Consider the following 939,588-nt stretch of genomic DNA (forward strand, 5'->3'; position numbering starts at 1 on the left):
CCTGCAAAGCCAAAGGACCCAGGTTTGATTCCCCAGGATCCACATTAGCCAGATGCACCAGGGGGCGCATGCGTCTGAAGTTCGTCTGCAGTGGCTGGAGGACCTGGTGCGCCCATTCTCTCTCCCCCCGCTGCCTTTCTCTGTCGAATAAATAACTAAAATATTTTTTAAATGCTACAGGTGGCTGTAGGAGGGCAGAGGGGAGGGTGCAGGTGGCTGTCTCTGGGCATCTCGTCTCCATCCCCAGGATGGAGCTGCTGCCAACAAACTGCGCCCTCAAGGACCTCACGGGAGGGCGGGGAGGGGGGTTCCCGTGACGAGGACAGCCGACCTCTTGCACGAACCCTCTGGAAGGTCTGCCTCTGCATGGCTCTCCGTCCTCTCCGTTAAGAAGGGCCCGCTCTGCCTGAGAAACTGGGCTGAGATGAAAACCCACCAGGGACACGGCTGTGTGGGCAGACCCCAGGCTGGGTCTGTTTCTTCTGCCCACCCACTTCCACCACTGCATATAATACAGAGAAGGTGACCAAGCCATAGACCACCAGCTAAGAGCCCAGGTGACCCCCCCTAAGGAAATCATGCCCAATCCTAGCCCCAATATCAGGTTCCATGTACCCCCACACACACACCAGAGTCACAGGCGCCCACATCCTCTGGAGGCCCCGGTCAACGCCTCGTGCTGGTGCTGGTGATGGGTTCATTTAGAAGGGAGCTTCTGCCCCCATTCTCAGACTTGTTAATGGATGGGCCACAGGACCACCCCAGGCACACAAGCAGACAAGACACTCTCAGGGTTTGGATTCGGCCTCTCTGTGGGTGGTGGGGGGAGACTGGCTGCATGCGCAGAGGGAAGCCTTGCACTTTCAGGGTAGGCCCACCCGCTGCCTCCACCAGGGACAGATCCAGGCGCCTGACAGCCCAAGGCTGGAGGTAAGAGGTTCTCCCTACCTCCTGCCTGTGCCCTCCTCTTCCTCCCCACCCCCCAGGCAGTGGTCTCAGTGTGCCCCGCATCCACCCCAGGTCCTTCAGATCTACAGGTCTAAGTGAAAGGCCCGTGGCCCTTCCCTGAAGCTTTGGGGAGAGTACAGCTGCTAGGGCAGCACCCCAAAGAGGCCCTGGGTCCCTGGAGGCCTGTGTCCTCGGCTGCCTAGGAGGCCCCAGAGTGTGAAATTCAACTCCTGATCCACCCAATTGCCCTGGCCCCTGGGGACACTGCTTAGACAACCCCCGCCATCCTGAAAACTGACCCGGAATGCTGAGGGCTGCTTGCAGGCTGGGCTGCTCCCCTCAACTACCTGCCCACGAGGGGCTGAGACACCCGTGTGTCCCACGGGCAGCTGCAGACTCTCTGGCGCTTCTCCCTTGTGTCTTCTTCCCACCCCTGCCATGGGTGGTACCTGAGAGATTGTCAGGGTTCAAGCAGCACTGGGGGAACCCCCCATTGTCCTTTGTAACCCGAGTTCCATGAGACTTGCTGGGCTGAGGGAGCTGGGCAGGAAGCGCGCACCTCTCCCAGACGGAGGCCCTGAGCACGTTATCAGGACGTGGAGAGAGGCCACGCTGATCTCCACCACACCCTCCCTGCCTCTGCCAGCCACAGGTTCTGCATACAGGAGACATGGAGCTGGTGTTGGATTGGTGGGGGGTTGGGGGGAGGCAGCACTTCCACGCATGCGCAGCTTGGGCTGCTTCCTGGGAGGGGGGAGGGAGGCAGGTTCTATGCTCAGGACTCCCCCCCCACACCGGGCCTGGGGCAAGGGGGCTGCATGTGGGCACAGTGGGGCTCTGTGTCCTCGAAAATATTCCTTGACATTCATTCTGACTTGTGCTGGAGAGGCCACAGGCTCCCACTGTCCCAGGCTATTCCCTGAAGGCCTTGGAGGCTGCTCCCATCTCATGCCCAGTACCCCTGGCTTCAGCCACTGTGGGGAGCCTCTGCTTCTGCCTAGCGCGGAGCTGCAAGCCTGGAGAGGGGATCATGTGGGGCAGGGAGGGGCTGGGCGCCTCCAGAGAAGGGGAGTGGGGAGGGAACTTGGTTGAGCAAGTCTGGGAAGAAAGGAGGGGGAAGAGGGCCACCAATCTACTCATATCAGGTGCACTCCAGATAAGTATTAATAACCCGTGACGCAGGGAATTGGGGAAAATCTAATTACAAGGATGCTGTCTTGCAGCTCTGCAAAGGAAACTGCACAGCTAGAAGCAGCCCTGGGAGGAGGCAGGCAGGAGGTGCCATGCTGGGGAGCCCTCCTGAGGAGCTCCCTCCTCAGGACCACGGGGCTCTGGCTCCGGCCCCCTCCGAGCCACCCACCCTCACCCACACACCATCCCAGGGTCAGCTCCAGGGATGGCACCTTGCCCTGGCTTGGCATCCCCTTGTCCTCAGCCCGCAGGGTCTCCTGAGTATGTACACAGTACTATTTATTATTCCTGTAGTCGCAGACAAGGGACGCTCAACCCTCTAAGGGTAACAGATGCCAGTAGTTCCCATAGCCTATCCCTGGGGGACAGTTGGGCACAAGGGTCTCTGGTGACACCACCAGGTGTGTCCTCTTCGCTCTGCCATGAGCCAGGCACATGCAGCACTGGACCGCTGGGCAGAGCTGGGCCTGTGCCTGACCCTGCATCCTGGACAGTCCTTTGCCCTGCAGGTCCCTTGTCACCAGGAAGCACAGGCTTCCTTGGCATTGACTTACTGTGTGGCTGTTAGGAGAGGGGGGTTCTCAGTGGTCAGGATGGCAGGACAAGATAGGGACAGGAGGATCTGGACAAGGACAGGCTAGTCTGGAACCCTGCTGGACTGCCGACTCGGTGGCCTGGCTCTGGCTCCTGACTCGGGTCCTTCAGAGACCTCCGCTTCTGAGCTCGAGTATTGCCATCACGGCCCTCCTTCCTCCATGGAGCAAGCCGATCTCTCCTCCCGCCCCCCTCGGTCATGCCACTCCCCCCATGTCCATATTCAAGACAGCACTCTTGAAGGGGAAGGCACTAAGGACAGACCACTGGGAGGCCTGAGAAAGAGTTACTGGGTATCGCATTGTGGGCAGAGTGTGGAGGTTTGAATCAGAAGTCCCCCATAAACTCATGTCCTCTGAATGCTTGGTCCCCAGCTGGTGGCAATTTGGCAGGTGGAGCCTTGCTGAAGGAGGTGTTTCTGGGGGCGGGCTTAGAGGTGTTATAGCAGCTGCCTCTTGCCAGAGCTCAGCTCATTCTCCGGCTGCTGTTTTCCACTTGCTGTGGCAGAGGTGATGTCCAGCCTCTGCTCACGCCATGCTTTCCCGGCCATCATGGAGCGTCCTCTCGAGACTGTCAGCCAACACGAACCCTTTCCTCCCATCGGCTGCTTCTGGTCAGGTGATTTGTCCCAGCAATGAGAAGGTCACTACTGCACTGGGGTGGGGGGGAGTCATTGTCAGCCTCCCAACAGCTCTCTATACCCCTGACCCCTTCTCAGAGTGAGGAGAGGGAGCTCACTGAACGTGCTGGGTGGCCTTGGCCATCACACGTGCCCTCTCTTCTGCCTTTGCGTGTGGAGACGCGGCTCCTTCTGCGACCTCTGCAGCGTCTGTGGGATGAGAAGCAAAGAACGCGCGCTGGTGCACAGGGCTCATAAGACTCGCAGGTGTTGAAGGGCTGGTAAGATTAAATCCTGGGCACAAAGGCTGCTCACAGGCTACTGAGGGACTGAGGGGACATGTGAATTTTTGCTGAATGTCAGGTCTGAGGGCCCTCTGCTTCCTGGTGACAAAGGACCTGCTGGGCAAAGGACTGTCCAGGATGCAGTGTCAGGCCACCATGACAGCCTATGTACCATATGGCCTGGGTGCCAGCCCAGGCGTCTCTCACACTGTGTGGCCTCGGGCGCATCACTTACCGTCCCTGAGCTTCATGTGGCTCATCTGCCTGTGGACTGTCACCGCACCTGCCTCTAATGCTCATCTCAGGGATGGGTGACAAGTCTGGACAAAGTCATCCCCGGGCCTGCGCTGAGCCAGCTGGTGGCAGCCATGGGACTAGGTTGTGCGCCTGTGGATGAGTAGCTGGGTGGCCCCAGCCCACTGAGATGAGGTTTCCCCTAATTTAAATGTCCCCACCTTCAGCCCTCATCACGTGCAGCCACTTCGGGGCTTCCGCGGACACAGGCGGAGTGACCCAACTGCAGGTGGGAGAGGTGGAGACCAGGACACAGGGCCAGAAGTCTCTTGTCCACTGCATGTCCAGCCAGATGGCCCCAGAAGCCTACAGTCCCTACAAGTCTCTCAGAGGAGAAAATGGAGGGGCAGAGTGGGGACACGCTAGGGTCACTCAGCTGCAGAAGGAACATCTCCAGCTTAGAGTCAAGCCACAGCAGTGATGGGGTCCTGGCTGGCAGGCCAAGGACATAGAAGGGTAGGAGGTTGAGCATCTCAGGCCAGGAAGTTCACTGGGGTCTGCCCAGCGCAAGGTCACCACCCGCGGTGACACGGGAGTACTTCGACCTTCGGCTACGGTGGTGCCATCCCGGGGCCCAGGTCTCCTGCCCTATCAGTATGGGTCTGCTGGCTGCCCTGACGTCACGTGGGGTGTGGGGTTTTCCACACAGAGACACAGAGACTGTGTCCTTAACCGATCTGATTCTCAACCAGGGCCATCAGAGCGAGTGACTGACCTTGTCGAGCTCAGGGATGGGCAGCCAGAGGAGGGCGGACCCCAGGAGGGAAGATTGCCTCATGTCCCTGGTGGAGGACGCTGGGAGAAGGCTTCCATCCTGGGGAGAGCTTTGGAGAGACCAGGAATAAGAGAGGCAGCTGACCTGGTGCCCTCATGGTGAGGGTGGGGCCTGTAGGTTGGGGCACTTCAGGGGCTTGCCCAACAATGCTCATGACCCTACACTGGCACCCTACGTGGAGTAAAGCTTAAGGCTGTGGCATCTAAGGGTAAGTGCCACCTGCCACCTGCTCTCAGCCAGTGGCTTGAGTCTGCGGGAAGAGCCAGGGAACTGGCATGAAGCTTAGCGATTTACCCATGCTGACGAGGGATAGACAGGACCCTTCAAGATGGAAAGAGCACTGGTTCAGAATAAGAGGTGACTTCAGGTTTGGAAGCACTTCACCATGGCCACAAGGGCCATTGTCATCATGGTTCCCTGTACTGGGAAACTGAGGCAGAGAGAGGTCAAGTGACCTACCCAAGGACACACAGCTGACTCAGGATGGTCACCTTGACAGGTCAAGAACCAGCATCCTTGGGAAAGAGTGGCCACACTGGGCACCCAACCCCAAGGGGAGGGCAGCTCTGAGGAGAGCTCTGTAAGAAGATGTCAGGTTGTCCCTCACCAAGACTTGGCCTGGGAAGCCCTGGTGCCAACAGAGAGAAATGCTCTGATGAACTGAGGACATCTAGGCAGGCAGCCACCGTCGTCTCTGCACGCCTGACAGCCCACGGGACAGTCCCGTGGGAGGATGGGGACAGCACGATCAGATGAGAGCCCCAAGCCACGCCACAGCTCCAAAGTCAGACCTTGCAACCTGCTCCTATCTCCATGCCTCAGGGTTCTTCCTGTACGGGGTAGTTGGGGGTGACTCCTGAGTGGCAGACACTTTAAGAAACACAGCCCCTGGACCAGTGCCAGCTCAGCATCCTGATCCCCCTTGGGGTACAGGGCCATGTGGGGGAATGCCAGACACAGGGACTTCCAGGGGCGTTTTGGATGTCTCTACTATCTCTGGCCTTGAACTCTCTGTGCTGCTTTGCAATTGGCTCAGGGGGCCAGGCGGTCTCACCGGCCTCTCTTCTTATCACCAGGAACTTCTACCAGTGACAATGGCGAATTGTGCTGTCCCCGGGCGGAGCCTGGCAGAATTCCTCACACCCCCAGCCCTCCCTTTGTCTTTGATAGCTTTAGGACTATAATGGATCTCTTTGTGATCAATCTGTTCAGGTGCCAGTGTGGTCCTTGAGTTAGAGGGCGGTGAGGGCTAAGGAGGGCTCTCTTCCACCAGCCTCTCCCCAGGAAGAAACCAGGGAGGCAAGAGAAGAAGCCTTCTACATTGTGGTTTTGCCACCTGGAAACGGCACCTCAGGGACTGGTTACATTTAAAATACACAGTGGCTTGAGGAGCCGCAGCATTTGTTTTTATTCAGTTATGATGAAGTCAGTCAGGTTGGTAACTCTCGCCCCCACTTCAGCCAGCCGAGAGGGCTCTGGCTACAGAGCTGCTTCAGTCAATGGTGGTGCCCGGGGAGAACCAGCATCCGTGAGTCGGGGACCAGGGCCTGGCCCAGACCCTGTGGCTCTGGGGGGGCTTGCTCTCAGGGACCCAGGCCTGTTAACAGGTCAGGTGGAGGCCAGCCAGCCCGGGCCAGGCGCAGTCCACATGGAGGGGTGGCTGGGACAGGATCTCTGTTTTGCTCCTCTCAACCCACCTCCAGTCACCAGCCTGGCCCCTGGACAGAGATCAGGATGCCACCTGCTATCTCATGCCCTCAGCCCTCAGGGCACTTCCGGCCTCACTCAGCTCCTGGAGAAAGCCCAGGGAGGGGTTTCTCAGAACGCTGCGCAGTTGCAGTTGGAAAGACTTGGCAGGGGCCCCAGAGGATTTGGCAGGGGCCCTAGTGGCCTGGCTGGAACAGGAAAGCCAAGTTTCAAGGACTGGAGGCCAGGTTCTCTAGCGGGGAGACCTTCTGGGCCAGCGGGACTAGTGGCTGCATTCCCACCATGAAGTCCTAGGGGCCCCTGTGTCCCTGTCCCTTCATGCCTGGTCGTGAGGGAGCCCATCCCATAGACCACTCACAGTTAACCAGGAATCGCTTCTGCAGAAATAGTTTCTGATGCGTGCGTCACCTCATGTATGGCCGGGTGCAGGCCTCAGCAATTCTCTGGCCTCCGCTCCCGCAGGACTGGCTTACGTATGTGCACGGCCATGCCCAGCTATTGACACGGGTGCTGGGGAATTGAATTTTGGCAGTTTCAGACCCTGCCAGGCCCCTCGTGCTTGCACGGCAAGTGCTCTTACCCGTGGAGCCATGTTCCATGCCCAGTTCCATGTTGGGGAGAGTTTACCATCATGCCTGAGACAAAGAAACAAACTCTAAGCAATCGGTGTGACTGTCTCCTGTGCTCTGTTACTTCTCAGCCCACTCCGTCTGCCTGGTTCCGTTCCACAGAGCAGAGCAGGAGTTAGCTCAAGGCTGCCCTACAACCTCAGTGAACTTCCCAGAGAGCTGCGGGCTGTGGTGGCCACTCCTCTGAGCCATTCTCTGCTCTGCACTCCCGTCCCACCCCAAGAGGTTCCTGAGGCCCATGGTTGGCACCAGGGGTAGGGGTGGTAGGAGGTGAAGATCCAAAAAGACACCTCCTACATCAGCCTCCTGGGGGCTGGAACTAAAGGTGTGTGCCACCATGCTTAGTTTGGTTATTTTCTTTTTATAATTTTTATTTATTTGAAAGAGAGGGAGAGGTGCATGGGCCCACCCTTGCAAATAAACCCCAGATGCGTGTGTCACTGTGTACGTCTAGCTTTACCTGGGTGCGGGGGACCAGAACTGACAGGCTTTGCAAGCAAGCGCCCTTAACCACTGAGCCATCTCCACAGCTCTTGGTCGTTTTCTTAAGTGAAGCGCATATAACAAAATGCACTATTTCCAAGAGTGCAGTTTAGAGGTGTGTATCCAAGCACAGTGCTGCATAGCCATCACCTCTGTCTACTCCCAGCACATCCTCACCTCCCCAGAGGAGCCCTGTCTCCCACCAAGCAGCCACTGCCTCGTTCCCCACTACTCTTCCAGCGCCTGCCGGCCATCTGCAGCCTGGATTCAGGGCTCGGTTTCTCTTGAATGGCTCATATCTTATGGTTTGTTTTGTTCTCGTTTTCGTTTGCAAAGCTAGAGATGGAACCTGGGCCTACACGTGCTAGACAAATGCTGTGCCACAGTCATGCCTCCAGCCCCTCTCTGGTAGATTCTAGGCAGGCACTGTACTGCTGACTCACATCCCAAGCTCCTCCCATGGCATTTCGTGTGCGTGTGTGTGTGTGTGTGTGTGTGTGTGTGTGTGTGTGCACATGCATGCACGTGGACACAGCACAGGTCAACCTTGGGCTTTGTTCCTCAGGCACCAACCCCTTTTTTTGAGACAAGACTTCTCATTGACCTGGAACTTGCCAAGTCGACTAGACTGACCAAGGAGCCCAGGAGTCTTCCTGTCCCCTCCTCCCTCCCCAATGCTGAGGTTACAAGCTTATGCCACCACATCCAGCTTTCTTCTTTGCTTTTCCTTTCTTTATTATTATTTATTTTGTAAGCACAGGTTCTAGAGCTAGAACTGAGTTGGCAAGCACTTTACCAACTGAGCTATCCAAGCCTCCTACAGCATTAGAAAGTTGATATCAGAGACAGAGGTAGAAGGGTCACTGTGACAGCCTGAGCTAAAGTGAGACCCTACCTCGAAAAACCCGTGTGTGTGTGTGTGTGTGTGTGTATCAGGGGACTGGAGATATATCTCAGTGGCTAAGGCGCTTGCCTGCAAAGCCAAAGGATCCCAATTCAATTCTCCAGGACCCACATAAGCCAGATGCACAAGGGGATGCATGTATCTGGAGTTTGTTTGCAGTGGCTTGAGGCCCTGGCATGCCCATTCTCTCTGTGTGTCTGTCTCTGCCTCTTTCTCTCTCAAATAAATAAATAAAATACATTTTAAAATCATGTAAGAGCTGGAGAGATAGCTTAGCCGTTAGGCACTTGCCTGTGAAGCCTAAGGACCCATGTTCGACTCTGCAGGTCCCATGTAAGCCAGACGCACAATGACTCAAGCATGCAATGTCGCACATGCACACAAGGGGACACATGCATCTGGAGTTCATTTGCAGCGGCTGAATGCCCTGGTGTGCCCATTCTCTCTCTCTGCCTCTTTCTCTTTCTTTCTTTCCTTCTTTCTTCCTCTCTCTCTCAAAATAATTTTTTTTTAAATTTAGATAATTATTTATTTGCACATGTGCAGTGTGCACACCAAGGCCTCCTGTGCTGCACATGAATGACTGTCTGGCCTTATATAGGTGGCTGGGTAATTGAACCCAGGCTGGCAGGCTTTGTAAGCAAGTGCCTTTAACAATTAAGCTATCTTCCCAGCACCTCCTGTAATTGTTTTATGTAGTCTTATTATTTGCAGAGAGACAGAGAGAGACTGAGCGAGAAAGTGAGTATGGGAGTACCAGGACCTCTTGCCATTATGAGGAAGCTCCAGATGCATGTGCCACTTTGTGTATCTGGCTTTCTGTGGATACTGGGAAATTTAACCCAAGCTGGCAGGCTTTGCATGCAAGTGTCTTTAGCTGCTGAACCCTCTCCCGAGTTCTCCAGTGGCATTTTTTTAAAATTTTTTATTTATTTTTTTTTTTTTTGAGAGTGACAGACACAGAAAGAAAGACAGATAGAGGGAGAGAGAGAGAATGGGCGCGCCAGAGCCTCCAGCCTCTGCAAACGAACTCCAGACGCGTGCGCCCCCTTGTGCATCTGGCTAACGTGGGACCTGGGGAACCGAGCCTTGAACCGGGGTCCTTAGGCTTCACAGGCAAGCGCTTAACCACTAAGCCATCTCTCCAGCCCTCCAATGGCATTTTTAAGGCAACAAAGAGAGCAGACAGCTGGCTCCGTTCCTGCTGCACCTCCCATAACATAGAGCGGATACTCGCAGGAGACTGTGCTTCCTGCCTCAGCTCTCTTACCTGCATAGCTGACACACAGACGCCTACGAGAGGGTCGCACAGGGGACCAAAGGGCCAGGTGTGGGGAGTGCTGAACACAGTGCGCGCCCCTGGCAGACCTGGGGCATTTTAGCTGCTGGTATTACAATGTCTAGGATCAAAGGACAGCTGGGGGCGGAGAGCTGGAGAAGAGCCTAGAACTGCAGTCCATACAGGCGACTGCACAGGACACACAACCGTTCCACGTCGCGTCTGCTCCAGCTTGCTTCTACCGGGCCTCAGTTTCTCTATCTGTGGAATGGTTACTCAGAGCCCACAGTTCAGCAGGCTGAGCCTGGCAGTGAGGTAGGCTGCTGGAAGAATGATGCCAGAGAAGGTGTATTCCGCCCCCCAGTGGCAGGGATCAGGGTGGAGGGGTGCCAGCTGGCCTATGCCCTGGGCCAGCATGAAGGCGGGGAAAGGACAGGGCTGAGCCTGAGGCAGGCAGGCAAGCAGGGCCCCTCTCCTCCCCCCATGTGCCCTTTTGTTACCACTGAGCATTAAACAAGTGGCTGGTTGCTTCCTGCCCTGCCTCCCCTTCCCAATGATCCATCAGTTCAGCTATTACTGTCCGGAGCCAGAGAGTGGCTATAAATGCTCTGGGTACACCACCCGCTCCCCCCCACCCCCCCCCCCGCCGCAAGTCGCCCAGGTTTTATGTTGTAAGAACACTATGGGGCGTCTCAAACACACCGCTAATGACAGGCATCATGAAGCAATAAAAGTGATGGGCCGGTGGGCAGGGGGAGGGGGAGGCACCGGGAGGAGGGGGCGCCGGCCAGGCTCCCCTGGCGGTGGCAGGAGCTCTCTGAGAATTGATTAGTGTTGGACGCGCTGACCTTTTTGTTCTTGAAAAATTGCTTTTGAGCAGCTGAGGCAATAAAAGTAAATTGATTCAGAGACAACGAGGATGAAATTTGCGTTAGCGAGAAGCACTGGATAAGCGTCCCCGTGATGTGATGTCAGCACAGCCACCCTCGCCCTGGGCCGCAGGAGGGCAGCGCTGGGGCAGGGGCACGGGCGGGCGGGAGCTCCGGGGAAGCAGGCTCTCTCCTGGGTTTGCATGCTTGATAGCGCGAAGGGAGAACCCGGATGGAACGAGGTGGAGTGGCGCAGAGAGAGAGAGGGAGAAGATGCCCACTGGAGCTGGAGACGGCGATAGGATTCGTCGGGGAACTACAGGAGCACGGGGCCGGGAGGGGTGGGTGTTGATCAAAGAAGCAACCCCCACCATCCCACACGATGCCCCGGGAGCTTTGTCACCCCATTTTATTTATTTATTTATTTGAGGTAGGGTTTTGCTCTAGCTCAGGCTGACCTGGAAATCACTATGTAGTCTCAGATTGGCCTCGAACTCACGGCAATCCTCCTACCCCTGCTCCCCGAGTGCTGGGATTAAAGGCGTGCACCACCATGCCCAGCCTGTCACCCCATCTTACAAAATGGGGAAAGGATGCCCAAGAGGGTTGAAGACCCAGTTCAAGGTCACCTTACCGGGACACGGAAAGGCACGTGTAGCCCTGTGAGGCTTCAGGTGGTGGCCTCCACCAGGTCACTCTTTGGAGGGACAGGATGTCCTTCCGTTGGCAGATAAGCAAGGGGCAGAGAATGGGTGCCATGGCCAAGTGGCCGGGTGTGGAGTGATGGGTCTGGGACACTCTCCTGTGAGGTGAGGCTTAGCCTGTGCCAGCCCCTCTTGGTCTTTGCACTGGGGCCTTGGGAAAGGGCCACTGCTGTGCCTGCCGGAGCTGACAGACTTGCTAAGGCTCTGAGAGCCTTGCTTAGGTGTGCTGTGTGTGGAACTGGAGCCCAGCCCAGGGCGCGTCAGCACCCCCCCAAGTCCTTCTCCTTCCAGTCTAGCGACCTCAGCTTCTCCAAGCTCATGGGCCACCTGCTGGGATTTGGTGCGCAAGGGGCTGGAGATTGGAATCCTGTATCTTTTGCTTAAAGCGACCAAATGCTGCTAATCAGGCACATACGCAAGGGGCTCTTTAAGAGGTAGGCACCCCACGGGGAGGAGGGGCCCAAAACAAACAGGAAAGCAGTAGCCTTGGGGGTCCAGAGTCCAGGGGGAGCCCAGGAGGAGTTCCTCCCCCTCCCAGGCCCGGGTGCTTGGTCACCCGGGGGCTTCCCCAGCAGCTCCAGAGAGGGGCCCCAGGCCGGCCTTGCGGCTTGCATCTGCACCCCACCACGGCTTGACACAGGAGGGGCCACACCTCCCACTCAGGCTCGCCAGGAGGTACGTCCCCTGCTAGCGGTGCAGACCCGTGTGGCAGGTTGCCGGGCGACAGCACTGTTACCAGTAGAGCTGCTGGTGCCCCAGCCCCTAGGGACGTCAGGAGCCGTGCTGCGTAAGAGCCCACTGTGAGGAGGGGTGCGCCTGGCTTGGACTTGAAGACAAAAGGTCCTGTGCTTCCCAGCTCCTGGCTCAACCGTGTAGGCTGTTGCCTTCAGGAACCCCAGATGAAAAAAAAGGGGGGGGCATCTTCCCAGGGAGGTGGGATGTTTCCTTCCAGAGAAACCGAGGCAGAGTGGTTATGTGCAGGTTCTGTCGCTAGGGGTGGGCAGGGCTGGGATGGAGCCCAGGCTACTGAGGTCCGGTCTCTGCCACTCCTCTGCAGCTCTCTTGGGAACTCGGCTCCCTAGTGGCCGGCAGGGCCTTCTCCGCCTCCGGGCAGCTGTAAAGAGGAAGCTTTGGAGCAAGGATCAGGGCCTGCCCTGGGCACAGTGCCCAGAAGTCACAGCCCCGCCCACCTCTAGGGAGAGGCGCTGGCAGCGTGTGAATAAGGCCTGGCACAGCGCCGGGCAAGAGAGCACAGAGGTCAGTGGGAGGGCGGCGGGCAGTGAGCTTAGGACAGGCTTCCAGGTGCAGCCAGACCTGTTCTGCCCCGGCCTGGGCAGTTTCACACCCCCCGGAGCAGGGACAGCCGTGGGGCAAGGTGAGCATGCAGGTTGGGCCTCGGAGCTTCCCAGTGGTGGGCTCTTGTAACAGGGCGCCCAGCAGCAGTAGGAGAGCCTTGGAAGCTGGGGTCCAGGGCAGACCCTCCCCCGCTGAGAGGCCCTCATTCTGATGGGTGGCCTCAGGTCTCAGCCTGTGGCTCCCAACAAGAGGCTGGTGTGGGTGTTGTGAAGACATCAGGAATGTCAAATGCAGGGCGAAGGGCATGTCTGGGAGTCCTCTGTCCCCGGAGCCACACTCAGCAGTCTCCAGGTGGCTCAGAACCACTGAGACACACACAAGTCCCCCCAAGGGACTGGGAATGGACTGGTAGATGAATGGGGATGCTGCCATCCTAGGCAAGTGTGCCTCTTGGTGGCTTTTTTTCCCTTTCACAGGGTTGGGGATGGAACCTAGGGCTCCATGCAAGCTAGGCATGAATTGTCAGAATGGCAGTTTCCCGTCAGGAAGGATGGCCTGATGGCATTCCAGGCATGTCACAGGCCAAGCCAAGCCTACCAGCAGGGGACACAGCCCTCATCTGTGTGCTATTGCCCAACTGCGCCTGGTGCCAGCAGTGGGGATTCCCTTGGGAGCAAAGCAGAGGAAGGCCCTGCTCCATCTCCAAGAGCAAGAGACTGTGCTCTCGCGGAAGTGAGGCAAGGGGTGGGCTGTGTACCAAGGCAGAAGGGTGCTCCGGACTCCGCCACATCCTTTATAATCCCTCTTTTGGTCTGACAGCGCCGAGCAAAGCAGTGCCCCCAAACCCAAGGGTGCAGTGGTAGAACACTGTGCAGTCCCTGATCACCCTGGAGGGTTTCACAAAATGGCACAGTCCAGGGGTCTTCATGAGACTCCTTAACAGCAGATGCCCAGAAGAGGACTAGGGCAATAACCCAGTCAGTAAAGGGCTTGCCAGAGTTCAAACTCCAGTACCCACATTAAAAAAAAAAAAAAAAAGCACTGGGCATGGTGGTGCACACCTTTAATCCCAGCACTCAGGAGGCAAAGGTAGGAGGATTGTCATGAGTTTGAGGCCACCCTGAGACTACATAGTGAATTCCAGGTCAGCCTGGGCTAGAGTGAGACCCTCCCTAACAAAAACACAAAAAGCACTGGGCTGGAGAGACGGCTTCACATTCAAGGCACTTGCCTGCAAAGCCAGAGGACCCAGGTTCAACTCCTCAGAACCCAAGTAAGCCAGATGCGCGTGGTGGGACATGCTTCTGCAGTTTGTCTGCAGTGGCTCAAGGACCTAGCATGCCCGTTCTCTCTGTCTCATAAATAAATAAAATATTTTTAAAAGCAGGCATGGCAGTTGGTGTCTGTAAACACTGGTAGTTAATTGTATAATAGGAGGGAAAAAATGAAGACATCAAAATGGAAGAGAGACTAGTTGGAAAGAAGGGATTTAGTAAAGGGGGAATTTGAGAGGGGGAAAAGCATGGTCATGGGAGGGGATGATTATAGTATATTGTCTATGTGTATGGCCACTGTCAATAAAAAGTTTAAATAAACAACCAGGCATGGTGGCGCACGCCTTTAATCCCAGCACTCGGGAGGCAGAGGTAGGAGGATCACCGTGAGTTTGAGGCCAGTCTGAGACTACATAGTGAATTCCAGGTCAGCTTGGGCTAGAGCGAGACCCTACCTCAAAAAAAATGTTAAAAAAAAAAAAACACCAAACAACGACAAATGACCCAATGGGAATATGACCAATTTTAAGTATGCTCATGTATTAAAGTTCTCAATTAAAAAATAAAGATGGGAGCCTGGCGTGGTGGCACACGCCTTTGATCCCAGCACTCGGGAGGCAGAGGTAGGAGGATCACCATGAGTTCGAGGCCACCCTGAGACTACATAGTGAATTCCAGGTCAGACTGGGCAACAGTGAGATCCTACCTCAAAACACAAAAATAAATACATAAGTAAAGATGGTAGGTAATGCCTGAGGTCTTCTGGCCTCTACTTGCTTGTATACACACACACACACACACACACACACACACACACACACTCACTCAGAAGAAAACACCCAGAATTGGTCTTAGAAGATTCATCAGTTGATAAGGTACTTGCCTTGCAAACATGAAGACCTGGGGCTGGAGAGATGGCTTAGTGGTTAAGCGCTTGCCTGTGAAGCCTACGGACCCCAGTTCGAGGCTCTGTTCCCCAGGACCCAAGTTAGCCAGATGCACAAGGGGGCGCATGCATCTGGAGTTCGTTTGCAGTGGCTGGAGGCCTCTGTCTCTCTCTCCTTTCTCTCTCTGTTGCTCTCAAGTAAATAAAAAACAAGACAAAAAAAAAAAAAAATGAAGACCTGAATTCTATCCCCAGAACCTACAACCCACAGAAAACTCCTGGGTGTGAAGGAGTGTGCCTACAAGTCCAGCACTGAGGAAGAACAGACATGAGGATCCAGATCGCTGGGGCTTCTAGCCTCACATGCACACACACACAAACACACAAACGTGTGCACACACACATGCAACCCCCCCCACACACACACAGAGAAGAGGCTAATCCGTGGGGAGAGAAAGTTATGAAGTTGTTTGCTCTCAGGGTCAGAGGAGGCGTGGGAACAAGGAGCAACTACTGAGGAGCACAGGGTTACTCTGGGGAGTGATCAGAATGTTCTGGAATTAGACTGTGGTGGTGGTACACAACTAAACCCCAGGAATTTTGCACTTTCAAGGGAAGAATTTATGGGAGATTATTATATCTCAAGAAAGCTGGGGGAAATGTTGCTGAGGTTCTAATTTGTTAAGTGAACTCAGACTCTGGCCTCATGAACACGGGCACAGGTGCGTGCAGTAAAAAGAACCACAGGAAACACACCGTGTGGGTAAGGGAGCCGGAGGATGTTTGATTCCTCGTGTGCAAACATCCAGGGGGTAGGTTTCGGCCAAAGTTCGGAGCACACATGACGTCCTGCGGGTCTGCGGCCGAGCCCCTGGGTCAGCCTCTCCCTGCCCAAGGTGGGTCGTGTGACTCACAGCAGCGCCCCAGGCAGCCAGGGGTCAGCTCCTCCCTCAGGTGGGAATGCTGCAGGGCCGGCAGGGCGGGCAGTGGGGTGGGCATGGCAGGTGTGGTAATCAGACCAGCCATGAGTCCTGCTCTAGATGGCTCCCCTAAGGCAGGTAGGCAGGAGACCAGTGGTAATTACCCCATGGGGCGGGCTTGGTACCCTCCTTCATTCCCAAGGAGGGACATGACCTGCCCGGGTGGCATCGCCTAGAAGCAGCCTTGACAGGGTCACGCACGGTCACTCAGACAGTGGGGCTGACTTGAAAAAGCGACCATCAGGGCTGGCCTAACTCGTGCTCTGGGGCCCCCCGACAAGTCCTGCCTGCAACTTCCTGTCTGTCGTGACCTGTCCCCTACACCTTCAGTTGCACCTGAACAAAAATCAAAAACCCTCCAAGAGGACAGCAGGTCCTTCTCCCTCTGCCCCACCCGCAGCTGCCTCCTTCTCCTGCGCCCGGGGCTGGCTACCCCTCTGTTGGTCCCTTAGCTCTTGCCTTCAGCACACTGCTGCCTTCCGTGCCCTTCACTGCCCCCACCCACAGGCGGGGCTCTGCCTCTCCCAGCTCCCCACCAAGGTCATCCGTCCTCACTGAGGCCTTCCGACCACCCACTTAAGCAGGCCCACGTCCTTAATAGTGCTGCTTCCCAAATGCACTATGGGCAATTAAAGGGGTGTAGGATGTGGGACCTTGGTCCTACATGTCACCTCTGGCTGCCAGGAGGCACTCGCAGCCTTGTAAGGGAAAGCATCTGGAGTCTGGGGTCATCTCTCCCAGCTCTGCCTGAGTCACTTGGTTATTCCTGGCTGTGGAGGACATACGAGGCAGAGTGGGGCTGGGAGAGGGTTAGGGTTGGGGGCGGGGAGCTTAAGAGCTGGTCAGCCACCTCGCCCCCCGGGGGCACAGTGAGGCCCAGAGGCGAGAGACTTTAGCCCTGGGGGGAGCAGGGACAAGGTCGGAGGCTGGGGCGCGGTGCTGAGAAGGCTGGCAAGCTTGGGGACAGGCTTCTGGGCACAGGGTTGGGGACGGGAGGCTGAGGCCAACCTGGTTTCTCTGGGAGCTCCATCGAGGAGATAGTTTCTAAGTCTGTGACACGCAGGGACAGAGATGCAGAGGCCCCCCTGCCCAGTGCCACTGAACGCCCGTGCAGCCTGGCAATGAGCCCTTCCTCAGGCCCCAGCCACACTGGCGGCAGGATGTGACCACGAATAAAGAGTCACAATTAGCCCTTTCCTTCCACCGTGCCACTGCTGGCCTCTCAGCCGACAGCAAGGGCGGGCGGCCTGCCGTCTGTCCCCAGAACCCAGGAGATCACAGGGGAAGGCAGTGGTGGATTGTGGGTCAGCCGAGGCCAGAATGATAGGAAGCTCTCATGTAGATGGTCCACAGGCTCTGCTCTACACAGAGAGGCCTCTGGAGATGGTGGTGACAAACCTGGGAAGCCAGGTGTAAACCCAGCCCTGCCTCTCGTTCTCTCTAGCTGCGTAGTCTCCGGGGAGTTACCTCCCTTCCCGAGCCTCTTTTGTAAGGGCTGGGGCTCTAGCTAAACTGGCGAGCTGTGGATTCAGTGAGAGACTCTTGTCTCAAAAGTAAGGTGGAGGGCTGGAGAGATGGCTTAGTGATTAAGGTGCTTGCCTGCAAAGCCAAAGGACCCAGGTTCAATTCCCCTAGTACTCATGTAAAGCTAGATGCACAAGGTGGCGCATGCATCTGGAGTTTGTGTGCAGTGGCTGGAGGCCCTGGTACACCCATTCTCTCTATTTCTCTCTGTGTATGTGCCTCTGTCTGCCTCTTTCTCTCTCCCTCAAATAATAAATAAATCATTTTTAAAAATAAAGTATGAGGAAAACATTTTTTTAATTAATTAATTTATTTATTTATTTGAGAGCGACAGACACAGAGAGAAAGACAGATAGAGGGAGAGAGAGAGAATGGGTGCGCCAGGGCTTCCAGCCTCTGCAAACGAACTCCAGACGCGTGCGCCCCCTTGTGCATGTGGCTAACGTGGGACCTGGGGAACCGAGCTTTGAACCGGGGTCCTTAGGCTTCACAGGCAAGCGCTTAACCGCTAAGCCATCTCTCCAGCCCCAAGGAAAACATTTTTAACCTATGACCTCATACACACAGGTGAACATGCATACACACACACACACATACACACTGCAAAAATAAATAAATAAAATAAAAATACTGATGCCTCAGGGCTGTGCAGAGCTTAACACAGTAAAGAACAGACAGAGCCTGTGTCTAACATGTAACAGATGTTTCTGTTGTGGACAGAATTAATAAAAATCACTGTTATTAATGACCAGCGTTAATATCTCTGATTCAAAGCAAAGCTTATTCCCAGAGTCCGGGATCAGGGTTGGGCCACCTCCTTCCATCTGGTCCCGCATGGCACATGGCAGGTTCGAGTTCTTGTAGATCCTACAGGTTTGGCCCCTTCACTGACTTTATTGCAGCTCTCAGTGCCCCCTCCTCACCTCCCCAAACTTGGCCACTTGCTCTGTGGCTGTGACCATCCCTCCTCCAGCTCTGATAGCTTACAGAACAACTGTTCTACAAAATGGGAACCTTCCAGGGCCTCTGGGCCTCTTAACCCTGATGAGGCTGGCCAGCAGGAGGGACTTGCAAGGTTAAACCATCTATGTTACACCCCTTCCCAAAGGGGCATGGATAGCCCGCCCCGCACCCGTCCACTCAGCGGGGCTGTGATCCCTTAGAGAATACAGTGTCTTTGGGAAGTCAGACTTAGGTTGAGAATGCGTGAATCCTCAGTCCCCCAGCAGATCCTGGCTCACACACTAGAGCCCTTGGCTGCTGGAATCAGACAGACCTGCTCGAAGCACGGCACAGCCACTGGGGAGATCTGCAGGCCTCCGCTTCCCTGAAATGGGGAATGGCTGTGCCTATAGCTCCGGCTTGTCTCAGAAATAGAAATAAATGAATAAATAAAGGGCAGAATGACTGTTGTGGAGAAGCTTGGAGTAGAGCCCCCGGAGGGCTCCTGGCTCAGGACCCGAGAGTAACAGCTGCAGTGAGTTTAGCATGGTTGGCAGACCCAAGCCAGGGCCTCTGGAAAGAACTGGCCGTGGGGAAGAGGCTGGCCCTGGGGACCTGACCTGGAGCCCTTGGGCTCTTCTCAGGAGGGGGACGGATGCCTGACACCCTGGGACTGCGACACGGAGCTCTGTGAAGGGCTTCTGGAAGCTCCACCACCCTCAGACCTTTTTCAACACAGCAAGGAGAGAAGTCATGGTGCAGAACCACTCTTAGCATGCTAGCGAGGGACCCCCAGAGTGGGGTACCAGGGCATCTCAACTCGCCTTCTCCTGTGCTTGTGGGGCAACGTGCGTGGTGCTGGCAGGCAGCAGGCAAGAAACGGAGACTGAAGGTAGCTGTGCCAGTTGTCACAAAGTGTTAGGGGAAATCCCCAGAGAATTATGAAGAATCTGGCTGAATTGGGCTGGAGAGATGGCGTAGTGGTTAAATGCTTGCCTGTGAAGCCTAGGGAGACTGGTTCGAGGCTTGATTCCGCAGGACCCACGTTAGCCAGATGCACAAGGGGGGAACATGCGTCTGGAGTTCGTTTACAGTGGCTGGAAGCCCTGGTGCGCCCATTCATCCTCTCTCTCTCTCTCTCTCTCTCTCTCTCTGTCTGTCACTCTCAAATAAATAAAAATAAACAAAATTTTTTAAAAAATATTTTTGTTCATTTATTATTTATTCATTTGACAGTGACAGACACAGAGAGAAAGACAGATAGAGGGAGAGGGAGAGAATGGGCAAGCCAGGGCTTCCAGCCTCTGCAAAGGAACTCCAGACACGTGTGCCCCCTTGTGCATCTGGCTAACGTGGGTCCTGGGGAATCGAGCCTTGAACCGGGGTCCTTAGGCTTCACAGGCAAGCACTTAACCGCTAAGCCATCTCTCCAGCCCAAACAAAATAAATAAATAAAAAAGAATTTGGCTGAATAGAGTGGTCATGGCTGTGGCTATGGTGGGCATGGCCATGTCTGAGGTGGGCATGGTGGGCATGACTACGAGTGGCAAGGGTGTATGTACAGATGGAGCTGGCATACCACCGGAAGGGAGATTGGGCCTACTGGCTTGCTCCAATGAGCCAAGAGCCCAAGGCCCGCCTGATGAGGCCCAGAGGGTTGCAGGATTGGGAGATCCTTGGAGGATGCCAACCCGGGGCCTAGTCCAAATCAAAATAGCCAATGATGGTGGGTGGATGCTGTGGACAGTGATGGTTACCGTGGACAGTGGTGAATGCTATCAACAATGGTAGACGCTACAGCATGCCATGGGCAGCAGGAGACAGTAGTAGACAGCATGGCATGCTGCCCCGAGTGCCACTCCAGGACCTGGCACTTGTTTCCAGCTAGAGTGGGTGCTGCCTGAGAGTCCTCCACACCCCGCTGCCCTTGACCTTACACTCCCTCCAAGCAGTCCGTCCCGAGGCACAGCCCTGTGCTGAACACAGACCTAGGCCCAATCTTTGTTCAGGCTACAGGCTAGCTTGGGTGGGCTGTGGCACTCTTTCAGCCACGTTGTCTGTACCCAGTCTCATCTTGGACCCCACAGGGGTTCCCGGGAATACACCTACTAAGCACACAATACCTGATTCTCACTGTGACCCCAGGAACCACTCTCTGAGTGGTTTGTCCACCCTGGGAGATGGATGGAGACATGGCCACCCAGACTCCGTCACAGATGGACAAAGTTGAATCTGAGCCTCGTTCCTGAATGCCTGCCGGTTCAAGGAGTAAGAAACCCAAAGAGCTCTGCAGGGACCTCATAGAGAATTTTAAAATGATCTTTCTAGGGGCTGCAGAGATGGCTTAGTGGTTAAGCGCTTGCCTGTGATGCCTAAGGACCCTGGTTCAAGGCTCAACTCCCCAGGACCCACATAAGCCAGATGCACAAGGTGGTGCATGCATTTGGAGTTTGTTTGCAGTGGCTGGAGGCTCTGGTACACCCATTCTTTCTCTCTCTCTCTCTCTCTGTCTCTCTCTGTCTGTTGCTCTCAAATAAATTATAAATAAACAAAATTTTAAAAATGATCTTTCTTCCTGGGCATGGTGGTGCATGCCTTTAATCCCAGCACTCGGGAGGCAGAGGTAAGAGGATTGCCATGAGTTCAAAGCCACCCTGAGATTCCATAGATTTCATTCCCAACCCATCAAAGATCTTGGTTACGGGCTGGAGAGATGGCTTAGCGGTTAAGCGCTTGCCTGTGAATCCTAAGGACCCTGGTTCAAGGCTTGATTCCCCAGGACTCATGTTAGCCAGATGCACAAGGGGGCACATAAGTTCATTCACAGTGGCTGGAGGCCCTGGCACACCCATTCTCTCTCTCTGCCTCTTTCTCTCTCTACCGCTCTCAAATAAATAAAAATAAACAAAAAAATTTTTTTAAAGATCTTAGTTACAATTATTCTTTATAAATCTTTGGAGAAAATACCATAAGACCAAACTCAGAAAAAATTAAAAACTGTGAAAGATTTGCGATTCATCCCAAATATAACTCCTTTGAAAACAGAGAATCAAAGTTAATTTTTATTTTTTTAATTTTTTGATTTTTTTCAATTTAAGAGTTTCCTTAAATATTTATTTTTATTGGGCTGGAGAGATGGCTTGGTGGTTAAGCGCTTGCCTGTGAAGCCAAAGGACCCCGGTTTGAGGCTTGTTTCCCCAGGACCCACATTAGCCAGGGGTGCACACGTCTGGAGTTCGTTTGCAGTGGCTAGAGGCCCTGGTGTGCCCATTCTCTCTATTTCTGTCTATCTTCCTCTTTCTCTGTCTGTTGCTGTTAAATAAATAAATAAAAATAAAAACAAAAAATATTTTTAAAATATTTATTTTTATTTATTTATTTGAGAGAGGGGAGGAGAGAATGGGCATGCCAGGGCCTTCAGCCACTGCAAACACTCCAGATGCGTGCATCTTTTTGTGCATCTGGCTTATGTAGGTCCTGGGGAACCAAACCTGGGTCCTTTGGCTTTGCAGACAAGTGCCTTCCTTTTTTTTTTTTTTTTTGGTTTTTCAAGGCAAGGTCTCACACTAGTCCAGGCTGACCTGGAACTAACTATGTAGTCTCAGGGTGGCCTTGAACTCATGGTGACCTCCTACCTCTGCCTCCCTAGTGCTGGGATTAAAGACATGCGCCACCACGCCCTGCTTAAGGTGCCTTCCTTAACAGCTAAGCCATCTCTCTAGCCCATAAGCCATTTTTTAAAAAAATCACCAGCTCCATAAAAATATGGTCAGAAGGCTGATAAAGAAGTATGCATGGGCTGGAGACATGGCTTAGCGGTTAACGTGCTTGCTGTAAGGCTAAATGACTCAGGTTGCATTCCCCAGGACCCACAAAAGCCAGATGCACAAGGTGGTGTATGTGTCAAGTTCCTTTGCAGTGGCTGGAGGCCCGAAAAGAAAGAAATACATGCAACCCTTACATATGACAGCGCGCTTGGCTCCCCTTCTCTTACTGAAGTTCAATTGGCAAAGCTAATCCTGTCAATGTGAGCTGCACAGTACTGTTTAGACCTGCCTTCCTGTGTGACAGACACCTCCACCTTATTCTCACGCCACAAGGATGCCCCATGCCAGCAGCCCCTGCCATTCCTCCCTCGAGACCCTGGCTCCGGTCTGCCTCTATGGAATCCCTTAATCAAGGCATTTTGTATAAGCAAAAAAATGTCACCTTCATACCTACCTTCTCTTTATCTTTGCATGTATATGTGTGGTATGGATGCACATTCATACATGTGGGGTTACACATGTGTGTTTGTATATGTGCAGATACATGTATGTGTCCATACATACATGTACATGGGTACATGTGTGTACACGAGTGTGTCTGTACACGTGCAGGTACATGTGTGTAGAGGTGTGTGTCTGTATACATACAGATACATGTGTGTTCAGGTGTGTGTTCTATATGTGGGGATACATGTGTGTACAGGTGTGTGGGGCCAGAAGCTGAAGTTGGCTGTCTTTCTTGATCACTCTACACTTGATGTATTGAGTCGAGGTCTCTCACTTGAACCCAGAGCTCACTGACTTTGCTGGCCAAGCTTGCCAACTTGCCTCCAGGCTCCTGTCTCTGCCTCCCAAGTGCTGGGGTTCGCCAGGTCGCCATGGCCAACCAGCATTTACGTGGGTGTTGGGGTCTGAACTCAGGTCCTCATACCTGCAGGACAAACATAAAACCATTGAACCATCTCCTCAGCTCCTCCCGGCTGGTTTGATCCATCTCTTTTCATGGCTGAGTAACCTTCCCCGGCATGGATGGGCGAGTTTGCCCGTTTGCCTGTGGATGGCGATGGGTTTTCTGTAGTGTTTGCTGGTTGTCAGTGATGTCTCTGTGAACGCCTGCGTGTATGGATCTCCTGAAGTTCATGTTGTTTGCGCTTTGTAGCACATGCCTGTTGGCGCAGCTGTGCCCAACTCTTGAGGGAGGCTGGCTGTGTCCCCCAGGGGTGGCACCACTGCCTTCTTCCACCAGCAAGCTCTGCGGCTCTGATTTCTTCATACACCCCAAGCCTAGTTGTTCCTCTGTCCCTCCTTCTCTCAAATAATGAGCATCCTTAGTGGGTGTGAGGCAGACTCTCAGTGTGACTTTGACTTGCATTTCTGTCACGTGAATGAGGTTGGACTCTTCATGTGTGTCTGTCTTCTGTTGAGAAATGTCCTTTCCAGGGCTGGAGAGATGGCTCAGCAGTTCACACACTTGACTGCAAAGCCTAACAACCAGAGTTCGATTCTCCGGTACCCACATAAAGTCAGATGCACAAAGTGGCACATGCATCTGGAGTAAATTTGCAGCTTCTAAAAGCCCTGGCGTGTCCATTCTCTCTCTCTCTCTCTCCCTCCCTCCTTTACTCCCTTCCTCCTTGGAAATAAATACAATAAAAAAGAGAAATATCCACGCAAGAGCTGGGGATGGAGCTCAGTTGGCAGTCCTTGCCCAACATGCATGAAGCCCTAAACCTGATCCTCAGCGCCGCACACACTGGGCACAGGGGCACCCCTACATCCATAGCATTCAGAAGATGGAGGCAGGAGGATCAGTTCACGGCCATCCTTGGTTGAACAGTAAGCTTGAGACTAGTCGGGAAAACATGAGACCTTGCCTTGAAAAGAAACAGGGCGTGGGGAGTTGGCTTAGCATTAAAGGCTTGCCTGCAAAGCCTACTGGCCTGGCTGCTTCTGAAACACAAGTTCAATGTAATGGAAGGAAGAAAGAGGGAAAGGCTTAGGTGGGAACCCCGTGTGGAAGGATGCACCTCACGCTGTGGACCCTAGCTGCTTACCCACGGGTCTCTCCAGGAGCCGGGGAGGTCAAGTGAAAGTCAGGACTTTGGAAAAAGACATGTTCTTCAGCGGCATGGGCACTGGTGGGCTGTCCGTGCTCTGGTAAATAAGCCTGCGCCCATGCTCACGCAAGCCACCTAATTCAGCTCTGTCACACACAACAAAAAAGACATCAGAGTAGAAGTCAACTTGCTGGAAAGGACAAGAAAAGGTAATGGGTAAGGGTGACTTGAAATACATTATATACATGTAGGAAATTGTCAACATAAAGAATGAGGGCTAGAGAGGGCTTAGTGGTTAAGGCATTTGCCTGTTAAGCCTAAGAACCCAGGTTTGAACCCCCAGGACCCACATAAGCCAGATACACAAGGTGACACATGTGTCTGAAGTTCATTTGCAGTGACTAGAGGCCCTGGCATGTCCAGTCTCTCTCTCTCTCTCTCTCTCTCTCTCTCAAATATCTAAATTAAGTAAATTTAATTTTTAAAATAATTTAAAAAGAATGATGGATGAGCTGGGAAGATGGCTCAGTAGTTAAGTCACTTGTTTGCAAAGTCTGCTGGCATGGGTTCAATTCCCTAGTACCCAGATCACAAAAAATGTAGCACATGGGTAGCATTCCTTTGCAGCAGCCAGAGCCCTGCTATGCCTGTACACACACACACACACACACACACACACGGAGCCTGACACAGAGGAGCCAGCAGGACAGGCAGATCTGGAGAGAGAGAGAGAGAAACAGGCAGGCATTGCTAGGTCGTGGGGAAGCCGGGAAATAGGGAGTGAATCTTTAATGGGCAAATGGCTTCTAGCTCAGTGACATGCAAGAATGGACTTGACAGAGGCAGTGGTCCTGCCCTGCAAAGGGTCCAAACACATGGCGTTATGTGACTTTTGCCCAAAGATCTTGTATGAGTGGTACCAGAGACTGAGATGTGGGCAAGTCCTGAGGGGCCTATGGGGTAGGGGTCCACAAGAATACTGCCCACCAGATGCCCTTCTCCCAAAGGGGGAAGTCCTGGCCAGAGCTTCCTGTCAACCAGGACTGAGCTGAAGAGCGTTACGGAGACACGAGAGGGGTCCATCAGAGACTTTGGCTCGCCGGGGATGACAGAGACCCAGAAGCCCTGCGGTAGGCTGCCTTCAGCCTCTTTAAGAACCTGGGATGCTGGAGACGTGTCTCGGTGGTCAAAGTGCTGACGACATAGGCAGGAGGGTCTGAGCTGAGACCCTCACACCCATGTGAAGAGCCAGAAGTGGCAGCACGTGCCTAGAAGCCCAGCTCTGGGGAGGCGGAGGCGGAGGCAGGAGGATCCCTGGGGCTCACTGAACAGCCAGTCTAGCTGAGTCATTGAGGTCCAGGTTCAGTGAGAGACTCTGTCTCGAAAAGTAAGGTGAAGAGCTATTGAGGAAGACACCCAAAAACTTCTGACCTCCACACACTTGAGCACACAAACATACACCGCACACATGAACACACACACACACACACACACACACCCTGAAGATTGCCATCATGACTCAGTCCAAGTCCAAAAGCCTTATACTTAGGAAAGCAGATGGTATGACTCTCAATCTAAGGCTGAAGGCCAGAGAGCCTGAGGGCCACCCAGGAGAGTCCAGCCTTGAGTTCTGAAGTTCAAGGTCAGAGGTGAGAAGGAGCGAATCCCTCCTACGAGGCTCTGTTCTATCTAGGCCTCAGCTGAGGCAGTGGTGCAGTCCACATTGAGGGTAGATCACACCCCCCCACACACACCAGTCTTCTCACAGATATCCTATCAGAAACCCCAGGTGCCACCCAGTTATCCCCAGAGACCAGAACACCCGGGGCTCCCTCTCAGCAGGACACTCTGCTCCCACTGAAGCTTCGAGAATGGCCCTGCCAGCCAGCCGAGGGTCCTCTCACCCCACCCTGAGGACACCTCCTTTGACTGTTACCTCCTCCTTGCTGGGACAAAGCACCCGACTGGAAGCAGCTTGTGGAAGAAAGGGTTTGTTCTGGCTTACAGTCTGAGCTGAGTTCCCTCACTTCGTCCCCCTGGAGGGAAAGTTTGTCATGAGCAGGGATCTGGTCACATCCTGGCATCTCAGCAGGGAAGGAGTAGAGAGCAAGTGGCACTGGCTAGTGGGCTGGACTATCAAATCCCAAAGCCTGCCCACCGAGGGGCACGCCTGCCTCCTCCAGCAAGGCTCCGTCTCCCCAAGGCTCCACCTACAGAGAGCTAAGTGTAAGTCTTACCCACAAACACTTGTGGCTATGGGGCACATCCTACATCCCAGCAAACACGGGTCTATTGTCTCCAAGATGGAAAAATCCAAAGATATGCTGGAAACTGGAGCTAAAAGAGAGGAGAGAGACAGAGACCCCGCCAGGAAAAACCCAAAGCTGTCCCCACTGTCTGTGGCCTGGCTGTGCAGGGGGCTTTTGTGCTCAGCGTCATAACACTGAAACCATTATCGATAGGCAGCTTGTCATCGCAGCCCCCAACAGAAGCCCAGGCGGCAGCTGGTCACAGCTCAGACCTCAGTCTTGCCAGGCAGGGGAGAAGGGCACTGTGGAGAGAGGAGAGGAGAGAAGCCCTGGTGAGCAGGGCAGAGAGTTGGTCGGTCGGGAGATGCTGGGACAGTCCTGCATCTGTGAGGGGCGTAATGACATGTGAGAAGCGTGGGCAGGGGTGGAGCTGGTGTCCACGTCTATTGGAAGGGGCAGGGGTGGAGCTCTCCAGCATCATAGCAGGAAGCCAACAGATAATGACCTGACACTGGTTACAAGCCCATATGAAGTGCCTTCAGCCACCCCACGGCATTAAATAATACAGTTTTTGCCCTTGACCCCTAAATTTAGGCTGCCATCCGCAGCACCCTCCAGGCTCTAATCCACCACTTCCAGCTGATGAAGTCACCACCAGGTCGTTCAGGAAGTCACTCAGACTCCACCAGGCTGTGTTGGCCTTCTCCCAGCCCCGCCCCACCCACAGGATGTCCTACGCATGTCCTTCTCCGTATTAACTGCTGGCCGGCCATCCTGCCAGTTGCTCTGGCATAGAAAACCTTTAGCAGCCTTGATTTCCTTTTTATCATCACGCACACCCACGTCACCAGCAAATCCTTCGGGTTCCACCTTCCTTATCAATCTGGAATCCCCAGAACCCACCCATAGGTGCTGTCTGCATTGTCCCTCTACACAAATCAGAAAAGGTCTGGAGAGATGGCTCAGCAACTAAGAACGCTTCCTGCCTAAACATGAGGGCCTCTTGAGCCAGAGACCGCCAAGTTTGACTCCCCAGAACCCACATAAAAAGCTGGGTGTGGCCAATCCCATGTGCAATCCCAGTGGGGGGAGGCAGAGGCTAGAGCAAAGCCATGGGTCCCTGAGGAGCTCTGGGTTGAGAGAGAAACTCAGACTCACGGAGATACAAAGATGAGCGACAAGAGGACACTCCAGGTCATCCTCTGCTCTTCACACACACGTGTACACACCACACATCATGAACATCGCACAGCACATGCACACTCCACACACACACACACACACACACACACACACACACACGCACACTAAACAAACAAACAACATATGTGTGTTGAGGTAGGGTCTCACTCTAGCCCAAGCTGACCTGGAATTCACTATGTAGTCTCAGGGTGGCCTCAAATACCTGGCTACAAGTCAATTTTAAATATTAAAAATAATTGCAACAGAGAATGGCAATATAGTAAGAGTACACTGTAAAGCAATGTCCCTACAAACACCACTGCCAACACCCCAGAGTTGATTTGCTCAAAGGAGGACACATCTTCACCACAAAGTGTTTATTTATGCCAGAGACAAAGGCAGTGGTGACATTTGTGACGTCACTAGTGTGTTTCATGATATTAACACCACAGATGAGCTCAAATCTGATGCAGGTGGAGCATGGCAACACAAGCCTGCAATTCTAGTGCTTGGGAACTTGAGGCTCAAATATCATGAGTTGGAGGCCGGCCTAGAATATATAGCAATTAAAAAAAAAAAAAAACTAAGAAAGGAAGGGAATCTCCTCCTTCTAGTAAGGGGTGTGGTGGCCTGCGCCTTTAATCCCAGGACTCGGGAGGTGGAGGTAGGAGGGTCATCCTGAGTTTGAGGCCACCCTGAGACTACATAGAGAATTCCAGGTCAACCTGGGCCAGAGTGAGACCCTACCTTGAAAAAACAAAATACAAACAAACAAAAAACCCATAGCTAATATCAAGATAAACTTGTGCAAGGCAGAGGCTTCCTCTGTCTGAGAAGGGATGCATGGAATGTTTGTGCCCCACATCAGACCTGTGCCAGAAGTTGTAACCTGTGAAGTAAGCGGGGAAAGGCATTTAGGTTGGAAAGGAAAGAATGAGATTTGGGCTGGAGAGATGGCTTAGTGCTTAAGCACTTGCCTGTGAAGCCTAAGGACCCCAGTTCGAGGCTCTATTCCCCAGGACCCACGTTAGCCAGATGCACAAGGGGGGCACATGCATCTGGAGTTCATTTGCAATGGCTGGAAGCCCTGGTGCACCCATTCATCCTCTCTCTCTCTCTATCTGCCTCTTTCTCTCTCTCTCAATCTCTGTCACTCTCAAATAAATAAATAAAAATGAACAAAAAAATCTTAAAAAAAAAAGAATGAGATTGTCTTGACTGGTAGACAGCATGGTCATCCATATAAAAAACATGATAGTGCTGGGCGTGGTGGCGCACGCCTTTAATCCCAGCACTTGGGAGGCAGAGGTAGGAGGATCACCATGAGTTCGAGGCCACCTGAGGCTACGTAGTGAATTCCAGGTCAGTCTGAGCTAGAGTGAGACCCTACCTTGAAAAAAAAAATACACATGATAGAACCTTAATAGCAAACAAACAATAGCATGGTGGCATGCACCTTTAATCCCAGCACTTGGGAGGTAGAAAATTACCATGAGTTCAAGGCCCACCAAAGATAGACTGAATTCTGGGCCAGCCTGGGCTAGAGTGAGACCTTGCCTCAAGAAAACAAGCCAGGGCTGGAGGGATGGCTTTAGCAGTTAAGGTGTTTGTCTGTAAAGCCAAAGAACCTAGGTTCAATTCCCCAGGACCCATGTAAGTCAGATGCATAAGGGGGCACATGTGTCTGGAGTTCGTTTGCAGTGGCTAGAGCCCTGGTACAGCTATTCTTTCTGTCTCTCTCTCCCTCTTTCTCTCTGTCAAATAAATAAATAAAAATTTTTTAAAAAATTTAAAAAGAAAGAAAAAAAATCAACCAACCATTTTGCTAGAGGTTGGGTATGTGGTCCTCAGAGGTAGAGGATCTGTTTAGCATGCCTGAAACCTGGGTTGGGCCCCTAGTGCATGCATACACACACACACACACACACACACACACACACACACAGAGTCCTGCTATAACTAATAAATGAGTTTACTAAGTTTTCAAGTACTACATCAATACAAAAACATCAACTTGAGGGCTGGAGAGATGGCTTAGCAGGTTAAGATGCTTGCCTGTGAAGCCTAAGGATCCAGTTTTGATTTCCCAGTACCCATGTAAGCCAGATGCACAAGGTGATGCATGCATCTGGAGTTTGTTTGCAGTTGCTAGAGGGTCTGGTACACCCATTTTCTCCCCCCCCCCCCTTATATATGTCTTTCTCTCTCTTAAATAAATAAATACTTTTTTCAAAAAGAAGTAAAAAATCAAGTTGATTCCATACTAATAAACAAAACTGAAATGTTTTAAAATGCATCACAGTAGCATCAAAACTTGAAACACTCCAACATAAATCTGACAAAAGACAGTTAAAGCTGGTGCATGAGGAACAGCCAACTGCTGCTGAGTGAGACTGAGGCAGACCTGACTGAGCCAGCAAGGAGCCTTGCGTGGGGCTCAGGAGGCTCAACAGACTTAAGATTGCAGTCCTTGGGGTGGGGAACTACTCAGTGATTAAAGGCACTTGCTTGCAGATTCTGATGGCCCAGATTCAATTCCCCAGGACCCACCTAAAGCCAGATGCACAAAGTGGAGCATGCATCTGGAGTTCATTTGCAGCAGAAAGAGGCCCTAGTATGCCCATTCTCTCTCTCTCCTCACAAATAAAATTTTAAAAAAAGAAAGTACAGTCCCCCAAACTTACCTGTGGACTCAGCCAAAATAGCTCTGAAAAAGAAGCATGCAGCTGGTGGATTAACCTTACCAGGCTTTGAGACAAAGCTAGAAGTGAAATGGTGTGAGCAAGGAAGGACAAGGAGCTCCGTGGGACAGAAAACAGTCACACCCATGAACAATCGATTTGTCTTTACAAAGGTACAAAGGCAGTTCTGTGGAGAGATTATCTTTTCACCAAATGGAACACTGAATAACTGGATGCAGGAGGAGAACTTCAATCCTTGCCATGCACCATATACAAAAACAGCCAACTGCATGTGATAGTGCACACTTATAACACCAGCACTTGGGAGGTGGACGCAGGAGGATCAGGACTTTCAGACCAGCGTTAGCTAAATAGCAAGTTTGAGGCCATCCTGGGCTACAGGAAACTTGGCCTCTAAAAACAAATAAATACTGGGCTGAAGAGATGGCTCAGGGGTTAAGATGCTTGCCTGCAAAGCCTAATGATGCCGGTTCAATTCCTCAGGACCTGTGTAAAGCCAGATGCTCAAAGTAGTGCATGCATCCAGAGTTCAATTGCAGTGGCTGAAGGCCCTGGAACATTTACTCTCTCTGTCTCCTTGCAAATAAAAATGAATAAATAAAGCAGAACAAAAATAATCAAATGAATCATTGATCGACCTAAATGCAAAATTTAAAACTTCCGGGACAAAACATGAGAAGATGGGAGCTAGGGAAACTGTTCCATGGTAAAAAACGCTTGCTATGCAGCACGAGGACCTGCGTCCTATCACTAGCACCAATATAAGAAGCTAGGCAGGGCTGGAGAGATGGCTTAGCGGTTAAGCACTTGCCTGTGAAGCCTAAGGACCCCAGTTCAAGGCTCGGTTCCCCAGGTCCCACGTTAGCCAGATGCACAAGGGGGCGCACGCGTCTGGAGTTCGTTTGCAGAGGCTGGAAGCCCTGGCGCGCCCATTCTCTCTCTCTTCCTCTATCTGTCTTTCTCTTTGTGTCTGTCGCTCTCAAATAAATAAATAAATTTTTTTTAAAAAAAAAAAAAGAAGCTAGGCATTGGGCTGAGAGATGGCTTAGCAGTTAAGGCTCTTGCTACAAAGCCAAAGGACCTAGGTTCAATTCCCTAGGACACATGTGAGTCAGATGCACAGGCGGTGCATGCATCTGGAGTTTGTTTGCAGCGGCTGAAGGCCCTGGCAACAGACACAGAGAGAAAGACAGATAGAGGGAAAGAGAGAATGGGCGCGCCAGGGCTTCCAGCCTCTGCAAACGAACTCCAGACGTGTGCGCCCCCTTGTGCATCTGGCTAACGTGGGACCTGGGGAACCGAGCCTCGAACCGGGGTCCTTAGGCTTCATAGGCAAGTGCTTAACCGCTAAGCCATCTCTCCAGCCCTGAAATAAGTGTTTTAAAAAGAAGCTAAGCATTGCTGTTTTCTGGCTAAATGCATATGTTAAGCCCACCAAACTGCCCTCTGTGTACTTTTTTATGTTTATACCCATATATTAACGCTACTCTCTCTTTCGGTTAGAGAAGCTTCCCTTTTCAGAAGGCGGTGACCACTGGGGTGACTCCAAAGTCACCATAGTGCTGAGAAGAAGTTAACAGTGGAGAGCTCAGCTCTGAGATATCTCGATCACACCTTCCAAGGCTCCTGGTCTGGTGCAGAAGAGGTGGTGGAAAGAATGTAAGAGCCAGAGGCAGGGGCGGAGTGCTTACAGCGCTGTCATCCAGACACGCAGTGACTTTGATGCCCATGACCCCCAGTGCCTGGCACTACCTACACAAGACCTGCATGAGGGAGGAGAAGACCTGCATCTGCATCGGCGTAGAGACAAACTAGTTGGAAGCAAGGGTTGCGATGGAGGGGACTGGAGAGGGGAGGAGGGCGTGAGGTGGGGTGATCGTGCTTTATTGTCTATACTTATGGAAGCTATCAACAAAATGTTTAAAAAATAAAAGCTAGGCATGGCCACACGTGGAACCTCAGTGCTGGGGGAGCTGGGATGTGCTGAGACAAGAGGATCCCTGGGCTCCCTGGTCAGCCAGTCCAAACAAAGACCGAGAACTCCAGGTCCAGTGAGAGACTCGGACAAGGAGATAAAGCAGAAGAGCAAAGGAAGAAGACATATGCACCTTCCTCTGGCCTCCATACATGTGTGCACAGGGCATGAACATCTGCACACACACATGTGCGTATCCCATACATGCACGCATGCACACACACTAACGAAATGAGGTCATTTTGACATTGAGAAGTGAAGTTATCTTAAATACAACACCAACCGTGTGATCCACTTTATAAAAAAAATTCTTGGTAAACTTTGGGACTAGGGAGATAGCTCAGTGGTTAAAGGCACTAGCTTGCAAAGCTTGCCTGCTCAGACTTGATTTCCCAGCACCCACATAAGCCAGATACAAAGTGGCACATGAATCTGGCATTAGTTTGAAGCAGCAAGATATTTTCTGGCATGCCCATTCACACACACACACACAAATGAAGATTTTTTTTTAACTGAAAATCTTGACTAGTAGTTTTCTAGGGCTAGGTAGGTCAGAGACATGGGACTTGGTTTCTACTGGCTGTAGGGTTTCTTTGGAGGAGATTAAAAACACTCTGTTAGCCCAGCATGGTGGTGTACGCCTTTAATACCAGCACTCAGAAGGCTGAAGTGAGAGGATTGCCATGAGTCTGGGGCCAACCTGGGGTATGTGTTCATGTCAGCCTGGGCTAAAATGAGACTTTGCTTTAGGAAGAAAAACACGTTGACTGTGATGATGCACTCACACGCCTGTAAGTAAACTTATGCTCTCTACCTCCTGTCTGCCTGGTTGACCAAGGCTTGCCTCTCCAGCTTTGTTTTTGTTTTGTTTTGTTTTTCGAGATAGGGGCTCACTCTAGTCCAGGCTGACCTGGAATTCACTATGTAGTCTCAGGGTGGCCTCGAACTCAAGGTGATCCACCTACCTCTGCCTCCCAAGTGCTGGGATTAAAGGCCTGTGCCACCATGCCCAGCTCCAGCTTTGCCTCTGTGACGGACTCTGCCTTCCAGAAACCTGGTAGAGCCTTTGGGAGGCGAAGCCTTGCTGGAGGGGGTGTGTCATTGAAGGCGGACCTTAAGTTTTGCTAGTCCAAGCCCCTAGGTGTTCAGAGCTCACTCACACTTGCTGCCAGCACCCAGCTGATGTGACAAGATGTAAGGCCCACACTGCTGTGCCATGCTTTGCCATGATGAAACATCCCTTCAAGATTGTAAGCTGAAATAAACCCTTTCCTCCCCATCCAAAAAAAAAAGTCTTTGACTAAGTTGCTCACGTTAAGTGGTTGGCTTATGTGGCATATAAGTCTTCTCAAAGCTAATAATTTTTAAGAAAAAAAATTAAAATTCAAAGGACATCAATTTGTGGAAAGCCACTAAATAGGAGAAATTTTGTAAATCATATATCCAATGAAGTATGAAAATTAAAAAAAAAAACACTTGGGGCTGGAGAGATCGCTCAGCAGCTAAAGGTTCTGCTTGTAAAGCCTAACAACCCAAGTTTGATTCCCTAGTAGCCATGTCCAGCCAGATGCACAAAGTGGAGCATGCATCTGGAGTTTATTTGTAGAGGCAGGAGGCCCTGTCATGCCCATTCTTTCTCCTTCCTCTCTCTTTCTCTCTCAAATAAATAAAATAAATATTTTGAAAAGCACAAAAAATTCAATTACAACACCCCTCTGAAAACTAAACAACCCTGGGCATAAGTTTTGAATATACGTCATCAAAAAACATTTATTTGAAGCCAGGTATGGTGGCACATGCCTTTAATCCCAGCACTTGGGAGACAGAGGTAGGAGGATCACCATGAGTTCGAGGCCACCCTGAGACTACATAGTGAATTCCAAGTCAGCCTGGGCTAGAATGAGACCCGACCTCAAAAACAAAGAAGAGATTTATCTGGCTGTCTCGGGCAACATTTTCCCTGGGGCAATGCCAACACACCCCAGATAGGGCACAAATGACAGACCAAAGCACAATTGCACCACCAATGACTTACTGGGGTTACTTACAGAGCAAGGTGAGGGGCTGCTTATAGGAGCGATGAATGGCTCAGAGGCTGCCAGCCGCATCACTGAAAAGCTCACACCAGCATAGGTGAGGACTGGGGAAGGGGTATCCCTGGAGCAGGGCTGCAAAACCCTCCAGCCGACTTGGCGACTTGGTAGCTGGCGGCTCAAGTGGACTCTCCCCGAGCAGTTTTTAATCCTTTGGGTAGCTTCGGGGCAAGCATGGTCTTGTCACCTTTTCCCAGACTTGACTCCTCCTTCCTAGCCCTCCCATGAAATGTTTCCATTTCTAATTAGCACTGGTCAAAGTTGGCCCTTTGTTTATCATTCCTGGGCCTTGGGGAAGCGGTCCTGAGGCCTTTGAGTCTCTGCTCTTCTGGACCTCTTGACTCCCTGCCCTCTCCAGGAAGGAGCATTGCAATTCAGAGGAGCCCTGCGCAGCGCTGCCCCGGGCACGTGGAAAGAGGCTGAGCGGCAGCAAACACCAACCATCGGGCCCCAGCGCACACCTGTGTGTGACGCCCACAGCCTGGCTGTGGCGGTTTACTGTGATCCCAGCACTCGAGGTGGAGGCCGACTCGGCCTCTGCTGGTATGGGCTCAGGAAGGCCACCGTGCCTGCGACTGCACAGTTCACACACCGTTCCTGTGAGACCAGCCTGGTGACTGCTCCCACGCTTTGGTTTTGCCACTTAATGCTTTAAACGCATTCCTTTTGTATTTGGTGTTTTCTTTCTTTTTTCTTTTTTCTGTTTTGAGGCAGTGTCTCACTTTAGCCCAGGCTGACCTGGAGTTCACAAGGATCCTCCCTTAGCCTCCCTGAAGCTATTTATTTTACATTTTTTTATTTTTTATTTTTATTTTTTGGTTTTTTGAGGTTGGGTCTCACTCTAGCCCAGGCTGACCTGGAATTCATTCTGTAGTCTCAGGGTGGCCTCGAACTCATGGTGATCCTCCTACCTCTGCCTCCCGAGAGCTGGGATTAAAGGTGCGCACCACTGCCCAGCTACATTGTTATTTTTATTTCTAAAGAAGAGGTTTTCAGAAGTCAAGTCCTAGGCTAGAGAGATGGCTTAGTGGTTAAGGTGCTTGCCTGCAAAGCCAAAGGACCCTGTTTTGATTCCCCAGGACCCACGTTAGACAGATGCACAGGGTGGTGTGCACATCTGAAGTTCATTTGCAGTGGCTACAGGTCCTGGTGTGCCCATTCTCTCTATCTCTACCTGCGTCTTTCACTCTCTTAAATAAATAAATAAATAAATAAATTTTTTATTTTAAAGAAGTCCAGTCCTGGGCTGGAGGGATAGCTTAGCGGTTAAGGCGTTTGCCTGCAAAGCCAAAGGACCCAGGTTCGGTCCCCCAGGACCCACCTTAGCCAGATGCACAAGGGGGTGCATGCATCTGGAGCTCATTTGCGGTGGCTGGAGGCCCTGGCACACTCATCTCTCTCTCTCTCTCTCTCCCCTTTCTCTGATAAATAAATTAATTAATTAATTAAAAGTCCCTAGGTCTGGCTTCTGGTATGCTTCCCCCCTTGGATAGTGCTTTACTATTTTCCCACAAAGTCGTGACAACTTGCATTCTCCCAGGCACAGGGAGGTGACGATCCGCTGTGACTTTAGCTTCCTTGGATCTTGGTGCTTGTATCACATTTCAGCAAGCTGAAGGGTAAACAGTTCTCGTCTTTATCTGCATTTTCCATCAGTGAGGCCATGCATTGTTTCTTGGTGTGCGTGTGTGTGGAGGGTGTGTACGTGTGGCGTGGTGGGGCGTGTGCAGTGCGGTGTGGTGTGGTGTGCCCCTGCCCACACATGCCTGTGGGGACGTTGCCCCCCATCGTGGCTGAAGCTGCAACTCTTCCACTCAGCCCTGTTCTGAGCCAGTCTCTACTGATGCTGGAGATCGTGGGGTCCAGTGATCCTCCCACCTCTGCTCCCCTGAAGGGCTAGGGCTGCAGGTGCATATGGCCATGCCTGGCTGTGTACAGGGGTTCTCAGGCACCCCCAAACCCTCATGTTTGCATGGGAAGCACACCTAACCACTGAGCCATCTTTCCAGTCCTTGTTTAGTTTCCCCAAGAACCAATGTAGCCACTGCATCTCTGGATCTTCACATCTCATGTTTTTGTTTTTAAATATTTTTAAATTTTATTTATTTATGTATTTGACAGAAAGAAAGAGGGAGAGAGAGGGAGAGACAGGGAGAGAGAGAATGGGCACTCCTGGGTCTCTGGCCACTGCAAATGAACTCCAGACACATGTGCCACCTTGTGCATATGGCTTACGTGGGTCCTGGGGAATCGAAACTGGGTCTTTTGACTTTGCAGGCAAATGCTTTAACCGCTAAGCCATCCCTCCAGCCCCCACATGTCATGTTTTATGTTTTCAGTGCACAAAGCTATTTGAATTTCCTCTTCTATACCAAATATCATTGCCTGGTTTTCTTGTGTGTAGATGTGTATCATGGTGTGTGTATGTGTGTGTGTGTACACATGCTATTGTGCATGTGTGAAGGTCTGAGGACAGCCTGATGTTTGTTCTTTCTCCACCTTGCTTGAGACAGGGTCTCTCCTGCAGTTTTTGCCGCTAAGTGTACACCGGTCTAGCAGTCCGGAGTTTCCAGCTTCTCCTGCTCTGCCTCCCATTGCCATAGGCACGTTGGGAATTACAGATGCAGGTACCACTTTTCATTGGGCTACATGAGGGTTCTAGGAGTCTTGCAAGCAAGGGCCTGTAACCATTGAGCCATCTCCCCATGCTTATTTGCCTATTTTTTTTAATTTTTATTTTTTATCAGAGAGAAGGAGAGTGAGAGAGGGAGGGAGGGAGGAAAGGAAGGAGAGAATTGGCATGCCAGGGCCTCCAACCATTGCAACCAAACTCCAGATGTATGCTCCACCTTGTGTCCATGTATGACCTTGTACTTACATCACCATGTGATGCTTACAAGGCTTACCTGGGACCTGGAGAGTTGAACATGGGTCCTTAGGCTTGGCAGGCAAGCGCCTTAACTGCTAAGCCATCTCTCCAGCACTTCATTTGCCTATTTTAAAAAATATTTTTGTTTATTGATTTGCCAGCAGAGAGACAAAGAGATAAATGGTACGCCAGGGTCTCCAGCCATGCAAACAAACTCCAGATGCATGTGCCACCTTGTGCATCTGGCTTTACATGGGAAATTGAACTTGGGTCATCAGGTTTTGCAGGCAAGTGCTTTAACCTGCTAAGGCATCTCTCCAGCCCTTACTTGCCTATTTTTTTTTTTTTTATTGCAGTATCTTTTTTTCTTTCCTTCTTCCTTTTTTTATTTTATTTTTTTGAGGTAGGGTTTCACTCTCGCCCAGGCTGACCTATGTAGTCTCTGGATGGCCTCAACTCACAGCAATCCTCCTACCTCTGCCTCCCCAGTGCTGGAATTCAAGAAGTGCGTCACCACGCCCAGCTCTTCTTTCTTTTTTTGAGACAGATTGGCCTCCCTTTATAGCTGAGGATAACCTCTAACGTCTGATCCTCCTGTCTCCACCTCCAGCGTGTTGGGATTATAGATTGTAGCCACCACACCCGGTTTTATGCGGTGCTGGTGATCAGACTTATGACCTCCCACGTGCCGGTCAGGCACTCTGCTGACTGAGGGGTTCTCGGTTTCTTATGAGATTTATTCCTGTGTGTGTGTGAGTGTGTGTGTGTGTGTGTGTGTGTGTGTGTGTGTGTGTGTGTGTGTATGTGACTGCATGCATGTGCTCCAGCGCCACAGCGCATGTGTGGAGGTCGGCAGACAACTTTTGGGTCAGTCCTCAGCTTTCCACCTCATGTGAGGCAGGCTTTCTTCTGGATCTCGCTCTACTGCTGTTTGTAACCAAGAGCGTCTGGAAGTTCTCCTGTGTCCGCCTCTCACGTCGTCATCAGCAAGCTGGGGCTGCAGAAGCCCACCCTGACTCCTGGCTTTCTAAGTGGGGCTTAAGGATGGAGCTCTGTATTCAGGCTTGAACGGCGAGTGCCTTATCCGCCGAGCCATCTCCCCAGCTCTGTTATGTTCTCCTCCTCCTCCTCTTCCTCTTCTCTCATTTTGATTTTTCGAGGTAGGGTCTCACTCTAGCCTACGCTGACCTGGAATTCACTATGGATTCTCAGGGTGGCCTCGAACTCACAGCAAGCCTCCTACCTCTGCCTCCCGAGTGCTGGGATTAAAGGCGTGCGCCACCACGCCCGGCTATGTTTCCTTCTTGTTTTGTGATGGTTCTAGGGAGGGGACCCAAGGCCTCACACACTTTAAGCACATGCTCTACAGCTGAACTACGTTCCCAGCAAATATGAACTTTTTGAATACTGAGGAAATGAAACATGACATACACACTTATACAGACATGGACACATATGCATGCATGCATCACACACATTAGACACCTGCTTACATACAGCCACATACACGCACACACATACATCACAGTTGCTTAGTGGAAAGTAAGTACATACATAGTCATATGAGAACCATACACACATAAATACACATACGCATGCATCATGCACTGTCTACTCACACTCACACACATATACATGTATATTATTCACACTCAGTACAGGGAGGAGAATATGTTCATGGAACATTCCAGCAGGAAGACCCAGGCTTGTGGGGTGGAGGGGGAAATGTGGAACAGAGTGGGAAGTAAGCTGGTGACCATGACAGCCCACACAAGCCTTGAGAGGGTTTTCGGCACCAGCTCTGACATGAGCTCTGCCTCCTGACACCATCTGGTGGGACCCAGGAGCCCCGCAATCCTGGTTGCCACACCCCACGCCCACCTCCCCAGCCCTGTACAGAAGGGACTGCCCGGCAGGTGGGCATGGCCCTGCTGCCCCCCCTTATGCGTTTCAGATCTCTTCCTGCCTGCTGTCTCCTCGGGGTGCTGAGGATGAGCAGTTTTGACATGTGGAGCGGGAAATTGCTGTCTTCTCTCCTGCTTCTGAGACTCGCTCTTAAGACTTTAATTGCAGAAGGCTCTGGGGCTGGTGAGCGCTTGCCTCAGCCTGGCAGGGGCGAGTGATGTGAGCTTGTGGTGCCTGCCAGGGCCGAGCCAAGGAGAGGCCTGTGCTGTAAGGCGGGGTGGGTGGGACATTCTGAACGAGGCTCCACTCTGTCATTTAACTCCTCTTGTTCTCAGTGCCCCCAGAGCCCCTCTCCTTTCAGCCCATAGTCATACAGGTTTGTGGTGGCCATTAGGCACCAACCTTCATCCCCTCCCCTGGTCATCACCATACATCGTCCCCTCTTTCCTCCTATCACGTTGAAAGAGGACCCCTCCTCTCATACCCGTGTGTTCCGTTCAATTCCGAATCCTCATCCCCGACTCCTGGGTGCACTGGGCACTGTGGGGTGCTGGTGACGGGTAGAGAGAGCACCCAGTCTAAGGACTCTTTCACCCTCAACTGCTGACAGCCTCCACCAGGTCGCTCCCTCCTGCAAACCACGGCTGTAAAACCTGGAAACAGTGGTGCAGGAATATGGGGCATCGTGCCAGGTCACAGCAACAACAATGCTACAAAGTCTCAGGGTCCTGCGCCCAGCTGAGGGGGACCCAGGCCCCACCTCCTGACCCCTAACCCAACCAGATAGTCCTGGCCTTTAGGAGTAGATGGGGTGTCATGCCTATACCCAGGGAGTTAATGGCACAGCAAGCTAGGTGCCCAGCACTCATAGGAACTGGGGGAGCTTCTCACCACCCGAGTCTGACACTCTCCTCCACCACCAAGAGACGCCAGGTCTCGGGGGCATCTCCTTTGTCTTCTGCCTCTGTAAGTCAGAGATGCAACACTGAGCCTGGCCCAGGGACACCCTTGCCGCAGGAGCTCCCAGCAGCCCTGACAGCACCAGATAAGCCAGGCAACTTCAACACACTCCAAGATGGCTCCGCAAAATAGACTGTGCTGGTGGCTCCCGGCCCACCCTGCAGCAGTCACCAAGACCTGCGTGCTGACCCTAAAAGATGCCAGCTTTCACCAAGGACCAAACGTCTCATACTGGTTGGATGTCCTGCGTACAACGAAAAAGAAATCACCCAGCACCAAGAAAGCCATACTTGAGTGAGAAGAAAAGAACCCGGTGATGCCAAAAGGAGTGAGTCACAGGTGGGAATGAGCTGCCCTGGCACCGATCCTGGGGCAGCACAAACGTGCTTCGGCAAGCAACAACAAGCTCTCTTGAAACAAACGAAACCCCGCAAAATCTCAGCAAATAGTTGTACAAAGAACTGACCAGAAGTGATAGAACCGCGGGGTTTGGCAACAGCAGCGGGCACACACCACAGAGCAGAGGTGACAGAACCCGGGACCAGTGTCTGAGGGCAGCAAGCATTTGTCCAAGTAAGGCAGGCCCCGGGGAGCAAGGGGCAGTAACAGAAGACCCAACGTACATGTGGTCAGAGGTCCAGAAGCAAAGGGTGAGGCTGGAAGAGGATTAGGGAAGCACCGACAATACCTCTTCTCAGTTGGGACACTGTGAGAACTGTGTCCTTAACCATTTGAATCCTGCCGTGGGCTTCGCTGGCACGGGCTCGCATAGCAAGCTCAAGAGGTGGCGGCTGCAGCTGGCATCTTACGGTGAATTATCCCACGTACGTAGAAGGGAGCAGTGTTGAACCGCGGCGGAAGAAAGGTGTGGTGCAGAGCGCTGGCTTCTACTCGCCACCCGGCCTTGGGTGCTGCTGGGCACTCACACATGACTGGCACCTCCAGGCTTTGCCCAGGCCAGCATCGCCACCAACAAGAGTGAGCTTCTTGCTGCCACTTGATAACAGCTGTGATGTCATGAGGCAGGAGGAGTTTTCAGCTCCATTGTAATTTTCCAGAACCACTATCATATCTCCAGCGGCTGGACACTTCCCACATTTGACAGAAGACATAAACCTACAGAGTTTTTAAAAAAATATTTTTATTTCTTTGCAAGGAAAGAGAGAGAGACAGAGAAGGAGAAAATGGCCACACACCAGGGCCTCTTGCCACTGCAAACAAACTCTAGATGCATGCGCCACTTTGTGCATCTGGCTTTACGTGGGTGCTGGTGAATTGAACTCAGACTGTAGGCTTTGCAAGCAAGTGTCTTTAACCCCTGAGCCATCGCTCCAGCCCCAGGGTGCTTTTTTTGTTTGTTTGTAGGCATGTTCATGTGGGTATGGGTGCCATTGTGTGTGCAGGTGCACGTGCATGTGTGTACACATGTGTCTAGAGGCCAAAGGCTGACACTGGGTGTCTTCCTCTATTGTTCTCCATATTTTTGGTGGTGGTGGTATTTTTCAAGTTAGGGTCTCGTTCTAGCATGGAATTCACTATGTAGTCTCAGGGTGGCCTTGAACTCACTGCGATCCTCCTACCTCTGCCTCCCAAATGCCCGGATTAAAGGCGTATACCACCACACCCAGCTCTCCATCTTTTTTTTAAAAAAAATGTTATTTAGGGCTGGAGGGATTGCTTAGCGGTTAAGGTATTTACCTACAAAGCCAAAGGACCCCAGTTCAATTCCCCAGGACCCACGTTAGCCATATGCACAAGGGGGGCGGGTGCATGCACCTGGAGTTCATATGAAGTGGCTGGATGCCTTGGCACGTCCATTCTCTCTCCCTCTCTCTGTGCCTCTTTCTCAAATAAACAAAACTTTTTAAAAATGTTATTTATTTATTTATTTATTTACTTGAGAGAGAGAAAGAGAAAGAGAGAGAATGAACATGTCAGGGCCACTGCAAATGGACTCCAGACACATGCACCACCTTGTACATTTGGCTCACATGGATACTGGGGAATCAAACCTGCATCCTCAGGCTTCATAGTCAAGCACCTTAACCGCTAAACCATCTCTCCAGCCCTCCATCTTATTTTTACTTTTATATTTTGCCTTTTTGGAGGTAGGGTCTCACTGTAGCCGAGGCTGACCTGGAACTCACCGTATAGCCCAGGCTAGACTTGAATTTCTGGTGATCCTCCTATGTCAGCCTCCCGAGTACTGGGATTAAAGGTGTGAACCACCACACTTCATGCCTTCTAGACAAGCGCTCTACAAGTGATACATCCACAGCTCCACAAGACATATAACTTGCCAGACATGGTGGCATGCATCTGTAATGCCAGCACTTAGGAAGCAAAGGCAGAAAGATTGCTACAAATTAGAGGCCACTCGGGTTTACGTAGCAAGTACCAGGTCAGGCAGGACCACGTTTCAAACCAGCGAATGACAAACAAAAGCAAACCAAAAGGTTGGCGTCATGAAAGAAAAAACAATTATAACCAAAGAGTTCCAACGAGAAAGACCAGGAACCTAAATAGCAATGTGACTCCCCACTGCAGTCCAGGTGGCAAAACGTCAGAGCAGAGGGACACTGCCACTGCTTACTGTAGTCACTGTGGCTGAGTGTGGAGCCCGGCGATGGTGAGCTTGCCTGCGTGGGAAAGGCCCTGGCCTCCATCTCCAGTACCAAGGGTAACACCCCGAGCAACTGCATGGGAAACTACGCCACTGGAATCAGAAAGTACAGCCCAGAATCAGCAATCAAGACAGGGGCTGGGCTATGGCTCAGTCTGTAAAGGTGCTTGCCCTGGACACATGAGGGTGTGAGTTTGATCCTCAGAACCCATGTACAACGTCAGGTGCTGTGCATGTGCCTATTGTCCCGGCAGGGGAGGCAGAGACAGGAGAGGATGATCTCTGATCTCTGGTGCTCACTGGCCAGCAATCTAGCTTATCTGAGAGCTCCAGACCAGCCAGTGACCCTGTCTCAAAAAAGGTGAACAGTGTCTCTTGTCTCTCTGTCTCTGTCTCTCTCTCTCTCTCTCTGTTTGCAAATAAGTAAAAAATATTTTTTTAAATGGGGTTGAGCTGAGCATGGTGATGCACGCCTTTAATCCCAGCACTTGGGAGGCTGAGGGAGGAGGATTGCCGTGAGTTTGAGACCACCCTGAAATTACATAGTGAATTCCAGGTCAGCCTGGGTTACAGTGAGACTCTACCTTGAAAAGACAAAACAACAACAACAACAAAAAAAAAAAAATGGCTGTAAAGATTGTCCAGTGGTTAAGATGCTTGCCTACAAAGTCAACAACACTGGTTCAGTTTCCCAGTACTCATGTAAAGCTGGATGCACAAAGTGGTGTGTGCATCTGTAGCTTGTTTGTAGTGGCTACAGGCCCTGGCGTGTCCATTCTCTCTCTCCACTCCCTTCTCTCTGCCTCTGTCTGCTTGCAAATAAATAAAAGAACTTTAAAAAAAAAAGGTGGACAACATTCATTAGGATAACACTTGAGGCTGTCCTCTGGATTTTACTTGTACATACATCTGCGCATGCACATGCGTACGCACACACACACGTGTGTGTACATACATGCACAAACACACAAAGAAAGAAATCAAGATGGAAGCCAGGCATAGCGGCTTAAATCTATGATCTCAACACTTGGAAGGCTGAGGCCAAAGGGTTACAATGAGTTCCAGGACAGCCTGGTCTACACAGTGAGACCTTGCTCCTCCAAACAAACCAAAGAAGAAAAGAAAGAAAGAAATGAGGGGCTGTGGTTGGCCCAGAAGTTAAAGACACTTACTTGCAAAGTCTGCTGGCCCAGATTCGATTCCCCAGTACCCACATAAAAGCCCAGAATGGATGTACCAGGGCCTCCTGCTACTGTAAACGCATTCCAGAAACATGCATCACTTTGTGTATCTGGCTTCACATGGGTCCTGGGGAATCCAACCTGGGTCATTAGACTTGCAAGGGAAGTGCCTCTAACCACTGAGCCATCTCCCTGGCCTCCTACTTATGTTTGAGACAGGATCTCTCACTGGACCTGGAGCTCACCAATTCAGCTGATCGACTAGCCAGCAAGCCCAGGAAATCCTCCTGCCTCCACCTCCCCTGCACATCATAATGCCTGGCTTTTTTTTCTACATGTGTGCTAGGGATCTGAACTCAGGTCGTCATGGTTATATGACAAGCACTTTGTCAACTGAGCCATCTCCTCAACCAATGTATAATGTTATTATAATATAATATAATATTCAGCCTGGTGTGACAGAATTACAGAAATGGAGAACAGATTGAAGGTTGGTGTGGAAGGAAGAGGCAGAGGTGGGTGTGACCAGGCAAGGCTCCTTGAATGGGGAGACCCAGTGTCTTGAATGTAGTGGAGGATACATGACGCCGCCACTCAGGTAACAGGGTCACATGAGTGAAACACGTGCACGCACACACGCACACATGCATACACACACAGAGTCCAAGCAAACTTGGGACCTGCTGATGGGCTCAGCACATTTCAGTCAGCATCAAAGCTCTGCGTGCAACACTAGGTGTGGCTTAGGAAGAAGTTAGCTTTGGGAGCAGGGTGTGGTGCTGCGCACATGTAATCCCAGCACTCAGGAGGCTGAGGCAGGACGATCACAGGACAGCTTGGGCTGTGTTCATACCAAGACTCTGCCAGGAAAAGGAAAAAAGAAGAAAAGAGAAAGAAGAAGCAAGGGGGGCGGGGAGTCAGTTCTGGGAGGCGCCATGCTGAACATACGTAGGATCATTGTGTTATTTCTTACAAAAGCATGCAAATGTGCAAGGATTCCATCAGGAAAAGATTATTTTATTTTGGTAGGGTCTTATTTTAGAACTCACTCTGTAAGCCCAGGCTGGCCTCAAACTCATAGGCATCCTTTTGCCTCAGCCTCCCAAGTGCTGGGATTAAAAGCATGCACCACCACATCCGGCTGGGCTAATTGTTTTTTGAGACGGTGTCTCATGTAGCCTGGGCTGGCCTCATGCTCACACCGCCACACGCCTGGCACTTGCACTGCCTGGCATTTGCCCCAGAGAAGTGGCAGCTTCTGCTCACATGGAAACCGTGCATGAAATAGTCAAGACCAAAAAGGGCTTTCAAGGGTCCAACATGGCCCATCCCCGCCCGAAGCAGAGGAAATCACCTTGGACTTCTGATCACCCTGCCCCCACATCCCAAGCTCTGCAATGACAGGTGGTGCCACCAGGCCGAGTGGCTTTGTGGTTGTTGGTGGTTTGGTATGGTTTTGGTTTTCAGAGACCAAGTTTCACTATGTGGCCCAAGCCCTCCTGTTTCTGCCTCCTGAATGCTGGGTGAGGGCATTTTTCTTTTTAAATAACATCAAAGGAATCTAATTAGCTCTCTTTTGTTTTGCTTTGCTTTTTGTTAGTGTGTTTATTTGTTTGTGTTTTTGATTTTCAAGGTAGGGTCTTGCTCTAGTCCAGGCTGATCTAGAATTCACTATGTAGTCTTAGGGTGGCCTCGAACACATGGTGATCCTCCTACTTCTGCCTTCCGAGTGCTGGGATTAAAGGCGCGCATCACCACACCCGGCTCTCTCGCCCCCTTTTGAATAGAGCTTCAATTCTGTCATCTGTCAGTTGAATTCTGTCGTCTGTCCCCCAGCAGCAGCAGAGGTCCCTTGGGTTGCTCTGACTCTCCTCACCCTCCCCAGCCTCGGGGCCACTAGGTTCAAGTCACCCCTTATCCGGTGTTCTCCCCAAGCAAAGTCTGCTACAAGGCAGGCTTTATCTGCAAGGGTTTGTTTGGAAAGTGGTTCCAAGGAGCAGGGTTGTGGGGAGGGGTTTGACGAAGGAGCAGGGAGAGAGGAGAGAGGAAGGAGAGAGCTGAGCAGGGATGCTTCGTGGAGCTGCCATCACTATGGCAACGGGTGCCCGGCCCTGGGGGCCTCCCGCAGCACGTGGCAGGGGATGAGGGGGAGGATTTAGTCATCATGTGTCCCCCACTGCTCTGGGTGGCTGCGTGTTAACTTCTTGATCTTCTGGGTCACACGTGCGAGCTTGTGTGTCTGCATGTGTGTGTCTCATCGACTCCCTGGGGTGCCCTGGGAGGACCTGATGGAAGCCAGGCTCTGCCTGCCAATGAAAACCCTGAGTTGGCCTCTGGCTATGCCCTATGGGCTTCAAGGCCACACTCCCGGAGCATGCTGCTCCAAGTGAGAGTAATTGTCAAGCAAGCTCTCGGCCCACCAGACCTGGGCCAAAAGGATGCAGGCTCTGGGCAGCTGAGCTCATACAGAGTTCACTCCCTGAAGTGTCCGGAGCCTGTGCCTGGCTCCTGGCTCACCTGAGTGATCAGAAAGAAACAGAACATTCCCTTCTCTTGGCCAGCTGGGTATGGGTATAGCCCAGAGAGGCACCTCAGAACCCCAGGAAGCCAGTGGAGGACTGCTAGCTAGCACAAGGAAGCCCCCAAGCAGATCTGCTACCCTTGGGAGGAGAGCCTCACAGGGCCTCTGCTGGCCCTGGTGGCTATAGCTGGGGACATCCTTGGGCCGGTAAGGAGCAGAAGAGGCATGTCCTGGGAGGTCACCAGGGTCACTGAGACTGTGTCCTGCTTCATGGCAGAACAGGAAGGTTTTTGTCCTCAAAATCACAGCCTACCTGGGTGTGGTGGCGCACACCTTTAATCCCTGCACTTGGGAAGGCAGAGGCAGGAGGATCGCCATGAGTTCCAGGCCATCCTGAGACTACATAGGCCAGCCTGGGCTAGAGCGAGACCCTACCTTGAAGAAACAAAAAACAAAAAGAATCAAAGCCTATCCTGCATAAGACCATTATAAAACCCCATGTTACATAAGAGCTGAATCACATGCCCAGCCCAGAGTGGCATTGTTTTAAGGCCCCTGAATTCCATTGCACTGCCCATGTGGAACCTCCCCCCCACTTCACGCTCCCCAAGGCCACCACCCTGGAAGCAACCACATGTGAGACTCAGGCCTCCCTTCACTCATCTGTAAAATAGGGACAATGGCAGTGAGGCATGGGCTGGAAACAACACAGCCGCCTGGCCTCCGCAGCGACCCAAGTCCAAAAGGGGGCTTGGCTGCAGTGGGACGGAAGCCCCAAGCCCTGAGCTCACTCCTGACGTCACCGTCTCTCACTGATGACCTGGGCCCAACACTTTCCCTAGATGTCCCCAAGTCCAGGGAGGTGTTTTGGGTTTTTTAAAATCTTTTTTTTTAATTTATTTTTATTTTTATTTTTTTATTAACAACTTCCATGATTATAAAAAATACCCCATGGTAGTACCATCCCTCCCCCCACTTACCCCTTTGAAACTCCATTCTCCATCATACCCCTCCCCATCTCAAGCAGTCTCTTTTACTTTTGTTGTCTTGATCTTTTCCTCCTATTATGATGGTCTTATGCAGGTAGTGTCAGGCATTGTGAGGCCATGGATATCCAGGCCATTTTGTGCCTGGAGGGAGCATGTTGTATGGAGTCCTGCCCTTCCTTTGGCTCTTACATTCTTTCCGCCACCTCTTCCTCATTAGACCCTGAGCCTTGGAAGGTGTGACAGAGATATTGCAGTACTGAGCACTGCAGTCACTTCTTTCCAGCACCATGATGCCTTCTGAGTCGTGTTTTGGTTTTTGCATGTATTTGTGTGGGTGGGTGGGTGTGCGCATGCGTGCATGTAGAGTGTGAGCACACACGTCTGTGTGTGTGGAAGCCGGGGGCTGGCGTTGGGAGTCTTCCTTAAGCACTCTACTTGATTTGTTCAAACAGGATCACTCCTAGAACCTAGAGCTCACCAATTTAGCTAGACTAGCTAGCCAGCAAGCCTCACGGATGATGTCTGCCTCCCAGCACCTGGATGGCAGGTGAACACCACCATGCCTGGCATTTTTACATGGCTTCTGGGCACTCTAACTCAGGTCTTCATGCTTGCTTGGCAAGCACTCTACCCACCGAGCAATCTTCAGAGCCCCCCCTGGGAAGTTTTTAAGGGCAGAGGTATGGAGATCACGATGAGTTTGAGACCACCCTGAGCCTGAGTTACAGTGAGACCTTACCTTGAAAACCAAAAAAAAAAAAAAAAAAAAAAAAAAAAAGTAACTCCTCAGATACCTTACCAGCCCTAATTAAATGGAAACTCTTGGGAACTAGGGCCTTGGGGCTTTAGACTTCAGTGAGGTACCAGGTATCAGGGGCGGCCAGCTGGCATCCACGTTTGGACCCCCAAACTTAAGCCTCTGAGCTTCTTGCCTTTCCTTTCTGGGTGATAACAACCACAGGGTACTCAGAGGCCAAGGGAATGGGAAGGCCTTGGAGGCTGAACAGGTCAGGCCAGGCCAGGCGAGGCCAGAAGGAGCCTGAGTCCCCTACCCCCACCTCCTAGCTCCGGATCCTCCCGCGGCCCCGCAGGCACGGCTGGTGAAGCCTTCCCTCCCGCCGGTAACGTGTTCGGCCCTGCCACCACCTACAACCTGAGTGTGAGGGGGAAACTGAGGCTCGGGACTCAGCCTCTTCCCTCTGCGAGTCAGCCCCATGCCTGGCCTCTGCTCCCGCAGGCTGTGAAGCAGCAGTGCCCCCTGGTACAACCTCGGCATGCCAGGGCAACATGGAAGGTCAGGCTCTCCTGCTGAAATATATATATGTGTGTGTGTGTGTGTGTGTGTGTGTTGCACATGTCCCACGAAATGGCTGAGGAGTTTGATGCTGACTGGATGACACTTCAACAAGGCAGACGCAGATGCCTGGGAGTCGCGCGCAGGGTGAGCACGCTCACTGCTCTGCTCTGCTTCCAGAGCCCCAAGTCTCTGAGGCAGCTTTGCGGGCAGGCAGAGGGCGAAGGGACCTTGTCATGCTATTCGCATCCTAGATGCCAAGGGCAAAGCAAGGTGTCATATGAGGATCGACTGAATGCCATACAGAGTTTGAACCAACTTTAATTTAAATTAAGGACTTATTTTAGAGAGAGAGAATGGGCATGCCAGGGCCTCCAGCCACTATAAATGAACTCCAGATGCATGTGCCACGTTGTACATCAGGCTTACATGGGTACTGGAGAATTGAATCTGGCAAGCACCTTAACCACTAAGCCATCTCCCCAGCCCTAGGCTAACTTTAATTTTTGTTATTTAATTTATTTATTTATTTGAGAGAGAGAAAAAAAAGGAGAGTGAAAGAGAGAAATGGGTGCTCCAGGGTCCTCCGGCTGCTGTAAACAAACTCCAGACACACATGCCACCTTGTGCATCTGGTTTATGTGGGTCCTGGGGAATTGAACCTGGGTCCTTTAACTCTGCAGGCAAGCACCTTAATGAATAAATCATCTTTCCAGCCCCTAGGCCAACTTTAAATGACCTGGAACATAACCTTTTAAAATATATAAATATGGTATCTATTTCAGACAGAGAAATGAGGGAGAGAGAGAGAAAGAGAGGAAGAGAATGGACACGCCAGGGCCTCTATCCACTGCGAATGAACTAGAGATACATGCACCATCTTGTGCATCTGGCTTTCATGGGTCCTGGGGAATCAAACCTGGGTCCTTAGGCTTTGCAGGAAAGTGCCTTACCCCCTAAGCCATCTCTCTGGCCCTGGAACAGCACCTTAATGAAGTTTCAGCCCCATGGGCAGGTTCCTGTGGATTTACTGGTTTTGTTATTTGGTCACGAACAGCCACCTGGAAATGGTGATAACAAATGAGCTTATTTGAAGAAATTTTCCTTCATTGAGCATCAAACTATATCATTATGACTTGGGCTTTAAAGGTTATTCGTTTATTCATGTCCAGGTGTGTGTGGTGGGGTTGCCAAGGCCTCTTGCCCCTGCAAACAAACACCATATGCTTGCACTTTCTGTGTGTCTGGCTTTGTGCGGGTGCTGGGGAACCCTGGCTGTCAGGCTTTACAAGCAATGGCCTTTAACTGCCGAGTGATCTTCCCAGCCCCCTATAACTTGGACTTCAATAAAAGGCAAATGAGTTTGAATTTAACAGCAAAATAAAAGGCAGGGTGGATGGAGGTGGGTGTGGCAGTACGTGTCTGTAATCCCAGCATATGGGAAGTTGGAGCCTGGAAACTAAAAGTTCAAAGCCATTCTAGGCTACGTAGCAAGAGCATCTCAGAAGCAAAGGGGGAAGGAAAAGGAAAAGGTGTGGAGGATTTCAGTTTAGCAATAGCCCAACAGGACAGCCAGGGGCGGGAGGGCGGTGCCTCTGAGCAGTTTGCAGACTCAAGGGCAGGACTACACAGCCTCGCTCAGCCAAGAGGGGTTAGAAGTCCCTCTTGGCCAAGAATGAGGTGTCAACAAGCCTCTTTCCTGCACCCTGAGCCCCTTCTCCCACAAAGCCTGTGTCCCGACCCCATCTGCCCAGTGAGCTCCACTTTCCGGAGCCCATACCTTCCTCCTGACTCAGCCTCAGCGGGGGCTCGAGGCGGACTCCAGCACCCTCTTGCGTGGCGTGTCACCCAGGAAGCCAGGCCTTCGCCAATCCCATCTGAATCCCCCTTTCTGCAACCTTGACCTCTGCTCGCTCTAGCCCTCCTGGAGCAGTCACGTCTAGCCCTTGCCCTCCAGGCTCCACTTCCTGCCTCCCCATCTTAGAAGGTCACACCAAGTGCTCACCCTAAAAACAGCACATACTCTCATACCTCCCAATTCCCATGAGTCAGCCCTACAGAGTGACACCCTTAGTGGCCTGACTCTGCTTTCTGGCCCTGAGAATACACAGCTGCCAGGTGGCTCAGGTCCCCTGTGCTCAGCACAGCCTGCAGGAAATAGACCCTGTCCCTGTCTAGATTAAAATCTGCTGTCCACAGATGGCCTCCGCCACCACTCTGCCCCCTCCTGCCATGTGACCCACACCAAGCCTCCTTTGGACCCAGGCCACTGCTTTGCTAGTGGCCTGTAAGAGCCCTTCTTATACCTTTTATCCTTGATGGAGACGGGTGAAGAGGGATGGGCAGTGTTGGCCAGTCCATCCACCTCTGCAGTGGCTACCACGGGAAAGAGGACGCCTGTCCCCCAGACAGTCTGGTCTGGACTCCTTTATGGGGTGCCCAGTCAACCAGCTATATACCTGAGCCTCTTTCCCTTTTTGCCAGGGGCTAGTCTATGCTGGCATCTTGGGCCAGAGCCCCGCAGTTGCTCTGAGAAGCTCGGTGGGTGGGGACCAGCAGCAAAGGCCTGGCACAGGGGTGGAGGGAGTGGAGAAGCTGGGAAACTGAGCAGCCAGCTCCGGAGCCTTTCCTAAGCCCTGCCCATCACCAAGCCAGCACTTAATCCTCCATCTCTGCTACTTAACCTCTCTCATCAGGGACAGGCACTTGAACTCCTTTTAAATAAGCCCTCGAGGGCTCAGAAGAAATTATTGCCAGCAATCCTGACGCTCTGAGGAGAGGCAGGGGCTTCTTGTCCAGATGCTGTGGATTCCAGGGTCCCTGGAGACCTCCCCTTGCTTCAAAGGTGCAAGGGATGCACCCCGGGGAGGTGGTGTTGGCACCCCACAGCCTGGCCCAGCCTCACAGTTGCCATGTGCTGGCTGCCTGGCTACTTCCTTCCAATTCTCTAGACCATGGAAGGAGGACCCAGGACCTCTAGCTTCTGCTAGCCTGAACAAAATGGTGGCACAGCTCTCCAGAGGGTTAAAGGAACAACAGAGAAAGTAACTTGGCCTGGTGCCCCACAGCAAGCAGGGCCCTTCTGTCCCCATGGAGGAATGAATTGTACACCCCAGAGCCTGCCTTCCAGGTCGGGACTGACCTGAGGCCCAGATGCTTTTCTGTCAGCATCTGAGAGTATTTTCTCTCAGCTCCCAGAAGGGTGGAGCCTATGGAATACACAACACCACAAACCACTTTAGCTCTAGTGCATCCCAAATTTGCACAGGGTAGAGCATCCTTAGTCTGCCACTCAGAGTGGATACTGTATTTTTTTATTATTATTTTTAGAGAGCAAGAGAGAGAGAGAGAGAGAGAGAATGGACACTTCAGGGCCTCGGCCACTGCAATCCAACTCCAGATGCTTGTGCCACCTTGTGGGCATGTGAGACCTTGTGCTTGCCTCACCTTTGTGCATCTGGCTTATGTGGGATCTGGAGAGTCAAACGTGGGTCCTTAGGCTTTGCAGGCAAGCACCTTAACCGCTAAGCCACCTCTCCAGCCCTGGATACTGTGTTTTTGTTTGCCAAAAGGGAGCATCTTAACTGAATGCTGTTGAGTAACTGGTTTTGGTTTTTTAGTTCTAGTTGTTCAAATCCCCTGATGGGGCTGGGAAGTTAAGGAAAAGCAGAATACAGATCCAAAATACATTGTCACCATTATTTATTTATTATGTGTTCACATAGACAGAAAGGACTGGATATAGACTCAAACCACGCTTGGGATGCAGATAAGAGAGATGGCAGAACAGAGGAAAGGCAGGAAGACCTCCAACGGTCATCTCACCTTCTCTTCCTCCCTTCTTCCTTTCCCGTCCATTCTCTCTCTGTTTTTTCATTTTCCAATAGTTTTTTCAGTAAACATATACTACTTCATAATAAAATACGTTGGGAACTGGGGAGGTGGCTCCGTGTTAAGTGCACATGCTTTTGAAGCCTGCTGGCTTGGGTTCGCTTGTTCAGTACCACATGAAGATGTGCGCAAAAGTGGTGTGGCAGACAGCTTCAGGTTCGCTGAGATGACCTTCCAGACCAGGAACGGTTATAGAGGAAGGGATATTTATTGAAGCCTACAGGTCCAGGGGAAGTTCCATAAATGGCAGAAGGAGCTGGCCTACCTTCACAGGACCAACCAGAGAGAGAGAGAAGCACAAGCCTAAAGCCAAAAGCCACAGCACACTTGAGGAACTCCTGCTGGGCACACTTTGCATATCTTTAGATTGAAATCTGAAACCCACCACCACACCTTAAGATCCACCCAATGACATTGCCTCCAGCCAGGTGGCTGCAGATGCAAACTACAAACAATAAAGAACTGAATATATTGGGGGCCATCTATTCAGACCACCACAAGTGGCATGGGCATTTGGTGCTCCATTTGCAGCAGCAAGAGACCTTGGCACACCCATACACACATTGGTGCAAATGAATGAATAATTTAACAATTGCACATAATAAATAATTGAAAACACACATATGTACACATTGCAACATTCGTCCATGTGGAGAATCCTTACAAACCGCCACTGCCTTGTCAAAAGATAACTGAAACATGACGCCTTGCTTCACTCTCCATCCCCAGAGCACCTTGCACGTCCTGTCCACACCTAGTGATCTGGGGGCTCCACCCTTCCCCTGGGCACCAGCTCCCTGGGCATTTGCAGACATCAGGACGGGGCCCAGGTGGCAGTGGCTTCAGAGATCCCTTGGCTGCTTCTGAATGCACACTAGCCCTCCTGCCAGCAGGCATGATGAGCTCTTGCTCTTGGTGTTTGCTCCCTAGCTATCCACTGCCCTTCCTCACCATTGCCCTGCCTGCCTCTCCCAGCTATTCTCTCCTGTTTTCTTTCTAATCCTCTATGATTCTGCACAAAGGAGGGGCAAGGTAAAGATCCTATGTTGGAGTCAGTCAGCTCCCAGTGGGAGGGCCCAGTGGGACTTGGCTTTGTGACACCCTTCTGGGCTTGTCAGATACAACTGCACACACGCATGCGTGCACACACACACACACACACACACACACACACACACACCCATTAGGTGAGGGCTGCAATGTTCCAGAAGTGTCTCTCACAAAAGTAAAAGAATACTAGGGTCTGGCAATCTTCCTCTCCCCACATCTCTGCGTGTATGTGCATGTGCATACATGTGTCTACATGTGTGTGTGTGTGCATGTGTGAGCATGTGTGTGTACTACTGAGGATCAAATGCAGGGCCTCCACGTATGCTAGGAAAGTGCCTCACCACGCCTGGCACTTTCTTTCTTCTTTTGAGATAAGGTTTCATGTATCCCAAGCTGGTCTGAAACTTGCTGTGTAGCCAAGGATAATGTTGCTTTGCAGCTGAGGGTAATCTCGAGCGTCTGATCCTCCTGAGTGTTGGGATTTCAGGCGTGCCCCACCATGTCCAATTTATGTGATGCTACCTATATGCTAGGCAAGCACCCAACCTACAGCCACATCCACAAGGCATCCCATCATGGCAAAGGGGCACAGGTCTGCTCTGTGCAGCCAGGACTCCAGGGCTTGAATGGAGGTCACCTGAAAGGATTGAAGACCTTCCAGAAACATCCTGGGGACATGCCAGGGGAGTGGAGCCCAGATGCGGGGACAACCCTAGGCTAGTTCTAGCCATATCACTCTAGACTCGCATCTCAAGGAGAGAACTATTTCACAAGGCTGTGAAATGAGGGTGCTGGGCCTGCCCACCTCTGTCCCTCGTGTCTCACACCTCCCTCCCCCATGGGCACTGTGCCGCCTTTCCTCCTGGGCCTAATCAGGTCCGAGGACAGGCTCAGCCCAGAGAGAAGAGCCAGGCAGGCCCCAGAGGGGTCCCATGGCCCCACATTTCAGGATTTCCACCAGGTAGGCTTCAGGTGGGTGGGCTGAAATTGGCCATGGGACAGTTACACCACAGGAACTGGATTCACAGCCGCCCTCTGGTTCACATTCCCTGGGGATCATGTGAAATCTACCAGCGTGCCACTGGGGAAGGCAATGAGCCCCAGTGAGATCCTGGCAGGGTGTGAGCTCCGTGGTTCTCCACACTGGCTGCAGAAGAGGCTCTCCCCAGAGCCCTGATAAAACCCAAGGTCCAGACCCCAGGCGGCAGCTCTGGAGGTCAGGGGCCCACCAGCATAGTGTTTGCTAACAAACAGAAGGTCCTTTGATGGGGGAGGCCCTGTCGGGGTGCACACCAAAGGAGAGGCAAAGGGCGAAGTCCTTGCTTGGGCGAGGACTAGGACGGGTGAGTTCCAGAGGCCACGTGGCCACTGCAGGGTGAGGCAGAGCCCAGGAGCAGAGGCAGGCTGGTGAGCAGGCAGGGAAGGTCTCACAATTCCCATTTGGGTTACCTACGTTTTTCATGGGGGAAGCAGTTCAACTGTGAACGGCTGGAGGCAGCGTGGGTATATTCACAGAGAATACCCACTGCCTCTCCCTCTGAGTCCACTTGTGCCAGGGCCCAGAGGCGTGTCTCGAGTGATACTTGTGGCCTGCAGCATCAGGCAAACAGCAGAGGTGCAGTAGAGAAGGAGTGTCGCTTTAGGAAAACACCAAGAGCAGCATTGTGCTCTTTTGTCTGCTTTTATTTTTTGAGGTAGGGTCTCACTCTAGCTCAGGCTGGCCTGGAATTCACTATGTGGTGTCAGGCTGGCCTCAAACTCACAGTGATCCTCCTACCTCTGCCTCCCAAGGGCTGGGATTAAAGGCATGCGCCACCACACCCAGGTGGATAACACCTTTAATCCCAGCACTCTGGGAAACTTAGGTAGGAGGACCATTGTGACATTAAGATCAGTCTTGGCTAGAGAGAGAACTTGCCTCAAAAATAAATTGTATTAAATAAATAAATAGGGCTGGAGAGATGGCTTAGCAGCTAAGGTGCTTACCTGTGAAACCTAAGGACCCAGGTTTGACCCATGTAAACCAGATGCACAAGGTGACGCATGTGTCTGAAGTTCGTTTGCAGTGGCTGGAGGCCCTGGCGTGACAATTCTCATTCTCCCTGTCTGTCTCTCTCTATTTACAAACAAACAACTAAAGATTTTTTAAAATAAATAAATGCAATTTTTTAATTATTTATTTATTTATTTGAGAGCGACAGACACAGAGAGAAAGACAGATAGAGGGAGAGAGAGAGAATGGGCGCACCAGGGCTTCCAGCCTCTGCAAACGAACTCCAGATGTGTGCGCCCCCTTGTGCATCTGGCTAACGTGGGACCTGGGGAACCAAGCCTCGAACCGAGGTCCTTAGGCTTCACAGGCAAGCGCTTAACCGCTAAGCCATCTCTCCAGCCCAATAAATGCAATTTTTAAAAAATAGGCTAGGGAGCTGGCTCAGCAGTTAAATGTTCTAGCTTGCAAAGGCTGCCAGTTCAATTTCTTAGCATGCTCATAAAGCCAGATGCAAAAAGTTGTCCATGCATCTGGCATTCATTTACAGGGGCAAGAGACTCTGGTGCATACACACACATACACACATTTTAAAAAATTTAAAACACCAAGAGCAAAGGAAAAAAAAATAGTCATCAGACCCCATCACTCACTACTGAGCAAGCCCCTGTGGGGTCCAGCTGTGTGGGCTGCTCTCTCTTGTATGCCTACCCTGGATCTGATGGCAGCCTAGGACCCCAAACAGGTGAGGAGAGGGCAAGAGCGCTGGACCACCTCCAGCTGACCAACACAGCAGCCCCTGGATTCCATCCGGTCAGGTCCCTAGGCCAAGCCTCGACCTCCTCGCTTGGTGCAGGCTGCAGGCTCTTGGGGACAGAACAGAACTTTGCAGCCAGCTCCCCTGCTGAGCAGCCCTTCTGCCCTGATCCCCTTCAGTCTTCCTTCTGCACCCCACGGACTAACCTTGCCTTTGGCTTTTCTGAGAAGACCAGAGCCAAGAGGAGCACCTTCGCCTATCACAGCCTGCTTTTCACAGCACAACCTGCACCCCATCCTCTCCTCTCCACCCGGCCCCAGACCAACCACTGCCCTTTCTGCAGCAGAGCACTGTGTGAACTCCCGCAGGCCCCTTCCTCCGCATCGCCCACTGCTCACACCCCAGCTCCCGCCTGCACAGTCACTCTTGTCACAGGCACCCCGCTGCCTGGCCCTGCTAGCGTGCAGCCCTCTCCTCTCCTGATCCCCGCCCCGTGGACGCGTGCACGTGCCCACCCGCCCCTCGGCAGCGCTTTGCTGGTTGAAACCGTTCTCTCCAAATCTCCCACTCTCCCGCCGGGGCCCCTCTTCATGTCCTCCTGGGGGTCCCTGAGTGTTCCTGCTTCCTTCAACTTGCCTTTGCTGTGGCCTTGAGGGCCATCTATGTCCACCTCCTCCATGGCTGCCATCTCCTGAGGGCTGCCACTAGCCTGCCTAGAGTGGTCTAATCCTACCATGCTGTCATGGGCATAGAGCAAACTGGAAGACAACTGGCAGCCAAAGACTCAACTTCCCCTGCCAAGCCATGAGCCTCAGCCAGGTCCCTGGATAGTGGGCTAAGTCCCAGTCACAGCTCAGCACTTGGGATCTGCTCAGCCAGCTGTCCTGCCACACGGGGTCGACCTGGGTCACTTCCCTTCTGCAGTAACCCTTCTCCCTGGTCAGCATGACATTACGCGCGGTGGGCGGCTTGTGCTCCTTTGCGATGCCTGGATCTGCCACCTCTAGCCCTGCCATCACCTTGGCTCAGCTGTGGGTGCTGGAGCTGCAGGAACCTGCTCTGTCTGCCTGTTCTTGCCAGCCCCACCCTCGCCTGCCAGGTTCATCTCCGCAAACGCGCAGGAGCGGGCTCTTCTCGCACGGCCGTCAGGTGTGCGCTTCCGGCCTGGCGTGATCCGCGTCTGCCCGGCTCAAGTAAATCCTTTGCAATTCTGAAGGCCATTATCCCCAGAAACGTGTGTGGCTCCAGAGGCTGCTGGCCGTTTTTGATTTCAAACATGGCCTGTCAGGGCTTGGAGGTGCCCTGGCCCGATGAGCGGGGGGGGGGGGGTCAGCCCGGGGTGTCTCCCCCACTTCACAGGTGCTCAGATGGCACACCAAAGTGCTACTGCACCAAGACCAGTTCAGTGAACCAATGAGTTTATGTGGGGGAGGAGGGTTACTTATAGAGCATGGAGACAGGTTATTTACAGGAACATGGAGCCCCCAAAGCAGCCACTTTGATGGGGCCTTCTGTGTCAAGATAACTCCTTGGATGTTCCTCCCTTGGCCTCAGGATAAGGGCTTCCTTGAGAGCTTGGGGACCTCAGAGCAGCTGTACCACTGAGAAGTCCCATCCTATCCTGAGTGGTGACTTTCCTGTGGCCACTTCCAGAAGCCCAGGAGTATGCGACCACAGAGCACGTCAGTGGGGCTCAGTATGTCAGGGTTACCCCCATGGATGCTCCTCCCTCAGCCTCGGGGTGAGGCCTCACAGAGCATGGGGACTCCGAAGAAACTGCCTAGATGGAGCTCATTGCTGTGATCTTTTACCCTCCACATACACTATCGCTCCTTGAGGCCACAAGAGCTCTGCAGTATTGTATACGGCTGGTGTGGTGGGGGCGGGGCACCGGAATCACAGGTGGGAGTCTGATGCCCCTCCCCGTGCCTTTGCTCATGAGTTGACCGAGCTGCTTATGATAAAGCTAGCAATGGATTTTCCCCCTTCCAACGCGGAGGGACTTTGCCATACAACAGAGGGTCTCGTGGCAGTGTGACAAATTACCATAGACACTGGAGAGATGTGTTCTCTCGCCCCTCTGGAGCCAGACGGCAGCAGGTAAGACGGCAGCAGGGCGCTGGAGAGGTGGCTCAGTGGATAAAGCATTTGCCACCCAAGTGTGAGCACCTGAGTCAAGATCCCCAGGACCCACGTAAGGCTGGACCCTGCGTCTGTTATCCTAGCACGCCTCCGGCTAGAGGGAAGGAAGAAGCAGGACAGTTCCCGGAGCTCGGGGGGGCCAGCGAACCGGGTCTCCAGAGCCACAAATAGCAGAGACTGTCTCAGACAAGGTGGACGGACGGCAAGGGCTGACCTTGTCCTTTGACCGCCACAAGCGTGCACCTTCACTCACACACACCACACAGGCGCCTGCACTCACACACACATGCACACGCACACTACACATGCTCTTTTCTCCTCCTACCACTTCTTTGTCAGAAGGTCTACACGTTGGCATCAGCGTCCACTACTGCCCTCTGCTTTGGGGGACGTGCCCACATGCACACACCTGCACACCCACACACACACATCTCTGCTGCAGGTCAGAATTCTTCCCTGACTCTTGCAGCATCTGGTGACAGCCAGTGACCCTGGCCCTTCTCGGCTTGCAGCGGCACCCCACCCCCACCTCTACCTCCATCACCACACACGGCTTCTCCTTTGGATCCACGTCCAGATTCCGTGCTTTGATAGACACCCGTCCCGCTGAACAAAGCGCCTGCCTCACCCAGGGTGACTTTGGTTCAGTTTGATCACCTCAGCAAAGGCCCACCTCCTCATGGTCACCTTCTGGGGTTTACAGCAGACATTGTGAACATGGGAGCACGGAGGAGGGTGCGGGGGGGCTAACCCAAGATTGAATAGGAAGGCTCAGATGTGGCATGCAGTGGCAGTCTAGAAATGTCCCCAAAAAGAAGAGAACAGGCCAACAGGGGACACACTATGCCAGCGATGTGCTGGAAAAGGAGGAGTGAGTTGGCCAGGCGTGGTGGCGCCCGCCTTTAAGTCCAGCACAGAGGTAGGAGGATCACCATGAGTTCAAGGCCACGCTGAGACTACATAGTGAATTACAGGTCAGCTTGGGCTAGAGTGAGACCCTACCTTGAAAAACCAGAAAAATAAAAGATAAAATAAAATAAAGGAAGGGTGGGAAGCAGAGCCAGTCAGGCTAAACATCCTCGGGGTGGTGGAGACGGAGGTCAGTTCCCTGGGACGGCCCACAGGCTGCACGTGCCCTGGCCATGGAGACCCAGCTCATCACGCCTAGCAACAGCTGACAGCGCCCGGGCGCGCCGCCACCAGCCCTGCGCGGGACCCCAGGACGAGCCCCGCAGTTAGCCCCCTCTGCCCGCAAACGCAGGGAGAAGCCCACGGGGCCGGGGCGGCCACGGTGTCCGCGAATCTGCCTGACCCTGCAGCCCCGCAGCCCAGGCAGCACCGGGACGATGCCCACAGCCCCCGCCCTCCCGCCAAGGAAACCCGAGCCAGCGGCCACCGCGCAGAGACCCCTAGAAGCCGCTGTCTCCTGGATGAGGCTTTCCTGTGATGACACCTCATTGATGTGACCTTTGCAGCCCAGGGACCCAGCTCAACAGCCTCAGGGCAGCCTGTGAAGGTCTCATTTTCGACGTCCACCTGGTGGCCTCCGGGCAAGGCAGCAGGGGTAGAACTGTCTGCCCACTCTTGCATGGGCCCAGCAGAAGCCCCACGGTGTGCGTGAAGCCTGAGGCCATGCTCGGCCATACTGAGCAATGAGTGGCTGTGTGGCCTTAGACACCTGTCCCCCCATCTCCACACACATGCATTGGGGGAGACACTAAGGCTTTGATGGACATGACATAAGGCTCCAGCAGGGTAGATTCCAGAGTCAGCTTGACTGGGTTTGAAAGCCCTCCCATCTTATCCCAGACCCACAGTGCCAAGTTCGGAGGCCACAAGCCACACGCAGCTACTGGGTGATTAGAACTTGCCACATCCGTGGGCAAGACAGACGAGCGCTGGTAACAGTAAGGAAGAGACCTTGTTAATGTCTATGCTGACCCCATTTGGATACTGAGGGATAAGTGAAATATGCTATTGACATTGATTTTGGTGGGTTTTTTTTGAAAATCACACCTGGGCATAATGGCTCATGCCTGTGACCACGACACTCAGGAGGCTGAGGATGGTCTAACCAAGTTCAAAGACAGATTCAGCTACATAGTGAGTTCCTGGCTAGTGGAGGCTAAAGAGTGAACAGTGTCTCGAAAAGAAGAGAAAAGAAAAGAAGTCATGTAGGTAAAGCCCAGGAGTTCAAAACCAGGCACTGACTCAAAATAAAATACAAATAAATCATGGAGGTAATGCAGATGGATTTTTTAAAAATCTTTGCTGTTGTTGTTTTGAGTTTTGCTATGTAGCCCAGGCCGGTCTGGAACTCACAAACCCTCCCATCCTAGCTTCCCAAGGGCTGAGAGCTCAGGTGCATACCATCATGGCCAGCTGAAACTTGCCTTGCCTTGCCTTCTCTTTGGGGTTTTGTTTTTTCAAGGGAGGGTCTCACTCTAGCCCAGGCTGACCTGGATCTCACTTTATAGTTCCAGGCTGGCCTGAAACTCACGAACTCATGGCAGTCCTCCTACCTCTACCTCCCTAGTGCTGGGATCAAAGGCATGTGCCACTGTGCCCGACTAAACTCAGTTTTAAAAATAAATGAGGCTGGGCATGGTGGTGCACACATTCAGTCCCAGCACTTGGGATGCAGAAGAGAAGACAGATTGTCCTTCCTCACTCACCATGAGTTCAAGGCCAGCCTGGAACTACAGAGTGAGCTCCAGGTCAGCTTGGGCTAGAGTGAGATCCTACTTTGGAAAAGACAAACACACACACACACGCACACACACACAAAAAAAAAAGTAAATAAAACCTTTATAGCTCAGTGGTAGTGCCTGCCTGGCATGTGTGGGGCCCTGGGTTAAATTCCCAGCATTGAAAAAAAAATTCTCTTTTTAAATAGAGGCTGTTATGGGAGAGTACACACCACTCCCTGTTCATGCCCAGAGAGAAAAGAAAGGACACCCTTGTTTCTTCTTCTTTTCCTTCCTTCCTCTTTTTTTTTTTTTTTTTTTTTTTTTTACGATGGAGTCGATGTTGGCCATGAGGCTTTTTCGAACTCCTGAGTCTAAGTACTCCTCCTGCCTCAGCCTCCTGCTTGCTGGGATTAAAGGTGTGCTTAGGGTTTCTATCAGGCAGGAATGCACTGGGCCACCCTTTAAGCAGAGAAGTCCACCCTTCTCACTCACTCGGGGAGGGATCAGACTGGCTCCTTGCTGAGTGACACCGTGCAGCAGGTCACATGTGGTGGGAGTGCTTCGTGTCCTACTTGGCTCGTTGGGAGCATTCATGAGGTGGTTGTCACCACCTCATGGCCCAGAGTACAGCTGGTGTCCTGAGGAGCAATAGGGACAATTGGCCTAAAGGCAATTCAGCTTTGTGGCAGGTACCATGGCTTGTTTACACTTTGTGCATGCACAGAGAACTTCTGCACAGGTGCCTGAGGAGAGAGGGGGGCAGGGATGGCAGCCACCTTCTAGCAGCCCAGAATTCATAGTTCCGTGAAGGAGATAAGACACGTGTGCACACAGAATAAAATGGGTCAGCCACCACCGCCCCCCCCATGATGGAATGTCAACGGGACAGCCGTAGGGGAGTGTCGAGAAGGAGGACAGGTCTCTGGCAGGTCTGGGGTGGCAAATGGTGGGCACGTTGTACCTGACACACAACAGGGGCTTTGTGGCTATGAGGGGCATGTGCCATGGAGATGACGTGGTGCTTGCAGCTGGGCCAACTTTCCCAGTTAGCATCTGAACCTCTGTTGTCTCATCTGTAAAATGCAGACCAGAGCTGAGGAGAAGACTGTGGGCAAAGACCCCGCCCCACAAGCATGAGGACCTGAGTCCAGATTCTCAGAACCCACATAAAAATGCCAAGTGTAATGGTTTGGAGAGATGGCTTAGTGGTTAAGGCACTTGTCTGCAAAGCCAAAGGACCCAGGTTCAATTTCCCAGGACCCATGTGAAGCCAGATGTACAAGGTGGTCCATGCATCTGGAATTCCTTTGCAGTGGATAGAGGCCCTGGTGTGCCCATTCTCTCCCTCCCTCCCTCTCTCTCTCTCTCTCTCTCTCTCTCTCTCTCTCTGTATCTCTAATAAATAAAAGGGTTTTTTTTGTTTGTTTCTTTTTGTTGTTGTTGTTGTTTTGAGGTAGGGTTTCGCTCTAGCTCAGGCTGACTAAATAAGTTTTTAAAAATGTGAAGTGTAGCCAGGCATGGTAGCACATGCCTTTAATCCTAGCAGTCAGGAAGCAGACATAGGCAGATCTCTGTGAGTTCAAGGCCAACCTGAGATTACATAGTGAATTCCGGGCAAGCCTGGGCTACAGCAAGACCCTACCTCAAAATAACAAAAAGTAAAAAATAAACACAAATGCCAAGTGTGGTGGAATGCTGGATGCAATAATCCCAGCACTGAAGAGGCAGAGACAGGGATTCTGAGGCTCACTGGCTCACTTGTTTATATTTTGTGTATGTAGCTTTATGTGAATACTGGGTAATTGAACCCAGGACTTCAGGCTTTGCAAGCAAGTGCCTTTAACAGCTGAGCCATCTTCCCCAGCCTTAGCTGGTCTAGCTGAGTAGGTGAGTTCTAGATTCAGAGAGAGAAACTGTCTTAAAGAATAGGATGGGAAGCAACTGGGAAAGACCCCCAATATCGACCTCTGATCTCTACATACAAATACCCACACATGCATGCACACATGTATACACAAGAACACATATCAAGCACCCAAGCACACAAAAAAATTAATTTAATTTCTTTTAAAAATAAAACAATAAAATACAATGGAGATGAGTCAATGGTTGGGACTCTTATTAGGACCAAGTGTATAAGTGAAAGGTCTCAGGTTTATCCCTCTGTCATACTCTGAAATGGGAATGGTACATCCTGAGGAGGCCACAGCACCCCTGCACCCAGGAGAGCTGTGTGGAGGCTGCCAAGCTGGGAACGGCCTCTTCAAGGGCAACAGGGGACAGAAATGGGGCTGAGGAAGTCCCAGGCAGGAGGCCAGTACCAGGGGCTTTTGTGCTCAGACAAGGGAACCAGCCCCTTGGGAGGGAATGACTAATGAGAGGGGAGTCTGGGCAGAATAGCAGGGCAAAGGCACCAAGCAGAACAGCCAGGCTATGAACTTGACTCAACCCAGGCATTCAGAGATGAGAGCCCAGTAGGCCCCAGAAGGGCCCCAAAGCAGTAGTCTTTTTCCAGACTTTTCCCACGGTTTTTAAAGGTTTTTATGCATATGTGGGTGGTATGTGCTGTGGATATGCGCGTTGATGTATGTGTGTGTGCGTGAGGAGGCTAGAAGTCAATGTCAGGATCTCCCTCCATTGCCCTCCACCCTGTTCTTTGAAACAGGGAGGGTCTGTCGCTGAACCCAGAGCTCTCTGATTCAGCCAGACTAACCGGCCAGCCTGCTTCGGGGATCCACCTGTCTCAGCCTCTTGAGCACTGGGATTATGAACAGGCCGTGATGCCTGGCATTTATGTGATCTGAGCTCAGGTCCTCACACCAGGGCTTTCCTGGATGAGCTATTGCCCTAGCTCCTCCCCTCTCCTTTTCCAAGAGAGAATGAGAGAAAGAATTGAGACACCAGGGCCTCCAGCCACTGTAATTGAACTCCAGACTTGTGCACCACCCTGTGCACCTGGCTTACTTCTGATCTGGGGAGTAGAACGTGGGTCCTTAGGCTTCGCAGGCAAGCGCCTTACCCACTAAGCCATCTCTGCAGCCTTGAGAAAGGATCTTGTTATGCAGCACTGGCTGGCCAAGCACTGGTGTTGCAGGAGTGAGTCTTCACACCAGTGTGCTGGATGTAGAATCTTTCTGGGCTCTGCCTTTTGCTCGTCAGACCTTGCACTCTGGCGGCATCTCTCCAGCAGTGGTTCATTTGCAGAGCCAGTTTGACCAGGCAAATGCTGCCCGGGGAGCTAACTAAGCAAGCAGCTTTTCTGGTGGGACTGTGAGTGTGCTTTCAAAAGAAAGAGACTAGCGCGTGATATGTGGAGTAATGACGACCTGTCTTCTCCAAGGTGGGGACATCGACAAATCCCCCAGGGCCCGAGGAGCACACAGACGGTGTGTGGCCACGCTGAACCTTCCCCCACCTCCTGCCCTTGGACCCTGGCAGCCAGGCATCTCGGGCCTCCCGACGTACCCCGGACCTCCTGCCACCACTGTGCCTCTCCAGCTTGCAGACAGCGCATGGTGCGACCTCTCAGCCTCTAAAGCCGTGTGAGGCCACCCATAATAAATGCCCTCCCAGGCAGCTGCCCCCGCGCGATGACCAGGCCCATGTTCCTAGAGAGCGATATTCCCAGGCTAACAGCCTCCTTCCAAGAAGCCCCTAGATCTCTGCGCCCCGCTCCAGTGGGGACACTGGCTCCTGTGTCTGGGTATGGAGGAGGAAGGGAGGGGAGGAAGAAGAGAAGGGGAAGGAGGGAAGGAGGAAGGAAGGGAAGAGGAAAGAAGGGAGGCGGGGAGAGAGGGAGCTGCACTTGTAGGTCTTTTTAAATTTATTTTATTTATTTATTTGAGAGTGACAGACAGAAAAAGAGGCGGAGAGAGAGAAAGAATGGGCTCACCAGGGCCTCCAGCCACTGCAAACGAACTCCAGATGCATGCGCCACCTTGTGCATCCGGCTTACTGGGGAATTGAGCCTCCAACTGGGGTCCTTTGGCTTCACAGGCAAGCGCTAAACCACTAAGCCATCTATCTCTCCAGTCCTTCCCTCCCCACCGGCCCGAGGTAGGGTCTCACTCTAGCCTATGCAGACCTAGAATTCACTATGTAGTTTCAGGGTGGCCTTGATCTCATGGTGATCCTCCTACCTCTGCCTCCCAAGTACTGGGATTAAAGGTATGCACCACCATGCCTGTTTGTTTTTTGTTTTGTTTTGTTTTTAATTTTTTAGTTTTTACTATATTTTTTTAACCTGTAGATCTTTTAAGCCATGCTCTAGTCTAGACAAGGCACCACAGGGCTGAGAAAAATGGAGGCTTATGGCAGACACTCCCTGATCAAACCCTATTTCCATTCCAAATTCAATACTAGCTAGGTCTTTTACAGTTCTGGAGGCCAGATGCACAAGCTCAGGGTGTTTGAAGGGCCACACCCCTCCCTCCGGAGGACTGCCAGACCATGCAGCTGCTGGTGGCTGCAGGTGCCACCCTCAGGTCCACGGTTGTGTCCCCCAGCCTGTCTTCCATGGCCCTTGCAGATGGGAGGTCACTTCCTGCGTCCTGTGGCCCTGCACCTGGCATTAGGGCCTGCCCACTCGTTGCTCCCTGTGAGATTCATTCCCTCTGGGAAGAGCTTCCTTTATGACAAGGACAGCCAGCGGGGCTTCCAGGAAGCAGACACCGTAGAGGGGCTAGGCGCACCACAGTGACCTCCAGTCCTCTCCCAAATCCATATCTCCCAATATCCACAAACACCCTCAGGCCTCCTGAGTGCCATTCAGCTCTCAGAGCCTTGGTGTCCCCACAGAGCTGAGAAGAATGACCTCCTACTTCTGTGAGTGTGTGGACAGGTCGCAGTGTGCTCACCCCATGCCCCCCGCCACACCTCACAACCCCTGCCACGGGAGCTGTCTTCACGTGACACTCGGCCCTCACCACCCTCTGGAGATGCAGGACGGACATTGGGGACCTGTGTCTATTGACTAGTCTTCCAAGTGCAAAACGACTGAAGGCCTCGGAGACCCAGACATGGGTCACAGGCATGATGACCAGGAGCCTTGATGCAGGGGCGGCCGTGGGAGACGCTTCCCTGTGAGGAGAGTGAAAGCGAAGAACACGCGTGTGCACTGGGCTGGGAAGCTTTGGTGTCTGGTCCTGGCTCTGCTGCCCCTTGGCACAACTAATTAGCTCAGCTTCCCTCTCCACAGGTGAAGGTAAGACACGTCACTCGAGGAAGATCGCCATGAGTTTGAGGCCACCCTGAGACTACATAGTGAATTCCAGATTAGCCTGGGCTAGAGCAAGACCCAACCTCAAAAGGCCAAAAACTATCTGCCTCTTTCTCTCTCTCTTTCTCTCTCTCAAACTATTTTTAAGGTTGGAGAGATTGCTTAGTGGTTAAAGCACTTGCCTGCAAAGTCTAAGGACCCAGGTATGATTCCCCAGTACCTATATGTAAGCCAGCTGCACAAGGTGGCACATGCATCTGGAGTTCATTGGCAGTGGCTAGAGGCCCTGATGTGCCCATTCTCACTCTCTCTATATATCTGCCTTTTTATCTCTAAAATGAATAGAAATAAAATATTTTCACAAAGCCAGTTGTGTTGGCACATGCCTTTAAAAAAAAGGACATGTCACTCAAATGAAGTGAGGGCCTCAGGAGACCCCGGAAGGCCCCATCACCCTAGCCACACAACCCGGGCCAGCTCCCAGTCCCGGTGGCTCCAGAGCTGGGTGGCGTCTCCATGTCTCATCTATTTCCCTTCACCCATGGCCTACAGCTCCCACTCCACTCTGATAGCCAAGGCCAGGGCTACGAGTCCATCCACCCTTTCCTGCCCACGTGGGCACAGACCTCATGCCCATGGATGGCACTGGGTATTCAAGCGTCCGACCTCCTTACACAGTAAGCTAAAAGATCAAGTAGATAATGATTGTAATGGGGAAGTAATATGATGGAGAATGGAATTTCAAATGGGAAAGTGTGGGGGTGGGGAGGGAGGGAATTACCATGGGATATATTTTATAATCATGGAAAATGTTAATAAAAATTTTTAATTAAAAAAAAGATCAAGTAGATGACAGAGATATCTCAAGGAGGATCCCAAGGACCTCCTGAGAGCAAACAGAACCTGCAGAGGGGCCACCCTGAACTTGGACAGATAGCCTTCCCTATACCTAGGAGTCGCCCATCAAGGCTGGCAAGGTTGGAGGGCCAGCCACGAGATGGCACCGCAGCTCTTGAGCCCAAACTCTAAGGTCCCTGCAGCTGTAAGCCCTCCCTTAGGCCCAGGCGAAGGATCTGTCCATTCTGGAGCCTTTTCCAAGACACACACTTCAACTTCCCCAGGGATGCAGCAGGGCATGCAGGGAAGGGCCTGAGCCAGTCACAAGACAGGATTTATCTCCACAGGCTCTGGGCAGGGAGGCCTCAGCCCCCAGCTCCACACCCTCCCCTTGGCCGACATGGCGGCATGAACAGCTGTCTGGGGGATCTCTGCCCTGGGCCTGGCTGGCCTAGGCGTTGCCCTGTCTCACTAAGAAAAAAATAAAGCCAGAAATCATAGGAACAGCTTATGTGAGGTTTACTCTGTGCTGCCAGGGATGGCCTGAATGCCTGGCCTGTGAATCTCCACAGATACCAGATGTTCTAAGCATGGTGAAACTGAGGCACAAGGAGCTAGGCTGGTGGCTCAAGGTCACAGGGTGAATAGGAGGCCCAGGTGGGATGTGAACCTATGAGGTCTGACTTCAGCTCAACCCTCCTCTGTCATCCATCCACCCTCTCAGAGGGGAGTCATGGGACTTCTGGGTGCTTTTAGAATGACAACCAGTTGAAAGAGAAAAGGCAACCAGGGAAGGCTGGCTGCCTTCTACCTCTGCAAACACTAACCCTAACAGCAATTCTTCATGGCTGGGAACATGCAGCCAGGAATGGCCCTCTGGCTCCAGGAGCTAGCCCCAACTCCTGTATTAAACCTCCCCAAAGGGCTGGAGAGATGGCTTAGCAGTAAAGGCATTTGCCTGAGAAGCCTAAGGACCCAGGTTCAATTCCCCAGGACCCACATAAGCCAGATGCACAGGGTGGTGCACGCATCTGGAGTTCGTTTGCAGCAGCTGGGGGCATTGGAGCGCCCACTCTCTCCTTCTCCCTCTCTCTATCTCTCTCCTTGCAAATAAATAAATAAAATATATTTTTTTTAAATCCCCAAAGCTTTGTGTGTCAGTAACATGCTGGTCCAAACTCTAGCTACAGCCACTCAGGCAATTGCCTTTTTCCTCTCCCTCAACTCACACCACCCCCTTCCCCTGCCCTGCTCTGATCTTCAAGCCTCCAGTTCATGCTGCCCTAGGGCCTTTCACTCATTGCTGCTGCTTCCAGGAACCCCTTTCCAAGCCATGGCCAGATCCTCCTCACCATACAAGTTAAAATTTATGTGTGACTTTTGCCTCCAGCTAGACTACACCCTCCTTGTGGCCAACACGGCAGTATGACCAACTGCCTGGACAGGAAATCCATACCAAGCCCACCTGACCAGAGTGCGATTGTTCCTTACCATACAACCTTAATCATAAATTATGCAAATGCACTTAAATTGAAGTCAAGTGTTGGGATGCTGGCTCAGTGGATAACGCGCTTGCCCCACAAGTGTGAGGACCAGAGAGGGGACTCCCAGAACACATGCTAGACCCAGCAGTGCTTGTGACTGCACTCCCAGTGTCCACGGGGAGAGGAGAGGACCAGAGAGCGGCTCCCGGGAAGCTCCTGAGCCAGCTAGCCTGGCAAGCACCGCGGTGGGCAGCAAGAGACCCTGCCTCGCAGTGGAGGGTGAAGGCTGATGCTTGAGGTTGTCCTCTGACCTCCGCGTGTGTGTGGCACACACACCCATGCTTGCACACACATATACACACACACATACACACACAAAAGATTCTTTTAAAAAGGCTAATTCTTGTCTGGAGAAATGGCTCAGCAGTTTCAGGTGCTTACCTGCAAAGCCTGACAGCCAGTTCAATTCCCCAGTACCCATATAAACCCAGATGCACAAAGTGGCATATGTATCTAGAGTTGATTTGCAGTGGTAAGAGTCCCTAATGTGCCCATCATCCATTTCTCTCTCTCTCTCTGCCTCTTCCTCCCTTCCCCTTTCTTTCTGCTTACAAACAAATAAAGAAATTTTTAAAAAAACTTATTCACTTGCCAAGAGCGACAGAGAGAATGGGTGCACCAGAGCCTCTAGCCACGACAAACGAACTCCAGATGCGTGCACCATTTTGTGCATCTGGCTTTATGTGGGTGCTGGGAATTGAACCTGGGCTGTTAGGCTTTTGCAAGCAAGTGCCTCTCCAGTCCTAATAAATTTTTTGTTTAATATTTTATTATTTGTTTATTTATTTGAGAGAGGGAGGGGAAGAGGCAGATGAGAGAATGGGCACTCCAGGGCCTCCAGCCACTGCAAACAAGCTCCAGATGCATGTGCCCTTTTGTGCATCTGGCTTTTGTGGGTCCTGGGGAGTTGAACTGGGGTCCTTAGGTTTCGCAGGCAAACCCCTTAACTGCTAAGCCATTTCCTCAGCCCTAATAAAAAAATTTTAATGGTAATTCTTTCTCAGGAGCAAGAGGAAGTTCAGGACAAGGTTACACCAGGCCATTCTTGGCTTTAGCAGACACTGACACCAGGAGACTAGAACATGAGGTTCCCATGAGGACAGGGAGGAGCATGGAGTAGCCTCAACATCTGTGTTAGGGTCCCAGCAGCCTCAGAAGGAGTGCAGTGTCCCCTAACAGGTATTTAAGGCTCCTCAAGGCCCCGCCCCGCTGTGCACAGGCCCTCCTGACTGCTGGGGTTCTCAGCCCAGCCTCGGCACCTTACTGTTGATACCAGCTCCTGCCTCCCCTTGTGCTTGGAAATCTCTCCTTCTGCCTCCTTGCCTTTTGGTGGGGATGGGGGCCGTGAGATCTATCTATAAGGCTGAATTAGTTCTGCCTTATTAAATGTTTGTGAACATCTATATGTTGCCTCTGGGCTGGTCTGTGTAGGAGAACTAGGAAATGTTAGACATCAGCCACTGGTTCTGAGGGGGGAGAAACATAGTCATCACACATTTCTCATTGCTACGCAAAAATACCTGACAAGAGGGCTGGAGAGATTGCTCAGTGGTTAAGGCGCATGCCTGCAAAGCCTAAGGATCCATGTTCAATTCTCCAAGTCACATGTAAGCCAGATGCACATGGTGGCACATGTTTCTGGGGTTCGTTTGCAGTGGCTGGAGGCCCTGGTGTGCCCATTCTTTCTCTCTCTATCTCTCTCTTTCTATCCACCTCTCTGTTTCAAATAAATAAATTAATTAATTAAAAATACCTGACAAGAGCAACCTAGTTGGCTGAGAGTAAGCTTAGTGGTTCAAGGCACTTGTTTGCAAAGCCTGTCAGCCCAGGTCCAGTTCCCCAGCACTTACGTAAAGCAGAGTGCCGAGTGACGCATGCATCTAGTATCCCAAAGCACCGTGGCATACATGTGCACATTTAAAAACACACACACACACTAAATAAATTGGGGGCTGGAGAGATGACTCAGCAGTTAAAAGTGCTTGCTTGCAAAGCTTGATGGCCTGGGTTCAACTTGCCAGTACCCATATAAAACCAAATTCACCAAGTGGTGTATGGTCTGGCGCTCATTTGCAGTGGCAGAAGGTCTTGGTGTGCCCATATTCTCTCTACCTTCATCTCTTTCTCTCTTTGCAAATAATTTTTTTTAAAAAAGCAGCAGTTTCAAGAGAAAATTCAATGTGTGACAAAATGAAGTTGTCAAGAAGAGTAGTTGGAGCTGAGCTTGGAGGCAGAGGGAGTTGGAGCAGTATAAATTCGAGGCCACCCTGAGACTACATAGTGAATTCCAGGTCAGCCTAGACTAGAACAAGATCCTACCTCAGGGGAAAATATAGAATAGCATTTGTATGAGAAGCCATAATGTTTAATATCATTGAAAATAAATGAATAGGGCTTGGGAGATGGCTCAACATGTAAAGGCTCTTGTTTGAAAAGCAAAGAAAGAGATAAATAAATTTCTAAAAGCAATTTAAGGGATGAGGGTTGTTTTGGCTCATGACTTGAGGGCACAGTCCATCACGGCGGGGAAGGCATGGTGGCAGGAGCAAGAGGCAGCTGGTCACATGTACCCACAGTGCACATCCAAAGTCAGGAAGCAGACAGAGATGAATGCATTCATCACTGTCTGCTAGTATTTAGCTCACTTTCTCTTTAAAAAAAAAAAAAAAAAAATGGAGCCTAGTGTTAGAAATGCTAGAAATGCACGCCTTTAATCCCAGCACTCAGGAGGCAGAGGTAGGAGGCTCACAGAGAGCTCAAGGCTACCCTGGGACCACATAGTGAATTCCAGGTCAGCCTGGGCTACAGCAAGGCCTTACCTCAAAAAGCCAGGGGAAAAAAGGGAGCTGGAGAGATGGCTCAGCAGTTAAGGTGCTCATCTGCAATGCCTAACAACCTGGGTGCAAAGCCACATGCACAAAACAGTGCGTGTATCTTAAGTTCATTTGCAGTGGCTGGAGGCCCTGGTGCACCCATATTCATTCTTTCACTCCCTCTCTCATTCTCTCTTGCAAATAAATAAATAATATTTATTTGCACATCCGGGCCTCTTGCTGCTGCAAGCAAACACCAAACACTTGCGCCTGAACCATCAGGCTTTTCAAGCAAGTGCCTTTAACTTCTGAGCCATCTTCCCAGTCCCTTACAGAATGCTTCTGATACTTTTAGCCAAAGTCTTGGGTTGGAGCAGAAGCCAAGCTATGCTTGCAAGCGATGAATGTGCATAGTTCTGGTATTTCCATTTGAGATAACCAAAAGAGTGAAATAAAATGGCAATGACTCATTTGTTTATGAAGCCATGAGTGACTTCTGTAATGGGTCAGTTACATCTTCCGTTTGGCACAGTGTATTGACTGCAGATATTTCATTAGCATCCAGGAGCATTTAAAAAATTATTTATTATTTATCTGCAAGCAGAGAGAGAGAAAAAAAATGAGAATGGACACGCCAGGACCTCTTGTCACTACAAATGAACTCTAAGTGCATGCACCACTTTGTGCATTTGGCTTTTACATGGGGACTGGGGTACTGAGCCCAGGCCATCGGGCTTTGCAAGGAAGTGCCTATAACCATTAAGCAATCTCTCCAGCTTCCCCCCCCCCCGAAACATTGTTTCAGTACTTTTTAAAGGCTTAACAACAGGACACTGAGTTGAGCTCTGGTCTGTACTATCAAAGTTCAGAAAAAAAGTTTACCACTGTGGAAGCTGGAGAAATGGCTCCACAGTTAAGGCACTTGCCTGCAAAGCCTAACCCAGGTTCAATTTTCCAATATCCACATAAAGCTGGATGCACAAAGTGGTATGTGCATCTGCAGTTTGTTTACAGAATTGGAGGCCCTCGTGCTCCAATATTCTCTCTCTCTTTCTCTTCCTCTGCATGTCTCTTAAATTAATAAAATATTTTTAAAAAAAATTCCAGGGCTGCAGAGATGGCTCAGCTATAAAGGTGGTTGGACTCAAAGCCTCAGGACCCAGGTTCAATTCCCCAGAAACCATGCCAAGCCAGGTGCACAAGGTGGCGCATGCATCTGGAGTTCTTTTTTTATTTTTTATTTTCTTTTTGCAGTGGCTGGATGCTGCCCTGGCATGCCCACTTTCTCTATCTGCCTGTCTCTATCTCCAATAAATGAATTTTCTTTGAAAAGTTACCATTGTGGTTGATTTCAGCCACTAACCGGATGCCATGGACACATTGTATGGTGTGAATATAAGATGTCCCCCATGGATGGGCACTTGGTGCCAAGATAGCAGCACTCATTTTTTAAATTTTTTGTTCATTTTTATTTGTTTATTTGAGAGTGACAGACAGAGAGAGAAAGGGACAGGTAGAGAGAAAGAGAGACATAAAATGAACATGCCAGGGCCACCAGCCACTGCAATCAAACTTCAGACATGTGTGCCCCCCTGTGCATCTGGCTAACACGGGTCCTGGGGAATCGAGCCTCAAACCAGGGTCCTTAGGCTTCACAGGCCAACGCTTAACCACTAAGCCATCTCTCCAGCCCAGTAGCACTCTTTTGAGAGGCGGCAAGCGCTTTAGGAGGACATGTCGGTGAGCAGGGGTGTGTACCGAAGAGTGTACCTGGTCCTTGGTCCCTTCTCTTTTTGCATCCTGTTCACCATGAGGAAAAGAACCTTCGTGCCACAGGCTCTCACCATGGGGAAAAGAACCAGCCTGACACACGCTCTCACAGCGAGGTAAAGAACCTGCCTGACACACGTTCTCACCACGAGGTAAAGAACCTGCCTGCTGGGCTGGAGAGATGGCTTAGCGGTTAAGCGCTTGCCTGTAAAGCCTAAGGACCCCGGTTCGAGGCTTGGTTCCCCAGGTCCCACGTTAGCCAGATGCACAAGGGGGCGCACGCATCTGGAGTTCGTTTGCAGAGGCTGGAAGCCCTGGCGCGCCCATTCTCTCTCTCTCCCTTTATCTGTCTTTCTCTCTGTGTCTGTCGCTCTCAAATAAATAAATAAATAATTTAAAAAAAAAGAACTTGCCTGCCACACGTTCTCACCATGAGGTAAAGAACCTGTCTGACACATGTTCTCACCACAAGATAAAGAACCTCCCCGACACATGTTCTCACCTGGAGGTAAAGAACCTCCCCTACACACATTCACACCACAAGGAAAAGAACCTGCCTGACACATGTTCTCAAGCACACAGGGTATGTGACCATGGAGCCCTCTATACCATCAACAAAATAAGTCTTTCTCCCTGTAGTTCTTTCCTTGAGTATTTTGGTCACAGAACAGTAACTAATACATAATAGGACTGGAACTAGGTGTATGACCACCCCATTATTTAATCTCTGACAGCATTTCAACTTTCACCTGCATAATTGGTCTCTCTCTTACTTTTGTTTTAAACAAAAGTTAGTATTTTCCTGTTTCAATTTATTTATTTACCAGAGCAGGAGAGAGAGAGCGGGAGAGTAAGAGAGAGAGAATGGGCATACCAGGGCCTCTAAACACTGTAAACACAACTCAGATGTATGTGCCACCTTACCTGGCTTATGTCAGTACTGGGGAATTGAACCTGGGTCCTTTGGCTTTACAGGCAAACACCTCATTTGCTAAGCTATATCTCCAACCCTCTCTCTCTCTCTTTCTCTTTTTCTTTGTTGTTTTTGTTTTATTTTTGCGGTAGCGTCTCACTCTAGCCCAGCCTGACCTGGAATTTGCTGTGTGTGCTCAGGCTAGCCATGAACTCATAGCAGTCCTGCCTCTGCCGCCTGAATGCTGGGATTAAAGATGTGTGCCACCACACCTGGCCTCTCTTTCACTTTGAGCACAGTATTCCACAGTCTACAGATGGCTCACGTGTCTTATCCTATGGGCTTACATTAGGCAACTGTGGCAGGCTATAGGCTGATGACATCTTCTTTTTTTTTTTTTTTTTTGGTTTTTCGAGGAGGTCTCACTCTAGCCCAGGCTGACCTGGAATTCACTATGGAGTCTCAGGGTGGCCTTGAACTCACAGCGATCCTCCTACCTCTGCCTCCCGAGTGCTGGAATTAAAGGCGTGCGCCACCACGCCCGGCTATGACGACATCTTCTGAGCACCTTGGGTTGGCTGGGCTAAGTCAAGATGCCAGGCGGAGCAGACATAGTCAATACAGTTCTGACTTAGGATATTTCCCTCTTGTGATGGGTTTATAGAGACAGAATTGCCCTTCATAGTTGAGCTGAGCTATGTCATTTTTCTTTTTTAAGATGACTTTTAAAATGTAGTGGTGTGTGGGGCTGGGAAGATGGCTCATCTGTTAAAGGCACTTGCTCGCAAAGCCTGTGGTCTGGTTTAGATTCCCAACAGCCACACAGACACAAACACCCAAAGTGGTACATGCCAAGACCATCATAAGAGGAGGAAAAGATCATGACATCAAAATTAAAAGAGAGGCTGATTGAGATGGGGAGGGGGTATGATGGAGAATGCAGTTTCAAAGGGGAAAGTGGGGAGGAGGGTATTACCACGAGGTATTTTTTATAATCACGGAAGTTGGTAATGAAAATTTGGAAAAAAACAACAAAGTGGTGTATGCATCTGGAGTTCATTTTCAGTGTCAAGAGGCCCTGAGCACACCCGAACAAACTCTCTTTTTCCTTTCTTATTCTCAAATAAATATGATAAGATAATTTATTGCTATGTGTATACATGCATGTGGTGTGTGCTCACTTGCAGAGGCCAGAGGAAGAAATCAGGTGTCCTCCTGGGTCACTCTTCCCTGAGACAGAGTCACTCACTAAACCTGGGGTTCCCCTGTTTTTCAGACTGGTGACCAGAGAGCCCCAGCCGTCATCCTGACTCTACCCCCCACCCTGACCCTGTGCTGTGGGCACAGGCGTACTTATCCATGCCTGGCTTTTTACGTGGGTGTTGGAGACCAAACTTAGCTCCTTATGCTTGCAAGCAAGGGCTCTTTCCCACTGTCATGCCCGCAGATCTTGTGTCATGTTTCTGCCATACAGATACAATGGTTGAGAATTACCTCAGGAATGTGGTAAGAGGAAAATGTCATAAACACACACACATACACACACACACACACCAGACAGTGGTTTTTGCACATTTATTGCCTTGTTCTTAAAATAACTTATTTTAATGGCAAATTTAAATCATTTAACTTCTAAGACTGGCTGAAATAGTCGCCATGTAGGAGTCCGTACCAGCCCAGCACTGCCTCATACAATCCTCGCCAAAACCCAGTTCATCCGGGTTCACTTCACCGGTATATACGGCTCGACTGTATGCTGAGCACTGTTCTAGAAGCCGGGGACACACCAAAAGTGGCAACAACCGAGCCTGCTCTTGCACTCCCCATCCTCAGCAGCGCAGGGACACGGCGGAGCACGGTCAGCATGCAGGTGGGCCTGGTGGCCCGAGAGGAGGCATTGCCTGAGCAGGACAGGGACACTGAGAGAACCGGGGTGGGGGGGGTGGGGGTTGGGTGAAGAGGTGGTAACAGGGTAGTCTAAGTGTGCTCATGGACAAGATGACATCAACTCAGAAGCTGAGGCAGGAGGATCATGAGGTGAGGACAGCCTGGGCCACACAGCAAGACCCTGTCTCAAATCAAACTTAAACAAAGATGAGCATGGTGGCCCACACCTTTAATTCCAGCTCTCTGGAGGCTGAAGTAGAAAGACTGCCATGAGTTCAAGGCCAACCTGGGACTACAGAGTGAGTTCTTAGCCAGCCTGGGTGAGAACGAGACCTTGTCTGAAAAGAAAGGAAGGGAGGGAGGGAGGGAGAGAAGGGAGGAGGGAGGAAGAGAGAGAGAAAAAAACATTGCCTTAAAGGCCTGAGTGAAGAGGAGGGAACCATGCCAGTATCCAAGGAAGAACATTCCAGACTGCAGCCACCAGCCTCGCAAAGGTCCTGAGGCAGCAGTCTGCCTGCATGTTGATAATAATGGTGAAGCCCATGTGGCTGGAGGGAAGTGCACAAGGGGATGGAGGGGGTGGCAGGAAAGGAAGCCAGAGCGCAGCAGGGATGGGGGCGCATGGGGCCTGGGGTGCTAAACCCAGAAGGTCTTATCTCCTTTGTGCAGATGAACAAAGCAAGGTCTAGTTTCGCACGGGTGGCAGGTGGAAAGCCCGGAGAAGCAGGGGCTGGCTCTGACCACTGTGCACTCCTGCCTCAGCCTCCAGGGACACCTGCCCAACCCACCCACCCCACCGCTCCGCCAGTCTCCAGGCCTTAGAGGAGCCAGACCCCTTTGAGTCTCAGCTCCGGCCCTCTTACTGGAAGTCACTCAGAGCAGCTGGGAGGAGCAAAGACACTCTGTGGGTGTCAGGCCCAGGCTAGACACAGGGTATTAGGACCATCGTTGGAGTTTCTCCAGCCAGGCTGTGGGGATCCATGGGACAGCTCCCTTTTGAAGCACCCTGCCGGAGTGAACTGGCTTTCTTGAGAGTGGAGTGCCAGAGAGAACAGAGAAACAGAGACCATACAGAAGAGGAACTGCGCCCAGGGCGAGGCCACAGGTGCCTGGAGCAGTACACTGATGCCTGGCCGAGGAACGGGCGGTTTTCATGCTTGTGGGGACCCCCCCCCCAGGACGACTATCAGAATGGCCCCACATTGGTCTCATGCTTGGATTTCTTGAAGTCATTCATACCTTTTCTCTACATTTTTATTCACCTTGTAATATGAACACACGGCCCCTCCCCCTTCCCCTCCCCCGCACTGGTCTGGGGCTGGCGAGGGGTTGAGAAAATCCAGCACGTGGGTCCTCACAGGCAGGGTTGTGTGGATGAAGGACAAACAGAGGGAGTGGGGATGTAGCTCAGGGGTGGGGTGCTTGAGCTGGAAGGGAGCAATGTCATGCATGTGACATCATGTCACAGCAGGCGTGGGTGAACCGGCAGGGAGACCTAGTTTAAGCTGGGGACTCTGTCTAAGGGAGGGGCAGGGCTCTGGTGGGCTCCTGGACCCTGGGGTATTTTCCTCCATGCTCTGGCTAGGACCCTGCGGTCCTCTGGGCCAAAGGAAGAGAACCAAAGGCTGGTCGCTGGAAGCAGACAATTATGGACGCTCGGAAGGGTCTGTTCAATACTCTATTGACGGGCTCCCCTTGGCAACCTGGAGCCGGCCTCTCAAGAGCGTTGCGACCTCATAGCAACACATTGCCTTAAAAGCACATCTTTAGATCCTCCTGGACCACACATGACCCCAAAAGGAAAATAGGGCCAAGCACCAAAAGAAGGTGGTGGGACCCTTCCCTACCTGACGTGTACTACACTTCCAATCTGGGGTGAGAGGCCCCCCACTTGTGTCCCCACCCTCCAAACAGAGGAACCTCACATTAAAGCTCCTGTTAAGGGGGCTGGGGTTGTCAGGCTGCCTCTAAGGGTGGGGGGACTCTGAGACCAGAGAGGCTGCATTTAGGGGGAAATCACTGGCATGCATTGCTACTAATCAGGTCTCTAATTGGCGACATGAAAAACGACAGTGGCCACTGAAGGCTGTTCCGAAGCAGCGGGCAGGGCTCTGCGGGCTGTGTCCATTGACACTGCCTGTCCTTTTGTGAAAGCAGGGCTGCCTCAGAAGCCAGGACATGCACAGGTGCTGTAGTAAACTGCAGTGTTTGTTCTTGAATTTTCCACTTGGGAAAACCAGAAGGCAGGTGTCAGCCTAAGCAGCAAATCAGAAGTGATCAGGGGCTTAGGTACCCTCATGCCCTTCTACAGCATTAAATAAGGGTCTGACCATCATTATCTGTTGGGGGGCGGGGGGAGGCAGAAAGCAGGCATGGCCCGAGTGGGATGGGCCTTCAGTTGGGGAGATGAGGAGTCCCGGCCGGCTGGCTGCGGGGTGTGGGAGGATCCTCAAGACATCTCAGTGTGCTTAACAGCTGTGACTGCTCTTTAGAATTTCAAGAAAGACTTCCTTCCCACAGCAGCTCCCTCCACAAGATCTCTGTGGCTCTAGACATCTCTCAGCTTCTGTAAGTAGCTGTAGCCTCTAAGCTGAAAAAAAAAAAAAATACACAATCCAGTAATCACCAGTAGGTTGAAAAAGCTGAGGGTCTTTTCTATGGCACTTGTTCTGTGAGACGCTGCTGTTCTTCAAATCAAAGACAACACCAGCTCCAAGCCAGGGGGTGGGGGTGGGGTGGGAGACCCGAGCCCATTTCTAAACCTTCCAATCCGAAAGAGTCAAAGAATACAGAATCACCCATTACCATCATTACTGTCAAATCACGGGGCAATCAGCTCGCTGACACAGGCCAGACCTACATCCGGGAGAAATTCATGCTGCTGGTTCAGCGCCCGTGGAAATGAACCCTGCAAAGAAAGGACCACGACAGGCTTGTCTTTCTTCCCTGGGCTTTCCTGCTCCCCCCACCCACAGCCTTACGTGGCCATAGTGCCCCACAAAAGCTAGCATTCTGGAGGCAGATGTGACCTGGGGGTGCCCATGTCATGGGCCACACAAGGCAGGTGTGCTCCAGGTCCCAAGAACTAATGGCTCACACACCTGGGGATCCCATTCTTCACCTAGCTCCAGAGATGTCCTTCTGCCAGAAACAGGGCTGCATTCTCACTTCTGAAGACCTTACGTGCCTCAGTCTTTGTGAGCTCTTTCCTCCAAAAAAATAACATTAGAATTACATTTCCAACTGCACTGGCATAAAGATCAGCACACTGGTGTCATAGTTCAAGCATGCCCTCTTATCTAGAGGGTTCCGCTTCTGATTTTAAGAGAAATTATATCTACATACAATGGCGTATGACTCAGCCTTCCGAAGGAAGGACACTCCAAACCCCCAGACCACATAGAAGATGTGCTCAGTGAAATGGGACACATGACAAATGTTGCAGGAGACCCCAGGAAGTCAGACTCACAGAACAAATGAATGGGGGCCACAAGGGCTGGGGGAGGCAGGAATCAACATGTTTAATAAGGACAGCGTTTCAGTATGGAAAGATGAAAAATTTCTAGAAGGGATGGCTGCCCAACAATGCAGTAGTTAAGATGGTGAACTGTGTATGTTATTCTACCACATTTTTTTTCTATGCTTGGGCTGGGCCCTACCCACTAGGATAGTCCTCTATCACTAAGCTACATCCTCAGCCATTTATTATTCACTTATTTCTTTGCATGTACGTATATGGTATGCATATTTTTTCTATGTGTGCATGGGTATGTGTGTGCATACATTAAAGGTCAGAGGTCAATGTCAGGTGTCTTCCTCAATTGCTGTCCAGCTTATTTTTTGAGACAAGGCCTCTCACTGGACCTGGAGCTCACCTTCAGAGCCAGAGTAGCTAGCCAGCAAGTCTGAGGGAGTCTCCCGTCTCTGCCTCCATAGACTTGGGATGACAGGTGTGTGTTCAGTTGTTACACAGGCGCTAGGGATCCGAACTCAGGTCCTCATGCTGTGTATCAAACTCTTTACCAACTGAGCCGTTTCCCCAGGCCCTATTTATTTATTGCTGATATGTGATCTCCATTGCCTAAGCTGGCTTCAAACTCAACTTCTTCCCGCCTCAGGCTCCTGAATAGCTGGAATTATGTACCATCATGCCTAGATTACCACAACTGTTAAATACACATTTTTTTTTTTTTTAAGTAGGACATTTCTTAAAAGGGTAGTGGGCCCTACACGGAGCTTCCTGGGCCTCATGAAGAAGTTGCGCTTCCCAGCATGACTCCAAGTGGCTCCACACATGAGTGTGACCACTCAGGGCCTTTCTCAACCACACTCTCTTACACTCAGTGTTTCTTCCAACCGATGACTGGCTGATCCCAGGAAAAAAAAAAAAAAATACAGAGTTTTATATATGGAAGCTCAGACAGTGCACACCTGTAATTCCAATGCTCAGGAGATGGAGGCAGGAGGATCAGGAGTTCCAGACCAACCTTGGCTACATAGTGAGTTCAAGGCCAGCCTGAAATACATGAGACTTTTTCTCAAAAATAAAAGCAATTTAAAAAAAAAAGCACATAGTCTAGCCCAGTTCTGAATCTTCTCAAGGTCACTGTCTTTATCTAGGTCTAGGTCTTGGGAAACCCTTCACCTTAGCAGAGATATCTCTTGGGGCTCTAGTCTCAATAGCAGCCACCAAGAAGTAGCCCCTGTGGGGAAAATACAGGCATTTTTTTTTTTGAGACCAGGTCCCATACATCGTAAGTTGGCCTCCAACTCATTTTGTAGCCACAGTTGACCATGGACTCCTGATCCTCCTGCCTCAACCTCCCTCCCAAGTGCTGAGAGTACAACCCAGGCCAGGGTACTTTAAAAACACTTACTAGCCAGGTAACAGTTTTAGAAAGGGCACGTCCTGGCCCAACTTTGGCCGGGGCCCCTGTACCCGAGTAACTTGGCCTGTGGGCCCTTTGATGGCACAGCAAACACCTCAGATTTTAAAATGCCCCTCAAGCGACTCCTCTGTGAGAAGAAGGACGGCTAAGCCCTGTGGCCCTTGAGGGAAACAATGGCCTCATGTGAGATATACTGAGTCGTGGGTGAGCGGGGGTTCTTAGGGTTCAAAGTCCCTTACTACATGGTTCTTTCATTCTGGAAAGGCAGTTGTTAGGGGGCGGGGAGGAGGCAGGAGGGAGGTGTACGGGGATTGGGGAGGAGGCAGGAGGGAGGTGTACGAGGATTCTGGGTACACACACACACACACACACACACACACACACACACACACACACACACACACACTGCCCCCATTGTAGATTCCTTTCCTGCACAGAGGCGAAGAGGGACCTTGGGGTAGGCCCTGAACCACTAGCCAGCCCGGGAGGAGCCCGCCCCCTAGGGGAGGGCTCAGAGAATGCAGGCTCCCCTGCGCCCCTGCCCCGACACCGCCTGGGCACCTGGAGCCCGCAGGTGAGGGGTCTGAGGATTGCCCCAGGAGTCCTTAGGCACCATCCTGGGGAAACATTTTTCCGGAAGAAACTGCAGAGGGGGGACTTCTTGGGAAAACCTGGGGTATCTTTCTAGAGATAGGGTCGAGGGGACACCCATACTTTTCGGTATTCAGGAGGGCGGGACCGAGAGATGGACTGAGTGACCACGTCTCACGACCTCGTCATCGCGGGTGGGGGTGGGGCCGAGGCAAGGGGGGGCCTCGACTAGGAAGGAGGGACGAAGTTGCACCACGAATAGACTCGGTTCCGGAAGCTTTCAAAGCCCAGCCCGACACAGACAATGTGGAATTTGGGGCGGGGGCGGGGGTGTATGTGCCTGAGGCGTGACCACTTGTCCCGGGTGTAGGCCGAGCTGCGGTCCAGCAGGCTGGGCCCTACTGGCCGCCATCCACGGTTACAGGCTCCCTGGAGCCCCCTCGCCGTTCGCCCCGGGGGTCCTGGAGAGACCACCCCCCCCCCGCCCCAGGTGTTCAGCGGAGCTGGCCACGCGCCCGCCCCTGGGGATCGATCGGCAGGCTGGCGACGCGCGGCGGCCGCCCCCTCCCCCGCTCGGGCTGCGCAGGACGCGGCCTCCGAGTAGCGTCCTCGCGGTTCCGGGCGGCGGCCAGACCGGGCTCCGGGCCAACCGGGGAGGCGGAGACGCGCCGGGTCCTTCCGATCGGGCCCGCCCCTCTGCCCCGGGCTGGGGGGACCGGACGAGGGCGAGCCCAACCTCCCCGGCCGCGGCGCCCCGGTGCCAAGCCCCCCCCCCGGGCGCGCGCTTGACCCTCGGCGCGCGGCGAGGCCACCGGAGGGGGGAGGCGTTGGGGGCGGGGTGGCAATGACGACCACTTCGGGGTCCGCCGAGCCATTTTCATTTCATTCCCCGGCTCGCTGCGGCAGCTAGCTCCTGTTGGAGAAAAGGAAGCCAGCGCTCGGCCCTGTGTGTGGGCCCCGCTGGGTTGGGGCACGAGCTGGGGGCACCCGAGAGCACCAGGCCTGGGCCGGGTGTGGCGGGACACACGTCCCCGGAGCCCGAGATCCGCCACGAGGCCAGGGGCAAACGAAACCCGAGTAAAAACGCCGCGGGTCTCTCGGGCCGCGGTGAGCGCGTGCTGGCGGCGGCGGCGGCGGGCGCTGGAAACGGCTCCGGGGATCACGTTTGAAATATGGTCCCGGAGGGGGGGGGGGCGCAGATCTCCGGGCCAGCGGAGCCTCGCCACTGAGCGTGGGGCGGGGACCGAGCGGTGGCTCCTCCGAGCGGCCTTGGGGCGACGGCTTGACGCTAGGCAGGGGTGGGCCAGGCGACGTCTCGGGAACCCACGCGTCCCGCCTCAGCGCCGGCCACCTCTGCGTGCCGCAATGCGGAGGCACGGCCCCGCAGGCGCCGGTGTGGCCCCGAGGGGTGTCCCAGGCCCCACCAAAGGGCCACAGCCTCGCGGCGCTCGGGCCCTGCGTCCCCTCCGGAGCTCCCTGCCCCGCCGGTCCCGCGAGGACCTTGGGCTCCAGCATCTTGTGGTCCTTGGGATGAGACACGAGGACATCGGGGGCTACGCGGTGCAAATAAAAACAAATCCTTCGAGGGCGGCGGGACGGAGGGCAGAAATGGGAGGGGACGCGGCAGCTGGAGGGTCGCCCTTAGAAACAAAACCATCCTTCCAGGAGCGTGGTGGGGAGAGTATAGGCTCGCCACAGCCCCCCCCCCCACTCCAGCACGTCTTACCAGGGCAGCTCCCCAGTACCAAAAACCCTGGCGTTCAAGTCAGACAAACCTCCTACTAAGGACAAGACAGAGGAAGGAGCCCTTGCCAAGGCCCGGAAGATTGGCAGTCATTCCTAGTGAATTCCCCCTCGGCTAGCTGAAATCCACCTGGGGGCAGCTGGCGCGGGAAGTCGCAGGCCGCCCCTTCCCAGCAGTGCCCCCAGAGCTGGGCGCAGTAGGCGGCTGTGACGATCTCCGAAAGGGAGAGAACCCATTCCTGGAGAGGAGTGCTGTAAGAAGTCGTTCATCTCCTCGGGTTGGTGCGGGTCATTCCAGTATCAAGACTAGAATCTCAGGAACCACCCTCCAGCTCCCAACCATTAAAAAGTTCCCGGCTTCTCGGAGTCCCCTACGCAGCACTGCACTTCTAGGTGCGAGTCTATGGCTGGGCGAGGAAACACAGCTCCTCTCTTGGGGCCCCTGAAGGCCCCCAGGGGCCCCAACACTCGGTGACATCAACAGAGCTTCTGCTTCCCAACAGAGACTACGCGTGGCCAGATCCTGTTTGAGAGGGGGCAAGGTCAAATGCATTCAAGCAAGGACTCTTAACGGGGTTCCCCTGGGGTTCTGGGCATCCCGAGTGCAGGACTGGGGCCCCAACAGAAGACTCTGGAGACCCTGTTTTGTGGGCCAATCCTTCCAATGGCTTCTTCCGAGGGGCCAAGACTCGGGGTTGGGAAGGTAGGGGAGGTCCCAGGGGGAAGCTTTCCAAGAAGGGCTTGGGTGCTGCTGCTGGGGATCTCCCTCCCCAAGGGCCCGACCCAGGCTTTCGCGCCACCTCCTCCCTAACACCTATTCGCACCCCTTCGGATCTGAGCTGCTCCCCACACCAGTCGTCAAGCGGTCTAGGGGCCGGCTGCCCGGTAGGACCGGAATCCCGAGTCTGCCCGTCGCTTCTTCTGCCGCCCTCCTCTACGAGAACGCGTAATCGCGCCAGGGAAGTGCATAGCTGCTTTGACAAAGGTTCTGTTTCGGCCACTTTCTGGGTGGTTCACGGACTAACCCGGAGCTGTTGGGTTTCCAAGGTGCTTCCAGGCGACCCCGCCCGCCGTGTTAGGGAGCCCAGAGTTTCTCTCGCACAAGCATAAAAGCTCCTCTGTAGAAGAGGGAGGGAGCCCTCCTTCCCCAGCTTTCAACTTGGCTCCTGTGCAAACTCGCCGTGGAGACACTGGGTTCCCGGGAGTGGCCCCCAAGGTCCCACGCGTGGGCCCCCGTTGGCCCTGGACCCAGTGAGCCTCAGCCCGGGCATCGGGCGCAGTCCAACGCCTCTGGTGGTGGTGGTGGGGTGGCGGCAGCTACTTGCCCTTCCCCTGGCGCCCTCCGATCTGAGCACTGCGGAAACACCCAGAACAAACAGATTTTCCTGGGGATTTCTGAGTAAAGGGATGGTCAGTGTCAGAAAACTCGGCCTCTTCCCAGTCCAGGGGATCGTCCTACCAAAAAAATCGCTGTAGACCTCCAGACTGATCAGTTAACCAGACAGCGTGAACAGCGTGGGTGGCTCGGGGTGGCTGGCTGGTAACGATTCAGTACCTGACCTCTAAGACCCTCTCCTTCTGGGGCCGAGTTGTCCCACACAACAGTTTTTCACCATAGGCAAATGTCAGGGGAAAAAAAAATATCCAAACACTGGGGAGAAAAAAAAACGCTTTTCTGTGCCCCTCTAGCCCCGTGGGGAGTAGAGACAGCTTTATTGAAGCACCCTTCCCCTTCCTGGGGAATCCTAGGTTCGGGTCTCGGGATGGTGGGAGATGATCATTCGCTGCTCAGAGTCCCTCTCTGCTGCCTCCAGAAGAAATCCCTGCACAATGGCTAACGCTCCTGCAGGAGTCCGCACGTCGATCTGACGCAGCAGCAGACGCGGCCACGGAGCTGCACCAGACCGCTTGCAGGCTTCTCCTGGGTTCCTGGGAGGACACCAGCCCCAGACTACTTCGGGGGTTCCCCTCCGCTTCTCGCCTTTCCCAGGTCGCTAGTAGCGCACAGCCCACCAGACATTGGGAAGCGGTCCACGCAGGAGCGGAGGCCCCGAGGGCTCTGCCCGCCCGCCTCGCTCGCTCCACTCTTAAGTCGGCTTTGGAGCTGTTTCTTTCTCCGTGGACGCTCGGCCAAGGGATTGCGCAAGCTTCCTGCTCGCCGTCCTTCGGGAGCCCAGAGCGGGGCCTGCGACACACCACGAGCCAGGCGGACCCCTACCCTTCCCACTCGGACTGCGCTGCTCCCCGCCAGGCCCACCCACCGCCACTCCACGGGGCTCGCGGGGCCACTGGTGGCGCCCTCGGGAGGCCACGCGCGGTGCAGCAGCTCCCCCAGCCGGACGCTGGAGCGGAACGCGCCGTCTCGCCCGGCTCCGGAGGTGCTAAACTTCACACTGCACGACTCCTGCCGGCGCGGGGTCGGGGGTAAGCGGCCAGGGTATAAGAACTCCTGAGGAATGCGTGGCTCCCCGGCCATACATATCATTCACCTCCCCTTCTTGTCGCCCTGCTCAGCCTCAGCCTCTTCGTGGCCCTTCGCGTTACCCCACGAGGTCCCCAGGCGGATCCGGGCATCGCCTGCATCCTCCCTCGGTCCTCCCGCCTCGATCCCTATTGGCTCCGGGGTTGCCAGACACACTCCCGCCTCGGGCCCCGACAGGGAACGCCAACAGCGTCCGTTCCAAGGCGGTCGGGCTGTGGGGTGCCAGCGGATCCGGAGCCTTTTTTCTGGGGAGGTTCTTGAGCCCTAGGGTCCCGGGGCCAGCTGCGCCTTTGTCCCTGTCCTCTCTTCGTGTTCCCTCTCTTCCAGTCCCCGGTTTTCTCCCCGCCCTTCCTCTCCCTTCCTCGCCTTCCTAAATGCCCACAGCCTGGCGGGGCGGGGCGGTGGGCACGCGGGGTGGGGGGCGCGAATTGCCCCCGCTCCCATTCCGCCCCCTGCCGGGGACTCCCTATGCCTCCAGGGCCACTCCACACGCGACGGTGAGCAACCGTGAAGTGCAGCGGATGCCTCTGTGGCCCCCGCCAGGGGTCCCTGGGCCGTGCACACCGAAACCCAAGGGCTGATGGCGGGGGCGGGGGGGAGGAATAGGGCCGAGCGTCCTGGCCGCGGGTGAGGGTCGGTCCCGTCGAGGTGCCCACCCCGGCTGCTTGGGCAGACACCCCTCTCCTTCGCGGCCCCAGCTTGCTCTCCCGGCTGGCAGCTCCCTCCCCGGCACCTCCCGGCGCCCTCCTCCTCCTCCTCCCCGGCCCCCTCCCGCGCCCCGGCCTCCTCCCCCGCCGCCCAGGCCGGGGGCCTCCGGTAGGCCGGGCTGGGCCAATCCGCGGGGCGGCCCGCCCCCTGACGCCGAGCTTGGCTCCGCGAGGCCCCGCCCGCTGACGTCCGGGATTTGCATGAGTTCTTGTGCAGCGGCGGCCCGGGCTCAGTTGTCTGAACGCAAGCGATCGAGCGAGCTAGCGAACGAGCGGGGAGCCGGCGAGCGCGGGCAGCGGCGGAGGCCGGGCCGGGCCGTGCGGAGCGAGGCGGCGGCGGTGCGAACCCCGCGGGCGGAGGGCTGCCCCGGGCCGGACGGCAGCCGGGCGCCGGCGGGAGCCAGCGGTGTCTGCAGCCGCCCGCGCCCCGGCGCGCTCGGGCTCGGCCATGGAGCTGCCAGCTGTCGGCGAGCACGTCTTCGCGGTGGAGAGCATCGAGAAGAAACGGATCCGCAAGGTAGGGCGGCGCGGGAGCGGCCGGCGGCCCGAGCGGCCGGCGAGAGGCGGGGAGAGGGGGTGGGGAGGCTGCGGGCCGGAGCCGGGGATCCCGCGGAAGCTGATGGAGTGCCTGTCTCTTCCCCCTCCCCACCGCACAGGGCAGAGTGGAGTATCTGGTGAAATGGAGAGGCTGGTCCCCCAAGTAAGTAGCGGCGGGGGCGGAGGCTCGGGGGTGCCGAGGCGCGGGGCGCCGGGGCCGCCGGACCCGCGGAGCTGGTGGGGCGGTGGGGGAGCGGACGGGAGGCGGGGTGGAGGTGGGGGTGGAGGGAGGAGGGGGTGGGGAAGTCGGTGGCAGGCACTGGGAAGCCGAGCCGCCGAGCCCGAGCCGGGCGCCCTGTGTTGTGCTCCGCTCTTCGGGAAATGCCATCACTAATTTATGCACTAAAAGAAGCCGGAGGAACGCGAGACGCGAGGCCGAGCCGGGGAGGCCGGCGGAGGGAGGGAGGGCGCAGGCACTGACTGATGTGCGGCAGAAAATGGCTCCTTTCCCCTTTCCCTCCACCGAATGGCTCCATATTGCAAAACCAAAAAAAAAAAAAAAATTAAAAAGCGACGAAAATGCAATTGAGTGTCTCCTCCCTCCTAGTGGTGCAGGGCAGGGAAGAAGAAAGGCAGAAAATGTTGGGAACTGTCACTGCGGCTCTTTTGGTGGGGAATTTTTTTTCCTTTAATTTGAAATGCGAAGGCACCGGATGGAGACAGGCGCAGGCACACGCACACACATACACTCACACACATACACAGAGGCATATTTTTGTGTAGCTCAGTATTTGGGGTTTGCCTGCCAGTGACAGCGGGCTGCTGGGCCACAAGGGGAGTGGGGGGGGGGCCTCTGGGCTGTAGGCTATTGGATTAGGGGTCAAATGCAGACCAGCTGAAGCCCTAGCGGAGACTCGGGCTGGGGAGAGGAGGAGGGGGGACTGCGACTTTGCATTTCGGCTGCTCTGCACGCAGGGTTCCTGGGGAGCAAAGTGGCCTTGGAACGTGAGGCAGTAACATGCTTAAAATTCTTGACAACTGCAAAATAAACTGCTAGTTTCATTTTCCTTAGCCCTCCCCTTTCTTCCTTCCCTTGTGTGCTTGTTTTGACTTGGGGGGGGGGGGGCCGCATATCAAGGACCGTATTAGGCCTGCGGAAATCTACCCACCACATCGAGTTTTCTGCTCAGGAAGACAGAATAGGGCCTAATGTCACCCCACCCCCACTTTGAAACCTCAAAGCTGGCTTGGTTTTATTTTTTACCTGCCGCCCCCCTTTTCGCTTACAAGATATAACACGTGGGAACCGGAGGAGAATATCCTGGATCCCCGGCTGCTGATCGCCTTCCAAAACAGGTGAGCGTCCCCGGAACAGTCAGCCCCCTCCACCCGGACGGTAGACAGGAATGGGAAAGGGGGCGGGGACAGGAGGGGGCAGGCAGGAGCACCCGCCCCTCGGCCTGGACGGGCTAGGCTGCGGCGGCCTCGGCTCCTCTAACGTCCTTGGCGGCGGCTGCAGCTTGGAATTGGGGGCTGGGCTGGGCCCGTGAAGGTGAGGCTTATGTTTGGGGGAACTTCAGGAACTGCATGTGGGTGGCCCCGCATCCGACCCGGGGAACTCATTCCCGCGGCCCACTCCGGTGGCAGTCTAGGAGCCCCACCCCCCTCCCAGAGCATAGGTGTTGCTTTCCTGCAGCCACTGGCCGCTTGGCACTGGCACCTCATGGGGTAGCTCGGAAGGAGCTGGCATTGTGAAACCGCCCAGACGTCATGGAACTGAACTTAACCTGTTGGCAGCCGGAGAAAAGTTGGCAAGGCCTTAAGCCTCTGCCTTCACCCCCAGGGAGCTGGGGTGACAGGGAGTAAATGTTGTCTGAGCCCTTCACATTTGTCACTGAGCTATGGGGTGGGACCAGGTGCCCCGTCAAGACCGCGGACCCGTGGCCCAAGGGCGGGGGTGGGTGTTGCCTGGTGGCGGGGGGAGGGCTCATTCTGTGGGGCGCGCTGCTTGTCACACTGCCGCAGCTCCCGCAGCTGGATTCACTGGTGGCTGTAGTTGTCTGTTTTGAAGAGGTTAGAGGGGGGAGGGCACAGAGGAGGGGAGGGGACCGAGCCTTGCTACCCTACAGCCTCCTACCCCACTGCTTTTATTTTGCATTATTTCCTGTGGTGTGTTTGGCGCTAAAACTGTAAACTCTAGACCCTCGGAGCCTGCGACCAGTAGGGAAATGGCTCTCCCACGACACGGGGGTGGGGGGTGGGGGCGCCGGGCGGGATCCCTCCTCAGCTCCACCTGGGAGTTCACCACCCTGTACCCATGTCAGTGGCTGATGCCACGTTGCATAATGAGTCCCTCAAGGATTAAAACGCAGGCTGTTGCAATGCCACGCAACTCTGGAGTCAGGCCCCTGCCTGGCCCCAGGGCAGGGCAGAACTTCTGGATTGACCTAGGGGCAGTGGGTGGGGGTTGACGCTGGAGACCCAGGGATGGGGCTCCAGTTTTGACAGACTCTGAAGAGATGCCCCCCTCCCTGTGTGAAGGACTAATTAAAGCCTGGGACAATTGATCGCTCTTTGGGTGGCCTGAAGGCAGAAACCTGATGTCTGGAGTGACCCAGTGCCCCACCCATGAGCTGTGTTAATAATCTGGATATCCAGGGATCCTACTCCAATGAGGAGGCTTGCTTCTGCAAGCGGCCCAGGTTCTGCCCAGTGGTTCAGCGGGGTGCTGTCTGAGCTGGTTCACCCGGTGGCTGAGAACCTGGCCAGACCCCTAGCCTCTGAGGCCGGCCCCCACCTCCAGCCCCTAATTGGCTCATTTGCTGCTGTGTAAACAAGGGCGCAGCCCCTCCTCCTGTTTAAAGCCAGGCCTTTAACGGGAGAAAAAAAAAAAAAGAGCCCTCCTCCCTTCTGCCGGTGACTCTCGTTGTCTGAATCTTAATGAGGTCTTTAACATCCCCTGCCTCGGACTGAGAGGGACTAGGCGGACCATCCTCCCGTATGCCTCGTATTCCCGAATCCCGGCACCCAGTCCATTTTCCCCAGAGCCATGGGCCTGTGACTCACCCGCAAGGTATCTTCTGAACACCAAGGCAGGGGTTGTAGTGCAAAGGGAGGACAGTTTACATGGTGAGACATGGGGAGACTTCTTGGGTTCATGAGGTCCGTGGTGCCAGAATGAAGTGGGGTGCTGCGTGGGACTTAGGGGGAGGCAGTCACCTTGGCCTCATAGGCCACTTTGTGCCTCCAGGTGAGCACTGTAAGATACTTGCAAAGTAGTGGGTGGAGCCTCACAGGAGTCAGGGAAGGCTAACCTGCGGCCCTGTTTCCTCCCCAGGGAACGGCAGGAGCAGCTAATGGGATACCGGAAGAGAGGGCCAAAGCCCAAGCCGCTGGTGGTTCAGGTGAATACCTTCATCTGGATCCCAATTACTTGCAGTCACTGGGGGGATTACTGTGGTGCACCTCAATTTCCTTTCCTTTCTCCTACACCTCTCACCCCACCCCCTTTGAAGCTGCTTCCACCTGATGCTCCCAGCGTGCCAGTGGACTGAGCTTCTCCCTCCTCTCACCCCACCTTAGGTACCCACCTTTGCCCGGCGCTCCAATGTCCTGACAGGCCTCCAAGACTCCTCTGCTGACAACCGGGCCAAGCTGGAGCTGGGCACCCAGGGCAAGGGCCAGGGGCACCAGTACGAGCTCAACAGCAAGAAGCATCACCAGTACCAGCCACACAGCAAGGAGAGGTCTGGCAAGCCGCCACCACCAGGCAAGAGCGCCAAGTACTACTATCAGCTGAACAGCAAGAAGCATCACCAGTACCAGCCCGACCCTAAGATGTACGATCTGCAGTACCAGGGTGGCCACAAGGAGGCATCCAGCCCCACCTGCCCGGACCTGGGCGCCAAGAGCCACCCCCCTGACAAGTGGGCCCATGGTGCAGCAGCCAAGGGCTACCTGGGGGCAGTGAAGCCCCTGGCTGCAGGGGCTGGAGTGCCAGGAAAGGGCTCTGAAAAGGGTCCTCCCAACGGGCTCACGCCGGCGCCCAAGGAGGCGGTGACTGGGAATGGGATTGGGGGCAAGATGAAGATCGTGAAGAACAAGAACAAGAACGGGCGCATTGTGATTGTGATGAGCAAGTACATGGAGAACGGCATGCAGGCCGTGAAGATCAAGTCCGGGGAGGCGGCGGAGGGCGAGACTCGCTCCCCGGGCCACAAGAAGCGAGCAGTGGAGGAGCGCCACGCCCCAGCCGACAGGACTTTTAAGAAAGCCGCGGTGGGGGGGAGCCGAGGAGAAGAAGGCCGAAGTGCCCTGCAAACGCAGGGAGGAGGAGGCTCTGGGCCCCGGGGACTCGCAGGCTCGCGACCCAGGCTCCCGGAAGCACTCCCCAGCCAAGGAGGCCTTTAGTGAGCAGCCACTGCAGCTCACCACCAAGCCGGACCTGCTGGCCTGGGAACCGGCCCGGAGCTCACACCCGCCCGCCCACCACCACCACCCCCACCCCCACCACCCCGCGGTCGGCCTGAACCTCACCCACGCACGAAAGCGCTGCCTCTCCGAGACCCACGGGGAGCGGGAGCCGTGCAAGAAGCGGCTGACCGCCCGCAGCATTAGCACGCCCACCTGCCTGGGGGGTAGCCCGGTGGCCGAGTGCCCCCCTGATGGGTCACCGCCGGCGACCACCACCACCGCCGCCGCCGCCACCACCACCACCACGCTCCCGCAGCCCGAGGTCATCCTGTTGGACTCAGACCTGGACGAGCCCATAGACTTACGCTGCGTCAAGACGCGTAGCGAGTCGGCTGCGGCTCCGCCCAGCTCCCTCCAGGTGAAACCCGAGGCTCCCTCCGCAGCTGCCAGCACCGTGGTGGCCCCGGTGACAGCCACCGAGAAACTGCCCACGGAGACCCCGGATGAGCCCATAGAGTCGCTGAGCGAGTTCAAGCCCTTCTTTGGGAATATAATAATCACTGATGTTACCGCGAACTGCCTCACGGTCACATTCAAGGAGTATGTGACCGTGTAGCCTGAGGGAGTCGGAAGGGGCCAGCGCCGGCCACCGGCCTGAAAGCCTGCAGCCACCGGAAAGCTCCCGGGGAGATGCTCTAGCCCGAAGAGCGGGTGGCCTTCCGGGGCACCGCGGGTGATGACTGCAGGGTGCTTTTGGACTTCCCTGTCAGTGAGGTGCCTGCATTCTTAACACCACAAGCCCCTTCTCCACAAGAGACCCTTCCCCCACCCCCTCCTCCTCCTCCTCCTCCTCCTCCTCGTGGACCGAACTGACCCGGAAGCCCCGGCAGTCTCAGAGTTATAGTATTATATTTTAACCGTGCTAACGTGTCCAGTGCTGACTCTACTCCCGTTTGTACGTGGTGTTATTAAAATGTATTGTTTGAGCTCAAAAGGCCTGATGACCCCCTTCGGGCTGATATATATATATATACATATATATATATTATATATATATTTATTTGTAGGTATTTATATATTGAAATATAAAAACCTAGATTTATGGAGTTTCCTCTAGATCATGTTATATTCTATATCAGACAAATTATTTTCTGTTCGCCTTCCCTTCATTCAGTATTTCGGTTGATTTATTTCCTCCCTCCAGGAACTGCAATACCAGTAATCTTGGTATATATTTTTTGATACTGTACACATGGATGTGTTGTTTCTATGTGCAAAAAAAAAAAAGTTTGTTAAAAGGCTAAACGAGCTCTCTAGAATCTGCTGCTACTAGAAATGTCTAAACTATAAGCTTCCAATTATTACCTGCTTGAATGTAAATATTAAATGGAGATGTTGAAGGTGCATTGTTGCTGTCTCAGATTAACGTAGGAGGGACATCAGAAGTTGGGAGAGGAGGCTCGACCCTCTGCCACTCCACTTCCACCTCAGGTCTTAAGAAGGAAGGGTGAGGGCTGGTGGCATTGGAGCAGATGCTGTGCGGGAAAGTGGGAAGGAACACCCCTGGAAAGAGGAACTCCCGCTGGGGGAGGGGGAGTGATATGCCAGAGCCACCCCAGCCCCAGGGGCTTCCTAGATGGTGATGCCCCCATCACTGGCCAAGTCCCTGGTGGCATCAGGGTGGGGAAAGGGAAAAGGGGCAATGAGGTGATCAACTCGGGAGAGCAGGGTGGGCTGGCCTCCCCCTCCTGCATTCCCCCCTTCAGGCAGCTGGTTATCTTTGTCTCCCAGGTGCCAGCAGGTAAGCCGACATTCCTCAGTACTCCCCGTGGACAGCAGCTTGGGTATGGTGGGGAGCCCCTGCCCTCAGTCCCTTGCTGGCACGGTCAGCCCCGTCCCTGCTGAGGACGCATCGGTCGGTCCGAGGTTCTTTCTGTGCCAGGCTCTCCACGGAAACCACCAGGCCAGAGGCTCTGACTGGATGCTAGAGAGAGCTAGAGAACTGCCCTAGGGTGGGGTGGGGTGGGGGGAAGAGTCTTCCTGTGGAGTGGAAGGGGAGGGGTGGTCAGGCCTGACAGACGACTTCCTTAGTGACTTAGTGAGCCAGGTGAGCTTGACACTGGCTGCCCATCCCCATGAGGATGAAGATTAAAGCTCTGTATGGGGGGAAAGGGTTAAGGGCCCCAAGGGGGCAAAGGGTGTGACTCCGGGCCAAGCAGCCATGACCTGGGAATATCAGGGCCTTGGCCTTGGCTTTCAGTTCACACAGTGATCTTCCTCATGGCACAGTGCCCCCCACAGGGCCTGGGGGTGGGTCTGGGTAGTTCATGCCTCTCCTGAGGGATGAGCCTGGCCAGGCACCAGTACAGAAAAGAGCAATATGGTTCAGAATGTGGGTGCTGGCAAGGTGACCTAAGGGGCAGAATTGGGAAGGCCGAGAGGGCGGGAGTCTGGATTCACAGAGTGGCCAGTGTTGGCTACAGGCCACCAGCGGCTGGAGGTGGGGGAGGGGAGCAGAAGGAGGGAGGGGAAGGGAGGAGAGAAGGGAAGCGAATTTTTTTTAAAAAAGGCTTTGGGAGTTTCTAGCTCTGGCTTTTGTGAATTGCCCCTCCCACTACCCCATCACCCCAGCCCCCACCAGAGTGAGTTAAAAACCCCTCCCCCTCCACCTAATGAACGCCCTTTGCCACCCTGCAAGTGGAGGAGGCTGATCTTGCTGCTGGCAACTGGCCTACTCAGCACTAGAATTGGGCCTGTCCTTCACTGGCTGGTACACAAAGGCCCATGCCAGGCAGGAACCTCAGCCCCGGCTTTTCCAGTTGAGGAGAACTGAAAACTCCCGGATGCTAGGGAGCCCCTGGTTCAGGTCTACAGAGTTGAGGACTTGGAGAGCTCTGCGGGCCTGGGGCGGAGGGAGGAAGCTGGAAGCTGGCTCTGTTAGAGGCCAGGGAGTGACCGCAGTTCCACGGCCTTGCCTGGTAAGGCCTGCACTGCAGGTGAGCTGGAGCTTCAAAAACTAGGCAGCGTGGCACAGCCTTTGGAGAGGGGGACCTGGGCACAGGACACATGAAAGCAGTAAGTGGGGCTGACATCCACAGGAACAGCCGAGGTGCCAGCCTGGTGTCCGGGACCTTTTAGTCCCCCCAGGGTCAAGTGCCTGTTGTCCACGGAGCTCCTCAGATATGCTAAGTGCCCCCTGGATATCTTGTCTAATTGAGTACCCCTAAGAACAGCTCCCTGGGGGACAGGTCTGAGGTCCTGATAGGGAGACAGCTTGTCTAGGGTACATGGTCACTTACCTGGTTCTGTGCTAATCCTACATCTAAAGCTGGTTTCGCCTGGGACTCTGTCCTCCAAGAACCTTGGCACTTGGTGGGGGGGGGGGGGAGGGAAAGCAAAGAGTAGAGGTCTTCACCCTGCATTTTGGACACCCAAACTTCTTCCTCATGATGCTGAGCCTCCATCACAGAGGCAGGAGCTGGCCAGTGTAAAGGAAGGAGGGGACCCCTGGGCCCCGACTCCTGCCCCAGCTCTCCCTGGCTGCAGCTCTGACTTGCCAAGGTCAGCCCGTCCTAGGACCCCACTGTGGGGGCGATGTTCCCATAAATCCAGCATGCACTGCGTCAAAGTCTAGGATGCCCAGCTGCATTTGAATACGCAATGTGCAAGCCTGAATACTGGATGTGCAGTGCGTCATTTTTAGTACACATATGTCCCATGAAACAGCTAAGAGATGGAAACACTTAAAAAAAGAAGAAGAAGAAAAGGATGTGTTGTTTAGGTGAAGCTGAAACTCCAATGAGTTCCCTGGATATTGTCTAGGAATTCCAGTTTGGAGCCTGGATCGTCACCATGGCCTTGTCCGTCCCTGCCCATGGGGATGCCCAAGTCCAATAGCAGAGAGAAGACACCAGCAGAAAGCCGCCTGTGCTGTCAGTGCGGGCACAGCAGCCCAACAATGAAATGGCATTGAAGGGTTGCTGCCATCGGGCCCTGGCCTCTGGTTAGGGACAAGCAGGAGTACTCTGGTATGTGACAGGTTGAGACAAAGAACTGGGGGAAAGCCAGAATTGGACCTTTGGTCTTTGGGCTCACTTTGGGTTCTTAAATTGAGGCTCCTTCCCACACCTAACAGCATACTTCTAGAACATTCAAGGAAGACAGAACAGATCTGATTGCCATGCCCACACCCTACACCAAAAACTCTACCTTTCTGTACACCTGTTTCCTGGTTACCTTGAAAGCCCAGCGGTAAGGATGAAGTGAGTCAGGAGACAGCCTTGAGCACTTCTGGAAAAACCCCTAAATAAACACAGCCACTTCTCTGCCAGGGAACATCAAACACCCCAAGTCGGATGCAAGTCTCCCAACAGCCTCTGGCCTGCAGCCTTCCCTTGACCAAAGGACAGACATGCAGCAGGTTTGCTGTCCTCCAAACCACCGTGGCTGGGCTGCTTCCTGGGTGTGGGTGGGGGTCGCAACCGTGGCTCCAGCTCTGTGGTTCAGCCCTTCTGGGTGGACTGTCCCTGAGACCTCAGCTTCTGAGAGTGACTCAAGGCTCAGGTCCAGATAGCAAGTCTGAGCTGAGACCAAACCAGAGCCTGGTGACTTTTGAGGTGAGTGGATTCCATGATCCTGTGTTGTGCTTGCTGCCCATCAGGTGAAGACTCTGAGGAGGAAATTGCCTTGAAGGCTGTTATTCTTGGACACAAGGGTCCATTTCCTGAGGCCATTAGCGCAGAAGTCTACCCCTCCCTCCCCCATTCCCAGCCTCTTCCTTGAAAGTTAACGATAACAGTCAACATTGATTTCTTACCATGTGTGGGGGGTCAGCACATTTACTTCTCTCATCCCTTGAGGTGGGTTCCATCGTTACCCCTGTTTTATGAAGGCTGGGAGGCTAACCTGCCCTCGCTGAAAAGGCTAGTCAGCAGGGTAACCTCTAGGTGTCATTGTGAATAGCACTGTCTCCAGGTTCCTACTGCTCATCTCCAGAGTTCTGTGGCAGTTTAAGAAGCTGGCTCAGCTCTTATCCCCTCCCTGAGGTTGTTCTAGATTATACCCTCTGGGCCACCAAAGTGTTCACCCTCCAATCCTGCCTGCTACACAGAGTTAGCTCCAGGGTGGTGCCGCCTATAAGCATGCCTGGGCCTCACTTCTCCTTCAGACACAGCACTGAGCTCTTGGAAGACAGGGTCTCATGTAGCCCAGGCTGCCCTCCAGCACGTTTTGTAGCTAAAGGATGACCTTAAGCATCTGGTCTTGCTACCTCTATCTTCTGAGGGCTGGGATTACAGGTGTGTGCCACTACACCTGGTTTATGCGGTGTTAGGGATCGAACCCAGAGCTCTGTACATGCTAGGCAGGCACCCTACCAACTGAGCTACACCCCAGGCCCTTGTGACCTTCTTAACTCTGCCCTCCGTTTGATACCTTGGGAGTGTGCCTCTGTGTGCCAAGTCCTGTTTGCATGTGTGTGTGTGTGTGTGTGTGTGTGTGTGTGTGTGTGATGGGCCCTTGGACAGTGTGGCTGGTTCCTGGGCCACAAACCGCTCACATTCCAAATCAGTGGGAGCCCTGGTTCAAATGGCTCAGCTCCTCATGGCCACCAGGCTCTTCCTTTCTCCCCACCCTGGGCTGAGAACGCTCACTCTGTGCTCAGCTGCTCTAGGTCTTGCTGGCCCCTCCTCCTCACCTGAGTGCTTTGTGGATTTCTGGAAACTCCAGGTAATTATGTAGTAATTGAATTTAAGGACAATCCTGGAGGAGGATGGAAGAAGATCCAGATCTTATTTCTGTGCAACAGGGCAGCCATCTCCTTATGGATGCAGTTTGAAACACGTGGCTCAGAGTCCTAGAGATGTGGGCACACACGTGACCCCCAATCACATGTGCATGTACACACACACACACACACACATACACACACACTTCTGCTCCTGGGCTTGGTCATCATATGAACTGTAAGACCTGATAGAGATGAGAGCCTATTACATGTTAGCTGCAATTGTCTGCAAGTTTTCAAGTCTAGGTTAGGGCAGAAGGCCAGTATTGATGAAGAACGCTCCTGGAGCTAGGATGATGGTTCAGTGGGTGAGAATACTTGCTGTGCAAAAATGAAGACCTGCGTTCAATCCCCAGCACCTAGGCATGCCTGTAACCCCAGCAGTCACGGGGGCAGATAGAGGAAGATTGTTGGGGCTCCTTGCTCAGCCAGTCTAACGAAACATATCTGGGGGTCCCCAGGTACAGTGAGAGACAATCTCAAGGAAACAAGGCAGAAGAGCAGTAGAAGACACCTGGCCCCCTCCTCTGGTGTCTGCAGCGGGTGTGCTGCGTACACATACTGTATACACAGACCAAAAATGAAAAGTAATTAAATAATTTAAAAATTAAGAATAAAGGATGTTCTAGGATCACACACATGGGTGTGTGCATATGTATCTGTGTGGGGGTGGGTGGGTGGGTGGGTGGGTGCATATGTATCTGTGTGGGGGTGGGTGGGTGGGTGGGTGCATGTGCACACCTGTGCGTGCAGTCAGGGACAGAGAGTGACAGTGCCACCACCTGTACTGGCAGGAGTGCCTCTGCCCTGGCTGCCCCAGTGAAGGACCCTTTCAAACACACCGTGGAGCTTACATCACCCACAGCCTGCCGGATCCTTTTAACCTGCACAGGTGTCCTGTAAACCTCCCTGGATTTCCTCCCTTTCCTGTTTCATCTGAGAAATTCTTCACTAATTCCATGGTATCTGGTTTCTCATTGTTTCCCTCTGCTTCAGACAAGCCTCTTGGGGTGGCTTTGGAAAGGTATGTTTAATGCTCTAGGCCTTCCAAAATGACAGAGACTCTACGCTCACTTGTACCACCATCCTCACAGCTTCTGAAGAGAGGCTGTGCCGGGGACCTGTGCAAATATCTATCCACAGTCAGAAGGTGTCCACTCTCTTTCCTAAAGCAGCTTCCAAACTGAAGAGCTGGGCAATTGTGTGAGGCTCCCTTGGAGCGTAACCCTGCAAGTAAGTGAAGGTCACAAAATAACGGTGTGCCATCCATTCTGCTAGGCCCTGTGCCACTGGAGTTGAGGACAAAGGAAATTGCAGGCCGTGGGCATGAGGCCTAGGCTTCCACAGCACCCACAGCGACTCTGTTCCTCTCTGAGCCTTCACAGAAGGTGGGGTGGGGGGAACAAAGTCATGAGAAAGTTGGGGGTGGGGAGGGAAGAGGTTGGTCAGCAGAACCCCTCCGGCATAAGCACATTTGAGCATCTAGCATGGATGGCCATTTCCTGCTGTGTTTACGTGACTCCATGCAGAGCGTGGGAGGCCCGGATGGGAGCGGGCAAGGTGAAGGAGGCTCCGCGCTGGCCATGTCCTCCTCAGGCTTCCAAGCGTCTTCCACAGGCTCCTCTCCTGGCATTGAAAATTATTTATGTTTGCAAATTGCTTTTGACGCACATGAGTTATTCCTCTGGCCTGCCAACAGGTCTGGGGATGGGAGTTGTTGAGCCTGCAAACTGGGAATCCAAGAGAGACAGATGAAGAGCAGCGAAGTGGAAGTCAAGAGCCTGGGGAGTCGCTTATTGCTCTGCTGCCGCTGTAGCCATTATGTCTCCATAATGCCTGGGCTTCGGGTCACTCAGTCACAAAGCAAGAAGGTACTGGGGAGCTTGTGACATCTCTGAGCTTTTGTGGCTTTTCTGTGTCCTGAGCCAGTGTCGTTGAAAGAGGTTCAAGCTGAGAGTGGCCTTGCCTCCTGGCTACGCCCTGGCAAACCTGGCTGCTGTGGAGGCCCGAGGTGGAGTCCGAGCTGCTGAACCAGCCTGCAGGCCTGGCTGGCTGACCAGGAATGCGGCCTGTCTTTGTCTTTTGCTCAAAGTGTCCTTAGCAATACCTTAGTCCATGGATGAAAACATGTCTCTGCCAAGGAACCGGATGGATGGAAAGTCCCTAGGCTGCTCCAAGAGAGAAACACATACAAACATGGGGAATAAGCATTGCTTCCCCAAGCAGGCCAGAGCAGGAATGGCTCTGTGGGGAAAGACTCCTGGTGGTGTCGAGTTGGAAGAGAGGCCTTTCAGTTTATTCAAAGCCCCTCACTCTGCAGAGAGGGGAGCTCAACTCCACCCCCCGCCGCCCTGAGACCAAAATCTATACCAAGGAAAACTACTGATTTCTTGCAAGAGATTATTCTCTGTGTGAAAGTGGGCATCTGGGTCCCAGCACAGAATACTGTTTCCTTACTATAGAAATAGCTGGATTAACAGGAGTCCGGGAGTCACACAATGTAACTCAAAGTCCAGTACCATGGTCGGAAAGTGAGTGGCCACGGGTGGCTGCTAGAGTGCCATGGTCTGGCCTCTGTTTTTTGGACAGTGGTTTGGGACTTAATCCAGAAATCAGACATGAGGGTCAGGGCTTCCTCCAATTCAGTGACCACCGAGTGGGGACAAAGGTTACTGTGGGTCCAGTTCCTTGAGGTGCTGAGAAACCTGCTTACCTCAGAGCCTTGACTTGGCAGAAAGTCAGTGTTTGCTCAGCCCTGGCCAAGTCTTGGGGAACCTGAGCCCAGGCTGACAGGGGAGTTGGGGTCTGCATATCCCACTGGTGGGAGAGGGCTGGTGGGCAAGCAGAAGACAGCTGGAAAGTGGAGAGAAGGCTTCTCCACCCAAGCTTGCCCCTTCCCCTGGGCCTGGAGATGAAGTCCCAGTGTGAGGCCCTGCCTCAGGCAGAAGCGACTCAACAAGGACAGAGGGCACATGACACATTTCCCTTTGATTCCTCACATGAAAGAGGCACAAACCAGGGGGTGCACTGAGAGAGGTGGTCAGCTCTGCCTTGACCCATAGGTTAGTTTAAGTGGCCATTGTCCTCTGGAAGATTTACCACTTTGGAGAGAGACTGGAAAGGGGCAAAAGGAGACCAAAACAGAAAGAGGGGGGAGGAGGCAACAAAGGGAAAAATGCAAACAAGTAGGGAGTAGAAAGAGAGAGAAGAGAGGAGAGGAGAGGAGAGGGAAAGAGAGAGGAGAGAAGGGAGAAGAGAGGAGAGGAGAGGAGAGGAAGAATGGGAAGAAAGGGAGGTGAGTAGGGGAGGAGAAAAGAAGGGAGGGGAGGAACAGGGACTAGAAATATCAAGTGCTCATGACAGAAATCAGAAATAATGGGGGCAGAGGGCTGGAGAGGTGGCTCAGCGGTTAAAGTGCTTGCATGCAAAGCCTAACAACCCAGGTTAGAATCCCCAGTACCCACATAAAGTCAGGTGCCCACAGTGGCACATGCCTCTGGGCTTTGTTTGCAGTGCCTGGAGGTCCTGATGTGCCCATTCTCTCTGTCTCTCTTCTCTCTTTCTCTACCCTTGAAAATAAATAAAAGCTTTTTTTTTATTTTTAAAGAGATAATTGGGAGACTGGCAAGATGGCTCAGTGGTTAAAGGCACTTGCTTGCAAAGCCTGCTGGCCTGGATTCAATTCTCTAATGCTCATGGAAAGCCAGATACACAAAGTTGCTTATGAGTCTAGAGTTCTTATGTAGCAGCAGGAGGCCCTGGCACACCCATTCTCACTCCTGCTCTCATAAATAAATCAATATTAAAAAAAAATAAAACAAAGTAAGTCAGGTGTGGTGGTACATGCCTTTAATCCCAGCACTTGGGAGGGCAGGGTAGGAGGATTGCTGTGAGTTTGAGGCCACCAAGGCTACATAGTGAATTCCAGGTCAGCCTGGGCTAGAGCAAGACTCTGCTTCAAAAAAGCAATAAATAAATAAAATAATAAAATAAATACTTGGACTGGGAAGATGGCTTAGTGGTTAAAGGCGCTTGCTTGCAAGACCTGCCAGTCGAGGTTCAATTCCCCAGTACCCACATAAAGCCAGATGTACAAAATGGTACATATGTCTGGGGTTTATTTTCAATAGCAAGAGACCCTGGCATGCCTATACACTCTCTCCTCACAAATAAGTATATTTATATTTATTTTTAAATATTTTTATTTTATTTATTTATTTGAAAGAGGGAGAGAGAATGGGTGCACCAGGGCCTCTGGCCACTGCAAATGAACTCCAGATGCATGCATCACCTTGTGTATCTGGCTTATGTGGGTCCTGGGGAATCGAACCGAGGTCTTTTGGCTTTGCAGGCAAGTGCCTTAACCATTAAGCCATCTCTCCAGCCCAAATAAGTATATTAAAAGAAGAAGAAGAAGTGGAAGTAGTAGAGAAGAAAGACTAAAAGAGATAAGGCAGGAGATCTAAAGGCCAAACCAAAGATGGAGAAACAGGGGGCTTCAAGCAAACCCAGTAGGAAGCAATGAAAAGGACCTCCTCAGTGTCACTCAAGTGGGGACCAGCTGACATCTTGAGCCTCCTGACGCCATGCCCTGAGCAGGGTTCAGCATCACTGCAGGGAGAGCCCTGGTGATACAGAATATGAGCTGGGGTGATAACACGACATCTCGGTTCTGGCAGCTGCGTGAGAATACCCTGGTCTTGAGGACAACATGCTTCTAAAGTATGAGGCACAAAAGGGCACAAAGCACCCAACCGCAGTCCTGTAATTTATATTAGCACTTGCGTGGTGGAGGCAGGAGGATTGAGAGTTCCAGGCCAGCCTCCACCACCCAAGTGCTAATGTCACAGCAATGCACCATCACACTTGCCTTAAGTTTGGTACCTTGTGTCCTTCTTACTCTCAAACAGCAGAAAAACAAAAACATGGTAATCTAAGCATGGTGGTGCATGCCTTTGATCCCTGCACTTGGGAGGTTGGTGTAGGAGGATCACAGTGCACTTACGGCCATCCTGGGCTACATAGTGAGTTCCAGGTCAGCCTTGACTAAAGTGAGAGACCCTGCCTCAATAAGAAAAAGAAAACACACACTAAGTGTAGGTCAGAGGAAGAGAAATTGCCTAGCAGGCTCAAAGTCCTGGGTTCTTTTGTCTTTTTAATTTTTGTTTATTTGGTTGAGAGAAAGTACAGGCATGCCAGGGCCTCTGGCTGCTGCAAACAAACTCAGGTGCATGTGCTACTTTGTGCATCTGGCTTTATGTGGCTACTGGGAATTGAACTTGGCTATCAGGCTTTGAAGGCAGCCACTTTTAACCACTGAGCCCCAAGCCCCTAGATCCTATCCCTAGCAGTTCAGAAACAAAATAAAACACAACACAACTTACTGAAATCCCTTTACCAATCTTGCAGCTTTTCTATAATTTGGGGAAATGCTGGATTGAGATGTTTAAAGAGATCCTTGGAGCTGCCCTTGGGGTTAGAAACAGTGGCTGAAAGACCTCCAGAGCCCCCCACACTGGCCAAGCTGGGGCTCTAGAACTTGGTAGCTATGAACAGCCATGGCTGCCTACTGCCTCCCATGGCAGGCCTGCCAGCCAAGCACACTTCCCAACCCCATCACCCCATGGCCTCAACACAAAGGAACGGGGGGGAGGGGGCAGGGGGGTCCAGCAAGGGGAGGGACATGAGGCCCCAGCCCTGCCCTATCCTGGCCCATCTTAGTCCCTCCCACCCAGCAGAATCCAACCTTCCTCTTGGCTCAGGGAAGAGGCAGGATGTGGCAGCAAAAGGATTAGTGGGGCAGGCAAACTAGCTGTGTATGCCAACTGCTCTGCCCTCAGCTGCTCTGTGCCCTGGAACTGATGGCACTGGCCCCTGGAGCTCCCTAAGACTGGCTCGTTCTTGACATTTAGTCCCTAAAGGCCACCACTTGAGAGAAGCCACTGCTGACCACTGGTCTAAAGTAGACTGCATTAGGAGCCTATTCTGTTCCTTTGGAGGCAGAGTCCTCGTGGGCATCTGTTTGTGCGCTTGCCTCCCCCGCAGAATGTGCGCACTGCCGGCTCCTGAGCAGGCCCTGGAGGCCTTGCTCAAGGGGTCTTCTCAGCAAGGACAGCTGGCAGGTACTCCAAATATATTTGTTGAGGGAAAACGGGAGGGAAGAGGGAAGAGAGGAAGGGAGAGAAAGAGAAAAGGGAAAAGGAGGAGAGAGGGAAGGAGAAGCTCTCTCCCCAGAACCCCTCAGCGTGGCCCCCTCAGGACCCCTCAGAGTAGGTACAGAGGAGCAGCCCAGCTGTTGTAACAAACTGCCAAGCCCATCTCCACCCTGACCCAGAGCTGGTCCCAGGCAGCATGTTCCCGATGGGTGCTGCCATTATTATCTGGCCCATCCAGTCATTTTTATATCACATGGGAAGGGGAGTGGATTGTTTTGTTGAAGCCAAGTGTGGGGTCAGCTCCCAAAGATGGTGTGGTTCCCGGCAAGCAATACCCCTGGTGACTGGGCTGCAGGACCGGGTGCTGCCGAGCCTGTGCTCCCTCCCAATCCTGGGCCTGCGTGAGTGACGAATGGTGTCTTTCCTTGTGATGGAGGGGCAAGAGCCACAGGGACAGTCCAGTGGATAAAGGTTGCCAGCCACTAGAGTGAGGGCTGCAAAGCCAGGGAAGGCAAGACCACCACCCTCCAGGAGCTTAGGGCACAAGGACCATGTTGGAAACACTGGACAGACCCCTCCATGTGGGCCTGGCTTCTGTCTTCCTGGGAAGCTGATACTTGGTGAGGTTGCAGCTTGCTGAATTTGTCAGAGGGGCCATTCCAAATGGAACTGGTCCCTTCTCCAACCCAACTGGTGGCCCAGGGGAAGTCTTATGAAAACCCAAGCAAGAAAGCTGATCGGAGATGGAGGAGAACATTTCAGGACTGCAGGTGTGTTGCCCCGTCAGGGTCCTCAGGCCTCCTGACAGGGTAGAAATTTCCATGTGTTTGCCATCCCTCCACAAGCAGCGCACACAGTGTACCAGCCCAGTCAGTGATCAAATCTTAGCTCTTGGCCAGTGGAAGTCATACTGACACCAAAGATATTGGAAGCACAGCCCAGATCTGCTTCTGCCAACACCCCACCCCCCACCTGGGCAGAGAAACCCCTCCAGCTCAATCTGCACAGGCAGGCCATCTCTTTCTGTGGCCCACGCTTGTGCAGTGGACATGGGGGATATTTTATCAAATGGCTTACTGACAAAAGAACAAAGCAAACTGGGCATGGTGGCGCACACTTTTTTTTTCTTTTTTTTTCTCAATTTTTATTAACATTTTCCATGATTATAAAAAGTATCCCATGGTAATACCCTCCCTCCTCCCCCTACTTCCCCCTTTGAAATTCCATTCTCCATCATATCCCTTCCCCATCTCAATCAGTCTCTCTTTTATTTCGATGTCATGATCTTTTCCTCCTCTTATGATGGTCTTGTGTAGGTAGTGTCAGGCACTATGAGGTCATGGATATCCAGGCCATTTTATGTCTGGAGGGAGCACGTTGTATGGAGTCCTACCCTTCCTTTGGCTCTTACATTCTTTCCGGGTGGCACACACTTTTAATCCCAGCACTCGGGAGGCAGAGGTAGGAGGATCGCCATGAGGTTGAGGCTACCCTGAGACTACATAGTGAATTCCAGGTCAGCCTGGGCCAGCATGAGACCCTACCTCAAAAAGAAGAACAAGAAGAGGAGAGAAAGAGGGGGAGTGTGAGGGGAGGAGGAAGGAGAAAACAACTTGTGACCTGGTGTCACAAGTTATTTTCCTCAAGATAAGACTGGGCAACTGACCTATACATACTGCTTTACCCATGGCCTTCCTGGAGAAGCTTGGTGGGGGCATTGGTACCTTGTTTCTCTGCCTCATGCATGGAGCCAGCTTAGCTCTGCCCAGGCTTCTGGAAGCTCACAGTGGAAAGCCCAGCATGAGAAAAGGAGCATCTAGCCCTCCTCAGCCACAAGGTGGGTGGGCTGGGGAGATGGCACAATGGTTAAAGGCTCTTGTTTATAAAAGCTTGCTGGCCCAGGTATGATTCCCCAGCACCCATATAAATCCACACACAAAACATGGTGCAAATATCTGGTGTTCATTTGCAGTGGCAAGAGACCCTGACATCCCCCCCCCAACATATGCAAATAAATAATTTTAAAAGAAAACACCACAGCCACAAGACTATTCTCTTCCTTCAGTGGTCCCTGCAGCCACATGGCTCCCTAGAAGTGACCAAATATCCCCCTGTTAGGGAAAGGCCTCTTCCAAGCATTGGGAATGTGTCCAGGATTCCGGCCAGGCCCCAGGAGCACACCGCGGAGCCCTCTCTGCTCCTCCATCTCAGTGCGCTTGTCTCCCTCGGAGACTGCTGGAACCAAGGTCCTTTGCTGGCCAGGGTGTGCCTAGTTGATCATCACTCCGTGGCATGGCACAGCATAGCAAAGTATGGGGGAGGCCTGGCTAGATACAGAGAGAATGTGTGTTGCGCACGGTCCCTTGTTCCTGCTGAAGGAGAAGAAGCCATCCCAGTGGACGGCGACCAGGTTTCTGGCCATACTCACAGCTCTCTCGACCTTAAAGCTCTCTCTCTGTCACCCAACTTCAGGTGACTTACTGAGCCAGGCAGCAGGTAAGACTCATTGCAGGATAACTCTCCTTCAATCCTGGCTACAACCGGAGGCTATTTGCACTACTATCTCAGTCATGAAGAAACAGTTGCTTGGTGGGCACAGGGACACCAGGAGCTCTCTCAACCATGGTGCCCCCAGGAACTCCAGATGGAGAAAGTGTGCTGGCCAGGATGCTTCCCTAATTGGAGGAAGAGCACAGCTACCACCACCCAGGTAGCTGTGGGCTAGGGTGACAGGAGTGGCCTCCTAGGACCATGGAGTCCACACAAGAAAAGAGCAAGCAAGGGCTGGGGATATAGCCATCTGAAAAGTGCTTCCCTTGCAAGCCAGAGGCCCTGGGTCCAACCCTCAGAACCTAAGTGAAACGCTGGGCATGGCAGTGGACATTCGTAGACCCAGCTCTGGGAAAGCGAAGTTGGAGGATCCCTAGAGCTCGCTGTCCAGGCAACCCAGTAGACTTGGAGAGTTGCAGGCCACTGTGAGAGACTGTCTCGAATGGTAGCTAAGCCTGAAGAGTGGTCTCCACACACACATATAGGCCACAGGCACACATTCAACATGCGCACGGGCACACACAAAATAGAGCTGGCAACAGCCTTGGGAGGCTCATTTTACAGAGGCAGGCAGCGGCCTGGACCCCACCGCTCAGGTCACAGAGAGCAGCATTTTGCCCCGAGGCCAGCAGACACGGGGTGGATCTGCTTGTGGCCTGGCTGAGACCCAAGTACCCAAGTGGCCCATGCCAGAACTGTCTGAAGCCCCTGGAGGCCTCCTAGGGTGAGCCCTGCTTTAAGGTGGCCTCCAGGAGAAGCCATGAGTCAGGGCTAAGAATTCTCACTCCTTCTTATCCCAGAGGGGTTTGGGGGAGGTGTGGTGCCTGGGAATTGAACCTGGGCCTTGGTGCATATTAAGCCAGTACCCTACCAATAAGCTACATCCCAGCCCTCACCTGAGTTTCCTTGCTGGCTGATGAGAGAGTTGTCTCCACCTCTCTATTTCCTTGGCTACTCCATGAAGGCTATGGTGGGGTCACTTCCTAGTGGGCTGAGCTGCCAGCCATCCAAATCCTGATCAGTAGCACAAATGGGTTAGACAACACCCATGTGGCCTGTTCTTCATACACATAACTTCTTTTTTTAAAGATTTTTAAAAAATTTTTTTTAATTTGTTTATTGGAGACAGAGAGAGGGGGAGAGAGAGAGAGAGAATGGGCACGCCAGGGCCTCTAGCCACTGCAAACAAACTCCAGAAGCATGTGCCACCATGTACACCTGGCTTACGTGGGTCCTGGAGAATGGAACCTGGGTCCTTAGACTTCACAGGCATGCACCTTAACCCCTAAACCATCTCCCCAGCCCCATACACATAACTTCTACGACATGCCCTCCCTCAACAGCGCCAAGAGCTTCCCCTTGGTGGCACATGTAAGTTTTAGTGACATAGGACATATGGCCTCTGGTCTCCACTCAGCCCAGACTATAAACACATGGGAACAGAAGCAAATCTGCCTTCTTCATGGACTCATCCCCAAGCTTGAGCCTGGAGCTTGCCAGTACAAAGGAGGTGCTCAGGAAGACCATGGCGGGCTGGACTGGTGGATAGCAAGGGAGGGAGAGGAGGAGAAGGGTGGGAACCATGCTACATGCTTAGAGCCACGGGTTCCCCGGGTGTGAGTGACACAGGGGCACTTGTAAGCACTGTCACTGCCGCAAAGCAGTGCTCAGAACAGTCAGAACACAGAGGGAGGCTTTCCTGCAGCCGTGAAGATGGCAGAAGGCCACAGGATAGGGACGCTGCTGTACAGATGAGGCCATTCTCCCACTGCTCTGCTATTTCAGTGGACATGGACTCCTCCTCAAGTCCTCACTGTGCAGATCCAGTTTGAGCCACACTTCCCATTGGGTTTCTTCCTGAGGAAGGTGGAGCCTTGGGCGGAGTGAGTCCCTGACCTTATTCAGGCCAGCCTCCCACAGAGGTAGCAAGTCCTCCTGGATTTCCCAATTCAACTGGATGTGGGAATCCCCAGGGTCCAGCTGGCTCCCAGTATAGGGCTGTCCCCCGCAATTGTGTATCTTTGGAAGGGCTGAGCTCTGTGGGTGGCTCTGGAAGACACAGCCTTGGCAGGTAACCCCAGCCTTCACCTTGCCATGACCTGTTTCACATGGCTCCTTCTCAAATTCAGGTAACATTTTCAGCTGGGAGACCAGCCTCTGGGCAGCGTGGGGTGAAGATAAAATTGCCTTCCCTCATTTGCTTCCCACTTCAGTTGCCTTTTAAAGGTAGTTCACTCTTGGCCCAGAAGGGATAAGCCTGCCTCTAGGCTCGCTGCCTACCTGGCGGGTAGTTCTCCACTCCTTCCGCAGATGAAGGGGAAGGGAGGCCGGGAACCCGACCTCCAAGCACACACCTCAAGTGCAGAGTGCTCTCTTGCCTAGAACATAGCCAAATGGACACTCAGGAGAAGCATACGGGCTTCTAACTAACTAACGGTTCTACGGACCCCCCAAGACTGGTCCTAGAAGGGCCCAGGACAGAGCCCTAGAAAAGGGTCCTTCTGGGCAAGCTTGCATGTCCTCTCAGGACCGGGCCTGGGATGCGGGGCGACAGGCCATTTTCCTTCTCTGCTTCGACGGCGGCGCCACCTACAGACCCGCATCTGGCGGAGGACGCAGCCGCCCCTCTTGTCCAACCTGGAGGCGGGCTGGTGGGGTGCTGGGTGACCACACAGCTTGCCCGGCCCTCTGGGGGGTTCTCTCAACAAGCGCCTCCTGCTAAACGCGTAGGCACAGCTGCTTTCTTGAGGCGACCCGTCACTCTGCTTGCAAGCCTTCCAAACACGTTTGCCAGTGGACTGCAAGGCCACGTGCCCACCCTCCCACGCGCGCGCGCGAGCACGCGCGAGCCGCTCAGGTCCAGCGCCAACGACGGGGTGTTTTCACCTCTCCAGTTCATGATCTCCTTCAAGGCCGTCTGTGTTCGGTGGTCCTTGAGACCCTGTGAGCACACACCACCTCCCTGGAGGTCCTAGCCGCCTGCTAAAGATGGGCCCCGGCTCGGGCCTCGGCTCAAGGACGCGCCCCGGGGCAGCAGACCCTCTGCTGGCGCAAAACAAACAGGACGGAGCACCAGAGACTGCTCTGTGCTGGCCCACTCGAGGCGCAAGTGAAGTGCAAAGTCGTGTTGTCGGGATGGGAGAGATCGGGACAGGAGCGGCCCTAGGTTCCCAGCACGCAGATTTGACGCCAGCCTTCTGGGCAAACCCTTTCAGAGCCACATTCACCCCACCCTGGGAGTCGCTGCCGGCTGCCCGCCGCCTCCTAGGCTTGGGAAATGGGCAAAGTGGTCAGACTGGTTTCCGGGCCGCTCGCGGGCTGGCAGGCGCTGGTTGGGAGGACTGAACCCCCGAGGGTGCCCACAGACAGGCCACCCCGAGGTCCTTTGTTTTAGACCCTCTTTGGTAGACCCCGCGGGGTGGGTGTACTCCGGGCTTTGAGTTGGGGGAAATCCAGCTTCCACAGATCCAGGGACTGGCCGCTCTCCATCCCCACCCTGCTGTGCCCAGCCCCCGCCCGCCAGCACTGCGGCATTGGCCAAAACTACTTGGAGCACTGGATGGAGCGCCATCAAGCCTGGGCGTTTTGATCTTGAGATGGGGGTTGGGTGGAAAAGGAGCTAGCTCTGATCTAACCCGTAGAATGGCCTCGCACCAGTCGCTTACATCTCCCTTCAGCCTCAGTTGTCCTTTGCAGTGGACACTCCGGGGAGCGTAGGTGGATGGGGAATGGGGACCCCAAAGGTGTCAGTGAAGGAAGGAGGAGGACGCCAGAGCTCGTGTCCGTGTGCCCCCTCCTAATCCCTACTGTCGCTCCCTCCCCACCGCCAGGCTCCGTGAACTTGGAGACAGGAAAATGGAGTCTTGGGAGCCAATTTCCTACCCCGGAGAAGCTTGGCACTTGACCCATAAGATTGATAGGCTCCAGCTTCCTGGGTGCTTATGGTCTGAGGAAGGGGGTCTCGCCCACACCCACCACCCACAGATCCTAGGCCTGGCGTTACTGTTCAGGGGCGTCGAAGGAAAGGACTGGGGCTGAGGTGTTGCCATTCCAGAAAATGGAGTACGGAATGCCCTAGGTTTGCAGAAGATGCCGAGCCAGGGGCGGGGGACGTTCCTTGAAAGCCGTACTTGCAGAGGACTTCCTAGTGCTTCCTCCGTGGAAAAAACGGGGAGGTGAGGTTGGCACTACAAGGGGCGGTAGGTACTCCAGAACTGTGACCCACCAACCCTATCAGCAAGGCAACCCGGGGCTACAAAATTGTGCAGCCCGCGTCTCTCTTGTACTGCTGAGACCCCCTTCTCCCTCTCCAGAAACCCGGGTGGGCTGGGCCTGAGGTGCGGGGTTCACCCCGACCAGCGGGAATGGAGGGGATACCCGTCGTCTTTGGGGACTGCCCGGGTGGCGATCGTCCACGGAGTCTGCCTGGGGCAGGGGCGCGCCGGCCCCCATGGAGGGTCAGGGCGAAGTGTGGGGGGGAGCACCAGAGTCCCTAAGTTGTCCAGCCCTGGCGGGTTGCGGGGTGGATGGGGGGCCGCGGCGGCTTTGTCTGCGCAGCTCGGCTTTGGGAAGGCGCCAGCCGGGGTACAAGATGGCGGGGAAAGGGTGGGATCGCAGGCGCTCGCCACGCGCAGCAGCTCGCTCCGACCGAGCCACGGCGGGGGCGGGCAGCCCAGTCCCGACCGCCTGGCGCCGCAGCCGCCCCCCTGCCGGCGACCCCGCGCCCGCCGTCCCCGCCCGCCGGACGCGGCCGCCTGCGCCTCGCTGCGCGTAGCCCGGACCGCGGCAGCTGCAGAAAATGGCTGCCAAAGCGGCGCCGGGCTCCACGCCGCCACGCGCGCACCCCGCTCTCGGTCCCCAGCCGGGGTCTCTCCACTAAGCCCGACCCTGGCAGGGCTGGGGAAACGGGGACTAGCGGGAAAGGAAGGGGCGGTCACCTGCGGGCGTGGGCTGCGGGCCAGGGGGTGTCAGGGAGACAGCACGGCAAGGGCGCGCACATTCTGTCCCCACCCCCACCCCACATGCCCAGTGCCCTGGAGAGGTCGCGCGCGGCGTCCGGGTACTGATGGGGTGTTGACCTCGGTGACCGCATGTACCCCACCCATCTAGAACTTCGCCCCCCCCCCCCGCGCGCGCCCATGCGTGCGCCCCTGGCGTTGGAGAGGGGCTGGCGGCTCAGAGGCTGCCCGGAGAAAATAAAAATAACAAATAAAAAACTGTGTGTGCGTGCCGACTACAGAACGACCCGAGCCCGGAACTCAGCCGAGAAGATCCGGGTGGATCCTCTGGCGCCATGAACCGCGGCCACAGCAGCAACTCGGCAGGTGCCGAGTGCCCACCTTCCGGGCTCCGGGCCGTCGCTCCCGACCCCCGCCTCGGCCTGGCCGAGAGCAGCAGCCAGCAGGCGCCCAGAAAGGTGCCTTCAGACACCCCGCCACTCCCCGACACCTAGGCTCCAGCACCATTCTCCAAAGGGAGCCCAAGGATCCGGGTGGGGCGCTCCGGGCACGCCGGAGACCCAGCTCCGGGTGGGGCTTCAGGGTAGGGTCGGAGGCGCGCCAGGAAGAGGGTGAAAATTGCTCAGGACCTGCTGGACTGAGGTCGCTGAGGAATAAACGAAAAGAGCAAACAGAGGATCTATGGGTGGGGTTGGGTTCCGCAATTGGGACCCCTTGGCCTAGCCCCACAGATCTGTAGACCCCTTTTCCTCTACGGGAAAGAACTCAGGCTCCGAACGGGGCGGGCTGGACCAGCTAGGGGACGGGTACGATTTGGGCTTTATTTTTCTCTATCCGCAGGTTTCTCCCATTGCTTTTCGTGCCAACGCGTTCTAGACGTGTGACGATTTCATGCGCAGGGACGGGGAAATTCAAATTCCAGGAAAAAAAAGGGCAGGGACCAGGAACCAACAGGTTGGGGACAGGGGGCTCCTGATTCGGAAGCGGCTTCAGAAGTGAGGGTTTCAGAGTACATAAGTCACTTAAGGAAGCATGTCCTTGTCCCGGGTGAAGTCGAAGGACAGCTGGGATTCCGCATTCCCCCACCCACCTGGGCAAGGTGTCCGTGTACCTAAGCACACAGAATCTGGAGGATGGGCATTTAATCTAAACGTCCTTGCTAAATGGGCTTAGAAAAGCGTCGGACGGGCTATGTGCAGGGGCTGCCAGGCAGTGCACCCAGGCATCCGTGGGTTTCCAGGGTTCTAAGACCAGGGCAAACCCCTGCCCTGAAAAGTGTCCCCAGTTGTTCCTCAGGGTAGAAACTACTTTCTGCGAGGCAAAGCCCGAGGCAACAAATCTCCGTCAAGGTCAGGGAGGGCTACGTGCTGGCACCAAAGGCTGCGGGCGGCTGCAGCGCTTCCTTCCGCAGAAACAGCGAGGCGGCGTCGGGTGAAGCTATCTCGACCCAGTAGGCAGCGCCATCCCCAATTTCCCTCCCTGGTTCCCTGACAGTGTCCACTTTCACCTCCACCTGCCTCCGGGTGCGGCCAGATTGAGGAATTTGAGCTTTGGTGGGAAGAAAGCCGAAGGAGGGGAGGATACCCGGGACCAGGAAGAGGTCACACAGGTCATTGTGCCCCCCTCCCTAGCTGGCTTCACCCGACGACCCCCCACCTGCGCCGCGTTCCGAGCGCAAGCTGCCCAGTAGGGGGCATCGCCGGGCGGCTTTTAGGAGGCAGTGGCATCCCTAGAGGCGATCTCGGTCACTGGCAAAGTCCTCAGGGCGCTAGAGCGCCCATTGTCTTAGCTATCACCTTTCTATCCCCCAGGGACAGAAAGGGGTCCCTGAAGGTTTGGCTCCAGCGCTAGGCGGTGTGAGAACATAGGCGACAGCTCCCAGCGACCGCCCAAGGAGGGGTCAGCAGGACACCTGTACGTGCGTGCGCGTGCGCGTGCCTCTGCGCGTGGGGGAGGGGGCGAGGTGCCTTTGGATCCCGACGCCTTTTCTGACAGTTTGAGGGGATTGCGAGTCACATCCCCCCCACCCCAGGAGGACCGGCTACCTAGCGACGCCTTCTCCCATTACCGACTTCCATCCCGCGCTGGGATGGGCACCTGACCCGCGTCCCTCAACCCGTGCTCCGTGGCATTCTTTCTGCAAACCCGAGAGTCCCTTTTCTACAGCGTTTATCTCCCGGTCCGTAGGGCTTTTTTTCCCTTTTCTTTCCCCCCCTCTCTCTCAACAATTGGCAGGTTTTTAAAGTAACCTTTAAATGAGACATCGATTTATCATTATCATGATTGCATTCAGAAATCCAGCCCGAAGGGACACCCTGGGAGATGCTAATTCGGTAGTACCTAGGCTGCACATCCCGAGCCCCGCAAGCGATTTTCTTCGCAGCTAATTGCTCTGATTAACTAGGGGTTGGGGCGGGGGAAGAGAAGGGCACTGGGGGGGGGGGGCGCTCGGACTGTTCCCAGAGCCCTGTACATGTGTGCGTGTGTGCGTGCGTGGACCTGATGCTGCAGCGGCTACTGCGGCATCGACACACACAACCGCACACACGCGCGCGCACACACACAGCCAGCTCCCCTCCCGCATCCGGGCCTTCCCGCTCATCCGTGTTTGCTTGGTTTGGGGAGGGGTACGTGGTGCGGGAATGTGCGCAAAAGGCTGGGGAGAAGGGGGGGAGGAGTGGTGGTGGCGAAGACGAACCGGATGGTCACGGGAGGGGAATGACAACGAGGCTGTGGGGGAGGGGACGGCCGCTGGAAGAAAAATTGGGGAGAAGGTACAGGCAAAAAATGGGGACTAGGCAAAGAAGGGGGTGCACAGGCGAGAGGCGGGGACGCCGGGGGAGAAAGAATGGGAGGGGGCGGGGAGCGGGCGGAGGCGGCTGGCTGGTTTCCACTCGTGAGAGCCCCGTTGCCCAGAGACGCGCGGGCCAATGAGCTCGCACCAGCTCAGCCCGGCGCCCGCCGCGTGTCCTTATATGGTGCGGCCGCTCGGCGGGCGCTCGTGCACATCGCCATATAAGGGCAGGAACCTAAATACAGACTATACCTTGTTCTCGGCTCCCGGCTGCAGCCGGGGCGATCGATGAGTGCGCCTCCGAGCGGCTGCTGCGCCGCAGACAGCGAGAGCTGCTGGGGAGAAGGCCGCGGCCGCCACGGGCGTGCGGCCAGATGTGGCCAGCTCGGTGGCTGCCGGGCCAGCTGTGGCGCTCGGAAGGTGCCACCCACCAGGCTCCCCCTCCTTCCCTCCTGCTTCCCTCCCCCACCACCCGGTTTCCGAGGTGCAGATGCAAATGAACCAGGATTGAAATCTAATTGCTTTTGTTTAATAAAAAAAAAAAAAAGGATGTGAGCTGATCTGTTGGGTTTGAGCAAAGGACCGGTGATTCCAGGAAACCAAGCCAAACGCCTGGGGAGGCGGAGGCCTAGTTTTTGATCTAGGGGTTCAAGGTCCCTTCAGCTGTCTTTTGGAGATCCAGCTGGTCCCCTTGTCATCCGAAACAGCACCCTATTTCCCGACCCCTTGGCGCCAGCTCTGGCAGAGGGCCCAGGCACAAGGGGCAGGGGCTACATGTTGCTGCCACCGTCAGGAGGCTAGGAGCTAAGCCACTGGACACATGGGCTCCACGCCTCAGAAGCGTGGAAGGCTCGGAGCCAGTCAGGCAGTGCAGGAGCCGGAGAGGAGTGGCTGTCACACCTCCCTTCCCAGTTGCTGAGCTGCTTGCTGACAGCCTGCCCTTGGTGACAGGCCAGGCCCAGCCGCACCTAGCTCAAAGACTGAGCCACCTGACATGACTGGAACTGCTGGGTCATCCCATGAAGACACACAGAGGATCTCTACCAGAGGAGGCAGTTTGCTCTGGGTGGGCCCTCTGGGACAACCTGTTCAGCCTCGGTGTCTGCGCGGGTCTTGGCGATGACCCCAGTGTCATGTCTCCAGTAGGATGGGAGCTCCACTTGCTTTGTCCCCACTTCTGGCTGGCCCCTTGTCCACCGGCACCCTCATCATTCTGGGCCATGGGAGGGTCTGGACAGCGACAAAGGCTCCTAGCCAGGATGTGTGGGCTGCCCTGGTCCAATCCTTCCACCCAGTGTGTGCATGTTTAAGACATGTTGTTGTCCAGCCTGAGCTCCCCCACTGAGGGTCCCCACTGAGCGCAGACTTAAGCTTCTTCCCCTCCCGCTGTTGAAAGCAGGCCAAGAGACACTCCCCAAATCTCCCAGCTCTCCAGGTCTCACTGGTGGATGGCCTGGGAGAAGCCTGTGGGCTGGTGGTAGTGGCCGAAGAGACAATGAGAACCATCTTTCCAGTGCACACAGCAGCAGCCATCAGGGGTCCCTTTCTGTGCGGTTTGGGCTGTGGCTGTGGGTGAGACCTAGCCTCAGCTCCCCAGTGCCTGGAGATGTCATGAAGAGAGCCTCACCCTCCAAGGAGGCCATTTCCAGTAGCATGATGCCACCTATAGCATGTACCTGGAATTAGTCCCAGCTGCAGCCCAGCCGCCAGCAACGTGGCGCTGCAGGGAGGAGCACACTCTAGATTCTTCTCTGCTGGGGTTGAACCAGGAGAGGTAGTTTGGCCACCTGGGAATTCCTCCTAGCCTCTCCCTCTTGCCTCCTGGAAACCTCTTGCTGGATGTTAGTAGCTCCGGGACAAGCATCATTGGAGAACTGAGGTCAGTAGCTGGTGCGTCTGGGGAAGGAATTGGCTGTCCCCGGTTGGGGTTCTCAAACTTCCCACTCAAGCGCAAACTTTGGGGCTCTGGGTGTTGTTCTAGGCATATATCTCGGTGGTCAACAGTCAACCATCAACAAGTAGTCTATAAATGTTTTGAAATCCCAATAAACTTGACTGAAGCACCCCTAAGGCAAATGGAGAGCAGACAGGCTGCCCCCACACTGGCTGCTGCAAACACTCACTTTACAGAGAAAAACCGAGGTTGGGAACAGTGACTTGCCCACGGCAGCTCAGCGGCTGAGGCGGAGCCAGGCGGAGTCTGGAAGATACTCCGTGGGTCAGTGGCAGCCCCTGCGTGGGTGTCTGTCAGCGCGGTGTGTTGGCTCACTTGAGCCCTAGACTGGGGATGCCAGACTGGCTTTTCCAGTGTTCAGAACAGACCACCACAGCTCTCAGCCACCCTCACTGCCTGGCCAGCTCTGGAAGGTGGGGGGACGAGCCAGAGTCAGGAAAATTTATGCCTGGACCACACCTAGGAGAACCTCCCTGATCTCTAAGCAGCCCTTCCCTCCCTAGGTGACAGATTGAGGTCAGTCCCTGTCCTTGGGTTTAATACGGCCATCAACAAATAATTTGACTCGGTGTCTGACTCTTCCTCTTTAATGTGGTTAACAAGCCTCCTGTAAAAGGCTGTGATGGTGAGGAATAAAGGCAGAGTTCAGGAAGCATCCAGCACAGAGCCTGGAATGGAGCAGCTCTCACTGGGCGGCGGTGGTGGTGGGGATAAGAGCAATAACCATCCACTCTGGCACACCCTCTTGTGCCAGGATGGATGCCAGATGCTGGAGGTACAAACAACCATAAAACCTCGTGTCCACTGAAGCCAGTGTAGGCACCAGTACTTCCCAGACGCTTCCCTGGTTGATGCTTTGATGGGTTTCAACTCCAGTGTCTTCCCACTCTTCCACAATTTCCTCCAGTCCCTCCTGTCTCCATCCTCTTCCTGCCCCCTCCCATTTCCTAAAGCATCCCAAGGACTGGCAGTGACCACCCCAGGGCTTCCCTCCAAGGAAAGGGACATCTAAACCCACAGAGATGGGGGAAGAAGAATCACGTTGCTCTAGGGCACCAAACCTGGGACCTCTTTGTGAGCTTGGGAAACTGCAGGCATTTATGTGGACATGGAGTCCTGTGTTCCTGGGACTCAGGGCATTCACATGCAGATTGATGGCTGATGCCTATCATAGCAACCGAATGGTAAGAAATCTTTTCATTTGGGAGGGGGAGCCTGATTTGGCGGCACGAGAACCTAAGGTGTTCCCCAGAACCTACAGAGCTCTGAACTCCACAAATGGGAGGCTAGCAGACCTCAGAGGGGCAGCTGAGAGGGTACTTGAGTTAGCCTGCAGATTAGAAGGGGTGAAGACCGCCACTGGGTCTTATTCCTGTCTTCTCCCTCCCCTATCTCCCATTCTCTTCTGTCTTTCCCCAAAGTCGCTGCCCCTCGCCTGAAGACTGGCAGGTTCTCAGTTCACCCGCTGGTTATCACTTCTTCTGAGTGCTCCTCCTTGCTAATAGGGGCATCTTTAAAGCCCCACCAGTTCCTGTCTCTGAGAATGTGTTCTCTTTTCCATGTCAATGGGACACCTAGATGCCACCTCCCATCAGGTATGTGCCAACAGTTCACTTCCAGGATTTGCTCTAAAAAGTTTTCAACCCATGGCAAGGAAGCAGGCCAACCTCACCACCCTCACTGGAAAGTTTCGGTGGGGACTGAAGACCCCAACCCCCAGCCTCCAGCAAGAAGTCCCCTTCAAGCAGGTGGCAGCCTCCCCCAGGGTAGAGGGCTGCTCTTTCTCCTCCTGGGGCTAGGTCTCAGCTGATTCCTGCTCTGGAGCAAACAAAACAGGTGCTTCAACCTTTTCTGGTTGGGTGTCACCTCCTCCCCCCAAAAAAACCCCGACAGAGCAGACCTATTTATCTTGGAGGGGTTGTGGGGAGGACAGCTCCTGAAGTCCCTGCAGCATCTGGAGCAGGCCCCAGCAAGCCAGCTGCTGGCTCTCTCCTGAACTCCCCTGAACAACTAAGGGGTTTCTGGTGCTGGAAACTGACAGTGCTTGAAGGACCCCCCCCCCCGTCCACCTTCTCTGATATTAATCTTTAGCCTTCCCACTTCCAAAAGGGAGAAACTGAGGCTGAAACCCAGAACTGAGATTGGGGGTTCCAAATGGCAACTCATCCTGAGATTTCTGGCTCGAAAATAAATGAGTTGCGGGTATTCCAGGTGCCCTTCCCTAAGGACTCCCCTTCTCAGGCAAGCTGTAGTGATTTATTCTCTCTCCCCAACACACACACACACACACACACACACACACACACACACACACACACGAAGGGAGATAATACTATACCTAATGGTTGGGCTATACCAGACAGACAGGTATAAAGAAGTCACCATAGAGATGGCCTCAAAAAATGAAGAGTAAAGAGGAAGGAGGGCTGGAGACATGGCTTAGTGGTTAAGGCTCTTGCCAGCAAAACCAAAGGACCCGGGTTCGATTCCTCAGAACCCAGGTAAGCCAGATGCACAAGGTGATGCATGTGTCTGGAGTTTGTTTGCGGAGGCTAGAAGCCCTGGCACGCCCATTCTCTTCCCTCCCCCCTCTTTTTCTCTCTCTCTCCCTCTTTCTCTCTGTTAAATAAATAAATAGGAGGAAGGAGATGGAGCGAGGTCTCCGGTACTAACAGGGCAGCCTAGCCTCTCTAGAACACCTCCTATCCTCACTCTCTATAGGATCTTTGCACACCCCACCTCCAGAGAAGGACCAGGTCTCCTCCCATTTCCCTCCAGCTCCCCACCCGCCCCCCATCTCATCCAGCAGGGTGCCTCACTCCTAGCATTTCCAATTCCTTCCAGCACCGCAGATTTTAAAAGGAACTTAAGAATTATCTCAGGCTTGCAAGTCTGACTGTGGGCACTTCATTAAACATAAAACTTACATCTTTTCAGCAGAGGTGGGTATGTGAAGAGACTCCCCTTCCAGCCTGTACTGCAAGGGGGGGGGATGGCCAATTCTGCAGCAGAAATCCCCCGAGATAAGAATCTCGCCTAAAAGTGGCCCCAGGATTGCAATTTGGGTCCAAATTCATTTGTGGGTTTTCCCCTCCTACACCTCTTTATATTAAGGAAGATCAAGAAAGATTTTAATGTATAAAAGATGTTTCCTTCCACAATGCCCCCACCACCGCCCCCACACCCTTTTATTCTGCTTTCAATCCAGCGACTTCTGTTGCCACAATGGACGAGGCAGCCATCCTAGAGCAAGGAGTACTCCACTTCAACTGTCCAGAGAGTAAGACAGAGTCCCCAGAGGGCACACACCCCAACACCAAGCGCTGGTCTCTGAACAACCCCTTGAGTCTTCCTTGGCCGACTTCAGGTCTGTCTCTCCTGGCCAGGCAGCGTTCACCCTGCACCCCAACGCTGTCTCTGGACCTCAGGGCAACTATGAATTTCCCTCTATAGATGGAGTGATAAACAAGTGTCCTAGTGGAACTCCAGCAGGGGCTCTGCCCCTTATCCGTTTACCCACAAAGCAGCTAAACTCAAAGGCTGAAACTAGAAAAATCCAAACTCTGCGTGAAAGTCACATTTACAGACTTCCTTTCTCCCTGAAACCAGCTTTTCTTGCCTTAAGCCTGTTTTCAAAATCTCAAAGATGAGCCCAAGAAAAAATTAATTTTGCCTGATTGCTGTCATTCCAGATAAGCTATTATTATGCAAATCAGGGAGTTGGGCTCACTCAACGAATGGGGACAGGACGGGTGGGCTCGCAGGACAGGTCCAGATGTTTGCATAATTACTTCTGTCCCAACTTCGGGGAGTGCAAAATGTCAAGGGAGAACTCAGTTGTGTGGGTAAATACGGTACCATGCTCCCTGAATTTGATTTCCTAGAGAAAGGCGGGGATGCCCACCAGAGGTTTCTTCGACCCAGAAAAGAGACGTCTTGGCGGCCCAAGTGGCAGTCTGGATCTATTCACAAATGCTGAACCACTTTGTGGCCAAGCGCCTGGTGGCACAGTTGTCGCCCGGGCAGCCAGGCTTGGCTTGCGGGAACGAAGCCGTCGATGGTCAAGCGCCGTCGAACGGAGCCGCAGAGCACTGACCGAGCCGCCCGAAAAGGCCGGTCCTCGGGCACTGTCCCTGACAACGGATGGGGCGGGACTCGGAAACCCCCGTCGGGGGTACCGAGCTTGAAGAGCTGAGCCGAAGACTGGACGTCAAGGTTTTCTTTCTGCAGCGAGAAGCCCGACCGGTCCCTCTGGGGCATCCTCACATTGTCCCCGTGGGTTCCGGGTCCATTGCGCCGGGGTGTGTCACCCCGGGACAGCTTGGATCACTCGCAACCGGGGTGGCGGCGCCTCAGCTTCCCGATGCTGTAGGGGAGGACCCCGGCCTCCAGGCCGGCTCCTGCACCTCAGTTTTCCCGACCTCTAAAAGGGGAGGAGGGACCCTAACCACCACTGATGCTAGTTAGTGAACCTGGCTGGAACTAACTCGAAGACTCTGACTTCTCCGCCCGAAAAAAAAAAGTCACTTCAATTCCTTCCGCTTGGGGGCGGGATAGGAAGTGAGAATGAACTTGCAGCGCCAGACGGAGACTTGCCAGGAGCGCTCCTGAGAAGCCGGAGAGCCTGTGTGGGGTCTGGGCGAGGGTCGTGGGGTGCCATCCGGGAAGTGCAGGGAGGCGGTCGACTTGACAGCGCTCAGGTACCGCCGCCTCCGTCCCTCGTTCCTCGTCCTGCCGCCACTCCTCTGTTCCCCTGTGGGATGTGGGTGCTCCCTGCCTCCCCTGTTATCCGAATTGGCACAGGCAGGATGGGGGGGGGGAGGCACTCCTCTCCATGGCTGACTTTGTGCAGGCAGAACCGGGGCCACTTGACTCACAGGCTGCTGCAAAGAGTTGAATCATCGGTCCGCAGAGTCCAAGCCAAGGGCGGAGGAAGGAGGTTTCTGATACTTCCAAGGCCCTACCTACACCGCCTGCGGGTCCCGAGTCGCCCTCCCTCACCCCTGTCACCTCGTAGTTCCCCTCCCCCCACACGAGGCTGAGCCATGCAGTATCCAGTCCCTAATCTTTTTTCTTCCTCGAGGTAGGGTCTCACTCTAGCCCACGCTGACCTGGAATTCACTATGTAGTCTCAGGCTGGCCTCGAACTCAAGGCGATCCTCCTATCTCTGCCTCCCAAATGCTGGGATTAAAGCTGTGCGCCACCACTCCCGGCTAGTCCCTCATCTTCATAATGGTGAGAACACTGAGACGGCCCCACTCGCCCGAGTGCCCTACCCAGGAGGTGGGCCATTCTATTCCCCGCCTATCCCGAGGGCGCCCGGGGTTTCTAGGACTGGCATTTGCTATCCACTCTAGGCAGCTTCCCCTGGAACTGCTGGGGAGGGGTCCGCGCCATGGCGCGCATGCGTGCCGGGTCAGTCGCTGTGCGCGTGCTCCTGCCGGGATGCACCCACCCGGAGCGGGGCTGAAGCTCCGAGGGGCAGCGCGGGGTTTTCCAGGGGACAGCCACAGTCCCTTAGCAAGTCTAAACTATGTCGGAGAAGCCCGCAACTAGCTTACTTAAAAGAGTGCATGCCCCTCATTAAAAAGTAGGGGCTGTCTAGGCTGATACTGGGTTCTCTGGGGACAAGTCGCTCAAACTCAGAACGCCTTAGCCTGAACCCATTAACCTGTCTGGGGCCAGGGACACCAATAACAGCCTTAACAGTAACAGTGATTAACACATTATGGTATATTTGTCTGCGATACAGGGCCTGAATACCTCACTTAACCGTCCTATGGACTCCATTGGGTTAGCATGCTAATATCTCTTTTTTTAAAAATAGAGCTGGGCATGGTGGTGCAAGCCTGTAATTCCTGCACCAGGGAGGCTGTGGAGGCAAGCGGATCAGGAGTTTGAGGCCAGCCTGGGACACGGGGCAGGACTCTCTCCATAAGTAACAACTAACTAGCTTAAAGTTTTGGGAGCTGAAACACAGAGAGGTTAAGTAAACTGCACACCGGTACACAGCTGGCAAGAGGAGTTGAATCCCAAGCAGGCTAGTTGCAGAGTCATGGTTGCAGAGACAAGGTATTCAACAACCATCAACTACAAGCAAATATTTCCATTAGCAGCCCGCCAGGTGACTGGCTTCTAGGAGCCCTCTGGATGTTCCTGCTGTCCCAGTCCCATTTTCTTTGCCAAGGGCTCTGCTAAGGGGCTGCTGTCGCCTCTCCAGGACCAATGCTTTCCTCAAGTCCGGAAGAAACTGGAAAGTCCGGAAGCTGCCAAGCCCTGCGCGAGTATGAGCGGCTCGTCTTTGGAGTTCCCGGCTAGAATTCCTGTTAAGGGCACTAGATAAGTTACGTCCAGCCTCACCTATCAAATGGAGACGGGAGAGTTGACCTTTCCTGGGTGCTGCTCAATCCATGGGCTTATCCTGGAATGTGTTCTTCCCAGGAGGTCAGTCAGTCAGGGTGCTGGCTGTGGGCCTGGAGTTAAGGCGGGTGCAGGGCTGTGGCCAGCGACCCCCACGGACTGCCTTCCCTGGGCCGCCCTTTGCATTCCGCACCGCTTTACCGCTCCCTAGTGAGGACCACTGTTAGGGGAGGGGAACGCGGGGCAGGAGAGACCTTCTCACTGTAGCAACAACTAGAGGCTGCTGGCTTCACCACTAACCTAGCTTCTGGTCACCAGCCAGTGTGCCCAGGCTAGATCTTCCGGCTTCTGTCCAGGGCAGATGCCCAGCCCTGGTTAGGGCATCAGTGTGGCTGAGCTGGACGCCGCCCTCCGGCTCTGGGGCCTCGGAAGGTCAGCCTCGGGCCAGGGCAGCTGCAAGAGCTGTGGCCACGGCCCACATGGCCCCGCCTCGGATCCACCCGCGTCACTTCACAGCCCTCAATCCGCCCTCGTGCGCCGCCAAGACTGGGCAGGTCCGACGCCCGCCAAGCCGCACAGTTGAAAGGATCCCAAAGAACTAGCCGAGGCCTGACCTCAGCATCCAGCTAGAGGACACGCTGGGGCTTGCAGGTCTGGCCCGCGACCCGGAGCTGAGCGCCCCATCACGCCCGTCTGCCTCTGGACCGAGCCGGCCCCGGGGCGTCCCTCCCTGAAGGCTCCGTCGGTGCAGGGCGACTCGCAGTGGGCCAGCGGCACCTTCCAAGGGCTGGGGCCAAGAGAGGTCCTTGCAGCCATCCAGCAGCGGGTTAGAGCTCTTGGTCCCCCCCCCCCAAGGGTAGTGGCCCACCCAGGGCTCGAGTCACCTGAACAGTGAAGAATAGAGCAGGGAGCCCGGGTTCTGGAAGCAGGTGCCCCCAGGGCGGCAGGCATGCCGCGTTTTAGTAAACAAAGAACCTGAACAGTTTATCTCCGTTGAGGGAGGCCGTTAAGAGAATCGCCACAATTTCCCTCATAAAAATGCGATCTAAGAGTATTTGATTTCCACTTTCACTCCCTTTTTTACTCCCCCCCCCTTACACACGCACTGTCTCCAAAGACACTCAAATTGCAGCCATATGGGCTAAAGTAATAGGGAGCAGTTACCTTATTTATTGCAGAGGCAGCGCAAGCAAACCTGGTAGTCGGTACTGCCCAGAAGTGACATTAAGAGCTGGGTTCTTTGAAACTTTATTCTGTTTACTCCTGGGAGGTGGACGTGGGCAGAGCAATTATCTAACTTAGAATGAGGAAAGTTGGTGTGTGGGGGGGCGGCAGAGGTGGGGGGAATATGGACAGGTAAGGAAAGGGATGGGCTTCTGGGATCCTCCTGCCATTGGTTCTTGGGACAGTGCCACCAGCTCACTGGTCCTTGGGTAAATCCAGACCCTGGAATGAAGACGCTCCACCACCCGTGACAGTGCCCCTTCTGGGCACACGCAGGAATGCTCCTCTGTACACCAAGCCAGACTCTCACCCTCAGGGCCAGTGGGATTTTTAAACCCATTCCTCAGACTGTAACTTTGTTTCTAAACTATCTAGAAATGCAGAGATCTACTTCACACCTCTGAAAACCGGTTCTCTCCCGGGCAGCTAGGAGCAGGGTGCATCTGCAAAGGTAAGACACCCTTCCCCAGCTAGTCATCTTCCCGTGCAGGATTGGGTATTACTGCCAGCGAAGAGAGACAGGCTGACATCTCCCTTTATTATTCTCATTGCTTCTGAGTTGAGTTCTAACTTTATAATGGGCTCTGCAGGAATTCCCGATGTTGGCAATCTCAACTCCCAAACGCTAATTTTTCACAGAGCAGGCTGTTAGGGAAGAATAGCTATCAAAGCATAAAGGCAGGGAAAATAGGTTAAGAAAATATAAATTTCTGAAGGGGCACCAGATGCCCCTTCAAAAATGGCACTTTAGGGCATGGTGGCGCATGCCTTTAATCCCAGCATTTGGAAGGCAGAGGTAGGTGGATTGCTCTGAGTTCCAGGCAAGCCTGGGACTACAAAGTGAGTTTCAGGTCAGTCTGGGCTAGAGTGAGACTCTACCTCTAAAAAAATAAAAAGTGGCAGCTTGTGCCTAGCAGAGCCAGGAGCTTCCTTTCTTTCTCCGTGACTAGCTTCGGAGGTTAAGGGTTACTTAGGCAAATAAAGAAAAGAAAAAAAAAAAAAAAGAGGGAGTGGGTCAGAGAAGGAAGGAAGGGAGGGGAGGGAAGGAAAAGAGAAGGAAAGAGAAATGGTTGGAGGAGAGCAAAGATCCCTCCCCCCCATACATACACCCGCAGCAAGAAACCATCGACCTCCTGTCTATCAAGGCACCTGGGCAGACACAATTTAGGGACAGTGTTCAGAAACTCTAGCTGGAGGGAAACCACTACTTTTCTTGAGCCAGCAAACTTCCGGGGGGGGGGAGCGACAGGCCAGGGAGGGCCTGGTCCCCCAGCGGCTCCGCTCAGCTCCCACCCGCCTTCTCCAAGGTGGCCGGCGCTAGGCTAGGGGTGGCCAGGCAGCCGTCGCCCGCGGCGGGCAGCGGATCCCAAGAGCGAACAGGCGGGGCGAACAGAGCGACCCGGGCCCAGGGCTAGGGTGGGCTTTCTCTGGGCGGGGAAACCAGACACTTACAGGCGGCTGAGGCCGACTTTATTTTTACTGCCCAAACTGTTGGAAAGTATTTAAGCTTAAACAGAAACAGCTGTATCGCTGGCACCGGCCGACGAAACTATTTGTTACCGGGAATGACTTTTTATGATTAAGGATGCAGCCGTCGGCGGCCTCTCGCAGGCGGCCGGCGCGGGTCGCCGGGGCGATCTGGGCGTCTTGGATGCGCTGTTCGTTAAGAAGCAGAGAGGTGGGACTGTTCCCCCAGCACCCACCTTGTAAACTCTGGCAACAAAGCCAAAAACTGGAACCCGCGTTTCGGCATGAGAACAGGACCGAGAAGGGCACGCCGCAGCGCACCTCGCTGTGGACGCGAGGCCAGCTTCCCTCTCCGGGCGCCCTGCCCTCCGAGCCAGACTCCTTGGCTCGGCTGCTTCCCTGTGTTGCTCGTCCTTTCTCCTGTCTTTCTCCCCCTTCCCTTCTCCCACCCCATCTCTGGCCACGGGAAACCGCTTCCCGTCAAGTTGATCATTTAACTAAACTGTGGCTTCTAAGCAGCTGGTCGCTGGGACCCCGCGCTTGGGCGGGGAAAGAGAAGGGGGTGTGTGTGTGGTTGGGCGGGCGGAGGGGGGCATCAAGGCACAGACTGCGAGCGACTGCTGTCTCCCCGAACCTCTAGCAGGTGAAAGGTCCGCAAGGGCGCACGCATAGGTGCGGGACCTCAGCATCTGCCGCGCGACCCTCGCCCCCTTCGGGGACCTGCCATCTCCGCGCACGAGAGACCCTCTCGCCAAGGTTACACTAGACACCCTCCAACTTCCGCGCCGTCGTTTCTCGCCGGGTGTCGGGGCGTCAAGAAGAGAAGCAGACAGGAAGTGTGCTAGCCCGGCACCCGGGTCTGGAGGAAGCCGGAGGCGTTCTCCCTCAGTTGTGCGCACCCCCCCAAAAAGTAGCCAGTCTCCAAAGCGCTGCCTTGATGGTGGTCCACGCCTTAAACAAGCCCACGATGGGCCGACACGGCCAGGCTTGGCTACTCGAGGGGCGGAGGAGGTCTGGCGATTGGGGGGGGGGTAGGCCGGATGGGGCCAGGTGGCTTTGGGGCGTGGGGGTTCTGAGAAGCAGGAAGAGCCCCGAGACCCCAGGCTGGCGATGGAACCAGCAGCCTGCACTGGAGGTGCCCCCGGACATGCATGGGGGGCTGCAGCCGGTCTACGGTTGGCTTCCGAGCCGGCGGAGAGCCCGGCCAGCCCAGCCCCGCTCGCAGGGCCCGCAGGGTGGGCGAGGGCAGCGCGGTGCGACTGCAGCACCCTAGCCGAGCAGGCACATTGATTTGTTAGCGGGATGGGACTGCAGACAGCGGCCGGTGGGGGGGGGCGTTGCCATGGAGACCGAGGGTGAAGGGATCCTGAAGCTGGGGGGGGTCTGCTGGAGAGTGTGGCAGGTCTCGGGGTTCGGGGCGCGGCCCGCGGCTCCCCGGCACCTGTGCATTGTGCATTGTGTAGCCCAGGGCGGCGGGGGAGGGGAGGGCGCGAGTCCTCGGCTGTGGGGGCGGGGCGGGCTGGGCCGGGGGTCTGCCGAGGGGGCGGAGCCTGGCTGACACCGCCGCGGGGGGGTCCCAGCGATTGCCGCGCTGGCCGTGGTGGCGGTGGGGGGACGCGGCTCACCGGAGGGACGACTGGGCGGCGGGGGAAGGGACCCCGGGGGGAGATCAGAGGGCGGCGCACCCCGCTCCCCACTCCTTCCCTCCCTCCCTCCCTCCCTCCGCCCTCTCCGCCGCCCGGCAGGCCTCTCAGACTGACAGCGGCCGGGCCCGCCCTGCGCGTACGTCACTTCCGCCGGCGGCCCCCGCCGACGGTCTCTGGAGTCGCTCTGGACTCCGCCCCCTGGCGATTGGAACGCGGGTCACGTAGCAACGCGGGGGAGACGGGGCGAGAGAGGGGCGTGGCTGCGGGCTCGCCCAATCAGCGCCCGGGGAACGGGCCTCGGCCGCCCGGGCTTTAGCAACGTCGTTAGCAACACGTGGGGTGGGCGGGGGAGGAGGGAGCGGAGCGCGGCGGCGCGGGCGGGGCGGGGGCCGGGGGGGAGGGGGGAGTTGGAGGAGGAGGAGGGAGGAGAACTGACGTCAGCGGCAGAGTATTATGGGCTGTCGTGCGCTGGCTGCTGCTTTTCTGCTCCTGGAAGCGGCCGAGGGGGGAAGCGGCGAGTCAACATGGAGCTTTCGGCGGTGGGGGAGCGGGTGTTCGCGGCCGAAGCCCTCCTGAAGCGGCGCATTCGGAAAGTAGGTGCTCCCGGGCCTGCGGCCTCGGCGAAGCCAGGCCCTACCCCTTCGGGCCGGGGTTCCTCCCCCCTGCTGCAGCCCTTGCTTCCCTTCCCCCAGGTCCCAGCAGCGGCCGCGGCCGTGTTGGCGGCGGCGGCTCCGAGCCCCAGCGCTCTCCTTAGACTTGCAGCGTTGCAAAGATTGCATGGATGGGGGGCGGGGTGGGGATGAATGCCGGTGCATGCACTTTGTGCAGCGTTTCGTGCAGGGGTGATGCAGCGGGCGCGTGCCTTTGGCGGTACGGTCTCAAGCATTCATTTGGTGCATGCATTTTCGTATGTATTTCTTGTGTCCTCGGCATGCATTCTTCCCCCCGCATGCACACACACACACGCACACACGTACACATTTTCCCTTTTGCATCCGCAGGGACGCATGGAATATCTCGTGAAATGGAAGGGCTGGTCGCAGAAGTAAGTAGGTTATATGCAATTCTCAACCCTATACTGTTATTCGTGGAGGTTTCTTTCTTTCTTCTTTCTCCTTTACGCTGAAATACAAGGCAGCCAGAAAAGTTACACACACACCCCTCTGCTCTCCTGGCTCCCCGGACTGATATCTCCCTCTTCCTTCTTCCCTGTAGGTACAGCACATGGGAGCCCGAAGAAAACATCTTGGATGCTCGCCTGCTTGCAGCCTTTGAGGAAAGGTGCAGACCCCCCTAAGGCCAGTCCCTCACTGGGAGGCATATCGGGAGGCTTGGTTTCTTTACTCACATACCTCTTCTTCTTCCTTCCTTGCTCTAGGGAAAGGGAGATGGAGCTCTATGGCCCCAAAAAGCGAGGACCCAAACCCAAAACCTTTCTTCTCAAGGTAGGATGACAGACCCCAAGGTGGACTGTGATTGTGCAAAGGGGACCCTGAGAACTTGTGAAGCAGTGGTGTCCACACCCAGTGTTTATTTGTAATCTAGGAGCGAGTCTCCTAATGGCAGGTCATCAAGTCAGTGGCAGCGCCCCGGGGCTCTGGGGGGCGGGGCCTAGCCACACCAGAGGCCTTTATGCCCCCCTCCATACATCCCAAATGGACCTGTAATGGCATGCGTGAGGGTATTGGTTGGAAATGGCTTGGGGTGAAACTGGGAGGTCAAGGCTGGAGGGGAGGCAGGGGGCGGTGCCCTGCTTTCCTCTTGACACCAACTTCTCTCTGCAGGCTCAGGCCAAGGCAAAGGCCAAAACCTACGAGTTCAGAAGTGACTCTACCCGGGGCATACGAATCCCCTACCCAGGCCGCTCACCCCAGGACCTGGCGTCCACTTCCCGAGCCCGGGAGGGCCTTCGGAACATGGGTCTGTCCCCACCAGGGAGCAGCAGCAGCACTAGCAGCACCTGCCGAACAGAGACCCCTCGGGACCGGGACCGGGAGAGGGAGAGAGAAGGAGGCTCCAGCCGTATGGATGACAAGCCCAGCTCTCCTGGGGACAGCTCCAGGAAGCGTGGTCCTAAGCCTCGGAAGGAGCTCCTGGACCCCTCTCCCAGGCCTTTGGGAGAGGCCAGTGATGGCCTCGGAGAGTACCTCAAAGGCAGGAAGCTGGATGACACCCCTTCCGGGACTGGAAAGTTCCCAGCCGGCCACAGTGTGATCCAGCTGGCCCGGAGGCAAGACTCCGACTTGGTGCAATGTGGTGTGACCAGCCCTAGCTCAGCTGAGGCTACTGGCAAGCTGGCTGTGGACACCTTTCCAGCCAGGGTCATAAAGCACAGGGCCGCCTTCCTGGAGGCCAAAGGCCAGGGCACCCTGGATCCTGGTGGCCACAGGGTCCGGCACAGTTCAGGCACTGCAGGCTCAATGGGGAGCCTGTATCGGGACATGGGGGCCCAAGGAGGAAGGCCCTCCCTCATCGCCAGAATTCCAGTGGCTAGAATCCTGGGGGACCCAGAGGAAGAGTCCTGGAGCCCCTCTCTGACTAACCTGGAGAAGGTGGTGGTCACCGACGTGACCTCAAACTTTTTGACTGTCACCATTAAGGAAAGTAACACGGACCAAGGCTTCTTTAAAGAGAAAAGATGAATCGCTGGGGCAGGAAGCCCAGGACAAGAGCAGGCGAGAGTGAGCGCAAACTTGGCATAGTGCTTTTTTATTTTGGGGTGGGATGTGGCCTTCTGGCTGGTCCTGTCCCTAATTTCACACCCCTTCAGCCCCTTTCATTCCTCCTTACTCAGTTCTGGTTGGAAAATTATCTCTAGAGTTCTATTTTCTATTAGATGTAAATGTGTTATTTAAGAAAAATATCTAAATATATATATTTCAACTCTTGAAGTTGTTTTATTTAAACAAGGAGAGAGACTGGTTTAATGGGCAGACAGGCTGAATTGGGACAGGAGGGGCCTCTGTCCACCAGGACACTGAAAGTTGGGGGGTCTGGGTTCTGGGTTTCTGAGGGTGCCTGGAGGGACTCAGCCTGCCTTCCTCCTCTGGATTCCCAATGCCAGACTCTTGGCACCAAGTCAGAGCCCAGATTTTTTTTCTCTCTCTCTTCTCATTGGCCAGCTTGGCCAACAAAAGGTTGGCTTCCCAATCAGAAAAAGGGGTGGGGTCAGTCTATTTTTTTCTATTTTTTTTCTAAGATTAAGAAGTCTATTAGGGGAAAGAAGTATTAAGTTGAATAACTTTTTCATGTGTGTTGTTGAAAGTGAAAAATCGCGTTTGGGTGGGGCTCAGTTCCGCCCCACCCCCAGGACCACACCACGAAATGCACTTTACGAAGGTGTGTGCTCAGTACACGCGGATCGTGTGTGTGTGTGTGTGTGTGTGTGTGTGTGTGTATGTATGTCATGTGGACGAGAATCAACCCCTTCCCTCAATTTCTTTCCTTCCTCCGCAGAGAGAAAAGAAACCCAGCGAATCTGTTTACATTCCCGAAATGCCAGGGTAAATAGGGAGGATTGGTATCAGTGCCCTGAGCGCCAGAAAGTTGTTTTAAGAGAAAAGTATTCGGGGGGACTTTTCCTTTGCGCGTCCTCTGGCTTCTGCAGGAAGACTTGGACAGGCCTCCCTCCCTGGGGGAGGGCGGGCCCGGCTGTCGGAGGGACGCTGGCTGGCCTGGCCACCCCGCGGGGGCCTGCGGCGGGTGCGCTTCGGCTGCGGCGCGCCAGGCGTGGGGCAGGACCGCGCGGGGGTGGCGGCCTGAGCCGGACGCGAGGCCCGTGGCGAGGGGAGGGAAGAACGAGGCAGAGTGCTTCTCCAAGAATGCTCGTCAGAACTTTTGCTGCCCTAACTTCTTAAAAGCAAAAGCTGTAATTTATAGTCCTTTTCGATTCGCCGAGTGCTCTCTGTGAACCCGACATTCAAATCCGGCCAAGTGGGGCGGAGAAGCGCGAAGTGTTGGGGAGGTGGCCGTGCGTCACGCGGAGCCTCAGCGGCCCCGCCACGGCCCACTCCGGCCCACGCCACGCGCCCCTATTTGACTCTAAAGCACAAATCTGTCCTTACCCTACCTTCGTCCCTACTAGCAAGGATCCTGCATCTTCTCTGCTCTCCCCGCCCTTAAAGGGCCAGTGAAGACCTAAACTTCCAGGGCTTCTCGAGGGAGGGGCGCGGGACCCTGCGCGCCCAACAAAGCACAGATTCGAGGCCTGCGTGGCCCGGGAGCTTGGCCATAGGGATGAGAGAGAGACCCCCCAGCCTAGTCCTCCTCTGCACTCCTGGCTCCCCACCTGGTTTTTCAGCCTCTCTCCCTCCTCCCCCCCCAAAAAAAAACTTTCTTAACTTTTAAAGATAGAGAAAAGAGGAAACCGATGTATGACATGATTTTGTTTGTTTTCGCGTATCAAATTGCGCCTAAAGAGAAGCCCCTGCAATGGGAATTTTTATCTGTTCACATTTGTAAAACTGGTATTTTAGACTTTGTATAAAGAAGCGCCGTTTACCGTGTGTCTGTTTAAAAGTCGACGCTGTTTTCAGAGGAACCCACATTGAAGGGCACGTCTGTTACTGAATGGACCGAAACTCTGGGACACGAGTCTCTTACCTGGCGGCCACTTTTCTATCCCTCCCTTCCCTCCCTCCCTTCTTTCCCTCCCTTCCTTCTCCCCTCCCTTCCCTCTTTCCTTCCTTCCCTCCCTCGCTGCTCCCTCCATCGCTGTCACCTTCCACCTTTCCTGCTGACTTTGTCCCTTCCCTCTGGCCTTCCTCCTTGCAGCCTGGTTCTGCCCTCACCACTCCTGTCTAGCCATCTGTCTGTGGCCTTTGTGTCTGTCTCTTTCACTGGTTCTTGGGAAGCTGACCTGTGTGTGAGGGTGTGGGGGGGGTGGGCAGGGGCTCTGCCAGTGGCTGGGAGTCTGTAATGCCTCCACCGCCCCCCCCACATGTGTTGAGTTTATCAAACGCTCAGATTTGTACAAATCCCAAATTGATCTCTGCCTCAGCTCGAGTGGAGCTTTGGTACTTATCTTCTTGGTTGTGGAATGTCTGTATCCAATATCTCTTTTTACGTGTTTAAATATATTCTTTGTAAATAGATACGTGTCTTGGTTTTATTTCCTTTTCCCGGACAGAGCAAAGAGGCTGTCTGGGTTTGGGAAGGACTCCTGCTTCCCGCTCACTACTCAGCTCACTGCCCCTACCCTCACCTTCTTCCCATTCCTCAGATGGGATGGACTGGGGCAAAAGTTCCTGATCAACTAGAGATCACCCCTGGGGGGCAGGGACGTGGGTTTGGGTGGGAATGGGTTACAACTCTCCTCTCTGTGGGGGGAGTTCAAAGCTTTGTTCAGTACCAAGTGCACTTCTTTCAAACCCAGGCAAAATTTAGCAACCCTGGGAAGTTGAACATGATCTTGGGGTTCCCCTTTCCTCTGATGGGGGGTGGCATCACCCTCCCCCAGCGGGCCACCTCCTCAGGCCACATTTCGCTGGTCTCTGACATGCAGATGCGCTCCGATCTTCCTGGCTTGATTCCCCCATGCTGTCGTGGGATCTGTGCCCCAAACCCACACAGCCTCACCAGCGCTCCCCGAAATGCAGAGCCTCCGCCTATTGATTGAAGAATTGAATTCGCGGGTATTGCTAGGCAACTGCCTGCTCGGAGCCGGCGCGGAGCGGGCTGATGTGATTAGTGAACCCGGAGCCGCGCAGCACCCCCACCTCCAGCCCCCATGGCCTCTCAGCCCCTGGTCTTCTCGAGGGGTAAATACCCACCCGAAGTCTGGGCGAAAGGCGGTCCAGGGAGAACAGAGGTTTGCGCTGGTGACGTGTGTTCTCGCCCCTTGAACTGTGGATTTCTCAGCAGTGGGGGCGGGGTCGTGAGCTTGACGAGGACAGCCACTCTCCAGATCGCCAAAAAGGCCATTGCGGGGCACCCCCGTCCACCTCCACAGTCCCTGCCAGACGTCGCAGGGTGCTAAGAAGCCGCAAAATGGGCGCACCCGTACAGCCGAAGGGAAGGGGTGTGAGCACGGGCACTTGTTTTGCTTTAGTGGCCAGACGGAGGACAGCCTTCCGTGCCTCCAACCCGTAACCTGTAAGGGAGGCCCTGGGATGCAGGGAGCTGGCCGATGCCTGAGGTCCCGGCAGAGGGTCACCCTGTGTAGTATCCTTCGGTCCCGAGCAGAGCAGCCTGTTCATGGGGAACAGGGTCTCAAGCAACAGGAGGTCCAAGATCCATTTCTCGAGGCTGACCTGCTGCATCCGGGGATGGGTGTGCTTTTGGCTGGGCAGGCAAGGGACAGTGGCGCTAAGAAAGCCGCGAAGGTGGCCAGACTGCATCCCATGGGCAGTTATTCCTGCGGCAGGTTCCCTGTCGCGCCTAACTGCAACCCCAGCCCCCAGCGTCGCATCCTGGGCATGGGTTGTATTTAGAGAGACGGGACGGGAGCAGACGCTGCCCGATTTTCCCCCTTCGCCGGCCACCACCAACCTTGTTTTGGCCCCGGGGAGCTCCTTCTATGGATTTCTATTTTCCAGGCAGATTCCCCCTGGGGAGAGGAGACCTGGAGTGGGGGCCCCTGGCCACAGTGCCGCCCGCAGCCCAGGCGGGTTCCCCTGAGTCCTCCGGGCAGGCCTGGTGGTGCAGTCGCTGCCTGAGCTGGGCCAACACAAACACCAGTGGAATGGAATATTTATGGCTCTTCGCCGGGTATCGGATGGGGACCGTTTTCTGTACTTTCGATGCTCTCTCGCAGCGCATGGGTGGCGGAGGCCTGGCGCTGGGCAAGCCTGCCCCAGCTCTCTGCGGGGAGCCTCCTCGGCGTTCCTCCTCTCGCCAAATAGCCCTCCAGGGCTCAGAGGCGGCTGGACTCGGCAGGATGAGGGCGGGGGAGAGCTCGGAGGTTGTCCGTGCCACTAGACGGCTAACCCTGGTGAGAAACGGTACGTTGGAGTCTGGACTTGGTCCTCTTTCTGTTCAAAGACCTAGACAACTGGAGGTTGTGGGAGCCGCGGGGTCACAGACAAGGCAGTAGTCTTCGCGATAGCCTGGAGCCAGGGTGGAGACTGTCCCCAGCAGCCAAAGCTCCGTGGCCCAAACTCCGTGGGACGCGCGCGCCCTCTAGAGGCGAAGGCCTCAGCCCCTGTCCCAGGTACCACCTCTCCCCACTCTGGGTCTCTCTAAGCGACCCTCCCACCCCAATCTCAAAGGCTACTCGGGGTTCCCTTTCTGTGTCCTTCTTGAGGGTGAACGAGAAGAAGGAGGGGTCCAGCTGTCTGGATTCCAGTCCTCTGAGTCCAGCTGACCAACGATGCCAGGTGCCCTAGGTTTGGCCTTGGGCTGGATTGGGTCCCTGGCAAGCCCAGTCCATTCTTCTGGGCAAATTCAGTGATCAGTTTAATAGAGATCCGTGTGGGCCAGCGCCGTCCCCCACACCGGGCCACCATGATGGCCTGAGTTCCTAAGAGTCTTGCTGTCCAGCCAGCCAGCACCTGCTCCAGACCCCTTGGCTTGTTCCTACGGGGCAGTACTAGATCTCTTCTGTTGCTTGGAAAGCCAAGGACAACCCAGCTGGGATGTCCTCTGTCCACCTCCTCCAAAACAAAAAGGCTTCAAGTGGAACAGAACCCACCAGCAGCGTGCTTTACAAGAACAGGGCTCCACACGAACAGCCCTTTGTGGAGCTGAGCAGTGGGTGGGGTTTGTTTCTGTCAGCAATGGGGACCCCTTTGGAACCTGAACAGCCAGGCCTTCTCAACCAGCCTTTTGACCAGAAGACACATAGGTCCAAGTTGTCTTCATTTCAAGGGGACCTCCATCCTCCTAGGAGGCGACAGTTTATGAATAAATTCACACTGAGGGTAATAATGGGACTCCAAAGGACCAGGGAAGGCGACAAGCACATCTTCCGTCTCCCAAGAGCCTTGGGTTAGGAGTGGCGGTAGCCACTGGCTAAAAGGCTTCATGGACTCCCTGGAACGTCATAGCTGTGTCCCAAGTCCAAGAACTTTGTTTCTCTTTGATGCACTTCTAGGAGGGAAATGTCTTGAAGCTGTCGACCGTGGGCCACAGCAGTCTACCTGCTGGAGGCCTGTAGCATCCCTCCTCACCTAGGTAAGTTTATTATCGTCATGGCTTCTCAGACTTAGCGCTACTGACATCTCAGGAAGGGCTTCTGCATGGCCAGTCGTGTTCTACAGGGTTCTGAAGCACCCTTGGGCTCTGCCTGCTAGAGGCTGTAGTACCCTCCCCACACGACAAACTCCACACACTGCCCTACGCGCCACATGAACCATTGCTGCGGGAATTTGCCCTTAAAGTGATAGATAGCCTCATCTTCCAAAAAAGCCTTTTTCTGCACCCCATGCAAGTGGCGAAACCTTTCCCAAACTTTCCCCTCATGCCACCATTATTCCTCCCATGTCCAGATGGCTGTTTTGTGGAGACAGTGAGTGGAAAGCATCTCGTTTCCATGAGTTATTTATGACGTACACCAGTTCAAAAGTTTAAAAAAATATTTATTGATACTAGGTTAACAAAAAGACAATAATCTCCCGATGCCATTTACTCATGTTTTTCCCATGAAAAATAAATTAACATCAGTCTAAAAAGCCCCATAAACTATGTTGGTATTACTTATTTTTTAAAACTAGACACCCCTGCCTAGAGCTGAGATGCATTTGGGTAACAGTGCAGCCGTCCAGGCACTGCCCTTGCCCTATGCCAAGCCCTTCCATCCCAAACCTTGCTGGGTTTCCTGGCGCAGCCATTTCCCCAGGCTGGCGGGTTCCAAATAAGTAGGGGAGGAGTTTGGTGGGCAAACTCGGCTGTTGTCTCGTTTCGACAAAGATTCCCAAAATTTTCCAGGGTAGTAACATACCCATCTTTGCTGGCTCGCTCTCTACAAAAGCAAACAGCTATACTTTAAAGCCGTCAAAGCGGCCTACTAGAACGGCTGTGCTTTTTAAAATTACAAAACTCAAATCAAGCCAGTGACTGGCACTGGTTCAGAGTCCATTTTCTCCTGATGAAACTCCAGACCCAGATCATTCCAGTCCTGTCAGCATCCCGGGTATAACCCATACAAGGAACACTCTTTTTGGTACCAAATATACATATAAAAATATGCCAAGACCTCTAGGAAAAGGACAGTCTGGCCACTTTCTACCTAATACAGAAGTATACAAAAGGACGAAGATGTGAGTGGCGTCTCAATCTATAATCCCATCATTTGGGGGGACTGAGGCAGAAGGATTGCCATGAGTTCCAGGTTCTTGACTGGAGACCCTGTCTCAAATAAAAACAGAAAGGTAGAGGCAAGATATCCACTGTGGCAGTTCACCTGGGACCTTTAGGAATAAAGGAATGAGTCTTAGATGAGTGTAATTTATGCCTAGCTCCACACACACATATAAATAGCAGCAAATAAAAATATAAAAGGACTACTTTTATTTATTGGTAAACATGAGACAACCAGCTGGGAGCACGTGGCAGAGCGCTCCAGCAAGGTTCTTGCGCCTGTGCACTCGCTGGCTCGCCCGCTCTCTGTAACATAAGCCGCGGGGTCAGAGCGCAGGAGGCAGAGGCAGACACACCGTACAAGGCAAAGCGGCCGGGAGGAAGGGATTTGTGGGTTTCAACTTTGGGATTGAAATAAGCTGGTAAGAAATAAAGGCACCAAATTTTGGTTTGGAGACCTGGCAGCTGAGAATAGGCTGGTCAAACCAAACACTTAGGGACACACTCACTTCTCCAATAGCTCATGGGACCCCAAGGGCACCCAAGGGGTTTGCAGGAGTTTCTGATAGCAGTGCTCTGCGTAAACTGCAGAACTTGGAGACGATGGAAGGCCAGGGTGAACAGAGCCAGCAGGTGATTCTTCCTCCTGGCTACTTGCTTCCCAGCCTTCCGGCCTGCACGGTGGGCACTGTTCCCTTGCATGCCAGACACAGCAGACTACACGTGGTCAGCCTCGGCAGCTGTGGACGTGGGCCTGTCCCCAAAGGCACAGTTGAGGTCAGTTTGGCTACAAAAGGCCATCTCTTCCTATTTGGTGTGTGAGGGGTGAGGGACTGGGAAGCCCACTCAGTCCAGGGTGGTTTTGGAAAGGGCAGCTTCTCCCCTGCAAGACAACTGAGGGAGCCCCACCCCCACTTGCCAGCGCACCACCCGTGAGTGGAAGCAGAAACAAAGGCTTCACAGTGCCCCCACTTTTTGGCATCACAGGCTCCTGTCACTGCCACCACCCTGCCCTAGGCCCATGTCCACAGACATCTTGACACTGGCCAGCAACCTGACAAGGCAGTTTGAAGACTTTGGCCACCTTGATGGGCACACAGGCATACAGACAGCTCAGAACTTGTCTTCCAAGGCCAGGAGGGGCCAAAGTCAGGATCAGGGTCAAGCTCTTTGGCCTTTCTTGGCCCTGACAGGTGAGCTGCTCACTCTCCCACATCCCAAGCGGTACAGAGATATTGCTTCTCAGATGGGAAGGGGAACATGGAACCCCTAAACAAAGGGGAGGATTGTCAGGGAAAATGGCACCCAAAGAATGGGCCAAGCCACCAGGAAGGACCCTGCACCAAGGGGGCTGTGGTGGGCCTGCACCCCTACACTAGGGCTGGAGCACAGCTCACGGGCCCCTGAATACGACTGGGCCACCGTTACCAGATTTTCTAGCTAGTGGAAAGGCTTGCTGGTCCAGGGCTGCAAGCTCTTCCCCAGCTGGGGCTGTCTCTGGCCTACAGTGTCCACCTTTCCCTCAGGCCCAGCAGCTTCAGCTCTCAGAACTAGGGCATACCCTAGATGGCCCTGAGCTGACCACCTGATCAGTGGTGCAGGTCTGGGTTTAAGACTCATTTCTCACTGTGACTCAAGCCTGCAGGGAAGATAAACAGAGCTATGACTCCCCTGCACCCAAACATGGTGGTGCCTCAGCATACCCCGAGTGCTGGGATGAGACCGTCATATCCTGGCTGACAGGCCGCGGCAGAACTGCTCTGCTGGAGACATCCAGCTCAGTTGCCAACGAGAGGATCCACCTTACCACGAGCCAGGCAGAGCGGCTTGCGAGGGACATCAACTGCACCAGACCCTGCCTCTGACAGCGAGAGCAGGGCTAAGGAAGGGGAGGGTCTCACTAGGCCAGGGAGGATCACCTGCTGAGGAGAAATGCTCTGTCCAAGGTGGGAGAGGGTATTGGGACATAGTGGCCACCCAGATTTCCTGAGATGACAGGAGAGCAAAGTGGGGGCCCAGAGAGGTAGGTTCACCAGGGAAGCCAGCCCCCAGGCAGGGAAGGCAGATTCTGCCTTAAGTCTCAGCACAGAGCAGAGCTGGCCTCCTGGGTCAGACGTGAACACAAAGCCAGAGACTGGAAGGCTGCTCTAAGTCAGGCAGCGTCCCTAGTAATGTCTCAGGTTGAAGAAGCCTACACTGGTGGGCGACTCCTTCACAGTGACGGTGATGAGATTGGCTGTGACGTCAGTGACAAAGACGTGCTCAATGAGGCTTCGGGTGGGTTTCCAGTCCTGGCTGGTCTGCACAGACACCGATAGGTTCTGCCCAGCACTAGGCAGTGAGGACGAGTCAGGGTCCGAATCGGAGCTGCTGCTCTCCTCCCCCGTGCTCATCTCAGACAGTGCTGGTGCCTTGCGGCCTTCTCCAGGCACCGCGTGGCCCTCCTGCCCACTGGGGACAGCAATACCTTTGACACTGTCCCTTTTGCCCAAAGGAGTGGGCAGAGCTGCCGTCTTGGAGGCCACCTTCTCACCTTTGCTGGTGTCAGTGGGTACACTGATCCCACTCACACCCGTGGAGCCACCTCCAGTGCCCTTGCCTGTGGTTGGGTGAGAGGCAGGGAGGGCCTTGGTGGCTGTGGCATGGCGGGCAAGCAGGCCCACGCCAGGCACGCCATTTTTGACGCTCTGTAAGTCCAAGACCTGCAGGCTGAGTTCCTGGGTGGGGGTCAGTTGGGAGCCTGGAACCCCGGCAGATACCTTGCTCCCACCGTGGCTGTGAGGCCCTCCCCCTGCGCTGCTCCCTTTCTGCTCAGAAGCCCCACTGCCCGGAACCTTCGGGACTTTGCTTCCTGGGGGGCTCAACTCCCCTTTCTGCGTCCTCACTTTTAGGTCAAGCCCAAGGCTGCACTTACTGGCAGCTTGTGCCTTGAGTGCCAGTCTGCTGGCAGCCTGGGCCTGACTCTGGCTCATGCGGTTCATGTAGTGTACAATGGAGCTCTGCCAGCTGATGCCACCACGGCTGGGGCTGCTGGCCATGCCCTTCATGAGGCTGGCCAGGCTCTCTGGGGTCGCCATAGTGCTGGGACCACTGCAAGCCTCTTTGGCATGGGCCTTCAGGGCTGCCAGACCTGCCACAGGGGCGCTGAGTGGAGGGGGCAGCTTGCTGGGAGCTCCTAGGTCCTTCCGGGTGGTTTTCAGCACCTTGGCCAGGCTCACAGGTCTCCGCGCGGCCTTCTGTTCCGGGGGCAGGGGCTTACGTCCTCGTTTCTTGCGGATAGGGTCCTTCAGCTCCGGCTTGGCCACTAGAATTTGGGCCTTCTTCTGAGGCACTGGGTGGGTCTCACGGCCCCGGGGACCTCTCTTGGCATCCAGGTCGCTGTCATCGTCTTCATCCGAGGAAGAGGAGGAAGATGTGGAGGAAGAGGAGGAACTGCTGGATTTGGACTTGGAGGGAGCATCTGGTTCCTAAAAAGATAATGGGCGAAGGGGGTTAACCTCTGCTGCCTGGACTAAGCCCTGTGCTCTGCCCAGGTGTGTCCACACCCCAGCGGCCCGGGGGGAAGCAGCTGCTGGCCATGCTGTCCCAGAAAGGGTGACAGAGCCCAGGCTCTGCGGAGTGTGAAACTGATGTCGAACAGGAAAAACAGAAACCAACAAAACACCCAGGCAGCTTGTCAAGCGAAGTGAGTGACGTGGGTGACAGTGGGACGTCGGGTTAGCTGCAGCCTGCCTGGCAGACAGCTGGAGAAGATGGCTGTGTCCAGATGAACATGGTCATCTGCCTTACAGGGTTAAAGGTCCAGTGATGCAAAGCAGAGCCTTGCCACTGCAGCCAAGAAGTTCTTTCGTTTCCCACCCTAAAGCCAACTCCTCAGAACCTTCCAAGCCTTAAGAGAGATGGCGCCACTGCACTCCAAACTCAGACAAGGGCTGATCCCTTCAAACCTGGAGGTTTCCAGGCCTCTTCAGCAGCAACCCAGCCTCACCAACCCACAGAACTGCCTTTCTACAGGAAACAGGACCTCTGTGACACACTATCCTGCCAGAAAGGACAATAGTGAAGCCATGGCCACAGCACACCGGGGCTGAGGAGTGCTGGGAAAACAAAGGAACACCTGAGCCTAAGACCAGAACCCCTTCCTTCCCCATTCTGCCTCTGGTCTGTCACAGGGGGCGGTGGCAAGAAGGTCCCAGCAAGCCTCTGCACCTCTCTTTACCTGGCCAGTCTATAACCAGCTACCTTCATTTATGGTGCATTCAGAGTGGGCCTGGGGTGGCCCAGTATCCTGGGCCATATCAGCTCCCCTACTGGCTCTTATCTCTGCAACAAAGCTGTAGGCTGGCTTCCCTGATGATGAGCCCCGGGGTGAGAGGGAGCCCTGCTCAGCCCCTAAGCCCGATGCTCCTGTCCAGTAGACAGGAGTGCAGAATGGACGGGAATGAAACAGGAAGCCCCTGAGAAGGCCCCAGGCCTGGGAGGAGGAGCAGGGGTTCTGTCGCTTGCTGGTGCCCTCCACTGGCAGAGGCCTGCACAGGTAGCGCCCAAGAAGGTTCATTGTGCCAGAGGACTCCTGCCGGAAGAGCCTCTGGCCCAGAGCAGTGTACAGGGCAAGCAGTCAGTAAGGACAGCTCAGAAAGCTTGTGGCCACCCACCTTGAGCTTGGAGCGGCGGCTGCAGGACGACATCACTGTGTGCTTCCTGGGCCTGCCCCTTGGCCTCTTGCCTCTCTTCCGGTTTTGCACCTCCTTCTCGTGTTCCCTGAACACAAGGTATCAGTCAGCATGCAGAAGCCTAGCATGGAGGGCCCCTGTACTGTACAAATCAGCTTTAGCAAACCCAACTCAAACTCCCACAGGGTGTCTCTGCTGTCCAACCTCAGGTAGTTTATCATCAAGCTTACAGCAAAAATGAATCCCACTGATCCAATATCCAGAGCAGAGGCTTATAGTCTGTGGTGTGTATAGTCTATGGTGTGCAGTCTGTGGTGCGTAGTCTGTAGTGTGCAGTCTGTGGTGTGTATAGTCTGGTGTGCAGTCAGTGGTGGGTAGTCTGTAGGGTGTAGGGTGAGTGTGAACTTTACAGCCATCTCATTCCACTTACATTTGGCCAAAGACAGGAGAACAAAACTGGGAAAGACACACTTCCTGCTTTCTTTCTCTCTCTCTCTCTTTTTTTTGGGTTTTTGTTGAGGTAGGGTCTCACTTTATCCCAGGCTGGCCTGGAATTCACTATGTAGTCTCAGGCTGGCCTGGAATCTCAGTAACCTTCCTACCTCAGCTGGGATGAAAGGTGTGCGTCACCTTGCCTGGCCCAGCTTCCTCATAAGCCCCCCCCCCACTTTTTTTTGCCATAAGCCCTTTCTACTACATGTTCAAGAACCAGCAGAAATCCAACAGCAGCCTTCACAGACTGCCTCCCCTCACAGGGAACAGAACCCACCGGGACCACCCTTCGGCACTGGCACGGGAAGCCCACCCGCAGTCCACAGGATTCCCAGAGCCAGCCTGGCTAACCATGTCATCCCTATCCCCGGCTTCTCATTAGTCCCTCCTGAACTGTGCTCTAAAAGCAGCAGGAGTCCCCAGGTCGCCAGAAGCCAGGATTCAGACTCTGTACTTCTGGAGTGAGGAAGCACTGTTGACCGCTCAAGGAAGCCTGGATTTCAGGCCACCCCTGGAGATTTCCACTAGTTTAAGCAGGCTAAACACCTCCTTTTGGGGGCATGTAAAGCAATCTCATAAACAACTTGATTAGCAAAGCAGCTTTGGGCCTCAACTCACAACCTCCTCGATGACATGGGGTTATCTCGTGATCTCCTCTGCTGACATGTCAACTGGTGCCATCATGCTGTGAATGTGGCATCCCTTACATGCAGAGGTCCCTCCCTGACCAATGAACCACCAGCTCCTCCAGCAGTCCAGAGGGATGTGTTTCTGGTGGATGGAAAGAGGCAGAATGTGCGTTTTTCTGCTCTTCTTCCAACCGTGACGACCCAGGCCATGCCGCAGTGGTCTGCGTTACGTATTTTGGCTCTAACCAAAGCTAGGTCAAGGACACACAGTCTCTCCACAGTCTGGAAAATGTCTTGTTTTGCAGTGCTGGGGATGGAAACCAGGGCAAGTACTCCACCCACTGAGCCCCAGTCCCAGTTCCAGGACCATCAGGCCCCATTCTGCTGCTAGGTTGTAGCTGCTCAGCTCAAGTGATCCTCTCACCTCTAGCTGGGACTAGATGTGTCAGAGCATCATGCCTAAGGATGCAACCTTGACTTTGAAAAAACAAAAACACAAAACACCAGCTTCCAAAGTGTGCTAAGTCACCTTACAGGACCAAGTTATCAACGAAACAAAAGGTAATGAGGTTGTTGTTATAAGAGTTTCCCAAAGGAACTGGAGCAAGCACAAACACTGTTTTGATTCTCACCCTGCCAAAACATCCTCCCAGGGAACTGCAAGATGTCGCGCTACAGCAAGAAACTGAATGCAGCGGGGCTACCAGAAAACAAGACTGCCGGACCGGGTCCGACTGGGACAGCGTTTGCGTACTGCACCCATCCACCTCTCTACCCACGGGGCCAGCTCCCATAGCAAGAAGGTGTGCGCTCAGCCGTGTGTCCCTCATGCTGCCTCTCTGCCTTTTCTCCCTACAACACCTCACAGCTCCCCAACTAATGAAGAAATGATACCCAGAACTACAGACAAATCCAGGCTGGGCCTGGCGCCCTCCATACTGTTCTGCAGCTCAAAGCAAGAAGCATGTTGTGACTCTGGACATTATAGGCATCACTTTATACTGTGCACAAGTTGCCCCTCAGAAAAAGCCAAGGAAAATAAGAACTTTTAGAAGGACCAAAGTCGCATACACTTAGGAGATGGATGACGGGGGACCTCACACCACAGGGCCCCGCCCCTACCAAGGGCACTGTGCCACCAGCCCATCCCTCCAACTCCTCCCACCCCGTGCGTGCTGTTAACTTTCTCACTTCTTCTGGAAGGCCAGGAGCAGCCTGGGGTCCAGGATGTTCTCTTCTGGCTCCCAGCTGTTATGTCTGGAAAAGCAAAGAACAAGGCGGGTGACACAGAAGCCAAGTGAGCCAGCCTTGCTGGCTCCCCCAGACAGACCTGTTGCGGGCAAGGGTCCCTTGGAGCAGCAGTGCTCTAAGTTCTTAACCCAGAGATCCCAGCGTCCCTTGAAACCGGCACTGTAACCTCAAACCCACAGGGACACTGCCACCTCAAGCCCCCAATTACAAGAGGCCACAAGAGGACTCTCAGTCTGCGCCCGGGAGGAAAGCAAATCCCAATACAAGGCACAGCCAGCCGCTGAGAGGGAATCCCCCGAGCCTGGCCGGGAGCCAGAGAGGGAAGGGAAGGCCGGTCCGGGATGCAGGGGAGGAGGGGCAGCCGAGGGGGAGCGCAGACGGCAGCCACCGACTCCAAACAATGTGGCGGGCACCCTGGCGAGCGCGGGCCCGGGCACCGGGGTTTGGGGGAGCTGGAGGAGGATGGGTGGGACCGAGGAAGAAAAGGGGGTGCGGAGCAACAACCGAGGAGGAGGGCCAGGCCCTCTCCTCTCCCCCTTAAAAAGAAAACCAACCTCCCTCCTTCTATCAATGGGAAGCTCAGGTTACAGCGGGGTAAATATGGGCCAGGGGAGGGGGCTCGCGTCCCGCGCCTGCCGGCCTGCCTGCCGCGGCCGGGACGGGCGGGGGGCGCCAGCAACAAATGGGCGGCCGGAGAGCGCGACGGGCCGGAGTAGACGCGGGTGGGAGAACGCCCGGCCCGCTCGCCGTGGGCTCGTAAACAAAGGGCAGCGGCGGGCAGGGCCGGGGCGCCCCGAGAGCCCGCGAACTTCCCGCCCGAGCGAGCCCGCGATGGCGCGGCCGAGGGGTCCCCGAGGCCCCGGGGCGGTCCCGCTCGCGCGCGCGGGGCGGGAAGGGGACCGGGCGGCCGGGCCGCGCGCGCGGGGCGGGGACTCACTTGGAGGACCAGCCGCGCCACTTGACCAGGTACTCCAGCTTGCCCTGCGGGAGAGAAGAGCGGGCGGTGAGGCGCGGCGCGGCGGGGCGCGCGGGGGTCCGGGCAGGCCGGGGCGCACGCACCTTGCGGAGCCGCTTGCTCAGGATGCACTCGGCGGCGAAGACCTGCTCGCCCACGCTGCTCAGCTCCTCCATGCCGCCGCCGCCGCCCTCCCGCCCGCGGCCCGCCCGCGCCCCCGCGCCCCGCCGCCGCCGCCGCACACAAAGCGCCGCCCCCGCCCCGCGCGCCCCGCCCCGCGCACGCGCGCCGCCGCCGAGGCCCGGCCAATGGGAGCGCGGGGCGCGCGGGGCGGGGCGCGCATTGTTCGGCGGCGGCGGCGGCTGCAGGGCCTGGCCGGCTCCCGGACCGCGGGGCTGGGTGGATTGGCTCGGCACGCACGCACGCACGCACGTACGCACGCACGCACGCATGCATGCATGCAGGGAGACGTACCCCTGTGCCCGCTGGAGTGGGTCCTGTCGTCCCGCCGGTCCGGCCCGGCTCGCCGGCTTTTTGCCCCCCAACGTCGTCGTGCGGGCGGAAAGCCATTGTCTGGCGCGAGGGAAGGGCGCTTCCTGCCCCGGCCGTCGAGGGGCGCTGCTCCCCGCGCGCGCCTGCCCGGGGACGGCTCTTGCAGGAAGGAACTATCCTGCGAGGCACTTGAGCTAAATGGGCCGGGGTGCGGAAGGTCCCGGAAAACCGAGCACCCCCAAAATAAGGGGAAGAAACGACAGCTGCTCCGAGTTCTTGTTAAATAGCTGCAAAAGTGGGACCTAGTTTCCCCAGCTTTTGGTGCCCACGTGGGGAGACAGTCGAGTATCTTTTCTTTTTTTCTTTCTGAGTTTCGGCTTATTTCACGGTTTTGGTTAAATAAATAGACGTGGGCGGGAGGGGACGGTTTGGAGAGCAAGGTGTGACCTAGGATTGGGTCGCAGCCATAGGGTCGTTTAGATCGATTTTCCCAGGCAGAAAGGACCCCAGACTGTAGTAGAAGTGGAGGTGGCCCGGCTCCTCCCAGGTCGTCCTGGGCAGGCTATCCTATGCTTTTATTTTCCCGCCCAGACGTGAATTCCGTTGAGTAACGCCCCTTTTAAAAGATTTACATTTTAATTCAGAATTAAGTCAAGCAATTAAGGGGGGTGAACTTGCATTTAATAAAAATTCAGTGGAATGAAAATTCATTTTCTGGATTGATTTCTTCCTTGAACCCAGCTGCAAAGTGTCCCATGTGTTGTTAAGCAGATCAGAGCCGGGCTTTGTCAGTCCGTCCTCCACGTAATCAGTCCATTTGGAACCTCGCTTTTGGAGGGACTCTGGGGGAGAAATGTTATTTTTCCGTTAGAAGGCAAAGGCCTTCTCCAGAAAACGAACGCCTGGAAACCATCTTGCGATTTGGGGTGTCTGTCTAGTTGTCACTTCGGTCACCTTTCTCTGGGTGCTGACTGCCAAGGGGCCGGGAATGAGGACGTTCTCCTGGGGGACGGGAACGACTCGTGTATGTGTCAATGGGGGGGGGGGGGCTGCGCTCCAATCCTGTTTAGGGACGAGACAGAGTGAAGAGCGGAGCTTGCCTCTGCCGGCTCTTTTTGTCCCTGTTTTGTTCATGTAGGCAGTAAATTGTAGAGCCAGTGTGAAGGTGTATTTATTGTAATCCTTCAAATAGCTGGATCCATTTCAACCACCCTTTCCTTCACGATTCTTCTTGGGTGTAAGATTTACTACCGGAAGTTTCCGGTTTCCGTTTTGAAACAGTATGCCATAATGCTTGCATAATTGTTTTTTAAGAACAAAAAGCTTTTAAAACAGGAAAATCTCCCCCTCCCCTCCCAGAAATAACCTAGAATCTGATACTAACATTGGGAGGGGAAAAAAAATCAATTTCCTGGAAAGCTTACCACATAGATCATCTGCATTGGGGACATAGATCATCTACTCAGCTTTGAATACTGGGGACACAGTATTTAGATAATTCATTTGGAGAAAAAAAATACATCAAATTTGCCAGGAATTAAACCATCCGTTATATCTCTAGTTAGCACATGACTCAAATGTATGCTGTTTTCCTTAACTGTCTTGCTGAGTAACGGACCAGTTCCAGTGTGTCAAATCATGGTTTGGGGTCAGAACAGATTCCATCTTTCATTTCTGATTCATGTCTTAAGAATTAGTAGGGCAAGCAGGGCATGGCAGCACATGCCTTTAATCCCAGTACTCAGGAGGCAGAGGTAGGAGGATTGTCATGAGTTTCAGTTCAGCCTGAGACTACATACTGAATTTCAGGTCATCCTGGGCTAGAGTGAGACACTACCTCAAAAAACAAAACAAAACAACAAAAAGTAGGTTAGTTGGGACTGATTCTTTTTTGTTTTGTTTTGTTTTGTTTTTGAGGTAGGGCTTCACTCTAACTCAGGCTGACCTGGGATTCACCATGTAGTCTCAGGGTGGCCTCGAGCTCATGGCGATCCTCCTACCTCTGCCTCCTGGGTGCTGGGATTAAAGGCGTGTGCGGTTTGGGACTGATTCTTTTTGTCATTCATTCCACAATTATTTAGACTTCACTCCCTTGTCAGTGTGGCTAGATGGGGATGAGGTGGAAGCTCCACAGCAGCTGTGCCGTCAGGCTGGTGCTAACGCCCCACACCACTGTGTACCTGCGAGGGTTCTGAGGAACTCATTTAACATTTGACTTCCTTTTATTTCCTTTGTAGCAGTTGACATTCCAATAGCCACTTGAGGCTTGTGGTCACTACAAGACACCAGGCAGGGCCACAGGACCAGGAAAGGCGATCCTATAAGGTACTTTAAGTGAAAGCAACACAGCCTTGTATGTTAGTGAAGACCACCTGACCTGCACTCACATTTATGCCTACCGATACATCAGGATGGGTAAACTGTGCGAGAAGACAGCAGAGCCAGGCGGTGGCTCAGCTTTTTTTTTTTTTTATTAGCATTTCCAATGATTATAAAAAAAAAAAATCCCATGGTAATTCCCTCCCTCCCCCCCACACTTTCCCCTTTGAAATTCCATTCTCCATCATATTACCTCCCCATCTCAATCATTGTACTTACATATATACAATATCAACCTATTAAGTACCCTCTTCCCTTCCTTTCTCTTCCCTTTATGTCTCCTTTTTAACTTACTGGCCTCTGCTACTAAGTATTTTCATTCTCACACAGAAGCCCAATCATCTGTAGCTAGGATCCACATATGAGGGAGAACATGTGGTGCTTGGCTTTCTGGGCCTGGGTTACCTCACTTAGTATAATCCTTTCCAGGTCCATTCATTTTTCTGCAAATTTCATAACTTCGTTTTTCTTTACCGCTGAGGAGAACGGTGTCTCAGCTTTTAATCCCAGCACTCAAGAGGCAGAGGGAGGAGGTTCGCTATGAGTTTGAGAGTAGCCTGGACTGGAGAGTGAATTCCAGGTCCAGCTGGGCTAGAGTGAAGACCCGTGTCTCTCTAAATATATAGATGTATTAGAAATTTAAGCAAAAGGAGTTAATTCATGGGGTAAATACCCTGTTTAATACCACTTTCTGTGCCAGCAACATGTGGACAAGTCTGAATTTTTCTTTCTTTCTTTCTCTTTCCCTTCTTCCTTCCTTCCTTCTTTCCTCCCTCCCTCCCTCCCTTCCTTTTTGTAGTGATGATATGGTTTGAACCCAGGGCTTTGAGCATGCCAGGCAGGAGCTCCACCACCGAGCTGCAGCCCAGCTCTCTCTTAAGTCAGTAGTGACTGGAACTGCTAACAAAGGAGAAATATTCTCATATGGTGTGTGTGGGTTGACGACCAATGACAGTAAGATAAAGATAGGTATGCTGGCATCATTCCATCAGTGGAAACATCAGGAATAGGGTCCAGTCCAATGACCTTGGGTTTGGCAGTTAAAGCCATAACACTTTCGTGACTTTTTTTTTTTTTTTCTTGAGGTAGGGTCTTGTTTTAGTCCCAACCGACCTGGAATTCATTATGTAGCATCAGGCTGGCCTCAAACTCACAGCAATCCTCCTACCTTTGCCTCCTGAGAGCTGGGATTAAAGGCACACGCCACCACACCTGGCCTTTGTGACATCTTTTAGTTTATCTGCAGTCCAAGATCTAGACCCTCCCCATAAGAGGTCAGCACCTGCCAAACTCAGGCGACGTGACACATCTTGTAGTATTTAATGCAATGCTACGCTCCCAGCTTCTCACATTTTCAAGATGAAGGTGTGACTTACAGGCTCACTGTGTCAAGGGATTCCGTTTCTGTATATGTAATGGATAAATATTATACATACATGCTACGCTGTTTATGTATTGGAACTCAAGTAAAAATAACCACAGTTGGTATGCTTGCCAAAGGTCACAAGCTTTCAATCCCTAGGCACACAATGCAAATATTGGCCCCCGACCCCATCCTGAGACCCTCACCTGGGACTCTTCAGGCACAGCCTGCAGCTTGAACTGTTTGGGACCCTTCTGACACCAGGTGGGCTGTGCAACTCCTCATTTTGCAGATGAGGAACGGAATCCAAACGGCTTCAAGTGCAGGGCTAGAGCATTCAGTGTGTGTGTGCGTGTGTGTGCTCTAGAAGTAGTGTGCTCTTGTGTGGGTGCACTCTAGAAGTCGTGTGTGGTTTTGCATACAGGAGCCTTCTGAGGTGGAAGGTGGCTGCAGCAGCGGCTGGTCTCCTGTTTCTACCCCCTTTGTCCTCACCCCTGCCACCAGGAAACCTAGCCCATCACAGCACCCCTAAAGACCCTCCTATACATGGGACCCTTGGGTCTCGGGGGCGGGGAGAGCTCGGTGCCCAGCGGTCAGGGGTGAGAGGTGGACGCTTGACCCTTCAGTGGCCGCTTTGCAGACAGATGACAGGCCCCTTACCCGCTGTGTCTGTTGCATGATGGATTCACTGCAGAGTGTTAATTGTTCATTCGGCTACTAGAATAGTCCCTGATTCCAGTTTCTTGCTATTAAAGTAGTGTTGGGAGGAACGTTTTTACTTTTGCATGTGCAAAGTGCTACTCATTTACAAAGGGACGCAGGGATGCTCCGTTCAAGAGTCTGTGATCTCTCTCTCTCTGTCGCTTTCTTTCTGAGTCCGAGTCCCTGAGGGTCCGCACTCATTTCTGATCATATCCCCGATGTTTTTCCTCTGCCCCCATCTCAGCCATCTCAACGTTAGGAGTCCATCCAGAGTCCTCACCAGCGGAGAGGGCTGATGCGCACTCACCCATGTGTGTGCACCCCACCCCACCCCACACTGCGTTCCCCGAGACCTCTGCCTGCGACAGGATGGCTGGAGTGTCAAATGAATTTGAGTGCACTTTCCAGTGTGAAATGCAGTATTCTCACAACTTTGATATAGTAGCTTACACTTACGAAGGCCTCACGTCTAGGGTGAAGCCCCGACTTATAACAAATGGCTAATGTGGGGATTCACGGTGGTGCCTGGGTGCACAATTGCTGGGTCTGTTAATTGACTCTGATGGATGCTAGAGGTGGTCTCTTGCATCCTTAGCTTCAGTAAAACCATGGGTTTGAGAACTGTGTTGCAGGTTCCTTCTGAAAGACGCATGTTCTGTCTTCCCCCTTCATCAGCAGGATTACTTCTTTTATTTTATTTATTTTTAACTTAAAAAAATTATTTATTTGAGGATGGGGAAGCAGAGAGAGGGAGAGAGAGAGAATGGATGTGCCAGCGCATCTAGCCACTGCAAACACACTCCAGACACGTGTCACCTTGGGCATCTGGCTTACGTGGGTTCTGGGGAATTGAACCTGTGTCCTTTGGCTTTACAGGCAAGCACCTTAACCACTAAGTCATCTCTCCAGACCTTATTTATTTATTCTTACTTATTTTTTAAAGAGAGAGACTGACAGTGAGAGAGAGAGAGAGAGAGAGAGAGAGAGAGAAAGAGAGAGAATTGGCACAACAAGGCCTCTAGCTCTGCAATCATACTCCACACATGTGTCATCCTGTGTGCATGCATGACCTTGTGCACATGTGTGACTTTGTGTAGCTGGCTTACGTGGGTCCTTGGGAGTTGAACCTGGCTTTGAAGGCAAGCACCTTAACACCTAAGCCATCTCTCCAGCCTCCCCACTTTGTTTTTTTTTTTTTAAAGTTGGACTCTTAAGAGATTTAAAATTTTTTTTTTGTTTATTTTTATTTATTTATTTGAGAGAGAGAGAGAGAGAGAATGGGCGCGCCAGGGCTTCCAGCCACTGCAAACGAACTCCAGACGCGTGCGCCCCCTTGTGCATCTGGCTAATTTGGGTCCTGGGGAATCGAGCCTCGATCTGGGGTCCACAGGCTTCACAGGCAAGCGCTTAACTGCTAAGCCATCTCTCCAGCCCCCACTTTGTTTTTTTTTTTTAATTATTTATTTATTTATTTGAGAGCGACAGATACAGAGAGAAAGACAGATAGAGGGAGAGAGAGAGAATGGGCACGCCAGGGCTTCCAGCCTCTGCAAACGAACTCCAGACGCGTGCGCCCCCTTGTGCATCTGGCTAATGTGGGACCTGGGGAACTGAGCCTCGAACCAAGGTCCTTAGGCTTCACAGGCAAGCGCTTAACCGCTAAGCCATCTCTCTAGCCCCCCACTTTGTTTTTTTAAATTAATTAATTAATTAATTAATTAATTTGAGAGTGACAGACACAGAGAGAAAGACAGAGAGAGGGAGAGAGAGAGAATGGGCGCGTCAGGGCTTCCAGCCTCTGCAAACGAACTCCAGATGTGTGCGCCCCCCTGTGCATCTGGCTAACGTGAGACCTGGGGAACCGAGCCTCGAACCGGGGTCCTTAGGCTTCACAGGCAAGCGCTTAACCGCTAAGCCATCTCTTCAGCCCCCCACTTTGTTTTTTGATGCAGGGTCTCACTTGAGCCCAGGCAGCTGACTTATAAGTCACTTGGAAGCCCAGCAGATTACTTCATACTGGAAAAAACCCCAAACACAGAAATGTCCTTCAGCTCGTACACACACAGGCAAGCCGAGCTTTCCAGTCCCGCTGCTTGTTGGGGGGAGGGTGTGAAGGTAGGCACAAATAATTCCTATGAAAAGAAAAAGACCCGTAAGAATTCTAGTAATGGTTAGAGAAATTGCATTTGGGATTAGGGGGTTTCAGACAAGAAAGGATCATGAAAAATCCCATTTTGGGGTTGAAGAGATGGCTTAGTGGTTAAGGTGCTTGCTTGCAAAGCTAAAGGACCTTGGTTTGATTCCCCAGGTCCCACGTAAGCCAGATGCACAGGTGGTGCATGTGTCTGGAGTTCGTTTGCAGTGGCTGGAAGCCCTGATACACCCATTCTCTCTCTCTCTCTTCCCCTCTCTCAAATAAATAAATAAAAATAAAGAATTTTTAAAAATCCCATTTTGTCAGTGAGGACAAGGTGGCCCTGGGGACATTCAGTAGGCCAGGCGAGTGAACTTGCTTCCCCTGTGCAGGGGAACATGTCCCCTCCAGGTGCCAGCCTGCATGGCTCTGAGCTCAGCCTGACTGGGGAGGAGCGGGTGTACCCAGGGGCCAAATTCACCAGTTTAAGCTAAATTGTCCTGGAAGCTCTTATCCAACTTCATTGCCCTCTCTGGAGGCAGCACATGCTATCACCCCCAGGGTCCCTCCTTGGGGTGTGCCTGTCATAGCAGCAGGTCCCCTACCTGCTCCTTTTATCTCACAAGCGGCGCTCACTGTGGGCCACTCTGCACCCTGGTTTCTGTCTCAGCAATACGCTCAGGGGTCATGGCCCACCCAATGGATGGGCAGACCTCAATCCTTTTGAACCCCTTGGTGGGTGGCATTTATTCGGGCTCAGATATTCCACAGCAACTTTCACGGACCCTGCCTGGTGGAGGGGGGCTTGTCTCCAGGGTCCCACTTCTGCTGCACTGAGATGACAGCGTCTGCAAGCTGCACTTGTGCAGGGGCAGGCCAGCAGCTGAAGTGTCTGGGACCCCGGTCCAAATGCCATCAACACCGTGCACCAGAGCGTGCACATGTGTGTGCACACCCCCCACACACAAACGCACATGTACACCCCCCCCCGTGGCCCTGCCACCTTGGTCCAGCATGTCTTCACTGGACTACATATGTGTTCAGAAGTAATGAGCTTTCTGAGGAAAAGTCATAAGTAATGTAAAATAAAAAAATTAAAAAGTAAAGCCAGAAAAAAAAAAAAAGGGAACATTTTTGGCTAGGAGATGGCTCAGCTGTTAAAGGTGTTTGCTTATAAAGCCTGTTGGCCTGGGTTCAATTCCCCAGTACCCATGTAAAGCCAGATGCACAAAGTGGCACATGCATCTGGAGTTAGTTTGTGGTAGCAAGAGGCCCTGGAGTACCCATATTCTCTCTCTCTCTGCTTGCAAATGAATAAATGAAAATATCTTTTAAAAGGAAAAGTAAACAGTTATGGGCTCTTGGCACTGCTAGAGGCTGTGTAAAGGATGTCCCTTTTCACAAGGAGGAAGCTTGGGTTGACGTGCTTTGCTGTCCAGGTAGGAGGTGCTGCAGACACTGGATGTCTCCCTCAGAACAGGCACCTGCAAGGTTGCATAGGTAGCTTGGCATCCACTTGGAGGCCACAGCCTGTCATTCACTGACTGGGAGGTCACAAATTTTCCCAGAAAACAGGCAGGAGAGGAGGAAGACACCAGACAAAGTATATCTGAAGCAGTGGTAGAAAATAATAGTATCAGGCTGGATAGATGCCTCAGCAGTTAAGCCTGCGAAGCCTAAAGGACACAGGCTCGATTCCCCAGTACCTATGTGAGCCAGATGCACAAAGTGGTGTATGCATCTGGAGTTTGTTTGCAGCAGTTGGAGGCCCTGGCACACCCATTCCCTCTCTCTTTATCTGCCCCCCTGTAAATAAGTAAATATTAAAAAAGAGAAAATAATAGCATCCCCAAAGGTGTTTTCTTTCTTTTTTTAAAAAAATTATTTATTTATTTGAGAGCAAAGGAGAGATAGAGAGGCAGATAGAGAATGGACACACCAGAGGCTCCAATCAACGCAAATGAACTCCAGACGCATGCGCCACCTTGTGCATCTGGCTTTCGTGGGTCCTGGGGAGTTGAACCTGGGTCCTTTGGATTTGCAGGCAAACGCCTTAACCGCTAAGCCATCCCTCCAGCTCACCAAAGGTATTTTCTAATGATCAAACGTCAAGTAGTCAGGCCAGTTCCAGGTTACTCCCGATACCTAGTCAGCGCTACACCATGCTGCCTCTGCACGCTGTCCACACAGGCAAGTTCAAGGTTTGCTTTTTTTGTCTATTGAGGCAGAGTCTTAGTGTAGCCCAGACTGGCCTGCATCTCACCATGCAGCCAAGGATGACTTTGAACTTCGGATCCTTCTGCCTCCACCTCCCAAGTGCCGAGATTACAGGCATGCGCTGCTGTGTCCACTTCGATGTAGTGTTGGAGCTAGAACCAGGCTTCATGCGCGCTACGCAAGGCAAGTGCACTACCCACTGAGCTACCTCCCCAGCCCTGCATTTTGCCCTTTTGAGCTTTCTGGAATTGAAAAGTATTTTCAACATCCGAGATAATTGACCCCAAGGATGAGTAATGGTGGATGTAGAAGTTAATTGTGTACACATACCAATGATTAAAGAGATCTTTTGCAGGGAATTGGCATAGAGGTCTGGGGAGGCAAGTCCTAACTTGCAGGGTGGTCATCAGAAGTAGTCAGAGATAGGAGACACTCACAGGTCAGGACCGCTGAATTATTAAGATCACGCACCAGAAGCTACACCTTCAAAGTTCTTTTATATTTATATTTATTTGTTTGTTTCTTGAGGCAGGGTCTCACTCCAGCCCAGGCTGACCTGGAATTCATGATGTAGTCTCAGGGTGGCCTTGAACTCATGGCAATCCTCCTACCTCTGCCTCTCAAGTACTGGGATTAAAGGCGTGCACCATCATACCTGGCTTAAATTTTTTTTTTTTTTTTTTTGAGGTAGGGTCTTACTCTGCAGTCCCAGGCTGGCCTAGAACACATGGCAGTTACTATACCTCTGACTTCTTAGTGCTGGAATTAAAGGCATGTGCCAGCCACTATGCCTGGATTTTTTTTAATCCTTAAATTTTTTCTTTCTATATTTATTTATTTATTTGAGAGAGATAGAGAGAGACAGAGAGTGAATGGGTATGCCAGGGCCTCTAGCTATTGCAAATGAAATTTAGACATGTGCACCACCTTGTGCATCTGGCTTTCATGGGTCCTGGGGAATCAAAACAGGTCCTTTGTCTTTGCAGGCAAGTGCCTTAACTGCTAAGTGATCTCTCCAGCCCTAAAAAATACTTTCATTTATTCATTTGTGAGAAGAAAGAGGTGGGGGAGAGAGAGAATTTGGGCATGCTAGGGCCTATTGCGGCTGCAAATGAAAGCCAGCTGCATATGTCACTTTGTGCATCTGGCTTTACATGTGTACTGGGGAATTGAACCTGGGCTGATGGGTTTTGCAAGCAAGTGCCTTTAACCACTGAACCATCTTCCCAGTCCCATATCTACCTTTTTTTTTTTAAAGTTATTTTATTTATTTGAGAGAGAGAGAGAGAGAGTGGGAGGGAGAGAGAGAGAGAATGGGTGTGTGCCAGGGCCTTTAGCCACTTTAGCAAACAAATTCCAAATACATGTTCCACCTTGTGCAACTGCCTTACATGGGTCCTGGGGAACTGAACCTGGTTCCTTTGGCTTTGCAGGCAAACACCTTAACTGTTAAGCCATCTCTCCAGCCCTACATTATTTTTTGATACAGGATCTCTCACTGAATCTGAAGCTCACTGATTTTGCTATACAAGCTCGTCAGCTTGTCCTGGGGGTGCCCAGTCTCCACTCTCCAGCTCTGGGGTTAAAGGCACACACCTCCAGCCCCAGGTTTCATGTGGGGCTGGGGTCCGGAATTCCAGTCATCACGCTTGCATGGCAAGCGCTGTATGGACTGAGCCACCTTCCCAGACCCTGTGTTCACAAAGTGCCTTCTCTCTCTGCTTGCAAATAATAAATAAATAAATAAATAAATAAATAAATAAATAAATAGAATGTCAGGAATGGAGAAATGGCTTAGCAGTTAGGGTGCTTGCCTCCAAAGACAAAGGACCCAAGTTCTATTTCCCAGGACCCACATAAGCCAGATGTACAAGGTGGCACATGCGCCTGGAGTTTGTTTGCAATGGCTGGAGGCCCTGGTGTGTCCATTCTCTCTCCTTCTTTCTCTATCAAATAAATAAATGGAAAAAAATTAATAAAAAAAGATAGTAAACAGACACCTCAGAGTTGTTTACTGAACTCTACTTGTGCACTGTGGCTTGTGTACCCATACACACACAGGTGCATGCATGTGTGCACACGCGCACACACACACACACCTTAAAGACATTCTGAGATTTTGCTCACTATTGCATTACTAATATTCTTAGATAATTTGGGGAAGAATTGACATTAAATGCAGGTGGTCTTCTAGCCTGTGAACTTGATCCTCCATACTTACATTTTCTTTCATTTCTCTCATCAATAAAGAAATCAGAATAGGACTGGAGGGATGGCTTAATGGTTAAGACATTTGCCTGCAAAGTCAAAGGACCCAGGTTCGATTCCCCAGGACCCACGTTAGCCAGATGCACAAGTGGGTACACACATCTGGAGTTCGTTTGCAGTGGCTGGAGATCCTGGCATGCCCATTCATTCTCTCTCCCTCCCTCCCTCTTTCTCTGTCGAATAAATAAATACATAAAATAAAATATTTTTAAAAATCAGAATAAAGTCAGACATGGTGGTGCATGCCTTTAATCCCAGAACTCAGGAGGCAGAGGTAGGAGGATCACTCCAGGCCACCTCAAGACTACAAAGCAAATTCCAGATCAGTCTGAGCTAGAGTGAGACCCTACCTCGAGCACCCCCCCCCCACAAAATAAAAATCAGAATACATGGAGGAGAACCCAGGGCCTGTGTATTTCTATTACAGAAAAATATTATGAAATTGATGGACACTGTAAACTATAAAGACCAAAATAATCTGCCAGCTGAAAAGCTGGAAACAGAGGATAAATTTATATATGCACAAGACAATGCATTTCAAATTGCTATCAAAACCATGAATTGATAAGGAAAAGTTTGTTGCCCCAAAAAGGTCCCCAGTGTTGTTGATGTGCCGGGTGTCTTAGCTACACGTGCCAATACACAGGTCCCCCCACTGTGTGCAAACACAGTCTAACTGGGAAATAAGGCCTTTGCAGATGCAGTAAGTTGAGGGTCTTGAGAAGACTGCATCTTGTACCTCAGGTGGGCCCACATCCTCCCTTCTCCTCCCTGCCTTATAGCCCCTTTCTAGCTTACTGGCTTCTGCTACTGATTTTTATTCCAACTCACATCCAGATCTAAACATCTGCAGCTAGGATCCACATGTGAGAGAGAACATGTGGCGCTTGGCTTCCTAGGCCTGGGTTACCTCACTAAGTATAATCCTTTCCAGATCCATCCATTTCTCTGCAAATTTCATAATTTCGTTTTTTTTTTAAGTTTTTATTTGTTTATTTGAGATCAACAGACAGAGAGAGAAAGAGAGAGAGAATGGGCACGCCAGGGCTTCCAGCCGCTGCAAACAAACTCCAGACGCATGCAACCCCTTGTACATCTGGCTAATGTGGGTCCTGGGGAATTGAGCCTGGAACCAGGGTCCTTAGGCTTCACAGGCAAGCGCTTAACTGCTAAGCCATCTCTCCAGCCCTCGTTTTTCTTTACAGCTGAATAGTACTCCATTAAATAAATGTACCTCATCTTCATTATCCACTCATCAGCTGAGGGACATCTAGGCTGGTTCCATTTCCTAGCTATTGTGAATAGAGAGGCAATAAATATGGTTGAGCAAGTATCTCTAAGGTAGTGAGATGAGTCCTTAGGATATATGCCTAGGAGTGCTATAGCTGGGTCATATGGTAGATCTATTTTTATCTGTCTCAGGAACCTCCACACTGATTTCCACAATGGCTGGACCAGATTGCATTCCCACCAACAGTGTAGAAGGGTTCCTCTTTCTCCGCATCCTTGCCAGTATTTATTGTCATTTGTTTTTATGATGGTAGCCATTCTGACAGGAGTGAGATGGAATCTCAAAGTAGTTTTAATTTGCATTTCCCTGATGGCTAAGGATGTAAAACATGTTTTTAGATGTTTATAGGCCATCTGTATTTCTTTTTCTTCTCCTTCTTCTTCTTCTTCTTCTTCTTCTTCTTCTTCTTCTTCTTCTTCTTCTTCTTCTTCTTCTTCTTCTTCTTCTTCTTTTTTTTTTTTTTTGGTTTTTTGAGGTAGGGTCTCAGTTTAGTCTAGGGTGACCTGGAATTCACTATGTAGTTTCAAGGTGACCTTGAACTCACTGCAATCTTCCTACCTCTGCCTCCTGAGTGCTGGGATTAAAGGCATGCGCCACCATGCCTGGTTTTGAATTTCTTCTTTTGAGAACTCTAGTTCCTTAGCCCATTTTTTAAATTGGGTTGTTTGATTTCTTATTATTTAGTGTTTTGAGTTATTTTCTATCCTAGATATAATCCTCTGTCAGATGTATAGCTGGCAAAGATTTTCTCCCATGCTGTAGGTTGCCTCTTCGCTCTATTCACAGTGTCCTTTGCTGTACTAAAGCTTTGTAATTACATGAGGTCCCATTGGCTGATTAGTGGTTTTATTTCCTCAGCAACTGAGGTTATATTCAGAAAGTCATTGCCTATGCCAATATGCTGAAGGGCTTTTTCCTCAAGCAGTTTCAGAAGTTTAGGTCATAAAAACTAAGGTCTTTGATCCATTTGGACTTGATTCTTGTGCATGAAGAGAAATAAGGATTTATTTTCATCCTTCTACATATAGATATCCAGTTTTCCCAGCACCATTTGTTAAAGATGATGTCTTTTCTCCTATGAGTATTTTTGTGTTTTGGTCAAAAATCAGATTTCTGTGGCTTCCTGGACTTACATCTGGGTTTTCTATTCTGTTCCATTTATCTACACGTTTGTCCTTGTGCCAGTACCATGCTGTCTTTGTTACTATGGCTCTGTAATATAGCTTAAAATTAGGTGTAATGATACCACCAGCTTTGTTTTTGTGGTCTGGCTATTCGTGCTTCCAAATGAAGTTTAGGATTGTTTTATTTATTTCCATGAAGAATGCCACTGGAATTTTGATGAGGATTACATTAAATATGTAGAGTGCTTTTGGGAAGATTGACATTTTCACAATATTGATTCTCCAATCCAAAAACATGGCATATCTTTCCATTTCCTAATGTCTTGTATAATTTCTCTTTTGAGTGTTTTAAAGTTTTCATTGTAGAGATCCTTCATTTCCTTGGTTACGTTTATTCCAATGTACTTTATTTATTTATTTATTTTTGAGGCAATTGTGAATGGGAGCGATTCCCTGATTTTATCCTCTGCATGTTTGTTGTTAGTATATAGAAAGCTACTGATTTCTGTGTGTTTATTTTGTATCCTGCTATATTGCTAAAAGTGTTTATCAATTCTAACAGTTTGCTGGTAGAATCTTTAGGATCCTTTATGCATAGAATCATATCATCTGCAAATAATGATAATTTGATCTCTTCCTTTCCAATTTGTATCCCTTTTATGTGTGTTTCTTGTCTTATTGTTATAGCTAAGACTTCCAAAACTATATTAAATAAAAGTGGAGACAGTGGACCTTTGTTTTTTTCCTGATTTTAGTGGAAAAGCTTCAAGTTTTTCCCCACTTAGTATTATGTTGGTTGTAGGCTTGTCATAAATAGGTTTCCTTTATTCTCAGTTTCTGTACGACTTTTATCATGAAGGGATGTTGGATTTTGTCAAATGGCTTTTCTGAATCTATTGAGCTGATCATGTGATTTTTGTCCTTCAGTCCATTTATATGGTGTATTACATTTATTGATTTGCATATGTTGAACCATCCTCACATCTCTGGGATAAAGCATACTTGGTCACAGTAAATAATCTTTTTGATATATTCTTGTATTCTGTTTGCCAATATTTTGTTGAGAATTTTTGCATCTATGTTCATGGGGGAGGTTGGTCTGTAATTTTCTTTTTTTGTTCTGTCTTTGTCTGGTTTTGGTATCAGGGTGATGCTGGCTTCATAGAAGGAGTTCAGTAGTATTCCTTTCTTTTCTATTTTATGGGAGTTTGAGAAGCAGTGATGTTAGTTCTTCCATGAAGGTTTGGTAAAATCTACCAGTGACTCCATCTGGGCCTGGACTTTTTTTTTTTTTTTTTTTTGAGGTAGGGTCTCACTCTAGTTCAGGCTGACCTGGAATTCACTATGTAGTCTCAGAGTGGCCTTGAACTTATGGCAATCCTCCTAACTCTGACTCCCAAGTGCTGGGATTAAAGGTGTGAGCTACTACACCCAGCTCTTGACTTTTTTTAATTGGGAGATTAAAAAAAAAATAACTGCTTAGATCTCTGTACTTGTTATAGTTCTATTTAAATGATTTAGCTCATCTTGATTTAATTTTGGTAGGTCGTGTAAATCTATAAAATCATACATTTCAAACTTAGTGGGGTTTATGTTCTTAAAGTATGTCCTCATGATTTTCTGAATTTCATTGGTATCTGTTGTAATGGTGCCGTTTTCATCTCTAATTTTATTGATTTGTGTCTCTTTTCTTTTAGTTAGATTTGTTAAGGGTTTATCAATCTTGTTTATTCTTTCAGAGGACAAACTCTTTGTTTCATTCTTTCTTTGTATGGTTTTTGGTTTCTAATTCATTAATTTCTGCCATAAAATTTATTAATTCTTCCCGTGTACTGATTTTTTGGTTTGCCTTATTCTTCTTTTTCCAAGGCCTTAAGGTGATATATTCAGTTGTTTACTTAGAACCTTTAGTTTCTTAATATGGGGACTTAAGTGTATAATTTTCCCTCTTAGGACTGCCTTCATTGTGTCCCAAAGGTTTTGGTATGTTGTGTTGTCATTATTATTTGAGTCTATGAATCTTGTGATTTCCTTCTTGATTTCCTCATTGACCTATTAATCATTTAGTAGTATACTGTTTAGTTTCCATGATTTTGTGTATGCTCCATAGCTTTTGTTGCAGTTGATTTATATTTTAATCCCATTGTGATCAGATAGAGTGCAAGGAATTATTTCAATTTTCCTGTATTTGATAAGGTTTGCGTTGTGTCCTAATATGTGGTCTGTTTTAGAGAATGGTCCATGTTCTTCTGAAAAGAATGTGTATTCTGCAGCAGTTGGATGAAATGTCCTGTATGTATCTGTTAGATCCATTTGTTCTATGACCTCATTTAATCCAGATGCTTCTCTGTTTACTTTTTGCCAAGATGACCTGTCAATTGATGAGAGTGGGGTATTGAAGTCACCCATTACAATTGTGTTTGGTGTTATTTGTGACCTTAATTCTAGTAGTGTTTGCTTGGTGAAATTGGGAGTCCCTATGTTAGGTGCATATATGTTTAGAATTGTAATGTCCTCTCAGTATAAAGTGACCTTCTTTATCTTTCCTAGCTAATTTTGGTTTGAAGTCTACCCTGTTAGATATTAGGATAGCAACCCCTGCTTGCTTTCTAGGCCTGTTTGCTTGAAACACTGTTTTCCATCTTTCACCCTAATAAGGTGTCAATCTTTTATGGAAATGTGAGTTTTTTGGAGGCAGCAAGTAGAAGGATCCAGCTTTTTTACCCAGTCTGCAAGCCTGTGTCTTTTTTTTTAAATTTATTTATTTATATATTTGAGAGCGACAGACACAGAGAGAAAGACAGATAGAGGGAGAGAGAGAGAATGGGCGCGCCAGGGCTTCCAGCCTCTGCAAACGAACTCCAGACACGTGTGCCCCCTTGTGCATCTGGCTAACGTGGGACCTGGGGAACCGAGCCTCGAACCAGGGTCCTTAGGCTTCACAGGCAAGCGCTTAACCGCTAAGCCATCTCTCCAGCCCGCCTGTGTCTTTTGGTTGGGGCATTGAGGCCACTGATATTAAGGGTTATTATTGAAAGGTATGCATTTATTCTTTTTTAATTTTTGTTTATTTTTATTTAGTTATTTATTTGACAGCAACAGAGAAAGAGGCAGATAGAGAGAGATTGAGAGAGAATGGGCATCCCAGGGCCTCCAGCCACTGCAAATGAACTCCAGATGCATGCGCCCCCTTGTACATCTGGCTAACGTGGGTCCTAGGCAATTGAGCCTCGAACTGGGGGTCCTTAGGCTTCACAGGCAAGTGCTTAACCACTAAGCCATCTCTCCAGCCCTGTATTTATTCTTGGCATTCTTCTTATTTTGTAGTTCTTCCTATTTTTCCATTACTCTTGTATTAACTATTATTTGAGTATGGTTTATTTTTTCTGATACCTATGTGTGTACTTTTCTTTCTCTTCAGCATGAAGGAACCTTTCAAATATTTTCTGTAGAGCTGGTTTAGTGGACATATATCCTTTAGCCTGTTTTTGTTGTGGAATGTCCTTATTTCTCCATCAATTTGAATGGGTGTCTTTTTTTTTTTTTTTGGTTTTTCGAGGTAGGGTCTCACTCTAGTCCAGGCTGACCTGAAATTCACTATGGAGTCTCAGAGTGACCTCAAACTCATGGCAATCCTCCTACCTCTGCCTCCTGAGTGCTGGGATTAAAGGTGTGCACCATCACGCCCTGCTGAATGGATGTCTTTGCAGGATAAAATAACCTTGGTTGACAGTTATTAGCTTTCAGAACTTGGAATACATCATCCTAAGCCCTTCTGAATTTTAACATTTACGTTGAATAATCTGCTGTTATCCTGATGGGCTTGCCTTTGTATGTGACTTGGTTTATTTCTCTAACTGCTTTCAATATATTTTCTTTGGTTTGTGTGTTTTGTAGTTTAATTATAATATGGTAGTGAGAGGTTCTGTCCTGATTTTGTCTGTATTGGCATCACTTCCCACATTTGGGGGAAATTTTCTTCTATGATTTAAAAATTCTTTTTTTTTTCAAGGTAGGGTCTCACTTTAGTTCAGGCTGACCTGGAATTCACTATGTAGTCTCAGGCTGGCCTCAAACTCACAACAATCCTACCTCTGCCTCCCGAGTGCTGGGATTAAAGGTGTGTGCTACCATGTCTGGCTCTTTTCTATGATTTCGTTGAAAATACCTACTATGCCTTTGGAGTAAAATTCTTCTCCTTCAACTATGCCCTGGATTCTTATGTTTGATCTCTTCATAGTGTCCTGAATGTCTTGGAATTCTCATTCATGTAGTTTGTCTTTCTTTTTGTTGGGCTGTATTAGATCTGCACCTGGTCTTCTAGTTTAGATATTCTGTTCTCTCTTTCATCCATTCTACTGGTGAGACTTTCTACAGACTTTTCTGTCTGACTTTCTCTGTTTTTCATTTCTAGTATTTCTGATTGTTATTTTTTCATTATTTCTATTTCCTTACTCACCCACATCTTGCATTGACCTCCTTATTTCGTTAAGCTGGTTTCTTGTGTTCTTTTGGGATTCCTTCAGGAGTTTGTTTTCTTTGATTCTTTTGATTCCTTTGAGGATAAATACAATCATTATTTTGAAATCTTTGTCAGGCATTTCATCTAAAAACTCTTGCCGGAAGTCATTTCTAATGAATTTATAATTTTTGGTGGAATTGCATTGCCTTGATTTTTTTGTGTTTCTTGTATTATAATGTAGAGATTTGTTTTTTTAGGAATGAGGAGAGAATTGGTGTGTTAGGGCCTCAGCCATCGCAATCACACTCCAGATGCTTGCACCACCTAGTGCACATGGGTAACCTGCCTGCTTCATCTTTTTGCTTCTGGCTTATGTGAGATCTGGAGAGAACATGGGTCCTTAGGGCTCGCAGGTAAGCGCTTTAACTGCTGGGCCATCTCTCCAGTCCTAATGCAGAGCTTTTTGCATCTTGAGTTAATTTAATGCTTGGGTTTTCTAATTATCTGTGGTATTCTTAGCTGTGTAAATCCAGCTTTACAATCTAAGGTGCTGCTGTGGCTCTTATACTCCCAGAGCCGCAGCGGCAGTGACCCTAGGTGTTGTGTTTGCCTGCTACTCAAGTACTCTCGTAGGCTGGGTGGACCAAATTACCAGCAAATTCTACAATTCAACTGAGCGATATACACATTCAATCAAAACCAGCACAGAGTATTTATGCAAGAGTGGGGGTTAAAACAAACAGGTAATCTAATAAAGTCAAAGTCTGATAGGTTGCCTCACACCCTTAATCCTTTCAACTGGGAGGCTGAAATTTCTGGTTTGGAATGGGTTCCAGGTCAGCCTGGGGCCAAGTGAGACCCTGCCCCAAAGAATGACAGAAGAAAAAGACGAAGGCCCTATAAATAAGGGAACATCAAAGGCAACAACTGTCAACACCAAAATACAGCTTATTTGAGAATGGCAAAGCTGACCAAGAATGCATCAAAGAAATCTAACACATAACCCGCCCTGACATGGAAGATGAGATTAGCACTTCCAGGGCAGGCCTATGTACCTGGCTTTGTGTAAGCAGGCCCTGTTACATGTTGGGATGGCTTTCCACGCTGAGGGCCAACCTCAGTCCCTCTCTGTTGCACTGTGGATTAGGTTAGGCTGCTTGGGTCACCTGATCTGCTGTTCTGATTGGCTGCGCTGGATGCTGTGTGGCTGGGAGGTGAGCAAGTTCTCTGTGGCGTGCGACACTGGCGGATGGGTGAAGGAGGCTGTGCAGGTGCCTGGAGTTGTGCCTGATCTGCTCAGCTGGTGCGGTTTGTGGTCTCCTTCCGCAGCTGCTCAGCTGGTCCCTGCTGTCTTCCGCCCGGGTTTCTTGACTTGGCCACGAGGCTAATGTGACTGGGAAATCCCTTCTCCTAGCTCCTCTTGCAGCCCTGCCCGGCACTGGGCCGGCCGTCTGGCAGACCCAGGCTGTGGGCGCCAAGGCGGGAGCTGCTCTTGCGCTTCTGCTTCCTAGAGGTTCTGGGTCTCTCCTGTTTCTTTGGTGTGCTTGGCAATTCCTTACACACCTTCACTTTTCGGTAGAAGAGTGTGTTTTGTTATTTTCCTGCTTATTTCTCCCCCTGGGCTGCTTTGGCATGGCTACTCCACTGCCATATTACCCGAAGTCTCTCTATCCTGACTTCTTTATTGCTAAGAGAAGTGAAAGAAAACTTCAATAAGTTCACAGGCTGTAAGGCCAACTGCATTTAATATGTCAATTCTGCCCAAGTCATCTAAGAATATTACTAATGTAATCCTGAGCAAAACCTTAGCATCTTTATTTAAAATCATTATTTGTGTATGATGTGTGTGTGCGTATGCCACAGCAAGCATGCAGAGGTCAGTACACCTCTTGGGTTGTCCATACTCCATCTTCCTGTCAGACTACAAAGGAAGATCAGAGTAGATGATCCTCTGAGAGCGTCAGTCTCCTGGCCCCACTTGCGTTGCTGTAGGCTCATTAGGATCACAGATGAGTGTACCGCTTTATCTCCAGCTTTACATGGGTGCTAGGGAATTGAATCCAGGCCTGCAGGCTTTACCAGACAATCTCTTTTAACCGCTGCCACCTTCCCAGCCCCTAGAATCCCTTTCTAAAAGAAAGTAAGAAAGGAAGGAAGGAGAAAAGTGACAAATTTAAAAAAACTTTTTTTTGAGATAGGGTCTTGTTCTGTAGCCCATACTGGCCTGGAGCTCATAGGTGATCCTCTTGCCTCGGCCTCCTGAGTGCTGAGCTGACAGGGGTGAGCCACCATGTCCGTGCTGACAAGCTCATTGTGAAATGTGTAGGGAAAAGCAAAGAACCTGGAATGATGAAAGCATTTACTCCCATGACCTGATTTCAGGACTTACTGTAAAGTTACATAATCCATGAGCTGTGGTTTGGCGTGGGGCAGACAGATACTTTATTCATGGAGCAGCAGAAAAGAGTCTATAAATAGCTGTACACACAGTGTTTGATAAAGGCATCAAAGGAGGTTATCAGGGGAGGAACAGGCACCCAACAATGGCGGTGGGCGCTGGCACCCCATGGATGAGGAGAGGTCCTCAGCCTCTCACTCACATAACAGGTGGAGACCCCCGTGGCCTGGTCTAGCCCCAATGCACAAGTGGAGATGACAAGGCTTCTCAAGACAGGCACAGGAGTGTGTCATATAAACTGATCGGACTGGAGGCCTGCTCCGTGGGAGAGGATCCTGGTAACAAAAACCTGATCAAAGGTCATAAGATCATAATCCCTAGAGAGGAAACCACTACCGTGGTCTGGCTGGCTGGATGTCTTGTGCTCACCAAACTGCTCCCCAAATACTTATGCTTATGCCCATAGATTAATGCTACTCTCGCTTTTGGTTAGAGAAGCTTCTCTTTCCAGATGGTGGTGACCACTGGGGTCATAGTGCTGAGAAGAAGTAACAGTGTTCAGCACTAAGTGAGGCATCTCTAGGAAACCCTCCAAGGCTCAGGGACCATTGTGGAAGAAATGACAGAGAAATGTCAGAGCCAAAGGAAGAGGAGGAGTGCTTACAGGGCTGCCTTCCAGACACAAAGTGGCCTTGACACCCGTGACCTCACAGTGGCTGACACTGCTTACCCAAGACCTGTATAATAGGAGGAAGAAAAAGAACAACTTCAACAGAGAAGAGAGACTAGTTGGAAAGAAGAAGGGATTTAGTGACGAGGGGATTTGGGAGAGGGAGAGTGGTGGAGGAGATTATGAGCAGGGTATATTGTTTGTATTTATGGGAGTTGTCAATAAGAAAGTTTTAAAAATAGGGCTGGAGAGATGGCTTAGCGGTTAAGCGCTTGCCTGTGAAGCCTAAGGACCCCGGTTCGAGGCTCGGTTCCCCAGGTCCTACGTTAGCCAGATGCACAAGGGGGCGCACGCATCTGGAGTTCGTTTGCAGAGGCTGGAAGCCCTGACGCGCCCATTCTCTCTCTCTCCCTCTATCTGTCTTTCTCTGTGTCTGTCGCTCTCAATTAAATAAATAAAAAAATTAAAAAAAAGAAAGTTTTAAAAATAAATAAAAAGTACTAAACACACAGGTGTATATGATTTTTGTGTGTGCATGTGGCATGTGCGTGATGTGGGCACACACGTCACAGTGCACATGTGGCAGCCGGGGACAAGCCTGGCTGCTGGTCCTCACCTTCTACCTTGCTGGAGGCGAGCTGCTTGTTTTGCCGTCCACTGCAGGGCTGTCAGGTGAGCCGCCCCGAGCACCTGGGGGCCTCCTGCCTCCACTTCCCCCGTGTCACAGGCACACTGGGATCCTATGGACACCCGCCACCGAATCCAGCTTAAGGTGGGTTCTGGAGATCCAAACTCAGGAACAAACAGTTGCACTGCAAGCACTTTATCCACTGAGCCATCTGTACAGTGCACGCACGCACGCACGCACGCACGCACGCACGGGTCTCCATAGCCTAAACTGGCCTTGAAATCATGATTATCCTGCCTCAGTGTTAGGATTACAGGCATATGCTACCATGTTCAACTTCAGTACTACTTTTTTTTTTTTAATGAACAAATTAGACTTCATCAAAAGTACAATTTGGAGTTCGAGGCCACCTTGAGACTACATAGTAAATTCCAGGTCAGCCTGAGCTAGAGTGAGACCCTACCTCGAAAAAACAAAACAAACAAACAAACAAAAGTACATTTTGGGACTGGAGAGATGGCTCAGTGATTAAAGGCACTTGCTTGCCAAGCCTGATGGCTTGGGTTCAATCCCCAGTGCCAACATAAAGCCAGATGCGTAGTGATGCATGCATCTGGAGTTGGTTTGCGGTAGCAGAAGCCCCGGCAGCCCATACGTACTCTTTTTATTTATTTATTTATTTTATTTATTTATTTATTTTTATTTTTTGGTTTTTCAAGGTAGGGTCTCACTCTGGCTCAGGCTGACCTGAAATTCACTCTGTAGTCTCAGGGTGGGCTCGAACTCTCAGTGATCCTCCTACCTCTGCCTCCCGAGTGCTGGGATTAAAGGCATGTGCCACCACGCCCGGCTCCATTACGCACTCTTATTGTCTGCTGCTTTCTCTTTCTCTCTGTCTCTTTCTCAAGTAAATCTATGTATTTAATATAAAAACACAAAAATTTGTGCGCATTAAAAGATACCATTAAGAAGATGAATCAGGAGCTAGATGCTGTGGCCTTGAAAAACCAAAAAAAAAAAAAAAGAAGAAGAAGAAGAAGAAAAGAAAAAGAAAAAGAAAGAAAGAACGAGAAGAAAAGCAAGCATATAAAAAAATGGATCAGGGCTGGAGGGATGGCTTAGCAGTTAAGGCACTTACCTGCAAAGCCTAAGGACCCAGGTTTGATTCCCCAAAGCCATGTAAACCAGATGCACATGGTGGCACATGTGTCTGGATTTCATTTGTAATGGCAAGATGTGCCCATCCTCTCTCCCTCCTCTCTCTACTTGCAAATGAATAAATAAAAAGAAAACATTTAAAAAGAAGAAAATGAGAGCTGAAAAGATGGCTCAGCAGTTAACGGTGCTTGCTTGGCAATGCCTGCCTGCCCAGGTTTGATTCCCCAGCACCCATGTAAAACCAGATGCACAAAGTGGCATATGCTTCTGGAGTTCATTCGCAGCAGCTAGAGGCCCTGCGCTTTGTTCCAGTTTGTTTATGTGGCTTTACGTGTGTTCTGGGGAATTGAACCCAGGCCATCAGGCTAAGCAAGCAAGCACCTTTAACTGCTAAGCTATCTTTCCAGCCCCTCAAAGTACGTTTTCTTTTTTTCATTTTTCGAGGTAGGGTCTTGCTCCAGCCCAGGCTGACCTGGAATTCACTACTTAGTTTAGGCTGGCTGCGAACTCACATCGATCCTCCTACCTCTGCCTCCCAAGTTTTGGGATTAAAGGCGTGCACCGTCATGCCTGGCATCATTTTTTTCTTTTAGTTGAGCAAAAGCCTTCAAAATCATTTCATGAGGGGAGTGGGAAGATGGCTCAGTGGTTGAAGATGCTTGCTTGCAAAGGCTGCTGGCCTGGTTCAATTCCCCAGCATACCTGTAAAGCTGGAAGCCCAAAGTGATGCACCTGTGTATGTTTGCACGCGCATGCACACACAAATAAATGATTAAATAATATTAAATAATACTTCACAAGCTGGGTGTGGTGGCGCACACCTTTAACCCCAGCACTTGGGAGGTAGAGGTAGGAGGATTGCCATGAGTTCAAGGCCACCCTGAGACTACACAGTGAATTCCAGGTCAGCCTGGGCTAGAGCGAGACCCTACTTCAGAAACAAAACAAAACAAAGCAAAACAAAAAAACCCCAAATTGAAAATACTCCACATGAATGGCTGATGGATACTCCAGAAAGCAGTCACATTTTAATGATGAAGGCTGTATTTGTTAATCAGGGTGTTCTGGAGGAATAGAATGGATCGAGTAAATCTGTATTACAAGGGGGATTTATTGGATCATCCTACAAGATATGGGCTGAGCTTTCCAACAACAGCTGTCTGCCGGCTGGAGGGTCTGAGAGCCGGGTAGCTGTTAGGTCCAGAGGGCTGGATGCCTCGGCAGCCCTCTGGTGCTGCAGCCCTGGAGGAGCCGCGGAGAGCCTCTGGTCTTTGGTCCATGTTGGACAGCTGGCAAAGTTGTGTTCGAACATCCATGAAGGAGGGCAGCCACAGGGTAGAAATTTTTCTGTAACAATCTGTGACTTCTGTGCACAGCATCTCCCCCCCGGCCCAACCCCAGGGTACTTCTGGAGGACAAGTGTTTTTAAAAACTCCAGAGGAGATTTGTCAGTTAAAAACAAACCTTACTGAGGAGTCCCTAGATTAAGCGACCCACATGAAATCACATGGCAAGTATCATGAGCAGAACAGTGCAATGTCCCCACTGGGGATCATTAGGTCATGCAAAGGAGGGGTCGAGTTGGAAGGTAGAGTCAACTTCGCTCACCGGCTGACCTTGAGAGGGGAGGGGAGCTGAGATTATCTGGGTGGGCACAAGATGACCCCCTCAGACTGGAGAAGGGAAGCAGGAGAATGTTGTCAAAGCAGTAGGCAGTGACAGAGGACCCCTGCCCCCCACAGCCCAGACATGCAGCGGGGAGTGTGGGCAGACCCGGTTTTCCCTGAATCCCATAGCCAACCCATGGGGAGGTGAACAGGGCCAGGCTGGGGACTCTGGTTTGGCCCCTTCCCCATGGTGTGTCCCCCTCATTGGGAGACAGTGCTAAGCGAAAACAAGACAGAGGAGAAGGGGGGGAGTAGAGGTGAGGGTGGCAGCGGCTGGGGCGGGAGATGAAGGCGGGGGCGCTGCCGTGGCCTGGAGCCTCCCCCGGCCCGCGGAGTAGAGCGGGCGCAGACTTGCTGCTGCTCCCGGGCAGTGCGCCCGTCATCCTGAGGCGGAGACGGACCGACGCCCAGTTATCCCACTGCCGAGGGGCTGAGAGAGAACCCCGGGAATAGCTGATGCAGCTCGTGCGCTGGCACTCCCTCTACAAAGTGACAGGATGGCAGGACACGTCTGCCCGGATGGGTATGCGCTGGGGAGAGCCGGTCCCAGAGTGCAGGGGGACAGTGTGTGCTTCCAGTGCAGGATGTATGCGGGGTACCGTGCGCCAGGGCCAGTGCACACCCAAGACCAGATGTTCCTGCGACACATGCACTGGACTGAGGAAAGTGCACCTCGGGCGTCGCGTACCAAGGACATCATGTGTTAGTGCAGTGTGGCCAGGGACTAGGTGGGCCCGAGACAGCGCCCACGAGATGTGTACCGGCCCTCGCTTTGCAGCCTCCCCCCAACCCCGAGACCTCTTTACTTGGTCGAAACAATCCCTAGCGTATGATTGATTTTGTTTTGTGTGTGTGTTGTGCCCACGTGAAGAGAACGTCAGATGCCCTCTGTTACGCCTCCACCTATTTCCTTTGAGACGCAATCTCCTTTCTGGACACGAAGCTGCAGTTTTATGGAGCCCTGGATATTCTCTGGTTTCAGCTCCTCAAGGCCCTGGAACACAGTCATGCGCGGCCACATTCAACTTTGTATGTATGTGGGTGCTGGGGAATTAAACTCAGATGGCCTCAGGACCTCTTGGGCCTTAATGTTTACATGGCAAGCACTCTTAACCACTGAGCCATTTCTTCAACACCAAGATCTTTTTATTGTTTTGTTTTTTTTTTTTTTTTGAGGTAAGGTTTGCTTAAAATATTTAACTAATTTATTTATTTGAAAGAGAGGAAGAGGCAGAGAGAAAGAGAGAATAGGTGCGCCAGAGCCTCCAGCTACTGCAAACGAACTCCAGACACATGTCCCCCCTTGAGCATGTGGCTTACGTGGGTCCTGGGGAATCAAATCGGGGTCCTTAGGCTTTTCAGGCAAATGCCTTAACCATTGAGCCATATCTCTGGCCCTGAGGTAAGGTTTTTGTTTTTGAAGTAGGGTCTACAGTCTAGCCCAGGTTGATGTGGAATTCACTATGTAGTCTCAGGGTGGCCTCAGACTCCCGGTGATCCTCCTACCTCTGCCTCCAGAGTGCTGGGATTAAAGGTGTGTGACACCATGCCTGGCTGGCTAGATATAAATATTTTTTATTGCTGGGGAGATCAATTGCCAGAACCCCCTTTCTGCTCCAAGAGTTATCTAAGTTGTGCCCATGTTTTGTACACACAACCCCCTCCTGGGCCCCACGTGGTCTGAGCCCTTTCTCAGCATGAAAACTCCTGTGTGTAATTTGGTGTTTTGGCTTATTTAATTTGTGCATTACCCCTTAATTCTTCCTGGTTTAAAGTCCATCCTGTCAGAGCCCTAATCTTCTGGGGCAGGGGATGTTGGTACCTCCTTAATTCCCCATGCTTGGTGCAGAGATGAAAGCCCTCGGCTAGGCCAATAAAAATGTGTGGTTTGGTTTGTAGGTCGACATGGGGTGGATTCATCCGAAGACAGAGCGTGTGTGTGTCATCCGATCTTAAGCCCTCAAGTCCTCAGTGAAATTAAAAATTAGTTTTTAAAAGGCCTGGCAAAGGTTAGCGGGTGCTCGCATTCCCTGGGTGGGGATATAAATTGCTTCAGTGTTTCTGGAAAGTAATTTGCTGGTGTGATCCCAAATCCTTAAAGCCACACTTGCCCTTTAGTGAGGTAGCTTGACACGTAGGGTGTCTCCTAAGGATAGACGAAAGCAATCAGCGATTCACAGAGGAGTCGTGTATGCCTGCATGCATTCCTTGAAGTGGGCAGACAAGAGAACCACACAGAGCCCGGCTCAACACAGGACGGAAGCTGTTGCCTTTTAATAAACGTCATACTTCTCCAGATTCCCACCCATGGACCTGTGTGCATGTGTGCGTGTGTGCGTGTGTGCATGTGTATGGTGCTGGGGAGCACACTCAGGGTTTGGTGCGTGCTAAGTACACACTGTACCACTGAGCTGCACTCCAGGCCCTGCTCCTTAATCATTCAGCATGCAAATGTGCACAGTGGGGGCTGGAGGGATGATGGCGATTAAGGTGATTGCCTGCAAAACCTAAGGACCCAGGTTCGATTCCCCAGTGCCCACCCATGTACAGCCAGATGCACAAGGTGACATATGCCTCTGGAGTTTGTTTGCAGTGGCTAGAGGCTCTGGCATGCCCATTCTCTCTCTCTCTCTGTTTCTGTCCCTTAAATAAATAAATAGAAATACAATTTAAGAAATGGGGCAGTAATGGTGGTTAGACTAGGAGAGGGCTGGCTGGGGTCCTCAGAGGTAGAGCCCTGGGTTAGTGTGTGCAAGGCCCTGGCTCCAGCTCTAGTACAAAGGGGACAAAGGAAACAGGAGAATGCAGAATTGGAGTGTGACACTCCAACACCTGTCCAGGAAGCCACAGAGCGCCACAGTCTGGAACAAGAAGCATTGCCCTTGTGTGTGGGGTGCCACTTGTTGGGGATCGAGGTACTCTTGGCCCGAGGTCTTCTGGACAGTGACACCGAGAGGGAGTTTACAGCAGAGCTTGGTGGTAGATGCTGGCCCGGCATGCTCGAGGCCCAGGGTCAGACCTTGTTACTGCCAAACAAAACAAACTAACAAAACCCCCTCTCTCTAATAAATAAATAAACCTTTTAAAAAGTCTTTATTAAGCCAGGCGTGGTGGCGCACAGCTCTAATCCCAGCACTCAGGAGGTAGAGGTAGGAGGATCATGGTGAGTTTGGGGTCACCTTCAGACTACTAGTGAATTCCAGGTCAGTGTGAGCTCGAGCGAGACCCTACCTTGAAAAACAAAACAAAACAAAACAAAAGTCTTTATTTATGAGAGAGAGAAGAGGGATAGAGTAGACAATATGGGTGTAACAGGTCTCTTGTCTCTAGCAACAAGCTCCAGACACATGTACATGCCACTTCGTGCATCTGGCTTTGCTTTACATGGGTCCTGGGGGATTTAGAACCCAGGCCTTCAGGTTTTGCAAGCTATCTCCTTTAACTTTGGAGCCATCTCCTCAGCCCCCTGCTTCTTTTTCCCTTTTGAGGCTTGGCTCTTCTTGGAGGACACATCCTCATTCGTTTTCTGTGTAGCACGCTCATTTTGAAATGCTTCTTTGATCATCTAAACCATTGAACCCCCCATCATCTGTCCTGGGCCCCCATGTTGTCCCGGACGAAAGCAACCTGGCATCTACAGACAGCTTGAGGAAGGCACTCTGGCAATGGAACAGCGGCATCACTCAATGTCCTTACTCTGCCAAACACAGAGTGATTTCTGAACCAGTTGTCACACCTCTGGCTCCTCCAGGCTAACTTGGCTTTGATTCATTCCAGGTTCCTGGAATAGCAGCAGCTGGGAGGGGCAGCGCTGTGCACCAGTGGTGCATCTTTAACAGAAGCCTTCGGGACTGCTCGTGGCATGGCCACTCCAGGCGTCGGAAGTTTGTGCTGAATGCTATTGGTCCGAATGTGTAGAACAACCTTTCTTGAAATTTTCTTTTAAAAGCCTTGATCACACCTAATTATAAGTCTGTCCTTATTGTTTGGGGATTCAACTGAAATTCACTTTTTTTTGTTTTTGAGGCAGGATCTCACTCTAGCCCAGGCTGACCTGGAACTCATTCTGTAGTCCCAGGCTGGCCTCAAATTGATGGGAATCCTTGTACATCAGCCCTGGAATTCTGGGATCACAGGCATGAGCCACCACACCTGGCTTGAAATTCTTTTTCTTTCTTATTTCGAAATATTTTTACTTAAGTATTCATGAGTGAGAGAGAGCCGGACAGAAAGAGCTCTATAGATAGAGAGAATGGGCACACTAGGGCCTCCTACTACTGCAAATGAACTCCGGATGCATGGGCTACTTTGTTTATCTGTATTTATGGGTACCGTGGGGAATTGAACCTGGGTTGCTAGGCTTTGCAGGCAAGTGTCTTAAGTGCTGAGCCATATCCCCAGCCCTAAATTCACTTTCTTTTGCAAAATTCATCAAATCTTCCACTACATGCTTATAAAGTGCTTTGTTTTACTCAGGTGTCAACACACCAATAAAGATACATTCTAGAATTTTCAGGTCCCGTAGAGACATGGATTGCATATTTATTTAAAAATATATTTACTAAAATATATTATTATTTATTAAATTTATTAAAAATATTTATTTTTGCCTGTGTATGTGTGCATGGTGTGTGTGTGTGCTCACATGTGGGTTCTTATGTCTGTGGATGCACATGTACAGAGGGCCAGAGACCAATGTTAGAAGTTTTCCTCAGTTGCTCTGTCTTACTTTGTTTTTGAGACAGGTGCTGTCATAGTCAGCTTTACGCAGCTGGGATGAACTGCCAACCAGACACAGCTTATGGGAGGAAGGGAATTTATTTGAAGCTACAGATCCAAGGGAAGTTCCATAATGGCAGAAGAAGCTGGCCTCCTTTCACAGGGCCACGCAGAGAGAAAATACCTCCACCAGCACCAAAAGCAAGCACACTCCAGGAACTCCAGGCAGAGCCCAAACACTTTGCTTATCTTGGGCTGCAATTCAGATCTGCTCCCAAACACACCTTTGGGCTGGACCCTAGGATCTGCCTACAGTGACGCCTCCTCCAGCCAGGTGGCTGGATGTCTAAAGCTTTAATAACGCTGATATGGGGGGACATCCATTTAAACTACCACAGGTGCTCTTGCAGAACCTAGAGCTCACTGACTCTGCCTGCTAGCTAGTGAGCGTGGCATTCACATGGGTACTGGGGAATCTGAACTCAGGTCCTCATGCTTCATGACATACACTTTACCCATGGAACTATCTCCTCAGTGCCATGACTTGTAGATAGTTGATAAAAGAATAACTGAAGGCTGGAGAGATGGCTTAGCAGTTAAGGCGCTTGCCTGAAAAGCCAAAGGACCCAGGTTCGATTCCCCAGGACCCATGTAAGCCAGGTGCACAAGGTGGCACATGCGTCTGGAGGTCATTTGAAGTGGCTGGAGGCCCTGGTGTACCCATTCTCTCTCTATCTGTCTGTCTTTCTCATATAAACAAACAAATAAATAGGTAGATAAAAATTTAAAAAAAGAACAGCTGAGACAATTTTGTGAGCACCACTTATTAGCCAAAGAGAAGCGTGGCTTCTGGGGTAGATTTAAAGATGAGTAGAAGTCTGTCTTTTCAGAAGGCAAATGGCAACTTGAGATGGGTTACCAGCAATGATGCTCTGTAATTTGGAGGACATGTTAGCCAGTGCCGTTGGGACTAAAGGCCACTGAGTCAGGTGATTCTTTTCATTCTCTGATGAAGGGCGCCTTTGAAGGCAAGCATGGTGCCAAATATGAGTGAAGAAGGAACAGAATTAGGACAGGCAAGGGAGGGTGTTTTTATTTTCTGCCTGGTGCAAACAGGCAGACTAGGACATAAACGTTGTTGGGCTATAGTAGACCCTGTGGAAAGAAAGGAAGATGTCAGATGTATCAAGTTAAAAAACAAAGGTTAAGAAAAAGAAGAAGGGGCTAGAGAGATTGCTTAGCGGTTAAGGCACTTGCTGGCGAAGCCTAAGGACCCAGGTTTGATTCCTCAGGTCCCACGTAAGCCAGATGCACAAGGTGGCGCACATGTCTGGATTTTGTTTGCAGTGGCTGGAGGCCCTGGTGTGCCTATGCTCTCTCTTCCTCCCTTCCTCTCTCCCTCTTTCCCTCTCTCTGTCTTAAATAAATAAATAAATAAATCTTAAAAAAAAGAAGAAAAGGGCTGGAGAGATGGCTTAGCAGTTAAGGCGCTTGCCTGTGAAGCCTAAGGGAACCACATTCAATTCTCCAGGTCCCACATAAGTCAGATGCACATGGTGGTGCATGTATCTGGAGTTCATTTTCAATGCCTAAGTGCCCTGATGTGCCTATTATCTCTCTCCGTCCCTCTCTCTCCCTCTCTCTGTCTCTAATAAATAAATAAAAGTAAATCTTTAAAAACAAACACACACAAAAAAACAAGGTGCCAAAGGAAAGTGTGGGAGAGTTCAATTTTCTCAACAATGGCACGTCTGTTCTGAGCATGGTTCAAAGTCCATTTTCATTAAAGGAAATAGCTGACTCACTCCCATGTCTGTAGGTAAAAGCTACTAAGAGCACACGCCATGCGGGTGCATTCTTGTCAAAAAGATACAACTTTGGTGGGGGTGGGATGTAGCCCACTTGATAGCGTGCCCTGGATTCAGCCCCCAGAACCATAAAAACCCCATGTGGCGACAAATACCTGTAATGCTGTTACTCCAGAGGTAGAGGCAGGAGGATCAGGAGTTCAAGATCATCCTCAGCTATGGGCTACATCAGACCCTGTCTCAAAAAGAAAAAAAAAAAGTACTAATCTGTAGGTGCCAGGTGTCATTTGTCAGAAAGAGGGTGACCACAGAAAACCTCGTGGAACACCTGGACTCAGCATGTGGGGTCACAAGACCACAGCTTGGTCTCTTTGAAAGGATAAGATCATATTAAAAAGAACAACAACAACAAAAAAAATTCAGGCATGGTGCACATGCCTCTAGTAGCAGCATTGCATCCGGATGCCTGAGGTAGGAGGATTGCTGTGAATGGGACTACAGAGTTCTAGTTCAGCCCTGGCTAGAGTGAGACTGTGTCTTGAAAAAAGACCAAAAAAGAAAAATAAATAAGTAAAAAGAAAGAAAAGACAGGACAGGCAATGACTGAATGTATTAAGAAGCAGATTCTGGGCTGGAGAGATGGTTGGTGGTTAAAGGTACTTGCTGACAAGACCTGACTGCCTGGGTTCGATTCCCCAGTACCCATGTAAAACCAGATGTGTACTACAGTGGCGAATGTGTCTGAAGTTTGTTTGCAATGGCAGAAGGTCTTGGTGTGCCCATATTCACTCTCTTTCCCTCTCAAGTAAATAAAAATACATTTGTAAAAATGAAGCAGATTCTGTGGTGACACGTGGTCATGCTGGTTTGAGAAATAAATTTTGGGGACAGCCTGGCAGTCTGAATCAGGTATTAGATAACGTCTTGATCTAAATGTTTATTTCTCCCCAGATTCATTTAGCAAAATCTTAACCTCTGAGTTAATGGTGTTGGCATGGGGTGGGGAAGAGTCCCTGGGCTTTAGTGCCCTTATGAAAGAGGCTCCGGAAAGGCCCCTGGCCCCTCTTGTCATGTGAAGACATAGCCAGATGGCAACGCCTGTGAGCTAGGAAGTGGCTGTCCCCAGAAACCAGTGTGCCAGTGGCTTGGTTTTGAACTTCCCAGTTTCCAGAGCTGTGGAATGGAAGCCTATTGGGCGTGCGCCCCCTTGCCGCAGCATTTTGTTATAGCAGCTCAGCGTCCATGGGCTGAGACAGCAGAATCTGGGGAATGATTTCTGGTTGGTAGGATGAGCTTTTCAGGTGATGGGTACTGAAGCACTCAGTGCAATGCATTGTGAGGGTTATGCCAGCAACACAAACCAAAGAAACATGATGCTGAGGCACCAATAGGTATCGAAAGCACTTTCCTTTCAGCCTCAGCACGCCTGACATTTTTCATGAGGGAAACACTGATTGGACTGGGGAGATGGCTCAATGGTTAAAGCACTTGCTTGCAAAGCCTGCAGGCCCGGGTTCTAGTTTCCATACCAACAGATCATAGCATTCCACATGCTTCTGGAGTTGGTTTACAGTGGCAAGGGTCTTGGTGCACCTATGCTCTCTGTGTCTCAAATACATAAAAATAAATATATTAAACAAAGAGAGTAGGCTGGTGTGGAAATGGCAGGAGTAGTCTATACACACGGATCAGGAGTGGTGGACACACTGATCAGAAGTTCCTTCCAGCACTTTATTCCTATAGAGGTAAGCATGAGGGGCCGGGAGAGATGGCTCAGTGATAGAGGACTTGGTGGTTAAAGTGCTTGCCCTGAAGAGCCTGCTGACCCGAGTTTGATCCCAAGAATCCAAGAAAAGCTGAATGCAAAGTGAGCATGTGTCTGTAATACCAGCGCACCTATGGAGATGGGACGAGAGGGTGGCGTCGGGTCCAGCGACACCAGTCTTCCAGCAGTGGGGAGGATGCGAAGCGCTCTCTCAGAGAAGGTTAAGAGAGAACCATTGGTCCTGGGTTGTCCTTTGACCTCCGCACACACAACGACGTGACCTGAGTGTACCCATGCACACGTAGGTAAGTGAAGGAAACAAAAACAAGAAAAATAGGTAAGTAGACACGAGGCAGCAGTTGGCTGAAAACATCTCAAGTACAGTGCGCAAGTGACGTGATGACATCTTTTGGATCGTGCATGTATGCACACATGTGTGTGGGGGGGATGTGGAGGCCAGAGGTCAACCTTGGGGTCATTCTCAGGAACGCAGTCCACCATTTTTCCTCCTGTCTCTGCCCCCCAGCACTGACGCTACAAGTGTGCAGCAAGCACTTTGCCAACTGAGGGAACTCTTGGCCCCAGCAGCAGCATCTCAGGGGGGTTTTGCAGGCAGGTACAGTATGATGGCAGCGGCTGTCGCACTTGGAGAACGGGAGCCTCCTGAACACACTGAATGGCTGAGCAACTTGGTGTTTGAAACATCAAACTGTGCTTTGGTTATGACTATTATTGGACACAGGGTTTCATCATGTAGTCCAGGCTGTCCTGGAACTCAGGGTTTTCCTGTCTCAGCCGGCTCTGCAGCCCGTGCCATTGCCCACATGTCTGCTGCTCCTCTCACTCTCTGTGGGTCCAGCTTTGTGTGTCTAGGTTGGCTCGATGTCCAGGGACTGGGAATGGGCAGAAAGGTTCCTTTGGTCTTCTGATCAGCCCCGGGGACCCTGGGCTGTATGGTTTCTCTGCGTCTCCACCTGCCTGGCTCCTGGAAGAGGAGAGGCTCCTCCTGGCTTCCAGCCAAGAGGTCAGCAACGACGAAGCACCAGCTGGTCTCGCCTTCCCTGGGCGTGTTCAAGGGTGGTTTCACTTAGGGAGGAAACCACCAACATGTGTGTGAATAGCAGCAGGACCCCAGGGTGCGGTGGGGTGGGGTTGGTGGAAAGCAGCTCAACCCGTTTCTTCTTGTTTGGTTTGCTTGTCGTGTGTGGCCCGTGCACATATGTGTGTGCTGATACCCAAGTCCCATGCTCATGTGTGAGCCGGACATGGCTGTCGGCTGTCCCCTTTCCCCTCTGTCTTAGTCCCTGAAACAGGATCTCTCGCAGACCCTGGGGCTCCGCCGTTCTCGGCTACATTGGAGCAGCAGTTCCACATCCCACCTTCCACCCGCGTGTTCTGGGGGCGCTGGGTCTTTGGCCTCTTCAGCATCTTGGAGGCACTGACCCTGCAGCTTGAAGGCCCAACTTTCAGGAAAAAGTAGGCAATTCAGCTGGGCATGGTGGCATGTGCCAGCGGTCTTAGGTACTCGGGCTGAGACAGGAGGACTGAGGGTTCACTGTCAGCCTGGGAAACTTACATTTTCTTTTCTTTTTTTTAAATATTTTTTGTTCATTTTTTATTTATTTATTTGAGAGCAACAGACATAGAGAGAAAGACAGATAGAGGGAGAGAGAGAGAATGGGCGCGCCAGGGCTTCCAGCCTCTGCAATCGAACTCCAGACACGTGCGCCCCCTTGTGCATCTGGCTAACGTGGGACCTGGGGAACCGAGCCTCGAACCGGGGTCCTTAGGCTTCACAGGCAAGTGCTTAACCGCTAAGCCATCTCTCCAGCCCCATTTTCTTTTCTTTTTAAACATATATATATTTTTATACACACAATATACCTTTTTTGGTTTATTTTTATTTATTTGAGAGCAACAGACAGAGAAAGAGGCAGAGAGAGAGAGAATGGGTGCGCCAGGGCTTCCAGCCACTTCAGATGAATTCCAGATGTGTGCGCCCCCTTGGGCATCTGGCTAACGTGGTTCCTGGGGAATTGAGCTTCACAGGCAAGCGCTTAACCACTAAGCCATTTCTCCAGCCCAAATATATTTATTTGTTTATTTATTTCAGAGTTAAAGAGAGAGAATGGGTGCTCCAGTGCCTCCAGCCATTGCAAATGAACTCCAGACGCATGCACCACCTTGTGCATCTGGCTTACATGGGTCCTGGGGAATCAAACCTGGGTCCTTTGGCTTTGCAGGCAAACACCTTAACTGCTAAACCATGTCTCCAGCTTTTCCAGTCCATTATGGAGTTTCTATATAGCTGGGGATGTAGTTCCATGGTAAAGTGCTTGCCAAGCACACATGAGGCCCTGTATTCCATCTCTAGAACCACAAAGAAGGGCGAAGTGGCCACATCTGACTTCCTGTCATCCGAGGACAAGTGGCTCCCTCCAGGACAAGGGCTGCTCTTCCGGACGTGCACACCTGCTCCAACTTGCTGCCCACACCAGGGGCCAGCAGGGTTCATTATAGCACCTACATTGGCTTTTCTTATGGTTAAGAAAAAAAAATCCAAGTATTTTTCTGAGCCCCTGACTCTATCAAAAGTGGAAAGTAATGCTGGGCATGGTTTTTCACACTTATAATCCCAGCTCATGGGAAGTAGAGGCAGGGGGATCATCAAATTTGAGGCCAGCCTGGGCTACACAGTGAGTACCAAGCCAGCCAGGGTTATACCAAGAGACTGCCTCAAAAATAAGCCGGGCGTGGTGGCGCAGGCCTTTAATCCCAGCACCTGGGAGGCAGAGGTAGGAGGATCACCATGAGCTCGAGGCCACCCTGAATTATATAGTAAATTCCAGGTCAGCCTGAGCTAGAGTGAAACCCTACCTCGACAAACAAAAACAAAACAAAACAAAAAGGCAAAAAACCAAAATTGGATCTTTGGACAGTAAAAACTAACTGCGGGTCTCCAGTGGCCAGGGAAACCATAACGAGTTGGATAAGCCCAGAGTGAGCAGCATCCATGAGCGGTCTGGAGCCCCGCGGCCGGATCCTTTCCTGGAGCCTGCACAGACTGCGGCGGCCACAAGGAGGCTAAGCGTGGGCCGTGGAAGCCTCTTGCTTGTGGCGCCTCCTTGTGGCGGTCCCAGAATGCAGGGCAGCTCTGGCAGGCTGGGGCCAAGGGAAGCATGGTCCTCACCTCTCACTTGTACAGTTGGCACCTGCCGTGGACAAGTGCTGGGCTTCCAGGCTCCCCCTGGGACTCAGTCCCGAGTGCAGCCCAGCTGAGATCCATGGTCTTAGGAAGTCGTCAGGCCACAAGTGTGCCACCCCTGGGGGTGGAGTTAGAGCCCTTAGGAAAGACCACAAGTTCTGGCCGTGGTGGCGCATACCAAGAACGGGGAGTTCAATTGTATTCTTGTCTATACAGTGAATTGAATTTGAGGTAGCCTGGGCTACATGAGCTCCTGTTTCAAAAACAGTAGCAATGGGCTGGGGAGATTGCTCAGCCATTAAAGGCACTTGCCTGGAAAGCTTGCCAGACTGTGTTTGGTTCCTCAGTATCTACGTAAAGGTAGACACACAAAATGGCACATTTGTCTGGAGTTTGTTTGCAATGGTTAGAGGTCCTGGCCCACCTGTATTTTTTACCTCTCTCCTCTCTCTGTCTTTCTCACTGTCTCTCAAATAAATAAATAAATGAACATATTAAAAATAACGACAAGGCCGGGCATGGTGCCGCATGCCTTTAATCCCAGCCCTTGGGAGAAGAAGGTAGGAGGATCGCCATGGGTTCGAGGCCACCCTGAGACTACAGAGTGAATTCCAGGTCAGCCTGGACAAGAGTGAAACCTTACTTCGAAAAAAAGAGAAAAAAGAAAACCAACAACCACTACCACAACAACAAAATCAGAGAGTATGTGGGAGTGAGTTCCGTCTTATTTTGGCCTATGAGAACTCAGTACTTGTGTGCTTGGAGGTCACAGGATGACAGAGAGACAAAGACGCCCTCTCGGAAGCTGACAACAGCCCTGACCAGACACCAAATCTGCTGGTGCCTTGATCTTGGACCTGCAGCCTCCAGGACTGGGGGAGATCCACTCCTGTCATTTGTGATGAGCCAGCCTTTGGCAGGTTGCACCGTCAGCAGGAACCGGGAAGGTAGCACAGACCCGAAGTATTTGTCCAGTCGTTACCTTTGGTTGCTGTGACATGGCCTTGCTCAGCCTGCGTAACAACAAAGGTCTTGACCTCCCCAGGGGCAAAAGTGACTCAGACTCTCTATTAGAATTTTTTTTTTTGTTTAGTTTAGAGAGAAAGAGAATATGGATGCTATTTTTTTTTAATTTTTATTTATTTGAGAGCGACAGACACAGAAAGAAAAGCAGATAGAGGGAGAGAGAATGGGTGCGCCAGGGCTTCCAGCCTCTGCAAACAAACTCCAGACACGTGCGCCCCCTTGTGCCTCTGGCTAATGTGGGACCTGGGGAACCGAGCCTCGAACCGGGGTCCTTAGGCTTCACAGGCAAGCGCTTAACCGCTAAGCCATCTCTCCAGCCCTATGGATGCTATTTTAACCAAGAGGAAAGTGGGCACAGAGAGCATGTGTTGTTTAACACTGTCCTCTGGTTGTGATGTAACGGGGGGTGGGGGGAGTTGGGGCTCTGGGGTGTTTCCAAGCCCTGAGTTCATATCTACAAACTATCCAAAGAATTGGCAACTCCAGCTTCAAGAAAATGATTTTTAAAATCTGCATTTTATTCAGATCTTGCAAAGACGGGGGGAAGGGAGAAACCTGGGGGGAAGGAGAGGAAGGTAAGGTGAGGGGCAGAGAAGCACAACGTGGAGCCCAGGGCACGTGTAAGCTAACACGGCGCTCAGAAAAAAAATCACGAGAAGGGATTGAAAATAACTTTAACCCAAAAAGATTAAAAGTGAATATAGTAATTAAAAAGTGTCTCTTCTCTTCTGGGCATGGCTGCTGGGGTAGGAGAGAAACCTCACCCTTCCAGGGACCCAAGAATGTTGTCACCAGTTCCAGAGAGAGAGGAAAAAAAAAAAAAGCCTGACTCTCTCTGCGGACCGGAGGGGGATATACTTTAGAATTTGTGTCACCACACCTGGACATGCCTATACCAGGTGTCCCAGCCATTTGGCCTGAGCTTAGAGGAGAAATCCCCCCACACCCAGGTAGGGGGCATGCTCAAGAGAGATCTAACTTGATGGGACGGGTTAGCAGGTAAGTCTGGTGACTGACCAGGATGGACGAGCTGAGAATGGCGAGGCCTGCTGGGATAGGTGTGGTGAAGGTGTGATGTAAGGTTTCTCCAAGGGCTGTCCTACTTGCCTAGCCCAAGAAAGTAATTGCTGACTGTGCAGCCCCCCACAATGACACAGCCATTATCCTGAAAGCACAGCCGCTGAGGCTCCCTGTGGTGGTTTGAATGCAAATGTGTGTCTCCAGTAGCCTGAGGTCCTTTTGACTCAGATTGACTTTGTTGTTCAAGCCTCCTGCGGGGGAGGAGGAGCTTGGGGAGGGAGCACAGCCCCACTAGGTGGGCTCTGAGTTAGTCTGGACTCCAGTTGACCGTGCTTTCGGATACAGGCTTTTGTCTCTCTGCTGTGGATGTCTGGAAGTGAGCCAGCGGAATCCTCCACCGTGATGAGGCTTCCCGTGGAATCTGTAGGCCTGAGATAAACCCTTTTCACTCATCAGCTGTTTCTGGTCCGGTGTCTGTATCAGCAACGAAAAAGTGACTGTAACATTACCCATACCTACAAAACTTAACACCATCTGGCCTGTTGAGGGTCCCTCATGGAAGGAGGGGTGGAGAGGGTCACTGGGACCCTCACCTGAGATTCCAGCCACTCCCTACTGTAGCCCCCTTCCAGCTGGATATAATTCTGCCTCAGCTGTGTGTCATCACAGGAGGTGCCAGAGTAAAGAAAGGTGGAGCGTTGTGCTGGAGAGATGGCTTAGTGGTTGTGGTGCTTGCCTGCAGAGCGCAAGGACCCATGTTCAACTCTCCAGATCCCACCTGAGCCAGGTGCACAAAGGTGCGGCAAGTGCAAGGTCGTACATGCCCACTAGGTGGCGTAGCGCCTGGAGTTTGATGACAGTGGCTAAGGCCCTGCACACCAATTCTCTCTGTCTCTAAAAAAAACAATAATAAAGAAAGAAAAGAAAGGTGGAAAGTTAATGGCAGGGAGATTCCACATATGCAGCTGTAGGGAGTCTTCTGATGCTGAGGTCAGACGCCTCAGCGACACGGCCGTTTTGGACTCACCCTTGCTCCTGTAGGTAACCCCTCACCTGAGCGCCTATAAATAAGCTCAATAGACTCATTGGTTCACGAAGCTAGACTTGGGATCGTTCTTTGGCCTGCCGTTGGTGTCATGTCTGGGGAAGATAGATGTTTGTTCATGTGTTCTCAGGAAAAGCCAGGGTGTTCCAACTAACCTAGGGCTCGTGAACAACCTACGGCAGAGCTGGAGATGGGACCCGCCAGTAAGGAGGAGTAAGAAGCGCACGATGACCATGATGATGATGATGATGGCTCCCATGCAGGGTGAGTGGTGGCAAGGCCTTAGCTCTCAGAGACCTCGAAAATCAGCGGCCAGGCCCAAGTGTCACATCCCGATTTTGTGCAGGCTTTATAGAAGACGCAAGTGCATCTGAAAATGACACACGTGGAAAGCATTAATTCTCTCATAAAGTCTGAATAGCAGCCACAATGGAGCCAGCTATAGCTCCGTGGCCGAGCACTTACCTGGCATGCGTGAGGCACTGGGTTCCATCCCCAGCAACACACACACACACACACACACACACACACACACACACACACACACAATACATTTAGCAGTTACCTTCTTTTCAAATTTTTTTGTTTATTTTAATTATTTACTTGAGACCAAAGACCCAGAGAGAAAGAGGCACACACACACACACAGAGACACACACAGAGAGAGAATGGGTGCACCAGGGCCTCCAGCCATTGCAAACGAACTCCAGACACACGTGCCCCCTTGTGCATCTGGCTTACGTGGGTCCTAGGGAATCGAACCAGGGTCCTTTGGCTTTGCAGATAAACACCTTAACTGATAAGCCATTACCTAGCCCCCCACCTTCTTTTTGTTGTGACAAAATACCCAACTAGAAACATATTATGGAAGGAGTTGGTTTATTTCAGCTTACTTTGTTTTGAGGCAAGCCTAAACAGACTGGCCTTTTCTTTTTATGCAAGAGGTGGGGGGGGGAGAACTGGCACATTAGGGACTCAAGCCACTGAAATCGAACTCTAGACACGGGCGCCACCTTGTGTACATGTGCACCCTTGCGTACTTGTGCCACTTTGTGCGTCTGGCTCATGTGGGACCTGGAGAGTTGAACATGAGCCCTTAGGTTCCACAGGCAAGTGCCTTAACTCCTAAGCCATCTCTCCAGTCCTCAGCTTACATTTTATACTGTTTTGTTTTTTTGGGTTTTTTGAGGTAGGGTCTCACTGTAGCCTGGGCTGACCTGGAATTCCCTCTGTAGTCTCAGGGTGGCCTGTAACTCACTGTGATCCTCTGATACCTCTGCCTCCTGAGTGCTAGGATTAAAGGTGTGCACCGCCATACCTGGTTTCAGTTTACATTTTTGATGGCAAAGGGAGTTTAATCATGATGGGGAGAGATGGCAGAGAAGAGGCTGGGCATCACATCTTGTCACATCAGCGGGGAGGAATCAGCAAGGTGACGTTGCTGTGAACGGCTGGCCGGGCTGGGCTGGCTCATCTGGAAAGGCTCAGCTAAGCAGAGTGGTGGCTTCTGTGCTGTGTGAAATCACGGGGCTGGGGAGTCTGCTCACTGAGACTGGGTGGATGCCCAGGCTGGGCTCAGACTGGGTACTTGCTGGAGCTGCCTGGGCAGCCTGTCTACCTTCCCTGGCCCAGGACTCAGGGCTGCAGTGGGAGCTGGGGCACCCTGGCAGGGTGACACCTAGGCTGCTCCAGGGTGCTTGCTCCTTCCTTGGCCCATCCCCACAGCAGCTCTTTATCCAGAGAGCAGCACTATGAGAAGCCGGCTGAGCAAACCCTGCCCTGCTGTCCTGAAGCCCCAGACATGGCTGTCATCCAGCTTCCCTGTCTTCGTGTTTGTTTGTTTGGTTTGGTTTTTCTAGGTAGGGTCTCATTCTAGCCAACGCTGACCTGGAATTCACTATGTCATCTCAGGGTGGCCTTGAACTCACAGCGATCCTTCTACCTCTGCCTACCGAGTGCTGGGATTAAAGGTGTATGCCACCACGCCTGGCCTTTATTTTTGCTTTTTTTTATGGAACCCCAGAAAAAGTTATATTTTAACCAACATTTATTTATTTATTTAAATATTTTATTTAATTATTTGAGGGAGAAAGATGCAGAGAAAGAGAGACAGAATGGGTGCCCCTGGTCCTCTAGTCACTGCAAACGAACTCCAGATACATGCACCACCTTGTGCATCTGGGTTTGTGTGGGTACTGGGGAATTGAACTTGGGTCCTTAGGTTTTGCAGGCCAGCACCTTAACTGCTAAGCCATCTCTTCAGCCTCCCCCATTGTTTATTTTTGGTGTGTGTTCATCTGAGTAAGTGTGGGTGTGTGTGTTATGGTCAGAGGCTAGGATGTTGATCTTTGCCTTCTCCTGCTTGGAGCCGGGGTCTCACTTTGTTCACTGTTCGGCTACCCAGGCTCTCTGGCTCAAGGCACTTCCAGCACGCTCTTCTATCTCCACCTCTCTTCTTGTGTGGAGGCGTGGCTATGATTACAGCACTTGCCATCATGTCAGGCTTTTTACCTGGGCGCTAGAGTTCCAAGTTCCTCCATGTGAGGTGCAGGGGTGGTTAGGAAGGGGAGCTGTCCTCAGGGGTCTGCTGGTGCATTTTAGGAATACATTCCTGGTGCTGTGTTGTGGAAACTCTAGGACTCAGGCCAGATGTTGCTTTTTGTGCTCATCCTGGTGATTAGGGTTCAGGGGTGCTTCCTGGTGGCAGTGGCATGGGAGGATGGGCAGGACACCAGGGTTGGCTATGCTGACCATCCTGTCACAGGATGCTGGGAAATGACTTGCCTGCAACTTCGGAGCCACCAGATGGCAGAGGTGACCGTGGGGATACAAGCATATCAGGCCAGGAGAAGGTGGCCGTGGGCAGGTCCAGGCATGACCTCTCTTGCTTGGGCTATCAGTAGACCCCAGGAGTGAGGGCTGGTGTTTCCAGCTGGCATCTAGTGTTTTGGAGCTTGTGGCATTTTGAATGTGAAATGTCCCCCATGTGTTTATGATCAAACCTTATCCTCAACCCTCAGCTGTTAGAGCCTTTGGGAGGTGGTTCCTTGCTGGAGCTGGCGAGCCACTGGGGAAAGACCTTGAAGTTTATTAGGCCAGCCATACTGGGTGTTCACAAGTGAGCTCCCTCATTCCACTCCCAGCTGATGTGACAAGATGTGATGTCCAGTGCCTGCTCTGCCATGCTTTCCTCGCCACCATGAAGCTTCACTCTCGACCATGAGCTGAAATCAACCCTTTCCTCCTGTCAGCTGCTGGTCAGAAATTTTGTGCCAGTGAGGAGAAGAAAACTTCCTGAGTGTGATGGTGTGATGTGTCTTGTGTGGTGAGTGTTAAATATGCATGTACAGCCGGGCGTGGTGGCGCACGCCTTTACTCCCAGCACTGGGGAGGCAGAGGTAGGAGGATAGCCATGAGTTCGAGGCCACCCTGAGACTACATAGTGAATTCCAGGTCAGCCTGAGCTAGAGTGAGACCCAACGTCAAAACAAGACAAAATATGCATGTACACCTGGTGTGGGTGGTGTGTGGTGTGTGCAGTGTGCAAGATGAGGATGTCAGGGGCTAGAGATCAGTGGTTAAGGGCACTTGCTTGCAAAGCCTGATGGCTCATGGTTTGATTCCCCAGTACCCATGTAAAGCCAGATGCACAAAGTAGAGCAGGCAGCTGGAGTTTGTTTGCAGTAGCAGGAGGTCCTGGCACACCCATACTCACTCTGTCTGCCTCCTCTCTCTCAGTCTAATAAATAAAGAAAAATATTTCTAAAAAGATGAGGATGCTAGGTGCAAGTGTCTGAGCACGAGCTTGTGTGCTATGGCGTGCGTGGGCCAGGATGCAGCGTGTGTCCAGCTGCGACTCATGTCATGGATGTGGTTTCCCGTGTCCTGTCCCACCTGGCTTCAGCTCAGTCCACTGCAAGTGTCATTGGTCCAGTCCTCAGAGCACAGAGCGGGAACACTGTGGCTGGTAACCATGGCAACAGATGCTGTGGAGAGCTGCTGTGGTGGGGTGTGGGGGAGGGGAGGCCATGCTATAGAAAGCCCATAGATGAGTGAGCGCGAGGTTCCCCACACATGGCCCTGCGCGTCCCTGGTGCAAGATCTCACTGCTGTCTGGCGGGCAGCTGCAGGTACAGCAGTCCTGACATTCAGGTTACTGGCCAGGAATTTGCCCAGTCTGATGAGGGGGGAACAGTAGGGCCACGTCCCAGGCACAGTGGTCTGGCTATAGGCACCTGCAGGTCCTCTTGCTAGGCGGGACTCCACTGATGAATAAATGAGTGAGTGTGGCCCTGTAGAAATGGAGCCTGCTCTGGAGACGCCTGTTTGAGACAGCTCACTGTTTGTGGAAAGGGGGGACTTATTTGCAAGGCAATAAGACCTCTGGGGTGGACTGGGCTAAGTTTCTCCGCATTGGACTAGGAGGTCCCTGTGTGTCCACCACCCAACTCTGCTGCTGTTGTCATTTGAGCCAGTTTAACATGGGAAAGTTGGGTGTCTAGTTTTCTTTTGTCATTCATCCATCACTTTTTTTATTGACAACTTCTGTAATTATAGACAATAAACCATGATAATTCCCCCACCCCCCCGCCACTTTCCCCTTCGCAACTCCGCTCTCCTTCATACCCCCTCCCCCTGTCAATCGGTCTCTCTTCTATTTTGATGTCCTGCTCTCTTCTTCCTATTATGATGGTCTTGTGTAAGTAGTGTCAGGCACTGTGAGGCCATTTTGTGTCTGGAGGGAGCACGTTGTAAGGAGTCCTACCCTTCCTTTGGCTCTTACCTTCTTTCCGCCACCTCTTCCACAATGGACCCTGAGCCTTGGAAGGAATGATAGAGATATTTCAGTGCTGAGCACTCCTCTGTCACTTCTCAGCACTATGGTGCTTCCTGAGTCATCCCAAGGTCACCACCATCTGAAAAGAAAAACTTCTCTAACCAAAAGTAAGAGCAGCATTAATATATGGGTATGAACATTAAGAGAAGTGCTTACCAGGCAGTTTGCATCCATTACCTTTAACAAGTGCAAGATTCTAGACCTTGGTGCCATGGCTGGATGGCAAGAAGCTCCTGGGGACCAGGCAGAGATGCAGATTCTCAGCCCACCCAGACTTGGATTCAAAGGGGTGTGCCTATGGGAGCGTGCATATGACCCTGTTTGCCCTGTTTGATTAGGGGCATGCTCATATCTGAGACCCAGTGATTCAGGCAGTCCAACATCCTTCCTCTTAGAGCATCCCAACAGGGATCTGGCCCTCAAAAGTCTTGGTTCTCTGAAAGAGCGGGACTCAGCCCAAAAGCTGAGCGAACTCTTGGTGGCCCTTCCCTCCTGTGCCCGGGCTGGGTCTGAGCAGCTGAGCAGTTATTATGGTGTGTGTGTGTATGGGGGGGGGGGTGGGAGCCGGAGGTGCAGGAGGTGCCTGTGGGTGTTGAACCTCTTGGGGGCGGCCTGTAGAGCCAGCTCTTCAGGGGCAGGTCCTCTTGACAAAGGGGCTTTCTGTGTCCCCATGGCACACCCTACCAGACACGGACCACCCAGGTGGTGCCCCGGATGTTTAGGCATTGCTGCCATCGCCTGGACTGGCTCTGGCTGACTGGGGGTCTGTATATGGGTGATTTGTCTGGGCCACTGTCCCACCCCCCTGGTGGGGGCGGGAGGGAAATGCAGGGCGTGGCTTTGTTTTCCTAGGACCGGTCTGTGGCATCTCCACCAGGTTGGTGGCAGATTGGACTTTTTGCGCTGCGGGTCTCACGTAGATGCTGTTTGGGAAGCTCTTCACCCCAGCCTGTGGCAGCGAGGATGGTTCAGGACACCCGGGCAACACTGCCTTGAGCAGGGCTGTGTCCCAGAGCGCCCCGGGCCCTGCACACTGGTGGCAGGAAGAGGAGAGACGGGCAGGGCCTAGGTGACTTTTGCGTTTTCTCATGCCTACCAGCTCTGTGGCAGCCAAATGGTTTTCTTTGAATCTACTTTACTCTTTATGACTTAACTTTATTTTAAAGGGAAACATTAAACAACATTCACAAGGAGAAAATCAGTAGCAGTAATCAGCAGTTGAAAATGAACCTAAAAATCCAAGGCAGATAAACCAGTTTCAGCACCATCCAGGCACCTCCCTGCCACCGCGCGGAGCTGTGTGAGCGTCCCAAGCCCAGAACTTTCCTCAAGCAGCCTTGACCTGCCAGAGGAGGGGCTTTCCTCCCATTCCACCACCCTGTCTTTGGGAACGTGCATGTCTTTCACATGTCGCACCTTGTCCCTGGAGTGGTTTGTGCATATCAATGAGCTCATTTACTCATCGTGAGCGCCCTGTGAGAGAGTCCTGCCGTCATGCGTTTGTGTTTGTGTTTGTTTGAAGCCGCGTCTTGATAGGTAGCCCAGACTGGCTTCAGAGTAGAAGTCCTGCCTCAATCCACGCTCCCCGCTACAGTATGGGATTACAGATGTGGGCCACCATGTCCAACTATGGCTCTTGATTTTGCAGCCAAAGAAGCTAAGGCACAGAGGAGTTGGCAACTTGCCCAGGAGCTAGTGAGTGTTGGCATGGAACCTGAACTCTAGTCTGGGCGGCACTTGCCTGCATAATCTTTTTTTCAGAAAAATATTATTCATTTGTAAGGAGAGATAAAAGAGAGAGAGAGAGAGAGACTCATGTGCCACTTTGTGCACCTGGCTTTATGTGGGTACTGGGGAATTGAACCCAGGCTATCAGGCTTTACAAGCAAGGGCCCTGACCACCGGGCCATCTCTCCAGTCCTTTCCTGCATACGCTCTACCTAGAGTCACAGAGGACCACAGCTGGAGAGCAGTCCTGCCTTGGCCCTCTTCCCACTGGGGAGGCTCAGCTCTGTACAATAAGATGCCCGGGGGGCCACCCACATCCGGAGTCAGGGCCGCTTAAAGGAGGCGGGCGGGTTATTTTTTGTCCATCTCTCCTTTTCCGTTTACTGACATCAAGCCCTGTGTTCCCCAGATGTGTCTTTGCCAAGCCTCTAGAAAGTAGATCGATGTGCCCGAATAAAGAAGCCTGGTAGCTGTGGGGTCCGAAGGGGCGGGATTCCTTTGTAAGCCAGGGACTGCTGTGGTAATGTTGATGCCCATGAGCAGGTCGCGCCTTGCTGGCAGATGGGGGGTCTACCCGATCTCCTCCAGCCCAGACTGGAGGTGGACCCACGTAGGCAGGGCTGACGGGTGTGTGTGTGTGTGTATGTGTGTGTGGTGTGTCTGCAGGCAGTAGAGGAGAGAGTGGACTGGTTTCCTTCAGAACCCATTGGCTGTTGGGCCAGGAGCCCATGTGATTCTCAGGCTGGGTAGGACCTCTGCTGTGACAGCTGGACAAGCAGCTGCAGAGGGCAGGTTGGACTGGATGTGGCAGGAGCAGCACGCCCAGAAGAGCATTAAGCCCGACCTGACAAACTGTCACCCAAGGCACGTGCTTGGCATGGTCCGTATAGTGTGAGTCTTTCTGGGGAGGGGGGGACTGACAAGAGCCCAGCCCCTGCGCAGCAGCAGACTGATAACCATCCTGAGTACTGTGAACTAGGTGCCCACCTGGGTACTGTGCGCCTGGTGCCACCCTCCCCGAGACAGTGCAGAGAAGCAACTCCTTAATGTCTCAAAGACAGGAAGCCAGCCCTGGGGGCGCTGACTGCATTGCCAGTGCCTCAGACTCGTGCTCCCGAGGCTGATTTGAACACACAGCACCGCAGGGCGTGTGCTCAGCACGGGCAACGCGCTGGCCTTCCGCTCGCGGCCCTGGTCACCCAGCCCCGCTCCCAGAGCCGAGCAGCACGGCCGTATTTGCGGTTTCTACCTTGTATGTTTTTGCTGTGCTCTGTGGCTCGTGGACAACACTGGCTTCCTGTCAGCCCACAAAGGGCCTCCTCATTCCTTTTTTTTTTCTTCCAAAACCCACGCCTGTGCCAGGCCTGGCTGGCCCTCCAAAGGGGCCTTACCCCTGGCAAGAATGAACCACTTCTCCTATGCTTGGCCACTGTCTTAAGGAATTAGCGGCTGATTCCACATTGGGGCATCGGGAGGATGCTAAGCACACAGGAACAAAGTTCTCCACCCTCCTTCCCCACGTTGGCTACTGTGACTTTCCCAGTGCATGGGTGACACTGACTGGGCTCATCCCTTTTTCTCAGGGGTGCTTTGCTGGGGTGTGCCCTCTTGGGGTAGAGGCTGGAATTCCAAAACCACTGCTGTAGGCTGGCGTCCAGGGCACCCTCCAGTGCCCAGTGTCTTGTCTCTGTCCACAAGGCCTCTGGGTCTCCTTTCAGCTCCTTGCCTGAGATATTAAACTCTGACATCTGTCGAACACACCTCTTGGCTTTTGGGGAGAACAAGGCTGGGGGCACGTTCTGTAGACCCCAGCGGTGTGAAGTGTCATCACCCCCTGCCTGTGCTGGAAGGCTTATTTCGGGGACCAGAGCCCTGGGAACCCTCTAGGGGCTGGGGCTGGAGACCAGGGACCAGCATTTCGACACAGCGCTGTCTCTGGTGCCCGGGACCAGTCAGCTCAGGGCTCTGACTTCAACATCTTTACCTTTTGAGGAGGCTGGGCAAAGAGAGCTGTGGGCTCCCTTGTACACTGAGCATTTGGTTGTGAAGGCCTCTGTCCCTCCCTCCTCACCTGCCGCCACCTGCCATGCGGGCTACATCTTAGTGAGGGGCTGCCCCCTTATCTTTCCTCCATCTTGTTTTGTTTTGTTAGTGGGCTCTTACCTGTTCCCATGGCCTGACATGCTGTCAGCTACACTGCGAGCTGCATGCTGGGTGTCCGGCTCCTGGGTCTAAGAGGTGACCTGCCAGGGCTCCATGTGGCTGCTTCTGAGTCATGAAGGTGGTTTGAGGCCAAAACAGAACCCGAGTCCTCTGGCTTCAGGCCCTCCCCAGCCCGCCACAGGACCCGAACCTCAAACCATCTTTCAGCTACGTCTTCATCACCTCACACACAGCATCTTTCTACAGCTTCGGACCTCTCGAAGGCACCCCTAGCTCGTCATCTTTGCAATACTGTCACCCTGGTCCCCTGGAATGGAGTGGCCTCCTAATAGGCCACGAGTGACTCCCACTGTGTGCTTCTGCCTGCACTGAGAGCACTCATTGAACCGTCCCGGACCCCGCTGCCGCCCAGAAGCCCTCTCCTCTGCAGGGTCCCCCCAGCCTGAAGAAGCCCCCTCCTGAGGGGCCGTGGCTTGCTCACGCTAGAAGCATCCTTGCACACAGCCTTCCAACTTGCTGTCTTCTTTCTGAAGCTTGCCAAGCCCCATGCGCCCTGTGGGATGTCAGGGGTGAGTGTGTGTGTTGGGGGGGCGGCAGGAGTGACTCACAGCTCTCACCCCAGGTATTCCAGGTCAGGTGATCTAAGAAGTAACCCCATGCCTACCGGCAGCCATCCTTCTTGGCTACCATCACCTATGCGGTCTCCACGGCCACCTTCTCTCGTTTCCATTCCCTTCCTTCTTGGACCGATAGGTTACAAACTCCATCTGGACCATTTGTTTTAACCTTTTTTTTTGTGGTGGTGGGGGAACCTCAGGTCCTTGTTCATGCTGGGCAAATGCTCTATCCCAGAGACACTCTTCAGCCTCAACTGTTGTTTTTTTAACATGCATCCCCGAGCCTTGGCCCACCTGGCCTGGCACCATGCTGCTAGAAGGGACGAATGTATTTCTTTTGATTTGGTCAAGGGTTGTGACCAAACAGGACAGAGAAACAAGGCGGTCTTGTCACTTGGTAGGCTGGGAAGTCCTTGGAGGGAGGTTAGCTTAGCACCAGGGGTGTTCTGGAGCCAACTGCAGCTCTCTTCCCAAAACAGGCCTGTGGAGGCAGGGTGGTGGTGGTGGGGGATGGTGTTGGGGGCCCTTCACAGGAGCAGGGCACCCTGCAGGCAGGAGGGGCAGCTCCAGGTGGTGGCTGGGGAGGGGCTTGCTCCTGGGCTTGGGTGGGCTTGCCAGGGCTGTGCTGGGCTGTCTGGTTTGCAGCAGGTAAAAGGGTCCCCAGGAGTGATTTTTCTCGGCTGGTTAGAATCCCAGATGGGTGGGTGATGGCAGGTCTCTTCTGGATGTCTGGGGTGCAGGAGGGGGGCAGGCTGGCGATCAGGGAGAAGGGTTGGATCCGCCTTTGACACTTTTCAGCCTCCTGAGCTTCTGAATTTGACCTTGAGCAGTGGGGCCTTATGCGACCTTGGTCAGAACTGTCAGGGTCCCCAACAGTGTCATCAGCAAGGAGGGCTGGCTCCTGGGCAGGAGAGGAGACACTAGGGAAAACAGAAGGTCCAGTGAGAAGGGGACAGTAGCATCTCAACGCCTGTTGTCCATGGAGGACCAGGGCTCCTCCACGGTTGCCATGAGCCCCTAGCTTCTCTCACAACAGCCCTCCTCCTGGCCATATCCACCCTTGTTACAGGAGGATGGCATTGGAAAGGGATTCCCTGTCTCACCTGAGTGGAGCATGGGTCTCAGTGTATCAGGATGCCCATCATTGGGCTCGGGCACAATGCCCAGCAGTTGGCACATCAGCTCGTACACATGGATGCTCTCAAAGGGCTCTACTTCCAGGCCTGCCTTGAAGCTGGGGCCCACGGCCCGGAAGATGGTCTTCATGTCCATGGCTTCATTGTCAAAGCCGTGTTCCCCCTTGTTAAACTGGACGTTGATTCTCTGTGGGGAGAGGGGAGGGTTCCAAGTCCATGCGGGGGACCATAGCCCCTTCAGGACCTTGCTTCTACTCCCTAGAATCTGTGGGCTGGCACTTGTGGGTGGACAACCTTAGTGAGGGGCTCCAGTGTGGAGGTGGGAAGGATTCTGATAGTGTTTCCCTAATTCTGAGACCCCAAATATGGAGCCTCAGCTAGTGAAATACGAGGAGGGTATATGAGGGGTAGAGATGTCAGTCAGCCTAAAGCCAGGGTTGGAAGGCTTGCTCACAAAGCTCCAAGTCCACCTGTGATCCTCTGTCTGGACTCTTTCCTTTTTTTTTATGTTTATTTATTTATTTGAAAGCGACAGACAGAGAGAGAAAGAGGTATCTAGAGAAAGAGAGAGAGAGAGAGAGGGAGAGAATGGGCGCGCCAGGGCCTTCAGCCACTGCAAATGAACTCCAGACGCATGTGCCCCCTTGTGCATCTAGCTAACATGGGTCCTGGGGAATCCAGCCTTGAACCTGGCTCCTTAGGCTTCACAGGCAAGCGCTTAATCGCTTAGCCATCTCTCCAGCCCTCGTTCCTATTTTTTTTAAACAAACTCCAGATGCATGTGCCACCTTGTGCATCTATCTGGCTTATGTGGGTCCTGGGGAATCAAACCTGGATCCTTAGGTTTCTCAGGCAAGTACCTTAACTGCTATGCCATCTCTCCAGTCCCCTCCACCTTTTAAAACATTTATTTATAGAGAGAGAGAGAGAGAGAGAGAGAGGAAGATAGAGAGAAAGAATGGGCATGCTAGGGCCTCCAGCCACTGAAAATGAACTCCAGGCGCATGTGCCACTAAGTGCAGCTGGCTTATATGGGTCTTGGGGAATTGAACCTGGGATCTTTGGCTTTGCAGGCAAGTGCCTTAAATGCTAAGCCATCTCTACAGCCCCTTTCCCACTCTTTATCAACCCTTGTGGTCTGGAGGCTGGACTCTCCACACTTTACCCTAAACATATGTGTGTGTGTGTGCATGTGCATACACACTTCTAACTGCATGCTGGTCTGTGTCCATTGGGCAGCTGGCACTTTTCAAACTTGGGACTAGCTGTAAATAGGGGTGCTGTTTACAGAAAGGGGAGGAGACTATGGGGGGAGCCCACCGCCCCCAAGCCGTGTACCAGGAGGCTACTGACCCCATGAATGACATAGCCAAGGTCGCTGTACATGAGCAGTGACGTGATCCTGGGGTTGCTGGCATAGTGCAAGGCCTTGGGGAATTCCTCCTTCTTGTACACGTGCAACCTGGGATGGGCGTCCTTGAGGACTCGGTACACCTCCTCTAGCTTCCCTTCCTTAGGAATCAACATCCCATTGGGCCCATAGTCCAGGAGCTCAAACTCGATGTCCCGGAAGGTAAAGTTGGGAAATCTGTGAAACTCCACCAGATCACTGGCTCTCTGGTTGACAGTTGTCATGCCATGGTCGGATGTGACGATCAGGTCCAGGCTGCTTGTGAGGTTGTGGCGCTCCATGCTGTCCCGGAGGTAGCCCACGGTCCTGTCCACCTGCTTCACCATCTCCTTCCTCTCTGGGGACTCGGGACCATACTTGTGGCCAGTGGAGTCTGGCTCCCCAAAGTATAGAGTGACCAGCGCCGCCTTCTCCTCCGTGAACCACCGCATCACCGTGTCCACGTTTTCCCGCCACTCCTTCTCATCTTTGTAGTTGTGCAGAACGCCTTCCTTTCTGCTCAGCGCCACAGCCTCTCCTTGGTAGGTGACATTTCCCCCAGGGTAGAAGAAGGAACCTGCCTTTAAGCCCTGCTGGAGCGAGGTGGTGGTAAGCCACAGGTCTCCTCTGCTTCTCCTGCCCACCCTGTGCTTGCCTCCCAGCCACTCCCTGTCTAGCCTGCAGCTTTAATTTTCTGAAATGGCTCTATTTCACAGTCAGGAACAAAGTCAAGTAATAGAGAGGACCAGAGACCAGTGCACTTGAAGATTTCTGGGCTCAGCACTGCAACTCATCTCCTATTTTTTTTTTTTTGGCCTATGCATATGTGTAGTGTGTATTTGTGTGCGTGTGTGTGTGTGCACATGTGCTTGTGGAGGCCAAAAGTCAATGTTAGGGATCTTTCTCAGTAGCTTTCCACCTTTGAAAAAATATTTTTGGGCTGGAGAGATGGCTTAGCGATTAAGCGCTTGCCTGTGAAGCCTAAGAACCCCGGTTCGAGGCTAGGTTCCCCAGGACCCACGTTAGCCAGATGCACTAGAGGGCGCACACATCTGGAGTTCGTTTGCAGTGGCTGGAGGCCCTGGAGCGCCCATTCTTTCTCTCTCTCTCTATCTGCCTCTTTCTCTCTCTGTCTGTTGCTCTCAAATAAATAAATAAAAATAAACAAAAAAATAAAAAATATATATTTTTATTTATTTTAGAGAGAAAGAGAGGGAGGGCACACATGGGTGTGCCAGGGCCTCTTGCTACTGCAAATGAACTCCAGATACATGTGCCATTTTGTGCATCTGGCTTTATATGGGCACTGGAGAATTGAATCCAGGATGGCAGGCTTTGCAAGCAAGTGCCTTTAACCACTGTGCCATCTCCCCAGATCACTATCTTATTTTTGAGATCAGGTCTTCCATTGAAGCCAGAGATCAACAATTTGACTAGACTAACTATCCAGCATGTGTCTACCCTCCCACTGCTGGGATTAGTCACATGCCACCACACCTGGCATTTTACGTGGGTGATGGTGTCCTAACCCTCACTCCTTAGAGGCAAAAACTTTAGCTACCGAGCCATCTCTCCAGCCCCATCCCACCTCCTATTGAATCTTTGTGCTTCCCAGGCCTGGGCCTGGAAAGAGATAAAGGCAGTTCCTTGCTGAGTGCTTCCTTGTTGAGTAATTATCTTCCTTGTGTGACCATGACCTTTTCCCTCTAGTGCCAAGGGTCCAAGGGCATGGTCTTCGCTTCTTTGTCACATAGAGCAATTCCTTCAGATCTCAAGGAAGACCTAGCAGGACTGTGACCCCGGCTGCTCAGTCGGCCTCAGCACCCACCCTGGCAACCTCACCCAACAGTCTTCTATGCCAGGAGGCTGGCAACCCTGGTCTACTGTCAATCTCACTGGTCTTGGCCTCAATGGGTCACCTCACCCAGAGGGCCCTGAGGGTGGGGCCAGCGTTACCTGCCTCTGTGCTGTGATCCAGATGGGCACGCTGCCATTGTCCCACCACCTCTGGATGCCTAGTGTGGCATGGTAGGGCAGCTTCACCTTGCTGGTGGTGTTGTAGAACATGTTATGGACCACCCCATGGTTCTCAATGTATTTGCCTGGGGGAAGAAGAGAGACAGGGCGCAAGGGCGAGTCTGAGAGGTCTGTGAGCTCCCAGTTGCCTATTCTGGGAATCTTGTGGACTGCCTGGGGAACAAGGCCTTCTTCAGGACCACTGACAGGAAGGATTCCTGAGGGTCCCATGCCCGAGTCCTGGATCCCAGTGAAGGCTCCCTCTTTGGAGCAAGGACCTTCACCTTTAATCTGGTCTCTTGCTGGTCACTTGCTACCAGAGGCTCTCCCCCTCCCAGGCCCCATCCTGAGGCCAGCACTCACCAGTGACCAGTGTGAAGTGGCAGGGGCTAGTCATGGTGACGAAGGCCGGGGTCATGTAGCGTGCTTTCACCCCATCGCGAGCCATGGCATCCAGGTTGGGGGTGTCCACATCCTGGTCGTAGTTCCAGCGGAAGCCATCAAAGGACACGAGGAGAAGCTTGTTCTGAGGATGACGCCTGAGGACGGGCGCCCCAGTTCCCCATGGCGAGAAGAGAGCCAGAGCCACAGCGAGGAGGACAACTGAGTATCTCATGCTGGGCTCTCGGATGAGCAGGTTCACGGGTGGCCAGGGGCAGAGCAAAGTCCCAGGGTCACCTAGGCCTCTTATCCTGTACATCCTCAGAGATGGGGCGGCGCGCAGTCCAGGTGCAGGAGCAGATAAAGAAACAGGACTCAATGAAACTGCTCCGTGCCAGGGTGCAGTATTTTTGTGTTAACATAGACTCTGTCAGTTCATATCCAAAGGCTTTGAACTTCTTAATCAGAGTTTACTTAAAAAACAAACAAACAAACAAACAAAAAACAGGGCTGGAGGGATGGCTTAGCAGTTAAGGTGTTTGCCTACAAAGACAAAGGACCCAGGTTCCATTCCCCACCACCCACGTTAGCCAGATGCACAAGGTAGCGCATGTGTCTAGAGTTCCTTTGCAGTGGCTAGAGGCCCTGGCATGCTCATTCTCTCTGTCTGCCTGCCTGTCTGTCTCTCTCTCTCTCTCAAATAAATAAATAACAAAAATAAAGTATTAAAAAAACCAAAACAGAATTTATCACCATTGCTATCATGAGGAGAAGAGATAGGCTCAGAACACTAATCAGCCTGCCACAGATTTTTCTTGATCTTCATTTTTTCAGTTTTTTGGGGCCCCCTTATCATCAGCTTCCCTTCCTTTACCACAATACAGTAACATGCTATTCCAAGCTGCTGGGCACATTCTGGGTTCTCTGAGGTTATGTGTACACACAGACAGCTGTCTTCTCTGTCCTGCGAGGGCACTTGCTACACCTGGAGTCTCTGCCTCTCCTCAGCCTGCTCCTTGCACATGAGTTGGTGTGAACCTGGTATAATTTCTGTCACCGACAGTCCTCTGGTTCTTCCCCACTTCATTCCCCAGTGTCCTTCCCCAGAAGGGTAGGAACCTCTAGCTTAGAGCACAAAAGTTATCCCATCCTTCTGTGGAATTCTGGTAGGAATTGTGTCCTAATTCCAACCCCCACCACGGCTCCCAGTCTCTTTGCCCAGACCCTGTGATCCCAGAGAACCCAGCGGGGGTAAGGTGGAACCCCTCTCCAGACGTTGATTCTTAAAGGCCTTCAGGGGTCACAGGTCTGTTGGGGTGAGGGCCTGTGGGATGGGCTTCCCAAGCCTGGCTCAGGATGAAGTCCAAGACTGACCTTGTTTACCCTAGCCTGGGCCCCTTCACCCTCCTGGCTTGTGGCTTCGGGGATGGGGTGAATCAGACGTTGTGGTGGCTGTGGGTGTGAATGGTGTAGGTGGCATGAGGAGGACCAGGAGGCTTGGCAGAAAAGACCTGACATGGGGCATGGGCTGGTGAATGCGGAAAGCGGACCACTACGGCTAAGTCACAAGTCAACCTTGAACTGTAGCCCTGCAGCGGAGATCCGCCCTCATCCTGACTCCAGCTTCACATCCAGTGATCGCCGCTGCCCTCGGGTGACAGCACAGGAACTATCGGCAGCTTTTCCGCGGTGAGTGTTCGCGGTTCTCCATCCCCAGACCGCACACTCTGGTCCCCTTGTCTCACGCCTGTGGGAACACACGCTCTGGCTCCCACCTGGATCAGCAGTCGGGGTTGGTGACGCTTGTGCAGACGCAGGCCAGGCTGACACCAAACATGAAGGGGATGACAGAGTGTGGGCCCAGGGCACCCACAGAGGCATGGGCCCTTTCCTGTGGTCTTGCCGCACAAACCCCCAATGGCCTGTGTGGAGCAGGCACAAATGCCACAGGACGGCTGCAGAGGCTTCGTGCCCACCAGCACAGAGGTGGGAGCTGGAAGGCTCCTCCACGCACGTGACATTTGTCGTGACCTACGTGACGCACTTTGTGTAGGAGCAAGGACAGGGAGGGTTCCTGGCAGAGGGCATGACTTGGAATTGAGAGTTTCTGGGGCTGGGAAGCTGGTGGGGGTCTCCCAAAGGCCTGGGGGTATGGAGGTGCTCTGTAGCAAAATCCCCCAAGTTGAAGTATTCCCTCCTTGAGGGAGGAGGGGGTCAAGAGGTCAACAAGTCTGGTAGAACGGATACTTAAAGGTCACAGGAGCACTCCTGTAGCAGGAACAGTAAGCCTACCTATGGAGGGACAGACTCAGCCGTGTTGGGCAGCCATTATTGAAACATTCCCTCTCTCAGGTTATAAAGAGGGTAAGCAACCGCTTGGTGGTGGTAATGGTGGTGGTGGTGGTGGGGGCTGGGGGGGAGACTGGAGCCATGTACAAGTCACTTAGTGTGCTGGAAACTGTCACCCGAGCTGCCTGCAGGCTGTGCTGTGAGAGATGCAGCTTACTGAGTGGTCACCGATGCTGGGGAGGGCTTTGCAGTGATGTAGCGGCCTTTGCAGTAAATACTGAAGCTGGGTATTAGACATCCTCCAGCCTGTGCTCTTTAAGGCTTTTTCCCCCTCAGTTACGTTGGGCCATTTGCATTTCCATATAAACTTTGGCGTGATGCACTAAGAGAGGCCAGCCAGGGTTACATAGTGAGTTCCAGAACTTAGTGAGACTGTCTCAAAAACAAAAACCCAAACCAAGTGCTGGGTGTGGTGGCTCACGCCTTTAATCCCAGCCCTTGGGAGGCAGAGGTAGGAGGATCGCCATGAATTCGAGGCCACCTTGAGACTACATAGTGAGTTCCAGGTCAGCTTGGGCTAGAGTGAAACCCTACCTCAAAAAAAACAACAAAAACCAAAAGACCAAAGATGGCTCAGGAGTTAAACGTATTTGCTTGCAAAATCTAACTGCCTTTTTTTTTTTTCCTGCTTGGGTTTTATTCCCCAGTACCCACATAAAGCCAGATGCACAAAGTGGGACATGCATCTGGAGTTTGTATGCAGTGGCAAGAGGCCCTTTCTCTTTCTCTGTCTCTCTGCTTGCAAATAAATAAATAGATAAATAAATAAATAAACTAAGCCAGGCATGGTGGTACACACCTTTAATCCCAGCACTTGGGAGGCAGAAGTAGGAGGATCGCCATGAGTTTGAGGCCACCCTGAGACTCCATAGTGAATTCCAGGTCAGCCTGGGCTAGAGTGAGACCCTACCTCAACAAAACAAAACAAATAAAATAAATAAATAATAAATAAACAAAAATCCATGGCCTCCCTTCTTCTCTCCTCCTTCCCCTCCCTCCCTTCTTCCCTTTCTCTCCTCTCTTTTCCATCACTTCACTTCCTGGAGTAGAGGTCCTAGAGAGAGGCTATTAGACAAGGGCACCAAAGGCTTTTTCCCCACAAGCAGGCTAATGTCCGATGACAAAGATTGTCCCCCTGAAGCCAACTCCAGTTAGTCTCCATGCTGCCTATTCTTGACTTATTTAATTTGATTTCAATCAGAATGCTGCTGGGTAGTTTGTGGAATCCCTTGATAACTGATCAGCCCCACCCCACCTCTCTCCCCAGCTCACCTCAGGACCCCTGTTGAGGTGGTCCAGCATAGCTCTCTCGGCCTCCACGGCTCCTCTAAGCAATTTTTTTTTTGTCTGTGACTCTTCACTATCACTCGACTCTGTTGGAGTCAGATTGAACCCATGTCTCTCCTCTGCCACAGAGCCCCGTTCCAGCAGCCTCCCTGTTTGAAAGGGTCAGGAATACTTTTTCTCCTTGAGCGCTGGAAGGTGCTGCTGCCCCCCCCCCAGCACTGTCCCCATCCAGGGCCTTTGCTTCCCCCTCTGGCAGGCAGCCCAGGGGCCATGTCGTCGTCATGCTCCCCTCACTGGCTTCTTCCTCACTAACGGCCCCAGAGAAGCTGCAAGGCCCCTGCCTGCTGCGCCTTACCTCGGTGTCCTTCGCCCGGCGGGTCCTGCGGCGGCCGATCTTGCGGGCTTCGTAAATTGACGGCGTCCGTTTCCACGTGCAGTCCAGAGAGGAGTGTCGGCTTTGGATGTGTCTTCCCGATAACTGCCTGTCTTGTATGCCCGCCAGTCGCCCACTGGCCATTCCTTGGTGGATGACAACTTCCAGCAGGGCAGCTGGATTCATTTTCGTGCCTCCAAGCCTGGCACACGGCTCGGCGCAGCCTGGCACTCAGCATGCTTCTGTTGAATGAGTGAATCGACTTAGAGGGAAAACTTAACAAAAATCTATTATAATTTTGATGATTAAACTTTTTTTTTTTTTTTGGATTTGTAAAATATTTATTAGCTCTTGACATACTTAGTATGTAAACAAGACATGTTGGTACCGTCCTCTCCCTCACCCCTCCCCCTTTTCCAAAGGGGCCCTCCTTGCTGGGGACACAGGTCTTCCCCACGGGGATTGTGGGTCGTGCAATGTGGGGGCAGCAGTCAGCTATGGGGGAGAGGCAATGTCTCAAGAAGATGGAACGCTTCACGAATTTGCGTGTCATCCTTACACAGGGGCCATCCTCATCTTCTCTGTATCGTTCCGACTTTAGTATACGTGCTGCCGAAGCGAGCGCTGATTACACTTTTTATAATAACCTTTTAATTTTACAGTGGTTTTTGGTTTGTAGAAAACGGCAATGACCACTTCAGAGAGACCCCATCTTCCCTAGGTCCTCTCTTCCACATCTCTCGTCACTGGCACGTTTCCATAGGTAGTGAGCCACACTGACAAGTCACTCGCCGTGTTTCCTTGATTTTTGGTCCAGTGATCTTTGTCTGCTCCAAGACCCCACATGGCATGGAGGCTCAAGCGTCCTGGCAGAGACAGCTTCCAGACGTCTCTTGTTTTGATGACCTTGGCAGTGGGGAGACTGGCCAGCGCTCATGGAGGAGGCCTCTGTGGTGAGGACCTGGGGCGGGAAGCACGCAGGGCCAGGTACATGCTCACCACAGCGTGTCAAGGCTGCACCCAACGATATGACCCTTCGTGTGCTAGTGACCTTGATCTAGCCGAGGCCGAGCCTGCCTCACTTACAACATGGCCGCTTCCTGCTCCCCCAAACCCATGCAGCTTCTGCTGTTTAAAGGAAAGTTGGGGTGCACACATCAGGAATGGGGTACTTCCTTGGAGGTACCCACGTCATTTCTGTGGAATTCTACTTGGAAGTTTTGTCCCAATAATTATTTATTTCATCATTTGTTTGTGTCAGTGTGGACCCCAGGATCTAATCCGAGACCACTTCGTCTTGTGACCCAGATTGTGTGAGCCTTTGTTGCCGGGAGCTCTTTCAGTCGTTCCCTGAGATGTTTTACACATTTCAGTGTGTGCACGTGTGAGTGACTGTGCGTACATGAATGTATATACATGTATGCACGTTTGCAAGTCTCATGTGCACACATGTATGCCTCTGTGTGGAGTTTTTATATATGCACATGCATGCACATATATGAATACACACAGCTTATGTATATCTGCCTACACATGCCAGTCTGCCCGCTGCCCCTCTCAGCTGTCAGGATGGCTTGGCACTCTCCCTTCTGTGCTGCTGCCAGGGAACCTCTGTACCACAGTGAGGGGAATGGGCCTGCCCCATCTGTTGGAGGCATACTGGTACCATCAAATCCACTCCCTATTTCACATGGTGTTAGGATGCTTCTCTGATGATTTCCAGTCCAGAGCCCCTGGGGAAATGCCAAGGCTGAGATGCTGGGTGCTTTGGGGCATGCAGAGTGGGACAATTTGGCTGGAGTGGAAAGTCCCTGTGGGGAGGGAGGGTAAAGAACTGGGTAAAGAAGGGCTGGGGAGACGGGCTTAGTGGTTAAGCGCTTGCTTGTGAAACCTAAGAACCCCGGTTCGAGGCTTGATTCCCCAAGACCCACGTTAGCCAGATGCACAAGGGGACGCACGCGTCTGGAGTTCGTTTGCAGTGGCTGGAGGCCCTGGTGCACCCATTTTCTCTCTCTCTCTAGCTACCTCTTTCTCTCTCTGTCTGTCACTTTCAAATAAATAAAAAAAGAACTGGGTAAAGAAGACCTGGACTTGGGGACACGGCCCACTCCCCATGACAGGTCCTCACGTCTTCCTGACAAGGTCTAGGACGCAGCGGTCACTCTGAGCACCCTCTTGTGAGGGTGCTTGCTGTCCAGGGCCTCATCCAGCTGCTCCTGGAACAAGTGTCTGGGAAACAGTGGAGACCACCAGAGGCTGTAGGTCCCTGCTCATCAGTATGATCTGGGGACAGTTCTGCCCCAGGAGGACCGTGATCGTAGGAAGGAACATGGCGTCGGGAGGAAAGGGGCCGTGATGGTTCTGGGGTGGTGCACCCTCCTCAAGTTTGCCGCAGTTTAGTGACGTCTGAGGACAGAGCTGAGAGAGCCAGCTTCCCTCCTCTGTCTCCTATCAGCCCCGCCCTGTGCCACTCCGCCCCTCGTAAGGCAGGCAGCCCTGTGGGCCCAGAGCCCCCTGGTGGTGCTGGTTCTCTGATCACCAAGCCCTGACCGGACCTTTCCTACCACAGGATTTCATTAGCGGCCTCTTCTCTTTATCAACTGCTTGCCCTTTATTGCTTCTCAGGGGCTTTATCTCTTGCCTCCCGGCTAAATGAGGATTAATATTTTAACAAGATTATGGGCTGTGGGCTCACCGTCTCTCCAGGGACACCAGGCGCTCCCCTCCCTCCCAGCCCTTCTCTGCCCGACGGCTTCCCTGCTGTCAGCACCTGGGAGCGGGACCTTGCCGTTCCAGACTGCGGGGTGGAGGTGGGTGGGAGAGCTGGGCTTGGACTCAGAGTGGTGGGCGCACTTTGGGCAGGACTGCCTGGCAGGGTAGGGCTCCTTTAAGGCTAGGACTATCTCCCTAGGGACTCAGAATTTGACCCCGAGGAACAGAGGTGTGTGCGCCCTTCCCTGTCTGACTTCTATCAGTCACTTTCAAGACTCCAGTGCTTGGGCTAAGATCCCTCCAGTTAGGAGGCAGAGTCTTCTTCTGTGCCTTTTTTGTTTGTTTGTTTTGTTTATTTTTTCAAGGCATGGTTTCACTCTAGCCTAGGCTGACCTGGAATTCACTATGTAGTCTCAGGGTGGCCTTGAACTCATAGTGATCTTCCTACCTCTGCCTCCCAAGTACTGGGATTAGAGGCATGTGCCATCACGCCCGGCTCAGCCTGTGACTTTTAAGGACAGCAGACATTGAGGTAAGGCTCAGTAGATAACACAGGGTTGCCTCATCTCCACGTCAACATGTACTGGAATCAGGATGTATGCGTGATCCTTGAGGGGGCCTCATTCAACCGGTCATATACTTGGAATACTTGAGAACAGCCTTTCTCCTTTCCAGAAGCTTCCTTGCTTGTGTCTAGAACTTTCAGATGTGGCTGAAAGTAAACATCTCTGGTGACCTCCTGTGTCCCGTGGTTGTGTCTGAGGCTGCCCCCTCTGGCCTGGGCATCTCCCTCTCAGCTAGAGGAGCTTGCCAACACCACCTCCATAACACATCCAAATGGACCCCAGGCTAGCTCCAGAGGGACCCTCTTCATGGTGTGGACGTACCACCTGCCCTTCCTGTCTGCCTAGTGCTCTTTGTGCCTCCACTGGCCACACAGACTAGAGCTGGGAGGGGCACTGAGTGGGGTCAGCACATGGTTTCATCCTGGATTTAACAAAATGCTCCACACATTGGGTTTGCGCCCTGCTGGGGGACGAGTGTGTGGAGCCAGGCCGGTCACTATGGAATGGAAGGACACACTCTGCTACTCCCTTCTTGCTGGATTCCTTCCCGGTCAGCATTGTTAGAATGGCCACACTGCCCAAGCCATTGGCAGAGTCAACACCATCTCTATCACAGAGCTAAAGATCCTAAAATGTGTACGAAATTACAAGAAAATAATGCCCAAACCCATCTTGAGCAAAAAGGACAAACAGGAGGCATTCTGCACTTGATTTCAAAATGGTCCACCAAGGTGTAGCCACTGCAGTATGGTGTCAGCATAAACACACACATAGGCCAGTGGATCTGAACTGAGGACCCAGCTGGGCATGGTGGCTCATGCCTGTGATCCTAGCTTTTGGGAGGCTGAGACAGGAGGATTGCTGTAAGCTTGAGGTCATTTTGAGTTATGTATTGAGACCCTGTCTCAAAACAGAACAGAATAAAGGGTCTGGGAGTGAAGACACACACTGACACCCAGCTTGGCTTCAACAGAGGTGCTGGGAGGGAGTGTTAGTCATCAGTAAATGGTGCAGAAGCTGGAGAAACTGGGCGCCCACATGCAGAAGGACGAAACTTAGCTCTTGTGGTTTTTTTTTTTTTTCGAGGTAGGGTCTCACTCTAGCCCAGGCTGACCTGGAATTCACTATGGAGTCTGAGGGTGGCCTTGAACTCATGGCGATCCTCCTACCTCTGCCTCCCGAGTGCTGGGATTAAAGGTGTGCGCCACCATATCCGGCACTTGATTTTTTTAACCAGTTCTAAAAATCAACTCAATATGGATGGAAGACTTAAGCGTAAGAACTGAAAGTATGAAGCCACTAGAAGAGAGCAGGAAAGCAGGCTGGAGAGATGGCTTAGCAGTTAAGGCATTTGCCTGCAAAGCCCAAGGACCCAGGTTTGACTCTCCAGATTCCATATAAGCCAGACTCACAATGGTGAGACAAGCACAAGGTCGCTCATGACCATTAGGTGGCGCAAGCTGCTGGAGTTCAATTGCAGTGGTCTGAGGCCCTGACATGCCAATTCTCTCTCTCTGTTTCTCACTCTAAAATAAAAAATAAAAAATTTTAAAAAAATTTTAAAAAAGAAAACATTCGGAAAGCACTTTGGGAAAGCATTGGGCTGAGTGAAAATTTCTTGCATGTGCATGCATATAGTAGGTATGTGTGAGTGTCTGCGTGTGCACATGCGTGATGTGCACGTGTGGATGTGCAGATGTGCTGCCCCGTGTGCACACAGAGGCGAATGTCACGCGTCCTCCATTGCTCATCTGCGTGTTTCCTTGAGAGCAAGTCCCTTCACTGATTTCAGAGCTTTCTGCTTTTGTAAGCCCCTGTGGGTCACTGGTCTCTGGTCCCTACAGGACCCAGGTGACAGATATGTGTGGTCATGCCAAGTTGATTACATGGGTTCTGGCCACCAAACTTAGTGGTCTCAGGCCCCTCAGGCTCTCATGCTTGCATAGCAAGTGCTCTGAACTGCTGAGCCATTTATTTAGCCCAAAGAATTTTTTTGTAAAGTTTTTGAGGTAGGGTGTCACTATTGCCAAGGCTGACCTGGAATTCATTTCATAGTCTTAGGGTAGCCTCAAATTTATGGTGGTCCTCCTACTTCTGCCTCCCAAGCACTGGGATTAAAGGTGTGAACCACCATGCCTGGCCCAAGGATTTTTTTTGGGGGGGAGGGCGGGGCAAGACCCCAGAAGCACAGAAACAAAAGCAGAAATATACAGTATGATGGTATGGAGCTAGGAATCTGTGCAGAGGGAAGAGATGGCCTGCAGGCAAGGAGAAGGCCTGGATCTGGTTGAGCTCCAGAATCTATCAGAACTTTATAAGTTCCATAGAAAACCACCCATCAGATAGCTGGTAAATGGAAACTTGAATGACTTGATTAAAAAACTAACAACAACAATGGGGCCAGGCATGGTGGCTCATGAATTAATAGCAGCACTTGGGAGGCTGAGGTAAGAGAATTGCTGTGAGTTCGAGGCCAACCTGAGACTGCATAGTGAGGTCTATGTGGGCTAGAGTGAGACTCTGCTTTGAAAAAAACTGAAATAAGAAATAACAACATTAAAGCAGTGTCAAGTGGGTACACGGAGCTGGGGAGATGGCGTAGCGGGCAAAGCGTTGGCAAACACGAAGTCCTGAGTTGGATCCTCAGTTTCCAAACGAAGAAGAGAAGTGAGCGGGCAGCATGTGCCTGTGGTTCTGGCACTGGGGAGGCAGAGACAGGAGGATCCCTAGGATTTGCTGGCTGATTACTCTAACTCATTTGGTAAGCCCCAGGTTCAGGAGGAGACGCCATGTCAAAAATTAAAGTGGTTTTCCAGCACTAACGGGCCTTCGCAGAAGAGGCAGCAGAAAGAACGTAAGAGCCAAAGGAAGGGGAGGAGTGCTTCCAGGGCTGCCTCCCAGACTCAGAGTTGTCCATGGAGTCCGTGATCTCACCGTGGCTGACACTACCTACTCAAGACCTGCAAAATAGAAGGCGGGAAACGATGGCATGAAAATAGAATAAGGACTAACTGGAAAGAAGAAGAGATTCAGTGGAGACTTGACCGGGGAGAGGGTACGGGGGAGATAGTGGAAGGGGATTGTGATCATGTTATACTGTGTGTATGTATTGAGGCTGGCAAGAAAAAGTTTAAAAAGTAGGGCTGGAGAGATGGCTTAGCCATTGAGGTGCTTGCCTGCAAAGCCTCAGGACCCATGTTTGATTTTCCAGACGCCACGTAAGCCAGATGCACGAGGTGGCGCAAGCGCACAAGGTCGCTCATGCGCACGAGGTGGCGCAAGCGCACAAGGTCGCTCATGCGCACGAGGTGGCGCAAGCGCACAAGGTCGCTCATGCGCATGAGGTGGTGCGCGTGTCTGGAGTTTGATTGCAGTGACTGGAGGCCCTGGTATGCCAGATCTCTCCCTTTCTGTCTTTGTCTTTCTCTCATTAAAAAAAAAGAAATATTACAAAAATTAAAAAGTTTAAAAAGCAAAGTGGGGAGCAACTGTGGAAGATGCCCAGTGTCTCCACACTCATATGCATGTGTGCCCCCACACATAGGAATACACGCACATACCTTCATGCTTGCACTACACGCATGCAAAATGAGTGGCGGTCCTGAACAGCCCTTCCTCAAGAGAGAACATACAGTCAGCCGGGACGTGAAGACCGCACGCCATCACCTCACTCCAGTAAGGACAGCTGTCATAACGAAAAGAGAAGGTGACAAGTGTTGGGGTAGGCGTGGAGGAGAGGACCCTTGTGCACTGTGAGTGGGGAGCTAAATTATGCATTGTGGAAAACAGTAAAGCGGTTCCTCAGAAAATTAACAATAGGGGCTGGAGAGATGGCTCAGTGGTTAAGGTGCTTGCCTGCAAAGCATAACTACCCAAGTTCGATTCCCCAGAACCCCACATAAAGTCAGATGCACATGGTGGCACATGTGTCTGGAGTTCATTTGCAGTGGCTGGAGGCCCTGGTGCACCCATTCTCTCTCTCTGCTTCAATGCTCACCATAGCAAGAGACGGAGCAGCCTGATGAGTCCATCAGCTGGTGAATGGGTGATTAAGATGTGGTGCGCACACACATGGAACTCTACCTAGACACGAAAGGATGGAACGGTGTCCCCTGTGATGATGTGGGCTGGAAATCATGTTATGTGAAATCAGTCAGGCAGAGCAGGACAAACACTGAGTCCCTCACTGAGGTGTGGATGCTAAACTTGGTCACCTAGAAAGGCAAGTACCAGAGACTAGGGGCAGAAGGGGTGAGGCGAAGCCAGTTAGTAGTCAGGCTAGTCAGCTAAATAGGAGGAGCAAGATGCTATGGTGCCTGCAGATAGCACTGTGGACTGCATTTGACAAAGCCAGACAATGGGTTTTGAACGTCTCGCCATAAAGTGTTAGTATTGGAGGAGATACACGTCTGGCTGGGTTTCAACACTCTGTCATGTGTACAGGTATTGAAACATGTCATCCCACTGAGACATACAATTTTGGGGCCGAAGCAATGGTTTAGCAGCTAAGAGTACTTGGGGCACAGGCATGAGGACCTGAGTTTGATGCCCAGCACCCATGTAGAAGCTGGGCATAGATGTGCCTGCCTGTGACCCCACTGCTGAGGATTTGGAGAGCAGAGATGTGCCTGCCTGTGATCCCACTGCTGAGGGCTTGGAGATGGAGATGTGCCTGTCTGTGACCCTACTTCTGAGGGTTTGGAGATGGAGATGTGCCTGTCTGTGACCCCACTGCTGAGGGTTTGGAGATGTGCCTGCCTGTGACCCCACTTCTGCGGGTTTGGAGAGCGGAGGATGACTGGAGCTCCCTGCTCAGCCAGCTCGACTGAAAACAAGCAAGCTGACGCCATCTCAAGGAAATGAGGCTGAAGAGTGTGGTAAGGCGGACACCTGGAGTTCTCTGGCCTCGGTATGTGTGCACATAGGGTGCATGCCTGTGCACATCCATGTGCATATAGCACAGCACACATGCACACTCCAAAGTAAAAGAAAAAGATTTCAATATTTTTTAGGCAAGCTCAACAGACTGGCCTTTTTCATATGCATAAGAGTGAGAGCAAGGGAGAGAGAGACAGAGTGAGAGAGAGAATTGGAATGCCAGGGCCTCTAGTCACTGCAATTGAACTCCAGACACATGTGCCACCTTGTGTGCATATGCAACCTTGTGTGCTGGAATCACCTTGTGCATCTGGCTTATGTGGGATCTGGAGAGTTGAACATGGGTCCTTAGACTTCACAGGCAAGCGCCTTAACTGCTAAGCCATCTCTCCAGATGAATCATTGCAATTTTTAAAAATTTATTTACTTATGAGAGAGAGAGAGAGAGAGAGAGAGAGAGAAGAGAATGGGAGTGCCAGGGCTTCCAGGGACTGCAAATGAACTCCAGACTCAGGCGCCACCATGGAACCTGAATGGAACCTGGCTTTGCAGGCATGTGCCTTAACTGCTAAGCCATCTCTCCAGCCCCAAGTTTTTTTAAAAATTTTTTTTTGTTATTTTATTTATTTTAGAGCGACAGACAGAGAGAGAGAAGCAGAGATAGAGAGAGAGAATGGGCGCGCCAGGGCCTCCAGCCACTGCAAATGAACTCCAGACGCGTGCGCCCCTTGTGCATCTGGCTAACGTGGGTCCTGGGGAGTCAAGCCTCGAACCAGAGTCCTTAGGCTTCACAGGCAAGTGCTTAACTGCTAAGCCACCTCTCCAGCCCCCAAGTTTTTTTTTTTTAATTTTTTTTGTTTATTTAGTTTAGAGTGACAGACAGAGAAGGAGGCAGAGAGAGCAGAGAGAGAGAGAGAGAGAGAGAGAGAGAGAGAGAGAGAGGGGATGGGCGCGCCAGGGCCTCCAGCCACTGCAAACGAACTTCAGATGCGTGCATCCCCTCTTGTGCATCTAAAGTGGGTCCTGGGGAATCGAGCTTCAAACCGGGGTCCTTAGGCTTCACAGGCAAGCACTTAACCGCTAAGCCATCCCTACAGCCCAAGTTTTGTTTTTAAATTAACTGAAATAAAATATATTAATTTCAGAAAAATCTTGGGAAAATGAATAAGCATAGAGAGGAAAGTGAACAAATTTTAAAGCTTACAATCGAAAGGGAGCCAGCTGGACCCCTTGACATCTGTTCACACATGACGCATGGCCCTGTGCACAAGTAAACTGTAGCTGCAGCCTTTGAGTCTCTGTTCTGCTCTGTGACAGAGATTCATAAGGTCACTCACCACGAGAGGACATTCCCAGTAAACCCAGGGCTATGAGGTGACAAGGCCTCCTGCAAGGGCTGGTAGGGTGTGGGGCACAGTCGGGGCTTCAGAGCTCTCCGGGGTTCTGTGGAGCACAGGTTGAGTGTCTTCTAGACCCCAGTTCTCAGTTTTGAAGCAATACAGTCAACAAGGCCCAGGCCCCTGGATCTGAACTAGATCGGAGATCTGGGAGGGGTCTGGTGGGTGCTCCTTCACCAGGTACCCACAGGGCCTGGCCAGCAGGAATGGAGGGGTGGTGATGGGAGCCCCAGACAGACTGTGAGGACGGTGGGTGGTGTGCAAGGCATGGTCGCTGGGTGGGTGGGAGGGCGCATCTTCATTGTTGGTTTGGCTGGCTCTGGAACCACCGAGGAGGCACCTTTGGGTGTGTCTGTGAGGATATTTCCAGAGAGCTGTAACTGAGGAGGGCAGACCCATCCTAACGTCCCATGGGCTGAAGAAAAAGGAGAAAGAGAGCTGCACACCAGCGTTCATCGGTCTGCTCCAGACTGTGGATGTGATGTGACCAAACACCTCTCCCTCCACTTTTGCTGCTATGCCTTCCCTACCGTGCTGGGCTGGGCTTCAAACTGTGAGAAAAAGTAAACCTTCAGCTTATTTATTTATTCATTTGAGAGAGGGAGGGGGGAGGGAGAGAGAGAGAGAGAGAGAGAGAGAGAGGTGCTTCATGCTGTTGTAAACCAACTCCACATGTCCCACTTTGTGTATCTGGCTTTAGTGGGTACTGTGGCATCAAACCCAGGCCATTAGACTTTGCAAGCAAGTGCCTTAACCTTTGAGCCTGAGCCATCTCTCCAGCCCCACGCCTTCAATTTTTGTCAGGCACTGGTGACAGCAGTGAGATAATTAACTGATACAATGATGCTATTTTTTCTTTGTGTTTTGGTGTTTAAGCCCCCGCTGGCTTTAAACTTGGGGTAATCCTCCTGTCTCCACTCCTGTGTTTTGGGATTATAGGTGTGTGTTATTACACCCATCTTCAGGCCTCCTTCCTGAAATCCAGATCCCCCCTCCCAGACCTTTGTGTGGAAGGATGCAGCCTCTAATCTTTGGCTTGGCTCTGTTTGCGGAAACCGTTCTGTTCCTATTCTCTGTCCTCTCTTTCTCTGGTCTCCTCTTGCCCTCTGTTAGCTATTCCAGACCTTGATCCTCACCACATATGCATCTCTCCATTATTTATTCAGGGCCACCAGCTGCCCATCTGCTTGAAGTCCCAGAGGTTGACCTTGAGGTGCCAAGGACAGCAGGGCCATTCACCTTGGGGCGGCTGCCATGACTGGGCTGGCTCAGTGGCTGGTTCTGGGATCCTCTGTTTAGTGGGGCTTTGGGGTGGGGGCAGCACTAGTGTGTGTACATGCACACGCATGTGTGTGTTTGCACCCTCCCCGAGATTCTGGATGGAGCCCATTGGGATCAAGCATCAGGAATTAGCCAAGCTGACAGGCCGTTTGCAGTGATTCTAGACGGTGACTAAGAGCCTCGGGCCGGTGGACCCAGACCGGAGGGGGCCTTCTACCTGGCAGGTAAGGGTGGGGTGGGTAAGCCTGGGGTGGGATTTGCGTTTCTTTTCTGAGGGTGAGTGCAGGGGTTACCTCAGGCTCACAGGCTCCTGTCCTCCTGTATCCCCTTCTGGAATGTGTGAAGCTCAGCAGAGCGCTGAGCCCAGGGCCACGGGAGCCGTGAGTGTGGCTGGGGGAGACGCCTCTCAGGGGGCCCAGGCTCCTGCTCAGGAAGCCGGAAGTCCTGGGGAGGAGGACGGGAGCCCCAAGAAGCCCAGGGCACCAGCCCCATGATCCTTCTACGTGCCGTGCTTAGCCTTCATTCTGGCCTGCGGGTCTAGGGACAGGATAATGGGGTGCTCAGCCTGTCTAGTACTAACTGGGGCCCCTGGCCCATTCTACTTGGGGGCAGGGTCTCTGGGGCTGACACAACTCCTTTCGACGCCAAGAACCCTGCGGCAAGAAGGAAGCTAGAATGACCCTGCTTCCGCTCCTGCTGCCCAGGTTCCCTGCCCTGGCATCCCAGGAGCACAAGACTTCTGCCTGGCTGCTGGGCCTGGGATCATCTCCCTCTTTCCCTCTTCATCGCTCTTTCTTCCTCCTCAAATCTCTTCTCTCTTCTTCCACTCCGCTCCCTTCCTTCTTCCCCACCACCTCCTCCTCCTTCTCCCTCTGCTTTCTTCCGCCTCTTTTTCTCCTTCTCCTCCTCTCTTCTTAGGTGTCTCCCCGGAGAGCTCCTGGCTCCGTCTGCCTCCTTTCTGGAGCCGTTCAGCTCCCAGGACACGCAGCAGGTCACGGAGGGAGGTGGTCGGCTACGTGTGCTGGGATGTCACACTAAGGGGACCTTGGGGACATTTCCGCTCTTGGTTCCTGATTGCCAGCAGTGGAGCCCTGCGCGAGGCTCCTGCTTCATAAGTCCCACCTCCTTCACCCCACAGCGCCTCCGAACTTGCTGAGGGACAAGGTGCTTCGCCTCCATGTTAGTAGCTTTGGGGGCTGGTCCCTTCTGCTGCCCCTTGGCTGGTCCTCCAGGCCCTGTGCTGTGCGCTCCAGGGTCCTGGGACTTTCCAGAAGGCTTTTGCTCAGTGTGTTGGTGTCAGTGGGCTTCCTCTCTTGACCCAGCAGCTGAGCTCTGACAGCTAGGGGGACTGTGGGTCTCAGTGGTCCAGACACCTGAGCCCAAGGGTAGTAACAAGTGTCGAGTTGCCTTTGGTGAGTGGGGGTGGTGGAAGGGGCGGGAGGAGTGAGAGCGACTGGTGTTGATTTGCCTGAAGGCCAGAGGTGCCTAGCACTACAAAGTGACAGCCACATGACAGACGGGCTGTTATCCTGGAATCTTCCCCAGTCCTCAGCAGGAACTGCCATCTCTAGAAGTGTCTATTTTATAGCCCTGTGGTGTCTCTTTGTGTCCTGATAATAAGGAAGGGACATACCGGGGACAGATAAGGGTCTACCTTTGGCCAGCTAGTTCCGATAAAGGATGTTGTGCCTGTCACTGCCTGTCCCACTGGGGAGTGGGATCTCCCAAGGGAAGGGGAGAAAGATGTCCTTTCGGGAAAGCCCTTGGTTAGGAAGCTTCTTCCTTCACGCTAGTCCTGTGGTTCTTCCCCTCACGTCCAACCACATGGCTGGCAGCAGCCAACCCATTAGGCAGGACCTGTGGTGAAGTTGGGGTGTCGGCGGTAGGGCTGAAGGTACATGGGGTTGAGAGTTTGTACCTCTAGCCACCCCTGAGATCAAGGAGGGCTGGGCGTGACAGGAGGTCAGAAGAGAGAGCAAGGAGGGGTTTGCCACCCTAGTCCTCCCTGTTCCCTCAGAGGCTGGAGCTGTGTGGACAGCTGCTCTTCCGTAGCTGCCACGGAGGCCAGAGTTCAGGTCCATGTTCATCCCAGGTGAACCTTTTGTCTGGCCGGACCACTCTGTGCCCCTGGCATTTATTTGGCACCTACTCTATGAAGGGTAATGGGAGACACGTGAGCAGACTTTCTGTTGACCAGAGGGTCAGGGTGTGAGGGGAGGTCTGGACCCCGGCAGCGTCCTGCACGCAAATGAGCTCAAGCCTGGGCACCCACGGGATGGGGAGAGGGGACGAGAGGGGACAGTGAGCACACCTGCCTGGGGTCACTGGGAGCCCCCGACCTGGCACTGGAACCACAGCGCCACCTCTGAGCTCCCAGCTGCATTGCAACCTTGGTGGCTGGAGAAAGTGTTTGCCGACTGCCAGTGCGGTTTTCCCGACCACGTCTTCTGTTTCTGTGAAGACAAGACTGCCGACGCATCAGATGGGCATCATGCGTGCCGGGAGCCCGCTCAGCCAGCAAGCGAGTTCCAGCTCTGGATCTGGGGCCAACAGGCCTTGCTAGAGCTGTGGTCCTACGTCCCTTTTTGGTTTTAGGCCCTCCAGTGACTAAGGCCTTAGGTGTGACTGTCCTTAGGAAACGTGTGTACAAATAGCCAGGGTTTGGAGCCCCAGGTGCTGAGGGAGCCAAGGCCTCTGGGTGGGTGGGTGGACAGAGACTCACTCGGACAGGGAGCAAGAGAGGACATGGTGGGACCTGGTTGTAGGAGACAGGGTGCTGTTTCTTTTACATCTTTTTTTTTTTTTTTTAAGTTTTCTGCACTTCAAAAGCCAGAGCAGCACAATGCACTTCCCCAGGCGTCACCCTGATTGCATGATCGCTGCTGGGCGAGGGACGTGGGCTGCTTCCCTGCACCTGCCTGTGCTGCCATTTCACGCCCCCACTTGGGGTGCAGCCCTCCAAGGAAGGAAAGTACTCCCTCTGCCCAGTGCCAAACCACGAACTTCCCTAGCCTCAGCTCCTGTCCCATCTATGAGGAAATTTCTCTGATTGTCTGAAAAAGTCTTTTGTAGTTGCTTTGTTTGGGATGGCCCCACAAAAGGCCCATGTGCAGAGGCGGCTGAGGTCCGGTCCTTACATCTCTCTAATGCAGACCAGCGCCACCTCCGCCGCTTGTGGTTTGTTTGTTGCAGAAACCCTTCTGTTCCCTGCCAAATGCCCCGCATCCTCTGATTCCGTGGCTTCCCTGTGACATCACAGCATCCTGCAAATGGTGGTTTAGTTCTGGAAGCTTGAGTGGATTCAGGCTCCCTACCCCAGGACGTCGTCAGAGTAGCTCTGTGACCCCACAGGGGCATACCTCATGAGTGGGAGCATGCGGTCATGGGAGCATGGCCACCCCACTGGGCCTGGTTGCCCTTTCATTTCGTGGGGATGTCCATCCGCCATGAAATAAGTATTTCATGAGAGGTAGCAAAAGGCTTGCCTTTTCTTTTCCTTCCCCCTTCTCTCCTCTACTCCCTCTGTCCCTCCCTTCTCTCTCCTTTCCTCCCTCCCTCCCTCTCTTCCATCATTCCTTCTTGTTTCTATTTTATTATTTATTTGAGAGATAGAGAGAATAAGGGGGGAGAGAAAGTTGGTGCACCAGGGCCTCCAGCTGCTGCAAAGGAAATACAGACACATGCCACCTTGTCCATTTGCATCTGGCTTACGTGGGTCCTGGGGAATTGAACCTGGGTCCTAGGGCTTTGCAGGCAAGTGCCTTAACTGCTAAGCCTTCCTCCAGCCCTTCCTTTCACTTTTTTTTAATAAATGGGTACTTTTTTTTAAAAATATTTTTTGTTCATTTATTTATTTATTTATTTGAGAGTGACAGACACAGGGAGAAAGACAGATAGAGGGAGAGAGAGAGAATGGGTGTGCCAGGGCTTCCAGCCTCTGCAAACGAACTCCAGACGCGTGCGCCCCCTTGTGCATCTGGCTAACGTGGGACCTGGGGAACCGAGCCTCGAACCGGGGTCCTTAGGCTTCACAGGCAAGCGCTTAACCGCTAAGCCATCTCTCCAGCCCTCCTTTCCCTTTTTTAATTAATTAATTAAAAAAACTTTTTTTGAGAGAGAGAGAATGGGCACACTAGGGCCTTCAGCCACTGCAAATGAACTCCAGACATGTGCGCCTCTTGTATGCATATGCGACATTGCACGCTTGCATCGCTGTGTGTCTGGCTCACGTGGGGCCTGGAGATCAGAGCGTGAGTTCTTAGGCTTCACAGGCAAGCACCTGAACTACTAAGCCATCTCTCCAGCCCCGCTTCCTGTTTTTTTTTTTTTTTTTTTTTTAATGGAGGGAAAGAGTTTACTTCAACTTACAGTTTCCGGGGGAAGTTCCGTCACAATGGGGGAAGCTCGGAAGGAAAGGGAACCTGACTTACAATGAGCCACCTAAACAGGGAGCAGAGTGCTGGATGTGCTCGCCGTGCTGCCCAGGCTGGCCTTGAACTCCTGGGCTGAAGAAGCCTCCTGCCCCACCTCCAGAGTAGCTGGTACCCCAGCAGGCCTCCAGCCAATAAATGCTGATTTTCTCATGTCTCCTCCTACCACCCTGCTGAGCTAGAACTCTTCCTGTGCAGACAGACAGAAAGCCATCCCTATCCACTAGTCACTGAGTCATCTTGAAACACAACTCAGAAGAGGAAGTCCTTAATCTCTTTGCTTTTAATCAACAGTTTTCCAAGCAGGGTTTCCCAAGGGATTTTTGTTTCACTTGGGTTTTCTCTCTCTCTCTCTTTTTTTCCTAATATTTTTATTTATTTATTTGCAAGCAGAGAGAAATAGAAGAGAGACAGAATGGGTGCTCCAGGGCCTCTGGCTGCTGCAAACACTCCAGATGCACATGCCACTTCCTACACCTGGCTTTACATGGATATTGGGTGTGGTGGTTTGAATAGAATAGATGGCCCCCAATATATTCAGTTGTTTATTTGTTTGTAATTTGCATCTGTAGCCACCTGGCTGGAGGCAATGTCACTGGGTGATTTTAAGGTGTGGTGGTGGGTTTCAGATTTCAATCTAAAGATATTCAAAGTGTGCCTAGCTGGAGTTCCTGAAGAGTGCTGTGGCTTTTGACCTTTAGGCTTGTGCTTCTCTCTCTCTCTGCTTGGACCTGTGAAGGCAGGCCAGTTTCTTCTGCTATTATGGAACTTCCCCTGGATCTGTAGGCTTCAATAAATATCCCTTCCTCCATAACTGTGTCTGGTCTGAAAGGTCATCTCAGTGAACCGGAAGCTGTCTGCTACACTGGGTAATTGAACTTGGGTTGTTAGACTTTGCAGGCAAGACCACTGAGCTATCTCTCCAGCACTTCTCTCTCTTTTCTTTATTTTTTTATTTAGAGAGAGAGAGAATTGTCATGCAGGGCCTCAGCCAGTGCAATTGAACTCAGGACGCTTTTGCCACCTAGTGGGCATGCATGACCTTGCGCTTGCCTTAGCTTTGTGCATCTGCCTTATGTGGGATCTGGAGAGTTGAACATGGGTCCTTAAGCTTACAGGCAAGCACCTTAACTGCTAAGTCACCTCTCCAGTCTCTCTTTTTTAAAAAACACATTTTCATATCATATTGATTCAGCATATTAGTACATTAGTTATTCCTGTTATAAGGCTTTTCTTTTCTTTTTTGGTTTTTCAAGGTAGGGTCTCACTCCAGCCCAAATTGACCTGGAATTCACTATGCAGTCTCTGGGTGGCCTCAAACTCAAGGTTATCCTCCTACCTCTGTCTCCCATGTGCTGGGATTAAAGGCGTGCACCACCATGCCTGGTCCCATTATTCCTTTTAAAATTGTAATTGTTTCTTCTTTGGCCAGAATTTTCCAATTTTTGTCCTTAGTCCTCTTTGACAGTGGCGGGTTGTCTGTTTAGACACATTTGTTTTTACACACTTCCTGCACACTCTTCGGGAGCGCTTATTTTCTTGCTTGTTTTTAAGTATCCATATTGGACTCTGAAAACCAATCACATCTAAGAATCTGGTTGGAGGGCAGACTTTGTTGTTGGTGTTTGTTTCAATGCTGAGCATTGGACACAGGGCTTTGCACACGCTAGTCAGGCCGATGCTCTTCCACGGAGTCCACTCTCAGTCCAGCAGACAGTGGTTTCTAGTGGTCACAGCTCTCCCACCCCACATAGGGAAAGGGGACAAAACTCCCCAAGAAAACCAGAACCAAAACCAAAATGGCTTTGGTCATCTCCGCCATATCCACCAGGTGGCAATGTCCAGCCACCAATCCTTTTGCTTTGCTTCAGGAAGCACCTCCTGGGTTGGCCCCTCCAGCAGTGTCTCATCATACCCCGCTAGCCCACACCCTCCAGCGTGGGGGTACAGGGCCTCTTGCCACCTGCAGGAGGGCTTAGAGGTGTTTGTCCCCAACTAGGACAGCCTTCCTGGCAAAGCAAGCTGTGAAGAAAGGTTGGTTCTGTCCTGTCTCCTCTGTGGATGCAGAACATCGGCTTCGCTTTTCTCCCTGCCTGGTGGACACTGGCTTGTGTCCCTGTGGCCACTTTCAGGCATGGGGGGACTAGTGAGGGGCTACAGTCAAGACAGGGGCCGGGGCCGTGTTGAAGGACAGGGCCCGGGGATGGCCAGCTCCAGGTCACCGGGAAGAAGGGGGCTGAGCCATTGTAGTGGACAGCGGGGAAGGCCCCCGGATCGAGGATCCTCACAGTAGAGTGTGTCTGTAGAAAGCTATCCTCCAACACACTTTGTGGGTGGAAGCCGCTTTTTCTGGGGGTCCCGTGGGAGGGTGGTGACAGGGAGTGTGGAGCTATTCCAGGTTGGAAGTGTCTTCAGTCAGAGCAGCTTTCACAGATGGGGCCTTTACCCTCCCTCGTGGGGGGGGGGGATGGCAAAGCTCACAAGATTCTCGCAAGAGGGCCCTCCCTCCCCAAGAGTCTAGAAGATGGGGCTCTGCCCTGGCATAACTGTCCCTAGCTTGCTCAGAGGACTTCTGGTGGCATAGTTCCTGTGAATCTCCCATGCTCCTGTAAGTGAGTCCAAAACCTCATTGGTTCACAAGGCTGGGCTCTGATGGAGTCCTGTCTTTGGTCTGTAGGTGCCTTTTCTATGAGATGAATAGTTCTTCCTTTCTTTTCCCTTCCCTTCCCTTCTCTTCCCTTCCCTTCTTCTCCTTCCTTTCTTCCTCCCTTCCTCCCTTCCTCGTGTCGCACATATAGTGTTTGTGTATGTGTGTGAGTGCGTGCGTGCATGTGTGTGTGTGTGTGTGTGTGTGTGTGTGTGTGTGTGTAGGCCAAAGGTTGTTTATGGGTGTCTTCCTCAATGGCTTTCGCCTCTATCAATTTTTTTTTTTTTTATTGAGACAATCTCATACTGAATTGGAGCTTACCAATTCAGCTAGACTAGGTAGCCAGCAAACCCAGCCCAAGAGATCCCCCGTCTGTGCTTTCCCAGAGCTGGGATCGCAGGCACGTGCTGCCACCCCCGGCTATAACACATGAGTGCTGGAGATCCAAACTCAGGACCTCATGCCCACCCAGCAAGCACTTTCCCCACTGAACCATCTCCATAGCCCTGAGGCGTTTCCGTACATATTCCCAGGAAAAGAGGTGGGGTGGGGGCAAGGATCTGGCTGGCCTCCTGGTCCCTGGACTTGGCTGGGCCCACTAGTGGATGATGGGGCACAGCAGTGGGACACCTCTCCTCCAGCCTCTGCTTCCCACTGAGCGCTGACCTCCAGGTTGGAGTGTCAGCGGCGGGGGACTAGGAAGTGGGGCTGCCCTGAGTAGCCTGCAGTGAGGCGCTGCCCAGGCATACCTTGGGGATGATCGGCCAAGAGCTGACCTACCCTGTTCCCCCAGTTCTGGGTTTGCATTGGCTATCTCAGGAAATAACCTTCTCTCCCCCTTCCCCACAGGCAGACCTGGCACTTGGCACCCCTTACCAAGCAACATTTGCAACCCCCCTCACATTTTAGGCCACGTAGTAAGGGGCCAGGTGGGGTCAGTGGGGTGGGGTGCCTCTCCAGCACCCTTCATGGATATGAGTTTTTTTTTCTCTTGGGCACTGGGTGGGGGGTGGGTCTCAGGGGAATGAGCGTGCCCACTGACACACCAAGCCCCAGAGAGCTACCAGCCAGGGAGGGATGGGCTAAGAGAGAAGCTTGGACAAAGGGTCAACCAGAACACCTGCTGTGGCTGGCACCCCTCGTGCCCCTGTTGTCCGGGCGCAGGAGGAGGAGGCAGGGTGGCCTTGTCTCCTGAGCTGGCTCCCTCTCCTCCTCCTCTGGCCCTGGCTTGGAGCTATGCAGTCAAGGCCTTCAGCTGCCCGGCTGGGCTCCGCCTTCCCGGTTCCCTGCAGCGTCAGATGGGTTGGTCTGAGGCTACTGGACCCGGTTCTGGCCTCGGTTCCATCCCTCGCAGGGCCCTAGGGAGCCAGGGGGAGGGCCTGGCAGGGTGGCAGATGGTGGGCTGGGAGGAGGGGCTGCCCGGCAGACGGACGACTGTCAGGACAGATGGCAGGCTGGGTAGGGGTCCGGAGCCCGCCCATCTGCTCCAGCCCCCGCAGGGGCTTTTCTTGTCACCTCCGGCTGAATTGGGACAAGGCCTGCTCAGCCTGCTGGGTCCTCTGGGCCCGGCTCAGTGCTGGTGTTCCCAGCCTGGTGTCTTCCTGGGGTCCCACAGTCCCTCCTGGTAGCTGGCTCAAGGCCTGGGCTCACAGCACGGAAGGAGACCTTGAGGGTCTTGGAAGAGCCCGGGGACAGTGTGTGGCACAGCATAGGAGCAAAGCCACGGTGGCCGATGAAGATGGGTGGGCCTCTCTCCCTGACGAGGGCTTCCCGGCCTGGCGTCGGGGACTAAGGTGCCAGGGCTCATACGCTTTGAGGACCTACGAGCCTTGCTGTCACCAACAGCTAGTCCAGGGCAGCATGAGGACAGGCAGGAGGAAGGCAACAGGATGTTCCGGCTACTTCTCAGGGGGACATTAGGCCCTGGCAGGCCCCATGAGGGGGAGGAGGGAAGGAAAGAGTGAGTCCCCAAAGGGAAGGCTCTGGGTGGAGCCAAAGCCCACCCTCAGGAGGAAGGGAGGAAGGCCTGGGGGCCTTCTGTGGGTCCTGGCCTCGGTCCTCCAGGCTGACGATCTACCTGGGTATCTATGGGCACTGGGAGAATTTTGAGTTTCAATGTTGATAAATGGTAATCCCCAAGAATATCTTAGATTTTTTTTTTTTCTCCAGGTAGGGACTCACTATAGCCCAGGCTGACCTGGAATTCACTATGTAGTCTCAGGCTGGCCTCGAATTTACCGCAATCCTCCCACCTCTGCCTCCCGAGTGCTGGGATTAAAGGTGTGCGGCACCCCACTGGGCTTTTTAATTTTTTTTCCCCAAAGAAAACCCTTCGTGTGGAATGGGATGTCTGCCTGTCATCCTTGCACTCTGGAGGCAGAGGCAGGAAGATCAGGTGTTCAAGGGCAGCCTCTGGCTACATGTTGAATTTGAGGCAGGCTGGGCTACAAGAGACCCTGCTTCAAACAAAACAAGACAGCGCAAAGGAAAGCCTGCGCCGGGATGGTTCCGCATGCTGCGTTTTTGAGGTGCAGGCTGCGGTCTTTTCCGCCTCACTCTTTGCAGAACACAGGGCCTTCTCCAGGATGGTGTGTGGCCTCCAGCCGGGTTCACACGTGGGTTATCCAGTCGGGTGTAGGGCAGGACTAGGACCAAAGTCGGGGCACCCAAGGGGATAGCCAAGGGCTCAGGGTTTGGTCACCCCTCCTGTCTACTTCCTCTGGCCCCCTTGAGCAGTGTCCTCCTGATGCCAACTCCAAGGCCAAAGACTCAGCCTTCTGCAATTGTTACCACCCCTGCTCGCTTCCCATCACCCTCTTCCTAAATCCCTTCTCAAACTCCAGAAGTCCAATTGTGAGGTGTTCATCTGCTGGGCAGCCTTGGGTGAGTGAGTCCCTGTCTCTGAGCATCGGTCCTTTCAGTTGGGAAGGACAAGGACAGTCCCCACCTCGCGGGTTGCTGTGGCACTCAGGGCGAGGGTTCAGGGGCTCCTGTGGCACACCCAGCTGGCTGCACTTTGCTTTTGCCATTGTTACTGCCATGATGGGTTACTTTCATCAATTTTACCTTGTTGAAGAGGAGGCGTTCACATCACATGCGTGAGACCAAGGTGGCAGGTCCAGAGGTGCTTGGCACATGTGCCGTGCCTTGCACCCCTATTGCCTTTACCCACCTCCATCATGCCGGAGGGACACGCCTTCATCATTCCATCCAGCCCCTGGTGTGGCTGCCATTACTTGTCTTCATTCTGTCCCTGTGGGTTTGTCTGTCTGGATGCTCCAAGGGTGAGTGTCTCCTGTGTCCACCTCTTCTGTGTCTCCCCCCCCATGATGCTGTGGCAGGTGTCAGTGTCCTGTTTTAAGGCCAAGGAGCAGGCATTGTGAGCAGATAACACATTCATCCCTGCCAGATGTTGGACAGCTGTGAGTTGTGCTGCCACGAATGTGTGTGCAGGTTTTTATTTGAACACTTGATTTCTGGGTCAGTATTCATCAGCTATACCCTTCTCATGGTCTATGGGTTCTAGAAGTCACCATGGCAGCTCTAGAGCTTGTGTCGTGAGACCCTACACATCCCGAGCACATTCAGTGCCCCTCTCCTGTAGCAGGCTCCTATAGGTAGTTCTGAGAGGTTGTGGCATTTTGAATATGAAGAAACAGAGGCTCCGAGAGTCCTGGCCTCTGCATCCTCGAGCTGCCTTGCTTTGCTTTCAGGCTGGTGCAGTTGCTGTGGGCTTGGTAGGACCATGGCCCTGTCCCTGGGGGCAGCTTTGCCCGCCCCTCCTCCACCTCCCGTGCTGCACTTGGGTCTACCTTGATGTCCTTTCTTATCTTGCTTCTGACTGGCTCCCCTGGAGCCCCAGGACATACTTGTTCCATGGGGACCACCTTGACAAGAGACCTTGTTGATTCTTGCCTCAGCTTTTGTCCTCTAGGCTGTCCCTAGCTTTGCTACTGGTGGCATTTGAAAGTCCACAAAGGTCATGTTCTCACAGAGGACTCCCAGGAGTTCTCATGCCCAGAGAGCTCTGGAGAGCCCATTGGCTCTGGGATGTTTTGGGAATAGCTGGTATGGTGCTCTGACACTGTGAGGTCACTGTGGTTGTGATCACCCTGGTGATGGTGGTTCTGTCACACGATGAAGATCCTGTGACATCACTGTGGTTGTGAGCACCCTGGTGACTGCTGGTTCTGTTACATCATGAAGACCCTGTGACATCACTGTGGTTGTGACCACCCTGGTGACTGGTGGTTCTGTCACACAATGAAGATCCTGTGACATCACTGTGGTTGTGACCGCCCTGGTGACTGGTGGTTCTGTTACATCATGAAGACCCTGTGACATCACTGTGGTTTGTGACCACCCTGGTGACTGGTGGTTCTGTTACATCATGAAGACCCTGTGACGTCACTGTGGTTGTGACCACCCTGGTGACTGGTGGTTCTGTTACATCATGAAGACCCTGTGACATCACTGTGGTTTGTGACCACCCTGGTGACTGGTGGTTCTGTTACATCATAAAGACCCTGTGACGTCACTTTGGTTGTGATCACCCTGGTGACTGGTGGTTCTGTTACAAGATGAAGACCCTGTGACATCACTGTGGTTGTGATAAACCTGGTGACTGGTGGTTCTGTCGAGGATGAAGACCCTGTGATGTCACTGTGGTTGTGACCACCCTGGTGACTGGTGGTTCTGTTACATCATGAAGACCCTGTGACATCACTGTGGTTGTGACCACCCTGGTGACTGGAGGTTCTGTTACATCATGAAGACACTGTGACGTCACTGTGGTTGTGACCACCCTGGTGACTGGTGGATCTGTTATATAATGGAGACCCAGCCTGTTCTTGGCTTCTGGAGGCCACTCTTCCTTTTTATCTGCCAGGCATTTTTGCTCTTGACAACTGTGCATGTGTGCACACACACATAAACAGAAGCATGTGCCCACACAGGCACATGCATGAGCTGGACACACACGCAGGTGCACACCGAACTATGCCTTATCACAATGCACATACATGGTATATACTCATGGTGTTGTACTTACCTTTGTGTTGTTGGCACAAAGCACTCAAACAAAGGGTTGGCATCACTTCTGCCACAGCAGGTGGACCACCATAACATGGGAGTGAGCCCCCACTAACACTGGCAAGCAAGGGGCTGATTCACCCCAAGATCCATCCCAGCAACACACCTCCTCAAGCAAGGTTCCACCTTCTAAATTGCCATCATCTGGGGACCTAACATTCAGAACACACGAATTTACAGTGGCACCTAATTCAAATCCCCACACATGGCATACACACACGCATATGTGTACACACAGAAGCACACATATACACACACACAGGCCTCTCCCAGGACTCTGACCTTCAGCTGCAGGAAGTTGAGTGAGAAGGATAGCTGGGCAATGTGACTTTTGCAGTGACCACTGTACCAGCTTAGGTAGTCACCACACTCTAGCTGGTCCTCTATTCCAGGAGCTCCACACCCTTCCTTGACACTTTCTGTGGATTGTGTCAGCCAGATCTTCAGCAGCCTCCAGAGGCTCTTGAGGACACCCTGGCCTCACCTGCTATTTCTCTGGGCTGCTGGGCAGATCTCCTGGGGTAGCTCTCACTGTGAGGCCTCACCATGCAGCCAATTCCAGTGTCCAGGAGACTCAGCATCCAGGAGACTCAAGTCTCTGGTGCCTTCTGTGTTTTTCTGGGGTGCACTGGGGTCCAGACCTCGTTGACAGCAGTGTCTCATCTGGAGGTATGCCCCAGACCTGGGCTGCCTCCTTGGTTGAGATGTCTGTTGCTGACCCCTGTTGTCCTCTGCTGAGCCCTTTGCTGTCCGTCCTGGTTAACTGGGTATCGATTGCCTATCAGGCCTTCATTTCTGCCTCATTTTCAAGGCTAATGGCTCTGGCTGCAATTGATCTGCAGGAAGGACCATCTCAACCAAGTGCCTCCTTGGTACACCTGATGGCGTCTCCTACTCGGGTCCAGTCCTGGGTCACAAGAGTCCCTCCCTTCCTCCAGCGTCTAGTTCAGTTGCAACAAAACACTTGGGACAAGTGACTTAAAAGAACAGACGTTTCCCGTTGGCAGTCCTAAATGCCGGGAAGTCCTCCATCAAAGCCTCCATAGGATGGGAGCCTGATGAAGGCTTTGCATCCAAGATGGATGCCTCTTGCTGAGTTCTCACAGGCTGCGAAAGGGCCAAACGCTGTGTGAAGCCTCTTCTATAAAGGCCTTAATCCCATTCACGGGAGGAGCCCTTGTGACCCAATTGCTTTCCAAGAGCCCTACCTCTTAATGCTACTGTGCCAGCCCTTTTTCAGCAGGGACTTTGGAGCTCCTGCTCTCCTTCCACTCTCTACTTATGTCTCTCTGTGGCCTGACTTTCTAGTGTCTTTTTCTTGCCCCTCTCCCATACCTTGTCACCTCTCTCCTTGGTGCAAAGCCTTCTACGTATCTCACAGGGACAGGACCTCTTGTACCAGTCTAGACTCTCTTCCCAGGATGCAGGGGGTATGGGAGGCCTACCTGGTGCGAGGGGCGGAGGGAGAAGGGCAGGCCACCTCAGGCCTCTCTACTATCCGTGGCCCTATACCCTACATGTGGACTTTCCGCCCTAAGCCCCTTCGCTCCTGGGAAAGATCTCCTCCATCAGTGTCCATATTGCATGGGCTCTGAGGAGAGGGGCTGGGAAGATGCCACCTGCTAAAGGTGGCCCTAGACAGGCAGAATTCCTCAGTGAGGCCATAGTCCCTGGCCCCGTGTGGTCTCTTGCAGGTTGTAGCTTGTCCTGCATGCCCCATCCTGGCATCTCCTCTTTCTTCCTGCCTAGGAAAGTCGGGGTCTCTCCCTGTGTACGGCAAGCAGAGGAGTGCCACAGGACAGTGGAGCATGAATTCTCCACCCAATTGGTGCCTCTGCTCCCCCTCACCACCCCAGCTCCAGTCCCTCCAAACATCCTCCCTATGGCACTGCTCAAGCCCCACTGTGCCCTGTATCTCAGGCTCCAGGGGGGCTTCGTGGGGGGCTCCAGGACTACAGATGTCTCACGGTTCCCAGGAGTTGCACACTGGGTCTCCTTCCCCAAATCTGTCTGCTGAATAACACAGCCAGCTGCCTCCGACTGGCCTACCGGGCACCCTGAGGAAGCAGCTGGGGTTCCCTGCAGGGGGGATGACATGGCAGTGGGAGTGGGGTGACAGAGAGAGGGTTAGTGGGCCCAGTGCAGGAGTGGGCAGGTGGTGGGCAAGAGCAGGGACGCCAACTTCCCTTTGCTTGAGCAAGTCCTGTGGGTGGCACTTGCCTCTCCCCTGGGTTGTCATGTAGTTTGTTCTTCTAAAACCCAAGGCCGAGGTGGGAGTCAGCAGACCTAACAGAGAAAGGACGCTGCTGGCGGTGACACGGGATCCAGACAGCCACCACCCAGGACGGACTTCCCAAAAGGCTTGTCCAGCAAGTCACTGGGGCCCCAAAGAGTGTGGGATCCCCTGCTTGGGGTGGGGCCTGAGAATTCTCATTTCTCACCGCTGACGGACCTGAGGACCCTGCTTTGAGAAACTCACTGAAAGAATGGCATGCTGGTAGACTTACCATTTAAAGTGTTGGCATCAGGGCTTTACCCTGGACACCACATGTATTAGTCAACTTCTTGTTGCTGGGACAAAATTCCTGACAAACATCAGTTTAAGAGAGGAAGGGATTATTTTGGCTTGCAGTTGCATTGTTGAAAGAAGCTAGAGGCTAGTTGGTCACAATCAGTCCACAGCGGCGAATGTTGGTGCCAAGCCAGCTCTTTCCCTTGTATACAGTCAAGGCCCCTAGCCCGCGGAATGGTGCTGCCCACAGTTAAGGGGTTTTTCCTACATTAATTATGCTAGTCAGGATAATACTTCACGGGCATGCCCAGAGACCCACCTAAGTAACTCCTCACAGGTGATTTTAGGTCCTGTCAGGTTGACAAGCGGTATAAACCGTTCTGGAAGCCCCTCCAGGGCAAGTGGAGGGGTGACAGGGCAGGCAAGGGCAGGGGAGCCCACTGCTCGTCTCGGGGACCCTTGCCCCTCCTTTGCTTCTTTCTCATCTGCTCCACTGCCACTCCCGCAACACATTAGCGGACATGAAATATTTACCTAACTCAGCTTTTTGCAAATACCCCTTCCGTTATCTGCCCTCAGCTGGGAACATAAATTGTGTTTCGTGCACAGGCTGAAAGGTTGGGTGTTAAATAAAACAGTGCAATCCTGTCAGGCCAGATGCTCTTAGAGTCTCTTGGCCACTTCTCCCAGGGACATCCTGGCCACCAGAGCTGGAAGAAGCTGACCTTGCTGCAGGGCTGGGAGTGAGCAAGCCCGGGTTAACGCAAAGTAGCCGGTTCAAGCAAGATGCCCAGGCCTTCCCAATTGCCCTTCAGAAGCAGTTACAAAGGCCTCTGGGAAAACAGAGAGCTACTCCAGAGTACATAATTGCTTTATATATATATATATATATATATATATATATATATATGTATATATATATATATATATATATATATTTATTTATTTATTTATTTGAGAGCGACAGACACAGAGAGAAAGACAGATAGAGGGAGAGAGAGAGAATGGGCGCGCCAGGGCTTCCAGCCTCTGCAAACGAACTCCAGATGCGTGCTCCCCCTTGTGCATCTGGCTAACATGGGACCTGGGGAACCGAGCCTCGAACCGGGGTCCTTAGGCTTCACAGGCAAGCGCTTAACCGCTAAGCCATCTCTCCAGCCCAATTTCTTTATATTTTAATACCGTTCTCAGAAAGTTTCTTCAGAGGTTCGTGCCTTCCATCTAGTACCCCGTGGATGGGCAAGGGTTGGTATGTGAAACGCTTGGGACCTGCAGAGATGGGGTGCTATCATCTCTCCAACATTCCAGAACTTCTTCTCCCCAGGAACTCGAGGATGACAGGAGGGTTGTGGAGGGCGAGAGGACACGGGAGGGAGGGAGGGACTGCTGCTGGGTCCCTCTCTGAGGCCCCCTGTCCGGGTCAGCTCTCCTTCGTACATGTTCGGTGACCTTCACCAGTGACGGAGCAGGAAGCTAGTTTGTGACTCCTCCCTCCACCCACGATCCAGGTTTTGGCAGACTCTCGGTGGTCACTCCTCCACAGAGGACAGCTGGACTCAGCTCAGGTGTCCTGGGCCTGGGGCAGTCTCTTGTACCTGGAAAGGAGGGACCCACGTGTAGTTAGTGAATATTGGGGCAGCAGAGTGTCTCCTTTTGCTTTTATACTTCTAGCCTGGGGCACACATGTTCTTGAGCTGGAGGGGCAGAATGGCTATCGGGATAGCAGAGGGGCTGGTGTGTGGACCCTGATGGCAGGGATACAGCCTTTTGGTGGCCGGACCCCTCTCCACCTGAGCGCATTCAATGGGAGAGGTCTAATTCTTGAGGGTGGCTGACTGGCCTAGGCCCCATGCGAGGCCATGTGAGGATTCTGGGGCTATCATAGAAAGGACCATGCATAGTCAGCTTGATAGAATACAGAATCACTATGGACACACACCTATGGATGTTTCTCTGAGGATGTTTCTGGAAAGGTTCAACTGAGCTGCGAACACCCACCCTGTATCAAGAGGAGAAAGAAAAGTGAGCTGAGCTCCAGCATTTGTCACTGTCCACCTCCTGACTGGACTCAAGGTGACTGGCTGCTCCATGATGGGTGCCCCCTCGAACCATGAGCGAGAGCCCACCTTTCTGTCCTCAAGATGCTTCTCTCAGGTATTTTGTCATAGCCCTGAACAAATACAGACCCTGTGCTGGGAGCAGCAGTCACAGAGAGCGGTGGCGCCCAGCCAGGAGGCTTGAGCCTGTAGTTGGGGTGTGGCGGAGGAGCTCCCCTGGAGGGCTTCTGCTAATCGGTGTGCTTGGCTCAGCTTCCTGTAGCTAGTGCCCATCTTTGGTATCCTTTGGGTCGAAGCCAGGTCACTCCAATCACTGACCATCTTCTCTGGCCGCCTTGTCTCGGTGTGTTTTCTCTTATAAGGACACTGTCATACCAGATTAAGGACCCGCCCTCCCCCCAAAGTGGCCTCATCTTTCCTGATTACATCTGGCCCAGCCTTACTTCCAAATTAGGTCACGTTCTGAGCTAGTGGGGTTAGGCATGGTGTGTTGGGGCCACTGTCATCTTTTTCTGTGGATGGAGCAGGCATGGCTGGACATTGGGAGTTCAGTCATTGGATGCGGGAGAGGGGACAGTGGGACAGGCAGGTGGCAGGAGGAAGAGCTCAGGACCTGACAAGGGAAGTGAAGTGGAGGTGAGGGAAGCCAGCTGGGTGGAGGAAAGGAGCAGGCTCCTACCTAGAATGAGGGCTTGGGGCTCTGAGAACTTCCTGCCACCCAGAGACATGGCCCTGCATGGCTTTCATTGGTTTCAGGTTCTGCATAGTCCCTGCATGCTGTACCAGCCTGGCTGCTCCCCACGGGGCCTCTTCCTTATACCTCTCTCCCTCTCCTCGGTCTCTTATGTCTTCCTTTCCAGTTCTCCACTCACCAAGGTTTAAATCTAGCATGGTAAAGGCCCGGACTTCAAGAGCAATTAGGGAGTGACTTGTGTGTGGCCTGAGGCCTCAGGCAGGCCAGATTGGGGACTGAGGCCCCAGGGAGGTGAGAGGGTTATTTCATGTGTTAACCTAACCTGGCTGCAGGTGTCCAGCCTTGTCCAGTGGGGTCTATCTCGGGGCCGTGGCCTCGGGGAAGTAGGTAGGAGGGCATGCTCCCTCCCACCCAGGTCTGCCCAGTGGAGGGAGGCTTTGGCATTTTTCCTTCCTAGTGAACTGGGATGCCCGACCTTGTCTTCTGCCCTCAAGTAGGATTTATACTATGAGCTCTGCTGGCACCAAGGCCTCTAAACCCAGACTTGATTGGAGCACGTCTCTCCTGGTCTTTGCACAGAGCCAGGCTTGGGGGCTTCTCAGCCTTCATAGTCATGCTCAGTCATCCTCACTCGACCTAGATCAGAAAGGGAACGAGGCGTCCAAGATCTCAGGGGCTGCACATCGAGTGGGTTGTGGGGCTCCTGGCTATCTGCCCCCCCATGTCCCTTTGGAGCCTCAGATGGCACAAGGGTCACTGATGGGGTCAAGCCCAGCCTCTGCTCCATGCCTTCAACTCACTCTTCTCCTCTAGTCTCATTTAAAATTTATTTATTTATTTATTTGAGAGAGCAAGAGAGAAAGAGGGGGAGAGAGAGAGAAATTGGGCGCACCAGGACATATGCCACCTTGTGCATCTGGCTTACGTGGGTCCTAGAGGATCGAACTCGGGTTGTCAGGCTTTGTGGCAAATGCCTTAACTACTGAGCCATCTCTCCAGCCCAGCAAGAGGTCTTCTTCTTAAGGTCCCTGAGTGGGAGGTAGGGAGTGGGGAGGTCTTGCATCATGAGGAAGTAGGCTTAGTTAATGTGTGGGCTGTGCTCTGAGGCCTTTGGACTTTACTTCGTGATAGGAGTCATGGAGACACTGGACAGGGGAGTGGGGCTCAGTCAATGTGTGGTCAAAGTCAAGCTGCCTTGGGCCCTGGGCAGCAGGGAGGGCCGGCTGTGTTTTGCCCTGAAGAGGCCCTCCTGTGGGCAGAGAGGTTCTCTAACACCTGTAAATGCCAGGAAATGAGTTCTGCCAACATCCAGGGAGCTGGAAGTGGGTGCTCCCCACCAATTCCCTGATGATGCCACAGCCCCAACGGGCTCCTGTGTCACCACCTGCGTGACCCTGGAGCAGAGGACAGCTGAGCCCTGCTCCAGACCCACGTAGACCACTCGCAAGATGCTCCCTGGGTATTGTTGGAGCAGAATGAAACAACATGCTTCCATAATGAAAAGGCTTCACACAGCCTTCTTCCCAGACCTCCTTTTCTTTGAATTAACAGAAAGTAAAACCAAATTCTGCCAGTGAAGGAACACGGTGGGGTGATGGGATATCTGAGATCTCCACCGGTTGATGTCTTGCTTTGTTTTCTGTGCATGGTTTGTCAATGGGGAGGCCTGGGGTCCCCATGGTTCCTCAGACTGAGGAAGGAAGTTCCTGGAAGTTATTGACCAGTCCTGTGCTGGGGAGATTGCTACAGTGCTTGTGATCTGGAAGGAAAGTGATTGCAGGGGACGGTGAGTGTGCTAGGAGTCTAGGTAGCCGCGCGGAGCCTCTGGGCCCTGACACACCTGGGGACATGGTGGGGACAGAAGCCTCATGCTGTTTCAGGGGCCATGAGAGGTGTGGGCAGTGTTTCCCCTGGAGGTCCTATGTGGGCCTCATTAGTCTAGTCACCCCGGGGCAGGGCTGGTGGCTTCTCCTCTTCCAGCACAGCAGGTGAGTCATCACCGTGCCGATGGCCAGCTGATGGCTGTCTGGCAGGTGAAGGTATAGAACTGGGCAGCTGGACTCCCCTTGATCGTTTCCCATAAAGCCAGAGTCAGACTTGGCCATGGTGAGGTCTCCTACAGATAAAGGTGAGGGTAAAGGCGAGTTTCTGAGAATTTCAAGGAAAACCCGGAAGCATGGGAGGAACCTGCAGTGACTGTCAGTCACCGCTTCTGCAGGATCCTCGGGTGGGACGGAGGCCACGTGCTCCAAGCCCCAGTGTGGACCCTACACGGAGCCTGCTGGGGCCTCTCAGAGCAGTGAGAGGCAAGGAGAGTGGAGGGTGGCCAGGACTGCTGAGGCTCAGGCGACGGCATCACAGGGGCCAGAGCTCCTGAGTGGTCTGATCAGACACAGGTAGGGCCTGCAGCTCCCAGTCCCGCGTCTTTGGAGGGTGTGTGCACGTGCGTGCTCCTGTGGGATTCTTGCTTATGTGCATACCTGGAGAAGGGCTGGGTGCTGGGGGGGGGGCGCTTAGGACAGCTGACCATGGCCCACGTGGAGAAATGGGTCTCAGGGTTTGGATGCTGCAGAGCCAGACTCAGGCTCAGGAGGCCCCAGTCATGTGGCTGACGTTGAAGTGCCCCAAGGCTGAGGTAGGGGCCTACCGAGGCCTGGGTCCAGGGCGTCCTGGGTTGGGTGCTCAGGGGCAGGGCTGGAGAGCTGGGTCCCCTCTGTGGAGCTGCAGCTCTATTTCTGGCCATCCACCTCCGGTCCTCAGTGCTGCATTAGTCCACAGCTTGAGCCCCGCAGGGGAACAGTGGGAGATGGACAGGCGTGGCCCTGAGAGTCCCTGAATGTCCACCATTCAGCCTGTTCTCTCCCCCCCAATATATGCTGGTGTCACCTGTGGGTCGCATGGGGTGTGTCTGGCCTGCAAAGCTCTTGTTGTAGCTCCTCCACCCAAGGCTTCATCTCTGGAGGCTGGTAACAGGATGTGCCCTTGCTTTGGGGTTCCTGAGAACTGCTGGGGCCCCCCTTCCCTCTCCACAGCCTACCTTTGGGAACGGCTCTTCCTGGCTTGAACGTATGTCAACACACATAAGTATATACACTCAAGCACAGGCGCGCATTTGCACATACTGACACACATACAAGCACATGTGCACACGGGCACAAAGATGTGCACACTTGGGTATACACAAACACACAGTTATACACCCAGGCATACACACATGGATATATACCCAGGAACACACGTATACATGAAGGCACACATATATAAATGCGTAGGCATACACAGACACCTGGAAGCATGTTCACATGTTCACACACAGGCACATATACAGGCCCACGTAGGTATGTAGTCAGGCACACACACAAGCACACAGTTATACACACACAGGCGCATAGATGCACAGGCACAGATGTGCACACGTGTACATATACAAGCATATGAGCACATAGGTGTACATGCACAAGCATATGTGTACGCAGGGTCACAGGCGCAGACACATAGGTGCACATATATGCACACACTGGCACACAAGTGCACATGCATACAGTCACGCAGGCGTGCACACGCACAGCGGCACACAGCATAGGCAGACAGTGGAAGACCCTGTGGTCAGGCGTGGAGGGGCTCCAGGCCTGTGGTGGGCAGACCCAGCTCTTTGGAATCGCATTTCCCCACTGGAGCAGCAGCAGCTCACATCACCCCAGACCTGTGCTGTTGTCATGGAAATCAGAGAGCCTCTCTGGCCTCTGTCCTTGTCCTCCTGTGGTCTCTCTCTGGCCTCTTATGGGGGACTGCTTGGGTGTGGCTGAGGGAAGGGATTATCCAAGCCACTTCCCACAGCTGTGACAACAGACCCTTGCAGCTGGGCACCGAGCTCCCATGTGGTCAGGCCTTCTTAGTAGGGAACGCACAGGTCCCGATATGAGGCCTCAAGGTTTGGAGATGACACAGCTTCCAGAGACCTGTAGCTTCCTGTCACACATGCTCACACAAGTATGTGCACATGGGCCTGGATCACCATTCACACAATTCATGGGGTGGTATGCCTGTGTGGGCATCCTTGCATGCCTGTGTGGGGAAGGATGCCCACACAGGCATGTCACAAAAGCATTTCTCAAAAACTAGCCCAATCAGGTCTCCTGACTGGTTGGGGAGGGGGCGGAAGACTTGGGAGGGTCAACCCCTGTCCCTGGAGGGTTGATGCCATGGCTCCTGGAGGAGCTGAGGTGGAGAAGACATGTGAGCACTTGGACACATGTCATGTATATGCTTGTGTGCACACATGACTGTGCATGTGAGCATGCATGCATGCTTGTATGTGCCAGCCAGCAGCCCGTTTTTTGGTCATGGGGTTTGTGGTGGTCTGAATGTAAAACGTCTCCCATAGTTCCATGTGTTTTGAATATTGGATCACTAGTTTGTAGAAAATTGGGAAGGTTGTTGGGCCTTTGGGAGACTTGCTGGAGGAGGTGTGTCACTGGGGGCTAGTTTTGGAGTAATATAACCCAGCTCCAAGCCCAGTGCTTAGACTACGTCCTTCCTGCTATTACTGTGAGGCCTAGCTCAGCTCACTCCTGCTGCTTCCTCCAAGCTGATGTGACAAGATGTGATGCCCTGCTGCCTGCTCTGCCATGCTTTTCCTGCCATGGTGAAGCGTGCCCTCAAGACTGTAAGCCAAAATAAACCCTTTTGTACTATAAACATCTTCTGGCTGGCCCAGGCTGACCTGGAATTCACTCCATAGTCTCAGGGTGGCCTCAAACTCACAGTGATCCTTCTACCTCAGTCCCAAAGTGCTTGAATTAAAGTAAAGGCGTGTGCCACCACACCTGGCTCTGGTTGTGTGTTTTGTTCCAATAAGGAAAAGGTAAACATAACAGGGCTGGAATTCCATAAGCTATCACATACCTCACAAGTGGTTATTGGTGTTCCCATCAGCAGGACCTCCACCTCCCTTTCCCAAACCCTGGATAGCACAACCCTGCACCCTGATGTCCTGTGAGAGTCTTAAAGCACACTGCAGTACATCCCAAGGCACCCACTTAGCACCTATCTAGTGAGGGAGCAGGTCCTGAGGTTGGAGAGGATGGAAAAAGTTGTGGGGAGCAGAGATGGAGTGAGGTCAGGGAGAAAGAGCCCATGCACATGAGAGGTCCCTCTTACATGACAGGAGGTCCATCTAACCCACAGCCCTGTGGCAGGGAAGGTGTTGGAAGTCCTACTTCAAAGTTCTCAGTCACTACCAGGCCCTTTTAAGGATATTAAGTCTCCCAGAGGATGATCTGGTCACTCCTGCTGCCCTTTGATCTTCCCAGCTTCTTGGTCACTGGCCATACAGGGAGGGACTGAAGAAGCTGGGGCTGGAGAACTTGGCTGGAAGGACCAGAGCGCCACTGTGGTGAGGAATTTAGCTGCATCCAGTGCTGGCTGGGAGCAGGGTGTCTGTGTACACATGTGTGTGCGGGCTGGAGCAGGGTGTCTGTACACACGTGTGTGTGGGTGGAGCAGGGCGTTTGTGTGTACCAATGTGTGCACAGGCTGGGAACAGGGTGTTTGTGTGTACACTCATGTGTGTGGGCTGGAGCAGGGCATGTGTGTGCGGGCTGGAGCGGGGTGTCTGTGTGTACACACGTGTGTGGGGGCTGGAGTGGGGCATTTGTGTGTACACATGTGTGTGTGGGGACAGAAGCTGCTGGAGGGGTGGGATTCAGAAGTGGGCCATGGGGCTTCTCACCAAGACTGGGCTGACACACGCAAGGCCTGGTCCTTATACACCAGGACCTGTACTCAAACAGTGGACCCGCTGGCTTCCATTGATAGCCAGTGCTCTCCCCTCCATCTGCTATGAGAGGCCTGCTGCAGGTAGGAAGTTCCTCCATGTGGCCTCGGGCTTGTTCATCCTGCATTTGCCCTGTAGGGCTCTTCACAGGGTCTGGCCCAGGAGCCGGTTGGGAAAATTGCCTGAGAACTGCCTGAGCCCAGGAGACAGTTCCCTTCAGGGGACTCTGTTTACCCTTCAGGCTCTGCAGGGAACTGAGATATCTGGTGAGTCAAGGCCAGTGGAACGAGGGGCCAGGTGACACTGAGGGACAAAGGAAGAAGGACCCTTCGAGGAGGAGTGAGAAGTCCAGAGCCTGGCCAGGAACCTGCGCTGTTACTGGGACTGAAGCAATGAGAACGTAGCCATCCGCTGAAGAGAGCCGCAAGCAGCTCAGAGACCTGCCGGCCACTGCGGAAAGAAGAGCGTGTGTGGCCTGTGGGCCTGACAAGTTACTGGTTCACATACCCCAAGGAAAAACAGAATGAAAGGGAGATGGATCCAGGGGAAGATGGGCACAGGGGCAAGTGGTCCCAGCTGGCACTTGGAGGAACCTGCGGTCTGGCTTGGGGGTCTTTCCCCACCCCCTCCATAGGACCACCAGCACCAGCGCCAAGACCATAGTTAAGCTGCTGGATGAACGCACAGGTTGCATGCTGCCCCACCCCATGCTGGCACCTGCTCTGTTTGCCTTGTCTTGCGTTAGCTTGTGATGGTTTGTGCTGCGTGCCAACTAGACAGGACCTAGAGTCACCTGTAAGGGATTGTGTAATTAGTCTGTGTGGGATTGTCCTGGTTAGATTAAGGTGGGAAGACCCACCTTGACTGTGGGCAGCACCATCCCATGGCTGGGGTCCTGGACTGTATAGAAGGGAGAGGGCTGGCTGAGCACCCTCTGTTTCCTCACTGTGGACTGAGTGTGACAGCTCTGCTTCAAGCTCCTGCCGCCAGGCCTCACCCCCACACCACCATGATGGATGGTAACCTGGAGCTGTGTAATGAAATGAACCTTTCCCCCCTTGTACTTATTTATTTTTAAATTTTAATTATTCATTTTTATTGATAACTTCCATAATTGTAAGCAATATCCCATGGTAATTCCCTTCCTTCCCCAACTTTCCCCTTTGAAACTCCACTCTCCATTATATCCCCTCCCCCTCTCAATCAGCCTCTCTTTTATTTTGGTGTCATGATCTTTTCCTCCTATTATGATGGTCTTGTGTAGGTAGTGTCAGGCACTGCGAGGTCATGGATATTTAGGCTATTTTGTATGTGGAGGAGCACATTGTAAGGAGTCCTACCCTTCCTTTGGCTCTTACATTCTTTCTGCTACCTCTTCTGAAATGGACCCTGAGCCATGGAAGGTGTGATTGAGATATTTCACTGCTGAGCACTCTTTTGTCACTTCGTCTCAGCACCATGGTGCCTTCTCAGTCATTCCAAGGTCACTGCTGTTGAAAAGAGAACCTTCTCTAACTAAAAGTGAGAGTAACATTAGTATATGGGTATGAACAGTAAGAGAAGTGCTTGTTGGGCAGTTTGGTGAGCATAGTATATACATTTAGCAACAGATGTTACACCCCTAGGGCTCATGACTACCCCTCTTGTAGGTTTTCAGTATCAGGGGTATATTTCCTTCCATGGAGTGGGCCTCCAGTCAAATTAGAGGGTGGTTAGTTTCCCCTATAACAGATGTGCCACTTTTGCACCCATTGGCTCATTTGGCCTGGCTGGCCAAATATAAGGCTTGCAGTGTCCACTGTTGGGTATCTTCACTGGTGATTTCTCTCTCTCCCATTGAACTGCAGGCAGTGTGACTTCTTCCAGCTTTCTGTCAGCTGGTCTACATGGAGGGGGTTTTCAGCTCAGCTCCAGCAGGGTTTCTCAGTAACCTTGCAGCCCAAGTATATGGAGTCTTCAGCAATAGGGTCTTACCATCTCTTCCTGGTGGGAAACTAAGGGCCTCAGCAATGGCCTATAATGTTTTAGGGGCATCAAGGACCTCCCTGGCCAACAACCTAGTAATAATCTATGGCTCCTGTGTGTTCCATTGTCCAAAAAAGTAGGTTTCTATATGATTTATTTCTATCCTCTTAGATTTCGATTAGCCCTCCCTCCACTGTTCCTTTACTCAATCTCTTCCCCTGACCTCACTTTGGGCCTTTTCACCCCCATTAATCTGTTCTTCTACTTACATATATACAGCACCAGCCTATTAAGTCCCCCCTCCCCTTTCTATTCCCTTTATGTCTCTTTTCTAGATTACTGGCCTTTGCTACTGAGTTTTCTTCCTACTCACACACAAGTCCAATCATCTGTAGCTAGGATCCACATATGAGGGAGAACATGTGGTGTTTGGCTTTGGCTTTCTGGGCCTGGGTTACCTCACTTAGTATAATCCTTTCCAGATTCATCCATTTCCCTGCAAATTTCATAACTTCATTTTTCTTTACCGCCGAGTAGAACTCCATTGTGTAAATGTGCCACATCTTCATTATCCACTCATCACTTGAGGGACATCTAGGCTGGTTCCATTTCCTAGCTATTGTGAATACAGCGGCAATACACGTGGTTGAGCAAGTACCTCTAAGGTAGTGTGACAAGTCCTTGGGACATATGCCTGGGACATGTGCTGTAGCTGGGTCACATGGGTCTTCTGTCCCAGCAACGAGAAGTTGACTAACACGTGGCTGATACATTACTTCTGTCCCCATGGCTGTTCTGGGATGGGGCTCCACCCTGGTGTCTCCACACGGTGGGGCTTACCCCATGTCTGCCTCACCTCTCAGTGAGATTGTCAGGATACTGGAATGCTGTGTCTTTGTTTCCGGCACCTTGCATGAAACCTCACACCAAAGGTCACAGCACCTATGTTGAGTGGACCTCTCTCCCCTATTTCCCCAATGCCTCCTGTGTGGTTTGGTGACAGGCCACCAATGGAGAGGCTAGGTGTTCTCCTGTGCCATTTGGCAGGACCTGTGCTCTCACCAAAGGTCTGAACATCGTCCCTTGTTTAGTCTGTGCGGCAGCTCAAGAAGGCAGGTGCTGACATCACTAGACTTGCAGCTGGGGAATCTCATGGCCCTCTGCAAACAGCTTTGGTCCCAGAGCCAGGAGGGCCTGGAGGGACTTGAAGTTGGCTGTGTACATAGCTCCTGCATGTGGGGCACTTGCGTGAGCAGAATGGGGGCATCTTATTTTCCTGGTGGGACATCTTTTCATTGCTACTGTTTTTTAATTTCCTGCTTTCTCTAAGGAAGCTCTGTGGCTGTCATCTCAGAATGTCCCCTCAGTTTGGGGACAGTGGCCTGGCCTTGCCAGCCTGCCCTTCACCCCCACGTGTGCCAACTGAGCTTCCTGGGGTTGGCAGCCAAAACCAGTGGGCTGCTGTCCAGGAGGCTGGTCACCCAGGTGGTGAGGCCCAGCTTCACAAAGAAGACCAGCCCTGTGCCCCACCCCCCACCCTGGCGCAGGCAGGTCTTGATTTCAATAGCTTGAATAGGATACACTTGAAAAAGGATTTCCAGCTGGCTAAATTTAGGGCAGGGAAGAGGTTCAAATCACAGATGCAGGCTGGCCGCTGGCTGCGTGCCCGTGTGCAAACTCTTGATGGGGTACAAGCGGTGGCGTTTTCACTTTCGCACTTGCCTCTTGGTATTCCCCCCTCCCCCCGCTTTGAGTTAGGCAAATAAATGCTGATGGCATGTTGGCCGGAGAGGCAGAGCTCGGAGGACTTAAAATAACCCGCTGCATTTGGGTAGTTGCCAGCTCAAGTCGGCCAGGCCCCAGCTGACGTCTGGGCCAGCCACAGTCCCTGAAGTTGCCCTCTTGGCACTGGCCACCCAGCACCTCATGTGGCCTGCCCCCTGGACACCTCATTCAGCCCAGTGTCTCCTCTTCACATCCACAGACAGGACACAGGCCCCGTCCTGCCCGTCTGAGAAGAGGATGGATGCTGCTTCCTCGCTCAGGCTAGGCAGCCTTGGGCATGGCACTAAGTCCCTTGTGGTCCTTTCTACTTGGCCAGGTAGTAAGAGTGTCATTGCCAATATGTGCCAGCTCTGCCAGGCTGCACGTCCAGCACAGAGCCAGACCAAGAGTGCCCTGAAACCCGTGCTGGAGGGAGGGCTTTTGGAGCAGGACCAGAAGGCCCCATGCAGCTTCTGGGGTGTGTGTGCGCCCATGCGTGTGCCCATGTGTGCATGTGTGTACCCGTGTGTGTGCTCGTGTGTGGGCCCATGTATGTGTGTGTGTGTATGTGAGTGTGCCTGTGTGTGTGTTTGGGGGACTAATGCAGGTGACAGTCTCTTAGCCCAGAGACCTCAGGAGTGAGGAAACGTTATGTGGGGGGCCATTGGGACTATGAAGTCCCCTCAGGCAAGAGAGAGAATTTGCTGATATTCTTGGGGTGTTGCCTCCTGTCTCCTCTCTTCTGCTCCCGCCTCAGGCTGGAAAGCAGTTGCTTCCTGCTGGGAGCTGGGAGGCCCTGTCAGGAAGCTAACGGGTCAAGGCCTGCTCCTCCCCTGAGCCTCTACTCCCTTCACCTCCGCCAGACTGGAAACCCAGCTCCTGGTCTGGCCCTGACCCTAGTTTTTCTTCTGCTTCCGGTCTGAGCCCTGGGCTTCAAAGGCAGCCAGGAAGCCAGAGCTTGGCTTCAAGGCCTTATCTATCTGTGACGCTTCCTGAGCCTGGGGTGTGTGGGGTGACAAACCAACTGCTGGAGAACTGGACTCAAGGCCCACGGAGCCAAAAAAGCAGAGCCTGTGGTGAGGTCATCTGTAGGGACCATCTTCAATGGCAGCAGCTGAGGTACAAGGAAGTGTCACCATAGGACTCTGTGAAGGTTTCCTGTGAGAAATGTGGTGTCCGAGCTTCACGCTTGCGCAATCTGGTAGGAGAAGGATGTTATGGGTGCTGGAATTCAAAGGTCAGGGGTCGTATCCAGGTTCTCATGATGGAGGTAAGGCTCAGGTTGGTACATTAGTATCCTCACCATGCCAAGGGTGTGGCATTTCTTCCTCTTCCTTTGCAAGGATAGCTCATGTTGGTTTGGGATTGAACCCTCTAATGGACAGCTGGTTCCTTGGGGAGGCACCAACTACTTGGGCTCTTCCGATTCCAGAGTGTGGGACTTGGCCATTGACAGTCTCTGTGGAGCCACAGTAGGGATTTGGTGGGCATAGTTTTGGCAACTGAGTAATAGGAGGAAGCTATGAGCACTCCCATCCCCATGAGCTGACCATAGAGGTTTCCTCCCAGACACCAAATGGTCTGTCTTTCCCAACAGGAGAAAGAATTGCAAGAGAGCAGGTCATGAGGGCCCAGGGCCACAAAGCAGTCCCTTGGTCAGGGGGCTGCAAATGTCTGATTGTCTACAGGGACCATCTTTAGTAGTTAAGGTATAAGGAGATTTCTGTTGCCAGGGGCCAGGGCCATCTGTTCTCCTTAGGGACCGTACAAGCCACTTCAGGTCTCCACTTTGTCCAGAGTTGGTGTCAGGCCACAGGGGAGGGCACAGTCTCATGGGACAGCCTCCCACCATCTGCTGGTGGCCAGCCTGGGCCACCTGCTTTGGGACAGCTAGTGACACATCAGAGGTCCCCAGCTGTCTTCTCGTGCTTGATCGTTTGCCAGAGTGCCTGAAGACCCCAGCAAGGTGCATTACATGTGGAGATTCTAAAAGATGTGGTAGTCAGGAAGAGGGGTCCCTGGGGTGACTTGAAGTACTGGGTGCAGGAGCTTCTGTCTCTGTGAGCTTGGGGGTGGTGGTGGATGTGTCTGCCAACCTACCAGCTCTCAAGGTCACTGTGCAGAGTCTTTGTGGTGTGTTTTGTGGATCACTGGTGTTGGCGATGGCCCCAGGCCCCAGATTCTTTTCCCTCTTAGGAGCACAGGAGAGGGTCTGAACCTCAACACTCTAGCCATAGCTGAGTCTGTTTTGTTTTTCTTTTTGTGCATGTAAGCTAAGTGGTGTGTGTGTGTGTGTGTGTGTGTGTGTTATGTATGCACATGTATGTGCACATGAGTTTCTCAGGTGCCTGGAGGCCAGAGGAAGACATAAGGTACCCTTCCTCTATTGCTTCTCCACACGTTTCTGTGAGGCAGAGTGGCTGGCTGAACACAGAGCTGTGGTCTTCAGTTTTCGCAAGCCCTGAGGGTTCCCTGATCTCTCTTCCCCACAGGGTCAGGGTCACAGGTGTGTGCAGCCACACCCAGCTGCTTATGCGGGCCTTGGGGAATAGAGCTCAGGGCAAATCAGGCTCTTTGGTCTTCATGTTCGTGGCAAGCACTCTTCCCTACTGAGCCATCTCCTCAGCCTCCAGGGGAGTCTTCTGAAGCCCATGCTCCCTCCTGACACTATGGAGGCCTGAGCCAGGAGACAATCTTCAGCCCTGTCACTCAGGCAGATCTAAGCTTTGAGCACATCTGTCCAGGGCCTGGGAACAGAGACCAAGCCTCCTCCTTGGACCCTTACAACTGGGTGACAGTCAAGGCTGTTTGACAGAACTGAGTACAGAACTGTGACTTGAATGTTTATGGTAGGAGGTCTCATGGCCTTTGGAATCAGGACACTTTACTCTTAGCAAAGAAATGCAGTGGGGGGCTGGAGAGATGGCTTAGTGCTTAATGCGCTTGCCTGAGAAGCCTAAGGACCCATGTTCGATTCTCCAGGTCCCACGTAAGCCAGATGCACAACATAGCACAGTGTACAAGGTTGCACATGCGCACAAAATGGCACACGTGTCTGGAGTTTGATTACAGTGACTGGAGGCCCTGGTGAGCCAATTCTTTTCTCTCTTGCTCTCTCTTAACCCCCCTCTTTCTGATAAAGAAGAAATGCAATGGAGACATCTAGAGAATCTATTCATCTAGACCAGGCTGACCTAGAATTCACCCTATAGCCCCAGGGTGGCCTCAAACTCATGGTGATCCTCCTACCTCCTGAGTACTGGGATTAAAGATGTGTGCCACTGTGCCCAGCTGCCATAAGAATCTTAGTGAAACATTTTATAGACCCAAAACAATTGAAAAGAGAGGCACCATTTTTACCCTCTGTAGCTTCCGGCCCCATCCACAACTGCCTTTCATCTGAGTGGTCAGCTGTTTATCTTGGACAGGACATTAAAACAACCTGACATTTTCTTTTTTTTTTTTAATTTTTATTTATTTGAGAACGACAGACACAGAGAGAAAGACAGATAGAGGGAAAGAGAGAGAATGGGCGCGCCAGGGCTTCCAGCCTCTGCAAACGAACTCCAGATGCGTGCACCCCCTTGTGCATCTGGCTAACATGGGACCTGGGGAACCGAGCCTCGAACCGGGGTCCTTAGGCTTCACAGGCAAGTGCTTAACCGCTAAGCCATCTCTCCAGCCCCTGACATTTTCTTAAAGTTGGCATCAGTATGGAAACCGAAGTCCTTAATGGTACAATCTATTGGCCAACGTTGTACTCTAGAGTTTTGGCCCACATGAGATTGGTATCATTACCTGGGGGAAAATGCATGATTCAAGGAAACATTTGCAGGCTGAGGAGATGGCACTGTGGGAACTAGAGTTCAGCTCGGCAGCACCAAGTCAGCGCTGGGCAGGCATGGCAGCTGCCTGTAACTTCAGCACTCAGGAGGAGGACACAGGCCACCCCCAGGGCAAGCCGCCTAGCTAGACTAGCTGAGTTGGTGAGTTCTGAGCTCAGGTGAGAGATCATGCCTCAGAAAAATGAAGTGAAGAATGAGCAGAAAAGATGCCAGATATCGCGTCCATATGCACACACACACACACACACGTGTGCCCAAACACACCACCATATGCATGTGCACACACACAGAATCATTTTCATTCTACCATATAGAAAACTCATATATATATATTTTGATATATGCATGTAGAGTATGTGTGGCGTGATGTGGTGCATGGCATATGTGCTTGCATGTGCGGAGGCCACGGGAGAATGTACTGTGTCCTTTTCTCGCTTTTTTTTTTTTTTTTTTCTGAGGTAGGGTCTCGCTGTAGCCTGGGCTGACCTGGAATTCACTATGCAGCCTCAGGGTGGCCACAAACTCACGGCGATCCTCCTACCTCTGCCTCCCCAGTGCTGGGATTAAAGGCGTGCGCCACCACGCCCGGCTCCCTCCTATGTTGGTACCTCTTTTTGCTTATCCACCTGTTTCCCTGAGGTGGAGTCCTTGCTCAACCTGCAGCTGCCGCATCATCTGCCCCTCCAGGCTGTCAGTGAGCCCCAATGGCTTTGTAGTCCCCACTGACCTGCAGGATGGGGTCATTCACGTGCGTGGTCATGTGCAGCTGTTTGATATGGATGCGGGGAGTGAGCCCAGGTGATCTAGGGCCCTCTTGGGCCCTCATGCTTGCACGGCAAATACTCTTACCCACTGAGCCATCTCCCCTGCTTCGAAAACTCATATTTATTAATATTACCATTGCTTTCATCTGAAAAGTCTTAGACTATTGGGGATGCCAGCAAGCTTTTTATGGTGCATACAATTTCTCCCAATTCTAGTTTTCATTAGAAATCATGTTTTTTTTTTTTTTTTTTTTTTTTAGATCATTGGTAATCCTGCCATTTTCCCCCCTTGGAGTGACAGGCTCTCTTTGTTCATTTTTAAGCGTACTTCTAGCAAATATCAAAGTTGGAATAGCCACAGTCTGATTGCCTGTTGCTTCTCCGAAAGGCATGTCCCAGGAGAAGGTGAGATAGAGGGAGAGAGGCTAGGCTTTCAATATCTTTCAAGGACATAGCCTTAGTGACCTCTCTTCCTGCCTCCAGGCCTGAGGTTTCAGCACCTCCCAGGAGACAGCACCACAGCACAAGTTTTAGGGGACGTTTTCCACCTGAGCCACGCGTGCCCTTTTCAATTGAACTGGCTTCTGAATTGCCACAGTACTTGCCAGTCACCTTGAAGGTGAGGACACCGTGGGTGCCACTCACTGAGACATCAGGAAGCTCGGAGGTGCGTGACACCCAGACTCTTGCTGTTCTCAGCTCTGGCGCCAGCGGCTCCATTCCAGGAGACTAGCTGTAGGGTCCCCTGGGCTGCTGAGCAGGGGCTCCACTGATGCATGGGCCAGCCGAAGGTGAGAGGCCTGAGTAGGAGGCCCACCCTTGGGAAACGATGGGGAAGGAGGCCTGGCAGGGAGGCGGGGAACAGCTTCTACCCTCCGCTGCCCAAGATGTGCCATCCGACCCGAGCACCTTTGATCCAAGGTGAGCCACGACCAGCATAGGGAAAAGTTTCCAAATGGAAACCGCAAGCCGCGCACGTCTGTCCCCCTCAACGTGTTAATTAGGGCTCATTGACTATGAACAAGCCCTGTGTAGCCGGAGGAGGTGGCCGCCACTGGATGACATGTTAGAACCTTCTGTCTGCCCCTGACCACGTGACTGAGCTCCCATCTGCTGGGTCTCTCTGGGCTGGCCCTCTGCGCAGCCTGCTTGGAGCCCCGCAGGCCCCTCCTCTAGGTGATGCTGCTTAGGGGTCTCCGCTGCTGTGGGTGTGAGGTCTGGTGTGAAGACAGCCATGCCCACACGAAAGTCACGGGGATGTCTGTGAGAGTGGCTGGTCAGGGTGGGACCTACAAGCCAAGACCCTTGCCGGGCTCTTGCCATCAGAAGAGGCAAGATCTATTTCTAGAGAAGACGAGGTGCAATTTCTGCTCCAGCCATTTAAATATTAGTTGGAGAATTAACTGTGCTGAAAGCAAAGCAAAGTAAGATCTCACCATAGCCTGCTCTGGCTGCCTCATCAGACGACACCCTTCAAAGGGTTGTAGACAGCTGTCCATCTGTAGGACCTCAGGAAAGGCTGTGCCAGGCAGGCTGGGTTTGCTGTTGGTCTTCAAGGGGAAGGAGAGGACTTGGCTAAATGCTCCTCAGGCTGTTGCATGGGGTGGGGGTGGGTAAAAGGAGGAAGGGATGCCTGGTCAGAGAGGCCAATCCCCGCTGCTGCCCATCTGTGGAACTCTGTCCATCCAGTGAACAGTCTGATGAATGGCAATTGCAAAGGGCTGGCCCCAGGGTGGGAGGGACCAAGGCTTTCAGGACTCATTCCCAGAGCTTTCAGTGGGGACCAGGTGAGGCTGTCTCCTGAGGAGACCTTTGTCTGGCCATTTGTGCCCACACAGGTCTCTCCCTTATTTACCTTACCTGGGGAGGAGAGCCATCAACTCAGGTCCCTTTCTAGGGACCAAGCTGTGGTTCTGTTTCTACCAAGGAATGGGCAGGGCAGATGATTTCTTAGGGGGAAAGAGTGAGAGCAACAGGGCCTATGCCTTAGGGTGTCAGACAGATGGATGGACATTAGGACAATCCTAGCACTGCCCTGCGGCTATCTGTCCCCATGGGCCACCTGTCTGCTATGCTTGCAGGGTGACAGCTCCTCTCTTCCAAGGAGCTCACAAGATGCTGGGCTTGGCTTCTCACCTGAGCGCAGTTTATTTTCACCATAATAATAATATCAATCAACATAATTTTAGTAGACACTAACACAAAGATGTATTTAGATTGGGTAATGTAGGTGGATTTATTTTTAACTTATTTTATTTATGAGAGAGAGAGAGAGAGAGAGAGAGAGAGAGAGAGAATGGGTGCCTCAGGGCCTTCAGCCACATGGGTCCTGGGGAATTGAGCCTGGGTTCTTTGGCTTTGCAGGCAAATGTCTTAACCACCAAGCCATCTCTTTAGCCCTGGATTTAAAAAAATATTTTATTTATTTATTTACTTGAGAGAAAGAGGCACAGAGAGAAAGAGGGAAGGAGAGAATAAGTGTACCAGGGCCTCTAGCCACTGCAAACGAACTCTAGACACATTTAGTACCTTGTACATCTGGCTTATGTGGGTCTTGGAAAATTGAACCAGGATCCTTTGGCTTTGTAGGAAAACATCTTAACCGCTAAGCCATCTCTCCAGCCCAGAATTTTTTTTTAATGAGTTGAAATTCACAAAATGTATGTTAACCTCATTGTGGTGTGCTTTGTGTGTGTGTGCAAGTTCATGCGTGTGGGCATGTTTGTGTGTGTGGCTGTGTGTGCATGCATGTGGAGGCCAGAGGCTGACACTGGAGATCTTCCTAAGCCACTCTGCACCTTGTTTTCTGCGACAGGGTGACTCTGAGCCGAGGGCTTATAGATGTGCCTAAACTAGCTAGCTAATGAGCCCTCCTCCCTCACATTCTCGTCTCTGTGTTTCCAGTGCTGGGATCACAGGTATGTCCTCCCACACCTGGATTTTACATGGGTGCTAGGGATCTGAACTCAGGTCTTCATCCTTGGTCAGCAAGCACTTGACCCACCAAGCCATGGCCCCAGCCGCATTAACCATATTAGAGTGAACATTTCAGAGGCATCCATAACCATGTATAACCATTGTGTCTGTGTACTCGTCACTTTTTTTTTGTCACTGTGACCAAATGTCTGGCAGATGCAAGTCAAGGGAGGGAAGATTAAAAAAAATATTTAAGAGGAAAGGAGAGGGAGAGAATGGACATGTAAGTGCCTCTTGCTGCTGCAATAAACTCCAGACACATGCACCACTTTATGCATCTGGCTTTATGTGGGTGCTGGGAATTGAACCTGGGCCATCAGGCTTTGCAAGGAAGCACCTTTAATTTATGAGCCATCTCTCCAGCCTCATGTTGCATTAAAAAATTATTTATGGGAGAGAGAGAGAGAGAGAGAGAGGGCAAGCGAGAGAACGAGCAAGAATGGGTGCACCAGAGCCTCCAGCCACGGCAAATGAACTCCAGACACATGAGCTACCTTGTGCATCTGGCTTACATGGGTCCTGGGAAATCGAACCTGGATCATTTAAGGCTTCTAGGCTTCACAGGCCTTAGCCACTAAGCAATCTCCCCAGTCCTATGTTGCAGTTTTAAAAGCAAAGATGGAGAAAAGTTTAAAGAAATGTTATTTTTTTAAAGATTTATTTTTATTTATTTGAGTCAGAGAGAGGGAGAAAGTGAGTGAGAATGGGCATGTCAGGGCCTCTATCCATTGCAAAAGAACTCCAGACGCATGCACCCCCTTGTGCATCTGGTTAACGTGGGACCTGGAGAATCGAACCTGGGTCCTTTGGCTGCACAGGCATGCATCTTAACCACTAAGCCAGCTCTCAAGCGCCCAGAATGTTATTTTTATCTATTGTGTGCAGCGTGTGCGCATGTGTGCAGATGTGCACACTCACATGGAGGCCAGAGGAGGACACCATTTCTCCTTGGTTGTCTGTGTCCACAGGCACTCGTGTGCATTTACCCATACACGTGGACATCTCTGCATCTGTGTGTGCACGTGAATGTATGTCAGTACACCTGTATGCACCTCCACACATCCATGTGTGTGCACACCTAAGTGTACAGGCACATGCACTGGTCTATACACACACATGTGGGCACCTCTGTGCATGTTCATGCACATGCATATACCTCTGTGTCTCTGTATGTATGTGTTTATAAGCAAGTGTGTGTGCCCATACCTCTACACATGTGGGTATCTACTTGTGCCTGCATGCATCTGAGTGTGTATGTATCTGGTACCTCCATATATACATATACATGTTAAACCACACGTGTGTGTGTGTGGAACATGTGAGCCTGAGCATGTGGATATGTGCATCTGTGTGTTTGTGCCATGCATATGTTTGCACATATGTGCACATATGTATCTATCTACACGACTGCATCTATGTGTGTATATATGCATGGGCACCTGTGTGGCATGTGTCTGTATGGACACCTATGTGTCTATGAATGTGTTTATATCTGCGTGAGTGTGCACGCACGTGTACATGTATAGGTTCACAGGCACCTTCTTGAGGCTCTGCTCTCACTGAACATTGGTGGATGCCCCTCATGGCTGAGGTTTCAACCCAAATGTCCTCTGCTTAGGCCCCCCACAGGCCACCTCTCACCCTGCCCCCCGGCTTGCCCTGCAGAGCGCTCACAAGCTTGTGAGGCCATTAGCTCCTCTACACTCAATGGCGCCACATCTGCACCACAAACAGCCTCTCCCTAGGGCTGCTGCTGCTCCCCGTGGGAGGCTCATGGCCAGCTGGTCTGTGCTATGGGGGTTTGAGATGGCCCATGGACCTCTTCCCTTGCTCCAGTTAAGAGTCTGGAGACCTTGTGCCTCAGGTATGCCCGGGCTGCCAGTGCTTCCAACACAGCCTTATCTGTCAGCCTCTGTGCTCATATGGACGACTCAGGCCTCTCCTCAGCTTGGAGATGCATGTGGCATGCCAGTGCCCTCTGAGGTGGTTATCTGGATGCCAGCAAGACACAAGTAATTTCCAGGCCCTGAAGGGCCCAACACAGCTGTCGTTTTTGTGTGTGCTTTATCCCCGAGGGGCTCACTTTGGGACGGTAGTTCTGAGACTGGCCGAGAGAAGAGAGCTGTGGGTATGGGCTGGGCTGCCACCTCCCCTCTACCCCATGGCGCCCCACTCCACTGCCTCCTGCTGGCTGACCATGCAGGCAAACACCACGGGGGCAGCTGGAGCCTGTGGTAGGGAAAACACTTTCCCCCCCACTCCCTCCCTACTAGGAAGATTCCTGGAGCCACCTGCTCTGCCTCCAAAACACATTAGCATGCAGGGGCTCTGCGCTGAGGCCCGGTGTGCAGGGAGGTGCCAGGGGAAGGAGCCTTTGTGAAAACCCATGAAAGCTCAGGAAAGGCTTCCCCTCTGCCTGCTGCGAGATCGGACGGAGTGTGTGCACTGTGCACACGCGTGTCCTAGAGCTTCACAGGTGGGGTCGGCCCTGCTGCTTGGTGCTTGTGTGGTCTCTGCCTCCAGCCCTGGCTCTCCAGCTCATGGCCTCTGCTTCCTTCTTCTTGATGGATTTAAGGAACTGCTCAGGAATTGGTCCACATGCAGAGATGGACGGGCACGGGGGCGATGCCCACCTCCACCTGGAAGAAGGTTACTCCCACTGGAGACGGAGTGACACTGGGAACTGCAACTTGGAAGGACTTTTCTCCCTCCAAAGCTCGAGATCCCTGAATGCATTCTGGCCAAAGGGACACTTCCTTCTTCATCCCGGGACTGCGAGCCAGTCCAGGTGGCTCTTCTGGAGTGCAGGTGGGGCGGGAATGGGGACTGCTAGGCAGGAGGCTGGAGCGGGGGCGTTGCCACCTGGTCAGGGTTGAGGTGGGAGACTAGGACAGCTGCCTCCCTGGGGACCTGACCCCATCTGACCCCATCAGCTTTCCTGAGCTGGCCTTCTGAGACATATGTGGTGGTCAATATTTCAGCAGCCCTGCACGCGGGCACACAGGCGTGGGAAAGCAGGGCGCACGGGCAGCCTTGCCAGCCCACGGGAAACGCCACCGCACACCAGAAGCAGTCCAAAGGCAGGTGTGGCCATGCAGGGATCTCAGGAAGCCAGGGACACAAAGCAGCCTCCATCTTTGCCCAAGTCATGATGGGCCCTGAGGACCACTCCTGATGGGCACTTCCATGTGGCTTTGACCTCCAGCCCCCAACCTCTCTTGGCCTCACAACTGCCCTTGCTCCATTCAGCTTATAGCCTCAAGCTCAGAGCCTAGCAGTCCAAAGCGCTTGTACTCCCCTCTCCTCCTTGCCTCTCGCCCTCTACTCCCCCATCCTCCTCTCCTCTCCCGGCCAGACAGCTTCCCGCCGTCAGGAGTGGGCGTTGTCCATCTTGCCTAGGCCGGGTACCCACGCTCCACTTTCCTGGCCCCCATCCTCGCTCCCCTCAGACCATACTTCCTGCCGTTACTAAGGTGACATATTTAGGATGAAAACGTGTTTAAAACCAACTGGCGATAGTCCTGGTGGCCTAGGGACTTGTCTGTGCTGTCCGGCACGGCCTGTGGGTCCCCGCTCTCTGCGCTGTCCTGCCCCAGCGTTTACAGCTATGCGCTGCACATTGGCCAGCGTGGCTTCCCACAGCCCCGTGACTTCGCTCAGGCTGCTGGCTCCACCTGGGGTGACCCTCCCCACTCTCCTTCCTGCTATTACGGACCAAGCTGAGAACTCAATGCCTGAGTGCACTTTCTGGGGCCCCCCTGGCCTCCCTTTATCTGGTCAGTGTCCTGAGGCCCCAGAAGCAGGTGTTCTTTTTTCTTTTTGGAGACAGGGTCTCACTATGTAGCCCAGGCTGGCCCTGAACTCACTATGTAACTGAGGACGACCTCAAACTTCTGATCCTCCTGCCTCCTTTTCCAAAGCGGTAGGAGTGTAGGCTAGGGCCCCCGTGGCTTTCGTGGGGATGGTCCTACATGGCCACCTCAGTGTGGAAGTGACAGCACATCTCTCCAGTCCCATTCATTTTGTCAAGACTAGACATTTGGTGACCCCTGCGTGCAGCCGGGCGGTACGTGCGTTGTGCAGGTCTGCTAGACCCCGACCTCAGTGCCAGGGGCCCCGTCTCTGCTGCTACTGCCAGCTTGCCACCTCTGTTCCAGGGCCTTGGGGCCAGCTTGCTGGCCTTGGAACATTATATGATTGCTCCTTGTCCTGAACCCACCAACTTACATAATCAGGATGAACCACTGTGGGAGGTCAGTGGGCTGTACTTCCCAGGCCTGTCAAGACACTCTTCAGCCCTTAGTGGCCATGCTGCGTCTGCTTTATGGAAAGACTTGGGGAAAGCAGTGGGCTCGGTGACTTTTCCTGGAGAGATATAAAGAGGTTTCTAGTCACCGCAGATAAGACCAAAGAAAGGACTCCACCCCATCCAGCTCTGTGAAGCAATGCGTTCACTGGGCTTACTCACGGGAGCACAGGGACCTACAGGCAGCGCTGCCGAGGTGCCACACCCGGTTGACTCTTCCTCTACAGTGGAGTGAGGGCTTGAGAGGACCTTCTGACATCCCTGAAGTCTGTGAGTTCTAGGGATCTCCCCACCCAGGGAGTATGAACAGGGCTGACCTCGCGAGGGTCTCTTGCGGTGAACACATCTGCCCTGTTTCAAGATGATGGTCACACCAAGCTCAGACACAACAGCCTCGCTCCAAGCAGAAGCATCGGTTCACGTCACCCCTGCACTGCCAGGCTCCCGGCCCCTTGTCCTGGACAGAGTTGCCTTCCAGCATGATTTCAAAATTTGGGGTTGAGTGTCAGGAAGGTCTGCTGCAGCTTTGCCTCGTCTTGCTTGAGGTACCCTGCAGGGTTGCAGAGGGCCTCTTCTGACAGCCGCGAGTCTGTGTGAGCTCCCTGACGGACGTGCTGGGGCCTGCTGCACTAGGGAGACACAGCACCCTCTTACTAGTGGAGCAGAGAGCTCAGGGCCTGCACTGTCTGAGGCAAAGGCGCAGTTTCCAGACCCCTCTGCTTTGCTTTGCCCATGCCAGGCTACTCCCAGTGCCCGGGCAGCCCAAGGCCGGCTATGGATGGCAACAGTTTGTGTGCCATGTATCCCTTGTGTTCACCCAGCAAAAGCTATTGGAAAATGACAAGTGAAAGAGATAGAAAAGGACATAAATGTCCCAAGGATCTCAGGCTCAGGGACAAATCTCACACTTGCAGATTTAAGAGCTCAAAGCAAGGATGGGTGGAGCTTGCCCAGGGCCCTCTAACCTCCTGTGCCAGATGGGAAAGTGGAGGGGTCTCCACCCTCCACACACTGAAAGGGGAAGCACCCCAGGGCCTGCACAGGGCTGAGATCAGCGAAACGAGGCTGTTGGCCACAGGACTGAGATTCAGGTGGAACAAGGAGGTAAATTTCTCCACTTGGCACTGTGTGAGTGAATCCTGAGGGCTCCACGCTGAGTGACAGAAACCAGTCACACATAGAAAAGGACTGTATGATGCCACCTGTAGGAGGTCCCTGGAGTTGTCACATTCTTTAAGACAGGAGGTAGAATGGGGCTTGTCAGGGACTGGGGAAGAAGGAGAGGATTTGTCTCTAGGGAACAATTTCAGTTTGGGAAGATAGAGTGGGTTCTGTGCCTATGGTGATGTTGGCGGAGTGGGTTCTGTGGGTGGTGTTGATGATGATGTTGGTGGAGTGGGTTCTGTGGGTGGTGTTGATGATGATGTTGGCGGAGTGGGTTCTGTGGGTGATGGTGGTGGTGGTGGTGGCAGATCTGTGGATGTGCTCCATGCTGTGGAAGTGCACACATCAGTGTGTTTGATGTAAGGGGCTGAGGAGATGTAAAAGTGCTTACTCTGTAAGCATGAGGTTCTGCGTTCTAGCCCCTGTACCCATGTCATAGAAATAGACTTGCCTGTAACTGTAGTACTGAGTAGGGGGAGTGCACAGAAATGGGAGAACTGCTTAGTTTCCCTGGTCAGCCAGTCTAATTGCAAAATGGTGGCTCCAGGTTCAGTGAGCGAGTGTTTCAGGGAAGTAAGGCAGAAGAGTGATAGAGGGAGCTAACTGCTGTCTTCCACTGTCCTCCACATGGGTGTGCATGGAGCACGAACATCTGCACACACACATTTATATACCACAGCCACACCAAAACAAAACAGATAATACAGACTAGGGTATAGCTCAGTGGTAGAGCACTTGCCTACCATGTGCAAGGCTCTGGATTCAAGCCTAGCACCACACACACACACACACACACACACACACACACACACACACACACGAAAGGTTGATGGGGTAAATTTTCAGTTGTTTATTTTGTTACTGCAATTATAAAAGCTTCCTTTTGTAATTGTGAGTTGGAGCCTTGATGTTTCTGGTAGTGCCAAGAACCCCAAAGACAAATGTTAGGACCTTTGAGGGGAGGAAGGGCAGATCTTGAGGCTCAGGAGCTGCTTAGGAAGCACTGTACCCTGGCCCTAGACCTTTCTGGAGCTCAGTATTCTCTTCTATTCTCTCCCCAGCTTTGACTTAGCATAAAGATGGGGCCTTAATGAGCTATTCTCTGTGATTCCAGACCTACAAAGACACGAGGGGAATAGTGAATGGAAATTGTCGTGTCATTCCTCCCCTGCCCAGGATTTGCTACGAAATTACCTTCTAGTAGGTCAGCCTCAGGTTCCAGCTGTTTCTCTGCGAGTGGCTTGGTCTTTCTTGTGGTTGGAGGGCTGGGGAGGTGGAAACATCCCTTGCTGGAGCAGTTTATCTGAGTGACATACCCGTTCAGATAAAACCAGAGCTTTGGGGATGTGGGCAGGTAGGGGAAGGGTAAGCAGAGAGTGACTTGGAGCACCAGGTGTTTGTGACTCTCCAAGGGGAAAGGCTCCACTTTTCCTTGCATCTCAGCAGTCCTCGGCAAGTTCTGGCCCCCATCAAAGGGCTTGTGGGGAACTGCCTCAGCCTGGGCGGACTTCACTGTGGGGATATGAACGACCTACTCTCTAAGTGGCCAAAGGCTCTTTAGATACAGAGAGGCTGAAATCTGATTCAAGGCAATGGATTCACTTTTCCCAGCAGCAGTCACTAGGGACTCCATCAGACACAAAACGATTAGGAAAACACACGTTGAAAGCATCACTTATTTTTTAGATTTTTTTTTTTTATGATAGAGGAAGACAGAGAGAGAGAGAGAGAGAGAGAAAGAAAATTGGTATCCAGGGCCTCCAACCATTGCAATCGAACTCCAAACACATGTGCCACCTTGTGCGCCTGCACGAGCCTGCACATGTGTCGCCCTGCGCATGTGGCTTATGTGGGATCTGGGGAGTGAAACATAGGTCTTTAGGCTTTGCAGGTAAGCTCTTTACCACTAAGCCATCTCTCCAGTCTGAAAGCATCACTTTTAATGGGCTGAAATCATAGAAAACACTTGGCCCTTAGGGAGGTAGAAATCGCATTTCCACCTAAGCCATAATCCTTCACCATCTCCTCTCCCCTCTTCCTCCTCCTTGGTGCTTGACAACTTGTCTCCTCCCTAAGACCAATCATTAGACTAATTAGTGGCTAATCAATGTTTAATTAAAACCTAGCCATTAATTACAGGAAGTGCAGGAGGGATCTGGTTTCCTTAGGTGTGGTTGGTGACCCAGAAAGAAGGCTTCCTTGTTGAATCTGTCCCTTTCTGCTTTGGAGAGGGTCTGTAAAGGGGAGGGGCGAGTGATGAGGAGCAGTCAGTGCTGCCGAAAACCTCAGCTTCTTGGCTTCTGCCCCTCAGGTCTCCCACGAACACACCCGTGGATGTTTCCTCATGGATCTGCATGGCTCTTCTCATACCCTAAGAGCACATTAGGCTCCATGCTGCAAATTATATATTTTTAAAGATATTTTATTTATTTATTTGACAGAGAAAGAGAGAGGGAGAGAGAGAAAGAAAGAATGGGTGCGCCAGGGCCTCCAGCCGCTGCAAATGAACTCCAGAACATGTGTGTCCCCTTGTGCATTTGGCAAACATGGGTCCTGGGGAATCGAACCTGGGTTCCTTGGCTTTGCAGGCAAACACCTGAACTGCTAAGCCGTCCCTCCAGTTGGCAAATTATATTTTTAAAAACATGTGAGTGTGTCACAGAACACATGTGGAAATCAGAGGACAATCTTGGTCTCAGCCCTTGCCTTTCACGTTGATTGAGGTGGCCTCTTGTTTACCACTGTGCAGGCCAGGCTGCTGGCCTGTGAACCTCCAGGGGATTCTCTTATCTACTGTGGAGGTTTGATTCAGGTGTCCCCCATAAACTCAGGTGTTCTGAATGCTAGCTCCCCAGCTGATGGAGATTTGGGAATTAATGCCTCCTGGAGGGAGTGTATTGTTGGGGGCAGACTAATGGGTTTTTTAGCCAGTTTCCCCATGCCAGTGTTTGGCACACTCTCCTGTTGCTATTGTCCACCTTATGTTGGTCAGGGGGCGATGTCCACCCTCTGCTCATGCCATTGTTTTCCCCTGCCATCGTGGAGCTTCCCTTTGAGCCTGTAAGCCAAAATAAATCTCTTTTTCCCAGAAGCTGCTCTTGGTTGGGTGATTTCTACCAGCAATGCAAACCGGACTGCAACAGTAAAGTGGTACCGAGAAGCGGGATTGCTGCTAGACACCTGACTATGTGGCTTCGGCCTTTTGGAGTTGATTTTCAAGTGTAATGTGGAAGGATTTGAAACCTTGGCCGAATAGATGCCTTGCAGGGCTGTAAGTACAGCTTGATGGACTATTCTGGTCTGAGCTACAAGACTGGAATGCAGTAAGAACTATGGACTGTGAGGTTTGTCTTATGAGGGTGAGAAAGAGCTTTTCCTGGACTGGGCTAGAAGTTTGTGTGAGAAGCTTGTTGCTATGCCCATGTCCTGAGAAGTTGTGCAGGGTTGCTTTGCATAGAAATGAACTGATATGAGCAGAGGGATATGGCACAGAAAGAAAAATCTTTGGGTGAACTATTGCCTGTTCAGCTGCAATTGAGAGATTACAACCTTTGAGACTGGGCTAGCTGACCTGTGCTGGGGCAACAGGAAGAAGGTACTCTTCTGAAGAGGCCTGAGTGCTCAAGAAGTGTCCTATTCTTCAAAGTCTGCTTTATTACCCCCTGGATTAACAAGTTGGCACCCTACCTGGTATTGTGGAGTATAAGAAATGCAGGAAAGAGAGGGTCATTAAGTTTGCAACACAGTCTTGTGTTTTAGAAATGGCTATGGGCAGTGTGAAGCAGGTTTTGCTGGATGCCTGCATGGAGACCCCATGGGGCCATGAGGATGAACCGTGGATTGCAGTGGAGACCCAGTGGAGATGCCAGGACCACAAGATGGCTGCCAAGAAGAACTGCTGGCCCTGATGAAGTTTTCCAGGACTGTGAGTAACCTAGCTGGAGGGGTGGAATTGGAATGCCAGAGACTTGTTGCTGGTTAGAATTATTGGTCTTAGATTTGTCACTGGCTAGAGTTGTTGGACTTGAAGCTACAGAGTTTGATGTTTGCCCTGGTTGTTTTAAATCTTGTATTGGTTGAATGTTTCTTTGCTATGCCCAATGCCATCTTTTGTAGTGTGAATATTTATTCTGGGCCATTATGGGTTTTTTGAGGTTACTTTTTGGTATTATGGCTCAGTTAAAAGATCTTGGACTATGGGGATATATGAACATCATTGGAGTTGATAAAAACTATGGGACTTTTAAAGTTAGATGAATGCATTGCATTTTACATCATGTATGGTTATCAGTTTATGGGGGCCAGGGGCACAATATGGTGGTTTGATTCAGGTGTCCCCCATAAACTCAGGTGTTCTGAATGCTAGGTTCCCAGCTGATGGAGATTTGGGAATTAATGCCTCCTGGAGGGAGTGTATTGTTGGGGGCAGACTAATGGGTTTTTTAGCCAGTTTCCCCATGCCAGTGTTTGGCACACCCTCCTGTTGCTATTGTCCACCTTATGTTGGTCAGGGGGCGATGTCCACCCTCTGCTCATGCCATTGTTTTCCCCTGCCATTGTGGAGCTTCCCTTTGAGCCTGTAAGCCAAAATAAATCTCTTTTTCCCAGAAGCTGCTCTTGGTTGGGTGATTTCTACCAGCGATGTGAAATGGACTGCAACATCTACCCACTCTAATCTCACTGGTAGAAGGGCTGAGGTTACAGACACTTGCTCCTGCGTTTAGCTTTATGTGAGCTCTGGGTTCTGAACTCATACACTTGCCTAGCAAGTGCTTTTATCCACTGATTCATCTCTCTGGCCCCCTATGTGAATCCTTTACTGGTCTTCTACTTACTTGCATCTAGACAAACTTGTTACCATAGCTTCAAGGTCCCAGGTCAGTGTTTTTAACCTTGACTGCATTCTAGGATCACCAGGAGAGGTTAAAGGACTGTGGTAGATGCAAGGATGCAAGAGTAGAGAGCTAGATGTAGGCTCAGCACCGTGAGGCCATGGCACACGACTGACATATGGCTGCAGATGAGGGCCATGGGTGATCTTTGAGACACAGCACTGGGCCAATTGAAAAGCCACTGAAAACAGATGAGAAGCTTGACCTCTACCTCACACCACACATAAAACTCTATCTTTCTCATTTAGAAAGCCATATACAGGGCTGGAGAAATGGCTTAGCGGTTAAGCGCTTGCCTGTGAAGCCTAAGGACCCTGGTTTGAGGCTCGGTTCCCCAGGTCCCACGTTAGCCAGATGCACAAGGGGGCGCACGCGTCTGGAGTTCGTTTGCAGAGGCTGGAAGCCCTGGCGCGCCCATTCTCTCTCTCTCCCTCTATCTGTCTTTTCTCTCTGTGTCTGTCGCTCTCAAATAAATAAATAAAAAATTTAAAAAATATATTAGAAAGCCATATACAAATATTTAGGCTGTGTTTTTTTCATGATTCAAAGAGTGCAAACCCTGGGACAAGGTAGACATATTAGATTAAATTCATTAGAAGGCACCACTAAGCGTGAACAGGCAGGGCTTAGTGGAGAAAGCATTTGCCTGTGAAGCCTATGGACTCATATTTGACTCTCCAGGTCCCATGCAAGGCAGACACACAGTGATTCAAGTGTGCAAGGTCACACATGTGCACAGGGGGCACACACATCAAGATTGTTTGCAGTGGCTGGAAGCCCTGGTGTGCCAATTCTCTCTCTCTCTCTCCCCCATAAAAGGGCAGTCTGTTGGGCTTCCCTAAAAAAGACAGAGTAAGCAGGCAAGTGCAAGGCAGGGGAGGTCTCTGCAATGTACAGGACGGGTGGGAAAAGGTCTCTAAGGAAATGGGAGAGACCTGAACAAGCATCTCTCAAATATTTCAATGGGCTACTTGGGATAAAAGTTTCAAGTATTTTTAAAAAATGCCTTGGGGTTATAGTGTTGACAAGTGTTGCCTTGACTGAATTTAGCATCACCATGCAAACCCAGTCTGGGTGTGTGTGTGAGAGGTTTACAGAGAAGGTTAACCAGGGTGGGAAGACTCACCCTGAATGTGGGTTGGCAGCATCCCTTGGGATTTGGGTCTCAGGTTGAACATAAGAAAGTGGGGCTAGGGAGACGGCTCCCCATCTGAAAAGCTAAAAGTGCTTGCTGCGCGAACCTGATGATTGTAGTTCAGATCCCCAGCACCCAGATAGCCAGATGCCGCGGCACACATGCATGTAATCCTAATGGGCCAAGGGCAACAGGTGGCAGAGTCAGGAGAACCTTGAAGCCCTTAGGCCAGCTCATCTAGCGCTCACCGTGACAAACAAGTGAGCCTGTCTCCAACACAGTGGAGGCCTGAAGTCACCCTCTGACCTCCACACACGTGCCACGATATGCACGCGCCCGTGTGCACACACACCAACCAAAGAGAGAGAGAGCTTAGTGACGGTATTCACCGCTCTGGGCTTTCTGACTGGGGACAGTGTGACCAGCTGCCTCTTTCTTCTGTTGATTTGCCTTCGCCTACATGATGGATGTAACCATGAGCCAAAATAAATCCTTCCTCCTCTTTGTCTGATATCAGTCACTGCAATAGGAAAGCTAACTAATTCAGAAAATTGGTACTGAGAAGTGCAATAAACCGACTGTATGATTCACAGACTTTTGGCACTGGTGCGTAAAAGGAATGTGGAAGAGCTTGGGACTTGGGTGAGAGAAGCCTCAGGATGCCATCAGCAGAGCCTAACGGGTCCTTCTGGTGGGAATTTGAAGACCAGAAGGCCACAAGGCATGCTCCAAATCACTCCTTCCTTCATTGAGTTGTTTTTGTCAGGCATTCTGTCACAGCACTGAGAAAAACAATAGATACTCCTACCGACATGACAGAAAATGGAAACAACCTCATAGGAAGTGAGTATAAGACCTGGATTCAGTATTTAGACAATTCTCAAAAGTCATGTGTGTACTGTAACGGACGGCTTCATGCTCTCTGAGATGAACTTCCAGACCAGGCACGATGATGGAGGAAGGGATATTTATTGGCGCTTACAGATCCAGGGGAAGTTCCATACTGGCAGAAGGAGCTGGCTGCCTTCACGGGTCCAAATAGAGAGAGAAAAGCCACAGGCCCAGAAGCCACAACCACACAGCACACTTTAGGAACTCCAGGAGGAACTAGGCACTTTGCATATCTTTAGACTGGAATCTCAAACCCACCACCACACCTTAAGATCTGCCCAGTGACACGGCCTCCAGCCAGGTGGCTGCAGATCCAGACTACAAACTAATGAAACACTGAATATATTGGGGGTCATCTATTCACACTACCACATGTATGAAGGGCCTTGTGGTGGGTCCTTAGGCTTCACAGGCAAGCGCTTAACCGCTAAGCCATCTCTCCAGCCCTGGTCTGGAAGCTTTTTAAAATTTATTTGGAAGAGAGAGAGAGAGAGAGAGAGAGAGAGAGAGAGAGAGAGAGAGAGAGAGACTTGGGGTGCCAGGGTGTCCACCACTGCAAATGAACTCCAGATGTGTGTGTGCCACCTTGTGTGCATGTCACCTTGCATGTCTGGCTTACATGGGTTCTGAGGAGTCAAACGTGGGTTCTTAGGTTTCACAGGTAACCACTGAGCCAGCTCTCCAGTCCTGAATGCTTTTTAAAAAAGCTAAATCCACAGACCGGAAGTGGGAGGAGGAGGGGATACAATGGAGAGTGGAGTTGTGAAGGAGAATGTGTAGCAGGGGAGGGAATTACCATGGTTTATTGTCCATAATTATGGAAGTTGTCAATTAAAAAAATAAAATAAAAATAAAGTTCATCTTGAGCACCTAAATTGACTTCTAGGGATCAGTCCTGGGCTATTGTTTCTGAGGGAAGAGACAGGTAAGGCTGGGGCCATGTCCTCCTCCTCCCCGTCCACTGCTGGGTCCAGGCTCTGCAGCACTGGGACGCCTCCAACTTCTGCTTGTCTGATTTTAAAGCGGGAGCTGTGTGAGATCAGTTCAGGGCCTGCCCCTTGCTCCTGGACTCTGGTGGCCTCTGGACACTGAAGCAGTATGTCTTCAGGCCACAGAAAACCATCCCAGGGACAGACTCATTGCTGAGCTCTCTCTTGGGCCTTTGGGCCCTCAGGGGCATCTGGAAATGGAGGAATGTCAGGTGAGAGGCAGAGCAGATTGGGGACATTCTATGGGGCTGCCAGGGTGGAGATCATGGCCAATGATGCCAAGACACAGAGAGAAAGAAAGAAAGAAAGAAAGAAAGAAAGAAAGAAAGAAAGAAAGAAAGAAAGAAAGAAAGAAAAAGAGAGAAAGGGGAGATGGAGGAAGGGAGGGCATGGCATACGGCTTGAACTGGGAAGCGGAGGTGGAGGGTAACATGAATCTTTATCACCTTCTAGGCCTTTCTCTTCTTTTTATGAGCACCAAGGACCCTTCCTTTTATAGTAGCGAATTCTCTTGGACTTCTAAACTCGCCCATAAAAGAAGCCTGTGCTGCCTGTGCTGGGACCCCAAAGCCCAAGGTCTTATTCATTGCGCACGGGCACAGAGCGTTCTGGCCTCTGTCTCTCTCCAAGGCAGTGAGCCGGGCTCCTGTGATCTTGGGGTCCTCTGTCTAGCATGTCTGTGCAGCCCTTCTTGGGCGTGTTCTGAGTCGCTTGCCAAGGGGAGTTTAAGACTTCTTTGAAAGGCAGAGACACCTGGGTGTGGCTCAGCAGCAGAGCGTCTGTTGGAGGGGGATGTCCTGGGTCCCCCTCCCCCCAACACGTTAAGAAAAGGGGAAAGATGGGCTTGTCAGGGGCCTGGAATGCTTGATGTAGTGCCTGAACCCCTTCCCTGTGGCTTAGGGCTGGCTTTACAGGGACACAGCTGCATGGCACACAGATTGATGGCAGGTGCTCACAGCGGCCAGCCCCCTGGTTTATGTAGCGACCTTGATGGTGTGACGAGAATCCAGGTGGGAATGTTAAGGCTTGGAGGTCAAGACCCTCTGATATCTGACTCTTGAATGACAGGTGGCCCTCAGAGTTCCTGTGTGCTATGAGGATGCTTATTCCTCCCCTTCCCCAGCCTCCTTCTCCTCTCTCCAGCTCGTCTTCCTCCTCTTCTTTCTCTGCCTCCTGGGGCAATAGGGAGCAGCTGAGGGGCTCAGAGAGAAGAGAGCCATGTTAGATCTACCATTTAAAAAAAATCCCCTCTGCCTGCTTTGGAGACCTACCATCAAAGAGGGCAGAAGGAATGGAGATTAGCAGTCAGCAAGTGAAGGCCTATGGGCCAGATCTGACCACTGCCTGTTTCCACGCATAAAGTTTTATGAGAACTGTATCTACCCATTACCAGTGGTTGCTTCTGAGACACACATCAGGGACGTGCAATGTGACAGGCACAGAAATGGGATGGCTTGAAATGACCAGCGCATTTATGTCTTATTTGACCATTGCAGGAAGTTTGCTGAGTGGTAACCTCCCCAGAACTGTTTGGGAAGCTGCATTGAGACAGGGTATTCCTTGGGAAGTTTGTGTAGGGGGACCCCAAGGAGTGGCTGTGGAGGCAGGGAGGAAGGCAGTCCACTCAGGGGTGCCTCTTGGGGCCTGTGTGGGAGGGTCATCTGAGGAGCTAGAGAAGATGCAGTCAGGTGCTGGCGTCAGACAGTCGGAGAGGGAAGAGCCGGAGTGTTTCCCGTGAGAGCCTGTGGTGGGGTGGGGCGCTTGGCACTGTCTCAGGGGGTGTTCTGGCATAGACCCTGTTTTATGGAGACTTGAGATCGGGAATGGACAGAACCCCACCTCCCCACACACGTGGCATTTGTTCCGGAACCTTTACTTCATTCGTCCTTGAGCTCACTCTGTAGGTTTCTGAGCTACCCCCTCCCCCCACATAAGTGAGAACACACCCACATAAGTGAGAACACACCTGCATGGAGCCTCCCTGTGGGTGGTCTTGTGCAGGAACCCTCGGGCACACTTGTAGTTCCTGCCACCCACTGGGACATTGCAGAAGCAGTCAAGGCTGCGGGAATGTACTCTGAGCTTCCAGAGGTGGTGCAAGGGAACAGTCCCTCTGAGGCTCTGCGGAAATCACTCCAAAACCATGAGCTCACCTTGGTAGGTACACCTGACCCTATTTGATCCCCCCATGCAAATTCCAAGGAGCTTGGCACAGGACCTGTCCTTGCCCTTCTTACTCTCTGGCCAAGTCAGGGGCCATGGATGCCGTCCCAGGGGGACATCTGAGCCGAGTTTACTCTGAGTTCCAAGGTGTGAGATTTGATTTCAGTGTTGCATACTGTGATCTATGTACCACCCCTCACTCATTCCAACACAGAAATCCTCACTCCCCAAGCAATGGTAATTGGCATGAGGCCTTAGCAGAATGCCTGGGTTGTGAGTGTGGAGCCCATAAAAATGGGATTTGTTGTCTAAGAAAAACTGCCCAAGAGTGTGGTGTTGTTCATCTGTAATCCCAGCACTGGGAGGCTGAGGCAGGAGGACCTTGAGTTCAAGGCCAGTCGGAGCTACCTAGCAAAACCCTGTTGAAAAGCAAACACATAAAAAACAAGGGTGTGTGGAGATTGTTCCGTGGTTAAAGGTGCTTGCTTGCAAAGCCTATAGACCTGGGTTCAATTCCCCAGCCACCTATAAAGCTGGACTGGCATTTGACTGCAGTGGTAACACACACACACACACACGCACAAGTGTGCAAATAAATCAATTTTTGAAAAGCTCAAGGCTCAGAAGATGCTCAGTAAGTAAAAGCACTTGTTGCAGGATTTGGGGCCCAGGAGGACCTGTGACCACTTGAATTTGAGTCCTCAGAGGCCACATAGACATCCATGTGTGACCACACACACCTGTAATCCCAGTCCTGAGGGGAGCACACACCAGAGAGCTGCTGAAGCTCGTGAAAGTTGCAGCTCCTGGTTCCGAGAGACTCCATCTCAGGAAACATGGGGGTGAATGGTAGACAAGACCCGTTGCTGTCCCCTGGCCTCTGTGCACGTGCACGGGGCACGCATGTGCACACACATGCACATATACCACATACACACGACATCACTGTTGTATGGCGAATTTCCTCTGCTCTGAAAGATGTAGACAACTATTTCCAGCTTTGTCAAAAGCAGCCGGGTCAACTCACCAGGGACAGTATGTGTGTGGGGTGGGGAAATCTGGGTATAGTGAGCCCCACCGAAGTGCTGCTTTGGGGTCTCATGCTCTGTAAGGAAGCCCTCACCCTGAGACTGAGGGAGGAGCATCTGCAGGGGGAAACCCCAGCATAGCCAGCCCCACTGACATGCTGCTCTGTGGTCTCACACTGCTGGACAGGGACAAGCCGCCACAGGAAGTTGTCATTCAGGGTGGCTGCGACTCTCCGTGGTGCGGCTGCTCTGGGGTCCCATGCTCTGTAAGTAAGCCTTCACCCTGAGGCTGAGGGAGAAGCCTCCAGGGAGTCATTTTGACACAGGAATCCTCATCAAAGTGGCTGCTTTGGGGGCCCCACGTTCCTGTAAGTAAGCTCTCTCTATGTTCCATAATTGATCCCCCAATAACCTCATTGGTTCACCAAACTGGTATTGTTGTAATTTTTGGTCTGCCACCTGAGCCTTATTTGGGGTGAAGACATGTGTCTGCATCTCCCTACAAGAAAAGTTTCCCTGGACAATCACACATATACTACACATGTAAAAAAGAAAAAAAAAAAAAAAAACAGAAAACTTCAACAAACAAAAACAAAGATTGGGGATGTAGCTCAGCAACAGAGTGCTTATCTAGCACGTGCAAGGCCTTGGGTTCAATTCCCACTAAAATATAAAGGTCTATTTTTTTATTTGCAAGCAGAGAGAGAGAGAGAGAGAGAGAGAGAGAGAGAGAGAGAGAGAGAGAGAGGGAGAGAGGGAAAGAGAGAGAGCGAGTGGGTGCTCCAGAGCATCTAGCTGCTGTAAGCTAACTCCTGATGCATGTGCCACTCTATACATCTGGCTTTAGGTAGGTACTGGGGAATTAACCCCAGGTGGGTAGGCTTACAAGTAAGTGCCTTTAACCATTGTCCATCTTCTCTTTTTAGATTAAGGCCTCATATGACGATAGTTTCAGAGTCAAATCGTGCCGCAGGTTATAGCTGACACCATCAGTCTCCTCCTCACTATTGTTTGCTACGCTCAGCTGTTTCATTTGGAATTTACTTCTGAATTTCTAAACATGACTTATACACTGAAATTTCTTTTATTTTTTTGGTTTTTATTTTTTCTCAATTTTTATTAACATTTTCCATGATTATAAAAAGTATCCCATGGTAATACCCTCCCTCCCCCCCTACTTTCCCCTTTGGAATTCCATTCTCCATCATATCCCCTCCCCATCTCAATCAGTCTCTCTTTTATTTTGATGTCATGGTCTTTTCCTCCTCTTATGATGGTCTTGTGTAGGTAGTGTCAGGCACTATGAGGTCATGGATATTCAGGCCATTTTATGTCTGGAGGGAGCACGTTGTAAGGAGTCCTACCCTTCCTTTGGCTCTTACGTTCTTTCCGCCACCTCTTCCACATTAGACCCTGAGCCTTGGAAGGTGTGATCGAGATGTTACTCGGAACTCCAGTCACTTCTTTTCAGCACTATGATACCTTCTGAGTCATCCCAAAGTCACTGCTATCTGAAAAGAGAAGATTCCCTATCCAAAGTGAGAGTAGTATTAATATAAGGGTATAAATATTAAAGACGTGCTCACTGGGCAGTTTGATAAGTATAGTATATACGTTTTTCCAGACCTCAGCAGATGTTATACCCCTAGGGCTCATGACTATCCCTGTTTTAAGTTGTCAGTATCAGGGATGTATTCCCCCCCACAGAGCGCCTCCAGTCCAATTGGAGGGCAGTTAGTTTCCACCATGACAGACGTGCCACTATTGCACCTGTTGGCTCATTTGGGCTGGCTGGCCAATTATAAGGCTTGTAATGTCCACTGTTGAGTATCTTCACTTGTGGTATCTCTTTCTCCCATTGAACTACATGTAGAATGGCTTCTTCCAGCTTCTGTCAGCTGATCTACATGGAGGAGTTTATCAGCTCAGTTCTAGCAGGATTTCTCAGTGGCCTTGCAGCCCAAGTATGTGAAGTCTTCAGCAATAGGATCTTACCCTGTATTCCTGGTGGGAAACCAAGGGCCTCGGCAATGGCCTATAATGTTTTGGGGGCATCAGGGGCCTCCCTGGCCAACAACTCACTGGAGGTATCCCATCCCTGGCACTGAAAATTTTCTAACAATGATCTATGGCTCCTGAGTGTTCCATTGTCCGAAACCGGAGGATTCCATATGATTTATTTGAATCCTCTTAGATTTTGATTAGCCCTCCCTCCACCTGTCTTTTACTCAATCTCTTCCCCTGACCTCACTTAATTTCTTAACGGTTCATAAATTTTTGATTACATTGTTGAACTTTGTTTTATAATAGATAGGTTTTTTTTTAATCACACCTAAACAATGGTATCTCAAATTTTGTTAGTTTCACTATGTAACAGAAGGTCCCTTCTCACTGCTGGGACAGAACACTGGTCCGAAAACAGCTGGAAGGGAAGGGTTTATTTCTGGCTTACATGTTTAACATGAAGTTTCAACATGGCCGAGAAAGTGTGGCAGGAGCACACAGCCTGGCATCACGTCTTGTGACATCAGCAGAGAGGAAGCAGCAGGCGTGTGCTTGCTTTCAACACCCAGTGGGGCTGGACCAATGAACCTCAAGTCTCCCAAGCCCTGCCCCCACAGTGACACCCCTCCTCCAGCCAAGGCTTGTCTCCCAAAGGCTCCACCACCTGGGGACTAAGTATGAGGCTGAATCACAAATGCATGAGGCTGTGGGGAACGCTTCACTTTCAACCTACTACACACTAAGAACAGCTACAGTGGTTTTTCTTTTTCTTTTTTTTAAATTTTTTTGGTTTATTTTTATTTATTTGAGAGCAACAGACAGAGAAAGAGACAGAGAGAGAGAAAGAGAAAGAATGGGCCTGCTGGGGCTTCCAGCCACTGCAGACGAATTCCAGATGTGTGCACCCCCTTGTGCTTCTGGCTAACGTGAGTCCTGGGGAATCGAGCCTCAAACTTAGGCTTCACAGGCAAGTGCTTAACCACTAAACCATCTCTCTAGTCCTTCTTTTTCATTACATAGCTTTTCATTCATCCTGGAGTTTATAATGGTTAAGGATTTTGCTCACTTTCTAACATGTCTCTCCACCCAGCCTTTCACATGGTCAAGCCTCACTGGCCTCTTTTCTCCCTGTAGCAGTTGCTCTGAGGTCCTTCCATGGGTCCCACCGCACACTGCCTGCTGTCCAGGCCGTCACATGGCCTGTCCAGGGCTTGTCTTTGTACCTTCCTGTGATGGAGCTCCTGCTTCCTCTTTTTTAAAAAAGACATATTTTTTGAGGCAAGCCTAACAGACTGGCCTTTTTTATGAGAGAGAGAGAGAGAGAGAGAGAGAGAGAGAGAGAGAGAGAGAGAGAGAGAGAGAATTGACAATGCCAGGGCCTTCGGCCACTGTAATTGAACTTCAGGCTCATGCACTACCTGGTGCGCATGTGCAACCTTGCAAGCTTGTGTCACATTGTGCGTCTGGCTTACATGCGATCTAAAGAGTCAAACCTGGTTCCTTAGGCTTCGCAGGCGAGGGCCTTAACCGCTAAGCCATCTCTCCCGGCCTGTTTCATCTTTCTGCATGCTGCCTCATCTCAGTGGAGGGCATTCTCCCACAACATCCTGATGTGCGTTCTCACTTCCACTTCATAACCCTAGATCGGAAGTTAATTTTACCTACAGTCTTGAAGGCATCTTCCCACAAAATTCTGATTTTATCCCACTGAGAAGCTCATAGCCATTCAGATTTTGATCCCAATAGATGAGCCAGTTTTCTCTTCTGAGGAAGCTTTTATCCTGGGAGCTCTAAAATGCCATCAGGGCAGGAGCTATGGTTGGTAGATGGTTGAAGCATGTCCCCCCAGAGTTCATGTGCTGGAAGCTTGGTCCTCAGTGTGGGAGGTGTTGGAAACTTCAACAGTGGACCATAGTGGGGCCTGACTGAGGTGCTGCAGGATGCTACCCTCAACGGGAATTAAGTATTGCTTGTGGGATACCGCTTAGTTCTCGAGTAAAGCTGCTATAAAGAACCAGACAGAGCTGGGGAGATTTCTCAGTGGTTAAAGGCACTTGCTTGTAAAGCCTGCTAGCCCTGGCTCAATTCCCCAGTATCCATACAAAGCCAGATGTACAATGTGGCACGTGTATCTGGAGTTTGTTCGCAGTGGCAAGAGGTCTGGCATGCCCATTCTCTTTCTCTCTCCTCTCTCTCTTTCTTTCTGCTTGCAAATAAAGTATATATATTTTGTTTTTTGGACAAACAAGAACAAGGCTGACTCCTCCTTGCTGTCCTCACAGGCTTCTCTCTCCTTGCTCACACTCCACCATGATGTCACCAACGTGACACGGCCAAGGGACAGAGTCCAGATTGAGGGGCCACCCAGATAAGCCCCCCAAACAATGAGCTAAACAAACCTCCTTTCTTTACCAAGTACCCGGCCTCCAATATTTTGTTAGAATAATAGGAAATGAACTAACACAGTGTGTCTTTATTTTCATTGCTGAACACTCAGTACACCCTTCAGTCTGAAGACTCACCATCCCCTTTAGTTATGGGGAAGTTTCTGGAATTATTTCTTTGATAATTTTATGCCCTTGTTTTCTCAGTACTTTTCCTGGATCTGTCAGATGCTGGACCTCCTGGCTTCATCGTCCTAACTCTTTAATTAAAGAACCCAGCTTCAATTGTACATGTCTTTGCCTTTTTGTTCTATGTTCTGGGAACTTTCTCAATTTTTTTTTCCTAGTGCTTCTATTGACTTAAATTTATTATATTTTTAGCTTCCAAGCATTCTCATTCCCTAATAATTTCTTCTGGTTTCCTGGATGCAATGTCTTTTCTATGCTGCGGTATTAATGATAGATTCTTTTGAAGTTTTCGCTTTGCAAAGGATATAGTTGTACAGCTGTCTATTATTACGTCACAAATCACCCCCAAATGCAATGATTTCAAACAACACACACTCCCGTCTCCCATTTCCGTGGCCAGGAATCTGGATGGGCTTAGCTGGTGGCTCGGTTACAGAGCCTCTCCTGAGTCTGAAGCCAATATGTCAGCCAGGTTTGAAGGGGACAAGGGATCCGCTTCCAAGCTCAGTCACTTGGTGGTTGGCAGTAGGCCTCAGCTCCTCACCACGTGAGCCCCTCTCCATATGGCGGCCTGACATGGCAGTTGGCATCCCTCAGAGTGAGTGATCCAATGGGGGGGTGGAAGGGAAGAACCAAGATGGAAGCTGTCGCGTGTCTTGCAACTTGGCTTCAGAGTGACAGATCATCCTCGCCTTGGTCACACATGGACCTGGGAGGAACTGCACAGGAGGAAGGCCACGTGGTAATCACCCTGAATTCCCTTTCTTGCTCATGCTGGAGGCTTTTCTCAAGTACCCGCTGGTCTGTCTGTCCCTGGTATTCAAAGGTGGTGCACACACTGACAAGCAGTGAGTGGGCAGGCTTGAGCTACGATCCTGGGCAGAGATCCGGCCCTGCCAGGCTGCGTAGCAATGAAGGACATCCAAGACGATAAGAGAGAGGAATGGGTCAGTTTTAGGGCATTAGTTGTTCCTGAGAGCCATTGCCACAGACATGTCAGGCGATACCCTGCCAGGGGCACTGGCCACAGTCACATAATCCACAGTGCTGATTAAAGCCCCTTCATGCTGGAGTTCCAGTTCAGCCACACAACAGGTTCTCTGGCTCTGGCAGGGCTGTCACACACAGGGTGGGGACAGTGGGGAGGCTGGTGAGGTGGAGTGGAGCCATGTGAGAGAAAAAATGGAGGGGATGGGAGCAGATGGGCACTTTGTCCTGTGGAGACCTTTTTTCTTTTGCTTCTTTTTACTGTTTGTCATTTAGTTAAATGCAATTTATAAATACAGTGGAAACAGCCATTCTCTTGTTGGAGCAGGAAGGTGGGTGAATGTTGAACTGGGACAACCAGCCCTGCTGGTAAAGAAAATGTGTTCTTTTTTAAAATGTTTATTTATTTATTTATCTCTGTGTGTGTGAGAGAGCAAAAGAGGCAGATAGAAAAAGAGAGTAGGCACGCCAGAGTCTTTAGCCACTGCAAACAAACTCCACACACATGTGTCACCTTGGGCATCTGGCTTACGGGGGTCTTGGGGAATCAAACCTGGGTCCTTTGGTTTTGTAGGCAAGTGACTTACCTGCTAAGCCATCTCTCCAGTCCAGGAAGTGTGTTCTTTATGCAGTGACTTCTAAAAAATGATTTATTTATTTATTTTTGGTTTTTTCGAGGTAGGGTCTCACTCTAGTCAGGCTGACCTGGAATTCACTACGTAGTCTCAGGCTGGCCTTGAACGCACGGCGATCCTCTTACCTCTGCTTCCCAAGTGCTGGGATTAAAGGCATGCACCACCACACCCAGCTATGATTTATTTATTTTTTATTTATCTATTAGAGACAGAGAGGAGGAGGGAAGGAAGGAGGGAGGGAGGGAGAGAGAGAGAGAGAGAGAGAGAATGGGCTCACCAGGGCCTCTAGCCACTGCAAATAAACTCCAGACGCATGTGCCACCACGAGCATCTGGCTTATGTGGGACCTGGAGAATCAAACCTGAGTCCTTAGGCTTCATAGACAAGCATCTTAACTGATAGACCTTCAGCCCTATGCAATGTTTTGAGTAGAGGAAGGAAGGGGCTTGGGAGGTAGGAATTCTACAGCCCCTCCCCCCGTAGTCCCACCTCAATGCTGTCTTCTTTCTTTTTTTATGAGAAAGAGAGAGAGAAAGAGAGAGGGGGGGAGAGAGAGAGAGTGAGTTGGTGCTCCAGGGCCTCTCGTCACTGAAATCGAACTCCAGATGCATGCACCACCTTGTGCATCTGGCTTACGTGGGGTCTGGGGAGTTGAGCCTGGGTCCTTAGACTTCACAGGCAAGTGCCTTAACCACTAAGCCATCTCTCCAGCCCTCTTTCTTTCTTCCTTTTTCCCTTCTTCCCTCACTCTCTCCCTCCCTTCCTTTCTTTGTTTTTTATTTTCATTTTTTGGGTGTGTGTGTGAGTGTGTGTGTGTGGGGGGGGTGTGTGCGCATGCCCATGGAGGTCGGAGCACAACTTCAAGTGTTTGTCTTCACTTTCCCCTTGTTGCGAGCTTCCAGGTTGTTTTCCTGACTCCACTGCTTGCTGTAGGCGTGCTGGGGTGCAGGCGCTAGCGCCGCAGCGCCCACCTTTCCTTGGGCTCCAGGGCTCCGAGGTCAGGCGTCGTGCACGCACGATAAGGGCTTTATCCGCAGAGCCACCTCCCTAGCCCCCCATGTTCCTGCAGGAAGTCACGGTGCCCCGTCCCTACCAGACTCAGCCGCTGACATGCTGAGACATGTTTCACAGGGGAGTTGGAGCCAGGTGACAGGTACCCTAGAGTTAAAGTTCTTCCTCTGCCCAGTGCCTGCTGGCGACCTCCTAGGTCCGTGGCTGGCTCTGTCTTCTGCGCAGATTCTGTCTGACTCAATTTCTGGGTCTTCTTACATTGGTCCCTGGCAAGTGCTATGGCTGCAAGCATTACCAGACTTTGCCCTCCCCCAAGGAACATAGCAGGAGCTTTTCATATTGAGCTCCCGACACACCTCCTGGGGAGACATCAATTCCTGAGCAACACTTGGGAGGTGCAGACGCGTTCAAGTTCAAGGGCATCCCGGGTCTCCGCGCACGTGACAGTGACAAAAGATGGGAGGTGAGAGTCATAAGAATGACTCAGTTGTGCATTTTTGGTACATGAAAGACAGGTGGAGGCACCTTTTCATGGGAAGCGAGTGGTAGGTGGGCGACAAGAGACTGAAGCCCTGCCCGGCAGAAGGGCAAAGGGAACAGACCAAGAAGGAGAGACATGAGTGAGAAAGAGCCAGAAGAGGAGGAGGGAGGGCACAAGCAGTCCTGGCTGACAGAGGTGGAGGTGAAGAAACGAAATGTATTTTTGCATCTGTCAAGATCAAGGACGTCAGATTATTGGGGATCCTTTTGAGATCCGAGTGCCCCTCACAACAGACTGCACTGTTTGAACTGTTCCTCTCATCTTTTCACCTGCAGGTTGGTTCTGGGTTCTAAGCCCTGGACCTGGCATCGCATGGCTCCCAAGCCTCACCCTGTCTATCCACCGGGCGTGGTCTTTGCTGCCCACTTCCTCTTCAGTCTGCAGCCCTGGCCGGGCGTGCTGCATCCATCATGCAGGGGGTCACAGGGGCCTGGGAGGCTGGTGTCTAAGCGTGTCACGTGCGCTGCGATGTTGGGTTGGAAGTAAGGGCCTGAGCGAATCAGCAACCAGAACAGATGAGGCTAGATTGCAAAGATGCTGGCTGCTACGGAGAGGAGTGTGCAGCTCATCCCTGGCTGCCTGGGTGCAGTGACTCCCAGTACCTAGTGGATGAGGTAGATGCCCCCGCTCTCTCTCTCTTTCCCTCTCTATCAGCATAGAAGCCAGGGCCTCACACATTCTAGGCCAGTGCTCTCCCGTTCAGCCACACCCCTGGCCTGTTTCTTTCTGACTTGAAATTAGGTTCTCCTGGACGATAGCTTCCTTGGCTGAGGGTCTTGAGTCCCAACATGTCCATGGCCCCCTCCCACTGCCTCATTCAGGCTGGTTGGCACTAGGATTTTGCTCTTAGCTGTTTTTTTCCCCCGGTGTGTGTGTTCTGCACACGTGTTTCATGCGTGTGCACGTGCTTACATGGAGGTCGGAGGTTGACATCAGTGTTTTTCTCAAGTGTTCTCCACCTTATTTCCTAAGGTAAGGTCTCTCGCTGAACCCAAAGCTTGCCAGTTCACCTAGCCTAATGAACCAGCTCGCCCCAGGGATCCTGTCTCTGCGTTCTGCACACTGCGATTGGTGTCTGCTGCTGGGTCTGATGTGGGTGCTGGAGATCTGAATTCAAGTCCTCATGCTTGCATGGCCAACACTACCCCCCGAGCCATCTCCCCAGGCCTCCTCAGCAGTGTGTGGACCGTGACTGCATTCAGACAGAAGACCAGGGCTGATCTCCCTGGAGCCAGGCTCTTTCTCTGCTTCCACGTATTAGCAAAGGCCGTGGGCTCCAGGGACACCGGACGTGCACTGCGTGACCCAACCCCAGTCTGCGAAGTCTTCTTAGCCTGGGGCTCTAGGAAAAGGAGTCACAGGGTGTCAGCAGACCTCTGGGCGAGGTTGTAGAATGAGGGCAGTCACATGGATGCCCCCTCAATCGCTATGATGGACCCCGATAGGTTGTCAACCATAGGCTGACAAACATCCCCGACTGGCAGCATCCCTAGTTATCCGCACTATAGATGGCAGGAAAGTGCCTGCCTGACTCCCAAGGCCCCAGGGTTCCCATCTGCATTCAGATCCCGAGACCCCCATTTCCGAAGAGGTCCTGGCCCACACTTGGGGGAGGGGTAGGCTCAGCTAGCAAAGGAGATACATGAAGGGAAGAGGGAGCCTGTTCACTCTTCAGCCCATTCCACTGAGAACTGGACCCAGGGCCCAGCGAGTGCTGGGCAAGTGATCTACCACTGAGTGCTATCACCCCGCCCATTTTTTTCCTTTTCAACTTTTTATTTATTTATTTTTAACTTTTATTAACATTTTCCATGATTATAGAATATATCCCATGGTAATTCCCTCCCTCCCCACCCCCACACTTTCCCGTTTGAAATTCCATTCTCCATCATATTACCTCCCCATCTCAATCATTGTACTTACATATATACAATATCAACCTATTAAGTACCCTCCTCCCTTCCTCTTTTCAACTTTTTAAATTAATGACTTCTATTATTATGAAAAATATCCCATGGTAATTCCCTCCCTCCCCTGACTTTCCCCTTTGAAACTCCATTCTCCATCATATCCCCTCCCCCTCTCAATAAGTCTCTCTTTTATTTTGATGTCATGATCTTATCCTCCTATTACGATGGTCTTGTGTAGGTAGTGTCAGGCATGGTGAGGTCATGGATATCCAGGCCATTTTGTGTCTGGAGGAGCACGTTGTAAGGAGTCCTACCCTTCCTTTGTCTCTTACATTCTTCCTGCCAACTCTTCCGCAATAGACCCTGAGCCTTGGAAGGTGTGTTAGAGATATTTCAGTGCTGAGCACTCCTCTGTCACTTCTTTTCAGCACCAAGGTGCCTTCTGAGTCATCCCAAGGTCACTGCCATCTGAAAAGAGAAGATTCTCTACCAAAGGTGAGAGTAGCATTAATATAAGGGTATGAAGTGACTACGGGGCAGTTTGATAAGCATAGTACACACATTTAGCCAGACAGCAGCAGATGTTACACCCCTAGGGCTCATGACTACCCGTTTTAAGTTGTCAGTATCAGGGATATATTCCCTCCCATGGAGCAGGCCTCCAGTCCAATTAGAAGGCAGTTGGTTTCCACCATGACAGATGTACCACTATTGCACCCATGGGCTCAGTTGGCCTGGCTGGCAAAATATAAGGCTTGCAGTGTCCACTGTTGAGTATCTTCACTGGTGATTTCTCTCTCTCCCATTGAACTGCATGCAGAATGAACTCATTTTTAAAAGCTGCAAGTTTTTGTTTTGCTAACAGGTGAGTTCCTTATGTAGTTTGGATAATCCCCTCTTATCAGACGTGTTGTTTCCATGTGTCCTCTTTTGTCGCACAGCTGCCTCATCACGCTGTCCTTTCTTCACTTGCTGGCAGAAGCTTCTTAGCGTCACACAGTTCCCCCTCAGCTTCTGCTTCTGTTGCTGTTGGGTGTTTGGTGCCATATCCGAAACATCAGCACATGGATGGGTGTGGAGGCTTTTTCTGGAATGGGAAGGTGGCTCCATGGGTAGTAGAGGTGCTTACCACAAAAGCACGAGGCCCTGAGTTTGGATCCCCAGTGCCCACATGAAAGCTGAAGTGGCCCAGTGAGAGACCCTCCCTCAAAGAGTAAGGTGGGGAGCAAACCAAGGAAAACCCTCAGTGCTGACCTTTGGCTTCTACCCGCACACCACGCATGCGTACATACATGCATGCATACCGTATACACATACTCATAAAAAAGAAACTTTTCTGTGTATTCATTTTGGGAGTTTTATGGTTTGGGGCATTACTTCTTTTTAGTCTGTTTTGAGTTGATTTTTGTATATGGTGTGAGTTAAGGGATCAATTTTTTCCAACTGTCTTCTTTAATTTCTTTCATCAATGTTTTATAATTTTTGGCAAATAAGCTTTTCTCTTTGATTACATTTATTTTTGTTGTCATTCTGAGTGAATAGCATTCTTAAATTTCTCGCTGGATGATTTATAATTTGTGTATAGAAATGTGAGAGGGTTGTTTTCTTCTTTTTTTTTTTTTTTTGAGATAGTGTCTAATTAAGTAACCCCAGCTTGTGCAAAACTAATTTTGTAGCTCAGGCTGGCCTTGAATTTGTGGCAATTCTGAGTGTTAGGATTATAGGAATGTACCACCATGTCTGGTCTGCAACTGAGTTTTAAAATGTTTTACTGGCAACCACTATATATATGGATAATATACCATGATGCCATCACCTCCGTCCCTCCTCTCAAATCCCCTCTCCACTGAATCCCTTTCTTCTATTTTAATGTCATCATTTTTCCCTGTATTATGCAGGTCTTGTGTAGGTAGTGTCAGCCATGGTGAGGCCATGAATATCTAGGGTACTTTGGGTCTGGAAGACAATATTGCAAAGCACTTCTCCCTCCTTTGGCTCTTACCTCTTCTGCAATGGTCCCCGAGCCTTGGGAGGTGTGATAGAGATGCCTACTTAGAGCTGAACACTCCACTGTTACTTCTTCTCAGAACTTTGGTGAGTGTTGAGTTTCCTCAGTGTTTACCACCATCTGAAAAGAAACTTCGCTAACCAAAAGTGTGAGTAGCATTGATATATGGGCAGAAACACAGGCATTTAGTGGGGCAATTTGATAGGCATAATATATCTATTTAGCCAGGTAACAGTAGAGTTTTCCCCCTAGGGCTTATGACCTCCCCATCCATAGGCTTTTGGCTGGGTTTTCAGTACAGGCAGGGATTCCCTCCTGTGGAACGGACCTTGAATCCAGTCACAGAGCAGTTGGTTTCCCCCATAACAGATATGCTACCATTAAGCTGGTTGTCCCATTTGATCTGGCTGTCCAGCTGTAAAGCTTGCAGGGTCCACTGCTGGTTAAGACTGTTGATGACTCCCCCCTCTCCCAACAGGCTGTATAGCTTTTCCTACATCCTGACAGCTGATCAGCTGGGAGGGGCTTCCAGCTCAGCCCAGCTTCATTTCTCAGTGACCTACAGCCCCCACGTAGAAGTCTTCGGCAATATAATTTTACTGTGTATTATGGTTGGTGATCAAGAGCCTTGGAGGTTTTGGGAGCATCAGTGACCTCTCTTGACCAACAACAGCTCTCTGGAAGGAATCCCACCTGGGCACTGAAATTTTCTTACAGTAATCTATGGCTCCTACGCACAGCATTATCTGCCCCCCTGCAGAGTACCTCTGCCCAAACAGTATATACTGGAGAGATTTCCCAGTGCCTACATAAAGCCAGATGCATAGAGTGGCGCATGAGTCTGGAGTTTGTTTGCAGAGGCAGGAGATCCTGATACTCTCATTTTCTCTCCCTCTTCCCCCTCTCTTTCTCTCTCTCCCTGCAAAGAAATAGTGTGTGTGTGTGTATGTGTGTGTGTGTCATTTAGCTAGCAAAGAAGTAGGTGTCCATATGGCATATTCAAACATCTTTAATTTTGATAAACCCTCCTCCCACTCCCCTCCTCTCCTCCCTCTCCTCCTCTGACCCCACTTAGCTCATTCCATCACCAGCATTCTGCCTCCCTACTTACACATCTACTGTCCTCTCCCTTTAAGCTCTCCCCTTTCCTCCCTCTCTCACAGCCCCCTTCTAGCTTGCTGCCTCCACTACTGACTTTTACCCCACCTTACATATAAATCTAAATACTTGAAGCTATGATCCACATATGAGAGAGAACACATGTAACTTGATTTTCTGGTCCTAGGTTACTTAGCACAGTCTTTCTCAGAACCATCTATTTCCAGGCAAATTTCATTGTTCTTTACAGCTGAATAAAACTCCATTGCATAAATGGACCACATCTTCATTATCCATTCATTAGCAACTGATTTTATTTCGTGAAACCTTACTGAGTTTGCTTACTTTCAGTTTTTTTTTGTCAGGATTATTTTTGGGGGTTAATAAATATGTAATCATGTCATTTGCCAACAGAAATGATGTAAGTTCTTCCTTATTCCAGGAATATAATCTCCCTCACCTTTTGTTACTATTTTTTCTTACTTGATTACTTTGGTCAGATCTCTCAGGAAAGTGTTCAGTAGAAGTGACATGAGTGGGCATTTTTGCCTCATCATGCAAGGTGAAGTTTCCTTCCACAATCGTGCAGAGGCTGTGGGCTTTGCATGGGTGTCCTTTCTTGTGCTGAGATAAGTTCTTTCTCCACCTATTTTCTCGGGCATTTTAATCATGGGTAGATGTTGAACTTTGTGCAATGTTTTTTCCTGAGTGCATGGAGATGACTGTGTGAGTCTTTCCTTTATTTCCTACTGATCAGCTCGCGGGTACAGCTGAAACATGATTGCGTCCTAGGGAGAAATCGCCTTGCTCGGGCTGGGCTCTTTGTTGGATGTGCTGGCAAGTTTAGCATGCTAGTGCGCTGATCCGTTTTCATCAGGGATGCTGTTCTGAAGTGTTCTTCTCTTGGGGTGTTTTTCTTTGGTTTTGGTATCAGGGTGATGCTAGCCTCCTAATATGATTTTGGCAGAGTTCTGCTTTCTATTTTTTTGGAAGTTTTGGAAGGATGGTATGAATTCTTCTAGGACTAGTAGAATTTTCCTGAAAAGCCATCTGGCTCTGGACTTTGCTTTGCTGGGAGGTTTTGGCGACTGATCCAGGCTCCTTCAAGGTCTGTCTGTGCAGGTTTTCTGTTTCTTCTGGACTCCACTTTGGTAGGATGGCTATCTCCAGGGATGCATCTGGTTTTCCTATATTCTCCTGTAGCTACCATGTGACTGTTCCGAACACTCTCCCATGGTCCTTTTCTATGCCCAAGTCATCTCTTCCAATACCCGCTTGTCCTTCTGATGTCATCTGAGTCTTTCTTAGCCTAGCTAAGAGGTGCTGATTTTACTTTATTAAAGATTCTTAGTCACATCGATCTTTTCTATTGGCTTTCTATTTTCTATTTAATTTATATCTGCTTGAATCTTTATTATTTCCCTCCTGTCAACTCTGGGTATAGTTTATTCTTCTTGGATTCTTTGTGGAATCAAATTAGGTTGTTTATTTGAGATGTTTAAAGATGGTCATTTATTGCTGGCAGTGTTGCTCTAAGTGCTACTTTTTCTGGGCCCCATAAGCTGTGCTGTGTTTATTTTCATCTGTCTCAAGATATATTTAAAATTCCTTTCAATATCCTCTGTGACCCAGTGGTTGTTCAAGAATGTGTTGTTTACTTTCAATGTGTTTGTGAATTCTCTTGTTTAATTACTGTCGTTGATTTCCAATTTCATTCCACGGTGGTTAGAAAGCATGGTTGGAATAAATGTGACCTTCTTAAAGCTGTGAAGGTGTGTTTTGTGACCCTCACAGGCCATCTATCATGCAGAAGGTTTCATGGGTCCTTGACAAGAGCGTGTTTTCCTCTGATGTTGAGTGAGAGCCACCCATGCCTGCTGGGTCCCTTTGTTTCTGCTGTCTCCTTATGGATTTCTGTCTGGGATGGGCATCATGGGAGTGGGATAGGATGTTTCCTGCTGTTGTTATGCTTCTGTCCATTCCTCCTTTCAGGTCCACCAGTGTTTATATATAGACTTTGATGTTGAGTGTATCTATATTTGTAATTATTATATTTTCCTGTTTAATTAACCTTTTTTGATTAATGATATTTATTCACTTTGAGAATTAAAAAATTTAAATACTGTATTTATTTATTTGAGACGGAGAGGAAGAATGGCATGCCAGGGCCTCCAGCCACTACAAATGAACTCCAGACGCATGCACAACCCTGTACATATGGCTTACATGGACACTTGCGAATTGAACCTGGGTCCTTAGGCTTCGCAGGCAAGCGTCTTAAACACTAAGCCTTCTTCTCTCTTAGGGCTTTTGCTGTTGCAAATGAACACCAGGCATATGCACCACTTTTTGCATCTGGTTGTGCATGGGTGCTGGTGAATTGAACCTTGACCAGTGGGCTTTGCAAGCAAGAGCACTTAGCTGCTGAGCCATATCCCCAGCCCTTGTGAGAGTTTTGAATCTGCAGTCTTCTGTTTAGTATTCCTGTAGCCACCTCTGTTCCCTTTTGGTTTTTATTTGCAAGGGGAATCTTTCTCTGCATCAGCATGCTCAGCCTGTGTGTCTTCTTAAAACACAGTGAACTTCTTGCAGGTAACATATTGTTGGACCTTGTTTTCTAAGTCTTTTATTTGGAGAATGTAATCTACTCATCTTTAAAATAATTTTTTAGAAATTTATTTATTTATTTAAGAGAGAGAGAGAAAGAGGCAGATAGAGATATAGGATGGGCCCTCCAGGACCTTTAGCCACTGCAAGCGACCTCCAAACACATGTGCTACCCTATGCATCTGGCTTATGTGTGTATTGGTGACTTGAATCTGGGTCCTTAGGCTTCATAGGCAATTGCCTTAACTGCTAAGCCAACTCTCCAGCCCTAATCTAATTTTTTAAATTTTTTTAAAAATTATTTATTTATTTATTTGAGAGCGACAGACACAGAGAGAAAGACAGATAGAGGGAGAGAGAGAGAATGGGCGTGACAGGCTTCCAGCCTCTGCAAACGAACTCCAGACGCGTGCGCCCCTTGTGCATCTGGCTAACGTGGGACCTGGGGAACCGAGCCTCGAACCGGGGTCCTTAGGCTTCACGGGCAAGCGCTTAACCACTAAGCCATCTCTCCAGCCCCTAATCTAATTTTTGATAATGAAGAATTCCTGCCAATTTGTTAATTTTTTCTGACTCATTTGAAGTTTCTTTGTTTTTTTTTTTAGTTCCTTTGTCACTGTGTTCCTCTGAGATCTGATGATTTTTTAAGTAATTAATTAATTAATAATTTATTTGCAAGCAGAGAGAGAAAGAGATAGAAGAGAGACAGACAGAGAGAATGGGCAGGGCAGGGCCTCTAGCCACTGTAAATGAACTCTAGATGTACGTGCCATTTTTTGTGATCTGGCTTTATGTAAGCATTAGGGAATTGAACCGGGGTCTTTTAACTGCTGAGCCATCGCTCCAGCCCTGACCATTTTTTGTGATGGTGAGTTTTTGGTTTCTTGCTCTTTATCTTTTTGTGTCTACTACAAGTTGTTTTTCTCTAATGGTTACCATGAGGCCTAAAATAATCTTATAGCAATCCATTTTCAGTTGATAATAACTTGATTCAATCCATATGAACTCTCTCTGCGTCTACTTCTGCTTTGGAAAAGATATATTTATGAGAGAGAGGATTATGGGCACATCAGGGCCTCTTGCAACACTGCAACTGGACTCCAGATACATGCGCCACTCTGTGTTTCTGGTTTTACGTGAGTACTAGGGAATCAAACGCAGGCCACAGGTTTTGCAAACAAACAAAAATTATTTTGAGAAAAAAATGTTTGCTCATGGTGAGAGCAGTCAGGACAAAATACAAAAATTTAACAATGGACGCTAAGAGCGTGTTGACTGACCCACTCCCTTGACTCCCCAGTCTCATAATCTGTCAGTAAGACTATTGGTATATTTCCACATATGTGAAATGATATACACAACTGTATGTTTGTATGCATGGATATTTCTTTCTCCCCAGCCAGATGGAATTTTATGTGTCATTGTTCTGGCTAAAATATACATTGGTCATGGTGTCCTACCAGCTCCGTCTTGGACCCAGCAAAGATCACATAACCGGTCATATCATGTTCCGTAACTTGCTACCTAGAGGATGGTCAGCCCTTCCTACAGTGTACTTACCGCTACTGTAAAATTATTTCACTCACATTTTGTACTTACACCTTGGTTTTCTTAAGAGGATAAACCATCTTAAGGTGATAAATCATACAAATAGTTAGCTCAAAGGCACATAAATTTAAAAATGACAGGAAATCACCTTTTAACAAAAAGTTTATTTTATTTGTGTGTGTGTGTGTGTGTGTGTGTGCATGTCTATATGTGCATTGTGCCTGTGTATATGTATGCATGTGTATATGTGTATATGTATGTATGTATATGTATGTGTGTATATGTATGCGTGTACGCATAGGTATAATTATGTCACTGAGCTCATGTAGAGGTCAGAGAACAACCTCAAGGGGTCCATCCTCTCTTTTCACCTTTTTTACCTAAAATTTATTTATTTATTTACTTACTTGAGAGAGAGTGAAAGAAAGTGAGAAGAGAGAGAGAGAAAAAGAGGCAGAGAGAAAGAGAGAAAATGGCGCACTAGGGCCTTTAGCCACTGCAAGCGAACTCCAGATGCAGGTGCCACCTTGTGCATTTGGCTTTATGTGGGCACTGGGGAATCGAACTTTGGTCATTAGGCTTTGCAGGAAAGCTCCTTAACCACGGAGCCATCTCTCCAGCCCTTCACCTTCTTTTTTGTTATCTGTGTGCCTGTGTGCCTGTGCCTGTGTGTGTGTGTGTGTGTGTGTGTGTGTATGTATGTGTATGGTGTGTGTGTGTATGGGTACACGTGTCTCACCAACACTTACTTGGGGGTCTGAGGACAACCTCTGGGCCTTTGTCCTCTCTTTTCACTTTTGCTTGAGACAGCATTGCCCCTGATGCTCTGGTTTTGCTGCTTTTCCTTTCGAGCTTCAGCTTCTCCTGGCTTCACCTTCCATTGACGTAGGTGTTTGGGGATCACAGATGCATGCACCACTTTGCATCTGGTGTCATGTGGTTGCTGGGGAATTGAACTTGGGCCAGCAGACTTGGCAAACAGGCACTTTGAACCACTAAACAACCACCCTTGCCCCCCTCCAAGGTTGTTTTTTTTTTTTTTTTTAACTTATATCACATCTGCTGTATTTCAGAGGCTACACTGGTTAGTGTTACGTCTTTTTCAAGTTCAGCACTTAAGCCTTGTCTAATGCTGTCCGTCAAAGCTGAGATGGTCAGGGAGCATCTTCTCCCGCGCTCCATGGTTATTTGCATTTTCTGTGAAGTGACAGTTTTACTGTTGGTTGTCTTTCACTTATTATTTACTAAAACATTTTGTTTAAGGATGAAATTAATCTTTTGCTCTGTATGATACAACTTCCTCCTCCCTTGTATATTATTAACTTTGCTTATGGTGTATTTTTCTCTATATAAAAGTGCTTATGGTCTGTCTGCCTCAGCAGTTAAAGGCACTTGCATACAAATCCTGCTGATGTGGGTTTTATTCTCCAATACCAAAAGGAAAGCCAGATTCACAAAGTGGCACATGTGTCTGGAGTTCATTTGCAGCAGCAAGAGGTCCTTGGCACACCCATACTCTCTCTTTCTCCCTCTTTTGTAAATAAATATACATATTTTTTGAAAGCGTGTTTTGGTCAAAAGTTATATTAGTTACTTCACTTGTCGTGACCACGTACCTGGATAGAACCAACTTATGGACTAAAGAAAGAGCTTCCGTTTATCGTTCAAGGTCACCTTCCATCATGGCTGGGAAGGTGTGGCGGCAGGAACAGGAGGCCGCCTGGTCATATTTCATCCAGAGTCAGGAAGCAGAAGGCAAACAGGAAGTGAAACCACCAGCCTGTAAAACCTCAAGGCTCACCCCTAGTGATCCGTTTCCTCTCCAAGGCTCCACCTCCTATTGTCCCCAGCAGTGTCATCAGCTGGGAACACATGAGCCTATGGGGGGCATTTTTACATTTCATCACAACAGAAGTCTTTTCTTGTTGGGTCTCTTAAGTTTGTTTTCAATCATTCATCAACTCAGTCTTCAAAAGCCCTCAAATTATTGGCAGGTAGAAGTGAGGCCGTGCTTTGCACTGAGGGAATGACTAGGGAGAAGCAGGGGGACTCCTGGCAGCTAGCTGGGGGAGCCCCTGGGTAGCAGGCTGCAGGCTCATAGGCTCCTCAGCTGCTCCATAGGGCCTCCAGGAGAGACAGAGTGGTTGGTTTGCAATGTGATATCTTCAAGCCATTGGCTTCTTGTGCCATAGTGCCAGGATCCTCCCTTTACTCCCTGCCTGCGGCCCTGAGTCACCAAGCCCTGGACCTGCCTCTCTCAGGGCGTGAGCTGAGAGCCGAGTTACAGCAGTGGACAGCTTCAGAGCCGGCAGGAATCTCAAGGACCATGCGTGTGAGTGCCAGTTTTATAGCCAAGGAAACGCAATAAAATCCAAGGACACAGACAGTAAATGGCAAAACTAGAGGCACAGAAGTGGCCCTTCCTGTACCCAGCCAATCCTCTCACAGCCCATCTCTCTCTCTGACTTTGCATTGTGTGGGTCAGTAGTCCTGAAGGCTCTTGGAGGATGGTCATGCCTTCTGCCCCTGTGTTAACTGTGATGATCAGATCAGACAGCTGGCCATGCAGGAAGCTTTGTGAACCCTTGTCAGTAGGTTGCTGGGATCCTGGACAACTCGGAGGCCACCATTGGCTTCCAAGGCTACATGCTGTCCATGGCCAGCAAGGTCAGAAGGACCCTTTTGGACGTGGGGTTTGAGCCTGTCTGGGAATAGCTGAGTGGAAGGCCTGTGGGTCTCCTAGGGCAGAATAGAGTGATAGTGGAGCGGGGACAAGGAGAGGTACCCAAGTCTCTTCTGCTCAGCACACACTCCCAATCAGGTGGGCGGGGCTAGCCTAGGTGAGTGTGGGCAGGGCCTGAGTTCTGAGTTTCTGCCCATCTCCTCAGCACAGGTGTGTCTCTGTACTCCAAGTTTCAGACTACTTGTTTCCCCCCCCCTCCCCCCGGCACCAACTCCAAACAAGGGGCTCAAAGCCAGATGTAAGAGGAACTCGGAGAGGAAGGGGCTGAGCCGCTGAAGTTCCTGTGAGGAGTGGATTCAGAGCCTTGGACATGAGCGACAGCAGAGGGACTGTGGCAGAGGGACTTCCCAGGGAAGACAGAGTGGCACGAATGTCCATTTGGACAGGAAGCTGAGAGACAGCAATAGCAAAATCAAAGTGCAACTTCATTTTGGAACTTGTCCTTTGGTGGGTGGCGCATCAGGAGCCCTGGCTCTGGGAATTGCCCCATGTTTAGTTTCTGGGGAGGACAAGGAGCGTGAGAGGAGGAGCCAGAGCTGAGCACCCCCAGATGCCCATGGTGCCTCGCGATGGGGCATTTGATGGGCTCTGCAGGCACCCAGCTCCTCTGCTTTTCATCATTGGTGTGAAGCATGCCTCATCTCCTAGGCTGTAGCCCACAGACTCACAGTCTGTCTGGCATCAAGTCCCCCTGGCAGCCAGCGTGAGGCTGGATTGGTCCCTGGAAGCTTGTCTGTCACACGTCTGCAGAGTTCATGAGGCCAGGCACCCCTGGGTGGTCCTGAAGCTGAGGCTTTGCACACCTCACACTTTGGCCTCTGTGGGACTTCCCCATTCTTGGCTTGTTGTGTGCTCTGTCACCCTCCCCTCCAAGGTGTGAGTATGCGGCCACCCGTAGAGTCTCCCTAAGACTGTCTGTAAGACTGTGCAAGGCTGGGCCACACCAAGTCCAGACTGAGCCTCCTCTGTGGCTTCTGTGCACACGTGTGTGTGGGGGGGGGGATGTTGTGTGTGTCAGCTTGGCTGGGATGCTGAGAGCCTGGACAGTGCCCACTCCGTGGGAAAGCATGTGCGTAACAGGAGAACCGAGCCTACACACGGGGAGAACCAGCCGGGAGAGGAGGGATGCTTCTTGCATCTTCTTGCCTCCTGCCACGTATCATGGCTGGGCTGGAGGCTCTTGTCCCTGTAGCCAGCCCAAATTGCTCTTGGCGATCCCTACCTCACTGTTTTCCCTCGAGAAGTGTCATCAGGGAGTGCATTGGATTCAACTTTCCCATCCTGCCCTTCACACCACATCGAGGTCCCTGAAGGGCCTTGCATGGCTACCCTGGGGTGTTTGAACCTGAGATCTCCAGCCCAATGGCTCCTAGACCAATCCTCCTCACGGTGGACACCCAGTCACTCTATATCTGCTTGGTGGCCTGGTGGCTAGCTCTGATGTGACCATCCTGGACCTTGTGACGGGCTCCCTGGGAAGGCTCCAGAGGCCCCTCCATCAGCACAGGAGCGGGCAGCCATGTCCCCACCATTGTTAGTTCTGTGCTCTCTGAGTTTCCTGGGTGTCTGGGGACCTAGCTCAGAACTCCGGAGCCATGCTGTGGAGACACTAGATGTCACAGACATGCTTGATAGCTCCTTCAGGTCCAGCTGGGAGGGGGGGCACTTATGGGGGATCTCCTTGGCTGCTGAGGGACCTCCAACTCGGCCACCCTGGAGACCTGCTGGGAGAAGCCTCATTGCCCCGTGGGGGTTTGAATTGTGTCCCCAGGCACCCGTGCTTTAATGCTTGGGTCCTAGCCGATGGCGATTTGGGAGTGGAGTCTTTCTGGAGGAGGTGTGTTTTTGTGGGTGGGCTTAGGGGTGTTATAGCTCAGCTCCGCCTTATGAGAACTCAGTTCACCCTCCTGTCGCTGCTGTTGTCCACCTGCTGTGGCAGAGGCGCCGTCCAGCCTCTGCTCATGCCGAGCTTTCCCTGCCATCATGGAGTGTCCCCTGGAGACTGTCAGCCAAATCAAAGCTCTCCTCCCGTCAGCTGCTTTGTCCCAGCCACGCGCAGGTAACTGCAACACCCTTCTCCATTTTCCCGGAGGTTCGGATATGTGCAGACCCAAGCTTTCCTGGAGTCAGCACCGACCCCAGCTCCTCCTACCTAGACACAGGCCTCAGCCAGCAGGGACCCTGGGTGACAGACAGCAGGGCCAAATGCAAGCAGAGATCAGGGACTCCAAATGTGAGGCCACCAAACACCATGCATGTGACTTTCCGTTTACTGTAGATACGCCAGAGGAACCCAGGACCCTTGAGCAGGGCCATCCTGAACCCCAGGCAGACTCAGCTCCTGCCCACTGCCAGCATCTCTTTCCATGTCCCGTGGTTCCAGGAACACCAGCCCCCGGTTTGCATGTGGGTCGTGGTAGATGGGAGCCTGGATGGTGGAGAACCTGCTATGACGAATCGTGGCCGTCCATGCTTTCAAATATTAAATTCTGTTCAGAATATTAAATAATTTCCTCTTCAATGATCCCAGTAAATTTAATTAGCTCTTGTCCTCCCAATAGAGCTGTCTCTTGGTTTCTGAAATGTTATGTTTATGAGGAAGGAGTCTCGCTTCCCCGCAGCGTGTGAGCCTGGACTGTCTGCTTCCACAGCCTCTGGCTGCAGGTGCCCGGCTTGCTGGCTACAGGGTGCCCGCTGTGCTTGGGGGGGGGGTAGGGACTTACAGCTGTGCCATATACAGGAGGTGGGCGGCCTTAAGGCTCTGCTGGGTGTCTTCTGTCAGGTAGCTAAGAAATGGAACTCGAAAGGGCTGACACCTACCCCCTACCAACAGAAGCAGACAGAATGGGCTCACTGGCCTGCCTTGGCCCTAGGGCCCGGAATGGATCCCAGTTTATTACACCATCTTCTTTAAATATTTTTAAATTAATTTTTATTTGACACACACACTCACACAAAGACTATGGGTGCACCAGGACCTCTAGCCATTGCAAACAAACTCCAGACACATGCATCATCTTGTGCACCTGGCTTACGAGGGACCTGGAGAATCAAACCTGGGTCCTTAGGCTTCTCAGGCAAGCACTTTAACCGCTAAGCCATCTCTTCAGCCTTATCAGTGGTGGTTACTCCTGAGATGTGTGACAGGTCACTGGTGTTAGGGGTGGGGTGGGTAGGGAGCAGGCTGTAGGCCCAGACTCCTGGCACCTGCCTCGGGGGGAAGAAGATTCCTTGGTGCTCAGGAAGCAAGAGACCAAGAGCCAAGCTCCATGGACGGGCCACGGCTCTCCTGCTCTGTGTGCTCCGCTCTGGCTCACGACCTGCCTCACCCAGGCTGCTGAGAGCAGAGGCCCAGGCCACCAAGGGCAGGTGGATGCAGCCGCACTGTGTCTGCCTGGAGCCTGACGTCACTTCTAGGCTCAAATGTCAACCCTTTCAAGCCGTGAGCGGCAGAATGAGAAGTTTTCTGCAGGATTCTCCTCACGGTCTGTGCCATGTTCACACCTGGGCACTCACAGACTTTCAGACATGAGAATCATGAATTAAAATTTTTGGGTGTGTGTGTGTGTGTGTGTGTGTGTATGTGTATACATATGGAGGTCAGAGGTGGACATTGGGTGTCTTCCTGGGTTATTCCATTTTATTTACCAAGAGAGCTCTCCTTGAACCCAGAGCTGGGCAGCTCAGCCAGTCTAGCTAGCTAGCTTCAGGGACCCCCACCTGGCACTGGCGTGGGTGTTGGGGTGCAAGCTCAGGCCCTCACACTTGCCTTGCCAACTGAGCCATTTCCCTAGACCCCTGCATTGCTTTTTGAGACAGGATTTCATGTAGCGCAATCTGACTTTACACTCCGTACAGCCGAGGAGGACCCTGAGCCTCTGGCCCGCTGCCTGCACCTCCCGAGTGCTGGAATGGCAGGGGCCCACCACGCCCAGTGTGTGCGGTGCCGAGGATTGACTCAGGCCTTCATCCATGCTAGGTAAGCACTTTGCCAACTGAGCTACATCTCTCGTCCCCAAACATGTCTTAAGGGGTGCAAGACTCACATGGTGTTCCGAAGACCTGAGAACACCCATCCCCACACCTGCTGTGGGACTCGCTGGGGGTGGTTTAACCATGTTAATGCCGAGAAGCCCACCCCAGGGGCCGGCACTCCGCATGGTCCTCAGTGGAGCCTCCACATGGACATCTCAGTTTTAAACTCTCGGGGCTCCTCTACACACAGGAGCCAGCGGGGGAGGTGCTGGGGGAAGGCCCTGCTCCCGAGCCGAGCCTGCACCGCGCTTGGCCCTGAGTCAGTTCCATTGGAGTCTTGGTGATCAAAACGCCTGACAGAAGCAGCTTCATGGAGGGAAAGTGTATTTTGGATCACAGTTTCACAGGGTCCAGTCTGTTGTGGTGGGGAGGACATGGCGGGGTGTGGCTATGTCTGAGGCAGTGTGGGCATGGGGGGTGTGGCTCCGTCTGCGGCAGTGTGGGCATGGGGGGTGTGGCTATGTCTGCGGCAGTGTGGGCATGGGGGGTGTGGCTCCGTCTGCGGCAGTGTGGGCATGGGGGGTGTGGCTATGTCTGCGGCAGTGTGGGCATGGGGGGTGTGGCTCGGTCTGCGGCAGTGTGGGCATGGGGGGTGTGGCTCCGTCTGCGGCAGTGTGGGCATGGGGGGTGTGGCTCCGTCTGCGGCAGTGTGGGCATGGGGGGTGTGGCTATGTCTGCGGCAGTGTGGGCATGGGGGGTGTGGCTATGTCTGCGGCAGTGTGGGCATGGGGGTGTGGCTCGGTCTGCGGCAGTGTGGGCATGGGGGTGTGGCTCGGTCTGCGGCAGTGTGGGCATGGGGGGTGTGGCTATGTCTGAGGCAGTGTGGGCATGGGGGGTGTGGCTCGGTCTGCGGCAGTGTGGGCATGGGGGGTGTGGCTATGTCTGCGGCAGTGTGGGCATGGGGGTGTGGCTATGTCTGCGGCACTGTGGGCATGGGGGTGTGGCTCGGTCTGCGGCAGTGTGGGCATGGGGGTGTGGCTCGGTCTGCGGCAGTGTGGGCATGGGGGGTGTGGCTATGTCTGAGGCAGTGTGGGCATGGGGGGTGTGGCTCGGTCTGCGGCAGGGTGGGCATGGGGGGTGTGGCTCCGTCTGCGGCAGTGTGGGCATGGGGGGTGTGGCTATGTCTGCGGCAGTGTGGGCATGGGGGGTGTGGCTATGTCTGCGGCAGTGTGGGCATGGGGGGTGTGGCTATGTCTGCGGCAGTGTGGGCATGGGGGGTGTGGCTCCGTCTGCGGCAGTGTGGGCATGGGGGGTGTGGCTATGTCTGAGGCAGTGTGGGCATGGGGGGTGTGGCTATGTCTGCGGCAGTGTGGGCATGGGGGGTGTGGCTATGTCTGCGGCAGTGTGGGCATGGGGGGTGTGGCTCCGTCTGCGGCAGTGTGGGCATGGGGGGTGTGGCTATGTCTGAGGCAGTGTGGGCATGGGGGGTGTGGCTATGTCTGCGGCAGTGTGGGCATGGGGGGTGTGGCTATGTCTGCGGCAGTGTGGGCATGGGGGTGTGGCTCGGTCTGCGGCAGTGTGGGCATGGGGGGTGTGGCTCCGTCTGCGGCAGTGTGGGCATGGGGGGTGTGGCTATGTCTGCGGCAGTGTGGGCATGGGGGGTGTGGCTATGTCTGCGGCAGTGTGGGCATGGGGGTGTGGCTATGTCTGCGGCAGTGTGGGCATGGGGGGTGTGGCTATGTCTGCGGCAGTGTGGGCATGGGGGGTGTGGCTCCGTCTGCGGCAGTGTGGGCATGGGGGGTGTGGCTATGTCTGCGGCAGTGTGGGCATGGGGGGTGTGGCTATGTCTGCGGCAGTGTGGGCATGGGGGGTGTGGCTATGTCTGCGGCAGTGTGGGCATGGGGGTGTGGCTCGGTCTGCGGCAGTGTGGGCATGGGGGGTGTGGCTATGTCTGAGGCAGTGTGGGCATGGGGGGTGTGGCTCGGTCTGCGGCAGTGTGGGCATGGGGGGTGTGGCTATGTCTGCGGCAGTGTGGGCATGGGGGTGTGGCTATGTCTGCGACACTGTGGGCATGGGGGGTGTGGCTATGTCTGCGGCACTGTGGGCATGGGGGTGTGGCTCGGTCTGCGGCAGTGTGGGCATGGGGGGTGTGGCTATGTCTGCGGCAGTGTGGGCATGGGGGGTGTGGCTCGGTCTGCGGCAGTGTGGGCATGGGGGGTGTGGCTATGTCTGCGGCAGTGTGGGCATGGGGGGTGTGGCTATGTCTGAGGCAGTGTGGGCATGGGGGGTGTGGCTCGGTCTGCGGCAGTGTGGGCATGGGGGGTGTGGCTCCGTCTGCGGCAGTGTGGGCATGGGGGGTGTGGCTCGGTCTGCGGCAGTGTGGGCATGGGGGGTGTGGCTATGTCTGCGGCAGTGTGGGCATGGGGGGTGTGGCTCGGTCTGCGGCAGTGTGGGCATGGGGGTGTGGCTATGTCTGAGGCAGTGTGGGCATGGGGGGTGTGGCTCGGTCTGCGGCAGTGTGGGCATGGGGGGTGTGGCTATGTCTGCGGCAGTGTGGGCATGGGGGGTGTGGCTCGGTCTGCGGCAGGGTGGGCATGGGGGGTGTGGCTCCGTCTGCGGCAGTGTGGGCATGGGGGGTGTGGCTCCGTCTGCGGCAGTGTGGGCATGGGGGGTGTGGCTCCGTCTGCGGCAGTGTGGGCATGGGGGGTGTGGCTATGTCTGCGGCAGTGTGGGCATGGGGGGTGTGGCTATGTCTGAGGCAGTGTGGGCATGGGGGTGTGGCTCGGTCTGCGGCAGTGTGGGCATGGGGGGTGTGGCTATGTCTGCGGCAGTGTGGGCATGGGGGGTGTGGCTATGTCTGCGGCAGTGTGGGCATGGGGGGTGTGGCTCCGTCTGCGGCAGTGTGGGCATGGGGGTGTGGCTATGTCTGCGGCAGTGTGGGCATGGGGGTGTGGCTCCGTCTGCGGCAGTGTGGGCATGGGGGTGTGGCTCCATCTGCGGCAGTGTGGGCATGGGGGGTGTGGCTATGTCTGCGGCAGGGTGGGCATGGGGGGTGTGGCTATGTCTGTGGCTGGGTGGGCATGGGGGGTGTGGCTATGTCTGTGGCTGGGTGGGCATGAGGCCCAGGTTGCTTGTATCATAACACACCCGGAAGCAAAGGAAAGCAGGTTGGAGTCAGGAGTACATATGACCTTCAAAGGCCTGCCTCTGCTTCTATCAGCCAGTCCCCACCGGTAAAGACTCTACAGCCCTCAAGACAGTACCAGCAGCTGGGGACCAAGCACTCCAAACAAGAGCCTGTGGGAGACATTTCTGATTCAAGCTCTAACAGCTCCCCTTGGCTCTCACTGGCTGCGTGGTTAGGAGACTTGGCCTCTTTCCTTTGTGTGGATGCTTTGGAGCTCTGTGGACGCTTTCTGCTGGGCGCTGAGCGAGCCCCGCCAGCCACGCCTGGACACCTTCTCAGAGCCCCGGGTTCTTTACCTGTCTGCGGGGGCAAGAAGGCTGACCCCAAGGCCTCAATGCTGAAGGTTAGATGAGGAAACACAGACATCAACCAGCACCATTTTCCTCTGTCTGTCCCTCTCTAGAACCATGATCTTGACCTTTAAAAGTACTTCTTTGGTCATGATGAAACTTCCAGAACGTGAGCTCAAATAATGATTTGCCTGAGTTGGGGGGTGGTCTTCTCAGAGGAGCCCCACGGAGGGTGAGACATGACCCTGCAGTCATCCCTTTGGCTCCGGTCACACGTGTGCAGAGCGCCTGGCGCCAGAGACCAGCAAAGCAATTTACGACTTAATCTGAGAAGGCCCGTCAAGAGGTGGGGCGGCCTGGAACAAAGCCCGCTCTTGGTAGTTCCTTCACAACAGGGTTCGACTCTGGCAATGGAGCAGCTAATAAGAACCACAGTAACAACAAGAGGCCTCGCTGACTGGGCAGTATTTATTTGCATAATTAGTGCTCCACCGAGCCAGGGCTGGAGGGGCTGCGGGCCTGGCAGCCTGTCTTCCCGTGCTTTCCTCGCCGTAGGCTTCTTGAGGGGAGGCATGGGAACCACCCAGTGCTGGGCCATCAGGACCCCACCAGCTGACGCACGTGCTCGTCCGTTCTCCTGTCCCTTGTAGGCCAGTACATTTGGAAATAAACCAGCTCTGTAGCATTTATAACCTAATTAAAGAAAAATCATCTTAGTTTTTTTTTTTCCCTGATTACAAATGCAACTCAGATCCAATGTGGTCAATTTCAAACATGCAATAAAACTCATAAAAAGAAAATACAAAATCATCCATTGTCCCTTTGCACAGAGGAACTCGCTGCTGACCCTAGGAGCATGTCCTTATAGCTTGGCTTAGTGGCCTGGGAATATAATTGGGATTGCAGTGCAATTCCATTTTATAAACCTTTTCATTTGATGGTTTATGAACACTTTGTGAGACCATCCAATATTCTTCCATGATAGGATTTTTTAATGAGTGCACAAATTATTTACCAAGCACCCTGGAGTCGGACATTTGGTTTGTTTTCAATCTTTTGATGTTAGAAGCAATATTGCAAATATTCTCATACATAAGTCTTTCGAGATAAACCTGCGTTTGTTCCCAAGCTTCTCCTTAGGGTGAGTTCCTACAAGTGCAGCTGCCGAGTTAAAGGTTAAACACGTCTTGAAAGCTTTTGATCGGAGCCCCGGTCTGCCCTCCAGGAAGATGAGGCTAAGTGCCAGTCCTGCCGGCAAATGCACGGGAGGTCGCGTCCCCGCGCCGCAGACGTGGGCGCACCTGCTGTAATCAGCATTTTCAAAGGCTGGCAAGTGGGAAAAGATGGAGGGATGTTTTTGTTTTGATTTGCATCGCTTTGGTGACTGGAGAGAGCCAACCTGCTCCCCACATTGGGGTCATTTTTAAGTGTGTTCCAGTGAGTCGCTTCTTTGAGTCCCCGCCTGCCGGGGTCTCCTCCACCATATGTGGCTGTCCTTGGTATTTAAAGATGGAGTTGGAGGAGAAGACGGTCATGTTGGCATGTGGGATTGTGGACAAAATATTGATAGGCGATGGCAAGGCTCCTCCGTGGGTGGTGTTCTTCTCTGCGCTTTTCTTAGAGCCTTGCCATGTGGCATGGTCACGAGGGTTTCCCATCTGCCTCCACACTCCATGGCCCGCCAAGGGCAGCGGGACCTCCTTGCTGGCCGTGGGCACCAGGGGGTGCGAGAAGGAGGAGCTGGGGTGGGGGGCTGCTCACCGAGGCGCCTGTGCGCATGTGACAGTGGTACACGGCGACATGTTGGGACCAGCCTAGCCCGTGGCCTGGCTTTGTCCCGAGGTCCAGCGCTCCACGTGGACACGGACACACCCTTGGCTCTGGATTCAAACAACACAGGTAAGATGGGGCAGACTCCAGGAATCGTGCTCTGGGTGGTGGGAAGTGAAGTTTTTTCTAACGTGACTGTCCACGGCAGTTGGCTGAGTCCCAGGAGGTCTCTCAGAGGTCTGAATTACCCACTCTGGGGGTGCCACATGCTTGGTTTCAGGCCCTTAGGACTGGGGAGAGCGCATGGGTGTCCCTCCCCTTTAGCACATACCTCGGGGGCCGCGATGTCACTTTCTTTTCTGATTTTTGGCCTCTGTGTTTGTGTGGTGTTTGGTGTGATGTGTGTGGTGTGTGCGTATGGGTGTGCAGAGCGTGTGCACACGGGCCAGGAGCAGAGGGGAATGTCACCTGTACTCCTCTTTTCACTCACCCTCCCGTTTTCTTGAAATGGTGCTCTCTCGCTCAAGGACGGCTGTTTTCACCATTCTTCTGGGGCCGTGATCCCCAGCGATTTTCTGGTGTTGGCGCTCTGTGGGATTGGGGTCACAGCTGTGTGTGGCCAGGCTCAGCTGTTTACATGGCTGCTGGAGAAGCAAACTTTGGCGGTCCCGGGCCCTCCGGCCTGAGCAGCACTTTAACTCCCCAGAGCTGTCACTTTCTTTTCCATCTTATTGGCCAGGACACAACCCTGTGACCACACCTAGCTGCCAGGAAGGCTGGGTGTGCTCTCAATGGCTCCCAGATAAGGACAGGTTCACCTCACTATCAGGGGCTCTGCTGGTGCCAACAAGGAGTGTGGACGATGGGCTAAGCACCCCTGGCAGGAAAGGAAGGTCCTTCTTGTGTGCCACTGGCTGATGCTGGCTGGCTTCTTTTTTCTTTTGTTATCTTGTTTTTAGAAAAAAAATTAATTAATTTATTTATTGTAGAGGAGCAAGAAATAGGGAGAGAAAGACACACACACACACACACACACACACACAGAGAGAGAGAGAGAGAGAGAGAGAGAGAGAGAGAGGGAGAGAGAATGGGTGCACCAGGGCCACCAGCCACTGTAAATGAACTCCGGACACCTGTGCCACCTTGTGCATCTGGGTCCTGGGGAATCAAACCTGGGTCCCTAGGCTTTGCACACAAGTGCCCTACTGCTGATCCATCCCTCCATCCTTGATGCTGATTTTCTTCTACTAGATCAGCTCTGGAGCTGCCAGGAAGCAACATAGCTCCTGACAGACGGCTAAGGACAGTCTCCAGCTTGCTCGGTGTGTTAGCCAAGGCAAGGTGATGAGTCCCAGCACCCAGCCCTGGCTGGGGAAGGAGGGCTTTTCCCTTCCCTTTGCTAGTGTGTAGTGAGTACTGGGCTGGAAGTGCCACTGTGGTTGGACTGGGAGGCAGGGAGACTGCTAGAAGTTGCTTGTGCCTGGAGGGCCAGTCCAGGGCAGCTTGTCCCTCCTGACCCCTGGCCACAGCCTCTCTGAGCCCTCTTTCTCCGCAACCTACCCCTGGCCTCCATGCCCACTCACTCTTATCTCAAGTATAGAAGACATCTGATGCCACATGGTATCTCAGACATAGATTGCTGCTACTGTCTTCATGATTTGAATTTGCTCTTGTTGGGTTCCCATTGACAAGCTATTTCCCTGTCTCCTGAAGCAGCCACAGACAGCAGAGAAGATGCCCCTCATCCCCTCCCAGCCTGTGCCCCACTATGCCCCATCGCCCCTTCTCAAGTGAAAATGAGAGCGTGAGAGAGAATGCCAGGTGTCTGGCGCTGTCCAGTTCATGTTTTTGGCATGTGTGTGTGGCCATGTGTTATGTGTGTATACATAGTCTGTGTGCAGATGCACATGTGCCCCTTGCACACACGTGTGGAGGCCAAAGGAGAGCATCACGTGTCCTCCTCTCTCACACTCTTCTGCACTGGTTTGTTGAGGTGAAGTCTTGCGCCCAGAGCTGCTGCTTTCAGTCGGGTTGACTGACCAGCGAGCCCCGAGATCCTCTCGTCTCCACCAGCCCCATCCACGGGGCTGTGGTTACAGGGTTGCTTAGGCGCTGTCCACCTTGTTTTGAGACCCGGTCTCTTATTGGCCTGGAACTTGACAAGTAGGCTAGGCTGGCTGATCACAGAGCCCCAGAGATTCACCTGCCTCCACCTTTCCTGGGATTATAGGCGGACACCACCAAGTCTGATACTTCCTACGTTTTCTGGGGATTGAACATGGGTCCTCATGATTGTGAGGCAAACACTTGACCCACTGAGCCATCTTACCCTACTAGCCTGGATTACTATGACTTTCATTCCAGGAAAGGAACCCTGGATCCTTCTGGAGATCCATAGTGAGAAAACTCCTCATTGAAGGACAGACGACTTGTCACATAGCAGACACCACCTAGAGGGTGATCAGGTGGGCCAACCTGAACAGGAGCAGGTGACCCGCCCGTGTCTATGGGAGAAGCAGTTCGCAACAAGGCAGCACATGTTTTTGCAGTGAGGGAGGTGAGAGAGGAGGCGCCTGGAAGGAGGGCCTGATCCCTGAATCCCCACAGGCTGTGCTGGGTGGAGTCATGTCCAGTCTATGGAAAGGCCTCTGGAGAATCCTGTGCACTTCCAGGAGGGTGGATAGACAGTTGTCCAGGATGCAGGGTAGTATGAACACGCATGAGTACACACCTGTGCACATGTGCACAGTATGCCTGTGCCTGGCCCAGGATGCAGGGTAGTATGAACACGCATGAGTACACACCTGTGCACATGTGCACAGTATGCCTGTGCCTGGCCCAGCTCCATGGTGCAGGAGGGAACCTTGGTCGCTGTTTTCCTCACTGCAGAAGGTTGGCCTGCCTGGCAAATGTGATGGTGCCGAAGAGAGAGATGTGGGCTCTGCTAGGAAAAGATGGAGCAGGCCCTACCTGAGGACAGGGCTGTCTCTGAAGGTGGTGGGTCCCATCAGCCAACTGTCTTGAGGAGTCAAAATGGGCACCAAGGTCCACCTGCCTGAAACCCATCTGCTGCTAATAACAAAGCAATGGCAGTGCCCACAGGGCCTGAACCCCATTGGTGCTCATCAGAGCCTTGGAACACCGCTTTACTTGGAAATGGGGTTTCCGCCAAAGCAAATGGTTAAGGGCTGAAGAGATAGGTTAGCAGTTAAGGAACTTGTCTGCAAACCCAAAGGAACCAGGTTAAATTCCCCAGGATCCATGTAAGCCAGACGCACAAGGGTGTGCACACATCTGGAGTTCATTTGCAGCAGTTGGAGGCTCTGGTGTACCCATCTTCTTCTTTCTCTTCTCCCCCCCACTTTCTTTCTCTGCCTGCCTATTTCTCTCTCTGTCTTTCAAATAAATAAATAAATAAATTTTTAAATAGAAGGCTACAACTTTTTTTTTTAAGTAATTGGGGGCTGGCAGGATGGCTTAGCGGTTAAGGCATTTGCCTACAAAGCCAAAGGACTCAGGTTTGATTCCCCAGGACCCACATTAGCCAGATGCACAAGGGGCACACACATCTGGAGTTTGTTTGCAGTAGCTGGAGACCCTGGTGCACCCATTCTCTCTCTCTCTCTCTCCCTTTCTCTGTCAAATAAAAATTAAAATAAAATTTAAAAAAGCAAAAAGATGAAGTCACAATGCCTTAAAGCAGGCCTTAGAGTTCTTTGTTTTTTTGGTGTTGTTTGTTTTGTTTTTTCAAGGTTGGGTTTCATTCTAGTCCAGGCTGACCTGGAATTCACTATGTAGTCTCAGGGTGGCGCCGAACTCACAGCTATCCTCCTACCTCTGCCTCCCAAATTCTGGGATTAAAGGCATGCACCATCACACCTGGATTGATTTTGTTTTAAAATTATCTTTTATTTATTTATTTGAGAGAGAGAGAAAGAGGGAGAGCAAGAAAGAGAGAGAATGGGTACATCAGGGTCTCTAGACACTGTAAATGAACTCCAGACACATGTGCCACATGCGCTACTTTGTGCATCTGTCTTTACATGGGTCCTGGGGAATCAAACTTGGGTCCTTTGGCTTTGCAGACAAGCACCTTAACCATTAAGCCATCTTTCCAGCCCACATTTGACTTTTGATGACCTCACAGTACCATTAAAGATCCATCTTGGGCTGGAGAGATAGCTTCAACAAGGGAAGCCCTCACCAAAAACAGGGCCTGCCACTGACCACTGTTTTCTAAAAATTTTTATTTATTACAAAGAGAGAGAAGGAGGGGGAGAGAGAGATTGAGAGGGAGAGAGAGAATGGGCACACCAGGGTCTCTAGCCACTGCAAATGAACTCCAGATGCATGTGCCACCTTGTATATCTGGCTTACGTGGGACCTGGGAAATCAAACCTGGATGCTTAGGCTTCACAGGCATGCGCCTTAACCGCAAGCCATCTCTCCAGCCCTTTGTTGGCTTATTGAGGGAGGGTCTTGCTCTCTAGCCCAGGCTGTCCTGGAGTTAACTATGTAGTCTCAGGCTGGCCTTGAGTGATCCTGCTACCTCTGCCTCAAGTGCTGGGGTTCCAGTGCTTTGTTCGTATGCAAAAAGACAAAGAAAGGCAGAGGTTGGGCCCTTGAGCTGAGGAAGACCACAGAGTGTGACGGTCATGGAGGCTGAGAGCAAGGCAAGGCTCAGCTCCTCCCAACAGTCTGTGCAGGAAGTGTGTGTGACACCTTCACCTGTGCGTGTGTGTGTGTGCACATGTGCACATGTATGGCTTGTATGTGTGGAGGCTAGAGGTTACCACAAGTGTCGTTTCTCAGGTGCCATCCACCTTTTATTGAGTCAGGGTCCCTTCAATGGCTCAGAACGCACCAGTTTGGCTAGACTGGTCAGAAATTCCCAGGGATTTGCTGTCTTGACCTCCCTAGCTCTGGGATTCTGAGGAAGTGCCATACACCTAGCTTTTTTTTTTTTTTTCCCCTTATGCGAGAGCGTGAGAGCAAGAGTGAGAGACAGAAAGAGAAAATTGGCGTTGCCAGGGCCTCCAGCCACTGCAACCAAACCCCAGACGTGTGCACCACCTTGTGCGCATGTGCGACCTCACGTGCTTGCTTGTGTGTCTGCCTTACCTCAGGTCTGAAGAGTGGAACATGAGTCCTCAGGCTTTGCAGGCAAGCATCATAACCACTAAGCCGTCTCTCCAGCCCATTTTTTTAAATGCACACATGAAAGAGAGAGAGGAATTGGAGCACCAGGGCCTCCAGCCACTGCAGTGGAACTCCAGATGCGTGTGCCCCCTAGTGCACATGCGCAACCTTGCATGCTTGTATCACTGTGGGTCTGGCTTACATGGGATCTAGAGAGTTGGACATGAGTCCTTAGGCTTCCCAGGGGAGTGCCATGATGGCTGAGCCGTCTCACCAGCCCCAACTATTTTTAAAATGTGGGTTCCAGGGATTGAACTCAGGTCTTCATTTCCTCATGCTTGCACGACAGGCTGTCTCCTAAGACCGAGCTCTCTCCCTGCACCTTTGTTATTTTGATCTAGGATCTCCCTACATAGTCTAAGCGGGCCTAGAACTCAAGATCTCCCCGCTTTAGTGTGCCGGGTTCTGGAATGAGTAGGCTTGAGCCACCACACCTGGTTTCCATTTCTGCTTGAAGACATTTTGTTACAGCAGCTGCAGAGTCCCTCACCAGCAGGCAGGCACACTCTGGGTTCTACCCACCCAATCCTGGACCGGCGTTCCAATCAAACAAAATTCCTGCTAGTTTTCATGTTGTGGTGCCCCCCCCTTTTCTCTTAAAAGTGCTTGATGCTCATAGTATTTTCCCATCCACAAATGCTTTAATGAGATTGAGGTTTGGCTGGAAGTGTGAAAATCACGCATGTGTGCTCCTTGCTTCCATCCCGCTCTTGCTCTCGGGAGTGCAGAGCCAGACGTGAGCCCTCATTAGTTCCCAGCTCTGTTCTCTGCCTGTCCCCCAGGGTCTCTTCCATTTCTCCTCCTCATTTCTCTCCAGCCTTCTAAACCTAGTTTACATCTGCTTCCTGCTGAAGGGTGCAGGAAACCGCGAAGAACCATTAACATTCAGACGTTTGCCTACACAATCCAAACACCTGGACCTCAGGAAACAGAAATCAGGCTGGTTTTCCAGCACATTTCCAGATGTTTCTTATCACGTGGGCACCCCTCTCTTCTCAGTCCTCCAGAAAATCCGAAGGACATGCCGGCACCTCCTGCTCGGATTCGGCCGAGCACCTCCGCACAAAAGGCACGAGGGCCCCGCGTCTGTGTGGCAAGCTTGCACAGCCTTCTTCCCGCAGGATTGCCCGGGGTTGCCTAGCAATCCGACACCACCCTGCTGCAGCAGACCCACGGCTCCCATGCGTTTTTCCTATTTTTAATTTGTTTTCTGGGTGGGTATTATTGTGCAATCACAGGCTGAGCTCAAAGATATGGGGCATGTCCCATTCAAAACAAGTGGGTCTAGGAGGCTTTGGAAGAGCATACTGACCCCGACCCCTTCGGGGACCCTGGTCTTTGTGCACGGGGGCTCACGGATCTGACTGTCGCCCCTGCTCGTCAAAGTGGGATGATGCCTCAGATGACCTCACTTGTTCCTGCCCTCGCATGTTTCCCAGGCTCTCTTCCCACCCCACCCCCACTCTGCGAAACAGCTGGGCGATGATGAGTCAGCACAGACAGAGTGACTGTGCGAAGGGTGTGGGTTGGGACCTTGAACTGTGAGGATCCCCCGGACACTTTCCATCCATATGAGCAGACAGACAGAGCTCCTCTGGAGAAGACGGATGTCAATACCATAAGCATCCGGGTACTAGTTCAAAGCCGCGGGCTCTTACATAAGGTTCCCGGCCTGGAGATCCATGTGTGGCACCTGATCGTGCCACGCATGCCAGTAAAGTGTCCGTTGGCAGCATGTCTGGGGCTGCTTGCCCCTGCGATGCCGGGGTCTTGGAGGGGCCGTTGCCATGACAGTGAGGGCAGGGATGGCAGCAGAGGGGAAGGGGCAGCACAGGAGAAACCCTCATTGCCTCACTGTGAAGCTGGGGTTCAGGGAGAAGTGAGGAGAGACCACAGAGCTGGGAGAGGGGTAGAGAGAGCACTGGGGAGGGCTAAAAAGAAGTTTCTGGAGAGCTGGGAGCTGGGCCCTCTGCTTTGGAGGGTCAAGTGCGCCTGGGGGAGGGCTCCGGCTGGGCCACTAGGCAGACCTGGAGGGCACTTCTGTGTGGGCTCGGTGGTGCTGCTGGTGTGGAAGAGGAGAAGACAGAAGGAGCTTGGTGGCTCAAGATGTCCTAAAGGGAGGGCCTGCCAGGCCTGCAGGCTGGATGGCCAGGGCCCAAGATCAGGGGAGATGGAAGAGAAAGAGCCACAGAGCTGCAGGGAGAGAGCCAGGGAGGCTAGCTTGGAAGGGAATGGGAAGACCAAGAATATGCTAGAGACACATGGAGAGCAGGAGGGAGAAAGAAGGACAAGATGGAGCAGTTAGGAAGAAAGGATGGAGGAAGGATGCTCTAAGCAGAGCCGAGGTCGACAGGTGAAAGGGTGTCATCACCTGCGGGAGAAGGCGGGGAGGGGTGGCTGTGGTGGGAGGCGGGGGCCAGGTGCCATGCGTTCCTCACCTTCACCACCAGCTACATGACCAGGAGTCTCTGCCTCAGTGACACCATGGTTCATGTGAGCTGGTTGGCACACAAGACCTGCACCCAGGCTATCCTGAAACTCACACTGTAGCTGAGGTTGACTTTGAATTTATGATCCTCCTACTGCAGCCTCCTAAGGGTTGGGATTACAGATGTGAGCCACCACACTTGGCACATGCTTTTGCACATATGCCTGTGTTTTTGTGTAAGAACATTAGTGATTTTTTTTTTCAATTTCTTTCTTCAGGCATGGGGAGTCTTCCCTAGATGGGAGCCATCTCCATAGCAACCTATAGCACCCACAGGGGACACTCTGCAGGTGAAACAATGGCCAGTGATCCTGGATGGTGGTAAGAAAATGCAAGTGTGTGTGTGTGTGTGTGTGTGTGTGTATGTGTGTGTCTGTGTGTGTGCGCGTGTGCGTGCGCACATGTGTGTGCATGCATGTTGCAGGAGGGATTCATTCCAACAAGGAGGTTCCAATGGTATTAGTCAATTCTATTGAATGAAAAGTCCAACTGAGGCAGCCAGGCAGCTGTTGGCAGCGTAAGCCCATGCAGCTGGGCCTGTGTGGGCCTAATTTTAAAGGCTGACAAGGGAAAAGAATCCTCCCTTCATTCTGTTTTCCCAGACATGCCATCCTTGAGCGTGTGATTTCCATAGGTGTGGACGCTCAAGGTGATGTTCGAATCCTTACAAGCCTCCTGGCCTGGGGCTCCTTGGGCTGTCACTCATGCATGGAGAAGACCAGGAGAAAGCCTTGTTCTCCATTGCCTCAGAGTGTTTGAGTCCCTTTTGTTTTATTTCTTGTGCTTATTTATTTGTGGGGGAGGGGCAGAGAGCGGGTGCTCTAGGGCCTCTTGCGATTGCAAACGCATTCCAGATGCATGTACCACTTTGTGCATCTGACTTTACATGGGGTACTGGGGAATTGAACCTGGGCCTGTAGGCTTCACAAGTCAGCACCGTTCATTGCTGAGCCATCTTTCCAGCCCTATGATTCCCTTTTAGTGAGGAAGAATGAACCGAGCATGTGGGGTCTTGGGCACAGTGGGCCCCAGCTGGGATGACTAGCCGGTTCATAGTTGATCATTTGTTATTTCTGAGTTCTCTGTGACCATCCTTCTGTTTGTAGAAATGGGTCCAGGTAGAATACTTTTGAGTTCAAGTAACTGTTGAGCCTATACTGGTGGCAATATGTGCATAGAGAATTGGAAATTCCACCCAAACCTGGCCAACCAAGTGCAGAGAAGAGCTGAGACCAGGTCTGTTTGATGTTGGCCCGTGAGCGTAGACGCCCAGTCACTGCTGCGGAGCTGTGAGCCGGACGGCTGGTTTCATGGCTCCCACCTGGACATGGAGAGGGGACTCGCCTGCCACCCAGCCTGTGACTCTCCGCTTCTCTTCCTGGATCACTCCCTCAACTCCCCTGTGTTGCCCTCTTTCAGCTTCCTTTATTTTTAAATACTTTTATTCGTTTATCCGCAAGCAGAGATGGAAGAAGAAGGAGGAGGAGGAGGATGAGGAGGAGGAGAAGAAGAAGAGAGAGAGAGAGAGAGGGAGGGAGAGAAAACAAGAGAATGGGCATGGCAAAGCCTCCTGCCACTGCAAACAAACTCCAGACATGTGCCACTTAGTGTAACTGGCTTTACATGGGTACCAGGGAATCAAGCCTTGGCCATCAGGCTTTGCAAGCAAATGCCTTTAACTGCTGAGCCATCTCTCCAGCCCCTCATGCTTTCTTTCCTCGCCTTTTAGTTTTTTACTTTATATTATAAGAGGTTATATTCTTTTATTTCGCCACTCCTGCTCCAGCTATCCTGGGAGCCCTCCTCAGTAGGTTTGTGTGGTCATGAAAGCCTCAGTCAGTCTCTGTGGAGTAATGGGGGGGGGGCGCTGTGCCTCCGAATATTCCTACTCACTCCTACAGTCTTTCTGCCCCTGCTTCTGCAATGTTTCTTGAGGCATGGCAGGTCTGTTGGCAGCCCAATTTAGTGTTGAGTTCTCTGTAGCCGCTGGATTTCTGCTTTGATAGGTTGTGATTGATCATCATGTCTGTCACTATTACCTGGGAGCTGGTTGTCAGGCTTTATGCTTTCTTTTTTTTAATTTTATTTTAATTTTTTTTTGTTTTTTCAAGGTAGGGTCTCGTTCTAGCCCAAGCTGGCCTGGCATTCACTATGTCATCTCAGGCTGGGCTTGAACTCTGCCTCCTGAGTGCTGGGATTAAAGGCATGCTCCACCAGGCCAGGCTGATGCTTTCTCTTAAAAAAACAAAACAAAACATTTCTGTTGACACTTTTCATACATATGCATAATGTACTATGGGCAGAATCCCCCCCATTACTTTCGTTTCAAAAACATTTCTTTATTTATTTGGTGGGGGAGAGAGAGAGAGAGGGAGAGAGAACGGGTGTGCCAAGGCCTCCAGTCGCTGCAAACTCCAGATGTGCGTGCCCCCTTATGCATCTGGCTAACGTGGGTCCTGGAGAATTGAACCTGGGTCCTTTGGCTTTGGAGGCAAGCGCCTTAACCACTAAGCCATTTCTCCAACCTCCCATTACTTTCTCCCCCCACCACCGCACCTTTTCCACAAACCCCTTCTTCCCAATTAGTTCCTCTTTTATTTTGATGTTTTTTTTTTTTTTTTGCCTTCCTTCATCATCCATGACAACAGGTGGCAGGTTTTGTGCAGGTGACAGCACCTGCTGTGACGTCGTGGATGTCCCGACCTCTTTGTTCCAGAGTGCTCCTCCCATCCTTTGGTTCTCTTTCCATCACCTGCTCCGTAATGCTTCCTGTGTCCTGCCTGTCTTTCATGCTTCTCTTCCTGGTTTTGTTGGAACACATCCTGTAGTAGTTGAAAAGTGGTACTCAGGAAATAATTTTTTTTGAGACATTGCCTATGTAAACATCTTTGGTTTAACTTCACATTTGATGCGCACTTTAGTCAAGCGAGGGATTCTAGCCTGGACACCACCAGCATGAGCGTCTTGCTTAGCTGGCGGGTCGCTGTCCAGGAGCCATTCTCACCCTACTCTTTCCATGACATCTGGAAGCTGCAGAATGTTCTTTTTGTCTTCAATGTTTTGTTTCTCATGATCATGTGCCTTGATGTGGGTCAGTTCCTACCCACTGTGGGGAAAATTTCCTGAATTAAGTGATTTATGACTCTCTCCCTCCTCTCTTCTCTCTCTCGTTCCTTTGTGCGGATGCTGGCGCATGTACGTATTGTCTAATTTTTCCTCCTTTCATATTTTTCTCCTCTTTGTCTTTCTGCTTGGCCTTCTGGGATATTCATTTACTTTTATCTTCCGAGCCGTCTGTTGAGGGTTTCTTTTCGTTTCTTTTTTTGTTTCAGCTTTCATGCTTTTAATTCTCTAGCCCTTTTTGCTCTCTAAATGTTCTCCTTAAAATAGCATCCTACTCCTGGTTCAGGGCTGCAGTATCTCCTCTGATCTCTTTGAGGATATTAAATATGGCTGTTTCTGATATTGTCTGCTTCCTGCCTAATGTCTGTTTCTTCTAAGCACCCCCTTGTCACCCCCAGCCCTCCAGGGTAGTGTTTTATTATTTTTTTTTTTTTGGTGGTTCTCTTTTGCAGAGTCTGTCTTCTGTCTTCAGAGCTCTGATGAACTTTGGGTTCTCTACTTCAGGTCTGCAGAGCTGACCCCAGGAGCTGGGTGGGCCTTGTGCCCTGGAGTTCCCTCCCTGGAGGCTGGCTGGGGTCTTGCTGGGAATCACAAAGGTATGTGTGTAGGTTTCTCCCCTGGGACTGGTCAGGGTCCCCACAGCAGCCCACGGCCCTGGTCTGCTCTGGAGGAGGAAGGTTAGGGTATCTGTGCTGTTGGCAGTGAGTAGGGCTCTTGGGCTTCTCACGAGGTTAGATTCAGGGTCATCCAGCACCATGGGGACATTTTGGACCCCGTCTCCCCTTCCTGCAAGGCCTCTGCTTTCTGGCCTTCCCCATAGGGGGACTCAGATCGCAGCTTGTGTTTGTCTTTTCTGCTTCATGCCAGGTCCTTGGGGGTTCACCCCTGCACCATTGTCTTGACAAGATGCCTGGCACAAGTGTGTTAAAGAGGGAAGGCTTCACTCTGACTTGCAGTTTGAGGTGTTGGCCCATGATGGCAGGAAAGGCATGGTGGCAGCTTGAGGTGCTGGTCACAGAGAGGGGTGAATGCTGGTGCTCATCTGGTTTTCTCCTCACCTTCAGTTTGGGAACCCCGGCCCATGAGACTGTGCTGTCCTCATCCAGGGTGGGTCCTCCCACGTCAATTAACCCAATCTAAAAATTTCCTCCCAGACATGCCCAGAAGTTTATCTCCTAGGCCATTCTAGAGCCTGTCAGATGGACAACCGATATTAACCATCATGATGCCCAAAAAAGGCTCTCCTTTCTCCGAGGGGGCAAGGTGAATGGCGCCTAGCTGCTCCTTGCTTCTTTCTGAGTCACTATCAAGCAGCTGTTCCTAGTTCTTCCCCAGGTCCACGTATACATGCATATATATTTAAGTAAAGCCGTCCAAACCAGAGGCCTGAAAATTTCTCTTAGATGATCCCCCAATGAGGGACCCCCTTGGTTGGTCCAGTATGTGAATGGACACACTAACCCCCACACTCATTTCCGGGCAGACCCTATTGCCAGCAGCTGGGCCTGCAGGGCAAATTCTCTGTGGCCTGTTGCCAAGGGGCACCCTGCTGGACAGGCCCTGAGGCTGACCCTGGCTGCAGATGCCAGCTTCTATTCTCCATCCGGGTGTCTGAACGCTGGCCTGGGGTCAGGCCTGATGTCAAGCGCAGACCTTTCTGGGCATGGCCACCAGGGCGAGTATAGGACCAGCGCTTCGCAGTTCTTGGCTCTTTCACTTGGTGTTCAAGGCTGTGCCAGGTGACTGTGCCCAGGCCTCCTCGGGCATACTGTGCTGTGTGGGGAAGGTTCTGGAAGGCCTGGGCCTGGGAAGAAGGGCTCTCAGAGCAGAAGAACATGGAGTGGGGATGGGCACTGCTGGCCTGGGGAGACAAGACAGGCGAGTGGTGAAGCAATGGACAGACGTAGCCACCAGTCACAGGCCAGCAAAGCCTGGGCCATCTGAGCACAGCAGAGAGAGCTGGCTGCTGTGTGCGGCAGGGCTGTGCCATTTCGAATCTGGGGCCAGGGTAAGCTCAGTGACCCCTACGCCTGCCTGGCCTTCTTAGAGACGAAGCATTTACCGGGTGTTCGGCGGCAGGCCAGGCCGCTGACTTGCAACTGTAGAGTGCGATTCCCACCGGGCAACACAAATCAATGGCCCAGACAGGCCAAAGGGCCAGAAATTAAAAGCGGCATGCTCCTGAGCAGGCAGCAGCCACTCATCCTGGACGCTGTCTGTCCCCGCTCTGCAGGGACGGCGGCCAGCTAGCGGCCCAGCGCAGGAGAGCAAGACAGAGCAGCAAGGTCACGCCCTGCCTTCTCCCAGGCCCTTCTCCCAAAGCCTTGGGTTCTGTGACTTGCTTTGTAGTCAGGTGCGAGAAGGAACCTGATTGTTTCCCAAGTCAGGGAGACCTGGGGACAAGGTTTTAAATTGTGGTTTTAGGTAGGGTATGTCCTCCCAGGGGGCAGACTCTGGTTCCTTAACCCCAGCGCTGCACAGTGGGGGTCTTTTACCTTAAATAGTAGCTGAGTTTTGCCTAAGCCTGTGGGGACCAACCAGGTCCCTTGCTGACTTGTGAGTGTCATCCTGTTAGCCCAGAGCATTCCCAGCCTCTGTTTGCCTCCCAAGACTAGAACCTCCATAGACTCCATGCCAGGCACTCTTTCCCCTGGGGTGGGAGGAGACCAGGAGTTGGGGCAGGAGCTAGCTGCTACTGATTTTAGGCTATCCTACTGACCTGAGTGGAAATGTTCCCGGCCCTGGGGTCGTCAATAGGGACAGCCCCCCCCCCCTGCTCCCAAAACCCTGGTCTGGAGTGGGCCTGGTCATTCTCTCCCTAGTGATCCCCAGAAAGGCAAGACACGGAACACCAGGCCTATTAAGGGTCTACCCCAGCGGCCAGTGAGAAGAATGGAAGAGGAGGCAGGGCGATGCAGACCAGCTGGGGAGGTATGCCTGCTGCTCTGTGCCCATTTCTAGGGATCCCACCTACCCCGACAAGAAGCCGGTTCCGGGGAGGTGAAGGAGCGAGGTCTTGTTGAGGGTCGCTAGGGCTGGCCCACGCTCGGATCGCCCAGAGAGAGGGAGGAGGGAGAAGGGAGGGGGAGGAGGAGGAGGAGGCGGGACCCTGGGGGTTGCTTGGAGGGACGCGGCAGCTCAGCCCTGGGGTGCCCTGCGCGTCGCCCACCCGTCTGCGCCGCTGATCCGCGGGGCTGGCGCTGGGGCTCCAGGGTACATCCGGCCTCAGCCCGCGGGCCCGCAGCTCTACCAGCCCCGCAGTCCTCCCCGGTCGAGCGAGCGATCGCCCGAGCCCCCTCCCTCGCCGCGCTGCGCGCTCCGCCCGAGACGCCACCGCCGCCGCCGCCGCCGCCGCCGCCGCCACCGCCGCGTGCTCCTGCTGCCTGCTCGCTTCAGCCGAGCCAGCTAGAGGAACGGAGAGAGAGAGAGAGAGGGAGAGAGAGGGAGAGAGAGGGAGAGAGAGGGGGAGAGAGCGAGAGAGCGAGAGCGGCGGTGAGGCAGGAGCGCGCGGACGCGGAGCCCAGGGTGCCCCGAAGCACCGGAACCTCCGCGGACAGGGACAGTCGCCGGGTCCCCGCAGCTCGTGTGGTCGGAGGAGACACCGCCGCCGCCTCCCCCGGGTCCGGCCTCGCGCGCCCCTCGCCGCCGGCTCCCACCCGGGCGGCCCTGGGACGCCGCTGCCCGCTCGGCGGCCAGGATGCAGCCGGGGTATGGCCGCCGGAGTCCCGTCCCCTGCCACGGGGAGCGCTGAGCCAGTGAGTAGCCAGAGCCCGGCGGCGCCGCGCCTCGCCCCGCGGTCAGCACCGCGGCGGGTGATCGGGCTGGGGGTGTGGGCCGGGCCCGGGGAGGGGCGCGCGGGACCCCGCAGTGGGAGGCGGGGCTGACGAGGGCGCCGCCGGGACCGACCCGAGGTCGCCCGAGGAGGGGTGGCGCCCTTGGGGTCACGGTCCCCGGCGGCACGCGGGATCGGTGTTCCCCGGGGTCCTCGGAGGATGGAGTTGGGGCGCGTGGCTAGATCGGGGAGGGGGCGCAGAGGAGAGATTTTTTTTGTGAATGGGAAGGATGGGGGTCAGGCTCCATGGAGACGCCGGGGAGTCCCTCGCGCTGCGTGGCCGTGGTGGCGGTGGTAGTGGTGGTGGCGGCGGCGGCGGCACAATGCCGGGCTCTGGGAACTCCCCGGCGGACGGGCGGGGTGGGGGGTACGAGGTGCGCGGAGATCCCCAACCGCGGGGCGCGACTGGGAGGCAAACCCCAGCCCGCGCGGGTGGGAGCGGGGCTGGCGACCCCGCCGCGTGCCTCGTGCCTCTCCAGCTGCTCCCAGGCCGGCGGAGCCCTGCCGGGGTCCTCCCGGAGCAGGCGTCGCGCGAGGGCCTCGTAACCCTCTGGAGTTGCGGGGAGGAGAGGGGAGCCGGGCCCGCGGCGCCCCGGTGTGCGTGGGGGCCGAGCGAGTCTCCCTGTGCGGGGCGGGCGCCGAGAACGAGCCTCGGTCCGGACAAGGGGCTGCGTTTCTGCTTGGCAGCCCAGGGCCCACTCAGCCTGGCCGGGAAAGCCGGCCCATGACGGCCGGCACACCCCGTGGCCCAAACTTTCTGCCCGGGTGGCCATGAAAGGCGGCGGGGTTCGGAGGGCGGCATCTGGGGGTGATGCTAGGCGAGCCGTCATTGGGGGCTCGGGGTCGCAGCCTCACTCCCATGTCCTGATGTGCAGCCCCGCGGTCCCCCCACCCCGGCCCCCCAACGGGTCTATGAGGAGAACAAGGTGTGCTGACCAGCGTGGAAGGGCATTGGCATGCCATCCGATAGCCGGAGCGACCCCCGTGAACCCGGGTCTCGCATGGAGACGGGAGTGGGGTGTTCTCGGAGCCCATTGACGGGGGCGAGGGCGAGGGTCAGCGAGGTGGGAGAAAGTCTTGGATGGCAGAACCGCGCCTCCGCTCTGGTCCTGCTTTGGGGAGGCGCTGTAATTATTATTTAGTGGTCACTTTTGAAAAGGACTGCGGCGCCGGTAGTCTGGATGCGCAAGGCATCCCGCGGTGGGGGCTGTGGACGGGGATGAGAGCTCCATCCTTCCCCCCGGGCGAGTCCCCCTTTCCCTGGCTGGGGGTGAAATCGCGCCTGGCGCGCGCCGCCGAGTCGGTAATTTCCCAGCGGAAAACGCGGGCCAGGCTAGGGACGCCCCGAGCGCGCACCCCGCAGCCCGGGGCGCTCTGCGCGCAGAGGTTCGGGGCTAACGGAGTGGTGTCTCCGCAATGAGGCCTTTCAGCAAAGCGGCCTTTGGTTTTACTGGTCAAAAAAAAAAAAAAGAAAGAAAGACAAAAAGTATAAACATTGCGGCAGAACGTGTTCCTTAAGTGCGTGCCGTGCTGGGGCGGATGTCTTAATCAAGCTGCTCCGGTAACCGGGCTGGTACACTAATTAAAACCAGACCCTCCAGGTGAGCGACAGTTGTGAAGGGAGAGAGGGAGAAAGTTGTCGAGGAGGCCCCGGCTGGGGGAAGCAGGGGTGCTGAGGGCCGCCGGCTGGGGGAGGCAGCTGGTCGCTGGCAGGGTGGGCATGCGGGCCAGGGGGTGTCTTCCCAGGGCCAGCCCCTTGGTCTCCCGCGGGCGGGGAGCTCCCTTCGGCGCAGAGGGAGGACGGAGCTGCCGCCCCCGTGCTGGGGGGGGGGGGTATCGAGGCCTCCCTGCGTGGGCGCCCGGCGCACCGCACGTTCAGAAAAGCAGCGCTTAACCCCTCTGTTCCCAGCAGGGAGCCTCCGGGGATGCCGGGGCGTCCCTGCGAGGGTGGTGGAGTAAGGGAAACCGGGAACCCACAGGAGGTCAGGGAGCCAAGGTAGGGCTGAAGAGAGAGTGCTCAGGCCCAGGCCTTTCCCCCCGGGAGGCAGCTGCGTGCCAGCAGAGGGATGGCCAGGTTTGCTCCCAAGCTGCAGAGGTTTTCTGGCACGGGTTCCTGTTTCCACCGGCTCTCTGTCCCTGCCCTCAGGAGAGAACCGTGGTGGTTCCTCTGAGCTGGCCCTCTCCACGCCTGAGGCCCACCAGCGTCCACCTCCGAGGAGGATGGGGTTCCCTCGGGTCGCCTCGGGTCTGCAGGAAGAGCTCAGAGTCTATGAAAGTCCCTATACACAGGGCCCCTGCTGCCTCTGCGCCTTCCGCAAAGGCTCCTAGCCCTGTGACCTCGTGCAGAGCCTCAGTGGGGCCGGGGGAACACAGTCCTCCCTCTGGGACCAGAGGCAAGGCAGGAGCAGAGGCAGTCCCAGCCTCAGGGCCGAGTAGCTATGGGTAGCACCAAGGACAGAGCCAGGGGCGCACAAATCCTCCAGCTCCTGTCTCTCCTGAACTGTTGGGGACTGTTCGGGGCTCATCCTCACCTTGCTTGGTGGGGCAGAGATGGCTGCAGGCACTCACAAGCCCCGGACCCCGTACAAGTAATTACAGCAGGGAGACCTCCTGGGCCTTACTCCCTGGTGTCTCTCTCCTGTGGCTGCCACTCTGAACAGACGGGAAAGGGAGAGAGAAAGTGGAGCTGTTTGGCTCTGTGGAAGGACTCAGCAGAGAAAATGTCATCCCAGATCTTAATCGAGCTGGTTACACCGGGTTTTGCTGTCACCCTGCAACCTTCTTTAAGCCTCTCCTGCAGCTGGCATCCACCCATTCCCTTGGAGGTATTGGTTCTCAGGCCCAGGGTCTTTGCTGCCTTACCCTCCTGTCACCTCTAGTGCTGAGTATCCTGAGGGTCACGTGAGGGGCTAGCCAGGAAGGCCTGAGGGTCATTGGTCCCTCCCAGAAGTGCCTAGAGCAGTCAGGAGAGGAGAGCATTATGGAAACGTCGTTTTTTTGGTAAGTGCAGGTGAGAGGCTCAGCCCCCACAGCCCATCCATGAGCCCTGGGTGTCTCGCTGTGTTTATTTATTTCCTCACACCGGCCTGATACTCTGTTATAAAGACAAATGGAACCTGGCATGCAGCTGACGTGCGGCGAGGATTTTTTTTCTTTTTAAACCAGGGAAGGGGCAAAACCATCTTGAAGCTCTCCCACTTCCTCAGTGCCACGCCTGCCAGAGAGCCCGCCTCGGCCCGGGGCCTCACCCACAGCAGGCCTTCGAGCCTGGCCCGCACTGCCCATGGCTGTCCTCATCTTCGTGAGGAGTTTCCTGCCTCCCCCCCCCCCCCACCCTCGCTCCTTTCGGAAGCAGCACAGTATTTTCACAGGCTCATGAAACATTCAGGCAGCCTAAACATCTTGTTTTCTGCTGCCTCTCTGAAGTTGGCTGCTGTCGGAGCCATCATGGCCTCTTTTTTATTTATTGTGTTCTGCCATCTCCCTCTCTCACCCACAACCCCCGTGCTCTCTGAGCTGCGCGGGCACTTTCAGGCTTTTCTGCTGTTGTTACCCGTAGGCCGATCGCAATTAGCGTTAGTTGGTCAGGCGGAAGCACTCCCCGGGTGTGCAGCGGGGCCTGCCCCGAGTCAGGAGCCACAGCCGGGAAAGGATGAGCAGTCTTCAGAAACACCCGGGGACCCTCCTGATGGGGTTGAGAAGTACACGTGTTTCCGTGCAAGTCACTTAGTAGATGAGTGTGTTGCCACAGCTTCCCCAACACTCACGTTGACACTGAAACATGTGTTTGAAGGTGACGAGATAATGAAGAACACCGCTGTAGAGGAGTGTTTTCTCTGGCAGCCCCGGCAGGGCAAGGCCGAGGGTACATACATACATTGCACTTGCAAAGTGATGTCCAGGCTACTTGCACTTGATGGCCCTTGCACTGGAGCTCCTGGGAGGGGCCCTCTGTGAAGGATGCTAGCACGCAGGGCCTCATGCCCTGGGAGATAACCGTGGGTTTTGCCGTAGCCTTCAGGGTCTAAGGGTGTGCTGCACTGTGGCATTGGGCCCTTGAGCCCTGCTAACCGCACAGTTTGCCTGTGCTCAGGTGCCCAAGCCTCTGCTCTCCAAACACGGGCTGGGAGCCTGGCTTCTCCATCAGGCCTGGACAATAAGTGTTGTCCGGGCCACATGTTACCAGGCTGCTTCTGCTCCCTGCAGGGGCAAGCTCTGAGCGAGGGTCTTTTCTCACCCTCCTGCTTCCCCTGTGGCCTTCTCCCCCACCCCCCCCCCCGTCTCTTGTCAACAAAGACCAGTGGGAGAGAGAGTGGCAGGAAAAAAAAGATAGATGAGGTGGGTTGCCCCATGGCGAGCTCCCCCACTGTGGAGAAGACTTGGGAGTTAAGAAGTTAAGAAAAAGAAAAGAAAGGGACCCTCTTCACTTGTAGTTAGTTTCCAGTGCTCATGGTGCAGGGCTGTGTGGTGCGGGATTACATGGTACAGGGCTTCAGGGTGCAGGGCTATGTGGTGCAGAGCTGGGTGGGGCAAGGCTGGCACCTGCCAGTCCCCCAGAGAAATGGGCTTGTCTCTTGTTACATCAAACCATGAAGGGGTCTCCAGGATCTGCGGTTGCCTCTTAGGACCCAGAGCAGAGCGATCCTTACTGCAGATTTTCTCTTAAGGTTCAATTATTTAAGGCCAGAGCATACTCCCAGTAGAAGGGGATATAAATATTTCTAGCAGAATTTCACCCACTTACTCCTTAGCAGTCGGACTGAGATATCATTCCACAGTATTTCAGAGGCCAGAGGCCGAGAGGAGGGCCGTGCCTGGACTGGGCAGCCATCCTGTCCACCTGTTCTCGGTCAGCAGTTCTGTGCAGGCAGTCCCCACAGGCTGCCGGCTCACTGCCTGAGAGGAGAGCCAGCCCTTTGGCTGGTGTAGGGTGAGAGGAAGCTGCTGTTGCCCTGTGAGAAACCAATCCAGTTCACAGATGAGGACCACGCCTGGGTCCAGACACCTACTACCGCCACACCCTGCCCTGTTTCTTAACGGCGGTGGGCTGATGTGACAACGTGCACTTTTTGTACCAAAGAGAGGAGAATCCTGAATGTCTTCCCCCCCCCCCCCGAGGCATCTTGCCTTGCTTTAAAGCTTCCACCTAAACAAACAAATAGAAAGCAACAGGGGTCACCAAATTAGATTCTTTACTGTATTGCTGCTGATGTAGTAGTAAAAACTTAGGATGTGGGGCTGGAGAGATGGCTTAGAGGTGAAGGCACTTGCCTGTGAAGCCTAAGGACCCGTGTTCAACTCCATAGATCCCAAGTAAGCCAGACACACAAGGTGACACATGCGCAAGGTGGTACATGCCCACTAGGTGGCGCACGCGTCTGGGGTTCAATTACAGTGGCTGCAGGCCCTGGTTGCCTATTCTCCTGCCCCCCTCCGCCCTCTCTGTCATAAGACAAAGCTATATGTGTTCAGATTTCTAGCTATGAACAGCTTAGACACCAAGGGCCACAGCTTTGCTTACCAGTATCTTCTTTTCAGACACCAAATGAGGCCAAGGGATAAAGACGGCAGGAATGGTTGCCCTTCAGGGTCTGAGTGCCCGCTATCCCACCTCCTTTAGAATTCACGTCTCTGGACAGCAGCATCCCAATGGTCCCTGGGCTGCGCCTCATGTGGCTGGCAGAAGTTTTCTTGTAGGCAAGGACAATGAGGACAGGCTGTGCTCAGCAGCGAGGTTCCTTTATTAAACCTCCTGTCAGAGCCCAGAGATGTGAAGTTTACATGCATTAAAGAGGCGATTCAATTTGGAGAAAGATTTAAGGAGGTGCACAACCTACGTACATTTAGAAGCAATTTCTCACTAAACGTTTGTGCTTCAAGGCCTTTCCTGAGTTCAGATGAGAGCTCTGCCTCCTGGATTAAAGTGAGGAAAGCTCTCCTGCTTTCCCCAGAACTTTTCTCAAAGAACCGGGTGTAGGGCCAATGCTCCAGGGTCTAGTTGACGCGCTGCAGGTGGCTTCTGCCTCGAGGCCTGCCCTCCCCATTTTAACGTCGTCGGCAGCTATTAGGAACGAGTGCTCACCTTCTGTTTGCAGCGCAGAGGCACCAGGATGACTTTACAGAATGTGTTTATTTTTTGCAGTACTGGGGGTGCAACCCAGGGCCTCAAGTACGATAGGCAAGCACTCTGCTGTGGTGCCAGCTCCTCAGGAGGACCCTGTTTTTGCATGTCTATGTGTGGTATGTGAGCATGTTTGCATGTGTGTGGGCGCACCTGTGCATTGTATGCATGTACACGTGTATGTGTGGAGGCCAGAGGTCAATGCTGGATGTTTCCTTCAATCACTGTCCACTTTATTTTCTGAGGCAGCGTGGCTTGCCGAATGTTGAGCTCACTGATTGAGCTAGACTAGTCGGTCAGCAAGACCTCGGCATCTTCCTGTCTCTGCCTTCCCAGGGCACACCACCAAGCCTGGCTTTTATGTAGGCGCTGGGGGTTCAATCTCAGGCCCTCATGGTTGTACAGCAAGCACCTTACCCACTGAGCCATCTCCCCAGCCCAGGGTGACCTTTTGGGGGCACAAAAATGCCTATTTATTCATATTCTTTCCCTTTTTGGACACATGAACATAAAATATCCCTGCAGACCAAGAAAACTAGAATTTAAACAAGTCCTTCCTTAATAGCAAGTGCCTTATATTGCTAGAGACATGCATGCAGTCCAAATTAATAAAATATATTTTATATTTTATCTATTTATTTGCAAGGGAGGAGAGAGAGAGAGAAAGAACAGATGTGCCAGGGCCTCTAGCCACTGCAAATGGATTCCAGATGCATGCAGCACTTTGTGTACCTGGCTTTTCATGAGTACTGGGGAATTGAACCTGGGTGTCAGGCATTGCAGGCAAGAGCCTTAACCACTGAGCTATCACTCCAGCTTGATAAAATACATTTGTAAACATTTCAAGTCTAACCGTCACACTGTTAGATGAGTAAATGCAAACATGTTCAGCCACCAGACAATAGTAAGTACTTTTGCTTTTATGAAAGCTAGGCCCAGGTCAAGGCTGGCTGGGGGGAAGGAAGAAGAATCTTTTCTTTCCTTTTTCCTTCCTTCCTTCCTTTTTCTTTCTTTCTTTCTCTCTCTCTCTCTCTCTCTCTTTCTTTCTGTTTTTGAGGCAAGCCCAACAGACTGCCTTTTAATTTTTTTAATGTGAAAGCAAGAGGGAATTTGTCACACCAGGGTCTCCAGATACTGCAATTGAATGCCAGATGCGTGCATCCCCTGGTGCACATGTGCGACCTTGTGAGCTTGCATCCCTATGTGTCTGGCTTATGTGGGACCTGGAGAGTCAAACATGAGTCCTCAGGCTTCACAGGCAAGCGCCTTAACCACTAAGCCATCTCTCCAGCCAAAGAAGCATCTTGTCTGCCACCCTCCATCTTCCCAGGCTGTGCCTGTGGGCTCCTGCTGTAGTGCTTTCCTCCTAGGCACAGCAAGTCTGCCTACCCCGCCTTCAGCACGGAGACATTTTCAGGTCTCAGGACTCAGCTTGACAAGAGCCATTCAACATAAACAGAGAGTCCACACAGCCTTTCTCTGAGTCTCAGCTCTCCCTCACCGCTGTGATGCCGTTAAGCTCTGCTCCAGAGCCTGATGCAGGGACCAGCGAGGGGGAGCCAGGCTCATAGGGGCTTTCCATCTGTGTCACTGGTGCACTGCTGGTAGACATGAGACCCATGCATTTCCTCGGACGGCCGGTAATGGGGCCAAGCGTGCTTCCCGTCAGCCTCATGGCAGTGCTATCCGAAGGTACATTAGTCAAGTGCTTGGGAATCTTAGCAGAAAAGAGAAGCATTGGGGGAACTTAAGGTGAGAATTATTGTTGTCAGTAGCATAATATTGGAATCAACACTCCTGACAGCCAACGCTGCCTCTGGTGTTACCGTGCATAAGTTTGTTTGATATGGTGACAGCTGTGTGCCTTTAGTGATAGCCAAGAGACAAAAGGAAGCCGGAGGGGTGGCTCTCTGTTCGTTGGGGAGCCCATTGCCCTTTTCCTGACTCATATGACCCTGGTGACAGGATCAGGGACAACTCTGAAGGACAATTAGAGGCAATTTGCCAGCTTGTGCTTTCTTCTTTCTAGTAACCTTTGCCTCGGGAAATGTGTCTCACTGCTTCTGCGCGTGGATGCGGCCAAGACGTGGGCCTTGGGTTTCCTGCCTTGGCCAGGCTTTAGCTACAAAAACATGCTGCAAGGATGCCAGCCCTTGGGTTGGGGTCTCACTTTGAACATGGATAGCCATGAGTTCCAGGCCAGCCTGGGACTACCGAGTGAGTTCCAGGGTTCCGGATCAGCTAGGGCTAGAGCGAGACCCTACCTCCAAAACAGGAGGGGGCAGGTGTGGTAGCACACCCCTTTGATCCCAGCTCTTGGGAGGCAGAGGTAGGAGGATCATGGCGAGTTTGAGGCCAGCCTGAGAATATGAAGTGAGTTTCAGGTCAGCTTTGGCTGGAGTGAGATCCCACGTAGAAAACAAACAAACAAACAATAAATAAATAAATAAAAGAAGGAAGGGAGGAAGAAGGAAAATGGGACTGTCTGCACAGAACAGACAGGACTAGATCTGTTTTTTCATGTTGAAGACGCAGCCCTCCCCTGTTCCTCTTCTCTGAAGTCCCCAGCAAGGCTAAGTTCAGCACCACTAAATTCTCTCCCTTCCTGTGTTTTGCCCAAATCCTGTGAAGACTACTCCCAGGGCCCACCTTGGAAACCTGCAGGCTCCGAGGAGGGTTTTTCCAGAAAGCAATGAGCACTGGAAAATGAAGCTGTGAAGACAGTCTTTAGGTAACCGTGGGAACTGCTCGCCACTGAGCAGCATTAACATGTACCCAGATTGCAGGATCCATCCGGGCTGCCGGTGGGGAAGGAGACACGCTGCTGCCCATGGATGAGCAGCATCCAGGCACACGGCTCTCCAGGTGGCATGGTATGGCCCCTGGGCTGGCCACATTCTTGCACAGAGGCATGCCCCAAAGGTCCTGGCTCCTGTCCAATGCCAAGCCACACTGGGAGGACCAGAGGGTTAGCATTACTCCTTCCTCACCAGTATTTCCCTTCCAGCCAAGGGAATACTGAGATGCCCTCAGGGTCTGGCACATCCATTTTGAGCAGCCAAGATGGCCCAGGAAAGGTGCTGCCCAGGACACTTCCCGCCACCTCCCTGGAAGCTGTGGTCACGGCTCAGATGCCCGCTGCAGCTCTGTTCTGTGGCACTTGAGGGTCAGAACAGCTACACAGTTGGGTCCCCCTTCCCTTCTATGACCCACCAGCCACTTTCTTCTCATAGCTGGTCCCCATTCTCTTCCCTTTCTTTCCAAACCAGCACAGTGTTCAGGCAGAATCCCATAAGGGGCTGGCAATTGGAGGTCAAGCAGCCCCGAGCTCCTAGCAGCCAGAAGGAAAGATTTACTGTCCCGCCCTACCCTGCTTGATGGACAATTAAAGCTATGCGGGCTTCGAGGAGAGCAGGGTCGTTAAGAGTCAGGATGTTCAGAATAAATCAGTCACCTCCACTTAGCTGAGCCAGACTGCTTCCCCGGGGCTTTAAGCAGGAACCCCCCTTGGGGATAGGTTAGAAGATTCCAGAATAGACCATGCAGGCATCTGACGCGCTTTGAACTCTACCAGAGTCAATGGTCCGGAGACCCTGTTTCTCCTTACAAATGGGGCTCATGTTTAAGGAGTTGGGGAGAATTCCTGGCAATACATTTGCGGGCATTTTGTCTCCTTTGTGTTTGGCCACGGTGAGAGCTGCAATCCAAATGTTTAGGGGTCACAATAGTGGCCTCAACCAGCATGCGGGGTGTAATGTGTGTGGCTCAGTGTGCACAGGCACACACGTACATGTGCAGTATGTGCCAGCGTGTGGAAACGTATCCTACACGTGTGTGGGCATTGCACACGAGCATGCTCACATGCAACGTCTTTCTGCGTTTGCATGCGTGCAACGCCATCACCTCTGAGTGTGTGTGGGCATGCGTGCGTGCGTGCGCACGCTGGCTTCTTGCACTCTCGTGGGCCCCGCTGCCCATCCTAACCTCGCGCCCCTCTGCCAGGCTCCGGGCCCTGAGCAGCAGTCAAGCCCTGCGGCCTCCCGTCCCCGTCTTTCCTGCGCGTTGTAGCAGAACCTTGAAGGCTCTGGCAGTCTCCTCCAGGAAACTTTGTCTTGGTAGCAGGCTGATGCCAGCACTCCCCGCCCGGGCCTCCCACTTGCTAATTGCTGACATGATCCCGCGTGGGAGACTTGTCATTCCTGGAAACGCTCTTTATTTCATGCGTTTCCCCTCCTCCTTCCCGCCCCTCCCACTCCCTGCCGTGGTCTGATTTCCTCTGGTGGCGGAGCCTCTCCCCGCGAGGCGCGGGCTGTGGCATTAGCCGCTGTTCAGCCAGCCAGCACGCCAGGCCTTTCATTAAGTCGGATACTACAATTATGTGCGCCGAAAGGCTGAAAGGGCCATTTAGGATTTTTCTCCCTTAAAAAAAAAAAATAATCTCGTTCCTGTTTGCACAGCTCTGCAGCCCCAGCTTCCACCACCGCGGCCGTGGCGTGGGCCTCACCCCCTGGCCTCCCGGGGCGCGTCTCCCCGCCCTCCCCTCCCCAGAGCAGACCTGCAGTAAACACGAGGTGACCGCTGCAGGTAGACAGGGGAGGGCCAGGCTGCCGCCGGTGCCTTGTGTCAGCCTAGGTGGCTGGATTAGATATGTCACCTGCTGCAGCAGCCTCGCCTTGGGACTGATGGTGGTGTGTGTGTTTGCACGCGCATGTGCATGTGTTAGGTGCAGCCGTCCACAGATGTGAGGATGTCCACTGATGTCCGGCGTGCTCCTGCTGTCCCCTGCACAGAGAAGGGTGGCTCTAGGACAGTAGGTTTCGTTTGCCTCCCCTGAGGCCGCCGGGGCCGTTGGCGTGGCCTGCTGGGCAGTGGTATGTTGTCTTTTTGTGGAATGCATGGGGCCCTCTGTGCATGTGTGTGACCATGGGTGGGATTGGTCACACTTGTGCAGGGGCCAGCCTAACTTGGGAGATTTGCGGGCAGGGGACTGGCATGCATGGGAATTTGGGAAATGAATGGTATCTCCAGGGACTGGATTGCAGAGTGTCTGCATCTACCAGGCTTTGACTATGGGTGGAAATGAGGTTGGGCTTAGCACTCCAACTGTTGTGAGCTCACTAGCTCAAGGTCACCCTGTGGGTGCCAACTGACCCAAGGACCGTGGCTGTGGGACTGATGTAAGTGGTTAAATGAAGGCAGTTGGGGACCTGGAAGTAGTTCCTGGAACACAGTCCTCACAGAACTCGTGAAAGCGTCATGTGGGATCTTTTATTTATTTATTATTTATTTATGAGAGAGGAGCATGGGTGCACCAGTCTCTTACCACTGCCAATGAACTCCAGATGCATGCCCCACTTAGTGTGTCTGGTTTTATGTGGGTGCTGGGAAGCTGACCCTGGACCACCAGGCTTTGCAAGCAGTCACCTGTAACCACTGAGCCGTCTTCCCAACCCAGGATCCCTTATCTTAAAGAAGGCCAGCACCCAACCCACCTGCACTCCGTGTAACCTACAACTCACAAACTGATTGTTTTAAACTTCCCTGAGTTGCCATGGAGACTTGTGAGGCATGGCGTGGTAGTACGTGGGTCCCTTGCTCTAAGGGGGTCTGCTCAGAGGAAGAAGGGAGCCCTGCACCCAGGCCTGCGAGGGGCGCTCAGCCAGCTGAAGGGCCTGCAAAGCTTCTGCACAGAGAGAAGGAGCTGGAGTCTGGGGATTTTCCAGGACTGGGGAGTGCAAGATTTGGAGATGCTGGAGATGGAATTGGTCTCCCACGCTAAAATAATTATAGCCAGGAGAACAGAGAATACATCATTCTAAGTTAAGGTCCTTAACAACAAGGCAGGGGTGTGTGTGCTTGTGGCTGCCTCTGTGGGCTCTGGCTTCATCTCCGGGTTCTCTGTTGGGCCTGGCCATCCTGTGAGGGCATGGCGCTGCAACACCCCGTGCCTGTGGGCTGCCTCCAACACGCCTGCTGGGCGCTTGCGGCGGGGTGCTGCTCTCTGCTTCCCTGCGGGGGCGGGGGGGTCCGGGGGATGGATGGGGGAGGGGTGTGTTAGGAGGAGCAGGATGCCAGATCGAGACCCTTTAGGTCTGGTTCCTCCCTTCTTCTCCATGTGAAGTCCTCAGGAGGCACTGGGGCTCTGTGGCAAGCTCATAGTACCTCCCCCAAAGAGGAGATGCCACCTGTGGGCAGTGTTTTTGCCTAATGCTTCATCATGGAGTCTGCCTAACCCTCTCCCCTGGAGGAATGGAGTGGTTGGCTATATTTGCATTTGGGGTCCTGCAGCACAAAGACGTGTGTGTGTGTGTGTGTGTGTGTGTGTGTGTGTGTGTGTGTGTGTGTGGTGATGGTGGGGGTGGTGATCTGCTCCTACAGCCCGTGTGTGTGGGGGTCTCATAGCAGGTGATAGTGAATGCAGAGGCTAGAACCAGGTGGCACATTCCAGAGGCGGGGACTTGAGTGACCTGTGCAAAGTTGTTTCTATTCCTCTTCTTTTCCCCACTCACCAGGGCATCTGTCCTCCCCGCAGGGGGGCCAGGCTCTCACTGGCTGTGGTGTGGGACCAGCGGGCCATGCAGCAGCAGTGGGGACTTCAGGAGGCTTGCTGGGCTGAGGTCTCCTCCCTTGAGAAGGGCCTGGGACAGAAGGCCTTCTGCAAGTCCACAGGAGAACTATGGCTCTCTCAGCCTCTCTCTTAGTGGCCAGACTTCGTTCACTCCAAATGCAGGCACGAGTTCCTCAGGCACAGCTAGGCTGGCAGGCTTCTGGTAGGTTCCATTCATGGACTGGCTGGCTTTCCCAGAGCAGGGACATTTCAGCAGCTGGGTGGTAAACAAACTCTCTTGTCACCTTTTGGGAAAATGCATACGCCTACGTCAGAGCAAGTGCTTTCTTAAGCAGAGCTGGGGACACGTATGTACCTAGGCGCAGGGTCTTCTCTTGGAGTCCTTTTATATGTGTGGCTGGCAAGAGAGAAGTTGAGACCAGGGTTGACTCTATGTCTCTCCTGGAGCATCCTGGCTAAACATGTGGGGAAGGAAAATGGGAAGGTTCCGGACCCCTCTGCATAGGGCAGCGGACGTGTAGAAGATTCGTGGGAAGGACTCACAGAGCCCTCTTTGAGGGTGCGCCCGCCTCTCCCCGCACTTTTCTGGGTGCTGTAATCAGAACTGATGAGGGAGAACGGAGCATGACAAATCTGGGCTGGTGTTTGTACGCCTGTCTCCGCACCAGCTCGTTAGCGTCAGCCCTTCAAGGCAGGAGCCACAGCTACTCAGAGTTCTTAGTGTCTGTGGAATTCTGAGAGCTGGTTGCCCCCGGGGTGGGGGCAAGGGACGTTGTGGCTCTTGAATTCTGTCCTGGCTGCCAGTCTGGTGAGAGGCCCTATGGGCTACAAGGCCCCCAGGGGAATTCCCACCTCTAGCAACTTGTTGGATCTGTTGGTGTGGGAGGTGGGGGGGAGGAGTCCTGCTCCTCTGCCTGGTGCTGCAGACCACCGATCAGAGGCCCTGGGCCTGGGGGAGGAGCTTTCAGAAGGACATGGCTCAGGTCAGTTTGCTGGAAAGCCACTGGGGGGTTCTGGCCCAAAGAGGAAGTGGACCTTAGGTCTGCCTGTGGGGTTGACAATGGTGAACATGTCCCCTGAGTGTTTCCCTAGCCTGGACAACCAGCAAAATGAGCTTTTCTCCCCCTCATCCTTGTGTGTGAACCTGTGAGTAATAGGCTGTCTTTGAGCCAGAGCTGGCTGCCGAACACTTCAATACCTACAAAGCGAAGGGGGTGCTCAGGTCTGTCTTTGAGCCACCCGACTTGGCTGAGTTTGGAGTAAGGAGCAGATGAAAGGGAGGGAGGGAAGCACGCTAGGTTCTGGATTGCTCTAGAAAACGCGGGACTGTTTTGGAAGCTCTCTGGAGATTTCTCTAGGTGCGTGCCTCTTCAGAGAATCAGCTTCTGATCATTGGTGCTTACGGAGAACAGGGTGGAATGGCTGATCCAAGACGGCAGGCGCATCAATACTATTTATATTTAGCCGTGCATGTGCTGCGGATGTGGGCGCTGCCAGGTTGCTCCTCACAATTGTGTTCTGCAGAATCCAAGGCCCAGCTGCCTGTGGTCCAAGGGCTGCCACCTTGCACTCCCCACAGGAGGGTTTCTGGAATGCGCAGAACCCCACGCGGCTTGGCAGCCTGTCTCTAGTGAGGTGCCAGCCCATCTCTTCTCCACTGCCCAGTTGGCACACCGTCTCCCGTGGTGACCCAGCAGCTAACGCACCCCGTGGCTGGGCAGGATTCAAATGGAAGAAAGAAGGAAGCCTCTTCTTTGTGCTGTGTGTGGGCTTCCTGCAGCTGCTGTGGATAGCGGAGAGGGGTGTCTGCCAATAGGTTGCAGCGGTAGGGAAGAGTACAGCACCATCATGGAGGTTTAACATTCAGACTGGAGATGGATGCGTATGGTCTGGTCTTCATCTTGAATGCTGGTACTTAACCCAGTGCCAGGCACACAGGAGGGGCCGTAGTTGCTAAGGAGGCTGCTGGGCTCTGGGTTGGAGGTGCTGAGAGGTTGGAGCAGGGTCCTTGGGCCTGTGGAGTGGGATCGGCTCCAGGAGGTTGTGTCTGGGTGTTGGTGTCTTTCTGGTCAAGCTGGTTTTGTTTCTCAGTGGCTCCGTTGGACCCAATTTCCTTCCCGTCTGTAGATGCTTCCCGACAGTAGGCAGGGTTTTGTTACTCCGGGGCTGGGGCACCTCCAATGCCAAGGCTCCTGGGACTTGGTCTCAGCTAATGTGTTGTGCAGCCTGGCATCTTCTTTAAGGATAGAGTGAGCACAAACCCTCTGGCCTCCTATGACGGCAACACGAACGAGCAGTGAGAAGAAATAACATTCGGATGATCTGTTGCTGGGCTCACTTCTGAGGGCCGGAGTGGTGGCACCTGGAACATTCTCCATCGGTCTTCCAGGAGGACCTGGTGCCGCCTGCCCCTCTGAGTTTCCAACAGTGGAACCCAAGGCTGGATGCAGTGCTCTTTGGCATAAAGCTTGAAATGTGACCTTTAGTGTTGAAAGGGCCTGATGTTGGACACCACATTGATTCACATTTTTATATTTAAAACACTGGCCCGGGTTAACGCTTTCCTGGAAGAGCTCCAGCACTAGAGGTTGGAGCGAGGCCCTGAAGGCGTTGGCTTCCCCAGCTTCAGGGCTGAGCAGCCTGCAAGGTCCTTGGCTGGTCCAACCTGGACACTTCTCAGGTTGACTTGTGGGAGCAGGAAGGGGGAGAGGGACTGTGTGACACTGAGCATGGGCATACCCAGTAAGCGATGGGCCTCTGGGTAGGGCAGGACATGGGCTGCTTCCCTCATGGGCTGCCTGGGGGCCTTGCTGCTTCTCAAGTTTAGGGACTGTGTCTGCAAGAAGTGGTTCATCTCTGCTATGTCCTCACAGCTTCATTTGGAACCTTCTAGAATGGAGGTCTTTCTTACTTCTAGGTCCTTGCTGTCAGGCTTTAAAGTTTCCACAGGTTTTCCAGAACTTTCTGGCATGGTCTCAGCTCTTGGCTCAGAGATCTCTTCCATTCCCAGAGACAAGCTCTTGGGGGGGGGTTGGATTTGACGTCTCATCTCTGAAAGATAGTAGGTTCTTTTTGGAGTGCATGCATACGTGCGTGCGCGCCGGCGTGTGTGTGTGTGTGTGTGTGTGTGCGTGTGTGTTTGCTTGTATGTGGGCACACATCTGTGGGTGCCTGTGAGGGCCAGGGGTTGACATTGGGTGTTTTTTTATCCATCACGCTCCACTTTATTTACTGAGCAAGGGTCTCTCTTGAACCCAGCACTTGCTGATTCCCTGTGTCTGCCTCCCGAGCACCCATCTCCCCTGGGTTACAGCAGGCCACCATGCCAGCCCCCTCAGCATTTATGTGAGCACTGAAGGTGTGAACTCAGGTCCTTATTCTCGCACAGCAAGCACTTTATCTACTGTACCATTTCCCCAACCCCACATAGTAGGTTCTTTATCTATATTGCAAGAATGCAGGAGGGGACTGCTTTTTGTTTTGAGAATGCAGAGTCAGGATTCCCTTGTCCCCAGAACCTTGAAACCACTGACTCAGGAGGAAGGGGTTGATTGATGGATTCTGGCCCCGCCCCGGGCTCCCTGCAGGGGCGGGCTTTGGTTCCGGCCTAGAGCCTGCTGCTACCGCCCTCTATCAATTTCCTCTCCTGGCCCTCAGGACCGGACCTGCAATGGGGGAACAGGCACCGGGCCAGAATAGATGACCTTCTGTCCAAGCTGGGACCTGAACTTCAGCCAGGTGTGTCTGGAGAGCTCTGAGCAGCCTCTTCCTCTCCATTTAAAAGCACAGCCCCAGAAAAGGCAGCACGTGTTTGCGGGAACCAGAATCACATTGTGGAGTTATCCACAGCAATCAGGCCTCACTTGTTCCCACAAATTAGATCATTCTAGAATTTCATCGAATTAAGGGAGGATTCCGAGCTTGGCTTTCCCAGCTCCCGCCCCTTCCCACAGTGCCTGTCTGCTCTCTGGATGGAAGATTTTCTGGCCCTGTCAGGGCAAAGTGACCTGGCCTGTAATGGAGAGGAGGCTTGTTAGAATTAAGGCCTAACAGCGTTAAAAAAGCAATCTTTGCAAGATTGAGGCCACTGGGGAATCGCAGATTCTTAGCCAAGACCTCATTTAAGGATTGGAATACAACTTGGCACGCATGTGCAAACGTGCACACGGGAAGCGATGCCCAAGAAACAACAGAGACTTAGTATAACAAAAGAGCCGCAGGGTTCGAGGGAGGAGAAGAGACCCCCCCCCACAGGGGGTGTCTGTCCCAGGCTGATGCGAGGACCTCCCAGGGGCCAGTTGCCTGTTAACAACGGGGTGCTTTTGACATGAGAGGTCTTCTCTTTGGAGGGTCCCCACTCTGCACCTGGGCCCAACCCCCTCTGCCACTCAAGAGCTAGCCATGTGTGCTCCATGTGTGGGAACTGCACGTGGGGTTGGGATGTGCCCTCTGTGCCCGTCCCCAGGAGTTCCACTTCTCAGCAGGTGGGCGCTGTTTTGGATGGCAGGGACCTGGAATGTGCCTTCTCCCCATGGGTGGGGGGGTGTGTGGGCAGAGGGAGGTGTGGGCAGGATGGAGGGAGGACAGGAGGGGGGAAGTGAGGGCAGAGAAGGTGAGAGCAATAGGGAGTGAGGGTAGGAGGAGGTGAGGGCAGAGGAGGCGAGGGCAGGAAGTGGTGAGGGTTGGAGGGGGCTGGAATGATGGCTGTGGGATTCTGTCGACGGTACTTAATTGGGACGGAGGCTTGGTGAATGTGCCAAGGCTGTGCATGCGTTGCACTGGGCTGAATTCTTGAGTTAGAGACAGCTCCCAGGAAGGAGTGGGTAGGGATGAGGCTATGGGGTGGCCACCTGCCTGCTCCCCCAGGCCCCCAGATACTTGCTTGGTTTTGTGTTTCAGCCATGCTGACACGGGGTGGGTCTCAGTAACTCTTGTGCACAGAGAGTATGGTCGCTTGTGTCTCCAGACAGCTCTTCTCTCTGGTGCAAAGGCTGGCCATGGAGTCATCCGTTCCTATCCCAAGAATGACAGGGTGGCTGGGACAAGCACACACAAGCACAGGAGGGTCCCGATCAGGCCTCTCCCTGCAGCAGAGGCTCCTCACTCTGGCCCTGGCTACGCCTTTGTCTCTGCGCATTTGCATTGCTGGACGCCCAGTCCTGGGGTCTCGGCGTCTCCCAGATCTCTAGTCGTGAGGTGGCGGGGTGGGGGGTGTCTCATCTCTCTTCCTGAACCTTCTCTTGGACACCTTACTTCTGGAATAGGGCATGAACTGGGAAGGAAGGGGCAGAGGATACCTCCATGATTCTAGGGGGGCTGCACAGTGTGGCAGACATTGGAAGGACATCATCCTGGATATCAGAAGAGGCATGTCCCCTTGTGAGGGGATAGAAGCCATAGGCAAGCTTCCTCCAACCTATTCGTGCTGACAAGAGGGTGGATGCCAGGCCATAGTTAGCCATAGTCTTAAGGCCCCCAGATGCTCCTTGAAGATTGCCTTGAGGTTTGGGGGCCCATCATGCCATCCTCAGCATTGAATGCTTTCCCAGGGATGTGCCAGTGTTCCTGCTGTCCTGTGTCCTCTCTGGACCCCAGGAACTGGGCAGGGAACACTGGAAGGCTAGGAGGACAAACCCATACCCATGCTACTCACAGTGTGGAGCCTTGGAGATGATGCTCACGAATGCCCCTGGCCTCCAGCCTTCTTTCCTTGTCAGAAGAGGGACTTGTCCCATCTTCCGCCCTAGCAGGCATGCGCTGTGAGGTGGGCTTCCCTGTATCATGCCGGCCTTCCGCTAGGAGATTGCCAGAGACGGCAATCTGCTTTTCCAGCCAAGGGTGTGGGGAGGGCTGCAACCCTCCAAAACTTGGCAACAGGCAGACTGCAATGTTTGGAAGCTTATTTGTGTGAAGAGCGAGTTCCCAGCCCAGCAGGACTTATCCGTTTGCCTCCTAGACAAAGAGTATTTCTCAAAATCCTCCTCAACTCCTGTGGCCTCCTAGGGTGGACTCTCTAGTCTCTCCCTCCGCCCTGGACAGCACACGCTCTCTCCGGATGTCCGCAGTCCATTCCCACGAGTACTTGGTACACTCTCAAGTCTTCAGCTTGCTGTCTTGTGTGGGCTCCTCCCCTGATCCTCCTGCCTCTACCTCCAGAGAGCTGGAATCACAGGTGTGTGCCACCAAGCTCGGTTTTCAGTCTAACTTACTGATGAGGTGTGCTCAGAGCTGAGCAAGAATTTACAACAATATACTGACATCAAGTCTCCAGGACTACTACTCATGCTTTGGGTATCAGTGAAGTGAAGTAAGAGTTTCTTTCTTTCTTCTTCTTTTTAATAAATTGATTTATTTATTTGAGAGTGCTAGGGATATAGGAGAAAGGCAAAAAGTGAGTAGGGCACCAGGGCCTTCTGCCCCTTCAAACGAACTCTCGCTGCATGGGCATCTGGCTTTTCCATGGGTTCTGGGGACTCAAACTCACCTCTGGGGGGCTCTCCTGATGCTATGAGCAGGATGGAGTTACAGGTCCTCAGGCCTTTGGGGAGGGCGTATCAGTTAGCTACAGCCATCTAACAAGCAGGCCCGTAACCTCAGTAGGATGGGACAATCGTTGTTCATCTTTGTTTGTGAATCCCAAAGTCAGCCTCAGGATTCTGGCCTAGGCTGTGCCCTTCTGGCCTAAGCAGGGCTTCGACATGGTGGGTTGGTGAAAGCTGGCCGGCCTAGACAGGAGGTCGTTGCTTCCCATGGTTATTTTCTCCATCAGGCTGGCTCAGGCTGTCAGCAGCTGGGTCCCTACACAGACAGTGTGAAGGGAGCCAGAAGGCTTGAAGCTCCGGCTTGGAACTGGCCCTGACTCCAGGGATGAGAAAAGAGGCCCAGCCACTTTATGGGAAGTGACAAAAAGTCACCTTCTGAGCAACGTCCCTTAGCAATCAGTGCCTATGGGAGCAGGGTGTCTATGCTGGCTGTCAATCAGTCCTGAAGACATGGCCTGGGGTGGCCGGAGCAGAAGGCTGGTGTGCTGCCAGTTCTAGGATTTGGCCTGGATCAGAGCCGCCAATATCCACAGTGAAAGGAGGGCTGGCCCAGACTCCTCCATACCTGGGCGGGTTCCCTGCTCAGCTCAGCCCAGCACCACTGCTCCCTTCCCTCCCGGCTCCTGTCCCTCAGTGTGGATTCTGCCCAGACTCCTGGCCTCAGCCCCTCTTGCCCCTTGTGGAGGCCGTTCCTGGCGCCTCTCTGCTCTCCCAGGACTCACATCCGGGCTGCCTGTGCAGAATTGCTTTTCCTCAGCCTCCTCCTCCTCATGTCCAAAACCAGTCCAGGCTGCCACCACGTCTGTTCTCTCCCAGAACGACTTCTTTCTGACCCACCTGCAGTGGGTCACGAGGCGCACACTTGTGGACATGGCCTTTAGGACCCTGCTCGCCTAGGGCCATCACGGTTGGGGTGGGGGATGCAGTTCCTCAGTCAGGGGCGGGAGGGGAATGAATAACAGGCTCACTGGCCAGAAGGGACTGGAGGGCAAAGAGCAGGGGTTGCAAAGGAGATGTGGGGGCGCCCACTGAGCGCCACTGGGGTGCTGCCCGCCACTCACCCACTGTGTTTCACAGAGACATTGCAGCCTGTGCAAGCCACCGTGTGCTTGGCCCAAGGGCCCTGAGCAGGGAGGATACAGAGTTCTAGAACGATCTGAAGGACGCCAACCCCACACCAGACAAGCCCTACCTCAGCCCCCACACCTCAGACCTGCGCTTTGAAGTGCTTCTCCACATCCTTGGGAGGATTGGAGGCGGGGATCCCTGGCTTGGCTTTGAAACATAAATAAAACACCAAAATAAAAGCTCAAAACTCCATACAGCTTCTTCCAAAAAGCGCAGGTCTGAGGTCTGGAGGATTCCCAGGGTGGCCACAAGGCCTTCCTTCACCTGTGCCACGGGGAGGGACGTGCCAAAGGGTGGTGCAGTGAGTCATGGGCACGGCCCCCCCTCAGCTGTGTCTCCTCAGAAGCCTGCACCGATCTGTCTTGCATTTCTGCTTGACTGACTGTGACTTAATTGGGGACTTGAGTGTCTTGGAGACCCCTGAGCTGGGATTATCACAAGGCCTCTAGTCTCCCTGGACTTCACAGTTGCCTCTGGCAGCACCAAAAGCCCCAGTGCCCTTCTTCTGGACAAGTTTGGGCTGCCAGTACCTCAAGCCTGGCCCAGCCCTGCCCCCTGCCCATCTGTGAGGCCGGCCAGCCTGCAGTCTAAGGAAGTGAGGACACTGGAGCCAGGTGGAGGAGCGGCAGGGGATTGAGGTGCCTATTTTTAGGAGCTTGTGGGCACTGTTACCCATGCTGGGTGGGTGGTGGCTTCTGAACCACTCTCGTGCCCTGGCGCATAGTCTGGCATTGGTCAGAGCTTTGACACAAAGCTGCTGCGGCTGAATGCTACTTGGTTCACCTCAATCCTCCCCACTGCCGGTCCCCCCCTCGCCCCACCTCGCTGCCCTCCAGGTCTCCAGAGGAGGTGGGACCTGAGCCCACTCTAGGGTCTGGAGCCAGGTTTGTGACCAGGTAGAAATGAAAAGCATGTGCCCGCAGCAGGTCCTTCAGTTGGCAAAGCGTGTCACCACCACAGGATGACTTATTCTTGTGAGGGACAGTGGTACCGTAACCACAAATGCTTCCGCCACCTCACATAATATCATTACGATGGCTTTTGAGTTCACATTTTCCAGTACGGTGGTACATTTTTATGTGTATGCGTGCATGCGTAGGTGTGTGTGTGAGAGAATGTACACACACGCAGGTGGAGACCAGAGGATAACCTCAGGTACCATCTTCAGGAATACCATCCACCTTTTTAAAAAAAAAAAATTATTGATTTATTTTCAAGCAGAAAGGTAAAGCAAAGAGAGACAAAGATAATAGGCACACCAGGGCCTCCAACCACTGCAAATGAACTCCAGAAGCATGTGCCCCTTTGTGCATCTGGCTTTATGTGGGTACTGGGGAATTGAACCCAGGTCCTTAGGCTTTGCAGGCAAGCGCCTTAACCGCTGAGCCATCTCTCCAGCCCATATTCACCTTTTTTTTTTTTCCTTTTTGAGTTAGGGTCTCATCGGCCTGGAGCTCACCAGTTAGGTGAGACTGGCTAGCAAGCTCCAGGATCCTTCTGTCTCTGTCTTCCTGGCACTGGGATGACTGGGGCATGCCACTATGCCCATCTTTTTTATGTGGATTCTGGGGCTCTAACTCAGTTCCTCATACTTGCAAAGCAAGCACTTTACTCACAGAGCCATCATGCCAGTGGTACATTTTTTTAAAAGCAAAGGGAGGTAGAAGAAGGACACAGAGAATGGGCGTACCAGGGCCTCCAGCTGCTGTAAGCAAACTCCAGATGGATGTATCACTTTGTGCATCTGGCTTTACATGGACACTGGGAAATTGAACCCAGGTTGTTAGGCTTTGCAGGCAAGCGTCCTCACTGCTGAACCATCTCCCTAGCCTCGGGGGTCCATACATGACCAAGATCAAGGCTGTTCGTGGCCGTGGTCCCCGCCTCGCTGTCGGCTGGCAGATGTGACGACCTCACCCTCTGTCTCCTTCCTCTGGGCAGTGCAGCTTCCCCAGGGAGGTGCCAGAGAAGCACCCAGTTCTGGGTGATGCCAGCCCTAGAGTTTCCACAGCTCTTCTGTATTAGCCAGTCAGGCTGAAGAGCCCAATTCTCAGAAAGTTTCTTGGGGCTGTGGGAAGACAAACGCCTCCACTTTAGTTCTGTCTGTCCTCACTACGGCCATCCTAGCAGAGACTGGGACAGTGTTTCCGTGAAGCCCGGACTCTGCGAGCTTGGGTGATGTCATTCATCCTCTCCAGGCCTCAGGGTCCGGGTTTGTGCTCTCAGGAACATCCTTTTTTTTTTTTTTTTTTTTTGAGATAAGCCCAACAGACTGTCTTTAATTTAATTTATTTATTTAGAGAGAGAATTGGCACTCCAGGGCCTCAGCCACTGAAATCTAACTCGACACTTGCACCACCTATGTGTGACCTTGCACTTTGCCTCACCTTTGTGTATCTGGCTTTCGTGGGATCTGGATAGTCAAACATGAGTCTTTAGGCTTTGCAGGCAAGCGTCTTAACCGCTAAGCCATCTCTCCAGCCCAGGAACATCTTTTTAGTAGCAGAGGAATAGACAGGTGGGAGGAGATTCCAGGACCCACAAGTTTCCATTGCAGATGGTTATGCTGAAGTTAGGGCCCAGCCCAGTGGGTGGTCACAGGCAGCAAGGGGCTTGGGGACGTCTCAGAGGGAGCACAGTCCTCTGACCAGCAGCATCATCTCCCTGATGAGTTGCATGGAGGTGGGTGGAGAGCTACCCACTCTGGCCAGGCAGCACAGGCATTTCAATGAGGACCCTGGTGTTTGGGGCACAAGATAGTCTGAGGCCCCAGCTGACCGGTCCTGGGGGTGGAGACCCTCTGCGTCACTCCCGCCTCGCTTGGCTTACCCTTTCTGATAGGGCGGCACTCCTGGGTGGCGCTGTCCCCTTCCAGTTTCCTGGCTTCCCCTCCATGCCTGGTGTCCCACCTCTAAGATTTAGTTGATCCCTGGAAGCAAGGAGGAAAAGGGACACTGTCTCTCCAGAGTGGGAGTTCCTCTGGATTCCAACCCAGCAGACTCACTGGGAAAAACTCAAGAGTTCAGAGAAGGAGGGTCAGGGGATGGAGGTGAGAGGGGAGGAAGGGCTATTCTGCAGGAAGGTGGGAGGGCAGAGCTCACCACTCGCCTAATAGGGAGGTCTTCAAACACATCGCGGCCCGAATCCCTGCTCGAGAAGTCCAGATGAGGCTCTCCGTGTGCCATTCATGTCAAGTGGCCACAGCTGTGGGATGGAGAAGCCCATTAAAGGGATGGGTGCCCAAGGCTGGAGGGCACCTTCCAGGGCCATTCTTCTTGGCAGCCCGGAGCAGGCTGGGGTGTGGACCTTCTGTGCTGCCCAACCAGGGATGTTCTCTGTTTCCAGGGTGACTAAAGAGCTGGCAGCTGTAGCCCGACTCCACAGCTCCCAGAGGTTCTTGTCCCCGGTCGCTGTCCCACTCTCTGGGAGCTCACCGGGGTTTGGGTCCCACGCCCCTATCCAGAGCCCTCCACGCTGTGATAATAACTATATCCTGTGCACTATTTCCAAACGACTAGCGGCCATCAGAAACTGAGGCTGAGGGGCTGGGGCGGTGGCTCAGTGGTTAAGGGCATCTGTCCTGGCCAGGCAACAGTCCATCGAGGTCGGGAGCTCTGGGTGCCTTGGGGGTGCTTTCTACGCAGCCTGCTCGCGGGAGGGGGGGGGTCCGAATCGCAGTGCCTCAGCCCCCACCTGGGTGACCTTGGGCAATGAAATAACCTCTTCGTGTATTAGTTTCCTTAATAATAGTAATTTGGGACTGCTGGGATGGCCGTGAGCTTTAAATGAGGCAATACTCAGCGCCTGTCCTCCAGCAGCACCCAGAGAGGGACAGTCAGTAAATCTCATTCCCAAGAGGCCTGGAGCTCAGCGACGGGGCTGCGAGCGAGCCCACCGCACCGCAAGGTGCCCGGAGGCCTGTGTGCGTCGGGATCCGCTCCTCGTGGTGGCTTCAGTGATCCCCCTTTCCGTCCTCACGCTTTCTTCTGAGCCAACGCTCAGCAAGTTCATGTGCCATCTGTTTGTGGGACACTTACCTCCCTGGCCCTGCCAATGGCCAGTCCCTCGGGCTCAATGACCAAGGAGGCTCCTGGGTCCCCTCTGCACCCTCAGTGCCTAGCTCCGGCTCGAGCCGGCCTTCGTCAAGTGTTTAGTCCTGCTGAATGGGGAGAGAGAGCAGCTATGGGCAAGGGTGCCTCACTCCTACCGCTCTGTCCTCGCATGCTCCCTGGGGAGGAGCCTGGCAGGAAAGTGGGTGCTCTACCTCTGGAATCTGCAGGCACAGTCACAGTAGACGCCAAATGTCGATTGGATGGTGGAGCTGTGGGTGCTGGGTGCTTGCGTGTGGGCTCTGAGGAGTGAATGGGGGCCTAATGGCTCTCCCTAGGGTCCCAGGCCCTCCTTTGGGAGGCGGGGCGGGGGCTTCTCACTCCTGTGGCTCCCACTTGCATGCCTCCTCCTATGGCAGCGAAGCTCGCCGTCTGAGGCCAGCAGCCGGGGCAGTGACAGAAGGAGGGACGAGGGGCCACCTTCGAAGCTTTCCCGGCTGGCCTCCGCTCTAAGGAGTGGGAGGCGAGGCAGGCCCGGCGCCGAGCAGAGCGTTCTCGCAGACTCATCCTTGGCCGCATGCGCTGAGCCCTGATGCCTGGCTCTTGCTCGACACGATCCAGAGAGATGCAGTGAGACATTTAATTAAAACTCTACATCACAAATGCAAGGCTCCGGGCTTAATGCAATCTGATAAAATTATCCGGATACACTTCAATTTCAGTCTCAGTTTCTGAGCTGAAGCGGGTGCTGGGGGGGGGAGGAGAGGGCAGCGGTGATGAACAGGTCCTCGGGGAGTGTCTGACTGGGCAGGAAGAGCCAGGCGGGAATGGTACACTTGGACGTGAACTGGTCTCCACGGCTGCATCGTTTCAACGCTTCGTCCCCAGCTGGTGGCGCTGCTTCTTTTTCGAGGGAGCATCACGGGACCTTTGGGGTGCAGGGTCCACTTTCAGTAGGGGCAGGCTTCTGATCTGCTTCCAGTATAGCTCTCTTCCCTGCCTGCCGTGGTGTGAGCCAGCAGCTACGTATACTCTCCGTGCCCACTACTACGCCTTCCCCACTGATGCCCCCAAGCCCCCCTGCAGCCATGCGCCCCTCCTCCCGTGAGTTGCTTCTGTCAGGTGTTTGACCACAGCAGTGTCAAAGTAGCTGCTACAGAGACGAAGGGAGGCCCTCAGCCTCGGGCCAGGCACATGGGGAGCTGGCTCCCAGCTCTCCTGGCTGGGCCTGCTGGGAGCAAGGTTAGGTGCACAGAAGACACCTTCGTCTGAGGCCAGGTTCTGTCTGCTCCTTCCCCTGTTGGAACCCTTATGTAGAGACCACAACGCTGGCATCTCCCATGAACCTAGAGATGTGACAGATTTGGTATTCCTTCAGAGCCCTGGCTGCCTGATGCCACCAGGTCACTTTGATGTGAGAGTGAACTCAGAGCAGTGACAAACGTAGATCCTTGTCAGTGACCTAAAGGGACTTGAAGCTGGCCCTGCCATGGTGATCCTGTAGACTGATCTCGACCCCTCACACTAAGTTTTAGACAAATCTTCCTCTCGCCCCCCCCCATGAAGTACAAGTCCCCCTCTTCCCTGAGACTCAGAATCTCGCCTAAGTACATAGCCCATAGCTCTTGCATTCAATCAAAGGATCGCATCACTATAGAAAGATGTGTGCCCTGCACCCAGCTTCCTCAGCTCCAGAGAAGGCAAGGGAAAGGCTGACCACGAGTCCATCATGGTGCACGGGGTAAGAGGCTGAGTCCTCAGAGGCAGGACCTGCAGGTGTCCTCTTGGGAACACTGGCAGGGGTTCCAAGGTGCGGGAAGGCTAGGAGACCAGTTGCAGGTTTCACTGTTGGTGGGGCGCATCAGGCCAGTGAAGAAGGCTTGCTGGCTTTGATGTAAATGTTGCAAAGACATTCAGTTGGGGGAAGAGGCAAGCGGGACGGGCAGGCTGTCTGTCCACTCTTCACCACAGTCCATTTGTGGTCTGTGTACCTCTCCATCCATCCACGCCCCTTCCTAAGTTGACCTGAGTCTCTAGAGGGTGTGTGTGTGTGTGTGTGTGTGTGTGTGTGTGTGTGTGTGTGTTGAGCTATTTGCAGCAGACCTCCCTCAGTGACATCAAGGAAGGCCAAGAAGATTAAAGGGTTCACTACAGGTGTGTAACCGCAGAACTGTGAGCAAGTGCTCAGGTGTCCTGCTGGTGAGGAGTCATTTGACCCTAGAGCTAAGTGGTGGGCATGCCCACGTGTCCACAAGAGGTGACTGGATAAGCAGTGGGAGGAAGTTCTGATACCTGCTACCTTGAGGGTGAACTTACAGACACCTCCAAGTGCGAGAGGCTAGGTGCAGAAGCCATGTGACTTTGCGTGGCATCGTCTATCAGGAGGGTCTGCAGGGCGGGTTGGCAGTGTGGCGTGGGTTAGGGCCAGGACTTGTGATCGCCTCTTTGCAAGTGGGAGGGGTGGTGGCCGGCTGTCATGAGGACGCTCAGCAAGGAAAAGAGGCCAAAACTCTGATTTGCTGAAGTCGGGGGGGGGGGGTGGGTGAAGACTGTCCTAGACACTGTCATGCGCCTGCCTACAGGTCAGCGCTGGGCTTTTGGGGAAGCGTGGCTCCTGGTGACAGCAGATGTCTGTGCGGTGTTGTGTGGCCGCTACTTGAGGATAAGTGTGTCCTGGGCATCCTGTAGCCTTCAGAGTGAAGCTTCTCTGTTATTGATCTGGTCTGCAAATCTCTGAATGGAACTTGCTAGGAAAGGGTCAGGGATGCCTTGTGTGAGTTTCAAATAAATTTTCAAATTCCGGATTGGTCAAGCCAGAGAAGATAATTTTCCTTCCCTTCCTCCCCCCTCCCTTCCTTAATTTCTCTCTCCTTTTCTTTCTTTCTTTCTTTCTTTCTTTCTTTCTTTCTTTCTTTCTTTCTTTCTTTCTTTCTTTCTTTCTTTCTTTCCTTCCTCCCTCCCTCCCTCCCTCCCTCCCTCCCTCCCTCCCTCCCTCCCTCCCTTCTTTCTTTCTTTCTTTCTTTCTTTGAGGTAGGGTCTCACTCTAGCTCAGGCTGACCTGGAATTCACTATGGAGTTTCAGTGTGGCCTCAAACTCACAGCGATCCTCCTACCTCTGCCTCCCGAGTGCTGGGATAAAAGGCGTGCGCCACCATGCCTGGCTAAAGAGAATTTTCTTGATAGGACCACTCAGCAAAGCCTGCCACAGGCTCAGGAAGACATGTGGCCACCTCACTTTGTGATGAGGGGAGAGGTGACACTGACTGAAGAAGCAATGAGGCAGATTCTGGCAAGTTTTCTGGGTGTGGACAGGATAGGGGCTGTTCCATCAGGCCCAGGGCCCAGGCGCTTATCCCACTGTCCTTCCTGATGAGCCACACGTGCACAGGGCCATCAGAGGACTACTCAGAAAGAGGAGGGTGCCCAGTGGAATAGGAGCTGTGGTGGGAGGGTGACAAAAGGGGGTAATAGGATAGAAAAATGATCTAATTATGGTATGATCATATGTTAAGATTTTCAATAAAAATATTAATATACCCCCCCTCTCCAAAACCAAACCAAAACAAAAGAAGGAGGGATATTAGCTCCTGCCTCTGGGGTTCCGGCCCACAGGCCAGTAAGCATCCTGACTGCAGCTCCTGGTTCCCGGAGTCCAGCCTGGCTTCTCCCTCCCGGCACCCCTGGCTGCTTCCATCCAGCCAGAAGAGAGGCACCAGCAGCATGGGGGAGCCACCCTGGCTGAAAGGTGAAAATTGACAGGGAAGGTCTGGGGTCTGGCTGTGAGCCTCAGCCCCCTCCCCTAGCTTACAGCGTGGGTGCCAGGCCCCTTGCTGGTCCCTCCAGCTTTCTGCGCACCCCTGAGAGTTTCGCCAGAGCTGCAAGCGCGAAGGTGGGGAAGGGGCCAGCTGAGGACGACACTTGAGCGTGGGCGTAGAGAGCTCAGTGAAAGGACCACGACAGCCTTCCAAAACGTCCCCCACTGCAAACGGGGCCGCCCTTCATCGTCCACCACAAACACGCTGGTGACTCGCGGAGGAAGGTCTCTGGAGATGGGCTGCAGGCTCTGTCTCCGCCTCTTCCTGCTCCCTGTGGTCGCTGATGACTTGGATGGGGAGACAGGTGGCAGAGTTGCTTGGTCTGAGGGGGACACGAAGCTGGGACGAATGAATGGTGAGTGTTTTGGATGTGGGGTCCGCATCTATCTCAGCCGAGAGGCAGAATGGAGTGGGATCCGGCATAGTGGGAATAAATTTAAAGTGTGTTACTTGGGTCCAAATAAACCAAGCATTCCAAACCCGTGCCAGGTGATGAGATGTACAAGACTCAGTGAACCATGGCGTGGGCCAACAGAGTGACAGAGCAGCACCAGAACTCCAGAGTGGCAGCAGTTAAGGCACTTGCCTGCAAAGCCTAAGGACCTGAGTTCGAGTCCCCAGTACCCACGTAGCACCACATGCACAAGGTGGCACATGCATCTGGAGTTCATTTGCAGTGGCTGGAGGCCCTGCTGTGCCCATTCTCTATCTGCCCCTCTCACAAATAAGTAAATAAATAAATAAAAATTTAAAACTTTTAGAAATCCAGAACAGCCTCAGGCTACACTAGTACTGTTATTGCTCCCAGAACAAAGGAGAGAGAGCTTTTTCCCAAGGAGAACTCTACCAGAGCCTTGTGCTGAATTTAAGTTTATTTTTGGTGTGTGTGTGAGTGCACCCCTCCCCCCATGGCACAGAGGCCAGGGGAGAACGTTGGACGACATCCTCTGTCATTCTTCCACCTTATTTTCTTGAGACAGAGTTTCCCACTGAACCTGGAGCCTCTGACTTGTCAGCTAGACTAGCTGAGCTGGGAACCCCGGTGATTTTCCTGTCTCCACCCACCCTCAGTACTGGGGTTACAGGCATGTGTGGTCATGCCCAGCTTTTTGTGCCCTGCTTTATAAAGGACTTTGGGGCTGCAGAGATAGCTTAGTGGTTAAGGTGCTTGCCTGCAAAGCCTAAGGACACAGGTTTGATTCCCTAGTACCCATGTCAGCCAGATACATAGGCACATGTGTGTGGAGTTCGTTCACAGTGGCTCAAAGCCCTGACTGCCCATTCTCATTTTCATTTTCTTTCTCTTTCTCATTCTCTCAAATAAACAAATAAAATATAAAAATAAATCAAAAGAACTTTGAATAGTCAAGCAAAGCTCCAAAATGAATTTTATAGCCCAAAAGTGTTAAATTTATTCTTTTCTACTTATAGATGTTTGTATGATTATAGTAAATATTTTACATAAGTAGAGAAAGCATAGAAAATGGTAAAAATAGGTACAAAAATCTCTTATACCCTTCATCTTTCCATCAGGAGATATCATTTTGGTACGTTTCTATGAGTCTTTTTTTTTTTGAGGTAGGGTCTCACTCTAGCCCAGGCAGACTTGGAATTCACTATGTAATCTCAGGGTGGCTTTGAACTCATGGTGATCCTCATACCTCTGACTCCTGAGATTAAAGGCGTGTGCCACCACGCCCAGCTATATGTCTTTTTTAAAAGTTAGATAGGGGCATATTTAGTATATAAACAAAACATGTTGGTAGCATCCTTTCCCTCCTCCCTGCCCCTTTTCTGAAGAGGCCTTCCTCCTTGGGGATGCAGGTCAACTCCATGGGTATTGTGGATCATGCATTATGGGCGGGGGAGAGGCAATGTCTCTGTGCAAAATGCCCCAACTTGTGGCTCTAACAATTTTTCTGCCCCTCTTTCTCAAAATTCCCTGAGCCATGCCGGGAGCATTTTAAGCATTTCAGTGATAGGATCTTTGGAGATTCTGGATCTCTGGTTTGGTAGGTGTTGAGTGTCCTTAGTGTATGCTCCATCACCCTTGTGCTGATATCAGGTTCACTAAGAAAGCACCACTCTTGTTCATTTCCCCAGTTCCTCTGTGGTTTCAGCTGGGGCCGGGGTGGAGTTCACCGGGTTGTTTATCTCCTCAGGTCCAGGTCATGTCTGAAAAAGAGAAGCAGGTTCTCCAATGGAGAATGAAGTTCGCCCCGGTTAAATGGGCTAACCATTATTAATTTAGAGAGAATTTAATGGGTACAGACCCTCTTATAGCCCAAGGTTAGTGGGAGCTTGACAATGGAAAGCAGAATTATTATCTGAATAAGATTCTGACTTGTTTCCCAGTTCCAGATATGGTTTCCTTTCCACTGAGAGGATGGATCTGTTAGCCAATCCAAGAGCAGGTGGTTACCCACAATGGCTGTGCCACTGTTGCCCTTGTGTGAGCATCACGTCAGTTGTTTGCTTCTGAGTCGCTTTGACTTTGAGTTGCTTGGACAGCTATTGGCTGCCTTTCCCCAGTAGTTCATGTACTGCCTTCCAGCACTAGATTGGCTAATTGTCTGGGGATTGGCTCTCCTCTGGATTCCATCTAGGTCTGTCCACGGTCTAGGCCAACAGCGTTTGGTGTCTTCAGCAGTAGGGGCTTACCATTAACTTTGGGTGGGTAATCAAGCGCTCTGACAAAAGTCTGTCTTGATTGTTTTGGAAATCTAGTAGATCTCTCATTGTGGATGTAGACCACATCTCCAGACCGCCGCGCCTGCCCACACACACTGTCTGCACAGGGAATTCAGAAGTCCGGGGAGGTGGGAGGAGCCTGGAGACAGGGGTCTGGCCTACTCACTCCAGACCATGGCGTCCTCCCGCATACCTCCTGTGAGTCTTTTTAAAAAGAATATATTCTTTAAATAAAATTAAAATGATTCTTATATATAGTCTGTCTCTCTCTACATCCATACATGCTGTCCTCACTCAATATCTCATAGGAGTGTTCCTCTACAGTTTTTAAGGACCACTCAAAACTCTGTTTCCACGGACTGATGTCTGGCCCACCCCATTGTCTTGAAGATTCGTAATTTCTGTCCTACTTGTATTGTAGGCTATCTGGGTATAAAGAACCCTGAGCTTGACTCCAGCATCTCTGATTGTTGGCCTGGGTCTGGGTTTTGCTGTCAGCTCTGTTCTTGGGACAGAAACCCCCAGCAGCAAGGCATCTTGCTGGGGTGTCCTAGGAGAGCCCGCTTCCTGGGTGTGTGTCCCCGCGTGGGCCGGCCAGCCTGACCAATGCCACCACACTATTTTCAGACACTGTCTTTGCCAGTTGAGCAGGTAAAGCTGTCATCGGGCTCCTGGCAGTCATGTTTCCTTGACAGTCGCAGAACTCCCAGTCCTTCTTGGTTCCGGCCGCTGCTTGGTTAACTCCAGGCGTCCACCTCAGCAGTCCCGAAGAGACTGTCCATGCAGCATGGTGTTCCCACTGCGGTCTGCTGAGCACAGCCTTGGGTCTCTTTCCCCCAGCCCAGGGTCTAGGGGAGGATGGCTCAGTGAACAAAATCAAGGCCAGCTGCAGACACCTCAGCAAAAGGCTGGGGCTGAGATTAGAATGACAGCCAGAAACCAGTGTGCTGAATTTGAATGCTGAGTGATCCTGGGTTGTGTGACCTTGAGGAGGCCCTGGACGCACATCTGCTGTGGGGGAGGGGAGGCTCTGTGAGCGCGTGTGCCAGCCCCGGCCGAGAGCACAGCCTCAGGCCATCCTCTGCTCAGCCCTGGCATGTGACAGTCCTGTGATGGAGAACATTCTGGACAAGCCGATGCCAAAGACACAGGTCTCTGACCAGAGCGGCAGGCCAGCGGGAGCTAGACCAGCCCACAACCTGTCAGCCTGACTCCAGAGTTCGTGTGCGGAAGGTCGCTCTCACTAGTAATCACATCTGTAGCCACTTAAAGAACACGACACCCACTTTCCCAAAATGCTAACAGATGCCCTCGGGTCCTGGCGACACAGGCATTTCTTTGCACGCTGCCGTGGACTTGGGTGTCCCCGTACATCAGTGAGGGGAGCACCACGCATGAGCTGCCTTGCTTTGCAGCCTAAGGGGGGGTGGGGCAGCGGTGGGCCGGGCAGAGTGGGCTGGGCTGGGATGCCAGAGTGCTGGGGTGCTGTGCAGAACAGTGCTGGGCTTGGGGGGGGGGGGTGATGGAGCATTAGGGTGCTGGCACACTGCCTTTTCTCTGCAGGCAGAAGCAGGCGTTACCTCTCCTGCTTGCCCGGGCTGCTGCTGTGCAGGTCAGTTTGCTTAAACCCAGTCAGCCTCTGGCCGTCCACCCTCTTCCTTCTCATTGAACATTCTGTGGAGGTTTTTGATTTTTTTTTTTTTTCTTTCTCCAGAACCCATTGACTACGTTGCCCACATTTTAAAGCATCTTTTGCCGCGGTGGTTTCTGTGAGTTATTGATCCAGCTGGCTTGCTCTCGAGCCTTGCTCCACGTCCAGTGTTCCTAAAGGGAAGCTCAGGACAAGAAGGCCTGCCCACTCAGCCAACCATTCTGTGCCGCCATGCACAGGCCAGACAGAAGCCATGGGTGGGCACTGGTTGGCATAGCCTTCCAGCTGACTTCCCAAGGCAAGTGGGAGGATGGGGGCTCAGCAAAGCCCAGGGCTAGTTAGAGCCCAACAGCAGCATGGGCCTACAAAGGCCCTGCTTAATGCTGGAGTGGCCCTCACTAGAGTCCTCATATGGTGTTTCACTGACCTCTCACCAGGGTCTTCACCTAGCCCCTCACATGATTCCTCAGCTGGCCATTCATCTGGTCCCTCACCTGACCCCTCATCTGGTCCCTCACCTCATCCCTCATCAGGTCCCTCACCTGACCCCTCATCTGGTCCCTCTCCTGTTTCCTCACCTGGTCCTTCACCTGGGTCCTTGCCTAGTCACCCTCTCCCTGTCCATCACATCATTTGGGTCCCTGTTCCTTTGGGGCTTCTAGGAGAATAGCTAGGAACCACCTGGCCCCGTCGCCCCATCCCTTCTATCCTACCTGTGGCTCCTCTGGACCGTCCTTGGAGTCTCCAGACTCCAGGGTAGCCTCCACGGCCCAATGCTGCCTCTTTTGCATGTATATTTTCAGGAGCTGCGGGGGACGTCGTGTATGTAAAATTAGTCTTGCCTTGTTGGCCCTTTTCAGGCTAATTCAGAGTGAAATGTGGTAGCGATGGTGGGCTGACTCTACAGGAGAACAAGAACTAATTAAATTCCCCCTGACCATCGAGCAGTAACTTATTTATATCCAGACAGATGCAATCTACTCCCCAGCACCCGGCTCGGCCCAGCATGCTTCCCACTTGGCTTTTCAAGGGAAGAGAAAGAAAAAAAGAGCAGAGTCAAGGACTCAGGAGGAGGACAGTGGCACCCTGGCCTCCCTGTGGACAGGGCAGGTGAGGTCACAGCCAGGCTCAGGGCTCCCATGTCTGGGTCATTAAAGTCATGGCCTCCACACTGTATTTTCGTAGGCAGAATAAAAAGTGAAAAAAAAAATCATAAATAAAAGGAGTCAATAAGCCATTGGACAAATCGGTTTAACACAACCTCAGCTGTTTGGGGAGAATTAATCTCATGAATGATTTTGCTAATACACGTCAGAGACTTATTGGCCAGCTTCACAGTGGCCCTTGGTGGCCGCTGAGTGGCTGCCAGCTTGCTTTCCAGGCTGCAGCGGTCAGCCGAACCCCATGCCATCAGCTATGCTGCTTGCCCAGCCCCGGACTCATGGCACCGCATGTGGAAGATCAGTCCCTGCCTCCAGGATCAGGGACGGACCTTCGCTGGCCTTGTCATCTGCCACTCTGGACACAGGGTTGGGCAAGAGACTGGACCTATGAGGGATCTGGGCACCCTCTCTTTCCCTTGGAGGGGCAGCGCTAAATGGATAGCTCCAGCTGAGGTATGGGTTTAGGAGACTCTGCACCGTGAGGTGTTCATCATGGGCCTTCGCAGCAGGGGTTGGTTCACTCCTGGTGACACTGATGGGCTGGCCCAGGGCCCTCCAGACTCTTGACTATCTTTCTGGGTCTCTTGAGTTTGCCAGCCCTCCCTGTCTGTCTTCCCCTAAATCCACACTGATGGTGTCTGCTCACCTCCACCCTTCTGAGGCAGAGAAGGGTCTATCTGGGTGTGAGGTAACCAAGGCAGGCCTATCTGCTTTCTTCCTCCTCATCTCAAGACAGTTCTTCCTCACCTGGTTCTGCAAACCAAAGCCCTCACACCCCTGTGATGCTCTGAAAAGTATTTTGAGTTTAGGACCCACCAAGGTATAGGGAAGAGATTTTTAAAATATACTTTTAAATTTTATTTATTAGAGAGAGAGAATGAATATGGGCACACTGGGGCCTCCAGCCACTGCAGACACATGCGCCACCTTGTGCATCTGGCTTACGTGGGTCCTGGGGAATCGAACCTTGGTCCTTAGGCTTAGCAGACAAATGCCTTAACTGCTAAGCCATCTCTCCAGCCTGAGAAGTGATTTTTTTTCTTAATGGCAAAAAGGCCCTTTTAAAAGTAGTTGCTCTAAAGAGTACTAGATATATATCTGGATCATCAAGGCATTTGGGAATATCTCTTCTGGAATTATGGTGACAGCCCAAAGAGTGCAGGTGTATTTGTTTAAGTTGCCAAGATACTCTGATTCGGGAGCTGGGAACACAGCTACACGCTGCCTGGCTCTGTCTGGTGGGGAACCCAGCCCGGAGTCAGCAGCTTGGCTCTGCCAAGTGGGGAATGTAGCCCAGTCCTGGCCGCACCTCTAAGCAAATGCGCAGCCATGACTAAGTCCCTTCGTCCTCATGACTCTCAGTTCTGCACCTATGAAACAGCTGCATGCTGTATTCTGTATTCTGCTGCCCACTTTCCGAGACAATGAGATGACTCAGTGACATTCCAGACAGTGTCCATGGCCAGGCCCAAGGCTAGCAAGTACCCACAGTCCTGTGTCCTGAGAGGGCAGAGCCATCATAGATGCACCCACAGTCCTGGGTCCTGAGCGGGCAGTGCCATCATGGCTGGTAGGATCATCTGAGTTATGCCTGCGTGGACTTTTGAGTGTCCTGGCCCTAGTGGGACTGTGTGACAGTGTTGGCATTGGGTACTGGTCTTAGATGTGGCTGGTGCTGAATTGTGAGCTGTGGTGCTTCATGGTCACTGGACACAGCAGGACCAGGTGGGCAGTGACCACTCACTAGCTACCTGATGTCTCAGGGCAACATAACAATGTCATCACCTATCCACCCAATACTCACTATCTACCATTTACCTTCCATCCATCCATCCATCCTTCCATCCATCCATCCACCCACTAAATCCCCGACCCACCCCACATTAACTACCCACCACTTCTTATCCATCCATTTACTCCCTATCCTAATCCATTCACTGTCCATCTATCTAGTCATCTACCCACCCATCTATCCACTCACCCATCCACCCCATCCAACCACTTGCCCACCCATCTATCTCCTCTTCTACTTATCCACTAAATGATCTACCCACCCTGATGCACCATCTATCCATCCACCCATCTACCCACCCATCCATTATCCATTTATAATCCATCCATATACCTATCTGTGCATTCACCCACCCACCCATATATCCATTTATTCATCTATCCACCCATCCATCCACTCACCCACCAACCCATTTACCCAGCCTTCTTCACCATCCACCTCTCCATCTATTCTGCAAATGACTGGCAAGTGCCTCCTCTGTGCTGGGCGTTACTTTAGGCATCAGAGAGATAGGAGCCCCAGGTTGTTCTTAGTAAGAACAGCTGAGTGCTGCTGCCAATTCAAAATTCTGGACTCTCAGGCCCTTGAGCAAGCCTGTAGCTTCCAGGGGTCTGAAGGTGAGGGGCTCCGTGGGCCCCGTGCTCCTCCCCCTACTCCAGCCAAGTGTACACAGGTGATGCCCAGTGAGTGGCCATTGTATGAGGTTTGCCACTGTCACAGGCTTAGCTCATTGGCTGCAGCATCGCAGTTCTGGAGGAAGCTACTTTCCCCAGCACCGCCCTCCATCTGTGGCCTGTGGTATGTCTGGCCTCAGCCCCCCACCCTGCACACTCTGCCCTCTCCCAAGCAGGTCTGCTCTGTCTGGCTGGGGATAAGAACGTGGCCAGTGGGTGCTGTCCTGGTCCCCCAGGGCTGCGGGTGGCTGCGGCTGCTCCGGTAGATTTCCGAATGTGTCCGTGTTCCTCCAGAGCTCCGTCTGCACACAGAGACCTCACTCCAGAGACCAGAGACCAGGAAATGATACTCACCTCCCACGCGTGCTCCTGGCATTTTGCCTTAGGAGGGCATTCCTGCCCTGGCCTCAGCTGCCCCTTCTTATGCCTGCCCCCTAGGTCCTCCCAACCAACCATCTTACTCTGGGTTGGTTCCTGTTTCCCTGTAATCACATGTACACGAGGGTTCTCCCATGCCCTTGACTCAATCCGTCTTCTGTAACCCCTCAATTTGCCCACATGTCCTGTGAGCATAGCTGCCCAGGTAGACATCTGTGCAGGGCCACATGGCACACGCCACCCTCAGAGGGGATGACCGTCTGTCTCCGGTCAACAGAACATGCACCACTCTCCCTGCGTGACGCCCGCTCTGGAGACACACGCTCTTTGGACACACGCTCTCTATCTCGGAAGTCCTCAGCCCCGAAAACCCGCCGCCTCGGGCTGCCTTTTCCCTCGCGCTGAGAGTTGAGCATTTGCAAATTTTCTTCAATCTGGATCTCAGCACACTTGGAGTGTCTGTCTCCCCTCCGGCCATTTCTGTCCCCCCCTTGTCCTGACAAACAGCAGCAGGGCCTGCGCGCCGGCCCGTGTCCTGTTCTCAGCGGATACTGCTCAGGACCCATTTGTCTTGTCACCTTCCAGATCATTAGTTCGAGTGTTAAACAACACTGGGGCCTTGTGGGGATGGACTAATGTCCCCGCCTCCCTGGTAGGCTGCCCTCGATCATGGCAGCCATCGCTTTAGTCTGCGGCGCCACGGTAGGGCCAATCTAGTGTGATTTCAGGGAAGAAATCTCTTCCGAGCCTTCTTGGATGCTTCACTGACTGCTAATTAGGTGGCTCAAGGAATGTGGGCTTGTGGGCTGCAGCCCTCCGTAATTTCTTCCCTGCTGCCTTGCAACCTGGGGCTTTCAGGGCTCCTCTGACATCAGCTCTTCTGGAATGCTCCACCATCCCAGGAGCTGTAGGCATAGGGTGGAGACATGCCATGGTCACACTTGCGTGTTCTCTGTGTTTGGAGATGGCTCCTTCATTGCTGGGCAGGGGGACAAGGAAGGGGCAGAGGTTAAATCTTCAGGCTGGGTCTTACCGCCTGGGTTCGAGTCCTAGCCTCCAAGTTTATTATAGTCTGGTCACTTTCCTAGGTAGCCTGTAAGAACGAGAGAAAGGCTGAGCTAAGCTGCCGGGGAGGAGGCCCTGGTCTCGCCCTTCCCTGCCATCCCCTCACTCCACAGGAAGGGACCTGGCCCTGCTGTGGGGCCTTCATTGCCTGGAGAAGTGCTATCTCCCTCCAGGCATTGATTGATGTTCTCTCTTCTTTTCATATATATATATATATATATTTTTTTTTTATTTTGCCTTTTTATCAGTAAATATTTTGCCAGTCTTTTCTTTCTAGCTCATATTTTTTCATTATGTATGAAGATGTTAAATTGGGATGAATCTTTTAAGTAGCCATTAACTTAATATCATTCTAATTTGTGTGCTTGATTTCTTTCCCCGCCCTTCAGGTCTGCTTCCCAGTACCTACGCTGTCTCTTACTCGTGTTAGCCTCGGTCCTGGTCCTCAGCCTGTGCTCCCCACCTCTCTGTCCCCGCACCCCCCCCATCCACTCTGTTCAGTGTAGACTGGCCCCTCCGGCTGCTGCCCAGTGATTTGGGCCTGTTGGTGGCTCTTTCTTGCCTGGTGGAGTTAGTGTTGGGCTGATGTTTGAGGCCCCTTCTTTGCTGAGTTCCCAAGCCAGGGCCCTGCTGAGTGACCCCAGGGAGGTGTGGACTCAGCTCAGACTGACCTGGCTTGGTCCTGGCTGGCTGCAGGTGGGGAACGTCGGGCAGCTGCTGCTCCCACGTTGATCTTGGCTTCCTGTCTGTGGGGCATGACTGGACGAGGTTTGCGAGCATCCTGCTCTCCCAGTGCTTTGCATGTTCTGTTTCGGCAGCTCCGTGGGCGTTTGTTTATCCTCCTGGTGGGGCGTCCTTCACTGCTATGTCAGACTCTTGTGACACTGTGTGGGTGGAGTTCTGGAAGAATGTCATTGCTGTGACCATCACCAACACCATCCCTTCTTAATTGCTTTATGTCCACCACCACCATTATCACCTCCCTGTTGCCACCCCCCTGTGATCACCAGCACCATCACCACCACCGTTATCACCTCCCTGTTGTTACCCCTGCTATGATCACCACCACCACCACCACCACCATCACCACCACCAATATCACTTCCCTGTTGTCACCCCCGCTGTGATCACCACCACCATCACCATCACTGTTATCACCTCCCTGTTGTTACCCCTGCTATGATCACCACCACCACCAACATCACCACCGCCGTTATCACCTCCCTGTTGTTACCCCTGCTATGATCACCACCACCACCAACATCACCACCGCCGTTATCACCTCCCTGTTGTTACCCCTGCTATGATCACCACCACCACCAACATCACCACCGCCGTTATCACCTCCCTGTTGTTACCCTTGCTATGATCACCACCACCACCACAACCACCACCAATATCACCAACACCATTGTCACCTCCCTGTTGTCACCCCCACTGTGATCACCACCATCATCACCATAACCATTACCACCAATATCAACACAACCACCACCACAACTGTGACTAATATCACCACTACCATCACCACCATTGCCACCAATATCACCCCCTCCACCATCATCGTCAATATCACCACCACGATGCCCACCACCACCACCACCATCACCACTACAATTACCACCTCCATCACCATGCTTACCACTACTGTAGCATCACCACTGCCACTGTCACCATCAATATCACCATCACCACCAGTACTACGGATCTCCCTGTGACCTAGGACGGTCCCTTGCTTCCCTGAGGCCTCTGCGAGGCTTCGTTGTGAAAAAAGAGAAAGCAAAATCCATCTCATAGGTTGTTGGAGAATTAAAACTTCTTGTGCTCATTTAGCACGTAGCGGGGCACATGGGCTTAAGCCCTCTACTCCTCCCTCATAGCTGTGTGTGTGGCACATCATTGAAATGACTGCTGAGAACCTTCTATGTGTCTACACTGTGTTAGGTTCTCAACATCCAGAGCTAAGCAATGAGTATCTGCCTCTGAGGAGACCATTCTTCTGGGGGAGACAGACTGTCAACCAACACAAGCCACCAGGTTCACAGTGGGCATGAAGCTCCAAGAGAGGATGAGTGTGGGTACCTTATATACATACCCTTGAATACCTGGCCAGCCAACAAGACAATAAAGACAAATGAATGGAGCTTAGGATTCAAAACATTAAAGGACCTAAAAATATAGACAGACAGAAAGTAGCACTGATGGAAAAATGAGAAACACAGGGCTGCTGCCTGAAAGGCTACTTTGTGAATGAGTCAACAGGCAAACACACCACATGCCAGTCCAGTCGAGGTTAGAAACTGTATTACTTTTCTTGTAGGTGTGACTGAACCCTTAACTAAAAGCCACGTAAGGGAGGAAGGGCTTATTTTGGCTTGCAGTTCGAGAGTGCAGTTTGCAGGTGTGGTGGTGGGAGCGGGAGGCAGCAGGTCACATTATATCCAGAGTCAGGAAGCAGAGAGCTATGAATGCTGGAGCTCAGCTCACTTTCTTCCTTTTCTTCAGTCCAGAGCCTCAGCCCATGGCATGGTGCACTCACATTCATGAGGTCTTCCTTCCTCAGTTAACTCTCTCTGGAAATATCCTCACAGACATGTCAAGACATGCCTCATTAATGCTCTAGGTTTTTCTTTTTTCTATTATTTTTAGGGAAAGTGAAGGGGGGAGGAAGGAGAGAGAGAGAGAGAAAGAATTGGCATGCTAGGGCCTCAGCCACTGCAGTCAAACTCCAGATGCTTGTGCCACCTACTAGGCATGTGTGACCTTGCACTTGCCTCATCTTTGTGCATCTGGCTTACGTGGGATATGGAGAGATTGAACATGGGTCCTTAGGCTTTGCAGGCAAGTATTTTAAGTGCTAAGCCATCTCTTCAGCCCTTCCTTTTTTATTATTTTAAACATTTGCATTTATTTGCACATGTGCACGTGTGCTGCAAGTGAACTCCAGATGCATGCCCTGCATTTTGCATCTGGTATACATGGATACTGGGGGATCAAACCCAGGACAGCAGGCTTTGTAAGGGAGTGTCTGACCACTAAGATATCTCCCCAGCCACCAACATCACCAATCAAGTTAATGCAGTCAAGGTGATGACCCCAATTATCCATCACAGGAGAGGAAGTATGAAGTATGTGAACTCACCAGGAAGAAATACCATTGGCCAGAACTGACCAGCTTCCATGGTGCAAGAGCTTTTTTTTTTGTTTTTCCAGGTAGGGTCTCACTCTAACTCAGGCTGACCTGGAATTCACTAGGTAGCCTCAGGCTGGCCTTGAACTCACAATGATCCTCCAACCTCTACCTCCTGAGTTCTGTGATTAAAGGTGTGCACCACCATACCCGGCTTGCAAGAACATTTTTAACCTGCTCCTACACAAAGCAGGAGAGAAGATGGCTCCACAGTAGAATTCAAACAATGCCATTCTCTCTAAACTCTACAGCAGAGTTAAGGACCGTGGCCACAGATCACCATAAAGTGCAAAGAAAAGGGGTTTTGAAATTTGATGGCAATTGCACAAAAATACGATGACAGAACAATCTCACTTATGAGTATTGATGCAGAATTTTAAACAAAATATTGTAAAGTGGGATCCGAGCATGGAATTAAAATAATAGTACCCTGTTGCAGTCAGGTTTGCATTGCTGGTAGAAATCACCCAACCAAGAGCAGCTTCTGGGAAAAAAGGGTTTAATTTGGCTTATAGGCTTGAGGGGAAGCTCCACAATGGCAGAAAAAATGATAGCATGAGCAGAGGGTGGACATCACCCTCTGGCCAACATAAGGTGGACAATAACAACAGGAGAGTGTGCCAAACACTGCCATGAGGAAACTGGCTATAACACCCATAAGCCTGCCCCCAACAATACACTCCCTGCAAGAGGTGTTAATTCCCAAATCTCTATCAACTGGGAATTTAGTGGTCAGAACACCTAAGTTTATGGGGGACACCTAGGTGAGTCAAACTACCACATTCTGCCCCTGGCCCCCATAAACTGATATCCATACATGATCTAAAACACAATGCATTTAGTTCAATTTTAAAAGTGCCCATGTTTTTATCAGTTCCAATGATGTTCATACATCTCCATAGTCCAAGGTCTTTTAACTGAGCCATAATACCAAAAAGTTCCCCCAAAAGCCAGAATGGCACAGAATAAACATTCACACTGCAGGAGATGGCATTGGGCATAGCAAAGAAACACTCAGCCAACACAAGATTTAAAACAACCAGGGCAAACATCAAACTGTAACTCCAAGTCCAACAACTATAGCCAGCAACAAATCTCCAAGTCCAATAATTCTAACCAGCAACAGGTCCCTGGCATCTAATTCCGCCCCTCCAGCTAGGCTACTCACAGTTCTGGAAAAACTTCATTGGGGCCGGCAGCTTTCCTCAGCAGCCATCTTGTGGTCTTGGTATCTCCACTGGGTTTCTACTGCAATCCATGGTTTATCCTCATGGCTCCATTGGGCCTCCATGCAGGCAACCAGCAAACCTGCTTCACATTGCCCATGGCCATTTCCAAAACACAAGACTGTGTTGCAAACTCAGCGCCCCTCTTTCCTTTATTTCTTATACTCCACAATATCAGGTAGGGTGCCAATTTGTTAATCCAGGGGGGAATAAAGCAGACTTTGAAGAACATGACACTCCTTGAGCATTCAGGCCCCTTCAAAAGAGTCTACATTCTTTTGTTACCCCAATGCAGGTCAGCTGGCCCAATCTCAAAGGCTGTAATCTCTCAATTGCAGCTGAACAGGCAGCAGTTCACCTAAAGATTTTTCTTTCTGTGCCATATCCCTCTGCTCATACCAGTTCATTTCTCTGCAAAGCAACCCTGCACAACTTCTCAGGACCCAGGCATAACAGCAAGCTTTTCACACAAACTGCTAGCCCAGTCTAAACAAAGCTCTTTCTCACCCTCATAAGCCAAACCTCACAGTCCATAGTTCTTACTGTATTCAGGTCTTTCAACTCTGACCAGAATAGTCCATCAAGCTGTACTTACAGCACTGCAAGACATCTCTTAGGCCAAGGTTTCAAATCCTTCCACATTCCTCTTAAAAATCAGCTCCAAAGGCCAAAGCCACACAGTTAGGTGTCTAGCAGAAACCCCACTCCTGGTACCACTTTACTGTTGTAGTCAGGTTCGCATTGCTGGTAGAAATCACCCAACCAAGAGCAGCTTCTGGGAAAAGAGGTTTATTTTGGCTTACAGACTTGAGGGAAAGCTCCACGATGGCAGAGAAAATGATGGCATGAGCAGAGGGTGGACATTACCCCCTGGCCAACATAAGGTGGACAATAACAACAGGAAAGTGTGCCAAAAACTGGTATGGGGAAACTGGCTGTAACACCCATAAGCCTGCCCCCAACAATACATTCCCTGCAGGAGGTGTTAATTCCCAAATCTCCATCAACTGGGAACCTAGCATTCAGAAAACCTAAGTTTATGGGGGACACCTGAGTCCAACTACCACATACCCTATGTCCACTTGGAATTTCGTCCAGGAATGAAAGAATGGTTGAATGTGAGAAGCATGCTTCTATTAACCATCATGTTAACATTGAGGAGACTTAATCACATGATTATGTTTTCATTGATACTGAAAAGTGTTCAACAGAATTCAGCACTCCTCACAGACATTCAGTGGTATGTATGTGGTGGTGAGGTCAAGCACAGGGCCCTGCTCATCCCAGGCAAGTGTTCACCCCTCAGGCTCCATCACAAGCTCAATAGATACTTGCTTTTTAAAATAATATTTTGGGCTGGTGGGATGGCTTAGCAGTTAAGGCATTTGCCTGCAAAGCTAAAAGACCCAGGTTCGATTCTCCAGGACCCATGTAAGCCAGATGCACAAGGTGGTGCATGCGTCTGGAGCTCATTTGCAGTGGCTGGAGACCCTGGCATGTCCGTTCTCTCTCCCTCTTTCTCTCATCAAATAAATAATAGAATACTAAAAGAAACCTTTATTTAACTAATTTTAGACAGAGAGAGAGGGAGAAATATATATATAGAGAGAGGGAGAATGGGAGCCCCAGGGCCTCCAGCCACTGCAAACAAACTCCAGATGCATGTGCCCCCTTGTGCATCTGCCTTATGTAGGTCCTGGGGAATCGAGCCTGGGTCCTTAGGCTTCACAGACAAATGCCTTAACTGATAAGCTATCTCCACAGCCCTAGACACCTTTTTATTTATTTATTTATTTATTTATTTATTTATTTCTTTATTTGAGAGTGACAGAGAGGAGGAGGAGGAGGGGAGAGAGAGAGAGAGAGAATGGGCGCGCTAGGGCCTCCAGCCCCTGCAAACAAACTCCAGATGCGTGCGCCCCCTTGTGCATCTGGCTAACGTGGGTCCTGGAGAATCAAGCCCCGAACCAGGGTCCCTAGGCTTCACAGGCAAGCACTTAACCACTAAGCCATCTCTCCAGCCCAGAGACACCTTCTTAATAAGACTTATAATCGTGACTCGAAGATGTGCTTTCTTTTAATGGGTGAACACTAACATTAAGTATGAAGCACGCATGCCTGCTCACTACTGCTTGGTATTGGTTCCAAAACCTGAACTGGTGCAGTGGGACAGAAGCAAGGAGAGCTACTGAGTTGCTGAGGTAACTGTGTGCTTGGAAACTTCCAGAGAATTGATGAGAAAATAAAAGGCCAGCAGGAAATCGAGTCATCTGTGGATCTGTCTGTGTTCTTATGTATGTATGTATTATGTATGTAAAGTCTATCATCTATATGTCTATCAGTCATCCATATGTCTTCTATCTATCATCTACCTTTATCTATCTATCAATCATCTTCATCTTTTATCTATTTATCATCTATCATCTATCTACCCAGGGTGGTTTGATTCAGGTGTCCCCCATAAACTTATATATTTTGAATGCTAGGTCCCCAGCTGATAGCAATTTGGGAATCAATGCCTTCTGGAGGCCGTGTATTGGGGGAGGGCTTATGGGTATTATAACCAGCTTCCCTTTGCCAGTGTTTGGCACACGCTCCTGTTGCTGTTGTCCATCTGATGTTGGCCAGGAGGTGATGTCCACTATCTGCTCATGCCATCGTTTCCCCTGCCACCATGGGGCTTCCTCTCAAGTTTGTAAGCCAAAATGAATTCTTTCCTCCTACAAGATGCTCTTGGTCGGGTGTTTTCTGCCAGCAATGTGGACCTGGCTGCAGCACTACCTATCTGTCATCTATATATCTAGCTGCCCACCTGTCAGATCTGTCATTTATCTCTCAATCTATCTATAGCTATCTATTATCTATCCATCTATTTTTATCGGTTTATCTCTATCATCTCTCTCCCTATCTCTATATCTATATCATCAATCCACCTTTCTATTTCATATCATATCTATCTACTTCACAACACCATATAGTGTTATAATATTTATAATAACAAAAACTAAGTTAAATAGCTAAGAATGAACTTAGCAGGATCGGAGTAAACACAGTGCAGACAGCCCACAGCATTCACCAAGAACACTTCCTCCACCTGCATGAACTCCTGATGGATCAAAGATTTAAAGTCATTCATGTAGGAAACTTTATTTTGAGCCTTTTCTATACACCAGCCCCTGTGCAGGCCCTGGAGACACAGCAGTGAGAGAGAAGCACGCGGGGAGAGAGCCTGCCCCCCACAGAGCTTGCAGTCTAGGTGGAGGACGCAGCACAGCACACAACTCCAACCCATACGCTCCCGCCATTCTTGTGGCAAAGTGTGGCATGGGGTTTGCAGGGTGGGGGCTGCAGGGTAAGTGCAGGCTAGGGGGGCTCCTTGTTGTATGATACGTGAGCTGTTATTTGGGCTGTTTACAGTTTAATTTTTCCCGAGGTTCCTTTGTGTCCAAAACCACCTCAGAAGCAGCTTTTTCCTCATGGCACCCAGGCCTATTGTAAATGCTCTAAACACTAGCTTGTTCCAATGACCAAATATGTGAGTATCCGAACCCAAGTGCCCAAACCCCTGCATGAACCTTGGCCTTCCTGGGTCTTTCATTTACTACCTGCGAAACCTTGTTTATCTAGAGTGGGGAGCTCATGGCCTCATGATTCAGTCTCCTCCTAGAGAGCATGGTCGGCAGCAGCAAAGGGCTTGTTTATAGAAATACAGTTGCTGGGATGGAGAGATGGCTTAGCGGTTAAGGTGCTTGCCTGCAAAGCCAAAGGACCTGGGTTCGATTTCCTAGGACCCATGTAAGCCAGAGGCATCAGGTAGCGCATGCGTCTAGTGTTTGTTTGCAGAAGCTAGAGACCCTGGCAACCCATTTTCTCTCTCTGGCTTTTTTTTTTCTCTCATAAATAAGCAAATGAACAAATAAATAAGGAAATAAAAATACAGATCCTGGCACCCCTTCCCCAGTCTGCTGAACTTTAGCATCTGCATTTCATTGTGATTTTTATTTATAGGTTTTTATTTATTTGGTTGTGAAGGGGGAGAGAGAGAGAGATAGAGACAGAGAGAGGAAGGAAGAGAAGAGAGAGAGAGAGAATGAATATGAATGGGTACACCAGGGCCTGTTTACCTCTATAAATGAACTCCAGATGCATATGCCACTCTGTGCATCTGGCTTTACCTGTGGGTACTGGGGAAAGGAATCGGGGCCAACCCAGGCTGGTAAGCTTTGCAAGCAAGTGCCTTTAACTTCTGAGCCACCTCTCCAGCCTCATGATCTGCATTTTAAATATTTGTGGGCTGGACATGGTGTCATACACCTATAATGTCAACATTCAGAGGACTGAGGCAGGAGGATTGCTGAGTTGGAGGCCAACCTGGCCACATTGTGAGACCCTGTCTCAACAAGCAAGCAAAGAAACAAGCAAAAAGTGAAGACTTGCAGGTATTTAGTTATGGGCACAAAGAAGTGCCCAGGCCTTGCCCTCTTACCTCTGGCTTTGTAAGTTCCCTTCTTACTGGGCAGAGACCTGGGCCATCATTTTCAAGGTGGCCATCTTTCCAAACTGCCCTTTAATGTCCTCAATTCCAAACGGCAGCCAGAGAATTGAGGAGCTCTTGAACTGTGATGTCCTATCTGATGGCCGCTTAGGGCATGTGTATGATTATTTAGGGCTGGAGGGCAGCTTGGGGGTCCAGTGTTTGCCTAGTCAGTACAAGGCCCTGTCTTCTGGGCCTAGCTCAGCAAAATAAAAGTAAACCCCAAACTAAAACATAAACAAAACCCCTTTGCCTTGAAAAACAATGGCACAGTCCACTATTTAGTCATAGTAATGTCATTCCAGTGCCCCACAACCACGCGTGCTGGGGATGCCGTGTGGAGGGGTTAGAGTGTTGATCCTTGCAGAGGGTTCTTTCGGGCAGCACTGACCTACAACATTCTGGTACTAGATTTTAACAACTTTTTAATCAAATCACAAAGCCTCTGTGGTCTTGGCTCTGATGTCCATTTACTTCCTTTTATGTGAGATCGTCTGTTTGCCTACCTACCACCCACCCATGCCCCCACTCACCCACCCTTTCACTCTTTCTACCACCCACCCATGCCCCTACCCCCCCACCCCCCACACGCCCATGAACTTACTCAGTCACTATTCCTACCACCTGGCCATGCACTCACTCACGCACCCACTTTTCCATCTGTCCACCCAGAACTCATTCATGTACCCACCCACCCACTTAGTCATCCACCTATTCACCCATTCCCTCATCCACCCTCCATCCACTTATCCTCCACCCCCACGTTCATCTACCTATCCATCTAGTAACATTCTCTACCCATCCACTCGTGCATCCACCCATGCACTCCTCACCCATCCACATAGCTGCCCATCTATTAACACACTTACCTTCCATCTATCTACTCGCCCATCTGTTCATCTGTCCATCCGTCCACTCCAGCTACTCCTCTTCCATTCACCTGCCCGCCCACCCACCCAGCCATCTGCTCAGTCATCGTGTGGCTCTATACACGGTGAAGGCAGGTAGCCATACTTCCATAAGCATTTACTGAATCGCTCGTGAAATGGAGGCTCTACTGCCTCCAGCCCTGGACGAGCCTTAGTACACGTCCTTGCCTTGTGTGAACCCCATCCCGTCATGCCTCCCACCATACTGACCCCACAGAGCTGGCCTTGTGCAAGCACTCACCCTGCACAAGCTCTGGAGATGCTCTTGGGACCATGTTCTGCTTGCCCTGTCCCGTGTGTGACTATGTCCAGTTCATAGATGTGTTCAGGGCCCCTGGAACGAGCAGCCTGCCCCTGGCCTGGTTCCTTGCATAGCATTCTCCAGGCATCAGCTCTAAAGACAGAGTCCTGAGCAGAGAGCTGGCCAACAGTGCATGCGGGAGGCTGGTGCCTGAGCGCTCTCAGGGGTGCCCAGCAGGAATGGCCAGCCAGTCCATGCTCTGCCCTGGAAGCTGAGTTTCCCTCTTTGTGTGTGTGTGTGTGTGTGTGTGTGTGTGTGTGTGTGTGTGTTCCTCCTAGAGTGCTGGGCTTTTCAGGTGAACTGCTTCTTGAGCTCTGACTTGTCTCAGTATCTCTTATTTTCAAGCTGGCTCTGCCCAAGCCCAGGGGATGCTGGGCTTTCCCTGCAACATGTGGTCACGTGATAAAGGACGGTTGCCGTGCCCTCTCTGCTCTTCCACCCCTCCTCTTGCTCTCCTCGTGAGGGGATGGGGTGTTGGGCTGCCAGTGGCTTCAGGCTCCTGCTATCCCTCTCTTTCTGCCTCTCCACCTTCTGGGCCCCTTGGCTGGCAGAGCAGTTATTTGTCCTTGCCTGACCAGCACAGCTTAGGGAAGGAGAGGTTCTGCCTGTCATGGTGGAGACATCATGGCAGGAGCAGACAGCCCGTGTCACACCTCACACCAGCAGGGAGGAAGTAGGAAGCTCAAGAGTAGGGCAGGACTGAGATACCTTAGCTCCCCCCCGCCCCCGCCCCGTCCAGTGGTCCACTTCTTCCAGCAAGACTCCACCTCTTAAAGGTTCCGCAAACTTCCCAAACAGTGCCACCATCTGGGGATGAAACGTTCACATACACGAGAGTCTGTGGGGGACTTGCCACATCCAAACCACCACAGTCAGCTCCCACAGGGAAGCCTCAGACCTTCTGCCAAGTAACCCTGGTGTCAAGGAGCTGCTCCAGAACCTTCCTTGTGTCAGGGGCTGGACTTTCCCCTTTTTCAATGCAGGCATGACTAGTCATGTTCCTGGCATGTGTGTCTGGGTCTTACCCTATGTCTGCAGAAACTTAAGTCTAGAGTCCAGCCCCATATGTTCCCCAGCTCTAGAGGAAAAGCAAAGGCCACCTACTTGTTTTCAGTGACAGGTGGCAGTGGGGCGGGGGGTGGGGGGTGGGGGAGGATGCACCGAGCTCCACCAGCCTGAGGACTGAGCTTTCTCATTGTTGGCCCTACCTGCAGAGGGCGCCCCGCTTACCCTCCGTCACCCTGGACTTTGGCAGTAAGGCAAACTTATCACGGGCAGAACTGGAGGTTCTAGTGCAGATCCCAGGACTTGGGATCTGTGTCTTGCTTCGAGTCTCTCTGTGGAAGGGCAGTCGAGGGTGGCCTAGCTGTGACTGGTGTGTGCCTGGAGACAGGAGACCCCCCCGAGCACACCTCATATTCTGGGCCTCACTTTCTCCATCTGCACAGTGGAGATAGTGGTCATGTCACCTCCAGCCGGTCCTCTGGATCTGTCCATGTGAGTCCACGTGGGTGGAACAGCCCATGCTCGGGGCCTCTTGGGGAGAGGCTGTGGCGAGTCTTGTCTGCCGTGTCCTCTTCTTGCAGCTCCTGTCTCGTTGTTCTCTGGCCGTCTTCTGTTGGCCACAGTGGGCTGGGACAAAGGGCTACTGAGCTAAGTAGGCAGCTGTCATGTCCTGTTTCCCACTGAGTGGTGTTCTCTGAAACCAGCACGTGTTCCTGTCTGCGCTGGGGCGCCTGCTTGGCCTGGTGAGAAGACCAGCCTTGATTTCAAGGAGAAAGGTGACACAAACAGGACACTTCGTTAGCTCTTGGGGTGGGGCGGGATGGAGTCGGGGTCCCGGCCTCTCCTTGGTCCCTCCCAGGGGCAGCAGATTTATAATGAAAAATCCAGAATTGGGGTGGAGGTGGGGGGTGTTGACTTGAAAATCCTCCAACTCTGAGCTTGGGGCAGGTTGGGTGTGCTCTGTGGTTCTTTGTGGTCCCTGTCATTGTTGCTTTTCCTGGTGGCCTGTACTTAACCTTCCATTCTACCAAATCATGATGGCTGCCAGCTTCTGTGGTGGCCTGTGTCCTGTGGGCCTCAGAGAGAGGAAGGGATGACCAGTAAGGGAGAGGCACAGTGACTCCTATCTTTTGTGAACCTGGGCACAGTGGAAGTGGGCACAGAGGAGATGATGGACACACCACCATTCACTCTTTGAGGGCTGAGTGTCCAGGGCCTGGAGCCTAGGAGACTTGATGTCCAACCCTGTGTGTGCCAGCTGCGATGGGGCCTGGGCGAGGGTGTGTCATCTGATGTAGCCTTGGTTCCACTACTTGCAGGGATGGGGGTGGACTTTGGTTTGGCTGGAAAGGGAAATCATAACCATGTGGCCCGGGGCCCAGGGACATGAACTTCCTAACTGGTGAGGGCCAGGGTCCTTCGACGTTGGAAGGTGAGCAGCTTGGGGTTCAGCTCTTCTCTGATATTCTGCATGGGTCTACCTAGTTTTCATGGACATTGGTGGCAGGGAGATCCAGTGTGAGCACACATACACACACACACACACACACGCACGCACGCACGCACGCACGCAGTCCCAGCAGCCTCCTGGCTGTGGCTCACCCACAGGCACCCAGCTGTTTAACTCCACCAGAGCTTGCAGAGTGTGCGGATGTGAACCACACATGTCCAGAGGGATGCGCTGTGGACTGGTGGATTGTGCTGGCACCCCTGAAGGACAGAGCAGGGTCAGGACTTAGGGCAACTCTAGCAGACACCTGGAACAGGGAACTGCTAGCGCCACTTAGAGGCTAGGTTGGATAACAGAGGCAGGTCAGGTGTGTGTGTGTGTGTGTGTGTGTGTGTGTGTGTGTGTGTGTGTGTGTGCCTGAGACAGAGAGAGACAGAGAGAGAGAGAGAGAGAGAGAGAGAAAGGGGGAGGGGAGAAAGGGTTTTCCTCTGGTGTCCCAAGGTGTTCTGAAGGAAAAGCAGGCATGGGGCTGGCTGGGAAGGAGGGTAGATGGTACATATCACCGGGCTAGCCTGCCCCAACAGCTCCCCTGGGCTCTCAGGGGCTGAGCGCTGCTGAGGGGCAGGAGTGGGGCGAGGGTATATAGGATTGTCCCGCAGCTTCAGCTATGGCTTCCTGCTGTGTTGTCTTGTCCTCCTGCCCTGTTGGGAGACTTCCCAAACAGGAGGCTGATCAACCCCAGCAGGATCCCTCCTTCTCTTCTGAGCTGGTTCTTGGAGGGAGAGAGAGAAGGAGGGAAAAAAGGAGGGAGGGAAAAGGCAGGAGCAGTTCTCACAGTGCCCCCTGGAGTCCAGTTCTGATTCCCATCTTCTTGGGAACACAGGCTGGGGTGGACTGCTCTCTCTGTTTTCAAACGAAGACATATCAAAGATGCTTCCAGCCCAGAGATGAGAAGCCAGGGTACCATTGGGCCGCTGCTTCCCTGAGCTCCTGCCCCCTAGGATTTGGTATTGTCTTTCTAGAACAAGAAGAAAAGAAAGCGTTTCACTTGTAGGAGGTTTCTCCCCACTAATGAGGTGGTGGGTGGTGGTGTAGCATGTTTTTATTTTATGTTATTTTTTTTTTTTTACCCCTCATTGTTTTGGGGGAGGCGACAGTGTTTGAGTTTGGGGTGCGGGTGTGTGGGGGAAGGTGCTCTCTTGAAGGAACAGCGTGAGCAGATGTTACACCCCCATGTCTAGAAGGTGGGGGTGAGGACAGGCCCGGTTATGTAAGGGGGGGGGGAGGAGACACAGATGGAACCTGAGGGTAAAGTCTGTGGCCACAGGCCCAGCCCAGGAGGAAGGTGGCCAGGTGCAGCCTGCTGGGGGCTGGTGGCCCTGGCAAAGCAGGCACGGTGGCACAGGTGGACATGAGATGTTGGGATTGGCCAAACAGGAGGAGGATGGAGGTACCCATGGGAGGAGCAAGCTGCATCTAGCTTTATGAGAGGACTCAGGATTCTCTGCTCTCTCCTCTCCTTCCCTCCCGCTTGTCTATTGATTCTCCAAATCAATTCCCCAGCAACCAGGGAGGCATTTCCTCGATGTCTCCCTCGGTGGTGATCACATGACCGAAAGGGTGATCACAGCACCTGGTGAGGGGCCGAGGCGCTGGATGTCCAAGCCTCGAGGCACACAAGGGGTTGGCTGCCTCTGGTACTTTTCCATTGCCCAGGCCCGGGGTTTGGTCCACGTGGTCTGTGAGAAAGAAGCCTGGCAGGTGAGCAGCAGTGGGATCGGGTACCACCGCTGTGCCTGGCTTCCTCCCCTGCACAGTCAAGCCACCGTGGCCACTCACAGGCCACCAGGAAGGTGGAGCAGGAGCCCCACAGGGCGAGGGGGGGGGGTGGCACGTCCGGGTGCCGAGTGGCGCGCTGAAGCCCTCTGCCTATCAGTGTCCTCATGGCACATGCTTATCGTTTGGCCTGTGGGGTTCTTTCTCGGTCTGCCTGGGATGAACCCCATCCGGGCTGGCTACCCCCCACATCCTTCCTTGCCCTGTTCTGCCCACCTTGGCCATGCCTTTCCAGGTCGACCCCTGGCTCTGAACGTTTGCTGGGCCATAGCCAAGAGCTGTCCTGTGGGGAGCCTCCATCTCCATCTGTGCTAATGAGCTCGCGGCTTTGGACCCGAGACTGGGGTGTTGGCCCACACCCACCTCCTCCCGGCGCCATTTCTCTTCCTGAGCTAGATTTATTTATTTGCTCGCTTGTGTTCCTTCTCCTTCCCTCCCTCCCCCCAAGGCCTTGGCAAAGGGGAGGGGCGAGGTTGAAGCTGGCCGGAGGGCCTCTGCTCTGCGTTGGGTTGAGTAGCCAGGGGTTGTACAAGTTGATCTGTGGGGGCACATGGTGGTGCCTGCTTGTGGCATGCTGGGGGTTCCCTGTGGTCCCTCGGGTCTTGCTGGTCGTGGGCCTGCCTTGGGATTGTAGGCCTCCCTGTTTGAGCCTCTGTCAGTCACAGTGATGGTGAAACTGCCCCTCGGGGCTGCTGTGAGGGTGCAGCGCGGCACTTGTGCCATTCTTAGGTCCCAGGGGAGAGAGTGTTAGGTAAGGGCACGGAGGAGGGGGTTCAGGATTTTTTATTTTTATTTTTTTAATTTTTGTTTATTTTTATTTATTTATTTCAGAGCGACAGACAGAGAGAAAGAGTCAGAGAAAGAGAGAGAATGGGCGCGCCAGGGCCTCCAGCCACTGCAAAGGAACTCCAGACGCGTGTGCCCCCTTGTGCATCTGGCTAACGTGGGTCCTGGGGAATCAAGCCTCGAACTGGGGTCCTTAGGCTTCACAGGCAAGCGCTTAACAGCTAAGCCATCTCTCCAGCCTGGGGTTCAGGATTTTTAAAAAGAAATATTTATCTCTTGATACTAATTTGCTGCACATGTGGCTGTCAGAGGACAACTGATGGGTGTGAGGCAGGATCTTTTGTTGCTCTTAATCACTCGGCAAGCTTCTGGGGGGCTCCCCTGTCTGCACCTTACTTCCTGCCACGGGCATGCTGCCACATTCAAATAGCCTTTACACAGAGCCTGGGGATCTGAACTCAGGTACTCAGAGTTGCAAGCCGTTTCCACTGCCCTGGCTCAGGATCTCTGCACAGTGGTTTTGGGAAGGTGGAAGTCATGCCTTCTACGCGGTCGCCATGGTTCCTTCCCAGCCAGCTGCCACATGCTGGGTCCCTACGGCAGGTCCTTGTCTTTTAGGCTTGTGGCTGTTTTTGTGTTTGAAACCAGGGGACATGAAGGATTCTGTACATGCCTGGGCCAGGAGGGCAGCCACCAGCCCCGTGGGAGAGCCTGCCTTGTCTGAGCAGTAAGTGGGAAACCCGGGTGCCCGTGGGTTTTGCACTCAGCACACAGACATCTCAGGAACATGGCCTTACATGGGCTACACATGGCTGTGCTATAGTTTGAGGCTTCTGGGATCAGCGGAATGCATTGTTAAAATCAAATTCACCTTTTTGCTTATATCTAACTTTTTTAAATGGTTTAAAAATTCTTAAATTCATTTTTTGAGAATTTTTATAGGTTAATATGACATAGTTGATAGTAATCCCCTTCTATTACTCCTCATTGTTCCCTCCACGCCCTCTTACTGAGCCCCTTCCTTTTACCAAGTAGTCCATTCTCTCCTCTGATATCTCATGCTTATTTAAATTTTAAATTTTTATTTATTTATTTATTTATTTGAGAGCGACAGACTCAGAGAGAAAGACAGATAGAGGGAGAGAGAGAATGGGCGTGCCAGGGCTTCCAGCCACTGCAAACGAACTCCAGACGCGTGCGCCCCCTTGTGCATCTGGCTAACGTGGGACCTGGGGAACCGAGCCTCGAACCGGGGTCCTTAGGCTTCACAGGCCAGCGCTTAACCGCTAAGCCATCTCTCCAGCCCGCTTATTTAAATTTTAAAACATGCTTGTTTCTAAAGAAAGTGGGTACTCAGTGCTGGGTGCCCTGTAATCTCAGCATTTCAAAAGTGGAGGCAGGAGGGTCAAAAGGTCAAGGCCAGCCTTGGCTACGCAATGAATTGGAGGCTGACCTGAGCTATGTGAGACCATGTCTCGAACAACCAAAAATAGAATAAAAGTACATTTAGAATTTCCAATGTGGCTGGCACAATACTTTCCCTGGGCAGACTGATCTGAGCCCAGCTCCCCACCGTGGAGCTGGGCCCTGGGCTAGTCTCCTTGATCCCCAGTTTTCTCACACAGGAAGTGGGGAATACCCCTGCAGAGCCCCGTGACTCACACTCCATGACGTGGAAACCTGTTCTATAGCTTCTCCTTATAGCATCAGAATGCCCCTTGGTATATCTGCTAAGGGTGACCCAGAAGTGAGACACTGGCCTCTGGAGGGGTCTTTGAACTGCCCCATTCTGAGTGTAACCCACTGCAGCACCCCCAGAGGTGTTGGAAAAGACCTTCTGGCTACGCAAGTATCCATTAGAAAACTAAAAATAACCCATTATTGTGTCACCCTTCGAACGCCTCTCACAGAGAGGTTTTGGAGAATAACATAAGAAACAACACGTGGGCTGGAGAGATGGCTTAGCGGTTAAGCGCTCGCCTATGAAGCCTAAGGACCCCGGTTCGAGGCTCGATTCCCCAGGTCCCACATTAGCCAGATGCACAAGGGGGCGCACGCGTCTGGAGTTCCTTTGCAGTGGCTGGAGGCCCTGGCGCGCCCATTCTCTCTCTCTCTATCTGCCTCTTTCTCTGTGTGTCACTTTCAAATAAAAAAAAAAAAAAGAAACAACACGTTAAAAACAAAGTCCATGCAAGAGAGTTTGAAGGCAGCAGGGGACATGGTTTTGTTTCTACAGAAAGAAACACTGGGAGTTGGGGGAACAGTTCAGTCAGTAAAGTGCTTTCCTCGAAAGCACAGGACCCAAGTTCGATCTCTATAACCTTTATAAAATGCCAAGCATGGTGCTACACATCTGTAATCCCGGACCTGGAGAGTCTAAGACAGGAAGATCCTTGGGGTCCACTGGCCAGCCAATATTAGTCTGATTGTCCCCGCCTCACAAAGGTGGACAGGGCAGAGGATTGCTCAGTAGTTAGAGGCACTTGCTTGCAAAGCTTGATGGCCTGGGGTTTGATTCCCCAGTACCCACAGAAAGCCAGATGCACAAAGTGGTGTATGCATCTGGAGTTTGTTTGTAATGGCAGGAGGCCCTGGCACACCCAGACTAAGTCTTGTCTATCTCTCTTAAATTAAAAAATAAAAAAAAAGTGGACAGCCTTTCTGAAGTAACCCTGAGGTTATAACCTCCAAATGTGTGTGCACACATGTGCACATCCCCACACATGCACTTTTTCATGAACGTGCACACACACACAAACATAGAAACAAGGGCCGTGTGTGTGTGTTTGTGCATGCGTGCACAGAGGTGGGGTGGCGGAGGGGCTCTGGAGGAAACACTGTGTACCCTGGCCTGCCTGGTCACCTCAGGGTGGAAGAGTTCCTTCAACCCCTGAAACTGTATCCATCCAACATCTGGTAGCAAAACAGAACAGAGAGGAGCTTCTAGAAGGTTCCAGTTGAGGAGTGTTTACCTACACAAGAGGTCCGGTTTTAGACCCACCCAAGGGGCTATAGAAAGCACCTCAGAGGCTTAGCCAACAGCAGGGTTCATGTCCGAGGGTCCCTGTCTGTGTTCCCCTGCAGTTCTTGGCTTTAGGACCCCACTGGAGTGTGGAAGACAGAGTGGCTGCCTCAGGGGACAGGCCTCCTCACTGCCACAGGCAGCTGGCTCCAATTGCCACAGGCGGTGTTCGGGCGGCACAGGATGGTGTATCTCGGGCTCTTATTTTTATTTTTCCATTTTTGACATTGTCCTTTGGTTCCTCTTCCACGCTCCCCGTTAAGCTGTTAAATCACTCCATTTATTTAGTGCGAGTGTTTCTGAGAGCTCATTTTTATCTTGGTGAAAACCAGGCTTGCTCATGGGCACATAATGAAATTGCATAAATATACCCTTAGCCGGGAATCTAATTTATTTTTCCTGTTCATTATGGGGTAGAAGGCCATTATGAAATGTATAACTTTTTTTCCAGGGCTAGAATTGAAAGGCTGGGGCTTGGGTTCTTTTTATTCTAATGATTCTGTCCTGATTCAATTTAAAGCTGGTTAGGGCTCAAATACTGGAGCGTAATTGACAAAGACCGGTGTGGGCTGTGGTGGTAATGTTGTGTCTGCGCTTTCCACCACGAGGCTTGCGTATAGGCTGCGCAGTGATTCCAGGGGAGGTGCCTGGGCCCACAGAGTCCCTGGGCTCTCAGGAGAAGGACCTAAGGAGTGCTCCTTAGCAGCCACATGTCCCGCCAAAGTCAAGGGTGGACTTTCTGAACTGAAGTTCAGTATCCCACTCTGGAGGGAGAAGGCTGTTGGCACCCTGTACAGAAACGCTTGGGGATTCCTTTGAGGACACATTATCTGACTTCACTGAGGCTCGGGAGTCTGTGTGGCCTGTAATCTGGCCAAGGTCTCCAGCTCCCACTAGGGTCCACCTTCCTCTGTCTGAGCTGGTACAAGCACGTCGTGGCTGTAAAGGGAACACAGAGGAACGTGTGCCTATGCAGACGGCCTCCTGGAGCAGCCGCTAACCATGGCGGAGAAGTGGGGGACACTGCCAAGCCCACTGAGGGAGCCAGCTTATGCCCCACGCCTTAACAGGGTGATGCCAGTTTGCCTGCCTCTGGGCTTCCCTCAGACCATCCCCATGTGCTTGCTGCCTGCCTTGTGCCAGGCACGGTTGCGCTCCCGCAGCGTAAGGAAGCTTCACCTCTTATGTCAGTACCATGGTGGATGTGAATGTTCCGGAACGCTCTCTGCTCAGGTCCACAACTGTCCCCTTAGGGGTGGTGGAGGAGACAGATGAGTGCGCATGTGAGTGCCAAGACAATGGCAAGACGTGATGGGCACGCGGGTGCAGGAGGAGAGGAGGCAGCCGGGAACCAGAATTGTGGAGACTGAAGCCATCTCCTCCCTGTCCCTGGAGTTGCCGGATAAAACCCAGGAGGCCCAGGTACATTTGCACTTCAGATGAATAAAACAAACGTTTTGTTTCTTCTTTAATTAATTAATTTATTTATTCGAGGAAGACAGAGAAGGAGGGTGAGAGAAAGGGAGAGAGAATGGGTATGCCAAGGCCTTCAGGCTCTGAAACTGAACTCCTGACGTGTGCGCCCCCTTGTGCACATGTGCAACCTTGCTTGAGTGCTTGCGTCACTGTGTGTCTGGCTTACATGGGGCCTGGAGATTTGAACATGAGTTATTAGGCTGCACAGGCAAGCGCCTTAACTGCTAAGCCATCTCTCCAGCCCACAGTCTTCTTTGAAATCCAAGTACACACTGAAGATTGCGTGGGACGAACAACAGAAGAAGCTGTGCTGTTTTTCTAGGGTGCCGTTGGAGCCAGGGGTTCACTCAGTGTCTGACCCTGGTAACCCTACCTGCCTGTGATGGTGGTGGGAGAGAAGCTACTTCCTTAGTTATCGAAAAAAAATCCTAGGCTGGAGAGATTGCTCAGTGGTTAAGGTGTTTGCTTGCAAAGCCTTACAACCCTGGTTTGATTCCCCAATACCCATGTGAAGTCAGATGTACGAAAGTGGTGCATATACCTAGAACTTGTTCACAGTGGCTGGAGGCCCTGGCACACTTATTCTTTCTGCCTGTCTCTCTCTCTGCTTGCAAATTAATATATTTTTTTTAAAAGTGCAGCTGCGAGCTGGGTGTGGTGGTGCACGCCTTTAATCCCAGCACTCGGGAGGCAGAGGTAGGAGGATCGCCGTGAGTTCGAGGCCACCCTGAGACTACATAGTGAATTCCAGGTAAGCCTGGTCTACAGTGAAACCCTACCTCGAAAAACAAAAACAAAAACAAAAAAAAAGGGGCTGGAGAGATGGCTTAGCGGTTAAGCGCTTGCCTGTGAAGCCTAAGGACCCCAGTTCGAGGCTCGGTTCCCCAGGTCCCACGTTAGCCAGATGCACAAGGGGGCACACGCGTCTGGAGTTCGTTTGTAGAGGCTGGAAGCCCTGGTGCACCCATTCTCTCTCTCACCCTCTATCTGTCTCTCTGTGTCTGTCACTCTCAAATAAATAAATTAAAAAAATTAAAAAAAATGCAGCTGCATGAATATAAGACTAATCCTTTTAGCTTTTGTGTTTTTTTTTTTTTTTTTTTTTGAGGCAAGGTCTCATGTATCTGAGGCTGCCCTTGAATGCCCTATGTACCCAAGGATGACCTTGAACTTCTAGTCCTCCTGCCTCCACTTTCCAGGTGCTGGGATTACAGGTGTGTTCCACGCTGTGCCCAGCTTGTGCAAAGCTGGAGATAGAACTCAGGGCCTTGAGAATGCCAGGCAGGCAAGCATGCTATCAGCTGGGTCACACCCTAGCCCCTCACTCTGTTAATGCTGACAACAAAAGGTTGTCAGGTGTTAAACCAAGAGTTCCTCTGTATCTTCCCAAACCCAGCTTCCCACCGGTGTGCCTCTGACTGATAATGACGAAAGTTTCCAGTCTGTAGCCACTGTATATCCATTGTCACCCATTACAGGTTTGTCTGGTACTTAAAGCTTCCTTGGAGAAAACCCCAAAAGTAAAATTACTGAGGCAAAAGGTCTATACATCTTAAGATTTTTTTGTAATTTTTTTATGAGAGAGTGGACACACTTGGCCTCCTGTCACTGCAATTAACGTTCAGACATGTGTGCCATCTTGTGTGCATGTGTGCCCTTGCACTTGCTCCTTGTGCATCTGACTTACGTCGCCTTGTGCGCCTAGCTTATGTGGGACCTGGACAGTTGAACATATATCCTTAGGCTTCGCAGGCAAGCGCCTTAACTGCTAAGCCATCTCTCTAGCCCATGCCTCAAGTTTTAATTTAAAATGACATAGAGCTTATTTTACAAAAAGGAGAATGTATTTATAGATCTAGCCAGACTGTGGGATTCAGCTGATGGGCCCCCAGATCAGGCCATCCTGGACTGCTGGCACGCAGCGCAGCTTGCTTGCGGCATCAACGGCAGACTCCGGCTTCCACTGGCTACAGTTAAAGCATGCCAGCAGATTCCAGGGTGGGGGGTGGAAGGGGGAGCACTCGGGGATCATGATGCCTGAATGGCAGTCCTCTAAAGCCGGGACTCCAGAAGTCTTGTACCCTGAGGCCCTGGTGCTGTTCTCACCAGCTCCAGCCTCCTGGGCACCTATCAACTGACTTCTGTATGGGCAGAAATCCCCACTGCCTATCTTCTGTTCAGGTCAGGTTGTCATTTCCCTAAGAGCCCTTCCTGGAGGCACAGAGAGAAATAAAGTCGAATGAACCAGAAAGGCACAGATGCCTGGCAGCAGAGACATGGCACCAACACGCACTTCTCTCAGGGACATCGCTGTCCGCTCTCACGGGGCCAGGGATCTGGTGCCCGCTCTGGGTTCCCCTTCCTGGATTTCCAAGCAGCCTCCAGGGCTCTTACCCTTGGTGTTTCTTTTTTTTTTTTTTTTTTTTTGGTTTTTGAAGGTAGGGTCTCACTCTGGTCCAGGCTGACCTGGAATTAACTCTGTAGTCTCAGGGTGGCCTTGAACTCATGGCGATCCTCCTACCTCTGCTTCCCGAGTGCTGCCGTGGTGGTTCTTAACCCCTGCAGGCCACGTGGCGCGTGCTGCATACCCCCACCCCCAGAGCGCCCATCCCATATTTGGGCAGGCGGCGTGCCTTGCTCTTTCTTGGCAGAGTTGATATGAGCCAGTGAGACCCCCATGTGCCTGCCACTCACGTGGACCCTCCAGCCTGCTGCCAGACCACGGCAGGCTGGAAGTCTCAGAAACACCATGAACAACTTTGTCCTTTCTGGGAGGTCAGCTGCTTGGGACCTCAAGCCATTTAGTCAGAGGACATTTTTGGTTTTGTGAGATTGTAGAGTTCGGGCTAAAGCGAGAGAGAGAGAGAGAGAGAGAGAGAGGGAGAGAGAGAGAGAGAGAGAGAGAGATTCCAAAGGGCATTTTCATATTTAATGCTTAATTACGATTTTTTTGCATTATAAAATTGTCCCCAACCATCTTTTATTACCCCTTCACTAATCCGGCCACTGCAAAGTGACGCTGTGGAGGAACACTTAATGACCTGGCGCGGCATGTAAATGGAGACGAGTTACCAAATGGGATGTACAGTATGCACCCACTTGGGACCAAAAATACATACTCTATGCCGAGGAAAGTCTGGGAGTGTATGTATGCCTAAAATGTTAACACCAGTTATTTTGGGTTAGTGGGAGGATGGGTTATTTTTATTTTCTTTTTGCATATGCGTAGTTACTAAATTTTCTGCAGTGAATATGTATAACTATTATAATAAGGAAAAATTTGGAACCAGGTCTTGCCAAAGGCTGCATGGACTTCCTGACCAGAGGTGGCCTGGGGCCTCTTCCTGGGCTGCATGGCTCCTGCTTGGTCCCTGGAGTCCCCTGGGTAGGTGGAGGGTGTGTGTGTGTGGGGGGGGGGACATTAATAATGTTTCTCCTTATCACTGGACATCCATCCCCTTGGGCCTGGACACCCTGGGCCAAGCGACCAATGCTGGTTTAGTGTGTGCGATGTTTTTGTAGATATTTTCAACCCAGTAAAAGAGGCCTGCCCTGGAGGTGAGAATCGGGTGGGGTGCTTGGGTGTGTCTCTCTCCACCCTGGACCCCAGTACTTCTACTCTGTCCAACCATCAGCCGGTGGGTGACCAGGGCTGGCTGGGGCTGGGAGTGTGTGGGCATGGACAGGTGTGGCCTTGGGAGGGGTCCTAAGGGCTGAGCCAGGTTCCCCAAGGAAGAGGGCATCGTGTTGCGTCTGTATTGGCTGGGAAGGACGGGCAGCGCAGCTTACTGGGCCGCAAGCTTGTCCTGTGAGGGAAACGCTGAGAGGGCCCTGTGTGTCCGAAATGAAATAGCACAGTGGGGTTCAAATCCCACCAGAGCATGCTTAGCAACTACTCTGAATCCCGCCGCCCCTCCTCCCTTTCCTAGAACAAGTGACCATGCCTACTTCCCCTTGGGGGTATTTTTGCCTCTGGGTAGAAAGAGGGCAGACGCTCTGGTACCTTCCTCTGATTCCTTCCCTGTTAAGGATGGGCAATCCAGCTGGACCCCCCTCCCCTGCCCCCAGCATCCCCAACTGCTGCCCCAACCCCTCAGGCCCCGGGGGAGAGGGGGAGCTTCCAGGTAGCAGCTGCCATTCACCACTAGGTTGCCTGAGGCCATTTCAGCAGGAGCCGCCCCTTCCCAGCCCGCCCACAGCACGCATAGGCTTTTAATAGTCGCAGCCTGTGTGCCAGGATTCTGTGCCCGTGACTGTGCCCCACGCCTGTTCCCACCACTGTCAAGAGGGGCCCAGATGCTGAGGCTCCAGCAGGCCTTTCTTGGAAAGCAGGCTCTGTGTGGCATCGGCACCTCCTGCCCAAGGGCCTGGCCCCTCATCAGTGACCTGTATAACCTCCCTCCCTCTGCCTCCCATCTGTGCCCCGCCGTGCCCTCCTCCCCACCCGTGTCCTCTTCACCAGCTGTCAGCTGGGTCTTTCGGCTATAAACTTCTTCCTCGCTTTTCGTCAGCGTGGAAACCATCTTCCCGTATTGCCCGCCTTGCTCGGGTCTCATGCAGTCCACTCTCTGGCCCACAAGGCCTTGTCTGGAGCCCCTGCCTCTAGCATGGCTCCTTTGTGGGCGAACCCCCCACCCCCACCGCCTTTGGGACACAGGCTTCGCTTGTCCCTCTGTACCCTCTTTTGTGATTGCAGGCTCAGATCCATTCCATGGGGTCTCTTCCGCCCTGAGGACCCTGTGCCTACTGGGGAGGTCAGGTGAAAGGTAAAGGGCAATTAAACCTAGGGATCAAAGAAGCCAGCCCCAGACCCCCGCAGGGCCCGTTTGTATTCAGTCCTGGGCACCCTGGGGTCCTGAGCCCAGCACAGTGGCACCTGAGCTGAGTGCAGATCACCTAGGACCCTGGGCTGCAGGACAATGCTGCCTCGTTCATGCAGGAGGGGTTGGCTCTGGCCTCCCCTGAAGTCTGTGCGGGCAGGTCACACTGACTTAGAGATGAGCGCTGAGGACAGGGTTGGAGTCACACAAACTGTTGGGACATAGATTTCTCAGGAAGCCATCTGGGCTGGGTTGAGGTATGGCAGTTTCCTTTTCTAGGTTCCTAAGAAGCTTATGCTCTGGGGAGACTGGGCGGATGTGTGCCAGGAGGGGCTTTATTTTTAGGCAAATGTGAGAAGGGGAGGGGTTCTCTTGGGAAGCCTGCTGGGCTGGTGCTTGTCCCCAGGGTCAGAGGCCTCCATGCCTGGTAACTCTGGCTCCCTGCCTCCAGAGAGCACCGCCTGGGCTGCGGGGTGCTGGTGCGAAGGCCCGCAGACCCGTTTGTCTAGTGCACTCAGATGCATGCGGGCAGCAGCCACCGCGTGCTCTGAATTTACAGGGTGCATGGCCTAAGCTGACAGCTTAAGCGTGAAGCTGCCGTAGATGCCGAGGAGGGCGGCCGCTGCTTCCCGGACTGTGCCTACTTCCCAAGCTGCCTGTCTCCATGTCCATGGGTAGCCTCCGTGAGGTCTGGGTGTGTGTGGGGGTCAACCAGCACAGGATGGCAGGGAAGGGGCACCTGCTCTGCAGATCTTTCTGGGCCTTCTTCATCCTGTGGGCAAGCCCAGTGTGCACGGGGCCTGGGTTTGGAAATGCCAGGCAGCCCTGTGCAGTTCCTTCTTGGGTGGCCACGTGCAGGCGTCAATAGCTCTGATGGCAAGCCCAAGGGAGAAGGCCGGCACCGAGAAGGGCCTTAGGTCGGGAGGTACCAGACACCCTCTACTCCACACGACAAAGGCCATACCACCAAGCATTATGCTGCTTAGGACCCATCTGTCACCGAACCACCGGCCTCATGGAAGCTACTGCCATGGAGGCTCCAGCCCCAGCCCCAGGGCTCTCCCATAAGTCACCAGGACTTACCAGGTGGCATCATGGTGCCCCCAGCTCTAGGACACTGTCTCATTTGTCTCTGTGGCCCCAGAGCTCAGACTCACCAGGACAGTTTGTCTCCCAACTCTGCTCCTTGTCATAGGGCTGAGTGGCCCCTTGCTGCAGAATTTCACAGATAGATTCCATCCCAACTCAGAATTCTGTCCACTAGTACCAGGGCAGCTGTGTCCCAGGTCTAGCTTGGAGGAGGCACAGTTCTGGCCCATGCATATGTCTGACTTCCCACCTTGTGTGGACACATCCGCTGTGGCCAAAGGAAGAGCACCTGGGTGTGTTTATTCATAGAGCCCAGAACAACGAGAGAAGCTAAGGGACATGGTGTCAGGAAGTGACCATTTGATATATCACCGCCCTTCCCCCAACCACACACAGAGCAGTGACTGGTCTCAGCTCTCCTTAGGCAGGTAATCTGCCTTCCAGACCTGAAGACTGGAGGCCAGGGACACTCTGGCTCTGTGACATTTTGCTGAGGCAGGTGGCAAAATACACAGGCATCCAGGCCATGCCCTCTGAGCTGTGCAAACCTTTCTTCCAAATCCCACATCTCCAGGCGTGCCATCCAGGCGCCTGGCATGAGCGTGGCATAGCGGAGTAGCTCTGACACAGACAGCTGGGTCCACGATGCCTAAAAGATTTATGGTCCGGCCCTTTACAGGAAAGCCTGTGGCCGGATATTCTCCGAGGCACCAGCATTGCCTGCAGATTAATCTGGCCTCATAATCCAGAGCAAGATGGCTGTGAGATACAGCACACTGTTGTCTGTGACTGGGCTCTGCCCTGGCTGTGGCCACCCGCCTCTGGCTAGAGCCTGAGATGGGCATGGTGCAGGGCAGCTCTCCGCAGAGGGGACAGGCCAGGAGGGGGAGTGTCAGCAGGGCCATGTTCCCTTTGAAATCCTAGGGAACAGCTCACCTCTCCTCCTTCCTTAGCTGCTGCTTCCGGCATCATTTAGCCTTCAATCCTGAGGGGGACTCTGTGTCCTCTCCTCGTAAAGACACAGGTCATATTGTTTAAGGACCCCTCCCCCCCCCCCCACTCCAACACAACCTCATTTTAATGCAATCGACAAAGACCCCATTTCCAAATACGTCACGGTCAAAGCAACTAGAGGTTAGGATTTCAGTGTAGCCTTCTAGGGGACACAGTTCCACCCACAGCAATCACTGCCTAGACAGAGAGATAGAGGGGCCAGGGAGAGGAGAGGACCAGCCCCGGTGTGCCTCTCTGCAGGGACCCCAGCTGCCCTCCCTCCGCAGTGTGGACCCCTCCCCCTGCTCAGCCACTTTAACGAGGCACCTGAGGCGGTAACAGGCATACTCTTCTATTATTGTGGCTGCCAGCACTCCAGGACCAACTGGGTTTACAAAAATAAAGTCCCATCATCTGCTGCATTTATGGCATCCCCTAAAACAGGTTATTAAGGGGAAGTGGGGACTATGGGAAGCAGATGGAGGAGCCCTTGATCTGCATAAGGTGCCATTTCCAAGGCTCAGAAGCCTCCATGGAGGGAATGGGGTATAGAAATACACATACGCAAGCCGCGCTTGGGAAACATAGGCGCACCATAAGCTGCTAAAATAGAACTGTGCGAAGGCTGGGTAGGGCGGCGGTGGGCACAAGGCACGGCCCTCCGCCCACGGAAGTGCCCGCTACAGCGAACTGTCCTGTGCAGCTGCAAAAGCCGGACACTTCCCCTGTTCGCTTCTGTGTGGTGTTTTCAGCACAGGCGGGCATTTCCCGAAGGCCTGGTGTTTCTTTTCTGGCAACAGGGACCTCGGAACAGGGCAAGGAGGTGCAGCGGGCTGTCAGCGGGCGCTGGTGCGGACTGGGACCCTGGAGGAGGCGCTGAGCCCCCGCGCTGAGTGACGGGGGCCTTGGGAAAGTACGAGGTCCCGCGGGAGGAGAGACGATGTGCTCAGCAATCCAGGGATGGCCGGTGACAGCCAGGGGCACCTCCTGTGTCTCCTGCCTCCATGTCTCCAGCTGGCTGGCGACAGTGCTAAGAGCAGGAAGGGGCTGGGCTGGTGTCACATGGAATTTTTTTTTTATTATTTTTATTTTTTAATTTTTATTAACATTTTCCATGATTATAAAATATATCCCATGGTAATTCCCTCCCTCCCCACCCCCACACTTTCCCATCTGAAATTCCATTCTCCATCATATTACCTCCCCATTACAATCATTGTAATTACATATATACAATATCAACCTATTAAGTATCCTCCTCCCTTCCTTTCTCCACCCTTTATGTCTCCTTTTCAACTTACTGGCCTCTGCTACTAAGTATTTTCATTCTCACGCAGAAGCCCAGTCATGTGTAGCTAGGATCCACATATGAGAGAGAACATGTGGCGCTTGGCTTTCTGGGCCTGGGTTACCTAATACTTTCCAGGTCCATCCATTTCTCTGCAAATTTCATAACTTCATTTTTCTTTACCGCTGAGTAGAACTCCATTGTATAAATGTGCCACATCTTCATTATCCACTCATCAGTTGAGGGACATCTAGGCTGGTTCCATTTCCCAGCTATTATAAATTGAGCAGCAATAAACATGGTTGAGCACGTGCTTCTAAGGAATTGAGACGAGTCCTTTGGATATATGCCTAGGAGTGCTGTAGCTTGGTCATATCACATGGAATTTTGTCCCCAGTCTGTCCCTCAGCCTGGTGCTCTTCCTGCGCGGGTGTCACGTGGGAGGTAAATCCCAGTCACAAGCCATGCTTGGACTGTCTGTGCCATGGCTCCTCGTGTGGCATGCCAGGCAGAAGGCTTGAGTGTGGCGTTTAGTCCACGTCTCTGTGTCTTCTCTCTACATTTGTTGAGTCAGGGTCCCTTCATGTCAGGGGCTTCCTGCTTTATGGCTTGGCTGTGGAGGTGGGGTGGTGTCCCCCTGGGTATCTGGGTCACTGTCTTGCCACCACTCTTTGTTAGTTACTATCAACAGGACATATAGAGCCTTGTGGCAACTCTCTAGGGTTCAATGCTACATGAAAGGGGAGAAAATGTGTAGATGACAGTCCTGTGACCTCCTCTCTTGGGAAGGAAGTTGCAATCTCACGGCCACAGCCCGATTTTGCAGACAGAGCCGGCTTCCTCACGAGCTGTGTGGGCGCCGCCCATTGCCTGGGCACTCTGGGAGTTCTGCTCTGGGGTGTCTTGCTGGCTGGATGCCCACCCGAGTCGTAATCCCCTCATGGGACCTTCTTGCTGCCAGGAAGGGCTGCTTGGATAGGCTCTGCTCTTCAGCCCACTGACTGTAAGCGGGGTTCCGGAACTAGTTGTCTCTGGGATGGACTGGGAGCGAGAGCGATGGCTGGCACCTCTGTCCCGTTGGGCTGTGGTTGAAGGAAACCAGGACCCCTGGAAACCTCAGGATGGTGGCACATACTTGGAAGTGGCCTGGGACCCTGAATCCCTGCACGAAGGTGATTGCTGATCCCAGGCAGTGGTGAGGAGTGTCCCAGCTAAGAGGTGCATGCCTGTGACTCCCAGCGCTTCCCCTGGACTGTCCCTTAGGCTGTAGGTCAGTGTGTTCCCTCTTGGGTGGGATCCCAGAGCTCAGGAGGTAGAGGCAGGAGGATAAGGAAGTTCAAGGTCATCGTTGACTACACAGCAAATTTGAGGCTAAATTGGGCTACATGAGGCCCTGTCTTAACAACAAACATTCTGGTTATTTAATGATAAACACTTGGTGCTGACCTTAAGCACTAGGCTTGGGCCCATTCAGGATGCTGCAGGGCCACAGTGGCTTGTCTTCTTGGGCACTGGGTCACTTGGGATTCCTTCCTTCTATGCTGGCTTTTGTGTTCTTGGTTTTTCGAGGTCGGGTCTCACTCTAGCCCAGGCTGACCTGGAATTCACTCTGTAGTCTCAGGGTGGCCTCGAACTCACAGCAATCCTCCTACCTCTGTCTCTCAAGTGCTAGGATGAAAGGCGTGCACCACCATGCCTGGCTTGCTATTATTATTATTTTGAAAGATTGAGAAAGAGGGAAAGAGACAGAGAGAGAGAAAGAATGAGTCTGCCAGGGTCTTCAGGCACTACAAATGAGCTCCAGACACATGCGCCCCCTTGTGTGCACGTGTGACACTGCGCACCTGCGTCACTGTGCATCTATCTGGCTTATGTGGGACCTGGAGATTCGAACATGAGTTCTTAGGCTAGGCAAGTGTCTTGACTGCTAAGCCATCTCTCCAGCCCTGTGTTTTCTTTTAAGTGGGCATGTTTGCTCTGGGTACAGTGCCCCATGCAGTGTCCTGTGCTTGTTCCAGACTCAGGGCTGCTGAGAGGTGTGAGCCTCCCTTCATGCTCTGCGCTGTGGGGGAGGGGCAGCTTCCAAGCTTGTGGTTGGCACCCCAGGGAGCAGCTGCTCTTGTCCATCTCAGGGAGTCATCTGGTAATGAGATCCCAGGGCTGGGAGAATGCTGAACCCAGAGCCCAGTTGTGACTTCATTTCCCCCCTCAAAAGCATGATAGGCTGCTGGGCGATTGGCCTTTACTGGTTCCATTAAGAGGCCTCCATCAACGGCCCTTGAAGCCATTTGCCTGTATTAAGGCACAGGTGGAGTGTAGAAAAAGGGCCGGGAGGGCTGTCACCTATCTCTCAGATGCTGACTCCTGGGACCCAGCCATTAGACATATTTGTTTCTTACCCACACCGGAAACAAGCTGTTTCATCAGCTCAGAAATGTCTGGAATCCTGAGTTCTTCTTCCTGGAGAAAGCCTGGAAAGTACTAGATCACAGAATGGGGACCTCAGCTTTATCTCAAGGATCACTTAACCCCAACTCCGGTGTGTTTTTGTATACGTGTGTGTGGATGTGTGTGGTGTGTGGGGGCCCGCCTGCAGAGGCCTGAGGACAACCTCTGGTGTTCATCCACTCCCTTTGCTTGAGACAGGGTCACCCTTGTTTCATTTCTGCTACGTCCTTTGTGCCAGTCCAGCTGGGCTTCGCACTTCTGGGTTCCCTGGCTCCAGTTCCCATTACTATAGGTATGTAATTGGAATCACAAATGCATGTACTGTTTTGTGTCTGGCTTTCTGTGGGTGCTGGGGGATTGAACTCGAGCTGGCAGGCTTTCAAGCAAGCACTGTTAACCACTGAGCTAGCTCCCTGGCCCCAGCTTCTGCTTTTAACAAGGGAGAAACTGAGGCCCAGCAGGAAAACACAGTGTGGTCGTGTGGTCATGGGAGTGGGCCTTGAATACAAGCCTTGGAGGCAGACGCCTTCTCTGAGTGAGGACTAGAGACCTCTCGGCCCTGCGGAGTGGGCCAGGCAGTACTGAGGCCACAAGGGTTGGTGGAGGAAATGCCATGGAGGTCATTGAAGACCTGGGCTTTATGGACACGTTCTCAAGGAAGGACTCCTCAGGACACGTGAGCTGGCTGGCTCGGGAGGTTTGACAGTCGCTACCCCTTGGTCTTGTCAGCCGTGTTTCTTGTTTGCTTGGCTCCGCCAGCCCTTTCTCCCTCATGGTGTGACTGACTCACGAGGGCTGGTGGCACCCTTGACCTTACTGCACACCTGGCATTTGGGCATTCACCGTTCCACATGGGCTTAGAGACTCAGCCTTAAACCAAAGGCATCTTCAGTCACACCTCTACGGCTGCCTTACATACAAGCTCTCGCTGCAGAGATCTAGGGATTTTGACCCTCGGGAGCAGGAGAGCCTTTCCCCTCCAGGACTCCTTGGTGGGGGCTTTGGGCCTGTCTCCATGGGCACAAGGTGACCGTCTTCCCTCCAAGCCACCTCCTGTTACTGGATCACACAGGGCTTGCTGTACCATGCAGACACGCTCATGTCCATACCCAGAAACACTTGGCTATTCCTTAGGTTGGGATGGAACAAGAGTCCTTCAGGGGCCGGGCCTTCTTCCTGGCACAGTCCTCAGACACACCTTCAGTGTGGCTGGACTCTGTCTCCATGCCTGCTATCTGGACAAACAGACAGACCGTGTTCTCCCTGCTCCCCCGGTGATGCACCATGGAAAAGTTGTCACTCGTAGGGATCTCTTTTCACTGAACTCAGAGTGCAGCCATCGCCACTGCCCAACTCTGGAATTTTCTCACCTTCCAAGCTGGGGCCCTGTCCCTGTCAGCACTAACTCCCTTCCCCTAGAGGCCCCCACTGTACTTTCTGTCCCCATGAATTTGCCTTTCTCAGGACCTCATATCAATGGACGCTTACAGCATTGACCTTTTGTTAGCGTGGAGTCCTCAGGGTCCACCTAGACTGAATGGGGCGTCTGAATTTTTTCTTTCTGTCTGGGAAGGTAGGTGCACACATGTGTACATATGTGTGCGAATGTGAGGGACAAAGGACAACCTTGGGAGGCGTCCCTTCAGATGCTGCCCTTTTTTTTTTTTTTTACACTAGGGTTCTCATTAACCTAAAGCTTCCCATAGGCTAAAATCGCTGGCCAGCAAACCCCAGGAATCCTCCTGTCTCCACCTCCCCAGCACTGGATTTACAAGCATGCACCACCATGTCTGACTTTATAAATAGGGATTTGCAGGTGGAGAGATGGCTTAGTGGTTAAGGTGCATGCTTATGAAACCTAAGGACCCAGGTTCAATTCTCCAGGTCCCACATAAGCTAGATGCACATGGTGGCACGTGCATCTGGAGTTCATTTGCAGTGGCTAGAGGCCCTAGCATACCCATTCTCTCTCTCTCCCTCTTGATGTCTCTAATAAGTAAATAAAAACAAAATCTTTAAAACATGTATTTGCAAGGAGAAAGAGAGAGAGAGAGAGAGAGAGAGAGAGAATGGGTGTGTCAGGGCCTTTTGGCCTTGCAAATGAGTCCCAGATGTATGAGTCACTTTGTGCCTGTGGCTTTTTACATGGGCACTGGAGAATCAAACCCAGCCTGTCAGGCTTTGCAAACAAGAACCTTGAACTGCTGAGCCATCTCTCCAGCCCCTGACTTTATTTTTTTATGTAGGTTCTGGGGAATAGACTCAGGTCCTCATGCTTCCAAGGCCTGCTCTTGGTCTTCAGAACTACCTCCCCAGCCCCGAGCCTCCTTCCTTTTTTCAAGGCTGAATGATAGCTCACTGCTTGGACAGACCCTGTTCTCCCCTCACCCCTGTTGATGGACGTGCACGTTGCTAATTATCTGCTGGTGTGCTGTGAACACGGGTGTGGCGATCTCTGTAAGAGCCGACCACCTTGTTCTCCACTCTTGTAAGTGTACAAGTAGAATGGCATTGCTAGAGAAAGTGCTTCATTTTCTTGGGTGCTGGGGATGGAAGTCAGGGAGTCATGTTGCAAAGCTTAGGCGCCGCTCCTGCAGCCGGGTCCCGCACTTGTTTCATTGCCTGAGGCCATGTGCAGCCGTTGCTTCTTACGTCATGGGCGAGGCACAGACTGGACGTGGGTCCCGCCGGCTCTTGCAGCCCTGGCTCAGTGCAGTGCCCGCTTCATCATGAGGGTCCTTCTGGGGTCTGTGTTTCTTCCTGACAGAGTTCTCAGGCTCACTTCCTGTGTGCCTGGGCTCTGTCCCCACCACTCCCGAGGCACCTCTAGGAGCATGCTTGGCTGTGACATCCCCGCGGCAGGATGCAGGCTCAGAGAGCAGGGAGGGCAGCCTCCGGTCCTCTATCTCTTGTTACCTGCCCGGGTCAAATAGGAACCGTCCCTAAGTTCCTCTTCTAGTGCGACCGTGGCGTGCAGAGGAGTGACCCTGGCTGGCCTCAAGCAACGCCGAGTTTAATTGTGCCAAGGGTCCCACAGGAGCCACTGCCGAGTGTAGAAGTGAAGCCTGGGGAGACTTTGAGTGGGGAGTCTGTAGAAACTATGAGCTTGGTGGGGACCCTCTGGGCAAGACCCCACTGTGAGCCTGAGGTTGGAGCAATGCCCAGCAAAGCAGGCAGAGGGAGCATACTTCTTCCTGTGGGTGCAGACGCAAAGCAGGACACCCGGGGCATGGGACGTCGGCACGTCTTTCCACATTGCAGAAGTGAGCCTGGTCGCCTGCTTGCCGGCCCAGGTCTTTCTTCTTCCATAGTGACCTGTGATGACCCCCAACCTCCCCAGCATGGCCAAGGTCGGCTCTCTGGGTCAGGGCAGCCCCTGGACCCATGAAACCCATCCTTCCTAGCATGATTGGGTTGGTTGCCCATGACAGGCAGGACCGGGCCGCTTCCTTCTCTCTCTCTCCCTCTTTCCCTGAGTGCTCAGCGAGTCATTTCACTGTGAAGGGAATGTTCGGTTCACACAGTAGAAGGTCTCAGTATGTAAAGTGCTTTCTTTCACGTATGCTTCGTTTAGAATGTATGGTGTATGTGCATGTGTGTACAAACGTTGCGCCCGGGCTGCACCCTTACATAGGCCAGAGGAGAACGTCTGTTGCCCCTCTACTGCTCATCCGGGCCCTTTCCTTGATCCAGAGTCTCTCGATGAACTCGGAGCTGCTGTTTGTAAACCCCGCCCTTCTCAGGTTGGACTGGCTGACCAGGAAGCCTCGGTGACCCTCCTGTCCCCACTCCCCACAGGACCGGGGTCACAGGCATGCATGGCCATACCCAGCTGTTTATGTGGGCTCTTGGGAATTGAACTTGGGGATAACCAGGTCTCCGTGCTTGTCTTGCAAGTGCTCTTCTCTACCGAGCCATCTCCGCAGCACTGTAGATAGAATTTTCAATAGCCTAAATTAATTTATGACCTGAATAAATTTTGCTAATTGGTATCGGCAAATTAGTACACCGCAGTAAGAACTGAGCAGTAGAAAGTGTGGCGCTGCTCCTGGTGCCCGGCACCCAGCAGTGAGCGGGTCTGCAGGGCGCAGTGGGTTACAGAGCAAACCGTGCCCCCTAATCCCACAGTCCCACTTGGAGACATGCAGGGCCATGGTGCTCGCTGGAGATGGCCACTGCTTGGGTACTGATGCTTACGCAGGAAGGACTGCACAGCAGGTGACAAAGACCACCAGGTGGCGGGTGGGGACGTAGCAGAAACTGTGGTCTGCACACTGACTGGTCTCTACAGACGACAAGTGTCTTATGTGTTGACAGACACTAGACTCTTGAAATCTCAAATGAAAAACCACATACTGTGAAACAGGCCACCAAGAGGGCATGTGTGGAGGTCAGAGAGTAATCTTGGGATTTGGTTGTTGCCTTCCACCTTGTTTAAAACAGGGTCTCTCTTTCTTTCTTTCTTTTTTTTTTTTTTGCTGCCAAGAACACCAAACTAGCTGGCCCCTAAGCTTTGGGATGCTCTTGATTCTGCCTCCTATTGCTATAGGCACATTAGCATTGCAGATGTGTGCCTTGTTTATGGCTGGCTTTGTGTGTCTTCTGGGTATCTGAACTCCCTTTGTAAGGTTTGCTCAACAAGTGCTTTTAGCCACTGAGCCATCTTCCCAGCCCCAATTTTGGTTGTAGACTTAATGAGGTGTAATTTACATGCACTCATACAATTCACCCATGTAAAAGTACATGATGGATGGGTTTACATATATTCACATCGCTCAAGGCCAGTTTTAGAACATTTCATTACTTAAAAGCGACCCTGTGCCCGAAGCTGTCATTGACAGACACATTTTTTTCAAATTTTTATTAACAACTTCCACGATTATAAAATATCCCATGGTAATTCCCTTCCTCCCCCCACTTTCCCCTTTGAAACTCCACTCTCCATCATATCCCCTCCCTGTCTCAATCAGTCTCTCTTTTATTTTGATGTCATGATCTTTTCCTCCTCTTATGATGGTCTTGTGTAGGTAGTGTCAGGCATTGTGAGGTCATGGATATCCAGGCCATTTCGTGGACAGACTCCTTTTGTCCTCAGCCCCTGACAACCAGGAGTCTGCTTCTGACCCCATTATTGATCTGTTCTGGCCCATTCATGTCCGTTGGATCATGATCTGGGGTTTTGCTACTGGCTTCTGACTCCAAAGCATATGACATTTTCAGTTTGCTTGTGGTTTACCTGCCACTAACATCCAACCTGTCACCAAATATTTTTTTAGGAGAAAATTTCTGAGCCCACACCAGTCCAGAAGAGCAGATCGGCTTCCTTAGGAAAAGGGAAGGAGGGCTGGAGAGGTGACTCAGCAGTTAAAGCGCTTGCCTTCAAATCCTAATAACCTGGGTTCAATTCCCTGCATCAGTCAGATGCACAAAGGGGCGCATGCATCTGGAGTTGGTTTGCAACGGCTGCAGGCCCCGGTGGCCTCTCTCTGGCCCCTCTGAGGTGAGGTTTCCTCCCGTGGTCTCTGAAGCTCGGTGAGTCAGGGAGGAAAGGAGCTGGGAACTTTCTACCACATTCTAGAGCCATGCCCTCCCACCCCCACTGAGCCAGTGATGTGGGCAAAGCAAGAGTGGCAGGAAGGGCTGGGAACCGTGGTTCTGGAGGGTCATAAGCAAGCCAGCCGAGCGACTGTCCCCTCTCTTCCTAGAGCCCCGCTTCCCTGGTCCCTGAGCCAGAAAGTCTGCATCTTCCTAAGGAGACCAGACTCAGCTGCTCCCCTCCAAGCTGGCGAGGGCGATGGGCCCCCAAGGGCCCTGGGCATCTTTGGGGGTGCAGTCTGATGGCTGTGCTTCTTGACTTCCTCCTGGTGCTTTCATCCCCCAGCTCCTTGCCAGAGCAGGAAGTGCTGTCGGGGACCCGTTCTCCTGTCAGGTCTGCTCCTGACCGTGAGAGAAGTTTGAGTGTTGATCAGTTTCTGAGCCAAGGCTCTGGTGTAATCTTCCAGGGGCCTCACAGATGCTCAGCAACAGACCGGGGTTCGAAAGCCATCTCCCGAAGCGGTGAGTCCCTGTTAACTGTCCTGTTCGCTGGACCCTGGGCCTGAGCAAGCTCTTGTGGACCCAATTCCTTTTGGGTTATTTGTATGGAAAAAAAAATAAAGCTCTTATTTTATATCACTTTCCCAGTTATAGAAAAATTAATACTGGAGCCGGGGATATGGGTCAGCGAGTGCAAGCGTTTGTTCTGAGTTGGGAATGCCTTCACTCACACACGGGGCTGGGTGTGGTGACATGTGCCTGTGACCCCAGTGCCAGAGAGGTGGATGTAGGGAGTCCCCAGGGCTCACTGGCTAGCTAGGCTAGTAGCAGTGGTGACCTCTAAGACTAGAGAGAGACTACGTCTCAAAAAATAATAGGTGGGCACTGGAGAGAGATGGCTTAGTAGTTCAGGCATTTGCCTGCGAAGCCTAAGGTCCCATGTTCAACTCTCCAGATCCCACGTAAGCCAGATGCACAAAGGTGAGGCAAGCGCAAGGTCGCACATGCCCACTAGGATGTGCAAGCATCTGGAGTTTGATTGCAGTGGCTGAGGCCCTGGCGTGCCAATTCTCTGTCTCTCTCTCTCTCTCTAAATAAAAATAAATTAAAAAAAAATAATAGGGTGGAGGAAGGTTCTGATATTGACCAAACTACTGCAAAAAGAAAGCATCTATCCATGGTCCTACTAGCCTGGAACCCGGGAATGTCATTCCACAAGCTCACAGTGCGCCCTACTGTGTACAGGCTGCTCCTCCAGGAAAGGGGTGTTGTGGAGAGTGAACTGGTAATGTCTCTGTCCTGGGCTTGCTGGCTCTGCCAGGACCCCAGCAGCCTCTCTCACCCCTCCACTGGGTACTCCTGAACCTTTGGCTGTGGTTGAGTCCGCTCCTATTAGTCAATGGGGAGCCCTTGTTCAGACATAACACGCCAAGTCCCAACCTCCTGGCTTGAGTGAGGGGCTTCCCTGCGGGTCTCCGGAGGTACCAATGTGTTCCCCTGCTCTCAGACTCTCCCCAAGCTTGCCTGTGCATTGGGACAGTCCTCATCTCATCCTGGACGTGAGGGGTCATGGGCACATTAGTCATTCTTTTTTTTTTTAAATATTTTTTTAAAATTATTTATTTATTTATTTGAGAGCGACAGACACAGAGAGACAGACAGATAGAGGGAGAGAGAGAGAATGGGCGCGCCAGGGCTTCCAGCCTCTGCAAACGAACTCCAGACGCGTGCGCCCCCTTGTGCATCTGGCTAACGTGGGACCTGGGGAACCGAGCCTCGAACCGGGGTCCTTAGGCTTCACAGGCAAGCGCTTAACCGCTAAGCCATCTCTCCAGCCCCACATTAGTCATTCTTAACTAGGTGTCCCTGCAGGCATGCTCATACTTTAGTGATTCCCCACGCAGAGCTTCCCATCATAGTCAGAATGGCTGGAGGGCAGTGGTCTCTGCTGCAGGTGCCAGGATGCGCTCTATTGGTATGGGCTGTTGATTGAGGCCGGGCACCGTCCTGCTCACCCACCCCTTGCACCCACTACATGCCCTCTTGGAGACCTTTTGGAGGAGAAGGCGCCCCTGAGGCAGGACAGCACCCTCTTGTGCCAAGGCAAGGCCTGCAGAGGGGGGACTATACCTCAGGCTTGCCCTCCTCAGGAGATGAGGAGGCTGTGTGGCCTCTCTTGCCCTTCAAGGTTTTTCTGGTGCAGGGCCAGCCTCCTGGCCTCGTCCAACCTCCGGGTCCCCTAGCTTCCTTCCACCTCCTTCAGCCTCTTGGCGTCCTCCCTCTTAGAACCTCCTGGCCTCTTCCTGCCCTTCCCGCCTGCCTTGGCGTAGGTTTTCTCCCCCACCTGAGCAGAGAGGCAGTCGGGCCAGCTGCTCTCCCGGCGCCTTCTAGCTCTAGAACTTGTGTTGACTTCTTTTGGGGAGTTGTTCAGGACAAGTATTCCTGGAGGTCACCTGGGCTGTCATTTTAGCTGCCTCTGACCAGAGCTGATGTTCTCCCAGGAGTGTCAAGTGGGGAGACTTTTGGGATCAAAGCTTTGTGTGTGTGACACACACAATTGTATCTGCTTACGTGGGCGCATGTGTGGGAAGCGTCTGTGTCCATGCACACAACTGCATTGTGATATGGGTACACGGTGGGCGGCTGTAATCCATGCGGGAGTGGGCACATCTGTGCTCTTTATGCCCCTGCCCTTCACCTCACATCTGGAGCTTTCCCCAGAGCCCTTGGGGAGCTCTCAGGGCCAGCACAATTCTGTTGTGATGCTGCACAGGGAGCCGAGCTCAGAAGGGCACCTGCATGGCCAGCATCAGCTGTGAGACTTGAATGAGGGCCTCCCCTTCCCGCTGCGTCCTGAGCACGTCCTGGCAGACCCCTGGCCACACAGGGCGAGGCCCTGCCCAGGGAGGCTGCACAGGGTGCCTGGCCAGCCTGGAGGGCCTGCCTGCCCCTCCTCTCAGCCCAGGAAGGCAACCTGGCATTAAGCCCACCCTCCCTCTTGGCCAACCCACTTGGGAGGTGCTTCCTCTTTGAGGCCTGGCACCGGCTGCCCAGCCTGAAGTGCCCTGCTCCAGTGCAGAGAACACGAATCACCCCGGTGTCCCTGAGCCTTGGGCAGGGCAGAAGGTAGCTGGTGGGTGGGATAGGGGCCAGTGCACGAGGTTCCACTGGAACATGTAGCTGGGCATGGGAGCCAGCGTCCAGGCTTAGTTAACATGCTGTGTCCCTGACACTTGCTCTGGGACCCCAGGATGAACGCTGATTGGCTGTGCCTCCAGGCTGCTCCCTCCTTGGTCCAGTGCACCCCTTCCCACTCATTCCCGGAAACAGGCACCTGGCAGTTGCTCTGCATCTCTAGCCATACTGACGGGCACAGCCCCCGTCCCACCCCTGCCCCCGCCTGCTCAGTCTGCCACCCTGTCAGCTGCGCCAACCACCCTGCCAGCCAAATGCTCTCCAGTGAACCCCCTTCCACAGAGGAGGTTGGGAAGGCCCAAGGCTCTCCCCGAGAAGGGGCCGGCCACGCTTCTCCTTCCAACGATGCCGTATGACATCAGGAACTCCACGTGACTGCCTCGCTTGCCTTGAGTGCCCTTGGAGTCGTTGATGTCTAAGACCTTTCATGGACTATTGAGGTCTAGGGGTCCACCGGGGTTACCCCAAGATCCCGTTGACCTGCTTGAAGGACTCAGCAAGTCACATCTGCTTCTCGGTGTGGTTCGTCACAGGACAAGGACACGAAGACTCAAATCTTCACACATGAACTCGGTCGAGGGAGGAAGCACTAGGTGGGGGGTGGGGGCAGAGGACCAGCATGGAGTCTGGGGACAGCACTCTGCCAGCGGCTGTGTGACCCCGACCCCACCCGAGTCCTGGTGTCCAGTGTTTCTGCTGGGAGTCAGTGACATGGACCTGGCTGAACTCCGTCTTGAACCCCTCCAAGGGCTGAGCTGATAGCAGGACCCATGCTGAAGCCCAGGCTCTCTTGGGTGGCCTGAGTACCCGGTAAGCAGACGCTGACCAGCCAGAACATTCCAGATGCCCCAAGGTGGCCTCCCAGGCCCCAAGACACAGCCACGGTCACCCTTACCACACAGGGTCACAGGGATACTGACAGCGGGGGGCAGGGGAGGAAAAGGGGGCACGACGGGGTGAGGGGCTACCTTTTCTAGGAGGGCTGGCTCGCTGGGAACCTCTCTGGCTTTGTATGTGTCCAGAGCAGCAGAGGAACTTGGGCCAGCTTCCAGACTGTGGGGTTGGGGTTGGGGTCTCTCTAGGGTGAGAGGGCCTTAGGACCTTGCTGGCTCGGTGCTTCTCTACCCCGTTTGTCCCCAGGTACGTGCTCTGCGAGGTGGCAGCAGGTCTGTGCACAGTGTGTAGGCCCTGGGGGAGCAGCGTGCTGAGGGGAACCCTGGCAGCCCCGTCTGCTGTGACGCCCACGTGCCCTTCAGCAGCGACTACAGGGGAAGCCGGCCCTTGTTCCTTCTTATTCCCATAGCGAGTTCAGGGCTCAGCTTCCTGCTCCTCAGCTCCTCGGTTCACCCACAAAGCATCTGTTTTGGGAGTCCAGTGTGCCCCAGGCCTTTGGGTGACCCGCCAGCCCTGGGCTTTTCCTGGCCCTTCCCCAGCACAGAGTCCTGAAATCGCTTCATGTGCTGTGAAAGTAGAAATCGCCCCCTACTCCAGGAAACTCCTATCACAGCCCACCACGGCGTGCTTGGTGGCCCTTGTCCTCGTCCTTGGTTGGGAGGAAATGTCTCATTCCTGCCATGTCCGCCCTCGAACTGGAAACAACCTTTCAGATAGTTTCTTTGGGAGACAGGAAAGTAGGACCAAGCCTTGCTGGGCCCCATGCCAGCCTGCTCCTTGGCTTGGTGCTTTTATTTCCCAAACACCTTCCTTCCTCCTCATGTGCTCGTCTAGTCCCCCCACCCATATTCAGGAAGGCAAGGCAGGGGCTCCATCCCAATTACAACAGGGGAAACTGAGGCATGCCTTAATCCTCTAGGTCATTCTCTCAGGCACTTTTCCTCCCAGCCTGCCATTCCATGGTGGCGGTGGCAGGGAGGATGCGTGAACAATTTACCCAGGAGGCCCCAGGGCCTTTGGGATGCCTTCCCACATCAACCCCCCTGGAAGAACAGGACTCGGACCAAAAAGGTCTCAGCCAGGCCCCCTCTTTTCCTGGCCTCTGGCTTCTCCCACACAGCGTGTCACCTCTAAATTGTCTAGCTCCCGTAATCGATGGTATATAGTCGCCGTGGACCTTAATGCATGATAGATCACTTTCATTGCTTTGCCTCATGATTAATTTCCCATAATAGTCCTCTCTAACACCAGGGTGAAAAGAGGAGAGAGAGAGAGAGAGAGAAAAAAAACCCTACATTATCCACTTTGTGCTCAGAGTATAAATGAATTAGATTTAATTTCTGTTTAATTGTTTCCATAGCTCAACCTCTGCAGACTTCCCAGGATAATTTATTTTGCAGTCCTGGGGACAGGAGGCCGGCGGGCGGGGGAAACCGAGGCTGCAGCCAGTGGTCTGCCCGGTGCTGTTTAATTACACCTGATAGTCTTATCTCGTGTAATTATGGAGACTCGCGGGCTCTCCACTGCCTTGCCCGCACTTGGTGGATCAATGTGGGGTCAGAGCTCAGATCGGAGGCTTTCAGGAAGGTGTGTGAGCTGCCGGAGCCATGTGTAGTTGGGAACGGGAGGGTGTTCTTACGGGAAGGTGGAGGGGAAAAGGATGGAGGGGATGGCTCTTGAGAAGGGGGGCTCCCTGCAGTCCCATTGCCTCTGCCCAAAGGGGAAACTCTCTTTACCTGCCTCACCATCTCCTAGCCCAAGGCAGCTCTTCCGGCCCCCCTTCCTGCTCTGAGGAGCGGGAGAGGCCACGGTGGGTTAGATGGGTTTCTTTACTGCCGGATCTGTCTTTAGAATTGTGTGTTCACAGACTCCCTGCTGAGTAATGGCCAGGGTGAGGGGCTCGGCCAGCGGGAACAGGCCTCTGCCCGTCTCTGCCTGCCTGCTCACCTTCCTCTCTCTCTCTCCTCCTTTCTCCTTCCTCTGATATGTGTGTGTGTGCATGTGACAGCCAGAGAACAACGTTGGGTGTTGTTCAAGCAGGCCATCTACCTCCTTTGAGGCAGAGACTCTTCTTGGCCCAGATGGAAGCTACGAAGTAGGCTAGACTGGCTGGCCAGAGCGCCCCAGTCCTGAACCCACGTCCTCACTGCTGGGATTACAAGCATGGGTCACTGTGTCTGTGCTTAAACAAAACAAAACAAAACAAAACATGGATTCTGGGGATCTGAACTCAGGTCTTCATGCTTTTAAGGCAAACACTTCACCCACTACCAGGTACCACTCTCCAAGGCCCTGAACTGTTTTTCCGCTGTGGTAAAACGCACAGAAATTTGCCATTGTGGTCATTTTCCAGCGTGGTCAATGGCATCTCGTGCATCGCCACTGCTGAGCAACCATCACCCCCTCAGCCTCCTTGTCCCCATGTGGTAGACCTTCTCCCTTCCTCCCTCCATGGCCCCTGGCAACCACCCTTCTTTCTGCCTCTCTGCACCTGCCTATATCTGACCTGTGTTACTGGAATCCCATAGCTATGGCCCGTGGTGCCCGGTGTCTTCTCCTGAGCAGGTGCTGGTTAGGAAGCTCTGCACCGTGCTGGCTCAGAACTCTGCTCTTCCTAGGGCTCGGTGGTGTTCTGTTCAGTGGCTGGACACCAGGTGGGTTCACTCCCTACCTGCGGCGGCCCTGTGGGCCCTTCCAGTGTGTTTCTAAGACTATATCTGGGAAGCCCCAGGTCCCGACTAGCTCATAGCTTTTCATTCATGTTTCCCAGCCCTCGAGAGTGCTGTGGTATGGAAGGAGGGTCCCAGCTGGCCCTGTGCATGACCTCTGGTTTCATCAACTCTGGCAGAGATCTGGCTCTTGCCCATGCTTTTAGGCAAGCCACTCTGACCTGGGCATGATTTTTCTTCTTCCTTCCTTCCTTCCTCTCATTTATTTATTTATTTTGGTTTTTCGAGGTAGGGTCTTTCTCTAGCCCAGGCTGACCTGAAATTCACTATGTAGTCTCAGGCTGGCGTGGAACTCATGGCGATCTTCCTATCTCTGCCTCCCGAGTGCTGGGATTAAAGGTGTGCGCCACCATGCCCAGCTGGACCTGGGTATGCACAACCACCAGGCATTGATTTCCAGCTAGCTCTTGTAACCCTCACACAGGGAAAGGCGTGTACCTTTGTGTCCAGGGCAGAGCTTACAGGGCGCAGAGGCTGCTGGGCAAGGCAGCAAGGGTGTGGGGTGACTGGGAGAGCGCAGGTCTGTCAGCTCCTCCCCTGCAGTGAGCGGCCCCTCCCAGTCTTCATCTGAAACCCTGTGGGGATGGGAGTATTTTAGGCAATGGAAACAGTCCATTTTTCTTCATTTGTGCTGTTGAGCGTTTGTCATGCCCAGAGAACACAGGCTGATGGAGCAGCAGCTGGTGCTCCCGACCAGCCAGCCCCCTCCCTACCTCCTTATCTGCCGTCCTGGGGCTGGTTTTGGCTCTGGGCACACAGAACTGTCAGGCTGCAGGCTGGTTGGCTAGAGGAGACCTTGACTTGGGTCCTGGAGGTGAGAGTCTTAATTAAAAAGGTTTCTGGAAGGATGGAGATAAAGTGTGCATCTTGTCCAGGTGGGGCTGAGCTGAGCCACCCTGCAGTGACTAAAGCCCTCGGTGTCCCAGGCAGCGTGCTGGGCTCAGAGCACAGGGACAGGGCGGCCTCTTTTGTGTTGGCCAAAGGCTGGACCAGGAGCCTCTGAATCTACCCACAGCGCCCTGATAGAAGACCTTAGGAGGCCACACATTCCCACGAGAGAGCAGTGTGGGAGTGGCACTAAGTTCAAATTGAAGAATGAATAGGATTTCCAGTCGAGAAGGGCAGAGAGAATATTACAGCATGAAGGGCGGGCAGCACAGACACCCTGAGAAACGTGACCGAGAATGGCAAGGCTGGAGCCAATGGTGGGCATGGGTCACACGGTCTCTGTTCTGGGAGCTCTGTAGGGCTTTGTAAGCCTGGTGAGGCCCCCTGTGAGGCCCAGGGAGGTGGACAGACTGACACAGGACACAGTTGACCCTCAGCGATGAGCAGTTGACGCTGGGCAGGCTGCGTGGGGTCCTAAGGGACGTACGGAGGATGCTAGGCCGTGGGCCGGGCCCCGCGCCCTGCGCCCTGCGCTTCAGGCTGCGCAACGCACATGCCCAGGGCCCCACTATAAAACGGCCGGGGCAGCCACAGCAGGGGCGCTTTTCCAGGGAGGGATCACTGCTGGAAAAGATGGAAAGCATGGCTACCTTCAGCGTGGTCTCCTGTTCCTATTGCTGAGTTCTACCTCTGCCGGAGGTAGGGGCCTGCAACACCGTGCGCCGAGGCCGAGGGATGCAGCAGAGGCCCGGCTGGGGGCACGCAGCAGAGCACAGAGACCAGGGAGAGGCTAGGCAAGGGGCTGGCATTATCTGGTTTCCTTGCAAAGCCCCACCTTCCTCTCCTTTCCATCACGTCCCAGCAGAACCGTGTTAAACGAGCTCCCATGCTGACGTCAAGTCCCACCTGGAAGCTTCCAGCGTCGGGGACATTACTACGTTGGGTATCAGTAGCACTGTGGCATGCAGTTCCCCTGCCCAGGCCCTGCAGTGCACGTGGCTGTGCAAGGTGGCTGCCTCTTCCTTGGAATGGATGGTTCTAGAGCCCGCGGTGGGCTGTGGGAGGACTGAGGGAGGTGACAGCAGTGCTCACGCGCGCTCTGCGTGAATGCTGAGTATGTACGTGTTGCGTATGTGGCCAGGAGTCCAGAACTCCCCATGGCAAGCTTTGGGCCCAGCCCATCCCCGAGAGTTCATGGGCCCGGAAGACTGGAGTCCCCTAGGTGTGAGGACTCAGCGAGCTGACCAGGCTGCCAGGGTAGGGGCTGTATTCTCACCCATGCCTGGGCGATTCCTCTAGCATCAGGGTCAGGCTGTAGATAAGACAGTGTGCCCAGGCACGTCAACCCATATGCAGCTCTCTCCTGGCACATCTAGAGCAGTGGAGGGCATTGCCCGGGTCCCTCCAGTAGGTGAAAATACCTGGGACGGACGCTGATTGGTTGGCCGAGGTCACGTGCCAGCCCACGAACCAATCTCAGTGGGCCGTGAGACTGGTCAGATGCTCACAGTGAGTGAGGTGTTTTGACGGACAGTCCTAAAATCCCAAGGTTCGTTACCTAAGGCGGGTCACTGGGTAACACATGGGGGGCAGCTGTGGGTACCCGTGAGGGTGCCGCACTCCTGACCTGCTCACTGACTAAGCACGGGGTTCTGCTAAGCAAAAACCCCCATCTCTGCTCTGAGCGGTAGGGGCACTGAGGCTCAGGGACGATTGCAGCCACACCGCAGGGAAGGGGCAAGCTGCGACGAAACCCAAGCAGTCGGGTACCACAGCGCCCCCCCATCACTCCCGGTGCCATGCCACGCTGTCAGACCCCCATTGTGTAGGCGGGGGTCCATGAGAAGAATGGTCACCATGAGTGACCATGCCAGGCAGTGACCTGCGTCCAGGTGAACGCTAGGTGGCCACAACCATCTGATAAGGACACACATGCTACCTGGCGGATAAGTCCTCTCTAGTGTTCACCCACGGTCACCTCGTCCGCTGCACACACGCTCCCCGTTCTTTTCCCATCTCACGAGGGCTGAACTGCTACTGCTCCACGCCTCCCCTGGTCCTTACTCATCGAGCCATGGGCCTTTCTGATTGGCCCATGCCAATCTTCTGCAAGACCAGGAGGCTCATGGGTAGTACAATTGTCCCTAAATTGTTTCTGTGTCCCTATTCCACAGACACCACCCACTCACATGTACACCCACCCACCCACACGAGCATTAGGGATTTGCGTGTCTGCCAACGCCTCATTTGGTCCTGGGTCCTTTCTCCTCCCTCCATCCTCAGGAGGGTGCCCTCCTGCCCAGCCTCCTGCACTCCCTCAGCCAGGAGGGTAGGTGCTCTTCTTGACCTTGGCACCCCAGCTTGGATGATGGTAGCCCTGGCAGGAGACTCTGCCCGTTGGCCCAGCCATCCCTGTGGTTTGGAGTGCGGGGAGGACAGAGGAGCCACGGATTGCATATCATTTGGGCAACCGGTGTGGCAGTTGTGTGCGGGTCCCTGGGGTGTCCTTGGCCACAAGGGCTCTGCCTTTCTACAGCTCTCACACTGGACATCTGCCACCTGAGAGTGCATACTGTCCTGGGGAAGGCAGCCGGGGGCCACCTGGGGCTTCTAGGTACATGTCTCCAGGCCTGGCTGCCCTCCCAGCCCCTTCCCCGTGCCTGGCCAGCAAGGTGAGCAGCCCGGAGGAAAAGTGCACTGACGGGGTGCCAGGGAACCGCCCTCCTCCCGCATCCCCTCCATCAATCACCGTGGGTGGGGGCGCCGGGCCCTGCTTAAGATGCATCAGTGGTTCTGAGGTGAGTGCAGGCGTCCCCGAGCTCGGCTGTTAATCTGCTCCCTCTGAGACAGACTACCTCGGGCCTGTTAATCACTTGCTGTAATTACAGCTCCAACTTTACGCGGGGAATGTTAATGGATGCCTCTGACGCAGGGGCTATGAGCATGGTGCCCATCTCACCTCAGCCCCCAACACGAAGGTTGTGGGATTTCATGAGGCAGATGGTAACTGGAAATAAGCATGTCACCTGAGAGTATGACGTTCCTACAGAAGATGGAGAGAAAGGCAGGGCCAGTCCCCGAGATTCCCCGCTCTCCCATGGGCAGTAAACTCTGTCTGGGAACTCACTGGTGTACAGGAAGGAGGGTGTCAGGCGTGGGGCCCAGAGTCATAGAGAAACATGCTCTGAATCCAGGGAGAGTCTGGCTCTCTCTGAGCTGTGTTCTCAGGTCAGCAGGAGGCCTCGAAAGGGTCTTGGGGCCTCCTCTTCCTGTCCTGATGAGGGTTACCCACGCTGAAACGCAGCCATGCAGTTCTAGCCTCTCCGTCCCATAGTGGCGACCCCTGGGCTGTCCCTTGCCATGGCCTGCCTCTGTGGGACTCTTGCCCAGACCCTGAGGTAGGCCATGGATGTGCTTGTAGATCCAGACTGTGGAAGGAGGCTCTAGGCCTGGGCAGTTCTCTGTCCTGGACTCAGACCTGGGTGGGGGTGAGGGTGGGGGCTGGCCCGGGAGATTAAAGCACTCCCCATATTTGTGTGCCCTGTGGCAAGGCTGAGGTGATAATTTGAACTGAGAAGATGTGTCCGCTGCTGGGAAAGGCCATGTCATAGCAACCCGGGCTGTGTTGGCGGGACATGTAGCTCCACTGGCAGATGGGCGGGGTGGATAGGGTGGTGGTGGAGCTTCAGGGTTGGCATAGATACCTATCCCAGTGGCCTGGGCAGCCTGGGGTTCTCTGTGTTGGGCCAGGGAATGACGGGTGTTGTGTGATGTCTCCTGGGGAGACATGAGTAAACATCTCTTCACCTCAGACAAGGCATCAACAAGCAACTAAAGAAGTGATTCTGCCCAAGCTCAGCTGCTGGTGAACCTGGGAGTGATTGGGCCTAATTACAGGAGCATGGGTGACACCTCCCCCCAGACCACCACGTCACCAAAAAGCCCACCCAGCATGGATGGCGACCTCCCCAAAGCTGCATGGGTAGTCAGCCTTCCACCTCCTGCATAGCGTAGCATGCGGGGTCAGATTTTATATAGCTGGGGGATGGGCAGGAGCAAGCAGCTGGAACCTCGTGTGAAGGTCTGCCTGGCCCCTCACTCCTTCCACAAGGGAGCATCGGCAAGCCGGGCCGTGAGCATGGGCAGCTAGTGGCTCTAAGAAGACAGTGAACATGCTGTGCCTGAGGGATGGTGTCCCCTAACAACTCACTGAGGTGGCTGGGCAGGGCAGCTTCCCCATCCCCAGGCAGAATCACTCAATCACCAGTCAGAGCCTAAGCTGAACTGCCGAGCCCCATGGAGTGGGAGCAGAGAGAGGGTCAAGGGAGATAGAGATAGATAGATAGAGAGAGAGAGAGAGAGAGAGAGAGAGAGAGAGAGAGAGAGAAAGAGGGGTGCTGAGGGGAATAGCAGCAACAAGAGAGGGAGAAGGGCAATGGAAGACAGTCACCTCCCAGTCCGTGGGATAGAGGAGGCCAAGTGTTGCAGGCCTGAGTGAGGAAGCTCTCCAATGGGGCAGTCAGTGACAAGCAGGTGGCACTGTCACACATGTGTGACCCTCATCTGCCTCAGCTTGGTGATCTCTCAGCTTTACCCTGAGTAAATCAGCCCCTGGGGCTCTTTGTCTCACCCTCTTCAAAGCCCAGGGTCGGGTAGGAAAGGAAGGGGCTTCATGTTGACAAATGGGACAGACCAATAATGCAAAATGTACCCCAACATCCAAAGGCTCCCAGGTCCTGGAGTAGCCCCCCACCTTGGGGAACAAGGCTGGCCTTGTGGTGGCTGCTCCTGGTGGGCCCTACTTGGCTGGTCCTTCCAGTCCCCACGGGGAGCTCTGAGGCTACCCAAGTTTTCTCCATCTGCCACCTTCAGATGCTCTGCTGTGCCCTCTAAGGTCCACTGGCACTTCTCAAACTACCAGGTAATTTACTAATGCCTTGTAGAACTCCTGCTGCTGGAATTCTGGATCCACAGGCCCATAAGCCCCACTTATCCTGGGGCACCCGCCCCGCATCCAGTTGGCCAGTTCTGGGTGATTGATGTGAGGGTAGCAGAGGAGACCTTTGGCGGAGGGATCTGGGGCTAATCAAAGTCAGAGGTTTTGTGCAGTCACCTTTCATTCTGTTGCTATCTCTGGTTTCCCATCTGCTAAAGGAAGGGGAGAGTCCTTCTGTTTGATGAGTATACGGAACATTCTGGAAAGATCCCATTTCCATTGACAATATCCCATAGACATGTTATTCCGGGGCTATCGGCTATAGCTGCCTTTCCTCAGTGGCCTAAAGCTGGGCTTCAGGCTCCTTGTCTGTGTGGTCACTGTCCTTTGAGGTTGAGAGTGGAGTGGGGGGCTGACCCTGCGGAGCCTCAAAGGTGTCACACCACCGCCCAAGAAGCCTCCGTTTAGAGCACACTGTGATTTCATGTCGCGTATGCGGGTGGCAGAGCCAGCAGAGGCATGGGTGTGGGGAACTCCTCTTGGCTCAGAGTGGGGAGGTCTTCTGTTTTTTCCCAAGTTCCTCTTGATTTCTGGGATGGACTGGACTGCGGGGAGGTGGCCAGTAGGACTATGCCTCAACCTCCTCTGCCCATCCCGAGGGCTGAGAACTTAGGACCCTATTATGCCGGACTGAAGTCACAGTGGTGTGTGTGATGGCCCAAAGGGACTGCAAGCAGGAGGCTGCCTTGCTGCAGAAGAGGGGTCTCTTCCCCCACCTCAGGACCGTGCTGCCGGGAGCCCACGTCTGTGAGGCTGAATGACAGGTAGCCAGGATGCAGTGGACCTGAGAAGGGCAGAGTTGGTGTCCCCAGCCACATCCTTGCAGGGCTATCTAGAGGTAGGGGAGCCATGTGGGCAGACCCAGGACCATCATTTCCAACAAGACCTGGGATGCTAGTTACATTGGTGTCTAACCCCAGCATGAAGAAAGATGCCAGCAGGGTGAGGTGGGCACCTAGGTGCTAGGAATGCTTGCTCACTCGCACCCCTCCTCCTGGTCTGCAAGGGAGATGGCCACCTTTGGCAGTGGACAACAGAGCATCATGGTGTCAACCTCCCCCTGGCCTCCCACTACATCAGAGCTGCAGTCAGGCTCCTCTGCTCCATCCACAGTGCGCCTGATGAGCAGCCAGCAGCAGCTCCTCCCGTGGACCACTTCCTAGGCGGATCTTTTAATTCCTCAGGGCACCAGCTGTAGGTTACCCGGGGTTGCAGACCCATGTTCAGACCTCTGCGTCCTCCACACCAGGAGCAAGGAGCAGGGTCGCAGCCTCTTACTGGCAGCGCCCAGAGTCCACCTCCCATGAGGAGCAGGCGGCTCCCCACTTCTCCTTCAGTGAACCGGAGCTTTGCTCTGCTTCTCTCTGGGCTGTGGTTCCTGAACCCCCACCCCATCTGGCACCCCAACTTGATGGAGCTGAAGGGTGGGGCCAACTCAGTTCAGTCTGCATTGGCTTCCCCAGAGCCTCTGTCCCCGTCTCTGCTTCTCTTCTAATCTGGGGCATGGTCTCGGGGTGCTGAGTCGGGCAGCTCCACAGCCTGCCCTTGGAGGGACAGTAGGTAATGAGTGGCATCTGTGGACGGGCCAGGAGAGAGAGGTCACGTGGCCCAGCTCCCTGTCTAGCAACACCTGCTTTCCCAGCACCCTGCGCAGATGGCCACTTGGCAGCTCCTTGGGCATTCCCCTGATTGGTGATTTAGAGATTGCTGGAGCCAAGTGACTGCTCCCGAGTCCTTGTTCCTTTTCTGCTTCCCGTGAAGATCCTAGAATCCAGCCAGGTGGGAATCTGGCCCCAGCCTCACAGCCACCCCTTCCGGAACCCCTTCCTGTGTTTCCCCCTCCCTCTCTACTCAGATGGACAGTGCAGACTCCGACGGTCTCTGCCAGCAGTGTCTGTAGGGACTCAAGTATCATCCACTTTGATCAAGTAGGTTTCATCCCAGGGTGCAGGGGTGGTTCAACATACAGATGTCGATCAACTACTTTATCATGTAAATAGATTTAAGGGCAGAAGTCACATGATCATTTCAATAGATGAAGGAAAGGCCTTCAACACAACAAAAAGCCCTGAAGAGACCAGGGATGGAGGGATAACATCTCAACATAATAAAGGATGTAAAGCAGAGCAAAAGCCTGTGTCATACTAAGTAGGAAAAAATTTGAAAGATTCCAACTAAGGTCTGGAACAAATAAGGGTGTCCACTCTACCCACTGCTATTTAACAAAACACTTGAAGTCTTAGCTCGAGCAATAAAACAAGAGAAAGAAGTAAAAGGGATTCACATTGGAGAGGAAGAAGTCAAAATAGCCTTATTTGCAGATATTTGCATGATATGATTCTATACTTAAGTGACCCGAGAGATTCCACCAGGATATAAAATCAATACATAAAAATAAAGCCCTTAGGGCTGGAGAGATGATGACTTGGTGGTTAAGGCAAGGTGGTTGCCTGAGAAGCCCAAGGACCCAGGTTCAATTCTCCAGTACCTACTTAAGCCAAATGCAGACGGTGGTGCATGCATCTGGAGTTTGTTTACAGTGGCTGGAGGCCCTGGCATGCCCACTATTTCTATCTGCTCTGTCTCTCTCTTATGAATAAAATAAATAAATAAATAAATAAGTAAATAAATAAAGCCTTTGTATGTACCAAGGTTTGCTTACTGAGAAAGAAACCAGGGAAACAGTCCCATTTACAATAACCACCAAAATTAAATATGTTGGAATATCCCTCACCAAAGAAGTAAGAGACTTCAGCACAATCTCTCACTTCTTCATTCCTCTCTCTTCTGAGTCCTTTCTCCTGCAAGTACCTGTTTTCCCTTGGCTATGCTGCATGCATAGCTGAGGACATTAGAGTTTCCCATGGTGCTGATGAGTTTAGTAGGAATGGGAGTGAGGGGTCAGGACACACCCTTGGCTTGAATCCAGCCTCCGCCGTGTCCCAGTATGCAACCTGGGCAAGTTACCCTCTCAGCCACCCTATGTACAAAGGGTAGCAGGGACAGACATGCCTCGCATAGACTCTCTGCAGGCAAAGCATTTAGCGTTCAAAGTACCGCTTAATAAACAGCAGCAACATCCAGTCGTCGAGCCTTGGCTGTAGTTGCAGCTCCCACACTCAGCCAGCCTCAAAATATTAAGTAGAAAATTCCAGAGAACACAAATTTGTATTTTAAAGTCACATGCCACTCTGAATAGAGTGAAGTCTTGCTCTGTCCTGCTCCCTCCTACCTGAGGCCTGGATAAACCCCTTCGTCTGGTGTATCCGCCCCGTGTGTTCACTTAGTAGGCATCACGGCCAGCAGGTGGCTGTCACAGTATTGCATGTTTGTGTTCCAGTACCTGGAATCTACTTAATAACGGTCACAGAGCGCAAGAGGAGAGATGCCAGTGATTTTATTATGCTTTTATAATTGTTTGGTTTCGTTGTTAGCTGTGGTGGTTGGTTTCTCGCTGTGCTTAATTTCGGAGTTAAATCTTCTCGATCTGCACGCACAGGAGAAAACACGTATATATGGTTTGGTGCTGCTTACGCTCAGACGTGCCCTGGTGATCTTGGAACACAGCCCCTGACGTGACGTTCAATGTCACACGGAACCCTGTATGCTCCTGGAAGGACGCACATTGTGGCCATCACCAGAGCCATGCAGTGCCATCCACTGGTCACCTCCTTGCTTCCACCACAATCTTGGCCACCTCCAGGCTCAGACCTTGGCTTCTGTTCCAGTTCTGACCCGGGTAGTGCCTCTTCCTGGCACTCCAGCAGTGACCATGCCTTAGTTAGGGTTATGCCCGAAGCAGACCTCGTGATTCCTGGGTGGGCAGTTTTGATGACTGGAGGAAGCAGAAGGGGCATGGGGAGGGGGAACGGGGCAGGGGAAGTGCAGCCCAGTGACCAACACGTGGAGCTGGGTCTGGAACCATCCACTGGATCCCCAAGAGGAAGTGCAGATCAGGGGGCTCAGGCTTACTAGCCAGGGGAGGCCGAGCTGGGCACTTACACACTAGCTTTGTGTCTGCTGGTTGAGGCTTCTCAGGAAAACTAATGCCCAAGTGGTTCTGGCCTGCCAGCCTAGGGAGGCTGAGAGCCCTAGTTCGTGCTGGCTTGGCACAAGGGGAAGATGTCGTGGTGAGGGTTGGGCCTGGACTACCCCTTCCCCAGATCCTCAACAGAGGCCATATGACACTGACAAGGAGGGTGTGGACCTGCCCTCTGTGCCACCTACTCGGGCAACTTGGGGGTGGCATCTTCCCAAGAGCCTCTCTGTCTTCTTTGAACCTCAGGGACTTGAGCCAGGGGTGCCTTATCTTGGGGAAGGTTGGCCTTCACCTGTCCCAAAGGTCAGGTCATCACAAGAATCTCCTTATGGCACATGGCCAGGTTTGTCCTCAAGAATTTATCGAATATGATCTGATCCCACACAAACGAATGAACACACACACGTGTCTTTTTAATTTATTTCAGAAAGAGAGAAGACAGGCAGAGACTGGCAGACAGACAGACAGACATGCATGTGCGTGTACACACACACACAGAGAATGGACATGCCAGGGCTTCCCACCAAATTCTAGATGCACTTGCCCATGGGCACCAGGGTATTAAACCCAGGAAGCGCTCACTTTGGCAGCACATATACTAAACCTAAGCTGTCAGGCTCTGCAAGCAGTGCCGCTAACCACTGATTCATCTCCCCAGCCTCCACGTGTGTTTTGGCTGCACATGTATAACTGGCTGGTGGGATGACAGCCCCAGAAGACAGCACACTCTAACCCGTGGTGTGCATGGATGTTACCGTGTGGGGTCAGAACACTTTGCGCAAGGGAGTGGGGATCTTGGATGGATTGTCCCCGGCTCTCCAGGTGAGCTGAGTGAGCTCAGTGTGTGTCCTCTAGAGGAAGGCAGAGGGAGACTTGATGGAAATAAGACAAACCTTGTGACCTGGGAAGCAGAGGTTGAAACAATGCAGCCACAGGCCGAGGGGTGCCTGGTGCCCCTAGAAATTTGAGGAGGCAGAAAGTACCCTCCCTCCCTCCAGCCCGTGGATGAAGCGGCTCTTGCTGTGGGTGCAGAGAAACTGACCTTGGTCGTATGGCCTTTTGCTTCAAGAGGGTACATTTTTGGGGCTTTTGCTGTTGTTGTTTGTTTTTTGTTGCAGCCATAGTAGTGACTCGTTTCCGTCATAGAAAATGTCCCTTGTGTGTGACCTCAGGAGACACAAGGGAGCCCTCGTAAGTGGCTGTCTGCCAAGGGAGAAAAGACGACTTTTAAGAATGTGCTTCAGGGCCTGGAAGGTGGCTCAGTGGGTAAAGTGTTTGTCAGGGAAGCATGAGGACCTGAGTTTGGATCCCCAGAGCCCCTGGAACTTTCCAGGAGTGGCGGAACAGGCTGGCACTCCCGGCACTGGGGAGACAGAGGCAGGGAACCCCAGGGACTCTCTGGCTAGCAGGTGTAGCTGAATCTGTAAACCCTGGGTTCAGTGAGAGATCCTGGCTTCAAGAATAGGGTGGCTCACTGCAGCGTCACTGCATTTGTATATGTGTAAAATGTTAGCAAGTTTACTGTGAAAAACAATAGAGAGAGACATGGAATTTACCATCCTGATCATTAGAAGTGCACAGTGACACTCAGGGCAGCCATGACCACCATCTGCCTCCAGAGCTACCTCATTTTATCCCCAACCGAAGCTCTGAGGCCCTCCCCCATTCCACTGTCACTTTCTATTGCTTAGGCTATTCATGGCATCTCGTAACAATGGAACCGTGGGGCGCATTGTGACTGGCCAGAGTTCATTCACTCAAGGCTCACCCACGATGTCGTGTGTTGGAGCACAGTGTGAGGCTTCCTAGAGCAGTTTATGCCGCTAGACTTGTTCCACACTCCCAAGCCCGTCCTCAGATCCACACTCCCCAGGCCCGTCCTCAGAGCCTCAGGGACCTGTTTTGCAGTCACCTGCCCTGTGATCTGGGCCATAAACCCAGGCTCGTCCCATTTTCCTTGGCTGGATTCTGTATGGGCATTTCTACAGCCAGCAAGCTTTACCCACTATTGTATTTTTTAAATATTCTTATTTATTCATTTTCAAGGGGAGAGAGAAAAAAAATTGGCATCAGGACCTTTTACCACTGCAGATGAACTCCAGATGCATGTGCCACTTTGTCCATCTGGCTTTACACGGGTCCCAGGGAACTGAATCCCGGCTGGCAGGCTCTGCAAACCAGTGCCGTTAGCTGCTGCTGCATGATCTCCCAGCCCCTCAGCTGTTGTTTTAATGAATGACTGTCAGATAATTGACAATGGGAATGAGCCCTGGGAGACAGCCTCCCTCTTCAGCATTCTCCTGTTCTTTCTCTGGAGACAGAACAGGGAAGTTTCTAGGAGCCTCCCCACCCACAGGCTTCAGATGGGACCTAGCACCCCAGCTGGCAGCATGTCCTGTGGGTGGGGAGACTGAGAAGGTGGGCTCTGGCTGGGGCTTGTGCACGCAGCATACCGGCCAGCGATGTGGCAGGAGAAGGGCGCGTTTCATAAATCCAGGGCTTTGGCCCTGTGTCTGCAGCAGTTAGGGGCGAGCACTTCTCGGCAGGCAGGCTGGCTATAGGCCACACCTAGTCCCTTGGCCCTTCCAGGCTCTGACTTGAATCTGTCCGTGACGACAAGGAGAGGCTGGCTGGAAAAAGACCCCGGAATAAGACTAACCCCCCCCCCCCCCCGCCTGTGGTGACTGTGTGTGGGAGGCCAGGAGACATCTGTGTTCTTTGTAGCAGGGAGGATTCCATAGGCAAGAAGAAGGGCAGAGGCTTCAGATGCCCCATCTCCGTGTCCAGAGGGACTTTGGGGGGCAGCAAGATGAACAGCGTGAACCCCTCTTCTGGACAAGTGGAGGTGTGGCAGGGTGGCCCGTGTCACCCAGTTACCTGGCCGATCTGTCTGCAGAGAGCTTGCTGGGCACCAGGGTGGATTGCTTAACCAATCTCATCACTCCTGTGTATTTAGCAGCTTGGAGGAAGATAAAACCTTTCAGGTTTGACCCAATTTTCGTTCCTGTTGTCATAACCATGGAAAATCGACCTTTGTGCCCCTCCGTAGCAGGCCTGAATGGGAAGTGATTTAAGGCAAGCACCCTGTGCGGAATCCCTAGAGCTTCCACAGGGCGGGGCGGGGTGCCAGTGGTACCCTCCTCAGAAGCCTAATCTCCCCTAGCAGCTCCCCTTCCCCGCTCCATCCCATCCCGCCCCTGGGGCTGATAACAGCTGGGGTCCCTTGAATTAGAAGCTAATGAGTAGGTGGGCAGGCTGTCCAGCCCAGGCGCCTGCATTTCCAGGCCTTGTCAGTCCTCCCTCTAGGGCCTGTCCTCTTTCCAGGCTCTGATGCCACTTCCTGTTTCCGTGAGCAGCCAGGGTGGCAGGGTGGCAGGCTTCCATGATCGGCTGGCAGAAGGCTTTCTAGGAGAGGCAGAACCCAGTTACACAATGGATGCCTCTGAGGGGGAGGGAAGGGAGCTACAGAGAGCAGGGCGACAGGTACTGCTGCTCAGCGGGCGGCTGGAGTTTATCCAATCCAGTATGTCAAAATATTATTACAACACTCAATCCATTAAGATATTAATGGGGCATTTGACACCTTTAAGAAAAACTTTATTAGTGTAGGAAGGAACGGTCTTCATTCTGATGCCTTCACACATGTTTATTGCATCCTTTGATCATGCCCACCCCCATTACCCTCTCGTGCACCCCTTTCCCCTCCTGTGGGTTCCCTCCCCGCGGTAGTCCTCCTACTTTCATGGTATATGTGTCTCTATATTTTTAAGTCTTTAACTCATACTCCACATATGAGGGAAAACATAGTATTTGTCTTTCTGAATCTGTCTTATTTTGTTTAAATATGATCTCCAGTTCCACACATTCTCCTGAAAGTGGGGTATTTTTGTTCTCTACAGATGAATAAAGCTACCACCTTCTCCTTATCCATTCACCTGTTAATGGACACCCACGGTGACTCCTGACCCTGGCACCTCTGTCGTATGCTGACCTGGAGTCTCTTGGTATATGCCCAGGGGTGGCATCACTCCAGCATGTGGTAGTCTTATTTTTAGCTTTTTGAGGAAATTCCGTGCTGATTTCCACGGTGGCTTTACCACTTTGCACCCCATCAGCAGTGAATCGGGGTTCTTCCCCCACACCCTCACCAGCACCGCCTTGCTTGGCTTCTGCAGGATAGTCACTCTGGCTGCGGTGGGGTGCAATTGTAGAATGGGGTTGATTCATGTTTCCGTATGTGTGGGCCATGTGCACTGCTTTGGAGACCCGTTTGTTCAATGAATTTGCTCATTTATTGGTGAAATAATTGTTTTAGGTGTTTCACTTTTTATTGACGTCTTCCATAAGTACAGACAATATAGCATGATCATCCCCTCTCACCACTCGCATTTCCCTCTCCCACCTCCTCCACTGACTCCCTTCTTCTTTCCAAGTAGTCTCTGTTCTGCTTTGACGTCATCATTTTTTTCTCTGCTATTATATAGGACTTGAGTAGTCCTCAACCACTGTGAGGTCACTGTGAGCATATCCAGGCCAGTGTGAGTCTGGATGACAGCGCTGTAAGCACTCCCCCCCTTCCTCTGGCTTGTACATTCTTCCTGCCACTTCCGCAGAGGTCTCTGAGCCTTGCAGGGTGTGACCGAGATGTCTCATGCTGAGTACTCCACTTACTTCTTCTCAACACTTTGGCCAGTTTTTTTATCTTAATTTTTTATTTTTTAGAGAAAGCAAGAGAAAGAGAGAGAGAGAGAGAGAGAGAGAAAGAGAGAGAGAGAGAATTAGTGCTCCGGGGCCTCAGCTACTGCAATTGAACTCTAAATGCTTCTGCCACCTGGTGGACATGTGCAACCTTGCTCTTGCCTCACCTTTGTGCATCTGGCTAACATGGGATCTGGAGGGAGGTCAAACATGGGTCCTTAGGCTTCGCAGGCAAGTGCCTTAACTGCTAAGTCATCTCTCCAGCCCTAAAAATATTTTTATTTATTTATTTATGAGAGAAACACACTCACAAACACAGAGGTCACACCAGAGCCAGGACATGATCTGAAATCATAGAGAGGACCTTCCCACCAGTGGAGGACATAACAGGCTGATGTGATCTGAGATCATAGAGAGTACCTTCACCACCAGTGGAAACATTGCAGGGTGACATGACCAGAGATCATAGAGAGGACCTTCCCACCAGTGGATGACAGCACAGGCTGACATGACCTGAGGTCATAGAGAGGACCTTCCCCACCAGTAGATGACAGCAAGGCTGACATGAGCAGAGATCATAGAGAGGACCTTGCCCACAGTGGAGGATAGTGCAGGCTGACATGATCTGAGATCATAGAGAGGACTTTCCCCACCAGTGGAGGACACCATGGGCTGATGTGATCTGAGATCATAGAGAGGACATTCCCCATCATAGAGAGGACCTTGCCCACAGTGGAGTACAGTGCAGGCTGACATGAGCAGAGATCATAGAGGGGACCTTGCCCACAGTGGAGGACAGCGCAGGCTGACGTGAGCAGAGATCATAGAGAGGACCTTGCCCACAGCGGAGGACAGCGCAGGCTGACGTGAGCAGAGATCATACAGAGGACCTTGCCCACAGTGGAGCACAGTGCAGGCTGATGTGACCTGGCTCACCCAGTAAGGTCATTCCCCACCAGATCTTGTTCTGTGCTTCACACTCATAGCATGAGGTGGACAGCTAGCACCCCAGCCCCTAGGGGCAAATCCCTATCGGCTCCTCTCCTGTCTGCTCCCACAGACTCCTCAGCCTTCCTTAGCTGATCCAGTCGTAGCTCTTCTGAAGCTTCCTGCACATCTGCCAAAACCCCGCTGGTTCCGTGAGCACCAGGCCAAGACCAGGGACTCCTCTCTGCCAGAGAGGCCTCTGGAGGCCTGTATTCACCTTCCTGGCCCTGGGGAGGTGTTGGGCAGAGGCCAGGTGTTTCTTGGCTGCTGTTGGGGCTGTGGAGCTCCTGAGACTCCGGGAGGGAGCAGTCAGCGCCTGCTGTGCGTATCGGAGGTGCTTCTTGTGGACCCCAGCCCTGGGCGTGCTCTGCTCTACTTGGCGCCCACTGTGCTGATGCCAGCCAGAAGAGACCGGAGACAGACCCGTGGACAAGGCAGTCCACGGGAGGGCATTGTCCTACTGCCCGTGTTTCCTCTGACGCCTCACTACAGAAGCAAGGTCAAGCCTCCAGGCAGCCTACCGTTGGGTGGCTGTGTTCTTCCCACCAAAGTCAGTGGAAACCCACTGGGGTGTGCTCTCAGCCCAAATGTGGGACTCTATAGTCTAGACTCTGATGACACCTGCTCAGATGAAGCGATTAGTCCTTGGGTGTCATTCCCCAGCCCTTCGTCTGCTTCATGGGCTCAAGCAAGTGATTGTGGCCTCAAATCTATTCTTAGTCCAGGAGGCGAATTCTTTTTAAAAATATATTTATATTTATTATTTATTTATTTGTGTAAGAGGAGAAAGAGAGAAAGAGAGAGAATGAGCGCTGCAGGTCCTCCAACTGTTGCAAATGAATTCCAGATGCGCGTGCCAGCCACCTTGCGTATCGGGCTTATGTGGGTCCTGGAGAATTGAACCTGGGTCTTTTGGTTTTGCAGGCAAGTGCCTTCACTGCTAAGCCATCTCTCCACCCCCAAATTCTTAAAATTTTTAAAAAGTGGTAATTTTCACATGGTGAACTTGCAGTCCAGTGTGTTTTAATGAGCATGCGCACCTCTGTCGTTACCGCCTAGGTGGAGAGAAACATACAGAGCTTCCGTGTCTCCCCGGAGCGTTTCTCGAGTGGGATGCTGGGAGAGGGGATGCAGAGGGAACTAGTGGGTGGCTGCAGGGCATGAGTGTGTGCCAAAGTCGAGCTTCACCTGAGCACAAAAGGGCAGCATGCCAGGAGAGGAGTCTGAGGCAAGAAAAGTTCAAGTTCATCACATTGTCTCCTGCCTCCTTCAAGTCATCCAGGAGGGTGTCTTTGCCCTTCTGCATGGTGGACACTAAGTGCTCCCAGGGGAGACAAGCAGGCAGGCGTCCAGTCTCCACATGACAGCCATGGTCACTTGGGTAGCTGGGCGTGGGGACCGCTGAGTTCAGCCATCAAGAACAGGACCGCTCCCTGGGAGGGATTTAACGACAGGTGCGGCGGAGAGAGTCTTCTGCATGCTGCTTGCCGTTTTTGCCTCAAATCCTACTTGCTGCAGCTGTCCTGTTTGCCTCTCACTCCCAAGGGAGCTGGGGGACTGTGAGGACCCTGTGCCTACACCCAAACCTGAGCAGCTTCCTCCTGGTGGCTGAAGTTCTTCCAGAGCAGGGCCCTCTGGGAATTCTCTTGGAACATTTATGTGATGCAAATATTGTTACAGTAGCCTGCAATCATTTTTTTGGGAAAAATATTTGATTTATTTATGTGAGAAAGAGAAAAAGAAGGAGGAAGGGCGAGAGAGGGAGAGAGAGAGAGAGAGAGAGAGAGAGAGAGAAGGAGAGAATGGGCGCACCGGGGCCTCCAGCCTCTGCAGACAAACTCTAGACATATGTGCCACCTTGTGCATCTGGCTTATATGGGTATTGGGGAATCGAACCTGGGTCGTTAGGCTTCACAGGCAAGAGTCTTGACCGCTAATCCACCTCTCCATCCCCTACAATCATTTTTTAAAGAATGCAACTATCTGAGTTATTTCCCTAACATGCAAGCTGGAAGAGTAAGCTGCACCCAGAGAGGGCCCTAGGGCTCTACATCAGGAGTGGTGGAGAAATGATACACTCAGGCTGTGGGCAGAGATGGGGGACCCCAAGCCTAGAAGAGGAATTTAGGGGAGAGGTAGTCATTCCATGTGCCCTACCAAAGGAAGTCAGGAATGAATGAGTCTGTGTCCAGGTCACTGGCTTTTATGACCCCGCTTTGAATTCTCTGAGGCCTCTCTTGTCAGTTGGCCACCAGCCATAATGATGTCCTTGGGCTTGTTGTCTCCATTTCTATCCATTTCCCAGACATTCAGAATCCTAGGAAGGTCATGGTCTCCTCTATTTGTGACATCTCATAGAATGTAGGCTGTCCAATATCAAAACCCTATTCCTAAATGCCAGGTTTCTGCTGCAGACAGCTACAGTCAGTGGTAAGTAGAGACAAGCTTCCCCCTTGATACACGGGAAGTGGGGTGTCATCTGTCTCTCCCTGGGGGCCCTACCCTGCCTGACACCTGTAACCTGGCACCCATGCCCTGCCTGTGTGGCTCTCTCCTCAGCCCCTGTGCCAGTCTCCAGGTTTTCCCACTGCCTGCTCCCCCATATCTCATGTCCCCCCCATGCACACCCTGAACTTCTCTACCTTCTTATATTTCTCTGTTTTACTTCTCCTTTAGCCCCCCAGGTTTCCTTCCCTACTTCCTTGTGCCCAATATCTTCCCACACACAGCCTTGGCAAGGACCCCTCCCTCATCTCCCTGGAGCCCCTTGCCCTCTAGCTCAGCCTCCCGTTGCTGCACCCCTGATTCTTTCCTGGCCTGCGTCTGCTGCCGTGCCATGATCCCCGCAAGAAGAGTGATTAGGGACTCCTTCACTTCGAGCCCTCCCTGGGCGAGGGAGACTCACCAGCAGAGTCTCTGTGGAGTTGGGGAGAGCCCGAACGGACAGCCAGGCTGCTGTTGCAGCCCTCGACTCGGCATAGAGCAGGCATGGTGCCAGGGAACCAAGCGTGGGCATCAATGGAGTCCCCTGCTCTCACTTGAAGCAGTGGCCGCACTGAGAGGGGGCAGACCTAAACCGGTTCCAGCCTCTCCTCCGGGTCTTCTCTTCTTCTGGTTCTGATGAGAGTCGCTAACCTCCCGCTTGGCCGAGTCCCCGTGTGTGTCTGTCTGGCTTTCTGCAGTGCTGCCCAGGTACCTATAGCTAGTCTGTAATGTTGCTTCTGGCAAAGATGGCTCCCCTGCAGGCTTGTTCCTGCGGGCCTGTGCGGCAGTCAAGCTGTGGCTCTTCTGGTGACATAGTCATCTGGCTGGGGCGGGGCCTTGTTGTCTTGTGACAGGTGGCTCACCTGCTTGAACTCCCTACCAACTCTGCTGCTCCTTCAAGTCCCCACTGCTACCTCCTTTAGCCAGCAGGCCACTCCTTCTCTTCCCGAGCCCACCCCGCCTGGTGCCTTCTCTGTAGCAGGCATCACCGTCTATCGTACTTTCCTGCTTTGAGCTCAGTGATTGGCACCTATGCCCCAGTCTGGCCTAAGTGCTTTGCGTGGTTAAGATTGTAGCTTGCCCAGACTGTGTAATAGCAAACCTCTATTCCTAGGTATGCACCATGCCCAGGGCTCTATAAGATGGGTTTTCCATAGCTCCTGTTGGCCACCTGCATTCCCACTAGCCTCCGAACTGTTGGCTACGCCTGGCACAGTCTGGCCCAGGCTGTTTACATTTGTCGAATTTCTAAGGGAAGTACGGCGTTGCTAACCTTCTCAAATACTCTTGCCCATTTATAGAAGAGCGGGAAAGCCTTCCAGGGCCATCCTCAGGGTCGTCTCCCCTTCCCCTGCTATCCCAGCTGTGTTTCCCTCCACAGCCTAGAATTGGGGTGTGTGTGTGTGTGTGTGTGTGTGTGTGTGTGTGTGTGTGTGGTGAGTGGTGTTCCAGGAGGGAAATGTTTTATCACAAGTTCTCCTTGGCTACTAGATGAAACCTGGTTTTGGTCTTTCTAACCATCTATCTATCCATTCCTCAATTGATCCATCCATCTCTCAGTTGATTTATCCATCCACGTATCTGTTGATCCATTTAGCTATCCATCTATTGATGGATTCATCAATCCACCTGTCTATCCATTCACCCATCAATATACCTATTGATCCATTTAGCCATCCATGCATTGATTGATCCATCATTCTACCCGTATATTCATCCATCCATCCACCACCCACCCACCCACCCTCCCATCCATAATCTATCCATTGATGCATCCATCATCAGTCCATCAACGAATTAGTTCATTGATCAATCCATTCATCCATCCATCTGTTCATCCATCATTCAGTCCACCAGTGAATTCATCCATCCATCCATACATACATCATTCAATCTATCAGTAAATTGATCCATTCATCCATGTATCATTCAATTTATCATTGAATTAATCCATTCATCCAGCCACCCATATATCCCTGCATTAATCTATCCATTGCTCCACCCATCAATCTGCCTATCCATCCATCTGTTGAACCATCCAATAGTCCATACATCCATTGATCCAGTAACCAGCCATTCATTACTCATCTATCCACCCACCCACTACAGAGACATTGAGAACCTAGGGTACCTCAGACACTGGCTGTACAGTAGTGAGCACACACGTTTCCTTTCCCTTCGTGGCCTTTACAAACTGCCCTTGAATAGCGCAGCATATGGACATACAGCGACAGTAATCAGAGAACTCAAACAGGGGCTGCTTTAGCTCCTTAAGGGAGGCCTCTTTCAAAGAGGTGGTTTCCGCTTCAGGTCCGAGAGATCAGAAGGAGATGACAGCCAAACAAGGAGGGGCAGGGGTGAGTGGGTGCTGGGGTGAGTGGGTGCTGTTGTGCCTTATTGCAGTTGGGTCCTTCACCGCAATGCTCTGGTCCTGGGATTCGGAGGTGTTCCCTAGCCTCGGTTTCCTTCCTGTGGACTCTGTGTGCCTCTGTGCGGGTCTTTCCCTCCTGCGCACCAGTTTCTGGAGTGTCCTAGGTGTGACCTTGCATCACCTCTGCCATGTGTGCTCCTCCTCCTTCTCGCTTGCTGCTCTCCGTGGTGTTAGCTGGCATTAGCGTGTCAGTCTGCAAGATGATCCCAAAATGTAATGGCGTCAAACAACAGCCACGTACTGGCTCTCAGTTGCTGGGGTTCGGGACCCTGGGAGCAGCTTAGCAGGCACTTTTGGCTCAGAGTCTGTGAGGAAGCTCAGTCTGCGGACCTAGCCTGAGCTGCAGGCACCAGTGGCTCAGGAGCTGCATCCAAGATGGCTTCTACTGGTGGCTTCTTGCCAGGGCTGTTGGGAAGCCCTGTGACATTGTGAGAGAAAGATGGGCATCATGATATCTTTTTTTTAAATTTTTTATCTTTTAATTTTTTGGTTTTTCAAGGTAGGGTCTCACTCTAGTCCAGGCTGACCTGGGATTCACCATGGAGTCTCAGGGTGGCCTCGAACTCACACGATTCTCCTACCTCTGCCTCCCAAGTGCTGGGATTAAAGGTGTGCGCCACCATGCCCAGCTCTTATTTTTAACTTTTAAATATTTATTTATTTGAGAGAAAGAGAGTGTGAAAGTGAGAATGGGTGCGCCAGGGCCTCTAGCTGCTGCAAACTTATTCCAGACACATGTGCCACCTTGTGCATCTGGCTTACATGGGTGCTGGGGAATTGAACTTGGGTCTTTTGGCTTTCTAGGCAAGAGCCTTAATCACTAAGCCATCCCTTCAGCCCATGATGTCTTTTATAACCTAATTTTGGAATGTATGCTCTTCCCTTGCTGTATCCAATGTTCACATAGAACTGACCCATTGAGTCATCCATCCACCCTCCTGGTGCGTGCGTGCGTGTGTGTGTGTGTTGGGGTGCAGGACACAAGGAGGCAGGAGATGGGACCACAGGGTCCATCTTGAAGGCTGGCAGCCATAGTCCCCAAGGGAGACACAAGATTCTTTCCTAAATCTTATAACCCAGCATGCAACTGCCTACCAGCTACGTCAGGGTCACCCCAGGGCTTTTCCAACTCCTCATATTAGGTCTGAACACAGCCTCACAAGCTTTCAAATATAATTAAATGAAATGTAAATATTTGAATATATTTTAAATATGTACTAAATATATTTCAAACATGTCTTTGAAAAAAAAAATTTAGCCAGGCATGGTGCTGCATGCCTTTAATCTCAACACTAGAGAAGTTGAGGAAGGGGTTACTGGTGAGTTCAAGGGCAGCCTGGGGCTATAAAATGAATTCCATGTCAGTGTGGGCTAGAGTGACACCCTGCCTCACAAAAACACAACAACTTATTTATTTGCATTGTGTGTGTATGGGCATCTCGGGGTCTCTTGCTGCTGCAAAAGAATGCCTGTCCACCTTTATGTGGGCAGCTGCGAAGTTGAACCCAGGCCAGCAGGCTTTGTTAGCAAGCACCTCTAACCACTGAGCCATTTCCCCAGCCCCGTACGTTCCTTCGTCAAGGCGGAGGCTTGAACTCAGGGCCTTGTCCGTGCCAGGCAGGCACTCTAGCGCTGCCCACACCCCCAGCTTGCCTTTGCATTTTGACAGGCTCTCTGTGCCATACAGGTTGGCTGGGGGCTCACCATCCTGTGGCTTTGGCCCTCTGCGTGTTGCTTGTTAGGTCATTTTTAATGTAGGGCAAGGTGTCAGAGTGGCGATGGTCCACAAATAACAATTACACTACCAGCCCCCTCACACCCTTCCCACAGCAATCTCCTCCGATGTCCTGAGCCCTTCACGGTCTTCTTTGTTGCAAACCTGCACCTTTTCCTACTGGGAACCTGGGGAGCGGCATCAGCCCCCAGCTCTGCTGGCTCTAGTTGCTGCCGCTACCTCGCCCTTCCGCAAGCCTTCACGTCTCATCTGATCACCTGAAGCGGTCGATTGAGATTCCTACTCTGTTTTACCTTGTCCCTCTGGTCCCCACAGGCAGCAGAGCATGCTTGCTGAGGCGCAAACCTACACAGTCTCCTGCTTGAAATTCTCCAGTGGCTTTGTAAAGTCCTTGGTGTGGCGTTCAAGGTGCTTAATGATCAGGCTCCTGACGTATGGCCAGCCACATCTCTGATGTGCCCACCCCTGCACCAGCCTTTGTGCCCCCAGAAAGACATCTCCCTCATGCCTCCTTGACTCAACCCTATGCTGTCTTCATTCCCTCAGAACGACACTGCCCTCATACCTCCTTGACTCGGCACCCACTGCCTGCTTTCCCTCTCTTCCTCTGTGTCCTCCTCTGTCTCACACGCTCCAGGCTCTGCCGCCTGCTCCATCTAGGAAGCCATGGCACCCTATCCCATGAATATGGTGGCTCCCCTGCCTCTCTCGGCATTTCATTCATTCAGCTCATCAAACATCGTAAGCACTTGCCGTGTGCTGTGGCAGAACAAGGGGCTTGTCATCTGCGGGAGCCCTCGTCCCACCTCCACTGCCTTCGTATCTCCACTGCAAGTTCCTTGAGGTCATGTCTCTGTGGTGATCCTCTCTCTGTCCCCAGATCTGCCCAAGTGGGTGGGGAACTCATAGACCCAGTATTGTGTTGATTTATTTTTTTTCTAGAAGGGTTGGAACATGGGCACTACATGATTAGTGTTCCCTGACTGTTCCCAAGGCGGACCTGGCCAGTACGCCATGCCAGGCTAGCTGTGATGGCAGAAGTGGGGACCTGGCTGGTGTGGTGGCAGGAGATAGGGAAGTGAAGAGGAAAGCCCCACAGTGCCCCTCGTCTGTAAAGCTGCTGAGCCCCAGGAAGCCTGATGAGCCAGCCTGGCTGAGATGCAGCGCTGGGCGTCAGGAGCCGGTCCTGACCTGGGGTCTGGAGTTGCTCTGGTGCTGGTCTCGGCTTCAGGGCTGCGGCACTTTGAGCCCCAGGCTGAGCTTGGGCCAGACAAGCACCATCAGCCTTTCCTCCCAAAACTGTTTCCCTGACCTTGGGGAGCGTCACTTCCCAAATTACAGCCCTCCACTTTGGGAGCCTTAAGCACAGCGCGGAGGATGCGTAGATTACATAAGGCCCTTCCCCTTGCCGCTGGATGCCTTGAGTAATGTCACGTTTCAACAGAACCAAAAGGTACACTGTGTTATTAAAACAGGAGTGTGGCTGCAGCCACACTGTCACAGACGCCCACCAGACGCCAGAATAATAAAACCCAGATTATTTTTGCAGGAGACAGGATTCAAAAGGCACAAGAAGAGCAAAGGGTGAAGCTGGTTTAGAAAGGGGGGCTCATTTACCTAGAATTCTGTACTCCCCTGTCATCTTTACTACAGAACCGTGGCGTGCTCTGTCTTGTTTTCCTCTGGCTTCAAGGCATAGTCTCTTGGGCTTTTTGGGTTTGACTGTCATTTTAAACTCTCCCGTTGGCTCTTAACCAACATCTTGTGTGTGTATGAGTGTGTGTGTGTGTGTGTGTGTGTGTGTGTGTGTGTGTGTGTGTTTAGACAGGGTCTCATGCAGCTCAAGCTGGCCTCAAACTCACTATGTAGTTGAAGATGACCTTGAACTCCTGATCCTCCTGTCTCCCCCTCTGGAATGGAATTACTGTGGGGTAGTGCATTACCACGGCTAGCCTTGATCTATGTTTAGAGGAGAATTGGGGTGATGGTAAAACTAGCATCCCTGAAAAGTGTCACAGAAGGACTGATGAGGGGCGATGGGGGAGGAGGAGACGGTGACATGTCAGAAGAAGCAGTTAGCATAGGATAGCACAGTGTCCCCACACACTGCGATCTGGGCACGGGAGCCAGGGTTCTGCATCCCGAGGAGCTGGTGTGGCTGGGGCTGTGAACAGCTCTGTGCACCGAGGGAGCTGGGTAGCTTTTTAAAAATGAATTCCAAAGCCTCGCCCTGACTCTGATTTTCGTTTTCTCCTTCACCTCTGTGCAGGTAAATCAGGCAGGAGCAGGAGGCTAAAGCGTCTGTCTGTAGTGGCACGCGCCGGGAAAGGCGAGGTTGGGTGGGCACGCTTGGAGATGCCCCCTGTGAGCTCCCTGGGAGTTAGGGGCTTCACTGCCTTAAACCCTTTGGGAGGCCACATGAGAAGATGAGCCCATTTCTGGTGATATTCCTACCTTCGTCAGAAATCAATGAACAGAATGCAATGACAGCTTCAGGTTTACTGAGACGCCTTTGCGACAAGCAGGCGAGGCCCCAGGCCCTTCCCGCCTGCTCGGCTCTGGCTTCCGGCGGCAGGGAGGTGGGGCTTCGGTTCAGCGCTGCTCCGATTTGGTGCGAAGCTTGCTTTCTCCGCACCTCGGCTCTGTCTCTCTTGCAGGAGAAGGTGAGGCAACCTCCGTCACTGTGGACCAGGCCTGGGTAGCTAATGGGTGTGCCCAGGTGCATCGCAGGCACCTTGTGAATTGATGGGGAAGAGGTCAGGAGATGGTCAGCTTGCCGAGCTCACAGACCCTGTAAGTGGTGTCTGGGAGGACAACCCGACCTGTGGGCCCCCTTCAAACTCTTCCTACTCCGCTGCCCCAAGTTGACCAAGGACTATCACCCAGGCCTGATGGAAAACGCTTGAATCCAGTGGTGGGTGACCCCCGACTTCATCATGCACATACTCCTGGCATCCAGGAAGAGAGGGTGCTGTGGAGGGGTGGGCACCAGGATAGGATCTGACCCTAGCGGTTCTCTGAACCTGTAACAGCTAGGGACGCTGGGGTACGTAGGGTGGGCTGTGGCAGGGGCCACGGGCCATCAGCCAGAGTTCTGTGCTGTTCTGTGTGGCGGGTGACAAGCAGTGCTGCCTCCCGCCAAGCATGCGTTGGAGGCCAGGCCGCTAACCTGTCTCCCTCTCAGCTCCAGCTGCGGAAAACAGGACCAGGCTGGGCCCTGTAGAGGGGAGGGGCTCAGTGACTCACCAGCCATAGCCCGAGTGGCACCAGGTGGTGGTGGCGGTGGCATTGGGGTGCCCACTCTGGACTCAGCCGCTGGGTCACAGGTATCTCCGCCCTCTGAACTATTGGCAGCAGTCAGGGCAGAGCATCACTCACTGAAGTGAGGTGCAGTGTGGAGAAGCGTGGGGTGCCAGAGAGGCTGTCCTCGAGCTCAGCAGGGGGCGGGCTTGGGTAGGGAGTCAAGGAGGCTTTTCCGGAGAACGTTGCTGAGACTGTAGGAGGCCGAGGCTGTCCTGGGCTGGGACAGGTTTCTTCACAGTTCCGCCTGTGCCTGCTCAGCTTCGTTTCCTTCAAAGTGTCAGTACCGGTACCGGGGTCCACGACAGGAGGCCTGGCTGGGGACCACCTACACGACCACGTCACTCGTCCCCAGCTATGCAATTCTGGGTTCCTGGAAAATCCTTCTGTTTCTGTTTCCTTGTGGAATGGCTCAGCTGTTCTGGGTACCTTGCCATAGGGGGACGGGGCTGCCCTGCTGTCCTGGGAGCCAGATCTTTGTGCCTTGGAGGCCAGGGAGTGAACCCACGGATCCGGATCCGGGAATGGGATGGCCAGCTACCAGCCAGCCTCAGTTCCACTCCGCTCATGCCCAGCGCCCCTCTGCACTGGAAGTGGGGGGTAGGAGCAGAGAGGAAGAGCACGGTGGGCCTCTCCAGGGGCCACGTCCTCCATCTAGCCTCCGGGAGCCTCGTCTGCAGAGACCTTGGCACTGAGTAGGGGCCATGCTGAGACCCCATGAGAGCTTTACAAGGCAGCCGGCATCTGAAGCGGCTGTGAGTGCAGCTGTGGCTCCTCTACTTACTGGGCTCCTGGAGCCTGGGGTCCCCAGGCTCAGATGCCTGATCTTCAACTCCAAAGGTGTTGGTGTTGTAAAGTGATGTCCAGCTGAGGTTCTGAGCAGCTCGCTTACCTGCTCTTCCTGCCTGGCATCCTGGGCCTCATTGCCCTCAACCTGGTCCCTCCCTCTCCACTGAAGCCCCACTCTCAGATCCTCTGCCAGGCTCTTCCCTGGGTCTTCTCCCTCACTGCATTTAGCCACGGAGGTCAGTGAGGGAACTCAGCCTCGGGGTCCCAGGTGTTTCAGTTCCACTTATGCCCGGCAGGCGGCACCGTGTCTGGCTCTGCTGACTGGAACCAGGGGGCATGGCTAAGCCTTACTTTGGGCTGGGGCCTCTCTGTGAGCTTGTGCCTTCTAGTTTGTGTGTGATAGTTCCCTAAGTAACTGGACTTTAGGAGAGAAATCGACATTTTTATTATGCATAAATCTTTGTGTGGTGTGTGTGTGTGTGTGTGTGTGAGTGTGGGGGTGTGCCTGGGTGTATAGAAGGCAGAGGCCAAAATTGGGGGTTCCTCTCTACTGCTTTCTATCTTACCTCTTGAGACAGGGCCTTTCACCGAACCCACAGCTCATCCACTTGGCCAGCCGAGCTGACCAGCTTGTACCAGAGACTCCACTGTCTCCACCTCCCAAGTGCTGGAATTACAAATGTCACCAAGACCAGCATTTTATGTGGGTTCTGGGGATCCAAACCCAGGTCTTCACAATTGAATAGCAAGTGCTTTACCCACTGAGCCACTTCCCCAGGCCATGGGTAGCTTTTTTTTTTTTTTGTCCAGAGGCCTGTCGTGACATCTTTAGGGATGAGCCCGGAACAACTTCCTGTGTGTGGAGGGGCGGGGTGGGGACCCCCAGAGCTAGTCACATCTGCCTGCCATGGCAGACATAGTGGGTTGGAATGTCTTGAACAAGCCAATGTGTTCCATGGCCCAGGTGCCCAAACCATCAGCCCATTTGCTTCCTGGGAATCCCGAGTCGAGAGAATGGGGCACTGTTGTCATCAGTCTCAGGGGGTTGGTGGGGGAGTGAAATTAAGAGTCCGTTCGTGCATCCTTGCACTCTGTAACAAGCGCGCCTCTACCCCCGTGCTAGACCTGGCCTAGGCTCTGTGGACTCGGCACTGAAAGCTTTGCAGGGAGAACAACGGGAGATAAGAACATGCTGATAATATCAGATGTGATAAACCCCAGGGGTGGGGTGCGATGGAGGTGATTTTTGAGTGTCCCTGGATGACCTCAGTGGAAAAGTACTATATACACAGGCTCTCTAGGGAGTGGTGGGGAGAGAAGGCATTGTAATTATGTGGGGAGGAGCGTTCAGCGTAACAGCAAGCTCAGGGCACTGGCGTTGGGTTGGGGCGACGTGCCCGTGCACGGGGGGGACAAATATGAGGGGCTGTTGCTGTGGGGTTGAGGGGGGTCTGGAAGGAGAAGAGTGCAGACTGCAAGGGTCCTGCAGACACAGAGAAAACTGCCATGATGCTGTCTGTGAACATATGGTGCCCATGTGAGAGCCTCACTGTGGCTGTGCAGTCACCATGGGCTCTTAAACGCTGACACCTCAGCCAGGTTCACCATGGCCACTGAGGCAGCTTCGGAAGCCCCTGTCCAGCTGCAGCCGGGTACAACTGGAGGTTGCGGTCAGAGCGCTGACAGCTGGGGATGAATCTCGTCAAAGGACAGGGGTGGGGTGGCGGCCGGGGGGATGCCAGTGATGTGTTGGGATCTAAGATGGAGGAGACTGGGAGTGAGACCAGGAGGGGGAAACGGGGGCAGCCCAGTGGGATCCGAGAATCACTGGAACTGGGGTTACCAGAGGAAGTGGGTAGCCAGAGCGTCAAGAGAGCACACGGCCCAGGCAGACAAACAACAGAATGGTGGGGGGAAGCTGCCAGCCCCTCTGCTGCTGAGCATATGTGTTCCCGGACCGTCAGCTCCGCCCCTGGGGCACCAAAGCCCAGGCGCTCTGTGAGGAAGGAAGGGCCGCTGATCCCCGCTGGCCGACTCTTGGCCACTGTCCCCTCTTCTCTGGTTCGTTAATACCCGTGTTTGTTTTAGATCTAGGGGAGGGCCGTGACTTCCAAGGCAGGGTTTTATTTCTAGTGTTAGTTTTTTACGCTATTTTCCTTTCCTCCAGGTTGAAAGTCTACCCATAAGAACCTAGCGCTCCTCTGTGACACCTGCTCTCCCTGGGCCACTCACGAGGCGACAGTCTACCCTGGGGAAGCTCCAGGCAGATCGTCCTTGGATCCCCAGCAACAGGAAGGCAGCCAGCTCCTCCCACGGCAGGTAAGGCTTGCCCCGCTTGCTTGCCTGCCTGCTGCGCCAGCTGTGGAGTTCGCATTTGCAACGGGAAAACACTGTAGTGCGGCCGTTTCATTTTCAGGAATCCTGAGGCAGAGTTTCAAAAGAAGGCTTACAGTTTGCAGATCATGCTGTCCTTGGGCCTTCTGCAAGTAGCTTAGGTAGGGGAGAGTCAGCAGGGCCCCAGGAATGTATGGGGCTGAACTTTGTGAGGTGCAGCCGCTCTCTGGTCCGTCACTGTGTGAGAGGGAAGGCGGGTTGACTGTGGGTCCCACCACCAAGTGGCGGCATGAGATGCCACAGAGGCCAAGGCTGAGGTCTGACCCTCGTCCATATATGCTCCACACTCTCCTCACTGCCCAGGTTGCCTTATAGCCCAGTGAGGAGCCATGAGTGTCCATCTGCTCAGAGACGGGACAGAATGATGCTCTGTAGACCACAGTCCAATTCTGACACTTGCCACCAGGGTCGGTGTCACACTCTCCTGGTTCCAGGCACAGTCCATACAACTGTTCTCATGTCCCATGACAGCCACAGGGCTTGGCACCACCTGCACTTTGACAGACCATTCACCCTGCCAGGGGGCCCCATGTCTTGTCAGTTTTGATAATTTTCTAGGCTGGCTTGTGGAAAACTCAGGAAGTGCTACATGTCCAGTTTCAGCTTCATGGTAAAAGAGCTGGAAGGACGCTGCTGGGAGCTGCCGTGCCCTCTCCCCAGTGCATTCGGAACCCCCAGGCCCATCTGGGGGTGCTCAGCATCCAAGCTCTGAATGAGAAGAATGGGGAGTGATGTTCAACCCTAAGGCTGGGTGCATGGCCAGGCTCATCCCAAACCACCGAAAGGCTTCCCTTGTGTCATGGGGTCAGTATAGGGTCAATATAGGTGCAGCAGTGGGGCTCCCCACAAATACTGGGAGGCATTCCTCCCTCCAATCTCTTGAAATGCCAAGTGCTTTGGAGCTCGCCTCCCAGGAGACCAGGGTGGGAAACCAGACACCATGCCAGTGAGATGCTGGTGGGTTGACGATCTAGGGTGGGAAAGCGTTGGCCATGGGAAGGTCACCATGGGCTCCCGTGATGGCTCTGGGCTGAGGATGCTGTGCCGATGGCCACCAAGGTGCCAGCTGGCTCTTTGGGGCCCTTTTCCGAGTTTGTGGGTAAAAAATCTGCGTAGCGGGGTGGGGAGGCTTCCAGGTGCATGGTGCTGGCTGTCATCCGGCAAGGGTCACGGCTCCCTCCCCACACCGGGATCGCGGCTTGTACCCAGCTCATTGGTCCACACACTGATGCTCATTCCTTCACATAGTGATGCAGACAGTCCGTGACATATGCTGCTACCATTCTGTCATGTATGAAGGAGACGTAGAAACTGCTTTGTATCTTGAATTCAGATCATTTCCTAGGTATGCCTATGCCAGGCGGTGGCAGCTCCCATCTGGGAATGAATTAAGACATTTTACAGGGCTGGAGAGATGGCTTAGTGGTTAAGGCATTTGCCTGCGAAGCACAAGAACTCATGTTCAAATCTCCAGGTCCCATGTAGCCAGACACACAGTGCCACAAGTGTGCAATGTTGTGCATGTGTCTGGAGTTCATTCGCAGCAGGCAGAAATTTCTGGCGTGCCCATTCTTTCTGCCTCTCCCTCTCTCAGGTTTTATATATATGCATCTCTTTACAGCATGCTGTGTGGCTGAGCTAGGATGTCCACAAGGTCAGGTGTGATAAATACCTCTTCACTTACATTTTTTAACTGGCAATGGATTTATTGGGACAGAGCCCACCTGAAGGGCTTCATCCTGACCTGAATTGGATGAAGATGATGCCACCTTCTGTGGGCAGAGTCAGGGGCAGGGAGGTCAGAACTGAGGCTGGGCTTCAGTGAGGGTCCGCTGCCTTGTCTCAGGAAGTTGAGGGTGATGGGCTGAGACCTGTTTGGGGCTGTGCAGCCGCAGTGGAGGAAAGTGGAGGAAAGTCCCCAAGTTCTGACCCTTCCAGAGTTCGTGCTGTAGCGAGCATGGAAAACAGAATACTGGAGGTAAAGACAGATGTTGGGAGCCACGGAGGGAAAATGAAGAGGGCCGAGGGGAATCGTGGAGAAGGGAGAAGGCTGCTGATGACACAGGGCAGGCCTTGAATGTCATTGTCCACTAAGAGTAAAGAAAGGGATGGAGAGGTCTAAGGAGGCCTGGGGGAAAGCCAGGCAGCGGGCAAGGTGTTGAGGCAAAGGCCCCGAGACACCCATGCGACATGTTGAGGGCTTGTGTGTCCCGCCGAGTGGCCGAGTGGCACCTGGACGGAGTGAAGGAGGTGAACTTGAGTGCATCCTGGGCCAACACCAGGGGCCTGTGGACTGGGGTTCAGGTTGGCCTCTAAAGGACGGTGGAGCCCCTGAAGGGCTCTGAGGGCAGCCTCATCCTGACTGGAGTCCCATGAGGACGACGTCACCTTCTGTCGGGAGAGCTGGGACAAAGACATCCGCACCAAAGCCTGGGTCGGCTGCCAGGTCTCAGGGAGGTGGTAGGGCTGGGGACTGGCACGGAAGTGGTGTTGAATCTGGGCTCCACACTGACATGGCCCTGCACAGCTCTGCGCAGCTCCGGCATGAAGCAATGCTGAGCGGTCCCCTGTGTCCTGATAGCATGCCTTCGGCTCCCCGGGGCCTTAGAGGAGTCTCAGTGCAGGGCAAGCAAATCCCAGAATCCTGCTGTCCCTGGAGGCTGGGGCTCCTGACTCCATCCCAGGTGTGGGCGTGTTGGTGGGGGGAGAAACCCTCCCCCTCCCTGTGCATGTCTTCTGCCTTAGAAAGGGTCCTGTCAGTGAGACCCCACTTTAAAACTCATCTCTTTAAGTATGGAGTCCATTTGGACCTCACTGTACAGCAAATGCTAAATCCTATGGAGAGAGGGTTGAGGAGACGGCTCTGCCAGTGAGGTGCCTGCCCACCAGCACGAGGACGCTAGTTCTCTCCATAGAACCCATGTAAAATGCCAGGGGTGGCGGTGTGAGCTTGGCATCGCAGAGACAACAGGATCTCTGGGGCTCACTTGCCCCAGCCAGCCAAGCCTTGGGGAGTTACAGGCCAACAGAGACCCCGTCTCAACAAAGGTGGAGCGTGCCTGAGGAATGACATCAGAGCTTGTCCTCTGGCCTCCACATGCCGGTTTATGCCCATGCGCATGTGCGTGCACGTGCACATGCACACGCATGCACAACATGGATGGACATTACTGTGCTGCAGGTGAGACTTGCCTGTCATGTGCAGTGGCCATAGGCCACAGGCCAGGACAAGTGTCCCTTCAGAGGCCCAGGGGAGAGAGACCCAACCCAGTGACACTGGAGACATTCACAGTGGTGTCATCTGCTCTTCTGTACCCGGCCTGCCCCGTGTGGACTCTTATTGGATAGGCAGGGCTTCCCAACCACACGGCTGTGCATTGTTGGGGGTCACTCAGAGGAGTCAGAGGGAGCAGCCAACGGTTCCTTCTTCAGATGTTTTTTGTTTGTGTCTTTCTGGTTTTTCTGAGGTAGGGTCTTGCTGTAGCCCAGGCTGATCTGGAATTCACTATGTAGTCTCAGGGTGGCCTCGAACTCACGGCGATCCTCCTACCTCTGCCTCCCGAGTGCTGGGATTAAAGGCGTGCGCCACCACGCCCGGCTTGCTCTGGATATTCTTGAAGAGCAGGAGCTGCTCTGTTCAGAAGCCAAGACGTTAGCCAGGTCTTCAGCCTGACCTCCATGCATACCTCATGAGGCAACAGGTGGCCTGGTCTAGGGTCCTGCGTGCTGGGCTGCGTGTGAGCGTTCACTGTGCGCCACTGAATCCCGCAAGCACTGCACTTGGAAGTCATCCATCTCTCGGGGCCCCCACCGCATCCCAGGAGCCAACGTGTGACTTCCCATAAATCATCTCCGAGCGAGCGAGCTTCCTGCTCCCATCCGTCACGCCTGGCCCTTGTCTGCTTGTTTTTAAACCTGTTAAGCCAGAATCCATCACAGGGGATCCTGGCACCTCAGGCTGAGCCGTGCAGAGACCGCCTCGCCTCAGTGGTAGGTGAGACCCCCACTTTCTGAAACATCAACAAGGTAGTCTCCCAGCATGGGGAGGGGGAGTGGGTGTGGATCACCTAGAAGGCATTTAGTTAGACGTGCCCGCCTGGAGCCTGCCCATCTGCACTGCTGCTGGGAGGAAGAGGCAGTATCCATGTGACCCATGCCAGGCCTCCTGGCACCTGATGGTTACCTTAGAGGACGTTGGCTGGAGCCAACCTAAAGACACCCATGGTTCCTCTCCTGTTGAGAAATGTGCTTGGAAAAGGATTGAGGGTAAGGGGCTCAGCGCCTAATCCCACCTCCTGAACACTTCATCACCTGAACAAGCTCTGGGGCACCGTGGCACCAACAGGGAACCAAAGATCCGGACACCCTTGGTTTCTGGTTGTTTCTCTATTCCCACCTGCCTCCCCTTCCTCCTCTGCCTTCCCTCCTCTTCTTCCTCCTCCACCTTTTCTTCCTGGTCCTCCTCCACCATCTTTCCTACTGTTTGTCCTCCATTTTCACCTCCTCCCTTCCCTGTTCTGTTCCTCCTCCTTCTCTCCTTCCTTCCCTCCCTCCCTCCCTTCCTCCCTCCTTCCTTCCCTCCCTCCATCATTCTTTCCCCTTGAGGAAGCTTTAAGCTTCCTTCTCTCCATCTTCTCCCCACAGGCCCCCAATCCTACCAGCTTACCTCCTTGCTGGGCCTCTCCACCTTCTGCCCTTTCTCTGTGTTTCTGGAAAGTCCGCAGTCACACAGTGCCTACAGGGGAGCAGGAGGGTGCAAAGATACCAGACATTCCTTTTCCCCTTTTCTTTGTCCTCCAGGGAAACCTGGGGCTGGAATCTTCCAGGCTTTCTGGAATGCTCTGTAAATGACTAGTGCAGTTTGCTGTAGGAGCCTCCTGCTTGCTCTAGACAGATGTCACGGGCCTCGGTGGCATTTGTGATATTTTACCCCATCTGCTTTTGGCTCTCCTTCCTCCTTTACTTCACCCTGTATCTGTTGGTTGGAGGATAAAATGTTCATTGACACTCTTGCAACGTTATTTTAAAAGTGAGTAAACAAGCCAATATTTTTTCTTTGGTGACCGTTGTGACCTGGGATGGAGCAGCGAGGAAGCTCTGAGGGTCCCAGAGGGCACCAGTGAGTCCCCCCCCCCCAGGCCCTGGCTCCCTGATGAAGCTGTCCAATTAGAGCCCATTAGTCACCAGTGTGTTAAAGCATTTAGAACAATTAAGGGTGAGGCGTCCCCAGGTGTAGCTCCTGTGCAGAGCAGAGTGGGAAAGGCAGTTTTCTGGGAGCTTCCCGGCAGCCCTCTGAGGACAGAGGTTGAAATTGCAGCCTGCTCCTCCTGGGGCTTGGTCCCTAAGCCCCAGGGCATCAGGAATGGGAACCTAGAAACTGGCGCTCAAAATTCATACTGTGTTTTAGTGTTCTGTAGCTACCATAACAGGGACTCACAGACTGGGGCTTAAAGCAATGGCAAGTTATTCTCCCACCATTCTGGAGTCAGAAGGGACAGCTGCCTCGGGCCACCTTCCAGCTCCCATGGCCGTGGCAGTCGGTGGTGCTCATGGCTTGCAGATGTATCTGGCCAGTCTCTGCCTGTGTCATGGCATGGCCGTGTCCCCTCTGTGTGTGTCTCTGCAATTTCACATGGTGTGTGTGTGTATATATGTGTGTGCCCCCTGATTTCCCTCATTTTATAAGGACCTGACCTGAGTGGCTAGATCAGGCTGCTCTTTCAGGGTCTTCTAACTGGAAAACACCTTCCAATGTCTTGTTTCCGTCCATGGTCACAGTCACAGGGACTGGGGTTCAGGGTCTGACCATGCCTTTGGGGAGCTCAGTTCTGCCTCCTCGTAGGGGAAAACAAGCCTTGGTACCATGACCTTGATTCGGGCCTCAGGACTCAGACTCATGTCCAGGTGTTGCTCCCCCCCCCCCCACGCAGCTGATCTCTGCAGACACGGGATGCCCTGGACCAGCACTGGACATGGAGGACAATGGTGAGAAGGAGGGGCCGGCCAAGCAGGAAGAACACAAAGGTCCACTGACACAGGCTGTGGGAAACGATGTCTTAATCTGTTTCCTGTTACTATGGTGGAATGCCCAAGATTTGGTAATTATAAGAAGAAACATGGTTCTTTTAGCTATGCAGGTGGGAAAGTCAAAACATGACCCTGGCGGCTGGTGAGGCCTGCTTGCAGCCACACAGCCAACATGTGCACCAGGGTCTCTTCTTGCAGAGTCACTAATGCCATTACCGAACCACCCTCATGGTTTTAACCAACCCTAATTCCTTTCCAGAGGCCCCAGACACCATTAACATAGATTTCTGGAGTACATTTCCAACCAAGGAATTTGGGAGCTACATTCAAAACACGGGAGTGAGGTCACGTGAAACCCAAGCTTCAGGGCCAGAAGGTCCTCTACAGACCTCGAGGAGGCAACGGCGGGCAGTTGATACTGGCTGGTCTACAGCCCCGGGGCCTCGCCAGACCCCGTTCAAAACTCAACAGTTCTCCCTTCATACTGCTGGTTCGGAGCACAGATTTCACCACAAGGAGAGAGAAAACAGGGTCCTGCCCTGCGTGCAGAGGAGCCTTGCAGAGGGGCTGCAGTGGCCGTGACGAGGGTCTGTGAGGATCTAACAGAGAACTGGAGGGAATGAGTTCGAGGAAGTTGGGGTCAGGATGGGCCTGACCAGGTGAAGGAGGAAGGATCTTGAAGAAGGGAGAGCACTAGGGTCTGTGAGTGGACGAAGATGAGCTCTGGAGTTAGGGGTGCAACGGGCGTCGCAGGAATGATGGCCACAGTGTGTTTGGGAGGAAGAACAGAGGGAGGTTCCTGGAGCTAAGAACTGGGAGTGTGGGAGGCCAGTGAGAACACAGGGGGGGAGGATGGGGAGAACAAGTGTCATGGGGGAGGGGCATGAGCAATGACAGAGCTGCACTCAGGTTCACTGCCAACATCTCACGGGGGTCAGGTAGCCTCCGTGGACACAGTTGTCCTCAGTTCAATCAGTGTTGACATGGTCCACGATCCCTTGACATGATCAGGTACCTGGTGACAAGGGCTGCCCACGTCTTCAAGGAAAGCAAACAAATCACTGTCACCCATCTACAGAGGGGCAGGAGGGACAACCTTCTTATCTTAGGGTGGCGTTAACACATGCAGGAACACAGCGTCTGAGCAGCAACGTCCACCGGCAGGTACCGGGCAGAAATTGGAACTTGATAGACATTCTGGACGGAGCGCCCTGAGCTGGTGCTGCGTGGATCTGTTCACATCGCTAACCCTAGGAGCAGCGGGCTTATCCTCAGGGGCTGTGAGGATCCTTCCCCAGGGCCGTGCAGGGTCAAGCACGGGCTGGCTGGCCTCGCTGTCAGATGGGAACCTGGGGAGTCTTCTGGATCCAATTGCCTACACTCTCCGTTTTCTTTGTCCACATGGACACCATGTGCACCATCAGAACGGTGCTTGTGAGCGCCTCTCAGAGGGAGGAAGGAGTGGCGAGCCCACGTGGACTGGGGTAACATGGTTGCTATGCTCTGCAAGGGTGGGCCACGTGTTGCGGGCCAGGTGTTTCCCAAGGTAGACACCTATGATTAGCAGAACAAAGAACAGAAATGGAGGCCAGCAGGTGCCTGAGAAAGATAAGTGGGTTCAGAAGTGGAGTGCACACAAGTCTGCCTTAGGTGCGTGCGTGTGTGTCTGTATATATATATGTCTTATGCTATATGTGTGCATGCATCTGTGATGCATGCATGTGTGTCATATGTTGTATGTAAGTGTGTTTGCTGTGTGCACAGATGTTTGCATATGCATGTGTGTTTCTATGTTGTATTAATGTGTACAGGTGTGTTATGTTTATATCTATATTCTGTGTGCATGTGTTGGTGAATATGTGTGTTTGTTGGCACATGTGTGTATACGTGTTTGCATGTGTGCTTGTATGTTGCATGTGTGTTGATATGTGTCGGTACATGTGTTTATGTGTGTGCTGTGTCTGTGTGCATTATATATATTGTCTGTGTCAGTGTTTGATTCCTGTGTGTGTGTTAGAATAGAAGGCAGATGGAGGTGGAACAGAACAGAGCCGTCCCCCATTCCTCAGCCTGGACAGATGGTGCCTTTGTGACCTTGCTCCACTGAACACTGCTGGGGAGGGGCTGGAAGCGCAGGAAGCTGGCAGTGTGGCCACCTGCAGCTCCCCTGGCTGAGGGTGGGGGTTGATCGGGATGCCTTCACTATGGTGCCACCTGAAAGCAATTAAAGACGAACCCAAGATCAACAAGGCACGTTGGAGATTTCAGCATCAAACTGCTGAAGGCTCAGGAATGTCTGAAGGTGGCCTGCTGGTGACACGCAACTGTAGATCATCCATCCCTGGGTGGTTATCACCCCAAGGCTTATGGGAAACATCCTCGCATTAGCTGTCACAACAACTCAGAAAACAGGGCCACAGGGTCGTTCACAATCTAAACCCACAGCGGCTCTCTGCAATGACCCTCTCTCAGACCTTGCAAGTTGAGTGATCCAAATCAGTGCTGCTCAAGATGCGGCCCATGGACCCGTGCCTATCTGTGAGCTGTAATACAAGCTCTGTGATTGAAGATAGCACTTGAGAATAGGGGATTTGTCCATTTTCTCTTTCTAAAACTTAAACCTGACCTGAGGCTGGGTCACCTTACAAAGAAAGCTGGTGGATTTAGCTCACAGTTCTGGAGGTGCAAGGACGGGCCACTGGCATAGGATTGGCTCTGGGGAGGGCCTCATGACGGAGGGCACCACGATGGTGGGAACATGTGAGTGAGGAAGAGGTCATATTTGCAGACAGGAACTCAGAGATGGGAAGGGTTCACTCTGATGAGAAAAAAATAGTAGGTTCTATGAGAAGTGCCTTAATCTTTTCTGAGGCCACATCCCCCAGCAACCTAAGCACCTCCCTCTCGGCTCCATTTTGCTTATCAAATGACCTGCCGCCTCTCAACACCACCACACAAGGGACCAAGGGCACCACATGTGGACCGTGATGGGACACACTCTGGCCATATCCAAACCATAGCAATAAATACCTAGGGTCATCTGCCAAGATTGTAAAGGGTAATTTTAACTCTGTTGAGTCTTCTGAGAAGTGGGCATTGCATCTTGGAACAGAAACAGGGATGCAGAGAGTTTGGGGACTACTCACTGCAGATCACAAAGCTAGTGACAGCCGCATCAGCTCTGTGCCCAGGCAGTGACCTAGTTGGGAACCTAGGGGATGACGTTACATGATGGGAAGGTGTTGAGTTTGCTGTGGCAGTCAATGCAACACACTCGGTGCTGGAGACCCTGGAACAGCACAAGGAGGCCAGGAGCATGGAGTAGGGTTGATTTCTTCTAGAACTTCTTTCTCTGATTATAAAAACCATCTTCTCCCTGTGTCTTCATGGTGTCATTCTTAACATGACTGTCCTGGTCTCTTCCCTTCCCTTCCCTTCCCTTCCCTTCCCTTCCCTTCCCTTCCCTTCCCTTCCCTCCCCTCCCCTCCCCTCCCCTCCCCTCCTTTCCTCCTCCTCCTCCTCCTCCTTCTTCCCTCTCTCTCTCTCTCTCTCTGTACCGGGTAATGAACCCAGGGCCTTGTGCATGATAGGCAATTGTTCTACCACTGAACTATATCCCTAGCTCCTGATATCATCTATAAAGACACCAGCCCGATGGGATCAGGACCCAGCTTACTGACCTCAGTCCCCTACCTCACCTCTCTGGGAGTGCCTCTCCAAATACCTTTGCGTTTTAGAGTAGTGAGGGTTACAGCCTTACAGGACAAGACAGCACATGGGAATGCACTGTACTATGTTTATAACTTCTTATGAATCTTACTGCTTCTTTAAAAAGTTATTTTTGAGACAGGATCTCTGTAGACCAGGCCAGCTTATAACTCACAGCAATCCTCTTACCTTTGGTTCCCAAGCACTGGGGTTATAGGCATGTGCATTCATGCCTGGCTTCAAAATAAAATTCTTATTTGTTTTTACTTGCAAGGACAGAGAGAATGGCACATTAGGACTTCTTGCTACTACAAACGAACTCCAGATACATGTGTCACTTTACATCTGGCTTTATGTAGGTACTGGGGAATTGAACCTGGGCTGGCAGGTTTTGTCATTGGGTCATCTCCCTAGGCCCCAAATAAAATTCTCAAAGGAGTTCCTTCCCTGGCATGGCCACTGTGGCTCATGTAGGTGAGTTCCAGCAGGTAATCCTGTGCTCCAGCTGGGGTAGAGCCATCTGCGATGGATGACAAGTTGGGCAGACCCTCTTTCCTCAGCTCTCTATCCTCTGCCCCACCCCCCATCGCCTGTTATGGATGCAGAAAGGTATACGGTTGATGCTGGATCCATCTTGGGTGTGATCCTCCTGGGAGCTGCCTCTGGTCCTGCCTCTCCTTGTCCATTTTTTCAGGGTTTCTAAAAGGGCATTTCTGCTGCTGCTTCTGTAGCTGTGAGGTAGGTCTGTAGATGTGAGGTAGGTCTCCACGAAAGGCTTTCTGCAGTGCATCTTTTGTAAGATATCCTGGTGCTTTCATTGCCTCTCTGGAGCATCTTTGACGTTGACAAGCAGATGGCCATGGTCATGTGATTCACCACAGTTGGCGCGGAAGGCTCATCGGCAGGGCCGGGTTCTAACTGGAAGTCAGAACCTCTTCACAGAGCCCTTTCTTTTTAGACCATCGTACCCAGAGCTTCCTCGTAACCATCGTCCTTTAGGCATGGGGGGCAGCCACTGTCGCAGGTTTGTGTCCATGTTCCTGTCACTTGACGCTGAGGAAGCTAAGCAGGTGACCTGCTTCCTCAACACTAGGCGGCCAGCTTCGGCCTTGGCCGTGAAAGAGGGGCACTGGAATGTGGTCTCTTGTTCATGAGCAGGATGCCATCGTGGTCATTATCATCAAATATTCTGTTGCTCAGAAAATTTCCAGTTGCCAGGCATGATGGCACACATCCGTAATCGTCGCACTTGAGAGGCTCAAGCAGGAGGATTACGAGTTCAAGGCCAGCCTTGGTTGCAAAGTGAAATCCTACCTAAAAGAAAAAAAGCTTGTGGAGCTGAGGAGATGGCTCAGAGTGTAAGGCGTTTGCCATTCAAGCATGAGGACCCGAGCTCAGATTCCTAGCATCTGCATAGTAAGCCAGGCGTTGCAGTGCAGGTCTGTGGTCCTAAGCACTGGGGCGCTGGGTCGAGGGACACCTGGGACTGGCTAGCCAGGCCCAGTGAGACACCCTGTCTCAAAAAACTTAAAAAAAAAAGTAAGGTGGAGAGGGATTGAGAAAGTCACTGACCATAGCCTCTGGTATCCCTCCACATCCTTCCACTCACATGCATGTACATCCACACACGTCTATACATGTATGCACAAGACACAGTAGCCTAAGCCTGGATCATAATGATTTTTGTACCTAAGTGCGTACATGTAAACATAAGTGTTTATTTTACAGTGCTAGGGGTTGGACGCAGGGCTCTTGACATGTTAGGCAGGTTCCATAATTCAGTCTAAGCAGAAGGTCACAAAGGAGTTCTCTGAGCTACATCCTCAGCCCCGATTTCTGAATTATTTAGAATTCCAGCCAGCCTTGTACGTTCTGGAAAATGCATTGTGCTCACTTCGTGGTGAGCATATCGAGCGTGGGATCGGATCAGCACCGGCAATGTTCCCCACTCTTCTATATTTTATTTCTTTTTTATTTTTAGTTTTTAAACATTTTATTTATTTATTTGAGTAAAAGAGAACGAGGTGTACAGAGGGAGAAAGAGTATGGGCACTCCAGAGCCTCCAGCCACTACAAAACAACTCCAGATGCATGCGCCACTTTGTGCATCTGACTCTACGTGGGTACTTGGGTATCAAACTCAGGTCCTTAGGCTTTGCAGGCAAGTGCCTTAACCACTAAGTCATCTCTCCAGTGCCCTGTTTTTATTTTATTTTATTTTATTTTATTTTATTTTATTTTATTTTATTTTATTTTATTTTATTTTATTTTATTTTATTTTATTTTGAGAAAGGGTCTCATTCACTCTGTGTCCCAGGATGGCCTTGAACTCATGGCGCACCTCCTGACTTGGCTCCCTGAACACTGGGGTGACAGGTGTACGTCATTCCAAGCCCAGCTTTCTCCCTCGTGTTTCTTGGGCTGAGAAGCTTAGAGGCGCATTGAGGGGAGTGCTTCCTCCTTCCTGGCCCGCAGCACAGGGAACACTGGGTCCCACGGCTCCCTCCACTTTGTGATAAGGACTCTTTTGCTGACATAGGAGAGATCTTCTGTGTGTCTGCAAAGAAGTTAGTTCTGTGGGCTCTTCCTCCTTGGCTGAGGTGCAGGAAGCTTGGCTCGGCTGTTCCGTTTGAACACGCTGGTGCGGCACGGAGCTGGGACACACTTGCAGGCGGCAGCTGTGTGCCAGCCACAGGAGATTCAATGGCTTGTTGTGGACGACAGAAAGGCACATAGCACGGTGCTGGAAGTGGGTATTTTCCTACAAGGGCTCCTGAAGAGAGGGAATATTAAAACCGTACCCCTGCGGAACTGGGCATCTGATGCCAGAAAAATCATGACATTTTTTTTTTTTGAAGTTTTATTTGTTATCTTAAAAACTCATGTGCATCTTACATCGAATCCATAAATATGCTTTTGCTGCCTGCAATGTAACAGTGATATCTCCCTGAAATACACTGAGAACAGATGTGAAATTTTAGCCTATGGGGTCAACTGCCTCCTCTTTCCTCTCTGTGACCTTAGAGCCAGGCAAGGGTGGGCATTGTTCCCCAAACCGAGAAGTGTTTGGTAGGGCCATAGGAAAGAGTTGCTAACTTGAGATAGGCACTGAAGGGTGGTCTGACTAGATTAATTTTAATGCTCTTTCTGATGACATTTTACAATGCCATTCTGACATGTCACAGAAGTCCTGTGGCCTAGAGAGCTAGTGAGTACACACTAGCCTGTCTTAAGCTCTGCCCGGCCCCCCAGTTTGTGGCATCTGCCAGAAGAGTCACTGATCACCCTGTCTGTCCAGCAGCGTGAGGACGTTCATTGTGGGGTGTCCTGGCGGTGCAGCAGTGCCTCAGACGGGCATAGGGCTGACTGCTCGGGGTGCGTGGGGAGACACGGGACTGCACTGCGGCCAGGGCCTGGCTGGCATTGGAAGGAGGAAAGAGCCTGGCACCTTCGTCCCCCACCCCTCCTCGATGCTCATGAGCGATCACATGCTCATCGCAGTACAGTTCCAAGAACCAGCCCCCAAATGGCCATTTGGGGTGGGGGGTACGCTGGGGAACACTTGACACAGAAACACATCTAAATGAAACTGAACCTAACTCTAAACCTATTCCGAACCCTAACCCAGCCTAAACATAACCTGATTCTAAAACTCGAATCCTAACCCAAGCCTAACCCAACGCTAACTCTACCCAAAGCCCTAACCCCGACCTAATTGCATCTACCCCTAATCTTAATGCTAACCCTAAGCCTAACCCACCACTACCCCTTCCCCACCAGGAAGGTGTGCAAGCTAGTGGCCAGGTCCCTATAGCAGATGCTGGGACAGGACAGGCCTGGGGACAGGACACAGTGGTCTAGGCTAGGACTTCAGGTGATGAGGTGACCTGACATCACAAAGGAGAACCGTTCCTATCATCCCATTTCAATTCAGAGACTGTCCCTGGGTCTGGAGGGGCTTTCCCAGGTCATCGTTAACCTTTCTTGGTTGCAGTGGGGCGCAGGGTCAGGGTGGGGAAGGGCGAAGGGTCAAGGTCATGTTTCTGTGTTCCTGAGTCTCTCAACTGACCTGGGGCTTCTCTCAGCTCTCAAGACTCAGCCAAGAAGACGCGAGGGGAGCAGGCTGAGAGGGAACTAGGAGCCAGGGAGGCGGCACGTCGCTGTGCTTCAGGGTTGGAGTCACATCTGGGTCCCCTTGCTGGGCACCTGGGTAGGGGGATGGGCATGCTGGGAATTATGACACTGAAGCTGAAAGCACAAGGGGAGGAGGGTGGGAGCGCAGAGGAGGAGGAAGAAGAGAAGGAGGAGGAAGTGCGGGAGGAAGAGGAGAAGAAGGAGGAAGAGAGGGAGTAAACACAGGAGCCCTGTACTGTGTTCAGACAACACAGCCACCAGTAAAAATACTCGTGTGTCCACATCACTGGGGTGGCTCACACCTGCTGTGATTTTGCCCGCCAGGTCTGAGCCCAGGAGACCCTCCTTCCCACCTGGTGGTGTCCATCGCTCCAGGTGAGGCGCGTGGCTTCTTCCCCATGGAAACCTCTCTTCCAGCCCTGGGCTCTTAACACTGCGACCAGTCACTAGGCCCCATAGCAACCAAGGCTGGCAACAAACCCTGGTGCCGGGAGAAAAATTAGCAAAATCGCTTTCTTTTGGAGGTGTGTGTGTGTGTGTGTGTGTGTGTGTCGGCGGGGCCGGGGGAGAGTCATGGTTTCTCCTTATATAACACAACTCTTTGGAAGCACAAAGGCTTTTAGATTGCACATGGGGGCTGAAGGTGGCCAGAAAAAGCCTCAGTGACCCTCCAGGCCCAGCGGAACAGGGTCTGAGCACAAGGCTCTGTGGGAAGCACCAAGGGAGAGGTTCTGTTCCACACGCCCCCAGGAGCCCGTGTGGGCAGTCTCTGCCGCCTTCTGCCCTCTCCCACCGCCTATGGGGGACACGTGCTGTCATTCCGCAGCACTGTGCCCAGCCCTACATCCCACAACTGGCCCAGGGCACCAGGGGCAGGGAAGCTACTGTCAACCAAACAGTAGCCCAGGGAAGAATGAGGGGGACTAGTCGAGCCCTGGCTGGAGACCAGAGGACAGAGGATGACCACTGGGACGCCTGCCCCAGAGATCTTGTTCCCAGCCTCTGAATAGGAAACACAGGCCAGGAAAGGTCACCGTGGGTCTGTGACACGGAGCTGCTGAGAGTCACAAATAAACACAGGAGCAGAGGGGACTTCTGGACCCTTCTGACGGAGGTCCGGAGCCGTAGCATCTGGCCACGTTGGTCTGGGAGGCGTGTTGCTGGGAGAGACTCATCTGGGCCAGGGAGGTGCTCATGTAGGTGGCTTCGTCCTGGAGCCAGAGACCTAGCGTCCACCCTGGGCAAGGCAAGATGAGCGGTGTCCCGGGGCTCTGGATAGAGCCTGCCAGGGTTGGGGGCTGGCTGCGGCCTTCAGATCAGTAGCCGCTGGCTGTTTCTCGCGGGCTAAGCTGTGTTCCAGCTAGTTAACATGCAGGCAGCGCTGTGCCGGGAGAAATTTAGATGTATTTTTTTTTTTTGCATGTGTGCTTGCATGTAAATGTGGGTAGGTGCTGTCCTGATTGATGGCAATTAGCATTTTCTAACGGGAACAGATGTTCGGATTGCCAGGAGGCTGGTACCTAACGCCCACGCTGCCATCTGCTCAGCTGGGCAGGGCTGAGGGAAGCGGCCTCGGCCCGTGGCCCTCCAGTCCTTGGTGGTATGTGCTTAACAGGATTGTGTGAGATTGTTTCTGGAGGGAAGAAAAATAATAATAAAGATGTTTTCAGGGTTATAAATAGTTCATGCTTTTATTATGGGATGGAGCTCCTCTCTGACTGGCAGTCCTGTTTTCTGTGTGCCGCGAACCAAAAGAGAGCCGTTCAGAATGCCCCATGCCAGCTCTGCACAGGGCAAGGGAAGCTGCCTGCAAAGCCAAGGTCACGGGCGGTGCACGGGCCCATGGGTCTGAGATGGAGCAGGACCCAGGAAGGTGGAGAGGGATGTTGCGGGAGGATAAAGCCAGGACTTGCGGTCCTTGACTTACAAATGACCTTGAGGGAAACTTGGACTCCTGGCCCCCAGAACCCCAGATCCCCAGCAGGCGGGCAGAGGCATGGAGCTGGCACCGCACCCTGGGTGGCACTCACACATGGCCTGAGTTTCTCGCTCTACACCTGTAAAATGGAGCCGGTGGTCACTCAACTTTGTGGAGCTCCTGCAGACTGAGGGTTACTGGTGCGCAGGGCAGAGCCGTCCCTGGTGCCTGAGAGTGGCCGGCCTGGTTTGCAACTGTCTGCAGGCTGTGTGTGTGTGGGGGTCTCTGCACCCCGACACTGTGCTTCTTGTTCCCTGCACGGCCAGGGTTGCTGTCGTTACTTCCCCGTAGCCAGCACAGGCAGAGCCTCCTGTGTGTTCATTTTCCATTTTGGGCTTCTTAAAGCAATGCAGTTTGTTTGTTTGCTTGCTCGCTCGCTTGCTATAAAAAGAGGCTGCCTTCCTCCCCCCCCCCCCCCCCCCCCCGTTTCCCATCAGCGGCCAGCAACCAGCCTGCTGTGCCTTCCCTGCCCCCCATGCTGCAGCCCCTTCCTCCACGGGCAGAGGGCAGATGTCTGTCAGGGGAGCCTGTCGCCTGCCCCTCTAGGCACCTTGACATACGTCACTTCTTTTCTTTTAAAAAAAATTGCTTCCTTACTTACTTATTTGAGAGAGAGTGATAGAAAGAAGCAGAGAGAGAGAGAGAGAGAGAATGAACATGCCAGGGCCTCCAGTCACTGCAAATGAACTCCAGACGCATGTGCCACCTTGGGCATCTGGCTTTATGTGGGTCTTGGGGAATCGAACCTGGATCCTTTGGCTTTGTAGGCAAGTGCCTTAACTGATGAGCCATCTCTCCAGCCCCAGACGTCACTTCTTTATGCTGGGGACATCCTTCTTCTGTGGACCAGGGTGCACCGCTATGCCAGGCTCATATATGTGTGTCCATGATTAGTCTTTGTTGCTTGTGGTGTGTGTGTGTGTATGTGTGTTGGTGTGTGTGCACGTGTGTGAGTGTACGTGTGTGTGCACGTGTGTGTGTCCTATTCACACATGTGTACACGTGCACATGGCTCATGCACACACAGGGTGAGACAGGAGAAGAATATTGGGTGTTTCTTCCCTATCATCCGAGAATTTCTTCCCGTGAGTCAGGGGCTCTTCCTCACTCTGGAGCTGCTGTCTGTCCGTGAGCCCCAGCGATTCTCCAGTCTCCACACTCCCCACCCTGCGGACTCGGGTTACGGACATGCATGGCTACGCCTCGCTTTTTGCATGGGTTTTGGGGAGTTAAATTTGGCAATCTCCAGCCTAAGAGGCGCGCATGCTTAAGCAGCAAGCTCTCTTAACCGCTGAGCCACCTCTCGAGCTCTGCTATTGTTGCCTTTGAGATAGGGTCTTGCTGCATAGCTCATCTGGCCTCAAAGTCGCAATCCTCCTGCCTCAGCCTCCTGAATGCTTGGAGCGCAGGGGGCGCCTCTATGCTAGATTTATACACTTGGGCTTCAAGCATGTTCCCTAGACTTGTGGTTTTCCTGGCATAACATATGGGGCCCATCCTCACAACCCTCTCTTACATTGCCTCCAGATGTCCTCCTGGCAAATTGTCCACCATGCTGGAAGTAGCTTGGAGGAAAGGACATAGCTGGGTCCCGTTGGTGGGGAAGGGGAGTGAAGGTTGTATGATATGTCCCTTCTCAAAATGGGGGTTGGGACGGGGCTTGTGCCCTTAGCCTGCCTACCTGGATTTCTTGGTCTGGGTCCAGCCGAGCCACAGTCAAGCTCCCCATTATGTCAGTTGCCAGGGGCTGAGGACTTTGCCAGGGAGCACTTGTTTGGCAGAGCAGGTTCAGAACTGTTGCTGTGACTATTGTCGCTGGTGGGGCCACAGGTGATGGCATCAGTGGTGAGATCAGTGACAGCCCAGTAAGAGGGGCTCATTCCAGTCATCCTCCCCTCTCTACCTGCCGGAGGGCATGGCCTGAGAAGTCCCTGGAAAATCTGGGCTGAGAAAGTCTTTTGCGTGTGCATGCATGTTTTTGGGGGGGGGGCATGTGTGTGGAGGTGCATGTGCACATGTATACACAATTCAGCCAGACCAGCTAGCCAGCAAGCCCCAGGGATCCTCCTGACTCTGGTCTAGGCCTCCCAGCATTGGGAGGAGAGGCGCACCCAGGTGTTACATGGGGGGCTGGGGGCCTATATGCTTGCGGGGCAAGAATTTTAAGCACCAAGCCAGCTCCCCGGCTCTGCAGAAATTCCTTGAGCACTGTTTGCATGGCCTCAGGGCCTGGCTTCGACCTTGCCCTTGGAGACTTGGGAACAAGACACAGACTATGGCTGCAGCTTCCCTCCATGTGCGTAGCCTACTTCTTTCTCTGCAGAAAACCCTTTTCGCCCTGCAATAGCACGTGGACCTCAGCAGCGTCGCCATCAAGAGCTGGAGGCTTCAGCATTTTAGGAACTCATCGGGGCTCTGGAGGTCACTGCCCTAGTTCTGCCTCTGAGAGGCCAGTAGCCACCTCCCTCCCCACGAGCTGTGATTCCCAGCCATGTCTCCAGACCTGGTGGTGAACGGGGTCAGCTTATTCTCGCTGTGATTGTGTGAGACTCCACGGGGTTTAAATCCTGGAAACAGCTTCATGCAGCAAGGCCTGGGGCTGTGATTGTCTCCACCCCCAGAAAGAGAACCTGAGGTCCCCGGAGGACTTGCCTGAGGCCACACCCCAATGTGCCCCCGGCCCTGAAGCTAGAATCTACCCTCAGCAGCCTGTGTGTTTTGTCTGCTGCTCAAGTGGTCTCCTGACAATTTGTGACTGGCCTCCTGTGTGGTGTCCTGGAGCTGGGAACTCATTGGTGGCCTTTGTCTTCTGGAGACCAGGCAGATGGGGTGAAGAAGAGAAAACCCTATGACATGCAAGTGGATCAAGCCTTGGGGACTGGCATACGTGGCAAGAACGAACACCTGAGTTCTATCTCCAGAACCCATGTTTAAAAAAGGCGGAGGGGTGGAGAGATTGCTCAGTGGTTAAGGCGCTTGTCTGTAAAACCAACTGACCCAAGTTTGATTCTCCTGTGCCCACACAAAGCCAGATGCACAAAGGAACTCATGTGGCTAGAGGCCCTGGCATGCCCATTCTCCTTATCTTTCTCTCTGATTTCTCTCTCTCTCTGATTGCAAATAAATGATTTTTTAAAAGTTATTTAAAAAGGCAGGTGTGATGGCGTATTCTGAGGCATAGATGGAAGGGTCCATGGAGCTTGCTGACTGAGCAGCCTAGACTACGTGGTAAGTTCCTGGCCAGTTAGATTCCCCGTCTCAAAAATGAAAGGTCCCCAGGTTGTCCTCTATCCTTCACAATCCCACACACGCAAGTACTCACTGTCACAAATCAATTAAGTAACTTCTTGCTGTGTAACCCAGGCCGCCCTGGGCAAAAGCAGAGGCAGAACGCTGGGCTGGTACTTCCCAGAGTGTGCGGATATAGACTGTCGAGCGTGCCACTCTCATGGCATGGTGCCACCCAGACATGCTGTCATACTCAAAGAAGGGACAGTTGGAGAGACCTCTTTCCTTCCTCTCTTTACTGGCTCCCCAGCCTCTGGTTCAGGAAGAGTAGGAGGCCTGGGAGGTGGACCCTTGAAGCGCCCAGAGAGTCTGAACAAGGAGTTATTTCCCTGTGGCAGTGGGAAGGCCTCCTGGTCCTGGCCTCATCACTAGCCCTCGTTCCCTCATGGAACCTTGACCTCCAGCCTCGTTTGTTTGGTGGGGTGCTCAGATCTGGGGAGCTAACCACAGGGCAGTGGAGAGGACCTCAGACCACAGCCTTTCAATGAAACTGCTGCAGGGTTGGAGTGGACAGAACCAAGTGAGAGAGGCGGGGGGTGGGGGGGGCAACTTTTAAAGCATTGGGGCGAATTTAGCATGACTTAGAATTATCCATCAGTCTTAGAAGTGCGTGGCTCAGCACAATGGCCGTCACCACACTGCTCAGTCATCAGCCCAAGTCCCATTTGTTGGGAGAGGAAATAAAACTGTAACCTCAGCCTCAAGGAACCTCACTTGCCCACCTCAGCACCCTTGACTTCAATGTCCCTCTGTAACAAATAGGAACCCAGGGCGAATGCGATGGCCTGGGGGGTTGAAAGTCCTTGTTTGAGCAGCTTGCCACCCTGGTTCAGTTCCCCAGCACCCACATAAAGCCAGATGCAAAGCGGCACACGCACCTTTTCTTGCAGTAGCAAGAAACCCTGGAGTACCTATGTGTGTGTGTGCACACATACACATGCAAATAAATAAATAAAAATATCTAAAAGGGGGGTGCCTGGAGAGATGGCTTAGCACTTAAGGCACTTGCCTGGACCCAGGTTTGATCCCCCAATACTTCATATAAGCCAGATGCATGAGGTGGCACCTGTGTCTGAAATTTGTTTGCAGTAGCTAGAGGCCCTGGTGTGTCCATTCTCTCTCTCTATCTGCCTCTCTCTCTCTTTCAAAATTAGTAAATAAATAAATATAAAATAAATACTAAAAACACCTTTCTTTAAAACAAAAAGGTGTCCCAATTAGCAGTGTGTGAAGGCGTGTGTGTGTTTGTCCTGTGTCAAGGGCAGCCTGGAAGTCTCTGGAAGGTACCGGGGACAGTGGGCATGACCTCCATGGGGACACGGGTCTGCTCTGTGGTTGATTGTCCTCCCCCAGTGCTCTCCACCAGGAGTGCCATCTGCTCTCTGGCGTCCCTTTCCTCTTCAGTGCCCCATGCCATCTGGCCACACCGGGATCCCCAGGACAACCGCTTGCTGGAGAAAAGTCTGGCATCGGAGGGGGGCAGAGGGACGAGTCCAAAGTGCTTCGCGTGGCCGCCCTGGCCCCCCAGCGCTCTCCCCTTGCCAAACACAGTCGCTGGAGGAACTTCTTTATCTCCACAAGGAAAGGTGTTTGTTTGTTTGTTTGTTTGTTTGTTTAGAAAGGCAGAGTTCTGACATATTCAGGCTCTCTGAGCCAGGCAGGGGACCCCAGCAGTGAGGGTGGTGGTGGGAATATGCCCCAATTGTCCTGGAGAGGCAGCTCCTCTTCTTCCCCCTCTCCACCCATCCTCCTTCTCGGGTATACCAGGGTTCATACCATGACGGGTTCTTTATACCCTGGAACCGTTGCCCTGCGGAAACCACTTGACTTGGTCCCTCAAATGTGGGGCATAGATACTCGGGCTGCGCTGGGCCAGGCAGCTCACACTGTGGCCCACACACCCCGCACTGGGTGGGATACCCCACCATGGGGCTCTCTAGCAGTTGAGGTACCTGGAGGGGTCCTGTGGTCATCAGCCCTTCTGTCTCCCAGAGGGTCCGTCTCTTTTCTTCAGGTGGCCCTGGCTGTCAGACTCGCGCTCCAACCACTTATGCTCCAACTTTCACCATGCTCTGAATGCCAGTCTTGGCTGGCAGGGGCCTTGGCATTCCTGGGCACCAGCAGCCCGGTGCCTGCAGGCTGCAGGTTCACAAACCTCCTTCTTTGGGAGCTGCCTGTGCCCGGTGTCACTGCTGTCCTGAGGACACGTGGAGGGGCCACCTGTAGTCTCGGCTGGGCCGGTGGGAGGAGCCATGGGAAGGCTGGGGAGGAAGAAGCAGTTTAGCAGGAGGTAGCAGTCGCATGTCTTGCTTGAGTGACTTCACAGCTCTCTGGAAGCCGATGACATTTGCAGAGATAGAGAGGCCACCTTCCTGTCATGAGCTGATTCATCCACCCCTGCCTACACTGGCCCCAGCAAGGAGGCGCCATGCACACGAGCGAGCGGCAGTGCCTGTTCATAGGTGATGTGTCCCTGCTGGGGGTCCGGGCCCACCCTCCCCCCATTGAGCAAGCACAGTGAGGGTCTGGCCCCTGCCAGTCGCGGAGCGTGGGCTTCAGGGAGCAGGAAGTGAGTCACCACGGGAGGAGTCAAGTGGGGTCCACGGGTGCCCGTGTCTACCTTTACTGTCGGCCTTCGGCACGCACGGAGTTGTATCTGTGGATTCAATCAGCTGCAAGTTGAAAAGATTGGGGAAGACTCTGCATCTGTACTGAACTCTGAAGATTTTTTTCTTTTCTTTTATCCTCCTTTTCCCCATCTTTCTTTGTTGGGTGTGTGTGTGGTGTGTGTGTATGTGTGTGTGGTGTGTATGTGTGTGTGCATGTGTGTGAGTGTGTGTGTGGTATGTACATGCATTCATGTTCATGTGTGTGCACATACGTGTAGAGGCCAGGCGACAACCTTGGGCATCATTCTCAGGCATGCTGTTTACCTCTTTTTAAGACAGGGTCCGTCTCTGGCCTGGCACTCAGCAATTAGGCTAGACGATCTTGGCCAGCAAGCCCCAGGAATCTTTCTATCTCAATCCCCTTGCACTGGGATCAGAGGTGTGAGCCACCACTTTACAGGGGCACTGGGGATCGAACTCAGGTCCCCGTGCTTGTGCACTAAGCACTTTACCCGCTGACCCAGCTCAGACTCCTAAACAATACAATGTAGCAACTACTGATGCAGCGTCTACACTGTGCTGGGAATTTCCAGAAATGCTGAGGGGTGTTAAGGGATGACAGAAGATGTGTGAAGGGCATTTTATATGCTACTCAAGTATCTGAGACCCTGGGGGTTCTTGGGGGCTCTGGAAACAATCCTCGTGAATATGAGAGTGGACTGAATACCTGTGCCTGCATCATCTGTGGATGCACATTGAGACCTAAACCCAAAACCCACATGGTGATGGAGTGGTTAGGAAGGCTCTGAGGAAAGCAGGAGGGGCCGCGGGACCCACGAGCACAGACTCGGAGAGTGAAGATCTCGTGTGCCTCACGTGAGGGACGGAAAGGGCTGTGTGGGTGACGCAGGCCAGCCAGGTACAGGAAGAGCCAGGCGGTGACAAGCAGAGGAGCGTGCAGCAGTTACGACGCAGTGGTCACCTGCCAGCTGTTCTCTGAGGAAGGACAGACTCAGAGACGGGGAAGGGCTCCTTGTGTGACTGTGTACTCAGTTTCAATGCTGCAGTGAGGCTGTGGTGTCTTTGGTTTTGTTTTTATTTTTATTTATTTTGGTTTTTTAAGGTAGGGTCCCACTCTAGTTTGAATTCTAGTTTGAATTGAATTGTAGTCTTAGGATGGCCTTGAACTCACGGTGATCCTCCTACCTCTGCCTCCCGAGTGCTGGGATTAAAGGTGTGTGCCACCATGCCTGGCCTTTTATTTTTTTTTATTTTTATTTATTTATGTGACAGGGAGATATAGAAATAGGCAGGTAGAGATAGAGAAAGAGAGAGAGAGAGAATAGGCATGCCAGAGCCTCCGGCCACTGCAAACGAACTCCAGATGCATGCATCCCCTTGTGCATTGGGCTAACGTGGGTCCTGGGGAGTCAAACCTGAGTCCTTTGGCTTTGCAAGCAAGCGCCTTAACCACTAAGCCATCTCCCCAGCCCCAATTGTGGCATCTTTACAACACTGTGGCATTTCTACAGTCTACCAACTGATGTTTTAAAAGAATGTTCTGGTAAATGACCAGCAGTGCCGGGGCTCAACTGAGCGCTGGTGCTCGTCCCCAGGGTCAGATGGGGTGGGGCACATCCCCAGCCTCCCGTGGTGATGTGTTCGGTTGTCACACAGAGGCTTGGGGGCTTGCCCTGCCACACAGTGGATATCCCCTCCACAGAGGATGGTCCAGCCTCCAGAGCCACAGTACCCAGGCTGAGGATGTGGGAGAAGAAGCAATGGGGTCTGAGTTTGGAGAAAAGGAATCCAGATTGGTGCAGGTGTGTGTGGGGAGGGGGTCACTGGAAGAGGAGAACAGGAAAGGGAGTGCCAGGTTTCCAGCCCCAAACAAGTGGCTGGGAAGAAAGACCTGGTGGGGAGGAGAAGGGCGAGAGAAAATGATGACTCTGTGTTGGACTGTGGTGGGTATGGAATGCCAACGGGGACCGGTGCCCAGACGGCAAAGGATGTCACTCGTGAGACAGCTGCCCCTGTGATGGCTTGGAAGTGACCAGGCAGCCACAGATAGGAAGCTACCACCCGTAGTTGTACATCCTCTGCAGGTGGCAGGTGACTGTGACATGGCAAGGAGGCTGTAGTGTTTCCCCGTGTGGACTTCTGGATCTGAAGGCGGGGATCCCTCCCTGCCAGGGTGCTCTCGATTGTGACACACACAGTTACACACGGCAGCCCATCCTCCGCCCCACCCTACCTACCCCTTGCACGAATCCTGCACCTCGAACCCCGCTGCGGTTTCTCTTTCTCTAGAGCCTTCTTCCTTCTGTGAGCCTGACCACTCCCCATCGTCCTGGGTGCCCTGACTTACTTTGTCCTCCTGCCCTGAGCAGATCTCGGGGCTCCACTCTTTGTCTTTTATTTTTTTAATGGCCTCACATGCATGTGTGGTGCATTCCTGGGTAACCTCCCCTGGGCCACATGCTGAGGGGACCAGGAGATGTCTCCCAGAAGAAAACAACACCCACAGCCTCTACCTGGGCAATGACAAACCCACAGTCACTTCTGAGTGGCCGTCTGTCCTGCCGCAACTGAGGGGCCAATGGCTGTTGGAGCTCTTTAAGGTGCTTTGTATGTAATGAAACCCAGCTGAGCCCTGTGCCCTCCATGGCTGTAGGCTTCCATTAAAGGGTGCTGACAGCCTGGTCCTGCCCCACAGGTCCCTTTGAGCTCCCGCTGGCACTTATTAAGGATTGAGCCCCCTATGAGGAGCACCTGCTTGTGCTGACACCCTCCTCTACGGCTCCCATTGGGCACTTCTTGTGTCAACCAGATTTCAATTCCAGCTTCAAGGCTAGCCATGTCTTCTTCTAGGAGCTGCCCTCAGGATATGCACAGGGCTTAGCGTACAACACCCTTGACTCTATGGTTTCATGATCATTGGAGCCTGGGCTTTGTGATTTGTCAAGAGGGTATTGTGATACTAGAAGCCAGCATACTCTGGCTTTGGAGAAGGGAGTCCCTTGAAATGCCATGTGATACATAAGTTACCTTTCATCTCTGATGTCCTTGGTACCATTATCAGCAGTGCTTTTTTTCTTTATCTTTTTTTCATTGCATGCATTCGTGTGTGTCGTATGCATAGGTGTGTTCGTGTGGGAGTACATGTTGTGTGTGCTGGTGAGCATGCAACTGTTTGCGCCTGTTTATGGATGCCAAAGGTCTCCATTGGGCGCCTTCCGTAGTCGCTCTCCTGTTTATTTTCTGAGACAGGGTCTCGAAGCTGTGAGCTTACCACACTGGTCTTACGGCTGACCTGCTGGCCAGCGAGCCCCAGGGGTTCCCCGTTTCTGCCTCCCCAGTGATAAGATTACAGTCCACGCCTGACTTTTATGTGGGTGTTGGGGATCCAAACTCAGGTCCTCACGCTTGCGCAGTGAGCGCTTCACTCACGGTGGGGGGGGGGGGCGTCTCCCAGCCAGTCACCATTCTTTAAAAGATGAGCGGTGGAAGGCCGGGGGATCAGTCAGCTTGCCAGCTCTCACTGCTCCTGAGGGACAGAGCCGAGACTCCCTCTGAGGAGACCGCCCTGCCGGTGCCCTGCAGGCACTCTGCGCTGCCCCCATTGCTGTGACTTAAGGTGACAGCTCCCAGGTCCTCCCTCCCCCGCCCCCAGCTGACGGCCATGGTTCTCCCTCTCGCCAGCTCCGATTCAGGGCCTGCCACACCCCCATGATTCAGGCTGGGGGCCTGAACAGCCGTCGAGGTGAAAAGATTCGTCTCTGGGGAGGATTTGAACAGACTCCTTCGGCCCCCTCTCTGTCCCTAAAATGACGCCTCTGTGACACTGACGTGCTTGTCTCCCAGACTCAGAGCCCTGCGAGGGTGACAACTTCTTCTCGGCGCGTCGTTGTCTGATTGTTACCCATGCCGACAGTCCCTGGGGTTCAGGGTCGACTACACATGGCTGAGCGGCATAAATTAGCATGAAACATGTAAAACCAAATCTCCTAATGTATTTTCTTTCTCATTCGCTACCCAGGTGTTTCAATTTAATTTCTTCCAAATTATATCCCTAAACATCATTACATCCTAATAACTGTGCATTGTGGTGGCGCATAGAACTAATGAAGTGAGGCAGGTGGCCCCAGTGGTCTCAGCCTCCCAGGGCTAAAGCGTGACTTTGAGTGAGCCACGGGGCCTTCGAGGCGGCGGTGACAGGGAGTTGCCACTCTTCGGAGATGTCACTGTCCCACCAGCTTCTAATGCAAGGCTGCCAGCCGGATTTAGCAAAGCCTGTTCTGTACTTTGCTAAAAGTAGGTTTTTTTCTTCCCAAATCTGTTTCTTTAGCGAAGGTTTTGCATCTCCTCTCTCTTTATAGAGTCTGTCTTTGCGGACATGGGCACTTGTAGCTAGTCATAAAAAAGAAAAAGAAAAAACCCACTGTGTACCAGCTATTTCCCATGGGGGGCTTATTGGAAGAAGGGCTCTGTTCCTTCAGGATGAGGTCCTGAGAGTTATGTTTCTGTCTTGATTGTCCCCAAGACCACAGCTATGAATGAATGGGTCATTCCCTCTGGAATTCTGGGAGTGAGTGCTACCTAGGAGCCACCAACCCAGCCTCTCTCCCGTGGTGACATCTAGGCCACACCTTGGTGCTGGTTCTCTTCAGATTTGTAGGGCTGTTCCTGGGGCATCCCTGGGGACCCCCTTTCTCTTTTAATCTTCCTATATCCTGTTCCAAGTCCAGACTTCAATTCTCACCCCAAGAGGGAATGGACTGATTAAAATTGGACCTGCCTCTTTCTCTCCTGGACTGATTTTTCATCTCAGCTAGAAGAGAATGGAAGGGTGAGTCACAGTGCTTGGGCACCCATGGGTGGCTTTAGAACCACTGCAGTCCAAACAGATATGTTTAATTGGTTGCCTTGTGAAGAGAGAGCATGCATGTAAGTATGTGCCCAGTATCAGAAACATCCAGTATTTTGCCTTTATCCTTTCTATTTCAGTGTAGACACATAGCTGCTTTTTGGGTTCTGTGTTCCACTGAGTTAACATCTTACCCCCTAGTGGGAAATGAGATAGCTGTGATTAGTCTAATGAGTGATTAATTAACAAGCAGGTCTGCAAGATAATGGGAATGTGCTGACCCAGCTGAACGGGAGCCAGGAGGGACCCAGCCACCGGAGCACAGTGGGGCGGTCAACGTGACGCTGGCCCTCACATCCACGCCCACCTGCCGCGCTCACCGCGCTCTGTGTGCGCGTGCTAGGCTGAGCTGCTGCACGCGGGCATGCTGGTGCGCAGCGACCTGGAGCTGGACCGCCTGCCCACCCGGGATCTGGCAGGCGACGGCCACTGCTGTAGCGTCTTTGGTGATCAGGCTTTACAAGTGTGTGTTAGTGTGTGCGTGTTTCAGGTAAACACAGAGGGATATTCATTCATAAGTAAATGATGGAAACTGATTTTAACTGGCAATTAAGCCGAATTTTAAAATATTTTCAAATTGTGGTCAAGATGTCAGAGGCCCCTGAGCTCCCGAATAGGATGGAGGGTCTGAGCGGGGTGGGGAGGGAGGGCTTGAAACATTCTTGCTGTCTTAACTTGAGATGGTTGAAAGAAGTTTATGGCCCAGCAGGGGAGAAGGCTTGGGGAGGTGGAGCAAAGGACTGTGGGGTGGGAAGGAGTTGGAGGTGAGCCCATTGTGTACAGCGCCTACTGTAATTAAATGTTAATTTTTGTCATAGAAGCCAAAAGAACACATGTCAGCAGCCAATGGGGACCATGTGGGGTTTTGTTTTGCTCCCCTCTTCTGTGTGAAGGGGCACCAGGGACAAGGGGTTTGGAGGCCTGGGCTTCTGAGCCTTACCTCAGCCCCCCAGTATGGCCAAGCAGGCCCAACCCAGAGGCTGAGACAGGGGGATCTCTGGTGACCAGGGCAGGAGCTGGTGGCTAAGGCACCCAGCTAGGGTGCTGACCTGAGCCAGGGTACTTGGAACCAGCCTCCTTTTTCTGTGGGAGTATTCTGGGACTGTCCCTCTCAGCCAGGGACCTCCTCGGGCTGCAGGGATAAAACACCACAAACAATGTCTTAAAACTCACAGAATTGGGCTGGAGAGATGGCTTAGTGGTGAAGCACTTGCCTGTGAAGCCTAATGACTCTGGTTCGAGGCACGGTTCCCCAGGACCCACGTTAGCCTGATGTACAAGGGGGCACATGCGTCTGGAGTTCGTTTGCAGTGGCTGGAAGCCCTGGCGTGCCCATTCTCTCTCTCTCTCTCTCTCTCTCTCTCTCTCTCTCTCTCTCTCTCTCTCTGTTACTCTCAAATAAATAAATAAGAATGAACCAAAAGAAATTTTTAAAAATCACAGAATCTGACCATCTCATAATTCCAGAGGCCAAAGGCCAGAGGTCAGACGTCAGGGTATCACGGCATTGGCCTCCTGCACAGGGGAGGGTGGCGCTTCATCAGGAGCAGCAGCGCCGGTGAGGGAATGGGGCCTCGGAGGAGCACTGCGCAGCTCCACACCACTGTTGCAGGACTGATTTCCCCGTGGTCCATGTCCTGAGATTTTCTCACAGCCTGAAACCTCCATCTGCTAGCAGAGGCTCTGGTTGGATTGAGAAATGGAGTCAGAGTTGACAGTGGGTTACAAAAACTTCGATCTGTTTGAACTGTCTATTGCCAACAAACTCACATTCGTGGGGCAAACATTTGAGGCCATGTTGAGAGACAGCGGGGGGAGGTGACAGGCGATGGGGCTTGGCTGGGCCCCTCCCTCACCCGAAGTAGGGTGGCTGTCTGCTGTGAAGGTGGAGAGTCTTTGTGGGGACCGTTGGCATGACCCTATTGCCATGCTTCTCCCAACCCCACAGCCACCCTGCCAGGGCATGCCAGGAACCTAGGAGTCAGCCCTGGCTTTAACTTAGGGAGAGGAGCCCCTGGAACTTTCTGGAAATGGCTATGATTGTGAAAGAGAAGCCCTGGGGCAGCATTGTCTGAGCCCATGGAGTGGTGAGCAGAGGTGTTCTGGGATCCACTGGCTGTGGGTGTCCAGGACGTGGGACACCTCAGGGGAGCTGCTGACCCCAAACCCTCCCTCTGTGGCAGGGACGCTGTGGACACCTGGGGAAGACTGTGCTTATGGCAGTTTGCCCAGTGTAGCACCGCATCCCAGTCACCATTGTGACAACCAAAAATGCAGGCACCGGGCTGGAGAGATGGCTTAGCAGTTAAGGCACTTGCCTGTGAAGTCCAAGGACCCAGGTTCAATTCCCCACGACCCATGTAAGCCAGATGTACAATGTGGAACATGTGTCTGGAGTTCGTTTTCCGTGGCTTGAGGCCCTGGTGTGCCCATTCTTTCTCTGTCTGTCTCTCAAATAAATAATAAAATATTGAAAAATGCATGCATCACTCACGAGATGGTCTTGGGGGACAAACCAGCCTGGAGGGGGTATTGTCAGGAACTTCTGCCAGACGCAGACCTCCTGGTCTTTGCCACCCATGCTTCCAAGGTCAAGTGGCTTGGAGATGGTCACACAGGCCCAGCAGAGTTGGAAGGTCCCAGTAATAAGATAAGACGATACCCAGCCAAGCTACGTCCTGACATTGCACTCATGGGGCTGAAGCTCCCGTGTGGGCCCCTGGCCCTGAGATCTTCATGCGCCACCCTCACTTTACCGGGGTTCAGACTACTCTCCGCCAACACAAGCCAAATGGGGAGGCTCTTGGTGGGCGCTAAGTGGGCACAGTCAGAGCAGGCACTGAAAGGGAATGGGATGAGGGAGGAGCTGGTCCTGCCATGTCTGGAGGCTTTGAGAATCACTGGGATTATGTCAGCAGTCCTGTATTGCAGCTGAGGTGCCAGTAAAGAAATGGGACTCCTTTTCCAGGGACCTGGAACTCTGCCAACCAGCCCCCTGAGCATCAGAGGCTGCTGTCATTTAGAAATTCATTTTGCACCCACTGAGCAATGAGGCCTCCTGACAGGAAAATGTTCTCCCGGCTATGCCAAGACGAGCTCGGATGGCATCAGCCCTTATCAGAGCAACCCAAGTAGGAATAGCCTTACCTTGGAGCAGCCCACGTGCCCACCAGCTGACAAGGGATAAATGCACCGATGTCCATCACACGGAGGAGTCGTGTGTGGCTGGTCACAGATAGGAGTGAAGTTCGGGCGAGCGCTGCTTCAGGGGTGAGCCTTGAAGACAGTGTCACTGGAAGAAGCCAGGCTCATGGGCCACACTTAGGACTTTTCTTTTTTTTATATTGAAATGTCCCAAACAAGTGAATGTGAGATTGCCTGGGGAGGGAGGGCATGGTCAGAGACTGCCAGTGGGCTGGGGCCTTCTGGGGTGGTGACCCATTCCCCACCTAGATGGAGTTGAAGGGGCCTTTTGTGGAGTCTAGAGTCTGCCCCTACTGTGTATGGCCGGGGAGAGCTCACTGCTCTGTCGAGTGCTGACAAGGCAAGCGCCTGTTCTCCCTGTGTCTGCCACGCCCTGGGAGCCGTTCAGAGGAGATCCGCGGCCCCAGTGAGGGGCGCCAAGAGCAGGGCCTGTGGAGGGCTGGGCCTGGCCAGTGTTCTGAGAAGAGCAAAGACAAACGTCACATGGGAGGATGCCAAGGCATCCAGCGCAGCCTTGGAGGCCATGGGGGTGGTGGTGACATGGTGTTCAGGTGTAGAGCGCTGTGTCCGTGTGGCTCAGAGTTGACAGCTCTGGAGTCCCAGGCTGACTTCAGACCTCATGGGTGTGGTTTGCTTTGTGATTAGCTGAGATTTCTTGTCACAATTGAAGTGAGTTCATGGGCTGGGCTTTTGGTGGCAGGTGCCCAGCTACTTCCAGCCTGGCTGGGCTCTAAATATGAGAGTGTACCTGAGCCCAGTAGGAATGCTCAGGGTGAATTTTAGTTGACATTGTAATCACCCCACAACCTGAGAGGCCAAGATGGAGGTGGTGCGCCTGAGACCACTGGCCTCAGCCTGAGGAGCACACTGGGCAGACTTCCAGCCTGGCACCGCTCCCCACACCCTGCCCCAGCCTCGATTCATCTTGGGGCCCCTCTACGTCCCCCTTCTGGTGGCCTGTCCCCATGATTTCTCTTCCCACATGCTCCTCACCTCTGTCTCCCCTTCCTCATCCAGTCAGCACTCCCACACCTGGGTTCTTGCCACAAGATGGTGGGCATCTTCAATCTCAGCTGTCCCTTCAGGGCCTGGGCCTGGTGAGAGCTCTTACAGTCCTCCTTAGGGACAAGGACACCAGGAAACTTGTGCCCACTTGGCTGTGAAGAGAGACAAAGTTGGGATGTTGATGATGGAGGCGTGTGTGGCCTGTTTGGGTCACACGGCTTTTACTGGCAGGCTTGAGGGTGGGTGGCAGTGTGTGCGGGGATGGGCGCCACGGTGAAGAGGCCACAGTGGCAGCCAGGTGAAGTAATCAGAGGACCAGGTCAGATGACGACCCAGAGTCACCCGGGTCCTGTCACCTCAACCGTCAGGCTAAGGGTGGAGGTGTGGTACAGGGATCCAGATGTGACTTAGCTGCAAGGTTCCTTGGTTAAGTGGATATCTGATGGAAAAAGCCAGCAATGACCACAGGGAGGGAGCTGATTGGGCGGGGGTGGTGGAGGGGGCCAGGCTGGCTCCCCTGACCTGGTGGGGATGGAGAAGTCAGGGGGAGAGGTCCAGATGTGGTAGATGGAGTTCAGCAAGCTGGAAGCTTCCCAGTCACTGACCATGGGCAGGACGTGATGGAAGGAGATTCCATTTTCAGAGCATGTCTGGAAGTGTCACAGAGAGGCCCAGAGCATCCACAGGGAGCGGCTGACCAGTTCCTCACCTCAGACGGAGGCTGCTCGCTCATGATAAGCGGCGGGCAGCAGGCTGCAGCTGCCACACGTTAGCAGGACATCATCTGTGTCCCGTGGTTCCAGAGGAACTGGTGGGCACCTGCCCGGGAGGGCCTGGCTTTTTGCCGGGGGTCAGTGTCCCTGGTGCTGCTCTGTCCTTGCCTCCTGAGGGGCCTGTGCCTTGGGTGTGTAGACTGCAATGGGGACGGCCCCGCCCTTTCCCTTGCACGCTCCCGATGCCGCGCCCATTTACTGGTCCTCATATACGTGCTGCCTGTCGCTGCTTCTGGAATGTTCTGGCTGATTCACATCAGAATCAAGATCGTCAGAGAGGATAGCTGAGAGGGCAATGGAGCTCAGGCCTGGCTTGTGCCTCCTCCCTGGCTAGGCTGGTGTGTAAGGGATGCGTGCACGTATGTACATGTGTGTGACTCACAGGTACGTCCTCACTAGGTTTCCTTTCTATTTATTTATTTGCAAGCAGAGAAAGATAGAGAGAAGAGAGACAGACAGAGGGAATGGGTGCACCAGGGCCTCTCACTGCTGCAAACAAACTCCAGATACATGTGCCACTTGGTGAATCTGGCTTTACGTGGGTATCGCAGAATCAAACTCGGGTCATTAGGCTCTGCAGGCAAGTGCCTTAAACCCTGAGCCACCTCCCTGGCCCTGGATTTTCTTTTAGCCAAGGAATGTTCAGCTAAATCACATTTGGTGCCCTGTATAATGTCTCCGTGATTCTTGAGGTGGCAGGGCCCAGGCTGACTCTAGTGAGACCCAGGAGGCACAGATGCGTGGATGTGCGCAGGTGGACACACACACACACACACACACACACACACACACACGTGCAGCTTGTATGCGCTAGGTTGCACTGTAATTTTTACATGCCAGTGTGGCCGTGTATGTGTTCTAGTGCATACAGAATGCCTGTGCATGTGTGTGCAAATTTGTGTGCGTACATAGAAGGACGAGAGCCTCCATGTCCTGGGCTCATCTTTGCCAGACACACCAGTCATGGCCACTGCCCACTGGATGGAGCCCTTGGGGGAAGTTACTGGACATCTGGGCGAGGAGAGGAGAAATGAAATAACTGGGAGATTTGCAGCATGTTACCTGTTTTTATTAAAAATCGATGGCACGATAGAGCGATTCCACTCTGTCTTACTTAAACGATATCCACTGTATTGGCAGTGGGGGCCAGCTCCGCCAGCCTCCTCGGCCCCCATCCCACTTCCCCTCACGAAACAACCAGCCCGTCTTGGCCCCATCAGAGCTGGATTTACGGCTGGGCCTGCCGACTGCCTGCCATGCGCCTCTCTTGGTTTTATTCCTGCTATTTATCACACTGGTCCCTGCCTCAGCGCCAGAGGGACAGTTAATCAAGGCAGACTTTCTACCTTGTCATCCCAGGATTCTGCTGGGAGAAAATGTGAGTTGTAAAATTAAAACCACGGAAACTGGGGACTGGGTAAAGAAGCTGGGGCTCGGGAAGGAAGAGGAAGGTCTCCCCAGCTCCATGCCTCACCTAGGAACTGACCAGGGTGTCCAGTGGCAGGGGCGTCACACCTGGAATTCATTTCCTCGCTGAAGAGCCACAGATGAGTTCTGAGGCGATGTCCTCCTGGCCCCAGACTGTGCTCCTGTGCCCGTCCCCTCTGGAGGACAGCTTGGTGAGAGTCGTGGCTGAGAAGAGGAGAGCTAGAGGCGAGAGCCCTGGGGTTGCACCGGAGACCTGACCCATGGCCGCTGTGGGTGGACAAGCAGGAGGGGACCTGCCCCTCTTTCCAGCATGTCCTGTGGGGAGAGGACCATAGCTCAGCCCTGGATGTGCACGTGAGCGGATGAGTCTCCTAGCTGCTGCCTGAGGTCAAAGCGAGCAGGATCTGCAGCAGGACTTGAGCAGAGGAGGCCTTGTGTGTGAGGACCCGACATCAGGGTGTCATTCCTCATCTGACCTTAAGGGGGGATGGGTGGCTTCTAGATCCTCCCATGATCAGCATGCAGTGTTTGCTTGGATTATTGTGGGAGAGCTAGCTGCGGAGACAAGACAGGAAATCCACAGAGCTGCATGGCCCTGGGTAGCCTTTGGCCCGTATGTCTCCTTGTGCCTGTCCCCGGAGCCTCAAGAGTAGTTTCTGATATCTCTAGAAGCATCTATCCTGTCATGTGCACCTTCCCAGCTTGAAGAGCCCAGGTGGGCCCCAGGGAAGGGTCTCTGTCTCCAGCAGGTTGTGGGCTGTAGGAAGAGGCAGACAGATTAAGACCACCAGGGAAATGTGACACCTCTCCTGTGCTTCCAGACACCCACCCCACTGCCCAAGGCAGCGTGCCTCATGTGGAATGCATAGTGCCATTTCCCTGTTGTGGTGGCTTACCTTCCTAATTGTGTTTGGCTTAGAACAATGTTGAAATTGTTTTCCATTCCCTGAGTACACAGCTGGGGCGTGGGAGGAGGTGGCTGGGGATGCGCATGGTGGCAGGGAGAAGCCAACAGGATCTAGAGGCTGTCACAGATAAGCCGTGTGCCGGTAATCAAGAATTGCCCGTGCAGAGCTCCGAGGAACAAACAAGTGCATTTTAGTGTGGGCCCCATACTCTGTACAATGGGGAGAACCTGGCCAAACCATGGGCCAGCATTCAGTGCATTTTCTTTGTACTAACCCATTCTCTCCTATACCTCCCCCCCATGAGGCAAGCAAGATTGCTGTTTAACTTTTACAGGAGGGTAAACTGAGGCATGGAGAGGGAAGCCACTGGCCTGAGATCGCAAAGCGGAGCCGTGGGACACACGAAACCCTGGTTCCAGAGGCCAGGCTCAGGACCTCTGCGGGGTACCCACTCCGGTGAGGTGAAGTTCGACACTGGTGGGGCTGGAGAGGCGGCTCGGCTGGCAGAGTGCTTACCCAGCATGTGCCAAGTCCTAGGCTACATCTCCAGCTCCGCATATGCCGGGCATCGTGGCACACAACTGTAATCCCAGCACTGGGGAGGTGGAAGCAGGGGCGTCAGAAGTTCATCAAGGCCATCCTCAACTATCTAGCAAGTTTGAAGCTGGGCGGGGCTATAAAACCCTGTCTGTCATATTTGGGTGTAAGGACTAACGAGCGTTTCAGCAGGTAAGAGCATTTCCTGTGCAAGCACGAGGCCTGAGAGACCTTTCTAGTTTGGTCTGCACAACCCATATACACAGCTTGCATGGCCACACACATTGGTGACCACAGTCCCGTAGGAGAGCAGAGTCCAGAGAATCACCAGAGTTCTTAAACAAATATTAAATAAAATACAAAACCTTAGAATAGTAACAGACTCTGACTCAAGTAAGAATGGGCAGAAGAGCGATGAGGGGACATCTGATGGTCCCTTCCAGACACTATAGACAAGGACATGGGATGCCACATGAGAACATACATGTGCATATGCCACAGCATATATACATACATATACATGCATGTGCATACACCATACACATATATACACACAGACTCTACACACACACACATGCACACACATACACAGCACATTAAAAAAGTCATCAGTTTGGGGCTGAGAACCCTAAATGTCCATGGGACATAACCAAAACCACAGGGTGCAACTTCCCATCTACCTTTGGGGATGAGGGCACACTGGTACTCACAGAACACCCTGTGGGGCCAGCTATGGGAGCCTGGGTTGAATGAAACCTGGGGGATCTTTGGAGGTTAGACATTGTGTGCCTTTGCATCTTGAAGAGGGGAGACTGAACCTCCTGCCCTTTGGTCCTCCAGTGGAAAGTTACCCCTGTGTGCACCTGGCTCCCAGCGTCCTCTCCCATGGTCTCTAGCATTCCACGCTCGCTGAAGTGCCCTTACCTTATTGCTTAGACTGCGCATGCCTCAGCTGTGTAGACAAGAGCCTGCTTGGAGCATCAGCAGCCATTCTAGAACATTGGCCCCTTTCCCACGATCCAACCTGTGCTCAGTTATTACTCAACCCTTCAGCTCCAACATCTGCCTCCAGAGAAAATTGTCTCCATCACCACACCACAGTGAGGTACAGCTCCTCTAAGCCCAGACTCATGCAGGTCTGAGACAGCATGCACTGGACTCCTAATTTCCTAAAAGGTAGGCATATCTGGGCCAAATCAGTCAGGAATGGAACCAGTCAGCCAGAGGCGCTGGTGCTGAAGGCAGCCAGGGCTAGCCACACTAGTCCTGTTTCCAGGAGCTGCATCCTCTGGACAGCATCACCAGCCTTGGGTGCCATTGCTAGGAAGAGTTCTGTCAATTGTGTAAAGGCTGGTCTGCCTGGCCGCAGCCCTTACCACCCTCTTCTCCAAGCTCTAGGAGGAGTCTTCACCTCCAAGTGGACAGGGGGATGGGATTGCTTCTTTTCCCATCAAAGGCCACCGTAGCAAATCATCACGACACTGTGGCCGGCCCATCATCCCACGTAGGAAGCTTGTCCCTGGCTTCTCCCTCAGCACAAGTCACTTGAACTTTGCAGGCACTTCCGACCCTGAGTTGAGGGGAAACTGGAATCCTTTCCAGAGGATCCAGTGGGACTCGGGCATGATCCCACTCCCTGTGCTTCAAGTCCTAAACTCTTACTCCCAAGACAGTGTAGAGCCAAGCAGCAGCCAAGTGACCTCTGTGCTGTGCACCAGCATCTGGGCTTCCGTCTACACATGCAGCTCCACAGGGACATACTGGGCGCTTGAAGGTTGAAGGATATGGAGAAATTCAACTTGTTCCATGGTCTCCAGCCTGTTCTCAGGTTTCACCTGCTCCATATCTTCCCTTCTTGGACATTAAGGGGCCCTTGACCCCAAGGTTCCTGTCATTTCTAACAGTCAGCTCTTGCTGTGTAACAAACACCCCCACCAGTCAATGGCCTCAGACATTCACAGTCACTCCTCACTATTCATAGATCACGTCTCTACAAATATCCCTGCTTTTTTAAAGTTTATTACCCCAAGATCAATGCCAGCAGCCCATTCGTGGTCATTCATGGGCATGTTCAGAGGAGCACAAAATTCGAGTCTCCTAGGTGAGGTCAAACAGTGCAACCCTCTGCCCCCCCACCACATTTCTGCTTTCATATGTAACAAAAATATTCTCTTTGAGATCTATTTTGTGTCACATTTTCGTGTCCTTTTTTTTTTAGTTCCACTGTTTGAAAGGACCCCTGTTGTGGCTTGAATGTGAAATGTCCCCATAAGCTTGTGCATGTGAACACTTAATCCTTAGCTGCTGGCACTGTTTGGGAAGGTTGTGGAACCTTTAGAAAGTAGTCTTACTGGAGGAATTGGACCTTGAGGCTTTTTAGAAAAACTTTTTTTTTGGATAATTTCCATAAATATAAACAATATGTCATGATCATAACCCCCTCCTTCCCCTTCCCTTTTCCTCCTCCCAAATCCCCTTTGGCTCTTACATTCCTTCTGCCACATCTTTCACAATGGTCCCTGAGCCTTGGAGGGTGTGATAGAGATGTCACATTTAGTTCAGAACACCTCACTGTCACTTCAGCACTTTGGTGAGTTTTGAGTCACCACAGTGATCACCACCATCTGAAAAGAGAAGCTTCTCTCACCAAAAGTGATAGTAGCATTACTATATGGGCATAAACTTAAGTATTTAAAGGTCAGTTTGGTGGCTCTAATATATCTATTTAGCCAGATAACGGCAAAAGTTTTCCTTCTAGGGCTTACGGCCTCCCTAGCCATAGGCTTTTGATTAGGTTTTCAGTACCAGGCAGGAATTCCCTCCTGTGGAACAGGCCTCAAATCCAATCCGAGAGCAGGTGGTTTCCCCCATAACAGACACCACTATTGTGCCAGTTGGTCCATACCTTGCAACCCTTGAGGTCTGTTAGTACAGTCCAGTGTGTGTTCAGAGGTGGCTCATTTGAAGCAATTCAGTTGTCTGCCCGGCCATGCTTTTTCCAGCGTGATGGGACCTCTCCTTGAGACTGTAAGCCACAGCAAACCCTTTCCTCCCATCAGCTGTTTCCTTCAGTGAGGCTGCACCTCCTAAAGATTCCACAACTTTCCTAGATTGCCACTGGCTAGGTGGCAGGTATTCAAAATACATGAGTTTATGGGGGACATGGACCATCCATGCCACCACAGATGGCTATGGCCAGAGGATGGCAGGAACCTGACTCCCTCTTTCCCTAGGCAGTTGGGCCAGTGTGTGCTAATTCATTGTTCGTTGTTCACTGTGGCTTTAACTGCATAACTAGGTGAATAGTGAGGACAACTGTATCTTGTCAGTGGGTCGGCTGGTCAGTGCGGTCACAGCTGATCTGGACTGGGTGTGCCCCTCTGAGCTTCAGGTGGCTTGGGAGAGCTCTGTGCTGTAGGTCTGGGCCTGGCGTACTATGGGATAGCTGTGGGCTCAGGAAGTGGTAGCAGCTCCCTGGGGAGTGTCTTCTCTCAACCACTGGGAGCCAGGACAGGCCAGTGCTCAGAGCCTTACACGCATCTTACTTGACAGCATCCAAGCGATGACGGGGTGACACAGGGAGGAACTAGGCAGTCACAGGGCCGAGGGCGCAGTCAGGCCACACCCTGCAGGCTTAGATTCCCGTCATTCACAGTGGAGATATGCTGGTCTCAGAGGCAATGGACCCCAAACCTGGCTGCTGGGGCGAAGAGTGGGCTGTAAGGGAGCCCTGGCCTGGGGAGGGGATCCCAAAGGGCGAGGGGAGCCCACAGCTTCTTGGTTGCTTCTGGGACCACTGACCTCAGCAGGGCTGAGAGTCTGCTACAACTAGAATCTGGAATGCCCCCCAAAGCCTGTGAGCTAAAGGCAGAGTTTCCAGCCTGTGGCACTATTGGGGAATAGTGGAGCTTTTAGGAGGTGGGGTTTTGTGGAAGCAAGTTAGGTCACTGGGGACATGTCCTTGAAAGGGATCTAAAACTCCACTTTGCATCCTGGCCACCATAAGGTGAGCAGGCTTCCTCACACATCCTGTGATGTGCTCCAGAGCCACAGTCCCAAAGCAACAGGCCCAAGTGACCATGGACTATACCCAAACAAACCTTTCCTCCGCTCAGGATCTAACACCATGCCCAAAGGTGCCTTTCTGAAGGACGTCTTGTCCCATTGGTATTAGTGACACAAATAAGCTTGCTGGCCTTCCCAGCCCCAGTAGGACAGAGCCTGCTGTATACTGTATGGGTATATGGTGTCTAGTTTTGATTGTCAACTTGATAGGATTAAGAAACAAGTGGGGAATTAAGGAGGCTGTTTCCAGAGAGACTTAGCTGAGGAGAGAAGACATGCCTCAAATGTAGTCAGCATGATCCCATGGGATCGAGTCTTGGACTGAATAAAAAGGGACGAAGAGGGCTGGAGAGATGACTTAGAGGTTAAGACGCTTGCCTGCAAAACTGAAGGACCCAGGTTCGATTCTCCAGGACCCACGTAAGCCAGATGCACAAGGTGGCTCATGCATTTGGAGTTTGTTTGCAGGGGCTGGAGGCCCTGGCATGCCCATTCTCTCTCTTTGTTTCTCTCTCTCTCTGTCCCAAGTAAATAAATAAAAATAAATATTTAAAAAAATTTTTTAAAGGGACGAAGAAGCAAGCTGGGTCAGCGTGTGCTGGAGGAGAATGGAGGGAAATGAGAGAGGCAATTCGCACCAAGGGGTGGGGAGCTGGAGAGAAGGGAGGGAGACGGGGCACTTTGAACACCCATCTTGGGGTCTTGGGGCCAGTTCATGCAAGCAGTTGACCCTGGAGCTCAGGTCCGAGGCAGGTCTTGGGCTCTGGCTCTGTTTGTGCAGCACCGGGAGAGGAGCTGAGAGTTCTGAGGCTCATCCTAATTACGTTTCTCCCTTTGAAAGCGCGGCACACTGCCTCCTCCCCTCTGCCTCCGGGCGTCTCCCCAGCTTCTCATCAGCAAAGGAGCCTGTTTCCTTCACATCCCTTCCCAGGGCCTTTGATACCAGCCTGCGTGAGAAGGAGGAAGGAATAATTAACAAATTAATTAATTGCCCTTTATTTCCACTTCAAACAAATAAGGTGATTTTTTTAAAAAATAGAACAGGTTCCACACAAATAAAAGGCCATTAGTAACCATTAAAATAATGGACCCGGGCTTCCAATGGACAAGCAAATGCTTCCAGACTTCTCGGCTCTGTGTGGACTGTTTTGCCACAGGAAAGAAAGGTACATCGTGCCAGCCATTCGCTGCTGGGTGCGCAAAGACCCAAGAGCAGTGTCTCATGCGGGTGTTTGCGCGCTCATGTCAACAGTAACATTCCTCACCACGGTCGAAAGACGGAAGTAAAGCCCAAGAGGGAGGGACACGTGAGTGGATAACGATGCAGCATGTCCCTCCGGTGCAATATGCCCGTCACCAAAAGGGTGTTGACAGGGCTGGAAAAGAAGGGACATGAGGTTGTTTAATAGGTACAGTTTCAGTTTGGGGTGGTGACAAGATCTCAACCGCGTGGATGAGCTTATATGTATTGAATCGTGCCCTCTAGAATGGTGAGGGTAGTTGTATAGATTAAGACGCTGTGATCAGAGGCTCACGGGAACCTGACCTTGTGTTTCCTGAAAGGACATCAGTTCATACTCAGGGATGTGGTGTCTGTGGCAACGTTAGTGAACAATGCCAGTCTCTTCCTCCTTGCTTGTGTCCCAACATTTACAACCACGTTGTCAAGCTTGACCTAAGGTCTCATAGTTCCCGTCTGGCACATGCAAAGCTGGTTGTGTGAGGTCCAACTCCCACAAAATAAAAGATTCTCTGGTTTGATCTGTGAAATCTCAAACGCTTTTCTGGCTGCTGTGATGGAAGAATTTCCGATCTTTGCACCAAGCGGGCATGCGGCTGGAGAGGCAGCGTCAACTGGTGGACGTCTGTGAGCGACAGTCTGAGTTTAGTGCCTGGCATGTGCGCTGGCACGTCAGGTTTGACCTCCCACCCGATGATCTTATGAGAGAGTCCACTGGCAGATGAAAAATATTTACTGAGCACAGTGTGGGGTGTGCTGTGTTTATACTTCACTCTGGGAACAAAGGCACTTTCCAAAGTATATTTGGTTTTGAAATCGCCTTTCTGAGGGAGAGACCCCTGAAAAGACCAGCTGAAATAAACTCTGTTGGGAAGACTTGTATGTAGACATGGGGCCCCCGTTTCTTGGCATGCTGAAGAAATTTTGGATGTAATATGTTCCATTCTTATTTTACACCTTGTTTCCTACTTTGTCTTCTTGGATGTTGTTTATTAGCCTAGTCATTCCCAAACCTTGTGCAGACAGCGGTCAGTCTCCCAGTGCCTCGTGGGGGTGGAAGAGTTTCTGCCCTGTCCCTCTGAGCCATCTGAAAGCCAGGCCAGCCCCTGCTGGTACAGTACTGGGGGAATTTGTGAGAGTGGGGCCCTGTGTCAGGAGTGGGGCAGCCTCTTGATGGCTCCTCTGTGGTGCTGCAGGCCCCTGTCTTGTGTCCTGTCTTCTTTCCTCAGTTCACCTGGTCAAGGTTTCCAGAAGAAGGTCAATTGTTCACACACAGCCTGGGCTGAGCAGAACTGGGGGTATCTATGGAACAAAGTGGGTGATAGTTGACCCTTCCCCTCCCCCATCCTCTTCCTCCTACAAGAAGAAAACACACAGAGCTCCCAGGATCTGGTACCTGGAAGAGCTGGATTTGAATCCTGGCGACACTCATGATGTATGCATCTCTAGCAAGCCAGTGATGACGCCCTTGAAAGGAACGGAGGCCCGTGGGAGCTCAGACTCAGTGCTTATGCCAAGTGGGCACAGTGTGTGTGTGCGTGCGTGTGCGTGTGCTGTGCGGATGACGTGAGACCTGGGCTGTTCTTTCTGGGGTGTTGCTGGCCTCAGCAGTGGTGAGGATGGGGAATTGGCTGGGAGGAAGGCTGTACAGGAGGCGCCATAGAGGACAGTGGCTGGGAGCCTGGGACAGTCAGTTGACAAGGGTGGGTTCCACCTTGACCTTGGGGAAGGGCTTAAATAGGTGGGGCATCGCCTGCTCCATTTTCTGGGCTGGGGGGGGGGCAAAACCTCACCTTACTGGGGACATGATGTGTCTTGGGTACTGCCATCATTACGAGTCACGGTGGAGCCAAGGGGACATGAGAGGCACAGATCTGGTAACCAAGAAGGCTCTTAGTAGCTTTTATTTATTTATTTATTTATTTATTGAGGTAGGGTCTCAATGCAGCCAGGATGACCTGGAATTCACTACGTAGTCTCAGGCTGGCCTTGAACTCATGGTGATCCTCCTACCTCTGCCTCCAGAGTGCTGGGATTAAAGGTGTGCGCCACCACGCCCGGCTTTTATAAGACAGGACTCTCGCTTGTGCAAGGAAGCAGACAGGTGTGTGGGCTACACGGGGGCATGTGGCCACACAGGGACACATGGAGAGTTGAAAGCAGCTGGGGAGAGTTTCGGATGCTGGTGGCAGAGCTGGCTTTTCTGAGGCAGCTTTCTGGATATGAAGAGTGTGAGTGGAACAGGAGGCTACGGCAGGGCCCTTCACTCAGCTGGCCACGCGCCTCACCCATACCTCAGAGACAGCATGGGCGTCCTTTCACCCATCAGCAATGCCCAGGTGGGGGCCATGGCTCCCAGGTGTGGCTGTTGGGTGAGGGACACTTGGGCCGAGCAGGTACCTGCAATGGCAGGGAAGGTGGAAAGCAAGGAACCCAGAAGATGGCTGCCAGGAGGATGTGAAGCCAAGTGGAGAGAGGGAGGCAGGGAGGTGTGTAGCTGACAGAACTCCTCATACCTTCTTTAGGGCCAGCTGGGAGAAGTGGCCCGGGCACTTAGGAGGAGGGACAGTGAGGCGCTGGCGCTGGAAACCTTGCCTGGTACCATGATTCTGTGGCAAGCACTTCAGGGTGAAGTGTCGGCCAGAACTTATAGGCCGAACTCCACAAGGGCCAGGGGCCTTCCTCCTGCCAACAGCTGTCCATGTGACAGCAATGGCTGGAGGTGAGGAACGCTTTGTATGGTGTGTGTGTGTGTGTGTGTGTGTGTGTGTGTGTGTACATGCCTATATGTGACCTGTGCGAGGATTGCACCCTGGTGTGTTAGAATGAGTGTGAGTAGGTGCCTCTTCGGATCCTAAAGGTTGGCCTTTGCTTGGCTGTGCTGGAGAAATATTGGCTTGAGGAGATTCAGCAAGGGCATGGCAAGAGGACGTTGGCTGCCTGTGTCCATTGCTGGGCAGGGCAGACCATGGAGGTCCCTCTACAGCTTGGTGGTCACTTTTCCTTCCAAGTCCCCACCATGATCAAGGGTGGCTGGGGCTCCTGGCCACAGACCTCATCCATCTTTGTCTGTCTCTGAATCGATGCCATGTGGGAGAGGAGACACCTTGTGCCTTCCAGGAGTATATGGGAGGTTGGGATGGGCTCTGATTCCCACGGTGCCTTTTCTGGGAAAGCCCCTTGCCTGTTATTCATTCATTCATTCATTCAAGTCTATTGAATGCATGATTCTGTCTGGGTATTTCCCCCAGGAAAGTGGGGAGTTAGACCCACCTCCTGGATGCAGGAGGCTTACAGGTCACATGATGATAAGTGACAAGGATGTAAGGGGCTGGCGATGGGTCTCCGAGGATAAAATGGCACCTAAGCCGAGACCACAGGGTGGCCAGCCTCTGACCGAGAGCAAGATAAGCCCAGCAGAGGTGGTGGGGAGCATCTGGGCATTATGGTCCGGGAGGTGAGGGCTTCAATGTGGAGGGCTGAGGTCAGGAGGGCGTCCACAGCTGGGCCAAGAGAGCCCCTGGGATCCTGGGCAAGTGGACAGCACGCCTTAGGGAGGCTGACGGGAGAGGGGGGCAGGTCTGTCTGGGCTGGGTTTGTCCTTTGTTTATTTGCTGAACAGATGAGGATTGAGCAGAGCACGTTCTCCCGTACCAAACAATGCACCAAAATATCGGTCCTGATGGAAAGGACCGACCAATTCCCTTCCTCCCTGTGCCAGGCTGTGTCCCATCACTGTGACAACGCACCTGGGCAAAGGCAGCTTGAAGAAGAGACTTACTTTGGCTTATGATTTCAGCCGCTGGATGTCTGGCTCCAGTGCTTTGAACCCCAGGTGCAGCAAAGCGCCCCGGCAGGGCCCAGAGCAGAGCTCTGATCCCCGAGGGAAGGCCCAGGAGCACGGTGGCCTGCCTCCCTCCGCCAGGCCCACCTTCCACGGGCCCGGTAAGCTGTGAAGTCGCCCAAGGGGCTCGTCCCCTCAGAATTCCATCCCCTCTCAGTGGGGGTGCCAGTGGGATGCAAGCCTTCAACACATGAGCCTTTGGGGAGCCGTGACTGTTTGGTCATGCGGTTGGGTCAGAAATCGGTGTTTTCCCATGAAAAACAGCAGGATAAAGAGCGAGTCTCTGGGTGAACTCAGCTTCCCGAGCAGGTAACATTTGAGAGCAATATAGAGGAGGTGGGGGTTCACCCGAGGCCCAAGTGTAGGATTGGCATGGGTGACTTCCATTTTAAAGGCATTCCTCAGGGTGCTATGCTGAGGGGGAGGGGCTGGGGCTCAGGCACACCGAGGTTGGTGAGAGGAGGATGTGGACGGGGTGCTGCGTGCGTGTGAGGCGGGGACCACTGCAGGCTCGGCAGGCTGTCCTGGTGATGGGGTGTGGGTGGAAACACTCCATGTATCGAGAACAATGCCAAGAACTTTTGCCTGAGAAATGGATGGTGCCGTTTCCGTGGGGAAGATCTTGTGGAGGGGGGGGGCAAGGAGTTTGATTTGGGCTGTGTGCAGTGGAGGGTGCCTTTGAGCCCTTTGTGGGTCGGATTAGGGGTGTGGGTGACCATTTGGCAGCTGGATCCTCAATTCTGCAAGCGTGTGGGGGAGTCCCCAACTGGAGGCAGAAAGAGGGGAGTCAGCAGAGTGTGCGGTGCTTCAAGCCCAAAGTCAAGGTGCAAAGTCAGTGTGTGGGGAAGGCTCCTTCACGGTGGGCACCCGGCTGCCTTCTCTCCGTGTCCTCACACAGCCTCACTTCCGTGCATATCTGGAGCATGTGGCAGAGAGGGGCACTACCCACACAGCAGAGGACTCTGCTCTATCGCCTTATTTAAGCAGCCCCACCCTAAATAGTCACCCTAAAGGCCAAGGGCTTCACCACATGAATTTGGGAGGAACGGTTCTGCCCCCAGCAGATGGTGACGATGGTGGAAGGGCCAGGGAGAGCCTGTGTTCCTAGTGCTGCCCCACATGGGTGCTGGGTGCACACTTGAATTTACTCGTGAAATAGGGGAGACTCCAGCAGCCACCCAGCCTGGCCCGGCCCAGCCCTGTCTCCACTGCCCTGGGGCCCTTAAGTGACCACAGAATAAGGACATCGGATGAAGGTAGGCGTGGAAGAGGCAGCCGGAACCAGGAAACCGGCAGAGTCAGGCAAGGCTGTGGCCTCAGAGCCTGTGCAGCAACTAGGGAACGGGATTCCCAGGCTCCCTGGAGGCACCGTGTGAAGGCAGCCTCAACCAGGAGGACGGGACAGGGACACAGACAGGACACTGAGTGCCTCGTGGGCAGAATGGAAGGGCACAGCCTGTGCAGACACTGGGCATCTCAACCCCCACTAGCAGTGATGTGAGCTGAGTGATGCCGTAAGGAACATGGTAGCGCAGGGCCGTTGGGAACCAGCCCTTGGGCACTCACGTGGGTGTGCCTGCGTGTGAGCGTGGTCACTGGGGCTCTGCTAGCTCCCTTGCTCCCTCAGCTTCCGCAGGACACTGTTGTCCTCAGAAGAGCTTCTCATGGGCTGGGAACGTGGCTTCGTGGCTAAAGTACTTGCCACACAAGCAGGAGGATCTGAATTTGGGTCCCTAGCACCCATGTAAAAGCAGGGCACAGTGGCCACGCCTGTAATCCCGGCACTGGGGAGGCAGACACAGGACAAACCCCAAGATTCATTGGCTAGCCGGTCTAGCTTACCTGGTGAGTCTTTGGTTCACCGAGAAACACAACTTTTTTTTGGTTGTTGTTGTCGTTGTTTGTTTGTTTGTTTTGTTTTGTTTTTGAGGGAGGGTCTCGCTCTAGCCCAGGCTGACCTGGAATTCACTATGTAGTCTCAGGGTGGCTTCGAACTCATGGTGATCCTCCCACCTCTGCCTCCTGAGTGCTGGGATTAAAGGCGTGCGCCACCACGCCCAGCCTTGTTTTGTTTTTTAAATAAAGTGGAGAGCAATTGAGGAAGACACTTGTCAGTGACCTCTGGCCTCCATGCACTTGTGCACCTATGTGGATATATACATGTTTGTGTCTACACACATACATCACACACACACACACACACACACAGAGAGAAGCGCTCTCTTCCTGCCCACCCCTTCTCCCCGTCTCCCTGTGCTCTGAGTCCTGCTTCTCCCAGATAACCCGGCTTCCTCTCCTCCCCCTCCCTCTCCAGGCACTTCTATCTCTGTGTGTTGGGGAGGCTGAGCACCCCCCCCCCCCCCCCAGATCTCAACAGGTCTTGTCAATCACTGCTTGGGAAGGAAGATGTCCATGGCTGCTGATGGATCCAAGCAATCCCAGTGCTCGGCTATGGACAGAGCATCTCCCACTTAGTCCCCAAGACCACACAGAAGATGGGAATCCTAGAAGGGGAAGAGCAGAGGTCACTGGAGAGCCCCCGCCACGGTCTAGCCCCTGGCCCTCTCTGGGGAAATGAAGTTGTGTAGGATGGCTCCCACACACCCTTCTAGAATTCTGCAGCCTTGCATCTCCTCGTATCTTGTTTCTTGCTGAGGGGTGGGGAAAGGTTCCCGGGGTTCTGTCTGATACTTCTGATACTATTGGGGAGGAACAGCTGCAGATGGGGCTAGGTGCTAAAGGGTTTGGGGCACGGGATAACAGGTCTGAAAGCCAGATGGGGCGCTTTAAGCTGCAAGCGCCTGCACCTGTCATGGGACTCCACCTTTCTCACCGTCCTCTCCCACCTCTGCTTTCTCCACCCTTCTAGACGCATCACTATTTCCCAATCTTGACCTTGCCTACCCTTCCCTGCCTGTGCTGCACTCGATCCTTAGGGGATGAGAGCCCCTTTAGATGCCCCATGCTGGGGTAACAGGTCCACATCCCTGTGTCCCCAAGTCCCATGGCCACTTTGCCTTATTACCTAGGACCTCACAGTCTGAGCTCGCCGCTTCCTGTGTAAGTGATGGGCCCTCCTTGCCGCGGGGCTGCTTGCCATGTGATTTCTTCAGCGTGGAGCTGTGGGGAGGTGACATCACGAGGGATCCTAGAGCAGGCCCTGGAGCACGGAGAGTGGGACATGTCTTACCTTCCTCCCGCAACAAAGGGAAACATCCAGGCAAGACTACCTCACTCCTGACAGTAACCTCAAGTTCAGCAGGTCCTGAGGCCACCGTCCGCATCTGCCAGTGGCTGGAATGACTCAGCCAAGCAAGTACTGTTACCCGCAGCAGTGTTGTGACTGCAGCAAAAAGTCACAGACTCAAGCTTGCTTAGGGGTGGGCACTGGGGGCAATGTCCAGAGAAGTGGGCATAAGAGACTTTCAGAAACCCTCTCTGTGGAGTTGGGACAGTATCACTTTCATGGCACCAATGGTGACAATACTCGGGGAAGGTTACCACGCAAGGACACCCTCCCACTACAACCTCTGGGTCCATAATCTATTAGGGTCCATCCCAGAGGCATAGTTGACACCCACATGGCTGACTTCAGTCTCCAGCCATGACCCAAGCCCCCCCCCACGTCATATGCTTAGTGTGTCTCAAAACCCTCATCCTGACCCCTTGTTTTTCTGGCTGGCTCGAGACCTCAGGCCTATGAAGACACCAGGACCTCCCACCTCCCAGCAGGCAAGAGCAAATTCCAGACCTGGGTCTAGGTGGGTGGACTTTCTCACTTCACATCTCAGGCTGCCCTTGACCTTGAACTGCAGAGTGGGGGCTGGGAGGCAAAGAGGAGCCCTGAGCTCCTTCACTCCCTGGGCTGGCCTGCCCTGCTTGCCAATCACCATGCCATGGAGGCAACCCTAGAACCTGGATGGACCACTTCTCCTAAAAGGCAAAGGTGCTGGGCAGAGCTTGAATGTGGCCCTGGAGAACAAAGGCCCGAGAGGGCCCAGGTGCCTGGTAAAGTGCCACTCACCAGCACCTGCCTTGGGGACACCCACCACCGTCGCATCTCTCCTCAGATCCCCGTTCATGGGGAAGCAGTCTCATGGGGAGTCCCTGACCAACTGTGCTCTGCCTGTGTGTTCCAAGAAACGTGTAGATAAACAAGTTTTTCTTTAAATGGCACTTTTTGAAATGCACTCAAAAACTTTCCTTTCCCATACGAAAGGGACCTTTTGGAAAGTGAACCAGCCAATTTGTGTTTTTTAAACATCAGATTTGCCTGAAAGAAGCCACACCTGCTACCCGCCCCCTGCCTCCCATGGGTCTGTGAGGAGGAGGGTGAGGGACGCCGGCAGCCAGCTCTCCGCGGAACAGCACCCCTCCGCAGCCTCCGCAGCCTGAGTGCTCCGCACCCCCCAGTGCGTCCCTGTTGACCGCAGCATGACCTTCCCAGCACGCTGTGTGGGTCTTGAGCAGGAAGCACCCTTTCTCCCCATCGAGAGGCAGGGGTGCTGAGGTCCATCCATTCAAGGGCTTCCGCAAGACTGAACTGGTCAACAGTAACAGAGCTGCGTATATCTGTCCTCCTCGAGGCACCAGATGGCCCCTGGAGTTCATGTGCGCCCCCCCACACACACGCACACGCACACTCAGAGGCATCCGGTGTTCGTCACTGGCCAGCACTTGTGGCTTGCTGTGTACTTCTGAAATTCCACTTTGATGTATATCTGCGTGAAATGTGCAAACGAGCAGGTCTTGGCAGTGCTGGGACTTTGGTCCGTCCTCAGCTTTCCAGAAGTCCCTTTGATGGCGGCCATTGACGGAAGCAAGGTGGCCACCGAGCAGCGGGGAAGGCTGGTGGCGGTGCTCAGCTCTTCGCGGGGCGCACACGAGGCTGCTCTCATCCTGCTTGGCTTGAGGGCTGGACAGGCTTTCCAATGGGAGGAAAGCATTGTAGTGATAGCTGTGAGTGACAGCCGCTCACCACTCACGGCCGCGTATGTCCGAAACACATGCACACACATACGTGCGCCCGCGTGGCAGGGTGGCACCCAGGCAGGGAGGTGGCATGGAGGGGAATGTAATCGTGGGCAATTGCTCAGCTGCCACAGGGGTGTTCCCTGCTAATTTGTGGTGTTTGGGGGACTTGGGATGTGCTTGGACGATACAGTCCCCAGACACCAGCAACCATCATTATCTGTATTTAACTGAGGGCTTGTGAAATCTATCTGTCTAGCAGAATGTGAGTATAATTGCTGTAAATTAAGTAAGGATGCATTTGTAGCTGGGTCGTGACCCGATCCAAGTTAGCACAGGAGAGCAGGCAGCTTCTCCCGGAACCTGCCGCCCAGGCCCCGGCCCCACCGCTATCTGTGTCCCGGTGAGCAAAATGTCCTTTTGTTTGCCCGGGCATGCCTCTCCCTCACGTCCAAGGCAGACATGGCTTCTGCAAACCTGCTTCTCAAACAGCAGGTCCCAACTGAGTTCCCCGGCCTTCCCGGCTTGGGGAATACGGCGTGCCCTTGTCACAGCCCTGTCCATCGCTGCTTGCCCTGACCTTGACCCGGGCCCTCTCTGAGCCCCTCTTGTGAGTTACGTGTCTTGGACCAACCACAGCTCCCCAGCCCCGCTGGCTTCCCTTGCCCCTGGCTGACACATGCGTGGGGAGCCCCCATGGGTGCTCCAGCAGCCACAGGTAGCTCCAGACCAGCCTGCTGCGGCCCAGGTCTTTCTTCCTGCAGGGTAACAGGAGGACAGCAGCGGGCGGGGGACACTGTAAGGGACGGCGCCATTCTGTACCGCAAAAGGACTCGACTCGTGTTTAGTGTGGACACACGGGTGTGGATGGGTGTGGGGAAGGCGCAGGCTGGCAGCCGACACACAGCTGGATGAGGGCAGGGACATTTGTCTCAGCGAATTCTAAAGCTATGTTTTGGGGCCTGGTAGCTGGCTCGGCAGCTAAGAGCACTTCCTGTATCAGCATGAGGGCCCAAGGTGGCCTGAGAGACCACTCAAGTTCAATCCCCAGGACCAACATATAGCTGGCCACCCTCATTTAAAACCCCAGTCCTGAGGAGAATGGAGACCAGAGACTCACGGGGCTCATGAGAAAAACCAGCAAGCTCTGGGGTTAGGAAGATATTCCACCTCAAGTAAAAGAGAAATGGGAGGAAACATCCCATGCTTCCCTACGGCCACCTCCGGCAAATATACCCCATTGGTGCATACACTATACACACTCACCCCCGCCGCACACACACATGTTTTGTCAGCCAGACACAGTGGCTGTCACTTATAATCCCAGAACCCCAGAGACTACAGTCGGAAGATTGCCTTGAGTTTGAGTTCAGTCTGGAGCTACAGAGTTGAGTGCCAGGTCAGCTTGAGCCTCAAAATATTCTTTATAAAATGTGCTTTTTTCATAATTGTGGCAAAACATACATAACATGAAGTTAGTTTAACCATGTGTCCGTGTGTGGCTCAGCAGCACCAAGCACATTCTCGGTATCAGGCTGCTGAGTGTCCCCATCCGTCCCTAGAACTTCCTCATCATCCGCAGTGGCTTGAAGACATTCTGTTGAGTGAAAGATGGTTGCAGACGGTTCATTTTACGAGGTCCCTAGGGAGCGATGCTCATGGGGACAGAAAGGAGCAGAGCTGGCTAGAGCTGGGGCAGGAGGATGGAAGTCACTGAGTCATTTGAAGCCTGGGTTTTATGTGGGTGTTGGAGATCTGAAATTAGGACCTCACACTTGCCTGCCAAATGCTTAATGACTGAGCCATCTCCCCAGCTCATCCTTGAAGTTTCTGAATTGTTGCCTGATATACTGAAGCAGACAGACAGATATACCAAAGGACAGACTGACTGACTCATAGGGAGGAAGCTGAAAGGGAGGAGACAGAGGTCACGCCGTGCCTTCACCCGTGGCATGAACGCAGGGCTCCCCTGTGTGCACGCCTTAGAATCAGCCCACCCAGAGGGGCTTCCTTTGGGAAGTCCTGTGCGCTAACCCATCCTCCTATGGGAAGGAGGAAATTGTTCATGATTCATGTAAGCCGGATGCACAAGGGGGTGCATGCGTCTGGAGTTCGTTTGCAAAGGCTGGAGGCCCTGCTGCACCCACTCTCTCTCTCTCTCTGTCTGCTTCTCTCTCTTTTAAATAAATAAATAAAGTATTAACTTTTTAAAAGTAATAATAATGTGTTGTGAAGGAACTCAGCTGCACATTACCCAGAAAGAAGGGTAGGCAGGCAATCTATTTTTAATGGTCTCCATGGCAACAGAGATTTTGTTTACAGTTGATTTTTTTTTTCCTTCAGTTGTTCAGCAAAGCTATCGCTGATTGGCATTTCATTAGAAAATAATGTTGCCTGTGAGTCCCTGATGTGGACGTGGGCCCGGGGGACGTGGGGAAAGCCTCTGGGACACGCCTGAGCCTGGTGTGAAAGTTGAGGCCAGTGGAGTTCCCTTGTTCCCCTGTGCCTATCCCCATCCTGAAGAGGGTGCTATCTCACCCTCTGCGCCCATGAGCCTGCTCTCGCTGGCACACACCACCTGCACCAGCAGCTGGTCAGGTTCCCATCATCCTCACCTCCTGCTGTGCCAGGCAGGTGGGGGCTGCCGGGCACAGAGCCCAAGACACTAGCTGAGGGGCAGATGGACGGCAGCCGTCCACCCTGGGGAAGCCAATGTGCATGGATGCTGGCCAGGCCCGGGAAGGACTGAATTGGCCGGATATGCAGGTGCTTCCTGGCACAGCTTGGGTGCACCTCTATACAGAGCTGGGCACCAGCTAGGGCCTCTTCCTTCAGCAGGGCAAGCAGGTGGACCTGGGCAGCCAAAGCTGTGGAGTGGGGCCCCATTGTTCCCTCTATCCTGCAAGGCCTTGTCTATATGAGGGAGAGAGAGAGAGAGAGGCGCTGCCCAAAGCTGCCAGCTACTGAGTGCCCTGTGCTTGAGGGTGCACAAGAGGGTAAAGTGGCAGGTGGCGTGAGATAGGAGCATGAAGAAAGCAAGCTGAGATCTGCTGTTCTAAGGGAAACCACCAGGTGTCCTCCTGTTGCTATTCAGTCCCTCGGGGTGCCACAGAAAACTGCTACCTCCTCCCACGAAGCCATGGATTTCATCTGCGGAGCCCCGAGGGTTGAGGTGAAGGGTCCTCAGAGACCAGGCCACATCTTCCCAGCGGGCTACATGCCACTCAGGAGTCACCATGAAGCACGTCTCCAGGTTTCTGCCCATCCTAGTGGGATGCCGGCACCCTGGCTTCCAGTGGCTCCGTGGGGTGCAGATGCTCTGGCTTTAGGCACGTCACCTCCCACCTACCTGTTCTTGAAGTCCTTGCTTAGAATGTTCCACGTGGGCAAGAGGCATGGTGCCAATGCCTTTCTGTGCACCATGGGTGTCAGGGCAAGTCTATAAAGAAGTATTTGTGGCAACTTTACACACTACTGGAATTTCAAAAGAAAAAGGAAAGGTGATAGTGAATGTGTGGAGAGGCTGGCGCCCTCTTAATGGCTGGCAGGGATTTGTGCACTTTAACACAGCTGGTTTGGGGTTGGCGAGATGGCCCATTAACAGTGTGCTCAGGGAAAGCATGAGGGCCTTAGCTCAGACCCTGGCACCCTCACCACAGCCTGATATGGCGGCCTGCAAACTGAATGCTGGCAAGGTGGGCAGGAGGACCCTGGGGCTGCTCTCCAGCTTGTCCAGCCGAATGGGCGAGCTCCAGAGGCAGCGAGAGAGCCTGTCTCAAAAATCAAGGCAGAGAGTGACCGAGGGCGGTACCTAATGCTGACCTCTGACCTCCACATGCACACACACTCACATACACGGGTGCACGTGGAGCATATGCAGTGTACCCACACACATATGAACATTTACACACACGTGCATACACACTGCATGCGCACGCACGCACACAGAGAAGTAACCAACTTTTGTTATGTGAACTTTAATTAATAATAGTAATATTAAGAATAGTGAAAAGGTTACTGGTGGGAGAGGCTGTTAAGGAAAATGATGATGGCGGTTTTATCAGCTCAGAGTTGCCTGTTGTTCTATTGTGGTTATTATGATGATGCTCTGTATGAGTCTGGCTCTAGCCCAGCCACACACTGGCTCAGAGCCTCTTAGTCCTCAGCTTCCCACCTGCCCTCCAGAGCCCCGATGTCTGGGAGGCCCAAAACTGTGGCTTGGAAACTCCTGGCACAACTGTGGGCGGCCCTGGAGCTTTGACTCAGGTCCTCAGAAGTGGCTGCGCACCTCATTTTCCCCTTGGCAGTAACTCCCTGGCATCCTCTGGGACGCTCAGGCAGACCCCCTCCCCACACGCACATGGGAGGACAGGGCCGGTACCCTCTAGTTCTTTCATCCACCACAGTGACTGGAGTACAGTACGCGATGCCTGCCTGGCATCTGCCTTCCCCTCTGATGACAAGCCCCCTACACTGGCAGAGTGACCTCAGAATTTAGGGAATGGATTCTTCGCACCCGGGAAAGACACTTCCATGCAGTTTTGGCCTTTGGAAGATGGGACAGAATGATGAATACAGCGGTTAGCTCTGTAGATGTGAAGGGGCCTCAGGACACCGTTGCTTATGGTTCTGTTCTGATGGGCATATCTGTGTGTCTGTGTCCCCGTTCCAGTGGTAGGACGTAAGGCAGGATTTTCTGGAGGGAAAAATGAGAGAGTTGAAAGGTGCTATCCTCATTGGCTCAGGAAGAAGCAGGTGATGTGTGATCATGGAGGGGGAGCAGCAGAAGCCTTTATGGGCCTAGCAGGGTCTAGACAGAGTCAGACCCCCCACCCAGAGCTGTGGGTGGGAATTGCCCAGGCTGAGACTGTGTCCACTCTGGTCCCATTCCTGGGGGGCAGACAAGAGAGGTTGCTTTGTTCCCACTGTCTACATCCACAAGAGAAGCAGAGCATGAGGGAGAGCACATGCACCCTAACCGCAAGACACCCACGAGAACCTTCCCAGCAGCTGGCCAGGGAAGAGCCCAGAGGTGGAAGCCACCCAGCTTCCACAGTGGGGTCATGAGGAAATGGGGCATTCTTTTAAGAAACCTCACGTAGCAATAACCCAGAGACAAAGGACTTATCCACGTGAGAGGGTCGTGAGACTCAGAACCCCGTGCAGGGTGGAAGCAGCCAGATGCAAGGAACTTGATTCTACTCTCAAAAGAGCTCTGGAAAGAAAAATAAAATAAAATAAATGATTCTTTTAAAAGCTCCAGAAAGCAACAGTACAGTAGACAGCCAAAACCACGCTGCTTTGGGAAGAGGGATTTAGTGAGTGGGGCAGGCGTGAGGGGCTTCTGGGCTGGATCATGGCCTATGTCCCAGAGGCATATACATTGCACACACATGTGTGTCTGTGTGTTTCCATGTATACAGACTCCTATCTCAAGAGAGAAATAAAAGGAGCTATAAATACATATGGAGCCAAGGGCTGGAGAGCTGGCTCAGCAGTTAAGGTGCTTGCCGCCAATGCCAAAGGACCCAAGTTCGATTCCCCAGTACCCACATAAAGCCAGATGCATAAGGGGCGCATGTGTCTGGAGATGGACTGCAGTGGCTAGAGGCCTTGGCTTGCCCATTCTCTCTCCCTCTCTCTCTTAAAAATTTATGGAGCCAAAATAGTGCTTTGAAGAACAGAGGGTGTGCACAAATCAGGAAACCTAGTGCAAGATAACACCCACTTGTGGTCCAAACAACCTTAAAGCCCATTATCTAAGCCCCTGGCCCTCCCATCCCCGTGGTTCCTAGGTGGCTCATTAAGACTGTCACCATGGTGTGACTCCCCCTCCCCTGGCCTCCCCAGGCCTGCCAACCATGCACACTCAGGCCGGAGCCCTCCCGGTTTCTGGGCATCCTCGTTAATCCCCGTCAGCAGCAAGCAAACAAACTCCCTGCTCCATTTATTTCACGAGGCTCCTGGTTTAATTAGGTTTTCCAGTTATTCGCCTGTCCTGGGCCAATCAGTCCTTAAAACAGTGGAGAATTCATTTCCACCTGCTGTCAGAAAGTGCCTCTCCCCAGTTAGAAAAATAATTAAGCCATCATCACACATCAGGGGTAATGAATCACCGCTCCTCATTTTGCTCGCAGGTCGTTTGTTTTCTCTGCGCCGACAAAGGAGGCTCAAACCAAATTCAAGCAGCCACCACTTCTAGCATCCCTCATCCCTTCCTCCCTCTCTCTCCCCGTTTCCTTCCTGAGTGGAGCTGAGGGCCAGGGACAGGAGCAGCAGGCTCTGAGGATGCGAGACCTCTTTGCCTCCTCGTGTCTGACAGTAGTGGTCACCTGCTCTGCCCTGCCGGGTCACCATGCAGAGATGTGGAAGATCCACAGCAGGGCCCCGGGGCGGTCCGACATGGGATTACAGCCGGGGGCTCTTAGCAGTGGCATCGGTTTCCTTGTTGGTCCAAGGGCAAGGTGCTCTCGGGTTGCCTCTCCCGGCCCCCTGGCTCCTGGCGTCTTAGCATGCGATGGCTCGTAGGTACGTCCTCTCCAGTGTCACCTGGCTGTCCCTTCGTGTTCCTGGGTGGCTCTCCCTCTCTGCCCTCTGTCCCTCTGTCACCACACCCCAGGGTTGTCCCATCTCATCTTAGCTCAAATGGCAATAGCTCTTTTTTTCCACACAGCTTCAGTTTCAGTTACTCGTGGCCTGAAAACAGTAAGTGAAAAATATCCAAGTTCCAAATAAGTTATTTATTTATTTGAAAGAGAGAGAGAGAGAGAGAGAGAGATTGGGGGGTTAGAGACAGAGACAGAACGGGCATGCCAGGGCCTCCAGCCACTCACTGCAAGCGAAGTCCAGACACATGTGCCATCTTGTGCATCAGGCCTACATGAGTCCTGGGGAGTCAAACCTGGGTCCTTAGGCTTTGCAGGCAAGTGCCTTAACTGCTAAGCCATTTCTCAAGCCCCCAAATAACTCTTTTTATAGTAGAGTTAGAAAGGTTCCATTTTATTATTGTCACTGACTGCAGTAAATATCTTATTGTACTCAATTTATAGATTAAGCTTCACCACAGGGTTGTACATACGTGTGCATATGAAGAGTTCAGTGTTATGTGATGGTGCAGGCATATGCTGGGGATCTTGGAATGTGCCCCTCACCCACTGGAGGGCTTGAAGCATGTCCCATGGATAAAAGGTCTACTATACTGCCGTAAGCACCCTTTCTAGATAAGACCCACTAGTAGGTACTCGGGGTCTTGGGGGGGGGGAGAACACCTTTGCCCTTTGGGTTTTCTTAGCCAGGTGTCCTGCCCTGGCTCTCAGCAGACCCTCCCCTCCCCAGCAATCTGTCCTGCATTTGAGGGCGCCCACCGAAGCGTGGGGAGGCCAGCAGATGGGGGCTTGGAGCTGATGTGTCAAGCCATGGTGTCTGGGCCTGATCACCCACAGCTAATGCTGGTGGGGTGGCTCTGTCCCTAAGCCACGGGGCAGGTACTGTGGGACACTATGGGTGCTCCAGGGCTCTCAAGGCTTACAGTGCCTCCATGAAGCAGGCTCAGTATGTGCTGTGGGAAAGGAGGGTCTAGGACAGAGAATGTTAAGATGTTCTTCCCTTTAAAGGGAACAAAAGAAATTGAGTTTCCTTTTTCCCACTTCTTTCCGTGTGCACCCAAATATAGGGTCTCAGCATGTGGAGATTCACCAGCCTACCACTGACTGACTGACCAATAATAAGCAAACAACTGGTTGACTGACTGAGTCCATAGTCCATAGTTTTCTTTGGGCTGGCTGGCTGGCTCTTCTGGAGTCCGGCTTCCAACTGGAGTTAGTCTTTGAAAGTTGCAGTACTCACATTGCACCACCGGGTGGCGCACTTAGGAAGCCAGTGAGCTGAGTATGGCAACACTCTTAACATGTTTGCTCTTCCAAATACCAAAGGATCTTCCCCCACCTCCCTGCTGTCCGTGTAAAAACACCTCAAGAGACTCCAACCTGTTATTCTTGCTTGAACGCATCCACACGTATCATGTGGGAAGTTGGGGGTGGGGGTGGTATTTGTGTTATCCTGTGTGCCGTGTTTGGTTCAGAGAACAACGTCTTGGCAAAGGGAACCAGCTTGTCCCGGTGGCACCTGTGGGAAGAACAGGCTTGCTCCGTGTGCAGCTGCCCTGCCCTCACGTGGTCTGAGAGGTGGCTTGCTCACTGAGGTGGCCATGGTGGTCAGGGTCCTGCCTGAGCTACTACTACACACACAGAGATCAGCTCAGCACTGGGTGACATCATCAGACCGGACACCTGGCACCCCATAAGAGCTAAGTGGCAACGTGCTTCTTCTGCAGGATCGCCAAGGCCAGGCGGGTCTCAGCGCTACCCTCTCCATCGCTCCCGGAGTAAGATGGGAATCCCATCAGCACAGTATGGCATTCAGGCCTGCAGTCAACAAACACCACACACGAGGTGCTCTCACCACACACGAGGGACACTCACCGCACACCACACATGAGGGACTGGAGATGGCACCTCTTTATATTCTCACATCGCAGAGGCCAGAAGCCCAAAGCCAAGATGTCAGCAGAGGCAGACTCCCCCCCAGACCCAGACAGAATTCCCCTCCTGCTTCCTCTCAGTGTCCAGAGGCTGCAGAAATCCTTGGCAGTCCTCAGATGTTAGAGGGGTCTCTCTTATTCCTGCTTCTGTCCTCACAAGGTCTTCTCCCATTCATGCTGCTGTCTTCACACAATGGTTTTCTTTGTGAGGTGCATGGATGTTCTTGTGTGTGTGAATGGATGTACGAGTTGGTGTGTGTTAGTGGGTGGGTGTGCATTTTGGTGTTTGCATATGCACAGACATGTGTGTAGGCCAGAGGAAAACCTCAGGTTTTGTTTCTTAGGCATTCTATATACTTTTTTTTTTTTTTTTTTGAGATAGGGTCTCGCTATAGCCCAGGCTGACCTGGAATTAACTCTGTCATCTCAGGGTGGCCTTGAACTCATGGCAATCCTCCTACCTCTACCTCCCAAGGGCTGGGATTAAGGGCATGTGCCACCATACCTAACTTCCATATACTTTCTTTAACAATAATTTTTTACTTATTTATTTATTTTGTAATTTTTTATGAGAAAGAGAGAAGAGAGAAAGAATTGGCATGCCAGGGCCCTCAGCCACTGCAGTTGAACTCCAGATGTGCGCCACCTTATGCACATATGTGACCTTGTGCACCTGTGTCACCTGTGCGTCTGGCTTACGTAGGACTTAGAGAGTCAAACATAGGTCCTTAGGCTTCACAGGCAAGCGCCTTAATCACTAAGCCATCTCTCTAGCCCTATTTTTATTTATTTTTTTGAGAGAGAAAGAGGCAGACAAAAACAGAGCAAGTACAGGTGTGCCAGGCAGGGCCTCCTGCAGCACAAACTAATTCCAGATGCATGTGCTCCCTTGTGTATCTGGCTTTATATGGGCACTGGGGAATGGAGCGTTTAACCACTGAGCCATCTCTCCAGCCCCATACACGTTGTTTTTGAAGACAGGTTCTCTCATTGGCCTGGAACACACTAATGAGGCTAGGCTGGCTGGCCCGTGAGTTCCAGGGATCTGCCTGTCTCCATCTCCCCAGAACAGGAATTCTAAACATACCGTCATGTGGCATTTTAATGTGGCTTCCGGGGATTGAACTCAGGTTCTTGAGCTTGTGATGTGAGCATCTTGCTCCTGAGCCAGTACTTTCCCTGTCTTGTGAGGCTCCCAGCTCTGTCAGATGAAGACCTCCCAATGGGCCCCAGCTTTACCCAACCACACCTGCAAAGACCAGGCTTCCAAATCGGGCCATGGTTACAACGACAGGGCTCAACAGCTCTTATGGGAGGCACGCATAATACAACTCAACACACCACCTCCATGTGGCCCGGTGGCTTAGGCAGGTTCACCTATGCTCCAGGTGGCAGGGCTCAGTGGCCTTGGGGCACACCCTGTCAACACAGCCATATTGTTGGTCCTGCCTTTGCTTGTGTTGGCATCTCTCTGGGTAGTGGAGGCATCTCTGCCTTAGCCCCCGACACTGGGTACTGGATACATTGAAAGTCTGCCGTGTGCCCGCACCCTGCTGGATGCTGGGGGTGGCCAGGACAAAGGAAAGATAGCCTCTCTATTCTTTCCAGCACCTCTGCCCACCCACTGACCCAGCCAGCTCCTCTGCAGCTCTCCACTACCCTCACCCAGTAAGGACCTCCTGAGGTGCTGACTGTGGGGCCAACTCCTACCACTGCGGGAAGAATAAGACTGAGTGCTGTCCCTCTGGAGGGAGGGGGTGACCCATCAGTACCGTGTCCATGCAGGAGGAGGCTCTGCCATGACTCCTGACTGGTGCCTGCAGCTAGGAGGTGGTCTGAGACTGCTCATTGCCAGCTGAGGGTGGTCACAGGAGTGCGGTGTGATCTGGAACTGGCCCTGGAATTTACCTTTTCGTGCCACTGAGCAGGGCACCAGTGAGCCCGTCTCAATGAATAAGATCAGGGGTTGTCACCTCTGGAAGCGAGGACTGTGTGGCATCTGGTGGCAGCCCCTGAAGTGGGAAGTAAAGCGAGACAGCAGCATCCAACCTCATCCTTGGACGGCTTTGGAAGCCCATGTCCAGCTGGGTGAACTTGAAGCTCAGATGGGACGCTGCTGCCTCCACGAGCCCAGGGCCTCCGGCCTGGTGAATGGCGGTGGCACCGATGACCCCCACCCACCTTTTGGGGAGGGCTCCCGTCTTGGTGGTGGTGATGGGCTTGTCTGGGCTTCGGCCCTGCACGCTGTCTACACTCGTAGTGATGGCTGAGGCTGGCTGTGAGGGCCACTCCTTAGACGTGGTGTGCTGCCATCCGCTGGATGCCTGGTGTTCCTCCATCGCATACCTTCTGTTCCCCACCCCCAGGAGGCTAAGCCCCAGTAGAGGACTGGGGTCCATGATGTGGCAATCAACACGCAGGTGGCTCTGGCCCTGCCAGAAACTTGCAGATGGCCTCCTGCAAGCGGGCTCTGGGCAGTGCTGGGACATTACCACTAGGTGGCGCCAGGGACCTTGCAAACGAGCCTTGCCTGGATGGGTTGGTTCCCTGACTTACCTGGAGCAGGTAATGGCTGGCTTGGCCTCCCTTCCTGACGCGCTTCTATCGTTGGTCTTCTGATGAACAAAATAAGGTTGTTGGAAGTGGAGGAGAGGTGACCCCAGGCTTGGCTATTTGTGACTTTGTGAGTGGGAGCCAGAGCTACGAACCCCAAATCAGTCTGTGTAAAGGCTCTAAGTGTTTGAGGAAAGCACTCAGTTCATGTTCCTGCTCACATCACAGCTTCCCATGGTCTTTGTATGTGTGTGTGTGTGTGTGTGTGTGTGTGTGTGTGTGTGTGTGTGTGCGCGTGTGTGTCTGCACGAGCATGTGGCGGTCGGAGAACAACCCAGACGTCTTTCCTCAGGCACCGCCCACTTTTTGCTGAGACGGGGCTCTCATGACCCAGAACCCCCCCCCCAAGTAGGCTGAGCTGGCTGACCAGCAAGCCCTCCTGATTTCGCCTCGCCACGGCTGGGATCCTAAACATTAGCAGCCAGCATTTTAGGTGGGTACTTGGAATTGAACTCGGGTCCTCGTGCTTGCAAGGCAATCACATTACCCGCTAAGCTACCCTTCCCCAACACCTGATGTGGTTTGAATTGTAAATTTCACTAGCGCTCTTGCTTGGGAGTCTAGGTTTGGGAAAGGGAGTGTTTGTGTTCATTAATTTGTGTTTAACTGGTATATGTTACATAAGAAGGACTTATTTTTGCTCGGAGAACCTCTGCGGGGTGAAAGCCTGTCTGTCAGCAGGAGTTTGGCTGCAATCAGGAGCAAACAACCCCAAATCAAAGTCCCATGAAATAGAGTTTATTTCTGGCTGTGGCTTTGTGGGCTCTTAGGTTCAGTGTGCCCTGCTGTGGCCAAACCCCATGGAGCATCTGCCTGCCAGGAGCTGGGCAGCAGGAAGAGTGGACCCCACACTCTGGGTCTGTAAATGGCTGCTGGAAGCGATGAGCCTCCTGACACGTCACTGGCCAAAACAAGTTACATGACTCCAAGGGAGTGGGAAAGGCAAGCCTGCCCTGGCCCGAACACCGAAGATTAGCACAGTCCACAGCCACGAACCACAGGACACAAGTACCCATGACCAAGAGCCTTCAAGTGGCCAGGTCCTGGGCTTGGCTCTGAGTGAGCATTGATCCGGAATTTGTCACAGCTCCGTAGCACTCTGAGGGTTAAACGAGGTGTCAGGGCCTCTTTTCTTTATTGCTATGTCTCAGGAGAAGATGAAGAGGCTCAGGCAGATGAGGGAACTGGTGGCTGGGAGGGCCTGGGTACCAGGGGGTTTGTGAGCAGGAAGCCAGCTAGTGATGTACGTTGCCATGCAAACTTCTTCCCACCAGGGGGCAGCACACCTCCTCCACAAGCCTGAGCTACCAGGAGTTTGGGATCCAGGAAGGACATCAAGAGTAGCTCATCTCTTGTTCCTTCTCTTGCAGATAAAGAACCTGAGGTCCAGAGAGGGGAGGTGTCACCCCAGACTCATGCACACTGAGGCCCTACAGACCTGTTATTTTCTTGTGCTCTCACACTTGTACACACACGTGCTTACCCATGCAAACACACACACATATGCACACAGCCATGCATGTCTATTTGAACCCCATTTTTTAATCCCTACACCGTGTGGTCAGGGTCAAAGCAGCAGCATGACTACGTGTGGGCAGACTGCTCGTGAACTTTAAAATAACTCAAGGAGCAGATCTTACGCCACCCGTTAGTAACAGGAGGAAACTTAGGCTCAGAGGCGTTTGGTGCCTCCGTGTTTCTCTCCAGACACAAGAAGGAGCCAGACCCCTCCGCCAGGTGTGCTGGATTTACATCCATTCTTCTTCCTCTCAGGCATCGCTTCCAGACAGCTTGTCACCCAGTGTCAGAGAGAAGGCTAGGAAACAGGGGAAGCAGGCAGGGTGGTGGTGCCTCAAGTGGTAGTCCTGGGGGGCTGGAGGCTGTGGGAAGGGCTGAGGGCAGAAGATTGACTGTCCGGGGAAAACAACCATGCCTGGTCTCAGAGCAGATGGCAGGCTGGCTAGAGTGTCACAGGCCACCAGCCACCAGAGTCTGGTGAGTGAGTGGAAGAGAGAAAGCCCAAGAGACTTCCAAGGAGGAACCAGTGGAACAGGCTGGGGCAAGGAGGGATTGGGAGGGTGGAAGCAGAATTGGCGGGGATTCCTGAGGTCGGGAGGGCTCCCTTCCAAGCTGGAGACGTGGCACCTCACCATAGCCTCTTCTGGGGCTTCTGGGTGGGAAGATGCTGTCCCATGAGGCCTCTCCGTTTTAGAGATCCGGTGCTCTGCATGCCCTGCTACTGGACCTACCCTGAGCCTGATCCTGGCCCACAAAAGGGAAAGTGCTGGAAGAAGTGCTTACAGTCAGAAGAACGTTCTGCCGGAGCCACTGTGGGTCAGGGTCCTGTGAGTCTGGTAAGGAGCTTCAATGAGACAGCTCCGTGGTGCTGTGGGGCCGCATGTGCAGTGACCTCAGTGACAGTCAAGGGGATGATCCCACGGTGAAGCCAACTCTCGGGTGACTTTTAAAGAATCCTAATGGGGGCTGGAGGGATGGTTTGGTGGCTAAGGAGCTTGCCTGCAAAGCCAAAGGACCCAGGTTGATTCCCCAGGACCCACGTAAGCTGGATGCACAAGGTGGCGCATAAGTCTGGAGTTTATTTGCAATGGCTAGAGGACCTGGTGTGCCCATTCTCTCTCTCTCTCTCTCTCTCTCTCTCTCTGCCTCTTCTCTCTAATAAATAAAATAAAAAATATTTTTAAAAAAGAATCTCTGGGCTGGAGAGATAGATTAGCAGTTAAGCACTTGCCTGTGAAACCTAAGGACGCCAGTTCGAAGCTTGATTCCCCAGGACCCACTTTAGCCAGATGCACAAGGGGGCGCATGGTCTGGAGTTTGTTTGCAGTGGCTGGAGGCCCTGGCACGCCCATTCTCTCTCTCTCTCTCTCTATCTGCCTCTTTCTCTGTCACTTTCAAATAAATAAACAGATAAAAATAAACAAAAAATTTTTAAAAAAAAGAATCCCACATGTGATGTTGGCATTCACCTGAATAGGGACCTGATTGCAAGACAGGTGGGGGTCGTAATGAGCGAGGTCTCCACACCCTGTGGAAAGTAGGCCCAGAACCCCAAGGCCTTCAGACCTCAGTCCCTCCTATGCAGCCAGCTCTTGCTGCTACTGCCTCTTCATTGCCACAGGACTCCTTCTGGCTGTGCCTTGAACACAGAGAGAAGTGAGTTTCCAGCCCTTGGGAATTCAAAGCTGGCCTCCTACCACCCAAGACATTTCTCCTTCCAAGATGTCCCTTTACCTCCCTTGACCCAAGCAATCCATGCTGATGAGGGGAAGGGTACCCACACATGGTCTCCAGACCTGCAGCATGGGCCTTGCCCAAGAACTGCTAGAAATATGAGTCGTCTGACGCAGCCTGCAGCCGTGGGGCTGGCGGCCTGATTAGATGTCTCGACAGCCCTCTGGTAGGGGAGATCAGAGGCAGGGGCATTGTCACGGATGTTTGAACACGGCCTCGCTGCTTGTGCATCTGCAATCCCTGTGATATAACTCCTCCCTACAGGGTCCCTGGCTGCCCTGGAAAGTGGAAGGCAGCTCCGGCCCACAGCTGACAGAGGGGGCCTCACAGTCCAGGAAAGGGGACTTGGGGGCTGGGGGGTGCGGGGGACTGTGTTGCCAAAATCCAGCCATAAAACATTTGGGTGTGTCGCCTCTGGGGTCCCCAAATCTTCATATCTCCAACCCTAAGTTCTTCACTGACCCTCATTAGACCCCCAAAAGTTGAGCAATGAGGAATTCTCCAGTTGTTAGCACTGCCGTAGTAGAGCAGGAGTTTAGGGGGGCAGAGGAACACTGCAGGGGTTTGGGGGGCGGTGGAACACTGCACTCCCAGCTCTCGGGTCCCCTCCCAGGCTCAGCTTGGTGCTGGTGTCTCTCTGAACTTGGTGGGTATGAGAGCGGATTTGCTATCGCCGCCTGTATCTGCTCGGGTCAAAAGACTCCTCAGCCCCCAAGAGTGGGTGGTAGGGAACCTCCCGAACCTGATGGACTGGAACCCAGGTGGTTCTTGAGCTTGAGAACAGGAAGACAGCCAGGTTGGAGGAGGGGCACAGCGAAGAGGTGGGAGAGGGCTGCGGGGCCGAGGGCAGCTGCAGTGTCAATGGCGGAACTCGGTAATCCCAGGTACAAGTGCCAACCGCGTGGAAAGTGACTCCAGCTCCATGTCACATCTCTCTTGTCCTCCCCCAGACATGTCACCGATCCCTCCCTTCCCCACCCCCACAGTCAGCCTGGGGCTTTGTCTCTTCTCTCCTACGAATTGATCCAGAAAGTATCACCTCTCTCCTACCCTCTCCTCCACACCTCCACTCCTGTGCCCTCCTGAGGAAGTGGGCAGGAGCTGGGGTTGAGGGACAGCCAAGCTCTCCGTGGAGAGCTGGCCCCCAGACCGAGGCCCCCAGCTGCTGCGCAGACAGCGGGGGGCTGATGGGTGGGGACCAGCCTTTGCGACCACAGTGTGGGAGAGGCAGGGCCCCATGGCTGCTCACAGGCTAACGGGCCAGGAGGTGGGAAGACTCAAGGTCAGTGGCTCCCACGCTAGGACAGGGTCGGTCATCTGTCCAGGAGAGCCTCCTGCCTGCAATTTACAGACCCACGTGATGCATCTCAACCTCGTCCCCGAGAGGCAGCTCATCATGTTGGCGCCGTGTCTCTTCTTGTCTGTGTGGGCATGGGGGGCACACACCGACACACACGGGTAATGCCCCAGGCCAGGGCCTCCTCCGAAATGCTCGTTGCAGGAGCTGAAGGAGGCGGCAGGCTGCAAGGCCTCCCGTGATAAAAGGATTAGAGCCCGGCTGCTGGGAAGAGCGGAGCGGGAGCAAGGCTCCCTCTCTCTGTGGCCTGGAGGCGGGAGATTAAGGTGGGCAAGCCGAGGGCGGCTCTGATACGTGAGGAGTGGAGTTACACAGGGCTGCAGAGGCTTCCGCAAAAGCGAGGCTCTGCAGGCGCTGGTGGCCACAGGGCACCTGGCAAGAGGAGATGCGGTCCAGAGGGGACTGCTGGGCACCTGCCACCTGTCTGTTTGCCAAGAGGCTTGGCTCGGCGCATGGCCATCTCAGAGTGGCCACGAGGGGGCAGCACAGTGACAGGGGAGAATGAGCGTGACCTGCCTGTAGGGCCAGTGGGCAGGAGGCTGGGAATCAGCTTAAATACCATGTTTTAAGAGAAGAATTTTTAAATAAATCTCTTCTTTAAGAATCTGCCTTAGGTGGTGTTGCAGTCCGGTTCGCATTGCTGATAGAAATCACCCAACAAAGAGCAGCTTCCGGGAAAAAGAGGTTTATTTTGGCTTACAGGCTCGAGGGGAAGCTCCATGATGGCAGGGGAAAATGATGGCATGAGCAGAGGGTGGACATCACCCCCTGGCCAACATAAGGTGGACCATAGCAACAGGAGAGTGTGCCAAACACTGGCATGGGGAAATTGGATATAACACCCATAAGCCCGCCCCTCCAAAATACACCACCTCCAGGAGGCTTTAATTTCCAATTGCCATCAGTTGGGGAGGCTAGCATTCAGAATACTTAAGTTTGTGGGGGACACCTGAAACCAGCACAGGTGGCTAAGAAAGAAGTGTGGGTGGAGGGCATCTGGACACAAAATTGAAATTCTCTTAATTGTGGTTTGAACAGGGGACAACGCCATGGACAAGGGCACAAATGTCTTTCCTCAGGGCTCCCTAGAGAGGGTATCTACTGGTTCTCACACCTTCCTTGGGCCATGGCTGTGCCTGGGTGGGTGCTCTTGAGGTTCTTACTCTATCCTGGAAATGACACCCCACGCCCCGATCCGCAGTCATGGGCTGTGTTGAGGCCGAGAGCCTGGGAGGTCAGTGTGGTCTGAGAGCTGCCAACACACTCACAGGCAGACTCATGCAATTGTGTGCAAGAACATGTATGTGCACAGCACATAGTGCATATATGCTGTAGACACAGAGAATGCACACACATGTGTACACACCATACAGGACGTGTGCATAGAGTGTGCACACAGAGGCAGACACCATGCAGTGCACACCCATGCTCATGGAGCACACGTATGTGTACACACTGTATGGGGCACACACCACAGGGGGCACACACATACACAGGCCATCCAGTGTACCCATGTTCACCCTGCACTCACTGCATAGCACACACGTGTGCACTTTCATGTGCACTGCACACATGCATGCCACACAGGTCAGAGGGTGCAGGCTGGCAAGGAGTAGGTTTGCCCTTCCAAGTCCAAGTGCCTGGTCCACTGAGTTATGTTTTTAGGGGACAGACACTTTTCCTGTCACCAGAGAAACAAGCTGGCTTGGGGCTGGTCTCTGCTGATGTCCCCAAGTCCTCAGAAGCCTGGGGACCCCACGCACTTGTATCTGGCTAGACCCAGATGCCCATCTCCTGTGGGCCTTGGCTTCCCCATCCAGTCCCTAGAGGCTCTGTGAGATGACACTGCTCAGCTAGGTTGGCTGCACTGTGGGTGTGGACAGAAGAGATGGCCAGGCCCCGGAGCAGGAGGCTCGTGGGAAGCACGAGGCAGTGTTCACGGTTTCTGTGAGGCATTCCTGGGACAGCACGTGCCGTCACGTGTTCCCACTTACACCTGTAGATTGCTGGGTCATATGACTGAGAGTTTTAACCTTTAGGACACTGGGTCTGGTGAGAAGTACACAGATACCCAGAACCTGTTTTCAGACTGCATAAAATTAGTTTTTATAATAAATACATTTATTATGATGTTTATTTATTAATGATATGACCCAGAGAAAATGCTGTGTGTTAACATAGATGTGACTAGAATCCATGCATGGGCAGAACCTTCTAGAACTCAACAGATACTCCAGGGAATAGGGAACTTTATGCCCTGGTGTGGTGGTTTGATTCCATTGTCCTCCATAAACTTAGGTGTTCTGAATGCTAGGTCCCAGCTGATAGCAATTAGGGAATTGAAGCCCCCCTGGAGGCTGTGTATTTTGGAGGGCAGGCTTATGGGTTTTATAACCAGCTTCCTCTTGCCAATGTTTGGTGCAATCTCCTTGTTGCTGTTGGCCACCTGATGTTGGCCAGGAGGTGATGTCCACCCTCTGCTCATGCCATCATTTCCCCCTGCTATCATGGTACGTCCCCTTGAGTCCATGAGCCAAAATACACCCTTTTTTTTCCCCACAATCAGCTCTTGGTCAGGTGTTTTCTGCCAGCAATGCAAACCTGACTGCAACTGTAAAGTTGATACCGTGAAGTGGTGTTATTGCTGCCAGAAACCTGACTGTGCAGCTTTTGGCTTTTTAGGGCTGCTTTGCAAGTGAAATGTGGAGGGATTTGAAATGTTGGCCTAAGAGGTGCCTTGGAGTGCTGTAAGTTCAGCTTGATGGATTACTCTGGTCAGAGTTGAAAGACCTGAATGCAGTAAGAACTATGGACTATGAGGTTTGGCTTATGAGGATGAAAAAGAGCTTTGCCTGGACTGGGCTAGAAGCAGTTTGTGTGAGAGGCTTGCTGTTATGCCCATGTCCTGAGAATTTTTGCAGGGTTGCATTGTGTAGAAATGGGCTGGTGTGAGCAGAGGGATAGCACAGCAAAAATGAAATTTTTGGGCCAAAACTGCTGCCTGTTCAACTGCAATTGTATGAGAGATTACAACTATTGAGATTGGGCCAGTTGATCTGCATTGGGACAACAAGAAGAATTCAGTCTTTTGCAGGGGTCTGAATGCTGAAGGAGTGTCTTGTTCTTCAAAGTCTGCTTTATTCCCCCCCCCCCCACCGGTTAACAAATTGGCACCCCACCTGGTATTATGGAGTATAAGAAATGCAAGAAACAGTGGGTCACTGAATTTATAACAGTCTTGTGTTTTGGAAATGGTAATGGGCATTGTGAAGCAGGTTTGCTGGATGCCTGCATGGAGACCTGATGGAACCATGAGGATGGACCATGGGTTGCAATGGAGACCCAATGGAGATGCCAGGACCATGAGAAGGCTGCTAAGGAGAGCCATTGGCCCCAGATAAAGTCTTCCAGGACTGTGAGTAGCCTAGCTGGAGGGGCAGAATTGAAACTCCAGAGACTTGTCACTGGTTAGAATTATTGGACTTGGATACTTGGCATTGACTAGAGTTGTTGGACTTGGAGCTACAGAGTTTGATGTTTGCCCTGGTTGTTTTTAATCTTGTATTGAGTTGAATATTTCTTTACTATGTCCAATGCCATCTGTTGCAGTGTGAATGTTTATTCTGAGCCATTATGTTTTTCATTTGTTTTTTTGTGGGTTTTTTCTTTTGGTATTATGGCTCAGTTAAAAGATCTTAGATTTTGGGAATGTTTGAACACCATTGAGATTGATAAAAAAAAAAAAAAACTATGGGGACTTTTAAAGTTGGACTGAATACATTGCATTTTATATCATGTATGGATATCAGTTTGTGGGGGCCAGGGGTGGAATGTGGTGGTTTGATTCAGGTGTTCCCCATAAACTTAGGTGTTCTGAATGCTAGGATCCCAGCTGATGGAGATTCAGGAATTAAAGCCTCCTGAGGCAGTGTATTGTTGGGGCCAGGCTTCTAGGTATTATAGCCAGCTTCCTCTAGCCAGTGTTTGGCACACTCTCCTGTTGCTGTTGTCTACCTGATGTTGGCCAGGAGGTGATGCCCACCCTCTGCTCAGACTTAGTTTTCCCCTGCCATCATGGAGCTCCCCCTTGAGTCTGTAAGCCAAAATAAACCCTATTTTTTTTTTTTTCCACAAGCTGCTTTCAGTCAGGCTTTTTCTGCCAGCAATGTGAACCTGACTGTAACACTTGACGTCCTGTCCCCTTGATCTTGGTTAGGCTGGAGGTCCTGGCTGTGAACAAGGCAGAGAAAATGGTTTAAGACATTGTGAGAAGACTCCTGTACTGCAGGATTTCACCTGACTGCCCACCCCAACTCTTGTGTCCTTGTCTTTCCTCGTCGGTGCTCCTTCTTCCACGCAGATGACAATCAAAACACGGTTTCTGTCATGTCACCTGTAAACACCGGGGCGGGAGGCCAGTCCTCTCACCAGCTGGGACTGGTAGAGACAAGAACGCAGCCTCCTTAACAGTGAGAAATGGGGGCAGGCGGGGCTGGGCTAGCAGCAGTCACAGGCAGCGCTGGCTTGGGATGGGGACCGGGAGGGAGAGGACTCTGGGGAAGGCATCCATGAGTGGGACTTGCAGAAGGGCTCCAGGGCTCCTTGGGGACGCTGTGTGGACTGCGCGCCTGGGCTAACTTCATCCCAGCCAGTGTAATTGATGCCTGCATTACTCATGTCTCAGGGACATCATGACGGACTAAACTTATACAGACCCCTGCTTGGATCCCAGCTCTGCCACTCACTAGCTGTTGGCCAGGTGAGTGGCTTTGTTCCTTGCTGAGTCCCACTGTCTGTGGCCAGGGGTGATGGAGAGCAGCCCGGGAATTCAGGTGGCAAAGCTGCCGGAGCACGCAGCAGTAACGTGTGCCGCCGTTTCCTCTCCCGCTCTGCCTCAAAATGTCCTCAGAAAGTCGCCTCTGGCCACTGGACTCTTGGTGGTCGGACTCTTAGAACAGCTGGCGGCATCCAGATGTCCTGCATCCAGAGGCTGGTGATGGCTGTGTTCTCAGCTACTGGGGTTTGCAGCTCAGCCCACCTATGACCCAGCTTCCAATAGTGGGGTGCCTGGCCGGAGCTCAGCTTGCTTAGCTGGTGTGATGCATGTAGCCATGGCTGGCTGGGCCCAGTTCTGGGACAGCTGTAGCCCTCTTGGTCCTGGAGTGGGCAAGCCCAGGGTGGGCCTGAGGAGGTGGGTTTCAGGACCTTTCCATTCCTCCCGCAGCATTTTTGCACTGGTTGGAAAGCTGGCCTTGCAGATGCCCCAGAAAGGGGACATGATAGAGGCAGAAGAGATCCCCGCCCCCCGCCCCCCACCCACCGAGCGCACACGGTCCCGCCTGCCGCAGCAGCCCTGTGTCGTGTCTCTTTGTCTGAGCACTCTCCAGGCTGGTAAAATGCTCCTGGAGGGCAGATCGCTCCATCTCAAGCAAAGTAAACTGTTTGTAACAGAGGGGGAATGCACATCCACAGAGTGGACTCTCCCCAGCACAGGGACCACAGCAAGTGGCTCCAAAGGTTAGTGGAAGAGAACTTGACCTCATGAGTGAGAAATGGAGTCCTCTGGGGAGGGTGCCACACCCTCCCTCTTCCCTCATCTTGCTTGGGACCCCCCCTAGCAAAAGTGCCCTGAGATCAGAAACCCTTTCTGTTTCCCAGCATCCTGCAAGTTCTGCCTCCTCTCCCTGGCTCTCCTGGACTTGCCCAGTCCTCTTCAGCCAGGAGCTGATCTCCAGGTGGCCCATCCTTACTGGCTGCCACAAGAATTGCTGAGCCCTGCTTTGTTTCTGGAATTAAGTGTAACGCTGGAAAGACCCACTTAATCTCTGTGTCCTGCTTTGAATACAGGCCAAGTCTCATTCCTTACTGATGGGCAGGGAGAGTTCCCCTGCCTCCCTCATAGGGCCTGGGTTCTTCAGATTCTCCGTACCCAGGGGTCATTGTTATTCTGATACAGAGACTGGGGATGCTGACTGATAAGGGCCTGGAGCCTAGGAGGAGGCCTGGAGCAGTCTGATCGCCCCCCAAGCACAAGCGGAGTTGAGCCCCCCGGTTTACAACACCCCAGGGTGCTCGGCCCTTGCTCTGATATCAGCCTGGGGTGATTCTGGCTACATCTTTGGTGCTTCCTTTCTGGGGAGCCTATGGAAAGTCTCCGGGGACCCCAGGCAGCCTGGGCTAGACTCCTCGAGAAGTGCTCTCAACGGCTGTGGCAGGAGCCGGCCATCTGGGGAGGGGAAGAGAAGCTTGCTCCCTCAGCAATGAAACTTCACCAGTAGCAATTAATTCTCTGTCAGGAAAGCCCAGAGGTTTGGTGCTGGGAGGGGAGAAGGTGACTAAATCTTTGATCAAACAAGTGTGCATGCCAAAGGTTGTGTGCATTGACTGCCGTGGCCGAGGCGGGCAGGATCTGCCTACTTCACGTGTTCCTGGGTGCCGTGATAGGGCGTGTGGTCCTCTGTCTTAGGCCTTTTAGCTTCACAACCTAGGAGAGGGTGAGCCGAGGAGGAGAGGGGCCGCTAAGGTGCTGTGACCCAGCGCTACCTCCCTCTTCTCACCAAGGTGTCAGAGGACAGTAAGCGGATATGGGAGCCCAGAACTCTGTGCATTCACAGCAGGCACGATTCCCTCAGCAATGAGCCTGGCAGCCCCAGGAGTGAAGCCATCCCCGAGATAGCTCGGCCCAGCCACTTAGATCTGTGCCCCGCCACGCTCTGCCCCTCGGGCACGAGTGCCATCCCTTTGTGAGAGGCCTGATGGGCTCCTCAGGCTTCTGACTCAGTGCCCGCCGGCGAATGCTCTAGGAACATGAGGTCAGCACAGGCCTGGGGTGGGCATGCAGGGTAGGGGCTGCCCAAGATGCCAAGACCAAGTCTGCTGAAGGCCACCTATGAGGATGCTCCTGCAGAGTCACATGTACCGGGGTGATGACACTTTAGTCCTGGGCAGTTAGCAGGAACTCCGGGTTACCTACATCAGCCAAGGCTCCTGCTTCAGGGATGTGGGAAGCAAGGCTGCTACTGAGCTCCAGGCTGTCTGGCTCATGCTGGCTCACCTGGGAAAGGACAGTCCTGTAGCCATTGTCATGAAAGAGTGAGGTGTGTTGGTGATGCAATCAGTGGGACAAGAGGAGAAGGCCGTTGTCTGGGTGACTGGTTTGCATCCACAGCAGGTGTCCAAGGGCCAGCGCGCAGCGTTCACTCCACTTTCCAGCAGCATGGCGACCTCAAAGAAGCCAAGTCTGTCCGCGGGTCCGAAAACCCCCAGGACTGCATTAAAACCCCAGCAACAGCTGGAGAGATGGCTCAGCATCAAGAATGCGTGCCATGTATGTATGGGAGCTGGCCAGGGCCCGAGACTGCCCAGAGCTCAGCTCCCTAGAGCCCACCTGTTAAAAGCTGGGTGTGGCCGTGCACATCTGTAGCCCTAGCCCAAGGCTGTGGTGGAGAATCGCAGGGGCTTTTTTTGGGGGGGGTGGGTTTTCGAGGTAGGGTCTCACTCTAGCCCAGGCTGACCTGGAATTCACTATGGAGTCTCAGGGTGGCCTCAAACTCATGGCGATCCTCCTAGCTCTGCCTCCCGAGTGCTGGGATTAAAGGCGTGCGCCACCACGCCCGGCTCCGCAGGGGCTTTTTGACCCCAAATGGTGGCTCTGGGTTGAGTTAGAGACATTGTCTCAAGGAACTTTGTGACTGAGCAATACAGCAAGCACATGAGACTCTCCTCCGGCCTCCACGTGTGTTCAATAGCATGTGCACGTCTATGCATGCATCACACTACATATACTTGCAAAAAATATAAAAACAGTTAATTACAAAAACTCAGCACGATCTCTGATTGTATTGGGTCCCATACATGCAAGTATAATACTTCCGGTCCCTTCCTGGGTGTCTTTGGGAGGAAGTGTTGGTGTTCCCTGCCCGGCCGCGTGCTTGCACAGGTGAAAACCGGATGCACAGGGGAGCAATGACCTGTGGGCTCTGGGGGTGAAGCTCAAAGGCAAGTGCTATCCTGGCGCCCGTGATGCCCTGGGTTCCGTCCCAGCACCGAAGAAATGAAAGGAGAGCCGGGCTTGGTGGCACCTGCCTTTACTCCCAGCATTCGGGAAGCAGAGAGGGGCATAGATAGGAGGATTGCCATGAGTTTGAAGCCACCCTGAGACTACACAGTGGATTTCAGGTCAGCCTGAGCTAGAGTGAGACCCTACCTCGCAAAAACAAACAAACAAAAAATAAATAAAAAGGAGGAGAGGAAAGAGAGAAGAGAAAAAAAAACAAGAAAAGGAAACAAAGCTGTCTGTGGAGTTTTAAAATGTGCTTGGTGACAGTGAAGCCGGTTGGTTTTCCCTCCTCAGTGTCCCTGTGCGCAACTTCTTTGAGTCTCCTTCCTTTCTTTGCGCTTCCCAGAGAACCCTTCTGGGACTGGGGAGTCCAGAGAAAGAGAAGCAAAATGTGGGAGAAGGGCAGGAAGCCAAGGAGATGTGCCTAGGAGACTCCTGGTTGTCAGGAGATCGTAGAGTGTAGGAACCAGAAAAAGAGGAGAGCATTTCTGTGAGAACTAGAATCCTGTTCCGGAGGCTGGCGATGCCCACTGGACCACCCAGGGCACTCTTGATCCATGTATGGCCCCTCAGCAGCCACAGCCCCAATGGAGGTACTGATGCCTCCAAGTTCAGCAGAGGAATGTGAGCAGGAAATGTCCACTGATTTTAAGACTGCATGGAACAACAAAATTAAAAAACAACATGCCAGCCACCTCATTTTCAGTTTCTATCTGACATGCTGGCCCCATCAAGTTTCTAGTAGATGGAGTTTTGTGCAATAGCTTGTTAATGCTAATCTCACTTCTTTATTTTAAACTTGATTTTTTTTTTTTTTGAGTCAAGGTCTGGTAACCCAGGCTAGCTTTGAGCTCTTGATCCTCCTGTCTCAGCCTTCCAAGTGCTGAGACAAAAGGCATGCGCCACCACACCCATTTTCTTTCGCTTGTTCCTTTTTACGCTTTCAGTGTGGCTACGAGACATGCAGCATTTCATTTCATACGTGGCTTATATTACAATACCCTCAGGCAGTGCTGGTCTTGAAGCAAGCCTGTCTCTTGATAATCGCAGGTGCCGAGTCAGCTGAACTCAAGGAGAGAAGTTCTCACTGGGTTGTTTAGAAAGTATGGTGGGAGTGGAGAGCAGGCGAGGCCGGGCATGTGGGCAGAGCTCAGATCCTTGGTTCTGTTACATGCTGACAGGGAGCTCTGTTGCTCACAGGATGCCTCTAAAACACATAGTTCAAATCCCAGCCATGGTTAATGCTTGGTGCATGGCAGCCCCCTCTCCAGGGCACCAACCACCTCTGGAGCTCTCCCACTTCCTGCAGACCCCTCACAGGGCATCTTCCTACCTCTGCGTAGGGTGGCCCCACCTCGGGCTTGCAGGAGGCCGAGACGCGCTTCCACAGGGCTGGGCCGGCCTGGGACCCGGTCATCCTTTCCGCCAAGGTTCTCATTGTGAATGCGAGGCCCGTCGGGTGTCATCGCAGGAGCCTCGGATAAAGTGTTCCCATGAAGAAGATAATTGAAAATCAAAAAAGACTTTGTTAATTTGATTAGACAGAGCCGTAGTTGAATTGTCCTTCATCAAAAGAGATTTAATTTTGACATGCAATTAAATCCTTCTGCTGTAAGAGCTGCCCCTTGCGCTGGAGATGGGCTTGGCAGCTTGTGGGGGGGGGGGTGCTAGGCATTGCCAGCTAAGGGGTGCAAAGGGGGGGGAGAAGGAGAGCGTCGTGGGAACTTAGAGAAGGATGAAAATGATAACACTGAGGTCACACATAGCAAAGGGAGGGCTTGTCCCAGGGTTGTGGGACATGAAGGAGCAGGGAAAGTGGAACAAGGAAGAATTTGAATCCAGAAGCGGAACTGCTGAGGCAGAGAGAGAGCTGTCCAGGAAGAAGAGGGCACTCACTTTTGAGGGCCGCGTGGAAGGAATGCCAGGGTGGATGGACTCCGGCTGGCTCTGGGGTGCGTGTTTCCACAGGGGGCAGGTCAGGGGCGTCTGCTCACACAGCATGCAGGTGGCTTCCCGGTGGCCTGTGGTCATGAAAGACCCCAGAGCTGGGTTGGGAACACGGTGTGCAGCTCTGTCCCGGGGCAGCCAATGGGACTGGCAGGGTCTGCGGGGCAGAGCAGCAGGGAGCCAGTGAGCTCCAGTGAGTCAGAGCCTCGTGTTTCCGTTGAGGGGTGCGGCTCCTTGCAGCCGCAGCTGAAAGCTCACGAGCTCACTGTGCAAATGCTGCATGCTGACCAGCGTGGGGTGGGGCCACAAAAGCCCCCTTGGTGGGCTTCAGGAAAGCCAAGCCCGAGCGGCTCAGCGCCCCTTTTCCCATTACTTTTTCTTTCCTGAGGGAACATTTTGTCAGCTCTGGGAAGTGGGCAGTCATTCCCACAGTGGGATGCTGGTGTGGGTAGCAGTTGAAAGTGGAAGGGAGAGTGGTACCCGTAAGTAAAAAACTGCTCCCCACTGGTGGCTTGGCCAAGCCAGACAGGGCTAGCGACTTCAGGCATCCTTCCAAGGCATGGGTGGCCTAAAGAATGTCCCCCTGCCCCCTAAGACCAGGCACGGGGCCAATGGGCTTGCCAGACGCCGGGCCCTTTTCTGCCGCAGGCAGGCTGCACAGCTCCGGAGAAGGGCCGAGCTCCCCACCAGGATTCCAGCAGGGAAAGAGTTACACCCTGCAAAGCCAAGATCAATGCAGTGTAATTAGCAAATGTTATCTGTTAGGCCTGGTTCTAGAAGCTGGGGTCATTGTGTAAAATAACGACATTAACTCAACCACATCGTATGGACCCCAAAGGTCTGGTGGATGGAGGAGCGCAGCAGGCAGGTGGTCTCCAGGGCACCCCCCCCCCCCAGCTCCCCGTGGATCTGCAACCACAGCTTCTAGAAACCAAGGCCTGCTGGACCCTTGCCAGTGTGGCTTTCGGGTGCCCAGGGTGTCAGCACGTCTTCTGCCAGTTCTGTGGTGACAAGTTAAAGGCTGGGTCAGGCCTGTTCACCGCCTCACCGAGCAGAGAGACATCTCCCCAAGACCCCACAGGGCTTCCCTCCTAGCACACAGAGGGAGTGACTCCTCCACCACCTCTCCTGCCCCTCTGACCTGCTGAGCTGGCAGGGGGCAGAGTGGGGTCTCCACACCCCAGTCCTGGGCTCTTACAGCCTCTGGGAACATGACACTTTCCGGGCTTCTGGGCTTATAGAAACCTAGAGGGTTGTGCAGCATGGCCCCCCATACCATGGACATGTGTTCCGGGGCCATGTGGGAAGTCATGATACTCAGGCACTCCCATAAAGGTGATTTAATGAATTGATGGGTTGAGGGCGACGGCGGAGTGAGTGAAGTGCTTGTCACACAAGCATGAGGACCTGAGTTCAGATCCCCACCACCCACATGAAACGCCCGCCATGGTGACAAGTGCCTGGAATCGTGGTGACAGGAGGATCTCTGGGGCTCTTTGGCTACTCTAACCAAATGGGTGAGCTCACCCTGCCTAAAAAGTAAGGTGCAGGCTGTGGAGCTGGCTTAGTGGATAAAGCACTCGCCACTTTTAGCTCGAACCCTGGACCCCACATATAAACAGGGAAGGGGGGCTGGAGGGATGGCTTAGCAGTTTAAGGCACTTGCTTACAAAGCCAAAGGACCCAGATTTGGTTCCCCAGGACCCACATAAGCCAGATGCACAGGGGGACACATGTGTCTGGAGGTCATTTGCAGTGGCTGGAAGCCCATTCATTCTCTTTCTTTCCCTCTTTTTCTGCCTCTTTCTCTCTGCCTCTTTCCTTCTCTTTCAAATAAATAAAAAAAAAATAGTTCTTTTAACAAGTAATATAGTGATTTGAACACTGCATCTGACAGTGACCTCTGCTCTCCCCCACACGCACACACGCATGCACTTGTACCCCACGTGCACGCAACCTACACATATGAGCATGCACACACCAAAAGTACATTCATCTAACATCTTCTGCTGGGAGGTTAATGCATCCATTCTGGTTTAAAAAGTAATGAATGTATTTTCATGGGCCCTGGGCCTGAGGCAGACAGGCCCTGCCTTCTCATGGAAGCTCTGGGGACAGGGATCATACAGTTTTGAAACCCTGCTCTGGTGGAGCCTGGTGACCTCGGGCTGCCAGGGGCTCTGGAAACGTGTCTGTGCCCCTGACTGTGCGGTGGCAAGGCTGGCTACAGGGTCCTCTGTAGTTCATATCCCCAGGGACTTGTGGGATTCCCTTAAGCTTTTCAAGAGGTTGAGGAGACGTGGGACCAGAGGACCATGTGCATGCGGCCGTATCTTCATAGTGGCAGCCTGAGCTTGGAGGCCTTCCCCTGTGGTCACTAGCCACTCCCAAGAGTCCAGCTGGGTCTGGTGCAAGGGAGCAGCTGAGGGTGAGGCCCGTGGCGCTGCCTGGCTGTGTCTCATGCTAGGGGGGCCACGATCTTGCCTGTGGCTTGGACAACAGAGTGTCCCATGAAGGTGCCAAACATCAGAGCAGGAGTCGCACGACCCGTGGTGTGGTGTGTTTGCGTGTGCTCCGTCTGTGGATTATGGTTGCGTGTGTTCTTAGTATATGTGCATCTGTGTCTGTCCTGAGATCTGCTGAGAGCATGTTCATGTGCATCCGTGTGTCTGTGTACCTACATGTGTCTGGTTAAAAAAAAAAGTGTGTGCACACTCTGTGCATGCCTGTGTGCCTGGATGTGCACATGAGGCCCATCATGTGACACAGTTCCCCAGTGATGCCCAGGAAGAGACTAACTGGGGGATGTGTATTGGGAGGAGGGAGTATTGGTGTCCAGTCAGGGACTTCCCTCAGCAGTCTCCTTGGACTAGCGGGCCTCACAAAGCCCCCAGCCTCAGCCCACACCCAGACAGAGGCCTGCAGGCTGCACATCTACCAACTGAGTGTTAAGAGAGGCGGGCAGCCTAGGTTGGAGATCGAGAGAGAAGAGGGCACAGGGGCTTTGAAAGCCCCCGTCATGTGGTCTCCAGACACTAAGTGATCCCCTGGTAACTTCACTTTCCTTGTACTCAGCTGCCCTGGTGCTGCCGGGCATGAAAGAAGAGAAGTCCCGGTCCCTGTCCCTATCTGAGCTTCCTGCAATCTCCTGCTTACAGTCAAATCTTCCCCATTCTCCAGGGCCAAACACAGTGGCCAGGCGTGGCCTCCTGGATAGAGCTGCTTTTCTCACAAGGATCCTGTCCATGGGGCTCCACAGAGGGGCTCAGCTAGACCCTGGGTGTGTATGAAGGTCAAGCTCCGCCTCCAGGGGCCATACTGAGAGGCTCTGATTCTCCCATGGAGAGAAGGTGTTGCTTGGGTCCCAAGAGCCCCCTCTGCTTCCCACTGTCATCCTGCTTGTGACGTAGTGACAGAGAAGAGAGAAAGCTGTCTTTTTGCTGCCCACATGGAGCCAAAACAAAGTGGCTGTGAAGTGTTCCCTGTGATCAGTGATCCCAGATGCAGCTCCACAGGGCTAGGGAGTCAGGAGGCGGCCAGGGATGGTGGGCACCTCCCAGTGCTGGAGGAAAGGACTGAAGGATGGGACACTCATGTGGAGGTGCACCGGGCCCGCGTCTCCAGATCTCACATCTAGTTATAATGAGGGTGACCCCCATGTTGATATTTACCAAGTAGTTGCTTGGCCTGGGCCCCAACGTGGGTGTTCGTTGTGTGTATAGACCCACATGATTTGGAAGAGCAGTTATTACCCCTGCTTTATAACTACGAAAACAACACAGAGAGGCTGGGTAACTTGTTCCAGTTCACACAGCTGCTAGGAGGCAGAGCCAGCACGGGACTGCAAACTTGGAAGCTGTTAGGCTCTCCCGGTCACAATACAAGATGGAAGGAGCTCTCTGCAGTCCAACACTCAAGAGCTCCGTTCTGATACCTATTGGAGTCTGTGCTTGCTGTCCCCCAAATCGGATCCACAGCAACCCTGAGACAGGGGCCATGTCTCCCTCTTACTCCCCTCCCCCCCTCCAGCTTCCCACCACCCTCTGCAGTCGGTCGATGGATAATCAATGCTTGTTGACCGACTGTCTGAGAAACGATTTTCCTCCACTTATCTCTGGAGTGTTGGGAGGAAATTTGTCGACCAAATGCCTGGGGCTGGGACTGCCGAGACCCCAGCTCCTGGGGGGATCTCTTGCTATAGGAATACAGAGCATCTCTCAGTGGCTTAGCGTGGAGCAGGCCCCAGGGAAGCTTGGGGCACTGGGCACTGGTGAGAAGAGGAGGCGGTGGCTGCAATTACAGAGAATTAAGTTCTGGGGCAGGTGGCATGGGCAAAAGGGGCCTTAGAACAGGGGAGGGCAGGCCAGGTGGGCACCAGGCAATAGGAAGGAAGCCATGGGCTGAGGAGGTGGTAGGGCTGCAGAATGATATGGAACTAATTTTCTTTAAACAAATTGTATTTTAAGTATGCTAAGGGAGGCTCAGTCTGCAAAGAACCCTTGCCCAAAATCTTTCCCAAGTGTTGGGAAGATGCCTTCGTTGGCAAAGCGCTCACCTCCTAAGCATGAGGACCCGAGTTTGATCCCAGACCCATGTGACATGCTGGCCATGGTGGTGCATGCATGTAACCCCAGAATTAAGGAGGTGGAGGAAGGGGGATTCCTGGACTTCACTGGCCAGCCAGTCTATCCCAATTGGCTAATTGGCAAGGGATGGGCCTCGAAGGAGGTGGACAAAGTTCCTGAGGACAGTACCGGGGTTGTCCTCTGACCTCCACATGAGTATGTGCACACGAACCCACACGTACATGTTCATCCACACACACAGGCCCATTCACACCACACACATACATGTCCAAAAAAGAGTAAAACTGTTTTCCAAAATGCACCCTTCCAGTCACTGCAAACCTCATTCGGTAACTCCCATGTTTACATATGGAAGGTTCTCGAGGCATGACCTAAATAGATAAGAACAAAAGAAGCCCGCAGGCAAGTAGGATGCGTGTCAGCATGTGCGCCCTCGCCCGGATACACCTGGGTGCAGGTGGTGCACGCATTTCTCGTGGCTCCGATCGGCTTGGCAGTGGTGAAATTGGAAAGACCTCTTGACCATTTGAGGCTGCTGGCCTTGGCGGCCTACGTGTTCTGCAGCAAGTCACTGGCTTAGTGAGTTTCCCGACTTTGCATCGAGGAGAAAGCCCACTACTGCCAAGGCAAGCCAGTCCTTTCCAGAGAATTTGGGGCTCAGCATTGTGCTCCCGTGTGGACACAGAGCACCCACACACCCAAGCCCCTGAGCCGTCCTCTGCAGCCCCGCTCCAGTGTAAGGAGCTCACGCAAACCCACAGGGAGCCCAGCAAAGTAGAAGATAGGCGTGAGGTCCCCAGAAACAGAAGGGTGCCACCCCCAAGGCATGCACCCTGGAATGCGAGGCCGGGGTGGACCCGCTTCTCCTCCTGGAGGGCGTGGATCTGGTAGTCTCACGTTGAAGAGGGCGCTCTTCCCACAGATGCACCCACCCAGGCTATAAAACAGCCCTGGGCAGATTCAGGCTAGCAGGTTATCAGGTCCTCTCGCAGCGTTGGTGAAGAGCCTAGGGCTCACTCAGACCCACGCCCTCCTGTGCCCAGAGCCCTGAACAGGTTGAGGGAGCCATCAGGAGCATGCTCAGATGGCGTCCAGCTGTACCGCAGCTCTCCGGCCTTCCCTCTGAGGTCTGGGTCGGGTGGCCACCTCTGTGAGTATTCCTGGACCAGTGGCGGGGCACTAGAACTTGGCCAACCCCTCTTCTGTTTTGTTCTTTCTACATGGAACTAGGGTGTGGGGTGGTTATGAGGTGTCTGTGGAGCTGTGGGGACTCTGCAAAGGCGCTAAAGGTGTTGTGAAGGTATTGTACAGGGGAGCCCAGTGGTCCCCAGCTCTGGGGCCACAGCTGTATTGCCCAGAGAATCCAAGACATGTGTACATGAGATTAGAGTCCACACAGCTGGAAGCTTTGGAGGTTAGGCCTCTCCTCTGACCTTCTGGTTCACCCCACTCACCTTACCCCTCAAAAGAGCAAGATATCCAAGCCAGCCACCCTGTTGCGATGGCTGGTCGCTCCCTCCCTCCCTGTGTGTGTGTGTGTGTGTGTGTGTGTGTGTGTGTGTGTGTGTGTGTGCATGTGCGTGTGTGTGTATGTGCAGGCACACATGCATGTTTATATGGGGGCCAGAGGACAACCAGGGTATTGTTCCTCTCAGGCATCGTCTATCTTTTTTCTTTTCTTTTTTTCTCGTTGGTCTGGAACTCACCAGGAAGGCTAGGCAGGCTGTCACCAAGCCCCAGGAATCCCCCAGTCTCCACCACCTCACTGCTGGGATTACAAGTCTGCATCATTGCACGCAGCTTGTTAAATTGGTCCTTTTTTTTATGTGGACTCTAGGGTCAAAACTCAGGTCCCCATGATTGCAAGGCAAGCACTTTACCAACTAACTGAGCCATCTCCTCAGCTCAATTATCAATATGACTGGATTGAGAACTGCCTAGGAGATTGGTGGGCTGGAGGGATGGCTCAGCACTTAAAGATATTTACTTGCAAAGCCTTCCTGTCTGGGTTCAATTCCCTAATAAAGCCAGATGCACAAAGTGGCACACACATAAGGAGTTTGTTTGCAGTGGCAAGAAGCCTTGACATGCCCGTGCTCTTCTCTCTCATCTCTCAAATTTTATATATATCAAAGAAATGCCTAGGAGATTGGTTAACACATACCTCTGGGTGAGTCTGTGAAGACTTTTCTAGAACCTTTTAGATCCTGAGGGTTCTAACCTAATCCATGGATTAATCCATTGATCTTTTCAAAGTCTGAGTAGGTGACTGGGCGGTGGTGAGCCTTTGGAAGGCGGAGCTTGGAGTAGCTCACTGGGGGTGTGTCCCTAGGGGCTGTGTCTTGCCCTGGCCGCTTCCTGTTACCTTTCTGATGTTCTTCCTGCTCACCATGATGTGAACAGGCTCCTCTTCCACAAGCCCCTGCCACCACGCGGTTCTGCCCTAGAGCACAGGGACAAGTGGGTACAGCCTGTAGCCTCTGAAACGATGGCCTTTCTTTCTTCAAGTCATTTCCGTCACTGTGGTTGAAACAAAAAAAGCACTAATACTTGGTCTAACACCACCACCACCACCACAGGACTGTGATGTGAGGACCTCCTGGCTCTGCTAGTCTGCCAGTCTTCATTCTGTGACATTAGCCAGTTGGCTCCCAACTGTCCCCACAAAGCATTTCTCAACGTTATTGATTCTATCCCTCCCCACCTTGACCAGAAAGACCCTGAGGAGCAGACCTGACTTAGTGTCCACAGGCACACGCCTTGAGTGTATGGCCTCCTGGACATCTGTGCTTACTTGGGGCTACTCCGTTCCTCCTGACACCCACGTGAGGGGGGGACAAATGTCCCCTCCCCAGAGCAACTCATTCTCTGGGGCAGGAGAGGGCTTAACCAGGCATGTGTCTGGTCACCTCCTTCCTGCCCTGCTCATGTGGCTAGAAGAAAGTCCTCAAGAAAGCATGGTTGGGCCCAAGTCCAAGAGCATCCTGGGGAGGCTGGAACTGATGGAGCCATTCATCCCATTGGCTCTGGGTGCTGGAGGGCCCTGTGAGCAGGAGGCATCCGTTACATTGAGGCAAAGCCTCCATCCTTTCTCTGGGATTTTGTCTGTCTGCATATCCACTTTGTCCACTCAAAGGCTTTGGTAGAATTGCCATTTTTCACTATGAATGGAGGAAAAGGTTTTGTGCTGGGATAGCCACACTCCCAAATCTCAGTGGCAAAATGCAACAGAATCGTGTGTCCCAGCACATGCTATCAAGGTCAGGCCCATGTTATGGTCTGGATGTGATGTGTTCCCCACAGGTTCGTGTGTTTGAAGACTTGGCTCCCAGCTGGTGGTGCTACTTTAGGAGGTTGTGGAACCTTTAAGAGGTGGGGCTTAGCTGGGGGAAGTGGGTCACTGGGGGCAGGCTTTATGATTTATAGCCTGGCTCTGCTTCCAGCCCCGCCTCCCCATTTCCTGACCCACCGACAGATGAACAAGCGGCTTGGTAGTCCTGCTGCCACAAACGCAGAGCAGCCACCTCTGCCACACCTCCCCCTTGGAAGCAGCCATGATGGGCCGTGTGCCTTCTTCAACGAAGACAGAATAAACCACTCCTCCCTTCCCTTGCTTCTTTTGGGTATTTTTCACAGAAATAAGAAGAGTGAGGGCTACAGCCCTGTTCCAGCTCTAGCTTGAGTCCTGGATCCTTCCATTCTGGGGCGGGAGGAGTTGCCAGCTACACTATGTAGTTTCCACATAAATGGACAAAATTGCATAGAGGGATGTCAGGGCACCTGAGAGGGGCCAAGGGCCCTTCACTCGCACTCAGTGGCTAGGCTTGTCACGGGGTGTCCCTTCCTCTGGAGCTCAGCTTGGTGCCATTCTCTCTGCAGCTAGCAGTTGGGGGACCAGCATGGATGGTGAACATTCCAGAGTCAGTGCATCGGGTGCACAGATGGCCTTGGGACTGAGGAGCGTAGGGAGGAGCCTCAGCCCCATGCCCAGCAGGCTCCTCACTGCAAGAACAGGAAGAAAAGGGGATCCAGGGCACACTGTAATGAGTCAGCAAGGGAGATCTCCCCCACTTGGTGTGAAGTTCTAGGTTATTTATTCACAGGCCCCAACATGAATGGATTATAAACAGCTTCTTCCAAATGCAGGTGCCCAGCAGGGTGAAGCAGGGCTTATCTGGCACATGCAATTGCATGCCCATCTGAGTGGCTCCTCCAGGCAAGATGAAAAGTCCTGGGCACCAGTGCAGAGCACGGAGCCCCATGGCATCCAGACAAGAGCACAGGTGCCTGGCTGGTCCCGGTGGTCTACCAGCTGCCTAGCCCCAAGGTTTCCCACAGTGGAAGCCAGAGAATGTGCACTTCTGCCCCCAGGAGCACTGGCCGTGTGCTCAGTGTGAGAAGCCGCCACAGAGGGACTGCGCCAATGTGAATCCAGTGGCCAGATAACCAAGCGACACTTCCACATGGAATGTGGTCAGAGGCCCCTGTCTCTCCATCTCTGTTTGATAGGGGCCCAAGAGATTTGAAGAGCAGGTGGGGAGTGAAGCTGGACCACCGAGAAGGCATGCCTGGCCAGCACTATGGCAGCCAGGGCAGAGCCATATCCCAACTTCATGGGCCCTGTGTGACCCCCTCCATTATAAAAATTAATGAAAGCATATTTTATGACATATAAAGATAAGAGGGTCATTCTCCTTAAAGGTTCATTATTGCCTTATGAATTTAAGTGGCCGCCCTCCCCACCTGAGTGCTAAGCGGAGGTTGCTGAGCGTGGAGCTGAGGTGCGGGCGGCTGTGTGAGGCCTCCCAGTTGTTGGCTGATGGAAACTGAGGCAGCTTCTTAGATGGAAACATTGCTGTGGAGTAGTGTCGCTCATCCTGTGACATGGGGTGATTGCCATATGTGCTTCTAGAAGATTATCCTTCAGGGACACGGAGATAAAGCACAGAGAATAGGAAACTGTCCTCACCCTCAAACGATCCCAAGCATGGCACTCTGTCCCCCCATCTCCAAATTCAGGCATGCTTGGTTTGGAAAATCATGTGGTTATAATGGTATCAAGAAGCCTGGAGCATGCCGGGCGTGGTGGCGCACGCCTTTAATCCCAGCACTCGGGAGGCAGAGGTAGGAGGATCACCGTGAGTTCGAGGCCACCTTGAGACTACAGAGTGAATTCCAGGTCAGCCTGGGCTAGAGTGAGATCCTACCTTGAAAATACAACAACGACGACAATAAAATAAAATAAAATAAAAGAAGCCTAGAACAGAACAGAACAGAACAGAACAGTTTAAAAGCCTGCTGGCTTCCCAGTCCCCATCCTGGACTGTGGGACTGTGGGACATGAAGAAGTCCTCTTCCGCTGTGCCATGCTGTGCCCTGCCCATCCTGTGACTTCCCTTGGACAAGAGTCAATCCTGCTGGAGACCAAGACCAACATGGAATGAGGGGTGCTATTTAAAAGATAGGTGTGGGGCTGGAGAGATGGCTTAACGGTTAAGGCACTTGCCTGCAAAGCCAAAGGACCCAGGTTTGGTTCCCCAGGACCCACATGAGCCAGATAGATGCACAAAGTGGCGCTTGCATCTGGAATCTATTTTCACTGGCTGGAGGCTCTCATTTGCCCATTCTTTCTATCTGCCTCTCTCTGTCTATCTCTCAAATAAATAAAAATATTAAATAAATAAAATAGAGGTGTGTTCCAAGCCCTGGAGGACAGGCAGGGACACTACATATGAAAGAATAGTTTGATAAGAACTTTCATTCCACGCCCTCTGCACTGAGACTCCTGCAGGGAATTCTTAGAGTCCTGCTTCCTGCATTGTTTGTGGTAGAATGGTCAATTCTTCCTTCTGGATGCCCAGGAAGCCAGGCCCCAGGGTCCCAGCAGTAGAGGGCAGCAGAAGGCCCACCCAAAGCACACGTCCATCTCACTAGAGCCTGTTCCTCAAGGATGGCTAGCAGGTGGGCGTCTCCCTAGAGAGGAAGCTCTGATCCTCTGTGCTGCCCACCAGAGTCAGGGCTGCCGCAAAGACACCCCCGGGAAGAAAAGGCTGTTCCACCTGACCACAAGTACAACTACCTACCTGGTTTGCCTTCTATGGAAGGGGCATGGTGGGTGAGAGGTACCTCTGTCCCCTGGGCAGGTGGCTGAAGAGCACTGTGGGTCATTCATGCCCAGTGGATCTTACCTATGTGGCCCAAGCCCAAAGCCAGGAGGGGGTTGCCTTCTCTTAGTGTGTCTTCTCCTGCATGGCCCCTAACACCTATAGCCCAGGGCTTTCTCTCTTGTGGAGCTCAGCTCATTAGGGGTCAGCTGAGATGCAGATGAGTCTGGTCAGTGGTAATGGTGCTAGGAACAAGGGTCAGGCGGGGTGTGAAACTCAGGGCACTGGGGAGAAAGAGGAGCAGGAGGCAAGGAACGTGTGTAAGTTCAGTTCTTCGAGGAAACTATTCCAGGAAGGGGCCAAGCACACAGTTCCCAGGTGGGGCCTTGTCACAGGGACTATGGGCGGCAGGACTTTGCAGAGGGAAGCACTGGGCTGGGAAACAGTCACAGTGCGGGTCGTAGCTGACCCGCAGGAGGCTCTGGAGCTGCCCTACCTTGAGGCATGAGGATGTGTGGCCTTTGAGCCCCCCTTGCCCACCCATCAGAGAACCTTGGACAAGCTTCTTCTCTAAGGACTATGACTGGGGCGGGGCAGGGCCGGGGAGCTGCCAGCTTATGCCTGGGGCACAGCGTCCCTCCCTGGGGATATCTGGATGAGTAGCCAGTGTCAAGTTGGAAGCGCGGGGTGTGACCCAAGCTGGCTGGTGTCGACTCTACCCACTTCCTGCGCCGCAGTGGCGGGTGCCCGCATTTGTCCTTCTCTAATTGAACAGGTCCCAGGCGATGGTGCAGCCGCCTGGCATCGACTGCTTGCAAGAGAAGCATCAATAAAGCTCTGCGTGTTATGGGCCAGCTCTCCCCCAGCAGACAGCTGGGGCGGGGGGAGTGGTACTCTATTCATGATGCTTTGATTTCTTGGGCTCTGGGGACCCCGATTTTGAAAGATTGAGCTGTGGTGTTGGCACCAGATACTGCGCAATGAAAGCTCAATTCCAGAGCAGGCGTTGGCCACCAGAGCCCATCCGATCCTTTAGAATTAAATAAATCCTTTGAAGCTTAGAAGAGGAAGAAGTGAGGTCCGCAGGTGTTGGCAGTAGCATCCGCATTGCCGACAGCCGTGCCTGGGCTGGCTGACCCTTCCCTTGGGCAGTCTCGTTCAGTGCCCGGACTGTAGACTGCTTACCACATGGTTGCCCGCCCATCAGCGCCGGCCGCTAAACTTACACCTAACTGCAGCGTTTGGCACGGAGGCTCCAGTTCAGAGCAGCGCCTTTCCAGGGAGAACAGGGGAGCCCGTAGTTGAGGCAAACTCTTCTGCTGTGTTGCTGGGAGGCAGGCGTGCCCCTGAGGGCTAACCTTGTCACACTGGTCTTAGTTAGAGATGTGCTGTGCAAAAGGAGTGCAGCGAGCTTGGGCTTGGTGATGGTGATGGCGATGGTTCTGGTGCAAGAGAGTGGTGCCGAGGAAGGGCTGCCGTCTCCGTGGATACATGGCACCGGGAGGTGAGGCTGCCACACACTTACCAGCCCCAAGTGCTCCCCCTCAGCTGGCATAGTGGCCCCTTTTACCGCGTGAGTCCCTTGAATTCTAAATGAGTTCCAAGCTGTAAGCACAGAGCACGGGGTAGAACTGTTTAATCCACATTGTCAGAGGTGGGGAAGATATATTCCTTTAGTTTTATTTCTGCAGAAGGTGTTATCAAATGTGCTGGTGATTCATATATGGGAAATATATTCTGTTAAGACATTTTTCACCTGCTGCCGAGCTGGCTTCAGCGGGCGCTTATTGTCTCCCGGCTCGCCGTAATCCATTTATCTGGTGTGCGTGTGGGAGCGCCGGGGCCACACTGGAGTGCCAGTGGAATTAAGTATGAATTAAATGTACCATTAAAATAAAGTGTTATCACAGGCATTTAATGAGTTTTATTCTTTAATAGTTCCATTTTGCGATTCCCGATGCCCAGGCAGCTCTTCCTTTCACTGCCTCCTGGTGGTTTTCGCACCAAGACCGCTGCGTGGCGAACCGGCTCTGCTTGGCCCACCCCGCAGTGGCCCCGGACTCGCTCGGTCCCAGTGCAAGCGGGATGAACTGTAGTGCCTTGGTCTTTTGTTTGCTTGTTTGTTTGTTTTGAAAAGGGGTTGAAAAGAACAAGGAACTGCGTTTTATCTGGAAATGCTATGAGCTGTAGGTATCGAGCGTAGGAAGGGACAGCTTTCAGGGCAGAGGGGCTTTGCCGGGGACAGGAGACAAGCCCTCCCTTCCCCCACTTGTAATCAGGGTGCTGACCATCAGGTCTTGTCGGTTTTACTCAACGTTTTACTGTTGCGCCTCCTCGTTGCTGCTCTGCCACAGACTGTTCCAAGAGTGGCTTGGGCCATGGCTACAAGGGAAACAGATCCAACACACCAGTACTGAGAGACCTCTGTGGGGACTGGGGGGCAAGGACAGGAATAGGAAACCAAGTCCCTTGGCCATGTTGTATTGGAGATGCCCAAAGGACTTCTGGGAAAAACCAAGGAAGCAGCCTGACAGAAGAGCCTAGCCTGGGAGCAGGGTGAGGAGACCAGGGGGAGGGAGGAGGATGGGGGCAGCCCTCTTTATTTTATTTTATTTTTGAAGTAGAGTCTGAGTCTATCCCAGGCTGACCTATAATGCACTCTGTAGTCCAAGCCGGCCTGGCATCCACTCCAATTCCTCCACCTCTGCCTCCCGAGTGCTGGAGTGAGAGGAGTGCGGAACAACCTTTCCATCCTGGCGATGTCAGGCCTGGCGGAGGTAACACTGCATTTCCAGGGAGAGCAGTGGCATCTTCCTGCATGGACACAGGAACCCCTGGCTGACCGTTGGGCACTGCTGAAGGAGCGCATCTGGTCACAGCACATCCCTTGGGCAAGTTCCTCAGGTCTTCTAGGCCTGTACCCAAAACGTCACCCACGGGTCTCATCCCATCTGCGCATGTGGGCCTCACAGAGACCACAGAGCCTGAAGCCCCTTTTGTCACTCGGAGAGTGGGTGACCACTAGCCCTGCTGTCTCCCTAGGAAACCCGTTGTCTGTTGACCCTGCCTGCAAGAGCTTCACCCTTGGATTGTACCACACAGGTGATGGCTCTGTGCCCAGAGAGAGTAGTCTGTTTGAAGAGACATCCCTGGTGCCCATCCCATGCCCACCCCTAGAGCAGAGAAAGAGGAAGCTGTACCATTTAGAGGCTCAGAGCAGGAAGTGTGTGCCTCACGTCTGTGTCTCTTAGAACCTAGGAAACACTTCCTAGGTCACAGCCATGCCAGAGGTTCCTGTGTTTCCACATCAGCCAGCAATGCCGTCTCAGAGCCAACCCAGGGCCCGCCCAAGGAGCTCACGGGTCCCTCTCCCGGAGCATCGGCAACAGACTCTAGTGCTGGCGGCCTTGGGGGAGTCAGAGTTCCCGAGGACATCTCTGTTGTCCCTGCATGTGCCACGCTGCTCAGAGCTGGTGGAAGTGACCTGGAGGAATGGTCCAGTCACAGGACGTGGCAGATGTCTTAAGTTTTGCCAAGAGCCCTCCAGACACCACCACACACAGCCCCACTGGATGCACCCGCTGGCCCAGCTGACATTTTCCAGCACGTTCACCCCAGTTTGGCAGTGCCATGAAGCTTAGCTCCAGGCCCAACGCAGGTGGCTACTGTCACCCCCGTACCTGGGAGCCCAGGCCAAGCTAGGCCTTGGCAGTCAGTGGGGGCAGTGATCCCCGCCAAGTCCTGTGGGGTCTCCTATTCATTGGGGCTGAACTGACAATGCCTGCTTCAGAAGAGCACAGGGTGGCTCATTTCCCGGAGGTCAGAGAGTCTCTGAGAACCAGGAGAAGTGCCTTGGGGGGGCAGGAAGACTGCTGAGTGAACAGGCCGGCCAGTGGAGGGCCGCTGCCTACACAGCGACGGAGCAGGATCTTGGGACCCTGGTTGCCTGTGCTTTGCTCGGGTGGCTGAGAAAACACGCAGGAGGTGGGCACCTTCATCCCAAGCCGCAGGGTTATTTACAGGGGGCCTTGGAGCCTCACAGGGGAGTGTGACATGGCTCGCATATTAACATGGAGTTGGCAATTAACTACCCAAATAAGATATTTTATAATGCCTTTATTGAAGTTTTAATGAACAAATAAAGAAACAGAAATCTGCATACGCCTTGCAAACCATATAAAAATGACTAAATCAAGATGAAATGCAGGAACTGGCAACACCTTGACTTGCCGGCTTTTCCAAATGACTGAATGAGAGCACCCTGTTAGACCCACAGATGCACACACGTGCACACACACACACACACACACACACACACACACACACACACAGCTCAAAGGGTAAGACGCAGAGGAACACATGCAGAGCTAGCAGTTCAATAACAGTGAAAATGGGGATGGGAAGAAGGAGGGAGAGGAGGAGGAGGGAGAGAGAATAGGAGGATTAAGGAGGTAGAGAAGGAGCCACCATGGCCTTATGTGTCCGTGGAGGGGAACCCCTGGATGGTACCAGGCATGGCTAGTGAGCAGAGAAGCCCCAGATGGCATCGGGCGTGGCTGATGATGAGCCAACACTGCCAAGCAGAGGTGTAAGGTGCCATCTGGACTCAGAGGATGATAATCCAAGAAAGTGCTGGAAATCCTGTTGCCTCGTTCATCCTGGGGCCCTGAGAGCAGACTTGCAAGCAACTCAGAGATGCTGGATGTGTGTGCAGGGAAGGCAGTGAGGAGGTTAGCCTGGGCCAGGACACAGGGCTCTGGGTGACCGGATGGGTGAGCAAGTACCCTGTGTAGCACTGACAACAAACCTTCCTGGTAGCCAGGTCCCAGTGCAGAATGACCGCCTCTTGAGGGCAGGAGGAGGACAGACAGGCTGTGGTGAACCGCATGCCCTCTGGGCATCTCTGTGAGGAGAGTCATGTGGAGGGGTCAGGGGAGCAACGTGATGTTTGATGAGAGTTGGGGATAGCTGCACTCTCCTTCAGACCTTTGGGGCCCGATGTGTGTCTTCGTTGACTTACAGGGAACTCCTTTCCACTTGTGAAGTGAATTTTGGTTGCCAGAAGCAGAGCTCCCTCCCACGCATGGCCACAGAAGCCGTCCAGACACACTCCTCGTTCCTAGGAATGACTCACAAAACACAATCCACAAATCAGCTTACAATCACACCTCCGTTTTATTAGGACTCATTTAAAACTCATATTGCCGCTCTCCCCCACCGCCTCATACACACAGGATTTAATCTGTTTCTTTGGAAAAAGAATCAAGGAAACTGATCCAGAGCAATTTTTCTCAATTAAAATTTGTGATTACTTTTGTGAGCGGCTGTGGCTGAGCTGAGTGGGGCTGGGATATAATTGAACTCCTCTTAAATGGCTGACACCAGTCAACCCTATAAATTAACAGATGGTGGAGGGAAATCTTCTGGCTTCTTCCTTGCTATATTTTAATGGTCTGATTTGGTAATAGGGGTTTTGAGCCTGTGCCAGGAGCCCCTCCACTGGCACGGGGGGGGGGCTTATCCCATTCCGCCGTCTCCGTGTACGCTTTAGCACAATGAGACTAGGGCTCAAGAAGAATGCTTCTGGCCCTGCCCAATGAAGGCATCTCTGCAGATTCCGAACTTGGAGCCCCAGAGCTCAGGGCTAGGCTGGGCTTGTGGGCAGTGTGCAGCCAGCGCCTGGTGTGGCTGGAAGGTGACAGGTTTCCTCCAGCCAAGGCTGGCCAGCACTCTCAGCCTCCAAGCTCTGTGTCGCACCCTTAAGTCACTGTTTCCGGACCATGCCGAGAGTTGGCACGGCGCCGGGTGCTTTGGAAAGCAGAGCTGTGTCAGCACACCCCTCAGCTCCCCGGCAGCTGTAAGCCCGTCAGCCTTCTGCACGCAGGGATTCCGGGGCCCCAGGTTCAACCCACCGCACAAAAGCGTGTTTGAAAACTGTATCTGAGGCTGCCGTGGTGGCTCAGTTGGCAAAGTGCTTGCTGTGAAAGTGTGAGGCCCTGAGTTCAGATCCCCAGCACCCATGTAAAATGCCAAGTGGGGTGGTATACACCTGTAATCTCACTGCTGGCGCATGGAGACAGAAATTCCCCTGGGACTTGCTGGCCAGCTGACCTAGCTGAACCTGTGAGTTCCAGGGTCAGTGAGAGATCCTGTCTCAAAGATAAGGTTGAGAGTGATGCTGACCTCTGGCCTACACACACACACACACACACACACACGCGCGCGCGCGTGCGCACGCGTGCAAAAATGTGTCAGTACAAACATATAGTTTTTTTCTTGTCCCTATTCCTGGAGAATATACATAACAACAGCTATTTACCCAGTGCATATGTGGTATCTGGTGTGAGTCATCCAGAGGTGACCTAAGCACGTGGGAGGGTATACATAAATATTTTCCCATCTTATAGACGTGGAGCACCCTTAGATATTGAGATGCACAGGGTCCTGGGTGTATAATTCACTTCGTTCATTTCTCCAGCTGCATATGTTTATTGTTTCATTAGATAAAGTGCATCAAGACCAAACAGACAATGAAAGGACAAGTCACTCACTCAGACACTGAAGGAAGGGCTCTGTCCGGCTCATCGATCTAAGGAGTGGTCCATCGTGGCAGGGAGGCCTGGTGGCAGCTGATCAGCTGCGTCCGCAGTGAGGGAGCAGAGAGGGATGAGCGCTGACCATCAGCTCACCTGCTGTTTTTCACGCAGCCTGGAACCCCTGCCCGTGGAGTGGTGTCCCCATCCATGGGTGGGCATTCCTGGATCACTGAGCCCTCTCTGAAAACAGCCTCATGGGCAAGCCCAGAGGTGTGTCTCCTAGGGGACTCTTAAGTCCCACGAAGTTGACAGTGGAGGTTAGTCACCAGGGACTTCATTCTCTTCCTGCCCTTGCAACGTTTGCCTTTTCGCTCATGTGGCATGAGTTTTTTACAGTTGTTTAAACACCTGGGTCACATTTTTCTTGAATAACATCTACTAGAGTTTGTTTTGTTTCATTTGGGGCAATTTGCAAGTGGCCCTCTTTCTTCGTGAAAGCATCCACGGGTGCACAAATGTAAAGTGCCCCCCCCCACACAGTGTCCCTGCCTGTCTGAGTTTCAGGATGGGGGTGTGTGCGTTTGCTCATCAGCATCTGCTCAGGGTGCTTGTGACCAGCAGGCATGGTGGGGCTGGGCCAGAGTGTGGGTGGGGCTTATTCCCAGCTGACACTGTCATTTTTCCATCCCAAGTTATGATCCCAAGCTATTAGACAATAGCTTCTCAAGCAAGAGGTCATAGCCAAGGTCCCCTCTGGGTGCAGCGGGGACCTTCTTCCCCAGGCAGGAATGGCTGAGGAGGGATGGGGGCTGCATTGCCAACAGGAAGCTCTGGGCCACACGCTAACACTTTTGAAAACTGGCTTTTCACTGTTCTCTTAGACAAACTCTCACCTGCTTTATCTTCTTCACCTTGTCAGTCACATCCCGGAAAAGCAATTGACAGGTTTCCAACGTTATTCAAAGCCACCTCCGAATCATACTGGGTTTTGGTTTTGTTTTGTTACTATAGTGGGGACTGATCCTAGGGCCTCGTGCATGCCAAGCAAGCACTCTACCACTGAGCCATGCCACAGCCCACATTTTGTTTGGCATTTTGAGACAGGATCTCACTAAGTTGTCCAAGTGGGCCTGGAACTGACTCTGTAAACTAGGCTTGAGTCTGTGACTCTTCTGCCGCAGCCTCCTGAGCAGCTGGGATTACAAGCCGGCACCACCAGGGCCAGCTCCTTGTGCCCCTTATGGTGGAAAACTTCCAATTGTTCTTGATGGTGTGTGAAGGGGCATCTGTGGTGCCAGGGAGGCGATGGGCAGAGCTGGGCTTGTACGGAGGTGTCTGAGCAGCAGGCAGTACAAACATGCTTGAGGTCTTGCTGAAAGTCAGTTGCTAAGAATGCCCAAGTCTTGACTTCGCTAGGGGTAGCCCCCAAGCTCTGTCCCCAAGTTTGCACTGTAGTTTGGGGTGTCGTCTGGAAAGCCTCAGTGGTGTCAGCCTTGGGACGGAGCTGGGGTCTCAGACTGTGGGAAATCACCATCACCACCTGCACTGTAATGGCCTGCCCTCTCCTGCCAAACCTCGTGGATTTGGAGTGTTCCTTGTACTCATGAGGCATGTAAGTGTGTGTGTGTGTGTGTGTGTGTGTGTGTGTGTGTGTGTGTGTGGTATAGGCATGACCGCAGCAGTGTGAGGTAGCTGGTCACACTGCACCACAGTCAGGAACCAGAGAGTGATGCATGCTGGGGCTCAGCGTGATTTCTCCCTTACATCTAGTCTGGGAGCCCAGCCTATGGGGTGGTGCCATGCCCAGTTAGAGTGAGTCTTCCTTCCTCAGTTAAGCCTCTTTGAAAGTACCCCTAGAGACTGACTCAGAGGTGTGTTCGCTGGGTGATTCCTAACTCCCATCAACTTGACAACAGAGATTAACTGTCATAGCACCTTGTTCCACTCTCCCAGGGTGCCTGAGTCAGACATCACTATACCTCCCACTTAAAAAAGGTGAAGTGGTGGCTTGCAAGATGGCTTAGTGGTTAAGGCACTTGCCTGCAAAGCCAAAGGACACAAGTTCAATTCCCTAGTACCCACATAAAGCCAGGTGCACAGGGTGGCGCATGCAACTGTAGTTTGGTTGCAGTGGATGGAGGTCCTGGCATGCCCATTCTCTCTCTCTTTCTTTCTCTCTCAAATAAATATTTAAAGAGTTACAGTTTGGAGAGATTGCTTAGCAGTCAAGGCGCTTGCCTGTGAAGTCTAAGAACTCATGTTCGATTCTCTTGGTCCCATGTAAAGCAGATGCACAGTAATGCAAGCACGCAAGGTTGCACATGAACACAGGGGACACACGCATCTGGAATTTGACTGCAGTGGCTGGAGGTCCTGGTGTGCCAATTCTTTCTCTCACTCTCTCGTTCTTTTATTCTAGAATTTTTAAAAAGGCAGTCTGCTGGGCTTGCCTGAAAAAAAAAAAAAAAAAAAGCGAAGTGCTGGTGAAATGGCTCAGTGGGTAACATGCTTTCTGTAAGCCTGGGCTCACCTGAGTTCAGTTCCCCAGGACTCATGCAAACAGCTGGGCCTGGCCCTGCATGTCTGTAACCCCAGTCCTGTGGAGAACAGAGATCAGTGAATCCCTGGGATCGTTGAGAAACTCTGTCTCAACGCACGTGAAGGAGTGATGGCAGGGGAATACCTGAATTTCTGTGTTTCTTGTGAGTGTGTATGCGGGGCACCACATCAGCACATACATATGCATATGCTACAACACACACACACACACACACACACACACACACACACACACGCACGCGCGCCACAGATTCGATGGAATCCCCGAGTCAGAATGGCCACACATAAGAGGCAACAGGAGCCAGGAAGAATTCTCATTAAAGGGGTGGTCTATTAGCAATAGCACCCATTAATAACCTACTGCATGGGAGGGGAGAGGGCCATTAGGTGACAATGATCCAAGCACAACTCTTTATGAAATCAGCTAATTATATCCTTTAATTTTACTTTTGGAAGATCAAGGATACCTCAAAAAAAAAAAAAAAAAAAAAAACAACGCTGCAGAGCATGTTAACTACTTTTAATCTATGGAGCTAAAAATAATTCTGATGATGAGTAATGAAATGTAGACACGAACCCTACTACAGGGGAGGGTTCCACACATCTGGGGATTGCAGCCGTCGTGCGGCTGCCCGGCGTGGCTGGGCAGAGGCCACAGTGTGCCAGGCACTGTCCCTGCTGTGCGCCTTTCACTTCTGTCATCTCGCCACCCCCCCCATCCTCCTCCTGCAGTGCGAGGGAGTCTCCCCCGGACTCGGAGGGGGCTGCTAGGCGCCTCGGAGCACCACCAATGGGGCCAGGGCTATGCTTACTCAGTGAGCAGCTCACTTCGTGAGCATGAGGACCCAAGGTGTCATTCCCAGAGCCCACATCGAAAACCAGCCTGGGAGCAGGGCGTGGTGGCCCACGCCTTTAATCCCAGCACTGGGGAGGTGAAGGTTAGGAGGATCGCTATGAGTTCAAGGCCACTCTGAGAGTTCATAGTTAATTCCAGGTCAGCCTGGGCCAGAATGAGACCCTGCCTCGAAAAACCAAAAACCAAAAAAGCAAAAACCCAGCCATGGTGGTATGGGCCTGGCAAAGAGAGGTGGAGACCAAAGGATTTCTGGGGCTTGCTGGCAGCCAGTCTAACCCTATTGGTGAGCGCCAGGTCAAAGAGAGACCCTGTCAAATGTTCCTGAGGATGACTGACACACACACACACACACACACACACCAGGCTGATGCATAACTGCTCCGTGTGACAGTGTAATGATGGATGCATGTTGTCATACATCTGCCCAAATCCATGGGAAATCCAATGCTCTCTAGTGATAGCTTTTTTTTTTTTTTTTTTTTTTGTCATGACAGTATACACAGCAGAAACAACTGAAGGGACGTGGCTTCTGAGGGTTCATCCCACGGTCTTTTGCACAGAACCTCATGTGGTGTGAGAGTCTGGTGGAGGAGAGCTGTTCAAACCAGGGCCGGCTGAGAGGCAGAGAGAGCGGGAATACAGCACTCCACTGGCTCTCTGCCTTTTTTCTTTTCTTCCATCGCAGCTTCAGTCTGTGGGGGGGTGCCGCCCACATTCAGGGCGAGTCTTTTCCTCACAGTCAGTGCCCTCGGAACACCTTTGTAGAAACACCTAGATGTGTGCTGCAATCTCCCAGGTGCTTCCAAATCCAGTCCAGGGGACAACCGCTGCTGACCCCTGCCGAGGCTTCTCCCACCCAGTTCCTTACTGCTTTCCCAGGGTGCTGGGACAGTTGTGGGGGGAGAGGGCGAGAACTGGGCAGTGACCTTGCCTTCGGGAACAGTACCATGAAGACAAAATCCAGAAACTAGACACGGAAAGGCTGGAAAGAAGGGAGAGTTGGATTATTGTCGGGGCGAGCGGTCTAAGGCGGGGGGCATCAGGTAGCAGTTACACAAAGACAGGAAGATCCAACCGGTGGTAGGCGGGCGTCCCTGGAGTGGACTTGAATGAGGGTTTGGGGTCTGGGGAGACTTCTTTGAAAAGAAGAAGTTCAGTAGGGAATGGTGAGTAGGTCTTGGTGAAGTCAGAGAAGAGTGATGGGCACAGAGGGTGACCCTGAGGAGAAAGGAGCTTAGCACATTACAGGTTCAAGGCCAACAAAAGCAGGACCTGTGAGTGGACACATGGGAGGATCTGTGAAATGGACCCAGAGGGTGAACAACTCAAGGCTGGCCCTGCAGACCATAGTGCCACAGTGGGGGGAGACACAGGGACAAGGTAGGGGTTGACTGGCCACTTGGTGAGCATCTACTAGAGGCAGCAAGGGACAGGAAACTTTCTGTCACCAGGGCAGGAGATGTCAACACAGGTGCTGGGTGACAATGGAGCCAATTGATAGGCACATCTTAGAGATGTGCCTGCTGGCCTGGGTCATGAACTAGACATAGGAGAAAATAGAAAGACCTCAGGTCCAGAAGTTGTTGGCAGGTGCCTAGGAGGGACTTCTCTTAGATGAAGGGTCCAGGGGGAGGAGCTGGACTTGTAGAGAGAGGAGGTCAAGGTCATTGCTCTGGACACATTCCATTTCATTAGCTAGATTGGTTCTGACTCAGTAGATGACCTCTTGCTCCAAAGTCGCCCCTAGGGTGTCATTAGTGTGACGGGGCTGTGGTTCAGGCTAGGTCAGGAAGTGACCAATCACAGGTGCGGGAGAATAAGTGTGAAGGGGACATTGCTCTTCTGCTCTTGCTTTTCTCAGCCGCTGCCACTGCCACTTTGCACACTGCCACACACCCATGGCCTCATCCCATGCCCATGGCTGCATCTGATGCCCGTGTCCATGTGCCACATTTGTGTGGGGCAGAGCTTGGGAACAGTACAATGAAGACAAAACCCAGAAACCAGACACAGAAAGAAGGAAGGGTTGCATTATTGTGGAGTATTATTATACAGAAAATCCTCAAAGTCTGCAGGCAGTCTTCTGTTTTTTTTTTCACTGTGTCCTTTGCGGTGCAAAATCTTTGTAATTTCATTAGGTCCCAGTGGTTAATCTGTGGTTTTATTGCCTGAGCAATTGGGGTTGTATTTAGAAAGTCTTTGCCAAGACCAATATGTTGGAGGGTTTCCCCTACTTTTTCCTCTAGCAGTTTCAAAGTTTCCGGTCTAATGTTAAGGTCTTTAATCCATTTGGACTTAATTCTTGTGCATGGCGAGAGAGAAGAATCTATTTTCATCCTTCTGCAGATATTTATCCAGTTTTCAAAACACCATTTGTTGAAGAGGCTGTCTCTTCTCCAATGAGTATTTTTGGCATTTTTATCGAATATCAGGTGGCTATAGCTGCTTGGGCTTACATCTGGGTCCTCTATTCTGTTCCACTGATCTACGTGTCTGTTTTTGTGCCAGTACCATGCTGTTTTTGTTACTATGGCTCTGTAGTATAGGTTAAAATCAGGTATGGTGATACCACCAGCCTCTTTTTTGTTGCTCAGTATTATTTTAGATATTCGAGGTTTTTTATGATTCCAAATGAATTTTTGGATTGTTTTTTCTATTTCCATGAAGAAAGCCTTTGGAATTTTGATAGGGATTGCATTAAATGTGTAGATTGCTTTAGGTAAGATTGCCATTTTCACGATATTGATTCTCCCAAGCCAGGAACAAGGGATGTTTCTCCACTTTCTAGTGTCTTCTGCAATTTCTCGCTTGAGTGTCTTAAAGTTCTCATTGTATAGATTCTTTACTTCCTTAGTTAGGTTTATTCCAAGGTATTTTATTTTTTTTGATGCAATTGTGAATGGGAGTGATTCTCTGATTTCATCCTCTGTGTGTTTGTTGTTAGCATATATGAAGGCTACTGATTTCTGTGTATTTATTTTGTATCCTGCTACATTGCTGTAGGTTTTGATTAGCTCTAACAGCTTGCTAGTAGAGTCTTTAGGGTCCTTTATGTATAGAATCATGTCATCTGCAAATAGTGATAACTTGATTTCTTCCTTTCCAATTTGTATCCCTTTTATGTGTGTCTCTTGCCTTATTGCTATGGCTAAGACTTCCAAAACTATATTAAATAGAAGTGGAGACAGTGGACACCCTTGTCTTGTTCCTGATTTTAGTGGAAAAGCTTCCAGTTTTTCCCCATTTAGTAATATGATGGCTGTAGGCTTGTCATAAATAGCCTTTATTATATTGAGATATGTTCCTTCTATTCCCAGTCTCTGTAGGACTTTTATCATGAAGGGATGTTGGATTTTGTCAAATGCTTTCTCTGCATCTAATGAGATGATCATGTGATTTTTGTCCTTCAACCCATTTATGTAATGTATTACATTTATAGATTTGCGTATGTTGAACCATCCCTGCATCTCTGGGATAAAGCCTACTTGGTCAGGGTGAATGATCTTTTTGATATACTCTTGTATTCTGTTTGCCAATATTTTGTTGAGAATTTTTGCATCTATGTTCATGAGGGAGATTGGTCTGTAATTTTCTTTTTTTGTTCTATCTTTGCCTGGTTTTGGTATCAGGGTGATGCTGGCCTCATAGAAGGAGTTTGGTAGGATTCCTTCTTTTTCTATTTCCTGGAAAAGCTTAAGAAGCAATGGTGTTAGCTCTTCCTTAAAAGTCTGGTAAAATTCAGCAGTGAATCCATCCGGGCCTGGGCTTTTTTTAGTTGGGAGATTATTGATAACTGCTCGGATCTCCATGTTTGTTATAGGTCTATTTAAGTGATTAATCTCATTTTGATTTAATTTAGGTAGGTCATATAGATCAAGGAAATCATCCATTTCTTTCAGATTTTCATACTTTGTGGAGTATATGCTTTTATAGTATGTCCCTATAATTTTTTGAATTTCTCTGGAATCTGTTGTGATGTTACCTTGTTCATCTCTGATTTTATTAATTTGTGTCTCTTCTCTCTTTCTTTTGGTCAGATTTGCTAAGGGTTTATCAATCTTGTTTATCCTTTCAAAGAACCAACTCTTTGTTTCATTAATTCTTTGGATTGTTCTTTTTGTTTCTATTTCATTAATTTCTGCCCTAATCTTTATTATTTCTTCCCGTCTACTACTTTTTGGTTTGCCTTGTTCTTCTTTTTCCAAGGCTTTAAGGCGAAGCATTAGGTCGTTTACTTGCGACCTTTCTAATTTCTTAATATAGGCACTTAAGGCTATAAATTTACCTCTTAGAACTGCCTTCATTGTGTCCCAGAGATTTTGGTATGTTGTGTTCTCATTATCATTTGACTCTATAAATTTTTTGATTTCCTTTTTGATTTCTTCATTGACCCACTCATCATTTAGTAGTGTATTGTTTAGCTTCCATGATTTTGTGTATGCTCTATAGCCTTTCTTGCTACTGATTTGTAGTTTAATTCCATTGTGGTCAGATAGAATGCAAGGAATTATTTCAATTTTCCTGAATTTGTTAAGATTTGCTTTGTGTCCTAATATATGGTCTATTTTAGAGAATGTTCCATGTGCTGCTGAAAAGAATGTATATTCTGCAGCCTTTGGATGAAATGTCCTGTATATATCTGTTAGGTCCATATCTTCTATGACCTCATTTAGTCCAGATGCCTCTCTGTTTATTCTTTCCCTGGATGACCTGTCAATTGATGAGAGTGGGGTGTTAAAGTCACCCACCACCACCGTGTTTGGTGTTATCTGTGACCTTAGTTCTAATAGTGTTTGTTTGACGAATTTGGGAGCCCCCATGTTAGGTGCATATATGTTTAGGATTGTAATGTCCTCCTGTTGGAGTGTGCCCTTAATCAATATAAAGTGACCTTCCTTATCTTTTTTGACTAACTTCGGACTAAAGTCCACCCTGTCTGATATTAGGATAGCAACCCCTGCTTGTTTTCTAGGCCCATTTGCTTGAAACACCGTCTTCCAACCTTTCACCCTAAGATAATGTCTATCCTTTGTAGAAAGGTGAGTTTCTTGAAGACAACAAATTGTAGGATCCTGCTTTTTAACCCAGTCTGCAAATCTATGTCTTTTCGTTGGGGCATTGAGACCGTTGATATTAAGAGATATTATTGAAAGGTGTGTATTTATGTTTGCCATTTGTGTGTGTGTGTATGTGTTACTTGTTCTACCTGTGCTCTCTTCTGTTAACTGGTATTTGAGTATGGCTGGTTTTTTCTAGGTTCCTTATATGTGTGCTTTTCCTTTTGTTCAGCATGGAGGATTCTATCAAGTATTTTCTGTAGAGCTGGTTTTGTCTTCAGATATTCCTTTAACCTGCTTTTGTCATGGAATGTCTTTATTTCTCCATCTATTTGGATGGATAACTTTGCAGGATAAAGTAACCTTGGTTGACAGTTGTTATCTTTCAGAACTTGGAATATATCACTCCAGGCCCTTCTGGCTTTAAAAGTTTGTGTTGAATAATCTGCTGTAATCCTGATGGGCTTGCTTTTGTAGGTAACTTGATTTTTCTCTCTAACTGCTTTCAATATTTTTTCTTTGGTTTGTGTGTTTGGAAGTTTGAGTATAATGTGGCGAGGAGAGTTTCTTTCTGGGTTTTGTCTGGCTGGGGTTCTAAAGGCTTCCTGTATCTGTATTGGCACCTCTTTCCCAATTTGGGGAAAATTTTCCTCTATGATTTTGTTGAAGATGCCTACTATGCCTCTGGAGTGGAATTCTTCTCCTTCTACTATGCCCTGAATTCTTATATTGGATCTTTTCATAGTGTCCCGAATATCTTGAAATTCCCACTCGTACTTTTCTATAAGTTTGTCTTTCTCTTTGTTGGACTGCATTAGGTCTGCCACCTGATCTTCTAGCTTAGATATTCTGTCCTCTCCCTCATCCATCCTACTGGTGAGATTTTCTACAGAGTTTTTTATTTCATTAACTGTGTTCTTCATTGCTAATAATTCTGACTGGTTTTTCTTTATTATTTCTATTTCTCTATTTATGTCTTGTATTGCCTTCTTTATTTCATTAAATTGGTGTCCTGCCTCTTCTTTGATTCCTTTGATTTCCTCTTTGATTTCCTCTTTGATTTCTTCTTTGGTTGTATTCATGTGTTCTTTGACCTCTTTGAACATATTTATAATTATTCTTTTGAACTCTTTCTCAGGCATTTCCTCTAACTCTTTCTCACTGGAGGACATTTCTGATGCATTAATACTTTTAGGTGGATTTATATCGTCTTGCTTTTTAGTGTTTCTTGTGTTATAATGTATATATTTTTGCATCTTGGATTAAGTTAATGCTTGGATTTTCTAGCTAGCTGTGTATTCTTAGCTGTATCAATTGATTTGATGTAATATATTTTCAGGGTAGGACCTTAAGGTATTAGGTGTGGCTCTTAAGACTCTCAGAGTATCTACAAAGATGTTCTTAGGGGTTGAGTTTCCCTGCTATAGGAGTATTCAAGCAGGCTGAGTGGAATAATATACTGGTAGATTCTAAAATTTAGCTAAACACTGTACCCATTCCATCAACAATAGCCCCGAGTATGTATGCAAGTTATTATAATGACCAGATCCTCTATCAACAAAGAGGTTTAGATTTCTGGTCTGTTGAGGTATCCAAGTCAGCTTGTGACCAGGTGAGACCCTTCCCTGGTGCAATCCCAGTTACCTTGGGTGATTGTGGTCTCAGTCAAGTTGCTGCCTGGGTCGTCGGGCTGCTGTTCTGATTTCTGGAGCTGGGCACTTGCTTTTCCTACGGGGCAAACTGAGCCGCTGCCGCCTCTGCAGCTGTTGTAGGTGTCTCCGCCGGAGCCCCCACCACTGCTGAAGCTGCCGTTGTCGTGTCCACCGCTGCTGCTCACCCCGAAGCCGCTGCTGTCCTGGGTCCGCTGCTGCTGGGGCCACTGGTACCGGTGCTGGAGCCGCTGAAGTTGCTGCCAAATTCTGCTCCTGCTTGGGTCCCGCCGTCAGCCCAAGTTGGCGTGGCCGGGTCCCGGGCCGCTGCTGTGTTCGCTGGAGCTGGGTTCAGGCGGCAGGGGAGGGGAGGGAGCCGCGGCTGTTCTGGTTGTATCGTGTGCTTTTACCTCGCGGTCTGCTCCTCCCTCCGTTGCTCGCTGCAGCTCTCCCCTCACGTTTCCCGAGTTGCGGAGAGCGCGGTGTGAGGGGAAAATCCCGCACCTGGCTTGTCCTGCGGCTCGAGTCGAGAGACCGGCGGTTTTCTGCCGCTCCGCGGTTGCGGCGGGTAGCTGAGCCGCCCCGGAGCCGCTGTTCCCGGCTGTGCAGGCTCTGGATGCTCTATAACTCTTCCACTTCTCCGCTGCCGCCTCAACTTCCTATACACCTCACTTTTTAGTAAAAGTGTGTATTTTGCTGAGTTTATTTTGGTCTTTCCCCCCCCAGGCTGTTTTGGCGTGGTACCTACGCCGCCATCTTAACCGGAAGTCCCAGTCTTCTGTTTTTAAAGTTATTTAGTTATTGTTTATTTATTATTTACTTATTTGAGAGGGAGAAGAGGAATGGGCACACCAGGGTCTTTTGCCACTGCAAACAAACTCCAGACACATGTACCACTTTGTGCATCTGGCTTTATGTGGGTAATAGGGAATCAAACCCAGTTTGTCAGGCTTTTCAAGCACCTTTAACCACTGAACCATCCCTCCAAACCTGCAGGATGTCTCTCAGAACCCGGGCAGTTTGGCATGGTGATTGTAAGGTCATTATACAAAAATCAGCTGTTCTAATTTGAGAGCAGCCACCAAGCCCCGTGGTCATGAGGAGCCAATCAAAGCTGGCCTGAAGCACCTCACCTCAGTCCTCACGTCTTGACTGTCACTGTGGACTGGGGGCAGCATCACTGTGAGCTGGGGGCCCCTCTGCGTGCAGCTTCTGGGGGGTTGTTGGGGAAGCTCTGGTCTAAGGAGCGAGTCCACAGAAGGAGGAACGCTGGAGTAGATTCTCTGCCACTCGCCAGCGAGATTGCATCTGCCACCTCAAGCTCCAGGGGACAACCGACTTGGCCTCTTCTGGAGGTGCCCCAGCAGAGTGGCCAACACCTACCACAGGGAAGTGGGCTCACAGGCCAGAGAAGCCTGAGCATTTTAAAGGCAGCAGACTAGGTTGAAACTTTCAGATTCCACTGGGAATGGACACCCTAGAACAGAGAGTAATTTTTCAAATCAGCTTGATAAACAATGCTGAATGAGGTAAGGGATATTGTTAGTGATGCAAAATAAGGACAAGAAAGCTTCCGGAAGAACGAAATAGGAGCACGAATCATTAAGACGCATCTATGGCACAAAAGCAGGGTAAATACAAGTCTGGGCATAAATACAGCTGAGAAAAAAAATATTAGCAAATTGGAGGAAACCAGAACGAAATCTCTGGCCTGAGAAAAAGAATGCATGAAAGGCGGAAACCCAAAGGGGAAATAAGGTGCCATGCTGACATCTGGGTAGTGGAAGCCCCCAAAAGAAAGAAAAGTGAAACCACGGACAGAGTGTGTTTGAAGAGAATCTGTGTAAGATGTCCTGGCTGAAGATCAGATGATGTCCAGAGACAAGGTAGGAGCGGGTGTGAGCTCCACACTCCAGTAGATCCAGAAACAGCCGTGATGCAAGTTCCAAAAGTTTAGCTGTCAGAGAAAGGAAGGACAGAGAAAAACCACCAGCAGCAGCAGGTGCGAGAGGAAGGTGGAGTGACATCTTCAAAGCCCAGAAGAAAAAGCACTTAGAACGCTGAGGTTGATGTGTACCTAGATTGTCATTGATACGGGAGGGTGTAATAAAATCTCCCATTATGCATTGCCCTTGTGTAACAAAGAAAAAAAAAAAAGAAATTACACAGAAGGGCTGGAAAGAAGGAAGGATTGTATTATTGTTAGGTATGGTTAGCACTTCCCTACCTGTCCTGGTTAAACACCCTCCAGCCAAGACCATGCACAGTGGGATGACGCCCCAGGGAGCCTGGGCCATTAGCACCCTCAGTTACAACAGCTGTATAATGGAGCAGAGAACCCCCAAATTCTCCAGAAAGTCAGAAACTCGAGTTTGGCACGGTGCTTATGAGATCAATATAAACTATCACTTATATTCTACATACAAGAGCTAAAATACCAGAAAACACACAAAAAAAGACAGAACTTATGGTACTATCAGAAAACATCAGATATTTAGAAATATATGTAATTTAAAAATGTGTAAGTCAGGCCATATGTGATGGTGCATGCCTTTAATCCCTGTACTCAGGAGACCGAGATAGGATGATTGCCATGAGTTCGAGGCCAGTCTGGGACTACAGAGTGAGTTCCAAGTCAGCCTGGGCTAGAGTGAAACCCTAACCTCAAAAAAAAAAAAAAAAAAACATGCACAGGACACATGCTGAATCCTTATCTTAAGCTATATTTTGAAAATCAACTTAAACAGTTAAAGGAGTTAAATGTCACAAGTCTGTTAGAGGAGAAGTAATTTAGCGAGTCACAAAAATTGAGTGTTAAAAAGTCAACAGACTTGAGTACTATAAGATTAAGGGGAAAAAAATAAGAGCATTTGAAAAATCAATATATTGAAAATTTTGTAAAGAATGAAAAGTCCTTAAGAGTGAAACGACCAGATATAAACTAGAAGCAAATATTAACAACACCGTTAGAAGATTAGTATCAGGAGCATTTAAAGGACCCCTAAAAGCCAAGAAGAAAGCACAAAATATCCCAATAGAGAAAGAGAAGACAAGTAGGAACTTCATACAAAGGAAAGATCTGACAGCGGACTCACCGATATAAAAATTGTTGCCATCAATCCCGGATGTGCAGACCGAGACTACGGTGACTGTTATTCTACCCCTCTATCTGATGAAGATTAAAAAGCCTGATAAGGCCAAGTGTCTCAAGGATGGGAACCATCAGGCCTCCCTGTTGTAGCAGAGCAAGACCCAGTGGTCCTCCCTTTTGGAAGAGAGCTTGAGTTTGTTAATTGGTTATTTTCCTCTCCACTGGGACCAAATGTCTGACAGGAAGCAACTTAAGAGAGATTTGTCTTGCACCACAGTTTGGGGGTACAGTCCACGGGCCCAGTTGGCAACAAAGCAGCTAAAGGCTTTGGCCGCAGAAGTGAGAAACAGCTACTCACCTCGGATCAGCAGGGAGTCCGAGAGTAGAAGCATCCCCCCATTCTAATTTATAAGGCTCACCCCCTTGAGACTCGCTTCCTTCAGCCTGACCCACCTCCTTAAGGTTTTGGATTTCTTGCACAACACAGTGTTCAAACATGAGCCTGGTGGGGGTGGTAGTTTGGATGTGAAATGTCTCCCACAGCCCCATGGGTTTGGGATTAAGCCTCGTGGTTGATCTCCAGCCGGAGGAGCCTTCGGGAGACGCAGCCTAGCTGGAGGTGGTGTGTCAGTGGGGTGGGCCTTGGGATTTTATAATCTAGCCTTGCTTGCCAGTGCTGGGGAGCTCATTTTTCTCTGCTGCTGTGACAAGATGCCCTAGATATCTGCTCTGCCATGTTTTCCCTGACGTGGTGAAACTTCCCCTAAAATTGAAAGCTGAAATAAGGTGAATTTGGTCCAATGTTTTGTCCTAGCAACAAGAAGTTAACAGCTATTGGAGGACATTTCACATTCAAACCACAACAGTACATTATCTCCTGGCATTCTGTCCCCCCTGGCCTGGCAATCCCACTCCCCACCATATACTCAAGAGAAACACTGGTTTGTCTAAGAGCAAAAGACATGCATAAGAGTGCTTGTGTGTCACAGATCCTAAGAGGAAGAACTTGGCCACAACCCAAGTGCACATTGACAGGAGAGTCGGTGTGTCTAAGCTCTTTCCTTCTGTGAACTATTACAGGGAGATCAGAACAGTTAGCAATGATGGTGACAGTGAGTACTAGCCATTCATGTTAAGTTCAGAAAAACAAAACATGAGGGCTGGAGAAATGGCTTAGTGGGTAAGGCATTTGCTTGTGAAGCCAAAGGACCCAGGTTTGATTCCCCAGGACCTATCTCATAAGCCAGACACACAAGGTATCTCATGTGTCTGGGGTTCATTTACAGCAGCTGAAGGCCATGTCATGCCCATTCTCTCTCTTTCTCCCTCTCTTTATTTCTTTCTCTCTTGTAAATAAAATAAATTTCAAAAACAATAAAAAAGAGATAGGCTGAGCCCCCCTCAACCTACCCTAGAACTCCCAAAGGCACGGAGCTAGCTAGCTGTACCCTACACAGCCAGTCATCTTGGGAGGAAGAGCGTGAGGTGAAAAGGAAGCAAATGGGAGGAGCTGTAGACCAATGCCACCCCAACGTGGACAGTCCAGTGGAACCAGGAAGCTGGGGAGGAAACAGGCAGCTGGGGACAAGAGACGAGGGGCTCCCCGGGTTTAGCATTCCCCAGCTTGCGCCACCTGCATAGTGTTAAAAGTGTTTCCAACGCAGTTTCAGAGGCATTTCTGGGACCATGCCTCTTCTTGGTATGGAGGAGTATGCTTTCTTAGTGGCGCAGAGCACCGCGCTTGAAAGGGGAAAGGGAGGGCTAGGTGGGGGGGGGGGCGGAGAGGCGGAGGAGGAGGCTGCTCCCACTGCTGTGGCCCCGCAGGGTGCGGGGGTCACTGATGAAGCTGGGCAGGTACTGCAAACCCGGGAGCAGATCGCAGGAGACAGGGGGAGGGAAGCTGGCTCTGAGCTAGAAAGGAGAGAGAGAAGAGAGGAAGAGGAAGAGAGAGGGCAGGACAGAGAAGAGGGAGGGACAGAGAAGGGGAGAGAGAGAGATGAAGAGATGTGTGGATACTGAGAGAAGCAGACACGAGGCCAATAAAGAGAGGGACATACAGTATAGCCAGAGACAGAGAAAACACACTCCTTCAAGAAAGAGGGCTGGAAAGGCAGAGGATGGCAAACGGCGTCTGGGGAGACTTTTATGCCCATGCCCTTTGGGGGAAGGGTGACTACTGCCCAGTGGTAAGAAGGCCTTGCCAAGGAAGGAGCGGGCTTGTTTTCATCTCCTGCTGGGTTTCGCCCAGTGGTAGGAGGGATTAGAGGGATCAGAGGCTTTCCCACATGCCACATGAACAGGGGGAGGATGGCCCGAGGGAGCCTGGGCCGTCAGCATGCTCAGCTACAGCAGTTGTGGGATGACACGGGGGCAGGGAGAAGGAAGCAAGGGGCCCAGTGAACGCAGAACAGTGCGGACAGGAAGGACAAAACCAGCAAAATGCTGGGAATAAAGATGCACAAGGAGACGCATGCGTCTGGAGCTCATTTTCAGTGGCCACAAGCCCTGGCATGCCCATTTTTTTTTTTCTCTCTCTCTCTCTGCTTGCAAATAAGTAAATTTAATTAAAATTAAAAACAATGGGAAGTTTCAAAAGATAAATCAACAAAATGGATTTAGAAAAAAATTCATGATTATATATTACAGTTTCTAAGGAGCCCACTTCAAATATAGTGATAACGGTTTGTTGGTTTGTTTAAAAAGCAAGTGGATAGAAGAAGAAGTAAACTTTAATTAAAGAAACACGGTAGTTCTTATATTATTATCACAGACATTAAAGGGAACTACCAGGAACAAGAGAAAATGGCACGTAATAACAAAAGGGTCGATACAACATAACAACTCGAAATCCCAACCGTGTGTGAGCCAAACAATGGGATTTCAAAATACACAAAAGAGAACTTGGCAGAACAGAGAGGAGAACTTACAGGCAAGGACTTCAATATCCATCTCGTAGCAATTGATAAAATTACTAGACAGAAAATCAGGCACAGAAGAGAGCTGAATGTCACCATCAACCAACAGAATTTAACAGATGTTTCTAGAACTCTCAAAGAAAAAAAAAATGGGAGCAACAATGATAGAATGCACATTCGTCTAAAATGAGAACATTCCTCAAGATAATCCTTTTTCCTGTGACATGAAACAAACTTTGACATATGTAATAGAATTGCAATTACACAGAACATGTTCTGATATAATGGGATCAAACTAAAAATCAGTGGCAGAAAGATAGAAGAGAAATTTTGAAACATTGGGAAGTTTAGAAAAATATGTTTTTCAACACACTGGTCAAAGAGAAAGTCACAAGGAAAAGTTCTACAGGACTTAAAGTGGAAAGAAAATGAAAAGCCACTTACCGACTTCCATGGGGTAAAGCAGAGCAAGAGGGAAACTCACAGCATGAGATGCTGACGTTGGGGGGAGGTTGTCAGTTCTCTAAGCTGCTCCCTGAAGAAACTGAAAGAGAGGAGAGTAATAAATACACGCAAAGCTAGCACCAGGAAGTGTATATAAAGACAGCAGAAATCAATGAAATCAAAGACAATAAAGGGAAAAACATGAGACAAAAAGCCCTTCTTTGACTAGAATGATATAGTACGTAAACTTCTGGCAACTAACAGTTTAGAAAAGACACAAAATTTAGGGCTGGGGAGATGGCTCCGTGGGTAAGGTGCCTGCTGAGTAAGTGTGAGGAACCTAGCTTGGATCCCCAGAACCCACATAAAATTCTGGGCGCTGGCACTAGAGAGGTGGAAACAGGAGGCTCCCTGGGTCTTGCTGGCTGGCTTGTCTAGCCCAGTCGGTGAGCTCTGGACTCAGTGAGAGACCCTGTTCCATTGAAAGTAAGGTGAAGAAGCAATTGAGGAAACACCTTCTTGTTCCTTCTTGCACGCACGTGCATAAAAGGACACAAGATCCCAATATCAGGAACACCTCTGGTCTTCACACTTGCCCATGCGCCCACACCAGCACACGTTCCTTCTTGCACGCGCGTGCATAGTAGGACTCAAGATCCCAATATCAGGAACACAGCGCGGCTGACACTAGACAGCCATCCACAGGCTAATGAACAGTAGCGCGAGCAGCTGTGTGTACAGGTAGCCGAGCTCCAGTCACCACTGTCTACTCTCCACGCCTTTGAGGTGAGCTTCTTCGTTCCCAGATGTGAGAACATGCAATGTTTGCCTTTCTCACTGGAGTTGCTTCACTTGGTGTAATGACCTCTAGTTCGGTCCATCTGGTGTGGCGGGAAGCCATTCTTTTTAACAGCTGACTCACGCTCTGCTGTGTAAGTAAACCATGTGATTTCCCCATTGATCTGTCCACAGAGACCTCCTTGGTCACATATATCATGGTTATTGACACAGGGTGCAGGTATCTCCTCGGCATGCTGACTTGGTTTCCTTTGGATGCATATCTAGCAGCGACTCCTTCCTTCCTCCACCCCTCTCTTCCTCCCTCCCTTCCATCTCTCTTTTCTCTGGTTCTCCTTTCTCTTGGTCTCTCCACTTCTTCCTTTTATTTAATAAAACTGTTCTTGTATGTGTGTGTGTGTGTGTGTATACCTGTTTGCGTGGGGGGGTAAATGGGGAGGTGTGTGCATGCATGTGTGTGCAAGTGAGTGTGGAGGTCAGCCTTGGTTGTCTTCAGTCATTCTCCACCTCATCTTTATGAGACAGTGTCTCTCACTGAACCCAGAACTCAATGTTTTGGCCAGACTAGCTAGCTAGCAAGTCCCAGGGGTCCTTCTGTCTCTGACGCCCCCAGCCCTGGGGTGATAGGTCCATGCTGCCACACCTAGCACTTTATGTGGGTGCTTGGGATCTGAACCCAGGTCCTCACACTTGCCTAGAAAGCCCTTTATTCACTGAGCCAGCTCCCCAGTCTCTAATAAAGCTTTTAGAGAGGATTAAAGGAACCTGTATACCAAGCGTGGTCAGAATTACTGAGCGCTGGAGAGAGGGCTTGGTGGTTAAGGCGCTTGCCTGTGAAGCCTAGGGACTAAGGTTTGACTCCCCAGAACATACATAAGGCAGATGCTCTTGGTGGTGCATGTGTCTGGAGTTTGATCACAGTGACTGGAGGCCCTGGCATGTCCATTCTCTCCCTCTGTCTAATAAATAAATAAAATACAATATTTTGAAAAAGGAATTACTGAGACATATGGCAGTCTGTAGAGTGAGGCATTTTGCCCTAGTTTTCGGTACTTTTTGTATGGCTTTAAGTGGATGAAAGCTACAATTGTCCGGGGTATGTTTTGTTGTTGTTTTAATTTATTGGGCTACTTTCCCATTACCCTCACAGGTATGACCCCATACCTGTGTCTATCTTTACCCGCCCAGCCATCAGTGTCCCCTGTGCCTCCTCCAGGTCACCCTTTCCTTTTGGAATGCCTCATCCCTGGCCAAAGAGCATCCATTCCTCTACAAAGCCTGAGGAGCCGTGGCTCCTGTCAGGGCCCGGGTCTCCCAGGCTCCAGGTCCCAAGCTCCTGCCTGACGCATGACCTTCCTCAGCCCGTGGAGGCTCCAGCATTCAATGTGAAGAGAAATGACTGTGAGGGCCCAACACCCACCAGCCAAAGGAGGGGGAAAAAAGAGAAGAAACAAATGCCCAGCCAAATACAAATAAATTTCTCTAAAAGTGCGATCGTTGTGAAAAAGAAAGGCAGCTTGTAGGGCTGACATCAGAGGCCACACACTCACCCTGTCAAACTGCAAAGTCTAATGTTTTATTCACCAGGCCTGAAAAAATAACTCCCCAACGAGGGCCCCATAAATAAACCAGTGTGATGAATATTACACGAAATAAAAATGGATAAAGCCAGGGCCCTACACATGAGCCACACAACGAGGTCAGGGAAGCGCACGGTTCCCATCGCCTCTGAAGCCAGCTGGCAGCTCTGGCAAGCGTCTCAGTGCAAGGAGAAGCCAAGACATATAGGGTGCTGCCCACCGAGAGAAGGTGCCCCTGTGTCCGGCTGCAAAGGCCAAAGGGGTGGGCTTCCAGAGTGGGGGGGTATCCCAGGTCATTGCAATCTTTGCACATTAAGATGTCTGCGTGACTCTGCCTCACGTATGGGACTGTAATATTTGGGCCAGGGAAAGGAGACATCCCAATAGCCACAGCTTTAATTAATTCTCTCTGCTCTGTGACCGCTTGGGATTTTGCTCCTCCGTCCTAGGTGTCACTTTGGCTTGCTTTCTTCTTCAAATCGTGTGTGTGTGTGTGTGTGTGTGTGTATGTGTGTGTGTGCGCGCACGCGTGCACATGTGACAGTGTGTATGTGGAAATCAGAGGATAACTTCTGTTATTAGACCTCATTTCCAGCTTGCCTGAGGCGGGGTGGGTCGTGTTGGTGACTCCTGCATTCAGCATACTGGCCAGCCCATGAGTATTGGAGGCGCCTCCTGCCTCTGCCTCCCGTGTCGCCATTGCAGGGTTGGGAATACTGATACGCTGTGTCTGGCCATTACCTGGGTTCCGAGGATCCGAACTCCAATCATCATGTTTGCATAGCAAGTGCTCTGACCCACAAAGCCATGTCCACAGCCCAGGTTTTTTCTGGGAGAACAAGACGTGCATGTGGTGGGGCTGAGGTCACCCTCCCGCCATGTGCTTGGCTGAAGGCAGGGTGTCCACAGCCCCAGGTCACCGAAGCAGCTACTGAAGAACAGCTTATGGAAAAAGGGAGGAGGGTGCTGGGTAACCAAATGGCCCCAGGTCCACGTGTCTTTATTTGTACCTTTGTCACGCAGCCCCCCAACCCTGCCCCACCCTGGAGTACTGTGTACCCCAGACTAAAAGGAGAGAGCTGAGGGGACGCTGACCCGCTCCCTGTGGAGGAAGGGAATTTCTCACTGTGAAGCAGGAAATAGAAGATCGGAGCCTGGGAGTGCTTTTTATAAATTATTTTCCTTGTAGATTTTATTTTTTAATTTATCTCTGTGACCTGCCAGAGAGAGGAGGGAGAGAGAGAAAGATGGTGAGAGCACATGACAAAATAATAAAATAAAATGGATTTTTAAAAAGAGATGCCAATTGCATCTGAGGGTGCAGATCTTTCCGCACGTTAAGAGCCCCTGGCTGCAAACCATTTTTCCTGTGCTCCCGGGCTGGGGTAGGATGGAGGTTACAGGGCCATTGTTTATGAGCAGGCAGACCTTTGCGCCTTAGCCTACTGAGAGTCATGCCAAGAACCAGGAGCTCAGAGGAGAGGGAAGAAGAGTACTCAAGTGACCTCAGAGGATGGTCACACTTCTCCGCTTCCCAGAGCCCAGAGATGGGTCCTTAATGCTTCCTGGGGGGGACTTGGGGGCCACCCCCCATCATGTTCACAGCTAATGTGTCACATAGAAGAGGTAACCCAAGCCCAAGCAAGGTCACACCACCCACACTCAGCTCTCCTCACGTGTCACGTCCGCCGTCTGGCCATAACGAGTGCACCCCAGCAACAGCTCCCCATTGATTCACGTTAGTCACACACCCAGCAGGCAGACAGTGGAAGCAGATTCACTGATAGTGGGGCTCGATGCTTCACAGGCTGGGCAGAGAGAAAGGCCATCTGAAAAGACAACAGGCTTCCAGGGTGGGAAGTGGGATTTGGACATGTCTGGGGAGGTCAGAAGACAACCTCAAGGTGTCTGCCCTTTCCTTCCCACCTTCTTTGACCAAGCCTGTGCCCACACAAGTGCCCCTCCCCCCACCGTGCGGATATGCCTGTACTTGCAGGCATGGGGATGTCTGTGCACCCACACACCTGCATTTGTGCGTGACCGCACACCCAGTGCTTGTGTGCATGTGTGCATAGCCTCGTGTGTGGTCTGTACACTATTGTAGCGATGTTTCCACATTCACAGCCCCTGCACACACTCAGCGACACACAGAGAATCCTTCCTACACAGAACTTTTAGAGGGAACCAACTGACCAACCCCAGAAGCTGCAATTAGACCCGTTTGAGAGCAAAGCCTGACTCGCAGGCACGGCAGTTTCCCTCCCTGCTGGACCCACAGCTAGTGCCAGTCCGAAAGCCCTCCACACAGGAAGAGGGAGTGCTGGAAGGGGGCATTTCCTCATTTACATACCGCAGTTGTTTATGAACGCGCCCCGTCCCAGCCTCTCCGGCATGCTGACTCCGAAAAATTGGCTTTCATGATTCACCTCAGAAGCCAGATGTTCCCTACAGATGTTTTCACCTTTTTCTTTCCCTCCCGCCCCCCCCCCTTTTTTTTTTTTCATTACGTTCATCAAATCAAGTCAGGCCATGATGGAAAACTGCAAGAGCTTGTGTCTCAGGAATGCTGGGTGCCAGGTCTGTGTCAGGAAGCAGGAGATCTACACACTGGCATCGCACTCCGGAGTTGCTTCTGATGCGCCCAGCATGCGTTGCTTCTCTGGTGCGTTGGGACACACTGCGAAATCACTGCAGTGGGAGGCGACGGAGAAGTAGCAGGAGCAGGGCAGGTGGCCAGTGGTTAAGGTTGTTCCTTGCAAAGCCCAACGACCCAGGCTTAGTTCTGCAGTGCCCACATAAAGCCAGACCGCCAAAGTGGCACGTGTGGGGTTTCTTTCTAGTGGGAGGAGGTCCTAGCATGCCAATTATTTCTCTCTCTCTCACTCACTCACCCTCTCCTCTTTCTCTCAAATAAACAAACAAACAAATAAATAATTTTTTTTTTTTAAAGAGAGATACTCCACATAGTCCTGAAGTAACCAGGCTGCCCGCTGGCGAGGCCTCCTCACGCAGGAAGGAGGGAGTGTCAGTCTGTGGGAGACGGGGCCTGTGCAGACTCCAGCAGGAGAAGGAAGCGAGGAAGACAGTGGCGGAAGCGGACCCCAGGCTGCAAGCAGGGTTCAGACTCGCTGCTGGGCACCCGTCCCCCCACCCCAGCTGCTAGTCCCCCCCTGCTGCATGTCTCCAATGGTGGGACTAGAGGACGGAGTGGCTGGGAGGGACTCACATGTTGGTTCATCCCAGTCTCCCCGCTATACACACAAGACACGGGCCGCGGAGCTGCAGGGACCTGGGTGACTCAAGGCCGCACGAGAGTTAGGACTGGGCTCGCGAGGTGGCTCTCTGGTAGAGTGCTGGCCCAGCATGCAGGGGTGCTGGGTCCATCCTCAGCACTGCAAAAGAATCTCAGAAAAGGGTTAGGACCTGAGCTAGGACCCAGCCCCTCCTGTTCCCATGCTGTCCTGGGATGGCCCTTTGCAAAGCCTCCAGACCAACCGCACCAGAGTCCTCTGAAAGCCTGTTCAAGTCACAGACTCCAAGACCTAGGAGCCAGCAGATGGGGCTGAGGAAGCCCAGCCACCTGAGGCGTGGATGGTCTTGGAGGATTCTAGGGGTGCTCAGGCTCAAGTAGATGCTTTTCTCCCAAGTTCCTGGATGGGGATCATGACCACTGTATGCCAGCTGCATAGAGTGAGAACCGTGACTCCAGGCCAATAGTTTTGTAAACTTATTCTAAAAATGTGTACGTGTGTCTGAGTGGGTGTGGGTGTGCACGTACTACGGCGCGTGTGTGGAGGCCAGAGGGCCACCTCAAGGCGTCTGCCCTTTCCTTCCCACCTTCTCGGAGTCAGGCTCACACTGCTGGGCTGTGGGTGTTCACCAGACAGGCTCCCACACTCTCCTGCCTCCTCCCCCCGTTGCCCATAAGTGCACTGGGACCCCCACAAGAGTGAGCTGCTTTGAGTCCGGCTGTATGTGGATGCTGTAGGCAAGGGTGTGAACTCAGGTCAACAGGCTGTAAGTGAGCACCTCTAACTTCTGAGCCATCTCTCTAGCCCGGCTTTGCAAGGTTTCACATGAACAGAATCCTGCCTCGCTGTAAATCCCATCTTCTTTTCCCCTGAAGCTCATCCGTGGGTCCAGGCAGGGGGCTGGGCTCCCACTTCCTCGTAACCAGCGAGTCACAGAGCCAAAAGGAAGACTATCAATTACAAGGGTTGTGGAGGGAAGGCTGGGGGTGGGGGCGAGCTCTATCTGGCTCCTTATTTGTCTCCAGGGCTAAGGGGGAAAGTGACAGCCACACAGAGCACTTCTCCAAAGCAGGAGGCTAAACGCCTCTCATTCTTTGTCCTCTTCTCTCGCGATGGTTATCAAAACACTTGTGGTGGTGTGTATCAACTTCAAGTCCAGAGAGAATAGTGAGTAGAGAGCTCGTAAATTCTGCTCTAGGTGGTCCATGCCCACCCCCTAGGAGAGTGTAGTTGGCTGGAAGCTCAGCCAGATGGAGAGAGAGTCTTCCATAAATAAAGTTTTCAGGCAGCTGCGTGGTGAGCTGGGGCTCTAAGCAAGCTGAATTATGCTGAGCCAAAGGCTAGCCTGGAATCTTCCCCATCTCACCACGGCCTCCCTGAACTCCACAGAGACGACCGAAGCATTATGGCACTGTCTCCGGCTGAGTCTCTCTTCTGGCTGCAGCACTGTGGACAGCAGCATGCCCACGGTCAAGCCCGTCCCTGGTCCCATCCCTGTAAGCACAGGCTAGGCCAGCAGGAAGAGACCCCACTCCTCCAGTGCCCTGGGGATACCTATGAAGTAGATGAGAACATTTAGAAAGGAGGGACATCACCCTTGCAAGTTTCTTTCTTTCTTGAGATGAGATATGAGTAAGGACTCTGTGTGTGTGTGTGTGTGTGTGTGTGTGTGTGTGTGTGTGTGTGTGTGTGAGAGAGAGAGAGAGAGAGAGAGAGAGAGAGAGAGATTGCAGACAGCAAACCCAAGTATGTTTTGGTCATGTGTTCTGTGCACACACTTCTCAGCATGCACTCACATTTGCAAGGCACACATTGCAGTGTGAACTCCGAAATCTGTGGTAGGTTGGCTGCGTGCGTGTGGGTAACAAGCTGGGTTCAGGATGTGCTTGTGGTGCCAAGTTGTAGAGGGATGTTTCTTGGGACTTGGGACTTGTGGCTCTTGTCTCAGCCATTGCTTTTTTTTTTTTTTTTTTTTTTTTCAAGGAAGCCAGGTCTTTCCTTGGAAAAGTCCTAACTCCAGGAGGCCTCCTGAGAAGTGGGTTGGCGCAGCTCTCCCCTCCCAAGGGCTTCTGAAATACCAGTATTTCACTTTTTTTATTGGGCCCTTTTTAATTGCCTCCTGAAGGCTGCCAGCCACCAATAAAACCCAGAGGAGTCTCCATTGTCATTCACTATGTGCAGCTCCTCCCTCAAAGGCATCCTCAGTCCTGGCTTTGGTGGGACAGCTGTCTCTTGGGAGTGGGAGGAAGAGACTTTTGTCTAGTGCAAGGGTGAAGCCCAAAGTCACACTTGAAGGATCAGCCACCCTTGTGGTCACAGAGAGTCTGTCCCATGAGCCCTTCCTAGTGCTCAGCCTCACGTGCTGGGCCTGGAAGTTCAGCTTGTTGGACATACCATTGTCCCACCCCTAGCAATAGGACTTAAAAGAACAAGGTTACTACCAGCATGGAAGAAGGCAACCCCACTGCAGGGCGGGAAGACGCACGGGTACGAAGCAGTGAGCTCGCCTGTCTATGAGGAAAGAGCAGGAGGAACATGAGAGCCAGGCTGGGATTCTGGGAAATCCCAACACTGGATAAAGACATCTGAGTTATGAGATGTGCTTCAGGCAGCGTGGTCCCTGGCAGGACTGCCCCACACATGCTGCTCAGGAAAGGCTCCGGGACTGTGACTCTAGAGGAGAAAGGACAGGAGCTCGAGAAAAGAGGGACACGGGCGGAGGACCCACGGGCACAGGGGAGGAGGTCACAGAAGGCACGGCAGGGCCCGGGAGTGTCCCTGTGCAGGCTGGGCGCGCACGTCTGGGAAGGCAGCTCAGGCCTGCAGCTCAGGGTCCTGGTATCCAGGACAGGAGGCGGGAGGGTCCAGATTTGCGAGGACCACACCTGCAAGGCATCTGCCCTCTGGGAGCTCTAGTCTCCCACTGTACGACGAGTGTGAAATGAGGAAGGAATGAGTGACACAGGACAGGACTCCAGCCAGGGCCACACTAGAAGGTGGATAGCAGCAAAAGGTCAGACAGGCATGTGCGCACACTGAGACCTCACGGACACACACACCTGAGTACACGAGGATATATGCACACACACCTGAAAGCAGGCAGACTCATTTGAAAACATACAGGTGCACATGCCTGAAAACACATCCCATATGCATGTGGGCGTGCACAATCATACACCTGAAAACACGTGGACATGTGCATACACTGAAAACCTATGGACACATGAACACACCAGAAAGTGCACGGACACACACACACATGCTGGAAAGCTTTCAGACGCAGGCACATACGTGCAGATGTGCCTGAAAGCGTGTGAATATACAACACACCTGAAAACAGGTCGACCTATGCACAGCTACCCTGTAACATGTAGTCACACATTTCCAAACATAAACGTGTGGACATGCGTGCTCACAGCCAGAAACACTTGGACATACACCTAAAATTCAGCCCCTGTCCCTGGCTTGAAAGAAGTCAGAGGCAGTGCCTCTTGTCTCCATTCTAGCACACCCTTGGCTACTCAGAGGGGACACTTAGTTTGCAGGGGCATGAAGAGCTGACCACTTGCCTTGGCATCCAAGAGCCAGCCCACTCAGAGACATCCCCTCATACCCTTCTATGAGGTCCCAGGATAGATATGGGGCAGGCACACTATGATGCCAGTAATTCCAGGACACCACAGAGGGTCAGGTCAAGAGGCTGGTAAGCTGTTGAGGAGCTAATATCCAAACGAGGTTTGGAAAACTAAGTGAGAGTTGTTGCAAAGAACATTCTAGACTAACAGAATGTCCAAGGTCTGGAGGGGCAGAGGATTCCCCTGTGTGGATCTGTGTGGAGTGGGCTTGGAGGGCAGGAGATGGAGTGCTGGCTGCGTGCCAGGCTGGGCACAGTTCATTGGCTCCACAGGCTTCTCTAAGCTCTGGACACTGTTGAGGTTCCGTTACCGCTGTCACCTTACAGAGGGGACTGGAGGCATGGAAAAGGCCGAAAGCTGGACAGCGCCCTCTACAGGTCAGCCTGTGTCCTAGAGTCTTGGCTCCCAAACAGCTTCTGGTTTATCTGAGATCCTCCCCAAATGCTTGTAGCCTCTGGGCGCAGCTGTGACTTGACGGGAGCGGTTTCTTAGGGCTCCCCCAAAGTTGAGAGGCTCATCCGTAGGAAAGGTGAAGGCCAAAGATTGTGAGACAGTGGACACGGATCTCTGAACAGTGAGGACCCTGTTTCAAGACTCTAGGCGTCGACACAGATGCAGTATGGGTTCCTGAAGAGATAAGCAGAGATGTGAGGCAGAGGGCAGTGAGTCCCGAAACCCACGGAGCATGCAGAGAGGTGTGGTTCGAGGCTAAAGTGACTCAGGTGTGTGTGGATGCCAGGGGCCTGGCAGCGCCTTGACAGATGGAGGCAGGGAGGCATGGTGAGGCCTCCTGGTCATGCTCCAGGTTCAGCTGTCTGCCCTGCACCTGACCATGGGGACAGCAGCTGGTCAAAAGGACCAGCTACGCTGCATTTTAAAGGTAGTTTTGGGTAGGGCTAGGGAGATGGCTTAGTTGTTAAAGGCACTTGCTATACAAGCCTGACAAGCAGAATTCCGAACCCATGGAAAGCAGGACACAGTGTTGAGAGCACTGGGAGGCAGAGTCAGGAGAATCCCACAGCTCGCCGGCCAGTAAGCCTGGCATTCACAGTGGGAGAGAGAGAGAAGGAGAGAAATAATGAATGAAAGAAGGGAGAGTCTATCTCAAATGAGGTAGAAGGTGAGGACCAACATCCTAAGGTTTTTCTCTGAACTCCTCACATGTGCAATGCAGCATGTATGCCCGTATATACAACACACACGCACACGCACACACACACGGCGATTAGAGGCATGCAAAAGGGTCCCGGGAGAGAAAGGCTGAGGAGATGGGAGGAAAAGTGCCCTTGGAGGACCTGTGAGTGAGAGACAGCAGGAAAGGGCAGTGGTGGCAAGATGGGTGGTCCTTGGGGAACCACTGGTAATGGGGGAGAGAAGTTTCCAGGGAAATGTGGGAATGCAAGTGGACTCCAGTTCTCAGGAAGGGACAGTGAAGACTGGAGGGGAGGTGGAGAGACAGAAGATTCGCTGTGGCAGACTCAGGGGCAGGGCGCAGCAGGTGGAGGGAAAGGACCAGGAAGGGGAAGACCAGGACAGGCTCAGGGGAGGTGGAGGAGTTGTGCTCTGCACCTAGTCTTCCGGTGAGCTGGGTGGTGTGGCTTTTAGGGAGATGCTGTGTGCTGTCAGAAAAACCCTCTGGGGTCAAGACCTTGTTTTTCCACATCTTTCCTTCCCCACTTGCTTCCCCTTCATGCCCTTTTTATCCAGAGCCAGGGACCTACTGAGCTGGGGGCACAGTTCTGAGGTTGGATGGTTCCAAACAGAGCAAGGGTTTTGCTTACAGCCTCCTAAGCGACGATTTCTGTCTCCTTTCCCTTCTTTAGACTGTCCTCAGTCTCCTTTTTAATTTTTTTTTCTGGTGTGAAAATAATGGCTTTGGATGACGTGACACCAGGTATTTATTGAAGGGATGAGAATTAAACAGCTCTGTGTCTCTGGAACAAAAGAAAGTGAGACGATCACGGTGCGTGATGCCCGGGAGGCCGTGGTGGCAGAGCCAGCCCGACAGCTTGCTCTTCTTTGATGGAAATACTGCAGGAGAAAGCATCCCGAGCTCCCTGACAGGTGCATGGGTGACCTGTGGGCCAGCATGGCTTTGGAGAGTTGCGTCCTTCCCTGGAGAGGATTGGCAGCCTCCTCCACCTCTATCTGCAGGTCTCTCTTTCTCTCCCTGTGTCTCTATATCTCTGTCTCTTTGTCTCTCTCTGTCTCTGACTATGTCTCTACGGCTTTCTTTCTATCTCTTTCTCTCTTTCTGTTTTTCTATTTCTCTGCAGCTTTCTTTCTGTCTCTTTCTCTCTGTCTCCAACTCTCTACAGCGCTTGCTTTCTCTCTCTCTCTCCCCCTCCCCATCTCTCTCAATAGCTTCCTTTCTTTTCTGTCTATCTGTCTCTCTCTACATCCCCATCTGTCCTCCCATTTTTCCTTATTGACTCAGTTGCTCAACTGGGTTCCATACCTGCCTTCTCACCAGCACCCTGGGGCTCCTCATCTATCCCTTCTCTCTCCCGCCCACCCCAGGCAGTTGATAGATTTTTCACAGAACACCTCCCTGCCAGCTGTGCCCAGCCTGCTCCCTGCCTTGCTCAGCAGCATAAAGAAGAGAGCTAACATGGCTTCTGGCCCCCTGGAGCTCCCAGCGCAGCCCAGGTGCCTGGGGTGATCTCCACTGGCAGTCAGATCAAGTCTGGAAGATAGCAGAGTGGGGGTGGTTGCTCTGGCCTGCTTTGGGGCTGGCTAGGAGCAGCGATGTTGCATGGTAGCCCAGCATCTTATGGGAAGTGCCCCCCCATCTGGACATAATAGTTCAGGACAGTAGGAGGTGAACATTGGCACACAGTGAGCACCTCAGCTGAGGAGACCAGGCCAGGTGTGGAGCCTCCAGGAGTCCTTCTAGCTTTCACGAGCTTTAGAAGAGAACGGGTGCAAATGAACTGGGATCTGTGCTGCCCTGTAGAATTCACCCCAAACCTTGGCGGAGATGGGGGGTTCCTGTTCCAGCAAGAGAACAGGTCACGGGCCACACCAAGCCATGGAAGATAGGCCACAGTGTGAAGCCATCTCAGATAGGCTGCCATGTCAGTCTACGCCAGCTCCTGGGTGGGCACTACAGAGAGTAAGGATTGTAGCATGGTTCCTCCCTTCTGGGAGCTTCTGGTCCCACATGACCCTGAGGGCGGCACGTGGGAAGCTCGAGGTAGGGGCGTCTCCGGGAGTCCCAGGAGGCAGGGGTTCTCTGGGTCCAGGGTCCAGCCTGAGGCTTTGGGAGACTGAGACATGCTTGATGCTCAGCAGTATGGAGAGAGCAGCCCAGGTGAGGGGTCGTTAAAGACGAAAGGGACAGGACAAGCAGACCCTGGGGACATGGGTCAGACTGCAAGAAAGATGGTGGGGGCTGGAGAGATGGCTTAGTGGTTAAGCGCTTGCCTGTGAAGCCTAAGGACACCGGTTCAAGGCTCAATTCCCCAGGACCCACGTTAGCCAGATGCACAAGGGGGCGCACATGTCTGGAGTTTGTTTCCAGTGGCTGGAGGTCCTGGCATGCTCATTTTCTCTCTCTCTCTCCTCTCTCCCTCTTTCTCTGTCTGTAGCTCTCAAATAAATAAATAAAAAAAATTTTTAAAAATTAAAAAAAAGAAAGATGGTGGGCAGGAGGAGGGAAGTCAAGGTGCAGAGAAGTGACCTCCAGGCTTACTGCTGATGGGGAGGACCCGGGACCACAGGATTTGCCACCCACAAAGCTCAGGGTTCAGAGCATGAACAAACAGAAGTCGTGAACAGCCATAAACAGATCTTGCTTCCTACCTGGGTGAGTTGGGAGACCTGGGAGGGAGGGACAGGAGGTCGATCCGAACAGACTTGTCTGGAGGAGACTTGGATAGGACGCTCAGAGCTTGGCTGTGCAAATATACTAAGCTGGAGTTTGCAGGCGGGCTGATGAAATGGGGACCCACAAAAGGCCTGGATAAAGCAGGTAGTGCAGGGGTTCAGCAGGACAGTGGGAGTCAAGGTGTGATGGGGGACAGGGTTGCACTGGTCTGTTGAGCTTGAAGCAAAGGGTCATGCTGTGTGCACAGGTCAGGGAGGACCTGGTCCTGGCTGAGAGTGAGTCAGACCTGGCTGGGCAGAGAACAGTCAGAGGACCTGCAGGCCCAGAAAGATCCCACGGGCTCAGCCCACAAGGTGAACTCATGATTCCACAGCCTGTATGTGACCACTTTGCCCACGGCTGGGTTTTCACCATCCAGATTCAGGGACCAATGGCTCAGGGGCGTGGAGGGAGCCAGAGGGCAGAAGTAGGATGACTCTCAGACCCTCCCCCATGCTGGGCATTCCACTTGACAAATGGAGAATACCCACGGCCTGATTATCCCCAGGCTCTGGAGGGAACCCTGGAGTCATGCCAGATGGTTCTTGGTGGAAAGGAAGCCATGACGAGCAGCTTGGTTGAGGTCTCCATGGGACCAAGCCAGGCAGAGCCCAGGGACTTCTGGGTGATTGGGGGAGACCCCTGCCTCAAGCTGTCATACTTTCACTTAAGTGGAGTGTCTGGGACCTACCTGTACAGGGAGCTGGAAGTTAAGGAGAAAAGCAGAGCCCTGCCTCAGAGTGGGGTTTGCCTCAAGTGGTAAACCAGCAGACACACAGATAATCATGCACAGACAGAAGTTCCAAGGGCTCATGTGCTGATCATTTTCCAGGACAACTTAAGTGCATATGGAGAGAGGACAGACAGACAGACAGACAGATGGATAGATGGATGGATGGGTCCTCTCTAACCCTGCTGGGTGGAGGCTGCTTTCCAGCTCTGGATCAGGGTGGGGACGGAGATTACTGAGCCCAGTGGTTCTTTCTCGCATGTGGGGGGCTCAGAAGGAGTGACCAGGGTCTGGCAGAGACTGCGCTGGTGCCGGAGCCTCCAGGAACACGAAACACAGAAGCTGCCGCCGTGCAGGCGTGGGCGCCGCAGAGGGACCCTCTTGGGAGGGAGAGGGAAGAGCCCAGGAGGACCCTGGGCCAGGGGTCTCCTTCATTCATTCTCGTTCTCTGCACCCTAAGGCATACTAAGAGGCTGGTATTGGTCAGACCAGATGTGGTGGGTGCAAAGGTCTGCAGGGGAAGGAGGAGAGAATGGGTTGGGAACAACTGCCAGGTTATACAGTGGTGGTTTAATGAAGGAAGTTCTCAGAGGTGATTTGAGTTGATGGTGTGACCATAAACGTTGTCTGCAGAAATTGTCACCATGGGGAAGTGGCCCCAGGAGAGGCACTTTCCTCCCTTCCTCCCCCATGGCCAGAGTGTGGCCACGATAGAGGGCAAGGTTGGGGAGCCGCAGGAAGACCATGATGGTCTCCACATTAGGTCACGCATTAGTGAAGGTAATAACACCAAGGAGGCAGGAGGGGAATTTACCTATGCAGGGAAAGGAGTTAGGTTGGAAATAACAGAGATGTGTAGGTTCTCCTGGGCCTGAGCCAGAGGAGTGTCTGGGAAGGTCGGAGCTGACAGGAACAATGCTCTCTCTAGAGGCACCCTCTCCCGGAGAAGCACTGCTGTCCTAAGGGGCCGACCGTGAGGATAGGACAGATGCAGGGTGTCATTGGCCTTCCTCATGCTGCGGGGAGGCTGATTTCTGGTGTTCCTTGCTCTCCTCCCGTGCCCCCCACCACCCAGGCCCCTGCCTGCCTAAGTAGCCCATGGATGCAGCTCCTACCCCCGTGCTCGCCCCGGTAGGTGGGAGCTGCTGGGATCTCCGAGCTGGAGCCCTTTGCTGCCCAGTCCTCGTCCCTAGGCAGCCATGGAGAATTTAATTTCACAAAGTGCAGTAACCGGCCATTCATCAAGTTGAAGCCAAGTGTCTCAGGGTGCAGAGCTGCTGTGTGCTCCTCTCCTTGCACCAAGCCAGCAGCTGTCTTGAGCCCCCAAGCTCTGGAACCCCAGGTTCCTGTGAAGACCTACACTCCTCCAGCACCTACTGGGTCAAGTAGCATGAGACCCTGAGACCTGTGTGCCCACATCTATCCAGAGGATTCTGTCCCCAAAGCAGCCATGAGCCACCATCTTGATTCAAATGAGTCAATAGGAAATACTATTATAAATTATACTTTTGGGGGCCAGAGAGAGACAACTTAGCGGTTAAGGTGCATGCCTGCGAAGCCTAACAACTCAGGTTCGATTCCCCAGGTCCCAGATAAGCCAGATCCAGATTCACAAGGTGGCACACATGTGTGGATTGCGGTGGCTAGAGGCCCTGGCGTGACCATTTTTTCCCTCTCTCTCTCTCATAAATAAAAAAAAATTAAATCTCAATTTTAAATTATACTCTTCGGGCACCTTGCTCTCAATATTCACACTGGTCAGTGGTCAGGGTGATAGCCCCCTTGTCCAGGGAATATGGTCTGGTCACAGCATCTCCTGGACATGTCGGTGAGAGGGAAAACATAGCCCTTCTGTCACATCACAGTGATGGACAGGTGGCGAGGTCTGTGCTTGGATGCCCCCGGGGCTGGGTGCTCGGTAGAGGGAGTCCCACTCTGAGGTTGAGGAATGGTCATCGAAACCCTGCAGAGTCCTCTGTCTTCTCTGCTCCCAGTGCCCAGGAAGACACGTCGTGCTTCCTGCTCACCTGGGTCTGCCCACGAAGCTTGTCACCCCTGCCTCCTGCCACCTGTCCTGTGAGAAAGCGCCAGTGGTCTTGACCTCCTGCAGATGGCCTTTCCCACTGCCCAGAGACACTTCTCTCCTCAGTCTGTGGTACGTGAGAATCATTAGCGATGGAATGGGTGAATGAGTAGAAGAGAAGGGACTTGAGAAGAGTGGGAGGATTATTCTGGAAGGAAACCAAAGAAACCTCCCTGTACCTTCTGATACTCCCAGTGTCATCCTGGACCCACCCGGTGAGCACCTGGTTCTAGAACCCTCACTTCATGCTCTGGCATCCTTATCTGGACCCATCACCCACCATCTCAGGGAACCGCAGAATCCTGGCAGGGTTCTGTAGGGCATTGCTGATATTCGGGGTCCTTGGCACCGGTCTTGAACTCGAATGCCTTGCAAGGAGCTGGGTGAGTCCCCTCTCCTGCAGAGTTGTGGAGCAGGAAGGCCCTGCAAAGAAAGAATAGTACTTTCCAAGACTTCCACCCCAGCCCTCTGTGCCCTGGCCAGACAGGATGGTGGCTCACAGGGAGGGATCTTGGAGAAAGGAGAGTAGTCCAGAATATAGAAGGTCAGGGCAGGGGCGGAGAGAGGGCCTCAGGAAAGTGGATGGGAGAGCAGGGAGACGTGCTGGTGCCAATCCAGGGACAAGGGCTGGTTAGGTGTGGAGCTTCAAGGAAGCTACTCAACTTTTCTGGGCCTTGGTGTTCTCACCTTATAAAGTGAAGGTTTAAAAACAAAACAAAAAACAACAACAACAACAAAAAAAAAAGAAACTATTATCCTTCTGTGAAGCAGAGCCCACATGGGGCAGCATGGAACACTTTGGAGATTTCTGAGGTGCTGTGGACGTTGGAAGGTCTGCCTGCTTGCATGCTTGTTTTTAAGGGTCTATTCAGAGGACGAGGCCCCAGGAGACAGATCCCGGGGGTCCCCTGTTCACATTTCCTACCTTATCTGTGTCTGAGGGGGGGATGCACGTGTGGAGGAGAGCAGTAGGAGGTGCCCTTGATGGAGGGTTCTGGCGGAGTGGGTATCGTGGGTGCCGTCTTCTCTTCCTGGTCACCTGGACCTGTTGGCAGCATCTGGAAAGAGGGTGTGGGCCAGCCTGGCTGAAAGGCCACACCGGCATGTCTCTTAGTTCTCTCACCTGTAGAGTATAAACAGCACACAGCTTCAGCTCCGCCTCTAACCTGAGATTTGCTCCTCTCTCTTCCCCTCCCCTGTGTGCATAAAAATCAAAGTGCATGGGTGACCAGCAAGCCCCAGATATTACTGCAGTCTCTGCTGACCGGGCTCTCGGTGAATCTCAACCAGATCTGTGTGGCATCCCAGCACCTCCTATTTTCCCAACACCAGTTGCCGGAAGCCGGGAGCCACGGTGCAAGTGAAGATGGCAGGAGAGGCTGATGGGGATGCACTTGTGAGGCTGAAGGCTCCTCCACCAGCCTCCCGGTGTCCTTGCCACCCAACACTGTCCACAGTGGTGCTCTGGGAAACCACCCCAGAAATTCATTATTGATTTCCCCTCTTGTTAGTTCCCCACATGGCTTTACAGTCGTAGGAAAGGACGCCTGATTAGAATATCTCTGAAGAGGGCAGTGAGTTATGGCAACGGACACTCTCCTAGCTGTCCCTGCTCGTAAATCTATCCCCCTCTGAAAGTGCAGATGGCCCATAATCGTCCATCATGCTGGAGTTCAGCACCGGACAGCTCCCGGGCGGGTTTTTTCCTCTGAGAATCTTTTTCTGCAAGCTAAACGGAACCGTGACTCCACGCAGCCTCTCCCGGTAATGGAGTGTGAGCAGTCCAGCCGTCAGGAATGATTTAAGAGGGGACGGACGATAAATATCCGTGAGGTTGGAGCTCAAATCCGGCAGGCAGCCGAGGAGGACGCGGACAGTGGGGAGAAGGAGGTGACACCCCAGCTGTGCTTATATGGTGTTGTGTTTATTTATTTATTTATTTTAGTGGGAGAACAGGTGGTAATGTCCCAGAAAGAGGTGGAGAGAGCTCCCTCTTGGCCCCTTGACCTGCCATCCCAAGGAAGATCAGGTTGAGGGGCCGTTTGGTTGGGGACATGCAGATAACCTGTAGTTATCATAGGATGAATTCCTCTAAGGCTGCAGCCCTTTCTTTTGAAGAGATAGTCCAATTTAGCCTCAAGCTGGAGACTCCCCTCGAACCAGAGCTGCAACCCAGCAGGAATGAGGGCAGGGGTGGCTCTGTCCAAGGCGAGGGGAGCTTGGCTCAGGGCTCCTGAATGAAGGGCTTTGATGTTGCTGGGTAGCCAAGGGCTGAGGGTTTTAAACCTTGCAGTTCCCAAACACGTTCCTGGGCTGACACGAGGGAGTTGTAACTCTCGGAGCAGCGGAGGACAGTCTTGGGAAGGCGACCCCCCTGGCTTGTGCGCAGTGTTTCGGGCGCTGCCGTCCCCCGCCCCCTCCTCCCCCTGCCCTGTGGCATAGAAGTGAGGGCCGAGGGTGATGAATGAGCTGGTCGCCCTGCCAGGTGGTGCCTTACAGCTGGGCTGTGGGCTGTGGGAGCGGGGGAGGGGGAGGGTAGACTGTTTTCACCCCTCCAAGCTCCGATCACTTTCAGCACCTCCCTCCCCCGCCCAGAAGAACTCCAGGTTGGGGGCAGGGCGCTTCCAGAGCAGAGCTTCTGGGTCACTGGCCAGACCCCTGCAGAGGTGTTCCTCAGCATTAACTGTCTACCTGCCTTGCCAGAGGGACTGCCCAGAGGATGTGGGAGGCCAGCCCTGTTGCCTTCTCCTGCAGAAGGGACACTGTGAGAGGGAGGCTCTGAGCCCCACAGTGTCACCTCGCTAACCCTTGGAAATGGAGCTCACCTTGGCATCTCCCCGGGGCCTCCCGGGAGCACAGCCCACATGCTCTGGGAGCGGAGCCGCCTTCCTCCACTCATCTGCCAGATGTCAGCTGCCACAGGCTGCTGCAGGACCACGGTGGGTGGGATGCTTCCTTCCTCTTGGCTCTCACCAAGGGGAAGCACTATTGCTCTTTCCAAGTCAGCTCCCTCCAGGCCACCAGCAGGATGTCAGGTGACTTCCCTCAGCCTTCTCCTATAGCAAGGCCCAGAAGGTGGCAGTCCCCCTAGGCCAAACATCCATAAGATCCAGTGTTGGGGTCAGTCATGTGTCTCAGGCAAGCTCCCAGCTACAGCAAAGCACCCTTTGGAAGAGCTTGGTAGGAGTAAGTGGGTGTTCTGTCTCCTCACCTCAGTCAGGCTGTACTCTAATATCTCAAAAGCCCTATAGGGATCCAGTCCTAACCAGAAATGGGCTCTTGAGGATTTTCAAATTGCTCAGAAATGCAATGCCCTGAGTTCTCACGTTTCCTCTTCATCCCCACAGCAAGTGGCTAGTCCAAGCGCTGGATCTCAGATTGCCACCTCACCTCTGCTGGCCATGGCACCAGGCCCCAGGCTCCCATCCCAGCATTGCTCCACACACTGCTGGCAGCAAACAAAATCTCAATCTCTCCCTCTCCCTCTCCATCTCTCTCTCTCTCTCTCTCTCCCTCTCGCAGTTGACAGGCAGGTGTCCAGCTTGCAGCAAGACTACCATGGTCTCTGGTGTTGGACAGTCCTCAGTGCCTGGAGGTTGGGGCCTCGGCGGTGCTCTTCTGGGACTTGCGTGTAGCTGTGAAACATGTTCCCTTCAAAGCTGACTTGCTGGGTTGGAAACATGGCCTCAAAACTCGGTTCACAGTAGGGCTTAGTGACTGGCTGGCAGGCTTCCATGCTGGAGAGACTGGAGGGGACCAAGATGAACTTGGAGCCTTTGCCCCGCATCAGCAGCTCCGGGAAGGAGCTCTTTGAGATGTCCTGGCCTCACATGGATCCTTTTCTAAAACAACGATTTATATATATTTGCTTACGTGTGTCTGTATGCATGCATGTGTGTCAGGGTCTCTGCTACTGCAAACAAATGCCCATCTAGCTTTTACATGGGTGGCCGGGGAATTAAACACAGGCTGGCAAGCTTTGCAAGCAAACACCCTTTAACTGCTGAGCCATCTCCTCAATTTCCTGTTACATGGACCTTAGACATTTCATTATCATGGAAGACAATAGCAAATCTTTTTCCTACAATACACTCACCATGTATATCCTTCAATGACATCATTTCTAATCCCCGTGGGAGGGAAATAACTATTTCCATGTGACACCTAACAGAGTGAGACTGACAGAGGCTAAAACACTTGCAAGAGATCTGATCTGATCCAGGACTTACTCCTCTCCCTCTGGTGTGACACCCCTACATACATCTGACTTTCTGACCAGTGTCAGTCGCGGTGTGGACATGGCCAGGATTCAAAGACCACGCGTGCTTCTCTGGGGACTTTGCTGATGGGCTGTGCATAGCTGCTGCTAGAGCTGGGAGGTGGCTGCCAGCAAGGGACTCTGAGAGTGACACACGGTGACTGACTCAGACCATAGCATGGATATGTGGACATCCAGATGTGTCCCAACTTGCTGGAGCCAAGGAAGTCCTTGGTACCAGGCCACATCTCTTCACTCAAACCCTGACGGTCCCCCTTGTAGCATGACTCAGCATGACAGGCAGTGGGGGGGGGGGTCCCCCTTGTAGCATGACTCAGCATGACAGGCAGTGCGGAGGGCCCCCTTGTAGCATGAGTCAGCATGACAGGCAGGGTGGAGGTGGTGGTTTTTCTAGTCAGACCCTTAGCCCTTCCCTTGCTTCCTCAGCCTTCCTCACTGCATGGGCAAGATAGGGCAGGAGCTGAATTCTATTAAGGGCTTGCTGGGGCCAGCTCTGTTCTTGCAGCCTTGTCTGGGCATTCTGCCCACGCCATCAAATTCAGTGGCTTGGAAAACACCTCTCTCACTCAGTAGCATGGCATCTAAGAGACCTCAGCCTCCCCACACTGCCCCATTTCTGGATGCTCTACAGAGCCATTCTTGCTCACCCTTTGTCTTGGGGTACCCTCCCTTCTCCCTGACCGCGGTACTCATCGCTGTTTTCAAAGCATGGCCTAGCTCCACCACCACACATGTGTCATAGCTACCTTCATTCTGGAGGATAAAGCACGAAAACATAAGATGCTGACGAAAGGAAAGATTTTATTCTGGATCACAGTCTCGAGGGGAAGCTTTGGCATGGCAAGGAAAGGATGGAAGAGGGGAGGCTGGACATCATTTCTTGACATAGCAGCTGGCAGAAAGCAGCACGAGCACAGGGGAGCTGCCCCCTAACAACACACCTCCTCCAGCAGAGCTACACCCCCCAAATTGCCACCAGCTGGGGACCAAGCGTTCAAAACACATGCATCTTCTGAGCATGGTGGTGCACGTCTTTAATCTCAGGAGGCAGAGGTAGGAGGATCACTGTGAATTCCAGGTCAACCTGGACTACAGTGAGACCCTACCTAGGAGAAAGGAGAAAAAAAAAAAAACACATGAGTCTATGGGGGACATTCCACATTCAAACTATTACACCATCCACACCCTTCTTTTCCTTCTTGGCTCTCTGCCATTTTCCTTGTAACACTTTTGGTTTGATTTGGTTTGGGTTTGGGGTGAGAAAGAGAGAGAGAGAGACAGAGAGAGAGAGAGAGAGGGAGAGAGGGAGAGCGCGAGCATGTGTGTTTTGAGTCAAGGTCTCTAGCCTAAAGCCAAAGGTGATCTTGAATCTATGATCCTCCTGCCTCTACTTCCCAAGTGCTGGAATTACAGGGGTTCACCACTATGCCTGGTTTACACAGTGCTGGGGCTTGAACCCAAGGATTCATGCATGCTAGGCAAACACTGCCAACTGAGCTACATCCTCCGCTTGTCATCACAGCTCCTCATATTTTATTTTATTATCAGGGAGGTTCAAGTAACACTGCCAGCAGTTCAGAGGACACGAGCATTCCCTCGTGCCTCAAAGGCAGGATCCTGAAAGCACGCAGTTCTGTGGCCCTGGCACTCTCTGTGGTCTCAAGCAGCAGCTGCCCTCTGCTTCTCTCCCTGTCCCCTTCTCTGGCTTCTCCATTCCCAGGCTCCTCTCTTCCCCACTGGAACATTGGCTGTGGTTCCGATGAGAACCTTCTGACCTATACATCATGAGGAAATGGGTCATCTTCAACATGATTCTCTGTCCAGTTGAACAAGGAGTGGGCATGTTGGGAAGGACCTGATGTCTAGCTCAGGGGTCTTTCTTAAGACATTCTGCAGTCACATGGGAATGTGCTAGAGTTGGCTTGCTTGCTTAGTCCTATGACATTAAGGCGCTGGATTCTCAAACAGGTACATAAGGCAGAAGGCTACAAGGTCACAAGATAGTAGAAGATGTGAATATCTACCTGCCCTGGGCTCTAGCACGTCATCTGACCCAGTAGAGTTTGAAGCTGACCTGTGTTTTCAACTCACAGAGATCATGCATCAAATCCTGGCACCCTGTTTGGTGACAGTGAGCAATGCTGGCCTGGAAGTCAGCTGTCCTCTCCTGGGATGCTTGCGCACCATGGACACCCTCCTCCAGCTTTCCCACAGCTATGGAGAGGATCAATGAGACTCTTGGCCCGACATGCCAAATTCTTTGACTGTTTTGATTAGGTGGCCTCTGAGAGATGGAAAGTCAACTTGCTGCTTCCCTATGAGCCATGGTGGGATTCCAGGCTGCAGTTCCAAGACCTGGGCTGGCTCATGAAAGCCACTTTTGCCAGTAGAAGCAGACTGCTGCCCTGAGACCTTGTGGGGAAGATGCTGTGCATGTGCCCAGAGAGCAGGAGGCAGAACTGCCAGCCTCAAGACTCCCTGCAGTATGTTGGTAGCTCTCCTGGTCTCCATCCATCCATCCATCAGAGGCTGGCGGGCAAGGGCTCTCACACCCACCCTGGGGCAGGACATGGGGAGGGAACTGCAATTGAGCACAAAGTACTTTGGAGAGATGCCAGGAGGAACTTTTCCTAGCAGTGAGGCTGGTTGGATGTGGAAAATTTTTGCCAAGGAAGAGAAGGTGGGGAGCTTCTTGCTGGGCAGCATTAAAAAGAACACTGATTCTCCCGGATTGAAGTCAGAGGGTAGGAGACAGCACCGAAGACAGCTTTCCACCTGTACTTTCAAACAGAAACACCTGCAATTCTGCTAAGTAGCCCAGGTGGCCAGCTCTTGCCTCCGGCCTTGGATGCTGGTCCTGCTGATGGACTGGACCTTTTTTTTTTTTTTTTCCTGTCTTAAGAGGTCCCATGGTGGCCTCAAGAGGGACTCAGCTATATGAGAAGCAAATCCACAAAAACCTTCTAGAAAGTTCTCTGCATCTCAGGAGCCATAGGCCAATCAAATAGTCTGGCAGGAGACAAAACGTCACCAGCAGTCCTAGGCTGGTTGAACAGAGGCTGGGTTAAAGGTGTGTGTGTGTGGTGTGTGTGTACGCACGGGGCTGGCAAGAGGACCTCTCTGTATAGGGTCCCATCTCAGCCCCCCTAGAGCCTCCCCCAGTCCAAGTTCTTTCTTTCCCACCTTCCCCCTTCTACCCGGCTATACACCCAGCATCTCCTCAGCCTGCTTTTCTTCTTCCCTCCTGCAGAGGATCACAGAGCCAGGTCCCCTACTTTTTTGGTGACATCCTATGACTTCTCTTCCTTTCTGCCTCCAATATGTCAAAACTTTGTGTTAGGAAAGAAAAGCAGAGGAAGCCAGTTAGGAAGTAGGTCACCTAAAAATCAACAGCCTGACTGTAATTAAATCTGGAAGCGGCCAAATCCAGTGGGTGGCTTCCCTCCCACTCCAAGCCCCCCACGCCTTCTCTCCTTACAGGGTCAGATTTCAAAATGCAACGTGTAGCGTGACATTTCCCAATAAAAGCTCATTAGGCAAATAATGAAAACATCACCACGTTAGGGCTCACGCGATCTCTCCACTGCCAGAGAGAGGGGACGCTGAGCGAGGGGAAGGCTTTCGCTGTTTTTGTTTAGTCTAGCTCCCTGGCTCACACCCTCAGCAATTCCGTGTCCTGGATTTTAACATTTGATTAGCAGCCCCGCTGCTGTGGAAATTTTGATGATCCACACTGGCCTGCTTCTCTTCGCTGCCACCTTCCCCGTCCTGGGCTGCTTCCTGGCCGCTGGTTAAGCATATTCTACCCAGGGCAGGAATTAGGCGCCGTCATCACAGCTGCTCCAGCTGACAGGACGCTTGGATCTCCAGTGCTCATGCACTTGCCAACAGCAGGTAGGCAGCTCAGGAGATGTGCTGGCTAATGACCTGCTGAAGGCTTTGTCCCAATCTGTGTGACAATTGCTTTAAAAGGGGGATTTAAAAAAAAAAAACACGACATTTCTAGAAAAGGCAAAATGGTAAACTTCACTTCCTTTCCTAGAAAAATCTTCACGGAACCAACAGCTTGAGGTGAAGTGAGTGTGACACACCAGTGACACTGGGATTTGGGGTCTGCCAACTGATCTCTGCGACCTTTCCCCGGCCAAGAGGATGGCTCGGTGGATAAGGAAATGAGCTCTCTTGTCACCCCTTGGCCTCATCACACAGATGGTGCCCCGCCCACCCGCTGATCATCCAGGAGGAGAAGCTGGAGTTGAAGGACTCAGGCTGGGGCAATGGCTCAGTCAGTAAGGGCCTTGCCTTGCAAGCACGAGAACCTCAGTTCAGTCCCCAGAATCCATGTAAAAAATGCCACATGTGGTACTGTGTGCTTGTCATCCCACCCAGCTCTGGTAAGGTGGGGACCAAGGGATCCCCGAGCTTGCTGGCTAGCCAGTCTAGCCTAATGGATAAGCTCCAGCCAGTGAGAGATCCTGTCTCAAAAAGAGGCAGGCCTCATTCCTGAGGACAACGCTCAAGTTTGGCTGGCATTCACATACATGTGCTGAACACTGGCACATAGTGTGTACCCACACACATGCAAACACCCATGCTTGCATGTACTACACACACACAAAATCAGCTTATTTTTATACTTTTATTTATTTGAGAGAGAGAGAGAAATACAGAAATAGGCAGATAGAGAGAGAGTGAGAGAATGGGCACGCCAGGGTCTCCAGCCAGTGCAAACAAACTCCAGATGCGTATGCCCCCTTGTGCATCTGGCTTGTGTGGGTTGTGGGGAGTCGAACCTGGGTCCTTTGGCTTTGCAGGCAGGTGCCTTGACCACTAAGCCATCTCTCCAGCCCCCATAATCAGTTTTTAAACTAAGGCTGCAGGGTTGAGACAGCTCAACAATTAACAGTACTTACTGCTTAAGCATGAGGGCCTGAGACCATCTGTCCCTCCAGAACCCATGCAAAAATCTGGGTGTGGTCACACACATCTGTCCAGAGACCAGAGAATCGCTGGGGCTCACTGACCAAACAGCGGCTGTGGATGGCAGAAGAGACCCATTCTCAAGGAAGCACATGGTTGAAGGAGAGAAGAGTGCATGATGTTCTCCTCTGGCTGCCACGTGAACATGCATGGCACACACATATGTGCACGCACCACACATGATATACTACTCTATGTACACATGCACACACATACATGCACACATGCACGCATGAAAAAAAATCTCTCAGAACCCAAAAAGGCACAAGGGCTGCCTCTGTCGCCCTTTTTGCACGTCTGTGTTGCTCAGGAATCTTGCCACAGGGTACAGCCACAGAGTCAGGAATGTTCAGCCAGGCAGAGTGCCCTCCCTCCTCCCCCCCAAGCCCAAGCCCAATGGTAGGGCCTTCACCGGGAGTCGCCGAATCTTTACTCGAAGTTCCGCAGACCTGAGTTAAGTGGGCCGAGCAGACTGCCAGTCAGTAGTGACTCTTCAGAGCTGCTCTGTTGGCAGGCAAGCATCAAGATCTGATGCGCTGGGTCTGGCTTGGGAAAGGCTGCACATTCTGCAAAGCCAATGGCCTGGGTCTGCAGTTCCGGCCAGGCTACATGCTGACTGCGTGGCCTCGAACAAGTGGCAATTCGGAGACAGCCTTCTGTCTGAATGACCACAGAGATGGCCATGGGGCTCTGTGAGGGGACGTCGAGGGCCGAGCCTAGGGGAAGTACCAGTCAGTCCTTAGAAATGGCAGTTCTTTATTTTGAGGCTATGCAGATCTGTGTGTGTGTGCACTTGTGTGTGTGCATGTGTGAGCGTGCATGCCTTGTGTGTATAGCTGTACTTGTGTGGGCGTGTATATGCATTTTAGGCAGGGCAATCAGACAGCAGGAAGCCAGAACTGCAAAAAACAATACATTATTATATTAGGACTCTTAGTTAAATTTGAATTTCAGGTAAATAGCAAATAACTTTAAGCACATCTCAAATTTTGTGTTCCCCGTGCTTACACTAGAACTACCATGCCAGGTGTGCATGGAGGCCCACCTGTGATCCCAGCATGGAGACAGACAGAGATGGAGGATCCCTGGGGACTGGTTAGACCAGCCAAGTCGGTGAGTTCTGGGTTCAAGGAACATGCCACAGCAAAGGAAGTGGAGAGTGATTGAGAATGATACTCAGAGTCAACCCTGGCCTCCTCTCTCTCTCTCTCCTCTCTCTTACACACACACTGTGGTGGTTTGAATGAAATGTTCCCCATAGGCTCATGTGTGTTGAATACTTAGTTCCCAGCTGGTGGTAATTTGGGAAGAAGGTTGTGGAGCCTTTGGGGGTTGGAGCCTTTTGGAAGATATGTGTCACTGGAAACAGACTCTCATAGCCCAAACCCCCCTCGCTAGTGTTAGCTCACACAGACTAGTTCTTTCCTACTGATGTGAAGCTGTGGCCAGGCTTCCTGCTCAGGCCTGCCGTGCTGCCCCAGCCGTAGATGAAACTTCCCCTCGAAGCTGTCAGCTGGGATAAGCCCTCTCCTCCCATGAGCCGCTTCTGGTGGGGTGCTTTGAGAAGAATGAGAAGGTAACTGCTGTACACGTGCCTACACATGTGCCCATATGCATGCATCCATACATACATGTACACTACACAGAGAGAGAAAATAATTTAAACTACTAAAGCACTCTTTTTGTTTATCTAAAACTTCAAATTTAGCTGGACATCTGAAGTTGGTTTTTATTTATTTTGTTTAGTTTTTCAGTGTAGGGTCTCACTTTCGCTCAGGCTGTTCTGGAACTCACTCTAGTCCCAGGCTGGTCCAAATCAGAGCCTCTGACCTCCGCCTCTGCCTCCCAGGTATGCCACCACACCCAGCTCATCTGTTAGCTCAAAAGCAGGTTGGCAGCGGGCCGCGCTAGGGGCCCACACACGAGACACACCCTGACGGCCTGGTCTAGCTCTCCAAGCCACTCTCCCTGAGTCCCTGAGTGGCCATTTGACCTGCAGCTGTCCAGCTTCCTCACATCAGAGACCGTGCAGCTGTGCCAAGCAGAACTGTGCACCGCACAATCACTGGCTGAGAACCCGGGCAGCAGCCACAACCTGGGCCCCGGGGTGTGTGCCTCAACTCACTCACTCAGGCACTGGTCTCCAGAAGCTCCTCCTAAATTCTGGGGTCACATTTGGTCTTCACCAGCTGTCAGAAGGATAAAACAGGGAGATCTTGAGCTCAAGGCCAGCCTGAGCTATAACAACAAGATCCTGCTCCCCAAGATTACAAAACAATGTTTGCTCTGCCCTAAATTGGACTCCACAAAGTTCACAGTTGCTCCTGGAAACTCATGAGTGCCCAGCGCGGACCATCCTCAGAAAAGTTCCATCTGCCTGCTCAGCCCCAGGTCCACCCGGTTCTGTTCCCACTGGTCAGCCTGTCCATTACACAATTTCCCTCCCCCCAGCCCCTACAGCCCAACCTAATCTCCCATTTTCACTTGACAAGTTATATCCTGGTCTCGTCACCTGCCCGTAGGGTACTGTCTGGCCCTGGCTGGTTCTTGGCCCGGCAGCAGGGAGCACAGACACTTGCAAATAGAAACTAATAGGAAATGAAATAGCTTTCCTCCCCCCACCAAGACCCCTCCCCGCTCTGCCTGCGGACCCACTCCTCTCGGGGTGAATTGTTTCCAATCCAATCTCGTGTTTATTGAAGTTCCCTCCAGGGTAAGCTCTGGAGACTTCTCCCCTAGCCTCGTATATACCAGAATCCCCTTGGTGTGCCATTTAAGTGTCTCTATTAACATTTCCTGCATCTTGCTCATTGCAAGCATGGGCCCTCGGAGACCTCCGGGGTGGCGGCACAGCGGCGGCCTGCAGGAACGCTGGGCTGATTTTAATTGGTTTGAAACTGCTGCTGTCGACCACGGAGGGGCCTCTTTCCCTGAGTAATGACCTGGAGTTGATCACGTGGCTTTTGTGAGCTTGTAACATTGGAAGCGGAACCGACCCCGGGTGAGATCAAAGCAAGAATCGGCCACGCATCTTTCGGGCTGGGGTTCACTCCAGACCCACCCAACCGCAGCTGCGAAGGGGCAGCGGGGAAGTGCAGCAGCAGGCTGCGCTCCTCGGAGAGTCCGGACCAGCCACTGGCTCTCCCGGTCTCCATCGCGAAGAGCAGTCCGCGGGGATGCCGGGAGGTCCGGAGCACTCCACCGAGCCTCTTGTGACAGGCCAGCCACGCTGCGCGTTGTTAGAAACGAGACGACGGTGTGAGGTGTGAGAATGACCACACGATCCAAAGTCTATCGGCAAGACCATGCTGACTTGGGCGCAGAGCTTTTACAGAGCTCAGGCCAGCAAACACGTTGGCAGGTCTGCTGAGGGTTTTAGTCCCCGACACAGGCAAGGCCCTGGACACTGTTCTGAGTCAGGGTTTGGCCTCACAATCTCACGTGATTGGTTAAAATACAAAAATGATGCAGTTTCTAGGCAAAACCAAACAGAATGAAAGACTGAGGCACGTTTTTACCAGACACGTAGGTAGAGGTGTTGGTTCCAAGGACTGTTGACTCTTGGTCTCAAGGATGGCTGACTGAGGAAAGGGGCTTCCCACAGAGGGGCATTTTGCCAGAATTGTGCTTCTCTCTCTCTTTGTAACCCTTACAGAAAAGTCATCACGTCTCTCTCTGTCTCTGTCTCTCTCACCTTCCTCACAAGAGGACCTGATGGGGAGTGCTCTTTTCCCCACCCCATGAGCCCAGTCCTTGTGGTTGCTTCTTGTAGGACTAAAGATCTTCGCTTGACCAGGAAAGGGAACAGCCATCTGGCACTGTCCTCCTGGGGCAGTCAGGGAGACTAGATGAAGACAGGAATGTCCTTAAGTCCACTCTTAGAACCTCCACCTTGCCAGAGATCAAAGAGTCTGGCTTCTCCTTATCTCTTGCCTGAAAGAGTTCCCTAGACCTGTTTCTCCATGAACCGCCTGAGCCCCTTCCTGGGAGGGAGTCCCCTTTCCTAGAATTTAAATCTGATCCTGATATTGTGGTTGGTTAAGCTCAGCCCCCAAACTTGGCAACATGGCTGGCCTCTTCTGGAGCCAGCCCCTAGCCCAGACCTATCGGCCCTCACTTTGGCTCACCTGAGCCAGAAAGTGAAGCCCACCAGGGTTATAAACAGACCGTTACCCGGGGCACAAGCTCTCTTGGCTGCCCGTTCATCACTCCTGAAGCTCAAGGTTTTGTGTTCAGTCCTCCTAAGCCCTCTCTCCCCCTCCTGTTCTCCACATGACAGGAGCTCTCTACACTTTCTTTTCTTTCCTCTCTCGACCTCTTTTCATGTTTCTTTCAGGCCCATCACATGGGCTCTCGGGTCACACCCTGTAACACTCCATGGGAGGAAGGGTCAGCTCAGAGAACCATGGCTGGGTTCCCCGGGGGGAGGGAGGGGGATGGATGGCAGGTAGGCCTGGTCTCCTGGCAACAGGAAGGATGAGGAGTCCAGAGAGCCTCACTTGGAACATGATCGCTTTCATTTCCTCTTGAGTCAGAGTCACCTGGTTCCTTCCAGACTCACGCCGCGACAGCCAATCTCCTCTTACTTGGTCATCAAGCCACCAGCCAGCTCAGCTCTTCCAAGCCACTGAGCCTACAAACCACCACGTTCTGGCTGGTGTCATCTCTCAGGTGGATAAGTTGGTCTCTTGCTTCCTCCAGGGGCTTGCAGTCTGGCTTTAAAAAGGTTGGGGAAAATCTGGAGAGATGGCCCAGTGATTAAGGGGGCTTACCTGCAAAGCCTAAGGACCCCCGTAAGCCAGATGCACATGATGGTGCACGTGTTGGGAGTTCATTTGCAGTGGCTAGAGACCCTGGCACACCCATTCTCTCTCTCTCTCAAATACATAAATAAGTAATACTTTTTAAATGTCGGTAAGGTAAAATAGTATTAATACCTATGTTCCCTCCCCTGCAGTTCATGATGGTTAGCATCTTGCTGTCTTGCATTAACCTTTTGTTTGTGAGGGGAGAGGAGACTTCCAGGTAGGGTCTTTATCTCCAGGCTGGCTTTGACCTTGCAATTGTCCCTCCCCAGCTTCCCAGATTCTGAAGTTGTAGGTGTGTGCCACCGTGCCCAGCTCTCACCGAGTCTTACTGAAGACACAGAGCATCACAGATAAGCACTGCTTCCCTCTGAGCACTTCTAGTCCTATGCCTCTCTCCTGCACCCAAAGGAGCTCTGAGCTTACGTTTGGTGGCTAATTTGTTTGTACCTTGAAAACCACTCCCAGCCTGGGGAGATGGTTCTGCAGCTGAGAGTGCTTGCTACTTGAACGCGAGGCCCTGAGACCACCACCAGAGTTCAACCCCCCAAAATCCACATAAAAAGCTGTATGTGGCCACGTATGTCTGTAACCTCAGTCCATGGGGAGGTGGAGACCAGAGAATCACTGGACCTCACTGACCCAAAGCAGCAGCTGTGCCTTGAGGGAAAGACCCTGACTCAAGGTAGTAGACAGATGAACAGTAGAGGGGCTGGAAGGATGGTTTAGCGGTTAAGGCGTTTGCCTGCAAAGCAGAAGGACCCGGGTTTGATTCCCCAGGACTCACCAGTAGAGGAACACTCCTCTGGTGTCCACATGGATACACACACACACACACACACACACACTCCTGCCCCGGTGAACAATAGATCTTCCCTATGTGTGGATTTTTTTTTTCTTTGCATGTGTGTTGTGTGTGGTTTGTGTGGTACAATGTTTATGTGGCATATACATGTGTACATGTAGATGCTTGTACCCCATGCATACATGTATAGAGGTCAGAGGAGAACCTAGGAATGCGCCTCAGTCCCTTATTGTCTTGTTTTCTTGAGAGAGAACTTGAAGCCAACATTTTCAGTGAGACTGGCCGGCCAATGAGCCCCAGTGATTCTCCGGCCTCTGCCCTCCACAGGACTGGAGCTACAGATGTGGATCGCCATGCTCAGCTGTTTACATGGGTGCTAGGGAATTGAACTCAGGGCAAGCCATGCCCTCGTGACTGCATGGCAGGTTGTCTTGCCACTGAGCCATTTCTCCTGCCATGTGAGGCATTTTTTAGGACCACCCACACGATCCCTTTCTTTGTCCTGCTTCTGTGCCATGCTCGGGGGGCTGCCCTGGGCTGTGGATCTGCCCCCTGGTCTGCTGCTCTGTAAACCCCTCTCAGAAACCCACTGCGCTCCTTCTTTTACCCATAGACACTTCCGTTGTCTAACACCTGTGAGCTTCCGCCCTGTGCCCTGGGCAGTGAGTAGCCAGGTGCCAGTGTTGCAGAAAACACACAGCACCAGTGAGCCTCCACCTGCCCGTGCGTAGCCCATCTTGTTCTTGGTGGTTTCCAGCATTTGCCCGTGTGAGAGGAGACAGGGCCTCCTGCTATGGGTGGGGCTGCCTGGTTTCTGCCCTGTTCTCTGGTTATTGGAAGACCAGGCATCCTGCCTGCTCCTGGGGACTTTCTTCCCTCCCTCCCTCCCTGCCGCTCTGGAAAGCGGCCTATGCCAGGGACAAATTTAGGACAAACTTGAAGCCAGTTTACTTTGTTGTTTTCAAAGTGAGCCTGGGGAGATGGGCCAGAGGTTAAAGACTCACTCATAAACCTGCTGGCTGGAGTTCTGTTTTCCCAATGTACATGTAAAGTTGGGTGCAAAGTGGCAGACGTTCATAATCCCAGCCCACCCACCTCAATGGGAGGCAGACCCAAAGAATCCTGAAGCTCACGGGCAGGGACTGCGAAGGTCCCTGCCTTGGAGGGTGTCATAGAGATACCTCACTTAGTGCTGAACACTCCACTGTCACTTCTTCTCAGCACTATAGTGCGTTTTGAGTCACCCAGTGGTCACTGCCATCTGAAAAGAGCAGCTTCTCTAACTGTTGCAGTCAGGTTTGCATTGCTGGTAGAGATCACCCAACCAACAACAGCTAGTGGGAAGAAGAGATTTATTTTGGCTTATAGGCTTGAGGGGGAAGCACCGTGATGGCCGGGAAAATGATGGTGTGAGCAGAGGGTGGACATCACCCCCTGGCCAACATTGGGTAGACAACAGGGACAGGAGAATGTACCAAACACTGGCATGGGAAAATTGGCTATAATACCCATAAGCCCACCCCAACAATACACTCCTCCAGGAGGCTTTAATTTCTAATTGCCATCAGCTGGGGAACCTAACATCCAGAACACCTAAGTTTATGGGGGGGGGGGCACCTGAATAAAACCACCATTCTGCCCCTGGTCCCCATAAACTGATATCCATCCATGATGTAAAATACAATGCATTTGGTCCAACTTTAAAAGTCCCCATATTTTTTTTATCAATCCCAATGATGTTCATACATCCCCATAGTCCAAGATCTTTTAATTGAGCCATAATAACAAAAAATACCCCCTAAACCCATAATGGCACAGAATAAACTCACACTGTAAAAGATGATATTGGGCATAGCAAAGAAATACTCAACCAATACAAGATTTAAAACAACCAGGGCAAACATCAAACTCTGTAGCTTCAAGTCCAACAACTCTAGCCAGTGACAAATCTCCAAGTCCGATAATTCTAACCAGCAACAAATCTCTGGAATGCCAATTCCACCCTTCCAGCTAGGCTACTCACAATCCTGGAAAACTTCATCAGGCTGGCAGCTTTCCTTAGCAGCCACCTCTAACAACTCCACTGGGACTTCACTGCAACCCATGGTTCATCCTCATGGCCCCATGGCATCTCCATGCAGGCATCCAGCAAACCTGCTTCACACTGCCTATAGCCATTTCCAAAACACAAGACAGTGTTGCAAAATTCAATGACCCTCCCTTTCCTGCATCCTTATACTTCACAATACCAGGTAGGGGAACAATTTGTTAACCAAAAGACTTGGAAGAACAGAACACTCCTTGAGCAATCAGGCCCCTCCAAAAGAGTCTACATTCTTCCTGTTGCCCCAGTGCAGATTAGCTGGCCCAATCTCAAAGGTTGAAATCTCTCAAAAAATTTGCAGGTGAACGGGCAGAAGTTTAGGTCCAAAGATTTCATTTTTTTTGTCTGTGCCATATCCCTCTGCTCATACCAGTTCATTTCTACACAAAGAAACCCTGCACAACTTCTCAGGACACGGGCACAACAGCTAGCTTTTCACATAAACTGCCAGCCAAGTCCAAGCAAAGCTCTTTCTCACCCTCATAAGCCAAATCTCACAGTCCATAGTTCATACTGCATTCAGGCCTTTCAATTCTGACCAGAATAGTCCATCAAGCTGTACTTACCGCACTTCAGAGTGTCTCTTAGGCCAAGGTTTCAAATCCTTCCACATTCCTCTTTAAAATCAACTCCAAAAGTACAAAGCCACACAGTCAGGTGTCTAGCAGCAACCCCAATCCTGGTACCACTTTACTGTTATAGTCAGGCTCACATTGCTGGTAGAAATCACCCAACCAAGAGCAGTTTGTGGGAAAAAGACATTTATTTTGGCTTATAGGCTCGAGGGGGAAGCACCATGATGGCAGGGGAAATGATGGCATGAACAGAGGGTTGGACATCACCCCCTGGCCAACATCACATGGACAACAGGGACAGGAGAGTGTGCCAAACACTGGCAAGGGGAAACTGGCTATAACACCCATAAGCCTGCCCCCAAGGACACATACTTCCAGGAGGCTTTAATTTCCGATTGCCATCAGCTGGGGAACCTAACATCTAGAACAGCTAAGTTTATGGGGGTCGCCTGAATGAAACCACCACACTAACCAAAAATGAGAGTAGAACTAATATATGGACAGACATAAATATTTAGAGGGCATTTAGTTAGACAACAGTAGTGGTTTTCTCCCTAGAACTTATGACCTTCTCATAAGGAGTTTTTAAAATTTTTTAAATATATTAATTATTTGAGAGAGGTGGGGTGGGGGAATAGAGAGAGAATGGGCATGCCAGGGCCTTGAGCCACTGCAGACAAATGGCAAACACATGTGCCACCTTGTGCATCTGATTTATGTGGGTCCTGGGAAATCAAATCTCGGTCCTTAGGCTTCACAGCCCTTAACATCTAAGCCATCTCTCCAGCCCCCATGAGGACTTTTGAAAACGTAGTTATTAATTGCAAGGAGAAGTAGAGAGGGTGGGAGCAGCAGAGCCTCTTGTCACTGCAAACGCACTTCAGACGCACGCGCCACTTTGCGCATCTGGCTTTTATGTGGGTCCTGGTGCATCGAACCTGGGTCGTCGGGCTTGACAAGCAAGCGCCTTAATGACTGAGCCATCTCTCCAGCCCCTTCATGAGGATTTTTACAGCAGGGGAGCAGAGGCAGCATGAGAGTGGCAGAGGATGTTCATCCACGGAGAAAGCACAGGGAGTTTGGAGGTCAGGGAGGGAGCTGTTGGTGCGTAACTTGCCAACCTCCCCGCCCCTCAGTGCTCAGGGAAGACCTTGGCAGGAGAGAAGGGGACAGCCACTGCAGAGGTGTCCTGAAGTGACGGCGGGGAAGAGCAAGGGAGGAAAGGTGGGAAGGGGCCATGGGAGGCGACCAGGAGAGGAGTGTGGAGAAAGGAGTGATGGTGGGAACCTCGAGTTGGTGGGTGCTCTGGAGACACCGTGAAGGCTCTGTCTGAGCCTGAGCAGGCAGGCAAGGCTGAGGTTTGCTCCAGAATGTGGAGGCCTGGCATGCTCCAGGCATGGGGAAGGTGAGAGACTGGAAGTCCCCGGTGGCTGGATCAAGAAACAAGGTGGCTGAGTATTAAGGGCCCATATACCTCCTTGGGAAACAAGAAGCAGCATTTGGAGGGTCACACGGGGCTAGGGAAGCTCTAACTGTAGGTTGAATGACGAAGGCTTAGACAGTGGAACAAGGAGGAGGCCATCACTTGTCACGCAACACCTCTTCCTTCCCTCTCTGTGTCCTTCCACATGTGTCTAACCCGCAGCCAGCTGCTTAGAGGGCCACACAGCTAATTAGGGTTGGTGTTAGCGAGCCTGGACCTCTCCGAAAAGACACTATGGATACAGTGGCTGGAACAGCACATGTTTACTTCTCAGAACCCTGGAGACTGGGAGCTCTAAGATTGAGGTACTTGCAGATCTTACCACATAGGGGAGAAGAGAGGGCCACCTCTTCCTTCTTATAAGCACACTAACCCCATCACATGGGTGCCACCCTCATGGTTAATAACCTCTCAGAGAACCCTCTCCAAATACTCTCATGCTAAACATTGGGGTTTCAACTGTGACTTTTGGTGGACCCAAACACAGACCGGCACAGGCTCTACCTACCTACCACTAATATAGCCCAGCAGCTGAGAAGTAGGATCCAGGTCTCCCCCAGACTTTGCTTCGCTGACAGCTGGTGACCAGAGGTATAACGCTGCCATCTCCGGAGATGCATGGGGAGCCTGTGGCTAGCTGAGGGACCCTGGCAGGTCTGGATGGAATGGTAGCCTGACAAGGCTACAAGGTGCTCACTGCCACAGATCTGGCAGCCCTACGGGACATGACATCTCCCCTGGAGTTGAAGTCAGCACTCAGAAGCCAAGGATGACGGTAGGGGTGGTGCTGGATCTGAATCCAGCCCCAAGCAAGCTCTGCTGGTGACAGAGGACAGTCAGGCCGATGAAGGGAATGGGGCACAGGTCCTCCTTCACCAGCTGACTCCATCACTGCCCATTGGCATCTTCCCTTGAGTCCAGCTTGGCTTCCAACTTCGCCACTGTCCACAGGCACAATGTGCAAACAAGTGCTTTTACCGGTGCAGTGGTAAAACAAGGCGCCTCATTATAACTTCTGCCTGCTAAATCTCTTGGTTTCCTCATTGCAAGCGTTCAAAAGACACCATCCCCGTGGCACTCAGTCTTGTGATTATTTTTAATCAAGAGCGTGGAACAGTGTGTGTCTGATGCACTCCAGATATTCAGGGGAGAGTGGAAATGATTTTGTTCTCTTGTTTTCCTTTCCAAATGCAGCATAAAGCCAGGACTGCCGAGGGAAATTCCACCATCCTTCCCCAGAGCTGGCCTGCAGGCCCCTTCAGCAGGTGGGAACCTGTCCCAGGAGGGACCCCTTCATCACTCAGGTATGTGCTCCTTCCTGCTTTTCCCAGGCTGATTTCCAGTGGCCACATTGTAGGGAAGCAAGGTGTGTGGGGGCAGAGATCAATGCGGAAAAGCCAGGTCCTGCCCAAAAGAGCATCTGCCCTGGCCCCCACCTCCTGGTTCCTAAGACCCTGCAGTGTTTTTCACCTGCCCTACCCCTCCCCTCACTAAAATGCAAATCAGTGTGTGTGTAATAGATAATTAATAGACTGATCAGCTAGCAAGGGAGGTAAGTAGATAAATAATTTTAATTATCCTTGGGTTGCTTATAAATTCCCTTACTGCCTTTTTATTAAACTCTGTTTACAGGAGTCATTTATATTCCCTGTCACTGTGCCAATCCTTCCCTGCCTCCTCAGTTGCTCCCTCCAGGTCTGAACTGGGGTGGAATCACACAGTGTGACCGCAGTGGAAGAGATTGTATTTTGGGCATGAGTGGCAGAAAGCCTTGCTGGGCAGCAAAAGGGAAGGCGGGCTCAGCTCGGAAGCTCCCATCCTCATCCCAAAGTGGCCACTGTGTTACTTGGGCCCAACTAGGAACCTTGATTGCACTTGGCACCTGTGCTGTGGCTATGAGCTCATTCTTCTCCCCAGGGATGCCCTTGGCCTATGAATAGCCCTGGCTGAGGTTTCCTCGTTGCTGTGAATGCCAGGAGAGAAAGTGGGTTAATAAGTATAAAGGAAAACTCCTGCAGAGGGCCAGGGCCAACCTCTCTCTGGCTGTCCAAGAGGCATGGCTGGCAGGCCCCAGGCAGGCAAGGGTATCTTGCATGCCAGGCCATTCTTCCTCCTCCTCCTCCTCCTCACAGAGGCCCAGAGGCTTGACTGGTGGGTGGCAAAGGTATGCCAGATTTCCTGGAGCTGGGAAGTGAAGAGGTATTGGAGCGATGGGTGCCTCCGGGTATGGTTCGTGTAGGACCTGACTCATGTGGTGCTGAGACAGAAGAGAACAGCCTGTGCTTTCGTGGGCCTTCTTCCCACCTGTGTTCCTTCCCGGCCTCGTTCATGTCCTTCGGTGTGTCCTCATCAGCAGGAAGGACAAGGACAAAGGAAGCCCTGGGACAGCCCGATCAGGAGCCCTCTCTGGTCTTTCCGTATTCCTGGACCCATGGCTGAAGTAATTTGGCCTGAGTCTCAGAGCTGGAAATGAGGATGAGGAGGGAACAGAGAGGCAGACAGAGCGGAGGGCAGGAACCCTCTTCAAGCCTGGGGCTGCCCTGTTCGTAAGAGGTCTTGTGACCAGCTGTATGTCAAGAGTATGGCCGTGTGCATGTACCAGGGTACTGAGTGGAGAGGTGTGGGGCACTCCAAGTGGTGAGGTATCCCCTCCTGTTGCATGCTCCAACCTGGAGAATGTCTCTCAAATCCATGTCTTGTTGACTCTCATGATGCTACATGCTTAGATGTCCTTAGCGGACTCAGAGAGGCCATGGCCACTCCGCCAATGAGTGGCGACTGGAGCTTCTGCCTGGGGTTTTCTGTCCTTAGAAGCCCACTGACCTCCGTGTTGGGTGTTCTCTGTGGAGCATGGGGTCCTCTTTCAACATCTCACTTGCTGAAAACGGAGTCAAGTCATGGCACTCTTGCTTTGACAAGATGGGGCGTTGGCTGAGCTCTTGCAGGGTGGCCCGTGACAAGCGTCCAAGCATCCTCTGGTTGCTGGCCTGCACAGCCACTGCCTGGAGATGCACTCTGTTCTGCAGCAGGTCAGCCCTGGTGGTTAGCTGGGGTATAAGTATAAAGGAAAACTCCTGCAGAGGGCCGGGGCCAACCTCTCTCTGGCTGTCCAAGAGGCATGGCTGGCAGGCCCCAGGCAGGCAAGGGTATCTTGCATGCCAGGCCATTCTTCCTCCTCCTTCTCACAGAGGCCCAGAGGCTTGACTGGTGGGTGGCAAAGGTAAGCCAGATTTCCTAGAGCTGGGAAGTGAAGAGGTATTGGAGCGATGGGTGCCTCCCCTCTCAGGTGCTTGTTCTCCCTCCTGTGGGAAGCTGCTTGCCTGGGGCAGAGGGAATTAGAGCTGGGCAAACGGAAAAGCCTTTTTAAAAGTTTCACCCCGTGGAATCAGAGTCTGAAAAAAGGCCCAAGTGGAGGCTTCCTGTCCTTTCTGGAGTCTGTTTAGCTCAGAGCTTGCAGCCTGCCCTGGGCTCTGCCTGGCCCACACAGGCACCGTGGGAGGAGGAAGCAGGGTCAAGGCAAACAGAGACAGAGCCGGCAGGAAGCTTCTCGAAAGGGGCTGATGTCCGGCCACCAAGCCTATTGCATCTACGTTCTGTCCAGAGCAGGCTGACCAGGGAGTGCGGCCCCAGCCATCCCTCAGGAAATAGAAGCAGAATTTATCTTTCTGAAATTCAGCGCAAACCCTCCAACACAGCTCTGCGTCGTTCCGTTTTATTTTCCAATTCCTTCGTAGACAGTCTTAGGAGTTCTTATCTGTTTCCATTTTATGGAGTTGTATGGGTAAGAAAGAAAAATGGAAAAATGAATCAAAGACAGGACCAAAGCGATCCTCCATTGTCTGTCACTTGCTCATAATAGCTACAAAAACAGGGTTCGGCCAGGCCTCCTCCGTGCATGCAGCACACGCTGCCGGGGGCCTGCACCAGCTCCCGTCTTACCTGCCTGTGCCATGGGAGCCACCACCAGGTAGGCGCAAAACAGCCAGAGGGACTGTGGAGATGGCTCAGTGGGTGAGGTGCAGCAGCATAAGCCTAAGGACGTGAGTTCTGGTCCCCAGCCCCCGTGTGTAGTAATGGGCGAGGCGGTGTAATCCAGCGATCCCAGTGCTGAGGACAGAGGTACCCGAGGACCCTCAGGGTGCGAACCAGCCTGTCTAGCTAAATCACCAAGTCCATTCAGGGACAGGCCCTGTCTTGAAAGTAAGGTGGAGAACCATCCAGTAAGATATCCGGCCTCACCTGCATGCATACACACGTGCATGCACACCTGCACACACATGTGCACTCACACACACGCAAGTGCACATGTGCACTGACCCCACAAGAGCATCCAGAGCAACACTCTTAGTCCTGGTGGGCCCACTGTCTTCCCCAGCCAGCTTCGGAGAGCAGAGCTGTGTCGGGCTGTCCCCTGAGCTCAAGGGTGCTGGGCAGTTCCACGAAGCAACTACGTGACCAGTCCAGAGATGGTGTGAGGAATCTGGCTCTCTGCCAGGTGGAAGCAGGTGGGGTGAGCAGACTTCTGCAAGGAACATGGTTGCTCACACTAGGTCTTACGCCAGCATTCCAGAGAGCCCCAGCGTCCGTATTTCTGCATGTGCTCTTGTCCTTTCCTCTTGAGGACCATGTGGTCAGCCTCACCCTGGAGTTTGGGGGTCTGGAGGCCTTTCTGAGGTTCAAGGTCTTTTTCATTAAAGTTAGCTCTCCAAGACTGGAGAGATGGCTTAGCAGTTAAGGTGCTTGCCTGCGAAGCCTTAGGACCCACGTTTGACTGCCCCTCAGTAGCAGGGAAGTGCCACCTAAGCCAGATGCACTAGGTGACACAAGAGCCTAAGGTGGCCCATGCATGTGGAGTTCAGTTGTAGTGGCTGGAGGCCCTGGCGTGCTAATTCTCTACCTATCTGTCTGTCTATCTCACTCGCTGCCTTAGTAAAACAAAAAGGCCACTCTGCTGGGCTTGCCGCAACGAAAAGTTAGCTCTCCGGGCCTCTTGATGCCATGGACGCTCCTCGTAGAGCGCACGAACAGAAACGCAAAGGTGGAAAAGACGGCCGCGCCGTGTCACAGCGCTCAGCGGGTGCCAGCTCCTGCCCCACCCGAGCACAAGTCCCGGGCGCCGCCCTCCCCGCACGTGGTCTTGTCCCCCGCTCTGGTTGTGCTGTTCAGCAGCGTTTTCAGGAACACCTTTCTAGGCTGATGTTCACTTCTAGGTTAATAAGAATGCTGCATTGTTCTGTGGAGGTGTCATACCGTATCCCCTCCCCCACCCCGGGCCTGTTCTCTGGACAATGGACTCCCCCAGGGCACTAAGGCTGCCCCCCTCTCATCCCCTGCTACTCAGGGTGAGGTGCACCCGTCTCCATGCCCCTTCCCTTTCTCCAAGGAGGTCTTCTTTGGTCCACAAGGTGCGTGTGCGGAGTGTGTTTGCACATGCACACATGTATGCACTCCCCACACGTGCACATGTTAATACTAGTTGATGCATATGTATATACACATAGATCTGTACAACCAGCCATGTCAGACTGCATACACACACACACACACCTACACATAGTCACATGCACCTAGTGCTCTCCAATGTCCTCATCACCAGCCGAAAGGTGATATTAATTTAATTCTTTATACACCAGGTGGTCCGCTCCTAGAAACATCCCTCGGGAATGGACCATCGTTTCTTTCTCAAAGATGAAGAGAAACGGGGCTGGAGCGATGCCTTAACAGTTAAGACTCTCGCCTATAAAGCCTAAGGACCCAGATTCAATTCCCCAGTACTCCCGTAAGCCAGATGCACGAGGTGGTGCATGTGTCTGGAATTTGTTTGCAATGGGTGGAGGCCCTGGCGTGCCCATGTTCTCTCTCTTTTCTATCTGTCCCCACTCTCTCTCAAATAAATAAGTAAAAAGTTTTAAGATAAAGATAATAAATAGATGTTGATGATGTCCCGCAGATCAGTGGCCACAGACTGTGTGGTTATTTAATGAGACAAGGAGAAAATTCTGAGACGAGAACATGCTTGGGGTTTGTTGGATGAAGCAGGGTGTGTGTGTGTGTGTGTGTGTGTGTGTGTGTGTGTGTGTGCGGGTGCACATGCGAATGTGCATGTGAATACATGTGTGCTGTGGCATGCGTGTGGAGGTCAGAGGACGCCTTCAGGCCCATCCTCGCCTCTCCACTTCAGCGCAGGCACTTTCTCTCCATCTCAACCCCATGTTGTTTCTTTGGCCGCACTCACCAGGAGCTTCTGGGAAGTTCTCCTTCCTCTACTTCCCAACTCCCAGTGAGCGGGCTGGATTACAGGAGCCCACCAGAGCCCCAGCTTCTTAGGAAGATTCCGAGGAAGGAACTCGGATATTCAGGATTGGAAGGGTAGCACTTTATCCACTGAACCATCTTCCCAGGTGTGGTGCCAGGCGGTTTAAAAGAAAGCCCCACTCCCAGGACCACAGTGCACCATCTGCAGGCTCTGTATGTCAGCGGTACATGGCTGTGTGGCTACCCACAGGGTGCCATCATCAGTGCCAGCTAAGAGCATCGGCCAGGAAATCCAACTGAAGACCACCGAGCGTCACCCCCTCCCCACGGCCAGCACGGGTGGGGGGACAGAGGCCTCGCTGTGGAAGAGCGCTGCCCATAGGGAAGTGCCTGTGGGTGCGCAACCACGAACCCTTCAGACCACCAGCATCCAGATCTCTGGAAGTTTACCTTCAGTTTCATGTACATGCATTTAGAACTAAAATTCACACCACAAACACGAACCTCCTGCTCCGCAGTGGCCAATACAGCCAACACATTCCCATCTCTGGAGTCGGATCCCTTGCTCAGGTATATTACCAGTTAATCTCTAAGGCTACCTGCTTTAAAAGTGGCCCCAATTTACAGAGAGATGGCTCAGCACTTAGGAGTACTTCCGGTGCAAGCATGAGGGATTAGAGAGGCCTGACAGACCCCCGAAGTTTAACCCCCAGGACCCACATGACCAAGCATGTCTGTAACCCTGGTCCTGTGGGGAGAAGAACCCAGAGAATTGCTGGGCTCAAACACAAAAGGGATGATCCAAGATCTATTAGACTCCAGCTCAAGTAAGAATTGGAGGAAGAGTCATGGAGGGGGACACTCGACATCTCCCTGTGGCCACTGCAGGCAAGCTCAGGGTGTCGAATGGGCACATACACATGCATACACGACACACCACTACGCCACATTACATACACACACATACAAAAAGTAATAAGTGGCTTCAACTGCCACCTGCCTTTTTCCTCTCCCTGAACTTTTATTTTCTTTTGAGGAAAGTCCAACAGACTTTCTAGTTTTATGTGTGTGTGTGTGTGTGTGTGTGTGAGAGAGAGAGAGAGAGAGAGAGAGAGAGAGAGAGAGAGAGAGAGAGAGAGAGAATTGGCACACCAGGGCCTCCAGCCACTACAATTGAACTCCAGACATGTGTGCCCCCTTGTACGCGTGTGTGACCTTGTGTTCTTGCATCACTGGGCATCTGGCTTACGTGGGGCACGGAGAGTCGAACATGAGTCCTTAGGCTTTGCAGGCAAGCGCCTTAACCACTAAGCCACCTCTCCAGCCCTCTTACTGCGAACTTTGAAGGCATAGAGTGCAGGAAGCTCAGGATTAGGTGCCTGGGGTACCATGCATTTTTTTTCCATCACTCCTACTTCCAACATGTTTTGTCAAGCACCTGCTGGGTGCCCTGACCACCTGATGTGAAGCTTGTCTCTTGAGAGTGCATAACTGAGCAGTTTCTTAGCCACCTGGCCACAGTGTCTTATCTTCAACATGGAATAGGAACACCTTTCTGGAATGTCGGTCTTTATCTCCTGGCCTAAGGGAAATCAGTGGGTGTACATGTAGTTTTGAGTTGTTATTTTTAACTGTGGCCGATGACACATAACAAGTTAGCTTCTTGACCGTTTTTAACTTGGTGGCATCAGCACTTTATCATGCAGCCCTCCCCGCCCCACCCCGAACCTTCTCAGCCTGCAAAAGTGAAACTGGCCCCATTGAACACCACCTTCACCCCACCCTCTTCCAGCCTTGGTAACACCCACCCTGGCGCACTCTGTCTCTGCGAGTCCCACTACTCTGTGACTCTCCTGGAAGTGGAATCATCAGACACTGTTCATCCTTCAGGATCTGGCTTAGTTTACCGAGCATAGCACCTCCAAGGCTCATCTGTGCCGTACATAGCACATGTCAGAATTTCTTCCTTTTAATGGCAGAATAGCATTCCATGGCAATAGAGACCATTCATTCAGCTGCTGATAGAAGCGGCTGCTTTTCCCTTTGCTGAAAGAAAAGCCGCTGAGCACAGATCACATTCATCTTATTGTTGAGTAGAAATGCATGTGCGCGTGTGTGTGTATGTTTGTATGTATGTGGGTGTGTGCACATGTGTGTATGTGTGTGTGTGTGCGTGTGTGTGTGTGCATGCATGCACATGTGCGTGTTGGGTGTCTTGCTCTTTCACATCTTCATCTTATTTTATTTTTACGTCTTGTGTGTGTATGCGTGTGTATTATAGTGTGTGGTGCATGCACGTGTGTATGCCCTTGCAACACCCCATGCCCTCACCTGCAGCAGGTGGGGGGTGTTTGTCTGGAGTGGTCGGACCAGAATGTCTCCATCACCCTTCTGCCCATTCTCCTTTTGAGCCAGAGTCTCATACTGATACTGGAGCTTGCGGTTTTCATGAACCTGGGAAACTCACTGGCCTCCGCTCCTCCGTGGGACTGAGGGACAGGCACGGCTGGCCACACCCAGCTGCTTTACATAGAGCTAGAGATTTAAATTTTGTGGTTTCAGGCCCCTTCAGGCCCTTGTGCTTATGCAGAAAGATACCTAGCCACTAATCCATTTCTCCAGCCTTTCCACTTATTATTATTATATTATTATTGGGTTTTTCAAAGTATAGTCTTGCTTTAGGCCAGGCTGACCTGGAATTCACTATGTAGTTGTGGGCTGGCCTCCAACTCACAGCGATTCTCCTACCTCTGCCTGTCAAGTGCTGGGATTAAAGGCACATGACACCACTATGCCTGGCTCCACTTTTTTTTTTATTTTTGAGGTAGAGTCTCACTCTAGCCCAGGCTGACCTGGGATTCACTATGGAGTCTCAGGGTGGTCTTGAACTCACGGTGATCCTCCTACTTCTGCCTCCCAAGTGCTGGGATTAAAGGCATGTGCCACCACACCAGGCTTCCACTTAATTTTTGACGCAGAGTCTCTCACTAAATAAAGAGCTTGCAGATTTGTCTAGACAAGCTAGCCAACAAGCCCTACAGATGCTTCTGTCTCTGCCTCCTCAGGCTGGGATGACAAGGGCATGCCACTGTGTCTGTCTTTTACATAGATGCTTGGGTCTGAACTCATGTCTTTAGGCTTATGCAGCAAGCATTTCAGCCGCTGATCCATCGCCCCAGCCCACTAGCTCACACTTTCATGCACCTGCCTGGAATCACCAGGAGGAAGCAGAGCTTATCCCTCCATCAAGGTGCACCCCTGCCCTCCCCCACTGTGCATCAAGATGGTCCCCCTCAGTGGGGTCTTCAGACACCTTGCAAAGGGCCTTGTGAGGTCTATGAACATAGGCCAGTTTGGATGCGTCTTTGTGACTGTCACGCTTACATTATCCCCTAGAGCTTAGAAATGGTGGCCTGGAGAGCAGATACCCGGGCAGCCAGCTCCCAACAGTCAGAGCGTTACCCATCACGACAGCCATAATCCTAATGGAAAACACTGCCGCCCCTGCTGGCTGAGATATGGCGCAGCTGCTGGGCCCTGTCTGCTCCTCTGTGGCCAACTCTGCTGGGCTCACCTTTCTGTTTAATGTCTTAAGATTATTCACCCACACAGGGACTCTCCTTCCTCCAGGGTGTGCTCCCGCCTGGGTGTCTGTATTTAGCTCCTCCTTATTAAGACAGGAAAGACACATGTGCAGCCTGGTGGGCAAGCGTACAAGCCCATCTTCGGAGCCTGTTTTTCTTTCCAGATCGGCTGGACTGTGGTCCCCAAAGCTGTGCTCAGCTGATGGCCTCTGTACTCATTTGTTTTTTTTTTTCTGCTGCCATAATAGAGTGCCCCAGCATGGGTGGCTCAAACAGGGGACATTTACTTTCTCCATTCTGGAAGCCAGAAGCCCAAGATCAAGGTGTGGGCAGAGCTGGCTCATTCTGTGGTCTAATAAATAAGGGGCCATGTGCAGTGCCAAGGGGCCACTGGATGACTGCTGGAGAAGGAAGGGTGGCCCCCCTCTTTCTGGTCACTCTGGCTGTCGTCACCCAGAATGCTCATAGGGTTGTTCCTCTGTGTGTGTCTGTGCCTTGGGCTGATTCAGAACCACACTACTTGACCTCATTTTAATCTAATCACCTCTTTAAAGACCCTTTTCTCTTAGGACAGCCACCCTGGGGGTTCCCGGGGGCAGGTCAAGACTGGGTTGTAGCTAGAAGGCCAGATGCTGTCAGAGGTGAGCTGGGAAGCCTGCCTGGCATTTATCTGCCCTGGGAACTAGTTTTCTGTACCCAGCTCTCTAACAGCTCTGCATGGCCAGCCATTCCAGTCTGCCCCTTCCAAGCCTGACCTATGGTTTTGACTTCAGCCACTTCTGCCTTGGGGTTTAGCAATAAGGCTGAGTCCAAACAACAGGCTCGGGTTATAGACTGCTCCCTCCCATGTCCCTCTGCGCTCCCAGTCAGCAGGATGAAGTGCTCAGACTCCACGCCTGCCCCATCGATCCTGCCACCCACACCAGGACGGTCTGTTGACTTCTGTCTGTCCCAGTCTCAAGTTCATATCACACTGTGGTGTTGGGTTTCCCAGATGCCCATGCCACAGACCTCCAACCACATTCACTTTATTTGGGGAAAACCACTCAACTCTCCACCCCAGGGTGAGTGTGGTAACAGGGAGAGATGGGCTAAGCCTCTGTGGATGCTCAGCTGCCTGAAGGGAGGAAAGGAGAGGAGAAGAGCAGAAGAAGTAGAGGGAAGGGGAAGAGGAAGGGGGAGAAAAGGAGACAAAGGGGAGGATAGAAAGGAGAGAGGGCGAACAGGAGGAGGGAAAGAGGGAGAAGAGGAAAGGAGAGGAAGAAGAGAGAAAGAACAAGGAAGAATAGGAGGACTGAGAGACAGAGAAGAGGGGAGGAGAGAAGGAGAAGGGGAAGAAAGAGAAATGAAGACCGGATATGGGGAGGCAGGAGAGCTCGTAGCAGATGGCGGCTGAGCGCACACGTGCCTCGTGCGAACCTGGAATGTTCCACTGGACACTTTGCTGGGAGCCCAGCTCTGTCCTGGGGAAGGGACTCCTCAGTCAGGAGACGGGGCACTTCTCCTAGTGCCCTCATGCCAGTCATTTTACATGCACGTGTACCATGTAAAGCCTGTCTACGAAGTAACACAACGCGGCCCATGCTATACTTATTACACAATGACGCAGACGAGACCAGAAAAGGCAGACTATGGGTATGGGATGGGCTTTTCAGAAAAGAGGATTTAAAATTTTGTTTCAATATTTTCCTGGTGCGAGGCCATTTTTCTAGAAAGTTCTATGTTTTCTTTCTGAGTCTGCGCACTGGGGAGCCCCATAAATTCTGAGCTGTGTAATGTGCTGCGTCAGCAGCCTGTGGAAAGAATTGATATAAAACGCAACAAGGGTCTCTAATTTGCCTCGATTCTGCCTCTGCCCTCTGCCCTCCTCCAGCCCATTCTTAGTCCCTCCCCCCCAATTTCACAAACTGTAATTGAAAAGTAGGAGAATGCAGTCAGGGCTCTTGGACTCTGAGGACACTGGCATCCATTATTTAGATTGCATTAATTAGGTATCATTGACAAATAGCATCCCTCCCCCCATTGCACCAGCACAGGCAAATCCCCACCTCCACGGCTCTGTCCCACAGCTGCAATGCTTGAGCCATCCTCATACACTGCCTTTCCACGGCAGGGCATGGGGAGGTGCCAAATACCCCTTGTCCTGTGCCCAGGCAACAGCCAGGCCCCGGAGTCTCTGTGGGATGGACAATATGCTACAGGAAGCTGGGCTTAAGTGAGACAGAAGCCATGTGTGAAGGGATGAAATGGTCAGAAACTCAGTGAACAATTAAAGACAACGTAAACAGCATGCTGAGCATTGGGTCAGTGCCTGACCTCACTCACGGGCAGTTTGCAGTCAGGCATAGCATCTTCCAGATACCCACACCATGTTCTCACCTCTTCCCCTCCCCTGAGCTGGGACTTGCTGCCTGGGTGGGAATTGGCTCCCACTTAAAATGCATGGAGAGGCCAGCGTACTGGCATATCTTCCTCCCTGTCCCTGCCAGACCGTGCGTTCCTATTTCCCTTCTGCCATCCCCACAAAACGAATCTTGATTTAAGAAATCAAACCTGGCAACTGTATCTCATCCTTAACACACTCCAATTGCCGGGACCTGGGAAATCTCTGTGGGCAGGCGGGATTGCCTCCAAATGCATTTTGGAGCGTGGTGGATTTAGCGAGGACACGCGTGGCAGGATTCGCCTGTAAGCTGCTCGGCTCACAGGCCCCAGCCACTGGAGCCAGATAAAGCCACAGCCTCTGGGAAGATCCTTAAAGCTGAGCATATTCCATGACTGTCGCCTCCTGTGGGGGAGTCCTGACCCTGAGCCAAGTGTGACAGGAGAGGAGACAGGGGCTCTAAGAAAAGGATAAGTGTGCCGTGGTCACAGTGGGACACTGGGCTGCTCGATCTGGCCAGTGACCCTTTCTATGGCACACTCAAGGAAGTGCCTCTATTGTTGGGCAAGCGTCTTTCTTCTTTTATTTATTCTTTGATAATTTCATATATACATATATAGGCATATATATGTACATATTATTTGATCACACAGATCCCCACTACCATCTTTTATCACCCTCCCATTGCCACAGAACCCCTTCTGCTCCCCCCCCCCCCCCCCGATGCTTATACATCACTAAAGAGAATGACTTTCCTTCTCAGCCACTGACTGCCGCTAGCTGCTCAGGGAGGGGTGGGGCCTTGCGTGTCCACTGGCCTGTCACATGCTGGTCTTGAGCAGGATAACACAGCTGCTGTAGGCTTGACAGGAAAACGTTAGGCAGTTATTCAGATGAGAAGCCGAGGGGCAAAAATCAAAGCTAGGGACAATCGGGCTGGGGCTGGCTGAAGGCACCTCAGCAGTGGCGTAAGCCCTCGTGGGCACTAGCTGATGTTTTGCAGTGGGAAAGAAGTGAGTGCGCCGTGCCCTGGGCACGGGCAGAGAGGATGAGGGAGGCCCAGGTGATCCTACAGGACAGAAGATCGGGTCTGTCATTGTCTGTGGTGCCGGATCTGTTCTTCCCTCACTGAACCCCTCCTGCACAGTGGCTGCCGGAAGAGAACTACCCTGAGCCAGAACTGGATGGCAGCGATGCCCAGAGCACTCTGGTAGGCTGCCCGCCAGGTCAGGTTCCGCTGAGGGGTTTCAAGTGGGGAGAAATAGGGGAAAGTGGTAGCTGGTTGGAAAAGCACAGAAATGGGTTTATCTGCCTGCTTCTCATCGCAGTGGGCGCCCACATGCTGCACGTGGGCGTTAGTGTGATACCCGAGGGAGAGCCGAGGTCACAGACTCATTACTTCCCAGTCCTAGCCGGGACCCTGCCAGCGAGGGCTCTTTCCCAGCCTCATGTCATTTCCCCAAGCTGCACCCAGAGCCGGGCTGAAATCCCAGCCAGAAGGACTCCCTGGGGCCCTCCTGGGTTGCTTGCCTCCTACCTCCTGTCTCCCACTGAGGCATGTGTGGCAGGATGCACCTACAGGCCTCATGGCTCACGGGCCCCAGCCCACTGGTGCCAGATACAGCCACAGCCTCTGGAAAGATCCTTAAAGCCGCATACATTCCATGACTGTCACCTTTTCCCACGGGGAATCTCACTTGTAGCACTCCCCCACACTCCCAAAGCGGCAGATTAACTAGAGGAAGGGTTAGGTTCTGCACAGAAACTTGGGGGATTCCTGCCAACCCCACCAACCCCAGGTAAACTTGACTTGACCTTCCAGGTCCCAAGTCTCCCCACTTTCTGAATGCACATGATGCGGCCTGCCCTGTAACCTCACCAGCTCTTGGGAAGGTCAAGTGAGAACAAACCTTTGCGGGGGGTGGCGTGGAAGGCTGAGAAATATAATGTAGGGTTGAGGCACTGATCATGTGGCTTTGTAAAAGAAAGGGTGCTTCTTTGTTCCCGATGTCCAGTGTCCCAGCCAATCAAGCTGTCTGTGGGTCTCTCTCCAGGCGGATGGAGTGTGGGGAAGATAGAAACTCCACAGAGCCTCCAGGAAGTACGCGTCTTCAATGCCAACTCCCCAAAGAAGGGTCACACTCCCAAGTGAAGTCTATTTGCCTTTTACTTTCCTAATTTAAAGAGCGAGGGTGGCTTCCTTCAAGTGTGGTTTTGCGTTGGTGGAATGAGAATACAATGTACAGGAGTCTCTGGTGGCAGAACTGAGCAGAGGAAAAAAGGCAAAAAGCTCTCTCTAAATCCTATCAGTCCTTCATTATCCAGCGAGAGCAGCCAGTGTTCTCTGCCACATTGGACACTTTGAGAGGCTATGCCTACAAGGAGAGCATGGTGGCTGAGTGTGTGTGTGTGTGTGTGTGTGTGTGTGTGTGTGTGTGTGACATGGAAACCCCCCAAATTTTGGCATGTGCTTATGTGTATGATGTGCATGTGCGTATATATGCATGTTCACGTATGTGTTGGGGTCACTGTATGTGGGATGTACGGGCTCTTGTGTGTATATGAAAATGGAGGTCCATCTTATTATTTTTCTTTTTAAAGAGAAAGAGAGTGGGGGAGAGAGAAACAATTGGCACACCAGGGCCTCAGCCACTGCAAGGGAACTCCAGATGCTTGTGCCACCTAGTGGGCATGTGTGACCTTGTGCTTGTCTCACCTTTGTGCATCTGGCTTATGTGGGATCTGGAGAGTCAAACATGGGTCCTTAGGTTTTTCAGGCAAGTGCCTTAACCGCTAAGCATCTCTCCAGCCTCACCTTGCTTTTTGAGGCAAAGTTTCTCACTGAACCCAGAGCTCACCAACTCAGTTATACCACCTGGCCAGTAAGGCCCAGGGATTGTCCTTTCTCTGCCTCCTTACTGCTAGGATTACAGGTTTGCGCCACCACACTCAGGATAGCTTATGTCGGTGCTGAGGATTGAAACTTACACTTATGCAACCAGAACTTAACTCACTAAGGAACCTCTCCAGCCCTTGACCAACATTTTAATTCCTCTCTTCAGACAACATGCCTGACTTTGCTGGAATGAACCTCCACACCAGACACAGTGTATGGAAGGAAGGGGTTTGTTTCACCTTTCAGATGCAGGGGAAGTCCCATAATGGCAGGAGAAGCTGACCCCCTTTCATAGGTCCACACACAGAGAAAAGCAACCAACACAAGCCAGCATGCTCCAGGAGCCCAGGCAGAGCTCAGACTGCCCTGCTTACCTAGGCTGGAATTCAGGTCTGTCCCCAGCACCAAACACCTTAAAGCTAGACTCCAGAATCCACCCAGTGACACCTCCTCCAACCAAGTAGCTGGAAATCCGAAAAGCTTTGATAAAACTCCTGAATATATTGAGGTGGGCTGGGGGAGGAGACATCCATTTAAACTACCACAGCATGGAATACCTTCAGTGTTCTGGGGTCATGTTTGGGATGGGTGATATAGTCTCCTTGTCCCCAAGTTCCTGTCTGTGAGGTTGGGAGACAGCAGGGGCCATCAAGACACTGTGTGGACATTGCAAGGGTTCGGGATCCTCTTGGCTGTGTGAAGAATAAACATTACCAGGGTCCCCTCTGATCTGCCTCAACACCACATGTCCTAGAGGCTTGTGTCCTCTCATCTGGAAGATCCTGCTGTTGTTGGCCCTCATGGCCTCCTTTGTTCTATAGACAAGCCCTGTGTTGCCTCTAGTATAGTTGTTGGAAGAGTCACTAGAGTAGACTTAAAACATGGGACACCAACAAAAGCTTTGGGCTGAGGAAGCAGAGGGAACAAGGGCCACTTCAAGGGCCCTCGGCATAGCATCTCATCGAGTGGGGAAGGCTGGGCGCGTCTGCAGTCCAGGTACTGGGAAATTCAAGGTTCAACTGAACGTCACAATTAGCTAAGTCACGTGGCGGCCCAGTTTCTCACACGCAGCCTGCAGAGACCCCTTTCTTCCTCCTGAAAGGCTCTTAGAGTTGCAAGGGGACAGGGGCTGTGTTCTTGCTGTGCCTCTGTGCATGCAGGCACTCCGCCGCACTGCTGCTGGCTGCTGAGAACAGCGATCAAGGGAGACTTCAGAGACGGTGTGTGTTTGGTCCTACCTCCCCGTGCAGGGAGCCTCGTGGCTCTGCCAATCCTGTCACTGATGCCACGGGGGATCATGTGGATCTGAAAGTGAACTAATGACCCTGGGCTCTGGTGAGCCCTCGTCCCCATTCTTCCTGTTCACAGGAGTGCATCCCCAGCCAAGAGCCTTTGCAAGGCACATGAGTGAATTCCCACACTTTATGCCAAATGCCAGAAATACCTGCTCGACTTCATTACGAATCTGCACAGGCAGTCGGCCGCTGCAGCCCACAGCAGTTTCCTTACCTCACACACTCCACCCCACCGAGGAGCATGGACCGCAGGGCGAGCTACAGCTCTCCCTCATCCCTGGGGCGCGTGGGGGAGAGAAAACAACCTCACAAAGGACCGTAGCCCCGTGTGGTTTAGCAGCCTGTTGATTATGAAGCATTATTTCTTCTTCACACATGGAGACTCTTTCTTGGTTTGTTGATCGTGTGTGTATGTGTGTGTGACACACGTGTCCACATCATTGTGGGTGCACGTGTATATGTGGATGCACACTCACATTTGTGCACATGCACGTAGAGGTTAGACGTCAACAACAAATGTCTTCCTTCCTCCCTCTGCTCTTTTTTTTTTAATTTATTTATTCGAGAGTGACAGACACAGAGAGAAAGATAGAGGGAGAGAGAGCTAATGGGCGCGCCAGGGCTTCCAGCCTCTGCAAACGAACTCCAGACGCATGCGCCCCCTTGTGCATCTGGCTAACGTGGGACCTGGGGAACCGAGCCTCGAACCGGGGTCCTTAGGCTTCACAGGCAAGCGCTTAACCGCTAAGCCATCTCTCCGGCCCCTCCCTCTGCTCTTTATGCACACGGCCTCTCGCTGAACCCACAGCTTGCCCAGCGAGCAAGTGGTGAAGCCCGCGAGCCCCAGGTGCCCCTGCCTTTGCCCAGGAACCTTCGACCACACCTGGCTTTTGTGTGAGTGCTGGGGACCCCAATGCAGGTCTTCATATTTCCTCGGCAAGCACTTTAGCTACCCAGCCATCTCCCCAGCTTTTGACTCTTCTTGTGGCCAGCTACATATGCCTCTCCATGGTCCTTCGGTCTCCTAGCCTTCCGCCCTCACCTGCCATTCACCTTTCCTCTTCTGAAGTCCCAGGAGTGGGGTGAGAAGCCCCAGGAGAGGTTAGGCATGGAAGCCACACGGGGAACTGAGCTGCCAGCCCTTGAGCCCTCACTGCAATAGCCATTCCTATCCACGCACAGAGGCTGTTCTTCAGAGAAGATAGCCACCACCATTCTGGATACAGTGGTCAGGGCCAAGAGCACGGGAGAGGCAGTTCTGTATATATGATGGTGCTGCCCCACCCACCTGTCACCAGAGCAGAGACACTGCCCAAGCCACAGTGAGATGCACGTAGCCCATGCTTGTCCGTCTTCCCTGTCAAAAGTGATGCCTTCTCTGGTCCTGGCAAGTCTACATCCTAAATACCACTTATCTCCCTCAGGCCTGAGCCCAGAAGGTCCTTAGCAAGGGTCCTTTGTGTTGGCCTCTACTTCCATTTGCTAACTGCCTGTTCTGGCAGTTCCTGTCTTGCTGCGTGGAGAATGAGCTCTGCGATGCTTGATTGATTGAGCTGCCCTCTCCCTGGGCCGCGGGGCTCAGGCCTCAATGAAGGTCTTGCCCTGCTTCCCCACAGGGAACTCTGACACAAGACAAATCAGGAATCTCCTCTTCCCAGATGGGGAAACTGAGCACACTCCAACCCTCCACTGAGGCTAAGTGGCCTGCAAGGGCTCACCAAGCTAGGAAGGGGTCTTGACCCACTGGTCCACCCCAGAGCTGAGGTTTCGGCCCTTCTCCCACACTCGTTGTTCTACCACCCCCCATCTGGTCCTTTCTTGGTCCTCCACCATCCTTGTGGACCTCCTAAGAGGTTTCTTTCAAAAGGCCCCATGGTGGTTCTGGCCAGAGGCCTTGCCCCTCTCAGATGTGCACCCCACACTGTTGGGTGACCACCCTCCTGAAAGGTCTTGCTGACTGACCCCCCGCCATCCCTCCCTGACCTCCAAGGCTCCTCCAGCACTGGAGAAGGCCTTGCCCACCCTTGTACCCTGGGACCACTTGCTTGCCCTCCACCTGGTGTCTGAGCCCCTTTGGGAACTCATCCGTTGCAGGGTGTGTATTGGGGCCAGCATGCCTGCCTCCTGTTCATCTCTGTCAGAGGCAGGGCTGAGCAGTCCCCGGCCACCCCTCGTCCACGGTTATTAGTTATTTTTAGCAATCAATGCTATTGATGCTGTGTTTGCTAGAGGAAGCCACCAGAGAGCTGTTCTTCCAACTCATTACATTGAGAGCTGAACTATCCCCTTTTTATATAAATCCTGACACATAAAGATGAAATACACTACTTTCCGGGGGGAAGCTCCGAACCGGAGGCCAAGAGCCGGGAGGCAGCATTGAGGGCCGAAGGCAGCGTGAAAGGTCCCTGGAGGGGGAGCCTCCGGGTCTGTTCTCTGGCATTGGAGGCTGTGCAGGGGCTGAAGTGGCACCGAGAAGGCTTGGGTCTGTGCTGTCCCACCACGGACAGGAGAGGTCAGGAGGACCACATGGAATAGAACATACACAGATGCTCCTTGGAGGACCCCGCTTGGCTACGTGATCAAGGGCAAAGCTGGCTCTTGAGGGAGGCTGATGGCTGGCAAGGCACTGATCCCAGGGCTCACTGCTCACAGAAGTGACCCTGGCTAGCCACAGTGGTCCCCCGGGGAAGGACTAAAGCCAGATTTTGCAGGGTTTTTGAGGAAATTCTTCACACCTCCCAGCAATCCACCAAAACTCTTCAGCCTCGAAGGAACTTAGCAGGGGGTCACGCAAGGGCCTCGAGGTGGCCTCCCCTGTATGGTGGACTCCACCATCTTGGCACAAGACTGCACAGTGGGCAGAGCCTTGAGAAAGGAGGGTAGAGCTTCTGGAAGGTGGGAGTAACCTTCCTGAGAGTTGGGACTGTAAGGCCACCTCATGCGTGGAGTGGGGCCAGGTGGGTACCTTGTGCTTGGAGTGAGAGAGGATGGCTAGAGGTTCGCAGGACTATCCTGGTTTGATCTGACTCAGTGGGTAGACTTAGTCCTGGACACAGTCCATCTCAATGTAGGTCGATGGGCACCCCACATTGTGTCCCTTGACCATCCCCAGAAAGGTAAGCAGATGAGAGCTTGTACCCCACAAGCCAAGGTCATGAGCCAAGGTCTGCTGGCAGGTTCTGAGAGAGGAGACAGTTCTTGCTTGGCCACTGTGAGTTCTGCCCCCGCTCCTCAGCCCTGCCGCTCCGCGCAGCACAGAACCCTGAGCTCACCTCATCATCAAAGACCCTCAGGGCAAGAAGGGTGCTGGGGGGCCTGTCCACATGCCTGTGGTGGTGGTCTCTGTCCCCAGGACCACCCTGCCCCGGGGGGCTAGGTGAGGGGTCTCATGCTGTGGACTCACTGCATGTGGCCAGGTCCCCTGAGGGGACGGGACTCCAGGTTACTTCTGGCTCCTGGAAACAGAAATGTTGTGGGGGGAGTTCCTTCTGCCTCACTGTAAGCAGGGGCCTGAGGCCAGAAAGCAACCATCCTTCAATGGAGCACACACTCTGTTCTTCCTAAGTGTCCTCGGTCCACAACAGGGAGGCACCCTCCTCCGTACGAATCTGCCCTGCTCACCCCGTCCCCAAGAGCCTCTCGCTCGACCATAGCTCGGGGCGGCAGCTCCAGATGGTGCGCTGGTTTCTCAGAGCCTATGTACCTGTAGGGTGGGGCAGGAGCAGTCTCCACTGGGCTCTCAGGCGCCCTCTAGTGTCCAGGAGGAATTGGCCGACAGACATGCCCATGCAAACAGAACCCAAAGTGCAAAACTACATGCAGCTCCAGGCGGACACTGGGGGCAGGTGGTTTTGTCAGTCAATGGATCTTTGGAAAACCTCATGAGCGACCAGCGGGGTGCCTTGAGAATCCAGCTTTCCTTGTGCAGTTAAGTATTTGTTTACACACCATTACCTACTTGATGGAGAGGCTTTGGGGCAAGAAAAATTGTGTGCCAGAAACTATGGAGCCACCGCTAACTGAAGATGGTGAGGGATGGAGACAGAGTGTCCCTGGGACTGTCACATCAATTAGCGGGGATACATGGCAGTGACCAGCACCATTTCCATCCATGCAGAATTCTTCATCAATGTGGCAGTTTCGCTAGCTGTCCCCGACCTGGAGTTGGTGTTCTGGTGGGCCTGTTAACTGCTTGATGGCTAATCATTTGGCTGGGACAGAAAAAGTGGACTCTGGAGTTGGTTACCTTGCTGTGCAGGAGCTGGGACAGAGGAGGGTTTGGCCGCCCGTGGTCAGCTTTGGAGAGGTGGTTCTCAAATGTCACTTCCCCAGGCATGAGGATGGGAAATCCCAGAGACATGAATCCAGTGCCACATGCATGTCACATATGTCACACGTGACACACGTTTATGCCATACATGTCATATTCCACACACATCCATGCCACATGTGTCACGTGTGACATGCATATGTCACATGCCACACACATAACTGTGCAGGGTTTCGGACATGAGCCCAGTGCCATACACATGTATGTACAAGGTTGCGGGTTCAGCCAGGCGTGGTGGCGCACGCCTTTAATCCCAGCACTCGGGAGGCAGAGGTAGGAGGATCGCCGTGAGTTCAAGGCCACCCTGAGATGACAGAGTTAATTCCAGGTCAGCCTGGACCAGAGTGAGACCCCACCTCGAAAAACCAAAAAAAAAAAAAAGGTTGCGGGTTTATAGCTGTGTTTACAGAGCTTTCGGTGACTGCTCTGCTCCAATCCCACTGCTGCTGAAAGACAGTAACTCCAAGGTTGCCATCTCTCTCACCCAAAGTGCTTGAGGACAGCAAGCAGAAAGGACACGAGCTCTTGTCCCCACTCCCAGCTGTCTGTATGAGGCTACTAGAAGCCTTCAACTCCTCCAAGGGGCCCTGCCCACCCATCTTCAATGGCTTCCTTAATTTTCTTGTATCAGCTACTGTCTCATTGCTGAGACCAAATGCCCAACCATAAGCAGCTCAAGGAAGAAAGGGCTTATTTTCAGCTTACCGTCACAAGGGGAAGTCTAGACAGTAGGGAAACCATGGAGGAGCCAATGTCACGTCATCACAGCAGCAGAAAGGAAGTAGAGAGAATTGAATGCTAGTGAGGCTGGGCTATAACTCTCAGGGACCACCGCCCCCCCCCCACCCCGTGACACACTCCCCTCTAACAAGACCCTGCCTCCTGAAGGTTCCACAGCCTTCCAGAGCAGCAGCATCCGGGGATTAACCGCTCTCACATGAGGCTGGGGGGTCAGTTTACATTTAAGCCACCACATCACTGTGTACCAAACAAGGATTGTGGGTAGTGAATTGGATATACTGAAACTTTAAGAAAGTTGCAAAATCACTAGAAAGCCAGATTTTGGTCTCCCAGAATAGTTCCTGAACCCCAAACAGGACATGGACTTTACAAATGATTCTCCATGGCAGCCTTTGACAGACTGTCCACTCCTGCTTGATGACCCAACAAAACCCAAGTGACTTCGAGATGTGCTTCTGCTTAGATGCACCAAAACAGCAGGTGGTGAGAGCTCGTGAGCAGAGTGAAGTGGTTTGAGGTCAAAACAGCCACTCCGCAGCTGCCACTGCGCCCGTTCACACTGCACACGGAGTGGGATTTGGGCTGGTTATGGTGGTTTGAATCACATGTCCCCCCATAAACTTACATTTTGAATGCTAAGTCCTCAGCTGGTGGCAGTTTTGGAATTGGAGCCTTGCTGAAGGGAGTGTGTTGTTGGAGGCGGGTTTATGGGTGGTATAGCTCTCTTCCCTTTGCCAGCATTTGGCACACTACCCTGCTGCTGATATTGGACAGGAGACGGTGTCCGCCTCTGCTCATGCCACATTTTCTTGTGCCATCATGGAGTTTCCCCTCGTGTCTGTAAGCCAAAATAAACCCTTACCTCCCACAAACAGTTTTTGGTCAGGTGGTGTTGGGGTGCTGCCTGCCCCATCCTCTGTCTGGGTCTTCGAAGGCCTCTCACCAGTGCACACCACAAGTCTCACCTTAGGTCTGTGAACTTCTGAACCCACACTCCACACTGAAACAGAACCGTGGCCTCAGCATAAGAATGCTGTCTCTTCTGTTTGTGCTGGAATCCACGAGCAGGGAGCCATGAAGGAGACTCAACCTACAAAACGTGGAGCCACGTGGAGCCCAATGACTTTAGCAAGTTTTCTCCTTTGCCTACCTTAATTTATTTCCTGGAAAGGAAAGCTTTCCAGACCTGCTTGGAAAAACGCAGTTCCTTTGGCTGTTGCCGTAAGCTGCTGGTGGTTTCTTTGCTTTGTAATTTGGCCCTGATGCCCACACACAGCCCGCATTCGGGAAGAGCCCCCAGCCAGGGATCTCCAACGTAAAACATGGTAGACGTGGTTATGCATGCCCAGCAGAGCTGAGGGGCAGTCTGGCTCCATGCTGTTCTGCCATAGCAGCCTGCTCTGGCCCTGGCCCTGCCCACAGGCTACAGTCTCATTTTGGACCATCGTGGGCTACTCGTGTAGGGCTGGGAAGAGGTCTTGGGGATGCTAGGAAGGCAGAAGTAGGCCACTTGGTGAAGTCTTAGGTCCTGCAGGGCCCAGGGCAACTCAGGGCCCAGGCGCCTCACCTGCTCAGCTGCAAACCCCAGGCTCCCCAAGAGCAGCCTGTCAGCAGCGCGCACTCCGTACCCGCTCTGGGTTCGCCCCCTGCCCTCTTCCCTCCGCCTGCCCGTGACAACTCCCTACCAGGTTTCGGGGAAGAAGTCGACCCAAGCAGCACTGAGCCTGAGGTTCAGGCCGGGTCCAAGCTGCAGGTCCAATTCTCTCTGGCCATTTTTCATTCCAGATGAAATTAAACTCCCAAGAACAGAAAAGAGCCCCCTTTTTAAAACAGGAAATGCATCAGCGAATCCCTGAGGGGAAAACATTTTGACACAGAAGTTTTCTTAGACTTCGCTCAGCCAACACAGCGAGGTGCCCTCTCCCCAGTGCTCCCCTTCCCCCGTGGCAGGGTTCTTGATCCACCTTCCTTCCAGGTGAGGTATTGTGGAGGGGTAGCACTCCCTCACCCGCCCGAGTGCAAGGCCCTTCGCTCTCTCTCTCGAACCTCTCTGGAGCTGCCTGGGTCAGTAATAAGCTGCAGGGCATTTGCTCAGCACTATCCCGAATAAACTGCAACCGACTTCCACAACCTCTGAATTAATGTCACTCTCCTGCATCCCCTCCCCCCAGCATTGTCTCTCCAGATACATTTGTCTCAGCAAAGTTCGTGGACCAGCTCAACGATGATCAAATTAATGGGCTGAGCCCGTGTCGACACGTCTGTTTGCAGCCTCACGACTTGTTTATCTCCCTGGTGACAGCCCCCTTCATTAGGGTCCCTAAGTACCCAGTGCTCACCTCCCCGTACCTGGTGAGCTTGACCAAGTGCAAGACCACGCATAGATTTACTTAAAAGCACATCCACCCTCAAGGCCACGTATTGATTTTTAACACCTTTTGATGTGTGGAAAGCCCTTGAGGAAGGCAGTTAAGTACACACACCATCGGACATGCATTCCAGCCAGATCTGCCAATTTGGGCACCAAGCAGGCTCTTGGCTGAGCTGGACGTGTTGGCGTGCAGGTGGCGTGCTGATGAGGCATCCCGAGGCTAGGTAGTAAAGCCAACCCAAGATTGTTAGCCACCAGCTCCCGCTGGCTCCTGCCAGGCCAGGTACCCAGTGGCTCCCAGTGTCCCTCCACCTCCCTCCTTCTGCCCAGCAGGTCTTTGCTGTTGAGAGAGAAAGGAGCTTGGGTTTGAAAGGCCACAGAGTTACTGGTGGTTTCTGTCTGTTTCCTGGCTCTTGACACATTCATCAGAGAACTGGAGAAAGAAAGACACACGCGTAGAAGATCAGTGGTGAGGGTTTGAACACGCTGCCAGAGGGCCGGCGGGCTCTCCAGCGCAGAGAACTCAGGGCCCCGGAATTGGTCTGGGCTTCTCCTTAGAGGGTTTTCAGGGCAGGACGGGCTGGTTGCTAAGGGTGTGGTTAGGATGGTACTCTGGCTTGATAGACAGGTTTGGGTTATTTAGCTTTTTCTCCACTAAACATGTCCTTTTAGGACACATCTGATTTTAATCATATGCATTTCCGGTTATGCGTAGGCATCACATGGTAAATAGGGCGTTTGCCACTAAAGGCTCACTTATAGAGGACACAGTTTGCCTTAGTGCACATACGGCCAGAACCAGTCCAGGCTGGATGGCCCTGCCGTTCTGATGCCATGTCTACCCAAGAACATGGTTGAATAGGAACTGATCACAACTAATGGTGCTGGGTGGGGAGAAAACTAGTTCATCATTAGGAGTGAGGTGTACGTGCAACTTGGTGTGAGTGAGAGTCCTGGGAACCAACAGGTGGCCAAGTTTACTGTTTAGGGACAGGGAGAGTGTTATTGTCCAAGCCAAGCAGTGTCCCCACTAGTCCATATGTCTGCCTTCCTCCATAACACCAGACGGTGTGAGAGCTGGAACCCGTATCTGTTGGCTCTGAAGGTCTGGGGAAAGCTTGGCATGACCACCCGGTTGAGTCTCACGAGGTCTGGAGATAGCGGAAGCTCAACCCTTGCTTCACACACATGCGTCCTCATAGATGTGTCTGCTCTCTAATCATGGGGGCTTCTTCCAGACAATTCCAGGTCACTCATGGGAGGACAATGGGGCCGTCTCCTCTGAGGCAGCTTTGCTGTCTCCCGTACTGACCCTTGCATAGGCTTGGGCACCTGGAAGCACGGCAGCATGTTGAGCCTGATCTGCCACTGCTGGCTCCGAGGGGAGAACATCGGGCCTGCCTGCCCTGCGCAGTGTAACGGCTCTCCAGTGTGAACGCGTTCCCCCGCCAGCATCCCCTGCCCGAGGAGGCCCTGGGAGGCTTGGAATCCCTGCAAGAGCTCTGCACTGCTCAAGGCACCTGCACGGCGTCTCCCTGCAGTGGTCATAGGAATGACTTGCGAGGCATCTGGCCAGAGCAAGCCACGATATCCCCTGAGGGACACGATGTCTCTGGTTCCTTACACTTGTGTGTGTCCCTGAGCACAACAGCTTTGCATCCCTTCTTTAGGGTGTCATCTCTCTGGTCCTCTCCTGGCTCAGTCAGGGACCCATGACAGGATTGCTGTTTCCTCTCCGATGGAGTGGTCTCCTTCGGGGCTGTGCCCATGTGTAGCTGTGACTTCAGTGCATGCCTGTGAGGTGTTGTTTGTGTTCCCTATGTGCCTGGTTACAGTCTTCATGGTGAGAGGTGATCCTTCCTCTCAACCGTCCACTGCCACCTTAGACTACTCTGAAACACACACACACACACACACATCTTCTTTTTAAGTTTTTTAATTCTTTTAGTTTTTGACAGGGGGAGGCAAGGAGAGAGAGGGAGAATAGGCATGCCAGGCCCTTTCAGCTGTTGTGGATGAACTCCAGACACATGCGCCCCCTTGAGCGCATGTGCAACACTGCACGCTTGCATCACTGCCTCTGGCGATGTGGGACCTGGAGATTTGAACATGCATTCTTGGGCTTTGCAGGCAAACGCCTTAGCCGCTAAGCAATCTCTCCAGTCCCACATCATCTTTGGAACAAGCATCTCACATCACTAATATCTGAGTTGCAGAACTCCTCCAAAGTTTTTCCAGACACCACAGGCCCATTTGCCCAGTTTCTCAGTGATGAATGCGACCATGCGCCCTCTTTTCTGAAAAAGCATCCTCCTGCTGGAGTAAGCCACTGGGGCATGAAGTCCCCTTGTGTCCGCGTCCTGGCGAAGAATTTCTCTGTGGTGCCTGCATCTTGCTGGCTGCAGGGAGCCGAGTGCTGGCCGTGGGGAATTTGCATCTCTCGAGCATGCACTGGCTGGACAGAGTGGAGTGGGGTGGTATGGAAAAGCTGGCTGGAACTGGTTCAGATACATGAGTGGGACTGGCATGTGTGCCCTCCTCCATCCCACCACTTGATGTTCACCAAGTGAACCCACCACATGCACTAACATTGAGGCTCGTGCCACCCACAGGGATCTTGACATGAATTTAGAAGTCCCGGGACACAAACAAGTGAGAATGTTGAGGTACTGTGGGCTGTAAAACCAAGTCTGTGGGACTCTGCCTGTAAACACCGAGTGGTGGCCAAGTGTGAGGCCATGTCTCCACCACGCCCAACCTAGAGAAGCAGCCATTCACCCCCTATATCGAAGTCTGTTTTCTTTCCCCGCTTGTTCCTAGACCTGGTGACAATCTGTCCCTCTCACACCCTCGTCCACCTGCCTGTCCCCACCTTCATCTTCATCACTATGTCATTCTAACTTTGGCCAGCTCAGATTTTAGTCTGTGCCAGTTTCCTCCCCTATAGGCCGGGCATTTTCACAGTGTGCATCTCAGAGGCAGGCCAGGGGTGCAAGAGAAAGCAGGTGAGATGCAGGCTACGGAGGCGGCCACTTCCCAGAAGGACTTGGCTGGAACTGACTGTTGGCAGAGCTTCTGCTGGACCTAGCGAGGACCAGGATGCTGGCAGAGCTCATGGGCCATGTGACACATCGTCTGGGCGGCTGGGCCCAGTGGCCACCCAGTCCCTCTTTGTTCTGGCATCGTGTGCCCTGGCTACTCCAGCTGAACAGACAGTGAGCCAGGCCTAGCATGTGGCCACAGCCTGCACGCTGAGCAGGGCGGGGAGGCTAAGTCAGAGGCAGCTCCATTGTCAGGGCTTCCAGAGCCTGAACTCCAGACTAGTGACACATTCCTCAGGGCTGTGGGTAGAAGAATTGAACTCCAGGCTAAGTCTAGGTCTGGCCAGTGAATGGCAGAAGCCAGTAGCATGTGGGCTGGGAAGGAAGATTCCTGGTCGTATCCGCTGGACAAGCTACGCCATTGTCAATCCAGCTAGGCTAGGGTGTTTGCTTGAAGAATCAAAAAGCTCTGGCTTCAAATCTGCCTTCTGGGAGCAGGTGGCACATGGGTGGCTACTGAGTCATCCTGTCACACATGAAGGCCAGCTGCTCAGCTCTAAGGGCCTTGGCCCTCCACTAGGGTACCAGGATCTGGGGTCTCCTATGGCACTAGAAGCAGGAAGACAAAGACCTTCTCTTTGCTATAACGTTTCTGCAACCTGAAGTGTGTCAGAGCTTAGGGGGTGTGTCAGGGTTGGGACTACATCAAGGCCTGGGGGAATAGCAGATTTGGGTGGGGGGACATCAATCTTGAGGCTACACATGTTAGTTTTGTGGAGCACAGCACGTCTTGGGGAGTATGTCCAGTCTTGGATAACACATCAGGGCTAGGAAAGCACACGGAGCCCAGGGAAGACACTGGATCCTGGGAGGAGGGCGTCAGGTCATGGAGGGCAGAGCCACGGGGTCCTGGCGCCGTCCCCTCTCCCCCTCTCCCTCTTCTTTTCCCTCCTTATTCCCCTTCCCCCCCCGCCCCCCCCCCCCATCTCTCTCCCAGAGCAAAAATCTTCCAGCTGCAACAGAGCCACTTCTTAGCTTTCTGTAACAGCCCCAGTTCTAGGTAGGGTACCTTGTTACCCCCACACCTCCCTGGAACTTTGGAATTCTCTGTATTCTCATAGTCTAAGCATCACAAGCACTGGCCGACTGTGAGCCCTGATTTGGGGCTGAGAACACTGGTCCACGCCGGATCCCCGAGAAGCTCTTGGGGCTTTGCTTGAGCAGAAGCATAAGTCAGGGGCTGTGCTCCCCACCACAGTGGTGGTTCTAGGAAAGCCCAGAAGACAGTGCGCCTTTGCATCTTACTCACAGTGTAGCCTGAGCCCCCAGGTCTACACACCCCCTAGAAGCATCTCCTGGCTCTGATGCCAGTCCTCTAGCCAGTTTTCCCAGCGCACCACCCTCAATGGCTGCTCTTGATTCCTGACCCAGTAGGGTCTTCAAGTCCCCATGACATGTCAGCACCTGCTTGGCCAAGTGGCTGAGGAAGTGGGTGGAGATGCGGGGGGTAGGGGCGCAGCAGGGCTCTGGGCTCCCAGAGGCGGCATGTGTGGCACGGATTGGGCCATGGGCTGATTTACGGCGTTTCAGGGAGCTGAGTGTGGGAATATCTTCTGGTCTCTAAATTAGTCATGAGGCCAGATCCCACCAGCACAATTAGACCCTCAGCTAATGATTATTTATGGCATTTGGAATGTGCATTAACCCGATTATATTAAATATTAAACTCAATTGTAGTACTTACATCTGTATTTACAGTGGAAGGCACAGGGCGGACCCCCCCGCCCCATGGAATTCTGGGAAAGGGTCCTGCAGAGCCAGGCAGGCAGGGGTGGAAGCAGCCTGTGCACATGGAGTGCAGGGAGAGCCCAGAGCCCAGCTCCAGCCACAGGTGAGGGTGGATGCCGGCCACAGCCCTGGGAGGGTGCACTCCACCAGGAGGGGCAGAGAAGTTGCGGGCACCGAACGCTGCCCCCAGTCACTGGTGCAATGGGATGTCCAACCTGCTCTAGACCCTCCTGCTGCCTACAGAGCCTCAGAGGGACATGGAGCGGGCTATGCCATCTTAATGCCCAACCTGGCGAACAGACCAGAAGCCAATGAGAGCAAGGCCAGAGTTGGTCTCAGGCCCGCCCTGTGCTAGCCAGCGTGGGATGAGCAGGTCTGGAGTCCCACACACAGTGACCCGCGTAGAAACCTGCTCTGACTTCCCTAGCTACGACCAGCCTTGGCTTCCTTGCCTGCCACTCCTCCAGACAGAGCTGGAGAAACTGGGAGTGTGGAGGCACGCAGACCGCTCAGGGCAGGCAGAGGGGTAGGTCCTCAAAAAGACTTGAAAATAACATTATCAGTCTGGGCATGAAGCTCAGTTGGTAAAGTACTTGCCAAGAATGAATGAAGCCCTAAGTTTGATCCCCAGCACCTCATAAGTGGGGCATAGTGGCACTGCCTGTGATCTCAGCACTGGGAAAGGTAAGAGGATTTGGAGTTCAAGATCATCCTTGGCTACATAGCAAACGTAAAGCCAGCCTGGTCTACCTGCGACTCTGTCTCAAGACAAGAATCCTCAAAACACCTAAACATCAGCACATAATTCACAAGCCATTGCATCACCTCTTAACACGAGCAGCCGTCACAGTCCTAGGGTCCTTCACCACCCCAAGAGAAGCCCATCTTCACAAACCCAACCCTGCCCTGACAAACGCCCAGCACCCCTGGCCTATGTGTGCCCATTCTGGATGCTGTGGCCTTTGGGGACCTTCCCTTGGCATCATGGGTTCGGGTCCCCCATGTTGCAGCGTGTGTGGGACTCATTCCCTTCTGTGGCTGAGCACAGCCTCACACACGGATGCCCCCGCCCCATGTGTCATTCACAGCCCTCAGTGGCCTGTGGCTTGTCGCGCCACTACCAAGGTATGGGTGCACGCTGTCTTCGGGAGTGTACGATTCCCTTGTCCTTTGAGGCTCCGGGGTAGATGGACTGGGTTGCTGAGGGGAGAGGCAACTCTGTGACGGCGGAAGCATGAAGTCCTAGACCAAGCTTCCATCACAGCGGTCACTTCGCGTACACCCCACAGCCCTCCCTGTTTTCTGGATCAAACATAATGCATGCCACTTGGTCACCTGGTGTTTACAGGTTAGCGTGGGGCCTCCGTCACTATCTTTTGACTGGCGGAGGGCTGGACACATATAGCGCTTGGCAAACAGTGCCTGATACACAGCCAAGCTTCATGAGCCTGGGCGGGGGGGGGGGGTCGCATCCTGGGGACCCAAAGGGACAGTCGGTGACCTTTAGCAAGCTCCTGTTCTGCGGCCAGTGCTATAAGGTGAAAGGACGCAGCAGCATGACGGGGAGATACAGGATGGGTCCCTAACCTCACCTCACCGAGCTTGGTCTGGCGAGGAGAGACGACTGTTCCGCCACTGAATAAGGTCCCAGAGGGGATGTGCTGACGACGTGAAGGTGGAGCAGGCAGGACGGTGTGTGTGTTGACAGGGGAGGAGAGGGGACTGAGGCTGGGTGCAGACTCTGAGGGAGGGGCCTTGCTGAGAGCTAAACCACCTGGTGAGGTCGGGGTAGAGCTTGCTGGGCAGAGCGGCAGCTGGTGAAAACGCCGGAGGGTCAGCAGCAAGCTGGAGGACCGAGAGCGTCTCCGGGAAGAGGCGCTCTCTTGCCGGGCACGGTGGTAGCCCCAGCGCTTGGGAGGCAGAGGTAGGAGGATCGCTGTGAGACTACGTAGTGAATTCCAGACCGTACCTCAAACCAACAAAGTCACTCTCCATTGTTCATTGGGACTGGGCTGGGGGCCATGAGTCAGGGAAGATCAATGTGCCTGAAATGGCAGGGTGAGACTTTCCCCCGGAGGCTGCGCTCTGTGATCTGGGAGGAGGGGTATAGTTTGACATGGGGAGGAAGGGTCAAGTGGTTGCCGGGATGTGTAAAGGCAGAGGAGCCTCCTGCAAGGTCCCCATTCCTCGGGGCAATCACCACGCCAGGCTCAGCTTGGCTAGTCATGGGGTTAACAAGTGACCTGGGGTGTCAGCTGATGGCGCTGGTCTTGGGGACAGCAAGTCCATGGCTGGCATGTGGTGACTCTGGGGCCTAGTGGCACACACAGTCAGCCCACTGGTGCTCACCTGTAAGTGAGGCAGGTGTGGGGGGGTACAACTTGGGGCCTAGGCCCTGCTTCAGAGCAGAGAGCTAAGGCAGAGGATGGTATCAGGCTTCAGGGGTGCAAGGCCTATGATGGAGGGGCAGGGTTTGTAAGGAGAAGTGGGACACCTTTAGCACAGAGGAGCACATTTTAGCCTTGTCCAGCTAGGAGCTGACCCCGGTCTTTCTGCCCCAGCATGCTCTAGGCTCATGTCTTCCACACTTCAGACTTAGCACTCCCTGTCCCAGCACCTCCAAAGCTAAGGGGAAGACAGTGGTTGTCACAGGGCCACTGCTCAAGGCAGGGCAACTGCTGGCCCCGTGCACAACACTGGCCACCCCTCCGTCCCCACGTCCATCTGCCTGGGCGTCGCTGCATTCCTGTGCTGTTCTCAAAGTGTGCCCTGCCTTTTGGATGGAGATGGGAGAGCTCTGGCTGTCAGTGTACTGCTTTTGTGACCTGGCACAAACATCGTGGTGCCTCAGTTTACCCATCTGAAACATAGGGACAATCGCACCCACCTAATTGGGCAGGCATGGCCATTACGCTGGGTGAATGGGTTTTTAATTACACAACAGGATATGTGTCATTGTTTAGGCCCTTAGCACGTTTGGGGTGTTGCAGCTCTGCTCATCCTGTGGGAAGTTCTCTGCATGCTGGAAGGAAGCGGTGGGGGCTCCTGTGTCTGGAAGGGAAAGAGGGTCTGATTTATCTCCTCTTGCCAACCTTAGGCAGAGGCCAGTGCTGTAGCCAGCTCAAAGATCACCCCTGGTGCCGGGCTGCCCTGCTGGCACCTGGAAATGCCCTCCTCAGAGCACTGAGGACTCCTTCGCCCTTCAGTAGACTGAGGCACAGTTAATAAGTGCCTCCTCGGGGCCTGCTCCTGGCCGGCTTCTCTCCAGATGAACCCCTCTCAAGAGGCATTCCCACATCTATCTGCTATTCAGGCCGAAGCCCAGGGCATGCTCCTTCTCCGTCTCCCCTTCCCACTCCCCATTCTTAATCTCCCCACTCTGAATCCACTGAAGCCACTCCCTCCAAATCAGATCCCATGCCCCACCCCCCATGTCCTGCTGCTGCCCTGATCTGGGACCCTTCACTGTTCCCTGGCTCCCATGTGGCCTCTACAGCCAGATCCACTCACACCTCCACAATTGGGCTTCCCACACCAGGGGGCACCTCGTCCTGCCATTGCCAGCTCTGTGCCCCACCTTCCCACGAGGTGCCGCCTCCTCGCTCTTCTGTCTGCTTGCTCTGTTTCTCCTCCCCTCTGTTCATCCCCCCCCCCCCCCCCCGTCACTGGCTCCGCTTCTCTATCTCATTCCATCATTCCATGTCCATCTTTTGGTACGTCTCTGTCTCCGGGTCTCTCAGTCTCTCCTTCCTCTTGGTCCCCCCATCACATTCTTTATGGTATCACCCCCCCCCCCGGGGGGGACTTTTCAGGCTACAGAAGTTGACTCAAGCTGCAGTAACAGGAGCTGGAGGAGGGGAGCAGCGGGGAGACCCTAGCCCATGAGAACGCTCCTGGAGAAGGAAATTGGGCAAGAAGACAGCAGGAGGGGAGAGAGCAGGGCAGGACGCAGACCCCAATTTCCTATAGCCAGAGGCTTCCTTCCGCATCTCCTCACAGCCAGGGCCGCAAACAAACCGGCTGCCGCTCGGCACAGCAGGCAAAGTGAGGCCCAGCAGATTCAATCTCACCAGGTTGGGAAGGTCTCCTCTCGAAGCAGCCTGAGCCATCAGCCTGCGGACCAGAGAGGGCTCACTCCTTTGGAGAGTGCAGGGAGTAATTAGGGGGCTGACACCCCTGCAGGCCAGCAGCTGGGACAATACTGGGTGGAGGGAAATGAGTGTTCAAACTGCCACTTGGGAGGCGATACGGCCAGCCCTGTCTATATGCACGAGTCTCCATCCAAGCGTCCATCTGGACTTAACACTTAAAGACCTTTCTTTGTCTTGTCATTTTCCCCTAAACAAGACAGAGCAACAGCTATTCGCATCACAAGTACGTTGCATCAGGTAGTGTAAGTAATGTGGAAATGCTTTAGCGTGTACACAAGGGTGTGAACAGGTTCTGGGCAAACACTGTGTCGCTTTATACAGGGGACCTGAGCACCTGTAAGAACCAGTCCCCTGGGGCTATGATGCCTATGCTAACAAAGTGTCCCTGCTGCCACGTGGTTTTAAGTAAATGATGGTTTCCACAGGATGTTGCCCATGGAACACAGCGCTGAACTCTGCTGAGAAACACAGGGTCAGAGCCACCAGGCCCCTGTCATCCTTCAGATGTGGCATAAGGGCCTCACCCGGGCCACTCTCCTCCCTGGACCCCAGGGAGGAGGCTCAAGGAGTGGCTGCTGGTCCAGTTCACTGCTCCTGTGTGTTTGCTCTCAGGCCTGGGCTGTTGCTCACCAGCAGGGAATCTTTCACAGCCCCAGAGCCAGTGCTGAGTTGAGGAAGTGTGCCCTCCCTGCCTCTGCTCCTCACTGGCTGGGCGACACCAAGGCCCATCACCTTGGAGCCTGTGTTCTCACTGGAAAGGGCTGAGAGCACCCAGGCCCAGCAGGGGCTATTTGGGGCACAACCCGCTCCATGGCATGGGCCCCATAGCTGGAGGTTGGTACTGCTTCTGTTCTGTGGCCACTCATTGGCATAGACCCTTAGGAGCCCCTGGCAACCTGTGGAATCTCCACATGTCCCTATCTGCCATCTGGTGGGTCCATGGGGATCTTTGCCTCCCTCCCTCCCTCTCTTTCTTTCTGAATAGAGGTTTTCACATTTTTTGAGACAAGCCCAACAGACTACCTTTGTGTGTGTGTGTGTGTGTGTGTGTGTGAGAGAGAGAGAGAGAGAGAGATAGAGAGAGAGAGAGAGAGAGAGAGAGGGAGAATTGGTGCACCAGGGCCTCCAGCCACTGCAATCGAATTCCAGATGTGTGCGCCCCGTGTAAGCATGTGTGACCTTATGCACTTTTGTCACCATGCATTTGGCTTATGTGGGACCTGGAGAGTCGAACATGAGTCCTTAGGCTTTGCAGGCAAGCACCTTAACTGCTAAGCCATCTCTGCCGCCCTGAATGGAGGTTTTCATGCATCCCAGGCTGGCCTGGCTATGTAGCCATGTCTGCTCTTGAACCCCTGACCACTCTGCCTCCATCTCCCAGATGCTGGGATTACAGGGATGCACCACCGCGCTCAGATCAGCATTGTTGGTGACGGAACCCAGGGCCTTGTGCATGCTAGACAGGAACCCTGCCAACTGACAGCCCACACCCAGCCCTCCTTCACCTTCCTTACACTCACTCTTTCTACAGTGGTTCTGAACCCTTGGGGAACACACATCTTTATTATCCTCAGCAAGAAATGGGGCCCAGGGAGCTTAGTGGTCTGGCAAAGTGGCCACAGGGCCAGAACAATGGGAGATGGGATGGGTGTGAGAAGGCAAAGGCAGGAGGATTTGGGATGGTGCAAACATGGCTCAGGCACCCTTCATCCTCAGAACGGGGGTGAGGTCATGTCTTGGCAGGGACATGGGGCCCCGAGCTGGGAAGGGCTCTGTGCTTGGTCTAACTCACTGCTGTCCCATCTTCAAATCTTAATCCTTTTAGCAGAAAATGTGTGTGTTCATTTTGTACAGGGTTCTGAAAATTCAGTCAGTCCTGGGCCTTGAAATCTGGGGGAAATGGATCTGAATTCCAGCCCTGACATCTCGTCCGATGAGCCTGGACAAAGTCCTTAGTCTTTGTGCCTCATTTATCTAGAGAGAAGGCTGAAGATGGCCCCAAGCCCCCTCTCCACATCCCGGGCAGGGAGGTTATCACGGCCTGTGTGGACACACACCGCTGCTGCTGGGTGCATGTGCATGAGCTCTTTCTCTTTTTGTGAGTCTAGGTGGCAGAGCTGCCCCGCCACCTCTTGAGGACGCCCAGGATGGGGGACAGGGACATCAAATCAGCTCCTTGCCCTACTGGGGGATGTGGACATCTCTCAGATGTCCCTTGCCTGGCATGCTGGCCTAAGTCCCTTGCGTCACTGCTAGTGAGAAATGGAAGCACTTGTCTTGGCCCAGCGGTGGAGGTGATGGAGGGAAAAGGCAGGTGCAACTGCTCGGGGCGAATTCAAGGGTCAGGGAGGAGGCATGGAAGGAGAGCCTGACTAGGGTCAGCTCCTGAGATGGGCACTAAGAGAAGTCAGATGGTTTGAGAGGAGTGGTGGGGAGATTGGTGTTGGCAGATTAGTTTCTGCAAGACCCCCATGGACAGACCCACCTCCTCTCAGTCACAACGCAAAGTTCAGATGAGGGCTGGGGACTGTAGCTTCTCCAGAGAAGAGCTCAGTGGTTCCCAGGACCGTGACAGTGTGTGAAGGAGGAGCATGAGAGCTTGTGATACTCCTCTGGGACCTTGGTATTGAGATGGGAGCAGAGACATGGAGAAGGTTGCTGGCTAGAGAAATGGCTTAGTGGTTAAGGCACTTGCCTGTGAAGCCTAAGGACTCAGGTTCTATTTCCTGGGACCCATATAAGCCAGATGCACAAGGTGGTGCATGCATCTGGAGTTCATTCACAGTGGCTGGAGGCCCTAGCAGCCCATTCTCTCTCTATATATTCTTCTCTCTCTCTTAAATAAATAAATAATAAAATATTAAAAAAGAGAGAGAGAGAAAGTGGAGGAGAATCAGGAGTGTGGCCCATACAGAGGCCTGCAAGCAGAGGACAACCTCACGTGGGCCAAGAGGTCAAGCCGGTCGAACAGTTCTTACTGTCACCCATGACCACAAAATGTGGCCTTATTTGGAAATAGCATCTTGTACTTAATGAAGATGTAGCCATATAGGAGGCTGGAGAAATGGCTCAACAGTTAAAAGTGCTTGTTTGCAAAGTCTGATGGCCTGGGTTTGATTCCCAAGTGCACAAAGTACTGCGTGTATCCAGAGCTCATTTGCAGTGGCAGGAGGCCCTAGCATGCCCATACCCCGCCCCTCATCTAGGTATCTCAAATAAGTATTGTTTTCTTTTTTTTTTTAATTTTTTTTTAATTTTATTTATTTATTTGAGAGCGACAGACACAGAGAGAAAGACAGGTAGAGGGAGAGAGAGAGAGAATGGGCACGCCAGGGCTTCCAGCCTCTGCAAACGAACTCCAGACGCGTGCGCCCCCTTGTGCATCTGGCTAACGTGGGACCTGGGGAACCGAGCCTCGAACCGGGGTCCTTAGGCTTCACAGGCAAGCGCTTAACTGCTACGCCATCTCTCCAGTCCAGTATTGTTTTTAAAAAAAGATACAGCCATATGGAGCACTTCTTACAACCAAAGTCCAACAACTGGTATCCTTCTAAGGACAGGAAGCAAGGACAGCAGGGACTCTTGGCAAGGGACTATTGAAGGAAGGGGTACAGGCATAGGCATAGAAGCCTGGAGAAGAGGGAAAGCCAGAGACTGGTGTCACCAGGGACATGAGTGTGTCCTGGTTCAGGGGCCAGGTATGCAGAAGGTCATAGCCAGATGCCTGGGCCACAGAGAGAAATCTGGCACTAGCTGCCAGCACAAGGATGGAGATCGTGGACCCAGCAGAGGGCACAGGAGGCAGGCACACATCCCAGGAACAGTGGGAGACAACAGCCAGCCCTGCCGCAAAGGAAGTCAGCCATAGAGGAAGGAGTTGAATTTGACCTTTGTGGTCCAGAGCTAGCGCTCAGACCAGTAGGGACGTCATCTAGAGATGAGTCAGTCACTTCTGCCAAGAACTCTTTAATAAGGGAAGTTTCACGTGCAGACTGAAAGGTGATGAGAGGTGGGCAGGGAAATCCCAGGGGTGACTGCCGAGGCAGTTTGAGGGTGAGTCACAGTGGAGCTGGATGACCTATAACCCCGGCCATTCCTGGAGCCCTGCACACCTGTGATGGATGCCGATGTATAGTCTGTGGGTGACTCATGGGCAGCTAGAAAGTACACCTACCAGGCTTTCTAGAAAGTGGAAGATATGGATAACGGAGAGAGAGAGAGAGGAGATAATGGGATTTAAAACCACCTAGAGAAGGGAGAACTTTGCCAAGAGGCTAAGGACATTGCTGACATGTGCAGGAGAAATTTAATGGCTAAGGAGGGATGTTGGGATGTGTCAGAGGGCCACAAAAACCCTGGAGAAATAAGGCTATAGGAAGGCAATTTTCCACCCTTCCTGATGTAGATACATTTGGCCTCCTCTCACCTACCAAGCTTCCATACCTTCAGTTCTTACTGGTCGTCACCCCCACCTCCCGCCCCACACTCAGGGTCTCTCTTCTCAGAAAAAATGGCATCTAGAGTTCCAAGCAAAAAGACTCCGAGTCTCTGTCATCTTTCTCTGCACATAGTGTGACACAAAGACAGGTGATGCAGGGTTACAACATTTCAGCACTAGAGAGAACTTGGGGGTCATCTGCCCAATCGTATCAGCATAAAAGTGGGACCCTTGAGACCCAAAAGGTGAAGTGGCAAAGAACAGAGAGCTCCCCGGACACAGCTGAGCAAAGAGAAGTCAGAGCCAGTGATGCCAGGATCGGAGGCCACTACCCCCATGCCACCCCATGTACGTGAGCATCAAGACAGCCTTGGCACGAGCTGCCTAGCGTCAGCATTAGATTCTGCAGGACAAAGTCACAATAGTGCCTCACTTCTGATGCCAACCCCGAGTCCCAGAACCCCCACAATTCTCATCAATTGTGTACATGTTCAAGGGTTCCCACAACCCCTTCAGGTTCAAGCACTTGCTGGAACATCCCAGAGCACTCGAGAAAGCCCTCTGTTCACAATTGTGGCTTTGTCGGGGGGAGAAGGCACAGCACAGTGTGGGAGGGAGAGTACGGCATCAATGTGTGCTCCCCAGGGCTCAGGACCATCCCTCTCTCTCGCACATTTGGAGCCTTGCAGTCTGGATTTTCCCATGCCTTCATTGCAGGGTCCTAATAGGCTGAATCGGCCTTTTCAGTTTAGCTCCAATCCCACCCCCTCCAGAGGCTGGCTAGGTCCTAAGCTCCAGCCCTCTGCTCTTGAAGCCAGTCTTCCTGATGGCCAGCCCCATCCTGAGTATGTCCAGAAACTTCACAGCCTTCCAAGGACTCTACCATACACAGGGGCCACCAAGAGCCTCAGTAGGTCCGTGCCAGAAGCCAGTGCATTTGCAGCCCCCACAAGCCAAGCCTACAGGCCCAGATGCCAGGGATGCAGCCAACAATCGATCTGGAAGAGGGCAAGTGACACCGCCGCAGAAAGACCCCAAGAGAACTGGTCTCAGCATCGAGACCACGTCTGATGAGACAGAGGAATGAGGGGAGCAAGGTGGGATACTGGGGGGTCTGTAAGGACCAGGACTCTTTTCCTTTGAGGGGCTGGAATGTCCTCTAGAGCAAGCACCCCATCTGACCATATTGTCCACAGTCAGGTGGAGACAGAGACCCAGGCACACACAGGCAACGCGTTAACTTTACTCAAGGTGGTTTCTAACGGGTCCAAGGGCAGCCCTGTCCTGGACGCCTCTCACGTTAAAATGAAGGTTGAAGCTGCAGGAAGAGCACGGGGGGGGGGGGACGGGGAGGGGGGGCGAATAGGGGGCAGGGCGCACGGGACAGCAGAATGTGAAACCGCGCCTGCGGCCCTGGGCAGGTAGCCCTCTTAGAAAGCCAGCTCTGTGTGTCAGTCACTGAAGAATAGAATGCAGTGTTCAGCGACACGCCAGTGAAAAGTCTTGCTGCCTAAGCCGTCTGGATGCTGAGCCGTGAACCTTCCTGACTTGAGCTATGAGGAGGTTCCCACCCCACACCGGCGCAGAGTCACCTGTCCAAAGTCACCTGGAATTTGGGTGGACACAACCTTCCTGCCCCGGCTGGCTTTGCCTGACACAGGTTCTTAGAAAACCATTTAGAAGCTTACCTGAGAAATCCCAGCCCGGTAAATCTCCAGGATAGGGACGGATTCACCTAATGGAATTAGAAAATATAAAATAGCAGTGATCTCTAGAGGCGGTCGGAAACTAAGCTCTTTCTGGAAATTGGAAAGTTGCCTATATCAGCCAGGGAGACCCTGGAAATTACAGGACTGTGCCTGGAGGTAATAAGGTCAAACCACTCCAGTGTCTAAAAGGAAATGGGGCTCGCTAACCACCGGAGTGCTCTAAAAGTTAATCAAGTGACAGCATCCTGCTCGCCCGCCCTGTGGACATAATCTACCTGAGTTTTCAAAAGCTTGGGAGGAGGTCCTCAGCCGCAGCTTATTAGGGGAGGAAAGACCAGGATGTGGGGACAGCTTGGCGCTGCAGGGGCTGCTCTTGGTTAAGTGAGTTGTAGTGAGAGTCTCACGGGCCCCCAACCACCCGAACATAGACAGGCAATAATGCGGACCCCAGAGGCAGCTTCAGGGAGGAAGAGACCACTTTGCTTAAAATCTTAAGAGTCTTATCTCCTTGGGGCAGTCCTACAGGCAAAGGGGCAGCAAGAGTTTTGTTCACTGGAGCTGGTTTTGTACGTGTGTGTTCATGTGTGTGGAGCACATGTGTGTGTTCATGTGTGTGTGTTAGCCTTGGATGTATTCCTCAGACACTGCCTTTTCTTGTGTGACAGGGTCTCTTGTTGGCCCGGTGTTTACTAATTTGGCTTTGCCTGCCAGCCGGCGAGCTCCAGGGCTCCCCTGTTGGGGAAGCAAAGACAGGCAGGGGGACCCCTGGGGCCCACTGAGCAGCCAGCTTAGCCAGCTTGGGAAGAGGCAGGAAGACAGAGACTGTGTCTCAAAGGCGGTAGAGGCGTTACTGACAATGACACCTGAGGCTGTCCTCTGGCCTCCAGTTACACCCACTCACACACATGTGAAACTGCACACACAATGAGTCATGCGTGCACATTCATGTGCACCTGCAAACACACACGTGGTGCAGCAAACATGGCCTCCGGCTGGGTGTAAAGAAGCAGGACTTTACTCTTGGCTCTGGAAGCTGAGAGCCTGACTGTGGTGTCTGCAGGGCGAGGCTCCTTCTAAAGGCTTCGGAGAAACCCTTTTCATTTCTTCCAGCTTCCTGATGCTTAAGTGATCCTTGGCTTGTGGCCACATCACGCCAGGCTGCTTCTGTCCTCACACGGCTTCTTCCTTGTGCTTCTGTGTCAAGCCCCTCCATTCTCTTAAAGCCACTGGTCATGGGGCTTGGGGCCCATCTCACACTCAGGATGCTGTGGATGCTCTCATTACAAGAGCCTTACCTTCACCCTGTCTGCAAAGACCTTCTCTCCCAGAATCACCATGCGTAGCTCCAGTAACAAGACACAGCTTGACCCTCTCCGTGGCCGCAGTCACCACACCCTGCTGTGTGCACGCCCCGCTCTGCAGGAGGACACCTGACAGACAGCCAGCGCGCCCTGGGTCTCGTGGCGCCTGGGGTCTGGTGTATGTTGGTGTTGGCCAGCTTTGGGCTGACTGCCAGATGAACTTGCCCCGGCCAGCCCGGGAAACAGAGGAGGCAGTTCGTGACAGGTCAGTGGCCTTCCACCTGCGGCCCGCTCCAGCAGCTGCTCGCCGTGGCCCAAGATGCGTCCGACCAGCCAGGCTGCAGGGCGCTTGCCAGCAGGTGGAAACCTGACTGGGAAAGGTGTTGGTGTCAGCAGAAACCACGCACCTATCCACTGGTCCAAATGTCATCAACGCAAAGTGCTCCGGACGTGGAAAGTGACTGTACAATCCCAGCATGCACTTGCATGGCTCCCCGACAGAGCCGTCCCTCCAAACACCAGGTTGTGAGCGAGGCACAAGCACAATCGCAAGGAAGCCCATCCCTGAAATCTTCTCCCCACAGCCCGAGCTCCAGGGCCATAAACCTCCCCAAACCAGGCAGCATGAGCCAGGATGGCCTGGCATTCATCAAGTTAGGGAGGAGGCCTCTCATGGAGCTTCTTGGGGCCACAGAGTTCTGGAGTGGCTTGTTAGACCTGGTCTGAAGGCTGTGTGCCCCCTCAGCTAGGCTGTGCCCAAGTAGGACAGCCCAGCATAGGTTCTCCAGGTGGCAGCAACGTGTACTTGTCCCAGTGCCACCTGTGAAACTCATTAGCTTAGCTGGTGGGCACAACGCGTTGACTGGGGAGAGTGACCAGGTTCATAGCTCCACGATCCTCTCAGAGTAGATCAAAAGACTGCAGAGGTCACCTATAGCCTTCCAGCTGCCTGGGCTCCCTGCCACCCTCCATGACAGCAAGTGATTCAGGAGTCCTGGCCTCAAAGAAGAAAGTGGCCTGACCTAACTTAGGATCCTAATCAATGTGCCCCTGTGTGATCAGTGGAGCTCTGTTCATGAATTGGTCTTCAAGGGAACCAGGGGGATTTCTCAGAAAAGCATCGTGTGCTGGCTGGGGATACACAGCAGAGATGAGGGGCTATGTTCCTCTGAGGATACCTGGGCAAAAATTCTTCCTTCCTTATTTTCTAGTCACTGTTTGTAGCCTCTGGCAAAGCCCCTGTGTCTGAGACAGCTGATATGTCTGTAGGGCACCAAGTCAAGCAGCCTGGGGTCCTGGAGAACCCAGGGGGTTGTTCTGAGACACAGAGATGTTAGACTTGGGCTCATCCTGGCCACAGCAGAGCCATGTGACACCCGAAGGTGGTGCTCAGGCTGGAGAGAGAGCTCAGCAGTCAAGTGTGCTTCCTGGACAAGCATGAGGGCCTGGGGCGGGTGGGGAGCCTGAAACCACGTGACTTCAAATCTCCAGATAGCATATAAACAGCTGGTTGTGTCCATGTGTACCTGTAACCCCCTAACCCCAGTCCCCAAAAGAGGAAAAGAGACCAGGGAGTCAGCCAGGCTTGTGGAAAACCAGCAAGTTCCAGTATCAGTAAGAGACTGGGTGGAGGAGCGATGGAGTAGAACACCTGACGTTCTATAGCAGACAAGCGGATGGGGCCCCTCAGGACCCAAACATGAGAATACACCACACACACACATACTCACACTCACACATTCCTACCCTCGCCATATACTCACCATATTACACACACACACACACACACACACACACACACACACACACACACACGACAGAGCAAGAGGAGGCTGAGACCTTTGAGGGCCTGCCAGTGATTATTTCAGTTTAGAATACCACACAGGTAAACACAGGGAACAGCGAAGAAACAAAGCTTTGAGCACCTGAAGGGATGGAGTCCCAGGCAAAACTGTCACACACTGTTGAGTGTTCTGGTGGCCCTGTCGGCCCCAGCACACCAGAAACCCACCAGGACTTCCTCGCACCATCCGAGACTCCCCTGAACTCCCCCCACCCCACAGCTCCTAAGTAACAGGAGGAAAAACCACCTGGGGATCTTTCTGATGATAAGGAGTGGGGGTTCTGGGAGCACAGCACACAGCTGATCAAAGGCCCTGTGGTGGCCAGCAGAGGGGAAGGGGCACCCTGCTACCCATCTGCCTGGCATTTGCTACCTGAGCTCCTTGGCAGACTGGGGCCTCTGCCCAGAGCACCCCTGTAACTGTGTGGAAAGTTCAGCTTTGGCCACTGCCCTACTCCAGGCCTGGAGTGTGTCTGCTTGGTTAAGAGGCCCTGGGCAGGGAGGGGTCATATGCGTGGGCAGCTGTAACCCGGTAGGTACCCTCTGCTTCAGGCCTAGACCATTCAGCTCCTGCTCTCAGTGACACCACATTCTGCCAGAGAGATCTAGATCTTGTATCTTACGAGAGAAAAAGAGTATGAGAGGGGAAGGGAGGAAAGAGGGAAGGAGAGAGAGAGAAATCCTGTTCACCTGGCTCCGTGGGCACTCACCTCTCTATCACTGGCTCGGACATCTTAACTGAGTGTCTGTCCTGCATCAGGCTTCATCCTGGGCTCCAGAGACACCAGCGTCCACATCAGCGGATGAAACAGATGAACCTGTCTCCCAGAGCTTGCACTAAGGGGAGATGGGCATTCCGAGGAACACACAGCTGATCCTGATGTGGCTCGTGGGTGCAAGGTGTCATGGGGCAGGGATGGGGGCAAAGGCTTCCCTTTGAATCCAGAGAGAAGTCCGAGCACAGGTCTAAGGGAGGTGAAGCAAGGGGGAGGCAGAGCCAATGCAAAGGCCTTGTGGTAGAATGCGCAGGCAGGTTCCAGAGTCAATCATGACACCACTGTGATCACCCGGGTCGTGAGGTCAGGCAGTGGGCTGGCATGAGCAGAGGGGTCATGGAGCTGGGGAAGGGCTTTGAAGAGCATGGCATGGTAGAGCTGTGGTGTGGACCCAGAAGAGCCTCTTACATTCTGGGTTCCTGATGGCTGGCCTCCTCGGACATTTCTCTTCTTCCAAGTGGGTACTGGATGCCCACGAGACCCAGGTCCCTGACAGTCCACTGCTGTGTCTTTGACCACAGCCCTGTGTGACCAGTCTCTTGGAGCAGAACACCAGCTCCAGGGCTCTGGCTTTGGTCTCGGTAGGTAGCTGTCCCCTCAGAGTCAGAGTTTCAGAGCTGGCCGCAGCTGCCCTTACCAATGACCTGTGTGCACTGCCGTCTCTATTTGGTGTCCACCGTGGGCACCTGCAGCTGTGCCTACAGCCCTTTGGGGGGGGCTTCACGCTTTCCTCTCAAGGACCCCAGCTCCAGGATGCCAGTAGAAGAACAGGGCTCTGTCTGGGTTCCACATAGGGAACAGAGGTGTGGGGGCTGAAGCCACAGACCGTACCTACTGTGGCACCGTGTGCCTACTGTTTGGAGGCAAGGTGTAGTGAGAGGTGAGGCTCGGCAGAGGAAAGAAGAAGTGGGGTGAAGGGCATTGGGGCCGGACAAAGTAGGTTCCCATCTTGATTCCACTCTGCGTGTCTTTCTTTAATGATAAACCATGTGGCCCACAGACAGGGCTCTGTGAGCGACTGTCATGGCAGGGGATGACATAGTATTTCCCCACGTGCAGGGGCTCCGTTGGTCCTCGCTGCTCCCCTGCAGAGAGATGGCTGGCGGGGACAGGCTCAGAGTTGGGCACCTAGCCCCACTCTCCCCCGCCCCCGCCATCTTGTCGCTACTTTTGTAAGCCTCATTTTCCTCACCTGTAGAATGGGTTGGCGCTCAGACTTTCCATCTGGGTCCTACCAGAGGTACAAGAACACAGCAAGACACTAGAAGTGGTGCTGGGTGTAGGAAGTACCCCCTTGTGAGGAGAAGCCCCTCAACCCCAGGCTCAGAGCCCTGCACCCCAACATAGCTAAGCCTTACCTTTAGACCCTAACTCTCTGGCCCAACTCTGCGGCTCCACCCACCCCAGGGGCAGCTCAGCTGTCAAGCAGGGTCCACTCAGGATGGCAAGGACAGGAGGGGCAGTGGGCTGTCCTACCTCTGTGTGCGCAAACCTCTAGCCTCTGATGCCATGATCCAGCCCGGGGAGGTCTGGGATGATTTCTGGCTCCCTTGTTACTTGTACCTGGCTTCTGTGTGTGACAGCCTTCCTCCTCTTCCTCCTGCTAATGAGCCCCCTGGAGCTGGCAGCTGTTGCCAAAATTGTTGCGTGGCGGCCTCTGCCCTGCCTGGCTCAGCAGGTTTTCTCCGCCCTCCTACCACCAGTGGCCATTTGGGTCATTGTTCCTGCTGACCCCTGACCTTAGCCTGGGGCAATGGCACCTGCAGACATTGCCAGAAGCTGTGAAAAGGACCCTGGAAGGTCGAGACTGATGACTTTGGAGCCTCCCAAGCAAGTTACTCACAGATGTCCCATTGCCAGTGGCTAAGGTTGTCCAAGCTCAGGACAGCTCACCTCCCAGGGCTACCCTGGCTTTGTGTAATCAGAGCAACTATCAGGCTCCCAGTCAAGCTGTGTCTCTGGGACTGGCCTATAGTATGCATCCTGCAAAGTGAGCATGTGTAGGTGTGGGCTTGGCTTTTGTCCAGACCCTCCTCCCAGCTCCTTCCACGTCACCTGCTCATCCTCCTGACTTCCCTCCTGGCCCTAGGGGGCTGTGGAGTGGGCTGCTCCTGGCGTGTCCACCTCCAGCATTGCTCATGGGGAGGGTGATGTGCATCCTGTCTGCTTCTCAGGAACATGGGAGGAAAGGCTGAGACCCACACGGTGCGCCCTTCCATGCCCTCCTCCACCTGAGGACAGAGCAGCCCCTGGAGTAGAGAGTCCCCGGATATCAGACCATGTCCCACTCACTCTAGGTATCAGGTCAGTGTTTCAGAGAGAAAAAAGTGTGACTGCAAATGACAGCATCTGGCCCAGCCTGCCAACTCTCACCTGTTGTCTTCCCTTCTCCTATAGGTCAGCCAGCCTTTAATGTAAAGTTTACAAAGGAGAGCAAACTTTGACCTTTCTGGTTTGAGCCATGACTTGGAGCTCAAATCACAAAAAGCAGTGGCTCTGCAAAGAGCTGCCTTCTCTCCAGCCCAGTGCTGAGGAAAGCAGAGTCTCTGGGGCTGTCCTCACAGGACAAGATCTGGACAGGGCACTGGACAGCAGCAGTCCCCTAGCCTGGTGAAAGTTCAAGGTAGCCTGGCTCTGAGCCAGCAGCATAGGAGGGTGTGGGCAGCATAGGTGTGACTCCCTCCAGGTGGCAGCCTTTTCTGAACTGTGTGGTGGTCCAGGAGTACCACACCTTGATCTCCCGCTGGATAAGACAGAAAACCTCACCCCAGGGCCCGGCCCTGTTTTCCTTGGCCCAGGAACTCTATATCTTTTAATGTGTCCAGGATCTGACTCAAGTGTCATCAGTATATCCTTGGCTCCATCCAGCTTCCCCTCTAAAAGGTGACCCCAGTGCCGGTGGGGCGGGAATCCCAGCACATTCTGATGCTCAGATATTGAGAAATCCCAACAGCACCATATTAACTGTGGCCAATAGCAACCACTTGATGGACTGGAGGGGGATGATTTTACCCTCTGCCCTTGCCATGGCACAGGGCAGTGAGTGGTTGAGACCCAGGGCAGGAGCAGTCAGTGGTAGAGGACTCCTGCTTGTGGCAATGCTCCGAAAGTGCTCTCTAGGCTGGACTTGGTCCGTAGGAGCAGTGGCCCCCGCACCAGATCAGCTGTGAGCACGCGGGCACGTCGCGGTGGGGTGGCGGCTCAGGTCCGCCTCTGGCCGTTTCTTCTACGTCTTCACTGACACTTGCTTTACTTCTCTGTACCATGAAACAACCTTGCATTTGTTTAGATATTTGGTATTTATTTCTAGCAAGGCAAGAAAACTGAGAGAGATAGAAAAGAGAGAGGTTCAGACCCCCCACAAATTAACAACAACAAAAAAAAAAACAGGAAAATGTGCCCTCAGTAGTTTTCCCTTCCCAAATCCAAAGCAAGGGACCACAAAGAGGACTTGGGCACCTTTTTCTGCCCCTCTGGTCTGCTCTTCAGCCAGCTCTGGGTAGAGCATGAACTTAAGAATTCTTCTGAGAGAGGCACGGGTGTGAAGGGGCTTCTGTCTGGACCGTGTGGCATCTGGTGCCCAGAGCACCAGCTAAGTGGAACAGGCCCAGGGACCCACCTCATGAAAACTGTCTTGACTCCACTCATCCCATGCCAGCGCGTTCCTCCAGAGTCTTAGAGCTGTGCTTTGACCACTGCTGGTGTTTGAGGCCCTCAGAAGCCATGTAGGCTCCAGGACAGTCACTCCCCAGCCTCGACTGCTCACACGTGCTCCCATGAGCTCCTTCCTCACACTTCCTCCTCCCAGCTGGAGGACGTGAGGCGACCTCACGCTGCCTCGGCTTAATGCAGACAGAGTGACGGGCCCTGACCAGCTCCCCAAATTCTGGCCCCGGGGTTGAGAGCTTCACTCTGTTTCTTAGAAGGGGAATGTGACAGTATCTTCCACCCCAACCCTCTTCTGCCCACAGCAGTGGCTCTGCCATTTACATTAAGGGCTGTAACGGGTCGGAGTAAATGGAGCAGGTTTGCAATTAGTTTTCAAAGTACTTATCTCATTAAAGTAAATGAATTATTGATTTCGTGACACATGCTTTTAGTGAGTGGCACCGTGCCTTCCCCACTCCGCCTTGGCTCTCGGAACGGTGGCCAGCACACGCAAACTTGCTTTGTGTAGGGATTTTTTTTTTAAATTTTAATATTTCCTTCTCGTTATTTAGCTCTGTAATTAAAGTGGCTTCACATGAGAAATGAAGGGCCGATTTATGGGAATCAAAGCCCCAGAGACGGCACACTCGCCTCCCTGCGGGGAAGCGCAGAGCTGGGGTGGGGGCCGCAAGAAGTCTCCTGACCTCAAAGCTAATGAAGGTTGAGTGGGAGCTTCTGGGGGCGTAGAGGGCAGAAAAGATGGGCTGGGGCATCTCCATGGGTGGCTGGCCCACCAACCCCATCCATCCACACCCTGGAAGCTGGTGTGGTGTTAGAAATTGCAGGAGGGCACTGAGCGGGTCCTCCACAGGGTGCTCGGGGTTGGAATATGCCAGGAGGAAACTGCTGGGCACCGGGAGCCAGGAGTCCTGGTCCCAGTGTGTCTAGGAGGTGCAGGTGGTCTGCGCTTGGCTTGTTTTTAGGCCCATGCCGAGCAGTACCACTCCCCCCATCTCTGGGAAGGAACCGCAGCATGTGAGGTGGAGAAGGTGAGGGATACTGTGCCTCTGAGCCTCAAGTGTGTCATCCCAGGAGGCCCAGTGAGGCCCTACATGCTGACTGCCTGCTGCCCCTGCCATGCGCTGCTGACTCAGCGTCTTCCCGGGGGTGCTGTCACCCTGGAAGATGAACCGCCCATTAAAGGCCACCGGCTGTGCTGGCCTCGGCTTCAGGCAGCCTCTAATTTCCACTCTTAGTTCGAATGAACATGACCTTGCCGGTGGGTACAGGTGGCCGGAACAGAGCCAGAGAGAAAAATGAGAGGCACGTAAGGCCACTTCGTTGAAGAGCTGTGTAGCAGGACAGCCATGAGAGTCGTTAGAGTCAAGCCCCTGGGCTGAGGGAGGCTTCACTGAGCATCAACCCCAGGCCCTTGGTCAGCCCTGCTGTGTTCCTTGTGCCCCACCCCCAACACACATAGGACCCCACAGCCGCCTGGCCTCCCATTTGCTAACTTGGGGCAGCATCAGATTGGATGGCGGAGGCCTGGACCCGGGCAAGACTCAGAGGAAAGGCGTATGCAAAGGTCAGGTGTCGTGAGGGTCAAGCAGGGCAACCTTGGTGACGAGAAGTCAGTAACGCCTGCTCAGCTCAGGTCCCCCAAGAAGACCTGTCTGCCCTCAGCTCCAGTCTGCCTCCTGGGGCTACTTGAAGCTCAAGCAGGAACTGCCACCCATGTCACCATGTCCAACCCACAGATGGCCTCAGAAATCAAACTGAGGTGAAACCCAACAGGTCATTTTCTGAGCCATCCCAGGACTGCTCCCAAGCCCAGCCACACGGTGACCCTGCCCACAGAGGGAACCCACACAGGATGGCTGCCTGGATGGTCTTGGACAACAACCTGGACAGACAGTGCCTGGAGGCGAGTCTGTGGGCAGCTGAGGCCACGCAGGAGTCAGCAGGGTCTGGTGCACATTCTCCCTGGTCACCAGCTAAGGGTTTGAGCGCCACGCTCCATGAAGGACCCTCAGACAAGGCCGCTGCAAGCTCGCGGGCCCAAAGGTCCTCCTTGGCCCTAAGGTCAGAGTGCAGAATCTCAGCTCCTCCCACTCAGAGTCAGGAAGTTAAAAGATGACCATGCGCCCATCCTCCAAGAGAGTGCTCAGATCATAGTAGGTTTTGCTCCCCCCACAAGCCACATATGTATAGTATGACGTGTGTGTGTGTGTGTGTGTGTGTGTGTGTGTGTGTGTGTGTGTGTTTGTGTGTGTGTGTATACAGGTACATGTGGGGAGTGTAGTGTGCACATGTGGAGGTCAGAGGACAACCTTAGGGCCAGTCCTTGCCTCCACCTTGTTTGAAGCTGAGTCTCTCGTTTGCTGTGCACCAGACCAGCAGGTTCACACGCCCTCGAGGGTCGTCCCGTTCCACCTCACTTCTTGTCATGGTGTGCTGTGGCTACAGAGTCCAGCGCATGTGCGCTCAGGGGCTCCGAGCACAGCCCATCAGACTTGTACAGCAAGAGCCGCAAGAGCTTTAGCCACTGAGCCATTGCCCCAGACCACATAGTAGGGGTTTTTTAAATTCATTTTGTTTATTTATTTGAGAAAGAGAGATATAGAATGGGCACACCAGGACCCCCAGCTGCTGCAAGTGAACTCCGATGCATGTGCCACTTTGTGCATCTGGCTTACGTGGGTCCTGGGGAATCAAATCTGGGTCCTTTGGCTTTGCAGGCAAACACTTTAACTGCTAAGCCATCCTCCCAGCATAGTAGGTTTTGTTTTAACAAACGGTACCCTCAAGCCTCCATACCCAACCATTCAAGTGTGCCATCATCATGGATGTGCAGGCTTGGGGGAACCTTAACTAGAATTTCAGGAGTGCCCCTCTTTCCAGCACCCTCTCGACCTAGCCGGCTTAGGGCTGCTGCTAACTGGTCCAAATGTGGCTTTTAAATATATATATATATCTTTGTGATTAAAAAAAAAAACTTCATTTAATTAAAAATGTTGACATTATGCCTGGACACCCCGCCAGAGAAAGTGGCTATAAATTAAACATTAAATCTTTAATGGTCCATAAAGAAATCTCTGTTTCTGCTTATGTACATACTGGGTATAAATAGATAAAGAGAGGGCTCTTTTCATCTGGGGGGTGGATACAGGCTTTTTGTTAAAACTCTAACTGGATAATCTTGTTAAGTGAGTATAATTAAAAGTTAAATTAATCCACATTCTCCTCCCAGCATTGTGTCTGGCTGGTGGGGAAGGGAAGGGGAGAGCCAGCCCGCTCCAGCTTGGCCCTCTCCGGGTCTACTGAGTGCGTTGGCTGGGGACAGACAAGCATCCCATCCCACCAGGGGGCCCTTTGGTCACTGGTTTCCATCAGGACTGTGGAAGAAAATGCACAGTGAGTCCTGCCAAGGCCCCTCTGTCCCTGCCCAGGCAGCAGCGTCATGGGGGTTAGGATGTCCCAGAAGCAGGAGTTCCTCAGAGCGTGGATCCACAGAGCTTCTGGGCTCAAACAACAGTTGAGTGTGGCACAGGCCGTGGGAAGGTTCAGGATGTGCTGGCACCTTGGGAAGAGGGACAAGTTGCATGCATAGATAGCCCAGGGACCGAGAAGTCTGAGGAGGAAGAAGTGGGACTGAGAGAGGTGGACATCTAGCTTCAACCCTCTATTGCGGTTCTCCCAGAATATAAAAACTTAGAAAGGGAAGTGGGGAGGCTGGGGGTGGTGGACAGGAATGGAACTCTGGTCCCAAGTGGTCCCCCAAGAGGACTGTAGTGGGTTCCTCTGGCTGCCATAGCGAACACAGTGGTTTACAAAACTACAGACATCTCATCTCCCATCAAGGAGGTCACGTGTGTAATGGGTCCCATGGCGCTACATCAAGGTGTTGGCAGAGAGGGCCGCATCCTTCCAGAAAGCCTGGAACACAGTGGCTCCCTGACCTCTGCAGCTCCTGGGAGCTTCAAATCCCTTGGCCTATGCTTCTATCTTCAAAGTCAGCCTTGGTTGGTCGAGTCTTTGTCACATCACCTAAGAATACCTTCTGCCTCCTCCTTGCACGTCTGACGACCCCGAGGATCACCTCGGGACCACGGGACGGCCCAGGCTTGCCTCTTTTTCGCGAGCTTAGCTGCTTGGCGGCCTTGCTTCCATCTGCACTGCGTTCCGTGGCGCTGCATCTCCCACACCACTTCCGGGGCCAGGGGGTGGCCGTGGGGCAGTGTTCCCCAGAGCTCCAGCCTGTGCTTGCCTGTTCCCCGGGGAGTTCCTGTGGTCACAGCCCTCAAGTGCGAATCACCTGGGGGTGCTTCTTCAATCCTCTGGGGGCCTAGGGAGCAGATGGCTGTAAAAGGAAGACATGTTGGGCTTCCAGAGCTGAACACAGAGTAGGTGGGGGTGGAGGAACAGGAGAGTCCAAAAACCTGGGGTGGGTGACCCTTTGGAAACAGAAGTGGCCCACACGGCTCCATACGGGGCTGGAGCTTGGGTGTAGGGAGTCGGCAGGGCAGCTGTCAGCCATGCAGAAGCTGGAAGGCCATTAGAAAGGACATTTTAGGGGGCACTCCATGTAGAGAGCTGAGGAAGAGGAGGGTGACCTTCGGTTGAAACTGGTATGAAATTCCTTCATTCCTTCTATCACAGTTTGAGTTCTCAGACTGTGCCAGCCCCACTGAGAGACACTTATCCAGGTCTCACCCCCAAGGAGGGACACATGGAAAAAAGCCCCATGCTAAGCCATCTTCCTTCTTTTAAAAAAATTTTTATTTTTATTTATTTATTTAATAGAGAAAGTGGGGAGAGAGAATGGGCATGCCAGGACCTCCAGCCACTGCAAACAAACTCCAGATGCATGTGCCCCCTTTTGTGTCTGGCTAACGTGGGTCCTGGGGAATCAAACCAGGGTCCGTTGGCTTTGCAAGCAAGCACCTTAACTTCTAAGCCATCCCTCCAGCCCTAAGTCATCAACCTTCTGGTAGCATCTCGGGATAAGAGGTGAGGCTGGAAGGAACCCTACCATGGGAGATGAGGCAGCTTCTCTGGGAAATCTCTCCTGGCCACCCAGCAGGTGTGTGTGTGTGGCCCTGCCATTCTGCGCTAAACACTGCTGGGGACATGAGGTGAGCAGAGGAGAAGAGACACAACTCCAAGGACCAAAGAGACACCAACGTGCTATGACAGGGGAGCCATAGGTCTCCAACCTCATGGGCCCAGAGATTCTCTGGCGGGGGAATGCTGCTGAGGTCGGGGTAAGGACCATGACCTGAGGAACAGGCTAACTCTAGAAGCATCACGAAGGTCAAACTGATGGGATGGGATTCCAGAGAGAGGTGACAGAGTGAAACATCGTGGACACCCTGGAGACTGCTCATTTGGTTGTAGATGGAACCACCACCGGCTGACATAGGGACCACAGGTGACCCTAAGTATAGCTTTGGCCATGTAGGGATGGTGGCACCCAGGTGAAGAGAGGTGCACTGGAGTCAGGCACCGCGGGCACTGGGTGGGGCTGATGCCAGAGCCTTGAGGAAGTCTCATGGGTGACAGTAACAGGAAAGAAGAGGCCATGGACGGAGCCCTCAGGGGCCCACTAGGGGTGCAGAGGGGTGATGGGGTCGGGCTGGAACAGCTGGAGGCAGGCTGTGTGTAGGAGGACAGCCTAGGAGAGAGGACCACACCCGAGAGCCAGTTGTCACCAGGCTCTGGTTCTGCCAAGAGATCAAGGGTGAGGGCTCCCCATGGCCACCTGTTCATAGAAAGAGCAGAGAGAGGAAAGATCTAGAACAAGGCAATGCCTAGTGGGAGCTGACAGACATCCTTGTGGGACGAAGAGTGGACCATAATGGGAACTTGGGGAAGTCAAGACAGAAGAGTGAGGGATGTCAAGTGGAAGAAGCCCTTTGGGGGGAGGGGGTTCCAAGTTGTAGAATGGGTGAAGTGGACCAGCTGGCTGCTGAGTTGGGGTAAACAGGGAGCTATAAGGCCTCTACGTCAGGATCCGCACCAGAGCAAGGTAGGGAGGAAAGAGCCACCTGGATCTGTAGGTAAAGAGCTGAAAGGCACAGGAGGCTAAAGCAGGGAGTAGGGATGGAAGCTGGGCAGGGCAGGCACTGGGGATCAGGGTGGCGTGTGAGCATGCCCAGAGGCTCTCAGTTTGAGGTGTTGGATCAGGGTCAGTGCCATTGACCAAAGCTGGAGGTGCAGGGCTATGGGGTTTCTCCGGAGGGGCCGCACACGCTGAGTCTACAGCAAGCGTGGCATGAAGTACTCAGAAGCAGTCAGAGATACTGGGCTGGACGGCTGCCTGTAGGTGCTCTTGAAGTGGGCTGATCAGTGGAGCCAAGCACAGGGCCAGTAGTCTAGGGTGTGGGCTACTAGGAAGAGAAGTGGACACATGGGGAAGTGAGCCAGAGGTGATGGCTAAAGAGACTAAAATCGGGCTGGAGAGATGGCTTAGCAGTTAAGGAACTTGCCTGCAAAGCCAAAGGACCCAGGTTCGATTCCCTAGGACCCAAGTAAACCCAATGCACAAGGGGGCGCACACATCTGATGTTTGTTTGCAGTGGCTGGAGGCCCTGGCATGACCTTTTTCTGTCTCTCTCAAATAAATAAATTAATTAATTAATAAAATACTTTTAAAAAAAGAAACTAAACTTATGCTGGGCAGGTACCCCCAGATGAGCCAGTGAGGCAGTGGGCCTCTGGGGGATGCCAGGGTGGGGTCTTTCCTGTGGTGTGTCCATGCTGTGTTCTCACTTTTACAACACTGAGAAGCAAACATACAAAACCCACCCGAGCACACTTACCCACTGATCAGATCCCCGCCGGCAGTCAGCCCCTCCAGCAGATCTGCCCACAGGGGCACCGTCACCCACACCCGGCCATCTGCTTGCTTAGCCGCCGTCGTTAGGGACTCTCCAAGAACAACCCAAAAGGTTATTTCTGTTATTATCTGAAGTCCTGACCATTAGCCCAGGGCCTCGGGAATGTAAGTGTAAACACATTCGCAGTTTATCATGTTTTCCGTCTCAGCAGAGACTCGGAGCGTGAGCTGAAGCCGGGGAGACAGCAGTTATCTGTTATTGAATAAACGGAGCTGTCAATCCAGGCACCGTCCGCAAATCAGCTGCTGCCGATGTAGGTTACTTGCAGGCACATGGGCGCCGGGAAGGGGGTTTGATGGAAGTCCGTGTTCTCCTCTTACTTTTGATGCCCTTAACAGTAGAAGACCCAAAATTGGTGAGGTGAACACAGACGAATTAATCCAGAAGGCAAAATCGCCTCTGTGAAGCAACTCTGGCTTGATAAGTACATGCAGCCAGCAGCCTCCAAACTGTATGTGTGCTAACTCACTCACTGCCTCTGGGAAAGAGCTCCAACTCACCCCTTAAAACTGATTCTGGGGTGGGGGGGGGACGGGAGGCTGGGAAAATAGCTCAGTGGTTCAAGGCACTTGCTGGCAAAGCCTGCCAGGCTGGGTTCAATTTCCAACCCACTCACACAAGCCAGAGGCAAAAAGTGACGCATACATACACACACACATAGTTTTTTTTTATATATAAGCCTACTCTGGGGCTGGGCAGACAGCTCATTTGGCAATTATGAGGACCTGAGTTTGATTCCCAGAGCCCACGGTAAAAGAAGAAAAAGCCAGGTGTGGTGGCACGCATTTGTAATCCCAGTGTTGGGGGGACAGAAACAGATGCCTCCCTGGGGTTCCCTGGCCAGCTAATCTAGCCTACTGTGTGAGTTCCAGCCAGGGAGAGGTCCTGCTTCAAAAAGAGAAAGGCAGACAGCACCTGCGGAGCGACCCTTGAGGTGGCCTTCTGACCTCCACATACACGCACACGCATGCACACACACATGCACACACACAAAAAGAAAAAAGACCTGGCTCTGTCTTGCAGAAGCCAGAACCCAGAGAGGCCCCCCAGCAGGTGCAGTGGGAGAGAGTAGGGCTGGTACGTTCCAATGGTTACCCCCGGATTTGTTCTAATTGCATATGGCAAGATACACACCTCATCATGCTGGGAGGAGCCCAAGCCCAGGACCGCATGGGGAGGCAAGCGAGAAGCTATGCAGTGGCTTCTGGAGGAAGGGGGACGCAGATGAGGCGGGGCCGGCTGGATCAGCCAGCTGGGATACTTCCGGTGGGCCTTTGGCTATGGAGGTCCCGTCCAGGTGGCCCTTGTGTGATTGACTAGGGCAGGTGGCTGAAGGGTGGAAGCCCTTGAGATGCCTGGCCTCCGGACCAGAGGTTTGCATGTGACAAATATATTCCCCAGGCTAGCTGCTAGGGTCTCTGGGAGTGAGCTAGCTGTGGGAGGGTCACCTTCCAGGGGAAGCCAGGCTCAGATATCAAAGCAATGTAACACAGAAAATCAAAGAGCGCTGCCACAGCAGGGCTGGGCCCAGTGACCGGGATGCTGACCGGCGGGAGGTGGTTCGCCACGGGCCCTGCCTGTGCTCGCTACTCAGCATCTCTGTGAGCCCGAAGCTGCAGCCCAAGCACAATCGCGGCTACAGATCTGTGGCTGCGGGCGGCCCAGCAGCAGCAGAAACTGCGCCCCAGTCCCCAGGCTTCACAGCCGTTCCAGAGAAGGCTTTGCAGGGCCAGGTGGTTTAGTGGTCCCTGGAGCCTCGCATCAGGAAGAAAGGCAGCTCGGCTCGGCGCTCATCTGGAGAGCCTCATGACTCACACCGCCCTGGCCCCGTTGGCCAAAAGACCCTGCTGGGGCATGGAACCCCATAAGCAGGGCCCTCCCTCCAGCAGAAGATGGGCAGTGGCCTGGGGCCTTGGGCTACCTGCTGGGCCTGCAAGGCTCCAAAGCCAGGAAAGGAGCCGTAAAGCTGGACTCTATGCTTGAGGCTGGACACTGATTTGCAGCGCACCAGCATCACTCCTTCCAGCCTCGATCCCCAAAGAGGCACGCAGCAGCTAGCGGCAACTGTGGAAATCACATTGGCCCCTCCCTGGTGCCTAGAGATTGAAGCGCCCACCTGGCAGGGCTGTGGAGGGTTTGCACAAGCTGGGCAAGTCCCTCGGAGACCATGCAGGACCTGGCACGGTCCTGTGCCTACAGGTTGCTCTTGATTCTGTTGTAGAGATCGTCAGCTCTTGGGGAAATTATTCAAGGTGGGGAGATGTTAGGTTCTGGGTTGGCAATAGAAAATCACAACAGCCACTTTCTTAGGCCCCAGGGTTTTATTTAATGCCAGGATAGCCTGGTGTGATCTGAAAGGGGAAGGGAACCAGCTCAGAGGCCTCTCAGACAGATGATTTCTTAGATCCAGGACTTCATTGCACCAGGAAAGAGGAAGAAGGGGGGAATAGAGAGTGAGAGAGAAACAGGAGAGCCAGAGAGAGAGAAAGGGGTGCTCATACTGGGGAAGGAGAGAGAGAAGGAGGGCTGGAGAGGGAAAAGAGACACAAGGGGGAGTGAATGCACCAAGAGAGCCTAAAAGGGAGCTGATGAGGACCAGGAGGAGGCTTTGTGGAAGAGGAGAGAAGCTGCCCTGTGAGGGAGGGCTTCGGTGGTGTGCAGAGGCAGACAGCACTGGGTCTCTCTTCCGCATAGTGCAGAACAATCCTCAATCATTCTGTGCCACTTCTCCCTCCTCCGGGGCCGCCAGATCCCCAGGCTCCTTCCCCCGGCATCTGGCTTTCCTCTCATGCCACAGTGGGGGTCTGGTTGTTGTTTGAACTTGACCAGCTCAGGTATGTTCCCTGTGACCCCCCCTGAAACACTCACGGAAGGATGGGAACCAAGCCTAGTCGTGGGGTGATCCCCAACTTCACCCCATCTTCGTGACTTCTGAGCACAGTATTCCAAGCACCTGGCCCACTCCTAGTTCTTGTCGCATAGAGTCCTTGACTGAGACAGGTTCCTGAACATCTTAGAGGGAAGAATGAACAGGTTGGTCTCCTGGGATATTTGTTTGGGAAATGAGATTTTTGTCCACCTCCCAAGGGAGACAGGGCGTGTCTAAATTGTTGATAGCAAAGTGTGTTCATCTAAGAAGCCACGTGCCTTGAGAGTGTGCAGGCGGCCTGGTACTACCCTGGACTTTGGATTGTTTTGTTTGTGGTGCTGGGAATGGAACCTAAGACTTCACACATGTTGACCAAGCATTGCTACCCATCCCTGCCCAGACCATTAACTTAGCCCCGTCCTCACTACTGATGTGCATGGATGTGTCTCACCAGCGCCGACCCCAAGCAGAGAGGCAAGCAGGTTCAGGTTTCCCAGGAGAGTCCGCAAAGGATGCCAGCTGGATCTCAAAGACCACTGGCTTGCATAGGGCTCCCCCCCACCCCCGCCGCCCGGCCACGGCTGCAGACACTGCCCAGGCTGACCCTCCATGCAGACAAGCAGCCAGTTTTTAAGAAACACGAGGACAGAAGCCAAGACGCACCTGCCAAGTGGAGACTGGACGGTCGCCCAGATGTGTCCCGCATTGAGCAGTGTCTTAGCTGAGTGTGGGAGAGAACCGGGCAGGCAGAACGCATCCGTGGAGGGAGCTCAGAGGGACCCCACAGCCCTTCATCTGCGTTAGAAGAAACTGCTACCTCAGCATAACTAGATGCCAGCAAGGGAGAGGGGCCAGGAAACAGTGCAGGGCACACAGAGGTGTCAGTGGGCACAGTGTGAGCTCCCTGGGGTGGGGAGTACATCCCTCCCATGCATCGCTGTACCATGCCTGGACTGCAAGATGAGGGCAAAGCAGGCTGGGCACCTCTCGCGGCTGCCATCTGTTGTCACATCCTCATGAAATAAGATGGAAATGGGGCTGGGGAGATGACTCCATGCATAAAGCACTTCCCATGCCACACTGAGTACCTGAGTTTGGATCCCACACTGGACATAAAGAGCCAGAAGCTATGGTGAGCTATGGTGGGCCTCGGTAATCCCAGAGCACCTTTGGTGAGAAGGGAGGAGGAGATAAGAGAATTTCTATAAATATGGCTGTGAGGTCTTGCCTTAAAAAAGGTATAGGGAGAGTGTGGAGAGATGGCTTAGCGGTTAAGGTGCTTGCCTGTAAAGCCTAAGGACCCAGGTTCAATTCCCCAGTACCCATGTAAGCCAGATGTGTAAGGTGGTACATGCGTCTGTTTTACAGTGGCTGGAGGCCCGGGCACACCCATTCTCTTTCTCTAACTCTGTCTATATATAAGTAAAATAAATAAATGAAATATATGGTGGTGGCACATGCCTTTAATCCCAGCACTCAGGAGGCAGAGGTAGGAGGATCGCTGAGAGTTCGAGGCCACCCTGAGACTACATAGTGAATTCCAGGTTAGCCTGGGCTAAAGTGAGACGCTACCTTGAAAAACCAAAAATAAATAAATAAATAAATAAATAAATAAGGTAGAAGGTGAGGACCAACTTGAAGGTTATTCCCTGACCTGCACACATACACTATGGTACACACACACCCACACTCACACATATGCATACTGAACACATGAGTAAACACACAAATGAACTAGACGTAAGCTGGAACCATGTCAGTAGATAGAAATCAACACCAGACTTTTGAAAAGATCGACTTGGGCTGTAAAATGTGGCTTTGAAGTGCTACTAGCAAGTTAAAGACACGAGGCTTCTTCCTGACCTTGTCAGCGGCAGAGGCAACAAGGGAAATGTTGCTGACTGTACGACTCACCCTCTTAAGACATGGTGAAAATCCAGACAGTAAGAAACAGGTGGGTGAACACGCAGCACGCGTTAGACCCACACAAGGGAATAGGTCGTCCTAAAGACATTGTGCTTAGTGAGAGACGTCAGGTGCACCACGCATATAGACATGCATACAGCGCATGTCACGTGCATATACACTCACAAACAAAAGAAAGGAAGGTGAGAGAGGAAGAGAAGAATGAAAGAGAGGGTGAGGGAGAAGAGAAAAGAAGGCAGGAAGGGAGGGAGGGAGGGAAGGAGGAAAGGAAAGAAGGAAGGGAGGGAAGGAAAGAGGAAAATAGGAAGGAAGGAAGGAAAGAAGAAAGGAAGAAAGGGAGGGAGGAAATAAATCCACAAAACAACTCTAAAGGGAATAATAGCTTTCCTGGGGTCCTTGGGCCATTTCTCCAGTGGGGGTGTAGTCCTGGCTACATGGGGAGCAGCTCATGCCTCAACTGAGACCACCTGGAATCCCTAGATGTATGAGATGAACAGCTCTGGGGTGAGCAGGTGGTCGGGAAGAACATACGTAGGGGGGCAGAAACTGTGGGGACAGGGCCACTGAAGTCTGGGGCTGAACAAAGCCATGATTAGTGGGGTGCAGACAAATGTAGGGTGAATGTCATGGCCCCCTGCTGCAGCAGCTTCTGGAAGGTGGCCTTGAGGCCTACAAGGAAGGCTGGTGGGTGACTTGCCCTGTGGTAGCCATGACAAGTGGCCAGAAACCGAGTGGTTGAAAACAGCAGGAGCGTTATTTCTCTCTCTCTCTCTCTCTGTCTCTCTCTCTGTCAGTTCTGGATTCAAAAGCCAGAGATGAAGACATGGCCAGCTCTGGCTGAAGGCTAGGGCAGGAATCCTCCTCAGCTCTGCCAGCCTCTGGGAGGTGTTAGCATGCCTACTCTTCCCCTCTGTCTTCTTCTCTTCTTATAGACTCCGGCCATGGCAGTGGGGGCCACCCTGACTCAACATGGCTCCATGGTAACCAGTTACATCCACAGAGACATCAGGCTGATGGATGTGAGGAGACACTCTTCCACCCAACACACCTGCCTCATCCCTCTCTGTAGATTGGTTGAAAAAAACAATCCAGGTGCTAGGGTAGTGGCTGCCCACTTAGAAGCTCTCTAGCAAGAGCTGTGATTTGCTCCTCCCTCCTGGCTTCCAGGCTTCTGGGCCTCCTGAACCCATGGCAGAGTCTCTCGCCTCAGCTGCTCTTGGCCTGGCAGGGCTGGGCCTCCTTGTCTTGTCATTGCCCAGTCTCAGCCTGGTCATCCTGGGAACAGACCATCTCTGGGCCTCAGTCTCCACGTTCCTGAGCCGGGGGCGGGAGTGGGTCCACAGTAGTGTCCATGCCCCAGCTTAGAAACTACAAGTGGCCTGGGTCTATGGGCCATCCAACTGCCACAGTGGTCAATCCACAGGTTTGGGCTCACATATTACTGGTGGTCCCTGGGTGTTTCCAGGTTCTTGATATCTTAGCCAAAGAACTGAAGAAATACACACACACACACACACACACACACACACACACACACACACATGTAGTTAAGCAGTAAGACACCTTATTAAGAGCAAAGCAGTAGCGAAAGTTTTAACACACTGCCAAAACACAAGAGGGCAGTGGTCACTCTAGTGGACAGTATTCAAGGGCTCCAGGAAGTTGGTCTGGGGCTTCTCTTTATGGGAATTTTTTTTTTTTTTGAAGCAAGTCCAATGGATGGGGCTTTAAAAAAAAATGAAAGAGAGTGAGCAAGAGGGAGAATGGTATGTCAGGGCCTCAGGCCACTGTAATCAAACTCCAGATGCGTGTGCCACCTTGTGCACATGTGTGACCTTGTGCATGCATCACCTTGTGCATATGGCTTCCACGGGATCTGGGGACTCGAACCCGGTTCTTAAGCTTCACAGGCAGGTGCTTTAACTGCTAAGCCATCTCTCCAGCCCTCTTTAAGGATTTTTAGGAGAGGATGGATCAGTTGCTAGGGGCATAGTTTGGGTGGCCCCTAGTTTCAGTGACAGATTTGGTTATATAACATTTTCTCCCCTGCACATGTTCCTTCCCATGATGCCTCTGCTTTTAATCACACTTACTCACAGCTACACATGGGCATAGATGGTAAATAGGGGTTTCTCCCTCAAAGTTCACTTAAAGGACACAGTTTGCCTTACCACACATGTACCCCAAAACCAATCCAGGCCTGGGGAAGTGATCTGCTGTTCCAGTCCCAGATCTATTTAGGAATGTATTTGAATAGGAACTGATCACAAAGAGCAGTCACTAAGGGGAGGAGAAAACCACCTCTGTGCAGGTGGGGAGTCCCAGGTTCCCAGCAGGTTGCTCGGTGTGCGCCGTGTAGGAGAAGGGTGTGTTCACTGCTCCAGCCAAGCAGGATCCCGGGGGCCTGAATTATGCCCTCTGCTCGCCGGCCTCACTCAGCCCGGCCAATACGAAGGAGCCCTCCCCCACCCACCAGAGAGGGCATGGTGCCAGCTGACCTCACCCCGCCCTCTAGAATCTCCTCGGCAGCAGTGTCCAGCTCCTCAGGCCCAGGCGTTGGCCACTGGGCCTTGGAGAGCCCGACCTAGCAGGAGAACCAGCTGTTGCCATCAGTCAGATGGGGATGATCCAAGAAACTGTGCATGGAAGAGGGGTGTGGGCTGGCACTGGGTGCTGAGTCCACTCAAACCCTAGCCCAGGAGAGAGCGGGTTGGAGGTGGACTTAAGCAGACCGTGCACAGGGCCCGTTCCAAGGGTGGGCCTGCCGGCTCTTCACACACAAGCTCCATCCTAGGAGCTCCACCCACCCTGTACATAGCAAGCAGCCTGGCATGAGCCCGTGGGCAAGTGGCCTGCTCTCCAGCCATGCTTTGCCTCACACAACTGCAGCCCTTCACTCGTTGGAGCTTCAGGCTTGTCCCAAAGCTGGCAAGGACCCTCTCATCCACCCTGCAGGGTGGCCGTGGCACTGAAATGGTATTGTCCATGGTATAGCCCCAGAAGGGCTTGGTCACTGGCCGTACTGAGCAATGGTCAGCCAGCATGGTCATCCGTGCTATCATGGCAGCAGTGTCCTTGCAGGTCCTACTGCAGCAGGACCTAAGGCCTGGGAACCTGAAGGGACTTGAAGGTGGAATTAGGGTGAGTCTGTTGATGAGCTTCCTGGGAAAAGAGGCCAGGCCACCTGAACACACACCTCCTCGCTTGAGGCCCAGTCAGAAGCATCCTTCTCAGACAGTGGCAGATGTGTGCTCATAGCCCAAAGCTACCCGGGCAGCCTCTGGTATCCAGACCCTGCTGGATAGAACTCCCCTCCCAGTCCCATTGACAGTGGCCAAGGACCACAAGCTAGGGACCGCCCCTCCCTCCCCCTTCCCTCCCCTGCTCTGAAGGGTGAATTTCTCCTCAGAAGAAGAAAACCTTGAATAGAGGTAGCCCCCATCCTGATCACAATCACCAGAAGCTGTGTTTAAGCCTCCCTCCCTGTTAATTTTTTATTTATAAAATTGCACCCTTCACCTCCAATCCCCTTAGGGAGAGAGCAGAAATGGATTGTTTAATAAAATCTAAACCAGCACACAAGAGAGCTGCCAACTGGAGGATTTTAAGCACCTTTTGTACCCTCCAGGCTACTTGTTCTCCTGTGTGGGCTCAGGGAGGGGTGAGGGGCCTGCTGAGCAGAACTTCACAAAAACACCCGGGATAGTTGGAGGCAGGAGCGCCTCAAGTCACCGCTGCAGGAATTTGAACAATGCCACATAAATTTTCTCCAACCATGAGTCCATATGGTCCCAGCACCATAGCTGCTCATCTAGGAAACTCAGAAAGCAAAGGGAACTGGAGGGAAGGCTGGGAGCCAGGTACCGCGGACTGAATGCGGGTGACATTCATTCATGAAAGTCCTAATGGGCCAAGAAACGAAGACACAACCGTCCCACACCTTCTCAGTTCCGCCTAATCACTCAAGTGGCCGCCTCGCTGGGGAGGGAAGGAGGCGGCCTGGACCACCACTGTGCGACCAGCGCTGAGGAGTGGGGGTGGCCTGGGCTGCGACATGATGTGCTGGGATATTTTTCTAGTGGGTCATTTTGCATGATCACACTGAAAATGGGTTAGTTAATAGAGACGTGTTCTTTCATTCTGAGGGTCACACAAGCAGGTCCCAGCTTAATTTCTAAAGAACAAGATGTCTGATGGGTAGATGAGAGTGGAGGTTGAAGGCTTTGGGAAGCGGGAGGCTCATGACATAAAGAGGGAAGGAAAGGGTTCGAGAATTGCCAGGCTGGGGATGAGCCTTGGCGGTTTGTGGGATGATCAAGCTGGGAGAACAATGGCTGAAGGGAAGGGGCCTGAGGGTCACCTGGGGGAGGCGGGAGCAGGGAAGGAGGGCACCTGCGTCCTCTATCCTCCCACCAGTGCCGTGCCCCTCCTGTCCCCAGAGGGGCAGTGAGTCCTTCCCTTCCCAGCACCAGCACCGCAGACCCACACCCTTGGCTGGGTGTTTGCCTCATGGGCCTGGATGGAATAGAGCTAAATCCCACGGGCTTAGGTGGACAAGTCACTTACGAGAGAAAACCAAGAAATCCACCAGCACCGCGAGCCTCCCAAACCAACAGATGGCTGCAGTTAGGGCAAACCGTGCCAAGTCTGCACTTCTCACCTAACAACGCACTCAGCCCGGACGTCCTTCCCACCTGCCCTGCCTGGTCACTTTGTGAGCTGTGTGTGGAAATGCGCAGGATCCCAAAGCTACTTTTGCCATCTTATTTTTTTTAATTATTACTTATTTGAGAGCCACAGACAGAGAGAGAAAGAGGCAGAGAGAGAGAGAGAATGCATGCACCAGGGCCTCCTACCACTGCGAATGAACTCCAGATGCATGTGCCACCTTTTTGCATCTGGCTTACCTGGGTCCTGATGAATGGAGCCTCGAACTAGAGTCCTTAGGCTTCACAGGCAAGTGTTTAACCACTAAGCCACCTCTCTGGTCCTTATTTTTTCTTTAATCTTAGAGAAAGAGAGAGAATTGGTGCACCAGGGCCTCAGCCACTGAAATTGAACTCCAGGCACTTGTGCCACCTAGTGGGCATGTGCAACCTTGTGCTTGCCTCACCTTGGTGCATCTGGCTTACATGGGATCTGGAGAGTAGAACACAGGTCCTTAGGCTTCGCAGGCAAGCGCCTTAACCACTAAGCCATCTCTCCAGCCCTTCATTTATTTTGTTTATGTATACGTGTGTATGCACCTGTGTACGTGTCTGTGCAGGTGTACCTGCAAGTGTGCACATGTGTCTGAAGGTCAGAGGACAATCTTAGGTGTCGTTCTTCAGGAATGCTGTCAAACTCTTTATGAGACAGGGTCTTTCATTGGCCTTGGGCTTGCCAGTTAGGTTAGACTCTCTGGCCAGCAAGTTTCAGGGGTCCTCCTGCCTCTGCCTCCCCAGCGCTGGGATTGTGGGCATGCCACCATGTCTGGCTTTTACATGAGTTCTAGAACTCAAGCCCAGGTCCTCGCACTTGTTAGACAAGCATTTTACCCACTGAGCCATCTCGCCAGGCTCCCGCTCTCCCCATCTCCTCATCTGGGGTGTCTTCTTGGGGAAAGCCCATCCAGTGTGCTGGGTCAAGTGCAGCTGCGCCTAGGTTCTCTGTGCTGGGGCTTGGAAGGGGGTTGCCTGGGGAACATAGGGATATTTCCACAAAGCTTTTCACAGACTTCCAGTGGTGAGCCAGCTGGGCCCTGTGGACTCCCTGTCTTCATTCTTACTTCCTACCTGCAGAGCAAAGGCCATAGTGCAGGCGCCCTGCCTCAGGGGGACTGTCCAGGGCAGGCATGATGCTAGACTGGACCTCAGCTTACTCGGCTGGGAAGTGGGCATGTAGGAGAAGGCCCTCCCCTCCTGGTTGTCATGAGTCTGCATGAGGCATGTCAGCACAGAACAAACAACCGCGCCGTCTGCTCCCTGTGGCGATGTGGATAGAGGTAAAGACAGTTATTTTTCCAGATCTCAAGGAGGTGATCAAATCCAGCTACCTTTCATCCCAGGAGCACTTCATTCCAGCTTCTTTCCACTTAAGTTTCTAAACCCACACACAAGGGCTTTGGGGCAGCAGAAATGACTGGGAGTGTAATGGAGACAACAGTGTAACACTGTGCGTGCTGCTGAAAATTGGCTGAGGTGACAATTGCCACCTATAGTTGTGTGTGTGTGTGTGTTATCACAATCAAAAACTGCTGTGTACACAGAAAATTCTGAGGCATGACTAAAATAAACAAAGAAAATCTAAGTTTAAACATCAAAGTACACTGTACACATGAATGCTTACAGGTGCATGCGCACACACACACGCACGCACACATACACACATGCACACCTTTTGTTTCTGAGCTCTCAAGACTAGAGGGGTCACACAGGCGTGAGGCTCCCAGCCCCCATGAATCAATCTGGGACCTCAGGCAAGAACCCTGAGTTCTCTGACCCCATGTCTCTAGGCGGCAATGTAATTAAGCACATGGTCCCTCAACTCGTAATTGTTTCCTGATGGTGGAAGCTACTGGAAGTGCACAAAGGCTGCTTCCAGATCGTGTATGTGGTGGAATCTGGGATTGGCATCCTTTGCTATAAGGCTATTAAAATGAACTGCATAAGATGATCACATATAGGGACACCAAGGTTGGGACCAAACATGCCTTCAGCCATCTACATCCATGAACCCCCTGGGGATGGATCCGGGGTGGGGCTGAAGGAAGAAAGGAGAAAGTAAAAAGGTGGGCATTCCAGAAGCATAACTGGGGGCGGGCAGGGGATGGGGCTGAGGTTGGAAGTCTGGATGGCAGGTCTCCCATTCTGCTTTCCTTCATGTTGGCCAGTTAAATGACCCCTTGACTCCCAGCCCAGCTGGAGAGGCAGCAGCTGCTGACTCCCTTGGGCAGGCTCCCTCCTCCCTGGCCATCCCTCCCCTCCCCATCAGCAGATAGCACCCAGCACCAACATGCATAAGGGCCACACTGATTGTAATTCTCTCTGCTTTCTTTCTCTTTTCTTAGAGAGCCCAGAGTGCCTCGGGGAAAATTGGCGGAATAAAAGGTATAAAGACTTTCTCTTTTCTTCCTGAATGGTTTTTGACAGATATGAGCCTGTTGAACATCTTTGGAGCTGCTGGTAGTGAACGTCAGGAATTGCTGGGTTTTCCCACTTGCCGGAGGGAGGCCGGGGCGGGGGGGGGGGTGGGTTCGGTATTTCCTCTCATGCCCCAGTGGACAGGTCCAACAGTGCTGGGAACGGAGGACTGGGAGGCGGGGGGGGGGGGGGTGGGAGGGGGGAGGCAGTGGCACAGAGGAGCCAAAGGGACTGGACAGAGACCTACGGTGCATGTTCTCTGGCAGCATGAGTTCCTTCCTTGTCCCATCCCCCTTCTGCACTGTCCACCCCCCATGATACTATCACCCCCTCCGAGCTGGTCACCTGTGGGGTCAGAGAACTCAGGGTTCTTGCCTGAAGTCCCAGAGTAATTCATAGGGGCTGGAAACCTCAGATCTGTGTGACCCCTCTAGTCTTGAGAGCTCAGAAACAAATTGTGTGTGTGTGTGTGTGTGTGTGTGTGTGTGTGGTCACCCATCCTCTGGGCAGCCAGTTCTTAAGACCCCCAAAGGAATCCCTGGGCTCTCTGATCCAGAGTGGTCACCTGTCCTCTATGGCCAGCTCTCCTGGGGGTGGGCACTATGGAAACCTGCTCAGTTCCCAGCTGATGGGAGCCTGTCAGCTTGGTAGGTAGAAATTCCTCCAGCTTCCCCCTCCACCACTCTCCCACAGCTCGCCTCCTCTGTGGATTCGCTTGGAGAGCTTTACTTTGGGGGATTATGAAGCAAAGAATGCAGATTTGTTGGAAACAGAGTTAGAAAATGTGGATGTGCATTATTTTTGTAGCCCTTTTCCTGGGAGGCTCCTGCGCAGGATCAGCTCAGGTCTCAGCTGGTTTTACTGCTGTTCCAGAGCACATGTAAGATACACGTGAACTTGCTGGCCCACAGTTTTCCAGACTGGACCCTCCAACATGAAGGTGTTGGCATCCAGGGAGGGTTTCCTTGCTGTGCCATTGCTGTTTTGTGGTACAGAACGGAGACGGAAAATTTCTTGGGCTCAAGCTTTTTGTTAACCCCAGGAGAAGATTGATGTGATGGAAACTTTGAAACATCAGGAAAGCCTGGCAGGATCTTGAGCAAAATAGAGGGAAGCCTCACCCTGAGGAAGGGGAGCAAGAAGACTTGGGGGGCCATTTAGGAAGGAGAAGGGGAGAGTAGCACTGTGTAGGAAGTGGAGTTTGAGCACCTGCCACTCAAGGTGACTTGAGCCTGCATGACAGGGGCCATTCCTTTCCTGGGGCTGGATTGTGTGGTCGGTTCTCACGGTTCTTGGGAGTCCCTATAGAAACTCCCTCAGGGAAATGAAGACTGCACTCCCACATCCCCACCCAGGGCCACAGAGAGTGGCCAAGAGGAGGTCTCGTTCCTCATCCAGGCCCTGGAACTATAAGGCTCCGTCAGTTTTCTTTACAGTAGATCAAGGTGATTGTGGTCTGGAGCACACCTGTGGGGAAGTGAACAGGAGAGAGAGGCGGCTTCCTTGAAATCTTAATAATCACATGGTGAACGGGGAGAGAGCAAGAGGAGCCTGACTCACCTTCTTATAAGGGCGCCAATCCCCCCATGAGGGTGGAGTTTCTGTGGTCTAATAGCCTTTTAATACCGTCACTGCGGCAATTAAATTTCCATGTGGGTTTCAGAGGACTTTCCAATGTTGCAGGTGGTGTGGTGAGGATTGAGAAGTTTTCTGAGAATTGGAAATGAGAGGTGGACCCGGCAGGGTTAAGGACTGTCAGGCAAACTCAGGGTGCTGTCCTCTATGTTATGCTTGCCTGCACCTGCCTTTAGGAGTGCGATCTGCCCCTTGGCAGGGAGCTGCTGGGGGAAGACGGCTCTCATAAGGTCAGAGGCTGTCTGTGGAGAGGATGGCTCAAGTCCCACTCACTAGCTTTCCATCGGGTCAGGGACAGACAGCTGGAGTCCAACGAGTCCTCCTCATGTGATCTCGGGTTTCCCACAGCGGGCAGTGCGTGATGGGGGTCCCACTGAGTGTGAATGAGAAGACCTCATGTCCGTAAGTGACAGCCACAGTTCTCCATGACAGGAGACAAGGGCACAGCTGGCATTTGCATGCTGTCATCTAGTCCCCTTCTCCATGAGAAGGGTGGCACCCTTCTTGATACGCCATCTTGGGAACGTGAGTCTCTCCCTCTACAGAGGTGAGTCCATTTGTAAGGTGGAGAATCTTTCCATGTTCTAAGTAACTAGACTGTGCTCCGTCGGTTCCAGAATTGGGTTTTGGGACATTTATTTATTTTATTTTTGTTTCAAGGTAGAGTCTTGCTCTAGTCCAGGCTAACCTGGAATTCATGATGTCATCTCAGGGTGGCCTTGAAATCACGGTGATCCTCCTACCTCTGCCTCCCTAGTGTTGGGATTGAAGGCATGTGCCACCAGGGCCAACAATGTTATCTTTTAATATTTTTTGAGAGAGAGAAAGAGAACGAGTGAGAGAGAAGTGGCATACCAGGGCCTCCAGCCATGGCAGTTGAACTCCAGATGCATGCACTACCTTGTGCCCACGTGCAACCTTGTATGATTGCGTCCCTCATGTGCCTGGCTTATGTGAGACCTGGAGAGTTGAACTTGGGTCCTTAGGCTTCGCAGGCAAGTGCCTTAACCTCAAAGTCATCTCTCCAGCCTGACGTTTATTTTTTGATACAACTTTAGTGAAGTATATACATGCCATAAACATGCATGAAGCATACAAACATGGAGAGCTTTGACACACTCTTGCACCCAAGACAGCAGCACCACCATGAAGACAAAGGTTTACCCATCATCCTCTAGAATTCTCTCCCTCCGTAACCTCTTCTTCCTGTGCACCATCAGTCCCATCTTCCCAGAGTGCTCCTGGTCACTGTATATGATTTGTTTTTTTCTAGAGGTTTGTATAAATGGGTTCACATATTTAGTATTCTTTTCCAGCTGGCCTCATTCACTGGGTGTGCTCATTTTGAGGCTCACCTGCATTGTGGATAAGATCATTCACTCTCAGTGGTTGCTTCATGCTGTGTGTCACAGTGTGTTTAGCCATTCCTCCCTGAGGGACCTTTGGGAGGCTTCTACCTTGGAAACTAATACAAATAGATCTTCCATAGACATCCATGCATAGGTCCTCATGTAGACACATACTTTCTTTTCTAAGGAATAAAATACTAAGGAGTGGACCGTCTGGACCCTCTGGTGAGCATAGGCTGAAGCTCACATTTCTGTCAGCCACTGTGAGAACTGTTTCTCTTCTCCCCATCAACCTTTGATAGTTCTGTTCATTTTAGCCATTCTGCTTGGTATGTCATGAGAATCAGCATTCCCCTAGTAACTAGTGTGATGGTTGATCCCCATTGTCAACTCAACAGGATGTAGAGTCACCTAGGAAACAAGTCTCTGAGTACGTCTGTGAGGGCATTTCTCGATTAGGTTACCTGAGGTGGGAAGAGTCATGTTAAGTAAGTGTGGGCAGCACCTCCACGGACTTGGATAACCAGCCTGAATAAAAGTGAGAAAGTAAGATTACCACCAGCATTCCTCTCCCTCTGCTTCCTGACTCCGACACAAGGTGATCAGCTGCCTCCTGTTCCTGCCACCATGCCTCCCCCGCCGTGATGGACTGTACCCTCTGGAGCTGTGAGCCAGAGTAACCCCTTCTTCCCTTGAGCTGTTGCTTGTCAGTTGTTTGGCCACAGCAACAAGGAAAGAAACTGAGACACCTAGCGGATGACTCGAATCTCTTCCTGATGTCCCTAATCTTCTTTGCTGGAACTTCCTCTACTCAAATCTTTGCCTGTGTTTAAAAAAACAAAAAACAAAAAACTATTATCTACAAGGAAAAGGGAGAGAAGAGAGTGTGAGTATGTCGGATCCTGTCACTGCAAACGAACTCCAGATGCATGCACCACTTTGTGCATCTTGCTTTGCGTGGGTTTTGGGGAATCGAACCTGGACTATCAGGCTCTGTAAGCAAGCACCTTTAACCATGAACCCTCTCTCCAGCCCCTTTGCCTGGTGTTCAGTTAAGTTGCTTATTTGCTTATTGTTGAGTTTGGGGAGGTCTTTATATAGTCAGGACATAAATTCTCCATCACATGTATGCTTTGCAAAATATTTTCTTCAAATTTATCTTTTGGTTCTCACCACAATGTCTTTTGCAAAGGAGAACTTTTTAATCATGACAAAGTCCAGATTATCATCTTATTCATTTTATTCTTCACAGTGCATGTTTTTGATATATCTCTAAGGAATGTCGGTCTGAACCAAGCTCACAAAGCTGTTTCTCCCTAAGCTTTCTTCCCACTGATTAGAAATTCGGTGTTTTATGTTTCAGTCTATGATTTATCTTGAGTTGGCATTTGTGTGTGCTGTGAGGGATGGAATGGAGCTTGCCTTCCTGTGTGTGGGTCACAGTGGTCTCACGGTTGCTTACTAAAGATGATTGCTTTTGAGGGCTGGAGAGATGGCTTAGTGGTTAAGGCACATGCCTGCAAAGCCTAAAGACCCGGTTTGATTCTCCAGGTCCCAAATAAGCCAGATGCATGTGGTGGCGCATGCGTCTTGAGCTCATTTGCAGTGGCTGGAGGCCCTGGTGCACCCATTCTCTCTCTCTCTCTCCATTTCTCTCTCTCTCTCTCTCTCTCTCTCTCTCCCCCTCCCTCTTCCTCTCTAATAAATAAAAAAAAATTTACAGATGATTGCTTTTTCTTCACTGAATTGCCGCCTTTATGGCCTTATCAAAAATAACTTATCACAGACTGGGTAGATGGCTCAGTTGTTAAAGGCACTTGCTTGCAAAGCCTGCTGGCCTGGGTTTGATTCCCCAGTACCCATGTAAAGCCAGATGCACAAAGTGGTACATGCATGGAGTTTGTTTGCAGGGGTAAGAGGTCCTGGTGCACCCATACACTCTCTCTCTCTCTCTCTCTCTCTCTCTCTCTCTCTCTCTCTCTCTCTGCTTGCAAGTAAATAAATAATGTATTTTAAAAGCTTCAGATATTGTGATCTTTAAATTAAAAAAAATATGTATTGGTTACCATGCTGAAGAGATGGCTTCGCAGTTAAGGTGCTGCCTGTGAAGCCTAAAGTCCCATGTTGGACTCTCCAGATCCCACATAAGCCAGATGCACAGAAAAAAAATATATATGCATATATATATATTTCAGATACCTGGCTGGGAAGATAGCTCAGTCAAGAAAGTGCTTCCCACACAAGTATGAGGACCTGAATTTGATCACAGTATCCATATTTTAAAAAATGATAACAGGGCTGGGGAGATGGCTTAGCAGTTAAAATGCTTGCCTACAAAGCCAAAGGACTCAGGTTTGATTCCCCAGGACCCACATAAGCCAAATGCACAAGGTGGCGCATGCATCTGGAGTTTGTTTGCAGTAGCTGGAGACCCTGGTGTGTCCATTCTCTCTCTCTTCTCTCTTTCTGTCTGCCTCTCCCTATCTCTCTCAAATAATAAACAAATATAAAAATATTTTTAAACAATAACAAGCTTCATGTGGCTGGGGGTTGGCTTAGTGGTTAAGCGCTTGCCTGTGAAGACCCTGGTTCGAGAGGCTCGATTCCCCAGGACTCACATTAGCCAGATGCACAAGGGGGCACGTGTGTCTGGAGTTTGTTTGCAGTGGCTGGAGGCCCTGGCATACCCATTCTCTCCCTTTCTCTCTCTCTCTCTGTATCTTTCTCTGTCTGTCACTCTCAAATAAAAATAAGCAAATGATAATAACCTAGCTGGACATGGTGGCATGTGCTGACTTGGAGACAGGTGGATCCCTGGGGCTTGCTGGCCAGCCAGTCTGGTTGGATTGGTGAGCGCCAGGCCATTGAAAACCCTGGTCTCAAAGAAAAGGTGGATGGTAGATGTAAGGTGTAACACCCAATGTTTTGTCTTCTGACCCACCCCCAACACATATTTGCACGTGCCATTGCACACGCACACACACACACATTTAAAAATTTCATACCACATTCATGTGAGCCTCCCTCTGGACTTGATATTCTGTCCACTGACCTACCCATCTCTACAGGTGGGGCAGCCCACTGCCCTGATCCCTACGGGGTTCCAGGAACCCCTGAAATCACATCAACTCCTCCCAAGTTGAACTGACACTGGGCTTGGTGGCACATGCCTGTCATCGCAGCCAGCGATCAGGGGACACTGAGGCAGGAGAATAATAAAGTTAGTAAGATGCCATCTCAAAACAACAAATAAAGAGTATATTGCCTACATTTCTGTGTGAATTTTACAACCAGTATATGAATTTTAAAAAGATGTGACTTTTTTTTTTTAATTGCTGGCTGGGATTTTGAGCAGGATTGTGTCAAATCTATAGGCCCCTGGGGAGATGGCTGGCACGCTAACACTGGGGAGTCTGCTGGCTCATAAACGGGGTCTGTGCACCTGTGTGTTTAGGAATTTTTCAGTTTCTCTCATCAACAGTGTACAGTTTTTAGTGGATAGATTGGCCATATCTTCTGTCAGGATTATTCCTCAGCATTTCATATTTAATTTTTTTTATTTGTACACACGCATGTGCACTCACACACAGATGTTCCAGGGCCTCTTGCTGCTGCAAATTTAGCTTCATGTAGGTGGCTTGGGAATTGAACCCAGGCTAGGAGGCTTTGCAAGCAAGCACCTTTAACTGCTGAGCCATCTTCCGAGCTTCAGCATTTCATATCTTAATGCTGTTTTACATAGCATTTTTCTTTTTGATTTCTGCGTGTGGCTAGTGCAGAGAGATAAAATAGATTTTTGTTCTTGGTATTGATCTCGTATCCCACAGCCCTGCTGGTTTTGCCCACTGCTTCTCTTAGCCCTTTTTGGAGGTTCTCTCAGATTTTCTGCATAACTGGTCTATTGCCTATGATACCCTGTCCTCCTTCCTGTCCAGTGCCAGCTTCCTCTGCTTCTTTGGTTACCGTCAGCACAGTGCTAAAGAGAAGTGGAGAGTACTGGCATTCTCACATTGTTCCTGGCCTCAAGGTCTTGCCATTAGGTGCAATGTTAGCTGTAAATTTTGTGTAGACTCCCTTCTAGTCCTTGCTCCCACATAGTGCTGCTTTGCTGAAGGCATTGATGAAAACAGAGCATTTTGAATCCTTTTCCTGTGCCTATTGAAATGATCGTGTGCCTTTTTTTATTCTTTTTGGCTTAGTTTGATAAATTACACTGGTCAGTTTTCAAACTTTGATCTCACATAAGTTTAAGCTGTCACTTTTTTTCCCCTTGATTTTCTTCTCTGACATATGTATGTATGTATGTATATACTTGGGCATTTTCTTTCTTTCTTTTCACTGTGGGTGGCGTGGTAGGGGTGAGGTGGTGCCCCGTGTGCTCACCTGCGATGGCGGGCACTTGGAATGTTGGTGTCCTGCTCTCTTACTTCTGCGCCCAGTCTTGTTTAGAGGCTGAGTCTTTCTACATGTTCAGATGCTCCCTTGAGGGATTAGAGCTACAAGCACATGGGGCTGTGCCTGGTTGTTTCTATAGGATCTCAGAGCCCACCCCTCAGGCCCTCATGCTGTGCAGGAAGCATACTTAACCACGAAGCATCTCTCCAGCCCTTGAGTAGTTTTCAGTTACTCCATCTTTAAGTTTTTCCATTTTACCTCTATCCTTATCAGCTGTGGCTCTCTGCTATTATTCTGATGAATGCTTACACACACACACATGTCTGTCTTCCAGTATCTAAATCCATTCCACATAAGGCATAAGTACCCTACAAGAGAATGTCTTCCTTTCTCCCCACCCGGCTTTCTTATGCTGTTCATGCATATGACTGACATATGTTGGAAACTCAATAATGTAATGTTATTACCCTTTTCATATGTGGTAAGTTATATTCTAAAAGGATATCAGTAAGAGTCATGTGATTTCCCCATGAAGTCACATTCCAAGTGGTCTTAGTGTCAACCCATGCTTCCCTCTGTCGCTACCACCACTACACCTGAAGGACTTCCTGTGGCCTTCCATCATGCAAGGCTCCTAGGGATAAAGCCTTTTGCATGAACGTCTTTATTCCAGCTCTGGAAGGCTATGTTAGCTGGGTATAGAACTCGAGGCTTACCTTTGTTCTGGGAGCAGATAGGGCACTAGGCAGTGGCTTGACCCTTGAAGTCCTTTCTCTTCAGGTTGACAGGTAGCCCAGGGCTGTCTCTTCTTTCTCTGGCCCCTCCTAATATAAGGGGGAGGGCACACATGCTCCAGGAGGTGATGTCCTCTACCTGTCAGCTGACTGGCGAGGACATAACCACCCCCAACAGCCTCTGGGCCTCTCAGGTGGCTCTCACCTTGGCTGCGTGAGTTTCTTCCAATGTCTGTGTGGATTAACACATGGATGGATGCTCACTGGAGGCAGTTTCCCAGGTTCCTCCTCTGCCCAGCTCTCTCCTCCCCAGGACTCTATCCAGACTCCACCTTGCTGTCTCTGTCCCCCTACCAGCTCTGTCTCCTCAACTCAATGTTACAAGTTTGTTAGGGTCAGAGCCTGGGCAACCATGCCAAGCTAGGCTTGGCCACCTGTCCTTACAGGGAAAGTCAAGAGACAAGTAATAGTGAAAAGCAGGAAAAGGAGATTTACTCCATGTGGCCATATTGGGAAGAGGAACAAAGAGGTCTAGAGTCTCTCAACTCCATCTTTGGGAGCCTGACATGAATTTTCAACAGAGAACAAAAGGTATGAGTGAGTCAGCAGCTCCGGTCAAGGTGGGCCCTGCCCATCGCTGGCCCATCATTTCTGGGCTCCAGTCTCTTCTGCAAGAAAGTCTGACAAGTTGTCAGAACTGGGTGAAGTCTCCTCCTCGGAGGCAAGTTTCTCCTCTGTCCCAGGCTTCAGACTTTCCCTGCCTCTAGCATGAGACTCCTCAGAAAATTCTACTTCCTTGGGGTGCCTTGTTTCAGTAGTCAGATAGCCAAAAAGAGGACACAGGTGTCTCTAGAGTATTTTCCTTTCTTCCAGGATGGTTACACTGGAAGCAGGCTTCCCTTCTTGCACTCAGAGCCACCTGTGCAGTGAGCACAGGGCTTGTTAGAGAACACACATGTGCACACGTACAGAGGGACACCAAGACCTGTGCATGACTCCAGAGTGGGAGGAGTGGAGGTGCCTGAGAAGATGTACCGAGTGCTGGCAGAAGCCCTCGGGAGCCGAGAGGCACAGTCCTTGCATAGAAACCCATGCCTGTGCTTCTTGTATCTTGAGTATAATCTGTCCTCACTGATGGGGACACTGCAGCAGCAGGAGGGTCACAAGAGTGAGGAGGGAAAGGGACAGAGGGAGAGAAAGTGTGTTCAGCATCTGTCAAACACTCAGAGGTGGGGCGCTGGAGGTCAGAAGTGGAGAGCGTCAGGTTTGTGGTTTGCCATAGAGGACTGTGGTAGTTTGATTGTAAAAGCCCTCCCGTCACCTTATGTGTTTTGAATGCTTGGATTTCAGCTTGTGGTAATATGGGAAGGCTGAGAAATTTTGAGAGGTGCTGGTAATATGGGAAGGCTGTGAAGTTTTGAGAGGTGCTGGTAATATGGGAAGGCTGTGAAGTTTTGAGAGGTGCTGGTAATATGGGAAGGCTGTGAAGTTTTGAGAGGTGCTGGTAATATGGGAAGGCTGTGAAGTTTTGAGAGGTGCTGGTAATATGGGAAGGCTGTGAAGTTTTGAGAGGTGGAGCCTCATTGGAGGAGCTGTGTCGCTGGGATTTATTAATCAACCCACTGGGTTTTCCGAGCTCGTTCACCAGGACTACTTCTTTCCTGCTGCTCTGGCGATGTGAGCCAGTCTTCTTGCTCAGGACTGCCGTGTTTTCCTGCCATGATGCTTGAAGCTTGAAGCTGACGTAAGCCCTCTCTTCCCGAGCTGCTTCCTGGTCAGGTGTTTGCTTCCACAGTGAGAAAACAGCTGCTACAAAGAGCCAAAAGAGTGTCTTGGGCCAGTGTCTTATTTAACACCGAGGAGTAGCCTGGTGGGGTTTGGAGCAGGAGGAAAGGGGACTCCTGACCATCAGTAGAAGAAAAGAGTGATTTTTAAAGTCCTTCTCGGGGGAAGGGAGGGAAAGGGGAAAGATCCTGCACCGAGCTGCGTAGGGTGTCAGGGAAGAGACTGACTGGAGCCTGTAGTCGCCACATCAGATAAGCCCCCTGTTGACATCCTTTGGAGAAGTAAGACTTTGAATTTCTTTTGCTGTTGTAGATCGTTGTTGTTGTTGTTTTCCCACTGTAGGCTAGGATGATCTGTAATTCATCCTGAAACCCCAGGCTGGCCTTGAACTCACAGCAGTCCTTCTACCGCAGCCTCCTGGGTACTGGGATTAAAGGTGTGCACCACCATGCCTGACAGACTTTGACTTTCATGTTTATTTGCAGTTAACTGGTAGTGGCTGACAGTGGCTGAGAGGAAGCTGTTCTTCCTCCCAGCTCTGATGTAGAAAGGCTTAGTCAATTACCATGGCAGTTGGTAGGAATGGTAAGACCTCAGCCCTAGCCTGCGCTTTGAGGGCAGTGGAGGACAACTCAGTGACCATGCCAGGAGGTATCTTCAGAATGCCAGGCCTAGTCGGAGCATGGCTGGACACAGGGGAAGGGTTCTTGGATGCTTACGGGGAGAAGCTACCCAAATGGCCTTGCTGTCAAGCACATCACTGTGTATTTTGGGCAGTGGCCTCTCAGTCCCCAAGAAGAGTCACTGAAGAGAATGTGTCAGAGGCTATGCATCCTGTCTTCCAAACAGTCCCCACACTCACCTCAGCTGAGCCTGGCATGGCTGGAGCCTTCTCTTAATCCTTCCTCTGGGCACAGCTTGGCCAGGTGACAAGGGGCTCAGAAGCAGGATTGGAGAGTCATACCCGCTGTCCCATCTGATCCTGAAAGTCCTGTAAGCAGGCAGTCACAGTGCTGTTGTCCACATCCCCCCGAGGATACTGGGGCTCATGCCTGACCTGGGGTGTACACTGTTCCGGCTTGTTTTCCCATCAAACATGAATCTGAGTCACAGTGCTCCCGGGAAGACTGTGTGGGCTTCTCTGCTTAGGTTTCTGAGTCCAGTCACACCCGTGCCACATCCTGTCACGTGGGAGTGATTCAGGGTTGGAGTCATGGGTAGGATGAGGTCTCCACAAAGATGCAGAGGATATCCAGATCTGTGCGCCCCAACTTCAGGTCCTTCTCCAAGTTACCAAAGAACTAGAATTGAGGACTCAGAGAAGGGTGAAGTGTGAATTATGAAATTCATTTCAGGGAGAGTTATGAGGGGAAACAAAGCAGGAAATCCCGGGCTAAGAGAAGGGGGAGAGGGAAGGAAAACAAAGAAGATCCCCCCGCCAAGGGTCCAAGCAGCCCAGAGAGGTAAAAGGGCCAAAAACCGAGAAACTTGCATGCATGTTTCAGGTCCATTTATATGAATCATGTAATGGGGCAGTGCTGTGGTTCAGGAAAGAGTCATTGATCCCCAAACCCTGAGTTCATGTCTGTATTTAACTAAAGAATTGGGAAAAGGGGCTGGAGCAGTTAAGGCACTTGCCTGCAAAGCCAGAGGACCCAGGTTCAATTCCCCAGTACCCACATAAGCTAGTGCACGTGTCTGGAGCTTGTTTGCAGCATCTAGAGGCCCTGGTGTGCCCATTCTCCCCCCCCCCCCACCTCTCTCTCTCTCTCTCTCAATCTCTCTCTCTCAAATAAATAAATAAAAATATTTTCAAAAAAAAAAAAAAGAATTGGGAAAACCAGACTAAGAAGGAAAATTACTCAATTGCTACATTTACTGAGAGAAGGAGATGGAGATACCCACATGGTCTGAGAGCCATGTGACGGGCCTGGAAGAAACCTTAAGAAAGGATTTAGAGGACAGCGAGGAAAGTCTTGCATGTGGAGGGCAGGAAAGGGATAAAGCCTTGTGGGAGTAGGCTGGGGCATCTCCCTTCAGCTCAGCCTGGCTCAAGGCAAGGCTTACCAGAACCTTGAAGTTTAGGAGCCAACCAAGAGAGTTTGCCCCCCCCCCTCCCCAGTAAGGATCTATTTATAATCTTATTACGGTGGGCTTCTCCTAACAGCTCAGGTGAGCCAGAGTGAGGGCCGATAGGCCTGAGCTAGGGGCTGGCTCAGAAAGAGGCCAGCCATGATGCCAAGTTTAGGGGCTGAGCTGAACCAACCACAATGTCAGGATCAGATTTAAATTCTAGGAAAGGGGAACTCCCAGGGAGAGGTTCAGGTTGTTGATGGGAAAACAGGTCTAGGGAACTCCTTTAGTCAAGAGATAAGGAGAAGCCAGATTCTTCTTGAGTCTATTAAAGTGGAGACTGCAAGGTTGAGCCCCAAGATATTCCTGTCATTTTACTTTTGGGGTTTAGTCACCCTAACTGCCTCCGTCAGTCAGCCATCCAATTAGAATGAGCCTCACCGGCAAGCTGAGGTGCATAAGAGAGAGAGCTGATTCGTTGGTGGGCTCAAGAGGCTGACTCCGGAGGGCATCCCCCAGCTGCACTAAGTTGGGGAAAAGATGAGGAAGGAGCAGGAAGTGGCTGCTGAGCTGTCGCTCACACACACCTTCGTTGAGATGAGTCAGACACGGGCTCTAGTCCTGCTGGGGCAGTTGAGGTGGCATCCATGTTTGGGTGAGCCAGTCCCTAGCTAACTGCTCACTAGGAGAAGAAAGGCCATCTTGCTCTTAATCGGTATCAGAAGATAAACAAGGAGATCCCAGGCTTCTGGCACATTCCGGTTCTCCATCCTCTGAGAGACGCTTCTGCTGTAAGGCTGGCAGCTGTCCACCTCAGGGCACTTTTATAAGGCTTTAATGGGCTGGAAAGCATTTTGAATGATCTCGGATGTGAGCTCCTTGCTAACATATGCACCTGTGTGTCTGTACTGCGGGATCGGGTATGCCTAGAGCACGGGAAAGAGCACGGAAAGATCCCAGACACACAGGCAGCAAAGGGCCAACTCGTCACATGGCTCGTCAGAATCCACAGTCCCAGCAGCAGGCTCCAAGTACAGGGTGGGCACTGCAGCGGGGAAAGCCAGCCCCCAGCTCCCCACTTCCTCCTCTGGCGTTTCCCTTGGCTTCCGGCATGTCTCCATCTGGGAGGTCCTGTTAAGAGGAAGTAGGCAGTTAGAGTGACTGGCTCCCTGAAAGAAAGAAAAAAAAAAGGCAGGAAAGTCTGCACTAGCTAGAAATCAAAGATGACCAGACTTCGTATGTCTTGCCTAGTTCCCTAGACCTGTTTGTCCACAAACAACCTGGACCCCTCTGGGAAGGGAGGTCTGTCATAGGATTTAAGCATTATGGTTGGTCAAGTTCAGTCCCCAGACCTTGGTGTCAGGGCTAGCCTCTTCCTGAGACAGCCCCGAGCCCTAACCAACCAGCTGGATCACCGGAGCCAGAAGACAGCCCACCGCTATGAGGTCATAAATACCTTTGCCAGCGGAGGGCACGCTCTCTGAGCTGCCCAACCACTTGAGAACTTGCAGCTGTTGCTGAGTTCTCCCCCGGCTGGGCTCAAGGGAAAGTCCTGCCAGCCCTGACTCTCCACATGGGCTCTTTAGCCCCTCCAGCTCCCCACAGCTCTTTGAATTTCTTTCCTTTCCTTTCTTTCCACGCTTTCCTCAGATCCCCCCACGTGGGCTGTCTGTCCACACGGGTGCCTTTCCTTGGCTCCGTACTTCCCTAAAGAAATATAATATTTTAATAATTATCCTTTCCGGTCTTTTTATTCAATTCTTTGATTAAAATTAGAAATGGACCTAGGGTTTGGGGTTCAAGGATGTTTCTGGGCCCCAGCACCCCATCACACTGTGCTGCCGATGGGAAGAGCGGGGCTGTAACACGGGAGGCAGGATTGGAGGGTGACGGGGGTGGGGGAGCTGCATAAGAAAGCCGGTGTGATCCCCGGAGTATTAATTACAGCTGTAGTGGAACCTTGTCCAGGCACGCTCTGCTCGGGCAGAGGAATTGATCATGGTCAGGAGCAGCAGGCGGGTCACAGAGCAGGAGTGGGACACAGCTCTCAGCCCTCCTGGTGTCTCCTGCACCATTCGGGGAGGTCCACAGAGCAGAGCAGTTATTCTCATGGGTGGCTGGAAGTAGCCTTGTCTGCACTCACCATGAGCAATGTGACGGTGTATTTTAGGACCTCTCCCATGTCACCAGTTGGGGAGAGGGGAAACTAGCCCAGGGGCCTGGAACACACCGGGCCCTGCTCTCGGCTCTTCCCACCCACCCTCATCTGGACACCAGAGACGTGTGCCATCTGGGTCCCCTGACTACTGGTGGTGGTGGTGGGGGGTGTTCCTGAGCACCCGGCTTTCCCTCTCAGCCATCATACGTGCCTCACAGATGTATGCTAAAATGACAGCGAGTGTCTCTGTGAGGTAGCCTCTGCGTCCCACCCCCTCTACCCTGCAACCCGGACATGAGCAGGGCCTGTGACCCAGCCTCCGCCCACCTCACGTGCTGTCGGCAAGAACCACGGGCATGAACGTGACAGGGAGCCGGACCCTGTGCTCCGTGAGCTGGTGTTCCAACTAGGCAGGGCGCGTGAACTGTTTGACACGGGCGGGCCACCTCTATCCAGCCTGGGGGGATGGACAACAGCAGCTAAGAGAAGAGGGACAGTCTGTCAGAAATGAGGCCCAGAAGTGCACTCCCTGGCAGTGAGCTGACTGCCCCACCTCTACAGGCCCGGCCCACAGACCCTGCGGCCTTGGCCCAAACCCGCCAACAACCTTTCATCCTCCTTTATGGCGTGCCTGGCCTGGGCACTGGCTGGCACTGGGGTGCGGGAGCTGAGTGAGGGTTTGGGAGCCCTTTACCTGGCGATGTCCAGAGTACCAGGAGAGGCTATCTGCGTTTACCAAAGGACACTCAGGTTCAAAGGGGTTGAGCGCTGGTTCAAAGTCACCAGCTGCTTGGCAGCGGAGCTGGAATGCGAGTGAGGTCTACGTGTCCTGAGACACAGACTTCTTCCACCTCAGCAGGCTGATGCCCCAGATATGTCTGCTCCCTGCTGTCTTGGTCAAGGTGGGAAGGACAGCTGAAGACATTTCATCAGGCCAAGAATGCCATCCCATCCCTTCGGTGGGCGCCTGCTCTTGTGAAACCTTCCAGACAAGCAGAGGTGGTCATGAAGTCCATCGTGGACACTAGCTCTTCGTCATGTGGGCGAATGTGCTGCTGGAGCCCACAATCACCACGAAGTTTCAAGGCCCAAGTGGCCCCCCACCCAGTCCCTGTCCTCTCATGGTGCTCAGGTCTCTCGCAGAAAGGCCAGACTTCTCAAAAGTAACTCTCCCCTGGAGCACCTCAGATGTCTTTCTCTGACCCCTACCATGGCGCCCACGGCTCCAGTCATGCACGCATTCTGAGTGACCAGACACCTATTCACCATGGGGCCGTGGCCAGGGCCACTCTGCAGACCACCCTGCACAGTCTCAGGGCTCCTTCCATGCCTCAAACAATTGTCGCAGGTTTTCTTACCTCTGGGTCCTTGTCTCTCAACCATGAAAAATTAGGCACACAGGCAATGAGGAGTGAGGAAAGCAAAGGGATTTTTTTCTTTTCTTTCTTTCTTTCTTTCTTCCTTCCTTCCTTCCTTCCTTTCTTTCTTTTTGAGAAAACAGAAAGCTCAGAATGTCAGGGAAAGCTTGAGATTTTGGCCAGCATCCAAAGAAGAAACAGGAAGGAGAAAAGGGAAGGTTACATTTTTGAATCAGAACTCAGAAAATGGACTGGCTCAGCAGCAGATATGTGCAGGCAACTACATGGGTGGAGGACTTCTGGGAGCATAGTGTCTTACTTCATTAAGGGGTGACTGCTCCCCCCACCTCCTTAGCCTGTCTTCAAGGAAGGGGTGGTCTCTTGACCACGTGATTGACAGGTTCACTTAGATTAACTCTTAAGAGAAGGTACAATACTATGTCATTGTAACCTTGTTTTGGGTACCTTAGATCATCATGTCACCCGAGTCCAGAGACTAAACATGAACTTTGTTCCTCTTACCAGGAGTAAGTAACTCTTCCCTTAATGGGCCTTGGTCCCTCCATCGTCCTCCTTTTCATATGGTATTTAAAATCCTACGGAGGAGCAACTGTGATGTCCCCCCTTTGAATGTTACCAGGAAACAGGAGGCTGGAACGTCCATCCTCGTGACCTCCAAGCCTGCTGAGTCCTGAAGGTCAGCTCCCAATCAGGCCTACCCTGACCCCTGTCCCCTTCCCCCACGACCCCTCCCCCGAACACTGACGTGAGAAGCATATGGAGCTGAGCAGCTGCTCTCCCCACAGTGTCCAGGCCACAGGGTGAGCACAGGAGGGCAGGGATTGCCTCCCCCCTTCCAAAGCACACCCCAGGGACATGGGTCCCCTCTGGGCCCGACCTCCTCCAGGCTGCACCAACCCCAAGACCACTACAGTCTGTGACCAAGCCTTCGACATAGAAGCCTGCCAGAACATTCCAGATCCAAACGTAACATTCCACCCCGTCCCCAAAGGCTCATGTCCAAGGTGAGAGGGGTTCTCTGAGCGCTGCGCCTCTGTAAGATCTAAAACACGTTCTGAGCTTCCAGCACACAGCAGCTCAGAGTTGAACAGCCCAATCTTCCAGAAAGAAGGGAAGGGCATGGAATGAAGGATGGGACCAAAGTAAAACTGAAACCCAGAAGGGCAAATACTCAATCCTTCAGCCCTGTGTCTGGCATGGGGAGCCCCTGGTGATTCTCTGAGACCCTGCCCCTGCCCTCCCAGGTCCCTTCCTGTTCCCCAGCCCCGCCTCTGTCCCCCAAAGCCCCTTCACTTCCCCATGAAGCTCATCCTGTTTCTGCCGTCTGCACTCCCGCTCTGTGACACGAGAGATATTTTCTTCATTTCTGGGGTTTGCTGGCTCCCCGTCCCATGCGGAGTACCCTGTAAAGGACTGGGTCCCCATCCAGGACAGTGCCAACCTGCGGCCTGCAGCTGGTGCACAACAAGTGCCCGTGAGCTAAGGTGTGCAGAAGAGGCGTGGGGAGCTCGGGCTCCACCCGGATGCCCTCCCCTGCTGCTTGCATCTCCTCTGCCAACAGACACATCCACTGCAGAGCTCTCCAGGCTCCGTCTGGAGCTTTAGATCCCAGACTGTGCACTCAGCAAAACCGGTGAGGAGCTAGTGGAGGCAGGGACGTCTGGACACACCCGCCCTCTCGAATGCGTCCAGGGATGGAGCAGGGGAAGGCACAGGACACCGGGTGGCTGGCAGCATGGGGTGACTAGGCAAGTGCGCAGCACCATTAGCGATGCCTGGGAGGGGACTGGAGACTGAGAGCACCTGGCTTTTCAAAGAAGGAAGGCCCCCAGGCCGCGCTTTGGGGGGGTGCTCTCTCTGAGCGCCGCACTGCGGCGAGGCAGGGTGCTCTGTCCACATGGAGGCTCTTGGGGCGTCTCAGGGGATGTGCTGCAAGGCTCTGCTCTCAGTCCTACCCTGGGCACAGATTTGTGTCAGTGATGGGTAAATATTTCATAAGCGTGATAGGAGCACAGAAGAAACTTCAAAAAGTAAAAACAGGTGTCAGAACTTTCTCATGGAGTCCAGAAACACTGCTTGGACAGGAAGATGTAGGGCTGTCACGGATGGGGAGTTAAGGGGAGGAGATAACCTGTCCCCCCCCCACACCCAGTGGAGCACAGTTGGCGTGTTCACGGTGTGAGAATGAGGTGAGGCCACTGTCACCCGAAGTGAAAGTGGCTGCTGCAGGGGCTGGCTTTATTTGGATGGCGAAAGTGGAGTGCATGCCTGGATTACCCCATAGGGGTGTCTCTGGATGGGGTGAGAGAGTCACTTCAGAGGGCCAGCTGAGGGCCTGGAGGTATCTCCCAGACAAGGGGACAAGTGGGGTGGCAGCTCACATGCGCTCCAGGGGCAGTGGCCTTCAGGTCCGGAGCAGTGTGTCCACAGCAGGGCAGAGCTCGGGAGCCCTGGAGGCTGCGGAAGAGGAAGGCGGCTTCAGGCACATGGCCTCCGACGCAGAGCTGAGATCAATGGGGCATGAATGCAGGGATGAGGGGATGACAGCCACCCTGCGGGGATAGAGACGCCTGAACATCCCTCCAGGGACCTCGGCTGGGGCAGGGGGCTGCACTGGAATTCCTGTGTCTTGGGAGAGGAGGGGCCTGCGTGAGGGCAAGTCATGGCTCAGCGGCTGCTGTATGGAATGGCTGGGGAAGGGCGAATCTGCCGGCCACTTTAAATCCGGAGGCAGACAGAGCTGGCAGGGTGCACGGGCTGCGTCCCCCCTCTGTCCCTGCTCGCTGCTGAGGTGCATCCTCCTGCCCACGTTCCTCTCCGGCTGCTGAATTATTAAGAGTGTTCTGTTCTTTATTGCTGCGCTGGAGGAGCACGGCCACACAGCAGCTGAGCGGGGGAGCGCGCATGACAGGCCTTGAGCTTCCCTCCCCAGAGAGCCCCCCCAAAAGAAGGGGCGCCCCCAGCTATCCCTTTCCCTCCCTATCATTATTTATTCATAGCTGCCAGACTTCTGGCCGAGGGCTCTATGTCCTCCCCTGCTTTCATGCCACCAGCCTGGAAAGCTGTGGATGGAATTGGTGGCAATTGGCTTGGCCTGGTCCAAGGGCAGGATCTGGCCTCCATGCTACAGTCCTAGGAGGACCCTCTAGTCACTGGTCAGGGCAGGTGTGGAAGTGGTCTTCCTCCATGGGGGGATCGCCCCAACGTATATGCCACATTGGTGCTCATATGTAGACGTGTGCATGAAACGGCGCGTGAATGCACAAGGGACCAGCATCTTTACACATGTACATGCATGCATGTGCTCTGCGTGTGTGGGCGGGCGCGCAGGTGTGCACGATGGCGTGTGCAGGGGCTGTGTGTGTGCAGAAACTGCATTTGCAGGTGTGAAGGAAGCTTTGTGTGTGCAAAAGAGATTTGGTGAGTGTGCAGGAAGCTGTATGCAGGGGCTGCGTGTGTGCAGGGGCTGCATGTGTGCAAGTGCTGAGCTCACGTGGATGAGCACGGAGCCATTTGCAGTCAAGTCCCTGGATATCACACGTGCACGCAAAGTGAAGATCTTTAGAAAAGACTGAAACTCGGACTGGAGGGATGGCTTAGCAGTTAAGCCACTTGTCTACAAAGCCAAAGGACCCAGGTTCAATTTCCCAGGACTCACATAAAGCCAGATGCACAAGGTGCCCCATGCGTCTGGAGTTAATTTGCAGTGGCTAGAGGCCCTGGCACGTCCATTCTCTCCCTATCTGCCTCTCTTTCAAATAAATTAATAAAATGTATTTTTTTAAGCCAGGCATGGTGGCACACGCCTTTAATCCCACTTGGGGGGCAGAGGTAGGAGAATCACCATGAGTTCAAGGCCACCCTGAGACTATATAGTTAATTCTAGGTCAGCCTGAGCCAGAATGAGACCCTGCCACAAAAAACCAAAAAAAAAAAAAATGTAATTTTTAAACAGAATTATAAAAAGACTGAAACTCACCCTGCAAGATGTCCCAACCCCTCCTGCAAGGGAATTCTTCTAGAGGGTGATGGTGAGCGCGCCTGTAGTGCAGTAGTGGTTGTGGGAGATGAGCAGCTGTTCTGGAAGCTGTCCACCCTCTTGACAGTCCTTAGGGGTGGCAAGAAAGGGAAGCAGCTCAAATGCTCAGAGGCATCGCATGTGAGGCCCATGAGTGCGGCCCCTCCGGACCGGAGCCTCGTCTCAGACCCGGAACACACGAGCAGTGCTTCCTCCATGCCATGAGGAGCTCCCTCGCACCACCCACCCTGGAAGGCAGCCTGATCAGGGCTGTCTCCAACAGGCGTGGGCATCCGTGGAACTGTCTGGGCCTGATGCCCAGCTCCACAGGGCTTTGTGGACATGCCCAAGAGGAAACACAGCCAGGAACCAGCCTGAGGATTGTGTCCCTGGAGCATGACTGAGGCTCGACATGGATCCAGGGGGCAATGCCCACTTGTACCAGTTTCCGTCTCTAGAGTTTCCACTGTGAAATGGTGCAGGGCACCTGGTCCTTCCTCAGTGCCCCCAGGAAGTAGAGGCCTATTGCATTCACCCACACATGGCTGCAGGACAAGGGATTAATATTGAGTCATGGGACTTTTCTGTACCTCCAGGCTCACTGGTCCACGAAGAGCCTAGGAGCCAGGCTGGCCTGGCCATCCCACTTTGCCGACAGAGAAACTGAGGGTCCAGACAATGGAGCTGTTCTCAGAGGCAGCAGGTCCAAGAACAACAGAACCAGATTCAGATAATCTGGGGCCTTTGGCCACTGACCTTGGGGGCCACAGAGATCCTAAAACCTGCTAAATATCACGCAGCAGGCCCTGGGGAATCAGCCCCAGCTGGGTACCTCCCTTTCTACCCTCTTCCATAGCTTATGAAGATTTTGGAAGGCCGTTCAAGAGCTCCTAACATGGATACTCCCACTCTTGCCCTCTGAGCCCCTCTCCACTGCACCCCACTTTGCCAGGTGCCTTTGCCCGCCCCAGGGGCTCAAAGGCTGACAAGACAGGAGAAGCAGCCAGCTGGGCTAGTCCAGGAACCTGCCCAGTGGGACACCTTGCTGCCAAATCTTCTACCTGCCCTCTCTGCCCTTGCTACCAGTGCAGCAGGGTATCATGGATGGCAGGAGTGACAGGTTTGAAAGGTCTGTGTGGCTCTGAGGATCATGAACCTGCCTGAACCTTCTTGCTTTTCCTGGCTGGGCATAGCATGGTAGCATGGTGGACATTGCCCCAGCCATCTCCCAGGAGTGAAGTACTGGGCTGTTCTAAGGTGGTCCTGGGACAGCTCTTCTGTCTTCTCCCAGCTTGAGGACACAAGCATACTCATTTCTCCCAGTCACAAGCCAAAGCTCAAGGGGGACAGAAGCTGCCACCTGTTACCCCTGTCCAGAGGAGAGAACTGAGGCCATGAGAACTGTGGAGCTTGAGTGTGGGACTTCAGAGAGACACCCACCCTGCAACCCAGCCTCTGGGCCTCATTTTTCTCTTGGAAGGAGACGGGACCCAAGAAACAATGGCTTCTATCAGCCTCTGCAACAAGGGACCAGCACCAGGGCAGACTCTGGCATTGCAGCTGACAGGTGAAGGGCCCTTCCCACCTGCCTTTGGGCCTGGGTGCCTGGGTGGTTTGGGTTCCACCGGCAGCCCCGGCCCAGAACACTGGGCAGAGAGGCAGGTGAGCCTAATGCCTCTGCCAGGCACTTAGCCAGCATCTGACCCTGCTGCAGAGCTGACAGAACCCCGGAAGCTCTGAGGACCAATAACCCCCGCTGGAGGCCCCTCCCTGACATACGAGGGTTCCTCAGGAAGGGTAGGACATCGTAGGACTCTCAGGTCAGATGTTCACGCAGAGCACCCCCTCACCTCCACTGCACCCCACCTCTGACCTAGCCACCGTGTCTTGGCTTTGGCTCTGGTTGGCCTGCTCTAGTGTCATGCCTGCTCCACGGGACCCGCTGGCCACCTCAGGAGGAACTGGAACTGCGATCTCCCGGGATAGCTTCTGCACCCAAGCAGCTGCCCTCTTGCCACACTGGTGCCAAGAGAAAGCATTCCAGAACACAAGCACTTCCTAGTCGGGTTCCCCGTCCCAGGGTCCTAGAGATCACGAGGCTGGGCGCTCCCACCGTCCCCCGTCTTCCATTTGGCAAACTGGAACGGGTGCAAGCTGTGGCTGAACAGAAGGCCAGGTGGCAGAAGTGACCAGGACAGGCAGAGCCAGGCAAGATCTGTGAGATGCCCGAGCGGGAGAAGGCTCAGGGCTGCACAACCAGGGGACTGAGAGGGAGACTGAGTGGCAGGGAGGCATTTGCGGACAGCTGCAAGGGACAACCTAACGGGGCACCAAAGAGGAACGGACCCCCACTGTCAGCCTGCCACACCACTCCCCTGATTGAGTCTTCTCCCCACCTCTCCGGGAGCGGAGGCTCCAAAACGATGATTTATTTTTGGGTATGCACCAAGCGTGGACAGTGCTGTGGTTTCTTGGCTTGGGGCTGGTCTAGGGTTGAAATGTTAGGGAGGTAGAGCAGAGTGTGTACCCCAACCTCCAGCTGAGGTTCTTGGGGTCCCTGTGCCCAGGAAAGGCAGAGGTGCCAAGGCCAGAGGCTCCAGGAACAGGAAGCTCCTGGTGCTACAGTGGCCAGACTCCCCTCCCTTGGGACGTGCTCAGATTCAACAAGTGTCCTCCAGACGGCAGGTGTGCTCAAATTCCTCTCTCTGGTCACCTCCCTTACCTGACCTTAGGAGAACCTGCCGGCAAACCTTCATTCCAGACTTCAGATAAAGCTGAGTTTAAGTCCCAACCCAGGCTGGCCTTCTACCCTCCCTGCCCTGCTCTTGCCTCCCACCTCTTCCCTTGAGCAGCAGGCACAGTGAGGGGGAACTGGATCAGCAAGAACCTTGGGATTTGTGAATTTCATGCCAGCACCCCTGAGCCCAGAAATCTGGGAGCCTGGTCCTAGAAAAGGGCTGAGCCGCACCCAGTGCCTCTTGGCAAAGGAACGGAGCATGGAGATGGCAGAGCTCAGAGGGAGTCAGAGCCAGACAGACCTGGGTGGCATCCCTGTATGACAAGCTCGATGGAGGGAAGACCGCATACCGTGATGTTGCAGTTCAATGGGCTGAACTGGGAAAAGGAAAGGCCTGGGTGCCGTGTGTGTGTGTGTGTGTGTGTGTGTGTGTGTGCGCGCGCGCGCGCGTGCACACTAGCCTCCAACCCATTTGGAAGTTTAGATAGATTCTGTGGTGGCCCCATGAGATAAACACCTTCTGGATGGGACTCCCCAGTGAGTGTCCCCACCCAGGCTGCCCTCCAACACCAGCCACTGGAACCAGAGCCCGAGTTCTCAGGGAACTGGGACCACACTGAGGACCTGACCTGTGATCTCTGGGGCAGGGTGTCAGCGGAGAGGTATGGGGCAGTCCTGAGACAGAGGGTCAGTGGAGAGGTTTGGGGCAGTTCTGAGTCAGAGGGTCAGTGGAGAAGTTGTGGCAGCTGGAGAATGAACCCGTGGCCTCTGGAAGCCTCAGGGTGTGAGCAGCTTTCACTGCAGGCCAGGCTCCACTAAGCCTCAATGGCCTATTCCCACTCAGGGCAGAATCAAGCCAGGATGCGCTAAGATGCCTGGAGCGGCCCCACCATCGCAAAGGCTATTGACTCTGTTAAGAATATTCATCACGTAGGGCTGGGGAAATGGTTTAGTGCTTAAGGCGTTTGCCTGCAAGGCCTAAGGACCTCGGTTTGATTGCCCAGGACCCACACTAGCCAGATGCACAAGGTGGTGATGCATCTGGGTTTTATTTGCAGTGGCTGGAGGCCCTGGTGTGCCCATTCTCTCTATCTACCTCTTTCTTTCTCTCTCTCTATCTTGATCTCAAATAAATAAATACAATTTTTAAAAAAAGAATATTCCACATGTCCCCCTCAGTCCCCTTCCAGCTTGTCAAGACCAGCTTTATCAGCCACCTCCCTAAAGATGCCCTTAAACCGTCAGTTAGCAATGGGCTCTGCTCCCTGCTTGGCCTGGCACACTGGAGCAGTGAGTTTCTCCCTTCTGTGCTAGAGTCCACTGAGGGTCAGGAAAGAGTGTCTTGCTCAGGTTGAGGTCGGCTCCAGGGAGCCGCTCCATGTTGGCTGGGGAAGCCTCAGGAAATAGCTGTGTCCCTCCTGGGCACTCGGCCTCATGGACTGGCTTAACCTGGCTGGACCCTGGTTCCGGGACTCCTCATCCACACAGGGCTCTGAATGTCCTTGCCTAGACCCCCGCCGGACCCTGGGGTGTTCCCTCATTGGACCTTCCAGGCTATTTCAGGATGGGGTGGAACTTGATCTGAAGAGTCTCCCCTTCTCAGTTTCCCCAAAAGCTGGCTCCACTACTCCACCTCTAGGCTGGAATTGAGAGCCAAAGAACACAGTGCCACAGAGAACCCCAGTCCAGACTCTCCCTGCCTCAAGCACTCCTCCTTCCTGCCCCTAGCCGACCTCACTCCTACCTTACTCAAGGGACTCTTGGTCAAGAGGCCAAAGGCTGTACCAGCGAAGGACAGGGTCGTGCCCCACCTCTGAGAAGCCCTTCCCGACCGCTCCATAGCTGGGCACTCAGCAGCTCTTAGCCCATGGGTCCTCCCTCTCCCTCCACCAGAGGCCTTTTGTCTCCCGTGTTTGCACTGCGACTCCACTTGGCTGGGGCTCTAGGGACTTCCAACACTGTAGTGAATGAATGGATGAATGAACGAGTAGACAGGAAATCAGGGTGGGCGCCAGGAAGCAGCATGTCAGAGCACAGGCTCATAGCCCTCCCACTGCCCTTGGCTGAGGTCACCCTGTGCTTCCCACCATGGGGACCTACGTTTTCAAGGGAGCAGTGGAACTTTTTGTCACTTCTATTAACAGCTGGCAAGGTGGGACCAGGTTCTTTCAAATGGGACAGTGGTGAGCCCAGTCCCAGGGGCCCAATCCAGCAGAGCAGGGCTTGGGCTCAGGAATGGAGTACACCCACCCAGCCCCCAGCATGGCTCGCTGGGGTTGCCCTGGTAGAAAGGGGTGCAGAAGTTCTCTGCTGCTCTGGGGGGAAAGGCACGGCTTGGCAGGGTCCCCAGCCTTTTTGAGAGTCATTGCCGTCTTCAGACAGTAGTCCTGGAGACTCCCCCAGAGGAGGCCTGCCACAAAAGAGAAGAGACCAGGGCTGGGGAAATGGCTTTGTGGTTAAGGCACTTGCCTGCAAAGCCTAAGGACCCTGGTTCGATTCCCCAGGGCCCACTTAAGCCAGATGCACAAGGAGGCATGTGCGTCTGGAGTTCGTTTGCAGTGGCTGGAGGCCCTGATGTATCCATTCTCTCTTTCTTTCTGCCTCTTCCTCTCACTCTCTCCCTCTCTCTCGCTCTCGCTCTCGCTCTCGATCTCTCTAACAAATAAATAAGATATTTTTAAAAAGAGAAGGGAGGCAGAGAGCGAGGCTGCCCAGGTGTTCAGTCATGGACATGGCCTGGGATCTCTCTCTCCCCCTGAGCAGCTGTGAGACAGTGAGTGGCTAACCAGGCCTCTCTGGGCCTCTGTGGCTCATCTGTAAAATGAGAGCGGTGGCAACGTGTAGCTGAGTGAGAATATTGGACGCTTTGAGTACGCTGTGCCCAGAACAGTGGGAGAGAAGCCATCTGCCAGCGGGACCAGGATTGTGGCCTGGGAGCCATTTGGCTTTTTTCACCCACCCGGGTTCTCAGGGAGCTTTTCTTAAACCACGGGGAGGGGGGGACAACCTGGCCTTTCTGCCTGTGGTGACCTGGGATGGGCTCCCCTCTTGCTCTTCCTCCCTATCCTCCTGGCCTTCCCCATGCACAGACTTCCTGCTGCCCAGAAGTCCTCCACCTCTCCTTCCTGCCCACCTCTCCCCCACCCCAAGTCCACAAGTCCACAGACCCCCACCCAACCCAACCTGCTCTGTGGCCTCTGCACTGTCTACCTTCATCCCTCGGTGGACATCCTGCCTTCAAGTGGACCAAGTGTCTTGAGAAGGTCTCATGTCCATATCCTCACCCTGGCTGGGCTTACCCCTGAGCAGTGAGCCGGGGACAGGCGCTGAACTCTTGGGTGACCCAGACTGCCCACTCCGTCCTGCCCACCCGGTGGGGCAGATAGCTATGGGGATTCACCTGGCAGCTCCAGCCTCTTCCAGAGCTTCAGGATGGGATCCAGGGGCTTTCATCCGGATCCACAGGCCTCGAGAGGCCCCTCCCTATATGAGTGACAGCGCAGGAGCCCTGCGCTGGTGGCTCTGGCGCTTCGCTTCTGGCCAGGCTTGCTTGGCTTTGAGCAAGGTGGGTCTGCACAGGAGCAGAGCTTGCTGCCTCCAGCACCCAAACAGCAACTTAGGCCGCAGCGCCTGCTCACCTGGGCCTCTGCCCAGAACCTTCTCCCTGTCCACCTTGCTTCTCTCATGTTTGGTGTCCGATCCCGGGCATCACCGGGCTCTAAGTCATTACGTGTGTCGCTTATGCCTGGCACCCTCAGACTGGGAACCCATAAGGATGGAGACTCAGCTCAGCTGTCTGCCCAGTGGTCTAAGAAAGCAGAAGGGCTTGGCAAAAAGTTGCAGAATAAGGGAGGGAGAAAGGGAGAGAGGGAAGAAGGGAGGGAGGGAAGAAAAAAGGGAGAAATGGGGTTGGGAAAGGATGCTGACAGTGGCCTGTTCTTAACCAGCAGTTGCAGCCAACCACTGAACACAGGCAGGAACGCTTTCCTGGGCACCTCCTGCAGGTCAAGCTCACAGGTCCAGAGGCCCAGGCAGGTGCCATGGTTGACAGGCTGCAACCCAGAGCAGAAAGAGCCCCCCCACCCCACCCAGCCTCAGCATTGAAGGACTGAGCTCAGGGGTGCAAGCAAGCCAAGACAAAAATGGGGAGGGGGGTTCAGCCAGCCGGCAGTCTTTCAGGGACAGCACCTCCTTCCCCTCTTTTCCCAGAGCCAGACCCCAAGACTACATGGACAGGGCACAGGAAGAAAGGGTGCTGGTGTGGGAGCACCTGGGGTGACCTAAGCCTTTGCCCCTGCCCATAAGCAGGAAGGCCAGGGAGGCAGGGACAGCCACTTAGCCCCACAGCCTCTTCTGGGGTGGCAGGAGCCTGGGGTGGGGGGGAGCTGCTAGGAGGTAGTGTCTTCTGTGACTGGCAATGAGATGCCACAGCAAAGCATCTCCAAATTAGTGGTAATTGCACGAGAAATAAAAGAGCGAGCAGGGTGAGCCGAATGAGGGTTTCTATAAATATTATGTTTTTAAAAGTTTGCCCTGGAGTAATAGAAGCTGTTCAAATGTTCATATCCTGCCTGTGCATTTTTAAAGCCCGATAATGAGGGTTTAACATCTATTTCCTGGGCTAGTGCTGGGGACCCTGGTCTCCATGTAGCCTGAGGGTCTCTTGGCTTCTTAGATGACCAACTTGTGGGATCAGAAAAGCTTTCCTCTCAGATCCACACCAGCCTGAGCTCTGCCCCTCTTCCTAAGTTGCTATGCCAGCCTCTGCCTGCTTCTTCCAGAAGCTAAATCTGGGTCCTGCAGGAAGGATGTTGGGGAGAAGGAGCAGAGGAGCCAGGCGCAATTTTGGAGGGGGAGAATTCCAGAGACTCTGCAAGTTGCGGGGGGGGGGGGCATGGGCAGGGTGCCCAGGTTTTATCTGAAGCCCAGAAGTCCCACTTCAGGAAGATAAGACAAGGCTCTGGGTCTTCACCCAAGCCACTTTCCTGTCACCCCATCCCTGGAATGGTGGGGAACCCCAAGACAGGGCTAGGTACTTTGGCATTGGTCAGTACCCGAGATGTGGCTGGTCTGGTGGAGGGTGGGTTGTTTTATGAGGCCCAAAAGGACCGGAGCATGTGGAGCCAGGCCCACTCAGACCCTCCTGGGCCTGCTGAGGGACTCTCTTATAACACAGGTCTCCCCTGCCCTCTCTGGGTACCCTTACCCACAGGAATTCTGGTACAAGGTGGGTGCCCAGTGGAGGTAAAAGGTGCCCAGCAAGCACATAAATGAGTGGCACGCCAGAGGTGAACGGAGCAGCAAGGCAAGCACAGCCGGGTGCTGCCACAGAGAGGCAATGTGGGAAACATGGGGTCAGGACAGGGAAGAGGCTCCGTGGGTGAAGGGCTTGCCCGAGTGCAGAGTCCTCGGACCTCTTGCTGCTGGCTCCAAACACCCCACCAGAAGCTTATGGGAGGAAAGGGCTTAGGGACGTTTCATCTCGTCCAGGAAAGCAGGCCATCGTCCTAGAGATGCTCCGGGAGGGTCACTCCCACGCCAGAATAGTGAAAGTAGAAGACTTTATTCCCTGGGGGCCCAAAACCTTGAGGTAGCCCTCCAAAGAAGCTTTTGGTCGCAAACGGAGATTTTATTTCCATTTTATGGTTTCCATAGCCAAGGGGAGGGGCACATGACCAAACAAGATGTGGCAATTTGCATATCAATAATTTCTTTAGTCAGGCCACCCCAACAATGAACTCCCTTTCACTTTGTTTAGCTTAAACTGTCTTTCCTTTTTATTGTCCCTTCGGGCCCTTTCTAGACAGTTTGTTTTTTTGGGGGGGAGATATTTTTCATCTCCTGACAAAGATAAGTTTTAGCTCCTCAACAATTAACTCTCACAGAAACCCAGTGAATCCATTCAACTTTTAGCTTTTCTGCCACAGCATGAGCGAGAAGTTGGCTCATTTCTTGTCAAATGTCTGAGGGGTAAAAGTAGCCTGAGTGTCTGGCTTGGGGTTGAGAAAATAAACCTTAAGTTCTGCCCTTCAGTGAGTCACCTCCTCCTGCAATGCTCCACCCCTCGGTGACACACCTCCTCCTGCAAGGCTCCGCCTCTCAGTGACACACCTCCTCCTGCGATGCTCCGCCCCTCAGTGACAGGCCTCCTCCTGTGAGGCTCCGCCCCTCGGTGACACACCTCCTCCTGCGAGGCTCCGCCTCTCAGTGACACACCTCCTCCTGCGAGGCTCCACCCCTCAGTGACACACCTCCTCCTGCGAGGCTCCGCCCCTCGGTGACACACCTCCTCCTGCGAGGCTCCGCCTCTCAGTGACACACCTCCTCCTGTGAGGCTCCGCCCCTCGGTGACACACCTCCTCCTGCAAGGCTCCGCCTCTCAAAGGCTCCACAGCTGGGGATTGAACATGAGGCTTAACCACATAGGCTATGGGGGACACTGCACATTCAAAGTACCACACCACTTAAAGCTGGATGTGCTGCCATGAACAAGGAGACTAACAGAGAACTAAAAGTTGTCCTCTAACCTCCACGTACGCATGATGGTATGTGCACACCTGCACTCACGCATATGAGCACACACACACCCTAAAATAAATAAATAGATAAGAAGGAGGGATTCTTGGCTACAGACAGATGAAGGCTCAGTCATGCCAGAGCCTGCACTGGACTCTTACCTCAAGGCACTTCTAGCCACATCCCCAGGGCCTGGTCCAAGAAAGCAGGCAGCCCTGGATAAGCGGCAGACAGGAAGGGGCTCTGGAGCTGTAGGCAGGGCAGGCATGTCCCCCTGCCCTGGGACTGGATTCACACCAGTGTCCACCTGTGGCTGCCCCCGGTGCAGAAACAGGATCAGCTTACTGTGATCTGGAAAGTTAACGGTGAGAGAAGCTGGGTTCAGGAGTGCTCTGTTTACCTTCCTGCTGCTGTGGTTCGCCAGCACTTCTGGCTTGGAGCGTCCTGCTCACGGTTCAGGAGGATGAGTAGGCGAGATGTGGTAAGGGCTGGGTCAGAGAACAAGCATCCTGGCTCAGGCGTTGTCCCTCTCCACGACAGAGGTGACCAACCCCCCCTTACCAGGAGATAGCAGACTATCACTCCACCCCAGCCCATGTCAGGGCTCAGCCTGTGTTCCCACTATCTCTCCACAACCCTGGGCATGAGGGCTCTGGAAAGGGAGGGGTGGCCTCCAAGACTGGCACCCTGATAGTGCCAGGAAGCTCCAGCTGAGCCCTTGTCTGTACCCACATCCTCTGCTGACAAGGTAAAGGATGCAGGGAGCCAGGCGAGTAGTGACCTAGGAGCCCCACCTACTTGGAGGGCAACGTAGGAGCTGAGCAGAACAAGAGCCATCCCGACCCTGTGACTCCATAATCCCACCCCTGGGACTGTAGCTCAGGAAATAATTCAAAAAGAGAAAAAAGCTAAAAGCACCAAGATATTTAAAGCAGCAGAAGAGACTCCGTTGGCAGCCTGCCACCTGTCAAGCGACTGACAAGTCAGCAGCCAGGACCTGAGTGGAGGAGACGCCAGACCAGGGAAAGTGCTGGAAATGTCATTAACAGAGGCAGCAGAACGCCTGAATACAACTGGGTGGAAACTGTGATCACATATCGATAATGATCAGGGGACTTCGCAAAGAGGCAGAGGCCTTGGTGTTAGTGTGAAGGGGTCAAGGGTCTATATGAAGGAATAATGAAAAAAAAAAAACTAGCAAAACAATTGTGCAGCTGGGTATGGTGCATACCTGTCATCTTGGGTCTTGGCACTCAGGGAGGCAGAGGCAGGAGGAGCCTGGGACTACACAGTGAGTTCCATATCAGCCTGAGCTGGAGTGAGACTCTACTTTGAAAAAATAATAATAATAAGGCTAGCCTAGACTACATGGTGAGACCCTGTGTCAAAAAAAAAAGTGGGGCTGGGGTCTAGCTCAGTGACAGAACACCTGCCTAGCATGCGCTGAGTTCCAAGGAGAGAGAGGACTTAAGGTCAGAGAAGGGCAGTAGAACCCCTCCTTGACCACTCACATCTTTGCCCTTCACCCTCCACTCAGTTGCCTTGGGGCCCCATGACCCCGCGTCTCACCCCAGTCCAGCTCTCTTGTCTTGTTCTCTGTGCTCTCTCAGCCAGGTAGAAGCTATCTCTGCCATACTTTTGCACAGACCTCTCAAAGGCGCCCTCTGCAGAGAGGCGAAAACGCCATCCTGTTGTGACAGGTGCGAGCTGCCTGCCTGCCACCGCGACCCTCCGCACCTGGCACCATTTCTACTTCCTCCTGTTCATCTCTGTTGAGCACATACTATGTGCAGGGACTTGGGCTGGGTGCTGAGAATACAGAGGAGACTTAAAGGGAGGAGGAGGAGGAGGAGGAGGCTCAGGAAGAAGGAGCTGGCCACCCCTTAGGCGGGGGGGAGAGTGAGGGGCCACTCGAGCAGCATGGTAGCATTGCATGTGGGCTGCTTCGTAACATTCCCAGGTGGGTTCAGCTTAGCTCACCTCTCCTGACCTCTCCTGAGACAACTCAGTGAAGCCCCTCCTGGGGCCATAGCCCTGACCCCAAGGAGGACGTCACAGAGTAGTTGGGAGAGCCACATATAAACAAATAGCCAGAGGGCAGTGTGCAGATACAGCCATGGGGTCTGGACAGCGTGGGTGCCCAGAGGGACCTGCTCGGGAAGTGCAGGAGAGATGTACTAACCACACCAGGGGCCGCAGCAGGATGAGGGACTGGAGGGGGGGGGGGGCAGAGTAGGGGCAATGCCTCCCAGGTTTTGTAGGTAGGAGCAGGGTCAAGGGAGGCTGAGAGCCCCCTGACCATGCGGTCACCTGGTACACTCCTGGCTAAAGTGCCATCACAATCCCAGAGTGTCTACTCTTCTGAGGAAGGGGCGTCTACCACCTGGACAGCCACCTGCACCGTGTCCCGCTCAAGTCTCCCCACCTGGGACTGACATTTCCTTGAGGAGATAAGCAAGGCCCTAGTCTTCAAGTACATTGCCTAAGGGGAACCAGATGGAAGCAGGAGATTGTCCGAAGAACAGAAAATGCAGAGATCAGAAATGTACTGGCTCCCTCTCACCCCACCATGCTCCCAAATTGCCAAGTCCCTAGGGCGCCTGCCTGAGCTGGTATCCAAACCAAGATGGCCTGACCATGGAAGAAGAAGAAGACAGCCTCCGAGCCCTGCCTGGACGCTGTAGTGACGGGCAGGCAGCTGGAGGAGGTCCCAGGGAGGAGTGTTTCTGCAGCGGCTGTAACTAAACAAAGGTCCTCCTGCAGAAGCAGGAAGGAGAGGGATAGAGTTGCCAGTAAGACCTGGCCAGAGAAGAACCTCCTTCCTCCCAGCCCAGCGAGGCAGGCTGAGGTTCCCACAGCCTCAGGCTTGTGGCCATGATGTTTCCATAGGAAGAGGGAGGTTGCTGAAGAATTGCTCGGCTAAATGAACAGTTGCTCCTCCATAACACCAAGTAAAGCGCGTTCCTCTATCCTAGGCAAGACTGGCAGCATGTGGGAAGTTGTGGAGGGGAGGAGGGAGGGAACTGGTGAGTGAGCAAGCACACAGGGATCCTGGGAAGTGCGCTGTGGGGCTTCCCAGTAGCCAACAGACAAGTTTTGTAAAGGCGAGATCCTCCCAGAAGTCATCTCTGAAACTGGGAGGATGTGCGCTTAGAAGGAAGTACCTGCCTCAGGACCTGAGGCTAAGGGAGGAGAGGACTTGGCACCCAGGGGAGAAGGCTTCTTTCAGGGTGCCCTGCTCTTGGAACATTGTCCAGAGGCCCGACGTCATGGCCCATAGGCTCAGGCACTCTGCTGTAGCCTGGCCATAGGGAAGAGCCTAGGGAGTTCTCCAGTTGAGCTTGAAAAGGGCGCTGGTTCTGGGCAGGGGCCAGGCCTCACTGGATGAGCCCAGGCCACCTGCCTCAGCTTCCACCTCCGGCCTCAGGCCACGAAACAGGTGCCAAATGGAGGGACACCCGAGGCACGAGACCCAGAAACACGTGTAGGCACAGCACCTCCTAGAAAATGAACACGTGTCCCGCTAATTACAAACCCTCGAGTCCAAGAAGATCCTTCAAGCTGGGGTGACAATCTTCAGCCTTTCCTCTGTTTTCCAAATTCAAACTACCTGCTAATTACACTATTAAGCAGAAGCACCTTTAACCCAATAAGCATTTGAAAATGATGAATTAGGGAGGCGGGCGCAGAGGAGGCTCCTGCAGCTCTTCCATCCTTGGTGTGGGAACTTTCCCGAGCGTGGGAAAATGGATTTCAGGTCTTGGCTGACCTGGTCTAGAACTGGCCCCTAAAGCAGAGTTTGAGATGCGGGTAGGAGGTGTATGTACTACCTGACCAGAAGCAACTTGAGGAAAGATTTACTGGACTTTACAGTTTAAGGGGATCCAGTGCATCATGGGGGAAGGCAGGGCAGCGGGGACGTGGAGTGGCTGGTGCTCAGCTAGCTTCTGATCCGCTCCGAAATCGCCAGTCCATGGAATGGTGCCGTCCACAGTTAGGGTGAGTCCTCCCATCTCAGTTAATTTCACCTAGAAAATCCTTCCTAGACATTCCCAGGGATTTGTTTCCATGGCGATCCTAAATCCTATCATGTTGACAACCAGAGAGGAGCCATCCCAGGAAGAGTCTGGACAGGGCAAAGCGGGAAGGAGGGAAGCCAAGTCAAGAGTGGTTGAGCTGGGGGTAGGACCTGTGAGGAACCATGGGGCACATGGAGGATCGAAGCAGGGGTGTTTACCCACAGTTCCCACAGGGAGCTATGTGGACAAGGCTGCACCACAGGACATGCCCAGATTTGCCTGTGTTAGAAATGCTAAGGGCTTAGGGCTGGAGAGATGGCTTCACAGTTAAAGCGCTGGCCTGCAAAGCCAAAGGGCCCAGCCAGGTTCGATTCCTCAGGACCCATGTAAGCCAGATGCACAAGGTGGCACATGCATTTGGAGTTTGTTTGCAGTGACTGGAGGCCCTGGTGTGCCTGTTTTCTCTCGTTCTATCTGCCTCTTTCTCTCTCTCCCCCTCTATCAGGTAAATAAATAAATAAATTTTAAATAAGTTAATTAATTTCAAAAAAGAAACACTAAGTGTTTTGCAGGGCTATGTGGCTCAGGGCAGCCAAGTTCTGTCCGCTTCCATCTGCAGACTCAGCAAAGATGGGAGGGGTGAAAAGGACTGACAAGAAGTAAGACAGCCCAGAGCCCGGCTCCTACACACCATGGAAGGTCCAATGCCTCCAGAGTCTATCTGGGACAGCCAACCTCAAGCCCCTTAGGAATCGACACTGTGTCTTATGAACACTTCTCTTTGATGTTGCCCACATCTCCCACCCTGTAGCAGTGAGAAATATGTATGCTTCTGGAACCTCTCTTGCCCTTGGACATACCCAGAACGGGTGACCTTTTGGAGACCTTAGGACACAGGAGGATTCCCCAGGTTGATATGCACTGCCTGCAACATCTAAAGAGGTCGTGGAGCTCTATGCAGCTTTCTGGGTGAAAGTGTACAGCGCACGACAGCTTGCCTTCACACTGACTGCAGAGAGAGGCTCTGGAAAGCTGAACTCCTCGCCCTGCAGAGAAGTCAAGCTGTGGGTTTTCCTAACGTTTCCATCACCCTCCCGTGCACACCTCACAGGGCACGCAGAGACCTGCCTCCTGCTTCCTCCCATCTGACCCAAGGAGCAGGGTTTCCTCAGGACAGAAAAGGAACATGGTATTCTATATATGTCCTAGTGACAGAGGTCCTTGTAGACACTACTGTGACACAGAACACAGGACTCATGACAGTCCTAAGGCAAGACAGCAAGTGTGTGCTGCTGTCCTTGTGTGAGGCGAGCTGCTTTGAACAGTGTTAAGGGACAAGGGCTGCAAGGAGCACGTGGGCCACACCAGGGCTGTGTCCCGGGCAGTGGGGGGGGGGGCATCTTCACCCTCAGGATGAAAGGGTTTGGCAGTGCAGGGAGATTCCACTCGGTTAAGTTCATAGCGATCCACTGCCCTCCACGGAGACTCGCAGGGGTTCTGCTGGGTCCTCAGAGGTGAATTGAGCGGGAATAAAGAGGGGGCCTGCCACCCTGACTTCCTTTGAGTATTTGATAGCTGATATGATTTTTGTAGTTGTCCTGGGTATGTGGGTTCTGTCTGATTTTTTTCTTAGCTCAGAGCTAGAGGAGTTTCATGGTCTTCCCTAACCCCCACCCCAGCCAGGGAACCTGTATGTGCTAATACATTCATGCCAACTGCAAACTCAGGGCTGGGTGATGGCTCAGCAGTTAAAGGCAATTGCTTCCAATTGCATACTCAAAAATCCAGAGAAGCCCCCCCCCCACACCTCTCTCTCTCTCTTCTTTCTCTTAAAAAAAATATTTTTTTTAATGGGCTGGAGAGATGGCTTAGCGGTTAAGGAGTTTGCTTGCAAAGCCAAAGGATCCCAGTTTGATTTTCCAGGAAGCCAGATGCACAAGTAGGTGCATGCATCTGGAGTTTGTTCGCAGTGGTGGAGGCTTGGGTGCACCCATTCTCTCCCTCTCTTTCTCTCTCTCTCAAATAAATAAGTAAAAGTCTAGAGAAGAACCACAGGGTGGGTCCCTGAGCACACTGGGTCGGCTACAAAATAAACTCAGGACAGGAGATCATCTGCCTCTGGTTTTCCACTGCCCTGCCCCGCCCTGCCATCAACCAGGATCAAAGGCAATGGTGGTTTGCCAGTTTTACTGGGAACTTTTGTCAGCCTAGGCCCTATCCCTCATGTTGTCCAAAAGTGTAGGTGTCCCCTTTCTCTAGGGAATGGTCCTCTACAAACAGGTCCCTCTGAAGAAGTACCGGACTCGCTGTGGTAACACTGCAGAGTCCTGCACGATCTGCTTCCATATGTGGGTGCTGGCCAGAGAACTTGGTTAACCAAGGGACGAGCCAGAACCACGTGTTCGCCATGGGGTAACAATAGTGGCAACCTTTACCTGCTGGCTCTTGGGGGTTTTCTAGTTGTATAAGCCAGGCAGCCCCCTTGTTAGCAGTTGACTCATCTCATGCCCAGAAGCACCGGGCCATGTTCACCACAGTTCAGATGTCAAGGTTCTCTGCTGCCCTAGAGCTGTCTGCCTTCCCCGTGCCTCAGTGGTTGCATGAGACCTCCTAGCCTCTGGGATCTGCTTGTCCTGGGCACTAAGGGGCCCGGGTAGTGGCGATCTTTCTTTTTTTGTTTGTTTTTGTTTTGTTTTTCGAGATAGGGTTTCACTCTAGCCCAGGCTGACCTGGAATTCACTATGGAGTCTCAGGGTGGCCTCGAACTCACAGAGATCCTCTTACCTCTGCCTCCCAAGTGCTGGGATTAAAGGCATGCGCCACCACGCCCGGCTGGTGGCGGTCTTTCTGATGGCAATCCTGATTTGCAGAAAGCAACTGCCAGCGTGGTAGAAAAGAAAACCAAACTTGAACTGATTCACTGAGTTACTGTAAGAGCTAATTGTTGAGGAGCTAAAACTTATTTTTGTCAGCAGATGGAAAAATCCCAAAGAAGGAACTGTCCACAGAGGGCCCAAAGGGACGATAAGAAGGAACGACAGTTTAGGCTAAGACAAAGTGAAAGGGAGTTCATTGTTAGGGTGGCCTGACTACAGAAATGACTGATATATAGATTGCCACATCTTGTTGGATCACTTACCCCTCCCCTTGACTATGAAAACTGTAAAATGGAGATAAAACCTTAGCTCAGGCCAGAGCTTCTTTGGGGGGCTACTTCAAGCTTTTTGGCCCCCAGGTGATAAACTCCTCTGTCCTTGTGTCTTTTCCTCTGTCCTTTCTCTCATACTGGTGTTGGAGTGATCTTTCCAGAAAATTTCTACAATACCACTAAGCTGTCTGTTAGCCCAGCACCCTCATCAACGTACTTTTTACTGCTTTGACGAAGGCGTGTCCCCTGGGCACTCCTGGGAAGTGGGGCTAGGCAGGGGGGCGTCTACTCTCACCCAGGGCCTTCGAGGCCTCAGCACCTCTGACTCACCCATGGCTGCCAGGCCTGCTGTGGGTACTGGCTCGGGGGTCCTTGCAGGATGTTGTGTGTGTGTGTGTGTGTGGTGTGCATGTGTGTTCCTGTGCATACGTGTGTTCATGTGCAAGTGGAAGCCAGAGGTTGATGTCGCATGCTTACTTTCCACCTTAGTTGTTGTTTTGTTTAATTTATTTTATTTATTTGAGAGAGAGGAAGAAGCAGATAGAGAGAGTGGGCAAACCAGGGCCTTCAGCCACTGCAAATGACCTCCAGAGGCGTGCGCCACCTTGCACATGTGGCTTACGTGGGTCCTGGGGAATCGAACCTGGGTCCTTTGGCTTTGTAGGCAAGCGCCTTAACCACTAAGTCATCCCTCCAGCCCTTGTTTTGTTTTTTTGACACAGGGGTCTGTCAATGAATCCAGAGCTCACCAATTCAGCCAAACTAGTTAGCCATCAGGGCCTGGGGATCCTCTTAATCTCTGCCACCCAGGTGCTAGGATTATAGGCGCACGTTCCACATGGATACGGGGGTCCAAACTGAGGTCCTCATTCTTACTCAGCAAGGACTTTACCCACTGAGCTGTCTTGATATGAGGCCTAAGCCAGAAGAGGCTCCCTCCATGCTCATCCTTTCTCCCCTTGTCTGGCTTCATCTTCTGTCTCCTGCCCCAAGGGTAGACATCAGAGTGTCTTGCAGACAACTGGGGTATGGGTAGTGCCTGCCTGCAGGTGGGGTCCTCTGGGTCCACACCATCCCCTAACCCCGGGGTACCCCTACTCTTGCAAAATGAAGGAAGCTGGGCAGCACCATCTAGAAGGAAAGCGCCTTCCGCCTCCGACAGTGACGAGCTGTGAATGCTGTGTAGCTGGTTCCTTGGTAACCAGGATACTCTTCTGACAAAGTCCCAGGGCTTTGAAAGGCTCCACACTAGTGACAATCCATGGACCTGGGACTGTCATTTTCCTTCTCTGGCTTTTCTTTGTTTTATTTTTATTTATTTGATAAAGACAGAGGAGAGAAGAGGGAGAGAGGGAGAGGGAGGGAGGGAGACAATGGGCATACCAGGGCCTCTAGCCACTGCAAATGAACTCCAGATGCGTGTCTCACCATGTGCATCTGGCTTATGTGGGTACTAGAGAATGAAACCTGAGTCCTTAGGCTTCATAGGCATGTTCCTAAAACGCTAAGCCATCTCTCCAGCCCCTTCTCTGGCTTCTAACTCCATTCACAAAAGCCAGCCAGACCCATGGCCCTTATCATCATGGTGACCCTAAACTGCTCCCGGTTGCTACCTCATCACATGCTTGATGCTCTGTCTGCCCCTCCTCCCATCACACATCTGCCACAGCCGAGGTGACCATGATGCTCCTACCTGCCAGGTATGGATTATCACAACTGTATTTGGCTATGTTTGTCACCAGTAATGGTTTGGAGCATAATCTGCCCATCTAGTGACCCAGGTCGAAGAGACCAGCCTAAGGACTGCTTTCTCAGCTACCTTGACCACAAGCTGCCTTAGCCCGGGTTCTCTCTGGAAATCACCAAGAGGCGCCTGTCCATGCAGATGGTGTGTTCTGGGATGGGCGCAGGTGTGGAGGGCTGCAGGCCGAGCAATGCACACAAAGGGAGGCACTGATCTGAGGGGGTGTCATGGGATTAGCATGGGGACCCCGGCCTCATCTCACAGAGGATCCTATAATGCACCTCTAGCAAAGATGACTTGATTTGCCCACCATACAGAGAAAAGAGGGAGTCGTCCACTAGGTCCTCTACCTCTGCCAAGGATGGCTCCAGATGGCATTGATAGAGCTGCTATGTGTCAGGGTGGCTCAGTAGGCACCTACACAGCGGCAGCAGGAAAACCCCTGGGTGGGAAGTGAGAGGCAGCATGCTCAGGTGAGTGGCTGTCAGCTTCCACTGTGTGTCCTGATTGCCACAAAGGTGGGCATGAGGTGGGTACCAGAGGCATCTGACACAAGTGCTGTAGTTGGGTCCTCCGCCTGAGACTCACTGTCCCTCTTTTCTAAAATTTTTTTTGCTTTATTTTCATTTATTTATTTGAGAGTGACAGAGAGGGAAAGAGGCAGAGAGAGAGAGAGAGAGAAGGGGTGTGCCAGAGCCTCCAGCCACTGCAAACAAACTCCAGACGCGTGCGCCCCCTTGTGCATCTGGCTAACGTGGGTCCTGGGAAATCAAGCCTCAAACCGGGGTCCTCAGGCTTCACAGGCAAGCACTTAACCGCTAAGCCATCTCTCCAGCCCCCACTGTCTTCTTATAGCGCTGAGGAGTTAGTAACTACCTGTTGGCGAAACTTCTTCCTAGAAAGACACAGCACATCTGTTTGTGCCATATAGGACACAGATGACAGACCAAAGCACAGTTGCACTCGAATCCCAGTTTGGTGAGCCAATGAGTTTATTGGGGTCACTTACTCAAAAGCAGCTGCAGCACAGAAAAGCACCCCCCCCCTCACCTGCACGGGTGATGGCTCACAGCAGCTGTGGCCCTGGGATCCCCTCGGCACTTGCAGGCAGCTCCTGGCTGGTCTGAGTCTCCCCGCAGCAGTTGTTCCTTCAACGCGTTCTTCTGCCCTTGCTTTTATAAAACTTGAGAAGGGGTCTTGCGGCCTTGTAAGTTTTAGCTATCATATACTTGTCTCCTAAGCCTCTCTCCCTCCCTCTAAGAGGGAATGTTCCAGTTGGGAGGAAATTGCTACCCAACGCTGATCAGCAGTCCCTGCCTCCTAACCCTGCGATGACATCTTGTGACCTGTATGTTTCAGCTTTCTGAGACTTGACTTCCCGACTCTCCAGTCCTTCTGGGAAGGAATGTTTCAATCCGGGGGACATGCTCACACAGCACTGCCCCCACAGGCTTATAGCAGGAATTGCACCGGAGGCTGGGTGCGGATGAGCTCAAAGACGGCACGTAAAGAACAGATCTGCAGTCATTCCTTGTGGTGCAACCCTGGACATAGCCCCACATTTGTCCCCAGAGCTGCCAATCACATTCTTGTCCTCTCTTCCTGGGGACAAGGGGCTCTGGTCGATGGCACAGCACCTGAGAGTGGTACATCTTAAATGCAGGAGTGGGCACAGCAGCCAGAGTCCTCCTAAGCTGGGCCCTGGCCCGCTCCACCGCCAAGCCAGGGAAGCCGTGCTGCTGCCTCTGAAAACTCCCGGGGGACCCAGGGCATGCTCCCAGGAACGACCGCTGATGTTCTAGAGACATTGCGTCGTCACCTGGAGCCTCTGACAGCTCTGAGCGAAGCAGGAAGAGGAGGGGATGGCAAATGCAGCGAGGAGGTGGTATCAGTTTGAATTCGAGCTTTTCAGCTGTCTGCTGTAGGGGAGGTGACACAGAGAGGGGCCGGAGAGCTGGGGGCAACTTGGAGCAAAGTTTGCTGAGTCTGCTCTGGGCTCCTTGTCAGTCTCTTCCAGCCCCACTGGTGTCAGGACAAGGTGGAGGAAAGGAGGCATGTGGGAAGGAGTGAGAAGGCAGACAAGGGAAGCTTAGCCAGGGCAGAGCACGGCGGGGGGAGGGGCAGGGAAGGACCGCCTCCATTACTTGGTGGCAGGAAGAATTTATAGTATTACAAAAGCAAATACGAAGGTGAGGGAGAGATGGAGAGGGATGGAAATGCGGGCAGAAAGGTTGAGCAATCCCCTCTTGAGGATGAAAAGAAATGAATGTCTTGGTTCGGGACAACTCCCCGCATGATGGATGGATTCAGCACTGGGGGCAGCGCATGATGTCCGGTTTGGGCGACTGCTCAAGGAGACCCACTTGGTTTTGTTTGCTAGCGGTTTGTCAAGACTGTGGTGTCTGGGAACAAAAGCAATTTCTTTACTTTCCCACTCAGCCTCCAACACACTCCCTGACATTCCCCTTTAAAAAACATCCAGATTCCCCTCTGGAGCCAAGAAGAGCCACTTAAGTCCAGCTTGCCAAACAGGACTGAGCACACCAGGGCGTGTGGATTGGTTTGGGTGATGCCCCAGCCTCTGCATGGCTCTGTTTACAAGGTAATTGGATCAGGATGATGATGATGATGATGATGTGTGTGTGTGTGTTTGGTGTCTGCAGTATGTGTGGTGTGTTTTGTGGAGTGTAGATGCAGGTGTATACCGATGCATACATCCCCTTGCATGTACATCTAGAGGCGAGAAGAATGTCGAATGCCCCGCCACCATCACTCACCCACTTGCTTCCTTGAGGTGACATCTCTTGCTTTCCATTTTCCCAAGCCCTAGTGATTCTCTGCCTCTGCCTCCTGCAGGCCTGGGCTTATTGGATCCAGGTAGCGTCAGGCCCCCTTAGGCCCTCATGTTTGCGTTAGAAGCACTCAACCTCCAAGCCATCTTTCTGGCCCCATGGATTAGAGTGATCTTGCATATCACTTTTGTTCTTCTTTAGGGGGTCATAAAGATAAGGTGAGAGAAGAGGGACTTGGGGACAGCAGAAGAATGTGGGGCGAGTTGAGGCAGATGAAGGGTCAAGGCCTGGACTCCTGACTCTGGCCCTCTGCAGACACCTGGCATACACGGAGGTCTGGGTACACTCACCTCACACCGGCCTCCTGACATGACCCAGCGAAGGGGATTCCAGCACCAACAGGGACCAGGGCCCACAGGCACACCCCTCCCAGCTCAGTCTGCCCATCACAGTTTATCTCTTCCCCAGCAAAGATTCGCCCTGTATGGAAAGTTCCCTTTTGTTTTTCACAATTGAGTTTAGATGCAGGCTTCTGCCAGCCCAGCAAAGCTCTCTTGGCTTCAATGACTCCCCACGGACGTGGTCGGTACAACCCCAAGGCGTGGCCTGCCAAGGCCTCCCCTCCACGGCCCTGCCCCAGGGCTGCAAGGAACCAGCTGGTATGGGATCCGTGGCTTTTCCTGGCCGGCCGCTGTGCTGTCCCTCCTCTGTGCCAGGGCTGCTCCTGCTTCATGACTCTATCTGTAGGTCATTTCTTCTTCTCATGAGTGACATGACTGATGTCCGCCATACCAGCCAAGGGATCCAAGGCTTTGGAGTCCCCTGGGGCCCATCCTCTAAATGCTGAGATTGGCCATGGCAGAGGGCAGTTCTGCAAGCTCACTGCTCCCCCGGGGGTGCCGCTGCCTCTCCCCCTTCTCAGCAGGCTGGCAGCATGGGCAAAACCTTGAGGCCACTTTGTTATGACTTGCACACTCTGCTTCGGCCATCTGTCATCTTGTTGGGCCTCAGACAGCAGCTGGGGGCGGGGTACAACCCTCTCTGCAGTAGAGAGAAAGGGATCGGGAATACTCAGGAGCAAGGCTGTGCACCAGAACCTTCTGCAGCTGTAGGGCCATTTTCCATCTGTGTCAGTGCAGCGGCCACAGCCATAGGTGACAACAGGGTACTTGGATACGTGGCTCATGAAACAGAAGGACTGAAGCTTTACTTTTATTTCAGTTTAATTAAAGCTTTAGAGACTTACTTAGAAGAATATCTAATTACTTCTTGAACTGGGACCAACCCAGTCTGTTCACGGTCACCTGTTCCCATCACAGAGGTCACTATTATCTCTAGAGCTACTGTTGGGTTCAGACAGTCCAAGTGACTGACCATCCCCTCTTCTTAGAATCCTAACTGAGCTGATTTTCCTTCCTGAAGAGCAAGCTGGGCAGCTCTGTGTCCCTGGAGAGAAAAAGGGTGTCAGCATAGGTGTGGAGCCCCCTTGAAGGTATGCAGCTCTGTCAGCCAGCAGGTAGTACCTGTTTGGGCTTCCCAGAGGGGCCAAGGCTCAGTTGCAGCATGGACTGGAGCACTACTCTTTCTTTCTTTTTTAAATGTTTTATTATTTTTATTTATTTGAGAGAGAGAGAGAGGAGGGAATCTGCAAACGAACTCCAGATGCATGCGTCACTATGTGCATCTGGCTCACATGGGTTCTGGGGAATCAAACCTGGGTCCCTAGGCTTCACAAGCAAGCGCCTTAACCACTAAGCAATCTCTCCAGCAATCTCTCCAGCCTTTATCTCTTTCTTTTTTGACTGGTGGATTTTTTTGTGTGTGAGAGTGTGTGCACATATGTATGCGTGTCTATGATAAGCCTGTTTATTCGTGTGTGTGTGTGAGTGGGGGACATGCATATGCCACACCCTGTATGTGGGGGTCCCAGGACAGCTTCCAGGGGTCAGTCCTCTCCTCCCCCACATTTGAGGCAGGGTCTCTCATTTCCATCCCCACTGGTCACTGCTATGTTTTCCACGCTAGCTGGTCCAAAAGCTTTTGGCAAATTCTCCTATTGCCACCTCCCATCTCTTCGCCAGCATGTTGGGATAACCATAGCTTCTTCTTCTTCTTTTTTTTAATGTGGGATCTAGAGGCCTGAACTCAAGTACTCCAGTTTGAGCAGCGAGCACTTCATAGAGCCGTCTCTCCAGCCCCTTAGTCAGTTTCTGTGACCGTGTCCCTCGTCTCCCTGCCTTTGAGAAAGCCAAGTGAGGTGAGCTGACTTCTCAGAGCGCCTCCCCCTCTCTCCCTCTTGCCACAGTTACACCCTCTTCTGTGCAGCATCCACCCCACCTTCTCCCAGGCCGCCTCCTTCTCTCCCTATAAACCAGATAATCCAGAAGTCTCACTATGAGCTGTAAACCAGCTCCAGCTTTAGGGGAAGGGACTTGCTGCTGGAAAGCGGTAGAAGACTAGCCATTGAGAACCTCAAAGGCAAGGAGGGTCCCTAAAATCCCTACTCCAGTGACCAGAGGTCTGCACATAAGTTCTGGAAAGTCCCTTCATTTCTCTGAGCCACAAGCTCCCCGGGGTACCTGCCTGTCTCTCGGCGTGTTGTGAGGCGAGGCACGGAGGTGTCTTATGTAAGCCTACCTCCATGAGCTGACAGCTCTGAGGCCCGAAGTTCCGCTAGGACCTCCCTCGAGTGCCCACCCTGGCGGGCGTTGCTTCCTACCTGCGCCCGCGCCCGCGTGGGAGGCATCACTTCCTGCAAGGACAGAGGGCCTTGGGAAGCAGCCGTCATTCAGTTTGCACCCTGACCTGGTACAGCGCACAACTGCACCAAGACAGAAAGAAATTGGGGGGCGGGGGGCGAGACAGAGAACAACAAACAGCCTCAGGGAGGCTGCGAGGGGGAAAGGTTCCGACCCCTGCGTCGCCCCCCTCCCCACACCCAGCATGTCCCCTGTGCATTTTGGTCACCAACTTGCATTGAAGCAGGATGAAAGTAACCACCCGGACGCAGGATCAGCGCTCGCGGTCCACGTGAACTCCACAGAGTAATATGGCTGGGGAGGAGGCTGGGGTCCACGTGTACCCCGCGGAGGGATGCAGCTGGGACTCTGCGGAGGGATACGGCTGGGGAGGAGGCTCGCGGTCCACGTGTACTCCGTGGATGCGGCATGGGGAGGAGACTTGAGGCTGAATTCCTCCTGGAGATACTAGCATACTTCCCGGGCACACCCATACCCACCCAGCCCAGAACAAACAGTAATTAGGAAGGTAAATCCAATGCAAAAAAAAAGCATAATGCATTCCAAATTCAAGTAGGAATTACTTGTGGATCCTCTGCCCTTCCCAAATTACCGGTGGAACGTTCCACCACATTTGCATAGATAACGAGAGTTCGCTGTACTTTCTGTATCAGGGCCTTGGGAGAGACACCAGGCAAATCCAGGCCAGGTGCAGAGGAAGATGGTGTCATTGGCTGTGGCATTTGGTCACTGCACAGAGGAAGACCTAGATCAAAGCCTGGCACTCTGAGACACTCAATACATATTTGTAAATATTTGTTGAATTAATTAACAGGCACAGCTGAGCATGCCAGCTCCCTCATCTCTGGAATGAGGATTTGGTGTGAATGAAGGCCCACTGTCCTGTTCTTAGAGAGGCAGAGACAGGAACGCAAGGTGTTGGACCACTTGCTCACAAGTCTCAGGATGGATTGAGAGTTTGTGAGGGTTCTTACTCTACCCGGAGTGGAGGGAGGATTCTAGGCTTGCCCGGAACCTGTGTGCAAAGGATCTCAGCTGCCCGGGCACAAGCAGTAGTCACTGGGACACAGGGCAGGAGGCAGGTGCATTGGTCAGGACATCCGCCCCAAGGTACAGCAGTCTGCAGAGCACTGGATCCTGGGAGTGGTCTCTGGAGGAAGGGGGTGGTACAGGTGGAAAGCCATGCCCCCACAGACTGTGCAGACACATCCTTCCCTGCTGGAAGAGAAGCCTGTGAGTTCTTCTGTCATCCTTTATCTATCTATTGCTTGAGGCGGGGGTCTCTCCCTCAATCAGGAGCTGCTGTCCATAGCGAGCTCTGGTCTTCACCCTCACAGACTGGAGTTACGGACTGTGTTGCTGTACACAGCTCTGTATGTGGTCTCTGGTGAGTGGAGCTTCAGTGATTTTCTGCTGGAAAGGACCTCCTTCTTAAGCAACAAGTACCCATTTTGAAAAACACAAGCATTTTATCAGTACTGGATGGATGGATGGCTACACATACACACATAATGCCATGGTCACAGTCCCCTAATGTCGTCATTTTATTCCCTCCTATTATGCAGGTCTTGTGTAGGTAGTGTCAGGTGTCGGCCACTATGGGGTCACCAGTGCCACAGCCACTTTGTCTGGAGGACAGTACTGCACAGCACTCCTCCCCTTCCTTTGGCTCTTTCATTCTTTCCACCACCTCCTCTGCAGTGGTCCCCGAGCCTTGGAGGGTGTGAGAGAGATGTCTCACTTTGTGCTGAACTTCTTCTCAGAACTTTGGTGAGTTCTGAGTCACCCCAGCAGTCACTGCCACCTGAAAAGACAAGCTTTTCCAACCAAGAGTGAGAGCAGCGTTCCTGAATGGGCATACACATAAGAATTTAGAGGTCCGTTTGTGGGCATACTGTATCCGTTTGGCCAAACAACAGTAGCAGCTTCCTCCCTCAGGCATTTGGCCCCCTCCCCCAGCCATAGGCTTTTGATTAGGTTTTCAGTAACAGGCTTGAATTCCTTCCCATTGATTAGGTCTCCAGTCCAATCACAGAGCAGCTGGTTTCCCTCATAACAATCATGCCACCATTGCACCAGTTGGTACATTTGGCCTGACTGGCCAGGAATGAAAGCTGTGGCAAGTGCTCTTAACCACTGAGCAATCTTCCCAGGCCTCGATACTATTCTTGATGAGTCAGTCTACAGTCTGTCCTCACACCTCGGCAGAAACCATTTTCCACACCATCATTCCCCTTTTACACCACCTCAGCCACTGGGACCTAAGGAGATACACAGAAGAGCGTGCAATGAAGCCCACTCCTGCCATTGTGGGAATAGCAGGGAGGCATCTTCATGATGAAATGGTCTCTCTATCTTTTACCCAGTTTTTTTTTGGGGGGGGGCTGTGGTGTGAGGAGAGCATCTGTGTACAGGTCTCTGCACCTCTTTGCTGCCTTTGGTCTGACGCTGTGTTCGTCTTTCCTGTTTCTCTCCTCTAGTGACTTCTTCCTTCTTTCCTCCTGCATCCTACAGGGCAGATGGTGGTGTCAGTGCCCTAGTATCCCAGAACACCCCTCTCCCCCTGTGGCTCCCAGCCACCATCCCGTTTACCAGTACATATCCCTTCTAAATTGCCTCTAAACCGGGCAGTACACATGCCAAGCTTTCCTCCAAAGAAGAACTTGGCCAGCTCAAGGGTCCATGGACCCTCTTTACAGCATTTACTCTCAAAAATACAATTCCAATACCATAAAGATTCTAGTCTCCCAGCGTGGATTTCCAATTACCTACACTTGGCCAAGTGGCAGCCACTTCATTATAATTCTGTAATAGCCATATAGGATTCCTATAAATTTGCTGTTAATTTTTAACCACTGTGTCCTTCTCTTAGAAAGTGTAACAATAATTTGAAAATCTATAGGTGATATTTTAAGTGCATGGGAATGGCAGGGGGAGTGGCTAAGCCCAGTGAGACTTGGTGGAGAGAAAAATCAATGTAATGGCAGCCAGGGTTGGACCTGGGAAAGAACATCTAGGGCTTCCTCCAGATTGGAGGCAAACGTTTCTTCCCGTCGGTGGCATGTTGGTAGCAGAAGGGGTTGATCAGAGCCTGATCCTCCAAGAGTTTGCTCTTCAACAAGGAGAGCTTTGCACACTGGGCACTTGGTTAGCAAGCGCATCCCCCAGCCCCTCTGGGATGTAATTTATAAGCCCGGAGGCTGGAGTGTAACCTCCCTGCCTTGTGCTGCTCTGTGGTCCCTCCCGAACTGCAACACGGATCTGGCCTACAAAAGATGAGCACGAAATGGAAGTCACATGCATTCCTGCCCCTGCTCCTCACCAAGCAAGCGAACCCCTCGAGATGCCAGGCAGAGGAATTAGCCTGCCTTCCAGGAGACGCTGGAGGAGAGGGGGAGAGAGGAGGGGAAGGAGAACTAGTGATCCCACAGTAGCCAAAACACCAGGAGCCTGCCAGGCACCTCTGTCTGAGGAACCCCTGCTTAGACTTAGGGAGGCCAGAGTGGGGCAGGTCAGAGAATGAGGCACCTGGATCTTGAGGGTGAATGATCAGGGGTGGAGGACCCCACAAAGTGCAAGAGCCTAAGCTGGCTGTGGAGGAGGTTCAGGTAGCAGGGCTAGCCACAGGCCACCCCCTGTCAGCCAGAGGAGTCATTTACACGCGCCTTGCCTGGCCCAGGAAGGCTGGTGTGCAAACACTGCAGCAGCCGGTGTATGGCTGGAGCTGCCCTGGGTGCCTGCAGGCTCCCTTTTGCTGGGCTGGAGCAAGGAACCCTTCAGGCTGGCAGGAGAATTTCAGCCATAGACATCCACATTCTGCTCTCGAGTCCACCCCCAGCAAAGGGAGGGATTGGTCCAGGCTGCAAGGGTTATCAGGCAGTAGCAGCAATGAGAAATTGGGCCATGGAGCGATTTGAAGGTCCTGGTGTTTGATCTATTGCGGGGCTGGCTCCTCGCAGCTTTGCCGCTCCAGAGTTTGGTGGCCTGAGAGAATTAAAGCAGTCTTAAATACAGTGACTCTTGGCTGTATACTAATCAAGCAGGAATCAAAAATTGCAGCATCCTAAAGGGGTGAAGAAAGGGACAGGCGCCCCCCCCCCCAACCAACCCATCCTAACACAGTCACAGAGAGCAGCCCAGGGCCCTCAGCTGGCTGCCAACTTTCCCCCAAAAATATCTCCTTGCCAGTGAATTCTCAGAAACCTCATGTCTTGGAACTGGGGAGTTGTGTTAATGCCAAAACATGACTGGATCCCAGTGCTACAGTAGAAAGGAAGAGGGGAAAGGCTTCCCCACAGGATGAACAGACACAAGGAGGGGGCTCTGCAAGGCCTTCCCCCAAGCAAAAACACGTACCCACACTCACGCCATGCATGCCACTTGCCCGCTCTCTGACATCACCATTCACCATCCCTTCCTCTCCCCACATTGTCCTCACACTCAGCAGCCATTCTCAGACCTCCCACGGTGTGTTTTCAGCTGCTGGACAGAGCGGACACTGGACACTGCCCTGTCTGTTCCCACCCCACCCCAACTGCCCTTGCTCTTCCCTCTTTTTCTTTTTGAGAAAGGAACTGATGCGTGGCCCCTACCACCCTGGAAGTGTGGGAGGTGAGCCTGCAGGGGAGCAGAACTTTGTCCCTTTGCTTCCTGCCAGCTGGATTATCCCCACCCCTCAGAGTCCTGGGACAAACTCGGCTCCCATGAGGCTTCACTGGAAGACCCTCCCACCCCCAGCTCACAGCATTGCTGCTCTGTTCTCAGCTCCTGTCTGCAGCCTGGCTCAGCCTTCACGACAGTGCACCAGCTTCCCCAGGGCCATGGACTTTGCCAGGGCAATGCTGGACCTTTGTGAGCCTCGGGCTCCTGATGAGCTTTAATGAGCTGATACTTTGACTTTGGGGACACCAAGAGGCAGGGGAGGAGCGTGGTGCCAGCCCCTCACATTCTGCTTTTTAGCTCACTCAGTGCTGCTGCTGCGCCTGTAGGCAGAGACCCACTGGCTTCTGTCACTTCTCTTCCATTTGGGGGACCTGCGATCTCAGTGCTTGGCTGCATCTGCCTTCTTTGGCCCCTCCTCCCCAGTACTAAAGGAAATACCAATCGTTTCTTTGTCAAGTAATGTATTTTTCATTTGTTTGGCTCCGTGAGTAATGTGTGTGTGTGCGTGCGCATGCGCGCAGGTGTGCGCAGATGCATGCCCTGTGCCGGCTTGCAGAGGCCAAAAGAGACCCCAGTGTCTTTCTTTATTGCTTAGCTGCGTGTCTCCTTGAGACAGTCAGTCTCTCACTGAAGCCACAGCCGCTGTGTTCAGTCAGACTGCCTGGCCAGACAGCCCCAGTAGTTCTCTGGTCTCTGTTCCCCACTGGACTGAATTACAGGCATGTGTGACCATGCCCAGTGTTTACATGGGTGCTGGGGAACTACACTCAGATTCTTCAGGCCTTCATGCTTGTGTAGCAAACAGTCTTCCCCACTGAGACATCTCCACAACCCTAAGCACCGTTTTTTTAATTGATGTTAAAGGCTGAGGAGATGGTTCCGTGGGTGCAGCATGAGGAGCTGAGTTCAGATCCCCAGCAACCACGTGAACGCCAGACACGGTAACACACCAGGGCCAGAGGAAGATGACTGTTGTCCCAGCCCTGGGGATGCAGAGACAAGAGACTCTCCAGGGCCTGCTCACTAGCTAGTCTAGACAAATCAGTGACGTCTAGGTTTACTGAGAGACCCTGTCTTAAAAAGTAAAGTGGAGAGCAATCAAGACATCTGAGGTCAACTTCTGGCCTCCACATGCACATGTGAATGAATATCCCCGCATGTACACCTGCATGACACATACCTATAAACACATGTCACATACATACACATAAAAAATTAATAGCAAAATAGTGAACCCCCATGCTGGCTGGGTGGAGGCAGGACGTGTGGAGAACCCTGACTCCCTTCACCCAGACATACTGTGGAGGTGAGCAGAGCTCAGCCTCTTTCCACCAGGCTCCTCTGCTCAGGAACCCTGATGCTCTGCTTCCTCAGTGCAGTTCCCACAGGGCTCGGTATCAGCTCAGCCAGGCTTTGCACTGGGAGCTGGCCAAATGTGTATCCCTCCCTGTGCAGGGTGTCTGCCTATGGCCCAATGCTACCCATCAGCTCCATCCCTCCCTACACACACACACACAAGCGCACAACTTTGCTCCACAAATTCTACTGGGTGACCCCAGCCTTTCCTGAGAGTTAGTGGTGACAGTGGCTTCAGCTCCCTCTTGTCACTCCTTCAAGGCCTTCTCCCTTTGAAGAAAATTAAGATACAAGTCAGACTTTCCTGACAGCCAGGGTGATAAAAACCTGGATGGGTTCCCCAGAGAGACATCAGGGGCTCCTTCTATAGAGTTAATACTTCAAGGAAACAAAGAAAGTATCACCTGTCCCCACAAGCTTCAATACCTGATGGCCAGAAGGTAGGACCCCAAATATTGTGCAGCACTAGCTGCCTGTGCCTCTGAGCACTTGTCCTTCCCCGGGTTAGAAGCTGCCCGGCAGGAATGGTGCTGTCCCTGGTGCTGACGTCCCCTTGCCTCAGTGGGCGAGGATAGTGCTGTCCCTGGTGCTGAAGGCCCCCTTGCTTCAGCGAGAGGTGCTAAAGGCAATATCAGCGCCCGCGGTGCCCGAGGGTGAGCACTGTGGGCATTGTTGTGCAGTCCATGCCAGTGTCCTGGAGGCTGGTGACCTCTAACAAGAGCTCACCTCTGGTGTGAGCAGAGGCTGCCCTCAGGCTTGCATGCACCAGGGATCTGGCTGTCCAAAGACATGTCACTTCAAGCTGGAGTCTTTACCTCCAGACAGACATAACTTCGTGGACTTCTCAGCTCCTTTATGTGATTCTTTGTGGTTTTAACACAAGGATACCAAGAAGGCATACACAGAGAGGTGTCCACAGTAGTAGGTGAGGTTTGGAGTGAGGTGAGCATGCCTGGTTGATGGGCCAGGAGCCCCCGCAGAAGGCTATCGCAGTCCAGTGGAAGCTTCTCTCTCTGGCTTCATCACAGAGTTCAGCAGCCCACTGGGTTCTCTCGACCTCCCGCCTAATGAGAATGGGGAGATTGGAGATAATTGCCACACAGCCCGAGCAGCGGTGCGATTAGTAGATGCCCAGGCTATTGCAAATGACGATTCCATTAGCACATTTGGTTTGGGGTTGATCCTGCTAGAAGAGCAAGCCAAGGGCTAATTATGGGGCTGTTTGCAGAAGGGCATGTGCCAAGCACAGCCATCCGAGGGAAGCTAAAGGCTCCTGTGAAGCCCAGCGCCCAGAGTCATATTTGCCAGCCAGGACTCGGCCTCTAACTAGTCGTATGACCTTGGGCCACCTCTGTGATCCTAAAAGTGTCATCCTATAGTAAATGCTCCTCATTATGCCTTCTCTACTTAACTTGCAATGATGCAGTAACTTGGGATGCGGTGAGGGGCTGAGCTTAGGAAAGAACTGAAACAAGTGCAAGGTAGTGTTATAGCAAGCCACTGATGGTGACTAGAAGTCCTTTCCTCTGCCATGGCCTCCTATTCCTGAGATGTTTAAGCAAACACTAACATCCTAGTCTTCAGATCCGAAATGGAAGTAGCTGGGCGTGGTGGCATACTTGAGAGGCAGAGGTATCAGGACTGTCATGAGTTCAAGGCCACCCTGACACTACATAGTGAATTCCAAGGTCAGTCTGGGCTAGAACGAGACCCTACATTGGAAAAAAAAAAGCAGAAAGAGAGATAGAGAGAGAGAGTGAGTGAGTGAGAAACGAGAGAGAAAGAAAGCAAGCTGGAGAGATTGCTTAGTGGCTAAGGCATTTGCCTATGAAGCCAAAGGAACCGGGCTTGATTCCCCAGGACGCACGTAAGTCAGATGTACAAGGGGGTGCATGCATCTGGAGTTTGTTTGCAGCAGTTGGAGGCCCTGGTGCACCCACTCTCTGTCTTCCTATTTCCCCCTCTCTCTCTCAAATAAAATATAAATAAATAAATCATAAAAGAGACACATCCATTAAAAGAAAGAAGGAAGGAAGGAAGGAAGGAAGGAAGGAAGGAAGGAAGGAAGGAAGGAAGGAAGGAAGGAGGGAGGGAGGGAGGGATAAAGAAAGAGGAGTAAGCTGCTGTCCCTCAGCCCAGCTTCCTCCTCTAGCTTCCATGGGGTGCTGGGACCAGTCTCTGGATGGTGGCTTGGCTACAGCTGGCAGCGAAGAGCAAAGATCTGTTCCTCTAAGGCTCTGCTTAGGCCCTGCTGTCCACTTGCCAAGTAACAGGGCCCAGATGCGGCAGGAAGCAGTGGGGAGCCAGCCAAGGCCTCTCCCCCAAACCCCGAGATGCACCATCACAGTGCTACTGATCTCACATGCTCCCTTCGCTCGGTGCTGAACTCTCTGTCCATCTGCAGAAGAGGCGAAGGGAGATGTCCTAGAGGCTCATTTAAAACAAGCAAAGCCTGCCAACAATGCTGAGTGGTGGGAAGCAGACACATCCACAGCCCCTTCTCTGAGAGTAGTCCTCTGGCTCTGGAGCCCCCAAGGGGAAGGAAACTTGCAAAAAGAAAGATATCCTTATAATTGCAACCCTGTGCAACTTCCAGATTTGCCCATATATCTCGAGTGTGCTCTTTGCTTTCAGTCTCCCTGTATTTATTATGTTTAATTTTGCTGGGACATGGTTGTAAGTGAGACGGATGGAGCCCGATGTGGCTGGCAAATGCCTCTTAATTAAACAGATAAATAAACTTCCTTTGCACGCAGGTTCGTACTTTTTCTACAGTCTCTGCTGGGACCAGGGGGACAGTATCAGCGGGTGGGGAACCTCTGCTGAGATGGAAGGTGGGTGTGGACCATGGCAGCCTCACTGGGCCTGCCTATCCCAGGCTCCCTGGCAGAGAGAGGCAGAGGAACCGAGGGGTGAGGCACCCCTCTACAGCACCCCCTACCCAGGCTTGCAGGGGAAAGGGACCTCCACCCAGTGCGAGTGGGCCCTCTGCTGGACACCTTGAGTGTGGCCATGTCATCCAGGGCTGTACTAGACAACTCAGGCCACTCACTGCCCGTCCCTGCTCCTCTGTCCTTGTGGGGGCTCCTCTGCCAACATTTCTACCCTTCCAGAATTAGACCTACAAGGATGAATAAAATTCAAGTGATTTCCCCCCCACGCCCAATATAAGGGGGCCACTACCTTTAGGAATCTGAGACATTTCTGTTATTTATTTATTTATTTATTTTTAATAAAAGGGGCTTAAAAACTTAAGAACAGTGTGTGCTCCAAGCACCTTGGAACAGCCATGAACTAAGAGCTTTTCCATGACTCTAACTATATTCTCTCCACTGGAGAGTTGGGACACTGATTCCCTTAGGACAGAGTTCCGTTGGTGACACAGGGCTCAGGAGAGTTCACATAAGTCTTCTTGGGTGACCCCACACCTCGCCACATACTCTCACCCTGAACCATGCTCCACCTGCCCCACATCCCGCTAGAGATGCTAGATCCTGCCACTCTGCCTTTATCCCCACTGCTCATGCCCAAGCCTGTGCCAGGAAGTCTGGGGTTGGGGCAGAAAGGCCTGGCTCTGCAGAAAGCACGGGAAGCTCGTTGCATTTCCAGATGATGGCTCCGCCTGGCGCAGTGGAGCCAGCTGCAACCGGAGACTGTGAGCTCACCCCTTGTCCTGGGACGCCTCAGCCAAGCTCCACAATGTCCTCCTTGCATGCGGGGAGCCGAGAGACAGTCAGCCAGAATGCATAGAAGAGAGGGCAGGACGAGGAACTGGGCCTCACTATCTGCTTCTGGGGGCTTCGGGGTCTCTTTCCTGCTGGAGGAGCCGCAAGCAGCCTTGGAAATTCCAAAGGATGAGAGGGGGAGAGGGAATTTTTGTCACAGACATCCCACCTCCAAGTCATTTAGCAACAGAACTCACCAGCCCATCATCTGTTTTTAAAAAAATACTATGTTAAGGGACAACATCCCATCAAACACTACTGCTCTCTACTTCACAAAATACCAAAGAGACGCCCGATGTCTTGCAAGCAGACCTGGATCCAGGGAAGGAGGAACCTGAAGATCCTGCCTACTGGAAAACTCGCTGGGGGTGGGGGGGAGGCAGCACCTACAAGCAGAAGGGCCCTGCTGGGGAAGGTGACATGGGATGGGGGCAGGAAGGAGCCAGGAGAGCTCAAAGATGAGCTACCCAACCCTTTTGAGGTGCCTCCCTTGCCTGATATTTATAGTGGTGCCCAGGAGCGCAGAAATAATTACAGCTTGGTTCATGTCTCTCTAACAAGCCCTACTCAGAATCAGGGCGAATGGGGTATTTTTTCCATGGCTCTTTTTTTTTAAAGTAGTGAATATTCACACTGGATTGACAGTTCTTCCCAACTCCAGCCTCCTTTCAACCTCCAGGAACAGGGGCAGCCAAGCATCTGGGTTCATGGCCTTCCTGCACTCTCTGCTTGGAGCCATCTGCCCTCCTCCAAGAGGACCTGGGGGTGAAGGGTAGCCAGGGGCCTCTGAGGCCTGGAGAACTTTGCACCACCCAAGCTACTGCAGTGGCCCGGTGCCCGGCACTGAAGCAGAAGGTGAGGAGGGCCTGAAAGAGACTCCGTAACATTCTTAGAACTAGGGAAGTCGGTAACACTCAGTAACTGGCTTGCTTAAGACATCACATGTCCACAGCACAGTGTGGGAGACAGCAGGCACATAACCCCTGTCCCAAGAAGCCAGACACACACACTGCTCAAACTTTCTTTTCCTGGAGATTTCCTTTTTGTCAGTTCTGCCTCTCCTGGATGATGGGCTGGTTGATGGAGATGGGTGTCTAGACATGCTACCCCACTGGATGCTCTCGGCATATGAGGCTTCAGGCTTGGTTTCCCCACCATACGCTGTGCTCACTGCAAGGCCGTGAACGTGATTCTCACAGCTCCAGGACCTAGGCCAGTGTCTGCACACAATGAGTTCTAATTCATAGCAGTCATGTGATAGGCACTGCATGGAATACACTCAGTACCCTCTTCTCGAGGCCTTGATCTCATAGTTTACATTTTGGTGACAATGAGAAATTTGTAGCAAATGATTCTGACAGCCCCTTCAGAAGACCAGCTTGTCCAAGAGGACAGTGAGGGAACAAGACAGGGGCAGAGGATGAGCAGGGTTACTGAACCCGACCAGCCAGGCTGGGCCTAGCTGCCTGTAGCACCATGCCCCAGGTGTGCCCGGCCTTGGTGCTGGGCCGCCCCTACCACTGTGTCTGGGACTGGCAGACAAAGACAGAGGTAGCCCCGGCAAGCCCAAGGCCCACACCTTGCCCGTGCTACTCCTGCCCGATTCCAGAGCAAAACCAGGTGAGCCTGAGCCACCTGGCAAGGTGGGGTAGCTCTCCCATCTCCAGTCTCTTCTCTGCTTTCTCCTCTTTCCTTCTCAGAAGTAAGTGAACTGTAGACCATTTAGACTTGGGGGGCCTGGAAGACCTCACAGGAGGCTGCCCACAGTACCCACGCCTACCAGGCTCCTTCCAATGCCACGCAACTCCTCCTCTGCCATCTCTTCCTTCATGGCACCGATTCCACCAGCCCTGAGCTGGGTGTAACATCTCACCAACCTCTTAGCTTGGGTAAAACAACCTAAGTCCAGAGAGGACAAACATCACCCTGAGGTCACACAGCTAGTGCGGAGGCCCCTCTTATCCAGCAGCCATCTTCCCCAGTACATGGCGCAAAACTGGAGGTAAGACAGCTGAGTCCCAAATCCATACTGAGCTCTGGCTGTGTCTTTTCCCAGAAGCTGTGTGTATAAACAGGGTGTGAGGCTGGACACGTGCCCCAATGGGACTACCTCGAGCAGTGGTAAATGGTAGAGGGTCCCACTCCCAGCCTCTCACCTGTGGCTTTCTGTAGTAGGCTGACTGTGAGCAGGGGGAACCTGGTGAGGGTGAAAGGAGCAAGCTAGAGTGTGACTGTGTGTGTGTGTGTGTGTGTGTGTGTGTGTGTGTGTCTGGGAAGCTGCAGGTTTATGCAGGCAGGTTGCAGTGGTGGCGTGAGGGGCAAGCCAAGGCTTTTGTCTAAGGCTGCCTGGGGTCAGGATTGGGCGCTCTGTGCTCTTGGAGTATGTATATGCCAAGTCCAGCGTGTTTGGAAAGGGGGCGCGTCTGGTGGCCACTGCTCCTGTCACCCACCCCATACTGAGTATCCCCAGGACCATTAGGGTGTTGGGGTGTCTCATGGGGGGCGAGAGTCTCGCAAGAAGGCAGAGGGGTACGTGAGGGTCTCTGGCGGGGGGGGGGGGCTCTGAGCCCTGAGCAACTGGAAAAGCCTTCCCAGCACGGAAGCCTCTGCGTAGATGCCTCATTACATCACCGACTTTCCCCGCCGCGGAGCCGGCCTCCCTTAGAGAGGCGCTTCTTGAACGCAGGCAGGATCAGAGCCTTCCGGTCGGTGGGCCGCAGAGCCGCTCCTCTCCGCCGCCGCAGCGCAGACCAGCGGGGTGTCCAGGGAGGTCCCAGACCCCAGAGCAGAGGCTGCGAGCGGGCGGAGGAGGGGAGCGCGGGGCCCGCGGGAGGGGGCTAGAGCTCAGGGCCCTGCGCAGGCTGGCGGGCTAGGGGTTAAGTGCGGGACCTGCGGTGCCGCCGTCGGCCGGGTTCTCTTCCTGGAGCGCGGGGCTCTGTTTGATGTTGGAGTACGCCAGGGACTCCCCCTCCCACCGCTACACACGCGCGCACACGCGCGCACTCACACACGCACACGCACCACTCTTTGCAGACAGGGCTCCGGTGGCTCCAAAGTGACTGGCTCCCCTCTCCCCACCATCCATCCTCTCGCGCACACAGCCTCGTGCCATCTTGTCGCGCGCGCGCGCTCTCTCCAGCCTCCCCGCCCGGGCAGGGGGAGCCCCCGGCAGAGGCGCGTCGCTCGCCTTTCCATGCCTCCCTCTTAACGAGCGCCGCGAGGGGGAGGGGAGGCCGGGAGGAGGAAGAGGAGGAGGAGGACAGACCGGGAGGGCGCCCGGGAGGCAGGGCGCGCGCACACACCGAGGGACGCAGAGCGCAGAGCCGCCTCGGCCGCCGGGCGCCCCCCCGCCGCCCCATGCTGTGCTCCATGGCGAACTCGGGCTGCCTCCTGCTGTCCAACTCCGGCAGCATGCTCCCGCACTCCGTGCCCTGCCCGCCAGCCTTCCTCTACCTCCAACAGGTAAGCGCCCCCGGCCCGCCCGGCCGCGGCCCCCTCGGGCTCTGCGCACGTGCGCCCCGCGACGCCGCCCACGCCCCGCACTAGTCCTCTGCGCCGCCGCCGCCGTCGGGGGGCCCCCCACGGGGCTCCTCGCGTCATGGCGCCCGGGCTGGGGGGGCTGCGCCCCTGAGCTGCACCGGAGCGCAAGGAGAGGGGCGCCCGGGGCACGCGCAACGCCCGGCTGGGGGCCGGCTGGAGTTTGGGGCGTCGCTCGCAACTTTTCCAACGGCACGGGAGGGGGCGGCGGGCGGAGTCTCGGGGGAAGCCCGGGGGGAGGGCGCAAGGGTTCTCGGTGCCCGGGTCACTTTGGGGGAACTTCGCGCCGAGCCCGCGGTGGACTTGAGGATGGGGAGCCGCCGGGTCCCATCCTCAGCCGCCTCGCTCAAGCCAGGGGGGGCGGGCGGAGGTGGCCGCTGGGGCGTCTGGCTCTGCTGCAGCACCGACCGCGCGCAGGGCCTCAGGGGAGGCGGGCCACCCGCTTGGTGGAACTGAGGGAGGCCCCGAAGCTCTAGCCACGCAGGGGGCTGGGGCCAGACTTTGTAAGTCTTCGGGGCTGCGCAGGAAGCTCGGGTTAGCCGGGACGAGGAGACAGGAAACCAACAGATTCGGATCCCCCAGATCCCCAGGGTGGCCCATGGGGAGGTGTGCGCAGAGCATCAGCATCCACTGGCCCAGGCACAGGGGGCGGGGGTCCTGCGATTCCACCGCGGAATTGGGGGGGAGGCCTGCACTGGAGATGAAAGGGGGATTCCCTGGGTTCCCCCAGGGCCCCCAGGCTGCGGTTCTGGGCTCCAGTTTGGCCGGCAGCCTGCCGGAGGCTGCGGTACCCTGGCCTCACCCACCCTGGCTGCTCAGACCTCCTGGGGCCTGCTCGCCCTCCTGCTGCCCTGGGTGTCTGCCCTCTCTCGTTGGTTCACACCCTAGCCCTCAGCTTGAGCCCACATGGGTGGGTGGCTGCTGGGGAAGGCCTGAACTTCCGGCTGCCCATTGCTGCTTCTCTGTTCAGCCCAAAGAAGAGAATTCCCACAGCACTTCCTTGTGCCTCTGGTGTGGCCCGAGGAGAAGGCAAGCAGAGGGGACAGGGCGCCCACTCCCAAAGCTGCTCCGAGTCGGGCTGAGGCGAAGCAGTTAAGTGCATGCCAGCAGCCCTTCACACCTGAAGATGAACGGAGGCGTGTGCGTCTTGGGTTCCACCAGAGGCTCCTTGGACCCCGGGGCTGGTCTTTGGGAGTGGGCTTTTGCCTGTCGAGGTGGGCTGGTGTCTGTCTGTGCCCCTTGGACTCTCAAGAGAACCATGGACATAATGAAAATGAGCCCTTGGAGCTGGACCCCAGGGCAGCCAACCCCTGGGCTGCTGGACCCTTGAGTCAACCCCTACAGGGTCCCTGTCTGCCTTGTATTGCCACTCCGGAAAGGCTCCTGGACACTTGTTAGGAGCCGAGAGAACTCAAAAGTGGTCTGCTGCCAGAGCCCTTGGCCCTCACCTTCCTAAGACCACCTGTGACATTTGAGGGCTCCAGGACACAAGGCAAGAGCTTTTGGAGGCCTCAGACCTCAGCAAAGATGGTCAAAGCTCATAGCTCCCAAAATTTCCACTTGTCATTTGGGTCATTTCCAGAGTCACAGGCTGCAGTCAGGGTGGGTCTCAGAAGGCAGCCCTTCTGAGGTCTATGACCACACAAATCCCTTGGAGAAATCTCTGGAACAGAGCTTGAGAACATGCATTTCTGATGGTCACAGGTAAGGCCCATCTGGAGGAGCCCAGGCCTGCCCATCCCTCCCCACAACACCCAGATGTGCAGGCAGAAGTCCCCTGGGCTGCCAGAAGCAAGCTTTCTGGGTCCCCGGGCAGGTGTAAGATTTGAAGTAGGGGTCCTGGAGTAATGCTCAGCCTACTGGCTGTGCAGCCTTGGGCAGGCAGCATCGCCTCTCTGACCCGCAGTGTCTTCCTCAGACATGTACACAGTCCTCCCAGCGGAACACGGGGGCCAAGTTAAGATGAAGATGGGTGAGCCTTGATGGTTTGGACCAGTGCTTGTGGTTGGGATGAATCCACCAGCAAGGTCTGTCGGGCAGATACCTGTTTTCCTCTAGGATTTGGTAATGCATCCCAGACTGGCGGCGTATGTAGCTTTCCATTGGGGGCAGCGGGAGGGCAGAAGGATTTCAGATGAGCCATGCCCATCCCGGATGCTGTTGGCATAAGCAGAACCCTCTGGGACAGCCAGTGCGTGCCCACTGCACCAGGCTCGGAAGAACCCCGTTTCTCTCACCCATCCGCATCTGTTCTGCAGGGGCAGATGGCTCTGCGCCCCGAAGTGGGTCTGAAACAGCTGTCTCCCCTTTGTGGGTACACCGTTTTACAGAGGTACCCGCAGCCCTGGTGGTCTGGGACCGATAAGAAATAAAGACATTGAGCATGAGACCCAGCTTGTCCCAGACCCACGTTTGGGAGACAGTCTCCCGTATTCCCTGAATGGGAGGTCATATAAGGAGAAACCTGGGGCTGCACCTGACCAGGCCTTCAGCAACCAAAGCCAGCCCCTCCCCCAGCCCCTTGTGGGGGCTGCAGGTCCGCTGCGCTGCGTATGTGCGAGCGGTGCCATATGCCGGCGGTGTGTTCGGTCTAAACAGTACATTTGCTATCAGGAGCAGGAGACGTGAAATCAAGCAAGACAAGAGATGTAGTTGGAGGCACATTAAGATGCAGCATGTAAACAGGCAAGCTTTCTAAACCTATAGTCTCCGGAACTGGAAATGAAAAAAGAAAACCCCAACCAGTGCCATTTTGTTTCATTAAAGCTTCATTAACCCTTCTTTCTGTGACTAGCTAGACTCCCCGCCACTCCCGGTTGGCAGGGATGGGGACAGGTCCCCCCTGATACTCTATAACGAGGCTCTAATAATGGGTCAGAGGGGCCTGCCGTCATGTCCCTGTCTCTCTCCTCACTCCCTCTCCTCTCTGCAGTGGTGGTATTTTCTAGAATGATAACCATCCGCAGGACATCTTAGGCTCTCTTGACACTCCCTGCACACAGGTCCAGCTCTACCAGCTGGCTTATGGGAGTGGGTGCTGGGCTTCTGGCCTTGGCTTTCCTACCTACCCAGTCCGCGCCACTGGCCCAGCCGCGAGGAGCCTGCCACAGCCTGTGAGCACCTCAGCACACTGCAGGTCCACCTCAGGCAGTGGTCCTCTTAGGGGTCCGATCCCTTCTGGTGACTCTTGAGTGTTTCGTCCCTGGTGCAGTGCCGCCAGCAGGGAGCGGGTCTGATCCTGGTCACCTTTGAGGGCAGAGAGAACCTAACTCCAGAACATCCGCCGGGCCCCTGGGGAGTCTTGTCTGGACTCTGTGGGGGCGGGTTTCAGAGAGACTAAGGGAGAAAAAAGACTCAGCTCACAAAATGGAACTTTTGTCACAGTCATTACCTTATTATTAAACTGCAGTGTCCTATAAGAAGGAATCTTATCACACCACCTGATTACCAAGCTGGTAAATTGCTCACGGGGAGAAAGACGGGAGCTCCTCAGGCAGTTACAATAAGGAGCGTGTGTATTGGGGATAGAGGGAAGAAGGGGCTGGGTGCGCTTGCCCTGGGGAGGTGGAGGACCCAGGCTCTCTGAAGGACGCGTCATGGGTTTTGTTGATGTGACTGACTGAAGGTGCTTAATCAAGGTGAACCCCAGACAGCCTCCATTGCCATGGTAAACACTGCCAGCTCCCGGAAGCTTCCCTCCAGCCTCTGGTGTCTCTGCTGACTACTTCTTGGGGTCCCCGGAGGAGTAGAACCCGGAGCTCCACCCAGGGGCCAGGGGATCCAAGGTCCTGTTCCGAGATTCAGCAGGAAGCTGTGTTCAAACTTACAATCACTCTCTTTTTGCTCTAAGGTAGGAACATTGCTAATCACAGCAATTTTTAATAAGGATTAATTACCGTAGCAAACGTGAAAGTGCTTTTTACACCTTCCGCACGCTCCCAGCATTTAGTCCCTGTTCCCCGGGCTGTTAGCATGTCACCCGTAGACTTGATGTGACTCTGGAAACCCCATCAGAGGTACACATGAGTTACTGGTGAGGACTCAGCAGCCACTCAGTATTGGGGGAGGAGGGCCTGGAGCAGTGGACATTACCTCAGGATGCTGCCATTCAGATCTGGTCCGTCGATAAAACGACATCCCCAAATTATCCTTTGGCTTGAAGAACTTAACCAAACGAGCAGCGGGGTTCTGTCCAGACTAACCCACCCGGGTGGCTGTGCACACTCACCCCATAGGGGCAAAGCGCTTTGTCTTAGGCCCAGATTGAACGTCTCTGTTGGTACCCACACCATGACTGGATCCCAGAGTCTGTGGTAAAGTGATTGTGTTGGGTCTGTGGCTCCTTCCCTAGTTTTCACTCCTTGTGGGCTCAGGCTTATTCCATAATCTGCTGAGGGCTAACCTTGTGTGTGTATGGGCCTGTTTAACAACTGGAGAAGCAGAAGCACAGGGTGGAAAGAGCGTGTTGAGTCATAAAGCCACTGAATCAAAGAGGCTAGACTCCAGTCTGGGCGGCCAGAGCTGAGGCACCTCCACTCCGAACGTCGAGAGTTCAGGAAGTTCCCTTCCCCTCCGGCTGCTCTCTCAGCCATGTGCGAAAAACAAAGTACATCCCTGGGAGCCTGTGGTGCCTTGAACTCTCTTCAACTTCCGGTGGGTCTTTAGGCTGAGTTCCTCTACCCCAACCATGCTCTAGGCTATGCTTGAGGTTTGGGGGGCAGGGAGCTGGAGAGATGGCTCAGTGGTTAAAGGTGCTTATTTGCAAAGCCTGAAGCTCTGGGTTTGATTCCTCAGAATGAATACTAGGTCAGCCAGGGAGAGAGTGAGACCTTGTCTCAAAACTAACATCATCAACAAAAAAAGTCATGGTAATCTTTTGACTCCCCAGGGATTGTTTGGGGGTTGGGAAAAGTAAAAGTGGCCTATTGCAGGAGTCTGAATGTGAGAGCTCATTCCCCGGGGTGAGTGGGTTCCCCCAGTGAGTGAGTGATGGCTGAGGAGAGAGCTGACACGTGGCCAGCTGACCTACTATCCGGGGTACCCCGGTTCCATTTACTGAACCCGTCCACAATAGACCTGACACGAGTCGCCATCATGGCTAGGTCGTGGTCCTTCATTCTGGGCCATGTCCAGGAGATCAAGTCCACTGATGGACTGAGACACAGGTTGAGGCTAAGACTTGAGCAGGAAGCTGAGCCCGAGAGATCAGAGGTCCGTGGTGGCAGCGGAGCCCAACCCGCCTCAGGTAGTGGGATGCCCACCGGGTGAGCCCAGCAGCCGCCGAGGAAAAGCAGGATCAAGTCCTGGTTCCCCCATGGGTCTTTGCAGCCTCACAGCCCTGGAGTCTGAACAGCTCAGGAAACAGACGAGGCAAAAGCAGAGGGGTGGCAGGGGTCACTGCCCCCATATAGTCAGCATTCATTCTCTGAGCTCCGTCCACACCACGTGCTGCAATCAGCCCAGGTCGCAATCAGGAACAGAAGATGGCAGGCCAACTGGTCCTGGGGTCACAGACGCAGCTCAACACCAGAAATTGGTCCCCAGGATGACATGCTCAGATCTGCCCGCTGTGGTTGTAAAGGCCTGTGCAGAACCTGCCCTGGCAGGCGGGGCGAGAGGAGCAGCCCGCCGATTCTCCCCATGCCAGCTAGGGCATCTGTGTGCCGCCAGCCTCTGAGGTAGGATTTTACATCCTCTGTCCAGAGCGCTGTGAGGCTACAGGCTACTGCTTATCACCCCAGTCCACACCTGTCCCCAGTCCATTCCTCCCAATCTAGCCAAGAGGATGCTACACACGTGACAGCAATGAGCCTGGCCTCCAGGTCATGGGACCTGCTCCAGACACTCTTGCCCAAAGCAGCAGTGAGGGGAGGAGTGGATAGGCAGTGGACCCAGTGTTATGTCGCTGGTCCCTTACATGCTTTGAGACGGGGAGGGGACTGCCTTGCCATGTGCGCACAGCTGGAACACCCTGAATGAAGACCCACAGGGTCGCATCTTCCCAAGAGCCTGCATCCACACTGGGGCGCTGGGGATGTCGAGGTCCCTGCGGTACCCTCCCAAATCGCTTGACAGCAGTGGGACCTCACTCACAGGCGGTGTGAGTGGAGGTAGAGTCTGTGCCCGCACTGCGCCAGCGGCCAGCCCTGGGGCCCAGCGTGAACTAGGCCTTGGCTTTCTTGGCTGAAGAGTAAGGACACCGGCCCACAAATGACAGGTGCTCGCAGTCACGTGACATTACCCTGGCCCACAGCAGGTCCAGCTCAGACATCATCCCTTGCCTGGGGACTGCGTTTGTGCACGCTGCTAAGGAAAGTCACCAGAGAGGCACGCGTGGGTCCGGGTGGTGGAAGGCTGCGGCAAGGGCTGGAGGTGGCACCGTGCAGTGGCGTGGCTCCTGTGGTTACGGGAAGGTCGCAGCCACGGCCTGGATCCTGCCGAGTGAGCAGAGGTCCGTCTTGCTTGGATTCACAACTCACCACTGTAGTTGAATCCTTGGTTATGCTGCCCCAAAACACACTCATGTACGGAAGTGTTGCCTGCACCTCGCTGAGCCAGACCCTGTGCTTGAGAGAGAGAGTGGGGTGGGGGGTGCACATGTGCAAGCGGGTGGTAGCGTACTGTGTATGCGTCTGGGATCTCCTGGTTTTCCTGTCTGGTGCAAATGAACAGGGTGGTGCTTGAGAAGGAACCGGGCCATGACACTGAGCAGAGCCGAGAGGAAACATGCGACAGAAATGCACGAGTGACAAGCTTATGGCTGAGATGCCGTCGTGGTGTTCCCCTCCCAGTGCGTAAGCACATGGTCCGTGCAGAGTTCCATACTCAGTGTCATAAGGGGCTCCCAAAATGACACTCGGGAACTGTCCCCTTAGGGGTTGGGGAGATGGCTCAGTAGGTAAAGTGCCTTTCAAGCGAGAACGAGGAACTGAGTTTGGAGCCTTAGCTTTCATATAACATGCTAGGCCACAGCTAGTTCACGCCGTTCCAAGGTCTGGGCACAGTGCTTCCAGCTTGGGGTCTGAGAGCTTAGTCCCCGTGTGGGTGTTCGCAGACCACAAGCCCCTTGTTTGCTTTTTTGTTTTTGTCAGAAATGAAAGCATTGTACCTGCAGTCCCAGCTCTTGGGGGAGTGGAGACAAGAGGCCCCCGGAGCTCACTGGCTAGCTGAATTGCTGAGCTCTGGTTTCAGTGAAAGAGAAAGCCAAACCAGTTTCGGTGAAGGACCGTCACCGAAGAGAGCCAGTGCAGGCACCCACCAGCCTCAGGACTCCACACGCACCCACAGCACGGTGGAGCAAGGCTAACCATCTTCAGTGGCATGGGGAGGCTCAGCAGGAAAGAGACCTGATGGGTGGAAAGTCGAAGCTCTGCCCTCTAGCTGTCCCCCAGGCCTCCTTCCCTCCTCCCTAAATGAGCCGAGGAGAAGAGCTGATGCCGCCCACCTCTACCTGTGTGCATCCGTGACCCGGGGCATTCCAGGTGAAGTGTCTGTTCACCCCCAGGTGCTGTGTCAATGTTGCCCGAGCGACAAACTTGTTCAGGAAGGGTGACTGTGGCCGACGAACGGTATTGGGCACTTAGCGGAGATCTCAGCTGGCCATTTCCGAAAGAATGTCAAAGCAAAAGGGTCCTTCCCACCCAGTGAGGTAACAGAGGACTTGCCCAGTGGTAATCCTCTCTCCCACTGGTGGTCTGTGGTGGGAAGTTCTTCAGCAGAGAAATCCAAGAGGCTGACCCTGTTTCCGTTTCCCAAAGAGCAGTGCTGTCCTATAGACGTACGGCGCCAAGCAGCAGGGTAGCTTATATTTTTTACATTTTACTTAAACCAGCACACCCCAGTGTTATAAGCCTTGATAGGTGCTAGCCGGAGGTGAACTTGCCCATGGCCCCTCTGCCCTCACGTCCGCAGTCAGCCTCTGAAGCTCAGCGTCAGTCCCACACACAGACAACGTTACTTGTTCGGACTAACCATGTTTCCACTGCCCAGGCACAGTAGGGGGATTTCCAGTTAACCCACTAGACAGATCTAGAACATTCTGTTGGACTTAAAAACTCTTGGAGCTTTGTTAGAGTGTGGACCATGACCAGCTAGACGTATAGAGCCTAGGGGGCCCCAGACATCTGTACTCAAGTGACCATCCAGACGAGAGGGGGGACGGGAAAACCTTACTACTCCAGAGCTTAAGGGCCCCGAGCCCCCTTCCCTTGTGGCTGCAGCTCCTAGACCAGCTCCCTGTGGCAGCATTTCCGCCTCTCCCCATGGTAAACTGGCAAAATAAGTAATGTCATCATTTTTTTTTTTCCGGAAAAAGGCATTGTATCACGTTTCATGTGGGAATATACCTGTTTAGTCAAGTGATGGATATCTGTTGTTTGTTTTCCTAATGTCTTTACCTGGTAAAACAAAAGGTTGGTGCTTCTCGTTGGTCTCCCACGCTACCTCTTTTTAAAAATTAAATGCTGCTGATTAATGCTGTTTTATGGTGTGGACACGGTGCTTCTAGCTCAGGGTCCAAGGGCCCAGCTCGGTCCCCCTGTGGGTGCTCACGGATGACCATAGGCTCCTGGTTTGCTCGTACCTGGTCCACAGAGCTTTCTCACTGCCCCAGCAGAATCTAGTGGCCGCCGGAAAAAAAAATTCCCAAATGGCAAAACCCTTCATAGACATCTCTAGGCTGGGCACGGTGGCTCACACCAGTAATCCTAACACCCAGGAGCCAGAGGTAAGAAGGTTGTTGTGAGTTCGAGGTGAATCACTGTCCAGAGAAACAGAATAGAGATGTGGGTGATGTCCTAATCCCACATCCAACAAATTCAAGAGAAACCAACGAAATGTTTACTTGCTTCTTTGTTGTTTGGTGTGCCTTAATGTATGAGCACGCAGGTTCACGTGTGTGTGTGAGTGCCGGTGTGCACATGCCATGGGATATGTATGGAGGTCAAAGGCTCATTCTCGAGCTGGTGTGTGCCCCCCCCCCACCTCATCGGAGGCAGGGTCTCTCTCTCGACCTCGCTCTGCCGCTGCTTCTTCTGCGCTTGCTGTGAGCCTCCAGGACGTTCTCAGGCCCCTCCCCCCCACCTCGCCCTCCGTGTTCTGGAGCTACAGAAACATGCCACGGCTTCTGGCTTTTTGATGTGGGGTCTGGGGATCAAACTCGGGGACTCTGGCTTGAGTGGCAAGCGCTTTATCCACGGAGCCATCTCCCTGGCTCGAGATGCATTTTAATGATGTATTTTCTTGAACTGCATCCTGGGTGTTGTCGCTGCAACATTTAGTCAATATAGACACGGTTGAGACACTTGGCATTCTCCTTTCATGCTCAGCCTTCCAAGTTCACGGGGTATTTTTTCACTCACAGCCCGTCTCAAATCCCACCAGCCACGTGTCCAGCGCTCAGCAGCCGTGTGGGGCTGGCAACTGCTGCAGAGGCTGGCTCAGACTGGCAAGATGGGGCTTGGGTACACCGGGACCCAAGAAGATCTCCCAGGAGAGCAGAGCTGGGCTCTGGGTGTTGAAGGAGCCTAGAGTTTGTGGCAAGAGCACCGCAAATATGGGAAGGGTCAGGATCCTGAGTTGACTGGGTGGACCTGGGAGTGCCTGGTACCCAAGTGCTGGGAGGAGCCTGGGTGCCTTTGAGTAGGCATGACAGGACCAGGACTTGGGGAGTAAAGATTCTCTTGGGCGGGGAACAGGATAGCTAGAGACCAGAGAATAGCAGGACAGAGCTTGGGACAAAGTCATGAGGCTTGCTGCAGGAGTGGGTGGTTGGGACAGAGGACGAAAAGGGACAGATTTAGCAAAACAAATGGACCAGGGATGAACCAGGTGTGGTGGCGCACGCCTTCAATCCCAACACTCGGGAGGCAGAAGTAGGTGGACCACCATGAGTTCAAGGCCACCTTGAGACTACATACTGAGTTCCAGGTCAGCCTGGGCTAGAGTGAGACTCTGCCTCAAAATAACAACAACAACAACAAAAAGTGCCAGGGATGGATAGTGGGTAGCCCGTGAGGAGGAGAGTGGAAGTGGTGATGCCTCTAGCCTCTAGCCTGGTGCCAATGCGGCATGGGAATGCTTTGGCATGGACTGCCCCTGATCTAGGCACCCACAGTCTTGGCATGTTGGCAGAGGAGAGCATTCTCTCGGCCTATTCAGAAGCCTTCCCTTAACACCAGACTGGGCTTTGCACCCCTGGCAGGGCACCCATGAATCCTCTCCCTTGCTCAGGACTCCACTTGGTCCATTTGGCCGGGCCAGAGCAAGTGCTCAGCCAGCTGTGAACACTGGTGCGCCCTTCTGGAAGCCCCACACCCTCAACTTACTGTACTCTGAACGTCTGCCCTGAGCCTGTGCAGTCCTCCCGGTCCCTACCTGCCCGATGCAAAGCCAGCGTCCTCCAGAGCTCATGTGGAGGCAGCTGTGTGGGGAAAGCGGGCACTCAGCTTCCCGGGCCTAGTGCCCCAGACCCCCAGTCAAAAGGCACTTAGGCTGGAGCTCAGGCCACGTGGTAGGTGGCTTCCTCATGCTGCACCCATGGTGCTAGGTGAAGAGGCTCAGGAAGTCCACAGAGAGAACCCTCACCTCACCCTGCATCTCCCGGGACTTCCTCTTGGACCAGAAAACCTGCTGGCTCCAAGCTGGCAGCCAGCCAGGTGGACAGGAAAGGGATCAGAAAGGGGGAAGGGGAGGCCAGCGGGGCTGGCTGTAGGGAGGTGAGGGCTGTGGACTACCAGGACTACCAGGAGGAGCCAGGTCCTCCCAGCTGCTCCAGCCTCTGCCTCAGCCTGGCTGTCCTCTCTTCCTACCAGACCTGCCCAGAGTTCTGCGAGAGCTCACCCCTCGCCTTGGGCAGGCCTCAGCGAGGCCTTTGAGAAGCATGCTGGTGCAGGGTGCCCGCCCTCCTCCCCTCCTCGCCTCTTCTGCTTTATTCTTACAGCCTTTCCTGGGATCCGACATACCATCCGTGCGCTCATCTGCCCTCTCCCTAGGAAGGGGAAGTAGTTTTCATCTGCTCTGCTCAGTGCTGCTTTCCCAGGGTCTGAGATGGTGCCAGGCATATGGCAAATGCTCAGCAAGTGGTGGCTGCTTGGTTGAGCCCCTGCCCGCGGTCCATGGGCACCTTTGGAGCAGAATGCTTGTTCCAGCTTCCCTGGTGGAACCAGGGAACCTCCACACTCATGAGGACATAGGGATTCTTGTCATACCGTCCAGGAAACTGGGCGGAAGCCTGAGAGCTGGGCAGGGACCTGCACAGCCATTCTGGAGGTCTCTGAGCCTGGCAGTAGTGGGTGAGGTGTCGTGTGTGCTTGGGGCGGGGAGGGGGATGGTTTTGTTTCAAGGTGCATGAGGCTGCGCACCTGGAGCCACCACCGTGTGGCTAAGAATATAGGATCGTGGAAAGCAACTCAGTGGCACAGGTGACGGAGGGGCAGGGTTTCTGTTATGGTCCCCCTGGGGCTTAAAAAAAGCTCAAAGAATAAGAACTTTCTGTGGGAGAAACAGCAAACTTGGTTCTCCTTCTCTCTCTCTTTCTCTCCCCTTGCAATAATTTATCTCTGTGGATTTTATTGGGCTATAACTCACATATCATAAAATGCACCCATATGAGTGTGCAGTTCCATGGTGCTCACACAGAGTGGTGCAGCCAGCCCTCCTGTCTCGTTGCTGGACATTCTCCATACTTGTCAGTGAGGGGGGGTCACTCCCTGGTTCCCTCAGCCCCTGCTCCACCACCCCTACCTCCTGCCTTCCACCCCATGGCTGAACCTAAGCTAAATGGGATTGTCCATTGCACGTCCTTTGCCCGTGCCCGCTTCAAACAACACAAATGTGACCGCACCTTCAGAGTGGCTGACAATCTGAGGACCAGGCAGGTCTTTTGGCCCTGGGCTGGCTGTGGCCTCTCTTGTTATCATTTTGATGGCACTCAGTTAGGCCTGGAGGAGAGATGTACCAATCCACTTTGCACCTGACAGTGTCTTAGTGAGCTGGGGAGGGAAGGTCCCCAGCCTATTGCAGGCTCGGATTCCTTATTGCCACCCTTCTGTACACCTTCACACCTTGCCTCTACCTGGGGTGTGTGAAAGGAAAGACCCAGGCACTCTGGCTCCTCCTGGAAAACACACAGATGACAGGTTCGTAGTGGCTGGCCACCAGTATAGAGTCCAAACAGAAGAGCAAGCCTCCTTCTAGGATCTGCAGGCCAAGACCATGACTACTGCTTCTGTCCCCTGGAGATCTGAGGTCACATCCCTGTGGACCCAGCCCCCTGGCAGGGGCCCGGATAGCTACTCTGCAGGTATCTGGCCTCAGTAGCCTGGCAACAGTGTAGGCGTGCTGGCTGTCAGTCGTTGTGTCTTCCTAGGTGCGTGTGCATCTGATGGCTGCATCTGAACCCATCCCTGTGAGGCCAAGTCTGCATCTGTGAGCACCGAGACGAGATCCAGGCTTCCATGCCTGTCATCTAGAGGTTTCCACGGCCCGGCTAGGCCCTGGGCTGTGGGGTTGGTGAGCTCCGTACGAGTGCGGACAGGCTTCGAGGAGGGCCGACAAGCAGGCCGCGTTCCGGAGCAGGCAGCTGGTGCCGGAGGCTGTGGGCTCAGGGTCTGCCGGGCCACTTTTTCTGCTCTCGTCTCCGGGCCAGATGTGAGCAGAGCGTCCTCCCCGAGTGACCAGAGTCCTCTGTTGTCCGCAGTCAGGACTCCAAGCCAGGCCTGGCCTTGGCTCCCTCGGTGCTTTAGCAGGGTGAACAGATGGAAAGAGTAGGCCTCGGGGACAGCAGAAGGGACCTTCCCCATGCCTGCTCAGCTGTCCCAGGCTTCCCTTCCCTGCATCTTGGTTTCCTTCTGCCCAGTGGGAATAAAGGCACCACCTTGCCCAGAGGGTTAGGATAAAGAACGGAGTGACCAGACATGAGTAACAGCAGGTCAGACCCGGCTTGCTGGCCTCTCCAGGCCTGTCAACTCAAGAGAAAGTATCTGTTAAAATACGATCACAGAATGTGTACTTTGTCCTAAATATTTCCGTTTGGTAAATTGACAGTTTAGATCTATACTCACGTAAAAGCAGTGACCAGAGTTCTAGGGCATGGATTTCATGTGAGAGTCAACAGTGTGCAGTGATGCCTCCTGCCCTAAGCAGGCCCCATGTCCCCAGGGGACATCAGAGTGGTCAGTACCCCCTGAGTTGGACCTCCAGGGTTCTGACAATGTTCTGCGTCTCTGCTCGAGGCCCCCACTGTGAGGTGGAGGGAACAACTTGACCCTGGCAAGAGAGCCCATCTCTTTCCTCTCCTCTGCTCTGAAGGTCCTAGAGCCTCTTGCAAGGCCTGTATGACCCCAAAAGGTGTCCGGCAGCCCTGTGACAGTTTTATGAGATGCCTCGGCCCTCAAGGCAACCTGGACCCTGGGTGGGACAAGGACCGAAGGGATCCCAGAGCTGACAGGAGAGCTAGGTCAAGAAGTCCAGGCAGAAGATGGGGAGGCTGAGAGGCCTGCTTCCTCTAGGAGTGTATGCAAGCCCCGGCCTGTCCTGGGCTGTGAGCAGCTTGGGGAAGGGATGAGGATGGAGGGCCTGCATCCCTCCTCTGCACATCAGGCTTGAGTCTTCAGTGTGCCCAAGCGAGCCACACAGAGATCTGGTGACCCATGAGGGCAGCATATCAGCACCAGTGCTCAGGACACCCCGGCCTTCAGGTCTGAAACATTAGGAGGACCACAGCACCACAGATGGAGCCGGAGGGAGACCCCAGAGATGGGAAGAGGAGAGGCCTGGATTTCAAGCCAGACTTTGCACTTCTCTCTTACTAAGCTTCTTAGACGCAAAGGATATAGATCTCTGTATTTTTTTAATTGCATTTATTTGAGAAAGAGAGAGAATATGAATATGAATGGGTGTGCCAGGGCCTCGTGCTGCTGCAAATGAACTCCAGACACATGTGCACTTTATGCATCTGGCGTCACATGAGCAGTGTGGACTTGAACCCGGGCTGGCGTGCTCTGCCTCAACTGCTGAGCCGTCTCTCTGGCCCAGATCTCTGTATTTTACAGAAGAAACTGAGGCAGAGAGATTAAGATGCACATTCTCTATGGGGCAGTCATGGCCAGGAGCTGCCCACCCAGCACCTGCTTCCCCCTCTAACTCATCCCCCCCCCCGTTCTTTTTGTTTGAGTGTTTTAATTATTTTTTATTTGTGAGCAGAGAAGGGAAGAGGGAATAGGCATACCAAGGCCTCTTGCTGCTGCAAGTGAACTTGAGACACGTGTATCACTTTGTGCATCTGGCTGTATGTGGGTACTGGGGAATCAAACCCTGGCTGGCAGGTTTTGCAAACAAATGTTTTTAGCCACTGAGAAATCTTCCCAGCCCCCCCACATTTTTATATAGCTGGCTTTTAAGGGGGTCTCTAGGCTCTGGAAAGACCTGGACTCTGGTCTCTTTACCATTATTATCATGGTATTTTGGGTGTGTGTGTATGTACAGTGTGGGGGATGTGTATACATGTACAGATCTGTGCACACGCATGTGGGGGCCAGAGAAGAATGTCGGGTGTCCTCGTGCTCGTCCACCTGTTTCCTTAAGATAATCTCTCTCCCAAAAACCCAGAATTGCTGTTGTTGCAGAGCTTGGGTTTTGTTTGTTTGCTTGTTTGGTCAGCAAGCCCTAGTGGTTGTCCAGGACTGAGGTTACCGATGTGTGTGGTCACACTCCGCTGTTTATATGGGTGCTGGAGAATCAAACCTAAGTGGTCTCAGGGCCGCACGCCTACGCAATGCAGCAAGCACTCGTGACCACTGAACCATCTTCCCAGCCCCGAACGATTTTGTTTGTGCCGCAGCACTGGGCGTCGAACCCAGAGCCTCACGCCTGCCGGACACACGCTCAACCACTGAGCTACTATGGTCCTCCTTACTTTTTAGTGCCTGTATGGAACTTTAATTTGCACATCATAAAAGTCACCCACCCAATAGTGTACAATTCAGTGACTTGACTTGATGAATTGACAGAAATTGTGCTTTCGTTTCTGCAAATCTGTTATCATACAGAACTTCCATCGCCTAGAAAGTTTCTCAGTGAGTCCCCTTACCGTGGTCTTCCCAAGTCCAGCATGACATGCGTACAACCTGTGCTCATGCGCTTGGTATCTCTCTGTGTGCCAGCTTGGCTTGGAGTGGCCTGGGCATCCCTGGAGTGGCTGACAGTGGAAGGAGCAGCCTTGCCCAGACCAGTGATGGGGTGCTTGGCCTTCACCTTCCTCAAGGCTCCGCCCTCCCTGGGGACCCTTCCAACCACCCCCTCACTCCCTTACCCACCCCACTCCCCGTGGGTGGCCGCCCTTCATCCTTGGCTCACAGCTAAACCTACTTAATTCTTTTGATCTTGGTTTAGAATCCAGCCCTCCAGCCATTCCTGTCGCTGCTCTGCCTGGGCTGTGCCTGCCAGAGTCGGAACCCGGGACTGCCAGCAGCTTGTGACGGGCTCCCCTGGCACCTGCTCTGACCTCCTTTCCTGAGCACTGCCCCCGTTATGCGGCTGCCCAGGCACCTCCAGGGGAGGCCCTGCTGGGGAATGGGCCCGAGAACACAGGACGGAGGCCCTTCCCCTCGCATCTGCTTGAAGCTGCATCTCTCCCGTCCTGCCTAGAGCCAGAGTTTGCTGTGCTCCTGCCCCCCGAGGAACTGGAAGGCAGGGAGGGGATCCAGCTCAGGTCTAGTGTTCCTAGGTGCGCTTCTCTCTGCTCCCTTGATCCTCAGTTTCCCACTCTGCCAACCCAAGACCTGGGCCACGTTTGTGCCCTGTTACTGGTGAGCAGGCACAGCAGAACCAGCCTGATGCATGGATCTCCTTCAGGAGTTTTGACCATCCCATCACCAGTCCCTGTCACTATAGGAAAGACCCCTCCTCCCCTCATCCAGCAACCCCTCAGGGTATCCGCTACTCCCACAACTGGGAGACAGGGTGCCCTGTGAAGACAGCAGCCAGACCTCACCCTGACCTTCTGGCACTAAGCTGACAGATAAGCTGAGCAGCCCAGCAGATCCATTTCCTCCAGTTCTGCCCCCAGGGGACTCACAGGGAGAACAGAAGGAACCCTTGGGGCCTCCTAGGCCCCTAGATGGTAAGGCCCTGCCCCCACACTGACATCATCTCCTATGTGAGTGGCCAGTCAGACCAGACAGCCTCCCCTCAAGTCTGGCTGAGGAACCCCAATGTGAAACTCAGACCTGGTGATCTTCTGGCCCCACCTAACTTCCAGAAGCCTGCAAGACCTGAGGAAATGGAACAGATCCTGGCTGTGCGCCTTCCTGAGCAGGCTTCAGTGGGTTTGAACAGTGTATGTCCCCATGACGGAGGAGCCAGGCACCACCTCAGGAAGCCAGAGTCCCTCCAGGAAGCACTGAGGCAGGAAGCAGGTCAGGTTGAGAGTGGGTAGGGATGTGATTTCCCACCAATCCTAGGAGGGAGGCGCCAAGGACCACAGAGCCTGTGCCCAGCTGGGTCTGCCTCAGTGAGTCCCCTGCCAGCTGCTCTCCCAAGGGAGGGGATCCTACCTCCCACACCCCCTTCACCAAATCCCTTCCCAGGCTCTCCCTCGAGCTCAGTCTAAAATGAGAACTGAAGGAGACAGGAGACCAGCGATTCATTCCTGAGCTGCATTGTGTGGGGCTCTTAATTAGACCTAATTAGACTAATTAACTTTCAAATGAGAAACTTGGAATTTTTCTCCTCTCTCTCTCTCTCTCCCTCCCTCCCTCCCCCCCACTCTTTCCCTCTCTCTCTCTCTCTCTCTCTCTCTCTCTCTCTCTCTCTGTTGCTTTCTCTTCACCCTCCTTTTGGAAAATGAAGCAAGGATGTATACTTGAATGGTTTGTGTAGACTTGGAGGTACAAGCCAGCTCCAAGGAGGGATGGCAGAGGCCAAGGATGGACTGGTCCTGTCTCCTCTCTCCTCTGTCCTCTCCCCTCCCACCTCCTGCACGGCCAGCCGGTTTGTTCCAGGCTCCTTTCCTCCTGGCTCTGGGAGGATGTAGTCCTGTCTTTCACTCAGCAGATGCTATTCTGGGGCCTTCATTTTCTTCCCAGCACTAAGGGTGGAAAGATCAGTGTGATACTGGGTGCCCTGTGTGATTTCTGCTGTCGGAAGAAGGACGAGAGAAGTTAAGGGAGAACCCCACCTCCTCATTTCACTATGCCCCACTTCCTGGGATGCCCTGAAGCTAAACCCTTGAGGCTCTCCCCACCAGCCACCCAGGCAAACCAGAAGAGCCAGCTGGGGAGATGTCTAGGGGAGGCTCAGAGAGGCAGTCAGTCCTCCTCTGGCCAGGGCCCACATGTGTTAATGAATTGAGGAGGTTCTATACCCTTGAGGCCCATTGTGCCCCCCATCATGCCTGGCTTTCCATTGAGGGGAGCCTGTGGTACTATGTTTGTTAACCTGGTCGACCATTCAGTAGGGCAGCTAAGAATACAAGGAGTTTGCTGCCCGGTGGAGGGGCCCTTGTCCTGCCCCTGAGGTACAGACCTTACAGCCACTCTCATTATTTGTTGATTAAAGGCCCTCCAGTACCTGTTTTGAGGGCTTTATTTAAAAAACAAAACAAAAACAAGAATGTGCTATTCGTTTTTGTTGCTGCTGTTGTTTTTTAATTTTTACTCTATTTATTTGATAGGTAAAGAAAAGTGGTGGGGAATGGGGAGAGGATGGGCATGCCAGGGCCTTTAGCCACTGCAAACGAACTTCAGACGCATTACACCACCTTGGGCATTTTGCTTAGGTAGGTCCTTGGGAATCAAACCTGGGTCCTTTGGCTTTGCAGGCAAGTGCCTTAACCGCTAAGTCATCTCTCCAGACCTGAGGGTGTTTTAAAGGGGGTCAGATGGAACGATCCCCAAGAGCTTAGCTAGGTCCCACAGGGGGTGGGGTGGGGCGGTCACAGCCCTAATTTGACCCAGGCCTGAGGCTTCTGGAATCTTCCTGACCTATTCTTTCTCTCTATACATCCCTAGCCTCAAGCCCCCATCTCACTCTTGCCAGAATCCTGACGTGGAATGATTCTTGACGCCAGCATCTGCAGCTTCCGTATTGATTTTCCCACTGTCTCAATTGGAGCTGCCGGGTGGAGGCGGCCCTGTCAGCCCGGGGGAGGGGGGGCTGCTTCTGCTGGTGTTCTGGAATACTCTCCGTATGCTCAGGCCTCGGGGCAGAGGGCGCCGCTTGTCCGCCTTGGAGCCAGCCTCTTCAGTTTGCGTGGCTCAGCAAAAGGGTCTGGGGAGGCCCAGGCGGGGTGGGCTCCAGAAGGCTTGTCTGGACACCATCTGTTCCAGAGATGCCCACAGCGCCCGGCAGGCCGAGGCTCAGCAAGGCTTCTGCTCTGTATCTGGCTGTCCTGGCAGGGGTAGGGCTGGAAGTGGTGGGCACCCTGTCTGAATAGCAGGTGAGCCAGGGGCCTGGCCGGGAGGCCTTCCTCAGAACCCTTCCGACCCATGCAGCATGGAGCCCAGCCCTGAGTGGGCATTGAATAAGCTGGAAACCAGTGGTCAGCAGCTTCTGCCTCATTGAGAGTTGTGCTACAGCAGTCAGACCCTGGTGACTTCACTTGGCAAAAGGATGACGTGTGCAAAGCAAAGGGCCTGGCTCAGCGTTGGCAAGGCTGGCATAGGAGGCCTGTGAAGGCTGGCATAGGAGGCCTGGCTGCTGTACTTAGTCTAACCCACTCCTACCTTGGCTTAGACTGGTAAGGACGTCCAACCTTTCGACATGGTGACATGACATTGTTACCTACCTATGTGCTGGGCCATCATAGCCAGGCTAGGACGCACTGTGACTTGCGGGGTACGGGTGGGACACGCCTGATAAGAGAGTTTCGGGGATTCTGGGGAGCTTGCTGTCCGCGCCTCCTGTCTTGACACAATTAGCCCCCACCAATCCTACCCTGACACCAAGGGCTGAGCCGGTGGGGCAGGAGCTCCCAGTGAGGCTTGGGGTTCAGTAGTGCGGTGTAAGCTCTGAGGAGGGAGCTGGCCTGGGAACAGCAGCCGGGAACCCAGGCAAGTGGGAAAGGAGTTTCACCTCGCTGGGCAGGTGGGGGACCCCCACTTGAAGCCTCTGTGTCTGGGGAACCCGTCAGCTCTTCCCCAAACAGCCCAGCCACGCTGGCAAGCTCTCAGGCACAGACCTCCATCTCCTCAGTGACAGTGTCCCTCTCTAGGTGGCACTTGGGCATTCTCTGAAGACTTCAGCTTGAGAGAATGGCCCCATCCCGAAAAGAAAGCTAGAGGCTGGCTCCCCAACTCCATCCGCACCTTCCAAGTCGGCTGCGTTCTGGTCTTTTGTCAGCTCCCAGCCAGCCTGTGCCCTCCTCCACCTGCCCCCTGCAGCCCTGGCCCGACTCTGGCTCCTGCCCTCACCACCGGCAACACCCCAACACCCGAGGGCTTTGTTAGCACAACTCGGTTCAAATGTCTGATTAGTCCTTAGGAGACCACGGGGTCAATTTTCCGCAGCTCCTTCCTCTCCATTTAACTAATTTAAGTGCACGATTGTTACAAATTTCATTTTATTATAGCCCCGCTTCTCAGTCCAATTGAATTACTAAAATCTCATTTTCTCAGAAGTGCTGAATATGTAATTAGAGAAAAAAATTATGCTACTGCCTGCCTATTAGGGGTGGCTCATGCATGTGTGCGCATGCGACACGTGAGGTCCTCTGTGCGGTGGGCTTGGCCAGGGGCGGGGTCCGGCCCGTGCTGCCCTGCAGGGACGGCTGTGTGGAGGTCAGCGCAGTGCAGAGTGGGGCGTCTGTCTGCATGGACGGGATCATACACGTGTAGGCAACCTTGTGATTGCAGGAGGGGAAAACTACATTAACTCCCGATTACAAATTAAACAATATCTGTGGGCCATTGTAATTAAGGGGAAATTCAATTCCCTTCTAATGCCCCATTATGTCTGGCTCGTCGAGGTACAGCTGGGGCCAGGCACTCTTTCAGCGAGAGCAGAGGTTACAGAGAGCATGAATGGTAACCCCAGATCTGTTGCCCTTCCTGGCTCCCAGTTCCCAGCAGGGTAGGAGGGCCATGTGAATTTCTGATGTGTCTGGTCCTGAAGGTTCATCTCATCTCTCTCCTCAAACTTCCCACTGTGGCCTGGAAAGTTCCCCCCCCACACACACAGTTGTGGGGTTTGATGTTGTAGGCAGCCCCGGTCTCCCCAGTGTGTAAGTGTGGCTTGGAGATGGTTAGCAATGGCATCAGCCTCAGAAGAGGCCAGCTTTGGGGCCCCCCAGGCACCTCAGGGGTCTGGGCTGCAGGAGGATAGAGTGTGTTCAAAAGGTGAGGCGACCTCAGGTGCTGGCGCAGCATCCTGGGGCTTGGGGGTCTGCAGAGGCCGGCGGGACGGGACAAGATGCTTGCTGGAACCGTAGGTTCCTCAAGGCCCCACTCTGGCCTCCGTGAGGACTTTGTTGGCTCCCATACCTCCCCTTCCACCTGACCCGCTGCTCCCTGGGCTCTGGGCCTTTTGCCTCTGTGAGCAACTTCTGCCAGCCCTTGCCCCATCTTCTCTGGCTTGCAGCTAAGCTCCTTCAAGATTACAGCTCCATAAGCCGGGCATGGTGGCGCATGCCTTTAATCCCAGCACTCGGGAGGCAGAGGTAGGGGGATCACCATGAGTTCAAGGCCACCCTGAGACTCCATAGTGAATTCCAGATAAGACTGGACTAGAGTGAGACCCTACCTCGGAGAAAAAAAAAAAAAGATTACAGCTTCTCCTGGGAGCTGACCCCCGGGCACACAGCTGGGCGACTCCATTGTAACAAGACTGTGCCCTCCACTCACAGCCTCAGCTCCACACAGAAAGGCTCATGACTCCAAGAGAGGCATCTTACTGACCTGGGATGCTCTGCCCAAGGGGATATGTGGGAAAGAACAAGTGAGTGAATGAGTGAGTGAGTGAGCGAGCGAGCGAGTTATCGAATGATGAACTCCCACTGTCTGGACCTTTTATCTCTAGAATTTTCTGGCCCAAGCACCTGCTCCAAGAGTGACATGGAGAGGGACAGGGACCCTGGTTGCCCTGGCCTGGCTCCAAGAGTAAGTGCAGAGGGACAATTGGCGATTCTGTGTCCTTCCCCTTTTACCTGAGGACTACCTTGGCCTTTCAGAATGTCTAAGTATTTTGAAAACCTACAGCCAGAGAAGGCCATTCATGAGCTCTTCCTCCCCCCTCGACCTGTTCCCATGCAAAGGTCCTGGTGTCCAGACAGACCAGGGTCCAGCACTGGTGGGTGCTGGAGATTCTGGGGTCTAAGCGGTGGCCCTGATTCAGACTGCATGACATATGAGCCTCCTTCCCTGGCTGGTACTGTGGTGGTGTTGTCTAGTCCCCAGCTCGCTCTCTCTCTCTCTCTCTCTCTCTCTCTCCTGTCTGTGGGTCCCTGGGACCACAGGCAGAGAAACTTATCCAGCATAGTGGTGGCAAAGCTATCTATGGCCAGAGGGCCATCAGCAGATGCCATTTCCTTTTTCTCAGCCTCACTGGGGTGGGGGGAGCCCCTGGAACACAGACAGGAGGCACAAGCATATGGACACACATGCATTCCCCAGCAGTACCTTCCTGTACCTCAGGTCAGCCCTTCTTCAGGGAGATGGGAAAGGCCACAGGCCTGCTCCCTACTCTACTTCTGTGGGTATGAGAGTGCATGGCGTCTGGGAGTGAATATAGTCATTAGCAGGTGTGGTGAGAGCAAGTGTGTGTAGGGTGTGTGTGTGTGTGTCGCATGGGAATTTATGCACGCATGTGTGCATGTGTATACATGTGCTACTGCAGTCTTCTTGTAGCCTGGACCCATCTCCGTGTGTGTGTGTGTGTCTCTTTGACCCCAGACAAGCTCCAAGTGCACGGTGCAGGCAGCCAGGGTCTCTTCCCTCCTATTACTTAACTGTTTTCACGATCTTAGTGTAACACTGCTATGTGGCAGGCCCAGGGCTCCCCAGGAACCCATGAGCAGTCTCCCTAGGTCCATGAAGGCGACATGGGGTTTGTGCCCTGGGGCAGAGTCAAGGGCCTGAGATGATGAGCGGATCCCAACATTTATCACCCTCACCTCTCCCGGGTCATCCCCTGTCTGTCCTCCCATTCATGCTGCAGAGAGAGAGTGGGGCAGCCTCAGCCCTCTGCCCCCTAGCTTTTCCACACTGGGTACACCCTTGGTCCACCCCAGCTCAGCTCGCCAGGTCTTGAGTGTTGTTCCAACTAATCCTGGATGCATCCCAACCACCCCCACAAACATCATACCCAGACCTCCACTGCCACCTGACAGAGATGCTCATGTGACCTCAGCAGATGCACAACCTTGTCATGCCTTGGGCTGCATGTGACCCCCCACACACACCAGCCTGACCATTAACATGCCACTTAGCCTATGGAAGCACATGTAGAGCCTTACTGTGGGTCCCACACTTTCCTTCCTTCCCCCCGGGAAGACCCCTTGTCGACTGGTTCCACAGTCTGGGGCAGCTCAGTGAGCAGTTGGCCTTGGTTTCCATGTCAGTTGTTGACCTGAATGTCTTGTGGGAATCTAGACTTGCTGTCCTCAGGTGACATGGAGAGGCCCCCAGAGGATGTGTGGGGCTTTGGGGATTGGCACTTGAACTAAGGTGGACCTGTCAGTCAAGTGTGGGAGAAGGCAGGCGGGGTGGGTTGGGGTCCTAAGGCCTACAAGGCTGGTCCTTCTCTCTGGAGAATGCAGCCTCCCCCATTGGGCTCAGTCAGTGTGTGGGACCCTGACCTGAAGTTTCCCTTCAGCAGCCCTAGCTGGTGCTGGACAAGGACTTTGGCTACCTTTCTCCAGGCCAGGTTCCTGCTGGGCCCTACATGCTCCAGTGAGCCCAGGGTGCCTTTCCACGAGGGTTTCATGCAAACCCATGAGACCCACGCAGCCTCTGTCTGGGCAGATGGACAGACACATCCACACCCACCACCAGATCTGTTTACATGGAAGATTTGCCTCAGAACAACAGCTGCCCATCACAGGAGCTCAGTAGAGACCCTGTGGCTACCAGCGAGAGGTTTGGGGCTTCCAGGTCCTGTAACAGATCCCAGGTGATCGTTGTGCAGTGTACTCCTGCCCTGGAAGTCCCTGACCACTCCAGCCCCGAGTCTTTTATTCATTTATGGTTAATTCTTCCTGTCAGAAAACAGTGGCCCGGAGCCTGGTGGCTCGCCTCTCTCTCCTGGCCTCACTCGGGCATCCATACCAGACTTTCCTTTGTGATATCCCCCTGCCATCCTGGCTGGGCTCTTGAGTGTGTTGGGATGTGTGAGAGCTATGAGCCGGTGCGGGGTCTCTGGGTCTCTGCTGTGTGGAGCAGTGTCCTAAGGGAACAGGACGACCAGCCTGCCCCACCCCCTCCGCATTGTCTCTCTCACTGGTGCTCACAGTATTCTAGAGGTAGACATAAGGGTTCACAGTGCAGGGACCAGAAGCTGCATGTCACACATGTGCCTGGGTCAGATGAGGAGTGAGTGGCTGACCTGGGGGCACTTAACTTAGCCCACAGACTTTCATCCTGTCATGGCCCTGGAGGCAGGGGGCCCTAGTCAAGGCCCAGACAGGTTGTCCCTCCTGAGACCTGTCCTGTATGTCATTGTCCTCTTGTCAGAGGGATAGTCAGGCTAGAGGAAGACCACCATGGTGGCCTTACGTTGACCCAACAGCCTATAAAAAGCACAAATACACCCAGGTTCTGAGGTCGGGGATTCAGTGTGGACGTGGGACCACAGCTCAGCCCCCTCACATGACCGAGGCACTTCTCTCCACCTGCATCTCGTCTGGAGGATAACCCCCCGGGTGGGCCTCTCCAGCCACACCGTTTTCCTAAACATCTGTCATCCTGAAAGCCATCGGGGCAGGCTGGCTGCGGTGGGTGCGTCATGTCATCGCCCAGCCCCCTTCAGCCTCCACAGATGGTGGGTGGACTGTGTGGCATCCTAGGAGGGCTGGCACCTGCTTGGTGGCTGTCCCCCTGCATGGTGGTCTCCTGCAGCACTGTTCCCCGGGTCAAATGAGGCCCAAAGGTACCTACGGACACACACAACCTCACCTTAGGGTCCTCGGCCTTTCCCATACCAAGCCCCACTCTCTGGATGGGACTCAGGACCCTCTGTGGACACAGAGACCCTGACATACCCTGCTCAGCCTCACACGAGGACTATCACAGGCAGAGCTTATGGGGGGATAAGTGGACATCATTGAGCCCTGGTGGCTTCTCAGCACCTAGAGAAGGGGCAGGCTTGGTGGCTGGCGAGTGGGTGGCAGTTGGCCAAGTGTTAGCAGGAGGGCCATCGGCTGGGAGCCGCTCAGTGTGCACAACTCAGGGGCCAGCTGCAGACTGGACAGTGCCCGGTTATCGATGGCACTGGATCTTGCCAGGCCAGGCAGGGGACACAGCAGGGCAGAACAAAACTGGAGAGCCAGACTGGATGTGAGGGAGGAGCAGGGAAGGTACAGGGCGCTGCAGGGGTGAGTGGGGGGTCTCTCCAAGGGAACCCGTGCTTCAGGCCTCTTCCCCCTCCTCCTTGGTCCCCACGGGCAGAAAGGAGAGGGGCCGTCACCCTTGCCAGGGTGGCTGCAGACCAGCCAGACAGTGTGGCTCTGAGGTTTGCCAGGGATGAAATTCATTCTCGCCCAGTAACCACAGTAGGAGCAGACACAGCCAGCCAAGGGCATGGAGTCCCTGCCCCCTCCAAAGCGCCCTGTGCTCTCAGGATGCTGCAGAAGGCCCAGTTCCCACAGGCAGAAGCCACAAGAGTCATAGCGAGCAGAGTGGGGCCCAGGGACAGCACACCCGTTCCCCACAGGCCCTGCCGTGTGGCAGTGCAGAGGGTAGGTGTCGCAGCCCGTGTGGCCGTCATAGGCTGGGCTTTGAGGCCATGCGCTCTGTCCTGCTCCTCAGTGAGGCTGCCGCAGCAGGAGCAGTGTATGGGAGTATGTGTGGCCCAATCCCATAAAACTGTGTTGGCACAAGTGAGTTCGGCACACTGGCTGAGATTGCCACCCCAGTGGAGCTAACCGAGGTCTGTAGGTCTGCCCAGCCGTCAAAGTGGAGAAGGGCTCTGTGAGGGCTGATGGTGGTGAGGGCAAGGACATGGAAGGGACCTGGTCACTAGCTCAGCATCAGGGGTGGCAGTGATGACGACAGTGTCTCTTGAAATGGGGAGCCCCTAGCCAGGACATTTCCTCTGGTTGGAAACGAGGGAGACCACCGTTCAGAAGCCGGGCGTTGGTGACTCACTGGGTGAAGAAGCATGGTGGTCTGGGATCTCAGCAGAAGCCCTCCAGACCCAAACCCCGGACCAGGAGACAGACCTTCGTTGTCAGGGGCCTAAGAACAGTTTATTTCCTGGTGGCCTCTCTGTGCTTTAAATGGCTCTGCCCTCAACACTGGAGAGATAGCCCAGAGTATCCCATGGGAGTCAGATGCCCTCCCCCCCTGTGAGAGCTCCCTCATAGCCCCCAAGATCCCCGTGGTCGAGGCTGAGTCCGGCTTACAGGCCAGGGGAGGACCGGGTGAGAGGGGGAGATCAACCCCTCAGAGGGACGCAAACCCAGGGAGCCCGAGGTAGGGGTGGCTTTGGGCTTCGGGTTTTGGGGCTTTTAAGTAGGGCTGAAAATCCCCTGGGGAGGGGTGCTGCTCTGCACCAGGGTGGCCTCAGTTGCTGAATCTGAATTGGCACCAAGGCCTTGGCTGGAAACCTGAGCCCTGTGGCTGGCCCACAGGAGAATCAGTGGGGAAGGCAGGATCAGCTTTGTCCCCTCCACCATGGGGATATGGGGACCTGTGCCCAGGAGCAGAGTGGTGGGCAGCTTCCTGTCCAGTTCTGGGACCTCCAGGGCTCCTGTGGCCCATCTGTCATATTAGCATCCTCTGTCGGGAAGTTGGCCCCGTCCCCGCTGTCCTGGCCGCTCTGCTGAGGCAGCTGGCTGTCCCTTCTCTGCACTCCTGAGCGCCGCTCTCCTTCCCACCTGGTCCATCTGCACCCCGAGCTGCCCTGCCCTGTGCTCCGGCCTTCCTGGTCTTGCTGCCTCTGTTACACGACATTATCATTTCATAATACTCTGAAATATACATGAACTTGGCTGAATGCAGACAAAATTGCACCATTTACTACATGAATATTTCATGCTGGCTTCACTCCGAGGTACCCGTCTGATGGAGTGGAGACTGCTGCCTTGGCCCTCCCTGCCCACTGGCTTCCTGCCCAACACCGGGCAGTTCCCAGCCCTTCTGCTGGGCCGGGACTGCCCAAGGAGAAGGGGGAGGAGACGTGTTGACAAGGCCTAGTGGCCATGGGGGGCCATCGAGGTCTGGGGGCAGTGGGTGGGCTCTGGACAGCTCCTTAGTAGCCACCTGGTGGTCTGAGTATTCAGAACAAAGTCTTTTTGAGGGAGAGAGCCAGGAAGAGGCAGGAATCCTGGGGCACTGGCTGGCTGCTTTTCCATAAGTTCCAAGCAGTAGCTCCTACTGCCCAGGGAGCCTCCAGACGGAGATGCCCATGGCTACGTGCCTTACAGACAGGGAAGACTGCCCACCACACGTGTGTGTACCCATGAATGCGCCAGACATAATGCTGTGAACAGGCTTGCGTTTATTCAGGGAAGGGCCTGGTGCCACCCCTAAGCAGTGTGTGGGCACCCTCACTCCGTGGTGGTGGCCCCTGACCATTGTCCCCACACCTTAGCAAAGCAAGGACAAGTGAGCAGACAGGTGCCAGTGGCTTGGAGTGCTGAGGATGGCGGTTTGGTCACTTGATGCCACCTCACTGTCCTGGCCACACAGGGACAGGTAGTGGCGGGCTTGCTGTGGGAGGGGCACGCGGCAGCCCCCGCTGGGCACTGCCTCGCCTCCATGTGCTTAGGACGCTGTGCCACAAGCAGATATTCTATCTTGCTCTGCCCTAGGCCAGACCTCCTCCTAGCTGGGTCCTTCACCCACCAATATATGCCCATGGCTTCACCTATCCAGTCTTTTCTCCCTCAACCCATCGCACCACTCTCATTTTTCTAATATTTTATTTTTATTTATTTATTTATTTGACAGAGAAAGAGAGAGAGAGAGAGAGAGAGAGAGAAAGGGCACTCCAGGGTCTCCAGCCACTGCAAACAAACTCCAGATGCGTGCTCCCCCTTATGCCTCTGGCTAACGTGGATCCTGGGGAACTGGACCTGGGTCCTTTGGCTTTGCTGGCAAGCACCTTAGCCACGAAGCCATCTCTCCAGCCCACCACTCTCATTTTCTAAAAATGAGTGTGCATTGGCGTGTGCACACACAGCCGTGACGTGTGCGGAGGTCTGAGGACAGCCTGGGGTGTTTGTCCTCCCCTTCCTTCCTCTCCTTTTGTCACTTTGTGGGCCAGTCTGACTGGCCCAGAAGCCTCCTGATTTTTCTGGCTCCACCTAGAATTGTTGTTGACACATTGGGATCACAGACTTCGGCGCCACTTTTACACTTGGCTTGACACGGGTGCTGGGGAATCGAACTTGAGTCGGCAGCCTTGCAAGGAAGCACCTTTAACCACTGAGAATCCTAGGGAGTAGCTCCATGGAGACCTAAGGCACACACTGAAAGCGGGCCCTAGTGGCTGGCGCCCCGCTGAGCTGGGCAGCCCTGGGAGTCGGGGCAACCACGAGGCTTTGCAGAGGGGCAAGGCGGTGCCTTTTCTTCATGGAGAAGGGAAGTCAGGAGGAAGGTTAGGTAGAAAGGATCCTCTCAGTTGAGATTGCCGTCTGCCCTACATCCCTGGCCCCTGGGGGTTCCACAGCCAACCTTGACGCCCCCACGGGGTCTGCCACAGTCATTGGAACATGAAGTTGACCCTAGTGCGTGGAGGCCTGCAGCCTTGGGTCAAGGCTGGGCAGGGGTGTTGTGGGAGGGGACTGGGTCACAACTGCAGGTGCTAAAATGCCACACCCACCCTGCCACCCCAAACAGATGAAAAGATCCAACCTGTGCCCCATGGGGGCCAGGCGGTGGGCATACAGGAGCCACAGGGTTGGTTTCACGTGCTTTTATTTTCTTTCCTAGTTTATTTTATTTTATTTTTAATTTTTCCTGTGTGGATAATATCTGTGTGGCAGGTAAGAATGAGGAAGGAGGAAAGAACAGGGCTGAGCTGAGCACAGAGGTACGGCTTATATTACGAGCTACATGAGGGAAGGTAGAGGCAGGAGAATCACAAGTTCAAGCCTGTCTGGGCTACAGAGTAAGTTCAAGGCCAGCCTGGATAACTGAATGAGACCTGACTCAAAATATAAAAAGAAAAGTCTGGAAATGTAGCTCAGCAGTAGAGCACTGCCTGGCAAGCAGAAAATGAAGGGAAAGAAGGAGGGAAAAGGGAGGAAAGGGGAACAGGGAGAAGGAGAGAGAGAAACTGCATGGGAAACTTGCAAGCCTGGCATGTTCATTGCTGTTGTCCTGGGCAAACCCCTTTGCTTCTCTGGGCTGAGGTCAATGCACTGTGATTCCCAAGGGCCTCTCAGCTAAAGCCACTGCTGTTGGGAATGAAGCTCCAACTCAAAACAGAGAGGCTTGCCTGAGTTCAGACCTCGGATGGCCCCCACCATCCCCTAAGATGGACTTCCCATCTGAAAAGACCATCTCCCGGGGGCTGAAGAGATGCCTTAGCAGTTAAAATGCTTGCCTGTAAAGTCTAACAGCCATTCCTGATTCCCCACTACCCCCATAAAGCCAGGTGCACAGTGGTACATGAGTCTGGAGTACGTTTGCAGCAGCTAGAGGCCCTGGTGAGCCCTTCTTCCCCCCCTCCCCCGTGTGTGTGTGTGTGTGTGTGTGTGTGTGTGTGTGTGTGTGTGTGTGTCTACTCTGTCTCTGCTTGCAAATAAAAAAAAAAATTTTTTTTTTTTGGTTTTTTGAGGTAGGGTCTCACTCTAGCTCAGGATGACCTGGAATTCACTGAGTAGTCTCAGGGTGGCCTTGAACTCATGGCGATCCTCCCACCTCTGCCTCCCTAGTGCTGGGATTAAAGGCGTGCGCCACCACGCCTGGCTTTTTTGTAATTGTTTGGCACACCAGGGCCTCTAGTCACTGTAACTGAGCTCCAGACCTGTGCATCACCTTGTGCTCATGTGCACCCTTGCACAGTTATGCCATTGTGCGTCTGGTTTATGTGGGACCTGGAGACTCAAACATGGGTCCTCAGGCTTTGCAGGCAAACACCTTAACCACTAAGCTATTTCTCCAGTACTAAATATTTATTTATTTATTTATTTATTTATTTGACATAGAGAAAGAGGGAGAGAGAGAGAAAGATAATGGGCACACCAGGGCCTCCAACCACTGCAAATGAAGTCCAGAAGTATGCGCCACCTTGTGCATCTGGCTAACGTAGGTCCTGGGTCCTTTGGCTTTGCAGACAAATGCCTTAACCACTTAGCCATCCCTCCATCCCCTAAGTACTTTTTTATTTTTATTTATTTATTTTTTTTAATTTATTTATTTGAGAGCAACAGACACAGAGAGAAAGACAGATAGAGGGAGAGAGAGAGAATGGGCACGCCAGGGCTTCCAGCCTCTGCAAACGAACTCCAGACGCGTGCGCCCCCTTGTGCATCTGGCTAACGTGGGACCTGGGGAACCGAGCCTCGAACCGGGGTCCTTAGGCTTCACAGGCAAGCGCTTAACCGCTAAGCCATCTCTCCAACCCCTAAGTACTTTTTTAAAAGAGCATGTCCCAATTAAGAGAGTATGAAAACTTCTCAACCACATTCAAGGTGTCCCTTGGCCTTCCTAGCCACACCTTTGGCACATCACAGCCAGGATGGTGCAAAGAAAGGAGATGCCAGGGGTGGGGCAGCCTCTGGCTCTTGGCTCACCTCTGCCAGTTGGGTTCCTGGCTCAGCAGTTCTACATGAAGGGAAGGACACATGCCAGAGCCAGGCAGATCCAGATCTAGCTGGACCAGGACAGAGTGGGAAAAGGACAGGGCAAGATGTGGCCAGTAGAGGTGACTCCCACGGCACAGAAGGAAAGTGGGAGAGAGCTGAAGAGCAGGCAAGCCACAGCCCAGATGCCCGTAGGGCCCTCCACCGCCGCTGCCCGAGGAATTGCTGCAGTGGGGCAGCCCGCCCACAGCTCAAGGGGGCATGTGCTTGGGGGTAGGCATGTAGCTGGGATGTGCGGCGCCCCCCCCCCCCAACTGGCGTGGCGACCCTAGCGTCTGGGTGGCGGATGCAGGCTGCTGTCCTTGGTTCGGTCCCTCACTCTATGGTGCTGCCTGTCACTCACTCTTGTTTCTGCCCCTCCTGCAGGGCTTGCCTCTTCTTTCTCATGTGGCCAGTGCCTTCTCTCTTTGTCTATCCTCCTGTCCATCTGTCCCGCTGGACCCCCTCCATGCCTCTCACAGCTCTCCTAGCCACTTGTGGGGAGGATCTGGGGACCTGGGGGATACACACATGAGGTGAGGATGCTCACCTCCAGGTTTGGGGTGAGCCTGGGCCCAGCTACAAAGGACCCCTGTCATGGCCCTCCCGGGAAGCACTCCGTGCCTGCATTGCTTGCTGGCCCGCCACGCCTCCTCACCAGCAGCTTTGATTTATCTGGAAGGCAGCACCATGTTTGCTGAACCAAATCAGCTGCTGCTCAGTGCCACCGGGCTGAGCTTGGACATAGCTTCCAGCCCTCCTGCCTGACCCCAAACTATGGGCAGAGGGGCTCTGGGCGATCAGGTGGCTGTCTTGAATATGGACCAGGGTCCTCGGGTCACTCGCTCTTGTCTCACCATCTCTCTGTATCCCTCCATATGTTGGGGGATTGTCAGGACTCTTCTGGGCAGGGCTGCTCCAAGCCCAGTGGATGGTGAGTCCTGTCGGCGTATCCTGTCCTGGCCTCGGCCCATAGCTTTCCTGACCCTCTGCTAGGCTGGCCTGTCCTGGGGGGGGGGGGGCGTGTATCTGGTGTGTCTATGTCCTGTGGGGCCTCCCAGGTCAGGGCTAGCTGGAAGCCTGCATCAGATGCCTGGTGTGCTTGGGGGGAAGGGAAGGGTCTAATCTAGGAACCAATATCATCATTGCCCCGAAAGCTCTGGTACCCAGTGGGGCAAGGGACAGTGTCCACTGCATGTCTGCCAGCTATAGCCTGGGGAGGTGGACCTGCCACGGCAAGAGCCACGGGGCAGTGGGACCTCAGCCAGCACTGTCGGGAGCCTCGGGGCCTGAGTAAGGCCGGGAGTCCCTGCCACCATGCATTCAACGGGACTGAGGCTCACTGTGGCCAGGATGCTCCGGAGGCCCTGTGTCATCCCAAGGGTCCCCCTGGGGCCACTAGAGATGCCTTTCCCTGTGCCCCTCCTCTCTTCTCAAAAGTGTCTGTTCCCACCCACCTCTGCTGTGGAACATGAGGGGCCAGCTGGGGACAGAGGGCAAGTGAGGGATTGCTGGGAAACGGGGACAGGGACAATTGAGTCTCTGCCGTCCCTCCCCCACACCTCTGCCAGGCTTGCTAGAGAGAGCTAGTGCTTCCTAACTTATTGACACCCTAGTGGCCTTCTTTTTTTTTAATTTTTATTTATTTATTTGAGAGTGACAGACAGAGAGAGAAAGAGGCAGAGAGAGAGAGAGAGGAGAGTGGGCACGCCAGGGTTTCTAGCCACTGCAAACAAACTCCACACGCATGCGCCCCCTTGTGCATCTGGCTAGCGTGGGTCCTGGGGAATCGTGCCTTGAACCAGGGTCCTTAGGCTTCACATGCAAGTGCTCAACCGCTAAGCCATCTCTCCAGCCCACCTAGTGGCCTTCTTACTGCCCTCCCCTGTTCCCCAGAGCTGGTCTGTCCACCTGCAGGCGGACACTCAGCAGTGTCTGTCCTGAAGGATGGGAACATGGGGATCAGGGTTCTACAGAGATACGGAAGGACGATGCTAGCTGCAAGAGCCAGCCAGGAAGGAGACGACAGGATGCAGATGTCGCTGATGGGCAGCCCCAGAGCCCAAGGGACAGCGTCGCCAGGCCCGTCCCACCTTCCCGTTCCCACAGCTACCTGCACGATCCTGCTGTTCTGCACGCGCTGGCCTCGGGCTCAGCCTGGCCTCTTCTCTAGCTCCCCCTCAGGTTTCTCCACACTCTGCCCTGGCCCTTGGTGCAGTGCCGCCCACCCATCCTCCCACCCCCCACCCCCTCCCCGTAGAGCCACCCTGGACGCCAGCCAGGGCCTCTCAGGCCTCGTGCCTCAGGGGAAGCAAGGTGTGGCTGCCACTCTCCACCGTGGCCAGCAGCCAGCTGTTACTGACTCTTGTCAGGCATCAGCCAGTGTCCTGACCAGAAGGGCCAGCCTGCCGCCCCTCACCCAAGCACACCCTCTCCCATAAGCCCCGACTTTATGCCCCAGCTAAAGGCACCCTGCCCACCTCAGCACTTAGCCTGCATTCCTACATAGGCATAGCAAGTCTGCTTGCGGCACTTGACCCTGCCCCAGTCACCTGGGCACCAGGGTGGAGGAGGCCATACCCCACCTTTTCTCCCCTTGTCCCCTGCATTCCGAGAGGTGCAATGGGAGTCCTGTGCGCTCTGGTGCGCAGCTGCCATCGTGGACCATTCACAGGGGTCTTCCGGTCCCCATGCCCGGTCCAACTCGGTGTTCCCGGTGGGGCCTGGATCAAAAGTCAGGGTCTGGTGGAATCAGAGAAAGCTTAAGTGGGCTGCGGTGACCACGTAGGGTACCCCCCCCCAGCCTTCTCAGACACTTGTCTGAGGCCCTCCTGGCTGTAAGGAAGGAGGATGTGGAAACAGCCTGTGGGAGGAATTTTCCACGGACACCCCCAAGCCACACTCTTCAGTGCCGTGCATGCCTCACAGCCCAGGGCTCCTCCGTGGAGCAGCCCCACTGCAGACCATCTTCCCCGCCCTCGCCTCCTGTCCCTGCTTCCTCCGCCAAGACAAGGAGACCCACCAGCAGTGATGGGGGCAGCCAGAGGCCCTCTCTTCCCCACCTCACTCCCCTCGGCTCGCCCTCCCCGCACCGCCCAGCAGCCATGCACCCTGGTTCTCTGCAGCTGTGCCGTGCCAGGGAGGGGTCATGAGACACCACAGCCTCCTACGCTCTGCTAATCCCCAGACAAATGTGTGGCGCCTTCCAGGGCGCTGGCTAATTTGAAAACACTGTCCCCGGCGTAACCGCTGGCCAGTACATTTTCCTGGCAGTGGCTAGGGTGGCACCCCGGGGCCTGCAGAAATCTGGGCCCTGAAGGGTTTCTTGCCATCTTGAGCTTCAAGTGCCCTGTCATCACTCCGTGGCGGCCTCAGGATGGGGGTTTGGATCCAACCCCAAAGCATGGCAAAGGGGTTTTATTATTTTTTTAGTTAGTTTTTTTTTTTTTTTTCTAGAATGAATTTATTTTCCAGACCCTTTACTCTTTAGACAAAGCTTTAGGCTCCGACCCCCAGCACCCTGAGGGTCTTCAGCTCAGAAGCTAATGGTGCCCAAAAGCTGGTCCCAGCCTCTTCATCCCCTGGGGATTCTGGCCTTCTTCAGCCCCCAGAGGCTGCGGGAACTTAGTGGGAAGAGTTCTCTCCCTCCTCTTCAGCCCCCGAGGTCAGTCCCAGGACAGAGGCTCCTGACCAGGTTGCCTAGGGTAGTGAACTCTATCCCGGTCAGCACTGTAGTCACATGTCATCCTATAAGGCAGCTCTGCTACCCTCAGACGTACGCCTGGGATCTGAAAGCGGAGGCCGGAGACCCACTAGCTTGGGCTGGGGGGTGGGATGGGTCTGCAGGGCAGAGGGGCCGCCAGGCAGAGGCAGGATACGCACCCTCCTTCCTCTTGCCCATCGCGTCAACAGTGTTTGTTGCCCCTTCCCCTCGTCTGTCACCTGTTCCACAGTGGTGGGGAGCAGGACGGCATGAGCATCTTAGAGCCATCCAGACTCGGACTCATCTAAGAATGGAAAAGCTCCGGGGTGGGGGTGGTGAATGGGACTCTGCCCATGCAGGTATCCAGAGCTCAGGAAAGGGTGCTGGGTGAGCAGCTGGACCCCAGAACTCTCAGGAAGCTCAGGAGAGATGCTCTGTGGCAACTTCTGGCCTGGCAAGGCAGGTGGTGTGAGCGAACACCCTCCTGAAACCCCAGAGGCTCCCTCCGTGGGTGACCCCTTGCTGCGCACCGGTTCCTTTGAGTCCTGAGGGGTGGATCTGCGGCTCCCCCGGGCAACGAAACCAGTCTGGTCCCAGCCTTGGTGAGGGCATCAGTGGAGCACAGACCAGGTTGGCCTCCCGCGTTCCGGGAACTCGTCCACTGGCCATGTCACCTCCCGGGTTGCCTGGGGCCCCCAGCCACGTAAACCGCGCCTGCCTCGTACCCGGCTGCCCTCTGCGTCCTCGCTCTGCCCGGCCTCCTGGGCTGTAGCCCCGTGGCAGCTGCTTCATATGGATGGTGCAGCATTTTGGGTAATGAAATATTCACAGGTCAGTGATTCCCTGAGAAATGATGGGGATCAGTCAATTCCTTTCCAGGGAGTAATTTTCTTCCCCTTCACAGCCTCTGTTTCATGTTGACAGCCATTAGCACGAGAGAGAGGCTGGATCGAAGGTGCTTGTCAGAGCCGGGGACGAGCTGCCGTCTTGTCGCAGCCAGCAGGTCGGGCTGTGGGACACAGATGCGTGTGTGATGGTGATGGGCCCAGAGCCCCAGGGCACGGACAACCCTACTAGGCTTGCCAACCTGATTGCTATGGTTTCTGCTCAGAGCCCCAGGAGGCTCTTACCGGAAAAGCGAGGGTCTTTCTCCCCAGGTGAGCTCCTCCAGAGGCCTAGATAATAGCAAGGAATGTCCCAGTCTCCTCTGGTGCCCAGCCCGGAGGAGGATCTGAACGGTTAGCGGGTCAGAATGGAGGAAAGAGGAAGTGACATTTGCCAGCCATAGATCTTCTCTGACTCGCTTCTGAAAGGGGCTGCACAGGGCTGGCATGAGTTGTGGATTCACTCAAGGTCCCCACGGAGGAGGGACAAAGGTGATTGCCTCCTTCTCTGGAAGGCCGCACACCACCCAGACCCAGTATCTCATCATTTCCACCAAACCCGTGGACATGGGCCAGCCCGTCCTGTGACCACAGTGTCCTCTGACTTGGGCCATCCTGTTTGTGATGACAACATAGACAGGAGGGGAAGTGAGCAGCCTTGAGGATGCATGGTGTCATCGCCAGTGTCCCCATGTCCCTGTGGAGCACAGTGGGCCCAAAGCCCAAGTCAGACCTGTTCCCAGGACAGGTCAGGTCGAGGCTCCTTACTTACGATTTCTGTTTCACCATCACTGTGGGAAAGCTGAGGATGAGAAAAGCAAAGGCTGCTGCCCTGTGGTGCCCAGGAGCTAGCAGCAGCCCATATGGACTGTGACTTGTCAAAGCCAGAGGGATGCCCTGCCCAGTGGCAGACGGATGAGTCCCCCACTCTTCCCAGGATGCTTGTCTGCCCACCCCCTGCTCCCCGGTGGAGTTGAGCCTGAAGTGAGGGGCCATCGCCTGCCCAGTGGAGCGCCAATGGACACAAGCTGCAGGTGCAGGCGCAGGCTCCCTGTGGACAGGCTTTCTTTGGTGCCAAGGGTCGCAGATCTCTTCAGGCAGGGCAGAGACTTGGAGGGGTGCAGTGATGGGTGGCCTTAGCTTTGACCTGAGACCCCCCAGCATTGTGCTGCACACATGCCACACAAACCAACCCTTACTGTGGACAAGATTTTCCAGTTGCCCTGGGACTGGTCAGGGTTACCTGGACGAAGGACACCAAAGCACGGTCTGGGTTTGTGCCGTGGAACCAGAAGAGTTCCGAGATGGGAGGGGTGAAGGCTGAACCCCAGCCTGGCTCTTGAACTCAAGTCTCAGCAGCGCCATTCAGGATGGAGCCACGTAACCTCCCTGACTCCTGGAAGGGGAACTTTACCTTTACTGACTGTGTACGCTCTGGGCTCCAGACCTCCCTCGTGCTATCCTCCGAATAGGCTCAGCAATGGCCCTGGCAAAGAGCCTCCCCCCCGCCCACAGAGAATTCTCGGAGATTCTCATCACCTAGCTTAGATGGGAAGCTGACTGTATCCCTGAGAGCTCAGGTGGACTTGTCGCCTTTCATCTTGGGTCCCTGTGGCAGCTAGAAGGCGAGCATTCAGCAGCTTGTCCACCAGACACATCAGTCCCGAGCCGGCCTTTGGCCCCTGGGTTCTGCCTTCGAAGCACCAGGAGAAATAAGCTTGAGGTGCTTACGGGAGCTCACAGCGGGCGCTCCACTCGCCTTTGCCTGCACGGTCTTCCTGTACTGTCTGCCGTTTTAATGAAGTAGCAGCGAGGTTGGGACAGGAAGTGGCTCTGCCAGTCTCCTGCCATCCTGGGTGGCACAGAGGGTAAGGGTTAGGGCTGGCTCCTGTCAGGTTAGGGTAAGGTGTACCCCTTACCCTACACAGCTCCTTCTTAGGGAGAGTTCTGGGTACCCAGCAGCCAGCGTGGTCTACACTTAGGCTGCTTAACTTCTGCAGGGGTACATGGGCAGAACTGGCCACAAGATACCTGCTTGCCTTCCAGGCATGGATAGAGCAGCCTGCATCCCCTCATGTGCCGTCCTCCAATGGAAGGATGGGAGGGGGCTGTCAATTAGTAGACAGTTAATAGGAACGAGGCAGTCAAGAAGTTAATTCTGCTAGGATGTCCTGCGCAAACAAAGCAGACAGGCCAGGAGTCCTCGCAGACTGAAAATGGACTTTCCATGAGGCATTGCCTTGTGGTGATTCGAATTAGGTGTCCTCCATAAACTCGTGTGTTCTGAGTGCTTGAGCCCCAGCTGATGGCAGTTTGGGACGTGGAGCCTTGCTGGAGGAGGGGTGTTGCTGGGGTGGATCACGATGGTCCATGAGCCCCCTGGCTTGCCAGTGCTAGTCCAGCCCAGCCTCGCGCTGTTGTTTGCCACGTGCTGTGGCAAGGGGAAGTTCATCCTCTGCTCATGTTGTCCTTTCCCCCTGCCATCATGTCTGTAAGTCAAAATAAACAGCTTTCCTCACATCAGCTGCTTTCGGTAGGGAGTTTTATGCCAGCCTGACTTTCCACAGGAGCCCACCCAGCCTTCAGATGCAAAGCATTGTCCAGGCAAAGGGAGGGGGAAGCACCCCCCAAGTTCCTACCCCTGGTGAGGCCCCGTGTGAGATACTGAGCTAGCTTGGGGCTCAGAACATCAAGTGTGGTCATAGCACAGGTGTGGCTGCTAGGAAGGAAGGTGGCTCCAGTGGCTGAGACCCAGCCTCCATGGCGCAGAGGCTCTGTACACTGAAGATAACGATGTGTCTGGGGGACCCTGTGACATAGGTCGGCCCTGGAGCTGATGGGGTAAAATGGAACAAAAAAGAGCCCGTGTATGTAGCCTTTTGGGGGAGAAAAGCCATGACAAGTGATAACCATCAGTGTACCCTGCAAGCTTTCTGATTGGACAGCCAGGCCAAATACACTAGCTGGTGCGATGGTGGCACATCTATAGGGAAACCAACTCCCCTGTGATTGGACTTGAAGCCTGCTCCACAGGAGAGAATTCCTGCCTGGCACCGAAAACCTAATCAGAAGCCTATGGCTGGCAGGTCGTAAGCCCCGGGTAAAAACTACTACTGTTGTCTGGCTAAATATATTGTGTCCACCAAACTGTCCTCTAAACACTTATATTTATGCCCATAGATTAATGCTACTCTCACTTTTGGTTAGGGAAGCTTCTCTTTTCAAATGGTGGTGACCACTGGGAAGACTCAGAAATTCACCACAGTCCTGAGAAGTGACAGTGGAGTGTTCAACACTAAGTGAGACTCTTATCACACCCTCCAAGGCTCAGGGACCACTGTGCAAGAGGTGGCGGGAAGAACTTAAGCACCAAAGGACAAGGAGGAGTGCTTTGCAATACTGTCTTCCAGACAAAAAGTTGCCAAAATATTCATGACCTCATAGTGGCTGATGCTAACTTCACAAGACCTGCATAATAGGAGGGGGAATGATGACATTAAAATAGGAGACTAGTTGGAAAGAAGAAAGATTCAGTGTAGGGGGGAAGGGGAGGTAATGGAGGGGATTATGATCACGGTATATTATCTATATCTATAGAGGTTGCTGATAAAAAGTTTTAAAAAATGAGTCAATAGTGGAAGGCTAGGGAGGAAGAGTCCTGAGGCTGAGGCCCAACCCACGTGTCTTCCCTCCAGTGACCTAGCCAATTTGGGACAACACATTGGATCTTTGACTGCCTGGGATGGGCCAGACAGCTGCCAGAGGGGCCGTGCACACAGGAGATCTGGGCGGCAGGGAGCAGCAGGGTGGGCTGCTCCAGCTAGGATCTGGCACCCTGAGATGACAACAATATTCACCATACAGGCAGAGGGGCGCGCGTCCGGGTAACACACCAGGCCTCACTGACAGCTATTCCCATTAGAAGACAGAGGTCAAGGGACTAGGGTTCAGTGGTAGACTGCTTGCCTAGCATGTGGGACACCCCGAATTCAATCCTCAGCACCACAAACAAAACAGAAAACAGAGGTCAAGGCTCCCATTCCTGTGCTGTAAGCCAAGTCCCAGGAAGTGGCCTGTGATTTGCCCCTGCAAATAGGGCAGCAAGGTCAGGCCAGCTTTTCTTGCCCCAGCGGCCCCTCAACTCCAAGACCACCCTGTTCCCAAGCTCACTTTAATGTTCTAGTCCAGGGTCTGGACAATGAGAGATATAGGAAGGGGCCACGTGCAAAGGCATCCCCTCCCCTCCACTCGCTCTGCAAGGCCAGTGTATGGAGAGGACAGGTCATCCACTGGCCAGCCCTTCTCATCTGCACCCTGAAGGTGGTCTCCAAACTCACCTTGCTCAGGGAAGCTTGCTTGCAATTCCACCGCAACCCCAGGAGGGGGCGCTCTGCTGACCAGCTCATTCGGGCTGGGGTCAGCAGGTGGTGAGAGGTTTATTGTGCAAGGCAGGGCAGCTCAGAGTGGAAAGTGCATTAGTGTGCAGCGGTAGGCAGTGGGGCCTGTTCAAAGAAGACATTCAATTAAAAATTGATTTTTCACTTTAATCTCAATCATAATGAGCCACATTGAGGCTTCGCCCGCCTCCCTGGGCAGGATTGCTCTCCCCACCTGGTGGCCCCCGTGCCCTCACAGGCCAGCTGCCCACCCGGGGACTGATGATATAGTGAGAGACCCTCAGCCAGGACATGCAGGGCAGGGAGAGGAGTCATTACACACACGGGGGGGTTATTAAATGAAAATGTCACGGTGTCGAATCGTATTTTTATTTACTGCGAGGGTGTGTTTTCAGCATGGCTCCAGTTAAAACCTGCAGCATTTAATTTCCCTTGATCCAGACAGTATTTCAAAAGCGTCATGGAGGGAGAACAGCTCAACTTTTCTTCTCTCCCACAAACTGAGAAGTACTAAGGAGCCCCTTTGCTGGTCCACAGCCTCACCCCTGTTACTGAGGTCTCTGTTGTCCTCCGTCCCCTTCTTTTTGGGGGTCCCTAAGGCTTCCTGGGGTGTCAGGCTACAGAACTGTTAGGAAAACAGCCTTTCCAGTCTCACGTCGTCCTTGCCCAGTACGGGGGGCCTGCGCAGCCAGCACAGTGCCATCTGCACACGTGACAGCACCCTGTCGTCCAGGTGCCACCCAGGCGGGCCGTCACGTTGACACTTGGACCTGACCGGCCTCAGCCATGACCCTAAGAATTCTGTCACGACACCTAACTCTACCCCAACCACTGACCCTCACCTGCTGACTTTCCATAGGACCTCAGACCTCCCGCTCGCCCACTCCGAGCCTCTTAGAGAAATCTACGCCTGGCTTCTTATGACGTAACTGCAGTGTTACAGCTAGGTACCCAGGAGACACCCTCCCAGACTCCTAGGCAGATGCTCTGCCTTCTGCCCACTCTGCGCCCTTCACTCTTCTCCAGGTAGCTCCCAGCAATAGATGGGGTCTCCTGCCTGACTCCCAACAGAGTAACTTCACCTAAGCCTTCGAGCTCAACCTCCAGCTTCCTGGGTTTATTTTGTGTTACCTGATCCCAGTTACAAGAGTCTTAGTTCGTTCCTATCATATCTGCTTATTACAGAAAGGCGGGAAGGAATCTTGACCCTTTGTCCCCAATGCCACCCAGCTGCAGTGGTCCCCGATGTGGGGAGTATAGGTACACACCCTCTGGACTTCTGCCCTCATCTGTGCGTCTATAGCTGCCAGGAGCCACAGGGCACCTTTTTGTTTTGTTTGGTTTTGTTTTTTTCGAAGTAGGATCTCACTCTAGCTCAGGCTGACCAGGAAATCGCTCTGTGGTCTCAGGGTGGCCTCGAACTCACAGCGATCCTCCTACCTGTGCCTCCCCAGTGCTGGGATTAAAGGCGTGCGCCACCACGCCCGGCAAACACAGTGTGCACCTTTTGTCACCGCTGTCATCCCTCTGGGACTCGCACACTTCCAACGTGAAGCTATGTCCTCTAGTCCTGAAGAAACAACGCTCAGAATCCTCCCTGGAAGCTAGCCACAAATGCCAAAGCTTCCTCACTGCCCGTGTTCCTAGCTGGGCGCTGCCAGCCCTCAGCTCCTCTGGGAGTCATCTCCAGGCAGGGCCAGAGACCTTTTGTCACTCAGCAAGGGCTCTCAGCATCACTAGCAGAGGCCTCACCCCAGCATGGCCCCCAGGGTCCTTCTCCAGAGACCTTCTGAGGATCTGACATGCCATAGGGTAAAAGGGAATTTAGGCAGGAGCACGTGTTGGCAATACAGACGCTGCACAGTAGACATACCTCTGTGGAAGAACCTTTTCTAGACTAGGTTTGATTCCCCAGTTCCCACATAAAGCCAGATATACAAGGTGGTGCGTGCATCTGGAGTTTGTTTTTAGTGGCTAGAGGCCCAGGTATGTCTATTCTCTCCTTTTCTATCTGCCTTGTTCGTTCTCAAATAAATAAACAAATTTTTTTTTTTAAATTCATCTCAGGGCTGGAAAGATGGCTTAGCAGTTAAGGTACTTGCCTGCAAAGTAAAGGACCTAGGTTTGATTGCTCAGGACCCATGTAAAGCCAGGTGCACAAGGTGGTGCACACATCTGGAGTTCATTTTCCCCTGGCGCACACATTCTTCTTCTCTACCTGACTCTCTCTCTCTCTCTCTCTTTCTCTCTCAAATAAAAATAAAATTTTTTAAATTTATCCCAATAAAATTCAACTCCAGGGCTGGAGATGTAGGTTAGTGGTTAGGGCACATGCTGCCAAGTCTAAGGACCAGGTTCAGTTCCCCAGTACCCATGTGAGCTACAAGCACATGGTGGCACATGCCTCTGGAATTTGCTTGCAGTGGCTAGAGGCCCTGACATGTCCACTCTCTCTCTCTCTATCTCAAACAAATTAAAAAATTTAAAAAAAATGAAAACAAATCAGGGACTGGAGAGATGGCTTAGTGGTCAAGGCACTTTCCTGTGAAGCTTGAAGATCCAGGTTTGATTCCTCTCCAGATCCCATGTAAGCCAGACGAACAAAGGTGAGGCAAGCGCAAGGTTGCACATGCCCACTAGGTGGTGCAAGCATCTGGAGTTCAATTTCAGTGGTTGAGGCCCTGGTGTGCTAATTGTCTTTCTCTTGCTCCTGCTCTCTCTCTCTAAAAATAAATAAATAATTAAAAATTTGGGCTGGAGAAATGGCTTAGTGGTTAAGGCACTTGCCTGCAAAGCCAAAGAACTGAATTCAATTCCCCAGGACCCATATATGCTCATATGTCTGGAGTTTGTTTGCAGCAGCTAGAGGCCCTGGCATGCCCACTCTTCCCCCACCCTCTCTCTTTCATAAATAAATAAGAGAAAAGAAAACCTTTTCTAGGATCAGCACAACACAGTTCCCTGGAAAGTTGGGCTGTGAACACTTTTCCAGAACATTCCAGAAGTCTGAAGCTTCATGGTACATACTCTTAAAAGTTCTGATTCCCGGAGAAAGGCCTGTGGGATGCTCTACCATGCTGTGTGCTTGTGAGACATTAGCCCAGTTCCTCCGTCTCTTTGAGCCTCGGTTTCCCATCCGTGAAACCAGGAATCGTCATGCTGCCCAGACCCCCGTGTAGGTGAAATTGTCCTCAAGCCGTGGTGACCATGTGACAGCCATAACCAGCATCCAGAGACGCAGGTGGGCAGTTGGCCCTGAGTGGGTGGTGGCGCTTGGCCTTGAAGCTCCTGGAGCTGTGCTGCAGGGACCACACACAGCGTTACTGGGGGTTCACCAGCTGGGCTCGGCTTCTGACGACCACAGGCCGAGGAAGAGAAGGACCGCGGGCGCATGCCTGTTCTCCGTGAGCTGCACGGCTCGGGCCGAGTCCTGGGCTTGTCAGTGTGTCTCCTCAGCTGTGAGATGGGAACAGCAGCTCTCACAGGTGGGAAGTTCTGTAAAGGCACTAGGCAGGATGTGGCAGTCAGAGTTGGCAGGAGGGCCTACTGAGGGGCGCAGGGGCCCTGAAGGGAACCTTATAAGGGATGCAGGATGAGGGGTGGGACCTGGGATGCAGACAGTTGTGCCTGGAGCCCCACTGCTTTGCCAGAGAGGGCACCTCAAGGGTTTTTTTGGCTTCTGCTTCCCCGGTGTGCTATGGAGACAGTAAGGCCCACCTTTCCTGAGTGGAATGTAGAATCAGTAAGATGCCCCCAGGTGTAAGCGGGATGTCCCTGTGCTGCGGTTTCTCATGGCTGACTCCTGGGGTCGGGTCCTGTTTCGGCCTTGTTTGAGAGTGTTGCTTTCTGTGGGTTGTAAGGATCCATTCCTGTCCTCAAGGATTGTCCCATCACATCCCACGCCAGTGCGGCCATGTCCGTGCCTGCAAGAGAGCTGGGTGGATAGGCAGCTTGCCCTCATCCCCAGCCTTGCTCTGTGTATTAGTCAGGGTTCTCTAGAGGAACAGAACTGCTAGGATGAATTATTTTAAAAAGGGAATTTATTGGATTAGTTTACGGTAGTCCAATAGCAGTTGCAGGCCCGAGAATCAAGAAACCTGGTGGCTGCTCAGTCCACGTGGCCAGATGCCTCAGCAGTCCTGACCCAGCACTGCAGATGGTGCCGGAAAGCCTGGAGGCTTCCTGAGGAGCCGCTGGGTTTCCATCCACGTGGGTCTTCAGTTGATGCTGGTCTTCAGTCCGCACTGGTCTTCGATCCATGCTGGAAGGCAGCGAGCAGCTCTGGCAGCCAAGTGGAAGGAAGGAGGGAGGGGGGAGAGAGGGAGGAAGGAAAAAAGGAAGGAAGGGGTTCTTTTTGTTTTGGGGTTTTTGTTGTTGTTGTTGTTGTTATTATTGTTGTTGTTTTTCGAGGTAAGGTCTCACTCTAGCCCAGGCTGACCTGGAATTAACTATGTACTCTCGGGGTGGCCTCGAACTCTCTGCAATCCTCCTACCTCTGCCTCCTGAGTGCTGGGATTAAAGGCATGCGCCACCACGCCCAGCCTGGAAGGGGCTCTTTTTACCCAGAGATTCCTTATATGAAGTCCCCTTCTGAGCAGGGCCGCCCACTCTGGAGGAAGGACTTCCTCCTTTAGTTGATCCTTCCTGGAAGCAACCTCCCAGACCCAACCGAAAGGGGTTTCTGTAGATTACTAAAGAGATCAACACCTTAACTATCACACCCAGTAGCCCCCAACTGGCAAATAGCCACAGATGAATATTGTTCAAAGGCCTTGGTGCAGAACTGGTGTCTGGTCATAGCAAAGTGGCAGCCACCAGGGTCATTTATACAACAGGGGGACCTGGGATCACCATCACCTGGAATACTGAATGTCCCTGACAGCTCTGCTTTCACTGGGGACGGGGGGCTGGTGTCAGATGTTTGTGGTCCCAGTGGCTTGAAGTAGCAGTGTGTGTTTAGGCAAGGTGTGTGCGTGTGCGTGTACGTGTGTGTGAATTACACGTGGAGGGCTTCAATAACAGATCTGAGTGTGAACTCTGGTGTGCCAGCACAGGATGGTGAGGGTGTGCATGGTGTGGGGTGCACACAGGACCTGGACCCAGGTGTAGGTGGTGGTGTGCACGTCTGGGTGAGCTCACCATGTACATTGCACATTTCCTGGGCTCAGTGTGAGGCGGGACATGTGTGTCTGGGAACTCAAGGGTGGGAATACACACATTTGTGTGATGGTAGTGGTGATGCACATGTCCCTGAACTCGGGTGTGAGGTAGTGCCCGTGTATTTGTGGAGCTCAGCGAGCTCTCAGCCTGTATGTGCGTGTAGTTACTACAGGGCTGTACAAGTCCCTGGACTCGAGTGTGACGTCACGCAGATGTATCTGTGGGGGTGAACGGGTGAGCACCTGCTGCGTACATGTGTGTGGTCACAAGAGCGTACACATTTTCTAGACTCCGGGGTGAGGTGGTGTACACGTGTCTGTGGGGGCTCCGGGGGAACGCTCACCACGTACATATGTGCAGCTGCATTGGGGGTGAACATGTTCTTTGGACTCAGGTGTGATATAAGGATGCACAGTAAGAAAGCACACACTGTTGTGCACATGTGTGTGTGCCTGTATGTGCCATGGTGCACATGCACAGTACAAGAGTGTGTACTACGAATGCACCTGGGGAACACAGGAACGTGCGTGCGTGCGCCACCTGCGTGTGAAGCCGCCACGTGGCAGTGTGCAGGCGTGCTGCTTTGCACACCAGCAGGAGGCGCTCTTTGGCTGCGACGTGCCTCTGCCTGTGTCAAGAGCACGCGTGTGCCTGGCACGTGACTGAGGACGGGGCACGCGCAGGGGCCGCTTGGAGCGCGCCCCCGCCGGCGTGTGTCGGCACGCGTGTGCGCATTGGCTTCTGGAGAGAATGCGTTTAAAAATGGAGTTGTCAGCCTCGAGCTGACAGGCGCAGCCAGCAAAGTGCAGCGTCGGCAGGATTGGCCGCGACTCCTCAATTACCCGGGAGGAAATGGCCCCGCTTTGTGCTGAGGAGGCAGTGCGGCTGGAACGAAGCAAGTGGAGCAGGCCCAAAAACTTCATTAATTAAAGAAACTCATTAACGAGGGACATTTAATCAGCTGAAGATTAGATCCACACTCGCCTCCTCCCGGCATCTATGGGGAACGAAGCACCCCCCCCCCCAGCATCTCCTGTGCAGGGCCGGCGGGTGACCGCGACCGTGACCGAAGGAAGTTGCCCAAGCCCGCTGTGTCCGGTGGCTTCCTGGGCAACGGTGGGCATGCCGGCAGGAGGCGGGAGTGCGGGGCCCGAGATCTGTGCACAGGTGTGGGTGCACTGAGGCGTCCCCAGACAAGAAGGCGCGTGTGAAGAGCGGCATGCGGGCACCTGGGTCATGGTTCTGAGAGGTTGGCCCACCTTCCCTTGGTGCCAGTGGCAATGTCTGGGTGCCTTTGGGGGAAATGTAAGGGCGTGTGTGTGTGTGTGTGTGTGTGTGTGTGTGTGTGGTACACGTATGTGAGGGTGGGTGCGCATACGCTGGCTCATTGCGGGAGGGTGGTCAGAGGGCGACTTCCGGGGTCACTTCTCACCCTCCTCGGAGTCTCTCGTTCACAGCATTCACTAAGCTGGGAGGCCAACGAGCCTCTCGGAAGCTCCCTTGTTTCCACTCCCCGCTGCCGTAGGACACTCCCACAGCGCGCACCTCTCACACGGAGGGTCCGGAGTCAGATCGTCCTGCCAGCTTGTGCGGCAGGCGGGCGTCTACCACTGAGCCATCTCCCCGGCCCCCAGAGCCGGTCCGTGTCGTCCCAGACGGGAGGGTCCACAGGCGTGCGGCAGTGTAGGACACGGGGTGCACATGTGTGAGCGCACACAGCAGGCAGGGAGGGCCTCCTGTGAGCTCCAGTGTGTGTCTCCACTTAAAAAGTACCCCCCTGCCCCTCGCTGAGGTGCAGAGAAAGGCCCAGAATCCTCTTCTGGCTGGAATGAGGGTCTAGGTCCCCATTAGACCTGGCACAGCCAGGGTTGCAAAGCTCAAGAGGGGTGGGGCTGAATGTCCACCCTGAGCTCCGGGCGAGGGCCGTGTTTCAGGCAAACAGCTTAAAGGAGTGTCTTTTTTTCTTTTTTAACTGAGAACTTTAATATATGTGGAGTCAGTGTTTGTCCTGGCTCATGGCTTGTGATTGCTGTGTTGTTTTGAGGCCTGGGGTGCGAGGGAACCTCATGGTGAGATCCGTGTAGTGGAGCAGAGAGCATCTTACCACGTGGCAGCCGGGGGCTGTAGGAAGAGGGAAGAAGAGGCCAGGTTTCAATGTCCCCTCGCAGGCCCACCCCCAGTAACCTCACTTCCTCTCACCAGACCCCACCGCTCAGTAGGGCCACAGGCTGGGGACCAAGCCTTACTTAAACCCACAGGCATGTGGAGGAACTGCGGCATTGGGGGAGCTGTGGACTTAATCTCAGGCGAGAGCTCAGACCTGCCTTGTGGGAGCCATCTCCCAGGAAGTGGCCATCACAGCCTGGGGTGAGCTCACCCCGATCGACTCGCAAGCACAGAGCTGGCCGAGAAAAAAGAGCCTAGGCTCCTCGCGCCCGCCCGGGGGACTATTTGAGATGTGGGGAGGACTGCACCCGCTGCATCTGTAGGGTCCCTGGCCTAGAGCACCCTCCCGCCCAGGAAGGTGTAGCAGGTTCCCTGTGCTTTCCCTGAAACCCTCCCATCACCCACCACTCAGCTAGGCTGCCCCTATGGACAGAAGTGGGCAAGACAGGTGGGTCCTGAGCCCCTGGGAGGCATGCTGGCACAAAACCGCACCATGTCCTCAGTGCAGGCGGTCCCTCCCCGACATTACTGACACTCTCTCAAGGCTGTCCTTAGCTGCAGAAGACCATGGGGAAGGAGAAGTCTCACTCAACATGGATGGGGCCAGTGGAGAGTGGCAATGCCAACTGTGCGCCCACTGCGGGGACTGCCAGGCCCAGAGAAGTGTACGCTGTGACGGCTCTCGGCAGGCGGGTCCCTGGGAACAGGCTGCTTAGCTAGACCCAACCTCTCCACCACCACCCCCTGCCCGCAAATGATGCTGGACTGAGGAGCACACACAGGAAGCATGGCAAGCAGCCCACCCCATACCCAGAGGCCCCCAAGGAACCTGCCCCCCTCCTCCTGTCACTAGGAAGAGGCTTTGTGAGGCTGGGGTCCAAGATCCTAGTTCATTCACACACCGACCACTCCCTCTGGCCTGGAGACCTGGGCCTCAGGGACCTGCTCAAGGCAGGATGGCCCTGTTGAGGACAGGCAGCCATGGCCAGGGACAGCATGAAGGGTGGCCCAGGCTCCTTCCCTACTGGGCCGCTCCGCCTTCAATTCAAAGTTGGTACTTACCAGAGCCATCAGATGTACTGCCTCAGTTTACCCAGCTGATGGGAGCCAAGTACATGCTGGTGGGAGCTGAACCCTGTAGCTGAGCACTGGGCAGAGAACGTGCATGGGCCACAGCCGGGGGGCAGGGGACGGACGTGTTCCCTGTCTGCGCTGGTGGCTGCACTGTAACCTGTGAGTCGTCTTCCCCATTCCGATGACCTGAGTGCCCAAAGCTTGCCGTCCGCGGGGTCCGGGTGGAGGCCACCCCTCTGTCAGGGATCTGCCAAGCCTGCCCAATAGTGGGGAGTGCCTAGTGACTTTGCCGTGCTTGGAAGCATCCTCTGAACAGCCCTGGGGCCCTGGATGAAACCACCCCCCTCTGATCTGGAAATGTCAGTGTACAACTGTGACCACTGTCCCCAGTACTCAGAGCAGATGTCCCCCCCCCCAGACCCTCACAGGAGTTCCTCTCTGCTACACAACTGTCAGCTTCCGGCACCAGGATGGCCACAGCTGGGTCAGAGGCCACAGGTTTAGGCCCTCACCCAGGACACCTGTGATTGGTGAGCAGGGAGTTTCTGGGAGGCCATACTTGGGGAACAGAACCTGAGCTCACCACATAATGGGGAGCCGTCGTGCATCCCAGCTGCTGATCCGAAAGGCAGACCCTTCTATGTGTGGATACATGTGACCAGGCATGAACATCTAGGGGTCCTGTCCCTTGGAAGTCTCCCCTGCCAGAGAAACATCCTGAACACTCAACTCCCACATATCCCCATAAAAGCAGGGCTGTGGAGGGAGTTACCCGGAATAACAAACCTGCAGTTCTCAAGCCAGAGCCCAGGGGTGGGTGTTTGGCTGCAGGGCACATTATATAATCTTCGTTGCCAGGAAATTTACCCTCCTAATTGCATTTTGCAAATCGTCATTTGATTGCCCTTCCAGGGCTCACAGTAGCTAGGAGGGGGCTGCTGGGAGCCTGAGGACACTGTGGGAGGGAGAGGAACCCCGGGGCTGTTGGGCACAGGCTGTGGATGGCTCCCGAGGTGGGCCTTGCCTGCTCAGCCTCCTACCGGTGCCCCCCACTCCACCAGCCACCCCCACCCCACTGGCCCACGTCATGTCCTGGGCACCGTGCTTAATATTCTGATCCATTTGCTAAATGAAGACCATGGGCCATTAATAATGCTAATATTCCCTAATGAGTGTGCAGAGAAACAGCTGTGAGAAGCCTCTGCGCCTGGCAGAGGGCTTGTCCTAGGGGTGCAGAGTGAGCTGCCAGGGGACCTGGGATCTGTTCCCTTTTACCTTAAGTGGATCCCCTTCGACAGCTGGCACTCCACTTTGTCCTCACAAGCCCACCTTGGGTAGGACTTTGGCCCAGATGATGTTCTTATCTCCCCGCCACCACCACCACCTGCGAGTTAAGGCGCCCACTGGTCCACCCTTAAGTTTGCTCACTCTGCTGGACGTTCTCGGGAGGTCTCCAGGACGGAGGAAGAGGAACCGAGGGCTGACGACTGCTGGGAGGGAGAGCTTGGAAGGTTTCCTGGAGGAGGTGTCCCACTGCCTCGAGGGTGCGAGTGGGGGTCAGAGGAGGCCTGGGTCGCCACAGAGAATCAGTGCCGAGAGCCTGTCAAGAACACAACGTTTCACTGTGACGTGACGCCCCGCAGGTGGTGGTTGCACAGCAAAGTCCTCAGCTAAGTGGGCAGAAGGTGTCGGCAGGGGACAGACGAGCTGCAGTGAGATTGGCTGTGTGGTTCTGGGGCCCTCCTCAGGGACCCTCACCTCTGGTTTCTCTTCCCTCCTCCTTAAATACTTCACAGCCTCCTCTGGCTTTCTCTCACCAGCCCTAGGCCTTGGTAGGGCATCCCTGGACCCTGCCTCTCCTCTGCCTTGGGCATGGACAGGGCTCAGCTCCCTTTAGTCGCTGATGGTGGCCTGGTCCATGAATGGAGCAGCCGGCCTTCCTGGAGGCAGGGGTACCTTTGCTAGGGTGGTGCACCCTTTGGTAGCACAGATAGGCCTGAAGCCCTCAGTGTTGGCTGCACCCACACCTGCGTGGCTCAGGCCACATGTAAAAACTCCTCTCCACGGTGCTGTGTCGCTCTGTGAGCGGGAGCAAACCCCCCTTGAGCAGTAACGGTGTGAGGATGGGTGGGCAGAGACTCAGAGCTCCCGCCTGCACTGTGTGCACGTGGTGAGCGGGGCTCCTTGTCCAGGAACAGGGACCTTCTGTTCTCCCCAGAGCCACCCATGGCCTCCAGGACTTCCCATGCTTTCCTCTGGACACCTGTGACCTTCCTTGTATCCACCTGCACCCCTCCCTCCACTTCCTTGATTGACACTTGTGAGGGCCAGTCACTGTCACAGTCAGGTTTGCGTTGCTGGTAGAAATCACCCGATCCAGAGCAGCTTGTGGGGAAAAAAAAAAGAGGTTTACTTTGGCTTACAGGCTCGAGGGGAAGCTCCATGATAGCAGGGAAAACGATGGCATGAGCAGAGGGTGGTCATCAGGCCCCCTCCCCGGCCAACATCAGGTAGACAACAGCAACAGGAGAGTGTGCCAAACACTGGCATGGGGACACTGGCTATAACACCCATAAGCCCACCCCCAACAACACACTGCCTCCAGGAGGCACTAATTCCCAGATCTCCATCAGCTGGGAACCTAACATTCAGAACACCTGAGTTTATGGAGGACACCTGAATCAAATCGCCACAGTCACTCATCAGAGGCAGGCCTGTGCACTCCGTACAGGAAAGTGGGTGGCCATCTGCTCCCCAGTGTCTGATGGGGGACAGGAAGCGGGGCCTCAGCCTCCCACCCCTCATTCTGCTCCACCAGGTCTTTCCATTCAGACAGATGCGGGTTCCATTTCCTGCTTACCATGACCCCACATGTCCCTAGAGAAGAGCCACCCAGGGCCTGGTATTCGTTCCCCGTGGTGGCACCTGTGTGCTTGGGCACACACAGAGCCATAGGTCAGGCCACAGTGCAGCCCAAGGGACATGCACGTGAGGGTCTCGGGTCTCTGCTTAACGGGGCAGGAACTGGCCCTGCTCACTGCGTTCATTTGCTAACTCCAGCGATTGTCAGCGCAGAGTCTTCCCCTCTTCCCTGCGAGGTCCCAGAGGAGGAGCCTGGCGTGTTTCTGTTGACTTGGTTGACAGTAGGGGGTGAACCGCGTCCTGCTTTCCCAGTGTCACCAGCAGGACGGCTGTGGGACCGGGCTCATTTCCCAGGCAGTACTGAAAAGTGGGTGGAGGTGGGGGGGGGGGTGATGGGTGAGCCGAGCCGAGGGGAGGAAAGGAGTCACGGAGCTGGGACACGTATGACTGCTGCATCTGGGCTTGGAGGCAATGAATGACCTCCTGAGTATGTGAAAATCTTCCCCCTGGCCTGGAGCTCTTCAGCTGTGAGCTTTGTCTGTCTTAAGCAGGCAGGGGCGGGGCTGCAGGGGTCTGGTGGTGCAAAGATGGGCATTTCCACCGTGCCTGGGCTCCACCCGGGACGTTTCTGAGTCGCGAGGCAAGGGGCCTCTGGAGTCCACGAGGCCACTGATTTCTACTGCCAAGCATCCGGTGAAGCACACCAGCCCTTTCTCTGAAAACGGTTTTAAATGCATAGAATAAAATTCATGGGATTATTTGGGAAAACAATGAGATTGAAATAGAGTAACAGAAGAAAAGAGGGGCTGGAGACATGCCTTAGCAGTTAAGGAGCTTGCCTGCAAAGCCGAAGGACCCAGGTTCAATTCCCCAGTACTCACGTAAGGCAGATGCACAAGGTAGCACATGCGTCTGGAGTTCATTTACAGTGGCTACAGGCCCTGGTGCACCCATTTTCTCTCTCTCTAATAAATAAATAAAATGTTTTTTTAATTTTTTATTTATTTATTTGAGAGCGACAGACACAGAGAGAAAGACAGATAGGGGGAGAGAGAGAGAATGGGCGCGCCAGGGCTTCCAGCCTCTCTCTGCAAACGAACTCCAGACGCGTGCGCCCCCTTGTGCATCTGGCTAACGTGGGACCTGGGGAACTGAGCCTGGAACCGGGGTCCTTAGGCTTCACAGGCAAGCGCTTAACCGCTAAGCCATCTCTCCAGCCCAAATAAAATATTTTTAAAAGAAGAAAATAGAAAGCAGGTTAATGTAACGTGCGCGTTGAACTGTGGCTGTGGACCGATGCATAGGATAGCAGGTTGGGCTGGTGCGGCAGTCGGGGGAGCGTGGAGATGAGCAGGGTCAGCAGTGGCTGTGGCACGGGGCACAGGCCCTGAGAGCTGTGGTGGAGATCACACTCAAACCCAGGGCCCGTAGCCATGTGAGCAGGAGGAGGCCCTGCCAGCCCAGCGTAGAGGACTGAGAAGCAACCTCTGGCATGTATGTTCCTGGTCAAGGGAGGCCAGAACTAGAGGGGCCCAACCCCAGGCCTGCACTAAACCAGAACGCGGAACACGCTTCAGGGAGCAGTGATCCCTGGGCCTGGTGAGCAGGTCCCACTTTGGCCTTGAGTTACCAGGAGACCCATTTGCCCACCCAGCAGCCTCCAGACTGTACTAGCGCCCTCCTGCGCCCACAGGGAACCCTGAGAAACCAAGTTGTGAGCCAGAGGAAAAATCAGAGCAGGGTAGGGGATAAAAAAATTCTGGCAGAGAAAAGAAAAAATGACAGGGTCTGCAACCCCCAGCCCCCACGTGCTCCTCCTTGCTAACAGCAAGTGGCAGGACTTGGGACACGTAGTGGGCCCCGTGACTGACTCACTTCAGGCTTGGCTAACTTTCACGAAGCCCTGATTAGGCCAGCCTCGAAGCTGTCCTTCCAAGTCCCAGGAACAGAGGTGGACCCTCCCAACTGGGGCCCTATGGGAGTCGGGTACGCATGGGTGTTTGAGAAGGTGGGAGGGACAGAGGATAGGTGTACAGGGATCTAATGGTCCCTGAATGAAATAATCTGACAAGCTATCTGACAGTCCTAATTAATAAGAGATATTAAGCAGCCAGAATGGACTGGAGAGGCAGGAGGAGCAGATAACTCAGATGGATTCCACCCCAGCCTGGGAGTCTCTTCCATACCTAGCACTTCAAGCCCCACACCCCAAACTCTGACTATGCTACAACCCTCATCCCTGGGAGTACCAGAACCCCTGCTGGGCCAGGGCGATGCACTGAAAACCTAGGGGTCCTCCTCCCCTATTGGGGTGCTGGAGTCCTTGGAGCAAGCTCTGCTTGGGTATCTGTCCCCAGCTCATCAGGGGTGACTCCAGGCTGGCAGTGTGAAGCCACCTTAAGCAGAAGCTTTTACACCAGGGAGATGAGGAAAGCAAGAGCTTCACCGGAGCCCGTTGTCAAACATCTACCAGAACCCCACTGCCTCGGTGCCAGAGGCCATGGGCACACCTGCACCAGGGGCCTTGGCAACCAGGACATCCACACAGCAGAAGCCCTATGAATGCTATGCCAGAGGGTGTGCCTCCTCTTCTTCCCAGTTGGGCAACAGGCTAGAACTTGCGAGGCAGTTTCGGGTGGCAGAGTCAAGCCATCCTGGGTTCAAACCCCAGGTCAGCCATGCATTGACTGTGTGTTTAGACAAATCACTCGCCCACTCTGAGTTTCTTTCCTAGGATAGAGAATGCCAGCTTTGGCGGGGGGTGGGGGTGAGTTATACAGGGATCAAAGGAAGGACAGTGTGTTCATTGTTTGACCTAGTGCTGTGACCTTATGAGCCCTCGCTCAGCCAATGGCCGTCATTCGTGCCATCGTTCCGCATGTTTTGAGCAGCTATGGTATGCTTGAGCAGGTCAGCCTGTGGTGACGCAAGGTCTCCTGGTCCAGAGCTGCACCCTCCGCAGCCGAGGCTCCAGAACGTTTACAGAGGGATGGGGGTACTCAGTTACTAAAACATAGCCCAGGCCTCTTCCGCGTGGGAAGGGCACCTTTGCTGTGCCCCGAACTCTTGGTCCCAGCGCCCACTGCCTAAACAGGGCCACCACCCAAGTTCCTGCTCTCGGCATGCTGGCCCACAGAATGCCACCTGCGGAACCGAGAGGGGACCCTGCAGTGGTCCTGTGGGGATGTTTTGTCCTGGGGCGCGTGGCCAAAAGTGGACAGGAGGATCTCTCCATTGGTACCAAACGGCCCTGCTCCCCCAAGCCTTGCTCACGTTTCTGTCCTTTTGCCACTGGGATTTCTGGGAACCCCCCCCCCCCAGGTTGCTAGAGGTGTGGCAGGAGCACTTGCTCTTCCAGTGCCACTGAGCCATGAAACGTGGGGTCAGGAGCCTTGAGTTGTGGAGGCAACCGAGGCAGAGGCAAGAGCCTGGGGAATGAACTCAACCCTGGCAGTCAGTCCCCTGCCTCCCTTCCCACCTGCCATCCATCCTGGGGTGGCCCTTCTGAGCCCTGGGTCTGGAGCCCCAGGCAGCCACTCCTGGCACCTGGAAGGGTCCTTGGACACTGACAGAGACTCATTTCCACAGCTATAGAAAACAGCCTCATCTGTGGGGTACCCTCCTGTGAGTCACCCTGCTATCACCTGATCACACAGGATGCCCCAGTGTTATCTTGAGCCACACACCCAGCCTCAGAAGAGCATAATGAACCGACCCCTGACTGCCTGTCAGATACTGCATCTCCAACGTGGTTCATGCCCGTGGGGCATCTGCCCATGTTACCACCAGAGGACAGGCCTCTGCTTGCTGGTATATGTCAGGCACTTGGGACTTGGCGCCAAGTGGGAACATGGCACATGGTGCTCAGTCTTGCGTTGGCATGAAGAATGCCAGCCCCACAGCCTCTCCAGCTGAGGAACGAGGCAAGCCAGTCTCTCTGGGCAAAGTGGATGGAATGATCTCAGTCTCTGTCTGCCCAAAGGCTCCGTGGGATTGGAGATCACAGGTCTCCTGGGAGCAGGCTGACTTCCCTCTGCATGTAGACATCCAGACAAGTCCTGTGGGTCCTGCTTGGAGTCCTTTCATCACTCTAGGGCCTGCCCTAAATGGAGCCACATGAGCAGCATGGCAGTGGGGACATGGGCAGGCCACTGGCACAGGGCTCGCTGGGGACGATGGCCAGTGGCTACGAGGCATCTTCCCTGGACATCAACGTGTTTTGCAGCTTACTCTTCATTCCTTAGACGACCTTTAGTTTTTCCCTAAAATGTCACCGTCCTGTGAGGTGCCCACTGGAGAAAGAAAACAGGAGCGTCACCCAGAGTGACCAGAGGCTGTTCTGCTCCATCTGTGCGTGCCCGCCTCTCCCGTGCCTCTCTAAGAAGTGACTCTCTTCACACATTACCTCCAGCAGTTCCCCTTCCCCTGGCACGCTGCCATCCACTCTCAACCAGGACCCCTGGGCAAGCACGGCCTACAAAACGGGAGCATCTCCTGTCGCAGGTGGACTTCAAGAAGAGCGGTATCCCCGAGCAAGGAACGGCGACCCCGTGAAGAGACCCATCACCACATTCTGGAGAGGACGAGTTCCAATTCAGAAATCCGGGTGGGATTCTGATCCTTGGGGCTTGTTACGGGCAACTCCTCATCTGGGAGTTAAGGAGGGACCAACCTGTACCTTCTAGATCTGTGCGAGCAACAGCCGAGAGAGAGCTGTCATGGATTCTTCACACCGTCAGAGGGTCAGTCAGCATGGACTACATGCAGACCCATGTGTCCATAGAAAGTTCTAGAAGGCAGATTTCGCCTCTGAGTGGTGTGACAAAAGGAGCCTCCTCACTGGCAGTAAGGGGTACCGATGGGCACTGGCCAACTGGGCTGAGTCTCCCACTGCCACCTGCTGTAGGAAGGTTTGGGAACTGAAGGAGTATTTTGTTTCTTCAATTTAAGCTTGATATGCAGATGTGGAGCCCCCAGGGTCCAGAGAGACAGGCCCAGCCCACATGGCCATACCCTTGGGATAATCCCCACTTGGGGAGAAGAGAGAGATAAGGTCACTTGTATCCGTTACTTTTCTTGTTGCTTGTGACAGAATGCATGACAAAGGGCTGGATGTGGTGGCGCAGCCTTTAATCCCAGCATTTGGGAGGCAAAGGTAGGAGGATCGCCGTGAGTTCTAGGCCACCCTGAGACTACATAGTTAATTCCAGGTCAGCTTTGGCTAGAATGAGACCCTACCTTGAAAAAAGAAAACAATATGTGAAGGGCTGGAGAGATCACTAAGCAGTTAAGGCACTTGCTTGCAAAGCCAAAGGACCTCGGTTTGATTCCCCAGGACCCGTGTAAGCCAGATGCACAAGGTGGCACATGCGTCTGAAGTTTGTTTGCAGTGGCTGGAAGCCCTGGTGCACCCATTCTCTCTCTCTCTCTCTCTTTCTTTTTCCTTCTCTCAAGTAAATAATGAAAATATTAAAGAAAAGAATACATGACAAAAAGGAACTTGAGGAAAGAAGGATTTCTTTGGGCTTGCGGCATGAAGGTGCAGTCCGTCACATGGGGAAGAAAGGCAGGGCAGCAGGAGCGCGGGGCGGCTGGTCATGTTGTGTCCACAGTCAGGAAGTGGAGAGGGGCGAATGCCGGTGCTCAGCTCACTCCCTCCTTTTTATTAGGTGTGGAGTCCATGCGGTAGTGCTGCCAATATTAGGTGGGTCTTCCATCCTCAGATAAACCTCTCTGGAAATCCCCACATACACATAGACACGTACATATCCTACTGAGTACTGGGGACGGGGTGGACGTGTTGCCTATGGGAGGTCAGCCCCCAGGGCAGCTAGCCTCTTGGGGGAACCTGCGTTCTGCAGAAGTTCGAGCGGGCCTGCTTACCCAGCCAAGGATGCCCGGAATAGACGCTTGAGTTCTGCTCTCTGACTGCTGCCGGTCTCGTGGCAGACAGCGCTTGCCTCTGGTTGAGACCGCTGTGCCCTGGCCTCTGCCTGGGCCTTCGCATGTTGACATCTATCCACGTTTCCTGCGCAGAACATGTGGCTGGCAACCCCGAGACCCAGTTCCGAGCTCTCCCTGTCGTTAGCCCACCAGACGTCCATGTTCTTGACCACATTTTCACAGCAAATGTGGCAGGGAGGGCCCGGGTGACCCGGCTCTAGGGTGGGGAGCTCTTTTGCTCCCTGACCACGTAGCCACTGGCCATATTGTCCACCCCTTCAGGTCATACACACATGGAGGATTGAATGTGTGGGTGGCTGTGTGGGTCCACACCAAGTGGCTTAGATATGTAGTGGGTGGATTTCCCGCAGGGCATGTAAGTTGACACAGGCTGACGGCCCGTGCAGCGGTTTGGTGATGGGACTGTGGCTTCCCACTGCTACTTTCCCCACTCCTGTCTGGTTGATAGCTTTACCCAGGAGTGGGAAGAAATGGCCCAGTGCCTGCTCCCCACTGTAGTGTGGTCCACGTACCTTAAACAGGCAGCACCCTCTCTTCTGGGGGCGGAGGGGAGGAGAGATGGAGGGCCTTGAAAGAATAGCGGGCCAGTGAGGAGCCGCAGAGGGGCAGTGCCCAGGCCGCTGCTATTAGACTTCTGGCTTCCTGTCCCCTCCATCAGCTTGTGCCTAGAGCATCCCGCCTTGCCCAGCACCTCACACACAGACTGCAGGACACAGGCTGTGCCAGTGGTATGACAGACACCCGGGGCATCCTCAGCTCTCGATCTTAGAGATAGAGGGCCCTCCTACAACCGCCTGTCAAGGAGACACGTTGCTGTCCCCATTCCACACCTGAATAGCTGACGGCCAAAGAAGTAGAAGCCACACTCAGCCACGGAGGTGTCGGGGCCAGTGCTTAGGGGTCCTGGTTCAAGAGCACGGCCATCTGAATGCAAGAGCCCAAGCCAGAGCAACCTGGATCTGCAGTTAGCCACAGGGCCTGCCTGACTTAGAGCCATGCTGTCACCGTTCTTTGGGCAAGAAAAGCCCTTTTATCTCATCGTGTCGCCAGGATCTATGAGACAGCACAGCTCAGCCACTGAGGTGATCCCATGCAAGTCTAGAGGGCAGCCAGGACGAGGGCCCAGCAGGGACAGTACAGACATCAAGGTGGTGGCCAGAGGATGGTGCTGTGATCGTAACTAGCAAGGAATAAGGATCACAGAGTGACCCTCCTGAGAAGAGGACAGGTCCACCTGGGTCCAGCCCAGCACTGCCTCCCAGAGGAAGCCAAGGGAGTAAGTGTCCCAAGCACCCACCCAGCCACCCAGAAGCCAGATGGTGAGATGTTCAGCCCACTTTGGCCAGCCTCCCAAGCAAAGATGGGGTGAGGGGTGGACAGAGGGACTGGCTGGACAGATGGTAGACCCCAGGAGTAGCTACTTGGAGTCCTGGCCCTTCCCTCAGGGACAATCCCTGTCACCCTCCTCAGACACTCTGTCCTCATTTCATGGCTGAGCTGGATCAGGCACCTCCGTGTCTCGCCCTGGTCCCCCCTTTCCAGGGAATAGACAGTCTCCCTGCAGATCCCCACCATCCATCATCAGTGATGCTAGGAGGAATATTAGCCCTTCCCTTCCAGATCAGAGACTACTCAAGGGAAGACTTACCTCAGCCCCAGTGGGGAAAGTGCTTGCTCTACAGGAGGGCCTGAGTTCAATCCCCATGTCAAATGCTGGAGACAGTGGCACGCACCTGTAATCCTGGCACTCGGGAGGCAGAGGATCCCTGACACTGGCTGGTCAACTGTTCTAGCCAAGTCAGTGAGCTCTACATTCAGTGCAAAGCCTTCTCTCAAAAGCTAAGGTAGAAGCCAGGCATAGTGGTGCACGCCTTCAATCCCAGCACTTGGAAGGCAGAGGTAGGATCGCTGTGAGTTCAAAGCCAGCCTGAGACTACATAGTGAATTCCAGGTCAGCCTGGGCTACAGCAAGATCTTGCCTTGAAAAAAAAATAATAACAATAAGGTCGAGGGCTGGAGAGATGGCTTAGTGGTTCAGGTACTTGCCTGCAAAACCAGAGGGTCCGATTTGACTCTCCAGGACCCACATAAGCCAGATGCACAAGAGGCGAATGCATCTGGAGTTCGTTTGCAGTGGCTGGAGGCCCGGCTTGCCCATTCTCACTCTCTCTCTCTCTCCTTTCTCTCTCTCAAATAAATAAATAAATAAAAATAATTTTTAAATAATCATAATAATAAGGTTAAAACAATCAAGGAAGACACCCGACGACCACTTCCAGCCTCCACATGCATGTGCATGAACAGCCTGCACATTCATGCAACCCACACGGCACGCAGACATGGGCACACGTGCCAAAAGAAACACCGACATCGAGTGTGGGAGACAAGGCTTGTAGTAGTCATCAAGCCAAGACTGGGCCCCAGGTTAGCCCTGGGGATGCCCCTGTGGGGTGAGTGGAAGATGCCACCCTCTTCCTTGGGACGACCCTAGTCCCAGCGTGCAGCCTCTGCAATTCCCATGGTACCAATGTTCTGGAACATGGAGCTTTCAGACAGGTGGAACGTGCTGGGAGGGTCCCATTCAAACTCACCACAGCAGGCCGCCCTGCTAAGCCTAAGGGCTCTTCTCTTGACTCCCACCTAGCCTTCAGACATCATGTGGCAGAGCATGGTAAATGGTCAGATCTCTGGCCACCTCCTCTCTGTGTACCATCTACTCTGACCCTGCACATGCACTTCAGTGCCTCTGTAAAACTGGTGCCATGATACCTGCCACGTGGTAGACAGGTGGTGAGTGGACAGCGGAGCTTCCGGCAAGGCCCTCCCCGCCCTCCCTGGCCAGCTTCACACTGAAGCTGCCTGACAGGTATTTCAGGGTCACAGCCTTGAGCCTGACTTCCTGGCCCGCAGACGGAGGTGACCCCTTAGCCCACCTTCTGGGCTTAGTGGGCTGGGGACTAAGTGTGCTGGGGCTAAGTCAGCAAATGACCATGGATGTGTGGACGCTGGGCACGTACCAGCAAGGAAAGATGCTGTCCTGTAGATCATGTCCTATCCAGGGGCAGGGGAGAGAAACGACAGCGACCCATGTGGTAGAGACCCATGGGGGCAGGCTCAGATTGAAGAGTATGTGGGTGAAGGAATGCAGAATGGCAGGTGGGGAGCCCCAATTTAAAAAGGCCTTCCTTAGCCGGGCATGGTGGCGCACACCTTTAATCCCAGCACTTGGGAGGCAGAGGTATAGGAGGATCGCCGGGAGTTCGAGGCCACCCTGAGACTCCATAGTGAACTCCAGGTCAGCCTGGGCTAGAGTGAGACCCTACCTCAACAAAAAAGACCTTCCTGGGGTTGGAGAGATGGCTTAGTGGTTAAAGTGTTTGCCTGCAAAGCCTAAGGAAGGATCCATGCTCAACTCTCCTGGTCCCACCTAAGCCAGATGCACAGGTGATGTATGTGCAAGGTCACACACGCCCACTAGGTGGTGCACGCGTTCGGAGTTCGATTACAGTGGCTGGAGCCGCTGGTGTGCCAACTCGCTGTCTCACAAAAAAGGCCAGTCTGTTGGGCTTGCCTCAAAAAAGAAAGAAAGGCTCCCCACTGAGCGTCCCAGGGTGCCAAGGAAAGTGTGGCTGCACAGAGAGCAGCCAAGGGCACATGTCTTGAGCAGGGAGTTGGACATTCACAGGACATTGGGGACATTGTGCTCAACACAGGACAAGCCAAAGGACAGGCATAGTAGGCAAGAATCAGGGGCAGGGCATCCAAGTCAGGCGTCCCCGGGTGCCATGAGGACTTCAGGTTCTGCTAACAAGAGGAACCGACTACAGGAGCTGGGAAGGAGACAGAAAGGCTGGAGGTGGGGGGACGTTGTGGAAGGAGTCGGTCGGGCTTGTGAGCGTGTGGTCGATGGAGACGGTTGCAGGGTTGTGTGGATCAGTACCGCAGTCCTAGTGATCCCACGGTTCTGTCTGAGCAGCTGAGCTTGAAGGAGAAGGGAGAGGGACGATTGTCACGGGATGAGGAAGACCTCTGGAGAAGCAGATCCAACAAGGTGACACCAGGAAAGCAGGAGTCCCTTCAGGACCGTACCGAGTTGTGTTGTACACCTAAGTGGCGACTGCCTCTGGCAAGAATGTAACTTCAGGATTGTCAACATGTGGACGTGACTTCATCCGACGATCCATGCCCCCCCACAGGGTGGACACTCACTTCCCCTCTTCGCGGCTGGTCAGGGTGAGGCAGAGACGACATGCCTTGCCATAGACGCCGCCCTCCGGGCAGAGCTGCGACTTGTCCCCGGAGGTCTCTTCAGGGGAGGGTGGTGTCAGTTGAGTCCCCTTGAGCTGCCATCAAGGGGTCCTGGTTCCTGAGGGCCTTCTGTGGGTAGGTCTCTCCACTTGTGAATGGACACGATGGTACCCTGAAATAAACCTAGCTGGAATGACCGGGCTGCTCTCAGGACGACTGCTGATGCCCCTGCCCCCGGTTTACGCCTCACCACGCTGGAGGGCGTCTGTGGTTCCAGTTGTGCACGCAGTTGTGATTACTCAAGGACTTTTAAAAGGTGCCCGAGTCTGGGCCCGGGAACCAAGGCGACTCACAGCCAAAGTCTCCCCGGAGGCGTGGAGAGGGGAACTGTGAAGCTAGTGTCAGTGAGTGGAGGCGCTCATCAAATATTTACCAGGGAATTGATCTCCCTGGCGTCCAAGAGGCGCTGACAGGCCCCTCCCTCCCTCGCGCCCTTACCCTCTGCCTCCAGCTCTGCCCCTCTCCCCGCTGCCCATCTCGGATGCTGGACGCTCTCCGGTTCCGCACAGCACCACCCCCTCTCCCCCGCCCCGTTCTCGTCCTCCTCCTCTGCTGGACACAAGCATGTGCGCTAACATGGGTTGACGTGGCTACCGTGAAGCAGTGAGGCAGGAACTTCCAGCTAGGGGGTTCACAGCATCCATGAGTGCATGCGTGAGTGGGGGGGGGGGGATGAAGGAAAAGAGAGATCTCTTCCTTCAGAGCTCAAGCTTTGTCCCAATTTCAGAGTTTCCACAGAGGGAAGCTTTGCTGAGGAGGAGGAAGGGGATGAGGAGTACATTGGGCTCCTGAGGCTGCCCACTCGGCAAGTCTGTCCCAGCATGACGGACACAAGAGGCTCTGAGCAGCCGGCAGGGGCTGGTCACCTACCTTCCCACCCCCCAACTGGTGGCCAGGCAGACATGGGTGGAGTCAGGCCCATGTGGACACCTTTGGGTTTGCTATGTATGGGCCTATGGTGACCAGTCACCTCAAGTGGAGCCCTGAACACCCTCACAGCTGTTGTCTGCAGCAAGTCCCGTAAGGCCAAGGCTGTCCTTGCTCCCAGATGTAACCTAGTGCTGGCTCAGGCCTGGCACACCCCAGATGCCCGAGAGACAGCTGCTGGGAGGATAAATGGAAACCTAGTGAGGTGTCTGGCTGAGAACAAGGCCCGGCATGTTCTCTGAGGAACAGCCTCTGATGTGGGTGAGAATAGACGGGAGCTGAGACATCAGAGAAGGGAGAATCGGCTGCGAGGAAGTGTGGGGTGTGTGACAAGATCCCACTGGCTGGAGTAGACGCAGCTAGGCTGGAACCTGGCATCGGGGTTGTATGGACATGGAGAGAAACAAGAAGCACCGCCCTGCCCCAGCTGCCAGCCTCATGCAGTGGGCACTCGCTGAACCTGTTGTGAAAATGAAATAAATAGGGAGAGTGGGTTTATGGGGCACAAGGGGGAAGGCTGGCCCTGGCCTACACCCTTCCCCTTCTTAGCAAAAACATAGATGTCTACCTATGTCCCCTTAGGGAGGCTGCACCAGCGGGAGATGGTGCCTGGCCTCTCAGGTGTTAGGCCTCTGTTGCCACACACAGCTGTACCTCAAGCATGTCTCCGGTGAGAGACAAATGTAGGCCCAAGTCTCCCCCCTCCCCAGCACCGCCCAGCTCTCTTCCGCTCTGTGCACGTGGCTCTGCCAGCGTGGAGCCCTGGGTGGGAAGGCTCCCCACACAGCTGCCCCTATCCCTTAACTTAGTGGTCCTCCCGTCACTCAGAGAGCCTGGGGCGATATGGACGCCATAGGCCGACTAGGGTATTTTGTCACCTCCCTGAGCGGTGGGTTGTCAGGAAGTCAGGAAGGGGTCTTGGGGAGATCTCAGAGATCCTTCCAGGCCCCAGTGTTGCTCTCATCATGATGCCTTTGCTGGGGGCTTAGGGGTGACTGTGTTAGGCTCCTGTATGTTCAAAGCAGGCCGTGGAGGGCCCCTTCCCTCCCTCCTGCCTTCTGGTGGGAGAACCAAGACTTGGAACCATAGGGAGGCAGGGCAGGTGGGCCATCAGGAGAAGGCTCGGTGCTGAGGGAGCTGGGCTACTCTTGACCAGATTCATAGCCTTATCCTGGGGTGCTGGTTTTCATGGGATGGTATTGTTAGGGGGTCACCAGGTGGAAGGCACCTGGGATGTTATTTCCTATAGCTGTACATACATCTACAATTATCTCAACATGAAATGATTGATTTATTTTTTCCAATATAGGTGGGTTTAAAGCAACAATACTGAAAAACAAAACCTGGTTGCACATTCAGGTCTGGCAAGTCTGAGTGGTTACACCCAGTGATTTCCTCACGCCATACCTGGGCTCCTGGTATGTCCCAGCCCGGCACCTCCTCCAGCTTCAAGCTGGGACCTCTGCTGGGGGCTTCCTGTGCTGGGGAGCTGGAAGGTGACTCTGAAAGTGTACGAAAGCTACAGAAGTTTCTGGAAAACCTCTACTGTGCTGAAAGGAAGCATCCCTCACGAGCTCCAGTAGGTACAGGGTTCTAACCAGGCCTTACTCTCTCCCCTCTGCAGAGTAATCAGGACGCCACGGCTCCGCCTGAAGCGATGGCCCAGCCCTACCCCCCTGCCCAGTACCCCCCTCCACCCCAGAACGGCATCCCAGCTGAGTACGCTCCTCCCCCACCGCACCCCACACAGGACTACTCTGGCCAGACCCCCGTTCCCCCAGAGCACGGCTTGACCCTGTACACACCAGCGCAGACCCACCCCGAGCAGCCGGGCCCCGAGGCCAGTACGCAACCCATCGCCGGGACCCAAACAGTGCCGGTAAGAAGGTTCTGCCACATCAGGCCAGCCAGCAGTGCCGGGACAGGGTGGAGTATGCCAGGGGAGCCGGAGGCCTGCTGTGCGGGTAGAGTGCGGGGCGGGAATCCCACGTACGGAGAAGCAGGCCTCGGTGGAGCACCTGCTCAAGAGGTCCTCATCCCAGCGAAGCTCTTGCGAGCCCCAGACTTCTCTTCACGGTTCCCTGTGGTGCGCAGGTGCCGCAGAGGGACCACGGGGTGGGGCAGTGACCCCACTCACCTAGATGTCCATGGCTTCAGCAAGGCTCTCGCCTCATCTGGGGCAAGGGAAGCGTATGTTTGGTGGCTGCCAGCGACCCGTTCATGGAAAGCGGGGTGGGGTCCAGGGGACAAGCCGGGTGGGCGGCAGAAGGTGGCGGGCCTGTCTCGGGTTGCAGGCTCTCCTGTCGCTTCTAATCACTTGTAATCTACCTGCTTGGCCGCCCTCCAATCAGATAGCTTCAATTATGTAGTTGTAATGCAGCTTGGAGGCTAAAGTGCTGAGCGCTGCACTTCTCGGATTTCCTGATGGAGAAGGGAGTGGAGCGGGCGGGCAGAGCCTCCTGGGTGGGCTCCGTCCACAGCCCCTCCCCGAACCGGCCTGGCCCACCTCTTCCCTGGCTCTCTTCGCGCGAGGACACTCTCACCAGGCTTCTCCCTGCCCTGCTCTGAGGCTTTGAGTTCATCCACCCATCCCCGAGGCTGGCAGGAGCTGGGCAGGAAGCCAACATGCTCTGTACTCCCCAAGCCTAGTGGCACTGCCCTGGCACCTCCCCACAGGGCCCCCAGCCATACTCCTTCAGCCTCCCTGCCCCACATCCAGCCTGGCTCCCTAGATGTCTGTTTGTACCCAACTATCTCCCTCCCCACATGGGCAGGGGCCTCCTTTGGTACCTCCCAAGCTCTCTGTGGAGAGACCTCACCCACTTGTACTCTGGGCGGCACCCACTCTCATCCAGTCCTTGTGCCCCCTGCTCCGTCATTGCCAGTCTGACCCTTCTGAAGCGAACAGAACCCCTACCCTGGCCTGCCAGCATAGGATCTCTCAGATACCCACCTCCTCCTCTGTTCCTCCAACTATGGCACGCAGACACAAAAGACCAGGCCCCCTGGGTCGTAGAACTGGGAGCCAAATGGTTTTTCCCAGGGTTCTGGCTCTGAGTCATCAAAGCTACAACCTCTGCATGTTCAGGAAGGGCACGAGGTAACTCCACAGCCACAGGCTCACCCTAAACGAGGCATGGGCATGGCCACGTGGCCCTGATCTTTCTCTCATGGACTTCTATAGACATGCCCCATCGGGTCAAACCTCTAATGACACCCCAGTGTCCACATGGGGGTTCTGTCTCTGAGCCATGGGGCTTTGTCTTGTCTGGAAGAAAATAGGTCAGAGTCACAAAAGACATAAAGTAGGGGCCGATGGCTTATAATGGAGCAGCAGAAACCAGCCCTGGGGCCTCTGGATACCCTGGAGCCACCAGACAGATGCAGACACCAGAGCCTGTTTCAAGTTCTTCACTCTGTGTTCACCCATAGTAGGTTCTAGACCCTGAATTCTCTCTGGCGTCAGAGAGAACACAGGACCTCACCTGCCCCTGGTTCTCACTGACAGAGAGCAGAAGTGTCAGAGAGAAGGGGCGGGAGGACTGGCTTTCAGAGGGGTTTAGGAGTGAGACAAGCCTCGCTTCTCAAGGCTGAGTGCCGCCTCCCCCACCCCCCGACTCCCCAATCAGGGACACACATGTATCAGAGATCACATCACCAGAGCCCTGAAGAACACACAGCCTTAACCATCATGTCCTGGGGCTGGGACATTCAGGTCCTGCCAGGACCAGGGTTACAGCGCCCGTCTTCCACTAAATGACTGACTCTACCATGAAGGCTGGTCTGCCGTAAGGTAATGCTCTGTGACCCAGCAAGCTACTGACCCAGAAAGAAGACCTGGAAGACAACAAGGACTGCCCCCCCACAAAGACCCATGCATCTGCGGGGGCAGGAGCTGAGCCCTCTAACCCTGGAGTCCTTCTGTGAGCACAGCCACTGGCCTTGGGAAGGAAGGAGCTCAGGGAAGGGCAGATGAATGTTCCGATCAAGAGTCCGGGAGCTGCCTCCCTCTCAGAGCCACTGCTCCCAGAGCAAAACCCAGCTTCTGCTGGTGGGGTCAGATGTCTGCCTGTCCTGTAGACAGACAGGCGGACGTTTGGAAGTCTTCCTCAGGCTTCCCAAGGACTCGGATCAAGGGAGGCCGGGGACAGCCTGTGAGGTGGACTAGTCTAGACCTGGTCGCTCCCACGTGGGTCAGGACCTCCCTTGAGTTCCCAGGATGCAGCCAACAGGTGCTCTGATCTCTTCTCCCTGCATCCACTCAGAATGTGTGGGCTCTGCTCCATGGACCCAGACTCGGTGGGGAGGGCTCCCCTCACCCCACTCCCCAAGGGATTTCTTCCAGCTGCTGAGCAGATCTGGTACGACAGGCAAGCCCAGAGCCAGCCATGAGAGCCAGTCCAGGGCCCCACCAGCCACCCCACTGGCAGCTAGCTTGAGAAGGCTGCTCCTGCACGGGCCCACGGCAACGCGAGAAGCCTTGTCACCAGCCAGCACACTGCTTCTCCTGCCTCTACCCCCACCCCACCCCAGACATGCACCATGGGCTTGAGAACACTGTCCTAGAACCCCCATATCCAGAAAGTTCCTCTTCCCCATTAGGTTTCTAGCTAGGAACTGGGGACTCTCTGTTCTTGACAGTTCAGGGCCCTTCCTGACACCCCACTGCCCAATGAAATGGCAGAATGCACAGCAAAGGAATGGCTAACTCAGGGGGAGAAAAGTGAAGGCGCTGGAGGACTCAACCCCTTGACCACTATGTGTGACTCCCCAACAGTCTTGGTCCCTGGGGTCCCCAGAAGGAAGGCCTTGGCTGATCCCCACATTTTGAGAGCTCCGCGGTGGGTCCTAACCACCTACAGCAACTTTTACCCGTGGTCAGTGCTGGGGAAACCCCGCACCAGCACAAGAACTGGTCCCCACCTGCAATAGAAGGCCATGCTAACAGGAAGCCCAGAGAACCCGTAGCTCCTATAAGTGGACAGAGTCTCATGCCTCTTACCAGCAAGGGTCGCCTGTGGTCTGTGGACAAAAGTGGACAGAAGGTATTGAATGTCTTTGGCAACTACAGAGTGTCTGCCACCCCTGAAAATTTATTCATCCACTCAAGGTCACATGTGTGCCAGTGCTGGGGTCCCAGAGTGGCCATACCAGTCCTTGTACTCCAGGGAGCCTCTGCATGCTACGATAGACTGGTGTGGACAGAGGAAAGGCCAGGGTGAGCTCTGGAGGCTCTTCCTTGTGGAGGGTTAGGGTGATGGGGCCGCTGCCCTCCCTCAGGAGCTGAAGCCTCGGGTCCGTGTCTTCTTGGCTGCCCAGGGAGAGACTGTGGTGGGCACATGGTGTGAGAAGGCGAAAGGGATGAAGGGTTGGCACCCAAACCAGTCCTCGGCCACTCTGCAGTGGGGCCACTCCCCAGCCTGGCAGGGCATGTAGTAAGAGGATGCACTTGGCAGGCTGCAGACCAGCTGTGAATGTGGCAGAGTACGTCACTCAACATCCAAGCAGGAGCACACAGCCCCGGGCTCTGCAGAACACATTCCAAGCAGATGGGCAGCTCAAGGCCATGGGCAGAGAGCCCTGCTGCCAGGCCCACTGATGGCCCACTGGAGGTGAGGGCTGGGTCATCACATGAGTGCCCAGGAAGAGCAGGGTGAACAGAGATATGCTGCAGAGAAAGACTCCAGTAGCCTGTTTAGCTTGCAATGCATCAGTCAAGCTTGGCTCCAGCCCAGTGAAGGGGCAGCTGGATCCTGCCTGCTGCCCAGGGCACTCTGAACTCTTCCCCTGCTCAGCCTGCCCAAGAAACTCCTTGCCTTTCTGTGCAGAACTTGGTAGAACCAGGCAAAAGGGTTTGGACTTGTTTTTTTTTTTTTTTTTTTTTAAGACAGAGACAGAGAGAGAAAAAAAATTGGCACGCCAGGGCCTCAGCCACTGAAATCAAACTCCAGAATCTTGCACCACCTAGTGGGCATGTGCAACCTTGCTCTTGCTTCACCTTTGTGTGTCTGACTTACGTGGGATCTGGAGAGTGGAAACTGGGTCCTTAGGCCTTGCAGGCAAGTGCCTTAACAGCTAAGCCATCTCTCCAGCCCCGCTTCAGGCTTCTTAATGAACCGTTGCCCACAGGAGCTGGCTCCTACCCTTAAGGAAGAAGTGTCTGTGATGGCTGGGCCAAGTTACAGCAATGGAGAGACACTGGAGAGAGGTCATAAGGATTGTGGGACAGGGCAGGGATGCTATACAGTTGCTGTTTTCCTTTTCCCTGTGTCTGAGGACTGAGAGCAAAGACAAGGAAGGAAGAAGAGAAAGAGGAAATGAAGGAGAGAAGAAGGAAAGGATGGAGGGAGGGAGAGAATAAGGGAGGGAGGCCCTTCCCCTGGAAGAGAAGGGCAACCAGGCTACCTGAACCACTCTGGTAATGGTGGGAAGGCTTTCTCCATGCCCAGGGCCAATGTTAGGCAGTTAAACTGGCGTCTCAACCTCATTTATCTGCCTCTGCCCGCAGCTTAGTGGGGGCTGGTGAAGCAGAGGAACCCAAGCTTCCAGCACCCCATCTTCATCAAGCCATCCCCGTAACAGCAGCTTGTGGCCAGGCTTCCTGGGCTCCCAGGGTGGACACCTGGCTGTACTGACCACTGCCCTCTTCTGGTTAGAAGCAAGCATTGCACGCCTGTATCCAGGCTGGATTTGACTCAGTTTAACATCTGTTAAGGGCCCAGGAACGCACGGAAAGTGTGGTGACAGTGCACGGGACAGGAAGCAGCCTCACCTGCCACGGGCAGAGCAGAGCTCAGATGCAGGCCTCGTCCCCCAGGCTGCTTGGGCAGTTCTGCCACTGTTCAGGGGTACAGTCACTCCTCCTGAGCTCGCTTTCTGCAGCAAGACTGATCCAAGTAGGATGCCAGTGGAGCTGGGGAGCAGTGCTCACGGGCCTCTCCAGGCTGCTAGAGAGGAACTCCAGTGTGCCCTATAGAGCCAGCCAGCTGCCCCATGTTGTGCAACAGAGGTGCACATCTGTACTGGGCAGACCAGGAGTGTACCCTTCTGCCCAAGCACAGCTCCCTTCATGAACTTCTGAACTCCAGGAAAACAGCCACCCAAGTTGCCAAAACCCAAAGGCCCCAGCCATGCCAGGGGCCCTCACTGCCTCTCTCATGAGGACAATCATGGCCATAAGTACAGCTGCATATATACTGCTCAGAGGATACACCTTTGCCCCAAGTGGCCGGACACCGATGGCCCACTTGCTGAGCTGGGCCACGTGGCTGACCTGGCGATCAGGCAGGAGGCATCTTTCCACACCCACAGCTGCGCCCCATGTGTTCGCCTCCCAGTACAGTGAGGCTGAGTTGCATCTAGGAGACATTTGAACAGGGTACGCCCCACACCTGCAGTTCTCCTGACCCCACTCCAGACGGCTGTGGGGCCTCTGGGGACCATCACTGATGCCTTCTGTCTGGCCACCTAAGACACCAATTGCCTGAAGCCAGTCAGGAACCTCCCGGCTGAACATAGGAATGTGGACAAGTGGCCCTGTACTCCAGAAAGGGAACAAGGAAAGCCAGATCGCTGCTCAGACGGAAGCCCAGAGACCTGTACCTTCACCCTTAGCCCCACTGGGGCCCAGCGGGGAGGGAGTCTCTGTCTCACTGGCTCCATTTCTTTTTTTTTTTTTATTTTTTTTGTTCATTTTTTATTTATTTATTTGAGAGAGACAGACATAGAGAGAAAGACAGATAGAGGGAGAGAGAGAGAATGGGCATGCCAGGGCTTCCAGCCTCTGCAAACGAACTCCAGACGCGTGCGCCCCCTTGTGCATCTGGCTAACGTGGGACCTGGGGAACCGAGCCTCGAACCGGGGTCCTTAGGCTTCACAGGCAAGCGCTTAACCGCTAAGCCATCTCTCCAGCCCTGGCTCCATTTCTTTAGTCACAGCACAGGCCTTGGGCACAGTGACCCTTCATTGCCTCACTCAGCACCTTAGCGCCTTGGGCACAGTGACTCCACACTACCCCACTCACCACCTTAGCTCCAGGAGGCTGGTACGTGATAGCAGTTCTGAAATGTTGAAAACTGGCCACTTCCTGGAGGCCATTGGCAATGGCCTTCTACATATCTTTCACTCTACCCAGTGGCTGCCTCTGTTCCTTGGGCCACACTGGAGACCACACTCACCAGCTTTTCCCTCTATACCCAATGAGCGCAGACCTCCACTTCTGCCCCAAAAAGATTCGGATTGTCGGGAACCAGACCTGATCCCAGGACTGACCCATCAGCTGGTGTCATGGCCCACAAGCAGACAAGTGCTAGCAAGGTATTGAGGAGTTTCAGGGTAGGGTCTCACTCTAGCTAAGGCTGACCCAGAACTCACTCTGTAGCCCCAGCCTGGCCTTGAATTCACAGCAATCCTCCTGCCTCTTAAAACTCACTGGACACTGAGGTAGGAAGGGAGGGATAAAAAGTGTGTCCTCTCTTAGAGACATAGCTCAGTGGGTAAAGTGCTTGCCATGCAAGTCCAAGGACCTATGTTTGGATTTTCCAGCACCCATGTAAAAAACTGGGCCTGGCAGGGTGCACCTGTAATTTCAGAATCGGGATATGGCAACAAGAGAACCCCTAGAGCTCTCTCTTGCCTCAAAAAACAAGGTGGGGGCTGGGGAGATGGCTTAGTGGCTAAGCGCTCGCCTGTGAAGCCTCAGGACCCCAGTTCTAGGCTCGATTCCCCAGGACCCACATTAGCCAGATGCACAAGGGGGCGCACGCGTCTGGAGTTCATTTGCAGTGACTGGAGGCCCTGGCGTGCCCATTCTCTCTCAGTCTCTCTCTGCCTCTTTCTCTATCACTTTCAAATGAATAAATAAATTTAAAACAAAAAAAAATTTAAAAAAACAAGGTGGAAAGCTGGGCGTGGTGGTGCACACCTTTAGTCCCAGCACTCTGGAGGCTGAGGTAGTAGGATTGCTGTGAGCTCAAGGCCAGCCAGGGACTAGAGTTAAGTTCCAAGTCAGCCTGAGCTAAAGTGGGACTCTACCTTGAAAAAAAAAAACAATAAACAATAAAATAGAGCTGGGTATGGTGGTGCATGCCTTTAATCCCAGCCCTCAGGAGGCAGAGGTAAGAGGATCACCACGAGTTCAAGGCCACCCTGAGACTCCATAATGAATTCCAGGTCAGCCTGAGCTGGAGTGAGACCCTACCTCAAAAAAAACAAAAAACATAAAATTAAGTAAGGTGGAAAACAATTGAAGAAGACACCCAACATCAACTGCTGGCCTCCACATGCACACGCACGAGGACCTGTACACATATGTGCGCACGCACACACACACACACACACACACACACACACACACAAAGGTATGTTTTCATCTTGGTTTCCCCATGAAGCTGAGCTTAGCCCCACCAAGAGATCTGGGGACAGCAGTCACCTTCTGAGAGATCCCATCAGTGGAAGCTGGGGCATCCACTCCCCTCTCTGTGCCACCGTGAGTGTCTGTCCTGGACACTAAAACTTGAGTGCTGCCCAAAACCTGACCATCAGACCGAGTGGAGAACCAGGCACAGGCTGACAGTCTGCAGTCTGGGTGTGAATGAGGCTACCTCATCAAAGGCTTCAGGCCTGAGCACTGGAGGGGAGTGGCAAGCTCAGCCACCTTGCCCAGCACTGAGGAGATGGCGGCCAGTCTGTCTGCACTGCTGCAGGTGCGGCTGGGAGTGAGCCAGACCACAGGTCAACCTTGTGGAGAGATCATGGCCTGTCCACTGGAGATGTCCACACAGGCCAAGCCTCACACAGGCCAACCTTTGCATGAGGAACTGTGGGGTACTAGGCTTGAACAAGCCCAAGTCCCCCCAGGCTACCAGCCAGTGGCTGGGTCCAGATGAAGATGGGCTATGTAAACCCAGCTGTGGTTCCTGGAGCAGCCCCCAAGGGTTCTGAGTGTAGCAGCATGGCTGGCAAAGAAAGAGGCTGAGGGACCCAGCCATGACAGGAGAGCACCTTGTGAATACATTTACCCTGGAGATGGGTGCTGAAACCTGTCTGGTTCTGGCTGTAAAAAGGATCCCACTGCCAGGACCTAGGAGTTCATTGAGAAGCCATTAAGGGTAGATTTCGGTGGATAGGACTGAATTGAGGGAGTTCAGAGCAGACCAGGCCAAGGAGGCCTTACCCTTTGGTGGCGGCAGGGACATGCTCTCACAGGCACAGCAGAGTGAAGAAGGCGGGGCCTCACAGCTTGCCATGTGAACCTTGGGACTTGTCTACTGAGGTTCCTTTTGGTCCCGGAGCCCGGGCATGGGAGAGGTTGGGGTGGATGGGTGGAGTGGGCCTGGCCAGGCTGCCCCACAGCCTGTTCCTCTCTCCACAGCAGACAGATGAGGCAGCACAGACGGACAGCCAGCCGCTCCACTCCTCAGACCCCACGGAGAAGCAACAACCCAAACGGCTACATGTCTCCAACATCCCCTTCAGGTTCAGGGACCCTGACCTACGGCAAATGTTCGGGGTGAGTGCGCACACCCTTGTGTCCCTGCCTCCGCTTCCCACGCTGCAGTGTGGCTCCCCTGGTTAGGGAGGATTTCACAGACTTTTCATATCTGGGAACTGAACCGGCTGACTCTCACCCGAACCTGTTGGCAGGGTGCAGGAGGAGGAACCCAGGCTGTGGGTAGGCCTGATGTGGCTGGCCTTTGTGTCTCGTGTCACGTCCTTGACCCGCAGTCAGAAACCCGAGTCCCACCCCATCCCCTGGGCCTCCGAAGCCTGTTTGGCTGTCAGTGCAGTCACTGTCCCCGCATCCCAGCCTTACACAGCCACGGCCTCTCTTGCGGGTCTGACAAGGCTCCCCCAGGCCTGGCTCCTCACACAGGATGGGCAACCTGAGAGCCCAAGTAGACCCTCGGGCTCTGGCCCCGAGATCTTTGCACAGCAAGGATCCGGGATAGTGTCCTTGGTCGCATGCAGGCTCCCCCGGGGAGGCCTGCTGTTGGACTTGAGCGCTGAATATGTGCTGAGGCCATGGCGTGCTGGAGCCGCCAGGGGGAAGCCAGCCGTGAGGCTCCTCGGCCTGCTGTGACCACAGAGGCCTGCCCCCGTCGCCCCTTTTCTTCCCTTACCTCTGGCAAAGCTCGGAGCCCCCACCCCTGGCTCAGCCCCGCTCACACAGCTGGGCTATATCCCATCCCCCCAGAGCAGCTCCAGGATGCATAGCCCTTAGTGTGACCCCGGAAATGGCCCCCAAGTTGGGGGCCTAACTATATTTGAAACTTAGTCTCACCATGGGGTGGGGGTGACTGAAAACCCTGATGAGGAGGTATGCACTCGATCCTGGGCCTGGCGGGGTGGGGAGGGGGCTCGGTACTGTGAACCACTCTGAGCCTGGGCCACTTACATTAAGCAGCTGACGGCCAGAGAAACTCAATGACTAGGCCCTTGACCTGCACCTGCTGACCAGAACCCCATGGGACAGATGGGCACACACTTGTGCCAGGGTCCATGGCTCTGTAAAGCGTGGAAGAGGAGGATCGCTCCTCCTCAGAACCTGACAGATGGGAGTTTGTAGCTTGCCTGCCCCCTGCCTCGTGAGACCCCCTTCCCCTGCCGCAGAGAAGCTGGTGACTCCAGAAACTAGAAGGTGGGCCCCTAAGGACCTCACAACTGTTGCTCCAAGACTTGGGCCACAGGTTCATGGCCGTGTGTGTGCCAGTGATGGAGGCAAGGCCGTCCACAGCGACTCCAGGCTAGCCGTGGGGCAGGAGTGGGGCAGCTAGAGCCATGCGTCCTGACTGGCACAGTGCCCTCTATCAGCAAGGGCCTGAGCGGCAGGACACAGCAGTGCTGCGTCCCAGGCCCCCAGTCTAAAGGTTCTTCCTCTCCCGTCCCTCAGCCCTGCCCCTGCCCTTTTGCCTGGCCTGGCCTCCCCCACTCCCACCTCAGGGAAGCTGAGGGTCCCTTTCGCAGCTAAGAGTCCTGATCTCCCGGTGTTTCCACACCCGTTTTCTGGCCTCAGCTCATGACCCTCCCTCTCCACTCCTCCATCCTTAAAGGAGGACTTCTCCATAGAGCCTCACACTTGAACTTGAGTTGAAGATGGCACTGATGGGCATCCTGTCCCTACTGTAACCCAGGCCCAGCGGTACTCTGGCACCCGTGTTTCTTAACAAGCAAGACACACAGGCCTCCAGGAAGGGGGGTGGCCTGCCCCACCTGCGCGTGCGCGCGCGCGCGGTGAAGGGAGTCCCCCATTCTCCTTTGCCGAGCCTGGGGGGGGGGTGGACCTCAGCAGTGGAACAGACCAGGCCTCTGCTGTCTTAACCCCCTCTCTCCTGTCTCCCCACCCCTCCTCTCTCTGTTTCTGCAGCAATTCGGGAAAATTTTAGACGTGGAGATCATTTTTAACGAGCGGGGCTCCAAGGTGGGTGCCGCACAGAGGCTGCCACCGTTACGGCGCCGGCGCCCGGCGTAGGTCCCGCCAGGCTAACGTGTGACATGCGCATTTCCTTCCTGGAGAGCTTCGCGCCCGCCTGCCCGAGGACCCCTGAGCCACACGGGTGCTTGTACCCCCCCGCTCTCCCGCCCCCGACCCCAGCTGTCTGTGTCGCTGCCAGGCCGCTTCTCCTCTCTGAGCTGCTGGGACCTCCCAACCTGCACCCCAGAGCCCCCCACCCTCACCCAACCACTCACCCCCGGGGGGCCTGGAGGCTTGGGGGTAAGGGCTGCAGGGTGGGCAGGCCAGGCGGGTGTCCAGTAAAGACCAGCTCTGCTCCACCAGAAAGCTGACTCTCTTCTACTCCAGGCTCTTAGGGCGAAGGCGATGGGGCGCTGTTCCCCGTGAAAGCCCGGCCTCAGCCCCTCCCCCACACCCGCCCACCCCAAGGTGTGAGTCCACTGGCAGGCCTGGCCCCTGGCCGGGCTAGCATCTCTTTCCTAAAATTTGGCCTGTCTCCCCGGGAAATGCCAGGCACTGAGCTTCGGCTGGGCTCAAGCAAGGCCAGCAGCAGCCCCGGCCCTCCCCCTCCCCCCCCCCCCACGCATCTCTCCAGTGCGGGCACCAGGACAGACTGGGCCACCAGGGTCTCCTCTGCTCACCTGATTCGTCCCTCTCTCCCTGCCCCCTCCCGCCCCTCCCCCTCCCCCCTTCCCTTTTCTCATCCTGTCTTCTCCTGTCTGTCGTCCTCTGCTCACAGGGTTTTGGGTTTGTCACTTTTGAAACTAGCTCAGATGCTGACCGAGCCCGGGAGAAGCTGAATGGGACGATCGTAGAGGGACGGAAAATTGAGGTGCTCAGATAAGTGTGCGGCGGCAGCAGGGCAGGGAGGTCCTGGACGGCATGGCCCGCCCTACAGAAAGTCCAGCAGGGGTCTCCAGGCTGGAGGAAGGGTCACCCTCAGGGTGACCTCCCCACCCTCAGCTCTTGGCTGAGCCCAGCACCTGTCGCTCTGATTGGTGGAGACTTGAGGCTCACCCCGAGTTCTCCCCCTAGCCCGCCTCCCTGAACTTTGGGGAAGAGCCTTGACCCCATCCAGATTTCAGGGAGAACCAGAAACTGTGTGAGACTTCTTAGCAGGTTAAAGGGCTGTGGTCAGCTCTACCTGTTCCCCAGCAGGAAGGGGGGCCTCTCCCACCAGGCAGCCACAGCTGCCACCCTTGTGGAGTAAAATCAGAGGCCACGGCAAGTAGCCAGAGAGGGCAGCAGAGCCAGGGCACACACTCCCCAGCCCCACCGGGGCATAGCCCTCTCTGCCCTCCCCTCCTCCCTGGTGCTTTAGTGGGGCTCTGTGGTCTAAAGGCCTGAGGCAGGAGGGAGGGCTGCTAAGGAGGGCCATGGAGGCTGGAGAAGCTAAAAGGTTCTGATATCCCCAGCCCAGCACCCCCCCACCCGTGGTTCCGCGGCCACTGCCGCTCAGACCCCTTCCTCGGGTGCCACCCTTCCTCCTTGCACATGAGGCTCCTCAATTCTCTGTCTTCCCCTCACCCCAAGAAGTCTGGCAAGGCCTTAGGGAACTAGCCCCTGGGCGTTGCTTACCTAGAACCTTATTACCGAAATTTCGGTACTATGCCGAGAGTTCAGAGACCCTCCCCCTAGAAAAGAGGTGCTGTGTTCATTGGGGGAGGGGATGGCCACCTTGTGTCCATACCCAAGAGGACCTCGGGTAACCTGAGGGAGAGGGTTGTGGAGCCTGTAGCAGGCCTGGGAGCATGCAGAGAGCCCACAGGGAGCATCTCCAAGAGCCTTCCTCTGCCAGAGGGGTTCAGCTCCACTTAGTGTAGCTACTCATGAAAAGCAACAGTTTGGGCCAGAGTCCTGGGCCAAGCTGGGCAGCAGCCTGAGGACCTCCCTTCCAAAGGCCTATGCCCCATGGGCAGGACCAGGGTGGCTAGGAGTCTTTGAGGAAGCTGACACTCTCCTTATATTTTTTCTCTCCCTCTCTCTGTCTCTCTCTGTTCCTCCCTCCCTCCCTCTCTCTCTCTTTCCCCCTCTCTTTTTTTTTCTCTCTCTCTCAACAGGTCAATAATGCCACAGCCCGGGTCATGACCAACAAGAAGCCTGGGAACCCATACACCAATGGTGAGGGCCTAGGATCCCCCAGTGGGGTGCAGGGTCTGGGGTGGAGCTGAGGCCACCTAAGACTGGGCTTCCTGGGCACTAAGTGCTTACCTCTGCCAGGTGTCCCAACTCTTCTGCTTCCATCCAGTTGGAAAGGCGTGATAGCCGAGATCACCCTCCCCACCCACATAGTTGGTGTCTCCCATCAGGGCCCTGGACTTTCCCAAGTGTCTGCTTCACCCAGAGGCCAAGTGGACGGGCCTGGCGAGCAACTTGCTGGGTGGTGACGCTGCCTTCCTGGGGACTATTGGGAGGGCCCTGTGGTCAAGTATGCCACTCAGACACACTGTGCCCAGGCCTAGCAGGCTCAAGCTTCTAGACTTCCCTGAGCTCCAAGCTCTTGGTCTGCAAAACAGGAGCATACCATTCCCAGCGCTAGGTAATGACAAACGACATCTCTAATTGCTGCTCAGGATGGAGATGTCGGTGTTTACTGTAGAGGGGGTGCTGATGGAAAAAAAAAAAAAAAAAACCGAGTGTCTTGGACTCTGAAAGTGTTGAGCACACTATGAGGCCCCCAGCCTGCTCCGCACCTGCCCACACTGGGTAGGTGGCAAGGGCCGTGTACGCGCGCCACTGCAGTGTGGACACACCTCTGTTCCCTGGAGAGGAGCCCACTGGTGCTCAGGGCTGGCTGCGCGGGGCCGGAGGAGGATGGCTGGCAGCTGTGTTTATCAGTCCCACCAGGCGAAGGGTCTGCTCTGTGCATGGCGGGCTGCGTGTCAGGAACTTTCAGAGCTCCCACAACCCGCTGGGGAATAGCATCTGGATTCAGACAGCGTGATGTCATCCATAGACAGAATGGTGACCTGCTGCTATACAAGGATGTGGCAGGCCACGTCAGTGTCAGCCGTCCCTGGCCTCTGGCCCCAGTGATCGGGTGATCGGCTACACGTGGAGTCGGGTGACCCACCAACCCAGAAAGCTTGCGGCAAGGTGGTGGGCTGATAAGATCAGCCTCATTATCAGATCTTATCAGGGTGTCAGATCCTGGGCACAATAGGGATGCCACCCCACACCTATTAAGCACTGAGTACTGTGGGCATTTTCCCACTTTTTGAGCACTGACTCTAACTCAACTCTTTTTTTTTTTAATTTTAATCTTTTATAATTAACAACTTCCATGATTATAAACAAGATCCCATGGTAATTCCCTCCCTCCCCCCACTTTCCCCTTTGAAACTCCACTCTCCATCATATCTCCTCCCCCTCTCAATCAGTCTCTCTTTTGTTTTGATGTCATCATCTTTTCCTCCTATTATGATGGTCTTGTGTAGGTAGTGTCAGGCACTGTGAGGTCATGGATACCCAGGCCATTTTGTGTCTGGAGGAGCACATTGTAAGGAGTCCTGCCCTTCCTTTGGCTCTTATATTCTTTCTGCCACCTCTTCCGCAATGGACCCTGAGCCTTGTAAGGTGTGAGAGAGATTTCAGTGCTGAGCACTCCTCTGTAACGTCTTCTCAGCACCAAGGTGCCTTCTCAGTCATCCCAAGGTCACTGTTATTGGAAAAGAGAAAGTTCTCTAACAAAAAAGTGAGAGTAGCATTAATATGTAGGTATGAACATCAAGAGAAGTGTTTCTTGGGCAGTTTGATGACCATAGTATATACATTTAGCCAGACAGTAGCAGACATTACACCCCTAAGGATCATGAAAACCCTGTTGTAGGTTTTCATTATCAGGGATGTATTCCTTCCCATGGAGCGAGCCTCCAGTCAAATTAGAGGGCAGTTGGTTTCCCCCAAACAGATGTGCCACTGTTGCACCCATTGGATCATTTGGCCTGGCTGGCCAAATCTAAGGCTTGCAGTGCCCACTGTTGAGTATCTTCACTGGTGATTTCTCTCTCCCCCATTGAACTGCATGCAGCATGGCTTTTTCCAGCTTTTTGCCAGCTGGTCTACATGGAGGAGGTTTTCAGCTCAGTTCCAGCAGAACTTCTCAGTGATGTTGCAGCCCAAGTGTGTGGAGTCTTTAGCAATAGGGTCTTACCATCTATTCCTGGTGGGAAACCAAGGGCCTTGGAAATGGCTTGTAATGTTCTGGGGGCATCAGGGACCTCCCTGACCAACAACTCACTGGAAGGTATCCAAATCCCTGGCACTGAAATTTTTCTAGTAAAAATCTGTGGCTCCTAAGTGTTCCATTGTCCAAAAAAGTAGATTTCTATATGACTTATTTATATGCTCTTAGGTTTTGATTAGCCTCCCTCCATCTTTCCTTTACTCAATCTCTTCCCCTGACTTTACTTAGGCCTTTTCACCCTGATTATTATTCTACTTACATATACACAATACCAACTTATTAAGTCCCCCCTCCCTTCCTTTCTATTCCATTTATATCTCCTTTCCAGCTTACTGGCCTCTGCTACTGAGTTTTCTTCCTACTCACACAGAAGTCCAGTTATTTGTAGAGCACTCACATATAAGAGAGAACATGTGATGTTTGGCTTTCTGAGCCTGGGTTACCTCACTTAGTATAATCCTTTCCAGATCCATGCATTTTCCTGCAAATTTCCTAACTTCATTTTTCTTTACCACTGAGTAGAACTCCATTGTGTAAATGTGCCACATCTTCATTATCCACTGATCAGTTGAGGGACATCTAGGCTGGTTCCATTTCCCAGCTATTGTGACTAGAGAGGCAATAAACATGGTTGAGCAAGTATCTCTAAGGTAGCGAGACAAGTTCTTAGGATATATACCTGGGAGTGTTATAGCTGGGTCATATGGTAGATCTATTTTTAGATATCTCAGGAATCTCCACACTGATTTCCACAATGGCTGGACCAGATTGCATTCCCACCAACAGTGTAGAAGGGTTCTGCATCCTCTCCAGCATTTATGGTCATTTGCTTTCATGATGGTAACCAATCTGACAGGAGTGAGATCCCTGATGATTAGGGATGTAGAACATTTCTTTAGATGTTTATACGCCATCCATGTTTCTTCTTTTGAGAACTCTCTATTTAGTTCCATAGCCCATTGTTTAATTGGGTTGTTTGATTTCTTATTATTTAATTTTTTGAGTTCTTTGTATATCCTAGATATTAATCCTCTATCAGATGTATAGCTGGCAAAGATTTTCTCCCATTCTGTAGGTTGCCTCTTTGCTCTATTCACAGTGTCCTTTGCTGTACAAAAGCTTTGTAATTTCATGAGGTCACAGGGGTTAACCTGTGGTTTTATTGCTTGGCCAACTGGGGTTATAGTCAGAAAGTCTTTGCCAAGACCAATATGTTGAAGAGTTTCCCCTACTTTTTCCTCTAGCAATTTCAGAGTTTCAGGTCTGATATTAAGGTCTTTGATCCATTTGGATTTAATTCTTATGCATGGAGAGAGATAAGGATCTACTTTCATCCTTCTACAGATACATATCCAATTTTCCCAGCACAATTTGCTAAAGAGGCTGTCTTTTCTCCAATGAATATTTTTGGTATTTTTGTCAATTATCAGGTGGCTGTAGCTACTAGAGCTTACATTTGGGTCCTCTATTCTGTTCCATTGATCTACGTGTCTGTTTTTCTGCCAATACCATGCTGTTTTTGTTACTATGGCTCTGTAGTATAGGTTAAAATCAGGTATGGTGATACCACCAGTCTTATTTTTGTTGCTCAAAATTGTTTTAGATATTCGAGATATTTTATGCTTCCAAATGAATTTGTGTTTTTTTTTTCTATTTCCATAAGGAATGCCATTGGAATTTTGATGGGGATTCCATTAAATGTGTAGGTTGCTTTTGGTAAGATTGCATTTTTCATAATATTGATTCTTCTGATCCAAGAACAAGGAATGTTTTTCTATTTTCTAGTATCTTCTGCAATTTCTCACTTGAGTGTTTTAAAGTTTGCATTGTAGAGATCCTTCACTTCCTTAGTTAGGTTTATTCCAAGGTACTTTATTTATTTATTTATTTTATGCAATTGTGAATGGGAGTGATTCTCTAATTTCATCCTCTGTGTGTTTGTTGTTAGCATATAGGAAGACTACTGATTTCTGTCTATTTTGTATCCTGCTACATGGCTATAGGTGTTTATCAACTCTAACAGTTTGCTGGTAAAGTCTTTAGGGTCCTTTATGTATAGAATCATGTCATCTGAAAATAGTGAAAACTTGACCTCTTCCTTTCCAATTTGTATCCCTTTTATGTGTGTCTCTTGCCTTATTGCTATGGCTAAGACTTCCAGTACTATATTAAATAAAAGTGGAGACAGTGGACACCCTTGTCTTGTTTCTGCTTTTAGTGGAAAAGCTTCAAGTTTATCTGCATTTAGTAATATGTTGGCTGTAGGCTTGTCATAAATAGCTTTTATTAGGTTGAGATATGTTCCTTCTGTTGCAGTCTCTGGGACTTTTATCATGAAGGGATGTTGGATTTTGTCAAATGCTTTTTCTGCATCTAATGAGATGATCATGTGATTTTTGTCCTTCAGTCCATTTATATGATGTATTACATTTATTGATTTGCATATGTTGAACCATTCCTGCATCTCTGGGATAAAGCCTACTGGGTCGGGGTGGATGATCTTTCTGATATATTGTTGTATTCTGTTTGCCAAGATTTTGTTGAGAATTTTTGTATCTATGTTCATGAGGGAGACTGGTCTATAACTTTTTTTTGTTGTTCTATCTTTGCCTGGTTTTGGTATCAGGGTGATGCTGGCTTCATAGGAGTTTGGTAGGATTCCTTCTTTTTCTATTTTATGGAAAAGTTTAAGAAGCAATGGTGTTAGTTCTTCCATGAAAGTCTCATAAAATTCACCAGTGAATCTGTATGGGCCTTTTTTAGTTGGGTGATTTTTTTTGGGGGGGGGGAGTGTCAGACACAGAGAAAGACAGATAGAGGGAGAGAGAGAGAATGGGCGCGCCAGGGCTTCCAGCCTCTGCAAACGAACTCCAGACGCGTGCACCCCCTTGTGCATCTGGCTAATGTGGGACCTGGGGAACCAAGCCTTGAACCGGGGTCCTTAGGCTTCACAGGCAAGCGCTTAACCGCTAAGCCATCTCTCCAGCCCTAGTTGGGAGATTTTTGATAACTGCTTGGATCTCCATGTTTGTTATAGTTCTATTTAAGTAGTTAATTTCATCTTGATTTAATTTGGTTAGGTCACATAAATCAAGGAAATCACCCATTTCTTTCAGATTTTAAAACTTAGTGGAGTGTATGTTCTTATATTATGTCCCTATGATTTTTTTAATTTCTCTGGCATCTGTTGCGATGGTGCCTTTTTTCATCTCAATTCAATTAATTTATGTCTCTTCTCCCTTTCTTTTGGTCAGATTTGCTAAGGGTTTATCCTTTCAAAGAACCAATTCTTTGTTTCATTGATTCTTTGTATTTTTTGTTTGTTTGGTTGGTTGGTTGGTTGGTTTCTATTTCATTAATTTCTGCCCTAATCTTTATTATTTCTTCCCATCTACTGATTTTCGAATTGCTTTGTTCTTCTTTTTCCAAGGCTTTAAGGTGAAGTGTTATTTACTTGAAGCCTTTCTAATTTCTTAATATAGGCACTTAAAGCTATAAATTTCCCTCTTAGGACTGCCTTCATTGTGTCCCAAAAGTTTTGGTATGTTGTGTTCTCATTATCATTTGACTCTATTAATTTTTTTATTTCCTTCTTGATTTCTTCATTGACCCATTCATCATTTAGTAGTGTATTGTTTAGTTTCCATGATTTTGTGTATGCTCTATAGCCTTTCTTGCCATTGATTTGTAGTTTGATCCCATTGTGATCAGATAAAATGCAAGGAGTTATATCAATTTTCCTCTATTTGTTAAGATTTGCTTTGTGTCCTAATATATGGTCTATTTTAGGGAATGTTCCATGTGCTGCTGAAAATAATGTGTATTCTGCAGCATTTGGATGAAATGTCCTGTATGTATCTATTAGGTCCATTTGTTCTATGACCTCATTTAATCCAGATGCTTCTCTGTATTTTTTGCTGAGATGACCTGTCAATTGATGAGAGGGGGGTGTTGAAATCACCCACTACCACTGTGTTTGGTGTTATCTGTGACCTTAGTTCTAATAGTGTTTGTTTGATGCAGTTGGGAGCCCCCCATGTTAGATGCATATATGTTTAGGATTATAATATCCTCCTTTTGGAGTGTGCCTTTACTCAATATAAAATGACCTTCCTTATCTTTCCTAACTAATGTTGGACTGAAGTCTACCTCGTCAGATATTAGGATAGCAACCCCTGCTTGTTTTCTAGGCCCATTTGCTTAAAACACCGTTTTCCATTCTTTCACCATAAGATAGTGGCCATCCTTTGCAGAAAGGTGAGTTCTTGGAGGCAACAAATTGAAGAATCCTGCTTTTGAACCCAGTCTGCAAATCTATGTTTTTTGGTTGGGGTCATTAAGAGATATTATTGAAAGGTGTGTATGTATTTTTGCCATTGTTTTTGTTTTGTAGTTCTTCTGGTTTTATTGGAGTATGGTTTGTTTTCTCCAGGTTCCTTATATGTGTGTTTTTCTTTTTCTTCAGCATAGAGGATCTTTCAAGTATTTTCTGTAGAGCTGGTTTTGTCTTCAAATACTCCTTTAGCCTGCTTTTGTTGTGGAATGTCCTTATTTCTCCATCTATTTGAATGGATAGCTTTGTAGGATAAAGTGACTTTGGTTGACAGTTGTTATCCTTCAGAACTTGGAATACATCATTCCAAGCCCTTCTGGCTTTTAAAGTTTGTGTTGAGTATTCTGCTATGATCCTGATGGGCTTGCCTTTCTATGTGACTTGATTTTTCTCTCCAACTGCTTTCAATATCTTTTTTTTTTTTTTTTTTTTTTTGGTTTGTATGTTTGGTAGTTTAATTATAATATGGCAAGGAGAGGTTCTTCCCAGGTTTTGTCTGCTCAGTGTTCTAAAGGATTCCTGTATCTGCATTGGCATCTCTTTCCCAATTTTGGGGAAGTTTTCTTCTATGGTTTTGTTGAAAATGCCTACTATGCCTTTGAAGTTAAATTCTTCTCCTTCTACTAACCCTGAATTCTTTTTTTTTTTTTTAAATTTTTATTAACATTTTCCATGATTATAAAATATATCCCATGGTAATTCCCTCCCTCCCCACCCCCACACTTTTCCGTTTGAAATTCCATTCTCAATCATATTACCTCCCCATTACAATCATTGTAATTACATATATACAATATCAACCTATTAAGTATCCTCCTCCCTTCCTTTCTCCACCCTTTATGTCTCCTTTTCAACTTACTGGCCTCTGCTACTAAGTATTTTCATTCTCACACAGAAGCCCAGTCATCTGTAGCTAGGATCCCCATATGAGGGAGAACATGTGGCGCTTGGCTTTCTGGGCCTGGGTTACCTGACTTAGTATAATACTTTCCAGGTCCATCCATTTTTCTGCAAATTTCATAACTTCATTTTTCTTTACCGCTGAGTAGAACTCCATTGTATAAATGTACCACATCTTCATTATCCACTCATCTGTTGAGGGACATCTAGGCTGGTTCCATTTCCCAGCTATTATAAATTGAGCAGCAATAAACATGGTTGAGCATGTACTTCTAAGGAAATGAGATGAGTCCTTTGGATATATGCCTAGGAGTGCTATAGCTGGGTCATATGGTAGATCAATCTCTAGCTGCTTTAGGAACCTCCACACTGTTTTCCACAATGGCTGGACCAGATTGCATTCCCACCAGCAGTGCAGAAGGGTTCCTTTTTTTCCACATCCCCGCCAACATTTATGATCATTTGTTTTCATGATGGTGGCCAATCTGACAGGAGTGAGATGGAATCTCAATGTAGTTTTAATCTGCATTTCCCTGATGACTAGTGACGTAGAACATTTTTTTAGGTGCTTATATGCCATTCGTATTTCTTCCTTTGAGAACTCTCTATTTAGCTCCTTAGCCCATTTTTTGATTGGCCTGTTTGATTCCTTATTAGTTAACTTTTTGAGTTCTTTGTATATCCTAGATATTAATCCTTTATCAGATATATAGCTGGCGAAGATTTTTTCCCATTCTGTAGGTTGCCTCTTTGCTTTTTTCACTGTGTCCTTTGCGGTGCAAAATCTTTGTAATTTCATTAGGTCCCAGTGGTTAATCTGTGGTTTTATTGCCTGAGCAATTGGGGTTGTATTTAGAAAGTCTTTGCCAAGACCAATATGTTGGAGGGTTTCCCCTACTTTTTCCTCTAGCAGTTTCAAAGTTTCCGGTCTGATGTTAAGGTCTTTAATCCATTTGGACTTAATTCTTGTGCATGGCGAGAGAGAAGAATCTATTTTCATCCTTCTGCAGATATTTATCCAGTTTTCAAAACACCATTTGCTGAAGAGGCTGTCTCTTCTCCAATGAGTATTTTTGGCATTTTTATCGAATATCAGGTGGCTATAGCTACTTGGGCTTACATCTGGGTCCTCTATTCTGTTCCACTGATCTACATGTCTGTTTTTGTGCCAGTACCATGCTGTTTTTGTTACTATGGCTCTGTAGTATAGGTTAAAATCAGGTATGGTGATACCACCAGCCTCTTTTTTGTTGCTCAGTATTATTTTAGATATTCGAGGTTTTTTATGATTCCAAATGAATTTTTGGATTGTTTTTTCTATTTCCATGAAGAAAGCCTTTGGAATTTTGATAGGGATTGCATTAAATGTGTAGATTGCTTTAGGTAAGATTGCCATTTTCACGATATTGATTCTTCCAAGCCAGGAACAAGGGATGTTTCTCCACTTTCTAGTGTCTTCTGCAATTTCTCGCTTGAGTGTCTTAAAGTTCTCATTGTATAGATTCTTTACTTCCTTAGTTAGGTTTATTCCAAGGTATTTTATTTTTTTTGATGCAATTGTGAATGGGAGTGATTCTCTGATTTCATCCTCTGTGTGTTTGTTGTTAGCATATATGAAGGCTACTGATTTCTGTGTATTTATTTTGTATCCTGCTACATTGCTGTAGGTTTTGATTAGCTCTAACAGCTTGCTAGTAGAGTCTTTAGGGTCCTTTATGTATAGAATCATGTCATCTGCAAATAGTGATAACTTGATTTCTTCCTTTCCAATTTGTATCCTTTTATGTGTGTCTCTTGCCTTATTGCTATGGCTAAGACTTCTAAAACTATATTAAATAGAAGTGGAGACAGTGGACACCCTTGTCTTGTTCCTGATTTTAGTGGAAAAGCTTCCAGTTTTTCCCCATTTAGTAATATGTTGGCTGTAGGCTTGTCATAAATAGCCTTTATTATATTGAGATATGTTCCTTCTATTCCCAGTCTCTGTAGGACTTTTATCATGAAGGGATGTTGGATTTTGTCAAATGCTTTCTCTGCATCTAATGAGATGATCATGTGATTTTTGTCCTTCAACCCATTTATGTAATGTATTACATTTATAGATTTGCGTATGTTGAACCATCCCTGCATCTCTGGGATAAAGCCTACTTGGTCAGGGTGAATGATCTTTTTGATATACTCTTGTATTCTGTTTGCCAATATTTTGTTGAGAATTTTTGCATCTATGTTCATGAGGGAGATTGGTCTGTAATTTTCTTTTTTTGTTCTATCTTTGCCTGGTTTTGGTATCAGGGTGATGCTGGCCTCATAGAAGGAGTTTGGTAGGATTCCTTCTTTTTCTATTTCCTGGAAAAGCTTAAGAAGCAATGGTGTTAGCTCTTCCTTAAAAGTCTGGTAAAATTCAGCAGTGAATCCATCCGGGCCTGGGCTTTTTTTAGTTGGGAGATTATTGATAACTGCTCGGATCTCCATGTTTGTTATAGGTCTATTTAAGTGATTAATCTCATTTTGATTTAATTTAGGTAGGTCATATAGATCAAGGAAATCATCCATTTCTTTCAGATTTTCATACTTTGTGGAGTATATGCTTTTATAGTATGTCCCTATAATTTTTTGAATTTCTCTGGAATCTGTTGTGATGTTACCTTGTTCATCTCTGATTTTATTAATTTGTGTCTCTTCTCTCTTTCTTTTGGTCAGATTTGCTAAGGGTTTATCAATCTTGTTTATCCTTTCAAAGAACCAACTCTTTGTTTCATTAATTCTTTGGATTGTTCTTTTTGTTTCTATTTCATTAATTTCTGCCCTAATCTTTATTATTTCTTCCCGTCTACTACTTTTTGGTTTGCTTTGTTCTTCTTTTTCCAAGGCTTTAAGGCGAAGCATTAGGTCGTTTACTTGCGACCTTTCTAATTTCTTAATATAGGAACTTAAGGCTATAAATTTACCTCTTAGAACTGCCTTCATTGTGTCCCAGAGATTTTGGTATGTTGTGTTCTCATTATCATTTGACTCTATAAATTTTTTGATTTCCTTTTTGATTTCTTCATTGACCCACTCATCATTTAGTAGTGTATTGTTTAGCTTCCATGATTTTGTGTATGCTCTATAGCCTTTCTTGCTACTGATTTGTAGTTTAATTCCATTGTGGTCAGATAGAATGCAAGGAATTATTTCAATTTTCCTGAATTTGTTAAGATTTGCTTTGTGTCCTAATATATGGTCTATTTTAGAGAATGTTCCATGTGCTGCTGAAAAGAATGTATATTCTGCAGCCTTTGGATGAAATGTCCTGTATATATCTGTTAGGTCCATATCTTCTATGACCTCATTTAGTCCAGATGCCTCTCTGTTTATTCTTTCCCTGGATGACCTGTCAATTGATGAGAGTGGGGTGTTAAAGTCACCCACCACCACCGTGTTTGGTGTTATCTGTGACCTTAGTTCTAATAGTGTTTGTTTGACGAATTTGGGAGCCCCCATGTTAGGTGCATATATGTTTAGGATTGTAATGTCCTCCTGTTGGAGTGTGCCCTTAATCAATATAAAGTGACCTTCCTTATCTTTTTTGACTAACTTCGGACTAAAGTCCACCCTGTCTGATATTAGGATAGCAACCCCTGCTTGTTTTCTAGGCCCATTTGCTTGAAACACCGTCTTCCAACCTTTCACCCTAAGATAATGTCTATCCTTTGTAGAAAGGTGAGTTTCTTGAAGACAACAAATTGTAGGATCCTGCTTTTTAACCCAGTCTGCAAATCTATGTCTTTTCGTTGGGGCATTGAGACCGTTGATATTAAGAGATATTATTGAAAGGTGTGTATTTATGTTTGCCATTTGTGTGTGTGTGTGTGTGTGTTACTTGTTCTACCTGTGCTCTCTTCTGTTAACTGGTATTTGAGTATGGCTGGTTTTTTCTAGGTTCCTTATATGTGTGCTTTTCCTTTTGTTCAGCATGGAGGATTCTATCAAGTATTTTCTGTAGAGCTGGTTTTGTCTTCAGATATTCCTTTAACCTGCTTTTGTCATGGAATGTCTTTATTTCTCCATCTATTTGGATGGATAACTTTGCAGGATAAAGTAACCTTGGTTGACAGTTGTTATCTTTCAGAACTTGGAATATATCACTCCAGGCCCTTCTGGCTTTAAAAGTTTGTGTTGAATAATCTGCTGTAATCCTGATGGGCTTGCTTTTGTAGGTAACTTGATTTTTCTCTCTAACTGCTTTCAATATTTTTTCTTTGGTTTGTGTGTTTGGAAGTTTGAGTATAATGTGGCGAGGAGAGTTTCTTTCTGGGTTTTGTCTGGCTGGGGTTCTAAAGGCTTCCTGTATCTGTATTGGCACCTCTTTCCCAATTTGGGGAAAATTTTCCTCTATGATTTTGTTGAAGATGCCTACTATGCCTCTGGAGTGGAATTCTTCTCCTTCTACTATGCCCTGAATTCTTATATTGGATCTTTTCATAGTGTCCCGAATATCTTGAAATTCCCACTCATACTTTTCTATAAGTTTGTCTTTCTCTTTGTTGGACTGCATTAGGTCTGCCACCTGATCTTCTAGCTTAGATATTCTGTCCTCTCCCTCATCCATCCTACTGGTGAGATTTTCTACAGAGTTTTTTATTTCATTAACTGTGTTCTTCATTGCTAGTAATTCTGACTGGTTTTTCTTTATTATTTCTATTTCTCTATTTATGTCTTGTATTGCCTTCTTTATTTCATTAAATTGGTGTCCTGCCTCTTCTTTGATTCCTTTGATTTCCTCTTTGATTTCCTCTTTGATTTCTTCTTTGATTGTTTTCATGTGTTCTTTGACCTCTTTGAACATATTTATAATTATTCTTTTGAACTCTTTCTCAGGCATTTCCTCTAACTCTTTCTCACTGGAGGACATTTCTGATGCATTAATACTTTTAGGTGGATTTATATCGTCTTGCTTTTTAGTGTTTCTTGTGTTATAATGTATATATTTTTGCATCTTGGATTAAGTTAATGCTTGGATTTTCTAGCTAGCTGTGTATTCTTAGCTGTATCAATTGATTTGGTGTAATATATTTTCAGGGTAGGACCTTAAGGTATTAGGTGTGGCTCTTAAGACTCTCAGAGTATCTACAAAGATGTTCTTAGGGGTTGAGTTTCCCTGCTATAGGAGTATTCAAGCAGGCTGAGTGGAATAATATACTGGTAGATTCTAAAATTTAGCTAAACACTGTACCCATTCCATCAAAAACAGCCCCGAGTATGTATGCAAGAGTAGTTATTATAATGACCAGATCCTCTATCAACAAAGAGGTTTAGATTTCTGGTCTGTTGAGGTATCCAAGTCAGCTTGTGACCAGGTGAGACCCTTCCCTGGTGCAATCCCAGTTACCTTGGGTGATTGTGGTCTCAGTCAAGTTGCTGCCTGGGTCGTCGGGCTGCTGTTCTGATTTCTGGAGCTGGGCACTTGCTTTTCCTACGGGGCAAACTGAGCCGCTGCCGCCGCCTCTGCAGCTGTTGTAGATGCCACCCCCGGAGCCCCCACCGCTGCTGAAGCTGCCGTTGCCGTGTCCACCGCTGCTGCTCACCCCGAAGCCGCTGCTGCGGGATCTGTCACCGCTGCCGCTCCTGGGTCCACTGCTGCTGGGGCCACTGGTACCGGTGCTGGAGCCGCTGAAGTTGCTGCCAAATTCTGCTCCTGCTTGGGTCCCGCCGTCAGCCCAAGTTGGCGTGGCCGGGTCCCGGGCCGCTGCTGTGTTCGCTGGAGCTGGGTTCAGGCGGCAGGGGAGGGGAGGGAGCCGCGGCTGTTCTGGTTGTATCGCTTCTCCACGTGTGCTTTTACCTCGTGGTCTGCTCCTCCCTCCGTTGCTCGCTGCCGCTCTCCCCTCACGTTTCCCGAGTTGCGGAGAGCGCGGTGTGAGGGGAAAACCCCGCACCTGGCTTGTCCTGCGGCTCGAGCCGAGAGTCCGGCGGTTTTCTGCCGCTCCGCGGTTGCGGCGGGTAGCTGAGCCGCCCCGGAGCCGCTGTTCCCGCCTGTGCAGGCTCTGGATGCTCTATAACTCTTCCACTTCTCCGCTGCCGCCTCAACTTCTTATACACCTCACTTTTTAGTAAAAGTGTGTATTTTGCTGAGTTTTTTTTTGGTCTTCCCCCCCCCAGGCTGTTTTGGCGTGGTACCTACGCCGCCATCTTAACCGGAAGTCAACCCTGAATTCTTATGTGTAATCTTTTCATAGTGTCCCAAATATCCTGAAATGGCCATTCATACTTTCCTACTAGTTTGTCTTTCTCTTTGTTGGACTGTATTAGATCTGCCATCTGATCTTCCAGTTTAGATATTTTGTCCTCTCCCTTATCCATTCTACTGGTGAGATTTTCTACAGAGATTTTTATTTCATTGACTGTATTCTTCATTGCTAGTAATTCTGCCTGGTTTTTCTTTATTATTTCTATTTCCTTATTTCTGTCTTGTATTGACCTCCTTATTTCATTAATTTGGTTTCCTGTGTCTTCTTTGATTTTCTCTTTCATTCCTTTGATTTCCTCTTTAATTTCTTTGAACATATTTATAATCAATGTTTCTCAGGCATTTCCTCCAGTCTCACTGGAGGTCATTTCTGATGTATTAATTCTTTTGATGGATTTATATTGTCTTGAGTTTTGTGTTTCTTGTGTTATAGTGTACATATTTTTGCATCTTGGATTAATTTGATGCCTGGATTTTCTAATTAGCTGCAGTATTATTAGATGTAGCAATCAATCTGATGTTATATATCTTCAGGGTAGGAGCTTAAGGTGCTAGGTGTGGCTCTTAAGACTCTCAGAGTATCTACAAAAGTGATGCTAGATGTTGGGTTTGCCTGCTATGAGAATATTCAAGTAGGCTGAGTGGAGCAAAATGCAGGCAGATTCTAAAATTTAACTAAACAATGTACACATTCAATGAAAAACAGCACAAAGTATTTATGCAGGAATAGGTATTATAACAGGATCCTCAAATAAAATCACAGTCCCTTAGGGTGTATGTTGCCCCACACCCTTAGGAGGCTAAGATTTCTGGTCTGTTGAGGATTCCAAGTCAGCTTGTGACCAAGTGAGTACCTTCCCTAATGAACAACAGAAGAGGAGACAAAGGCACTTTAAATCAGGAAGCAACAAATATCAAGCCCAGGATAAAGCTTATTTAAGCATGGCAAATCTGACCATCCATCAGACTTAACATATAAGTTATCCTGACATGGAAGGTGCAATTAGCACTTCTGGTTCAGGCCTATATACCAGGCTTATTTGGTGGGTACTGACCTGGTGTAATCCAAGTTACCTTTTGGGATGATTTTGGTCTCAGTTACGCTGCACACCTGCTTGGGTCCTTCTTTGCTGCACTGTAGGCTCAGGTAGACTGGCTGGGTTGCTGGATCACTGCTCTGGTCACCTGTGCCTGGTGCCAGGTACTGTATGGGTGAGCTCCCTTCCCCAGGTCTCTGGTGCTCGTTGGTGCTTGTGCTGGCAGTGGGGGAGGGTAGCGGAGGCTGTGGCTGGTGGATGTAGTTCTCCCGCTGGTCCATGGTTCCTCTTCCTCACTATCTGCTCCTCCATTCTTCCCTGCCGTCCTCCCTTCACATTTCTTGAGTTTGTGAGAAGTTCCAGTGTGAGTGGAGAATCCCCTCACCTGGCTTTTCCTGGATGTGGCTCAGGCCGAACCTGGCAGCTGTGGCTTCACAGACCTGGTGCCTCTACTGCTGGAGCTGCTTCTGCCTGCTTCTGTGGGCTCTAGTCGCTCTGGATCTCTCCTACTTCTCTGCTATAATTGATAATTTTTTATACACCTCACTTTTTAGTAGAAGAGTGTATTTTTCTGGGTTTTTTTTGGGGGGGGGGTGGTTTTTTCTCCCCTAGGCTGCCTTGGCTATCTTAACCAGAAGTCAACTATTTTTTTTATGGGATCAAAGTTTAATATCTACTTGAGACATATTCTTCTTGACAACATGTATTGAGCAATAAATGGAAAGTTTAATTTCAAGTAAACTAAAACTGCAAAATAAATCAAGAGCAAGAACAAGAACAAAAGAAATCAATAACTAAAACCAAAACATAGACCTCATAATGCTTAAAATAGTCATGGGTCCATTGACTCTTTTTGTTCTGAACAGAGCTGAAAATTTTCATCAAAAGCCACAGAGTGATGGGACTTGTCTGTGCAGTTGGTCTGGTGCCATGACTTAAAACCTATTTTAAACGACACCCATCCTCTGATCATCTCAATCTCCTGACTCCACAGCACTGAGCATCTCCTAGAAACTGCTGTGTGCACTCCTCACCTGAGTGTGCACTCCTCCAGGACAGAGATGTAGGGTTTTTAAATTGTTTTTCTTTTTATTTTAGAAAGAGAGAGGGTGAGATTTGGTACACCAGGGCCTCAGCCACTGAAATCAAACTCCAGATGCTTGCACCAATTTGTGGGCATGTGCAACCTCTCACTTGCCTCACTTTTGTGTGTCTGGCTTACATGGGACCTGGAGAGTCATACATAGGTCCTAAGGCTTCGAGCGCCTTAACTGTTAATCCATCTCTCCAGCTCCAGAGATGTAGTGCAGTGTTCTGCCTCTCTTGGCTACTCACCTATGAAATTCTCTATCATCTGTCTACCTATTATCTATCATATATCTATCAATCTAATATCTATCTTCTATTTTCTTTATCTATTTTTTCTCTATCTATCAATTGATCAGTCTGTCTTTTGAGAGTCTCACGTAACCTCAGCTGGTCTCAAACTTGCTATGTAGGCCGAAGGTGACCTTGAACTTCGGGTCCCTCTACCTCCCTTCCTCCACAAATGCTGGGATTATAGTCAGGCATGCAGCACACGAGGTTGACTGAAGATAAGATAGAATCCAGAGTCTTGGGCTTACTAGGCAAGCACTCTACCAGCTGAGCTACATTGCCAGCTACACATCTTTTCTTTTCTTTCTTATTTCTTTCTTTCTTTCTTTTTTTTTTTTTTTTTTTGAGAAATAACCAACTTCTCCAGAACAAAAGACCAAATTCACTTACAAAACTGCCTAAATGTTGAGGAATGAATTTGTTGTATCAAGTGGAAACTTGTATGGACACATCATATGTTGCTACAGTCCCCTCCTCCCTGCCCCCATTTCCACTGAGGGGCTTGCTGGTATTTACCATGGAGTTGTGGATTAAGTTGTGTGCATGCATGCATGCACACACAAGTGTGTACGCAAAGGCCCCTTGTTGCTTCAAGCAAACACCACATACTTGCACCACTTTTTACATCTGGCTTACATGGGTGGCTTGGAAATGGAACCCAGGCTGCCTGGCTTTGCATGCATGCCCTTAACCATTGAACCATCTTCCCAGCCCCAGGGCTCAACTCTTTCTAAGAACTTGGTGTCCTGGCTTTGCCTGTGTCCCGAGCACATCCTGGCTGACTTCTGTGATGTGGTGCTTAGCGTGGGTAGCCAAAGGGCAGGCTATTTTGAGGTGACCAAGAGGTAGCTTTTATGAGTAGATGTTGATGGATGTTAGAGGTAGGAAGGAGCACAGGCTAATCTGAGAGAGCCAGTGAGATGAAGTGCTCTTTTAGGATGGGTTTTGTAAGTGGCTTTGTTAAGAGAGTTATAGCATCATGCCACAGGCAGCATGATGGGGTCCCAAAGCCAGAGGAGGAGGGAGGCTCTACAGAATGCCACGTCTTCCCTATAACAGGCAGGGAGGACCATGGCAGCGTCACCAGAGCCACAGAGGGAGGAACCTCACTTTCCAAAGAACAAAGGGACTTTCCTGCTTTTGTACATTTCAGGGGAGGGTGAAAGTTCCACACCATATGGTTAGCCCACGTGCCAGTAGCCACAGAGGTAGGCGGAGTCAGGAAAGCATGGACAGGACCCGAGCAGCCGGGCCTCTTAAAGTAACCACATGTGTGTCGTAACAGGCAGCATGGAGAAGGGCCTTCCATCTGTCCAGGGGACCGTGGCTGGGATGCATTTGACCCTACTCCGCAACATCCCGGCAACCCACTGTGGGCCCGTGTCTTCACTTGCATCCCCATTAAACATAGAAAGCCCCCTTTTCTTTAAGATGTAGGTTGTCTGGTGGCCAGAGAGCTTGAACTTGGCCTTCTGCAGAGCCCCAGTCAGCTTCCTGATCTGCAGCATGGCATGGATGGATGTGATGACCTGGCCAATGTGAACACTAGCCACTATACCCCAGAGCATTCCAGAAACATCCTGAATGACCATCCGGACCCTAGTGTGTGGCACGAGGACAGAGATGTGAACATCCAGGACAGTGTGTCTCCTGGTCCCTTAGGTCAACCACCCACACTGAAGAGCGCTAACACACTGCCCCAGCCCCTAGCAGCCGGTCACCTTCCTGCCCGCAGAGAGCGGCAGGTATGCCCGCAGGGTTAGAGTGGGCCACGGGGTTTTAGTACGGCTGGGCCCGCTGTCCACACACCACTCAAGTTCCTTGAGCCACAGCTTTCTGGGCAGCACTGAAGAGCTGAGGGGGTACAGGCTGAACCCAGCCTTGACAAGTTAGGTTCTGTGCTGGCTCAGGAGGAGCCATGTCACTGATGTTGGCACTTATGGGGACTAGGGAAAGACAAAACTGGCTCCTTCATGCTGCAGGAAGGCTTTGCTCCTCTGCCCAGTCAGGAATCCCAAGGCTGCAGAGGGATGGCCTGGGTTCTCTGGTTTAGCCTGGAGCGGGAGTGGCTCATGGGAGCTTTAACACTGAGCACTCTGAAATCCATCACTGGTCAGGCAGGAGTTCCCACAGCAGGAAGCCAGTCCAGCAGATTGTCCGTTGGATATAGAACATAAGCACCCATCCAGCCAACAAAGGCCAGAGGAAAACGTTTGTTGTCTCTCTCTCTCTCTCTCACACACACACACACACACACTCTCAAATATTCTATTTTCTTTGCTTGAAATGGAGTCTCACTGAACGTGGAGCTGCTATTTCTCTTTCAGTCTGGCTGGCTGACCAGTGAGCCCCAGCAAATCTCTTATTTCTATCTACCTTAGTGCTAGGATCATAGCATGTGTGGCCATGCCCAACTTTTTATTATTATTATTATTTTAGTTTTGAGACAGAGAGAGAATGAGGCAGAGAGAGAGAATGGGCACACCAGGGCCTTTCAGCTGCTGTGAACGAACACCAGACCCGTGCGCCATCTTGTGGTTCATGTGCAACATTGCATGCTTGCATCACTTTGCATCCGGATAAGTGAGACCTGGAGATGTAAACATGCATTCTTGGCAGGCAAATGCCTTAACCGTTGACCCATGCGCGACTTTTTCCAGGAGTGCTGGGGACTGAACTCAGGTCCTCATGCTTGCACGGCAAGCACTCTTACCCATTGAGCCATCTTCCCAGCCCCTCATCATCTTTCTTACCCTTAACCCAATGGCCCTTCCTCCTCCTCCTTCCCAGCAGCCTACAGGGGAATGAGAGAGCAGAGAAACGTCATCATACGGGATGAGAGCCCGGGTAGCTGGGAGCAGAGGGGAGATTTGGAGGAAAGGGATGGGGAGACCCTAAACACAGAATCCCTCATCCCATCCGGGGCTGCAGATGTTTTCAGACCATATATATCCTTTTCTCCTGCATCCCAGTCATCTGGAGTTTTGAGGCAGAGGCACTCAGGAGTGGGTGGGAAATGGCATGATGTGGGGAGAATACAAGGTGAACCTAGGTGATGGGACAGGGTTCCTCCAGAACAGCATGGTTGCCATGTGGGGAGAGGGACCCAGGGCCAGTGCCCACCACAGGTCAGAAGTTCAGGGCACGAGTGGGGTTTGTTGGCCAAGGCCAAGTCTTGGAATGTTTTGTAGGCCTGATTATGGCCTCTGGTTGTCCCAGACATAAGGAAAAGTGGGGGGCAGGCTTGGGAAGCCAGTGACTGGACTCTCTCTGTTTTAGGCTGGAAGCTAAACCCAGTGGTAGGCGCAGTCTATGGGCCTGAATTCTATGCAGGTAAAGATGGGGGCAGGGACTGGTGGGCTGCTGTGGGCAGGGCAGGCGGGACTTCAAGCCTTGGCCCTTCACCACCTTCCCCCACTCACTCTCTCACACCCCTTTCTTACAGTGACTGGCTTCCCCTACCCCACCACGGGCACAGCTGTTGCCTACCGGGGCGCACACCTGCGGGGCCGGGGCCGGGCCGTGTATAATACCTTCCGAGCTGCGCCACCTCCACCCCCCATCCCGACTTACGGAGCGTGAGTACATGAAAGGGGAGATGGAGGAAGGTCAGGGGGCATGGTGGGGGGCAGCCTTGAGCAGCGCAGGAGGCTCAGCAGCCTTTCCAGAACTGGGGAGCAGGGTTGGGGCAGTGGGAACTGCAGCAGCCACTACATTGTCAGCATCCCCACAGCAAGGGGACACGTCCAGGACTCGGTGGCCTGTGAAGGGCCACTTAGCACTGGTACCTGTTCCAGATGCTAAGTGGGGGCATTTGTTAGCCCTTGGGTCCAGCAGGGCCCTTCTCGGAGCCCTCTCAGGTCCTATCCCTGGGGTTCAGTGCCCTCCATCGTAGAAGAAGGGCATCCGTCTGGGAGAGCTTAGGGGAGGGTAGCAGGATAGGGCTAATGGGCCCTTGGGTTTTGGGAGAAAGTTGCTGACCAGCAAGGGTGTTACTCTATTGTTATACCAAACAGGGCACTGGAGCAAACGCTTGTTAAAATGCCAGTCCCGTGGGCGGGGCTGGCACCGTGCCCCCTCGCTCCTCAGCAGACACCGGAGCCGGCCTACCCCACCTCTCCAGCGTTCCCACCACTCTCTTGTCCGTTTGCTTCCAGGGTCGTGTATCAGGATGGATTTTATGGTGCTGAGATTTATGTAAGTGTAGCCCTGGGGAGGGGAGGGGAGAGCGCAGCGTTCTGTTCGTGAGTCTGTGAGAAGTCAATGTCCACCCTCACGGCACGGTCCCTCCCACTCTGGGGACCCAGGGCGCCAGTGCACAGAGCATGGCATCTCTGGGGATGCCAGCACAGCACGGTCTGAGTCACCAAGTCAAAGGCATTGCTGATCGCTCTCCCAGCGACAGGCATCGGTCCGTGTAGCAAGGGGTCGTATGAGGGGCCACAGGTGGCTTTCTCTCGTCCCTAGTCACTCTAGGGTCGGCACCCAAGGGCACCCTGCCTAATAGGGAGGCCTGGTAGACCAGAAGTGGGCCCCGGGGCACCTGTTCCTGGGCCTGTGCCATCTGGGGAAGGTCTGCTTCTCCCTCCGGGTGGAGCTGCGCTTACCAGCCCTCAGTTGGCACCCTGCCTGGGTCATGTGCAGTCACCCGTAACTCAACTTCCCACTCATCCAAGGCCAAGACATACTTGAACTAACCCCCTTCTTGGGCCCCATGTCCTTGCTCCTTCTTGGTGTCCAGTTCCCTGTGCCTATTGGCCTCCGAGTGATCACTGGCCTATGGGTGGGTCTGTGGGCACCTGCTGTTTGCCAGGACCAACATGTAGCTAAGAGGTATATAATGGGTGCCCACTAGTGTGTACTGAGGGTATAAATGGGCGAGAGAACAGAATGAATGAATGAATGAACAAGTGACCCTCTATCATGTTGAATAATACAGTCCTAGACCTCAGACTGGAGGCCAGGTGTCCATCTCCACCAGGCCACGGTGCAAATGGAAAACCGTGGGGGTTCTGAGAAGGCCCCGCCCAAGGGCCCAGCCTTGCCGAGTCAGTGTCTACCCCAGTCTGCCCGGCTTGGCTTCGCCGTGGATGAGCCCTACTAAGTCCCTCCGCCATCTCTCCTTTTCACCTCCCCTGCAGGGAGGCTATGCAGCCTACAGATATGCTCAGCCCGCAGCCGCCGCCGCCGCCTACAGCGACAGGTGAGGCTGGGGGCAGCAGGCAGTGTTGAGGGAGTGGTGGGGAGAAGATGGCCCAGGGTCTCTGGAGGGCCAGGTCCAGAAAGACAAGAAGCCACACACCCCCACGCAAGGCACGGGGAGGCCTGTGTGTGGCGGGGGTGGGTTCTTGAACAGAACAGATCCAGATGGGATGAAAGCAGCTGTGATCCAGCATGCGCCGCCCGAGAGCGGCCAGCCCCCTCCCAGCTGAGAGCATGCCCACACACAAGACAAGCTGTGACTTGCTCATTCCGGGACAGGTCCTCAAGGACCCCTGTGGATGGTAGAGCCTGGCGCCTCTGCTCTTGGACTCTTGGCCTGGTGGCCGCAGAGCTCCTGCTGGGCCACATCATCATAGCTCTTTGTCAACACGGCTGCTGTCACTCTTGTCTACACACCCGCTGTGACCTGGGTGGGGGCCACCTGGAAGTCCAGCAGCAGGTGGGACCCTGCAGCCCATGCCCTCCTTGCAGCCTCTTGATCCACCTTGCCAGATGCGTGTGGCATGCAGGGCCCCATGGCCCAGCCCTGTCCTCTGAGAAGCTATAACTAACTACGCAACCTGGAGTGGTGGTGTCCCTGGTACACTCCCCACATCCGTCCCCTCTCTGACCTCTCCCCTGGCTTGTGGCCCCAGTCCACATGCTAGGCATATTGAAAGGACACACTACTGAATTCTAGAAACTTCTAAGCAGAAAGGAAGGGCTTGGAGGGGCAGAGAAGGGAGGCCTGCTTCCCCCATGGAAGAGAAGGAATCCCAGGAGATAGGGCCCACCTCGCCTGCCGTCCCCCACACCCCGTCTCTCTTTCCCCTACTCTTCCCTAGCTATGGCAGAGTCTACGCAGCTGCTGATCCCTACCATCACACCATCGGCCCCGCAGCAACCTACAGCATCGGAACCATGGTAAGAAGACTGGCTGGCGGCCCTTGGTGCCGGTAATGAGGAGGAGGGTCCATCACTGTGATGGGCAGGCAGGCGTGACAGGGTCCTCAGGGGAGAGGCTGAAACCTTTAGCCTCCAGGAGACTTCAGAAGAGCCATTTGGGTTGGGAGGAGGGCAATGCTTTGTGCCCTTGCTCAGCCGAGGGTGGGAGGGCAAGCTGACTAGACCGTCCTGTGGGAAGCATCCTACCGTGACCTGTTCTCCTGAGCCCCTTGACCACAGTCCCTTCAGGGCCCTCCCATTCCTTCACGAGGAAACCAGCCATGGCCTCCCTTCTCAGCAGGGTTGCACAGGCCTGGCAGTTTGCAGGTACAGCCCCTTCCCCAGTGTGGGGTGTCTGAGGCAAGTCCCCATCCTCCAATTTCCACATGGCTGGAGGACCAAGGGCCGGCCACTGGTTCTTACCCTCCCCACCCCCACCCTGACTGGAACCCTCTGTGGGTTTCCTGAGGAAAGATGCTTGAACCCCAGCAACCCCACAGGTTGCAGGTGGAGGGGCCACGGCTGCGTGGGTTGGGGAGCAGGCAGGCCGGCGTGTCTGTGTGTGTGTCTGTGTATGTGTATGGCCAGCTGTTAACGCAGCCCAACCTCTGTGTATCCTGGGTCTTCGTTCCGTGCACACTTACTTCCCGTGCCCACTCCAGCTCCTGGGGCGTTAATGTCTGTTTTTAGCTGGCTTGGCCATCCAGCATCAAAGATGAAAACATTTACAAGGCAGTAAAGAGGGAAGAAGCTCCGAGGCAACGCAGAATCCCCCCCCCCCCACAATCCCACCTTGGTTTTGATCATTTTTTTGAAATTTTTGTCTTGTCTTTGTTGATTTTTAACGAGTCCCAGACATCCTGAACAAGCTGTAGGGCTTTGGCAGCCCAAGGAGCAGACTCTGGATAGGGATGGGGATGTCCCCCACATCCATCTGTGGACAAAGCCCCTCATACCGCGGCCTGAAGGCCAGGCCCCCCGACCACCTCAGCCTCCACGCAGCTGCCTGCTCAACACTTCCGTTACCTCACGCAGGGCTTCGGTGCCTGTTTCCACTATTACCCTGCCCCAGCTTTTTCTTCTCTGATATTTCGCACTTATCCCCTTCTCAGACAAAGTGATGGCGGGCAGGGTGGGGGGTGGCTCCAAGGCTCCATAGATGCTGATCAAGACACAGCTGAGCCTAGGAAGTCCCCAAGGATCCAAAGCACAGGCCGGCTCTAGAAAGCAAAGGCCCCCCGGGAGCCGTGCCCATGGGTGTGCCCCTCGGGGGCTTCAGTGGCCCCCGGCCCTGGAAAACCTCAGGAACACCCTGGGCAGCTCTACGGGCCCTAAAGACGTTGGGCTCACACCGGGATGGACGTCTCTCTATCTGAGGGCATGGTGGGCCCGGAGGGAATCAGCTGGAGCCCAGAGAAGTGGCCCAGAGACAATCCACAAGTTGATGAGCCAGAAGCCACCCTCCCAGCCTCCAGACAATCCACCACCACAGAGAGACTAAGCCCCGTGCCCACTGCCGTGACAACCCAAAGCCCACTCTTCCCCAAGAAAACCACAGGGGGAAAAATTGGGGTTAGCTATTTCCGTTTTTGTTTTTCCTTATTTTTTTTTTCTTTTTGCTTTTTCCTCCCACTCCCAGAAGACGGTACTGATTGGCTGTTTTTCATCTTTGATGTTGCAGGCTAGCCTCTGCCGAGGAGGGTACAGCCGCTTCACCCCCTACTAGCAAGAGACCCCTCACAGCATTCACACTACTGCCTATCCCCAACCCAACCCTACAGTCCCAACACCAGGCACAGGCACCAGGAGGACTGTGAGCCCCTCCCAGTCAGCGACTCGCACTGCTGACCCTCGGCGACTCTAAAGCCCATAGATTTTTACCTACAGCCAGCTGGTCTTCCCCACCCTGCCCATGCCGGTGTGTGTGTCTCTGACCCCGGTTTTCCTGTATGTCTGAACCTTGCTTTCCTATCTTGACGTTGTTGACGTTGTACTGCCCAAGCCACTCCAGGTACAGTATGCACAATGGGGGCCAGGCCAGCAGCGGGGGGGGGACGGCCACAAGGGCCAATGCCCCCCGACACGGGGCAGCACGGGCCCACAGAGCCTCCCCCCCAGAGCCAACTCAGTCAGCACCCCCATGCAGAACGCAGGCATTCCTAGTGTTCGGTGACTGGTACAAGACCTTGAGGGGCTCCCGCCCCTGACAACAGGTTCCCCCAGCCTGGGGGGCTCCCGTCACCCAACCTTCACTGGGAATGGCAGGATGCCCCACTCAGTTGAAGCTAATATTAAATTTCTGTTAAAATTGTATTGATGATGTTTCCTGCCCCAGTAACCACAAGCCCAGGACAGCGCAGACTAGCCTTCACACTGGGCTCTGGAATTCTTTAGTGCTATTGGAGGAAACACAAATGTGGAAATGAATGCCCCTGCCCTTAGGCCCTTAGGTCGCCCTGCCTGACCTCACACACACAGGAGGGGCACTGGCTGGCCACAGGTGTGGGTCCTTAGCCCCCCCTTCCCTAGGACTCCCCACCCCAGATCCTGTTATCAGGATCCATTCCAAAAGGAGGCCTCCTCAGTGCTCCCCTTCCTTGGGCCCTCCTGCGTCCACTCCAGCCTCAGTTAAACTACATGTGTGTGTGTGTGTGTGGCTCTGTGGCCTAGGAGGACCCAGCCAAACACACTGCCTAGAGCCCCAGCAGGGGTGTGGGCTGGGGCCTGAGATAAGGCTGGGAGCCCCCCAAGAACTGGACAGGGCAGGCCAAAACATCCGGGTACTGGCCCTAAGGCACTTGTGTGCACCAGGAGGGAACAGCCCCTTAGCTCCTGGCCTATTCACACCACCCACTCGGGCACCCGACCCTCTGCTCCATCCTGTAGTGCAGCCAGACCCATTCTCCCTTCTACCCACCAAGCCTGCGGGCAAGCAGCTTCCATGACTGTGGGCATTCCCCTCTCCCCACCCACACTCCAGCCAGCCAGGTCCAGACTACCCACCCCCTCCCCAAGATGGGCCCACTCTAAAGTCTAGCTTGTTGTGGGGCCCTGGAAGCTTGAGAAGCAGGTTTGGGGGTCCTGGAACTTCAGAATGGACCCGTGACCGCGGGCAGTGAGGTCCCCAAGGGCAGAAGCTGCTCCTGAGAAACTGCAAGTCCTGCCTTTCTGTTTCTGTTGTAGTGAAACCTTCCACCGTCTCCTTCTTGGATCATGAAGGGCAAAAACAAAAAACAAAAAAAAACAAAAAAATCACAAAACAACAACAACAAAAAAAAAACAAAACAAAAAAAGATGTTAAGATTCAAGCAACAACAAACAACAACAAAAAAAATCCAACCAAACCAAGAGGCATCCAACCAAGTCCAAGTCCGCCTGGCGCCACCCGCACCGAGGGAGCCCGTCCCGCAGGGGGCGCCGGAGTGCCGCCCCGCCCGCCCCTCCCCGCCCAGCCTGGCGCCAGGGGAGCGACGGAGGGGAAGAGGCCTCGAGGTGTGGCCAGTGGGGGCTCCGGTTTCTATCCAGTCTTCCTTTCCCCACCCCGCGTCCCAGACAGGGGGGTTTCGGGGGCCGGGCGGGGGTGGCGCAGCCCCCGAGGAGCAGCACCAGTGGACTTGAGCTGTTGGCAGCTGAGCCCTGGAGGGGCTTGGGAGGGGGAGGTAAGGAGGGGCTGGCGGCTTGTCATCTGCCCTGGGGCTCCAACCTGACCCCGCCCGGTGTGCTGCCAGTTCCCTGGTCCGTGCAGCCAGCAGCCCTGGGGTCCAACTTCAACGCAAAGGGCTGACGTATGAGCTCCAGAGTTCTGGGGCACCCCATGTGCTGCACCCCATGGGAAAGCTCCCGGCTGCAGAGGGAGGCGAGTCTAGCCGGCCAGGACTCTGTTATGAGCATGGACAGGTGGGCCCCGGGGCAGGGGGCTGGGGGATGTAGCGGCTCCCTTCCAGAAGGTACCGTGTGGGCCTGAAGGCTAATCTGAGCTGCCTGCCGGGGCCAGGCCATCTCTCCCCACAGGACTCGGGCCCACGGGGGAAGCAGACAGCAATGGACAAGGAAGAGCCAGCCCTTGGCTGCATCTCCAGAGCGGGAGTCGCGGTGGTGCTACGGGTCTTCATGACCACAGCCAGAGCAGGGCCCAAGAGGAAGGTCTGTGCTGGCCCCACCACGGGGGTCACCAGATGGGCCTGCTTCCTGGGCAGGCATGGAGGTGGCGGGAGTCACAAGGGAAGCTGCAAGCCCATTGGGTGGTGCAGGAAGCAGGTGGCAGGAAGGAGCCCCTGGTGAGGCAAGGATAGGTGGAATAGGGGGAAAAAAGTAAAAAAAAAAAAAAAAAATACAGAAACCATGGCTCCCAACACAGCTCCACTGTCTCATGAAACGTCAAAATCAAATCACCTCACTTTATATTCAGCATATGCTACCGAAGCTACGGAAACGGAACCCTCCTTTTCTAGTCCAGTTGTACATAGCCCCGCGCCTGCCTCTGGCTCTGTCTGTCCTCTGTACAGAGCCCGTCGCCTTCTGCTGTTTCGGACCCTTTTCCTGCAGCAGCTCGGAGCCCCGCCCCGGCCCCTCCCCGGGGCTGCGGCTGAGCCCAGGCTTCCTTTCTTACCATTCTGTATGCTTCCAAGGTGTGGCCACCCAAGTTACCAGTATTGTTATTAAGGTTAATAAAGATCGCTTTCTTCCAACCAGGACACTTTCTGATCTGGCAGCTCCTGGCACACGGGGTGGAGGGCATAGGAGGGAGGACGGGCCCCACCGCCTGCCTCTTCCAGGAGGCTGAACCCCCTCTCCACCTAACCCTCCGTGCCCCACCCCAAGACAGACCCCACTGCACGGGTTCTGGAGCACTGTGCACCCGAGGGTGTGGCAGGGTCAGGATGGGTGGCCTCACAGCTGTGGTGCCCAACTTAAGAGCAAGAGGGCAGAGCTGGGGGATGAGAAGTGGGGCGGCAGTGTTGTGGTCTTTCAGAGCCGACGGCCCACTCCCGCATCCAAGTCCAGAACCTTGAATCTCTGGAGGGGGAGACAGGCCGGAGCCAAGCAAGGAGAGGGCGACAAGGCCCTGGAAGGGAAGTGGCAGACCCGGACCGAGAGCCCGGGCTCGGCGCCTGGTCCCAATCGCTCCAAGTCAGTCGCCGTCTCATTTTTCATATCGGATAATTTATTTCTGAGCGATTATACCCACCAGAGGGGCCCGGGCTTAAGTGCAAGCAGATTAATTTTCCTGCCCGGGAGCCTGGGTTGTTGGGGACCGGGGACCATGCTCTTGGGGAGGGGGCTGCACAGCTCTCTGCTCGCCACGCTCTGCTAAACCCCTTACCTCTAATTGTTTGCTCACCAGACTGTAAGAGAATAATTGCCACTATAAATTTTCTTCCTCTGCATAAAATATTCGGAGTAACTAGCACTTAAAAAAAAAAAAAAAGACAAGACTCTTCCACAAGGGAAGTGGAAATCTCACCAAGGCTGGCTGTCCCTAAGCCCATTGCCCCTGCTGACTCCCACCCCAAAGACACAAGATAGGAATGCCAGACCCAGCTCCCCACAGTGAGGGAAAGGCCTCCAGCTCTGGGGGTGCCCTTGCCCGCCTCAACAGCCTGAGGGGTCTGCAGCAGGGAACCTGCCCAGGGTCGATGGTGATGAGCTGGTGGGCCCAAACTCGGGTCCCATGCTCCACATTTGCACCCCACTCAAGAGGAATAGAAGATCCAAGCAAACACGGGAAGTGGGAGGGACAGCGTTCAACCCCACAGGCAGGAGGCACCCCCTTGCTTTCCAATCTCTGCCCAGGCCATCCACACCCCAGACCTGCAGCAGGGGCTGACAGGCTGCCCTGCCCTCTGGTGGCCCCCTCCCTTACAACACACATACAGCCCACAGATTTCCACCGCGGGGCGAGTCTCACACCTCCACAGAGGATTGGGGAGCTGTGGCCCAGCACTGCCCAGGGTGCAGCCACACTGAGGGAGACAGGGCACCTCTCCTTTCAGAGCACACAGCCTGCAGGACATGCAGTGGAGGCACGGGAACTGGGTCACACGGGGATAAGTCAGTTGCCAATGCCACTGATACCGCAAGTGGTACGGGCAGTGGCCGGCTCACCTTGCAAGGTGGTGTGATGCCAGCGCCCACTGGCTCTGCGCTGGTGCCAGGGCCCTGTTCTCCACCACCCTGCAGATAGCCCTTGCCTGGGGCTCCTGTCTCTTTGCCCCAGCCCCGTTCGGAAGCACTGGGACGCTTGTTTCTGACTGAGCTATCCAGCGGTAAGCTGTGCTGGCTGGAGCGGTGGTAATAACGCCAAGGCTGGGGACCCGATCCGAGCAGCAGCCAGCGTGAGTCTTCCGGTTCTCAACATATCCAAACCACCGGAGGCTCAGAACTAAACAATCTCAAATGAGTTGAGCTATAGGAATAAAACGTTGCCACTCAACATAAACGTCATCCAGCCTGTGAGGAACATCCTTTATGGAACATTCTGGAGGAAACCTCCCCTAGTCATTTTCTTCTTCCCTGGGAACTGCATGCCGTGGAGAGCATTATCGAAGACTGTTCCACTCACCAGGAGCCATCATCATACAGCAGGTTGGCTTCCTGTGGCAGGTGTCCCCAACATAAAAGTTATAGGCCAAAGCCTGAAGAGCTGGCTTCCTGGGACCTGGCCTTCACGGCACCAGTAGCGCCGGGGGAGCCAGCCTGGAAAAGACGTTGGTCTTAAGGCAAGGTCGCGCTGTGCTCTGGAATCCAGTCATTGCGGGGCAGAGTACAGCAAGACTGCCTTGCCCCACTCAGCCCGGGGAACCAAGAAGCCCTCCCTGGGGACAGGCTCTACCAGGAACTCCACATGGCCATCCTGCCCGGGCCTAGCGGCCTTCACAGTCAAGTCCACCACTCGGTACTGGTTGGCAAAAGCCAAGCCCAGGAATGTGGGTTTCTCCAGGCTAGGATGTGCCCGGCTGGGAGAGGTGCCTTCTGTCCGTTCCCAGCAGTGGATCCGGAAGCACCGGGCTTGGGGCAGGAGGTAGGACCAATGTAAAGTGCAGCTGAGCCGGAGCTGGGCTGGGAGGGCTTCTGACCCAGGAGTGAGCGGCAGCCAGCGGAGCTGCGAAATGGAGACACTCTGCACCTGAGGTAAGGGGGCCAGCAGGCTATTGGCATCGACCACCTGGCAGGAGAGAGAAAGCTCAGCTAGCCAGACACTAAGGAGGATGCAAGGGGCCTGACCTCCCACCCTCAGCTCCTCCAGTCACCCCTCCTCCCACGGGCCCAGGGGCTCCTCCAGTCACCCCTCCTCCCACAGGCCCAGGGGCTCCTCCAGCCAGCCCTCCTTCCTCAGGCCCAGGGGCTCCTCCAGTCACCCCTCCTCCCTCAGGCCCAGGGGCTCCTCCAGTCACCCCTCCTCCCACAGGCCCAGGGGCTCCTCCAGCCAGCCCTCCTCCCTCAGGCCTAGGGGTTCCTCCAGTCACCCCTCCTCCCTCAGGCCTTTAGCTCCTCCAATCACCCCTCCTCCCACGGGCCCAGCTCTTGCACACACACCTGGATCTCTCCGAGGCGGCAAGTGAAGCTCTCCTCCTCTCGACTGCCTGGCGGTCGTGAAAAGCTAACCAAGAGGTCCTGAAGGAGGCACCCACGCAGGCTCACCTCATAGCATCTGGGAGGGCACACGTCACACAGGCGGGAGAAGCACACACCTGACTATGGCAGGTCCCTACAAAGCCTTCAAACACCTCCAGCATGCATCCTGGACTAGAGGGTCAGACTCTTCCCTCTCCTTCTGGGAATTCTTAAGGGGCCCTGACTCCTCAAGTCCTTCCTCTGTGCGGCCATTGCCTCCTGGGGAATTTGACAGAAGGAGAGGGACTTACCGCTGGATCCAGCCCCCACTGAGCTGCTGGCCACAGCGGCCTGCCCATCTGGCCAGCTTGGTAGGGGGCACCCGGAGGGGTCGGAGGTTATGTCTTGAGCCCGTTGCTGCTGGAGAAAACACAGGCTTGAGAAAGGAAAATCCAACAGGGGCAAGATGTCCACTCAGCAGAGGAGCACAGGGGTCCAGGTAAGATCCCTGCTGGGCAGGTGCTTGGGACCACAGGGAAAGGTTTGGCAGGATAACAAAGGGGACACGTGTCTAGGACTGGCCAGACTCACTCATCCTGGCTTACTTACAACAGCTTGCTACCTCCCCGGCCCAATGACATGCCCATCTCATGGACAGCAGGAGCCCGTGTCCAGCCTGCCTAGAAGACTCGCTGCTTGGCAGGGTCACAGGACAGAACTTGGGCTGAAAAGCGACACTCTGAGGTCGAGACCACAAGCTCTGCCAACACCCCCACACACACACACACACACCGCCCCAAACCCTACCCACACCAGCTCCAACCTGTGCCATAGGTCTCTCCACCTCCCTTCAGTGAGGTCACCCAGCTCCTCACCATTCAACACAGAGATGCTGCTGACATGGCAGCTGTGGGCGTCCCCTGTCGTGAGCTCCAGAGCCACCCTGACATCTGCTGGCCCTTCAAGTTTGTACACCATGGATAGAAAAATCTTGGGCGGCACTGGAATCTGCAAGGAAAACAGCCTGGCAGAAAGAGACCCCCCCCCCCCCGAGAAGCTGAGGATAAGATCTGCTGAAACACTGGGTCTGTCCCAGATCGCTGCCCCATCCAGGCTCCCTGCCAGGCACAGGGAGCTGGAAAAAAAAAAAAAGCAGCCATACTCCACCCTGCTGCTGTTAGAGGCTGGTCCTCCCCACGGCCAGACTGCGGCAGCCCACAAGGTCCCGGCTGTGATTCTACTCGCAGGACGTGGGTAGGGGAGGTGCAGCTAGATGACAAAGACCCCTAGAGTGGGAGCACACTGCTGCGGGGCTCTCAAGAAGGCTGCAGTAAGTGGGGCTGGAGAGATGGCTTAGCGGTTAGGACACTTGTCCACAAAGCCTAAGGACCCAGGTTCGATTCCCCAGATCCCATGTAAGCCAGCTGCACATGGTGGCACATATGTCCACTCTCTCTCTCTCACTCAGTAAGTAACAATAAAAAGGTTTATTTAAAACAAAAGAAGAGCCGGGCGTGGTGGCGCACGCCTTTAATCCCAGCACTCGGGAGGCAGAGGTAGGAGGATCGCCGAGAGTTCGAGGCCACCCTGAGACTCCATGGCGAATTCCAGGTCAGCCTGAGCCAGAGTGAGACCCTACCTCGGAAAAAAAAAAAAAAAAAAAAAAAAAAAAGAAGAGGCTGAAGTGGTGTCACATGGGTGCTGTGGGCACTAAGAAGGCTGACATATCCTTTGACCACAAGTTACAAGAAGCAGTCTGGGATCTGTCCTCTGTCCTCATTCCAGCCTCTGCTGCCCCGCTGCCCAGTTTAGCTAGACACAGAAGACAAGAAAAGCCAGAGGCCCACACACCTCACCCATCACTCACCCACCTCACAGCCACACCGTCAACCTCGGGTGGGATCACCCCCCGGAGGAGCAGGGAGCTGCCCCCGTGCCAGGCATCAGCCAGGCAGCAGTGGGTCTTCACCCAGCCCCGGGTGTCCCCAGCCAGCTTATGTTCACCAAAGAGGGGCTGCATCTCCTGGGAGCTTGGGTGGTACCAGGGTCCCACTGCTTGCTCCTAAAGGGAAAGACAGAATGAGAAATACAGAGACAGAGCGGGTGCACAGGGAGGAAGTGGGGACAGGAAGGGCCACGGTCACTCCTGCTCAAACCCCATGGCTCCCAGCTGAAGCCAGGGGAGAGCAGTTCCCCACCCAGCCCCCCAGTGACCCACACACCTTGCCATAGCAGACTCTCCGTGTCCCCATGCCCAGGCAGAAGGACGTAACAAAAGGCAGGGAGCAGATGCTGTGTGTGGGCAGGTAGCGTTCCAGAAGACTCCAGAACCTGCCAGAGACCCATGGGGCCTTTCAGCATCCCTGGGACCCATGTATGTGGCTCGAGGATCTCCCAGACTCACTAAGACAGGACTTCCAGGTGAATGCAGTACCCAGCTAGGAGCGGCCAGACGCATGTCTGCAGGAAGTGGCCGGACCCTTCCCAGGAAGCAGCCAGGGTGATCACTTTCTTCTCATACAAGTTCCCTCATCCTTGGACACCAACCCCATAAGAGAAGGTCACAGGAGAGCAAGACCTGAGCTACTGCCAGAGGCCCAGGGGAGCACCAAGACGCCCTCCCTCCCACCAGCCTCACAAAGGGTTAGGACAACAGGACTCACTTATCCTGGTTCTGGAAGAAGTCGTTCTTCTCCAGACACTCATACACCCAGCCAGGAGCAAACAGTGCTGCCGAGAAGCCATACTTCCGGATCAGCTCCAGCGACTATGGAAACGGAAGTGGGGGTGATGCTGACAGCTGGGACCAGTGAGAGTCCACACAGGCCTCCTGGATATCCGCCAGCTGACAGGGAGAGGACTCTCAGGGCTGGCTGGGAAAGGCAGCAGAACACGCTGACCAAACTGCATCCCCCACTAACACCAAGTGGAGGGGTGGGGGGGCTTAGGCTTCATTTCCTGTTGCTTTACTATAAACCAGAGGAGGGCGCTGGAGAGGCGGCTGGAGACCGGCATGGTGGGCCCAATCCTTAGGGTGCTGCCCTGGTGGGTGGGGCATGGAAGTGAGGTACTCACTCGTGTTGTCTCCCCTTCTCCAACACCCCGGATCAAAAAAATCAAAGACTCCCAGTAACTGGATTACCCAATTCAGTTACAGCTTCCCTCACAGCCAGGGAAGAGGAGGAACCAACAGGGAGGAAGGATCCAAGCCTGCCTCTTCACCCTCCTTCCTCCCAGCTGAGGTAACCTGCCAGAAAAATCTCAGGGATCCTTAACTGAGCAGGTCCCAAACTGAGGCGCTTCACAGTGCTCCTGGCCCTGTGTTCCCTATGTCCCCCGGGAGTGTGAAAGTACACTCATGCTCTCCAAAGCGGATGGCCTAGAAAGGAAGCCAGGGCTGGTGGGAGATGAGTGGGATGAGCTTCTGCTCATCGACACCTACACGGAAACATCTGACCGGAGAAGAGGCTGCAAGAGACACAGTTTATCCCCGGGCGTCCCTCAGCACCTCAGGTTCCCTGCTCAGGGAACAGCTGCGGATGAGAATGGAAGGTCCACAGGAAGAGGCCACAAGGGCACGCAAACCACCGGCCCTCTGGTACAAGGCCACCACCCACCTTGTTGGTGTCAAACCGGCCTCCGACCACGTTACTCCGAGCAAACACGTCCACGCCCACGTACACGTCTGCCAGGCGCTCCCCAGCATGCCCCAGCATCCGTTCCAGGTGCTCCTCCCGCCAGTTATAGTTGGTAAAGAAGCCATCACAGGAGTCAAAGAAGATCCTGAGAAGTGGCACGGACTTGCTAAGGCCCGGGCCAGTGACACAACACACTCGGCAGCCATCAGCCTGCCCAGTGCTCAGGGCAGGTGCTGCCCGAGACGTATCTGGTCCCAGAATCGTCACCTGTAGCACTCTGCAAGGCACGGGGTGCTTGGGCACCCATCCCACTGCTCAGGATCAACACAGTAGAGGCTTTCTCCCCTTCTACCCAAAGACACTCCACCAGACGCCCCATGGCCCAGCCAACATCCTCTCCTCGCTTGAAGCCGTCCCGGGCACTCACCTGTTGTGTTCATTCAGTTCATCCTGCCATTTGAGCTGCCCAGTCTGCAACACGCTGTCATACCAGAGCACCAGGCCCCCCGGGACCTGCCGATGGAGCTGAGCTGTCAGATAGCGGAGGAAAGGAGGCGTGTTCCTCACAGCGGCAGGCTGCAAGACAGGAATGAAGATCAGACCCTGGGGAGGCTGGGTACATTTGTCATGAGAAGCAGTCAGCACCGGCTGGGCGTGGTGGTGCACGCCATTAGTCCCAGCCCTCGGGAGGCAGAGGTGGGAGGATCGCCATGAGTTCGAGGCCACCCTGAGACTACATAGTGAATTCCAGGTCAGCCTGGACTAGAGTGGGACCCTACCGCAAAAAAATATGAAAAAAGACAGATAAGATAGATTCAGCACAAAACAGATATGAGGACACAACAGCATTGTGGTAGGTACCAAAGGAGCCCTTTACCCCACAGCCACCAAAGAAAGTCCACCTCTCCTGGTTGGACGGAAAGGATAAGGCCCAGCTATCGGGGAAAGGTAAGAGTGCAGTAAGGAGCACTACTGCCCTCATGGAAAGGGGCCTACTGCCCAGAGCAGACAGAGGTGGACAGGAAGGATGTGGCTAGACTGAGGGAGGAGGCGAGGCAGGGCAGCCGAAGAAGCTCGTCAGAGAGTGGGGACTCTCCTCTCCCTGCAAAGCAGCAAAGAGGACAGAGTTGGACCTGCCTAGGAGCCAGAAATGACCCTTGTTGTGAACCAGGTCCTGAGTCTAGGGGGGAGGAGAGGGAGCAAGTGGAGGCAGAGGCGTGCCGTGGAAAACAAGGAGCGGGGAGGGCAGAGGTCAGGCTCACACTCAGAGCGTTCTCAATGTTGACCAGCCAGCCGTCGAAACGGAAAAACTGGGCGATGTGGACCAGCTGATCAGCCACTGCCCGGTAGGAGCGCTCATCCCCGGCCAGGAAGGCTTCGCAGAGTCTGCCCCCGTCTTTCCACTCTGTGATGAAAGTCCCTGCAAGACGAGAGAGAGACAGCTGACCCACGGGTGACCAAGGGTGCTTTCCGGACCACCGGGTAGCATGGAGCCGGCAGGAGAATGGGGGTATTCCAAGATCTAGGGACATTCTGGGGAAGACCCCTCCGTGTGGTCCCAGAGGATTCAGGCCAACACTGGAGAGGCACTCTGCTGCCAAGGGAGGACAAGGCCATGCCAGCCTCACCCATGCATGTGACGACTCGCCAGAACACAACCGGGCCCCTGCCTACCATTCCTGCGCATCATCTGTGTCGCCAACATGCTTATCACTACTCAGCGAACAGCGGCCCACAGGCCGAAAGCGCCCAACCTCCACCTGGTCCTCTCAGGAATGTGTCCAGACACCTGACCCCCCCCCCACCACAGGGCTCCTCCTCAACCGTGGGTCACTTGGCACCCACGCTGACAACCTGGCTCTTACCCAGCATGGACACCCCATGTTTGTGCGCGGCGTTGGTCCAGCACACGGGGGGGATGGTGACGGTGTGGTGGCTGAAGTACACGAAGATGTCGATGTACTGCCAGTGGTAGAAGGAGTAGGGCTGCTGCGCGGCCGAGCCCTGGACGAACCTGCGCCGGGACACAGAGCAAAGCCAGTCCCAGGAGGCAGAATGAGGATGCGGCCACCTCAGGAGGGAAAATAAGCTGCCTACGGTACTGTTTTTCTGTGGTTTTGGTTAGTTGACACTGGTTGAAAGCCTGAAGTGTGAGGGTGCTAGGCATGGTGTCACCTGCTTGTAATCCCAGCACTCAGGGGGCTGAGGCAGGAGGATCACGCTCAAGGCCAGTCTGAGCTTCATACTGAGACCCTATCTCAAAAGCACCGAGAGAAAGAGACAGACAGAGACATTGGCAGACAAACCAGGTGGAAGTGCGGTCTCCAGGGCCTTAGGCACCAGCCACTGGATCTGTACAGACAGCATTATTACCACCATCATCATCATTACTATTATTATTATTATTAGGCCTCACAGAATGGCCACGGCACAAGCCCCACGTCTCTGGCTCCCATTCTGTACACAGAGGTCAACTTTGCCCTGGGTCAGCGTCACTGCATCTGAAGGCTGACCGCACCCCACCTGTCTGAACCTCGGGGACTGATTCTGACTTGCCTCCCCATCAGTGCCACTCTGGGTAGACATGGGCATGGCTGGGAGGAGGTAGGGAGGATGGACACGCCAGGCACAGGAAGCCAGAGCTGAGAGAGCTGGACTAAGAGGAGGCTTAGGGGTGAAGACACAGGCGGCTAGGCCAGGAGGCCTCCAGAGAGGGACCCCCTGCTGTGTCTTGCCAGCAGAGGCAGCTCAGAAAGACAGAGGCTCACCAGACCCCATCCTGGCTTCTGGGACATGAAGCTTAACCTAAGCCTGAGTTTCTCTTCTGAGTGGCAAAGGCCCACCCGGAACCTGATCTCCTAACTGCCACCCAGGTCTCCTTCTGCAGCAGGGCTGTCCGCTCACCTTCCTTTCCCACCAGAAGACAGGCAGCAATGAAGCCAGGGCTACAATGCCAGGAACCTCCTCACCTGTCCTCCAGGTACCCGCCCATCATATCATGGCACAGCAGGGTCCGAGGCCTGCTGCTGCTCAGCGAGGGCTGGCGACGTCCCAAGGGCTCTAGGGCCACATTGAAGCCATCCTCCATGAGGGGTGTCCAGGCCAGGAGTTCCTCCAGTGACGACAAGTAAAAGCTGATGGGTCTGGTGGTATCCTTGTCATAATATCTAGCTGGTCCAAGGAGGGAAACGGTGAGGAGGAGTGGAGGTTAGGGATTCGTGGAAACGCTCTGACAATGACTAAGGGAACGCGAACTGGTAGGGGCTGTCCCAGCCGGAAGCCAGAGAACAGACAGGGGACATCACAGGGAGCCTCGCTTCTCTCACCTGGCAAAGGGTCTGCCGTGAAACTGACCACTTCTCGAAAGACTGCTTCTTCTTGATCCTCTTGGATTCTAGTCAAAGAGAAGGATTTTTTTTTTTTAAGTTAATAAAAAGGTGAAGAACAGGTGGCAGCAGATAGCTAGGTCTCGCCTAAACAGGGTAAAACCCACCACTGCAGAAGCCCGAGGGGCTCGGAACCTCTCATCCTTCTAGTGCCCTGTGTTAACCACCAAGGTCTGGCGTCTGCCTGGGCACAGATACTACTGACCACACCTATGAGTGAGAACCTTTTCTATCAACAGCCAAGTCGCACACCAAAAACTCATGAGAGAGACTTCCCAAGGCCACAGGCTTTCTATGGCCAAGGAGCAAAACCATGAGTATCAGAAAAGTTTAGACGCTGGGAGAGTAGGGCCCGGCTTTCTCTCCAGCCCACAGCCCCCGGGCACCAAAAGTTCAGAGTCTTTACTGTTCACAATACATAATATGAAGAAAGAATGCCTTTGCTGTGTTGGAAAGCCCAGAGAAAATGGAAATTAAACAGGGTTCGTTCTTTTTTAAAAAAAAAAAGTATTATTATTTTTTAAACCTTTAAATGGACATGGCTGTGTATGCACATGCATGCACACCAGGGCCTCTTGCCGCTGTAAACAAACATTAGTGGCTTGTGATTTGAATTGCAAGCGTCTTTAACTGCTAAGACATCTTCCTAACCCCCCAAATAGTATTTTTTTTTTAATTATTTGTTTATGAGCAGAGAGGAGAGAACGCGAGCAAGCAAGCGAGCATGGGCATGCCAGGGCCTGTTGCCAGTACAGATAAACTGCAGACACATGTACCACTTTGTGCACCTGGATTTACATGGATCCTGGCGAACTGAACCCAGGCCAGAAAACTTTGCAAGCACGTGGCTTTAACAACTGAACCATCTCTCCAGCTCCCAGGCAGCATTTTAAGAAGCCATTATGGTGGTGGCTACTTAGGGACCATATGCATCCGCTTTAAAGCTCTGCTTTTGTCAACTGGGCCAGTACTTGCCATACAGAGGCTTAAAAGCAGAGCTGCCTCTATAACATCACCATCAGTCGCCCAACACTGAGGCGAGGCCCCTGAAGTGAGAATGGGGGACCCCTGGGAACTTCGGGGGCGGGAGGAAGAGGCGGATTAAAGTAGTGACGTCATTGGTTTTTGGCAGTACTGGGGACTGAAAGCGGGGCCTCACACATGTGCTAAGCAGGGACTCTGTCTCCCTTTCCATTTAGAGACAGGGTCACACTAAGTTGCCCAGGGTGGCCTGGAAGTCACTGTGTTACCAAGCTGCCCTCATATTTGTAAACCTCTTGACTCAGCCTCCCAAGTAGCTGGAATTACACACCAGAGCCATCAGCCCCTGAAAAATGCCCCTTTCAAATTTCTTGTCCCCACTCTCACTGCCAATTCTGGTGCTCCCTTCCTGGCTGACTTCTGTTTTTTTTCCTTCTTCTTTTTATTATTTATTTATTTATTGAGGTAGGGTCTCCCTCTAGCCCAGCCTGACCTGGAATTCACTACGTAGTCTCAGGGTGGTCCCGAACTCACAGCAACCCTCACCAGGCCTGATTTATTTACCCTTCACTGTCAGCAGAACAACCTCCCCTCCCCCATCAGCCTTTGCCATTTGGTAGCACTCCAGGAGGGGGGAAAAGGCCCTATCAGCATTCCTTCTATCCAGAAGTATCTACCACAGTGGCCACAGCCCACCCGAGTCAATGCTTTGGCTTATTAACGGCTGGAGAGATGGCCCAGCGGTTGAGGCGCTTGCCTGCAAAGCCTGGTGACCTGGGTTCGATTCCCCAGTACCTACATAAAGCCGGATACACAAAGCGGGGCATGCATCTGGAGTCCATTAGTAGTCTCATTCTCTCTCAAGTAAAATAAAGCATTAATAACAAGCCATAGCCTCGCTAACTTTCCCCCAGTGACCTACAATCAGAGGTCGGCCAGGTGTACCTTAGACCAGAGGGGCACGTCTATCCCTTTCTGCGTGCCACCACTGCCCGTTCGGTTCCTCCCACCTGCAACCCACGTCATGTCCCCCTACGGGTCCTGCTCCTCATCCCTAAAGACTCCGTGCAAACGCCACCCTGCCGCCTGCGTGCGTCTGCGGAGTAAGTGCGACTATCCCGGGCTACCACGGGGCCTCTTTCCGGATGGATCCCTTCCCGCCTACGATGGCCCGGGCAGAGCCTGATTCAGCTCGGGGTCGGGGGCGCTGCGGGCCGGCCCGGGGTGGCGGTCGCGGCTGGTGTGTCGCTCAAGGACCGGGAGCCCCGGCCACCTCGGCCCACCCGCCCGCGGTCCCCGCTATCCGCACCTCCTGCCCGGCCGCCGCCGCCGCCCGGGCCTCGGCTCCAGCTCGCCCTGCGCCCGGGACTCCGGGACGGCGGGACCCTGCCGCCGCCGCGCAGCCGCCGGGCCCGGCACCGACGTGGCTTCCATGACTGCGCCCGCCGCTCCGCCCGCTGCTCCGACAGCCAATCGCAGACCAGGACCCGCCCCCGCTGTCGCCCTCAGCCAATAGGAGCGCGCAGCGCCACGACCCCGCTGGTGCAGGACTCGGCGCTGGACTGGCGGCGGGAGCGCGGCTGGACTTAAGTAGTGAGGAAGAACGGCCGGGGCGGGGCCGCCAGGGGCGGGGCCTGGGTCACCGGGGGGCGGGGCTGACCCCTGTGGTTCCAGGCGATTTGTTTGCTTTTAGCATGTGAACACACTGTAATTTGTTCATAATCCACCCCATGACCCTCATTAGTCTCCCCCATTCACCACAACCCCAGTGGGCTTCTGCCCTGACACCTCATTTTTTTGTTTTATTGTTTGTCTCTTGGAGTGCAGGGGCAGAGCCAGAGGCGAGACCTCTGCAAGGGGTGGGGCCTTGGGAGGAAGGCGGGGACTCTGGGCGAGGAAAGCGTGGGCCCCCCGTGGTAGGTCTTGAGCCCAGCGTTCCCCAAGGCTCCTAGCTGGTTTCTATTTCATTTTATTATTTATTTTATTATTTCATTTATTATTGCATGAGTGTGTGTGTGTGTGTGTGTGTGTGTGTGTGTGTGTGCGCGCATGTTTGTAAGTATGGGCACAGGAGAGTGCATATGTGGCCAGATGTCATCTTCACTCACTGTGCACCTTGTTGAAACAAGGTGTTTACTAGAACCTGTAACTCACTGATGAGGCTAGACAAACGAGCCACGAAGCTGCAAGGAGCCTCGTGCCTCCTTCATCAGTGCCAGTATCACAGGCACGACCACCACGGCCGGCATTCACATAGGCGCTGGGGTCCGAGCTCACACCCCCATGCTTGATGGGCGAGCCCTTCACCCACTGAGCCACCTTCCCCACCCTGCCTGTGCGTTCTTGCTTCATAAAAACTCAAGGACCTCCTCCTTCCAAAAAATTGAGGTTCGTCTCGGAGAGAGAAAGCAGTTGGGCCAAGATCACAAAGCCAGTGAGTGATAATGCTGAGATTTTAAGTAGTCCTGATTCCATCAGTGATACAAATATCAAAAAGTGTTAAAGACTGGGCTGGAGAGATAGCTTAGTGGTGAAGGCGTTTGCCTGCAAAGCTAAAGGACCTCGGTTCGATTCCCCAGGACCCATGTAAGCCAGACACACAAGGTGGCACATGTGTCTGGAGTACATTTGCAGTGGCTGGAGGCCCTAGCATGCCCATTCTCTCTCTCTCCTTCCCTCTCTGCCTCTTTCTTTCTCTCTCTCTCTCTCTCTCTCTCAGATAAATAAATAAAAATAAAGTTTAGGGCTGAAGAGATGGCTTAGTGGTTAAGCACTTGCCTACAAAGCCTAAGGACCCCAGTTCAAGGCTCGATTCCCCAGGACCCACATTAGCCAGATGCACAAGGGAGCACATGCGTCTGGAGTTCATTCGCAGTGGCTGGAGGCCCTGGCACGCCCATCCTCTATCTCTCTATCTGCCTCTTTCTCTCTCTGTCTGTCGCTGTCAAACAAATAAAATACAAATAAAAATGAGCAAAAAAATAAAGTGTAAAAATATTTTTTTAAAAAGTGTTAAAGACTGGCATCTAATCAACAAAGAGAGGACGGAGATGATGTAACCAGGGCACAGGGGATTTGATAAGTCTCGGCTACAGGCAGGGGACCTGGGGAGTAATGGACCAGTGGTATCAGGCCTGGTGAGGGAGGGCACAGGAGCGCTGCTGGATGGGGCCATTTACTGTGTTCCTGAAATGCACAGAGCTGGGAAAGGATCACACAGGACGGCACTGCATGAGCAGTTTTCCTCTGAACACGTCCCTCCTATACCCCCAAGCCTATGTTCTGCAGATCTACGCCCGTCCCCATTCAGGGCCACATCTGCTGATATCTCTCCCAGCATCTGGACACAAAAGGGCTTCACAGTCACCATGACAGTGTCCTGAGCGATGAGAAGGGGGAGGGCCAAGAATCAGGGAGATAGCCTCCCCCAGCCCAGCACCCCTCCGCAGCGTGGAGCCTCCCAACCAGCTGCACCTGCTGCCCTGCTGTGTTAACTGGGCTTCCAGCTTTGAGCTTTATGAGGCCCCACGCGCCCATAAATGCTGAGGGTGGGGACAATGACTAAGGTTGTTGAACATGTGCCCTGGTTTTGTTGTCGGCCAGCTAGCTGGTAAGGCAGGGAGAACGAGTCGCTTGGGAATAGGATGCAGTGCTCCATGGGGTGTGCAACTGTGGTGACAAGTCACTCAGCTCCTGGTCACTGTCCCCAAATAAAAAGGGGTGTTCTGGTGTGGTTCACACCCAGCCAAGAGCTCCCAAGCCCAAGCAAAAACATCTGACACAAAGCCTTGGAGGATGGAAGACAGCCTGACTTCTTAGCTTTGTCCTTGCCCACTGACACACAACCCCAGAAGACACTGTGAAGGCTGCTAGATTTTAGACAAGCAGAGGCTCTGTCTCTGGGAAAAGATACGCCAGGCCTCCCTTCTCTCCTCCGCTCCTGTCCAAAGAGCAGAAAGGAGATGGGTTTCCAGCATCCTCCCTAGGGACAGGGAAGAGTGGGACCGTGTGGCCTCTGTGTGGCCCATGGGGCTTCTGTCCTCCCAAGAGGTGCCTCAGGCTTTCACTGGTTCCCGCCAGGGTCAAGACCCCTCTGATTCCAGTTTGGTCCCCTAAAACCCTAGTCTTGTAGGGATTCCAGATAAAGTGCAGAACCCCCAGTTAAATTTAAATTTAAATGGGACACAAGACATGCCTAGATTAAGAAAAAAACATATTCCTTGCTTACCTAAAAATCAAATTAAGCTCAGATGCTGGATATTTCTTTGGTAAATTGGACAACCCTGCCTGGTAAGCTGCCCTCCCCTGTCTTGCCACAGAGCCATCTTGCCCAGCGGTGGGCCCATGACTCCTCCAGGCTGGCTCTTGGCTGTCCTGGGCTCTATCCACACCAAGACAACAATCCTGGCAGGGACTTTTTACTTTGTTTTTAAATTGTATTTGCAAGGAGATAGAGAGCAAGAGAGAGAGAGAGGACGGTCACACCAGGGCCTCTTGACACTGCACACAGCTCCAGGCTTATGCGCCACTTAGTGCCCCTGGCTTATGCGGGTATTGGGAAACTGAACCTAGGCTTTGAGGCTTCACAAGCAAGCGCCTTTAATGGCTGAGTTGTCTCTCCAGCCCCCAGGTGGGTTTTTGAAAGCCACACCCCAGGACCAGTCCTGTCTGGCCAAAGTAGGCCACCAGCTGCTTGTTGTAGGTGGCTTCCTGCTGCCTGTGCTGACCTAGGCCAGAGTGAGAGAACTGGACTGTCGTGTGACTTTTCCTGGGCAGCTGTGAACAAATGTTTGTTTATCCCGGATCAGGCACCAATAGGCCAAGGATAGGCAAGCCAACGAGTTAATTGTGCTTACTTATTTGTGGGTGAGAGGAGTATGAGTAAGGGGTGTTTAGGTGACCCCCAAACAGCGGTATGGCAGAAAAGTCCCACCCCAGCGTGGGTAATGACCTACTAAAAGCTGCAGAGAGGGAGTCCCCTTTCAGCTACCCTCCCACCTCACAGCAGGGTGACATGACAGCTTGAGCAGGAGAGGATGAGCAGCTGGATTCTCAGGCGAGGCTCTGGTGACAGTCCCCACTGCACCCTCCCCTACACACACACACACACACACACACACACACACACACACACACACCCTCTATGAGGTCCTGTGAGGTCTGCAGAGTGGGCCAATCAGCTGCTATGAATTCAAGATGGCCATGGGCAGACACGCCCTGAGGACAGCACTCCACAGGCCAACTCCTAGCAGCCCTCCACCCCATCTCTCCCCCTCCCTCTCCCCCTTCCGCAGGGCCCCAGGGACCAGCAGCAAGGAGCGGAGCATGATATCACTTGCTCCAAGTCTTGGGAGCTGATGTGCCCTGGAGTAAGACCGGACTGGCCTATTCTAGAATGAAGGGTCGAATGCCCCACCACCATGACTTGCTGAGTACTGTACTGAAAGAGAAGACCAATTTGCTGGTAAATTCTGCACCACAGCAAAATCTAAAAGTCACTAAGCTAACCCACTGTAAAGTGGGGACACTCTGTTCAGGAATTTGGGGAAATCTCTCAAAACAGCAGCCTGCCATGTAAGGCTATCTGTCTGTCATGGTTTGGGTTGGGATTTTGCCAAGTCTTACTATCTCGTTCTTTCCCATGGAGTTTCTGCTGTGATAAACCCCTCCTTCCCTTCAGTCACGTGGCTGCCTCAGAATGGAAGCTGAGCAGTGTACTGAATGGAAGCAGGGCTGACCTTGGGCTCCAGCTGCCCAACCCAGCTTCACGTCCACCCGAGGCTGCACGCAGGCACCTGCTCCAACATCCTGTCCAGTCAGGGGTTGCTGGCAGCTCCTGGCCCCTGTCAGCCTCCACACCCTCATCTACATCACCTGCTCTCTCCTCCACAGTGAAAGGACCCCACCTGGGACCCATGTCCTTGCGGTTCCCTTGTTTTCTGTAATGGTGCAAACATTTGTGAAACAAACATTGTGAGAGGTCATTATAGGGGCCCTGGCTCCCACAGACCTAGCCACACCACAGTGGAGTCCCTCAGACCAAGTGCCACCCCACCACAATGGAACATTAAGGAAGCAGCTAGATCTCCAAACAAGCCAGTTTCCCACAAATCAGATTTCAGCATGCCTGTGTCCCATAAGGAAGTCCCTCGGTCTTAACCCTCACAGTAAGGGTATCCCAGAAGCCAGCTGACGTTAACGCCAGCCTTTCTCTCTACAGAATCACTGTTCCACCACTGCCCAGAGGAACTCTCATTCTCTTCTGTAACATTGAGGTGGCTCCAATCACAAATGGGGAAGAATAGTCACAGTCACTTCAGAGGGTCAGGTGCAGCTCACTGGTAAGGCGCTCACCTGGCATACGCTGGGCCTGGATTTATCCCCAGCACTACAAGAGCAAAGAACAATGCTGGCTTGCTCCATAAATTTGTTATAATCTGGTCCTTTAGCACATTTTATCCCTGTTTGTAAGCATTGCGGACAAACACGAACTTTCCTCCACACCCTTCCTGGATTTTCTTACTTGTCCTTCTCCTCGAGAGACCCTTTGCAGACAGCTGAGGATACTTCTCCATGTTTCAAAATATATGTGTGTACTTGTATAACATTTTGTTTTATAAAAATGGTACCATGTACTCCATACAACATTCTCCTCCAGACACAAAATGGCCTGAATATCCGTGGCCTCACAGTGCCTGACTCTACCTACACAAGACCATCATAAGAGGAGGAAAAGTTCATGACATCAAAAGTAAAAGAGAGACTGATTGAGATGGGGAGGGGGGTATAATGGAGAATGGAGTTTCAAAGGGGAAAGTGGGGAGAGGGAGGGTATTACCATGGGATATTTTTTATAATCATGGAAGTTGTTAATAAAAAAAATTTAACATTTTTATACTAAGATAAAAATGGTACCATGTTATAGAAATGATCCTGTACCTTGTTTTTTTTTACCCAGCAATATTTGTGAAACTGAGTTCCACTGATTTATATAACCCCGATTTGATCGTTTTTGTTGACATTTAATGTGATGTCTAATTTCATTTAAAAATAGCATAATTGGGCTGGAGAGATTGCTTAGTGGTTATGGCACTTGCCTATGAAGCCTAAGGATCTAGGATCAATTCCCCAGGACCCACGTAAGTCAGATACACAAGGTGGCGCATGCATCTGGAGTTTGTTTGCAGTGGCTAGAGGTCCTGGTGTACCCATTCTCTCTAGAGATAGTCTCCATATGCCCCACCCTCTCTCTCTCTCTCTCTCTCTCTCTCTCTCTTTCTCTCTAACAAGTAACTAAAGTAAAAGAAATTAAAATATAATCTACTTACTCATATATCCTTTGCTGGACACATAAATAGCAAGCTTTGTTTGTTGGCTTTTTGGTTTTGCGAGGTAGGATTTCACTTTAGCCCAGGCTGACCTGGAATTCACTATGACATCTCAGGGTGGCCTCAAATTCATGGCGATCCTCCTACCTCTGCCTACCAAATGCTGGTATTAAAAGCATGTGCCACCACACCCAGCTTGTTTGGCTGGGGTTCTAAAGGCTTCCTGTATCTGCATTGGCACCTCTTTCCCAATTTGGGGGAAGTTTTCTTCTATGATTTTGTTGAAGACACCTAATATGCCTTTGGAGTGGAATTCTTCTCCTTCTGCTATGCGCTGAATTCTTATATTTGATCTTTTCATAGTGTCCCGAATATCTTGAAATTCCCACTCATACTTTTCTATAAGTTTGTCTTTCTCTTTGTTGGACTGTATTAGATCTTCCACCTGGTCTTCTAGCTTAGATATTCTGTCCTCTCCTTCATCCATTCTACTGGTGAGATTTTCTACAGAGTTTTTTATTTCATTAACTGTGTTCATTGCTAGTAATTCTGCCTGTTTTTTCTTTATTATTTCTATTTCCTTATTCATGTCTTGTATTGCCTTCTTTATTTCATTCAATTGGTGTCCTTCGTCTTCTTTGATTTCCTCTTTGATTCCTTTGATTCCCTCTTTGACTTCCTCTTTGATTCCTTTGATTTGTTCTTTGACTTCTTTGAACACATTTACATTCATTCTTTTGAAATCTTTCTCAGGCATTTCCTCTAAGTCGTTCTCACTGGAGGTCATTTCTGATGCATTAATACTTTTAGGTGGATTTATATTGTCTTGCTTTTTAGTGTTTCTTGTGTTATAATGTGTATATTTTTGCATCTTGGATTAAGTTAATGCTTGGATTTTCTAGCTAGCTGGGTATTCTTAACTGTAGCAATTGATTTGATGTCATATGTCTTCAGGGTAGGAGCTTAAGGTGTTAGGTGTGGCTCTTAAGACTCTCAGAGTATCTACAAAGGTGTTCCTAGGGGTTGAGTTTCCCTGATATGGGAGTATTAAAGTAGGCTGAGTGGAATAAAATACAGGTAGAGTCTAAATTTTTACTAAACACTGTACACATTCAATCAAAAATAGCACTGAGTATTTATGCAAGAGTAGTTATTATAACAACCAACAAAGAGGTTAAGATTTCTGGTCTGTTGAGGGATCCAAGTCAGCTTGTGACCAAGTGAGACCCTTCCCTGGTGCAATCCCAGTTACTTTTTTGGATGATTTTGGTCTCAGTCAAGTTGCTGGCTGAGTCGTTGGGCTGCTGTTCCGATTTCTGGAGCTTGGCACTGGCTTTTCCTGCAGGGCAAACTGAGCCTGGCAACTGTGGCCCTGCAGATCGGCACCCCCACTGCTGGAACCGCTACTGCTGCTGCTGAAGCTGCTGCTGCTAGATCCACTGCTGCTGCTGCTGCTGCTGCTGTAGCTGCCACTGCTGGAACCGCTACTGCTGCCTCTGAAGCTGTCGCTGCTGGAACCACCGCTGCTACTGCTGAAGCTGCTGCTGCTGGATCTTCCGCTGCTGCCGCTGCTGGATCTGTTGCTGCTGGGGCCAGTGCTGGAGCTGCTGATGTTGCTGCGGGACTCTGTTCCTGCTTGGGTCCCGCTGTCGGCTCAAGTTGGCATGGACAGTCCCGGGAAGCTGCTCTGTTCGCAGCTGGGCAAAGGTGGTGGGGGAGGGGAGGGAGCCGCAGCTGCTCTAGTTCTCTTGCTGTTCCATGTGTTCTCCTACCTCGTGGTCTGCTCCTCCGTTGCTCACTGCCACTCTTCCTTCACATTTTTTGAGTTGTGGAGAGCACGGTATGAGGGGAAGCTCCCACACCTGGCTTTTCCTACGGCTCGAGCCGAGCCTGGCGGCTTTCGGGTGCGCTGCTGCCACTGCGGTCGGCAGACCTGCTGGGGCCGCTTTTGCCGGCCTGTGTGGGCTCTGGATGCTCTGAATCTCTTCTACTTCTCCACTGCCGTTTCAATTTCCTATACACTTCACCTTTTAGTAAAAGTGTGTATTGTGCTGAGATTTTTTTGGTCTTTTTCTCCCCTAGACTGCTTTGGCATGGTGCCTACGCCGCCATCTTAACCGGAAGTCCCTTGTTTGTTTATTTTTGAAATAAAGTCTCCCTCTGTTACCCAGGCTAGTCTTGAACTCGCAGGCTCAAGCAGTCCTTCTTGTCTTGGTCTTCCTAGTAGTAATGAGGACAGCCATGTGCCTCTGTAGAATGGAGATGGTTTCATTCATGAATTGCAAAGAAAAGTCAACTCAGGGCCAGCGTGTAGCCCAGCAGCAGAATGCTTGTCTCACAGGTGCAAGGCCCCAGTTTTATCCCCAGCACCACAAAACCAAAAAACTGTAACTGGCTGCCATTGCTTTTTAAATGGACACTTTACAGAAACCTTCTTGGACACTGGTTTTTCTCTGTTTTATGGTAAAAACATGAGGGAAGGTTGCTGTCTGTAGATGTGTCCACATCCAGTTCTGGAGGTCACTCCACATTGTCATCCTCCTGAGCATGGGGCCAGTATGAACTCCCCGCAGTCTCTTAGACACTGGTGTGTGCTAACATGACAGGGACACTGGTTCTCACTGTTGGTCACCCTCACCTTGCGTAGCTGTTTGTGGCCGTCCTCTTGGAATTGCGACACAACCTCCCCTGACAATCCCAGGAAGTCCTTTGCCTTTCCACTGTGACATCTTTTTTCTTTTTCTTTCTCTTTTGTTTTGTGCATGTGGGTATGAGAGAGCGAGAGAGGGAGGGAGGGAGAGACAGAGCGATGGGGCGTGGATATACTCTCCCCAGGGCACACATGTGGAAGTCACGCACTTGGGCGAGCCAGTCCTCACCTTCTGCGATGTTCGAGGCACGTCCCTGGCTTGCTGCTGCACCCACGAAATGAGCTGTTGCAGGGGCGTCCAGGGGCGTCCAGGGTTTCTCCCGGCCCCACCTTCCATCACGCTATACGTGCACAGGGGTGCCAGACACCCGCACTGCTTGACCCAGCTCTTATGTTGCTTGGGAGACCTGAAGGCCAGCTTTCAGGCTTGAGTGCAAAGTAATTTCCCCACTGAGCCATCTCCCCAGCCCTGTGAGGTCAGACTTTGCTGCACGGTCTGGACATGACCGTCCTACGGAACACACACATGGGCTGTTTGCCTTTAACTCGCTACATGCACTATTTCCAGTATTTTCTCATTGCTGGGACAAAATACCTCACCAGAAGCAACTTAAGGAAGGAAAGGGCTGATTTCGTCTCGCAGCTCCAGAGCGTAGAGCCCATCACGGCCAGAAAAGCATGACAGGAGCGGGAAGCCAGCATCACCTCGTCACAGCACCGTGGAGGAAGTAAAGAGAGGCAAGCAGGCAGCAAGCCAGGCTGGGCTGTGACACCCCCAGGCCCGACCCCAGTGGCACTCTTCCTCCAGTAAGGTTCCACAGCCTTTCCAGACAGCGCCACCAGCCGGGGATTAAGGTTTTGAACTTAACTCTATGGGGGACATTTTCCATTCAAACCACCACAGATACCCCCTACCATCCATGTTTGGCCGTCCCATGTGTTAATGTTCTATTTGACTCTGCATGTCCTTCTGCTCAGCAAAGCTGTCCCCTCCCTTAAGGTCAAGAAGACAGTCTCCCGCATACTCAGCTAAGAATCGGCAGCCTTGGCTGTCTCCGGAGGCCTGCAGGGAGGTAGGTCTTCACATCCATCTTCCTTTTTTCCTTTTTTCCCTGTTGACCTCTCCAGAGTCTCCCCTTTCTTTCTGGGCCAAGTTTGCTAATGAATGCTTTCCTTGAAAAGTGTCTGTTTCATCAAGGTTTTCAAATCTGGGGTATTGAGTTGTTCCTGGCCATATTTTTAACTGCTTGGTTTTAGAGAGAAAAAAAATGACACCCACCCCTCTTTGTCCCCCTCAGATTCCAGTGTTTATTTGTGTTCTAGCCTCTTTCTTTTTTGATGCTTCTTGCTGGCAAGAATCTTTTCTTTAAAAAAAAGAAGAAGAAGAAGAAAGCTCTTCATTTGGTTCTATTCTTGTCTGTTTTCTGTCTTCTAATTTCTGCTTTTATTTTGGTACTTTGTATTTTCTTTGGATTTATTCTGCTGTTCTTTGCTTTCAAAAATGGGAAGTTTGGTTCACTTCTCAATGGCTCAGTTTTCAAATGAATATAATGGAAGGGTCTTTAAATTTTTTTGTTCAGTTTTCGTTTTGTAATTTTTTATGGGTTTTTGAACGTAGGGTCTCCCTCTAGCCCAGGCTGACCTGGAACTCACTCTGTAGTCTCAGGCTGGCCTTGAACTGACAGTCATCCTCCTACCTCTGCCTCCAAAGTGCTGGGATTAAAGACGGGCACCACCACACCCAGCCTGGACCGGCCTCAAAGTTACAGCTATCCTCCTGCCTCAGCCTCCTGAGTGCTGGGTTTATGGGTGTGCGGCACCAGCCCTCTAACAGATTTGATGCTGAGAAGGTTTTTTCTTTTCTTTTTTTTTTTTTAACTAAGTTCTAAATACTTTATGATTTCTACTGTTAGTTCCTACCTCTGCCATGAAACATGTCCTGAATTTTCGGCAGTAGCATTCATCAGCCATGCCCCTGTTGCTCATACTTTGTAACTTTCTCCATGCACTTCTCTACCCGAGTCTAGAACGTGTGGACTTGGTTATGCCTAAAGGTTCACGACTCACTGGGAATTGTTGATTTGATTTATGATGATGATGATTGGTTTTGGGGGGAGTGTGTGTGCGCGTGTTCATGCTCATGAGCGTGAGTGTACCATAGGCACCTCACTGACAGGAGGAATATTCTTGTTTTGGCTTACAGACTTGAGGGGAACTTCACCACGGCAGAGGAGACGGTGGCGTGAGCAGAGGCGGGACAGCGCAGTCTGTTCAGCAGGTGGGAAGCAGGAGCGAGAAAGTGGGCGGAGCTCTGGCAAAGGGGAGCTGGAACCTAGCAGCCCTAAGCCCACCCCAATAGCACCTCTTCCATCAAGGCTCTATCCCCCAAGTTGTCACCAGCTGGGGATCAGGCATTCAAAACATGTAAGTTCACGGGAAGCCGCTGACACGAGCAGATCATGAGTGTGAACGTGCGCACGTGCCGCGACGCGCGTGTGGAGGTCACAGGACCGCTTTGAGCACCGGCCCCGCCTTCCCCCTTGTTCTGGGTCAGCATCTCTCACTGCTGAGCACTGTTTGCCGGACCCGCCACGCCGCGGGGTGATCTCTGCTTCTGCCTTCTTCCCACTGTAGCTGTGCTGGGGTTGCAGAGGCTCACACTAGAGCCTCCACATGCCCATGGGTCCCGGGGATCCAAACTCAAGTCCTCACCTCTGCCCAAGTGCTTTATGCGCACAGCCATCCCGCATCCTATAACCATTCTTTTCTAGTTACTCAGTTATTATCTTGCAGTGTGAGGGACGGAACCTAGTCTCACGCATGCTAGGCAAGCTCTCTACCACTGAGCGACTTCCCCAGCCTGGACTTTTTAAAATCCTAATGTGTGTTCTTCCCTCCTAGGCGAACTTCGTCAGCCCACATCTCTGTGTGTAAGTAGACATGCATGCGTGTGTGTGTGTGTGTGTGTGTGTAGGCCAGAGGACAACCTCAAGTGTCCTTCCTCTGGTATCATCCACCTTTAAAAATAAAGTATTAATATTTTATTTTTATTGATCTATTAGTGAGAGACAGGGAGAGAATATGGGTGCTCTGGGACCTCCAGCCACTGCAGACGAACTCCAGACACATGCGCCACCTTATGCATCTATCTTATGTGGTTGCTGGGGAATCAAACCTGGGTCCTTTGGCTTTGCAGGTGAGCACTTTAACCACTAAGCCATCTCTCCAGCCCTCATCCAATTTTATGAAACAAGGTCTCTCAGTGGCCTAGAGCTCACCAAGTATGTTACACTGGTTGTCAGCAGGGACCTGTCTCCACCTTCCTAGCGCTGGGCATACAAGCATATGCTTGGCTTTTTTTTTTTTTAACATGGGTTCTGGGAGTCAAACTCATGTTCTCATACTTGTACAGCTAGCACTTCATGGACTGAGCGATCTCCTCAGTCACCATCCTACGTTTCTTTTTTTTTTACAGGTAAGGTCTTACTCTAGCCCAAGCTGACCTGGCCCAGGCTGGCCTTGAACTCACAGGAATCCACCTACCTCTGCCTCCCAAGTGCTAGGATTACACATGGCTCCATCCTAATTTTTTTCCTTCAGTTTTTTCAAGGTAGGGTCTTGCTCTAGCCCAGGCTGACCTGGAATTCATGACATAGTCCCAAGCTGGCCTCAAACACCCAGTGATCCTTCTACCTCTGACTCCTGAATGCTGGGATTAAAACATACACTACAATGCCCAGTTTCATTCTGCATTTTTTAAAAATATATTTTATTTATTTATTTATTTGAGAGAGAGAAAGAGAGGGAGAGAATGGGTACACCAAGGCCTCCAGCCGCTGCAAACGAACTCCAGATGCATGCATCTGGCTTACGTGGGTCCTGGAGAATTGAACCAGGATCCTTTAGCTTTGCAGGCAAGCACTTAAATGCTAAGCCATCTCTCCAACCCCCATCCTACATTTTTTAAAAATACTTTTTATTTATTTTATTTGCAAGGAGAGAGAGACATAGAAGAGAGAGAGCGAGAGAGAGAATGGGCAGTCCAGGGCCTCTAGCCATGGCAACTTAACCCTAGATGCATGCACCACTTTGTGTTCTGTTTTGTGTAGGTTTTGAGGCTCAAGCTAGAGTTGTGAGGCTTTGCAGGCAAGTGCCTTAACAGCGGAGCATCTCTCCAATCCTGCCCTACATTCAAAAATTTTTTGTTTATTTTTATTCATTTATTTGAGAGCGACAGAGAGAGAGAGAGAGAAAGAATGGTCGCACCAGGGCCTCCAGCCACTGCAAACGAACTCAACACATGCGTCCCTTTGTGCATCTGGCTAACGTGGGTCCTGGGGAATCCAACCAGGGTCATTTGGCTTTGCAGGCAAGCACTGAACTGCTAGGCCATCTCTCCAGCCCCACCATCCTACATCTTTTAAAAGCTGTGATGCTGGGTGTGGTGGCACACGCCTCTAATCCCAGCACTCAGGAGGCAGAGGTAGGAGGATCACTGTGAGTTCGAGGCCACCCTGAGGCTACATAGTGAATTCCAGGTCAGCCTGGGCTAGAGTGACACCCTACCTTGAAAACAAAAAAATAAAAATAAAAAAAGCTGTCCTCTGTCTGCAGCTCTCCAGCTCTCCCTCTAGAAAGTTAGAAAGTCAGTTCCATACACACTCGTGCATTAATTTGTTTCCAGCTATCTTTTCTATTCCCCACTCCCCGGTCATTAATCCTTGAGCCAACCCTTATGAGGTTTCAAATAAATCTCATGGCATTGGGGAGATGGCTCAGCAGTTAAAGGAGTTTGCTTACAAACACAGCCAGCCCAGGTTCAACTCTCCAGAACCCACGCAGAGGTTAGCTACAAAATGCCACATGTGTCTGTGGCCCCAACACACCCACAGCAATGAGAGGCAGGGCCGGGAGAACTTGAAGCTCTCAGGCCAGCCGACCTTCAGGGCACTTGCAGAGAGAAGAGGCCTTGTCTCAAAGAAGGGGGAGCACAGACACCTCCTGGAATTGTCCTCTGACCTCTATGCACATGCCAGAGCATGCACACACACACACACACACACACACACACACACATACACACACACATACACATACACACATACACAACACACATACACATACACACACACACATACACACACACACACACACATACACACACACACATAAGTAAATAAACTTTTTAAAAAAGAAAAAAAATCTTTGAGCTTGGAAGATTGTTTAGTGGTTAAGGAATTTTCCTGCAAAGCCAAAGGACCCAGGTTCAATTCCCCAGGACCCACGTAAGCCAGCTGCTCAAGGGGGCACATGCATCTGGAGTTTCTTTGCAGTTTCGGGAGGCCCTGGTGCACCCATTCTCATTCTGTGTGTGTGTGTGTGTGTGTGTGTGTGTGTTTCTCTTCCTCTCACATAAATAAATAAAAATAATTTTTTTTAACTTTTAAAAGAAAATATCTTTGGGCCAGAGATATGGCTTAGTAGCTAAGGTGTTTGCCTGCAAGGTGTTTGCCTGCAAAGCCAAAGGACCCAGGTTCAATTCCCTAGGACCCACGTATGCCAGACGCACAAGGTAGTGCATGCATCTGGAGTTTGTTTGCAGTCGCTAAAGGCCCTGGTGTGCCCATTCCCTCTTTGTCTTTATCTGTCCCCCCTCTCCTGAGTAACTAAGATTTTAAAAGAAAGAAATCTTTACATTTAGAGGACAGAGCCATCCTAGTTTTGACTACCCCCAAATTCACAGGCTGCTCTTGGACTTTTATGTAACATTGAACAGGAGACTGTCTTGTCTGATGAAATTCTGTTGGAATCATGTCTCTATCATTGAACCTGCAGGCTGGGAGCATGTGTCATCTTTATACAGTTGTATTTTGCAGCCCGTGACTTCAGGGGTTCCTGGGGTGTGTGGGAGATGGAAGGTTTGAGAGGCAGGAGCACTGAGTTGAATTCTTTTAAGCCCAAAGCCTTGTTAATGCCAACAAGCAACATGCAGGGTCTGAAGGAAAGGTCTCTGGGCTACCCAGAGAGAACAGAGCTGTACTTTTAATATTTCTTAGTGAAGGAGCAGTCTTGCACCATGGGAAAGCTGGCCAAGTTAATAGGTAGGAAGTGTCCATCTTGGTAGCTAAGTGTGGCAGGAGCAGAGAGACAGCATCACATCTTCATATCAGCAAGCAGGAAACAGAGCAGGAGTGGGCTTTAGCACCTGAGGCCCACCCTTACTGACACATCTCCTCCAGCAAGGCTCCACCCCTCAAAGGCTCCACAACCTTCCCAAACAGCACCACCAAGTGAGGATCAAGTATCCAAACACAGGGATCTACAGGGAATATTTTCCATGCAAATCACCCTACAGCCCACGTGAAATAACACATTTCCATCCTTCTTGTATATATATATATATACATATGGAGAGAGAGAGAGAGAGAAATACTTTACAGAAAAGGAGGTAAATTTGAGGCAAAGGGATTAATGGGCATCTAAAATCATTCTGGCTACTTTCTGCTGAATTGCCCACTGTTGTTCAGAGGCCTCTCCTCTCCCCACCCCTGCTTTCATGGCAGGTAGTCAGGTGATGACATGGATGGTGGTATCCTGAGACAACACCATCTGGAGCTCAATGGCATGTGACCCCAAAGACATCAGTTGCATCTGGAGGTTAAGTAAGCAGGAACCAAAGACACAGAGCAGAATTAAAACCCACAAGAGGGGCTGGGGAGATGGCTCAGTGGTTAAAGGCACTTTCTTGTAAAACCTAACGGCCTGGGTTCAATTTCCCAGTCACCCACAGACGGACATTTGTTTGCAGTGGCAAGAGACCATAGAGCATTGCACACACACATGCTAATATAAAAAATGTTCAGTTTGCAGTGGCACACCCATTCTCTTTCTCTCTCTCTTTCTCTCTCTCTAACTGCCTGCCTCTTTCTCTCTCACAAGTGCTAATTAATTAATTAATTAAATTTTGGCTGGGGAGATGGCCCAGTGAATCAAACATTTGGCACTCAGCCCAAGTACCTGCGGTCAGTCTCAGGCACAGTGTGCAAAAACAGAAGCGATGGCAGGCTCCTGTAATGCTATCACTCTGAGCAGGATCTGGGATACAGAGACAGGAGAATATTCCAGAAGCTCACAGTGAGCACAGAAGTCAACAACAACAGAGAAAGATCACACAAGAGACAGAGACACACAGCCACATATATATGTGTACCTCTCTCACACACGCAAATAAATAAGTAAAATCTTGGCTCTGCTAAGGCTCTGCTTTTGAAAGGGCTTGGTAAACTCAAAAGAAGCTGGAAGCAATTATCTTGACAAATGTAATTTTTTTCTTTAAGCAAGTTTTAAGTCACACCCTTTCTAAGTCACCTTCCATAAACCCTTGTGTACTTTATTCAGACCTTCAGCAACATGCTTCAGCTTCATGGTTTTAGGCTCCATCTTCCTAAATAATCCTCACTTTTGGGGAAAACCTCTACAGAAAATCCTTCCTTATCTAAAAATATTTCCTTGTCTTTAACCTTCTTTTCCAAAAACACATTTTTATATTAATAACTTCTCTATCTCTTTTTCACACTTGTTGGTTCCTTTCTGTCTTTCTTATGTGTAAAGCTCCTGATGTGAGTCAGGTGTGGTGGCGCACATCTTTAATCCGAGCGCTTGGGAGGCAGAGGTAGGAGGTTCGCTGTGAGTGGTGTTTGAGGCCAGCCTGAGAGTACATAGTAAATTCCAGGTCAGCCTTGGCTACAGCAAGACACCTAAAAACAAACAAACAAATGAAAAGGCCTCCTGATGTAATTTAGCCTATTCTCCTAAAGCCGTAAAACCCTGAGCATGGGCTGGAGGATGGTATGGGACCTTAGTTTGCTATTGGTTAAATCTTTTGGCATCAAATTGTCGGGTGATATTGTGTCTATCATGTGAACGTTTTGGAGTTCTAGTTAAAGAAACCACCGCAAAGGGGAAGAGAAACTCAACTACTGACACTGGTGCTGCCCCTCAAGTTTCTCGTGGTCAGCAACTGTGGAGTGTGTTGTTTGGGGGGTTAGGAGGATGAGGAACAGGCTTCCTCACAAACCATGGGCTCTGCAGGAGGGAGGGAAGCTTGAACTAGGCCAGAGGTGACAGGATAGGACTGGGCTTTGAAAACTCAGGTCAGGCGCCCAACAGAAGCTGCTGAGACAGCAACTGCCCTCCACACATGGGGACCAGTGCTATTCAAACACATTAGGGGCCTAGGGAGATGACACAGCTGTTAAAGACAGTTGTTTGCAAAGCTTGCCCACACAGGTTCAGTTTCCTAGTACCCATGTGAAACCAAATGCACTAAGTGCCCCATGCATTTGCAGTAAAAGATGCCCTGGTGTGCCCATTCACATTCTCTCTCTCTCTTCCTCTGTCTCTCTCTCTCTCTCCTTGCAAATAAATAAATATATTTTTTAAACATTAGGGAGTCATCTCAGTAGTTCTAGGCTAAGGTAGGAGAATTGCCATGGGTTTAAAGCCAGCCTGGGCTACCGAGTGAGTTCCAGTCAGTCTGGGCTAGAGTGAGACCCTGCCTCAAAACAAAATAAAACAAAACAAAAAATACATTAAGGTATTGCTGAAGACTCCACATACTTAGGCTGCAAAGCCACTGAGAAATCCTGCTGGAACAGAGCTGATAACCTCCACGTAGACCAGCTGACAGAAAGCTGGAAAAAGCCATGCTGCATGAAGTTCAATGGGAGAGAGAGAAAACACCAGTGAAGAAACCAACAGTGGACACTGCAAGCCTTATATTTGGCTAGCCAGGCCAAATGAGCCAACGGGTGCAATAGTGGCACATCTGTCAAGGTGGAAACCAACTGCCCTCCAATTGGACTGAAGGCCCACTCCATGGGAGGGAATACATCCCTGATACTGAAAACTTACAACAGGGGTAGTCATGAGCCATAGGGGTATAATGTCTGCTGCTGTTTGGCTAAATGTATACACTATGCTTATCACACTGCCCAGTAAGTACTTCTCTTAATGTTCATACCTATATAATGTTGCTCTCACTGTTGGTAGAGAACCTTCCCTTTTCAGATGGCAGTGACCTTGGGGTGATTCAGAAGGCATCCTGGTGCTGGAAAGAAGTGACAGGAGTGCTCAGCACTGCAATAACTCTATCATACCTTCCAAGGCTCAGGGTCTATTGCAGAAGAGGTGGCGGAAAGAATGTAAGAGTCAAAGGAAGTGTAGGACTCCTGACAACATGCTCCCCCCAGACACAAAATGGCCTGGGTATCCATAACCTCAAAGTGCCTGACACTACCTACACAAGACCATCAGAATAGGAGGAAAAGATCATGACATCAAAATAAAAGAGAGACTGATTAAGAGGGGGAGGGGAGGATATGATGAAGAATGGAGTTTCAAAGGGGAAAGAGGGGGGAGGGAGGGTATGACCATGGGATATTTTTATAATTATGGAACTTGTTAATTAAAAAAAATTGAAAACAAAAAAAAATAGATGAGACAAGTTGGAAAGAAGAATGGATTCAGTGGAAGGAGGACTTGAGAGGAAATGGGAAGGGATTATGATCATGTATATTGTCTATGTTTTTGGAAATTGTCAATAAAAAGTTTAAAATAAAAAAATACATTAAGGGCAAGGGAGAGAGCTCAGTGGCTAAAAGCACTTGCTCTGCAAGCCTGACAAACAGACTTCAGATCCCCAGAACCCATGGAAAGCCAGTCGCAGTAGGGCACACACACTAGGCAGGGTCTTGCTCTAGCCCAGGCTGACATGGAACTCACTCGGTAGTCCTAAGCAAGATGGGAGGTGGAGTCCAGAGAATTATGAAGTTCACAGGTCAGCTAATCTTGGAAACAACAAAGACAATCCTGTCTCAGATGAGGTCGACATCCCACTGTTGTCCTTTGATCTCCACATGTGTGCCGTAGCATTCGTACATGCACGTGCACACACTCTGTGGTGGTTTGAATGTAAAAGTCCCTCAAAGCCTCAGGTGTTTGCAATGAGGTGGAGCCTTTGGGAAGTAGAGCCCTGCTGGAGGCAGGATGCCACTGGGAGCAGGCCTTGGGGTTTTACAGTCCAGCCCACTGGCGGTTCCGATCTGGCTCACTCCAGTGACTTCCTTCCTGCTGCTGAGGCAAGACATGATGCCTGCTGCCTGCTCTGCCATGCCTTCCCCACACTGATGAAGCTTCCTCTTGAAAGTTTAAGCTGAAATAAACCCTTTCCTCCTTATAAGCTGCTTCTGGTTGAATGTCTTGTTCCAAAAACAAGAAGGAAATACATCTTCCAGTTAAGATGGTGGCGTAGATACCACACCAAAGCAGTCTAGGGGAAAAAAGACCAAAAAAACTCAGCAAAATACACACTTTTACTAAAAAGTGAGGTGTATAGGAAATTGAAATGGCAGCAGAGAAGTAGCAGAGATCCAGAGCATCCAGAGCCTGCACTGGCCGGCAAAAGCAGCCCCAGCAGGTCCACCGACTACAGTGGTGGTGCACCAAAAAGCCACCAGGAAAAGCCAGGCGCAGGGAGCTTCCACTCACACCAGAGCTCTCCACGAACTCTAGAAACGTGAGGGAGAGTGGCAGTGAACAACAGAGGAGCAGATCACAAGGTAGAAGAACACATGGATCAGCGAGAGAACTAGAGCAGCTGCAGCTCCCTCTCCTCCCCCAATGCCTGTGTCCAGCTCCAGCAAACAGAGCAGCAGTCCCAGGACTGGCCACGCCAACTTGAGCCGACAGCAGGACCCAAGCAGGAGCAGAGTCTGGCAGCAACATTAGCAGCTCCAGCACCAGCAACAGTGGCCCCAAGAGCAGCGGATCCAGTAGCAGCAGCAGCGGCAGATCCAGCAGCAGCAGCTGCAGCAGCAGCGGCAGCAGCAGCGGTGGATCCAGCAACAGCAGTTTCAGCAGCAGCGGCAACAGACCCAGCAGCAGCAGCGGCAGCAGCAGCGGCAACAGATCCAGCAGTGGAAGCTTCAGCAGCAGCAGTAGCAGTTCCAGAAGTGGGGGTGCCAATCTGCAGGGCCACAGTTTCCAGGCTTAGTTTTCCCCGCAGGAAAAGCCAGTGCCCAGCTCCAGAAATCAGAACAGCAGCCCAATGACCCAGCCAGCAACTTGACTAAGACCAAAAATCACCCAAAGAGGTAACTCAGATTGCACCAGGGAAGGGTCTCACTTGGTCACAAGCTGACTTGGATCCTTCAACAGACCAGAAATCTTAACCTCTTTGTTGATATAGGATCTGGTTGTTGATATAGGATCTGGTTGTTATAATAACTACTCTTGCATAAATACTCGGTGCTGTTTTTGATTGAATGTGTACAGTGTTTAGTTAAATTTTAGACTCTACCTATATTTTATTCCATTCAGCCTACTTGAATACTCCCATATCAGGGAAACTCAACCCCTAGGAACACCTTTGTAGATACTCTGAGAGTCTTAAGAGCCACACCTAACACCTTAAGCTCCTACCCTGAAGACATATGACATCAAATCAATTGATACAGCTAAGAATACCCAGATAGCTAGAAAATCCAAGCATTAACTTAATCCAAGATGCAAAAATACATACGTTATAACACAGGAAACACTAAAAAGCAAGACAATATAAATCCACCTAAAAGTATTAATGCATCAGAAATGACCTCCAGTGAGAACGACTTAGAGGAAATGCCTGAGAAAGATTTCAAAAGAATGAATGTAAATATGTTCAAAGAAGTCAAAGAACAAATCAAAGAAGAAATCAAAAAGGGAATCAAAGGAATCAAAGAGGAAATCAAAGAAGAGGCAGGACACCAATTGAATGAAATAAAGAAAGCAATACAAGACATGAATAAGGAAATAGAGATAATAAAGAAAAACCAGGCAGAATTACTAGCAATGATGAACACAGTTAATGAAATAAACTCTGTAGAAAATCTCACCAGTAGAATGGATGAAGGAGAGGACAGAATATCTAAGCTAGAAGACCAGGTGGCAGATCTAATACAGTCCAACAAAGAGAAAGACAAACTTATAGAAAAGTATGAGTGGGAATTTCAAGATATTCGGGACACTATGAAAAGATCAAATATAAGAATAGAATTCAGGGCATAGTAGAAGTAGAAGAATTCCACTCCAAAGGCATATTAGGTGTCTTCAACAAAATCATAGAAGAAAACTTCCCCCAAATTGGGAAAGAGGTGCCAATGCAGATACAGGAAGCCTTTAGAACCCCAGTGAGACAAAACCTAGAAAAAACCTCTCCTCACCATATGATAATCAAACTACCAAACACACAAACCAATGAAAAAATATTGAAAGCAGTTAGAGAGAAAAATCAAGTTACCTACCAAGGCAAGCACATCAGGATTACAGCAGATTATTCAACACAAACTTTAAAAGCCAGAAGGGCTTGGAGTGATGTATTCCAAGTTCTGAAAGATAACAACTGTCAACCAAGGTTACTTTATCCTGCAAAGCTATCCATTCAAATGGACGGAGAAATAAGGACATTCCATAACAAAAGCAGGTTAAAGGAGTATTTGAAGACAAAACCAGCTCTACAGAAAATACTTCATAGAATCCTTCATGCTTAAAAGGACAAACACACATATAAGGAACCTGGAAAAAACAAGCAATACTGAAATACTAGTTAACACAAGAGAGCAAAGGTAGAACCACAACCATACACAAAAGAAAAAATGACAAACATAAATATACACCTTTCAATAATATCTCTTAATATCCACAGCCTAAATGCCCCAACCAAAAGACATAGGTTTGCAGACTGGGTTAAAAAGCAAGATCCTACAATTTGTTGTCTCCAAGAAACTCACCTTTCTACAAAGGATAGACATTATCTTAGGGTGAAAGGTTGGAAAACGGTGTTTCAAGCAAATGGGCCTAGAAAACAAGCAGGGGTTGCTATCCTAATATCTGACAATGTAGAATTCAGTCAATGTTAGTCAAGAAAGATAAGGAAGGTCACGTTATATTGATTAAGGGCACAGTCCAACAGGAAGACATTACAATCCTAAACATATATGCACCTAACATGGGGGCTCCCAAATTCATCAAACAAACACTATTAGAACTAAGGTCACAGATAACACCAAACACAGTGGTGGTGGGTGACTTTAACACCCTACTCTCATCAATTGACAGGTCATCCTGGTAAAAAATAATCAGAGAGTCATCTGGACTAAATGAGGTCATAGAAGGAATGGACCTAACAGATATATACAGGACATTTCATCCAAAGGCTGCAGAATATACATTCTTTGCAGCAGCACATGGAAGATTCTTTAAAATAGACCATATATTAGGACACAAAGCAAATCTTAACAAATTCAGGAAAATTGAAATAATTCCTTGCATTCTATCTGACCACAATGGAATTAAACTACAAATCAGTAGCAAGAAAGGCTATAAAGCATACACAAAATCATGGAAACTAAACAATACACTACTAAATGATGAATGGGTCAATGAAGAAATCAAGAAGGAAATCAAAAAATTTATAGAGACAAACAATAATGAGAACACAACATACCAAAATCTCTGGGACACAATGAAGGCAATTCTACGAGGTAAATTTATAGCCTTAACTACCTATATTAAGAAATTAGAAAGGTTGCAAGTAAATGACCTAATGCTTCACTTTAAGCCTTGGAAAAAGAAGAAGAAGGCAAACAAAAAATAAGTAGATGGGAAGAAATAATAAAGATTAGGGCAGAAATTAATGAAATAGAAACAAACAAAAACAATCCAAAGAATTAATGAAACAAAGGGTTGGTTCTTTGAAAGGATAAACAAGATTGATAAACCCTTAGCAAATCTGACCAAAAGAAAGAAAGAAGAGACACAAATTAATAAAATCAGAGATGAAAATGGTAACATCACAACAGCTTCCAGAGAAATTCAAAAAATCACAGGGACATACTATAAAAGCATATACTCCACAAAGTATGAAAATCTGAAAGAAATGGAAGATTTCCTTGATTTATATGACCTACCTAAATTAAATCAAGATGAGATTAATCACTTAAATAGACCTAAGACAGCATGGAGATCCAAACCATATCAATAATCTCCCAACTAAAAAAAGCCCAGGCCCAGATGGATTCACTGCTGTATTTTATCAGACCTTCAAGGAAGAGCTAACACCATTGCTTCTTAAGCTTTTCCAGGAAATAGAAAAAGAAGGAATTCTACCAAACTCCTTCTATGAAGCCAGCATCACCCTGATACCAAAACCAGGCAAAGATAGAACAAAAAAAGAAATTACAGACCAATCTCCCTCATGAACATAGATGCAAAAATTCTCAACAAAATATTGGCAAACAGAATACAAGAATATATCAAAAAGATCATTCACCCTGACCAAGTAGGCTTTATCCCAGAGATGCAGGGTTGGTTCAATATATGCAAATCTATATTTGTAATACATTATATAAATGGGTTGAAGGACAAAAATCACATGATCATCTCACTAGATGCAGAGAAAGTGTTTGACAAAATCCAACATCCCTTCATGATAAAAGTCCTACAGAGACTGGGAATAGAAGGAACATATCTCAATATAATAAAAGCTATTTATGACAAGCCTACAGCCAACATATTACTAAATGCAGCTAAACTTGAAGCTTTTCCACTAAAATCAGGAACAAGACAAGGGTGTCCACTGTCTCCACTTTTATTTAATATAGTTTTGTAAGTCTTAGTCATAGCAATAAGGCAAGAGACACACATAAAAGGGATACAAATTGGAAAGGAAGAGATCAAGTTATCATTATTTGCAGATGACATGATTCTATACATAAAGGACCCTAAAGACTCTACTAGCAAACTGTTAGAGCTGATCAAAACCTACAGCAATGTAGCAGGATACAAAATAAACACACAGAAATCAGTAGCCTTCATATATGCTAACAACAAACACACAGAAGATGAAATCAGAGAATCACTCCCATTCACAATTGCATCAAAAAAAATAAAGTACCTTGGAATAAACCTAACGAAGGAAGTAAAGGATCTCTACAATGAGAACTTTAAAACACTCAAGCAAGAAATTACAGAAGACACTAGAAAGCAGAGAAACATCCCTTGTTCCTGGATTGGAAGAATCAATATTATGAAAATGGCAATCTTACCAAAAGCAATCTACACATTTAATGCAATCCCTATCAAAATTCCAAAGGCATTCTTCATGGAAATAGAAAAAACAATCCAAAAATTCATTTGGAATCACAAAAATCCTCGAATATCTAAAATAATACTGAGCAACAAAAATAAGGCTGGTGGTATCACCATACCTGATTTTAACCTATACTACAGAGCCATAGTAACAAAAACAGCATGGTACTGGCACAAAAGCAGACATGTCGATCAGTGGAACAGAACAGAGGACCCAGATGTAAGTCCAGGTAGCTATAGCCACCTGATATTTGATAAAAATGCCAAAAATACTCATTGGAGAAAAGACAGCCTCTTCAGCAAATGGTGTTGGGAAAACTGGATATATATCTGTAGAAGATAAAAATAGATTCTTCTCTCTCTCCATGCACAAGAATTAAGTCCAAATGGATGAAAGACCTTAACATCAGACCTGAAACTCTGAAACTGCTAGAGGAAAAAGTAGGGGAAACCCTTCAACATATTGGTCTTGGCAAAGACTTTCTGAATACAACCCCAATTGCTCAGGCAACAAAACTACAGATTAATCACTGGGACCTCGTGAAATTACAACGATTTTGCACTGCAAAGGAAACAGTGAAAAAAGCAAAGAGGCAACCTACAGAATGGGAAAAATCTTCACCAGCTATATATCTGATAGAGGATTAATATCTAGGATATAGAAAGAATTCAAAAAGTTAAGTAATAAGGAATCAAACAAGCCAATCAAAAAAATGGGCTATGGAGCTAAATAGAGCATTCTCAAAGGAAGAAAAACGAATGGCATATAAGCATCTAAAAAAATGTTCTACGTCACTAGTTATCAGGGCAATGCAGATTAAAATTACTATGAGATTCCATCTCACTCCTGTCAGATTGGCCACCATCATGAAAACAAATGATCATAAATGTTGGCGGGGATGTGGAAAAAGAGGAACCCTTCTACATTGCTGGTGGGAATGCAATCTGGTTCAGCCATTGTGGAAATCAGTGTGGAGGTTCCTAAAACAGCTAGAGATTGATCTACCATATGGCCCAGCTATAGCACTCCTAGGCATATATCCTAAGGACTCATCTCATTTCCTTAGAAGTATATGCTCAGCCATGTTTATTGCTGTTCAATTTATAATAGCTGGGAAGTGGAACCAGCCTAGATGTCCCTCAACTGATGAGTGGATAATGAAGATGTGGCACATTTATACAATGGAGTTCTACTCAGCGGTAAAGAAAAATGAAGTTATGAAATTTGCAGAAAAATGGATGGATCTGGAAAGGATTATACTAAGTGAGGTAACCCAGGCCCAGAAAGCCAAACACCACATGTTCTCCCTCATATGTGGATCCTAGCTACAGATGATTGGGCTTCTGTGTGAGAAGGAAAATACTTAGTAGCAGAGGCCAGTAAGTTAAAAAGGAGATATAAAGGGAAGAAAAAGGAAGGGAGGAGGGTACTTAATAGGTTGGTATAGCATATATGTAAGTACAATGATTGAGATGGGGAGGTAATATGATGGAGAATGGAATTTCAAAGGGGAAAGTGTGGGTGGTGGGGAAGGGAGGGTATTACCATGGGATATTTTTTATAATCATGGAAAATGTTAATAAAAATTAAATTTAAAAAAAAGAAAATAGGGCTGGAGAGATGGCTTAGCGGTTAAGTACTTGCCTGTGAAGCCTAAGGACCCCGGTTCGAGGCTCGGTTCCCCAGGTCCCATGTTAGCCAGATGCATAAGGGGGCGCACGCGTCTGGAGTTCGTTTGCAGAGGCTGGAAGCCCTGGCGCGCCCATTCTCTCTCTCTCCCTCTATCTGTCTTTCTCTCTGTGTCTGTCGCTCTCAAATAAATAAATAAAAATTTAAAAAAGAAGAAAGAAAATAAATAAATAAAAAAGAAGGAAACACACATACACATTAAAACACAGCACTGGGCTTTCTTCACCACCTTTTGTCTCCATGTCTCTTTCTATCCAGTGCAACAAAAGCTTCCCACTTGCTGAATAGTAATTCTCCCACCCTCAGGAGCACCATCCTGCTATCTCTCTGATGTCGACCTTCTAATGCCTTCTCTAAGTGGAGCCATCCTTTTTTTGTTTGATTGATTTTTTTCTTTTTGAGGTAGCATCTCGCTCTAGCTCACACGGACCTGAGCATCCTCTGTAGTCTCAGGCGGGCCTCACACTCAAGGCAATCCTCCTACCTCTGCGTCCTGACTGCTGCCATTAAAGACGCGCACCACCGCACGGGCAGAACCATACTTTTTGACTTATTTTCTTCCTCCTTTTCCTTTTTTTTTTCTTTTTCAAGGCAGGGCCTAGGCTGACATGAAACTCACTCTACAGTCCTAGGCTGGCCTTGAACTTACAGTAACCTTCCTACCTCTGCCTCCCGAGTACTGGGATTTAAAGGTGTGCGCCCCCACGCCCAGGTTTTTGAGAACTCATTTCATCTAGGTGATCCAGTTTGCTGGTGTGCAGTTGTTGGTAATGCTGTCTTGGGGCTGGGGCAATGGCTCAGTGTACAAAGCGCATGTTGCATAAGCATGAGGACCTGAGCTCAGATCCCCAGCACCCACCTGTCAGGTTGGTCAGATTAGGAATCCACAACGTTGGGTCTCTGAGGTTGTTTCCAGGAAGGATTGATTGAAGGAGGAAGCCCTTCCTCCAGAGTGGGCTGCCCTCCTGCTGGGGGCTTTATGGAAGGAAGCTCTGGGAGAAGAGGCCCCCTTCCTCCCACGTGGCTGCCAGCGCTGCTTGCTGGCGAGCGCCCTCACGTGCCTCTGTCCTGTGCTGCTGTCCTTCCTCAAGGCCGGGACCAAGTTTCCTCGGCCTTCCAGGGGGAACCTGAGAGCAGCGGCTGCTCAGGACGCCTCCAGGCCCTCAGTGCTGGATCGGGACTGCTGAGGCCTCAAGCGTGCAGACAGCTACTGTTGCACTGCCCTAAGCAAGTCCAATAAATTCCCTTTTTCTGTTGTTGTTATTTGTTTGGTTGGTTGGTTTGGTTTTTTGAGGTAGCGTTTCAAAATTCCCTTTTTAATCCCAACACATTCTCCTGTCTAAGACTAAACAGACCTGAGGCTCTGCTTAGCTTCTGAGACAGGGTGCGTGCAGGTTGGTATGGCCATCTTTGCCTCCTGTAATTCTTTTTGTCTATTTAAAGTTTTTTCTTTTAGTAACTATTTGCATACAATATTTTTTCCATCATCTACATGTATTTGGATCGAAGGTGAATTTCCTACAGGCAGCATTTAGTTGGACCCTCTGTCTTGTACTGTCTTCTTTAAACTATTTTTATTTACTTATTTGGAAGGAGAGAGGGACAGACAGAGAATGGGCGCACCATGACCTCCTGCTACTGCAAACAAACTCCAGGCACTTGTGCCGCGTTTGCATCTGGCTTGACACGGGTACTGGGGAATCACACCCAGGCTATCAGGCTTTGCAAGCAAGTGACTTAACTGCTGAGCCATTTCTGCAGCCCAATCACTGTCTTTTGACCAGAGAGTTTAATCCATTTATGCTTGAAGTAACTGCTGATAAGAAAGGACTTCATTCTGTCATTCTGCAATTTGCCTTCCATACGTGATTTGTAGCTCTTTCGTCCCTTGTTTCTTTCATTGCTATCTTCTTCTGTTTCATTGGATTTTTAATTTTTTTGTTATTGTCTTTCAAGGTAGGGTCTTACCCTAGCCCAGGCTGCCCTGGCACTAACTCTGTACTCCCAGGCTGGCCTTGAACTCATGTTGATCCTCCTACCACTGCCTCCCAAGTGCTGGGATTAAAGGCATGTGCCACCACCCCAGGCTTAATTTTTTTCCATTCTAGATGCGATTAAGTTAATTTTTAAATTTTTTAAAACTTTTGTTATTGACAACTTCCATAATTATAGACAATAAATCATGACAATTTCCTCCCCTCCCCCACTTTCCCCTTCACAAATCCACTCTCCATTATATGCCCTCCCCCTCTCAATCAGTCTCTTTTATTTTGATCTCATCATCTTTTCCTCCTATTGTGAGGGTCTTGTGAAAACAGTGCTAGGCTGTGCAAGGTCATGGATCTCAAGGCCAATTTGTGTCTGGAAGAGTGCATGGTAAGCAGTCCTACCCTTCCTTTGGCTCTTACATTTTTTCCGCCACCTCTTCCGCAATGGACCCTGAGCCTTATAGGGTGTGACAGAGATACTGCAGTGCTGAGCACTCCTCTGTCACTTCTTCTCAGCACTATGGTGCGTTTTGATTCGTTCCAGTAGTCATCGCCATCTGAAAAGAGAAGCTTCTCTTTCTCTCTATCTCTCTCTCTCCCTCTGTGTGTGTGTGTGTGTGTCAGAGGCATGCCAGGGCCTCTCGTCACTGAAAATGAATGCCACATATTTGCACCAGTTTTTGCGTCCAGCTTACGTGGGCAGTTTGGGAATTGAATCCGGGACAGCAGATTTTGCAAGCAAACAAGCATCTTTAAACACTGAGCCATCTCCCCGCCCCCATAGCTAGATTTTTATAGTAAATGTTCCCATCTCCTTTTGTGTATATTTTATAGCTATTTTCTTTATGAGGATTACACTACTAAAACTGTAACTCTAATTTGAATTTATACAATTTTAAATTCAATTGCAATAAAAATACTCAGCTCCTTTACAGCCCTCTCCCCACCACCCCTTTGTTGATGTCATGTACCCCAAACCATATACTAATAATTCTTTTAAGGGCATTAGTATCATAAACAAGAGGTGGCATTACAGACCAAAATTACAATCATACTAACATGTAGGAAACATGAACTGGGGATATAGTGCAGGCAGCAGCGCGCCTGCCTAGCACGCATAAGGCCCTGGATTCCAACCCCAGCTCTGCATGGGGCACACCTGGACTCCCAGGGCCTGGGAGGTGGAGACAGGAGGACCAGAAATTCAAGTTCATCCTCAGCTATACAGCGCACCAGCACGCCAAGCCAGGCAGCTACAGTGATTAACATTAAAGAAAGACCAGGGGCTGGAGAGATGGCTCAGTGGTTAAAGGTGCTTCTTTGCAGAGCCCGAAGGCTCGGGTTCAATCCTCTAGTACCCATGGGTGGTGGTTTGAGTCAGGTGTCCCCCATAAACTTAGGTGTTCTGAATGCTAGGTTCCCAGCTGATGGAGATTTGGGGATTAACACCACCAGGAGACAGTGTATTCTTGGGGGCGGGTTTATGGGTGTTATAGCCAGTGTCCCCTTGCCAGTGTTTGGCACACTCTCCTGTTGTCTACCTTATGTGGGCCAGGGGGTGATGTCCACCCTCTGCTCATGCCATTGTTTTCCCCTGATCATAGAGCTTCCCCTTGAGCCTGTAAGACAAAATAAACCTCTTCTTCCCATAAGCTGCTCTTGGTTAGGTGATTTTGACTGCAACACCATATAAAGCCAGATGCAAAAAGTGGCATACACATCTCTCTCTTTCTCTCTGTCTCTGTCTCACTTTCTCTCTAATAAATCAATAAACTTTTGTTGGGGGTGGTCAAGGTAAGGTCTCACTCTAGGCCAGGCTGACCTGGAACTCACTATGTGTTCTCAGAGTGGCCTCGAATGCATGGCCATCCTCCTGCCTCTGCCTCCTGAGTGCAGGGATTAAAGGCATGTACCACCGTGCCCAGCTCTTCGTACTTTTTTTATTTTTAAAAATACTTATATGTTTATGAGATAGAGTGAAAGGCAGGATGAAAAATTTTAAAGTAAACTTAGTGAAGAAACAGCTGGTTGCTACAGCTAGGGGACAGCCTGAACTGTATATTCAGAAAGGAGTAAATCAAAAATAGGCTGCGGGTGGCCCAAGATATGGGTTGGTCGGGTCAACCTAAACTTTATGTCCCAGGAAGAGAAAAAAAAAATAGTTTCCCAAGACAGCCTGACCAAGGACTTAAACTCTGGTTATGCACAAATAAGATATGTAGACATAACTGTACAAGCTTGGCAAATACCCTTGTGAAACCCCCTCCCCTTTCCCTTCCTTGCTAAAAACCCTATAAAAAGAAACACCCAATAGGGCTCAGGGTCGACTCCTCTGCCTCCTGCATGAGATACGTGTCGACCCCAGAGCTCTGGTTTCCCGAATAAAGCCTCATGCTTTTGCAGCAAGTTGGGTCTCCCATGTGTCTTTGGGTGCGTGCTATCCCGAGACTTGAGTGAAGGTCTCCCTCTGGGGGTCTTTCAAGAGAATGGCATGCCAGGGCTTCTAGCCACTGCAAACAAACTCCAGGTGCATGCTCCACTTTGTGCAGCTGGCTTTACGTGGGCCACCATGCCAGGCTCTATTTTCTTTTTTTGAGGTAGGGTCTCACTCTAGTCCAAGCTGACCTGGAGCTCACTCTGTAGTCCTAGGCTGGCTCCAAACTCATAACTCTCAAGTGCTGGGACTAAAGGCGTGTACCACCACCCACTGCTAATAAATTTTTTAAAAAGAAGAAGAAGAAGAAAGCAAGCAAAAAGCAATAGCAGATCCAACAAACCCCAGGGAAGAAGAATCCGGTCTCCTAAGTTACCACAAAACTCCCCTTGGTCTTGCTTAGTAGCTGGGCCTCACTGTGCAAACCGGGTGGCCTTCACCCTGTGACAACCATCCTGTCTGTGTGTGTTCAGTGCTGGGCTTATGAGTGCACTCCACCATGCCTGGGAGGGTGTTTTTCTTCACTGACATTTTCCATACATCATCTTCTTGGCTTTGTCCACATATGCCTTGAATTCCTTAAACATCCCTATGACCATTAGTTTAGGTGCTGGAATGTAGCTCAGTTGGTAGAGTGCTTACCTGGTGTGCACAAGGTACCCAGTTGGAATCCCAGAACTGCATACACCAGGCGTGATGTCATACCTATGGTCCTAGCACTTGGGTGAGGAGTCAGAGAACTGCAACTGCAAGGCCACCTTCAGCTACGTAAGCTAGTCTGAGGCCAATCTGGGATACATGATAACCTGTCTTTAAAAAAAAAAAAAAAAAAGAAGGTTATTGCTAGAGTCTTGGTCTAGTAAAACTGCCTTTAGGTCTTTTTCAAGAACAGTTGCTGTTAACTTTTTTGTTTCGAATATGTCACACTTTGCTGTTTCTTTGTATGCCTTATGACTGTTGGTTAAAAATTGGACATTTGAACCTAATAATATGGTATATCTAGAGGGTAGATGCCTTCCTTCCCTGGGGTTTGTTTGATTTGTACTTTCTTTTTTTTTCGGGGGGAGGGTGGAGGTAGGGACTCACTCTGGCCCAGGCTGACCTGGAATTCACTATGTCGTCTCAGGGTCACCTCAAACTCACAGCGATCCTCCTACCCCTGCCTCCTGAGTGCTGGGATTGAAGGCGTGCGCCACCACACCCGGCTCTTCATACTTTCTTTATTTTAAAAAATATTTATGTATTTATGAGACAGAGAATGGCATGCCAGAGCCTCTAGCCACTGCAAACAAACTCCAGGTGCATGCACCACTTTGTGGAGCTGGCTTTACGTGGGTCCTGGGGGATTGAACCTAGGCCATTAGACTTTGCAAGGAAGTTCCTTTACCACTGAGCCGTCTTTTCAGCCTTTCTTCTATCTCCAAGTGACATCCCACTGGGTGGCTGCACCACATTGCATTTACTTACGTGCTCCTTGACAGACACTCATGCTGTCCCCACGTTCGACACCTGTGCGGAACGCTGCTGGGAGCATCTGGGAGTAAGGCTTCTGGGTGCGTGAGCACGTTTTGGTTTCTCTTGGGCATGTGTTCAAGAGTGGGGCTTCTGAGTCATGAACACTCTACACTTAACATTTGGGGGAACTTCCAAGCTGTTTTCCAAGAAGATTTTTTTTTTTTTTTTTTGTAGGCACTGTTCATTTGGAGTCACCACCAAACAACCACTTTTGTCTCTCTTCATCCGTTTTTGCATCTCTTCCCTTCCCTCTGGCATCATTTTCATTTACTGAGAAATTCTTCCAATTTTTGTTCATTTGCAAATGTCTTGGCTTTTTATATTTTGTTTCATCTTTTGAAGTTTTAAAATGATATTTATATGGGAAAGAGAGGCAGAGAGAGAGAATGGGCACACCAGGGATTCCAGATAGTGCAAACAAACTCCAGATGCATGTGTCACCTTGGCATCTGGCTCACATGGGTACTGGGGAACCAAATCTGGGTCCTTAGGCTTTGCAGGCAAGTATCTTAACCACTAAGCCATCTCTCCGGTCCTATATTTTATTTTTAATTTTTTTTATTTATTTGAGAGAGAGAGAAAGCAAAAAGGAGAGAGAGAACTGATACACCAGGCCCTCCTGCAACAAACTCCAGATGCATGCACCACTTTGTGCATCTGGCTTTACATGGGTACTGCAGAATTGAACCTGGGCTGCAGCGTTTGCAAGCACGTGTCTTTTGACTACAGAGGCATCTCTCCAGCCTGCTGTTCTGAGAATAGCACGTTGGATGGCCAATGGGTCCTTTTTCAGTATTCTCAGTCTACTATTTCACCAACTCCTGGCTTCTGCTGTTCTATGGAGGGTCACGTCATAGCTCCTTTGAAAGAATTTCTCTGTCTGTTTTGCTTTCTTTCTTTTGTTTTGTTTTGATTTTTGTTTTTCAAGGTACAGCCTCACTCTTCACTATGTAGTCTCAGGGTGGCTTCGAACTCACGGCACGATCCTCCTACCTCTGCCTTCCTAGTGCTGGGATTGATTAAAGGCATGCGCCACCACACCCAGCTCCTCTTTGTTTTTCTGTGTCTTTGTTTTGTGTGCTGGGACTGCACCAGCTGTGATTGATCCTGCTGAGGGTCACTAGGCTTCGTGAACCTGGGACTTGGTGGCTGTGATCAACCTTGTAATAGGAAAGGGCCAGACCAAAACCTGGCCCCTAAGCACACACCACAGTGACCCACTCCCTCCAACCAGGCCCCATTCTACCGCCTGGTCTATCTGAACCTTGACTCTATGGATTAAGCCTTTGGTTAGGTCAGAGCCTTGATGATCTAATAGTCCCTAGGCCCTCACTGACTCACCCAGACCCTAATCTCCTGGGCATGTCTGGTTTGTTTGTTTTTGCTTTTTCAAGGTAAGGTCTCCCTCTAGCCCAAGCTGACCTGGGATTCACTCAATAGTAGTAGCAATTCTCTTACCTCTGCCTCCCAAATGCTGACATTAAAGGCATGTGCCACCATACCTGGTGACATATCTTTTAAAAAAATGTTTATTTAAGCTGGGCATGATGGTTTACGCCTTTAATCCCAGCACTAGGGAGGCAGAGGTAGGAGGATCACTGTGAGTTCAAGGCCACCCTGAGACTACATAGTGAATTCCAGGTCAGCCTGGGCCAGAGTGAAACCCAACCTCAAAAAATATATATATTTATTTTCAAGCAGAGAGAGAGAGAGAGAGAGAATGGGCACACCAGGGCCTCTAGCAGCTGCAAACAAACTCCAGATATACAGGCCATTTTGTGCATCTGGCTTTACATGGGTACTGTGGACTCAGACCCTGGTCTTTAGGCTTTGCGGGCAAGTGCCTTAAGCACTGATTCACCTCTCCAGCCCCTCCTGGACATGTCTTCACGCAATCAAGTTGACAGTTAAAATTAACCCTCCCATGTATAACCTCTTCCTCCTGCTATGGGTTTCCAGTGAGGCAGGAAGCATTGGAATACTGCTTAGGTTGAGCAGTAAACGCTCCCTTCCCTAAATAAGGCACCCAGTCATGGCTTGGGAATCTGGGACCCCCATACATTGAGATGCATGCACATTCTGCCCCACACAATGGGATACTTTTCTCCTCCCTTTAGTGGCCATCCTCGGTGTCCAGTACCTTCTCAAACATGCTCTTAGATCGACCCGGGATCAGAATAGTAGGGGCACCCAGCCTGGACCGGTTTGGGGTATACTGCAGTGTGGCAAACTATGTACTCTAAACTTTTAAGGAGAAACCCTTATTTATATGGCTATGTATAACTGTGTGTACATATGATAAAATCAGACGCATCGTGGGAAGGACATGCATGGTAGAGAGAATGTTATATAACCCAAAACTGGCAACCAGACTGCCACCCAAACTGCACCCCTGGCAAGTGGCCCCAGCTCTCCTAAAAACCCTACAAGTAGAAACCCCAGATGGCTTCCTGATGCTCTTGAGTACCCTCCAATGGAGTGGCCATACCCCTTTGGCAGTGTACCCCAACTTTCACCATCACATTCTCTTTAAAAAATATTTTACTCAGGAGCTGTAGGTTGTTAGTAGAAAAATTTTCAGTGCCAGGGATGGGATATCTTCCAGTGAGTTGTTGGCCAGGGAGGTCCCCGATGCCCCCAAAACATTACAGGCCATTGTCGAGGCCCTTGGCTTCCCACCAGGAATAGATGGTAAGACCCTATTGCTGAAGACTCCACATATTTGGGCTGCAAAGTCACTGAGAAATCCTGCTGTAGCTGAACTGAAAACCTCCTCCATGTAGACCAGCTGACAGAAAGCTGGAAAAAGCCATGCTGCATGCAGTTCAATGGGAGAGAGAGAAATCACCAGTGAAGATACTCAACAGTGGACACTGCAAGCCTTGTATTTGGCCAGCCAGACCAAATGAGCCAACAGGTGCAATAGTGGCACATCTGTCATGGTGGAAACCAACTGCCCTCTAATTGGACTGGAGGACTGCTCCATGGGAGGGAATACATCCCTGATAATGAGAACCTAAAACAGGGGTAGTCATGAGCCCTAGGGGTGTAACGTCTGCTGCTGTCTGGCTAAATGCATATACTATGGTCATCGAACTGCCCAGTAAACACTTCTCTTAATGTTCATACCCTTATATTAATGCTATTTCTCACTTTTGATAGAGAATATTCTCTTTTCAGATGGCAGTGACCTTGGGGTGACTCAGAAAGCACCTTGCTGCTGAGAAGAAGTGACAGAGGAGTGCTCAGCACTGTAATATCTCTATCACACCTTCCAAGGCTCAGGGTCCATTGTGAAAGAGGTGGCAGAAAGAATGTAAGAGCCAAAGGAAGGGTAAGACTGCTTACAATGCAATCTTCCAGACACAAAATGGCCTGGATATCCATGACCTCACAGTACCTGACACTACCTACACAAGATCATTGTAATAGGAGGAAAAGATGATGACGTCAACATAAAAGAGACTGATTGATATTGGGAGGGGATATGATGGAGAATTGGAGTTTTAAAGGGAAAAGTGGGGAGAGGGAGGGCATTACCATGGGATATTGTTTACAATCATGGAAGTTGTTAATAAAAAGTAAATTGATTAAAAAATATTTTATTTATTTATTTACTTGAGAGAGAGAGTGAGAAAGAGGCAGATAGAGAGGGAATGGGTGCTCTAGGGCCTCCAGCCACTGCAAACAAACTCCAGAAGCTGCGCCACCTTGAGCCTCTGGCTTACATGGGTACTGGGGAATCGAACTTGGGTCCTTAGGCTTCACAGACAAGCGCCCTAACCACTAAGCCATATCTCTAGCCCCGCTTTGCTCCTGATTAAGTTTCTTGCTGCTTTAATACTTATGTGTGTCTTTCTCCAGTTCTTTGAGTGAGATACCAAAACCCCAGAAATACACAGAGAGAGAGAGAGACAGAGAGTAACACCAGGACCCACCCAAGGCACACTTCCATGGCTGAGGCCCCTGTCGATGGCACTCACTGCCTGGGGTCCCAGCCCTCTCTTGGGTCCTGCAGCACCTTCCATCCTTGGACCCCGTCCCCACGTGCAGGGCTCGGTTTGCCCAAAATGACTCTCGCGTGCCGAGACACGCCTGCTCTGTGCTGCCTTCCTTTTCGTTTCTGCACGCTTCCTTCTGGGCACTTGCTCCCGGTTTATTCCCGCAATTCACTGCTCTCTCCTTCGGCTTTGTGCAGCACGCTTTTCGTGTTCTTTGTGCCGTCCGTTTTTTTTTTTTTTTTTTTTTTTTTCACTTCTTGTGCTTTGGTTGTCATTGTCATTAAATCCTTTGCCGTAATTCCCAATCTTGTCTTCTTTGATCTTCCTGGGTGTAGCGAGCACGGTTATTTTAAATTTTGATGACGACCACTCCACGGTGCATTTTCCTCCCTTCCTGGCGAGCAGCTGTCTATTCTTGTCGCTTTTCTTCAGTAAGGGGGGATTTCAAACTGTGGGCATCTAACACTGTGGCGTCTTGGCTGAACAGTTGGAGGGCCATTTGATCTGTCCAGGCATAAAGGCTTCCAAATTATCCAGAGTGCGTGGACGTCATGTCCCGTTTGTGGAGGTCTCCTTGTCCATGATGGCCATATGCTGGACCCCATCCTGTCCTAGGAGGAACTGAACATTGGGGCACTTGAGGTCACCCTGCCTTTCTGATCCCTACCCAGCTGGACAGAGGCTTGATAGAAAAAGCCATGGTCCTCCATTACTCATTTCTTCTGGAATGTTCTCCTGGCCCCTGAAGTAGTCTCTTGCTACTTGAGTGATCTCACCCATCAGTTGACTCAAAACGCTTGTTCAGTAATGTTCTCAGGAGGGCTGACCCTGACACTCCTGCCTTACCTCACCGGCTCCTGGCCTCTGGTCCCATCCCAAGCCCAGTTAAGAATGATGAGCTACTGCTAAGGGTTATAATTCGGGGGTTCCAGGACTCCCCACTCACTCCTAAGAAGGGCGGGTGGGTGTACATGAGTGTCGGCGTGCGTGCGCCATGGCGTGTGTGTGGATGTCAGAGAGCAACCTGGGGGTCAGCCATTGCCCTCCCCCTTGTCAAAGACAGAGTCCACCTCAGTCACGCTGCATAGGCCAGGGTAGATGACCCACAAACTCTGGGATGCTCCCATTTCCACCTCCCACCTCTCCACAGGAGAATTGGGATTACAGATGTTCCCTACCATGTCCAGCTTTATGTCTGTGCTGGGAATCCAAACTCAGGTTCACTTCCCCAGTCCCTTGAGTTGAATTTTTGTACGTGGTCTGAGGTAAGGATCCAGCTGTAATATTTTGCATAATGGATCCTGTTTATGTTGCTGTTTTCTGGATTATAGGTTTTCTCTGTCCTCCTGGGCAAGAATGGCTCCCTCTCTGGCAGTTTGCATAGCTCAGTGAAGCCGGATTCCTCTCATGTAGTGGGTTCCCACAGTGAACCTCAAGGATCTGGGTCAGCCTTACCCATCTCTGCCCACTCCTGGCTACAACGATGCTGGAAAGGTCTCGGAGAAGCAGCTCTTTCCTTTGCCCGTCACGAACTCTTTCTGCATCCTGATAAAGCACCAGCATGTGGCTGGGGAGATGGCTCAGTGGTTAAAGGCACCTGCTTGCAAAGCCTGATGGCCCAGGTTCAATTCCTCATTACCTGTGGTAGTTTGATTCAGGTGTCCCCCACAAACTTAGGTGTTCTGAGTACTAGGTCCCCAGCTGATAGCAATTTGTGAATTGAAGTCTCCTGGAGGTGGTGTATTGTTGGGGGCAGACTTACGGATATTATAGCCAGCTTCCTCTTGCCAGTGTTTGACACACTCTCCTGCTGCTGTTGTCCATTTGATGTTGGCCAGGAAGTGATGTCCACCCTCTGCTCATGCTGTTGTTTCCCTCTGCCATTATGGAGCTTCCCCTCAAGTCTGTAAGCCAAAATAAATCCCCCTTTTTCCCCACCAGCTGCTCTTGGTCATGCGTTTTCTGAGAGCAATGAGCCATCTCCCCAGCCCCCACTAGGTATGGTGGCATGCACCTGAAATTGACACTCAGCAGGGAAATGTGCAAAGATCAGGAGTTCAAGGTCATCCTTGGCTGCATATTTAGTTTGCAACCAGCCTGGTTTACATGAGACTGTTGAGAGAGAGAGAGAGAAGGGAAAGAAAAAGGCAAGAAAAGCATTGGGTCTGCTCCAAAACAAGTGTTACCTCGTTCCTGTGGTGGCCGGGCCAGCCATGGAACACGTGTGCAGGAGCCACGTGATGCTCCTGGAGCGCATGTGGCTGTGACCCCTGCATGGAGTGACTCACTCCTTTCCAGCACATTTGGGGAGAACACTGGCCCCACTCCCAGCCCCTGGAAAGCACCTCTGTGCCTAGCGGCCTCCACTCTGTGGGGACAAGGGGGCCTGTTCTTTGTCCCACAAAGATCAGGGCTGTGTGTCTGCCTGCTCCCGTCTGGCCGAGCAAGAGCACACGGACTCCTCCGCGCCAGGCGAAGGCAGGAGGCCAGCTGTTTACCAGTCGGCTGGCTCATGCTTCCCAGCCCGTTGCTGGCAGGTGAAGGACGACCTGGCTACTGACCCAGTTGGCCAGCAGTGAAAAGAAGAAGGAGAAACATCTGTCCTTCCGCACTCAGTCATGAAGGGGGATGTGAACAGCGCGGTCAAGCCCATCGGCTGTCGGCTGGAGAGGGTTATACTCTGCATGAGCTAACCTCGGGCACTTGTGAATGTGACGATTCGGCAATCATGTTTACGGGTGTAGTTAAAGAGAGGAGGTTATCAAGTCATGTGCGTTCTTGGGAGACAGCAGTGTATGACACATGGAGAGCAGGTCATGTGGAGACGGAGCAGGCAGAGACGGGGGTGAGGCTGTCCTTCCTCCAGTGTGCGGTGCCTGGAGACAGGGAGCTGGAAAGGTAGGAAGTGATGTGCTAGAGTTCTTGCAAGGAACACCACCCTACCCGCTTTTTTTTTTTTTTTTTGAGGTAGGGTCTTGCTCTAGCCCAGGCTGACCTGGAATTCACTATGTAGTCTTAGGGTGACTTTGAACTCATGGCAATCCCCCTGCCTCTGCCTCCCAAGTGCTGGGATTAAAAGTGTGTGTGACCACGCCCATCTCCAACTCTTATACTTTTTAAAATGTATCTTTCTTTTTGTTTCACACCCACATTTTGAACTTAGGGCCTCCAGAATCCTGAGGGAACATTTTTCTATTGTTTTCCATTAACTGGTTTGCTGGTCTTTGTGACAACAGCCCCAGGACACTTGTCCAGGCTGTGGACCCAGTCAGAGAACCCCAGGCATCTGCTTTTCCCAGGAGACCTCCCGACACCTCACCCGAGTCCCAAGGCCTGTCCGTGCACTGTGACTGGCACTGTGCCACCCGCCTGAGGCCCACGTCTCCCTGGGAGGAACAAGGCAAGTCAGGGCCTCACAGGTCCCCAACTTCGAGGCTGAGGAGTCCCCAGTGGTGAGTGAGGTGGATGTCAGATGGGGAGGAAGGAAAGAGCGAGCAGACAAAAGAGGCCAGCGTGCTGAAAATCACGTGATCAACTTTAATTTCCCTGGAGAGAGCTCTGCAGAGCCCAGGCGGTGGTGAGCAGCCCTCTGCTGCAGGTGCGCCCACGGAAACGCGGCTTGTGGAGTCTGACCAGCAGAAGTTCTTTACAAGGGGGCACATGTGGACCCTATGCCCCAGCAGCCAGGTCCCAGGAGGAAGGAGTGGAAACAAAGATGACCAAGAAAGGCCCCGACTGGCACAAAGCAGGTAGCGAGTGGGATGGACATGGAGTGAGATGGGGAAACACTGGCAAGTTCATCGAGAGCAGAGCGACGGACCCCCAGGCCAGGGGCTGGGCTGAGGCTGCTGCAGGCAGGACTAAAGTCGGCCAGATGGGTCACTGCGGAGGCGTCGCCTGGCGCCCAGCAATCCCAGAAGGCCCATAGTAGCCTCCCGCCTCTTCAGCCTCTATCCTCTGCTGGGTGAGCAGGTGCCCAGTGATGGCATGCATTCCTGTGTTTCCTTTCCTAATCAGGACTGACTCAACAGGAGCCCCAGAAAGCGGCAAGAGGGACTCTCCATCTGCTTCCAGCTCTCCCGGCTCGGGGCCCAGGGAAAGCTCCTCCCACACAGCATGGCTGGTTTAAGGCTGGATGAGGGTCGTGGTCAGGGCTGGCTGGTTCTGTCTGCTTCTCTACGAACTAGCTCAGACCCTGCACCCAACCAGGGAGGAAACAGGAAGTGGTAAGAAGTGGACTGAGAGAAGCCCCATCAAAGACCTAGGGCCTTTTGTGCCTGAGCCATCTGGAAGAACGGACAGGAAGCCAATGCCAAAACGGCAGGCATGGAGGTCCCACTGGGGTTCCATAGCAGCCTGGCAGAATGGAGCAGAGTGGAGAGATATCCAAATATACTTGGAGCTTTGTGTCTTACAGAGACACCTGTAAGTCTCAGAGTCCCTGAGGTCCCCAGCCACTGTCAGGAGGCTATGAACTGGAGAGAGCGGGCTGCTCTCATCAGCCCAGAGTCAAGGTCAACTACAGAGGGTGTGGCTGTCCCTCTTGGGAGCTGACATTCACTGCCCCAACCCTGACCCTTTCACTGTTGTGGCTCAGGAAGACCCTAGGCAAGGCCACAGTCTTCGGTCTCAAAGAAGGTTCATGCATGGCCTGGCAGAATTAAGCCAGAGGCGGAGCCCTCCTCAACCACAGTCCCTCCCTGGCCACCCATGCCTCTCTTTGGATCTCTTCCTATCCAGGGTTTCTGCCCCTCCAGTGAAAACAACTCTCCCTCTTCCATCTGGCTGCAAAAGCAAAAATAACACTGCTTTCTCATCTTTCCCCCCTGGTTAACTTTTTCCCTTAGCATTTGTTTAGTTAGGTCCCAGAAAGGGCGCAGGGGCACTGAGCTCCGAGACGCCCTCCCGCTGGCAGAGAATGCACAACAGGGTCGTCTAAGGCTGCGTACACAGAAGGAGGATGGAGAGCCCCAGGATCCTTGCAGGCACCCGCCCCGATGAGTTCATTGGCCGGAAGCTCTCTATACAGAGGCAGCCAGGTCTGGGACCATGGCCCTCTGGGCTTCCCAGCGGCCAAGGGCGTCTTGTGAATGCCAAAGCCAAGACTGCAGGGGCAAGAGGCAACGGGGTCAGCCCGGGGCAGATCCCCAGGGTCCTCAGGGTACAGGGACAGGCAGGAGAGAGAAGCCAGGAGGTCACTCGGTCTGCGGCAGAGCCGCAGGGACAGCCGGCCCGCTAGGGGTCAGCGGCATGCTTCACCAGGTAGCCACTGAAGGTGATGTAGGTGTCGAACTCGTCGCTGAAAATGGCGTTCTCGCGCTCGCCCTTGAAGAGCCGCAGCCACACCTCGTCCTGCTCCCGCAGCTCCAGCATCAGGCTCTGGCTCTGCATGATGCTGCGGTCGCTCACCTGGGCGTACAGGATCGCCATCTCCTCCTCGTTCTTCATGACGTGCAGGTACGTCTCCTTCTGGTTCCACGTGTGCACATTGAGGCTGAAGAAGTAGATGCCGGGCACGGAGCAGTAGAACTTGCCAGTGAACATGCTAAAGTGCTGGTAGAGGTTCACAAACTCCGTGTCGAAGACCACCGTCTGGAAGTAGTCGTTGCTGTGCAGGGGCTTCTTCCGACCCACGGAGAAGGCCGCGTAGTAGGTCTTGCAACGGTCTCCAGGAGCCCCCATAGATCCCTTCTGTCCTTTGGGGCCGATGTGGCCCCTGGCCCCCACGGAGCCTGTTTTGCCATACTTCCCTTGGAGGCCTCGATCCCCCCGGTCGCCCTTCTCACCTGAAACGGACAAGAAGACGCACGCCACCGAGCCGGTCAGCCTGTGACTAGGCTGCTCGCTCACTTGCCCAGGGTGCCATCCTGACTCCAGAGCCCGGGCCTAGCCCAGCCGTCCTCCCTGTCTCACCCCACAGAACTCCCGAAGCCTCGGGTTCCTTCTCAAGCCAGTCCAGCCAGCATTCCCACTTTCAATCTTGATCTAGTTTCACCCAGAAGCCATACTTTTTCCTTTCCTTCTAAAAGCCTTGGCACTGATAAAGGAACATATGGGCTTGTCCACAAGCAACAGACTCCGAGGCCAAGCCCCGGCTCGCTCTGAGCACATGGACTGCAGATGTCAGGGCTTGGCTCGGGATGCGGGCTGCAAGTGTCCCCCCGCGCCCCTCCCCCCTCACACCCAGGGTTATGCAAGGTTATCTGGGGAGAGGTGCAGTTCAGAAAACAGACTGAGGCCGCTGAACCTCAAAACAAAGGACTCGGGCCTGCAGGTCCCATGAAAGCAGAGGGGACCCCCCAGCACCCCAGAGACTCTTGGTCCCATGGGCTCCTCTCCCACCCTTCCTCTTGGAAATGGGTCAGAACCTCAAAATTGGAATTTGCTCTTTACCCCAGATGATAGCTTAGTTCTGCTCCCACACAGCTCCCTCCCCCACTGCCTCCCCAAGGAGGTCCCCCAGCCTGTCTCTGCAGCTGTCTGACCTTTCAGGATAGTGATGTTGATCTGGGGTGCTGGGATCGCCTGGTACACCGGGGTACTGGGGTCACAGCAGCGGTAGCATCGGGAAGTAGGGGGCTCCTCACCCTGGCGGGGGCTATATTTTTCATGGTTTTCTTCATTCCTGAGGAAAGAAAGCATCACAAAGTCATCAACGGTTAGGACTAAGAAATGCCCCTACTGAACTGAGTCTGGGGGTTTGCGGCCTGCCTCCGCACTCCTTCACCTGGGTGGGTAACGCTCTGATTAACACTGGCCAGGGGAGAATTCTGGAATCCTGATTCAAACTCCTTTGTTATCCGTGACAATGTAGCAGAACCGGTATTAACCCAAGCAGCAGTGGCCTCTGCAAGACAGAGGCTGTATGGGAGAAACCCATGCCTTCTGGACATGGGCTTTCAATGGCGTAGGAATTGCTGAGAGTCCAGAATACCATCTACCCAGCAGATTCCCTTATAAATAAACCGGTTTGACTCGATGTTTAAGACTCCTTTGGTAGCTGCAGACTCCGTTCCCCACCTGGCGGATAGTAACGGCGCTATGCTGCCACCTCGTGGCACCATGCAGCATTGCACCATGGTCTCCAGGCTTCTGGCTCCCCCAAGGCTGGGACAGGCTCATCTTAGACCAGCTCTTGTCTAACTCTGCTCCCCTGCCCCTCCCTACATGAACATGGAACGGGTCGTGGAGGCGCATGCCCTGGCTTTAACCACCCACAAGCCCAGGACTCTGAGGACATTCTCACCACCACCTCTCCTAAGCTTCAGCCCTCTTGCCAGAAGTCTCCATCCAGATCAGATAGTCAATAGGCCTGACAGATGTCACATGCCTAAAACTGAGACCCTCACCATGACACCTGTGGAACCTACTCTTTCCAAATGCTTCCGGCACAGGGTCAGTGCTCCAAGATGGAGCCTTCCACCTCCCTGGATGGGACTTCTGCCTCCCTCAATCTGCAGGTCCTGAGGAGTTGGGCCCTGCCTCAAAGATCCCCCAGGATCTTCTGGGCTCTCGCCATGACAGCTCCAATGCACTGGTCTATGCAGATGGCATTCCTGGAGTTTGTCTCCCACAACGATGTGCTCTTTCTGAGACTTCTTTCCATCTCCCTTCTGGAATACCCTTGGATGCAAGCCTCTCCCACAGGCCTCCCCTTTCCCAGTAGAATAAGTGTAGGTGACACACTCCCCCGTGACATGCTGGTGCTCGGTGCTTACCTCTTTCGAATCCTCCACACCCACCGCATAGCATTCTGGGAGGTGTCCGTTACCCTTTAACCACTGAGCCATCTCTCCAGCCCTCCCTCGGGTACTCTTTAAGGTTAGTATATGGGGGCTGGAGAGATGGGTCAGTGGTTAAGGCTCTTGCCTGCGAAGCCAAAGGACTCAGGTTTGATTCTCCAGGACCCATGTGCTGTATTGTACTGGGGGTGTCCTTACAGCCTTGGAGTTTACTTCCTTGTTGCCCAGGGGATGGCCTGACTGACAGCAGCCACCCAGTTAATGTTTGTGAATGAATAAAAGGAGAATAGGGGCTGAGGAGATAGCTTAGTTGAAAAGGTGCTTGCCTTGAGTTTGATCCCCATAACCCACTTTTTTGGTTTGTTTGTTTTTGAGGTAAGGTCTCACTCTAGCCCAGGCTGACCTGGAATTCACTAGGTAGTCTCAGGGTGGCCTCGAACTCACAGCAATCCGCCTACCTTTGTGTCCCAAGTGCTGGGATTAAAGGCGTGCACCAACACGCCTGGCTAACAACCCACATTTTTTAAAAGATCCGGGTATGGTGGCATATACCTATGATCCCAGCGTGGGGAGGTGGAGACAGGATCATCTTTGGGGGTTCACTGACAAGCTGATCTAGCCTACTTGGTGAGTTCCAGGGCAATGAGAGACTACATCTCAAAGAAAAAGGGAAACGTTCTCCTGAGGAATGATTCCCAAGGTTGTCCTCTGACCGCCACACACATGAGCACACTGTTGCACAGACCCACACACGTGAGCACACAGCCACATGGACCCACACACATGCACACAGCCACATGGACCCCCACGCATAAACACACAGCCACATGGACCCCCACACGTGAGCACACAGCCACATGGACCCACAACATGCACACAGCCACACAGACCCACACACGTGAACACACAGCCACACGGACCCACACACGTGAACACACAGCCACACGGACCCACACACGTGAACACAGAGCCACATGGACCCATACACGTGAGCACACAGCCACATGGACCCACATACATGCACACAGCCACACAGACCCACACACATGAACACACAGCCACACAGACCAACACACATGAACATACAGCTACATGGACCCACACATGAATACACAGCCACATGGACCCGCACACATGCATATGTAAGCTAGAGAAAAGGGAGAGGAAGAAGGAAAGGAACGGGGCTCCTTGGCCCCAAATCCCGTCCAGTGAACGTAACCCTAACCCCTCTCTCGACTTGTCCTGGTGTTCTGGATAACGAAGAAACCCAAGGCTGATGTGGAGCTGTGAGCCATGCACAGGCCTCTGAGATCTCAGGTTTGGTGTTTCTACAAAGCACCTCTCATATTCTGTTGCCTGTCTGTCACTGAAGGTCACAGACATGAAGACAGTGTCATTCAGAAGTCCTTTATAACCGGTCAGGGAACACTGACACTTGGCCTGCCTGGTCCTCACCAATCAGCTCCCATCTTGCCAATGAGTAAGATGTCTGGGTTGTGGGGACCTGCTCTTAAGGTCAGGAATTCTCTGAGGACATTGGTCACTGCCTCCTGGAACCCTGACACACATTCTCAGGGGACCAAGCAAGAATGCAAAGACAAGCTGAAAAGCCGAGCAGGAGGTGGGTTTGCTCTTAAAGGACGTGGCTACAGGGGCTGGGGGATGGCTTGGTGGTTACAGGCCTCTGCTTGGCAAGCCTGTCAACCAGGGTTCAGATCCCTAGCACCCACATAAACCAGATGCACATAGCACATATAGCAACGGGAGGCAGTGGGGAGAATCCTAAGTCACATGACCCAGTTTATTTGACCTCCTAAAAGCAAACAAGAGACCCTTTCCCAAGCAAGGTAGGAGAGGAATAACAGAGAAGATTGTTCACACACACACATACACACACACTCTCTCTCTCACATGTGCATGTGCAGTGGCACAAGTATGCCCACAGACTTACACATATAAACACACACATAATAACAATAAACAGCAAGGGGAGGGATACTGACTGGGTGGGAAGGAAAAATGGTGGGAGAGAGGTTGGGTAGAGGAGGAGGGATGAGAATTAACTAAAACAAATTGCTTTTGACACTGCCAGAATAGACGATACATAATCTACATGCCAACTAAAAAGAAAAAGAAATAGAAAGAAAGAAAAAATAAAGAACTCAGCTGCAAAATTCCTACACACTTGGGCTCCTCTAGGATTGGGATGAAGCTGGGTCACTGTCCCCAGGTTCAAACAAAAAAGCCCAAAGTCCTGGATGGAGAAATGGATTGTCTGTCTTCCAGGTCAGCCTCCCCCTGGCTCTGTCCCTTTGCATCTCCCAGGCAACCAGCGCTAGCTGAGCCCCAAGCCTCAGGCTCAACGTGGCCAGAACCAGAGCTCCTGCGGGCACGCTGCCGAGCCCCTCACCTCTCAGCGCGGTCCAGTGAGGACGGCCGCTCCTGGGTCTCCTCCTGCTCCAGCTGGTCCTGCTGATCACGTGGCACATGGCTCAGCACGGGGCCGCAGGCAATGGCCAACAGCAGGCAGCATCCCAGAGCAAGCTGCTGTCCACAGGAGCCCATCTTCCTGCTGTGACCTGGCGGGAAACAGTCGCACACAGACAGGCCTGGTTAGGGTGGGGCTCTGCAGAGAAACAGCAAGAGTGGGAACTCTTCACCCAGCCCCGCGCCACCAGGGAAGTGTTCAACCGAACTCCGTAGGGACCCACACACACTCCGGCTTCGGCTCAGCGGGGTACTGTCGAGCATGGCACTTTCAGCATCTTCCCAGCCTCTCAGTCCCTTAGCTACTGGTCCCTGACAGTGACAAAAATCCCTTATTAGGGCTGGAGAGATGACTTAACGGTTAAGGCACTTGCCTGCGAAGCCAAAGGACCCAGGTTCAATTCCCCAGGACGCACGTTAGCCAGATGCACAAGGTAGTGCATGCATCTGCAGTTCATCTGCAGCTGATGAAGGCCCTGGAGCGCCAATTCTCTCTCTCTCTCTCTCTCTCTCTCTCTCTCTCTCTCTCCCTCAAATAAATAAAAATAATATATATGTTTTTTAGATCCCACATTAGTCCTGAGCAATTATATCCAGTGATTAAGCCTCACTGGCCCTTTCCTGAGGTGGACCAGTGGGTGGAAACCGGCTGCAATGTGCTTTTGCCACCAGGGGGCGCTCAGGGAGTGTCCTCTGCCAAGTACTTTAGGGAAGATCCAGGGCAAGCCAGTGTCCCCCACAGATGGAGCTTTCAAACCAAAACCTGAGACAGGACCCTCCTCCTCCAGTGTGGAGACTCTCCTAAAAAGATAAGACCCGGGCTGGAGAGATGGCTTAGCGGTTAAACGCTTGCCTGTGAAGCCTCAGGACCCCGGTTCGAGGCTCGGTTCCCCAGGTCCCACGTTAGCCAGATGCACAAGGGGGCGCACGCGTCTGGAGTTCGTTAGCAGAGGCTGGAAGCCCTGGCGCGCCCATTCTCTCTCTCTCTCTATCTGTCTTTCTCTCTGTGTCTGTCGCTCTCAAATAAATATAAAAAGAATTAAAATTAAAAAAAGATAAGACCCCCCTGGATTCCAGTGAGTCCACTGGAGACAGAGTTTGGACTTGAAGTAGCCAGAGCATCCCCCTGTGTTCTGCTGTTAGAACATCTCCCCAGCCCTTAGCCACTTAGGCAGTCAGGGGTGACGCTCCACATTCCCAGTGAGATGGCAAACCTTGCCACCATAGAGAGGTCAAACCTAAGCCTCCTTTTACAATAAAAAAGAAAAAAAAAGTCTGACACTTCATAGGACCCACGAGGCAGGAGTAACCCCCACCTCATGTTTCTCTGCTAAGTTTAAGGAAAAGTCAAATCCTGTGACAGAGTTCTCTCTCTGGATGTTATTACGGACCAAGACGAGGCGGCCTTTGCCTGGCTTGGGGAGCTGAGACGTCCTCTGCACCTCACTTCCAGGGCGCCCCCACTGTGAGGGCCGTGTCCCTGCCTGTGGCCTAGGCTTCCTGGCTCAAGGAAGAGCTACGGTGGCTCCAGCCCCTGGAAGGAGCAGCGAGAAGCCGGCCTCCCCGCAGAGCCTCAAAGGAAGGCTCACCTCCCCCACTCAGCCTCCCGTTGTCCCTGTCACAGCTGCGCACACCTTGACGGCCCCTCTATGCAGGAGCTCAGCTGGATGCCCACCGGCTGTCTACTGACCAGCCACGCAGGGGCACCAGGGTTCAGACTTCCCAGTTACCAGGAGGCCATTTGCCACAGAAAGTGTGCATGAGGGAGCTGGAGAGGTAGGTGGCTTAGCAGTTAAAGCGCTTGCCTGTGAAGCCTAAGGACCCAGGTTCAACTCCCCAGTGCCCATGTAAGCCAGATACCCATGGTAGTGCATGCATCTGGAGTGCGTTTGCAGTGGCTAGAGGTCCTGGCATGCCCACTCTCTCCGTCTCTGTCTCAAATAAACAGGACATGTTTCAATTATCCGTGCATCCACGCCCCTCTTCTCTGGCGCACACCCATCCTGTGGTCCAGCCTCCTGCTGCTTGAATTTTGACATGCAAACTTGGGGACTCTGTTAAATTGCAGCTTCTGGTTAGCCAACGAGAGCAAGGACTTGAGGTTTCTGCATTTCCACCCACCCCCCAGCCCCCGCTCCAACACCCCCCCCCCCATGCTGCCATGGCTCTGTGGAGAGCATTTTGCATGTCCTGCTTCAGCCTATAAGCAGGCTAATGGGACTGATGGTGGCGTCAGGCATTGCACTGAGATTCCCTACAATGAGTCCTCAGGGGCCACGCATCAGGGGTCAGTCTGGAAATACCTCCTCACCCGGTCATTTCTATCCCATCCCAGGCCTCGCGCGGACCCGTGGTGAAATCTTCCAGGAGACAATAGCCACTCGTTAGTATGCCATTTATAAGTGAGAACACAGAAACTTAGCCTAGGACTGTCCCCTTCCTAAGTAGGTGGCTGCACTTGAACCTGGACAGGCTGACCTCAGGTGACACGTGTCCCACTTGTCCTGTTAAGATCCAGCCCATGCTCAGAGTAGCCGGTCCAGAAGCCTCTCCAGCCTCCCACCTGGCTGGTTTTGTTTTGCTAACCGTCTCAGACATAGAGACTTTTGCTTGGCCTGCACAAGCCCCCCCCCCCACCAGGCCCCCGACAGCCCCTTGTCCGCCTAGAGCAGCCAAGCATCCTTCAGCGCCCAAGACTTCCCAGTGCTCAACAAATATTTGTCAAGCTGAGCTCCCCAAAATCTGTTTATTCCTCTATTTTTGTATTTCCTGTCCTCCTTTGGCGCCTTCATAATTAATCAGGTTTTTTTTTCCCCCTTTTAAGTGTTAAGCTTGCATCACTTAAAAGGAAGCTTTTCTTTCTTTAAGCTTGTTTATGCTTTTTATTTTTTCCTTTTCTATGTGTGTTGGTGTACGTGACTGTCAGGGGACAACCTCGGGTGCCATCCTCAGAAACACTGTCCACCTTTTTGAGGAGGAAGGGGGACAAGACCTCTCACTGGCTGAGAGCATCAGGGAGCCTCCTGTCTCTTCTCCCTTCTGCCGGGCCCCACCAGGCCGGGCATATCCACATGGGTTCTGGGGATTGAACTTGGGTCCTCCCGCTGGCAAGTCAAGTTCTTTACTCATGGGGCCGTCTCCCCAGCCCTGCTGTTTTGTTTTGCTTTGCTTCTGTTTGAGATAGAGCATTGTTAGGTAGTCCAAGCTGGTCTTGGTTCTCCTTCTCCGCCTCCCAAGTGCTGTCAGGCACCACCACACCCAGTTTAAGCTTTTCTTTCTGGATCTGAAGTACATATACAGATTTAGAAACATGCATATATGTTTGGAAATTCTCAAGAAAGCTCCCTTGGGCTATTTTGCCCCATGGGTCCTTGGCCTTGACTCTACTGACATTTGGGGCTAGATGGTACCCTGGTACTGGGCTCTGACCTGTGCATTAGAGGGTACTTAACAGTATCCTGGGCTATGCTATACATGCTGTTAGCATTCTCTGCCAAGCTTTTTATTTATTTATTTGTTTGTTTGTTTGTTTACTTGAGAAAGAGAAAGAGGCAGAGAGAGAGAATGGGCATGCCAGGGCCTCCAGCCACTGCAAACGAACTCCAGACACATGCGCCCCCTTGTGCATCTGGCTTACGTGCATCCTGGGGCGTCGCACCGTGGTCCTTTGGCTTTGCTGGCAAACGCGTTAGCCGCTAAGCCATCTCTCAGCCCTGCCAAATTTTATGTATCTGTGTGTGCATGCATTATGTGAGGGGGATGCACACAGGGGTCCGTGGAGGCCAGAAGATAACCTTGAATGGTGCTCCTCAGGAACACTGTCTGTCCACTTTTTTTGAGACAGTCATTCACTGGCCTGGCACTTTCCAAGTAGGCTAGACTAGCTAGCCAGTGAGCTCCAGGGAATTCCCCTGTCTCTGCCTCCCAAGCGCTGGGATCAGGAGCATACACCATCACATCCCAGCTTTGCCACGGGCACTGACAGGGGATGAAACTCAGGTCCTTAAAGGACGGACCACCCGAGTTCTGGGCAGGGTGAAAGCTCTCGGCAAGGAGGTGCCCTCTGACGGCCCACCCTGCTCCAGGTCCCACAACTTGCCTGGTTCCTCCTCCTCCTCCCCAGCCCCGTCTTGTCTCCACCAATTTGTCGTAGCTAAAGATTCCAGACCCTGCCTTGTATCCCTCCCCTTCCGGGAAAAATTGCCTCCAACTGGGACCCAGTGCAACGCCCCATGTGGAATTCTGGTGAGCCTTTTTCAGTTTGGAAAAGGAGTTTCTGAGTCACTGGTCAGAAGAGAGGGAGCCCAGGATGTATTTGGGAGAGAGCTGTGACATGGGTGGGGTAGCAGGTGACATCCCCAGAAGCAGGTGGGGCCTCAGGGCTGGTGCAATGGGGCAGGCAAGGTGCTCCTCCATGGTCTCCCCTGAGTCAAAGCAAACCAAGACTACCGACTTTTCCTCTTCCACACAATACGAACGACAATCTAACCAACTCCCACGGCAACGCCGGCGTCAAGACACTAGGATCATTTTAGTCACTTTTGGGCAAAAACAATATTGCCCAACACCTACCCAAACTTGGCTCCAGATCACTGCTAGCCATTTCCAGAAACGAGCGGTGCTTCCCTGCAGTGAGGCCATCTGGGAAGTGTGCTCCACAGACAAGGCAAACCGGGGAGTTGGTCCAGGACATCCCAACCTCGGGGGTGACCCTTATGAACCTAGACCCATCTGGTTCTGCCTCAGGCTGCGTTGTGCTGGAACAACTGAAGACAATGCCAGGGAGATGGGGGTCTTGATCTGCCTTCCCCACTCCTGCAAATGACAGTGGGATACCATGGAAACTGTTCTGTGGTTTTTCCCATCAAGTCCCTCAGGGCCTATCTTGCAGTTCCCAGCCCCATTCTTTGGCCCTCCACATCTGTTTCCACCTTACCTTCACCCCAGCAAGAGGGAACCCCCTTTCACAGGAGAAGGAGGCACTCCTTCCCAGACCTTCTGTGGTGAGGCCTTTAAAGAAACAATATTCACGCACGAGTTTCCTGACGTCCCTGTAAACTCGGTCTCATTGCCTCTGGCCCCGAGCACACCGCAGTGTGCCTGTGTGCATGGTGGCCTCCTGGAGCCCAGGGCTGCCCATGTGGGTTCCCTCCGATACCCCACCCAACCCCGTGTCGTTCAACAAAAGCATTTTGTAAACACGGTATTTTCCTTTAAGCCTCATCGGGCGAGCAGCTGTTCCAGAGACGAGAACCCTGTAATCTCTTTGAATTGGAAGGAGCCAGAGCCGCCGGGCTGCCTGCAATTGCGGCATGCCCATGGCCCGCCTGGCATTGTGTGAGAGCCAGCAGGAAGTGATTCAACCATAAATTAAACGTATTCCCGAACCTCAACAATATCACAGACCAGAGAGGGAACCGGACAAGCTCTTCATTACAAGTAGTGAGCAAAATGGTGAGTGAACATTTCAGACCTGCGCCCTCCCACACAGTGGCCACTTGCCACCTGAGGGTATGGAATCTGACTCAAATAAAAACAAAATAAAATGCAAGCGTGGGCACGGTGGCGCATGCCTATACTCCCAGAACTCAGCAGGTTGAGGCAGGAGGATCCCGAGTTTGAGCTTAGTCTAGGCCACATAGTGAGACTCTATCTAAAAAGAACAAGGGCTGCTGGTGCAGGCGAGTGGTGGAGCACTTGAGAAACATGTACAAGGTCTTGGGTTCCACTGACAGCACAACCAAAACACATAAATAAAATAAAATTCAAAAAGCCAGGCGTGGCGGCACACGCCTTTAATCCCAGCACTCGGGAGGCAGAGGTAGGAGGATCGCCGTGAGTTCGAGGCCACCCTGAGACTCCATAGTGAATTCCAGGTCAGCATGAGCTAGAGTGAGACCCTACCTCGAAAATCCAAAATAAATAAATAAATAAATAAATAAAATAAAATTCAAAGTTCCATTCACCAGACGCCGTGGCCCGGCTTCAGGCTCGGGATCAGTATGTGACGGAGTGTGGTCGTCCTGTTGGGAAGTAAAGCGGAGCCTTTCAGACACTGTAATGAGCTCTACCAGCAGTTCTGTTCTAGATTAAAATGAAGTCAGTAAGGGAGGATGTAAGAGCTACGAACAAACAGAGGCCAGAAGTCTGGGAGTCATTTGGACCAACTAGACTCCTTCCTCTCGCGTATCCGGCACATCTAATCCCCCGCCAGCCGCCCTTCACAGCCCGAAGGTCGATGCTCCATGCCGCCCTCGTCCCCACCAGATGCTTCCCAGGGCTCCTGGCTGCCAGCCAGGCCCTGATCCACCCAAGGCAAACCTCTTCATCTGCCTCTGCGAGGGCCTGGACCCCACCCCGAAGTTTTCCATTGCTCTCCGAGGACGCCTGGCATGAGAGGTCTGGCTCCCACACTTCACAGCTTCCGGCTCGAGGGCACGCTCCCTCTCAACCTTGAACACTCCGTGTACCTCACACACGCGCACCATCTCCGCCTCCCGACGACCGCCAGAAGCTCAGGACTGCCCACCCTCTGCTCTGATGCTGGGTGGAAGTCTCCCATTGACTGCTGGATTCAGGTATAGGGTGCCAAGAGAAAGAAAATGCTATGTTAGGGTGCCCTTTGGCAGTTAAGGTGCCCTGACATGTTATTGACTCTCAGCCTTTTCCTTTCCTCAGAGGTCAACCAGTGAACTGCTCGTTCCCCAAACTCCCAAACTTGTGATGGACAGAGGTGACAGAATGGCTTCCTGATGTCCAGTGATGCCTGTTCAGCTGTCCCAGAAGTCCCTGCCCGGCGAGGCAGGGGTTTGTGTTTTCCCCAATCACGCAGGGGCATGGGGACCCCTCACTGGAGAATGCTAAGCTCTGGGGATGAGATGAACCTCTGGAATGGTCGTGTGTGTCCTGGGGCCCAGCTCCTCCTCACTCTCTTTGTCTTTCCTAAAGTTGTTTCTATCTCACAGATGAGGATTCAGTATATATATAAAATTTATTTATTTGAGAGAGAGAGTGGGTGTTCCAGAGCCTCCAGCCACTGCAAACGAACTCCAGAGGCATGCGCCATCTTGTGCATCTGGCTTACGTGGGTCCTGGAGAACCGAACCTGGGACCTTAGGCTTTCCAAGTAAGTGCCTTAACCACTAAGCCATCTCTGCAGGCCCAAGCACCTTTAGTTTTTTTAAAGTTTGGAGGTTTCCCTGGCTGCCTCCATTCCTCTGGGGCTACTTGCAAGTTCAAGAGCAAAAGACTTCTTTTCCCTGGCTAAGAGTCAAGCCTAATATGGGGCAGAGCAGTGAAGGGAGGAGAGAACTGAGAATCTTCCAGCCTGATGCCTCTCCCTCCTCTCTCAGGGCCACTGTGCTTTGGCCAAGAAGACTCACCTGGAGCAAAGAGAGAAATTCACTCTGCCCAAGCCCTACAGGCAAGGTGCCACGTGGCAGCCAGGCCTCCCAGGGGCACGTGGCCAGCCTGGCCTGCAGAGCTACACGCGTCCGGTGGAAACAAAGGTCTCCTTGAGCAGGGCAGCTGTCCTCAGATCACCCCCTCGCCCCTCCAGGCTGAGGAGCCTTGGGCCCCAGGTTCACCCTGCTTTGAGAGCCATGTGAGAGAGAAGAGGACCCAGCAGCTCATGCCAGGGCCCTCTCTGCAGGTGCCCTGGCCCACTGCCCACTCCTCTGCTCTGGGTGCTGACCATTCCCAAGATTCAGAGAGGAAAGGACCTGGGAATCCTGTGGCCGGGCTCCACCATACTCTGGCCTTTGCCGGCACACAAAATCACCTTTGTCTGGTTGGCCCAAGCTGGACGTCCACCAGGGTCTCACAGGTACTGCCCAGGGGTGCTCAGACAGAACTTGGGTCCCCACCTAGTGGCTCCTGAGTCAGTAATATGACTTGTGGGTCCTGCCACCACCTGCTGCAGCCCAGGCTGTTCACAGCAGGGTCACCAGTGACCTTGGTGGTACCAAGTTTTCCCCTACCCTCCTCTGTCATGAGGACTTCATTTTCAATTTGTTAATTAATTTATTTTTTAAGATTTTTTAAAATTTATTAGAGACAGAACAAGAGGAAGAGAGAGGCACACACACAGAGAGAATGGGTGCACCGGGGCCTCCAGCCACTACAAATGAACTCCATATGCATGCGTCACCTTGTGTATCTGGTTTACATGGGTCCTGGGGAATGGAATCTAGGTCCCTAGGCTCTGCAGGCAAGAACCTTAACCCCTAAGCCATCTCTCCAACCCCAATTTATTTATTTTTGAGGTATGATTTCCACTCTCACCTAGGGGTGCCTAGAATTCATTATGTCACCCAGCTTGGCCTTGGGCTCATGGAGATTGTCCTTGCCTCAGCCTCTTGAGTGTTGGGATTACAGACATGGGATGAGAGGCCATGCTCAGCGTGAACACTTTAAAACACCTGCCAATTTGGGATAGATACGCTTTCACTGGCCCAGGCCCTGGCTACCTGGTCTTCCTGGTATAGATCAGACTAGCTTTGACATCATGATGTAGCCCAGGCTGGTTTTGAACTCATCACTGTCACGTTCTCATCCCCCTTGTGCTGGGATTACCATGCCGATGGGATTTTTCCCTCCTGCATCTCGCCCAGAACAATAGCTGCTTTCCAGGGCTGCGGCCCCACTCTCAGCTCCTCTTGCTCCCAACCGTTTCTGTCTGTCACACCTTGGATCCACACTGCCTTGTCCCCTCCCCACCCGTAAGTGGGGCTGAGTCCCAGGACTGAGCTCTCTGGCACACCAGCCACACAGGGCTGTTTAAATTAGTTAAGACTAAACACAATATAAAAATTTTTTAAAGTAAAACATCCATTCCCAACTTCGGGAGTCAAATTCTAGACACTCATGATGCTGGTGGCCACTACTGTGAACAGCCCAGTGCCCGGAGGACTTGTCCACCGTGGCTGAATATGCCCCTGGTCAGCAAGGCCCTGAACCCATATTTTTCAGCTATCTGATGGACACCCCACTTTGCCCTGCCACACAGCTCTTACACCTCTGGTTTACTCATCCACTCTGCACTGTCCCTACCATCCTGGCTTCTTGGTTAGTAAGGACACTATCCTCTTGGGCCAGAAGTCTGGTGGCCACCAAGACTCTTGCTTTCCAATGTCCCGCCACATCGAACCCATCACTATTCCCCACACCCCCCACCAAGTCTCTTCTCTTCACTGCTCCCTGACCTCAGCACCTTTCCTCTCTGGTCCAGGGTCTCCCATCCTCCGGGCTGTTCCCCACATGGCTTCCCAGAATCAGCTTTAAAAGATGGAAGTTGAGAGCTGGAGAGATGGCTTAGCGATTAAGGCACTTGCCTGCAAAGTGAAAGGACCCAGGTTCAATTCCCCAGGACCCACATAAGCCAGCTGCACAAGGGGCACACGCATCTGGAGTTCGTTTGCAGTGGCTAGAAGCCCTGGCGCACCCATTTTCTCATTCTCTCTCTCTCTCTCCCTGCCTATTTCTATATATATATATCTCAAATAAATAAAAACATTTTTTAGAAAAGATGGAAATCGGAACATTGCTCTTGATTTTCAAGGGTGTCTAGTGACATTAAAGGAAGTGTTTAAACCCTGAGCACTAGCTCGGGCTGCCTTGTCCTCCGTCATCCCACATGACCCCTCACGTCTAAATCTACCCCTGCTCACTGGCCCTCCTGCTGCCGCCTTCCCCAGCTCACCCTTCAGGCTGGTGTCGCTTCCTCTAGCAGGTTTCCTGGACCCCCACCTGCTGCCCCTGCCCCCCGGCACCCAGTGCTGAGCTGCTCCTTGGGTCACCAAAGTCCTGGACTAGTAGTGCCCGGGCATTCGAGCTCCTGGAAGGTGGGAGCCGTGTCTCATCCAGGCACCCTCTGGCATCTGGTATCACTTTGTACCTCCTTCCATCAGGCAAGAACTTCGCCTCCCCTTTTGATCTGTCCCAGGTAGCAAAACCACCCTCCCAGCAGCTCAAGGGCAAAGCAACGTGGGTGTTGTTGCCCGGAGCTGGCCTTTGCCAAATGCTCTTCCTCTCTGCGCTCTAAAAACCTCCTGTCAGGCTGGAGAGATGGCTTAACGGTTAAGCGCTTGCCTGTGAAGCCTAAGGACCCCGGTTCGAGGCTCGGTTCCCCAGGTCCCACGTTAGCCAGATGCACAAGGGGGCGCATGCGTCTGGAGTTCGTTTGCAGAGGCTGGAAGCCCTGGCGCGCCCATTCTCTCTCTCTCTCCCTCTCCCTCTGTCTTTCTCTCTGTGTCTGTCGCTCTCAAATAAATAAATAAAAAATGAACAAAAAAATATTTAAAAAAAATAAAACCTCCTGTCCAGCCCCAAGCCACCTTAGACCAGCTTAGAAACCACAGGAGCCCCCAACAGACAGATAAGGTAAGTGATGGCGGCTGTGCCATAGGGAGCAAAACCATGGTGGCTGATAGAGGTGGCTCACATGTAGTGAGGGGTAGAGACTGTACTAGACCAGAAAACACTGACTTTCTGAGAAGAAGGAAGGAAAGGAGGGAGGAAAGGAAGAGGGAGGGAGGGAGGGAGGGAAGACAGGAAAAAAGGAAGGAGAGAGAAATGAAGAAAGGAGGAGAGAAGGAGAAAAGAAGAAAGGAAGAGAGGAAGGGAAAGGAAAAAGGAGTCTGGGAGGAAGACAGCAGATCCCACCAGCTGCATTAATTAATGCAACTGGGCGGATATTTACTGACATGGAAAGATGTTTCTAGAGCCACGAGGAGGGAAGACATGTAGGTCGGACACATGCATGCTCCTGGTCCACACTCCCCGTGCAGCCGCCCCGCCGCTCCCGACAGTTTCCAGGAGGGACGAAAACACCGCTGTCTAACATTTTCTTATTTTGGTTTTTCTGGGATTTTTTTTTTCCCTCCTATAACAATCTCATAATTTTTTTTCACAGTGAGTACACATTATTTTCCACTTAGAAAATGACAAATAAGCCCCACCCTGGGGACCAAGGGGCCTTTTGTTTATTCCAGGGAACTTGACTGTGTGTAAGAAAGTTGTGGGGGTGGGGGAGGGGTGTGTTGTGGCAGATTCGAGGCTCACGTGGAGCCACTGGGATATGGATCGTAAATGCTGGTGCTCGGGCCTGCAGCGAGTGCCTGTGAGGGCCTGCGAACTGTCAGCAGAGAGACTCTGGGAGCCCAGGGAACAAGGAAGAGGCCGCCCCAGACTTGGGAGTGAGCAACTCCCACACTGCGCTCGGGGCCGGGACACCCACCTGTTGGTGTGACAGCGGGAGTGGATGCCGCTCCCTTGGCTCTGAGGGAGCTGCCCTCCAGCTGAGCCCCTCCACCCATTCATTTCACAAAGGGTCCCCGAGACCCCGTTGCATGCCTGGCACAGTACAGGCATTGGGGACCACCATCGACCTTCTCAGTGCTGACTTGCAGAGATCTCCGTGGCGCCAGTCTGCTAGTACCTTGGCATTTTCCCCACTGGAATTTTTAACTCCTTTGGATTCAGCACAGGGTCACCAAGTGCACCCCCTTTCATACCTTCAGATGTGTGTACCCCTGGGGTGTTCCTTTTTAGGATCTTGCTCTTGCAGGGTGGAGACAGAACAGCGTCTTGGTAAGCTCGGAGAAGCAGAGTGCATGTGCGGGCTTGGATACAGGTGGTTTCCTCTGTCCCCAGTGTCCCATGGGGAGAAGCCAGCCTGTGCCACTGGGCATGAGGGAGCATTGCCTGTAATCAATGCCGCCACTCAGAAAGCTGAGACAGGGGCTGGCTGGAGCTCTAGGCCAGCCTAGGCTATACATCCAGTTGGAGAGCAGCCTCAGAAACACAGGGAGACCCTGTCTCAAAGCAGTAATGACAATAGGGCTGGGAAGATGGCTCAGTGTTGGGCAAGCCTGATGGCCTGAGTTCAGATCCCCAGAGACCACAGAGAGCTGCATGCAGCAGCACGCCTATAGTGAGAGGGGAGATGGAGACCGGAAAATCCCCAGAAGCTCATGGGCCAGCTGCCGCGGTGAACAAGAGACTCTGCGTCAGACAAGGCAGAAGGTGAGGACCTACCTGGGGTTTGCCTTCTCACCTCCACACACCCACCGTGGCACATCCGCACCCACACTTCCTTACACCCATCCAATGGTTTCAAAACTAATGATAACAGGGCTGGAGAGATGGCTTAGCGGTTAAGGTGCTTGCCTGCAAAGCCTGAGGCCTCACGTTCGACTCTCCAGGTCCCACATAAGCCAGACATGCAAAGTCTCACATGCACGCAAGGGGCGCCCACATCTGGAGTTCTATTGCATTGGCTGAGGCCCTGGGTATGCCAGCTCTCTCTCTATCTCATATATATGTGCATATATATATATATATATATATATATAAATATATATATGTATATGTATATGTATATGTATATATATATAAAGTCATGTGGTTATTTCCAATAAAAGCTGACACTCTGAACAGATTGGGGCTGCATCTTGAGATCCCGAATTCTGGGGCGCAGACCTGGCGTACCAGCTTTCTTCTTTTTCTCTCTTTTTACCCAATAAAACTTTGCTTCACGCCCCCCCCCCCAGAAAAAAGCCAGTCTGTTAGGCTTGCCTCAAAAAAAAAAGAGAGAATGATGATGAAGCCAACATGAGCACTTTGCCAGGGTCCCTACGGCCACACCCCGGTGTCCAGAAGACCATGTGAAGAGTCCTTACTGGCAGCTGGGAGGGGGTGCATGCTGTCGTCCCATTCCCTGAGGGCTGTCTGTGGTCTGTGGTCTGTCGTGGGTGGTGCCACCAGGGTCCAAACATTGGAGGAAGGACCCTCAGGGAGAAGGCAGGCTTGGAAGTTAGCCTCCCCAGAAGCCCAAGCTATGCCTAGGTCTCCAGTCTCCTCTGTCCACTTCCTTCAGCCTGGTAGGCCTTACAGAGCCATACGTTGCCTCCCTAGACAAGCCCTTGTGGGGCCCTAGAGGAAAGACACTGACAACCACAGAAGCTCCATGGCCACTCCAGACCCTTCCCCTCCCAGCACAGCTGTCCCCAGAGTCCTACGGGTCAGAGAGAGGTTCAAGCCTAACCTGGCTTCTGGCTTGCATTTGCCCAATCCCACCCAGCTGGCAGCTCCCCCAAGTGAAATCTTCCCTGGTCCCCAGGGCAGCGAGCGACTGGTATCCAGATGGCCCCCATGGACAGGACGGTGGGGGGGGGGGGTGCAAGCCCAGGATGTGGGGCTTTTCACCGTGTGTGGCTTTAGCAGTGGTCAGGAGCATGTCTGGCCCAGCCCTTGGCACCAAGAACTTTGCTTCTTCATGCCCACCCTGCGCCTGCCTGGCTGGGTCTCTTCCTCTCCTTGTCACTCAGGCGGCTGCTCTCCGTCCGCTGCCACCGCCTGCTCAACAGTCTTATTTCAAGCAAAATACCTACGGGGCCAGGAAGATGGTCAGAGGCAGAGTCCCAGCCAATGCTCAGAGCCCTGACAGCAGTCCTAGGCCAGGTGCCCAAGGAGGGGCCGGTAGGCCAGCCCGAGCCTCAGAGGCAGGCTGGAAGTCCCAGTGGACAGCGACAGGGCCGGGGAGGGGGAGGAGCTCCAGGGCTCTAGCCTGCACCCACTATGATCCAGGAGGGACAACGTGAGGGGTGCCCACTGATACACATAGAGCCACCACTGCCAGAGCCCCAGCATCACCCATGACCCCTTTCCCAGAGCCCTGAGACACAGTTGCCCTTCCCCGCCCTGTGACAACTAATAGGCCCCACCCTGCTCACGGGCCTGTCCCTTCCCCAAAATGGACCCGAAGGGACTCAGCATTCTCCTTCCAGCTTGGGGAAGAGGGACAGAGCAGTCACTTGTTCAGGTTGTGACCCTCCGTATGCCCAGCCGGAACAGAGAGCCAGGCCAGGCCCTGAAGTTTGGGGCCAGGAAGCTAGTGGCCACGGAGTTTTCTGTCCTCTGTCAAACTGCTCTCTGGAGCAGACAGGACATCTCTCGCACCTCTTGAAGGTGTCAGGGAGGTGGCAGGGTCCTGTCTGGGCAGCCACCGTGTGTCACTTGACAGGAGTGGAAAGCAGATTTCGGCGAGTTAAGCCGGGGTAGATGGAGCACTCTGCAGTCGCCGTCCACACACCAGAGTCCCTGAGGCCCTCAAGGCCAGAGCCCAGGCTCTTCCCTAAATGTCCTTTTGTATCTGGAGAGGTGGTCAGACAGTGTGGGCCTTGGGCAGTCAGAAACAGCAGGCGGAAGGGAACAACTTCGTCCTGCCCTTCTGGCCTCACACCATCACTCCACCCTCCCCTAAGTTCCTGGGGCCTTGGGCCACCCCGGCTCCAGGAACTGTGACCCACCAGAAAGCCTGGCCCCTGGGGACAAGATGTAAATGGGAAGCTGGTGTCCGGTGAGGACTGATCATTTCTACGAAATTCTTTTCATCTTTGTTTTGATGGGTGAGGTTCGATGCCAGAATATTTGGTTTGTGAGTCATGCTCATTACAGCCCTGGGGGGGGGGGGGCGAGGGGAGGCACCAGGAAGGACAACAGAAAGAAGCATGCTCAGAGAGAATTCCTGCCCTGCTGATCGCCCTGAATAGGGAGGTTGCAGCCCGAGATGAGCAGGGAGCTGCCTGCACCCTCCCAGGACGGCATGCGTTTCCTCAGTGCCTGCTGGGGAAGGGCCACCGGCAGGCCGACCCCAGGCCTCCTGGACCACTCTTCCGTCCAGTCCACGAGCTTCAGGGAGCACCTCCCTTGACTTTGCAAGGGATGAGATATCAGGGAGACAGACAGACAGAGAGGCAGAGAGAGGGAGAGGGAGAAGCTTGCTGTCTGTCTCTCCTGCCTTCTTGCTGAAGGGGAAACTTGGAACCCTTCTCAGTGTCCCCAGCCTAAGTGGAATGTTCTAAGAATAGTCTTGGGGATGTAGTGGCCCGTGCACTGGCTGCAGGGCCCTGGGCAAGCAGGCAGTCCCTCGAAGCCCCCCTGGTAAGAGCTCCCCCGGCAGAGTTGTTGAGGCTGGTTGCGGGAGGGGGCTTTCCAAGGTCCCCTCTCCTCTGGCTCTACATGGATGACGGGGACATGGGGCAGTGCCCCTTACTCTTAGCCCTCTGCCTTCTCCATGGGTTTACCACCCCCCACCCCATAAGCAGAAACACTACGCAGACAGACGTGGTGGAGACCTGAAGATCACACTGTCCCCGCCACAGAAGGCAGGACTGTCAAATGTGTCTGTGTGCATGGTCACTTGGGCCTCCTCTGCCCACAGTGTGCACTTTCAGCACTATGAAAAGTGGAGCCCAGGCAACCTCCAGGGACGCCACTCAGTCCACAGGGATCCAAAAAGTCAGTCCAAAGATATTATTCATTTCCTTCCTTTCTTTCCTTCTTCCCACCTTCCTTCCCTCCCTCCTTCCTTCCTTCCTCTTCCCTCCATTCTCCTCTTCTATCTTCCTTCTCTCCCTCTCTCGATCGCTAGCCTCCTGTCCCAGCCTCTCTAGTGCTGGGATCATCAGCTTGAGCCATCACACTTGGCAAAAATTAAAGGATTTTTTGTTTGTTTGTTTTTCTCAGTAGTAGGGGGTGGAACCTTTCACGGGCCAGGCAAATGTGCACCACCAGGCCATCTCCAAACCTCATCTCCAAGGCTTGGTGAAAACGTGCCCTGTGACCTCCGTTCCTAGAAGCTAGGTGAGGCGGGAGAGGCAGGATGGATCGCAGGGAGGCAGCGTCCTCCCACCCTCCCAACGACCGAGGGCCGGGCCGGGCTGAGGAGCAGACGCGCGAGGAGGTCGACACGGAGCACGTAGCTCTGCAGGGCTGGGGGCAGCCTGGGTGGACCCACAGAGAGACAGTATGGAACTCAAGCTAACTGAATACACCTATACCTGCTGACGTATCCAGACAGTAGGGCAGTGGCCAGTTGATGGACATGCACCGTGCAAAGGCTGCGAGACCCAGCGGAGACCTCAGCCCAAGGCCAGGGCCACTCTCAGCACCAAAGTCGGGTTTTTAGAAGCTGGGAGGGTCCCTGGGGAAGGGACATTTGTTTTTTCCTGCCCAAGCTGGATACCCTCCAGGAACACCAAGGCTGTCCGAAGAGGGGGCCGAAGTCCTTACTTCCTGTCTCGTGCAGGGACTCGAGCTGACCACAGACAACACAGGACAAACCTGGATCTCAGGGTCCAGGTGACATGGCAGGGACGGGGCAGTGCCAGGTTCAGAAGTGGGCAAGAAGAAGCATTTTTTTTTCTCCTTTCACACTGTCAGAAAGCACTAGGAAAAGAATGGGACTGGACAAGCACGCCACAAAACAGTGACAGCTCAGCCAGTCCAGCTGGTCCTGAGAGCATCCCTCTACCGAAAAGCCCGCCTCCTGCATGCTCCCAGAGAGGCCCAAGATCGCGTCTCTGCAAGGGGAGTTGGTGAAAATGGCACAAGGCTGCCCCCAAAACTTCTGCTCTCTGCGTCCCTGTGCCTCAAGTGCCAACCTGGCCCTCCCACCTTAGTCCAAGGAAAGTGTCTGCTCAGCCTTGCTCTGGCAGCCAGAGGAAAGCCACGAAGGCAGGAGCCGAGCCGAGCCGAGCCGAGCCAGGGAGACACACTGCCTGTTGGCCGGGCCGCCTACCTTCCAGCTGAGCCTGCCCGCACCAGTGGAGTCCTCCGTAGCTCAGGGCTCGCCAGGCACCGTCTCTTAAAGCATCTCCCAGGGGCTCAGCCTCCTCCCGCAGGTCAGAGAGGAAGCCTCAAAGGAGAGCAGCAGGAAAAAAAAGAAAAAAGTCCCGCAGGGAAGGAGGGGGGAGGGTGCAGGCAAGAGCGCCTCTTCCCTACACCTTCATCTCCTCAGCTGCTTCCAAGGGCTCTTTGGCCAGAAACGGAAACGTGGTTTCTCAAAAGTAAAGGAAGAGAGGAAGAGAGCAGGACAAACACGCAAAGAGCAAACCCCAGCCAGATGTGAGCCGCCGAGGAGCCTAGAACGCTCCTAGCGCATTTTATCCAAACAGCAGCCTGCAAGGATTAACTGTGTGTGTGCCCAGCTGGCTGGCTGGCTGGCCCTCCCTCCCTCTGGCCACCCCAGGGAGCCAACCCAGGCTAGGGAGTGGGGCAGGGGAGCACGTCTGTGTGTCCAGAGGTCCTTCCAGATGTAGAGGTGGCTGGGAGCCCAGGATGAGCATGCCCTATGCAGTGTGGGGGAGCTCAGAATGACTAAGAACCCCAAGTTTCTTGGCGATAGGGGTATGGGTTTTAGGAACTTAGGCATACCCCATGCTCCGAACCATAACCCACCTGGGATACGTCCATCAGGGCATCCACCTGGCTCCAGGGACCACAGACAAGTTTGGAGGCATCTGTGAACCCCTCTGAGTCAGGATGACGGCTGAATGCATGAGTGTGTGCATGTTTGTAAAGGGGTGACCCTTCGCTTTGTTCAGAATCCACAGAACCCTGTGAGGCTCACCTGGTCCTAAGGTTCAGGTCCTGCAGAGGGGCCCAGAGAGGCAGGACTGGTGAGCCGGGCGCTTGCTCGCGCCCCTGCCCAGCTGAGCATTTCTCAATCTTCCACACATGTCTTTCTGAGCAAGGGCCTGAGTCACCTTCCATGGGAATGACTGCCCGCTTCCCTCCACCCTGACCCTGGGTCAGAGGACCTAGCCTGAAGTCTTGGAGTGTGTGCCCGCTGTTGTGTCTTCCTCCGGCATTCCAATCTTTTCCAATGTTTGCTTGTGCATAATCGCATGTATGAGTGTGTGTGTGTGTGCGTCCTTGTGCACCCCATACACGTGCCTGCAGTGGGGTCACTGGCCACGGTGGCTGGGTGGGACTTCGGGGGTCCTGCTCCGTTGCTCTTCTGCCTGGTCTGTTTTGAGCCTGAGTTTCTTTTTACCGATTCTGGAGCTTGTGGGGTTCCCAAGACTCTTGGGTCTCTGCTCCCCTGTGTGGAGTGTAGTTATGGGCACATGTGGCCCTCACCAGCTGTTTCATGTGGGATCTGGAGATTTGAACTCCGGAAGTCTCAGGCTGGCCCAGGAAGGACAATTAAACAGCCATTCTCTCTAGCCCTCCACTTCTCTCTCTCTCTCTCTCTCTCTCTCTCTGTCTCTCTCTCTCTCTCTCTCTCTCTTTCTTGACACAGCCTCACTGAACCCAAAGTGGGCTAGTCAGAAAACCCTGGGGATTCCTCTGCCTCTACCTCCTCAGTGCTCCTGGCTACAGGCACCTGCTACCGTGCCTGGCATTGACCATGGGTGCTAGGGTCTGAACTCTGGTCCTCATGCTAGTACAGCTTTCACCCATGGAGCTGTCTTCCCAGCCTCCTTGTTCTGAACTCTTAACACCACTAGAAGGAGAATGTGGCTGGAGAAACAAACCTGCCCCAGCGATACCAGAGGTCTGAGCCTCATCCCTTGTACCCTCTGCTCCACACCTGCTCTGTTCTTTTTGCTTGACTGTCAGTCCTCAGAGGAATCTCCCTCTCCCTGCCCCCCCCCCGTCTCTCTCTCTCTCTCTCTCTCTCTCTCCCCAACCCCTCCTCTGTCTGGACAGGAGATGTGAAAACAGGGACACTGGTTTGTGGAATTTCAGGTAAAATAAAAAGGCCATGCTGTGCTGTTCCAGTATCTGAAAAGTCTCGGAGAAACAAGAGGGGATGAGGGGCTGGAGTGATGGCTTAGCCGTTAAGCACCTGCCTGTGAAGCCTACGGACCCCGGTTCAAGGCTTGATTCCCTAGGACCCACATTAGCCAGATGCACAAGGGGGGCACGCGTCTGGAGTTCGTTTGCAGTGGCTGGAGGCCCTGGTGCGCCCATTCTCTCTCTCTCTCTCTCTCTCTCTCTCTCTCTCTCTCTCTCTCTCCCTCCCTTCCTCTTTCTCTCTCTGTCTGTCACTCTCAAATAAATAAATAAATATAAACACACAAAAATAGAGGGGATGAGGAGGGCTGAGGAGATAGCTCAGTGGTTAAAGGCACTTGACATTTAGTGATCATTTGCAGTAGCAAAAGACCCAGGTGTGCCCGTAAACACATATGCAAATAAATAAATAAATAAACATGGAGGGCTGGGAAGGAGGGTGCAAGCTCTAGGATGCCAGCCTACCCACCATCTTGCTCCAATGCTAGGTACAGGTCAGCATACTATGGGCAGAGATGGAAGGAGAAGAGGGGCAGGCTTTGGGCAAGGGAAGCAGCCTGTGGATTCCCAGGGGTACCCCAGGGACCCCAAACCCAAGTGCCAGCCACCCATGAGAAGAAGGAGGGATGCTGCTAAGCCCTCCAGCACCCCAGGGGCCACTTAAGGATCCTTGGTGAGAGTAAGTGCACTTGTCCACTCAGAGCTGTGGCCTGCACTGGCCTCACAGTCACAAGGACTGCTCATTTTCCCTGGCTTGTGCAGCGGAGGCTTGGCACAACTCCCATCCTTGGTTGCTTATCGATGCAGGAAAACCTGACGATAAAGTCCCCTTCATTCCTGTAAGTAGCGTGACACTTCCCACCCAGCACAGGGACCCACCTCTGCTGTTTACTCGGTCACCAGATGTTCTTTGCCAGCGAGATGCCAGGAAGAGCAGTGAGCAGCAGCACAAAGGCCACATAGCCCGCATCTCACGCAGCCCCAAGGAGGCCGTTGCCCAGACGCTAGTGTCTTGCAAGTCTTGCGAGCGCCTCGTTGCTCCACTTGGGAGGCCTGTGAAGAGCTGGTTCAACACCAGAATGCAGGAAGCTGAGCACATACCTTTTTTCTTTGGTTTATTTGAGGTAGGGTCTCGCTCTAGCCCAGGCTGACCTGGAATTCACTATGTAGTCTCAGGGTGGCCTCGAACTCATGGGAACCCTCCTACCTCTGCCTCCCAGTGCTTAGCATAATTCTGCGATGCTAACACGGAGGAGCTAAACAGTATGAAGCTCTAGCAGTGTAACAGATGAGAGGCTCCTCTGTGTGGCTGGTTCCTCCCAACAGGAGGCTTGGGCTCCTCGCCCTGCCTCTTACCCTGACCCGGCCCAGGAACGCCAGCCATGTCCAGGGCCTTGGTTTTCTCGTGATAAAGTCAAGTGCAGAGTCTCTGATCTGGATCCAAAGATGCAAATGCCCCCGAGAATATCTCATACCAGAGGGCTTGGGGCAACATCCTGCCCCCCAACACTCCACCGTCCTGCCGTGGGACGAAAGGAGGCCAGTTACAGCCCCACAGTCACATTGTCCTATCACCTCTATGCCAAAATTTAAGGGAAAACCAAAATTCTCAGGGCTTTAAAAAAAATTATTTTTTGAAGACATTTGTGTTGAGATAGGATTTTGCCATGTAGCCTAGGCTGGCCTGGAATAAACTAGCTTCCTTCCCTTCCCTCCTTCCTTCCTTCCTATGTGCAGTTATGTGCGTGGGTGTGTATGCACAATTGTGTTTGTGTGTGTGGGAAGGCATATGTAAGCATACACATATATGCTTGTGGAAGCCAGAGGCCAACTTCAGGAATGCCATCCACTATTTAAACTATATATAGACTTTATTTATTCTAAGCATATAGATTTATTTAAAATATATAGATTATTTATATGTGTTTGGGGGGGCTGCCAGAGTCTCCTGCCACTGTAAATGAATGCCAGACACATGCACTACTTGAAAAAAAAATTGTGTTGTTTTATATTTGCTTTTGTGGTGCTGGGAATCAACCCCAGGGTCTTATATGCCCCACAACTCATATGCACTACTTTTTGTATCTGGCTTTGTGGGGGTGCTGGGGGATTAAACCTGGACTGGCAGGTGTTTCAAGCAAGGGCCTTTAACTGCTGGGCCATTTCCCCAGCCTCCATCCACCTTTTTAAAAAATTACTTATTTATTTATTTGAGAGAAAGGAAGAGAAAGAGGCAGATAAAGATAGCACCAGGGCCTCCAGCCACTGCAAATGAACTCCAGATGTATGCTCCAGCATGTGCATCTGCCTCACATGGGTACGGGGAATCAAACCTGGGTCCTCAGGCTTCACAGGCAAAAGCCTAATCCACTAAGCCATCTCTCTAGCCCTTCTAGCCACCTTTTGTGAGGCATGGTCTCTCACTGGCTTGGAGCTCACCAAGATGGCTGGACTGGCTGGCCAGCAAGCCCCAGGCCCATTTGTCTCCCCCTCCCCAGTGCTGGGAGCTCAAGTGTGAGCCACCACTCAGCTTTTTACGTGGATCCTGGGAGATTGGATCCTTACAGTTGCATAGCGAGCATTTTACTAACTAAGCCATCTGCCCAACTTTTCTTTATGGGGGAGCAGGATCTTACTCTCTCCATGCTGGCTTGGAACTCACTATATAGCCCCACTTGACCTTTAATTCCTAGCAGCCAGCCCCCCCCAGCCTCCAATGGCCTAGAACTTTTTATCCTCCTATTTCATTCTCCCAAGTGCTAGGATTACAGGTGTGCACCAACACAGTAGGAATATTCTGAGAATCTTAGACAAGCAACCATGAACCTGTGGTTTCTCACATGATTGATTTAAAAAAAAAAGAAGGATGCCGGGCGTGGTGGCGCACGCCTTTAATCCCAGAACTTGGGAGGCAGAGGTAGGAGGATCGCCGTGAGTTCAAGGCCACCCTGAGACACCATAGTGAATTCCAGGTCAGCCTGGGCTAGAATGAGACCCTACCTCGAAAAAACAAAAACAAAAACAAAAAAAGAAGGTGGTGCATCAGATAGAAAGTGCTAGAACGCTTATGATAACTGTGATTATTGTAAACATAATCTCCTTCCCACCTCCTGGGTTGAGCCCCACACCTCCCAAGAGATTTAAATAGGGATTTCTCATTTTCTTTGAGTTAGAGGCTGGGGGGAGGGGTGGCATGGTATTAAATTCAGCAGAAGGAGCCTGGAACGTCCCATGACGTTTGTGTGGGACAGAAGGCGCAGAGGCATGGGAAATTCCAAGGAACAGAATGGAGGTGGAACGTGTCTGAGAGGGTGCCACTGCAGCCCAAAATCCAAGCCAATGGGCAAACGGGGAAAGGCTTACAAGACCAAAGAATGCAAGTCAGTGTTCCACAGAAGAAGTAAAATGTGTCACCAAACCAGACAGCCTGCCAGCTCCTCACGCCCTTGGTCATCAATTTCATTTCTGCTCTGCAATTGTAAGTGGGGAAGACAGACAATCTGGCAAGCCAGGGGCGCTCTGTGGCCTCCTTGGTCTCCCTTTACCCAGGCAACCAGAACCAGCATGACCTCCTGACAGCCGGCACCTTCCTGCCAGGGCTCAGGCAAGGGTCACAATGACCCACGGGGGCAGTGGAATAAACGAAACCAAGCCAGCGGCCTGCTGGGGCACATCCTTGGCCCTGGGATGGTGGGCCTGAAGTCACAGCCAACCAGAGACACGGAGAATTCCTCGGAGCCTCCCTCTCCAGCTCTGGTGGTGGCTGTCAGCCACGTCCTCTCTCTATTCCCTTCCTGGGTATTCTCACATGGCTCCGTGTCCTCAGCCCAAGGCAGATCCTGGGATGAGGCCTGGGAGACGCAGACGGACTGTCCCCAGGAGCCCCTGGTGCCAAGGTGCAGCTGTGCCCTCCCACGTGCCGTGATTCTTTTCTGCTCCCTGGCATTGTCGTTGATGCTGTTGTCAGTGGAAAAGGCCGGGCTGCGGCCTGGGCTGTGGCCTGGGCTCCCAATAAGCACAGCATGTTATTAGCTCTGCACAGCGACTTCTCCCACTGGGGCCCTAACTTCCTGCCAACCCAGCTATTCTAGGCCCGCCTGCCCAGCTATCCCGCAAGGGCAGACGCTGGTTTTGCAAGCTTCTGAATTCCATTCCGAAGGGTAGCGACAGGCAGGCTCCGATGGGTGGTGTTCCACTGCCAAAGATGTGGGGGATGGCGAGAACCTCGTGGCGATGGGCAGAAGTTACTGAGATGGGAAAGTGGTGACTTGGCAGGGAGGCCCAGCTCCTGGCCGCTGGCCCACGCACAAGGCTCCTGCCCCAGCTGCCCATGTTCCTGGAGGCCTAGGCAAGTGGAGTGAGGACTGGCGGCTGCATAGACATGTCAGGGCCTTTTAAGGACTCACACCTGGGAAGAAAACAAGTTCAAGGGCAATCCCTCTCCAAGGACTCCCCGAGACATCTCCCCAAGAAGGACTCCCAGTCTTACCGTTGATATTTACATGCCTGCTGGCTTTCATCAAGCAATTTAATTTCCCTGTGCCTCAGTTTATCCATCCCTGCTGGTTTCTTCCTCTCTTTTGATAATAAATGCTTTTCTATTACAGAGGAGCAGACCCTATCTCGTGTACCATTCTACTTGATAAGTACAGCGTGCGCGCCCCCTGGTGGTTGGCACTGTCCTAAGCACTTAGCTATGAAAACCAGAAACAGCAGGGAAGCACAGGGTGCAAGTGGAGTGAGGCCTATTTTATACAGAGCCACAGAAACAAAGACATTCCGTAAGAAGGTGTTGGGACTCAGAAAATAATGCCCCAAGGATATGAGCTATTTTCTTATGCTGGGACAAAATACCAACCAGAAGCCGCCTAAGGCAGGAAAGAGTTTATTTCAGTTTACAGCTCTAGAGGGAAGAGGCCATCTCGGTGGGGGAGGCATGGCAGGAATGAGTGGGAAGCCGACATCACGTCCGCACGGAGGAAGCAAAGAGCCAGAAATGCTGGTGCCCAGCCAGCTTTTTAAAATAACTTTTAAATTTTATTTATTTATTTATTTGACAGAGAGAAATACAGAAATAGGCAGGTAGAGAGAGAGAAAGAATGGGCAGGCCAGGGCCTCCAGCCACTGCAAATAAACTCCAGGTGTGTGTGCCCCCTTGTGCATCTGGCTTACATGGGTCCTAGGGAGTCCTGGAATTCACTATGGAGTCTCAGGGTGGCCTGGAACTCACGGCGACCTTCCTACGGCCCCCAGCCCATGGAATGGCACTGTCCACAGTGACTGTTGGTATTGACCTAATCGAGTCAATCCCTCGCAGAATAGCACAGTGGCTAAGGAATCAAGAAGATCCCTCGCCGATGATTCTAGGTCCTGTCACATTGACAAGGGACATAAGCCATCACACCAAGGTATCAGAGCAGAGATCCAGAAGCTGCTGACAGCTCAGCACTAAGCAGACTAAAACACGCCCACTACGGCTCCTGGGACTTTGCAGAAGGGGGCGGAAAGATTGTCAGAGCCACAGAGCGGGAAGGAATATAGAGGCATTGCTTCCCTCTCACAAGTCACAACCCACAGCCTCATAGTGAATACCAGCAATCCCACTGAGGAGGGCCCTCTAAGGAATGGGGGCAGGGAGGGGGGAAATGATGGTACCAACATGATGTGTCCATATAAGGTTTTTTACTTAGTAAAAAATAGACAATAAAGGGCTGGAGAGATGGCTTAGCGGTTAAGTGCTTGCCTATGAAGCCTAAGGACCCCGGTTCGAGGCTCGGTTCCCCAGGTCCCACATTAGCCAGATGCACAAGGGGGCGCACACATCTGGAGTTCGTTTGCAGAGGCTGGAAGCCCTGGCGTGCCCATTCTCTCTCTATCTGTCTTTCTCTCTGTGTCTGTTGATCTCAAATAAATAAATAAATAAATTTAAAAAAAATAGACAATAAAAAAAAAGATATGGCCAGGTGTGGTGGTGCATTCCTTTAATCCCAGCACTCGAGAGGCATAGGTAGGAGGATTGCATGAGTTCGAGGCCACTCTGAGACTAATTCCAGGTCAGCCTGGCCTAGAGTGAGTCTCAAAAAACAAAACAAACAAACAAACAAACAAACATATATATATATATATATATATATATATATATATATATGTATGTATGTATGTATGTATGTATTGCACTTCGGCAGGTAAAATATTTTAAACAAAAGTTGAGAAGAATGCAAGTCAGATGCAAAGTCTCTGTTTGACCTTCTGCCCTCCTGGATTCCACCCCCTCTGCTGGGGTGGAGGGCATACCTATAGCATAGAACCCCTTTTCCCCACAAAGCCAGCCACGAAACCCAGAAACATCTCACTATCACCATCTCCTGTCCCTGACCACCTGTGTGCCTATCAATCACATGAAGTTCATTCCAGAAGCAACCTGGTGGGACGCAACATCACACTGTGAGGCCAACGAGGTTCTGAGCGGGTGGCTCTGTCGGCTCTGCCCCTCAGCCTCTTCCCAGAAGACCACAGCGTTTTGTTTGATCACTTTTCTATGAAACTTGAATTCAACAAATTTGTTATGCTGTTCTCTCTCTCTTCTTCTTTTGTTTTGATTTTTGAGGTAGAGTCTCACTCTAGCCCAGGCTGACCTTGAATTCACTATGCAGTTGCAGGCTGGCCTCAACCTCACAGTGATCCTCCTACCTCTGCCTCCCAAGGGCTGGGATTAAACACACCCGCCATAATGCTTTTCTCTTGTTATAGGAATGTGCCATCCCTTATGCAGGGTGAGGAAGGTGAACACAGCTTTCTGCTACTGCACAGGCCATGTTGAAGTCTCCATTGATGCAAAGAATGAAGGAAGAATAAAAATCCAGCCCCAAACCTGGTTATGTTTGGCCATGGAGTCATTGCTGGGCTTGAGAAGCCCAGTTTCATGGCCCAGCTTCTCTTGGGGGTGTGTGCCCGCTCCTATCCACAGACACCCTCTAGACTGGTAGCCTTTCTTCTAGAAATTTATCCCAGTTACAATTTCAGATGTTTTCAAATGATGCAAAGCTGTTCCTGAAGCATTGTTGAAATTTTTTTTTAAAAAAAAGAGCATAGCTATCCCAAAAGGAAATCCTAAGGTGTAGTGAAATAACTTGGAGTGCAACCAGACCACAGAATGCAACATGACTCAGAGAATGAAGAGGATCTCTCCAGGAATGAGATGAAACCTGCAGTATTGTACAATAGGAAGCAAATCTCACTGGAAAAAAATTATAGAACTGGTGCCTGGAGAGATGGCTTAGTGGTTAAGGCACTGGCCTGCAAAGCCAAAGGACCCAGGTTCAACTCCCCAGGACCCACATAAGCCAGCTGCACAAGGTGGTGCATGCATCTAGAGTTCATTTGCAGTGGCTGGAGGCCCGGATAGGCCCATTCTCTCTCTCTCTCTCTCAAATAAATAAATAAAAATGAAACATTTCTCTAAAAAAAAATTAAAGGACTGTATTAACGGGAAGGCAGGCATAGAGGTAGGTGGAAGAGTCAGTGGACTCCCAGTTCACACAGTTTCAAAACAAGTCTATTCAACAAGCCAAAAGGTGAGTGGGTGGATGTGGGATGTCAGATGTTACTACAGCCTATGAAAACTTAGAAGGAGATGATAATGATGTGGTTTTGGAGAAGATCAGAAAAAGTGTATGCACATAGCTGTAAGAGCCCCTAAACAGGCCCATGTGCTTGTGGAAATTTGCTCTATGACAAAACCAGTGTTTCATGTGTAGCAATGGGGAGAAAATGGACTCTTTCCTAAAGAGATGCTACCACATCCACAAAAGAATTCTATACAGTCAAAAATAAATAAGAAAAAAAAGTCAGGTTGATGGCTCATGCTTTTAAACCCAGCACTTGGGAGGCTGAGGTAGGAGAATTTCCGTGAGTTTGAGGCTACAGAATGACTTCCAACTCATCCCTGGGCAGAGTGAGACCCTATATTAAAAAAGAAAATTTCATAAGAAAAGTTCCAGGCATAATGGGATACTCCTGAAATCCCAGCTTCAGGAAGCTAAGGCAGGAGGATCATTGTGAATTTAAGGCAATATATACCCTAGTCAAACACACACACACATGAAAATTCTGCAAGCAAGCAGACAGAAGACACACAATGCCAATAAACCAGTGAAATTAAAATGCCTGTAGAGCAACTGGGTACGTCACCAATTGCAAAGTTTTATTTCATTTCTATAGAGGTTAAACCAGAACTCAGCAATATGCTCTTTAGTGATATACATCAAGTGCTGAAATGGTTGGAAAGGCAGGAAAATGACAACATTCTGAGTTGCGGATGCCTTTGGGGGTGTAAGAGAGGGTTGGGAATGGGAATAAGGACCAGAAATGCACTAAAGCTGTGGGATTAACCCCTCATTTCCCAGGCTGCATGCATATATAGATAGCATGTGACTAGTTTACGATAGTAATAAGAATGAGATGTAACTGGGACTCAGGTTAGCTAGACAGGAAACACCCATGGATTCAAGAACTTTGCCCCTACCTCAGCCACAGAACAGGTGTATCACTTCCGTTTCTTTGAAGGTAACAGTATTGTGTGTTTATGGTTTGTGTGCCATAAGATATCTCTCAGGGAGCTCCCAAGAAGCTAGCAGCAAGCATCGCTTTGGATCAGGGACTGCAGCAGTACAGGGATGGAAGGGCGGGTTACTTTTCACTGTGTGCGGTTTGCATAACTTAAGTCTGTCCCCCTAGCGCAGGCGGAAGACTTCTGCAGGGACGCTGGCATATGGCCGAGGGCTCTATTCGCAGGCCTTTCGCACGATCTGCAGTGGCCATCGCTCTGGACCCGGGCGGGGTACCTAGGGTCGAAGAGCTCAGGGCTCGGCAGAGGACGGGACGGGGTAGGGATCTTTGGTGGGACTTGCAGATTGCAATCGGCGACAACCCTCCAGGGTACTCTGTCCAGGACTCTGGCAGCCTGCAGCCCTCCCGGGTCCTGGCTGTGCAAAGTGGCCAGCATTGCACTGCGCGGTGGCAGGCTGGAAAAGCTAGGGAGAGGGGCTCTCGGAGAACGAGGGTAACAAAGAGGGGTCTGCGCTCCTCCATCTCCAGGCAAAGGACCCTATCGCCTCAGCTGGAGCATGACAGCTCCGCCACTTCTACCGGCAGAACCAGCTCCCTAGAGACCGACGCAAACCGTCTCCAACGCCGGCCCAAGCCCGGCCACAAAACTACAACTCCCAGAAGCCCACCGCGCGCGACGCAGGCGCAGTGTGTAAAGACCGCCCGAGCGCGGGGCGCAGAGCAAAGGCTGCCGGGAGAGCGTGGCAAGGGGCGGGGCGAGGTGAAGCGCAGGCGCAGAGCAGACACTGCGGGGCGCGCGCGGCCGGAGAGGAGCGCAGGCGCACAGCGAAGGTGGGCGGGAGCGCGCGGCGGGGCGGAAGTGGCCTCCCGCCCAGTCCTACCCTGCGCAGCCCGGTGGCAGCTCTCGGGCACCGGATCCAGGCCCTCAGTGGGTGAGTGTCGGTGTGCCTGGCGTCCCGGGGCACGCCGCCGCCCCACCCGGCTTGCCCGTCCCCTAGCTCCGCAGGGCCCCTCCGCGGGTGACCCGAGCTGGATCCTGCCCCCTGGACCGCTGCTTGCGGTGGCGGACACCTCCCCCCCGGTGCCTTGGCGTGGGACAGCCAGACCCCTCTGTTAGCGAGGGACACTTCCCCCCATTAACGTACAATGCTGTACCCTTGGAGACCAGTGTGACTTCTTCCCTGGTGACACGAGAGCTTGATTTACCCCTGGGCACAACTTCCCACCCTCACCCCCTCTCACTCCAGATACCCCCACCCTGGCCTGGACAGTACCTCTCCAGTGTGACACTTCTCACACGTGGTAACATGCACTGTCCCACCCCGTCCCCACCGTCGCGTTCCCTCCCAGCCCTGGCTCGCCTTGCCCTCATCCAACAGTGAATCTTCACTGGGCATCACAGCTCACGCTCCCATCTTTTGCACCCTCTTGTCCGTCTTTGCTGCTGCTTGGTGTCATTGCTTCTTCCTCTGAACAGCCCTTTCTGGCCTGGACCTCCCATGATCACTGTTCAACTCACCTCCAGCAAGCCATCTCCCAAAGGACCTTCCCCCCGGGACTCAAAGGGCACCGATGTCAGCAGCCAGTTCACCTCTGATTCCCATACCAGGACTGTGTACTTGATGTCTTTTCCTACACGCACGTTTTCAACCAAGCATAGGCCAGGAGACCGGGTTTGTTGTCTATGGGACCTGGATGGCTAAAACTTAAATAAATAAATAAAACAAAAGGTTTCCGAAGGACCTGTATTAAGGCTTCTGTCTTCCTGGACTGGCTCATAGCCCCTCCCCAAGCCTCAGACCAACCGTCCAGCTGAAGCTAGTGGGCATAGCAGGTCCCTCCCTCCTGACCTCCTTGAGTCTTCTGTGTCCCCAAGTAGCCTGAGAAAGGCATACTGGAGGAGCCAGCCTGCTCTGTACTAGGTGAAGCAAAGGTTTCCTGTCGCCACCCAGAGCACATTTAGGAAGATGACTCAGGAAAGCTTAGATCTGTCATACTGGTCTGGGGACAGAATTTTGAGTGTTCTCGTGTTTTCTTTTTAGTCCAGGTTCATGTTATTTCAGAAGATACGCCCCAGACTAAGGGAGGAAATTACCATGCAATTGGTTGGGCCTCGAAGTGTGGCCATACTATCTCTCATTCTCCCTGTCACCCGACACCTTCTGCAGCCAAGTGTCCTGTCTCTTTACAGCTGTAACCTTGTTTTCACAGCCTCTGGCTACTCCGTGGAGGTGCTGGCTTCAGCTGTCGGTACTTGAGAACGCTCTCACCAGCCTGAGCAACAGCACAGCCAATCTGCTGTGCATTCCAAGTGCAGGGGGCACGTGGAGAGGGGACACGCTCTGCCCTGACCACGCTTTCACCCTCCCTACGAATGTGGTGTGTGCACAGGAGGCTCCCATGAATACACGTGGCCCTGTCATCTGAGACAGAGGACTTCCTGGGTGGCAGTGGAGGTAGGTGCACAAACATGCTAGCATTTGCTTTTTCAGGACAGAGAAGCGGGGGTCTGTCACCCAGAGTCCTCATGAAGATCAGTGGTGACACTAGATCCTCTAGCATGGCATGAGGATGCCGGGTAAAGCCCTTTTTTTTGGTGTGTGTGGGGGGGTTGTTTTGTACTGCCCTCCAGTGCACTGTGAATACTGAGAATTCCTGGCAAGCTTGTATTAAACACCAGCAGTGAGGTAATTAAAAGCTTGTACACTAATTTTTAAGTACTTTTCTGTTGATTTTACTTTTCATTAGAGAAAACCCTGCTCACAGAGAAGTCTGCCTGGGATGATGCTCGGGTTTTCTGTGGGTTGGCATTTCTTTTGAATCCTCCCTGTTTCTCTAACACACCCTTAGTTAAGTGGAGCCCTTGGCTCCCAGCCTCCAGGCAGGGCATTGCTTCCCCCATGTGCAGAGAAGGCGCCCTGAGAAGTGAGCAGGAAGCTGGGGTCGGCTCCATGGAGTCGTGAGCAACAAGGTGGCAGTGTTTGTGAGACGACCCATTGGAGTGGTCCCGAGGGGCTTGCTGCCTGTGCCTCCCGGGAGCCTGTACCGAAGAAAGTTCGGTGAAAAGGAGGGTCTGCACCCAGGGGTGCAGCCATGCACTCTGGAAGTGAGCCCTGGTCTGGGTGGATCGGGGGGGTGTCACATCCCTGGGTTGGGTACTCTAGAATCTGAAGTGTTGTTTGGGATGTCACTTGACCTAGAAAGGCAGCTTTGCTAAAATTCTTCCCAGAATGTTGGTGACACAGATTAAGCAGGCAGGCCTGAGGTGCAGCAGATGCAAACTGGAGATCTGCAGCTTCACCAGCGCCCTATGGGCAAGTTTGGTGTGAATTCAACTGTGCTCAGGCACAGGCGCCAGCCCGACATGTGCTGTGGAAAAGGGGAATTGCGGCTGCTAATCCCTGACCTGAAAACAGGGAGATTTTCCCACATTTTCCTGTGGAGAGACATGATCGCCGGGTCCTTAAAAGTGGAAGCAGGGGCTGGAGAGATGGCTTAGCGGTTAAGCGCTTGCCTGTGAAGCCTAAGGACCCCGGTTCGAGGCTCGGTTCCCCAGGTCCCACGTTAGCCAGATGCACAAGGGGGCGCACGCGTCTGGAGTTCGTTAGCAGAGGCTGGAAGCCCTGGCGCGCCCATTCTCTCTCTCTCCCTCTATCTGTCTTTCTCTCTGTGTCTGTTGCTCTCAAATAAATAAATAAAAATTTTTAAAAAAAAAGTGGAAGCAGGAAGGAAGTGATGGCAGAGAAATGCTGAGAGGTGCCTTCTGCTGGTGGAACAGGCAAGGAGTGTACGCAAGGGCCAGAAAGCAGTTCGTCTGGAGAGCCTGAGAAAGGAACCAGTTGAATGTAGCCCAGGGAGACTGTGCCAGACGTCTGCACTGGGAGATAGTCACATGTGGCCCTTAAGCTGCCTGGTCTAGTATTTAGTTACAGCAGCAAAAACCTAACTAATCCCTCTTGAGTAATTGACTTAAAAACACAAGCAGGGACTGGAGAGATGGCTCAGCAGTTAAAGTGCAAAGCCTGAGGACCCAGGTTCAATTCCCCAGTACCCACATAAGCCAGATGCACAAGGTGGCACATATATCTGGAGTTCTTCATTTGCAGTGGCTGGAGGCCTTTGGCGCACGCATTCTCTCTCTCTCTCTCCCCTCTCCCCACCTCAAATAAGTAAAATATTAAACACACACACAAGCGGCGGCTGAAACGCCTGAAAAGTAGTTGTTCCTAGTAGAATGTCAGTTCACTTAGGAAAGAATTGTTACTACCTCTTGTATGCAGGGCATTGAGGGGCAGAGGCAGACATCAGACAGATCCAGAGCCACATGTGGCCTTGGAGGACAGTGCTGTGGGGGAAGGTGTGGCTTCTATGGTCCGGACAGCATACGTTTTCTCTGTTCCTCATGTGCACCTGTCCACATTGGAAATGGGATTCTCAAGTGCAGTAGTGAGCTTGGGAGGCACAGAACAAGCAATCAGGCCTGTTTTCCAAGTGTGCGTGCGTGCACACATGCGTGCGTGTATGCATGCATGTACGTGTGTTGTTTTCTTGGGACCTGCCATCTTGGCTGTTGGGCAGCCCTGGGTCTCCACTGCCACCACCCCCCCACACACACACAGCCTGTGCTGATCTGGGCTTCCGTGTGAGCAGGGTTGCCTTGTGGGGGCTGCGCTCTCTGACAGGGAGGAGGGTTCCCAGCCCCTGGGCAGGCGTGAGGAGTGAGTGCCTGCCGGGGTAGGGAGTGACACCCGGAGCTGCACTTCCTGGATCCTGGAAGGGAGGAGTCAGCTTCAGCAATTGCCTTAAGCCTGTTGAAGCTGCCACCTGTTCCCTGAAGGAAGCCAAAGGGAGGCAGGCTACCTGAGCTGTACCCTGCAGAGCCCAGGGTGGGCTGGGAGTGCCCATGGAGGTAGGTGTTCTCTGCCCGTAGCCCTTCTGATAGCCAGGGGCTGCTTGCTCCTGCATAGTCCAGAAGCCCGAGGCAGCTCCTGGGTGCACAGAGGAAAAACCTGCCTGGCTTGTTGCTGCTCCCCTTGCTATCTAGAAATGTCCTTTGGAATGGACGGGCAGATGTATGTGTCCAGGCAAGAAGTGAGGTAGGTCTTATGGCATCAGGCCTAGATGTAGCGAGCCATTCCAGAAAAGAGGTCTGGGGAGGAAATCCCCTTTCAGGTGGTCAGCGCTCTGGGTGGGTCTTTCCAGGGATGCTGCACTGGAGTGGGGCCGCTTGAGAAGAAAGGGCACGGCAGGAGTATGGGCCCCTCGGCCTCCACACTTGAGAGAGTTCGTCTGCAGGTCAGCGCCCTTCGCTGGCTTAGGCACTGCGAAGGCTCTCAGATCATAGTGGTTAGTGTTGCCCATAATCTGGACGTTCAGACTTGTCATGAACCCTGAAAGGCCTCAGGCACCAAGGGGGTGGGGGAGGTTAGACAAAGAAAGCTCCCTTCCAATGGGACCCGCCTTGTCCACCTCTCGTCCTCTGGCTCTCTTCCTCTGGGACCCTCCTTGTCCATCTCTCATCCTCTGTGCGCATGGTAGAGCAGGAAGAAGAAAAAGGGAAGGAGCTAGCTAGCTCACTCTTGAGTGTTCACTGTCTTATGGCCTTACCACCACTCCAACTTCTGCCTCTGTGCTTATATGGCTCTTTATTCATCTTCCCCTGGTCCCTTTTCTAGCCAGGAAAAGCCCAGCATAGTATGAACCCAGCATTGAGCAGGCTGAGGCAGGAGGATCACCATGATTTCAAAGTCAGGTCAGGCTACACAGTTCCAGTCCAGCCTGGGCTACATGAGATCTTGTCACAAACAAAACACAAGAGCTTTGATAGTGTTTGGTCCTTGGTCACATCTGTCAAGTGGACATGGGCACAAAGGGCCAAGTGACCAGGATTCCCAGGGGTCAGTATCTGCCTTCCATGGGAAGGACGCCCTGCTGGGCAAGCAGGAGGAAGGAGCAGTGGAAGCATGGCCACCATGGCCATGCGGAGAAGGCGGGGCTTGAGATGGCCCCGAGTGGTCAGCATCAGCCAGCCACACAGAGTGGAAGGAGCACCATGCATGGAGTCTAGACTTGCAGATAAGCCAGGGTCTCAAAGCTGGAGAACTAGGGAAAGGCTCTGCAGCCTTGGACAGGTGGGAGAGGCTGAGCCCTCTCTGCAAGGCTCTGGGAGGGAAGCAGAGGCCCACAGACAGGACGTCCTTGTCCAAGGTCGCTGACTTGACCCTGGAGGTCTGGCTCCTTAGGACTGAAATCTAGCTAAGCAAGACAGCCAGGGATGAGGCTGTGGGCCTGGGGAGGAATAAGCAGACCTGGTACCTACCTGGGTATGTGGGGAAAGACACGGGCAGCAGCTCCCCAGGGCGATCTTGAGGGGTGGACACAAGCCCAGCCAGGGCAGAAAGACTTCCTGCAGATGAGCCTGCCGTTACAGGTGCCTGGGACTGAAGCCCTCGGAGGCTCTGAGGTCACTGGAGGGCCTCAGAGTCAGGTGGGCTGCACCGAGTTTGCAGAGCTGGTAGGAAAAGCAGATGTCTCCCCACTGTGGGCGGGGCAGAGTCCAAGAGAACGACAGCTGAGACCCACAGGGGTGGACAGACCGCCTGAGGCGGGGAGAACCGAGTGTGGGCCTGCATGACAGTGAGCAGGGCTGGCGAGGGACAGACGTGGTGAGGACGCTCCTGCATGGACTCAGCCCTGCTGCTGACTCACCGGGAACGCTCGCCGGGTCCCCAGAGCGCAGTGGTGCGGAGCAAGCAGCAGCGAGCGAGCGCTGGGGACAGGGCCGCCTGCACAGAGGCGGGAAGGGAGTGAGTGCCCGCAGCTGCGGGACCGGAGTGGAGCCAGGGGCGCTGGGCCCCACGCTGGCCCGGCTGCCAGCTGCCACAGGTGGCCTCGAGTCGTGACTAGAACGGCACAGGTGTGGTGGCTCGCAGACAGGCAGTTTGTTGACAGGAAGTGAGGGTTCCAAGGAGCAGGGTGGATGATACACCCCAGTGTGCGGCCCCCTCTACACAGGAGGCACTTCTTTGCTGGGCCTGTGGCTCATTCGGGGCCACGGAGCACAGGTGTCAGGCCTGCATCTAGCGCTGTGAGTCCTTGGGATGACTGAGGGAACACCAGGGCCTGGGAAGTGGTTCGGTCCATGTAGGTACCACCAGCAGTGGGGGAGGGCCTTGGTGACCAGATCCTTGGCTATCACAAAAGGTCAGGACAGCCCTTGTCTAGAGTGGGTGCCCAGGCCAGTTACCTGAGATACCACCCTGCAAGGTGGTCACATCAGCTGTTCCAGACCCACTGTACTTAAACCCAGCCCTGATGAGTGAAGCCTAAAGCTGTCAAGACGCAGGAACCAGAGCCCTGTGAGCACAGTGCACATGGGAGGGAGCACCCCTGTGGCCACTGGACCTCAGAGCATTGTGGTCGGGGGGTCCCATGATCACACAGGTGCTACAGGCTCCAGTCCCTTCTCACAAGCCCAGGCAGTGAGAACGGTACGTGCCTGCAGCATCCTCGTGTCCTGCTGTGTGTTTCTCACGGAGTCAGCAGCCAGCAGGCCTCAGGCCTCTGCAGCCCAGGGGCAAGTGCCGTGCTAGTTAGGGATGATGGGCAGCTGCCCTGGAAATGGACCCATTTCCGCCTTGCCAGGCACTGGCCTGGTGCCTCTGTGGCCCCACTTAGCTGTTGTGTTCTGTGCCAGGAGCAGGCGGGGGTGAGGAGCACCAATGGCTTGAGCCTCCAGCTCTGCCTCAGGGTGCAGGCCCTGAGGGGCCTGGGGCAAAAGTCCACCCTAACCCCTCAGGGTGAGCCAGCCGGCCTCTGTCCAGGCTGGACTCTGTGCAGGACAGTGCCAACCCCAAGAGGAAAGCATCTGTCTGCCCGCATCTATTTTATATACATTTTATAGATATTTCAACACTTGACCTGGAACTGAGGCTCAGTGCCTCTCCTCCGTGCAGCGCGCCCTCCGAGGTGTTGAGGCGGAGGCAGCAGGGAGCAGAAGGGCTGGTGCTCTGGGTGGCTGAGAAGGGCTTAGGTAATGTGACATCTGAGTCAGAGGGTTAGAGGTACAGAGACAGGTCTGCACCTCTCTGTTATCCTGCCCCATCTCTTCACCTGCATACGCCAGACCATGCTAACCTTCTCCCCTCATTCAGCTTCCTGTCTTGCTCACTGGGCCAGGGAAAGGACGACATTTCTTCAGAAAGACTGCCCACCTAGCTTAGAGCTGACGACAGTGGGGGTGTGACGGGGCGCAGAGGCACTGGAGTGCCTTTTCTGCTCGCCTCCATCCAACCTCAGAGTCCTCCGTCATTCGCTGCTGACCACTGTCCTCTCCTGGAGCAGGTCCAGCCCCGTGTGCAGTCTGATGCCCCTCCGCCCTTCTGACCACCTGGAATGGAATGAGCCTATGCACTCCCTCCGGATCAGCGTGGGGGGCCTTCCTGTGCTGGCATCCATGACGAAGGCCGCCGACCCACGCTTCCGCCCCCGCTGGAAGGTGATCCTGCCTTCCTTCGCGTGCCTTGCCCTGCTCCTGCTGCTCTACCCGCACCGCCCCGCCCCGGGCAGGGCCCCCGCCCGCAACGCACACAACTGGAGGCTCAGCCAGGTGCCTGCCACCCACTACAATGACACCTACCCCTTGTCGCCCCCCCAGAGGACTCCAGCAGGGATTCGGTACCGAATAGCGGTCATCGCCGACCTGGACACAGGGTCAAGGGCCCAGGAGGAAAACACCTGGTTCAGTTACCTGAAGAAGGGTTACCTGACCCTCTCAGACAGTGGGGACAAGGTGGCTGTGGAGTGGGACAAAGACCACGGGGTCCTAGAGTCCCACCTGGCAGAAAAGGGGAGGGGCATGGAGCTCTCTGACTTGATTGTCTTCAATGGGAAGCTGTACTCCGTGGACGACCGCACCGGGGTCATCTATCAGATTGAAGGCACCAAGGCCGTGCCCTGGGTGATCCTGGCCGACGGCGATGGGACGGTAGAGAAAGGTGAGCCAAGTGCCTGCCTCTCCGAGAGCCGAGCTTTGTCCCATGTCAGGGACTCCTGGGCCAGCTCTGGTTTGATTTGCACTTGGAAGCTGATCTGTCTGGTAAAGGCCTCACACACCCAGAAGGCGGGGAACCTTTCAGCTCCAAACTCACTGCACTGCCCTGTCCAGAGGAGTCAGGACAGGGTCACTGCTGCCCTGACCCAGGCCCTCACCCTCAAAGCCCAGTGCCTGGGGATTCCATCTGGGTTGAGACCCTGACTGTGCAGGGCTGCCGCTGCCCAGCCCTCCTCAAGCCAGCACATGGGTCTTCATGACCACAGTAACCCTGGGAGTGGAATCTGACCTCAGCTCCCATGTTCACCACAAGGGATTACTGCTTCACGGGGCAGGGGACAATGACCATGCCCTCACACAGGCGTGGCGGGGAGGTGTCATGGGCTTTCAGCAGGACTGGCAAATGTCAGTGAACCTGTTTGTCCAAGCCCTCTGCTGGCCGGGCCTGCCCTTCCAACAAGGTCATGCCTTCCTCGGGTGCAAGGAAGGAGGGCCTGCAGTGACTGGCCCTCACAGCTGTGTTCGCCCAAGGCTGGGGCAGTGGGCAAGGACCTTGTCCACCTAAGTGTCAGGGTCATTGTTGGTCACCCATTTCCTGTTTGCTCTGTGTCAGGGTTTGAGGCGCACACCGCATTTGTCATTCCCCTGGGAGGGAAGAAGTCAGGTAACAGGACCTCTCGGCTGGGCAGTGTTGGGTCATCCAAAGGGACAAAGGCATGTAAATGGGGCATCTTGTCACAGAAGTGGCTCGGGATTCGTGCTCTTGCTGGGGGCCATGGGAGCTGAGCAGGTCACTCCAGAGCGACCTGTGGAGTGCCTTCAGTGGCCACTGTCCTAGTTCTTCAGGGGCCAGGGAACTTGCAGGCGAATATTCTGTTAACGCACGGGCCCTATCACCAGCGCACTGTGTGCTGCGGCCCACAACACCTGCTCACGTGAATGATCCAGTTAATCAAAGGCAGCTCTGAGCTCACTGCCCCGAACACGGAACATGCCCCACCCAGCTCCTGAGGCCCAGAACCCTGACCTACGCGAGGCAGGAAGCAGGTTGGCTCTGCAGCGAGCTGTCAGGTGTGGCCCATTGTGGCAGGTGGCCCACATTCAGAGCACTTCGGTGCCCACACTGCTGTAGCACCAGAGAGAGCCTGGGCCTGGGGCCACCATGTAAGGAGCACGGAGACCCAGGCGGGGGCTTGCTGGGCCCTGGGAGCTAAGGGGGATGGAGTCTCAACACAAGAGGGCTGAGAATGCACTGGAGAAGAGCTCCTGGGGAGTGTCACAGAGGGGCCTGCTAGCACATGAGGTGAGGCAGAGGAGGGGGGGGTGCAGATTCTGCGGCCCAGTCGTTGGCTCTGCACAGGCTCCTGCCTCCAGCGTAGCTCAAGGGTGAAGACTTGTGACGGCCACAGCTGCTGGACCACCAGGGCTTCCTCGCAGCCACTGACAGTTGTGCACACAGGAGCCAGGCTGGGCGTGGGGAGCGAGGCCCGGGATCTAAGTCCTGCCCCTCTCTCCCTCCCCTCTCATCACCCCAGGCTTCAAAGCCGAGTGGCTGGCCGTGAAGGATGAGCATCTGTATGTGGGCGGCCTGGGCAAGGAGTGGACGACCACCACCGGGGAGGTGGTCAATGCAAACCCCGAGTGGGTGAAGGTGGTGGGCCACGAGGGCAACGTGCAGCACGAGAACTGGGTGTCCAACTACAACGCCCTGAGGGCGGCTGCTGGGATCCGAAGCCCAGGTAAGGGGCTCTGCCCAGTCCCGGCTCCAGGACAGGGATTTCTCACCTTGCTCAGTTCTCAGGACTTCTGCGTGTCTGGCGACCCTTCTCCACATGCCAGCGGGGCACATGAGCCCTGTTTACTTAGCTGTCCCACTGTGCCTGCCCGATGGCTTCTGCCAAAGCATTGTAAGGACCCCTCATCTACACAAAATCAGTCCTGGCTCGGGGGCCAGATATCTCCATTCCCTGATGCTGGGCTCCTGTCTCGTGCAGCACGGGAGGTGGACAGCACCTGACCTCTCGACTCCAAGGGTCAGGCGTAGAGAAGGTCAGCAGAGAGCCTAGACCCAGTGTGCCCCTCCACCCTGGTATAGGCCAAGGTGGTACTTCCTGCAGCTTTGAGGCCGCCACCTCGTCTTGATTTAAGACTTGGCACGCATTGTACTTCTTGCCTAGTTTTTCCGCTCAGGACTCTGCCCTCGCCTAGCCCCAGTGAGACAGGCGGGAAGATAGCCCTGGTAACAGCTGTGGGTCTGTGGAGCGTGGGCACAGGAGAGTCCACGTACATTCCCCAGCTCCGCAGTTCTTCCAGGCACACTGTTGCCCCGGATAATCGGGAAATGCTGTCCCAGAACCAGAGGTGCAGAGGAAAGATGGGGAGGCCCCTGTGGTGTGGTGTCATGGTGGGGGGGGGGCGGGGCGGCTGCGAATGGTGACGGTTCTGTGCCGTGTCCCCAGGCTACCTCATCCACGAGTCGGCCTGCTGGAGCGACACTCTCCAGCGCTGGTTCTTTCTGCCGCGCCGGGCCAGCGCCGAGCGCTACAGCGAGAAGGCCGACGAGCGCAGGGGCACCAACCTCCTGCTGAGCGCAGCCCAGGACTTCAGGGACATCTCCGTCAGCCGCGTGGGAGAGCTCGTTCCCACACATGGCTTCTCCTCCTTCAAGTTCATCCCCAACACCGACGACCAGATCATTGTGGCGCTCAAGTCCGAAGAGGACAGTGGCAGGATTGCCACCTACATCATGGCCTTCACACTGGACGGGCGCTTCCTGCTGCCAGAGACCAAGATTGGCAGCGTAAAGTATGAAGGAATTGAATTTATTTAGATAAATGAGTTCTCATGTGGACGGTTTTAGCTGCACCAGGACTCCCAATTTCATCAAACCGGAGGAATGTACGTTTTTTTGTTTTTGTTTTTTTTTTTTTCTTTTTCTAACTGTAATTCTTGTGCCTGGCCTAGAGAGTTCCAGAATATGGAGTTGAGCCCCAAGCTTGTGACTGCTGGAGATGTGATGTCCTGGAGCTAGGAGCCAAAAGCAGGGATCTGGGTCAGCTGCACCTCAGACACCAGCGTCGTGCCTACACTACCACCTGGTGGTGGGGATTGGTCACTGCAGACACCTTGATTGGGGCCCCTGGCCTCCAAAGTTCTGCCGCACACCCTTCCTTCCCATCTGACCTCCCTTTCTTGCCTTCCCACATGCTCTCTGGCCGCTGCTTATTTCCAAAGCACCTGGGGTATGTTAAGCACTGAGCCACACCCTGGGAGCAGGTGTCAGTGTGAGGGGGGCCTGTCCATCAGGAACTCCCAGGCCAGGCCTCTTCCTCCTCTTCTGTGAACTGGGCACTCCACATACCCCTGCAGACCCTGGGAAAGTAAATGTTTACATGGTAGGACATGGCCCCAGTGGGGGGCTGGACCTTAGGACTCACCTGTCCTCAGTGCTGAGATGGCACCAGTCCAAGTCCTCACCTGAACTGTTCATAAAATGGCCACCGCTTCCCCTGGCCAAGAAGTCCACTTCCTCCCTTCTGTTGCTGTGTAGCGCACTGAACTTTTAATTATTAACTTATTTTTATTAAAAACAGTTTCCTATAAAACAGAATCACCAGATGTTATCACATAGAGAAAAGCAGCAGTTAGCTCACCGGCTCCGGCAACAAGGAAATTACCCCAGGCAGCCACGGTGGGCGAAGCAGGAAGGCCTAGAGTTTGCAGAGAAGTCTGGGGTCCTCAGCCTCCACTGCCTTCTAGCAGCCTTCTGAAAGTGCCATTCCTTGGCAGTGACATGAATGTCTCAGTCCTTGGCTCAGGAGAGGCCCTGCACTTGACTCTTGGCCAGGGTCCACTCTGCTCTGGACACTGTCCCTGTCATCTCCCTGGGTCTCTCCCCTCTTCCCAGTGGGAGTTTAGCAGGGACCCTCATACAGACTTCACTCTTCTTCCTCCCTTGGGTCTCTTTCGCACGCTATAGACTGTAGAATAAACACGGGGTTGGGAAGAGATGTTGGCCGTGACCAAAGCCAAAGGGACACGTCCACCCATCACAGTTCTCCTCCCGGCAGCAGCCACCTCTCCTGGTGACACCCCCATAGTGGAGGTACCACAGTGGGCCATGGTGACCCTCTCAAGGCCCCTTCCACTGAGAAGCTGTAGGAGGGCCCTCTCGCACTGGGACCTGACCCCTCACTGTCAGGAGCAGAAGTGAATGCAGTTATTGAGTGTGCCAAATTTCTGTAGGCTTGGCTCTCGCTGGACACAGCCCCTAAAGACTCACCTTGTCTTTTCTGCCCCTGTCTGGGGAGCTCTGACCCCTCCTTGACAGGTGTGAGCCGTGTGAGGCTGTGTGATTCTAAAGCAAGAGAGAGGAGATGGGGAAGGCCCGAGGGAAGCCTCCAGACTCCCTGCACCACAGCCTTGAGGGTGTGCTAGCGTGACACGGGGTACCCAGAGTCTTCACACATCAGGGTTCCCAAGGCCCACCGCAGCCCAGCCCCTCAACGTTCCGTACCTCGCACAGTGACTGTCTTCCCCTCCCGGCCATTTGCTTATAAATAATAAATTGTCAGAGGGGATGTGGGCTCTTTGCTGTCTCTTGGCTGTTGTTGCTAGGGCCTGTCCCAGGGCAACCTGGGAAGTGCTGTTAATGGAGGAGGCAGGCTCAGAGAGCCATGGAGCCCAAAAGCCAGGTACCTTCAGGCCAGGATGTCCCCACCTGAAGACGTTCCAGGCTGCCAGGTGCATTGAGTGGTGGCACAGCTCAGGCATCCCAGGCTCCACCCTGCTCTGTCCCCTCTCTGTGTGGCCAGGACAAAGTGTCTTCCCCGTAGTCCATTTCTTCTGTGGAAGGTGGGCCATCACAGAGCTGAGGGGACTAGCCAGTGCGTGGGTCCATAGGAAAACCTGGGTATCCCATAGGGCCATTACCAGAGTTGATAGCGTGGGAGCCCCAGCAGCCCTGGCCTAGACCTGCCTCCCGCCCTCAATAGGCCAATAAAACAGTAAGTACGAAATCAGAAAAAAAGAGGTCCAGTGACCCCTAAGCCCATCTTTGGGGTACTGACATGAGGTTTAGGTTTAAACAGAGGGCAAGAGGTGTCCCTGCCCATCTTTGTCAACATTGTTGTCTCTCTGGTCTGTCCTGCTAGGTGGTCTTGACAAGTTGTCGGAACTATGTGAAATCTCTTCCTGGAAGACAAGTTTCTTTTCTAGCTGGCACCAGGCTTTAGCCTTTCCCTCCCCCACTATGGGATTTTTAGGGAAATTCCAAGTCCCAATTGTCTGATAACCAAAAGAATGGCCTCTAGTGTCTCCTTAGAATATCTTCACTGTGGTGAGAGGTGGGGCTCAGATGAGAGGCAGAAGCAGTGTGTGGAAATCTGTCCCCATGCTCTCACTGAAGTCCTCTAGCTGAAGGATCAAAAGAGCAGTTAAGCCATCTTCAGAATCCCTGTCTTTACTATAGTTTATAACTTTTTCTAATTTTAACAATCTAAGTCAATGTTAGAATCATGCCTTTTATATCCTACTTTCCAAATAAATTCTCGTTTTACTAAAAAAAAAAAAAAAAAAAAAGCAATTAAGAGCCAGTCACGGTGGTGCACGCTTTTAATCCCAGCACTCGGGAGGCAGAGGTAAGAGGATCACCATGAGTTCGAGGCCATCTGAGACTACAAAGTGAATTCCAGGTCAGGTCAGCCTGGGCTGGAGGGAGACCCTGCCTCAGAAAAGAAGGGAGAGCAACTAGCACATTTATTGCCCCTTCTGAGAGAGAACTTTCTATTCAGCGCCGCAAAGGGGCGTTTCTCTGTGGCCAGAGAATGGAGAAGCAGGGTCTCACCAAGTGACTTCTGGACACCAAGGAAGAGGAAGTCACAGTTCCAAAGCACTGAGGAGCGGGGCCTCTGGAGGGATGTGCTTGTCTTCTGAGGGCCAATTCAGGGCTCTCTTTTTCTTCCCCCAGAGTCTTGGCCATTTTCAGCTGTCTTGGTGCTGAGGCTATGTCATTTAGCATGCAGAGGAGTGTAGAATGAGGATTGGGGGCCACCAGAGGTCATTTAGGGGACCCCTGTGGTCCTGGCTTATTATCCTGAAAGATTAGCACAGTTTGGGTGGGGCCCAGGCCTGCCAGGCTGGGCGGATACTGTTCTGGGTAACAGAAAGGGAGAGCCAGTTCTAGTGAATAGGCCAGACCCACGTGGCCTTTGTCCCCATGTAACATCTCTTCCCTCCTGCCCTGGGTCTTCTGCACATCCCCCTCCCCCACAGCGCCCCCAGCAGACCTGCAGGTGGCTGGAGGAGGCTGCTGAGGCCTAGGCCTTGGCTTCTCGGGCAGCCCTGCTCGGCCTCTGTCTGGGCCCCTGTAGCTGCTACTGACCACGTTGACCCCGACGGTGACTTTGCCTGTCACCTCTTGCAAATAGTCCCATGTTGGCACTTAGCAAGAGGCTCCTAATCTAGGGCACTGGCTGTTTCCTGTGGGACTCCGACCTGTGCATCCAGGATGGGTGCTCTCAAGGACACAAACTCAGGGACAAGTCAGTCAAGGTCCAGAGGTTGTCCACAAGTCAGTGTCCTTCCCCTACTCCCCTGGGGAAAGCAGACCACCATGGGTGTACGCTGGCCGTTGGGGCCGTGGAGCTGCAGACCCAGGATGAAGTCACCGAAGTGTTTCAGTGAGGCAGGCCAGGCGGAGTCCCTGGGGTGCACCCGTCTTTTCCTCTTACAGGCTCGCCCAAAGCCAACAGGAGCCCAGGAGGAGCGTCCTGCTGGGGCTTCCAGGCCAGGCAGCGCCACGGAATCATGCAGATCCGTAGACCTGGCACTGTCTTCAGCTGCTGCTCCCACTGTGCGGGTCCCCCCCCCTCGCCCCCCGGGCAGATGAAATGACAGCCATGGCCGTGGGAAACCTCACATCTCAAGGGAAACCGTGATGACCTCTGGATTCTCAGGCTCCAAGCTCTCAGGGAACCAGCGCTGGTTGTCCACCAAAAAAACCACCTGGGGCTTTCAAACGCCTCTGCCTGACCCCCACCCCAGGCTGGTTATACTATCTGCCCGTCCTGCGAGATCCTGAGTAGAGGGGCAGAGACGTAGACAAGAGTTACAGCAGGATGATCCCTGACGGGAAGTCAAGGCACAGGCTCAGTTCATGGGAAGAAGGGAAGGGGTGTGAATTCCACAGAGCCTTTGGCATCTTCCCCAGGAGTCCTGGCCTGGCCACACTGTGGGGACATCAGGACAGTGCATGCCGCCCCAGGACAGGTGCTGCCCGTGAGCCCAGCACGTCCACTCCCCAGCTGCACCCATGGTCATGGTGTCTTTCGGGTCTCAGTGTATCCTGGTCCCTAGCTGGGGTCCGTGCTGGGCACACTCACAGATACAGCTCAGTGTCACTGGAAACGTTTCCCTTGCGGAGACACGGACACACCTCTTCACCCCAAATAGGGCTCAGACGGCAGACCAAAGTACAATTACACAGATACCAGTTCAGTAAACCGAGTGTTTTTTGGGGGGGGGAGTCACTTACAGAGCATAAGGAGAGGTTACTTGTAGGAATGTGGGGCCCCCAACGCAGCCACTTTGATGGAGATTCCTGTGTCATAATGACTCCTTGAACGCTTCCCCCTCAGCCTGGGGGTGAGGGCATACTTACAGAGCATCGGGACCCCAGAGTCTCCACCTCGGAGCTCCTTGTTCCTAGATCTTGGGCATTCTTGTATACACCTGGCACAGAGGGGCGTGTGATCTGCGGCGGGGGTCTGACGACCCTCCCCACACTGACTCTCATGAGTTGACCCAGCTGCTTTGTCTGTCTGGTTGGTTGGTTGGTTGGTTGGTTTTTCATGGTAGGGTCTCACTCTAGCCCAGGACAACCTGGGATTCACTATGTAGTCTCTGGGTGGCCTTGAACTCACAGCGATCTCCCAAAGATGCCTCCCTCCCGAGGGCTGAGTGCAGGCGTGTGCCACCATGCCCGGCTCCCGGCTGCTTTCAGTAAAGCTGGCGCTAGATGCTTACACCTCCCGGCACGGAGGAAACTTGCCGTACATCACCCGGTCTCTAGTCAGCGTGCCGTTGGCTCAGACTGGGGGTCTCGCGCACACACACAGCCCACCCCGGTGAGCCCAGGCGAGGACTCGTTGCGCAGTCAGCACCCGCAATCATCCTGTCAGGATGCACACGTGGTCGGCTGGAGCCCCGAGCCGCTGCTCCTTGGCACATCAGCCTCGCCTTTCCTCCGTTCCTGTCGGCCCCAGGCCGTTGGGCCAGCCTGGGCGTGTTTTTACTCACCACAGCCACAGCCTAGGTGGCTCGGTGCTGCCGGCTATCCTGTCAGCCAAAGGCTGCTTGGACGCCTGCCATGTAAGCAGGGGGCCCAAGCCTCGTGCACACAGCCAACCCCAGAGGCAGCCTTCGTCATGTGCTCTCGGGAAACCGAAACCGGACTGGGGTTCTGAGGCATTTCCTGAGACCGGTCTTCAGGCACGCCACACTGTGAGGCTTCTGGGTTGGAGGACGTTCTGTGGGGGCTCCACAGCAGAAAGGAGTTGGGGCTCCTAGGCCCCTTCGTCGGTGCTCTAGGCAGGTAAGCCTCTCTTCCTCGCTGGCGGGGAGGGCGCCCTTCTCTGCACAGCGCGATCACTGCAGGACCTCTCAGTATAGCTGGGTGATCACTGCACAAAGGCACCAGCCAAAAGGACAAGTGGGAAAGGATTCATCTGTAGGCCCTCTCTCGGGTCTGTGTGTTCTGGTCCAAGCTTATTCCCTCCTATGAGAAGCGGGTACCTTTTCCTCCTGTGCATGGGCATACCGTATGAGCCAGCACAGGCAGCCTTGTCCCAGCTTGCCACACGAGGAGGTCAGGCAAAAAGCCTCTGCCAGGGGCTAGGGAGAAGGCTCTGCTGAAGGTGCTTGCTTGCTTCCTGAGCTCAGTTCTCTACCACCAGGTAAGGGACCCAGCACCATGGAAAGCCAGAAGCTAGGGGGTGCTTTCATCTGACATTCATGGGCAGTGCCAGGAGACCCTAACGCTAGTACAACTACACACACACACACACACACACACACACACATGAGAGAGAGAGAGAGAGAGAGAGAGAGAGAGAGAAACTAAATAGATGATGGGGGGTGAGGTAATTCCATTAGATCAGATTTTAATACAAACAAAAAACACAGCCTCTGCACAATGTCCAGCACGAGGCCCATGTAAAAGCCAGGCATGGTGGAATGCCCCTGGAATCCCCACGCTGGGTCACTGGGTCCTAGGGTCCTAGGGTCCCTGGAACTCGCAGGCTGGCTAGCCAAACCTGATTGGTGAACTGCAGGCCAATGAGAACCCTTCCTCGAAAAGAAGTGGAGGTGTTGAGTAACAGTCCACCCATGATCAGGCAAGCAGCTCTGATTAATTCAGTGGTTAAAACAAAACAAACAAAAAGCATGAAAGATGGGGATTGATGGAAAGGAAAAAGAATCTTAATGAGAGGGGGAGGGGATAAGAGAGGGGAAAGGGGGAATAAGATCAAAATACATTACAGACATGTATGAAAGTGTCCAAATGGAAAAAATAAATTTATTTACTTGTTATTTTTATTTTGAGAGAGAGAGAGAGAAAAGAGGTGGATGCTGGGGAGATGGCTAATCTGCCTATGGGCCTTGGGGGGTCCCAGCTTCTCAGGGCCTGTCTTGGGGCTTAGTCTGGGTGAGCTACACAGATAGCCTTCTCCCCAACCTCCCCCACCACGCACCGGTGACCCCCCAGGACCTCTGTCACTTCCCTGCTCCCCAGAGCCCCCTCCCAACCTCTGGCACATCTATGACTTTGTGGCACACCCTGCAGGGGCCTGTTGCCTGAAGATAAGGCCCGTCGTTAGCCAGGCTTACACCGTCCACACCCTGCCACCCTCAAGGCACAACCCCGCCTCTGTTCCCCTGGTCCTCATTGTCAGCACCCCTAGCTCGTCTGTTCCATCTGTGCCCTGCTGAGAGGTGAGGGGTCTGCGCCTGCAGCACATGTCACCTTCACAGCCATCTGGGTTTCCAAGAGAGCCCCCACATACCCCGCGCCCATCTACCATCCACAAGCAGAGTTGAAGGGATCAGCGAACTGACCCTCCCTGTCCAAAGGGCCTCACACTGCTGTTTCTTCTGCTGCAGGGCTGGGCTTCTAGGCCAGGCCATGGCTGTCCTGTGGCTCCTCTGGGTATGTCTGCTGGTCCCAGGCATGGAAGGTGAGTGATGCCCACTGTCCAAAGTGAAAGTCCAGGGTGGACTGTGTCCTGCTCTTCAGGTCAGCCCCCTCCTTGCAGGAAACCTGGACAGAGTCCTGTGTGGTGCTGGATCCAAGGGTTTTCTCCTGGGCCAACACACAGGATCTCAAATGGTGCTGGCATGTAGATTGGGAGGGGAGAGGATGCCCCTACCCCTGGCCAGATGAGATGCAAGTGATGTGGAAAATATCAAGGACCCCTCCCCATCCTGTCAGTGGGAACCAGCAGGCCAGGCATTGGGTTCTAGTCCAGCAGCTGTCCTGAGGTCAGCAGCCTTGGGACATGGGTTCCTTTACTATATGCTCTGTGGCCCCAAAGGCCCTTGTTTGTCTTGTACCTCCTAGTGAGCATCCCACTTTAGCATGAGCAGCTCTGGATTCAGGAACCCAGATCCTACTTGGCCCAGTGAACACTGTGAATGGCAAAGAGATGCGAATGGGGCCACGCTCCGAAGTCCAGCGCGGGGCAGGAGTATCATTCTGGCATGAATGACAAGCCTTGCTGGTCATGCGGACACTGCAGGGATGGACGCAATAGAACCCCACGTGGGATGTGGGCTGTGACCGTCCTGGGCTAGCACCGTGTGGTGCACTCAGTGTTTAAGAGTGAAAGCACATGTCTTGATTTTTTTTTTTAATTTTTTTAATTTATTTATTTGAGAGCGACAGACACAGAGAGAAAGACAGATAGAGGGAGAGAGAGAGAATGGGCGCGCCAGGGCTTCCAGCCTCTGCAAACGAACTCCAGACGCGTGCGCCCCCTTGTGCATCTGGCTAACGTGGGACCTGGGGAACCGAGCCTTGAACCGGGGTCCTTAGGCTTCACAGGCAAGCGCTTAACCGCTAAGCCATCTCTCCAGCCCACATGTCTTGATTTTTAGAGGCACGAGTGTTAAGTATATGTGTTTTAAAAGTTTTCATGATCTGAGTTTTGTGTGTGTGTGTACATACATGTATGTATCTACAACAGTGTATATTCCTGACTGTTAAGTCAGACATGAAAGCCCAAATGCATTACCTAGCAGGCAAGTCTCTGGCAAGATTTCCATGTGGCATAGCGCAGACTAACCAAAAATGTATTTATATGCACCTATGTTTTAATGCTCTTAACCAAGGTCTTCTCCTGTAGAGCTGTGTTTGGGCTTTTCCCTGCCTTGTTCCCAGTTATGTAATGTATACATCCTAGTGCCGTGTTAATGCTTTGCTTTGTTCTTCTTATAGTGCCTTTGTAAGCTTGGGCACTAAAAGGACTTAAGCACCTTGATTGCACTGGTGACTCCTGATGGGGAAATTCTGCAGATTTCCCCCGTGTCCTTCGGGAAGTGGATCTAGAACAGTGCCCCGCAGCCCCAGGCAGGCTGGAGTCTGCTCCCCTGGCCTCTCTGCTCAGATGGAGCTTCTCCAAGTTCAAAACAAACGTTTTACGCTAATCATAACCTTCTACACGGGTTAGGTGAAAAGAACATCGCGTTTTAAATGTGCCCCATTTTTCTTAACTTATCCTTTTCTTTCAGTTGCAGTGAAGTTGTAATCATAGGCCCTACACGTGTACCCCGTGCAGTCCCAAACAGGCTGCCCTCACCTGAAGTATCATAATAGCCATTTAGACAGTCGGGAAGCAGGACTGAAGAGAACCCTTCTCAGCTCACCTCACAACAGCTGTTTCCTTAGACTGAAGTTTTCAAGACAGGAGTAAGAACTTCATGTACCTGAGTTATCACATTAAAAGCCTTTACTTTTTGTTGGAAGAGCTATGGGTAGATGTCTCTACTGCCCAGATAATTACATTTGCTTTCTGTGAAATGCTCAGGAATATCAGAACATTCCTTCTCTTACTTGTGTGTGAGTGTGTATCATAATAAAACTACTGGTTTAAAGGTTAAAAAGAAAAGAGTGAAAGCAAGGGCTGGAGAGATGGCTTACTGGTTAAGGTGCTTGCCTGTGAAGCCTAAGAATATATGTTCAGATCTGCAGGTCCCACCTAAGCCAGACTCACAGTGACACAAGTGTGCCGTGAAACATATGCACACAAGGGGGCGCACACGTCTGCAGTTTGTTCGCAGCTGCTGAAAGGCCCTGGAGCACCTATTCTCTCTCTCTCTCTCAAAAAATAAATTTAAAAAGCGTGAAAGCAAGCCACAGCCCCATCAGCTCTGCACTTCACAGTGGCTCTGCGGTGCCCTGCGGCTCAGCAGGAACAGATCTGGCATCCCATAGATGAACTGGATCCTCCACTTAGGACACTTCAGTGTATGATGGGTTGTCAGGGCACTATCACATGGCAAGTCAAGGGGCATCTGTCTTCTGCCCGTGTGTCTAGAACCACCATGGTCTCCTGTACCCTCAGGCCAGCACCCCAAAGCCATGCCCTTAAGAGATGGAGAGGGTCCTCTATCCCACTCCCATTCTTCCTGGGGACCACAGTCTCCACTTAGTAAGGCTGAGGAGCCAAGGGTCCTGATGCTGTCTCTACAGAACCCCGGTGCCCAGAGCTGAGATATAGAAAGGGCCTTGTCTGCTGTAAACCCCGTATGGAAGAAAGGCTCTGTGGTATCCACTTGAAGGAAAGGCCTTGGCTTCTGTGAGGGCCGCATGGAGAAGAGCTGAGGCTATCATGGGGGCCATGTGGAAGAAGAGCTTTGGCTTCTGGGCATCTGTGTGGAGGGCAGGTCTCGTCCTCTGTGGGGCCGCGTGGAGGGCGGGCTTTGTCCTCTGTGGGGGCCATGTCAGCTCTCTAGGCTTCCTCAGTGGGTGCCCTTTCCTGCACATGCAGGGCCCTCTGCAGTGGCACAGAATACCCTCCCTGATGGGATGATCTTATCCCCAGCAGGACATAGGAATCCTGGGGCTGTGTTGGCAGCTTGGTGCTGTGCAAGCCCAGTTTTCCTCTCAGCAGACCTTGGCTTTCCCCACAGGTGCCCAAGATGGGGACATGCGACTGGTCAACGGAGACACACCTAGTGAGGGCCGTGTGGAAATCTTCTACAGAGGCCAGTGGGGGACAGTGTGTGACAACCTCTGGAACCTTTTGGATGCTAACGTTGTCTGCCGGGCCCTGGGATTTGAGAATGCCACGAAGGCATTGGGCAGAGCCGCCTTTGGGCCAGGTGTGGCTACACTCTTATCCCCCAAACTGAGGTTACTGAGTGACGCCCCTTAACCAACTCTCCCCCTTGCCGTGGGGCGGTATCCCTATTCACAGGGCTGAGGGCCCAGCTCCACCTCCAGTCTGTTCTCCGTCCCCCCCACCCTCCCTCCAGGAAGTGGCCCTGTCATGCTGGATGAGCTGGAATGCAATGGAACCGAGCCCTCTCTGGCCAACTGCAGCTCCCTGGGGTGGCTGAAGAGCAAATGCAAGCATGACCAGGATGCCAGCGTGGTTTGTGCCAACGGTGAGCCCAGCTCCCTCCTCCCCCATCACAACTGGACCTGGACGGCGTCAGCAGTGTCCATGCCCTTGCCCCTCTCAGCACCCATGTGTAAAGAGAAGTTAAGGGCTGAATGAGAGCCGCCCTCCACAGTGGAGTGGTGGTAGAAGAGCAGAGTCCGCTCCCCGCAGGAGGAATCCCACGCCCTCTCCCGTCTCCCCTAACTTCTCTAGCGGGATTGTGGGCTGCAGGCCGGAAGCTGCACTCACAATGCTCCGCGGCATCTGCATGCTAGAGGCTTCGCTCCCTGAGGCCACGGTCTCTGGTTGTCACTGCTCGCTCTGACACACTGACCAGCACCCTTGTGTGCACAGAGCACAGGTGGTGGAGAGGCCTGGTGCCCCCATTCCCACTGGCCTAACTCCCTGTCTCCATTTCATCTCTGCTCTCTGTCTGCAAGACAGAGGCTCCATTGAGAACTTTCCTACCTGGTTGCTAGCCGAGGCTTCCTCCTGGCCCTGCCCACAGGGCCTGGGCTGCTCTCTGCCACCTACCTCTGCCCTGAGCTGGAAGTCTGGGGCATGAGAGTGTCCAATCTCACAAAGCCAGACTCTCTAGGGGTGAAGTGGGCCTGAGGTGGAGGGTACACAGCCACATTCAGGCATGCACGTGTGCACACAACACACACACATGTGCACTTGCACACTTCCAAGCATGCTTTCATGCTGCACGTGCCTAAACTCACAGAGGGCCACAGAGGAGTGGCTGGGCTGGGCTGTGTGGACTTCTGTAAGGGCAAGAGGTGCCTCTGGCAATGCATTCACGGAGAGGAGGCTACAGACAGGAGCTAGAGAGTCCTGGGCCAGTGTAGAGAGGAGGCTATAGACATTAGCTAGAGAGTCCTGGGCCAGTGTGAAGAGGAGGCTACAGACAGGAGCTAGGGAGTCCTGGGCCAGTGTGGAGAGGAGGCTACAGACAGGAGCTAGAGAGTCCTGAGCCAGTGTGGAGAGGAGGCTACAGATAGGAGCTAGAGAGTCCTGAGCCAGTGTGGAGAGGAGGCTACAGACAGGAGCTAGAGAGTCCTGGGCCAGTGTGGAGAGGAGGCTACAGACAGGAGCTAGAGTCCTGGGCCAGTGTGGAGAGGAGGCTACAGACAGGAGCTAGAGAGTCCTGGGCCAGTGTGGAGAGGAGGCTACAGACAGGAGCTAGAAAGTCCTGGACCAGTGTGGAGAGGAGGCTACAGACAGGAGCTAGAGAGTCCTGGACCAGTGTGGAGAGGAGGCTACAGACAGGAGCTAGAGAGTCCTAGGCCAGTGTGGAGAGGAGGCTACAGACAGGAGCTAGAGAGTCCTAGGCCAGTGTGGAGAGGAGGCTACAGACAGGAGCTAGGGAGTCCTGGGCCAGTGTGAAGAGGAGGCTACAGACAGGAGCTAGAGAGTCCTGAGCCAGTGTGGAGAGGAGGCTACAGACAGGAGCTAGAGAGTCCTGGGCCAGTGTGAAGAGGAGGCTACAGACAGGAGCTAGGGAGTCCTGGGCCAGTGTGAAGAGGAGGCTACAGACAGGATCTCACAGAGCCAATGAATAGCAGAGCCAGGGCCCCTCTCATAGCACACTCCTGTTCCTCCCAGAAACCAGGAGTGTGCACACTCTCGACCTCTCTGGGGAGCTCTCTGAAGCCCTGGGCCAGATCTTCGACAGCCAGAAGGGCTGTGACTTGACTATCCAGGTGACAGCGAAGGAGCAGGGGCAGAGGCAGGAGCAAGATGACCTGAGCCTGTGTGCCCACACGCTGATCCTGAACACCAACCCCGAGGCCCAGGCCCTGTGGGAGAAGCCGGGCAGCGGTGTCGTCATGAGAGTGGACGCCGAGTGCTTGCATGTCGTCAGGGACTTTGTCAGGTGAGCTGCGCTCGCCCCTCCCTCAGAGTGTCTGCTTCGGTGGGTGGGTGGCGAGACAATACTCCTGCCACGCGCACGCTTGTATGCACATTCATGCGTGTGTGCACACAACACACACCTGCATGCATTTGCGCAGTGAATTGGCCTAAGCTCACGGATGGCGTAGTCACGAATACGCACATCTGTACACACACACACGGATGCACACACATACACCTGAACACTCGCTGCACTCACGTGGGCATAGGCTGACACATTAGAACACTCACATATGTGCCCGCTCACCCATCCTGGGAGTGCTTGCCCTGTGGATGCAGTCACTCTCATGTGCACATTCAGTTCGTGCACAAGCATGTGCATGCTTACCTAAACACATAAGCATGACTTCTCTTCAAGTGACATGAAAAGTCATCCCAAGTCACCAAACACTGTTATAAGAATTCTCTGGCGTCCTAGGATTCAGCACGAAGAGCGAGAGTGGAGCTTGTGTGTGAAATGCTGGGAGGCAGGGTGGCGCAGAGCCTTGGGTGGCTACAACACAGGCCCAGACCCCACCTGAGGCCCTCAGGAAGGTGCGGACACTGAAAGAAGTGGAGGCGAGCATAAAACACACACACACATACACACACGCACGGGCTGGAGAGATGCTTAGTGGTTAAGGCGCCTGCCTGCAAAGCCCAAGGACCCAGATGCACAAGATGGTGCGCACATCTGGAGTTCAACTGCAGTGGCTAGGGGTTGTTTCGTTCTCATTCTTATAATCTGAAGATTTCTATAACTGAATATAACATTTAAGAGGACAATATTGGCAATTAAAATCAGATTAAAATGCTTTCTCGCCCACCCAGTGTGCAAATCTAGCAGGAAGCCTGGGTGGCAAGGGCTGATGCCACCCCTGCTCTCCTGGGCCTTTCCGGAGTGCCGCCTGTGGTCGGGGGTCTCAAGCTCTGCTGCTGCCTGTCCTGTGGGTCTTGGTGTCTGTCTCTTTCCTCCAAGGCATGCAGAGAAGCTGCAGCAAGCCTGGGGCTGTGGCACAGCAAGTCCCCAAGGCCTCAGAAGTCCCCTCCTTGCTCAGGGCACCCCAGACACTCTGCTCTCTCCCTCTGTGGTCACCTTCCCGCCCCCCTCCACCAAAGCTCCCCAGCCAACATGCAGCCGGTAGTTACTCAATGGACATCTCAGCCTCTGGGAGTCGCTAGTCTCCAGCCTTTTTTTCCTTCTGGATTTCTTCTCTGAGAAAGACAGGCAGGGCTGGGTTACCTATTCTGACTCTTTTAAAAATGTCTGTGTTTTATTTTATTTATGTGAGAGAGAAAGGCAGACTGAGAGAGAATGGGTGCACCAGGGCCTCCAGCCACTGAAAACAAACTCCAGACACATGTGCCACCTTATGCATCTTGCTTACGTGGGTGCTAGGGAATTGAACCTGGGTCCCTTGGCTTTGCAGGCAAGCACCTTATCTGCTGAGCCATCCCTCCAGCCCATAGGATACCCATCCTGATTTCTGGAATCTAATACTTGGTCCTGAGTGGGGGGCAGCATGAGAACCCCAAAGGGGTAAGGACTCCCTGCGTATCACAGCATGAGAAACAAGGAGGCTGGCACTTCCTAGTCTCACTTGTTATGACTCAGGGGACCATAGTGGTGTGCGATGGCAATTATAAGCAAGTGACCAATCGTTCTGTCATATCCTCCCACCTCCATTTGAAGGCCTTTAGTACTAGGAGAAGTGGGTGGCAGAAACTCACTTCCCTGGCTTCAGGGTGGGGTGGGTGCCATGCAGGGTGACCAGGCCAGAGGAGTCCATTGCTGTCTCAGCCTCTGAGCTGCCATGAAGTTGGCAACAGGGCCACATATTTGAAGAACCCTTGTATGCAAGGAGAGGACATGAGAGGTCACTGGGCACCCGGGCTCATGGTCAGGGGAAGCAGGGAGGAAATGACTATAGGAGCTGGTTTTGCCAGGGAGGAGACAGATTCTAGGGGGCAGAGGAACACTCCATAGACCCAGCAGGGGACCTGGGAAGATAGCTCGGTTGGTAAAGCACCTTGAAAGCATACAAATGTGAGTTCAATACTCAGACTTCATGTAAAAAAAAAAAAAAATTGCCAACAGCCAGGCATGGTGGCCTGCAGCTGTAATGCCAGCATTACGGCGATGGAGACAGGAAGACCCCCAGGCAGTCTAGCCTATTTGGTGAGCCCCAGATGCCCTGTCTCAAAAGTAAACATTATAAAGGCTGAGGCTGGGAGACGGTTTAACAGGTAAAGACCCTTGATTGCAGAGTCTTCCGGCCCAGGCTCCTTCCTCAGCACTCACACAAAGCCAGATGCACCGTGATCCCAGTGAGCTTGGAACGACTGGTGGTGTGTACATGCGCACAAAAGAACCCAGCAGGCGAGCTGGGGAGATGGCCCAGCAGCTGAAGGCTTTGGCTTGCCAGGGATGTCTGCCTAGGTTCAGTTCCCCAGTACTCACATAAAGCCAGATGCATAAAGTGGCACACACATCCGGAGTTCATTTGCAGTGGCAAGAGGCCCTGGCATGCCCATTCTCTCACTCTCTTGCTCGCTCTTTCTCTCATAAAAATACCTAAGGACTGGAGAGATGGCCTGGGTTCCGTTCCCCCAGCACCCATGTAAAGCCAGTTGCACAAACTGGCATATACATCTGGACTTTATTTACAGTGGCAAGAGACCCTGGCTCACCCATTGTCTCTCTTTCCCTCCCTCTCTCTGTCTCCTTGCAAATGGATAAATAAAAATATTTCGGGGGCTGGAGAGATGGCTTAGCGGTTAAGTGCTTGCCTGTGAAGCCTAAGAACCCCGGTTCAAGGCTCGGTTCCCCAGGTCCCACATTAGCCACATGCACAAGGGGGCGCACGCGTCTGGAGTTCGTTTGCAGAGGCTGGAAGCCCTGGCGCGCCCATTCTCTCTCTCTCCCTCTATCTGTCTTTCTCTCTGTGTCTGTTGCTCTCAAATAAATAAATAAATAAATAAAAATAAAAATAAATATTAAAAAATATTTCAGGAGCCGGGTGTGGTGGCGCACGCCTTTAATCCCAGCACTCGGGAGGCAGAGGTAGGAGGATTGCCGTGAGTTCAAGGCCAGCCTGAGACTACATAGTGAATTCCAAGTCGGCCTGAGCTAGAGTGAAACCCTACCTCAGGAAAAAAAAAAAAAAAAAAAGGATGACTGTCACCAGAAACAGCAGTACCTCAGGGTGTTAGTGGGTCAGTGGCAAAGGTGTAATAATAGTGTTGGAGAGGAGGCCAGGGGCACCTGCTGTCCCAGGAAGCAAGCCTCACCCCCCTCACGCCCTTCCCAGGTACTTTTATTCCCGAAGGATCGAGGTCTCCCTGTCGAATGTGAAGTGCTTCCATAAGATGGCCTCAGCTTTCGGAGCCACACAGCTGCGGGACTTCTGCGGGAGCCTCTTTGCCACCCTCCTTCCCCAGGACCCCTCATTCCGAACACCCCTGGACCTCTACGCCTATGCTCAGGCCACTGGGGACGCTCTGCTGGAGGATCTGTGTGTGCAGTTCCTGGCCTGGAACTTCGAGGCTCTCATCCAGGCTGAGGCCTGGACAAGCGTCCCCACCAGCATGCTGCAGGCACTGCTCCCCAAGAGCGAGCTGGCCGTGCCCAGTGAGCTGGCCTTGCTGAAGGCCGTGGACGCGTGGAGCACGGCGACCGGCGCCGCCCACTGGGAGGTGGAAAGCCTCGTAGAGCTGGTCCGTTTTCCCATGATGCCGCCCGAGGACCTCTTCGAGCTGCAGTTCAACCTGACCCTGTACCAGGGACACGAGGACCTGTTCCAGAGGAAGATCATGCAGGCCCTGGAGTTCCACACCGTACCCGTCTGGGTGCTTGCCCGGTACATAGGCCTGAACCTCACGGAGGACACGTACAAGCCGCGGATTTATACGTCGGCCACGTGGAGCGCGTCGGTGACGGCCAGCTCCCGGGGTGCTCGAAACGTCGTGCAGAACTATCCATACAGGAGGAAACTGTCATATAATTATTACCCAGTGTCCCCCTACAGCTACCCCTACGAGTCCTTCCAGACCCCTCAGCACCCCAGCTTCCTCTTCCAGGCCAAGCTGGTCTCCTGGTCATTTGCTTACCTCTCCACCGTGGAGAGCTGCTGGAATTACGGGTTCTCTTGCTCCTCAGACGAGCTCCCCGTCCTGGGCCTCACCAAGTCCGGCTACTCAGACCCCACCATCGGGTACGAAAACAAAGCGCTGATATTCTGCAGGGGGAGATTCGTGGTGGGCGTCACTGACTTTGAGGGCTCCAAGGCTGCCATCCCCAGTGCCTTGGGCACCAATAGTTCCAAGGCTGCCTCTCCATACCCCTGCTCCTCCGGGTCCTTCAGCAGCTTCCGGGTGGCCATCCGCCCCTTCTACCTGACCAACTCAACTGGGCTGGCCTAGGTGGCATGGACAGCGGTGGGCCCCAGAGTTGGGCCGGCTCCAGACACCACCCTGGGGGATCCCCTCCTGGGCCTCCTTCCTATCGCCAGTCACCTCCAGCAGCCTGCCACCAGACGTCCCCAGCTTCTGCTGCTTCTGTGAGCTTAAAGAATCACCGAGAGGTTTCAACCAGCACTTACCCGGGCACGGACGACGCCCACAGCTCCCACTGCCTGGCTGGCTTCCAGACACAGGCGTGTGAGGTCCTGTGGGATTTTCTTATGCCCCTCCTGCAATTTCTGTCCGTCACATCATTAAAATTACATTGCACTTTCTGCGTTGGTTCATTTGTACAGGAAGTGCTGTTGGGTTCTTATGGTGTTCAGACAGCAGACAAGCTGGATTCCGGGGGACCGAGAATGAAACAGTCCCTGTCCCTGTGAAACCACGTGCCAGTCAGGGAGACTAATAGCAAGTGAATGTCCCAGCCAGCAGTCAGGGTCATTGTGAAGGAATGGCGTAGGAAGGGGACCATAGGGTACAGTGCTAATAAGCACAGGGCTAGGTCTATCTGAGAGCAGAGGTGATCCCATAAGAAATGGCTGCCAGAGCTGGGCGTGGTGGCGCACGCCTTTAATGCCAGCACTCAACACTTGGGAGGGAGGCAGAGATAGGAGGATCGCTGTGAGTTCGAAGCCAGTCTGAGACAACATACTGACTTCCAGGTCAGCCTGAGCCAGAGTGAGAGCCTACCGCAAAAAAAAAAAAAAAAAAAAAAAAAAAAAAAAAAAAAAAAAAAAAAAAGCAGAAAAGAAAAGAAAAGAAAAATAAATGGCTACCAGGCTAGGGGTTGGGTCCCAAGGGGCTAAGGGAGGTGGAAGAGGCGCATGCAGGAGAAGGGAGAGCCAGAGAGCCGGGCTCATGTCTCAACATTTGTAAGAGGAGCAAAGTGGAAAGACTAAATATCCATCAGCAAGCTACTTGACCACCAACAGAAAAGGAGATGCCGAGCTGAAGAGATAGCTTCACTGGTAAGGCGTTTGCCTGGGAAGCATAAGGACCCAGGTTCAGTTCCTCAGTACTCATGTAAGGCAGATGGACAGAGTGGCACATGCATCTGGAGTTCGTTTGAGGTCCTGCTGCATCCATTATCTCTCTGTCTCCAAAAAAAATGAAAGAAAAAAATACTTAAAAAAAAAAAGAAAAGGAGCCAGACATGGTGTTGCATGTCTTTAATCCCAGCACTCAGGAGGCAGAGGTAGGAGGATTGTCATGAGTTTGAGGCCACCCTGAGATGACATAGTGAATTCCAGGTCAGCCTGGACCAGAGTAAGACCCTACCTCGAAAAACCAAAACCAAAAAAACAAAAAAACAAAACAAATGAACAAACAAAGACCCAATAAATAAATAAATTGAAAGAAAAGGAGATTCCATGAGAATCAGGCAGAAGAAGGATGCTGGGTGCTGGAAGATACTGGGCAACCATGGGGCCCAGTAGGTAGCCAGGGTATCCCCACTTAGATGCCGTAAGGACATCTTGTGAGATGTCACAGCTGGGCCCTGGGTATTCGATGCCTTCCCTGTGGGCAGTAGTAATTGTAAAGTGTTCCTGATAGTTGTACCACATCCCCGGGGGCAGAGTCTCCAGGGAATGACTTATGGGTCAAGCTGTGATTCCCAGAGGGGACAGGTGTCTGCATCCCCTGATAGAAGGGGCCTGCTGCAAAACTGGCGCTGGGGAGCCAGTTACTCTCAGGGAACCAGACTGAGGGCTCCCATGGATCCTACAGGCCAAAATGAGCCTGGCAAAGTCTCTCCTCCCTCCAGAGTCGCCTCTCCAGCAGCCGAGCTGGGCCAAACAGAGCCACCTCTCTGCCTGTCCCTCACAGGACTAGAGCCAGAGCTGCACTGGTGACTTTCAGTGAAGTCACCAGTGACACAGACACTCCCGTTTGTGTGGCTCTTCCAAGGTGCCTTTCCTCATCTCCCCTCTTCAGCGCCAGACCGTTGGATCTGCTCTGAGCCATGTCCACAAGTCTGGTGGCCCCAGCTTCTTCCTCCAACCATGTGGTCTGTATTCTAACCAAAGGGAGGTCGTCCACTGCCTGGCAACACTCCTCACAGCTGGCAGTGGCCTGAGATGCCACCCAGACCTGCCTTCCTTTCTCCAAAGCTAGTAGCAGGGCACTGGGAGGCCCTAGGTAGAGGATAGGGCTGGGAGATGGGTGCAAGTCATCTGTGCCTTCAAGGACTGCAGAGGCCTTGTGGGCAGGTCACTTGGGCAGCAGGCAGGTCAGGACTCACATCAGGCATTTGCTTAAGCTGGGTATGGCCTAGAGAGAGAGGGTCATTTCACTAAGGGGGCATTGTTTGGTCCTCATGGGGGAACACAGGCCCTTGACTCCCCACCCACCCCACTCCATGTGCTGTGTGCGTCCCCAGAAACCTCACCCTAGGTCAGGGACCCCAAGAGCCATAGATGTGGCAGCCTGCTCCTAAGCAAGCGTGCACATCCTCCTATGCCAGCTTTCTGTCTCCAGGAAAGGGGCTGGAACTGACCCCCAAGTGTGGCACGTGTTACCTCAAAAGCCCAGAGAGACCTAAAGGGGGTTGGGTGCACTTTTTAAGTGATCAGGGAAATACAGTCAGTCGCTTGTCTTTGCTGTGGTCCAGGGTGAGACCACGGGATGTAGATGCAGAGTGAGAGCGGTACATGCTGAGGCAAGATGCACGTGTGATCGCGCAGAGGAGACAGGACAGTGAGGAACAAGACAGAGAGGTGTCCCCCCCCCCACCGCCCCCCGCCACCACATCCCATCACTGCACTCAGTCTGAAGCCTGCTGAAGGTTCCTCTGGTTTGTTTCCAGTGATCCACTGATCAAGTACTGAAGATACTGCACACAGGGCAGGGGAACAGCCCACGGAAAGCACACGCACAGACCTTGGGTCCCACCCAGGGCTGCACAGATGGCGTATGGGAAGGCACAGGCTGCTCAGTGGGTAGAGTGCTGGCCTAGGGTACATGAAACCTTAGGTCTCTCCCCAACACTGCATGAACGGGGGGGGGGGGGGGCAGCGAGGTGCGGGGTGGTGGTATAGGCCTGTCATTCCCAGCACTCTGGAGGTGGAGGCAGGAGAATCTAAAGTTCAAGTTTGGGCTGGAGAGATGGCTTAGCAGTTAAGACACTTGCCTGCAAAGTCAAAGGACCCAGGTTCAATTCTCAAAGACTCATGTAAGCCAGATGCACAAGGTGGCATATGCATCTGGAGTTCATTTGCAGTGGTTGAAGACCTTGGTGTGCCCATTCTCTCTCTCTCAATCTCTCTCTCCCTCTTTCTCTCTCTGTCTCTCACAAATATAATAAAGTAAAAAAAAAATGTTTTAAAGAAAGTTCAAGGTCATCATCCTCAGCTGTAGAGAGAGGTCTAGACCAGACTATGATACATGAGATCCTGTCTTAAGAAAGGAAGGAAGGAAGGAAGTGGGGGAAGGAGGGAAGAAAGGGGGGGAGGAATGCTTGCTCCCCTTGTGTCTTCACAGAAGTCCTCACACAGCAACTCCACCCCTCATATTTCTCATTTAGATTTACTATATAAACTTACTATAAGTTGACCACAATCCCCTCCCATTACCCCTTTTGTCTTCCACACTCCCATTTCACTGACCAGTCTCTCTATTTTATAAATACTTCTCTAATATTTTTGCATTTTATTTTTATTTATTTTGAGATAGAGAGAGAGAGAAAGAGAGAGGTAGAGAGACAGAGAGAGAATGAATGGGCACACCGGGACCTCCAGCCACCGTAAACAAACTCCAAACACACGTGCTACCTTGTTCATGTGGCTCACGTGAGTCCCGGGTCCTTTGGCTTTGCAGGAAAGCGCCTTAACTTCTAAGCCATTTCTCTAGCCCGAGTCTCTTCTGTTTTGACGTCTCATTCTTTCCTTTGGGTGTGTATGTGTGCCCTCCTCTGCCATCTGTGTCAAAATGTTGAGCTCAATGTCGAGACGTCTTAGGAGGTAGCGACCTCCACAGTGAGGCCATGACCCTCTTCCACGTGCCATGGGCAATGTAGTAAAGATCTGCCTTGTTTAACACTGAGCTCTCAACAGCCTCTTGTTTTCAGCTTTGATGAGATTTGAGTCTCCTTGGTGTCTACCACCATCTCCAAAGAGAAGCTTCTCTGGTCAGTGGTGAGGGCAGTGCTAATATTCTTTCTGCCGCCCTCTCCTCCTGCTCCTCCATGTTCCCTGAGCCCTGGCAGGTGTCAGGGAGATGTCTCGTCTAGTGCTGAGCCCTCAACTGCTCCTGCTTCTCACCTTGATGAGTTCTGGGTCACCCCAGCTGTTATTGCCACCTGTAAAAACACGCTTCTTGATCCAAAATTGAGAACGTCAGTAATCTATGGGCAAAAGCATAAGCAGTTAGAGGGCAATTTGATGGTTAGCGCATCCATTTAGCCCAAGACCCATGGTCGTTTTTGCCCTGGGGCCTATGATTTTTCCCAAGCCATGGGCTTTTGAGTTGGTCTTCGTCGGCAGGCATGAATCCTCTGCCGTGGAGCAGGCCTCAAATCCAATCAAGGAGCAGTTGGTGACTCTAAAGGTGACTTGTCCCTGTCGCACCAGTGGACCGTCCTGCCTGGATGGCCAGTTGTGTTGCTTGCAGGGTCCACTCGGGTTGAGACTGTTAATGAGCCCAGCACTCCAGAGGCTGAGGTAGGAGGATCATCATGAGTTCAAGGCCACCCTGAGACTACATAGAGAATTCCAGGTCAGCCTGGGCTAGAGTGAAGCCCTACCTCAAAAAACAAACGATCAAAAGGGGAAAGTGGGGGGGGGGCGAGGGAGGGTCTTACCATGGAATATTTTTTATAATCATGGAAGATGTTAATAAAAATTGAGAAAAAAAATGAGCCAAAAAAGGCTGTTGATGGCTTTTCTCCCCCAGCTGCAGCCTGCCCGGCACTTTCTTTTCTTTTTTTTTTTTTAATTATTTATTTATTTATTTGAGAGCGAGAGACACAGAGAGAAAGACAGATAGAGGGAGAGAGAGAGAGAATGGGCGCGCCAGGGCTTCCAGCCTCTGCAAACGAACTCCAGACGCGTGCGCCCCCTTGTGCATCTGGCTAACGTGGGACCTGGGGAACCGAGCCTCGAACCAGGGTCCTTAGGCTTCACAGGCAAGCACTTAACCGCTAAGCCATCTCTCCAGCCCCTGCCCGGCACTTTCCAGCACTGTGACGGCCGGCAGCAAGGAGGAGCCCCGGCTTGGCTTCTTGGTATCGGTGCTGTCTCCGCAGCAGGGTCTTATCATCGAGCTCCGGTGGGGGACCAAGAAATCTGGCTCCTGTTGTTTGGGGGAGGTTCATGGCCTCCCTGACCAACAATTTGTTGGGGGGAGAAGTGTCCTACCCCTTGCCCTGGGATTTTTGTGTAAGAATCTATTGCTGCTGGACACACCATTCACTATGGCAGAGCACTTCTACCCAAACTTTATTTTTTTCATTTTTTATGTGATATTTTTTGTTTTCTTTACATATATATACATATATATATACATATGTATATATGTATGTATACATATTTACACATATATACATATATATACTATATATATATATATATATATATATTTACTTGAGAAAGAGTACATGTGTGTGTCACTGCAAATGGTCTCAAGACCCCTGAGTCACTTTGTGCATAATGGCTTTACATGAATACTGAGGAATTGTACTTGGGTCAGTAGGATTTGCAAGCAAGCACCATTAACCACTAAGAAATCTCCCCAGCCCCATAAGTTATACTTATTATTTTATTTTATGTTTAAATATTGTATTCATTTATTTACAAGCAGAGAGAATATGTTTTTTTAAATTATTTATTTATTTATTTGAGAGCTACAGACACAGAGAGAAAGACAGAGGGAGAGAGAGAGAATGGGCGCGCCAGGGCTTCCAGCCTCTGCAAACGAACTCCAGACGCGTGCGCCCCCTTGTGCATCTGGTTAACGTGGGACCTGGGGAACCGAGCCTCGAACTGGCTTCACAGGCAAGCGCTTAACCGCTAAGCCATCTCTCCAGCCCGAGAATATGTTTTTTAAAACTCATTTATTTACATGTAGAGAGAGACAGACAAGGTCTCTAGCCACTGCAAATGAACTCCTGACACATGCACCACTTTGTGTCTTTACGTGAGTACTAGAGAATCGAGCCGGTGTACTTAGGCTTTGTAGGCAAATTCCTTAACTGCTAAGTTATCGCTCCAGCCCCAGAGAGAATGTTTTTATAAATATCATATATATACATATATATTGGTTTTTCAAGGTAGGGTCTCACTCTAGCCCAGCCTGACCTGGAATTCACTATGTAGTTCCAGGCTGGTCTTGAAGTCACAGTGATCCTCCTACCTCTGCCTCCTGCATGCTGAGATCAAAGGCATGAGCCATTATGCCCAGCTAAAGTTATAATTGTTTTTTTTTTTTGTTTTTGTTCTTGTTTTTTTATTGAGAGAGAGAAAGAGACAGAGGGAGAGAATGGGCACTCCAGGGCCTTCAGCCACTGCAAACAAACTGCAGACACATGAGTCCCCTTGTGCGCATGTGCAACATTGTGCACTTGTGTCTCTGTGCATCTGGCTTACGTGGGACCTGGAGATTCAAACGTAAGTTCTTAGGCTTTGCAGGCAAGTGCCTTAACCACTGAGCAATCTCTCCAACACCATGTATTTTTTTAATTAGCTGATGAAAACATAGGTTTCCGAGCTGGGGAAATGGCTCAGCAGTTAAAGACATTTGCTTGCTTAGCCACATGGCTTGGTTTCAAATCTCCAGTACCCATGTAAAGGCAGCTGCACAAAGTGGTGCATGCATCCAGAGTTGGTTTGCAATGGCAAGAGGCCTGGTGCATCCATTCTTTCTCGGGTACTCTCTCTTTCCAAGTAACTAAAAATATTCTTTAAAGTATGTTTCTGGGGCTGGAGAGATGGCTTAGCATTTAAGGCACTTGCTGATAAATCCAAAGGACCCAAGTTCAGTTCCCCAGTACCCACATAAAGCCAGGTGCACAAGGTGGCACAAACATCAGGAGATTGTTTGCAGTGGATAGAGGCCCTGATGTACCCATTCTTACTCTCTCTCTCTCTCTCTCTCTCTCTTTCTCTGCCTCTTTCTTTCTCCCTCAAATAAATAAATTTAATATTTTAAAAGTAGGTTTCTGTGTGGCTTATTCATAGTGTCTTTAGTTTTTTGGAGCTCTCATCCCATTCTGTCCTCCATAGGCCCTCCCCTGGCCCCACTTAGACCTTTTCACCCCCTGTAATCTCTCCTCTGCTTACACATTACTATCCCCTCCTGAATGTCCTCCCCCCCCCAACCCCGGCCTCTTTCTAGCTTCCTGGCCTCTACTGCTGACTCTTACTCTATCTCACAGACAGATATAAAACTTAAAAGTGAGTATTTTCATATGAGAGAGGACGTACAACATCTATCTCTCTAAGCCTGACTTTCCTCGCTTAGTGTAATATTTTCTAGCCCTACTTATTTTCCTGTGAATTTCACAATTGCGGTTTTCTTTTTCTTTACAGCTGAGTAAAACTCCTTTGTTTATGTATTACCACATCTTCATGGTCCAGCCACCAGCTGATGAATACTGAGGCTGCTATGGCTAAAGAAACAGTAAGCACCCAGTCCCCACACTTCACCTCTTTGGGGGCGCCTCATTCCCAGTGACCAAAGAAGCAAGTGCCTGAGCCGTCTCACCTTCCGCCTGTAGTTTAGGGTCCCTGACTACAGTGGGATTCTTAGAAGTGATTTTGTTTGTGTGTAACAGAAATTGAAAGAGAGAGAGAGAGAGAGAGAGAGAGAGAGAGAGAGAGAGAAGCATAGGAGTGTGTTGTGTGGGGACTCAATAAAATCTCACCTACCACCCATCAGGTGGTGCTACTTGACATCTTCCACCAGAGGGCGCCATCAGCCAGGGGTGTCCCTAAACTATTTTCTCTGTTTATGTCCGTGAGTGGTTACATGTGTGTGCACATACATATGTGTGTATGTGGAGACCAAAGATTGACATTGAATGTTCTTTTCAGTCACTGCCCACCCAGCTTTCCTTCTCCCTTTTGTGGTTTTTTTCGAGGTAGGGTCTCTCTCTAGTCCAGGCTGACCTGGAACTCACTTTGTAACCCCAGGTTGGCTTCAAACTCTCAGAAAACCTCCTACTTTGCCTCCTGAGTCCTGGGATTAAAGGCGTGCACCACCATGCCCAACTCCCCTCATCTTAAAAAACTATTGTTTGTTTGTGTGGGAGGAGAGTGCCTGCAGAGGTCAGAGGACAGCTTTGGGGTGTCTGTGCTCCACTTTCCTTGAGACAGTCTCTTGCTGCAAACTAAATGCTAGACTGTAAAGGAATGTTAAAGTTGCTAGCCTGAGAGCCTTGAATTCCTTTCTCCTAGTTCTGCCTCCCATTGCCATAGATACGTTGAGACTACAGATGCATGTGCCACTTGCACAGACCAGTAGGGTTTGCAAACAAGAATCTTTTTTTTTTTCCCCTGGTTTTTCGAGGTAGGGTCTCACTCTAGCTCAGGCTGACATGTGATTCACTATGTAATCTCAGGGTGGCCACAAACTCAGATCGATCCTCCTACTTCTGGCTCACGAGTGCTGGGATTAAAGGTATGTGCCACCACGCCTGACAAGAATCTTTTATTATTTATTTATTTATTTGAGAGTGACAGACAGAGAAAGAAAGAGGCAGATAGATATAGAGAGAATGGGCACACCAGGACCTCCAGCCACTGCAAATGAACTCCAGACACATGCACCACCTTGTGCACCTGGCTTACGTGGGTCCTGGGGAATCAAACCTGGGTCCTTTGGCTTTGCAGGCAAGCGCTTAACCGCTAAGCCATCCCTCCAGCCCACAATCAAGAATCTTTAACTGTTAACCATCTCCAGTTCTCCACCTTTTTTTAAAAAAAACTGAATCCTAAAATGAATTATAACTTGCTGGTTTGGCTTGATGAGCTAGGTAGCTTAAGGACCTCCTGTCTGCTTCCCCAGTGCTGGGATTAAAGGCTCACACCGTCACACCTAGCCTTTTATGTGGGTGTCAGGGATCCAAACTTGGGTCCTAAACTTGCATGACAAACACTTTATCCGCTGAGACGTCTGCCCAGCTCCCCCCGCCCCGCACGATTCTGCCATGTCCCCATGTAGCTTGGTCTTCCCTGTCTTGAACTTCATGTAAAGGAAGCCATATGGGGCACACTACTTAGTGCCTTTTCCTGAGGCACAGTGTGTCTATGAGACCCGAGAATAGTCCTGTGGCTAGACAGAATCCCTTGAAGTGACTGTACCAAAGTCACCAACCTGCCATGTGTGGGTGGGGGGCCCATGGCCATTCTGAACATGGAATATTTTTTAAATGTCATTTATTTATTTGAGAAAGAGTGACAGATAGACACTGTGGGTGTGCCAGGGCCTCTTGCCACTTCCAGCTAACTCCCAATGCATGTGCACTCGCTTCACACAGCTGGCTTTATGTGGAGCTGAGAACCGAACCTGAGTCAGGAGGCTCTGAACGGCTCAACCATGGGCTGTTTGTAACAGACCGTGAGGAGCTGCTTGGCCTGGAGCCCCGTTAGCTGCTTCATTGCGAGTTTGCATTGACAAGGTTGCTGGGCCCTGAGACGTGCTGGGGACCTCAGAGTTCAGGGGCGAGGTTGTTTTTATTGTACTAAGGCTTACAGCACAGGACCTCTAGTTCAACGTTAAGTGCACTGTTCACTGAGCATGCTCACACTGCTACATGGCCATCCCCATATCCATCTTCAGAGTGTCCCTATCTTCCCCAACGGAAGCGTTGGCCCCATTGACTAAAACCTCCCCGTTTCCTACCCCTAACCCAGGGAAGCTGCCTGCCTACTTTCTGTCTCTATGAACTTGAAGGTTCTAGAAACCTCACAGGAGTGGAATCTTGCCATATCTGTGAGTGACTTCTCTCAATGTTCTCATGGCTTATTATTGCTGTGGCTTGTATCAGAATTGCCTTTCTTTTTTTTTTTTTTTTTTTTTTTTTGAGGGATGATCTCACTCTGGTCCAGGCTGGAATTCATTATGTAGTCTCAGGGTGGTCTCGAACTCACGGCAATCCTCCTACCTCTGCCTCGCCTCCCAAGTGCTGGGATTAAAGGTGTGCGCTACCACGCCCAGCATTGAATTGCCTTTCTTTTGAAGGCTGAATACTAACCCATTATATGTGCATACCACAATCACCCACTTACGTGCCTGGGGACACGCGGTGCTTCCATCTTTTGACTGTTGTAAATTCTGCCGAGGTAAACACTGGTAATGAAGTATTTGGGTTAGTGCCCTTGCACAAAAGCTGTTCTATGGTTTTTGTTTTTTGTCTTTTTGGTTTTTGAGGTAGGGTCTCACTCTGGCCCAGGCTGACATGGAATTCACTATGTCGCCTCAGGGTGGCCTCGAACTCGCAGCGATCCTCCTACCTCTGCCTCCCAAGTGCTGCTGGGATTAAAGGCGTGCGCCACCACGCCTGGCCTCAAAAGCTCTTTTATATACATACCAGAAAGTTAAGAGTTTAGAGGCACCACCATGCTTTGCCCCACAGCAGGTGTACCAGGTTACTACCCATGGCAATTCTCAGGGTTCCGGCGGCCCTGGCCCTAAGTGATGTTCTCGCTGGCGCTCCTGGTTCCTTTGTGTCCCATTGGCCATCCCGGTGGGGGCAGGGGGGAGTGGTATCCTGTCGTGGTTTTCATTTGTGTTTCCCTGAGGGCTGGGAGAGTGAGCATTTCTCGCAGACCTAGTGGTCATTTGTCTTGGAGAATCATCCAGTCAAGTCCCTTGCTTGTCTTTTAAAATATATTTATTTATTTATTTGACAGAGAGAGAAAGAGGAAAAAAAATGGGTGCATCAGGCCTCTTGCTGCTGCAAATGAACCCCAGAGACATGCACCATTTTGTGCATCTGGCTTTACATGGGCACTGGGGAATTGAACTGGGGTTGGCAGGTGCTGCAAGCAAGCACCTTAACTGCTTAGCCAACTATCTCGCCAGCCTCGCTTTTTTTTTTTTTAAATACTGCTACATGTTATGAATTCTTATTGGGTTCTAGATCTATGACACATTGTCTCCCAGGTCCTGAGTCACTCTGCACTCTGTTTTGGACCTGCTAAAGCAGGAGAGGTTTTACACATTGAGAAAGTCCACTTTTTCCACTTCTTCCTGGTGCTGTGTCCAGGAAGTCACTGAGTCTTGATGTCCTGCGGCTTTTTCTTGCATTTGCATTCAAAGGTTTTCTACTTTGGCTCTGAAATGAATTCTTTGGCCTATCCTTGGTTAGTTTTAGACATGGCTCCAGCAAGACTCTATGCATTTTTTTTCCTCCTCCTCCTCCTTTAAAAAAATTTTTTTAAATGTATTTATTTGAGAGAAAGTGAGTATGGGGCTGGAGAGATGGCTTAGCAGTTAAGGCTCTTGCCTGCAAAGCCTAAGGACCCATGTTTGACTCTCCAGATCTCACACAAGCCAGACGCACAGTGACGCAAGCACGTGCACACATCTGAAGTTTGACTGCAGCGGCTGGAGGCCCTGGTGCGCCAATTCTCTCCCTCTCTCTCTCTCAACAATAAAAGGCAGTCTTGGGGCTGGAAAGATGGATTAGTGGTTAAGGCACTTGCCCACAAAGCCAAAGGACCTCAGTTCAATTTCTCAGGACCCATGTAAGCCAGATGCTCAAGGTGGTGCATGCATCTGGAGTTTGTTTAAAGTGGTTGGAAGCCCTGGCGCACCCATTCTCTCCCTCCCTCTCTCTCTCTCTCTTTCTCTCTCTCTCTCTCTCTCTCTCTCTTTCTTCCTCTGCCTCATTCTCTCTCTCAAATAAATAAATAAAAATACAATATATATTTTTAAAGGGCAGTCTTTCAGACTTGCCTCAAAAAAAGAAAGAAGAGAAAGTGGGTATGAGCATGTCAGGACCTCTTGCCCCTGCAAACCCCGGACACATGCAGCACTTTGTGAATCTGGCTTTACATGGGTACTGAGGAATTGGACCCCAGCCATCAGGCTTTGCAGGCAAGTATATTAACTGCTGAGCTACTTCCCCAGCCATCGCTCTTTTTGAAATGAGGGTCTCACGTGTCCCAGATTGGCCTTGAACTGACAGTGTAGCTGAAGACAGCCTTAGACTTCTAACCCTCCTTCCTCCTCCTGAGTGCGAAGATTAAAGGTTGCCACACCATGTTTAATGTGTGTGGTGCTGGGGATGGAACCCAGGGCCTCGTGCGTGTTAGGCAAGTGCTCTGCCCATGGACCTGCATCTCCAGCTCCACTATGAATGTTCTGCTTATCTCTGGGTGGGTATGTGGATTCCGTTATTTGGAGTGTATGCCTGGGGTGAGACGGAACTGCCACGTGCCTCATTTGCACAGAGCTGGCTGAGTGCTCTCCAGAACCCCCCCCCACACACACACACGCACACGTATGCTTTCTATCTCCCATGAGTCATGGCCAGCCCTTTGCATTATCAATGTCTTTTAATGTCAGTCATTCTGGTGGGTGGGTGAGAGAGTGTAAGTGATCCTTTCCATCACTGTGACAAAAAGCCTGAGCAAATTAACTTAAAGGAGGGAAGATTTATTTTGGCTTATGGTTTTAAAGGTTTTAGTCCCTGCTTGCTTGACCACCCCCCCCCACTTCTGGGACCTGTGTTGTGGCAGAACACCATACTGGTGAGGTATGGCCAAGCAGAGCCGATCACCTTATAGCAGCCAAGAAGCAGAGAGAGAGAGAGGAGAGAGAAAGCACAGAGCACAAGAGGAAGAGCCTAGGACCAATATACATCCTTCAAAGGCACCACTAAGGATCTACTTCCTCCAACCAGGCTCCACTCCTAACAACCCATTCAGATTCAGACTCATCAATGATTTGACCCATTGATGAAGTCAGTGTCTGCAAGATCCTGTCAAAGGCTCTACCAGATGGAGGCCAAGCCTTCAGTACATCCTGTGGCTGTTTGTGACTGGACATCTTGTGGCCATTTGTGATTAGGTATCGTATGGATGCTTGTGATTGGACATCATGTGGACATTTATGAATGGACACCTTGTGGACATTTGTGATTAGACAGTATGTGGATTCTAGATGCATGTGCCATTTTGTGCCCCTGGATTTACAAGGACACTGGCAATTTGAACCAGTGCTGACAGGCTTTTGCAAGGAAGCATCTTTAGCTGCTAAGTCATCTCCCCGGCTCAGGAATGCCATTTTCATAGCTGTGGAGATCAGAAATACCATGGGTGATGGTGTCATGGACGCTGTACCATGGGCAATGGCGCCGTGGACACTGTGCCATGGGTGATGGTGCCGTGGACTCTGTACCATGGGTGATGCTGCTGTGGACACTGTACCATGGGCGATGGCACCGTGGATGCTGTACCGTGGGCAATGGTGCCATGGAGGCTGTACCATGGGTGATGCTGCTGTGGACGCTGTACCATGGATGATGGTGCCATGGACGCTGTAGCGTGGGTGATGCTGCTGTGGATGCTGTACCATGGGTGATGGTATCATGGACACTGTATCATGGGGGATGGTGCTGTGGATGCTGTACCATGGGTGATGGCGCCATGGAGGCTGTACCATGGGGGATGGTGTCGTGGATGCTGTACCATGGGTGATGGTGCCACAGAATAGAGTCCTTTTTCCTGAAGGACCATCCCACATGTTATAAATCCAGAATGAAGGAACCTGTAGTAATGTCTCCCCATCAGTAGTGTGCACTCACATGTGTGCCTGCCTGTGCACTTGTGCTTATGCCGACACACACACAGCTGTGGATGGCCAGGGAGCCTTGAACACCTCTGCCGTTCCCGATCTCCCCTAGCCCCAGGCTCCTTTGCAGCTTTGCGGCTCAGGCTGTGGTTCCCAAGCTGCTCTGCTTTAGCTGCCGGAGACCAATCATGGACAACCGTCACTGGGACACTGTCAATTGGACCCTTGGCAATTGACTGTGTATTTATTCAATTTAGCACACTCTCAATGGGATTAGACACAGTGTATTTGAATGAGTCATTCGCCATAGAGTCTTCAAATTTGTCCAAGAGGCCAGAGCAGGGCTGGTGATGCAGGAGGAGGGGGAGGAGAAAGGGGGAGGAAAGGAGGAGGAAGAAGGAGTAAAGAGGAGGAAGAAGAAAGAGAAGGAGAGGAAGGGGAAGAGAGGACGAGTCAGAAAGAAGAGAAAGAGAAGAAACAGTCTGACAGTCAGTGCTGGACAGGGATAGAATGCCTAACATTTGGTGGAGGACCTGCATGGGGGCCTCCTTTAACCGCTCAGCCACCTTCCTAGCCCTGAGGCCAGGATGAGGAGATGGCCAGGCTGAGACCAGACACCTGAGCCTAGTCCTCCCTTCTCCCACCAGGCTCCACCTTTATAAGCCACACATCCTGACAAGCCATCACTCATGTTCCCCAGCCTTAACCCAAAGCCCTTACCTTTCCAAGCAGTGTTTTTGATATGGTGACATGTCAAGGAACAAGTGGATCTGTTGATGTATGGCTCGTTCCCAGAGTAGCCCAGGCCAGCATGTCTGTTTGAAGGATCTAGCAGGAAGATCCCCTTAGAGCTGCTCAGGGCTCCAGGCCAGCTCCTCACTGAGCATCAACTTACTCCTGGGATGTAAGCAGAACAACAGTTTTACCCAAAAGATAAGTCACTTCACATCCCCGGGATTGAGTAAAGCATGCGGTGACTGACAAGGACTCCCTGCTTGTCAAACTCAAGTCTGGTTCCTGAAGCCATCATGTACCATCTGTGTGCAGCCCTGAAAAATAGTTTTAGCAGCCAGGTGTGGTGGCACACACCTTTAATCCCAGCACTTGGAAGGCAGAGGTAGGTGGATCGCTGAGAGTTCAAGGCCACCTTGAGTCTACATAGTGAATTCCAGGTTAGTCTGAGCTAGTTTGAGACCCTACCTCAGGAAAAAAATAATAATAATAATAAGTTTTAGCTAATAAGCCCCACCCAGCCAGGCATGCAGGTGCACACCTTTAATCCCACATTTGGCAGGCATAGGCAGGAAGTTCGAGGCCACCCTGAGACTACAGAGTGAATTCCAGGTCAGCCTGGGCTAGAGCGAGACCCTGCCTCAAAGAAGAAGAAGAAGAGGAGGGAAAGGAGGAGGAGCCACATCCCGGGCAGCTCACCGCTTCTCTCCCTGCACTGCCCCAGGGGCCTCCTGTACCCTGGCCTGCCTTCGGCCTTCAACAAAAGCCCTGCAGCAAGTGCTCCTCACCCTGGTACTCTCACCATCCACTGCCAGCGGTTTGCTCTTGAGCTGCAGGTCCCACCCGTGCATGCTGTCTTGTGAACTGACCCACTGGGGTCTTGGTACACCACAGCAAGAGCCCACCGCAGGGGCCCACACCGGTGGACGTGACTCAGTCTTACTGGGCTCCGCTTAGAAATGCCGTTGGCTGACTTGATCTGTAACATGACCAGTGGAAAGTCCTTCTGTACCGAGGGACCTGGAAGGGGGAGGAGGAAGAAGGGAGGAGGAGAGAGGGGTTCAACCCCCAGTGAAGAGACTGATGAGGGAAGTTAGGAGTGTCCTTTTGTGTAAGCACATGTGCGTGTGTGTTCACTGTGTGTACACATGTGCATAGAGGTCAGAGGGCAACCTTGGGTGTTCCTCAGGTGCCATCCACCATTCTTTTTTTTTTTTTTCTTTTTTTTATTTTTGGTTTTGGAAGGTAGAGTTTCACTCTAGCCCAGGATGACCTGGAATTTACTCTAGTCTCAGGGTGGCCTCGAACTCACAGCAATCCTTCCACCTCTGCCTCTCAAGTACTGGGAATAAAGGCATATGCCACCACGCCCGGCCCATCCACCAGTTTTGACACAGGCCAGTGAGTCCCAGAGCCTGTCTCTGCCTCCGCAGCACTGTGATTACAAGTGCTGGTCACCATGCCCAGAATCTTCTTGTGGATTCTGGGAATCAGCTCAGGTCCTTGTGCTTGTGAGGTAAGCTTTTTACACACTGAGCGGCCCCCCTAGACCCCAGGCATGTCCTTCACAGCCATTCCTTCACAAGAGAGAGGATCTCCCTACTCCCAACCCCGAAATCCTGGCTGTGATCCCTGCAAGTATTTTTGTTCCCGGAAAGCACATGTATGACCTTTTCTGGAATGATCTTTCTCCTCCTTTCAGCAGGTTACATCCTAGGAGTGCTTCAGGTTTCAGGAGTAGAGGTTTGGATGGCCAGGCTCCTCTGCAAGGAGCCTCTGTATTTCTAACTGGCTCCTACTACCAATGCCAATGGTCCTTTTGAGAACTAGGGACTTAGCTGTCATGACCTCTGGGCCTGCCTCTTGGTCTGATGTCCTGGTCTGAGACCCCTGCATACTCCACGACCCCCCAAAATCTGTCCGCAAGTTCCTCTCCTACATCTCTGATTCACCAGGCTGAGTCTGTCTTTGGGATCATGCTCAGCTCTCAGGTCTGTGTTGGCTAAATGAGTCAGGGCACGTGCATACAGCAGGCCAATACAGAGCTGCATCAGCCTTCCACGGCACACCTCCACCCTAGGAAAAGAACACCCCAAAATGTTGAGCATGCCTTTCAGATCTATCGTAAGCATGAACAGGCCATAACCTAGAGGCCAATGTGGGTTACCTCAGAACAGCTGATCCAAGCCAGAGTCAGTGTGCTCCTGCTGACGGCGTCATTAACTGGGACCCATGCTTGCAACACAAGTTTAGCCAGTCCCTGACACAGGCACCTGGGAGGAATGGGGGGTTGGGCTGCCAACTGTGTTTCTAGAACCTTCCAGGAATTGCCACGGTGCCTGCTGGGGCTTCCTGCTAGAATCACCAGGGAGCTCTGAAAGGCTCTGGGGTCCTTTTGTCATTGATATCATCTGATAGTCCTCTGTCTGCTGGAATGGGAGCTAGACAAGAGAAATCTGAGGTCCAGCCAACTATCTGAGGTGGGGATGGCTGCACAAAGTGGCTGCAGAAGGGTGCCTGGGGGCAGGGAGGGCAGCCAAAGCCAACATCCTATAGGCAGCTTCTCAGCCTCCTGCAGACTTATGGCTTGCTGGGCAGCTGTTCCCATTGGAGCAACTTCGACCTCCTAAGGAACTTGTCCAAGCTGCCAGGCTTCAGTCACAGCAGGCTCCATGCAGAGGCAGGTAGCACATGGGTATTGTTCCCATAGCAACATAAAGACTTGGGGGCTGGTTGTCGACGGTGTCCAGGGCTAGCCAGACCTCCGCCATCTTTGAGGCTGCGGCTTTCTCATCACTACATCTTCACCGGATCAACCCCAAGCCTGCAAGGAGACTTGGTGTCCAGGGAGGCCCTCAGCAACCCCTCCCTCCCACCTATGAAACACACTTCTCCACAAAGTCCAGGGACAGGGTCTCAGTCTGTAGCCCAGCTCACTATGTAGCCCAGGGTGGTCTCAAACTCAAGGCAATCTTCCTGCCTCAGCCTCCTGAGTGCTAGAACTGCAGGTGTGAGCCACCACATCTAGCTCCAAGGATTCATTTCAAGACAGCTAGCTCCCCAACAAGTTGTAACTGGAAGCTGGCTCAACCAAGGCCACAGACTTGGGGCTATGCCACCCCCACTTCAGAGAAGCTCTTGGGCATTGTTGGAGCCTAGTGGCTTTGTTCCCATAGAACAAGGGAGCAGGCACAACATCTTATGACCTGACCTTGGACATCACGGCCTCACCGGAGCTGTCCTTTGTTGGGTGTGACGATTGTAAAATCTGGCCTGATTCAAAAGTGTGGGGCTACAGAAACCACCACTGTGGGTGGAGGACCAAGGTCACATGGGCGGGAGAACCCGTGGGAGGAAGTGCTGGCTGAGGTCATCTTGGGAAATGCCACCAAAAACCAGGGCCAGCAGAATCTCAGAAAACAACAACAACAAAAAAAGACATAAGAAAATGGTTGAGATTGACTTAATCAACGCAGGAGGCACTTACAATACTATTTCTGCTTCTTACAAAAATGGTCTTATGTGCCGGGCGTGGTGGCACACACCTTTAATCCCAGCACTCGGGAGGCACAGGTAGGAGGATTGTCATGAGTTTGATGCCACTCTGAGACTACAGAGTGAATTCCGGGTCAGCCTGAGCTAGAGTGAGACCCTACTTCAAACCCCACCCCAAATAAATAAATAAATAAGAAATGGTCTTACGTCTGCCTACTTCTTAGCCAAATTGGTTGCAGGAGCAAGGATCAACGCATCCACCGTCCTCCATCCCTAGAGCCCAGCACAGTGAGCAATACTCCATTTTCCCGACGCCTACTTGAAGAGAAGATTAGCAAACAAGGAAAGTATAGCTATCTAGAATTTCTAGGTGTTGGCGAAAAGAACACTCTATTCCACACAGTGCTTCTTGTTGCTATCAAGGCTCAAGGGCAAGGTCCGTGCCGTGGCTGGGCCCTTTATGCTGTGACCCTGCTAAGTGGCAGGGAGAAGGCAAAGGCCCCTTTCCTGGGGCAGTGGGCGGAGAAGGGCTCCCAGCCCATGAGGTCTGCCACAGCCCAGGGCAGGCACCTCGCTTGATTGCCACTTGTCCCGCTTCCCTTGGGCCCTGGTAGAAGCGGGGCATGAGAGCTGTGGGGTGGGGTGGACCGGAGGAGGACAGGTCGGGTGGCTTCATGGCAATAAACCTGGCATTGTTACCATAAACTAGGTAGCCTGGTGCACGTTGGCACCCTCATTTTATCTGTGTAGGTGAACTTTCACAGGCCGCTTTCCTCCCACACCCAGCCCTGCAGGAAGTTCTGGTAACAGAGAGCTCAAAAAATACCATAGAGCCCTGGGAAGACGCTTCTCTGCTCTGCTCTGGGACACGGGGCTACTCTCCCCACAGCGTGTAGAGCCCAGGCTCGGCGACACTCCCTCAGAACCTGGGTGATGGAGCTAAGCCTGAAGGCTCATGATGGTAAGACGGCCACTCATCTCCACCCACCTGTGAGAAATGAACCAATGTAGGAGAAGAGACTTCACAGGAAACAGATTTTTAAAAACATTTAAAAAAAAATTTTTATTGATTTATTTGAGAAAGTAAGCATTGGTGCGCCAGGGCCTCTTGCCACTACCGAGGAACACCAGACACATGCACCACTTTGTACATCTGGCTTTTGGCTTTATGTGGATGTTGGGGGAACTGAACCTGCTTTGCAAGCAAGTGCCTTCAACTGTCGAACCATCTCCCCAGCCTGGAAAATGGAATTTCCTGAGCTGCCGAGTTCCATGTTTGGCTCTCCGCAGCAAATGAAAGAAAGTGACTCCTCAGGTGAAGTCTCTTTGAAGTCTCTGCCAGCCAGGAGCCCAGGACGGAGGTGTTCCTGAGCCTGTCCCCTGAGGGGCCTTGTGTGACTTCCCAGTAGCAGACTCTCTGCTCATGGCTCATTCCTGGACCCCACCTGCCTCTGCAGCTCACCTGCATCTCCCCCCACCCTTTGAGACAGGGTCTCACTCTGTAGCCAAGGCTGGCCTTGAACTCCTCACCCTTTTAGTGTGTGCCACCACACTAGTTTTTGATCTGTCCTTTAGTCATATTCGGAACCGCTCCTTTGGGACAGGAATGGGGTTTCTGGATCTGATCCGGAAATTTCCCCAGACGTGAGGGATCTAGGCAGACACACAGTAAGTTTTTCCCTAGAGTGTCACCTCAATCTAGACAAACACAGACATGTTGTTGGTAAGAAATGGAAAATTTAGCCCAACTGAGCAGTGGCTGTGTTTTCTATTTCAATGAAATTGCTTTTGCAAAGATGACTGGGTAGGTCTTTGGCCAGTCAGCTTGTGTGTTCGAGAAAGCCTGACCCAGCACAGCAGGCTTGTGAAATGAAGCACCCATGCAAGGAGTAGGAAGTGTCCCCTCTGAGCAGGAGCAGTGACCGAGGGACATGAGGGAAGTGGTGCCCAGTCCCGCCGTACTGCTATTTCTTGGTGGCTGTCCCCAGGCACAGTCACTTTGCCAAGCGGCATGGAGATCTTCCCTTGGCATAGTGTACTTCTCTGTGTGGACGATGGACCTGAATAGAAAGCCACTCTTTGTCTCTGGCGAGGCAGTGTGTCCCCGACAATCACTGTGGGCCGTGGTCAGTCTCCACCACGCAGGAGAAGCCAACATGAGACATGGTTGCAGACTTGTGCATCCAGCACCATGTCAATTGTGGAATACTTCTTTGAAAACAAGTTTTAAGAAGTGTTTTTTAGGGCTGGAGAGATGGCTTAACGGTTAAGCGCTTGCCTATGAAGCCTAAGGACCCTGGTTTGAGGCTCGGTTCCCCAGGTCCCACGTTAGCCAGATGCACAAGGGGGCGCACGCGTCTGGAGTTCGTTTGCAGAGGCTGGAAGCCCTGGTGCGCCCATTCTGTCTCTCTCCCTCTCTCTGTCTTTCTCTCTGTGTCTGTCACTCTCAAATAAAATAAAATAAATAAAAAATTTTAAAAAAAAAGAAGTGTTTTTTAATCTTTAACTTTTATTTATTTGAGAGAGCAAGAAAAATAAAGGAGAGAGAGAATATGGGCACACCAGGACCCCTGGCCACTGTAAATGAACTCCAGACGCCTGTGCCACCTTGTGCATCTGGCTTTACATGGGTACTGGGGAATAGAACTGGGATCCTTTGGCTTTGCAGGAAAGTGCCTTAACTGCCAAGCCATCTCTCCAGCCCTGGAATACTTAGGGGGCTGGGGGTCTGGGCAGTTTAGAAAGAAGCCCTGTTTCAGGTCACTGAGAAATGAAGCTGGAGCTGAGCTGAAAGCCTCCGCCCTGTTGACTAGCTGTCAGGATGCTGGGAAAGGCTGTGCAGCCTGTTGGGGAGAAAAGTCATCAATGGTATTAACCAGCAGTGGACCCTGCAAGCTTTATGACTGGGCAGTCAGACTAAATGTACCAACTGGTACAACGGTGGGTATGGCTGTTATGGGGGAAACCAACTGTTCTCTTGTTAGACTTGGGGCCTGATCCAAGGGAGGAGATTCATGCCTGGTACTGAAAACCTAATCCAAAGCCTATGACTGGGGAGGTCATAAGCCCTAGGGGGAAGCTACTGCTACTGTTGTCTGACTAAATGCATATATTATGCCCACCAAACCGCCCATGTATTTATACCCATATAGTAATGCTATCCTCACTTTTGGCTAGAGAAGCTTCTCTGCTCAGACGGTGGTGACCACTGAAGAGACTCAGAACTCATCAAAGTGCTGAGAAGAAGTGACAGTGGAGTGTTCAGCGCTGAGTGTTGCATGACAAATTTCTTCCACGGTGAAAAGTATAAACAACTATTTACAGCTTTATCAAAAGCAGCTGGGTCAATTCACAAGAGAAGCCATGGGGAGAGGCACCAGATCCCCATCTGAGATTTAGGCGCCCCCTGTGCCCGGTGTATGCAATAATGCACAAGATCTTATGACCTCAGGGGGATGGTAGGGTATATAGATGGTAAAAGATCTAGGAACAATGAGCCCCACTGAGGTGCTGCTCTGGGGTCCCCCAGCTCTGTGAATAAGCCCTTACCCCAAGGCTGTGGCAAGAACATCCAAGGAGTGATCTTGACACAGGAAGCCCCATCAAAGTGGCTGCTTTGGGGGCTCCCCATTCCTATAGATAACCCCTCCCCATGCTCGGTAAGTGACCCCAATAAATTCATTGGTTCACTGGACTGGTATTCAGTCATACTTTGGTTTGCCATCTGAGTCCTATTTGGGGTAAAGATGTGTGTTCACGTCTCCCCAGGGGGAAGGTTTTTAGTGGCAGTGAGACATCTCTGTCACACCCTCCAAGGCTTGGGACCATTGTGGAAGAGGTGGTGGAAAGGATGTCAGAGCCAAAGGAAGGGAGGACTGCTTACAGTGCTGCCTTTCAGACACAGCATGGCCTTGATATTCATGACCTCACAGTGGCTGACACTACCTACACAGTATGTGCATAATAGGAGGGGGAAATGATGACATCAAAATAGAAGAGAGACTACTTGGAAAGAAGAAGGTATTCAGTGAAGGGGGGAGGAGGGAGGGGACAGAGAGAAGGTGGTGGGAGATCATGATCATGACATATTGTCTAAGTATATGGAGATTGTCAATAAAAAGTTTTTCAAAATACACAAAAAAGCCCAAATGAGGCCTGGGGAAGAGATTGAGTAAAGGAAAGGAGGAGGGACAGCTAATTAAAATCTAAGATGATAGAAATAAAACAAATGTAATCCTACTTTTTTGGGCAATGGAACACTCAGGAGCCGTAGGTTGTTGCTAGAAAATTTTCAGTGCCAGGGATGGGATATCTTCCAGTGAGTTGTTGGCCAGGAAGATCTATGATGCCCCTAAAACATTATAGGCCATTGCCAAGGCCCTTGGCTTCCCACTAGGAATAGATGGTAAGACCCTATTGCTGAAGACTCCATATACTTGGGCTACAAGGCCACTGAGAAATCTTGCTGGAACTGAGCTGATAACCTCCTCCATGTAGACCAACTGACAGAAAGCTGGAAGAAGCCATTCTGCATGCAGTTCAATGGGAGAAAGAGAAATCACCAGTGAAGATACTCATCAGTGGACACTACAAACCTTATAATTGGCCAGCCAGGCCAAATAAGCCAATGGGTGCAATAGTGGCATGTCTGTTATGGAGGAAACCAACTGCCCTCTAATTGGACTGGAGGCCCGCTCCATGGGAAGGGAATACATCCCTGATACTGAAAACTTAAAACAGGGTTATTCATAAGCCCTAGGGGTGTAACGTCTGCTGTTGTCTGGCCAAATGTATATACTATGCTTATCAAACTGCCCAGTAAGCACTTCTGTCAATGTTCACACCCTTATATTAATGCTATTCTCACTTTTTGTTAAGAATCTTCTCTTTTCAGATGGTAGTGACCTTGGGACAACTCAGACGGTGTCATGGTGATGGAAAGAAATGACCACAGGGCTCAGTACTGCAATAGCTGTATCACACCTTCCAAGGCTCGGGGTCTAATGAGGAAGAGGTGGCAGAAAGAATGTAAGAGCCAAAGGAAGGGTAGTACTCCATACAACATGCTCCCTCCAGACACAAAATGGCCTGGATATCCATGGCCTCACAGTGCCTGATACTACCTGCATAAGACCTTCACAAAAGGAGGAAAAGATCAAGGCATCAAAAATAAAAGAGAGACTGATTGAGGTGGGGAGGGGTATGATGGAGAGTGGATTTTCAAAGGGGTAAGTGTGGGGGGGAGGGAGGGTATCACTATGGGGTATTTTTTATAATCATGGAAGTTGTTAATAAAAAAGTAAATAAGAATTTTTTAAATACACAAAAAAAGCCCTGGACCCTTTAGTTCTCAACCCATGTCCCCATCACACCCACCCCCAGGTCCAAGCAGCCACTTGTCTCCCTCCTGTCTAGGGAATCTCCATTCTGTATTCTCACGGGAACAGACTCACACAATGTGTAGATTCTTTCACTTGGTGTAATGTTCATTTCCTTTTTTATATATTTATTTTTGAGAAAGAGGCAGAGAGAGAGAATGAGCACAGGGCCTTCAGATACAGTGAATGAACTCCGGATGTGTGCGCTCCCTTGTGCGTATGTGTGACGTTGTATGCTTGAGTCACTACTGGCTTACATGGGACCTGGAGATCTGAACATGAGTTCCTAAGCTTCACAGGCAAGCACCTTAACCATTATATCATCTCTCCAGCCCATTCTTTTATTTTTTATGTGGTGTTTGGAATAAAACCCAGGGCCTTATATGTAGTAGGTAGTCCTCTTCCACTGGGTTACTTTCCCAGCCCTTGTTAATTTTGAGACGAGGTCTTGTGGTGTAGGCCAAACTGGTCTCAAACTCACAAGCCTCATGCCTTAGCTTCCTGTGCACTGGGATTAGAAGGGTGCACTACCACATCTGGATGATGAATAATTTTGTTATTCCTACTTGGCGCTGTGATGCTGCCTCATTCATACTTCAACTTTCGTGAGCAACAGATCCCCATGGTGGTCTTTCCCTTCCCTCAACAAATAGTCACAGTATTAACCACCCCTCGTCAGCAGCTGAATGTGCTGGGATCAAAGCAACACATTGATACTCATCAAGCTCTCCCCCCTGCAGTGAGAATCTTCCCATGTGTTCTTTTCCAGAGCCATAGTTTCTATCTGAATGTGACCAGTGATCCATTCGGGCCAACTGATCTACCTAGGCCCAGCTCTGTGGCTTCAGGAAATAGTTTCAACTGGCTGGGAGATGAGAAGGCTGTGTTTCCACATTTTTTTTTCAAGGTAGGGTCTCAGTCTAGTCTAGGCTGACCTGGAATTTACTTACTATGTAGTCTCAAGGTGGCTTCAAACTCACGGTGATCCTCCTACCTCTGCCTTCCAAGTTGTGGGACTAACGGTGTATACCGCCATGTCTAGCAGTGCTTCCTCTCTATAGGGGAGGAAGCTCTAGTCCAAAGAAGTGAGAGGATGGCCAAGGTAAAGCGAGAATGGAAGATAGGTCTGTCCTACAGCACAGTCCTGTGATAGTCATTGCTCGACCACCAGGCTGGCGTTCCTCGCTATTCCCTGAGTGTCTCTGGACTCTGAGATAGCTGTGTCTTCTTCTCCTCCCCATATATTGCATCCTGCAGCATGTTGTTTTCACAAGGAGCCATTAATTTTTTTCCCCCCTCTGGCAACAGCGACTATGAAAGCAGGCCTGCCTTCTAGTCAACACACAAGCCTGAGGCAGCGACCATGCCCAGCTGCCCAGGACACGAATCAGGCAAGATGGGGAATCTGGAGTGTTCCTCCTCTGCCCCACCACAGCCAGAGAAACCGTAGACATGGGGGTGGGGCTGTACAAGACCCTTTGGTGTCAGACCTCTCCCAAGCTATGGACAGAAGACCATCAGGCCAGAAGGTATGGTGTGACCTTCTTCTACTACCGAAAGAGTCCAGTGGTGCTGGGGTCTCCCTGGCAGGCATTCACGGACCCAACTATCCCCCTTCCCACTCTTTCTACCCTTCAAGCCTCTTGAGGGGGTGTTGTCTGTTCCCACACCCACCTAGGTAGGCCTGTTCCTCAGACTACCAGGGCTTTGCCCACAGCCGTGGAGCCACCCAGATAGATCAGCTGGCCCACTTGTATCCTTGATAAGGTAGAGAATATGGTTCTGGAGAAGAAAGAACCACACGGGAAGAGTGAACGGAGAGGGCTGGGAGAGCTGGGGGCTCAGTAGAGCAGGGGCACGGGCACCCAGGGAAGGCAGCTGGGGAGAAGGCAGGGGAATGAGCGAGAAAGGAAGCAGGCAGAAAGGAGCCATGCTGGGCTGTAGGAGGAGCAGGCAGGAGTAGGAGGTCCTGGGTTCTCCAGGTGCTGGTGGCCAGCCCTGAGACTTGCCCCAACACACCGTGAAGTCCCCGCGCTGAGTGAAGCTCAGTGTGGTTAAATTGTTTGCTCAGGAAGTCTATTCCTCACAGCCCTGCTCAGAGCCCCTGTCCAAGGTGTGAGACGAATTGTCACCTCCCTCCAGAGCACCAGGGTCTCACTCTGTTCTTCTCCCTCCCTGGGGGTCCAGAGGCTCTAGCACTGCCGTGAGAAGCACGGCTTTGACCTTTCAGGGCAACTCGAGGACTAGAAAGAAAGAAAGACACAAGGAATAGAGTGAGAGCTGGGGTTGGGTGGTCTGCAGGCTCCGCTGGAGACACTGCAGCAGTGCCTACCCAGTGTTGGTTTACTTTATACACACTCAGAAAAGCTCTGACAACAACTTCCTTTTATCAAATACAGAAAAAAGCATGGGAATGGGGAGACAAGGTCAGATGGTGGAGAAATGAGGCAGCTGCGGACTGTTTATCTGCACTCACTGTCTCTGCACAGGGTCAGGCCCATCCAAACACCCCAAGAGGAGGAATGAAGGAGGGGAACGGCACTCCAGTCTCTGCGATTCAACTGGAGGTAGACATGGCTGTGCCTGTGTCAATGGTTCCTGTTGGCTATGGCTCTCTATATATTGCTGCCCATTCCCAAGGACCTTCAGCTCCCGAAGGAATTGCTTCTCTGGAGCCAGACACCTTCCTAAACTTGGTATTCAGCTGGGAGGTGGGTTCTGGACACAGAGGCCTTTCTGTGGGAGCCAGAAGTCACAAATTTACCACATAGTGCTTCAAAGGACTGAAAAGAAAGGGTGTGCCCCAGGCCATGTGGCTGGCAAGACAAGGGCTCTGGGGTCTCACAGGCTCAGGTTTGGGCCCTGGTTCCAGCAAATTCTAGGCTACATGGCCTGATTTGGCTTCCTGGCCTTTCTGTAATTGACAACATGGAAGATCGGCCGTGTGCTGACCACTGTCCCAGGAGTTGGCAGGACCCCAGGTTCCAAATGACAGTCACAGAACAGCTCATCTGGTCATCAAGCCCCAGTTCATGGCTGTAGTTAACTGTCCCCCACTGCATGATGCAGTGAGATTTGGAAGGGCACATGGCAGGCACTCCACAGAGGTCAGTAAGAGTGTTTCCGATGTTACTACGTCCATAGGAAACCTTCAGTCCTTAGCTATAGCAGATCCCTTGGGAAAATGCCTCAAGAATCCAGCAAAGAAATTGGGTGGGTTATGAAGTTCATGGCTTTTTCCAGGCCTGAAGACATGTAGAGGGCACGGAGTACGCTCGGTGGGGACCTGGAGTTGTCAAAGCAAGCAAGGAGTCCAAAGACAGAGTGCCGGCCACTGGCTTCATCTTTGTCTTAAAAAAAAAAGATAATATTTTTTATTTATTCATTTGCAGGAAGTGAGAGAGAAAATGAGAATGAGCACACCAGGGACTTCTGCCACTGCAAACAAACTCCAGACACATGTGCCACTTTGTGCATCTGGCTTGATATGGGTATTGGGGAATCAAACCCAGGCCTTTAGGCTTTGTAAGCAAGCATCCTTAACTGCTGAACCACCTCTCCAGCCTCCAGCCCATTCTTAAGATGAACTTTTTTTCCAAAAACTTCCATATGTTTCTCTAAGTAGAAGAGCAACTAAACATCCATCAGATAGAAAAACGGGGCTGGAGGGAAGGCTTAGCAGTTAAGGCATTTGCCTGCAAAGCCAAAGGACCCAGATTGGATTCCCCAAGACCCATGTTAGCCAGATGCACAAGGGGGCACAAGTGTCTGGAGTTTGTTTGCAGTAGCTGGAGGTCCTGGTGTGCTCATTCTCTCTTTCTCTCACTCTCTCTCTCTCTCTCTCTTCCTCCCCCTTTTTCTGTGTCAAATAAATAAATAATAAAACATTTTTTTTTTTAATATTGGGTCCTGGTATGGTGGCTCATGTCTTTAAATCCCAGCACTTTGGAGGCTGAGGTAGGAGGATTATTGTGAGTACAAGGCCAGCTTTGGCCACAAAATTAGTTCCAGCTAAGCCTCTAGAGTGAATCCTTGCTTCAAAAAAAAAAAAAAAGAAAAAGAAAGAAAATAGAGGCTGGAGACATGGCTCAGCAATTAAAGGTGCTTGCTTGCAAAGCCTGTTGGCCCAAGTTCAATTTCACAGTACCCACATAAAGCCAAATGCAAAAAAAAAAAAAAAAAAAAAAAGCCACAGGCATCTGGGATTTGTTTGTAGTGGCAAGAGATACTGGCACACACATATACACGCACACATACACGTGCAACTAAATAAATAAAATAAATGAAAAAGAGAAAAATGGGGCTGAAGAAATGACACGCTGGTTGAGAGCACTCTCTACATAAGCACAGGGGCTTTGAGGAGGCCTGAGACTGTGAGTTTGAGTTCCTAGACTCCATGTCAGTAGCTGGGCATGGCCACACCTGTCTATAACCCCAGTCCTGTGAGGAACGGAAACTGCAGAATTGCCAAAGCTATTGAAAACGGCAAGCTCTGGAATCAGTACAGATGCTTCCTTTCAGGGAGACAAGCTCATGAGCTATGGAAGGGGAACCCAGAGTCCCCTCATGAGCCATGGAGGGGACACCCAACGTTCCCTCATGAGCCATGGAGGGGACACTCAGTGCTCCCTCTGGCCTCCCTGAGGGCACATCGGGGCATATGGTCTGCATACACCACACCTACACACACGTGACACCTACTGCACACACATTCCCCAACAAAGGAGAGCAAAAAGGTGTGGGCAGAGATGTAGCTCATAAACTGGGTGTGGTGGCACACACCTATAATCCCAACATTTGAGAGATGGACACAAGAGGATGAGAAGTTCATGGTCATCCTCAGCCATGTATATACATATATATATCAAGTTGGTGGCCAGCCTGAAATACATGAGACCCTATCTCAGAAACAAAAGTTCTTCAGGGGTTGAGATCCGGCTCAGTGCTAGAACATTTGCCTGGCATGCATGAAGTCCTGGGTTCTGTCCCCAGCACCGTGAATAACAAAGCAGAAAAACAGTTCTGAGAGTTGCCCAAGAATCCAATCTCTCGGGTTTGCCGGAAAAAAAAATAAATAAATAAACCCTTTGGGGTGGACTCAAGGAGATAGAACGGGCTGAGGCGATGTCTTTGAAGCAAGCCCTCTGGGTCTGTGTACGTCAAGTGGAACGCCCTGTCCTTGTGGACCAGTGTGAAAGTTTCCACAGCACAGCACTCTGTAGCCACGTGGCCAGAGCGCAGGAGTGACCGGCGGGAGCCACTCAGGTGGCCACCGTGAGCTATGGCTCTCCATGGCCTGCCGCCTGGGGCGCGCTCCCGCCCCGCGGTCGACGCCATCAAGAGCCCTCGGCCCCAGTAATGAGCGCGCCTCTCGGCGGGAACATGTGTTTCCAATCTTGCTGTGACTCACCGCCAGCAGCTGCTGCGGGCTTCTCCAGGACTGCTCACCTCAGACCCTGCCCACGGCCTGCCCCGCCCCCACCCGCTCTACGCAGCCAGCCTGGCTCCTAGGCGGGGACCTCCTGCCAACGGGCCCTCTAGCAGGCTGCCCGTCCATCCAGAACGTGCCCACTCCGTTATCCGGAAGACTCTGACTCCAACTCCAGGCCTCATCTGAGCCATCATTGCTCCCAGGCAGCTGCCCCCCCCCCTCACTCCCTGGCTGGGACCCCTCCGCAGCCTTTGGCACCAGCACTACATGGCACCCAGCACACTCTATTGCCTCCTAAGAGGGGGTGTGCCCTTCAGGAGATAGACATTCTGTCCCCTCTGGAGCCCTGGCTTCTGAGAGAACTGGCATATCGCGGGTACACGATAGACAAATGAAGGATCTTGAACTTTAACCTCGAGAAGTATTCAGAGAGCAAATAACTTAGAAGATAAGCTACCAGCAGGCTAAGATCGAAGGGACCACAGGAGCAGTATCTATCCCTGCCCTTTGTCAGGGCCTCCTTGTTACTACCCACTCCTGCCTGGCCACCCCCTTGGGACCTAGATAATTTTCCATCACATTCAGCAGGCTGTGAGGAGAGATCTGAGGCCACAATTAGGCTCAGTGGGGGAGTATCTGATGAGGCAGGGAGTGGGCACACACAGTGACAGGTGGGCCACGCGCAGCCAGGCGTGCCGGACCTCCTGTACGATGGTATGATAAGGGGAACTCGGCTCTATGGTAGCCCAGATCAGGTCCCGTGCTGGGAGACATGGTCCACCCAGCCTTCCACGGTCTCTCCCTGTGAACACGCTCAGTGGTCAGGAAAAGCTGGGGATGCAGGGCACATTGAGGAGTGACTAGCTGTCACACTTGTTTCTGGCCAGAGGACAGGATAGAACCAAATGGCAAGGTCATTCAGGAAGGGAACGAACACAGTGTGAGGTGTGGTAGGTACAGTCACTGGGCCCGTTTCTGCCCAGGAAGCTCCAGACACCACCGCCCCCCCCCCCTGCCATCAGAGCAAGCTGAGGGAGAGGTGAGCAGGCTGAGGCTGAACCAATGAGTTGGGCCCCCCAACTCCACACAGCAGTGGAAGGGGCAGTAAGAACCCCATGGTGCCTCATTTTCTGAGAAACCCAACTTCTCTTTGCCCTCCTGATGGCATTGTGGCCTCTCATCTCTTTGTTGGGGTCTGAGCCACCCCGAGGCTGCTCCTTCTGCCTCACTGGTTCATTTGCCTGTCTCCTGGAGCTGGCTCCAGAGGGAAGGAGGCCAGCTTTGAATCTGGAAGTATCGCTGCTGGCCATGGGGATGACGTCACCAGGAGCCTGAAGCATCCCCCCGCAACCCCAAGGGGAGAGAGGAGGGAAGGAGGGGAGGCCGACAGGAGCACAGAAAGGAAAATAGGACCCGAGAGGGGGCGGTTCTTGCACAAAGACCTAATCATAGCCTTGCATGAGACGTACTGCTGCTCTCAGCACTGGCCCTCAGCCTGCTGTGGAGCCCAGCCTCCCTTCTGTTTGGATTAGGCAATGACATCATGGCCACGGGCTGTCACTCCCCAACACCAAAGGAAGCAGAGGATGGTGGCGGGAAACCTGAGCCCCAGCCTCTGGGCCCTCGCTTACAGGCCAAGAGAACCTGAAACCACCAACCCCGAGCAACCCCTGCTGAGCTGGGCGGCCAGCTTCCTGATGACCGCCCCTCCCTCCCAGCTGAGGCTGCTTCCTGGAGAAAGGCGGCTGGAGGGGCATCACTCATGAAGGGAAGCACATGACCACATGCCCAGGGCCAAAAGGAAATAGCCCCAGCATGAGGAAATGCAAGTAGCAAGCCAGGGACATCCACTCCCAGGATTTGTCCACCGCCCGCATTCCTGTGTGCTTGACCGAACTGGTCTAGAGGGTCCCCCGGAGCCCAGTAGGGGCAGGGGAGGAGCCCAGGTGAAGGGGCAGGCAGACAAGGTAGGCAGCGGGAGAGTGACTCTCAGAACCCATGGCTGCAGCCTGCTCTCTGAGCCCCCTCACTCCTAGGAGGAAGGCCAGGAGCTCTGCTCGGTCCTTGCCATTGAAGGATGGGAACCCCTCTGGGCAGAGAGGAGGAGACTGTCCAGGGCCCAGAGCCTTAGAGGAGGAGTCTGTGTGTTCTCCATCTGGGATGCCAGACCCGCAAAGTTCCGATGTGGCAACCCTTCCAGCTCAGCCATCACAGGGCTTCCGGCTTCCGCTAGACCACCCTCCCTCCCTCACTCCCCCTTTCTTCCCTCCTGACCTCCCTTTGTGGAGTCTCTGGAGACTTGGTTGCAATAATATGGGTGGGGTTAGGGATATGCAGAGGCTAACACCCCGAAGGTCTGGCTAAGATGGACTACTGGCTCATGGGATGTGTGTCTGGGGAGGGAAAAAATGAGGGCAGGGGGATTGGCAATAGGTCTATATGTGGGAGGTGCCAAATCCTCATTTGCGTTTTAAAATATTTTTTTATTTATTTGCAGGGAGAGAGAGTGAGGTGCCAGGGCCTTTACAGCAGCTACAAATAAACCCCAGATGTACGCGCCACTGTGTGCTTACATGGGTACTGGGGAATTGAACCTGGGCCTTTATGCTTTACAAGCAATTGTAACCGCGAAGTCAGTTCTCCAGCCCCTCATTTATTTTATTTTTTAAACATTTTATTGATTTCAAGCAGAGAGAGAGAGAGAGGGAAAGAGAGAGAGTGGGTATGAGTTATGAGTGCACTGGGACCTCCTATTTCTGTAAGCAAACTCCTGACACGTGAGCCACTTCGCACATCTGACCATATGTGAACGCTGGGGGAGTGGAGCCCAGGCTAGCAGGCTTCACAAGCAAGCACTGAGCCGTTTCCCCAGCCCCAAGTCCTCATTTTAAAGACATCTATGGAATGGCAGGAACTATTAGGCTGGCTGTGGGCAAAGGACACCCCAGGGAGCCAAGAGCAAAGTCACCTGACACTGGACATGGACAGGCTGTGGCCAGGAGGCTTTCCCACCACAGTGCGGAAAAGAGCTGAGTCTCCCCTCTGTTGTCCACGCTAGAACACACCCTCACCAGCCTGTAGCTTTACATGACCCCAGAAGGACAGAAAACCCTGTCTGCCCCCAACTCCCACCAACTAGAGCTCCTTGGTATTCATCTCTCCACATCCACACAGATATTCAGTTTCATACAAATGAAACTTTTGAACACGCTGTCTTACCCAGGATGAGTGTGTATGCACACACACGCGTGGAGGCCAGAGGACAAGTTTGTGAGTCCTTGCCTTCCACTTCAGTTGAGGCGTGGTCTTTCCTTCTGTTGTTCAGCACCGCGTTTGCCAGGCTCCCTTCGGGAGAGTGTCCTGTCTCTGCCTCCCTTCTCATCCGCGGTGTGCTGGGATTGCACATGCCAGCATTGCAACACCCAGGTTTATGTGAGTTCTGAGGACCTTTGGCCCAGGTGTTCACACTTGTATAGCCAGCTTTTTATCCACTGAGTCATCTCCCCAGCCAGAGATGGTTTTAAAACAGTTACTGTGCTAGAGATATTGCTTAGTGGTTAAGGCATTTGCCTGCAAAGCCAAAGGACCAAGGTTCCATTCCCCAGGCCCCACATAAGACGCACAAAGTGGCACATGCATCTTGGAGTTCATTTCCAGTGGCTGGAGGACCTGGCATACCCATTCTCTCTGCTTCTCTCTCCCTCCCTCCCTCCCTCCCTCCCTCCCTCCCTTCCTCTCTCTCTCTCTCTCTCTCTCTCTCTCTCTCTCTCTCTCTCTCTCTCTCTCTGTGTGTGTGTGTGTGTGTGTGTGTGTCTCAAGTAAATAAATAAAATAGTTTTAAAACATAGTCACTGTGCTTTCTGCTTCTCCTCTGTCCCTGACCGTGTGGGCAATGTGGAGTGAGGATCCCTCATGATTCTTCCATTTCTTGACTCATTATTTTCTTTTTTTTTTGTAATTTTTTTTATGAGAGTGTGTGAGAAAGACCGTGAGTGAGAGCAGCGAGAGAGAGTATTGGTGCACCAGGGCCTCCAGCCACTGCAATCAAACTCCAGATGCGTGTGCTACTTTGTGCACGTGTCACCTTGTGTGTCTGGCTTACAGGGGTTCTAAGGAGTTGAACGTAGGTCCTTAGGTTTCACAGACAAGTGCCTTAACTGCTAAGCCATCTCTCCCGCCCCCGGACTCATTCTTGAATGGATATTGTTTGCTCTGCAAAACACAAGCCTATTGTTTGCAGTCTACACCTGGCTTTTCTCAGGACCCAGATATTTTTAGCCATGTCTTTACCCTGGTGATTCTTCGCTGGGGCTGTTCTATAAGGGCTGGAGACATTTTGAGTTTTCATGGTTTGGACGGGGCTTCTGGCATCCAGAGTGCAGAGGCCAGGAATGCTGTGTAACTCCTCCAGTGCTCAGGATTGCCCTTCCACAAACTGTGAGCTGGCCCTGTAGCAGTGTCGAGATGGAGAAGCCCAGCGTGGAACAAAGAGTCTGGATGGCACTCCAGTAGAGATGGTCTTTAGCACGCGCACCTCTGCACAGGAAGGTGTGAGCTGGGACTGTGGGTCTGTGGCAATCGGCTGCCTGGGGCTCTGACTCACCAACTTGTCATCCTCGGAATGTCCTGAGCCGACAGCATTCTCCCCCAGAAGGCACTGGAGACAGATACCACCTGCCTCGAGTGGCCCCGACCCTGAAGCCTGGCTGCCGGAGAGCTGGCCGCACTGCAGCATGAGAATCATCCCCATCGCCTGGTTGTCTGCAGCCTCCTCCTGAGAGTCAGACTCACGGACACGTCCATCCCCACCTCTCTCCAGCCGCCTGCTCCCTGCTTCTCCAGTCTTGCCTGAGGCCCCCTCCCCACTGCTGCCAGAGCTCTCTGTCCTTGTTGGCTCAGGGGCCACTTCCTTGGCTGGCATATGAGGCTGGCTTGGATGCCTATCACAAAGAAGAGCATCTGTCTCTCCAGGAACCTGCCGGAAAAGGGGGGGCTTCCGCTCCACTCAAGCTGTCTCTGGAGAGAACGTGGCCGTGCGCTCAGGGAGATGGATCTGAAACTGGGCCAGATAGGGTGGCGGGGCGCTCAGATGAAGACCTCCCAATCCTGCTAGATGGAGGAGCTCTGAGCAGCAGGGTTCCCGTCCCGCCCAAGGGCGCCCTGACTCTTTACCTGGGCGGAACATGAGGGAGATGGCTTTGGCACTTGTTCCTGGCCCCGGGCAGTGTTTACACGGTCCACCCAGCACATGTTTTCTGGGTGTGCTCAGAAACGAGAGGGAAGAGCTCACAGCTGTTCCAGCTCTGGGCTCTGGGCTGGGAAAATCTCTTTGCACCAGTGGGGTGCAGAGCAGGCACAGTGGCCCCAGGATTGTGATCTGAGGGCCAGGAAGACCCTTCCATAGAATCCCCTCTTGCTGATGGCAGGAGCTGCCACCTTTCATCTGTCTGAGAGTGCCTGAGAGCCAAAGTCACGTCTAGGAGCCTCCCTTTTAAGCTCACCCACCATCATCAAGAACAGAAGAGAAGCCGGGCGCGGTGGCGCACACCTTTAATCCCAGCACTCGGGAGGCAGAGGTAGGAAGATCGCCATGAGTTTGAGGCCAGCCTGAGACTGCATAGTGAATTCCAGGTCAGTCTGGGCTAAACTGAAACCCAACCCTGAAAAAAAACAAAAACAAACAAACAAACAAAAAGAACAGAAAAGGGGAAGGCTGGGGATGTGGCTCAGGGTTAAAGATGGTTGTTTGCAAAGTCTGCTGGCCTGGGTTCAATTCCCCAGGACCCAGACAAAGCCAGATGCAAAATGTTCATTCAATTGCAGTGGCAAGAAACCATGGCATACAACACACACACACACACACACACCAGGGTGACGGGGAGATGGCTGCTTCGGACAGCCACCAGGCTAGGTCCTCAAACCTTGCTCCCTTTCTTACCCTATGCTGGGTCTCCTGACCCCATTCTCCCTCTAAGGTGGGCCGGCCCTTCCCCAGGTCCTGCTGCATTACTGAGCTCTGCAGCCATGGTGCATGGGTGGGTGGTGGGTGCATGGGAACATCAGGAGCCAGGCACAAAAATGTGTCCTGAATCCAGAAGGCTCCTGGTCTCCTATGTTGGGCTGGGGGGGGCTCTAGCTGAAGGAGAGGACAGAAGGTGGACAGTACAGAGGTCGGACTTGCCACTGACCACAGTGACACTGCCTGGCAGCAGGATGAGGTGAGCTACAGGCCGGGCCTGGGCATCAGTGCCACTGCTTCCCACCCGCCAGCTTCCAGCTGCACCTAACACCCTGCATTAGTGACTTTCCTTGTTGCTACGACACTTTACCTGACAAAAGGAACTTAAGGAGGAAGGATTTATTGTGACGTACAGTTTGAGAGGATACAGCCCATCGAGACAGAGAAGTCATGGAAGCAGGAGCAGGAGGCAGGTGGTCACATTGGGTTCCTAGTAAAGAAACAGAGAGATGAAGGCTGATGCTCAGCTCACTTTCTCCTTTTTATTCTGTCCAGGCCCCCAGCCCAAGGAATGGTGCTGCCCACAGTTAGGGTGCCTTTTCCCACCTCAGTTAACCTGATCAGCAAACTCTCATCCCTGACACGTCTGGAGGTTTGTTTCCATGCTGATTCTAAATCCTGTCAAGCTGACAACAGATTCACCACTACAGAGTAGAGTCACTATTCACAGCAATTCACTGGGAGGGAAGGACACTTTGGTTTATTTTTAATTTTTGTTGTTGAGATAAGGTCTCACCATAGAGCCTATGCTAGCCTCAAACTGCTGGAAATCCTCTTGCCTCAGCCTCCCAAGTGCCAGGATTACAGGTGTGAGCCACCATGTTCTACTGGGAAGTGTTTTCATTTTTATTGTTTTTGATTTAAAAAAATTTATTTATTTATGAGAAAGAGAGAGAGGGGTGTGTGTGTGTGTGTGTGTGTGTGTGTGTGTGTTTGCACACACCAGGGCTTCTTGCCACTGTAAATGAACTCCAGAACATGGGGCACTTTGAGCATCAAGTTTTATGTTGGGATAGAAAACTGAAGCAAGGCTGGCAGGTTTTGAACGCCAGTGCCTTTAACCACTGAGCCCTCTCTTCAGCCCCGTTTTTTTTTTAATTTATTATTTTTAATTTATTTATTTGAGAGCGACAGACACAGAGAGAAAGACAGATAGAGGGAGAGAGAGAGAATGGGCGCGCCAGGGCTTCCAGCCTCTGCAAACGAACTCCAGACGCGTGCGCCCCCTTGTGCATCTGGCTAACGTGGGACCTGGGGAACCGAGCCTCGAACCGGGGTCCTTAGGCTTCACAGGCAAGCCCCGTTTGTTTTTGAGACAAAGGTCTCAAGTAGTACTCAAACTCCATATGAAGCAGAGGCTCCTCTTGAGCTCCTGAAACGTCTGCTTCTACCTCCCAAGTTCTGGGATTACAGGAGCAGGGCACCACGACCCCCTTGGGAAGAGTTTTTGTTTGTTTGCTTGCTTGCTCATTTTTATTTTATTTCTTTGACATGGGGTCTCAGGTAGCCCTGGTTGGTCTAGAATTTCTGATTCTCCTGCCTCTGCCTCCTGAGTGCTGGGATTACAGGGTGGTTTAGGGAAGGGTTTTTGTTTTTGTTTTTTTAATCACCACTTAGCAGATGAGGAGACTGGAGATCAGCAAGGGAGACTTGTGATAATGTCTCTGTGACCTCCTGGCAGTTCACGGATTCTTTTTCCAGTCCTATCACCACCATCCCTCTTGCCTGTCCTTCCAGAAGAAGACACATCTCCAAACCCTCTGTTCATCCTCTAATTCCTGTCCTGGCCTGCATCACCTCTCAGACCTCCATCTTCTTTCCTCACCATTCTTGGGCACAACACAGACAGCCATGGCCAGTATGGTCCAGCTTCAGGGCCTGGGGGACTGTTATAGTCACCTTCCCATTGCTGGCACAAAGCACCCAACCAAAAGCAGCTAATAGGAGGAACAGATTTATTTCAGCTTATTGTTTTCATGATGGGAAGCTTCATGATGGCAGGGAGAGGATGGCAGAACTGAGGCTGCACATCACCCCCTTGCCACAGCAGGTGGCAAACAGCAGCAGGAGAATAAGTCAACTAACACTGGCAAGCTAGGGTCTAATAAACCCTGAGGTTCACCCCAGCAACACACATCCTCCAGCAAGTGTTTGCCTCCCAAATTGACATCAGCTGGGAACCAAGCAGTCAAAACACATGAGTTTATGGGGGATACCTGATTCAAACCACCATATTCTACCCCTAAACCCCATATAGTGACGATTATCCATGATGTAAAATGCAATGCATTCAGTTCAACTTAAAGAGGCCCCATAGTTTGTTTTTCAATCCCAGTACTGTTCAAACATCCCCATAGTCCAAGGTTTCTTTTTTTTTTAATTTTTTTTATTTATTTATTTGAGAGTGACAGACACAGAGAGAAAGACAGATAGAGGGGGAGAGAGAGAATGGGCGCACCAGAGCTTCCAGCCTCTGCAAATGAACTCCAGACGCATGCGCCCCCTTGTGCATCTGGCTAATGTGGGACCTGGGGAACCGAGCCTCGAACCGGGGTCCTTAGGCTTCACAGGCAAGCGCTTAACCACTAAGCCATCTCTCCAGCCCAGTCCAAGGTTTCTTAAGGGGGAGCTATAAAACAAAAAAACACATGATGCCACAAAGAAGGATATTCACACTGCAAAAGATGACATTGCAAGGAGACATTGAACCTATGTAAGATCTAAAACAAACAGGGCAAACATCAATTCCTGTAGCTCCAAGCCTGACATCTCTAACCAGTGGCAAAGCCTATGGAGTTCCACCTCCGCTCCCCCAGCTGAGCTGCTCACAGCCAGGGCAACAATGCATCCCGAGTCTGCCTCATTCCTGGACAGATGTTCCACAGTCCGGGATTCTCAATAAAATCCTAGCGTCTCCACTGAAACCCACAGTTCATCCTCATGGCTCCACTGGATCTCCATGCAGGGGCTTCCAGCAAGCCTGCCTCACATCACCAATGACCCTCTCTTTCCTAAATCTGTGATACTCCCATAGTACCAGGTGGGCTACCACATTTGTTAATCCAGGGGGGAATAAAGCCAACTTTGAAGAACAGGACAACTCCTCCAGCATTCAGGCCCCTCACTTTAAAAAGAGTCAGTATTCTTCAGGCTCTCCCAGTGCAGATCAACAGACCCAGTCTCAACGGTGGAAATCTCTCAACTGTAGATGAACAGACACTATCGCTAGCCTGAAGCTTTCATTTCTTTCTGTCATAACCTTCAATTCATACCAGTACATTTTTATGCAATGCAATCCTGAACAAGTTCTCAGGACATGGGAAGAATGCAGTGAGCCTCTCATACAAACTGTCTCTAGCCCAGTCTGGACAAAGTTCTCTTCCCTTCACAAGCCAACCCTCACAGTCCACAGTTCCTACATCCTTCAACCCTCTGCCTTCAGCCAAAAGCCATGCAGTCGGGTTCTTAGTAGTAACCACTCCACTTCACTGGTTCCAATTTTCTGTTAATGTTACCTTTTCATTGCTGGGATAAAACTCCTGACCCAAAGCACCTGATGGGAGGAAAGTTTCTTGTGTTTTTTGTTGTTGTGGTTGTTGTTGTTTGGTTGGTTTATTTTTTCAAGGTAAGGTCTCACTCTATCCAAGGCTGACCTGGAATTCACTATGTAGTCTCAGGGTGGCATCCAACTCATAGTGATCCTCCTACCTCTGCCTCCCATGTGCTAAAATAAAGGCGTGCACCACCATGCCTGCCCTGGGAGGAAAGTATTTATTTAGGGTTACAGTTCTAATTGGAAGCTTCATGATGGTAGGGAAAAACATGGCATGAGCAGAGATTGGATATCACCTCTGCCACAGCAGGAGAATGAGCCACCCAACACTGGCAAGCTAGGGGCTAATAAACCATCAAGGTCCGTCCCCAGTAACACACCATCCCCAGCAAGGCTCCACCTCCCAAACTGCCATCAGCTAGGAACTAAGCATTCAAAACAGGGACATCTGATTGAAGCCACCACAGGGACTTTCTACCTACAATCCTGAGAACGTCTGTCAGACCCTGTAGACTTTGGAATGTCCTGTCTAAGGATGGTGCCCAGGCTACAGTGGGTGCTCAACTAAGTGTTTGTTCCTGGAGAAAAGGGAGGAAGCCAAGAGGGGAGAGGCCAAAGAGATGGTGAGGTGCTTGCCTCCTAAGAGCCTGACTGAAGACAACTGCAGAGGAAAGCAAAACAACATCCTCCTCTCGGAGCAGGGGAGTCATTTCCTTCAGCAGTGTTGCCACTGGTGAGTCGCCTATGGCCCAGCAAACGATCCTCCACCACCACCCATGCTCACACAAGTAGCCCTAGACAACTCAACGACGCGTACACAGAGACACAATAGGAGGAGGGCTACTTAGGAAAAAGGGGCTGGGGGAAGAGCTGAGAGGACAATGGGGTGGTGAATATGATCAAATAAATTATATTTATTGTCAATAAATAAAATCAAAGTGGGCCTGCGCGTGTGTGTTTGAGGTAGGGTCTCTCTCTCTCTCTAGCTCAGGCTAATCTGGAATTCATTCTGTAGTCCCAGGCTGGTCTTGAACTCAAAGAAATTCTCCTACCTCACCACTTCTGCTTTAAAAAAAATTTTTTTTAATGGCATGTTCTGTAGTAGCAGAATTGGGGTCAAGATGTTTTGTTGTTGTTGTTTTTTCTGAAAGCGCCACATGTTTTGCATGCGGGTGAAGACGGCCACAGGGGATGGACACACGAGGCAGGTGAGGAGCTCTGTGTGGAAGAGAGCAGCCCTTGGTGGGGGTTGTCCCCTGGCTGCCTCCCAGACCCTCCTCTGTGCAATACACACTGGCTCAGACCTTTTCGTGTCATGTCTTCAATCCTACTAATAAGGCAGTTCTTTTTTTTTGAGGTAGGGTTTCACTCTAGTACAGGCTGACCTGGAATTCACTATGTAGTCTCAGGGTGACCTCAAACTCACAACAATCTTCCTCCCTCTGCCTTCCAAGTGCTGGGATTAAAGATGTGGGCCACCACACCCAGCTATTTCTTTTCGTTTGAAACAATGTCTGTCTTACGATGTAGCCAAGGCTAGACTTGAACTCAGTTCATTGTTTTTTGTGTTTTTTTCAAGGCAGGGTCTCACTCTAACCCAGGCTGACCTGGAATTCACCAAGTAGACTCAGGGTGACCTCGACTCACAGTGATCCTCCTACCTCTGCCTCCTGAGTGCCGGGATTAAAGGCATGTGCCACCATGCCTGGCTAATAGGTCTCATTCATATATATATATATATATATATATATATATATATACACACACACACACACACACACACACACACACACACACACACACATACACACATGGTCTCACTATGTAGCTCAGGCTGGCCTTGAACCCATGGAGACTGCCTGCCTCGGCCTTACCAATGCTGGGATTATAAACCTGCACTACCACCAAGCCAGACCCCACCTCTAAGGTATTTCTGCACTTTGTTACTGTGAGCCTGTCTTGCCTAAAACACTAAAGGCGAGCTTCTGAGGTATCGTAAACTGACAAATTGGTTCTAGGCTCTGTGAAGCTCAGTGGCTTTTTTTCCATTAGCTGCAAAAAGAAAGAAAGAGAAGGACTGAATGAAAGACAGAAACAAAGAGGCTACACGTAGCCAACGCATAATAACTTTCTAAATTCAACTGTGCCTGTGAAAAAGTCAGCACCAAATGTCACACATTCATGGAAAACACTTCCCTGAAACTTCTCCAGCTGTTTAACTTTTCTCTGCATTGTCTGTCTTGAAGCTCAAAGAGGTGACCTTTCCATTCTTTATCTATTTCCCTACAGCGCCTATCTCAGATCACGACCACAGTTGAGCAGGCAGTTAATGTTGCTGTTGTCATTAGCTGCAGGTGGAGAGGTTTGGGACAGGGTCTCCTACGTAGCCCACGTTGTCCTGGAATTCCCAAGCTGACCTCAAACTCATACCCAATCCTCCTGCCTCAGCCCCGGAGTGCTGGTTACAGGTGTGAGCCACAACACCCAGCTTTAATTATTCTTTAATTGCGTCATTTTCTTCCATTTCTGTCTCCCCAGGGAGTCTGCCAAACATCCTGAAGACATCACTCATGTCCCCTGAGCAAGACAGGTCACCAAGCCACACCTTTCAGCTCCTCTCCTTGGCCTTTCCTGTAACACTGGACTGTTTTGGAAAAAGTCCTTCCATGACTACATCCGTAGGCAAAAGGTGGACACTCAGTAAACGCGTCCTGTGAGAGCCCACCCCTCTCTCTTGTTTACGTCTCTAAAATATGGCCAGTTTATAGAAAATCCTGTTTTGTTCAAAGTAGCCACACCCCAGCCCCTTCTAACAATAGCCAAGTACACTTAAAATTCTAAGGCCTCCGCTGGAAAAAGAAATCCCTAGTGTCTCATCCAGGCCACCCACCCCCAGGGCACAGGGACATGGGGAGTGGTGCCAGCTCCAAGGGGTTCAACCGGTGCCCGGAATGTACCCCCAGCTAAGCAGTATAGACCTCAGATCCAGGCTGGAGGGGAAGGGTGGGCCGGGGGAGAGGCCTGGTGCCCCCTTGAGGGACACTGCCTGGATCCCAAGCACTGTGCCAGGGCCCGTGGCCTGGGGAGAGGATGTGCAGTCGTGGGGGGGGCGGGGGGCATCCTGAAGGGATTCGGGCTCCTCGGGTGGGTGCGGCCCGAGCGGGGAGTCAGGTCTGCAGCGCGCCGTGCCGGGTGGTGCGGGCAGCCCGCGTCCGTGCCAGGCTGGGCACAACAAAAGCCCGGGTTGTGGGGAGGGCTGGGCGGGCGGGAGGAGGGCTGCTGGGAGCGCCCGGGCCTGCACTGGCCGCCAGCCACCGGGAGGAGGAGCCGGGGATCCTCCGAGCGCCATAAAACGACGGCTCGGCCCGAGCCCGCTGCAAACACAT

At 52.6% G+C, this 939,588-nt stretch overlaps 9 protein-coding genes and 1 non-coding gene across 21 annotated transcripts; 5 read left to right on the plus strand and 5 right to left on the minus strand.

Annotated features, from left to right (window-relative positions):
* The first annotated feature begins 86,866 nt into the window (after positions 1–86,866).
* Cbx4 (chromobox 4) lies at positions 86,867–92,817 on the plus strand. The gene is given in 6 exon segments (XM_004655709.2): positions 86,867–86,980; positions 87,120–87,163; positions 88,291–88,356; positions 90,338–90,404; positions 90,583–91,278; positions 91,280–92,817. Coding segments are annotated over 6 exon segments (1,692 nt in total). The 5' UTR covers positions 86,867–86,911; the 3' UTR covers positions 92,030–92,817.
* Positions 92,818–126,763: 33,946 nt separating this feature from the next.
* Cbx8 (chromobox 8) lies at positions 126,764–129,190 on the plus strand. The gene is made up of 5 exons (XM_004655251.2): positions 126,764–126,900; positions 127,309–127,352; positions 127,523–127,588; positions 127,686–127,752; positions 128,092–129,190. The coding sequence occupies exons 1-5, from the start codon at positions 126,832–126,834 to the stop codon at positions 128,947–128,949; spliced, it is 1,104 nt and encodes a 367-aa protein (XP_004655308.1). The 5' UTR covers positions 126,764–126,831; the 3' UTR covers positions 128,950–129,190.
* A 5,615-nt stretch (positions 129,191–134,805) lies between these two features.
* On the minus strand, positions 134,806–143,732 carry Cbx2 (chromobox 2). The gene is made up of 5 exons (XM_045159187.1): positions 143,649–143,732; positions 143,527–143,570; positions 142,530–142,595; positions 140,200–140,305; positions 134,806–139,011 (listed from the first exon to the last, which is right to left on the minus strand). Exons 1-5 carry the CDS (start codon positions 143,718–143,720, stop codon positions 137,710–137,712), a joined length of 1,590 nt encoding a protein of 529 aa, XP_045015122.1. The 5' UTR covers positions 143,721–143,732; the 3' UTR covers positions 134,806–137,709.
* A 49,535-nt stretch (positions 143,733–193,267) lies between these two features.
* On the minus strand, positions 193,268–197,588 carry Enpp7 (ectonucleotide pyrophosphatase/phosphodiesterase 7). The gene is made up of 5 exons (XM_004655707.2): positions 197,336–197,588; positions 196,913–197,058; positions 194,920–195,546; positions 193,534–193,753; positions 193,268–193,350 (listed from the first exon to the last, which is right to left on the minus strand). The coding sequence occupies exons 1-5, from the start codon at positions 197,586–197,588 to the stop codon at positions 193,268–193,270; spliced, it is 1,329 nt and encodes a 442-aa protein (XP_004655764.1).
* A 4,292-nt stretch (positions 197,589–201,880) lies between these two features.
* Positions 201,881–201,987, minus strand: LOC123463751. Its single transcript, XR_006639138.1, has one exon. It is a non-coding gene; the product is annotated as a U6 spliceosomal RNA (small nuclear RNA).
* Positions 201,988–306,611: 104,624 nt separating this feature from the next.
* Rbfox3 (RNA binding fox-1 homolog 3) lies at positions 306,612–783,742 on the plus strand. Of its 7 annotated transcripts, XM_045159685.1 has the most exons (15): positions 306,612–306,737; positions 415,712–415,863; positions 560,319–560,428; positions 624,417–624,456; positions 744,021–744,275; positions 752,770–752,907; positions 754,762–754,815; positions 755,588–755,680; positions 756,909–756,969; positions 776,187–776,240; positions 776,353–776,485; positions 776,924–777,104; positions 778,049–778,110; positions 778,955–779,033; positions 780,736–782,209. In XM_045159685.1, exons 5-15 carry the CDS (start codon positions 744,054–744,056, stop codon positions 780,778–780,780), a joined length of 1,122 nt encoding a protein of 373 aa, XP_045015620.1. In that variant the 5' UTR covers positions 306,612–306,737; positions 415,712–415,863; positions 560,319–560,428; positions 624,417–624,456; positions 744,021–744,053; the 3' UTR covers positions 780,781–782,209. The 7 variants fall into 7 exon arrangements, with proteins under 7 accessions (XP_045015620.1, XP_045015621.1, XP_045015617.1 ...); XM_045159686.1 differs by lacking the exon at positions 624,417–624,456; XM_045159682.1 differs by lacking the exons at positions 306,612–306,737; positions 415,712–415,863; positions 560,319–560,428; positions 624,417–624,456 and adding an exon at positions 680,838–680,935 and having other exon boundaries at positions 752,773–752,907; positions 780,736–782,214.
* A 1,741-nt stretch (positions 783,743–785,483) lies between these two features.
* On the minus strand, positions 785,484–796,047 carry Engase (endo-beta-N-acetylglucosaminidase). Of its 3 annotated transcripts, none has more exons than XM_004655245.2 (14): positions 795,923–796,047; positions 793,573–793,640; positions 793,216–793,417; positions 792,112–792,260; positions 791,509–791,666; positions 790,674–790,822; positions 790,226–790,391; positions 789,272–789,375; positions 788,831–788,939; positions 788,480–788,670; positions 787,484–787,632; positions 786,920–787,025; positions 786,591–786,705; positions 785,484–786,219 (listed from the first exon to the last, which is right to left on the minus strand). In XM_004655245.2, the coding sequence occupies exons 1-14, from the start codon at positions 796,045–796,047 to the stop codon at positions 785,803–785,805; spliced, it is 2,208 nt and encodes a 735-aa protein (XP_004655302.2). In that variant the 3' UTR covers positions 785,484–785,802. The 3 variants fall into 3 exon arrangements, with proteins under 3 accessions (XP_004655302.2, XP_045015220.1, XP_045015219.1); XM_045159285.1 differs by having other exon boundaries at positions 786,920–787,028; positions 795,923–795,984; XM_045159284.1 differs by having other exon boundaries at positions 786,920–787,028; positions 793,216–793,413; positions 795,923–795,965.
* A 38,872-nt stretch (positions 796,048–834,919) lies between these two features.
* C1qtnf1 (C1q and TNF related 1) lies at positions 834,920–858,541 on the minus strand. 2 transcript variants are annotated; one of them, XM_045159470.1, is made up of 4 exons: positions 858,217–858,541; positions 841,558–841,773; positions 837,891–838,030; positions 834,920–837,191 (listed from the first exon to the last, which is right to left on the minus strand). In XM_045159470.1, exons 2-4 carry the CDS (start codon positions 841,710–841,712, stop codon positions 836,641–836,643), a joined length of 846 nt encoding a protein of 281 aa, XP_045015405.1. In that variant the 5' UTR covers positions 841,713–841,773; positions 858,217–858,541; the 3' UTR covers positions 834,920–836,640. The 2 variants fall into 2 exon arrangements, with proteins under 2 accessions (XP_045015405.1, XP_004655301.1); XM_004655244.3 differs by having other exon boundaries at positions 841,558–841,726; positions 858,217–858,540.
* Positions 858,542–869,618: 11,077 nt separating this feature from the next.
* On the plus strand, positions 869,619–881,449 carry Cant1 (calcium activated nucleotidase 1). 3 transcript variants are annotated; one of them, XM_045159221.1, is made up of 6 exons: positions 869,619–869,719; positions 870,999–871,243; positions 877,131–877,783; positions 879,375–879,578; positions 880,299–880,644; positions 880,804–881,449. In XM_045159221.1, exons 3-6 carry the CDS (start codon positions 877,153–877,155, stop codon positions 880,868–880,870), a joined length of 1,248 nt encoding a protein of 415 aa, XP_045015156.1. In that variant the 5' UTR covers positions 869,619–869,719; positions 870,999–871,243; positions 877,131–877,152; the 3' UTR covers positions 880,871–881,449. The 3 variants fall into 3 exon arrangements, with proteins under 3 accessions (XP_045015156.1, XP_045015158.1, XP_045015157.1); XM_045159223.1 differs by having other exon boundaries at positions 880,299–881,449; XM_045159222.1 differs by lacking the exons at positions 869,619–869,719; positions 870,999–871,243 and adding an exon at positions 873,596–873,696.
* A 4,783-nt stretch (positions 881,450–886,232) lies between these two features.
* On the plus strand, positions 886,233–898,132 carry LOC101610702 (galectin 3 binding protein). The gene is made up of 6 exons (XM_004655706.2): positions 886,233–886,432; positions 888,001–888,074; positions 891,028–891,219; positions 891,373–891,504; positions 893,109–893,379; positions 896,708–898,132. The coding sequence occupies exons 2-6, from the start codon at positions 888,023–888,025 to the stop codon at positions 897,816–897,818; spliced, it is 1,758 nt and encodes a 585-aa protein (XP_004655763.2). The 5' UTR covers positions 886,233–886,432; positions 888,001–888,022; the 3' UTR covers positions 897,819–898,132.
* The last annotated feature ends 41,456 nt before the right edge of the window (positions 898,133–939,588 follow it).

Source organism: Jaculus jaculus, chromosome 9, assembly GCF_020740685.1.
Source record: "Jaculus jaculus isolate mJacJac1 chromosome 9, mJacJac1.mat.Y.cur, whole genome shotgun sequence".
Taxonomy (NCBI): domain Eukaryota; kingdom Metazoa; phylum Chordata; class Mammalia; order Rodentia; family Dipodidae; genus Jaculus; species Jaculus jaculus.

Bases quoted from the DNA above. Each gene is read 5' to 3' on its own strand.
- Cbx8 (XM_004655251.2), top strand. From the start codon at position 126,832: ATGGAGCTTTCGGCGGTGGGGGAGCGGGTGTTCGCGGCCGAAGCCCTC. The intron at 127,589-127,685 runs GTGCAGACCCCC...TCCTTGCTCTAG, and splicing joins CTTGCAGCCTTTGAGGAAAG to GGAAAGGGAGATGGAGCTCT. The intron at 127,753-128,091 runs GTAGGATGACAG...TTCTCTCTGCAG, and splicing joins CCAAAACCTTTCTTCTCAAG to GCTCAGGCCAAGGCAAAGGC.
- Cbx2 (XM_045159187.1), bottom strand. From the start codon at position 143,720: ATGGAGGAGCTGAGCAGCGTGGGCGAGCAGGTCTTCGCCGCCGAGTGC. The intron at 143,571-143,648 runs GTGCGTGCGCCC...TCTCTCCCGCAG, and splicing joins TGAGCAAGCGGCTCCGCAAG to GGCAAGCTGGAGTACCTGGT. The intron at 139,012-140,199 runs GTGGGTGGCCAC...TTATCTTTTTAG, and splicing joins GCCGCCGCTCCAAGCTCAAG to GAACCAGATGCTCCCTCCAA.
- Enpp7 (XM_004655707.2), bottom strand. From the start codon at position 197,588: ATGAGATACTCAGTTGTCCTCCTCGCTGTGGCTCTGGCTCTCTTCTCG. The intron at 195,547-196,912 runs GTAACGCTGGCC...TCGCTCCAGCAG, and splicing joins GGATCACAGCACAGAGGCAG to GGCTTAAAGGCAGGTTCCTT. The intron at 193,351-193,533 runs GTGAGACAGGGA...TGTTTTCCCTAG, and splicing joins GAGACCCATGCTCCACTCAG to TGTCTCCTCTCCTGCCCAGG.
- Rbfox3 (XM_045159682.1), top strand. From the start codon at position 680,843: ATGGCGAACTCGGGCTGCCTCCTGCTGTCCAACTCCGGCAGCATGCTC. The intron at 744,276-752,772 runs GTAAGAAGGTTC...TCTCCACAGCAG, and splicing joins CCGGGACCCAAACAGTGCCG to ACAGATGAGGCAGCACAGAC. The intron at 779,034-780,735 runs GTAAGAAGACTG...TTGATGTTGCAG, and splicing joins CCTACAGCATCGGAACCATG to GCTAGCCTCTGCCGAGGAGG.
- Engase (XM_004655245.2), bottom strand. From the start codon at position 796,047: ATGGAAGCCACGTCGGTGCCGGGCCCGGCGGCTGCGCGGCGGCGGCAG. The intron at 788,940-789,271 runs GTGAGTCCTGTT...GGTCTCTGGCAG, and splicing joins TTCTTCCAGAACCAGGATAA to GTTCTGGAGTCTTCTGGAAC. The intron at 787,633-788,479 runs GTGGGTGAGTGA...TCTTTCTGCCAG, and splicing joins GTTGACGGTGTGGCTGTGAG to GCTGTTTTCCTTGCAGATTC.
- C1qtnf1 (XM_045159470.1), bottom strand. From the start codon at position 841,712: ATGGGCTCCTGTGGACAGCAGCTTGCTCTGGGATGCTGCCTGCTGTTG. The intron at 838,031-841,557 runs GTGAGGGGCTCG...TTCTTTCCTCAG, and splicing joins TCACTGGACCGCGCTGAGAG to GAATGAAGAAAACCATGAAA. The intron at 837,192-837,890 runs GTCAGACAGCTG...TGTCCGTTTCAG, and splicing joins CAACATCACTATCCTGAAAG to GTGAGAAGGGCGACCGGGGG.
- Cant1 (XM_045159221.1), top strand. From the start codon at position 877,153: ATGCCCCTCCGCCCTTCTGACCACCTGGAATGGAATGAGCCTATGCAC. The intron at 877,784-879,374 runs GTGAGCCAAGTG...TCATCACCCCAG, and splicing joins CGATGGGACGGTAGAGAAAG to GCTTCAAAGCCGAGTGGCTG. The intron at 880,645-880,803 runs GTATGAAGGAAT...TGCCTGGCCTAG, and splicing joins ACCAAGATTGGCAGCGTAAA to AGAGTTCCAGAATATGGAGT.
- LOC101610702 (XM_004655706.2), top strand. From the start codon at position 888,023: ATGGCTGTCCTGTGGCTCCTCTGGGTATGTCTGCTGGTCCCAGGCATG. The intron at 891,505-893,108 runs GTGAGCCCAGCT...TGTTCCTCCCAG, and splicing joins CAGCGTGGTTTGTGCCAACG to AAACCAGGAGTGTGCACACT. The intron at 893,380-896,707 runs GTGAGCTGCGCT...CGCCCTTCCCAG, and splicing joins GTCGTCAGGGACTTTGTCAG to GTACTTTTATTCCCGAAGGA.